Here is a 1,153,433-nt window from a genome sequence, read left to right as displayed (position 1 = left end):
ACAATACTGAGCTAGATGGATCAATGGTCTCACAAGGTTTAAAGCAGCTTCTTCTGTTTGCTGTGTTGGGTTAGCTCTGTCTGCCCACCAGGGTCTCCTGGCTTTGGGTGGCCTGTGTCTCCATCAGGCTCTTCTTATGCTCTTACGTGACTGAAAGTTCCCCCTTAGTACGTCAGACCCCGCAAGTGTGCATTGCCTGGCTTAAGCGAATCCACCATTGTCCAACTAACTTTTAGTGTTCAGAGGTGTCAATTAAGGAGCCTTTCATCCCTCTGAGCGTCATCTCCCAGCAGGAGAGTTTTCATCTTGTTGCTCCTCTGAAGTTCTTTGGGCTGGCAAAGGCTGGAGCCGGGTGGGGGATAGAGCCAGGCAAAGCACAAGAGATCACAAGGCATCACGTCCCTAAAATGTGGGCTGGGAGATAAACAGGGACTGGGGAGTAAGCAAAGAGACATTTGCCACCATGGCTCTTTCCCTGAAGAAGAGCTTTATATAGTCCCAGATGTTTATCCTGGCCTTTGGTTGAGAAGATTCATCCCATCCCTTCTCTGCTTGCTTCTGCCAAGACTGTACCTCTTGCAATGGGAAGGGGAAACCCAGATCCCCTCTACACATGCTGCTGTGTAAGACTCACAGACGCTTCCCCTGACTCTCACAAATTCAGAGTCAGACCCAGTGAGCACCTGGACAGCAGATCAAACCATTACACTGGTCACCTAGTCTCTGCCATGGTGAGATGTACTGTGTTTCTATTTAAACCATCATACTCATTCCTTAATTGACACCTATGCATCTAAATCAGCACATTCAAATGTTATGTAAATCTACATCTCCCTCTTGTCCTCTTTTTTGTCAGTGGCTACCCTAATGGAAGTTGGCTTTCTCTCTGTGTGTGTGACTTCTGTTCCCATTGACTTTGCAGGAAAGCCCTTTTCACTCCCAGGGTGTCCTGAATGCCAATGAAACAGGCAAAGTCTCCGTGAATGGTCATGTCTTCTTGAAATAATAAATAAATAAATAAATAAATTGTCCAGTAGCACCTTATAGACCAAACCTGTTGATGACAGTTAACGGCTGCAATTAGCCCTACGGGAAAAAGCAAGAGATAGTATGCAGATGACCAAAAAGCTTTAGCATATGTAACGAGACGAGAATCCAATATCTCTATTCCGGGTCTGAATCAGAGACTCTGGTGTCTTTATGCTATATAGTTTATTTACACATATATGCAACCTGATCCTACAGTGGAGGGCTTCACAGCATTGTCACCCCAAGAGGGTCTTGTTTCTCCCATAGCTGCAGCCCTGGATTCAAACTGGCCCCAACAATGGCTATGACTTTCTGTAGCTTGCTGACTTTAACAGGCTGCAACCTCCTCCCTCAAGGTCACATTCCTGCAAACTCTAAACCCTAAACCCTGGCTTTTGTTCTTCTAACTAACTCTGGGTAGACCCTACTCACTTGCCATCTGGCACAAAGGCCCTCTCCATAGGTTTCTTAATGGGTCGCTACCTTCCTTTTGTCTTCTTAATGGCTCCTCTCCCAGGTGATTACCAGTCTGGCTTGGCTAGTCCAGCAATCTGTGATGAATCCAGAATCTGTGATGGATCCAGGAATTAGAAGCGGGGTCCAAGTATTGAGCATAACCCTCCCAAAAAATCTATCTATCATCTATCTATATCTATCTATCTATCTATCTATCTATCTATCTATCTATCTATCTATCTAATCTATTTATCTATCTATCTATATCTATCTATCTATCTATCATCTATCATCTATCATCTATCTGTCTATCTATCTATCTATCTATCTATCTATCTATCTATCTGTCTGTCTATCTATCTCTATCTATCTATCTATCTATCATCTATCTATCTATCATCTATCTATCTATCATCTATCTATCTATCTATCTATCTATCATCTATCTATCTATCTATCTATCTATCTATCTATCTAATCTATCATCTATCAATCTATCTATCTATCATCTATCTATCTATCTATCTATCTATCATCTATCTATCTATCTATCTATCTATCTATCTATCTATCATCTATCTATCATCTATCTATCTATCTATCTATCTATCTATCTATCTATCTATCTATCATCTCTATCTATCTCTATCTATCATCTATCTATCTATCTATCTATCATCTATCTATCTATCTATCATCTATCTATCTCTATCATCTATCTATATCTATCTATCATCTATCTATCTATCTATCTATCTATCTATCTATCTATCTATCTATATCTATCTATCATCTATCTATCTATCTATCATCTATCTATCATCTATCTATCTATCTATCATCTATCTATCTAATCTACCTACCTACCCAGTGTGTTTTTCCCCTAAAAAAAGGTTAGGGGTACTCTCATTTTGACTCAAGGATATCACCATTTTATAGTTCAGATCGGGGGAAATAAATACAGTAAATGGACAAAGGTACAAAGATTCACAAAATGTTTAGGGTTATGTGTACCCCTTCGTCCCCCCAGAAAAAGCACTGTACCTACTTAGCTAGCTATCCGTTTTTAGCTGTTCTTATTTTGATCTGTGAGCCACCTTGAGTTCTGACCAGGAAAAAAGAGCGGTGTGTGTGTAAAAATAAATATATAATAACAATATAATAAAAACTACCAGATGGTAAGGCACAAATGGCAAGGCTATTGCGCAGCAGTTGGGCAAGGAATGTTTTTGTGTGAGAGACTCTCTTGAGCACTCTGCCACCCTTCTCTACAGGCCGGTGTTGGGATCGTCCACAGTGTTTTACTTTAAGCCTTGGGGCGTGAGTTTTCTTATACATTTACTCCAACATCTGGAAGGTACTCAGCTGGGGAAGGCTGGTGTTCAGCGATGCCTGCAGAATTTAAGATCCTGGAGTTTCTGAGGCCTAGCAGTATTTGGGAAGGTGTTATAGCTTGATGGCAGGGTGTGTGTGTGTGTGTGTGTGTGTGTGTTGGAAATGCAAAGGCAACAGAAGGCTGTAGGAAGGATGAGGTAATCCTAAGGAGTGTGGATGGTAGCAAAATGCAGCACTTTCTTCCTAATCACAGTAAACAGCATACACGAAAACTTAGCAGGTGGTTCCTGGCTGTATGCTGCAGCTTAAAATTGTATCCTTGCGATTCTAGGCATAGCTGGTTGGGCGGAAGAGCTCTCTTCTCATGCTAGACATCCCTTTTCTTTAAGAAAAGAAACAGCAGATGGATGAGGTTTTCCTAAATACTTGGGGAGTGAAATTCCTTGAATAATCGCTCAAACGTAGCCACGATGCAGAGAAGCTGCTTGTGGTTTTTAATTTTTTAATCCCTTGCTATACGTTTTAACGAAAGGCATCGTAGGATGACTTTAGCCTGGAGCGGGAGAGTTCTGCCAGAGAGCTAGTGCTGTGGTCAGAGAGTTGGGTTCAAATTGAGGAGACCCAGGAGACCTGCCAATTCTGACTTAGCTATAAAGCTCCCTGGATAGCCTTTAGTCAATCGATCTCCCTCAATTGATTGTAACCCACATCACAGAATCATAGAACTGTAGGGTCAGAAGGGACCACAAGGGGCATCTAGTCCAACCTCCCGCGATGCAACGATCTTTTGCCCAAACGTGGGGCTTGAACCCCTGACTCTGAGATTAAGAGTCTCATGCTCTACCGACTGAGCTATAAGTCTGGGGTCTCATAGGGTTGTTATGAATAGACAATGATCAGAGGTTGAACTTTGTATGCTGCTCTGAGCAGTGTGGAAGAAAGGATAGAGCAGTGGTTCTCAAATATTTTCTTCCAGGCCACACTTTCAGAATAAAAAAATTATTGCGCCGCATCATATATATATATATTTGGTAAGAAATACATTGGAAAACACAACTAAAGTTGTCTTCAGTCTCATTTGATGCTCTTCCTTTCATTTTGAAAATATATCCATGTTCTGCAAACAAATATATATATGATACTGTACTATATTAAACTGAAATGTTTAATTGTTTCTTTGATTATCATCGGATCTTCCTGCCACAGTTGCCATTGTCTCCTGCCACACCCTTTGAGAACTACTGGAGTAGGGTAATACATAATAATTGTTGCCTTAGGTGAGGCGACGCCTGGGCCAAAACACCCTGCAAATATTTGTGTCCTGCATAAACAGCAGCCAATTTTCTGGTATTTTGCTGAGTGGGAGATTCCCCCCCTGATCGCTTCACCACTTGCCGTACTGAGTCTTGCCAGGAACGTGGGAAGTGGTAGAGAGAGCCTTGAGCTGCTTCTTTGTTGACTAAACTCCCCAGAAGGCTTTGGGAGCACTGCAATATGGCATGAGGTGGCGTTGCCCCAAGGCTCCCCAGGAAATGTGGAAGGATGGCAGGAAACTGTGGAGGGAACTCTGCAGCCTGAGGCTTTGTGAACACAAATGGTAAAAAGCAAGAAAGCAAATGGAACCCTCCCTGCTTCCCCAGCCACCTTGTAAAGTTTAGGACGGCAAGTTGCAACCTCTCAAAATTTCAGAGAAATTTCTATCCCCAAGGAATAGTTGGGGGGAAATTGTTAGGCACAATTCCACATGGGGACTTAACACCTGTGCTGTTGTTGTTGTTATTTATTTCCCTCATACATAACCTCTCAGGAGGCAACCCAAACCAATTTACAGTATGATAACAATATGTATAAAAGAGTTTATCTACCTACCTACCTGGGTGTCTATGAAACAATGGCAGCACATGCATAACATCAGTTCAAATCCAATCCAGATGCTAACTGGTATCTTGTTCATAAAACTGTGCAATGCACCCGAAAATAGACTATCGTCAGGTCAGTTGCAGACAGTCCAACCAACTAGTAATACCACAGAATTGTAGAGTTGGAAAGGACCCGAATTGTCATATAGTCTGGCTCCCTGCAATGCAGGAATCACAATAATGATCATATTTTGCATAAGAAATGCAAATATGCTATTGGATGCTACCAGGATGCCCTCTGCATGTTAGGCCACAATATACTTTCTTGATTACGACACCAGTGATACGGAAACAATAAGTTTCTTTGCATATATGGGCTGCCTCTTGGTTGGAAGAAGTTCTACAAATGATGGCATCCTCCACGGACAAAGAATACAATTAAAGAATTATGAACTAAGACGCTGTGCAGAACCACCTTAACCAAGTTTCCTTGGGCGTAAAAGCCCTCTGTTTTCATTTGGACTTATTCCCCTTGAAATCATTTGATTGCAGTCTCAATCGGTTTACAGCTAAGCTCATGAGCTGTTCTTTTTGGAATCATCTACGGTGCTGCTCAGCTAATTCATTAGCTAATGCAAAGTGACTCACTGACGTCAGTCAATTCATTCATGACATCAGTTCCTTCAACCAGGCCCTCCAAGAATTTTAACTCAACAAACCAGTGGGAAAATGAACAGAAGATGAACATAACAGAGCTGTGTTTGAGATAGCAATAGAAAACGAATCACAAACTTAAGCCTCTAAATCCTTGGAAGATGACAAGAAAGGAAGAATAGCAAAAGCAGAAGGATTTCAAGAGGATGATGGTGATGGAGATATTCTCCATCACTGTCCAAAGTCTTTGTGGGGGTAATCTCCTCACAGAAGCATCTGAAACCACCTCTAGCTTTCATAATTTACACACTTCTCCCTTTTCAGCATCTAGGCATTTGGGAGCTGACTTCTACTTGTGGGATGTAAACACAGGAGCAGTCAATGACAACATTCCTAGAGTGTACATGTTAGAACATGGGGAGGGATGTCTGTCTAGCAAGCAGGTAAATTTCCTGGGGACGGACTTCCTCCGCATGTGACCAGAGGTGGGTGTGGCCTCACCTGTGCAGGTAAATGATAAAAGCACAGGGCAGGCAGCCATCTCTCTCTCTCTCTGCCATTTTCTTTTGATGAGGAAACATCTAAGGATGCTCTCTTGGCTCCCAGCCAAGAGAGGAGATAAGGACTATCTTGCTACAAGATAGATTCTAAATGTATTTTACCTTTTTAAGCCTGTCTGCCTTCTGGGATCATATTGTGAACAGAACATGAGTAAACTCTTTTATACTCTTATAAAGACTGTGTTGTGTCTTGTATTTTAAGAGGGAACAAAAGGGGAAATTACCAGAGTAATTATTATAGAGGTTCTAGCAAACCTGTGCAAACGTTACCGTTGCGTACTTAAAGGGGAATGTCTATAAACTCTGCTGATATTTTGGGAACTTGTTAGCACAAGTTGGATAAGAATATAATTATAATTATATTATAATATATCCTCTCCTGCACCCCTGAACATTCCCACACTACTGAGTCAGACCATTGGTCAATCCAGCTCAGTATTGTCTACACGGACTGGCAGCAACTCTCCAGGTTTTCAGGCAGGAGTCTCTCCAGCCACACCTAGAGATGCCAAAGATTGAACTTGCGACCTTCTGTGTGCAAGGCAGATGCTCTCCTTCTGAGCTACTGCCCTTCCCAGATTCTTCTCATCTGAGCAACTCTGTTGATAAAGACTCACTCCACGCAAAATTATTTATTTGCTTACAGTATTTATAGCCCGTTCTTCACTGAATATTTTCAGTCCTGGAGTGGGGAACAAAGTAATACAAATAAACAGAGGGGTGGGTGGGTAAATATACAAAGGTTCCAAAATCACATCAACAAATCCAATAAACAGCAAATTAACAATTCTGTCATAAAGCAAACAACAATGAGGACAAAATGAAGATTTCCACCAAATACGCAGATAAAAGCAAGCATGCACCAATCAGTGGTCTTTGCAACAGTTTGCAGTCCATTTTCGTTATAGGACAGACCACTTACGTCCTCTCTGTCTCTTACATAAAGAGGGCCCCACCGTGGGCCAGCTCATTCTGTGACTTTTGAGCCACTTAACCCCCCCCCCCACTCTCATTCTGCAACCCATCCAGGCTCTCACTTGAGTGCTATGAATTGTTTCTCACAAGCATCCACAGCAAAAACCTCCCACTCCGAGCACTGCATCCTAATATGTGAATGGCGAAACAGAAACTCAAAACCTGAGAAAGTGGGGAGAGGACGCTTTCTATGCCTTGCACCTGGTCTTCTGGGAACTGGCCCTTCTTTTGCACAGAGATCAGTGTAGACATAGGATCTTGCCCTATACCAGGCCAGACTTGTGGTCCATCCAGCTCAGTATTGTCTGCCTGTGGCCCTCCAGGAGTTCTTTTTTCTTTGTAATTTTTTTTTAATTATTAATTTTCCACAGTTACATTTTCACAATTAAAAAAAAAAATCATTTCACATTTCTACCGGATTAGATTTTTACAAATACATTTTCATGAACCTTCTCTTTGAATCTCTGGACTTCACTCCATACCCTCTTCTGGTTCCTTATATTAACCAAATTCTTCTGCATTTCCATACTTATACTTTCTGAAATATACTCGGAGTCGAGAATGGATTTCTTGCTCTTTATTCAGCTCATAGCGGTGAGGAGGAATGGAAGTCCCCCCAGGATGTCTGCTTTATATACATTATTTACACAATGGGCCCCACGTGATTGGCTAATTCTGGGATTCTCCTGTGGGCCAATCAGGTTGTGGATTCACTTCCACCTGGAGCTGAATTGGGTGGCTCCTGTGGACCAATCAGACTGCTCCATTCTGGGTTCTATTGTTCTAGGACCAATCAGACTGCTGCATTTTGGATCCTATTCAACTCAGTGCATAACACTTTCCCAATTATTATTTCCCTTATCCCCCCCCCCCACTTTCTACTAGTTGCAAGCGTTTACTTAAAATCCTGCCGATGTGTCAACCTGTTTACAGTATTCTTACACATAAACAATGAACGCTCGTTCGTTCTCCAGGAGTTCAGGCAGGGAACATCCACAACCCTTCCTGGAGGTGCCAGGAATCTAAGCCTGGGACCTTTCACATGTAAGGCACTTGTGGGATGTAACATAAGTCAGATACAACATTTCCTGTTTGCCTAGAATGGACACACAGGGGAATGTTGCTTTGACCTGGAGGACTTCCTGTCACACCTGTTCTGGAGCATCCTCCCTCTGCGTGTCTCCAGGCATGACCCTTTCAGACCCTATAAAGGGGCTAATCACGCAGCCATCTTGTCTTATGCTGCTCTTGTCTTATTGACCTCTCTTGAACATCTTGATGCTTTTGCTCTCAACCAGCAGCACATGGGCTCATCTCTCACAAAGGATGCACTCACACTTTTCTCTGTAGCTGTAACTACAAGCTAAAGTCTGCCCTCAGGATCATACTGTGAACTGAATGTGAGCAAACCTTATCATTACTTTTAAAATGAAGACTGTTGTGCCATTATTGTTTTTAAGAGGGAACAAAGGGGATTTACCAGGATCAGTCCAATCTGGACAAGCCAGACTGGATTGCTTAACTCAAATGGCTCTAATGTATCAACTAGCTTCCTGTTATATATAAGGGAATGTGCTCTGTTACTACCTCACTAGTATGAGCGAGGAAAGATAATATTTAATCAATATTGTGGGAATGTTCAGGGATGCAGGAGAGGATATATTGTCTGATAATAGCCTTTCCAACTTGTGTTAACAAGTTCACAATTTTAGCAGAGTAATACCCCCCCTTTAAAAACTTGCAGCGGATGAGCTTGCTCAGGCTCGCTAAAGCCTCTATAATAACTGTTCTGGTATTTTCCCCTTATTCCCTCATAAAAGATAAGACACGACACAGTCTTCTATAAAAGTATAAAAAGGTTTACTCACACATCATTCTGTCCACAATAGGATCCCAGAAGGCAGACTTAGCTTAGAAAATTAACATATACCTGGAAACTATCTTTGTCCTCTCTTGGCTGGAAGCCAAAAGGACATCTTTGGCTAAGCAGATGTTGCTTCTTCGATGCATGTAGTCAAAAGAGAGAGATGGCTGCCCTGCCCTGTGCTTTTGTCGTTACCTGCACAGGTGAGGCCACGCCCACCTCTAGTCACATGCAGAGGAAGTCTGTCCCAGCCCAGAAGGAAACAGGAAGTTTACCTGCTGGCTGGACAAACATTCCTCCCCGTGTGTAAACATGTTCACTCTAGGAATGTTGTACTTGACTGCTCTTGTGTTTCACATCCCACATATATATCCTCTCCTACTATCCTCAACATTCCCACAGCACTGAGCTATGGTCCTCCTGCTAAACCATCTAGACCCTAGATGGACTAAGGGTCTGACTTACTTTGAGGCAGCTTGTTATGTTCCCTAAGAGCTCTGCCCTACTGGCCTTCCATTATGCTGTGCCTGCCTCTGTCTTTCATTCCCCACAGCAGCCCCAAACCCACTGGGAGGTACGTACCTAGGCACTGGCCAGGTTGACCCTTGCAAACAGCACAGGCCAGATGGGGGTGGGGAAAGCCAGGACACGTGTTCCAAACCCGACAGCGACACTCTGCTCCTAGGGATCTTATTGGCATGTCCATGGAGAGTGTGTGAGTTTTCAATCTTTCCACACGTCAAGAACATTGTCAAAGCAGCTCTGGGTGTTGAAAGCAGCTGCAACTGAGATTGCTGCTGTTTCTCGCTGAGTGTCTGTGAGCTCACAGCCCTCACCTCTTTTGTTTGATTTGGAATCCAGCGAGCATTTCCATCCACCGTAGCTGCAAGGGACCAGTTGTCAGTGCCCTGTTTGCGTGTGACGGGAATGAGAGCTGACAATATGCTTGTGGAAAGAAAAAGAGGGGCGGAGATTCCCATCGCCTCTGTTTTCCTCCCTGCTGCGAATTAAGTGGGGCTGTAGACACTCCTGTGCAAAATTAAGTCATCCCCTTTAATGGCATTCTTAAAGTTAGAAATCCTTCCCAGCTGAAGGCTCCATAATCACATGCCACAAATGGTAGATTATTTCCTTTGCTAAAATAGTAGATCCTTTGCTTTCAACTCTTCACTTTGACTGTATTTAAAACCCAGGCACCAAGGAGTCTCGATTACAGTCTTGGGCTTATCCTGGCATCGAACCATTGTAGTTTGGCACCCAATATATTAAAATTTGGAAACAAATTTGGAAATTCTCCTAGTCAACCTGGGATTAAGGTGGTATTTGATTTAGGGCAGAATGAAATAAAACAACAACAAAAATTAACCATTTATGGAACATTCATCTTAAGGGGCTGTAAAATCATGTACCCGGCTGAAGAAGATAGAAAGATTCATGAGCTGGTCTGAGTGACATTCATGAGACTCCCCATACTCCAATAAAGCTTGGAATAACACCAGCCCCTAAACCAATGGAAAACTGTTTCTGCAGATATTTTATCCCATGACCTGCCATTTACCAATACAGAACCAAGTTTAGCTGGGAGCAAGGGTGGGATTGAAGGAAACAACCAATAATCAGGAAAAGGTTTATGAGATGTTGAGGAACAGAAATACCATACTTTTCTGTGTATTAGACGATGGTTTTTTAAATTATAAAAGAATGTTAAAAATGGGGGTGTCTTATACATGGATAGTTCAGAGAGGGGAACGGCAATTGGTTGCAGCAGCAGGCTGAAGGTTTTCAGAGGAAATTAGCTTCTGCTGCGGGAATTGTGTGGCCGATTGGCGGCTGCTGGTGGGGAGCGGGCAGATGATTTGTGGCTTCAGTGATGCGTGCTATTTGCAATCCTTCTCCCCAAAAGCTCAACAACTCTGAGCAACTCCCTCCCCCCAAAATCTTAACAAGTCTTGGGAATCTTCCCCCATTTTCTAAATTTCGAGTCCCCCCAAATAGGGGTCATCTTATACATGGGTGTGTGTGTCTGTGTTATACATGGAAAAATACGGTAAGTAGTAGTCTCTTTTCTGGACCCCATATTGACCAATTTCTCTCTCTAAACAAGCAATTTTTTCTTATGTCTTTTTGTTCTGTAGTGTCTCTCTTCTGTGCATAGCTGTCAATGTTTCCCTATTTTAAAGGGAAATTCCCTTATTCCGAATAGGATTCCTTGCAAGAAAAGGGAAAAGTTGACAGCTATGCTTCTGTGGAACACACACATGGAGAGAAGAAAATGTTCTATTAGATTTCATTCTTGCTGTTTGCAATGATTTTACATGGAGTTATGTTTTACTATGCTGAATTTTCCACATACTTTTTTTTGCCTTGATTATTTTGTTCCTGAGTGAGCTTCAAACTTCATTATTATATTTGTAATATTTAATATTTTTTTTCTTTAATTTTTACCTGAACTAATTTTTTTTTTGGAGTTTCCTGGAAACCACATCCGGGACACCAGATTGATATCTAGCAACCTGCACCTGACACCACAACAGTCCGTTTCCTGGGCTTTCCTTCTAGATTGGCAGTGATGTTCTCACCTTAAACTAAAAGGCCAGGGAATTAGGACTGCTGTAGGAAGCTTTAATTAGAGGGCTGGGTCCTTTAATTAGAGGAATTTAGGTGGGTCAATGCAGGATTCAGCAACGATTAGGAAAAGGTAAAGGGACCCCTGACCATTAGGTCCAGTTGCGGAGAACTCTGGGGTTGTGGTGCTCATCTCGCTTTATTGGTCGAGGGAGCCGGCATACAGCTTCCAGGTCTTGTGGCCTGCATGACTAAGTTGCTTCTGGCGAACCAGAGCAGTGCACGGAAACACTGTTTACCTTCCCTCCAGAGCAGTACCTATTTATCTACTTGCACTTTGATGTGCTTTCGAACTGCTGGGTTGGCAGGAGCTAGGACCGAGCAACGGGAGCTCACCCCGTCGTGGGGATTCGAACCGCCAAATCAGCAATGATTAAGTTGTAGTTATTTTTAATATTGAATGGCAGCAGAGCCGTGACGAGTGCCAGAGTGTCAGGACAGATGGATGCTGCAGACCAGCAATGTCTGAAGAGCACTACACAGGCTACTGGGACATGGGTGGCGCTGTGGTCTAAACCACTGAGCCTCTTGGGCTTGCCGATCAGAAGGTCAGTGGTTCGAATGCCCATGATGGGCTGAGCTCCCATTGCTCTGTCCCAGCTCTTGCCAACCTAGCAGTTCGAAAGCACACCAGTGCAAGTAGATAAATAGGTACAGCTGCGGCTGGAAGGTAAATGGTGTTTCCGTACCTTCTGGCACTCGTCACGGTCCTCCGTGCACCAGTAGTGATTTAGTCATGCTGGCCACATGACCCAGAAAATTGTCTGTGGACAAACACCGGCTCCCTCGGCCTGAAAGCGAGATGAGCACTGCAACCCCATAGTCGCCTTTGACTGGACTTAACCGTCCAGGGGTCCTTTACCCTTTACCTTTTTTTTACACTGGCTACTCTTGCCATAGACACAAGCCTTCTTCACTCTTCATATTCAGGGCTACGAGTCCTGGGCCATAATAATGAGCAATGCATCACCCATTTCCCTTGGCCTCTGCCATTTTATGAAACTAAAACACTTTTCATCCTAAAAATTAGTTTTCAAAAGAAATTCTTTGGCACTCCAGGAGCCCTTCACATGGCCCGATCCAGACATGCTTTTGATCTGGCAGCGAGGGGGAATTATTTTTATGGTTAACCACCAAAGAAGGTTTTCTGCATTCATGTGTTTCCAAGGGGCATTCCAGAGTGCACTGCGGCACCCCCTGCACCCGAAGCAAAGTCCCTCGATTCTTGGAACGTGCGTCATATGGCAGATTTGCATTTTGGAGCTGAGGGTAGGTGTGTTGGCAAAGCAGACGTGGGAGAGAAGCCAGAATATCTGCAGGCTCTTCCATCTGCGAACAAACAATTGAAATTGCCAGACAAACGGGATTAAGCTGGACCATACATGAATTCCCTGCCTGATCAGCGTCTAGGAGAAATTTCATCTTCCTACTTTGGATTTCTAGGGGTGGCTAAGCTTTGTGCTCTCAGAGCCTGGTAGACCCTTCTATTTTTTTTGTCTTCTCTGCAAAAAAATCTATCACTTCCTACTTTATTTCCTGAAAAGGTAAAGGTAAAGGACCCCTTACAGTTAAGTCCAGTCACAGACGACTCTGGGGTTGCGGTGCTCATCTCGCTCTATAAGTCAAGGGAGCCAGCATTTGTCCGCAGACAGTTTTTCTGGGTCATGTGGCCAGCATGACTAAGCCACTTCTGGTGAACCAGAGCAGTGCACGGAAACACAATTTACCTTCCCGCCAGAGTGGTACCTATTTATCTACTTGCACTTTGACGTGCTTTTGAACTGCTAGGTTGGCAGCAGCTGGGACTGAGCAATGGGAGCTCACCCCCTAGCATGGATTCGAACCACCGACCTTTCGATAGGCAAGCCCAAGAGACTGAGTGGTTTAGACCACTGCATCACCCACATGCCTAATTTATTTCATATAATCATAGAATTGTAGAGCTGGAAGGGACCCTGCAATGCAGGATATGCAGCTATTCCATACGGGGATCAAACCTGTGGCCTTGGTATTATCAGCACCACGCTCTAACCAACTCAACTCTTCATTCATTCATTCTGTCATTCATTCCCACTTCTTTCCCCTGGCAGGGACTTAGGGTGGCTGACAGATAAAATAAGAATCGCCCTCCATCTTGAGAACTGTCTGATCATTCCTGCTCTCTGGTTGCTGTTCTTGAATGAATTAGCAGCCCATAAGAGGAATTGTTCTCTTTTCTTATGACTCTGAGGGAACCTTTGATGAGGAACGAGTTTGGGACCTTTTTGAAAGTACACAATTTCTGCTGGGCTAATAATAACACTCTTAAGGAACTCCAAATGATCAGTGAGACAAGATTTACCTTTGGAAAAGGTGTATTCTCTAGGGGTTGTTCACAGCTTACATTCAGCAAGCATACAATTTGTAAGGCATGTTAGGGGAGGCGTAGTAAAGGTAAAACGCAAAGGACCTTTGGACAGTTAAGTCCAGTCAAAGGCGACTATGGGGTTGCGGCGCTCATCTCACTTTCAGGCCGAGGGAGCAGATGTTTGTCCACAGACAGCTTTCTGGGTCATGTGGCCAGCATGACTTAAACTGCTTCTGGTGCAATGGAACACCGTGACGGAAGCCAGAGCACATTGAAATACTGTTTACCTTCCCACTGCAGTGGTAACTATTTATCTACTTGCACTGGCATGCTTTCTAACTGCTAGGTTGGCAGGAGCTGGGACATAGCAATGGGAGCTCACCCCGTGCTGGGGATTTGAACCTCTGACCTTCTGATCGATAAGCCCAAAAGGCTCAATGGTTTAGACAACAGTGACACCCGCGTCCCATGATGGAAGGGTAGTACCTCTGGTAGGGGACACGTCATGCTCCTTCTGGGGTAGTTTGTCCACCTTTGGTCCACACCGTGCACTCAGCTCTCACCTGTGACTCCTAGAAGCTGTGAGCATGTGGCAGTGGCCACACGCCAGGAAAGACTTCAACTGGCCAGCTGAAGGAACTGAGAGGAGCTGATGGGTCTCAAATCCTCAAGTTGGGGACTTCCCCTTCATGTGAAGACTGGCTCCTGTAGTGGAGGAGATCTATAGTAGGTCCAGTGATCAAGAAGGCAGTTTGTGCACATGCTTCAGAGGGAAGTGAGGGGCAGAACTTGTCTATTTATAGAGAAAGCTTGTGCCTGTGCTCAGTGTAATGTGTGAACAAGACTTCTGCCCACCTTCAAGGTTCCTTCTGTGCATTCCTGCATCTTGCACACTTTCATATTTCCTTCTTTAGATTTAGGAATGGGCCTGCCTACTGCATTCCCAAATCTACTTGCTGATTTTCTCCTTCAACTATTAATACAAAGAAAATATGCAATTAGATTCTTTCAAATGGATGTTTGGAATAAGTTATCAGAAAGCTTCAGGAGAGGTAAACAAGTATGAAAAATTGAAAGTTAAATTTAGACTGGAGTGATTAAAATGGCAATTAACAGTTCCCCCCTATTCCTCTCTGTGCACGGTTGGTAGACACAGTCGTCATTTTTTGAACACAATGGCCATCTCTCTGCAATTGTGGAAATGTGAAATATTAATCCCAAATCTCCTGTCAATTAAATAGCGAGCAGATCTAGCTTTTGCATAACTTTAGAAGTTCTCCTTCTTTCACTGAGATGCAGCTTTCAACAACCTGCCATCTCCACCCGCCCTCCTTATTTCACAGGATCGAACTGTTCACACACTTCAATCATGTTGTTAAAACACTGAATTTTACAATCTTGTCGTTGGATCCAGTTCGTCTCCTTTCCTGCTTTCCTCTCTCTCTCTTTGGGTTTGCAAAGCCTTTCGAATGCTGGCAGTTTACTGTTGCTCGTCTGTTCAAAGATAAAAAGGAGTCCATTAATCTTTCAGGGAGATATGTTCAAAGCAGGGACATTTTTTTTTTTTGGTGGGGGAACGATCTGTCAATAACATTTTTCTCTTACGCAATGCAGAAAACATCTGTTTTACATCAAAACATGTAATTTCGGCACTTACATAAGGCTGCGGTTGAAGAGTCGAGTGTTTTAGCTGCTTCTATAGTTAGAACATAACAAAGGGCCTGGCATGGCGATGGAGGAGGCTGAATTATGGCTTAATAAAAACCCATTAGCAGTGAAGAGGGCGACTAAATAGTTCAGACGGAAAGTCAGATTAGCCCAGTACCATTCCTTTCTAGAATGGCTTTCGGAGCCGTAAAACATGGACCTCAAACATGTGTTGTAGTTGAGCAAATGAAGTCAGGAAGAGAGACTGGGAACACCGGAATGAAATTTACGGCATGTAGTGCCTTGAAGGAAAACATTATGAAAATGGTATACCAGTGGTACATGACCCCAGTCAAGCTTGCTAAGATATATCACCTGTCTGACAATAAATGTTGGAAATGTAAAGAGGCGGAAGGGACATTCTTTCACCTCTGGTGGACTTGCCCGAAAGTGAAGGCCTTTTGGGAGATGATTCATAATGAACTAAAAAAGGTACTTAGATTTACCTTACCTAAGAAACCGGAGGCCTTTCTTCTGGGCATGGTGGACCAGAGAGTGTTTAAGAAAGATAGAACTTTTTTTATGTATGCCACTACAGCAGCAAGGATCCTGATTGCAAAGCATTGGAAGACACAAGATCTACCCACGCTGGAGGAATGGCACACGCAGTTGATGGACTACATGGAACTGGCCGAAATGACTGGCAGAATCCGAGACTTGGGAGAAGAAACAATTGAGGAGGACTGGAAAAAATTTAAGGACTATTTGAAAAAACATTATAAGCTGTACGAATGTTAAAAAATGCACCCTCTAGGAAACTCTAGCTTCAGCAATTGTAAATTAATGAAATGGAAATTAAGGTACAAGAAGTCAGAGGTAGAATAATGAAATAACTTTATTGTGTTTAAACGAAAATGTATAAGATTTGGGTTATAACATCTTTGAAATTAGGTAACATGATAAAATGAAGGATACAATAAGTATTGAAACAAGTTAACAAATTGCTGATGTTCTGTATCACAGAGAATGCAGGGTTTGGAGGATGCGGGGAAGTCCACTAGACTTGCTGGAAAAAAAGAACATGGAAATTTGTAACTTTTTTATTTTATTTCTTATATCTGTCTTCTTTTTTTCTGTATTTCATAAACTTAATAAAAATATTATTAAAAAAAAGGAAGAGAGAGCCTCTAGCTCAGTGGTAGAGCATCTGCCTTGTCTGCGGAAGGTTCTGTGTTCAATTCCTGGCGTCCCAAGGCAGGGCTGGTGTCAGGCTTCAGGGACTCAGCTTCTTCTCCCCCTTTGGCAGTAGATAAGCAGAACAAAAAGGAAGGAGTCTCCTGCAAGTTAGAGATTTCAATGATCGCAGCGAGAGAACTTCTGTGTCTTGCAACTTGATCTCGCAACCACTTTGATTTCTGTGCTGCCACCTTATCTGCCCTCCATGACCTTGGGCTGATCGGTGACGCTTTCCAGCAACATTGAGTCTGTTAGCTCTCTCTCTTCCAGTTCTTTTCCTCCTAACTGTTCACCCCCCCAGTTCTTCCCAACTTCAGTCTTCTGAACTATGCCCCTCTGCAGACCGTTGTTCCAAATCTATACTGTCCCACTGCTCCTGGGAAGATTCAGGATCCTGATTAGGAGCAGGGGGAGGGGGAGGCTCCTACCATTCCTCCTCAGAGCCACCCTCCTCCGCAAGGTCCCTGACAGCTGGAAGGAATCCTGGAGAGCCACTGCCAGTCAGTGTGGGTGATCCTGAGATAGATGGATCAATGGTCTGGTTCGGTATAAGTTGGCTTTCTAAGCTACGCATAGCTCCACCTGTTTTGAAAATCTAGTACACAATACCCTAATACGAAAGCATCACAAACCCTCCCGGCAGGTCTGCATTATTGAAACTGTTCTGACTCGGACTAGTCTCCTGGTTCAAGTTATATTAAGCACTTTTCAGAACGCAGGTATTAATAATGCATATCTTATTAATAACACTCCAGCATAGGTTTGACTCCGAGCGCCCAGGAACGATATTTGTCTAATCCACTGGCACTGCAGTTTTCATACAAGAATGACATTAGCACAGCAGATTCCAGAGGCGTAGCTGTGTTTGCTGCTCTCTCGCTCTCTCTTTCTCTCTCCGTCAGAATCTCCTGGCACCTCAAAGACTAATAGATTTATTGCGCCTTTCGTAGATTAGAGCCCGTTTCATTAGACGTGCGGAATATCATATTCAGTTTGACATTGCGTTTCCCTGCGTGGGCACAGCACACAAACAGGTGCAGCAAGACAGAGAGAAAGACGAATGGGGAGTAGGGAGAGAGACTGTAAACTATGGTGCCAAAATGCAGGAATTATAGTCCGTGACCAGGCGTATACAAGATAAGCATGTTGCTTGTTCAAAACAACAGTCACTGACGATGATCTAATCTAGGCATGATGGCTATGGCCCACCTTCACTGTTGGAGACAGGGTGCCTCTGAAAGCCAGTTTCTGGAAATCTGTAATTCACAGAGCGTTGTTGTGCTCAGGTACGGCTTTTGGGCTTCCCAGGGGTATCTGGTCAGCCACTGTGAAAGCAGGATAGGCCATTGGCCCTGATCCAACAGGGCTCACGTTCTTCCTGGTTTAACTCATCTAATTTGATTTATTTATTCAGAGTTTAAAGTTACAAAAAGAAAAAAGAACAATACAAAATACAAAAAAAGAATACAATAGCAACAGAAAAAGAAAAAAAAGAAGAGAAAAAAGTATAAAAATACATTCGCTTAAAAAAGAAAAAGAACAAATTAAACCTTTACATAACTTTCTTCCTTTACTTGTTTCCTTGACCTCCTCACACCTCCTAATTTTGTATTCTAGTTCAAATCGTTTTTTCAGCAAATCCTTCCAACCTTATTTTCATTTAAGTAATTTAATTTAATATATTATAATTTAACGTCCTCTCTTTCATCAATTTCATCAACTCATTTTTACTTAATCCTTTATATCATTTCTACCAAAACCACCTAATTTTCTTTTTCCAACATCTTTCTAACAGTCCTTAATTTTACAATATTTTTGAAGATAGACTTTAAATTTTTTCCAATCTTCTTCCACCGACTCTTCTCCTTGGTCCCAGATAACTCATCTAATTTGAAAGCCAGCAATGGCAGTGAAATCCTTCGTTTCAGCTCAGTTCTGAATGGGCAGAATCAAGATGATTGACAATCTCCAGTTCATCAGTTTGACACCGGAATCTCATTTTCTTCCCTTTTCAAGGAATTGTGACTTTCCGAACACCAGCAGGTCATGGAAGGCTGCCACGTTCTCCTTCCAATGACTCATTTTACAGAGGAAAAACTAGTGGTGCACAGAACATCCCTGAACAAGAGGCAAAAAATTAAATACAGGCAAAAAACCACAAGACTCCTCCCCACACCCTTCATTCTCAGAAACCCACGGCATCCTGTCTCCTTCGTGCCCAAATGACTTTTGATAGGCAGTTGGTAAATTCACTGATTTTGACTGCTAATGAAATAGTAAGGGGTGTATAGCAGTTAGAAAACTGAGCAATTTCAAGTGGATTCCTCAGTTCCCTTTTTACCCAGGAAATCCATTGCCAATACTTAGTTGGAGCTAAGTATTCCACCCTATTCCTCGTTCTTCTGCTATATCTCACCAAGCCCAGAAACCACTTAGACTTGTGCTTTGATGGGTCTCCGTGGAAAGTAAATTCTAGCTGTGAGAGGACTACCAAGAACATCTGTGTTGATGCCTTACATTACTCAGAAGAAAGATGAAGAAGAAAAAGAAGAAGAGGAGGAGGAGGAGTCCCGCTTTATCACTACCCCAAGGAGTCTCAAAGTGCCTAACAATCACCTTTCCCTTCCTCCCCCACAACAAACACTCTGTGAGGTGAGTGAGCCTGAGAGACTTCAGAGAAGTGTGACTAGCCCAAGGTCACCCAGCAGCTGCATGTGGAGGAGCGGGGAAGTGAACCTGGTTCACCAGATTATGAGTCTACAGCTCTTAACTACCACACCACACTGGCTCTCTACTACTCACTGACTTCTGTAGGAAATCTCTTTATCCACACTTTGACTGTTCCCAGGTTCAGCCAAATACATACCTCAAGTGACAACTGGTGCAGGCCATTTGAGATCCAAATCTCACAGAAGGAATATTCTGGCAGATTCGTCTATGCATATGTGATTATTTGCAGCCATCAGTACACATGCACCTATGAATCAGGCTTCAGTCTTTATCTGTGTTATCATTTTTAAAGTCCAGGAGTTGGCTGATTTTCTTTTTTCTTTATTTACCTATATATTTATTTATGACATCAAAAAGCATAATAACAAATGCCAAATAAAATAAAAGTAGAAAGAGACAGCAAGAAACTGAACATTGTAAATTAATGTCATAAACTTCCAAATTACACAAATGTGTTTACATTATCCTGTACTTTATTACTACAATACATTATAAAGATATAAATAAATATGCTATCCTGTTCCCTTCCCTCACTGGTTCTCACCATAAGTGTAAGGTTAAGCATGCCGTGTCCCAGATTTTAATTATCCAGTCTTTCAAGCATGGTGTTCTTTCTATCCTCCCCAATTCTGACAAATAATAATTCTGGAAGCAGTTATGAGATGTTGCATTAATTCCCTGTCCTCTGTTAGTCTCTTTAAGATATTCAAATAGGAGAATTGGGGGGCCAATGGTTAAAGTCAGTGCTTTTTTTCTTAAAAAATGTTTAGGGGTACTCTCATTTTGACTCAAGAAAATCATCATCATTTTATATTTCAAATTGGGAAAAATAAATACAGTAAATGGACAAAAGTAAAAAGATTCACAAAATGTTTAGGGGTATGCATACCCCTGCATCCCCCCAGAAAAAAGCACTGGTTAAAGTATAAGCAGTTATTACTTCAATTTCCATTGCTGTATCTTCCCAGAATTTTTTGACCTTAGGACATGCCCAAGATATATGCCATATCCCAGCATTTGCAAGGAGTAAGATGATGTTTGTGGGTGCACAGAGAGGGCTTCTGAAGCACAAAAGATATATAAACTGGAAATGGAAACAGCGATCAGTGTTGTCCCATCTACTAGAAGAAGTTACACCAATTCGCAGCACTGCTGAAGATCCGGAATGAACTCATTTCAATCACAGCCAGAGAGCATTTTTGAATTGCGGAACAGGGCGGGGTTAGACAAGGCACCCCATCACAGATCGAGATTTGTTTCCTGCGTGTCAGAAATAAACAAGAACACATCCTGCCAAGGTCCAATATATTTTTGTCACTTTTTCTGACAGGCAATTTTCTCCTGGGCCTTTGCTTACCTCGAGGGGAATAAAGAACCTTATTTTGTTTTCAGAGGGCTGTTGTGGTGAAACGCAAGGGTCCTCTGGCTTTCAAGGCCCAAAGGACTTTAACTCTCAGGTTTGGCTTAAGCAACAAAGAGCAGGAGTGAAATGCAATAAGTCTGGGCAACTGTAAAGGCCTGTCAGGCACCTTATTCTGGGATCACGTCAGCATACAAAGTTGTGATATGGAAGGGGGGGGGCATGTCTTCTTCACCTTCTTCTTTGCTACAATGTATCAATTTATTTCCAATTGTCAATGTCAAAAGGGACTAAAATCTATAAAATTCATAGAAAATCAACGTGCCAATTTGCTCAATTTCTCTAGGACTCCATCACACCTCCCCTGTCCTCCAAAATCCCTCAAGCAAGGTGTTAAGACCCTAATCCTGTCAAATCGCTCTGATCAGCCTTTCCTCCAGGCAATGTCAGGTGGCAGACTATGCATATTTGGGACCATTGTCTTCTCATCCCCCCCCCTACTCAGGAAGTGTTTTCTGTGCATATCTCCAGCTCTGCATATTCCCCCTCCCTCCTCCATATGTTAATCCTGTGTAACCCAACCTCTCCTTAATGTATTCATGATGTAATCTGTGTAACCCAACCTTTCCTTAATGTATTCGTGATGTAATTGGGATGTATTTTTGCACTGTATTCTGGGACATGGAGGGAGTTTCAAAAGTTTCTGTCACCCCTTTCTCGCTGTTCAATCTCGCCTTGAACCTGTTGCGCAATAAACTTGGATCTTCTGCAGTTTGCTCCTGTCTACGGCTGAGCTCATTTTCCTCCGCAGGGACCCACGGACTTAGTCCGATGAGCTGGGTGGCAGAGCAGCCTCGCACCCAGATTTTAGCCGTAACAGTTGGTTCACAGCAGAGCTTGAATTCCAGGTGTATTTGTGTGCACAGAGGCCATCCCTCAAACTTTTTGGGATGCCTCCTCTCTCAAGCTGCTTTTTTAGAAAGACGTAGAAGGCACAATCTAGCTTGTTTATCTGAATTCAAGGAATCTCCAGTCTCCACCATATCTGTCCTTGCCTTCATGTTTGCTTGATGAGGGCAGACTGGTCAGAAGATACCAGGTTGGCACAAGCTGATGGATAGCAGTAGTCCATGGAGGCACAGGTCAATTCTGTGTCCAGGGCAGCTGTCTACCAGCTCTATCTGGTATGCAGGCTGAGACCCTTCCTGCCCGCGGACAGTCTTGCCAGAGTGGTGCATGTTCTAGTTATCTCCCACTTGGACTACTGCAACGCGCTGTACGTGGGGCTACCTTTGAAGGCAGAGGAGACCTGTCTCCTATACTTTTTGTGAAGGTTCACTTACTACTGTTAGCTAAAATGATATGGCAACCAAAATTATCCCAGGGCTGGTGTAACCCCTTTTTAGTTTAGGCAGGGAGCACGTAAGGGATGTCCAACATGCATTGTTGTGGTTGTTTAGTCATTTAGTCGTGTCTGACTCTTTGTGACCCCATGGACCAGAGCATGCCAGGCACTCCTGTCTTCCATTGCCTCCCGCAGTTTGGTCAAACTCATGTTGGTAGCTTCGAGAACACTGTCCAACACCTCGTCCTCTGTCGTCCCCTTCTCCTTGTGCCCTCCATCTTTCCCAACATCAGGGTCTTTTCTAGGGGGTCTTCTCTTCTCATGAGGTGGCCAAAGTATTGGAGCCTCAGCTTCAGGATCTGTTGGGAGAAGACAAAAGATGGATCTTATGCATTTCATTAAATTTGCCCATAATTTAAGGATGGGTTCACATTCCTATATTTGCAAATTTCATTTTTCCGGATAAATTGGAGTCAGGGTGCATAACGTTAGCTGAGTAACTTGAATAACCCAAATGGAGTCCAGAGAGAACACAATCTGAGTGAAACTGAATGAAATATAGTATATAATATGAGGAGAAAGAAACAAAGTGGCTTTTGTCTTATTTACCGCAGGAAGATATTCAACACATACAGGGAGGAAACTCCCTCAGAACTACACAGTCAAGCAGCAAGGGTCATGTCTGAGGCAACACCTCCAACACTACCACCTGTTTGTTTGGTTGACTGACTGACTGTTAGCAGAATTAACCCTTAGGTTACCAACGGAATTATCCATGCTGCTGTGCTTCCAACTCATAGTTTGAAGAAAGTGTACAGGAGGAAGGTTTTTCACCATCACCACTATCTCTTAATACAGTGGAACCTCTGTTCCTGAACACCTCTGTTGTCGTACGTTTTGGTTCTCGAACGCTGAAAACCCAGAAGTAAATGCTTCCATTTTTTAACGTTTTTCGGAACCTGAACATGCAACGAGGCATCCGCTGAGTGCAAGAAGCTCTTGCAACCAGTGGGATACAAGAATGCATTATACTGGGGGAAGTTGCAAAAAAATTGTATATTAGGCATCTCTTCATATAAATATTACAAGAAACTCACGCTAAAATGCTAATAAATTTTGATGAGGGCTTAAAACAAACAGTTCAGAAACTGCTGTGGAGATGCGGAGAACTGAACTCAAGGTTATAAGAAACGGAGAGATGTTGAAACGGAGAGCTTCACCTATCTCTAGTTAGACTAGTTTCCCAGAGCTGTGCTGGCTTTAGCATTCATTAGGCCTCTCCATATCTTCCTATCTGCTGCTTTTGTCTCCAGTGAGATACAGAGGATCTGGTGGGAGGAGAACATCAAGAGACTGCAAGTAATTTAATAACAAAGAGAATTGGGTTTCCCAGCAAAGTGGAAGGACGTTGAAGGTCACCCATCAGCAGAATGGTTAAAAATTTCTTGAAGTGGCTCTTAAAAATATAATTAGGCCTATATATCCCCATAAGCTCTTGTGAAAGAAGCAAAAGGCTAAACAAGGTAAGAATATATTTTGAAACTTGGAATCAGTTTGTAATTTCCTGGAACTCAGGGTTCAAGCAGAGTGTATGCTTGAAATTTCAATTTGTAAAAATAGAGTAAGGATGCATTTTGCTCTGAAAAGAACTTAAGTGGTAATTAGCATTCTTGTTGCTTCTGATAGTGAAATCCTTGGTGTAGTAACTGAAGGAGCGAGTCAGGAGGGAGGGAGGGATGAAGTATTGTATGTGGAGTGGATCCTATCATATATAGCAGGGGTAGTGAACATTTTTCAGAATGAGGTCCATGTGCCCATCTGGGAAACTTTTGAAGGACCACATACATAACAGCAACGGGCGTGGCCAGAGGAAAAAAATGTTGTTGTTTAGTTGTTTAGTCGTGTCCGACTCTTCATGACCCCCTGGACCAGAGCACGCCAGGCACTCCTGTCTTCCACTGCCTCCCGCAGTTTGGTCAAACTCATGCTGGTAGCTTCCAGAACACTGTCCTACCATCTCGTCCTCTGTCGTCCCCTTCTCCTTGTGCCCTCCATCTTTCCCAACATCAGGGTCTTTTCCAGGGAGTCTTCTCTTCTCATGAGGTGGCCAAAGTCTTGGAGCCTCAGCTTCAGAATCTGTCCTTCCAGTGAGCACTCAGAACTGATTTCCTTAAGAATGGATAGGTTTGAGTCTCCTCCAGACCATAATTCAAAAGCATCAATTCTTCGGCGATCAGCCTTCTTTATGGTCCAGCTCTCACTTCCATACATCACTACTGGGAAAACCATAGCTTTTACTATACGGACCTTTGTTGGCATGGTGATGTCTCTACTTTTTAATTTTATCTTTATCCAGTAGGCTAAATGTGGAGGGGAAAGATCACAGAATTCTGCTCAGTGTGTAATTTGAGCTCGAACAGCATACAACATATGAAGATGCTTGTTTGCCCAGATTGGAGGAGGATTTCAACTGCACCTGTGATTGTTGGAACCAGTTTCCAGCCTTTCAAAGTGCTTGCCAGTCATTGCCAAAGGATCACCTCTTAGAGAAGTTCAAAATCCCTTCACCGTGATGTGCCAATACATATTGACAGATCAGGACTCGTCTCCTATGAACCTGCCTAGGATCCCAACATCTTTTTAAACCTTAGCAGCAGCCTGTTGTGTCCCTGTGCCAGACTCAGGAGCAGGTGCTTAGTCCTTGCTGCCAATTGAAATCGTTGCCATCTAAGTTGCTAAAACCCTGGGGGAGGGGAAGACAGGTACTAGGGTTGCCATAGAAAAATTCAGGACAAAAAAAGTTGTTGAGCTTCATTTGGGAAATGAAACTCAAAGTTGTGAGCAATCAACCTCACATAAACTGAAAAAAGAAGAAGATAGGAGCAAGAGCAGTTAAAAGCAACCAAAAGGGAGGGGAAAATGAAGCGGAACAGATCTTGTATTGTGGGCCTTCAGTTTAGCCTGGTTTGTGGCAATCAACCTCAAAATCCTGGACATTCTCTGAAATTCCTCCCGGGTGCTATTTTCGCCGGTTAACTCCCAGACAGGTACCATATTGCATTTGCCTTTTGCCTCCCGGTGGGGCTACTAGAAGTGGGGGTTTTGCAGATTGAGAAAACTGCATGGGGGAGGGTTTGACACCTGCTCCTCCACTGCACCTCCTTGCACCATAGGAACATAAGAGGAGCCTGCTGGATCATGGCCTGTCTAGTCCCGCATCCTGTTTGCACTGTGGCCGAACAAATGCCTGTGGGAAGCCTGAAAGATGGATAGGATCACATCAGATTGTTTCCCACCTGTTACTCCCAAGTGGTATTCAGGGGCACAATGCCCCTGACAGTCGAGATAGAGCACTGTGACCATGGCAAGCAGCCATTTATAGCCTTGTCTTCCATGAATGCCCAATCCTCGTTAAAGCCATCCTAACTGGTGGCCATCATGGTCATGGTGGGCCCACAGTTTAATGGCCCACAGTTTAACATGGCTGCTTTGAAGATAAATCTGCCGTGGCCCTGATCTGGTGGAACGCTCTGTCACAAGAGACTAGGGCCCTGTGATACCCTGCATCTTTCTGCAGGGCCTGCAAGACAGAGCTGTACCACCAGGTCTTTGGCCAAGGCACAGTCTGATCTCCTCTCTCCTTCTGTAAACCTCATAGAACTCTAACCCAATGGTTGCCATTAATTTGATTCTGAATTGATTTTAGAATGTATTTCAATTAATTGATTGTGATTTTATGTTCAATTAATTGATTATGTTCAATTAATTGATTGTGATTTTATGTATTTCAATTAATTGATTGTGATTTTATGAAGGTCCTGTGTGAGTGCCTGGAGGCGGTTGGAGGTTGGATGGCAGCTAACAGATTGAGGTTGAATCCTGACAAGACAGAAGTACTGTTTTTGGGGGACAGGAGGCGGGCAGGTGTGGAGGATTCCCTGGTCCTGAATGGGGTAACTGTGCCCCTGAAGGACCAGGTGCGCAGCCTGGGAGTCATTTTGGACTCACAGCTGTCCATGGAGGCGCAGATTAACTCTGTGTCCAGGGCAGCTGTCTACCAGCTCCACCTGGTACGCAGGCTAAGACCCTACCTCCCCGCGGACTGTCTCGCCAGAGTGGTGCATGCTCTAGTTATCTCACGCTTGGACTACTGCAACGCGCTCTACGTGGGGCTACCTTTGAAGGTGACCCGGAAACTGCAATTAATCCAGAATGCGGCAGCGAGACTGGTGACTGGGAGTGGCCGCCGGGACCACATAACACCAGTTCTGAGAGATCTGCATTGGCTCCCAGTACGTTTCCGAGCACGATTCAAAGTGTTGGTGCTGACCTTTAAAGCCCTAAACGGCCTCGGTCCTGTATACCTGAAGGAGCGTCTCCACCCCCATCGTTCAGCCCGGACTCTGAGATCCAGCGCCGAGGGCCTTCTGGCGGTTCCCTCATTGCGAGAAGTGAGGCTACAGGGAACCAGACAGAGGGCCTTCTCGGTAGCGGCGCCCGCCCTGTGGAACGGCCTCCCATCAGATGTCAAAGAGATAAAGAATTACCTGACGTTCAGAAGACATCTTAAGGCAGCCCTGTTCAGGGAAGTTTTTAATATGTAATGCTGTACGGTTTTTAACACTGATTGGGAGCCGCCCAGAGTGGCTGGGGAAAACTCAGCCAGATGGGCGGGGTATAAATAATAAATTATTATTATTATTATTATTATTATTATTATTATTATTATTATTATGTTAACTGTGCTATTTTTACTGTTGTTAGCCGCTCTGAGCCTGGCTTTGGCTGGGGAGGGCGGGATTTTATTTATTTATTTATTTATTTATTTATTTAATCTGTTGGGGCTGTGATAATGGATGCCGTGCATCGGCTGTTGCTCGGCCCTCAGAGTAAAGAAGAGCCTGATATTGGTGGAAGGCTGACTGAGAGATATCTGTTGCCGCATTGGCCTTATTTTTGGAAAGCCAGATAATTAAGATTCAGGGATTTGGGACATTGTACAGCCGTACTTTGGTTTTCAAACAGCTTAGTTCTCAAATGTTTTGGCTCTTGAACGCTGCAAACCCGGAAGTGACTGTTCTGGTTTGCAAACTGTTTTGGGAAGCTGAACGTCCGACGGGGCTTCTGCGGCTTCCAATTGCCTGCAGGAGCTTCCTGCAGCCAATCAGAAGCTGTGCTTCGGTTTCTGAACGTTTTGGAAGTTGAACCAACTTCTGGAACGGATTCCATTCGACTTCCAAGGTATGACTGTACTTTATTTGAATGGTACCAACAGTGGATTTGATACCTCACTGACTTGTATATTTCATGCCAGATACAAAATTGTTGACATATCCTGACATATCCTGAGGGCTTTGGCCCCTTTCTCAAATGTCATTTCCTGACAATAGGGTGCCACTCATGTAATCAGCACAAATCAACTCAGATTAGGTTGCCCCCCCCCCCCATTCCTGTAGCGTTGCTCTTTTTAAAAATATATATATTTATATATATTAAAAGGAGCTTTATTATCATGGCAGCGCTCGGTGGTGGTGGGGAGCCAGCCGCATCCATTTGCCCTTCCCGGTTATTTCTGGGTGCAACTTCTGTCACTTTTTGCTCAGAAGTTCTTCCCAGACTGCAAGTCCCCCCTGCAATTAACCGTACCTGCAATTTTGCAGTCACCCAAAATGTAGAAAGTCTGACAAGCATCCAGAAGAATCAAGCAGAGGAGGCTGGAACATCACCCAGGAGGAGGGAAAGAGGAGGTCCTATCCTGGAGAAAAGTCTCATTCTAACAAAAGATCAATCAAACCCTTTTTAGCAGGCAATGGGCTCCCTCTTCCATCTCTCATCCCCTATGAGTCAGCTCATTAAAAGGCCTTTAGGAAATCCATGTGTGCATGTGTGGGCAGGGGAGATCTTGAGTGGGGTACTTTCTGGGGTATTTTAACACACTGAGACTCAGATTACACAGAGGAGAGTGTGCGAAATTGGGCTGGTTCTCCCCACTCCATGCCTCCCAGAGGACAATTTGGTCCTTCAGACCTCTCTCATTGGCCCTTGAAACTCTCTCCCGGATGATCCTGTTGCATCCTTCTTGGCTGCTTTTACCTGGTTGTAAAGCATGTTTTCCCAGTAGTGATATATGGAAGTGAGAGCTGGACCATAAAAAAGGCTGATCGCCGAAGAATTGATGCTTTTGAATTCTAGTGCTGGAGAAGACTCTTGAGAGTCCCATGGACTGCAACAAGATCCAACCTCTCCATTCTTAGGGAAATCAGCCCTGAGTGCTCAGTGGAAGGACAGATCCTGAAGCTGAGGCTCCAATACTTAGGCCACCTCATGAGAAGAGAAGACTCCCTGGAAAAGACCCTGATGTTGGGAAAGATGGAGGGCACAAGGAGAAGGGGACGACAGAGGACGAGATGGTTGGACAGTGTTCTCGAAGCTACCAGCATGTGTTTGACCAAACTGCGGGAGGCAGTGGAAGACAGGAGTGCCTGGCATGCTCTGGTCCAGGGGGTCACGAAGAGTCGGACATGACTAAACAACAACAACAGTGCATGTTGGACATCCCTTGCGTGCTCCCCGCCTAAACTAAAAAGGGGTTACACCAGCCCTGGGATAATTTTGTTTGCCCCCATTCTTCATCTCTTTGAGGAAGAGGTGGAGAAGGAAATAAAGCAAGAAGAAGAAGAAGAAGAAGAAGAAGAAGAAGAAGAAGAAGAAGAAGAGGAGGAGGAGGAGTAGTTTGGATTTGATATCCCACCTTTCACCCCCTTTAAGGAGTCTCAAAGTGGCTAACATTCTCCTTTCCCTTCCTCCCCCACAACAAACATTCTGTGAGGTGAGTGGGGCTGAGAGACTTCTAAGAAGTGTGACTGGCCCAAGGTCACCCAGCAGCTGCATGTGGAGGAGCGGGGAAGTGAACCTGGTTCACCAGATTACGAGACTACCGCTCTTAACCACTACACCACACTGGATGGAGGAATGCAAATATGGTGACACCCCCCCCGTCCCAAATCAGACATCATCATGAGGGTACCACATGGAGGCATATCCCTTCACAATGTCCTGCCCAGCACTGAGAGCCAGTGTGGTGTAGTGGTTAAGAGCGGTAGTCTCGTAATCCTGGGGAACCGGGTTCGTGTCTCCGCTCCTCCACATGCAGCTGCTGGGTGACCTTGGGCCAGTCACACTTCCTTGAAGTCTCTCAGCCCCACTCACCTCACAGAGTGTTTGTTGTGGGGGAGGAAGGGAAAGGAGAATGTTAGCCGCTTTGAGACTCCTTAAAGGGAGTGAAAGGCGGGATATCAAATCCAAATCCAAACTCTTCTTTCTGCTTTTACTGGACACCTTCCACATTTCCCCCAGGCTTTCCTCTAGGACCATGGGAACTAGAAACTAGAATTACAAATTATTTGAGGGCCCCTTGCTACACAATTGTAATCATGGGCAAACTTCTTATATTCAGCCTCAAGTCATTCCTCTTGTTCAGCTGTTACTCCTTAGACTATTATCTGCTCAGTCTAGAGTAATCTGCCTATAACTTATCTTAAAGCCCATTCAGACTAAGGGCAGGATGTCATCATAAGAGAGAGGGAAATGTTCCCTAATCTCACTTTTCACCCATTTTTTTTTGCAGGGGGAGAGAGAATGGTGTCCACTACAAACCAGAATAGCTGTCCCCTGCTACTTTTTCTTTTCTCTCTACCGGTTTGCACCCCACCTCAAAAACCATCATCTGTAAAGATGCAGCCAGTGCAGTAAAACTGGGACTGGGCATTTTGGCTCAGTCCTATGTGCAACTTCTGACCTAATCTTGCCAAGAGGAGTGCAGAACACTGAGACTGCAGCACAAAAGACTGTCAAAGACCTGGCAGGCCCCAGTGAATGGCTGGTGGGTTGTGCTTGGCTCAGTGGATCACAAGATGCACAGTCTGTATCCACACTATAAACAGGGAGTTCGAGTCCGGCCACTCCATCACCCAGCTGGCAGTAGCAGGTATCCAAGTGAGCCATTATGACTTCTGATCTGGACACAATCCTTCTCCATTCACATCCTCCAAGTGGCATTCGGATGAAAGTTTGGTTTTTATCCGCCAAAATATCTTGCCGGTGGTGATATTTGCTGGATGCCAGACTGAGTATTACAGCTGCGACTTCCTAAGTCCAAATACCTGGTGCTTAGTCTTCAAAGAGTACTTTTGTTACGCTGCAGTGCCTGGAGATAAATAATTCCGTCTAGACACAATGCTAGCGCTGGATTCCTGGGGATTTTGTGCTGTTAATGGTTCTTCAATCAATATACAGCCTGCCACTCAGATCATAAGCTATAAATACGATATTTGGCTCTACCTTTTTTGCTGCACACTATTTTAAGGTGAAAGCAGGTACAATCCCACATTTCATTACCCTTTTAATATGTTGATTGGATTGTAAGTTGCCTCGAGCATTTTTACGAAGTGGGATTTAAAATGAAAATGAAAATGTTGTGTGAAATATTCTCCCCTCCCCACATGCCATTCCTTGGGGGCTTGTTCACACATGCAGCATCAAGTGATGTCTTGACTGAGTGAAGGAGTCAACACATATCACACTTCAACAAGAGAGCTTTCATCACCTCGGAAGTGATGGTTCTCAACTGAATCGGTTCACAAATTCAGCTGTGAATTGTTCCTCACGTAGTGGCCATGTGAAATTAAACAGAAGGGCCGTGGATCAGTAGAGCACATGTAGAGCTCTACTGGATCAGTAGAGCACATGTAGAGCACATGTAGAGCACATGTAGAGCCAGTGTGGTGTAGTGGTTAGGAGCTGTAGACTCGTAATCTGGTGAACTGGGTTCGCGTCTCCGTTCCTCCACATGCAGCTGCTGGGTGACCTTGGGCCAGTCACACTTCTCTGAAGTCTCTCAGCCCCACTCACCTCACAGAGTGTTTGTTGTGGGGGAGGAAGGGAAAGGAGAATGTTAGCCGCTTTGAGACTCCTGAAGGGGAGTGAAAGGCGGGATATCAAATCCAAACTCTTCTTCTTCTTCTTCATGCAGCAGTTCCCAGGTTCAGTGCTCAGCATCTCTGCATAGGGCTGGAAGAGACCACAGTAGGTCTAGTCAAGGTAGACATTACTGAACTAGATGGGCCAATGGCCTGGACTTGCTAGAAAGCAGCTTTCTATGATTCTACCTTCCTGAATTAGCCCCGGGGACATGCATCACCCCAATACACCAATTCAGCTGTGTGGCATGACATAAAAAAGAAGATGGGAGGTTAAGCATCTACAGTCTCCTCTTCCTTGAATCTGGGTTCCTTTGAACCATCTATCCTAGTTGGAATGTGTGCAGAGGAGGGCAACCAAGATGATCCAGGGTCTGGAAACCAAGACTTGTGAGGAACAGTTGAGGGTATGTTTAGCCTGGAAAAGAGGCGAGTGAGAGGAGATATCATGACCATCTTCAAATATCTGAAGGGCTGACACATGGAAGATGAAGCAAGCTTGTTTTCTCCTGCTCTGGAGGACTCAAACCAATGGATTCAAGTTGCAAGAAATGAGATTCAAACGAAACATTGAGAAGAGCTTTCTAAGCACAAGAGCTGTTCAACAGTGGAACAGACTCCCTCAGGAGGTTGTAGAAACTCCTTTCTTGGAGGTTTTAAAGCAAGAGTCTGTGTTTCTATGATTCTATGACCTCAGATTCTCAGTTTACAAATGCATATCTCTTACCTGATTTATCACCATATTCCGTAACACTTCATGAATGTGACTCTAATGAAAAGCAACGTGTTGTCTGTTGACAACAAATGTTTCAGAGGAAAAATGGGATCAAGGAACAAAGAAGCTCAAGAGATAGCAGCATTGTGGCAAAAAAGTGCTTCTTTTGAACTTGTGGTGCCATCTTCTTTTGCCCATGGCTCCATATATTTAGAAAGGAAGCCATGGCAAACTCACCTTGCAAGGCAAACTAACTGTCAGCTCTGGATAGAAAGGGGGGAACCTTATATTTAGACTGCTTTTACATCAAACAGGTGAATCAGTCAATTTTGGTTTCTCTGTTTTCCAATTTGGGGTCCAGTTCTTCACACTGACAGATCAGTTTGTGTGAATGAAAATCCTTTTGAAAATCCTTCAGCATCTTAGCATGAATTTCTCCTCATATGCCAACATTTGCAATACGTTTCCCCTGATATAATGCATTGTTGTATCTCATTTCCACAAACATGAGTATTTCTTATATGTGAAAATGCATTTACCAAGGTAAAATGTGCATTGAAACTTGGCAGAAGAACTGCATTGCAAAATTCAGAGAAGTGTGAACTTCAAAGCACCACTGGTTTGTGTGTGTGTGTGTTGTTTCAAAAGGTGCAAATTTAAGTCCGTTTGCCTTTAAATTGTGAACTGATCCCAGTTTCTCCCTCTCTCCCTGCCAGCATTGTCAATTCTCTGAGTGGTTGCTTACTGTTGACTCCTGAATTATCTCGGAGAAGGGGGTGAATATTAATTTGCAATTAAAACTTTATTGCCGTATTAATGGAGTAAAGCTTGCCAACTTTCAAATAAAGCCAAGAAGAAATGTGTGTCAGATCAACTGGAAAGGACTCATCTTTGTGCGCGTGGACTTGCAATGCAGTACAAGGAATTAGTTGCAAAAACCTGCTTTTTTGAACCACTAGTTCTCTCTGCCTCCTGTAAAGCTGCGCAGATAATCCAACCGCTTGGATGATTCATCACCTAAGATCAGATGCGGGGGAAGGATGTCTTCGGCGCCAGCAAGCCTCTCAAAGGATGACAGCTTGGAAGGAGTTTTTTGGGGAGGGGAGGGAGGTCTCTGTGTATTTATTATTTAGAAAGGTGTTTGCTTGATTCCACCTCGATCCTTTCAGAAACCCAAATTAGCTAATGAATGTCATTGGGAGGTGACTTATCCCAGTGAGATTTTAGCTCTCCTGGGGAGTCTTTTCATCATTTTAATTAAGTGCGGAATGCCAGTGTTGACATTACAGGGGTGTAGCTTCTCCGTTTCCTTCAATAAACAAGATTAACTTGGGACATATTAGGAGACAACGGGAGGGGAGCAAAAATGGAAACAAAAATAAGCCTTTCTTATGGAAGACGTCAACCTGGGTTGAAATGGACACACTGGGTGTCCCTGGGAGATGCGTCCCCCCAGCCTCAGTTTCCCCTATGTGTTTTTTCTCCACCCCTTTTGATAACTTTTCTCAACTCCCAATTAAAGGGAGTAGACTGGCACATTCAACACATCCAACTTTGCAGATGCGCACAAAGCAATGACCTTCATCCTGTGTTTGTTTGCCATGTTGCCATCGCCTTTCTTGGCTTTCCAATCTCATGCTCTTAGAGGAAGTGCTGTAGAACAGAGCGTTCTCCCTTCAGAAAACTGGCATGACCGCTGTGTTTTTTGGTTTTTGTTTCTTTTTAGATAGATAAAAACTTTATTCGCATTAGCCAATGGCCATAGCAACAATAAAACATTACAGTATACGCAGAAAGGGACATTTGATATAAGGGCACAATTTAAAGTCCTGATCAGCAGTCAGTTAGTGGCCCTTATTCTAATTGCCCCTGCTATGAACCCAGCAACCTTTGCTGTTATCTGCTCATTTTGATCTGATAGAAGAAAGGACATTGTAGCAGTGGTTGAGCGCCCTGGGATGGTTAGTACGAGTGGGGTGATGATCTCATTCCTCAGGTCTTTGTAGAGAGTGCAAGACAGGAGGACGTGGGCCACTGTTTCGGTGCTACCGTCTCTACAGGGGCAAAGACGTTTCTCAGGAATCGACCCTCAAGTACCACAGATGGCAAAGCATCCAGTCTTGCAAATGTAAAAGCACGTCTGCATTTTGGGATAATAAGTTTGTGCAGATATGGAGGAAGAGAATCAAAATGGAAAGGTGGAAAATGAACATACCAAGGGCAGAATTTCCTTATAGTGGCCAGGTTGTTCTGATACCTGATATCTTTTAGACGTTGACCATTTAGACTGTTTGTTGTGTAGGGCCCATAGTGAGTAGGTGTTGTGGGGACAGGCCACAAGAGTGAAGTTTTGGATAGACGGTTTTAAGCCAGGCACTTTTATGGGGGTCTTGAAGTACTAGGGATAGTAAACTGGGAGGGTTTGAGTTTAGGCAGAGCCAGAAGTTAAGAGTTCTTTGCCAAGTCCATACTTCTACTGAAGAGAGACTTGCCTCCAATCGCAATGATGTGTTCGGGACGTATGGCAGTACAGAAAAAATCTGCCTTAGAAACTTTGATTGAACAGCTTCCAAAGTACAAATCTGAGCCCTGTATAGTAGCTGCGCTAGGGGTTTAGCTTGGAAGATTTCTAGGGCTGATGGTATATGTTTGTCTCCCTTTGTATGGAAAAAGCGAGTCAAAGTCTTGACACTTTGGGATGCTTTTTCTTTTGCACATTTTTGGTCTGCTCCCCGTGACCCCGTGGACTGGAAGATAAGGCCCAAATATTTGAAAGCTTTGACCTGTTTGATTGGCTGATTGTCCATACACCAACTGTGGGGCCTATATTTTCTTGAGAAAACCATAACTTTGGTTTTCTGATAGTTATGACCAGATGACCACTGTTTATCTTTTTCTTCTTCTGATGGGCTACATGTATTGAGCTTTGGGTCCTGCAAATATGTCATAGTTGCTTAGATCCTAGAGCCCCATTAGCTTACCAACAAAACAAAGAGCTCAGTACTTTGGCACACTATTTAATTCTAGTCTTCTGGTGTCTTTTTATTTTCTTTTAAAAAATTATTATTATTATTTTAAAATACACCACTTTCAGATTTCTTGTTTGGAAAGGTAGTTTAGGAATGTTTTATATATATATAAAGTTACAGTTCACATCCAGGACAGCGCATTAATGACATCATCCTAAGAAAAGTTTTATTATAATAAAGAAACACGAGCTTTTGTTTGAGCAAAGGGAAAGGAGCACATTTCTAATGTGTTTTGCTGCAGTATGACTTGTTAGATTGGTGTTGTCGCATTAAGTCCCAGAGCAGGGCCCCTAAGCTGCCTTAAATTGTAATTGATTGCATTTCCATATTATCAATCATGTATCACAGTTCAGGTGTCTTGACTGTAAACCACGATGTCCCTTTTCTGGCTTCTGACTCCAAATGTGAGCTCAGTCCCAATCCAGTCATTTCCTGTTATCTCCAAGGTTCAAGATGTGAGCTCCATTGCGTATTCATTCAAGGTTGTGCCACCCGGACGAAGGAAGCATCAGCAGGCCTGGGGGAAAAGTCTATCCTCCACTCAAAAAGTCTGCAGGGGAAAAAAACACCCATCACATCTAGTGAGGGCTGAACACTCTCATTGGCCATAGAATGCTGAGAGTCCTTTGGGAGGGGAAAACTGAGATCCAGGAGAAGGAATGGAATGGAGTTTCTGGAATCCCCATGCTGCAACATTGTGTTGCAGTTCCCATTTGTCAAATCTCATAGAATCATGGAGTTGAAAGGAACCCAAGGGTCATCTAGTCCAACACCCTGTAATGCAAGACTCTCAGCTAAAAAATCCATGACAGATGGCTATCCAATCTCTGCTTAAAAACCTCCAAGGAAGGAGAGTCCACCACCTCTCATGAGAGACTGTTCCACTGCCAAGCAGCTCTTTCTCTCAGAAAGTTATATATAATAATAAAAATAACAACAGCAGCAGCAACAACAACAACACAACAATTTATTATTTATATCCCGCCCATCTGGCTGGGTTTCCCCAACCACTCTGGGCGGCTTCCAACCGAATATTAAAAACAATACAGTGTCAGACATTAAAAACTTCCCTAAACAGGGCCACCTTCAGTTGTCTTTTAAAAGTATAATAGTTGTTTATTGCCTTGACATCTGCTGGGAGGGCATTCCACAGGGCGGGTGCCACTACCGAGAAGGCCCTCTGCCTGGTTCCCTGTAACCTCACTTCTCGCAGCGAGGGAACCGCCAGAAGGGCCTCAGCGCTGGACCTCAGTGTCTGGGCAGAACAATGGGGGTGGAGATGCTCCTTCAGGTATACTGGGCCGCGGCTGTTTTGATTTAAAGGTCAGCACCAACATTTTTAATTGTGCTCAGAAACATACTGGGAGCCAATGAAGATCTATTTTGAATGTTAAGTCGGAATCTCCTTTCTTGTAACTTGAAGCCATTGGTTCGAGTCCTACCCTCCAGAGCAGGAGAAAACAAGCTTGATCCCTCTTCTACGTGACAGTCACTGCAATATTTGAATATGGCCATCATCTCAGTGCCAGACAGTATTCTTTCAATGTTTAATTCCATTATGTATAATTGGTTACAATCGGTCTTTGTACATTTACTATTGAGGGCCGTGTTAATTGATTTTAGACAGATGTTTGCAATAAGGGGATGTTGAAGATCAAGAAGTTGATTTAAACAAATACGCTTAACGGGATGGGATAATTAAATATTATCTTCCACTTGCGGTTCAAACTCTCTGTGACCCAAACGGCCATTCTGAGGAAACAGAAGTGATGCAGGACTGACCGTACAAAAAGATGGCAGCTCAACACAGGCAACTCCCCACTTGGAAATTATCTACATGTGCACAACCGCTGACACACACACTGTTTTCGGCACCGAAAGGGGGGGGGGTGTCAATAACTGGACTGAGGAGGAATAGTGGGAGCCACCCCCTCTTCTCCTGAACCTTTCTAAGGGCAGGAGGACACTATTGATTTAGAGCAGTGGTTTGCAGAGGGGCATACTCCAGAGGGGGAAAGCTGGGAAATACTGGGTGAGGAACAGCTAGAAGAGGAAACACCAGGAGAGAGACAATTGTCAGATTCATTGTCCTTGGATAGCATTCCTGACCCCCCTTCACCTAAGACTAGATGGGCTTTGAAAGTGATAGAACAGAGAGCTCAGTGGCAACAAGCTCAGATTATCCGACGTAGGAGTGACGTAGATAAATGTGGACGGAGGGGGTAAACCTGTACTGGGAGCAGCGCCATTTCCAGAAGAGATATGCATTCCTTTGTCTCACTGTGATTATTAAAGAAACTCACTGGGAAGAATGCTCCTTTCATTTGATCTGCTTATTTACTGCCACTGGGGGAGGGATCCGATTCCCCGAAGCCTGACAGGGGCAGGTGTGGAATGGACTGGGGTGGACCGTAAGGGACTTCTGCATGTCCCACTAATGCACATGGTGGCTAGGAATGGAAGTCCCGCTTAAGTGGGGATTCCCCTGTATGGTAGAGGACATCCATTGCATATAAAAGGTCCCAGATTAAACCTGGGCATCTCCAAGTAGAGCTAAGGAGGACTGCTATATGAATCCTTGGAGAATTGCTCCCCAGCAATGGAAACAGACAATAGTGAGATAGCTGGACCTATAGTCTGGCTTGGTATAGCACAGGCTTCCTCAACCTTGGCCCTCCAGATGTTTTGAGACTACAGTTCCCATCATCCCTGACCACTGGTCCTGCTAGCTAGGGATCATGGGAGTTGTAGGCCAAAAACATCTGGAGGGGCGAGGCTGAGAAAGCCTATAACAGCCTAAGGCAGAAAGAGCACCATGGACCTAACCTCCATTTTCAATGGGCACCTTAGTTCTGAATGGACCTTGATTCCAAAAGTGTGTCAATTCAAATAGTGTTTAGCCACCATTAATTAAATCACGGTGGGGTCCCAGATCCAAGGTTATACAGTCATACCTCGAGTTACAGCCACTTCAGTTTGCGTTTTTTCGGGTTACACACTCGCTGAAACCCAGAAGTACTGGAATGGGTTACTTCTGGGTTTCAGCAGTTGTGCATGCGCAGAAGTGCCGAATCACAACCTGTGTGTTTGCAGAAGCGCCACTGCGGGTTGTGAATGTGCTTCCCGCACAGATCACGTTCGCAACCTGAGCGTCCACTGTAGCTGCAGCATGAAGGACCAAACTACGCTTTATGCAATGCGTAACCAGGGCCAATCCTAACATTAGGCAGGGTGAGATTGTCTCAGGCGGCAGGTGCTTGGGAGGCAGCAGGAGCAGCCTTCAGCTAGTGCTTCTGATTTCCCCCTAGCCATTGCTTTTGGCTGCCACATAGCCTGTCCTGGGCAGGTGTGGGGGGAAATGTTGATTTTGTTCACATTTGCCTGGTTCCCTGTAACCTCACTTCTCACAATGAGGGAACTGCCAGAAGGCTCTGTGAGCTGGAGCTCTGTGTCTAGGCTGAACAATGGGGATGGAGATGCTCCTTTAGGTATACAGGGCTAGGGCTATTTAGGGCTTTAAAGCTTGCTAAGACACCTTGTGAACAGCCTCCCCTTCTCCATTAAACAGCTTGCATGGGCTGGCCAGCTACTCCTCATGTTGTCGTTGATGTGGCCACCTATTGGCAGCCATTCAAACTGCAGAGCGTGATGACATTTTACATTTTTATGTACCGTATGTTTCGTCCTATAGGGTGCACCGGCCCATAGGACGCACCTCGTTTTTTTGGGGGGGAAATGAATAAAAAAAATTATTTCACCCCCAGCCGCGGCTGCCGCCCCAAGCCTTGTGCACACCTGCCTGAAGCATGGGGCACCCTCCTGAGGGCTCCGTGTGCTTCGGGCTGCAGGCTGCCACCCCAAGTCTCGCGCACTCGGTGGGACCTCCCGCCGGGTGCGCAAGGCTTGCAGACACTCGCCGGGGCTGCAGGCTGCTGCCCGCAAGCCTTGTGAGCCCGCAGGAACTCCTGCCGGGCTTGCAAGGATTGCGGATAGCTTCCTGAAGCCTGGAGAGTGAGAGGGGTCGGTGCGCACCGATGCCTCTCGCTCTCCAGGCTTCAGCGAAAGCCTGCATTCTCTCCATAGGACGCACACACATTTCCCCTTCATTTTTGGAGGGGGAAAAGTGCGTCCTATGGGGTGAAAAATACGGTATATAGGAAGATTAGTCAGGGCAGGCTCTACCATTAGGCAGAGTGAGATGATTGTCTCGGATAAGACACAGGATGATATTGGATCCCCCCCCCCCGATGTTTACATGGCCACACATTCTGGCCCACCAACGCCAGCACGAGCTTTCAGCGGCCAAACTTTTACCAAGCATCGCTGCTGATGGTTATGCCTGCAGTTGAATTTTGTTTCATCATGTGTTTTCCCTGTTATCTTTTGTTTTATGCTACTTCTGCTGATTTATTGCCGGGCGTTGCTGCTGTTCTTGTGGTGTAAAACAATTTGATGAGTTAGTTTTGTATTGTCTTATTTGGAAGCTGGCTTGTGATTTTTGTTTGTGTTTAAACTGAAAGGCAGAGTATAAACTGCTTAAATAAAAGAAATAAATCTTTGGCAGAATTGTTTTTGCTGTCCTACCAAGCAGAAAGTTCCATTTTTCAACAGCTTTATTAGTTGTTTTCTAAAGTCTCCATGTGTATGCCAGCGCAAGTGCTATTTTGTTTTAACCAAAGGTCAATGCTGCACATGTGCAGCGTGTCCAGTGATTTTAGAGGACAATATTTGACTATTTGTATGCATGTTACATATGTAGCTACAGTCATACTTCATGTTACGTTTGCTTCATGTTACTTTTTTCAGGTTGCATCCTGCGGCGACCCGGAAGTACCGGAAAGGGTTACTTCTAGGTTTCGCTGCTCGCGCATGCGCAATAGCGCTAAATCACACTTCGCGCATGCTCACAAGCACCAAATCATGCTGTGCACCTGCACAGATACGGTGTTTCATGTTGCGGGCTTTTCATGTTGCGAACAGGCCTCCGGAACGGATCCCATTCACAACCAGAAGTACCACTGTACTATATATTTTGTGAAGCTGTTTGTCTGTCATTCCGTCTGTCTTCCATGGATTCGACATCTTGTGGAACCGTAGAAAATTCTACTTTCTACATGTTTCTAGCACTGAAATGATATCCTACAAAGTCTGTGAGTCTGGATGGATGCATCTACCCATTGTGGTTTCTTTTGCATTTTCATTGTTCTGATCTTAAAATCAGGTCAGCTCATTTTCACACCAATGCATGAATTTTTCTTTTGGGGAAAATTTGGCACAAAAAATCATATGCATTTAGGCGCACATTTCAAATAATTCTTCCACCTTTCTATGCAATTTTGCCTAACCTACACTATTCATGCAAGCAATTTCCCCTAATATACTGCAACCTTTACATAATTTCTAGTAATACATGCATTCTTGTGCATACTATTTGGTTGGAGAACTGCAACGCAACGTTTGGAGAAATGCAGATGTCGAAGGATTGCTGTGTTTTAGTTCACTTACTAGTTCGGGAAGGATGAATTGGAATTAGCTCACATTAATATGCAAGGGACGTGGGTGGTGCTGTGGGTTAAACCACAGAGACTAGCGCTTGCCGATCAGAAGGTGGGCAGTTCGAATCCCCGCGACGGGGTGAGCTCCCGTTGTTCGGTCCCTGCTCCTGCCAACCAAGCAGTTCAAAAGCACGTCAAAGTGCAAGTAGATAAATAGGTACCACTCCGGTGGGAAGGTAAACGGCATTTCCGTGTGCTGCTCTGGTTTTGTCAGAAGCGGCTTAGTCATGCTGGCCACATGACCCAGAAGCTGTACACCGGCTCCCTCGACCAATAAAGCAAGATGAGCGCCGCAACCCCAGAGCCGTCCGTGACTGGACCTAATGGTCAGGGGTCCCTTTACCTTTACCTAATATGCAAATGGAACAAATTTCTCCCCCAACTACTATTTGTAGTCAAGGTCTGATGAAATGTCAGAACACTGCAAAAGATTCCTGGTGGTGAGGAGCAGGGGCTTCATGCCCTACAATGGAACTTCCTCTTCCCTTAAAATCAAATAGTACTGAAATAGTAGAAACAGACACTTAAAAAAATAAAAATCAGTTTAATTCTACAAACTACAAAGATGTCCAAAGGACTGGCTCCGAATTTCAAAGCACTAAGGAATTCCTTTTGAGGTTGGATGGGTTTTTTCACTCTTCGCTGCCCTCCACGAGAGACAATGCATTTTCAAGTAGCGTATTGATGTAGAAATCTATTTTATTCATGAATCATTGATGGGAACAGCTGAAGAATTATGGAGGATTCCCCCCCCCCCCCAAGGCTGATTGCCTACTGTGCTTGATCTCTTTATTATTATTATTTAAAGCCTCCAACACTTTTGTCTAAGCCAAGGATATTGAGCTTCAGACCTGGGTGTTCAATCCAGCCCTTCAGATTTCTCCAGCTGGCCCTTGGGACTCTCCCCAAGCTACAGACCCTCCTGCACTACACCCCTCACTCCACACTCCTGCTTGGGTGTTTTGGCCTGGACTAAAAGGCATCCTTGGACTCTGATCATAGAATCTTAGAGTCGGAAGGGACCCCAAGAGTCATCTAGTCCAACCCCCTGCAATGCAGGAATCTCAGTTATTGGTTGCCTGGCTAGATGATAGAAAGGGATGTGTGAGTTTAAAGAAACTAACCTACAGTAGAAAACTAAAGCACTGGAAGACACAAGACTTACCCACCCTGGAAGAATGGCAGATGCAAGTTATAGACTATATGGAACTGGCAGAAATGACCGGCAGAATCCGAGATCAAGGAGAAGAGCAGGTTGAAGAGGACTGGAAGAAGTTTAAAGTTTATCTACAAAAACATTGTAAAATTTATGAATGTTAAGGGCATTGTAAATGAAGTGAAGGGGTTCCAGTGATTAAGATAAATAAGAGTATAAAGGTAAAGATAAAAAATGAATTTGAATAATATGATAATTGCTGAACTAATTTTAAATTGGAATACATGAAAGGAAAGCGGGTGGAAGCAAGGAAAATAAGATCTGGAAGGTTATTAATTCGAAACAGAGTTTGTTTTTAATCTTGAATTTTCTTTGTTATGTTTTTTATTGTCGGTTGTTTTTTTGTCTTTTGTTGGTATTTTTTGTTGTATGTGTTTGTTGGTTTTTTGTGATTTGGGTTGTTTTTATTGTTGTTAATTTTTGTGAAATTTAATAAAATATCATTAAAAAAATAAAATAAAGAAACTAACCTACAGTAGAAAACGAAAGAAAGAAAGAAAGAAAGAGAGAGAGAGAGAGAGAGAGAGAGAGAGAAAGAAAGAAAGAAAGAAAGAAAGAAAGAAAGAAAGAAAGAAAGAAAGAAAGAAAGAAAGAAAGAAAAGCATATTCATTGCTCGGCTCATCTTTATCTCAGGCCCCGCCCACCACTGACATGTGGTTTCTGATAGATTGTCCAGAAGGGAATATGGCGTCTGGGCTGCAAATGGGTTGCCCATCAATCATCTAAGGCTGGATCTACAGTAACCTGTTTAACGTTATTAGAACAATATTAGATATACCGTAGACATTCGGGTTATGTTACTCTCGAGTAACGTAAGCTTCGGTTTGCGAAAGCGGCAAACCCGGAAGTATTTTTCCGGGTTTCCCCACTCACGCATGCGCAGAAGTGCTCTATCGCGCCGAAGCAGCACCTCTGGATATGGATTTTTCAGGGTGCGCACGGACCCCCGGAATGAATTAAATTCATATACAGAGGGTTCACTGTATTGTTCTAAAACATCACAGGGCAGACTTGTAAATTAAAAGCCTTCCTTACCTTGTTTTGTCCATCAAGACGCAATTTCCCTACTTCTGGTTCTTGGCTGCTCTGCAGCGCTCTCTGGCCGCAACACATTATGAACGTTAAAACCAGAATATAATGTGCCCATCTACGTTATGAAAACCAACCTTTCCTTAACATTATGTCAGGAACTGGACTGAACAGGAGGAATGGGAAAAGAGCCCTCGGTCTGATCAGCTCCTCTCAGAAGAAAAGGAGGAGTGGGGAGTTTCCCCTTCCCTGTCTCCATAATAATAATAATAATAATAATAATAATAATAATAATAATAATAATTTTTATTTATATCCCTCCCTCCCCAGCCGAAGCCGGGCTCAGAGCGGCTAACAACAGCAAAGTAATACAGCATTCTAAAATCAATTCATTATAAAATCAGTTCAGATAAAATTAATGGCAACCATTGGGCTAGAGTTCTGAGTTCTGTGAAGAATTACCAAAGGAGGGGGTCAGACTGTGCCTTGACCAAAGGCCTGGTGGAACAGCTCTGTCTTGCAGGCCCTGCAGAACAATGTCAAGTCTTGCAGGGCCCTAGTCTCTTGTGACAGAGCGTCCCACCCGATTGGGGCCACAGCCGAAAAAGCCTTGGCTCTGGTTGAGGCCAGCCTAACCTCTCTGTGGCCCAGGACCTCCAGCAGTCCTCCGCAGTTTCAGGAGGAGAGGGAGACAAGGATGATGTACAGCTGAATGAGGAAATCCCTAGTTATGAGATAGTGAAGGAGGAGAAGTTAGAGAGAGGACAGCAGAGACCTCCCTGGAGGGTACGGGAGACCCTTCTAGTTCAAGGGCTCGCCGGTCCCTCTACGTTCAAGAAAGCCACTTCCGCCCTTCGGAGGAGGTGGAGTTGCGGGCTTCACGGCCCCACCCCCGCATGATTGGGGGGGGGGATTCCTGGCTACGTCACCTCCTGGCCAGCCAATCGACTGGCTCTGGGGGTGTGGCCTGCCTTATTTAAACCAGGACGCGGCCGGGGATCTTCCTCTTTGCCTCTTGCCAGCTGTTCCTGCTTTCTTGGTATTGGCGGTTAAGCACTGGTATTGGTATTGCTCTATAGATGGAAGAGGGGAAGTAGTGCCATCACCTGCCCTGCATATTGAAGGGTAGTCTGATAAAGGATTCTAAGGGGTGTGGCCCTGTCTGAAGCTTGGGGAGGTGAGGGCCTAAGGCACGCCCCCTATTGGTGACTCCGGGGGAGTTCCTAGTTGATGTGCATTAGCAGGACTCCCCCTACTGGTGGTTAACGCTTCCCGGATTTCAAGCGGATGGGCTGAAGTCGGATATAGTCGGTTAAGACCAATGCCTAAACCAATACCGCTCATCACCTGTAACCAATAAAGTTGTGGTCTTATTTAGCCCATAACCTTAATGTGTCATGTGTCATTATTTCCACTGGGGGCGGGGCAGGAACTCACCACTCAACAGAGAATGCAGAGGCATGTGACTTCCTGTAGGTTTCCGGGAAGTGGTGGGAGACGGAAGAGGGGGGACTCAAAGTAGCCAATGTCTCCTGTGTGTGGAGACATGGATCTTTCATCTTGCAACCAGATGACTGAATAAAAAGCCATAAAATATGAACTGTTTGTTCTTCCTGCCTCTGAGGCTGCCGGGGGAGGAGAGGATACTCCGTGCGTGACACATTATAAACCGTGAGTGTAGATCCGCCCCTGCGTTCAGTCTGTTCTTCTTCAATATGGATGAGGTAGGCTTATCTCTGGGGCAGCTGAACCGTGTGCTCTAGGTTAGAATTCCACACTGATCCTTAACTCACTTCTAAAGGGAACTCCCTCTGGGTCTGGCTTGTGGGTAGCCTTGAAGCTGATGGCACACGCCGGCTGCCTCTTGACACATGGATCAAGGGACATGTGGCTCGTGGCGCAATGACTTTGATATCTGAGGCGCAGTGGATTATTTTTATGGCGCACAACAGGAAGGGAAATGCATCAGTGGCGATGGTAGGATTAAGTGGAGTTGGAGGAGATCAATTCCTTGGGCTTGGGGTGGGGCAGGGGGAGGGTGAGCAATGGCAGACAGGATGCAGGCTGTGTCTGGGAGACAATTGCATGAAGAAAGACGGAGCAAAGCCTCACCTGCCAGGCACCACAGGTGAAAAAGAGATGAAGAGCTCTATGATGCCATTAAAGTCTCAAAGAGAATTTCAAAAGTGTCAGGCAAAGGGAGGAGGGGTATTGAAATCTATAGTTAGCCTCTTCACATGAAAAGGAAGAAAGGTGTTCTCTTTGAGCATGAATAGGCCATGTCAAAGAAGCTGTGTATATTTTTCCTCTTGACAGAATAGATATAAATTACGCTTAAAGAAATGGGAAAAACAACAACCCAGCAACAAAGAAGGCCTGGGAATAAATGTGAAAAGGAGAGACACAACATCAGAGCATTCTGGATCAGGCACATGGCCCATGTAACCCAACATTCTGTTCTCACTGTGACCCACCAGATACCCGTGGGAAGTCTGCTCGTATTCCAAGGTGGGCAGTGTTGTGACCAGGCCTCGGACCACACCAAGGGATTCGACAAATGGCAGGCTGGATCATCCAGCTGCCGGCTAATTGGCCAATGCCAGCAGAGGTTCATACTTTGCCAATCATTTCATGAAAGATGGAGTTGTCATGGTGCATTGATTGCCATGTCAAGTTATAATAAGTCCTCTGTGAAAAGGGCTTCAGTCCACTCAGAGACATGTCTTATAACCATCCTTGACCTCAGAGATGAAAGAATGAAACTTCTTATCCTTTCTATACAGTGGTACCTCGGTTTTCAAATGTCTCCATTGATGAACATTTCGGTTTATGAACACCGTAAACCTGGAAGTAAATGCTTCGGTTTTTGAACAGGCCTCGGAAGTCGAATATGCAATGCGGCTTCTGCTGAGTGCAAGATCCTGAGGCCTAGCTGTTGGCTGTTGAGTCCTCGGTTTTTGAATGTTTCAGAACTAGAACGGTCTTCCGGAACATATTATGTTCGAAAACCGAGGTACCACACTGTATTTGAATTTGTGTAGGAGGGTGAATTAATCACCCTCCTAATCCAAGGCATGTTTCTCCATTTTCTCAATAGAATTTGCTGACTGCCCATTGCGCCTCTGTTGTCAAGCATTTCAGAAGTCGAACGGTCTTCCGGAATGGATTACGTTTGACAACCAAGGTACCACTGTATATTAAGGAATTTTGCTTGCGAAAATATCTATATTTAGATACAGCTGCATACAAACATGTGTATATTAGGTGAAACTTGCACTAAAGTGCTGGTGAATTTTTATGAGGACAAAAAAACCCTAAAAGTCACAAAGTGATGTGGAGAACAAAACTTAAGAATGGAGAGTGAGAAATTGATAGAAATTGAAGTTCTTAAATTTTCCCACTCCCAGTTTGAAGGGCTGCATTTGACCCAAGGGCTCTATGCTCCCCACCCCTGTTTTACACAAATCAATTTAAGAAGTGATGAGTTGGGGAGGGTGTAGTTTGTTAACATATACTTTGTTTAATCTTCAAGACAGCTTGGCATCCAGGCAGATCCATTGACGAGGCACACACACACAAATGAGTTAAAGACGCTTGTATCTAACTGATTATCTCTTTCCAAAGAATATCTCCCAGTAGTTCTAAAACCCAGCTGTTTAACTAGCCAGCAAGAAGGTGGAATGGACTGGCTGATATTTATTCCCAGTTCTGTTTTGTGTTTAAGCTGTACGGCGACAGTGGAGGGGAGAAGGGAGGGGGGAGACACACATTAAAAACGTATGGGGATGAGGCAACGTCCCATTTTGTGGCGATTCCAGCAAATGACTTTAATTGGTCAAACTATGTGAGGGTTTCGACTTGAAACCCGAAGCCTGTTTGTTGACCGCTTTGTGGCTCATCAAATAGCCTTTGGAGGAAAGTTGTCAACAGCTGGCCTGGGCAGCAGCTCTGAGATGCCTCTAACTGAAGAAAGACGTTTGCCAAGGCACACGCGTCCCCACCAGGCCTCCTTGGGACCTGCATTCCTGAAGGCCACAAGCCGTGCCAAGCTGCCCATCCCATGCCTGTTACTGAACCGCTTTGTTTTTCCTTGTGAATTGACTCCAGATGGTATCAACCAGGCAAAACAGCCCTGGAGATCCTGGGGTGCACCATGAAATAAGTGCTGAAGAGCAGAATTGGTTAGCACAATTGATGCAGGAAGCTGTCCTATACTAAACAAGAGCACTGCTCCACTAGCTTAGTATTGTCAGCACTGAGCAACAGCAGAAGTAAAAAGGGAACCTTCTTCTTGAGAGTACAGTCATACCTTGGTTGTCTTGGTACTCAGACGTTTTGGCTCCCAAACGTCGCAAACCCGGAAGTGAGTATTCCGGTTTGCGAACGTTCTTTCGAACCCGAACATCCGATGGGCTTCCACGGCTTCAGGTGGGCTGAAGGAGCTTCCTGCAGCCAATCAGAAGCCATGCTTTGGTTTCCAAACTTTTTGGAAGTCAAACGGACTTCTGGAACAGAATACATTCAACAGCCGAGGTTCCACTGTACAGGGAACACCAGTCATCTGCCAGTGTGGTGTAGTGGTTAAGAGCGGTAGACTCGTAATCTGGTGAACCGGGTTCGCGTCTCCGCTCCTCCACCTGCAGCTGTTGGGTAACCTTGGGCTAGTCACACTTCTTTGAAGTCTCTCAGCCTCACTCACCTCAGAGAGTATTTGTTGTGGGGAAGGAAGGGAAAGGAGAATGTTAGCCACTTTGAGACTCCTCCGGGTAGTGATAAAGCGGGATGTAAAATCCAAACTCCTCTCCTCCTCCTCCTCCTCTTCCTCCTCTTCCTCCTCTTCCTCCTCTTCTCAAGGGCCATATTCCCTTGGGAGTTTTCCATTGGGGGATTCTTGCTAGCAGTGGGTGGAGCCAGAGACAAAAGCATTCTGAATTAGTTAATTCAGAATAAAGACTAATCCAGACCCTCCAAATGTCCCTATTTTCTAGGGACAATCCTGGATTTACAGAAGCCGCCATGGTTTCTGATCTGATCACAGAATGTTTCACTTTTCCTTAGAATGTCCCAGTTTTCATTGGCAAAATGTTGGAAGGTATGGAGGCATGCGACCCCTAGCCAAGGAGATAAGTAGCCATACAAGCTTTAGAAGACATCTGAAGGCAGCTCTGTATAGGGAAGCTTTTAAATGTTTGATGATTTATTATGTTTTTTTTTATATGTTAGAAGCTGCCCAGAGTGGCTGAGGCAACCCAGTCAGATGGGTGGGGTATAATAATAATAATAATAATAATAATAATAATAATAATAATAATAAATTATATTTATACCCCGCCCTTCCCGGTTCAAAAACCAGGTTCAGGGCGGCTAACAACAAATTTAAAACGATTATAAAAGCAGTATAAAATACAGTATAAAAACATGAATAACAATAAAATTCAAAATTCAAAAATCAATTTAGGGGAAATAAGCATTGTATAATCCCCAGGGCTAGCTGGCTGAATTGGTCCTACTTGGGCCAGCGAGGAGGCCAGGGGAGAATTAGCTGTGGGGTCTCAGAGCGGGTGATCTTCATAAAAGGGGAGGGGGAGGGAAGAGAAGGGAAGGGAAATAAAAGATCAGGCTAAATTCAAATTAAAGGCCAGGCGGAATAGCTCTGTCTTACAGGTCCGACGGAAGGAGGTTGAAGCCTGCAGGGCCCTGGTCTCATGGGACAGAGCGTTCCACCAGGTTGGAGCCAACACTGAAAAGGCCCTGGCCCTGGCCCTGGTGGAGGATAGTCTGACTTCCTTAGGGCCCGGGACCTCTAAACTATGGCTATTCATGGACCTTATGGTCCTCTGCGGGGCAGACCAGGAGAGACAGTCCCGTAGATAATTGAAATGTACGTACCTATTTTCATTGGAGAAATGTTGGCGGGTATGCTAATCTAGAATAAAACTAATTAGGATTCCCCACCCCACCCCCAAAGAAGAAGCCCCACTGCCTCTTCTACCTACATAGGATGAAGGGGGTGAGCACTTTTAAAAGTTTGGGGGGAAAGGAAGGAAACGTACAAAGTGGAGTCACCCAAGGGTTGGTATTGGGCTGTGTTCTTTTTGACTTATTCATAAACTACCTTGGCGTAGGGCTGAGCAGTGAGGTGGCAAAGGTTGCTGATGATGCTAAATTATTCAGGGTTGTTCAAACAAGGAGAGATGGTGAAGAACTCTCCAGACCGAGTGAATGGGTGGTAAAATGGCAAATTCAGTGCCAAAGAAAGGGTAAAGTTTGGGGCTCTGGGGCAAAATGTCTTGATTTCACAAATATACTCATGGGGTCAGAACTAGGGGTGACAGACCAGGAACAAGACCTTGGGGTCATAGTAGATTGCTTGATGGAGATGTTAACCCAGCGTGCAGCAGCTGTGAAAAAGACAAACCAACATTAGGGATCATTGGAAAAGGAATTGGAAAATGTTTCTCTATAACTAGACCTTTGGCTGATTAACATTCTATGGCCTTTCAAATGTCCCACCAAAACTTGTCATTGGGGTTCAAGAAGGGAAGGGACTCTATTGGGATGGAAGAATGGAGACATTGTGGACCATGTAAAATGAAATTGGGCCACAGATGGCTCACCAGTGCTCTAGAAGGAACAAAGCCCATTGTGACTTTTAGCCAGACTCCTATTTTTGCTGAAGTTATGGCTTATTCCAATGCACAACTTATTCTATTTCCCCTCAACTTGCTCTTGTCCGTTCTCTACATTAGGCAGAACCACTTTTGTTCTGAAAAAGCAATCAAAGAAGTGAACAAAAGCAAAGCCTCTCTCTCCCTCCTTTTTTTTCTTTTTTAGAAGAGAGCAAGGGAAAACTACTGTTCAATTTTTACCTTTCCAGCACTATTCCATTCATTGATTTGCAGATGTGGGGTGTTTGAAAATTGCAAGTTGCAGGAGCTGGAAGTGGGTTTGAAAAATCATCAAACTCCCTTTTTTTCAGGGACTGATTTTAAATGGCACCAAATGCCAAATGATTAGCTTTTTTAAAAATAGCATCAAGCCTTTTATTTCCAATGGTACATTAAATGAAGCAATTGGTCGCACTAATCGGTTTTGCTTTATCCGCAAGTTCCAGTTGGCAGGTGAAGGTTGTCCATGCCTCACTTCCATAAAGCCATGTTCTCAACTTCCATAAATCAGTGAGCCTGGTAGACCAGTGTGTGTGTGTGTGTGTGTGTGTGTGTGAGAGAGAGAGAGAGAGAGAGAGAACATATATAGATATGAAAATGAACAACATACATAAATATTAGGACCAATGGAGTGCCTGATCACCTCATCTGTCTCCTGAGCAATCTCTATGTGGGACAAGAAGCTACAGTTAGAACTGGATATGGAACACCACCTTGCCAACAAAGGTCCGTATAGTAAAAGCTATGGTTTTCCCAGTAGTGATGTATGGAAGTGAGAGCTGAACCATAAAGAAGGCTGATCACCGAAGAATTGATGCTTTTGAATTCTGGTGCTGGAGGAGACTCTTGAGAGTCCCATGGATTGCAAGAAGATCCAACCTCTCCATTCTGAAGGAAATCAGCCCTGAGTGCTCACTGGAAGGACAGATCCTGAAGCTGAGGCTCCAATACTTTGGCCACCTCATGAGAAGAGAAGACTCCCTGGAAAAGACCCTGATATAGGAAAACACTAGTTTAAGATTCCATTGTTATCTGAAACAAAAGAAGTTGGTTAAAGCCATGCGGCTGGAAGGAGCAGCTCAGAGCTCCTCAGACACTGAAGTTCACATGTAGACTGAGGAAACAAAGGCTTGGTTACCTATTTCCTCCCAAGGTGGGAGGAAGTGACATAGGCTAAGCATGGCAGGACGGTTTACTCTATGACACAAACCCTTTCATGCATTAATTAGAGTCAAGCACAAAGGCTGATCACCGAAAAATGGATGCTTTTGAATTCTGGTGCTGGAGGAGACTCTTGAGAGTCCCATGGACTGCAAGAAGATCAAACCTATCCATTCTGAAGGAAATCAGCCCTGAGCGCTCACTGGAAGAACAGATCGTGAAGCTGAGGCTCCAATACTTTGGCCACCTCATGAGAAGAGAAGACTCCCTGGAAAAGACCCTGATGTTGGGAAAGATGGAGGGCACAAGGAGAAGGGGACGACAGAGGACGAGATGGCTGGACAGTGTTCTCGAAGCTATGAACATGAGTTTGACCAAACTGCGGGAGGCAGTGGATAACAGAAGTGCCTGGCGTGCTCTGGTCCATGGGGTCACGAAGAGTCGGACGCGACTAAACGACTAAACAACAACAACAAGCTGCCTTATACTGAGTCGGACCAATGTTCCATCTAGCTGTCTTGTCTACAATGGCTGCAGCCCTTTTGAGCTTCAGACAGGAAGACTTTCCTTCCACTACCAGAAGATGCTGGGGATTGAACCTGGGACCTTGTGCAAGCAAGGCAGATGCTTTGCCTCAGAGCCACAGCCCTTCCCTAAATTTTATGGAAGCATATTGGAGGAAGGTGTGTGAACGGAGGCAATTTTGGGAGAGGGCTGCAATCCTAAATGGGAAATGATTAAGGATCAGCACTGGGACAGTGCATAACTAAACTTGCTCACAGAAGAAGCTGGGTGAACTAGCAGTTACAATGTCGGACTGGGGCCTCAGAGACCTGGGTCCAAATCCCCATTCAGCCATACAACTCATTGGGTAATCTCAGGCCAGTCTCAGCCTAACATACCTCACTAGGTTGTTGTAAGGATAAAAACGAGGAGGAGGGGAACTTGATGTGCCACCTTGAACTATTTTGAGGAAAGGTGTGGGGGGTGGCGGGTGTCTTCTTCTCTGGCAATCCCTCGTAGCTGAGTAAGATTATCTTCCATAAACATGGTTTTAGCAGTGAGTCCATACGTGACTGTGGAGGCCAATTCTGGATCCACATGTCCTTCCACAATGGGGACATAGGTTTCCAGGCGGGAGTTGATCACGGTGAGGGTTTGCCAAGCGTGACTTCCTCTTAGCACATTTCTCCCTTTCAACCTGAGTTTGAGCATCTTCAAAGTAAACAACAACAACAACAACAACAACAATAATTCTTTCCCACCGATCTGACTGGGTTAACCCAAACACTCTGGGCAGCTTCCAACAAAAGATTAAAAATACATTAAAACATCAGTCATTAAAAACTTCCCTAAACAGGGCTGCCTTCAGATGTCTTCTAAACGTCAGATAGTTGTTTATTTCTTTGACATCTGATGGGAGGGTGTTCCACAGGGTGGGTGCCACTACCGAGAAGGCCCTCTGCCTGGTTCCCTGTAGCTTCGCTTCTCACAGTGAGGGAACCGCCAGAAGGACCTTGGAGCTGGACCTCAGTGTCTGGACAGAACAGTGGGGGTGGAGATGCTCCTTCAGATATACTTTGGTAAAGGCTGTTCTCCAACTGGAGCGCTCGCAGGCCAGTGCTTCCCAGTTGTTGGTGTTTATACTACATGTTTTTAGATTTGCCTTGAGAGAGTCTTTAAACCTCTTTTGCTGACCACCAGCATTACGCTTTCCATTTTTAAGTTTGGAATACATTACTTGCTTTGGAAGACGATCGTTAGGCATCCACACAACATAACCAGTCCATCAAGTTGATGTTGAAGAAGCATCGCTTCAACACTGGTGGTCTTTGCCTCTTCCAGTACACTAGCATTAGTTCGCCTGTCTTCCCAATTGATGTGTAAAAATTTTCAGACACCGTTGATGGTGTATGATATACCCAGTGACAAGCAAGACTTGTCAAGCCTGAACAGATCTAAAAGAGGTTTTTTTAAATGGCAAGGGTGTCCTTGCCTTCCCTGTTCCCCACATCTTCAGAAAACTTGTGTAGGCACCAACCCAACATTCCCATGTGTGATCTTGAAATGTGCAGAGCAGATGGGTGAGTCGCTGGCCTCCGTTCCTGTTTCCATTTTGATGCTCTTCAAAGGGGCATTTTCACACAGGATGCAGGAAACCTCGAGGGTCATTTCCTGCCCTTCCAAGTGAGAGGGGGAAGCCTCCAGAGAGCCCGCCCACCCCGGGGAAAGAGGGCTTGCAGATGTCAAGCTGACTTCCTAGCAAGGTCCGAGGGGCGGATGTGTCACTTACATCTTTGCCACTTGAAGATTGTGAGAACTTGGGGGAGCACCAAGCCACATGCAGATGAAGGGGGTGAAGAAGAGTTCAAGCGATGGACAGCTGCTCTCATAACAGCTCAGCCTTGCTGTGTCTTTAATATGTCACAGGGACAGTATCCTCGTTCCCATCACTCCCAATTCCCTTCAGTTTCACTGCTGATTTCTTCAATGCAAGATAAATTATCGATGTTGGGCACAAATGAAACAGCAGCCACCCACTCCGAAGCTTCCATAAAGGAGTATCCTGTAAATGATGGAGTGTTTGGCAACCATGAGGACTACTGTCTTGTTCCTATATGAATCCGAATGGGAAATCTGTCCATTTCAGTTTCCCCCCGTTTCTCATTTTTCTACCATTCTCAAGTTCAGTTGGCCACATTTCCACATAAGTATTGTTATGAGTTTGTTGGTGCCAGAGCTCTCTAATCCCTGGATCCTGTAAGTATTAGAATTTCATCAAGGCTTGGGGTGTTAAGATGAGTGCTAGACACTTCTAATTCCTGGATTCAGCAAGCATTGCAAGTGAATCAAGGTCTCTTATCCTCCTGGTTGATGGGCTATTAAGAGAACAAATGATCAAAGGGCTTGTGCTAGACGACAACTGGGTAGGGGCACTAGTGTTATAATCAGGAAAACTAACTTAATACAGTCATACCTCGGGTTGAATGTGCTTCGAGATGAGCATGTTCGAGTTGCGCTTCACGGCAACCCGGAAGTAATGGAGCGCGTTGCTTCCGGGTTTCACCGCTTGCGCATGCGCAGATGCTCAAAATGACGTCACGCGCATGCACAAAAGCGCGGACATGGGTTACGTTTGCTTCTAGATGCGAACGGGGCTCCGGAACGGATCCCATTTGCATCTAGAGGTACCACTGGATTCCCCACGTCCGGTCTGAATCCACCCTATTTCTTTCTTATTGCATCAGATTAAATTGAGGAGGTGGCAATAGCCCCAGCCTCTCTCTTGATCCAATACCAGAGAGATGTGCATTTCTGGGGCCCCTCCCCCCTCAAATTGTCAATAATCATTTAGTCATTCAGTGCTGCCTTTCTTCTACAGGAGAATCACACCTGCTTTGCAACCCTAAGATCTATTCTTGGTTTTCCCCAAGCAAACTTCACCTTAAATTTATTCAGCAACCTATAAATGCTAAGGCTCCTGACAATCTGCTCTCACTGTTGTTTTCCCCTTTGCTTCCCATCATTTTGTTGGGTGGTCTTGTATCAATCCTGCCTAGGCACAGATGTCACGCAGAGCCAGAAAAATGTAGACTGGAACCCCAGGGGAGTGTTGATGAAAACTGAAATTCAGAAGTGTTCGGTTCATGCTTTGAATGCGTAAGGATCTAGCAGAGGTAGGAGGCACATTCACCACAGAGCCTGGAGTATTTTTTACTTTTCTTGCAGTGGGTGGATAGGTTTGGCCACAGTGAGCATTCTAGGGCTGAGGAATCAGTGAAGCAGGATCATTTTAATACCGGAAGTTATAGATAGGTGAATTGCTTTACTTCTAATCCATCTCACTTTTGGATGTGTCGACCTACAAGTCCATGACTGGGGGAGAAATTGGATTGATTCCACGCTTAAAAGCAAACCTAACTTATTCATGCTTCCTGAAATGATATGCAAATTGAAACACAGCCAGTCTCTGACATTCACACTGCTCCACATTTGGCAGTGCCGTACTCCAGCCAGGTAATGTGTACAAAAAGGCACATGCCGAGGTAAAGCATGTGTATCAATCCATATATTTGTGGAAATAGCATACAGAAATGCATTCTATTAGGAAACTGCTTTGGAAAAATTTGTACATTAGGCAATTTTAAATGGATGTGGAAGTGTGGAAAACTGAACTCAAGGTTGCAAAAATGACAAACTGACAGAAACCAAAACGGAGTTCCCCATTTATTGTTTCATCCCATTTCCACATGAACTGTGAGTGACCTACATCATAAAAAAAACATTATATACATGCTTGATAGCCACACTTTTCTTCTTTCAGTTCAAAACTTCCTGATGGCATGGTGGGTTTAAAAAAGATGGTTAATGTTAAAACTCCGAAGCCTGTGAGCACTTTCTAAAGTCCTTTCACATGCTACTAGGACCAGTCTCTTCACCTCTGAACCTCTTCAGTGATGCACAACTTACTAATTGCTCAGTCAGGACGGCGATCAGGAACAAAGCTGATGACTAGTAACTTGATTTTGTAGTTTATTATATACGGCAGTAAACTCACAAGCTATATACAAGTTGTTGTTTAGTCATTTAATCGTGTCCAACTCTTCGTGACCCCCTGGACCAGAGCACGCCAGGCACTCCTGTCTTCCACTGCCTCCCGCAGTTTGGTCAAACTCATGTTCGTAGCTTCGAGAACACTGTCCAACCATCTTGTTCTCTGTCGTCCCCTTCTCCTTGTGCCCTCCATCTTTCGCTATATACAAGTTACTATATACAGACACGAACTTCATCACTCTCCAAGCACTTCAGATTACTCCTAACTAGCCAAACAGTGTCATAGGTCATGCTGCCTATATGAGAGACCTCAGCCAATCACTGAGCTATTACTAGGTCGTCTTATCTCCAGGAAAATTTCTCTCGTGCTCTGTCTCCCTAGCCTGTAGTCAAAACACTAATTGCTCACTTGCCAAACTGCACATAGACTATGAACTCCAACAACTAATACCTTACCAGATACCTGCATCCCCAAAAAATAAATAAAAAATTACTTGTTTAGAAAGCAGCTGCAATTATGATGTCAAATGAGAGCTTTCACCACCACCCCTCACTCCCCAACACTGACCATCTCACTTGGTCAACTTTAAGTGAGGTCTAACTGAGCACAACACTTTTAGTGAAAACTCCTCATAAAAAAAAAAAAATGCCGTGGAAGTGGTTGATTTGCCATAGAACAACCAACACCTTTCTTGTTGGAGAATATATGGGCCGATGTAATTAAGCCTACTGAAAATATTTTGCTGGACTGTATCCATGGATAATGGCAAGACAAGTTAGAGGGAAGCCCATTGGGGGCAATTAAATCAATCTTGTGCTTAGACGTCTTTCCTTTCAGTGAGGTTTCCAGTTTCCCAATATATTAGCAGTCCAACCATCCAGCCTTACTCTGACAGGCTTTTGGGAACTGATGTGTTTTTAAGGAAAGGACTTCCCATGGTGCTGTGCTGTTTTCATTTTCCTTATTTTAAAAGATTTGGGTTTTATACATTGCTTAAATCCTATTTATTTATTTATTTATTTATTTATTTATTTATTTATTTGTTTGTTCATTTACTTCATAAAAGCTCTACACTGCTTGACTGTAAAAAAACACAAACACACACACCCCAAACCACCTCAAAGTGGTTTGCAAAAAGATAAAGCAAGAAAAATTCACAACCGTACTTTAAAACATACAAAAGTTAAAATACTAAAACAGATTAAAATCACCTCTACTTTCTGAGATCTGAGATAGATGGTAAGAGCAATTCTTCTTTTTTTGACTTTTCACTTTTATTTGAATTTATTTTACGGCACACACAACACAAGTTAAACATAAAAATGATGATACATAATCAACACTAAAACTTAGAAAAAAACAAAAACAAAAAACAGAGAAATACAACTACAGTGGTACCTCGGGTTACAGACGCTTCAGGTTACAGACGCTTCAGGTTACAGACTCCGCTAACCCAGAAATAGTACCTCGGGTTAAGAACTTTGCTTCAGGATGAGAACAGAAATCGTGTTCCAGTGGCACGGTGGCAGCGGGAGGCCCCATTAGCTGAAGTGATGCTTCAGGTTAAGAACAGTTTCAGGTTAAGAACAGACCTCCAGAATGAATTAAGTACTTAATCCAAGGTACCAGTGTAAAACATTGTTACTTACAAAAATCTATACAAACAAATGAACATCAATATATATATATACCATACTTCATTTTTTCTTTTCTTTCGATTGACTTCCTTCATCCTCAACACGGTTTTCTTTTCATTTTGGTAAACTATTTCCTTCTTAATTCTTTCTATTTTTGACTTACATACTTTAATTTATTTTGCAGAAGTTAATTGAAACAAGTCCAAGTATTAATTTGAGGGCGCTGCTGTTTAAGATATTCTCTATATGTTTCCCAGTCTTTTTGAAATTTTTGTTTGGGCTGATCCCTGATAGTTTCTGTCAATCTGGCCAATTCAATATAATCTAATAATTTATCTCACCATTCTTCTTTTGTTGGTGTTATTTCTTTTCCCCCAAATTTTGGCAGTTAATGTTCTCGTGGCCCCTGTAGCATAAAGGATTTCTTTTCTTTTCTTTGGCCATATCTGTATCAAGTATCTCCAATAAAAAGGCTTCTGTTTTCTTAATAAAATTTTGTTTGAATATTTTCCTTAGCTCTTCATACACCATATCTCAGATGCCCTTGATTTTATTACATGCCCACCACATATGTATGAGTGTCCCCGCTACTTGATTACACCTCCAACACAGATTTCATTTTGTTTTATACATTTTGCATTTTTTGGTTGGCGTTAAATTTTTTATCAGGCTTTTCTTTATCGCTTTGCAAGCCGTAAATTTCCAACTTTCTTTCCATAATTTTTCCCATGATGATAATTTGATAGTTTTACCTATCTCTAAGAGCAAGTCTTTGCCCAAGAGTATTTTCAGCAGTTGCTTCTGCAATCAGCATTTGGAAAGAGGGGTCAATGCCTAATTGCAGTGTCTCCAGAACTCGGCAAAACAACGAGGAATAAAAATTGGAAATAGATCCAAACAATCATGGTCTGTTTCTTGTAGTCAACAGTCAGTTCTGTTCCAAAGTGGTTGGCAATTGCTATGAAGCAAATAGGCAGAGGTTGTCAGAAACATCAGTAAAATGAACAGCAATATGGAGGAGTCTATTAGGTACTGACTGGGCAGCGCTGAAATGTTGACATGCTGATTTTCATGAAAGAAGCAGACCTTTATAGTATGGAGACTGTATGGTGTGATCAAGAACACAACAGCAAAACAACAATTTGTTGCAATCCTCTTTTTATATAAAGACGCAAAAAGAAAAGAAAAAGGCCCATCATGGAGAAACTACCAAAAATGCCCTTCTTGTAGCAAGTGATCACTTTCCTGTTCAAAACAATGAAATACTGAGTGAAGTGGCTACAGTTCTCAGCAGCTCTGACCATGACTTGTAGGTGTCTCCAGATTGCCAGAATTTTGCACAAGGCATTCAGGTGCAAACTTGAACTTTAGCTTTGTGCATTTAAAGTGGATTGAAGTACTAGTGCAAAAAGCCAACTTTTCCTTGAAATAATTTTCTGGTCCCCCCCTCCACCCCCCCCCCAGTTTGGAAAGTTTCTCTTAAAGTTCTTACAGGACTTAAACCATGATCCTCTTGTGTCTGGACTGACCTCACTTTCTTCTAGCTAAGGAGGGAAGCTCCTTGAATTTACTCCAGTGTAAAAAAGAGAGATGGAGCCGGCCTGATCCAAAATTAACCAGGCAAGTTTCAGAGTTGGGACAGGACTGTTCCATTGTAGACTCCTTAAAGCAGGGATTGGCATCCTCTTTGGGCAAATGGGCACACTTGGAATTTTGAGAAAGTGCCATGAGCACCAATCACAATATGGCTGCCATGTGTGTGTGTGTGTTGTAACACATTTCTCCCCCCCTTTTTTGGAAAAGTTTTTATTGTTAAAATAATATGGTTTTGCAAGTATCTTTTAAACACCTTCCAGTCCTTGTCTATCTTCTCTTTTGAGATCCTTCCAATTTCTCCCATTGTTTTGGATATATTGTAGTACCCCAATAATTTGGTAAGCCACTCTATTTTTGTCGGTACAATACCACTTTTGTTGTAACACATTTCATTTCATTTCACTTTTAATTTGTTGTTAATTGTTAATATGTTGTCTAACATAGGGTTAGGCATGCAGGGACCTCAGTAATGCACAAAGTGTGAATTTGCCACTTGGGCTTCTTGAAATATGTTCCTGAACTCCTTTTAAGCTGCATTCTTGGGGAGATGATGGTGTTGGTGGTGTTAGGCCTCGAAGCAGCCTTTCCCACAGAGGTTTATAAAAGAGACTGATGTGTCTGCAGTGGAAATGGGCAGCAATGCAGATGGATTTAGATAAAAAGCAATTAGGCTTTTCAATTCCTCATCAGCACCTTTTGGGCAAAAGGCCTGGGGCGTAATCAAGAGGCATTTCAAAGTAGAGAAGGAATAGCCCTGGAGACAAGCCGTCCAAGAATAGGAAAGCCACCTTGCCGCTCTGATGCGATTGTTATCCGTAGTGGAAATTGCCCCCTTCCCCTCCACTTCAGATCCAAGGTCAGACGTACACCACCTAATGGACTTAATGGATGTCCTTTCAGGGAGGCCTGCTGCAGTGAATGCAATCCACTCCCAAGTCAAGAAATAGCATTGCCATTACAATCGCTATTACGTAAAATTATGTTATTGCCTCTTCCCTCCCCCGCCTTCCTTAGGAAGCAAGCCCCAAGATGTCTGGCCTTTTCAGAAAGCCCACTCATTTATTCTGTACATGTTTGGCGGCACATTGCTAGCCAGAATGTCATTGCGGAGCCAAGGGAGAGCTGTAAAAGTATTTGAGTGATGATGGACTTGAAAGGTGAGCTCAGGCATACCTCTTCAATATACCACTTCCTGTTTATCAATGTCCACATCAACTGCTTTGCTTCTTTATTTTAAAGCTGCATGGAATTTCATCTGCAATTTATTAAACACACACACACACAGACACAGCCACCTCCCCCCCCCATAGTCACCTTGCTTATCCACCCCATCAGTCCTGTTCACTGACTTTCCCGTTCACTGACTTTCTCTTCCCCTTGTCCCATTGGCTAGGAATGTGGGAAGCTGTCAGACCATTGGTCCATTTAGCTTGGTACACTAACTGACAACAGTCGACGTCTGAAGGGCCACAGGTCCCCCAAACCTTCTGTAGGCTAAACCACCCTGTTGTTGTTGTTTAGTCGTTTAGTCATGTCCGACTCTTCGTGACCCCCTGGACCAGAGCACGCCAGGCACTTCTGTTATCCACTGCCTCCCGCAGTTTGGTCAAACTCATGCTGGTAGCTTTGAGAACACTGTCCCACCATCTCGTCCTCTGTCATCCCCTTCTCCTTGTGCCCTCCATCTTCCCCAACATCAGGGTCTTTTCCAGGGAGTCTTCTCTTCTCATGAGGTGGCCAAAGTATTGGAGCCTCAGCTTCACGATCTGTTCTTCCAGTGAGCACTCAGGGCTGATTTCCTTCAGAATGGATAGGTTTGATCTTCTTGCAGTCCATGGGACTCTCAAGAGTCTCCTCCAGCACCAGAATTCAAAAGCATCCATTTTTCGGTGATCAGCCTTTGTGCTTGACTCTAATTAATGCATGAAAGGGTTTGTGTCATAGAGTAAACCGTCCTGCCATGCTTAGCCTATGTCACTTCCTCCCACCTTGGGAGGAAATAGGTAACCAAGCCTTTGTTTCCTCAGTCTACATGTGAACTTCAGTGTCCGAGGAGCTCTGAGCTGCTCCTTCCAGCCGCATGGCTTTAACCAACTTCTTTTGTTTCAGATAACAATGGAATCTTAAACTAGTGTTTTCCTATATCAATAGTTTAGGAACTTTTACCATTTTGTAATCAAACTATGTTTTACTGCCTGCGCAGTTTTTTTCTGACTACTGTATGGAAAAGCACATGAATCTGACCTTTGGAGACTTTGTAAGTAAACCATTTTATAACTTACCAAATGCGTGGTCTAGTGGAAGTGGAATACTTTGGAAATAACTATTAAAGGGCTCATTTTGGAGTTCACTGGAAAGGGCACATTTTAAGGTTTCACAGCCTATATTTCCATGCTATTATTTGCTACATGTTTTCCTATGTTAAATCTCTGCTGGGGTTCTCTCACCAAAGAGTATTCGTTCCTAACCTTCCCTAACCATTGTTGGAGGGTTTCCTGTGGGAGCTCCCACTATTAGAGATGCACTGGCTGGGGACTGGGAAGAACATCTTCCTGGGTCCTGGTACTCCATTTATGGAACTCTTTCCATTTTCTAGCAGGGAGACTTGCCTGGTACATTCTCTGCTATCTTTTCTATGCCAGGCAAAATACCATATTGTTTCCCTAAGCTCTTCACTGTTAATATTATGATAGCATTTTACTGCTGCCAGTTTCCTTTGCTATTTCCCCCCCTCCTTTTTTAATAGTTCCCATTTTACAGCCGGCTTTTATTTTATTTTTATTGTTCCATTTGTCTTGTTTTTGTGAGCCATCCTGAAAATATTTATAATGAAGGGCAGCCGAGGCATCGATTAAATAAATACTTAAATCCAGCCAGTTTGGGATCGGTGCCTGAAGTATTATTTTTCTAGGCCCAGTTACAAAATGGTAACACAGGCTCCCCTCTTTCTATGTCCACTTTTTAAAATTGGGGAATTGATTGATGCCCACGAGCTGCTTTACATCTCTTGGTTCACTCTCCTTCCATTTCTAGCTGCTGGAATTATATTTATAGCAAGACCTGGCAGAATAGCATGGATCAGGTCTGTGCCAATATTTTCTGACCATTGAGTTTTTTAAAGTTGCATCATGGTCAGAGGCCTCACCATTAGCAGATGCACAATTTTGTTCTGTTTGACTAAAATCTTATTCTTTTTTCCTCCCACTTCATCTTCCATTGCGCGTGGCAACAACAGCTGGTGGTGGGCATATCTGTCCATATTAGTCCCTCGCAGTTCGTCATTTTTCCAATCTTAAGTTCACATTACCCCATTAGCATTGCATTGTCCTTGTGAAAATTCACCAGCATTTCAGTGTGAATCTGCATGCGGCTTTGCAATTTTTGCAAAGCAATTTCCCCCCAATAAGATGCAATTTCATGTAATTTTTACCCCAGGGAAACACATTTCACGTGTACATTCATGGGCTGGAGAAATACATTGCAAAATTCAGAGAGGTGCAAATTTCAAAGGGTATCGTACCAGTCTTTTGTTCTGGACCAAAAGAAATGAACATAAGAACAATGGTGGTAGTGGCAAGGAGAAGTCTGCATCTGTATTGGAATTATTTTAGACGCTTTATCATTTGTGTGCTTGCTACCCTGGGCTCCTGTGGCAAGAAGGGCAGGATGCAAATTAATAAATAGTTGCCCCTGACTCCATGCTCATTGGCTTTCTCTGGTGAGCAAGCAGGTGGCAGCAATTAGGAGATGACACAGCAGCAGCAGCTAGAAAAGGAGAGGAATATAATAATAATTAATAATAATAATAATAATAATAATAATAATAATAATAATAATAATTTATTTATTTGTTGAGTTATACTACACCCTTCTAGCTGGGTTACCCCAGTCACTCTGGGCGGCTCCCAACAGACTATTAAACAGAATGAAACATTCAGTCCTTGTTTTTAAGCAAAGTGACCTAATTTGCACCTCTCTGACTAATGAGCAGATTGCAACACATGCTTCTGATTTAGCATTTCTCTGATTTGTACGATACACTCCTCAGTTCAGAAAAAAATTCAAAACTGTGTTTTAAATCCACGTTGTGCAATAAAACGTGTTTATGAATACACACATTGAGATAAAAGTGTGTTTGAATACAACCTGCTTGTTTAAGAGCAACCAAAAAGGGCCACGCCACAGACATCTGTCTAATTTTGACACATCTCTGCGCAATCGACGCTGCTGAGTTAACTTCTCTTACAACACTGTTTTCCAAACCTTATTTGTACATGGTTTACCAACAAAACATTTTTTGTGTGAATTGCTGCACTCGGTTCTTGGTTTTTAATGGGTTCTGATCTGCTTCTGTTTGTGTTTTATACTCTGGCAAAAGTGAAATCAAAATAAATTTGGAACCTATCAAAAATGTATCTAAATACCAGTAGTGCACACAATACTATTTAGGCTGGCTCCAGTGTGTTCCCACTGCTGGTGTACGAAGCCATGTACACATGTGGACACATCCTCAAGCAAGGATTCCCGCATGATGTCACCAAGTTGTATCTATATATATCCTGTAACTTCCTGAAATTTCTTTCCTGAGCAATTTTCATTTTCATTTCAATTACAGTGGTACCTTTGTTCTCAAGCACCTTGGTTCTCAAATGCTGAAAACCTGGAAGTGTTCCGGTTTTCAAAAGTTTTTTGGGAGCTGAACATCCGATGCGACGGTCAGCTATTGTTTGGCACCTGCACCAATCGTAAGCTGCACCTTGGTTTTCAAACATTTCGGAAGTCAAACGGACTTCCAGAATGGATTAAGTTTGGTGCTTTTGTTTTTGCTATTTATTTTGCATTTTGTTTTTCAGGCTTTTTCAGTTAATTTGTTTTTGTGACTGTGTGGAAACCAGTTCAGCTTCTGATTGATTGATTGATTGACTGACTGATTGATTGTGTGACTGCGGAAATGGATAAAAGCCCGCAACCAAACAATGACTATCCTCAGTGCAGTTAAGGAAAAAAATTAATTTTAATTTTTATCACTACAATGCTGTCTTATTTATTTTATTGCTTTCATTTTATGGATCAATGGTTTTGTTAGACAGTAAAAATCATGTTTAATTGCTGTTTTAGGGGTTGTTTTTAAAAGTCTGGAACGGATTAATCCATTTTGCATTACAGTACTTTCTATGGAGTGCCTTGGTTTTGTAAAACTTTGGTTTTGGAACGGACTTCCGGAACGGATTAAGTTTGAGAACCAAGATACCACTGTATTAGACTTATTACTTGCATGCCACCTAAAGGTATACAAGTGACTTATAGGAAGGGGGGAATTACCATAGGGGGGAAAGTGGGGGCAATAATAGTTCATATTTAACATAACACCCATTAAAATAAACACACTCAAATAATAAGTAATGCTCAGACCCACTGATTAACAAATGAACAAAAAATAAACATGGCCTCAACCTCTTCCTGGTTCAAGAATCATTCACATTGCACAAACATTCCCCCCCCCCTTGGTTAACTTCCCCACCCAGAAGTCTGGTGTTACAGATCAGTGGGGGGGGGGTCTGGAGTCCTTCAGTGATGTTCCAGCATCTCTCCTCTCCCTTCTTGGGGGAGCAGTAGCAAAGAAAAGCAGGAAGATGGTCACAAAAGCTTGACCTGCTTTGCAGGTGAATTCACTTACTGCTCCTCTCCTGCTGCTGGCGGGGAGCTGCTGGTTGATCCATTTTCCCTCAAACCAGCTTCTATCCGATTTGAAAGCATCAGCTGTGCTTATGCGGAAGTAATAATAATAATAATAATAATAATAATAATAATAATAATATATTTATACCCTGCCCATCTGGCTGGGTTTCCCAGCCACTCTGGGCGGCTCCCAACAAAGTATTAAAAACACGATAAAACATCAAACATTAAAATTTTCCCTAAACAGGGCTGCCTTCAATATGTCTTCTAAAAGTCAGATAGTTGTTTATTTCCTTGACATCTGATGGGAGGGCATTCCACAGGGTGGGCGCCACCACCTAGAAGGCCCTCTGCCTGGTTCTCTGTAACCTCACTTCTCACAGTAAGGGAACCACCAGAAGGCTCTTGGAGGTGGACCTCAGTATCTGGGCTGAACGATGGGGGTGGAGACGCTCCTTCAGGTATACTGGGCCTTTGAGGCCGTTTAGGGCTTTCTCTTGAGAGTCCCATGGACTGCAAGAAGATCAAACCTCTCCATACTGAAGGAAATCAACCCTGAGTGCTCACTGGAAGGACAGATTGTGAAGCTGAGGCTCCAGTACTTTGGCCACCTCATGAGAAGAGAAGACTCCCTGGAGAAGACCCTGATGTTGGGAAAGATGGAGGGCACAAGGAGAAGGGGACGGCAGAGGACGAGATGGTTGGATAGTGTTTTCGAGGTTACCAGCATGAGTTTGAGCAAACTGCGGGAGGCAGTGGAGGACAGAGGTGCCTGGCGTTCTCTGGTCCATGGGGTCACGAAGAGTCGGACACGACTAAACGACTAAACAACAACAAAAGGGCTTTCAAGGTCAACACCAACACTTTGAATTGTGCTTGGAAACGTACTGGGAGCCAGTGTAGGTCTTTCATGACTGGTGTTATGTGGTCTCGGCAGCCATTCGCAGTCACCATTATAACTGCCGCATTCTGGATTAGTTGTAGTTTCTGGGTCACCTTCAAAGGTAGCCCCCGTAAGCGCATTGCAGTAGTCCAAGTGAGACTTGGACATTCAAGACAACTGTTGCACATGTGCAGTCAACACCATCTGTGCACATGTCAGCTTCTTGAATAGGAGCTGGGGGGAGAGTTGCTGACACAGGGACACAAATCAAATAATGTGCATTGGGCGATTGCATCACCACAACACTTCCAGAGTTCACAATAATGTGAAAATGCATCTTGGAAGATAATGGGCGGTGGGGGGGGGGGGAGAGACCTCACTGTGATTGGCCAACATTTAGCTTGGTAAGCGTATATTGCATGAAGAAGCACATAAACTACTTTCAGAAAACAAAAGAATTCTAATTTTACCTTCTGAAAATGTCAGATAATGCTTAACAACAACAATATTAAACTTGTAGGTACTTGGCAAACATTTTTAATTATTTCTGTACAATTTTACACACATTATAATTGCCAAGCAAAACTAAGTTATATTAATTTAACCAAAATAGCACATCAAATCACAATTTATGTTACAACTTTTTAGCACCCCTCATTTTTTGAATTTGAAAGCTGAAAATTCCAACATGCCCTACTGAGGGAGTCTTGCTGAAGGAACACCCCTCCCCCATAAAAAACTCATCCAAGTTAATTCTGTTCCCAAGCAGCCTGATCTTTGTGATATGGCTTTAACCAAAGGAAAACAAATGTTAGTTCTTCAGAGTTCCTTGGGGTCACCACCATGCACAGCTCTGAGGTCCAGAGGAATGGCCCTTACCTGTAGGCTTCCAATCTAACAAAAACACTTGGGGGAGAAGAGAGATAACCTGCCTTGTGTCAATGTGTGTGTGTGTGGGGGGAGAACACACAGATAGATAATGAGGAGAAAGCAAGAAAAAGATGATGGGCTTTCACTCACTCTGCAAACAAAGGAAGTTGGATCAATAGCGGAAGAGGGATGCAGGCATAAGGAGGAACCAGATAAAATAAACAAAGCCACAGGAAAGAACAGATGAAAGATGAGGTTTTGAAAATGAAAATGGCTATCTGAAGAGCAAAGAGACCAAGGGAGGCGTCTGAAGGGAAGGCAGAGATGGATAGCAAGGAGAGATAAGATCATAAGGTGCTTCAAGATAGGGCAAGAAGGAGCTTAAATTTCATCCCCTTAAGGAAGAGTGAGTCAATGCAAAGGAAAAACCAAGAAGCAGAAAAATTAAGTAAACAAAGAAGTTCAAACAAAAAAAATTCCTTCCAGTAGCACCTTAAAGACCAACTAAGTCAGTTCTTGGTATGAGCTTTCGTGTGCATGCACACTTCTTCAGTGTGCATGCACACGAAAGCTCATACCAAGAACTGACTTAGTTGGTCTTTAAGGTGCTACTGGAAGGAATTTTTTTTGTTTTGACTATGGCAGACCAACACGGCTATCTATCTGTAAAAAGAAGTTCAAGACAGAGATAGCCATCACCTAACACTGTGGTAGGGTCGCAGGTGGCGCTGTGGTCTAAACCACTGAGCCTGAGGCTTGCCGATCAAAAGGTTGGCGGTTCGAATCCCCGCGACGGGGTGAGCTCCCATTGTTCGGTCCCTGCTCCTGCCTACCTAGCAGTTTGAAAGCATGTCAAAGTGAAAGTAAATAAACAGGTACCACTCCGGCGGGAAGCTAAATGGCGTTTCCGTGCACTGCTCTGGTTCACCAGAAGCAGCTTAGTCATGCTGGCCACATGACCCGGAAGCTGTCTGCAGACAAACTCCGGCTCCCTCAGCCTATAGAGTGAGATGAGCGCACAACCCCAGAGTCGTTGGCGACTGGACCTAACAGTCCTAACCTTTACCTTTACCTTTAACACTGCGGTGTCATTGAAGCTAAGCTTGTAACATCCAGTGCTTGGGTAGGAAACCTCCAGGAACCCCACATATAGCAGGGCTATGCTGATATTTGCTAATTTTGATATCCACCTGGAAATTAGTACAGTGGTACCTCTGTTTATGAACTTAATCCGTTCTGGAAGTCTGTTCTTATAACGAAACCGTTCTTAAATGGAGGTACACTTTTCCTAATGACGCCTCCTGCTGCCGGTGCCCTTCCGCCATTCGGATTCCGTTCTTAGATCAAGGTAAAGTTCGCAAACCGGGACACTACTTCCGGTTTTGCGGAGTTCGTAAACCAAATCATTCGTAAACAGGACTGTTCTTAAACCAAGGTGCCGCTGTACAATGAAATTATTATTTAATAATACCACAAATAATTTTATACACATTATCATGCCCTTTCCAGTCACCTTTGTGCCCACAAGCTAAAAGGCCTCAAACATTGTCAACTTCCCACAGACGAGAGTTTCTCCACTCCTGGATCATTTTGGTTGCCCTTTTCTGAATCTTTTCCAGCTGTACAATATTCCCTTTGAGCTGCGGTGACCAGAATTGTACACAACATTTCTTGTGTGGTCATGCCGTGGGTTTATATAACAGCATTATGAGGTTGGAAGTTTTATTTTCAATCTCTCTTGCAATGATGTAGCAAAGCCCATCAACTTGAATGGCTTTGAATATTCTTTCTGGGATGAGACAGCCAGAACGGTCCAAGAACTGCCAGTGTGGTGGCATAAGAGATTTGTCCAACTCTATGATGATATCGGCAGCTTTGTTTAGCCTGGAAAAGAGATGACTGAGAGGAGATAGGATTGCCACCTTCAAATATCTAAAGGGCTGACATATGAAAGATGGAGCAAGCTTGTTTTCTCCTGCTCCAGGGGGGTAGGCTTCACATTAACAGGAAGGAGATTCCGAGTAAACATCAGGAAGAACTTTCTGACTGTAAGAGCTGTCCAACAGTGGAATAGTCACCCTTGGGAGAAGGTGGACTCTCCTTCCTTGGAGGTTTTTAAGCAGAGTTTCGATGGCCATCTGCCATGGATGCTTGAGCTGAGATTCCTGCATTGCAGGGGGTTAGAGTAGATGATCCTTGGGGTACCTTCCAACTCTACAATTCTCTGATTCTCTGTTTTTCAGTCCCTTTCTTGATTATTCCTAACACAGAATTCAGATTTTTCTCATGGGATCCACCCTGGACACATGAGAAGAGACCAGTATGTAATGGAACCAGCTGTCTACTATTACTAGGCTATGCCAGTGTGAGATGAAGCAGTATTGGGGGCTGCCTACAGTCACATTCATAATAATAATAATAATAATAATAATAATAATAATAATAATAATTTATACCCCGCCCTCCCTAGCCAGAGCTGGGCTCAGGGTGGCTAACACCAGTAAAATTACAATTAAAACATAATGGGGGGGGGGAACCAATTTAAAATACAGGTTAAAATACAATTTTAAAAGCTGCCTCATTTTAATAATAGCCCATAGATCAAAACCATAAGGGGAGGGAAAATAAGGGTCAGACTGAGTCCAAACCAAAGGCCAGGCGGTACAGCTCTGTCTTGTAGGCCCTGCAGAAAGATGTCAAGTCCCGCAGGGCCCTAGTCTCTTGTGACAGAGCATTCCACCACGTCGGGGCCAGTACTGAAAAGGTCCTGGCCCTAGTTGAGACCAATCTAACCACCTTGCGACTTGGGACCTCCAAGATGTTGTCATTTGTGGACCTTAAGTTCCTCCGCGGGGCATACCAGGAGAGGCGGTCCCGTAGGTAAGTGGGTCCATCTCTCTCCCCATGAAACTCTGGGAATTTTAACAGACCATCTCTCTCCCCATGAAACTCTGGGAATTTTAACTTGGGAGGGGCCTCCCAAGAACTCTCAACACTGTTCACAAACTACAGCTCCCAGACCTCTTTGTGGTAAGCTATGAATATTTAAAGTGGTATCATAGCACTGTTAATGTACAATGTGAATGTGGCTTAACATTAAGGAAAAAGGTGGTGGGATGAGCTCGCTGGCTTGGACAAAATTGGACCCATTTCAAACTGGGCCCAAATTTCAGAGGGATCTTGACCCAAGCTGAGATGGAGTTGGGAATCAAATACAGTGGTACCTTGGGATGTGAATGGGATCCATTCCGGAGCCCCGTTTGCATCCTCAATAGAACGTAAGACACGACTGTGCGCCTGTGCATGAGCGGGTTGTGTTTTGCCCCTTCCGCGCATGTGTGTGACGTCATTTTGACCGTCTGCACATGCGCAAGTGGCGAAACCTGGATGTAACGCGCTCCGTTACTTCCAGGTCACCACAGAGCGAAACACAAAAATTCTTATCCTGAAGCATATTTATCCCGAGGTATGACTGTAGCTGGAATTCACCCTCTATCATATTGGTATATTGGTGCTGGAAATCTGTTTTCTGTAGAGATAAAGCTTGCAAACTGTTGCCATAGCTGGTGCTGTTTCTTTCCACCATTTCCGCATCATTTTTGCTCACAGATCCTTCCCCTCACTTGCCCTCACTGATGTTTAATTTGATTGCTTGTGGTAACCTATGTCATTTATAGATGTCCATGGTACCATCTTTCTGGGTGACTTGATGTAGTGACCACTACAGTGACATCATATATCCTCCTTTTCGATTCAGAAAATAGCAACTGCAAGCAGATTTACACCATCTTGGCTGAAGAGACTCAGCTTTCCGGTGACACTCAGTGCTGGATCTAGCCCCGTTTGGCAGATTTATTAATGGCTTGAATGAGGGAAAGGAGAGGCTATTTATCAGTTTTGCAGATAACAACTGTGGGCTTGAGATAGTAAGTGTTCTGAAAACCAAGATTAGAACGTTAAAGGATTCCCAATAAATTACAGAATTGGATTCAATGTGAAAAGAAAGTGATGGACACTTTGTGAACTCTCTGTGGTCCTGATTTCTCAGGAACCTGTTTCTCCAGAAGTGCAGAACACCTCCGTGGACTTCAAGAGAGGCAGCAGGTTCTCACATGAAGAATAATTATTTGTATATGGGAAAAATAGTAAAGGGATTGGGGTGGGTGCTGAGCCTGCTTTCTGCTCTTGGTGCCCAAACCTTTCAGAATCAAGACAGTTCTTATCTGCAACAGCCCTATCGACTGGGTTGCAAATCCACTAGAGGGCTAATCAAATTTACAAACCAGAGCACACATTGGAAATAGTGTAATGTACTTTGGGAAGACAGAAAGAGGAGGAGGAGGAGGAGGAGGAGGAAGAGGAGGAGAAGAAGGAGGAGGAGAAGGAGAAGGAGGAGGAGGAGGAGGAGGAGAAGGAGGAGGAGGAGGAGGAGGAGGAGGAGGAGGAGGAGGAGGAGGAGAAGAAGAAGAAGAAGAAGAAGAAGAAGACAATGCCAGCAGAGGCCAGAAAAGTGATAGCAACCATAAGCAGCAATATGCAGCTCCTATAAACACTTAACAAACAATGTATGGTCTCTAGATGAGCACTATTTTTGCCTGGCTCCTGAAGGCCAGCAGGAATCTGTGGATCAAACCAAAGGTCCATCTATTTCAGCATCCTGTTCTTGCAGTAGCCAAGTTTATACATTTCACCAACTTCACAATCATTTTAACATATCAAAAACTGACTTCCTTCCCCCTCTTTCTGTCGTCCCTTAAATTTATTTTTAATATCTTCTGCTATCCAAATTAACTTAATTTGCTCATTTATTCATCCACTTTAAAGATATACTCTTATAAAACTGCAGGTTATTACAATAATCCCGCCAATGTTCTTATTTGTTTACAATTTATCTGCAAATATTCAATAAACCAAATAAATCTTTGGAGGGAGTCCAAAGATGTTAAGAAAGCATGTTATGATATATGTTATTCTGTTTCTTTATCTTTGCATTTTTATTTAAAAATCTTAATAAAACATTTATTAAAAAAAATATTCAATAAACCATTTCCATTCTTTTATAAAAAGTTGGTTGTCTTGATTTCTTATTCTTCCAGTATGTTTCTCCATTTCTGCATATTCCATAAGATTTTTTGTTTTTTTTTGTTTTTTATAATATTTTTTTATTAAGTTTATAAAGTGTAGAAAAAAGAATAGAGAACAGATTATAAAAATAGAATAGAAAGATTACAAATTTTCATGTTCTTTTTTCCAAATCTACTGGACTTCCCCGCATCCTCCCAACCCTGCATTCTCTGTAATACAAAACATCAGCAATTTGTTAACTTGTTTCAATACTTATTGTATCCTTCATTTTATCATGTTACCCAATTTCAAATGTGTAATACCCCAAATCATGTACATTTTCATTTAAACACAATAAAGTTGTTTCATTATTCAATCTCTGACTTCTTGTACCTTAATTTCCATTTCTTTAGTTTAACATTGCTGAAACTAGAATTTCCTAAAAGGTGCATTTTTTAACATTCATACAGCTTATAATGTTTTTTCAAATAGTCCTTAAATTTTTTCCAGTCCTCCTCAATTGTTTCTTCTCCCAAGTCTCGGATTCTGCCAGTCATTTCGGCCAGTTCCATATAGTCCATCAACTGCGTGTGCCATTCCTCCAGTGTGGGTAGATCTTGTGTCTTCCAATGCTTTGCAATCAGGATCCTTGCTGCTGTAGTGGCGTACATAAAAAAAGTTCTATCTTTCTTAAGCACTCTCTGGTCCACCATGCCCAGGAGAAAGGCCTCCGGTTTCTTAGGTAAGGTAAATCTAAGTACCTTTTTTAGTTCATTATGGATCATCTCCCAAAAGGCCTTCACTTTCGGGCAGGTCCACCAGAGGTGAAAGAATGTCCCTTCCGCCTCATTACATTTCCAACATTTATTGTCAGACAGGTGATATATCTTAGCAAGCTTGACTGGGGTCATGTACCACCGGTATACCATTTTCATAATGTTTTCCTTCAAGGCACTACATGCCGTAAATTTCATTCCGGTGTTCCATAACCTTTCCCAGTCTTCAAACATAATGTTATGCCCCAAATCCTGCGCCCATTTTATCATGGCGGATTTGACTGTCTCATCCTGAGTATTCCATTTAAGCAGCAGGTTATACATTCTCGAAAGTAGTTTACTTTTTGGCTCTAACAGTTCTGTCTCTAGTTTCGATTTTTCCACCTGGAATCCAACCTTCTTGTCTACTTTAAAAACCTCTTGAATTTGTGCATAGTGCAACCAATCTCGCACCTTGTTTTTTAATTTTTCCAAGCTCTGCAACCTCCAATTGTCTCCAATTTTTTCAATTATTTCCCCATATTTAGGCCAATTGGCCTCCATGTTAAGTCTCTTATGTGCCTTGGCCTCCACCGGTGAGAGCCACCTTATCTCCAATAAGTCTTTATATTTTGTCCATACCATTAAAATTGCTCTCCTAACCATGTGGTTTTTAAACAATTTGTGCACTTTAACCTTGTCATACCACAAATATGCATGCCACCCAAAAGCATTGTCAAACCCTTTCAGATCTAGGACATCAGTGTTTTCCAGTAAGATCCAATCTTTCAACCAGCAGAAGGCTGCAGATTCATAATATAACCTCAAGTCTGGCAGGGCAAATCCCCCTCTTTCTTTCGCATCAGTTAATATTTTAAACTTTATTCGGGGCTTTTTGCCCTGCCAAACAAACTTAGAAATATCCTTCTGCCACCTTCCAAAACATTCCACCTTGTCCACGATCTGTAGGGCCTGAAACAAAAATAACATTTTTGGCAATACATTCATCTTTATAGCTGCTATTCGGCCCAACAAGGAAAGTTTCAATCTTGACCATGTTTCCAAATCTCTTTTGATTTCTGACCAACATTTCTCATAGTTGTCTTTAAACAAATTCAAATTTTTGGAGGTCAGATACACCCCTAGGTATTTTACTTTTTTAACCACATTTAGTTCTGTTTCTTTCAGGAACTCATCTGTTTCTGTAGTTGTCAAATTTTTTGCTAAAACCTTAGTTTTTTGCTTGTTCAACTTAAATCCCGCCACCCGACCAAAGTCAGAAATTAATTCTAACACTCTTTTAGTACTAGAGACTGGCTCCTGTAATGTTAATACCAGGTCATCTGCAAATGCTTTCAATTTATATTGTTTCACTCCGACCTCAATTCCCTGTACCAACCGGTCCTTTCTAATCATGTTCAATAGCACCTCCAGAACTGAAATAAACAATAGGGGGGATAGAGGGCACCCCTGCCGTGTCCCTTTTTCAATTTTAAACTCCTCTGTCACCACATTGTTTACTATCAATTTGGCTTTTTGTTCTGAATATATTGCTTCTATTCCATTTTCAAACCCCCGCCCCACTCCCATCCTTTCCAAATTTTTCTTCATGAACATCCAAGAAATATTGTCAAAGGCTTTCTCCGCATCAATAAAAATTAACACCGCTCTAGTGTTGAGATTTGTTTGTAAAAGTTCCAAAATGTTGATGATGTTTCTTGTGTTGTCAAACAAATGCCTACCAGGGAGAAAGCCTGCCTGGTCCTTATGGATCACTTCATTAAGCACTTTTTTAAACCTACTTGCCAAAATGTCTGCAAAAATTTTGTAATCCACATTTAGGAGTGAGATGGGGCGGTAGTTCTTAAGCTGGGTCTTTTCAGTTTCTAGTTTGGGTATCAATGTGATGAAGGCTTCTTTCCACGTTTCCGGTGCCTTCCTCCCCTCCATAATCTGGTTACAGACCTCCAACAAAGGTTGTATCAAATAGTCCTTCAGAACCTTATAATATTTGGAGGTAAGTCCATCAGGGCCTGGAGATTTGCCTAATTGGAGGTTCTGAATGGCACTTTCAATTTCTTGCTGTGTGATATTACTATTCAGGATTGTTCTCATTTCCTGAGGTATTTTCTGTAATCCGTTGGTTTTAAGAAATTGGTCCACCTCCGAATCTTTCTGTGGCCCTTGTGAATAAAGTTCTTTGAAATATCTCTGGAAGCACTTTCTAATTTCCTCGGGTTTCTGAACCATTCTCCCTTCAATCTCTAGATTTGTAACTGTATTAAGTTTTTGTCTCTTTTTCAACTGCCATGCTAGCAGTTTCCCACACTTATTTGCTGATTCAAAAGATCTTTGTTTCATTTGTTTAATTTTCCATTCCACCTCTTGATTTATCAATTTCAAATATTGTGCTTGGAAAAATTTCACTTCTCTCAGCACTTCCTTCGACTTGGGCCTGGATCTTAGTTTTTTCTCTCCATCTCTTATTTTTTCCAATATCTTCTCCTTCTTTTCATTCCAGAGCTTTTTCTTGATCGTATTTTGTTGTATTAGAAACCCTCTCATGACTGCTTTACTTGCGTCCCAGATTGTTCTTTTTTCCACAGTGGTATTTAAATTTATCTCAAAATAGTCCTTTAAAGTTTTTTGGGCCTTCTTAACAATCTTCTCGTCCCTTAGTAAGGTGTCGTTCATTTTCCATCTAAAGGATCCGGTTGTATTTAGTCTCAGTTCCATTTTCAAAGCGTTATGGTCGGAGCAGGTTTTTGGGCAGATTTCCACCTTTCTAGTCTTGGGTGCCAGTCCTCTAGTTATCCATATTTGGTCGATTCGTGTCCATGTCAGATGAGCTTCAGAAAAGAAAGTTCCTTCTTTTCCTAGGGGCTTCTTAACCCTCCATATGTCAATTAAGTCCACATTGTCAGTCATTTCAAAAAAAGTTTTAGGTAGTCTACCATCTTTTGTTATGTTAGCGCTTTGCGACTTATCCATATTTACAGACACAACCCCATTCATGTCACCCAACATAATAATGTTGTTGTAGTCTAAGTAGTCCAGCATAATCTCATGCAGCTTCCTGAAAAATTCCGATTTTCCTTCATTTGGAGCATATATTCCTAATATCAAAAATTTTTCTCCTTGTGTCTGAATTTCAATCGCCAAAATTCTGCCGTGTTCGTCTTTAAATAAAAATTTCGGTGACAGGCTCTCCTTTGCATATATCACCACTCCTCTTTTCTTGACTTTATCCGAAGAAATAAATTCTTGGCCTAATCTTTTGTTAATTAGCACTTTTCTGTGGAGCCTTGTCACATGCGTTTCTTGCAGGCAAATAATGTCCAATTGTTCTTTTTTCAAAATATGAAATACTTTTCTTCTTTTTTCCGGAGAATTTCCGCCATTTATATTCCAACTGAGAAGCTGCAAAGACATCCTGGTCTAATTGGTGGGTCCTACAGTGGGGTGTCTAGGTTTCCCTCCGATCCCGGAGGTGGTAGTGCTGGTCCAGATCCAGACGGTGTAGGTTTTGGAGATGGTCCCGGTGGTGGTGGTGGCCAAGAAGCTGCAGCTCCTTTCTGGAGGTCCTCCTCGTGGTCGTGTAAGAACTTCTGTTGGTCCTCAGGTGTTTTAATTCTTACTTTCCTTCCTTTGTAAGTAAATGATAGTCCTTGCGGAAACTCCCACCTATAAGGGACTGCGTTATATCTCAACAGTTTGGTCAAATCTGTGTAAGTGGTCCTAAGATCCAAAAGATATTTGGGTATGTCTCTGTAAATTTCAGCCTTTTTACCTTCTATCTCCAAAGATTTTTTAAAATGTAGGCCTAGTATCTTGTCTCTTTCCTCTCTTGATCTCAAAATAACCAAACAGTCTCTGAACTTATCCTTCTTTATCGATTTTCCCAGTCTAAAGGCCGTCACAATTTTGAAATCCTTGTCTTCCTCAATCCCCCAGAATTTGGAGAACAAAAGTGTTAAGAATCCCTGTAAATTTCCTTCCTCCAGTTCTGGGATGGCCCTTAACCTGAGATTATTTTCCTTACTTTTCAGTTCAACCAATGACAGGTAGGCTTGTTGTTCCCCTACCTGTCTTTTCAGAGGCCTTACTTCCCCCTTGATCTCATCAACCTTTTTGTTCGCCTGTTCTGCTTTTTGACTGGCTTCCACAGCTAATTTATAGTTTTCAGTCGTGGCTCCTTGCAATTTCTCAATTGCCTGAGTGTGCTGGGAAACCTGATCAGATAATTTACTAATAGAGGATGTAGCTTGGTCAATTTTTGATGATTGATTGTCCACTTTTTGATTTAAAATTGCCAGTTGTTCCAAAATTTGTTTCAGGACTGTTTCAGATCCTCCAGTTGCCATATCTTCTGCAGCAGGCTCTTCAGCTTCCACCTCCTGTGCTGTCAGCACAGTTGGGACAGATGATCTACGTTGATGAGATAGGGTTGTTTGAACAAGTTGCACTGGTTTCTTTTCTTTTTCTTTAGCTTTGGCTGCTCTTGTTCTCCCTGAGCCACTCATTCCACACCTGCCTCTGTTCAAGGTCAAATTTTCTTTTGTTCCATGAGTCAGACAAGTCCAGAGTGTAAACAATTTAACCACAGAAAATCACAATAAAGTACAGTTCCCAGGCCTCTATGTCTCCACAATCCTCTAGGGGGGTTGTTTCAAAGTTTCAAGGAAGGAGAGAACTCTTTTCTGCCATTGAAGTTCTTATATTCCCTATATTAAATCTTAGTAGTTCCAGAGCACAAAAGGAAGGTTCCCCGGGCTTTCTATTTCTTGAAAAAAGGCCACAAGGTGTCAAGAAAGGTCTCAGCAACAATGTTTAAACGTTAATGTCTCAGTCTATGTAACAGTTTAAACTCCAATAACAGTATCAGCAGTTTGACAGTTCTCTTTTGCACACTGACAGTCCGACAGCTGGGTTGTCCCTTTTAACTCCACATAGCTCAAAATTAGGAAGAAAGTTCCAAGAATAAAGTCCACAAATTTTACAAAGATTTCCTGCTTGTCTTTTCGCTACAAAGTCTATCAAATGCGCCCTCGTTTTGCTTTTACAATCCCTTTTAAACGCTTCAGCGCTCTTCTGAACCGTTGCTTTGATCTAGTTATCAAGATCGGGAGACGGACTTCCTGTTACTCGCCTCCCGTTTTCAGCCAAATTCCAAAATTTTAGTCCGATATTTAGTTCCCCTTACTCACGGGTATGTTGCAGCCAATTTCGATGTTTTCAAGAAGAAAGGTCGGCGCTCATCATCATCAGCAGCGCGGCTTTGCATCCACGAAAAGAGCGATGAACTCACAGCGCCGCTCCCCCTTTCACGTTCCGGAGCCCCTTACGGGGTTCCTTCTTCGTTTCTGGGGGGGCTTTTGGCACCCGCCGAGTCCCACGGCCACAGGCTCGCTCTGCCTGTGGTTTTTCTTAATGGGTCTCCGCTTTGCCGTAGCGGACGACCCTTTTTCGCGGAGCCCCTCTTCACAGGGTAAAGAGGACCGCCATTGCCGTTTTGCGCCACCTCCGGAAGTCCAAGATTTTGTATCCATTCTTCCTTTGCTGGGACTTCTGCTTCTTTCCATTTTGGGGCGAGTAACATTCTTGCTGCTTTAGTAGCAAACATAAATAAGTTTCTATACAGTTTGGGTAGTTCTGTCCCTATAATTCCCAAAAGAAAAGCTTCTGGTGTTGTTGTTTTTACAAACATTATTTTAAACATCCTTTTCAATTCATTATATATCATTTCCCCATAAGCTTTGCTACAAGACATATGACAAAAAGAACCTTCTTGCTGTTTACATTTCCAACACATATTTGATTTAGATTTATACATTTTTGCCAATTTACTTGGTGTTAGATGCCATCGATATATCATTTTCTCTTAGACCATAACATGCTGTAAGTTTTATATCCTTATTCCACAATCGCTCCCATGCTTCCATGTCTATATTATGACCAATATCCATTGCCCAATGTATCACTGAGGATTTTACTTGCTCATCCTTTGTCTCCCATTCCAATAATATTTTATATTTTTTAGACAGCACTTTTGCATTACTTGCCTGTGCAGGATCTGATCACAAGAGCACTCTTCCCTCCTGTGGCTTCCAGAAGTGGGTATTCAGAGAGTATTACTGCCTCTGAGCATGAAGGCAGAGCATAGCCATCATGGCCAGCAGGCATTGGCAGCTGTGTCCTCCATGAATTTATCTAATCCTATTTTAAGGCCATGCAATTTGGTGACCCTCATTGCCTCCTGTGGGAGTGACTTCTATCATTTAACCATGTGCTGCATGAAGAATTCATTTCTTCTATCTGTCCTGGATCCTTTGAACAAGATAAAGGTAAAGGTAAAGGGACTCCTGACCATTAGGTCCAGTCGTGGCCGACTTTGGGGTTGCGGAGCTCATCTCGCTTTATTGGCCGAGGGAGCTGGTGTACAGCTTCCGGGTCATGTGGCCAGCATGACTAAGCCACTTCTGGCGTACTAGAGCAGTGCACGGAAACGCCGTTTACCTTCCCGCCGGAGCGGTACCTATTCATCTACTTGCACTTTGAGGTGCTTTCAAACTGCTAGGTTGGCAGGGGTAGGGACCGAGCAATGGGAGCTCACGCCGTTGCAGGGATTTGAACGGCCGACCTTCTGATAGGCAAGCCCTAGGCTCTGTAGTTTAACCCACCGCGCAAGAGTGTTCAATGGATTTCATGCTCATCAGCCTTCCCATTGTGCCCTCCAGATATTTTAGACTACAATTCCCATCATCCATGACCATCGGTGGAAGGAGGGAGATTGGATTTTATCGTGGTTGTTTCCACAGAATTGCGGCAGGTTTTCCATGTCTCTGTACTAAAACTCACTTGTGCAATCTAGCGTGAACAATATTACCAGCTACCTGTAGATACTTTCCCCCAGAACAACCACATTCTCTTGGTGCTAAACAATCTGCATGGGGAACAAGTATACCAGTAAGTGCTTCTACAATGGGTACAGTGCTTACTCTCCTTTTTCTCTAGGGCACATTGGAATATTCAAGTCAAGGGTTGCTTTCCTCTATTTATGAAAAATAAATGAAGTGGTCAGGAAGGTCAGGAAGCATTGCATTCATTTATGCAAAAGACATTGTTTCCAGCTGCCCATGCTCTCTGGGAAAGCTCTTTATGCCTTTATTTACCTTAAACTACAACATCAGGTGACATAGCTCTGTTGCCGAGCGATTCCTTGAAACCTGATATTGATTTCACAACCCCTGCACAATGGAGTAATTGCATTGAAACCAGCTGGCATCCCAAGCAAAACTGGATCTTTGTAAATATGACTGCAAAGTTGGCCTGACGCCCTGCTCTGTGATGTTTTTACTGGCGCAGTCATCACTATGGTGTACAGGGTTTTAGGGGAGGGGTAGTATTTCTGTTGAGGACACATTATGCTCCTTCTGGGGTAGTTTGTCCACTTTTGGTCCCCACTCTGCACTCAGCTCTCACGTGTGGCTCCTAGAAGCTGTCTGCATGCAAAAGCGGCCACAAATGGGGAACAACTTCAACTGGCCAGCTAAGCCAGGGTCTCAAACCCTCAGAGAGTTAGGGATTTCCCCTACATGCAAAGACAGGCTCCAAGTCTGGAGGATTGAGAGGATGAAACCAATAGTGGGTCCAATGGTCAAGAAAGTGGTTTCTGCATGTGATGTAGAGGGAAATGGGGGGCAGATGGGGCTCATCAACATGGGAAGGTAGCCCATCTAGGAAAAGGAAAACTTAAACCTCTGCTGCCTTGTGGGATATCTTCAGAAGAAGAAAAGGCTAAGGAGTAAACCCTACCCAAATTGAGTGGAGCTAATAAGATGGTTTGATGGCACCTTGTATGCTTTCTTCCACAGTAAATTTCATGGTTGTTCTCCATAGTTTTCCCCAAGATGCCACCTCAATGATATGGCCTATATCCGTTGCCCAGTCTCTCATAGATGCTTTGATCAGTTCGTCCTTCATTTCCCTTTCCAGTGAGATTTTGTACATTTTAGATATTAATTTCTCATTGTTCACTAGCAGGCCCCTTTCAAACAGCCCCAGAGAGGTCACCTTGGGGCTGATAATGCAGTGGTTTGACTTCACCCCTGGAGGCAACCACATTGTCTCTCAAGACAGATGGATGCCAACAAGAACAACATCAGTATAGCTCGTAAAGTATGGGGCCTTTCTTAAATACTGTTCTCTGATACTTTGAATTTGATTCAATGGGCTCATAAAAAGACAAGAAGAGCCCTGCTGGATAAGTCGAATTGCTCCAGTATCCTGTTCTCAAAGTGGCCTCCTAGATACCTATGGGAAGCCCACAAGAAGGACAACAACCCCGCTTCCCACTTGAGATTCTCAGCGACTGGTATTCAGAGGTCTCTGACAGTGGAGGGAGAACATAACTGCTGATAACATCACCCTCCACAAATAATAGGAAGCAGCCCTATGCTGTTTAAGACCATTCGTCCATCTACCTCAGCATTATCTGCACTGACCATCAACAGCTCTCTAGGGTTTCAGGCATGGTTCTCTCCCAGACCTACCTGCAGATGCCAAGGATGGAATCTGGGACCTTCTGCATGCAATTTGCGTGAGACTCTGGACACTGATCTAGTTGAGGCAACAGGGAGGATGGCTATTGAGCCTTCAAACTGGCCATACCTAGACTACCTCACCGGAGGGTTATACGTGTGTGTGTATCCAGACATGACAAGCTGATTGCTTTTGGGAACAGAAATACTGGACTATGAGGACACTAATCTCATCCATCAAGTGAATTCTTATGCTTTATGTTGTCGGTTAAAGTCACTTAAATAACACAAATAAGAGCCCAGAGAGAAAAGTTACTGAGCAAACTGAAGAAGAACAAAAAAAGTGTATAATTTGAGAAGAAAGGTACAAAGACTTTTTGTTTTTAGGCCTTGTACCTAGCAGAGAGACATTCAACCAAACATAGGGAGGACAACTCCCTCAGCGCTGCACAGCCAATCAGGGCATGTCCCACTTCAGTGATGATCATGTTATTCTGCTTGGTTGCTAAGCAACACTTCCACCCATCACCTCTTGGCTTGTTGGCTTCAAATCTAACAGAATTAACCCATAAGCTGCACATGGAATGATATCTCCTGTTGTACTTCTAACACTGTTAACCTTGCCAACCAAACCAAACATTTGAAATGCAATAATGAGTCAGCCATGAGCAGTAGAAGACAGACAAAACTTTGAGTAATTCTTTCCGCTGATCCCTGTAAGTTGGTGGGGGTGGGGATCACGATGCTGAACTGTTTTCTTTGTCTAAAACAAAACTCTTATCAGATGTTTGGGATGCTGAAGAGGCACTACAGGACAGAGATGCTGAAGTAGGGAAAACAAAAGGAACTCCTGGCACCCAGATGCCAACTGCAATTCTTGCCGACAAACATCTAATCATGTATTCTTTCCATAAGCTTGTCACAAAGTCAAGAGCTATCAGGCTGATTGATGGTTGTAACAGCCTCTTCTCAGCAAAATGGCATTGAATTTCTGAGTTCTCTGTCCTCAAATTTTCAATCAATAAGATCCTGATCTCCAGCATTTCCCATTTGAAGGAGCATAGCTGTGCAATGGAGCAAAATAGAAATTGGATAGGCATTGCTCCTTGAGACCAGGCAGGGCAGGAAGTAGGAGCATACCCTCCAACATTTCTCCATTGAAAAGAGGGATGTTCTATTCAACTATTATTATTATTATTATTATTATTATTATTATTATTATTATTATTATCATCATCATCATATGCCCCACCCATCCGGCTGGGTTTCTCCACCCACTCTCTTGTTTTTGTAGTCCTAGGATACAAAAAGAAAAGGAAAGAAAAAGGGTAGGTTTTGTGGACCACAAAAGGTGGGCTAGATTTGGCTCAATCACTTAAAGCAGGGGTCAGAAATGTTTTTTGGACACAGTGGGAGGTTGAGAACACAACTGAGAACATTGCAAAAGTGTCATGGGTGCCAATCACAAAATGGCTGCCATTGGGGAGTGGCATAACACAAAATGGCTTTCATGAAGAGAAGCAAGAGAGGCTAAGCCAGCAGAAACAGAATCTGAGCAGGGAGGACAAACAACCTCTCTTGCGCTGCAGACTTTTGAGAGGATATTTCCTGAGACTTTTTACATGGGCTCCATGGAAAGGGTTAGCGGACACGGTGGCTTAAGCCTTGGTGACATGTCTCGTGAAGGCCCAAATCTACAACCAAGGACTTAATCATCATAGGAGCATCGTACGTGCAAAATGTGGATTTGAGTGATGCGATATAAACAAGATCTGCATTGAATTTAGGACCATAGGTGTGTGCAGCGCATTTCATTAGGGTGTGCACCCGAGAATTTATTTATTTATTTCAACGAAGGAAGAAGGGAGGAGGAGGAAATGAGAAGGCAAATAAGGATGAGGAAGAGGTAAAGTCCCATGCCTGAGAGGCCTTTTCCTTCATTTACTTACCTCTCCATTTCAACCCCTCTATAACCCTGCAAAGTATGTTAGGCTGAGAGACCGTGACTGACCCATGGCCACCCAGCAGCAAGCTTCAGGGCCAAGTGGAGATTTGAACCCTGGTCTTGCAGGTCTCTAACCACTGTGCCACAATGGCTTTCTTTCCTGCCTGCCCCACCGATTCACCATAAGGCTGTTCCTAATTGGCAATTAAGGCTGCCACCGATTTCTTGCACCGATGAATCCCTTCAGGCTTCCATAGCTCTGCGATAAGCACTGATGCTCTCAGCTGAACCGTGTGTCACACTTGCTGCAGCCTGGTTGCATAATAATATTCCCCGCCTGCCTGATGTCGTGAACAGATGTTCCATCTATCAAAAGGGCAGGTTGACCCTGTGGGCAGCTTGCCATGCCTTTGGCTGACTTCTCCCCTGCTAGCAAATGGAAAGTTCTAGAGAAAGAGCCTTTGGCTCAACCCGAGGAAAGGTCTTTCTCACTGAACTTCTTCTTGGAAAGCAGCTGGCACTGCTGTGTGTGGCGGGGCAGATCGTGGCCAAGGCCTCGCCCCTGCTGACCTGTGGCTGTTTTGCTTGCGAAGCCTTAGATGGATGGGCAAATAAACCTGTCTCTTGCTGCTGTCCCATTTCCCGCCCCCCCTTTCCTCCCCATAACTTGTCCTGCATTGCTGATTGTATCTGGCTACAAGATACTGCACACATTTACAAAGAACAACAACAATACTACTACTACTACTACTACTACTACTACTACTACTACTACTAATTTATTATTTATACCCTGCCCATCTGGCTGAGTTTCCCCAGCCACTCTGGGCGGCTCCCAATTAAATGTTAAAAACGGTACAGCATTAAATATTAAAAACCTCCCTGAACAGGGCTGCCTTCATATGTCTTTTAAAAATAGGATAGCTGCTTATTTCCTTCACATCTGAATGGAGGGTGTTCCACAGGGCAGGCGCCACTACCGAGAAGGCCCTCTGTCTGGTTCCCTGTAACCTCACTTCTTGCAATGAGGGAACCGCCAGAAGGCCCTCGGCGCTGGATCTCACACTGAACCCCACACTGCAATAGCAACTGACTTTTACTACACTGTGACCAGCATGGTCTGGCTTTGCCACTGTGTTCTTAAGCAGCTGGATTGGACAGACTAGGAACTATTGGCCTTGGATCAGAGGCATCTGTAAATTAAGTGCGGTTTAAAGTCCCAGACTAGAAGCGGATGTGTTACTCCCAGGTGTGTTATATTTAGGCACATATATTTAGTGATAGGGGCCTATGCCTGCTTGCCCCTTCCCCACTCCTCCAGACTAAGACCCTCCAAGATTCCTTAGATGAAAATAGGGACATTTCTCACTCCCCACAGACCCTCCTCCACCCTCTCCATTACCCTCCCCAGCATTTCCTATCAGAAGAAGGAAGAGCTCCACCAATGGGACACAGCACACCTCCCCTCTGCTGTCCTGAGAAACCCCCACCCCCAATCCTGATTTTATTTTATTTTACTCTATGGCAGATTTACAAAAAGAAACACACACACCAAGAAATATTTTTATTTTTTATATATATATTTTTTATATAATTTTATGTTTTACCATTTTGAATACTCATGTAAACATCCTTAAAATATCGATGATTTCCCTTCTTCTCTTTTTACATAAGCTAAACCAATTCAGTATTCCATTATTACAGCCATCAAAACTTAAACTGTTGAATTTATCTTAATGCTGCCAACGTTTTCAAGTGTACACAATTCCCCCCCCCATATAATCAATAAACGTTTTCCAATCTTCTCTAAACGTATGTTCTTCTCATTTTCTTATTCTGTATGTTCAGTCTGCAAGCTGTGCATATTCCATCAACTTAGGTTGCCATTCTTCTTTAGTTGGGACCTCACTCATTTTCCATTTATGGGCTAACAAAACATGGGCCGCAGTAGTGGCATACTTTATAAATAAATTTTAGAAAGGGGCAAGATTAGATGTGGATGCACAAAGCATTTATTTTAAAAAAATCAAGAGTCATTGCACTCTCTTCTGATCCCCCTTTCTTCCTGCTCAGGATAGCCCTGCCCTTAGAGCCAGTGTGTCATACCGGGCTGGGTCTCAATGGCGTCAGCCTCTCCTTCTCCTCCTCGCCTGCTCTCTAGCAGCCACTATGAGCTTCCCAAGGGAGGAGGCTGGCAGCAGTTGCCATGGAGAGGCAACAGGATGCTCTCTTGCCACAGTTGTCACATGGGACAAGCGCTGGCTTATCTTACTCCTTGAGCTCAGTGGCAGAAGCACTGGGGAAATAGGGACATTCCAGGAATCAAACCCAAAGCTGGGGTGGCTTTTGTAATTCCAGGACTGTCCCTGGAAAATTGGGACACTTGTAAGGTATGCAGATGGACCACAAGGAGACTGGCAGCTTCTGTTTTTAACTAACCACAGTTTCTTGTTTCGTCCTAACCAGGAAGTGCCGTTTGTCCAAAAAAAGTCAGGATCAGAAACCACAGTTTGCTGTTCAGTTATTTGCCAGCTCTATTTGCCAACTTCCCAGAACTCACCGCTCTGTTATTGAGGACAACAAAGCTTAGAAGTTTGCAAGTTATGAAACCCTTTGAGTCTATTTTGGAATTTGCTGAACCTTCCCACATCATCACCTAGTGATTGGCATGGCATCACATATAATAATAATAATTAATAATGCCGATAGATTACGGAGTGGGAGAATGAGATTATTAATAGACATCTCCTGTCACTGCTTGATGTTCACATCATAAAAGTTGGAATGGGAGGGGAATGAAGTTTCAAATAGGTGCAGAGGGCAAAAAGGCGGGGGAAAGTGTTAGAAGTTTTGGATTGTATCATTCTGCAAGCAGAGCAACATCTGCTCACAGAATGAAACATCTCTTCCTTCTCCTTGTATGACCCCACATCCCCTAAAACCTCTCGGGGGGGGTTGGGGGAACCTGCAGAGCAGATTTGGGGGAAGTGTGGGGTGTGCAGAAGGAGGAGGGTAAGTTCCATTGTGCAAACACAGAGTCAAAGACGGTAGGTAGCTCCACTCCAATGACTTTTATGCAAATTAAATTGCCGTTACATTATCTCATCCTGTTCCTTCAATGCAAAGGAAACACAATGCAGATAAGTGTGTGTGTGTGTGTGGGGGGAACAATCATTTTCTATCATTTGCAGACTGAAAACAACAACAGTGAACGTCAATCGTTATCTGCCAGATCAATTTCTGATCTGTACACGGCACGAATAAATGAACATTGACAATTTCTCCTCCTGTTTCTGTTTCCACTGAAATTCTCTGACATCCCTAACTCCCAAAAGATCAATATATTTATGTGACGGATGCATATTGAACTTTCCCACTATTTAGGGCTTACAAACATGTCTGAATAAAGTAGCTTCAGCAGAGACGGACCTCCATAGATAGATTTTCTGACTGAAAACAAGGGAAAAGAATCCCTCACCTCTACACTTGAGAGAGGTGGTGCCATGCAAATGTTCTTGGAGAGCATTCAAAGCATGGAAGCAGTGATGGAGAAAGCATGAAGGTTCTGTAGTTTTCTTCTCTTCAACTTTGATTGGTCTTCTTTGCAAACTGGTTTTAAAAATCCACGATCTTATCTGTTGTTTATCGGTTGCTTTTCTATTGCACCTTTCCTCCAAGGAGCTGTCTTGACAAATGTGATGTGGTTCTTTTAAAATGAGATTCAGAAGTAACACAAAACACAAGTGAGTGAGAAGATTAAAGATTTCATTCTAAACAGCCAGCAATAAATACATACCAAGCAAGCACCTCAACCTGCCACTTGGAAGCCCTCAAGAAGACTCCCCAGGTAGCCTCAGGTTACACGGCCCCGCGGCCGTCAGTCCAAGCACAAGCTTCTCTCTAACACTCTGCCCACAACCATCTGATATAGATAGCTAACCTGTGTGGCTTGCAGATCACTAGCTACGTGCAGATTCTTCATTAGCCACCCTCTCCCAATGCCTCACTTTCTTGAAACAATCTCCAACATCAAAGAAGGTACCTAGCCCTATCACTTCCTTCCAACAGATTAAGAAATTAAAGGCTGTTCTTATGCTATCAAAGAGCTTAACAAAAGATAGGGGAAAGGAAGGATAACCATGTTAGATCACTAACTCCTCAAAATACAAATATCTTCCAGATAGATTGCCCATACAGGAGCCCAAGGTAGTGTACATGCTTTTTTTTTAATAAATATTTTATTAAGATTTTTGAATAAAAATGCAAAGATAAAAAACAGTATAACATATATCATAACATACTTTCTTAACATCTTTGGACTCCCACACACCTCCCGCTCCCATTTGCATCATTGTCAATTCTTGCCCGCAACTTATCATCTTGTTTACACTCTTGTGTCAGGTTCATTTAAATATAATCTGTTAGTTCTCCAATAGGTTTATAATTTTTCCTCAAACTTACTTATCATCTTAATTCCATCTAGTTTAGTGGTGCACAATTATTTATGATCTAGCATCCTTTCTTAACATTCAACCAAATTACAGTATTTTTTAAAATAAGTCTTGAATTTCTTCCAATCTTCTTCGACCCTCTCCTCTCCCAGGTCTCGGATTCTGCCAGTCATCTCGGCTAGTTCTATATAGTCCATCAGTTGGAGGTAGTGTACATGCTTCCGCCCTCCTCATTTAATCCTCACAACAAACCTGGGAGATAAGTTATGCTAAGAGGCAGTGACTGGCCCAAGGTCACCCAATGGGATTTGAACCCCAGTCTCCCAGGTCCTAGTCTGACCCTCTAACCCAGGGGTAGGCAACCTAAGGCCCAGGGGCCAGATGTGGCCCAATAGCCTTCTCAATCCAGCCTGTGGATGGTCCGAGAAACAGCGTGGTTTTTACATGAGTAGAATGTGTGCTTTTATTTGAAATGCATCTCTGGGTTATTTGTGGGGCATAGGAATTTGTTCTTATCCCCCCCCCCAATATAGTCCGGCCCACCACATGATCTGAGGGATGGTGGACTGTCCCACGACTGGAAAAGGTTGCTGACTCCTGCTCTAACCACTACACCACGCTGCCTCTCGTTGTCCATGCTTTGCTGGAATCAGTAGCCTTTGCCTCTTCTCCTCTTCACATTTCACATGGTGCCACAGATAAGCCGCCAATCGCTTGCTCCGTTTCATTCGCCTTAGTGTTGCCAATTTATTTTTAAGTTAGCTTTGTTATTTTAACCTGCAGAGAAGTTTTCACCCCATGGGCTCTGCTTTGATCTAGCATGGGAGATCTGGGAGAGTTTATCTTGTCTAAAACAATTGCCAGAAAAGCCTGTTTAGAAAGCAATAACCGCTGTTGATGAAACTGTTGGGAGCCAAAGCAAACTTCAGAAAGAATAGTTTGAAAAATTTCAGGAATTGATAGAACATAGGAAGCTGCCTTATACTGAGCGAGATCATTGCTGCATCTAACTCAGTGTTGTTTACTGTTTAATGTTGTATTATTTTATTGTTGTTAGCAGCCCTGAGCCTGGCTTCGGCTGGGCAGGGCGGGATATAAATCAATAATAATAATAATAATAATAATAATAATAATAATAATAATAATTACTACTACACTGACTGGCAGTGGCTCTCCAGGATTTCAGACCCCTCTCAGCCCAACCTGGAGATACCTGGGATTGACCACCAGCATGGAAAGCTGATGCTGTAACACTATGTGCAGAGGAGGACAACCAAGATGATCAAGGGTCTGGAAACCAAGCCTTATTAGGAATGGTTGAAGGAGCTGGGTATGTTTAGCTTGGAAAAGAGGAGACTGAGAGGAGATATAATAGCCATCTTCAAATATCTCAAGGGCTGTCATGTTGAAGATGGAGCATGCTTGTTTTCTCCTGCTCTGGAGGGTAGGACTTGAACCAATGGCTTCAATGTGCAAGAAAGGAGATTCCAGCTAAACAGCAGGAATAAATTTCTGACAGAAAGAGCAGTTTGGCAGAGGAGTGTGCTCCCATGAAAAGTGGTGGACTCTCCCTCCTCGGAGGTTTTTAAGCAGAGTTTGGATAGCCATCTGCCCTGCATGATCTTGTTGAGATTTCTGCACTGCAGGGGGGTTGAAGCAGATGACCTTCAGGGCCCCCTTTAATTCTACAAGTTTAGGATTGCAGGGAGGGGGGGAAAGGCCTCAAAGTGGTTTACAAAAAAGATAAAAGTGCCGCGATACCACAGTAAACATGGCTCCACAAAAAAAGTATTCTGGAGACTCTGGTTTGTTATGGATGCTCCCATTGTTCGGTCCCTGCTCCTGCCAACCTAGCAGTTCAAAAGCATGTCAAAGTGCAAGTAGATAAACAGCAGGAAGGTAAACAGCATTACTGTGCGCTGCTCTGGTTCGCCAGAAGTGGCTTAGTCATGCTGGCCACATGTCCCGGAAGCTGTCTGTGGACAAATGCCGGCTTCCTTGGCTAGTAAAGCGAGATGAGCATCACAATCCCAGAGTTGTCCGCGACTGGACCTAATAGTCAAGGGTATCTTTACCTTCGAGAGCCAGTGGGGTGTAGTGGTTAAGTGTTGTAGACTCGTAATCTGGTGAACTGGGTTTGATTCCCCGCTCCTCCACATGCAGCTCCACATGCAGCCCTACTCATCTCACAGAGTGTTTGTTGTGGGGGAGGGAGGGAAAGTAGATTGTTAGCTGCTTTGAGACTCCTTAGGAGACTTAGTGGTTGTTAATGGTAGGTGATGTTGTTGCGTTGTATTATTATTTTATATTATATTGTATTATGTTATTCATGTACACCATTTAATTTCTGGGAGTTAAGAATAGGACTAGGATAAATTGTGTTTGCTGTACCCATATTTTACACAGTTTTTATAAGATGTCTGTTTGTTAATGTGTGGTGTGATATGCCTAATAAAGGATTTTGAATTGAATTGAGACTCCTTAGGGTAGTGATAAAGCAGGATATCAAATCCAAACTCTTCTTCTCCCTTTACCTTTAACAGCTCTCAACTACCCTAAACAAACTACACACCCCAGAATTCTTTGGGGGGAAGACATGGCTTCTTGAAGTGGTGCCGTGGTGCTTTAAACATATGGTATGAATATAGCCAGAAAGGAGATGGAGTTAGCTGCTCAGTGCATTCATTTCACATATCCCCACGTCCTCAGATAAAGCAGAGTCCGAAGTGATATCTTTTGTTAAGCTTCACTGGGAGTCTTTCTCTCCACAGCTCTTACAGCCACCCATGTTTTCTTCAAGCCTGAAGACACCCTGGAACTCAGCTGCAGAAGTTGTGGAATGTCCCCCAAGTAGAAATATGACTGCTGGCTTTGTTTAGTATTTGGGTTAAGGATTAGCTGCCGATGGACATCTTCCAACAATTCCTTTCATGTGGCGAATATCAAGCATCAACAGGGTTTCACTCTATCTTCCGATTAGTTCAAGGCTGGTTGAGTTAGGAGCAGGCACGTGGAAGGGGAGAGAGTGGAGAGGGAATTTTGGGGGGAGAAATGTGATCCGGTTCACACTGAAAGGTGGACCTACTGAAGCCACATTTTCTGAAACAATGCATGAACCAAAACCCAGTCAAAATTCAAAATTCATAAAGTTAATGGTGGCCAAAGTGTGTACCTGCTTAGTTTGTTATCTAGGTGCTACCTATGGTTGGAGAACTTGAAGGCTCACCTGCTCTCCCTTCTTAGGTTCCTTAATATTTCAACCAGGTTTGGACTAGAGAGGACTTGTCCTTCCTAGGGGACAGAGAAGATCTCTGTGGTGGAACATCTACTTTGCTCACATAAGCTCCCGGGTTCAGTCCCCAACACTTCCTGGTAGGACTAGGGTTGTCCCCCATCTCAAACCCTGAAAAAACCCTGCAAGCCAGTGTAGGTAAATCAGGGGTGTGGTGGTGAATTGGGCACGGTAAGGGTGCCCAATCTGCTCACCTGAATGCATCTTGTGTTGTATGCATCTAAAACACAACTGGTGAAACAAACTGGTTTCACCCTGGATAAATGTGCATCCAAGTAATCCAGAGCGGCTTGCATGAGCCTCATGATGGCAGTGCCCATTGGTTTGTGTGTCTGTATTGGTCCCATGCTCAGGAAGTTGCAGCTGTCCTTTGCAGGATCAGAGCAGCTGTGCGGAAATTTCATGGGATCCCTAAACATGTTACCCTTTACCCCCTTTCTTCCATCTCATTTTGATTTTATATCTGTGATAATATGCCTCTTCAGTCCTCTTCTGAGCAGAAAAAACCCTAATCCTTTTAGCCTTATTATGTTAAAGGCTCCCTGGCCAATTTTGCCAGACTTTTCTGCATATTTCGCTCAGCTTTTCTGTTTTGATGTTGATCTTTTATTGATCTGTTTCAGAGGACAAACACTGGATGCTGACCTGAATACAAAAATGTGGTGGGTTTTAGGGTGGGTGGGGAGTTGCTATCTGCCCATTACTACAACCTCTCTCACTTCCTGAAAGAAAACGTATTGTTTGATATGTATTTGAAAGAACTTGGCGATTTGGCTGCAGTTCAGATGACCAAACACATGGAGAACATCAGTTTCCACACAGCGGCTGCTGCTCCCCTGCACTGCTCTGCAAGATTAAGAATCTGACATATTCGAAATATTGTTTCATTTATTCCAGGGTTATGGGTCCGCCTTTTTCAGCTTGAGGAAAGTTTGCTGCTTTTGAGACTTTTTGGTTCAGAGAAAAGATGAGGAAGGGGTGATATTATAGATGCTTATAAATTTATGTATGGCATAGAAAAAGTGTCTAAATCTCTCTCTCTCTCTTTCTCATAACACTTGTGGGCATTCACTGAAGCTGAATGCTGGAAGATGAGGGCATTTAAAGGAAGTACTTTAAAAAATATATTTTATTTTTATTTTCACATTTTACAGTTGAATCACAAATCTGAATTTACACATCCAATTAAGACATCCAATCATCGACCCCCTCCCCCCTTTCTATGGTTATGTATGTTATATCTTTCCCCGCTGCATATCCAGTTCATATCTATTTACTAGTCATTAGCCATCCTTTATGTTCTATTTAGGTTATTCTCACTGCACGTTTTTATGTGATTTGAGTTGTTTACAATAATTCTTCAGATAGTCAATAAATTTCCCCCTTCTACATTAAAGCATCTCTCTTCTTGATTTCTTGATCTTCTGGTAAGTTTCTCCATTTCTACATACTCCATCAGTTTTTGTTGCCAATCTTCCTCAGTTGGAACTGTTTCTTCTTTCCTGGGTATATAATGTTCCAGCAACCGTGGAGGCATATATAAATAATTTCCTTTATTCTTTGGGTACCTTTGGACCTATTATTCCCAAAGAAAAGCTTCTTCTTCTTCTTCTTCTTCTTCTTCTTCTTCTTCTTCTTCTTCTTCTTCTTCTTCTTCTTCTTCTTCTTCTTCATTTCAGTTTTCAGTATTTTTTCAACTCATTATATATCATTTCCCAGTATGCTTTTGCTACCTTGCAAGACCACCGCATATGAAAACAGTACCTTCTTTCTCCTTACACTTCCAACAAGTATCTGATTCTGTAAAGGAAAGTACTTCTTGATGAAGTGCATGATCAATGGAACTCCCTCCCTTCCACAAGAGACAGTAACGGCCACCAATTTGGATGGCTTGAAAGAAAATTGGACAATTTCATGGAGGAGAAGGCTATCAATGGCTACTAGCCATGATGGTTGTGGTCTGCCTCCACAGCAATGCTTCTGAATACCAGCTGCTGGAAAAACAGGAGGGGAGAGTGCTCCTGTTTTTGAATCCTGCTTGCAGGTTTCCCCACAGATGTCTGGTTGGCCTCTGTGAGAACAGGATGCTGGACTAGCTGGGCCATGAATCTGATCCAGGAAGCTCTTATCTTCTGAAGTTCTTAACGTCTTCACCTGTGCTGGTCCCGGGGGGGGGGGTTGTGTTACTGTGCGGCATGGTCTGAGTCTGGTCCTGGGTCGAGGGTCTGGAGGCTATCTGTCAAGGGTGAAGCAGGGCCCAAGGCAAGGAGCCAGGCGTGGTCAGGAACTCCGGAAGAGCAGGTCAGGGTCTGGCAGGAACAGGTTACCAGCGATGTTGCTCCCACAACCTGGGACTGGGCTGACTGGCCTTTATCTCCTCTGGGGCCTAGGGCAGTCCCGGCCCACAGGTGACTTGCCTCTCCTGGCCTTAAGGCAAGCACTCCTCCTGAGAGAACTCTGCAGTAACCCTCTGCAGCTCAGAGAGGCTGGAGGGTTACTGGACCCAGAAGCAACCTCACCTTCCCCTGACGGGGCTGAGAGTGGAGCACCTGCAGGCAATGGGTCTTCGATCACCTCTGGAGCCAGAGCCGATTCAGCTGGTGTCTGCTCCTGAGGATCCGGCACAGGTGAGGGCCCTTCAAATTCAAGCCCCAGCCCCACCTCAGCCGGCCCTGGAGGTGGGGACTCCTGTGCAGGCTGGGATTCCTCAGGTTCAGCCTCTGAATCAGATTCCCAGGCCATCACATCACCATGGAAAAACTAACAAACTAGTTTTGAGAAGATGGTTTTGTGGCTCTCAGCCTTGAAATGCTTACAAAGCAGACCCAATTCTGATTTTAATCAAGTTTTCAAAAGGCACATCTCCCATTGGCTGGTGGTGGTTGGTGGCTTAGTTTGACAAGTATATCATTTTGGGGGCTGGCGTTTGGCTCCCTTTCAGCACACAAAGAAACCACTCACCACAGGGAGAAATGCCAAGATCAAGTTGAAAAGCAGCAGCTGGTTGGTAGTTGCAAGAGAATGCTGAGGCGTTCAAAACAAGAGGAAGAGGGATGAAAGCAGCCTTCACTAACCTGGCGGTCTCTTGATATGGGGCTCATCTGTGCTAGTGGGAGGCTGATGGGAGCTGTAGTCTAACACATCTGAAATACAGCTGGTTGGGGAAGATTGGATCCTCAAAAGTGTTAGCTGAGCAACTGCAGATGAAGAAGCTCATTATATATATATATATATATATATATATATATGCTTTCGTAGATTTTCACGGGTACAGGAATGCAGGTTTTGGTGTCCTCGGGTGTCTTCCCGTGTAAAAGTTGGGGTGTCTAGGCGACGTTTCGACGAGGTCTCACTCGTCATCTTCAGGCTGGTGCTTTCGGCTTCTTGTTACTGGAACAAGAAGCCGAAAGCACCAGCCTGAAGATGACGAGTGAGACCTCGTCGAAACGTCGCCTAGACACCCCAACTTTTACACGGGAAGACACCCGAGGACACCAAAACCTGCATATATATATATATATATATATATATATCAGAGGACTGTGCAGTTATGAGCTGAATATTCTTGGAGATGGGGTGTATAGGTGTTAGGGGATGGCATAGTACCTCTGGTGGGGGACACGTTGTGCTCTTTCTCAGGTGGTTTGTCCACCTTGGTCCCACCCTGCACTCAGTTCTCACCTGTGGCTCCTAGAAGCTGTCAGCATGTGACAGTGGCCACACCTTGGGAGTGGCTGCAACTGGCCAGCTGAATCAGGTGAAGGTAGCCAATGGGTCTCAAACCCTCAGGGACCTGTATGTGAAGACAGGCTCCAAGCCTGGAGGATTGAGCGGATGAAACCAATAGTGGGTCCAATGGTCAAGAAGGTGGTTTCTGCGCATGTTGCAGAGGGAAGAGATGGGGCTCATCAACCTGGGAAGATAAACCATCTAGGAGAAGGAAAACGTATCCTAAATCTTCACTGCCTTGTGGGATATCTTTGGGAGATGATAAAGCTGAGGAGTAAACCCTACACAAATCTGGAGTGCAGTACCTAAGACAGGTGGACGATGTGCTGGGCCCGGGGGTAACCTGAGTAACACGGTCCAGGTCCGGTCTCGAATCCAAGGGTTCCGCGAGGAATCAGTCCGACAGGGCCAAGGCAGGACACAAGGCAGAAAACCTGGCAAGGTCAGGGACAGAATCTCTTTTTTATATATAAATAGTTTTTATTATTTTCCAACACAAATATACAATTCTATCAGATTTTCACAAATTTGGTTCTTTTTAGACTTCCTTCGGCTTCTCTGACAATCATCCATATTTACTTCTCAGTTTACGCATTCCTCTGTTTATATTGCCATTAAACTTCCCTCCCACTCCTATTTCTTCTTAACAATATATCTCGACTTTCACAGTGCTTCTTGAAATCCCACCAGTGTTGTTTGCACATCACATGTTCTTTTCAGATATTCAACAAATTTCCCCCAGTCCTCGATGAACTTTTGGTCTTGAAGATATCTAATTTTCCCGGTTAATCTGTCCAATTCTGCATAGTCAGTCAGCTGAGGTCAGGCACAGGATCTCAGGCAGGTTCTGGCAAACAGCAATGTTGCTCCCGCAACCTGGGGCGGGGTCCGGCAGCCTTTTATCTCTGCCGGAGTAGCGGCCAGTCCTGATCCCCTGGTATTTCACCTCCCTGTCTCACCCGAAGGCGAGCACTGCTCCTGTAAGTACTCAGGTCTCTCCTTCTCTCAGACCTTAGTCTCTGCGGCTTGGGAGATGTCGTTGGGTTACTAGACCCAGAGGCCGCCTCAGCCTCCCCTGACCCAACCGGTAGTGGAGCAGCTGTAAGTGATGGCCCAGCTGAAGGCAACGAGGTAATCCCCGCATCTGGAGCCAGGGCAGGCTCAGGCCCCTGACTCGGCCCAGCTGGTACTTGTTGCAGGGGAACCTGTGCAGACTGGGGCTCTTCAGAATCAGGCCACAGACTTGGTTCAGATATCGCCTGAGGCAAAGGATCCGGTGCAGACTGAGACTCCTCTGGTTCCGAGTGCGAGCCCAAGTCCCAGGCCATCACAGATGGCTCCTTGTACACCTTCTTCTAGCAATTCCTGCAGTCAAGTTGGTGCCATATGTATTGTTTTGCTTTCTTTTGGACCACATCAGCGAGGCTGAGGGAGGAGGGTCTTGTCTGGGCAGCCTAGGACCTCCATGCACACTGCCGAGGCTTGTGCCCCGGGGCGGTCCCTTCGGTGCTGTTAACGCAGCAATTTTACTTCACCCCCAGAGATGCACTGCATTGTCTCTCAAAACAGATGGATGCCAGCAACAGTCCCTGTGTTTTGGGGCAGATGAAAATTCAAATGATTAGGAGTCACAGGGATATGATGATGGTCACTACCTAGATGACTACCTAGAAGGGGGCTGGACAAATTCATGAAGGAGAAGACTATTGTCAGGGATCTGCCATCGGAGAGTCAGGTGGTGGAAGGGCTCAAGGAGGTTAGGAGACCCTCGGATGCTGAGGAAGGAACCAGCAGGGGGAGAGAGAGAGTTCCCGCAGAATCTCAGTCGGAGGGATGGCTCCAAGATACTTCCAGTGAGAACAGTGGAGAGGTTTCAGGACCTCCGCTGGGGACGCCCACTCTGCGCAGGAAACTGTCACGCACAGATTCCAAAAGAGGGTTTCCCTTAAGGAACTCCTATGTTGGCGTAAATTCTGGAAGCGCCCACTGACGGATTCTGCCAGCGATTGAGGCAGCCATGCACCCATGGCTCCGCGGACGGGGAGAGTTTAGAAACTGATTGCAGGAGTTAAGAACTCAGCCATTTACGCACAAGCAGCCCCTTAACCCATCACAGCAATCCGTCAGTCTTCGACGCTGCGTGTGCGAAAGAGAGGCATCATGAGCAACCCAACTGGAGATGGAGCAGCGGGAGGAGCTGGTGCGGGACCAACTCTGGAGGAGAGAAACAGAGCGTTGGAACACCAGCTGGCACTGCTGACGGCGCGTCTTGAGGAGAGGAGAGCTCAGGATACACAGGGGAAGCCCACCCCCATCGCAAGGAAGGTACCGGGGTTGGTACAGAAATTCGGGGGTGACCCAAGAAACTACCAAGCCTTTAAGACAGAAATGCAATACGCACTCAACCTGCAGTTTGATGACTTTGCCGATGAGGAATCGAGAGTGGCTTTTGTGATTGGGCACCTCGAGGGGGGAGCTAGAGAATGGGTGAGGCCCCTGATGGCATCGAATAATGATGCCCTAAAGGACTTGAGGAAATTCTTTATCGCGATGGATTTGATGTTTTCCAGCCAGATTGAACAGGGCGTGGTATGCAGACAGTTAATGGCATGCAAACAGGGGAATCAGTCCGTCCGAGAGTATTGGACGCAGTTTACCATGCTCATACATAAATTGGGGTAGGACCTGTGTTCGGACCCGATTCAAATGCTGTTTGAAGAAGGGCTATCCCCGGCGGTGAAAGATGAACTTTCCCGCGCGCCCCGGCCGGAGTCTATGGATCAGCTGACTAAATCGGCTCTTGTGATTGGATCACGCCAAGAGGCAAGGGCTCTGGAGAAGCGGGAAGGGAGAGGAGAGCGTTGGAGTGATTTCCGCATTCCTGAGATGCCAGGGCTACCTTCCCCGCCAGCGGAACCAATGGAGATTGGTACTGCGCGCGCACACGGCATTTCAAACGTCCACGAAGGGCGGAAGAAGGAGGGGAAGAGCGCCAAAAAATGCTACCTCTGTCAACAGCCGGGACATTTTGCCAGAGTGTGCCCACAAAGGAAGGGATGGCAAGGAATGGTGGGAGCTGTTGGGAGTGAGGAGGAGGGGGTTAAGGAGCAGGTAAAAGCCAACGCCTGGCTGCCAGCGACAGGGCACAGCAGCCAGGCCAAGGATCAGTGAACGAGCCCAAGCCTGAACCCCCCCGAGCATCCCTTGCCATAGAGGTGCTGCTAGAGCTGCCCAACGGACATCCACTCATGATAAAAGCCCCACTAGACTCAGGCAGCTCCTGCAATTTCATGAGTAAGCAGTTTGCATCAGAGCACCAGATACAGACGCTGCCCTTAGGTAATTCCTTGCAGGTGACCACGATTGATGGGAGGGAACTTCTGGGAGGGGAAGTGAGCCAACAGACGGTCCCCATGACAATGAGGGTGGCAAGGCACACGGAAGTCATTGCCTTTCACGTAGCCACTCTGGCGGGGCCGCCCATCATATTAGGGATGAGCTGACTGGTGTTACATGACCCGCTAGTGGGATGGCACCAGCGGACAGTCTCTTTTGGGTCAGCTCATTGCCTAGAACACTGCAAGGGAAGAGAAACTTGGGTTGGCTAGAGCAAGTCTGGCAGGGATGGTGGTGGGAGAAAAGGGTGAAATACCACCACAATACGCAGACCTGAGTGATGTTTTCAGCGAGAAGGAAGCAGATAGACTGCCCCCACATAGACCCTTTGACTGTCAAATTAATCTACTCCCGGGAGCCCAGTTACCAGTGGGCAAACTGTATGCTATGTCGGACAGGGAGATGCAGGAGTTAAGGGAGTTTATAGACAAGAACCTGAAACGAGGGTTCATCAGGGAGTCAAGAGCGGTGGGGGGCAGCCCAGTGTTTTTTGTGGACAAAAAGGACTCAAAAAAACCCAGGTTGGCCGTGGACCTCCAGGCCATCAATTCGGTGTCAGAACCAGTGGCCTTTCCCATGCCCAGGATTGACGACATTGTGACCAGGGTGAGGAAGGGAAAGATTTTTACCAAGCTGGACCTGAGGGGGGGCGTATAACCTGATACGGATGAGGAAGGGGGATGAATGGAAGACCACCATGTTCACCCCCCTGGGGGCCTTTGAGTATCTTGTTATGCCCTTCGGATTACAGGCGGGCTCAGCCTGCTTTCAGTCCTTCATGCATCACGTCCTGGGACCTCTGCTCTATAAGAACTGTGTGGCCTTCTTAGACGATGTGTTAGTCTACTCAGAGGACGAGGAGCAGCATGTCAGAGATGTCTGGGAGGTCCTAAGCAGGCTGCAAGCAAACCAGCTGTGGGTTAAATTGGAGAAGTGCCAGTTCCATACCAGAGAGGTGGAGTTCCTGGGGTACCGTTTGTCAGACAAGGGGTTGGCCATGGATCCCAGTAAAGTCCAAGCGGTACTGGAATGGAAGGCACCCAAAACCAGGAAGGACGTGCAGAGATTCCTGGGGTTTGGAAACTTTTATCGGAAGTTCATCAAAAACTTTGCCCACTTAACGGCACCCATCACCGATTGTCTCAGTAGTAAGAAGAAATTCGTCTGGACGGAAGAGGCGCAGTGAGCATTTGAACAGCTAAAGAAAGTGTTTGCGTTGGAGGAGCAGCTCTTGCACGTAGATCTACAGAAGCCGATGAGGGTAGAGACGGATGCATCTGATCGCGCGGTAGGGGCGGTGCTTCTCCAGCCGGGAAAAGACGAGTCGGACCGGAGACCGTGTGCCTTTTTCTCGCGGAAGTTGAATAAATCCGAAAGGAACTACACAGTGTACGACCGGGAACTGCTCGCCATTCATGAAGCTTTTCGACGGTGGCGACACCTGCTGATTGGAGCGCAGCACAAGGTGCAGGTGTGCACGGACCACAAAAATCTGGAATATTGGAGAACGGCCCGAGTACTGAACCAGAGACAAGTGAGATGGGCACAGGAGTTCTCCAAATTCCATTTTGAGATTCGCTATGTACCAGGACCAGAGAACGTCAGGGCGGATGCTCTCTCTCGAAAGCCCGAGTATATGGAGGGGGAGGGAGCGCCCGAAGAAAGACATATCATCCCAGAGGACCACTGGGTTTGTGGAGCAGCATTGGTGGGGCAAAGGGAACTGGTAGAAGGGACAGAGAACGATGAATATGCCCAAGATAAGCTCAGAGGGCTCAGGAGAGCCGGGGAGAACACAGGGGGGGTTGAAGAAAGGAATGGGGCGTTGTATTACAAAGGGGCATTGTACGTACCGGAAGGGGAATTGAGGGGTAGAGTACTCAAACAACTACACGACAGCCCCACCGCAGGGCACTTTGGGCAGCACAAAACCATGTGGTTAGTTACCAGGCAGTTCTGGTGGCCCAAGGTGAGGGAAGATGTAAGAGAGTATGTAAGTGGGTGCGACCGCTGCCAGCGAGCAAAGGGGGAGAGGGCGGCACCGGCGAGTTTGCTGGAACCATTACCCACACCCGAACGGCCATGGGAGGCAGTTTCCATAGATTTTATGACGGATTTGCCCAAATCCAAGGGGAAAACGGCTGTCATGGTGGTAGTAGACCAGTTAACCAAGATGTGCCACTTTATAGCCTGCTCACATGCGGTAACAGTGGAAGAAACCGCCAAGTTGTTTATAGAACACATTTTTAGGTTGCATGGTGCCCCCTTGAGGGTGGTCTCAGATAGAGGGAAACAATTTATTTATTTATTTATTTATTTATAAATAAATATTTATTAAGAATTTTTGTAAGAAAAAAGCATAAATAACAAACAACATTGCTTATGTCATACACAAAATTTCATAACTCGTTTGGACTTCCTCACGTCTCCCGCTCCCACTTACATTGTTAAAAAGTTTTCCAAGCAAATTATCATCTTGTTTACAATCTTATATCCACTCGTTTAAATATAATCTGATAGTTCTCCCAAAGGATTTGTCTTTTCCTTAATCTCACTTATCATCTAATTTCAATCTAGTTTAGTGGTGGCCAATTATTTATGATCAAGCATCCTTCTTAACATTCAATCAAATTACAATATTTTTGTAAATAAGTTTTAAATTTCTTCCAATCTTCTTCCATCCTTTCTTCTCCCAGGTCTCGGATTCTGCCGGTCATCTCTGCCAATTGCATATAGTCTATCAGCTGCATCTGCCATTCTTCCAGTGTGGGTAGATCTTGAGTCTTCCAATTCTTGGCAATGAGTATCCTTGCTGCTGTTGTTGCATACATAAAAAATGTTCGGTCCTTCTTTAACACCCCCTGGCCGACAATACCCAAGAGGAAGGCCTCTGGTTTCTTGGTGAAGGTATACTTAAATACCTTTTTCAGCTCATTGTATATCATTTCCCAGAAGGCCTTCACTTTAGGGCAGGTCCACCAGAGGTGAAAGAATGTTCCTTCATTTTCCTTACATTTCCAACATTTATTATCAGACGAATGGTATATTTTGGCAAGTTTGACTGGGGTCATGTACCATCTATATATCATTTTCATTACATTTTCCTTCAAAGCATTACATGCAGTGAAGTTCAGCCCAGTGGTCCATAACCTTTCCCAGTCCTCAAACATAATGTTATGCCCAATATCCTGTGCCCACTTTATCATAGCAGATTTAACCAGTTCGTCTTGTGTATTCCATTTTAACAGCAGGTTATACATTCTTGATAGTACCTTAGTCTTTGGTTCTAACAGTTCTGTCTCCAACTTCGATTTCTCCACCTGGAACCCTAGTTTTTTGTCATTTTTAAAAACTTCTTTAATCTGGGCGTAATGTAACCAGTCTCGCACTTTACCCTCCATTTTCTCCAAACTCTGCAATTTCCAATTGTCACCGTCTTTTTCTAATATTTCCCAATATTTTGGCCATTTGGCCTCCATATTGGGTCTTTTTCGGGCCTTAGCTTCCAGAGGGGACAGCCACCTCGGAGTTTTGTTTTCCAGTAAGTCTTTATATTTTGTCCAGACATTAAATACTGCTTTCCTGACAATATGGTTCTTAAAGGCCTTATTGATCTTAACTTTATCATACCATAAATATGCATGCCAGCCAAAAGCATTGTTAAAACCTTCCAAATCCAACACATCAGTGTCTTCAAGAAGTAGCCAGTCTTTTAGCCAGCAGAAAGCTGCGGCTTCATAGTACAGTTTTAAGTCTGGCAGGGCGAAGCCCCCTCTTTCTTTCGCATCAGTTAATATCTTAAACTTAATTCTGGGCTTTTTGCCCTGCCAGACAAATTTAGAAATATCTCTCTGCCACTTCCGGAAACACTCCGTCCTGTCCACAATTTGCAATGTTTGAAACAAAAACAACATCTTTGGCAGTACATTCATCTTAATGGCAGCAATTCGGCCTAGCAAAGAAAGCTTCAATTTTGACCAACTGTCCAAGTCTCTCTTAATTTCAGACCAACATTTTTCATAATTATCCTTAAATAGACTCAGATTTTTTGCTGTTATGTTTACCCCTAGGTACTTTACTTTTTTAACCACAGTTAGTTCTGTTTCTCTCTGAAACCTTTCTGACTCTGTATCTGTCAAGTTTTTCCCCAACACCTTGGTTTTCTGTTTATTTAGTTTAAATCCCGCCACCCGACCAAAATCTTGAATCAGTTGTAATACTCTTTTTGTACTAGATTCTGGCTCCTGCAAGGTCAAGACTAGGTCATCTGCAAAAGCTTTAAGTTTATATTGTTTCGCTCCAACCTGAATCCCTTGCACCAACCGGTCCCCTCTAATCCTATTCAAGAGCACCTCCAGGACCGAAATGAATAGCAGAGGAGAAATCGGGCAGCCTTGTCGTGTACCTTTTTCAATTATAAACTCTTCTGTGACCACATTGTTAACTATCAGTTTTGCCTTCTGCTCTGAGTATATTGCATCAATCCCATTCTCAAAACCCCGTCCCACTCCCATTTCTTTTAAATTTCCCTTCATAAATTTCCAAGAAATATTATCAAAGGCCTTCTCCGCATCTATAAAGATTAACACTGCTTTTGTGTTTATGTTTGTTTGCAAAAGTTCCAAAATGTCAATGATGTTCCGTGTGTTGGCAAACATATGTCTACCTGGGAGAAAGCCTGCCTGATCTTTATGAATTACTTTGTTTAAGACTCTTTTAAGTCTGCTTGCCAAAATATCTGCAAATATTTTATAATCCACATTTAAAAGGGAGATGGGACGGTAGTTCTTAAGTTGTGTCTTCTCAGTTTCCGATTTTGGTATCAATGTGATGAAAGCTTCCTTCCACGATTCCGGCGCCTTCTTTCCCTCCATAATTTCGTTGCTGACCTCCATCAATGGTTGTATCAAATAATCTTTTAGTGTCTTATAATACTTGGAGGTCAAGCCGTCCAGAGGGAAACAATTTACGTCCAGGTTCTGGAGGAAGCTCATGAGCTTACTGCACGTAGAGGTCAATTTCTCGATCGCCAGACACCCGGAAACGAACGGGCAGGCGGAAAGGGCAAATGGTATTCTGCAACAATATCTGAGGTGTTATGTAAATGACAGAGAGAATGATTGGGTAGAGAAACTGGCCCTGGACGAATTCGCCTACAATAATGCGGAAAATGTGTCCACGGGCATGAGTCCATTTATGGCCAATTACGGGTGTCACCCCAGGGCCTTTCCAGGGGAAGGAGGGGAAAGATGGAGTGTACCGGCCACGGAACATTTCGGGGAAGAAATGGAAGCTATTCATCAACAGCTCAAGATGAATTTGGATAGGGCCAAGGAAGAATACAAGAAGCAGGCAGATAGGAGCAGAAGGGAAGGCGAGACCATAAGGGTGGGGGACCAGGTGTGGTTGTCAACAAAAGGGTTGCCCTTCAAGGGCGGGTGCAAGAAATTGAGACCGAAACGACTGGGACCCTTCGAAGTCATACAACAGGTCAATCCGGTGGCCTTCAAACTCAGGTTGCCAGACAACATGAAACTGCATCCAGTATTCCATAGGTCATTACTGTCACCGTACCGGGAGGGGCGGGAATCTTTGGGACGTGAAGGTGAGGTTCCCGCGGCACCGGAAGTAGAAGAGAGGGAAAGCAGTAGTCATGTAGCAGAAATACTCGACTCTCGGTGGAAAGGTAAACAGGTGGAGTACTTAGTGGCGTGGGAAGGGGAACCAGAGTCCGAAAATACCTGGGTACCGGCAGAAACAGTTGATGATGAGATTTTAGTAGGAACGTTTCATCTCCGGTACCCAAGGAAGCCTCAGCCCTTGGCTAGGTTTTGGGAGGAACACTTCGGCACCACTGACGAAGAAGGGGAGTTCGAGGGGTTCCCAGAATCAGGACAAGAAGAGGAAGAAGAATCAGAAGGGGAAGAGTATTCAGGAAGAAGGGACAGTAGTAGGTGGAGGGCGGTTTTCGAGTCATCCGAAGATGAGGAGGAGTCTTTCAGGGGGTTCCCAGCCTCACCACCCAGAGAAGAGGGGGAAACAGGGGGTGAGGGGGGTCCTGGAGGGGAGGTGGATGTCAGGGAATTGCCATAGGAGAGTCAGGTGGTGGAAGGGCTCAAGGAGGTTAGGAGACGCTCGGATGCTGAGGAAGGAACCAGCAGGGGGAGAGAGAGAGTTCCTGCAGAATCTCAGTCGGAGGGATGGCTCCAAGATACTTCCAGTGAGAACAGCGGAGAGGTTTCAGGACCTCCGCTGGGGACGCCCACTCTGCGCAGGAAACTGTCACGCAGAGATTCCAAAAGGAGGGTTTCCGTTAAGGAACTCCTATGTTGGCGTAAATTCCGGAAGCGCCCACTGACGGATTCTGCCAGCGATTGAGGCAGCCATGCACCCATGGCTCCGCGGACGGGGAGAGTTTAGAAACTGATTGCAGGAGTTAAGAACTCAGCCATTTACGCACAAGCAGCCCCTTAACCCATCACAACTATCATAGGCTACTAACCACAATGGCTATGCTCTGCCTCCATTTTAGCAGGCAGTAGTAATGCCAGCTGAGGGAAACCACGGGAAGAGAGAGTGCTCTTGTGTTCAGGTTTTGCTTGAGAGTTTCTTACAGGTATCAGGGTGGCCACTGTGAAAACAGGGTGCTCATTCTGATGGCCTATTGGCCTGATCCAGCAGGTCCTTCTTATGTTCTTAGGAAGCTGCCTTATATTGAGTAAGACCTTGGTCCATCTACCTACGTCTTGTTAATTGACTGGCAGAAGCTCTCCAGAGTTTCAGACATAGGCCTCTCCCAGTCCTACTTGGAGAACCCAGGAATTTGAACTTTTGCATCTGAAAACAAATACTCTGGCACTAAGCTATGACCCTTCCCCATACGTCCCTTCCCTTGTGAAGCAAACATTTGTGGGTCTGGGGGAGGAACCTTTAAGAGATTCTGGTTTTTCAAGAGCAGATTTGGGTCAAATTCTATTTTGGTTAGCCTGTAACAAATAACTGTTCCCAACACAGCTGTTTCATGAAATTGTCAGTGAATTGCACGCCATATTAATAAGGCTTATTTGGACTATTTTCTCTCCAGGAGTTTGCTGTGCAGGGAACATAAATAGATATCCGCACAATCAGCCTTGATTAGGTTGACATGTCTGAAGCAGTCCAGCCTGTCAGTGTCCACATTCCCTTTTGATGAGTTGGTTTGAGCTCCTGAAAGTAACATTATATTTTCAGCAATTCCCCCCGTCAACCAGGGATATGTTTCTGTAGCATCGTAACAGTGTTGAAGTCGTGCAAAGAATTTAAGGCAGGATCTTTAAAGACACCCTTGCTGCAGGGGAAGGGGTATGCATATGTCTGTATTCAAGAGGTTTCTTTTCTTTTCTTTTAAAAGTTTTTATTAGCAATTTCAACATTAAAAAGTGTCAAAACGTATCACATTCCTTATTTTCCCCCCTTCCCCCCACCCCCAATTCAACCCTCCCTCCCTCTCCCCCCAAAAAAAACTTCCCTCAGCTCCTCTTTCTGATTCTCAGCACATATTGCTCTCTGCATGTTCTAAAATTATGCATATCCTTACATTATCTATCCACCATGTTATCAACCAATAAATTTGTGTATGTTTATTCAAAACCTGCCAAGGAGTTAGAAAGATAATTTATTACGGTCGGAGACCAGCTTATAAAACACACTTGGGGGTACAATCCCAGAAAGAAAATAAACAGTTAAAACAATGTACAACAATAAATTTAAAATTTATAAATTTATAAAAGTGATAAGCTTTAAGATAAGCTACTGCATAGATATGACCCAGAGTCACCCATGGAACCGAGTTTGGGGATTTTCTTCAAGGAGTTCAATTCATTCTGTTGTCTTTTTAGATAATTTGTAAAAAGCTCCCATTCTTCCTTAAAGTCACAGTTGTCCTTGTCCCGCAGTTTGTATGTCAATTTAGCCAACTCTGCTTAGCTCATCAATTTTTCTTGCCACTGTTCTTTCATTGGGATTTCCTCGTTCTTCTATCCGTGTGCTATCAAGACTCTTGCCGCTGTTGTAGCATACATGAATAAATTCTTTGTTTTTCTTGGCAGGTTTTGTCCTACAATCCCTAAAAGAAATGCTTCTGGTTCTTTTTTACAAATGTTATTTTAAACATTTTTTTCAATTCATTGTATGTCATTTCCCCAATTTTTTTAACTTCTCTACATTCCCACCACATATGATAAAAGGTCCCTTCTTTTTCTTTACATTTCCAACATGTTTTCCTTTTTCCATGCTTCCTAAAGTTCTCCTAAACAATCAAGGGTTAAGTACTGGACTATTATATGCATCTTTATGTACATTTTACTCCACTATGTGCGTTTCTGTGGTTGGAGAACAGCATTGCAAAATTCAGAGGAATGCCAGTTTGGAATGCTGTTTTTCGGTGTGCATAATCTTTCAAAAAGTGCAAATTGGTTAAGGTTGCCTTTGAATGTGAACGGAGTTGGATCTCTCCTCCCCCTGCATCCCTAGCTAGCAATTTTGGAATGTTTGATGCCTCTCACTTTAGAACAAGGGCAATTGAGGAGGAGGCTGGTGCTAGCAGAAAGAGAGTGTTCCCGTTCCAAGAATGTTAAGGGATCTACTGAAATGATCTGAGTTTGAAGACGTAATTAGAGGGGCTGAGGCTCCAAGGCTGGTGTAAAGCTTCATGGAACAGCATTTGTGGTGTAGGCATCAGTCCAAAAGTATATGAGTGTTAATTGGGCAGGATATTAAAAATGTTTTGCATTGAGATAACGACTTTAGGAGATTCCTAATCTACATTAGCATGTCCCATGTGATTTCGGCCAGCTTCGCTGTCATTAGCTAGGAGACGGTAATTTCTTGACTCACATCTCCATATCAGTGCTCACGATCTCGGCCAGAAGTGCTTGGGGCTACCTGAGGGTACATTCTGTTCCTTCATGTTGGCAGTGGTGAAAACTCACATTGTGAAGGGGATTCTATAGAGTGGCAGTAATCTGCAGTTCCAGCTGGGATTCTAGGTAATGAGAAGCTGCTGAATCACTCTCCCAATTCACACCCTGCAGTAATATGGAACTGAAATGAATATTCATAACTTCTTGGAATAGGGATGGATGGGTCTGGTATCATCAGCACCTGGTAAGATGGGGCAGAGGCAGGGGCCTGGGGGTCCAGCAGGACTGATAATAGTTTTGTTTTGAAGCACCCTCTGATGAAGGGTGGTCTGCAAATTCAAATGATCATGATGATTACAACAATAATAACAATAGGGATAAGTTGTTGCTGGGATAGGTGAATCTGTCAACATCCATTTCTCTCAGTTTCTCATTTTTCCCATTCCAGGTTCAGTTCCCCACATTGCTACATCATTTTTTTTTTCCTTTAAAAAAGTTGTCATGATAATTTAACAGCATTTTAGTGCGGCTTTCTCTTAAAACATCCTTTTTTCTTTTCAGTTTCGCCTAAGAGACCCATCACCGCAAAGTGATGCTCCTTAATGCAACATATTTCTGTACTATTTTTGTTAAGATGTGCCTTTCTTGGCACAATATAGCCTAAGACATGCAATATATCCTAATACATTGTTATACACATTTCTTGCCTTTAGAACAGCATTGCAAAATTTGGAGACGTGAGGATTTTGAAAGGTGTTGGTGGTTTGGTTCAGCATTATTTCAGAGTGAGTCACCTTTAATTGCAAACTGAATTGCTTTTATTCTGTATTTGAATTTCTCCTTTTGGAAGAAGAAAAAAAAACAAGAAGAAAATGTTAATGTCCTAGTGCTGAAAGGAGAACCTCTGGGCAAAGGCTGCTACCTCCTTGCCTTCCCAGTGCATATAAGAACATAAAAAAGCCTGCTGGATCAAGCCAATGGCCAATCTAATCTAGCATCCTGTTCTCATGATGGCCAACCAGATGCGACGGAGTGAGCTCCCATTGCTCTGTCCCAGCTCCTGCCAACCTAGCAGTTCAAAAGCATGCCAGTGACCTGGAAACTACAACTAATCCAGAATGTGGCAGCTAGACTGGGGACTGGGAGCGGCTGCTGAGACCACATAACACCGGTCTTGAAAGACCTACACTGGCTCCCAGTACGTTTCCGAGCACATTCAAAGTCTTGAAAGCCCTAAAAGGCCTCGGCCCAGTAGACCTGAAGGAGAGTCTCCACCCCCATCATTCTGCCCGGACACTGAGGTCCAGCGCTGAGGGCCTTCTGGTGGTTCCCTCACTGCGAGAAGCAAAGTCACTTCTTGGTAGTGGCACCCACCCTGTGGAACGCCCTCCCACCAGATGTCAAAGAGGGGAAAAACTACCAGACTTTTAGAAGACATCTGAAGGCAGCCCTGTTTAGGGAAGCTTTTAAAGTTTAATAGACTATTGTATTTTAATATTCTGCTGGAAGCCGCCCAGAGTGGCTGGGGAAACCCAGCCAGATGGGCGGGGTATAAGTAATATATTATTATTATTATTATTATTATTATTATTATTATTCAATGAACCACCTTGCATCTGGCAAGACATACTTTTACCTTTTACAACCGTTAATAGTCCTCTCCTCCATAAATATGTCTAATCTTCCTTTGACACTAACTAGGCTGGTGGCTTCCATTGCCTCCTCTGGGAGCAAATTCTATAGTGCTGTGTGAATAAGCCCTTTATTTTATCTGTCCTGAATCTCCCAACATTCAGCTTCATTGAATGTCCACTAGTGCTATGAGAGAGGGATAAAAACTTTCCCCCATCCACTCTCTCCATGCCATACATAGTCGCTACAGTCTCTGCCCATCCCCATGCAGTGATGCCACTCTGGGCGATGGAGACATTTGGAGGGAATAAAGATGCAGCTTTTGCAGCCACCTGACCTGGCTCATGTTCTTTCCCTTCAAAAGAAAAGTTGTGCTGGCCTAAGAATTGCCCCCGCCCCTGGTAAGCTTGCCAGGAGAGTCTGGGATGGTACTTTGGTGATTCCTTCCCTACTTCTTTCCCCAGTATACCTGAAAGAGCGTCTCCACCCCCATCATTCTGCCCAGACACTGAGGTCCAGCGCTGAGGGCCTTCTGGCAGTTCCCTCACTGTGAGAAGCCAAGTTACAGGGAACCAGGCAGAAGGCCTTCTCGGTAGTGGCGCCCTCCCTGTGGAACGCCCTCCCATCAGATGTCAAAGAGATAAACCACTACCCGACATTTAGAAGACACCTGAAGGGAATTTTTTTAAGTGTGACATTTTAATGTATTTTTAATCTTTGTTGGAAGCTGCCCAGAGTGGCTGGTGTACAGATGGGCGGGGTACAAATATATTATTATTATTATTATTATTATTATTAGGTCCTGGCTACTTTCCAGACAAAACAGCTGTTTGCTGACTGTGTTTGATGTGCCATAGGATTCAAGGCTCTCAATATAAACAACAAATAATGGGTATTGCTCACCAGGTATAAAGCAAAATACAGCCATGATGTGTATAAGGCAGAGAATAATAGCAGAATAATTGGGTGTTTTTTAATTATTAAATCTTTTTATTGCAAAAGGAAAGCAACAAAGCCTGCCAGCTTACATTAACAATACAAAAAGCATCAATAGAGCCATCTTAGTTTATACACACAGCTCAATATATCCTATCAAAATGTCTGAATTGGTATACAGGCAAAGTTGGTGTTTATAAAAGTGCATTCAAATGTAACAAGGGCATTAAGGTCTTCAAACCATTCTGTAATAGATAGTGACTAATTTAGCTTTCCAGACTCGAAGCAGAAGTCTCTTACAGTTTACAAATGCTTGCAAAATCCATTTTTGTTGTCCTACCTGTAATCCCTTTACGGGGGATTTACAAGTCAAGGGACATCTACAAATATCATGGATTTTGCCTGTACAAAATTTATTCAAGTCTTAGTTTGAAGGCCATTCAGAAGCTGTCCTCCTAACGCTGAGCACTGGATGCTTCTGAAAAAGGAGACTTAGTGGGATTTTCTTGGCAGTGTGCACATGCATTGCACATGGGCTGGGTTGTACACATGTCGGAGGATTTAGATTCAGTTCCCATTCGAAGATGAGCCTACCTAAGCCACATTTTCAAAAATGCTACGCAAACCAAAACATAGCCATCCTTCCAAGTTTGGAACGTCTCTGAATTTTGCACAGTAGTTCTCCATGTGTTCGGCCAGGACCTGGGAGTGTAGGGTTCAAATCCCTGCTCTGCAATGAAACTCACTGGGTGAACTTGGGCCGCCCATGGAGTCTCAGTCTAACCTACTTCACAGGGTTGTCGTGGGGAGAAAGTTAGGAGAAAGAGAGCCACGTATGCCATGGAGGAAAGGCTGGGTTTTAATGCAATCAATCAATCAATCAATCAATCAATCAATCAATAAAAAAACACACCTCACACACTAAGGTAAAGTGTGCAGACATTAGTTAAAATACTATATGATATGATACGATAATCTTTATTGTCATTGTCCCATACAGAACAACGAAATTGGAAAAAAAAGTCTACATAAGACATTCAGAACCAACAAGCCTGCTATCCCAGCTATCCCAACCTGGTTAGCCCCCTAAAAACTCTGATACCCCATTTTAAAAATACAATATACTCCCATAGAGACTCCTTACACTGTGTTTAAAACCAAAATCACATTTGGATAGAAACTGTTTCTCAGACGGCTAGTCCTAGTCTTTATAACTCTGTACCTTCTTCCAGAAGGCAGAAGCTGAAAGAGATCAGTTCCGGGGTGCGCACTATCCTACGAAACTGACTTATATTAGGGAGCATTGCTTTGCAAACATACGTTAGGAGAAATTTGCACTACATTAGGAGAAATTTGCAATAAAAGGCTGATTAATTTTCATGAGGATGTTTGATTTTTTTTTTAAAAAAATGGCAAACTTATATGGAAATGCGGAGAACTGAAATTAAGATTAGAAAGTGAGAAAGTGAGAGGACCCCAGCTCCATATTTAAATGATGGAACTCCTTCCAACAGGAGGCAGTGATGGCGGCCAACTTGGACGGCTTAAAAGGAGGATTAGATGAGTTCATGGAAGAGATATGAATTCACGGAGGAGAGGGCAACTGATGGCTACTAGCCCTGATGACTTTACTCTGCTTTCACCGTTAGAGGCATCAATGCTTCTGAATGGCACTTGCTGGAAGCCACAGGAAGGGAGAGGACTCTTGTGTTCGAATCCTGCTTGCTGGTTTCCCACAGGCAACTGTTTCTCCGGTGTGATAACAGAATCCTGGATTAGATGGGCCATTGGTTCTTCTTAATCGAAATTGACAGATTTGCCCATCCCTATAGCTGACTGGAGCTGGGAACTAACAACTTCTGGAGGGCCAGATGTTTCAATCACTTGACTTCAGCTGCATCCTGGACTTTTCTCCCCTCACCCCAGAGGTTCTTGTGTCAGCTCCAATCAGCTTCAGTTTGAAAGTGTTCCCCCCCCCCCGGAAGCTCCCCACGAGGAAGTCGCAGTGTTTTCAGAATAACATTAACTTTTTTCCCTTCTCTGTCGCTGTGTTTGAAAACCTTGAAACCCGCAATGATTCACATCGGCTCATCTTAACGGAATGACTCTTGAGACGGGAGAGAGCGATTTGCTGTGTTTCCTTTGCCCGAGGCCAACGAAAACATTTTAAGCACCGCTTGTCGGCATCACCCCTGCCAGCTTTTGACTTTTCCCAGTGCCTGCTTGTTTGTCCTGATCTGCCCGATGCAACTAGAGAAGGAATCTTGAAATGGAAGGGAAATCGAGTGGGGCTCCCAATGCCACATCTTGCCCTTGAATCCTGGTTGAAGTTAGCACATTGGTGCAAAGACGTTTCCTCTTTGCTTGTCAATGGTGCCCAGACACACAGAGCCTGCAATCTGCTGTACGTTCCGATAAGGTTGCACATCCCAGGTCATGCAAGAATGGCATCTGCTCAAGGTCCATTCAGGGAAGGGGCCATAGCTCAGTGGTAGAATATCTGTTTTTCATGCCAAAGCCTCCATGTTTGATCGCTGGCATCTTCAGGTAGGCCTGGGAAAGAACTCTGTCATAACCTCCAAGTGTCCCTATTTTCCAGGGACAGTCTCGGAACAACAGAAGCCACCCTAGTTTCTGATTTGATCCCGGAATGTCCTGCTCTTCCTCAATAAAGGGACCCCTGACCATTACGTCTAGTCATGGATGACTCTGGGGTTGTGGTGCTCATCTCGCTTTATTGGCCGAGGGAGCCGGCGTACAGCTTCCGGGTCATGTGGCCAGCATGACTAAGCCACTTCTGACGAACCAGAGCAGCGCACGGAAACGCCGCTTACCTTCCCGCCGGAGCGGTACCTATTTATCTACTTGCACTTTGACGTGCTTTCGAACTGCTAGGTTGGCAGGAGCAGGGTCTGAGCAACAGGAGCTCACCCCGTCATGGGGATTCAAACCGCCGACCATCTGATCGGCAAGTCCTAGGCTCTGTGGTTTAACCCACAGCGCCACCCGTGGCCCTTTTGCTTGTGAGAGCTTTGCACAAATAAACAATCTGTTTTTCACTTGGAGAACTGTCTTTTCTTGTTAATTGACAATGTGGATCCCTCCGTGGTCAAGCACATGCTCTGAATGCAAATAGGTCCCAGGTTCAGATCCAGGCATCTCCAGGCAGGCTTATTAGAAAGGCTTTCTGTCTGAATCCCTGGAGTGCCACTGTCAGCAGGGGTGATCGAAGGTGTTGTGACACCCGGGGCAGGGCGTCGGTACATAGGGCGCATGTGCGGTGCTGCTATGTACGACGCATGCACCGTACATAGTTATGCCGCACATGCGCTGTACATAGCGGTTTGCCGGTGCTGCCGCTCCAGCGCCATACAGACGGTGCTGGGATCCTCTGCTTGCAGCTACAGCCGTGAACGGAGGATCCTCTACATGCAGCTGTAGCGGTGACAGAGGGATCCCACCACTGTCCATACAGTGCTTGAGCAGCGCCAGTGGCAAACCGCTATGTACAGCACATGTGCAGCGTCGTTACGTACAGTGCATGAGTGTGACGCTGCACATGCGCTGTACATAGCAATTTGTCACCGGCGCTGGGATCCTCTGCTAGCGACTGCAGCCGCAAATTTAGGATCCTCCACATGCTGCAGCAGCAGCGCGATGACTGTTCGCACTGCCACAAGCCCCCGTGGGGTGCCTTCTTGTCACCCCCCCCAGACATGGCACCTGGGGCGCACTGCCCCCCGCCCCCCGTTGTGACGCCACTGACTGTCAGTGTTGACAATACTAGTCTAGCTAGGCCAGCAGCCTGATTCAGTATAAGGCTGCTTCCTAGGTTTCTGTCTTGTTGCAGTGGTGCAGTGATAAAAACTGCTAGCCCATTTGCAAAGCTAAGCAGGGTCCAGTACGGTTTCAAATTGGATGGGAAACCACGTGTTGAGTTCCTGCATTGCAGGGGGTTGGACTAGGTCCCTTCCAACTCTATGATTCAATGATTTTTCTCCTCTGGCAAACACTTATCTTAAGGTTCCCTTCACTCTTGCAGACAGTTTATGGGTTAAAAGGAGCGGTTAGTGTTATACAAAGGTAGATAAGATAAAGATGGAGGGAAGATGAAATCAACCAGCAGCTCTCAAGGCAAAGCAAGTGACACACGCCGCATAATGTCTCAGCCCCTCCCCCCTAAATTTGGTGGCAAGAGATTAAATCCAGCATTTGCACGGGTGGTACATATCAGATCTCACTCTGTCTCTTTCCATGACAGTGCAGCAAACATCAAGCCCCAGCAGGCATAGAGAGGCCAATATTGTTCCTAGCAGGTTTTCAAACATTGCTGGCCAGCTCCTCCTCATCCTTTCTCTTTGCCAGATGAAATGTGGTGCTGGTGTCCAGAGGGACAAAGCTTTTGTGCCTGTTCATTTATTCACATTCGGTATTTATAGGCCGGCCAATCCGGTCCAGACAGCATCATCAAAACACAATGATGAACCACGATGCCAAGAATATATAAAGCAGCATAAAATTTCCAGCAGCAGAGAATAAAAGGAGACGGGCAATAACTTCCACTACAGAGTGTTGCCTTGGGTTTTTCTGTTTACAAATTCGCAAGTGCAAATTCACATGCCAGGTGACAGAGGCAAATGGAGGTGAAACCAAGGATGCGATCCTTAGCTCAGTGCAGCAGGTGACATTGTACCCATGTGTAAGTCAGAAGTTTCTATACCACCACCATCCAAAAAACCCACATATATAACATTTCATCCTCTAGCCAGGTAAGGAAGAGACATTATTGCAGTTCTGGGATGTATTTCAGCCAGCCCAAAGTGCTTGAAAAGGATATAGAGCAGGGTCAATGAGGGGCACAGCCTAGGAAGAGTCCTGGGGGCCAGGTTAAGAGGTCTAGAGGGCCACATGTGGTTCAAGGGCCTGAAGCTCCCCAACCCTGATGCCTAGGAATAATACAAATGTGAATAAAGAATAAGAATAAGAATAATACCTCACCCATCTGACTTGGTTGCCCCAGTCACTCTGGGCAGCTTCCAACACATAAAAACACTACAAAGCATCAAACATTTAAAACTTCCCTATACAGTCGTATCTTGGAAGTCAAACGGAATCCATTCCGGAAGTCCGTTTGACTTCTAAAATGTTTGGAAACCAAGACGCGGCTTCCGATTGGCTGCAGGGAGCTCCTGCAGCCAATCGGAAGTCGTGGAGGCTGTGTTGGACATTCAGGTTCCAGATAATGTTTGCAAACCAGAACACTCACTTCTGGGTTTGTGGTGTTTGGGAGCCAAAACGTTTGAGTCGCAAGGCGTTCGTCGGCCAAGCTTCAACAGTACGGTGCTGCCTTTAGATGTCTCCTAAAAGCTGTATAGTTATTTATCTGTTTGGCATCAGAGAAGAGGGCGTTCCACAGGGTGAAAGAGAAAACCTTCTGCCTGGTTCTGTGTAACTTCACTTCTCGCAGTGAGGGAACCATCAGAAGGCCCTCGGAGCTGGACGGTGCTGGAGAATGGGGGAATCTAAATCTGAAAGATCTAACTCAGGGATAGGGAAGCTGTGGGCCTCCAGATGTTGTTCCCATCATCCCCAGCCAATGATCAGGGATGTTGGGAGCTGTAGTCCAACAACATCTGGAGGGATCACATAGAATCATAGAAATGTACAGTTGGAGGTGCCCACAAGGGTCATCTAGCCCAACCCTGAAATTAAGAGTCTCATGCTCTATCAACTGAGCTATTCCTTCTCAGCTACAGTTTAGTCTTAGGTTTCAATCTCCCTCCCTCGCATGCCATCATGTGTATGCAACTCTACTTTTGCTTATCTCATTTAGACCAATCATATAGTGCTTAATTGCAATTTTCTCTGGGTGGTGTCTAAGCTTGCATGCCATTGAGACCATTTCCAGGTTCTCTCTCCCTTATCATTTTACACTTGGTGTAAGGGTACCCAAGCACATAATTCACATCCCTTGCATCAGTGCCAAATGCAGGGCCTCCATACACCTGGAATTTCTTAGACATAGCTGGGATTCGTCCGCTGGGAATAGTGTCTGGGTGGAATTTTCAAAAATCAGCAGAAACGTCTGGGAAAACCTGGGCCTTTGGCAACCCATGTTGGAAGTGGGGTTTTTTGTGACCCCACCCCAAAAAAGTTCAAAAACCTCTTTTTGGGGGAAGATTTTTTTTTAAAAAAGTTTGACAACTTTTGTGCCCAGATTTTTACTTTTTGAAATACGGCAACCCTAGAAATGGCACATGTACACTTGAGTGGCCGTCTTTGATGGCAACATATATGGAAGCTTCTGTTGGCAAATGGTTTTGGTGCATTTCTCCAAGAGCGTTGGCAAGTTCATCCTGAATGCAGAAGCCATCAATGGGCTTCTCTGCCGAGAATAAGGGTTCTGTTTTCACAATGGCAAAGGCCATCAAGAGCCCTTATGCCAGCCATTTGCAGGCTGTTGCTAATCTGCATTTTGAACTGCTCTGATTGGCAGAACGATAGGATGAAAGGGATGCATTGCATCTTGGGAATTGGGGGATACTAGGCAGGGAATTCCACAGGAAATAGGCCCAGGCTCTGAGAACTATGCTGGGACTGTGGGATGTGTTTCTATTGTCCAGAGAAAACAGAGGAAGCTTCAGAGCAATTTAATAACCATATTTCCAATAAAAGAACCACAGCTCGCTCCCCCACCCAGCTTCTCCAACTCCTAGGGATTTTCTAAATCATTTCTATCTATTTGTTCAGCTGCTGTTGAGGAACTCTCTGGCTTCCTATCTTGATGAAGATGGGGTTGCTTACACACAATGCCCTTAAAGCACATTTAAAGTGTGTTTCCCCACTTCAAGAACCCTGGGAACTGTAGCTTATGCCTTATGGAGCTACAGTTCCCAGCACCCTTAACAAACCAGCTCCCAGGATTATTTGGGGTGCCTGAAATGTATGGTGTATATACAGTCAGAGAGTGCTTGGGGTGGGGTTTGGCCACACTGAAAAACGAGGCAGAGTAAAGGGGAAATTACAGAGCAGAAAGAACACAAACGCATGCACATCCACACTCACTCACACATAAACACACTGGCATTAAAGGGAATGTTCAAGGAACCATGGGCACCAACTCTGGGGGGCCTGGGCCCCCAGAAATATTTTTTGTGGGGCCTCAGTCCCCACACTGTGGGGCTCCGATGTGACTTCCAGTTTCTAGCGGAAGTCTCGTCAGAGGCCAGACACAACCTTCCAGGCGAGATCTGAGGCACTGTGAAGCCTCCCACATGACTTCCAGGAGAAAAACAGAAGTTGCGCTGGAGGTCTCACAAGGCCTCGGAAGCACCACTGTGGTGCACCAATATATCACGATGTCATGACATCATGATGCCATGATATCACGTTACGTCGTGGGCACCATTGGGCACCAATAACCTGGGGCCCAAGTCAATGCCCTTGCAAGGAACTCACCACCTCTGCTGTGCCCAGTGGGGATGGTCCTTGCTGTTTCAGGGTATGGTCTTAGCAGGCCTACATCACCACCTCCTCTGCTGATATGATCTCTGTGGTGGTCACAGCTGAGACAGATCCAGATGTTCCAGTGTCCAGGAAACTCATGGGGTTAAAGGAGGTGATTTCAACCAGTGGTGACCTGCCTTCAAGCAGGAGGTTTGTCTCCTTGCAACACAGAGGGTGCTAGAGGCCCCCAACAGCTTTCTTGTGCACCTGACATATGACTCATCTCTCCAAAAGGGTATGGGAGAATGTGATGATAATGATCAACACCAAGACAAAGGTCTACCAGGTTGTGTGTTGAGCACTCTGCTTTATGGTAGTGAGTTGTGGGTGTACTGGGCCCAGGGGTAACCCATGAAATGCGGTCCAGGACTGGTCCAGAATCTGAAGGTTCTGCTAGGAATCAGTCCGACAGGGCCAAGGCAGGAAACCAGGTGAGGACAGGTATAGGATCTCAGGCAGGATCTGGCATACAGCAATGTTACTCCCACAACCTGGGGTGGGGTCCAACAGCCTTTTATCTTTGTTGGGGTAATGGCCGGTCCTGATCCTCTGGTGACTCATCTCCCTGTCTCGCCTGAAGGCGGGCACTCTTCCTGCGAGTACTCAGGTCTCTCCTTCTCTCAGACCTTTGTCTCTGCAGCTCGGGAGACGTCGGTGGGTTACTAGACCACCTCCGCCTCCCCTGACCCAACCGGTAGTGGAGCAGCTGCAAGTGATTGTCCAGCTGGAGGCAACAAGGTAATCCCCGCATCTGGAGCCAGGGCAGGCTCAGGCCCCTGATTTCGCCCAGCTGGTGTTTGTTGCAGGGGAACCTGTGCAGACTGGAACTCTTCAGGGTCAGGCCCCAAACTTCGTTTAGATTATGCCTGAGGCAAAGGATCTGGTGCAGACTGAGACTCCTCTCGTTCCGAGTCCAAGCCCAAGTCCCAGGCCATCATAGTGGGTAACTTACACCCATCAATGCTTTCCACATGTGATGCTTCAGGAAGAGTTTGGGCATCACATTGCAGGACAGAGTCTCAAACAAAAACCCAGGTTTGCTCTCTGACTCTCTTACAGTTACACTACCCTGGCAACTTCCATGTGAGACAAAGCCCACCTCCAGCCCAGAAAGACAACTTCTGTGCCCCAGTAGATATTTCAGGGGGCCATCACCACTCAGAAGTGGTAACCTAACCTCTGTGCTTCCTGCGAGAATTGGGAGCACGTCAAATAAATCCAACTGCAGAGCCCAACTACCAGGAACTTGAGATATTTTTAAGGAGATCTTGTATTATCCATGCTGATCATTTCCATGGGGCATATTTAAAAATACCCCCCCCCCAAGCAGAACTGTAGATCTTGCTGAATGGCAGCATCTTAGGACATTTTTCACTCCCTGATAATTCGTGGAAGCCGTTGTTCTTGAGGGTTATCAAGAGATTGCTGGCTGCTCCTTTCCCAGTAGTGTTGCTAAGCGCCTTCTGCACTTCCTGTGTGCTTTTTATTGGCATATTTGCTGCTAATTGGCCCAAATTCTCATCCCACAGTGGTCCTGCCGAATGTTAAACTGTTATGACCTTTCTTTGTTTACAGCGTTCCACCCTGGAGAAAGTCCAGAGCCATACTCTGGAAAAAATAAATCATTTCCCATCCATCTGTTATCTGATGTGTGGCTGTTTTTCTCAGAAAATGTGCACATTCAGCTTTTCAACACTCATGCCCGGACACTCAACCACACGAGCACAATTTTGGAACTGCTCATCTGTCAATATATGAATAATGGGTTTTGTTAAATGACCATCAGAGCTTAAGAGTTCTGAATGACCTCTATGGGCATCACATATTCAGGACTCTTGTTCCCAAGTGACTGGCATTCAGAGGCATGCTGACCCTGAGTAAGGATTTAGCATATAATCGTGAGGACTAGTCATGCAAAAGGAGAAGAAAAACTCTGATTCTAGACCTCCGCTGCCTTGCAGCTGTCCTCATTCGAGAGAAAGGCTTGGGGAGTAAACACAGAGGAAAGATCCATACCAGCTGCCTTGAAGGACATCTTTGGGGGAAGAAAAGGCTCAGGAGTAGTAGTAGTAGTAGTTGTAGTAGTAATAATAATAATAATAATAATAATAATAATAATAATAATAATTTATTATTTATACCCCGCCCATCTGGCTGGGTTTCCTCAGCCACTCTGGGCGGCTTCCAACAGAAGATTAAAATACAATAATCTATTAAACATTAAAAGCTTCCCTAAACAGGGCTGCCTTCAGATGTCTTCTAAAGGTCTGGTAGTTGTTTTTCTCTTTGACATCTGGTGGGAGGGCGTTCCACAGGGTGGGTGTCACTACCGAGAAGGCCCTCTGCCTGGTTCCCTGTTACCTCACTTCTCACAGGGAGGGAACCGCCAGAAGGCCCTCGGAGCTGGACCTCAGTGCCTGGGCAGAACGATGGGGGTGGAGACGCTCCTTCAGGTATACTGGACCGAGGCCATTTAGGGCTTTAAAGGTCAGCATCAACACTTTGATTTGTGCTTGGAAACTCACTGGGAGCCAGAGTAAACCCTACACAAATCCAGAGTGGAATCCCTAAGGCAGTTGGATGGCATCTTGTATGCCTCTTTCCAACAACTCCTGCAGCCAAGCTGATACCAAATGTATGCTTTCCTTTGGACCACATCTTTGAGGCCGAGAAAGGGGTCTTGTTATCTGGGCAGACCAGGACCTCCATACACACTGCTCAGGCTTGTGCCTTGGGAAGATCACTTTGGTGCTGCTAACATAGCAAAAACAATGCGGGAGGCAGCAATTATGAGTTACCAGTTTCTGCAGCCACAGCAGGTGCTGTGATTCTCCAGTGGTTTGACTTCACCCCTGGAGGTGCACTCCATTGTTTCTCGAGGGGCATATTAACAATGACTTATACATGGGCCAGCCCCAGAGGCTTGTCCCAAGTGGTTGCGTGGCCACTTCTGTATTGCCCAAAGGGGGCAGATCAGCGGAAGAGAAATTCATTGATAACCAGATTTCCTGCTGGGTCCAGCTTCTGAGGAAACGGTTTGCATTTCTTAAAAACAGGCAATATCTAATTGTCTGCTTGTGCTCTTAACATGCATACTGTTGTCACCTGATGGCTGTAGCGATGAGATGAAACGTGTGTCTTTTTTTGCCAAACAGATAACATTTGTCTTGCAATCGGCTTAGCAGTTATATTAATGCCAACTGCATAAAACTATGCTTTTACTGAGCAAGTTTTTGAAAGCGTAAAGCCGTAACACATTGCCGTATTCAGTGGCTTCCATTATCGATCAACGCACCGTCTTCAGAAACAGTCCCTGAAAAGGTTTCAATTTGGCAAATGGCTTCCACGTTATTAAAAGGCACACAAGAACATTCATCTTCAGAGTAGGAGGATAAAAGAACAGATCAAAGGATGCTCAGTGAAAAGAAGGGTGTGGAGAAAATGGGAACAAAACAAACCATCACATCCAGGAAGGGAGAAATAAGCTGACCAGAATATAGTCATTTTAAGAGATTTCTTTTGGGGAAAGTGGGGAAGAGGAGGAGGATAGAATTAGGGACATGAAGAAAGAGGAAGTGAATCTAGTTATGTGAATGAATGGAATGGCATGAATAGAAACATTGCTTCTCTCTTGATATCTCCCCCCAAATCTAAAGAGGCCCTCTTGACCCACAGGAATTTGTGAATAACAGTGCAGTGGCAGACTCTAGGGTTTCTTTATAAGGCATGACATTTCTATGTATCCCCCACCCACCTCCACTGTTCTGATTTAGCAGATGATGGATAGTTATTTCCGATTTATATGGTGTACTCAGGATGCTCAGTGAAGCCCCGAAGGACACAGGAAGAGGCTGCGAGCTGCTGCTGCTGCTTCTTCTTCTTCTTCTTCTTCTTCTTCTTCTTCTTCTTCTTCTTCTTCTTCTTCTTCTTCTTCTCCTCCTCCTCCTCCTCCTCCTCCTCCTCCTCCTCCTCCTCCTTCTTCTTCTTCTTCACAATGTAACAAGCTTTATTAATAGTCTTATAATACATTACATATATATAGTACTTCTCATAAAATAAATTGAGATTTCAATCACATACATGCACACAAAAACATATGCTTGTCTTTTCTTACATAGTTATAAACATTAAGCTTCAGATGTGTTTATGTTACTTTTTATGCGGTTATTAACAAAGATTATTAACAAAAAATATTATCAAAAAATATCACAAAAACTTTGGACTTCCTGTCAATTCCCATTGTATGCTTTTATTCTAATAGTGAATGTACCTACCATTATTAATCTATTCTTTATATATTCTCTAATACATTCTTACAGCAATTTGTACCGTTGATCTTATTTCTCCTATATTTCTTTATCCAAGGTCATTCAAATGCTGCCATAGACGAAAAACCATTGGATATGGAGGCAAAGGCCGTCAAAAGGAAGAACATGAAAGGAACCTGGCTAACATATAATTCACTACTGATAGAGGAGGACGGCCAATTTAAGATTAGAAAATACGAGGGAATTAAGGATCAGGTCTCAGGTTGGCTGGAATACCATCAAATTTATGAGACATATAAACTAGATAAAAAGAACGGATTTGATAATGAGTCCTCAAAATTTGAAAAGGAATTTCTAAATAATAAAGCTAAGACAATTTCAAGGAGGTCAAGGCAGTTATAATCAGATGGGCACAAGATATTGGTGTTCCCATAATGCCGGCATAATGGGAAAACCTTTGGAAAACAACTATGAATTTTATGGCATGTTACAATATTAAAGAGAACATGGTAAAGATGCAGTATAGATGGTATCTTACCCCATCAAGGCTTTCGACAATGGACACAAGTAACTGTTGGAGGTGTGGGGAAAGTAATGGAGACATATATCGCATGTGGTGGACATGTAGGAAAATAAGAGAATTCTGGGGCCTCGTCTATGATGTGCTGAAAAAAATCTTTGGAACAACATTTTTTAAAAAGTCAGAAGTGTTTTTGTTAAGCATTGTTGGTAAAGATAACCCAAAAAACTTAAGACAAATATTTCTATATTTCTATACACTATGGTGGTGGCTCAAACACTAGTAGCAAAGAACTGGAAAGGGGAACATTTTCCGACTATAATGTTCTGGCGAAATAAGTTACAAGAATATGTGGAAATGGCGCAATTGACCAACAGCCTAAGGGGCAGTTCAAGACAAGAATTTGCACAAAAATGGCATAAATACAAGAGATAGGCTGTGTGCTGCATCTAGAGTCCCACATGAATGACATCTCATTCTCATATGTTAGCTAGCCATATGCAGGGCCAGCTCTACCATTAGGTAGAGTAAATCGTCTGCATCAGGCGGCAGATGCAGTTGTGTTGGAGGGAGTGAAAAATGTTGGAGGACACCACTGTGTGTGCCATCTCACCAGCCCAGCAGAAGCTTCCTGCCTTTAAAGGGCAGTGAAGGATACTATTCCATTGCCAGTAATGGAATAAGACTCAACTTCCAGTTCAGTTGGCTGCTCTACGTGGAATGGGACAGGAATACCATCTTGTGCTTGGCCTCTGGCAGCAAAATCTCTTAGGCTGGCTGTGGTCAAGTGAGGATCCAGGGGCCGGTTCACAGATGCTTGATTTCTCTAGACCACAACTGGGGAAACTTCTTCAGCTCGTTGGACCAGATCCTTCTCAGGACTGGCCTTGTGGTTCAAATTTGGTAGGTGGGATTGCCCATTGGTCAGTCTTCTGGAAGGGAGGAAGGCAGGGAGCCCCAACAGCAGGTGGAGCCAGATGCCATGGCAGGCAGAACCAACCAACCCTGGTCCCCCCCCCAACGTCTTCCTTGCTGAGTTCTACAAGGGGAACACTGAGACTCAGAAGGAAGAGGAAGCTGTCAGGAGGACCACAAACCTGGAGGGGTCATAAGAAAGAAGTCAGGCAGGTGGGAGATGCTGAGACATCGCCTCCTTTGCCCTGATGTAACAACCTCTGCTGTCGGGACGTGGGTGGTGCTGTGGGTAAAAGCCTCAGCACCTAGGGCTTGCCGATCGAAAGGTCGGCGGTTCGAATCCCCGCGGTGGGGTGCGCTCCCGTTGCTCGGTCCCAGCGCCTGCCAACCTAGCAGTTCGAAAGCACCTCCGGGTGCAAGTAGATAAATAGGGACCGCTTTCTAGCGGGAAGGTAAACGGCGTTTCCGTGTGCAGCTCTGGCTCACCAGAGCAGCGATGTCACGCTGGCCACGTGACCCGGAAGTGTCTTCGGACAGTGCTGGCCCCTGGCCTCTTGAGTGAGATGGGCGCACAACCCCAGAGTCTGGCAAGACTGGCCCGTACGGGCAGGGGTACCTTTACCTTTAACAACCTCTGCTGCTCCCTTTTACAGAAGCATCTACACTTTGGTGAATTTCCAGACTTTAAATCTGAGTGTACCTTTTACAATTTAAGCCAGTCTTTGTATCATTTCTTTGCCTCCCCTCCCCAGCCCCTCCACAAAACCCATCAAATTTGGTAGTCGCGGGGCTCTTTTGCTCTATCTCTCCAAAATTGGGAAATACCTTACGGAAAAGAGAGAGAGAGAGAAAGAAATAAGGGACGCTTTATCAGTATATTCTATTTACTGTGCATTCAGAGCTAATAACACCAGCTGGTGGAAGGACAGCAAAATGCATTACACTGCAATTGAACTGGAATTTTAATGCCCTGTAACACAAGATTGCATTTTTATGTATCCCAGTGAATACATTAAATGTTTGGAGCAGAGAAACTGTCAGCCTCAAAAGGCGGAATAACAAGGGAACACATCCTCTAATCAGTTGCATGGGGGTTACATCTGGATGATGTTTCTGAATCCTGTTGAGCTATTCCACATTTAGTCCCAGACAAACACCTTTTCAATTTAGCCCCCAAGCTATTTCCATAAATCTTTTCTCCCTCCCTCCAATCCCCAACCCATCCTCCTCACTTGTACATCCTTTGAAATGTGTGAACAATTTTCTATTCCATTGCTTTTCCGATGGACTGTCAGACAAGTGTGAAGAAACGCAGAATATTTATGAAAAGCAGAAACTGTATAGCACTAGAAACGTGCCTAATGTTGGGATTATATGCGTGTCTGTTCAGAGGGTCTGCCCTACTGCATTTAAAGGATCTTACTGCCAGGTCAATATGTACAGGAGTGTAGCCTCAGGCTTACCCAGGAGAAGATAGGGATAGTGGAAGCTCAACTAATTCCATGAGCAATCTGGGAATGGAAACACACAAATTTGCCTTCAAAATCTGTACTCCTCTGAGTTTTGCACCACAGTTCCCCAATGTAAATGAATATCTTAGGGAATATAGTCTATACATATGCATATAATTAGTTGAAAAAGAAAAAAAGTGCATTGCATTAAGCAAAATGGGTTTCAAAAGCCAAAATTGCAGCCAGGCAGTGAATGTTAAGAGATATGCAATTTAAAATGCTGATGAATTTATGCCCACCAGGACATATGGCAGCCCTCAAATAGGATGTCCCTATTTTCATCAGTGAAATGTTGGAGGGTACGAGGTAGACAATTAGTCTGGCTTAGGATAAGACAGTTTCATATGCTCCTGTGATCTGATAGGATGGGGTTAAACTCTTGCCTCCCAGTCCCTGCCTAATCACACTGCTTTTAGGAGGAGAATGAAATTCCTGCTCCACCCCCAATCCGTACATAGGGCACACAGTCCTATTCCCCCCCCCCTCTTTTATTCACTCATAGATCAAGAGCTTGAGAAGCAGGCGTGGCCTAAGGAAGTTGGCACCTGAAGCAAATCACAAAACCATGCTGCTTCTCCTAGATCGGGAAGAGAAGACCAGCAGAGGGCTCTGTGGAGGCAGCAGATCTGGCCTCCAAGGAAAGCGCCACAGCCATCTCTGCCACCATGGGCAATGAATTCCTTGGTGTCTGGATCTACTGCCCCAGTGGATCCTGCCAGATGGAGCAGTTGTCCCGCCTTGCCTCATGGGTGGGTCAGTACAGGTAAGATGATCCTGCAGGATCAGGCCTATGGCCCTCTAGTCCTTGGCCCATTATACCTGAAGGAACATCTCCATCCCCATCGTTCAGCCCAGACACTGAAGTCCAGCTCTGAGGGCCTTCTGGCGGTTCCCTCACTGTGAGAAGAGAAGCTACAGGGAACCAGGCAGAGGGCCTTCTCGGTGGTGGTGCCTGCCCGGTGGAACTCCCTCCCATCAGATGTCAAGGAAATAAACAACTATCTAACTTTTAGAAGACATCTGAAGGCAGTCCTGTTTAGGGAAGTTTTTAATGTTTGATGTTTAATTGTGTTTTTAATATTCTGCTGGGAGCCGCCCAGAATGGCTGGGGAAACCCAGCCATATGGGCAGGGAATATACAATCAAACAAACAAATTAATTAACCTGTTCTCACAGTGGCAGGAATTTGCTTTTTGTAAACAACCACCCCTACCCCAAAACAGCTTTCTGAGAAGCAACTTTTTTGATAAATTGGAAGACCGTATTTTAGGCAATTTCCAACATCATAAATTGAAAAGGGGCGGCGTGAGGAGAGTCTGTGCTGTTGTTGGAATGGCTGTGGCGTTTGAGAATTACGATGAGGCCAGTCTGAGTCATGCCTGGTCGTAGTTGAACAGTCTGCCATAAGGGGAGGACAAAAAGTGTATTCCAAGAACTTAATTATCTGAAGAGTTATGGTTAGCATTTTAAAGTTCCTCTAAGGGCAGGGTGATCTGGTGTCTAAGAACACGAGGATATGCAGCCTTCCGTCTGCAACTGCCCTTGTCTTCATAATTAGGGATGTGCAACACCTTTTTTGCACTGATGCTGCCATCATTAGAAACTAGCAGTGCATGTTCGGGGCACTATTCTGGAAGAGGAAATCAGCCCATTTTTTGCAATGCTAATGTGAATAATTGCTGCACATTAAATATGCCCTACTATCCATTGCCTCGGTTGGCTTATTTGTGCATCCCATTCCCCATTCAAAAAGTACAGGCAGCTCCCTAGGCGAAATAATGCAGACCTGAATCATTAGCTCATCACAAGTGTGCAATTGACTTGCTTTTTCATCCATTCATTCAGCTCTCCCCAACAATTCTCGTGTAACAGTATTCTGAAACCTGCTGCCTGCTCAGTAAACAATGTAATTCTTATTTTTTTTTATTGTTAAGAAGGAGTGGAATGTCACAACTGCTTGGCAGCATCCCTCCTAGCAGTAATTTATATCTTACAGCTGCAGGATCGTGTGCAATAGACCGCAGGCACAATCCACTGGGAACGGTGTTTGCACCAACTCCACCGGAGTGAGTGAGAACGATTGTGCCCCTGGGTTTTAGATAAGGATTTTAATTTGCAGAGGGATGGGGGAGATATTGCCAAAAGGGGGAAAAACAAGGAAACATTTTAAACTGGTTCATGTACACAGATAATCACGTCTATAGGTGGTTTTTTTTTGTTTGTTTGTTAAAATCATACAAGTTGTAAACATGGGGAGAGAGACATTTTAAATGCAACTGTTTTCATTAAGGCAATGAATCACAGAGTTAGAAGGTACCCTGAGGATCATTTAGTCCAGCCCCCTGCAATGCAGGAATCACAGCTAAAGAATCCCTGACAGATGGCCATCCAACATCTACTTAAAAACCCTCAGTGAAGGAGAGTCCATCACCTCCTGAGGGAATCTGTTCAACTGTCGAACAGATCTCATTGTCAGAATGTTTTTCCTGATGTCAGAATTTCTTGCAAGTTGAATCCATTGGTTCAGGTCTTATCCTCTGGAGCAGCAGAAAACAAGCTTGCTCCATCTTCCATGCAACAACAACAACAACAACAATTTATTACGTATGCCCCACCCATCTGGCCAGGCCTCCCCAGCCACTCTGGGCGGCTTCCAACAGGATATTAAAAACACAATAAAACATCAAACATTAAAAACTTCCCTAAACATGGCTGCCTTCAGATGTCTTCTAAAAGTCAGATACAGTGGTACCTCTGGTTAAGAACTTAATTCGTTCTGGAGGTCCGTTCTTAACCTGAAACTGCTCTTAACCTGAGGTACCACTTTAGCTAATGGGGCCTCCTGCTGCTGCCACACTGCAAAAGCACGATTTCTGTTCTCATCCTGAAGCAAAGTTCATAACCCGAGGTACTATTTCTGGGTTAGTGGAGTCTGTAACCTGAAGCGTTTGTAACCTGAAGGGTTTGTAACCTGAGGTACCACTGTAGTTGTTTATTTCCTTGACATCTGATGGGAGGGCGTTCCATAGGGCAGGTGCCACTACCAAGAAGGCCCTCTGCCTGGTTCCCTGTAACCTCACTTCTTGCAGTGAGGGAACCGCCAGAAGTCCCTCGGAGCTGGACCTCAGTGTCCGGGCTGAACAATGGGGGTGGAGATGCTCCTTCAGGTATACTGAGCCGAGGCAGTTTAGGGCTTTAAAGGTCAGCACCAACACTTTAAACTGTCCTTCTTGAATACTTTTGAAGATATTAAACTTCGTCATGTAGGCAAAGGGGCCCAGCCCTACCATTGGGCAGAGTAAGGTGGTGGACAGGGGGAGTGGTGGCCTGCCCTGGCCATCCCTGCTGAACCACACAGCCATCTCTATCCTCCTGAGTTAGCGCCCCACAGTTTGTGATGTTCACTGAATGCTTGTGTGGACTGGCTGGCTGCCTTTCCAGGGACCTTCTGTCAATGTGTCACAAAGAGCAACATAAGAATAGGCCGCTGAACAAGTGAGCAGAGAGTGTCGCGAATTTTCCACGGCACTTTAGCAGAAATGCTCAGAGTTCCAGGTTCTTCAGTGCAGTGCAGTATATTTATTGTGAGCTATATATATATAAAGCAGAGACACCAACTTGCCGACAAAGGTCTGTATAGTTAAAGCTATGGTTTTCCATAGATCGTGAAGCTGAGGCTCCAATACTTTGTCCACCTCATGAGAAGAGAAGACTCCCTGGAAAAGACCCTGATGTTGGGAAAGTTGGAGGGCATAAGGAGAAGGGGACGACAGAGGATGAGATGGTTGGACAGTGTTCTCAACCAGCATGAGTTTGACCAAACTGCGGGAGGCAGTGGAAGACAGGAGTGCCTGGCGTGCTCTGGTCCATGGGGTCACGAAGAGTCGGACACGACTAAATGACTAAACAACAACAACAAGAAAAAGTAGGACATGTGTGGTGCTGTGGGTTAAACCACAGAGCCTAGGAGTTGCTGATCAGAAGGTCGGTGGTTTGAATCCCTGCGTCGGAGTGAGCTCCTGTTGCTCGGTCCCTGCTCCTGCCAACCTAGCAGTTCGAAAGCATGAAGTGCAAGTAGATAAATAGATACTACTCCGGTGGGAAGGTAAACGGCGTTTCTGTGTGTTGCTCTTGTTTGCCAGAAGTGGCTTAGTCATGCTGGCCACATGACCAGGAAGCTGTACACCGGCTCCCTCGGCCAATAAAGCGAGATGAGTGCCTCAACCCCAGAGTTGGCCACAAGTGGACCTAATAGTCAGGGGTCCCTTTACCTTTAAGGAAAAGAGGGACATTCTCGGATCAAATCACAAACTGGGACTGCTTTTGTAAATCTGGGACTGTCCCTGGAGAATAATGACACTTGGAGGGTTTGTATGCTGTCTGCCCTGCCCCGGACCCCTCCCTCCATAGCAGTAAGATTCAACAGTCAATTGGACTGGCTGCTGTGCATGGGATCTTGGGAGACACTATCTTGGCCTTTGCCCCATGCAGCAAAATGTCTTGAACCAACCCAGACATGTGCACTTCCTAGTTGATCAAGACTGTTGTGTTTCAATGGGAGTATGCTGAGTTTGTTGTAGGAGATGATGATGGGGATGCTGGTGGGGTTGCATACTTGCAAAGCATCCCTGAAGCCGGCGGAAACCGCTTTGTGTCAACAAAGAAACCTGCAAGAACAATCCATTCACAGGCAGCAAAAAGGGACAGGAAGTTCTTTTGGCATTAAGCTCCCAATGAATAATTTAGCCTATTGCAGTGAGAACCGAGGGGTTGCTTGACCTCCTGTATTCAGAGGAGACCTATGAAGATAATAATAGCTCCAGAAGACAAAACAGAAGGAGAAAAACTGATGGAGCTGTGGCCTAATGAAAACAAGGGTGGGTGGGAAGACTGTGGGAGGATGTGTTGACTGTATCTGTCATGAATGGCTGGCCAAATTCTCTAAATTCTCTGTTGCAGATTTTCCCTGGATGTGCAAATTTGCATGAAATATTCTCATTAAAAAATGAGCAGTTACCATCAACGATTCCTAAAGTGGCTGCTAACCACTGAGAGTATCTGACAGATGACTTGTAATGACGTTCAGTAAAGTTCCTTATAATATTATTTGTTCAGTTAACCAGCTGGGAAGCATGTACTTGAAGAACTAGGGGTGTGTGTGTGTGTGTGTGTGTGTGTGTGTGTGTGATGAATCGAAAGCTGAATTTTGTGGTTAGATGCTGACATTAAAATCCAAATGGAAAAATGTGAAAATTCTCTGTCTGTCTGTCTGTCTGTCTGTCTGTCTGTCTGTCTATCATGTTTCACTTCTAGTATTAACAGTTTTGAAATATTGGATTTAAGGGTGCTGGTGAACTGCATTCCCATCTTTCCATAGAAAACCCACTTAGCACAGCAAGGATTCTCTTACTCCAGCTGTGGTGGGTGGGAATAGGAGCATAGGAAGCTGCCATACAGAGATCGACCAATGATCCATCCAAATTAGCGATGTCCACAATGACTGATAGCAGCTCCTTCAGGCAGGACCAGCCTACTTATGAGGTGGACTGAAGCAGCTGCCTCGGGTGGCCAAATCCCACGGTCCAGCACCCCTGTGGGTGCCCTGCCTGCATGACCTGTGTAAGCAAGGCTTGGCAGTGGGGTGCTGGGGGTGGGGAGAAGTGGCATCTACCAATTTTGCCTCAGGCGACAAAACAGAACGGGCCGCTCCTGCCTCCAGGGTTTCCAGTAGGGGATATTCCCAGCCCTACCTAGAGATGCCAGAGATTGAAACCAGGACATGCAGAGCAGTTGTTCTACCACTGAGCTTTGGACCACAGAGAACTGCCCTTGTGTGAGGGCAGCCTTGAATGACCAACCTTCCACAACATGGTGCCCACTGAAACTCTTTGGACTGCAATTCCCATTACCCTTGACCATTGGCCATGTTGACTGAGTCCTATAAAATCTGTAGGACATGGGATGGGGCAATATGGCCTACACACTGAGTGATAGTGGCTCTCAAGGGTTTCATTTAGGAACCCTTGATCATATCTACAGCCTGCACTGACTATAACAATCATGGCTTCCTCTAAAGAATTATGGGAGCTGTAGTTTACCGAATGATGTTGTTGTTTAGTCGTTTAGTCGTGTCCGACTCTTCATGACCCCATGGACCAGAGCATGCCAGGCAACCCTGCCTCCTGCAGCTTGGTAAAATTCATGCTGGTAGCCTCGAGAACACCGTCCAACCATCTCATCCTCTGTCGTCCCCTTCTCCTTGTGCTCTCCATCTTTCCCAACATCAGGGTCTTTTCCAGGCAGTCTTCTCTTCTCATGAGGTGGCCAAAGTACTGGAGCCTCAGCTTCATGATCTGTCCTTCCAGTGAGCACTCAGGGCTGATTTCCTTAAGAATGAATCGGTCTGTGACCCGCCTGTGCACAGATGCGGCACTGTGGGTTGCGAATTCTGCAGGTTGCGAACATGCCTCCTGCACGGATCACATTCGCAACCCAAGCGTCCACCTTTAAAAAACTACAGTTCCCAGATTTCTTTTGGGAAACCCATGTCTTTTAAATTTGAATTTGACCTTTCTCAGATTTACCTCGAGATGCTGGGGACGGGACCTGTGACCTTTGTAGGCAAAGAGACGCTCTACCACAGAGCTATGTTTCTTCCAATGGGGCCTCTGATCGTGGCTCCAGGTATTTTGATGGAGCTGCACTTATGAGGGAGAATTTCTGAAGAAATGCTGGTCTGTGTTTTTATGAAACTCTGTAAGTTTCCCCCCCTTCCTGGTGGCTTTTAACAAATGAATAAATTCACGATATTAGGCATTTCATTTTTTATTCTATTTTATTGCTGCATTTTATTGGCTATAACGGAGTTATTGCAGTTTTCTTCTTTGGTTGTGAACCACTTTCAGGGGCTGCGTGCATGTGCTTTTAAAGAAAATGGGATAAAAACGGTTTTGCACAAATAAATTGACCAATGAGGCTATTATAGCCAGAAGCAATTTATGCGGAAAGTGTGACCGTGGATGGAACAGGGTAGCCGCTTGCTCATTGCCAAAATAGAGGGCAAAAGAGGATACATAGTTTTGCACTTGTTCTTTTGTTTGTGAAGACCCAAACTGAGAAACAATGGCTTTGATTTAAACAGAAATACAATGCATCTCACCCTGGTAAGGAAGACTGTCAGCAGAGGACTCTTATGCCTGCTCAGTCTGCTGTCCAGGTTCTCAGTGATGATGGACAACTTCAGTGGCAGGTCCTGAGCACAGCTATACTCTCACCACTTGTGATTCACAGTGACTGGCATTCAAAGGCACAGCGACTCAAATAATAATAATAATAATAATAATAATAATAATAATATATTTATACCCCACCCATTGGCAGCTTCCAGCAAAATATTAAAATACAGTAATGCATCAAACATTAAAAGCTTCCCTAAACAGGACTGCTTTCAGATGTCTTCTAAAAGTCTGGTAGTTTTTCTCTTTGACATCTGAAGAGAGGGTGTTCCACAGGGTGGGCGCTACTACCGAGAAGGCCCTCTGCCTGGTTCCCTGTAATTTGGCTTCTTGCAGTGAGGGAACTGCCAAAAGGCCCTAGGCGCTGGACCTCAGTGTCCGGGTAGAACAATGGGAGTGGAGACACTCCTTCTGGTATACTAGGCTGAGGCCGTTTAGGGCTTTAAAAGTCAGCACCAACACTTTGAATTGTGCTAGGAAACGTACTGGGAGCCAGTGTAGGTCTTTCAAGACCGGTGTTATGTGGTCTTGGCGGCTGCTCCCAGTCACCAGTCTAGCTGCCACATTCTGGATTAGTTGTAGTTTCCGGGTCACCTTCGAAGGTAGCCCCATGTAGAGCGCATTGTAGTAGTCCAAGCGGGAGATAACCAGAGCATGCAGCACTCTGGTGAAACAGTCCGTGGGCAGGTAGGGTCTCAGCCTTCACTGGTTCTGATTTGAAAGAGAGGTAGAGCTGGGTATCATCCGCATATCCATTGACACCCAGCCCAAACCTCCTGACGTTCTCTCCCAGCGGCTGCATGTAGATGTTGAAAAGCATGGGGGAGAGGACAGAACCCAAATGTGTCACAAGTCACCAACTAGCCATAATGTGTAGCAAAGTGGGATTCGAACCAGATTCTCCTCCCCAGCTCTAATGTGATGACACCACACAGCAAGGGTGAGCAAATCTCAACCTGCTCCCACTCCCACTCCATTTTTGTTTTCATTTAAAAAGGAGGGAGGTGAGCTTGCCCTGCGTTTTTATCCTCAACCCCACCCAATTCAGGTGGCACTTTCAATATTTCCAAAATTTGGCCCAGCCATAGAAGTAACAGAACATCCCTTGATGGGCAGAGTGACTGCACAGTTCTGTTTTCTAACAGCCAAGACGGCCCATAAAATCCTGGATGAATTTAGCAGGACCTCTTGTTGTGCTCCATGCACCAGGTCTCTCAAGTCTCCCAATCCAACTTCTTTCGATTGCACTCCAAATACTCGTGGCAAAGCCAAGTCAGCAAATGTTTTTGCCTTGGAAAAGTATGTCTGTTTATCGGGGTAAGGAGGGATGGGGTATGCGGCTTTGTCAACAGCCCAGCTGCTGCCGCCACCTCTCTCTTTGCAATGGCTTCCTTGGTGACTTCCAGCTGTCTCAAGGAAATTCCTTGCACTCTCATATTCCCCTCGTATCCCGGCTGTCAAGGGGAGCCACTGGCTCGTTGAAAGCCACACTCGGCTGCATGGTTTCAATCGTTTCCCCTAGTGTCTTCCCCTCTCTTTTCAACTCATCTCATGGAGTCCCAAGGGATATTTTGGCAAGGAAATAATCTGGCCAGTTTATCTGTTGTTGTTCCGATAGTGTGTGGGAACAGCTTACAAAGGACACCATTGCATTGTTTTCCCTTGGGAGTAAACAAAAGGAAATAAATAGAGGAGAGAGAATGAAGTGTGTGTGTGTGTTTGTAATTTGATTTATATATCTTTCTCAAATAAATAAACATCTCTCATCATGGCACAATAAAGCTTGCATGGGGGCCATATTGGATCATTCCAATATGGATTTTCCCTTAAACTAAAACTGAGTAAACACCAGTAATTTAAAGTAGCACACTACTTTGTTCCCCCTTAACTCTCTCTCTCTCCACACACACACACTCATGCTTCCCTTTGTTGTCTTGCAGGACAGCTGTAGCATTTTTTCTTTAAAGTCTACAAGGTTAGGAATATATTTTGCTTCTCTGGGGGCTCATTCACTTGCCTTTCCGCTTTCCCCAAACAAAACGTTCTCTTTACCGCTGAAACAGAGGAAACATCAATTGGGTTTTCCATGGATTGATCTTTGCTCTGACTCAACTCTAAAGAACTGGTATTCCCAGGGAAAGCAGTGGGACAAAGAGAAAACTAGGCCTAGAAGTGTGGAACCAGTGGAAAACCACTTGGAGTCATGATTTCTAGCCATGGAAGAAGCGGAAGTGTGGATGAGCCCTATATCTTTTTATTGTTGTTGTTGTTGCTGTTGTTTAGTCATTTAGTCGCGTCCCACTCTTTGTGACCCCATGGACCAGAGCACACCAGGCACTCCTGTCTTCCACTGCCTCCCACAGTTTTGTCAAACTCATGTTGGTAGCTTCCAGAACACTGTCCCACCATCTTGTCCTCTGCCGTCCCCTTCTCCTTGTGCCCTCCATATTTCCCAACTTCAGGGTCTTTTCCAGGGAGTCTTCACTTCTCATGAGGTGGCCAAAGTATTGGAGCCTCAGCTTCAGGATCTGTCCTTCCAGTGAGCACTCAGGGCTGATTTCCTTCAGAATGGAGAGGCTTGATCTTCTTGCAGTTCATTGGACTCTCAAGAGTCTCCTCCAGCACCATAATTCAAAAGCATCAATTATTTGGCAATCAGACTTCTTTATGCTCCAGTTCTCACTTCCGTACATCACTACTGGAAAGACCATAGCTTTAATTATACGGACCATTGTTGGCAAGGTGGTGTCTCTGCTTTTTAAGATGCTGTCTAGGTTTGGCCCTATATCTTACTATATCATAATATTGCAAGCCTTTCATCAGGCTGCAGTTCATGTGGCTGCCAGTAGGTGAAGTGGTGGGGGTGAACTGTGAAGAGAGGGTTTGGGAAAGCTGTGAGGGTGTAATTCAGGGTGTGTGCGAGGTGTAAAGGGCGAGGTTTGATCAGAAGTGAAGAGAAGAGGGGTTGTCCAGGTGCAATAAACAGCAGTAATACTACTCCACATTAGAGCATTGTTGTGCAGGGAGAGTGTATTAGGTCATATCCAGAGGGCCATTGTATTACGAGGAGCTGGGGTGATGCTCTGCAAATGTTGCCTATGGATGCCCTCAAAGATGCCCAGACACAGACCTGAGCCTAGCACTTGCTGGTAGTAAGTCTATGGGTAGATTTGTAGAGCAGAATTCTATAAGGGTTCATCATAGCTTGCAGCTAGAATCAGTGCTCATTATAGAAAAGCTACCTGACTGAAAGAGTGGGAGAAATGGGTTCATGTGCCTTTGGAGATATGGCCACCTGGGTACCCATGTGAGTCACAAGACACTGACTCTCCTGTGCTGAGAACCACAGGATTCTTGCAGCCATCAGATCCCTTTGTAGTCCACTGTTGACTTCTCCTCTGACCTTGCCAGACATAAATATAAACATGGGAAGGTGACCCTAAGCACACGTGATCAAGTGCCATCAGGCCCCCTAGCTAGTATATAAAGCCCAAATGCATCAAGAACCAATGCAGACCTTGCTGTTGGCACTGATGCTGCAACTTATAGGGAGCCCTATACATTGCTCAAGAAGGTAAAGAGATTGTCTGGTAGCAGATGAGGCCAGAAGATGTTGTCTGCTTCCTTGTGCTTTGTTCTCTTGTTTTCCTCATCCTGTAAATGAAACCTGTAGAAGAGCAACTTTGGTGGTCTTCATTACCCATCTGGAATGTGTGACAGCACAGGCTGTGTCATAGAGTCATAGAGTTGTAGAGCTGGAAGGTCATCGAGTCCAACCCCCTGCCATGCAGGAATCTCAACTAAATCATACATGACAGGGGGCCATCCAAGCTCTGCTTAAAAACCTCCAAGGAAGGAGAGCCCACAACCTCCTGAGGGAGACTGTTCCACTAGATGCTAACTGCTGTTTTTTGTGTGTGTATAAGACGCCCCCATGTATAAGATGACCTCTATTTTTTTTAACCCAGAATTAAGAAATCAAGTTGTTTAGCTTTTTTTGGGGGGGTGAGGGAGGTTACTTCCGCCAATTGCTCACCTGCCCGCCCGCCACTGCCGATTGCTTGCCACTGCCGATCGCAGACCTTGCTGCAGCCGCCACCAACAGCCTCCCCGCCCACTTGCCACAGCCACCAATCGCCTGTCCAATTGCCGCAGCCAATCGCCAGCAGGCCTTGCCGCAGCTACCAATGACCCGCCCAATCACTGCTGCCAATCTCCTGCTTGCTGCTGCCATTAATCGCATGTCCCGCCTCCGCATTCACTATCCGTGTATAAGACGACACCCAATTTTGCCTATTTTTTAAAAGCAAAAAGCATTGTCTTATACACGGAAAAATACGGTACATCTCCTATCTTCCCTGGCTATTGGCTGTCTGACTGGGGCTGATGTCACCTTGGCTGCCTCTGTTGTAAGGATTATAACAAGATGACGGTTGAACACTGCAAGCTGCTGTCTGAATGCAAAATATTAATTACGATAAAGCTAGCATGCTGGCTTGTGCTCACAATACGAGGACTTCCAGGAGCGCATATGATTAAACACAGAAACCACAGCACTTAACGGAATCAGTTTACTTTTTTGGAGAGAGAAAGAAATAGAATCCATAGCTCCTGATAAGCAGGAAGAATACTCCCAGCGCCCTCCTCCCGAGTGATCCCAAATGAGGAAGCATCAGACATAATAGAATTTAGCAATTTAACAAGCCACTGAAAGATGTTGGCAGATGTTCCGTGGATGTTTGGCAAGCTGAATCAGCGGGGAAATAATAAAGCCATGATAATACAGTCCTTAGATTGACTCAGAACAATACAAGACACAAACCCATTTAATAGGGGAAAAAACACCTATTCCCTTCCTTTGCATAATTAATTGAGCTTCTGAGATGTCAGGTTTTTTCTCTGCAAAGAACTTGGACTTTTTTTGGCAGGCGGGTGCTGTGCAAAGAGAAAAGAGGCAAAGGATACATGGAAACATCTGTGGAGATGTGTGTCATATCTTAAGAAGCCAGGAAACAGCTAAAATTAACCTGTTGAGGCTGTTCCTTTAGGAGAAATGGGTCATTCTTCTACCAAACTCAGTCTGCCCTCAGGCAGTTGCCACCTTCCTAGCTGTCTCCAAGTTTAAAAGACTGGTTGTGCTACCTCACTCCTGCATTTAAAGAGAAATGTTGTGTGATGTCATGTGACGCGCAACGGGCCCCCTGAATGTTGGGTGCAACTTGGCACCTCTGCTTGGAGCCCCATGTTGGGGGGAAGATTCAATTCTGTGATTCAAGCAGCACATTCCCAGCTTATGGTTCCCAGCCAGCTGTTATCAATATACGTATCAAGACTTTGAGATTAGACCACTGAAGAAGCCCGGAAAACTATCTTGGGAGTGTGCTACCTGCAAGCCCCAGTTAAAGGGCCCCATCGGGGGCGAACAGCGGCCTTTTTATTACTTGGACTGACAGAGCGAAACAGCTGGAATACGCTGGCACCCTGTCTATTAACATCTATCTACAATTCTACTAGCATCTCTCGGTATTGTGAATATCACCGAACTTACCATTTGTTGGTATCTTCATGAACTTATCTAAAAGACTGAGTTAAACATTTGAAAAATCTATTGAAGCCAGACATTATAAGTTCATTTTAGACTGGGTAGTTCGCAAGTCTCTGTGGCTTTGTTTAATGTTTTGTATTTTTCTCAGAAGGTTGATAAAGTATGTACAGTGGTACCTTGGGTTACAGATGCTTCAGGTTACATACACTTCAGGTTACAGACTCCACTAACCCAGAAAAAGTACCTTGCGTTAAGAACTTTGTTTCAGGCATGGTGGCAGCGGGAGGCCCCACTAGCTAAAGTGGTGCTTCAGGTTAAGGACAGTTTCAGGTTAAGAACGGACCTCTGGAACGAATTAAATACTTAACCCAAGGTACCACTGTATAATTATTGTTCTGTATATTAATCGCCAATGTGTTGCACCAGTCGCACGACAACTGGTATTCAGAAGCATACTGCCCCCAGAGGCAGACCGCAAACTCCTCAACTTCAATAAGGTTCCCCCCACCCCACCCCGATGTTTTCTCCACCATGTTCCCTGCGACTGGAAATTCCACGAAGGGGTTACACAGTTTGAGAAACTCTGGCTTGCAGCTTTTGACAAAGCTCTCCTCCAGCCCCAGACGTCTGGGAATGACAGAGAAACTTGTTGACTTAACAGGCTTTGGAAAGGAAAGCCAGTGTTAAGGCATGTCTCAGAGAGAGAAAAAACAGGGTAGAATGACACGAAAACATCCCTACCGCTAACCTAGGAACAAAAATAAGTCCCTGCATCAACAGCTTTGTGGCAGACAACCGAAAGCAGGCGATGGGGTGAGGCAAAAGAGGTGTGGCCACTTCCAACAGATGCGCCAGCAAAAGATACCAGAATGATTAAATAATATTAGTATTTGTTCTTACAGACCTCAGAGCACAGTGACAGTGCTGTTGCCAGTGGCTTTTTTACTCATAATTTTTGTGGTTTTAATGATGATTTTAGAAAATTGTGTGCATTGTTGTTTTATGACTGTCGTCTCCCTGAGATTGTATGAGAGGAAGGGGGTGGGTACCTGGTTGGCATGCAGAAGGTTCTGAGTTCCATTCCCAGCATCTGCAGAGAACCCTGATGGAAATCCTAGAGAGCCTGTGCCAGACAGTGTAGACAATATTTAGATAGATGGAATGATGGGCTGGCTCAGTAGAAGAAAGCTTCCTGTGTTCTGGACTGGAGAACTACATGGGTTATATATATGCCTGTATATAGTCTGGATATTGTGTGCTTCTGTTACTCAACAAAAGTATTGTTCTGTGGGAAGAGCCCCAAGGAAATATTGGAGAGTTGTTCCCAGTCAGGGCAGACCTTCCAAGTGTCCTTATTTTCCAGGTACAGTCATGGCTTTACTGAAGCCATCCCAGTTTCTGATTTGATCCCAGAATGTCCCGCTTTTCCTTAGGACGTCTCTATTTTCAATGTAGAAATGTTGGAGGGTATGGTAGGATGTCCCTATTTTCATCAGTGAAATGTTGGAGGGTACGGAGTTACCTGACCCATGACGGAGTATTATTTTAATGCTCTTGAAGGTGTGGTGCCCATTGCCTAGCTGTTACGCTCCGGCGTGTCTCACATCCTATTATATCATTAGCGAATATGCGATTTCATTGTTGTTAGTGGAGACTAGAGCCTGCCAGTGGGCTGGAATTGGCAAGATCGAAATGTCAGATGAAACATAAATAATGAATAAGCCCTCAAGAGAGAGTACGTTTCGATAGCGAACCACCAAGGTTGACAGACAAAGCTCTGTAGGCGGCAGCGTTTGCTCAGCAGATTCACTTCAGCTGCTTCTCCCCTGGAGGCCAAAAACCTTCCAAGGCAGTCGTCAGCCCTGATGGATAGTATTAAGTAAAGTGGTGTGCTTTCCTATGTTGATGCAAGGCACTGGTCTCCATTTATCACCTGTTCCCTAATATAATCTAAGAGCAGACATTGTAAGGTGGGAAAGCCTGTGCTTTTCACACAGAAGTTCTCCTTCCTTGGAGGCTTTTAAGGAGAGGTTGGGTGGCCATCTGTCATTAATGATGTAGCTGAGATTCCTGCACTGAAGGGAGTTGGACCCTTGGAGTCCCAACTCTACAATTCTATGATTCTATGAAGGTCCCAAGGTCCCCACACAGCATTTCCCGGTAGGGCCGGAAAGAGATTCCTGCCTGAAGCCACTGCTGGCAGACAGTACTGAATGAGATACACGCATGGCTTTGTCAGGAGTTCAGCCTACACTCGAGTAGGACTCTGGCAGAGACACATGCCCGACTGGCATGTTCCCTCCCTCCCGGTCGATCGTTCGGGAGCTTCAAAAACTTTCTTCTGCCCGAACATCACAGTGACCGATGCCAACCAACACCAGCACACTTAGGGATCTGCAGCGTCTGCGCAGTTTGCGTGACAGACCTCAGCAACTCAGCATTTTGGCTAATCTAGTTTATTTACATATAAACACACACGGAGCACTGCAACATGGCTCCCTCTCTCTCTAGCATCAGACAGCAAAGAGAAAAAAGAACAAAGCACAATAGTCCCACTTCATGGAACACAGTAACACAAACATCCTGTTTCCGTCACTTCCCACTCTGTGGAGTCAAAACATATACCGTCATGTGATAGACAAAAATCCCATGACTGCAATCATAGATCAGGAATTCTAACAGGCTTGAGTCAGTATGAGGTGACTTCCTCTGTGACGCATTATTGCACTCAAGGAGATTAAGCTCATATGTCTCATAGACTGTTTCCCTGCGGCTACCAGAATCCATGTGTAGGATTTTTCCTTTCTCACTTGCACTATCTATAAGTTGCATCATCAGAGAGTTCGCAGGGCAGCTTGCAGCAAGACACAACATCTGCACAGGACCTATTTATATAAATGCTAATGTTCACAAATGCTCAAACCACACAGCTGTAAGTCCACATGAGATCTGGGAAATGACTGTGCTTTTCTTCGGGGTGGGGCAATGCATGTTGGGAGTTCCATGTATAGGCTCAAAGTATACGAAATATCAAGTAGGATAGATTAAGGATAGGGGAGAAATCCAATACCGCTAGAATTTAAAGGCAAGCCTACCTAATCTGTACTTCTCAAAATATTACATGAACCGAAACACAGCCATCCTTCAACATTCACAACTGTCTGAATTTTGCAACACATTTCTCCAGCTGGGTAATGTGCAGAAAAATGCACATCCTCAGGCAAATTGTGCAGAAAATGCATATTTTACTGAAAATAACATACAAAGATGCATGGTGTTGGGGGAAGGGTAATCGTTTTGCAAAGATGTGAATATAAGAAAATAGTGCATATGAAAATGTGTACAGCAGCAGAAATTCACATGAAAATGCTGATGAATTTTCATGAGGACTGGGGCTAGCTCAAGACATTTTGTTGCCCAAGGCAAAGGACAAGATGGTGTCCTCCTCCAAGACCCATATAGAAGCCAGTTGGACTGGTAGTTGAATCTTCCTCCAATACTGGTGAAAGGGCAGCATCGTCTCCTGCTATCGTCGGAGGCACAATACACTCACAGCATTGGCTACTCTCTGTACCTCAGCATCCACTGCCTGAGGCAGTTGCCTCATTTGGCCTAATTGTAGGGATGACCCCGATGAGGACTTTTAAAAAGAAAATCATTAACTGATACAGTAATGTGGAGAACCAGAGAGCCAGTGTGGTGTAGTGGTTAAGAGCAGTGGACTCGTAATCTGGTGAACTGGGTTCGATTCCCTGCTCCTCCACATGCAGCTGCTGGGTGACCTTGGGCCAGTCACACTTCTCTGAAGTCTCTCAGCCCCACTCACCTCACAGAGTGTTTGTTGTGAGGGAGGAAGGGAAAGGAGAATGTTAGCCGCTTTGAGACTCCTTCGGGTAGTGATAAAGCGGGATATCAAATCCAACTCCTCCAACCGAAGACTGAAAAAATGGCACTGGCGTGAAACAAGAAATGGCAGTTTTGCTCATCTCTAAAGATAGGCGCATTGATGGGTTGAGGGTTGTGATCTGACATTATTTCACCATGCTTAGGTTCCACACCATGAATAGCCAACATGGTCCCTTCAGCATAATGTTGGATTCAAATCTTATCATCTCTTAACGTTGGCCAGGCTGACTGTGGATGATGGAAGTTGAACAGCATCTGGGGAGCAACAGGTTGGCTAGCCCTGCTCTACACATTAAGAGCCTCAACCAAACATGCCCTCAAAACTGGACGCTTTATATCTGGCAAAATCTTCAAAGCTGAAGAAATAAGATTTTGTATCTCTTGGGATGGGGAGCTGCAGTTTCTCGAATAGCTCCTTGACCCTTCCCTTGAATTTCAGAAGCAGATTGTTTGATTGAGTAAATGTATAAGCCGCGCTGTAGCTGGGAGCTCCAAGCGTACTGCACACCAAAAACATATTTTAAAATATACACATCCAAAGTGTGTGGGTATTTAAAAGCTATAAAGCTGACAAGAAGAAGACCTTGATGAGGTGATGAATCCCAACAGAAGGAAGGAGAGCTATGCAAAACAACTCCATGTTGCAAAAGAAGAAGAAGCTTTCTTTGCATGTTCCAGGCTGGTTGCAGAATTAAGATTTTCTTGGTTTCTGATTTAGATTCAAGTGCCTAACCTGATATGAAACTGAAATAGCAGAACCCACCCATGAGAGAATGCAGATGACACAACCTTGATGGCAGAAAGTGAGGAGGAATTAAAGAACCTTTTAATGAGGGTGAAAGAGGAAAGCGCAAAATATGGTCTGAAGCTCAACATCAAAAAAACGAAGATCATGGCCAGTGGGCCCATCACCTCCTGGCAAATAGAAGGGGAAGAAATGGAGGCAGTGAGAGATTTTACTTTCTTGGGCTCCATGATCACTGCAAATGGTGACAGCAGTCACGAAATTAAAAGACGCCTGCTCCTTGGGAGAAAGGCAATGGCAAACCTAGACAGCATCTTAAAAAGCAGAGACACCACCTTGCCAACAAAGGTCCATATAGTTAAAGCCATGGTTTTCCCAGTAGTGATGTATGGAAGTGAGAGCTGGACCATAAAGAAGGCTGATCGCCAAAGAATTGATGCTTTTGAATTATGGTGCTGGAGGAGACTCTTGAGAGTCCCATGGACTGCAAGAAGATCAAACGCATCCATTCTTAAGGAAATTAGCCCTGAGTGCTCACTGGAAGGACCGATCGTGAAGCTGAGGCTCCAAGACTTTGGCCACCTCATTAGAAGAGAACTCCCTGGAAAAGACCCTGATGTTGGGAAAGATGGAGGGCACAAGGAGAAGGGGGCGGCAGAGGACGAGATGGTTGGACAGTGTTCTTGAAGCTACAAACATGAGTCTGACCAAACTGCGGGAGGCAGTGGAAGACAGAAGTGCCTGGCGTGCTCTGGTCCATGTGGTCACGAAGAGTCGAACACGACTAAACAACTAAACAACAACAAACAACAACACCCATGAGAGAAAGAGATCAGCAGGCTGTGGGGAACTCTGAGGTTTGCAAGGGCACCGAAATATATTTTAGGGGGTGGAACTAAACAGGGACAACTGTCATCTTGCAGACTGTGGTGCAACACTGAGTAGGGCCTCGACCAAAGAGGAAGGGCTTGTCCATATTACTGCTTATCTGAGAAAGCATGAGTTTGAGCAGTTTTTCACTTGACTCAAGCTTTCTAGGTTTGGGTCCACATTGTTTTCCCCTTTCCCTTCTCTTTTCCCAGGGAAAACCTGCTCTTTAGCTCTAAACTGGGGGAGGGAATCTGTGGGAAACTTGATTGCAGTTTGCTCTGATTGAGCACTAAAGAGCAGTTTTCCCCAGGGGTAAGCAGGGGGGCAATAGGAAGTGAAGACAAGCCTATATTGTAGACTGATCTACACGTTAGACAGAGCAAGATGTCAGATGGACAGAAGATATTAGAATTCTGCATTGTACACTGCATTCTGCCACTGAAAAATTGCATCTTTGGATATCCCCCCCCCCAAAAAAAAAGAAGAAGCAGGGGTGGGATGGAGGGGGGAAGAATCCCTGCATGTAGTAAATAAACACCCAAGTGTTTATTTATTTGGGCAATTCATGGACCACTTCATATTTCAAAGAAAATCTCTGCTTAGTTTACAACTTCCTAAAAATACCACAAAGCAAATAAAACAAAACAGGGAAAAAATCCATCTCTTAGAGCAGCCCAGATAACAGTTAGATCAGATATTCCCTTGTAAACATCAATAAAAACTGAAACAACCAACATATGGCGGTCAGAGTAACTACCAGCAAATCCAAAATTACAGCCAAGACAACCAGTCCCACACACCAAAGGTGAAAGCATGCATTTATAGGTAGCAGCTGCTGCCTCCCTGACAAAAGGCCCCAGGGCTGAAATTGATGCAAACTGAGACATTCTCCATCCCTGGAGCTCCCTCCCTGCTCTCTCTAGGGAGCACCCAGAATCACCACACACATATTTCTCAAAAGTGCACAATCTGGTACAGCATTCCCAACAAGCCAACAAGTGTCTCCAATTAACTCCTCCAGGTCTTGCCCACCCAGCAAGGCTGAGATCGAACACCTCCACTCTCACCTCAAGCAAGTGGTGAGGCTGAAAGAGACAAATATCTGGAGGCAGGAAGAAACAGCAGACAGGTAGGCTGAGCTGGCCCAGGTGGGATTATTCTCTCCCAATTTCTCCCTCTGCCTTCATCCTTATGTGCTAGATGCACAGAATGGGAGGGGTGTGTGTGTGGTCCCGTGGGATAACCGAGTCCAGTCCGAGGTCGAAGGTGCGATATGAAGGCAGTCCGTAAAAGCTGAAGCCGGGTGCAGGGCAGGGAGTCAGGAGAGGTCAGGAGCGCAGGCCAGAAAGCAGGACAGGGTTCAGGCAGAAACTGGCAACCTACAAAATTGCTCCCACAACTTGGGACTGGGGCTGGCTGGCTTTTATCTGCCCTGACGCCTGGAGGCAAGCACTCCTCCTGCGGGAACTTAGTTCCCTCCGCCTCTCTGCCCTGAGCCTCTGCAGCTCAGGAGAGGCTGGAGGGTTACTGGACCCAGAGGCAACCTCACCTTCCCCTGACGGGGCTGAGAGTGGAGCACCTGCAGGCCATGGGTCCTCCATCACCTCAGGAGCCAGAGCAGATTCATCTGGTGTCTGCTCCTGAGGATCTGGCACAAGTGAGGACCCTTCAGGTTCAAGCCCCAGCCCTGGCTCAGTCGGCCCTGGAGGCGGGGACTCCTGTGCAGACCACTGTACAACCATTATTATTACTTTTTGGAGGCCCCATTGGCAAAAGCGCGCCTTGGGTTACAACCTGTTTTGGTTTACAACTGGACCTCTGGAACGGATTATAGTTGTAAACCAAGTTATCACTGTATATAGAAATGAGCAAACCAGTGATATTTTAGGGAACAGGCTAGCAGGAGGGGCCCATTACTTACATCACAGGAGCCTACACAACACAAAACACTGTTGCTGTAGGTAGCCTTTATTTTATTTGTTTTTTATCTTATATTTTGGAAATGTACATCCAGGTTTTTTTCCCTTTAAAATTTTTGGGGCCCCCCAAGATAATGGGGTCCTAAGCTATAGCTTGTTTAGCTTATACATAAATCCGGCACTTGGTGGGGAACATCTTCTGTTTGAGGGCCACATTCCACTCTGAGCAACTTCTGAGGGCCGCTTGCAAGGCTGGAGTGAAAAGGGAGAAGAGCAACAACTGCAAATTTCACCTTGGTACAGCGGGCTAGTTTCAGCTCACAATCATGCACATCTCTTTAGCCTGCAGAGCAGAGTTCTAGGACATAATGCAGCCGCACAAAGGCAACTTAAATGATTATCCCTATTGAAAGGATGAGCGCTGGGCAGGCTTTTCAAGCATCCGCTCGCTGCGGAGCCTTTCAATCCCCTATTCGTAAGTTGAAAGGATCACCGTGGGGTCGGCTTGGCAAGGTGCGGGGAAGCCTGGAAACCTATCCGTGCTTCAAAGGAAGAGTGCAGGGATGCTACCGGAGTGCAGAAGGATCATCTCCTTCGCTCCCCACCTGCCACAGCTGCTACCTGGGCTGAGTATCAGGAAGAAGTCTGCCTTTTGAAACACAAAAAAATTTCCTTCCAGTAGCACCTTAAAGATACGTATCTGAAGAAGTGTGCATGCACACGAAAGCTCATACCAAGAACTAACTTAGTTGGTCTTTAAGGTGCTACTGGAAGGAATTTTTTTTGTTTTGACTATGGCAGACCAACACGGCTACCTATCTGTTTTGAAACACAGGCTTTCCTCTCTCATTTACTGCAGCAGCAGGAGGGGTGAAGGGGAGAAATAATTCATTGTGGTTGTGGGCTCTCCTTTGTGGGAGATTTTAAAGCAGGGGTTAGTTGGCCATCTGTCATTGATGCTTTAGTTGAGATTCCTGCGTTGCAGGGGGTTGGACTGGACAGTGGCGTAGCGTGGGGGTGCAGGGGGTGCCGGCCGCACCGGGAGCAACATCTGGGGGGCGTGCTCGCACTTGCAGGTCTCTGCCTAATCCACGGGTTAGGGGGTGCAAATTACTTGCCTTGCCCCGGGTACTGACAACCCACGCTATGCCACTGGGACTGGATAACCCCTAGGGGCCCTTCCAACTGTGCAGTTCTATTATTCTATTCCTGTTTGTCCTCCCTTGCTGCTGCAGCTACCACTGGTGCTGGGTTTCATTCATTTGTTCATTTTATTCGTTTGCTGCTTTCCCACCCAAAAATAAATTAAAAATGCTTATGTAAGCGGCTTACAACAAAGAAACAGGGGTGCATTTCATTTTTAATTTTTTAAAAATTGGTTTTACATAGTTTTATACAGTGCTGGATTGATGTATAAGCTAAACAAGCTATAGCTTAGGGCCCCACTCTCTTGGCCCCCACCAAAAAAAAATTAAAGGAAAAACACACACACCTGGATCTACATTTCCAAAACATAAGATAAAAAACAAATAAAATAAAGCCTACATACAGCAACAGTGTTTTGTGTTGTGTAGGCTCCTATTTGTTATGTGCAAATGGCCTTACGATATGATACGATACAATACGATACGATATCTTTATTGTCATTGTCCCATACAGAACAATGAATTGAAAAATCTACATAAGACATTCAAAAACCCCTAAAAACTCTGAAACCCCATTTTAAAATACATTATACTCCTATAGAGACTCCTTATACTGTGTTTAAAACCATAATTGCATTTGGGTAGATACCTACTAGTCCATAAATTACCATATAGCATATATCCAAGTCAAAAAACTGTGACAATTTGTTGTTGACAAAGCACAGCTGGACATATAAAGGGCCCCATTACCTTCAGTAGATTAGGGCCTCATCAAACCTAAATCCGGCCCTGGTTTTATACATTTTAACTTTAACCATTTCAAACATTAAAATAAAAGGTTTTTTTCGAACCTTCGGACCTCCTTCCTTCCCTCCATGGGTTCCATATTTACCGTATTCTGCATCTTTTACCATTATCCATCTGTTGTATATCCATATAGTAGTTACCATAGTTGATTCCACATTGCAAGTGTCATTACATCCCTGCCAATGATTTTAACTGTTTACAGTGGTCTTTTAAATAAATTAAGAATTTATTCCAGTCTTTTAAAAATACTTGATCTTCCTGGTTTCTGATCTTCCCCATCAAGTTCGCCATCTCTGCATACACCCTCAGTTTCGTCTGCCATTCTTCTCTTGTTGGTCCTTTGTTGTGGGGGAGGAAGAGAAAGGAGAATGTTAGCTGCTTTGAGACTCCTTAGGGTAGTGATAAAGTGGGATATCAAATCCAAACTACTACTACTGCTACTACTATTCTTCTTCTTCTTCTTCTTCTTCTTCTTCTTCTTCTTCTTCTTCTTCTTCTTCTTCTTCTTCTTCTTCTTCTTCTCCTTCCTTCCTTCCTTCCTTCCTTCCTTCCTTCCTTCATTCCATCCATCCATCTCTGGGCTAGGAGCATTCTCACTGCCATCATTGCATACATAAAAAGTATTATATCTTCTTTTGCACAGGGGTGCGTTTCAAACAAACGCTACAAAAACAAATTCATAACAACATAGCAGAACCATTGCATAATAGCTATTTCACGATAACGTAGCAAAACAATAACATAGGAACAATTTCAAAATAAAGTAGCAAAACAAAAATGCAATAATCTATAACACACACACATTTCAATACTAAAAATATAGATTACTTAAACAGCATGCTGCATCCAGAGCCAGTGTGGTGTAGTGGTTAAGAGCGGTAGTCTCGTAATCTGGGGAACTGGGTTCGCATCTCTGCTCCTCCACATGCAGCTGCTGGGTGACCTTGGGCCAGTCACACTTCTCTGAAGTCTCTCAGCCCCACTCACCTCACAGAGTGTTTGTTGTGGGGGAGGAAGGGAAAGGAGAATGTTAGCCGCTTTGAGACTCCTGAAGGGGAGTGAAAGGCGGGATATCAAATCCAAACTCTTCTTCTTCTTCTTCTTCTTCTTCTTCTTCTTCTTCTTCTTCTTCTTCTTCTTCTTCTTCATCCAACAGCAAAAATAACCAAGGGAGCTTTACAGTTTCACCTTAGTCTTAGAAACCCCCCTCCCTTGATATTAACCACAGTCATTCTCTTGTAGCAGCTTCTTATAAGATCAGTGCACTTGGAGGGAGAAAGGAAGGGGGGGATGCTGACTTCTGCCCTTTCCTCATGGGGAAATCTGGAGATCAAGCACTGATCACAGAGTCTAGAGCAGTGGTCCCCTATATACTGTATTTTTCTGTATATAAGATTTGTTTTCCTTAGAATTAATAGGCAGAAATTGTGGGCTGTCTTATACACGGATAGCAGAGGGGGGACAGTTGATTGGTGGCCCCAGCCAGCAGCAGGAGATTGGCAGTGGCGATTGTGCTTGTGATTGGTTGCAGCAGCAATTCCTGCTGCCGATTGGCTGGGGCTGCAGCAATTGGGCAGGCTATTTACGGCAGTGGCGAGGTGTGCTAAAGGTAGGGCCAGCTAAACAGTCAAACCTCGGCTCCTGAATGGCTCCGTTTTCGAACGATTCAGCTCCTGAATGCTGAAAACCTGGAAGTAAATGCTCCAGTTTTTGAATGTTTTTCGGAAGCCGAACATCCAATGCAGCCTCCGCTGAACATGGGGAGCTCTTGCAACCAATCGGAAGCTGTGATTCGGTTGTCAAATAGGCTTCCGGAATGGATTACGTTCAACAACTGAGGTTTGACTGTATATAGAATTGGAGTGCTCCAAGTTATCCTTTGTTCAAGCATTCTCTAGCCACATTCAACTCCCTATTCTTTTCTGCTCTGCACTTCCATAGGCCCACCCCAGCTGATTTTTTTCTGCATAAATAAAGGAGATGGCATTACCTTGCAATACAAAACTCCCTTCAGTTCCAGGGATGGAGGTAGATGGGTGTGTGTGATTTATGTGCTTTCAGTCTCACAGTGTATGTGACCTTGCCTATTTTTACATTTGCCCATTTACTCTGCTTATCATCTGCTTTGTATACGAGGAATACATATTCCCTGAGTGATTGGTTGAAGAAATCCAATACTGAGAAAAATAACGATGGCTCAAGGTGACTCAACAGGTGATGCTCATCTTGGCACAATTTGAGGCACCAAGTTCAATTGGATGAATTCCTAGCACTGAAAATCTCCAGGGAACCAGAAATCACAGTTCAGATTTTTAACAGGCCCAGATTCTAAGGGATTTATTTCCCCTTTGTAGTCAAGCAGGCTAGAAACCCTCGTGGGTTATGAATCCAGATAACATGGACCAAGGCTTTGAAGATGTTTTCAGGGCACCTCTGTACATTGACTCCAGTGGCTTTTTCTAGGGGGGGAAAGGTGCCACTACTGCATACGGTTGAGTACCGCCAGAAAAAAGCACAGACCAAAAGAATCCTGGGAACTGTAATTTGCTCATCAGAGCTGCATTTTCCAGCACACTTAACTTACTTTGAAGTATGGGGTGTACACAGCCTCAGAGGCATGCTGGCTCTGGCGCTGGAGATCATGGAATCATAGAATTGCAGCATTGTAGTGTTGGAAGATATCCCAAGAGTAATCTAGTCCAACTCCCTGCAATGCAGGAATCTCAGCTACATCATACATGATAGATGCCCATCCAACTTCTGCTTAAAAACCTCCAAAGAGATTCCACCACCTCCTGAGGGAGACCATTCCACTGCCAAACAGCTCTTACTGCCAGAAGGTTGTTGCTTATGTTTGGTCAGAATCTCCTTTCTTGCTGCCATCGTGACTTAACACCACTAATATGTCTTTGTGGAACAGTGATCTCTCTGGAGACGTACTAGCGTGTTAATTGCCTACATTCATTAAGTGCTGTGCAAAGTATATTTACAGTGCAAGCGTATGCATGTCTTTGCAGAAGCATGTCCTATGGGATTCAAGCAGACTTGCTCTCCACGTACATGCACGCACAATTGCAAACCTTAGACTAACTTATCTTCTTCTACTTCTTTGGCGATCACTCGTAGCCGAGTAAGATTGTCTTCCATAAACACGGTCTTAACAGCGAGTCTGTAAGTGACTGTGGTGGCCAATTCTGGATCCACACATCCTTCCACAGTGGGGACATAGGTTTCCGGGTGGGAGTTGATCATGGTGAAGGTTTGCCAAGCGTGCCTCCCTCTTAGCACATTTATCCCTTTCATCCTGAGTTTGAGTGTCTTCAAAACCCATGACACCTTTGGTAAAGGCTGTTCTCCAACTGGAGCGCTCACAGGCCAGTGTTTCCCAGTTGTCGGTGTTTATACTACTTTTTTTTTTATTTGCCATGAGAGAGTCTTTAAACCTCTTTTGTTGACCACCAGCATTACGCTTTCCATTCTTAAGTTCAGAATAGAGTAGTTGCTTTGGAAGACAATAATCGGACATCCGCACAATATGACCAGTCCAACGAAGTTGATGTTGAAGAATCATTACTTTGAAACTAGTTTAGACTAACTACTACCTGTCCACACTTTCCAAGGGAATGAAATCCCACAGAACTCCATGAGATTTAATTCCTAACAGACAGAGAGAGGATGGCATTGTTAAATTGCAGTCCAATACACACTTTACTGGGGAGTCTTTCTGAATAGGCAGCTCTGGGCCTGCACTGTAGACATTTTGAAAAACAAAAGCCTTCCCAAATCTCCAGACACCCCCAAAATGCCTTTTTTTGCCCACCAGCTTATTAGCTTCATGAGACCAGCACTGACTCCACTGACCCCCTTCAATGCTCTTCAAACAGCCCCAGTCATAGCCCCCTCCACTCAGGCATCAGTGCCTCCAAGGCTACCCTAGCAAAGATTTATTCATCCCTCCCTGCAAGGACCACCTCCGAGTCGCGGTAATACTTTGCAGCCAGCAGAGCTGCTATTAGGGCCAAGACTAAGTCCATCTGGGGCAACCACGGTAGTGGCAGAGGGCACTGGGAGCTGGCGCCACCGGCCTCTTCTGGCAGAGCATGGAAAGGCAGGGCCTCTGCATACTCCATCAGTTTTGTCTGTCACTCCTACTTTGTTGGTGTTGTTCTCTCCTTCCATTTCTGAACATATATCATTCAGGCTGCCGTGGCTGCATAGAGAAACAAATTCTTCTGATCTCTGGGGACATCTGGTCCTAATATTCCTAACAGTAAAGCTCCTGGTCTTTTATAAAAGACTTTTATAACTTTTTTCCTCATTTCATTATATATCACCTCCTAGAAGTTCTTAGATAATTTACATGTCCACCACATGTGATGAATGGTACTTTACAGTCATACCACATGTAATGTTTGCTTCATGATACGTTTTTTCAGGTTGCGTCCCGCAGTGACCCAAAAGTACCGGAAAGGGTTACTTCCAGGTTTTGCGCATGCGCAGACTCGCAAAATGTTGTCATGCACATGTGCAGAAGTGGTGAATTGCAACCTGCGTGTGCGCAGACGCACTGCTGTGGGTTGCGTTCTATTCATGTTGCAAATGGGCCTCCAGAACGGATCCCATTTGCAACCAGAAGTACCATTGTATTGACATTTCCAATCTCCATTCCTATTGTCGCTTCAACAACACTCTGATGGACATTTCTTCCCAGGGCAATCAGCTGGCCTTGTTAGCATGTTGCGATGGGGGTAAATGGATTGACTTTTGTGTCCTGCTTCTACTTGCTCCCTTGCTGCTGTGTAAGTTTGAAAAATCCATGCAAAAATTGAATTGATCTGCAAATTTCATCCCCAGGAAAGCAGCAGCAGAAGCGCAACATCTCTCAGAGCTCATCATGGCCAGCAAATTTGATATCTAAAATTGATGAACTCTCCCCCTCCCACAAAAAAACCCCAATAAGGAGCAGGAAAACAAAATAAATAATCTCCCCGGAGGCATGAATCCAACATCTGGGTCTATGAAGGAGATATGCGCACAAGGGTGTAATTAGGCTCTCATTTGAATTACAGCAATTGAATTTAATTATTCTTGTGACTTTCCATTGGGAAGGAGCATTTTGCAAATATCTCTGTCAGACGTTGAAGCGGAAGACACCCTCCCTGCTCTGTGCTGGTTTATTTGAATTGTTCTCCAATTCTAGCATTTGCCATGGACAAAATGAACTTAATGAATAATCTCGTCTCACCCCATTTATCATTGTAAGCTAGAGTTCCAAACTGCCTGCCCTCCCAAGTTGCAAGAAATGGAGATCTACAGCCGTCCTTTACTGGAATGGGAAATTAATTTTGCAATCAGTGCAAACACCTTCTGCCATGTAAGGGGGGTGGAGGCAAATGCCCATCACTATGACGGATGCCTGTAGACAGAATGCTTGCATGCTGCAAAACGCCAGGGTTTGGGTGTCCTGTGTATCTGTGCACTCTGCAAACAGAGGGTTGCATTGAACTAAGTTCCTCTCAGAGTAGGGCCATTAACATTAATGGATCTACTTAGGCAAAGATGATGGACTTTGCAGAATTGGCCAGACTGACCTGCAGGTTTTGGGATCAGGCGATTAAAAATTTCAAAGGGATTGGAGTAAATTTATTGCATATTTGAATCATAATTGCAAAAATCTGAAGACACTAGCAGGATTGAAATAAATCCTACAATGTGGACAATAGTGAAAGAACTAAAATGTGAGACAGGACTTGAAAGTGGAAAACCTGCTGAAGGGAAGTTGCAAGCTCGGCAGAGCAGAAAGTTTTATGTTTGTTATTGTATTGTTGAAAATATTGTTTAAGGAGGAAAATAATAAAAATATATTTTTTTAAAAAAATAATGGATCTACTTTGAGTAGGAGCAGGACTGATGTTTGCTGCAACTCACAGCCATGCAAAAGAAGCCAAGCCAAACCAGATTTTAAATCATCAGTGTCACCCACAGTTGCAGCAAAATGTCCCATTTAAAATGTCGGCAGTTGGTGAGATGTAAACTGATCATGCTAGGCTTAATTTCATCATCACTTTGCACTAGTGATACTGGTGAATTTCAGAACTGGGGAAGTTTGTGTAATCCACACCTAAGGATGGGCAAATATGCCAACTTTTGCTTCTCTCCCTTTCTGGTTTTTCCAACCTTCAGCTCTTCTCATCTTCAGTTCAGTTTGTGATTTTTGAAGAAATGCTTATGAAAACTCATCAGCATCCCAACCAGATGTCTCAATGGGAAGCAGCACCCGAGCGCAACAACAATCTCCCCACATGTGATCTCCAGAAATTGGCACTCTGCTTCAGACACTCATTGACATAACATAGCCAGCATGGCATGTAGCTATTGAAGCACATTTTGCAAAGTTCATCTGTGGGCCTGACACCATGGTGAAGGTGTTAAGGTAAAGTTAAAGGGGCCCCTGACCATTAGGTCCACTTGTGGCCGACTCTGGGGTTGTGGTGCTCATCTTGCTTTATTGGCCGAGGAAGCCAGCATACAGCTTCCAGGTCATGTGGCCAGCATGAATAAGCCGCTTCTGGAGAACCAGAGCAGCGCACGGAAACGCCGTTTACCTTCCCGCCGTTTACCTTCCCACCTATTTATCTATTTGCACTTTGATGTGCTTTCGAACTGCTAGGTTGGCAGGAGCAGGGACCGAGCAATGGGAGCTCACCCCGTTGTGGGGATTTGAACCACGACCTTCTGATTGGCAAGTCCTAGGCTCTGTAGTTTAACCCACAGTGCCACCCGTGTCCCTTGTGAAGGTGTTAAGTTCTTCTATTAATGTGGTTGCTGTGTTTTTGGGGTCTGGGGTTGTGACCATAAGGTTATCCACAAAAAGCCCAGGTTTGTAGATAAAGTGGTAACTCGGGTTAAGAACTTAATTCGTTCTGGAAGTCAGTTCTTAACCTGAAACTGTTCTTAACCTGAAGCACCACTTTAGCTAATGGGGCCTCCCGCTGCCGCTGCGCTGTTGCTGCGCGATTTCTATTCTCATCCTGAAGGAAAGTTCTTAACCTGAGGTACTATTTCTGGGTTAGCGGAGTCTGTAACCTGAAGCGTCTGTAATCTGAGGTACCACTGTATTAACTTTTACTTCCACCCCTTTGATTTCAGGGGCTGCTTGGAGTTGGATTCCTAATGGCTCGAGGGCCAAGAGATGAATAGAAAGGGGGATTGTGGACATCTTTATTTTGTGCCTCTTAGAATTTCTCTGTCTCTTCCCTTTGAATTTCTAACCTAGACTCTGTTATTGATTCTGATTTTCGCTGAGGCCTTAGAGTACAGTGGTACCTCGGGTTACATATGCTTCAGGTTACGAACGCTTCAGGTTACAGACTCCGCTAACCCGGAAGTAGTACCTCGGGTTAAAAACTTTACTTTGGGATGAGAACAGAAATCACGTGGCGGTGTGGTGGCAGCAGCAGGAGGCCCCATTAGCTAAAGTGGTACCTCAGGTTAAGAACGGTTTCATGTTAAGAACTGACCTCTGGAACGAATTAAGTTCTTAATCAGAGGTACCACTGTAAATTTGTTTAAGGATTTGTCTAATCTTTTAAAGCCATTCAAATTGCTGAGAGCAAATCCCATGGTTTGCCTATGCACTGCCTGAAGATGTAGATCCTTCTTTCTGTTCCGAATCTTCCGACACTCAGCTTCTCTGAATCACCCTGGTTTCTAGTGTTTTGAAAAGCGGAGAAAAACTGTTCTTGAGACAGTTTCATTTCACGAACCTCTGCCACGTCTTCCCCTTGTTCACCTTTTCCTTCTAGATCGAAAAGCCGCAGATGTTGTAACCTTTCTCCAAAGGGGAACTGCACCAGCCCCTTAGTCATTTTGGTTGGCCTTTTCTGAATGTGCGGTGTGTTATTTAAAATGAGATACAAGGCCAGGGAGAAAGTGGGGGAGGTTGTTACAAAGTTCGCAGCACGTAGTAAGAGGAGATTTTAGCCTCCCCAGCCACAATCTCTGTGAAAATAACACACCCACAGCAATTAGCATTTGGGCAAACATACTTTCACTGACACTAATAGGAGCTTTTTTTTCTTTCTTGCTAAAACTAATTGCCACATGGTAGGGCATCATAGAAACTTCAGCTGGAGATGGAAGATTCAAACCCCCATTCACTGCGATATTTATGAAGGGTGAGAGGAGCACGGACCTGATACTTCAATTGTTAAAACATTTTTAAAAATCTATTTAACAGGATTAATATACTGCTTAGGTAAGTGGCTTTTTAATACATAGAATATACATAAAAATTGCCAGCAAAGCAAGCTATTATTAAACACAAGTTAGCCTAATTTTCTACAAAATAAAATCAGCAGTTTTAAAAATATGCAGCACCAAATAAAACCACTGGCTAAAATACTTGTCAAAAGTACATGTCTGGAGAGCTTGCTTTAAACAACAACAGCAAAGGTTTTAGCCCCAAAGAGTAAAGTGGTACCTCTGGTGTCAGGGAACTGCCATCGGAGCCAGAGGCAGAGGCAAGGCTCCAGAGCAATGCTGGAGAGGGGCCCAGCAGGGAGAGAGGCAGCCCATCTGCTGGGGAAGGAAATCAGCGTAACACCAGGGGTGAAGGGGGGCAGATGGGGGAATCGGAGAGGAGGCTCCAGGACTCTTCACCGGAGACCAGCAGGGAGAGCACGGGTGCTCCGCTGCCCACACCCTCCCTGCGCAGAAGACTTCCGCGCAGGGAGAGTAGGAGGAGACTTGGCGTCAAAGAACTTCTTTGCTGGAAGAAGTTCAAGAAACGCCCACTGACGGATTCTGCCAGCGACTGAAACAGCCACGAAGTGAAGGGCTGTCCAGACAGAAAGGGTTTAACCAGGTAACCTAGCCAGGAGTGGCGGCAGCTTACGCATGAGCAACCCCTATAACCATTACATCTGGTTACGATCTTAATTCGTTCCGGAGATCCGTTCTTAACCCGAAGCTGTTCTCAACCTGAGGTGCCACTAATGGGGCCTCCTGCTGCTGCCACCACGCAATTTCTGTTCTCATCCTGAGGTAAAGTTCTTAACCCCAGGTACTACTTCCCGGTTAGCGGAGTCTGTAACCCAAAGTGTTTGTAACCCGAGGTGTTTGTAACCCGAGGTACCACTGTACTGTAAAAGCACCCACCTAATATCAATGGGCAGGGAGTTCCAAAGTGTAGGAGCTGCCACACGGAGGGATCGATTGCTTGCAAGTGCAGAAGTAACTTTGCCTGGCACTTTCAGCTTACAGAGACACCTGGACACAATGTAATCCGCTCTTCAGGGCCCTTCCTGAGCGCAATAACCTTGCTCAGCCACCCAACTTGCCTTCACCTCCTTCCTAAATCACAGCACATTCCTTGCTGACAGAGCCCACACATCCAGCTTTGGGTTTGCAGAAGGCGAGATGTCAAAACTGCTCCTGGACACCAATCTTACTGCCAGCTTGGTTTATGAATGCTGTTCGCTCTCTTGCGAAGACTCATAAACTAACTGTATACAAAGCCAAAGGAGCGTAATAAATTTCCCTCATGAAGCTTCAAACACGTTGTTTTATTACCTAGGAAGTTTTCACATATTTTCAGTCCCGTAGTTACACATTCCTGCAAAAAGGCAAGGGAGGAGGAGGTTACCACAGCACAAAGCTGTACTCGTTCAACGGTCTGTAAAGGTTGGCTGCTCTTGACAGGGCTACTACAACAACAAGCTTGAGAACAACAAGCTGTTGTATTAGGGGTCCACATATTCAGTTATGACAGTTGTGGGGAAGCCTGAACACATGATTTGGTGAACAGGTGAATGGGGGTGGGGTGAGCACATGACTGGCTGTAGAGCTCCTCTTTTTCACCTCCCCCATACTTATGGGGGTCCTGTTCTTGGAGTGGCATTTTTGATTGGTTTAATTGGTTTTTAGTTTGGGCAGGAAAGACTAGTTGTGATCTGGTATGGTAAATACCCAAAGCATTAATGGATTAACGGCAGTCTTGTCACCCTACGTTGCCTTGGCGTGGGACCCTTTAGGGTGCCCTGTAGACTTGGCAGGCGTACTGGGGTGAATATCAAACCAACAGGGCCACAGCATGCTTGCTGGGCTCACATACTCAAGGTTTTCATAGCAAGGAGGAGAAACGCCTCCCAATCCTTAGCTGTGGGTCCACATGTGGAGCTTGTAAACACGCCCAGGGTTGAGGAGGGCATTTCCTTGCTAGGACTATATTTTGATTTGGCTAACTTTACTTATTTGGTTATTTGCAGATCCTCTACGTTGTTACATTCAAATAAATGTTATCTTTTCCACCACAGTTAAGGCTCCTTGTGTGTTCTTTATGGGTGTGTGGGCAATGCATTTTTATTTTCACTAGCATATCCATTTACATGTACAACTGATCGTTGTACATCCATTTTTTGTGTACACATAATTGGTTGGAGAACTGCATTGTAAAATTTGAAGGAGTGCACATTTGATAAGGACGCTGTGTTTCAGTTTGTTGTTGTTGTTTAGTCGTTTAGTCACGTCCGACTCTTCATGACCCCATGGACCAGAGCACGCCAGGCACTCCTGTCTTCCACTGCCTCCCACAGTTTAGTCAAACTCAAGTTCATAGCTTCGAGAACACTGTCCAACCATTTTGTCCTCTGTCATCCCCTTCTCCTTGTGCCCTCCATCTTCCCCAACATCAGGGTCTTTTCCAGGGAGCCTTCTTTTCTCATGAGGTGGCCAAAGTATTGGAGCCTCAGCTTCATGATGTGTCCTTCCAGTGAGCACTCAGGGCTGATTTCCTTCAGAATGGATAGGTTTGATCTTCTTGCAGTGCATGGGACTCTCAAGAGTCTCCTCCAGCACCATAATTCAAAAGCATCAATTCTTCGGCAATCAGCCTTATTTATGGTCCAGCTCTCACTTCCATACATCACTACTGGGAAAACCATGGCTTTAACTATACGGACCTTTGTCGGCGAGGTGATGTCTCTGCTTTTTAAGATGTTGTCTAGGTTTGCCATTGCTTTTCATTGTTTCAGTTAGGATGCTGTTTCAAAAAGTGCAAATCAGATCATTTTGTCTTGAAATGCAAACTGACTTATATTTCTCCTGCACACTTCAATATGCCTCAATGAGAAAGTCTCATCTATACAGCTTCCTCCATGTGTGTGGCTTTCTGCCTCCCTCCTTCCCTCCAGGGCTCTATTTATATACTTTGACTCTGATAATTTACATTGTATGGACTGTCCCATTTGGTTCCCTCCGTCGGCTCCCATTATACGGATTCCTGTTCAACTTAAGAATAACACTATTGATTTATTCCACCTGGCAGCTCAGCCATGGTGCTGTGCCATAATAACAGACGATGTGATTAAACCGTTGATTCATTGGTTGACTGTTTTCCATGGAGAGAGTCCTTTACAGATACTTCCCTCTTATCAAATGCCTTTAGAGCCTCCTCAGATATGAAATATTGGCTTAACGCCCTGCTCAGATTTAAGTGCAAATATTGGCAGCATGCTGTATATATTAAATCTGAGATTCTAAAATCCAGCAATCCCCCCCCCCCATTTCCTCCAACCCTCCCTGCGAGTTGGTGGGCAGACTTAATAGTGCAGAGTCCGTTCCCTCAAGTTATCGTGATGGCCTCACCGATTAGGATTTCCACAAAATTGCACCTCCCCTTTGACCACATTTTATTGCAATTTCTTTTCTCATTAATTAATAGGGAATGGCAGAATAATAATAAAAAACCCACTGGAGAATTTCCCCAGCACAGCACTCATTTCCGATGCAAAATTACCTGTTCTGATAGGAGTCTGTTTCAGAAAGACCGAGCCAGTTCCCCATAGGAGCTTTTACGATTTCACTTATTTCTCTTGGTACATTAGTAGTTCTCCCAAGAGGCGCTAATGTGCTCCAGTATACCACATAGTAATGACTCCATTAGAAAACCTAAATAGTTGCACAGAAGTTTCTTTTGGGATAGAACGTACCAGCAGAGTTATATCGTCGTTATAGAGTGGAAGGGAGCCATTTCCCCAGGTCGATTGCCAGCTATCTGAGTTGGACCTCTGGCTCAATGGGGTGGATTCAGAGAATCATAGTATTGTAGAGTTGGAAGGGACCCTGAGGGTCATCTAGTCCAACCCCCCGCAGTGCCGGAATATGCAGGTGTCACATGGGGGATTGAACCTGCAACCTTGGTGTTAATAGCACCACGCTCCAACCAACTCAGCTATCCAAGTCCCTAGCTGGTAGCTTACTGGTTCAGATCATCCCAATTTGATGGTAATTGCTAGGGTAGATTTTTTTAAAAAAATACCCAATCTCTTGAAAATTGGGGGAAATGATGTGTGTGGTCTTTCCACTTATTAGAATTTTCCATGCATTTATTGCGCAGCGAAATGGGGCATAAGTAGCGTTTACTGGTGGATACTGCTGGAATGTTTAGGAATGTTTGTGGGTGTTCTAAACGTCTCCGTGTTAGGTGATCTTCTTTATAGTGTAACTGAGATATTAGGAAAAGTACTGGCAGCTGACTCTTAATGAGCTGCCTTGCAAAGGATGTTTCTCATGAATAAGCAAGACCATAATAGAACAAACCCTTATAGTTCCATGGACAGCTTGAATCATCAGCCACGCAATTCTTCAACTGAACTCATGCAAGGGCATAAATGTAAATGTTTCCTCTGCTTTGTTTCTACACTCTCCCATTATTATGAACTATTCCACAGCAGGGGGGAAATTTGTGGCGAGTCAAGGTCACCTTTGCTGCACGAAAGCAACCTGGGGGCCTGTAAAAATCCACCTTTTTCTTCTTAGAAATAAATGTGCAAGGTTGTCAGCCAGCAGACCTATTCTCTGACAGTATGGTTAGTATTAGGGAGCTGAGAAGTCAGTCAGTGTCAGATTAGAGATGGGGAAAACTCCAGCCTTGGGGGGGGGGGGAATGAAATGGAGGAAAGAACTTTGCTTATTCCAAGAGCAATTCAAACTACAGCCGCATTCACACTGTATTTTTAAAGCACTATGATATCACTTTAAACAGGCATAGCTTTCCTGAAGGAATCCTGGGCTTGCTGGGGGAGCTGCAGGGGTGAGTTTGTGTGTGTCAAACCCTGTTGCATTCCTGATGACCCCACTGGGGGCATGACAAGGGTCACACACCACTTTGGGGAGCTATCCAAAATTGTATCCCACCCACTCCTGAAAAATCCTCTATTATAATGTTAAAATAATAGTCCAGTGAGAAATATAGGATGAAATAAAATACAAAAAGAGAAACAAAAAAGAAAAAATCTGTGAAAACCAAAACACACACACCCGTGGGTTCACAGCCGTTACTGTGTAAATTAAAGCGCAGTCTCAAGAAACGGCACAATAAATTGGATGCAACAACATCAACCAAACCCTGCCTTGATGCAAAGAGAATACAAAGCAAATGTTATGACTAGCAAATACAGCCATATTTTATCGGGACTTGCTATCCCTGTGACTGACTTCTCATATAAATAAGAAATGGTCACCAAATGGCTGCAAAATCCATTGTTTTAGCTACACCCCAAGATATCCTTAATTTATGAGTCATTTTTTCCCCCAGAAACAAGGATATACATTTGCATTTCTGAGTCTGCACCACTCCTCTGAAACCTTGCTTGTGTCTGGGGACCCTGCTGGGCTAAAACGTGGGGTAGAATTTTTAGTGATTAATAAGTCAATGTCCATTCTCGTACTTTTTAAGAGTGTGGTTTTGTACTTTACATGCACTCCCTTTCCATCTGCTAACTTTCACACATTATGAACTTCACTTTTGATTCTGCTCCTATTAAAATATTTCTAGGAGAAGATGCTAGATGCAAGCCTCTGCTCACAGTGTCTTCAGTTCTTCTCCTGCAATGAAGAAACAATGGCTCAGAGTTAAAGGGTAAAGGGAAGCCTTCTTGTGAGTGAACCGGTTCACTAGGAAATATATCAGCATGTTGGATGGGACACGGGCGGTGCTGTGGTTTAAACCACTGAACCTCTTGGGCTTGCCGATCAGAATGCCTGCGGTTCGAATGCCTGTGATGGGGTGAGCTCCTGTCACTCTGTCCCAGCACCTGCCAACCTAGCAGTTTGAAAACATACCAGTGCAAGCAGACAAATAGGTACCGCTGTGGCGGGAAGGTAAACAGCATTTTCATGAGCTCTGGCTTCCATCACAGTGTTCTGTTGTGCCGAAGCGGGTTTAGTCCTGCTGGCCACATGACCTGGAAAGCCGTCTGGGGACAAACGCCGGCTCCCTCGGCCTGAAAGCGAGATGAGTGTTGCAACCCCATAGTCGCCTTTGACTGGACCTAACCATCCAGGGGTCCTTTACCTTTACTGCATTACCTCTCAACTTGAATCCTCACTGAGCTGTTGATCTTGCCAAGATCGATACAAGCTGGAAGTGGCCTTCTCTCTGCTATTCTGCTCTCACACTCTCTACTGGAGCCTATCATGGAGAACAAAGTTCAAAATTCAGGTGTGAAGTGATGTGAAATCCAAGGGATGGTGTGATCATGTAGCTGAATTTTTCCAAAGAACATGGTTGCACAAAGGGATGCAGGATCTGAGAGCTGTGTCCATCGTAACAATCTGCCACCTCCCAAATTGAGGAGCCTGTTGTTGTTGACTGTTTATGCTAGCATCTGAATTGCAAAAGTTCAATATTCAATAGATATATAGTTGTGTGCATCCCGATATCCGGGCAGCAAGAGACACCAGGTGTGCCTGTCCTTACTCAGGATATTATTATTATTATTATTATTATTATTATTATTATTATTTATTTATTTATTTATTTATTATTATTATTATTAGCAATTTTTGGAAATAAGAAGTACCAACACTGAAAGATTGGCAACATAATTTTTTTGAAATGATTGAATTAGGAATGGAAATGTGTAGAAGAATACATGACCAAAAGATGCTCCAACAAGAATTTATTGATATGTATAGACTGATTTCACAAAGTTAAGTTAAGCTAAGCAGATATATAAGATTGAATGTTTAATTATTAAGATACAAAATTACAATCACAATAATAAAGTTACAAAATAATAACAAGGAAGTCACGCACGGGTGGAAGGAAGACACAGGGCAAGAAATAAAAAGTGGATAAATTTTGGTACATAATGAAATGTGAAAATATGTATCATTATGTAAAGATTTCAAATATGTATTGCAACTTTAATAAATAAATGAATAAATGAGAAATTATTATTATTATATCCCACCTTTCCACCAAGGAGCTCAAGATGACGTACTTGATTCTCCCTCTACACATTTTATCCTCACAACAACCTTGTGAGGTAGCCTAAAGATGGTGACTAACCCAGTGAGCTTCATGGCTGAGTGGGGATTTGAACTCGGGTCTCCCAAGCCCTAGCCCAGCACTATAAACATTCTGCTACACTGGCTCTAGGTATAAGAGATGCACACAAACAAACATAATGCAAGATACAAACACATCAGATTATACTCAACACAAAACCAACTGAAAATAACCAGTAACAGTTAAGATAAAGTCCTATACATGTTTTTCAAACCAGGTATTGCAGTACTCTTTTGCCTGTCCCTTTGCACAGTGCCAAACAGGGCACGAATAGACAATAAATTCCCAGTCTAGATGAGGTAAACACATTAAACAGAAAAAGAGGAAGATAAAGAACCATTTCCAAGGCAAGTTTTTGTTGGTAGAGGAAGCAACAGTGCATTCCAAGTTCCATTCTTGTCGCTGCTGCCAGTTTTATAGTGATTCTCTTCCCACCAGTTGCCAGGATGAATGCAATCACTGTCACTGGTAAGCTGTCCCCATTTCCTCCCTTTCAAAAGTCAACAAACCTGTACTCCATTTTCAACACCTCCCATGGCAAAGCGAAAAGCAGGGAGTGGGCATTTTGGTTCCTCCTTTATTCTCGGGCGAAGCTTCAGGAATCAGGGGCAGCAAAGGAGAATGGTGGTGCTGGGAAAATATTGGAGGGAGCAGGAAATTCTGAGGTGGCAGTTACAGGAACAGGGATTCTATCTTGCAAAGATTGGGAGAATTGTCCCACAGACATCGAAAATATCAAGCTTTTTTTTTTTTTTTTTACAAGGAAAAACTGCCCCAAAGAGGGCATCAAGACAATTAACATAACTAGTAATTTAACAATCTGTTTCCAGGAGCGTGAAGATCTGGCACCTTTACCATGGAATTATTGGGAAATATTTCTATTTTAGGACAAATGAAAACAGCAGTGGGAGGCGGTGCAGCAAATACTAATTTGATATATACAGTGCATTTGTAATTATGCTAATTGTGTTATGCAAATCTAAGTAAGGTAATGCATATATAAACAGGCAACTGTCTTTTAAGGAGCAAGGGATTTGTCTCTGTTTTCAGGGGACTGGTTTTTCAGTAAGGAGAACATGTCAAGGTTTCAAATTCTTGTAGTAAACATTTTTATTTTAAATATCTCTTGACGCCCCTCTTTTTAAAGGTATGGTTCAGACTACCAAAGGATCAAAAGCAAAAATTCTAGACAAGCTCAAATCATCTTGGTTCAACTTTTTCTGACATTCACCAGTACACCTGAAAACCCAGACAACTTCCATTTACTACCCTCAATTCTATAAAATAAATCAATAGAGTTTCTTGTTTATAGCCAATCGCCATCACAATACAGTATGAGCACAAATTGCACAAACACAAAATGAAATACATTTCATGCATCAGATCAGGAGAAATGAACAATGTGCACTTCTGTAACTTGATATTTACCAGGGTGAACTGGGAAGTGTTCAGAACTGCAGAGAAATTGTTTGAAACCTATTATAGCAGCTCGAGTAGAAGGCTTGGGAGAATGGGAATGTTTTTGCCCAGCACCAAAAGATATGTTGTGAAGGCAAGCCTGCCTGGCGAGAGCATCCCACAAATGGGAAGTTCTGTTTCTTGTGTTGCTGTCCTCAGGACCTCTCATGGAAGAGGCACAGAAAGAAAGGCCTCAGAGAATGATTGCAGGCTTTGGGGTGGTTCCTATGGAGACAGGGGTACTTGAGGTATTGTGGTCCTGAGCCATTTAAGGCTTTATAGGTCAAAGCAGTGCTTTTTTTTCTGAGTGGGACAAAGGGGTATGCATAACCCTAAACATTTTGTGAATCCTTGTACTTTTGTCCATTTAGTGTATTAATTTCCCCCTGATTTGAACTATAAATTGGTGATTTTCTTGAGTTAAAACAAGAGTACTACCCCTGAACATTTTCCATTTTAGAAAAAAAGCACTGGGTCAAAGCCAGTATTCTTAATGAATGAATGAATCTATATTTGCGTCAGCTATCAGCCATAGCAATAAAACAATGTATGATATATAAAGAATAGAAATAAAAAGTCAATTATATAAAATACATTTTAGGGTTTTGAATCCATAGTCAAATAGTGGATCTTATTCCAATTGCCCTAGTTAAAAATCTTGCAGAATTTGCTGTCATCTGGTCATCTTGTTCTGCCAAGAGAAAGGACACTGTGGCAGTGGTTGGGCGACCCAGAATGGACAATAAAAGGGGGGTGATAACCTCATTCCTCAAGTCTTTATAACTAATTCAAATCTAGTGCAGTTGGGACATGATTGGCATCATATGCTGAAACCGTTTTGCCCTGCTGAGCCACCTGGTCACTGAATTCTGCACTGGCTGAAGTTTCTGAACTGTCTTGCAGCAGGCAAAGCAGATTGAGGGATGCCTTGGTCTTACTGCTCGAGAGCCTGCTTTGAAACCTCCAACACCTCATACAGAAAGGACACCTATTTCAACAGGTGTATTTCTAGCATCAGAGCCACACAGGAGTTGCTGTGAGAGTCGGAACAGACAGTATCATGGAGAGCAGCCGAGGTCTAAAGGGAAATGCAATATTCATAGCAAATGAGCCTGCATCTCCCCCTCTCTAAACAAGTGCCATGACGAAGGAAATAAAGATGACTGTGCTCCCTTGGGGAAATGTGGAGCTCATACCCCAGAACTTTATGTATTTGTTTTAGCCTATATGGTGCTTAAAATTACCCTGGGAAATATAGTCACAGGCTACAGGAAAGTTATGTTTCCTCTGAGCTGTAATTTCCCAGATTAAATGAATACAGACAAGCAGAACATAAGGATTCCCCTTGGACTTCTGACTTGTGGAAACACAGTACTGTCACACCAATTTGTAGCTTCAATCTCCTGTTCTGCCTGTCCTATTGATATGAGAAGTCTCAGAAAGAGAATGACACCATTAAACACTTGACTATAGTTTGTTGACCTTGGATCTTCTCAGAAGAATTTCCCCAAAGGGTCCTTTTTTTCTTGGGTGGTTCCCCTTCAACAACCACCCTATGATAAAGCTTCTCATGGCAAGGGGTGTGGCTTCCGGATGGTCTCATATCCCGGTACTTACCTGATCTGGACTTCTTAGCTTCAACTTGGTGGTGACCATTGCTCATGTTGGCTGGGGTTGAGGGAGTCCAACCATTTCTGGAGGACCACATGTTCCCCAGACCTGCCTTATATGGAGAAATATTTTTGTCTGAGTCTTGAGAACTGGGAAATGCCTCCTGTCCCAGAAAACCAAGTTTGTTTTTCCTTCTTGCTCCTCTCATCAGGTTGTATAAATATTCACCAGTGTCCTTTGTCCTCCATTTCTGTCCCTTTATTTTTTTTCTTTCCACAGTAAAACTGAAATAAAATCTTTGGTAATAACATCAACTGTAAACTTCATAAGAACCTAAGAAGAGCCTACAGGATCAGGCAAATGCCCATCTAGTCCAGCTTCCAGTTCCAATTGTGGCCAACCAGGTGTCCATGGGAAGCCCATAAGCAGGACAGGAATGCAACACACACACCACTTGTGATTCATAGCAACTAGTACTCGGAGTCATATCACCTCCAACAGCACAGGAGGAGCCTAGCTATACTGGTGTCAGGGTCTGGTCATAGGAGGAGTGGTGGAGACCGCCTCCCCATCCTGACCCTTCCAGGGAGGAGGAAGAGGAAGACAGTACAGATTTACAACAGTAGTTTGCGGGAGGTCACAGCTCAGAGGCAGATTAGGGGAAAAGTTGAGAAATAATGGGAGAGGAGGAGAAGGAGGCAGAACCGGAGCGTCAGCTGGCTGACACAGTGTCATCAGAAAGCATCCCAGACCCTCCATCTCCCAGAACCCGGTGAGCCTTGAAAGTAGGAGAGCAAAGAGCTCAAAGACAGAGGGCACATAGCAGCACCCGTAGAAGTGACAAATGAGGAAGTGGGAGAGATGGGTGTGTGTGTGGGGGGGGGGGAGAATCACTTGGGACAATGCTGTTATTCAAGAGGCTAGGTCCTTTACCTTTTACCTTTTTACAGAAACTGTTCCTTGTCTTTATACTTCCTAGGCAACCAGCCGGGAGCCGCTATCAGCATCCTGACACCTGTCTACTAGCCATTGCAAGCCTTGTCCTCTATGAATTTGTCTAATCTTCTTTTAAAGCCATCCAAGTTGGTGGCCATTACTAGCTATTGCAGGAGTGAATTAAATAGTTGAACTACATGCTTTGCAAAAGAATACTTTTCTGTTTTCTGTCCTGACTCTTCCAATGTTCAGCTTCTTTGGAGGCCCCTGAATTCTAGCATTATGTGACACCATGCATGATTTTATAGACCTCTGTCATGTCTCTACTTATTTGCTTTTTCTCCAAACTAAAAAGTCCCAAATGTCACCCCCTTTGTTTTTAGTGATTTTTGTTTTCATCAGTATGCTGCCTTGAGTCTTGTCAGGGAAACTATGATAATGATAACAATGAATGTTGAAACTTTTCCTCATAGGACAGTTGCTGTATTCCCATAATAATTTTGGTTGCCCTTTTCCAGTTCTACAATATCCTTTTTCAGGCGAGGTGACCAGAACTGTACATAGTGATCCAAGGCTAGATCTATACTGATTATAAAAACACTTTAAAAAATAAACGTTATATAGCTCTCAATGCAATTTTACATTGACAATGTTACATTGCTCTACAGCACCCTCTGGCGTCACGTGCTTATAACACATTTATAATGTTTTAAATTGACTAGTATAGATTTGTTCCAAGTGTGGTCTCCCTATTTAAATGTGTTATGATATTTGCAGTTATAAGAATGCAGGCTATACAAATATATGGGGCAACCTCATTTGAAAGACTGTACATCTTGGGCTCTTCAAGCAGATGGTTTTGCTCAGATGCTTCTGAATCCCCCAGCATGCATTTTTCAGAGAACATGATCAGGTCACTTTACCTCTGACAGAGCAGCAGAATCATTTGCACTTTCCCTCACAAACAACAGAAGCTGGGGTGAAACACCTGTTAGCAATTATGCAAATCAGGCATGGTCATATGAATCTCCTTTGCATAATAATTGCCATATCTGATCAGCATAATGTATCAATTACGTTGACTGGATCTGGGTGGGGACTGCAATGATATTTTTGACTGATGGGAAGATGTTGGGCTACAACTCTCATTACCCATGACCATTGAGCATAGTGGATGGAGGCTGATGGGAGTTGGAGTCCAGCAACATTTGCAGGACCACACAGTCTCTCCATCCTTGGCCTACAGAGGTAGGGTATGGTTTTGGTTAAGGTCAGAACTGGGGTCAATAAAAAGAGGTTAAAGGGGAGCCTGTGGTTTTGTCTACTAACAATGCTGATTGGAAGAGGAAGGTCTCCAGTAGGTGCTACAAAGAGATGGTGACTGTCTAACATTTACAGGAGAGAATTCCAATGGGTAGGTGCCACACCACTAAATGTCTGATTCCCGCATCATGGGGTTCCTGATGAGATGGTATTTGCAGGAAATCCTCTCCTGCAGAGTGCAGTTAAGCCACTTCCACCCTTCGGAGGAGGTGAGGTTGTGGCCTTCACGGCCCCTCCATGTGCGGGTGTTCTGTTTTCCCACCCTCCCGCCCTATAAGGTTTTCGTTCTTTGACCTTGCTATGGACCTTGGTTGGTCGCCGTTGAGAGGCCTGGTAGGAATTTTTCCACTTGGCAAATTGGCACCAGCCACTTGGTTTTCGCCTACCTCGTAGCAAATCGTCACAACTTTCTGGGTATTGGAGGTTAGGCATTGGTATAGTTCTGTAGATGGAAGAGGGGAGTTAACGCCATCACCTGCCCTGCATATTTAAGGGTAGTCCGATAAAGGATTCCGGGGGGGGGGGGGGTGTCCCTGTCCGAAGCCTAGGGAGGTGAGGGCCTAAGGCACGCCCCCTATCTGTGACCTCGGGGGAGTTCCTAGTTGATGTGTATCAGCAGGACTCCCCCTACTGGTGGTTAACCCTCCCTGGACTTCAAGCAGACGGGCTGAAGCCGGATATAGTCGGTTAGGACCAAAGCCTAAGCCAATGCCGCTCATCACCTGTAACCAATAAAGTTGTGGCCTTATTGAGCCCATTAACCCTAATAATTTTGTCATGTGTCATTATTTCTACTGGGGGGTGGGGCGGGAACTGGCCATGCAATCAATCATGTATATAAGGGATGAGACAATCTTTTAGGTATCCTGGTCCCGAGGCATAGAGGACTTTGTACACCAGGACCTTGAACTTAGCTCAGTAGATTTTGGTTTAATGTTAGGAGGAAGTTCTTGACAGTAAAACAGTGGTAAGGCAATGGGACAAGTGATCTAGAAGGGTGATGACCCTGCTTACTAGGAGTCTTCAAGCAGATGTTAGGGATGCATTGAGCAGGGAGCTGGGCTGGCTGGTGTGAAAAGAAGAGCTCAGGCTAAACTGGCTGTTCTTTGTGACCATCAGTAGAAGCAATTCCACTCTCCTGGGAGCAGCCTTTGCCACGCGGAAGTGAAAATGAAAATAGAACGTTTCCTGTGATCTTCTGGGAATCTGAAATGTGAATGGAAACAGCAGGAGCTGCAAGCAATCACAACCTCTTTGTAGGAACTCTCAGCAGCTTACAAGGAGAGAGAATAACCTAAAGGTTGTGAAGACAAACATACCTGATGGCTGATGGAACAGGGGCTTTGTGTTTTCTGAAAAATGATTGAGGAAGTGCTGGAGTTGTTTGTGACTCTTCCCCTAAATATCTTGTGATGCTTATTTGTTTTGCTTTGAGCTCTCTTCTGAAAGAATCTAAGAAGTTGCATTACACCAATTCAGATCACTGGATCACCTAGCCTAGTATTGTCAATAATATCTGGCAGTGGCTCTCCAGGTTTTTCAGATGAGAGTCTTTCTCAGACTGATCTGGAGATGATGGGGATTGAACCTGTGATGTTCTGCATGCAAAGCAGATGCTCTGCCAAATGTGGCTTCCAAAATGTTGTTGTCAGGGGTGCCAACCTGAATGAAATATTGGGTGTGGGTGGGAGGTAAGTCCCGCCCCAGATAAACAATCACATGATGCAGTGAACACACATCATTTGAATGAAAATGCCCATCAATGGGGGGGGCTCAAATATTTTATTGAGGGGCAAAGACCCCTCAGCCCCCAGGAGTTGGCTCCCATTGTGGTGGTGGTTGAAGTAGCTGGTGTAATTGTCATAATCATCATTTTCTAATACACCTACTGATGTGGAATTTTTGTAAGTGCCATTATTAGTGAGGCCAATGACATGTATGCAAGAATTCAACCTGACTACAAGAATTGGTTAAAGAGCAACCTAACAGCTGAAGGTTAAAGTAAAAAAACAAAACACCATGCCTCTGTATAAGGTACAAAGAGGGTTCTGAGATGTATAATAACAAAAGGGTTGAGTAAGTTGTATTTTAAGGACTGTGGTTGGATGAGAGGTGGTGATGTGATGAAGCGGAAGAAGATGATTGGATAGAGGGTAAACAGCTAAGATGATATATATATTTTGCCCATATAATGTGTACTATTTTAAATATATTTTTAGCTGTTTTAACATATGTGTGCAAATTGCCGAGACATCAGGAAAAGGCGATTCATAAGAAAATACACAAACACAAAGGCACCTGAAGGCTATCCATCTGTGAGCACTACCTAAGAGGATGAAGTCAGATTATGAAGTTATCATGAAGGAGAAGGCTATTAGTAGCTCCTAACCATGATGGCTATGCTCTGCCTCCATGGTCAGAGGCAATAATGCTTCTGAATATCATTTCTGGAAACCACAGGTGGTGAGAGTGCTCTTGTGCTTGTGTCCTGCTTCCCAGTTTCCTATGGTCATCTGGTTGGCCACTGTGAGAACGGAATGCTGGATGAGTTGAACCATTGGCCTGATCTAGCAGGCTCTTCTTATATTTTCATTGAACACAATCTGAATAAGGATACTACTAATATTCTAGGAAGAGATGGGGCAGTAAGTCCAGGTTCTTCTTCTTCTTTGACGATCACTTGTAGCCGAGTAAGATTGTCTTCCATGAACACGGTCTTAACAGTGAGTCCATAAATGACTGTGGAGGCCAATTCGGGATCCACACATCCTTCCACAGTGGGGACATACGGTAGGTTTCTGGGCAGGAGTTCATCAAGGTGAGGGTTTGCCAAGCGTGCCTTCTTCTTAGCACGTTTCTCCCTTTCGTCCTGAGTTTGAGTGTCTTCAAAGTCCATGACACCTTTGGTAAAGGCAGTTCTACAATTGGAGCACACACAGGCCAGTGTTTCCCAGTTGTCGGTGTTTATGCTACATTTTGTTTAGATTTGCCTTGAGAGAGTCTTTGAACCTCTTTTGTTGACCACCAGCATTACGCTTTCCATTTTTAAGTTCAGAATAGAGTAGTTGCTTTGGAAGATGATAATCAGGCATCCAAACAACATGACCAGTCCAATGAAGCTGATGTTGAAGAATCATTGCTTCAACACTAGTGATCTTTGCTTCTTCCAGTACACTGATATTAGTTCGCCTGTCTTCCCAAGTGATGTGTAAAATTTTTCAGAAACACCGTTGATGAAATCAAAGTCCAGGTACAAAGCTCTTTGCCTGCTTCCTGGCTGTTGCTGAAGCAACATCTCCTTCTAACTCATCTGCTTCTGTTGCAGTTTGACTCCTGGGTTGGACAACTCTTCAGCTTCTCCAGCACACCTTGCCATAGACCTGCCCTTGTCCTGCTGGACAGCTCATGAGTCTCACTGATATTACTGGAAACCTAGCAATCCCACTCAAGGTTGGCCTGAAAAGGACATGGGCTGACAGAGTGTATTGTGGAATCATTATTAAAAAGAGTTTTTAATAAATCACAAGAAATGCAAAGAACTTGCAAATGCATTGTTTTATCACTCCTATAAAAAAGAGCCTCTTTGTGCCTTACAATGTAATAGTTCATTTTTTTTTAAAAAAAGGCCAGAATCCCAGAATCTAATAGTCCAGAAAATAGATTGAATTCAATTTTTTTATAATTGCACTGTGCTTTCCTTCTGACTCCCTGGGTGAAACTTCGGGTCATATTATGCTGTACAAAACTGTGCAGCTCCTTCAAGTTTATGCGTGACCTTTGCAGAAGTGTGGAAGAAAGAAAGGAGCTAATACCTTCATAAAGTCCATTCCACAGAAGATTTAATGGCATTAATATAAGGGGGGAAATAGCAACTGGTGCTTTAATTCCAGTTAACTTGCAAACCACAGCAGAGTTGTTTTCTTTTCGGTAGGGAGTTGTTCTTCCAGGGCTTCCTTCTGTTCCTTGATGCTTCTTCGTTCTTCACGTTTGCTGCAGTCCCGTGGGACACCAAGGACATTGAGCTTACCAAAGGAACTACAGCTGTGTTTGGAACCTAACACGAGGCTTCAGAGCCAGATATCCAGAGGGCTATGTGCATGCTGAAGTGTGTGGCCTGCAAAACAAACAGATAACAATTGCATTTCTGATGGTGTAGGGAGGAAACAGAAGAGGGTACATGTCTTGTGCCATCATATTACCACCAACTTCCCTCTTTGACAGCTGAAACTCCTCCTGAACAGAAATTATTATTACACAGCTTCTAGAAACTTTAAAGAAACTGACACTTTTAAAAAAGCTGGGGATCTGGGAATTATGAGTCATATGGGAAGGGGAAGTGACCCCCTCCTTTGGGGATGTGTCATTTATTTGTACAAACTTTGACATTGGAATAGATTAAAACTGAAATTACGAGAGCTAAACTAAAATTTGACTTCGAAAACTGGAAAATCATGTTTCCAGTTGGGAATTTAATCCCTAGAAGAGCTGGGTGCTCTTATGTGTCTTATTCATTTCTGCATCATTAGGGGAATGGGCTGGCCATTGGGTTGCCTGTGGTAGTCAAGAGGAAAAGAAATCTAATTATTGTTATTCTTAGCAGTGGGCAACTTTTATTCTTCATGAATGTATCATTTCCTTAAACATGATGTGCATAGAGCGGTACTCTAAACTTTCAGAAAATGTAAGGGAAAATTCAGAAATCATTGCCGCATGGGGTCATTTTCTTTGGGACTTGAGTCTGGTAGTATTCTGTGAAGGGCTTTGATGCCTTCTGCATAATGCTTTTCAACAAGTACTCCAGAATACAGCCAATGTAATCATGCCTAATTGAATATCAGGGGTCTTTATGTTATATAAACTGAATGGGAAATGAAACAAGAGATCGTTGAGCTGGAACAAAAGGCAGGGTAGTAATTAATTTGTTTCAGAACAGACCTTATATAATCAAAAGGAAGGGGAAAAGGAGAAACTGAGCTGGTAGAACAGCCCGCTTTGTTTAGGGTAACAGGGATAAAATAATGGCTTTTGGGGTGAAGAGACAAGGATGCCCTCTTTGGGCATCTAGCCTGGACATGTAGACCACAAATGTGCAGATCAGGTAAGGCAGGTTTTCCATTTGAAAGGAAATGCTTTCAGGTCATTCTGCTTACAGGTCTTCAGGACCTTCATGCGAAAGGTGCAACATTTGGGAGTGGACCACATGACAGACACTTTTGCCCCTGAGTGTCAAAGCTGTAGAGGGTTAAGGAAACATCCCCAGGTGTGGTGGATGTGGTTGCTGAACACACTTTCACAAGATTCTCATTTGTGGGTTGCACAAGAAGGGGGATGTGGTGGTAAAGTTCTGCAGGGATAGAAAGGGCTGTGTCAGATAAGATGGCGGGGCACAGGTCAATTAAAAAAAAAAAATACTTGCAGATATGAAGTCTGGTCTGTGTGTGTGGTTTGGGAGCTGCACGGCCAGGGAAAAACAATGCTATCCAGGGTCGCAAAGACTGCAGAGAGAATAATTGGGTGCACTCTTCCCACCTTAGATTAAATCTATGCTGCCAGGTGCCATAAGAAAGCGGCAGAGATAGCACAGGATAGTATGCATCCCAGAAACGATCTCTTTCAGCTTCTGCCTTCTTGGAAGAAGGTACAGGGTTATAAAGGCCAGGACTAGCCGCCTGAGAAACAGTTTCTATGCAAATCTAATTCTGGTTCTAAACGCAGCATAAGGAGTCTCTATAGTATAGTGTATTTTAAATGGGGTTTTAGTTTTTAGGGGTTTTTAAATGTTTTATGTAGTTTTTATGTAGTTTTTTAATTTCATTGTTCCACATGGGACAATGACAATAAAGATATCCAGTTACAGATAGGTAGCCATGTTGGTCTGCCATAGTCAAAACAAAAAAAATTTTCTTCCAGTAGCACCTTAAAGACCAACTAAGTCAGTTCTTGGTATGAGCTTTCGTGTGCATGCACACTTCTTCAGATACACTGAAACAGAAGTTACCAGACCCTTCTATATAGTGAGAAGGTGGGGAGGGGTATTACTCAGAAGGCTGGTGGGAATGGGTGATTGGCAGATAGCTGTGATGAGCCTGTTGACGACTCTTAACGACTGCAATAGGTCTTACAGGAAGAAACAAGGGGTGAAAAGGTGAAAAATGGCTTTGTCATGTATAATGAGATAAGAATCCAAGGTCTTTGTTCAGGCCAGGTTTCTCCATGGTTTTAAGTTTGGTGATAAGTTGTAATTCAGCAGCTTCTCTTTCCAGTCTATTTCTGAAATTCCTTTGTAGTAAAACAGCTACTTTGAGATCTTGTATAGAATGTCCTGGGAGATTGAAGTGTTCTCCTACTGGTTTCTCTGTCTTGTGATTCCTGATGTCCGATTTATGTCCGTTTATTCTTTGGCGTAAGGTCTGGCCTGTTTGTCCAATATAGAGAGCTGAAGGACACTGTTGGCATTTGATGGCATACACAATGTTAGACGATGAGCAATTAAATAGTCCCGAGATGGTATGTGTGATGTTGTTGGGGCCAGTAATGGTGTTGTCCGGGTGTATGTGGCAGCAAAGTTGGCATCTGGGTTTATTGCAGGCTCTGGTGCCAGTGTCCATGTTAGGTCTGGTTGTAGTATTATTGTGGGTTAGGATAATACTACAATAGACTGGAAAGAGAAGCTGCTGAATTACAACTTATCACCAAACTTAAAACCATGGAGAAACCTGGCCTGAACAAAGACCTTGGATTCTTATCTCATTATACATGACAAAGCCATTTTTCACCTTTTCACCCCTTGCTTCTTCCTGTAAGACCTATTGCAGTCGTTAAGAGTCGTCAACAGGCTCATCACAGCTATCTGCCAATCACCCATTCCCACCAGCCTTCTGAGTAATACCCCTCCCCACCTTCTCACTATATAGAAGGGTCTGGTAACTTCTGTTTCAGTGTATCTGAAGAAGTGTGCATGCACACGAAAGCTCATACCAAGAACTGACTTAGTTGGTCTTTAAGGTGCTACTGGAAGAAATAAAGATATCGTTATCGTTATCGAAACGGGCACAGTAGAGAGTAGACTCTGCTAGGACCATCCTCCCTGGCCTGATTTCTCTCCCCCCCCCTTTTTTGCAGGAAGTTTGATGTGGAGAAAGATGTTAAAGTAGCATTCCCCTTAGGCAGCCTGAACTGTTGGTGCTCATGCCGCCATAGGACTCTACCATCTCATTCCGCTGCCTAGGCCAACGAAGTCTACAGCAGTGGCTTTCATAAGACAGAGTATGCCTGCTCAAACTCTCTCCACCATGCTTAGAATCACTCATGCCAAATAATACTTTGAAGAAGCAAACATACTCGAAGTGTATTTGGGTCTACAAAACAAGTAGACAAACCAATTCTTTGTACATTGGCTTCTGACTCCCAGGGCCGGTCCTGTCATTAGGCAGGCTTAAAGGTAAAGGTAAAGGGACCCCTGACCATTAGGTCCAGTCGCATCTCGCTTTACTGGCTGAGAGAGCTAGTGTACAGCTTCCGGGTCATGTGGCCCGCATGACTAAGTCACTTCTGGCAAACCAGAGCAGCACATGGAAATGCTGTTTACCTTCCCGCTGGAATGGTACCTATTTATCTACTTGCACTTTGACGTGCTTTCAAACTGCTAGGTTGGCAGGAGCAGGGACTGAGCAACAGGGGCTCACCCCGTCGTGGGGATTCAAACCGCCGACCTTCTGATCAGCAAGTCCTAGGCTCTGTGTTTTAGACCACAGTGCCACCCGCACATAAAATAATTGGGTGCAATAAAATTTGTCATAAGGCTGCAGTCCTATGCCCACTTAGGTGGGAGTAGGGATGAAGGAGAAATGTTGTCCAGCTTGCATTTAAAGGCGAAATGGATTTTCGAAGTCACAATTCAGCACATCAAGAGAAAAGTCACAATTTTCGAAGTCACAATCCAGCACATCAAGAAGGTTGCTTGCATGGGATTTGGCCCTTGAGGCTGAAAAAGATTTCTCCACCCTGTTCATCCCTCCTGAAGCCTGATCCTGCCAGTGGGATTGACGTCTGGTTGGCTCACAACACTTCCACTGGAAAACCATGACAGCTGATGGAAGAATTTAAACATTCAGCAATATCTAGTTTCCAGAACAAAGGAACTGCATGATAGTTTTGGGTTTTATTGTTATTAACAATCTGCCCTGTAACGTTAAAGCTATGAAAGAGATGCCATCACTGCTGTCCTGCTGGTCCAATTGTGGGAGAAGGAGTAAAAGCGGCAAGATACATATATTTTATATTTAGTGTTCTTTGCTGGGTGAGTGCAAGGCAAGGAGCTTGCCTGCAATGGTATCGTTGTCTCTGCTGGGACACTGCAAGTACAAGAGGTACCTCTGCTGCTTGCTCTGACAAATGCCAACTGCACATCTCTGATGAAGGGATGAATAATGCCCATTTACCGTATATTGTGCTCGGTGCAGACGTTAGCTAATTAAGCAGAACTCTCCAAAACAATGGGGAGCGGAGATGAGAGGGAAGAAGAGGAGGAACAACAACAGAAGGAGACAGATAGAAGGTGGGGGAGGCCAAAGTGACATCTGTTGCTTCAAAAGACACACCAAAGGGAACACAAAGAAATCTCTGGCCCTCTCCTGTCTACGCTAAGCAAATGAGCATCAAATGATGACTCCCTTTTATTTTAAATGCCGTGTTCATTATTTGTGTTGGTATAGCTAATCCAAAGTACTTGCCATTTCTTTACTGCCATGATTTATAGCACCTTCAAAGTAAATGCATATTCCTGAGATGGCTCATGTGAAACAATATACGTATATTTAAAAAACAGAGAAATAAATTTTTAAAAGGATATAAACAAGTACAGCAAGGTCAATCAGCAAAAGCCCATTAAAACAGAGAGAACAGCTCAGATTTATACATACTAGCTCTTAATATAGCATATGGAAAGAGAAATGCTTTTTCCAGGGGGTTGACAGAATAGTAATGAGAGCAGCAGGTGGGCCTCCCTGGGAATGAAATGCCAGAGTCAAGGAGCCACCACTAAAAAGGCTCTACCTGCAGTCAACAACCACACAGCAAGCCCTTCACGTATTTATATTTTCAGGTTGCATGTAGATGTGATAGTAGATTTTTGATTGGACATCCTGCTTTAAACAAATTAATAGCAGCAAATGGGCAGTGGGGAAATCTGAACAGCACAATCAAGGAATCCTAAAGTGCTTCAGCCAGTGTGAGAGCCAGTGTGGTGTAGTGGTTAAAAACAGTGGACTTGTAATCTGGTGAACTGGGTTCGCTTCCCCGCTCCTCCACATGCAGCTGCTGGGTAACCTTGGGCTAGGCACACTTCTCTGAAGTCTCTCAGCCTCACTCACTTCTCAGAGTGTTTGTTGTGGGGGAGGAAGGGAAAGGTGACTGTTAGCCGCTTTGAGGCTCCTTAGGGTAGTGATAAAGTGGGATATCAAATCCAAACTTTTCTACTCTTCTCTTCTTCAGCCATAACACCTAGATCACCATCTTGGGCTGCCAAAGAAAACAGCAACACATTTTAAGAGCAGTTGTGGTTCCATGTTTGTACCACAAACTTACATAATGCTGTCTACACAGGTCAAACAGTTGGCTATTTTCAGTGGTGGACTTGGATTCTATGATGTCCTATATGAGGTCGAAATTTGGCACCCTGCACCCTTTCCAAGGGTGATGGCAGGTGCTGGACTGAGGAGGAATGGTGGGGACCGCCCCCCTTCTCCTGAACCTTCCCAAGAACAGGAGGATAGTATAGATTCAGAACAGTGGTTTGCAGAAGGGCATAGTTCAGAGGCTGCAGAGGGCAGAAGCTGGGAAATATTGGAAGAGGAACAGCAGGAAGAAGAAGAAGAAGCACCAGGGCAGAGACAGCTGACAGACTTAGGATCATTCCTGACCCCCCCTCCCAGAACCAGGCAGGCATTGAGGGTATTAGAACAGAGAGCACAGAAACAGAAATCTCAGATTAGCTGACGCAGGAGTGATGTCTGATAGGGGAGATGTGGGGGTATGTGTGGGACTTTACTTGGAGCAATGCCATTATTAGTGAAGGCTGCATTCCTTCGTCGCTCTCTGTGAATTATTGAATAAATTGCTTGGTAAGAACGTTATTGTTTCTCTGATTCCCCGAAGCCTGACAGGTGGGTAAGGAGGCACCCAGACATATTGACCCCTTGCATCACAGAGTCTGTTTTCATTAAGGGAGCCCTAGAGAATAATCATAACTTGAATCAACAAGTAGAACTGCTGGATCAAGGGAAACATCTGGTTCCAGCCATAGCCAGATGCACACTTAATTTAAATATCTGAAGCTTCCTTATGCCAAGGAAGACCATTGGCCAACTTGGCTCAACACAGGGCCAATTCCGACCAAAAATGGAAACAGAAGCAGAAACTGGCAGTGTCTGTTTCTCCATCCTGTGCCCAGAATGAAAACCAATCCCACAAATACCAGTTGGTATTCAGTGTTGTTTCACCCACGATAAGCAATTGTGAATGTTTTCCAATTTAAATTGTGTTTCCCTTGCACTGAGATGAATGGTGAGGAAATAATGACATCATTAAATATGTTAAATTTGTAACAATATATGTTAAATAATTGAACAAACTGCATTAAATGGTGGACAGCAAGTTAAATAGTGGAAACTGAGCTGCAGTAGAACGGAAACAGCAGTGATTGTGATGGAGACAGTTGGGAATGGCAATTGCTGTCTTAGACTTACGTCATAGGACAGTAGTGCCTCTTTGGATTGGCAGCAGTCCTCCACAGTCTCCCAAAGACCTGCATGTCTTCCCTTCCCTGCTGTCAGAGATCCTTTTTAGCTGAAACTGCAGAGAGTGGTACCTGGGACCTTCTTCATGCAAACCATGCTCTCAACCACAGAGCTCTCTGCCCCAAATGAAACTCCAGCTAGCGCTGACAGTAATTTATATGGACATCTACAATGCCTTTTGGGTTGCGAAGGCTCCCAAACGGCGGTAATAAATCCCTGTGGTGGGAAAAGAAACCGTTAATTAAAAGCCGCTTTTCTGACATTGTAATCAAACGCTGGCTTTGCCATTTGGAGATTGCTTAACTGCCTGGAGGGTTCTAAGGCCACCAGCTGGAATGTGCCTTCTGAAAGATTCCTTTGTCATCGCTCCAGTAAATTAAATGTGCCCTGTATACAACTGTTAGGGGGGGAGAATCCATCTTGGAAAGAGCCGAGGTATGCTAATGGACTGCAAATTTCATCTCTTTCTGAGCTGAAAAGACATTAGACGTGCATTAAAGGAAGAGGATTATTTACATTTCTTTCAAAAATCCAGTTAAGACCCAACTGAAAGAGCTAAAATGTAAAAGAAACAGCTACCTCCTCTCAACCTTCAGCTGACTTCATAACAGCCACCGCCAGGGAAAAATCAGGTCTTATGTCCCTCCCGCAATACACTAACCATCATCATCAGGGCTTTTTTTCAGCCAGGACTTAGTTCCGGCACCTCTCAGGTGGACGCCATTACCATTATAAAAGAACGTGAGGCATTCGCGGTTAGTGAGAACCTCTTTTTTTCTATTAAAAAAAGCATTGATAATAATAATTTATTATATGCCATCCATCTGACTGGGTTGCCCCAGCTACTCTGGATGGCTTCCAACAAAATATCAAAACACAAGAAACCTCATATTATTATTATTTTTTAAAAAACCCTTCCAACATTGAAGAACGCTCATTGGCCTGGTTTGTTCTGACTGTTGTCCTTAAGGATGGTAGAGCAATCCTAAGTATAGGAAGCTGAGTGCCTCTGTTACAATCTCCGCACTCAGGTCTTGCACGTGGGCTTCCAATAGGCATCTGGTTGGTCACAGTGAGAACAGGATGCTGGACCAGATGGGCCATTGGGCTGATCTTGCAAGAGACGCTTCTGATCATAGAATCATAGAGTTGGAAGAGACCACAAGGGCCATCGAGTCCAACCCCCTGCCAAGCAGGAAACACCATCAGAGCACTCCTGACATATGGTTGTCAAGCCTCTGCTTAAAGACCTCCAAAGAAGGAGACTCCACCACACTCCTTGGCAGCAAATTCCACTGTCGAACAGCTCTTACTGTCAGGAAGTTCTTCCTAATGTTTAGGTGGAATCTTCTTTCTTGTAGTTTGGATCCATTGCTCCGTGTCCGCTTCTCTGGAGCAGCAGAAAACAACCTTTCTCCCTCCTCTATGTGACATCCTTTTATATATTTGAACATGGTTATCATATCACCCCTTAACCTCCTCTTCTCCAGGCTAAACATGCCCAGCTCCCTTAGCCGATCCTCATAAGGCATTGTTTCCAGGCCTTTGACCATTTTGGTTGCCCTCCTCTGGACACGTTCCAGTTTGTCAGTGTCCTTCTTGAACTGTGGTGCCCTCTGATGCTCTTGAAGTTCTTGGAATGGACCACTCCAGATTTTAAATGACAGTGAGTTGTTTGCCCAGGGCACTCCAATTGCAGAAATTTGGAGGGGGCGATAGATTAAAAGCTGTGTTTGTCATGTGGATCTATATCTATTTCTTGTCGGCATGCAGAGGGCCGGGAGGCCAGCTGATAAACCTTCTGTGCCGTCTCTTTCCATCAACCCGTGCTCCGACATTAAATCAGCAACCCAGACTTCAAAAGCCAGGGCACGCTATCAGCAGATAGAACTGCAAACACAGAATAGGCGTGAGGCTTGTGAACGCATACTACAACTACAGATTTATTAATCATAAATGAGGACAAAGAAACAAGTCGTCTCTCTTTCATGTCATCTCAGAGAGAACAGGAAAAGCAAAAGCTATACACAAACGGAAGTTCCCAGCATACTGTGCTGGAATGTAAACAGACACATGACACGTAACAATCCCATACCTGTTCCTTAAGGTGGAATGGAATTCTCAACATTTCTATGCAATTGGATCACGTCCACAAAAATTAGGGGTGGGGGCGGGTGGGCGGGCAACAGTGTCCTTGATGTGAGGCTACATTCCCCCCACCACAATCTTCCCTGGGAAGTTTTCCTCCACCACCTTCCCCTATGAAAGTTAACGGAGAACATTCTTTCTCAGGGAGAAAAGGGGCTATATACAGCAGTGGAGCATATGCCTGCACTGCCCAGGGTGCGCATACTTTCAAGGGGGGTGGGACGCGGAGGATACCCTCCCAGGCATGGGATAGCCACTCAGGTGCATGGGGCAGCATGTGCACCCTGCAGCCGGGGACGTAGCAAGCCACTGATAGCAGACATCTGATGGGGGCAGGCCGCCCCGGGTGTCTTCACTCTGGGGGGTGACATTCGGTGTACTGCCCGCCCGTGACTCCCAAGCCTCTCCCAGCTATCAAAACAAAGGGGGAAGGGGAGTGCCCCTGGCATAGCAGCGCAGCTCTCTCCCTTACCCTGACAGATCCGGGTAGGCTTGGGAGTCATGGGCGGGTGGTGCACCAAATGTCACCCCCCTCAGCGAAGACACCCAGGGTGGTCCGCCCCCACCACACCCCCTACCTCCGTTCCTGGCTGTATCCATTGGTGGAGGAAGAGGAGTGGGGGGGAGCGCACCACCCCCGGTGCCACGATCCCAGCAGGGTGTCATTGCGGCTGCTCCCCGCCCGCGCTGGGTGCCACACCCCCGCAGGCGGCACGCCACACCCCCAGGATGCACGCCAGCCAGCCCCGCCTCACCTGCTCTCCGCCCCCCCCGGTGTCGGAGCATGAAGCTCCGCCACTGGCTGTATCCCCCCAAAACCACAGAAAACAAAAGGCCACCCCCACCCTTGGGGTAACGGTGTCCTTGCTGGGGTTGGCAGGGGTGGCAGTTTCCCCACCCAAGTTTTTCCTGGGGATCTCTACTCTTTTGCCCCACTCCCCTGGCCCTCAGGATTCATGTTGCATCCACTCCAAAACAGTACAGCATGGAGGACTTCCGGGTTGGCGCCATCGCCGAATGGCGGACTCCCTCCGAGCTCCGGAGGGAGCCTGCTCGGCAGGGGCTGGGTTCTACCGTGTCGGTGTCGCGGGGACCCTCAAAAACCATGGGCACTGAAACCCATGGGCATGGTGACTTGGCGGGCACCGTTTGCGCCCCCCGACCCGCGAAGGAGCCTTTTTAAAGGCTGCGGAGCGGGTGCCGGGGGTGTGTGGTGCTGTGAGTCCTCCGCTTCCCCTGCCGAGTGAAGCCGCATGCCATTTGGCGGAGAGCGCTGACTTCTTCCATTGAAAATTCGGATTAAAAGAACAACCCGTGAGTAATTGGAAACTGGACTTAAAAAGGGAAAAAAGTTTAAATTTCAAATTCGGAGCGAGCGGGGGAGGTGCAAAAAGGAAGTCAGCCTCTCCCCTGTCGTAGAGGATTTAAAGCAAAGGATTTAACAGCTAAGATCGAGTGCTACCTAAGTTTGATAAAGTTATTAATTTCACGATGGAAAATTATAAGACTGGGCTGGAGGAGAAAAGTAGAGTGTGAGCTAAAATGCAACCCCACCCCCCCGGGAACCGGGAGTGATCCGCGAGAGCGCCGGGAGAGGAGAAACAGAGGCTTTGACAGCTGTCAAAGGAGCTGTCAAAGCTGAAGAATAAAAAGAGAACTTTGTTATGAGGACTTTGCCGGTTACATTTGTTACAAATTAGATATAAATTGTTTAAAACAAGGAATAACAAAACAAAAAAAAATCCTTCCAGTAGCACCTTAAAGACCAACTAAGTCAGTTCAGAACTGACTTAGTTGGTCTTTAAGGTGCTACTGGAAGGAATTTTTTTTTGTTTTGACTATGGCAGACCAACACGGCTACCTATCTGTAAAAGGAACAACAAGTTACTTTGACTGTTGGGTGTGATCTGGAAGGAAACTGAGTTACTATAATCCCTCTAGAGGGGCTGTGGGACACTACAAGTATTGCTGGCATGGAATTTGAATTGGACTTTTTATCTCCTGGGAAACTGCAGAAATGGAACACTATTTTGTCTACAGAGGTCTCTACACTAAAGGAGACAATAGACTTATCTATTGAAGAATGGAAGGGACTTGACGTAAAGTTTTGTTCCTGAATAACAAAGCCTCTGTAGGGGACTTAGAAGCTTTTGGAATTGGAACATTTTTGCAGGAGAGCAGGAAAAGAAACTAGAGGAAAGTGAGGAGAGAGAACAATAAAAACAACATGAACAACAAGAATTGGACAAAGTTGGAAGTGGGAACATTTGGGACATCCAGATTTGAAAGGTCTAAAGAAATAAAATTGGAGTTTTTACTCTTAAATACAGAGATCTGGATGGGAAAAATGGACCTTTTTGAGATAGAGTTTTTCTAAGATTGGACGCTCGAAACCAAAGATGATCAAAAAGACAGCAAAGACTATTAAAAAGACGGCAAAGTGGACTTGTGAAGGATTTCGGCCTAGATGTGGGATCTCCAGGATGACAAGAGGCATTGATGGACATTGGGGAACATAACCGGGAAAGGGGGGAGGGAAATTTGGAATCCAAAGGGTGTTAAATTATATTTTATTCATTTTTCTATTTTCTTTTATTTTAATCTGTTCTGCATATTAAAGAGGGGAACTCGTGGAAGGGAGCGGGGTCGATTTTAGGGGATGGAGAAACATTTTTAATATTGGGCTAATTATAATAAGTTTAAAATTTGGGGTAAGAACTTGCTGAATTTATTTGAAGGAATTGGAATACAAGAGGGGGTGGGGTGGGGAAGTCCTGGAAAGACGCTAATGAAAACAAGGTTATAAAATGGATGTTTTATTTCTTTTCTTTTTTCTGTTATATTTGAAAATGTTCAATAAATATTATTAAAAAACAACAACAGTACAGCATGCAGGCATTATTCTGAAATTGTGCAGGCTTCATCCACTCAGAAGGGGTAACAGGGCCTGCCAACTGCATCCAGTTCTGGCAGAAAATGATGATAGATATTTCTTTTTTAATCCAAGTTTTAAAAAAACCACAGTGGATGTATAATCTGCTTACAAGTTGGCAGGCTTCATCTACTCTGCTTGGAAATCTCATCCACTTATGTGAAATGGAGGAGGGGGTGGTCTTTGAATGCAGAAGGTCCTATTTTTAATTCCTGGCCTTTCCAGTAAAATAGTAGCCTTAGTAGCAATAGTAGTAGTAAATGTTCTCATAGCAGGTGAACCAAAAGATCTCTCTCTCTCTCTCTCTCTCTCTCTCTCTCTCTCTCTCTCTCTGTATGTTCTAGCCATAATAGCCTGACCCTGCTCTGCTGTTTTATATATGCTTGGTTGCATAGCCCAGAGGACTGTTTGTAAATTGCTATTTACTCCATTCTCACTGCTTCCGTTTTTGTCAGCCAGTGACTCAGCATAGTTCGCCACGTCCGTCACTTTCTTGACTCAGTTTGCTTCATTTGGGACTAAACGTGTGCTTTTCTGTATCAGGGACAAGGAACCGGGTGCCTTCCAGACTCCAGTTCCCATCATCTCCGGCCAGCATGGCTGACAATTAATGAAGAGGGGAGTCCTAGTCCACAACAACACAAGTCCCAATGTTGTCATCAGCCTACAACCTCCATCATCCATGACCATTGACCATACTGGCTGGGGCTGATGGGAACTGGAGTCCAATAATGTTTAGAGAGCCACAGGTTCCCCATCTCTGCTCCACAGAAAAGCATGTACTCAGTCACTGAGCTATGGTGGAGCCCCCAAATGGTAGCGCGGTTGCCCTCCGTCCTCCTCTATTCAAAGGATTCTGGAAACCCGTCTTTTTATTATTTCTTCCAACGATGGAAATATTTGCTCACTTGATCCTAATGTTCACTTTTCAGATGCCCTCATCCATGCTCCGTTCTTGGCAACTATCTTGGTGTACCCCTCTTATATTTTCTCAGTTCTTTCATAACCCTGGCTTGGATTCCAAGACATATAACTGGATGTTACCACACCACAATTAATTATACTAAATCTTTTACAAATCCCTCTGTCAACCTCTCAAGGGCATTTGAGGAGAAATCTGTTGGCTTTTGTGCAACACTCGATAGGAAGAAGAGCCAAAATATTTTAAAGCCTGAAGAGATTTGTTCTCCACATGCATTGACAACCTGCTGATAGCATCAGCTTACAACCCACACTGCCTAGGGTGTTGTTGATCCCTTTTTTTGGAGTTGTTTGTACTCAATACTTGGGAGGCCCCTTTAAACATTTTTTAAAAATATTCAAAGCTAGTTGACTATGAACAGAAGTACACATTTTTTGTTAATTATTTCTATCATCATCATCATCATCATCATCATCATCCCAGGGATGGTTGGTTCCCATTTGGACTGGTAGGGTGAAAGGCAGGGAGGCCAACAGTAGGTGGCAGCAGAGTCAATGACAGGCAGAGCCAGTTATTGTTTTGCCCCAATCCTCCTCCCTGCTAAATACTAAAACGCGAAGCATTGAGACTAAGGAGGAGGATGCAGATTGCCAGGGCAACCCCATGGATTGTAATTAAGAAGACAGGAAGATGGGGACTGGCTGAGGTCAGACTGAGATTGCTGGGGCAACATCCCATTGGCCCTAATGAGGCAGCCCCCTTTGTCTAGGCTGTGTAGAAACAAATGATGAGGTGAATTCACTCACATTTCCTCTTCCTTTTTACAGATGGATGGACCAGACCAAATCTGTTCTACGTCACTTTTGCTCACATTCAGTCTTTGGTCCGTTTGAACCCATTTTTTAAGGACTTTCTAAAAGAATGCATGAAAAATCCACATGTAAATTCAACTCATTTCAAATGTACCCTTCTCATGAAATATGTATCTTAAAGGCACTACAGAGCATTTACTCTTCAAACTCATATTTTGTAGACATTAACACATTTAACAAAACTACATTGCAAAATTCAGAGAAGTGCATGATCTCTCAGATGGTTTTGTGTTCTAATCTGCATGCAGATCCTGGAATGTTGAAGAGAGCACATTGCTGGGGGAGTCATGTGGTCTGGGGAGCCAGGAATCTTCAACACCAGATAGAGAAGCCCAGAGGGCTAAACTGAGGTTAGAGCTTTCAATCCATGTGAAATGGAGACCTTGCAGAATGTTTAATGTCTTCTCTTCTCCTGCATTTTGTGACAATGTTGCATTTATGGTAGGTTTTGAGAAAAGGTGAGTAAGAGTAATAAAATTATGCCTAGTATAGAGAAAGTGAGTAGAATACTAGATATCCAATGGAGCTGTATGCTGGAAGATCCAGGATAGACAAAAGAAAGCTCTTCTTCACACACCCAATGATGGGCACCAACTTGGGTGACTTTAAAGAGGATTAGATAAATCCATGGAGGATAATGCTATCAATGTCAATGGCTACTAGCCATGATGGCTAGGTTCTGCTCTACAGTGGGAAGCAGTACGCCTGTCAGGGGCTGGTCTGGATCGGAAGATTGGGGTATGCAATCGCAGGAAGATCAGTTCCTAACAGAAGAGGAGGGGGCTATCCCCACCCTTCCAGCATTTCCAGAAGCAGAGAGACAGGCAGACACAGAAGCTGCACATTTGAGAGAGGAGCTACTCAGCTATGAGATAGTAGCTAAGCAACCAGAAGGGAAGGAGCAGCTAAGCAAGACCTCAATCAAGAGTGTGTGTGGGGAACTCCCTCCCTCCCCCTGAACTCAAAGGTCTGAGCGTGTCAGAGAACAAAGGTGACTCTGGGAAGGGGGAGAAGGAGTTTCCCATTGGTGCGCTTCTTGCTGCAGAAGTGGGAAGGAGTCAGAGTAGGCAGCTGAAATCCTTGCAGAGGATGGCCTGTTTGTGCTTGTAACAGAATGCTGTAATAAAAGGACTATAAATCTACCCAATGCTCGTTAATTCTTATCGGTGAACCACCGGAAGGGAGAGGGAAACTCCTGTACTCGACAGCGCCTCTGAGTGCCAGTTCCTGGAAACCACAGGTGGTCAGGTCCTGTTTGTGGTCATCCCACTGGGACATCCCATTGCTGACAACTGTGAGAATAGATACTTGGACTAGCTGGACCATTGGCTTGATACAGCAGAGGTCCTCTTAAGTTCTTACGAATGTCTGATGACTCAGAGTGGTACAACTGGAGGGGTGGCAGGCGAAAGTGATTGACTTCATGGGACTGGCAGAAATGACCGGCAGAATCCGCGACCAAGAGAAAGAGACTGTGGAGGAAGATTGGAAGAAGTTTAAAATATATCTTAAGAACTGCTATAAAATTGAAGAGTGCTAAAATGTTAAGGGAAAGGAAGAGGTATAATTGCAGCGGCAATTTTTTTATGATTTAGGGTGAAATTGAAAAGGAGAACAAATTTAAAATTTAATTGATTAAAAGGGTTGCTGAATAATTGTAAAATAAGGATGCAAAAAGGGGAAGGTACGGGGAAGTCTGAGAAAAGAGGCTTATGAAAATGAGGCTACGAAAATATGATTTTATGTGTTTGTTTGTTTGTTTGTTGTTGTTGTTTTGTCTTTTAAAGATGGAAAATTTAATAAAAAAATTATAAAAAAGAAGAAAGAGAGAAAAAAAAGAAAAGAAAAAAAAGAAGAAGGTACAACTGAACTGTTTAATGACCAGTTTGCGAATGGAAGATGAGGACAAGTTTATGCCTTACTTCTTCTGACAAAGATGTTTTCTGAAAAGCGCTGTAGGTTGGTAGAAGCAGAGGTGGTTCCAGCTCCACCCCCCTTCACCATTGGCTATCATTCATTCCTTGATGCTATATTCTGGCCTGCAGAAAAGACCAAAAAGTGACATGATAGCCATTTTGCACAGGGATGGTGGAGCAAGCTTGTTTTCTGCTGCTCCAGATGGTAGGACCTGAACCGATGGGTTCAAATTACAAGAAAGGAGAGTCTAACTAAACATCAGGAAGAACTTTCCGATGGCAAGAGCTGTTTGACATTGGAATGGACTCCCTCAGATGGTGGCGGGTTCTCACTCATTGAAATTTTTGGGATGGCCATCTGTCAGGACTTCTTTAGCTGTTGCTCCTGCATTTCAGGTAGTTGGACTAGATCAGGGGTCAGCAACCCGCGGCTCCGGAACTGCATGTGACTCTTTTACACCTTTGCCGCGGCTCCGAGGCGGATACTAGCGAGGGGAGGAGGCGCATTGTGCGCCCCGACACTCCCCACTGTGGCGGGCGCTGTACTGGCTGTGACGTTGCATGGGGGCGGTGCATGCGTTAGTCAGCACTGTCCCGACGTCACCTTCCCGCCCGCCCGCTACATTGTAAGGGGCATATACGCTGGTCACTGCATTGGAAGGGGGCATGTATGCTGGTCACTGTTTTGAAGGGGAGTGAAGAACACACACACACACACACACACACACAAAAGGTAACTTGTTATTTTAACGTTTATTTCTATGAGGAGGAGTAATTCTGAGGAGTCAAACAAAGAAATAATAAAAAAGTGACAAAAAAGTTATTTTTATAATGACTAGTTTTGCGGCTCCCAGTTTTTTTTTTCTTCGGAAACGGGTCCAAGTGAGTCTTTTTGCCTTAAAGGTTGCAGACCCCTGGACTAGATGATCCTTCCAACTCTGCAGTTCTATGACTAGAGAAAACACTGCGTAGGGAAAGTGATGAATATCCCATGTGTCTTTATTTATTCACATTGGTTCTCTTTCATAGGAAAAGTGCATGGTAAATGAAACAAGAGCAGTATTGAATGCAAAGCACATCCCATTGAACACCCTTTCATAAATATATCAAACTGTCTGCTTTTGTCCACATGAACAAAGCCTATGAGTCCAAGTTCAATGCATGAAAGCTGGATCCTCCCTACTTTGTACAAGCTTTCATTTTGCGGGAAACATCCAGCTCCTTGTTCAGTCAATTTCTTCCCAGTTTAATTTAAATGTGCTGGGTTTTTAAAATATCTTCCCTCTCAGAAGTACAGAGTCATAATGTTCAAAGACGATCTGGAGTATCGCTCTGTTTCCACCCTTCCAATTATCCAAATGTGACTTCAAATATGTCCTATTTTGGTGCTTTCTCAAGCCCATCTGTTATAAGCCCATCCCACAAGAGTCACACTTTCTTATCCAAGCACTGGTTGCTGACCTCTGCAAAGCACACTGTGCCATCTTGCATGCCTTCCTTTGGTGTGGTGGATCTGATGGTAAACTTATGGTACATTATATCTTCTTCCCTGTCTGTGCCTATATAAATTGTAAGCATAACTGGGTTTGGGGAGGCTGGCAGCTCTGATTTCAAATAAATAAACATCACCTACGAAAAGCCTTCTGGATCAGACCAATGACCCATCTAGTTGTCAGTTTGCATTTCTTAGTGCAGAAAGTATTGATCTGATGTGTAGAGATCTTTCCTATTCTACTTATTTCAAGAGAGTTCTGGAAGCTTCTCTGTGTGAAAGAAGCAAGCAGAAGGTTCATGATGTTTGGGTTATTCCTTCAGAGAAGCTGAGTATTGTTGTTGTTTAGTCGTTTTAGTCGTGTCTGACTCTTTGTGACCCCATGGACCAGAGTACGCCAGGCACACACTGCCTCCCGCAGTTTTGTCAGACTCATGTTTGTAGCTTCGAGAACACTGTCCAACAATCACATCCTCTGTTGTCCCCTTCTCCTTGTGCCCTCCATCTTTCCCAACATCAGGGTCTTTTCCAGGGAGTCTTCTCTTCTCATGAGGTGGCCAAAGTATTGGAGCCTCAGCTTCATGATCTGTCCTTCCAATGAGCACTCAGGGCTGATTTCCTTAAGAATGGATACATTTGATCTTCTTGCAATCCATGGGACTCTCAAGAGTCTCCTCCAGCACCATAATTCAAAAGCATCAATTCTTCGGCGATCAGCCTTTTTTATGGTCCAGCTCTCACTTCCATACATCACTACTGGGAAAACCATGGCTTTAACTATACGGACCTTTGTTGGCAAGGTGGTGTCTCTGCTTTTTAAGATGCTGTCTAGGTTTGCCATTGCCTTTCTCCCAAGGAGCAGGCGTCTTTTAATTTCGTGACTGCTGTCACCATCTGCAGTGATCATGGAGCCGCAGTTTGGTCAAACTCATGCTGGTTGAGAACACTGTCCAACCATCTCATCCTCTGTCGTCCCCTTCTCCTTGTGCCCTCCATCTTTCCCAACATCAGGGTCTTTTCCAGGGACTCTCAAGAGTCTCCTCCAGCACCATAATTCAAAAGCATCAATTCTTCGGCAATCAGCCTTCTTTATGGTCCAGCTCTCACTTCCATACATCACCACCGGGAAAACCATGGCTTTAACTATATGGACCTTTGTTGTACAGCTGGTTTAAACTGGTTCTGTTATCTCTTTCTGTCAAAGTCATGCTGACTATAAAAGTAGGGCCAGAAGGAGCCTGGGTTTCACCCGTTCTCTTTCGTGTTCTGAATTCTTTTTATTAATTTTTGCTTAAGTGATCAAAAAGAAAAACAATGACAGCACGAAAAAACAAAAACACGAAAAGAAAAACGGTTACAGCCATTACATCAAAATAAAATAAAACAGATTTCTAAACATAATGACTATTTCCTTTTACACTTCTTTGCTTGTTCAATTGTCTCTTTATATCTCTAGATACTTTAATCCTTCCTTTGTACACCTATTGACTTCCATCCCTACTGGTTTCAGGCTTTTTACATTAAATAATTTATTTCTCTTGCAGTTACTAATTATAATAGACTTATACATCATAAGATCTAAATCAATCCTGCTGTGGTTTTTATGTTCTTATAGTTCTCTTCAATGTAGGTCATGAATTTTTTCCAGTCATTCGTAAACTTTGTATTTTTTTGGTTTCTAATTTTTTTTTGGTTTCTAATTTTTTGTGTCATTTTTGCAAGTTGTACAAATTCAAATAACTTTGTTTGCCAATCTCTAATTTCTGGGATACTTTGGCTTTTCCAATTTTGGGCAATTAATAATCTAGCAGCAGCTGTGGCATATTGAAATAATGTTTTATCTTCTTTTTTAATTTCGTCCCCAATTATACCCAATAGGAAGGCCTCCGGCTTTTTAATAAAGGTATATTTAAATATTTTTTTTAGTTCATTATAAATGCCTTCCCAATATTTCTTCATTACTTCGCATGTCCACCACATGTGGAAAAAATTACCTTCTCTAGTTTTACATTTCCAACAAGACTTACTAGCTGTTTTGTACATCTTCCCCAGTTTTGCCGGGGTGATGTACCACCTGTACATCATCTTTTCTAAGTTTTCCCTTAGTGTTACACATGCTGTGAATTTCATTCCGTTAGTCCATAAATTCCGCCACTTATCATAGTCTATGTTATATCCCAGATCCATTGCCCATCTAGTCATAACTTCCTTTATTTCTTTGTCTTTCGTATCCCACTCCAATAATAAGTCGTACATTTTAGATAGTAACTTACAATTACCCTCAATTATTTCTGTCTGAAATTTGGATTTCTTCTCGTTCATCCCTACTTTTTTGTGATCTGTCCATATTGCGTTTATTTCGTGGAATTGTAGCCAACTTGTTAAATTACCTTTCAGCTCTTCATATGTTCTCATCTTCCATCTGTTTTCTGATCTTATTAATAAATCTTCATAGGTAAGTCTTTTTCCTTCCATATTTACTTTTTTAATCGTTGAAATGTCAACTGGCGAAAGCCACCAGGGTGTTTTTTCCTCTAGGAGCTTTTTGTTTTTCTCCCAGACTTCATAGAGAGAGCCCTTCTTGTGTGGTGTTCTGTACATAGTATGCTTAGTGTTAAGGTTTTGATTTATTATAAATTATTGTAAGTTTGAGTTAAGTCTGCTGCAACTGGATTTCTTATGGACAGTGTCAGTCCTGAATGTATTGGATTTGTGACCATTATGCTCATTTGCCTTCAGTAGCAGTAAAGCTCTGCTGGATGAAATACAATTGCCTCTGGTCTATTTTTTTTTTTTTTTAAATCCTACAATGTGTTTAAGTTTTTACTCGGCTACCTATATGTCTGAGTTCTGCTCTGGATCAATACTGAGTAGATTTCCATGACTCTAGTCCAGCATTCTGTTCTCACAGGATCAACCAGATGGCTATCCGTGTTTGAAAAAGAAAAGATTCTGACCTCCTTTTTACTCCTTTGTCTGGTCCTCAGACCTTAGTTGGCACAAAAGAATCTTGAGAAAGAGTATTCTTGCAGAGTATTGCTGCTTTTATTCTTAAAAGTCTTTATCTGCAAAACGACCAACTGTACACACATCAACTCTACCAGCTTTCTCTAACCAACCAACCAACACTCAACACTAACACTCATCACTCTATATATACTGTCGATTCCAGCATATTAGGCGACTGGGCGTATAAGATGACCCCCAACTTTTGCTGTTCAATTTTAGAGTTTTAGAGTTTGAGCGCCGCCAGGGGCAGAGCGCGCACCCCTCCGCTGCCTCTGCCGTCGCAGCAGCAGCAGCCCGAGGCGAGGTGTTTAGTGGGCGGGCAGGTGAACGCCGCTGTCAGGGCTGCCTCTAGGTCCCAGCTCACAGAGGACCAACGCCAGGTTGATGTAATGTACAAAAGTCTTTATTGAAGTTTGGTTTCCATTTCAATGCCAGAGCGTGCAGCCCTACGTCTTAACCTTAGATCGGCGAAGTCCCGTCTGACTCATCACCCCTTCCGCACCAGTTTAAGATCCTAGCCCTACTCCACCTCTTCCGTTGTTCTTTCCTCCTCTGGGTCCTCCTGCCCCCTGGGGTTTCCTCCTTTCTGGACTCTTCTGACGCTGACCCCCCTGAGTCTTGCCCCTCCTTCCGGCGGGCTTTAGGACCTGGCTCCCTATCCGGGCTACCTGCTGTGCCGCTCGCCTGTACATTTGAACTTGGCGCGCGCGCCCAGCCGGTAACCTTCCTCCTGACCGTTTCCCCGCTCTCCGATGGAGGCGTGGTCAATCCTGACTCATCTCCTCTCGCTGGTAGTGAGAACACTGGTCCCGATTCCTGGGACTCCTCCCCCCCACTGCGCTCTGGTGGGGAAGCTGGTCCTGATTTCCAACTGCTGCTCTGGGAGTCCCCGCTGGCCCCTTCCTTCTGCGGTTTCCCCCTTGGCACCCCCCTTGCCCTGGCCATCGGCGCTCCCATCTGTGAATCTTCCGATTCGCTGGAGAGGCTCGTGGAATCCCTCTGACCGCTGTCACTGCCTCCACCCCCCTCGGATTCCTCCTCCTCGCTCCCCATCTCCGCCCACTCCTGTGCCTCTGCTCCTGAACCCCTGACAGCCGCGCTCGGAAGGACTTTCTGTGGGGAGGGAGGAGGAGCGACGGCAGAAGGGGCGCCTCTGACCATTAGGTCCAGTCGTGACCGACTCTGGGGTTGTGGTGAGGGAGCCGGCGTACAGCTTCCGGGTCATGTGACCAGCATGACTAAGCCGCTTCTGGTGAACCAGAGCAGCACACGGAAACACCATTTACCATCCCGCCAAAGCGGTACCTATTTATCTACTTGCACTTTGACGTGCTTTCGAACTGCTAGGTTGGCAGGAGCAGGGACCGAGCAACGGGAGCTCACCCCTTCGCAGGGATTTGAACCACTGACCTTCTGATTGGTAAGTCCTAGGCTCTGTGGTTTAACCCACAGCGCCACCCACGTCCCTCCTAACTCATATACCCGGCGTATAAGATGCCTCCCGACTTTTGGGGTGATTTTCGAGGGATAAAAAGTTATCTTGTACACTGGGACATACGGTACTGTACAGGTACAATTTGGTGAAAGGTTGCATGAGTCATTGTAGGCTGCTGACTCATGCTGACTTAGTTCTTTTAGCATTAAAGAAACAGCGGCCAATTTTTAGCCGTGACAATGCCTGTGGGGAACCCAGAAGCAGGATTCCCACACAAGATCTCTCTCCCCGCTTGTGACTTCCAGCAACTGGTACTCAGAAGCTTCGCTGCCTCCAACTGTGGGGCCAGAGCAGAGCCATCATGGCTAATGGCTAATGGTCTTAGCTTCCACCTCCTACACCTCTAGTGAAATGAACTTCAGCTGTCAAGACTGAGATAAGACTGCCAAAGATCCTGGAGAGCTGCTGCCAATCAGAGGAAGCAATACTGGGCTAGATGGAGTGATGATCTGACTCGGTGCAAGACAGATCCATATGTTTCCATTTAAGTAGCATTTCAGAGTTTTCAACAAGCTTCACACACATTAGCTGCTAATATCTTAGAAGCATATGGAGGAGGAAGGAATGGGGGGGAGAGAGAGTTATTTTTTTTCTGGGTCAGAAAATTAAGCAAAATGAAGAAGAATTGAATGCCTCAGAGAAAGCAGTTGATTAATATAGTGTTAGACAAGAGTCTTTAACAAAGAAACAAAGTGAGTAAGGACAATTGTTTTTGCACTGGAAGACGAAACTGCCAAGCGAGGCAAAATTTCTCATCTTTTGACTGCGCCAAATGAAGCATGGCTGAATTGAACTGGACAGTAGTTTTGCTAAAGAGAAAGGTTTCCAAAGACCTGTTTCCAAAGGGGGGGGGGGCAGATTCAAAGCAATACATTCGCATTGTGTATTCCAGTAAATCAAGATTGGAGTTGATTTCTGTATTATAGAAGCTGAACAGTATCTGTCACTTTTTGTCTTGTTTCAGCGCAATCTGGGAGTAAGTCGCATTGTACTCAGTGGGGTTTACTACTAAGCAGACATGTATTTGATTGCACTGTTGGGTTCTAATAACACGCTGAAAGATGAGAAAAAAATAAGACTGCAGTGTCCCAAAAACAGCTGAAGGTAAACACTTGATAATGTAAGCCTCTACCCTTTTCCTCTTGAACTCCTTCCCAGGACTCTTTAGCCAGTTCATTATAAGGTAAAGGTAAAGGTAAAGGTAAAGATAAAGGTAAAGGTAAAGGTAAAGGTAAAGAACCTCTGGACGGTTAAGTCCAGTCAAAGGCAACTATGGAGTTGCAGCGCTCAACTCATTTTCAGGCCGAGGGAGCCAGCGTTTGTCCACAGACAGCTTTCCGGGTCATGAGGCCAGCATAACTAAACTGCTTCTGACGCGACAGAACACTGTGATGGAAACCAGAGCACATGGAAACACCATTTTCCTTCCTGCGCAGTGGTACCTATTTATCTACTTGCACTGGTGTGCTTTTGAACTGCTAGGTTGGCAGGAGCTGGGACAGAGCAATGGGAGCTCACCCCATTGTGGGGATTTGAACCACCAACCTTCCAATCGGCAAGCCCAGGAGGCTCAGTGGTTTAGACTACAGTGCCAAGCAACAGGATAATAAACATTTGGAGGACAGATAAATTTAATCATTGCAGCAGGCCCCAGCATCCATATGATGTAGCTGGTAATAGTTGCTGGCTGGGGCTGATGGGAGTTGCAGTCCAATAACTTCTGGATGACAACATGTTGGCCTGCACCATATGCTTTCTTCTGTAGATGGTGTTGGACTACAACTCCCATCAGACTCAGCCATAATGTCCAATGGTCAGGGCTGATGGAATTTGTGGTACAGCAAATATCCAGAGGGCCAACCCAGCTTTTCAGCATTCCTTGTTTGATTATTAGGCTCCTGTCCTAGAGGAATCTGCACTTAAATTCTCTTTTTTTTCTTCTAGTTCTGTAAAAATCCTTAATTAGTTGAGCTCTGAAGTAGGAGAGCAAAAGAATCTATTTATAGCAATTGTAGAATGGAGAGATAAAAACAAAATGAATTTGAAGCATAAATTTTGGAAGAAAGCATGAAGAATTAACTTTCAAAACACAGATTAAACAGGAAGGAAAGACCAGTTGCTATCAGAAATCCCCGTTGCATTAAAAATTGTTTATCAACCAGTTTTCCCTAAGGAAGCTTAGGGGATCTTCTTTGCTTAAAGAGGTCAGCAGGAAATAATGTGAAACAAGAACTGCTGAGTAAAGATGCTCAGAATTTAGAAATGCTTGGACCATAAAGAATAGATTGATTATATCAGTAAGGATCCTGACTCCCATCTGCTTGCCTGCCAGAAGGAGAGCTAAAGAGCAAGCAGGCAGTACCAGCCAATGCCCCACCACCATCCCTTCCACCTCTGTGATTCTCCAAGATTCCCCATCCCTCTCTCACTCCTTCCTACTGTTGGGATCCATTCCACCTTTTGTTGAAGACATGGGATTGTTGTGTGTCACGGGTCTGTTTACATTCCAGCACAGAGTTCTGGCGCAAGGGGAACTTCCGGTCTGTATAGCTGTTGTTTCTTCTCTCTCTCTTCTCTCTCTTGTCCTGATTTATGCTTAATAAAATGGGACGTGGGTGGTGCTGTGGGTTAAACCACAGAGCCTAGGGCTTGCTGATCAGAAGGTCGGCGGTTCAAATCCCTGCGACGGAGTGAGCTCCCATTGCTCGGTCCCTGCTCCTGCCAACCTAGCAGTTTGAAAGCACATCAAAGTGCAAGTAGATAAATAGGTACCGCTCCGGCGGGAAGGTAAATGGCATTTCCGTGCACTGCTCTGGTTCACCAGAAGCGGCTTAGTCATGCTGGCCACATGACCCGGAAGCTGTACGCCGGCTCTCTTGGCCAATAAAGCGAGATGGGCGCCGCAACCCCAGAGTCGGCCACGACTGGACCTAATGGTCAGGGGTCCCTTTACCTTTTATGTTTAATAAATGCGTAGCTTAGTATGTATCTACAGCCTCAAGCCACTTCTGTTGCACAGTATACACTGCTGAGTAAAGTGTGCTCAAGTCTGCAAGCTTGAGTCGCTGATGTACGTCGGAGCCAGAGGTCGATGAATCAACGCAGAGCGAAGGCTGAGAGGGAGACGTGCCAGCTGGCCTTTCGACCCCTGGATGCCAACACCTACAGCATGGTTGTAGCGCCCCCTGCAGCATGGTGCCCAGGGCATCTGAGCAGGTTGTGCTACCCTAATACCACCTCCGATTCAGGGAGGAGAAAAGTATGGCAGCTCCCCCTGGCCAAGAAAGCAGAAAGGAGCATGCGAGCCTGAGTACTTGCTTTTCAGACATTTAAAAATGTAACCACCCCCACCCCATATCCTGTGGATATTTTAATAATTGATTTTATACTTGTAAACTGCTTAGAAGCCATTTTGGCATGTAAGCGCTATAATAATAATAGGAGTTGTCGAAGTCTAGCAGCATCTAGAGGGCATGCATATCACTGATGTACTTTCTAGAGGAAAGTGCCAGTTATGTATCCTGTGAAAACAATCACACAATTTAAAAAAGTAATATAGAATTCCCCCACCCCCACCCATACCTCAATTGCCCATGAATTTTGCAAGCTCATGTTGCAGTACAGCCAAGATTTGCTAGCTTAACAGTTATGTTTTCCTGCAAGTCTTATCTAATGTACAGGGAGAATTTGTGTTTCTCTCTCTCTCTCTCTCTCTCTCTCTCTCTCACACACACACACACACACACACACACACACAGAGAGAGAGAGAGAGATAAACACAAAACACACACAGATAAACACAAAACACAACACAACACACGCACGCACACGCACGCACGCACGCACACGCACACACACACACACACACATAAACACACACCCCTTGAAGGAGCAGCAGCTGTGGAAGTGACAAAGAATTTTAAGGATAAGATGAAAGGAATACGTTTATGTGTAAATTAATACCATTACCGTTCCCTTTTGGTGGTATCTTTCATCTTATGATCTAGATAATGGATAAACAAAGTAAGCCCAGGCAGTTGAGGAAGGTGAGGCTTAAAGAAGTTGGGTTGAAAGGTGAAAAATACACAGTTCTTCATGCTCTTTTAAGCAATTTGCAGGCTCCCAAACTCCACAGTTCTGACATCAAGAAAGGATAGCAGGACCAGCCACTGCCTCAAGTCATACCATTTAGCATTTACAAACACCACCACCATAATGAACAAATCACAAAAGTGGCCAAATCTCTGTTCAGAATCCATATAGCCAACCAGTGATGGCAAACCATGTCTGAATTCCCCCATGTGAGGGGGAAAATGGAGTTTCCAACCGTGGATTTCCTCCAGAAGGGAATTATGAATATGAGGGTCAAAGATACTAAATAATCCACCCTACTGATTCTCTTCTCCAAATGTCACCAACGGTTTAATTGCTTACCCCCTTCTCCACTACCCAAGTAGGATGTAAGTCTAGCTTGGGGCATCTTATTCTTGAGGAAGCATTTGAAGAATGAATCATTGGTCACAGATTTGTGGCTAAGCACCCATCCCTCTGATTCAGCTCTGTAAAACCACCTCCCCATTCAGGGGTGGCTAAATGTGTCAATTTTGATTACACACTGAGAGCCAGTGTGGTGTAGTGGTTAAGAGCGGTAGTCTCGTAATCTGGAGAACCGGGTTCGAGTCTCCACTCCTCCACATGCAGCTGCTGGGTGACCTTGGGCCAGTCACACTTCCTTGAAGTCTCTCAGCCCCACTCACCTCACAGAGTGTTTGTTGTGGGGGAGGAAGGGAAAGGAGAATGTTAGCTGCTTTGAGACTCCTTAAAGGGAGTGAAAGGCGGGATATCAAATCCAAACTCCTCTTCTTCTTCTTCTTCTTCTTCTTCTTCTTCTTCTTCTTCTTCTTCTTCTTCTTCTTCTTCATCTTCTTCTTTCCGTTTCTCATTTTCCTCATCTTAAGTTCAGTTCTCCGCATTTCCACGTCAGTTTGCAACAGTTTGCAACCAAAATTTCAGCATTTTAGTGTGAATCTTCCCTGCTGTACACATTTTTTTGCAAAGCCATTTCCAGAACGCAAAGCATATTTGTGTTGTATTTTCGCACAATGCATTTCTGTGCATATTACCATATTTGGTACTGCAAAGGAATCACGTGAAATTGAGGGATGACTGCAGTGCTTTCTTTCTGGGGGTACGCATACCCCTAAACATTTTGTGAGAGATAGTATTTTGCTAAACTAGTCTGTACCACCTTAATTGCATAAACATATTCTGGAGTTGCACACAGCTCCTCTTCCTTCTTGACCTGAAATTTCTACATAAGATGTCACCAGCATCAACTGATCAAAAAGAGCATGAGTCTCCGATCTTGCATGGGCGGTTGTCCAACCTCTGCACAAATCTGAAGACCTCAGAACAACGTGGCAGCGATGTGTTTCTGAAATGTGTGAGAATTTTCTCCTTGTGTTAGCAAAACCCTGATAGGAGGCTGTGCAAGTTCACACCTTAAATTTAAGCAGTGTAACTTTCTCTGTAGATCAACCCTGATTCTCCAAAGTGATGAAAACCTTCTCGTGATAAAGAGTCACAAAGTTCTATTGACTTCCAAAGTTGTTAAGGGTAGTCAACACTTTTTCTTTCTTTCTTTCTTTCTTTCTTTCTTTCTTTCTTTCTTTCTTTCTTTCTTTCTTTCTTCTTTCTAAAACAACAGCTCACAAAAAGGAGCTGTTTTAATGAACCCACCAACTGTACATCAACTTTGTCCCCCCCCCAACTGTTACAGGGGCATCTTTTTCTTAATGCACTAATTAGGAGAGAAAATAAGAGCCAGGTAGGATAAATGGCTGGTTTTACCTGTTAAGTGCACTGTGTGTGTTGAAACAGGGAAGAGATGTTTCTGAAAAGTTGTAGGCGGTAAAGCTGTCCATGGATCAGCAACTTTTGAGAGTAAAAATATAACTTTGTATTTCCAAAATACTTTGTTTTCTCATATCTTGTTAATAAGTTAAGTTCTGTTGTACTGATCTATTAAGATCTGGAATGGAACTCTTAAATGGGGTGATGAACAAAGAGGGGATATTTTAGCTCAGTCTTCTTCCATAAAGTCTTTGGCTTAACCTCATAGCCTTTGGCTTATCTCATCCCACATTGGAACTAAGCTTAAATATGGGTAAATGAGGCATAGGGAACCTGTGGCCCTCCATATGTTGTTGGACTTCCATCAGTCACAGAAGGAGCAATGGTCAGGAATGACGGAAAATGTAGTTCATCAACATCTGGAGAGCCAGAGGTTCCCCAGCCCGGATGCAACTATGCTAAGAAATAGGCTGCCCCTATTACTCTTCCATTCTGAAGGAAATCAGCCCTGAGTGCTCACTGGAAGGACAGATCCTGAAGCTGAGGCTCCAATACTTTGGCCACCTCATGAGAAGAGAAGACTCCCTGGAAAAGACCCTGATGTTGGGAAAGATGGAGGGCACAAGGAGAAGGGGACGACAGAGGACAAGATGGTTGGATAGTGTTCTCGAAGCTACCAGCATGAGTTTGACAAAGCTGTGGGAGGCAGTGGAAGACAGGAGTGCCTGTCGTGCTCTGGTCCATGGGGTCACGAAGAGTCGGACACAACTAAATGACTAAACAACAACATTACTCTTGCCTCTATCATCTTCCTATCTATCATCTTAGCACAGTCTCCACGTGTCCCCCTCCCCATAAATTAGATAGAAAGCTCTCCAGGTCAAGGCCTGCTACTGTTTTCATGCTGCTTTGTAAAGGGCCATGGGCATCTGGAATGATGATGATGTGTTAGCATTCTGTATTTTTCACTTCACCAATTAATTTATATTTCCAGTGAATCTGCTGATGCTAGATCCCACAGAGAAAGTGGGAAGGATGGAGGCAGGTTGTGGATAGCAACAAGTGAGCAACTTGCTGCAACACAGGTTGGGAATAGACTGAGTCTTTTTAAGCCTCGGTCTCCAGCCTATCTCCTACAGGCTTCACCAGTGCTTTTTTCTTCTTCTTCTAAAAAATGTTTAGAGGTACTCTTATTTTCCTACTCCTATTGAAATACAGCCCCTCAATGAGGCCAAACTTAGATTCACAAAATGTTTATTATTATTATTATTACTATTATTATTATTATTATTATTATTATTATTTAATGGCAAATTGCCACATACAGCGCCTTACTTGGATGTGTCTGGAGTCTTGGAAGCTTGACTACTCTATGTTCTCCTACAAATGGACCTTGAACTTGTTTGGAGGTTCTAGCAGGGGAGCGCAGCTATCGTATACCCTTGACCGAAGAACAGTACACTCCTTCTATCAGGGATGGTTGTCCTCTTCCACCGACTGCGCAGCTTTGGGAGGGATGCACATGGAGTAGTGAGGGAGGAAAAGGACACCCGTCTAGCCAGCCAGATCAGCCAAATCAACCGTGGCGATCAATGGGGTGACAGATGTCGCAGCCAGATAGCCTTCACATCCAGATTCACAAAATGTTTAGGGGTATGCGTACCCCTGCGTTCCCCCAGAAAAAAGCACTGGGCTCCACCCCCCTTCAGAGTCTTAATGGGCCATCCCTCTGACCTTACAATGTGCAATCTTCCTTCATTCCACAACCTCCCTTCTAGTGCTCTCTTTGCACTGCCAGACTGGTGATGTCTGTTGGGAGGCATCTAGTTCTTCAGACTAGGGGGTAGGTGCTGGTGAGGGTCCAGGCTGTGGCCCTATAGGCCCCAGTACTCTTGGCTATCCCTCTGCCCCCCCCCGTACAACTTCCATAGGCACAACACTCTCCCTATCTTCAGCAGCCAGCTCTGAAACTCTGGTGTCCCTGCAGTGTCTGAATTACTGCTAGATTCAGGGCCTATCCTGGCCAGGGATGGGGAAGCTTTGGACTTCCAGACCCTAGTGGACTACAACTCCCACCATCCCAGGTCACTGGCCATAATGCCTGGGGCTGATGGGCATTGGAGTCCAACAACTTCTGGAGGGCCAAATGTTTCCTGCACCTGAGCTAGACCAGCTCCTTTAAGATTCCATCCATGATTCATTTCCCCTCGCCTGGCATTACAAATGATGCATTTTTTTTTACTCATAGTGAAAGTGCTAGTATTAATTTATGTTTCTCCTCACAGTAGCAAATAGAATTATCACTATAAATTGATAAACTGTGGCTTCCTGGGGTGTGTGTGGGTTTCCCTCTCCTTCTTCAGAAGCAAATACTTCAGGAACAAGCACTGAAGATCTCATCATTGGTGTGTGGTGGTTCCTCACACCTGTAACACATATTTTGCAGCTTTCTTTTTTGCTACCTTTCCACAAACCTGCCGATGTGTCTTCCCACCTCTTCCTTTGGGGAAAAAAGTTCCATCTCACCATCTGGCAGCCCAGCATCACATTTGAATGAGGTGTTCCACCTAGCTACTTCAGATCTCTTGCGCTTATTTCTATTGGATATCAAGTTGTAGACATTACCGTCATGGTCTCTAGAGCAGTGTGCAAATGGACTCTGGAAAATTCTCCATCATATTTGTGGGGAGAGAACTTGGGGAAGGGGAGGGGAGATGGACCATATCACCAAGTTTATCCAGGAGGAGGAAGATCACATCACTGGCATCTCCAGGCAGAGGCCCCAGTCTGAAATCCTGGAGAGTCTCTGGCACTCAGTGTAGGCAATATTAACCTAGATGGATAAAAGATCTGAGTCAAAATAAGAATAGCACTGTTGGGTTAGGCCAAAGCTCTGCCTATTTCAGCTTCCTGTTCTCATAATGACTAATTAAATGTTATGGGCAGCCCACAAGTTGGAACTGAGCACTAAAGCAATCTCCTCACCTGCAGTTTCCAGCAATTTGTATTCAAAGACATACTGTCTTCAACAGAGAAGGTAGAACACAGTAGTTGCACCTAGTAGTCATTGATAGTATAAGGCAGTTTCCTCTGCTCCTGTTTTTCTTTGGGAGCTGGGCTCACCATTATCAGTAGCCATGGAAGAGCTCCCTTCTTTTTTCTTCAGGTCTTTGTGTTTTTTTTATTTCCCCCTGATCTTTTTGTTCTCTTCATGTGACAATTGTTTTTGTGTGCAGTCCAAGGAGGGATGCACCTTGTGATCTTTCTCTCTGAAGAAAATTCTCACCTGCCTCACAAATTTGCATCTCTGTAACAGAAGGCGTAGAGGGCATTCAAGGTGCAAGACAGGCATTTGATTGCCTCTCTGTTACAAGTACAGAAGAAACTCAGGAAAATCCCAGGTCCACCCAGATACAACCACACCCAGAATCTCCCTGTGACATTGTCTGAACAATCTCCATGCTAACAGTGAAAAGCAGCTGCCTGTTATGCTCCCATCTCGAAGCACAATAAAGCGGTTCTTTTTCTTTCTTTGTTATATATCATTTTTATTTATTTTCCATTTAATATTATACATTCACATCATCATTATCAATTTTACCACTTTGGCTCTTTAGAGCCTATCGACTTCCTTCCCTCCCGCCTCATGGCTTTCAAAATTAACCTTTATATCGTTGCATTTTGTACGCTTTCCAATTCTAATTACACACATTGCAAAATAACTCAAAAATTAAATAAAAATAGAAAGATAGGAAATTTCTCATTACAAGTCTTCCAACAACCCTGCTAGTGATGTTAATTGCTTAGAATAACCTTTCAGGTATCGTATAAATTTACTCCAGTTCTTTTGGAATATTTGATAATGCTGGTTTCGGATTTTTTCCAGTCAGCTTCGCCAGTTCTGCAAAGTCCATCATCTTCATCTGCCACTCTTTCGCACAACAAAGCGGTTCTTACTTGAGACTAAAGGAGATAATTTATAACAGTCAAGGCCTAGCAACAAGCACTGGATACTCTTGCAGAGACAGTGCTCTTGTGCTCAGATCCTGATTAAAGGTTTCCCACGGAAATTTGGTTAGCTACTGTGAGAACAGGATGTTGGACTAGATGGGCCATTGGCTGGATTCAGCATGACCTTCTAATGTTCTTATGTAGAGACATCCAGATTCCAAGGTACATGAGCAAGGCAAGAGAAACAGAATTGAACGGAAGCAAGGAAGATGTCCCAGCAGCCAGCATGCCCCTCCTCCCAAGCTTTTAAAGATGAGGTGGGACCACCACACGTTCAGACATGCACTCCATCTGGGCAGCACCTAGTTCTCAGTAACAAGACAGTGTCCTGCCCACTGACTCCATCTCCTGTTCCTGCTTTGCCCTTCTCACTGGCTACTTGAAGTCCCCAATGAGGCCCATGGGAGGGGCAATGGGGGGGTTAGAGAAGGCAAATCTGTTCTCCCCCTCTACAATGTCTCTAATCACAATGGGAGGACCTCCATCGCTGGGTGCCAGCCTTCAAGCACATCACCCTACCACCTAAGAACATAAGAAGAGTCTGCTGGATCAGGCCAATGGCCCATGTAGGCCAGCATCCTGTTTTCACAGTGGCCAACCAGGTGCCTGTGGGAAACTCACAAGCAGGATTCAGGCACAAGATCACTCTCCCTCCTTTCCAGCAACTGGTATTCAGAAGCATTACTGCCTTCAGTTGTGTTGGAGAATAGCTATCATGCTTGGAACCCTCAGTTCTCCTCATCTGCATGAATTTGTCCTCTTTTTTAAAAAGCCATCTATGTTGGTGGCCATCACTGCCTCCTGTGGGAATCAGTTCCATAGTTTAACTATACACTGTGTAAATAATGACTTTCTTTTATCTGCCCTGAACCTTCCCTACTTTTTCTTCCTCCAGCTCCTCTTCTATCTGAGGCTGCCAAACCATGCCAGATCTTGACATGTCTGAGGGGCCCATGACAAAGCACAGCTAATCATCTTTCCGGCTCATTGATAACCAATAGATGATCTGATCCTAGAAGGTCTTTTACACCTTGAGCTGTTACGAAGATATTCTGCCGTTAAATGAGAAATAAATCCATTGAGCTCATTCTCAAGACATTTATTCATGATTTATTTGTCATAGCCATTTTTGTCTCTTTAAAAAACAACAACACAAAACCAAAATGGCTGAAAAGAGTGGAAAACAGCAGCACAATAACAAAACAGCAATTAAAACTAAATACTTTAAGACCTGACAGCATATAAAACATACATAAAAGCCGCCATCCCCAATAAAACCAGCCATTAAATGTCTCGTGCAACGAAAAGAGCTTCAGAGCCCTTCTGAAAACATGAAGTCTTGGAGGAGATCCCCAGGGAAGAGTTAGAGTTGCTTGCTGATTTTATGAAGCTTATTCAGAAAGGAAATATATGTCTTGGTGACTCCTCAACACACAGATGTATTCTGCTTTCTTTTTTCTGCTTATTACACTGATATCCCACATTTTTTTCAAGGAGCTCAAGGTGGCACACATGGTGCTCCCCCTTCCTTATTTAATCCCCACAACAACCCTGTGAGGTAGGTTAAATTGAGAGACAGTGACTGGCCCAAGGTTGCCCAGTGAGCTTCATGGCTGAGTGAGGATTCCATATTGTCTTCCATATTGTGGTTATTAATATTGTACATATGGAAGCAATGGAATGAATAATAATAATAATAAACTCTTCTCCAGTCTAAAAATAGGGTTCAAAGGTTTTACTAACAGAACTTGTTCCAAAACAGACACTTAAAACAAAAAATGTTACATCCAAATACATACATAATATCATGTGCTTGGCCAAGCACAGGCAGAGCATCTTAGAAATATAAAATTACTTTGTCTAGAACTGAAATCAAAGTTCTCCCTCTCTCACACACAGACTCCATTAGCCTGAGGCTGTGTTTTCCTAGAGAGAGATTAAGCACACATCCTTTCTCTTCCAATGCTTGAGAGAGAGAACAAAGACCAGCTCACACAAAATGGAGATATACAACTGAATACTCCCCATGTGATCTAAAGTTAAACACCTCATGTCAGAGTAGCAGAGATACATTCTAAGTTCATTATCAACCTGTTAGGCTCTCAGCAACTCCTTTGTTTAGCTACTGCAGAAGTTTCCATGCTATGCATTTAGCAGTACACATAAAGAGTTGTTTTCCATTAAACAATTGTACTCAACATTCCAGGATGTACTCTGACACTCTGACTGCTATGCCACACTGGCTCCTGGCTTAATATATTCTGCATTATCATTATGAATGACTCCATTCGGGGGGAAATTTAGAGGCATGGTGGTATCACCAATGCATTGCAAAAGTGAGGACTTGATTTGCATTTGTTAATGCATATGTATAAATGCAAATTTAGATAAACTTTGTTTAGAACTATCTCTCAACATAGAGAGTAAGACTGTGAGCAGGTAGCCTTTGTACTTGCTCAGTTTTCTATTCAAAGGCTTCCTACAGGTGGGCTGTTTCCACCACCACCACTACCACTGCTGCTGCTTTCCTTTTTTATGGTTTTTTAAATCTTTAAACTGGACCTGGACCAGACATCCCTTCAAGCAGAACTGTCCTTCTGATAGATTGCAGACACATGGCAACTGCCTTGGGGAGAGCCTATCAAGGGCTATTGTAAAACTGGCTGCACTGATCTACGGTCAAATGTGTATTGACATTGTGTGTGTGTGTGTGTGTGTGTGTGTCTGTGTGTGTTATTTGCATGGAAACAACACAACACCAGTGCCCATTAATCAAACACTATGTATGCGAGTGATTGTGATCAGATCCATGCATGCAAATGTATTGCCATCTACAATAGGGATAAACTGCGCATGCAAAATCATATCTGAAAATCCTGAAAAGTATCTGATTTATTTATCCATCTGTACTATTTATTTATACTTCTTTTCCCTTTACTAGGGTGGGTTGCAACAATAAAATGTTCAATTAATGAGCAAAGAAAACGGGGAAGCCACAAAACAAGGAAAAGGGTTAAAACCATTCCATATATAAGTTATATAAAAACAAGTCAACATCTAAAAACATTTTGAGTATAGATGCAGACTGGGAGGATGAGCTTCATTTTAAAAGTATAGTTGAAAGAGAGAGATTTTCAGTACGTGCTGAAAAGACAGAAGTAGTGGCACCACATGCCTGATATTTAAGGGGAGGGAATGCCTAAGGAATGTGCCACCACATGAAAAGCCTGATTCCTGGATCATACAGAATGGATCTCCTGATAAGTTGTTATTTGATGGAGGCCCTCTCCAGCAGACTACAGTGAGACTATCTTTAAGGTGAAGGATAGAAGATAAGGTAGTCAGAAGCTGGGGCGGGGGGCGGGGAATGAGGGTAGTATCAAAACTGCTCTTTAGCTGGTGTTCATCTAGGTGTTTGCCATTCAGTTTCTGTGAGGGAAGGGGAAGTTGTCATTTTGGCTGGCATCAGACTCCACACAGACCTATGGGGTCAGTGGCTTTTGGAATCAGGCTGAAGACAGGAAAGGCAAGCCAGAAAGCTGAGAGGCTAAGAAGAAGGGAGCCCCAAAATGTGGCAGCTGCAGTGAGGGTGTGTATTAAACCAACAGAGAAATGGAAAGCCATGGTACCAGTGGTAAAGTAGGTCTGAGGGAAAGAAGGATGGAGACAGGCAACTGGGATGAGAAGGGGCTAATAAGAAACTTAGTTTTCCCACATCGAATTGAACTAATCAATGGTTCTTGCATGTAGGTGTGGGCATTCTGAGATAACAAAGAGAGTGGGAAGATTTAAAAATATATTTCCAGCAGAGTTAATTCATAGTTCATTTTCCCTTTCTCTTTGGCGTGGTGGTAAGAATCTGGACCAGAGGTTCCTTTTCCTTGGCAGCCCTGAAGTAAGACTTTCTATAAAGTTTTGTAGCACAATCTATTGTAACCAGATGATGCAATACCATTGCACCAAAAACAAGATTATAAGTGATTTATTATTTATGGAATGCAACTCATAAGGTTTTCTATAAAAGTTGCTACATTTTAATAAAAATCATGTTCTGAAAACTCATCATATATACAGAGGGAGGGAGGGGGAGAGAGAGAGAGGTGCCCAAAGTCTGAGTAGGGCATAAATATGTTCAGGCATCTTGAGAACCTGGAAGAGGTGAAAAAGGATTATGTAAGCCAGTCTTATCATGTCAGAAACTCAAAGCAAAGTGGGAAAGGAAGGTACTGTCCCTGGTTGTTTGCCCCCAGAAATAAGAGATTTTCTTTGGAACCAAAAATAGAGGCTATTCATTTTGGGGTCTCATCTCAAAGTCCAACATCTCTACACTTCCAGCCTTTGTGATCTATTTTAGTAATTAGCCATGGTAACGAAACATTGAGCCTCCAGACTCAATACCAGCATACCCCTGGTTACAAGAAGCTGGGGCCCAGAAAATTAGGAAGAGCTCTCTCCATCATGCTCTGCTTTGCCAACTCCTTAAAGGGACTCTGGCTGATATTTGTTGGAGGTTCAGTGGCTGTTCTGTAGCTCACATCACGCAGACCATTGTATTTCAAATTCTAAGCTCTGCATTTGCTTTCTTTTTCTCAGATATTCATGCATGTCATCAGACTCCTTCGCAACTGATAATTTATTAATTTAACAAAATTAATATACCACTTGATTTTAGTCAAACCTCAAAGTGGTAGAATAATGTGGACTTTCAAAAATCTTCCTTGCCCAAATAGGAAGGAGGAAACCCCACCTAACCAGGGAGAGAAGAGCACTTTGAGTAATTCTAGAACATCTGTACTTTCAAAAGGCATTCTTTTGTGCATCTTAGTTTTGTGAGAGCGCTCTCTCTCTCTTTCTCTGAGGGAGAGAGACCAGACCACAATGCTTCTCTTTCTCTCTTAAGAAAACCTGACTTTGTGGAGTTGTTGTAAATTTAAAAGAGAATTGGGTGCTCTGGTGTGTCCTGTGAGCCACTTGGATGTAGCCTCTAGCAAGTTTCCTCCAAGGGAATTCAACTGTCAAGGTAAAAATGTTTGGCCACTTAAAATATACAGTGGTACCTTGTTTGCATACGTCTTGGTTTGCATATATTTTGGACTACAAACACGGCAAAACTGGAAGTGCATGTCCCGGTTTGGAACCTTTTTTTGGATTACAACTCATTTTTTTATTATTATGAACAAAAAAATTTTTGGAGGCCCCATTGGCGAAAGCGCACCTTGCGTTACAACCTGTTTTGGCTTACAAACAGACCTCCGGAATGGATTATGGTTATAAACCAAGTTACCATTGTATGCTGTTACATCTGCAGTGATCTATTTAAATATCCAGGGCATCACATGCAGTGGTTTTTTTTAAAAAAAGGATTCATGAATGAGCACAAAGCTTGATGATCTCAGCCTCGACATTCAACTGCCAGTCATCAGGCATCGAGCAATCAAGTGCTGTGCGTCTCTGTGAGAATCAGTGCTCCATGTCATTCATTCATTCATTCATTCATAGCATGTTTTTAGCCGCAGTTCCAGTATTTGCTCAAGGTGACATCCAAGAGTAAAAATAGGCTGCAATAAACCTAACATTTCAAGCAAACAAATTGTTCATCAGACAATCAAAACATCCATCGTGAAAAAATAAAATGCAGCAGAAAATGATCTCAGACAATGCTGGAAAAGGAATTAAATGCCTTTGGGGAGCATGGTGCAGTTGAAGAAGCTGAATGCATGCATATATGGATGGAGAAATAGCATGCACTGCTCACAGCCACATGTCATTTCTTATGGTTGCAAAGGCCAGGGGAACTGAGTTCCAGGACAGTATGACTGTAATTTATTAATTGGACAATTTATTAACAATTTATTGGACAATTTATTAACAATTTATTGGACAAGAAGAAAGTCGGGTTGCAGCAATTGAGGCCCTGAGCTACAAGTTGCATATAACCAGGGGTGGAGGAAGGGGGGTGTGGTGGGTGCAGGCTGACCTGGGTGTCACCACTGGGGGGTGCACAAAATGCTGGGCAGCACTCACAACAGGGCCTGCAGCGCACCCGAGCTGCAGGCCCTGTTGTGAGTGCCGCCCTCCTGGGAGTGACGTGGTGGCTTGGGCTCAGGCAGGCTCCGAGCTGCTCAAACGGTCTGCCCACTGCTTCCCCTCTGCTGTAGGGTGGCTGAGTGGAGGGAGGCAGGCAGACTCCAGAGGCCCCATGGGCACGCCGCCCCTAGCGTCTGAGCGGCTTCCTCTGCCGCTGCGTATAACCACATATCCTTTGTAGGGATGTACCAAGCTGTCAGTTGTAGTTCCTCATGGTTTTTCACCTTTCCAAGCTCCAGTTCAGTTCTCCACATTTCCACGTCAGTTTGTATGTAGAAACAGAAGTCCTGATAAAAAAATGCACCAGCATCTTGTTGACATTTCCATTCCACCTTAAGGAGCAGACATGAGATTGTTGTCTTTGTCCATGGGGTTTTCTTGGCAGGGATACTGGAGTGGCTTGCCAGTTCCTGCTCCAGGTATGTATGGAAGTGAGAGCTGGACCATAAAGAAGGCTGATCGCCAAAGAATTGATGCTTTTGAATTATGGAGCTGGAGGAGACTCTTGAGAGTCCCATGGACTGCAAGAAGATCAAACCGATCCATTCTGAAGGAAATCAGTCCTGAGTGCTCACTGGAAGGACAGATCCTGAAGCTGAGGCTCCAATACTTTGGCCACCTCATGAGAAGAGAAGACTCCCTGGGAAAGACCCTGATGTTGGGAAAGATTGAGGGCAAAAGGAGAAGGGGACGACAGAGGACGAGATGGTTGGACAGTGTTTTTGAAGCTACCAACATGAGTTTGACCAAACTGCGGGAGGCAGTGGAAGACAGGAGTGCCTGGTGTGCTCTGGTACACGAAGAGTCAGACACGACTAAATGACTAAACAACAACATGAGATTATTGTGTGTCACATGTCTGTTTACATTCCAGCACAGTGTGCTGGGAACTTCCATTTGTGTATAGCTTTTGCTCTTCTCTCCAAGAGGACTTGAGAGAGAGAGAGACAACATGTTTCTTTGTTCTGATTTATGCTTAATAAATCTTTAGCCGTTAGAATGACTTCACAAGCCTCATGCCTACTTGTATCTGAGCAGTACACTCTGCTAATTGCGTGCCCTGGGTTTTGAAGTCTGGGTTGCTGTGTTATGTCTGAGCATGGGCCGATGGAAGGAGATGGCACAGCTGGGGCTTATCAGCTGGCCTCCCGGCCCTCTGCATGTCGATGCATCTAAGTGTGAATTTCTCTTATCATGCACATTTTTGCATGCAGAGCCACCTCCCTTGATCCAACGCTTTTTGCATGTTATTTTCACTAATAGGTGCATTTTTTCTGCACAATTTATCATAGTAGAAGCATAGTATCTGCACCGTACTATAGGCAGAGTGTAGCCATGGCTGGAGACAGAAATGCTTCTGAATGCCAGTGTGCTCAGCTCCTGCTTACCAGCTTCTTACAGGCATCTGTTAGGCCACTGTGAGAATAGGATGCTAGAGTACATGGGCCATTGGTCTGACCCAGCACACTGGTTCTATGTCCGTAAGTCACTGCATAGCAACAGCCAGGAGTCTTCAAACAAGCACCACAATGCTCCTTGATAATGTGGCACAGCCAGTCCTTACTCACAGAGGGAGATTCCGTAAGCACTGATCATCTGATTTGTGCTTATAGCAAACCCCCTGCACCCGCCAAAATGTCCTGCAGGAGTTGGAGGAGTTCAGGATCTAGCCCACTGGTCAAATCCCATTCCTCACACGCGGTGTATAGCAATGGGCAGTTCTCCTAGTTGTGCAGCAATAAAACTGCTGGCACACTTGCAAAGCTAAGCAGGGTCCAATATGGTTTCAGATTGGATGGGGGACCACGTGTTGAGATTTCCTGCATTTGCAGGGGGTTGGACTAGATGATCCTCAGGGCCCCTTCCAACTCTACAATTCTATGATTCTATGACCTGTCTTTAGGTGATGTTATTCTACCCACTACAGAGCAGCCCACTTTGCACGAATGAAATGGAAAAAGAGAGCTGTGTGTCTGACAGATTTTTCAATCTCTTTGTCAAGTTCACATCCAACTTTGGAAGAAAAAGTAGCCAGAGGTGAAAATCTGAATTCTCATCTCTTTCTCTCATCTAGCCATGCTGTTTGGGCTTTAATGATATTTTGGCTGAAAGGGAACAGATGAGGTCATGTATCTATTCTTTGGCTCTTCTTGGATTTTGTATCCAACTTTCTCTCTGAAAACACTCTTAGATCTGGCTTCGTTAAGAAGACCTGCTTCAAAGGAAGGCATACATTTAAAAGTCCAGGTTTCCGTTCTCTCCAGTCCTGGTAGGGAAGGTGCTTCAAATGGTGAGCTCTACTCCAGGCTCTTCAATACTCTCTGTCCTTCCCTCAGGGCAACATGGTTCCTGGGTAACGCTGTGGTAAAATTTGTGGAAGGGAGAGACTCATGTCACTGCAACACCAGGAACCAGATGATGAACAGCCCTTTAGGCTGTTCCACCTTCTCTCTCCCCTTCCGTCAGAACAAGATGGTCCTCAGATATTTGTTTGTTTGTTTGTACTCTGAGAAGGAGGTAGGGAAATGGAAGGCTCCTTCAGAGCAGAAGAAAACTTTCCAGAAATTAGAGGATGGGTTTCAGCACAGCGCAAGAAAGAAAAACAGGAGGAAATGCTTCTGGCTGCTAAAAAGCTAAGACATTGTGGTCTCCAGAACTCCTGGGAATGTGAGGAAAACATCTCTCACTTCCACAGCCTCATCCCTGGGCTGTGAAAATGAGTTGCTGCTCTCTGGTCGGCCCTACAACGGGTCCCGTTCCCCTTTCACTCTGACTGCTTTGAGCAGCTGGCAGAGCTTCATGACAAAGATACTGTTTTACATCTCATCTCCTCGCAGCCTGGAGCTGTGGGAACAATGGTAAATGTTAGCGTGGAAATCTCACTGTTTGCACATTGCATCTTGGCAAATGTCACTGTGCGGTGCTGGATTCCTTTTTGGCTCTCTCACAGCACTTGTGATTCCCCCTCCAGTGGTAGCTACTGTACTGATGGTGGAAGGAAACAGGGTCAGCCCGACTGAACGAGCAGCCCAGGTGATCTCTTGGGCGTCACAGTAAATTCAGGGCAGCGGCAGAAAAAGTGTTTCTGCCCTGAAGCACATTTCAATCTGGGCAATCTTCTTAGTGGGGTGGGTGAGCAAATACTCATGGTGGAGTGAGAGGCGAAAACAGATGCAGTAATGGATATGAATTGTACCTTCATAGAATGATAGAATTGTAGGGATGGAAGGGACCCCAAGGCCATCTAACCCAACCCCCTGCAATGCAGGAATCACAGCCAGGCTACATTCAATAATAATAATAATAATAATAATAATAATAATAATAATAATAATAATAATAATAATTTATTACTTATACTCCATCCATCTAGACGGGTCTCCCCAGCCACTATGGACAGCTTCCAACAGAACATTAAAAACACAATAAAACACCAGATATGAAAAACTTCCCTAAACAGGGCTGCATTCAGATGTCTTCTAAAAGTCAGATAGTTGTTTATTTCCTTGACATCTGGTGGGAGGACATTCCACAGGGCAGGCGCCACTACTGAGAAGGCCCTCTGCCTGGTTCCCTGTAACCTCACTTCTCACAGTGGGGGAACTGCCAGAAGGCCCTCAGTGCTGGACCTCAGTGTCCGGACTGGATGATGGGGGTGGAGACGCTCCTTCAGGTATACTGGGCCGAGGCCATTTAGGGCTTTAAAGGTCAGCACCAACACTTTGGATTGTGCTCAGAAACGTACTGGGAGCCAATGTAGGTCTTTCAGGACTGGTGTTATGTGGTCCCGGCGGCTGCCCCCAGTCGCCAGTCTAGCTGCCACATTCTGGATTAGTTGTAGCTTCCGGGTCACCTTCAAAGGTAGCCCCATGTAGAGCTCTTTGCAGTAATCCAAGTGGGAGATAACCAGAGCATGCACTCAGATGCAACATCCAGGCAACCAAGAGGCATTATCACAATTCAGGGGCATATTGCAGCTGTTAATCGGGTGATACCCACCAAACCAAATCCTGGCCAATGCACTAACATTCGTGGGATCCCTGTTAAGTTTTGATTTTGCTCAGTAGAAACCCAGCGGAACAGGACATAAAGCTTACGGTCTCCCTCCCCGTGACTTTTGGATGTGCCGGGGGGGGGGGGGCAAACACCATTAGTTTATTGATGTACAAAGCTTAATAGAAATGAAAAATGGGAATGATCTGAAATGATGTTGGATTTATATGGAAAATAGAAAATGGAATGTACATGGATCCATACAAAATCAGGTAAAATATGATTGGATAATTAGGAATTGGATATGACTTGCCTTGAATTAAAAAGCAGCATCGACAAAACAATCCATCAAAGTAAGTAACTGTCCTGAGCAAACCCAGCCCAAGGGGAACAAATGGGTGATAGCTTAAATTATTATGGCAAAGCACTCAACTGCAGCAACTTGCAAGGGGCACAAGGGTATCCACACCTGCTGCTTAGCTAGCTAGGCATCTAATCCCCAGGCTTGAGTCCTGAACTGGACCATTGGAGCAACAGCATGACCAAGTCTCTACTCTAACTTAACCCCCCTCAGCTGACGGGGTGTACACAAGCAACCTGAAAATTCTGCATAGCAGCTCCCACTGTGCCTGGTGCTTTGAACCCATCCTTGTCTTGGCTGCATATTTTTTGATGTTTTGTTTATGTTTTGAATTCTGTGTTATTGTCGTCCCACCCCCCATGTTCCCTCAGCCGCCCTGAGCATGGTTTTAACTGTGGAAAGGTGGCATAGAAGGAAAATGGTGTTTGTATGATGCTGCCCCTGTGACTCTGGACAAATAGAAACAAGGGAGAATGTGCTTCTACAGTGCCTGTATTCCAGAGACATTCGTACTACAGTAGCGCCATCTTACCATTACTGCATAACTACCCAGGGGGTACAGGACAATTCTATACCTTCTTGCTGCTTTCAGATACCAACCCTGCGACAACATACAATGTTGCCAGATTCTGCACAGCAGCGCTCAAAATTCAACGGACGATGACCTGTGTCACAAACTAAATTTAATGAGCACTCATGTCAGAGTGCTCTGTAGACTGATAGCTTATAGTCTTCTCAGGGCCGGATTTAGGTTTGATGAGGCCCTAAGCTACTAAAGGTAATAGGGCCCTTTATATGTCCAGCTGTCCTTTGTCAACAACAAATCGTCACTGTTTTTTGTCTTGAATATATGCTATATGGTAATTTATGGACCTAATAGATAACGAAAGCCATTTACACATAACAAAATATGTATTTTATCAAAGTAATTGTTGAACTGAAATATAATTAAAGGTAAAGGGACCTCTGACCATTAGGTCCAGTCACGGACGACTCTGGGGTTGCAGCGCTCATCTTGTTTTACTGCCGAGGGAGCCGGCATACAGCTTCCAGGTCATGTGGCCAGCCTGACTAAGCCGCTTCTGGCGAACCAGAGCAGCGCATTTACCTTCCCGCCAGAGTGGTACCTATTTATGTACTTGCACTTTGACATGCTTTTGAACTGCTAGGTTAGCAGGAGCAGGGACCGAGCAACGGGAGCTCACCCCATCGTGGGGATTCAAACCGCCAACCTTCTGATCGGCAATTCCTAGGCTCTGTGGCTTAACCCACAGTGCCACCCGCGTCCCTTTTGAAATACAATTAAGAAGAAGTATATTAATAGTGAAAAACAATTAAGAAGAAGTATATTGGGGGGGGGAGCTCCAAGAGAGTGGGGCCCTAAGCTATAGCTAGTTTAGCTTATACATAAATCTGGAGCTGACTGTTGTATATACTAACAACTTATGCGATGCCACTCCCGTCTAATGTTCCTAACTCTTTTTTTTTAAAGACTTTCCTTGCTTCCTTTAGATTTTTATAGACTTTTAATTCTTTTTACTTTTTCAATTCATTTTTTCAGATTTTAAATGACCGTAATAAAGATTTGATTTGATTTGATGTAGATTTGTAGATTCATTGGACTGATTTCCATTTTGGACATGGGACAAATAAGGAAACGTTGTCAGTTTCTGCTCCCGTTTCGGTTTTCATCAGACTCCACCGACATCCGTAGTTACAGGCCAGATAATTATGCTTTCTTCTTTTTGTTCTTTGCCCACAAGAAATCTCCGCTTTGGTTCCCCTGCAGTCCTTCCTCAAGCTGTGCATGAAATGAAGGAGGAGATTCCAGTGCCCACAACCAAACGGCTTTGGGAACAAAGGAATAAGATTAACCAGCTTCCCATCTGTAAAACACAGGCATTGATGTAATTATATCGGGACCAGATTGATTTAGAGGGCTGAGAAAACCACTCTTGATAACCCAATTAGCCAATCATTCTGGCAAGTGCAGCCAGCAGGGATCCTGACACATCATGAATCCCAACCCTGTCCAATTTGCCTCATTGGCTGCTTTATCGAAGTGGGTTTTGTGCTTGGTGTCCTCCGAGGGACAATCTGCGAATACATGATTAGCGGAATAGCCACATTTGTTTGATCGAGATGGAGTGAGAAAGATCAAATGCAAAGAAGAGTAGCTAAATCAGAGACTGGGGTGGGGAAAAAGTTTCTGGTTTAAAATGAGGAAGGAGGGAGAGAACTCTGACTCCTTTTGTGGAACTCACGATTTGTAACGTTTAAAATTGCACTGGATGCTCAAGATTGCCAGAATCAAATATGCTCCATGTCTGTGTTGTATTAAACCCCAGAACTGTCCTGATCAAGTATCCAGCTACTCCCTTCCCTCTTTTCCTTTCCCTCCGGCTAGGAGAAGCCACGCTGCAGGCCTGTGCTAGGAACCCTGTGTGATGGCCTGGGACTCAGGTTCGGACTTGGAACCGGAGGAGTCTCGGTCCGCACTGGATCCTCTGCCTCAGGCAGCATCTGAACCAAGTCTGGGGCCTGATTCTGAAGAGCCCCAGTCTGCACAGGTTCCCCTGCAACAAGCACCAGCTCGGCCGAGTCAGGGGCCTGAGCCTGCCCTGGCTCCAGATGCAGGGATTACCTAGTTGCCCTCTGCTGGGCCATCACTTACAGCTGCTCCACTACTGGTTGGATCAGGTGAGGCTGAGGCGGCCCCTGGGTCTAGTAACCCACTGACGTCTCCCAAGCTGCAGAGACTAAGGTCTGAGAGAAGGAGAGACCTGAGTACTCGCAGGAGGAGTGCTCATCTTCAGGTGAGACAAGGAGATGAGTCACCAGGGGATCAGGACTGGCTGTTACCCCGTCAGAGATAAAAGGCTGCCGGACCCCGCCCCAGGTTGCGGGAGCAACATTGCTGCTTGCTGGAACTTGCCTGTTACCCTGTGCCTGACCTAGCCTGGTTTCCTGCCTTGGCCCTGTTGGACTGACTCCTCATGGAATCCTTGGATTCAGGACCGGACCTGGACTGTGTTGCTCGAGTTAACCCCCGGGCCCAGCTCACCCTGCCAGGCAGCTGTATATAACCTTGCAAATACAGTAAAGCAATGATGCTATGCACACCCTTGTGAAAATCTAATAGCCACAGTTCAACCAACAGTCCAGTGCCAAGTTTTCCAGTAGGCATAGCTAACATGGTGCCCTCCAAACAGCCCTGGAGAGGGGCAGTCAATGGTCAGGGATGATGGGGCATTCTTTCAGGAGTGGCGAATCATTTTTCAGTCCGATGGCCATGTTCTCTTCCGGGCTACTTCCCTGAGGCCACTTCCCTGCCTGGTGAGCAAGGTCAGAAGAAAAACATTTGTAGCTTTGCACTGTAGGCTAGCACACACACACACCAGGGGTGGAGGAAGGGGTGTGTGGTGGGGGCGGTCCGCCCTGGGTGTCACCACTGAGGGGGTAACAAAATGCCAGGCGGCACTAACTATGGGACCTACAGTGTGCCTGAGCCACGCGTCTCTCCTGGGAGTGAGGCAGTTGCTTGGGCGCCCACAGGCTCTGCGTTGCCCCAAATGGTCCACCCACCGCCTCCCTCTCAGCTGTAGGGTGGCTGAGTGGGAGGAGGCAGGCAGACTCCTCAGAGGCCCTGTGGAGTGTCCTGCCACGGCTGGCCCTGCCCCGTGGGTGGCTGGCCCCAACCCTGGGCACAGGGCACACACGCTGCCCCAGGTTTCCAATCAGCTTGCTCCTTAGTGCGCACACACATCATCAGTTGCCAGAGCCTGGGGTGAGTGGATATGCACATACCAGCATACCAGATGGGGAGTGTGCAGGTGCCAGGTGGTGAGATGCCAGCCAAGACCTCGCTGTCGATGCCACCCAGCAGAGCAAAGCGGGGCCGCACTGAGCTGCCAGCCCACCTACTCAAGGGGAGCCCAGCCAACTGATGCAGCCTTTGGCGGGTGGAAAGGAGCACTGGGCTGGGCCAGGCTGGGGGCGCCTGGTTCTCACCTACTCAAAAATTGTGCCCCACGGCTCCCCTGGCATCCCCTTGGCTGTGGGTTGTAAGTTAACTGAATTTCCAAGTGGGAGGTGGAATGTTAGGGAGCTGCATCTGGTGTGAAAGAATGAATGCAGCTCATAAACATATAACCAGTATGACTGGTGGGTATTTTGTGATTTTGCTCTTTTATTTTCGGATGGTTTGTTGCATTTATTTTACTTTTATTGTGCATTTCTTGTGGGCCACATTAACATGCTGTTCAGGGCTTCGGGCTGAAAAGTGGAATGTAAATGAACCGGTATATAACAATTAAGCAGTTTTCAGATGCAACTGCCAACTGTAGGTGATTTCCCAGTCAAAAGACACAAGGTTTATTCCTGCTCAAGAGCGCTTGCATTTTTCAAAGCACAAGGTGTTCTGTCTTTTCACGCCTCCTCCTTGAAGTATTTTCCAAGGGAGCGGGGGGAGGGGGGAGCCATGGTGTTGAATGAGAACATGACAAAATCTAATTTCTGAAGGATATGTTTGCACTGTGTTCCAAAGCAGACTTTGCTGTAGTGTTGGGAAACCAAGTTAGACATTTCCTATCTGCAATCTTATTGGTATTCTCTTACCTTTGCACACAGAACTCAGTGAAAGGTATGTGCCATTAGCTTTAAAAGAGACAAATGAATGGATGGAGTTGTTTGCTCAAAGCATCCAAGCTTTCGGCAATCTCTATAGTGACGTTGTACTTAGACGTTGAAACAAGTTTTTCGTTTGATGATTTAATCCAGTTTTGAAAAGACAAAATAATTGTATTTGATGGCCGGGAATTCAATCTGTCAAGCCGAAAAGATCAATTTTTGTTAGTGTTTACAGCTTCCAACAAGCAGCGTCCTTTATTTTGGTGAAATATTCAGTAGCGGATAAAAAAAGAAGCATAAATCATCAATTTTTGCATCTCCTCCTTTTTTGACAATGCAGGTGGTGGTGAGGAGAAACACAATACAAAGTTTAAAACGTACCTAAATCAGCTAGGCAAGTGGATTGACATTAATTATATTGCCTGCTTTGAAACCTATAACTAAGCTGTCAAAAGCTACGGCTCGGAACTCAGGGACGTTTTCTTAAGGAAATTCCACTTTTTAAGCAATACTAATTCATTGTTAAAATGCAAGTGTTTTGGCACCTGCACTGTGGGCAACATCTCCGAATAATTTTTAATGGTTTTAATATTTCCACCTTGCCACTTCACTATAATTAGAAATGGACGCATTGAATCATAGATTTGTACAGTTGGAAGGGATCTTTAGGGTCATCTAGGCCAACCCCCTGCAATGCAGGAATCTCAACTAAAGCATCCATGACAGATGACCATGCCAATTCATTGGATAGCTAATGGGTGCTTTAAGTGCATTTATTTTCCAGATAATAGATCCAGGGACTGGGAATTGTATTATTTAATTTTGATGGAGGAAATTTGTTGTTGTTGTTTAGTCATTTAGTGGTGTCCGACTCTTCGTGACCCCCTGGACCAGAGCACGCCAGGCACTTCTGTCTTCCACTGCCTCCCACAGTTTGGTCAAACTCAAGCTGGTAGCTTTGAGAACACTATCCAATCATCTCGTCCTCTGTTGTCCCCTTCTCCTTGTGCCCTCTATCTTTCCCAACATCAGGGTCTTTTCCAGGGAGTCTTCTCTTCTCATGAGGTGGCCAAAGTCTTGGAGCCTCAGCTTCAGGATCTGTCCTTCCAATGAGCTCTCAGGGCTGATTTCCTTAAGAATGGATAGGTTTGATCTTCTTGCACTCCATGGGACTCTCAAGAGTCTCCTCCAGCACCATAATTCAAAAGCATCAATTCTTTGGCAATCAGCCTTCTTTATGGTTGAGCTCTCACTTTTTAAGATGCTGTCTAGGTTTGTCATTGCTTTTCTCCCAAGAAGCAGGAGGCTTTTAATTTCGTGGCTGCTGTCACCATCTGTAGTGATCATGGAGCCCAAGAAAGTAAAATCTCTCACTGCCTCCATTTCCTCCCCTTCTATTTGCCAGGAGGTGATGGGACCAGCGGCCATGATCTTCGTTTTTTTGATGTTGAGCTTCAGACCATATTTTGCGCTCTCCTCTTTCACCCTCAATAAAAGGTTCTTTAATTCCTCCTCACTTTCTGCCATCAAGGTTGTGTCATCTGCATATCTGAGGTTGTTGATTTTTCTTCCAGCAATCTTAATTCTGGCTAGGGATTCATCCAGCCCAGCCTTTCGCATGATGAATTCTGCATATAAGTTAAATAAGCAGGGAGACAATATACAGCCTTGTCGTACTCCTTTCCCAATTTTGAACCAATCAGTTGTTTGATGGAGGAAATAACATTGGATAATTATGGTTTCTTTTGCAGGGAAGGGCCATAACTCAGTGGCAAAGCATCTACCTTGAATTCAGAAGGTTCCAGGTTCTAGGTTCAGTCGCCAGGATCTCCAAGTAGGACCCTTTATAAAACCCCTGGAGAGCTGCTGCCAGTCAGTGCAGGCTATATTGAGCTAGATGGACCAGTGGTTTGACTCAGCATAAAATAAGCGATTGAATGCCCAATGCTTGCTTTCACAAAATAACATAAATACCACATGTGTGAATTATCTCTTCCAAAAAGCATTGCTTTTGAGGTTACGTAACTTTATTACCTGTGAAAGCCCATTTCACACTTGCAAGGTATTTCTTTGAGCTTGTCATCATCAATGTGCCGAACTCCTCAGAGGAGGGAGTGAAGTGGATTTGAGTAAAGAAGACTCACAAGCCTGTCTTATATTTGTTTATTGGTTCTCCCTGCCTTAGTACAGAAACATTTAAACTCATTTTGTTAGTTTGAGCCCAGATCTCCAATCTGTTAAGGTCATTTTGAACTGTGATTCTGTCTTCTGCGGCATTAGCTACCCCTCTGTCAGGGAATAGCCAGAACACGCAGTTTCCTCAGTAGCAGGGGAGGGTTCTGAGCAGGAACTGGCAGAAGAGGAAGACAGGGAACTGAGGCACGAAGCAGAGCAGGGGGCGGGGCGTAGTCAGGAGGAGCAGGGGGTAAGGGATGGTGAAGAGCCCTACAACATACCAGAGCCAGTAAGAGGAAGTTCAGACTTAGAAAAGGGGGCGGGGTTTCATACCAGCACAGGCAAGGAGGGAAATGAAATGTAAAGAGCAAAAACTTATCGTGAGGTTTCCATGTCTACTTTGTTGGCACCAAAATCTAAGGAAACCACTCCCTGAATCTGACTTGACAAGTTCGCATGTGTGATGTTGAAGTTTTTACAGTGGTACCTCTGGATGTGAACGGGATCTGCGCATGCGTGTGATGTCATTTTGACCGTCTGCACATGTGCGAGTGGTGATACCCGGAAGTAACGTGCTCCGTTACTTCCAGGTTGCCGCATCACGCAACCTGAAAATACTTATTCCGAAGCTACTTCAATCCAAGGTATGACTGTATATATGTAATAAAGACTGTAAATATCACACTGTGTGTGCTGGAGTTTTACTGCGAAGAGGGAACACCAACTTTACACTCTCCCAGTTTAGTGTCATCTGCAAATCTGATGAGCAACCCCTCAATTCCTTCATCCAAGTCATCTATAAAGACGTTGAACAACAACGGGCCCAGGACAGAACCCTGCGGCACCCCACTTGCCACTTTTGTCTAGAAGGATGAGGAACCACTAGTGAACACTCTTTGGGTTCGGTCAGTCAACCAGCTACAAGTCTTCTGTCTTGTCACCTCTTATTCATCCTTTCTCTAAACAAAGAGGTCTCAAGGGCTACAACCTTTTTCACATAGTGGAGTTACTCCATCCTGTTGATCTGAACCCTTTCCAACTGTAGAGTACAGTACCTTGGATTCAAATGCTTTGGCTCCTGAACAAATTGGCTCCTGAACGATCGAGACCCAGAAGTGAGTGTTCCTGTTTTCGAATGTTCTTTTGGAAACCAAACATCTGGTGGAGGTTCTGCAGCTTCCGATTGGCTGCAGGAGCTTCCTGCAGCCAATCAGAAGTTGTGCTTTGGTTTCTGTAAGTTTTGGAAGTCAAACGGACTTCTGGAATGGATTCCGTTTGACTTCTAAGGTATGACTGGTCTTCTTTTTGACCAGAACCGTGCCCAGTATTCCATCTCCAGTGACAATGACTGTTGGGTCTTGGTAAGCCCACAGGATGGGGAAAGCTCTAACACAAGGGTAAGCAACATCTCAGCTCCAGAGATTGTTGGCTTACAATTTCCATCCAGTCCAATAAGCACGGCCAATAGCCAGGGCTGATTAGACTTGTGGCCCAATAGCATCAGGAGGGCACCATGCTGTTGACCCCTGCTCTGCAGAGCTGGGGGATTCAGAGGATCATAGAGCTGGAAGGGACCCTGAGTGTCATCTAGTCCAACCCCCTGCAATGCAGGAATATGCAGCTCTCCCATATGGGGATCGAACCTGTGACCTTGGTGTTATCAGCACCATGCTCTAACCAACTGAACTATTCATGGTACAAGGGAGGGACAGTTCTCTTTGCCGGAAGGGCTGCATAAAGCATGCACACAAAATCCTTTTTTATAATAATAATAATAATAATAATAATAATAATAATAATAATAACAAGTCCATTAAATACTGGGGAAAGAGCAGAGAGACATATGATCCAACATGAGAAAAAGAAGCAAAGGGGAAAGAGTGTTACGGAATAACTAAAAGGGAGTAAGTGTGACAACAAGCCCTTTAGGGATGTATTCACAGCTAAATAATGTGTGACGCTCATAATCTCAGCAGCCTGTTCCGAATCAATGAGCTGAGAGTCTTGTAATGTTGCTGTTAACACCTCCAATAAGGAGGCAAATATTTCCCCATTATATTTCCTTAAGCATGAAGGAAAAGTATTCATTGGGTTATAATGGAGTTATGGCAAGGAGCCAGAGTTCTGCTACTACACCAACCATTATTTCCCCTTGGATATTCAAGTACAGTGGTACCTCTGGTTACGTACTTAATTCGTTCTGGAGGACTGTTCTTAACCTGAAACTGTTCTTAACCTGAAGTACCACTTTAGCTAATGGGGCCTCCTGCGGCTGCCGTGCCGCCACCACGCAATTTCTGTTCTCATCCTGAAGCAAAGTTCTTAATTTCTGGGTTAGCGGAGTCTGTAACCTGAAGCGTCTGTAACCTGAAGCGTATGTCACCCGAGGTACCACTGTACAAAACAGCTATTGGGGTGGGGCGCTCAGAACATTAATTGCTTTTGCCAGTGCTTTTTTTTCTATTAAAAAAAATGTTTAGGGGTACTCTCATTTTCCTACTCATATTGAAATACTGCCCCTCAATGAGGCCAAACTTAGAGTCACAAAATGTTTCGGGGTATGCGTACCCCTGCGTACCCCTCAGGAAAACCCTAACCCTCAGGAAAAAGAGCACTGGCTCTTGCACAATTAATTTCACCTTTATAATTCCTATTCAGTGACATTGATTTCCTCTCTGCTGTTGCTCCATTTTGTTTCCTCCTGAAGGCTTTCATTTTCCTTCCCATATTACTTGCACGATGGCCATAGTCTGTCAGGGATACTATAACAGACAAGGTGTCGTGTTGGGACCAGTCACTCAGATTTGTGCTGAAGGGAAGCCAAAATGAATCCAGAATAACCTTATTCACTTGTTCACACGCACACCACCCCTCAAATAGAATCGAAGGAAGGGGAGAACAGGGATACCAAACCTATTGGCTCTATCAACCATGCTATGCATTCCTGCTGCCCTCCATGTGTTGGAAGGATAACCTATGCCACAGGGAACCTCTCCTACTTGTGATGTAGAAAGTGGCATAGGGTGATGAATTGATTGTGGAGGATGCACAATTAGAGAAAGTTCCCCACGGCAGACATTCAGCCCCCAATATGTGGGGTGGTGGAAGATTAAAAGGGTACAGCAGTTGGGAAAAATAACACCCAAAGAAGGCTAGTGAGAACATTTATTGCCACATTAGCTCCATAAATGATCCCGTCAAGTCCAGGATAAAGAACCAAGCGAGATAATGTAACACCACTATGTCGCTGACAAGATATGGCAAGGTGCTAATGCCACCAAGAACAAATTAAATTGTTGTGGTGGTGGCTATTATATTTTATCCCAGTATGTTTCCGAGCACAATTCAAAGTGTTGGTCCTGACCTTTAAAGCCCTAAATGGCCTTGGTCCTGTATACCCCATCGTTCAGCGGCGAGGGCCTTCTGGTGGTTCCCTTGCTGCAGGAAGTGAGGTTACAGGGAACCAGGCAGAGGGCCTTCTCGGTAGTGGCACCCACCCTGTGGAACGCCCTCCCATCAGATGTCAAGGAAATAAGCTGCTATCCTATTTTTAAAAGACATCTGAAGGCAACCCCGTTTAATGCTGTATTGTTTTTAACACTCGATTGGGAGTCGCCCAGAGTGGCTGGGGAAACTAAGCCAGATGGGCAGGGTATAAATAAATTATTATTATTATTATTATTATTATTATTATTATTATTCTCCCCCCATCTGTCCTTCATGCTGAGTTGCAGTCATTTAAAATACAACATTAAGAACAGCTTTAAAACACACACACTTTGCAAACACAAAAAAAAATAGCGTAGGTTTTCAGTTGTCAAAGGCCAGGAGTAAAGAGGTGCATTTCCAGCATTTGCCAAAAACTGTTTAATGAAGTTGCCAGGTGCACCTTCCCACAACTTAGGGGACACCACAGAGAAGGCCCTGTCCCGCCGCCACACCTGAATCTCCGAGGAAAGCAGAACTACCAAAAGGGCCCCCTCTGCTGATCTTTACACCTGATGGAGTTTGTAGAGAAGGAAGCAGTCTCTCAGATATTCAGGGTCTGGGTCATATAGAACTTTCAGCAGAATAAGGGCAGTGCATCCTTTTTGGTAACTGCAAAATCACTGAAAGTGGTGCTTTGTTTTGTTTTTTGTTATCATTTTTGATGCTGTCACAAATGCAGAAAAGGTGAGTAATTTTGCCTTAGCCATACAATAAGATACTTGAAATGAATCCCCTACTTTGGAGATGGGTGCAACAAAAGATGCTATGAGCAGCAAGAATCTGGGGCACTTTCAAGTACAGGAAAAGTAGTTTAACTAGCAGTTTAACTATTTATAGTTCAGTGATGGCCAGACATGGCCCTCCAGCTGTTTTGGGACTACAGTTCCCATCATCCCTGACCACAGGTCCTGTTAGTTAGGGATGATGGGAGTTGCTGTCACTGCTATAGTTCAACTACCCCACAGCACAGCAAACCATGACTTGCTGGATTCCAACCTAGGTTTTCCTAGGACGCAGGTGGCGCTGTGGGTTAAACCACAGAGCCTAGGATTTGCTGATCAGAAGGTTGGTAGTTCGAATCCCCACGATGGGGTGAGCTCCCGTTGCTCGGTCCCTGCTCCTGCCAACCTAGCAGTTCGAAAGCACGTCAAAGTGCAAGTAGATAAATAGGTACCGCTCCGGCGGGAAGGTAAACGGCATTTCCGTGCACTGCTCTGGTTCGCCAGGAGCAGCTTAGTCATGCTGGCCACATGACCCGGAAGCAGTACACCGGCTCCCTCAGCCAATAAAGCAAGATGAGCGCCGCAACCCTAGAGTCGGTCACGACTGGACCTGATGTCAGGGGTCCCTTTAGCTTTACCTTTACTACTGGATTTCTCAGGGAGAAGGTCATTGGCTATGTGCCACTGCTTATAAACTTTCCAGAGTCATAAGGATGAATGCTGTTAGAAGCAGCATGTTGGACTAGATCAGGGTTGAGGAACTAGTGTTGCTTCCGAGATGCTGCAGCATCCCAACTTCCATCAGCCGCCCACAGCATGGTCAAAGGTCCGGGATGATGGGAACTGTAGTCCAGGAACATTTGGAGGGCTTGACAGGTTGGGTACCACTAGATTAGATGGTGGTTTGGTCTCCTCCAACAAAGCTCTCTTTAGGATTTAGGTTCTTTTGTTCTTACGAGACATTCTCAGCGCATTGTGTCTCCATTCTTTTTAAAAAGAAAAAAGAGTTGATTGCAAAGCCGAAATACAATTAGGATTTGAAGCCTAGTAGTATGTGTGTGTGTGTGTGTGTGTGTGTGTGTGTGTGTGTATCATACTGTGAGGAAATTAGAGAGACTTGAACAAATCCAGTAGGCTTAATTTACTGAAGAGCCTGCTTAATGCCAAAGACGAAAGCATAAAAAAATTAAATTAAATTTGGACAGATTCATATTTGACAATTTGGGGATAAGAAGAGAGGGAGAGAGAGAGTGAAAGAGAGAGAGAGAGAGAGAGAGGATGGTTTAATGAGTAGGTTAGTTATACATTCTCCCAATAGCCTGACTGGACAAACGAGACATTTGTTCAAGATAGTCTTTAAGAAGTACTCTGTCTCCATCTGCTCAGCAATCTTCTCTAATGTATATCTTTTCATTACTCCTGTGAAAGAAGAAAAATACAGATCACTTCTTTCAAAAACAACCGCAACTTCAAAGAGGAAAACTTCATGCTACAAAACAGCACAAACAACTGGAAATGTTTCGAAATTATGATTACACTTCCAGAAACGGACGAATATGCAACAGCTTTTGCCATTCCCCCCGTCTCCCATCTCAAAATCTTGTCAGTTGAGTAAGTTTTTGACTTTGGTGTGATAAGCCACCTTTTAGGCCAGGCATCTTTTTACAGATAATATTTTAACACCAAATCTGTTTTTCGTAAGTAACTGTCAGGAATGTGGCCCTCCAGAGCGCAGTGGAAGGGTCTCAGACATTGAGCCTCAGAAATTGAGCTAAGCGAGCAAGGGGCCGACTCTGCAGATGTAAATAAACATACATAAAACTGACGGAGAGTCATCGCTGCTTATCAGGCTGCTTGCCTGCCAAGAGATCATTATAGTAACTGTCTTAGCGGCTCAGGACTGTCAGGTGCCAAAGAGTCCTATTGGTTCCAAACAATGCAGCTCTGGGTCCTCCAGGCAGCCAAATAAATTTGTGAATGCTTGAAATAAAAAGAAGTGGAACCCATCACAAAATCTGCTTGCCCATTTGTTGCCCTTACTACTTAGTGCTGGGCATCAAGAGATGCCACCCAGGCACAATGCCAGGCACTCAAAGATCACAGCACCCAACACCTGAACCGCCCCCACCAGCCTGAAAACAAATCATTGGTCATTCCTGCACCCGAGCCGTTGGACCAGATCTGCCAGCAAAAGGATGCAGCTCTATCCAAATCATTTCTTAGATGTTTCCTAATAACCCCTGCAAATAGAAAATAGAATAGGCAAATAGAAGGGGAAGAAATGGAGGAAGTGAGAGATTTTACTTTCTTGGGCTCCACGATCACTGCAGATGGTGACAGCAGCCACGAAATTAAAAGATTCCTGCTTCTTGGGAGAAAAGCAATGACAAGCCTAGACAGCATCTTAAAAACTAGAGACATCACCTTGCCAACAAAGGTCCGTATAGTAAAAGCTATGGTTTTCCCAGTAGTGATGTATGGAAGTGAAAGCTGGACCATAAAGAAGGCTGATTGCCAAAGAATTGATGCTTTTGAATTATGGTGCTGGAGGAGGCTCTTGAGAGTCCCATGGACTGCAAGAAGATCAAACCTCTCCATTCTGAAGGAAATCAGCCCTGAGTGCTCACTGGAAGGACAGATTGTGAAGCTGAGGCTCCAATACTTTGGCCACCTCATGAAAAGAGAAGACTCCCTGGAAAAGACCCTGATGTTGGGAAAGATGGAGGGCACAAGGAGAAGGGGACGATGGAGGACAAGATAGTTGGACAGTGTTCTCAGAGCTACCAGCATGAGTTTGACTAAACTGCGGGAGGCAGTGGAAGACAGAAGTGCCTGGCGTGCTCTGGTCCAGGGGGTCACGAAGAGTCGGACACGACTAAACGACTGAATAACAACAACAACCCCTGCAAAGCTCGAGGCAACTGGCGAAGGAAAGAGCAAAACATTTCTCTGTGAAAAGTGCACATTTTCCATGTGTCCTGCTGTAGAACTCTTTCTTCCAATTATTCCATCTCTTCATAACTGGCTTCTGTAGGTGAGGGGAGTTAACCTTATAAATTTGCAAAGGGCCCCTTGTGATATTAAAATTCTGCGGTTCCTAAATATTTAATATGTATCAGCTGCCTAGCAGAACCAGAGTTAAGAAGCTCGTGCCAATACATTGCTTTCCTTTAAGGAGATTGCAGATGCTGCTCACGACTGGCAAAACATTTTGTGTTCAGACCAAGCAGCTCAGTGCGTAAGAGAATCTATGCATGTGCTTCTTCATTTTTCATTTAGATTCTCCAGTATAGGTTACTGTGGGCTGTGTCCAACATTTTCTGCCCACTAGCACATGAGTTCTGGTGTGGTGTAGCGGTTAAAGTGTTGGACTGGGACTTGGGACACCAGGATCCAAATTGCTACTTGGTCACAGAGATCAATTTGTGACATTGGGCCAGTGGCTGCCTCTCAGCCTAACCTACCTCACAGGGTTGGTGTTGTGGGAATTAAAGGAAGAGAGGGAGAGCCATGTATGCGACCTCGCTCTCCTTGGAGAAAGTGAGGCATCTAATCGTAAGCCTGCATTTTTTATCAAAGCTTATATATTGCAATCAAGGCTTGTATTTAAAAATGAGCTTAAAAAAAAAAAAGGATTTTCAAATGTTTCATGCCAGGCAGAAAGAACCTTGGCAAGAGGTTTTTCTCCTAAGACAAGGGGGCCCCATTGATTTATAGTAGAAAAACAATTCTCAAAGTCATAAAAAAGGGAGAATTACATATGCTGCCCCAAGGCTGAAAAAACACAATTAAAGGCAAGGGTAAATAGTAAAATAATACCAATGTGCCTCTCAGTAAAATGAGCCAGATCTTCTTTCCAAGGTTGAAAGGCCAAGAGCAGTGAAAAAGGCAACTGGCTTGGCTAGAAGAAAAGAGAGCATTTTTGGGAAATTTTCTAAAGCTGTTGGGAAGAGCTAATGGGAGAAGCATCTAGCTGGCTGGGAAAGGAGGGGGAAAGGGGGGAGGTGTAAACTGAAGAGGCTTCTTTTTAAAAGCTGTTTTTTACTGAGTTCCTTTTTACTTTACAAAGGCTTTATTCTTTTAAAAGGCTACCTATGATAAGTGAATGAAATATATTAGCTTAAATATATTGGCTTAAATGTAATTATGCAAAGGATTTAAGGAATGCTAGATTCTTATTTCATATGGTTGTAAGAGTTGTATTTATCCTGAAATTAAGTCAGCCACCAGCCTAGCCCCCCTGCTAGACAGAAGACGCCATCCAAGCACTCTTGATATATATGGTTGTCAGGCATTTGTTTAGAAACTTTCAAATGAAGGAAATCTTTCAATATTGATGTGAAACTCAAGATCCTTGACATCTGTTGAACATAAAAATGTAAGATTAAACATTTGTTTTAGAAGGCAATAGGGCAAGGAGGGCAAGAGGTGAGCTGGTAATTAAGATTCCATGTAAGATATATTATTACTTATTTGTCATTTATATATAGCTCTTTGTCTCCCTTATAAGGGCAAGGAAGTGGGTGTATCTTTTGTGGGTGTATCTTTTGTGATTGGTTCTACCAAACAGCCAATAGGAATTTCAACCAGGCTGATTGGACAGAGGCAGCCACAGGAGGAGCAAAGGGGGCTGGATTAAGGGAATATAAGTGCTGGCCAGGATGGCAAGAGGCCAGGCCAGAGCTTGGTAACCATATACCACTGAGCCTCTCATTTATTTGTCTGACAAATAAATTATTATTTTAATTTCTCTATTGCTGCGTTGAATATTTCATTCCAGCTAAGCGTTAACCACAAGCAGGGTGCTACATTTTATGGTGCCACTGTGACTCGGATAAGTGGTCTGCTGGAACGCAGCCCCTTCGCCCTACTGGGCAGGGTACAAGAGAGAGGACCACTGCTTACCCAGCGCGCACTGGTAAATTTTTCCAGGGGGAACGCAGAAGACTCGTCTGTCTGATACCCTGCTCACTGGCGGCGACGGACCGGGGGAAACAGGGAACCAACCAAGGGTAAGTGCACAAAGGGATTTTTGGCCCTCCAATTAATTGGGAGGAAGAGAAGTCTTGATCAAACTTCTGCGTCTCAGTAAGGGGAAACTGAGTACGCTAGGTGGTTGGGTACATCAGATGTTGGTCTGGTGGAGGAAAAGGGAAAATTGGGAGGTAGAGTGTGGTGAAGTATCTAGCGCATTGTATGTGTGAGAAAGTACAGAGCAATCTGTAGCTGACCTGAGTGTGGAGTGACTGAGTGGATACTTCACAGGGCCATACAATGGGAGTTGGGGGTTCAAAGGGGGAAAATACACCTCTTGAGTGTATGTTAAATAATTTTAAGAAAGCCTTCTCAGGGGCATATGGAGTCAAAATGACGCCAGAGCGCTTGAGAACGTTATGTGAACTAGAATGGCCGAAACAAAATACTGAATGGCCATCTCAGGGAACTTTTGATATAAATTTAGTAAGCAAACTTTGGTCTAATATCGCCAAAGAAACTGGAGGGTGCCCAGAACAATTTCCATATATAGATTCCTGGCTGAGCACATTAAATAAAAATCCTCCATGGATAAGGGAATGCAAAGTCAAACGATGCAAATTATTGGCTGTAAAAGCTGAAGCTAGGAAAGGAATCTTGCCAAATAAACTCAAACCCATTTTTGAGGGACCAGAGGAAGAGGTGCTTCCACCTCCACCCTATGCTCCACATCGAAGGGAGCTTAATTCAAACACTCCGCCAGTTGTAACCCCAAGGCAAGAAAGTGGAATGAATAATGGGAGTGGAGTCACAGAGCTTGATTCCTTGATAGATTATGATAAATATCTTCAGGAGGCATTGGAGTCCTATAATAAAGCCCAAGCAGAAGTGGTTATTCCACCTGTGACTCCTAATAGACCTGCATCTACAGTCTCCTTTAGTGGAACAACTGATTGCCCACCCCAAACCCCTGTACATCCAAGTCCCAGAGAAATATTACAGAAGTTACAGGGAGACCTTAATCGGTCAGCAAGCAATACAGCCAGGCGTATAAAGCTGCTAAAAGAACGCCTTGGGACAAATACCATCCCCTATGATTTGAGGCCCCTGGAGCAAAGCGAAGAGAAAGATCACGTAGTAGCCCCTCTTAGAAGAGTATTTGATGCACTTGAGGAGCCTGCGCTGGTTAACGGGCAACCCGGACCACGGCCACCTCGAACTTCGACCCTGCAATATATTCCATTCACAACTACAGATTTGATGAATTGGAAAACACACACCCCATCTTTTGCAGAAAAACCTCAGGCTATGATGGACTTGGTGACTTCAATAGTAAATACTCATAGCCCTACTTGGACAGATTGTCGCCAGCTCCTAAATACTCTTTTCACCACTGAGGAAAGGAGAGACATAATTGAAAAGGCACAGATATATTTGCGTGAGCAGGCCAGAGTGGGAAATATTTTTAATATTGACCGTCATCTCCAAGATAACTTTCCCTTGGAAGATCCTAATTGGGATCCAAACAATGGAATTCACCTGGCCAGACTTACCACCTACCGCCAGACACTTGTGCAAGGTATCCGCAGGGCATGCCAGAAGCCCACTAATATGTCTAAAGTCTCAGAAGTAGAACAGAAACCAAATGAGAGTCCAGGAGACTTTTTAGAGAGGCTGCAAGAAGCCTATCGTATATGGACTCCTTTTGACCCTGAAGCCCCTGAAAACAGCAGAATGATTACTGCTACATTTGTGGCCCAGTGCGCTTCTGATATTCGTAAGAAAATTCAGAAATCAGAAGGATGGGAAGGGATGCTGATGAGCCAAATTATGGCCATTGCACGCCGAGTTTATCGGAATAGGGATGAGGCTGAGAAGCAAGAGAAGAAGAAGTGGCAGAAGGAAAAGATGGTAATGCTAGCCACAGCAGTGAAGCAAGACCACCGCCCCTTAAATGGAGGGAGAGGGCGAGGAAGGAATCCACCACTGGGAAGGAATCAATGTGCAAATTGCAAGAAGGAGGGTCATTGGAAGCGGGAGTGTCCTGAACCCCTGAGGTTGGAAGAAGTACGCCCAGGCCCAGGCCCAGGCCCAGGCTCCGGCCCAAGAAACCAGGGACGGGGACGGGGAATGATCCGAAATGGAAGATATCAGAGACCAGGACAAGGACAGAATAGAGACAATTTCATTGGACTGGCAGAAGAGAATTTTACTCAAGACTAGGAACAACCGGACTCCATAAAGTTAGGCTTCCAGGAGCCCACGGTCACGATTCAATTAGGGAGCCATTTAATAGACTTTATTATTGATACTGGGGCTGAATACTCAGTACTCCCAGAACTATTGCAGAAAAAGGCATCCAAAAGTGTAGTCATTAAAAGTGCCACTGGACAGTCAGCTAAGAGGTCTTTCCTCCAACCTTTGGAATGCCAGATTGGGGGACATCGTTTAACCCATCAGTTTTTGTATATACCTGAGTGTCCAATACCTCTCTTAGGCAGAGATATGCTGTCCAAATTGCAGGCCCAAATCACCTTCACTCCTCGAGGTCCAGAAATGAAACTGCCATCAAAAGCAGCAGGAATAATTACCCTCTCAGTACCTAAGGAACAATCATGGCGCCTAATGTCAGCCCTGCAAGTCCAACCCACATTGGATACAGAATTAAACAAGCTCCTCCGAACTCTACAGGTGCCACCAGGAGTATGGGCCGAAAATAGCCCACCAGGAATGGCTAAGAATATAGCTCCAATTGTAGTAACCCTAAAACCTATGGCTACCCCCGTATCTGTAAAGCAATATCCCTTACCCCGGCGAGCAGCAGAGGGCATCCAGAAACATTTGGACCGCCTATTAAAATATGGTCTGCTTAAGCCTTGCCAATCAGAATGGAACACACCCCTTTTGCCTGTTCGAAAACCTGGGACAGATGAATACAGGCCAGTGCAGGACTTGAGGCTCGTAAACCAGGCTATCGAGACCTTGCACCCAAATGTACCAAACCCATATACCTTGTTGAGTTTGATCCCACCAGAAGCAACATTTTTTACTGTATTGGACTTGAAAGATGCATTCTTCTGTTGCCGGCTGGCACCACAGAGCCAACCTATATTTGCCTTCCAGTGGGAAGACCCTTTGACAGGAACAAAAGGCCAGCTAACCTGGACAAGATTGCCCCAGGGATTTAAAAATTCCCCAACTTTATTTGGCACTGCCTTGGCGAGGGATCTAACAAGTTACCCCTCAATACCGGGAGAAAAGGTGGTTCTGCAATATGTAGATGACCTTATATTAGCGGCAAAGGATTTTAATACCTGTAAAGAAGGGACAGAGGAACTGCTCCACTTGCTCTGGGAAGCTGGCTACCGAGTTTCCCAGAAAAAGGCACAGTTATGTTTAGAAAAGGTCAAATATTTGGGCTTTGACATCTCACACCAACAACGAGCATTGAGACCAGAGAGGAAAGAAGCTATTTGCCTTATCAAGGAACCTACCACAAGAAAACAACTTAGAGGATTCCTGGGAACAGCAGGGTTTTGTAGACTATGGATACCTGATTTCAGCAGTCTGGCCAAGCCCTTACATGAAAGCACTCGAGGTGCAGAAAAGGACCCATTCGTATGGGGACCTGAGCAGAAACAAGCCTTTTTAGTTATCAAACAATGACTTATGGAGGCCCCAGCCCTTGGATTGCCTAATTCGGAAAAACCCTTTCAGCTGTATGTACATGAACAGAATGGGATTGCAGCTGCAGTCCTGACCCAGAGATTAGGAAGTTGGAACCGCCCAGTAGCTTATTTGTCTAAACAATTGGACTCAGTAGCAAAAGGATGGCCTCCATGCCTAAGGGCAGTAGCGGCCACTGCAAGCCTTGTCAAAGAAGCTGATAAATTTACCTTCGGCCAGACGATGTATGTGAATGTACCTCATGCTGTTCTGACACTCATGGAATATAAGAGTAGTTATTGGCTAACGAACCCAAGGATGGCTAGATACCAAGGCCTATTGTGTGAAAATCCCAGGATTCATCTACGAGTAGTGAATATGCTCAATCCAGCGACTTTGCTGCCCCTACCAGAGGTAGATGATGAGGAATCACATGATTGTCTCCAAGTAATGGATGAAGTTTATTCCAGTAGACCTGATCTGAAAGATGAACCATTGAAAAATCCAGATGTTGTATATTATACGGATGGTAGCAGTTACCTTCATGAAGGTGCCAGGCGAGCAGGATATGCTGTGGTCACCAATGAGGAAGTTGTGGAAGCTGAAGCTTTGCCTGCTGGCACATCAGCACAAAAAGCTGAACTTATAGGCTTAACTAGAGCTCTGCAATTGGCAGCTGGATGTAAGGCAAACATCTATACTGATTCTAAATATGCCTTCTTAACCCTGCATGCACATGGAGCTCTATGGAAAGAAAGAGGTCTAATAGGAGCCCACGGGAAGGCCTTGAAATATGGACCTGAAGTAGAAATCCTGTTAGAAGCAGTATGGGCTCCAGAACAGATTGCTGTAATGCACTGCAAAGGTCATGGACGAGGAAGGGATCCAATAACCAGAGGAAATCATGCTGCTGACAAAGCAGCCCGAGAGGCAGCCCAAAAGCCTGTGGGAGGATTTATAGCAGCCCTCATACCAGAGGTAGTTCCAGAAGAAGTTAAACCTCACTATACCCCAGAAGAGAGGAAGTGGGCTGAACAGGAAGGAGCGGTTATGAAGGACGGTTGGATGATCCTGCCGGACAATAGGATTTATGTACCTCATCATCTAGCAGGCACAATTGTAAGAAATTATCATGAATCTACTCACCTTGGCGGTACTGCAACCAGAGAGAGTCTCAGTCGGAAGTTGTATATTATTAATCTATCACAATTAGCAACTTGCATTTCACAGAAATGTGTTCTTTGTGCTAAAAACAATCCCAGGCAGGGACCAGTACAACCTCCTGGAATTCAACATGTGGGATATGTCCCCATGGAAAGTCTAATTGTGGACTTCACAGAGCTGGTCCCTTCTAAGGGATTCAAGTATCTCCTTGTGTTTGTAGATACTCTTACCGGATGGGTTGAAGCTTTTCCCACCCAAACTGAAAAGGCACGAGAGGTAACTAAGAGACTCCTCACTGAATTGATCCCAAGGTTTGGATTACCTAGATGCATTGGAAGTGATAATGGGCCAGCGTTCATTGATCAAGTAGTACAAGATGTATGTCGAGTCCTACAAGTAAAATGGAGACTGCATGCAGCATATAGGCCTCAGAGTTCAGGGAAAACTGAAAGAATGAATCGGACTCTGAAAACCCAATTGGCAAAATTAACCCAGGAAACGGGATTGGGATGGGTAGATGTGTTACCCATAACACTGTTTCGTGTTCGGTGTGCACCCACAAAAAGACTTAAGTTGTCACCTTTTGAGCTCCTGTATGGGAGACCGCCCTCCTTTGTTCAGGATATTCCAGCTGACCTTAAACAAATAGGAGATCATGTGACACAGGGACAAGTGCAATCTCTCTCCCGTGTTTTTGTTTCTCTTAACAGGTGGGCCCTCGAACGCACGCCGTGCAGCATTGCCGAGCCGATTCATCAGTTCCAGGCTGGCGATAGCGTATGGGTGAAAGAGTGGAAACGTGATCCACTTGCACCAAAGTGGCGTGGACCTTACACCGTCTTGCTCTCTACTCCAACAGCGGTGAAGGTAGCTGAGGTGACCCCCTGGATTCATCACTCTCGTTTGAAGAAGTCCGAAGGCAGTTGGACGTGCAAAGGTGACCCCTCTAATCCTTTAAAACTAACTCTCTCCAAAAACCCCTGTATCTAGCCCTACCGGGAACGGGCTAGGTCACGGGCAACATTTGACGACCGGCCTGCTGCAGCCACAACCTGGAAGCTGGCTGACCTGCGCACGCCTGAAGCTTGAGGAGCGTCTGAACCAGCGACTGTGAACGGAAAGATTCTCTAATACAATTGATTGACTGCCCCCTTGTGGAACAATTATCAGAGATATTACTCATTGGGGATCCTCGGGATATATGTTTTGGTCTTGGTGGTACCCCATTTCTGTCACTGGGGGAATTATATTGGGGCTAATAATTATTTGCTATCACAATAAGGTAATCTTTTGTGGAAGGAATGCATATACTAGACATCAACATGATTTTATTATTAATCCTGATCCCTTGGGAAGGGGAAGGGTCCTTGAATCTGACCAAATTGGCTAAATATGGATTCAGCCATGACCACAATATGTGGGTAGGCTTAGCTGAGATGGTAGCCAATGTTGCAAATAGGACCAATTGCCTTGTTTGCTCTCTTGGGCCAGATGATTCAGAGGGAGGTATGCCCTTATTACCGATACCATTAGATGCCATTGGTATGGTAAGCGAAATGCCACACCAAACAGAAATACAGAATTTCCCCGGATGGAACTCAACTAAACCATTACGAGTTATACCTGTACAAGGGGAATTCTGTGTACATAAATCATCAGATGCAGCTGATTCTCCCATGATAGGCTCTTCTCATTGTCACTATACTTGGGATTATATTAAGAATAGTCATACCTGGGCACACGGTACTACCTATCGAACTCGGAATACCTTGCCCTGTGCACCTCCTTTTATTCACGCATGGAAAGTGGTGTGGAACATAACTGTGACAGAAAAAGGCAATCTAACATACTGCACTGTGAACTCTCTACCTCTTTTGGTATTTCGCCTTCTGTACTCCACGTACCAAAAACCTCAGACCCGATGGTTGTGGTGGATATGTGGAGAATGGGCATACAAAAAGCTCCCTTCCAAATGGAGTGGGACTTGTTTCTTGGGTTGGGTATTACCACCAATGTGGATTATGCCCACTAGTTCGGCCAGGCGAACACGAAGGAATGCTGATATTTCTCATATAGCAGGAGGAAGTACCCAAAGTTGGAGCGGTACTGATGATTGGCCGCCAGAGCGCATTATAGCCTATTATGATCCTGCCTCCTGGAATCCTGGTGAGCTCATACAAGGGGCACGGGATCCTATTTATAATCTAAACAGAATAATTCGATTGCAAGCAGTAGTGGAACTTGTAACCAATGCAACGGCCCAGAGTTTGAGACTTATTGCACAACAGTTGGATGAAAGTAGAGCCGCCATTTTGCAGCTGAAAATGGGAATGGATTATGTACTTGCCAGGCAGGGAGGCCTATGTGGAGTCTTGAACTTGACAGGGAATGCCTGTTGCTTTAACATTTCAGATAATGGTGAGGCAATCCGTGTGTTGGCCACAAAGATGGAGAATATAGCACATGTCCCAGTACAAACATGGGAAGGATGGGATATGGGATGGCTCACCAATTGGTTACCTAATGTCACAGGACTCAAAGGGATACTATTGTCTTGCTTGTTTTTCTTGACAGTAGTGGTAATGGTTTTGTGTATGATGCCATGTATCATTTCATGTTTTAGAAGTACAATTAGCAAGATGGTTTCAAATGAAACTCTACCTCATATCATGGCCCTATACAGAGCTTTACCTCAGGAATATGATGAAGGTCAAGCTATCAAGGACACTTGGGATGAAGGTCCTTGAGCTTGAAAGGGGGGAATGAGGCATCTAATCATAAGCCTGCATTTTTTATCAAAGCTTATATATTGCAATCAAGGCTTGTATTTAAAAATGAGCTTAAAAAAAAAAAAAGGATTTTCAAATGTTTCATGCCAGGCAGAAAGAACCTTGGCAAGAGGTTTTTCTCCTAAGACAAGGGGGCCCCATTGATTTATAGTAGAAAAACAATTCTCAAAGTCATAAAAAAGGGAGAATTACATATGCTGCCCCAAGGCTGAAAAAACACAATTAAAGGCAAGGGTAAATAGTAAAATAATACCAATGTGCCTCTCAGTAAAATGAGCCAGATCTTCTTTCCAAGGTTGAAAGGCCAAGAGCAGTGAAAAAGGCAACTGGCTTGGCTAGAAGAAAAGAGAGCATTTTTGGGAAATTTTCTAAAGCTGTTGGGAAGAGCTAATGGGAGAAGCATCTAGCTGGCTGGGAAAGGAGGGGGAAAGGGGGGGAGGTGTAAACTGAAGAGGCTTCTTTTTAAAAGCTGTTTTTTACTGAGTTCCTTTTTACTTTACAAAGGCTTTATTCTTTTAAAAGGCTACCTATGATAAGTGAATGAAATATATTAGCTTAAATATATTGGCTTAAATGTAATTATGCAAAGGATTTAAGGAATGCTAGATTCTTATTTCATATGGTTGTAAGAGTTGTATTTATCCTGAAATTAAGTCAGCCACCAGCCTAGCCCCCCTGCTAGACAGAAGACGCCATCCAAGCACTCTTGATATATATGGTTGTCAGGCATTTGTTTAGAAACTTTCAAATGAAGGAAATCTTTCAATATTGATGTGAAACTCAAGATCCTTGACATCTGTTGAACATAAAAATGTAAGATTAAACATTTGTTTTAGAAGGCAATAGGGCAAGGAGGGCAAGAGGTGAGCTGGTAATTAAGATTCCATGTAAGATATATTATTACTTATTTGTCATTTATATATAGCTCTTTGTCTCCCTTATAAGGGCAAGGAAGTGGGTGTATCTTTTGTGGGTGTATCTTTTGTGATTGGTTCTACCAAACAGCCAATAGGAATTTCAACCAGGCTGATTGGACAGAGGCAGCCACAGGAGGAGCAAAGGGGGCTGGATTAAGGGAATATAAGTGCTGGCCAGGATGGCAAGAGGCCAGGCCAGAGCTTGGTAACCATATACCACTGAGCCTCTCATTTATTTGTCTGACAAATAAATTATTATTTTAATTTCTCTATTGCTGCGTTGAATATTTCATTCCAGCTAAGCGTTAACCACAAGCAGGGTGCTACAAAAGGGGTGGGATATAAATGCAAACAACAACAACAGGCAGATGAGTTTTAATGTTGTGCAACAGAGGAAGCCAACAGAGCGATTGCACTAGCAGAAACTCAGATTACAAATTACCTAAGAGAACACTGTAAACAACCAAAAACTTTGAGTAACGCTTGTAATGTACTAAAAACTAAGGTAAAAATGGGCTATTTTAAGAAAAATAGAGAAAATATATGACACAGTTGAAAAAGACTGAAAATGCAAGCCATGGGGGGGTGTCTAAGGATTCAGAGGATCCTAAATGATGATGATGTCTAATGTTTGAATTTAAATGTGTAGTGTAAAACTGAATAAAAAAAGTTTTTTTTTTTTTAAAAAAAGACAATACATAGATGGGTCTGACTTGGTGAAAGGCCTGTGTTCTTATGTTGTTCCTATGAGATCTTACTCATTTTCTCCTACATATTCAAGGACTTGAGCAACAGCAGGCTTGTTTCCTCACCGCTTAATCTCACCAGCATGCAAAAGCTGCAAAACAAATTCCAAGGAAACAAGGCAAAAGTTAAAAACGCAGACGCGAAGGGGATGCCGCGACAACGAGGCTTTGCCAAAAGAGGCTAAACTGAAGCAAACAAGTTATTTTTCCTTGGTCTAAGAGAGCAGGAAACGAATTGGTTTTTGAAGTGTGAGAAATGAAGCGGGAGTGGCTTGCACTTCCATCATCTAATAAGAGACAGAACGAGAACAGAAGAATTGCTTTGCTCGGTCACAGAGAGCAAGGGCTGTCAAATCTAGCATTGGAATGCAGCAAGAGACAGTCTGCTTTCTCCCGTCTTCGTTTTTCTCAGAGAAGCCGTAAAAGGAGGTGAGCCTCAACCACATGCACAGAACAATTTCTACTCTTTGCACAGAGTAGACTGCCTCTGTAAATGAAGGTTTCATGTAGTGATCACAAATAACAGCCATTGCAGGTGTTGGGAAAACATTCTTTAAGAAACAGATACAAGTTCCTGGAAGCTTTAAAGAGGTTTCCAGAATTTTCTTCAGCATGTAGGCTTGATTGGTGTCAGCTGAAGGTGCAAATAAAGGGAGGAAGTTGCAGGATGCAATTTCCACAAGAGGAAAGCACACACACACACACACACACACACACACACACACACACACACAATCAGCACACATGCTGACAACAAGGTTGGAAGTAAGACAATGTGTGACAATGTGTGGAAGTAAGACAATGAGTTATGCTGTGTCTGGATTGTTAACTACTGGACTGAGATTATACCGTGCTGGAGAGATAGAGAAGGAATGTAAATAGTTTGTATATAACAGTAACAGAAATGCTTGTGCAACCAGTCAAGCAATAAAGAACCTCTTTATTGAAGAATTCCAGTATGACTCCTGTTCTTGCCCTCTGCCTCCGGGGAAAACTCTGCTACAAACAGTAAGAAGTGGTTTTACCAAGGTGCCACCACACAAGCAGAAAAGCGCAGCAGAAGTGTGTGGGAGGCAACCTCTAATAGCAGGATCCCTCTTCTGTGAATATATGCACCCTGTTTTTCAAACATGAGCATCCATCGCTATGTCCTATGGCAGGCAGTTCTATAAGTTAATGGTTGAAGCAATAGATGCCACCATTTCTCAGCCCTCGATGTATTGCTGATCAGCTTCATTGCTTGGCCCTATACAGTGGTACCTGTTACATACGCTTACATATACTTCAGGTTACAGACGCTTCAGGTTACAGACTCCACTGTGTCCTATTTGAACCCATAAACAAAAATACTCTGTGTCAGTGTGATTTGTTGTTCTCCTGGGAACTTTGTGGCTCAGGTGCCTTGGCATGCAATGGGCAATTCTCAGCAGGATGGCTCTGAACTCCTTTGAGGCATGGCTATGGACTCCCCTTGTATGTGTGTGGAGGGGTGTCTATAGCAGCAGTCAGGATAAGTTCCTGCACTTCAGCATTCACCACTACCCCAGCGGATTTCCAGGTGAGGCCAGCTCTGTTTCAAACCAGGTGGGAGGCTTCTCTTTCGTGTACCCAACGCTGCTACGTCCCATTTTCTTGAGAAAAAAGGGGATAAATGTCCCATCCCTTAATTGCACTCTACTATTTGATGAGCATTAATGCCACATGCAGCCTTTGCTGTTCGTCACAGATTTGTTGTGCACAATGGAGAAATAGCAAATGTATCAACACAGAGAGGTTCAAGGCATAATTACTGAGTAATACTGCGACTGCTGCGACTGATTTCTTTTTTTTTGGGGGGGGGGAGATGGGAGTTCTGCCAGGAAAAGATAGCATCAATTTCTTGATTCCCTGGGTCTCGTGACATACGATTTATGTCCAGCCAAACCAATTATTATATTAAATATGAAACTGCTCCCAAGAAATGATCTGACATCGTTGCCGGCGGTATGCCTTATGTTGTTTACTGCAATCAGGAAAGCAGGCTATATAATTAAGGAAAGATGTGCGAGGACCAGCACATGAGCATAGCACAGAACTGAAGACTGCCTTTTATGTCCATCAGTAAAGAGGAGCAAAATGGAATAAAAATCTGGAGCATTTTTGCTCCCGCTCCCACGCAGCCACCACAAAAGGCGACAAATTCCTCAGATTAGGCGGCTTTCCCCAGAAGGAATCTCAGCAGAGAACAGAAAACCTCTGCAAGACCCTGTCTGTGATATATTGGTAAAATTAAATGACTACAGTATCTTCTTCTTTGGCGATCACTCATAGCTGAGTAAGATTGTCTTCCATAAATGCGGTCTTAACAGTGAGTCCATAAGTGACTGTGGAGGCCAATTCTGGATCCACACGTCCTTCCACAGTGAGGACTGAGATTTCTGAGCAGGAGTCCATCACAGTGTGGATTTGCCAAGCGTGCCTTCCTCTTAGCATGTTTCTCCCTTGCATCCTGAGTTCGAGCGTCTTCAAAGCCCATGACACCTTTGGTAAAGGCTGTTCTCCAATTGGAGCGCTCACAGGCCAGTGTTTCCCAGTTGTCGGTGTTTATACTACATTTTTAAAGATTTGCCTTGAGAGAGTCTTTAAACCTCTTTTGTTGGCCACCAGCATTATGCTTTCCATTTTAAAGTTTGGAATAGACCTTTGGAAGACAATAATCAGGCATCCGCACAACATGACCAGTCCAACAAAGTTGATGTTGAAGAATCATTGCTTTGACACGGGTGATCTTTGCTTCTTCCAGTACACTGGCATTAGTTCGCCTGTCTTCCCAAGTGATGTGTAAAATTATTTGGAGGCACCACTGATGGAATCTTTCGAGGAGTTGGAGATGGCGTTTATAAGTGATCCATGTTTCACAAACATATAGTAAGGTTGTTAGTACAATAGCTTTGTAAAGAAGCATTTCTGGTTTCCCTCCGAATGTCCCGGTCCTCAAACACTCTGCACTTTAATTGGGAGAAAGCTGCACTCGCAGAGCTCAGGCGATGCTGGAGTTCGGCAGCAATGTTGGCCCTTGTGAAAAGATAACTGCCCAGGTAGGAGAAGTGACCGACATTTTCTAGAGTTACACCATTGAGTTGGATTTGTGGCTCTGCAGGGGGGTTGTTTTGTGCTTGTTGGTGCACCATTTTGCCAATAGTGGGAATACCTGTAGGGTAGGGTAGGGTAGGGTAGGGTAGGGTAGGGTAGGGTAGGGTAGGGATGGGGGAGTAACTTGTAGCTCAGTGGCAGAGCATCTGCTTTGCATGCAGAAGGTCCCCAGAATCTCCAGGTAGGGCTGGGAGAGGCTCCCTATCTAGAACAATAGAGAACTGCTGCCAGTCAGTGTAGACAATACTGAGCTAAATGGACCAATGGTCCGAATCAGCCTAAGGTAGCACCTTGTGTTCCTGTGATTTAGGAGCACACAGCCTGCTCTTTAAAAAGAAATCATGTGAACATGTGCATTTAATTCCAAAATACACATTTCTAAACATATTTTCCCTCAAAATACACAATTTTATTTTTTATGATTTTTTAATTTACTAAAAAAAATAAAATTGCATTGGAAGTGCAAAGTGCAATGGGTATATCCATATTATTTGAAGCTTTCTTACCCTGCTCTTCAGTGACATTATGCATAGATCCCTGATGCAGAATGTAGAACTTCATCCCCAGTTAGTTATTTACCAGCAGTCTTGTACAGTGGCATAGCGTGGGTTGTCAGCAACCAGGGCAAGGCAAGTAATTTGTGCCCCCTAACCCGTGGATTTGTGCCCCCTAACCCTAACCCCCAGATGTTGCGCCCGGTGCGCCCGCCCCCCCCCCGACCCCCATGCTACGCCATTGGTCTTGTACCTGATTTTTTTCTGGGAATCCGAAGAAACAAAAACAACTGTGCAGTTTTGAACTCAGTGGTGAAAATCACTGGTTTTGAAAGGTTCATTTTGCCATCTTGGTTCAAAATCGTGCCCAGTTGTATGCAAACAAAGATAAAAATCTGTTCCTTGATTTCAGGAACCGTCATGCAATATTTGGTTACGATACCTCTAAAGGCAGAGTGAATTGACAAACAAATCACAACGGTCCAAAATATATAGTAGATAATTTGCTCCTGGATCCTACCCTTCACGGAATGTTCCCAGAGCTGGTTACAGAAACATCACAACTATAACAGGTAGATAGTATAATAAAATCATAAAACACAACCACAGAATTAACCAGCAACTCAGTTAATGTGTTGATGTGTGGAACATCAGTGAAAGAAGTGTGAAGACCACACCGTAAGCACAGATCTGGCTAAAGAGATTTGTCATGACCAATAGATGACGATGATGGTGCAAGATAGATCACAATTCCACAACCTGGGGGCCACCATAAAGAGGTCCCTGTATATGTCAAAAGTCCCTTTGACTCCTAATTTCCTCTGAGGCATGGGTAGGCAAACTAAGGCCCGGCGGCCAGATCTGGCCCAATCGCCTTCTAAATCCGGTCTGCGGACAGTCTGGGGATCAGCATGTTTTTACATGAGCAGAATGTGTCCTTTTATTTAAAATGCATCTCTGGGTTATTTGTGGGGCATAGGAATTTGTTCATTCATCCCACCCCCCAAAAAAATATAGTCCAGCCCACCACAAGGTCTGAGGGACAGTGGACCGGCTCCCTGCTGAAAAAGTTTGCTCTGAGGCATAGGAGACAACTCCTAGGGGCCAAGGTCATAGAATCATAGAATCATAGAGTTGGAAGAGACCACAAGGGCCATCGAGTCCAACCCCCTGCCAAGCAGGAAACACCATCAGAGCACTCCTGACATATGGTTGTCAAGCCTCTGCTTAAAGACCTCCAAAGAAGGAGACTCCACCACACTCCTTGGCAGCAAATTCCACTGTCAAACAGCTCTTACTGTCAGGAAGTTCTTCCTAATGTTTAGGTGGAATCTTCTTTCTTGTAGTTTGGATCCATCCCTTCGACCTTCCCAATAATATATTTGAGGGGCCCGGGGCCCCCCAAAGTTGATAAGCATTGCCATTCAAATGTACCACCCCCCTCTCTCCACCACTCTCTCCTCCCCTGTCTCTCCCCCTTCAAGCCTATACTAGATACAACATGGTCTTACACTGAACGTAACTAAGGGACTCTATGATTTGAGGGGGGGGGGAGAGGAGAGACATTGCACATTTTTTTGTAATTTAAAAAAATCTTCAATAAGAAGTATTTCCCAAAAAATGGTTTGTGTGCATCACAGATTGTGATCAATTATGCAGGGCAGGGCTTACCTCTCCCCTCACCAGAATATTTTATTCAAGTTGGTACCCTTGCTTTGAGGCAACTACCAAATGAATACTTGTGTAATGTTCCTTTCTGTTCTTTTCTTCCAAACTGATCACCTGCTCATTTAAAGACTGAAGGGATGTACAGTGGTACCTCAGGTTATATACGCTTCAGGTTACATACACTTCAGGTTACAGACTCCGCTAACCCAGAAATAGTACCTCGGGTTAAGAACTTTGCTTCAGGGTGAGAACAGAAATCATGCTCCAGTGGTGCGGCAGCAGCAGGAGGCCCCATTAGCTAAAGTGGTGCTTCAGGTTAAGAACAGTTTCAGGTTAAGAACGGACCTCCAGAGCGAATTAAGTACTTAACCCGATGTACCACTGTGCGAGCTTTCCCTGCTCCCCTTCAAACCCGTAGCGCCAAATATCTTACATAACCCAGTAACATTTTATGTGCCAGTCTGAGACTCCACAATGCAAGGGGCTTGTTTTGATCTCCAAGAGCCCAGCTCCATTCAGGTCTCCTGTCCCATTTGGCACTGGAAAGGCAATTAAATATATTGTTTGTTTGCGCTTGGACAAAGCAATATGTCTACAGAAGAAAGCAAAGGCGGTATGGGGAGGGGGGAAGTGGGCTTATTCTCTCGGCCAAATGAAACTGGAAAAGTAAAAGTAGATTCTGTTTTGTTATCGAAAGGTACAGTCTTAAATAAACTTCATAAATCTCCTGGACTGGAACATTTCAATGCTGAAAGAACAAAGCAAAGGGCTTTGTTGGAGGTGTTCGCTCCCCCTATTATCCCTGCAGCTAAATTATCAAGGTGGTGAAAAGTAGCCAGTAAGAAGGTGTCAGAAGTGCAATAAATACTTTCCAGCAGAAAGACGCCTAAGTGCTTTCTATTTGATGTTAAATACAGTGATTGTATTAACAGCCCACTAGAAAACTGCAATAATTCTGTATGCAAGATGGGAAGAGGGGCATGCCCCCCCACCAGTGCTATTCTTGCACACAGGGGTGTAGGAAGGGGTGAGTGGGGACAGTTCGCCCCAAGTTCCATCATAGAGGGGGTGACAAATTATAAAGGAACAATTACTGCCCTACCAGGGGGCGTTCATGTGATGCGGGTGGTGCTGTGGGTTAAACCAAAGAGCCTAGGGCTTGCTGATCAGAAGGTCAGCGGTTCGAATCCCCACAACGTGGTGAGCTCCCGTTGCTCGGTCCCTGCTCCTGCCAACCTAGCAGTTCGAAAGCACATCAAAGTGCAAGTAGATAAATAGGTACCGCTCCGGTGGGAAGGTAAACAGCGTTTCCATGCACTGCTCTGGTTCGCCAGAAGTGGCTTAGTCCTGCTGGCCACATGAGCCAGAAGCTGTACGCCGGCTCCCTTGGCCAATAAAGTGAGATGAGCACCGCAACCCTAGAGTCAGCCATGACTGGACCTAATAATAATAATAATAATAATAATAATAATAATAATAATAATAATAAATTTTATTTATATCCCTCCCTCCCCTGCCGAAGCCAGGCTCAGGGGGGCTAACAACAATAAAACAGTACAAAAGTACAGCACAAACAACACTCTAAAATCATTCATTATAAAATTGATTCAAATCAAGCCACTGGCAACCATTGTGCCAGAGCTCCACGAAGATTGCCGAGGGAGGGAGTCAGGCTGTGCCCTGGCCAAAGGCCTGGTGGAACAGCTCTGTCTTGCAGGCCCTGCGGAAAGATGTCAAGTCCTGCAGGGCCCTAGTCTCTAGTGACAGAGCGTTCCACCAGATCGGAGCCACAGCCAAAAAAGCCCTGGCTCTAGTTGAGGCCAGCCTAACTTCTCTGTGGCCTGGGACCTTCAAGATGTTTTTATTTGAAGACCGTATGTTTCTCTGTGGGGCATACCAGGAGAGGCGGTCAGGGGTCCCTTTACCTTTACCTTTACCTTTACCTTTACAGAAGTTCATAAAAAACATTTTTTTAAAAAATGCCTGCTCCAAAGGTCTTATCTTACTACACTAGGGATTATATAGCTATATAAGCAGAGACATCACCTTACCAACAAAGGCCCGTATAGTTAAAGCCATGGTTTTCCCAGTAGTGATGTATGGAAGTGAGAGCTGGACCATAGAGAAGGCTGATCGCCGAAGAATTGATGCTTTTGAATTATGGTGCTGGAGGAGACTCTTGAGAGTCCCATGGACTGCAAGAAGATCAAATGTATCCATTCTTAAGGAAATCAGTCCTGAGTGCTCACTGGAAGGACAGATCCTGAAGCTGAGGCTCCAAGACTTTGGCCACCTCATGAGAAGAGAAGGCTCCCTGGAAAAGACCCTGATGTTGGGAAAGATGGAGGGCACAAGAAGAAGGGGACGACAGAGGAAGAGATAGTTGGACAGTGTTCTCGAAGCTACAAACATGAGTCTGACCAAACTGCGGGAGGCAGTGGAAGACAGGAGTGCCTGGCATGCTCTGGTCCATGGGGTCACGAAGAGTCATACACGACTAAATGACTAAACAACCACAACATGAAATTTCATGCATATCAGTTAATATCTTGACCCTCCTCCACGAAAATAGCTGTTTACTTGGCCGTTTTCCTATGTTGTGAAGGCTGAAATTTCAATTCAGGTGAGCACTTACTGTTTCCAACCCTAACCCTGCAGAAAGCCATCTAATTAGACTTTAATTTGATTTTGACATGTTTTTAGGAGGTAATTTAATTATTGTTTGATTTTATACCAATGTTACGTATCTGATGTTAGCCACCTTGAGCCCGACTTCGGGTGGGGAGGGCGGGATATAAATAAAAGTTTATTATTATTATTATTACTTATTATTATTCCTTTGTAGGAAAATATGAAATAACGTAAAACCATTTTTGCAGGCAAAAATAAATAAATAAATAATGGGGGGGGGTGACAAGAGGTTTTCTGCACCGGGTACCACCTGACCTTCCTAAGCCTCTGCTTGCACATCCCTCATAATGTTTAATCTGACAGAAGATTCAAACAAGCTGTTTCAAAAGTGGTACAGTCATCACATGGGCTTATACATCCTCTTATTACCATGGAGAATCCGAAATCATTTCAGATAAGGCTGGTAAGGATTAGACCGGGGATCCAAACATTGGGAGCAATATTTGGGAACTCAGGGCTGGGAACATGATTCCAATACTGGAGTTTAAAAAAATGTTATTATTTTATTTTTATAGAAAACCAAACTGAAGCTCCAAACAAATTGCCGCATCCAGCATCAATTATCTTTGGTTCAGTCTGTCCAAACAGGAGCTGGCAGTCCTTAGCTAGGCATGCATCAGAAGGCAGGTGGCCAGAGATATGTGCAGTGCATTAGCACATGACTGATGAATGTATCAGTCTCCGGCTTGGAGACCTGTTCTTTCAAAAACACATTTAATTTTGCAACGAGCACAACACTGGATAGCAGTGAATCCAGTAAGTCAAAGGTTTATTATATGAAGAATTCATCTTTCCCCTTTCTAGGTATAGGTTCAGATGTTCACTGAGTGTATCCTCCTTTCCTTAGCTTGAAAATTAAATTTTGCTGCATGAGCTTCTCCATGTTACAGACAAACTGCTTTAATATTAAATCCCTTCTTCTTCCTCCCACAGAGTTCTGAGAATTGTTCTTTCTTGATGTGGGGTAAAGGTCTTTTGAGCACCCTACCAAATCTGAATTCCCTGGGTTTTTGGTTTGGGTTTTTTTTTTTTTTTTTTTTTTTTTTGCTGTTGAGGAGCTTGGATGCAGGGTTCAAGGAGACTATAAAACTGATAAGTCTTTGTGGAGGAGATTGGACTTGTTTGGGTTTTTTTTTTTTTGCCGGAACTGAGAATCCCTGCCAAGGGGGTAGTGAAAATTCCTGCACCCCCTCCTTTTAAGGACCCAATGTTGTTATACATCATAACAAATTTGGCCTGCACCTAGAACTTGTGCCTGTTTTTAAAAAGTGAAGTACAAGCTGTCCACAAAAGCTATTTGAAATGTGTGTGTTTCATTGTTGTGATATAAGTGCGTTGGCTGGAGATATGCGAGGCTGGGAGATTTTTTAAAAAAACAAAAATAGGAAATGGACCTAATTTTAGAGACAGAGCGGGGCCATTATGATTAGATTGCTTGCAGAATATTTTGTACCAGGGTCCGGCCTTGTTAATGATTTCTCTGAAGTAGCACAAAATCATTGATTATATCTGAGCAGGTGAATTTAACCAGCGCAGCTTTGAGTGCCAAACATTACCTTTGATGGGGGGTAATTAATTCTATAATAATGCTTCAGTGTGCTTTATTACAAGGCTCCTAATAACCTTAGAAGAGCCTTGCTGGATCGGACAAAATGTTCAGCTACCAGTGTCCTGCTTCCCACAATGCAAAACCAGGGACGTCCTTGAAGCCCCCAAGTAGTTGTTGCAGGCAAAACTCTTTCCCTATACTTTTAGCTCTTTTGCAGTGCTTTGCATTGTACCCCCAAACTCATCGGAAGCACTTTTAACAGCAACTCTTTAAGCTCTGTTGCATGGACCTGTTCAGGGGATAGTCTATCTCAGGCATCCCCAAACTCGGACCTCCAGATATTTTGGGACTACAATTCCCATCATCCCTGATCACTGGTCCTGTTAACTAGGGATGATAGGAGTTGTAGTCCCAACACATCTGGAGGGCTGAGTTTGGGGATGCCTGGTCTATCTGCAGGGATTTTATCCTGCTAGAAATCCAGGAATTGTCATTCCATTGTATTGGGAACCTAATATATAAATGTTTGGTGAGGAACCTCAGGCCCAGGGGCTGAATGTGGCCCTCAAAGCCAGCAAAAACAATATTACAAAGTTGAACCTTGTCTTGGTATTTGTTGTTCCAGTACAGAACAAAAGAAACCCATCTGTCAACACAATCATGTCTTCATCCCGCTGCGTCATCAGCTCTTACAATACAAGACAACATTGTCATTAACACAGTTGACCAGCTTCTTTTAAACCATCCCAAAATGGATTTTGCACAGTCAATAAATTTGCTCTCCCTTGGCTGCTAATGCAAAGCAGCTGTAACCTCCCAGGTGGCAGCATGCCACCATTTCCACATGTTACGACAGTGAGCTTTGTTACGTGCGCACTCCTTGCACCATTGCCAGCAGAGAATTCTCGTTTCAGTGTTCATGAGGTCCTGGCCACAATGTAATCAGCCTGAGGGTTAGATTAATTAGATTCTATTGTGTAATTACATTCCGGCCGCTCTGGAAGAGAGGAGAAGGAAAGCAGGTGCAAGCTTGGTGAAGAATCTACAAGTAACGGAGGGAGCAAGAAGCTATCACTTTGATTTCTATAGCATACTGTCAAGAGTTGCCGGATCTCTGTACAGCTGCCCCTTGTGGCAAATCTGTGAATTGCGCTTTGCCTTGAAGGACCTTCAAGCCCAGGCTCCTCAGATTTTGTTGGACTACTACACCCTCCTTCTATCACCCTCAATCGGCGAGGCTTCAACAGTCAGGAATTATGTGTAGCCCAACAACCATTACTGATATAGGTCTACTGGTCTTGTAAGCAAAGATTGATTCAAGGGAGATTTGCCTTTATTTTCATTGACTTGTCAAGTGACTCACTGCTCAGGGTTTTGTTGTTGTTGTTCTAGTTTGATTAAAGATCATATTAAAGTTGTGTTCCTAAAGAGATGTTGAGGACCCTGAGATCTAACTAGTGCTGCCCCCAGGCCTATCATTTGCTCCCCATTGTTCAGTCAGAATGCAATTCTCTGCTAGCTGCATGCCCATTAATCTGCCCCGTTCCAATATCCTAATGATCGTCATTTATATATATAAACCACTGTATAACTGTGGAAAAATGCTTCCAGCATTCTCCCAGGACACCAAAACAAATCTTCAGTACAAGGAGCTGAGCCTTCCACTCAGTCCAGTGGATTACTCCAGACTGTTAATTAAACTGGCAGGAACTATTAATTCTAAAACCTCATTCCTTCATCATGCTTTTTTCCCTTTGCTAAATGAGTGTGTGGCATATGTATACACTGAAGCTTAGGAAATAATCCATCACTAAGACACAGCTGAATACTTGGGTAGAAATATACTTGCAGTTCAATACTTTCTTCCCTCAAGATACACCAAAATAATAGAGTTGGGTTGTTTCAGGAGACCCAGAGGGTCTCCAACAGATGGTTCTTCAGTCTCTGCTTAAAGATCTCAAGTGAGATCTTCCACTCTACATAATTAACTCCATTGCTGAACTGCTCTCAACATCAAGAGGTTTCTTCTAATAGTCAACCAAAATGTACACTCTTATAACCTAAGAACATTTGATCTAGAGCTGGGGTGAAGAACTGGATCCAGCCAGTGGGCTAGAATTAGAACATCACCACCCTTTGGAGACCACCAGTGACAGGAGGATTGGATCACTGAATTCAGCACCAAATGGAAGCTCTTTGCTCAGCATGGATCGTCTCCATGGGAGTTCTGATTGGGAACTCCCAAATGAATCTGGTCCTAGTGAGCCTTGCATTTGCTGCTGAATTTAAATACATGGCAGGGATCGGCTCCACTTGGGAGCTGTCCAGTGAAACCCATCCTGACAGGGCTTGTATTTGGCACCAAATTTAAAAGGTAATGAAATCAAGCCCTGCTTGTAGAGAAACGACAGAGAGCACATTCCATGGCTCCTGGCTGTTCCTTTGCAGATTTACCTGTCCAGCACCTGGCATCATATGCTGTTAGGTGTGGGGTAGGGTAGAAGGCCTGGGGAAAGTGGGTTTCATGTACCAAATCTGGACCCTTGGTGGGTCTTATTTGGCCAATGAGCCAGAGGTTCCTCATCGCTGGTACCTGTGACAACCCTTCAGGTATTTCAAGTACCCTCCATGCCCCCCATCCCCACCCCAGATTTTTTGTCCTCTAGAATAAACACAGCCATATCCTAATACTTTGCTTCATACAACTTGTTTGCCATCCCCTTCACCATCTTCAATCCCCTCCTCAAAACCCATTCCAATTTGCTGATACCCTTCTTAGAATTTGGACCCAGAATTGGGAAGAGTAGCTCAGATGCAGCTGGACTTGTGCATAATAAAGTGTTTGTATTAACACAACACAAAGCTTAGAATGCCAAGATTCATTTCTCATATATTTATGCCAAATCAGATATCCTGTATTGTCTACCTGTGCATATGATTTCCATCCCAACAAATGCAGAACTTTGCACAAATATTGATTGAATAACATTATGTTATCTCCAGCCCAGATTTCCATCCTATCAAATTTATTTTGATTTTTGTTCCAGGGTCTTATGAGGGTTTAGCTGCTCCTCCTAGTTTTGCATTGTCTCAAAATTTAATCATCACTCTCTACCATAGGAGCCAACTCCTAAAGGCTGAGGGGTCTTTGCCCCCCCCCCCAGTAAAATATTTGGGGAGCCCAGCCAGTTGAGGGGCATTCAATTGATGTGTGTGCACCACAAATTGTGATCAATTATGTGGGGTGGGGCTTACTCCCCCCCCATATTTTATTCAAGATGGCACTCCTGTTCTCTATGGCTCTTCATCTAAGACACTGTAGAAATGATGAAGAACACGGTACCCAGGGCAGAACCATCTTGAAACTTCCCTCCAGTATGATGAGTGCACAGTTCTCAAGTTAGGAGGTCCTTGCACATACCAGTGCATGACCATTAAGGACCAGCTGGGGAGATGAAGGACTGAGAGTCCACTGAAGCCCATGCTGAGCACAGCTGCACCAGCAAAGATACAAACTGGGACCTCTAGTGATAGTATAGAGGGCCTCCTGCAGATACTCTTGTGTCATGGCTTGAACGCTGAGATGTAGCACAGTTCAGCAAAGGTGAGAGAGATACAGGGTAACACAGTGAACTTGGAGTTAACAGTTTTATTATAAAATCAGAACAGGAATATACAGAAACTTGTGAGATATGCTCTCTCACGTAAGCTGGTGCTCAGAGTGGCTAGCTCCTCTCCTTCTAGACATATATATATAATTAAATTTTCTGTTTTACAATTTAAAGTACTCATTTTTACACCCTTAAGATACCAATGACTTCCTTTCTTCTCTTTCCACGGTTCATTTTGCATATCACAAGTCCCTGCATATTTTACAAAAACTACACCATTCAGTATTCCATTATTACATCCATCAAAACTTATTTACACTGTTTAATTTATCTTAAGGCTGCCAGCATTTTCAGCTGTAGCTACACAGTTATTTCCCAGATATTCAATAAACGTTTTCCAATCTTCTCTAAATGTATGTTCTTCTTGTTCTCTTATTCTATATGTTAACTCTGCAAGCTGCACATATTCTTAAGTTGCCATTCTTCTTTGGTTGGGACCTCATTTGTTTTCCATTTGGGGGCTAACATAACATGGGCCATAGTAGTGACACACATAAATAACCTTTTTTGACACCTGGGAACCCTTCTAGACTATTTTCTAACTGTCAGATCCCTCCCTCTGCCTCCAGGAACTTTCCTGTCTCTGTTTCGTTCTCTGTTACATGGAGTAAACACCTTGTTTGGTGCGAGGGAGGAGGTGCTAGCAGGCTTTGGGCAGACACACAGTCATCTGGTGCCTAGTCTGACTCCTGTCTTGACTTGGGGCTGGGGCATCTGCTTGGTGGCTCCTGTTCCTCACCCTCCAGTATCTCCCAGCTCCTCTTCTCCTCTGGAGTGTGTCCAGTTACCCACCAGTCTGGACCTGGGTCCAGACTGTGCTGTCCTGTACTTTCCCTGGTCAGGTGGCTTCTACCACGCCTCCTCAACTAGCCAGTCCTTGATACATTGTCATCAGGAGGTCCAGTCTATATGAGATAAGAACTGGGCCTTTAGTGTGGTGGCACCTACCCTCCAGAACTCCCTTCTGCTGCACATTAGAGGGGTGTGGTTAGGAAAGGGTGTGCCCTGGGGAGACTCTCGAGGGCCAGACAGAAAGACTTGAAGGGCATGCAAGCTTGTGGTTTCTTGCCCCCGGTTTAGGACTTTGTGGACAAGTAACAGAGAGCCAGTGTGGTGTAGTGGTTATGAGTGGTAGACTCGTAATCTGGTGAACTGGGTTTGTGTCTCCGCTCTTCCACATGCAGCTGCTGGGTGACCTTGGGCTAGTCACACTTCTCTGAAGTCTCTCAGCCCCACTCACCTCACAGAGTGTTTGTTGTGGGGGAGGAAGGGAAAGGAGAATGTTAGCCGCTTTGAGACTCCTTCGGGTTAGTGATAAAGCGGGATATCAAATCCAAACTCTTCTTCTTCTTCAAATCCAAACAGCACCTTGAACCTCAGTAGCTTATAGGCAGCCAGCACAGCTGCTTCACAAAATTGTAGTATGGTTAGCTCCAAACCACAACCTCGCAGCAATATTTTATACCTACTGTATTTTTCACTCCATAAGATGCACTTTTTTCCTCCTAAAAAGTAAGGGGAAATGTCTGTGCGTCTTATGGAGCGAATGTGTGGTCGATCGCTGGCTCCCTTTCTGGTCCCGGCCCCTTGCCCAGGCCTCCATTGTTGAATGTTCTGCAGAAGGAGGCCTTTGTTTCCCCAGCGACATGTGACTGGCTGATTAGATTATCTGTCTGGAAACTGTAGAAGTAGCTCCCTTTCCTTTCCTAAAGAAGCTGCAGAACTGTTAGTTGAACCCCATAAAAACAGATTTTTTCCCCTTTGCAAAAGAAGCTGCACAACTGTGAGCTGATCCCCCAAAATATGGGGCTTTCCCCCTTTCCTCCTCTAAAAACTAGGTACGTCTTATGGTCAGGTGTGATTTAGGAGCGAAAAATATGGTACTGCAGCTTCTAGACCAACTTCAAGGGCAGCCCCACACTGTGTTCATTGCAGTAGTCAAGCCTTGAGGATACAGAGGCTTGATGTGCCTCCACAAACTTTTCTACGTGCCTTTTTCTTTCCCTTCCACCTGATCCAATCTGTTGTCTACTGTAAAGCACAGTAGGTCGATAGGCAGCAGTCTTCCCTATAGACATTGTATCATGTTTATGCATATAATAATGAAGCTTTTGCACGATAGCTTTAACAATGGTAGAAATCAAGCATCCGTCCGACCTCCCCAAAGTTCCCAGATGTGTCACTGTAATTGGGTATTGTTCTGCCTCAGCCAGCTGTCACTATTGTAGGCCGTGACTAAATGAAACTACAGAGCTGGAAAGATCAAAAGGAATGTAATTGGCAAGTGGGACAGAATAGGGCTGTGTGCAGATGATCCTATATTTCAGAAGGCAGAGCTGCAGGCAGGGAACTAGTATGGTGATCAGGCATGAATTTGCCATTTTGAGACAAAACAACAAAAAACACTGGCAGAACTCTGAAAATGTGTGCCAAAAGAAAATTAGGGGAACGAAGAGCAATGTGAACTTCAGGCTCTGCCTTGTAAAACCAAGCAATGGTTTGGCAAGAACACAGAGCAAAAATCCTCCAGCAGCACATTTTTGTGGAACATAGGGACCATTGGTCCATCTGAGCTCAATGTTGTCTACACTGGCTGGCAGAAGCTCTCCAGGGTTTCAGGCAGGAGACATGCCCAGCCCTACTTGGAGCTGTCAGGATTTGAACCTGGGGCCTTCTACATGCCAGGCATGTGTTCTGCCACTGAGCTGTGGCTCTGCACTGATGTGAACCAAGACGAAAAAGGCAGTCACTTTGATGTGGCACAATTAAGCATATGGAATACAATTAAGATTCTCTCCTGTTTGTGAGTACAAGTGGTAATCTTTGCAGTACAAACATTTGATGGTGGTTTTAATTAACAAGGCAAGGTTTAGTGACTCTAATGCCTCTATAATTAGTTTACAGGCTGCAGTAACTGTGTATTAGATATATGTGGCCATATATTCAGTTTATGGATGCTGGGATAGGGTAAACTGGTTTTGTTTTGTTTTTTTCAAAAAGAGAGAGAGAAGGGTTTTGCTTGTAGATTTTAATATTAATGGAATAACAGAATCACTGAATTGTAGAGTTGTAAGGAACTCCTCTCCTGCCAACCTAGCAGTTCGAAAGCACGTCAAAGTGCAAGTACATAAATAGGTACCGCTCCAGCGGGAAGGTAAACGGCGTTTCCGTGCGCTGCTCTGGTTCACCAGAAGCGGCTTAGTCATGCTGGCCACATGACCCGGAAGCTGTACGCCAGCTCCCTCGGCCAGTAAAGCAAGATGAGCGCCACAACCCCAGAGTCGGACACAACTGGACCTAATGGTCAGGTGTCCCTTTACCTTTACCTTTAAGGAACCCCTAGGCCAGTCCCCTGCAATGCAGAAATCTCAACTAGATAGTACATACAACCACTGCTCAAAAACATCTAAGGAAGGAGAGTCCACTGTCAAACAGCTCTTACTGCCAGAAAGTTCTTCCTAATATTTAGTCAGAATCTCCTTTCTTGCAACTTGAATCCGCTGGATCATGCCCTACCCTCTGGAGCAGGAGAAAATAAGTTTGCTCCATCATTGCAGCCCTTGAGATATTTGAAGATGGTAATAATAATAATAATAATAATAATAATAATAATTTATTTATTTATACCTTACCCATCTGGCTGAGTTTTCTTAGCCACTCTGGGCGGCTCCCAATCGAGTGTTAAAAACAATACAGCATTAAATATTAAAAACTTCCCTAAACAGCGCTGCTGGGAAAGAATTTCCCTACATTGGCAGGTTTTGCCTTCCCCGTAGCAAAACGTCACAACTTTGGTGGTTTCAGGCCTTGGGCAGAATCCTTTAGTCTATCTTCCCTAAATGGGGGGGGGGGGTGAAGCGGTTACCCATGCCCTCTCCCTGCAGCAACGATCCCAGGGTTCCCCGTTAAAAGGGTTGTTTTGAGGGGAGTCATTGGCCATACACTGATAGGTTGTCAGTAGTCTCCCCTGCATTGCGGCAAAATGGGGGGGGGGGGCTCTCTGCTTAAGCATATGTTTTCCAGAGTCAGCCCAATCCCCACACATTTTGGATAACCCTGATATTTGCCAGATCCCTGGCTGGGGACTGGGAGGGATAAACGGCCGATGCCTAAGCCAAGGTCTCCCTACATCTGAATCTTTAATAAAGTTGTGGCCAATTTTAATCCCATAACACATTGTCATGAGTCATTATTCCACTAGGGAGTCGCCTGGGGTGGGGGTGGGGGTCTCTGCCTGTCCCCGCAATGTAGGAAGCTACCTTATGTTGAGACCATTGGTCCATTCAAGCCCAGTCTTATCTACATTGACTGGTACCAACTCTCCAGGGTTTCAGACAGGGAGTTTCTCCCAGCCCTACCTAGAGTTGCTGAGGATTGGACCTGCAACCTTCTGCACGCAGAGCACATGTTCTACCACAGAGCAATGGTCCCTATTGATACCTTTAGGCCAAGGCCTGGGGCCTTTCTTGGATACCTCATCCAAGAGAGGTTCCAAGAATGGTGACAATGGACAGGGTCTTTTCAGCAGTAGTACTCCATCTATGGAATGCTCTCCACAGCAAGACCTGCCTGACACCGACTTCATCATCTTCTTAGAGGTTCCTCTATTGCAGATATTAATATTGTGCAGCTTGAAGCAATAGGATGAATAAAAACTGACTCCTCTTGGAATAAAAAAAATTCAGACCAAAGACGATGGTTCCAGAGCTTTACTAACAGAACTTTCTTTAAAAAGACATAAAACAATAATAATACATCCAAATAGTTGCATAAAATCATGTGCTTTCCCAAGCATAGGTTCAGCACATTACAAATATGAAATACTATTTATAATCAGAACTATAAAACAGAGCTATGTATCTCCTGCAGACTCCATTAGCCTGCATTCTTTTTTTAAAAAGGGTTTATTAATTTTCCAATAAGAACATCTAATTAACATACCAAATCCAATCCAATTCATTAGCCTGCATTCAAGCCTGAGGCTGTTCACTCACAGTGGCTTGAGAACAAAGGCCTCCTTCAAAACGGCGATTTACAACTGAATACCTTACTCATGTGATCTAAGGTTAAACACCATGTGTAAGAGAAGCACAGAGAGACATTAACAGTTAATCACCAATCCAAAAGGAGCTCAGAGAGCTCCTCTTAGCTTCAATAGAATTTCCCCAATATTTAACCATTAGCAATGCACATACAAAGTCATTTTCCATTTCAATCTACAATTAAACAATTATACTTAACACCCTCTACTGCCAGAAATATGATGGGGTAGGATGGTTGCTTTTATATCTTTTAAAAGTTGATTATCCATGATTAGGGGAGGGGGCAGGCAGCTGCTTGGGTGGTGTGGTTATGACACTAAGTTATTGCTAATCCTGTTTTGTGTTACACTGCCTTGTTTTAATGTCTGTACATTTTAATTTGCTGTAAGATATCGTGAATGAGGTTTTTATATAAAAGGCATTTTAGAAACTACAGCAGTTATACAACCACTAAACAACCTTTTCTAACCTGGTGCCTTCCTGATAATTTGAACTGCAACTTTTGTCAGCTCTAGCCAGCACAATTTTCAAGCTTCAGGTATAGAACAAATTCCATTTTGGGCACCCCTGTATTACAGAGGCAACAGATAAATATTGGTACTTGCAAAACCAAGCAGAAGCCTCAACTGGCTTGCACACCGCTCAGTTCTTAAGTTGGCAAGATCTAACATCTAACAGGTTGATTGACAAGAAATGTTCTTGACACATAGCATCTTGTTCCCGCATAATGAGGGTTTTAAAGATAAAAAAAATACAATAGCAGCAACCAGCCATTTATGTGCTCCCCGTAGATTCTGGGTATCTAGTGCAAAATATATGGGCATTGTTTCTCAGGAGCTAGCCATCAATAATGTAACGATGACAGACAGAGTCGCAGGATCAGGGGCGAGTGCAATTGGGAAAGATGGGCGAGAGTGGGTAAACAATGACAAATTCACCAACCAGAAACTCACTCTTGTGGAATCTAGGCTCATTGCAGCATGTGGCAGATGGTGGGATTCACGGCTAGATGTCACCAAGTGAGTTTTTTGGGGGAGGCACTATCTGCTTCTTATAATGGCATCCTTGCTGAGAACAGGTCCTCTCCCCACCCCCCTCCGTCCAGTGCATAAAGGGTTTGTGGGGAGAGGTGTAAAAAGCTTGGGAAGATCTGGAGCTCTTCAGCAGATACTCTGCTTTTCACTATAAAAATAAACCTGGGATTTTATAAGACACACATTGCAAGCTTGGTGTCCAAGCTCTGCAGTGGGGTGGGCGAGCCTCACCCGGAAACACCAACCACTTAAGTGCAAGGTGCTTCCAGAAGCAACAAAGAGTTGAATAAAAGCTGGACACGACCACAAGTAAAAACTCACCACCATCCTATGCTGCAGGGATGGGGGATGCTATTCAGTCACGTGCTGCTAGTGGAGGGCAGGGCAAGATGATGGAAAAGTGGACTGAGCTGTCAGTTTGCATTTCTTAGTGCAGAAAGGATTCATCTGATGTGTAGAGATCTTTCCTGCTCTACTTAATTCAAGAGGGTTCTGGGAGCTTCTCTGTGTGAAAGAAACAAGCAGAAGGTTCTTGATGTTGCATCATTCCTTTCAGTCAAGGTCATGCTGACTATAAAAGTAAGGCCAGAAGGACTCTGGGTTTCACCCTTTTGCTTTCTATCTCTTTTCCTTCTGGTGTGGTGTTGTGTACATAGTACAGTGGACGCTCGGGTTGCAAACATGATCCATGCAGGATGCACGTTTGCAACCTGCAGCGTTCGCAACCCACAGCAGCATGTCCGCGCACACGCAGGTGCGATTCGGCGCTTCTGCACATGTGCAAAGCACGATTTAGTGCTTCTGCACATGCGCAACCCCAAAAAGCCGGAAGTACTTCCGGGTTTTGGTGGGTCCGTAACCTGAAAAAACACAACCTGAAGCATCTGTAACCTGAGGTATGACTGTATACTTAGTCTTAAGGTTTGGACTTATTATAAGTTGTTGTAAGTTTAAGTTAAGTCTGCTGCAACTGGATTTCTTATGGCCAGTGCCAATCCTGAATGTGTTGGATTTGTGACCATTATGCTCATTTGCCTTCAGAAGCAGTAAAGCTCTGCTGGATGAAATACAATTGCCTCTGGTCTATTTTTTGGGAACTCCTACAACGTATTTAAGTTTTTACTCTACTAACTAAACGTCAGAGTTCTTCTCTAGATCAATATTGAGTAGAATTCAATGACATGAGCAACACATGTAAGTTTTACCATGGTACGGTAGGCTAGTTTATGCACGTACACTTCTCTGTTCTCCATTCAGACAAGCAGCTTATCAGAGTCCAAGAACACATGCCAATCATCATTATCATCATAGACTTTTATTGCACTAGCTATAGGCCATGGCATCATTCAGAAAAATAACGAAAGGAAAAACAGCAATAACCATAAAAATCATCAGGTACCACACATACTGTACAATATAAACCACGGTTACAACTACTAAGATTGTTTGTTGCATAAAATAGAATAGCAGAAGATTCTCTAGTAAAATGCACCAAATTAAATATCCGAATCCCCTTTGCAGTTGACCGCTATTTTATCTAGTTCTTTCCTCCTGATCTTCTTAGCTGCCAACGCTTAGAGTGCTACTTTATAAGTTGCAAAGTCATCAGTATCGGTCAGCAACCATTTCACCCTTTTCACCCTATTCAAGTGAGTTCCATTCTGAAACAGGGGTTTTATGAATTGGTCTCTTGGGTCTATATATAATGGGCACTGCAATAAATAGTGGCACAGGTCCTCCACACAGGGTTGCCCATGCCAATAACACAGAGACACTGGAGGTGTGGAGCAGCATCAATGAAGAGCTGTGAGCTGCAGAGAGTTTTGGGGTTCTCCACAACTGCTGTAATCTGATCACTGCTCCAGCAAAAATATACACACATGTTGTGCCATAAAAAACCCATTAGAGTTGGCACTTATTTATTTGCATTATTTATCGTATTTATAGTCCACCGTTTTCTCCAGAGAGCTTCGGGTGGCATACATGGTTGTCCTCCTCTAATCCCCACAACAACCCTATGAGGTAGTTTAGGCTGAGAGAAAGCGACTGGCCCAAGCTCACACAGTAAGCTGGCACCTGAGTGGGGATTTGAACCCTGATCTCCCAGGTCGTGGTCTGACACTCTAGCCACTACACCAAACTGGCATTCTCTTCTGATACTTTGTTGTCTTCTGGACAGTCTTCTGTTACTTGATGGGTTTGAAATCTGGCACTTTCATAGACACCATCCAGTAGGTAATGCATATCCAGTTTCCTGTTTTTAGCCCGTTAGATTCCCTTTTTATAAGCTGTAGGATTTTGAGACTCATATTGATGAAACCTTGGTTTTGCCACTCACCTTCGCTTAGAAACAATGCTGTCCTCTTTCTAGATAGATATAGACAGAATTGTTTGTTCTCCATCGTAGTTCTGTATCAATACATGATGATCGCAGTGCAAGCCTATAAGCATCTACTCAGAAGCAAACCCCACTGAGTTCAATGGGAACTTACTCCCAGGTAAATGTGTATGGGATTGCAGCCTTATTGCTCCAGTGCCTGGGAAAAAAGCCTGCAACTAACACACCAATATTTAATGCTAGGAGGGTTTCATTCTCTCCCGTGAAGTCCGTACAAGTTAAATATCTATGAATATAAATGTATGATTTCTGCCTGGGTGATGAATGTTTTAAGTTGAGCACACAGCTAATATATGCTAAATCATTAACCTTGGCAAGGACCAAAGCAATTCCTAACTGTGCAGCTACATAGCTCCAAGTAGTCATAATGTTCCCCTCCAGAGATAGGCATAAGACGACTGAAATTGACACCCACTTTAAGAAGGATAATTTACACTCTGGCATCACAGCAAGGAGAAGAGGGTGGAGGATGTGATTACTTTGAGGAAAAAAGGGAACAGTCTCAGTGGTGCTGGGATGTGGGGCCCAGTATGGATCCTGTCAGGTAGAAACTTGTATTCTTTCCTTACCAATGTTGCCACAACCTCACATTTCAGTGGGGCCAACTGTGTATAGGATGCTGTGCATAATCAAGAATTGTGGTGTAGTTTAAAATGGGAGGATTCTGTTTTGAATAACATCGAATGGAGGATTCCTGTGGATTCTGATATAATCTGCACCTCCTGGGCCAGAGTGAAAATTGGAATTAATTTATCCATTGGCTTTCATACTTCCTGTATGTTCCATTGCAGTTCTTGGTTCAATGAGCATATCAAAAACCTTATAAAATGTGCATTTTGAGAGAAAATCCATTTAGAGAGGCTTAATTTGTGGGGAAACACATTTAGTAATGGTATTCAAATGTGAATTTTTCTGCACCGGGAAGAGGGAATCACAGCTTAATGTGCAAAGCAGGAAGGATGGGTCAACAAATGTGAAAAGTGACATGCACTGCAAACAGGCAGATAGGAGGCATGAAACTTAACCCCAGAATTGCACATGGGGGGGGGGGGGTTCCCAGAAAATTGAGGTAAATTTTTCTGTGAGATATCTAGCAGAGAATTAATACATATAATTCATCTACATGGAGGTTCAAAGTCCACACAATGTACCTGAACTTTGAGGAAAAGGAGAAGGTAGAAGAAATGACAAGATGGAGAAGAAATATTAGCTGGCACCTGCAATTTGTGTAACATTCTGGCTGCTTCAAGTAGTGAGCATCATCCGAAAGAATATGAACACCATCCTTCAAAATTCTCCACATTTTGCTCCAACCAAGTAATGTGTACAAAATTCACATCCTGGGTGGGGGAAGTGCACAAAATAATCTGTATAGGAGTGAAAGCAATGTACAATAATGTGTGTGTTTGGCAAAATGGCATAGAAACATGTATATTTGAGAAACTTCACACTAAAATGCTGGTAAGTTTTCATGAGGACTGTTTCTTAAAATTGCAAAATGATGTGAAAATGTGGAGAACCGAACTTAAGACCGGAGAAAATGAGAAAAAGGGAGAATCTGAAATCGATAGTTTTACTATCGAACCCAGGCTAGTAGAGTTAAGGCAAAATGAACCTAGTTAGAAGTCACTTTGGAGAACAGTAACCACCAGATAAGGGGCAAAGAACCTTTAGCTGGGCAGATATTACTGAACTACAGCTGTCATCATCCCTGGCCTTGGCCATGCTTGCTGGGGCTGATGGGAACTTTACATCAACAATATGTGGAGAGCCAAAGGTTGCCCATTCCTGATCTAGGTGGTTGGAGGCTCTGTTATCTAAAGCAAAATTCACAATCCTGAGTGATAGAAACCTAGTACTTTTGTAAAAGAAAGAAAGAAAGAAAGAAAGAAAGAAAGAAAGAAAGAAAGAAAGAAAGAAAGAAAACCCAGAAACTCCAAATTCTGCATTGATGGAATCAAAGAGAGGGATAGTCCCATAGTATGAATATGCAGTGCATCTTTCATAATCTTTTTCAGAAGGGAATATCGCTCACAAGGATGGGCCACTTCATCACTGAGCATAAGTCGAGCAAATGAAACGTAAAAGAATTTGACATGCCGTTCTGCAGGCTGAAAGGCAAAGGAAGGAACACACAATTCTCAGCCAACCACGTGCTGTAATATATGATCTTGCTCATTAGCCGTGCAAGCTATGAATATTATAAACAAGTTTTCAAGATCCTATTAAAGCCATTTCTGGCAAACTGCTAAAACTTTGTAGGAAGGGGGAAAGAGAATATATATATCTCACTGTACGCATGACTGTCTGAGAGATTAAAGCTGCGAGGACAAAGTAAGTGGTACTTAGGAGTTATTAACTGCTGGCGATTAAATTAGCCAAGCGTGAGCAAGCAATTGCCGTGTAGCCATTGTGCAGAATGACAGCAAATCAGATAAGCAGATTATAGCGAGAGAGCAGGACGTTAATTAATGGTGTCAAGATATGAGGGACAACCCACATCCCAGCAGCAGCCGAGGCCTGCTTTGAGAGTAAGACATTCACCCATGCTTCCTTACATAAAGGCATGAGAATGGATGGGGCCAGTGGTCCATCGAGTCCAGCACCCTGTTCTCATAGTGGCCACCCAGATGCATTGTGGGGAACCTTTAAGAGGAACCTGAGCATAAGAGCACTCTCCCCTCTGTCTCTGTGGAAGCAGAATGTCAGGGCTGGACCACTCATGAGGCAAGATGAGGCAATTGCCCAGGGGTGGAGTGTAGAGGGAGGTATACTGCTGGGACATGGGGCATTTGATACCTCACACTGCCCTGCCAGTGCTGCATCTCTTTGCAAGGCTTGGATCTGATCTAAATGATTTGCTGCTGGTTTGCCTCAGGTTCCAAAATGGCTAGTAGGCATTGGTAGCCTTAGCATTGGGAGCGACCACCAATACCATATGAAACTGGTCCTGAAAGACCTACATTGGCTCCCGGTACGTTTCCAAGCACAATTTAAAGTGCCGTTGCTGACATTTAAAGCCCTAAATGGCCTCGGCCCAGTAAACCTGAAGGAGTGTCTCCACCCCCATCGTTCAGTCCGGACACTGAGGTCCTCCTCCAAGGGTCTTCTGGCGGTTCCATCACTGTGAGAAGTGAGGTTACAGGGAACCAGGCAAAGGACCTTCTCGGTAGTGGCACCCACCCTGTGGAATGCCCTCTCATCAGATGTTAAGGAAATAAATAACTATCTGACTTTTAGAAGACATCTGAAGGCAGCCCTGTATTGGGAAATTTTGTATTGGGAATTTTTTAATGTCTTTTTTGTTGTTGTTTAGTCATTTAGTCGTGTCCGACTCTTTGTGACCCCATGGACCAGAGCACGTCAGGCACTCCTGTCCTCCACTGCCTCCCGCAGTTTGGTCAAACTCATGCTGGTAGCTTCGAGAACACTGTCCAACCATCTCATCCTCTGTCGTCCCCTTCTCCTTGTGCCCTCCATCTTTCCCAACATCTCTTCTCTTCTCATGAGGTGGCCAAAGTATTGGAGCCTCAGCTGCAGGATCTGTCCTTCCAGTGAGCACTCAGGGCTGATTTCCTTCAGAATGGATAGGTTTGATCTTCTTGCAGTCCATGGGACTCTCAAGAGTCTCCTCCAGCACCAGAATTCAAAAGCATACATTCTTCGGTGATCAGCCTTCTTTATGGTCCAACTCTCACTTCCATACATCACTACTGGGAAAACCATAGCTTTAACTATATGGACCTTTGTCGGCAAGATGATAATGTGCTGTAAGCCACCCAGAGTGTCTGGGGAAACACAACCAGGTGGGAGGGATATAAATAATAAAATTGTTGCTGTTGTTGTTGTTGTTATCCTCCATTATGTTGCCCAACCCTCTTTTAAAGCCATCCAAGTTGGTGGCCATCACTGCCTCCTGCGGAAAGGAGTTCCACAGTTCAGCTATAGGCTACATGAAGAAGTACTTTCTGTTATCTGTCCTGGAACTTGCAACATTCAGCTTCATGAAATGCCCAGGAGTTCTTCTTCAAGCATCACAGACCCCCTTGTGAGGATTTGTGATCTGCTCTCCATATCTGATTTACAGTGGAATCACAGCTAGCCCTACTCCATATTAATGCATTGAGGTGGGGGGTTTCTTTGCAAAAGTTCCATATACAGTATTCATTGATGTTTCCACAAGGGATGTTTCTAAAATTCTCTTCATTCATCTGCAGAGTTTGGAGTTTCAGCTTGCCTTGTGACAGACATCTGGGATTTGTTCTGGGAGGGAGAAGAAATTGCTGGGACAGAAAGAGCAACCTGTGACCCCAGGGCTGTGTGTGAGTCTCAGGATAATGTCATGCAGCTGGCAAAGTGGGTGGCAGAAAGAGAGAGGGGGGATAAAGAGAGAAAGAAACTTTCACTTAGGAGCATGGTAACTGAAATATACTCAGAGTCGAGTGTGAATTTCATGCTCTTTATTCAGCTCATAGTAGCATTGAATGAATCTTTTCCCAAAACGTCTAGCTATATATACATTATTTACACAATGGGCCCCGCAGGATTGGCTAATTCTGGGCTGCTCCTGTAGGCCAATCAGGTTGCAGATTCACTTCATTCAGGAGCCTGATTGGCTGCTCCTGCAAGCCAATCAGGTCACTGATTTACATCCGCCTGGAGCTGGATTGGGTGGCTCCTGCGGACCAATCAGACTGCTGCATTCTGGACCCTATTGTTCTAGGAATCAGCTCAGTACATAACAGTAATTTTGGCTCTTCATGACAGCCTACGCAGCCTGGAGCAATAGCACCTTAGGGTGCCAGGGCAGCATTTTGAGTCAGGGTGATAACTGGCAGTTCAATCCTATACATGCCCACTTGGAAGCAAGTTCCACTTTAATGGGCTTGCTCCTGAGTAAACAGGCACAGTCAACAACCTTATCATAGCCATCTCCAAATATTTGATGATGGTCACATAGATGATGGAGGAAGTCTGGGGCAGGAATAAAACTGTTAGCACATTTTCAAAGCTAAGCAGGGTCTGGTATGGTTTGAAATTGGATGGGTAACCACATGCTGAGTTTCCTGCATTGCAGGGGCTTGGAAAAGATGGTTCCCCACCCTTAGTAGATAGAATAGAATACAGTAAAAAATAAAAATAAAATAAAGGTTCTTTCTCTACGGAACACTCCTTGACATCAGCACACTGACTCTGTGATAATTTTCTGTCCCAAGAGGTTCAAGTGACAAAAAGTAGGTTTGGTGGAAACAAACATTAGGAAGGAAATCCTGATTGTATAGGTAGACTGCCTTGGAAGGTGATGTAAAGGTAAAGTTAAAGGGACCCCTGACAGTTAAGTCCAGTGGCGAATGACTCTGGGGTTGCGGCACTCATTTCGCTTTACTGGCCGAGGGAGCCAGTGTTTGTCCACAGACAGTTTTTCTGGGTCATGTGGCCAACAGGACTAAGCTGCTTCTGGAGAACCAGAGCAGCACACGGAAGTGCTGTTTACCTTCCCACCGGAGCAGTACTTATTTAACTACTTGCGATTTGACGTGCTTTCAAACTGTTAGGTTGGCTGGAGCTGGAACCAAGCAACGGGAGCTCACCCCCTTGTGGGGATTCAAACTGCCCACCTTCCGATCGGCAAGCCCTAGGCTCAGTGGTTTAGACCACAGCGTCATCTGCGTCCCGGAAGGTGATGTACTTTCCTTTATTAGAATTTTTAAAGTAACTGCCGCCCATTAGAGGTACTGCAGCAGTGAGTTCCCTGCATCAGCCAGGGGTGATCATCTATTTGGTAGCTCTCCACCCTATGATTCTACTCCATCCTTTCACCAGGTCCCTCATTGATGCTGCAATCCTATCCTCATTCACCTGGGAGGAAGCACCATTTAAGTGAATGGGACTAACTACTGAGTAGATATGTAGAGAATGGTGCTATGTAACTGCCCTAACATTGTATCCATGTGCTGGTGGGTGGACAATAAAAAATAATTCAAGCTGTCCACCAATTAAGGAGTTTGTATTACTCACCAGCCGTCTACAAATGAGTCAGTTAATTAATCATTATCCTCAAATAAGCTGTTATATTGTCACTATGTAAACACAGGTGCCCTTTGAGATATTAAAGGGAGTATGAGAACATTTAATTATTTTTTTTAAGGGAGAGAAAGAGAGACCACTTTATTTCAGTCATTATAGCAAAATATCAGGAAAAAATTAACCTCAACAAGCAAGAGAAAATGCCCTTATTTCAGCCCCTGACAACGAAAGCTGACCTCCATCCATCCATCATTTCAAGTTTGAGTCAGCCTAGCAATTAGACCTCACAGCCCTGGAATTAATATGTCAACAAGTAGCCAACTTAATCTCTAGTGCAATTATTTGCAATGCATGGATCACAATGGCCAGTTCTGTGGCCAGACTTTCCCAGAATGCCTTGAGGGAAGGGAGGGAGACAATGCTCAAGGAAGAGCAAAGGAGGAAATAATAGACGAGCATCTCAGACAAGTCACTATCTCTGTGACTTGGCACAATGCTAACAACAATTTATTATCGTCTTGGCTATTTTCCCCCTCAAGGGACCCTCATAAGGCAACCCGACCCAGCTCATAGTGTTGCTTTGGGAACACAATTAGTCAAAGTGATATGTTTTAGCTAGTGCTTTTTCCCAAATGCTATGTTGGCTTTCTGCAAACGGAGTGATAAAATATTTTTGGGGACCGCTATGAATTACAGCCATGTTCTCAGTGATACAGTGGAAGGGAAGTATTACAGTACTTAATGCACCTTCTACGCTCTGGTGAATAAATGAGGGAATAACTAGACTTCCAAAATTTACAATTGTTTGTGACAGATTAGCTCAGAGGAAATAATGAAGTTGGAGGTTGGATACGAGGAAGGGAGGGAGGAAGTCATTACCAACCATAGGATAGGTAAAAGGTAAAGGTAAAGGACCCCTGGACGGTTAAGTGCAGTCAGAGGTGACTATGGGGTTGTGGTGCTCATCTTGCTTTCAGGCCAAGGGAGTTGGCGTTCGTCCACAGACAGCTTTCCAGGTCCTGTGGCCAGCATGACTAAACCACTTTTGGCGAAACAGGACATTGTGACAGAAACCGGAGCGCATGTGTCAGGGGCTCAGGAGCAGAGGCAAAGGGAAGAGAGGAAATGGAGAGCGAAGGGGAAGAATCCGAGGGGAGTGTAGGAGAAGAGGACAGTGGCCCGAGGGATTCCATGAGCCTCTCCAGCGAATTGGAAGATTCACAGAAGGGGGCGCCAGTGGCCAGGGGTAGGGGGTTCCCAAGGGGAACGCCCCAGGAGCAAGGGGGCAGCAGGGACTCCCAGAGCAGTAGTTGGAAATCAGGACCAGTTTCCCCACCAGAGCAGAGTGGGGGGGGAAAGAGTCCCAAGTATCGGGGCCAGTGCATTCCCCACCAAGGAGAGAAGACAAGGCAGAGCTGACCACGCCTCCATCGGAGAGTCGGACAACGGAGGGGAGGTCAGATCCGGCCAGTATCCCGGAAGAGGGAAGCAGTGACAGAAGTAGTGTAACGGTTAGGAGAAAGGTCACTGGGTTGGCGCGAGAGGCAAGTTCAAATGTACAGGAGCGCGGGACAGCAGAGAATGAGGATTGGGAACCGGGTCCTAAAGCCCGCCGGAGGCAGGGGGAGGAGCTAAGCGACTCAGCGTCGGAAGAGTCCAGAAAGGGCAATGCACCAGCGGGTAGGAGGACCCAGAGGAGGAGAGAGCAGCGGAAAAGGTGGAGCAGGGCTAGGATCTTAAACTGGTGTCAGAGGGGAGGAGACTCAGACGGGACTTCGCCGATCTAGGGTTTAAGACGTAGGGCTGCACGCTGTGGCTTTGAAATGGAAACTGAACTTCAATAAAGACTTTTGTACATTACTACAGCCTAGCGTTGGTCCTCTGTGAGCTGGGACCTAGAGGCAGCTCTGACAGTAAGTCCCGTCTCCATAAAACCTCGCAACGTGAGTGGGCGCAGCGAGGGGCAAAGATTGGTGCTTCGCGAGCTCACGAAAGCAGGACAGGATGACTGCCGGAGAACAAATGGCAGCCCTGCAAGACGCAGTGACAAGGCTTAACATGGAAATATTAGCATCCAGAAAGAGAGAAGACGAAGCAGCCGCTGCCTGCCAGGATCTGCAAACCAGGTTGGAAATGTTGACTAAACAGGGGCTACCGGGTGCCAGACCAGAGGGGATTGGTCTAGGAAAGAGGGGAGGCAGCCTCGTGTCTCATTTCGATGGGAGTCTGCAGCAGTATCCTAACTTCAGAGCAGATGTGGTTTTTGCACTTAAGTTGCTGGAGAAGGACTTTAGAGTTGAGCAGGAGAAAGTAGGCTTCATACTAACTCATCTCCATGGAGAAGCTAAAGCGTGGCTGCGCAATCTGTGGCAAGATAATGACCCAGCCCTCCGAAATGTGGATGCCTTCATTAAGGCGATGGACGCTTATTTTTTATCAGCGGTAGATGTAGATGTCGCCAGAAAGGAGATACATGGATTGAAACAAGGCAGAGCCACTGTAAGGCAATATCACTCCCGCTTTTTTGCATTGGTCAACGCGCTGGGATGGGAAAAAGACTCAGCTGCCATCCGGGACCTGTTCTGGGAGGGGTTGAACGGGGTTGTGAAAGACGAAATTGCAAGGGGGGAGAGACCCCAGAGCACTAAAGAAGTGGTACAGAAAGCGCTGGCGATTGGAGTGAGGCTGGAGGAACGTCCTTGGAGCAAAGACGAAAGGCGTTGGGGACGCACGCCAGCTAGAGCACCTCCTTTCTTTCCCAGGGACTCAGCGCACGCTCAATCCACACCTCCACTGGGAGGGGGAGAGGAGCCGATGGAGATAGGTGGTGCCAGGGCTCAGTCAGCAGCTAGAGCCCTGACACCGGGAGCAGTCAAAACGAAGGCTCCTAGAGGGAACAGGAAGTGTTACGTCTGTGACAGTGCTCAGCACATGGCGAAAGAGTGTCCCCAGAGGATCCACAAGCACACTGCAGCCTCAGCAACAGTAAAGGGAACAGTTCAGCAGGAGGAACCACTGCAGGGAAACGACGAAGTCTGGCTGGAGGCAGAGGCACTGGGGCCCAGCCAGACGAGTCAGTGAAGCAGTCCTCAGGAATCTTACAGCCCACAGACCCCCTCCCACCCAAACCAGTGGTGCAGCTCACCACATCCCTCCAACTTCCCAATGGGCTCACCATGGAAGTCCCTATTACCATTGACTCTGGCAGCAATGCAGACTTTATAGGAGTGGATTTCATCCAGCAACATGGCATAGCGCTCCTGCCGGCCACGATGCCCCTAAAAGTAGTCACCGTTGATGGCAGAGAATTGCTGGGGGGACAGGTGGTACAGCAAACGCTGCCAATGGTGATGCAAATTGGAAATCACCGGGAAGTCATCAGCTTCAATGTGACCCGCCTGTCAGACACGCCCATAGTGTTGGGCATGAGTTGGCTGGACAGGCACAGTCCGGCACTAGCATGGTACCAGCGCCAATTGACCTTCAGCTCCTCCTACTGCGCAGCAAACTGCATACTGCCTACCCAGGAAGATGAGGGGCAAGAAGATGGACCGCAGTTACACTTGGGCATGCTGCAAGCGGTACCCGACAAGTACAGAGGGTTTTTGGAGGTCTTCTGCGAGAAGGAGGCGGACAAACTACCACCCTACAGACCATACGACTGCAAGATTGACCTCCTGCCGGGGGCGACACTGCCAACTGGAAAACTGTATTCCATGTCTGAAGACGAACTGCAAGAGCTCAGGGAATTCATAGATCACAACTTGAAGCGAGGATTCATCCGGGAGTCCAAAGCAGTGGGGGGCAGTCCTGTGTTCTTCATGAAGAAAAAGGACACGCCCCAAAAGAGGCTGGTAGTTGATTTTAGAATTTTAAATTCGAAAACCAAGCCCACGGCGTTCCCGATGCCCAAGATCGACGACTTGCTCATGACGGTGAGGAAGGGGTGCATCTTCACCAAGTTGGATCTACGAGGAGCATACAATCTTATACGCATGCGGGAGGGCGACGAGTGGAAGACGGCCATGTTTACGCCCTTGGGCACCTATGAATATAGGGTTATGCCGTTTGGTTTGCAAAATGGCTCCCACTGCTTCCAAGCCTTCATGCATCACGTGTTAGCGGGGCTCCTCTACAAGAAGTGCGTCTGCTTCCTGGATGACATTCTGATCTTCTCGGAATCGCAGGAGGCTCACGAGAGAGATGTCAAGGAAGTCCTGCAGAGACTACGGGAGCACAGACTCTACGCCAAACTGGAGAAGTGCCACTTCGACGTGACGGAGGTGGATTTCCTGGGCTACAAGCTGTCCGACAAGGGACTCGCCATGGACAGCGCCAAGGTCCGCTCGGTACTGGACTGGAAGAGCCCGCGCAATCGGAAGGAAGTCCAGAAGTTTGTCGGCTTTGCCAACTTTTATCGCAAGTTTATCAAGGGTTTCGCTATGCAAACGGCGGCCATCACGGACACCCTCAGCTCCAAGAAGAAGAAGTTCATCTGGACGGAGCAGGTGGAGCAGTCCTTTCAGAAACTCAAGCGTCTCTTCACGTCCGAAGACCAACTGCTACATGTGAACCCCAACAAACCCATGAGGGTTGAAACGGATGCCTCCGACAGAGCCGTGGGGGCAGTCCTGTTGCAGCAAGATCCGCAAGGGGACTGGAGACCGTGCGCTTTCTACTCCAGGAAACTCAGCAAGTCGGAGCAGAACTACACCATCTGGGACAGAGAGTTGCTGGCCATTCATGCAGCATTCAAGGCATGGAGGCACTTCCTCATCGGAGCCAAACACACAGTGCAAGTTCGCACGGACCATAAGAACCTGGAGTACTGGCGCACGGCGCGGTTCCTGAACCAGAGACACATCCGCTGGGCGGAGTTCTTTGCGGATTTCGACTTCAGGATAGAATATATCCCGGGAGACAACAACATCATGGCTGATGCGCTATCCAGGAAGCCGCAGTATCTCGAGGAAGCGGCCAAACACATTTTTGCACCTAAAGCGTGGGCATGCGCTTCGGCCACCGTGGACCTGGAAGCAATACGTCGCGCGCTGCGAACGGATTCCTTCGCACGATCCAAGATGGAGGAAGTGCGCAGCGGCACAGCGAAGGACGACGAGTTCCAGATACGCGACGGACTGCTCATCCGCAAAGGGGCCATCTACGTGCCGGGAGACGACCTCCGCGCGAGAGTACTGCAACAGTTACACGACGCACCCAGCGCCGGACATTTCGGCAAGGACAAGACGGTGGAATTAGTAGCCAGAGACTTTTGGTGGCCCAAGATGCGGGGAGAAGTTGCGGATTACGTCACTAGGTGCGACACATGCCAGAGGGCCAAGCCGGTACACAGACCGCCAGCGGGACTGTTGGAACCGCTACAGACACCGCTCGAACCGTGGGAGAGGGTGGCCCTGGACTTTGTCACGGATCTGCCCAGCTCGCGGGGCAAAACAGCAGAACTCGTGGTCGTGGACATGTTCACCAAGATGGCCCACTTCATTCCTTGCGCGAAGGTGGCCACAGCGGAACAGACCGCCAAGCTGTTCATAGACCACGTGTTCAAGGTGCACGGTCTACCACGGTCTATCCTGTCCGACAGGGGGCGCCAGTTCATCTCGAACTTCTGGCAGAAGTTGATGGGCATCCTGAACGTCAAGATCAACCTAGCGTCGGCAAGACACCCGCAGACCAACGGACAAGCGGAGAGGGTCAACGCCATCATGCAGCAGTACCTGAGATGCTATGCGAATCAGCAGCCTTCGACATGGGTGGACTACCTACCGCTGGCCGAGTTCGCCTACAACAACACGAAGCACGTGTCCACGGGGGTGACACCGTTCTTCGCCAACAATGGGTGGCATCCCAGAACCTTCCCGGGATTAGAGAGAGTGGGGGAGGGGGAGCCACAGGGAGCAGAGGCCTTGGCAACGGAGTTACAGGAGGTCCACGAGCAACTCCGAAGGCAGTTAGAACTGGCGAAACACGCCTACAGGATGCAGGCAAACAGACACAGAAGGGTTGGGGAAGACATACAGGTGGGAGACTGGGTCTGGTTAGCAGCCCAGGCAGTACCGGCCAGATCGTTAGCTAAGAAGAAGCTCGGACACAAGCAGCTAGGGCCTTACCAAGTCGAGGCACAGATCAATCCAGTGGCCTTCTGGTTGACACTCCCGGAGGGATCCAGAATGCACCCGGTCTTTCATAGATCAGTGCTCACGCCCTACAAGGCACCTCACAGGTTTCAGGTGCCAGAGACAGCACCAGACCCGCTCAGGGAAGCGCCCATGAAAGGGGGGTCGCCGAGGGTGGAGCCACTCAACGAGGCCACAGAGATTTTAGGCTCGAGATGGGGGGAGGAAGGGATTGAATATCTCCTCGCCAGGGAAGACACCCCGGCCAGCGCCAACAGGTGGGTACCGGACTATGCCGTGGAGGAGCAATTACTCAAAGACGAATTCCATGCACTTTTCCCACACAGACCCATGCCGGCAGATTATTTTGATGAATATCTTTTCACACCCACACTCTCAGCCAGCACGTTCCAGGGGTTCTCTTCAGCTGAGGACACGGTGCCGGAGACTAGCTCCCCAGAGGGATCCCTCTCAGGGTTTGGCACAGGCGGATCTTATTGGTGGGAAGATCAACCTGAGGTGGGGTGGCGCAGAGAACTGCCGAGCGGGCCCTCGCACGCAGCATCACCCCAGGCGACAGGGGGAGAGGGGGTCATGGTCGCGTTGGGGGAAGATCCAGGGTTCGAACACACCTCCAGAGAGATGGGAGCTGAAGAAATCGACGTCGACGAGCCCATTGAGGACTGTCCGGATTTAACCGGCTGGCTGCACACCACGGGAGAAGAACTGTATCCTGCACTCACCCCCACAACACTGGAGCACCCAGAACCCACACCAGAAGAGGGGGAGGGGGAGGGGGGCTTCGAGGGGGGGATGGATGTCAGGGGCTCAGGAGCAGAGGCAAAGGGAAGAGAGGAAATGGAGAGCGAAGGGGAAGAATCCGAGGGGAGCGTAGGAGAAGAGGACAGTGGCCCGAGGGATTCCATGAGCCTCTCCAGCGAATCGGAAGATTCACAGAAGGGGGCGCCAGTGGCCAGGGGTAGGGGGTTCCCAAGGGGAATGCCCCAGGAGCAAGGGGGCAGCAGGGACTCCCAGAGCAGTAGTTGGAAATCAGGACCAGCTTCCCCACCAGAGCAGAGTGGGGGGGGGGGAAGAGTCCCAAGTATCGGGGCCAGTGCATTCCCCACCAGGGAGAGAAGACGAGGCAGGGCTGACCACGCCTCCATCGGAGAGTCGGACAACGGAGGGGAGGTCAGATCCGGCCAGTATCCCGGAAGAGGGAAGCAGTGACAGAAGTAGTGTAACGGTTAGGAGAAAGGTCACTGGGTTGGCGCGAGAGGCAAGTTCAAATGTACAGGAGCGCGGGACAGCAGAGAATGAGGATTGGGAACCGGGTCCTAAAGCCCGCCGGAGGCAGGGGGAGGAGCTAAGCGACTCAGCGTCGGAAGAGTCCAGAAAGGGCAATGCACCAGCGGGTAGGAGGACCCAGAGGAGGAGAGAGCAGCGGAAAAGGTGGAGCAGGGCTAGGATCTTAAACTGGTGTCAGAGGGGAGGAGACTCAGACGGGACTTCGCCGATCTAGGGTTTAAGACGTAGGGCTGCACGCTGTGGCTTTGAAATGGAAACTGAACTTCAATAAAGACTTTTGTACATTACTACAGCCTAGCGTTGGTCTTCTGTGAGCTGGGACCTAGAGGCAGCTCTGACAGCATGGAAACGCCGTTTACTTTCCCACCACAGCAGTACCTATGAATCTACTTGCACTGACATCCTTTCGAACTGCTAGGTTGGCAGGAGCTGGGACAGAGCAACAGGACATCACCCTGTTGTGGGGATTCGAACTGCCGACCTTCTGATCGGCAAGCCCACGAAGCTCAGTGGTTTAGATCACAGCGCCACCCAACAGTGGCGTAGCATGGGGGGTGCAGGGGGGGCCGGGCGGACCGGGTGCAACACCTGGGGGTTAGGGTTAGGGGGCGCAAATCCACGGGTTAGGGGGTGCAAATTACTTGCCTTGCCCCGGGTGCTGACAACCCATGCTATGGCACTGCCACCCAAATCCCAGGTTAGTCATCTGGTTACTGGTGGTGTAGTGGAATTTGTCTTTGGAGACCTCCCCTAAAATCTAACTCACCTAGACCCAGGACCAACCCAAACTGTGTCCTGCTCTGAGCTCTTGAAATCCACACCTCTCTTGCATCTGATAATTCATCTTTCCCGTGTGCCTTAAAGCATAAACAGGGTGAAACAGGAACCCACCCACCCTCGTGGCTCATTCTTGTTCAAAGACATTCAAATCCAATTGCACATCCTCATAGTTTAATCCCTTTAGGTTATAACATATTGGCCTCACACGGGGCTGCCAGTTCATGAAGCCCATTTTCTGGTGCGTCTTAATCAATTTAATTAGCTGCCATGTAATTTCCATCTGAACAGCTGGAATACGGCTTCCTCCATCAATTAAGCCTATCAAATCAATGGCGTGGCATGGCTGAGCAGCCTCCTTTGAAGCGTGTAGTTTTGAGATCGTAAGCGTGAACAAATCCCTCTAATGCAAAAATAGCATTTTACAGGTGCCACATAATATCTGTTCAGCTTTTGTAAGAAATTGATCTTTTGGTGTGGCAGCGCCTACACTTCGAAGCTCTGTGGCCGATGACTCAGAACAGGTTCCTTCTCTGCTCTTTTTGGTGCCTCCTTAAAACATTTTTCTTTAGACAAGCCTAGCCAGATATGTAAAATGCCAACATGTGTCTTAATTTGTTTTTAGCTTATCCTTGCTTTTAATTGTTTTTTTTAATGTTTCAAATAGCTGTTTTTAACTGTTTTTACTTATAATTTTATTGTTTTGTCCTGTGTGCAAACTGCTTTATAGGTTGTTGTATTGTTTTTTACCATCAAACTGTGTAGATTCCTTTCATGGAATTAATAAATAAAACAATGCTGAAATTTGGGGGAGCATTCTTGTTGCTCAAAAAATCATTTCTATACTGCATTTCAAACCTTCTGTACTGCAGTTCGATTCTATGAATGTGTCCTTCTTATTCTGTCGTTTCCATGCTGAAACTCATCAGCAGATGTTTGGCTCTTTGCTGGCCAGACTGCCAGGAAGGTCAGCTCAATTCTGTGTGAAACATCTGCTGTGAGATATAACCCCGTGGGTGCCATAGGATCATAGAATTCCACAGCTTGGAGGGACCCATGGGGTCATTTAGTCCAGCGCCCTGCAATGCAGTAATTAATAGCAGCCAAATTTCTATCTGTGTCAGTGAGAATAAGGAGGCAATTGGAGCTGGAGGGATTATTTCCAGTGAATTATCTGAGGCAATTGGTTATTTCACATAAAAATGAGCTGCTGTTTCTATGTTGTTACACTCTTTTTATGTATTTTGTTCTATATTTAAGATTTTGCTGTACTTTGTGCCTTATTTCTAGGCTTGTTCAGATGCTGTTGGGCTGTAACTCCTATCGTCATCTCTGGCCATGTTGGGTGGGGTTGATTTGAGTTGGACTCAAGCGGCTATAGTTCCCCCTGAAGGGGAGGCTGCATCATGGGGGCTGAAACCCTAAACTTTAATGACTTGGGAGTCAATTTCAGCTTCCCTCAGTTTCTCATTTTTCAAATTTAAATCCAATTCTCCACATTCCCACATCAGTTTCCTATTTTTTTTCTTAAAGATGTGCTCGTGAAAATCAATCAAGATTCTAGCGCAAGTTTCTCTTAATGAATACATGTATGCAACTTTGCCAAACATACAGATGCTTTTGGAACCATTTCCCCGAATATAATGCATTTTGTGTATTATTTTAACTAAGCATTTTACGCACTTTTGCACATGTTACTGGGCTGGGTGAACCTCATTGTAAAATCTGGGGAAGTGAAAATTTCAAAGGACGGCAGTTATTTTGGTTCTTGTATTGTATTCCTGTATTGTATTCTTGAGTGGATTAGGTAGGTTTGCCTTTGAATGCACACTGAATTGAATTCATCCTCCATCCCTAATTTGGGAGCAACACACTCTGAGGAACTCAAATAAGCCCAGAAGCTTGGGCTGCACAACTTCAGTAGACAAGGGAGTTCTGCTCTCAAATGCACTTTTCTTCCCCGGCCCACCCGTGTTCCTCTTTCTAAGGCAAGGGAAAAGTGTTGCCTTGTTATTCCCTCTTTCATCTTCTGATAACATTGTCATTTCCCCCCACAAAGCCAAAATTATTTGTGGCTAATGGACTGCAGAGTGGTAGATTGCTGCTGTGTGGTCTCTGTAGCGTCAAAGAACATTTAGGCGGAACACATACACAATGCTCCACTGAACCAGGTAGCCGAAACAGAAATGTTATTCAATTACCTAAAGTAAATTCTGAGACATGCCTGGCTTGTGAACGTCCAGTGTGCTACTAGCCAGCTAAATGCACATTGTTTCTATCGTCTTCCATATTAAACAGATCCAGACCTCTCCCCAGCACTGTGGGTAATTCCCCCAGGAATGTAGATCTACAGTGGTACCTTGATTGTCAAACTTAATCCATTCCAGGAGTCTGTTCCACTCCTGGAACCGTTCAAAAACCAAGGTGCAGCTTCCGATTGGCCGCAGGAGCTCCCTGCACTCAATCAGAAACCACAGAAGCCATGTCGGATGTTCGGCTTCCAAAAAAAGTTCGCAAATCAGAACACTCACTTCCGGGTTTGTGGCGTTTGGGAGCCGATTTGTATGGGAGCCAAGCCATTCAACAACCAAGGTAGCACTCTCTGAGATGCACAATTTTCAGGCTGAGGATATAGTATTTGTTTAACTGGAAGATTTGTAAAGTCCAGATCCCATTTGCAATGATGTTCCTGTTTCTACATTCGTGCATAAGATGATGATGATGATGATGATGATTAAAATTTAACTGGTTAAAAAAAATCACATTCTACAGGACTTCCCAAAGAGTATAGTTTTTAAAGAAAATAGCACACAGGCCTCAGGGTACTCACCATATACTGTATCAACCTCCACCTATTTTCCCCCCACACACGTACTAAGTGACCAAAGTCAATTAAATCAATCCAGCTATTTTCCTAAGACCCATCACTAACTGCTCCCTACTCAACAATGCAGTGTGGACTGGGGGGGGGGGGATCTCTTCCGCTAGCTAAGCATATGTAAAGGTAAAGGGACCACTAACCATTAGGTCCAGTCGCGGATGACTCTGGGGTTGCGGCGCTCATCTTGCTTTGTTGGCTGAGGGAGCCGACATACAGCTTCCAGGTCATGTGGCCAGCATGACTATGCCACTTCTGGCGAACCAGAGCAGCACACGGAAATGCCATTTACCTTCCCCCCGGAGTGGTACCTATTCATCTACTTGCACTTTGATGTGCTTTCGAACTGCTAGGTGGGCAGGAGCAGGGACCGAGCAACGGCAGCTCACCCCATCGGATCGGCAAGCCCTAGGCTCTGTGGTTTAACCTACAGCACCACCAACGTATGAAAGGATTAAAAAAATCCCTACTTGCCTCCACTATGGCAGCCCGTTAAACCCACAAACTGTATACCAGGAGGGTGGAGCTGGGTGTCATGCTCCAAAAGGAGGAAGAGGAGGGTGGCCCAGCCTTCAATTTCTCCACCTGCCCCTCCCCCTAGCTGGAGCTCTCCAGCTTCTGGTTTCATGCCAGTCACACAGCAAGCACACTCCTGAGCAGACCTCCTTTAGGGCTAGATACAGGGGCAATACTGTCTCATGCAAGAACCGTATTGCATCCATCTGGAAGCAACGGATGATATCCCCAATTTGTTCCATCTGTCAAATGCCATCTTAAAACTGGATTCTTACATGGGAACGGCATCTTTTCCCCATAAGTGTTTATGGCTGCCTTATAAAGGGTCGGATAAGAGCAGTTCAATAGTGGAACGGAGTCCCTTGGGAGGTAGTGGGCTCTCCTTCCTTGGAGATTTTTAAGCAGAGTTTGGTTGGCCATCTATCATGGTTGCTTTAGTTGAGATTCCTTCATTGCAGGAGGTTGGACTAGAAGAGCATTAGGGTCGTTTTCAATTCTACAATTCTATGATTCTCTTCCCCGGAGCTCAAAGCAGCAAGTATGGTTGTCTCCCCTCGGTCCCCATTTTATCCCCACAAGAACTCTGTGAGGTAGATTAGGCTGAGAGACAGTGACCGGCCCAGTGAGCTTTATGGGTCAGTGGGCGATTTGAATTCTGGTCTCCTATGGTCCTAGCCTGACGCTCTAACCACTACACCACCCTGGCTCTTAGTCCATCTGGCTCAGCCTTTGAAAGCCCTAACTTCTGAGATACTTGCCATTCTGCCTCATTATACTTCATGTGAGTTTCTGCCCATTTCATTTTGTTTGCATCTTCGATAGGAGAAGCCGGGATGACTTATTCTCCTCCTGCTAAGCGCTTCTCATTGACTGCCTGGTGTCTTCCAAGCCAGCCTCTCTGCCCAGTGCCAGCTGATCTCTGATCATGTCTTTCTCCGCTTATTTTGATGTCTCCATACCCAGCTGCCAGTAAGGCTGGCACCGAGCCGCAGTTCTCTTTTAAGCAAGCGTCTGTGAAAGACAATTCCTCGGAGAGCCAATTCCCAAGTTTGTCGTGCTGCCTGTTCTCGCTCAGCGGGTGTTTGGCACTCCATCACAACACTGAGAAGCAATTGCCTCTCAGCCCTCTGTCTTTCAAGGGAAGCATTTCACACTGACTCATCGGCAACCGGACTCCAGAGGATTCTGGGACTCACACTAGGGCACAAATTCAGTTCATGCAGGACTCACAGCTGCCCCACTTCAAATGAGAAAATCATTGATATGGGCAACATTCTCTCATGGTGAAACCATGCAGAGGAAGATTTGCAGGCACAGGCAAGCTTAAAGAAGCTTGCCCACCATTATTGATCTTCTCATTGAGATCTTGAGAAACCCCAGAACCCCCCTGAACCAGAGTCTGGAATCACTGCTGTAAAGTTTAATCTCACCGGGAAATCATAAAGTGTCAGTTTTTTCCATGTCCCAGGTTCCCATACTTCTGGTTTTGTTTCTGTTGTCCCAGTTCTGTTGGTATAAAGCAGGGTTTTCCAAACTTGAGTCTCTAGCTGTTTTTGGACTACAACTCCCACTATTCCTGACCACTGGTCCTGATAGCTAGGGATGATGGGAGCTGTAGTCCAAAAACAGCTGGAGACCCAAGTTTGGAAAACCCTGCTGTAATTGAACAGAATTGGGACAAGAGAAACAAAGGGTTTGGCTGGTGCAGCGGGTGTTGTTCACCCTCCACGCACAGCCCTTGGTCCTGCCTGGTACACATGCCCCGGGTGCCAATAAAGGATGTGACACCACTGCTCTAGGATATCAGTTTAAATAGTCATGGTTTCCCTGAAGAATTTTGGGAGCAGTAGTTTGTTAAAGGAGTTGTTAGGAGACCCTCCGCATTCCTCGCACAGAGCTACAATTCCCATAAGTCCCTGGGAAGAGGGATTGACTATTAAACTACTATAGCTCTATAGTTCTGCGAGGGGAAGAGGGGTCCCCTAATTGGCACTCAGTACCCTTAACCTGGGAAGCAGGTGGCGCTGTGGGTTAAAGCCTCAGCGCCTAGGACTTGCCAATCGAAAGGTCGGCGGTTCGAATCCCTGCGGCGGGGTGCGCTCCCACTGCTCGGTCCCAGCGCCTGCCAACCTAGCAGTTCGAAAGCACCTCCGGGTGCAAGTAGATAAATAGGGACCGCTTACCAGCGGGAAGGTAAACGGCATTTCTGTGTGTGGCTCTGGCTCGCCAGATGCAGCTTTGTCACGCTGGCCACGTGACCCAGAAGTGTCTCCGGACAGCGCTGGCCCCTGGCCTCTTGAGTGAGATGGGCGCACAACCCCAGAGTCTGTCAAGACTGGCCCGTACGGGCAGGGGTACCTTTACCTTTACCTTTTTACCCTTAACAAACTACAGCTCCCAGGATTCTTTGAGAGATGCCATAACTGTTTAACTTGGTATCCGTGTGCTCTAAATGTATGGTGTAATTTTGGCCTAGATGGGCATTTGACCTGATACAACAGCCAGGATATTTTATGTAACAGGAGGACCTTCTGCTTTTCCAGGAACTTAATTTCAGAAGAAATCTGGTTGCACCTCTAAAACCAGCATTAAATATCCCATTACAATCCAACGAAAACACAATTGAGCATTTCAAAAATAGCCTTGAAAGGGCAACTTTCACTATATTGCTTTTCCGCAGCGCAACATGCAGGTCTCATGTTGAAAGCCGCCTGGAGGTAATACTAACAACAACAATGATAATCATGATAATCAAGCATAAATCCTTGAGGCCTCCAGCTCAATGTTATGAGCTGGAGCCTTCTGTTTTTCTCGTGATCCCATTTTGAGTTTCTTTTTATTAAATCCTCCATGCGATGGTTGACATTTCTACCTAACAGTTCTCCCCAGTGTTCAGCTTTCTTTTGCAGCGGCAGTTTGGTGTTGCAGAGGAACGAAACCCACACACCAATCTGTCGTGAAAATTCTCCTGGAAAGATTGTCCAAAACTTTTCGTTTACAAAAAAAAGAAAAAGCCCCCTCATCCATTTTCTATAAGATAAATAGGCCGTGGATTCACTCTATTATTTCCCTTGACAGTTCGATAATTATAAGAAGCTTTGCTGCGCCTGCTTGTCTTTAACTTAGGGCATAAATTTCCCGTCCTTAACTTAAGGCACAAACTTTGGGAAGCTTAAGTGCTTCTCAGCATGTTAATGTGGAAACTTTGCCAGCTCCCAGGAGTTGTCCCAGCACTGAAAACAAGACATGGGAAAGGCAGGGATGAGAAAATGAGAGAATCAACAGCCCTCGGGGAAATGACACATTCCCAGAATTGTTTGGAGACGCCTGCCAAAAAAATGGAGCCCTGGTTCTTCTGATGCCATGAATGGTCCTCAGATGATGGGAGAGATGGTGGAACATCCCTCTGTTCTATAACTCACTTCAAAGTCTGGGTGAACCCAGACCCTCCATGATAATTGATGCCCAGCTGCAGTTTGGTCGATCTACACTCATGGTTTTTAATGTTAAGGAATGGTTTTGATAATGTGGATGGACACATGATGTCCTACTTCTTACATTCAGAATGTGTTATTACCTTGTCTTTTTATTAATTCTTTTATGCTGCTGTATTGGTGAAATGCTGCTCATATGTCCTTATGGAGCGTTTTACCTTTTTAAAATTGCATTCGAACTCCAACACACCCACCCTCCAGTGGTATTTGAGGAGCAGATAACAAAGAACATGGAGAGAGGGAGGGAGGGAGGGAGAATTATAATTTGACACCAGAGGGCAGAGCAAAGTAACCGGTGAGCAGCAGCAGGTAAAGAAACAGCGTTTTGGAAAATGGTGTGGCCAGGTATTACTTACATTTGATGGAAAAAACCAAGGTAAAAAGTGTTTTAATTAAGAAGTATAACCTGTGACGTTTTAGAACGACATAGCTAATATCGTTCTAATAAGGGGGAATGACGTTAAACATATCAGTGTAGATCCAGCCTTTGTATAACTTCTCTTCCTTTGTATTTGGTCAGAGTAAATCATATCTCTGGTGATTCTAAGCCTTGAGCCTTGATGTCAGAGACAATATACTTCTGAATACCAGTTGAGTAGACCCACTGAAATTAATGGACGTAATTAACATGGGCTCATACATTCCAGTGGATATACTCTGAGCAGAAATTAGTTGGACTACAACCCCAAAGGTTTTGCAATTTGAATGTATGGCATATAGAAGGCATGGATAACTTGTGTCCCTCAATATGTTGCTGGAGTCCAACACCCATCAGCCTCAGTCAGGGTTGTAGTCCAGCAATATCTGGAGGACCAGTATCCCTGACTGTCATAGACTGCTTGGGCACAGAGGAATGGTGGGAGGAACCAGCTGGGTGACCCACAAGGAAAGAAGGCTCAGAGCTCTGGGAGTGGTGGTGGGACAGCAAAGAGGGAGAAGAGGGAGCAGACTGGGAGGAGGAGATGTCAGAAGCTGGCGAGGCAACAGGGCTTAGTGAGCTGGGAGAGTCTATGGCAGAGAGAAGTGCAGAATCAGAGATAGAAACTGAAGCAGGAGAGTGGGATGAGAGACACCAAGATGTCAGCATTTTCATTCTCCCGTTGCTGGATGGGTGATTGTTACATCACATGTCTGTGTTTATTTTCCAGGCTTGGAAGGTGTGAGAACAGAAGTCAGTCTGATCTCTTCGGCTGTATTGTACTTTTGTACCTTCTCTCTCTATCTTAGAGATGTGAGAGGACACCATGATCGCTTTGTCCTGTATATATTGCTTAATAGATTACTTAGTGTGGTGAGAGAGCCAGTGTGGTGTAGTGGTTAAGAGCGGTAGACTCGTAATCTGGTGAACCGAGTTCGCATCTCCGCTCCTCCACATGCAGCTGCTGAGTGACCTTAGGCTAGACACACTTCTCTGAAGTCTCTGAGCCCCACTCACCTCACAGAGTGTTTGTTGTGGGGGAGGAAGGGAAAGGAGAATGTTAGCCGCTTTGAGACTCCTTCAGGTAGTGATAAAGTGGGATATCAAATTTAAACTCCTCCTCCTCCTCCTATTCTTCTTCTAATGCCACACCTAAGAACCACATTGTATCTGCTATACTCTGCTGACTGAGTGTGCACATATCTCCGGATATGTGTCGCTGGTGCACACCGGGACTGAAGATTTATGAACATCCGGGCTGCACTTCACAAGGAAGACGCCCAGAGAGGTTTGTCTCGATCCGGGGGCTCTGTGTGCCCTCAGGCATGTTCCAACACAAGAGACAGAGATGGGTCAGGCTTCTCTCTCCCTCCTGCTGTGGCCAGCTCCCAGAACCAGAGGTTTGAAAAGGCCTGAAAGAGGCTTGAAAGGGGCAGAGGAAGGATTGGCGATGCATGGGCACAGTTTCCAATTGCTTGGGGGGAAAACCCTGGAGAGGAGGGGACTTAGACAGTTGTGGGGAGGTAGGGACCTTCAATCTCTGCAACTGCTTTATGGGAGCAAGACCTACCGGAGAGGAGTTGCTGTGCTCATTAGTCCTGACATGCCGATGTCAATTTTGCTTTTGCTTATAAAGAGTTAATTCAAACTTTCATGGTGTGATTTACTGATGGCTTGCCTCTGACACTGATTTAAGGTGCATTCAAACATGGGGAAAGTTGCATTAGCTTTCCTGACTATAATGCTAGTTCTTCTGTCCCATTTTCTAACATTCCTTTCACATTGTGGTACCTGCTAAGTTACATAACTGGCTTTTTGACCAGCATGCTGCACAAAAATTCATTCACAACAGTGAATGTCACTGGACAATGTCCTTACTCCCCAATGAACATGCATGCTTTTCTTTTTCCACGATTCACCCACAAAAACAACAAGCTTCTGTGATTTTCTGTGATTAATGGGGTTGCAAAAGGATTATTTCTGGAACCAATTAACGTGGAAGTGATCTCTAAACTTCCCCTGTATTCTGCTACATTTCCAGAAGTTGCTTTTGCAGCATGCAAAACCTCAAATGTAATATGGAAATTAGGGAAACATTGGGGAAACCGAATGAACTGCCATGCGAAGACAGCCTTATATGGTCCTGCTCCTATCAGGAGATACATGCTGTGTCCAAAGAGGCAGCAGGAAGTAGGATGGGGAAAGTAGTTCAGTCTTGACTTGATGTCTCTAATTAAACTATGGTGCTGTTATTGAGAAACCTCAAGCCCAAAGTGTCATTTTTTGCTTTGATTCCCCCCTCCCCAAGACATGTATCTGCCTTCTCCTAGACTCCCATTCAGTCCATTGCATGACTATGACACAACATAATGGTGAGAAGAAAGAGCCAAAGAGGATGAAGTTCAGGTGGGATGAGGGTGGAGAAGGTGAAACAACATGTGAGATGCACTAATGCTTCTCTTTTAAATTAAGGATTTGAGACGGGGGAATCTGAGACTGACAACTATCTTGGGAATAGACACCAGAGTAACTCAACAGATGTTGACACAGATGTTTCAAAAGCAAAATAAATAAATAAATAAATAAATCTTGGAGTCAATAGTGGAATGGTTGAAGAAGAAATGGAAATTATTACCTATTTCATTTCAAAATGCATAGTCATGGGGTTATCATTTCTATAGATGAAAGGAAAAGGCTTCTTTGAGAATAGTGTACTCTGGGGCCTTACCAGGACAGGACAGATCTCTATTACCAGAGAGAGTCCGTCTAAGTATTGAGGGTGTTTGGAAGGTACCTGGTCAGAGAAGGTCAGAATCTAAGCTGTCTTCCAAGCAAAGCCCTCACCTGGATGTATTTATGGCCAGGCCAAGCCAGAGAGAACCAATGAATTGCCTCTGTGTGAAAAGCTACGGTGGAATCTGGGAGAATAGCACAACTGTGGTTTGCCCCAAGGGGCAGAAGACCAGAAGCAAGACCTGCGCACCACACCCTGCTTTGAATCCCCAGCTGCTCCCAAGTCCTGACAAATCCATGCTGTAGATGCTATATTCAACAATAGGAGTGGAAGTCATGTGCTATTTACAATGTGCATTTAAGGTCTGGTTTTTGCATAATTAGGACTGCCCCAAGTCATTTGGCTGCCTGAGGTAAAAAGCAAGATGACTTCCACTCCGTATTCCTTGTACAGAAGATTGTGCCTTAAATGAAAGCAAAATCATCATCAATAATAATAATAACAACAAATAATTGTGGTTGGATGCAGTGGTGGAGGAAGGCGGGTGGTAGGGCAGTCTGCTTTGGGTGCCATCTCTGAGAGGGTGACAAGAAGGCACTCTGCGGGAGGCTTGCCCTGCTATCCCTGGGCGCAACGGCATGAGCCGTCTCCATCTCGCCGCTGCCGCCATGTGTGGAGGGTCCTGCTGTCACCGCTGCAGCCACAAGCACAGGATCCCGGTGCGGTCCATACGGCACTCAAGTGGCGGCAGTGGCAAACCACCCGGCGGTGCATGCGCAAGCTTCCCACAAGCTTCTTGGTAAAAGCTGTGAAGGCAGGGGCAGTGGAGGGGAAAGGAAGACTCCTGTTCTTCAAGCAGACTGTATCTGCTCCAAGTCTTAAGATGGAGTGAGGGAACAGATATTCAAACGAGGTCCTGGTTTGCAGGTTTTGAGGTTGATCCCAGGCCTTCTGGGAAGGAGAAAGCACATCCTGGTGGATTCCCCGGTCTCTGCAAATCCAGAAACCAGCTGTTACTCAGTTTTTAAGCATCATGTGAAAAAGCACAGATGACCTCAGTTCAAAATGCTCAGTTTTAAAGCTTTAGTTGTCTCTGTAACCAATGTTACAGCTAGGATAGGGGATGCTACTCTTTCTTAAAAACAACCCTTGCAAAGGAAGGAAGGAAGGAAGGAAGGGAGGGAGGGAGGGAGGGAGGGAGGGAGGGAGGGAGGAAGGAAGGAAGGAAGGAAGGAAGGAAGGAAGGAAGGAAGGAAGGAAGGAATTAGCAGAGAAGACCTAGGCCTTTTCTCCCTAATGTGCTATACAGTATATGTTTTTCTTTTTCTTTTAACATAGGGATGCATTCAAATATAGCATCCCTTGACTTTGGCTTCAAGTGGTGCAGTCCCTTCTGCCCCCACATTATGCTATATGTACTGCAGATCTGTAAAGTAGTAAACTAGAGGCTTAGGAAGATGGTTATGCTAAAAAAATATTCTTGAGTTGCAGTGAGAGATGGCTTGTTTCACCGTGGCTGAGAATTCAAAAAAGAAATCCCCCACTTGTGGTTCGAGGACCCGACCCCGCAATGTGAAATGAATACACAGGACACGTGATATAGGGTTTATGGGCATGAATAAGGCCACAACTTTATTGATTACAGCAGTGATAAGGTATTGGCTTAGGCATTGGATGACTAAAACAAGGGGGTTTATTCACCAGCAGGTGGAGCCTGTTGATGCTAATCCAACTATAGGCTCTCCCCTGATGTCACCGAGGGTTGCGCCATGGCCTCCCGCCAAGCAGGCATCGGATGGAGTACACGACCGCCGGATTCCTTTAACGGAATACCCAAAAATTGAAGGCATGGGCGATAGCCACACCCAGCACTTCGACACACCACAACACATTATTCCAATGCCTAACCTACCCACCAATACCACAAAAGTTGTGACGATTGCTACAAGGTAGGCGAAAAAAACAAAAAGCCTAATGCCAAATGGAAAAATTCCTACCAGGCCCCCTAGACAACCAGGGCGACCAACCTAAGGTCCATAGCAAGGCCAAAAAACTAAGACCCTGACCTGAAGGGAGTGGAGGGTGACTCGCAACAGGATGACGGAGCAGAGAATGAGACCGGGGAGGGGCTGGCGCCACAGCACATAGGCTGTTGAACACGCCCCCTCGGCAGCACCTGGTTGGGTGCCTGCCAGGGGGCGTTGCCACCGGCCAGGTGAGCGGGGGAAAGGCAGGGGGCTACCACCCCCTGCTAGGGGCAGCGCTCGGGTTCCCGCCCACAACCACTCCCCTCTCTTCCAGGGAGGAGAGTCTTTGCCATCCAAAGTGGTATCATCCAGAATTAGACTGCGATCACTGGACAGATAAGCTCTTCCATCTGCATCCTGCCCTTTTCACAAGCACCTCACAGCTGCACACAAGGTTTCCCAACTGGTCTCCCATCAATATCCAGGAAGCTGTATGATACACAGTCAGACCCTTGGTCTATCTAGGTAAAGGATCCCTGGATGGTTAAGTCCAGTCAAAGGCGACTGTGGGGTTGTGGCACTCATCTCACTTTCAGGCCGAGGGAGCCGGTGTTTGTCCACAGACAGCTTTCTGAGTCATGTGGCCAGCATGGCTAAACCGCTTCTGGTGCAACGGAACACTGTGATGGAAACCAGAGCTCACGTAAACTCTGTTTACCTTCCCGCTGGAGCGGTACCTGTTTATCTACTTGCACTGGTGTGCTTTTGAACTGCTAGGTTGGCAGGAGGTGGGACAGAGCAAGGGAGCTCACCCCATTGCGGGGATTTGAACTGCCAACCTTCTGATCAGCAAGCCCAAGAGGCTCAGTGGTTTAGACCACAGCGCCACTTGCGTCCCTATCTTGGTCTATCTAGTTCAGTACTGTCTACACTGACAGGTCGCAGCTCTTCAGGGTTTGGGGCAGGATTCTCTCCCTGCCCTACCTGGAGATGCTGAGAATTGAACCTGCATGCAAGGCAGATGCTCTGCAACTGAGCCACAGCACTTCCCTGCACATTGGCCAAACAAGAACCACTACTAAGCACTGTAGCCTGAACTGTATTGAGCTGTCATCAGGGCAGTCCCTTGTGGAGCTTCACACAAATTAAAGTAGGGAGGTCTAAGAACCTGGCAAAATAGTCCTTATCCAAGGGATAAAAATACACACATAAAATATTTGTGTCATGGGTCATAGTCACAATTTCCAGTCCACAATTTCCATAGTCAATTTCCAAGATAAAATATTCAAACAAGAGATCAGAGGTCATGAGGGAAAGGAGAAATGGGTGAGGTATTTCTGCATCTGCATGCATGAGCACACAGCCACATGATAGTGCACAAAGAACTCAACCAAGCCAATGGCTGGTGCTGGGTGGGGGGCAGAAAGTAGTCAGTTCAGAAGAAGCCACATAAAACATTAGCATAGTGTCACGCTTTGATCTGGCATTTAACGATTAAAGTTTCTCAAAATCTAAGATTCTAGGTTGGCACAAGAGATGAGGCACTGAATATTCCTATTATTATCCTGCCTTTTTCCCAGAACCAGGACTCAATGTGACTTACAAAAATTCAAACATGAAGAAAACAAAGAAAGCTGAGAATAGCTTTCAGTGGCATTCACACAGCAGATTATTCCATTTCTCTGTTAATTTTTGCATTATATTTGAACTTTCACATCATGTAAAAGCCACTTCTGGAAAACTATAGTGCCTGTTAAATGCTCATTTCTATGCTATTTGATTCTGGAACAATATTGAATACACTCTTTAGTGATTGCACACACTATAGAGAGGAATTAAAGGTTGGACAGCATTGAGTAGCTTTCTTCTTGCTGTTCTGTCTTGCATTCAGAAGTGGGGTTTCTGTATTCATTTTCTTGATTATACTGCTAGCACCTCTATCCCATTTTCTAACATTCCCTTCGCTCTGCAATACCTGCTGCATTATAAACTGTGGCTTTTTGACCAATATCCAGCTATGTCGTGCTAAATTTCCTTTGCTCCAGTGGGCATAGCATGGCAGAGAAGTAGACGTCATCTGACATTTTCCAACCCTCCATGCACATGAATACTTTTGTTCCCCCGTGATTGGCCCATGAAAATGCCAGGAAAGAATTGTATGTCAGAATTCCACCCCAAATTTCACCACATGACATGATCCATGAAAATGGTGGTGAAATGACAGCACAAAACTCCCACAATTTTTTTGGGGGGGGGAGCTGACAATGGACTATTTCTGGAAGCAAATGATATGGAAATGAGTGCTAAACATTCACTATATTCCGCTAGTCTTTTCTGTTGTGAGGAAGATGAAATTAAGTGTGGAAATTAGGGAGTAAGGAAATATTGGGAAGACAGAATTGTTATTCTAAAGCAGCAATGCTGCAGCAAGCAAAGGCTCTAGCAGCTCAGTCTGCTGCTTGTGGCTGGAAAGCCAAACAGGAAGTATGTGACTGTTGCCATGAAAACGAAGGGGCAGTCCATTCTCCTTATTGAGCACAGGATGTGAGCTCAGTGTGTGTCATATGACCTGTACAGGATGTACATGGGTGGAGTTTGTAGTTTCTCTCTGTTTGTTGAAGAGAGCAGACATCTTTTACTGTATGACTGCTGAAGACAGGAATAAAAGCATGTAGTTACATTTCTGTCTGTGTCTGATTCCCCTCCCTGGGGATATGCAGGGACCAGGGAGGAGGAGAAGCAGTTGGTGTGTTTTTTTCACAGCCTGAGGAAAATCGCCGGAACGGACCTCGTATGTTTTTCCTGCCGGGAGTCGCCGGAGGGAGGTCTAAGGAATTCTGCTGGTGCCTGAACAGATAGGCACATACCTCTGACCGGGCCAGAATTACAACAGTGGTATCAGGGCTGATGGTTTCTACGATCCATGGAAGTCTGCAGAAATAGTGGCAGAGCTGCTGTATTCATTGCTCCATGGAGGCCTGAGGTGAGAAAGCTGATTCTCTGCAGCCAGAAGCTGACCAGAAGAAGCTGAAAGCCAAGCAACGGAGCCCAGGTATGAGATTTTCGGGCTTAGAAGTGTGAATGCAGGTTGATTCATTCTCTGCTTCAAGGGAGCAAGGTTTGGAAAAACAGCTCCGAGAGAGAAGAGCTCTGCATTCCAAACATTCCTGTGGTTAATCCTGTCCAAGGAAAGGAATGCTGTTGCTTAGCAACGAAGGCCAGTTTCACGAGAGGGCTGGAAGTCAGGCTTTGCCTCGGAGAGGCAAAAACAAGGTTTTGTTTTGACTTAGGCCCAAAGGAACTGTTGGAAAGGGACTTTCCAAAGTGGCCAGTGTTATAGCTGCCAGGTGCACAGAGTGTAAACAAGCCAGCTATTGGATTTTAGAGGCTTGTGTTTGAGAATCAATGCAAGGACTCAAAATGGATGCCAAGAAGGGGGGAGGCCTGCCTTCTCCAGACCTCCTGACCAGTGACAATTATGCATCTTGGTCTATTAAGATGAAGGCCTTGCTGCAGAATCAGAGACTGTTTGGGGTGATTGAGAACCCCATCCCTGCAGCACCAACGCGTGCTTGGGAGTCACAGGATGTGAAGGCCAGAACTGCTATAATTCTGTGCGTGTCAGACTCTCAGCTTATCCATATACAGCATTTACAGCACGCGAAAGATGTTTGGGACACGCTGAGAAGGACACATCAGAGAGATGCAGGTTCTTCAGCGTTGCTGTATTTTGAGAAGCTGACCAACCTGAGGCTTGCGCCTGATGGAGATGTTCAAGCGCACCTGACGGAAATGAAATTTCTGCGTCAACAGATGTTGGAACGCAATTTCCGTCTGCAGGAGGAAGTGTTTTGCTTCATGGTGATCAACAGTCTGAATCGGACTTACAAAACGGTTGCCAGTCAGCTGGGGTCTCTCCCAGCAGCTGATCTAACGTCCGACAGGGTCTTTGCCGTCGTTCTGAATGAACATGACAGACTTGCTGCCCTGGAAGTCAAGGACAGGGGGAGACATGAACGGAGTTCTGACACCCCCACTGCTGAAGCTACTGGAGAAAACGCTGTAGCTTTGAACGTTGTCCGATGCTACAATTGTGACCAAACTGGGCATCTTCAGCGGTACTGCAAGAAGCCACGTCAGAACAAAGGAGCCAAGGGAAGCTCCACAAAGTCTGAGGCGTCAGACAAAGGTCACACCAAGCCAAAGGCAAAGACTGCAAAGGCTTTGATGTCCCTAAAAGCCACACCAGAAGTGGGGAATTCTTTCGTTTTGGACACGGGAGCGACAGTTCACATGACAGGACACAGAGGACTATTTTTTACGTTTAAGAAGCAAAGCTTCGCGGTACAACAGGCCAACGGTCAAGAGCTGGAAGCCACCGGAATTGGGACTGTGTATCTTGAAAGTCTGAACTTGACTATAAACAATGTATATTTGGTTCCAGAGTTGAAGTACAATCTGCTCAGCGTTTCGCAGATTGCCAAGAAGGGACTAAAACTGTCCTATGATGATCAACACTGCGAGATCTACAAAGATGGAGAGTTGTATCTTTCTGCCAAAGAGAAAGATGGACTGTATTTGTTGACATTTGATCAAAGTAATTACATGGAATGTAATTCTTGTGATTCTAACATGATTTCTTTTGCAGGTGTAGCCAAGGAGAACACCAAGAAGGTGACCTCGAGGGTCAACAGGGCATTTCAGCGGGTGTATGCTGATGTGATTGGTCCTTTAGCACCATCTAGAGGCAATGCAAAGTATTACCTAATATGTGTTGATTCTTTTACAGGTTTTGTCTGGATTTATCTTTTGGAGAGACCGCAAGAAGCCTTAGAAAGGTTTAAAGAGTTTTGTGACAAGGTTAAAAATATGCATGATGCTGACATAAATTGTCTTTGCACAGATGAGAAGCCAATTTTTCTTTTACAGGATTTCCAGAGGTTCCTGAAGAAGAAAGGGATAAGACACAAAATTGCTAGTTCCGAAGAAGCTTGGAACAGATGTGTCTGTGTTAGGGTGAACAAAGAATTGCAAAAGGGAATGCATGCGCAATTGTTTAGTTCACATCTGCCACATGAGTACTGGGCTGAGTCGCTAATGTCGTTTTGTTATACGTGGTTGAGAAAGTTTTCAAAAGAGTTGGGAAGTTCTCCTTTTGAGAAACTGTTCCATAGAAAACCTTCTGTTGCCCATTTCAAGGCTTTTGGGTCTCATGTGAGGACAGAAGCTCCGGGTGGAGTAAAGAATGCCAGAGGCATTTTTGTGGGTTATGAAAAGGGTCTCTACAGAGTAATTTTGTCTGAATCTGGAAAGGTGATTCTCACAAAATTTCTAGAGAGTGCTCCTGAACAGGAGAGAGTGATTGTTCACACATTTCCCACAGGAAGTGATGATGATTCTGATGATGATGATGATGTTGATTTTATTGAGTTCAGTAGTACTGATGATGACAGCGATAGCTCAGACAGCTCAGTTGTCACGGTCATTGAGAGGAAATCTCACATAATGACTAGACCCTCAGAAGAGGAGGATGAACCACTGTTTACAATTGGTACTGGTTCTCCAAAGAGTCCAAAGGTTGAACCAGAAAGCAAAGAAGAGCAGCACCTCTTACGTAGGTCTGAGAGAGCAACAAAGGGTGTACCACCCAAGAGGTATTCACAAGAGTTTGCTAATTTAGCTGTTGCTGTTGTAAACGACCAAGGTCAAATTGAAGCTGTGTCTGAGTCAGAGACAAAGGCACAACAGAGAGTTGCTAACCAAGGTAATGCAGAAGCACTCATTCCTTGGAAGTCACACAACCAGAGAGGTACATTGGTGAAACCAATGGCGGGTAGTTCCAAGGGTGGAACTGAAACAACAGGGGAATGTTATAAGTATAACAACTGTTTGTTTTCTTCTCTGGATGACGCTTTGCTCGCAGCACGCATTGATACTTTAGGGGGAGTATGTTATTCTAAAGCAGCAATGCTGCAGCAAGCAAAGGCTCTAGCAGCTCAGTCTGCTGCTTGTGGCTGGAAAGCCAAACAGGAAGTATGTGACTGTTGCCATGAAAACGAAGGGGCAGTCCATTCTCCTTATTGAGCACAGGATGTGAGCTCAGTGTGTGTCATATGACCTGTACAGGATGTACATGGGTGGAGTTTGTAGTTTCTCTCTGTTTGTTGAAGAGAGCAGACATCTTTTACTGTATGACTGCTGAAGACAGGAATAAAAGCATGTAGTTACATTTCTGTCTGTGTCTGATTCCCCTCCCTGGGGATATGCAGGGACCAGGGAGGAGGAGAAGCAGTTGGTGTGTTTTTCTCACAGCCTGAGGAAAATCGCCGGAACGGACCTCGTATGTTTTTCCTGCCGGGAGTCGCCGGAGGGAGGTCTAAGGAATTCTGCCGGTGCCTGAACAGATAGGCACATACCTCTGACCGGGCCAGAATTACAACAAGAATAATCTCCCATGTGAACAGGGGCTTAGAATTCTAAGAACTCAAGTTCTCTAGGCCTCATTAAAAGCTAGAAGGTGAAAGCTTTGCACTGAACAGGTTCAGAGTTGGTTTGCAGCATATGGTTTCTCTACAGAGAGGTACATAGGAAGCTTTCCTGCATCTTAACAACGTGAGCTTGGACTACCTGGGTTTCAGGCTTGTGTTTCTTCCACACCAGTTCACCAATCTGCATGAAGAAGCTGCTCCTGAAACCATGTGGAATTATAACATATACTTTCTGCAAACGATAATATGAGACCACGGGAGACTGAAACATGGAACACAATGAACTTCATTTAACTCTTGCAGCACCTACTTATCTCAAAATACCCACTGCTTTAGATTTCACTCCTCTGCTGAGCTCCTCAAAATCTAAGTGCCTCTTCATTCACCCACTCAGGGAGTACTTTGATTCCTGCGGTAATGACAAAGGCAAGGGGCATGGGGAGGGCAGCAGGAGGAGGACTCAAATAAGGTATTCCAGATCCCCACTGCAAAATCTGAGATGAGGTCTGTTTTTGAGATGTGGGGAAAATTTGATTTTTGTTCAGATTATCCTTATGAATTTTATTTTATTGTGTATTTCTTTCTTTTATTTGTGCTTCACAATTAGTTCAGGGTTGGCAAGGGGAACCTGTGCCCCCACCCCAAAAGCTGCTGGATTCTAACTCCCATCAGCTCCAGCCATCAAGGCCAATGGTTGGGTGTTGTAGTCCAACGCCACAGATTCCCCATCCCTGATTTAGGCTGCATTCAGGCATGCATTAGTTTTCCTGGTTATAAAGCTAGCAGTTCTGTCCTAATGGTCCTTTTTTACATAGCAGTAGCTGCTGTATTGTTGGGACACGGGTGGCGCTGTGGGTTAAACCACAGAGCCTAGGACTTGCCAATCAGAAGGTCGGCAGTTCGAATCCCCATGACGTGGTGAGCTCCCGTTGCTCGGTCCCTGCTCCTGCCAACCTAGCAGTTCGTAAGCACATCAAAGTGCAAGTAGATAAATAGGTACCACTCTGGCGGGAAGGTAAACGGCGTTTCCGTACGCTGCTCTGGTTCGCCAGAAGCAGCTTAGTCATGCTGGCCATGTGACCCAGAAGGCTTATGCTGGCTCCCTAGGCCAATAAAGTGAGATGAGCACTGCAACCCCAGAGTCGGTCACAACTGGACCTAATGGTCAGGGGTCCCTTTATGTTTACCTTTACCTTTACCTGCTGTATTATGGAACTGTGGATATAACTCCTACCTCTCCAACCCCCAACCCCAACCCCCAACCTGCTAGAGTTCTCAGCATTTCTTTTGTTTCTCAAAAGAAGAAAATAGGTTGAGGCCACAAAGTAGCTCAGAAGCTCCATGAGCCTTCATTCTAAATCAAGACAATTTGCTAATCTAACATACAAGGACCTTCCCAAAAACAACCCAACGCAGCTCACAATTTGGGCACACACAGAGCTGATGCACACCCCTATAACACCCAGCGAAAAAGGTCAGCCACTAGTTGTGTTAGGTGGATACTTTGCAATAGCCTGCTGCTGCAACCACTGCTTCTTCCAGATGTCCAGGGATGGTTTTGACTCCAGGGCTGCAAAAAATAATTGACCTGAGTGCTTCATCTCCACCACCTAAGCAGAGAAATTACATAAAAGGCTCCGATAAATTTTGACTGGATCTCACCCTGCTTTATTGAAAATGAACTTCAAAGCACTTTTGAATTTCGTTTCCACTGTTCCCAAGCACCCCATGGCACTCATTCGTAACCTTCCCCTAAGACTACATCTGTCAGCATTTTTTAAAATGCAAAGCAAACACCTACAGTATAGCTTTGTCACTTAGCTCATGATTGAAACGTGGGTTGGTAAAAATGTCACTCCTCTATTGTTTGGAAGATGCTCAGAGATACCATCTTGGGAAGAAGTACAACAGACACACAAATTGCCCTATTTATTTGTGAAGTACTTGAAGAAGGTGGGAGGGAGGAGAGGGAGAGTTTGCTAACAAGGACTTGTTAGCAGTTGATCTCCTAACTCATGGGTAGGCAAACTTTTTCAGTAGGGGGCCGGTCCACTGTCCCTCCCCATAGACTTTGTGAGGGGATGGACTATATTTTTTTTGGGGGGGGAATGAACGAACTCCTATGCCCCACAAATAACCCAGAGATACATTTTAAATAAAATGGCACATTCTACTCATGTTAAAACACCAGGCAGGCCCCACAAATAACCCAGAGATGCATTTTAAATAAAAGGGCACATTCTACTCATGTAAAAACATGCTGATTCAAAGACCATCCACTGGCCGGATTTAGAAGGCAATTGGGTCAGATCTGGCCCCCAGGCCTTAGTTTGCCTACCCATGCCCTAAATCCATGCACTACAGTTGAGTAGGGACTAGGGATAGTTATTTTTAGTTCACATTTTCATGAAAAACAACCTGGTTTGCACTTCTTGAACCTTTATGTGGCCTGAAGCACCAGACAAAATGGGATACAAACAGCATCCCTTGGGAAAAACATGCACAGAAATGTGTACAGATTTCCTGGCAGAATCATTTTAGAAACATTTGCAAATGGATGTAGAAATTTGATGTAGAAAATTCAGGCTGGAAAAGTGGAGAAAGGGAGAGATACTGAAATTGACAAATCTGTTCATTCCTATTCCCTGCCCAGATGGAGCAATGAAAAAGAAGCAATAAAGAGGAAATGATGGAAGAAAGAGGAAAAGGCAACAAGGAAACATATTTTGTTACATTTCCGGTGGCTTTTTTTGTTTGAATGCAGAAGCACTCCTGCAAACTTTTAGCAGTTTTCTCCTCCCAATACCTGATGGAACTCATTTTCAGCAACACGCCCCCCCCCCCCAATCCATTAGGATATAAATAAACCTTCCGAGTTTTACTTCCCCTCAGCTTTAATTACAAGCTTCACTTTCCCTCCTCCAGTTGTGTCCTGCCTCTCTTTAACAACTAATTTCTCACCAAACAGGAATCTAGGCTGAACAACACGTCTGAGGGGGGGTGGTTGGGGAATGTACTTTCCTTGCTGAGTGATTCTTATTGTCAGGAATTCCACAGTCTCTCCTTCCTGGCTGCCTCCTTCCTCCCCCAAACTATGATGTTTTTAGGACCCTCCTTAGTTTTATGATTGCATGTTGTCCTGAATAGCTTTTAGTTTGAAGAGTGGGAAGTAAATAAAGAAATGGCAGCCTTCAGAATCAGGCCAATGGCCCATCTAGACCAGCATCCTGCTCTCACAGTGGGCAATCAGATGCCTTTAGGAAACCTACAAGAAGGAACCAACCACAAATACACTCTCCCCATCCTGTGATTTTCACCTGACAGTGGAGGCAAAGCATAACTCTTATGGCCAGCACAGGTCTCCAACACGACACTAGTGGGAACAAAGGTTCCCTTCCAGTCTTCCTCTGTCACTCACAACCCAACTCCCTGCCCTCCTCCTTCAATGCCTCCTTTGGTCATGAATTACTGTTGGTGGTTACCCTTTCCTGCCTTAAAAACTACATAGAGATGAAGTAAGAAGTTCCTAGAATGGCAGTTTTTCCCACTTCCTCTTTCAACTCTATGTGCTTTTCAGTACCCAGAAGAATTCTACTGGATCTTACCCAGATCCTTTGGATAAGCAAAGTGTGCATGCATGGGCATTTTTCACACTGTTTCTCAGTGGGGTGATCTGGCAAGCAGGGAGTGGCATGGCAGAAGGGCATGGCACCCACAGCACTTGCTCAAAACCTCAAGGTGCCCGCAGGTCTAAAGTTGTGGGCTCCTGTTCAAGAAAAATGGGGCAAGTGAACAAGGCCAGTGAATAGCAGCTTGAAATCAATTTGGTGGGGAACTGGCCAGGATCTGCAGGATGTGAGGAAGGCTGAAGTTTACATATTGCTCTGGAAAACTGGCCAAATATCTGAGTATAGAGCCCAGCTCCATCTTTCATGCAGCTTTAGACTACAACGCCACAAACCCGGAAGTGAGTGTTCTGGTTTGCAAAAGTTCTTTGAAACCCAAATGTCCTACGAGGCTTCCACAGCTTCCAATTGGCTGCAGGCACTTCATGCAGCCAATCAGAACCCACACTGGTTTCCCAACATAGAATCATAGAATCATAGAGTTGGAAGAGACCACAAGGGCCATCGAGTCCAACCCCCTGCCAAGCAGGAAACACCATCAGAGCACTCCTGACATATGGTTGTCAAGCCTCTGCTTAAAGACCTCCAAAGAAGGAGACTCCACCACACTCCTTGGCAGCAAATTCCACTGTCGAACAGCTCTTACTGTCAGGAAGTTCTTCCTAATGTTTAGGTGGAATCTTCTTTCTTGTAGTTTGGATCCATTGTCCCGTGTCCGCTTCTCTGGAGCAGCAGAAAACAACCTTTCTTCCTCCTCTATGTGACATCCTTTTATATATTTGAACATGGCTATCATATCACCCCTTAACCTCCTCTTCTCCAGGCTAAACATGCCCAGCTCCCTTAGCCGTTCCTCATAAGGCATCGTTTCCAGGCCTTTGACCATTTTGGTTGCCCTCCTCTGGACACGTTCCAGTTTGGAAGTCGAACGGACTTCCGGAACAGATTCTGTTCTACTTCCAAGGTATGACTATATTTGGCTATTTCTTTCTTTCTTTCTTTCTTTCTTTCTTTCTAATAGCAAATGAAGCAATAGCCTTTAGCAATTATGGCTTTATTGGAGGTGGGGGCAGAGAGGATTAAGAAATCTTACAAGGTGAAGCTCTTTGAATTAAGACAGATCAAGAATGTCAATTGGCAAGCTGTGATGAAATGCATTATACACTTGCCCCCAGATGACAGCATTTATACAGTTCATGTCTGAGGATCGCTAATGGCTTCTTTTGCTTTCGGTGCCAAAAGAATGAATGATCATCTTCCCAGGGAAATGAAGGAATATCATCCTTCTCTCCCTGTAGACCTTTCAATGAGCCATTGATATATTTGGTTCTCGTGGGGTATCAGAGTTCCAAGAGTTCATCTGCACAGACATTATATGGTTAGATCATTGTCTCTACAGAAATGTGTGGCAGTTCAGTATTTTTCCTATCTCTTCAGATTTTTTTTTTATCTTCTATGGCATACCAACCAACATTTCTCTGATAAAAATAGAGATGTCCCATTCCATAATGATAATTTTACTATTTATACCCCACACATCTGACTGGGTTGCCCCAGCCACTCTGGATTTCTTCCAACATATATAAAAGCATAATAAAACATTAAACATTATTAAGAAACAAAAAAGCTTCCCTATACAGAATTGCCTTCAGACAGCTCGGGATCAAATAACTCCACATCCTCCAACATTTCTCCAATGAAAATAGGGATGTCCTAAGGAAAAAAGGGACATTCTGGGGTCAAATCAGAAACTGGGATGGCTTCTCTAAATCAGCGACATCCCTGGAAAATAGGGACACTTGGAGGATCACCCTTGCATCTACAGTGGTACCTCGGGTTAAGTACTTAATTTGTTCCAGAGGTTCGTTCTTAACCTGAAACTGTTCTTAACCTGAAGCACCACTTTAGCTAATAGGGCCTCCTGCTGCCGCCGGGCCGCCAGAGCATGATTTCTGTTCTCATCCTGAAGCAAAGTTCTCAAGCCAAGGTACTATTTCTGGGTTAGCGGACCCTGTAACCTGAAGCGTCTGTAACCCGAGGTACCACTGTATTTATTTTTAGTGATAAATTGTGCCAAATTTAATCAGCCCACTGTAGTTTTGTCGGGCTCCCCAGCTATTGCAATGCAGCACCATGTGGTCTGCAAAGCTCTGTAGCAAACTATTCAGTCCTCTACCATCAGTCTCAGACAGGAACAAGAAGACTCAGGAAACCCTGTTTAGGTGGTGGATTCTGACATAAAGGATGCATGGGTGTGCATTCACCAAAAATTGTATAGTGGAGGTACCAGGTGCACCTCTGTGGGGAGGGAATTCCACAACTTAGGGGCTGCCCCAGAGAAAGCCTTTTCTCAGGCTTGCCACCCCCTGAACTTCTGCAGAATTTGGAACCACAAAGAGACCCACTCTGCTGATCTGAACACCCAGGAGGACCTTCATTTAAGGAGGTGGTCTTTCAGACATTTGGGACCTAAGTTATTTAGGGTATTAAACACTAATGTGAGCACCATGAATTGGGCTCAGAAATGAACTGGCAGCCAATGCAGCTGTTTTAAAATATGAAATCTAAAGGGAACTGCAGCCAGGAACCAGGCTGCTGCATTTTAGACCAGTTGAAACTTCTGAGTCATCTTCAAGGGCAGCCCCATGCGGACCACATTGCAGTAATCCACTCTGAAAGTTACCAGAGCAGGGAGTACTGTGGCCAAGTCACTGCTGTGCCAGAGGGGTCATAGCTGGTGAATCAGCTGAAAGAGGGTTATCCAGTGAGCTTCATAGCTTCATTAGCTGAGCAAGGACTGGAGCCATGCTCTCACCAGTTTAAGGCTGGATCTACAGTGATCTTCTGAACGTTATAAAGCATAACGTTCTATAACGTTTAATGGCAGTTTCCCTTTGCTGGTGGTTCGCTGCTCTGCATCCCCCTACCCCACCCGGTGTCACATTTTAATAACACATTTTAAAAGTTGTAAACAATGAGTGTAGGTCTGCTCTAAGTGTGATGCTAAATAGCATACCTTTGGATAATGTGCTAGGTCCTTCCCACCCCCTTCTCCTCCAAAAAAAATAAATAAATACATTTGAGTAAGAATTCTGCAGCAGGCAAGGCTAGCCAGCATAGTGGTTGCCAGATGTTGCTGGACTCCAGCACCAAAAGAATTCTTCTTTTGAGCATTTAATGAGAAACACCCTTTTAGAATTCTGGGTCTCACCTCTTCACCCTGCACAGACGTCTTTCTTCTGCACACACGTCTAGACTATTCATCTGCTTTGTTTACTAACAAGGAACTTATGTTTGCTCTGAATTGCTTTGATACGCATCTGACACCCCGTGTTCTAGCATTTTTAAATTAGAAGTGTAGACTATTAATCCCAAGCTGTTGGTGATTTTTTAAAAACAAAATATAATAAACAGCCACCCACAGGCTTGAAACCAACAATTTTTAATCACTGATGTAACGCTGTATAATGAGGGAAAGCTCCATTGTCTTCGCAACCATGTCATCAAGTGAGTCATAGCTGTCCCTATTATTAAAATCGGAAGCTGAGAGACCTTTTAATCCGTCAGGGGTGGGGAATTTTTTTTCAGCCCGGGGCCACATTTTCCTGTGGGCAATCATCTGAGAGCCACATGCCGGGGTGGGTGGAGCCAGAGAGAAAAGAGAGTGGAGCAACTAAATTCAGCCTTTATGCAGTAGGTTTGTTTCTACACCCATTCACACAGCGTTGTTTGGAGACCCCTATATCTTCCCTCCCACCCGAGCTACAATTTCATACCCTCCAACATCCTGCAGGAGAAAATCACAATGCACATCTTTCGGGGCCACACTCTCGCAGCAGCCAACTGACTTGCATGAGAACATAACACACATCGTACAGGGCCATGCTCTCAGGAGAGCCAGGTGACTCATGTGAGAGCATGGCCCCCTAAAATGGGTGTCTTTGGGGACTACACTCTTGAGAGAGCCAAAATGGGACATGCCGCCGGGGCGTCTCCTGTAATTCTGGGATGTTCCACATGGGACAGTTGATAGGTATGCAATTCCCAGAGTGGTTCAACTATCAATCCCTCTTCCCAGGGACCTCTGTGAACTGTACCTCTGGGAGAGTATCGGGGATCTTCCAACAGTGGTGTAGCATGGGTTGCCAGAGCCCGGGGCAGGTAAGCTGCTAATGCAGCCTGAGGGCCCCCACTGGAACCAAGCTGGGCTGCACTGTGCCATCTGCCTGCACTGGGGGGAGCCTGACCCTTGGCAGGTGAATCCCCCTGACATCCGTGGAGAAGCGCACCAGACCAGGCCTCTCTGGGGTCGCCCCTTACCCGATTCCCTCTGTCCACACTCACTGTTGGCCTGAGCTGCTCTGCTGCTTTCGAGGTGGGGATCACCGTGGAAGCTGGCATCTGTGAGGGGGGGACCTGGTTGCATCCCCTCAGAATTTTGCACCCGGGGCAATGGCCCCCCTGCCCTACTCACACTACGCCACTGTCTCCTAATTATGTTCAGCATCCTGAACAAACTACAGCTCCCAGAATTCTCTGGGGGAAGCCATGACTGTTTAGTGTTGTATCATAGTGCTTTAAATGCATGGTGTCAAAGTGGCCTGGGTTGAATTAGTATAAGGCATTTTCAAGCAGCTCATCCTGACTCAAAGCTGCTTCCTCATTTGGATGGTGACTGGGAGTGGCTGCCGAGACCATATAACACCAGTCATGAAAGACCTACATTGGCTACCAGTATGTTTCCAAGCACAATTCAAAGTGTTGGTGCTGACCTTGAAAGCCCTAAATGGCTTTGGCCCAGTATACCTGAAAGACCATCTCCACCCCCCATCGTTCTGCCCAGACATTGCGGTCCAGCTCCGAGGGTCTTCTGGTGGTTCTCTCACTGTGAGAAGGGAGGTTACAGGGAACCAGGCAGAGGGCCTTCTCAGTGGTGGCACCCACAACTGTCTGTTTTAGAATACATCTGAAGGCAGCCCTGTTTAGGGAAGTTTTTAATGTTTGATGTTTCATTGTGCTTTTAATATTCTGTTGGGAGCCACCCAGAGTGGCTGGGGAAACCCAGCCAGATGAGATGGGGTAGAAATAAACTATTATTATTATTATTAGGCATGATACCCCCTACAGCCTGCTTGCTTTTCCAAGCTCCCTCTGATGGGGAGGCAGCTCCATCCCTTTGAGTCCTTCCATTTCCATTAAGCGCTTCTCTTCCTTATCCAAACCTCCCCCTCTTATTTCAATTACTTCGGCGTCTCTCATGCTATTTAGATAATGAGGGTTTCTTTCCAGGGCCTGCTTAAGCATAATTCAATTACCTTGCAATGTGACACCAGAGACACATTGGAGAACCACATTTGATGATATCACCGAGAAGGCAGCCCTCCTCTTGCCCGGAGGCCACCACCTGCTCCATGCAGCCGTGATTCAGGCTGCAGGCAACACCTTGGATGGTGGCTCTTTGCTTCTGTATAGTATTATGGATGTGCAGAAGGCTGCATGGACAATATCATAGGGAAATATAGCGGGGGGGAGGGGGGCTAGAGCAGTGGACATGACATATTTGTGGGAGGTAGGGAAGCGATGTGGAGGAGAGAGGAGATAACAGAGGCCCAGGAAGCTGGTTGGAGACCTCATGGGTGCTCTTTGCTCTTTCATTAAAACAACTGAGGCTTTCGATTTGGGTTTTTAGGCTCTTTTTATATAGTGATGGCCAGTATAAATGGCCAATCTGGGTGGCTCAAACCCATGACCTTGAGAGATAGTCTCCTGCTCTACCAACTTAGCTATCCCATACAGTGGTACCTTGGGTTAAGAACTTAATTCGTTCTGGAGGTCAGTTCTTAACCTGAAATTGTTCTTAACCTGAAGCACCACTTTAGCTAATGGGGCCTCCCACTGCCGCTGTGCCGCCGCTGCACAATTTCTGTTCTCATCCTGAAGCAAAGTTTTTAACCCGAGGTACTATTTCTGGGTTAGCGGAGTCTGTAACCTGAAGCGTCTTGTAACCTGAGGTACCACTGTATAGAACTTGTTGTTTAGTCGTTTAATTGTGTCCGACTCTTTGTGACCCCATGGACCAGAGCACACCAGGCACTCCTGTCTTCAACTGCTTCCCGCAGTTTGGTCAAACTCATGTTGGTAGCCTCGAGAACATTGTCCAACCTTCTCGTCCTCTGTCGTCCCTTCTTGTGCATCTCAGCATCAGGGTCTTTTCCAGGGAGTCTTCTCTTCTCTTCTCCTGAGGTGGCCAAAGTATTGGAACCTCAGCTTCAGGATCTGTCCTTCCAGTGAGCACTCAGGGCTGATTTCCTTCAGAATGGACATATAGAGCTAATAACAACCAATTCCATCATTGTTCAGATCAGTGTTACTAAGCATCACCAAAAGGGCAAATTCCAGAAACTGAACTACTTCTCAACTGCAGCTGGCTCAGCCTCAAACAACACAAAGCACTTTTCTGATCTTTGTTAATCATATTTAGGTGGGGATGATACAAAGCTACCAATATATACAGACAAACAATCCGCCCACCAACCATCTGAAAACGGCAATAATAGGCTGTGGATCCACAATGCTTGCTTGTTCAAGGAGAATAAAGAGATGGGAGAAGAATAGACTGATAAGCTGTTGCTGCTGGAGGGAGAGATGGGCTATGCTTAAGTGCACTGGAGAAATTGCTTCGGGGGAGCATTGCTTTGTGAAAATAATATGGGCATTTGAATGCAAGCGATTGCCTGCATGTTTGCATTGAAAGGAAGGAAGAGAGCGTGCAGGTGAAAAGTTTATCTCTCTCTCCCTTGGAGTGGGTGAAGGAGGTGGCTCTCTCAGGACATGAAAGTTTGGAGTCAGTTGAGCACCAAGAAAAGTAGAACTCCTTTTGACAGATGCCTGGAAAATCCCTGGCATTTGCCAAAGGGAAATATATATATATGATCGGGCTCTTTACTGCTTGGTGCAATCAATGACACACCTAAAGGAATTAAAAACTGCATTGAATAGGGTTTTTTCTGAGCTGTGGTTTTATAGGTACTTATCAGTGCCGTTTATTGCATTACTGTTGCCATTGTGTGATTTTACTGATATATTTTGTTTCTATGGAATTATTTTTTTAGTTTCCTGTTTTTTGTTCAGCCATACAGAGGAAGGGTGGGGTATCAAAAACATCATTTAATTATTATTTTTTAAAAAATGGAACAATGTTGTTGCCAGGGCCTCCTTAATGGGTCAAGAGTAGTGATGAGGGAGAAATGCATTTCAATGAAAACTTATCTAGTTCACACTAATCCCCCAAACCACGCATTAGCTGAAATGCAGCTAATTCTCACTCCTCTATTTGGTTGCAGTTTTCCAAGCAAATAATTCATAGAAAAATCTATTAGGGGAAATGTGCTTTCAAAACACTGCTATTTTTCTAGAAAAAGAAATGCCAGAACTCACCTGTTCTCTTATCATGGTAATGGCGCCCTGCTGAGAGGTGCCAGCAAGGTCAAGCTGAAAAAAAATTCTGCTCAAAAATATGTATGTTCATGAAAATAATGTGTGTGTTTGTGTGTATTTATGGTGGGTGGATGTCAATGTGGAGATGTGGTGAAATGAAGCAAAAAATTAACAGGTTTTTCTATTCCTAGTCAAGAGAGTCCACTTGGTTGCCAAATAACATGGGGAAAAGTCCTGTTGCAAAGCTGGAAAGCTGCAGTTGCTGGTAGTGGCCTTCCTTGAATAGCCATTAGTCTTGTTCATTTGACTGGTGGATGGGCTGTGAGTGGAAGAATGAGGACACAGATCTTCTTTAAACAGTGCATGGTTAAAGAGCTTCAGAATGTTGATGACAACGTAGTGTGTGTACACTCAGAGGAAGACCTCCAAACAATCCTAAATACCTTCACAGAAGCTTATGAAAACTTGGCCCATCACTCAACATCCAAAAAACCAAAGTGCGGCACCAACAAGCACAAAAAAACCCTCTGAAGTGCCACAAATCCAAGTCAATGGTGTAACATTGGAAAGTGTCAATCACTTCTACCTGGGCAGTTATCTTTCCACAAGGGCCAACATTGATGTCAAAATCCAGCATCGCCTGAGCTCTTCAAGTCCAGCTTTCTCCCGATTGAAGTGCAGGGTGTTTGAGGACTGGGACATTCACACAGAAACCAAAATGCTTCTTTACAAAGCTATTGTACTACCAACCTTACTGTATGCTTGTGAAACATGGACCACTTATAAATGCCATCTCCCACTCCATGCTAGATTCCATCAACAATGTCTCTGAAAATTTTTACACATCACTTGGGAAGATAGGCGAACTAATGCCAGTGTAATGGAAGAAGCAAAGATCACCAGTGTTGTGCGGTGTCTTCCAAAGCAACTACTCTATTCCGAACTTAAGAATGGAAAGTGTAATGATGGTGATCAACAAAAGAGGTTTAAAGATTGTCTCAAGGCAAATCTTTAAAAATGTAGTATAAACACCGACAACTGGGAAACACTGGCCTGCAAGTGCTCCAATTGGAGAACAGCCTTTACCAAAGGTGTCATGAGCTTTGAAGACACTCAAACTCAGGACGGAAGGGAGAAACGTCCTAAGAGGAAGGCATGCTTGGCAAACCTCACTGTGATCAACTCCCACCCGTAAACCCATGTCCCCACTGTGGAAGGATGTGTGGGTCCAGAATTGGCCTCCACAGTCACGTATGGGCTCACTGTTAAAACCGTGATCATGGAAGACAATCTTATTCAGCTGGGAGTGATTTCCAAAGAAGAAGAAGAAGAAGAAGAAGAAGAAGAAGAAGAAGAAGAAGAAGAAGAAGAAGAAGAAGAGTGAATGAATGGAATTTGCTCATGCAGCAACCGAGATAGCTCAGTCAGTAGACCATGAGACTCTTAATCTCAGGGTTGTGGTTTCAAGCCTCCTTTGGGTGAAATATTTCTGCATTGTGGGGGCGTTCGACTAGATGACCCTTGTGATTCTTCCAACTCTACAATTCTATGGTTCTATGAGGCAGTGAGAGCCACCAACCTTGGTGACCATAGATACATTCCTGGAGGGAATGGGAAATCAGATATTGCAGGATTCCAACTTCCATAAGCTCCAGCCAGCATGTCCAGTGGTCAGGGAGGAGGGGAGTTGTAGTCCAATCAGGCAGCAGTTGATGCTGGAAACCCTGAAGTGCTGCCACTTCAGGAGGAGGCAATACCAGGCTAGCTGGAGAAAATGTTTGGTCTGGTGTAGAGCAGCCTCCCAAAGTATGCATTGCATTATTGGGTATTGGATATGGCTTTATTGGATTTTATGTTTGTAGCTGACCTGGGAAAGTTGGGTTATATATTTTTAATGTTCCTTTTCATTTCCTCAATTTAAGTTTCCATTGCTATTTGGATCCCTGAGCATTTCAGTCAATCTCTTCAATTAAATAGCATATGGTATCTACTGGCAAATTGGGGGCAGCAGGTGTTTTACAGCCATGGGTGAAAGCAGACTTCTGTCAGTCAGGAGAAATGGGGAGAGAGGAATCTTTTTAAAATGCAAATGTTGAGTCTTTTTTTAGGAGCCACAAGAAAAACCCACAGAGTAAACACATCTGTCTTTGGATGAGCTGGGAGAGTTTTAAGGCTCAGGAACACATTGAAGCCTGGAGATTTGGAGAAAGTTTAATGGGTAAAGACTGGCTGTTTTCATCCTTATAGCTGAGAAAAGCAGTCCCCCCCCCAAAAAAAAGCATTAAGTATTGTCAATTTCTGATTTAAGGGGGGGGGACATAGTCCCCAGGTAAAGTGGAGACAGAAACAAAGCAAAAGAAGTTGCACCATCCCCTACACACACACACACACACACACACACACAGATGTATTTGCAACCCCCTCATGGAATCATAGAATTGTAGAGTTGGAAGGGACCCCGAGGGATCTAAGGATCATCTAGTCCAGCCCCCTGCAATGCAGGAATTGAACCCACAACGCTGAGATTAAGGGCCTTCATGCTCTACCAGCTGAGCTGTCGTGAATGAATTCCTGCAGGATGTGCCAGCCAGCTGAATTATTACTTTGCTAGTTGTGACACCCTTGCCCCTCCAGTGCAATTAAGCAGGAGTAAGGATGGGCGTTAAAAACAGCTGTAGTGGCTCAGTTTTGTTGGAGAGAGGGCCACACACAACCTTGGCCAACCTTTCAAGGGCCGCATGGGTGTGACTGAAAGTGGGCATGGCCACCCAATGCTCTTTCAGAGAGGAGGCGCAAAGAAGCAGAAGAAGAAGAAGAAGAAGAAGAAGAAGAAGAAGAAGAGTAGTAGTTTGGATTTGATATCCTGCTTTATCACTACCTGAAGGAGTCTCAAAGTGGCTAACATTCTCCTTTCCTTTCCTCCCCCACAACAAACACACTGTGAGGTGAGAGGGGCTGAGAGACTTCAGAGAAGTGTGACTAGCCCAAGGTCACCCAGCAGCTGCATGTGGAGGAGCGGAGACGCGAACCCGGTTCACCAGATTACGAGACTACCACTCTTAACCACTACACCACACTGGCTCTCTCACACAGAGTGAGAGATCAGCAGGAGAGGGAGTTAAGGGCTCCTTTCCCACTCATAAAGTGATCAGCCTGATGACTGAGGAGGAGGCAGCTTAAACCGCTATCAAGGCATTAGGATGGGCGCAGAGGTTTGTATTTGTAACTAAATTCTCTCTCGCTCTGTTTTGCCATCACCAAAATCAATGGGGTCTTGGAGGGAGGTTACTTGAGAGGGAGACAGATCAGCCCCCCGAAGATGAGAGTTAGCCACCCTGCTAGAAAACTGTGTTGAATTTGTTGTGGCAGGGTGGCTGTTTCAGAAGAGCAGTGCTTCTTTTACTTTCAGTTCCCTGCTGGTTATCTGATGAAGACAGAGGCGGGGGTGAGCAGATTCGCAGATAACAGTACGAGAGCAATTTCATATTCCTCACACAGCTCAGGCAATATTCTTATCCAGAAAGAGTGCTTCAATGCAGCTGAGTTAGACTGAGATTAAGCATAAAGGCATGCCATTCTTAATACCAAGATCAAAATGAAAATGAAAAGTCCAGTCCACAAAGTAGCATTTGTGGGCTGTGGGAATAAATGGTGCCTGGCATATTATGCTTTCTTATTGATTGGAAGGACAGATAAAAGGAAGTACTTCTTAATGCAGTGCATAGTTAAACTATGGAACTCCTCCCACAAGAGGCCGTGATGGTGTGATAGGAATTTTGAGGTCTTGGATATATGTTAAATGTTCATAAGTGTACCAACCAAGGACTTACATAGATCAGCACAGGAAGACTGACCTGGAACCATTTTTGATTCCCAAATGTTTTCTCTGCAAGGTCAAAGGGAAATGGAAAAGTCTCCCCATTGTCTTTTCCTTCACAAATCCTGTCTTAAGGGCACATTTAAGATATGAATAGGGTGTGAGCCTGTGACCTGGCTCAGAAACTAAGTATGTATCATTACAAAAGACTGGCCAGGCTCCCCAGAGTATCCAATCAAGTGAGCATTAACAGGTAACCTGTCAGACGAGATAAACAAGATAAACAATGCACTCAGATTTCTGCTGTAGAACGCCTTTTCTGTGATGTAGGTATGATGTATCTGGGGGTGGTGGTCTTGGGTTACACCCCTTCTGTGATGCATGTATGATGTATGGAGGGGTGGTCTGGAGCTCCAGGGCAGGGAATTTAAAATATCTATATAAGGGCAGACACACCTTTCTTCTGTGTTCCTCCTCCTTTCCTGTGTGTGAGGGGAGCACCCTGTTGCAACAGATCAATAAAGATCAGGCTTACTAGCTGCTTTGCTTCTCAATATTCTCTGGTTGGCCTCTGTTATTTTCTCCTACCAATAGGGAACCTACGTAAGGACTCTATATGGGCTCTTGGATACCCATAAGGGGGAAAAAGGAAGATTTTTGTTTACAACAATGGCCACCAACCTGGATGGCTTTAAAAGAGGATTAGACAAATTTCTGGAGAAAAGGGCTGTTGATGACTACTAGCCATGATGACTATGCTCTGCTGCCACAGCTGGGGACAGTAAAACTTCTATTTACCATGGTCAGAAACACTCAAAGAGAGGAGGGAGTAAAAGACGGATGGGAATTTCTTCAAGCTGACATATTGAAGGCACAAATGCAGGCATTTTTTTTAAAAAAAGTGGCAAGTGGGGTGCTGCGGGGTTTTGTCCTGGTCCTGTTTTTGTTTAACATCTTTATAAACGACTTGGATGAAGGAATTGAGGGGATGCTCATCCAATTTGCAAATGACAGCAAATTGGGAGAGGGAGCTAACACTGCAGAGGACAGAATTGGGATTCAAAATGACCTTAACAGATTGGACGACTGGGCTTAAAGTAACAGAATGAATTTCAATAAGGGCAAATGTCAGGTTCTGCACTCAGGCAGAAGAACTAGCTGCAGAAATATAAGATGGAGGGCACCTGGCTTGCCAGTAGTACATATGAAAAGGATCTAGAGGGTCATAGTAGAACACAAGCTTAAAATGAGTCTACAGCAGGGGTCCCCAAACTATGGTCCGCGGGCTGGATAAGGTCCAAGGGAGTCGTTTATCCGGCCCACGGTGACCCCTGCCACCTGCTGCCACTGTCCACTCTTACCGGCACTGCGCTGCGCAGGTGCCCACTTCCGGGCCGGAGGAGCATCGGAAATAGCTTGTGTGCATGCGCAAGCATTATTTGCACATGTGCAAGTGTTATTTCCAGTGCACACCTGGGTCGGAGGAGGCCCGTGCACATGCACACAAGCTATTTCTGGTGCTCCTCTGACCTGGAAGTGCACCAGAAATAGCGTGTGTGCACGAGTATGGGCACACGCTCCCCTGCCCTCTGGCCTGCCGCGCGATCAGCGTTGGAGACACCGGCTCGAGGCACGGTAAGTTTGCTGACCCCTGGTCTACAGTATGAAGCAGCAGCAGCAGCAGCAAAAACAACAAAAAAACTAATACTATTCTAGGTTGCATCAACAGAAGTATAGTGTCTTGATCAAGGGAAGAGCTCTGTTTCTCGAACAAGACGGAGATCAGAATACAAAATAACAAAGTTAATGAGTAGCCAGGGGCTCAGATGAACTTCAAATCACAACACAAGGGAAGACCTCTCCTAAAGGGAGGGCTTAGAACATAATTCAGCAACGTATTCAGAATTAGACAGTCCACATTTGGCATAATGCCTCCAACTCTGGGTACCGTAGTTTAAAAATGATGTTGATAGACCGGGACATCTTCAGAGGAGTGTTAAAGCTGTGATAAAGGTTCTGGAAAACAAACCCCATAAAGGAAAGGAAAAGCAATTGGGTATGTTTATCTTAGGAAAATAAGCAAAACATGTTCCAAATACCCTGAAGGAAAGCTTAGAGAGAATACAAAGGGTACTGTTCCTATGAAATCCAATGCAAGAAAAGCTGTCATTTTTGAGAATTGCAATGTAACTGGGAAATTCCTGAAAAATGATTGATGCTGTTTACGGAAAGAATCCTTGGATACTGGATTCCCCATATTTTGGCAAGGATAAGGAACATGACATAAGAAGACCCTTTTGGATCAAGCCAATGGTCCCCTTACTCCAGCATCCTGTTCTCACAGTGGCCAGCCTATGGGCAATCCACAAGTAGTCTCCCTTATGACTTCCACCAACTGATATTCAGAAGCATTCCTACCTCTGACAATGAAGGCAAGATCTTAGAGGCACAGCACAGCTATCATGACTAGTAGCCAGGGGATGCCACTACTAGGGCTGTTGGTTTATTGAATTAATCTTACATGACCGTGTGTTCAAATGATTGAATATGAACTGATCTTCATATGTACACATTAGGATGTAAACACTTGTTTTGATGAGAGAAACATAATTCAATGCATGCATATATTTCAGCAAGAACCATCATGGGAGGACAATCTCTTTAGAGAGAACACCATTTGAAAAATATGTATGTCATCTGCAGTTTTTAAAATAACCATTTGTATTCAGGTGAATTAACCTTTGAAAATAATAATGCTCAATTAATCCAGGATGTGTTTTTAATCAGTGCAAAAGGAATTGCAACTTAATTAATCTAACCAATAAATCAACTGAAGCTTGCAGCCACAGTCTCACCCATATCGTAAAGACATAAACTCTATAGATCTGCTAAGAGGTGGTGGAAGCATGGCAAGTTCTTTTGCCCTTTGCTTCAGATGGCAAACTGTCTTGGTATGGTCCAGGGCACAGGTATACAGATGCACTGGTGGGTCACTAGCTCCCATCCTTGATGCACATTCTATCTGTATTTGATTATTATACAATTGATGACTGTCAGTTGAATGCATGAACTAGAGTCGCAGAAAAGCTCTTGGTCTGGGCTGCTTTGAAGCAAAATGAAATGCATATGGCATAGACCATTCCAAAGGCAGCGGCAGATGCATCTTGCATCTGCTGAGGTTGTCTTTAAGTCCTGAGCCTTTTCCTTGCTTCTGTAGCCTGTTCACCAGCCTTCTCCATGTGTCATTGCCCTGGACCAGGACTTCTCAGGGTGGGGTCTGGAGACAGTGACTGATGACTGGTCCACAGACTCTGGGGAATCAAGAAAGCCCAGAGGAGAGATGCTCACAACTGGAAAGCCCATTACTTTGAAGTTGACGAGCTGCAGAAAAAGGCACCAGTCATTTAAACAGGTCAGTACTAAAAGGGTAGAGCATCCAGTCAGTGGCTTCCTATCCTTGCTATAAAACTCAGCCAATTCCTGTGGAATCTTGCTGAGACAACTTGGATACTTGGCCTCAGCTGTAAGAACACTGTCCGTGGTCCTGAAACCACACCTAATCCAAGGGGCTGAAATTTGCCTTGTCTTGCACAGCCTTGCTCTCCTGCCTCCATTGGGGAACAGGGACCACTGACTTCCCTACGCTTGGACCATCAACTCTCATCATTGTTGGGCATTCCCATGGATCACAACACTAAGTGAGTGATTGAGGATAGGGGCTAAAAAGAATGAGATGTAGCCTTGTTCTACTTTGCTCTCTCTGTCTTGGTAATGATGAAGATTGGTCCCATGTTGCGCCAAGTAACTCATTTCGTCAATGCAAGGATTGACACTTGCACAACAGAACACCCCCCCCCCAAAAAAAAAATATCTATTCTGGGTTTCCTCTCCCACAAAACTTACAAAACAGTTTTAGGGAGAGTATACGGCACAGGGAGAGGAGAAGGGGGAGTTGTATTATGCAAACATAAATCCTTGCATTAATGGAATGGATGCATCGCATATTGCCCAGAGCAAGGAACTGTGCAGCAACAACAGTAACTAAGAAGTGGAGCTACTAGGAGTAGGGGGATCCCGAGGGCTTGTTACTCTCTGCCTCCCCAAACCTGAAGCTGACACTGCCCATTCACAACATGCAGGTGACCACATGTTGTTGTAGCCAGGAAGCCATGAGCATCTATTTTTAGCTATTGTATGTTTCCAAGTATGGTTGTGATTTTATTTCTCAATTTCATTGTTTTATCTATTTGTAAACAGCTTGGAGGCTTTCTTTTACAATCAAGTGGTGTATAAATTTTACAAAATGATTACAAAAAACACATGCATGTGAACCTCCCTTTTGGCTCCCAAAGGCCACTTTCCATAAAGTAGGTACAAATGGTCCAATTGTTGCATGCAAGATTCAAGAGATAATTTTGGATGCTTCCTTTTTTGGTTCCTTGCCTTTTCAAAGGCCACTTGAGCATCACAGACCCCAACGCTGAAGCTCACTGCTTGAATTCCATTTTATCTGAGAGCCAGAGAAATATGTGTCACATTTAAAATCTTTCACAGTTTGCTCCACTTTCTGTGCCAGATGCTACCCATTTTCCCTGGCAGCCAATCCCCAGGAGCCTGGCTTTCAACTCCCCAGGCTACTAGTTTTCAAACCAGGAATGTGGGGTTGCTCCTAGCAACCCACTGGGCCTACCTACCATTTTCCCTCTCCAGGACAAATAACTCCTGTGCAGCAAAGGTCACCATATGCCCATTGTCTCCTTGCAATCTCCTATTATTCTTACAGACTTACAGAGAGAATTCAGCCTAGATGTGGAAGTCCAATTTAGCTTGGGTTCAGCTGCCTTCTAAGCTCAGAAGCAAAACCCCTGTGGAAATAATGATATAAGTGGCAGTTTTATCCAAAGAACAGGTCCATTTATTGCTCTTTTTTTGGACTTGGTTAACCTTGTTTTCTGAAGCAGAATCAACAGCATCAGCCCTAGACTTGTCCTGTGATTGACCAGTTATAACTTCATAAAAGCATCCAGATTGTGGTTCATTCACAGGGTTTATCTAAAAAAGAGCATTATATAGAAATCTGCTTTCCCTCCCCACCCCCAGGTGAGACTATTGATCCATCTTAGCACACCACTGTCTACACCTGTTAGCAGTAACTCTGCAGGGTCTCAAACTGAAGACATTTCTTATCCCCTCCTTCCTTATACTTTTTAAACTAGAGAAGCTAGGGTTTGAAGAGGAGACCTTTTTCATGCACTGTGGATCCTTGTCAAGAGCTCTGCACTGCTTTCAGGATCAGATTTCAGTAGACCACAAGCTTACCATGAGTCAACAGTGTGATGCAGCAGCAAAAAAAGTTAATGCTATTCTAGGCCGCATCAACAGAAGTATAATGTCCAGATCAAGGGAAGTAATAGTACCACTTTTGGAATACTGTGTCCAATCCTGGGTACCACAATTTAAGAAGGGTGTTGACAAGCTGGAACATGTGCAGAGGAGGACGACCAAGATGATCAAGGGTCTGGAAACCAAGCCTTATGAAGAATGGTTGAGGGAGTTGGGTATATTTAGCCAGGAAAAGAGGAGATTGAGAGAACATATGATAGCCATCTTCAAATATCGAAAGAGCTGTCACATGGAAGAGGGCACAAGCTTCTTATCTCCTTCTCGGGGGGGGGGGGGGTGTAGGACCCAAACCAATGGCTTCAAGTTACAAGAAAGGATGGCCCTGCCAAGTCACTGTCTAACCTCCAGTTTCTCTCACCTCAATGTATAAAACAGGGGATATAATACTGGGTTAACATACAGAGTTGTTCTTGCTAATATATCTTAAATGGTTGTTGCAAGGATTACTCAGACCACAAAAAGGCACTTTGAATTAGAGAAGATTCAAACAATCGGGTATCTGAAGCAGAAAATGCAAATAATGTGTCCCTTTAGGGGAGGTAACAAAATAATGACAAATCCCCTTTTCGTATTCCAAAACCTAACTGCGCGAGATGGGTGGCTTTGCCCAGCCTAAGGCAAGATAAATACACACACAGAGAGAGTGGACATTTTAAATCACTACATGAATGCAAAAATAATAAAAATTTAAGGATTGCAATCCTTACTCCTCAATAATGAGAAAAGATTTAACATCCCTCTCTACATGCACTCCAAAAATAACATTTGTCAAACAGAACAAAAACATGAAAACTAAGACACTTAATTTGGCTGCTTTACTTCAGCAACAAGGATTTGAGCTTTCTGTTTGCACAAATGGGCACGGGGGGAATAAATACAACTTTCTGGATCCCTGACAGAAGAAAAATGGACCTCATCACTTAAGTATGTAATTGCGGGATCCTTTTTGTATAATTCCCACCCCATGCAAAAGCCTTTTACGCTGGAATGTATCTACAGTGGTACTTCAGGTTACAGATGCTTCAGGTTACAGACTCCGCTAACCCACAAATAGTACCTTGGGTTAAGAACTTTGCTTCAGGATGAGAACAGAAATCATGCGGTGGTGGCAGCAGCAGCGGGACGCCCGATTAGCTAAAGTACCTCAGGTTAAGAACAGGCCTCCAGAACGAATTACGTTCTTTAACTTGAGGAAGGAACCCTGAGACTAACCTACTTTTAACCTCCTATGGTGATGAAGGGTCTGGAAGTCAAGCCTTATGTGGAATGGTTGAAGGAGCTGGGTATGTTTAGCCTGAAAAGAAGAAGAAGAAGAAGAAGAAGAAGAAGAAGAAGAAGAAGAGGAGGAGGAGGAGGAGGAGGAGGAGGAGGAGGAGGAGGAGGAGGAGGAGGAGGAGGAGTAGTTTGGATTTTATATCCTGCTTTATCACTACCTGAAGGAGTCTCAAAACAGCTAACAATCTCCTTTCCCTTCCTCCCCCACAACAAACACTCTGTGAGGTGAATGGGGCTGAGAGACTTCAAAGAAGTGTGACTAGCCCAAGGTCACCCAGCAGCTGCATGTGGAGGAGCGGAGATGCAAACCCAGTTCACCAGATTACGAGTCTAGCGCTCTTAACCACTACACCACACTGGCTCTCAGAACAGAGGAGACCGAGAGGAGATTTGATAGCCATCTTCAAATATCTAGAGGGCTGGTACATGGAAGTTGGAGCAAGCATGTATTCTCTTGCCCTGGAGGGTAGGTCCCAAACCAATGGATCCAAATGACAAGAAAGGAGACTCTGACTAAATATGAGGAAGAACTTTCTGGTGGTAAGAGCTGTTTGGAGGTGGAAGGGTCTCCTCGGGAGGTTGTGGACTCTCCTTCCTAGGAGGTTTTAAAGCAGAGGTTGGATGGCCATCTGTCATGGATGCTTTAGCTGAGATTCCTGCATTTCAGGGGGATTGGACAAGATAATCTTTTTGATCCCTTTATAATTCTATGAAATGCAGTAAAGATCCCCATTGAAAGCATCACTGGGGAGTCTAGGCATGAGAGAGAAATTTGATTCAGTGAACATCTTGGACCAGAGACTGCCTCTCAGCCTAACCTACCTCACAGAGGTGTTGTGAGGATAAATAAAATGTGCAGGAAGAGGAACCAGATAGCCCACCTTGAGTTCCCTGGAGAAAAGGGTGTGATACAAATGCAATAAATAAATGAAATAAATAAGTTTGAAAAGAGAATTTATCTAATTCACACCTTCCCTCTGAAAGCTGCAATGCATATTTTGTGTGCTATTTTCACTAATGCATGTAAGTTTATGCACACTTTAATACAACGCGTGCAATTGTACACATTGCTGGGATGGAAAGCTTCTCTGCAAATTCAGAGATGTGCAAATTTTGAAGGATGACTTGAGTTTTGATTTGCATATTGTTTCAGAAGGTGTGGGCTAGGTGGGTTCAGTTTTAAATGTGAGCTGGGCCAAAATGTTCTCCCATCTGTAGCCTGCAATTTAATTCATTGTTCAGTCTTAAGAGTTGCCTATGGACTGAGATCTTTTCCCACACGCGGACTCTTAGACAATGGCAAAGCAAGTCAAATGCTCCCTCTGCAGGAAATGGCAGAGCAATGAATTTCTTTCCTTTTTTTATGCTAGAAACCAACTTACTTTCTGCTTTGATGTGGCAAGTAACAGAAATACATAATTGCCGACTCTGGCTTTTTGATTGCCAGGTATCTGATTTACTAAGTTATTCATTAGGGGCCATTTCATCTTCCTGCCTGCAACTCTAATGGACTTGCTGGAGAGCAGAGCTGTTTTGCAAAGCGTTTTGCTTTCATCTAGCACAGATGTAAGGAAGCAGTGGCCCTGTAGACCAGGGTTTCCTGAACTAGGGTCGCTAGCTGTTTTTGGACTACAACTCCCACCATCCCTAGCTAGCAGGACCACTGACCAGGGAGGATGGCAGTCCAAAAACAGCTGGAGACCCAAGTTCGGGAAACCCTGCTCTAGACATTGCTGGACTACAACTCCCACCAGCCTCAGCCACTAGCATGGCAAATGAAGAGGCATGATGGGAATTGGAGGCTGGCAACATCTGGAGGGCCACATGTTCCCTACCCCTGATCTACTAAGTCCACCACATACTATATAATCTTCCATGTATATGGGGTGCCCTATGACCTGATTCTCTTATATTCATTGAATGCAGTCCATGACCCAATCTATGGCCTAGTATCAGAAGCTGTATTCCTCTAAGTATCAGTTGAACTCATAGCCTGCTTGTGGGCTCCTCATATATCAGACTGGCAACTGTGTTGACAGCATGCTGGATTAAATGCAAGGCTCTTCCTTTGTCCTTAAATTCCCCAGTAATTTTACAAGCAGAACAGATACAGATGGACAGCAGAGGTCAACAGCACAGCTGTATGGTGGCAGTGAGAGTGCTTGCAGTGCTGGCTACCATCTTCATTTTCCCAGAATGCTTCTGGAGCATGTTACAGAGGATTTCTGGGAAAATGAAAAACATGGTGGCTGCTGCAGACACTTTGCTAAGCACTTTCCTTATCAGCACTAGAGTGAGGCCACCCAATTATTTTTTTTGGGGGGGTTAGGTGATGCCGGCAGTAGGCACCATTTGGAGTGGGCTTTCTGGGACCCTGCACTTGCCCCACCATGCGAGGTGCTGATGCTGGTCCTGGATAGCGTCTAAATCTCTCCTCCTTCATATCTGTGTGCAAGAATAGCACCAGGGACCCTCCTTTTTGGCAATTCTAGTCCAGTTCTTTTGTCTCAATTTCTTTGCCTCAAATGAAATGTAACTCTTTCCACAAACGCAAAGCAGAAATTGTCATGGGGCATTAACTCTGGTGCTTTCAAAAGCTTGCATTACACACTGAGCAAAATCAATTACGATTAAGCTCTATCGTAATTGAGGGAGTCTTGTAGTTTTCATAATGATAATTCCTTACTTCTGCTTTATTTACGTTCAAAAGCAAAATGAGCTCTTTCTTCCTCATATCTTGGCTGTGCTTCTGCTAGGGGAGGGCCACAGAGCCTTGGGGTCCAAAGGGGGTCTCAGGCAGGGATGGGTGGATCTTTCAACTCCGGTTTCTCTCCTCATTTTTCCAGTTCTCCACATTCTCCACATCAGTTTCTGATTTTTTCAAAGTCCTCATGAAAAATTATCAGAATTTAATTGTGAACTTCTCCTAATGTATACAGTACGTTTCTGAGCACAATTCAAAGTGTTGGTGATGACCTTTAAAGCCCTAAACAGCCTCGGCCCAGTGGAGCATCTCCAGTCCCATTTTTCAGCCCGGACATGAAGGTCCAGCTCCGAGGGCCTTCTGGCGGTTCCCTCCCTGTGAGAAGCCAAGTTACAGGGAACCAGGCAGAGGGCCTTCTCGGTAGTGGCGCCCGCCCTGTGGAACGCCCTTCCAGCAGATGTCAAGGAGATAAAGAACTACCTAACTTTGAGAAGACACCTGAAGGCAGCCCTGTTTAGGGAAGTTTTTAATGTTTGATGTTTTATCATGTTTTTAGTATTCTGTTGAGAGCCACCCAGAGTGCCAGGGGAAACCCAGCCAGATGGGAGGGGTATAAATTATTATTATTATCCTGGAGAGAGCATTTTCTGTCACAGCCCCTAAGTTGTGGAACTCTTTCCCCACTGAGGTGCACTTGCCACTTTTTGTGTACAGTTTTGGTGTATGCGCTTTACCCTGTGCTTGACTGATTCCTTTTTAAAGCCATCTAACCTAGTGAACATCACCATATTGAAGGAATTTATGTCTATGTGAGATACTTTAAAATGTGGCCTCAGCACCCTTCAGCAAGTGTTCCTCCACCTTGCTTAAAGGTGCATTCCTGTAGCCTGTAGGAGCGCTCCATAACTTCACATGATTGTAAAGTTTTAACAAGCTACAACTGCAACAAGCACATACAAAAGAATAAGCAACATATAAAAAAAGCACTGGATTATAATGGCCTCTTCGCTTGGGGTGTCAGGAGAGGGGCAATACTTCTGGTGGGCAACATGTCTTGCTCCTTCTGAGGCAGTTTGTCCCCCTTTGGTCCCCCACCCTGAACTCAGCTCTCTCCTAGGAGCTGTCAGGGATTCTTTCATTGTGTTGCCTGCCTTGCAGAGGGTTGGTCTAGATGACCCTTGGGGTCACTTCCAACTCTACAATTAGAGTATTCTAGGAAAAGCTTCAACAGTCACACTGGGCACTCCAGAGCAAAGCATCCCACAAAAATGGTGAAAAACAAACTTCACATTTCAAGAAATTTTAGTCGTGATAGAGCAGGGATGGGGGGGGGCATAGCTGGATAGTTTCACCCACTGTGCTATCTTGCAATCTTCTTGTCCTCTAAATGCCTTCTCCAATTTGTCTCAGATCTCCCAGGAATTCCTCCCCGCCCCCCTTTATATAAGCACAGGCCTGCAAACCTTTAGGCACACTGGTTTAGTGTTGTTGACACTGTGATTTGGCAGGGCCGGGGTGAAAGAAGTGAGGTTTCGTTGGAAAACAAATGGATATTTTTCCTCAAACGTTTATTGTGCATGGCTTTGTGGGGGATAACAACCGCATAAGTGGCACAATCCGGGTGTAGGGAACAAAGGCTGCTGAGAAATTGCTTCCATCATTTGTAACGGTGGCTCCAGATTGTCAGTACATTCATATCTCAGGTTGAAGTTGCTTCAGGTTGAGAGTTTTTGGGTTGCACTCCATGGTGACCTGGAAGTAACGGAATGTGTTACTTCTGGGTTTCGCCACTCGTGTATGCGCCGTCAAAATGATGTCACGTGCATGCGCAGAAGCGGCAAATCGCGACTCGCGCACGAGCAGATGCGGGTTGTGTTTGCTTCAGGATGCGAATGGGGCTCTGAAATGGATCCCGTTCGTATCCAGAGGTACCACTGCATTTTGTGGGAGAGATTCAAGTGCATTCTGGGAAATTCTGGTTTGCACAATTGAAGTGGATCGAAGCACAAAAAAACCTCCTACATTTAAAAAGAAACATGTTTTGTAGGGCAATAGAAAAGTAAAGGGGGAATGCATTCTGAAGTGTGACATGAATAAATGATTAATAAGGCATATAATCCACTTTTACAAAGAGGCAGACCTTTTGGGAAAGTAATGAGGAAATGCATGGAAAAATACAGAGTGATTGAGGAGAAGACTTATAAGTAGCCTGCAAACAAATCAGAATAAATGCTCAATAAAGACTTGATATAATCTAACCGCCATGGATACTGTGTGCAAGTAAATTAAGATTAATGCCCAATAAAAGTTTCTATTCTGCCAGGAATTAAGAACAGATCTTTTCATAATAGTTAGTTGATGGTCTCTGATTTTAAATTTGATGCATTTCTATTGTGTATATAGATATCATTGTAAACTGTTTTGATGTTTTTAAAATATGGTGACAGCTGATTTTTAACAAATAAAAATAATAGGATGGCTGTATGAGCCCTGAGCCAGGTCCCCCTGCTCAGCCCCACTCCCTTAACCCCATTTAAGAGGAGACTCCTAATTAGAGAAACAGCAAACCAGGAATTTATCTCAAAGAGCAAAAAATAAAAATAAAATAAAATAAAATCCATCAGCTCAGCACTTAACCTTGCCAACTCCTCTCATTAAAACGTGGCTTATGATAGCACTTTCAAATAATCAGGTGCATTTGAAATGTCATTTGGAGAAAATGAAGAGCTTTTTCTGCAAATGCTGTAAATATATGGTTAATTACAAATTAATGAGTCCTTTTTTTTTTTTTTTTTTTGGTGCTGATCAAAATAGCACTGAGATCACAGCCAAGGGTGTTGGTGGATTAATTGGCTCTCACTGTTGTGCTTTTTTCACTGCGAACAAAATGTATCAAATTCCTGTTAAGGCAGCTGACAGCACAATCTTGTGCATGTCTATCTGCTGAGAAGTAAATCTCACTGCATTAAATGGGAGTTGCTCATGTGTAAATGGGTATAGCAAGAGTGGCTAACCCTTTTTTGGTTCAAGGGCAATAGCCACCCTTATGCAAATTTCTCCCTCCCTCCCTCCCTCCCTCCCTCCCTCTGTGTGTGGTAATAATATACAGTGGACCCTCTGGATACAAATTAAATTCATTCCGGGGGTCCGTCCGCAACCTGAAAAGTCCGCAGGCAGAGGCTCTGCTTCTGCGCACGTGCGTGGTGCGATTGAATGCTTCTGCGCACACATGCAGTGCTTAGAGCACTTCTGCGCATGTGTGCACAGTGAAACCTGGAAGTATACACTTCTGGGTTTGCCACATTCGTAACCCGAAAGTTATGTATGCAGAGTGATACATAACTAGAGGGTCCACTGTATCACATCTCACTCGCTGGATCATCACCTTGTCGTGGTGAGTGGGCTTGCACATTCCTATGACCCTTGTGAGCGAAGGCATCGGGAATCTCGTACTCCCAGCAGGGTCACCCAAGGTGGTAAGGTCAAAGGGGAAGAGCTGGACAAAGAATGATCCAAGAAGTCCTCAGTGGCAGAACAGGCGGATGATAACAAGCGGTATGTTACAATGGCTGTGAAGGAAGATGATAAGATAAGAATCTACTGGTCGTTGTGATACTCATGCCATCGGAATAGAGCCTTACTGTGAAGACTGTGTATTGGTCAGTGTGCACTGGTCTACACACATAAAACAAATTCACGCACAGGCATCTTCCAAAAACCCATCCCAAACCCCCAAAGTCCCATGGCGATTAGCAAATTGTGCAAACCCTCACCATGATTAGCAAATTGTGCAAACCCTCACCATGAAGTCCCTTGATCTATCACATCTATCCATAGCTGTCAACTTTTCCCTTTTCTTGCGAGGAATCCTATTCAAAATAAGGGAATTTCCCCTTAAAAAGGGGAAAGATTGACAGCTATACATCTATCACTCTGACCACATATACCAATGGCTCCATCCACCATTAGCATCTGGCCATCAGAGAGTTGCCCATGAGGAAATTTGGACCTTGGTCTAAAAAGCTTTTCCCTCCCTCCCTCCCTCCCTCCCCCCACATTGTTAAAACCAGCCCACCCCACAGTAATCCTGCATATGCAGCACAAATTAATGAGGACACAGCTGTTCCCATGAGGTCAAAAGATCCGAATTCTGAATCAGAAAAGTAGATCATTTTAATAATACCTACAAAGAACTAAGGCTGTTTAAGCACTTCTCTTCACATGAGAGGGGAGAACCTTCGGAAGTGGAGCGTTTTAAGTGAAATGTGGGGTGGCCCATTCATTTCAGCTTCAGTTCAGGTGCTCTTTCTAAGCAACTAGGGAGCAATCCATTTCCATTGTCTTTCGAAAGCTTTGTCCCTGCTTTTAAAACTGGTGGTTTTCTCTACACCTCCTGATGAGCGGAGGCTTCCTGCTGTCTGAGGGACTTGGCGAATGAATTAATCCTGTTTGTGCTGGTAAGTCAATTAAACTTGTCTTGGCCGAAAAAAGCCTTTGGTGAAATAAAGCTCCAGTGTAGAGTACTGGAAAGTGTAGTTTAGAAGAAAATGCTTGGCTTCAAAGGTCAGGCATCATGTGAAAATTCATGTGTATAGGTATGTACTAGGGATTCCGGCATAACTAGGGATTCAACAACAACATATTATTTATACCCTGCCCATCTGGCTGGGTTTCCCCAGCCACTCTGGATGGCTTCCAACACAATATTAAAATACAGTAATGCATCAAACATTAAAAGCTTCCCTAAACAGGGCTGCCTTCAGATGTCTTCTAAAAGTCTGGTAGTTGTTGTTCTCTTTGACATCTGGTGGGAGGGTGTTCCACAGGGCAGGTGCCACTACCGAGAAGGCCCTCTGCCTGGTTCCCTGTAACTTGGCCTCTCACAGTGAGGGAACCGCCAGAAGGCCCTCAGCGTTGGAACTCCCTTTGAGCTATTTTTACTTTTATGGATAATAGGCAAAAGGGACACTGCCATATGTACAGATTTCCCCAGACATTTTTAATGATTTACGCCTAGATGCTGCTGCCATCTAGGAAATTCTGGACATATGGAAATCCTAGACACCCCACGTTTTATACCTAACCCAAACCCCCACATCTCCTTCCATCCACAGCCAGCCCAACAGCTCCTCCTGCCCACCTTTCAATTGCCTGACATAATACTGACATTAGGCAATGCTTCCCTTTGAAGCCCCAATTCTTGGGACTTCAGAGTGAACTGTGGGGTTTTCAAACTGCTAATGGGGTTTCTGTCAGGAGCTTGTCCTACACTCATGGAAAGGATCCTGGCAGAGACACATGCCCAACTGGCATGTTCCCTCTCTCCTGGCCAATTGTCCGGGAGTTTCAAAAACTTTCTTCTGTCCGAACATCACAGCGACCGATGCCAACAGACACCGGCAGACTTAGGGATCTGCAGAGTCTGCGCAGTTTGCGTGACAGACCTCAGCATTTTGGCTAATCTACTTTATTTACATATAAACACACATGGAGCACTGCAACATGGCTCTCTAGCATCAGACAGCAATGAGAAAAAACAAAGGACAATAGTCCCACTTCACGGAACACAGTAACACAAACATCCTGTCTCCGTCACTTCCCACTCTGTGGAGTCAAAACATGTACCGCCATGTGAAAGACAACAATCCCATGACTGCAATCATGGAACAGGAATTCTAACAGTTTCTACCTCCACTTTTAAATGATTCCATATTCTAGCATCCTCTGGGACTCGGAAGCGGTGGCTTTTTGTGATGCTCATTTCTGTACCCCACTGACACCCCCTGAATTACTGTTCACATGGATAGGCAGATGGTACATTCATGGAATGCCACTTGTGAATAACTATGAGTGTACAGTGCAAGTATTTGTGTACACGGGTACACTAACTGTACATGTGTTTGATGTAATGTGTGGAACAGTCTACAGCCGTTGCAGCTGCCAGCATTTTCTTCACATTTTGAGAGGGGGGAAAGAGCAGAGAAGTCCCACTCTACCCTAATAAAAAAAATATAATCGATAGTGCTAGGCAAAAAAACCAACAGCTCTCTGCTAGAATCCAACCACTCAATATAATGTTCCCCTTAAGAAGACTTTAAGATAGCTGCAAGTCAATAAAGAGTGTGTATTCTCTGGTCTAGTCTAAGGCGGGCTGCAAGAAACCTTAGTCCTCAGTATCCTTTTATTCCAAAGGGCAGTGTGACATGGCATGAATAGAATGTAATGAGTTGGAACAATTTGCCAGAGGAAATTCTAGTGGTCCATGAGGAAGACTAAAGATTGGAGCTCTCTTTAGCTCAGCAAAAGGTTCTCTATTGGTTGGAGTCAGTGAGCTTTGATGGGGGAACGAGGTTTGGACACCACACCCCACAAGCCAACTGCAGCAAAACTAAAAGCATTTTCTGTTTGTTGTTCAAGTCCAGACAAGAAAGGAGGAGGAGTGGCGTTATATGTCAGGGATGTGTATACCTGTGAAGAGATCCAAGATTTAGAACCTCAAAGCCAAAGTGAGAGCATTTGGGTCAAAATTAAGGGAGAGAAGAATAACAGTGACCTCACTGTGGGAGTTTACTATAGATCCGCAAGCCAAACGGAGGACATAGATGATGCCTTCCTGAAACAGATGGCCAAGCATGCAAAAGGAAGGGAGATAGTAGTAATGGGGAACTTCAATTACCCGGATATTTGCTGGATGTCAAACTCAGCCAAGAACATAAGGTCAAACAAATTCCTCACTGGCCTTGCAGACAACTTCATTGTCCAGAAAGTGGGAGAAGCAACAAGAGGAACAGCCATTTTAGATCTGGTCCTAACCAATGTTGATGACCTGGTTAGTGGGGTAGAAGTGGAAGGATCATTAGGCGCGAGTGATCATGCTCTTCTGAAGTTTACTATACAGAGGAAAGGAGCAGCCAAGCATACTAGGACTCAATTTCTTGACTTTAAGAAAGCCGACTTCATAAAACTTAGGAAAGTGCTGGGTGAGATCCCATGGCCAGTAATACTAAAAGGAAAGGGAGTTCATGACGGCTGGGAGTTTGTTAAGAGGGAGATAGTAAAAGCACAACTTCAGGCAATACCAGTGAGACGGAAACATGGAAGGTGCCTAAAGAAGCCAGGGTGGCTATCTAAAGAACTTTTAACTGAGTTAAGATTAAAAAAGGATGTGTACAAAAAATGGAAAAGGGGGGAAACCACCAAAGAGGAATTCAAACAAATAGCCAGCACGTGTAGACACAAAGTCAGAAAAGCTAAAGCACAGAATGAACTCAGGCTTGCTAGAGAGGTTAAAAGCAACAAAAAAGGCTTTTATGGGTATGTTCGTAGCAAAAGGAAGAAGAAAGAAACAGTGGGGTCACTCAGAGGAGAAGATGGTGAAATGCAAACAGGGGACACAGAAAGGGCTGAACTCCTCAATGCCTTATTTGCCTCAGTCTTCTCCAATAAAGAAAACAATGCCCGACCTGAAGAATTTGGAGCAGATGATTCAGCAGAGGAAACACAGCCCAGAATAACTAAGGAGATAGTACAAGAATACTTGGCTAGTTTAGATGTATTCAAGTCTCCAGGGCCAGATGAACTCCATCCAAGAGTATTAAAAGAACTGGCAGATGTGATCTCAGAACCACTGGCAGTCATCTTTGAGAATTCCTGGAGAACAGGCGAAGTCCCGGCAGACTGGAGGAGGGCAAATGTTGTCCCTATTTTCAAAAAGGGGAAAAGAGAGGACCCAAATAATTACCGCCCAGTCAGTCTGACATCAATACCAGGGAAGATTCTGGAGCAGATCATTAAGCAAACAGTCTGTGAGCACCTAGAAAGGAATGCAGTGATCACCAATAGTCAGCATGGATTTATGAAAAATAAGTCATGTCAGACGAACCTGATCTTGTTTTTTGACAGAATTACAAGCCTGGTAGATGAAGGGAACGCTGTGGATGTAGCCTACCTTGATTTCAGCAAGGCATTTGACAAGGTGCCCCATGATATTCTTGTAAAGAAGCTGGTAAAATGCGGTCTTGACTATGCTACCACTCAGTGGATTTGTAACTGGCTGACTGACCGAACCCAAAGGGTGCTCATCAATGGTTCCTCTTCATCCTGGAGAAGAGTGACTAGAGGACAGGATCACACTTCAAAACGACCTTGACAGATTAGAGAACTGGGCCAAAACAAACAAGATGAATTTTAACAGGGAGAAATGTAAAGTATTGCACTTGGGCAAAAAAAATGAGAGGCACAAATACAAGATGGGTGACACCTGGCTTGAGAGCAGTACATGTGAAAAGGATCTAGGAGTCTTAGTTGACCACAAACTTGACATGAGCCAACAGTGTGACGCGGCAGCTAAAAAAGCCAATGCAATTCTGGGCTGCATCAATAGGAGTATAGCATCTAGATCAAGGGAAGTAATAGTGCCTCTGTATTCTGCTCTGGTCAGACCTCACCTGGAGTACTGTGTCCAGTTCTGGGCACCACAGTTCAAGAAGGACACTGACAAACTGGAACGTGTCCAGAGGAGGGCAACCAAAATGGTCAAAGGCCTGGAAACGATGCCTTATGAGGAACGGCTAAGGGAGCTGGGCATGTTTAGCCTGGAGAAGAGGAGGTTAAGGGGTGTGATATGATAGCCATGTTCAAATATATTAAAGGATGTCACATAGAGGAGGGAGAAAGGTTGTTTTCTGCTGCTCCAGAGAAGCGGACACGGAGCAATGGTTCCAAACTACAAGAAAGAAGATTCCACCTAAACATTAGGAAGAACTTCCTGACAGTAAGAGCTGTTCGACAGTAGAATTTGCTGCCAAGGAGCGTGGTGGAGTCTCCTTCTTTGGAGGTCTTTAAGCAGAGGCTTGACAACCATATGTCAGGAGTGCTCTGATGGTGTTTCCTGCTTGGCAGGGGGTTGGACTCGATGGCCCTTGTGGTCTCTTCCAACTCTATGATTCTATGATTCTATTCTATGATTCTATGGCACTAATTGTGGCTCTGGCAGAACTGCAAAACACACACACACACCAAAAAACACACACCCTGGAAGCTGGTTTTGAAGGTTTGGGGATATTTTGCAGTCCTCAGCCAACCAAGGGAAATCAGCGCAGGATGAGCTTCTCTACAGTGTTGCAACTCATGTGATTATACGTTGGGTTTGGGGGTGGTTCTTTTATCAGTCACGTGACCTGTGGGAGGGCTCACAGAGGATATATAAAGGGAGTCTGTGTAATCGCTATCAGTTGGGCGTCATTCACTTGTTTGCACCCAAGGTCAAGAAGCTTCCCTAAGGGGAAGCAGGAAGACTGAGGGATGCTCACCATTTTGTGAAGCAGGAACAAGGAACCTCAGGCCTGGAACCAAAATATGGCCCTCTAGATCTCACTGCCTGGACCTTAGGATTCTCCCCAAACCACACCCTGCACTTCCCCTCTGCTAGTGTTTTTAACTGGCTAGAATGTATCTCTGAATTGGGGGGGGGGGGCTTTTGCATGCTCAGGTGGAAAGATGTCTTTAACAACGATGTAGTAAAGCATTGTCTTCTGTTCCATACCGTATTTGTTGCATGTAACACTGTATCCATTCTGCTGAATATCATCTTCTGCAAAACTAAAAAACCCCACAACCCACACCTACATTAGCCATCCCACTGTCCTCTGTTGCAAAATTTCATAAGTTACATGGTTTGCATAATTAATTACATATTTTAGCCATTGTGGCTAGTAGCCATTGGTAGCTTTAACCTCCATGAACAACAACAATAGTTTCAGGTCAGGTAAGATGACTAGGGATGGTTTCTGAACTTTTGGATATTCCTCCCATTTAGCTTATGGAGTTCAAATCTCCTCTTTTGTTCCCCCCGCTCCATAATTCTAGCTCCTTCTTTGCTGAGTTGTCACCAAATTTTTCCTGAAGTGAAATTTCAAGGCATATTTGGAGGTTCCTATTCAAGCCAAAAAAAATATTATTATTCTACAAAAAAGCAAAGAGAACTTTGATAGGATGAGCCAAGCAAAAAGGAGGAGAGTTCCAAAATGATATCAACTCAAAATTAATACCCATTGAAATGCCAGGGCAGGCATCTGCTATCAATGCATAACAAAGAGGGACTGCCAGCTTTGTTGACATGCAAGTGCAAATAGTGGTCTGAAGCTGACTGGCAAGAATTGCATTTCCTTGGCAAATGACTGCACTGTGTACACATGATTAAGCTTCCAGCTTGAAATAATAAACCACGCTGAGTGGACATTTTTATTATTGCCAAAATCGGGGATTAATAGATTCCGAATGAAGTTGTAGCTAAATGCAAACGGCTTGGGGTCAGGAGATTGAAGGGTTGAAAGCTTCAGGGTTTTCGCCAGCGAATTTTGCTGAAGCAAAGGTATTTTTTTTTTTGCAAGTCAAGAGTGTGTACAAAAGAGCACAAACACAACCAATTTATACTACATGAATAAATTCAGTCCTCATGCATAGATTTTTTTATGCTTTATTTACCATAATTGCATCCATACATTCAAGGCATATCATTATCTATATATCTATATATCTATATATCTATATATCTATATATCTATATATCAAAATTATCAAAATAAAACTCAAACAGAGACATGTCAGTCTTCAAATCATAAGTTTGGTACATAGTTTAACTGCCCGTCCTTTTAAACATCTTTTCACTCTAATAAACCTATTGCCTTATCAATGTATTAATAATAAACTCATAATATACATCTGTGTAAATATATCTTATTCTTACCCTTATAGCCTTAATTATTTACAGAGCTTACTCAAATGCTGTAACCGAATCCAAATTGCAAAACTTATTTTTTAAATATCTCTTTAGAGGTCCCCAATAATCCTCATGCATAGAAATGTATTTTCGAATTCTAGAAATACCATCAAGGGCAATTGAAGTATGTGACTGGGCTATAGCTCAAGCCATTATTCGCCATGCCATCACCTGTCCAGTTTTCCGTTCCTCTGTTATGTTGCCCTGACTAGAATGTTAGATATATTCAGTAGTTTTGCATTTTCAGACCTTGCTAGTAACCATAGGCTCATGGGAACCATTGGTGCATTCTGTGTCAGATGCCTTGGTCCTTTGAGCTCACTCTACGCGGACCGGGTGGTGCTGTGGTCTAAACCACTGAGCCTCTTGGGCTTGCTGATCAGAAGGTTGGCAGTTTGAATCTGCACAATGGAGTGAGCACCCGTTGCTCTGTCCCAGCTCCTGCCAACCTAGCAGTTTGAAAGCACGCCAGTGCAAATAAATAAATAGGTACCACTACAGCGAGAAGGTAAATAGTGTTTCCGTGCACTGTTCTGGTTTCTGTCATGGTGTTCTGTTGTGCCAGAAGCGGTTTAGTCATTCTGGCCACATGACCCGGAAAGCTGTCTGTGGACAAACGCCAGCTCCCTTGCCTGAAAGCGAGATGAGCGCTGCAACCTCATAGTCACCTTTGACTGGACTCAACCATCCAGGGGCCCTTTACCTTTACTTTTACCTACACGAACTGGGAGCATACTGGCTCCCCACACCTTCAGACAGGGGACATTCCCCACCCTAGTTGGAGAAGACGGGGACTGAACCTGGGACCTTCTGCAAACAAAGTGTCTGCTCTGCCTCTGAGCTACAGCCCCCAGAAATATCATTTAAAATCAGATCATTGATCCACCTAGTTCAAAACATGCCCTCCATTTGAAGAACAGGTGTACACTCCCTGGTCACTCCCAGGTTGTATGTGTCCAAGGGTGGTAGCTGCTTCTCACTGTAATCGGTACAAACCACGTGTGACGTTAACATATGAGAGTGCTGAAGGTGAAATAGTTAAACAGGTTACCCAGTCAGAACCCAGGGGGGTGGAGTCAGAGGGACTATAAAACCAGCTCTGGGGGGTGAAGGGAAGGAGTTCATTGGGAGTTGGGTGGCTGGTTGGAGTGGGAGTGAATTGGGATAGAGTCTGTGGGTAGGTTGAGTTAGTGTAGCGAAATAAGCTGAGTCAGGAAGAGTTAGGATCTAGGAAGACAAGTAAATATCTGAGTGGTGGTTTAGTGAGTGAGAGCAAGGTAGCGGAAGTTATAGGTCTGGATAGGCACCCCATGAATGTAACTGACCGATACCGTTTATGAAACCACACGCTTGTTAAACTGCACTAAATAAACAGAAGTTTATGTTCCAATTTAACCCTGACTGGACTCAGTATTGTAGCAGGTAGGGCCTGGGTGGTGGCAGCGAGAAATAAAGTGGTGGCACAGGGATCAATAGACGGTGAAGTGTCCAAGGACCCTGTGTGATCACCACACCATGCAACAGCCACCTCACCACATCCTAGATGCAAGGAAGCAAAGGATAACATCATGTCCCATCTGCAACCAGCCGTGCCTCCAGGGAGAGGTTAATCCCCTTAATTTGAGAGTCACTGACCTCTGACAAAAACAACCATGCAGTTGTGGTGATTTTAACAGTGCCTCTGTAAATCCAAATTTGGTAGGAAGAGGATCTCCAGGTGGAGGGGGAGAAATCTTCTCCCTGACTCTGTCATCATAATTGACTTGGCTGCAGATTAGATAAACTAACTTTGACAACATATTATTGTTTTCAGCTCTTGGCTGAAGACATGTTTATTTGCTCTCCCGCTGCTCTTGTGAGAATCACAATCTGCTTTCAATAGCATCCTTTGTGTGGTGCCTTTTTGCTACCCTATTTTATTTTAAATAGATTGCTAAGGAGAAAGAGAGCCTTGTGCCATGTGCTCCATTATCTCTGCACATAAATCAAAATAAACAACAATGGTGAATTAATTCAGCCACATGAGGCCTTTCAGTTCAAAGCGGGGATAGGAGGTTGGGGTGTATAGGAATGTTATCCAGGAATCTTGAAGGCTTCTTTGCACAACCAGTTGAGTTTGCGTTGATCTCAGAAAAGAGCCAACCCAGGCTTACTTGTAATTGTTTTGGCCCAGAGTAAGGATGGGGAATAAATACAATTCAGCTTGCACTTAAAGGCAAATCTATGGAATTCACATTTTCTGAAACAATAGGTGAAGCAAAACATTAAGTTATCCTTTCAAATTTACGCTTTTCCACATTTTGCAATGCAGTTCTCCAGCCAACTAATCTGTGCAGAGATTAGGGTAAAGGGTGCATATAAATCAATACCATAGCCAAAATAATATACAAAATGCATTATGTACTGCAAAATTGCAAATGCAAAAGTGCATATCAGGAGAAATTAACACCCAATGCTGATGAGAATTCATGAGGTCTTTAAAAAAAAAAAAAAAGCAAACTGATGCAGACATGCAGAGAGCGGAATTTAAGATTGGGAAGATGAGAAACTGAGAGAAACTGAAATTTACAGATATGCCCACCCTAGCTCAGAGTAAAGCAATTGTGACACAGAACTGCTGAGGTTCCAAAAGCAAGCAGGGTGTGTAGTGGAGTGGCCGAAACCATGTTAGATGTTAGCATGTCTTGACAATTGCGCCTGCACAAACACGATGCTAATGAACCCTCGTTCCAACACAGGGATGCGAAACCTTGTCAGTCAGGACCACTGCTTAATTTGGGGGCTCCTGCTTAATTCTTAAAAGGTGCCAGGTGCTACCATAGATACAAAAGGCTTCCTGCTACAGACAAGTTGAAAGGAGACAGAAATTGGGAGGAGGGAAGAGGGAGTGTGATTATTTCCACATTCGCCCACCCACCCATTCACGAGTTAGTTAGTACTTTAACCTAGCACCAGAGGAAGGCTAGGGTTTCTTCAGGTTTCACACGACGGGAGTGACTAGGGATGTATGAAGGCATCATTTTCCCTTCCACTTTGCATGCATCGTGCACAGCACTGTTTCCATTCCACTGCAGTTTGTCTTCCGCCAAAACATATATTATTCATCTCCCATAAATTCCATTGCCATTATGTTATTTCTCTCCACGCATTTCAGTGCAAAGGAAATGCAATGCAAATGGGAAAATGGGGGACGGACCATAATCAATAATGCCTTGTTTGTGAATGGAGAGCATCAATAACAGTGCATAAGTAGAGATCAGCCATTTTTGTTCCCATTTCCATTGGAATTTTCTGACACTTATTTCACTTATTTAAAGATGTGGTAAGACAGTTCCAAAGTATTTTGGGGGGCACTTCTTATTCTGCTGAGGGGGGGCCTGGCCTTCTGCTCCCAAGGCCCAACCTTATGGAACCACTCTCCTAAATGACATTTGAGAAGGGGTGGGTTTTGTCTAAAATTGTGAGCTGATGGGGCTTGTGGATTTCAGAAAAAGTTCCCCTTACTCTTTTCCTCCTACAATTCAGCCACAGATCTACTATGGAAATTTCATAGAAGTCTCATAAGCAGATTTGTGACTTTTTTGTATGTTCGCTGACATTGCCTAAACAAAGCCCTCTGTCAACTCTACACGAACCAATTTTAGAGTCCTTGCAACTTAGCCAAAGAAACAGAATACTTTACTGTATTTTCTGCCTGTAATTCAGACCCTTTTATAGGTTTCAGCAGGATGATTGGTATACCAGTAAATTCACAAAGGCGAAGCATCTGGAAATTTTAATAAGCTGCACCCCAAGCATCTGATACCATAAATTCTTTTTATTTATAAAAAGCCCTAGAATTAGTAAATGCTTTCTAGCTATGAGTCACATTCATTTCCCTTTCACTGGCAGGACGACTCATCAATTCTGTAGCACATATTACATTTACTAGCACGCAAGTCTCTCATATATATATATATATCCAATACATTTTAAAAAATATTTTACCCAATTGTTTGAATCTGATAATATTATGAACTTTTGGAATGTACAAGGCAATAAGAACCCAAGGCTTTGGTTAACCACTGCATTGACTGAAAGGTTATTAGAAGACTGCAATGAAGTCATCAATTGGATGAAGCTGTTGAAAGGGATTCCAAAATCAATGGGGAAGTGGGAAAAGAGAAAGTTCATTGGCACTTAAAAGGGGGAATGTAAATCTATGAATATGTATAAGCTAAGAAATCAATTGAATGCCATGGAAGGACAAATTACATTGCCCAATATCTCAAAACGGTACAAGGTCAGCATGGAGCCCTAAATATAGTTTCATCAGTGATCGGGGGGCAATATGGGCTTCTAGAGGCAGAGATTAATTTAAGTGTACTCCCAGAACATGTTATTTTTTCCATCAAGATTACAGTCCATCCAGAAAAGGCAGTTTACCTAATTCCGAAGCATTAGAACTGCCTATCCACAGGACCTCCCCCCAGTCCATCCCTGCCTCTAGACATCAGTCCCACACTTCTGATTCAATGAATTGGAAAGGCAGAGCTGGGTATCACCAGCATCATGACGACACTGTACTCCCAATCCTCTGATGATACCTTCCAGTGACTTCATATAGATGACAAACAGCATGGAGACAGGATGGGGGCCTGTGAAACCACATTGCATAAATGTCATATGGCCAAGGAGAAGTCCCCCTTTGCCACCTTCTGGAAATAGCCCTGCACATAGGAGTGGAACCCCCATTTCAAAGCACCTTCAACCCCCAGTCCACAGAGGCAAGTCAAAGAGATACCATCTTCAATGGTTTCAGACGCCACTGAGAGATCTAAGAGGGCAGGTCATCAATCAGGATGACTAAGGTCACTTCAGTGCCCAAACAGGTTGAAATGGTTCTAGATCAGGTTCAGGAAACCTTTGGCCTTCTGGAGATTGCTGAATTATAAATCCCATAATCCCTGGCCATTGGCCATGCTTCCTGGGGATGACAGGAGTTGTAGTTCAGTAACATCTGGTCAAGGTAATACACTTCTTCCAAGTATGCTGCCCTGAACCCACAATCAGCTTCTCAAGCACTTCTACCTTAAGGCATTGCAGGTGATGGTATTCCTTGCATCTTGTGTCAAGATGTATTGCAGTGTTATGGATAGAGGATTTCATTTGGCACACCCTTTTAAGAAAAGCAACTCAGTACAAAACTCCCAGATGAATATACAGATTGGAACCCAATTAGCAATCTTCTCCAAAGATTGTTCCATGAATCTGGAACAGACATCATCATCATCATCATCATATTTCTACCCCGTCCTTCCCAGCTGGAGCTGGGCTCAGAGCAGCTAACATCATGGAGTTTCAAACTGGGAAACACGGGATATGCATTAGCAAAACAAGTTTCTTATTAATGACAGAGATCATAAGTATTTTTAAGGGGCAAATCTATGGCGAAGAGTTCCAAAGAAGTAGACTGACACTTAGGTAGGCTTCTAAGCAGCAACATTCCCTGGTTTTTCCTCTCTCACACCTTCCCAAAGAGGAGGTCAGAACTTTCCCACATTCACTCCACTTAAGTACTGGCAGTCAGCAGAGAATTCCCAGAAGATCCTTGAAGGCACAGAGGATTTGCATGTGGATGGTTGCCAAAGATGAGTTCCAGAGAGTGGAAGTTAAGCAAGACTTGAAAACTCCCAGCTTGGGCTCCTGAAATCTAGGACGAAGACGACATCCTGGGAAGGGATGTCTGCTGTTGCTGCATTTGGCAGCAATCAGCTTCCAGTCACCACTGCTACAAGACTTGAGTCAAACTCCAGCCACCTGCGTCAGACCCAACAGTCTTCTTCCTTTGTTGTCAGACAACACATGGCTTAAACCAGGAATCCTGAAGGAGGTGTGTGAGTTCCTTTCTCAATGCACCATTTTGAAAATTCATAGAATCCTAAAGTAGTCATGCCTGATGGATTCCCTCCCCCCACACACACCTTTTCCCTTCCCTTGTTCTGTCATATCCCACATTGCCCCTTTGTCCATAGCCTGCTGCTCTGGTTTTAATCATTCACCTGCCTGCAGGAGTGGATCTGCCTGTTCCAATCCCATGCCAGCTGCAGCAGCGTCCAATCATAAATCCATTCCACATTGTGTTCTGCATTTTTGTGTGTGTAAAACCTCTCCCCAAATTGCAGTTAAACTGGATGATCCCCTAATATTGTGGGAGAGACAAGGCTTAGCAGTAGGGCATCCACTTTTCATGCAGTAAGTTCTTGGTTCAATTCCTGGCATCTCCAAGCAGGGCTAGGAATAACCTTTATCTGGAAACTCAGAGAACCACTGAGCTATCTGATAGGGCTTGTTCACACCCCCATTTGCCCCACTATTTTCCCCTGGGAAAACCTGCTATTTACCCCTGAAATGGATCAAATGGCTCTCCACACATTGCTGTTTGTTCTGATTCAGTAGTAAAGAATGTTTTCCAGGGAAAGCTGTGGGACAAATGCAAAACCACTGGACTCATGCCTAGAAAGTATGGAACAAGTGGGAAACTGCTCAGATACGTGGGAAACTGCTCAGATACGTGTTTTCTAGGCATGGAACCAGCAAAAATGTGGACAAGCCCTTAGTCTAGGCAATACTGAGCTACAGTGGTACCTCGGGTTACATACGCTTCAGGTTACATACGCTTCAGGTTACAGACTCCGCTAACCCAGAAATATTACCTCGGGTTAAGAACTTTGCTTCAGGATGAGAACAGAAATCGTGCAGCGGCAGCGCAGCGGCAGCAAGAGGCCCCATTAGCTAAAGTGGTGCTTCAGGTTAAGAACAGTTTCAGGTTAAGAACAGACCTCCAGAATGAATTAAGTTCTTAACCCAAGGTACCATGGATTCATATGAGCCAACTACTAGGGGCCGAGGTCCCTTCAGCCCCCCAATAAAATATTGCAGGGGGCTAGGTCCCCCCAAAGTTGATGGGCATTGCTATCCAAATATTGTGTGCAAGCGCCACATCATGTGAATGGTTATAGCCATCTTCAAAAAACTCATGGGCTGTCACATGGAAGAGAGAACAAGCTTGTTTTCTCCTGCTCTAGAGGGTAGGACTTGAACCAATGACTTCAAGTTACAAGGAAGGAGAATCCGACTCAACATCACAAAGAACTTTCTGACAGTAAGAGCTGTTCAGCAGTGGAATGGTCTCCTTCGGGTGATTGTGGACTCTCCTTCCTTGGGGGTTTATAAGCAAAGATTGGGTGGCCATCTGTCAGGGATGCTTTAGCTGAGATTCCTGGTTGGACTAGATGACCCTTAGGGTCCTTTCCAACACTACAATTCTCTGATGCTTTAGCAGAGTTTCCTGCATTGCAGGAGGTTGGACTAGATGACCCTTGGAATCCCTTCCAACTTTGCAATTCTATGAATCTATGTGGGGTGGGGCTTACCTCGGAGCGTCTCCACCCCCATCGTTCTGCCCAGACACTGAGGTCCAGCGACGAGGACCTTCTGGCAGTTCCCTCACTGCGAGAAGCCAAGTTACAGGGAACCAGGCAGAGGGCCTTCTCAGTAGTGGCACCCGCCCTGTGTAACACTCTCCCACCAGATGTCAAAAAACAACTACCAGACTTTTAGAAGACATCTGAAGGCAGTCCTGTTTAGGGAAGCTTTTAATGTTTAACAGACCACTGCATTTTAATACTTTGGTGGAAGCCGCCCAGAGTGGCTAGGGAAACCCAACCAGATGGGTGGGGTATAAATAATAAATTCTATTCTATTCTATTCTATTCTATTCTATTCTATTCTATTCTATTCTATTCTATTCTATTCGTCTAGTGTATTCTACCTGCCCCTTCTCCAATATTTTATTCAAGTTGCCCCCCCTGCATGGATCGGTGATCTAATAAGTCAGTTTCATTTGTTCCTAATATATGCATTATTAAGGCACTTCCTTATAAAATAGTTTGGACACATTTCTGTCTAAAATATTAAGTTTGAGTATGCATTTTAAAATTCAGAGAAGTGTGCAATCCACTTTCTGATCTGTGTATATGTATCTGGGGACTGAAGATTAAGACAGTTTCACTCTAAAATGTGGACAAAATTGCCCTCCATCCCTGTCTGCCCATGAACTTGCAAAGACTTGGCCCTATCCATCTTTGTCGCCCAACTCCCTGGATCCTTGCAAAGGCTTGGAGATGGGAGCATCCGATGCTAGCCAGCCATCGCCTGTGATATTCTCAACTTGATTTTTGTATCTACTCTATGCAGAGGCTAAAAAAGATATCAATAAACTCAATTGACTCCTCTCTCGCTTTCTCTTTTTGGCACCACTTTTAGTAACTGACCTTTCAGCCATCCAAGATAATCAGTTCTGCTGTGCGATTGTGCAAAAGTGATTTTTCCCCTCTTGCTTGAAACTTGCTCCCCGTTAAATGTCATCACGCGTCCTTGAATTATGGAGAATGCTAAACAGTATCCACTAAAAGCACATGCAGAATGGAACGTGTCTTGTTATATTTAGGTAGTTAATGGAAGGAGGGAACGATAAGGACTTACAGTCCAATTTAGAGCATTTTAAATTAATCCCCCACCCCATGAACTAATATTAACTTGGAAGTGGTTTTAATTCCCTTGAAGCAATTAAAATACTGGATGCGGGAGTCATAAAAATGCATGGTTCAAAATAATTCCTCGTTGCTTCTGGAGAGATGAAAACAAAGTTATCAACCCTCAGATTCCTTCTCCCCACCCCCCCCCCACCCCGGTACCAAATGTTAGCAGTTAGGTGTGTACCACAAACCACAAAGGATGCTGTGTAGTGGAGACTCTTGCACTAGGGCTATTGGGACACAGCCCTCCGAATGAGAATATCACACAAATTTTTAAAAGCTGTCCCCCCCCCAAAGGAAATCTTAAAGCCACAACTCTTTTCTGATGGACAAACCTTTTATACTCCCATTTGAGCTCCTGCATACATTTGAGTCCGTCTTCTATTCCCTCATATCTCTGCACCTCTCAGCCAATCCTAATATAAAAGTGGCTGGGGAAACCCAACCAGGTGGACTGGGTTATAGCTATTGCAAAGAGATCCCTCCCATGTATCTCTAGACAGAAAACGCATGTAAAATATAAATATAAGGATGACTGCCAATTTTTCAGCCCCAGATGTACAGGTTCCCACTCCCTCCTATTGCAGTGAGGGTAATCCAGGGAGATTACATTACCTGGGGAGGACTGAGGTACTTCCCGTGCTATCAGAACCATACATCTGTTCTGAGCATGCTCAGAGCTGTTTCCTTGAAGGCCGCACCCACAGAGCATATTTTGTTCAAGGAAACGTGGTGCAATAATGTTTGTCTAGAAAACACAGTAGGTGGGGGAGCCCTCTGGCATCTGAAGAGGAGAGTTACAGTGCAATTATATGCATGTCTACTCAGAATTCTTCCTTGGGACTTATTCCTAGGTAAATGTGCATAGATCACAGAGTAGGAAAGAAGGATCATGTGTGTTAGGGAAATTGATGAAGCCAATGCAGATTGATGAAGGCATTGCAGGATGCTTCTTCAATGTTGAGAGGATATAATTTGTGAATGAAGATTGGTGTCCCTAAGCATACACAAAGTGTCTTTTCCTCAGTCCTGCATAATTGCAATTCAGTGCCAGCCAGTGCCTACAATTGCTGTACTGAACCACCCATGTTTTCTATTTATGGTTACAGATTTTCACTTCATAACTGTCACTTAAAACATACATTATCCTTTTCAACGACAAAATGGTTGTTGCAAATGTGCTCAGCAGGAGAAAATCTCATTTTATTCCTGCAGTCATGCCAGTGTGCCAGTTTGAGTTAAACAAGTTTAAATTGTGAAACTCTGTACGTGTGCCATGTCACTGTTAATATATATATATATATATATATATCAGCAGAATTGTCATTGCTGTTATTGCTGCTGTCATAATTTTGTTGTGAGGAATGAAGCAGCATAAATAATGGAATGTGGGGTTGCTTGCCAGTTCAAGTAAAGTGAAGCACATCATTATCTGGGACTAGAGTGGGGAGGTCTGTAAGACCACAGAGTCTAGGGTCAAAAATTGCCTAGCTGCCCCCTGGTCACAGATGGCAATTTATTGTAGAATTTACATATATGAAGCAGCACTCCAAATGTGAAGAATAGTGGAGAGGTTACCGTACTTCTGGTGGGTAAGTGATCTGTTATACAGAGAAACCACTGTTTGCAAATTGACTCGATATAGCCAGGAAGGTTGCATCGCAAAATTGGCCTGCAATTTTTACCTTGATGGGAACTGAAATTTCTGGATAACGTCACCCGAGGAAACAATCCAAGAGTTGGCTATTTCATGCTAACTGGGAAATTATAGGCTTGGAAAATTCAATCCAGAGTTGCCTATAAATGGTGCAGATTTGAATAATTTCCCTTCTTTTGCAAAATGCATTTTGTAGTTTGTTACTCTTTTGTAGATTTCTGCCTCCCTCCACCTTGCAGAAACTCTCTCCTCAATCCAGTGGTGTCTAGTGCTGGTAGGGCAGATCTAAGGGAGCCCACCAGTAGGTGGCGCCGGAGTCAATGGCAGGCAGAGACAACTAATTTGCATTTTGTCTCCAACCTCCTCCCAGCAGAGTTCTAAAAGGGCAACACTGTCACTAAGAAAGAGGAAGGTGACCCGCAGGACTGATAAGCAAGTGGGAGCTGGCTAAGGATAGGCTGGATTTTGTGGGGAACTGTCCAGTTTGCCATAATGGATCAAGCTCATCCTTCCAGCCATCTCTCTGGCTTCTGAGATTATCTGGACATATTTATCATATCATATCATATCATATCATATCTTATTTATTTATTTATTTATTTATTTATTTATTTATTTATTTATTTATATCCTGCCTTTTTCCTAGGCCAGGACTCAATGAGGCTTACAGATAAAATAGGAGGAAAAAGCTAAAAACACAGAAAAGATAGTAATTAAAAAGCAATTAAACATTAGAACAATGTATAAAAATTCTATTTAAAAATACGGATAACAACAACAGAAATCACAGCAACAGTCCTTTCCAGGCATTTTCCAAATGTCTCTTGACCTAAAAAGGTCTTCACCTGCCAGTGGAAGGACAAAAAGGAGGGATTCCATCTAACTTCTATAGGAAGAGAGTTCCAAAGTCTGGGAGCAACCACTGAGAAGGCCCTGATGTTTCCTTGAGGTTTCCCTGTTAATTTCTGCATTATATTTGAGGTTTCACATGATGTAAAAGCCAGTTCTGGAAATCTAGTGAAATCGAGTGAAAGCTTAGTGCTAATTTCTGTGTTAATTAGTTCCAGGGAAAAAAATCATAGAATCATAGAATTGTAGAGTTGGAAGAGACCACAAGGGCCATCGAGTCCAACCCCCTGCCAAGCAGGAAACACCATCAGAGCACTCCTGACATATGGTTGTCAAGCCTCTGCTTAAAGACCTCCAAAGAAGGAGACTCCACCACGCTCCTTGACAGCAAATTCCACTGTCGAACAGCTCTTAATGTCAGGAAGTTCTTCCTAATGTTTAGGTGGAATCTTCTTTCTTGTAGTTTGGATCCATTGCTCCGTGTCCGCTTCTCTGGAGCAGCAGAAAACAACCTTTCTCCCTCCTCTATGTGACATCCTTTTATATATTTGAACATGGCTATCATATCACACCCCTTAACCTCCTCTTCTCCAGGCTAAACATGCCCAGCTCCCTTAGCCGTTCCTCATAAGACATCGTTTCCAGGCCTTTGACCATTTTGGTTGCCCTCCTCTGGACACGTTCCAGTTTGTCAGTGTCCTTCTTGAACTGTGGTGCCCAGAACTGGACACAGTACTCCAGGTGAGGTCTGACCAGAGCAGAATACAGTGGCACTATTACTTCCCTTGATCTAGATGCTATACTGCTATTGATGCAGCCCAGAATTGCATTGGCTTTTTTAGCTGCCGCATCACACTGTTGGCTCATGTCAAGTTTGTGGTCAACCAAGACTCCTAGATCCTTTTGCAACACAATTTCCCTAGGAAAATTGTGAAAGTAAAGTGACAAAATATGGGACAGTATGCCAGTTTAAAGTCCTTTCCTGCCATTTTCATGGAGGAACAGAAGCATGCATGTGTGGAAAGGTTAAAGGGGCAGGGACATTGTTCAGCGACATTCATTGCTGTGCTGCACCACAGACACTGGTGTGAATGAAATTTAACAGGACATGTTGATAAATTGGTAAGAAAGCTACAGTTCCGTAGTGCAACAAGGACTGCAGTGAGAAGAAATGTTAGAAAACAGGAGAGAAGCACTAAGTTATAATCAGGAAAACTAACACAATATTCCACATGATGGAATACACCCTGAGTGGTGGTGGCAGGAACCCCGTATGCAAGACATTACCAGTGAAGGTGAAAATAGGCATCTAATTCTTTGCTGCTTCCTCAAAATGGTCCTGTCCCGTGTTCTTTTGTTGTTAAGTCGTTTAGTCGTATCTGACTCTTCGTGACCCCCTGGACCAGAGCACGCCAGGCCCTCCTGTCTTCCACTGCCTCCCGTAGTTTGGTCAAACTCATGCTGGTAGCTTCGAGAATACTGTCCAACCATCTCATTCTCTGTTGTCCCCTTCACATTGTGCCCTCAATCTTTCCCAACATCAGGGTCTTTTCCAGGGAGTCAGTGGTGTAGCGTGGGGGGTGCAGGGGGGGCCGGCCGCACCGGGCGCAACATCTGGGGGTTAGGGTTAGGGGGTGCAAATCAACGGGTTAGGGGGCGCAAATTACTTGCCTTGCCCTGGGTGCTGACAACCCACGCTACGCCACTGCAGGGAGTCTTCTCTTCTCATGAGGTGGCCAAAGTCTTGGAGCCTCAGCTTCAGTGAGCACTCAGGGCTGATTTCCTTCAGAATGGATAGGTTTGATTTTCTTGCAGTCCATGGGCCTGTCCCACATACACACTGTCAACTCCTTTTGCCTTGCAAATGGAAAATGCGGAGAAATACTCTGTTTGGCAGGACAGGGCGTCAGGCAACTCTGAGCCTTGCAGCCAAAATTTTTCTCTGTAACATCTAAGCAAATATTTATGTCCAATTTTATCTATGTAGACTATTAGCCAAATGGACCACGAGTGACAGAAAGCACTTTGAAACCAAGCTGGGACAGACTCAGCTGCATCCCAAGAGATTGCTCAGGATTGTTTGTGCCGCCGGCGAAAAATAAAGCAAAACAACAAAGCCTCCAATGACAAACCTAATCTAGCAGCAAATTTTGAAACGTTCATGGTGCACAAGATTTGTATCGAAATTACTAGAAAACAGAAGTACTGGCAGCACCCAGCACTATCCCTGCAAGGCGTACAATGATGGCAGTTTGGTGTTCTTATTGTGGCCTCCAAGTTGGAATCCGTTTCCATAAACTCAAGCCCTGAGGAGCTGAGCAAACTGGGAAATTTTGCAGAGCGTTATGTGGTGTGAATTCATATCTCTACACCCCAGACGTAAACTGGCACAGACCGACATTCCTCTCTGCTCCAGAAGCCACAGGAACTGTACCTCTGGAAGGGTGCTCTAGAAACATAAAATTTGCATCCAAGATCCTTTGTAGCACATTGCAACAGTAGGTAGAGCCGTAGGTGAAATACAAGAAGCCTAAGCAGCTTACACTGGTTTACATTAAACTAGCATGTTGTTGTTTAGTCGTTTCGTCTTGTCCGACTCTTTGTGACCCCATGGACCAGAGCACACCAGGCACTCCTGTCTTCCACTGCCTCCCGCAGTTTGGTCAGACTCATGTTTGTAGCTTCGAGAACACTGTCCAACCATCTCGTAATCTGTTGTTGTTCCCTTCTCCTTGTGCCCTCAATCTTTCCTCCTGCAGTTTGGTCAAACTCATGCTGGTAATTTTGAGAACACTATCCAATCATCTCGTCCTCTGTCATCCCCTTCTCCTTGTGCCCTCCATCTGTCCCAGCATCAGGGTCTTTTCCAGGGAGTCTTCTCTTCTCATGAGGTGGCCAAAGTATTGGAGCCTCAGTTTCAGGATCTGTCCTTCCAGTGAACACTCAGGGCTGATTTCCTTAAGAATGGATTGGTTTGACCTTCTTGCAGTCCATGGGACTCTCAAGAGTCTCCTCCAGCACCATAATTCAAAAGCATCAATTCTTCAGCGATCAGCCTTCTTTATGGTCCAGCTCTCACTTCCATACATCACTACTGGGAAAACTATACGGACCTTTGTTGGCAAGGTGATGTCTTTGCTTTTTAAGATGCTGTCTAGGTTTAAACTAGCATAGAACCATAGAATTGTAGACTTGGATGGGACACCAAGGGTCATCTAGTCCAACCCCCTGCAATGCAGGATTCTCAGCCAAAGCATCCATGACAGACGGCCATTGAACCTCTGCTTAAAAACCTCCAAGGAAGAAGAGTCCACTACCTCCCGAGGGAGACCGTTCCACCGCCTCCTAAGGGGTTCCTTGAAGGTTTTTAAGCAGAGGCTCACACTTCGGTTCTTAATTGTATTTTTATTGGTATTTATCTGTGATATTTTTATGATGCTGCAAACCATTTAGAGCCTTCTTTGAAGTACGCCACGGTACATAAACAGCCTCAATAAATAAGTGGTGAGTCATACAATTTGGATGCTTCTTCATACAAAACAATTAATAAATCCATAGCTGTACCGCAGTGATTTGTCTACAAGACGGTTGATAATAAGAAGGGCTTCATATAGATCAATGAGAAACAGCTTCATCAAGTCTCTTGCACTAGGAAACTGACAGAGTTCAGCTGTAGTGAAGCAGGTCAGCTGTACTCAAGATGAAGCAAATACTTAAAATACCAAGGCAGGGGAGGGTTGAGAGAGAGAGAGAGAGAGAGAGAGAGAGAGAGAGAGAGAGAGAGAGGAAAGAAAAAGAATGAATGAATGAATGAATGAATGAATGAATGAATGAATGCCAGGAGGAGGAAGACGTTCTAATCTTCAAATAGGTTAAGCTTGAGAAAACAATTCTACCCTAGGAATGTCAGATATCCCTTTTTCTCTGAATGATTGATTTTTTAAAATTTATCTTTTTTAAAAATATTTATATCCTGTTTTCTTGGAAAATTCAAGAATCGAAGGAGAGACAAAAAAGAGTTTCCTGAAGAAGAACATTAGAAAAGTAATGGAAGCAGTCACTGAAGCACTCTCAGATTATAGACAGGTGATTTTAGTATTCTCAGAGGCCTCTATCTGGACAGAAGATAGCCAACATGGTGACCTCCAGCTGTTGTCGAACTACAACTCCCATCAGACTCAGCATGGCCAATGGTAAAAAAATAAATGATGGGAGTTGTAGTACAACAACATTGGGAAGGCTCCACATTGGGTATCCCCAGTCTATATAGTGTCCCAAGCCCTGGCTGTATCTTTTCCTGCATGGTGCAAGTCAGGCTTCAGGATACAACGGGTGCCACTTAGCAACAAGGGTGCCATCATTATGGCATCGTACACACATGCGATATTATATTAAATCCGAAAGAGAGATAGCACATTAAAAGTCAGTGTGGTATATTAGTTAAAGTGTTGGACTGGGGCCCAGGAGACCCAGATTCAAATCCCCACTCAGCCATGAAGCTCCCTGGGTGATTTTGGGGCGGTCATTGTCTCTCACTCTAATCTACCTCATGGGCTAGTTGTGTAGAGAAAATGTGGAGAGGGGAAGCCATGTGTTCTGCATTGAACTCTTTGGAGAAACAGTGGGATATAAATGTAATGACAAATGGTGTGTATGTTTAAAAATGTGATGATCTTTACCTAATCATAGAATCATAGAATCATAGAGTTGGAAGAGACCACAAGGGCCATCGAGTCCAACCCCCTGCCAAGCAGGAAACACCATCAGAGCACTCCTGACATATGGTAGTCAAGCCTCTGCTTAAAGACCTCCAAAGAAGGAGACTCCACCACACTCCTTGTCAGCAAATTCCACTGTCAAGCAGCTCTTACTGTCAGGAAGTTCTTCCTAATGTTTAGGTGGAATTTTCTTTCTTGTAGTTTGGATCCATTGCTCCGTGTCCGCTTCTCTGGAGCAGCAGAAAACAACCTTTCTCCCTCCTCTATGTGACATCCTTTTATATATTTGAACATGGATATCATATCATAATGACTGGAACTAGGGGATGATTTATTTATTTGAAAGAACTTATAAACCACTTCATATTTAAATTAATTCTAAGCAGTGTACAACCTATAAAAACAAAGAAGCATGGAAGTGTTTAAACAGCAAAACCTAAAACCAATAAAACAGCAGTATAAAAACACATAAAAGCAAATCAACAAAATGTCAAAAGACTCTTTACCCCATGCTGGATTGCACATTAACCCCTTTCCTTCCTTTGGGTTCTTCACGCTGATACACCAGTCCAGGCTTCACCAACATTAGACTACAACTCCCATCAGTCGGAAGCAATACAGTACAGCCATGTTGGCTGTGGCTGATGGAAGGTGTAGTCCAAAACAGATGGAGGGCACCAGGTTGACCAAGGCTGTTTGCTATGTTGCTAATGACATTGAGCAAGGAGTTGTCTCCCTTGACTTGCTAAGCTGCTTCAGAGAGAGAGAGAGAGAGAGAGAGAGAGAGAGAGAGAGAGAGACGGAGGGACAGAGGGGGACTGGCACCTGAGGCGACGAGGTGGAAGGCAAGCAACTGCAGTTTTACTTTATATTTTAAAAATGCCACCCACCAATTCCAAACTTTTGAGCGAGGGTGAATTCTGAAGTTGCTTCTTCAATAATTGGCTGCAGAGGTGCGGCAGCGCTTTGTTCCAAGGGAAGTTCAGTTTTGGTGTCTGAAACACCAGGGGTCCCCACAATTTGAGGTGGCGGGATGCCAACGGCCATTGTTAAGTGTACACAAACAATTCAGTCAGGGACAATCATCTTAGGCTGTGATCTTCTACAATCTTGTTTGATAGCATGTCCCATTTATTCAGACGTATGAGTGGATATGCATGGCATTCAAATTACAAGAAAGGAAATTCTGATTTAGGACAAAGAGCCTGTTGGAGGCGGGCTCTGTTCACCCTCTGTGCGGGCTCCATACGCACCCCCTCCCTAGCTGCGCAGCTCATCAGGGGGGCACAACACTTGCCCTGACCCGGGCCTGGCAACCCATGCTATGCCACGGTTATATATATATATATAGACGTGGGTGGTGCTGTGGGTTAAACCACTGTGCCGCTTGGGCTTGCCAATCGGAAGGTCGGTGGTTCGAGTCCCCGTAACAGGGTGAGCTCCCAGCTCCCATGGTTTGGTCCCAGTTCCTGCCAACCTAGCAGTTCAAAAGCACACAGTGCAAGTAAATAAATAGGTACCGCTCTGGTGGGAAGGTAAATGGCGTTTCTGTGCACAGCTCTGGTTTCACCAGAAGCAGCTTAGTCATGCTGGCCACATGACCCGGAAAAACTGTCTGCAGAAGTGGACAAGCGCCGGCTCCCTCAGTCTGTTAAGCAAGATGAGCGCCACAACCCCAGAAACGTTCGTGACTGGACTTAATTGTCAGGGGTCCCTTTACCATATATATATGTGTGTGTGTGTGTGTGTGTGTGTGTGTGTGTGTGCGCGCGCGCACGCACGCACGCGCCGGGGAGCTATAAAGGAAACATGGTGGCAATTCTAACTCCAGTCTGCAAAGTTTACAGTTGTCATTCTCCCACTGTTTTTAATTCCAGTATATGACAAAACCAAACAGTTTGAGGGAGAACACAGTCTGTGGTTTGCATTGCAGAGGGATTATCTGTATTTAATTCTTTAAAAAGGAAGAAAGATTCAAGGCAGGGAACTAAACAATACACATTTCCTCTCCCCATTCTGTAAATCTCTGTTTTAAACCTCATTTCAAAACTGCTTCTTGAAAGGCAGAAAGCAGATATAGATAGTGCCCAAATCCTCTACTATCCTGTCAACAGAGCATGAAATTTATGAGTGTTGGGCTGGAAAGGTCCCAATTCTTATTTAAGAAATCCCTGGAGATAAAAAAAAAAGATAAAGATAAAAAGAGCTGGCATAAAACAAGCACTGGATAACAATTAGTGCAGTGAAGTAGAACTGTTATTTACTTACCTATTAGTGCAGGCTGTCTGAATGCATATAAATGGGGAAAATATAAGTTAAGTGGTTAATGTGCATGGGCATGGAACATAAAATCATAGAATTAGAAGGGATCCCCAGGGGTCATCTAGACTAATCCCCTGCAATGCAGGGATCACAGCTAAAAAAGCCCTAGCATATGGCAATGCAATCTCTGCTTGAAAGCCTCCAATGAATGAGAGTCCATCACCTTCTGAGGGAGTCGCTCCCACCACTGAACTGTCAGAAAGTTCTTCTTAGTGTTTAGCCAGAATCTGATTTCTTGTAACTTGAACCCCTTGGTTTGGGTCCTACCTTCCAGAGCAGGAAAAAAACAAGCTTGCTCCTTCTTCCATGGGACAGGCCTTCAGATATTTGAAGATGGCTATCGTATCTCCTCTCAATCTTCTCTAAACATACCCAGCTCCTTCAACCGTTGCTCAGAAGGTTTCGTTTCCAGAACTTTGGTAATCTTGGTTGCCTTCCTCTGCACACATTCTAGGTAGTCAATATCCTTCTTGAATTGTGGTCCCTAGGACTGCAAACATTGTTTCAGGTGTGGTCTGACTAAGGCAGACTAGAGTAGTACTATTGTTTCCCTTCATCTATTGATTCCCTTGACACCATACTTCTGTTGATGCAGCCTAGAATGGCATTATCTACTTTTGCTGTTGCATCACACTGTTGACTCATGTTAAGCATGTGGTCTACGAAGACCCTGAGTTCCTTTTCACATGCACCACTGGCAAGCAATGTATTCCCCATCCTATATTTGTGCATATGGTTACTCCTGCTGGAGTGCAGAACCTTGCATTTGTCCCTATTGAACCTCACCATCATCTCATATGTGTTTCCATTCTGATTTTAGTTATAGCCCAACTCTTCCATTTTTGTAATTGTCAATTGTTGATATAAAAACCTCAACCTGCCTGCCAGCTCTTCTCTTGCACAGCCTTCTTGTGTTCTATACAACATCAGCACAAATGCTGTAATCTTCACGTAGCTGCTAAATGTCAACAGCCTTGGAATTTGAAGCCTCTAGGATGCTGCAAACATGCATCCATCTGGACCAGTTCACAATTGCCTACAAGCTCCTATTTCCCACTGCTCTGTAGGTAACACAAAACAATTTATCCTACAACTCTGACAACAGCTACTGAGCAACGCCCAGACTTTGCAGAGAAGTGTGAAGCTGCTTATGCATGTAGAATCATAGAATCATAGAGTTGGAAGAGACCACAAGGGCCATCGAGTCCAACCCCCTGCCAAGCAGGAAACACCATCAGAGCACTCCTGACATATGGTTGTCAAGCCTCTGCTTAAAGACCTCCAAAGAAGGAGACTCCACCACGCTCCTCGGCAGCAAATTCCACTGTCGAACAGCTCTTACTGTCAGGAAGTTCTTCCTAATGTTTAGGTGGAATCTTCTTTCTTGTAGTTTGGATCCATTGCTCCGTGTCCGCTTCTCTGGAGCAGCAGAAAACAACCTTTCTCCCTCCTCTATGTGACATCCTTTTATATATTTGAACATGGCTATCATATCACCCCTTAACCTCCTCTTCTCCAGGCTAAACATGCCCAGCTCCCTTAGCCGTTCCTCATAAGGCATCGTTTCCAGACCTTTGACCATTTTGGTTGCCCTCCTCTAGACACGTTCCAGTTTGTCAGTGTCCTTCTTGAACTGTGGTGCCCAGAACTGGACACAGTACTCCAGGTGAGACACCCTTCAACATTTCCCTGATGAAACATTTCCCTGTCCCATTCCATAACAATAATTTTACTACAGTGGTACCTCGGGTTACAGATGCTTCAGGTTACAGATGCTTCAGGTTACAGACTCTGCTAACCCAGAAATAGTACCTCGGGTACTATTTTGCTTCAGGATGAGAACTTTGCTTCAGAATGAGAACAGAAATCGTTCGGAGGTGGCGCAGTTGCAGTGGGAGGCCCCATTAGCTAAAGTGGTACCTCAGGTTAAGAACAGTTTCAGGTTAAGAAGGGACCTCCAGACCAAATTTAGTTCTTAATCCAAGGTACCACTGTATTTATACCACACACATCTTAGTGGGTTGCCCCAGCCACTCCGGGCAGCTTCCAACATATATAAAAACATAATAAAACATTAAACAAACTTCCCTATACAGAATTGCCTTCAGATGGCTCAGGGATCAGATAACTCCATACCCTCCATTTCGCCAATGAAAATAGGGACATCTTAAGGAAAAGTGGGACATTCCAGGATCCAATCAGAAACCAGGATAGCTTGTCTAAATCAGAGACGTCCCTGGAAAATACGGACACTTGGAGGGTCAGGACATCACATTCCATAATGATTTTAATAATTTATTATTATTATTATTATTATTATTATTATTATTATTATTATTATTATTTTATTATATGTACCTCACCTTTCTGATTGGGTTACCCCAACTACTCTAGGCAACTTCCAACATATATAAAACAGAATAAAACATTAAAAAAGATTCCCCATACAGGGCTGTCTTCTAAGGGTTGTAGTTACTTACCTGTTTGGTTCGGGGGTCACAAGACTCCACACCCCCTGATGAAAATAGAGATGTCCTAAAGAAAAGTGGGACATTCTGGGATCAGATCAGAAACTGAGACAGCTTCTGTCAATCCGGGATGGTTGGTGGAAAATAGGGACACTTGGAGGGTCTGCGCACGCGTGCGCGTGCGCGTGCGCACGCACACACACACAGAATCTATCTGCTAATGAGAACTATGTGATTGACATTAACCACTTGCTTATTTCACTAACTTAATTAAGACTGTTTGATAAACACACACACATTCATGCACACACAGAGAACCAGGTCTCTCTCACACGAGCTTGGATATTTAGCATGAGGGCATCTTTCACTAATGGTGCAATGCTACATTGAAGTACTTTCTGGCAAGAAGATGAGGTAAGAGCAGATGTGGGGTAGCCTTTCGGCATCCCTAGGAATGACAATGTCTACCATATCTCTAGTCTCCACATTTGTTGTTAGCATTGGGAGAGTGCCTTTCAGCCCTCTGGCGGCTGCAGGGAACGATCTGATCTCCATGCTATTTAATATCTACATAGAGCCATCAGGAGCGGTCATTAGGAGTTATGCAGTGATATTATTAAGACAAATTGTAAACAACTTAAAGCATAAGGAGGATTGACATAAGCACGTGCAGCAAGAAATGATCAAAAGGGGATATCAAGGGGGAAATTACTAAATAGGCTTCAATAGGATCCCCAGATTCCTTTAACGGAATACCTTTTGATAATTGAGGGGCAGGTGATGGCCACACCTCCCCTCCACACACAAAATTAAGCCAATGAATAACTGCCAAACCTGGAAAGTTGTGACGATTGCTAAGGGGGTAGGCAAAAAACCAAGTGGCCAGTGCCAATTTGCCAAATGGATAAAAATTCCTACTTGGCCCCTGTCCCAAGACAGGTGACTCACACAAAGTCCAAAGCAAGGCCGAGAACCTACACTAAGGGTGGGAGGGCGGGTGTTCAGCAGCGCCAATCAAGTGCCTAGGGAAGTCTTGCACTGATGCTTATATCATTCCTTAACCACCCCCTCTTTGCTGATTGGCTGTGACCCGTGATGCCTATTTAGAGAAATGAAACTTAGACCTAGAAATGAAACCTATTTAATCAGGGGTGTGTCTAGGGACCCAGTCACAAGAAGGACCACCTTCTGGGGACGATCCTGTTTGCATTTGCTTTGGAAGCTTCTTCCCTTAAAATTTTACATCTCACAGAGATGGCAGATCTTCTTACTACTTTGGTCCGCAGAAGTGGCTCCATGATGGAACGTCCAAAAGGAGAGGATAAATTATGACCACTGGGGTCCCTTCCAACAGTACAATTTCACAATTCTATGAAATAATAAAGGCTTGGATCCAATGCCAGGCCTGTGTGGAGCTGACCCACTGAAATTAATAGGCATGTTTAACATATTCCCGTTAATTTCAATGGCCTGCTACAAGCAGAATTTTGTTGGATGCAGCCCCAAAGTCATGCATTCCTCAAATTCCATTTAACACATTCCTATTCACATCTGATTGCTAGGATATTTAATAGCAGCCTTTGCTCCAGACCTTGATGTGGGCATTGGTGTCCACTGTTAATGAAAACCAGTATGAGAAATGTAAGTTGCTTTAAAAAAAGAAAAGAAAAAGAAAGAACAGCAACTTTGTTTCTTAACATCCACCCGTGTTTCTTTCTTGTACTCTTTTTTTTCATTGCAAGAGTTTAAAATAACATATAATAAAGTTGTCTGCCCCAGAGCCTTTTGACATCAGTTCTTGAAAATTTCCAATCCTGGGGGCAGAATCTCATCTGTCCAAGGTCACAATGGCTGATATCTCAGAACTTCATCAGCAACTGAACTATGCTGAATGTTTCCTTAGAAAATTCTTCTCACCAATTTCAGATTTCTTCTTGTGTCACAAGAACCTTGGGGTTTTTTTAGATTCCATTATGGTTTCCATTTTGAGTTCAAAGCAAAATGCTTGGGGCCATGGAACGGAAAGCTTCCCTCAAAACAGAGGTCAGCCCCAAGAGCTTGGTGCTTCCTAGCATGTCCACTACATACTGGATCAAAATGAGCCAAATTCTGCACGGCACATGGTGAAAGTGGATAGAGAAGTGCCTTTCGTTACACTAGAACTCATGGGCATCCAGTGATGGTGAATGCTGTAAGATTTGTGACAGATAAAAGAAAGTACTTCTTCACACAGCCCATAGTTAAAGGATGGAACTCAGAGTCCTTTTTGTTGGGGACAATTCAGATGGGAATTCCCAGGCGTCAAAAAGGTTATTTATGTATGCCACTACTGAATTATGGTGCTGAAGGAGACTCTTGAGAGTCCCATGGATAGATCAAACCTATTCATTCTTAAGGAAATCAGCTGGTATTGGTGTACAAAGTCCTATGCAGGTGGGTCCAGAAAACTAAAAGATCATCATACCTGCTCCATACCCAGCTGACCACTGTGCTCTTTAGGAGAGTGCATCCTTGTGGATACTATCTTATCAAGGAGATGCATTCCCCAGGATGCCAAAATTGGGCGTTTAGTGTGGTAGCACCTACTCTCATTGCATATTGGACAGGCACCAACACTATTGTCTTTTGAGTATCTGAGTATCTTTCAGCTAGCTTCCTAAGTGGATGTATTTATCCCAGCCGGAATGGATATTGGACTTGAATTGGTTTTTTATATAGTATGTAGGAAAGCACTTTATGAATCCTACTGGAATTAAGCCTTCCTAAATTATAATAATTTCTTTATTAAATTTCTATACCACCCTTAAATTCTGGTGAATATTTCATTACAAAAGCTAGAGATTCCTACTTATCCGGATAAAATATCTGATCATCAGTGTTTTTTTAAATTATTATTTGATCGTCCTGGACTTAGCAAGGCTAAGAAGGGGTTGGTTTTCTAGCAACCAAATCAATAAATTGAATTAATCAAACATGGGAAAGTTTTGTTTCATTCTAAGAATTAAAATATAGCAGCGGCTTGGGCGTGTGGAAATCAAACCCTGAATATGATACTGTGACTCTTCTTTCAAAATTGCCATTGAGCTCAGCTCTCATTCTGCACAGAGATCTAAGCGCTCATATAATAACCCAGTTAAATTAACACCAAAGTTTGCTTTCTAGAAAATTCATCCTAATTTCCATTTTACATGCTCCCTAATGTGGAAGCTGGTTGGGATAATCCATTTATTGTTGGAGCACCATAGATAATGATAATAAAAAATGAACACTGCCCCTTAATTATTATTTTGTATAGGTATGATCATGCAAACCAAAATTTGGGAGCTTGAGGCACCCAGCTGGGAAGATTTGAACAAAAAATAATCTATTATTTATCCTTAACTATAACTTAAAGGAGAGAAAGGGAAACAAATATATAGGAAATGACACTTCCTCTCCCTCTCCAGCATGGATTGATACTGTAGGCTCATTTACACTTGCAGCATTCTCCATGAATGTTGAAATTACAACAGCAGGGATCATCTAGTTTGTAACTTAAGGGTTAATTCTGTTAGTGTTAAAGTCTACCAGCCATAAGGGGGAAGGGTGGAGGTGTTCTTTAGCAACGCAGCAGAGCAGCATGATTTTTAATGAGGTAGCACATGCTCTGATTTGCTGTCTGGTTTCTGAGGGAGCTTTCCCCCTGCATGTTTAGTTGAATGCCTCCCTGCTATAAACAAGGCCTAAACTAAGAAAGCCCAAATATCTGTGTTCCCTTTTTCTTCAAATTATACACACTTTTTGTGTTCAGTATCAAAGTGTTTTCAGGATTTCCTTTCTCATCAGTGGCCATCTCTAGGCCTGACTTTGTATGCTCTCCACCCCCCAAGCTTGTGGAACAAGGCCTCACATAGCCTATCAAAGACTTGGATTACCTGGATTGTTACCTAGAACAACATGAGAAGAACATGGTGGGCTACCTTTGCCTTCTCTGTGTATTATGGGAGTGGATTTTGGGCTCTGTTCCAGATTACAAAAGTTGGGTGGAACCTTGAAGGTTGAAAGACCCTCCTGACTCAATGCACGGTCTGCAGTGCAAGATGCAACCATTGGTATCTGTCTACCCTCCTTGCTTAAATATATCCAGCAAAGGAGAGTCTTCTGGCTCCATTGAGGAACAGCTCTTAATGTCAGAGTTTATCCTGTTGTTTTTCACTGAGCTCTGCTTTCCGGCAATTTCCACCCATTGGAACGTAAGGAGCACTGCCTTGTACCACGTCTCCGACAAAAGGACCAAGTCACCAGGAACCCAATTAAGAGTGATCTCCATATAAACATATGCATCAGCCTCATGCCAAGGACACTGAGTAATTGCAAGCAAAGGCCGCTACGTGAACAACAACGCAACACTCAAAAGAGTACAGCACATGGAGACGGCAAAACAATTATCCAAACAATCCAGGACAGGATCTCCAAGGCTGAGCATCATTCCATAGTTCTTCAGACACCAATTGGAGGATATACAAGCATGGCAGCTGTTAACCCTTGATTGCCTCAATTCTTCTTTCTGGGTTTTCTTCCTCTCAAGGAAAATCTTGCTGAAAACCTGTGAGATGCTCCTGAGAATCCAAGTACAGTGGTACCTCCGGTTAAGTACTTAATTCGTTCTGGAGATCCATTCTTAACCTGAAGCTGTTCTTAACCTGAAGCACCACTTTAGCTAATGGGGGCCTCCTGCTGCTGCTGTGCCACCAGAGCACGATTTCTGTTCTCATTCTGAAGCAAAGTACTTAACCCGAGGTAATATTGGGTTAAGTGGAGTCTGTAACCTGAAGCGTATGTAACCTGGGGTACCACTGTATAGCCAAGACAATTTCAACTCCAAACAGTTCAATAAAGGAGGATTGTTTTCAACACGCATAGAGGAGGGATGAACATATAAATGCTGCTGGTCCATCAGTCTCAGTATAGCTGACAGCAGTTGTCCAGGATAAACATCTAACTGACTTTTAGAAGACATCTGTAGGCAGACCTGTACTGGGAGGTTTTTAATGTTTGAGGTTTCTTGTGTTCTTTGTTAGAAGCAAGAAATCAGATGCTGCAATCGGATGCTCTGCCACTGAGCTTCCCCAGATGCAGTGGCGATGGCATTCTGATGCTCACACTTCTCAGCTTTGTGGGTTGGAAGCAACTACATTGCTGGATTGGGGCACCCAAGGCTGGCCTACCCATAAGACTAGGTTAGGCAACCGCCTCAGGTGGCAGGAACCCAGGGGTAGCAGATCCCAGGGTTGATCTTTCTCTCCCCCCCCCCCAATATCAATCTTCACTCACCCCTTCTTCCCTAGTGGGAAGAAGGGCACCCCATTTTGGGGTACACCTCAGGTGTTGAAATGCATTGGGCCAGCCCTGGGAGCATTGGCTTATATTCTGTCACCCAGAGGGAATTGTTGTTTTCTCCTTTTCCCAAATAAAGAGATGCTCTTAAAGAAAAGCAATGTTTTAAAGCATTTATCAGTAGAATCAGCTGCGAGTAAATCACTGCTTATTTTGGATCAAACTTCCTGTGGCTCACAGCCATGAGAAACAAATGACCGACATTTGATATGTTGTTATCACGTTGTCACTTCTTTTGCAGCTTAACTGAAAAGAAACTATTCCCCCCCCTCCCAGTGCCTTTTCAAGAAGTTCTGATCCGTTCCATTGTGCATTCCAACTGCATCCATTTTCTTGCTGCGTATCAGTACAAAGTGTGTTAAAAGTCCTGGAATCATAGCATTCTAGAATTGGGAGAGACTCTCAATACAGGGATCCCCGAAAGCATCCCTGAAAGATGGCCATCCCACCTCTGCTGAAAAACCTCCAATGAAGGAGAGTATTCTAAAACTAACAAGAAGCATTAGGCTTCTGTGCAGACACAATTCTAGAACACTTATTAGAAGGTTGCACATTTATCACCAGAATCTCATGCTAAGGCAACTATGCAAAATGTTGCCTACCAGAGACTATTTTCCCCTTAAAATTGTGCACATAACCCATAGGACAAATAAAGGTTGGATCCACAGACTGGAAAAAGCAAGCGGGACCAGCAACAAAATGTTGCAGCATAGAATATGCCTAGTCAGTGTTTCAGCCAGCTTTCCTTCTTTCAAGATCTTCTTCTTTGGTGATCACTCGTATCTGAGTAAGATTGTCTTTCATAAACACGGGTTTAACAGTGAGTCTGTCAGTGACTGTGGAGGCCAATTCTGGATCCACACGTCCTTCCACAGTGGGGACATAGGTTTCCAGGCGGAAGTTGATCATGGTGTGGATTTGCCAAGTGTGTCTTCCTCTTAGCATGTTTCTCCCTTTCGTCCTGAGTTTGAGTGTCTTCAAAGCCCATGGCACCTTTGGTAAAGGCTGTTCTCCAATTGGAGCACTCACAGGCCAGTGTTCCCAGTTGTCGGTGTTTATACTACTTTTTTTTTTTTTTTAGATTTGCCTTGAGATAGTCTTTAAACCTCTTTTGTTGACCACCAGAATTACGCTTTCCATTTTTCAGAATAGCATAGTTGCTTTGGAAGATGATAATCAGGCACCCACACAACATGACCAGTCCAATGAAGTTGATGTTGAAGAATCATTGCTTTGACACTAGTAGAATTTGGATTTGGATTTGATATCCCACTTTATCACTACCCTAACGAGTCTCAAAGCAGCTAACATTCTCCTTTCCCTTCCTCCCCCACAAAAAAACACTCTGTGAGGTGAGTGGGGCTGAGAGACTTAAAAGAAGTCTGACTAGCCCAAGGTCACCCAGCAGCCGCATGTGGAGGAGCGGAGATGCGAACCTGGTTCCCCAGATTACAAGTCTACCGCTCTTAACCATTACACCACACTGGTGATCTTTGCTTCTTCCAGTACACTGGCATTAGTCTGCTTGTCTTCCCAAGTGTTGTGTAAATTTTTTTTGAGACATTGTTGATGGAATCTTTCGAGGAGTTGGAGATGGCGTTTATAAGTGGTCCATGTTTCACAAGCATACAGTAAAGTTGGTAGTACTATAGCTTTGTAAACAAGCATTTTGGTTTCCCTGTGAATGTCCTGGTCCTCAAACACTCTGCACTTTTGAGTCGTCAACAGGCTCATCACAGCTATCTGCCAATCACCCATTCCCACCACCCTTCTGAGTAATACCCCTCCCCACCTTCTCACTATATAGAAGGGTCTGGAAACTTCTGTTTCAGTGTATCTGAAGAAGTGTGCATGCACACGAAAGCTCATACCTAGAACTAACTTAGTTGGTCTTTAAGGTGCTACTGGAAGGAATTTTTTTATTTTGTTTTGACTCTGCACTTTAGTCGGGAGAAAACCGCACTTGCAGAGATCAGGCGATGCTGGTTATCGGCATCAATGTCAGCCCTTGTGGAAAGATAACTGCCCAGGTAGGAGAGGTGTTCAAGATTTTCCAGAGTTACACCATTGAGTTGGATATGTGGCACTTTGTGGTTGTTTTGTGCTTGTTGGTGCAGCACTTTGGTTTTATGGATGTTGAGCGATAAGCCAAGCTTTTCATAAGCTTCTGCAAAGATATTTAGGATGGTTTGGAGGTCATCCTCTGAGTGCACACACAAAATACTCTTTGCCAGGACAGTACAAATCCAGTTCTTAACTCAAAAGTAGTGGCTGCTCTGACTCCCCGAGCAGTAAGTGGGTCAACCAATCTGGATTGGGCTTGAGAACATGGCCAGAAATTGCAATTTAGCACTTTTTCAAACCCTGCAGTACCAGGATTTCTTGTTCTCCTATAGTTCAGTAAAGAGGCATTTAGGCAAGGAAACATTTCAGCTGGAGTTATCCCCACTCTCTGTTGTCTTATCTTTATCAGGGGTTTGTTCAGCTCAGGGATGTTGAAGAAATTCAATTCAGTTCACGTTGCAAGGTGAACGCCTACCTAATAAATCACAATTTCCGAAACAATGTGCAACCCAAAACACAACCATCCTTTGAAATTTACACTTCATTGAATTTTGCAGTGCAGCTTTTCAGCTAAGTTATGTGTACAAATATGCATATATGAGGGTCATCAGCCTGGCACCTTCACCATACTCTTTATGGCACCTGTCAAAAAAAATTTTGTTTGGGCAAAGCAGACATGTAGAAAGTTGACTTGTGTTTTAGTCTGGTTTTTAGCTTGCTGATTTTGATTATATTTTTGAATGTTTTAAAAGGTTGTTAATTTTTTCTTACTGATAACTTCATTGCATTATTGCTTTATTCTTTTTGTACATCACTTTGACAACAAACATGACCAATGATCAGGGATGATGGGAATTATAGTCCAGAAATATCTACAAAGTCACATCCTGCTTATCCCTGATCTTGATGTTTATTTATTGCTTTTTCTGCCACACCATTTGAGTTCTTCCGCTTTTGTGACTGTTTGAGGCAGCTCCTTGCACATTGCTTTAGAGATGGATCCCCCCCCCCCCCGAATTCAATTGTCTCTTGTTGTGGGTCACTTCTTAAAATGCCTTTTGCATTTTAAAACACCTAGCCGGTCTCTACAAGCACTGCACTATGGTCTACAAATATAGTAAACATGTGGATAACAATAAATGTAGCCTTCTTGTGGGGAAGGCGCAAAATTAATAAATAACCCACCCTATCCCACCTGATCCCTTTCAGTAAAGTCCATCACAGATGCCCATTCCTTGGATTTGGATTTGATATCCCGCCTTTCACTCCCTTTAAGGATTCTCAAAGCGGCTAACATTCTCCCTTCCCTTCCTCCCCCACAACAAAACAAAAAAATATTCCTTCCAGTAGCACCTTAAAGACCAACTAAGTCAGTTCTTGGTATGAGCTTTCGTGTGCATGCACACTTCTTCAGATACGTGCACACGAAAGCTCATACCAAGAATGAGCTTTTTGTTTTGACTATGGCAGACCAACACGGCTACCTATCTGTAACTCCCCCACAACAAACACTCTGTGAGGTGAGTGGGGCTGAGAGACTTCAAAGAAGTGTGACTGGGCCAAGGTCACCCAGCAGCTGCATGTGGAGGAGCGGGGAATCGAACCCGGTTCCCCAGATTACGAGACTACTGCTCTTAACCACTACACCACACTGGCTCTCCTTCATTCTCAGCCCTACCAAAAAAAGAAATATCCACTCAGCTTTATTTCTCCTTTACATCTGCAGGTGAGGCAGTGGAAGTGCTGGACCAGTGTCCTGCCTCGGTAATGGACTGGATGAGAGCCAACAAACAGAAGCTCAAGAGTGAGGCACTGTTAGTGGGTAGTTCCTTAGAGCAGATGGGTGGGAGGTCGCCTGCTATTGATAAGGTTATGCTTCCCCTGAAGGAGCAGGTTCATAGCTTGGAGGTACTCCTTGATCCTTTGCTGTCGCTCAAGGCTCAGGTGGCCTCAGTGGCCTAGAGTGCCTTCCATCAGCTTCGGCTGGTGGCCCAGCTATACCCCTATCTGGACAGGGATAGCCTAACTACTGTTGTCTATGCTCTGGTAAACTCAAGGTTAGATTACTGCAATGCGTTATATGCAGAGCTGCCTCTGAAGACGGTTCCAAAACTTCAGCTGGTGCAGAATTCAGTGGCCAGGTTGCTCACTGGAGCAAGACGGTTTGAGCATATTACACAGATCCTGGTCCAACTGCACTGGCTACTGATTAGTTTCTGGGCTCAAGTCAAAGTGCTGGTTTTGACCTATAAAGCCTTAAATGTCTCAGGACTGCAGTACCTAAAGGACCACCACTTTCCATATGAACCTACCCAGACCCTGAGATCATCCTCTGAGGCCTCCTCCTTGAGAGGTATAGAGGGTGGCGACACAAGAACAGGGCCTTCTCTGCAGTGGCTCCCCATCTGTGGAATGCTCTCCCTACGGAAGTTCATCTGGTGCCTTCATTATACGCCTTTAGGCGCCAGGCAAAACGTTCCTTTTTAAGCAGGCCTTTGGCTGACCTAATCATTGGATTATTGTTTTTATTTTGATTTTATATATTGTGAGCTCTTTTGTGAACTGCCCTGAGACCTCCAGGTATAGGGCGGTATATAAATTCAATAAATAATTATGATGATGATGATGATGATGTTGCGAACTTACAGTGGCAGTGGTTGTTTTTTAAGACATCAGAAGAACATCAAATGTAGATGTTCATTAGGGCGGCTTCTAAAGTGGCAAGCACACACTGCTCCCTCCTGATCACATAGCTTCGTCTAACATAAGTTGGAGAATCACCCAACTTCCCTGAGTTTGCAATCAAACTGAGACGGCTAATTAAAAGAGCTACCCAAACATATAAAGCTTCTAATCAGATGGTGAGTATTATCAGATCTTTGCAAACTGGTTATTAATGATGAGTAATAGTTTAACGAGGCTGCAAAGCTAAATGCTACAGCAGAAACAAGGTTAGGATAACCGTTCGGTCCTCTGGGTTCATCTGAGGAATAGCAGCAATAGCAATGCAAATTGCCTATATGACATCACAATTTTCTCAGAACTGTTGGAGCAGCTGTGGGAAAAGAGGCCACCTATGGTGGGACTGCCCACAGATGCAGTGGTACCTCGGGTTACAGACACTTCAGGTTACAGCCTCCGCTAACCCAGAAATAGTACCTCAGGTTAAGAACTTTGCTTCAGGATGAGAACAGAAATCGTGTGGCGGCAGCGGGAGGCACAATTAGCTAAAGTGGTACCTCAGTTTAAGAACAGTTTCAGATTAAGAACGGACATCCAGAACAAATTAAGTTCTTAACCCGAGGTACCACTGTATTGAAATTCTGGACAATGGTTTGTGAAGAAGTGACCAAATGCTCACACGATGTTAGAGAGGAGGTAGAGGAGTATGTGGGACAAGAAGCTACAGTTAGAACTGGATATGGAACAACTGATTGGTTCAAAATTGGGAAAGGAGTACGACAAGGCTGTATTTTGTCTCCCTGCTTATTTAACTTATATGCAGAATTCATCATGCGAAAGGCTGGGCTGGATGAATCCCTAGCCGGAATTAAGATTGCCGGAAGAAATATCAACAACCTCAGATATGCAGATGACACAACCTTGATGGCAGAAAGTGAGGAAGAATTAAAGAACCTTTTAATGAGGGTGAAAGAGGAGAGCGCAAAATATGGTCTGAAGCTCAACATCAAAAAAACGAAGATCATGGCCACTGGTCCCATCACCTCCTGGCAAATAGAAGGGGAAGAAATGGAGGTAGTGAGAGATTTTACTTTCTTGGGCTCAATGATCACTGCAGATGGTGAAAGCAGCCACGAAATTAAAAGATGCCTGCTTCTTGGGAGAAGGGCAATGACAGGCCTAGACAGCATCTTGAGAAGTAGAGACATCACCTTGCCAACAAAGGTTCGTATAGTTAAAGCTATGGTTTTCCCAGTAGTGATGTATGGAAGTGAGAGCTGGACCATAAAGAAGGCTGATCGCCGAAGAATTGATGCTTTTGAATTATGGTGCTGGAGGAGACTCTTGAGAGTCCCATGGACTGCAAGAAGATCCAACCTCTCCATTCTGAAGGAAATCAGCCCTGAGTGCTCACTGGAAGGACAGATCGTGAAGCTGAGGCTCCAGTACTTTGGCCACCTCATGAGAAGAGAAGACTCCCTGGAGAAGACCCTGATGTTGGGAAAGATGGAGGGCACAAGGAGAAGGGGACGGCAGAGGACGAGATGGTTGGATAGTGTTTTCGAGGTTACCAGCATGAGTTTGACCAAACTGCGGGAGGCAGTGGAGGACAGAGGTGCCTGGCGTTCTCTGGTCCATGGGGTCACGAAGAGTCGGACACGACTAAACGACTAAACAACAACAACAGAGGAGTACTGCTCTGATGAGCAATGGTGGGAGCCTCCCCCACCCTACTCCTGACTAGGATCCTGAAGCTGCCCAGGAGCAGTGGAGCAGTATAGATGTGGAACAGTGGTTTGCAGAGGGGCATAGTTCTGAAGACAAAAGTTGGGGCGAACTGCAAAGCCAAGAAGAACTGGAAGAGAGAGAACCAACAGACTCTCACTCTCTCTCTCTCTCTGGAAAGTATTCAACATATCAGTCCAAGGTCACATACAGCAGATAAAGTGGCTACATGAAAAGCACAGTGGTTGCAAGATGAGGTTGCAAGGCACGGAAGTGACTAGGGGGGGAGTGGGTGGAAACCTTAATTGTGAACACCTTCATTCTGAGAATGGCTGCTATGTTCTTTTGCTGTGATCATTAAAGTCTCTTTAAATGGTAGGTGACTCTTTTTACTTTGTCCTGCTTATCTATGGCATAAGGGGGTGGGGGGAAGCCGAGTCCCCAAAGCCTGATACACATCCCATTCCAACCACCTTCACTACAGTTTTGCTTACTAAATCTATGGGATTATCAATCAAAAGAGTCTAGCACTCAGGAACTCTTGAAATGGACGCTGGAAGATGCCAGACCCTCAATTGCCCCCAAATGGAAAACCTTACAGGAGTTGCAACTTTTGCTCTGGTGTTTTAAAAATGTGGAGTTTAGCATTAGCTGGAAAAATACCGTAAGTCATAAATTACATGTTTCAAAGGCTTAGAGGACTCTAAAATATCCTATGGTGTTTGGTGGGATTGTGTCTTATAAACAACAAATACAGATGCACAGGACTCCCTCTCTGCAACAACGTGAAATTTGGATTTCCTAACAGTCTTAAGTACTTTAACAACCTAATATTCAGTCTCTCCTGGATGAGGTGCTCCTTTTGGTACTTTTATTATTTTTATTGTATTGATTTTACTTCCATAAAATCCTTAAAAGGATAATAAAAAAGCAAAAGCAATATGTTCCAGAGCTCACATTACCCTCAACGAGTATACAATCTGTGTACACAAATGGTTGAGTTGCATGCTCATAGAGTTAGTCACATGTAGCATTCAATGAGTGTACTATCTGTGTACACAATAGTTCCACAAATGTTCCCTGACATTTTCAGGTAGGGCTGGGAATGTCTCTTGTATGAAGTCCTAGAGCTTGGGTAGGCAAACTAAGGCCTGGGGGCCAGATCCAGCCCAATCGCCTTCTAAATCCAGCCCGTGGACAGTCCGGGAATCAACATGTTTTTACATGAGTAGAATGTGTGCTTTTATTTACAATGCATCTCTGGGTTATTTGTGGGGCCTGCCTGGTGTTTTTACATGAGTAGAATGTGTGCTTTTATTTATAATGCATCTCTGGGTTATTTATGGGGCATGGGAATTCATTCTCTTTTTTCCCAAAATACAGTCTGGCCCCCCACAGGGTCTGAGGGACAGTTTGCTGATCCCTGTCCTAGAGAGCTGCTACCCATCTGTGCAGACAATGCTGATCTGGATAAACCAATGGTCCAAATCAAGGATAAGGCAGCTCCCTATTTTCCTTTGCTTTTGTAGACTCTGCCTTATATTTACCATCTCAATACTCACCTACCTGCCCAATTTCCAGCTCCTCCTTGATTCCTTCAGCTTTCTGAAACCTAAAGCACACACTTCAGTTCATCTCCCATCCAGTTTCCATCCCACATTCATCATGCTTTGTTTTGCCCATTTCTACGCAACAACCAATGTAGCAATCTGGATTGCCCCCACACTCCTGGCACAACAGCAGCTAGCATTCCAACACTGTGCCTTTTCTTGTTTGTAAAATGGTGGAGTAATCATCATGATCAGGCTACATTTAAACTGTCGTAGAATGCTTCCAGATCGATTCCAAAGATCATTCTTTTGTTCTTTAACCTTAAGGTGACACATGTAAAAACAACAACACAAAAAACCCCAAACAGCTTGTGTGCTATGCTGAATGTCCCTAAATCTCCCTCTGTCATGGAAGGAGCCAAACTGTTGCACAACATGCCACCAGGATTTCTCCCATGTGTTTCTGAAGATCCTGCTCAGAGGAGGGGATGCTAATGACATGGAAGAAGCCAAAACAAACATGCCATTGCCATGGAGAGGAACCAGCAGACGTGTGCTCCCAGAGACTTAAGCCTTTAGTGCTATTGTTATCCTGTTGCTTTTTAGTTTGAATGCTGGTTGCTGGGAAATCACAAGCGGGGAGAGTTCTGCTGTGTTCAGGCCCTATTCATGAGCTTCCCATAGGCATCTTGTTGGTCACCATGAGGCCAGGATGCTGGACCAGATATGAGCTCTTGGTCTGATCCAGCAGGGCTCTGCTTCTGCTCTTATTTTTACAGAAAAAAATGTAGCTGTGGAGCTTCATTCACAATGGCTATGTCCTACCTCCTCTGTCAGAGACAGTGTGCTTCTGAATCCCAGTTGCTCAGCACGTTCTTAGAATCATAGAATCATAGAATCATAGAATCATAGAGTTGGAAGAGACCACAAGGGCCATCGAGTCCAACCCCCTGCCAAGCAGGAACAAGAACGATGGCCCGTACTGTGAAAGTATTGTGAAAGTCAATACTTTCCTTACTGATGATGAGAGCTAAAGAGTTAAAACGTTGATCTCCCTGCTTGCATATGGTTGGGAGGAGGTCGACAAAGGCTTGATCATGTAGAGCAGGACTGGGGGACAAGGGCAGGTAGAGAGTCTATGACCTTCCTGTAGACATAGCAGACGACACAGCGATTCTTCAAACAGCTCTTGTTTATTCAGAGGCCAGAACAGGACTGAACTGAAGGGTTCAGTCAGCCTGCTTATATAGAGCTCCAGTACAACGTAACTGTAACAATTTTCTAAAACTATCCAATCAGTGAACGTCACTTTCGATCCCTTATTTGCATAACTATCTACCGTATCCCCCTGTTGGCCCAGGGTGAGAACTTCAGTACATAACACTTCCTGTTGTTCTTGGACTACAATTCCTATCAACCAAAGCCATCATGGTCAATGGTCAGGGATGGTGGGAGTTGTAGTCCAACAAACATTTGGAGGGCTGTAATTCTCCCACTCTGAATGCACTTTACCCTAGAAAAGCCCTAGGAGCTTTTCACATTGCCTGCCAGTATATAGTGCTGCTTTAACATGGCTACTAGGAGGCAGAATATTATTCATCACATTTGCATGGTAACCCTCGTTCAAGGAGCTCTGAGAGGCATTTCGCAGCCTTATTCCATACGTATTTGATTATAAATCCGTTGAGCTGACATCAGCGGAGCTTAGCATTTAGCTTCACATAAAGCTGGTGAGGTTGATCAATCTGATAAAGGGTCACAGCCAGTGAGCTTCATAACTGAGCAGGGATTTTATTCTTGTGCTCAACAGCTGCTATGCCCCATATATTAGTTTCTATTTCTTTTAAAAAGAAAACCCCCAAATTCTTATTTGAACACTGGCTCCGTTGTGGGTTATTGGGAAGGTTTCAAAGACATTGATCGGCAGCAGATGCAGGGCAGGCAAACGAATGCACTGCGAACCACAGCACATAATTAGTGTGTGAAATTACCCACTGCAAGATGTGGTTGGTGGCCTCTTGGGGATGAAGCACATTCATAGAAGACAGGTCTATCAATGACGTCAATTTGGTCTTGATGGCTGGGTGGTTCAGAGATTGTATGCCACTGAATATTATTTGCTGGGCAGCTTTAGTAAAAGAAGGCTACTGTCATCAAGCTCTGCTTATGGGCTTCCCAGAGTCGTCTGACTGGTCATTGTGGAATCAGCATGCTGGACTAGATCTATACCTCTGGTCTGATCCAGCAGGTCTCTTAAGTTACTATGGGTAAAAGGTAAAGGTAAAGGGACCCCTGACCATTAGGTCCAGTTGTGGATGACTCTGGGGTTGCGGAGCTCATTTCGCTTTACTGGCTGAGGGAACCGGCGTACAGCTTCTGGGTCATGTGGCCAGCATGACTAAGCCACTTCTGGCAAACCAGAGCAGCGCACAGAAATGCTGTTTACCTTCCCACAGGAGCAGTACCTATTTATCTACTTTCACTTTTACATGCTTTCGAACTGCTAGGTTGGCAGGAGCAGGGACCAAGCAATGGGAGCTCACTCCGTCGTGGGGATTCGAACTGCCAACCTTCTGATCAGCAAGAGATTTCCCTTAATGCAGTGTGGTTTCCCCTCTTGGGTCCTGTTTCAAAGACCTTCATTTTAGCAAGGTCCCAAAGCAACCCCCCACCCTGATTCTGGAAGGGTTTTCCATGGAAATCTTCCTACACTTGTGGTCAAGAGTTAAATCCTGCTGACTTGGCAACACAGTCTGTTCCCTGCTGGAAACAAGCAAGTGCAGCCAATGCAAGGTTTAACCCTGTCCTCCCATCAACCATCATCAACCGATGGGCAGCTGGCAACAGTTGGGAGAAAGTGGGTTCATGGGCCAATTGGACCCTATAGCAAGTCAAGATTGACCTGTGGGCCAGAGACTCCCTACCCCTGCTATGGGAGGACAATGAAAGGGGTAGTGCCAGAATCCCTACTCGATATCCAGCCCACAGTTTGGGAATTTATGATCCAACAGTTGGACTCCAACTCCCATCAGCCCCAACCAGCATAACTAATAATAATAATAATAATAATAATAATAATAATATATTTATACCACACCCATCTGGCTGGGCTTCCCCAGCCACTCTGGGCGGCTTCCAACAAAACACTAAAATACAACAACCTATTAAACATTAAAATCTTCCCTAAACAGGGCTGCCTTCAGAAGTCTTCTAAAAGTTTGGTACTTATTTTTCTCTTTGACATTTGATGGGAGGGCATTCCACGGGGCGGGTGCCACTACCGAGAAGGCCTGGTTCACTATAACTTGGCTTCTCGCAGCGAGGGAACTGCCAGAAGGCCCTCGGCACTGAACCTCAGTGTCCGGGCAGAACAATGGAGGTGGAGATGCTCCTTCAGGTATACAGGACCGAGGCTGTTTAGGGCTTTAAAGGTCAACACCAACACTTTGAATTGTGCTCAGAAACGTACTGGGAGCCAGTGTAGGTCTTTCAAGACCAGTATTATATGGTCTCGACGGCCGCTCCCAGTCACCAGATGATGATGGGTGCTACAACCCTACAACACTGGAAAGCCTCAGGTTCCCCATCGCAGATTAAGCCTAAGACTGTGTGATTTTATTACACAAGCCCAGTGTCGAAGCAAGACTACAGAGGCCTCTTGTTATTGTTGAATATCTGCTCTCCAAGGTCTTCCAAAGGATAAGTCCAAGCACCATTAGGATTCTTGGATGTGATCTGCTTGAAAACAAAAACAAAGAAGCATAAATCACAGAGAGGCTCTGTTGCTTCCCAGCCAAATGCTTAAAGCCTTGAGGTCAGCCACCCGGACCTCTCTCCTTTTAGGCCCAGCTGTGAAGGAAGAGCTAAAACATCGTTAGAGGGTTTTGTTGCACAGTGTAAAAATCATTTTAGTTTTTAAAACTTTCCTTTTGTTCCTACTTAGGTGGCTTCCTGTTGTTTGGAGACAGGCTCCCTCCAGTTTCTGGGCAGAGAACCTTTCCTGAACACAGGAATTGCCTCTTGCTCAATTGCACCACTGTTCAAGTAGCCTAGGATCCTTCCTGTTCCGAAAGCAGCCGGCCTTATACACTTTTGAATTTTCAAAAGTAGGGTTTATAGGCAGACGAAGCCTGGTCCAGATGTTGTTAGGATTTATTTAAACTGTTTTTAGGCCTGTCTTTGGCCTGAAAACAAGAGCGGCTTACGAACATAATTTTTAAGATAGTCCCTGCCCTCACAATCATACCATAAAATATATCATTTATGATCTAAAATGACACAAAAGGAAACAGGAGGAGGTGTAAAAAGCAAACACCATCACTGGTTCTTAGTATTGCTTCTAACAATGGATCAAACCAATGGATAATACAAGTGTGGAAATACAAGTGTGGAGATTTCAACTAAACCTTAGGAAGAACTTTCTAGTGGTAAGAGAAGAAGAAGAAGAGTTTGGATTTGATATCCTGCTTTATCACTACCCGAAGGAGTCTCAAAGCGGCTAACATTCTCCTTTCCCTTCCTCCCCCACAACAAACACTCTGTGAGGTGAGTGGGGCTGAGAGACTTCAAAGAAGTGTGACTGGCCCAAGATCACCCAGCAGCTGCATGTGGAGGAGCGGAGATGCGAACCCGGTTCACCAGATTACAAGTCTACCACTCTTAACCACTACACCACACAGTGGAACGGACCACGTTGGAGCAGGGGTGGACTCTCCTTCATTGGAGGTTTTTAAACAGAGGTTGGATGGACAGCTGTCAGGGATGCTTCCAGTGTGATTCCAGCATTGCAGGGGGTTGGACTAGATGGCCCTTGAGGGGATCGCTTCCATCTCTACAATTCTATGATTCAATGAACAACTGGCTGGAAGGGAAAGGGCTTTAGGAGAAGAGGAGCCAAATGTTCTTGGTGGAGATGACCTATAGCTCCATCCCTCCTTTCAGTGGCACCAATTCCAGGGGGCCCAGGCACCCACAATATTTTTTGCTGTAGGTGCCCAGCCTCTGTGCCAATTTTGTTTATCTCCTTCATGCTGTGAAACCTACCAATTTCTGCAGATGAAGCCATGGCTGAATGCACAGGAGCAGGCCAGGCTATGTTTTTCTGGTCAGTTGGCAAACGTACAACCACCTGAAAGGAAACTTTGCCTGGGGGAGAGAGACAGACAGAGAGAGAGAGAGAGAGAGAGAAATTACTTGCATTCCATGCTAACTGCAGAGACATAATGGTCTGACATACTATTATTTTTTTATAACGTCAGTAGCTTATGACTCATTCCCAAGAGAGGGAGGTTATTTGCCCCTTCCTGGTCAGTCTTCATATTCAATCTCCATTTAAGCACCACACCACACACTTGCCACTTACAGTGCTACTTTATCTGCATCCTAAATAGGTACACAAAGCTTTGAGAAAGACTGAGAAAAATTAAGCTTATCTGGCTTTTCATTGTCTGTTTTGAATAGTTAGCTTCTGTTTCTTCTCCAGTCTTCGTTCCCTTCAAGGAAATTAATGCACCTCTTTGAAAATAAATTCATGGCATAATCCTTTACTCGAGAGTTGCCACGGAGCAGCCAATAGGATTTGACAGAAGTCTGGCTATACTGGAAGAGAGGAGTGCTGGTGGGACACACCAAATATGGTGATGAAATGGCCAAAATGAGCCAGAGTCGCAGGATGTGAGCAGATGAGGTGAGGACCAGATGCTATCCTATACCCCTTCAGTCCACAGGCATGCCCTCCCCAAATTGACGTGGTAGCTTTCCCTGGGGCAAATAATGCATTTATTTATTTATTTACTTAATGCATTTTTTAAAAAATGTAACACTCAATGTTTTATTGGCAAAAGGAAGGATCCACAGAGCCCAGGCACTAAGTGGGAGAAGGGGGGGTGGGAAGTAGATATGCATGTGGTCCATCATCAAGAGAGTGTGGGTCAAGACCCCTGCTGCAACCTATTTATGGAGGAGAGGGTGACTGTTGGCTACTAGCCAGATGGCTCTGCTCTGCCTCCACAATGCTGCAGATATTGAATGAGCCATGCAATATAAAGTATTTGTTAGGTAAAGTTAAATTAACTAAAAACAACTTCAGGCAACTGTGTAAATAATAGTTTAATTGTAAATTAGTACAATGGGTATAGTCAGAAGTTTCTTTTCTTTGCTGATTCAAACAGTGGATATAATTATGTCTTGAAAGACCTACACTGGCTCCCGGTACATTTCCGAGCACAATTCAAAGTGTTGGTGCTGACCTTTAAAGCCCTAAATGGCCTCGGCCCAGTAGACCTGAAGGAGCGTCTCCATCCCCATATCTGCCCGGATACTGAGGTCCAGCGCCGAGGGCCTTCTGGCGGTTCCCTCACTGCGAGAAGCCAAGTTACAGGGAACCAGGCAGAGGGCCTTTTCGGTAGTAGCACCTGCCCTGTGGAACACCCTCCCACCAGATGTCATAGAGAAAACAACTAGCAGACTTTCAGAAGACATCTGAAGGCAGCCCTGTTAGGGTAGCTTTTAATGTTTAACAGGTTATTGTATTTTGGTGTTCTGTTGGAAACCACCCAGATGGGTGGGGTATAAATAATATATTATTATCATTGTTGTTGTTGTTGTTGCCAGGTTAAGTACTTAATTCGTTCTGGATGTCCGTACTCAACCTGAAACTGTTCTTAACCTGAAGCACCACTTTAGCTAATGGGGCCTCCCGCTGATGCCGCGCCGTTGGATCCAGATTTCTATTCTTATCCTGAAGCAAAGTTCTTAACCTGAAGCACTATTTCTGGGTTAGCAGAGTGTGTAACCTGAAATGTATGTAACCCGAGGTACCACTGTATTCACACTTTCATTCTTCTTCTTTCTCTTTGTTTTTTCTTTCTTCTGTTCTTTTCCTTTCCTTCCTTTTTATATTTATATTCTTTATAATCTTTATAACATAGTGAATGTTGTTTTGTTGGTATTGCATGTATTTTAAGAATCTGTTTGTCTAATAAAATCTTCAATAAACAAACAAAATAAATAAATACCAGTTGCTGCAAACCACAGGATGGCAGAGGGCTCTTGTTCTCAGGTCCTTCTCACTGGTTTCCCACAGGCACTATGAGAACACGTTGGACCAGATGGGCCATTGGCCTGATCCAGCACGCTCTTCTCAGGTTATTGTCAGCAACTTGTCCCACATCCAGAGCTGTTCAGGTTCTTGCCTGTGCATCTGTGAATGTCCACATACTAGGAGATGCAACAATCCAGGCATACAGACTCCCCCTCAGACAGCTCAGCCTCCTTGCAGTGTGGAGGGGGACATTTGCAATGGTGGGCATTGATCATTCTCTTGTGTACATCAGCCATCATCTCCAGTTCCTGCTCAACTGCCAGCTGTTGAGCCTGCACGAAATTCATCATGCACCCAACTATTTGCCCTTGAAGCTCCAGCCACAGATATCAGCCATGAGGACCCACTTCACCCAATTTATATATCACTCAACGATAAGAAAATATCTAAGTAGTTTACCAAAACAAAACAAAAAAGGTGGTTTTGTGCATCTCTGATATCATTGCCAGTGGAGCAATTTCATTGAGTGCTGAATTAAACCATAGTCACATTTCTTCCCATTGACTTCCCATTATTCAAAATGTTTTAAAAGGTTTAAAAGAAGAAAACAGCCACTATCCCCATACATAGAGCACAGATATGGTGTGATTCAGCACCCAGTGGGAGAAATTAAACTTCACGCTACGTCGATTGTACCATCACTTCTCTCTACTGACTGGAGGCCTGCAAGGCAGCTTATATCCAACGCAACATCATCTGGAGGAGCCACAGATTTCCCATCTCTGGTTTCTTCTGTGCCACGGCCCTGCGACCCCACAGCTCCTTAGGGGGTGGATAACCAGACAAGACAACACATAGATTTATCGGTTCAAATAGGTCACAATTTTATTGGTTGCAGATGTGAATGGTTTGGCATAGGCATTGGGTGAAGCCAAATTATACGACTCCAGCCCATCTGCTGGGAGTGAATCTAAGGATAAACCACCACTTAGGGGGGCTATGACCTACATCAAACAGGGGTGCCCCTGAGCGGTCCCCTTTGGAGGAGTGGTATGACCCTAGCCCCCGCTTGGGGGTTGTACAGAAATCACTCCCCATGGATCCGTTTAACAGGATGCCCTTAACCCAAGAGGGGCAGGCAGAGGCTAGAATCTCCTCTCCAGTCAAGACCAAGGCTTACCTGATGCCTAACCTAAGTTGTGACGATTGCTATGAGGTAAGCAAAGAGCAAATGGCTGGTGTCAACAGCACCCACCGATGACGGTGAGCGGACTACTTGCCTATGACGCTGTTTTTTTGTTTATAGCTCACTCTCCCTCCTCTCTTCCCAAGCAAAAGTGTGATGACTTCAAGAGTAAACAAACCTGGACAGAATTCTCCCATCATCGTGGCAGGAAAAAGAATTAAGTCTCTTGATTATTCTCATCACCAGGTCTCAGCCTAGGGAATATGACTCATGCTGCAGTAAACGGATCACGGGCAACAATAACTTCTGGATTTTGGGCCTGTGTCTTGTATGCAATCGAGTTCTGTCCCTTGGTCAGAACTTTTGCAAGTTCCAGCCTCATGGATCAGCTCCTTTACACTTAGAAGTGAGACACGAGTATCTTCATCTGTGTCACTGCAGAGTTTGTGATGGCCTGGGATTTGGACTCGGAGGCTGAACCTGAGGAATCCCAGCCTGCACAGGAGTCCCCGCCTCCAGAACCAGGGCTGTGGCATGAGCCTGTGCTGGATCCTCAGGTGCAGGCGTCAGCTGAGTCTGCTCTGGCTCCTGCGGTGATGGAGGACCCATTGCCTGTAGGTGCTCCACTCTCAGCCCCGTCAGGGGAAGAGGAGGTTGCCTCTGGGTCCGGTAACTCCTGAGCTGCAGAGGCTCAGGGCAGAGAGGCGGAGGGAACTAAGTTCCTGCAGGAGGAGTGCTTGCCTCCAAGCCAAGAGAGGCGAGTCACCTGTGGACTGGGGCCGCCCTATGTCTCAGGGCAGATAAAAGCCAGCCAGCCCCAGTCCCAGGTAGCGGGAGCAACATCGTTGGTAGCTTGTTCCTGCCTGCACCCTGTCCTGCTCTTCTGCCAGAGTTCCTGACCCCACCTGACTCCCTGCCTTGGACCCAGCTACAGCTTTGATGGACAACCTCCATACCGCACCATTGACCGTGGACTGGACTCAGACCTCGCCTCTCGGTTAGCCCCCAGGACCAGCACACATTCTCCTCTCAACCTCAAACATGTGTTTGTGATGAAATCCAAACAAGGAGAATCCTGGGTAATGTAGTTCCTCCCCTCATGACGGCATCATTCCCCAGAATTCTTTGGGAGGAGTCATCTGCTTTAAAAGAACATTGAACATGCTTTAAATGTATAGTCCCCATGGAACACCCTGCCTTCAGATGTCAAGGAGACAGAGAATTACACAACTTTTAGAAGACACCTGAAGGCAGCCCTGTATTAGGAGGTTTTTATGCTTGGTGTTTTATGTTTTTAGATATGCTGTAAGCCACCCGGAGTGGCTGAGAAAACCCAGCCAGATGGACGTGGTAAAAATAATAACATTATTACTATTACTATTACTAATCTAGCCTGAGTGAGCTCTCCAGGAGCTGTCCTCCCAGGTCATTGCGGTTTCTAGTAGATCAATGGTTCCCAAAAAAATTTTGGCCATGCCCCACCTAAGCATCTCTAAAATCCTGATGACCCCCCCTCACACCGACATAGAATTCTTGTTATTCAAAAAATGAACTCCTATTCACGTGGAGAAAGCCTAAAAGGCCATTCACTGTTAATAACTCATTCTCAAATTGCCCCCCTTAAAAATTGAATTGTCCCCCTGTGGGGCATGTGCTCCACGTTGGGAACCACAATACTAGAGGAACCACATGCCAATATTTAGTCAATAATGAATACATTATGCCCTCCATTTGTACTTCTCCCTGGCTTGAATGTGTCCTTGAGCTATGATAATGCCTCTTGTTTACATGGATGGAGAGTTTGCTTAGGAAATTATGAGCCCTAAGAGGCTGGAATGTAACCTGCTGTACAGAAGTGACAGCCAATGAAAAACATTCTTCATTCCAGTTCTAGAACAACACAATGCTCAGGATAGTGCACTTCACACTGGGTGAATGGAAAGAAAGGGCATATCTCTTTATTACATGCCCTACTTGGTGTCCTGGGTACCACTGGTTAGAAGGATGAAGATTACAGTGGTACCTCGGGTTAAGTACTTAATTCATTCCGGCGGTCCCTTCTTAACCTGAAACTGTTCTTAACCTGAAGCACCACTTTAGATAAAGGGGCCTCCTGCTGCCGACGCACCACTGCCACACAATTTCTGTTCTCATCCTGAAGCAAGGTTCTTAACCCAAGGTACTATTTCTGGGTTGGCGGAGTCTGTAACCTGAAGCGTCTGTAACCTGAAGCGTATGTAACCCGAGGTATCACTGTATATGAATTTCTCCCTCCAATAAACAACATCTCCCTTATCTCTCTACAAAACATTGTTCACCATTACTCACTGCAGTAACAATATTACCAAGAAGATGCTCCCAAGAGATCAGAGATTTTACTTTTTAACCTAGAATTGGCCAGATCAGGCTGAGGCAGCCCTGGATTGCATCAGGGCCACCCCAGTCTAGCAAAGGGTGGGCAGTGTGGTAGTGAGGAGAGGGAGGGGAGAAGGAGACATGCAGGCAATGGATGTGGGTCTTCTTCACCCCCCCCCCCCACACACACATTGCATGCTTAATCAGGGTTTTGTGATTTTACCTGTTCCTGCTTGGTCTCACAGAGCCTTGTCTCATAAAGACCAGCAGTTTCCAAACAGCATTTACCCTCCAACATTTCTCTGAATGAAAATAGGGAAGTCCAATTCTATATTCATAATTTTACTATTTATATCCCACACATCTCACTGGGTTGCCCCAGCCACTCTGAACAGCTTCCAACATATATAAAAACATAATAAAGCATTAAACTTTTTTTTTAAAATTCCCTATACAAGATTGCCTTTAGATGGCTCGGGGGTTGGATAACTCCATACCCTCCAACATTTTTCCAATGAAAATAGGGACATCCTAAGGAAAAGTGGGACATTCCAGGATCAAATCAGAAACTGGGACAGCTTCTCTAAATCAGGGACGTCCCTGGAAAACAGAGGCACTTGGGGGGTCTGAAACAGGTCTGGGGCCGCAGGTGAGGCCACCAAACATGTGATAGCCAAAGGAATAGCCAGAGCAAAATCCTACCCCTCACAAATGCAGTGGAAGAGTCTCGGAGGGCGCAGCAAAATGTCTGTGTGGTCACATGCTGTTAGCAACAATCAGACCCTCAGTCCACCTAACAGTGTTGCCTACACTTTGGGACGCGGGTGGTGCTGTGGTGTAAACCACTGAGCTTCTTGGGCTTGCCTATCGGAAGGTTGACGGTTCGAATCCCCATGATGGGGCAAGCTCCCGTTGCTCTGTTCCAGCTCCTGTCAACCTAGCACACCAATGCAAGTGGATAAATAGGTACCTCTGGAGTGGGAGGGGCACGGGTGGTGCTTTGGTTTAAACCACAGGGCCTAGGACTTGCCGATCAGAAGGTCGGCAGTTCGAATCCCCACGACAGCATGAGCTCCTGTTGCTCGGTCCCTGCTCCTGCCAATCTAGCAGTTCGAAAACACATCAAAGTGCAAGTAGATAAATAGGTACCACTCCAGCGGGAAGGTAAATGGCGTTTCCGTGAGCTGCTCTGGTTCGCCAGAAGCGGCTTAGTCATGCTGGCCACATGACCCGGAAGCTATATGCCGGCTCCATTGGCCAATAAAGCGAGATGAGCGCCGCAACCCCAGAGTTGGTCACAACTGGACCTAATGGTCAGGGGTCCCTTTACCTTTATACCTGGGGCAGGAAGGTAAACAGCATTTCCGTGCACTCTGGTTTCCATTGCGGTGTCCCATTGCGCCAGAAGCAGTTAATTCATGCCAGCCACATGACCCAGAAAGTTGTCTGTGGACAAACGCCAGCTCCCTCGGCTGGCAAGCAAGATAATCACCACAACCCCATTGACTGGACTTAACCATCCAGGGGTCCTTTACCTTTACTGACTACACTGACTGGCAGCAGCTCTCCAGGGTTCCAGACAGGAAGCTTTTCTCAGTCCTTCCTAGAGATAAAAAAAAAAAATCCTTCCAGTAGCACTTTAAAGACCAACTAAGTCAGTTCTTGGTATGAGCTTTTGTGTGGATGCACACTTCTTCAGATACACTGAAACAGAAGTTTCCAGACCCTTCTATATAGTGAGAAGGTGGGGAGGGGTATTACTCAGAAGGGTGCCATCAAATGCCAACAGTGTCCTTCAGCTCTCTATATTGGACAAACAGGCCAGACCTTACGCCAAAGAATAAACGGACATAAATCGGACATCAGGAATCACAAGACAGAGAAACCAGTAGGAGAACACTTCAATCTCCCAGGACATTCTATACAAGATCTCAAAGTAGCTGTTTTACTACAAAGGAATTTCAGAAATAGACTGGAAAGAGAAGCTGCTGAATTACAACTTATCACCAAACTTAAAACCATGGAGAGACCTGGTCTGAACAAAGACCTTGGATTCTTATCTCATTATACATGACAAAGCCATTTTTCACCTTCTCACCCCTTGCTTTTTCCTGTAAGACCTATTGCAGTTGTTAAGAATCGTCAACAGGCTCATCACAGCTATCTGCCAATCACCCATTCCCACCACCCTTCTGAGTAATACCCCTCCCCACCTTCTCACTATATAGAAGGGTCTGGAAACTTCTGTTTCAGTGTATCTGAAGAAGTGTGCATGCACACGAAAGCTCATACCAAGAACTAACTTAGTTGGTCTTTAAGGTGCTACTGGAAGGAATTTTTTTTTGTTTTGACTATGGCAGACCAACACGGCTACCTATCTGTAACTTCCTAGAGATGCTTAGGGATCAAATCTAGGACCTTTGATGTATGGAGCATGTGCTCTAACACTTTGGCCTGATAAGCCACAGCTTGGGCTAGTAATATGACTATTACTCATAGATCCTTTGTATTAGAGTGACACCATGAGGCTTTGGAGAGTGCGTGCATCCAGTTATCTAATCCACCCACCAGGCAATGATAGCACCGTGCAGAGAGACCTTTAAAGTTCCTTGTAATGGAACTGTAATCCACCTACCGCTTAAAGCCACCCATTCCAACACTGGCATTATTAAAAATAAATATTAATCAGCTGCCCTTTAGCACTATCACCTTCTTACCCCCACTGTTTCAAATAGTGACGTGAAAAATATACGATTTGTTCTTGGCGAGGAGCTCAGAAGCCCACTCCTCCGTCCTTTCTTAAAAAAACCCCGCATCCTTTTTTGATACCATTTCAGAGTCTAATGAGGAGAGATTAAGAGTCATCATGGATATTACACTCTGCTCAGTTGTGGAGTGCAGGCTTTACATTACAAGTGGCATAGATAAGCCCCTCTCCTGCTGAAGATTCGTCAAATAGGTAGCAAGGATGAAGTTTGCACCATCTTGGCTGGGGCTGGGGAAGCCGTTTCAGCTGGAGGGTCACTTTTCCCCGTTGGCAACTTTCCGGGGGCCGCACACCAGCGATGGGCAGGTCCAGATGGCAAGGTAGGCAGAGCAACGGTTGTGACGGTTAAGACCACATCCCTGTTGTGCAAAAACCAGAGGGTTTGTTTTTTTTTTTTTTGCACACATACAAACACTCTGTTCAAGGGCTACTAGCCATGATGGTTGGAGGCAGGAATGCTTCTGCCGGAAGCCACAGGAAGGGACAGGATTCTTGTGCTCAGGTCCTGTTTGAGGTTTCCTACAGCCTGATGGGTCATTTTGTACTCATAGCTGTCCATGGAGGTGCAGGTCAATTCTGTATTGAGGGCAGCTGTCTACCAGCTCCATCTGGTACGCAGGATGAGACCCTACCTGCCCGCAGACTGTCTGGCCAGAATGGTGCATGCTCTGGTTATCTCCCGCTTAGACTAATGCAATGTGCTCTATGTGGGGCTACCTTTGAAGGTGACTCAGAAACTACAACTAATCCAGAATGTGGCAGCTAGACTGGTGACTGGGAGCGGCTGCTGAGACCACATACCACCGGTCTTGAAAGACCCACATTGGCTCCCAGTAATTTTCCAAGCATAATTCAAAGTGTTGGTGCTAACCTTTAAAGCCCTAAGCAGCCTCGGTCCAGTATACCTGTTGGAGCGTCTCCACCCCCATCGTTCTGCCCGGACGCTGAGGTCCAGCTCTGAGGGCCTTCTGGCAGTTCCCTTGCTGCGAGAAGCAAAGCTACAGGGAACCAGGCCTTCTTGGTAGTGGCGCCTGCCCTGTGGAACGCCCTCCCACCAGATGTCAAAGAGATAAACAACTACCTGACATTTAGAAGACATCTGAAGGCAGCCCTGTTCAGGGAAGTTTTTAATGTGTGACATTTTAATGTATTTTTAATCTTTGTTGGAATAATAATAATAATAATAATAATAATAATAATAATAATAATATCTTTATTGTCATTGCCCCCTCTCAGGGACAACGAAATTACTTGGCTGCTCCATCCACCCAGATAGGGCACTCCACTTAAAATCAGAACAACTATAAAAACACTAATTAAAACAATATAATATAATACAGCAAGGAAGATTAGTCCAGGTTTCCCATTCAGGGCCGAGATCGCTCTGGAGAAGAAGCTGTTCTTGAGACGGCTCGTTCTTGTCATCATCGTCCTGTAACTCCGTCCCGACGGCAGGAGCTCGAAGAGACAGTGACCAGGATGCGATGGATCTTTTACTATGTCCAGTGCCTTCCTATGGCACCTTGTGGCATAAATCTGCTCTAAGGTGGAGAGTGGGCAGCCAACAATGCTCTCTGCTGCCTTAACAACTCTGCACAACCCCATCCTGTCCTGGGTAGTACAGCTTCCGTACCACACACATAAGCCATAAGTGAGCACGCTCTCAATGGCACAGTGATAGAAGGCAAGCAGCAGTTTCTGCGGAAGATGGTTTTTCCTTAGGATTCTTAAAAAGTACAGTCTCTGCTGCGCCTTCTTCACAAGCCCCCTTGTGTTGACACTCCAGGACAGATCCTCTTGTAATTCAATACCCAAAAATCTGAACGTTGTTACCCTCTCCACACAGACCCCATCAATCAGAAGTGGCTGGACATTGCTCTTCTGTCTCCTGAAGTCCACCACAAGCTCCTTTGTCTTCCTTGTATTTATGAGCAAGTTGTTAGCTCTGCACCACTCTGTCAGCCGCTCCACCTCATCTCTATAGTCCGTTTCACCCTCCCTTTCAGAGATGAGCCCAATCACGGTTGTGTCATCTGCAAATTTGACAACCCTATTACTAGGGTGAGCAGCGACACAATCGTACGCTGTTCAATAAATTATTATTATTATTACTACTACTACTACTACTACTACTACTACTACTACTACAAACATCTGGGTGGCCACTGTAAGAACAGGATGCTGAACTAGATGAGCCATTGGCCTGATCCAGCAGGCTCGTCTTCTCTAGAGACACTGCTGCCTCTAACCAGAGCCGGATTTAGGTTTGATGAGGCCCCAAGCTACTGAAGGTAATGGGGCCCTTTATATGTCCAGCTGTCCTTTGTCAACAACAAATTGCTGCTGTTATTTGTGTTGAATATATGCTATATGGTAATTTATGGACCTAGTAGGTATCTAAAGCCATTTGCACATAACAAAATATGCATTTTATCAAAGTAATTGTTCAACTGAAATACAATCAAGAAGAAGTATATTAATAGTGAAATACAATTAAGAAGTATATTAACAGTGAAATAATTATTAAGCTCTATGTAGGTTTACTTTATTTGTTTTTTATCTTATATTTTGGAAATGTACATCCAGTTGTTTTTTTCCTTTAATTTTTTTTGGGAGCCCCAAGAAAGTGGGGCCCTAAGCTATAGCTTGTTTAGCTTATACGTAAATCCGGCACTGCCTCCAAGTATACCGCATGAGAATTCCAGTTTCCATAATTCACTAATGATGGTGGGAAAAGATGCAGAGGCCCAAGAGAACCCAGGTCTTGTGGCTTTTGTGATCCTGCAGTATTTGTGGGGAAGGGGTGTTTTGGAGAAGCTGATTTTGCATTATCTTCCCATCAATTTGGAATGCCTTTTGTGTTTTGGTTTTCAGTCCCTAACCTCTGCCTTGTAGATCATTGGGGCATTACTGGGTTCTTAGTCTCACCCATTTGCCCTCCAATTAAATGAATGCTTTCTGACTTGTCATGTCAACCATTGTAGCCATCTTGTGAATGGAGACACACACACACACACACACACACACACACACACACACACACACTATTTTGTGATGGCCCAGACATTTTCTGAAAATATTCAAAATGTGCTCACTAAAGAAGCTGTGTATAAGATGGTCCTCCCTTACAGATTTCGTTTCCAGTAATGGGATAAAGGCCAACGCTCACTCACAGAACATCTGCTTTGCATGCAAAATGGCATCTCCAGGTACGGGTGGGAGAGATTCACGTCTGAAACCTTCAAGAGCTGCTTCCAATCAGTGTCAACAATTCTGAGCTAGATGGACTTACAGTCCAACTCAGCTTCCTGTTTTCCAAGCAATGCCTCATAAGAACTACAGTTGCCATGATGAAGCGTAACTGTGGAAGAAACATCGCCATGCAAAGGAGCTGTTAAGTTTTTGCTAGAACTTCAGGTACATTGTTCTGACCCATCTCAACCTCACACGTTAATGTAAATTCTACATTAGCTTAAATTCATAAGCAATCCTACATTTCCTCCTAGGCTATGCCTCTATGTTTTCTACTGGCAGTTAAGGAATAGGGGTTGATGAATCTGCTGATTTCAGTTTCTCTCAGCTTGTCATTTTTCCAGTCATAAGTTCAATTTGCCACATCTCTGCTTCAGTTTGTGATTTAAAAAGGAAAAGAAAAATAATCCTCATGCAAATTGATTGGCAGTTTAAGGTGGATTTCTTCTAATATATACATTTCTGGACAAGCAGGCACACCTGTTGCATGTAGACAATATTCATCAGAAACATGGGAACAGTGTGGACAATTTGTACAATTAAGATTCGTCTTGCAGAAAAAAAATCTACAGTAATCAGATCTAGAATATGACAATTCACAGCACCACTTCTTCCCCAAAGGCATTTCCTTCATGTTATTAACCCAGTGGGAACAGAAAAGAGAGGAAATGTCTGGGAGCAAGACAATACGTCTTGATGAGCCAAGCGAGAAAAGAGACTCTGGGAAATTCTAGAGCAAAATTTCCGCAAAAAGTTAGGCCAATAGGTGATGCATTTATTGCATAAGATGTCCCGTGATTGGCATTGGAACAAAATGCCTGTGATGAGGCTGCCATAAAAGTCATTATCTTGCAGCAGTCGAGATCATTTCTGCAAGCTCAGAAATACCTTTAGATTCTAGATGAATGGGAAACTCAGTGGGACGTCCTTGGTTAAAAGCTGCCAATCATGGCAATGGCTACCCGATGCTTTTAAAAGCTGATGAGGTGCCATAAAATCCAAGCCTTCATTAAGTCTTCTGAGCCAGGGCAGGTGTGGGGATGAGAGGAATACAGATAAGCATGCCGTGCTGAAACATGCAGAATTCTATAGCGAATCAAAGGGCAAGGTGGGAATCAGAAAGTTGTTTCAAGTTAGAGTCCCAAGGTAGCATCCTTTTCATAAACTACATAAGGTCCCCCCTTTTTTTCTTTTTAGAAAAGCAGGAGAAAGATGTACCAAGCCACTAGCTAAGAAAGTAGATTCCAATCACTTCCGCTTCTGAGTCCAGTGATATATCACAGGCAACTGATAAACCTCAGACATTAAGGAATCCCAAATTTCTCAGAATAAAGTTATTTGAGCAGGGGAAACTTATGGATAATCCCACCTCTTCTCCCCTTCCCTGAACAGTATTTTTTTAAAAAAACTCTCCCAATTTCCCCAACTGCAAATAACATGGAGAACGTTGGGATATCATTTTCATTCAGTCCAGCCTTGAACTTCCCACCTGAGTTCAATTCTCCTAGCTTCAAGCACCAGGTTGCAGAGGACAGAACTCTGCAACCACCACTTCTGCAATACAGACCACACAATACAGACCTCTTCAGGTGTTACAACAGCAGGGATGAGTGTGTTAACACCACCACCTCTCTGTCACCACCAAATTCATGGAAGGCAAAGGTCTGAAGAGGTGGAGGGGGATTTGGAGAGACTTTCTGCACTATTTAGAACTCTGATTTTCCAGCGTTCTGAAATTACATGAGGAGTCTCTACAACAGAGGAAGGAAAACCTTTCCCAGCTTCAGGGCCACATTCCTTTCTGTGCAAGCTTCCAAAGGCCATTAGCCCTTTGTTGTTGTTGTTTAGTCATTTAGTCATGTCTGACTCTTCGTGACCCCATGGACCAGAGCATGCCAGGCACTCCTGTCCTCCACTTCCTCCCTCGGTTTGGTCAAACTCATGTTAGTAGCTTCGAAAACACTGTCCCACCATCTCATCCTCTGTCGTCCCCTTCTCCTTGTGCCCTCCATCTTTCCCAGCATCAGGGACTTTTCCAGGGAGTATTTTCTTCTCATGAGGTGGCCAAAGTATTGGAGCCTCAGCTTTAGGATCTGTCCTTCATGTGAGCACTCGGGGCTGATTTCCTTCAGAATGGAGAAGTTTGATCTTCTTGCAGTCCATGGGACTCTCAAGAGCCTCCTCCAGCACCCACTCCCACCCTTCTCTACTCTCCAGTTAAACAAGCAAGAGTCACTTTCAATCTCAGGGACGCGTCCAGCCAGGTGACAACATTTGAGGTGTGAAGTGGGGCTGGTGAAGGTTTTGCTCTGGGCAGAGGGGGTGCAGCCCAGGGAAAGGTCTTGGGGAGCAAAAGAGGCATAGAATCATAGAATCATAGAGTTGGAAGAGACCACAAGGGCCATCGAGTCCAACCCCCTGCCAAGCAGGAAACACCATCAGAGCACTCCTGACATATGGTTGTCAAGCCTCTGCTTAAAGACCTCCAAAGAAGGAGACTCCACCACACTCCTTGGCAGCAAATTCCACTGTCGAATAGCTCTTACTCTCAGGAGGTTCTTCCTAATGTTTAGGTGGAATCTTCTTTCTTGTAGTTTGGATCCATTGCTCCGTGTCCGCTTCTCTGGAGCAGCAGAAAACAACCTTTCTCCCTCCTCTATGTGACATCCTTTTATATATTTGAACATGGCTATCATATCACCCCTTAACCTCCTCTTCTCCAGGCTAAACATGCCCAGCTCCCTTAGCCCCTCATAAGGCATCGTTTCCAGGCCTTTGACCATTTTGGTTGCCCTCCTCTGGACACGTTCCAGCTTCTTTACAAGAATATCATGGGGCACCTTGTCAAATGCCTTGCTGAAATCAAGGTAGGCTACATCCACTGCGTTCCCTTCATCTACCAGGCTTGTAATTCTGTCAAAAAATGAGATCAGGTTAGTCTGACATGACTTATTTTTCATAAATCCATGCTGACTATTGGTGATCACAGCATTCCTTTCTAGGTGCTCACAGACTGTTTGCTTAATGATCTGCTCCAGAATCTTCCCTGGTATTGATGTCAGACTGACTGGGCGGTAATTATTTGGGTCCTCTCTTTTCCCCTTTTTGAAAATAGGAACAACATTTGCCTTCCTCCAGTCTGCCGGGACTTCGCCTGTTCTCCAGGAATTCTCAAAGATGACTGCCAGTGGTTCTGAGATCACATCTGCCAGTTCTTTTAATACTCTTGGATGCAGTTCATCTGGCCCTGGAGACTTGAATACATCTAAACTAGCCAAGTATTCTTGTACTATCTCCTTAGTTATTCTGGGCTGTGTTTCCTCTGCTGAATCATTTGCTCCAAATTCTTCAGGTCGGGCACTGTTTTCTTTATCGGAGAAGATGAGGCAAAGAAGGCATTGAGGAGTTCAGCCCTTTCTGTGTCCCCTGTTTGCATTTCACCATCTTCTCCTCTGAGTGACCCCACTGTTTCTTTCTTCTTCCTTTTGCTACGAACATACCCATAAAAGCCTTTTTTGTTGCTTTTAACCTCTCTAGCAAACCTGAGTTCATTCTGTGCTTTAGCTTTTCTGACTTTGTGTCTACACGTGCTGGCTATTTGTTTGAATTCCTCTTTGGTGGTTTCCCCCCTTTTCCATTTTTTGTACACATCCTTTTTTAATCTAAACTCAGTTAAAAGTTCTTTAGATAGCCACCCTGGCTTCTTTAGGCACCTTCCATGTTTCTGTCTCATTGGTATTACCTGAAATTGTGCTTTTACTATCTCCCTCTTAACAAACTCCCAGCCATAATGAACTCCCTTTCCTTTTAGTATTACTGTCCATGGGATCTCACCCAGCACTTCCCTAAGTTTTGTGAAGTCGGCTTTCTTAAAGTCAAGAAATTGAGTCCTAGTATGCTTGGCTGCTCCTTTTCGCTGTATAGTAAACTTCAGAAGAGCATGATCACTCGTGCCTAATGATCCTTCCACTTCTACCCCACTAACCAGGTCATCAACATTGGTTAGGACCAGATCTAAAATGGCTGTTCCTCTTGTTGCTTCTCCCACTTCCTGGACAATGAAGTTGTCTGCAAGGCCAGTGAGGAATTTGTTTGACCTTATGTTCTTGGCTGAGTTTGACATCCAACAAATATCCGGGTAATTGAAGTCCCCCATTACTACTATCTCCCTTCCTTTTGCATGCTTGGCCATCTGTTTCAGGAAGGCATCATCTATGTCCTCCGTTTGGCTTGGGGATCTATAGTAAACTCCCACAATGAGGTCACTGTTATTCTTCTCTCCCTTAATTTTGACCCAAATGCTCTCACTTTGGCTTTGAGGTTCTAAATCTTGCATCTCTTCACAGGTATACACATCCCTGACATATAAACGCCACTCTTCCGCCTTTCTTGTCTGGTCTGTTTCTCTGAAATAGATTGTATTCCTCCATTATTACATTCCAATCATGGGACTTATCCCACCAGGTTTCAGTGATGCCTATTATGTCATATTTAGTTTGCTGTACCAAGAGCTCAAGCTCATCTTGTTTATTTCCCATGCTTTGCGCATTAGTGTACAGACATTGAAGTCCATTAATCATTCCCCCGTGACTCTTATTTAAGGATTTTTTCCTCCCACCACTAGGTCTGCGTGCTGTTTGCTCCATTTGGTCTATGACATTTGGATGATCATCTTCATCAATTGATAGACTCCTACCTTCAGGAGCACTGTCTCCCTCCCCCACATTAGTCAGTTTAAAGCCCTCCTGATGAGGTTTCTGAGATTTTTGGGCAAAAAACATTCCTCCCAACCATTGTGAGGTGCAGCCCATCGCTTGCCAGAAGTCCATCTTCAAGAAACTGCAGTCCGTGATCTAAGAATCGAAACCGTTCTTGTTTACACCATTTACACCGTTTACACCATTCCACTATTTTTCCCTCTCTCCCTGGGCCACGTCGTTCAACTGGGAGGACAGGTGAGATGACAATTTGTGCATTTAATTGCTTCAATTTCCTGCCCAGAGCCTCATAGTCTCTTTTGATCTTCTGGAGGCTATTGCTTGCAGTGTCATTGGTTCCCACATGAACCAAGAGGAAGGGGTATTTGTCAGTGGGTGAATGGACAGATTTGGTCTCCGGTCCTGAGGTCTTCCAACTCTGCTCCAAAAGTACAGGTGGCCCACTCCTTCACACCTGTGACACCCACAAGTTGTAATGCAATCAGAACAGTGACAGAGTGGGGGCAGAGCTAGCATGCTCCTCCCCACTGCCCCCTCCCTCGTGCATTTTCCTTAACCTAATTGTCACATTGGAACCCTAGAGGGCTTTAAAAGAGGATTGGACAAATTCATGGAGAGGTCTATAGACGGTTCTTAGCCAAGGATGCCAACTTGAATAAAATATTGTGGGGTGGGGGGAGTGAACCCAGCCCTGAATAATTGGTCACAGGATGTGGCGATGGCAATGCCCATCAACTTTATGATGCCTGGCTCCCTCAAATATTTTATTGGGATATGAAGGGACCTCAGCCCATAGGAATTGGCTCCTATGTTCTTAGGCATGATGATTATGATTTGCCTCCACACTTGGAAGTAGTAATGCTCCTGAATACCAATTGCTGGTAGATGCAGGAGGGGAAAGGGCCAGAGGCTCCCTTGCACCCTTGGCAAGTGTGGGATGTAATCCATTGGTACAGTCAAGTGCAACATTCCTTATTTCCCTAGAGTGGGCACAGGCAGGGGGACATCCAGTCCGTGTAACTTCCTGTTCCACTGGTCTGGAGCTTCCTCCCCCTGCATGTGATCTGGGAGATGGGTGTAACTCTGGTTGACTCCATAAAAAGCCAAGTCATGCAGCCATTTTCTCAGTCTCTGGTTTTGTCTTTCCATTGTCTTGTTGTTCTATATTTTGCTGCCATGCTGCTCTCCTGCAGCCATTTTGTTGTCTTAATGTCATTTTGCTGTCTGCCGGATCTCAGCCAGCTGTACATGAGTTCAGTCTCCATATGAGATAAACTCACAGCTTCTTTGTATAACTACAAAGTAAAGCGTGCCTTTTAGGGATCATACCATGAACTGAAATGTGAGTAAACTTTTTGTTACTTTACTGAGAAAGACTCTTGTGTCTTTATTCTTTTAGGAGGGATAAAAGAGGACACCAGGAATAAACTTAACTAAGAGATTCAAATGAATCTGCAAACTAGCTTCCAGCAATATTGAGGGAAATCAGCTCTGCTACATCATTTACTAGCATGAGTGAAGGAAGGATAATACTTATTCAATATATTCTTTCCTGCTGTCCTTAACATTCCCACAGCAAGGAGCTATATCAGCACCTGCAAAGCAAGGAGATGGAAAACAAACTCAGAACGTTTGCTTTTTGTCACCTTTTGTGCTCCACCGGCAACTCCATCTACAGCAGGGGTAGGCAACCTAAGGCCCATGGGCCGGATGCGGCCCAATCGCCTTCTCAATCTGGCCCACGGACGGTACGAGAATCAGCATGTTTTTACATGAGTAGAATGTGTCCTTTGATTTAAAATGCATCTCTGGGTCATTTGTGGGTCCTGCCTGGTGTTTTTACATGAGTAGAATGTCTGCTTTTATTTAAAATGCATCTCTGGGTTATTTGTGGGGCATAGGAATTCGTTCATTTCCCCCCAAAAAATATATAGTCCGGCCCACCACATGGTCTGAGGGATGGTGGAAGAACCCACAGCTAGAAAAGGTTGCAGACCCCTGCTCTACAGCTATAGAGGTCAGGTCGGGTCTGCTCCCCCTCCCCTCCTCTTCCTCCTCCATCAGTCTATCTGCCTGCCTGCCTTCTTCCCTCTGCTCACCTCCAGCATGCCTCAGCTGGACCTCCCAGAGCAGTGGAAGACAGTCTGCTGAACAGCTCTGCACAGTCCAGAGCTCAGGGAATCCAGATGATCACAGAGCCAAGGGTCCAGATGGAGAGCTGGAAGCAGCAAGGCAGAGCCAGGCACCCACCAACAGGTGTTGTTTCCAGCATCTGACTGCTGCTGAGAGCTCTGCTTAAGAAGGCTGAAGCTATCTGGTTCTCCTCAGTGCCTTCTCCTCCTGTCCTTGAAGCCTGATGCTCAGCAGGTGGAGTCACTCCACCTTCTCCCCCTTCAGGCTGCTGTTCCGCAGGTGAAGCTGACTCCTGGTCCATGGCACCCTGGGCCTGGGCGCTTGGCAGGCACCAACCTGGCCAAGCCCTAAGTCTGCCCCTAGATAGGGCTCTTGTGCTCAGGTCCTGCTTGCTGGTTTCCCTGTGGTTGGCCTGTGAAAGAACAGGATGCTGAGCTAAGTGGACCATCAGTCTGATCTGGCAGGCTCTTCTGTTCTGAAGTGGGCTTAAATTTTCCAGAGCTGGGGGGACGGACCCTGAACATACAACACAAATCTCATTTTGAATCATCCTTCCTCCGCCACCCTCCCATGCACGATTGTCTGTGTGGTTTGGAAGCCTGCAGGTTTCCCGGCATATTTGCAGAAGAATGCATCTCACTTCCTCTTCAGGTTCACCCGGGACTGTTTCCATGGCCTTTTTGCACAAAGGCTTCTTATTGAAATCCTTTTCATAAATTTCTCAGAATTAGCCTTTAAAAGCTGTTGACACTCGGAGTCATTCCCATTTAATAACGTCCTCCCCCACTGCTGCAGCCTATTCACAGAGGAAATGGGAAGAAAATGAAATTTCAATATGCGATAGAACGTACTGTAGCAAATCTTCAACAGGGGGGGAAATGTACCTCTGATCCCCCCGAGGAAATATGGTTTTAATTGCTTATTCCAGCAGATATATTGCTTATTTATCTAAATATCAAGTTATTCAGATGGGGAGAAGGCGAAGGAAGAAGTGAGGGAATTGGCTGAATTGTACTGTGACAAAAACCATTTATATTTTTCAAGTCATGCGTTGGCTGCTTACGCAAATATGATGAATCCTCCTAAGTAATACAAACATTTCCATTCTACTAATATGTACCACTGCTAATAAATTAATCTTGCATTGCACTGTAACCCCAAATAAAAAGAATAAAGAGATGTAAGTGATGGGATAAACTGGGCCAGCAGCTTTATCTGAAGGTGCAACATGCTCTTTTAAATGCTCTTTTAATTGTATTGTTATGCATAGCCTTTTTTAAAGCAAAATTCTGCAGCAAAATCTGCAAAGTGTGTGTGGGGGAACAGCAGAGAGGAAGGCTACTTCTTTCTTGCCTTTTTATCTTCGGGCAAGGCTAGCCCTGTCCTGGACAGAAACCTCAAGATCAGGGGTACCAACTTGAATAAAATATAATAATTGATCACATGATGTGGTGCATGCACACCATTTGAATGGCAATGTCCATCAACTTGGGGGGGGACAGCCCCCTTAAAGATTTTATTGGGGGGGTGAAGGGACCCAGCCCCTAGGAATTGACTCCTATGCTCAAGATTATTGAATGGAAGTTTGTTTTTAATTGTCGTTGTTTTCAAAAAGTTTTGATCTCTTTGCAGAATGGGAAAAGTCCTGTGTTCCCCCTTCACAGCATGAATGATGGTAAGGCAGACAAAATTCCATCAGAATTCCCTCTGCGGAAAAGGGAAAGGAAAGGAAAAAACATCAGAACAACTTGAAAGACCAAGAAAGGAGGAAATAATAATAATGCATGGAGCATTGACAGAATTGGTTATTGCTGTAAACGTGCTGCAATCTTGCAGGAAATAATTAATATTTTATCTCGGTTTCTTTCGCACGATTCAGCCCTTTCATTCCCTTCTGAAAGATACAAAGGATGTTTGCTGAAACAGAAATGGCTGTGTTCTCTTTTCTTCTCCCTCAACACAAGGGATTACTTACTATTAAACCATGTTTGCAGAATAACTTTCAAAATGCTTTTTGGGGAAAAGCTCTTGTAGAACTAAATAGAATCTTTATTATTAAAAAAGGAGGGAGGGAAGCTTTGTGCTTGAGGTTCCTCTGGGACTTCCAGGTTTGCTCGGGGTTTTTTTCTTCCTCGTAGTTTATCATTTGGGCAACATTTGCAGGCAATGGAAGATACCACCATCTTCCAGTTCTGCACTTCATCGAAGAAGAATGAACTTTGCTTGGCCCTCTTTGAGCAGAAGTTGCTGAATTACAACTTATTACTAAACTGAAAACTATGGAGAGACCTGGTCTGAATAGAGATATTGGATTCTTGTCTCATTACATATTCTAAAGTTATTTTTGGTCATCTGCACACTATCCCTTGCTTTTTCCTGTACGACTAATTGCAGTCGTTAACAGTCGTCAACAGGTTTACCATACCCATTGAGTCTACCACCCATCTCCCACTACACTCCTGAGAAAAACCCCACACCACACCACCCTCCCACTATATATAAGGGTCTGGTGACTTCTGTTTCTGTGGTACCTCTGGTTACAGATGCCTCAGGTTACAGACGCTTCAGGTTACAGACTCCGCTAACCTAGAAATAGTACATCGGGTTAAGAACTTTGCTTCAGGATAAGAACAGAAATCGTGCGGTGGCAACGGGCGGCCCCATTAGCTAAAGTGGTACTTCAGGTTAAGAACAGTTTCAGGTTAAGAACAGACCTCCGGAACGAATTAAGTTCTTAACCCAAGGTACCACTGTATCTGAAGAAGTGTGCATGCTCAAGAAAGCTTATACCCAGAACAAACTTAGTTGGTCTCTAAGGTGCTACTGGACAATTTTTTAATTTTTTTAATTTATCCAGTCTGATCAAGCCAGACTGGATTGCTTAAGTAAAGAGATTCAAACAAATCTGCAAACTAGCTTCGTGTTGAATTGAGGGTAATCTGCTTTGCTACATCACTCACTAGCGTGAGTGAGAAAGGATAATATTTAATCAATATATCCTCTTCTACTATCATTAACATTCCCACAATGGCTTCCCCCTGAGAATCCTGGACACTGATCTAAAGGAGCTAAGAGTTATTAGGAGACTGCTATCCCCCCCCCCCCGGTAAAGCTCCCAGAATCCTTTTGGGGAAGCCATGACTACTTACAATGATATGCTATTGTGTCTATGGTGTGAACACAAAATATTTGATGGGGGCAGCTCCCCAAAAAAGGTTGATGGGCATTGCCATTCAAATGGTGTGTGTGTGCCATGTCTTGTGTTCAATTTTGTGGGGTGGGCATTATCTGCCTCCCCACCTCCAATATTATATTCAAGTTTGCAACGCTGAGTGTGAATGTGGCCTCAGTGTCGTCACTTGTAGAACTCTGCAAGCAAGAGGATGGGAACAAAACTGCCCATCAGTGGCTCTAGCGCCACCTACTGCTGTCCTCCCTGCCTTCCACCCTATCGTTTCCAATAGGTATTGGCCACCACTTGTGGCAGTGGTGGGGCAGGAGAGAGAGATTGCTTTCAGTCTGAAATTCTACACAGGGCAGGCAGCAAAGGAACAGGAGAAAGATGGAGCCAAACGTAATCTGGTGCGTGTGAGGGGCTTAAAGTCAGCAGCATATGCCTAACTGTAGTAGGGAACGAGAACAAAAAGGTTAAGTTAAAGGATCTGGGCGGAACTCGCCCTCCCCTGACTAAGAGGAAAGAAAGACACAATTAGGTGTGTCAGCAGAGTGTTCTCTGCTGACGGGTTGCTAATGTAATAGGGGTGTGACCTTCAGAGCTGCCACTGGAAAATGTCACATTGCACATAAGGTAAGAAGATGGCTGTGGCCACAATTAGCTTGAGAACATGAGGAGGCTGAACTTAGTGGGTGAGCACATTGGCATGGAAATCATCACATCACCTATGCAAGGAGGATATCAGGTCTGCATGGTGATGGAGAGCCTGAACAGCGAAGCAGGAGACCTCTACTTCAAACCTCGCTGCTGCCACAAATTGACTAGGCATTCCTCAACAAGTCACTTGCTCAGCCTCAGTACCTCCGCCTGCAATATGGGTATAACAGCAACAGCAGTAATAGTGTCTACATTGACAAAACTGCATTTCCATACCATGTGGACAGTGTATGTAAGTGTTAGATGTAGGAATGTAACAGTAGAACAGAGGTGAGGCTTGTGTGTTTCTCCAGCTGTTGCTGAACTCCAACTCCCATCAGCCCCAGCCAGCTTAGCCAGTGGTGAGAGATGCTGGGAGTTGGAGTACAGCAATGTCTAGAGGGCCAAATAGTCCCTTTCCCTGCACTGCACTGACATCTTCATGCCTGTGGTCAAAGCATAGTCAAGGCCCAATACTCTCTTTCTTAAATTTATAATTTGCCTTTTCTCCAAAGAGCTCAAGATGGCCAGCATAGTTTTCCCCACACATGAGGTAGGTCTGGCTGAAAGAGGTGACTGGACCAAGGTCACCCACTGAGCTTCATGACTGGCTAGGAATTTGCATCTGGGTTTTCTCAGTCCAAGAATCTAACCACTACACCACATTGCTCTTCATGTCCCCCGTCCCTCCTGGTTATATACAGTTCCTGGAGAAAACCAGTTAGAGTGTCATCAATAGAAACACTTGCTTGACTGACTTTTTTCCTGACAGATTCAGACAAGTATGCAAATTTATTTCTTGATTTAATTGTTGCTTTTTATATTTTGGTTAAAGAATAACATGCACTAGGCATAATAAAAAGGAGAATTCCCTGGATGCCAAGATCCAGGTTTGGGGTAAGTACTCATTGCTGAGAAGACCCCAACTGATATTAAAAATTAAAACACTTGCAGCAAAGTAAAATGTGTAAATATAGGCTGTTAGACCTTTAAAATATCTCTTTTGGAAGTTCCTTCCAAAGTTCCCCTCTTCCCATAGCAAAGAAAAAGACCACACGTTTGGTAAGTTAAACATGGTTTACTTACAAACTCTTCAAATGTCAGATTCATGTGCTTTCCATGCAGCAGCAAGAAAACATAGGCAGTGCAACCTAGGTTCCAAAATGGTAAATATTTATTAAGTATTTGTATAGAAACACAAAGATGGCTTGCTTAAGCCACATGGTCTACCTCCTTACTGGTAAGGTTCACCTGCTGGAATGGGAAAGTGGGAGAACAAAGAGCTTGAGAGTAACCTAGGGGGAGTAACATATCTTAGCCTGACAGGACAGTTTACTCTATGGTTTTAACCCCTTCGAACGTTAATTAGACTTAAGCATGTTGGTTATATGAGGCTGGATATCCCACATTAATCAACACATTGGATATCAGCACATTTCAGGCCATACAGGGGAATATTTGCTCTGTATGAAAGAGAAATACAAACAGAGCCCACTTTCTTGGATTCAGAAAGCTTAGTGAAATTTCACAGTGGGGAGGTTCGGACATTTCTTAAGGGTCTTAATTCCTAGGCCACATCTCATAACTTTCATCTGTAGGCTGGTCTCATAGCAGATGATTCTACAGAGTACTGTGCTCACACAGTGACTAATAAGATGGAGGCATGAGTTAAATACTAAGGATCTGCCTAACTGCAGTCCTTAAGTGCCCACATTATCCTTGAAATGAAGGAAGATGGGGAGGCAACCAGAACAGCTGGCCACACCCCGTGACCTCATTGGTCACAACCCAGCCCTGTCCAAAGGGTACCACCTGCTACTGAATAAGGGCCAGGCATCCCTTTCTTAACCTGAGAAGACCATTGACAAGGAGGCACAGAGAAACAACAGCATCACATCCAAGCATCCCCACCCCACACACTTTAATCTTGATTATCTACAAATACAGTGCATTGCTGTCAGGGCTGGATTTGGGTTTGATGAGGCCCTAAGCTACTGAAGGTAATGGGTTCCAGCTGTCCTTTGTCAACAAGAAATTGTCACTGTTTCTTGTGTAGAATATATGCTATATGGTAATTTATGGACCTAATAGGTTCCTAAAGCCATTTACACATGCAGAATGTAACAGCCTATATATAGAAATGAGCAAACCAGTGGTATTTTAGGGAGCAGGCTAGCAGGCGGGGCCCATTACTTACATCATAGGAGCCTACACAACACACAACACTGTTGCTGTATGTAGGTTTTATTTTATTTGTTTTTTATCTTATATTTTGGAAGTAAACATCCAGGTTTTTTTCCTTTAAATTTTTTGGGGGCCCCCAAGAGAGTGGGGCCCTAAGCTATAGCTTGTTTAGCTTATACGTAAATCCAGCACTGATTGCTGCAGTGGTGTCCTTCCAACTTCTTCCTTTTCGTTTGTGGGAGGGGTAGGGAAGGAAAACAAAAAACGGTCTAGCATTTATCCAAACCATTAATAAAACTTTCCCCTGTAGCAGAATACTGCACATCACGGGTCTCTCCTTAGTTTAGGATCTGAAGACATATGTTCCCTCACTCTTCACTGGCAAAGCCAAGCCTGGGCTCCACCATCCATCCATCCGCCTCCATCAATAATATTCCGCCTTGCTGGCGACGCTTTACATTGGCTAGAGGGATTGTCTTCCTTAATTGCGCCATTTATCCTCGGTGACATCTCAGCATACTTCTCTCCCGCTCCCGCGACGCCAACCCAGAGACAAGATTGATCATGCCCCATCATAGGTTCTCATTACAAGGTTGTGAAATCATATTTATGGCAGGACCGCGGCAGAGTCTTGTCTGTCCCTGTGGCCAGTTGATATGTAGCCATTTCATAGGGCTGCGGATGAGGACAGAAAACACCTGGGGCTGGAGAGCTTCTGTGATGACGAGGAATTCCCTGTTCTCTGGGAACACCCCGCAATGCAAGATAATTCCTTCTCTCACTCAATGTCAGCCTGGCAAAGAAGCAAGAGGAAAGGTTGCTGCTTGGGGGGGGGGGGTGTAGTTCAGAGAAAAGGTGAGCAAGAAGGGACACAATAGAAGTTTGTAAAATCATTCATGGCATGGAGAAAGTGGATAGAGGGAAGTTTTTCTCCCTCTCTCATAGTGCCAGAACTCATGGACAACCAATGAATCTGAATGTTGGAAGATTCAAGACAGATGAAAGAAAATACTTCTTCATGCAGCACATAAACTATGGAACTCGCTGCCACAGGATGCAGTGGTGGCCACCAACTTGGATTGCTTTAAAAGAGGATTAGACTAATTCATGGGGGATAAGGCTAGCAATGGCTACTAGCTATGTTGGCAATGTTCTTCCTTCATAGTCAGAGGCAAGAATGCTTCTGAAGGCCAGTTTTTTGGAAACCACAGGAAGTGAGAGTGCTGTTGTGCTCAGGTCATGCTTGTGGGATTTCCAGAGGCATCTGCTGGATCACTGTGAACACAGGAAGCTGGATGAGATTGGCCATTGGTTGGATCTAGCAGACTCTTCCTATGTTCTTGAGTTCCTATACTGAAGCTCCTTATACTGTTAGACCACTAGTTCATCAAGCTCCATGATAGCTGCACTGACTGGAAGAAGCTCTCCTGGATTTCAAACACAGGTCTCTTCCAGCCCTAGCTGAAGAAGCTGGGGGTGCCAACCTAGGACCTTCTGCATGCAAAGGAGATGCTCTGCTAAGCCACAACCCTTCCCCTCTCATGTAGTCTGCCATTGCCCTCTGTTTCTGCTTTCTGAATGACTTTGGTAAATCTTTTAAACCCATCTTCTTGTCAAAGTGTATTAAAATTCAAAGTAGATGGCAGTAGCAGCAGCAGCTGGCTAATTTCTGTGCGCAGTGCAGCAACTTGCTTCCCTCGCTTGCAACAGAGAGCTGTTGCTTAAGACTTCGATCCCACATCCTTATGCATAAATCACATTTCAAGTCAATGAGATGTACCCGCCAGATAACAGACAGACTGTCATTACCTGGATTTCAGAGCCAAGAGGTAAGCTAAGCTGCAGCTATGAGTTACTATAACCTAAAAGCCTATTCTCCATTGCAAAGCAGTTTAACTGGGACTCTACCCCCAACGTATTTGCCCTCACTGAGTTCTAGATCCACCTTCCCCCAACCTAGTACTCTCCAAATGTTGCTGGACCACAGCTCCCATATCCCCTGACCATTGGCCATGTTGACTAGGGCTGATGGGAGTTGAGGTAATGGAGTGTTGGAGATTCTAGATGTTGTTTGATCCCAATTGCCATGTGGATGGCACCAGGCTGGGGAAGGTTGTAGATGGCCTGTGATACGCGCACACAGAGGGAGTATAGAGACTGACTTTGGAGATCAAACACGGTTGGAAGAAAGGCTTGCAGGACCTTGGACAGATCACAAGGATCTATTTGCTCCAGTGGAATCCCAGCTGTACCTGAACCATAAGTCTCCTGGCCCTCAAGACAGTTTCTGTGTTCCATCACTTTGTTGAGGCATCAGTATCCTTAAAGAGGAAGCCTTCAGATTTGGGGCTGTGCATTCCATCACTTTTCTGGTACTCTGCTTGGAGCATTCCCTTCGCTTGTGAGTGTGTATTGGAGACCTGGTCCTTGGAGCCTATTTGGGGAAGAATGGTTTCTGGAGACCCAGGTTCAAGGGTCCTGAGCCCCAGAAGCTCTTGGCTAGCACATTTAGGCTTGGTGTGATGCATGAGACCGATACCTTTGCAGGTGACACTAGTGACCTGAATTGGACTGATTCTTCCCCTTCCATGCCAAGAACCCAGAATCATGACAACGATGAGCCAGGCAGACCACTAAACCCTGATCTCCCCTACCCAGGTTTGCTTTTTATTTCCCCCCCTTGGTTCTTATTTAAAGGAGTGCAACAGAACTTTAGGCAATGTCATCCATCTCTGCCAACTCTGCTTTTGTTCTGGTCACCTTTTTGCTCATCATCATGTCTTTAAAGCCATGGTATTCCTCTTAAAGTTTGTGAGTGGCATGCTAAAGCCATCTGCTGCTTAAAAAAACAACAATGGTGTTGGAATAACTCTTGGTTCTTGCTCCATTTTCCATTGTCAGCTGCCATTTTGAGTGTAATTTTGCAACCCAGTAGTACAAAACAGAAACAAAATCAATTTTGCTTAAAACCCAGGACAAGTTGTGGGGCAGTTAAATCTAAACGAGAGAAGATATTTCCTCTGCATTCTTGGACTGTTCTATGCCTCTCATTCTAACAAGTGGAAGACCCAATGTGTCTGCCCAAATCTTCCATCCTCCGTGAGTTTGCCTTCCCCTCAACCAGTTTGCCCCAACTGCATCATATTTTTCAAACTTTTGGGCCACACTGCATTTCATGGTGTGGGGAAATGTAGAATATAATGGCTAAAAGAAAAAAGAAACATCAGGAAGGACTTTCTGAAAGTAAGAGCTGTTAAACAGTGGAGCTGACTTCCTCAAAATGTGGTGGACTTTCCTTCATGGCAAGTTTTTAAACAGATGATGGATGTCCGTCTATCAGGGATTTCTGCATTGCTTGGGTTGGTCTAGATGACCTTTGGAGATCCATTTCAACTCTACAATTCTATGAAAGCTATAAGAAACACCAAAACCTTAAGTTATTTGTTGTGGGTGTTTTGTTTTGTTTTAAGATTCTTAAAGAAACCTTAATCCACACAAAAATAATTTTCTAAGCAAGCCAAGGGAAATTTACCTATCTCTAGAAACCATGCATTTAGCAGGCTGTGCAGAACCACACACAGCTTCTGTGTCTCTTTGCAAGGATACAGCCGCTAGCTTTGGGTATCATATTTTTTGGCACACCTGTGGCAAGAATCCCAGAAATGTGTTCATCTCTTTGCCGTTATAATCTGCTTAATAGTGTTCCTAGCTAAGTGCGATGCTTTAGCACAATGCCAATAAAACATGATTTACAAATTCTCTTAAGAGCTAAATTACGTTCACAATGTGCACAATTAAGAGAGAAAGTCATAAAATGTGCCTAATTGCATTTGCCTAATGCAAAGCCTGATATATTTAGCATCATTTTTCTTGGCATAGGTCCCAACCAGGTCTAGGAAAGGGACTAGAGTCTTTTCACATTGTGGACAGGGCAAGGGTCCAGTTCTCATTGCTCAATTCTTCCATGCAATCCTATATGCTAGTAAAGTACTAGCATTATATCACTACCTTGGGTTCCATGATGGGAGAACGGCAGAAAAGGAATGTAAACAAAGCTGGGTGGAACATTCTCAATATTAATTTTGTGTCACACATAAAACAATTGTGCAATGAACAGAGCACAGACAAATATTTATGGGGCACATTTATGATATTATTCAACAAATTGGCCTCCTTGTCTGTGGATTTGACCACTAGGCACAATGAGCAAAACCTCCAGAGTGGAGATTTACTTCTGGTTTAAATGCCACAGGATTTAGACCAGAAGCCCTGAGTACGAAACAGTGGTTTCCTGCTCCCAGCGCCCCTAGAGCTTTGGGTCAGATGGGAGAACTGCTGGCAGTTCCAGAAACGGAACTCAGTCATAAGCCCAGAATTCTGCTGAGCCAGAGTCAGGTGACGGCAGAGGGTGAACCCATTGTCAGCACTACAAAAGTCCTGGAACCACTGTCTGATCTTCTGCATCAGGTTTTGCTGCCTTCCGCCACCCAGCTGCCTGCCTGCTCTAATACTTTGGGTCTGAACATCTGACAGCAGGAGTGCTTCTGCTTAATACAAGACACAAAATCCCATTCATTTTCATTATTAAAAATGTTGTCCACTGTGGATATTTGTTGCCCGCTTATTAAAATCACACTTTCATTTTGTAATTTGTTTGTCAGGGACGCACTCATCTTTGTTATTCAACTTCATGTGTGTATCTTCCTAATCTTTGCTTATTACAATGTTGGCCTTTTGTTCCTCCAGAATAATGCAGTGCCTAGGACACTGTTTGCAAATAAGATAGCAACTACTAGGAATCAGTCACTGAGTGCACCTCTGCTGCCACCAGAGAAGGCAAACCTCTCACCCCAAAATGAGCAAGCAGACATTCAAAATCCTTTGCACAAACTGGATAATGAAAACGAACTCTGCTGGTACCCTTTTTTTTTTCTTTGCATAGGTTTTGTAATGAATGAAATCATTTTTTCATATGTTACAAAACAAGCACACACCCTGACTTTTCATCACATGAAAAAGCAGAAGGCCCAGCTCATTACAGTTGTTCTTGGAGAGCTGAAACAAACTTTTCCAAGTTGTTATTAAAAAATCACTTCCTTTCCTTAAATACAATGGGAACTCAGCATAGAGAAGAAGAAGAAGAAGAAGAAGAAGAAGAAGAAGAAGAAGAAGAAGAAGAAGAAGAAGTTGTTGAAGTTGTTTTTATACCCTGCTCTCCCCAGCCAAGACTGGGCTCAGGGTGGCTAACACCCGGTATAAAAACAATTGATTAAAATACAACATTAAAAAAAGATTAAAATGCAACATTAAAATGCAGCCTCATTTCAGTAAAACTCAAATCAAAAACTTTTTGGGGATGAAAACGTCAAATCTTCACCAAGGCCAACTATCCAGACCGGTCCTACGTGGGCCAAAAAAAAGCCAGGGAAGTCCCCAAATAGGAATTCCATCACAGAAAGAGAAAGGAAAGAGGAAAGAGGGGAGGGGAGGGGATCAAGTTGATTCCAAGCCAAAGGCCAGGTGGAAAAACTCTGTCTTACAGGCCCTGCAGAAATAAATCAGATCTGACATTGCATTCTCTTAGTAGCATCAAAAACCCAGTACAAGCCCATATATGTATTAATCCTTGCTGTCTCTTCTTCCTTCAACCCCCAGTCAAAACAAAAAAGGAAAAAACATGACTCTGCAGCATCAGATGTCAAGCTTAGGGCACCCTCTTGTGTCCATACGCCATAAATGCATGACTGACTTTTATTCTGTAACTGCTTGCTGTATTTTGCCACTGCTGATAGAATCATAGAACAGTAGAATTGGAAGGCACCCCAAGGGTTATGTAGTCCAACACCCTGCAGTGCAGGAGTCTCAGCTAAAGCATCCATGACAAATGGCCATCCAACCTTTGCTTAGAAACCTCCAAGGAAGGAGAGTCCACAACCTCAGGAGGGAGTCTGTTCCACTGTCGAACACCTGTTACTTCCAGAAAGTTCTTCCTGATGCTTAGTCTGAAATGGACCCCCTTGCTTAGCGAGCCCTCTGGGAAGAACTGGTTCTAAACATGAGACTAGAACTGATTAATCTTGAGTCTTGTGCCACATCAATGCAAAACGATGCATCCATAAACGCCAGGGCATCTGCAGGTTGTCATTTCACACACTGTAGCTCCTGTGATATATTTCAAACTATTGAGAAGATATTGTAGAGGATTTCCATTTTCCCTAATATAGCTAACAAAAGAAGACCATACAATGGTACCTCGGGTTAAATACTTAATTCGTTCTGGAGGTCCGTTCTTAACCTGAAACTGTTCTTAACCTGAAGCACCACTTTAGCTAATGGGGCCTCCCACTGCCGCCGCCATGTGATTTCTCTTCTCATCCTGAAGCAGGATAGACCTGAGGTAATATTTCTGGGTTAGCGGAGTTTGTAACCTGAAGCATCTGTAACCCAAAGAACCACTGTATCTGACTTTTAGCAGATACCTGAAAGCAGCCCTGTTTAGGGAAGTCTTTAATGTTTGATGTTTTATTGTGTTTTTAATGTTCTGTTGGGACCGATGGGCAGGGTATAAATTATTATTATTATTATTATTATTATTATTATTATTATTATTATTACTGATTTGGATAGAAACCTGCCCTAATAGTAGTGCTCTATTTAAGGACAGAAGAGGCAAGCCCCGTGTTATGGGCACAACTCTCCAGGGTAGGCATGAGGATGGGGAGGAGGAGTACCGTGAAGACCAAAGGGATAATGTAGGATGTTGGAGCACCGACAAAGATGGAGGGACCCATGCTGGATGAAATTATGTAATTGTTTTATATATGGAAGTTCTCTTAATTGTTTTTAAATTTCTGATTGTTCTTCATTGTCTTAGAGTGATCCAGAAACGGAATTAACCAAATAAATAAATAGAGGCATGCCCTCCTTTTTCCCTCCACCCATCAAAAAGTTGCAGTATATTATTTGTTTTGGTTCGGTAGAAATGAGAAGCTGGGAGTGGAAGGGGCTCTGAGTCCTTAAATTCACAACTTTATACTTTATCTCATTGAACTGGACAGCTATCATTTTCTTTCCCAGAAAGAAGGTGGGGGGGAGAGAATGGTTTATTAGTTTAAACCAGTACTGCTTTATTGTATCCTTGGGGTCTTAAACTTCTCAACCCCTTTTCCTTTCCTAAGCTTATAAAAGCACTTTTAAAACCATTGATGGATGATCTGTGATATCTAAAGAGCTTTTCCTGATCCCTTAGCTTACCCTGCTCTTCACGCACACACAAATACCCCCCTCCCTCCTCCCAGCCTGTTCTGGGCATTTTGCCTAAACCATTCTTTCTCTACTGCTTGGTCTTATTCCCAAGGGAGGAAAGGATCCATCAACCCTGTATCGATCTCCATGTTGTCAGCATAATTTCCTCGTATCAATTTCCCTTTTTCTTGGCTCCAGCCCCACAGTTGCTAGGCCTATTCAGAAAGCTCTCAAAGGCCAAGAGGTCAGCCTGCAATTCTCACATACACAGAGAGGTGGAGGAAGAAACTAGGATTGTCATAGTCTTTTTGCAGAAAGAAAGCACACCTCTTTCCAGCACCACGAAACACAGTGAAGACCTGAACTTGGAGCTGTTGATGATCAGTCATGATGGCGAAAGCCCACTTAGGGATGAAAGGAGAAGCTGAATTCTGTACACGTCTAAAGACTAATTTACCTAATCTGCATTTACTGAAACATGGCCATCCTTTAACATTTGCACCTCTCTGAATGATGCAAGGCAGTTCTCCAACCAAGTAAGGTATACAAAAAAGCATGTACTGGAGTAAAGCGTGCCCATAAATACATATATTAGTGAAAATAACAAACAACAGTGCATTGTATTCCGGGAGATATTGCTCTGCAAAAACTGTGTACATTAGCCAAAATTGCATACAAAAATGTATGTTTCACTAAAATGCTGAGCAATTTTCCTGAGGGTTTTAATCACAAGCTGTAGCAGAAATTTGGTGAATTGAATTTAAAACTGGGGGGGGGGAAATGGCAGTGAGAAATCAAAAATGACATAGACACCCACCTCTGCTGTGGTTACCCTGTAGGAATTGCCATATAGGCTGAGAGTCATGATTGGCTCCACTGGTGTGTTAACAGTGTTGACTTCTCCAACACCTCACCCCTCCCACCCTTCTTCCTGGTAAGTGTCAATGACTCAACTGCCAGGAGGTCATTTGAGTGATGTTGCCCCACCATGTCTTCCACTTCTTGCCCCTTCCTGTACTGATGAAAGTCTCCCCTTGCCACATATGCTACCCAGAACCCCCCAATGGCAAAGAGTATCTCCAGAATGTGAACTTGTTTGTTTCATGGAACCCCATGCAGAAGACCATCTCCAAACAAATAACCTGCTCTCCCAGGTTGTTGAGATTGTGTTCCAGTTTTTGGACCTCCTTGCCGGTTCTGGGGAACCTGTGTGAATTCCTGTGTGCAGCCATCTGCTCCACATCTCACAAACTAAGGTGTGGATCCGAATTTTGTCATCCACCAGATTTCTCGCTTCCCCATATGTTGCAATGCCATTCTCAGCAATTTGAAAGCATTGGCATATGTAGCTTAGTGTGTGTACAGACAGTAAAAGAAAAAGTCACAGACGAGGTGGCAATGAGATGCAACAACAGGTAGAAACACTTAGAAGTGCCATGGAAGGTCTGCCTGGCACCTTTGCTGAGATATTTTCGGTGCTAGGCAAAGTCATAGCATGCCCCCCCCCCCAGATTTTTGATTAACTCAGTGCTAACTTTCAGGGGGGACAGGGGGAAGCGGGGGCATTTGGCAGGCCCCAGCTGGCTCCAACCCGCCGGCCAGTTGCCATGCGATCTGCAGTCCGTGGATCAGCATGTAACTGCGACTCGAGCTTCAGAAGCCTTCAGAAGCTGAGCATGCAAGGCAGCAGAGTAAACAAAACCAACTCTTCGCAACAGAAGGGCAGATAGAGACTGTGTAAAGCATATTTCCAAGCAGTTTATTCAGGACAAAGGAAAAACATGTCTTCTCCCTTTCGTGTCCAAGCAAGCAGCATAAGCAAAAGCTATACACACAAAGGAAGTTCCCAGCAAGCTGTGCTGGAGTGTAAACAGGCATGTGACACACAACAGCCTGTTCCTCTTAAGGTGAAATGGAATATCTTAACAACGCGTACACCTACATATTTTGTGTTGCTCTGACTGACCAATGGACATGCCAGCTGTCTCCCCAGTAGCAGCACGGACTGGAGCTCCATTATTTTCCCTGCCGGTGCCCGGGGAGGGGAGTCTGGAGTGGCTGGAGTGGAAGCTCCTCCTCCTCTTGCCAGGTTAGAGCCAACCAATGAGTTCTCACCCTTCCTCATTTAAGCCAACCCCATCACCATTGCTGGGGGCCTTCCCATCCTCTCAGCGCTGCCACCGCGTTGAGTCCCTTGTCCGGAAGTTGGGAAGGGGTTGGGGAGAGGGGGAGGGGGGAGGGGAGAGGGAGACGGTGCCATGAATTCTTCATGGCACTTTAGCAGAAATGCTCAGAGTTCCAGGTTCTTCAGTGCAGTATATTTAATGTGAAGGCTGATCGCCGAAGAATAGATGCTTTTGAATTCTGGTGCTGGAGGAGACTCTTGAGAGTCCCATGGACTGCAGGAAGATCAAACCGACCCATTCTGAAGGAAATAAGCCCTGAGTGCTCACTGGAATGACAAATCCTGAAGCTGAGGCTCCAATACTTTGGCCACCTCATGAGAAGAGAAGACTCCCTGGAAAAGACCCTGATGCTGGGAAAGATGGAGGGCACAAGGAGAAGGAGAAGACAGAGGGCAAGATGGTTGGACAGTGTTCTCGAAGCTATCTGCATGAGTTTGACCAAACTGCGGGAGGCAGTGGAAGACAGGAGTGCCTGGCGTGCTCTGGCCCAGGGGGTCACGAAGAGTCGGACACGACTAAACGACTAAACAACAACAAATATATACAAATGTCTACAGTCTATAATACACGAGCAGTTCAAACAGAGTACCTGGCTGCACCTTAAGGCAAACAGGAAGACCTTTCTATCTCTCTCTCTCTCTGACCACACTCTTCTACACCACCACCTTACTGCTGGACAGGTTTCCATTTTAAACCAATGACAGCCAATCAACTGTCAGCACATTACTGCTGAGTTATTCTGACCCAGCACTTCCATAGAAAGTATTGCAGGCTGATTGCATCAGCCAGCTGCATCAGATAGCAAACTCAAGCCTGCAGACTTGCTATCTCACACAGCATTCTGTGAATCCCGACAGAGGGAGCAGCCAAAATGAGAGTACCCCTAAACATTATTATTATTTTTTTGAAAAAAGCATTGGATGAACTCTTGCTCTGTTTGACAGTGTGCCGTCACAGCTTTCTGTGACTGTTCAGGGTGGAGATTGCTTTATTTATGTTTTAAATAAATTGCATGTGTTTTTTGTGTGACTGAACATAAGGGCATAAGAAGAGCCTGTTGGGCTAGGCCAATGGGCACCCAGATATCTGTGGGATTCCCTGGAAGATCCATTCACTACCTTCCCCTCCTAGTTTCCAGCAACTAGCATTCAGAAGAATAACGGTCTCTGCTTGTAGAGGCAGATCATAGCCATTGCGAGGCAGATCAATAGCCCTCTCTCCCACGAACGTAACCCCCTTGTAAGTCGGGGGATGCCTGCACCCAACTCCCTCGACCAGAGAGGACTCCACAGAGCACACTGGGCCTGAGGGTGCTTCACTGAGAAGCTGCAGTTCAGTGGCTCCCCACACGAGGCAGATGCTTACAGGAGCTCCTGGCAAAGGGTTCTGCATCCCTTCAAACTGAGGAAGGTCCTTGCCTGAAGGGGGGATTATCTGATAAGTCATATCCGTGTCTCTATGCAATTTGTTTTGCATTGCGCAAGCAACCCAATATGGCATTAACACTAAATCCGATAAGGTGGGGGAATGGTCCTGTGGGCGCTGATAGAAATCTCCAGATTCATTTCCTTGTTGTTGTTTGCTTGGCAGCTAATCAGGATTTGGCAGCTGGGTAAAAATCTCAGCGCAGTCAGACATAAAAATGTAAAACAGAGGAGTAAGCTCTCTGGTTAATTTCCAAGGAGGCAGGGGACTTAGTGGGGACCACAGTTGCTGTGGCAACCAAGCATGACAATGTATCAGACAAGTTAATTTTAGGAAATCAACTGTTTCTGAAAGTTGTTAAATAAACAGATGGGTTATGTCTTAAAACAGCTCTGGAACATTTATTCTCCCAAAATAAGGATTGATGCAGTTTGCACAAAACCTGCTCGCATGAGTGTTTTGCTGAGAGGATAGGGTACTTTGAGGGTACGTTGAGACAAGAATGGTGCAACCATTCACCTGAGCACCCTTTGGATCTGGTTTTCACCTCTATAATAGACATAAGCAGCCTTCCCCAACCTGCTGCCCTCCAGATATTTTTTTAACTACAACTCCCATCATCCTTGACCATTGACCATGCTGGCTGGGGCTCACAGGAGTTGTAGTCCAAAATATCTATAAGGCTGGGCTAATAAATAATGATCTGTGGGTGAGGCAGCCAATGATGACTCCATTTTATGGTCTGACCTTCAGGATATTTATAGCCTCCGCAGGAATGGAGCACCATTTTCTATTTGCGTGTTGAGTCCCACAGTGCCACCCCCCAAAAATTCACACTTCACACTTCAATTTTTGTTTAGGTTTTTGGCATAATTTTGGCCACAACTTTATTTCAATACAAAAAATGTGAGTGGTTGCATAGGCATTGGTTTGACTATCTGTCCTTGCCCCCCAAGGACAGAGCTGGTCCCTTCCGGACACCACCGGAAGCCAGCATGGGAAACAAGTATTGGGAGAGAAATGAGGCCAGGAATCAGTCCAACACTTCTCACCCTCATGTTCCGGTGAGGCTTGCACGGCCCAAGTCCGGCACCATGGACAAGGACGAAAGAATGGCAAGCCCCTGGATTCCTTTAACGGAATTCCCTTTCCGCATCATTTGGAGGGATAGGCACTTACCCCTCCAAGAACCAATTAACCAATGCCTAACCGCCAACCTTACAAGTTGTGACGATTTGCTACGCAGTAGGCAAAAACCAAATGGCAACAGCCAATCAACCAAATGGCAAAATTCCTACCAGGCCCCCGCTCAAAGGCGGACGACCCCATGACAGGCATAGCAAGGTCAAGAGAACCAAAGAACCACCCTATAAAAGGGAGGGGGCGGGTGATCCGTTGCAAAACAGCCAACGTCTGGCTCCTATATTTATAGATTCTGACCCCTCCTCCGAATTGGCAACACTCAAAAATCCCCAGCAACCCAATTAACCCTTTACAGGTTTGGGTTCCCAAATTTGCCTAGTCATGACACAGTGGCCTGTTCCCCCAACCGCAACACGTGCTCTCTGTTAGGGAGAACACGCTATCCCACCCCTGGAGACTGGTGAGCTGGGTGGCTTTTTTAAAACAACAACAACAATTCTAGGGTGTTTTACTGTACTTTTATCCTGCCAAAGCTCTAGTATCTGCTTGGAATGAGGTTTTGGCCCCCAGACCATGGATACAATTACTCCTAAATATCCTAAACTAAAACATAGAGATGTTTTTGGATCCTTGTTACACCAAGGAGCTGAAGGCAACAAAACAATGGAGCCAGCAGCTATTATTTTTATTATTATTACTAATATTACTAATTTATAAACAGCATGACAGCCTAGGGCCATCAAGGCTGTGAGGGAAAAGATAAAATGAAATTAAAAACAATTAAAACCCCTCCCACAATTAATATTTAGTAAATGGCTGGGTTACGCTTCAGGGAAAGCCTTCCTAAACACAAAAAGGTTCCAGTGTTGTATGTAGGAAACGTGCATGGAAACTCAATTGCATCCCAGAAGTCATAACACCCAGTCTCACCAGGTCACCGTCAACTCTTAATTAGAAGCAGATAATCTCACCCTGCCAGGACAGCATGGAGCTATTTGCCTGCTTACTTGCTGGGGCTCTATGAAAAAATAAGTGTAGCTGCATGGGACAATTGCAAGCCACAACTAATTGATCTTCTCAGTGGTGCCTGGTTCTGCAGGAACTATGTTAGCACAAACCCTTAACAGCATGTTTTCTCCTCAGTGAGTATCAATTTATTTTTCTGTGGAGTTTGGTATTCAGGTACATGGCCTGCAGAAAACCGGTATGGTCCAATGAGTAGGGCTTATCCTAGCCTCCCATTGCTCCTGTCCTATTGCATGAGGAAGTGGGAATCAGGCCTGTTTCTAACCCCACAAGGTCAACCAACATAACAATGAAGTATTCCATGACAATCTCATTTCTCTTCCATACTATCAGCCTCAGCTGGTCCCCGGATCAGGAATTTTTCTGATACTCCCACCACCGTCAAATGAAAATACTAACTCTAGCATGCTGAAAGAATAAGGAGTCAGTTGGCTTCTCTCACCAACTATTATGAGCTTGAATGTCCCTGTGTTTGAGGCTCTCCACTGACCACTGCTGGCCTTGTCTGAGAATAACCAGAGCTTCCGAGTCAGCACTCTAATCTTCCTTGAGCATCTGGAAGCTTCATAGACTTGGTCTATGTAAGCATGAGGAACCAAGGGCCTGGGGAACAAATGTGGCCCTGCAGGCCTTTCTGTGTGGCCCTTGGCTCTCTCCAAAGGTCTTGCCCCATCTCCACAAGCCACATTCTTCATTGGTCCAGCTCCACCACTTCCCTGAGTGTCCTTGAATGGTTATAACCCCTCTGAGTTGCTTAGATGGAGGATTTAGAGGTGGGTGGGAGGGGTCCACAACCTTCTTTTGTCCAGTACTTTGTCTCTCTACACTTCCCTTAGTGATGACCTTCACTGACTATGTGCCTTCACTTGTGCAAAGCCCACATTTACAACTCATATGTCCTCCAAACATACCGTCTATGAGTCAAACGTTTCACCGTTTCTCTGTGTATGTATGTGCTTCTGTAGAGCAATGGGCATATGCAGAGTTCCCAGTCCTCTTTCTTATTGCTAGCTGTAGCCTAACCACAAGCTGTATTTACTGTTCTGACGCAGCTAGCTTCTTACTGGATAAGTAAGCAGCTTTCTTACTAAGTCTCAGCATCACTCAAATGAAATTAATTTCATTTCTAAATTTCTCCTACAGTTTCAATCTGAGTTTGAAATCAATAAATGTGGTTTAGCAGGAGAAGTGGGGAAATCAAATTTTGTTTTTGTTTTAAATATGTAAATTCTTCTTATCCTAATACAGTGGTACCTCAGAATTCGGGCGGAATCCATGCCAGAAGTCTATTTGACTTCCAAAACATTCAGGAACCAAGGCGCGGCTTCCGATTGGCAGCAGGAAGCTCGTGCAGCCAACTGGAAGCTGCGGAAGCCATGACAGACATTCGGGTTCCAAAGAACATTCGCAAACTGGAACAATCACTTCTGGGGTTGTGGCGTTCAGGAGCCAAAACGTTCAACTCGCAAGGCATTCAGCTTCCAAGGTACAACTGTACACATGAATTTTTCAATTACCTAATTATATTTTCAGTGTAAACTCTTCCAAATATCATTGTATTTATCCAAAGACCATGTCTATAAGCTGTCTGTTCATATGTTGCCAATGTTGTCATGTCATCAAGCCATAGATTAAGGGGAATTGTAACTCTATTCTTCCAATTCATCATATCAGTCCCTTGGCCACCATTATTGTGTGCAGAATTCATTTTTGCTGCCCTGTTGTCAATTTCCATACAATAGGTATATAGTTCAAGAGCATATTTACCTCTGAAAATCTTAATTATTTCCATGGAGTCTTGTTTCCATAGTCTAGCACTTTCTCCCAAAACTCAGTAAGTGTAGGACACAGTAAAAGCCTATGTTTCAAAGAAGCATTGGTCCATATTGAGTGGGGAGATCAGATTATCTCAAAATATAATCATATGATGACCAGGTGCCTACATATTGTTTGATTCACTACCATGGCTCTCGTGATTTCCCTCACCTTATGGCAGTGATAGAACTACATCCCATATCAGCATTTAACATTGCACTCTGTCATGTCTGGGTCTTCACTGACTGCGTAATATCACATGACATAGCAGGTGTTATTGTCTGCCACAGAGACATCAGAGCTGGAGGCAGTTTCAGTTCCTTTTCCCCAAGTACATAATAATGTATGCAAAATGACACAAGTTTATGCTCTCAATTGTACAAATGCAAAAAGAAAATAACTCTGCACACCTATAAATAGATTGTATTCTATTGCAAGAACACGAGATTCCACAATACTTAAGGAATGGCAGAGAACTAAACCAAGGACCTACTATTTCAAAAAGTATTTTCCAAAGCAAGTGCTGGATAATTCACCAATCGAAGGAGATGGGTACGGAGTTTCTTGGTAATGGCCCCCTAAGTCTGCATCGTTAATTTAACAAAGGAAGCAGTTCTGAGCCAGAAAGGTAAATGGGCAAATTGTCCGCTAGTTAGAAAGAAAAAAGGCAGAGCTGGGGTGTGTGAGCTAGAGGCTAGAGGCCGGCTGTGGGCTGGGCAGCTGAGAGACAGAGCCATGCCTGATTTCTGCTGGGATCCAAGGCTGTGGCTATGGGAGAAGCAAGACCTTATTGGAGCGACTGGGAGAGTTAATGCTGTGAGCCCCTCCATTGTAGGCTCAGGTTGTAAAGGTAAAAGGTAAAGGGACCCCTGACCATTAGGTCCAGTCGTGGCCGACTCTGGGGTTGCGGTGCTCATCTCACTTTATTGGCCAAGGGAGCCGGCGTACAGCTTCCGGGTCATGTGGCCAGCATGACTAAGCTGCTTCTGGCGAACCAGAGCAGTGCACAGAAACGCCGTTTACCTTCCTGCCAGAGCAGTACCTATTTATCTACTTGCACTTGACGTGCTTTCGAACTGCTAGGTTGGCAGGAGAAAATATATATGATGGCACTATTGTATGTCAATCTATAAGTCTTATCCCATTTCTCTTTTCAATGTATGGTTCTGCTTGTACCTGTTATTACAAAACAAAAAAATACATGTTGTTGTTGTTTTTAAAAAAACGCTGCAACAGAACTGGTTAAACAGTACAATCCTATGCATTTCTACTAAGAAAAAAGTACCGCTGAGTTCATTGGGTGGGCTTCTTTCTACTTAATTGCTCATAAAATTTCATCCTCCTTACAGCAGTGAGGGCTAGACACTCAGCTTTGTTTGTTGCCAGGATGAGAAATCTACAACCCTCTAGACATTGCTGGCCTCCAACTCCCAAAAGCCTCAGCCAGCATGGCCAATGATCAGAGATCATGGGTGTCAAAGTCAAGTTACACCTGGAGAGACACAGGTTCTTAATTCCTTTTTTTTAAATAATTTTTTATTGATTTTCCAACACAAATTAAAAACAAAACAACACACAGTACATAGACAAACAAAACATATAAACATGTATAATTTCAAAACCTCTTTTTCATAAACCTTACTTCCCAGACTTCCCCTTACCTCCCCTTTTCTGCATCCCTGTTTTAAAATTTCTTCAACAACCCCTCACTCCAATTAACTAATTGCTCATTTTCTTTTTTGGCTTCTTCTCATACTTAGTCAATTACAGCTATAATTCTATATTTTCCTTTCCCTTGACATTTTAGCACTCATTAATTTTACAACAGTTCTTGAGATATACTTTAAATTTCTTCCAGTCTTCTTCCACCGTCTCTTTTTCTTGGTCATGGATTCTGCCCGTCATCTCCGCCAATCCCATGTAGTCAATCAACTTCGTCTGCCATTCTTCCAGTGTGGGTAGGTCTTGTGTCTTCCAATACTTTGCTAAAAGAATCCTTGCTGCTGTGGTAGCATACATAAAAAACGTCCTATCCTTCCTTGACACCAATTGGCCGACCATGCCCAGGAGAAATGCCGCTGGTTTCTTGTGAAAAGTACATTTAAGTACCTTCTTAATTTCATTATAAATCATTTCCCAGAAGGCTTTAATCCTCGGGCAAGTCCACCAAAGGTGATAAAAGGTACCTTCAGTCGCGTTACATTTCCAGCATTTATTATTGGGCAGATGGTAAATTTTTGCAAGCTTGACTGGGGTCATGTACCACCTATAAATAATTTTCATAATATTTTCTCTTAAGGCATTACATGCCGTGAATTTTATACCGGTGGTCCATAACTGTTCCCAGTCTGCAAACATGATGCCATAACCAATGTCTTGTGCCCATTTAATCATAGTTGATTTAACTGTCTCATCTAGTGTACTCCATTTCAACAGCAGGTTATACATTCTTGACAAATTCTTAGTATTGGGTTCTAACAGTTCTGTTTCTAATTTTGATCTCTCCATCTGGAAGCCAATTTTCCTGTCTTGTTTAAACACCTCCATTATTTGATGGTAATGAAGCCAATCTCGTACTTTAGACTTCATTTTTTCATAACTCTGCAATTTAATTATTCCACTCTCTTGCTCTAAAATTTCACAGTATTTTGGCCATTTTGATTCCATATTAAGTTTTTTCACCTCCTTGGCTTCCATTGGTGACAACCACCTAGGGGTTTTATTTTCCAACAAGTCCTTATATCGAATCCAAACATTGTATAGTGCTTTCCTGACAATATGGTTTTTAAATCCTTTATGAGTTTTTACCTTATCATACCATATATATGCCAACCAAATCTGTTATCAAATACTTCCAAGTCCAAAATATCTGTATTTTCAAGAAGTAGCCAGTCTTTCAACCAGCAGAAAGCTGCCAATTCATAGTACAATCTTAAGTCCGGCAGGGCAAACCCCCCTCTGTCTTTTGCATCAGTTAATATCTTAAATTTTATTCTGAGCTTTTTGCCCTGCCAGACAAATTTAGATATGTCTTTCTGCCACTTCCTGAAGCAGTCCATTCTGTCCACAATCTGTAATGTCTGAAACAAAAATAGCATTCTAGGCAATACATTCATCTTAATTACAGCAATTTGGCCTAACAAGGAAAGTCTCAGATTTGACCATATTTCTAGATCTTTCTTTACCTCTGTCCAACATTTATCATAGTTATCTTTAAATAGGTTCACATTCTTAGATGTCATATTAATCCCCAAATATTTCACTTTCTTTGCCACCATTAATCCAGTTTCACTTTGAAACCTCTCTTTTTCAACATTTGTTAAGCTTTTCTCCAGAACTTTAGTTTTTTGCTTATTCAACTTGAATCCTGCTACCTGACCAAAAGCTTGAATTAGTTCTAAAACTCTTTTCGTACTAGTGTCTGGCTGTTGTAAAGTTAATACTAAGTCATCTGCAAAGGCCCTCAGTTTATACTGTTTGGCTCCGACCTGAATTCCTTTAACCAGCTGGTCCCTCCTGATCATATTTAACAAAACCTCCAAGACAGATATAAAAAGCAGTGGGGATATTGGGCACCCCTGTCGTGTCCCTTTTTCTATAGGAAGTTCTTCAATAACCACATTGTTTACAATTAACTTTGCTTTTTGTTCAGAGTATATTGCACCTATACCATTTTCAAACCCTTGTCCTACCCCCATCCCATGGAGATTCTTCTTCATAAAACTCCAAGAGATATTATCAAAAGCTTTCTCTGCATCCACAAATATTAGTACAGCCTTCGTGTTGATGTTGACTTCTAACAGTTCTATAATGTCTATTATATTTCTCACATTGTCTGACAAATGTCTCCCTGGGAGAAAGCCCGCCTGGTCCTTATGAATCTCTTCCACCAACACCTTCTTCAGTCTTTTTGCTAAAATGTCAGCAAATATTTTGTAATCCACATTAAGTAATGATATAGGGCGGTAGTTCTTAATCTGATTCCTTTCAGTCTCAGTTTTTGGTATAAGTGTAATAAATGCTTCTTTCCACGATTCGGGTGCCTTTTCCCCCTCTAAAATTTCATTGCAGACCTCCTTCAACGGTTGTATCAACCATTCCTTGAAAGCTTTATAGTATCTGGAAGTCAGTCCGTCTGGTCCTGGAGATTTCCCCAGTTGCATACTTTGAATGGCCCCCTCTATTTCCTGTTCTGTTATTTTCTCATTCAAAACCCTTGTACTTTGTTGTGAATTTTTTTGTAATCCATATTTCTTAAGAAAATCATCTAGACACTCAGCTTTGTTTGTTGCCAGGATGAGAAATCTACAACCCTCTAGACATTGCTGGCCTCCAACTCCCAAAAGCCTCAGCCAGCATGGCCAATGATCAGAGATCATGGGTGTCAAAGTCAAGTTACACCTGGAGAGACACAGGTTCTTAATTCCTTGCTTAAAGGAACAAACTTGAAATTCTCATGTTCTTAGCAAGCTATGAGCTAGCACAGGCTTCCTCAACCTCGGCCCTCCAGATGTTTTGAGACTACAATTCCCATCATCCCTGACCACTGGTCCTGCTAGCTAGGGATCATGGGAGTTGTGGGCCAAAAACATCTGGAGGGCCGAGGGTGAGGAAGCCTGAGCTAGCAGAATCTTTACTGTGGACAGGCCATTTCTCTACGAATTCCACACTCCGTTTAATCATGATGCGTTTAATGGGGATCCCAACTTCATGGGGACCTCTCCCATAGACCTAATTTGCCATATGAACCAATCTGGACCTTGAATTCATCTTCTGAGGCCCTTCTTTATGTGCCCCCTCCTCAAGAGGTCTGCATAAGAACGGGCCTTTTCTGTGATGGCTCCCCATTTGTGGAATGCTCTCCCTGGGGAGACTCACTTGGCATCTTCACTCCACATCTTCAGTCAAAATCTTTCCCCTAGGAAAACCAGGCCTTTGACTTTTAACTATCTGTGGCCTTTTACATGTGGGCAGGCTGTTTCCAATGTATTTCTATTTCCTCTTGGTTTTAATGTATGTGGGGTTTACTGTCTGTCTGCTTAGGTGGTTGTACGTTGCTTTGGGCTGCCTGCAGGCATCTCTCGTTCTCTCTCTAAAAAGAAAAAATGCAAATTTGTGTCATGTGCCTTGAATCCTTTAAATACCAGCAACGCCCTGCTGGACCTGCAAAATATCTTCTCTAATATTGGCTAACAAAGGAATTCATCTGATAGAAAGGAGATCATTGACTGATCTACAGAGAGGATCTGATCAGCCGACAGAACTAATCAGCACAGCCCAACACCCCAAAAGGCCTTTGTCTAACCTGAGGTAGGTTGCAAGACAGATGGTGAATGTCGATAGCTGCTGGTTGTTCCATAGTTTCTAATTCTCTTGAGCAGATAACAGGCAGCACCGAGAGGCGCTCAGAGCTAAATAATTGGTTGATGACTAATCCCTTCTTCAAAAATGAGAAAGCAATCAGTCCTGTGTTTTGCTGTCTGGGCTTTCCTCTACAGGTGGTATTAAACTTGGAGCCAGCCTTCCTAACGATAATATCCACAAAATGAATTTCCCCAGACTGGCACTTAAATTAAATTTAACCAGAGGCCTGACATGATTTAACGAAATCTCAGGAGGTGGGGGCGGGGACCTAATTCTTTGTCAGAGTAAAAACCACATGCAGAGAGAGGAAAAGCAGGGCAGCAAATGTCTAACTGTGTGGCTTTGCGGGGTGATTTGCTGAGCATTTTAGAATAATGGTTATGAGGATAACTAGATAACTGAACTCCAGTGCTCTGGAAATGTGTGTGTATGCACACAGATGTGCACACACATTTTTAAAAGACACACTCAGGAAAACCAGAGGAGCCAACATCTAACTGTGTGTCTTTCTTGGTGATGGGACTACAGCAGCAGATGCTTAGATGCAGCTGTGGAGACTCTCTGGCTGTTCCTCCCGAGCCCACCAGTCAGTTCTCTCTGTTGGAGGGCAGAGCTGTGTGTGCCACACAGTCGGTTCTGAACAACTAATCTGATGCCTCAGAGATGTGATGAAGCATTACTGATGCTAAAGATAAGATTCTGCTGCTGACCTGGTCGATTTCTGAACAGGGAATGAGGACCAGGTGCCACCTTGTCCTTGCATTCAGGCAGCAAAATGTCCTGGGCTGGCCCTGTTTGTATTTTAACAACAACAACAACAACAATTTATTTATTTATTCCCCAGCCACTCTGGGTGGCTTCCAAGAAAATACTGTATTAAAATACAATAGTATATTAAACATTGAAAGCTTCCATAAACAGGGCTGCCTTCAGATGTCTTCTAAAAGTCTGGTAGTTGTTTTCCTCTTTGACATCTGGTGGGACGGTGTTCCACAGGGCAGGTGCCGCTACTAAGAAGGCCCTATGCCTGGTTCCCTGTAACTTGGCTTCTCGCAGCGAGGGAACCGCCAGAAGGCCTTCGGCGCTAGACCTCAGTGTCCGGGCAGAATGATGCGGGTGGAGACGCTCCTTCAGGTATACTGGACTGAGGCCGTTTAGGGCTTTAAAGGTCAGAACCAACACTTTGAATTGTGCTCGGAAACGTACTGGGAGCCAGTGTCAGTCTTTCATGAATATGTATTAGGATAAGTAGATAACAACTTTAGTGCTATGGAGATACACACACACACACACACACACACACACACACACACACTTTCATAATTGGAGTGTGTTCTCCCCCAAGGGGACTCATTAACTGGGCAGAATTAGGATGGCTAAGTGTCCCACTTTATGGAGGACAGCCCTCTATTTGATGGGCTCCCCAATGATGGTCCTCTGTTTGGGAGTGTCCTCTATTTGAGAGCTGTCCAGCCCAAGTCTGGTTTAAAAGTGAGGAACTATGAAAAGGGAGAGCAGGTGAACCTTGAAGTTGCTCATCAACAGCTAACAGTGTACAGTCAACAGACCATAGCACAAGCCACTTGGTGTCCAATGCAATTGCATGCACCTTATTTCTGTTCAAATTTTAGTTGCTGTTTCTAAATTTGCATCTGATGCGCATGCATTACTGTATGCAAACTGGTGTTCTCTCTTTTGGTGATGCAAATCCTCTGCTTTGGCCATGCATCACGGGCCATAGTGTGTTCATTTATACATTGCATTTCAACAAATGCATTATTTGTGCTGTGGTTGGTAAGCCAAACCAGCCTTACAACAGTCCTGAAAGGTAGATCAGTGTTATTATCACCATCTTGCAGGTGTGGGACTGAGGCTCAGAGAAGGTAGTTTTCCTGGGGCCACCTGCTGAGCAGTCTGTGTCCATTTCAAGCTTCTCCCAAACTGGTGGAATTCTAGCAGAGGATATTTGTGTCCTGAAACATCCTAGCACATTCCTCTACATTTCCTCTGCTATCTTTATCTTTTAACAGGGAGTGATCTCAGCGAGGAGAGACATGAAAACGAAATTTAACAAGCACTAAGAAGTGTATTTCTGGCTTTTCCAAATGTGTGTGCGTCTGTCTTTTAACTGAACTTATAAATCTGGAGAAGATATAACGGGGAGTGTGAGCGGGGGGGGGGGGGGGACCTTGCCTGAAGAAAGATAAGGAAGATGAAATGATAAAAGTCAGAGGCAAGCTGTTAAACTAATTTAGCAATCGAATGAATGAAAGGATGCCGAGCTTTTATCAGGGTGGGTTTGTACTGCCTGCAAAATTTGCCTGGAGCATCACTGACCTTTAAAATTACATTCTGCGCCCAAATATTGTTCTGTTTTTGCTATTTTGCAGCCTCTGTTTATCAAGCTGCTCCCTTTCTATTTACCTTGGGCCTTTCAGAAGCAATTATACAAGAGATGAGAAGCAGCCACAGATAATATGGACATGGAGTAATAAAAGGAAGGAGAGAGGGAGAGATTCTTGGGCATAGCTGAGCAAGAAGAAGACTCCAGACCCTACTGCACAAGGCCAGTTAGAATGGTGCCTGTTCCCATTTGGCCCCGTGTTTGGCGGTGGGGAGAGTACCTTTCCCCTCCCTCCACTTCTGGTGCTGCTGGTTGACATCTCAACCCATGGGCTCATCATCGGAGGAAGACTTAGGAAGCCCCAACATTGTACCAAGTTTCAGGTCTGGCTCCATCTGGGGATGGCGAGCCAGGACCCTTAGATGAGTCCAAAGCAGGGCTGAGCTGCATCATACATGAGTCAGGCTTATGATGGCATGGTTGATTGAGTTCTGTAATCATGTAATCATGTGATGATTGATTCCATACACCTGTATTGTATTTAACTGCTTGTTATGAGCCTGAACACTAGCTGTGCCTGTGAATACTTTCTTTATCCTGAGCAAACCGTTTTGTATGATTGGGTAAGGTATAGTATGAGACTGATATTTTCTAATTTTTATGGTTTACCACACATTGTAATTGGAGTGCTATTTTGTATCATGCAGCTTTTCGGACTGATGAAGCGTGTAGCGAAACCTGTAATATATCCGGAGAACAGGTCTCCTTTTGCCCGCTTGGGTTATTCTCACCAGGGTGGTGGCTTTGATTTGCCTTACCATGATTGATCCATGCATACGGCTTTGTGTTCCCAACTCAAGACCCATTGAAGAACATCTCATCCAGTTCAATCTTTGAAAAACAGCTTTGAAAAACTTTTTCATATTCTCCAGTGTGCTACTTTTGCCGATGTGGCGGCATGGGGTTGCCGTTCTGTGACTGGACTTACGCTACTTGTTGAACGGTTCATTTATCCGGTCTGTATAACGTTTACTGCACATGTAACTTTTTAAGATAGAGTTGTACTTTTATCCACTCCATGTTTACAGTATCTCCAGGCTTTGTCTTGCACATGACACCTTAGTATGTTTGTTGTTTGAATGAATCATAGAATCATAGAATCATAGAATCATAGAGTTGGAAGAGACCACAAGGGCCATCGAGTCCAACCCCCTGCCAAGCAGGAAACACCATCAGAGCACTCCTGACATATGGTAGTCAAGCCTCTGCTTAAAGACCTCCAAAGAAGGAGACTCCACCACACTCCTTGGCAGCAAATTCCACTGTCGAACAGCTCTTACTGTCAGGAAGTTCTTCCTAATGTTTAGGTGGAATCTTCTTTCTTGTAGTTTGGAACCATTGCTCTGTGTCCGCTTCTCTGGAGCAGCAGAAAACAACCTTTCTCCCTCCTCTATGTGACATCCTTTTATATATTTGAACATGGCTATCATATCACCCCTTAACCTCCTCTTCTCCAGGCTAAACATGCCCAGCTCCCTTAGCCGTTCCTCATAAGGCATCGTTTCCAGGCCTTTGACCATTTTGGTTGCCCTCCTCTGGACACGTTCCAGTTTGTCAGTGTCCTTCTTGAACTGTGGTGCCCAGAACTGGACACAGTACTCCAGGTGAGGTCTGACCAGAGCAGAATACAGTGGCACTATTACTTCCCTTGATCTAGATGCTATACTCCTATTGATGCAGCCCAGAATTGCATTGGCTTTTTTAGCTGCCACGTCACACTGTTGGCTCATGTCAAGTTTGTGGTCAACCAAGACTCCTTGATCCTTTTCACATGTACTGCTCTCAAGCCAGGTGTCCTCCATCTTGTATTTGTGCCTCTCATTTTTTTTGCCCAAGTGCAATACTTTACATTTCTCCCTGTTAAAATTCATCTTGTTTGTTTTGGCCCAGTTCTCTAATCTGTCAAGGTCATTTTGAAGTGTGATCCTGTCCTCTGGGGTGTTAGCCACCCCTCCCAGTTTGGTGTCATCTGCAAATTTGATCAGGATGCCCTTGAGTCCATCATCCAAGTCGTTGATAAAGATGTTGAATAAGACCGGGCCCAAGACAGAACCCTGTGGCACCCCACTAGTCACTCTTCTCCAGGATGAAGAGGAACCATTGATGAGCACCCTTTGGGTTCGGTCAATGGTTATAAGTCTACCTCTATTCTAGCTATTATTCTAGTAAATTTGGTTTTATACTTATAAGCCAGTTTGTGGTGGTGTTGTTTTGTTGTATGATTGAGTTCTGAGCCTTTGGTACCTCAAAGGCCTGACTGAAGCCTGCCCCATCCAGAGTAAAAGTTTCCTCTCAAGGAGACCTCTGGACCAAGGCAGCAGATAGGAGTCAGCTCAGGTCAAGGTGTGGTTCCAGGACCTCACAGAATCATAGATTTATAGAGCTGGGATGGACCCCAGGTGTAATCTAGTCCAATGCGGAAATTACAGCTAAAGAATCCCTGACAGATAGCCGCCCAACCTCTGCTTAGAAATCTCTAAGGAAAGAGAGCCTACAACTTTCCAAGGGAGTCCATTCCAGGGTCAAACAGCTCTTACCACAAGAAAGTTCTTTCTAATGTTCAGTGTGAATCTCCTTCCTTGCAATTTGAAGCCATTGGTTTGGGTCTTTGTGGGATGTAATCCACTGGGAGCAGTCAAGTACAACATTCCTTGTAATGCTAGAGAAGACATGTGAGGGACTGTTTGGTCCAGCCAGTTGAAACTTCCTTCTGGCTGGAGCATCCTTCCTTTTGCATGTGATAGAAGGTGGGTGTGACTTAACCTGTCCAGGTAACAAAAGGACAAGTCATGCAGCAGACCACTCTCTTTTTCCATCTTCCTTTTACTGTGTGAACTGCTGGACTGCTAGCTTGCAGTCTATCTGTAACTGCTAGCTTGCAGTTATTGAGATTATTCTCCCACATGGGGGTAGATCCACATGTACATATTTGTAACTAAGTCTGCCTTCAGGGATCACACTGTGCTCTGCCTGATGCAAGTAAACTTCTTTTATTAGCTTTGAATAAGATTGTGGCATCTTTATTCTTTTAAGAGGGACTCAAGGGAACTTACCAGGAACATGCAATTCATTCTGAGACAAACTGAATTGTATAATAGTGAGAGGCTTACACGAGCCTGCAACCAGCTATCCTCTGTGCTGTGTGAAGGGGAATGCACTATGCTAAGTAAAGAAACTTGCTAACACAAGTTAGGAAGGATATTAATACACAATATATCCTCTCCTGCCACCCTGACTATTCCCACAGTCTTCCCCTCTGGACCAGCAGAAAGCCTTCAAATTAATCCACCCCATGCCAGACTGAAAGAGCTGCTGGAACAAAGCGGTGTGCCAGCTCTGTGCTTTGACTTTAACTGGAGCTGCTGAGCATGACCTTGGACTGCCTTGACCTTGTCTCTCACCTGCAGCTGTTTGACTATGGAACACCCTGATTGTGGTCTTGCCCCCCCCCTTGTATTCCAGTTATCTGGACCAGACTTAGTCATAGTAGTGATGGTGGTGACCATGATGCTGGCTGAGAATGGGTTTGATCCTGCCTTGCCCTAAACGTTCCTTCCAACTCTACAACTCTAGGATTCCTGGTCTCCCAGGTCCTGATCTGGCACTTTAGCCTGTATATAACAGAAGGATTTATCCAAGTCCTTCAGTGTCCCTTAGATGCCCTGTGACCCTGCCATCTCATGCCTGTTCCAACATCACCTTAGCAGGGTGTTCAGTTGTTTCTTTGGGTGTTCCTGGAAATTAGCAGGGGACATGTTTTATTTTCCCCTCTGGGAGAGGAAACAACCATGCATGTTTTCCATTCCAGAAAGAAAACGCGCCAATTAATTTGGAGTGGGGGGAATGAAGAAACACAACCAAAGCCTGATTCTACCCCAGCCTTTCAAGTTGTATTAGACAGAGCAGTGAAAGCAATCATTAAAAGCAACACCCTGCAAGCATTTGGCTTGGTTTACATGGAGGCCGAAAGCAAAAACAACATAAAGATGGATGAGTTTGTTAAAAAGGAGAGCAGAATTCAGGTATCGCTTGTGGAGAAAATGAATAGCCCTTTCTTATCCCTGGGAACTGGCCACAAATTCAGCTTCCCTTAATGACCCAGGTCATTAGTAGCTTACAGACCGACTGAAAAATAGTGACAGCCTGGCATTCACTGATAGAATGAAAATGGGGTGTCATTTAAGGTTGATGTCAGGGAGATGCAATTCAATGGTTGTGATTTCTGTTTGGGCACCAAACTCCTGAGTAGTTCCCATTCACTTCGTGGAGGAGAGGCATAATGGCTGGTACCCATTAATTGTATTGGTGTGTCTTGTGATTTTGTACCATACAGTGTTGTGTTTTCATACAAGTGGGGCTTGGTCCCTACAACTGGCAGGAAGGACCCTGTTGTAATGCCACCTCTGGGTGCTGCCTGACTAGCATTGAGATTTGTTGGGGTCTTTTTGGTGGTGGTTCCCCATTTTTGGAATGCCTTCCCTGGTGAGCTGTGTCTCTCATCATTAACACACATTTGAATTTGAAAACACTGTTTACTCAGGGATTGGATGGCTGAAAGATACCATTGCTGGCAACAAACCATTTCTTATTTGGCATTTTCCTTTGTTTGGGGAGGGCAGAAGGGACTGTTGCTGCTCAGTGTGGTTAAGCAAACGCTTGGGCAAGAGTTTTGGGTGGAGCTTCCCGAAATAAAATTTTGCACCATTTCAAAAATTTTGCAACCCTTCAGAGAATACATATTCCATAAGACAAGTTGTGAATTCAAACAACACTTGCTGGCTCTGAATTCCTTTGTTCAGCCTGGAAACCTTTCAATGCAGAGACTCATTTGTTCTCTTTAAATTAATTGCACAAATACATGCAGCGTCTTGTGTCAGTTAATGATTTATCCCCACAACACATGGAGAATGGTGAAATGCAGGACAAAGAATGTCAAATGTTGGATCTTAATATAAAGATAGTGATTGGGCAGACAGCAATGGTGCCTGGAGACAGACAGACTGGTCATACATCTATAGCATTGACCAGAGGAGGAATGCCTGCTAAGAGGAATGCACAGAAGATAAACAGTATGATACATCTGTAGCAGTGAAACTGGACACCTTCACCTGCCCCTGGTACAACAAAGCTTATCTCTCCCTTATCGGTCTCTACAGCTGCAGCAGGCACTGTGACTTCCTAATGGTTTGACATCACCCCCAAAGGCAGACTCCTCCATTGCTTCCTGAGACAGATGGATACCAACCAAGGCAGCTGTTTCATTCTTCATAGAACCATCTCATCCAACCCCCTGCAGTTCAGGTATCTCAGCTAAAGCATCCATCTCAGATAGACAGATATCCAACCTCTGCTTAAAAACAGCAAATGAAGGAGACTCCCAAGGGAGTCTGTCCCACCCACAACCACCCAAGGGAGTCTGTTTTCCTTCCCTGAGCTGCAGCTGTTATTGAGTATTGTGGCGCATAACAAATGCATCATCTGCAATCCTGCAAACGTTCCTCAGTCCCTTATCAATGGAAAGATGAGAAACGAAATTGGCCGATCCGCCCATCTTTTACCCACAAGGCCAACTGCAGCTCAACGGCTGAGTAACTGTCATGATCCTTGACCATCTTAAGAACATAAGAAGACTCTGTTGGCTCAGGCCAAAGGCCCATGTAATTGAACATTATCTCCCTGCTTTTGCAGCTAACACCCAGCTAATGGCATGCACAGATCGCAAGCCACTAAGCCAAACACAATGAAACGAAGAGAAGTGGCAGGTTCCTGGAAGGCCCATAGATGATGATGATATTATTATTATTATTATTATTATTATTATTATTATTATTATTATTGGTTTTCTTTTTAAAAAACACACACACAGTTAATCTTAAACAACTCACTGGTTTAGGATTTTATGAGTCAACCTCTGCCAGGCACTACAGGGGAGAAAGCTATGCAGCAGATCCAACTTGATCTTAAAAGAAAACTAATTACATCAACCCCGTGTTCCTTCAAACAGGCTTTTTTAATCGAACAACGCTTACATCGTGTAGGGTGCTTGTGAAAATATAAACAGCTATTCACCTGCTGAAAATCCCCTTAGAGCCAGAAGAATAGAAGGTGAATTGAACTGAATGAAAGCCTGAACTTTCTCAAAATGTATTTGGAGTCTGCTGTTTAGTAAATAATTAATGGGTACAAATCCTGGCTTTGGTTCAAATTATAAAAGAGCAAGTATTTTAGAGACCAGAGCAAGTATTTCAGATACCAATATTCCAAACTCGCCACTGTTGACAAAACTGAATATAAAATATATTTTCATTTCATTTCGTTTTATTAAGTGGCACCATCAGTTTCTAAACTTACCTCCTTCCTTTTCCCATGGACTATGCTTTTCTGGATTCATTGCAGTGTTGAGGGGGCTGGCCCCCCTGATTCAAAATATTGAGGGGGATGGGTCCCCTTGGAGCCCATATACCTGGCGCCAGTGGGCACGTCTGTGCAATTGAGAACTGTTGTGGCCATTTCATGCGGACCACAACTCTCTCATCCTCAGCTGCAACACATGCCAAAATTTTCCCCCACATAGGGTTGCCCCCTGTCCCTAGAAAAAGGCGATTGTCCTTTTGTGGAGAAAAGTGTCCCCTGTCCTGTTTGGATGCCTTTGTTCATGTATTTGAGTTCAATCTATCCCTCATCTTCAAAACTGTGGGAATGTTCAGGGGTGCATGAGAGGATATATTGTGAGATTATATCCTAATCCAACTTGTGCTAACAAGTTCCCAAAATATCAGCAGAGTTTATAGACATTCCCCTTTAAGTTCGCAACGGTAACGTGTGCACAGGTTCGCTAGAACCTCTATAATAATTGCTCTGGTAATTTCCCCTTCTGTTCCCTCTTAAAATACAAGACACGACACAGTCTTCATTAAAGTATAAAAGAGTTTACTCACATTCTGTTCACAATATGATCCCAGAAGGCAGACAGCTTAAAAAGGTTACATACATTCAGAATCTATCTTGTAGCAAGATAGTCCTTATCTCCTCTCTTGGCTGGGAGCCAAGAGAGCATCCTTAGATGTTTCCTCATCGAAGGAAGATGGCAGAGAGAGAATATGGCTGCCTGCCCTGTGCTTTTATCATTTACCTGCACAGGTGAGGCCACACCCACCTCTGGTCACATGCGGAGGAAGTCCGTCCCCAGGAAGTTTACCTGCTTTCTGGACAGACATCCCTCCCCATGTTCTAACATGTACATTCTAGGAATGTTGTCATTGACTGCTCCTGTGTTTTACATCCCCCAAAAATTGTGTGGGCAGAGGGTGAGTCCGGTTGCAGGAGGAGAGCCAAGAGTGAGAATGAGAGTTAGCATAGGATGCGAGCAGAAAGGGGGGCAGGAGGAGGAGTTTGAGAGAGACAGAGTTTTTGCACAGGCAGAGGGTGGGTCATGGAGAGCAAGAGAGGGGGGTTACATGGGCCTGGTTTGTCCTATCCAGAGGGGCAGGGTTTGCTTGGGCAGAGGCAGGTGTGTGGGAGGGTGTCAAAAAATGAGAGGGGGTATTGCACTTTTGCAGATGCCTTGTGCATCTGGTTCGAGCATCTGGTGCATGGGCAGCGAGAAGGAAGGATGGCTGGCCAAAGAGCAAGATTGGAAGAAAAATAAATCACTGAGTGCAGTGCAGCAGCCAAAGGTAAAAGGTAAAGGTAAAGGTACCCCTGCCCGTACGGGCCAGTCTTGACAGACTCTGGGGTTGTGCGCCCATCTCACTTAAGAGGCCAGGGGCCAGCTCTGTCCGGAGACACTTCCGGGTCACGTGGCCAGCGTGACATCGCTGCTCTGGCGAGCCAGAGCCGCACACGGAAATGCCGTTTACCTTCCCGCTGGTAAGCGGTCCCTATTTATCTACTTGCACCCGGAGGTGCTTTCGAACTGCTAGGTTGGCAGGCGCTGGGACCGAGCAGCGGGAGCGCACCCCGCCGCAGGGATTCGAACCGCCGACCTTTCGATCGGCAAGTCCTAGGCGCTGAGGCTTTAACCCACAGCGCCACCTGCGTCCCGCAGCAGCCAAAACACGAGGGCAATTGCCCCCCAAACTCCTTCCTTGCAAAGGTATTGGTGAGCCAGCTCAAATTCTTGCTTTATGATTGTATTTACACTTGTAAATCAAAGTGCTTTATTATTATTATTATTATTATTATTATTATTATTATTAAATAAAGTGCCGTAAACCATGTGTGCCATTGCAATGGATTGCTTTGAAGTCATTTCTGCAGCAGGTAAATTAAGTGGTAGCCTCCCCAATTCGCCTTACTGACCTGTCCCATATTTTGCCTGACCAAAGGTGGCAACTTTACCTGCACATCATGGTTAGGCTACTGGAAGGAGGGAGAGAATTATTTTTGCTTAGAGGTTGTTTTGCAACCAAGCAGTAGATAAATGTTGTTAAAAATAAATAAATAAATAAATAAATAAATAAATAAATAAATAAATAAATAAATAAATAAAATTGCACACAGAAATGTAAGCAGAATTTCACTGACACTGATGAATTTCCACAACGAGGTTTTTCTTTGAAGAGAAAAGATCTTTTAAGAGAAAAGACTATATCTGATGTGGAAATTAACTTAAGATTGGAGGAGAGGGGGAGGAGAATGAGAAACTGAGATGGACAGATTCACTGATCCCCAATTAAAACAAATTTACAAGTTCTACAACAAAAGCCAATGGAAAGAAACAAATGGTTTACTCTTGAATTATCATTCACATTTATCTTGCCCCAGTATTGTTAAAGGCTCTCATAATTTATCACAGGTTTTTAGCATTCAGTTCCATCATTCCTCAATAACTATTGGCCTGTTTGGGTAATTAGCATTAGCTATTGAACATTCCAGCGACTTTGCTATTGATCTACTGTGTAAAAATACTTGATCTATAGCTGCAAATATTTGACTGATCCATGGATGCTCTGTATTTATTTATCACAGTTGAACAAGAACATGCCCTATACGGCTGACAATAAAATAAGCACAAAATGGAGACTATCACATGAAATATCACAATATAAAATCCGGCATGGCCAATGGTCCATCAATATTTGTAGGGCAATATCTGGAGAGTCTGTTTTCCTTACCCCTGGGCTGAGAAACTTAGGAATGAATCAAGTGGTAGTTTTTGGTTCAAACATTGCATACCCTCCAACACCAGAGTGAGGCAAACCGGGACATGACCTCGACAGAAGCAGCACCCCGTCTTACTCAAATCCTGCCCCCCTCTTGGCTCCCTCCCTCCCTCGCACTTTCACTTGCTGCAGCTCACCGCAGTCACCACAGCCACCACCACAGTCGCCACCGCCATACTTCTGGAAACTGGTGTCCACTTCCGGAAACTGGTACCACTTCCGAAAGTAGAGCCCTGGCTTCCGGAAGTATGCCGACCGAAAAGCTGTAGTGGAAGGAGGAAGAAGAGTGGACAATGTTTGGGAATGAAGTAAGTTGGTGTTGTCTTTTGGTTCCATTTTTTGTTGTTGCTCCACACTCTGGTGTTAGCCAACTAGACTTACTTCACCTATCCAGGCAAGCATTGGACTCTTCTGGCCAGGAAGGAGACAAAGAGGGCTTCCTGTTCTCGTTGAGCCTAAAGGGAGACATTGGACACCTGCTGTGCTTTAGATATGAAGTCTTCATGGCCCAATGCCATTCCTCGTGTGCACTTGAGAACTCCTACAAGAGCAATTGTCATGCACAAGCACACAGGCACATTAGCATTTCTGACAGGATGTGCAACGCTATTTTGATCTTTCTGGCAAACCTTCACCATGATCAACTCCTGCCCAGAAACCCATGTCCCCACTGTAGAAGGATGTGTGGATCCAGAAATGGCCTCCACAGTCACTTGCAGACTCACTGTTAAGACCGTGTTCATGGAAGACAAAGCGTGTTCTCCTTCAGGGAGAGCACGTGTTGCGGTGGGGTCTACTGAGCCACCCCTTTGTTGCTGGGTAAGTTCTCCAAGATGGCCAGGGGGTATTGATTGGATTGCCGAGTTGCTGGGGCAAAAGTTATGTTGCAATTTTGGTGGGAGGGGTAAAAGGTTTAAATACTCTGCACGCAGCCTTGTACTTTCTCTTTTGCTGCGTGCAACGGATCACCCGCCCGCCCGCCCTAGAATAAGGGGTTTGTTGCGTTGACCTTGCTATGCCTGTCATGGGGTCGTCTGCCTTTGAGCAGGGGCCTGGTAGGAATTTTTCCACCTGGCAAATTGGCTGGCTGGGTGGTTTTTGCCTACTGCGTAGCAAATCATCACAACTTGTAAGGTTGTGGTTAGGCATTGGTTATAAATCTGGTGGAGGAGGGGTTAGGATAGGCTGGGCCTACCCCTCCATGGAGGGGTTCAGGATAGGCTGGGCCTGCCCCTCCATGGTTGCTGCGGAAAAGGAATTCCATTAAAGGAATCCTGGGGCTTGCCATCTTTTCGTCCAATCCCTGGAATGGGACTAGGGCCGGCAAGCCTTCAGGGAGCAGGCGGGTGAGAGTTGAGGGTCTGTGTCTCAGCTCCAATTCTTCCCCGACTTGCTTTCCCCCGCACTGTCTTTTGGTGGTGCCCGGAAGTCAGTTCTGTCCCCAGGCGGGGGGACAGATAGTCTTAACCAATGCCTAAACAACCACTCACAGTTTGTATTTTAATAAAGTTGTGGCCAAAATCATGCCAAAAATCTTAAACAAAAATTACGTGTCCGTTGTGAGTTATTTTGGGGGGTGGATTGGGGACCTCAACACGCAATCTTACTCGGCTACAAGTGATCACCAAAGAAGAAGAGGAATACCATGTTTTAAAGCATGCGGTGAAATTTTTCATAGGGGAACAATTAGGGCCAGAGGCACCAGCTTGAGAGGGTGATGGGAGGGCAAAACACACGGGATGTGTCTCCCTCCCTATGCCTTGCAGAAGTTTCCCATGCTTTGGGAAGGTGGTGCCAGGGGAACATTTAGGGGACTTACCTAGTAGAGATAGAAGGGGATAGCTGCAAGCTTTATTTATTTTGGTCTGGGAGTCTAATTCTCAACCTGATGTCCCTCACTGCTGCTTTTAAAACATTATCTACTAGCACTGCATTCTTTTGTTTCATTTTGCCTAAGGGACTACGCAAGCCCTCGTTTCTTCTCAGAGGTTTCCAGCAGCCACCGTTAAAGGGATTTTGCAAGGCCTGAGCTTGAAGCAAAGCTCTTTGCAAGACCTCAGCTTCTCCGCAAGCTCATTAGCTTGTCGTAGGGCTGCTCTGGGGCAGGGGATGTGATAAAGGTACATCATAAATCATCCTGAACTTTTGGGACTGGGGCAAGAAAGAAATCTAAGCAAGCAATAAAATAAGCCTTAAGGCATTTTGAATGAAAGAAAAGCTTTTTACAAGATAATTAAAATAGAATTGGCTTATCCAGCTACACCACCATTTGATTTTAAGGGATCTCAAATGTGCCCAGTGCAACTTTAATGGGGAATGGTGAGATGTTCCCAAAGCAGAGATGAGGAGATGATGTTAAACTGCAGCTCCTACCTCCCCTAATTACTGACCATGGTCACTAGGGCTGATTAGAAAAGGAGTCCAATAACATTTGGAATGAAACAGGTTCTCCTACGAATATAGGCAGCTGCCTTAGTCAGATCATTGGTCTATCTAGCTTGGTGGCAGTGGCTGTCTAGAGTTCTAGGCAAAGAACATTCTCAGACCAACCTGGGGATATTGGACATTGAGCCTGGGAGCTTCTGCATGATCCATGCTGGATCAAACCAAAGATCTTTCTATCTAGCCCTGCATTCTGCCTCCAACATTGGCAAGCTGGATACCTCTGGGAAGCCCACAAGGCAGCACTTCTCTCTCGCTTTTTGAAATTGGCACCTGACACTCAACAGTATATTTCTGCTGAACATGGAGGGTCAGTTTAGTGACTGTCACAAATAGCCATTGATAGGCCAGTTCTCTCTGCATTGCACTAATCACTTCAAAAAGCCAACTGAGCTATCAGGTATCAAGGACGTTCTTCAGAGTTTCCTTTTAAGAACCCCAAACTAATCATTGCAATAATGGCAACACCTCATTAAATTATGATTGACGGTGATAAAAGAATTAATTCCGCCAGAGTCTGAAGAGTAATTGAATATGCTGCTAGCTTAAATGACTTCTGTCCTTGCAGTCATTCTCACTTAGAAGCTGAAGATGCCATCTGTTGGGGCTTTGAAGTGAGAGCATCATTAATTTCTTGCCATCCAATCACAGCGTATGAAGAGCAATCAACAGCCCTGTTTATTCTTTCTTCTCCAGCTGATGATGGCATTGTCACACATTTTAAACTAGGGAATGACAACTAGAGCCCTAGAGGTTCAGTCTGGGGGTTTCCTTCATACTTCTGGAAAAGTGCCCCCCCCAAAAAAAAACCCCTCCTCCATTTATTATAAATCTCAGATGCCCCTTCTCATCCACACTACAGCATTCTTGTTTATCTGGAGTAAGGTAAAGGTAAAGGGACCCCTGACCATTAGGTCCAGTTGTGACCGACTCTGGGGTTGTGGCGCTCATCTCGCTTTATTGGCCGAGGGAGCCAGCGTACAGCTTCCAGGTCATGTGGCCAGCATGACTAAGCCGCTTCTGGCGAACCAGAGCAGCGCACGGAAACGCCGTTTACCTTCCCGCCGGAGCAGTACCTATTTATCTACTTGCACTTTGAGGTGCTTTCGAACTGCTAGGTGGGCAGGAATAGGGAACAAGCAATGGGAGCTCACCCCGTCACGGGGATTCAAACCGCCAACCTTCTGATCGGCAAGTCCTAGGCTCTGTGGTTTAACCCACAGCACCACCCATGTTCCTGTTTATATGGAAGCATACCTATAATCGAATTGTAAAGTTGGAAGGGAGCCTGAGGGTCATCTAGTCCAACCCCCCTGCAATGCAGGAATCGCAACTAAAGTACCCATGATAGATAGCCATCCAAGTTCTGCTTTAAGGTCCTACCCATCTAGGTCAGCTTCCAGGACTCAGGCAAGTACCTTAATGCAGCCTTTGCCAACTTGGTGCGCTCCAACTGTTTTGGACTCTAATTCCTATCAGCCCCAGGTAGCATAGCCAATGGTCAGGGGTGATAGGGGTTGTAGTCCAACAACATCTGGCTTGTATGTATGTATAAATCTGGGTGGCCCAACTTTTCAAACCAAGTGGACCACAAGAGGACTTCAACACATAATCCACAGACCACACACTGCCTTGTCAGGGGGTGGGATGAAGCTAAAATTTGAAGCCCCCCTGCCAGCCCTTGCACTACCTTCCCAAAGCTAGCTAAGCTAGACCCTGCCAGAGCCCTCACGCCACTTCTTTTACAAGATTTCAGGAATTAGTTAGCTTTTTCAAGCTTCTCCTTCTGGCAAATCGCTGTCTGTTGCCCTGACCGCCTCCAGGTTGAACGAAAGTGCTACCTTGCAGCAGTGATCACCAAAAGCCGTGAAGGATCATTGAACCAGCAGATTGCTTGTCTTCTCCTGCTCTGCTGGGAAATATAAATGTATTTCTCTGCTGTAAAGAATCTAGGAAGGGAAAGTGAGATGGAATTTCAACTTTTAAGGGTTCTGAATGTGGCCTCCCCGGAGGACAGTAACTCTTGGTTAGACATCCATATAAGTGCTGCAAGATACTGTTATGGTTTATTAATGCGCAGTCATCATGACCTCCAAGGGTTAATTAATAATGCTGGAATCTTTATGCAATTACCTCTCAAAAATATTTCATGAGCAAAATCCTGTTCCTGGGGTGATAGACAGAGTCAGGGACTGATAGAGAGGCATTAACCAATAAAGAGGCAGTGCAAAAGAGGTCTGCCAATTTAGGAAGTCGGATGCTTACATGATAAGGAATCGTAGAATTGTAGACTTGGAAGGTGCTCCAACCCACTGCAATGCATGAATCACAGCTAAATAGTCCCTGACAAATGGCCATTCAGCATCTGTTTAAAAGCCACCATGGAAGGAGCGTCCATCACCTTCTGAGAGAGTCCACTGCACGGTCAAAAATCTCTTACCATCAGAGAGTTCTCCTCATATTCAGTCGGAATCTCCTTTCTTGTCATTGGAACCCATTAATTCAGGTCCTATCCTCTAGAGCAGCAGAAAACAAGGTTGCTTTGGCCCAGTATACATGAAGGAGCATCTCCACCCCCATTGTTCAGCTGAGGTCCAGCTCTGAGGGCCTTCTGGCGGTTCCCTCCCTGTGAGAAGTGAGGTTACAGGAAACCAGGCAGAGGGCCTTCTTAGTGGTGGTGCCCGCCCTGTGGAATGCCCTCCTATCAGATGTCAAGGAAATAAACAACTACCTGACTTTTAGAAGACATCTGAAGGCAGCCCTGTTTAGGGAAGTTTTTAATGTTTTATCATGTTTTTAATATTCTGTTGGGAGCCGCCCAGAGTGGCTGGGGAAACCAAGCCAGATGGGCAGAGTATAAATAATAAATAATTTTTATTTTTATTTTTATTATATTCCATATGACAGCTCTTCAGATATTTGAAGACAGCTAACATATAATTTGATTTGATTATTTAATTTCTATACCACTATATATAACTGCCCACTCACAACTGGCAGATGCAGCGAGTTTATTTTGAACCTAAATAGTACAGTACAGTACTTCAAAAATGTTTTCATCAGTGTGTCTCTCTGGGTTCCCTGCTCCCCTCTGATCCCAAATGACAGAGCATATGCTTGTAAATTTCAAAGTGCTAATTAAACTAAACGTGCCTAAGTAAGGAACTTTTAATATATTTCTTCCAAAAAGAAAAAAGAAAAAGGAAAGACAAACATGGTCTCCCATTATCAAGAAGTAAAGCAAATACCAGTCTGCTAAAGGCGTTTTAATGGACTGTGCCATCTGCATTTCAAATGTTGGCCGCCCACATTGAAATCTTTTGACTCCAACATCCACATTTAACCTCTCCCCACAGAAAGTGACACATTGGAGACCCTGCCTGCACTGCTCCGGCACAACCACTGTAATGTTTTGTGGTTATTAAAGTCTATGGGGTACAGCCGCCAAAGCACTCGCTGCCAGATTACTCTAATCGAAAATTGCACGATGCAAAATTGAACCATCCTTTAAGAGCTCAGGAAAGGGAGTAATTGGAATGAAATTGAAATCCTTCCCTCTCCCTTCCCCCCACTAAATTAAGGAGTAGCGGCCTGGTTTTAAATCCCTTCTAACATAGAGAGACCCATAGATTGCAGGATCTCTAGAAAGGTGATTGTTGGACTGAATTCTTCATGTGAGGGTGGGTGGTGCTGTGGTCTAAAACACTGAGCCTCTTGGGCTTGCTGATCAGAAGTTCGGCAGTTTGAATCCCCGTGATGGGGTGAGCTCCCGTTGCTCTGTCCCAGCTCTTGCCAGCTAGCAGTTCGAAAGCATACCAGCGCAAGTGGATAAATAGGTACCACTGTGGTGGGAAGGTAAACAGCAATTCTGTGTGCTTAGTCATGCTGGCCACATGACCCGGAAAGCTGTCTGTGGACAAACGCCGGTTCCCTCAGCCTGAAAAGCAAGATGAGCGTTGCAACCCCATAGCTGCCTTTGACCAGTCTTAACCGTCCAGGAGGTCCTTTCCCTTTTACCTTTTGCCATACCTTTCAAGTACCCCAGAAAAAAACGAGACATCCCATATTTTTCTTGCTAATTAACATCTTGAAAGATAAAATATTCTGGTTAAATATAATAGTAGTGGCAGGTGTTGAACTTCAGTATACTTTATTCACCTCCTTTATTTATACCATATGTGCTACATCAGGAAGATTTTGGACATAAGATGGCAGAACAGAGTTTCAAACAAAGATGTGCTCTTCCAAGTACAGATTCCCAGCATGTTCGCACTCCTGCCTCAGTGACATCTACGTTGGCTTGGTCATGCATACAGAATGGAAGATGGCAGGATCCCCAAGGATGTGTTCTAAGGAGAGCTGGGTTCAGGCACCAGGACAGTTGGCAGACCAACTCTGCTTTTCAAAGTTGTCTGCAACCATGACATGAAGGCTGGCAACATTGACCCTGCCATGTGGGAATCCATTGCAGATTATCACAGTGCCTAGGGACAGGCAGTCTGGTCATGTATTCACAGCAGTAAGCAGAGGAGGAATGACCACTGGGAGGAACACAGAGAGAAGAAACACCATGGTGCATCTGCAGCAGAATGGCCAGACACCTTCATTTGCCCCAACTGCAGCAAAACATGCCTCTCCTGTATCAGTCTCTGCTTCCCCAGCAGGCTCACTCCTCCAATGTCTGCCAAAACAGATGGATGCTTACAACATTTATTTATTCGATTTCCCTTCACTTCTTAGCTGACTAGTTCCCAGAGTGGCTTACAGTAACAAAGTAATCACATTAAAATGCAACAGAGCAGCAATTAAAATGATATTTAAAATCCATCAGTCAAAACAATCAAGGGCAGGCGGAATGACAGATCTGTTGGTTAGGGAACCAAAGTGTAGCAAACCCCACTGAGTTATAATTAATAAATCCTGAAGTGCTGATTCAGGTGGCTATGTTTGGGGAATGAAAGGAATGTAGCCTTCAGGCTGAAGAACATTCCCTACCCTGCTCTACACCGATTTTTTCTATTAAAAAGAACCAGGACCTGAGCTCAGAAGGTCATTCCACAATAGGGGTGCCCATAAGGATCTGGTAACACCTTGGATCTGGTAGATTGTTTTTGCAGTTTAGTTGTGTCCAACTCTTCATGATCCCATGGACCAGAGCACACCAAGCACTCCTGTCTTCCACTGCCTCCCGCAGTTTGGTCAAACTCATGCTGGTAGCTTCGAGAACACTGTCCAACCATCTTGTCCTCTGTTGTCCCCTTCTCCTTGTGCCCTCCATCTTTCCCAACATCAGGGTCTTACCCACACATTAAAGTTCTGATGTTGGGGACATCCATAAGAGACACTCTCCCACTGATTTCAAGAATCAGCTCAGGACAATGAGACAATTTAATGGGAGAGGAAATTCACTATATTTATTTTTCCCGATTAGAACAGGATTTATTTTTCCCCGGTGGTGATTTTCTTGAGTCAAAATGAGAGCATCCCTAAACATTTTTTTTTAAAAAAAAAAAGCACTGAATTATACCAGAAAAAAATGAGATATACAGATTAAATTGCTGTGTTGGCACTTTGTGATAAATAAGTGGGTTTGGGGTTGCAGTTTGGGCACTCGGTCTCTAAAAGGTTTGCCATCACTGCTCTATGATTATGACTATAGTTCTGAAGTAAACAAAATGAAAGTGTAAAGAAGAAAGAATCCAGTGCGTATTCCTACAAGAATTTCAGTTGCAGCCAGTATAGCAATTTGAGAAGTGCTTTTAAGTGGTCTATCTGAATCATCTTTACCTCCATATTCTGGACTATTTGCCATTTCTGAACACCTTCCAAAGGCAGGAGATTGCAGCTGTCCAGTCATGTGGTTACCAGGGCTTGAACCAGTGCTTAGGTCTCTATTCACCAGGAGAGGGTGCAGCTGGCACAGAGTTGGGAAAAGTCACTCTTGACCATCAATCAATGCCACATAAATATGAAACAGCATGGCCTGGTTCAGAATGCCTTCAAACTCTTAGAATTATAGAATAGTAGAGTTGATAACCCAAGGATCATCTGGTCTACCCCCTGTAATGCAGGAATCTCAACATCCTCAACTGAAGGCGAGACCACAACCTCCCAAGGGAGTCTGTTCTTGAACCCTATCACCCAATGGGATTGCTATCACATCCAGAACCATGGCACCACAGAATTGGGACCCCAGGGGTCATCTAGTCCAACCCCCTGCAATGCAGGAATCTCAGCTCAAGCATCCAAGACAGATGGCCACCCAACCTCTGCTTAAAAACCTCAAATGAAGGCGAGACCACAACCTCCCGAGGGAGTCTGTTCTTGATCCCTATCACCCAGTGGGATTGTTACCATAACCAGAACAGCTGGGATACCTCATCCTAGTTTAATAGGTTAAAGAGGTGCGTCTTCAGCAGCTCAGCTGGTGCAAAACATATTGCTCTTCTTTTGTTTAGAACACGCCAGTGAGGTCCAGAGGGGGGGTCTTGTCATCTGAGCAACCCAGGACCTCCATACATTGCCAGGCTTGTGCCCCAGAGAGGTCACTTGTTGTGGCTAACACAGCAAAAACAATGCAGCAGCTACGAGTCTCCAGTCTCCAGTTTGACTTCACCCCTAGGAGTCTCACTCCATTGTCTCTCAAGACGGACGGATGCCAACAGCATCAACAACTTCAGCAGTCCCCAAAAGCTATGTAATAGAGGTTTCCTGGGCTGCCACCCTCTGAGTGCCTGAGTTCAGTGAAACAACCAGGAAGGCTTCTTCCACTGATCTTAGCATCCCGGTTGTCTGTATGGAAAATCCAGCATGACCTAGCGAAAATATTGGGTAGATTGGTGTACTCCCAGCCCTCTCCCACTAAGAACATAAGAAATGTCCGGCTGGACCAGCCCAAAGGCCCATTTGTCCAACACCCTGTTCCCACAGTGGTCAACACCACTGGGAAGCCTGAAGCAGGATATGAGTGCAACAACACTTTCTTGTGTTGCACACTCCAAAAACTTGTATTCAGACACCAATGGGTGTCTAGAGCCTCATCGTATCAGTGACGTGGACCATGCTGGCTGAAGACATCTTGCTGCTTCAAATGGAGCCCAAATATGCTTCCTCTTGCAAAGATCAGAATGTTAATATGAGGGTATGGGATACACCTGATGAGAGAAGGAAGGAGGGGGAAAGTAATTTTCTGGGACATGTCCTAGTTTTTATGGAGTCAGAGAAAAGCCTTTCTATGTACAAAGCAAGCATGGAGAACTTGTGGCTTTGCACATGACATTGGACTCCAACTTGTATCCATCCTGGGTACCACAGGCAATGTTCAGGGATTTGGAAAGGTTGAGTGTGACATCATCGGGAGGGATACAGGCACTCTATCATGGCTTTTCAAAAAGGTCCTGCTGCAACATTCAGACACCAGTCGTGCCTTCATGAGCTCAGGTGAATTCAGGTTGCTACAGTCTGAGGGTGCGGACCAACCCTTTGCAGATTTTTGCACTTCCTGGCTCATTCTGGTGATGAGCCAGGAGGTGAGTTTGTGGATTCATCCGCTGGCAATGAGAAAAGCATGGAGGACGTTCCATTCATTTCCTTAAAGCCACACATAGTGATGGAATCTTTTTGCAGTCCCGTGTAAAAAAAATTGTTCACACTGCATACTCTGTACCCATTAGGGGACCTGCATTCAGAATCCAGCAGCTGTCTGAGTTAAGTGCTAAATATCCACATTGGCAGGTGCTTCATAGTGGAAAATCCATTGCTGTGTTCTTTTTTCCTCCCTCCAAGCCAAAGCAGGTGCTACAAGTGATGGGCTAATTGCTCCATTACTTGTCTTTAGAAACTAAGGAGGATAGTTAACAATAATTAAGTTGGGAGTAGAAGAGTTTATGGGTGGGGGGCAGAGGAAAAGGATAATTTGTCAAGTGCTGCCCAAGTCTAGGTCTTTGGACCTTGGAATCCAGGGCTGACTGCATATGCCCTGAGTGCCCCTTTTTTCTAGATCACATCAGCTAAAAATACAGTTAAAATATTACATTTATTCTCATAGATGATACATTGGAGATATTGCTGGCACAAATACACCCCTAATGGCTTTATGGAGTCTCCTTATAAAAGCAGAACAGGATTACCAGCCATTGCAGTTTGTTTATTGTTCCAAAATTGTTTGAACCATTTCCAGTGTTGTTCAAATTCCATGCAAGCATACATTTCCCCGGCTTGCTCAAATAGCCCAAGTTAATTTATTTGGGGATGGCATATCCCATCATTTAATACACTGTTCTCTGAGTCCTGGTATCTGATTTAGTTTCCTTTCGCTTGTAAACAGCTCTAACTGCCACAATCATATCTAAGAAAGGAGCCTTTTTATCCTTAGCCACCTGCCCTTTAACGTAAGTTAACAAGAATACTTTAGGGTCAAGAGAGAGGTTATTGGGGGGTTTTTTCCATAAAGAATTTTATTTATCACTGCCAGAAGTCATTTCCAGAATCTCTTGGCTTCTTTGCATTGCTGACAGCAGGGATAAAAATCTTCTCCCTCTTTGTCGCATTTCCAGCAAACATCAAAATAATCCTCCTATATCTTCTATATTTTTTAGCAGAGCCATTAGCACAGCTTTCTTTTAGAGATGTAGCTGCTGTGTATTTATATATCTGGCTCCACATAAATTTTCACGAGTCCACTGATGCTGCTCTTTGAAAATCCCTATTCCTGGCTGATCCTTCTTAATGTTTAATAAAATATTATAAATCGGAGATAATGACTTTTGGGGGTTTGTTTACTAAGATCGGTTCAAACTGGGTCAGTGGTCTAAAGCAGCCCTCGCAACCTGATACCCTCCAGATCTTCTCATCATCCCTGACCATTGGCCATGCTGGCTGGGAATGATGGGAGTTGTATTCCCACAACATCTGGAGAGCATCACATTGGGGATGGTCAATTAAAGGTCATTACTCCCTTGTCTAATCCTCTGCTGCTGCAAAAAAAGCCCTCTTAATATGAAATATGCATAAAGAGGAGTGCATCTCCTTCTGAAATAATATGTATATGATTGAGCATTGAAAATCATTTCATCTTAAATCTTTATTACATCCAGGCTGATATTTTTGGCCAAGCTGGTCTTGATCATTTGTGGATAGAGAGTCAAAAGAAAAGATAAGACAGATGCATGGAGGAGAAGGCCATCAATGGCTACACGGCATGATCTGTATGTTCTCTTTCCATGTTTGGAGGCAGTGAATACTTCTGAATGCCAGTTGCTAAGGACCATGAGGAGGAGATGCTGTTTTCGGCTTCCCATTGTGGTATCTGATTGGCCACTGTGGAAACAGGATACTGGAGCACACGGGCCTTTAGTCAGACCCAGCAGGGCTCTTCTTGTAATCTTATGAAAGTGCTTCCTCACAAAATAGAGGGTGGTGGGAAGGGAGACATTTCTAAGAATTTACCGTATTTTTCGCTCCATAAGACACACTTTTTTCCTCCTAAAAAGTAAGGGGAAATGTCTGTGCATCTTATGGAGCGAATGTGTGGTCGATCGCTGGCTCCCTTTCCGGCCCAGGCCCCTTGCCCAGGCCTCCATTGTTGAATGTTCTGCAGACGGAGGCTGTTTGTTTCCCCAGCTACATGTGACTGGCTGATTAGATTATGTGTCTGGAAACGCCTCCTTTTCCTTTCCTAAAGAAGCTGCAGAACTGTGAGTTGGACCCCATAAAAACAGGATTTTTTCCCTTTGCAAAGTAAGCTCAACAACTTTGAGCTGATCCTCAAAAAAGGGGGCGTTTCCCCTTTGCAAAAGAAACTGCACAACTGTGAGCTGATTCCCCCAAAAATGGGGCTTTCCCCCTTTCCTCCTCTAAAAACTAGGTGTGTCTTATAGTCAGGTGTGTCTTATGGAGTGAGAAATATTTTACATATGAGGTTGCTTAGGGTGGGTTTTTAATTCTAATTTTCTCCCCCCCCTCTCTTGTTTAAAAATGCTGCTCCTGCCCTAAATGGTTTGGGTCCAGGATACCTATAAGCTCATGATGCTGATCATCCTTTGATATCTGTTAAAGATGTTCTGCCCTATCACCATCCAAAGTGTGTTTGCTGGGCATGCAGGGCTTCCGCTGTTGCACCCAAGCTTTGGAACTCTTGGAAGAACCATGTTGACCCTTCTCTTTCCATGTCAATCAAAATGAAAACTGCCTTGGTTAGATGGGCTGTCAGTTTTGATTATATGTTTTTTTTTAAAAAAAAAAATCAATACTGCCATTTAGATATCACCTACCTGCGAGTGCTGAATGGACAGCACCTTTGGGGTGTCTCTTCATGGACCATCAGCTTTGAGTGCTTTGACATCTCCTGTAATGCTGCCGGGAATAATCGGATCTTTGCTGTGACCTTCATGACTGAGTGGGAATTTGAACCCTGGTCTCCCAGGCCCTAGTCCAGTAGTCTGACCACCACACTGCCCTTGCCCCTCCCCTCTCTCTTTTCCCCTCTCACATGACAAAGGGGACTGCCTGGGGACCCTCAATAAGCTGCTCTTAGCTCTTTGGAAGCACAGCAGCCTATGAGTCAATTAATCCATCCATCACGCTTGAAATGTATTTAATTAGTTTGTTGAATACTCCTCCACCTGAGCTTTGGGGATGGGCTGTAAGCTCAAATAAATAAATGAAATAACCCAAATATAGAAATGAAAGATTGAAAATGAGGAATGGCCAGCCTTTCTTTTGCTGATGCATGTTTTCCAGCTTGTTCTCTCTCCCTCTCTGTCTCTTTGTGTCTCTCTCCATCACACACACCACAATTTCCCCCCTTCTCTTGCAGTTCCTGTAAGCTGAGTGAATACTTCCATCTGAGACCTGCCTGGTATAAATGATTCATTGAGAACTTTTGTCAACCCTATTAGCGGTGCAGGAATCGAGGTAAATGTCAAGCCATCTCTGTTAATCCCGCATCCAGGCAGCTGGGAGTAGTTCTCCACCAAGCAATAATGTGTTTGATCTCCAGGAATGTCTGTGTTGATGGCGCACTCTGTTTTGATGGGTTAGCAGCAACAAGTCTTGCTATCAGATACATGGCAGCACATCTTCCAAGCACAGGGAGGTCCCACGTGTTTGTGTGGATCAGGGCGGAGGGGTATTATTATTTTTTCTCACACTAGAACAGGTTTAGTCAACATGGTGCCTCCAGATGTTTTGCACTCCAGCTGTGAAGGCTTCCCATAGATGCATGGTAGGCCATTGTGGAAACAAGATGCTAGACCAGATGGTCCTTTGGCATCCTCAAACAGGACTTTTCTTATGCTCTTGATGTGCCCCTGCACTTGAGACTGTGTGTGTGTGTGTGTGTGTGTGTGTGTGTGTGTGTGTGTCAGGGGGTGGATGATGGGTGATTATAGCACAAATCAACGTGACACTTGGCTTCTACATGCACACCTATGAACACATTTAAGATGTGCCTTTGACCTTTCTGCATCTATGGTTCACACAGCCACCAATATTTATGTATTTACTTAGACAATTTATTTACCACTTGGGCATGGCTTCCAGAAAATGGCTTGGTGGGCCAAATGGCAATGACTGGTGGGCCAGGTTTGGCTAATAGGAGCCAACCCCTAGGGGCTGAGGACCCTTCCCCCCCCCAATAAAATATTTGAGGGGACCAGGGCCCCCCACAGTTGATGGGCATTGCCAGTCAAATGGTGTGCATGTACCACATCTTGTGATAGATTATGTGGGGTGGGGCTTGCCTGGCCCCTCATATTTTATTCCAGTTGGCACCCTTGTGGGCTCATGAGCCACAGGCTCCCCACCACTACTTGGCAAGCACTGATGGATGTGTTATTGAAACAGAAAGAAATCCCTATCTCCCAACCATTCATTTCCAATTAAGGAAGCATCAACCAGCCAATCTAGCTAACAAAGGAACGGCCAGCCAGAAGCAGTAAGAATATGGTTGCATCTATATGCTTGCAATATCATTGGGGTGTGGGGAGATAATGGCAGTGCCCCACTGATGAACTGGAGTGGGCTTATAGCTGACTAGCAGAGCACACATTCGTTTTATATATAGGGTGTGTTCTTCTCTTGTTCTTGTTTGTCTTCTTCTTTGTACCTTCTGGTTCTGTAAAACAAAGCAATTTTTTTAAAAAGATTCATTACAACTTGGGGTTACTGTGTGGAATGGATTGGCAGTTCATAAGTTCAGGATTGACATAATGAAGTGCTCTCTCAAATGCCCATGTACTGAGCATGCCAGAGGCACTAGGAACTGAGGATGGAAGAGAATTGTGTCCACTTCCCATTTTAGTGCAAACCTAGCACATTTGCATTTCCCAAAAAGCTCTCCTTTCTAACCCTCACTTCTCCAAATTTTGTGATCAGTTCTCTGACTAAAGAATGCATACAGAAATTGTGTGTGCTTATGAAAAATGCACAGAAGAAAGGAGGATACTGGTGAAATTATGGGCAAAAATGAAAGGCAATTCACAGTCCCCAGTGCTCTCAGTTTGGGGTGGGGGACATGCTGGGGCTCCCTGTTTATGCATCTTTCCACCCTGTGCATTTCCCTGACAGCATTGGATCACTCCAGCTAACCCCACCCTACCCAGGGCATTCTGGAGTTGGACCAGCCCAACTGGGGTGCAGTCCAGACCTCCCAAAATCAGTTTCCTTCTGTTTGGTATTCAGCTGAATACCCTGCACAGCCTAAGCAATTGATTTGAAAGATCCATATACTCAGCAGATAGGAGCACATAGGAGAAATGTGCAGAAAAATGTATATGAATTTTCATGCAGGCTTTTTATTTTATTTTATTTTTTCAAAAAACAAATGAAAACATCTGCAGAAATTGGGCAAAGTGAACTTAAAATGACAGGGAGAGATAAACCAAAACTAATGAGTTTCCCATCCAAACTGGAGACTGAGAACGAGCGTCCATTTTTATACGTAGAAAGGCACTTGCCCTCTGTTGCAAGAAACCAGGAGCAATTGTGGCTTATCATAGTATATTTGTGTGCACCTGCAGCAAAAACACAGGTGATCTCATTGCTCAGTTCACCGCAGGTGAAAACAAATTTTTCATTGCAGGCAGCATCCCTTAGAGGTCAGTGTCAAGTAAGGCATGATTTCTTGTATTGCTCAAAACACAGAAGCCCCCTCCGGTCATGTTATCGGATATGACAAATGACATTAGCTGAAAAGTTGAGTGGAGAATGTAAGGTAGGCAGAGGAAGGAACTGAACAAGGTTTGCTTTTAGATACATGATTCCATTTCACCTCTTACGTAAATTTTACTCTTGGTTTGACCTCTGATTGCTCAGAATTCACCTTGAGAGGGGCACAAACACACGCAATCTTAGATCTTGTTGTGCTGTCTCACATCCTGCAGGTGGATGTCTTGCTGACGCAAGACAGATACTGAAAAGAGCACAGGACACCGTGACTCACAAACCTTGTCTTCTTTGAGCTTTGATGTATGCCTTATATTGTTAGGTACAATGCTGAAATCTTTTCAATACAGTGGTACCTCTAGTTGCGAACGGGATCCGTTCCAGAGGCCCGTTTGCAACATGAGCAGAAAGCAACCCATGTCTGTGCACACGCGGGTCACGATTTGCCACTTCTGCACATGCGCATGACGTCATTTTGTGCATCTGCGCATGCGCGAGTGGCGAAACCCGGAAGTAACCCTTTCTGGTACTTCCAGGTCACTGCAGGACGAAACCTGAAAAGACGTATCATGAAGCAAACATAAGATGAGGTATGACTGTATGTTGGGGGGGGGGGCTCCACATATGATGCATAAAGAAGGAATGCCATGGCAAAGAGAGGGAGGATTTTGTGATTTTGAACACTTGTGTAGCATCTGACAGAGTGCAAAGCCAGCAATCAGGGCCGGCCCTACCATTAGACACAGTCAAGCAGCAGTTGTTGGAGTTGTTGGAGGATAGAGCTGTGTGTTCCAGGTGGCTTGCCCTGGGTGCCCTAAGCTAGCCTCCTGCCTTCAGGTGCCATGGAGGATGCTACTTTATCTCCAAGTTTAAAGAAATATTCAACTGCCAATCTGGTTGGCTTTTGTAAGTGGGCAGCATCTTGTCCTTTGCTTCAGGAAGCAAAATGTCACATGCTGGCCCTGCTGTCAACTTGTTGCACTTGGGTATACAGGTGAGCTGAAACCGATTAATTCACATCATTTTCTTCTGCTGAACCATGCCCCCCAGTTTTCCACATTCCGCCTCCTTGGCCCATGCTGCAGAAGTTGTAGTCCTGTCGGAGAAAACTTAAAAAGGGGTTCATAGACTGGAGGCATCCCTCCCAAAACACCCCCAAAGGATGCAGGCTCCAAGTGAAAAGATAGGCCTCTACTGAAATACAAATGCACCTCAAAAATAAGGAGGAGGCTGCAAAGAACCACATCCAAAGCAATGGCTTTTATACACTTCCAGATTACTCATCTTAATAGCTACAACCCAATGACATCATCCTGAACCAATCAACATCATTTAGTTCTTCAGATCAGCTGTCATCATACTATCATGTGATTACATATAACAATTTTTCAGTCTCTCTCTTTATTAAGCCTTTGACTAACTTTCCTATTTGTTAAATGTTTCCCAATATCCCTTTTCATATGTCTACAAAACAAATCAAGATTATTCACAATTGCCATGCCTGGCTGATTCTCTTTTCATGAATACACTGGACACCATAAATTATAGCAGTTTATTCTTTTCAGCATTCTGGAACGGATATTTTCAACATGCAGCACTAGTTCTGTGCTGTAAAAACGGTTGGGCACAGGCCTTTTCAGTTTAGCTAGGCCATGGGCTCAAAAGAAAATGGAAGCGTCAAAACGATAGCTTTATGAAATTATTAATTTCTCCAATGGTGCAAAACATTTGGAGCGGGGGCGCCAGGTTGGGGAAGGCTGATTTGCAGATGAAATGTCTATGCAAGCAAATGAGGCCGGAAACAGTGAGAGAAAAGCACCAGAAGCAAGAGAACTGAAGTGTGTTGAACACTAACACAGAAATGCAAATGTCTGCTGAGATATCTCGCCGCCACCGCTACCACTGCTTCTTTCAGCTGCATCAAATGTGCTCCTTTGAGAGTAAATCTTGAAAATAGAGGATATTCAGTGCAGTCCTACGTGTGCCTCTGCTTTGGCAAGTGCTGTGTGTTAAATGTCAGCCTCGCAAACACCCCCAGAGTAAGGCGCAGGGGAAGCAGAGATTTGTGGGAAGCCAAAAATCTGTGCCCATTCTGATAACGCAGGCGCCCGACCAGCAAAGTTGAAACTGGTTCTGTTGAAGGGGAAAGCGAAGGGAGGGACTTTCCACCACACGGAAGCCTGTCAGCTGCTAAGTCGCAGATGTTCTTTTATGCGCTGACCTCCTTCTTCTCAACATCCAGAGGAGGAGAGCGAAAAACAAACACCCCGCAAGGAATTTGGTCGCAGGGAGTTAAGCACGCGGCCAAGCTCACTGAAAAGAACAAGCCGAGGAAAGACCGGGTTCATGATGGATTAGACAAGCTCCCCGCTTTACAGTGAAACTCAAGAGAGTTTGCAAAGCTTGTGTCTGGTCCAGGCCTCTTTTGATAGTCTTGTTTTTGTCTTCAGTTGTCATGGGGCTGCCTGGCTCTCCTCTTCAGCTGAGAAGGAACACCAGGATTTGGCTGGCACACACGAGCTGGCAAAAGTTGCTTGGAGTCTCTAAGGGGCCTTGATTGGTTTGGGCTGGAAATGGAATCACTAGTCACAAGTGGTATTCGGTGGATGAGTATCAGGCTGCTCCAGCATGACCCTTGAAGATGCAGCCTCCACCACAGCCCCCTGGTGGAAGTGCAGCAGCAGCAGAGATCATTCAGTTTGTAACATAAGGGGTTAATTCTGTTCTCAGTGTTAGACAACTAGCTGGGAAGCGGGGAGAGGAGGTGTTTCTTAGCAGCTAGCATGATGTTTACTGAGGCAACTCATGCTCTGATTGGCTGTGTAATTCTGAGGGAGTTTTCTCCCTGCATGTTTAGTCAAATGTCTCGCTGCTCTGTTCGAGACCTGAAGTAAGAAAGACAAGATCTCCCTGTTCCTTTTCTCTCATCTTATGTACTGTTTTGCTCAGTTTTGGTCAACCAAGTGTCATCAAGACTGTTGTCTCTCTGGACTCTGCCTGCACTGTTGAAGTGACTTTGCTTCCACCCTGCTTCTTTATTCAGGGACCGAAGCTTCAGTCCTCTGTTGAACTTCTGTCTCCAAGGTACTTGATCCTTTCTCCAAGGTATGTTGAACTCCTGTTGAGTTCAACACACCTTAGATAAAGGATCAAATAGAGTTTGAACTCCAAGTGTAAAAAGAGACCTGCATGATCTTGTCAGGTGTGTCCTGCTATGATCTATGAAGGACTATCAAGTCTCAGAGAAGAAGAGGAGGAGTGTGGATTTGATATCACACTTTATCACTACCTGAAGGAGTCTCAAAGCAGCTAACAATCTCCTTTCCCTTCCTCCCCCACAACAAACACTCTGTGTGGTGAGTGGGGCTGAGAGACTTCAGAGAAGTGTGACTGGCCCAAGGTCACCCAGCAGCTGCATGTGGAGGAGCGGAGACGCGAACCCGGTTCTCCAGATTATGAGTCTACCGCTCTTAACCACTACACCACACAGAGCCTCAAATCCCCTATCATTCATGTAGATCATGTGATGAGTCTCTTATTCCTGAAACAGGAAGAAGGTCCACCTCATCCAACACCCTGTTTTCCCAGTGGCTGACCAGATGCCCCCAAGGGAATCCCACAACCAAGACCAGAGTACAACAGCCCTCTCCTACTTTTGATTTCCAGAAATTGGCATACAGAGCAGAACAAAACCATCACGGTGACTTGCAGATGATAGCCTCCACTATATTCTGGCAGTGGGTGGATCCATAGACTGTGTTGGGTGGGGCCAGAGCCAATAGGGGGTGTGGCTACCCATCTCCTTCTTCCTCCCCACCCTGTTCTGAGACATTGCATGTAGGGATGGAGAGACAATAGAACCTGCCACACACAATATGGTGGATAATGTGCATAGAAAAGAATTGCACAGTAGTTTCCTTTTTCCAGCAGAATGGGGAAAAGGGGAAATCTCAGAAATTTCCTCAGCAGGGCTGGGGGGAGGGGGAGAAAAATGTCTTCTGGCAAATTTTGGCTGCTCTCTATTCCTCACTTTATTTCAGAGCCAGACTTCATTAGAGAAGCTGTTCGACTCTTTGATGCTTGCAGTTGGGCATGGAAGCTGCACAGCCATGCCTCAGGATAAACAAGGATGTAGCAAAGAGTGAGACAGGACACATTTCATTCTTTAAGCTCCATATATTTGGGCTGTTTTCTTTACGGCTTCCTCTGGTGCAGCTTAAACGGGGCAAGGGGATTCCAGAGACGTACGTCAGGAAGGGCTTGGCCCACCGTTGGGTTCAGTCAGCTTTGTAGGGAAAAAAGAGGTTTGATCCAGACTTAGTCAAGACCCTCCCAATGAGAGAGACAGCTGCACTGGTATTAATTCTGTTTTTTGCTCCAAAGCAGCTCGCGCAAGCAATTTATGGCCTCACTAATTTGCCATTGCTGCCAGGGCTTATTGATTTCATTTTTATCTCTACATGGCCTTCAGGCTGTATTCGCGGCGTCTCAAAATGGAACTCGTATATTTGAGAGAGGGAAAATAAGTACCGGCCGTAGCTTTTGCAGGTGATGTGGGGATTTTATAACTGAGGAGGGGAGAGGGGAGGTGTTGTGTATTACAAAAATGGCAAAATGGCATAGCTGGTAATATTATGGGAGAATATTGAGATAAATTTTATGGCAGTCGTACAGAGCAATTTGTATGCAGGGAAAGATAAAACCAGCTGCTGTCCATCGCCCTACGGGCAAGCAGGGTTTAGACGGAAGATGAGGGCCAAAAGTACTTTTACATCGCCATATGCAAGAAGAACATCGCTATCTGGAAATTAGAACTCCATTAGTTTTAGTCAACTGGATCTAACAGAGGGAAATCATCAGAAAATGTGTCCCAGAACTGTAATACCTTTCCCTGCACTTTCATGAACCTTTCTGAAAATCCAAATATCAGAATTAACCAGATATAATCCTTACCTAAAGATATTTCTCAGGTTGCCACCTCTCTGACTGAGGATCCTGTGTCTTGTAATGGCCACATAATGGTGGAGAATGCTCTTCCCACCTTGAGTGGGCGTGAATTTGCCACACCCCAGATCCATAGGAAGAAAATCCCAAATGGTTTTAACCTGGGGAGGATTATTATTGTTATTAGTGGGACGTGGGTAGCACTGTGGTCTAAACCACTGAGCCTCTTGGGCTTGCTGATCAGAAAGTTAGCAGTTCGAATCCCAGTGACGGGGTGAGCTCCCGTTTGCTGCTCCATACCACTGGAGTGATGTGTTTTGTTTGTCTGTCTGTCTGTTTGTTTGTTTGTTTGTTTGTTTGTTTGTTTGTTTGTTTAAATGGCTCTTAGTCCAGGCATGAAAGATAAATTAAGATCTGATGGGGTAAATGCCTGAGGAATTACTGAGCACTCTTTGTCACCCTACACTGCCCTAGCTTTGGGTCCTTTGTGGTGTCCTTTAGACTTGACAGGCTCTCCAGAGTGACAGCCAGCCTGGTGGGGCTACAGGTCAGCGTCACATAGCAAGGAGGAAGAGCTCCTTCCAGCCCTTTGCTACAGTGACACACTGCACACAGCTACCCCCAGTGCTCTGAACGTGAGTTTTATTTTATTAGATAAAGCTACACTTCCTGTTTGGCTATATTGATGGGTTGTTCCTGTTGCTTTTACAACCCTGTATTGGAATAGATAAGATATTGTCCCTTTAAGAGAGTAGTTGACGGCTGTTACAGCTCATATAAACGGAGAGATATATCCAGTGTAGAAACAGACATTGTAACATTAACTTATAAAAGTGCTGATAGACTATTTCGTCCAAACCACCAGGGGTAACTTTCTGTAGTGCAAAAATCCAATAGGGTTCCAGGTGATCTATAATGGTCGTAAATTTATATTAGTGTAACATGATACTATCTGGATGCAGTTCCATATTTTTGTTTTCTGGGAGAACTGTTGAGAGACTTTAATATTGTGCACCGTAATTTTCGCCACTGAGCTAAAATATTGCACCTATGAGACACGAAGAAGGACAGTAGCTCAATGGTGGAGCAAATGTTTTGTGTGCAGAAGGTCCCAGGTTCCATATTCAGCATCTCTATGTAGATTTTGGAATGGCATCCCATCAGATGTCAAAGAGATAAAGAATTACCTGACATTCAGAAGACATCTTAAGGCAGCCCTGTTCAGGGAAGTTTTTAATATGTAATGCTGTACTGTTTTTAACACTGATTGGGAGCCGCCCAGAGTGGCTGGGGAAACTCAGCCAGATGGGCGGGGTATAAATAATACATTTTTATTATTATTATTATTATTATTATTATTATGGCAGGCATTGATGAACTCCTGCCTGCAATACCAGAAGATAAGGCTATGAATGGCTGCCGATAGGTTCTGCCTCAATGATCAGAGGTGGTAACGTTTCTGAATACCTGTCAAGGGGCTGTCAGGAGAATGCAGGTCATCCACAGGTCAGGAAAAGGACTTGAGACATGAAATGCAATTCAATTTTATTCACAAAAGTAGAAACACAACGGAGTCCATCTGTCACAGTATGTTTCACAAGCGATCAAATTCCTGGCAGTGGACATCAGGACCGGGGCAAGATGGCAGGGTGGGAGCAGGAACGGGGTCCAGAAGCCAGGAGTCAGGGAGCCAAGAGTCCGAGAGTTCAGAGAGCCGGGAGTGAAGAAGTCAAGGGTCCGAGGATCAAGAAGCAGGGAGTCAAGAAGCCGAGGTTCAAGGATCAGGAAGCAAGAAGCCAAAGGCAGGAAGTGTGTTGCTGTGGCAAAGAGCTGAAGTGAAAAGCTGACCTTATATCCCTTCCCAGCTCTTGCCACCAGGTGCTGTGAGTTACCAATCGGCCTCACCTGTGAGGCCGCACCTTGCCTCTTCAGAACAAACTTAGGAAGGCCCCAGTCCTGCAAAGTCCTATTGGTCACAGGGCCTGGCTCCTGCACGCACACCTGACACCATCTGGGCTAGTCTCCCCAGTTGAAGATGTTGCTGGAACTGTCATGTGGCCCCTCCTCCCCTCTCTAGCCTCCTTAGTCTTGACTCCTCCCAAGTAGCTGTAGACTGCGGCAAGGGAGAAGGCTTCCCCTCTGGGCCTGTCTAGGCTTTTGCTCAGCAATGTGCAGGACTTCTCGCATTCTGGGTGTCAGGGGAGAGTCAGTAGGAATGCTAGTCCAGATGCTGAGCAATAGAACCAGCTTCCTCCTCCTCTGACAGAGAGGAGTCTGCTCACACTCTTGGCACCCAGCCCTGTCCTAGAATGGCTTCCTTCTTCTCCCCCCCCCCCCATGTTCACTCAAACCTCCTGCTTCTAGTACCTCCCAGCTCATCCCTTCGGGAGACTGATCCCCTGTGTCCCACCACCACTGTTCTGGGTCTTCTGTTCTGGCTTCACCATCCCTCACTGTTGTCAGACAGCAAAAAATTAGGACAACTATCTTTCGACTCACAAGTGAAGAATGAACTAGCCCTTTGGATCCTATTGCAATTAAAACAAATTGGGAATATTATCAAGAGGGTTCATAGTCTGGGCTTCCTCTGGGCAACTCTCTCTTGTTGTCATGGATATATATTACTAATCATACAACCACAAGCCACTGCTGCAGTGAAAAATTTTGCTTATTTAGAACAGTGAATTCTCAAGGGCCCCAGTGATTTAGATTTCACTTCCTCCTGTTCTGTCCCTTGTCTAATTTTCACTCTTTCTGCATTTTTTTTAATGCATCTGATGTTGTTTCATTTTCCCACCACCAAGAGACTGCGGAGAAGACTGAAGCCGTTATCATGTCACCAAACAAATTAGCATCCTGACAAGCTTGCTTGCAAAGGCAAAAGGTGCTAGCAAAATGGGTATCGTTGTGGAAGGCAATTATTTGGTTTTAAATGGGTAAGAGATCCTGTGGGGAACTGATAGTGACTGAGAGTATGCAGGGCAACCAAGTAATAAATCCAAAGGTGGGGTAGGGGAAAGGCTTCGTGTTCCTCGATCCATGGGTGGGTGGGTATTTTCCCTATGCAGACATTATATATGGTATATATACTGTACAAACATACAGAGAGAATTTTGTTGTTGCTGCTGCTGTAAAGTACTATAGACTTTGGTTTCCAGTGCAGGAAGATACTCAAATGTTACTGAGTGCATTCTAAACATAACAAGAGGCTCTGCCTCTCTAGTTAAAGCTCTGTAAAAATATGTTTGCAGTGAAGCAAGAGGTAAATTAAAGCCTTGGTAACATCTGACCGATGTATCATAGCTAGCTCCTCAAAATTTGGAAGAATGCCATTCCCACTCTTATAGGGGGGGTGAATTTGCCATGTCTGGTCACTCAAATGGATTCACCATGGGGAGGAGCTGCATGAAATGTCAACTGACCAATCTGGATTCCACAGTTTTTACAGGTCCATACAATACACTTCTCCATCCTGCCAAGCCAAAAGTGTCATCGCAGTTCAAGGACTCATTCCAGCCAGGACAAGCATTGGGCAAGGCCAGTGAAGTCCATCTGAGGCTTGGGTGGTTCCCCATCTCTGCCTTAAATATTGTAACTGAAATAAAAGATATAGAACTGGTTCAGAATGGTAGGGGCCTGGATGTCAAAGAGCAACTTTGATGAAATGTTAAGTGCAGCCTTCTATTGACCCGTATTTCCAGCTGCAAATTCTACTAATGATGAAATAAATGACAGACTACATGATTCCTACAAAGCCTTTAGGAGGTGTTAGTCAGTTCTGTCAAAGGAATTGGTAACAATGTCCCATGGTGAACTGACATGGAATGTATTAATATCTGCAAAAAAAGAGATCTTCTCCATAATTAGAAGAATTGGGCAAAACTTACGCTCCTTCAGTTAGAAAATGGATTTCATAGGTATGGGATGTGACAGGCATGGATACATTTTTAAACACCACTAATACTTTTCAAAAATAACCAAGAGCTTTGTGCAACCTTATTATGGCTCAAACTTTTGTAGACGACAGTCACTTCATCAGATGCATGGGATGAAATCCCAGGTTGTTACACAAACACACAAAATTGTGGAGGTTGGAGTTAAATGGCAACTGGATTCATTTTTAAAAAATCAATTGATGCTTAAATATGTGCAAAATGACCCTTCACCTCAGCAAGAACTGGTGAGAACACACTTGCTACAATCACATTTACCTGAGTAAATTGTGTAAAAATAAATTGATTGATAAAATATTGACTGTATAAAAATGCAGGTAAAACTAAGACAGTGATCGGCAGTGGTTGGTGGCGGCAGAATCTTTGTAGCACTGTTGAGTGAATGAGTAACTGCAGCGGGTAAGGAAATCGTTGCTTCTCTTCAGAAGATCCAAATGAATAAAATTAAAACTTTTAAAACTAGCAAGGGGGTCTATCACTTTCACATTTATCCCATCTTAAATTCAGTTCTCTGCGTTTCTGCAGCAATTCATGATTGATTTGTTTTCACATCCTCATGAAAATTCTTTTCATTTCAATTTCTTCCAATAAACACATCTTTGTACGTAGTTTTTACTTACTTTTTACTTACTTTTTTCTTCTTCTCATTTTTGAAAGCTATTCCTCCTAATGTTATTTTCACAGATGTATTCATTTTTACATTCACTTTCCCCAAATATGTGCATTTTTGTAATTATTATTTGGAGAACCACATAAGTGCACATGTTGAAGGATCACTGTTTCAGTTCTCATATTGTTCCAAAAAGGGGAAATTTGATCAAGTCATCTTTAAGCATGTATGGGGTCTGTATTAACTGACAAGGTTCAATCCATAAGCCAAACGTACACAAGTCTCCAGCTCATGATATTAACTTTGCTGGAGTTTCTGTAAAAATAACTGTACATCTTCATCTATAATGTTGGGTCCAAATTTGTTGTTAACATGGAAAATGTGATTTAAGAATGTTACCAAAAGCCCTGAGTAACTGAGAGAGCAGGTTCTGAGCAGAGCTAGCCAAAAATCAACTCATCGCATTGATTTCTCTTCCCAGAACCACTGCCTTAAAATGTAACTCAGCTGAGCACATAAACGTTTAATAGCTGTATATAAAAACATGAATGTATACCTATCTCGGACCACTGGAGCTGAAGTCAGGAGGGATGTGCTTTTGTATTCATTGGCACAAATCTCTCTCTTTGAGTGCTGGGGGGAGCGGTGCAAAACCCTGACCCCTTTGGTTGCTGTTGGAGATCTGACAACTCTGGAATGTGCTGGTTGCAGTGTTGTATTTGCTTTTACCGCTCCAGCCCCGAAAGAATCTGTGCCTTTTGAAAATTTTATGTCCTTCCCTTTGTTTGCACCGCTTCGAGTTTAGTGCCATCAGCACATTGCAGGCGGTGCTGTCTATTCAGCAAAGACGCTCTTGGAAAGAGGAAAAGGTCAGCACTCAGGAGATTGAAATATGGGAGTTCTCACTGTCCCTCGGGAGGACCACAGTCCTCTTATCACAGGTGCACACAAACAGAGGTTTTCCGGGGGTCCCTTACACCCTTGGCAAGCAGCTGTATTGGCGCCCCCTCCAGAAAAAATAATCACTTTACTGCCAATGCCCATTAGAAAGTATGACGTTTTACATGACCCATGTACTCAAAGCTTTTGGAGTGAGGGCAACACAAAGTGGAAGGATGGGGGGAGGGAAATGCATTCCTTGGCTTTAGCTGAGATGCCTGGATTGCTGGGAGTTGGACTAGATGACCTTGGTGTCCCTTCCAACTCTACAATTCTAGGATTCTAGGATTCGTGCCATAATGCAAGGGCAGGAAGCTTCTCCCACGTTTGATCTCATTGCAACACCAGTATTCTTCTTCTTTTTCTTTGGCGATCACTCATTGCTGAGTAAGATTGTCTTCCATAAACATGGTTTTAACAATGTGTCCGTAAGTGACTGTGGAGGCCAATTCTGGATCCGCACGTCCTTCCACAGTGGGGGCATTGGTTCCCGGGCAGGAGTTGATCATGGTGTGGATTTGCCAAGCGTGTCTTCCTCTCAGCACGTTTCTCCCTTCTGTCCTGAGTTTGAGTGTCTTCAAAGCCCATGACACCTTGGTAAAGGCTGTTCTCCAACTGGAGTGCTCACAGGCCAGTGTGACACATCCTCCACACACATGCACATCACATAGTCCATAGTCCGAAATTTTTGCACATATCCCGTGGCCTGTGCACATGGTGGGAGCCAGTTTTGCCAACACCCAGGTACATCTCTGCACACAAACCTCTCTTGCTCAGAAGCTGGGCAGCCTTTTATTTGAACCTTTCTTCCCTGCTCAGTTTTTATGTTAACATGTTTCGCAGAAGCCTTCCTAAGAATCTCAAAGCCAGCCAGAGCTGTGAAAGATGTTCTCTAATGCTGCTGTTTGCTTGGAATGTAGCAGACTGGATGGAGCAGTTCACTGAAAACAAGCTCACCTCACCAAATATGGGGAAGGGATACGGGTCAGTGGTGTAGTGGCCTGGGGTTGCAGAAGGTCAAATTCCTACTGCTGTTTCTGCAGTAGTGTCCTAAAGCCAGCTAAACAGCATGTATGCTCCAATACTAAGCATTTAGGAACACTGAAAGCACAAGGTGTCAAGAGAATGCTGTGCAGGCTCACCATTCTGTGTATTGAGCTAGGTGGACCAAGATTCTTACACAGTGAATGTTCTTTTGTTTTCATTTTTTAAAAACTGGCTTTGACATTTTTCAATCAGCTCTAATTACTATCTTGGCTACGGAAAACATTGTTCAACACACCATTCTTCATGTGCATCCTGTGTCGATACAGACCTTTTGACAGTTTTCAATCAATGTCACCCTTTCTCTAACTCAATGTTCTCAATAAGAGGAGTTGACATGCCTGATTATTAATGCTTGCTGCAAACCTACCCCCAATTTCCTAATTATAGCTAAAGTAACGTGGCATGGGTTTGTTCATACGCTTCAGTAGAGCTGTACTTTCTCGGTTGTAACCAGCAGAATATTTCAGGGTGGGTGTTATTTGCTTTTAATATTTGCCTCAACAATTTGTTGCCCCAAACAATATGATTCTATCTTTAGCCATATAAATCAATATCACTTGCATTCCGCAAGCTGAGTGACATTTCTGAAACCTCCACCCACTCCTGAATGTTGGTAAAGAATGTGGAAGAGGGAAAGGTCTATCAATGCCCCATTTTCAGGTATCCTGTCCTGTTTGCCACTTTCATATCTCTTGTCACCCAGTCGGAAGCTGGAATAGAACCCCCAAGGTCCAACATTCCTTCTCCTCTGCTGCAGAGCTATTATGAAATAGACAATGCCCCAGGTTTTTCAGGGAAAGAGGTAAATATGTTTTTTTTTCATGACTTTACTGGGAAGGAGCCTGACAATATTGGTTCCACTACCAAGAAGGCCCAGCTATTGATAGAGACAGAAGTCTAAGGACACTTTCAAATTTCATAATATTCCAAATGCTGAACCCAAGAAATTAATGAATGTCAGGCTCTAGCTGAAATTTGAAGTATTGAAGGGAAGATTCCAGGCCAGTGGAAGAATACAGTCTACTTTTCCAAACCAGGGTCTCACCTAGGATAGATTTGTTAACATGGCAAAAGGTGGTCCATATCAAAGATGGCTAGACAGGGGTTGCCAAGGTGACAGGGAGGGGTCAGGCTGTGCTCACATGAAAAACGTGCCTCTTAAAAACTAGGTGGGATAGCAGATGGGTGGGGAGGGGTTGCTTAAAGCAGGAGTTGCTGGGACCAAGAATGGGGAACAAAGGGCAGAATCATCTTGGCTGCTGACTGGAGAGGCTGCAACCCAGAGATTGGGAGAGTGGCTAGATGATCTGGACTCAAACTGGCTGAAGCTATGAGAGGGGTCTTGAGGGACATTCTTGGAATATAATGTTCTGCACCATCTCCATGGAAGACTTGAGGTGCATATAGGTGTACAATAGACTATATAGCAATAGAAAAATGGGTACAAAAACTTGTGGAATATGCAGAAATGATGAAAATTACTGGAAAAATAAGAAATCAAGATAACAAACTTTCTATAAAAGAATGGAGATGGTTTATTGAATATTTAGAAATAAACTGTAAACAGATAAGAACATTGTAATAGCCTGCAGTTTTGTAAGAGTATATATTTAAAGTAGATGAAAAAATAGTAAAATCTGGAATATAAAGGAACAATAAAGAATAAATTTAAGGAATCGCAAAAAGAGGAGGAAGGAAGTCAAGTTTTGAAATGTCAAAATGATTGTAATTTTTTTGAAATGTATATAACCGAAAATCATTATACACACGCTATAGCCTCTGTCATACCCTGAATTCACAACAGACCCTGGGCGAGTGCCTTCCACCCCTGGAATCTTGCAACTGCTTGGCAGAGGTTGGGGTAGCATGTAACAATATTCAGCCATAATGTGATAGGGATGGGAGAAAGGAGTTGTATGAGGGGAAATCGCAAGATGCTTTTTGTCAGTGTGCTTAGTTAAAACCCTATGGGCTAGGAACTTGAAAAATCAAAAGCTACATTTCTCAAAAAGTCCATGCTTGCACACAGATTATTTGAAGTGCAGTGTGCAGATGAGTGGAATGCAAAAAAAGTGATGAGCAGTTGGACCCATTTGAATTGCAATAGCACATCGCATGATAAATCTTCAGATCTAGCAGAGAGACATCAAGGACTGCTGAAGAGTTCAGTGGAGTTTGAAGATGCATTGAGTTCAGGGGAGCAGAAGGAAGCTCAAATTGGTTTTCTTATGAAAGCCCAGCCGTCTCTTCCAATTCCTACCCTGTGCTTGTGAGGTATTTTCTTTCAGATCAGAGAATCTATGATGTGGGGGAAATATAGACAAATCTTCTCCAGGTGTTCTGGCCTGTGCTTGAAAAGGTGGTGCAGGCAGCAGCACAACAAATCATTTTATTTCCACTCCAGTGACATTTGCTACATCAAGGGGTTTACCTCTGCAGAAGTGAGCGCTTTCATAAATAGAATCAAAAAGGGGAGAAGAGGCAGATAGCTCTGGCAGAAGCAAAGACAGGAAGAAAAGCAGGCAGAGTTGTGATCTACTGCAGTTGAAGAAAGAATGGAGACATTCCCTCCATCAGTTACCATTAGTTGCTGTTGTTTCCCTTCTCTTTCCATCACTTGCCCTCAGTGTTCCAAAGCAACAGCAGACGAAACAAGAGGCAACCCCAGCTTCCCTTTACAAAAATATGTTTAGATTCCCCTTCCCTTTTCTTTTCTCTGAGGATATGATCTTAATGGTCTTGCCTGGGTAACTGCTTCTCAGCTACCAATAAATGTGTGCTGGTCCCGGGGGGTTAACGTGAGGCGTGGTCAGAGTCCGGTCCTGGGTCGAGGGTCTGGAGACTGTCCACAAAGGGTGAAGCGGGGTCCAAAGCAAGAAGCTGGGCGTGGTTGGGAACTCCAGAAGAGCAGGTCAGGGTACTGGCAGGAACAGGTTTCCAGCGATGTTGCTCCCGCAACCTGGGACTGGGCTGACTGGCCTTTATCTCCTATGAGGCCAGGGGCGGTCCCGGCCCACAGGTGACCCGCCTCTCCTGGCCTTGAGGCGAGCACTCCTCCTCAGAGAACTTAGTTCCCTCCGCCTCTCTGCCCTGAGCCTCTGCAGTTCAGGAGAGGATGGAGGGTTACTGGACCCAGGGGGAGCCTCACTTTCCCCTGACAGGGCTGGAAGAGGAGCACTGCAGGCAATGGGTCCTCAATCACCTCCGGAGCCAGAGTAGATACATCTGGTGTCTGCTCCTGAGGATCCAGCACAGGTGAGGGCCCTTCAGATTCAAGCCCCTGCCCTGACTCAGCCGGCCCTGGAGGCGGGGACTCCTGTGCAGGCTGGGACTCCTCGGGTTCAGCTTCTAAATCAGACTCCCAGGCCATCACAAAATGTCATAGGAGTGTGCAGGTACGTAATCACACAGTTCAAAGTTGGAGTTAACTCTTTATTAGGAAAAACATGATCTCCACAGACTTGGTTGCTTGTCGGGCCTAACGTGCAGAGCAGCTCGTTCCCGGTGGTGTTACACTGTGAAAATTAGTTGCTGAGACGGAAAGTCCCTGCCTCCTCACAGCTGTCTATGTCTCCTCCTTGCCAGGGCTTTCCCTAAGCAATCAGAGACTGCACCTGTGTGAAGCTAACCTCTCCTTCCTCCTTTTCATGCCTCTTTTGGTTCTGAGAGACAAGCAGGAAGGGGAGCAGGCGTGAAAGACACCTGTAACTCTTCACCAGCCAAACTCATCTCTGCCTCTGGGCCTTCCTCCTCTCCTGCTTCAGCTTCTGCCTCTGGTTCTGATCTTCTTTCTGCCACAGATTCTCTCTGCTCACCAAGCCCTGTTTCCCCTTCCACCTCTGACACCTCCTCTTCCCAGTCTTCTCCCTCTGACCACTCATTGTGGTTCCACCACCGCTCCTCGGGTTCTGAGCCTTCTTCCCTTGGTGGTTCCCCAGCAGATACTTCCCACCATTGCTCTGCATCCAACCAAGCAATGACAGCAGAAATTTCTGTATACTGAACTATTTTAATGCTACTTTGGCTGCTTGTTTGGGTGTTTTGCATATTGTTGTTGTTGATGTGCTTTCAGGTGAATTTTTTTAAAAAAACATTTGGATGTATTCTTTTAAATAGTTGTTCTTAAGCTACACTCACATCCAAGGGCTTAGCTGAGCACGGTTGGCAGGTGAGAAGTGAATGAATGGATGGATGAAAATCCTGCTAATGCCCACACCACCATTTGCCTTCACTGTAGGTGATCAGGTGCAGCCAAGGCTGGTTCTTCTTACCTGGTAATACCTCTCACTTCTCTGAAAAGCCACCTTTAGCCTAATGCCTTTGGCCAAACTGTTCAGTGCTCCCTCCCAAATGAAAGTAAGCCTACAGGTGTGTGGCAGCATTTGATCATTAAAAGATGAGGGGGCATTACAATAGCAGGTGCAGTTCAATGTAAGCACATTGAGGACAAAAGGAAATCCTAATTTCATATACAGTGATACCTTCTTAACCTGAAGCACCACTTTAGCTAATGGGGCCTCTGTAACCTGAAGCGTCTGTAACCCGAAGTGTCTGTAACCTGAGGTACCACTGCATACACTAATGGGGTCTGAACTGGTGGGGACTGATGGTGAAGGAGACATTAGGGTCATGGTGAATAGCTCAATGTTAAGCCAATGTGTGTGTAGAGGCTGTGAAAAAGCAAAATCTATGCTACGGAACATTAGGAAAGAGATTGAAAATTAAACTGGCAATATTGTAAAGCCTATATTATGATGGGGTCTGAGCTCACGGTGCCTGAAAGAAATCGTTGGGTTATGGCGAAGAGCCTCATGAAAAGGTCAACACAGTGTGTGGCTGCTACTGCAGCAATAACAATAAAATCATGGAGGCTATATCTTATGGCATGCCACCCCAATCTCTGAGCAGTACAAGATTCAGGGGGTTCCAAGTGCTTACCCCAGGGTTCGTGTTTCCTTGTGGAAATAAGGCACAGGGGAGACTGTGGTGTCTTTATGATATATGGTTTTTTTTACACATATATACAACCTGAGCATACGATGAAGGGGTTCACAGCAACAACATCCCAAAAGGGTCTTGTTTCTCCTATAGCCACAGCCTTGGATTCAAACAGAAATCAACCATTGCTTTGCCTTTCTGCCTTTCCAGCCTTCTGCTTCTGCTTCTAGGTCACATCACACCCTAACCACTCTACTCTAAATTCTGGATTTATCTGTTGAAGGAAGAGAGCTCCACCCACCTGTCATCTCACTTGTGCCCCTTGATCTTTTGTTCTCTTGATGGCCCATCACCCAGGAAGCTAGCCTGGCTTGATTAGCTTTTAACATTCACTGGATCCAGGAATTTAGAGGGGTCTGGCACGTCCAAACTTTTTGTGACGTGAGGTGAGGGACAAGATGGCACCCTCCCCCAAGGCACATACAGAAGCCAATTGGACTTGAAACTGGAGAAGGAACAATATCTTCAACTGCAAGTGAGGGCAGCAGGCTAGCATAGGAGGTACAAGGCAAGCCACATGTCATTTGCAGCTCTGTCCACTCCCCACAGCTCAGCATCTGCCACCTGAGGCAGCTGCCTCACTCTGCCTCATTGTAGGGCCGGCCCTGGTATGGGCCCTCAGTCTGAACCAACAGGGCTCTTCTCATGTCCTTATGTCAATCAACAACCTGCCAACTTGCCATGTCTATCCTTAGCACTCTCTGAGTTTGGCAGGGAATTCCCTTCCCACTCCCTGCCCTACATGCCAGGAATAGAATCTCACGGTTTCTCGCTCAATTACTGCAGTGCAAATCAATGCTTGCAAGGCAATAGCTCAAAACCAATCCATAGGTTCAGGCTGTTAGCTAATGACAAACAGAGGCGCCATCTCCGTCAGCCAGTCTGGGAAGGGGCTGGTTGAGGGGGGAGCATTGGAGAGAGGGTGGACAGATGCAGCCGCCGCGATGCCGTGCTCCTGTAAAACAAAGTGTCAGAGTCTTGCGGTGCAGCAGAATCACTCCCTGCGTCCCAGCTGCTGGCAAAATTGCATTTCCTGACCTCCCAATTGATAGCTGGAGAACCTTCTGCAGTGACTCTGCTTATTAGCACTCCAGGCACTGGAATAAAAAGGGAGTGCTCCCTTGTAATTATCATCCTGACAATGGTATTTGCACAGGTGTGAGCTTGGGAGGGAACTCTGCAAACCTCAGGGGCTGACTACAAGCTGCACATTAATGCACAAAACACTGCCCTGTTTAAGACATTCCTCTGCCAATCTAACAGTCATGACTTCCCCCAAAGACTCTTGGAAGCTGTGAATCAATACAGGTGCTGAGAGATGTTAGGAGGCCCCAATTCCCTTCCTGGAGCTACAGTTGCCAGAGTTCCCCAAGAAGAGGTTTTGATTTTTTAAACTACTCTGGGAATTGGGGAAAGGGTAATGCCTTTAAATGCATAGTGCCCTAAATATATGGTGCAGAGGTGGCCTAAGGGGGGGGGGATCACTTTGTGTGAGCGGGTATTTCTTTCTTCCTTCCTTCCTTCCTTCCTTCCTTCCTTCCTTCCTTCCTTCCTTTCTTTCTTTCGTCTTCATTCATTCAGTTTATATCTCATCTTCCAACTTGCTGAAGGTGGCACCCATGATTGCCCCCTTCTCATTTTATCCTCCGGACAAACCCTGGAAGGAAAGTAAGTAAGTAAGGCTGAGAGATAATTCATTTCGTTTATTATATTTCTATGCCTGTTTTCACTCACACAAGTCACAAAGCGGTATATAAACAGTAAATGGCAATAACAGAACAGGGCACCACGGTGAGGACACAAATCATATAGAACGATTAAAAGATCCTCAGTAGAACAATTACAGATCATAAGTAAAACAACCACCTTCTATTTAAAAAAAATCTGTTAGCAAAACAACTAATGAAACAAGCTAAACAGTGCAGCCACAACAAAAGGCGTGTTATAAGGTTCACATAGCGTTACTGCACTTATAATCCACAAAACACTATTAACATTAACAAACCAAACTAAGCACTGTTGGGATTCATGCACTCACTCTCCCCACCCCCATGACTCAGAATCATAGATTTGTAGAGTTGGAAGGGACCCAGGGGTCATCTAGCCCAACCCCTGAAATGCAGGAATCTTCCTCTCAGTTCATCAAAAGACTGGAGGGTAGGGCAAGGCAGGAAGGAAAAGCCATTGCCTGATGGTCAGCACAAAGTCACATTCCCCTGACAGATAAGGACTGGCCCAAGGTCACTCTACAAGCTTCATGGCTGTGTGGGTTCCCAGTCTGACACCTTAACCACTACAACATAAAAGGTAAAGGGACCCCTGACCATTAGGTCCAGTCATGGCCGACTCTGGGGTTGTGGTGCTCATCTCGCTTTATTGGCTGAGGGAGCCGCCATACAGCTTCTGGGTCATGTGGCCAGCATGACTAAGCTGCTTCTGGCGAACCAGAGCAGCACACGGAAACGCCATTTACCTTCCCGCCAGAGCGGTACCTATTTATCTACTTGCACTTTGACGTGCTTTCGAACTGCTAGGTTGGCAGGAGCAGGGATCAAGCAACGGGAGCTCACCCTGTTGCGGGGATTCAAACCACCGACCTTCTGATTGGAAAGCCCTAGGCTCTGTGGTTTAAACCACAGCGCCTCCCGCATCCCTTAACCACTACAACATACAACATACTCCTGGCTATTTAGAGAGAAGGAGAATCAGAAGGTGGAGAAGGAGGAGCAGTGTAAGAGAGAATTTAATGAAAATGATTTACAGGTGGTACATGACAGCAGTCAAGCTTGCAAAAATTTATAATTTACCTGACAATAAATGTTGGAAATGTAATGAGACTGAAGGTACATTCTTTGACCTTTGGTGGACGTGCCCAAGGATTAAGACATTCTGGGAGATGATTTATAACAAAATGAAAAAGGTATTTAAATATAGGTACCTTCCTGAAGAAACCAGAGGCCTTTCTCCTGGGCATGGTCAGCCAATTGGTGCCAAAGAAGGATAGAACTTTTTTAATGTATGCAACAACAGCAGCAAGAATACTCATCACGAAGTATTGGAAGACACAAGATTTACCCACCCGGGAAGAATGGCAGATGAAGTTGATGGATTACATGGAACTGGCGGAAATGACTGGCAGAATCCGAGACCAGGGAGAAGAGTCGGTGGAAGAAGATTGGAAAAAAATTAAAGATTATTTACAGAAATACTGTAAAATTAATGAATGTTAGAAAGATGCTGGAATGAAGTTATATGGCTTTAGCAGAAATGTTACAAAGAATTAAGTACAAATAGATTGTTAATGGATTAAAGGGAAAAATAAAGTTAGAATGTGTTAAGATAAATTACAGGACAGAAAACTGAGGAAGATGGAAAGGATTTGCTGAAATAGTTAACTGAAGTGGAATACAAAAAAGGGAGATGCGAGGAGGTTGCTGAAATAAGAAGTGAATGAAAGATAAGATGTTGAAATTATTGGATGTGTTTTTAATTGTCTTTGTTTTGTTTTGTTAAGGTTAGTGTTTATGTAGTGTTTTTGTTTCTGTATTGTATTGTTTTGTTTTGTTTAATTCTTTTCCTTTTTTTGTAATCCTTAAACTGTTAATAAATATTATTAAAAAAAAGAGAGAGAAGGAGGAGCAGTGAACCCTCTCCCTGCCTGCCATTTCCCCACCCCAAATCACTCCCTCCGAGTTGATTTCCCCTTGCCCATGAGAGTTTGTGGTACTTATTTCTATTTCACCTCACAAAGATATGTTTTGAACACCACTTTTTGGTGGAGGGTATGATTTGGAGCTGGGGGAGAGAGAAGGGTTAAGCACCCTTTCTCCCCGGGGCCCACACTTATGTGATGCCTTTACTTTTTGAAAAAAGGACTTGGAGCTCTGTTGCGCATGTTTTTGTGTCACACATTCTCTCCCCCACCCCCACCCACAATGTGTCCCGTTACAATATCTATTGCAGCTGCTCTTGTTGCACTCTTGCTGCTTTGGGCTACCCAGGTAGGTCGTGCCTGAGATCCTTGTAATCATTTAACAGCTCTGAGACATGGGGATTTGCTCTGTCTTCTAGATAACAGAGCCAGAACATGCATACACAATTCAGCAGACAGGCAGCTTCAGCTATTGGTAATACTTAGAGATCCAAGAGGAGCAGGAGTGATAGGAATCAGGGCTCAGTCCACCAGCTCCTCTGGCATGTCAGCTGTATCAGGCATCCCCTCCCAGCCCAGTCAGTCATGACAAATAGCTACTATCAAACTTTAAAAATTGACACCCGACTTTGATTTTCTCCTCTTCCCTCCCAGTTCATTTTCCCTTTCGTGTCATGTATTTTACATTGTAAGCTTTTCGGTCAGTGACTGTCTTGATTTAATTGATGACATGTGAGTCACCCTGGAAGCAGTGGTGGAGAAAGAGGAGTGTGGGGGGGAGCACACCGCCCCCAGCAGCGTGATCCTGGTGGGGTGCCATCATGGCTCCACCCCTGCCCACGCTGGGCGTCACGCCCTGCAGGTGGCATGCCATGCCCCTGTGGGCAGTGCGCCATGCCCCCGGGATGTGCACCAGTCCTGCCTGCTCTCTGCCCCCCGGTGCTGGAGCATGAAGCTCTGCCGCTGCCTGGGAGCCTTTTTGGCTGAAGAGTTGAGTATGGTGACTGTGGGTTGCCTCCAGGGGGAAAAAAACCCTTAACATATTCAAAGAATGCACAAAGAGCTCACATGCCTCTGCAACGTGGCCTTGCCTCCCCCTACCTTCCAGTGGCCACACATCTATGCCACCCAGCTTGTGCATTTAACACACATGGGAAGGAACTGTAAATGCATGTGCACAGAGCTCCAGTAGGAGGTATCATGATTGGTCCAACATTCACCATCTTCTGGAGAAGTTTGATGCATGTACATCAGGCTGATTCCAGAAGCTGACATGAAGCATAGCTGATGTGCAAAACCTGGCAGGAGAACATGGCTACTGTGTGGTTCTGCACTCCACAATATGTTGCAGGATTAATTGAGTGGTGGTAGCGAGATGTGGTGATTCTGACACTCACCCACTCAAGTCTTTTGCTGTCTCAGCTGGAATGCAAAGCAAGAACAAAAAGGGCTGATGACCCACTAGGCTAAATGTATATCTGATTTACAAATGAAAACGTTGTAGTGGAAGAGTCTCAAGAAATGGTCATGGCTCTGGAACAGGTGCAGAGTCTTCCTATAACAGTATCTCCTCCCCAGTACTTCCCAAGCGTTCCCATGCCAACACCAGAGTCTGCATCTCATTCTCTATAAGCAGAGAAGATGCATCTGTCCCCAGACTCAATGACTCGGTTTCAGACCTCAGAGAATCAGGAAAGACACCCCCCCCCCCCCCGGAAATTCCTCAAAAAATGTTCCTACATCTTGAAAACTTTGATGCCTAGAGGAAGCCAATGGCTGTGGAATAAGACCCTAGCTAGTAGCAGTGACTGGTGCCCATTTGAACTAGTAGGGAAGGAGGCAGAGGTCACAAGAAGGAGGTGACTCAAGAGCCAATGGCAAGCAGTTTCCTCCCTATCCTAGCACAGATGATTAAGCTCTAACAATGGCTCCAAGACGCTGCTAAGCCAACTTGCTTTTTCTGCCTGAGTTGTAGGACTGCTGGCCATGGTACTGAATCAGCCCCTTGATCCCTGTCCAAGGTCCTGACTTTGCCTTCTCTTACCTTACCTCCAGGTCTGTTGCTCTCCATCTTGCTTGAGCCATCACCTTCCCTTGATGGACATCAAAGACATCACAGTGGATCGGGACAAAAACACAGCTGTAGCAGAAGCAATGTGGGTCACTTCTTAACCTCTCTCTCAGGGTTGTTGTGATGGTAAAATGCAGAGGAGGAGAACACTGTATGCGATCTTGAGCTCTTTGAAGGAAAAGGGGGGGGGATATAAATATAACAATAACAACTTGATTAATAAAGCACATGCATTTGTATATGGACACCTTCCAAGGAACAGCCTCCATAAAGTTAAGGGCAGTAATTTTTGGGTTTTCTCATTTTATCTCCATAATAGTCCTCTAAGGCAGGTTAGGCTGAAATAGACTTAATGGCCCAATGCCACCCAATGAGCTGTGCAGGGATTTGAGTCTATGTCTCCCCATTCATCTAGCTATTACAGCACCAACAGCTATAAAGCCAAGCATGTATGACTGAGCATGACTGAGCAGCAATGCTTCTGCATACTAGTCTCTGGAGACCACAGGGAAGTGCTCGTGTTCTGTTCCTGCTTCAAAGTTCCCCACAAGCATCTGGTAGGCCACTCTGAGAACAGAATGCTGGATTAGAGGCTACTGGTCTGATCCAGCAGGCTTTTCTTGTGATCTTGCATCTACCATACCACACCTCTGAAGGAGGACAATACCTACAAATGATGCAACGCTCGGGTCCACTCACCACACTGGTTGCTGTGATGAATTATGTGTCTTCACCAGGAAACATGTTGCTCCTGTTCATTTCAGTGGTGTATGCACAGGGGAACCTCTTGGTGCATTATGCCCACGGTTTCATGAATTACCAGTAGAGAAATGCAGTATGCCTATCATATATGCTACCAGGTTCTTTCATCCATCCTTTAGCATAGATTGGTTGGGGGGTGTTTTGTAAGCAGCAGAACGAGAGCTCTGATGCTTCTGCATATGCATACTCTTAGCATCCCTTTTAAAAACAATAAAAGAGAGAGAATGGAATACTTCCTAATCATGGCTATGTAAGAAACCCAAAATTACTATTTACCCTCTGCTGGGATAGTTACTTACACGCAAAGTGACAAGGTAGCAAACAGCCCACACACACAATTGCTGTGATTATCCATTCTTTGTTGTTTGAGATATATTTATTTTGGGAAGAACTGCAATAGGCTTATGCATTTTTACTTGATATGAACCCAGCTCAGAAGCTGAATTTTAAGCCTCATCTTGTGCTCAAACTCAGGGGATGTGTGTGTGTTTTCCAAAAAGCCAATCCCCTTTGAACTGCATTATGAAATACAGAATACCTGTATTCTCCCATCTCCTTTTTCACCTTGGTTTTCAAGAAGCCATATTAAATGTACAATATCCTCCCTACGTTCTGCAGATCCACTGCTTCTATTATGATGCCAGTAAAGGGAATGTGGGCTGCTATATAGAATAGATTATCCACATTGGCTATTGTGCCAGCTTCCCTTGGTAGCAAAATTGGGCACAGAGTCTAGTTTCATTATCTCAGTAAATGAATTTAGCATAAGTGAATTCTCCGCAGTACACACACACAAAAAATCTCTTGCTGCACTTCCCTGAAGCTCAGCATACAATTCTTGACAGCATAATGGGGTCCAGAGGTGGAATTACTTCCCCTCCAGAGCAAGGGATAAGTTGATAGATGTGTCAGAAAGAATCTCTCACCAACCTTTGTGATTAGCTGTACATCTGTGCTGGAGAAAAGACTAAGCGGCTGAACACTGAGTTGAGCCACTGGTCCATCGAAGGCCACCGTTGTGTACAGTGACTGGCAGACAACAATTCTCCAGAGTCTCAGGTAAAGAAAGCCTACCCAACCATGCTAGCAGAGATTGTTTTAACTGATGATGCCAGGAACTGAACCTGGGGTTTGGGGCATGCAAAGTATGTGTGCTATCTCTAAACTACAGCCCTTCCCCTCTCACCCATGCCCAGGAGACTTGGCAAGCTGTTCGTGAGTGAAGCTGGCAGAGGGTCCAGTATAATGCCATAGGTGAGAACTGCAGTCACAATAACACCTTCACAAGTCTGCCTCTCAGAAGTCCGCAAGCAGATTGGAGTGCAGCACCCCACTGTGCTACTAACATTGCCTAGTCCTTTTTTGAAGGCATCTAGGTTGGCAGCCACCATTGCCTCCTGTTAGAATAGCTATGCAAGTATGTGAAGAAGTTTGCCACCCTGTTTCCCCTTGCTTCCATTCCCCTCCCTTTCCTGTATTGTTTCCTGTGTGGAATTTCAGATTTTAAGCTCTTCAGGGCAGGGACCTGTACTCTTGTATACAGTTAGGCACTCTTGCTGTGATAGTCATCACCCTCACTTGGGTAACTGTGCTATTTTAACATCCTTCCCAAATTGAACCATCTCCTGTTAGCTCATCCTCATTTCCCAGGCTAGCATCATTTCACACTAAGACCGTGTGGGCTTTTCTATGCATACGGCAATGCAATGCCTCAGCGCAGCAACAGGCAAATAAGCATGTGCAATGGACCTAACAGAAGCAGAAGACATCAAGAAGAGGTGGCAAGAATACACAGAGGAATTATACCAGAAAGAAATGGATGTCTCGTATACCCCAGGTAGTGTGGTTGCTGACCTTGAGCCAGACATCCTGGAAAGTGAAGTCAAATGGGCCTTAGAAAGCACTGCAAATAACAAGGCCAGTGGAAGTGATGGCATTCCAGCTGAACTATTTAAAATTTTAAAAGATGATGCTGTTAAGGTGCTACACTCAATATGCCAGCAAGTTTGGAAAACTCAGCAGTGGCCAGAGGATTGGAGAAGATCAGTCTACATCCCAATCCCAAAGAAGGGCAGTGCCAAAGAATGCTCCAACTACCGCACAATTGCACTCATTTCACACGCTAGCAAGGTTATGCTTCAAATTCTACAAGGAAGGCTCAAGCAGTATGTGGACCGAGAACTCCCAGAAGTGCAAGCTGGATTTAGAAGAGGCAGAGGAACCAGAGACCAAATTGCAAACATGCGCTGGATTATGGAGAAAGCTAGAGAGTTCCAGAAAGACATCTACTTCTGCTTCATTGACTATGCAAAAGCTTTTGACTGTGTCGACCACGGCAAACTATGGCAAGTTCTTAAAGAAATGGGAGTGCCAGATCACCTCATCTGTCTCCTGAGAAATCTCTATGTGGGACAAGAAGCTACAGTTAGAACTGGATATGGAACAACTGATTGGTTCAAAATTGGGAAAGGAGTACGACAAGGCTGTATTTTGTCTCCCTGCTTATTTAACTTATATGCAGAATTCATCATGCGAAAGGCTGGGCTGGATGAATCCCTAGCCGGAATTAAGATTGCCGGAAGAAATATCAACAACCTCAGATATGCAGATGACACAACCTTGATGGCAGAAAGTGAGGAGGAATTAAAGAACCTTTTAATGAGGGTGAAAGAGGAGAGCGCAAAATATGGTCTGAAGCTCAACATCAAAAAAACGAAGATCATGGCCACTGGTCCCATCACCTCCTGGCAAATAGAAGGGGAAGAAATGGAGGTAGTGAGAGATTTTACTTTCTTGGGCTCAATGATCACTGCAGATGGTGACAGCAGCCACGAAATTAAAAGACGCCTGCTTCTTGGGAGAAGGGCAATGACAGGCCTAGACAGCATCTTGAGAAGTAGAGACATCACCTTGCCAACAAAGGTTCGTATAGTTAAAGCTATGGTTTTCCCAGTAGTGATGTATGGAAGTGAGAGCTGGACCATCAAGAAGGCTGATCGCCGAAGAATTGATGCTTTTGAATTATGGTGCTGGAGGAGACTCTTGAGAGTCCCATGGACTGCAAGAAGATCAACCCTATCCATTCTTAAGGAAATCAGCCCTGAGTGCTCACTGGAAGGACAGATTGTGAAGCTGAGGCTCCAGTACTTTGGCCACCTCATGAGAAGAGAAGACTCCCTGGAGAAGACCCTGATGTTGGGAAAGATGGAGGGCACAAGGAGAAGGGGACGGCAGAGGACAAGATGGTTGGATAGTGTTTTCGAGGTTACCAGCATGAGTTTGAGCAAACTGCGGGAGGCAGTGGAGGACAGAGGTGCCTGGCGTTCTCTGGTCCATGGGGTCACGAAGAGTCGGACACGACTAAACGACTAAACAACAACAACAACAATGGACCTGTGTTTCTGCACATTTAACAGGGGCTAGCAAGTAGATTGGTTCAAAATTGGCAAAGGAGTACGGCAAGGCTGTATATTGTCTCCCTGCTTATTTAACTTATATGCAGAATTCATCATGCGAAAGGCTGAGCTGGATGAATCCCTAGCCGGAATTAAGATCGCTGGAAGAAATATCAACAACCTCAGATTTGTGGCTCACCATCTGTAGAACTCTCTCCCCCTTGAGATCTGCCTGACATCTTCACCAACATCTTTTTGGCACCGACTTGACTTTTCCCTAGGCTTTTGATGGACTGAAATTACCGTATTTTTCTATCTATAAGACGCCACCATGTATAAGACAACCCCTATTTTTTGAGCCCAAAATTAAGAAATAAATATTTTAAACATTCCATCTATAAGATGACCCCCTATTTTAAACTTTAAAAAATTGGGGGAAATATAGTCTTATACACGGAAAAATATGGTATGTTGTTTTGCTGTCCATGGACTGCCCAAGGTTCCTGTTTCTGTTGCAGGGGGGCATGTTGTTTGTGCAAGAGAGATGGTATAGTGTATTTATGCCTGTGAAAAGAGATCAATTGTTACACCCAGTGCTTTTTTCTGGGGGGATGCAGGGGTACACATACCCCTAAACATTTTGTGAATCGAAAGCTTGGTCTCATTGAGGGGCAGTATTTCAATATAAGTAGGAAAATGAGAGTACCCCTAAACATTTTTTAAAGAAAAAAAAGCACTGGTTACACCACTCTGGCTCCCTGAATGCTCCTGCTAGGATTGCCACATTTCAAAAAGTGGAAATCCAGACAGAAACCTTGATTAGTTTAGGTGGGGTTTTTTTTGCAAAATCTCAAAGATTTTTTGAAGTTTTTGAGCTATTTTTAGGGGGAATCTACAAAAATGGCATGGCCGACACGGGTTGCCATATGTCCAGATTTTCCCCGACGTTCAGTGATTTCTACCCAGGCACTGTTTTTGATGCGCAATTGCCTGCTATGTCCAGGAAATTCCGGAGGTATGGGAACCCTATCTGAGTTTTAACTTTTAAGGCTCAGGACCCCAATATCTTCTAGAACACCTCTCTCAAAATGAACCTACCTGATCCCTGCAATCTTCTGAGGTCCTTCTCCAGGTCTGCCCTTTGAGGGAGGCTCACATGTGATGACAAAGGAGATTTTATTTGTGGCTCACCATCTGTAGAACTCTCTCCCCCTTGAGATCTGCCTGACACCTTCACCAACGTCTTTTTGGCACCAAGGACTTGACTTTCCCCTAGGATGGACTGAAATTACCATATTTTTCTGTCTATAAGACGCCCCCATGTATAAGGCAACTCCTATTTTTTGAGCCCAAAATTAATAAATAAAAATTTTAAACATTCCATGTATAAGATGACCCCCAAATTTAAAATTAAAGAAATTGGGGGAAAATATAGTCTTATACACGTAAAAATACGGTATGTTGTTTTGCTGTCCATGGACTGCCCAAGCTTCCTGTTTCTGTTGGGGGGAGCATGTTGTTTGTGTGAGAGATATGGTATAGTGTATTTATGTTAATATTTTAGAATGTGTTGTAAGGTGCTTGTACAGTAGACTTTTGGGTAGCTAACAAGCCTAATAAATCATCATCCACAATATCACTGATTTGAATGGACCAGGATAGCTCAGTCTGTAAGAGCGTGACTCTTAATCTCAAGGTTGTAGGTTCGAGTCTCATGCTGGGCAAAAAGATTGCTGCATTGCAGGGGGGTCGGACTGGATGATCCTTGTGGTCACCTCCAACTCTACAATTCTATGATTCTATGTCCATCTGAACCAAACAACAAACTATATTAAAAGCAATGAAAGGTCATCAGCTCTTGAGTCAGAGGTAGAGAGAGACAGCAGGAGTTCATCGGTTGTTCAATGACACTCAAACTCTTCAGCCTCACCTAGTATGCTCTGTGTGTGTGTGTGTGTGTGTGTGTGTGTCTTCTGATAACTTAAAATATTTGAAAGCAACTAAGCCAGTGTTCCTGATTCAGCTTTTTTTCTTTTGACTTTGACTTGACATTAAGGGTCAGAGACCTGAATCATCTAAGACTGCAGTTTGCAAATTATTTAAACCAGATGAAAAATATATGCTGATGGATCTCTTGCAGCCTGTAGGGCATGACCCATTAATTCCCATATGGATGCACTTGCCAACTTTTCAAATTACTGACGGTGAAATCAGACTACCCCTGTTCTTTTGACAACAGCACCTTCCCATACACACACACACACACACACACACACACACACAGCTGTAAATTTTATTCTCCCTATAGAATCACAGGATATGCATATCCCACTATGCAGACACGTGGATTGACCATTGAGCTGGGAGATACCAGAAACTCTATTCACTGCACAGAAGCAGCAATTGTGAGCATCCTGATAGGACAACCACAGGTGTTAACCATCTGCCTTAAACATGAGGTTTACATGCTGACAGACTATAATAACTGGCTGGTGGGCCACGTTTGCCTTAGAATCACAAGCTCATAGAATGGTAGAGTTAGAAGGGACTCCAACTCCCTTCAGCCACAGCCAGCCTGGTCAGCAGTCAGGGGTGATGGAAGTTGCAGTCCAACAATATCTGGAGGGCCACCAGTTCCCTACTTTTACCATGTTGCACACAAGAAAGCATAGGCACCAATACATGGGTGCCAGCTCTTTGGGGAACCCCGATAATTATTTTTTGGGTGGTAGGCTCAGACCAGTCATGGGCAAAACAACAACAAACCTCTGGTTACGTGAAACATATTCAATAAACACACAAGACGTAACCAGCTGTACGTTTGAAAAAAAATAATATATACTATTCATTGTATGAATTGTAGATTTCAACAGAAGTAGTTCACAAAGTTCAACAAAAAAAATAGAAGACCCAGTGGGCCAATTCATTCTCTAATCAGTTTATGCATAAGGTCCATATATGTGAAAGTGTCTATTCTACCTGTCTGTTCATAGAGTCCAACAATCCACATGAAAGGTTGTTACAGTTCCACAGAATCCTTTCACCGAGTCTAAGACAAGGATTTCCAGAATATTAGCCTTGTTTTGCCATCTTGGGCTTCATGAGTAGTACAAACTCATATATGATATCACAGAACAGCAGATCTTATAGCATAGTAGTAGCTGCTGTGAAATTCATGTTCCACCAACATGGGACGCACTTTACTAGCCCTTTTAGGAATTCTAGGAACTGTAACAACCTTTTGTGTGGATTGTTGGACTCTATGAACAGAGGTGGAATAGACACTTTCAGATATATGGACCTTATGCATAAACCGATTAGAGAATGAACTGACCCACTGGATCATCTACTTTTCCTGTTGAACTTTATGAGCTACTTCTGTTGAAATCTGCAATTCAATACAATGAATAGTATATAGTATTTTTTCAAACGTACAGCCGGTTACTTCTTGTGTGTTTATTGAATATTTATTACAGACCAGTCATGGGGCAGAGGAGACCAGGCACGGAACTGAGCATGGCATGGCTTCAGTGACCGGCTGTTCCTCCTCCTGCCATGGAGAGTAAGGAGCAGAGAAGCAGTCCCTGGCCAGTGTCAGAGCCAGGAGGAGGTGGCCAATGATGGAGCCAGGCATAGTGCAGCTTGGGCAGCTTCAGTGACTGGTGGCTCCTTCTCCTCCTGCCATGTAAAGGGAAGATACGGGAAGCAGCTCCCAACCAGTGGCAGCAGCAGCAAGAGGCCATGTACAAGAGAGGAGGACCTGCCGGCCACTGAAACCACGCTGCTGCCTTGTTCGGCTCTGTCCCCTGGCTCCTCCCAACATCTCAATGTCAAGCCTGCATCATCGCCCTCCCCAATCTTCTGTGCAAGTTGGCGCCTCTGCATGAAAGCAAATATCTGTGCATCTTTTTAATCACAAATATCATTCTCTCTCCCTTCCACCCACTTCTAGTTGAGAAGAGTAAATTATTTCTCTTCGCACCGGAATAATTTCCTTTTGCCCGGATTTTTATTCTCTGTAATATTTCTCTGCTAAAGACTCTGGCACTTCGAACTGCTTTATTTTGCTAATCTGGAACTAAAAGGGGAACAGGGAGGGAAAAAAGGGAGAGTTGCATACAGAAGGAAATGCATTATCTAAACAAGGGTTGGTTCCCTGCTCCACCCCATAAGGGGCAGGGGAATAATAAATGCATTCAGATAATGTGTTCTGATTGCAACATCCAGATGTTTTCAGAATCTCTCTGCATTGAATTTGGGGGGTGGGGAGGAAACGCAGTGTGTGTGTAGACGATACTCAGGGCTTTTTTTTTAGGTGGAGCTCACTAGAGCTCAGCTCCGGCACTTCTCAGGAGGGTTCCATTGCTATTCTAAGAGAACAAGGGAGAGGTTTATGGTGAGCTCCAGTACTTTTTTGTCCCTCTTTCCCCCATTTCTTCTTCTTCTTCTTCTTCTTCTTCTTCTTCTTCTTCTTCTTCTTCTTCTTCTTCTTCTTCATTGTTTAAACTAATTCATGAACCAAGAATTTATACATTGACCACTAATAATGAAACACGTTGTAGATCATTTTATACATTTATTATGCTAATTTTGTGATATAGAAAGGACATGAGAAAACTTGGTATACTTATTTGTATAGCATTCTTGTGTATAAAACCCAAAGGGGAAAAAAGAAAAGAAAAATAGCACTGACAATACCCCACCTCTCTGTCTCATAGCAGTAAATGTTGAGGTCACCCAGGGAAATTGTCCAAAATGGGCACGGGTGGTGCTGTGGGTTAAACCACAGAGCCTAGGGCTTGCTGATCAAAAGGTCAGCGGTTCGAATCCCCGTGATGGGATGAGCTCCCGTTGCTTGGTCCCTGCTCCTGCCAACCTAGCAGTTCGAAAGCATGTCAAAGTGCAAGTAGATAAATAGGTATCGCTTCAGCGGGAAGGTAAATGGCATTTCCTTGTGCTGCTCTGGTTCGCCAGAAGCGGCTTAGTCATACTGGACATATGGCCCGGAAGCTATACGCTGGCTCCCTCGGCCAATAAAACAAGATGAGTGCCACAACCCCAGAGTCATCTGCGACTGGACCTAATGGTCAGGGGTCCCTTTACCTTTACCTTTAAGTTCAAAACAGCACACCCTCCCCCCAGAAAATGCATAAATAATCTGGAATCTGCAGTCTGCAATTATGGGGGAGGAAGGAATCTGGTGAGCTGCTCTGGATCCAATCCACCCAGACCAATGTGCACATCTGAACATCTGGAACCTGCACATTGTTGAATTCTCCTCTCACTTATGGATTTTCATACAATGGTGCCCAATGACTGCATCTTCCTTCTCTTGTAATATATATACACATATATTCCAGCAACCTAGAAAAGCAGGTAGCTTGAACTCCAGAGAAATTGAGCTGGAGCGGAAAACCATTTCAATGAAATTCTTCACAGGAGGAGAAATTCTCCAAGAGTTCCTAAAGGTTTTTAGACAAACCTGCTCTTTACGTCAAAATCAATAGTTTTAATGCATATTTTACATAAACTGCTTAGAGGTTTTGACAATCCAAATGATATATAGAAACCCTGTTAAATAAAATAAAAATGAATAAAATAGGTTTTGGGCTCACCTTCAGCAATGGGTGATATTCAGCTAGGCTTCACTCAGAGTTAGCCTATGGAAACCAGTGGAGATAACTTAGCTATCTTCATTCTTCTCAATGGGTCTACTCTGAGTGAAACGTAGTTGAATAGTACCCAATGGCAGTAGCATGGTGTGTGGGGTTTTTTTTGTCTCCTTTTGTCAAATTTTCATTCTGGGACGGCTTTGCCCATGGCAGCAGCCTGGCCACCATTTTGCTTCTCCTTCACAGTGTCCTTGACCCAACCTCATTCCCAGACATTGTAGGGAGGGAGGTAATTATGGGCGCTGCAAACAATAAAAATAAAAAAATGGTGGTGAAAATTTGGAGATAATCCTTGAAAGTGGTCTTTCTCGGGGTGGGGGGTGAGAAAAATAATGTTTCTCTTCTGAGAAAATGTTGGCTCAGCACTCAGACAAATTGATGGCAGACAGGTTAGCTGTTAGTCATAGGAGCTATTAGCTAAATGAGACTTCCATGTAGAGCAGTTTGTCATTGAATGCCAAATGCTGGAGGAAAAGAAGAGAAGGGCCATCACCCTTGTGAGCTCTCATCTGCTTACAAGAAGCATCTGGCTGGGCACCATTGGAAGCAGAATACTGGGCTAGATAAAAGTTTGACCCAGTCTAGTAGGGAAAAATGTCTGCAAAAATGGTTTTACGTTATTTCATATTTTCTTGCAAAGGAATAATAGTAAGTAATAATAAAAAAAAACTTTTCTTTATATCCCACCCTCCCCACCTGAAGTCGGGCTCAGGGCGGCTAACATCAGATACATAACGTTGGCATAAAATCAAACAATAATTAAATCTAAAACATGTCAAAATCAAATTAAAGTCTAATTAGATGGCTTTCCGCAAGGTTAGGGTTGGGAACAGTAAGTGCTCCACTGAATTGAAATTTCAGCCTTCACGACATAGGAAAACAGCCAAGTAAACAGCTATTTTCATGGAGGAGGGTCAAGATATTAACTTGTATGTATGAAATTTCATATATAGCTATATAATCCCTAGTGTAGTAAGATAAGATCTTTGGAGCAGGCATTTTCCAAAAAAAAGTTTTTTATGATCCGCCCTATTAGGGCAGTAATTGTTCCTTGATAATTTGTCACCCCCCTCCATGATGGAACCTGGGGATGACCACCCCCGCCCCCCCTTCCAACGTCCCTGGGGATGGGGCACACAGTGGGGTCTCAGCTGACCTACAGCTGGGGGGGAATCCAGCCTTGTCAGAGGAATGTGCCACTTAGCTAGGCACCGGATGATTTCCTTATTGACCTCCCTGCTGCGACTCCCGGCAGGAAAACAGGCGAGGTCTCTTATCGGCGATCCTTCTCAAAAGTGAAAAGAACACACCATTCCTTTCCCCCTCCTCCCTGCTATCCCCAGGGAGGGGAAAGAGACAGACAGAAATATATTTACATGGCTTTATTCCTGTCTTTCACAGCAGTACAGAGAAACGTGTCTGCACTCAACAGCAGAGAGAATATACTCCTCCCATGTACTTCCAGTACAGGTCATATGACACACACTGAGCTAACATCCGGTGCTCAGTACAGTGAATGGACTGCCCCCTTGTTCCCATGGTAACAGTCACAAACATCAACATCCTGTTTCCAACAATCTGCAGCTGCTGAAGCTTCTGCTCGCTGCTGCATTGGTCCTTTTTGGTAACAGACAGCAGGTGGACAGCGCGGAGCCTGCGGGCACCAAGACGCGTGCCTCTTGTGTGCTGCAGGCCCCGCAGTGACGAGTGCCGCCCACCATTTTGTCACCCCCCCCCAACAGGGTGGCATGTGGGGCGGCCTGCACTCCCCGCACCTCCCTTCCTACGCCCCTGGCCATGAGTGGCCACCATAAGGGGAGATGCTGTTGCTAGGAAGGAGGGAGAAGGAGCCCAGTTGGAGCAACATAATAATAATAATAATATTAATAATAATAAATAAATAAATAAAAATTTATACCCAACCCATCTGGCTGGGTTTCTCCAGCCACTCTGGGCGACTTCTAGATGAATATTAAAATACAATAACCTATTAAACATTAAAAGCTTCCCTAAACAGGGCTGCCTTCAGATGTCCTCTAAAAATCTGGTAGTTGTTTTTCTCTTTGACATCTGGTGGGAGGGCATTCCACAGGGCGGGTGCCACTACCGAGAAGGCCCTCTGCCTGGTTCCCTGTAACTTGGCTTCTCGCAGTGAGGGAACCGCCAGAAGGCCCTCGGCACTGGACCTCATTTTAAGGGCTTGGTGTATTCTGTTGTCTCTCACTATTATGAATGAACTCACTCGTTAAAAATGACTCTACCTTGTTTTCTGTGCTCTTGCTGCAACCGGAGGAGGAATAGCTTTCCTGAAGCCTTGACAAGTGTCAGACTAGGACCTGGGAGATGAGGGATCAAGTCCTCACTTGGCCCTTGAAGCTCACTGGCTGATGCTGGGCCAGCCACTGTCTCTCAGCCTAACCTACCTCACAGCAATGTCATGGGAATTAAATGAGATGGGGTGAACCATGAAGGCCACCTTGAGCTCCTTGGGAAAAGGTGGGATATGAATGTGACAGACAAACAAACAGTACACAGAGTGTATACTCATTGAATATTACCTGGGAACATCCCTTTAGCCTTTCACTGTAATTGCAAGATCTCTCAAACTGTTTGGCTTCTATCTCTGCTTTGGAAGGTCCTGCATATAGTGTTGCAAGCTTTAAAAGGTACACTGGTCTTTGGAGGTAGAGGATGAGATCAGATTATCCCTCCCATTTAATCATTATGTATTACAAGTTTACTTACACTGAGCATGGTGAAAGGTAGACTATAAATAAATACTTTCATCAAAATTATTGTTCCTTTCCTCATGTTCTTGCATCAGGTAATGTTTTATCTTCTCCATTGTTTCAGTCGTCTGTCTTCTGCAGACTTTAGAAAAATGCTAACTATATAATAAATAACCTGTTATTGGGGTGAAAGGATAATGAATGAAAGAGGCAAAGTCAAAATTTGGTAGCTGATAAATCTCAACATTATTATTATTATTATTATTATTATTATTATTATTATTATTACTGGCTGATCTTCACCAGGGGAATCTACAAAAACACATATCCGAAAATAGACAATTTAACTATGGCATAAAAATAATCCTCCCAGTAACTGTGAATCTGCCAGCAACATTAAAGTGAAGTCATTAAAGTGAATATATAACCATACATTTATATAATAACCCTAGCAAGATTTGTGGGTATGTTTCTTTAGATTCTCCTGATGAAGATCAGGAAGCTGAACTGAGGAATGATCTATTAAATAATCAGTGCGTCTTATGTTGCCTTGGCTCCATGCAATCTATCTAGATTTCAGGGGTAGCCCCCTCCTTTTCTTGGGGGATGGGAGATGGCCTTTGCTTTTTGCAGCGAGTTAATGTTAGAGGAAGCATTTCTATGAATCCCACGCAGTGGAGGACAAACTAAGAAAATTGTCACTTGCCGAACAGCACCCTGGCTGCCTCAGAAACCACTCAGTAAGTCTGCATTCCCATGATCTAAATACTCCAACACTTGTAGCTCAGTAGCTGTATTTTTTTTTAACAACAATTTAAAAAACCAAATTGTTGTAAACCTTTTGGTTGTTTGCATTTTGCTGAGAGGCAAGAGGGTTTCTAGAACGGCTTGGCAATTTGGAAGCAGCAGGCTTGCACACAACCAAGTGGTTGCCATTTGGGAAGACTAGCTGTCCTTACTCTCCCAGAGCTTTGGACCTTCTGAAAGAACACGATCCCAAGCAGAGGTGAAGTGGTGTGGGGTTGTTGGGGTTGAAACCATACTGCTATATCTGTAGCAGGGTCCTATAGCTGCGCAATCAGCTTGAAATGAGAGCTTTTTAGCCGTTGAGAAGAAGTTATCTCGCTGACTGGAGCCAATCAGAGTGGAAGGACGTAAGTCAGCCACTGAGGATTGGCTCCTAGGGTCACTCTGGAGAAGGCACACAGGAGGAAGAGTGGAATGCACCAGAGGGCTGGATTGCTCTGTTAGTCAGTCATGGTTGCTGTGCAACTTGACTTAGGAGGAGAGTGGGGTTGCATTCTGCCCAAGGCAGTTGTTTTCCTCAAGCATCAAAATGTATTCGCCAACCGTAAAGACATATTATGCAAATATGATGATAAAATATCTGCTCACCTCTATATTTGTATTGCCATGCTGACATGGGCAGAACTTCCTTTCTTTAAAAAGATGAATAAACCCAGTTTAAAAGAAAAAAAGTTTAAGAAGACAATGTAAATTTGTAATATACTGTACTGTGTGTTTTACTTTCAGTGAATTTACAGTAACTCTGAAAAGAGAATATGCAAGTGAAAATTAGTCGTTTTGTTTAAAATCAGTCTTTAATGTTGCTTGATGTATTGGTCTTTTGTAATTTAAAAAATGTTCAAAGTCATTTTTCGAGTCTTCCTATAGATAAAGGGGAAATGGACCAGCAATGTCTCCCTTACATTCTTAGATCTTCAAATTTGTTCATGCACTGAATGCAATAAAAGCATCACAGTTTCCCTACAGACCATCTACTGTACGAACAACCTACTTTCTCGGAGAAAATGTTTCCCATTTAAAATAATGATGGGATTTCAGCTGGAAGAGCAAAGTGGGGAAATGAAGTCTGCAGCTCAGAAATCAAAAAATGTGGCGGTGATTCACTTGAGTAAACATGGTTCTGTGTGAAACCCAAGCCAAATGATCAGGCAGCACAAGTGAAGTGCTTGATACCTCCTTTAATTTTGAGTCCACAAAATCAGACACTCCTGAGAAACACCCTGAGAATTGCCAACATCCTTTCATTGCATGAAGTTGGTGTTTTGTCCTCCTTAATGTCAGGCACACAGCACCTGTAGGAGTCTAAATTGCTTACGTGTTGCCCTTGAAGACGTATCAGGGATGGAAAAGCAGGCTCTTGAGCTACAAGCCAAGAGGCATCATGCTTATTTTCTGGTGGTGGAGCTCCTCTAGGAGAATCCCAAAAGAACATAGGAAGCAGCCTTTATAATGAGTCAGGCTACTTGTCCATTTAGCTCAGTATGCTCAACACTGATTGGCAGCAGCTGTCCAAGGTTTCAAGCAAGAGACATTCCCATGCCTTGCCTGGAGATGCTGGGGATCTTCTGCATGGGAGGTCCTGCATGGACCACTGAACCATGGTCCTTGCCCTATAGCATATAATGGTACAACATCTTCGTTATTGTTATGGATTCATATTGCCACAGGGACACAGGTGGTGCTGTGGTGTAAACCACTGAGCCTAGGGCTTGCCAATCGGAAGGTCAGTGGTTCGAATCCCCATGACAGAGTGAGCTCCCATTGTTTGGTCCCAGCTCCTGCCCACCTAGCAGTTCGAAAGCATGTCAAAGTGCAAGTAGATAAATAGGTACTGCTCTGGCGGGAAGGTAAACAGCGTTTCCGTGCACTGCTCTGGTTCACCAGAAGTGGCTTCGTCATGCTGGCTGGGGAAACTCAGCCAGTTGGGCGGGATAGAAATTATTATTATTATTATTATTACCCAGGAGTGGTCTGCAGACAAATGCCGGCTCCCTCGGCCTGTAGAGCGAGATAAGCACCACAACCCAAGAGTCGTCCGTGACTGGACCTAATGGTCAGGGGTACCTTTACCTTTTATTCATATTGCAGGAGCTCTATCTCCCGTAAGGAGCAAGTCTATCTTGTGTTGTTATTAGTTATCCCCCCCCCTCCAAAAAATAAACTCCTAAAGGTTAATGGCCAATTTTGCATGAGATATAGCTCCGGGGACACTGATAAAATTGAATGAATTGATATTTTCACTGCCTACGCAATGCAATCTACAGTGCAATATTTATTTTCCTTCTGTATTTAATACTAGCATGATTAAAGCTGCATCGCCTACAATTATACTGTGGCTGTAATTAGCCTCTTGCTGCCCTACCCATATTTCCATACTGACATGACAAATGCCTAGATTGCCCTGAACTCACTCAGCAAAAGGGCAGTGACCTTAGTGTTTCCCAGTACCTCCCATAGCCAGCTACAGGGCACAGTCCATAGATCCCAAGGAAAAGAACGACTCCAATGTTTCAGCCGCAGTCTGTCCTCAAGGAACATAGGAAGCTGCCTTAGAATGAGTTGGTGTAACACTCCATGGAGACCAGTATTGTCTAGAGTGACTGACAGGGAGTCTTCCCCAGCCTGGAAATGCTGAGGATTGAACCTGGATAGAGGACAGAGAAGAATGTGTGTGGACAAAGGAAAAATAATAAAACTTACCTCTGTCTGGAAGGAAATATGACCCTTGGGCTGAAATGGGTTCCCTCCTCCTGCCCCCAAAGGCGACTGCTGCTGCTTCATCTTGTTTTTCTTCATCATCTTCTTCATCATCTTCTTCTTGTTGTTGTTGTTGTTGTTCTTCATCATCATCCTCATCATCTTCTTCATCATCATATTCTTCTTCATCTTAATCTTCTTCATCATCATCTTCATCATCACCATCTTCTTCTTCATCATCATCACCTTCTTCTTCATCATCATCATCTTCTCCTCCTCCTCCTCCTTCATCATCTTGTTCTTCTTCTTTATCATCGTCTTCTCCTTCATCATCTAGTTCTTCTTCATCATCATCTTGTTATTCTTCTTCATCATCTTCTTCATCATCATCATCTTGTTGTTCTTCATCATCTTGTTCTTCTCCATCTTCTTCTTCCTCATCTTGTTTTTCTTCTCTTCTTCTTCCTCCTCCTCCTCCTCCTCTTCCTTGTCCTCTTCTCAGCATCACCATTAACTTATTACATACCTTCTGCACAAATAGTCTCAAAAACACAAACAGCAGGTATATTTAAAGCAAAACTGAAAGGACACAAAATAGACACTAATGGCAGAGACCTATTCATGAAGCCCATCAGGGGAAAAACGTTTTCAATTATTTCCAGAAAGTGCAGGTAGTAGGTGCCAGAGGTGCTGGGGAGGGGCCTCAGGATACCCCTGGAATTTTCAAGGGGGTGGGCTCCCTCCATATCCCACATGCGATGTGAGCATGTTGCATGACAATGGCTCCCTGAAGTGCAGGGGAAAGTCAAAGTGCCTGGTGGGCGCCTGCCATATCTTGACAGGAAGGATGCCATACTGAAAGCTCTGCTCTAAGTTAATGCAGATCAGGCTTCTGGGTACTTGCAAGAGAAGCTCTTCCTGCAGACTGCAGTGATCTGCTGTGCATTTGAGGGATAAGGCAACCTCACATGTAACCTGGTCTTGAGCTTTATAGGGCCTTATATGTTCATACCAGTGTTTTGAACTTGGCTCAGTAGCAGGTTGGAAACCTGTGCAAATTCCACAAAAAAAGGTGTTATGTGCTGGTGGTCGTTTCTCCCCACAAGCAACTTAAACACCACATTCTGCACCAGCTGCAGCCTCCAGAACAACCCTAAGGGTAGCTCACATTGAGCACATTGCATTAATCCAGCCATGAAGTTACGAATGCAATTGTGCTGGTCAATAATGCTGTTATTCGATTGCTTGATGCATTTATATAAAAAAATACAGTTTGAATCCATTCTCCCCAGCCCTCAAAAAAGCATCCCATGTTCAGATGAATGGAGCTATGATTACATTTGCCTAATCTTCTTTCTTCGCTGCCTTTGAAATCCGGCACAGTGTTTGCAAGCCACATATTGACAGCAGACTCAAAGGCGTTTCGGAGCGGCAGGTTTGATTGCAATGACAAACCTCTATTCTTTTCCTAATAAGCACCAGGCAGAACCTGGGCAGTGTTGCATGTGCGCAACCGGCGTCAAGGCCACTGGAGCGTAGGGAACAATTGCCTTAATCTGCACAGGCAGGACTTGATGCAAAAGATGAACACTGTGGTCCTATTAAGTCTGCTACACTCAAGCTCCTAACTTGCACTAAGAAAGCCCAGTTTCGCTACCACCTGTCTAATAAGAATGCGAACATTCGATCAGCAATGGTATGTGATGGGGGTAGGAGTGGCAGTGGCACCCTAATGCAGTGGCTCTGCCACTCGTCACAATGGGGTGAGATGGCTCTGGAGCACAGGCACCGAGTTGTGCCCAACATTGGGAGTGCTGACGGCATGCGCGCGGTGAGCATCATGTAAGTGATGTCACATGTGTGTGTGACATCTGTTGCATTAGGAGAGGCCAACCAGGCCTCCTCCCGATGCAACATTTGCATGGCAGGCCAAATTAATTTCATGAATGGGATTGGTTCACTGCTGACTTCCTGCAAGGCCAAGTAGCATCGGGAGATGCCATGTGGCCTGGGTTGACATCCCACCAGGCCTCCTCTTCCCCCTTCAGATTGGGGGTGAGGAGCTGAGTCCCGTCCCAGCAGATATTGGGGAAACTATAGAGGCCTCCGCCCCATAGAGTTGGCACACCTGCTATGCTGTCAGAAGAGCAGCAGCCTCACAGGTATGTGTGGACCAGCAGAGCTGTCAACCCAGACCTCCTCTGAACTTACCACCGCCGGGAGGCTGCCGCTGATGTGTGTTCAATACAAATAATATAGCATCGTCATTGCATATCAAGATGTCAGAAAAGCCCTGGATATGGGCAGGGTAGCCTATGTGTAGAATAGTTTGCCCCCATAATCAGAGTGCTTAAAAAGTACTCACTGGGTAAGATGTTTCACATCCTTTGTTCAATTCATGTTCAAGAGTTAATTTGGGATGCTAATCCGTGTTTGCGGTGTTGAATACAGAAACAGGATGCAACTGCTACTTTACTTCCTCCCGATAACAGTAGAACTCATGGACATCCTGTAAAGCTGAATGTCAGGAGATTCAGGACAGACAAATGAAAGTCCTTCATCTCACTGTGCATAGTTAAGCTATGGAATTCACTCCCACAATAGGTAGTGAAGGCCAATGACTTGGATGGCTTTAACAGAGGATTGGACAAATCCATGAATGGCTACCAGCCACAATGGCTATACTCTGCCTCCATGGTCAGAGATGGCATGCCTCCAAATACCAGTTGCTAGAAACCACAATTGAGGAGAGCTCAATTTTGAGCTCAGGTCCTATTTGCAGGCTTCCTGTGGGCATCTGGTCAGCCACTGTGAGAGCAGGATACTGTTGAATTTTCTGTTCTAGGACCTTACCTGGTATTGATGTCAAGCTCACCAGTCGGTAGTTACCTGGGTCTTCCTTTCCCCCCTTTTTGAAGATGGGGTCCAGTCTCACCTGTAAGGACCTCACCTGTTCTCCAGGAATTCTCAAAGATAAAGGGCAAAGGCTCTGAAATTACATCCTTTAGCACCCTTGGATGCAGCTCATCAGGCCCTGGAGATTTGAATTCATTTAAAGTAGCTAGGTGTTCCCTTACTACCTCTTTTCCTATCTTGTGTTGCAGCTCCCTCCTTACATCATTTATTCTGTTGGGCATCTCTTTCCTTTTGGGTAAAGAAAGAGGCAAAGTAGGTGTTGAGTAATTCCACCTTCTCTCTGTCACCCAATAGCATTTCTCCATCTTCCCCATGCAGAGGACCTACCACTTGCTTGTTCTTCCTCTTACTTCAGACATAGTCGAAGAAATATTTTTTTTATTTTTAACCTCTCTTGCAAGCCTGAGTTCATTCTGAACTTTAGCCAGCCTGACTTCCCCCCTGCAACTGTTGGCTACTTATGTCTTCTCCTCCTTTGTGATTTTGCCTTTCTTCCATTTCTTATGTATGCCCTTCTTAACTCATAGCTCATCTGTAAGCTCATTATGCAGCTACATCAGTTTCCTTAGATGCCTCCCACTTTTCTTTTTTGTTGGTATTGTCTGCATTTGGGCCTTCAATATTTCTCCTTTTAGAAACTCCCATCCTTCTTGGACTCCCTTCTCTTTGAATATTTCTGACCACAGGATCACACCCAGTAGCTCCTTAAGCTTTTCGAAATTGGCCACCTTAAAGTCCAGAGTGTGTGTCCGACTACACTCAGTTTTCCCTTGCCTCTATATCCTAAAACCCAGGAGAACGTGATCACTTCCTCCCAAGTTTCTGAGCACTTTCACTTCAATCAGTTTCTCCCTATTGGTGAGGACCAGGTCCAAGATAGATGATCCCCTTGTTGGTTCTTCCACCTTTTGGGAAATGAAATTGTCAGCGATGCAATGGAGGAATTTGTCAGACCTTATACTTTTGGCAGAGCTTGAGTCCCAACAGAGATTGGGGAAGTTGAAGTCCCCCTTGATTATTTTCTCTCTCCTTTTTGAATCTTTGGTAATCTGCTCTAGTAAGGCATCATCCAAATCTTCAGTCTAGCCTGGCAGTCTATAGCAGACACCCACAGTAAGGTCACTGTTGTTTGTCTCTCCTACAATTTTAACCCATATACTCTCAATCTGCTTTTCATGCTCCAGGTCATGGATTTCTTCATAAGTGTACACATCCTTGATCTACAATGCTACTCCTCCTGCCTTCCTGTTTGGTCTATTCATGAGCTAAGTTTGATTGCTGCTGGTTGCTAACTCCTCCCTCAGCCTGGCTTCCTCTCAGCTGTAACTCCTCCCCCTCAGATCCTGTGTTCCCACAGAGCGATCAGCTACACATACCCTCAGGCCTGCAATGAAAGAAAAGTAATCAGGAAAAGTAATCAAGCCTCTAGCAGAGCACTCAGCCACTCCCTGAGGCTTGCTATCAATCTGTCAAATTTTTAAACAGCTCAGAGAAGCAGGCAAGCAAACTCCAAAAGACAAGCTCACTCGCTTCAGTCTCCTCCAGCAATCCTTGTTCCTGGTTGCAAGCTCTGGTCGTGAGCTCCCAGGATCTGCACTGAGCTAAGTTTGACAGCAGCTGTTTGCTGCTGGTTCGCTTCTCTACACAGCAGAAGTAAGAGCCAAAAATATGCTGCTCCAGAACTAAATAAAAATGAAGCAAGCTAGAGCAAATATCTCATCATGAGGGCTGAGAAATTTTGCATTAACCGACAAGCGCATAGAGGAGTGATAGCTAAGGAGACCAAAGACACGAGTCAAACATGACACTCCCTGTTCCCTACCCCACTGAGATGAAAGACTATCACATCTAAGCAAAAACTGTAGGAGGCTGCAGCAGCAGAAAAAGATTTTCTAGTAGCGTTCTTTCACTAGGAGAGAAAATGTGAAGCTTTTGGAGAGAAGCCAGACTCTGTCATGGAACAGAATGTTTTTTTTTTAAAAAAAAAAGTGACCACTTTTCCCATGGCTCGGGCATTGGCTGGGTTTGCACATCATGCTAAGCCAAACTTTGGCTCAGCATCAATGTGCAAATGCACAGGCTGCTGGAGAGAAGCTGCTTTGTTCCTCCACAGTCCTCAGAGCTGCCTGCCACATCACGCTGCATTAAGCCCAAGTTGGGCTTTACATGTTGTCCAAGCCAGGGCTCATGGTTAGACTCTCTCCTGATTAACCTCAAGCTGTACTCTAACTTTAGCACAGCTCAGCAGGGAAGCAAAAAAGGTCTTGAAAAGAGCAAAGTGGCTGTGAACTCCTTTCTGGGAAGCTGCATGGCTGTTTACTGCCTCCAAGATCAAAGGCATAAAAACAGGAGACAAACCTGTTGGATCAGGCCAGTCGCCAACTAATCCAGCAACTTGTCCTCACAGTGATGATCAGATGCCAATGGGAAACACACAAGCAAAACTTAAGCACAGCAGCACTCTTGTGTATGCTTGTGTATCAGGGACTGGCTGGATGAGGCAGAGTGGGGGGAGACTCCCACCCAGAAGCCCCCCAAGGAGGACAGGGAAGACAAGGACTTAGAGCCCAGGACCTGGTGGTGAGGCAACAGGGAGGAAGAGGCTGGGGAAGAGGCAAACTGGGAGGTGCTGGCAGCCAGGGGTTGGAGTGATCAAGAGGAGTCAGAAGAAGGCCCTTCCAGGACAGGACAGAGGTCAGTTTCCAACAACATCTCAAGCTGAAGGAGTCGAGTCAGGGAGAGCCCGCTGTGTTACCTTCTGTGAATAAAAATCATTTGCATTTCAAGCCTCCAGCCTTGTCCTGACTTGTGGAGACCTGCATTTCCCTGTGTGCTGGGCCCGGGGGTAACCTGTGAAACATGGTTCAGGACCGGACCAGAATCCGAAGGTTCTGCTAGGAGTCGGTCCGACAGGGCCGAGGCAGGACACAAGGCAGGAAACCAGACAAGGGCAGGTACAGGATCTCAGGCAGGCTCCAGCACACTTCAATGTTGCTCCCGCAACCTGGGACAGGGTCCGACAGCCTTTTATCTTTGTCGGGGTAGTGGCTGGTCCTGATCCCCCGGCGACTCACCTCCCTGTTTCGCCCAAAGGCAAGCACTCCTCCTGTGAGTACTTAGTTCTCTCTTTCTCTCAGACCTCAGTCTCTGCAGCTCAGGAGATGTCAGTGTGTTACTAGACCCAGGGGCTGCCTCCCATGACCAAACCGGTAGTGGAGCAGCTGTAAGTGATGGCCCAGCTGAAGGCAATCAGGTAATCCCCACATCTGGAGCCAGGGCAGGCTCAGGCCCCTGACTTGGCCCAGCTGGTGCTTGTTGCAGGGGCACCTGTGCAGAGTGGGACTCTTTAGGATCAGGCCCCAGACCTGGTTCAGATGATGCCTGAAGCAAAGGATCCGGTGCAGACTGAGACTCCTCTGGTTCCGAGTCTGAGCCTGAGTCCCAGGCCATCACACCCCGTCAGCCTCGTAACATTGTGATTCACAGCAACTGCCAACCAGAGGCATAATGCCTCTGATAGTAGAGAGTAGTAGCCATTGATAGCCTTGCCCTCCATGAATTTGTCCAATCCCCATTTAAAGCCATCCAAACTGGTGGCCATGACTGCCATGACTGGAGCAGGTTCCATAGTTTATCTATGCACTGCATCTTCCAATATTCAGCTTCATTGGCATCTTGCTTCTCACCTGACAATCACTGGGGCACACCTGGGGATAATGTGCTCATGACCTGTTGCAGGCTCCCAATAATCATCTGATTGGCCACTGTGAGGAACACAATACTGGACTTGATGGGTCTTTAGTTTGATCCAGCAGAGCTCATGTTGAGTGCTCCCACATTTCATTCTGTTTTCTTCTATTTTGTTCTTTTACATGATGCAACATGCAGCAGATAAACAAGATTTTTGCATTTCTCACCTATAAATAGAAATATGGTAGGAGTTGCCTGAGTTTCGGATGCATTTGGAGCTTGAGTTGCTCCCCAGTGGGGGAGATGTATGATATATCCCATTTTCGAACAGGATGTTTGATGAGAAGCAGAAACTCCTTGCTTAAGTGTTATTATGCTGTATCTTGTCATGAGCAAAACTACCGCAGCACAGGCTAGTCTTTTCATCCTTCACCCCCATCTAATTCTACATAAACCATAGAAAACACAGTTGCTCCATCACCTGTAAAGCCTCACTAAGGGTTCCATTCCTCAGTCACACTCAAGTGTGACCAAGAGATGGAAGGCTGGAACTGACGCACATATAGACTGTCTATATGTCTGCCACCCTGATGGGTGGGAGAGAGAATTCGCATAATAAGGGGTTCACATTATTCCATTCCCTCCCCTGAAGAATGTTAAAAGCATGGTGAGGTGATCAATATGTGTGCAGCAGCCACCCTCCCACACCAATGCACACAACAGCTGCTCTCCACCAGACATGTGTTTGGTGCTTGTGAGAAGTGGTCCCATATCTGTACTAACACATGGGTGTAAGATTCCGCTATTAGAGGTATGAGGTGAGATCCGGAGTGGCCCAGGATCTGCCCTCAATGGAAGAAGGGCCTGCTCACAACCACTGAACACATGGCTGTGGGGAAATTCTTCCACCCTGAGGGCCATTTTCCCCCATGAACATCTTTCCAGGGGCCACATCCCAGTGGTGGGCAGGACCACACAGTGAGAAACACATTGGATGGGACAATGAGAAGGCCCCCCTTAGGGTGGGCCCAGGCTGACTGAGATGAAGAGAGGCAACCCTTCTGAAGGACCACAAATTAGTGGAGGACAAGGTTCTCAGAGGCTACCTGCCATGATGGCTATGCTCTGCCTCAACAGTAAGAGGCAGTGACCTTTCTGAATGCCCATTTCAGGGAACTGCAGGAGGGGAGAAGGCTCTTGTGGTTGGGTCTTGCTTGAGAGTTAACCACAGGCATCTGGCTGGCCACTGTGAGAACATGATGGTGAACTAGATGGGCCATTGGCCTGAATTAGCAGGCTCTTCTTATGCTATGCACCTTAATGACTATTATAAAGTTACAGGTGTGAGGCTAGATGGTCCTAAACATACTTGGGGAAAGGAGAATTGACACTGTACAGTGCATAAGATATTTATCTCATGCAGCAACACAGAATGAGCTTGCGTGGACTCAAATTCAGAGGAAGTCCCAGGGAAGTGAATAGGGCTTGCTAGCTTGCTTTGTGGGTGCAAGACTGCACCTTTGATAACAGCTGAATGCGCTCTCTCTCTCTCTCTCTCTCATACACACACACATACAAACAAACACACTGCAGTCCTGCATTATCTTGCCCAGCACAACCATGCCATCAGTATTAAATTGCTTCTCTATATCAGTGCTGCATTAGTCACTCACTGTTATCACCAGCTCCTTCTTGTCGAGACAGCTTGATCTCCCCACTGCTTCATTTTACCTCCTTAAGCCCTTGCTCTCCTGCACCTGAAGTCCCTGTGAAGACAAATGGAGGGCTGGAGGGCAGGCACAACACAAAAAAAGAACAACCCTCATTTGTTTCCATGCTCATATTGGCCAACAACCAAGACTGTGGGCTATTCTCAGCTTTTCTCTCTCACACACACACCTTCCAGCCCATTCCTGAAATGTTTGCCTGGGTTAATTTAAAACCAGCATACATGACTCAATGGGAAGGTGCATGATGTGAAATTCTGACTGCACAATTAATGGAGCTTGCATGTTCCCTGATACCCTGTTATGGCCCATGCAACTAGGCCATGCAGCAACATGTCCTATTGGTTGCCCAATATAGAGCCTTATTGGCTGCAATAAGAAGAATCTGATGGATCAGGCCAATGGCCCACCTAGTCCAGCACCCTTTTCTCACAGTAGCATCTCATCTTTATCTGGTTCACTTGATACATAAAGGCAGCAGTTGATGAACAGCAGTCAAGCAGAAGGTGTTCTTCTCATAATGTGTCAGAGGTATGAAGGGTGATATCACTCAGTCCTATGTGGGCACCTGGCTGCTGACTAGCCAGCCCTGTCTAATGTGTACAGCAGCTGGCCCGTCCACCTGGCCAGGAAATTGACACATGCTCTGTTTCTGGATCTGATCATGGTGGTGGCCATGGTGAAGAAGAGATCGCCTCCCAGGAGACAGTCAGAACCACCATTGATATTGATGAGGTATTGCTGCTCTTGTGGACATCCAATATCTGAATAGACAGGACCATAGATCTCTATATAGTGTGCTTGCTTCTCCCTCTTTCCACCCATTCCACTCCCTCTTTCCATCCATTCTGGTTTCCCTGTGTGTTCTGTCTTTTTAGAATGTGAGTTTGAAGACAGAGACAGCCTTAATACTGTTTTCTTATATGTTGCTCTGAGAGCATTTTGAGGGGAACGAGGAAGAACAAATGACTTCAATAAAATATTTTTTTCTACTGCAAAGTGATATGCCCCTTCCCATTGCACCTGGGATGGCAAATGAATCTTACCTCCACTCTGCTGACAGAGTAGCACCCTCCAATGCAGCAGGAGGGACACAGGTGGCACTGTGGGTTAAACCACAGAGCCTAGGGCTTGCCATTCAGAAGGTTGGTGGTTCAAATCCCCGCAACGGGATGAGTTCCCGTTGCTCGGTCCCAGCTCCTGCCCACCTAGCAGTTTGAAAGCACATCAAAGTACAAGTAGATAAATAGGTACCACTCCGGTGGGAAGGTAAACGGCATTTCCGTGTGCTGCTCTGGTTCGCCAGAAGCAGTTTAGTCATGCTGACCACATGACCCGGAAGCTCTCTGTTGACAAACGCCGGCTTCCTCAGCCAGTAAAGCGAGATGTGCGCCGCAACCCCAGAGTCATTCGCAACTGGACTTAACAGTCAGGGGTCCCTTTACCTTTAATGCAGCAGGAAGTGTGTGACAAGCATACATAGCTCTGATCCCCAGCAGAGGGGACACTGCTATCCCTCCCATTATGCCACCTGAGATAATTACCTCAATCTGTATCATTGTAGTCCATGGGTCATGATGTCAGTGATGAGTGCTAGGCACTTTGTAGCCATTTGCTCACCTGCATGTTGGTAATATAGAAACCCCCAGGTCTCTACCAGCACTTCAGAAGGGTCTCCTTCCTATGGCCACCACTACACAAGAGCTGGTTTTCCACCTTCGGCAAACGCCTTCCCTAGCTGCTGAGCTGATTCCGCCTGAGTCCCTCTGCTGCAGCCGTTTCACTCTGTCCTTTTGCAAATGCTGAAGCCCTGGTAGCTTCCCCTCAAATGCCCCCACCTGCTAGTCACAGCTTCACAACTCTCACCCCGAAGGCATCAGACTTCAAGGGGTGAAACAGCTTTTTCTAATTGGCCGTCCCAACTGAACTGGCAGAACCCAATTTCCACCTACCCCACAAATGCGGAGCAAATGTTTTGCGAAACTCACACTGTGATCCCAACGTGCTGTTCCTTTCTAAAGGCAATGGTGATTTCTTTGCATAAGAGGTTGTTTGATGCTTCAAGCAGGGTGGCTGTGCAAGGAAGAATACAGTCACACACACTGGTTGGAAGAAAGAGGTTTAATCTTAACAACAGCATTCAAGCGCATGGTATTCACGATCTATTATACATGATGCTGTCCCAGTTTCTGGGAAGTTAAAAAGACTCCTTTCTGAATTGCCAGCTCCCTCGCTGGGAAGATATGAGTCAGGATTATGTTTGTCTTGCTTATTTTATTTCCTGATCCTTGATATCTGGCCATAGAAAGGAAGGGGCACGTAATTTATGAAATGCAGCAGCGTGCCATTATGTCCAGCAGCGCAGATGGCTTTAAAAGGAGATTAGACAAGTTCTTGGAGGAGAGAAGCATCAGCAGCTATTGGTCATCATGGTTACATGGATCCTCCAGTTCAGAGGCACTCTACATCTAAAGACCAGCTGCTAGGGAGCAGCAGTGAGAGAGGGCTGTTGCTGCATGTCCTGTTTGTGAGTTTCCATGGGGCACCTGTTTGGCCACTGTGGCAAGTAAGATTTGGGGGTTTTTTTGTCTAGATCAGGGGTGTAATACCTCTAGAAGCTGCTGAGCTACAAGGCCCATCAGGTTCAGCAAGCATGGCCAGCAACTCGGAGGGTCAATGGTTCCCCACACCTAGACTAAGATGGAGCTTTGTTCAAATACAGGAGAACTCTTCTTGTGGGACACAGTCACAGAACAGATTTTTTAATGGTGCCAAACCAGCTGTAAGGTTCCCTTAGCTGAGATCCAGCTCTGAGGGCCTTCTGGCCATTACTTCATCGCAAGGAGTGAGGTTACAAGGAACCAGGCAGAGGGCCTTCTTGGTGGTGGCACCTACCCTGTGGAATGCCCTCCCATCCGTTGTCCAGGAAATAAACAACTATCTGAATTTTAGAAGACACCTGAAAGCAGCCCTGTATAGGGAATTTTTTGATATTTGATGTCTTATTGTATTTTAATTTGTTGGGAGCCACCCAGAGTGGCTGAAGCAACCCAGTCAGATGGGTGGCATATAAAATTATTATTATTATTATTATTATTATTATTATTATTATTATTATTCATCTAAAATGCATTTACTTTCTGAAACCTGCATATTTACTTCACATTTCCACCTCCCCACACCTCCTATGTGCTAGACAAATTTCACAGTCATTGGAAACGTTCTCCCACCCATTGGGCAGATGTGACGATTGTCCTGGTTTGCTAATTTCAAGCGCTAGTAAACAGCCACTATTCTGTTGCTGCTTTCATAGCTTGCAGCTATGTTAGAGCTATATCATGGATGGATAATTTGATGAACACATTGACCAAATGTGGGAAAGGCAAATTCCAAGTCCAAGAATGTGCTATCTCCCTTGCTACATCTAGGGCTTCCTTCTGTGCCTAGGCTGCACAACTTGAGAGCACCAGTGAGGGCTCACACACAGGATGAGGCTGTAGCTCAGTGATGGAGCATCTCTGCAAGAGAGCCTCTGCAAGTCAGTGTAGGCAATTCAGACCTATAATGATCAACTGAATGAATAAGAAGCCATTTCCTCTGTTCCTAAAGTTTCTCTCTACCGTGCTTGCTTTCTAATTATTTTCTACGGAAGAGCATTACCAAAGTCAATGGGAACTAAAATCCACTTAATCAACAATTAAGTGGATTAAGTGGACCTAGCAGGCCTCATCCTATTCTCATTCTAAATGTGATAGATATAACTTTAAGTACTGCATGGACTTGCATTCCCAAATAGTGGTGTAGTAACCAGAGCGTTGAGATTTGATGGGGGAGACTTGGTTCCAAAAGCTTCACAGCTCTAAAAGTCTGGGGAAGATGCTATCTCTCACACTTATCTAGCTTACACTGTCAGTCTGAGATCAGACTGGCATAGCCTTTTGTCTGCTGATGGGGTATGCGTTAATCTTCAGGTGTGCCCCAATGTGCCATTGGTAGCTCCAGCTGTAGGTTACAATAAATCTGCCTGATTGCAGCTGCTCAAGAAACCTCTTTTGCATTGTGTGTCTGGATCTGAGGGTCGAAATGACAACATTAATGCCTGGTTATGAAATCCACTGCCGATGTCTCCATTGTTTCACAGATTCTTTGCCTCCCTTTCTCAAAGTTACCCATTGCTTTATGCAACCATCAATTCCATGGCGCCTCAATGCGCAGCATCAGGCGTCAGCCACGAGGCTGCAGCAAACAGGACTGTACAAAAGATCCTCATTTGAAATGACGACATGCAGTCTTTCAGCCCCAGCTGAACTCCTTTCATTTCTAGTTAGCTTTAGAGCAGTATTTTCAGGGACCCAGAAATACATCATTGCCCACTAATAGCAGTGGTGACCTCCGATCCCAGCATCTGGCGTGTGTGTGTGTGTGTTGTTGTTTTTTCAAAGCTGCTTTATAAAAAAGGCTTGCTAAATAATCCTGCTAAGAGTTTTGGTTATTTGCTTGCTCTTTATATTCCAATTCCTTCTGACCTTTTTATGCTGCTAATTATCAGAGTGCATTTTCATTTTGGGCTGAAGCGACGCAGCTCCACACTGCTTTAGATTTCAATTGACAGTGACAGCTTATGGGCTCATAATGTTATTAAGACATTCTCCTTGAATTCACGACCTCACCTTGAATTGCTTCATGTCAGTCCCGTTTCCCACCCACCCCCTTTTTTTCCATTTTACTAGCATCCCTTTAAAAAACAGACAGCAAACATTTATATGGGGGTGATTTTACAGTGTTTCTCATGGAAGTGAGCTCTGCCCGTGACAATGATAATGAACCTCCATGTTCAGAGGCACTGTATCTCAGAATGTCAAGTGCTGTGTGCAAAATGCAGGGAAGAGCTGTTGCTTTTGTACACTCCTTTTTAAGCTTCCTGAACCATCCTGCTTGACACTGTTGGAAACTGAATGCTGGGATAGAAATATGTTTTGGTCCCATCTACCAGGTGGCGCTGTGGGTTAAATCACAGAGCCTAGGACTTGCTGATCAGAAGGTCGGCAGTTCGAATCCCCGTGACGGGATGAGCTCCCGTTGCTCGGTCCCTGCTCCTGCCAGCCTAGCAGTTCAAAAGCACGTCAAAGTGCAGGTAGATAAATAGGTATCGCTCCGGCCGGAAGGTGAATACTGTTTCCGTGTGCTGCTCTGGTTCTCCAGAAGTGGCTTAGTCATGCTGGCCACATGACCCAGAAGCTGTACGCTGGTTCCCTCGGCCAATAAAGTGAGATGAGCGCCGCAACCCTAGAGTCAGCCACGACTGGACCTAATGGTCAGGGGTCCCTTTATCTTTACCTTACCAGGGCTATTGATATGTCCTTAAGGGCAGGATTCAACAGATGAGTCCTACTAGCAGGAGACAGCACAAGGACTTTCACCTGAGCAATGGGACTTTCCCCCCTCTCCCCCCCCCAATGTGCTGTCCTTCCTACTCTCCCCCCAAGACAGTTGTGGTGGGACATGAGGGGAGGAGAGACATTTCACTAATCAAACTCCTTTCCCCCCTACTGTCAAAAATCTTTGAATTCTCCAACTACTCCTTGAAACTCTGGAGTCTCCTTTAATGCATTTAGCTTATTTCCATTACGATAAAAATCTCACCTCTAAATTAATTTCACAAAGAGGGGCAGAAACACATCTTGATTCAACTTGTTTCCTGTTTCCGGCTTCTGTTCTCTTTCAATTGTAATTCCATCAAACCTTTTGAGAAACTTCCTTAGTTTCCACACATTTGTTTTTCACTCCCTCCTCTGACAACCCCTGAGAATTTCCCTGCTGCTCTCATTCTTATTTTACCTGCTTTCAACTCATTTTGAAATAATAGTCAATCTCCCTTGTTCTGTTGAATGCTTGCATCAATTGCATCTTTCTAGCAACTAGGGGTCCCTTAACGATTAAAAAGTATTGCTTCAGATGTATGCAAAACATTGCTATTGGACAGATCTTAGAATAAGCTTTTGCACCAAGCAGTCATTGATTAACACTGCAATAAAAGCTAGATAATTGCATGACAGGATTCACATTCCTTGATAAAGTGTCCTATAATAATTCGCAAAGATTGCTGATCTTTCATAGGATTCTTTAATCCTCTTCATTCACTAATGAGTGTGCATGATATACTCATTATTGCAAATGTTTCAGGAAGAGGGAGCTGGGGATGGGCTTTTATCATTAAGAGGAGCGTGCAAAAACCCCTCTGTTCACTAAAGCGCAGAAGCAGGAACTAGAGTAGCACAGACAGAGTGGCATTGCTCACCTCCCTTCTCAACACAAGCATTGGTGCTGGTTGCTGAGATGTAGAGGAGGAAGGGCAATGTGGTGCGGGCATGGAGGTAGGAACATCAGATTAGCTTCGCTGCTGTTCTCGTACCACACTGAGCTCCTTGCACCTCCCCTATCTCTCTCGGGAATCAGAAGGAATGCTCAATGCGTTGGGAAGGCAAATGAGCAGTGCCACCTTACCTGTGCCATCGATCGCTGACTTGAGTCTACAGATGGAGGAGATATTCAGTTCAACTTTAAAGGTGAGCCATCCTGAATTCACTAATTTCCAGAACAAAATGTGAACCGAAGGAGAGTCAACCTTCAAAATTCGCTCTTCTCTGAATTTTGCAGTTCACTTCTCCAGCCAAGCAATGTGTACAAAGATGCATATGTAGCAGTGCAAATGACACACAAACATGTATTATATTGGGCAAATTTGCATCCAGTAATGTGTATATCAGAAGAAATTTACCATGAAAAGCGGTTGGATTTTCACAAGGACATTTTTTAAAAAAAGGAATTCATAAGCTGAAATGTGGAGCGCTGAACTTAAGAATGTAGAAATGTGAAAGAGAGACAAAGTGAAATGGAGAAATTTGCCCATTCCTACTGGAGACCCGTAAATCTGAAGCATAAAACTCTTTTGAGTCACCTTCGTCTTTGATGGAAAAGGAGTTGCCATGACCTACTTCATAGTTTTATTGCAAAGCTTTACCAGGGAACAGTTGTAAGACACATTCCATCCCATCCCGCAAATCTGCAGTCAGTATATGGCTGTCAATGCAACACATGGGGAAATGATACATGACTTGACCCTGCTAATAAACTCCCACTGCTACCTTTAAAATAAACACTCCCTCAATTTCATTGCCTTTTACAGCAGCTTGGTTAATGTCACATAGGTAGCAGGTTGACCTAGAACTGAGACTAGCAAATGCACAACTGAGACAGCTTTAACAGGAATCAAAGTAATTAAAGGGATTAATATATGTCCAAATGGGATTAAAGGTTGATGGAAATTTTAAATTCTCTTCAGGCATTTAGCCTGATCATGTGACGCCCCCCCCCCCATAAGCAGGGGGCTGGGGATGTTTACAGTATCCCCAATATCCCCAAGTATATAGGACATGCCCCACTCTGCTCCTGACTAGAGATGGAGGAGAAGTTTAAGTTTTCCACAGTTAAAGGCAAATCTATGTAAGTCACACATTCTGAAAGAACATGCAAACCGAAGAACTGCACCCCTTCAAGATTCATGTTTCTCTGAATTTTGCAGAGCCGTTTTCCAGCCAAGTAATATGTACAAAAATGCACATACTAAGGCAAAGGATGTGTTAAAATTCATATATTATTGAAAATAATAAAACATGCCTTATATATGGTAAAATATAGTTTTAATTTTAATTTTTTTATCTTTTAATTCAATAAAGACAAATACATAGACATACATAAAGATAAAAAAGAAAAGATTAAGACAAGAAAAGGAAAAGGAAAAAAGAAAACATACAAAACAAGAACTTGAATTATTATGCAACCATTCATTGAATCTCTAAATAAAAGACTTCCAGTTCTTCTCATTGTACTTGTATTGTTATTTACGTTTAACACACAGCTTTCTATTACCGTGATTTGTTTTCGTGTATTCTAATAAATTGACATTTGCACATTGTGTTTTACAAGGATCAGTTTAATTCCACAAGGAGATTGTTATTTGGACAATATGTTTTTAGGTAATCTTTGAATATTTTCCATTCTTTGTATACTTTCTGGTTTGAGAGCCCTCTTACTTTCCCCGTCATCTTTGCCAGTTCAAGGTATTCAGTCATAAGAGTCTGCCATTCTATTATCGTGGGTGATGTTTCATTTTTCCAGTTTCTTGCCACTCATATTCTGGCTGCTGTTGTTCCCTACATAAACAATGGTCTTATATCTTTTCTGATTTCTGTTGACATGTCAGCGGTAAAATATAATTTTTAGGGGAAATAATTTTTTCAGAAATGTGTATTAAAATGCTGGGGGGGGATCATGAAGATTTCTTTTTAAAAAAATACACAAAATGATGTATGAACATGGGCATAGCCAGGAGGCAGGGGGCAGATGCCCCCCTTCAAGTAAATTAATAAAAATGCTTAACTAAAAGTAGAAGTTGTGGAAAGATTTTGGCAGATTTTACTGAGTATCTGGGGTCAAAAGAAAGTAAATTAAAATTGTTTGGTAAGACATTTTGTTCTTAAACTGCTAGACAGAGGCCATCAGAGCATGGTGACGGGTGGATACCCCCCTCCCCAAAATAAATCCTAGCTATCTGCCCCACCCCCCTGCAACATAATTCCTGGCTACACCCATGTGTACAAATGCAGAGAATTGAATTTAAGATCAGGGGGAAATGAAAAAATAGAGAGAACTTAAATTGACCTTCTTGCAATGGTTCGCAAAGGGCTTGTGTGTTCAGCCTCCTTGTAACTAGAGACATTCTTTAACCAGCGTGTTCAGTTGAACAGACTTAAAAGCCGCATCATATCTTTGTGCAAATGTTAGGAGTGGAGAAGGCTGGCTGGGAGCACACAAAGAAGCTGAGTTCAGGGCTGGTGCATAGGTACCTGGTTACTTTCATTTTCCTTTCTGCCAAGTGGTTAGGCTGAATGCCTGAAGAGGGCTATAGGGTTGTAAGTTGCTGCCATGGAATGGCCAAGTTAGGACAATGAGAATGGAGGATTGGTTGATGACCTGGGGGAGGGCTCCAGCAGGACGTGTGTCAGGGACTGTGCTGAGGAGGCCTGCACTGAGGAAGAATGGTGGGAGCCACCCCCTCCCTCGATCCTGATCCTGAATCTTCCCAGGAGCAGGTGGACAGTATAGATTTGGAACAGTGGTTTGCAGAGGCGCTGTGGGTTAAACCACAGAGCCTAGGACTTGCCGATCAGAAGGTCGGTGGTTCGAATCCCCGCAACAGGGTGAGCTCCCATTGCTCGGTCCCTGTTCCTGCCAACCTAGCAGTTCGAAAGCATGTCAAACTGCAAGTAGATAAATAGGTACCGCTCCGGTGGGAAGGTAAACGGCGTTTCCGTGTGCTGCTCTGGTTCGCCAGAAGCGGCTTAATCATGCTGGCCACATGACCTGGAAGCTGTACGCCGGTTCCCTTGGACAATAAAGCGAGATGAGCGCTGCAACCCTAGAGTCGGCCACGACTGGACCTAATGGTCAGGGGTCCCTTTACCTTTACCTTTTATAGTTCAGAAGGCAGAAGCTAGGAAATGCTGGATGGGGAACAGCTAGCAGAAGAAACACTAGAAGAGAGAGAGTGAACAGATTCACAGTATCTGGACAGCATTCACCCCCCCTTCTCCAAAGACAAGGAGAGCTCAGAAAGTTTTTGAACAGAAAGCGCAGAGACTAGAAGCTCAGATTACAAGACGTAGGAGAGACGTACATTAATAGGGATGGGTTGGAGTGAACCTTAATTGGGAGCACCGCCATTTCTAATAGACGTGTTCTTTTCTTTCTCACTGTGATTATTAAAGAATCTAACTAGTAAGACGTTCCTTTCATTTTATCTCTTCTTATTTACTGCCACGGGGGAGAAAGCTGGTTCAACGAAGCCTGACAATGTGAGAGCCTCTGCCAGAAGTGGGGCAGTCTGCTAGTGAGGATCCGGGGTTAGGGGGCTCCCTCAACCTGCTGTCTTGTCTCATCCATCCCGCTAAAACAGTCATGAGCCCTTTCTCCATCTCCATGTGACATTCCCGTGTTGCTCCTACCATGACACTTTCAGATACTGGGAGTAGCTCTGTCTACTGAGAGAGGGATGTTCCACCACAGTAAGCTGAGCATTAAAGCCTTTGGGGGGGGGGGATCATTATTTGAGTCTTTCTTCTTCAGAAACTGAGAGCCAGGACAGTTACCATCACAGCTTCCGATAACAAGAGCCCTGCGGGATCAGGCCAATGTCCCCTCTAACCCAGCCTTCTTTTTTCTCGCAGTGGCCAAGATGTTGTGCCTTATTGAAGCTCGGTATACTTGCTAAAGAATATGAAAGCCCTATCTGTCTAATTAGCTTTGTATTTAAATCCAGAGCCTAATTCCTCTCTTCAAGGCAGACGAAATGAAGTACTTCTGCACACATCACAGAGTTAAACTATTCATTGTAGTGAGTTAATTGGTGTTGGCCACCAGTATGGGTGGCTTTAAAAGGAGATTAGACAGATTATTGGGGGATATCAATAGCTGCTAGTCATGATGGCTATATTACTGCAGCTTCAGAAGGAATATGCCTGTGGGTACCAGTTGTTAGGAACCACAAGAGGGGAAAATGCTGTGGGCTTCACACAGTGATCATTCATGTGCTGGCAACTGTGGGTCACATATGACACATGTAGGGTTGCCATATGACAACTGTATTATGACCACAGAATGTAGGATTGCCATATTTCAAGAGGTTGTTGAGCTTTTCTTGAAAAATCTCAGTAAAAATGAAGTTTTTGAGCTAATTTTAAGGGAAATTGAGCAAAATGGCACTCCCAACAAGGGTTGCCATACATCCAGATTTCCCTAGATGTTTATAATAATAATAATAATAATATTTTATGTATACCCCACCCTTTCCGGTTCAAAAAGCGGGCTCAGGGCTGCTAACAACAAATTTAAAACACTTAATTGTAAAAGCAGCATAAAATACAGTATAAAAACATGAATAACAATAAATTCAAAAATCAATTTAGGGGTAATAAGCATTAGATAATCCCCAGGGCTAGCTGGCTGAATTGGTCCTACTTGGGCCAGCGAGGAGGCCAGGGGAGAATTAGCTGTGGGGTCTCAGAGCGGGTGATCTTCATAGAAGGGGAGGGGGAGAGAAGGGAAATAAAAGATCAGGCTGAAATCTAATTAAAGGCCAGGCGGAATAGCTCTGTCTTACAGGCCCGACGGAAGGAGGTTGAATCCTGAAGGGCCCTAGTCTCATGGGACAGAGCATTCCACCATGTTTCAGTGATTTCCGCCTGGACACTGTTTCCGACGGCCGATTGCCAGCTATGTCTGGGAAATTCTGGACGTCTGGCAACCCTACAGGATGGAAGATAGCAGGATCCCCAAGGACATGTTCTACAGAGAGCTGGCTTCTGGCACCAGGCCAATTGGCAGACCAACTCTGCACCACAAAAATGTCTGCAAGCATAACATGAAGGCCCTGCCATGTGGGAATCCCTTGCAGATGACCGCAGTGCCTGGCAACAGTCAGATTGTGCATCCACAACAGTGACCAGAGAAGGAATGACCACTGGGAGGTGCTTAGAGAGAAGAAACACCATGGTGAATCTGCAGCAGCCCAAGCAGATGCCTTCATCTATCCCAGCTGTAACAAAACATGTTTCTTTGAAGGAATGGGTTTCTGAGCAGTCACTTTAAAACTGACTCAACCCCCCCCCCCCTTTCTTCTTAGCATTTCTGACGCACAGACCTAAGTCCGGGAACAAAGCCAAAGTGCGTTCTCAGAGATGACGACCTCTTCCTCCAAAGATAAGAGTAGGAAGAGGAAGATCCTTTTATGGTCAGAAGTACAGGAAGGAATTCCCTATTATGGTTAAGAATACCAGAGCAAGAACATATGTGATGTCAACCTGCGTACATAGGCTAACGTGGTTGGACTTATATGGGAAGGAGGAAGAGGGTGCCTGGAGGATATATATACTGCATGAAACTTGTCATTTCTTTGGACTTGCTGTAGACTCACCACGCAAGTGCCTTCTGCTATCCGGAGAGCAGAATAAACTCTTTCTTGGAATCAACCTCGGTGTCATTTGACTTCCTTCCTCCTGTCCCGGAGCAACGCAGACCCAATCAGTGAACTCCAATAAGGCTACATCTTCCTTGTCGGTCTCTACAGCCACAGCAGGCTCTGCAGGCTTCCAACAGCTTGACCTCACCCCCAAAGGCCTGCTTCTCTGTTGTTACCAGAGACAGATAGATGCCAACAACTATGGCATCTCCATTAGTTGATGGTTTACTAGTGGGCACAATTCCAAATGCAGGTTTCAACCCTTAAAGCCCCCCCCCCCCCGCCATGGCCAAGGCCCTGAGTACCTCACTGAATGCCTTCAGCTGATGGGTGCCATCAACACGGAACTAAGATACGTCCTGCATTTGGAGAAAACCAGTTTGGTGGTGGTCCCTGAAGTGTTCTGTGCTCTTCCTTCAGAAATGTGCTTATTTTCCTCTTTGGTCTCTTCCCGGAGGCATGTAAAAACATTTGTATTCTGAACGAGCTAAGTGTCTGTCATTGTTTTCACTGTTCCTCTGAACTTTAAATGTGTTTAAAAGTGTCTTTAGCTGCCTTGCTGTTGACTGATTTTTCCATCCACTGGATATGTGCTTTTTATACACATACAATCAGATAGACACAACACATTCCCTACCCACATGCCTCTGAGGAACCATTTCTGCTAACTGCCCAGGCTTAAAATCATATTTACCTCTGAAGGCTTTTGCAAATATCCCAGGAATAAGCATATTGGATGTGTATTTGCTTAAGGCTTATACTGGAAGCAGATATAAATGTGCATTTCTCTGTGGGAGATGGCGGTTTTCTGCAGGGATCTGATAAGGATATCAGAACAATGTGATATCAACAGAGCACACAGATACATTTTGTGTGTGTGTGTGTGGAAAAATGAAGATTTCTATGGGCGCTGTTTCCACCCTCCCACTTCAAAGACTGGTTCCTTAATCTATCTTGAATAAGGAGCAAAAATCTCTGTGCATCTCTTTGTCAATCATTTTCCTCCTCTTGGGGTTTATAGATGTACTTCTTAAGAGAAGCATTGACCTGATAAGAATATGGATAATGTACCTCTGAACTCTTCAAAGCCTCTGTATTACAATGATACCAAATGTAAGCTGTTTCTTTAAAAATCTGAAAGAAAAACCTGAAGCCGTGCCTTTTTTTTACCTATCCACCTTTCAAATTAAAAAAACCCTGACCTTGAACCTTAACTTAGCAGGCAATTTTCTCAGCAGCCAAAGCAATGATTTAACAAGTAGTCACATTTTTCAAGATCATGCATAGGAATAATATGCAGTGTTACAAAAGCTGGGCACCACCTCTGCTCTCTGCCAAGCAGTAGCAAGTTCCAAGGAGATTCCAGGCGCTCACCATGGGTCTGTGTTCCTTTGAGATTCAAGACGCAGCAGAGACTGTCCTAGCTTTAAGAAATATGATTTATTCACATATTTACACCTTCTGTCTCCATAGAGGGAGTCCAGATCTTATGGCATGGTCTTCTCAGGAAGGGCTTGTATCCAACAGCAGTTCAACATTGGAGTCAATGGCATCTCTCTCTCAGCCAACCTTCAGCCAGCCTGCCCAAGATGGATTCCAGTCTTTCTTCTTCCCCTCTTTCTTCCCAGCACAGCTTGCTAAAGACTCTCTTTTCATGTCACCTCAGACACCCAGTCATCCTGGCAACTTTCCAAATCCCCAGTCTCTGTTCACACCTCAGGGCAAAGAGGGACCTGTATTGTTTCCTCATGGCACTCGCTTGGCCAAGTCAGGAATTCCTCTGCATTTCTCCCTTCACAAATCAAAATCCTACCATTTTTCAATTTTAGGGATGGGGGGGGGGAGGCATCTGTGCTCTTAAGCAAAAAAAGTTAGCCCCCATCCTACAGCGGACATTTTGATAATGGGGACAGAGCAGAGCTGTTTGAATGTTTATAAAAGTATAAATGTGAATGCACTCTGAATGTCCTCTCAACTTGTAGAATCTGCAATGCAGTACCCACTGCCCCATATACGCATTTGTTTGTATTGTGACCTGGATCAAGCACAGCCACAGTTATATGTGGTTCTTTATATATATATTTTTAATAAATATTTATTGAAATTTTTTGAATACAGTGCATAAATAATAAACAACATTACTTATATCATGACATAGTTTCATCACTTCTTTGGACTCCCTCGCGTCTCCCGCTCCCACTTACATCATTATAAAATTTTTTCAAGCAAATTATCATCTTGTTTACAACCTTATATCCACTCATTTAAATAAAATCTAGCAGTTCTCCAGAAAATTCATATTTTCCTTAGTCTCACTTATCATCAAGTTCAAATCTAATTCAGTGGTAGGCAGTTATTTATGATCTAGCATCCTTCTTATCATTCAACCAGATTACAATGTTTTTGTAAGTAAATCTTAAATTTCTTCCAGTCTTCTTCAACCCTCTCTTCCCCCAAGTCTCGGATTCTGCCAGTCATCTCGGCCAGTTCCATGTAGTCCATCAGCTGCATCTGCCACTCTTCCAGTGTGGGTAGATCTTGAGTTTTCCAGTTCTTAGCAATGAGTATCCTTGCTGCCGTTGTTGCATACATAAAAAATGTTCAGTCCTTCTTTAGCACCTTCTGGCCGACAATACCCAGAAGGAAGGCCTCTGGTTTCTTGGTGAAGGTATACTTAAATACCTTTTTCAACTCATTATATATCATTTCCCAGAAGGCCTTCACTTTAGGGCAAGTCCACCAGAGGTGAAAGAATGTTCCTTCACTTTCTTTACATTTCCAACATTTATTATCAGACGAATGGTATATTTTGGCAAGTTTAACTGGGGTCATGTACCATCTATATATCATTTTCATTACATTTTCCTTCAGAGCATTACATGCAGTGAAGTTCAGCCCAGTGGTCCACAACCTTTCCCAGTCCTCAAACATAATGTTATGCCCAATGTCCTGTGCCCACTTTATCATAGCCGATTTAACCATTTCGTCTTGTGTATTCCATTTCAACAGCAAGTTATACATTCTTGAAAGTACCTTAGTCTTAGGTTCTAACAGTTCTGTTTCCAACTTCGATTTCTCCACCTGGAACCCTAACTTTTTGTCGTTTTTAAAGACTTCTTTAATCTGAGCATAATGTAACCAGTCTCGCACTTTATCCTTCATTTTCTCCAAACTCTGCAATTTCCAATTGTCACCATCTTTTTCTAATATTTCCCAATATTTTGGCCATTTGGCCTCCATATTGGGTCTTTTTCGGGCCTTAGCTTCCAGCGGTGAAAGCCACCTCGGTATATGTGGTTCTTTATAAAGTAACATAAACAACTACAACAGTTCCCTGTTCCAAGGAGCATGCAAGTTAAATTACATCAATGCCTATCATACTCTTTCCTAAATAAGTAAGAGAATTAATTTGATTCAGTGATGGTACTTTTTATTCTTTTTTATGGTTTTATAATCTTATGATGTTTACATTGTTTAGAATGAGGGGTTTAGAAATACTCATAAATAAAAAAGCAAAATGCAAGGTGGCTGCATGCATTCTAGGTAATTTCTGTATTGACGAGGATTTTCATTCCATCAGGTACCAACCCCTGGAGGGACAGAACAGACACATTCAGGTACCAGAGAAAAGGTTTCAGCTGCTCAATCAGTCTAGCTTCAGACATTCCATAACAAACGTGAACTGCAGCGCAAAACATGTGGAATGCAATGAGAGAAATCAGGGGTTTTTTTAAGTGGTTACAAATTCATCTTTACAACGGAGCTGGAGCAACACTACCTTGTCATAATCATTATTGTTATTAGGCACATCTGTGTTTTGTTCACACAGGTTCACCCTTTACTTTACTAGGGAGAATAGTTCAAAAACAGGGGAGCGATTGATGTCATAAGTGCTAGCCAATAGACACATGCAGCAGCTGATCACATGGATTTTCTATTTGATTTTTACACTTTAAGGTAGAAACACAGCTGGTGCTTTAAAAAAAATGGAAAAATAAAGCTACACACAGTAGCTTCATTTATTTTTTGTTTATTTTATTTACTAAATTGGTATACTGCCCTCCACCTGCAGATCTTAGAGTGGCTCACAATATAAAAATACAATATAAAAGCAGCAGACACAAGATTAAAAACAAGGAGAAAACACACACATACACACACACCAATAACGCCCCCCTTCCCCAGCTGGGCAGCCTTATCTGTCTTCGTGAAAAGGAGAGGTTGGCTTTTCCCTGGTTCAACCTGAAATGAACTGACCCCCTGCAAAACCACTGAAGAGAGAATGACACAGGAAACAGACATCTGTGCTGCTGACAGTGATGACAATATCAAACTGCTCTCACTGCTCATCCCCATTCATTATTTACAGAAGTGTCTACTACATGCTATGCAAAGACAAAGGCGAAGCAATGAGGCCCTGCCTGAAGGCTCGCAATCAAACAACAGCAACACAAAAGGGAAGGGCTGTTGGAAGGGTGATAGTGTTGACCCTCTTAGTATCAAGGACTAGAATATGGCTTGTCAGTCTGGAGGATGCGGTTCCTTCTTAGAACAGGAGAGAACCTGCAATAAACCCTGACTTTGAAGCCTAGGAACTCCTGATTTAACCACTGGCATCAAGGAAGGGAGGGAGGGAGGGAGGGAGGGAGGAAGGGAGGAAGGAAGGAAGGAAGGAAGGAAGGAAGGAAGGAAGGAAGGAAGGGTCCTGCCAGTGGTATAGCAGGGGGGGCAAGGGGGGACATGGCCCCAGGCACAGAATTCTGAGAGGACGCAACCCGGCACCCCCAGGGCAGGCTCCCTCGCGTTGGCCATGTGGCTGCCATCTTCCAGAGCCGCAGGGAGGCAAGACGCATCCAGGGTGGGCATTCAGGAGCGGCAGCTGCAGTGACACAGTGGCATTACTTGCCCTGGGTGCTGCCAGGGCATGCTACGCCACCTTCCTCCTTCCATGCAAAACTACTAAGCCCCTTTCCACCCAGTTATGATGTCACCATCATCTCCTGTTCTAGTACCTCTCCTTTAATCTTCACTCGCATTCCAATGCATCCGACTCCCTCCTTTTTCAAGCCGTTCTTTGCACACACACTCCTTTTCCCTCCCGTCTCCTTTATTTCACAGTTGGAGGCAGTCGTGCTTCTGAATAGCAGTTGCTGGAAACTGCGCCAAGGGAGAGTGCTCCCTTGCTCAGATCCTGCCTGTGGGTCCCAACTGCAGGCATCTAGGTCATTGTGGGAACAGGAAGCTGCAAGTTTCATTTGTCTGTAAAAGAATGTATGGAGCATCATATGTTCATGTAGATGCATAAGAATGTTAAGAAGACCCTTGTGGATCAGGTTAATGGTCCATCATGCTGAAATCCAGCATCGCCTGAGCTCTGCAAGTGTAGCTATCTCCCGATTGAAGTACAGAGTGTTTGAGGACCAGGACATTCACAGGGAAACCAAAAGGCTTGTTTACAAAGCTATTGTACTACCAACCTTACTGTATGCTTGTGAAACATGGATCACTTATGAACCCCATCTCCAACTCCTCGAAAGATTCCATCAACAGTGTCTCCAAAAATTTTTACACATCACTTGGGAAGACAGGCAGACTAATACCAGTGTACTGGAAGAAGCAAAGAACACCAGTGTTGAAGCAATGGTTCTTCAACATCACCTTCGTTGGACTGGTCATGTTGGGCGGATGGCTGATGATCGACTTCCAAAGCAACTACTCTATTCCGAACTTAAAAATGGAAAGTGTAATGCTGGTGGTCAAGAAAAGAGGTTTAAAGACTGTCTTAAGACAATTATTAAAACATGTAGTATAAACACCAACAATTGGGAAACACTTGCCTCCAAGCACTCCAGTTGGAGAACAGCCTTTACCAAAGGAGTCTTGGGCATTGAAGACACTCGAACTCAGGACACAAGGAGAAACGTTGAGGTCACAGTGTGGTAAATCTACACCGTGATCAACTCCTGCCCAGGAACCTATGTCCCCACTGTGGAAGGATGTGTGGATCCAGAACTGGCCTCCACAGTCTCTTATGAACCCATTGTTAAAACCGTGTTTATGGAAGACAATCTTACTCGGCTACAAGTGATCGCCAAATAATTAGATAGACCAGCATCCTGTTCTCACAGTAGCCAACAAGATGCGCCTGTGAAATCCACAAGCAGGACCTGGGCTCAAGAGCACTCTCTCCACTTGTGTGGCCCAGCAACTGGTGTTAGAAGAATCCACTTCCAATTAGGTTCATGCAGGAACGCTCTCAAAACCTGAGATGAGGAAGGAAAACGTTTTCATATAAATGCAGCCATAGAACCCTGCCTCTTTTAATTTTAGAAATTAACCCCTGGCCTGTGTTGATGCAGAAAGACAACAGAAAGAGCTGAGTAGAGCTGTATATTGAGCAATGCTCAGCTACCCCAAGGAACTGCTATTTTGCTACAAACGAACTACAGACTTTAGCCAACAGCTGCTCAGCTTTTCTTTCAGCTTTGGAGAAAAGAAATCCCAAAGCAGTCCCAAGAAGTAAGACTTGTAAATGATTTACTTTTAGTTCATTGTTAATAAATGATTCCTCCCCCCCCCCCTCTTTTTTTTAGGTTGCTACGAACTCCAGCAAAGTAAAACCCCACTGTGATCCTGAGATGGCTGCATGCACAGAACAGTGTTAAATTTAGCCACCGCTGTGTTTGCGTATTGGAGACAGGGGTATTTACTTAAGCTAATGAGGAATGTGATCGACTCTAATATATGTATGCAAATGAAAGTAATTAGCATGAGTAAATGAGGAATAGGTTCCAGGGGAAGTTTGCTGTTTGCTTTCTAGAAGTTGTGTGTGTCGGTGATCAAAATAAGATTGGTAAATCTTCCTTTCCGTGTGTGTGTGTGTGTGTGTGTGTGTGTGTTGTAACAACAAGGATGCTATTATGATTTTCTGGACATTAAAATGTTAGGGTTCACCACAGCAATTGGCATGTCAAATGTCATTTTGCCTGGGGCCACATTTGGGCCAGGCATTGGCAGAGGAAGGGGGATGCAGTGGGTGCGGTCCACCCTGGGTGTTATCCCTGAGGGAGGTGACATCACCGCCCTGCCCCCCTGGGAGGCTCACCGCTCACTGTGGACAGCCCCCCCCCCCGGACACTCGCCCCACCCTCCAGGTGCACAACATGTCCGCCACTCTGGGTGCTGGAGCAGCTAGCTCCACCTCTGGGGCCAGGCACTCTCACTTGCTGACATCTACTGCAGAAATTAAGGGACGCGGGTGGCGCTGTGGGTAAAACCTCAGCGCCTAGGACTTGCCGATCACATGGTCGGGGGTTCGAATCCCCGCGGCGGGGTGAGCTCCCATCGTTCGGTCCCAGCTCCTGCCCACCTAGCAGTTCGAAAGCACCCTTAAGTGCAAGTAGATAAATAGGTACCACTTTATAGCGGGAAGGTAAACAGCGTTTCCGTGTGCTGCTCTGGTGCCGGTTGCCGGAGCAGCTTCGTCATGCTGGCCACGTGACCCGGAAGTGTCTGCGGACAGTGCTGGCTCCCGGCCTCTAGAGTGAGATGAGCACATAACCCTAGAGTCTGTCAAGACTGGCCCATACGGGCAGGGGTACCTTTACCTTTTTACTGCAGAAATTGAGTGCACACACCTCAGTTCCATTTGTATTATCAGTACCTACTGCAGCAAACTCCCTCAATAAAGATGGAAACGGGGTAATGTGACTGAGTTTGGGGTTTTTAAAAACTTAAACACTCCTGGCCACTAACAGTTGAGAGGCCTGATATTCTCTTGATATGGTAGCAGTTACTGATATTCAGCAGCAAGGAACCTAAGCAATTTTATTTATTTATTTATACATACATACATACATACATACATATATACATATATACAGCTACTCTGGGTGACTCCCAACAGAATATTAAAAACACCATAAAACATCAAAAACTTCCCTAAACAGGGCTGCCTTCAGATTTCTCCTAAAAGTCAGATAGTTGTTTATTTCCTTGACATCTAATGGGAGGGCGTTCCACAGGGCGGGTGCCACTACCGAGAAGGCCCTCTGCCTGGTTCCCTGCAACCTCACTTCTCACGGTGAGAAAACCTCCAGAAGACCCTCACAGCTGGACCTCAGTGTCCGAGCTGAAGGATAGGGGTGGAGATGCTCCTTCAGGTATACTTGGCCGAGGCCATTTAGGGCTTTAAAGGTCAGCACCAACGCTTTGAATTGTGCTCGGAAACGTACAGTGTCCCTCAGCCAGAGGATCAAGGTAAGGACAAGGCACATTGAAAACAAAACTGGAATTTTATCTAAACGTTCTTGATGAGGGTTAGCGCTTAATACAGTCATACCTCGGGTTACAGATGCTTCAGGTTGTGTTTTTTTGGGTTGCGAACCGCCAAAACCCGGAAGTACTGGAAAGGGTTACTTCCAGGTTTCAGCGGTCACACATGCGCAGACATGCGCAGACACGCCGCTGCAGGTTGTGAACATACATCCCACACAGATCACATTTGCAACCCGAGCGTCCACTGTATTTACTTTGATAAGGCCAATCACTTTACTAAGAACTTCCACTTTAAGCCTGTTTCTGGTGAAACCCATTCCTCCAGGAAAGGCTATTTGTTCCAGCCCCTCATAGGATCTCTTCCACCCCCTGACCAGTGGCAGCAGCAGCAGCAGGAGGAGCTCCCAGCCACTAAGGCTGTTGTTTGGGCAAACCACCCTGCCTTAGCATGTATGTTCTGTTCTTTAAAACTGTTAGTTTGTTGTTGTTTTTTCAAATTGTTTTAAGCAAGCATGGAACCAAAGTCAGCCCAGGTAAACTGTGCCTTGGACAGCGGTGGCTGATTTGAAACAACAAGAACAAAAAGGCCACCTGTAAATGGCTAACAACATCAAATTCGTATCAGTAACTAGTATTTTTTACATGAGAAACGCTGCTTAGCAACACACTTCCCAAAGATCATTTGAACAGCCAAGGTTGCTTACACTGGAGTGCACTATCAACACATTTGTGCTATACTTTACATTAAGGCTGCAGTCCTTTGCAAACCTAAGCATCCTTCAAATCAGTGGGGCTCATTTCCAAGTAATCATGCTTTGCATATGCTATATCTTTGAAGACTATATCCTATTTGTTGTTGAGGGGAGCAGCATGTACAAATTCAGAACCTATCCATTATTAAATAAAAGTTAATGCTTAAGAATTGATGATAATGCACAATAGAGGAAAGTTTTGAGATGAATACATCATGAGACAAAAGATTCAGGCCCCATCCGCACTGTAAATTTAAAGCAGTATTATACCATGTCAAACAGTCACAGCTTCTAGTTCTGAGCTTCACAGCTGATGGAGACTTAAACCTCAGACTCCTTGGTCCAAACAGAAACACAGAGCATTACACTGGCTGTTGGATGGGTGAGTCCCTGACTTTGTTGTTGTTTATTCGTGTCCAACTCTTTGTGACCCCATGGACCAGAGCACACCAGGCATTCCTGTCTTCCACTGCCTCCCGCAGTTTGGTCAAACTCAAGCTGGTAGCTTCGAGAACACTGTCCAACCATCTTGTCCTCTGTCGTCCCCTTCTCCTTGTGCCCTCCATCTTTCCCAACATCAAGGTCTTTTCCAGGGAGTCTTCTCTTCTCATGAGGTGGCCCAAGTCTTGGAGCCTCTGCTTCAGGATCTGTCCTTCCAGTGATCACTCAGGGCTGATTTCCTTAAGAATGGATAGGTTTGATCTTCTTGCAGTCCATGGGACTCTCAGTCCCAGACCAGATGAACCAATAACAGTATAAACTTCATTATTATTATTAGTAGTAGTAGTAGTAGTAGTAGTAGTATTTATACCCCAGCTACTCTGGACGGCTCCCAACAGAACACTAAAAACAAAATAAAACTTCTAACAGGGCTGCCTTCAGATGTCTCCTAAAAGTCAGATAGTTGCTTATTTCCTTAACATCTGATGAGAAGGCATTCCACAGGGCGGGTGCCACTACTGGGAATGCCCTCTGCCTGGTTCCCTGTAACCTCACTTGCCACAGTGAGGAAACTGCCAGAAGGCCCTCAGCACTGGACCTCAGTTTCTGGGTTGATTGATGGGGGGTGGAGACGCTCCTTCAGGTATACTGGGCCGAGGCCATTTAGGGCTTTCAAGGTCAGCACCAACACTTTGGATTGTGCTCAGAAACGTACTGGGAGCCAATGTAGGTCTTTCAGGACTGGTGTTATGTGGTCCCGGTGGCTGCCCCCAGTCGCCAGTCTAGCTGCCACATTCTGGATTAGTTGTAGCTTCCGGGTCACCTTCAAAGGTAGCCCCACATAGAGTGCATGGCAGTAGTCCAAGCGGGAAATAACTAGAGCATGCACCACTCTGGCGAGACAGTCCGCAGGCAGATAGGGTCTCAGCCTACATACCAGATGGAGCTGGTAAACAGCTGACCTGTGCCTCCATGGACAGCTGTGAGTCCAAAATGACTTCAGGGGCACAGTTACCCCATTCCAGACCAGGGAATCCTCCACACCTGCCCGCCTCCTGTCCCCCCAAACAGTACTTCTGTCTTGTCAGGATTGAACCTCAATCTGTTAGCCGCCATCCATTCTCCAACCGCCTCCAGACACTCACACAGGACCTTCACCGCCTTCACTGGTTCTGATTTAAAAGAGAGGTAGAGCTGGGTATCATCTGCATACTGATGAACACCCAGCCCAAACCTCCTGATGATCTCTCCCAGCGGCTGCATGTAAATGTTGAAAAGCATGGGGGAAAGGACAGAACCCTGAGGCACCCCAAAAGTGAGAGCCCAGGGGTCTGAACACTCATCCTCCACCACCACTTTCTGAACACGGCCCAGGAGGAAGGAGCGGAACCACTGTATGACAGTGCCCCCAGCCCCTCAAGATGGTCCAGAAGGATGTTATGGCCGATGGTATCAAACGCTGCTGAGAGATCCAGCAGAACTAGGAAACAGCTCTCACCTTTGTCCCTAGCCTGCCGGAGATCATCAACCAGTGAGACCAAGGCAGTTTCAGTCCCATGATGAGGCCTGAATCCCTACTGGAAGGGATCCAAATGGTCCGCTTCTTCCAGGCGTGCCTGGAGTTGTTTGGCAACCGCTCGCTCAATCACCTTGCCCAAGAATGGAAGATTTGAGACTGGGCGAGAGTTGGCCATCATGGCCAGTAATGTGCCCTAGGACTTCCTAGGGAAGGGAGAGTAAGAAATCTTGCAAGTAAAACTTTTTTATATGAAAAAAAGAGAGAGTAAAAGAATATTTCCCAGCATAAGGCAGCTTGACATGCTCAGAGTCCTTCAAAGTCCTTTTGAGAGTTGCAGGAGAGTCCAGTAGCCAGGAACAGCTGGAGCCTCTGTGACCTGAGATGATCTCCGCCTAAAACAGCTGGGCTGTTAAAATATCTTTAGCTTCTCTGTTCGTGGACTGGCACGGGGGGGGGGGGGCAGGGGAGAGGGGAGAGGAAGAAGCACTTCAAAGAGTGAGCCCCTTTGCCCAAAGCATTAAGATCTGAGAGTCCTACTGCTGAACATGGTTACAATTCCCAAGCTAGACCGAGATCAAAAACGGGAGCTTCACGAGCTCTCCCTGACAATAAAGCTAATCACATTAGCCACTTCACAAGTAATAAATCTTTCATTTCCATTTCACTTTGATTCTTCCCTTTCTGGCTTCAGCCGCAATGGGAAGTGGTTTTGCACACAATCACATTCAGGCAAAAGCAATGCACAGAGTACACATTTGGGACCGCTTTACGCCAGCTCTTAATAGCAACATTACCTCTACAGCCGTTTCAAACAGCCGCAAAGCCAGGGCAGTGGGATTCTGCAGGAAGTTTTGGTCCTCCGATGCTCAGGTCTCAGGCTTTAGCATCCCCTGGGGGCAAATGCAAGGCTCTTGCCTCTCCTGCCACTCCCACCTGCTGCAGAAATAGCAACTTAGCACATGAGGCCTGAATCCCTACTGGAAGGGATCCCTGTGGTCATTTCTGCTTCAATATGTTTCCCGGGTCTCAGATCTCGGCCATGTGATTCAGGCTTTGGGACAGGGAAGCTTTTTGGCCCAAAGACCCCATTCCCTTCTGAATGGGGGTGGTGAATGGGACAAGAGGCAAAAGTAGGCAAAGCAACAGGTGTGAATTTTACCTTTTGCACAGTCCTCCATGCAGGCAAGTGAGAAGGATTTTCAGGCAGGCAAGGACCCTCAAGGTGGATACAAAGTAGGGCTAGGGAAGGGGTGTGGCTGTGCTGGTCCCGGTGGGGGGGGGGGGTTACCATGCGGTGAGGTCTGTGTCCGGTCTGAGGCTGAAGCAGGGACCAAGGCAGGGAGTGGGGCGTGGTCAGGAACTCTGGCAGAAAGCAGGGCAGGGTGCAGGCAAGAACAGGTCACCAACGATGTTGCTCCCACAACCTGGGACTGGGCGGGCTGGAATTTATCTCCTCTGAGGAATAGGGTGGCCCCAGTCCACAGGTGACTCGCCTCTCCTGGCCTGGAGGTGAGCACTCCTTCTGCAAGAACTTAGTTTCCTCCACCTCTCTGCCCTGAGCCTCTGCAGCTCAGGAGAGGCTGGAGGGTTACTGGACCCAGAGGCAACCTCACCTTCCCCTGTCAGGGCTGGGAGAGGAGCACCTGCAGTCAATGGGTCCTCAATCACCTCCAGAGCCAGAGCAGATTCAGCTGGTGTCTGCTCCTGAGCATCTGGCACAGGTGAGGGTCCTTCAGGTTCAAGCCCCTGCCCCGGCTCAGCCGGCCCTGGAGGCGGAGACTCCTGTGCAGGCTGGGATTCCTCAGGTTCAGCCTCTGAATCAGATTCCCAGGCCATCATAGTGGCCTTGTGAAAGTCACAAGGACCACATAAAGAGGACTGGAGGGCCACATTTGTTTTTCTAAGGACACTGCTAAAAAAAGCAGGTGAATGTGGGTGTCAGAATGGGGGGGGGGAATTAAGGATGATATGTTTTTGGATAATATATTTTGTTTAAATCTTTAATAAAAATTATATATAAAAAAACAAAAAACAAATCTCGTTTAAAGCCGTCCAGTTCAAGCCCAAGCACTGAAGCAGGAGGGATGCAGCAGAAGATAGAAGACTTCCCCAGACAGCAGCAAATGGAGAAGAAGGGGAAACTGCTGTTGGCCTGCCTCTCTATTGCCCAGCAACCCCTTTTTGTTCTGTTCCCAGGGGAACGGTCTCTTCCCGGCAACGCTGGGCACTTTGCTCCACTCCTCAAGTCTCCCAGCCCGCCCTGTCCCCACTTTAGAATGTCAATCTCTGTGCGAATGAAGAAAACTCATCTACCGAATGTGACATCCAGGGATAGAGAACACGGGTCTGCACAGAGGGACAGGCAACATTTGCATTTAATTTCCTTGCTTCTTAACATAAAGGAGAGGAAAGAGAAAAAGAAACCCTACTCCGCCAGCATTTATATTTCCATGAATTGCCTCTGTTTCTTTGGCAGATCTCTAACAGGCTGCACACAAAAAGCTGAGGTGCTTTTCTTCACGCTGCAGTCACCACTGCCAGGGAAGGCCAGGAACTCGCTTGGCATGGAAAAGAGGGCATCTTCCTGATCCGCTTGCAGCAATGCTGGGGGGATTTCAAAGTGGGACTCCAGAGGTCCAGTCCCAAACAGCGACATTGATAGCAACATTCTCTACCAAGGCCACTAACAGTTAAAGAGCAGTGGCAGAGAGTTTGCTATTTCCACCCAGGGCAGGACTCAGAGGGAGTTTGCTGCAGCCACATCAGCCCAGCCCTCACTGCTGCTGGCAGCCCTGTGCAGATTGGAGAGGCTGCGGCAGAAATCTTCTCTTTTGCAAGCTGGAATCGGCACCACCATTATTGCAGACGCAACCCAGTCTGGAATTCTGCTGCAACTGAGTGATTCCTGACTCAAATATTTCCCTTTGCAGCAGGGGGCGGCGGGGGGCAGGGAATCCTTGCCTCTGAAAGACGAGAAATCCTTCCCTTTTAGCCCCAAGTAACCACTTCAGTCTAACCATTTATCCTGAGGGCAATTCTTAACTTCAGTCTTCCACAGTAATTACTCCAACACAGCAGCTCTTAAAATGTGGCCAGGGGAGCACCTGGGGCCTCCGACGTGCTTTCAGGGGATCTGGGAGATCATGATAGAACTAATCGAAAGTGCTGAAGACCTCAGGGCGGAGAGTAAGCAGCCGCAATTCTTAGTCATTTCCACTCCAGCATTGAGTGGAAGGGAAAGCTTGCTTTTCTGTGTACATTTTAAACAGACAACCAAGAACCTTGCCTAGAGCCAAATGGATGCAGAAATTTGGAAGAAAGGGAAGGGAGGGATAGGGAATGGAACCGCAGAGAGAGGGGCAGGTTTCATAGTGGGAAACATATAGGCAATGGACCAGGAAGTGTGCTGGAATCAGGGCTTTTTTCCGCTGGAACCCACCAGGAACTGAGTTCCGGCACCTCTCGGGTGGGTGCCATTGCCATTGTAAGAGAACAAGAAGGCATTCATGGTGAGTTCTGGCCCTTCTTTTTCTAGAGAAATAGCATTGGTCAGAAGCCTCTGCTCAACACCCGCTTTCTGAATATGTGGCAGTGGTCTCAATTTAAACTGGTGGCGTGGAGACAGGACCTGTCATAGGAACAACTTCTCTCACAGGCGCACATACACATGGTTGCACTTAATGCAGCCACACACACCTCTGACACTGGTGCACACTCCAGACACACACACACACACACACAGAGAGAGAGAGAGAGAGAGAGAGGCCCCTTTCTCTCTTCTGTATTGTATGAGACTCAGCTCACAGATCCAGCCATCTCTCCACTCTCCAATTTGTGTGTGTTGTTCCTAGCTAAGTTCCTGTCTCTCCCCACCACCACCCTTTGCTCTCACCTTCCTTCTCATCCTTCATGAGCAGGCTGATTAGCTATTGAGCTGTTTTCTCACTCCCGCACTAGCTTGCTTGGCATCCAACTGGGCAGCTGTTCCAACAGCGATTTGCAAAACATTAAAGCAAACACAGGAAAAGGAAGAAGAATAGCATGGACAAAGTGAGCCATCGTCTTTAAACAGAAATAGGGAGAGGACCCTCACTGTGGTCCCTAATAACGTGGTGATATATTGTGAGCCTTGTCTAAGGCTCCATGCAGTGCATTGTCAAACTAGGGAACTTGCTCCCCCAGGAGGCACTGATGGCCACCAACTTACATGGCTTTAAAAGAGGATTAGACAGATTCATGGAGGAGAGGGCTATGAATGGCTACTAGCCAGGATGACTATGCTCTTTGGTCGAACCACGGGCACCTCTTAGACTATGTAATTGTCCAAGCTGAAGATCTCCATTATGTGCTCCTTACCAGAGCTATGATGAATGCTGGCGAGTGCTGGACAGATCACCGACTAATACGTTCCATGCAAAAATGAACACTCAAACCCTTCAAGATCCTATTAAGCGGGATTGCTTCCAAGCGACTCTTAAGCACCATCTGCTTTTGGAGTTCTACCATTCCTCCTCTGCCCAGTCCCTGACATAGAGCTGCAGTATGCTGATGACAACATAGCATGACACACTCAGAGGATGACCTCCAAACCACCCTAAATATCTTCGCAGAAGCTTATGAAAAGCTTGGCCTATCACTCAACATCCAAAAAATCAAAGTGTTGCTCCAACAAACACAAAACAACCCCTCTGCAGCACCACAAATACTTCTCAATGGTGTAACGTTGGAAAGTGTTGGTCACTTCTCCTACCTGTGCAGTTATCTTTCCACAAGGACCAACCCTGATGCCGAAATCCAGCATTGCCTGAGCTCTGCAAGTGCAGCTTTCTCCCGATTGAAGTACAGATTGTTTCAGGACCGGGACATTCACAGGGAAAACAGAAATGCTTGTTTACAAAGCTATTGCACATCAACCTTACTGTATGCCTATGAAACATGGATCACTTATAAATGCCTTCTCCAACTTCTCAAAAGATTCCATCAATAGTGTCTCCAAAAGTTTTACACGTCACTTGGGAAGACAGGCAAACTAATGCCAGTGTACTGGAAAAATCAAAGATCACCAGTGTCAAAGCAATGTCTCTTCAACATCAGCTTTATTGGACTGGTCACGTTATGCGGATGCCTGATTATCATCTTCCAAAGCAACTACTCTAAACCGAACTTAAAAATGGAAAGCATAATGTTGGTGGTCAACAAAAGAGATTCAAAGATCAAGGTAAATCTTTTAAAAAAGTAGTATAAACAGTGACAACTGGGAAACACTGGTCTGTGAGTGCTCTAGTTGGAGAACAGCCTTTACCAAAGATGTCATGGACTTTGAAGACACTCGAACTCAGGATGCAAGAGAGAAATGTGCTAAGAGGAAGACACACTTGGCAAATCCACACCGGATCAACTCCTGCCCAGAAACCAATGTCCCCACTGTGGAATGACATGTGGATCCAGAATTAACCTCCACAGTCACTTATGGACTCATTGTTAAAACCATGTTTATGGAAGACAATCTTCCTTGGCTACAAGTGATCACCAAAGAAGAAGAAGATATAAATTGCATGAGTTTTTGTGTGACTGAACATAAAAGCACAGGAAGAGCCTGTTGGACTAGGCCAGTGGCCCAGTGGGCACTTACTTGGCTATAAGTGATTGCCAAAGAAGAAGAAGCAGCTCTGGCATCACATTTAGAGGCAGCAATGCTTCAGCAATTCAGATTCCTGGTGTTGGAAATCACCAGAGGAGTGACAGGAGTGAGTTGGCAGTAAATCCCACAAAGTTAGAGGAATTAACTCTTCGTTAGAAAAAAAAAACAGGATCCGCACAGGCATGTCAAGCCTAACGAGCTCAACAACTCTTCTTTGGTAGGTCTTGCCCCTATGAAGCAGTGGCAGAGACTGCCTTCCCACAGCTGTCTGTCCCCTCCAACCCAGGGCTTTCCCCAGGCAATCTGAGACTGTGCCTGTGTGCCTGTCTTTGCTCTTCCCTCTTCACGCCTCTTCCAGTTCTGGAAGACCAGAGGGGAGGGGAGTTTGTTGCAGCAGGAGGGGGAGACACTCATGCCTCTTCAGCAGCTGGACTCTGCTGTGCCTTTTATCCTCCCTCCCAATTCCAGTAAGGAGCTATACATTCATCTATACGTTCATGAAGTGGAGATATTTTTCTGCTTTGGTTACTGCTTTCTTGGGGCGACCTGTGTTGCAAAAATGGGAATTGAAATTAGTAAACAATTAAGAGTCCTAATTCTCTCTTTCTTTCTTTTCTAAATCAATCAGGCTGAATTATCTGACACAAGAGAAATGAATCTTAATGGGAGCTTTTGTTTGTTTGTTTGCTTGCTTGCTTGCTTGCTTGCTTGCTTGCTTACTTTTTTGCTTGCATTTGGAGAAAGGAAATGCATTGAAAACTGGAAGACTTTAATCCAACAGAAAACGATGTAGAAAATAAATCTTACAACAGGATGCAATTATAAAGCCAATATTGATTGCTGCCAAGTAAGATGCCTAGTCTGAAACCAAATGGTTCCTAACCTCTCTCTCTCTCGGTGTGTGTGTGTGTGTTTGTGTGTCTGTGTGTTTGTAGATTAGATAGATAGATAGATGATAGATATAGATAATGATAGATATAGATAGATAGATAGATAGATAGATAGATGATAGATAGATAGATAGATAGATAGATAGATAGATAGATAGATAGATGATAGATAGATAGATAGATAGATAGATAGATATAGATAGATAGATAGATAGATAGATAGATAGATAGATAGATAGATATAGATAGATAGATAGATGATAGATGATAGATGATAGATAGATAGATAGATAGATAGATAGATAGATAGATATAGATAGATAGATAGATAGATAGATAGATAGATAGATAGATAGATAGATGATAGATAGATAAATATAGATACTGTAGATAGATAAATAAACAGACACACAGATGGACAATAGAGTTTTTTGAGAGTGTCAATAAGCATGTAGAAAGAGGTGACCCATTAGACATTTTGTACAAGTTCATCATCAAAGACTCCTGAAAAATCTTAGTAGCCATGGGATGAGAGGAAAAATTCTCCTTTGAATCAGTAACTGGTTTAAGAGCAGAAAGCTAAATGGACAGTTCTCACCATGAGACGGGATGTGAGGCCACCCAAGGATCTGATTGGGTTCAGCAGTTTTTAACTTTTTCATCAGTTACCTGGAGTCAAGAGTTGAGCGGTGAGGTGGCCAGGTTTGCTAACAACACCAGGTTGTTTGGGGTCATAAAATTAAAAAAGGGATTGTGGGGAGCTCTGAAAAGGATCTCTCCAAACTGGGTGAATAGGCATTGCATAGGCATCTCCTTCTATCACATTTGCAGTCTGAATAACAAAATCCATGCATGCATTTAACATATCATCCAGTTGGACTCTTGCCCATTTTGCAGTAGCAGCACGATCTTCATCAACCTGATGACCACAATTCTCACCAGCTCCAGCCATCTTAGGCATCTCAATTAAAAGGAAAGGAGTCCTTTTACAATATGGTAATCACAATCAGCATACAAAGGGAGAAACACATGCACAATTTTTTGGAGGAAAAACTGAACAGGAGCCTGCAGAAACCAGAAACAGGGAGAAAAAGAGTAAAGTATGGATGTAAACAGAGGCAAAGTTGTGTTTGTGTATGTGTTTGTTTGTTTGTTTGTTTGTTTGTGTGTGTGTGTGTGCGCGCACAAATAAATAAATAAATAAATTTGCTTATAACACTATTTGATCATTAGTGTCCGTACATGCTTTAATTTAACATTAAAGAAGAAAGTCCCTTGATTATTTACACCCACATAGTTCTTTTTCTGCAGGATAAACACATTTGTTTTTACAAAAATAGATAACCCACTCCAACACCTGATATTCCCTGTCTGCTTTTTACATAATCTGTTAACACACTCTATTTAACTAATTTCTCTTTATAATCTTCTCTGTTCCTTAATATCACTGTAAGTTTTTTAATCAGATATAGCTATTCCCAGTTTTTTCTCATTACATATTGTTCGTCTGGTTGAGGAATAATTTTCCCAGCCCTGGCACGTAACACTCAGAAATGCTCAAAACAGCACCTTCGCCTGCAGAATATATCATGGAACGCTTTTCATGGTGCATGGGGAAGAACTTAAGAGTCCTGCTGGATCAGGCCAAAGGCCCATCTAGTTTATTCTGGGCTGCATCAATAGGAGTATAGCATCTAGATCAAGGGAAGTAATAGTGCCACTGTATTCTGCTCTGGTCAGACCTCACCTGGAGTACTGTGTCCAGTTCTGGGCACCACAGTTCAAGAAGGACACGGACAAACTGGAACGGGTCCAGAGGAGGGCAACCAAAATGGTCAAAGGCCTGGAAACGATGCCTTATGAGGAACGGCTAAGGGAGCTGGGCATGTTTAACCTGGAGAAGAGGAGGTTAAGGGGTGATATGATAGCCATGTTCAAATATATAAAAGGATGTCACATAGAGGAGGGAGAAAGGTTGTTTTCTGCTGCTCCAGAGAAGCGGACACGGAGCAATGGTTCCAAACTACAAGAAAGAAGATTCCACCTAAACATTAGGAAGAACTTTCTGACAGTAAGAGCTGTTTGACAGTGGAATTTGCTGCCAAGGAGTGTGGTGGAGTCTCCTTCTTTGGAGGTCTTTAAGCAGAGGCTTGACAACCATATGCCAGGAGTGCTCTGATGGTGTTTCCTGCTTGGCAGGGGGTTGGACTCGATGGCCCTTGTGGTCTCTTCCAACTCTATGATTCTACGATTCTATGATCATCCTGTTCTCCTGGTGGCCAACCAGATTGGATGCCTGTGTGAAATCCAAAAGCTGAATCTGAGTGCAACCCCACTCTGGTACTCAGAGGCATGCGGCCTCCAACTGTGGAGGTACATAGACAGTTACCACCACCACCCATGAACCATCATTCCCAGCTTTACTCTCCATGATTTAGTCTAGTCTTCTTTTAAAGCCATCCAAGTTGGTGGCCATCACTGCCTTCTGTGGAAGCAAATTCCATAGTTTAACAGATGCACCTTCACCAAAACTACACTTCCCAAGGTTCTTTGCACAAAACCAGGGTATGTATAAATGAGCACAAAACCAACATAAATCTGTCATGTCAATCTGCCCCCCTTCCCCACGCATTTAACTAAAATGATCAGACATTGCAGTTTTCAAGGGCCTCCCATTCCTTACTGGCAACTCCAATTCATGTGACTCGTAGTTTCATTAAACTTATATACAAAAGTTATTTATGTAAAGAGCACACACATTGTGTTCAACAAGGCTCTCGGTTATGCCAGGCGTTTCATAAGTTAAGAAAACTGTGATTAAACCTTGTTAAGATTCAATAAGCGCAGCAGAGGTTAATTAAATCTTTATAGATTTATCCCCCATTCGGGGTTTCCTCTATTGCAACAATCATTGCCAACTTGGTGATGGGAGAAATTGAGAACTCCGAGCTACATCAATCTTTTCCTTAGATTGCCATGGCAGTATGAAATAGAAGGGAAATTGGAGAGGAAAATAGAAAGAAAACATTGCTTTGACACCATTTAGATGGCAAGTGGAACACTTTCTCTCTCATACAGACATTAAAGAATGAACTCCAAAATTCTATCCCTTTTCACACATTGAGCAGATGCATTTGAGGGGTTGGGTGTGGAATCAGGACCATCAGGACTGGCCCAAGATACTTTGCTGTTTGAGACCCAAGTAGGAGCGTCTCCACCCCCATCGTTCTGCCCGGACACTGAGGTCCAGCTCCGAGGGCCTTCTGGCAGTTCCCTCCCTGTGAGAAGCCAAGTTACAGGGAACCAGGCAGAGGGCCTTCTTGGTAGTGGCACCCGCCCTGTGGAACGCCCTCCCACCAGATGTCAAAGAGAAAAACAACTACCAGACTTTCAGAAGACATCTGAAGGCAGCCCTGTTCAGGGAAGTTTTTAATGTGTGACATTTTAGCGTATTTTTGGTCTTTGTGGAAGCCGCCCAGAGGGCTGGGGAAACCCAGCCAGATAGCTGGGTATAAATAAATAATTATTATTATTATTATTATTATTATTATTATTATTATTATTATTGGAAGTAAGAAGGCAAAGTATTTGACAGTTGCAGCATTGTTTTCATCCTGCTGCAATTCATCACCCACCAAAAAACTACATTATCCATCTCACTGTCTGCCATGGTGGCATTATGTAACTTACGTAATCAATAATGATGGTGGCAGTGGTAGCAGTAGTAGTTGTTGTTGCTGCTGCTATTTACTTGTACCCCTCCTATCTGACTGGATTGCCCCAGCCACTCTGGGCAGCTTCCAATACAATGTAACAGAATACAGAGAAACATCAGACATAAAAAACTTCCCTAAACAGGGCTGTCTTCAGATGTCTTCTAGAAGTCATTTAGTTGTTTATTTCCTTGACATCTGATGCGAGGGCATTCCACGGGGCGGGCACCACTACTGAAAAGGCCCTCTGCCTGGTTCCCTGTAACCTCACTTCTCGCAGCGAGGGAACCGCCAGAAGACCCTCAGAGCTGGACCTCAGTGTCCGGGCTAAACAATGGGGATGGAGATGCTCCTTCAGGTATACAGGGCTGAAGCCTTTTAGGGCTTTAAAGGTCAGCACCAACACTTTGAATTGTGCTCATAAATGTACTAAGTATTGAGTGGGGGGAGTTATTTCAGCAGCCATATATTTTGTGGGGGAGGGATGAAATCAAAATGCTTTGTAATAACCCATGCTTGAAGGTTTTTTCCACATAGCAGTCATGAATTCCTGTTTAAATATATGTAAACAAGAACAACAAAGTTTGCACTAAAGACTGTGCAATTGTAATGCACTAGTCAGTTGTATAATTTCATACATGTGTCCCCTAATTGCACATCCAAGCCAATACTCTTAGAGTATTAAGCCACTTGTTACATTGGAAACTAAACAAAATAAATAAAATAAATTAAAAAAATAAAAAATCCTTCCAGTAGCACCTTAGAGACCAACTAAGTTAGTTATTGGTATGAGCTTTCGTGTGCTTGCATACTTCTTCAGATACCACATGGAAGGAATTTTTTTTTTTTTACTTTATTTTATTTATTTTGTTTTGTTTCAACTACGGCAGACCAACACAGCTACCTACCTGTAACTTGTTACAATGGAGTTCAAATGTTTGCTTTGTGCTGGCTAATACTACATTTTTTAAACCAAAATTACCAAAAGCCAATGAAGGAAACCAGAACAAATACCCTCTTTCCAAAATGAACTACATTAGTTGCTGCTAAAAACTCATCAGCACTGGAAACGGGCTTCAGAACAACTGCCTCCAGATTCTCTGCTTCATACTTCAGAAACCCACCGATCACTGACATGGCGTAGGGAATTTTCTTGTTCTTCTAAGCCCCTTTGTTGTGCTTGTTTCCATATTCATGACAATTCAAATAATTTGACATTGTGCGCTTCCAGATTAAATTGCTTTATTTCCGCCGGGACATTAGAAGCATGCCGTTTCCTTCACAATCATTTGTGTAGCGCTGGGAATCATTTTCCCTACGTGAGTGCATTGTGCCTGTACATTTCCTGTACCTGAAAGTTCGAGGTAACTGCCTAAAATTAATGCCGAATTGCTCGGCATTGCTCTCAATGGAGCGCTCGTCTCTGAAAACACCCCGTCAAAATCCGAAACAGCACATGCTAAGAAAAGAGAGGCAGGGGCGAAAAAGCAGGAGCATGATGTGAATGGGAAACCAGACTGAGATGTGTTCCTCACGACAGGGGATGTCACCACATGGGCCAATAGAAACGAAATGTTTACTAAGAGAAAAGAAAGGTTTGCTGCACAATCCTTGAGCAGGGGTCAGCAAACTTTTTCAGCAGGGGGCCAGTCCACTGTCCCTCAGACCTTGTCAGGGGCCAGACTAATTTATTTGGGGGGGGGGCAATGAACGAATTCCTATGCCCCACAAATAACCCAGAGGTGCATTTTAAATAAATGTACATGTTCTACTCATGTAAAAAGAGCAGGGAGGCCCCACAAATTACCCAGAGATGCATTTTAAACAAAAGGGCACATTCTACTCATGTAAAAACACGCTGATTCCCGGACAGTCCACGGACCGGATTGAGAAGGTGATTGGGCTGGATCCGGGCCCCGGGCCTTAGTTTGCCTATCCATGCTCTTGAGTCTTCTTGGTGCTAGGACTTATTGTTGTTGCCCGGGAGGGCTGCCTTTCTTAGAAACCGACTCCAGGGACTTCAGGTAAACTCAGCTTTATTTTAATAAAAAAAAAGGTAAAGGACCCCTGACAGTTAAATCCAGTCACAGACAACTCTGAGGTAGCGATGCTCATCTCGCTTTACAGGCCAAGCGAGCCGGCATTTGTCCTCAGACAGTTTTTCCGGGTCATGTGGCCAGCATGACTAAGCCGCTTCTGGCAAAACCAGAGCAGCGCACGGAAATGCCATTTACCTTCCCACCAGGTACCTATTTATCTACTTGCAGTGGCGTGCTTTCGAACTGCTAGGTTGGCAGGAGCTGGGACTGAGCAACAGCAGCTCACCCCATCATGGGGATTTGAACCACTGACCTTCTGATCAGCAAGCCCAAGAGGCTCAGTGGCTTAGACCACTGCGCCACCCACGTCCCATTATTTTTATATAGTAGACAGCAAAGCTCCAAGTTCACACTGGTTTGCTCCTACCCATCACCTCTACAGGAAGTTTCTCTTTCAAGTACTTCCTCTTGACCCTGAGAACATCTATATGCACACTCAGATGGCCTCAGGGAGCCAGTGTCATGCCACAGCCACACATGTTTAATGTGGGCAGCATTGCTGAGGATCTGCCCGGTTTCCAGCCTCCTGCTTGTCTGCCTGATAACTGGACTTCCTGATGCTTTACTCCAGGTGTTTTGCCTGCCACCAGAGCAATTTGCATGTCATACCAAGCAAAAGTTGCTGAATAGCTTTTCAAATATCAGGGGCTTTTTGTTTGCAGTGAGAAAGGCAGAGAGAGGTAGTAAGGAGAAGAGAAAACAGAGACACAATGTAAACACACACACTTGTGCATCAAGATGTGTCCTGTTTTGCTAATAGGTATAAACTGTGGGAGGCAGTGGAAAACAGGAGTGTTTGGTGTGCTCTGGTCCATGGGGTCACGAAGAGTCGGACACGACTAAACGACTAAACAACAGCATAAGGTGGGTGCTTGATCTAAAAATGGTAAAGCCTGTTCTTTAGCCCATTGGCCTTCAAGTCGTAGGTCACAAGCCACAAATGGGTCATAGAATCATAGAACTGTAGAGTTGGAAGAGACCTCGGGTTGTCCAGTCGTCTAGTCCAACTCCCTGCAATGCAGGAATCTCAGCTGACAAATGGCCATCTAACCTCTGCTTAAAAACCTCCAAGGAAGGAGAGGGTCTTATGGGAGAATATTCCCTTTGGGCATTCAAAGGAGGCTCACACCAAATTCTCAGTTTGCCAGACTTTATTCAGCAGTGCATTACAGTGCAGAATCCAAAAGTGTCATGCAAGAGCATTTCATTAATACACACCCTATATAGGAAATTTAGGTCAGTTTAGCTGTTTATTCTCTAGCCAATCACCTTCTGCCATCCCAGCATCTGACTAGCTCTTCGTCCAAGCAATGTCCTTGAAAATACTTCTGTGAGCCAAGTTTTTTGCTGTATGTGAAGACCTCCTTGCACGTTATCCAGAGTTGTTTTTCACTTCTAACAGTCAGTGTTGGACACTTCCTAAACAGATTCTTACCAGTTTTGTGATCAGTCCACACAGCCTTAGGTAGTGACATGGGTTTTGCAGAATTTCTACCTCAGTCGCAGTCTGATCTAAATTAGCTTGCAAGAGCAATGGTACCACCAAACAAACATACAGTAAAATAAGGAGGAGGAGGGGGTGTGGTGGATCCCCAAATTTACATTTGGGATAAAGGTAGGTATTGGATCTAATGTTGGTGGAAAACCTATGCTTTTGCCAACCCCAGAATAAGACAATCCCCTGTTCTTCAGCCGAGACTCTTCCAGCACAATCAGAAAATCTTCCTCTATCATCCATCAATCACAGACAACACAGACTCTATATCTGGCCACCAAGTCCTCCCCTACACAACCCCCCCTCCCCAGATAGCAATCAGCCATATGCATGTATAAGCTCCCCACGCCCAAAGCCAGCTACCCCACACAGCCTTGTGCATGCCACTCAACCTACCACAACAGGTAATTTCACCATTTCCCATCTTGATCAGATCAGACCATTTATCAAGAGAATCCTCACATTCTTTGTGAAACGGATCACCATGTTAGGGCATTAATGGCTAGCTAACAAAAGGTTCATTTTAATTTTATTGCAGTACTCCATGTCCCCGGTCTGTGCTGCACACTGGTGCTATCCAGATGTTGTTCTCAGCAAGCTGAGAGATCCTTTTGATGAAACGTCCTCTCCAGGAACGCTCGGAATTGGCAGGAGCACAGCATAATCCAAAGGGCATGCCTTTTACATTGTCACAGTCCTTGTCTTGCTTTAAAAGCCTGGCTCTCTATGGATCCTGCCAGCGAGCAATCGTTAGATTCTGGAGAGAGAGAGCCAAATTGACCCTCCTGGAGCATCCAACAAATCATTTATTCATGTCAGATCGTCTTAAACCAGCGAAACCTGGAAGGTTGCCCACACACTCAACTCAACTCATAGACATATAAAAAGATAATGGATAAAATTTGACCTACATAAATAATCAATAAAACACTGTGAGCTTCACCATTTTGGCAGTGCATGGTGTGTGGATGTGGATGTACTGGGGGCGGGGATGTAGCTCAGGCTTTTTTAATTCCCTAAATTCCTGGATGAAGCAGCAGCCTGGACTCTGACTCAAGCAAGGAGGGACAGGCCAAATTCATCAGCTTTATGAGACAAGAAGCATATTGCTGTGGGTTGGGCTGGGTCAGTCTAGATGATGCCCTGAGTCCCTTCCAACTCTCGGGGTCCTGGAGGCTTAGCGTCTAATAGAGGATTCTATTGCTGAACTAGTCAGACAAGTTTCTTTGTAAGACACTGACCTTAGCTGGCCACTTAAGTGTCCTCTTCAGCATCCCTAAAGAATGAGCTAGGTTGCAAGAGCTAAAACTATGGGATGTTGTTGCCCTTTAGGACAATGTGTGGGCCTTTCCTCCACCCCACTCACCTAGCTGCTAGGTATGATAACAATAGCCAGAGTGGTGTATAGGAGCTGAGCTGGAAACAGGCTGGAAGCTGAAGACAAAGAGACATGCTTGCTCTGTGCTGCATCCAAAGTTGTCACTAATGGAGAAGCAAGATATTTGGGGGCCTTAATACTGTAAGCACCTCCATCTCCTGTTCAGCTTGTGTATGTGTGTAAATAAGACCATATATCCTAAAGACAGCACAGTCTGATCTGACCTTCATTCCCAGGAACCCAAACTTGAGTAGGACTCAAACCAATGGATTCAAGCTACAAGATTCCAACTAAACATCAGGAAGAACCTCCCGACTTGACAATGAAATGAACTCTATTGGAAGATTGTGGACTCTCCTTCACTGGAGGCTTTTAAGCAGATGTTGGATGGTCATCTCTCATGGATGTTTTAGTTGAGATTCCTGCATTGCAAGAGGTTGGACAACATGGCCCTTGGGGTCCCTTCCAACTCTACAATTTTATGATTCTATGAAGAGCCGGAACCCATGAAGTGTCTCCTCAGTAGAAGTTCGGAGTGGTGTGTAGCAATATGTTGGTGCACCTGCCTGGTGCCCCATCCTGTCTCTAGCTCAGAAGATCCAGTCCATCTATCAGCATCAGGGGTCAACTCAGGAGCCAGCACCATAGCCATGCCTGATCCACAGTTGAACCAGGTCATTTTGAGTCTGCACCATCTGAGCCGAGAAATGTTGGAGGGTATGCATTTATACCCCACCTTATTCTTCAAGGTGCTCAAGGTGGTTTACACGGTTCACCTCTTTCTAATTTAATCCCCACAGCAACCCTGTGAGGTAGGCTAGGCTGAAAGTGACTGACCCAAGATCACCGAGTGGCTGAGTGGGGATTTGAACCCTCATCTCCCAGGTCCTAGTCTGGCACTCGGACCACTACACCACACTGATGCTCAAATAGCCAAACATCTGAAATAGCTCTGAGAAATCCAGAAGGAGAACACCAATTAGGATCAGGCACTGGAAGCAAAGAGGCCTGCACCTGGCATTTGCTCTATTTCCAGACAGAAATAACTCAGGAACTGACTGGTGTAAAAACATGCCCTCAGAGAACCGGGCACTCATCTCCCATCAGCACATTTTCATGACCCATTAATAGTCAATTTGTTGACTGCATGTTCTTTCCTAAGGCATGCAAAAAACAAACAAACAAACAAACTCACTTTATGCTTACTGAGTAGTTACCAAAAAGCCTTAGAGGGCATCTTGTGTCTAATTTTTCTTTTATGTCATCCTCATTATTTGCCCATTCAGTTTGTTCAATGGAATCACAGCATCATAGAACTGTAAAGTTGGAAGGGATGCTGAGAGCCGTCCAGTCCAATCCTAGCAATTATTTCTCCCATTTGCTGCTTGTGCGCAAACACTTGGGATAGTTCCGACTTTGAATTGTGCATCTATTTGTCATTTTGACCCCTTTTAATTTTTTGCCCTGGCAGAGAGGAAACTAGCATGACAAAAGACACAGGTCTGTTAGATCGAAGGGGGAACATTAGCACCCAAAATGCTAAAATCTATCTTTGCTATAGGTCCCAAAGGGTTTCTAGGATAGCAATGCCCCTCCACCTCCACTTATTCTGACCTTTAGAGGCTCCATACTTGTCAATGTATGCTTAATAGACTGTGCAGCAAAATATATTAGTTCCCAGGCAACAGGACAAATCTTATTGTCCTGGCAAACCAAGACAGAATCCATCAGAAATGTACAGAGTTAATTAGCAAAGCCAAAACAGTTCAGAATTTTAAACCTTTAGTTTAAAAATAACTTATTGGATTAGTTCCACTACTAGTAAGCTCAGAGTTGGTGTTGTCTATGAGGACCAGATCTACTGAATATTTATCTGTTTATTATATTTTAATGTACTCTTCCTCTGAAGAGCACAGGGAGGCATTCATTCCCTCTTTTTTAATCTCTGTAAAAACCCGGAGAGGTGACTTAGGACAAGACAAAATGTGACTGTCTCAAGATCACTGTATTAGCTACAGAGCTGAGTGGAGTTTTGAATGTCTGCAATATACATGTTAAAGAGTATCATCCCACCTCAAACAGCCATGGCTTCCCCCTAAACAATCCTTGGAACTGCAGTTTGTTCAGGGTGCTGAGAATTGTTAGGAGACTAGGGTTGCCATATGTTCAGGATTTCCTGGACATTTTGGCAAATTGGCTGTCGTCAACAGTGCTCAGGTGGAATGTATGGCAAGGAGGTGTGGACTTTCCATTTTAAAAAGCCCATCAACTTTTTTTAGAGGGAGAGGTCTCCCCCCCCCAAAAAAAAAAAAGCTGAACAGCTTTGGGCAAAACTAAAAAAAACCCAACAACTTTTGTGTCCAGATTTTCCCTTTTGGAAATATAGCTGCCCTACTATTGACCTCACAGAACTACAATTCTTTGAGTGGCTTAACCATCAACTCCTCTTCCCAGAGAACTCTGGGAATTGTTCTTTGTGGCAATTCTCTGCACCATTAACGACCTACACTTCCCATGATTCTTTGGGTGAAGCTTTGACTGTTTAAAGTGGTGTCATAGTACTTTAAATGTATAGGGTAGATGGGGCCTGGGTCTCTCTAGGTCTAGCTACGAATTGTAAACAGTAAACCATACCATTCTTGGTTTACAAACACATGCACCTGTATTGTACAAACGAGCAGTATCATCTGGGAGCTGTAGTTTGTGAAGGGCGCTGAGAGTTGTTAGGAGACACACACCCATTCCCTTCCCAGTGCTAAAATTCTCAGAGTTCCATGTGAAGGAGGACTGAATGTTAAATCACTCTGAGAATTGTAGCTCTGGGGTAGGAGGAATACACAGGTCTGGTAAGAACTCTCAGCACCCTTCGCAAACTACAGCTCCCAGAATGCTACGGGGGAAGCCATGACTGTTTAAAGTGGCATCAAAGTGTTTTAAATGCATAGTGTGAATGCGAACATAGGCATCATTACTCCCATGAGGCAATTGATACAGGGTCAAAGCAAGGTGCAAAACACTCTTTGTGTTCATTCTGGTGCTTTCTTTTTTAGCGTTGGGTGTCTGGTGGGGAATATGTACAGTTGGTAAATCTGCTTGACACCCACCCATCCACCTTTGCATAGTGGGTATGGCCTGTGAAGACTCTCAAGGGCCTGACAGGGGCATCTGAAGGCCACATTCAGAAAGTAGACTCGAGGCTTCCCACCCGAGCTAGAACATTCCATCGCAGTGCCACAGATCAAAACTGCTCTGACTGAAAGGAGTACACCCTGGTTATATTATTTGCATTTGAGGAAATTAGGCATTCTCACGCCAAGGAGAACAGGCAGTTCAGATTACGCTGTGTGTTTTGTGTGGAAACAATGGCTTTCTGCTGGAATTAATCAAAGGTTCCATACATATGTTAGACGCTGCTGTTTTCCAAGCAGACAGAACAGCAAAGCAGAAAAATTACCAGCGTTAGCGACTAATTAATTGCATGTGCCAATGGTAATTATGAAAGGATAATGCTTGGTATCAATAGTATGTGAAATATTAGGAAGCGTTCTCTATTGTGGGGATAGAAGATGAAAACAATATGCAGATTTTTTTTCCACAACTGAAAATGATTCCTCAAACACTGTTGAAAACACATTGCTTCTTCTTTTTTAAGTGAACGAAAAACTAAAAAGATACAAGTCGTATTGTGCCCATAGTTGCATCAGGGAAGGAGATGATGAAAGAGCATTACTGGATTTTGTCATCTCCTAGACTTGATACTTTATTTAGAGTATAATTTCCCACAAGGTCTTTGTATTTAGATATATTCTCCAAAATGTTGAGTCCCTAAATGGGGATGCTGTCTTCCTGTCCATGCTCCTGTGCGAGTCATTTGACCCATGCAAGATAATAGAGCCCAAAAGATGCACTGATTGGGGGGCCATGCTCTCATGGTGCCCCCAAAAATGCATGTGTCAATTGACAGGCCCTCTGTTGGTTTTACAAAGTGCCCTCATGCTCTTAATAATGTATGGGTTGCCCATACATTGCATGAATTCAATCTATAACACTCATCCATGTCAAGCTGTGAAAACACTTAAATCTTCCTAGTTTATTCTTGGATGGAGGAGCCGCCAGTTCAACAAAAGCGTGGCAGATGTTAGTTGCAGCCGCCATAATATTCTGAACAATATTTCAAAACCTTTGGAGCCACAGGATTCAGCTTGAATTTTGCTTTGGACTAATTTCAGTGGTAGCTCTGGAAACAGCCGCTTAATGTGGGCATGTCTAGGCTTATTAATTCCACCAGCGAAGCCAAGGATGTAGCGAGAAGGCTTCTATTTAAAGCACTGGAGTAAACAGGCACATTTAGCAGCAGCCCAGGAAGCATTGTAATAAATTCGCATGGAAGCTCTTTGGGCTTCAAAGTAAACAACAGAAACATCTGCCAACTCCAGGGAGAGCAGCCATCATCTAATCCGAAAGGACAGATTCCAGAAGAGGAGCCCAGCTAGTCTGTAGCGACAAAAAGGCAAAAGGAACTGTGGCACCAAAGAAACTTAAGAGCCGCTTCGCACATGCATAATCATTGCTCAGAATCTCATTGATCACCCATTGCTGCTCAGCTAAATGCATGGCTTGCCACCACTGAAAAATGTATGAGACAATGTCAGGTGCCATGAAAACTCTGCCTGTGGTGTTTGCCCCACGCTGTCCATTTCACACATACAAGTTGCCACACAATAAATAGGTAGGTGAGAACTCAGCCTAACTGGAAGAGGTTAATAACAAGGCCGGCTCTACCCTTAGGCAGTGTGAGAGAAGCACCTCAGGTTGCAGAACCTGAGGGCATTGGAGTGAACACAGCTGTGTGTACTATGCATTTTGCCCTGCAACCCCTAAATTAGGCTACTGCCCTCAAGTGCAGGTGAGGATGCTGTCCCATTGCCAGTGCTGAAATGCAATTCATGTGCTAGTCCAATTGTGCTAAGAATGGGGAGAAGGCACCGTCTTTGTCTCAGGCAGCAACATGTCTTGGGCTGGTGGTGAACAAGGGTTCTGGGTTTATAGACGAGAGCCTGCAGGATCTGGGGGATTAAGAGTAGGATTCATAAGAACGTAAAAAGAGCCTGCAGGACCAGGCTAATGGCTCAACTACTCTAGCATCTTGTTCTTACAGTGGTCAACTGCCCAAAAGCAGGACCAGAGCACAAGAGCACTGTCATTTCCTGTGGCTTCTAGCAACTGATTTATGGAAGCGTTATTGCCTCTGAAATACAGGAACTGTGGGGGCCCAGGATGCAGGTGCAGGCAAATATGCTCCCAATGAAGAATGCTAACTGGTAAAAGTGACCATTGGGAAGAATGGTCCACCCCACACATGCCCTCTTGGCAGCAGAGTCACCGCTGCCTCCCAGGAGAGAGAAGGCAAGGGTGGGGATTCAAACCCTGGTCTCCCAGGTCATAGTCCAACACTCTAACCATTACATCACACTGGTTGTCCAGGGAGAACTGGATACAAGCCAACATTCATATTTCAACTTCTGCTTCCCGTTAGAAGACCACCTCAAGACACCTCTGTACATGAAGTCTTTTCTACCACTGCCTGTGTTGAGTTCTATCCTTAGTTCCTTGCAAATTTATCACTCTCCAAGATCGAGAGTGTTGGAATTAAAAGGGCAAATAAATTCGCAGCGCCCAATTAAACCACCATTTAATGATTCCAGAGCTGAAGCACACTTATATTCTGAGAAGTAGCTCTTCTGGAAAACAGAGGGAGAGTTGACAGCTGGGCCCATTATTAAACATTAGAGGTTTAACAGGCCAAAGGCCTGTGATTCCACACACAGTGCAAGTGCAGTTGAGGCAGAGAATAGGCCTGAGCTTGTTGAAAGATGCAAGTGCCACACAAGCATTTTCAATGTGTTTATGACAGAAATTCTATTTTAAAGGCATGAAGCAAAAAAGCGGTCACACCCTTATCTTCATGCATAAACTGGAGGTGTTGTAGGTGACTTCTAGCTGAATCACTTCAATCTTCAAATAGGCTTCTCAGTGGCTTCTCCCAGACTTTGGAACTCCTGCCCTAGAGAAGTTAGGCTGGCTCCCTCCTTGATGCCCTTCTGCTGGTAGATGAAGACTGTCTTATGCCAACAGGCATTTGGGAACTGATTAGCTTTTTTTTAAAAAAAAAGTAAAGGGCTTTAATCCTGCAGTACTGTGTTTATTATCTGTATTTTAATTGGTTTGTTTTATATATTGTTTTAATTATATTAATTACTTTTTCATGATGATCTTTTGTATGTTTTTAGCTTTTTGTATTTTAGCTACATTGTTTTAAGTTGTGTAGCCTAACTTGTGTCCCAGTCTGAGGAAAATGCAGGATATTATTATTATTATTATTATTATTATTATTATTATTATTATCATCATCATCATCAGCCAGCTTTCTGATCAATCATTGCTAACCTACCTCACAGGATTATTGTGAGGATAAGAAGTGGAGGGGGAGAAGCATGCATGCCACTTTGAGTTTACGGGAGGAAAGACGGGATTTAAATATAATGATCAATTAATTTAATTAATTGATTAATGCCTGGTACTAAATATTGTGCGCTATCAGTACAGATTCTGTCAGCACAAGTATTTATAATTGCACAATGGAACTTCCTCCCTCCTTTCTCTGTGCTTGCCCCATGGCCACCACCAACCCACTCCAGAAAGTTGAGGGGAACCCCAGAACAAATTTAGGGGGTGCACAGATGGAGGGAAGTTCAATTGCACAAGAAGAAATGGTTGTACAGACAGAAAAAGTTAGTTGCTCTTTTCATTAAACTCTGTCCCCTAATTTTAGCCCTCAGCAGAACAAAGTTTTGTTGTCACCAAGGGCATAGCAAATCTGCATATTTCCCCATAAATCCACCGGGTGCAGCTCACTCACATTTGATGCAGCAATAATAAATAGAACAAAATACCCAAAATAGTAATAATAATTTTGCAAAGGCTCCTTCATCTCCCACAGTGACAATCAAAGCCAAACCGAGAGGCTTGATTTTGTCCAAAGAACCTCCAGAGTTCCTGCTGACTTGCCTCCTTGAAGATCCTCAAGTTGTTTATTTCACTTTCTTGCCTTTCATCCCTCCGCTGGTGTTGTTGTTGGGCTCCGCAAGGGCTTCTCTGCGTTCCAAAAGAGCAGAGATTTGTTCTCTCATTTCTCCAGTCTCGAGTTCCCTGTTCCAGCTCTCATCCCAAGTGAGCCTTCCGCCACATTGAAAAATCTACAACGCTTACCAACAGTCCTGGCAGCTACGGTCTTCCTTACCTCCATGCCTTCTGCCACAATGGCATGCTGCTGAAACGCGATTTCTGAACAGCATTTGGAATGCTGCTTCTGAGTCTGAATCCCTATGTCTGATTCAAATCCTTCCCTGCACCTCATGTACGTCAGGGCTCATAACTACAGCTGCCTCCACAGGTTCCCCACACTGAGAAGTGGAAGAATCTTCTAGTTCTGGGACCGCAGTTTAAGGAGGATATATCGGTGCCAGCTCCCTGGGGCCTTGTGTGCCCAAGCACCCACACAATACCCCATGATGGGCCCAGGAACCCACAAATTATGTTGAGGGAGTTGAGTACAATTCTATGCTTATTTGAGAGAAGTAACATTCAGTTGGCAGTGGATCTGACTATTATGGGCTAGTCAAGCTTGTACAGTGGTACCTCGGGTTAAGAACTTAATTCGTTCTGGAGGTCCGTTCTTAACCTGAAAATGGTCTTAACCTGAGGTACCACTTTAGCCAATGGGGCCTCCCGCTGCCGCCGCCACCTGATTTCTGTTCTCATCCTAAAGCAAAGTTCTTAACCCGAGGTACTATTTCTGGGTTAGTGGAGTCTGTAACCTGAAGCGTCTGTAACCTGAAGCATCTGTAACCTGAGGTACCACTGTATTCTAATCAGAGGTGGGCAAATAAGTTTTTCAAGCCAGTGTGTGCATCCCATTTCTTCATTAATCTGCGTTTAAAAAATGCATTTCAATAGTGTTTCCAAACACTTTCTCTCAAAGTACACTTTTCTAAACACACATTGATACATGTTTCGACGACATTGTGGGGAAATTTGAAATCTGGTGGGTAGTTATTAATGTCCAATCCATATGTTACCCCACTAGGTATGAAACGTGTCTGCCCATATTGGAATTTAAAAAGAAACCCAATGCCTCAGTCAACCTGAATTCCGAGGAGAGGGGAGTATTCGGTTCAGCGGCAGCACTTTGTCCATTCGCCAGCTGAACTGCATGCCAGAGAAAAGGAGGGGGCTTACTGCCGACACATTGAGTCCTGCTCTGAATTTGTCAAGGGCCTATTTCTAACGAGTTGGTAGCAAAGCCTTGCAAATCCCAGGTGTCGCCATCAGTCTTTTCCAATCCTTCCTGTAGAGCCACAGGGCTCTGCTTTCAAAGGGATAACGGTATTCATGAGGCCATCTCCACTCATTCAAGCATAGCAGGGTCATATTTTCCAATCTTGCAGTAGCTGTAGGTTTCCTCTTGCCTCCAGTTTCACAGTGTCCCACGTGATTATTGAATTTACAGTAGCTGCATGGTGAGTAGCGATCCATTTCCTTGTTTACTTTGGGCTCAGCCGGCCAAAGCCATCTCCTCCATATTCTTCTGCATGGCGGGGGGAGGAATATAGCTAAACAATCCATTACAGCAAATCAATTCTTCTTTGCTTCTTGGGTGCATTTAATTGCCTTTGTAAACTAATTACATGTTATTTGAACAAAGATGGGCTGAAAAGGAGACTTAGAGCACTGTTGCCAAACACAGCTGGGATTCCACAACATTGATCAGAGCGTTAGATGAGAATCTGAACACCAGCTTGTCTAAATTGATACATGGCAGTTTATTTGACAACCTAGCACCCTCTAGATGCTTTGAACTACAACTCCCATCAGCTGGAACCAGTACAGCCATCAGTCACAAACCGTATGGCTGCTTTAGACTGCAACCCGCATCAATCACAGTCACCACAGCTGTTTTGGATAACAACTCACATCACTCATATAACAAAAACACTGGGGACTTCCAGACTGTCTGTATTTTGTGGGAGCACTGAGAGATTTGGGCTTGCACCATTAAAGTGGTTTAAAGTCCTCTGTCACCCTATTGCAATAAATCAGCTTTAAAAAAGAAATGCATTGGGGAAATGCATTGACCAATATGGAATGAACAGGTGATTAATGGGAAGATGTATTAAACACCTTACAAGCAAATCAGGATGACTGCAGGATGGCTGCTGATTGTCATATAACCTCCCTGCAAACCAATCAGGACAAATGTTCAATCTCCACATAAGCTTTGTACAAGCAAATCAGAATCAATGCAACGAATATGTGTGAAGAGGAGACTCCTCTATTGCAAAGACATAAGAACATAGGAATCTACCTTTTAGTGAGTCAGACCATTGGTCCTTTTAGCTCAGTAATTTATACACTGACTGACAGCAGTCTCTTTGGACCTTCTGCATGCAAAGCAGATGTTCTACCAAGACCAAAAATGTAATGGAAACCATGGTTGAAGACTGAGCAGTCAAGAAATGCCCATGTGTCATGAGGCATATTTTGGCTCTGTCTGAAACATCAAAAGATTGACTGATGTTGTTCATGGATCAAGACTGTTCTAATATGACAATTATTAGTCTAACTTTCTACATCACATCTTGCTTTCTCTGTATTTTTGAAGATACCCTTGTGAGGCAAGAAAAGGTGTGGTAGCTCTCTGTTAGAGACCTAACAGGGAAACAAGCAGCAGATTTTACCTGCTGTTTTTATCCCAATTAATTTCGCTACAGGACTGAGGAATCCGCTTCCAAACATATGACAATTGTATTTTAGGAACATATACAAGGAAGCCTCTCCAGTTTTAAAAGGACAGGTCAATCCAGGGGGCTTATGAAAAGCATAGTGCTTTGAGAAAGTTGACTACAGCTTCCAGTAAAGTGGAATACTTTGAAAGCTCTATCATTATTTCCATATGCTATTGTGGTTGCATGATGTTTGATGACAATTATGTGCAATTTTTCAATTTTCTGAAAATGCATTTTTTAAGGATGCAGGGTTGCCAAGAAGAACTGGCATAAGGGGGAACAAATATAAAAGTGGATTTGGAAATAATAAATGGCCACAGCTAAATGGATAGCTGAAAGTTTGCCAGCTGAAGCCTTGGCTCCTTGCAAGACCTATCAATGGGGCCGTAAAGACCAAGTGCTGCAGGGCAAAGAAAGCTTTTGAACACATGAAACTGCTTCATATGTGATTCAGACCATCTATCCCAATATATCGACAATAGCTCTCTCTCCAGTTTTGGGTAGCCAGGGAGTCTTATTCAGCCCTTCTACTCCCAAACCTGTTTACACAGGGAGGTGATGATGGCTGCGTTCTAGCTCCACTGATACAGAGGCTGTTATTATATACTGCAAAGTTACTGACTCACATTTGTGTGCATGGAGGTGTTAACCTGAGCCCTGAGCAAAAGTTGCCAGTGGGTGAAGTATAGCTGGCTTCCAGCAGCCTTTGCTCTCCCCTCTTTCTGTCTCTGCCTGCTTCCTCAAGGAAGAAATCAATCAATCAGAATAGCTCCCACATAAATGCAATCTCTCTAAAGGGGTTTTTACAGCCTGCATCTTTGCTAATCCAAATACTGCATGATTCCTTTTGTAAGGAAACCAAGTTCTTTTGTAAAAAGTTTTTTGGAACCTTTTTCTTCTTCTTTTTACTGCCAACAGATGGAGACTTGCTTGCTGTAACTCCTGAAACACTGAGTAAAATCTTCAATTACTTACAAAGCTAAATGTCTGTGCTTTATTCTAGCCTAGGTACTTTCATGGGGAACATTTATTTAAAAGTGGATGAGGGCAGATGTAATTCTAACCAAGTTTAATGTGCTTGGAGAAATCACCATTGTGCTCACTCTGCTATGAGAGAGTAAGGAATCTCTTCCAAACCTTTTGTCTCCAACAAAGACAGCATACCTTTGAATACTCGGTGCTGGAAATCACAAGTGGGGAGAATGCTGTTGTCCTCAGGTCCTGTTTGGAGGTTCCCATAATGGGCATCTGGTTGGCCATTGTAAGAACAGGATGCTGGACTAGATAGGTCACTTGCGTGATCCAGCAGGCTCTTCCTGTGTTCTTAAGACACTTCGTTGAGAGCCCTCAACCCTGGAACTGACCCCACTACAGGTGGAAACCATTTTGCACAGGGGTTCTGTTCCTGGTCCCCATGCACATTGGCAGACCATGCATAAGCCTGCCCCACCCTACTTCATCCCATTCCTCCCTCTTCTGGGTCCAAAAAGACCCACATGTTGGCAGTCATGTGTCAATTGAATACGCCTAAAATTGTACCACCTGTGGTTCTACAAACACAATCACACACCATATTGTAGCTCAGCCTTCCCCAACCTGTTGCCCTCCAGAGACTCCAGCACCCATCAACAGCCCATCATTCCATGAATGGCCAATGGTCAGGGATGTTGGAATCCAATAGCACTAGGGCATTGGGAAGACAGCCCTACTTTGCCACCCCATGTAACTCTACGTGTCATTGTAATAATGGAGAGGGCACTTGGTCTTTTTCCTCCCTCTTGTCCTTTGGAGAGTCCCCATTGGATTGAAGAAGGGCAAATGAGGGCACTAATTAAGGCAAGCCTGAAAGAAAAGAGAAGCATAAAATAGGTCATAGCTGGGATCTGAGTGAGTAAGGACAAGGACACTTGCATTTGGCTCTTTTGTGGGAGTGGGAGCCAATTAATTTAAAGCAAGCCTCTTAATAGCAGCCCACCTTTTTATCTTGTTGACCAGCATTAGTGGCCTCAGACAGACAAAGGGAAGTCTTTCCTCATGCAAAACCATCATTCTGTTGTGGTGAAGGCTAAGATGGCTTTAAAAAGACTGAGACAAAGAAAGCAGATCTGTTCTTTCATGAGATTTTATGCTGTTCACCGCTGATATATTTTCTTTTGATTTAGCTGGATACATAGTTGTATAATAAATAAACATCCATGACTATGAGTCAAGATGGCTATATGCAACCTCCTTGTTTAGAAGCAATATACCATGTTTTTCTGGGGGGGGGGGGCATAGACTGAAAGAGGGCCATTGTCTTCGAGCCTTTCTTCTACTTAGGATAGCTATCTCCAGGATCAGAGCCACCAGGTCTCTGAATACTAGTTATGGAGAACCGTGAGTTGGAGAATATTGTTGTGTTCATGCCCTGCTTTTGAGCTTCCTGCAGTGGCAGACTTTGGTACTATGGCACTCTGAGCTAGACCAAAATTTCGCGCACACCACCTCCAGCCTTCACACTGTGCCGGGCTTTGGGAAGAAGGCACAAGGGCTCCAGCAGGTCCTAGAACCCTCCCACTTCCTTCCGAAAGCAGGGCAAGCCCTAATTAGGCTTTGGGGAGGAAGTGGGAGGACTCTAGGACCCTATCAGAGCTCTCACTTGTAGCTGGACAAATGCTTACTGGGTGCACTCTGTTAGGATATTGATATTCCATTCCACCCTAAGAGGAACAGATATGTGGATTGTTGTAAGTCACATGTCTGTTTACATTCCAGCACAGCCTCCTGGGAACTTCCATTTGTGTATAGCTTCTGCCTTATGCTTCTTGCTCTTGGACATGAAGAAGCAGACATGTTTTCCTTTGTCCTGATCTATGCTGAATAAACTGCTTGTAAATATGCTTTGGGATGTGGGTGGCGCTGTGGGTAAAACCTCAGCACCTAGGACTTGCCTAGGCAGTTCGAATCCCTGCAGCAGGGTGAGCTCCCATCGTTTGGTCCCAGCTCCTGCCCACCTAGCAGTTCGAAAGCACCCTTAAGTGCAAGTAGATAAATAGGGACCGCTTTATAGCGGGAAGGTAAACGGCGTTTCCGTGTGTGCTGCGCTGGTGCTGGCTCGCCAGAGCAGCTTCGTCACGCTGGCCACGTGACCCGGAAGTGTCTGCAGACAGCGCTGGCTCCCAGCCTCTAGAGTGAAATGAGCGCACAACCCTAGAGTCTGTCAAGACTGGCCCGTACGGGCAGGGGTACCTTTACCCTTTACCTTTTTAAATATGCTTTACATATGCCTCTGTCTGCCCTTCCGTCGTGAAGAGTTTTTTATCTCTGCTGGCTTGCGTGCTCAGCTTCTGAAAGCCTTCTGAAGCTCTGAGTCGCATTTTTGATGCTGAGCCGAGGATTGGGGTTCGACCGGCTGCCGGCTGGTGGGCTGGACCAGCTGGGGGCCTGCGAATTGCCCCTGGTTGCCTTGGATGCATCGCAACACACTCCACCTGGAGCCCAGTGTAGAGGAATCGGTCACACAGCCCTAAAACCATCTCTGCTTCCTGTAGGCATCTGCTGAGTGTTGGACTAAACTGACCTTTGGTCTGATCCAGCAGGGCTCTCATTATGTTTGTAAGATCTGAAGTGGTTCCTCTGTGCCATGGTGGAGAAACACTAGACAAATAACAATCCTTGGCAGCCTCCTGAAACAACTTTTGCCTAGACTCCTGCTTAGAAAGCCATGCTGGTTTCGCAACTGGTACATGCACTGGTTATGCACTGGTACATCTAGCCCAGAATTAAATCCTTTGTCAGGGGATCTCAGGCAAAAGAGGTCTTTCCCATCATCTGCTACCTGACTTATTTGGCTGGAGATGCTGGGGACTGAACTGCTTGTCTGATTGTCGAACTGTTCTTGTCTGTTGGTTTGGTTGTAAGTCACTGTGGGTTGCCCTGAGCAACATAAAGTGACTGACAAATTGAATGAATAGAAATCTGGGTCTTTCTGCATGTAAGACAGCCACTGAGCTATAACCCTGGCCCAGTTAAACTAGCTTAAAGACAGTCTTGGACTTTGTTGGGTCCAAAGCAGGTGTCAACTTCCAGGTGTTGCTCCCATCATCCCTGGCTATTGGCTATGCTAATGGGAGTTGTAGTCCAGCAACAACTGGAATCTTGTTTAGCTCAGTTGGCAGAGCAGGAGACTCTTAATCTCAGGGTCATGGGTTTGAGCCCCACATTGGGCAAAAGATTACTGCATTGCAGGGGTTGGACTAGATGATCCTTGTGGTCCCTTCCAACTCTATGATGAATTTCAATGAGCCCAAGGTTCCCCACATCTGTACAATGAATAAGGATGCAATTTCATATACAGTTATCGGACTGGGAGTGAGTCTGACTGAGCTCAGTAAGATTTTCTTCTGAAAAGAGGCATGTAGCTCTGCACTGCACAGAACTATCATGGCTTTGTAAATGCAGGTGAATGTTCAGAAAGAAAAGAATGGCGGCACAATAATTAATTGGGCAAACGAGGCATTTGGCGCCAATTGGGTAGCTGCAGCTGAGTCTTCTGAAATGTTGGTTCGAAAAGTGTAATCGCATCATGAAAATCAGCTGCTCTGCATTCTGATCATCAGGCGCTGATGATATAATTGTGTTATAATGAAAAGTGTTCTGTTGATTATTCCACAGAGAACTTCTTTACAGATAATATTCAAATTTACTTTAATTTGGCATCATTTCAAAGAAAATGCAAATACAATGAGAACAGCTGGGCTGTGAGATTCAAAGCGTATGAAGTGCATCCCTTATTTTCACCCGCTGTCTCTGCAAAGTCCTCTTTGAAAAGTTTCTTCACATAAATAATACTAACCCCAGTGTGTGTTTCCCTCTGTGTGTGCTAAATGCCAGCTTTTTATGCAATTTGGAATTTATGGCCAAAATATGAAGATGCAGCTTCATTCAGCCAGAATACAGAAATAGAATACTACTAAACATTCCAATTCTGCAGCAGAAGCTCCAATACAATATTCTTTCATGTAGTCTCTCTTGGAAGGGAAACGTCTTCATCTGATGTCTTAACCATCAAGGATGGGAAAACCATTCCACAGGGAGTGAGTTGCACCAATGGAGGCCACCACAAAGAAGGCACTGTCCCACATCCTCATATGGTTAGCCCTCAAGAGGGTCCACAAGGCTAGCCATTAGGCCACTGGGTTCAGCCTGGCTGAGAGCGGCACTCCATCAAGTAGCTGAATCCTAAGTCATTTAGGGTTTTGCTGCTCATCAGATATCATTGTAATCTATTAGGATGTTTCACAATTGTTAAAATTGGGGAGAATCAAGAGTACCCTTGTTGTCATTTTACATACTGGTGTCCATAGGCCTTTGGCTATTTAAGCAATCTATGGCCTTTGAAGGACGCGGGTAGCGCTGTGGGTAAAAGCCTCAGCGCCTAGAGCTTGCCGATCGAAAGGTCGGCGGTTCGAATCCCTGCGGCGGGGTGCGCTCCCGTTGCTCGGTCCCAGCGCCTGCCAACCTAGCAGTTCGAAAGCACCCTCGGGTGCAAGTAGATAAATAGGGACCACTTTCTAGCAGGAAGGTAAACGGCGTTTCCGTGTGCAGCTCTGGCTCACCAGAGCAGCGATGTCACGCTGGCCACATGACCTGGAAGTGTCTTCGGACAGCGCTGGCCCCTGGCCTCTTGAGTGAGATGGGCGCACAACCCCAGAGTCTGGCAAGACTGGCCCGTATGGGCAGGGGTACCTTTACCTTTACTATATGGCCTTTAAAACTGTGTTTGTGGTGGTGGAGTCTATTGTTTTTGTTACTACGTTACGTATTTTTGTGTTTTATATTGTAAACCGCCCTTTTCTCCTTGGATGAAGGGCAGTATAGAAATTAAATAGATAAATTAATAAATATAATCAGTAGCCATTTGATTCTGTTCAGATGGGATTGCAATGCAAGCAATTGTTGTCTCCGAAAGCTAGGAATCTGTTCTGGTGCTTTGTTTTCTTAACTCCATACAATGACAAGCCCAGTGGGTTTGCTGAAAAACAGCAGTATGCGCCCACATTTTAGGAAGTACATTTGGTGATTATGTTTTAACCATCAGTACATCATTTATTGCTCTTAATGGGGCACAGGTGAAGCCATCTGGAGGTCTTTACCCACCATGTAATCACACATTAGGAGGGACCACTTGGAGGGATAGCTATTTTCTCAAAGAAAATTGTCCGCACTTTGTATGCTGTGCATTACAGATTGACCCATTCCCTAGTTTTCTGCCCTCTGTGTCTGCATGATTTATTTTTGTCCAGTGTATTTTAAGGTTCTCTCAGACCTTTCTCAAAGTCCTCTAAGGCTTACTTTCCCCTGATGCTCAAGTTCTCTACTGTTTCGTTCAATCTGTTATGGCAAGGGTGGTGAATGAACCCTTTTCAGCCTGAGGGCCATGTTCCTCTCTGGGCAACCTTCCAAGGGCCACATTCCAATGATGGGTGGCAAAAAATGAGGGGAAAATGGGCAGTGGACCTCATGCAAATTTTAACTTTGTACAGTAAGCTACTTCTGCAACTGCACAACGTGAATTCGGCAGTATGTGACAGAACTTCACCCAAAATAATGGCAGCCTTGAAGCACCCTCATTCCAGTATTATATTGGAATGGCCACAGTGGACACTCAGATACCTATGGGAAGTCCACAAACAGGGCATGAGCACAGCAGCCCTCTTCCTTCCTAGAGTTTCCAGCAACTGGCATTGATAAACATGCCACTTCTGACAGTGCCTAACCCAATACTGTAGCCACAATGGCCACATGAAAAGTTATCACCTTGTCTTTTTCCTGCATTTTAATTTCCCCCTTATTGGGTCTCATATTTGCAACTCTATCAGTATTCCAGTGATCTCTCCCCCTCCCCACATCATCCTCTTGCATCATTTTGAGACCTCATCTGGTTCAGATATTTTCCTGGAGTGCTTATCCTATTCCCAATGGCGAAGGAGGCAAGTGGGGATATCTCTGCTGAACTCCCAGCATAGCCACGTGCGGTTATACACAAGTTCTGTTGCACCCATCTATTTGGCATTCATTACTTGGGAATCTCTCAGGGTACAGGTGGCGCTGTGGTCTAAACCACTGCCAATCAGAAGGTCAGTGGATCAAATCCCTGTGATAGGGTGAGCTCCCGTTGTTCGGTCCCAGCTCCTGCCCACCTAGCAGTTCGAAAGCACGTCAAAGTGCAAGTAGATAAATAGGTACTGCTCCGGTGGAAGGTAAATGGTACTGCTCTGTTTCACCAGAAGCAGCTTAGTCATGCTGGCCACATGACCTGGAAGCTGTCTGCAGACAAACACCGGCTCCCTCGGCCTATACAGCGAGATGAGCACCAAAACCCCAGAGTCGCCCGCGACTGGACCTAACAGTCAGGGGTACCTTTACCTTTATTTGGGAATCTAGGGTGGAAGATACAGAACCCAATGACCTTGAATTGACCTTGCCCTGTAAGTCTAGATCCCATGACAGAGGAGAAGGTCCTCTCTGCCCAATGGAGGATTCCCCCCCCCCTTTTAAGTTCTGCAGGAACCCTGAAGCAGGACCAACTCAAGAGCAGGCAGACTTTGCATCCTAATGTGGACTCCCTGAAACAGCAGCCAAATTTCATCTCTCCCAATGCCCCTTATGTTTCGCTTGCACAGGATTGTGGCACATAACGTGCGTTAGCCCCAATGCTCCCTAAATCCACCCCCACCCCACCCCTGATGCACACACTCCAGTGCCAAGATGCCTTAGCTCATTCCACAGTCTGTTGAAGCTAATTGGAAAAGATGCTGCAACTCATCTATATTCAAAAGCACAGCAGGTGTCTGCCATTTGGCTGGCCCTCGCAATATTCTGTACCCTTCAGAAGATAGAGGCATTTCGATTGCCTTAATTGAAAGCCAAACTGTGACATGAGTTTCTGCTTTTGAAGAAGTTGGACACAATCTGGATAACATGAGGCATGCCATGGATCTCATTGGACTGCCTTTTTTTTTTTTAAGGGTGGGGGCTTGAGGAACACACTTAACTTTTGACATGCTGATTGCAGGGAGGAACCGTCGAATCAAGGTTGTCCATCCATTACTGTTCCTTTCTTTCCCAGATCCAGTCTGGGGTCTGTGAATGGAGCTGTAATGGTAGGTTGATGTAATGACATAGTAAAGTTAGCGAGCGCTGGTTTGACAGCTCTGACTTGCCAGCTATTACGATTTCATAGAAAGTTGGCTTTTTCACACTGGTGTAATGTGAGGAGGTCATTCTTTGATGACAACCGAGACCCAATTCTTCTCTGCAGAAACCAAGCAGATCCACAATTTTTGTGCTTTTATACTTCACTGGGTAGAGCAGGGGTGGGGAATGTGTGGGTCTCCAAATGTTGTTGGACTGCAATTCCTGGGCTGCCCAGAGTGGGGGTGGGGTTCATGAGGATGCAAATTTCACTGCTGTTGGTAGCACTTTGGGAATGCTGCGCAAACAAGAGGGCATATTTTCTATCTGGGTTTCTGTGCGTATATTAGAGAGGACAAGTTCTAGTATCACTGAGGTCAATAGCACATGTTGCACATATTAAGAAGGTAAAGGTTATGGCCTAGAGGACAGAAAAGTTATTTCCACTTCATACTGTATGCATATTTCAAGTATTAAAATGAATGTCTTATTGGAAAGTTTGCAATGGGGAAAATCAAGGAAGTGGTTTATTAATTGTCACTTCTGCAGGCCACACTGTTCAGAGCCAACATCCTATCCCTGCTGTATGGAGACGTAACAGAATTCATAGAAGCTGGACTTAAATTCCCAAAGGCAATAAGGAAGTTACTGCAAACACAGAAGACAAGGACAATCTCATTATAAGAACAATTAGTGTGAAATTACAAAAAGCTTTGTTCATCTCACTATAATTAAAGACCTTTCTGTGCTTCCAATTTAAGCACCTCCATTGAATTAGCTGCAAAAGTTCACTTTGGGCTAAGTTGCAAGGTTTCAGTCTTAGAAACCATTACAACCAGGAGGGGTTTTTTTTCCCTTTCCCAATTTGACTTACGAGTGTGATTTGCTAATTAAAATTGACTGCATGTTTAAACGGAAGCGAGGTGGAAAGTTATTCTATTATATAAAATAATTGCTTCGTTATTTCTCTCCTTGTTTAAACTGCCAATTTGTACAGCCAGTTCTCAACAGTGATCATTCATAAGGGGTTGTAATTACATGGACATTATGCTGATATGTATAACAAAAGCTTCATAGAAGCTACACGTGTCATTTATTGGAAAAGGCATCTTCAAGCTTCTAAAAAGGCCGCAATTGGTTGTTCTGGGATCAGAATCCTTGCACTTGAGGATTGATTTGATTGGTATGCTAGATTCTCAAGGACTGAATCAGAGGTTGAAGTCTCACAAACATGACTCAGCATCTACTTGTCAAGATCAGGGATAGCTGACTCATCCCCCCCCCCCCAGGTTATGATCAAGTAAACAACTGCAGGATTCCCTTCAGTAAATCAAGTCCATAGATATATGGGGCAAGTTATATGTTTGGTGGTTGGCATGGCGTTGCCATGGAAGAAAGGTAATCTCTTTCTTGTATGCTGCCTAGGTAAGTTAGAGCCAACTTGTGGAGTCGATCCCAAGGCAAATATTTTAAAAATACTCTGTTTGAATAGTAATGTAAGTAACAATTACAAGAATGCAGTTGGCTTCCAGCATCTCCTTTAAACATTCAGAAACAGCAATGCAGGGTACAGTTTTATCTGCACTATTTAAAGTTCAACACTTGAATCAATCTTCCCTCAGAGTCGAATTAGACATGTGTGAACACAATCAATGTGTACATTGAAAAAAAGAATTATCAGTCCAGCAATTACACTTTTCCACTCAAAGGTTCTTCCTGGTGATGGAAAAGACTCATTTATTGCTGAAATTGTTTTCCTAGTAGTGATGTATTGAAGTGAGAGCTGGACCATACTACCCTTGCTGGTACCTTTCCCGGGAAAATCAGAGGCTCACTATGTCAGGTTCCTACTGGAAGACCGGACAAATGCTAGAACATTAGCAGTGGCAAAGTTTTTATCGGTGGTTGCAAGAACAAATGATCCCTATATTCTAAACAAAATGCTTGTTTAACCTGGAGGTAGGCTGTATGAATTGTGCAATGCTTTGTAATGATTTGTTGGGTCTCTGGACCGTAATAAAGATTGATGATGATGATAAAGAAGGCTGATCACCAAAGAATTGATGCTTTTGAATTATGGTGCTGGAGGAGACTCTTGAGAGTCCCATGGACTGCAAGAAGATCAAACTTATCCATTCTGAAGGAAATCAGCCCTGAGTGCTCACTGGAAGGACAGATCCTACAGCTGAGGCTCCAATACTTTGGCCACCTCATGAGAAGAGAAGACTCCCTGGAAAAGACCCTGATATTGGGAAAGATGGAGGGCACAAGGAGAGGGGGACGACAGAGGGCAAGATGATTGGACAGTGTTCTCGAAGCTACCAGCATGAGTTTGACCAAACTGAGGGAGGCAGTGGAAGACAGGAGTGCCTGGCGTGCTCTGGTCCATGGGGTCACGAAAAGTCGGACATGACTAAACAACTAAACAACAACAGCAACAAATTGCTGAAATGGTTATGCCATTACAGTTTAACTTGTTCAACTAGTGCTGAGTAGGGCTGGGTGATATGCCGTCCAAAACGGTTTCATAATTTTTGACCTGGCAATATGTCACGAATCTATCTCTCTCTCCCTCCCTCTCTCTCTCTCTCTGTGTGTGTGTGTGTGTTGTGTGTGTGTTGCATTAATCCTTTGGGCCAGCTGTTTCCTAATATCAGTCAAAAAAGGCCACCATTATTTCATTCCTTTCTTAAAATCTCTGCTGACACCTATCAGGACCCCAGATTGTACCAGGCTGCTATGATGGGGGGTGGGTCTTATTGGGTTCTTTTTGTTTTTGTTTCATTTATGTATTTTGTGGTTTTATATTCTGATTTTATCCTGCCCTGAGACCTGCGGGTAGAGGGCGGTATACAAATGTAATAAATAAAATGACCCAGTTGAAGTCCTTTAACTGGGAGGAAGATTCAGCTCCTCTTACTGAGCTGAAGTTTCACTGTGGGAGTCTTTCTCTTTCCTGTTGGCTTTTTTTTTTTTCTAGGCCACAAACGTTTTGCTTTAACACAGCAGGCCTTGGGGGGATGAGAACATCGCAGCTAAGCTATTTTAAAAAAAGAAAGAAAGAGAAACAAAAGTGATAACCTAATAGCATTGCTGCACATTGATCAGCAGTAGCTGGTGGAGCTGAACCGTGATATCATTATCCTGTTATCCAAGCATAGTGTGTTGAGTTTTTGCTGTTGCAAGGCAAGGACATATACCGGAAAGCTATAATTACAACAACAATTCTTGTTCCTCTGTCTATTGAGTTTATAAGCGAATGCAGTTATGGGACTGGTGTGGGTAACTGGAAGTTTGCAGAATCCCCCATTATGTTTTGCTCGATAGATCTGTAACTGAAAGAATAAGTGCCCTCTTTTGCAAATGGAGTGGATCCTTCAGCGGTGTGTAATATCGGAGGCGGAGATTTGCTCGGCAATTCACGGGACAAAAATAGAGCTGTTTATATGGTTAATTCAAATGGGCCCTTTTCACTGACATGCATAGGGTCACTTTCTTACATTTATATCCCATCTTTCCTCCAAGGAGCTCAAGGACATAGAATAGAATAGAATTGTAGAGTTGGAAGGGACCACAAGAATCATCTAGTCCAACACCCCTCAATATTTCATTCACTGTGGGGTTCAAACCCATGACCCTGGGATTAAGAGTCTGACGCTCTGTTGACTGACCTATTCCTCTTAAGACATGTCATGTGCTCCAGGTGTTTCTCACCCACTTTCCATTGTATCACAACAGCTGTCTTGATGGACTTTCAGTGGCCCAAGGTCACCCAATGAGCTTCATGGCTGAGTGGGGATTTGAATCTTGGTCTCACAGATCCTCAACTGATACTTTAACCACTGTACCACGTTGCTTGAAGACATTCCAGGAGAACTTCACATTTCTATAACCTCTGCTGCAGTTTTTTTAATAAATAAATAAAAAATAAATATTGAAATGAATGTTACAATGAATTTACAAATGGCTCATCTTTAATAAATCTCTCCAGTCCTCCATCATCATAAATAGCCATAACTGTCTAAAGGTTGCACCAAGAGCAGTTTTGTAATAATTCATTCTGAGACATGGGCCTATTTATGGAAACATGTAGCAACCCCAAGCTTTTTGTCAGCAAGGTTAACAGTAGCCTTCATTCTCCATTCTTCTTTTGGTCCCCCAGGTAAGACCTGAACCATCCTTCCCCAACCTGGTGCCCTCCAAATGCTTTGGACTATAATTCCCATTATCCCCAGCTAGCGTGGTCAATGGTCAGACATGATGGGGCCAATAATTTTAAATGTCTGGAGGGAACCAGTTTACATTCCCCAGAAATTTTCAGATCTGTCCATCAGACCATTTCCCCATCTAATTCACTGAGGGCCCATCTCCACTATATATGTAAATATATATATTTCGAATCCCCGTGCAGGGTGAGCTCCCGTTGCTCTATCCCAGCTCCTGCCAACCTAGCAGTTCGAAAGCACACCAGTGCAAGTAGATAAATAGGTACCATTGCGGCTGGAAGGTAAATGCCAGCTCCCTTGGCCTGAAAGCGAGATGAGCGCTGCAACCCCATAGTCACCTTTGACTGGACATAACTGTCCAGGGGTCCTTTACCCTTTTTTTACCTTATATGTAAAGCTGCATCTTACCTCTTTAAACTGATACGGCTTCCCCCCAAAAAAACCCTGGGAACTGTAGTTTGGTACAAATCCTCAAAGTTGTTAGGAGACTCCTGTTCCACTTACAGAACTCCAGTTTCCAGTGTGGTTTAACAATCAATCCATCTGCTTTGGGAACTGAGGGGTGTTCTGCTGCTCTCAGGAGGGAAAATCATTGTATTTTTCATTTCATTTTTATTTATTACATTTATACAGTGATACCTCGGGTTACATACGCTTCAGGTTACATACGCTTCAGGGTACAGACTCTGCTAACCCAGAAATAGTACCTCGGGTTAAGAACTTTGCTTCCGGATGAGAACAGAAATCATGCTCCGGTGGCGTGGCGGCAGCAGGAGGCCCCATTAGCTAAAGTGGTGCTTCAGATTAAGAACAGTTTCAGGTTAAGAACGGACCTCCGGAACGAATTAAGTACTTAACCCAAGGTACCACTGTATACCACCTTTATCTTCCAAAGATCTCAAGGTGGTGTGTATGGTTTTCCTCCTCCGCATTTAATACTTACAACAACCCTAAGAGGTGGTTACATTCTGGTGACACCAGAGGAAAACATATTATAACAGGGAAAGTCACATCCAAAGCTCCACCCACTTTTGCCTCTGGCACTGCCCTCCTCTGGCATCTTATCTTTGGTCCTCAAAAAGGAATGTGCTTCTTGGCTGGGGAAAGATCCTCCAATTCCTTCTTCATTTCCTGCTTCTGGACTTTCCAGATATACCTTGCTGGCTAGGGTTCATATTTTATAACAAGCCATCTTTTCTATCCATAGAAACCTTGCATAGGAAGATACTGCGTGGTGTAGTGGTTAAGGGGGGTGGGCTCGTAATCTGGTGAACCGGGTTCGCTTCCCCGCTCCTCCACATGCAGCTGCTGGGTGACCTTGGGCTAGTTACACTTCTTTGAAGTCTCTCAGCCTCACTCACCTCACAGGGTGTTTGTTGTGGGGGAGGAAGGGAAAGGAGAATGTTAGCCGCTTTGAGACTCCTTAGGGTAGTGATAAAGCGGGATATCAAATCTGAACTCTTCTTCTCTTCTTCTTCTACTGTCCTTTTGTGTTTGAGTTTCATATAGTGCTTTGCAACTAGGGAGACACCATATCTACCTGTTTCAAATTCACGGCACTGTGAAGCGCTCAACATCAGGCCTCCTCTCATATCTTTCCAAACCGACACAAATTGCTTGTGAGAGCCAAACTCAAAGCACTTACCATCAATCCTGGGTCATATCATTGTATCACTTGTACTTATCTTAGGGAAAGTGTCACCTTCAAATGTGGAAAGATTGGGAAGACCAATTACATTAAACATCAGGATCGTCCACAAAGTCTGAGAATGTAATACATTTTATATACTACAAATGTCCTGAACACCACATAGAGCAGGTTGGGAAGATGACAACAGACCAATGTAATCATTTCAGAAATCACACGTCTACAATCACAATGAAGAAAGCTTGAGCCAATTGCAAGTCATTTTGATTTAGAAGAACACAAAACGTGGAAATATTCCCAATAGAAAATAGATTCAATCCAGGGGTGTTAGAAGGAAATGAGTCTGTATCTGTACTGGATTTGAAATTGTTTGAAATTGGTTTTTTACATATGAAAATATTTTAATTGTTTACATATGACAATAGTTTGTGTGTGAAGCTTTGTAATTGATTTATATTTCTGATGCTTTTGTTGTGATAGATCTTTGAGATGTTTTATGGGAAGTGATTCATAAATGGAAATAAATAAGAGAAAACTTTTGAATATCAAGAGTGAACATACCCTAATAACCCATGGACTCAACTTGGATTTAAACCCATAAACCTTTACCTATGCCTTTAAATCTTTGGAGAGCAGCTCCCACAAATCTGCCCACAACTTGGGTTTGTGGATGAAAAACTGATTACTTTTCCCTTATTGGATTATCCATGGAACAGGAAAATCATATTAAATTGGAAAACAGGGCAGGCTGGCCTTTGGATAAGACAAGATGCTATCCATGCATGCATGGTTTTCCTCAGATCCACGTTAAATTGCCTTGTGTACAAGCTCTCAGTCTCTTTCCCAACCCATCGCCCTTCAAATGTTTTGAACTACAACTCCCATGATTCCTGACTGCTGACCATGCTAGCTGGGGGTCAGTGGGAGTTGTGGTACAAAAACTCTGGAGGGCACAAGGTTGGGGGAGGCTGTGCTATAGCATCTTTCCTGTGTATTTGGGGTTCCTGAATCCTAAAGAAAGCTATAAACGAAACTAGTACTAGAATCTTCCTGGTGCTGTTCCCAAAAAATGACCTTGCAACTGTTCTCCATCAATTAATAAGAAAAAAAAAAGCATTTGAAGATTATCAAGTAGGGGATTTAGGTGAAAGTTTCATGAGTGGTTTTGTTGCTGTTGCTGCTGCTGCTGTGCTTACTTTGATTTTGAGACAAAATTTAAAAATTCCTTCCAGTTGCACCTTAGAGACCAACTGAGCTTGTTATTGGTATGAGCTTTCATGTGCATGCACACTTCTTCAGATCCAGGTTCTTGCATTTTAGTCAGAAAGAAGATGTCAGTCTGTACCTGTGCAAGTTTCTTGGTGAGGCTGATGGACTTGCATTTCATGCAGGTCAATGTGGTGTAGTTCGTAGTTCTAGTTACAGGTAGGTAGCCGTGTTGGTTTGCCGTAGTCAAAACCAAATTGAAAAAATCCTTCCAGTAGCACCTTAGAGACCAGCTAAGTTTGTTATTGAGGAATTTCATCAATTGAGGAATTCAGATTCTGCAAATCTCTCTGGTAGGCTGCACTATGCATCTTTCTCAGGTGCTCATGCTTACAGGAAAGTTGTGAGAAAGCATGACAGGTGAGAAGGCCGCAGAACTCCAAGAGATGGTTATGCTATTCAATAGGGCACTCATTCCCACACATACCTCAGCCACCTTATAAGTAAGTTCAAGCTTTGCTACAATGAAAATATAAAATCATTTCTCAAGCATCCTGAGACGTTGGTGGGATGGGGGGGGGGAATCAGCTACTTTTGCAGGGGGCAACGATTAACTATAATAAAAATATAATAATCTATTATTTATACCCTGCACATCTGACTAGAAATTGGAGAGAGCAGAATAAAGCACAGGAAGGCAGGAAGCTGCCTTATACTGCCTCAGGTTATAGGTCCATCTAGCTGAATATTGTCAACACTGGCTGGCAGCAGCTCTCCATCATTTCAGACTGGGAATCTTTCCCAGCTCCAGCAGGGATCGAACTTGGGACCTTCTGCATGCAAAGCAGATGCTGTACTGCTAAGCTACAGCCCTTCCCCAATCTCCCATAGTAAACAAATAAGCAGAACATCCCACTGGCGGGGATTTTATTTGAAGCCAGTGAAGCTAAAATGCCATATTGAGAGCATTTGCTGATTGCTTAACTCAGACACCATCCACGCTCCTACCAGAATGGGAAAGAGCACTGAGCATAAACATTGGCCAAGAATAGCAGAGTGATAGAGATTACTTCCTCTTTAAAGGATTCATCTGTCTCTATTAGGCAGTTCCAACCACAGTTTAAGCCATTAGCAAGAATGCACCCGGCAAATGAGCTGAAGGTTTCAGTCCAAAACTCAAATAGGCTGCAGAAGCTGCAGGCAGAAATACACATCTCTTCCAGGACTCAGAGAAATGAGTGTTCTCTCCTAGTCAGTTCTATGCTGAGCAGACATAACAATGTCAAGGATGTCAACTTTGCTGCCACATACACCCGGACAACACCATTACTGGCCCCAACAACATCACACATACCATCTCGGGACTATTTAATTGCTCATCGTCTAACATTGTGTATGCCATCAAATGCCAACAGTGTCCTTCAGCTCTCTATATTGGACAAACAGGCCAGACCTTACGCCAAAGAATAAACGGACATAAATCGGACATCAGGAATCACAAGACAGAGAAACCAGTAGGAGAACACTTCAATCTCCCAGGACATTCTATACAAGATCTCAAAGTAGCTGTTTTACTACAAAGGAATTTCAGAAATAGACTGGAAAGAGAAGCTGCTGAATTACAACTTATCACCAAACTTAAAACCATGGAGAGACCTGGTCTGAACAAAGACCTTGGATTCTTATCTCATTATACATGACAAAGCCATTTTTCACCTTCTCACCCCTTGCTTCTTCCTGTAAGACCTATTGCAGTCATTAAGAGTCGTCAACAGGCTCATCACAGCTATCTGCCAACCACCCATTCCCACCACCCTTCTGAGTAATACCCCTCCCCACCTTCTCACTATATAGAAGGGTCTGGAAACTTCTGTTTCAGTGTATCTGAAGAAGTGTGCATGCACACGAAAGCTCATACCAAGAACTGACTTAGTTGGTCTTTAAGGAGCTACTGGAAGGAATTTTGTTTTGTTTTGACTATGGCAGACCAACAGGGCTACCTATCTGTAATGTCAAGGATGTTCAGCTTTATTTGCAGCTGTGAAGTATGGTCAAGAGAGGTGGTGACACCTTCTGCTCCTGCAAGAATGCTGCCCAGTGGCTTCAGTTTAACAGCCCCTGAATTTTCAGAGCAGCAGCTCCCCTGTCCTAAGTGTTGGTCCCATGAGTAGCTCCACAATAATCCAAACTAGCTGTGATGATAAATATAGAGCTCTTCATGGAGGAGAGGGCTTTTGATAGCTACTAGCCGCAATGGCTCGACTCTGCTTCCATAGTTGGTCCTCCTTGTGGATTTCCCAAGGGCATCTGATCAGCCATGGTGAGAACAGGATGATGAACTAGCAGGCTCTTCTTAAGTTCAGTTGTTCCTCCCTCACACTAGTTGCCTCACCTTGCCTCATGGGTGGGCCGGTCCTGGATTGGGAGGACCTCCTAGTCACACCTCCTGTGTCACATGATTATCACCAGCCTCCTCCTCCTCCACACATTGAGGTTTGAAATTCTGCAGTGGGGAGCCAATTCTGGTCATAAAGGCTCCTAGCACGATGCTGGTCTGGAAACCAAGCCTTATGAGGAATGGTTGAAGGAGCCGAGTATGTTTAGCCTGGAAAAGACGAGACTAAGAGGAAATATGATAGCCACCTTAGAATATCTGAAGATGGAGCAAGCTTGTTTTCTCCTGCTCCGGAAGGTAGGACTCGAACCAATGGATTTAAGTTACAATAAAGAAGATTCCGACTAAACATCAGGAAAAACTTTCTGACATTAAGAGTTGTTAGATAGTGGAGCAGATTCCCTTTTGAGGTTGTGGACTCTCCTTCTTTGGGGGGTTTTAACCAGAAGTAAGATGGCCCTCTGTCATGGATGCTTTAGCATAAAAAAATGTGAGGTGCGGAGGATGAGCATATCCATAGACCCATAGAATCGTGGAGTTGGAAGGGACCATGAAAGTCACCTAGTCCTGAAATGCAGGAATCTTTTTCCCAATATGGGGCTCAGACCCACAACCCTGAGAATGAGTCACATGCCATATCACAATGCTTTTGGATCTCAGCCCACACTGGTATTTCTTTTTTTCTTTGCTTTTTCAATTTTAAGTAGGTTCCTGTTGCTATGTTCTTTGGTGCTTATGCAAAAAAAAAAAAAAAACTGGGGGGGAGGGGGGAGGAATTGTCATTTTGCTTTAGGCCCTTTTCAGACCATTGTTTGATTGTTGCATAATTTTGTAGGCACGAACTTTAAAGCAGTTAACTTTTTGTTTTTTAAACATTGTTTCCCCCCATCATCACCGCCCACCAGGTAATTGCAGAACACATATTTTTAGTTTATATGTGGCTTTTATGTGTGGTTTTTTACATTTTCTCACTATGTACGCTCACTTTGGTGGTGTGGGGAAACACTGCTTCCAAGATCTATAAAACGAAGATCTGCTTGGAAGCAATGCTTCTTCTCTTGGACTTTCAGCTTTGAACACCATAAACCTCAAGCCCTGCCACCGCCACTACCAAATGGGAATAAAAAATATAGCAACATAGGAAGCCACCTTATATCTTCCTCAGTCTTTGTCCTCCGAATGTTTCGGACCACAGTTCCCAGCATCCCCATGATGATGGAGCTGCTGGGAGTTGTAGTTCGAGTTATCTGTACAGTACCAGGTTGGGAAAGAGTCAACAAATTGATTACAAAGTGTAATCAAATCTTTTTTAAAAAAAACAACCCCAGAGGCCAGTGATTAACTAAGAGAGATCCTACACAACCTTACATTTTAGTATGATTATATCATTGCCATTGTGATGGGACATTTCTGCATCCAATGCTAAAAGATCTTCTGGATTAACTAAAGCAGACTACATAAGTTTTCATATTGCATTTGTCACCATTATCCTTTGACACATCTAAAGATAAATTTTGGATGCATAGCATACCTTGAGGCTAATTTCAGGGCTTTAAGTACTACTACTGTCTTATTCGCGAGCCAGTTCTCCTAGTCTGTGTCATTATCATTGCTGATGCTAGGGATCAAGTTTATCTCATTAAACTGATGTTCTTTCTTCTTTAGAGATAAGCCATTTTTAATGGTCATGTTATGTAATGCACAGCCAGGAAGGAAGGTCTTAGATCATGTTCTTCAAAGACAGTCCAGTTGGTCTGATCTACACAACTCACTTAAAGCACATCCAATCCACATGACTTCCCCCAAAGAATCTTGGGAGCTGTAGTTTGTTATGGGCACTGTTATTTGTAGCTCTTAAAATCACCCGCAAGGAGGAGGTGAGGTAACTGTCAGTGTGATGTAACAATCAGAGCAGGGGCTCCCAAATTGTGGGCCACGAGCTTCATTCAGTTGCCACATGGTGTGCCTGTCAAAATGAAATTAAAAATCCTACAACACGTGACAATTGCTACAACACGCGGAAAAAAATATTCAAGTGGTCTGCCAAGACCCTCAACAATTTTCAAGCGGTCCAGGGTGTGGTCAGCTTTTTGGAATGGAAAAAACACAAAACCAGGACTGGAGAGCTGCAGTTTCAAATTTCCATCTATCCATGAAGCTCACTAGATGACCCTGGGCCAGTCATCATTTCTCAGCCTGGCCTACCTCACAGTAGGATAAAATGCAAGCATAAAATAGAGAAGGGCCATGGGCCCTGCCCTGAACTCCCTTGTGGGAGGGCTGGATAGGAATGTCTTAGATGAATTAGATCAAAACAGATCCCGGGGAAAGATGCTTTAACTCCTACTCCCATGACGCCTTCTTCAATCAAAATTGGACCTTAGGTCTGGGGAGAGGCAGAGGTACAATGGTTTTCCGCCTTTCTTCTCCAACAGGAGCAAAAATGGCTTTAGGTGGGAGGTTTTTGATCAGGGAAGTAAAATCTTCACTTGTATGCTCCCCACCCCTCCCCGAGCAGCACTTTTAAGTCTTGTTTTAAAATGTCAGTCTGATCAAAGGGCTTTCACCATTGTGTATTCGCTTGGCCCTTCCTTCTGAACAAACATGCACAGATTCAGGCTGCGTATCACACTTTTAGGACACCAACTGTTCTTTCAATTATCATTCTGGTCACTCCTGGAATCTCATTATAATTTATAATGATACAGATTTCAGAGGGAGTCTGGAGATAAAAGAGTGGAGAAATTAGACTTTTTTCCTTCATTTTGTTGTTTTTCAAAGGCTATCGGCGGCGGCTGAAGTCTCTTTTTTCTTCCTTTTTTATACCAATATATACAATGCTGGAATAAATTTCTAATATCCTGGGATGGGATGTTTAAGGGGTCGACCGTTCTCAATCTGGCTTCCCAGTGAATTGCTACTTGCAAACAAAACGAATGAAAATACACAGAAGTGTGGATGTGTTAGCAATTAGCATGCAAAATGCTTTCGACCCTGCTTTCAGTCGTCTTAACAAGAAACCTGTGAGGTTAAACTCTGCTGGGGGATTGTGTGTGGAAGACTGAATTAGAGGGGATTCTCTCAAGGTCGTCAAGGCATAGAGGGATTCCACAGAGGGAAGAAGTGAATCCAGACTGTCTAGCTGTCCTCTGAAGCCTGAATGCTCTTAGATTTTCTACAGTAGTAGCCAACATGGTGCCATCGAGATGTTGTGGACCACAACTCCCATCAGTGATGGTGGAAACTGTAGTCCACAACACCTGGACCACATCATGCTGGCGACTGAATGGGCCCCTCTGGTTTATGAATATGTCTTTCCAAAGCCTTTGGGAAGCCTCACAGGGACAGACCTAATAATGTCCAGAGTGTTCAGCCCCTCTGCGAACTTTGATGCAATAGTAATGAGTGTGATTTGTCCAATATTGTATTAACATACCCTCCAACACAACGAGGAATAGGATAGTGAACTTAGCTCCAGCAAAGTATTGCAATGGTTTTCCTGTGTAAAAAGTTAAATGAGTAATCCACTCGAAATTGCTCAGTTTTCTAACTGGTACCATTTCATTAGTTATCAAAATTGGTGAATTTACCAGCTGCCTATCAAAAGTGGTCATTTTGGACATGGAGGAGGCAAGATGCAGCAGGTTGCTGAGAATGAAAGGTGTGGGGGTGTTTTGGCTGTATTTAATGGGGGGGTGGAGGTGTCTTGCGAGTTGTTCAGGGATGTTCTGACACTTGTAGGGTATGGTATTAACCATTTGCTGTGCTGCCTCAGGCAGCAAAATACCTTGGGTGGTTTTGACTGCAAGGAGAGGCTGCATACAGGGGAAAGGCATAAATCAGATAGTGGGCTGGTTTTTCTTTGTATCTTTTTTAATCCCTCTCCTAAGCATAGACAACGATGAGAGATTGGGGTCGCTACTAATCCTGAGACTCAGCAGCTCAAGAAAATCCACCTATGGCCATATGAGTGGACAGGGAGGCAGCTGGCCCTATACCCAAAGACCATGGTCACTGTTTTTTTTTTGCCTAAATCACATTCCTCACAATGCGGGATGACGACGACAATTTTGCAGGGTTCAAATACTCTCAGAGTGAAGGCAAATGCTCTGTCCATCCAATGAGGGGATAATATTATATTTCACCACACATGCACCTCTCTCCCATCTGGAGCCTGGAAGATGGAGATCTCTGGGGAAAGGCTGGGAAGGACTTGGCAGGCTAAATGGGGCCGAATGGGCTGTCACGATGATAGTAGGTTTGCAGATGTGCATGGGATGGAAGGAGGGCATATGATGCACTTCAGTCAAATGGCTGTCCTGCAGCATATTTCGCCATTTAATCTCCAGATCAGCATGTTGACAAGAACGACCTTGATAACAGCGCAATTCACAATCTGTCGGAGCTGGCACGTTGCTTGCTGCTGGGTACGGGCCAGGTGGCTTCAGAAGGGCTAAGCCAGCACAGAATTTGTAAAACGAGAGGTTGCAGGGGGTGGGGGAGGCCTGACTGCCCTGGAAGTCCCTTAGACCTAAAACTGAGGGATGGTCCCAGTTACTCAATGGAAAGGGAAAGTGCGTGCAGAGAATGGCTACCAATGGCTCCTAGCCATGATGATTATGTTCTCCCTACACAGGCAGAGGGCACTAAATGCTTCTGAATACTAGTTGCTAGTGTTGGTTTCTGCTTCCTTCACTGAGCAGCGAAGTGCTTGTCACAAGACAATGTTTACATTCCGCAGTCAAGTGCTGTTGGGTTTTCTCACGGGAAAGGAGACTGGATGTGACGTACACTGGTTTCCTGTTTTTCACTGTTCTTTGCAGTTCAGTGGTGTGATTCTCTCCGTGCTTTAGAGGAGAGAGGATGCCTTTCTCTGCTCCGGCAGAGGAAAATGTTTTTCTGTAAATTACCAGCTTTGAAGTGTAAATAAAGTAATATAGAGCATGTTGGCACGTACTTTTCATCATTCCGCTGTGCACTGGACACTGCTTATCTCCAACATTTGGTTCCGGGCCCAGAACAACGCAGTGTTTTGAGAATGGACTCCAGAAGTCGGGCTCCTGGCAAAGGAACAAAGGAGCAAAGAATTGGAGTGCCGGCAAAGGATCGGAATGCAGAGGGCCGGATCGGACGATATCTCTGCGCGTCAAGATGATTTGATGAGGTATGTGCTACAGCTCCGGGCAGCCTGCCAGCTTCTAATTAATGGCTTTATGGCTGGACTTTGAACTTTTATAGCCGGTTTTGCCGTGGCACAGGCAAAAGGCTAGAAGGATAAATTTTTCCTATGCTGGGGGAAATCGAAAGTAAAGCAGCTGCAGCAGTGTCGCAGCATGAATTTAAGACAGCAGAGAGAACTTTCACTTTTGAACTTGCCTTTGGAATGCGGTTTGAAGCAGCTGCAGATAAGCAAAGCAGTTAAGCAGAAAGGCACAGGTTCACAAAGCAGAGGCTGTTTTGAATTTGCTTTTGGATTGAAGCAGCTGTACACAGACGCAGCTTGTATAAAGCAGCTTGATTTAAAGCAGCAGAGATGACGCAGAAGGCTAATGCCAAAGTCATGATGGCTAGCTGCAGAAGGCTGGATGAGGCAAGTGGGGGATTTGATACCACTGATCAGCCAAATGCTCAACTCAGAGTAGCATGTGATACTGCCATGATTCAGAATGAAGCAGACCGCCAGGGTGATAGCTGCATGGGCAAGGGGGAGACTTCACAGACGTCATCCCATAGTGCAGTGGAACCACCAGATGGCGCCAAAGCTTTGAAGGCAGTGAAATGCTACACGTGTGGACGTCTAGGCCATATGAAGAGGGAATGCAGATATCCCAGGGCCAAGACAGAGCAGCGCAGCGAAAGCTCATCGCGTGGAAAAGGCCGAGGCAAAGGCAAAGGTCCGGTGTCCAGGACAACGCAGCACAAGGCAATGGTCTCACGCTTCACTCCAAAGGTTGCAGAGGTCCAGAAGACGTCTAGATCCTTCTTCGTTGTTGATTCGGCTGCAACCCACCACATGTGCAACGATAAGCGACTGTTCGTGTCTTTTACACCGCAGGAAGGTGCGATTCACCAGGCGGATGACCACACAATTCCCAGTAAAGGCTACGGAACTGTTGTTCTTCACAGTTTGGACTTATCAATACAGGATGTGCTTTATGTGCCAGATGCCAAGCATAATCTGCTCAGCGTTGGACAGCTGAATGAGCGGAAAATTGACGTTTCCTTTAAGAACAAAAGGTGCATCATCACAAAGAAAAATGATTATGTATTGCATGCTGAATATGTTGATCGTTTGTATGTTTTGTATTTTGATGATGTTGTGCAGGATGACACTTGTTGCATTGCAGGTTCTAACAAAAGTTTGCATGCAGAATGTATTCATGATTTTCATCGAAAATTTGGTCATTTGCATTTTGAGGCAGTATCTAAAATGCCTGCCTTGGTTGAAGGTATGACTATTAAACCCTGCAGGTACCACATGAAGTGCAAGGCATGCGCAGCAAACAAGGTAAAAATGGCTGCGAAAGGTAAGGTGTCTAGTAGGCAAGCTACAGAACCATACCAGGTTGTTCATGCTGATTTGGTTGGACCACTAGCGCCCTCTTTGGGTGGAAACAGGTACTTCATGGTTCTCATTGATGCATTTTCCAGGTATATTTATGTGTACAATCTCAAGCAGAAATCAGAGGCTTTTCCAAGGTTCAAGGAATTCTGTGCTTGGTTAGGAAATGTGCATGGTAAGAAGGTAAAGACTCTTTTCAGTGATCGCGGGGGAGAATTCACTTCTCAGCAGTTTGAAGCTTTTCTGACTGAGAAAGGAATTCAACACGATTTGTCTAGTCCTCGCTCGCCATGGCAGAATGGACTTGCGGAACGAGCAAATCAGACATTGCTTCAAGGGTTAAAAACCTTGCTGCATGATGCCAATCTTCCAGAGAGTTATTGGGCCGAATCTCTCTCGTGTTTTGTTTACAGTTATAATCGCAGGTTATCTTCAGCGATTGGTTGTACCCCCTATGAGAAGATGTTTGGCAAGAAGCCATACATCAAACACATGAAAATTTTTGGTTCTGACATGTGGGTTCACTCACCACAAAGCTCCAAGTTAGACAAGCGTGGATTGCATGGTATCTTTCTAGGTTATCAGAAAGGGTCTTACAGAATAATGATGACTGACTCTAAGACAATTAAGCTCACAAGAAGTGTTGAGTACAATGCCAAGTGGGGGGAGAATGTGGGAATTTTCCAATGTTATCCTGATGACAGTGATGAAACTGAGGATAGTCAAAAGCAACCGCAACAACCCACACCCACTGATGAAGGTTCTGATTCTGAGTCTGAAACTGAATCGGGTGATTCAGAGGATTTCAAGAGTGCGAAAGCCTCTATGCGACCCTCTGAAAGCTCTGATCAGGAATTGGAGGAACCATTGTTCACAATAGGTCACTTTTCTCCTAAGAAGGAAGAGGAGAGTGTTGAAGACTTAAGGCTAATTCGCAGGTCACAGAGAGCCACAAAAGGCAGACCTCCAAAGAGATTTGCTGATGAGTTTGCTAAGATAGCAGTAACAGCTGTTAAAAGCTCCAAGAAGGTGTTTGAACCTTCAAGTTTCCAAGAAATCCAGGATTTGGATTCAAAGGAAGCTGAGCCATGGTTAAATGCCATGAAGGCTGAGCTTGATTCCTTGGAAAGGAACAAAACATGGGACCTTGTTCCAGTAGTTCCAGGAATGAAACTGCTTGGAAGCAAATGGGTCTTCAAAGCGAAGACAGATCAAAATGGCAAGATAGTCAGACACAAAGCCAGATTGGTAGCCAGAGGTTTTGCACAGGTACCAGGTGAAGACTATCACGAGACCTACTCACCCACCGTGAGGTATGAGAGCATTAGGCTTATGCTCAAGCTAGCTGCAGAGGAGAATCTGCACATTAGTCACCATGATGTGAATACAGCTTTTCTGTACGGATCTCTAGATGAATCACTTTATATGCTTCCACCTGATGGCGTACAGGTAAAACAGGGATTTGTTTGTGCTCTGAAGAAGTCCCTTTATGGTCTCAAACAAAGTGCACGGTGTTGGCACACAAAACTCACTGAAGTATTGTTTTCTCTAGGTTTTAAGCAAGGGAAAGCTGATCCATGTGTATTTGTCAAAGAGGAGGGGCAAAAGAAACTGTATTGTTTGTTTTATGTTGATGATCTTTTATTCTTTTGGAAGGATGTCACAATATACAATAATGCCCTAGCTCAATTGAAAGAGCACTTTGACATGAAAGATCTTGGTGAGGTAAACAACTACCTATCTCTGGAAATAGAGAGAGATCAAGATGGTAACATTCTAATACACCAGTCACGTAAAATTGCTGATGTGTTAAGCAAACTAAACCTGATGGATGCTAACCCTGTAGACACACCGATGACAACAGGTTATCAGGTAGATGACACTGGAGAAGCATTTTCTGATACTACACTGTACAGAAGTGTGCTAGGCAAGCTAAACTTCATTGCCAGATGTTCAAGACCTGACATTGCTGTTAGCTGTAATTTGCTAAGCAGACAAGTCAACAATCCTACTGTTAAGGATTGGAAAGCTCTGAAACGCATAGCGCGGTATTTGAAAGGCACTATGCATTACAGACTGAGATTTAACAATCAGAAGTCTGGTGGTCTTGAGATATTTGCAGATGCAAGTTTTGGAAGTGACACTACAGACAGGAAAAGTACGTCTGGAGTTTGCTATAAGTACAATCAGGGTCTATTTGATTGGTCATGCAAGAAGCAAACAACAGTTAGCTTAAGTACTTGTGAAGCTGAACTGAATGCACTGTCTTATTCACTTAAGGATTGTGAATGGTTGTTACAATTGTGCAAAGACATGAAAATTCCTGTCAAATGTCCAATCCAGGTTTACCAGGACAACAAAGCATGTTTGGCTTTGCTGAATTCTGAAGGTTGTAAGCAAAGCACGAAGCACTTGCAATTAAAGTTGCAACATGCTAGGGAACGTATTCAAAAGGGACTCGTAACGGTGTCCTATATGCCAGGTAATGAAATTCCTGCTGATGTATTGTCCAAGATTGTATCAAGGGATCAACACTGTACCTATGTGCAGAAGTTGGGTTTGTACTGATATTGTACGAACACGCTGCCCAGTGATGTTCACAGAAAGGGGGAGGATGTTGGTTTCTGCTTCCTTCACTGAGCAGCGAAGTGCTTGTCACAAGACAATGTTTACATTCCGCAGTCAAGTGCTGTTGGGTTTTCTCACGGGAAAGGAGACTGGATGTGACGTACACTGGTTTCCTGTTTTTCACTGTTCTTTGCAGTTCAGTGGTGTGATTCTCTCCGTGCTTTAGAGGAGAGAGGATGCCTTTCTCTGCTCCGGCAGAGGAAAATGTTTTTCTGTAAATTACCAGCTTTGAAGTGTAAATAAAGTAATATAGAGCATGTTGGCACGTACTTTTCATCATTCCGCTGTGCACTGGACACTGCTTATCTCCAACAGCTAGATGGCCCTTTGCCCTGATCTAGCAGAGCTCTTCTTATGTTCTTAACACACGTGTTCCTTACAGGACTCGGTGCTGTTTCTGAATCCTGGATTAAACCAAGTAAGTAACTAAGTAAGTAAGTAAGGTAAAGGTAAAGGTAAAGGTACCACTGACCATTAGGTCCAGTCGCGGACGACTCTGGGGTTGCGCGCTCATCTCACTCTGTAGGCCGAGGGAGCTGGCGTTTGTCTGCAGACAGCTTCCGGGTCATGTGGCCAGCATGACTAAGCCACTTCTGGCGAACCAGAGCAGCACACGGAAACGCCATTTACCTTCCCGCCGGAGTGGTACCTATTTATCTACTTGCACTTTGACGCGCTTTCAAACTGCTAGGTTGGCAGGAACTGGGACTGAGCAACAGGAGCTCACCCTGTCATGGGGATTCGAACCGCTGACCTTCTGATCGGCAAGCCCTAGGCTCTGTGGTTTAGACCACAGCGCCCCCCATGTCTCTAGTAAGTAAGTAAGATTAAACCTTGTCACAGTCTATCTTTTCAAATTCAGTCGTTAGTTTTCTTTTCTTTTATTGTACCACGCCCATCTGGCTGGGTTTCTCCAGCCACTCTGGATGGCTTCCAACTGAATATAAAAAACAATACAGCATCAAACATTAAAAACTTCCCTAAACAGGTCCACCTTCAGTTGTCTTTTAAAAGTAAAATAGTTGCTTATTGCCTTGACATCTGATGGGAGGGCATTCTACAGGGCAGGCACCACCACCGAGAAGGCCCTCTGCCTGGTTCCCTGTAACCTCACTTCTCGCAGTGAGGGTACTGCCAGAAGACCCTCGGTGCTGCACCTCAGTGTCCGGACTGGATGGTGTGGGTGGAGATGCTCCTTCACACATTATATTGGCTTGCTTAATATAGACATTACTAGGGGTTGCCATCCCTGTTCACTCTGGTTGCCAGCCCCACAAACCACTTCCCCACATCTGACCAACCCCCTTTTCTTCACATCTCACCTCACCTCTCATCGTTCACCCAAACCCATTTTAAAGGAGGAGGCACTTCACACAGTGGTGGAACAAACTGCTCCTCCCCCATTAAATAGCTCACCTGGGCTATCTGCTATCTGTGTCCTTGCTCATTTGCTTCCCCGCTGCTTGTATGCTGGAGTTGGTGTGGCCACCTATTGGGAGCCATACATACTGCAGAGCAACAACAGTCTTACATTTTTATGTACAGTATATAGGAAGATATGCGTATATAAGGGGTGGAGAATCTGTGGCCCTCCAAGGCTGAATTCACACTATGGGTGACATTCAACTATGTTTTGCTCAAAGGAGACCTATTGAAATTAACAAACGTGACTAAGGTAAGACCATTAATTTCAAGGGGCCTACTCTGATGAAATACCACCCCATGCCTTTAAAGCACCTCACCAGAATGCTGGGAACTGTTGCTTACACCTTTCAGACCTCTGGTTTCCAGCACCATTAACAAACTAAAATTCCCAGGATTTGGGAGTGTGCTTTAAATCTTTGGTGTGTACACAGCCTAAAGGTCATGAGACTCCGATTCCAATCATCCTTGACTAATGGCTGTACTGGCTGTGGCTGATAGGTGTTGGAGGTCGACAGGTACTCCCTGTTCCTTGTGTGTACCTTTAAAATAGAAAATGTGGGGGCAAATGAAATGTTACAGGCAAATGTGTGTAATGAAGTTCCAGGGGCTATGGTTTAAAAATAAACTCAAATGAAAGCAGCCTCAGAAGACTGACTATTGCTAAAATGCTTCCCTACTGGCTCTTTTCCCACTTAAAATCCCACCCAAGTGGCTTCCTCCCTCTCTCCCCCCCCCCCCCGACTTGAGGTTCCAGATGGATATATAGAAACGGAAATGCTTGCAAGTCATTTGGGGGCTGTACTGTTTAGCTTTCAGCACGTTGTGGCTGAACAACTAACTGCACAGGCTTGCCATTATGCAGGCCGTGTCCTGTCACTTGCCTTTGTGACATTTCGAGTTAGCCTTGTTTGCTTTTCCTTGTACCAGTGGCTGCAAATACATTTATGAGACCCGCGAAGCATCCGAACTGCTTGAATGGCACAATGAGACATTTCGAGTCCTCAGGAATGCCAGTCAGAATGGTTAGCTCTGGGACTTCCTAACTCATCTCTGGGAGCTAGTTCAAATGTAGATGATGTTCTCATGGCACTGGGTAGCACCTCAGGGGAACTCTCGCTTGAATACACCCTATTGAAAGCCCCACACACATGAAAAAGGAATACATCACGGAGTTTCTGTAGTACAGACCTGTGTTCATATAACATGGTATTGGGCTTTGAAGACAAGATAAGTTGGAGATCTATATCTATATCTGGCTGTTCCTACATAAGCAAATGCACAAATCATAGGAATGTAGGAAACTGCCTTACAGGTGTTTTGTCCAACCTATCCAGTTTTGTGTGCTCTGATGGGGGCTGTGCACCAGACTGGATGCTGCCCATAGTTCTCCAATTTGGGCTCTGAAATCTCAGGGAGCGGGATGCTCCTGACCTGTCAACCCTTGACGGCAATGAAATGTATTTCTGGCAATAGGCCAAGTGCTTTCCTCTTATCACTGAATGTCAGCTCTTACACATTAGCGGATAGAGTTTACAGGTTAAAAACATGATTCTAGGGTGGGACGGACCCCCCAGCACGTTTTATAAATCAAGGGCAGCAATCATGCACACCTTGCAATAAACTAAGTGTCATACAGTTATATGGCAGTTGTCTCCCAAAGTATCTCATTAAAGCACCTTGTGTGTGACTTAACTTTGAGTCCTGTATTTACTGTTCCATGTCTTATTTATCACCAGTATGATCTTTGACGACATATTCAAAGGGCTGAAGTGGATGCTGTATCCAGGCAATTGAAGCAGCCTTTCTGTTGAGATGTCTGTGGAAAAAGGACTGACAGAGAACACCTGTGCCCTTTATGTGGCACATACTGCCCTTGAATAAGCAAGAACTAAGTGGCAAAATTAATATTTTCCTCCTTTCGTTTGGCTGGCTGTTTCTTCTTTGGACTTGTATAATGCATTGTGCAAGGCGCCTCTGAACTCTGCTGCTGTCTCCCAGGACAGACGGATGCTAACAACAACAGCATGTGATGTTCTATTACAGGGATGTCCAACCAGTAGATCGTGATCTACTGGTAGATCCCCAGCTGATCCAGGTAGATCGTGGGATCCTTATCATGTACAAAAAGTTACGGGGGTGTGTGTGGGATGAATCCAAGCTTCAGTGTCTAAAATCCCTGGTAGAGGACAAGGATCCTGAAACCACGTTAAAGGTAAAGGTAAAGGGACCCCTGACCATTAGGTCCAGTCGTGACCGACTCTGGGGTTGCGGCGCTCATCTCACTTTATTGCCGAGGGAGCCAGCGTACAGCTTCCGGGTCATGTGGCCAGCATGACTAAGCTGCTTCTGGCGAACCAGAGCAGCGCACGGAAACGCCGTTTACCTTCCCGCTGGAAGGTATTTATCTACTTGCACTTTGACGTGCTTTTGAACTGCTAGGTTGGCCGGAGCTGGGATGAAGCAACGGGAACTCGCTCTATCGTGGGGATTCGAACCGCTGACCTTCTGATTGGCAAGTCGTAGGATCTGTGGTTTAGACCACAGTGCCATCCGCGTCCCCAAATTCCATGCACTTGCCAGAAAACGTAGGGAACAAGCTGTGATATCATAATGATTAAGGTTTTAAATGATGATTTTAGGTTATATGTTAGTGACTAAGTTTTAATTTATATATTTTTTAACTGTTGCTATATCTGTATTGTCCCTGCTATACCTAATTGCAAATTCAAATGTATCCCTATCGTGTTTTATGACTTCCTTGATATTCTATGTGGGCTGGAACTGGTCTGTGACTGAAATAATAAAATTCATTCATTCGTTATGGGGGAAAGCCTAAAAACCTCTGTGCAATCCTCCCCCCATGAAGCTCAACAACTCTGGGCAATCCAACAACCCCATGCACGCTCCTCCTCCCTCCAATGACATTGCCAGTTTTTTTATACTGGGAAAAGATCACAGTCTCTTGGGAGTTGGATATGCCTGTTTTATTATGTTCTAGTTATTGTTTTGAGATGCATTTGAATGAAAAGCGGCATGGAAATGAAAGAAATCAAATCACTTGAGCTGCGGACAAGCCGGTAAAAATTAAACAGGAAAACAAACACTTGCATTTTAACACTGAAGAGGGGGAGTGCAAAGAAGTCAGGACAACTACATTAAATTGGTCCTGAGAGGATAGAACACTCCTTTAGGGGAGAAGGCTTGCAAACAGTCTTTTTGGGGGGTGGCTGCGTGAATGAGAGGAAGACACAGGTTCTGTTTATTTGTAATTTACATACAGCAAACATACAGCTTGCAAAGTTCATGGATGAGAATGTTCTGTGCTTACTATTTTGGGCACTAGCCAATAGGTGCAAGTGTGACACATTCCATATCGCACGCAATGCAGTGTATTAGACACAGTCGTGGTAGGAAAATAGTATTTTCCCAGTGGTGGAAAAAAATATTATGATTTTTCTGCCATGAAGGTGCTACCTTGGAGAAAGGAATCTGAGTTCCCCTCTAAAGATTCAATAATCGCTGCACAACATGATTGCCTGGAAAGACTCAGTGAGTCACCTTAGCCAAAGGTATGAATCCACCTGGAAATGATCACAGCTGTGAGACTAAAACCTATTCAATGAATATGTGAATGCTTAGCCAGTTACCTGAAATGGAAAATAATAATAATAATAATAATAATAATAATAATAATAATAATAAAAAAAGACTGAGCTCTCTCAGAAATAATAACAACAATTTTAAAACGTGGTGTAAAAGAAATCAACTCGTAAACACTTTACTGCATAACTTTGCAAGCTGATATTTTGTTTTCTCCTTGCAACCAGATTTCTTCTGGGTGGAAAAAGGGTATTTCAGTTGCACATTATCAAAAAGCTGCTCCGGATGACCTGTTTGTTTATTCCCCATTCATCCTGATGTGGTGGTTAGCCTATGTCTTGTCTTTACTGAGCATTCAATCTCATTTGCATATGGGGCTGTTATATGACAATGTGCATTCATCTTCATTAGCAAGCAGGATGTTTATATGTCTTTCCTTTAATCATTCATTCATCTTTTCAGTGTGTTTCCCCATCACTTTCCTAACAGCAAAAGGACCATTTAAAAACGGGAAGGAGAAGGAGAAGAAGAAGAAGAAGAAGAAGAAGAAGAAGAAGAAGAAGAAGAGGTTGAATTCTTGTGCTAGGGTGCTTTAATCAACTTCAGATGAGCAAACCCAAAATTTCAGTATGCACTTGAATCCCTATTGCAAAATAATGACAGTCTGGATGCACTCAAAATTCGTGCCACAGGATCCTAAGCATGTTTAATTAGAAGTATCAGTAGATGCCATGGGACTTGTGCTTATCCATGCAGCTGCTGCTATATGTGCTTACTCAGAAGCCAAACATGGTTGGTGGTTTGAGCCCACCCGGGGATGGCTGCGGGCAGGATTCCTGCAAACGAAATTAAACTATTTCATATGAAACAAAACACGCTTCACTTGTTCCCTGAAATGCAAGACACAGAGGATGGTGGCAATCTCCTCCCATTGCCACATAAGCTGATTACTTCCTGTTTCATTTGGGCATATGTTAACATCCAAGAGGCATCTGCAATCATTTGTTGAAAAGAGTGGGCAACACTAGCACATTTTTATTGCTGCATTACAAGGAATATTCCTGCATTGCAGGGGGTTGGACTGGATGATCCTTAGGTTCACTTCCAACTCTGCAATTCTATGATTCTATATTTTAACTATGCTTCATGTGAAAATATTGTGCTGTTTTATGAACATTAGACAAGGCCTGCTAGATCAAAGGACCATGCAGTCCAGCATCCTTTTCTTACAGTAGCCAAACAGATAGCTATGGGAGGCCCATGGGCTGGACCAGAGTTCAACAATCGTCTCCTAAGTTGTGATTCCCAATAACTGGTATTTGGAGGCCGATGGTCAGTTGTAGTGGAAGCACAACTTATCCATATTGGCTATGGAAAAGGGTTATGGAGAGAAGACCAATTGAACTCAGTGGTGATTTATTTTCAAATAAATATTATTATTTATTGAATTCAAATACTACACTATATCCGGAGTTTCTTCTAAAAGCACCTGGATCTGGTCTGCGACCACTCGCTCCAGAACCTTGCTCAGGAAAGAGAGATTAGCAACTGGCAGGTAGTTAGTTAGGTTTTCCGAATCCAGGGGAGGTTTCTTAAGGAGTGGTTTTACCACTGTCTCCTTCAAACAGGCAGGGACCATCCCCTCTCGTAAAGAGGCATTAATCACCTCTCTGGCCCAGTCAGCTGTTCCTTCTGTTAGAATTCCTGCTCCATGATTGCAGTCATGGGATAGTTGTCTTTCACATGGCAGTATGTTTTGACTCCACAGAGTGGGAAGTGACTGAGTCAGGATGTCTGTGTTACTGTGTTCCATGAAGTGGGACTATTGTCCTTTGTTTTTTCTCTTTGCTGTCTGATGCTAGAGAGAGAAGGAGCCATGTTGCAGTGCTCCATGTGTGTTTATATGTAAATAAAGTAGATTAGCCAAAATGCTGAGTTGCTGAGGTCTGTTACGCAACTGCGAAGACTCTGCGAATCCCTAAGTGTGCCAATGTCTATTGGCATCGGTCGCTGTGATGTTCGGGCAGAAGAAAGCTATTGAAACTCACAAATGATCGACCAGGAGGGAGAGAACATGCCAGTTGGGCATGTGTCTCTGCCAGGGTCCTACTCGAGTGTAGGACGAGCTTCTGACACCCTCCCTGCTGGTTTTTATCAGCCAAGAGGGGCAAGGGTCTAGAGCGCAAGTGGTTGCCCTCACTGATCCAAGCACCTTGTCCACATCCTTAAGCCTTACCAACTGAAACTCATCCAACACAACAGGACTAGACTGTGCTCTGGACACCCCATGAGATTCATCTGCTGTAACAGCAGTCAAGGTCTTTGTGGATGCAAGCGATTTTATCCTCAAAATGATACCCACAGAATTGGGCTGCATAGTTGTGATCTTAAACACGATCCCTTGAAATCCATGCGGTATATGTTACAGTAAGACCAGGATTTCAAAAATGTTCACAATTGCCACCAAGTGTGTTTCTAAAAGCTGGATCTGCTATAGAGCAAGACTTTTGAATATATTCCAGGTTTCCAAACCGCATTCCTAATAGCAAACAAAGGGTGGATCTTTCATGTGCTGCTCACGTCTGAAAACTACAGGAAGGACCACACAGCAAAGGGGGAAGCTAGGAAAGAAAGAAAGAAAGAAAGAAAGAAAGAAAGAAAGAAAGAAAGAAGAAAGAAAATATTCCTAGGACTCTGAAGGAAAAGCATTAATAAAAGGATGGTTTTTAATAAATTTAACAACAGAAGAGTTTTTACTTTGCAGGGTCATTTGTAGAGAATTGATGATATGCACATGTGAGGCTCTATCCTATGCATGTTTACTTGGAAGCAAGACCCACTATGTTCAAGGAGTCTTATGCTCAGGTGAGCATGAAGAGGACTCTAGTCCCAGTGGTTCTAAATCCAGCTTTAATAAAAAGGGAGATGCAGGGAGATGTTACCCCATCGTCTTTGAAATGTAAACGAGGGTAGAGGGCTCCCCTGGGGTTTTTCCAAAATAAACTACATCTGCTGCTTCCCCTTCTAGCTATTGCATACACAAGCTAGGATAAGTCCTTGGCTGCTTTGAGTGACAGGTTGTGCGGAGCCAGATGAGGAGGAACAGAATGACTGAGGGCATGGCGAGTGACCAAGTGCCAGACCTCAGCTTGTTGATGAATTTGCATACAATGCCTACTTTAAATGACTTGAGATTTGATAGCCTTACTGCCACACACTGGGCTGCTAATACTAATACTTGTCAGTCTGAGGCCTTTAGACATCAGGAGTGGCAAATGGAACGAGAAAGGACTTGATTAGGTATCTGGCATCAAGGACCTAGTACTCTGAGGAGGTAAACTTGCATCTGTGCACTACTATTTCGGAATGCAGACAGGATCACAGGATTGAACACTCCTCCATACAAATATATTCCTAGCAAGTTCATAAAAATAGATGGCACAGAGAGAAGCTAGCTTTATGTATGCAAGGATTATTATTATTTGCACAGAGCAGCGTTCAGCCATGAAAGCCAGCAGCACGCAACTGAGACTTTAGTTTTCCACCTCAGAAAGGGCAAGGATTTTCAAAGATAGGATGCACTGGCAGGGCCGGCCCACACATGAGGCAGGTGGTAGGGACAACCATCTGTTGGTTCCCTGATGGCATACAATTCTTCCTTTGCAGTCTTGCTTGAATTCAAGTCACAGCTGCAAAGGTCCCTGCTAAGACCAAGGTGGCAGGGATTTTCTCCATTCAGTAGTTCTTGAGTGAAGCCACTTCTGGCAGGCTTTGCACTCAGTGCTGATCTGGCCTATAGGAGCAGAGGTTCCGCATCTGTGGTGTATACTTTGCAGGAAACACTGACACTGCCCCAGTTCTATGATGTGACTTGGCCCAAAATGAAAAGGAGCAGTGTGCTGCTTTCTCTTCTGCCTCCTCTTCAGTATCCAGTGGTATAAAGATGAAACAAGAAAGAACAAAGCAAAAGCAGAACAGGTCAGCCTGTACGCAAGAGAATGGACACAAATGTGACATTAAAAATTGCAGTGTTCAGAAATTAGTGGGAGAACATTTCACTTTCCCAGGACACACTGCTGCTGACCTCAGTCACCAGACTTCAAGAAAAATAAACTTCAAAAGGACTCTTCAATATGAAACTGCTGAAGTAGAATTTATTAGCAAATGCAGTTCTGTAGAACAGAATTCAGGCTCAGGTGAGGTTGGGGGTTTCTGCCCCACTAGACAAACTATTCTGCTTATGGTGTTCCTTTTGTATAGAAAGCAGGAGCTTATTTCAACCCAAGATTGCAGTTGTGAAAGCTCATTTTGTTCTTAACTTGTATATATTTGGATCTTTATGGCCATTTCTACACACAAACATGCTTGTTGCTGGCATCCATCTATCTCGAAAGACAGTGGATTGCGTCTCTGGATGAAATCAAACTACTGCGTTAACATCACCAAAGTGACCTCCCTGGGCAGTTTGTATGAAGGTCCCGGGCTGCCCGTGTGACAAGATCCCCCTCTCAGCCACATTGATGTTCAAAGGAAAGCAGAACAATATGATTTGCACCTGCTTGGCTGCAGGAGTTGCCGGAAAGAGACGTACAAGTTGCCATCCAACTGCCTTAGGGACTCCTCTCTGGATTTGTGTAGGGTTTACTCCTGTGCCTTTCCTTCTTCTGAAGATACCCCACAAGGCAGCGGAGGTGTAGGATCCTAGAGAAGCTACCTTCCCAGCCGCATCTGCCCCTCACTTCCCTCTACAGCACATGCAGAAACCGCTTTCTTGACCGTTGGACCCACTGTTAGTCTTGTCTGCCCAATCCGCCAGAGCCTGTCTTTGAATGCAGAGGACGTTCTATCTCAGTGAGGGTTTGAGGCCCATTGGCTACCCTCACCCAGTTTAGATGGCCAGTTGTAGCTGTTCCCGAGATGTGGTCACTTTTGCATGCTGACAGCTTCTAGGAGCCGCAGGTGAGAGCTGAGTGCAGCATCAAGACCAAAGATGGACCAACTACCCCAGAAGGAGCATGATGTGTCTGCACCAGAGGTACTACTCCTCCCCTAACACCCCATACAACAAACATCCTTAAGGCACAATAAATGTCTTAGTCTTTAAAGGTGCCAGAAATTTAGTGATTGTAGCCACCATGTGTAATTAGTTCACATTACATAACAGCACATAATATAACTATGGCTGGTTTTTTTTTATCACTGCATCATGCAAGCATGGAATTTGACATCAAATGCACAATTCAGCATACTGAGCATCTCAGCTTTCATAGACGTTTTATCTAGAAAAACAACAAGTTTCTAGCCCACGTAACTGCAAAGTTTGAAAGCATGTAGGGCCATTTAGTTATGACACGTGCTGTTGATAATCTGAAAATATCAAAGTGCGGTTCAATGGGTAAAATTATACAGCAAATAATAATCATGAAACACTGAAGTACAGTACAGCATTATAGTTCTAATCTGTAAATGATTGATAAATGCATTCTTATGGGAGAGAAAGTCCCCCACTGAGATCAGTGAAATTTGCTTTCAAGTAAACATGCTGAAGACCGCACTGCAAGATGAATTGCTATTTGTCAGGGCATGTAAGTGCATTACTAGTCTGCACAGAATCTCTTTATCACAGACAGAAGCAGAATTGTTCATGCAAATAAGCAAATATGTGCACATTCAACTTCTCTGCATAATCAGGATGTAGAAAATATGGTTTTAAGAACAAAATTCAGGATACCTTGAAAAAGATTTTCAATATTTTTATTCTGTTCAGCATAACGTAGCATTTGCAGTCCTGCGGCAACCCATTAATGAATACATTAAAAACTCTCTTTTGCATTCCATATGGCATCTGGACTAAGGTTACCAGATTTTTTTCAATGAATCCAGGAAAACTTTTCAACTTCAATGGATTTTGTATGGGGACTGATGTGTAAATCCGGGGACTGTCCCTTAATCTAGACCACCAGCAGCTTTGTCATGAAATGTTGAGTCCCACCTTTTGGACTAAAGCGATTATGGATGCATATCTAACACATGTGTGATCACGAAATCAAAAGGCTATTGTGAGATTTTGTGAAAATTTACATTTTTTGTATTGCAATTCTTTTGTGGCTCTAGCTAATGTCTAGGACGTCTTTCTGATGGCTGCAAAGCTTTACTGCATCCCAAAGTCAACTCAGGGATGTCACAGGAGCGCACATCCCTCTACACACCCAAGGAATTCTCACCCACCTGGCAGTGCAAACTTGAGTGCCACAACTTGTGTTTTGCTCAACAAAGGTACAATTTGCTAATTTGTGGTCTAACAGCATTTCTGGAAATTTCCTGGAAGCCTTGTTTCAGCTTTATTGATGAGAGTTATTGATGAGACTGGGTTTCAACATCTAGAAATACTTCCCTGTATTGAAGGGTGTTTTTTCCTCCCTAAATAACCAGACAAAAATAACATCACAGGCAGAATACTTTCTACAGAAAATGGTAATGTAATTGCCTCATCATGTTTTGTGAGAATTGGAAAAGACTGTCCTTTGGTTTCTCCAACCTGATAAATGTTGCCTTCTCATGCTAAGAGGAACAACATTTTGCTTCAGTTTCACTTGAGGCAGTTAACAGTAATCAAAGAACATCAAGGCTTGTTTCTAACTAGCTGTTACCATAACATAGATAAACACAATTTTGTACCGCATATTCCTCCCCTCGCTTCATCTTCCAGAGCTCATGACTGCCTGGGAACGAAGGGGGGAAAAAAGCATTTAAAAAACTGCTTCTGGTATTCAGCTGTACAGATCATTAGACTGAAGCTTTTCAAATCCTGACATCATGCCTTCAGAAAGGGGGCGGGGGGAAGTAATCAGCCATAAATAACTAGGGAGAATGACACAGTGTAAAGGTATATAAGCATGACCCATAAAAGTCACCTGCGGCTGAAATTACAGTAAATGTTTCCAGGAAAGAAAAATACTGTACCATAATCTTCCTCTTCATAGCTTCATCTGCTGATTGTGATTCCTTTATTAACGCTGTGGGGTGAAAGGGGTGTTAGGGGAGGGGTAGTACCGCTGGTGGGGGACACACTGTGCACCTTCTGGGGTACTTTGTCCACCTGTCTCTTGAGACATTATTATTATTATTAAAACTGAGATTTTCATTATGGTGATTTCTAATCCTATTTTACAGTAGCATGGTTGACTCATCCTCATTTCATTTTCTTGCCCACTTTTCACCATAAGGTCCCAAAGCAGGTTACAGTAATTTAAAATTACAATATTAAAATCTGTTTTGTTTTGTAAAAAATTACAGTCAAGGAAATAGGGTGAGCCTTTGGAGTTACCCATCAGCGATGAGCAAGTAAGATGTATCTCCCATGGGCCTCTTATCTCACAGTCCACACATCTCCTTTCTTCAATAAATCATCAACAGACTTCCTGTGAATTTTATTAGTCGCCATCCCTTCCTGCTCTACACTAGAGTTTAATTTTTATTTTATTATTTGGCCTCCAATGATGCAACTCATAATCGGGGACTGGCGATGCATTTTTATTTACCGGTATTTAAGAAGATTTATACACAACTCAATAAAAAAACACACACCAAGCTGTTTATATATATAAAAAATACCAAAAATCAACAGACTTTAAAAACATGCATAAAATTATAAAAATCTTTCTAAAATCAGCCTGAGTAGGCTTGCTATACAGTGGTACCTCGGGTTAAGTACTTAATTCATTCCGGAGGTCCGTTCTTAACCTGAAACTGTTCTTAAACTGAAGCACCACTTTAGCTAATGGGGCCTTCTGCTACTGCCGCGCTGCCGGAGCACGATTTCTGTTCTCATCCTGAAGCAAAGTTCTTAACCCGAGGTATTATTTCTGGGTTATCCTGAAGTCTGTATCCTGAAGCGTATGTAACCCGAGGTACCACTGTACATTTATAGTTTTCCTCTCTTGATGAAAGTTAATAGTTGGACTATAACATTAGAATGCTAAAAGAAAGTTCAGAAAAAAGTCAATTTCATATATAATAATAAAAATAATTTTTTATTTATATCCCGCCCTCCCCAGCCAAAGCCAGGCTCAGGGCGGCTAACAACAATAAATAACAATATGTTACTTATGTGTTAATATAGTTGATTGTGAAATTAGCAAGAATTGGATTATTCCAAATCATTATAGTAATACAATATGTATACACTGGTGCCTTGGTTGTTTAACATAATCTGTTTCAGGAGTCTGTTCGACTCCTGGAACGGTTTGAGAATCAAGGCACAGCTTCCGATTGGCTGCAGGAGCTTCCTTCACTCAATCGGAAAACGCATCGGATGTTCGGCTTCCCATTCGCAAACACTCGCTTCCAGGCGTTCGGGAGCTGATCTGTTCGACATCAAAGGTGTTTGACTACCAAGGTACCACAGTATTTAGTGATGGTACATTTTTGCAATGATGCGAATGATTGGTTGAAACTGAGGTGTATTTATTGATGAGCAGGGTATGGTGTTAAGCAGTGGTGTATATTAACGACTTTTATTAAGCATTAGTAAATATTGGTGAGCATGCTACTTTTTCTGTACTGATTTACCTTTGACCATTTAAATTTTTTTTTAAAAAATGACAACAAATTGTAGAGACTTTCCCCCATAGAGTAGGAGATTACAGACTGCAAGAGATGATGGATACAAAGAAAGGAACAGAGATGGTCAGAAATAAAGGCAAAGGACACAAGATAGGAAATGAAGCAAAAGAAGGAATGAAGGTTGAAAAGGAAGGCATATATATATATGTGTGTGTGTGTGTGTGTGTGTGTGTGTATATATATATATATATTTGCTTTCGTAGATTTTCACGGGTACAGGAATGCAGGTTTTGGTGTCCTCGGGTGTCTTCCCGTGTAAAAGTTGGGGTGTCTAGGCGACGTTTCGACGAGGTCTCACTCGTCATCTTCAGGCTGGTGCTTTCGGCTTCTTGTTACTGGAACAGAGCGGGATCTCAATGTTTGAGTTCCTATAAATACTGTAGAGGGGGTGTGGTGTCTAGCCTCCAATGTTCTCTCTGCCCAGAACACGTACTTCATCCAACACGTACTTCATCCACAATGGACAAAGATACAAACAGATAGAAGGAGCACCTATGGGATCACCCCTCTCACCGGTCATCGCAAACCTGTACATGGAACACTTTGAAACCAATGCTTTAGACAAGTCAGAACACAAACCCAAACTTTGGCTCAGATATGTTGACGACACCTTTGTAATTTGGCCACACGGGAAGGAAAAACTGGATAGCTTCCTCACACATCTCAACAACTTACACCCCAAAATACAATTCACTATGGAAATAGAAGCCAACAACCAACTTCCCTTCCTTGACGTCCTAATCTACAAAAAACCTGATGGCTCCCTAGGACACACTATCTACCAGAAAAAAACACACACCAACCGCTACTTACATGCACAATCACACCACCACCCTGCACAAATAAACTCCGTAGCCAAGACTCTCATCTCCAGAACCAAACGCCTGGCTGACAAAGACCACTTGACAACTGAGTTACAGAATCTCTCAAATGTGTTAATTGCCAATGGATACCAGCAAAACAGGATTACGAAGCTAATCCAAAAGGAAACACCCCCCAAAAACCAAGACACAGAAGAAAACAATGGCATGGCCCTCCTTCCTTATATCAAGGGCACTACAGATAAAATTAGCAAAATCCTCCATAAACACAATATCAAAACAGCCTTTTGCACCAACCAAAAAATAGCCAATATCCTCAGAAACCCCAAGGATAAAATCCAGTTGGAAAACCAAGGGATCTATGAAATACCCTGCAAAGTCTGCCCAGCCACGTACATTGGACAAACAAACAGACGAATAAATGCACGTATCGCAGAACACAAGAATGCCGTCAAAAAAGAAGAAAAAACTTCCTCTCTTTTCCAACACATGAAAGAAACAGGACACGAAATTAATTTTGCAGATTCCAAATTGCTCTTTAACGCGGAACATCACCACAAGAGAATAATCATGGAAGCCATCGAGATAGAGAAACACCCTCACAACATGAACAAGCGTGACGACACATCCCGCTTGCCAGACATCTGGAAATTAGCCCTCCCCACAAAAACTGACACCAGATCCAGAGGCACACAGAACGCCAACACCAATCAACCACACCAGACCCAAACCCAGACCCTCTCCACAGATGAATTACTGACACCATCCAGTAGCCAATCCATGGTGGCACCTCCGGATGCTGCACCCCCCTGCAATCCCTACACAGATCTGGCTGACACAAGCCACAAAACCACAGCTCGCCCCTATACACGAAGCCAAGCCAAAGCACAACTAAGTGCAATACAGCCATCTTCTCAGGAAAACTCTTCACAAAGTTCAAGAGGTCAAGACACAAAGACTTTAGCAACTAATCCACACCTAATGACCCACCTAAGTGGTACTCAGGATATCACTCAAGAAATCACTCAAGGTATCTCTCAAGTAATTAAGGAACAAAAGAAGAAAAGGCACACTAGCCTGGGAACTTCCTCTCTGCCCAGAACATTGGAGGCTAGACACCACACCCCCTCTACAGTATTTATAGGAACTCAAACATTGAGATCCCGCTCTGTTCCAGTAACAAGAAGCCGAAAGCACCAGCCTGAAGATGACGAGTGAGACCTCGTCGAAACGTCGCCTAGACACCCCAACTTTTACACGGGAAGACACCCGAGGACACCAAAACCTGCATATATATATATATATATATATATATATGCATGCATGTATATATTGTCAGGAGCCTGTTATGTTAGATAAACATATATAACATAAAAAATAACATCCAAATAGTCAGAAATTATGCCTTTGTTGTAGCTTTTGACACCCACTAAATACTTTTTTTTTGTCTTTACACTTTTAACATGTCATTTTATTTTCAGCTTATGCTGGTTTTGCATATATATATATATATATATATATATATATATATATATGATTTTACAGTTTGATTTTTATTTTTAAAATGGGCATTTTAAAATTTTCTATACAAACAGCTGGTGGTAGAGGGAAGCAGGATATAAATCCTATGAAGTAAATATACATAACCACAAGTAGGGGAAAGGATCGGATGCAGACAAATCTGTGGAAACTTGGTATTGTTCTATTGATTACACATCTAACAAAGGCAATAATTTTATGCCACTTCAAATGCATGTAAATCTTTGGAGTATCCACTTTGGATAAAAATGTGAAAGACTGTGCACCGGTATTGATGACATATCTCTGAAAGATAACTTATTCTCATGTATTGTTTCCACCCCTTCAAAGACGTAAGCAAAGAGTAACAGTTCTGCTATGTTCAGAGGTTTGCCTGCCCGTAAAAATAAGTATTTTCCTAAAACAAGCAGCTATAGGAAGAAGGGGACAAAGAGGACATATGGAAGGAGAATGTGCATGGATATAGATTGGTAGGCCCTTGGCACAGATATGTAGGCTCCTAGCATTTGCGCACATGCGCGCGCGCACACCAGCCTCTGCCGGAAGACAAAGTATACACCTGCCAAGGGCACCAGCAAAGGGTGAACACCCCCTCCCCAAAATATGTTTTTAGAAAGAAAAGAATTTAACACTTTCCGTTTGATATTTAAAACAATAGTATTATTTAGTATGGTTTTTATTTTGAAATGCACATTGGGAGGGTGGGGTGCCCAACACAGTCTTTTCAGTGCTTGGGGTCTTAACGCTGGCCAGTCCCCCCACCCGGACCCTACTTGCCCTCCCTCATACCCCTCCCCTTCTCATCTCTAACATTTCCCCTCCCCCCCTTACACCCCTAACCCTCCCCACCCACTTGCTCTTCCTCACACTCCTCCCCCTCACACCCTCTCCCCTTACACCCCTAACCCTCCCCCTAACCCCACCCTCCCCACCCACTTGTTCTCCCTCACACCCCTCCCCCTTACACCCCTAACCCTCCCCCACCTACTTGCCCTCCCTAACACCCCTCCCCCTTACACCCCTGACCCTCCCCCACCCACTTGCTCCCCCTCCCCCTTACACCCCTAACCCTCCCCCACCCAATTGCTCTTCCTCACACCCCTCCCCCTCTAACCCTCCCCTCCTACCTTACAACCCTTACCCTCCCCCACCCACTTGCTCTCCCTCACACCCTCCCGCCTTACACCCTAACCCTCCCCCTTTACACCCCACCCACTTGCTCTCCCTCACACCTCTCCCCCTTACACCCCAACCCTCGCCCACCCACTTGCTCTTCCTCACACCCCTCCCCCTTACACCCCTGACCCTCCCCCACCCACTTGCTCTCCCTCCCCCTTACACCCCTAACCCTCCCCCACCCACTTGCTCTTCCTCACACCCCTCCCCCTCTAACCCTCCCCTCCTACCTTACAACCCTTACCCTCCCCCACCCACTTGCTCTCCCTTACACCCTAACCCTCCCCCTTTACACCCCACCCACTTGCTCTCCCTCACACCTCTCCCCCCTTACACCCCTAACCTTCCCCCACCCACTTGCTCTTCCTCACACCCCTCCCCCTCACACCCCTAACCCTCCCCCACCCACGTTCTCCCTCACACCTCTCCCCCCTTACACCCCCAACCCTCGCCCACCCACTTGCTCTTCCTCACACCCCTCCCCTCTTACACCCCTAACCCTCCCCACCCATTTGCTCTCCCTCACATCCCTCCCCCCTTACACCACTAACCCTCCCCCACCGACTTGCTCTCCCTCACAACCCTCCCCCTTTACACCCACTTGCCCTCCCTCACGCCCTTATCCCCCTCTCTCTTCCTGAGGCCCCACAGGCCGACCCTTCTCCTCACGCCCCCCCCCCCCCGCGCGGTTTGTAACGGGCGGCGCGTGGCCGCCGCGGGCGCTTAGCAACGCCGTTGCCATCCCCACGGGCGGCGGCGGCACCTGCGCACTGGCCTCTGGCCGGGCCCCGCTCGCCCGTTCTCTCAGGTAACAAGCACACCGCCACCCCCCCCCCAACGCTGGCGAGCCGGCAGTGCGAGTGCCCCCCCCCCGCAACGTCTCCTCAACGGGCGCCACCTGCCGTTATTCCCCCGGCGGCGCAGGCGCGCTCGCGGAACCTTCGGCTGCTGCGCGTCGTCGGCCCTTCCCTCACAACCGCCGCCGCCGCCGCTTGTCAGGAGGAGGGAGGCGGAGGCGGGCCCGAGCGGGAGAGAAAGGCCGGGCGGAGGACGGGGAGGGAGGAGGACGAGGAGGAGGTAGGCGGGGACCGCCTTGGCCGCCGCCAGTCGCGCTCTCTGGCGTGCGTGAGGGAGAGCCAGGGGAGCCCTCGCGAGGCAGCGCAGCCCGCTCGCTCGTTGGGCGCCACAAGCCCGGCGTGAGGAGGCGAACGAGGCGGCTCTCCCACCACGCACCGAGCGGAGGTGAGGCCGGGGCTCAGCAGCCTCCCCTGCATCCCTCCCTCCTCCTCTCCTGCTGCTGCTGCTGCCTTTCATCCTCCCGTCTGTCTCGCCTCCTCCCTGGCACCTTCCTCCCATCCCTCCTTCTCCCGTCCGTCTCTCTCTCCCTCTTTTCCTTCCCGTCCCCCCCTCGACTCCATCCTTACCCCCCCCGCCTCCCATCTGCCACCTTTCGCCCCCTCCCCATCCTTACCTTAGCATCCCTTCCTGCATCCCTTCCTCCATCCCTCCATCCATCCATCCTCCCTCCTTTGTGTTCACGCTCTTTCTCTCTTGCCAGCCAGGCTGTCACAGCGCTCACTTACCAACCCTCCCCCCCACCTCCATCAAAATGCATGTCTCTGTGCAGGATTTAAAATTCCTGCCTCTGAGAGGGAACCACATACATGAACATTGTGTGTGTGTGTGTGTGTGTTTATCCCCCCCCCTCCACCGCCTCTTTCCCTTCTTTTCCCTTTCTTCTTCTTCTTTCTCACATGCCTCTCTCTGTGTGCGCGCTTGGGAGAGAAATCAGGCAGAGAATCCATCCCTCCTGCCCCCCTCCCCCTGTTCTGAATAAGTGGTCATTTTTCTGCAGTGTGTGTACTGTATATGTGTGGGTATAAAAGGAGAGGGGGGGGAAGGACCAGAGGAGCTTTTTTGGGTTTGTGTGTGTGTGTCTGAAATAGAGAGAGAGAGAGAAATATCTTCTTTCCTCCTATTCCTAGGGAAGGGATGCTTGCTTGTGCCCCTTTCATGTTAGCCGGTCCTTTATTCAATACCACATTTTCTTTTCTCTGGGCATCGGTTTTATGGTTCAGTGTATGCGTTTAAACTCGTCGCTGGGCGGCTTCTAAATTACAAAGTCTCCTCCTGCTTTTAATTGTCTCAGTAAGATGCCACTGGGAAAAAGGAAATAGAGAGAGTATAGTTGAAAAAGATAAGCCAGCCGTTTGCTGCCTTTAGGCCTCTTTGAGCTTCTGAGCAACTTCAGGCAACCTGCTTTGTATCTGAGCCTGAGAAGGTCTCTGGTCCCGCCAAGGCATTTGTTGAAAATGATGAAATGACATGAATTTATAACTTAGTATAGTTATTACGGTATAGAGTTATTTATACCCGATTGGTTTGAGTATCTTCCTCTCCAAGCAATCTAATAAATAGAGGTTTGGGGATGGGAAGTAATTCTGTTTACTTGTGAGCATTATGTTGGCAGAGTATTATCTGAACTGTGTTAGACTTTGCATGTTGAGTTTGTCTTGACTTCTGTGCAAAATGACAGTGTTGAGGAGTGGGCAGAAAAGAGATGCTTGATTTTAAAACCTCTACAATTAGTAGGCAGCTGCTTCTCTGATGATTCAGTGTACCTTTGACTTATCACAGCTGGAAAAGGGTGATGACATTAAACTTGCAGTTCATATTTTAGCTGCTGGGTTATGTGTCTTCTAATATGCATCATGGGAGTGTTGCCATTTCGCCCTTCCCGTAGCAAATATATTGTCAGCAGTACTGTGACATTTTCAACTGTGTTGTTAGATAATATATTACACGTAAATTTCCATTTTGAGTTTGCCTATTGAATGAAGAAGTTTATTACGTACTTTGTCAACCTGAGCCTGTACTCTGGAACTTTGACATTTCCAAAATACTACAATCAGCATTGTGCGGGTTTGTGTGTAACTGCTGGCACATATTTCCTTAGAGATGTTATATTCTGTTAACTTGTCAAGATTATTGGCAGGGTTCTTAATTGTGTATTCTGAATAGGTTGTATTCATTACACTATTTTTTAAAAACTTCTTTATAAAAATCATGTTTATTTCCTTAGTTGGAAGAGCATAAAATGGGCATTTCATCATTGATAAAAACAAAATTCTATCAACAATATCATAATTAAAAACTAAATAAGTATATAATCATGGCTACTTGTCCAAGTGTTTAATTTAAAATGGTTTGTCTAATGTTGCAACTATATTTAAATTATATTTAAACAGAGCAAGTTTTATCTTTGTAAAACATGGTGAGCAACTGTTAGTAAAGGCATCTCAAGATGTACAAATTAAAACCCTAAATTAAAACTTAATTGACATGTTCAGTTTGGTAAGAACCTATTACGCATGTGAGTGGTTTTAGAATTGAGACTTTTTCATCTGCATTTATGGGGTCTGTTGGTGGCCATGTGAATGAAATTTCAATGTTCTTTCAGGGCCAGAACTCTTAAGGCAGAGTTATGACTCTTATTTTGAGTGTCCTTGCAGAGGGGGAATATTGTTAAATGAGAAATATGACATCAGTAGTGTTACTGATGTGGCTGAGTCAAGTTTGTTACAAATCCCTGAAATATATATGCAATTTTGTGAGAAACTGTAGGACAAAGTGGATTGATGCCAATATACTCTGGATAGCTAAGTTGATAGAGCATGATGAGGCTCAATCTCAGGGTTGTGGGTTCAAGCCTCATGTTGGGCAAGAGAGTCCTGCATTGCAGGGGGTTGGACTAGATGACCCCCACGGTACCTTCCAACTCTACAAGTTTATGATTCTATGATCTTACAAGGTTGAAATAGGAAGCTGTATGTCCTTAAACCAGTAAGGCAATATTGATGTATAGTGTATTCAAACATAATGTGGAACTTGTAATGTGAATCTCACTGTAGCAATGTACAACCAATACATTGGTTTTCATTGCATTCACTTAAAAGATATGTCTCTGTGTCTCTATGTTGGTGTGACTACTCTATAAAATACTATCTATAACATTGCTATGCGGTAGGTCAGTTTAGAAAATATGTGATTAATGGGGTACAATGAGTTGCATCTAGGGCAGGGCTAGATTTGATGGGATCCTCAGTGGTAGCAGAACCCTCCCCTTATCTTGGCAGTGTCAGGTGGGTATAGCAGCAGGATTATTATTATTATTTTTTAAAACTCATCTAGCTGGCCAGCACTGCTTCTGTTCCTGCCAATTAAATTCCCCCCAAAGGTTTTTGTACACCTGGTAGTGTGTCCTAGAGCGACACTGTCAGGGACCCAGCTGCATTGTGGGGAGAGGTGATTGCCTCTAAGGAGTGTTGAGCCTGGATGACTACAGCTGGTGTTCTGGGTGATGACTAGGTAGGCAGTTGTCCTCCTTGTGGATTTGGGCTATTGACCACTGTACAGTGGCCTGATCTGTAGCCCAAGCCTGCCCCCAATGATGTTGAAATTCCCATAAGTCCCCTGTTTTGGTTAGAATGGCTGTGTTAATAGTGTAATCATAAGCATCTTTACTCGTATGTTCATCTCACCAAGATGTGTTGAGGATGTGGGATTTAATTTTCTAATCTTGATGGTGCCTTGATAATCACATTAAATGTACATTTCAGACACTTAGAATTCTGCTGGAGTTGATTAGCCAGAATCATAAGCACAGACACAGCTTCCTTTGTGCCCAAACAGAAACAAGCTGGGGATGAATTTTGTCCTGTTTTTGTTTCTCGCTTTGTAGAAGAATTGCATGTGTGTCCTGCTCCACTGCAAACAAGCTGTTATTTTCTCCACTGATTCAGAAGGGTTTGCTAGCTGGTTGTGCATCACCCATTTGAACTTGCTGTCTGCTACCATTAGCATGCTTTTTTCAACTGTTACTAGGAAGTTTTCACAGTTTCAAATAGAAATATTTGAATCTTAATGTTAACTGTGTACATCTCCCAATGAAAGTGCCTTGTAAATAATGTGAATATGAAATTAGGTTAATCACTGCAACCCCAAATTAAATCCTTATTCCTCCCATTGGTTGTATAAAATGTTCAAGAGGTCCACATCTAGGCAGATTGTTGGAATGAGGTCCACTGGCTCCAGCTGGGGAATCCTTGAGCAAAAAAGAAAAAAGAAAAGAAAGAGAGGGAGAGAAAGAAGGAAATTAAAAGGAAAAACAGAGGAGAAAGAGCTAAAGAAAAATCTACTCCCTGTGAACCTTGTCTTGAATTTAGCACGAAGACAAACTTGGCCAAGAAAATGGGCTAAAAGCAAAATGCAAAAAGCATACACTCCATCTCCTTAAAGCCCCATGCCAGTATACCTTGAGCACTTAGGAGAGATTCTGTTAGGTAAGGGTGGAGGGACAGTGCACAGAGTAAAGGAAGAGAAATAAGGGTAGAAAGCTAAGTAAGGTAAGAGGTAGGTAACTCTTCTTTGTGTGTTTCTCAGTATAAAGACCTCTCTCATTTAAAATCTTTCCCCAAACTCTGATTACTTCTCTCTCTCCTCATCTCTTCTCCTCATTAAAAACTACTCCATTAATTTATGACTTTCACCAAGATCCCGTGCCTTCTTTGTTTCTTTTCCCTCCCTTTCATCCTTTAATCTTTCAACTTTCCTTATCAAAATTAAGTTGCAAAGTCTGTCCAGGCCTGGACAAAAAAGCCTTCAAATCACCTGGTTTCTAACTGTCTCCAACTAATTGCCCCAAACAAAGGTTTTTATTTCTAAACTGGAATGAAAATTTCAGGTAAAATAAAAACAATATACTATAAAGGCCAATATACTATAAAGGCAAACACCTGGGCAATTACCAGATGACAGGGGAAGATGTCTCTCACCACAATACTGAGTGCCCAGTTCATATCTTGAACCCCTCTTCACCCCAGAGCTTATAATAGAAGATTCCCACCCCCTTGAATAGCTGCTTCCTAGATTAATCAAACAGACACAGATAATTCCTAAACTCTGATGAGGAAACATGTAAAATCAAAAGGTACCCAAATATAAAATTGAATAAAAATAATATTTCATTCCCAATTAAACAAAAAAATCTGTGTTGTTCCAGCATAAGCTCCAGTTGGTCACAGAGATAATTTTTCTCCCTTTTCTTGTTGTTAATTAGAACAGGGAATAACTAGAATGTCCTCATCTAGGGATCCCTTGGGTGCTGTGGTCAGAGAACTGTCAACCATCCAGACACCTATCTTCAAAGGATGATATAGGGCCCATTGCTGTACTTGTCTCAAAGTTTGCATGGTAGGAAAAATGATACAGTACATGCATTCAGTAATGATTCAACTGTATCTTTTCTGCTTCTCCAGGCTTCAGCTTAGGCATAATGATCATCACTGTTTTCTGAAACTAAACTTTAGCTCATACAATATGTGGATCGGATCCTTCCATTTAGTTCCCCAGAGCCCAGAAAATAAGTTCAAAGAGGACATAACCAACAAAGGGATGCCCTATTGGCTCCCCAAATGGGTTCAAACACCCACTGACCCTTACTAATGGCTGATGGGTTGAGAGAGAACAACATCATAGAAGCATAGCTGTCAACTTTCAGATTTGAAAATAAGGGATTAGCAGCCTCGAAAATAAGGGATCAGCAGCCTCACCTGTCCCAGGGACAGTCTACAGGATATCTAACAATCCGGGATAGCAGTGGGAAACGGTGCTGGAATAAGGGAATTTCCCGTAAAAAAAGGGAAGGTTGACCGCTATGCATAGAAGTGGTGTTTCCAGCTACCCATCCCTTGCTCTTGAAAGCCTTGCAAGTGTTTGCAGGAGAGAGACTGTGAGCAACATTATGGGAGGTGTGTTTCTAGGACTAAGTTGAAAGAGTGAAACACACTTGTTACTTTTGCTGTTGGATGCTGCATGGTGTTTAAGTAAACTTGTTAAATTTATAGTATTGAAATGTTGCTTTTTGTATATTATTATACTTGCTTTTGTTTTGCTCTGTTATTATGAAATTGTTTCCATAGTGTTTGTTTGAAACGTATTCCTGTTTTCTTTGTTGTAAGCATGATTTTGTGTGTGGAAAAGTGGAATACAAATAAAATGAATGAATTAATCTAGGAGCAGTTGCAAACCATGCTCTGGAGCTATAGTCCTAAATAGCTTCGGCTCTGTCTACCTGAAGGTTCTTCTCCACCCATCGTTCAGCCCGGACACTGAGCTCCTGCTCTGAGGGCCTTCTTCGTGGTTCCCTCATTGCAGGAAGTGAAGTTACAGGGAACCAGGCAGAGGGCCTTCTGGGTAGTGGTGTCCACCCTGTGGAACACCCTCCCGTCAGATGTCAAGGAAATAAACAACTACCTCACTTTTAGGCTGTCCTGTATTGGGAAGCTTTTAATTTCTGATGTATTGTGTGTTCTTTATATTCTTTTGGAAGCTGCCCAGAGTGGCTGGGGCAACCCAGTCAGATAGGTGGGGTACAAGTAATAAATTATTATTATTATCCACAACATCTGAAGTGTACCATATTGGCTACCTCTGATCTATAGTGTGTGTGTGTGTGTGTGTGTGTGTGTGTGTGTGTGTGTGTAATATTAGATATAGCTATTCTCTCTCCTTTTTAAAGGTGAAAAGATTTTGATGACTTATATACTGTGTCAAATCAGTGTGGTGTTGTGAATAGAATGTGGGTGTAGACATTAGAGGGGTCAGCTCATTAAGCACTTATTTATTCTTTGGGCTACAATCTTGTATACACTTACCTGAGAGTGAGTTCCATTGAACTCAGTGGGGTTAAGACATGCAAAGGATTGCACTTATTAAGGAGTAATTGAAGAGGGAAGGAGGATTTGCTGACTGAGCTCCACGTTGGCCACACCAGGCCATCTTGATTCCTAAAGTTTTCTGAACAGGCTCTTCCTTTTGACCTTACCTGTCCCTAAGGGCTTCTCAACTTGTAGAGAACAATTGGGCTTGTGATAATTAGTTACTGCTTGTAAGGTAAAGGTAAAGGTACCCCTGCCCGTGCGGGCCAGTCTTGACAGACTCTGGGGTTGGTGCGCCCATCTCACTCAAGAGGCCGGGGGCCAGCGCTGTCCGGAGACACTTCCGGGTCACGTGGCCAGCGTGACAAAGCTGCATCTGGCGAGCCAGCGCAGCACACGGAAACGCTGTTTACCTTCCCGCCGGTAAGCGGTCCCTATTTATCTACTTGCACCCGGGGGTGCTTTCGAACTGCTAGGTTGGCAGGCGCTGGGACCGAGCAGCGGGAGCGCACCCCGCCGCGGGGATTCGAACTGCCGACCTTTCGATCGGCAAGTCCTAGGCGCTGAGGCTTTTACCCACAGCGCCACCCGCGTCCCTTGTAGTTGTAGTTGTAGTACTGCTTGTAGTTGGAGGGAATTATTTAGCCCAGTGATGTTCCATATTAAAGTACCACAAATTTGAGAATGGGTGGTTAGTAGTTTATTTAGGCTCCGTACACACTATACATTTAAAGCACAATTGAAGCACATTTTATCCCCTCAAAGAATGATGGATGCTGTAGTTTGTTAAAGGTTGCTGGGCATTGTAACTCTGTGAAGGTTAAACTACATTGCCCAGAATTCTTTGAGAGGGGAAAGTGCGCTTTGAATGAGTTTAAAAGCTATAGAGTGTACATAGCCTTAGATTCATTACCCTGCTCAGGCCTGCAGAACATTAAGAACCGCCGTCTCCCCATATGGACCGACCCAGACTCTGTGCTTGCCATCTGAGGCCCTTCTCTATGTCTCCTCCCTGAGCGGTTTGGAGGGTGATAGCATGAGAACAGGCCTTTTGTCATGGCTCCTCATCTGTGGAATGCTTTCCTCAGAGAGTCTTGTCTGGTACCATCATTACATGCCTTTAGGCACCAAGCAAAAACATTTATATTTACTCAGGCCTTTGGCCATTAAATAATCTATGGCTTGTTAAATGTGTTTTTTTGGGGGAGCAGTTATTATTAATTTATTATTATGCTGTGTAGTATTAAGCTTTGTATTATTTTTTATTATTATACTGTGTTAATTATGTTCTTAATGTTGTACACCGCCCTGGGATCTTTGGATAAAGGGTGGTATATAAATCAAATAAATAAGAATAATAAGTGAAATAAAGGTTCTCTGCTGTAAACTAAAGTACATTTATGCTTTGTTATGCCCACATGTTTCCCTATTTTTTGTGAACATTAAAACCTGTGTTTAATAGTGTGTGTATATGTTATGGGGGTTGCATTCCCGCATTTTAGTGCTCTAGAAACAGTCTGGGCTCATTTGCATTGTCTACTACGTTCAGTCAATTCCAGCCTGAATTTTTCCAGACCCCAAGTATTCATGCAAGAATACAGGCTACCTCCAGCCTAATAATTCTCCTCAGTCCACCAAATCACAAAATGACATTGAAGTGTAATGGTGGTGGAAGCATGCCCAGGTATTCTCCTGACAGCTTAAATGCACAAAGCTTGTTCTTTGGTTGGCTGACAATCAGTCAGCTAGGCAAGAAATTGTTAAAGGATTACATGTCCCAAAGAAATTTTCCTCACTGAGATCTTCTAAGTACTTAATCAGTAGTTGAGGTGGAAGAAATCAATTGGGCAGCGATTTTTTTTAATTCCAAAACAAAAAAAAATATCCTTCCAGTAGCACCTTAAAGACCAACTAAGTTAGTTCTTGGTATGAGCTTTTCGTGTGCATGCACACGAAAGCTTATACCAAGAACTAACTTAGTTGGTCTTTAAGGTGCTACTGGAAGGAATTTTTTTTGTTTTGACTATGGCAGACCAACACGGCTACCTATCTGTAACTTTTTAATTCCAGTTTTTCCAATCTTAAACTGTGAGTAATTAAGGATAGTGTTTGCAGTTTTTATTATAAGCTTTACTGTTGCTAAAGCCACATTGAAAGAGGAAAAGGTTGCCAGGTTCTATGTGGGCCAGAAAAACCCTATTGTGGAAGAAGATTCATCTTACTACTTCCTTCAGTGTACTGAAGTTGCAAGGACATTGCCCTGTACTAAATCTCTAAATTCTAAAAGACATTTGAGATACATTGGTGGCAAAATTTCCTTAGATTTTGAAGGATATGCTTTGTAACACATCTGTTTTCTGCTTTTTTTGTGTGGCTGGGATTGAAAACAGCAGTGGGTGAGGCCGGAGCCACTATCTTCCAGCTCTCTGTTTCACATCATTGTGACCATACTACTACTTTCTTGAGAAAGACAACCAGAGGAAGGCATGATCTAGTGAGAGATCATCACATGCTCTCTCATATCCCATTTCCCTGGCCATCCTGCTTGTTGTCTCTCTCCCTGTCACCCTGTTCTCTGCTAACTGTCCATCAGTTTTCCCTTGTCTATCTCCATTGTCTCATTTTGTTCAGCTTTTAGCTCCACAATTTCCATATTTTGCTGCCATTTCCTTTCCTGACAGAAGAATGAAGGGCAAGGGAAGCTTTAGGAGCTGCTGATTTAAGGTGCATGGGGTGCCTTGAAGAAGTAGCTCCTGACAAAGCACACCTGACAAAGCATTTGTCAGGAATGGCAAGGGATGGGAAAGCAGTGGCTCTTGAAAGGGAAGTGTGGTACTGCCATGGAGGAGAGACTGTGGGCTGTGGTGTACACAGCAGGCTGCATTTGTCCATGAGGCCAACATTTCCTCCCTCCTGCTTTTGGTCTTAGTCTCCTTTTTCAGAACCTGTCAAATTGGTACATAGCCAGTTTTGGAGGCACAGAGTACCAAGTGCTAAGAATCACAAGTGGGGATAGTGCTGTTGCAGTCATGTTCTTCTTGTGGGCCTTCCATAGGCATCTGGTATAATGTTGTACTAGGAGGCCTTTGGCCTGATTTAGCAGAGCTCTTGTATGCTAAAAATTGCAAGTCTGGTAATGTACATTTGAGGTGCTCTGCTCAAAATTCGTTTGAATGTGCTTTTTTTTAACCTCCTGCTGAGTTTTTTTTAGTTCTTTGACTTGAGCTTATAGACTTTTCCACAATAATTGTACAGCTTAATAAAATAGCAGTCTGAAAAACTGGTTCGTCTGAAATATTATGTATATAAAGATGGCTTGAGTGTATAACTAAATACATCAATACTTGCTGATGTGCACAACAAATTAATGTGACTCTTAAAAATGAATGAAACTAACTGTTTCCACAACTGTGTTACTCTGGTTTCTGCAGGAAAAAAGGCATGCCTTTGGGTTGGGATGATTTGCCATCCATTTTCAGTCCATGGGGCAGGAATCTTTTCTGGATTATCCAGTGTGTCTGTGAATTTATACAATGTTGTACATTGCTTCCAAGTATTGTGCATGTTATTCTAACTTTGAAATTTAAGTTTTAACATTTCAGTTTCATAGGATTCCAAACTTAGTTGCCAAGCATTAAAATGTTAATAAGTATGGACAAGTATAATGAAGATGCTTTGAAGCCTGGCATTATGACATGGCCCCCAAATTGCTCCAGCATTCACATTTGTGTATGGGGAAGGGTATTTCCACCAGCTTCTATTGATTGTTATGAATCATCTTACCATTTCTATTTCTGTTTCTTATACCTATATAATCTGATTTATGTCTGCTGTTTTTGATAGGTTCTGTATGACTAGGAGGACTCTGATACAAATGTGGTATATCCAGAAATACTTTTATTATTTTATACTAATCAATACTCTACTCAGAGAAAGAAAATGTATTGGAAGAACTGCTTTTCAGAACTGTATAGTGTTTTGAAAACCCAATATATTTTGTATGCAGTGATTAAAACATCTGCTGTTATGAAGATATGATAGCATTTTAAAAACAAAAATCAAATATAAGTGATATATTCTTTTTTTTTCACTGACATTTTTTATTTAACCGTGAAGCAAAAATAACCCGTTGGTTATAGGAACAAAATGTCAGCACTGTTGCCAGCATATTTCAGTGCTGTATTTCTTGTACAGTACAAAGTGTGAGATATTTAAGTAAAACAGCAGTTAAATTTATCTTTTGAATATGCCGTAAATCTTTTCACAATCAGTTTCTTCAACACTTGTTTTACTGAATGTTGTTTGCCTCCTTTCTACACATAAGAGAGGCAGGTGGGTTTTCCCCCCACCCCCAGCTTAGAGGTATCCTCCAATCCACTGCATTGCCTTTATTGCTGCTGTCCTCTTGTCCTTTCCTTACCAGGTGGTGGAACAGAAAGGGGTTCTTCCCCTGTCCCATATTTTGCATTTCAGGGGAGTGGCTTCCAGCCGACTGTAGCCATTTCTGCCACCATTTGACCAAAGTGGCTCTGGGCCCACCTAAAGCTATTCTTGACAAATATAGTGCTCATGGCTGGAGTCAGGCCTGGTGGCAGTTGCACAGATCAGGCTGGTGAAGTGGACATAGAGCACTCTGCTTCACCAGCCCTGGCAGCTTCTGTACTGATTGTGGAGAAAGCGAAGCCACTCTTTGTAACCACTGAGGAAACCAATTGGGACAATGAAGCAGAGTGTTCTATTCCATGCTTTGCCCACGATTTAAAGCTCCATGTCTGAGCACCCCCTTTCACCCCCTCCAGAGTGTTCCCCACGAAAACCCTCTCTTTAAATCTCAATTGGGGCATATATCAAACTGCGGAAAACCTGAATTTACATTTGCTCCAATTGAGCACTAAAAAGCGGATTTTTTGAGGGGGAAGCTTGGCGGGGAGGGAGAAAACCGCTTGAAGAACAAGCGTTAAAGTGCAAACCTGTGCATGGAAAGAGCAGGGCTAAAGGTTAAGTGTGGATAAGCCTTAACTTACATGGAATACCTGGTTACCAGTGGTGGCCAGGTGAATGCTTAAAATGTAAGAGTGTAGTAGAGAATAATCACTACAGTGGAACCTATAGTTACGGACTTAATGCGTTCCGGAGGTCTGTCCGCTGGTTGAAACGGGATGCTAGAAGAGGCGTCTTGTGAGTGTGTGCATTCGGCAGTAGCGCGCTTCTGCATATGCGCATTCCGTGGCCGTCGTTTCTGTGCACATGCAGATTGCAGAAGCTGCTTCCGCGCATGTTTACTTCCGGGTTTGCTGTGGACGCAACTTGGAACATCTGCGAGACGAGGCGTACATAAGTCGAGGTTCCACTGTATTTCTTTTTCTTTCCAAATGCTGCATACATAGTGATGGAAATAATATTTTCCATATCAGAGTCCTGACATTTCGATTTTATGAAGCTTGAGAATGGAAGCCAAATTAAAACTACTAGTGTAAATAGTTAAAACTTACCCTAATGTGGCAGTTTCTATCAGTAGCACACTTTGGAAGTGAAACCTGAATTGTGTTGCCAGCTAAATATACTGGAGTTATTGCTTTCATTCCTGGTTATGGTACTTTTGGATTGTGATGGTGATTGAAAAGGCTATCTTAGTTTTTTCTACTTCTTATTCAACAGTGGAGAGTGCCTTTTGTAACATCTTGGTGAAATTGCTGACTGTTTTCTTTCTGGGGAAAGCATGTATCACAGATTGTGGAAGTAGATTTTGTTCTGTGCAGATAGTTCCTCACTTTCAACTCAGTTCTATTCTGCGTGAGAATTTATTACTGTTAATAGCAAAAACACATTGTGTTTATATCTCACCTTTCCTTCAAGGAGTTCAAGGCAGTATTTCTGATTCTTTCCCACCCTTCTTTATTCTCATAACAATTCTCTGAAGTAGATTAGGCAGAGAGATAAGTGACTGAATGAAAATCACCCAGTAAACCTCATTCCTGGCGCTGTTTTCATGAGCTTCTATTTTCCATATTAATGCTGCATTCATTAATATTTGTTTGTGAGAAAAAAGGATACTGTTCTTTTGTAAGTGAAGAAGATAACAGCATGTAAGGGTATTAATAAATGTAAGGGAAGAACTTGCTGTTGCTGAAGAAAACATAAAAATAACAATTAAAGATAAATTAAGTTCCTAAGCCAACAGATATAAAATAGATGTAAAATTTTGTTTTCTTTTAAACACACAGGATAGCTATCAGTCTAATTGAAATCAGCATGGGGTAGACTTACTGCATGTCACAACAATATGCAAATCATTATAGAGCAGATGCATCATTATTGGTGGACATAAGTAGAAAGAATGTGAACATGTACTTTTAAGCCTTTTCACACACTGAACTAAATTGTGGGAGGGGTGTGAATCCTAGAAAACATAATTTAAATCTGTAGCATCTTACTGGCTGAAGGCGTTGATCCTCTCTGTGCACACAGAGCACTCATGACCACATATTAATGTGCACACGGGCAAATATTAACATGGGAGAGGGCAGATTCCTATTAAACTTATGCCTGCAGCATGGCTTATAAGTGCTTATGTTAATACTATATCTGGTGAAGGGAGGAGCTGCAGGGTAATATATTTGGATGAAGGATGGCATAGAAATTTAATAAATAATAATGATAATATAACCCATTTTGTAAAGATGTTCTTTAGTGCTTTATGATGAAAGCCAAGCGGCTGTGGTGTGGAATTGCAGTTGCTTTGTAAGTACTGATTTTGGAGTGTGTAAAGTACTGAAGGCAGGTGTGGGGAATGCTCGGCCCTCCGCGTGTTGCTAGACTACAGCTCCTATCACCTCTGACCACTAACTATGCTGGCTGGGGTTGATATTTTTAAAGAAAAAAAGCACTGATTAGCATCATAGTTCATGTAGCCTCTATTGAGCAGTATTTTATGGACAGCAGATTTTAAAAGACACCTATTTTATTTTGTTAACACACACCAAAACGTTCTGTCAGGTTACACAAAGAAAGGGATATTATTATTGTGACAATGCACTTCACTCCCTCACCTAAGTTGTCCTGAAGGAGCATTGTAAAATATCAGTAGAAAGAGAAGAAAGATACCATCAAAATTGCCAGGAAACAAACAAACAAACAAACAAACAAACAAACAAACAAACAAACAAACAAGTGAACTTTAAACTTGTGCTAGGACCAAAATGTATTCAAATACATTATTGTCAGCAAAATGTCTTCTTTTGGGGGCAATAGTCACATATTCTTCTGCTTCGAAAAGGTCCTTTTGGTGTTCTCATTCACAAAGGATATTTATCATAATGCAGTTTCTTTTACTGTACATTCTCTAACAAACATCCAGAATAAACTAGAACTCTGGAAAAGTGAATTTGTGAACATAATAGCATGTAACAATTACTCTTGAGGAAGACATATTGTTGTCATGTTGGGCAGAGGAAATAAATGATCCTTCACCTTTTTGAGACTCACTTCTTTGCGGGCACCCGCGCTAAACCCTGTCTGTGGTGCCTACCCCTTTTCCCAAATGATAACACAAGAGACCAGAGTATGGGTTGAAATTGGCCACAACTTTATTGAATTTCAGAAGTGGGAAACTTGGCACAGGCCTTAGCAGGTAACCCTCTCAGCCCGCCTGGCTGAGGATATGCAGGCAGTTGAGGCCCAGTGAGAGGGGACTGCAAAGCGCAAACTTACACAGCGTGTCCTTCCACTGACCTCGTCCAGGGAGTTTGACCTACATGCCGCCGATCTAGGGCCAGGGACTCCCGGTTTGCCCTTTAACGGGCCCTGCACGCGCCGCCGCATGGGGACGGAGCATGAATGCATCCCCCCCAACTTGATGTTAGGCTAAAGGCTACCTTGCCAAGGCCTAAAACCGCCAAAGTTGTGACAAAATTGCTACGGGGAAGGCGAAACCTGCCAATACAGGGAAAATTCCTTCCTGGTTCTGAATACAGCAACTATCTTACGACCGCAGCAGCGCCCGCGGACCTGGAACGCAAAATATTAGCCTGTAAAGAAGAATTCATTAAATTGAAGAACGCCAACCTAAGCTGAAATTAAAAGGCAAGAAATATTAATTGAGGAAGGGTGGGTGGGTGATCCCAGAAGGAAGAACAGCAAAAGAGGCTTGAGCTCAGGGGTCAGCCTCTTTTCTTTTGGCCTTAGGCCCACCCCCGGAGGGCATGGTTCTCCTTGACCTCTCTGTGGCTGTTTACACCATTGACCAAGGTGCCTCAGAGTGCATTATATTACAGTGGTTCTGTTCCTAGCTGCAGGGATGTCACCGGAAAGTAGAAATAGAAGATTGTTGTTTGGCCCTGTGTCTTTTGAGTTGTAAGGTCCCGAAAAAGAGTCTATTCTGTCTCTTATTCTATTTAATATATTTATGAAACCATTGGGAGCTGCCATTGGGCATTTGGAGCATAGTTCCACCAGTATGGTGATGAAATGCAGCTCTATCCATTTCATCTCAGTTGGGATGGGGAGAGATTGCACTTCCCCTGAAATCACAATCATAGTTTGACAGTATCCCTAGATTCTAATTTGTCACTGAAGTTTCATGTAGCATCTATGGCTGCAAGTTACATTGCCTGTCTTAGGCTGATTTGCCAGGTGCGGTCATTCCTGGACTGGAGTAGCCTTGCCTCAGTTGTCCATGCTCTAGTAACTCCACCTTAGACTACTATAATGTGCTGTATGAGGGGCTGCCCTTGAAAATATTATGAAGGCTGCAGCTACTGCAGAATGCAGCTGATAGATTGGTAGGGAAGGGAGAACCTTGGAATAGTGTCATTTTACAGGAAAAATTCTGAACCCTTTGCACCGAAGGATCAGCTCTAAAAATAAAATAAAAGGTTCCCCAAAAGCACATACACATAATAGGTTACCAAGTTCAGGCAATGGAGTAGATTTGGGACAGCAGTGAGGAGACTTTTCAGGCACCATGTGACTGGTTCTCCAGATGCTTGAACTAAAAGTGTTAATTGTCCTCAAGTTGGAAACCTTTGGTCAAGCTTTAGTGCTGACTGAGCTGCTTCTTACCCTCCAAGGATTTTATGGTGTTGATGTGAAAAGTGGGAACTTTTAAAAACCTTAGCAGTTTTTAATGTGTTAACTACAGCACTGTTAATTTTACCTCCCCTCACACTCTAGCAATTCTAATAAAAGTATCATTGACTATTGTTGTGCATTTATCTATTATCCATTGCTGCTTTCCTATTCATGCCTTCATAGATGTTACCTGAACAGAGTGGACATTGAAACCTTTAAGTTTAGGGAGATAAATTAAAATTGCAGAGCTTTGAAAAATTAAGAAACAAAGTGCGAGATTGGCTTCATTATTATCAAATAATGGAGGCATACAATTTGGACAAGAAAATTGGCTTCCAGGTGGAAAAATCAAAATTGGAAACAGAACTGTTAGATCCCAAAACTAAGATTCTGTCAAGGATGTATAACTTGCTGCTGAAATGGAACACTCAGGATGAAACGGTGAAATCTGCTATGATTAAATGGGCACAAGATGTTGGACATAACATGATGTTGGCTGACTGGGAACAGTTATGGACCACAGGTATGAAGTTCATGGCATGCAATGCTTTAAGAGAGAATATTATGAAAATGATATACAGGTGGTACATGACACCAGTCAAGCTTGCGAAAATATATCACTTGCCCGATAATAAAGGTTGGAAATGTAAAGAGACTGAAGGTACATTCTTTCACCTTTGGTGGACATGCCCAAGGATTAAGACTTTCTGGGAGATGATCTATAATGAAATGAAAAAGGTATTTAAATATACGCTTCTGAAGAAACCAGAGGCCTTTCTCCTGGGCATGGTCAGCCAATTGGTGCCAAAGAAGGACAGAACTTTCTTTATGTACGCTACAACAGCAGCAAGAATACTTATTGCAAAGCATTGGAAGACACAAGATCTACCCACCCGGGAAGAATGGCAGATGAAGGTGATGGAGTACATGGAACTGGCGGAAATGACTGGCAGAATCCGAGACCAGGGAGAAGAGTCGGTAGAAGATTGGAAGAAATTTAAAGACTATTTACAGAAATATTGAAAAATTAAGGAATGTTAGAAGGATGCTGGAATGAAGTTATGTGGTTTTAGCAGTAAAGCTTAGAATTAAGTAAAATTGGATTATGAACAGGTGAGAATGTAAAGTTACAATATATTAAGATAAATTATTAAGATAAAAGCAAAGATGGAAAGGATTTGCTGAAATAACTAATTGAACTAGAATACAAAAAAGGGAGGTGTGAGGAGGTCAAGGAAACAAGCAAATGAAAGACAAGACATGGAAAGATTGACTTGTTTTTAATTGTTTTTATTTTTTTCTGTATTTTGTATTTTCTGTTTTCTTTTTTTTAAATTTTGTAATCTTTTGAAACTTTAATAAATATTATTTTTTTTTAAAAAAGAAACCTTTAAGTTTACCCCATACTGGACCGTTTGTGAAACAAAGCTGAGAGTAGCTTAGTTTTGGAAGCAACCTAGCTGCTTTAACAACAAGGGGGGAGGGGGAATAAAGTGAAGATGCCTTAGAAGTTGAATCTTGTACCAAATATCTGATTATACAAGGTGTGCAGGGCTGTTGATTCCATAGCTTTACTTAGGTTCAAAGTTCTTACATGTGTATATACTGTTACATGCCACCCCAATCTCTGAGCAGTGCAAGATTCCAGGGGTTCTGGTGTGCTTTACCCAGAGACCATGTTTCTGTTTGGAAAATGAGGCACAGCAGAGCCTGTGGTGTCTTGATGATATATGGTTTATTTACATATATATACAGCCTAAGCCTGCTGTGGAGGGGTTCCCAGCATTATACTCCAAGAGGAACTTGCCTTTTTGATAGGTGCAGTTAGTGATGTGAGGTGAGAATATTCTCTGGAGAATATTATTGAGATTGAGAATATTCTCGTGAATATTCTTTGCTAGAAAATTCTCCGGAGAATATTCTCCACAAACTGTAAATTCTAATGTAAGAACCAGTTTTACAACCCACATTTAAAAAATCTAGTAAATAATAAGTCAAGCTGTGATATTGCCAGTGTAAGTGATGAATGATATATATATATATATATATATATATATCCAGTTACATTACTGGGCTTTGTGTCACTCACCATTGGCAGTTCTGAAATGTAAGCTACAGAAAACATATATTATTATTTTTTTAGTTTTAAAAATGCTATTCATTTAATTTGATGAACATTTGAATTTGTATGTATTCCAACTATATGTAATAGCCTCCCCCCACCTATTTTGGTGTGACCTTATTCTTAGCAATTCTGTACCCTTGGTCATATAGTGAATGTGAAGCAAAGAATGTGAATTCGCTGCATTGCCCCATTGAATAAAAGTATCTGTACAGTTTTTGGTTGCCATCTGAACATGTTTACCCATGAATAAACATGTATATTAACTAATAATATCATTTTCAATGCATTAAAATGAATATTCTCCTATTTTAAATGAAAATTCTCTAATATTCTCATTAATCAAGAATATTCTCGAAAAGATTATTCTCGAAAAGATTATTCTCGAGAATTTTACATCACTAGGTGCAGCTCTGGATCCTAACAGACAACAGCCACCATCTTCTCCCTCCAGCCTGCTACTCACTTCTACATTGTACCACTCCAAACTGATCTATTCAACATTCAGCCTAACTTAATTAGCTGTTAACACATACTTATTCTAGGAGATTAACATTGTCTAGCACACAGTTTGATATACATGGCTCTGGCTTAATACACATTGGGTCTGGCTGAAATACACATTGGGTCTGCATACCCAGTTTTAACACTCCAAGCACTGCCTAACACCTTTTAGACCCAGGAATTTAGGGTGTCTGGCACCCACAAACTCATTCATTTATAGCTTTCAAACTTGGAAGTATAGTAGTGTATATCACATAGACAAGTGAGAAAGGAGAGTTTGGATTTATTTCCAACCACAGTGATCAAGTAAAGAAACTGCATAAACGTTATCATTATTTTGTTCTTTCTCTTTCAAACTCCTTTAACATAAACACCAAATAAATATGTGTTGAAAACATGTACAGCTTCTCTTTGGGGCTGATACTTGCAGGCCAAGTTTCTGCCCGAAGCAAATTTTTACAACTCTGCTTCAGACTTGAGTTTATAGCAGAACTGCTGACATGTTATTACTGTGGCAGCCCTAATATTTCCCCATAGAGGTTGTGGGGGAGGGGGGCCTATTGTGAGTGGCCTGAGGTATAGAAATCATGATGAGACACTTTGGAGTTTCTAGAATATGATTCAAGCAGTGCAGAATATAATCTTTTTCAGGACAAGGAAATATTGCTATGCAGTGCATTTTAGGAGTGAATCATTGACACTACTGGGATCTGTGTTTGACCTGGGCAAAACGTGATTGGTGTCTAAATGATCATAGTCAATGTGATAACTAATCATTTGTACGATTTTTGACAGCTTAGTGTATGAGAAATGTAGTCTAAAAGGGTCTATAACTGTGGCTCCAAAGCTAGAGGAATCACTCTCTGCATTAGTCTTTGTGCTTTCTCTATATATGCATGAAGTTTCTAGTCTTTATACTCACAGATCTTTCCTCACCAGTGACAGCTTAGCTTCTTATTGCTCTTACCACAGTCGTCTTCTTGCTGTCCTTTACTTCTCTCTTCTATTCCTATTTTATATTCTGCTGTGTGACTCCTTTGCCAGGAATAGCCTTTTCATCAAGTCAACTTTCTCCCCTTTAATTACTCTAAAATCTGACAAAATTGACCTTAGTTACTATTGTTTCTTTCTCCTCTGCTGTCTGCTGCCACATAAACGTCCTCTACTATAAATTTAAGATCTTACAACTTTGATCAGTCTCTAATAGACTGTAAGACACCCACCTCCAACTCCAGAAAGAAGCATAATACAGAATCTAGCACACTGGGGAGAACTGTTATGTTGTGGCAGGTAGTTGCGAAATGTGCCTGTACAAAAAATAATAATAAAAGAGATACACACAGGAAATAAGAACCAATCAGCTAGTATAAAATCCCAACAAAATATGACAATGGATTGCCTTTAAGAAAATAAGCCGTAAATAGACCCCCGTGTTGCAATATAGACATGCTGAACAAAATAACACAACACGATGGCCAGTAACAATGGCACTAAACACTATTTATAGGCGAACAAAAATGATCAGAAATTATAACTAAATCTTTAAATCTCTAAATCTTTTTCACCAGTTGCGGTAGAATAATTCAAAAGTTCAATATCGCCGGAACAGAGTTTCCGGATAACCAATCTGTTTCGTTCAATGTTTCATCAGCCAATCTTGATCAATTCTTCATCAGCCAGACTTGTAAGAATTAATATGAGAGGGATGCGGTTCAATTTCTTAACCAGCTGAAATTACAATATACTTGCGATGAAACCTGCGTCTGTATAAAATAAAATGCATAATACAATATATACAACTAAAATACATAACCAATCTTACATGTAAGTAAATATATATAAACACTGTAGAAAATGTGCTCTGGATCAGTGCTCATATGATACTGTAGTCACTGATGCTGTTAACAAATTGTAAATAACATAATATACTTAGCCACAGATGAAACTAATACGGTATACTGTAAGGGAAATTACTACGACTGGTGAAGAAGATTTAGAGACTTTGGTTGTAATTTCTGATCATTTGTATTAGTCTATAAATAGTGTTTAGTGCCATTGTTATTGGCCACCGTGTTGTGTTATTTTGTTCAGCTTTAAGAAAATAAGAACATAAGAAGAGCCCTGCTGGATCAGACCAAAGGCCCATGTAGTCCAGCATTCTGTTCTCACACTGACCACCCAGATTCCTCTGGGACGCCTGCAAGCTAGACCAGAGTGCAAAAGCCTCCCCACTTGTATGCAGAGGCATAATGCCTCTGACACTGCACTGGAAGTACCAGTTTATGAGCCTTGTAGGCTTGGTTTGAGTGGTATCCCAGACAGTACTAAAGACCTGACTAGATAAACTTTGGGATCCTATCCATATTTGTATGAAAGTGAAGATGAGTGTTTAATGAAGCATATGCCATCTCTAGTATGATGTATGTTGCAAATTTGAATCAAATAATTGTCTATCCGGGAGCTATTTTTACACTGATAGGACACAGTTTTGTTTGGCATTTGCTTTCTGAACAAGCCCTGAAACCCTTAAAATTGTTCTCTGTCTGATATAAAATGTGTGATTTGGTGTTGGCTTTGCATGTTCGTGTAGGGAGCATGTTCAGTCTACATAAACTCTGAATGTACCTAATGGGAAAGCTAACCTAGTCTTTTATTGCATAATTGAAAGAGTGATACAGTATTGAGGTTGTTTGCATTTAATGGCTGCCCTCAGGTAAACCATCAAAATCCTCACTACATAGTGATTTTTATTAAATATATTTACATCTAACATTTCCCACTCTGCCCCCTCAAGTCTTGATGACACATATTGTTAGGAGCCCATTTTAAAGCAGAAAGGGACTGTTTGGTTTTTCAGATCTAGGAGTATGTACATTTCTTTATAGTCTTTTTGTGCTCTCCTTTTATACATCAATGATTTCCTACTGGGTAAAAAGGTAAAGGACCCCTGGACGGTTAAGTCCAGTCAAAGGTGACTGTGGGGTTGTGGAGCTCATCTCGCTTTTAGGCCAAGGGAGCTTGCATTTGTCCACAGCAAACTTTCCAGATCATGTGGCCAGCATGACTAAACCACTTCTGGCACAACAAAACACCATGATGGAAACCAGAATGCATAGAAATGCTGTTTACCTTCCTGCCACAGTGGTACCTATTTATCTACTTGCACTTGCTTGATTTCAAACTGCTAGGTTGGCAGGAGCTGGGAGAGAGCAGGTATATACACTACTTTGTATATACCAGCATCCAAACATCCTTTTTCTGTACCCAATACAAACTTGTAACATGTCCACTCCACATTATATAATTTACTCATTAGTATGGTGATTGATTACCTTGATAGAGTCTTCTGTCTGAGCAAAGGAACCACCAGCAGGAGTGAAGAAATTCAAACAGGGTGTCATACTGTGTCTTATATTATACTCTAGTGCAGTGTTTCCCAATCTTGGGTCTTCAACTGTTTTCAGACTCCAATTCCCATCATCCCTGACCACTAGTCTTGCTAGCTAGTCCAGAAACAGCTGGAAGCACAAAGCTGGGAAACACTGCATAGTTTCTCAGTTTTAGAGATGGGCTTAGGTAAGCAACTCACTCTTAGTTTTTTTGTTTGACTCCAGTAATTTTCACAAGTTCTCAGCTCCTATATAGATGCATGACAATAAGATTGCATAAATCTCCTCAACTGTAATACAGTGGTACCTTGGTTCTCAAACTTAATCCGTTCTAGAAGTTCATTCCAAACCAAAGTGTTCCAAAACCAAGGTGCACTTTTCCATAGAAAGTAATGCAAAGTGGATTAATCTGTGCCAGGCTTTTAAAAACAACCCCCAAAACAGCAAATTAACATAAATTTTACTATCTAACAAGAGCATTGATCCATAAAATGAAAGTAATAAACAATGTACTGCAATCACACAATCAATCAAACAAACAATCAAACAATCAGTAGCTGAACTGGGTTCCACACAATCACAAAAAAGAGCCACAAAAACGCAAATAAATAGCAAAAACAGACCAACCTCAGCATAACACTCAAAACGGAAGTGTGGCACTCAAATTGGAAGTGTAACACTCAAAATGGAGTACGTTCAGCTTCCGGAAAAGGTTCACAAAGCGGAACACTTACTTCCGGGTTTGTAGTATTTCGGTTCCAAGTTGTTTGAGTACCAAGACGTTTGAGAACCAAGGTACCACTGCATATGAATAATTTTGTCCTCAGTTCCTCCCCTCGCCCATTGTAATGGATGTTTAGCTCAGATTTGAGGATCTGTTAATCTGAATAGTGCCATAGACACATTGGAGCCTCACAGTAGACAGCTATACATGTTGGCCTGAAAAAAAGATAATGGTTGTTAGTGGGTGACAATGGAACTCTATTGGTGCTAATGCCTGGCTTGCTGATTATTAGCTGAGTTTGGTTTTTTGACAGTCTTTGAACAATGACTTAAGATCACTACACCATAGTCATGTCTTTTTACAGTAAAAAATTAACTAAAATGATCTACTCAACTTTACTGCCATAAAACATGAAGGCTTAACTGGTGACCCTAACTGCTGCTTGGTTATTCAGTGGCATGCCATTAGAGCCATATTACACCTATTCGGTCACTTACACTTACCACAGTTCATTTCAGAGTCCAGTTCAAGGTGCTGATGTTGGTTTGTTGCCCAAATACTTAATGGAGTGCCTCTCTGGGTTATGTGCCAACCTGGCTGTTAAGATCCTTGGAGGGAGCCAGTGGACAATTCCAAATTGGCAGTGATTCAGGTTGGGGCCTTCTTTGGTAGTGGTTCCCTCTCTGTAAGTCATAATTCATAAATTGACTGACTGTTCAGGACACACCTCTTTACCTAGGTTTCTAAAACTGTTTGTCTTTTGGTCTCTGGATCTTTTGTCCTTTGTCTTGGATCTTTTGATTTGTTGCACTGTTCAGCAGATTTGTTCTTACCCTTATTTTAATTATGTAATGGTTTTAGAGATTTCAAACATGTTTGATTATTTTTTGTGCTATTTTATATCAGGATTTCTGAACCTCTACAATTTTTTTTAAAAAGTAAAATCAGATATACGTTAATACACTAGAGATGCCAGCAGAATTTGTTATTTCAGGATCCTAATCAAATTTCAGGAGTTATTGATGCTCAGCTTCAAAGAAGAGGCAAGAGGAACCCAAGTTCTATGGCTTGAATTAAAATCAGAGATAGAGAAGATTCCTATCCAAGCATCCTTCCCATCTAGCTTTCCAACTCTTCTTTCCCTTTTAAGTAATTTTATTTCATTTGTGTAGCCTGTGATAGAAAGTAGTTATGGGGAAAGGAAAGGAAGAGGATATTTGTTTTCCCCATCCCCAACATCTGGTATGCTACCTTGCAACATGCCAGGAGGGCAAAAAGTCCCTAACAACCCTTAGAAAATGTAGTTTCCTCAAGGGTGATTTCAATGTCAGTAGCCCTTGGACAAACTACATTTACCTGGGACAGCCAGGGTCATGCATTTTCCTGACATGCAGCTTTGAGGAAAATAGGTCTGGCTAAGTTCAAATTAGCTTGAAAATGAGTGGATCTTTTCTCCAATTTTTAGGGTGATAGTGGATAACTTGGCTTATTTTTGAGCAACTAAGTTTGGCTGGTTCACTCATCTGTAATATGGAGTGGAGGTTTGTGTAGTAGAGACCAAGCTAGAATTAGCTGGGGGTTGGGAAGGAGACTGCATTTTTAATTTTGTGATTTGAATGGTTTTTCTGTATATAATATGAGGATGCCATGTGATTCACATATAGCTTAGGTTCTACTTACCCTAAGTGGTGCAGGATGATAAATACAATGGATCAAACAGGAAAATGTAACCATCTTACAAGAAAACACAGTATTGTGCAATAGAATGAAGCTACTCTGTCTTATTTCATCAGCTTGAATTAAAGAAGTGACCATATTTTGTTTCTGTTTTTATGGATTGTTCTGCACTGCAGAAAATTTCAGGCAACATGAAAATCATGACTATATAATAATTTATCTTGCCCTTGATTTTCTTATGGAAATGGTATAGTAATGAATATCAGGGCAACTGGAGTTGGAGTGGAGGAGAATTTTGTCAACTCTGATTTACTGGATACTAAAAATCCATTTGGATGCAAATCATCGTTCAGAAACTGATGTGATGTGACATGTGTCATTGCTTTACTACCGTTAAACTGTTTTTTCTTTGGTTAACAAATTTACTTTGAATGAAGTTTTCTTATCCAAGAAGAAAGTTAGAGTTAAATGCAGCAAATAATAGAATTACCTGCTTGTCTACTGATGCACACTATCACAGATTGTTTCTTTGCTGCTTAAAAATACCACAGCAGCACTGCTAACTCTTTATCAGGAAGGGCAAATGTTTTGGGGAGAATTGTGCAGTTGCAGTTGTTAGTTTGTTCCTGTTAATATTTCTCCAGTTAAATAGTTAAAATACAAAATATAATGAATGCATTTTAAGTTTTACTTATTATTTGAATTTTTAAAATCTGCTCATTTGATTAAGCTCCTCTGGTTAAGCAAATCAGTGGTCAGTCCACTCTGTATATGTCTTTGTGTATTTTTTTCCTTTGTATTTACAGTGGTACCTCGGGTTAAGTACTTAATTTGTTCCGGAGGTCCATTCTTAACCTGAAACTTTTCTTAACCTGAAGCACCACTTTAGCTAATGGGGCCTCCTGATGCTGCTGCGCTGCCAGAGCATGATTTCTGTTCTCATCCGGAAGCAAAGTTCTTAACCCGAGGTACTATTTCTGGGTTAGCAGAGTCTGTAACCTGAAGCGTATGTAACCTGAAGCATATGTAACCCGAGGTACCACTGTAGTAGGTTTTTATACCCATTGCCTTGCAGGACATCTTCAAGAGAAGAAAAGGCTAAGGAGTAAGCCCTACACAAATCTTTAGTGGAGTCCCCAAGGCGGTTGGATGGTGTCTTGCATGCCTCCTTCCAGCAACTCCTGCAGCCAAACTGGTGCCAAACATACTGCTCTGCTTTCATTTGGATCACATTAGCCCAGGACCTCCATACATACTGCCCAGGCTTGTGCCCTGCAGAGGTCACTTCAAAGATTTGGGGAGTTGTAATCCAAAACACTTAGATAATGGAGAAAAATTGTTTATCTCAATTGGTTTTGGTACTTTCCTGCTGCTTGTTGAGTTTATTGTTTCCCTGTTTGCAAATGTTGGAGACAGAAGCGATGGAAACCTTCACCTTCCCTATCCAGCCATTGTAATAATAAGACATATGATGATTTGAACCTCCTGTGGTGTTCACGTCTGTTACAGTACTTGAAAAATTTGATGTTCTTTACATTTTGTTATGCACCTTCTCTTACATAAAATGTTTTGTGGGTAGGTGTTTGTTGAAAGTTGCACTTCTACACAGCGTTTTTTATGTCCAGGAAGCAAGCACTTTGTATATAATACTGTTGGTTTATTTATATAGCACCATCTTTTCATGGCACTTTGTTAGTCCCTAGTGAAAGGGACCTGCAACCTTAAAAATAGGCACAAGGGAAGCGACAGAGGCAGTGGTAAAATATGCAATTACTTCAATTACATATACTTGTTACAGTAAGGCATTGAGACTAGAGAGTTGTTCCAAAGTATTCAGGGAACCAGTATGTGCAGTATGAGGTATCACAGTGGTGTTCTGGGTGCAAAGATAAGAGGCAGCAAGGGTGGAGTAATTTGAAGGAGTAGGAAGCTTTCAGACAAATGAGGATGGTAGGGCTGTATGAGCAAAGATCTCTGGTGGGAATGTATCAGGATATAAAAGCAGAGAGATAGGGGGGTTTAGGGGTTTTAAAGGAGGTAATGTGATCTGAGTGATGAGATAAATTATCATGGCAGCAAAATCAGACAAACGCAAACATGATGAGGGCATGGATCAAAAAAAGGTGGGGTTACGAGGAAATGCTGTATTTTTCTTCTAATGTTAAAGAAGCAGCAATATGATTTTGTGATGGATTGAATATGAGGAACAAATATGAGAGAGGAGTCAAAACAGAAATTGCTAGACAACAGTGTGAATAGCAAGGTTGTCAATACATAAGCGTGAAAAAGGAGAAGAGGGCTTGGGAAGAAAAGTAAGATTAGTGCTGTATCAAACTTCACCCCCTTCGGATGAATCTGTGTATGTAGTAAACTCACACAGGCATTTAAACCTCTGCACCCACCCCCCAACACCACACTGGGGATGAAAATCATGCCATTCCTGGTTGACACTTTCCCAGTGGCAGCACTGCTCCTGCTGAAACCTTGGATCAGTGGCTGTCAGGCAACTTAGGTCAGGAAAGCTTGGTGGACTGCATCAGGTTCTCTGCCTTAGGTGCTTCCTCTTGTATCCATTTTAGAGACAGATAAAGTCTATGAAAACTGTTTCAAGGTAAATTTAGTATGTAAGGTGCTACAAAAACCAAGGCTTTTCTTTTTAAATAAATAATAACAAGCTCCCACTGCTCTGCACTTGAATTTTACCAACAAATATAGCGTACTTTGCTAATTGACATTTCATGTTCAAGACCCAGATGAACATACATACACACACAAATAAATAAATAAATTAAATAAAGACCATTGGCTGGGTATTTGGCTGGCTAGTGCTTTAAATGATTTCATTCTGTTATACGTGGCGTTTCCACCTAGCTTAGTTGCATACCAATTCCCACTCCAGTTCTGAGCAGTTTTAAAATCACGATTATGCTCTTTACTGTCCCCAGCTGGCTCTGCTCACAGCTGATGGGGATTCAAAAGACTTTCTTCTTCTACTTGCCAATGCAGAAGGTCTCTCCCATCACCCTTGTTGCCACCACCTTGCTTGTGCTTGTCAGAGTTAATAGAGCCTTCTATAAATAGGTAGCAAGCTTTGCAGATTGGCCATTTCTATTCATCTTAGAAATGTTAGTAGTTTATGAAAGGTGTTTTTAGAACTTTGGCTCATTTAAATAAATAGTAAGATATTTAATTCCTCAGGCACTTAAAATGTAAGAGGCCTCAACAGATTTGTTTGTATTTGGGTGCTGAATTACTGTAAGGATTATTGTTGTATAGCCTGCTTTCAATTATGTTCATTGGCTTTTGCCTCCCATATCAACAGCGAAAAAATAGCAGATACATTCATGCACACACACATACATACATAGATGTGTGTGCTTTAAATGGGAGGGGGTTTGAAGATTGAATGTAACAAGGTTTGTGATTGAAAAGTTGAATCAACTGTAAGAAAGGAGCAGAGAATATAGGCACAATAAACTTCTTGATATCTGTAATTTTGCCTATGATTCACTTCATTGACGATATTAGTTCATTGTTTTGTATCTGTTCTCTAGAACAAAGATATGACGGTGTACCACGTCTAAGGCACTCTTTTCCCTTCCCATTATTCTTAAGTGTTTCTCTCATGATTTTAACAGCTTAGAAAGATATAACAATTTCTCACCATGTCCTTGTGAAAGTCAGTTGTTGAACATCTGCTGACTGAATGGAACTTTTGTTGTAAATTTACTAACTTGAGATTTTTAGCCCACTCTCCCTTTGTGAGTAGCAATAATTTGTACTATAAGTTTCATTGTATATTAAAATTTGGCAAGTGGCATGACTGCTATCTACCACTCTCTTTTTGTTCAAGGATTAATCGTATCTGTTGCAGTGCTGGCAGTTGAAATGGAAAGAACGTTTGCCAGGTTCATCCTTGCCAAGTAGTATGCACATGCAGGCATTTGCGTATTGGCAGAAAGTTGTTTCTTCCTTGGTGTTAATGCTTTCCCAAAGTATGTGTCAGGAAACTGCCATCGGAAGAACAGGTGGCGGAAGGGCTCCAGGAGGATAGAAGAGACTCAGCAGCAGAAGAGGGAACAGGAAGTCGGAGGGGAGGCTCTGGGACACTTCCAGTGAGAACAGTGAGGAGGTATCAAGGCCCCCTTTAGCGACCCCCACCCCTCGCCGGAAGCTGTCACGCAGGGAATCTAGGAGACGCGTTTCCGTTAAGCAGCTTTTATGCTGGAAGCGTTTCCGCAAGCGCCCACTGTCGGATTCTACCAGTGACTGACGGAGCCATGTCCAAGGGCTCCGCTCAAGGCAGAGCTTTGCTACGTTAAGCAAACTCCGAGGGACTAACCCTTTTACGCACAAGTAGCTCATTGTCCCATCACAGTATGTGTTTGCTGAAAAAGTTAAGATACAATTTCTACATGCCTTCAGATACAGCTTGGTATGGATGAGACTTCACAGTACACAAGTATAGTTGATGAGCATAGTAGTCTGCCAACAGGTTATCCGCACCATCAAAAAAAGGGTATTTGAGAATTTTAGGGGAGGGGAGGTGGGATACATTTAAGAAAACCTTATGTGGTGTTTTTCTGAACCAGTTGTAGGTATTATCATTTCTGCTTTATATTTGCATATGTAGTCAGAGATGGGAGTGGCAAATGAGTGAGGGCGTGCCCTTAAAATGTAAGCCACGTCTTGTTTTCTGTCTGTACTTTTTCTTAGTGACAACTTTGTCCATGGACATGCTACTTTATTACTCTGTGGATGCCATCATTCCAAGTATATTGGACAGACCATTATTTCTTGATACTGTACAACCTTTCAGATATAGGGAGGGTTGGGGGACGCAGCAGTACCTAAACATGACTTTGGACAAACTATACTGGAAATGCTAGAAACCAGCCAACAAAAGTAATACTTCTCTACCCAGTTCCTGTGCCAAAGCCCCACTGGGCAAGACCTTGGAAGTGCTGGCTTGTTGACAAAGTTACCATGCTGCCAAATCAGTCTGGACTAATATAGAGTATAATGCTAGCACTGCAGTTGGCAATCTGGCACCGTTCCTAGATTTGAGAAGATATTGCCAACATTTAAAATCATCTTGGCCCCTTTATCATTGTCTCATTCAGTTTTGTTCATGCATCCTCATTGAGTTGCTTTCACCAAATCTGGCAATTTGTTGAAGCAGGCTGCAGTGCTGAAAATGTGATAAGAGTATATATCCCAGTCAATAATATTACAAAGTGGTTGCTTTGAGGTTTTAGAGTGCAATGTTTTAGGGCTACCAAACTTAATTCTATAGTAGAATAAGTCATTCACATCATTTCTGGAGTACTTGTGCTGACTTTTCTGTCAGGCAGGTTCAAGTTAACTTTTGGTAGTGCCAGAGAGACATAATAGTATTCTGCAGCAAGAATTTTCCCTGCTTCATGGATTCTGATTGTTTTGGACTTTAGCATTGTAACAGAATCTCATTATATATTTGCACATTTGCTTACCACATGTTCAGATGTATCTGGGTGGTAGTTAGCTTTCCTCCCTCTAAAGGTAAAGGGTAAGGGGACCCCAGACCATTAGGTCCAGTCGCGGACGACTCTGCGGTTACGGCGCTCCTCTTGCTTTACTGGCCAAGGGAGCCGGTGTACAGCTTCCGGGTCATGTGGCCAGCATGACTAAGCCGCTTCTGACAAACCAGAGCAGTGCACGGAAACGCTGTTTACCTTCCCGCCGGAGCGGTACCTATTTATCTACTTGCACTTTGACGTGCTTTCAAACTGCTAGGTTGGCAGGAGCTGGGACCAAACAACAGGAGCTCACCCTGTCACGGGGATTCGAACCGCCAACGTTCTGGTTGGCAAGCCCTAGGCCACCCGCCTCCCCCCCCCCCATAACTCTGTAAATATAATTCATATGCAAATTACTAAAGTTAAATAACAATAGAAAATATAGTAATTCCCATGTTGTAGGATTTTGTTTTTAACAGCTTTTTTATAAGTATGAAAATTATATGTAATAAAATATAATTACATTTAATTTTTCATATTGTTTTCTATTCAGTCATATTGCTCAACAATGCTGGGATTTATTACCTCCCTCCTCCCCATAGATTAGTGTATTTTGGTTTCTCTGTGAATGTTTCAGTCCTCAAGCACTCTGCTATTGTACTACCAGCTTTACTGTGAAACATGGACCACTTATAAACACCATCTCCAACTCCTTGAAAGATTCCATCAATGGTATCACTGAAAAAACCTACACATCACTTGGGAAAACAGGTCAGTATACTGGAAGAAGCAGGGGAGGGGGGACAGTGTCAAAGCAATGATTCTTCAACATCAACAGTTGGACTGGTCTTGTTGTTCAGATGCCTGATTATCGTCTTCCAAAGCAACTACTCTATTCCAAACTTTAAAATGGAAAGCATAATGCTGGTGGTCAACAAAAGAGGTTTAAAGACTCTCTCAAGGCAAATATAAAAAAATGTAGTATAAACACTAACAACTGGGAACACTGACCTACGAGTGCTCCAATTGGAGAACAGCCTTTACCAAAGGTGTCATGGACTATGAAAAAGACAAACTCAGGATGAAAAGGAGAAATGCACTAAGAGGAAGGGACGTTTGGCAAACCCCCACTGTGATCAACTTCCTCCTGGAAACCTATGTCCCCACTGTGGAAGGATGTGTGGATCCAGAATTGGCCTCCCTAGTCACTTATGGACACACCATTAAGATTGTTTTCATGGAAGACAATCTTACTCGGCTTCAAGTGATCACCAACGTAGAAGAAGATTAGTGTACAGAGACTCAGTATGTGAGGACTCTTACAGTATCTGTCTTCCTGCATTAATCCTTAGGAGGCTTTTTCTTTATTAATAACATGGATGGTTGTGAATCTGAAAAAGTCATAGAATATTATTAGAGTTATTAACATGTATTCGTATTTGACAACCACACCAAACATTTTTCTGCCTTGCATCAGGAGAATATAGGATCAAACTTCAAATTAAAGAAAGAAGCAAATTAATTCCTTGCTAATAACTTTTGCTTGACATGTGATCTGCTTATCTTCTGTTAAATCAGCCAGTTGTAATTAGATCACATTTCAGAGCAGCAGCATGAACTGGAACAGTGCATGTCAGCCTAATTACCAAGGAGTGAAACTTGTAGAACTGTATATGTATACCAGTGTATCTGTTTGAATTTGACTTGAAGTTATTCCTTTTCCATGGTGCATTTAGAACAACAAATCATTGAAGCGTTGAACACCAAGGATTAATGTCTCATCTGCTGTTAGTTTATTTAGTAATTTATAATGGAGATAATAGAAAAGAGCAAATGGATAATAGAAAAGAGCAGAATCAAATCCTTGAAGATTAGTTGTTGTTCAAAAAATAAGTGTATGTTTGTTGTAATAATTTGCCATTTTGTGTTTTTTGATATAAATATCAGATAAACAGTGGGCAAAATGCTCAGGCAACCCTTGTAAGGTCCAGGTCTGCTTCCTGCCATATAATAATGGTAGTAGTGCCTTGGAGGAAAAATTCCTGGATTGGTCTCCCCACCTAGATCCCTTGATGAGTATTGAGGTGTTCCAGATAGGGACTCCCCACTCCACAGTCACAACTGCATTTGAGTATGATGATACTACATACCCTTCAACTTCCCTCAGATGAATATAAAGACATTTTTCTCACCCCCCCCAAAAAACCCTGACTCTCTTTGACTACACAATTCCCCACCCCCGCCAAGCATTTCCTATCATAAGAAGGGCAAGTGCCACCACTACTACCCCAATGAGTCACAACACACATGCACTTCACCATCTTGAATAAATCCCTTAATCCCAATTTTATTTCATTCCTTGGTAGATTTACAAAAAGAAAACCCACACCAATAATTTGGCATGGACATATAAAGCATTTTGTTTAAAAATTGAGATTCCTTGCAGTCCACTCTGCTCCCCCATTCTTTCTGCCCAGGTAGCTCTGTCCTCTGCCAGTCCCTCCAAGCCAACACACCACATGGGTTGCAGCAGCAACCATAGAGAGGCTCTGGGATGCTACCTTGCCGCCACTCAAGGCAGGCACCGGCTCATCCTCCTTCCCAAGTTTGGCAGCAGTAGCACTAGCAAGGAAAATAGGGACATTTCAGGAGCATATCAGAAGCCAGGATGGCTTTTGTAATTCCAGGACTATGCCTGGAAAACCGGGACACTTGGAGGGTATGGTACTAGCAGCTTCTATGAGACACCAACTCTTGTCAAGTTTCAATTGATTTGGGCTTGCAGAATACATATGAATTAAATCTGACTTCATAAAGAAAGAAAACTCTTCTCCCTACCCCTCTCCCATTCATATTTTATTTCCTTTAAGTTTTAGATAAAAAAAATGAAGTCAGAAATGCTTTGAAATACTTTCCTATGCAAAATGCCAGTCTCTTATGTTAATCTTTGAATGAAATCTTTTGTACTAAAGAAGAGGCAAAAGTTATGGAAAAACATCTTCAAAGCTGATGCACATAGAACCCAATAGGTAGAATAAGTTATAGTTCTCATTTGATATCATTGTTTGAATAAAACATCCTTTTGAGCATTATAATACTAAACATCCTTTAGTATTATAATTTCTCTTTTAATTGGAGTAATACCATTCTTGCAAATGTGTGAGAGGGACCTGACTGATATTTAACATAAATGTAACAAAAATCTAAGTAATTGCTTCAGAAGGAATATAGGTGATATACAGGTGATGAGTTTTTTTTATCTACTTTAGTGCCTAATAACACAATCACGTACATTCTACTCAGAAGTTGGTCCCACTAAATTCAATGAGACTTATTTACAGGTAATCTAGTATAGGATTGTAAAATTACTGATTTTGCTGGGAATGGGGCTTAAAGTTAAAAAAGTATAAAAGATACACCAATAATATTTAAACATTCAAGGATATAACCTGCTTTGTCTGTTCTGTGCCTATGTTCTTTAGACTTTAAAGTTTTCTGTCTATATGAACATGTTTGTAGATGCTCTAGCTAGTCATTGAATAATCCTGATCACTTGGAATAATGTTTTAACCCCTATCCCCTTCTTCAGTATTATTGGTGGCCTGTTACCAATAATAGTGGAAGTGTTCCTCACATACATTTCCACTGATATATAGTTTTATGGTATTACTCCCAAAAAAGTGGTTTTATGAGCCATTAAACCTCGGAAATACACTTTCCCCAAAACTTATCCACAATTTTGGCCACTGGTATAAGTGCTCATCGCTATCTTTTAATATCCTCTTTATTACTTTTGTGTGCAGAATCCTAATGCTTGAGTTCTGAACTAAAAGATGCTGAGAACCTGTCTAATCCATTAAAGCACTTCAGAAGGTGCTTATGCTTGAGAAATTCCACTGGAGTCAAGACTAATCATGTGCAAAGAGATGTTTATGCCTTGCTGCTCCATCAGATGAAACTACCGTATTTAGCAGTTTGTTTCAGGAAAGAGACTTTGATTCCTGCTTCTTCACTTTTTATATTGTATATTTAATTCACCCATATTTATCCTCTGATTACCAATACTGTAAAGGCAGGTATTCACAAGCAATGAGTGGTGGGGTTGATGTTTCTCTCATAGAGCTATAGACAAAAGCAGTCATATTTTTGGCCTGCTAGTGGTAACACTCTTGATTTAGAACTCTCTCCTCAGTGAGGTATACTTAGCTGGTTCCCAGATTAGTTTCCTCAGACTAAGAAATATCTTCTTTAAAAAAGAGGTCTTCCATCACTCATTCAGGATGGTTTGTTTTAAAATCTTAATGTTGATATGTAGCTCTCACATCATAGATCTGTGGGAGGAGAGTAAAGGAGGGGTATTTTAATTAGTATTTTATTAGTATTATTTATTAATACTGTTTTTAGGATTTTTTTAAATGTATGAATGCTTTAAATTTTGTAAGACACAGTAGGTATCCTTTGTGGACTGAGTGTTGCATGGCAAAAGCAAATAACAGAAAAGTCAATGGAGGTGGATCTACTAGGAGTTTGCAGATAGTGGGAGCAGTTCAGGAGATTTTGATGTTGGGTTCCTAGAAAGTTTATCAGAGATTCAGAGATGGCAATCAGCTTTCCTGAAAGGGAGCTTGGCCAGTGTCCACTGTTGTTGATTTCCTCTACATTGCACAGCCTCAGGTGTGTTTTGGCTGCATTCTAGGCTGTTTAAATTTGCCTGCTGTAAACCCTTCACAAAGCCTAGCAGGATGGCCCCGTGCCCAGGACAAACTGTTTGCCTTAGAATGCATTTTAGGGGGCTTGGCAGCACAAAGGGAATTGTTTCTTTGGAAAATGGTTAGCCTTAGGGGAGTCCTTGGAAGACAAATCATTGCCAAAAATAGGAAGTGAGCATCTCTGAAAAGGAGATAGATTGGCTAACAATACAGCAGTGGGTGAAAACAGGTAAAACAGTCAAAACAACTTTTTAAATCTAATGCATAGAAGCGTGAAATGTAATACAATTGGAATAAAATCCATACCTCCCAGCTAGTCCCCCTCCCCATTTTTTTCTTACTAAGACAAGACTTAGTTGCTATGGTAGCCAATAGCAATTTTGCAGCTATAGAGAGGAATTGCGTGTGATTAGCCTAGCTACAGAAAATCCACATAATCCACAATATGGCTTCCTATATGAAAGAAAGCAACACAAGCTGTAAATTTATAGGTTTGCAAATTGAACTTGTTGACAGAATAAACTTTCCTTTTCTTTAATGCTTTATTGAAGTTAATGAAAAACAACGAACAGAAATTTATCCAGAAAGAAAACAGTAATAAATGTTACATCAAATCACAACAAATTATTACAACTATAACAACTTCCCCTCAATCCATCATGCATCTACCACATATTTTTTCTAACACACTATCCATTTTCCTTTATTAATTTCCATTAAAGACTTATTCTCCTATAAGTATTCACATCACATAAGTCATTCAAGGCCTGCCATTGACATCATGTTCCTTAAGGTATTTTTTGTACATGTCCCATTCTTTAATAAATGTCTGTACATTATGACCTCTTAGTTTCCCTGTCCTTTTTGCCAGCTTGGCGTATTCTAACAGTTTGCCACTCCAGTTTAGTCAGGGGTTTTCCCCCATACCAATTTGTGGTGATTAATATTCTTGCAGCTACCATGGCATACAAGAATATTCCTCTCACTTTTTTTATGTACGTATATCTGTACCTAGTATCCCCAGGAGGAAGGCTTCCAGTTTTTTTTTAATATAAAGGAGATTTTGAACATCCTTTTGAGCTCGTTATAAATTAAACCCCAAAATCCCTTTATTCTCTTACAGGTCCACCACATATGTAGCACTGAACCTTCCACTTCCCCACATCTCCAACATTTACTTGAATTGTTTTTATACATTTTAGATAATTTTAATGGTGTTAGGTACCAGCGGAATCACATCTTCATAAAATTTTCTTTCAAGGCATAACATGCGGTGAACTTCATATCTACCTTCCATTGCTTTTCACAAGCATCCATAGGGGGGATGTAACCAAAATCTTGAACTCATTTAACCATTACTGATTTTACCGTAACGGTTGTCATGCCCTTCCAGATCGAAGAGGTCTGTATTTTGTAATATACAGCATTCCCTGATCCAGGATAGGCAGGCCACCTCGTAGTAGAGTTTCAGATCTGGCAGGGGAAATCCCCCTCTTTCTTTGAGATCAATTAATAATTTATGCTTAATCCTGGGCTTTCCCCCCTGCCAGATATATCTTGTTGCCAATCTTTGAGGCAATTGTCTGAAATAGGAAAAGTATTTATGGTAAAACATTCATTTTGATGGTGGATATTCCCCCCAAAAACATAGTTTTAATCTGCTCCAGATTTTTTAAATCTCCATCCAGGTCTTAATGTAATTATCTTGAAATAGGTTGATATCTTTCACCGAGATCCATATTCCCAAATATTTTGCCTTTTTACAAATCATCAAGTTTGAATCAGCTCTCTCCTGTGCTGTTAGATTCTTAACCAGGGGCTTTGTTTTAGAACTGTTTAGTTTGAACCCCCAACATGCCCCAAATAATCCTTAATTGTTTCTAATACCTTTAATAAACTTTATTTTGGGTTCTCTGTCGTAATGACGAGATCATCGGCGAACGCCTTTAGTTTGAATGCTTTCTCTCCTAATGTTATTTATTTTATATTTTTGTCCTCTCTTATTCTCCCCCCCACCAGCACTTCCATTACCAGAATGAATATTAGCGGGGATAGCGGTCACCCTTGCCTTGTCCCTTTTCTTATTACAGTCTTCTGTAATGTTACCATTAATAATGATCTTAGCCCGTTGGCTGCCTCTTCGATGTTCCACTTGAAAATGTGAAGTTGGAATCTTGCATTCACCCTAGATATAGTGCATCCACTTCACATTCTCTTTCAGAATGGTAAACTTTATTTATTGATTTTAGCCATGCTCATAAATTCTTACACCTTTCATGAATTTAAGAACACTTAGGAGCTGGGCCATTACCTAAACCCTCCTTTTTCATAACTTAGTTACTGTTGGAATTCTAGCCCGGTCAGAGGTATGTGCCTATCTATACAGGCACCGGCTGAATTCCTTTGACCTCCCTCCGGCGACTCCCGGCAGGAACAACACGAGGTCCGTTCCGGCGATTTTCCTCAGGCTGTGAGAAAAACACACCAACTGCTTCTCCTCCTCCCTGCATATCCCCAGGGAGGGGAATCAGACTCAGACAGAAATGTAACTACATGCTTTTATTCCTGTCTTTAGCAGTCATACAGTAAAAGATGTCTGCTCTCTTCAACAAACAGAGAGAAACGCCAAACTCCACCCATGTACATCCTGTACAGGTCATATGACACACACACACTGAGCTAACATCCGGTGCTCAGTACAGAATGGACTGCCCCTTTGTTTCCATGGCAACAGTCACAAACTTCCTGTTTGGCTTTCCAGCCACAAGCAGCTGACTGAGCTGCTAGAGCCTTTGCTTGCTGCAGCATTGCTGCTTTAGAATAACAGTTACTTCCTTCTCCCTCTCTTGATATGTAAAATAGTTGAGTAGTTCTTGCACACTGGATTATACACACTTACTTTTGTGAGACCAGTTAGGCTTTGTCTAGTTATTTTATGTTTTAGTGCAGAGATTTATTGTTTGTTTCTGTGAGCTTTCCTTGTATCTGTAGAATGTTGTCAGAACTTTTGAGTGTCCACTCAAACGGGCTTGTGCAAGTATGGGTTTTCTGTTCGTTTGCATTAAATGTCTGGGAATAGATGAATATGAAATTGTGGAATGACTTAATGAAAGGTATACAACATATAGATCTTTAAAGAATGTTTTACATTCTTGGGTTGTGTAAATCCCTCTTGGTTTTAGTTTGCTTTTTCCTATGAAACAAAACAGAAGATAAGTAATTTAGGGTTGCCATACGCCTGGAATTTCCCGGATATTGCTGGGATTCAGCCATTGTAAACAGTGTCCGGGTGGAAATCTGGATGTGTGGCAACCCATTTTGGTGAATTTCCTTTAAAAAAGCTCAACAACTCCGGATTTCCACTTCTCGAAATATGGCAACCCTAAGTAATTAAAACCATTTTCTGGTTTCTTTCTACTAAGACAAGTGTGTTTGTGTCTAGGATGGAATTGTTGCTCAGAAAGCTAAAATCAGGGATTAACTTAATCTTCGTTTTATCTATTCCTACATTTTGTGATCTAGTACTTAATCTTGTTTTAGTCATTTGGGACATTGAGCTAATGTTACAAAGGGGAATGTAGCTGTATCTTTAACCTGAGCAAAGATAAAATGCAATAGCAACATACAGGTCCTTTCAAAACAGCAGAGTCTGCTAACCAATGAGATTATTTAGAAAACCATGCATGACAGTGTTCTTAGAGTCATAACTTTCTGTTGGGTTCTAGGATTGTGTAAGCAGCTGAAACTAACACATCTGATAGGTCCAACTTTTCCTGTTCAAGTTGTGCAGTACTGGTAGCTGCCTCAATCTCTTCAATTGGGATATTCTCATGCCCTGCCTGTACAGTGTCTGATGAAGTATCTGCAGTATCTGTCTGGGGCTCAATATCTGTCTTCTGCTTTTTGAAGTAGTTGCAGATATCCATAGCTAGACAAATAAAACCAGCTGTGTTGATTTGCGCTCTCTCTCTAGCAACCTATATGGAAAACCTCCATGCCTTTCTGTCAACCTTCAAACCAATCAAAACGATAAGTTTCTGTTTCCTAAGAAAATGATTTTTGCCACGATTTCCTGAGAACCTTGCAAGCACTTTGGGCTAGTTTTATTCTTGGCTACAGCCTTTCCCTGCTCCTCAGAAAGCATGATCAGGTCCAGCTGCAGCTCCAAGTGCCTCATCTGATCACAAGAAGGCATAACTCATTTGCTTATATTATCATTGTTAAGGGTTTTCAAATCTTTCAACATTTGCAGAAGCATCATCATTAGAGTAGAACAAGCAGCATTCATCTGAACTGCCTACTGGCCCCCAGAAAAGTTCAGTGTCTGGCAACCAGCCTCAACAAGAGTTGTCTCGGAGTTCATTCTAAACCTCTTGTTGACTGGCCGGATGTGTGTGTATCCGTGTACATTAAAACAAATGCATTTAGGACTTCTGGGGCATGGGGTAAGACTAGCTGATTATTGTTTCACTTGGCATTTATTTGTTTGTGGTTTATGGATTGTATATTTGTGGGAGATTTTCTGTTGTCTAGTTGTTTTGCTCTTATGTTTGTGAGCAGTTCCCCTGCACAGGGCACCGAGCGGAAGGGATGCAAAATCAAGAAGCTATATAATCGAGGAGATTCATTTGGGGGTGCCAATATTTGGCCTTTGTCAGGGCGCCATATTACCAAAAATTACCAAAGTCTCCACCCCTGGCATAGGTGTAGATATTCAGAGTTCTTAATGTTTCTTTGCTTATTTTTCTTTGGTAGGGAAAAAAATCTATCTATCTATTAGTGTATAAACCTGTAATGTCTCTAATCTCAATTTTTGTGTGTCCTATAACTTCTGTTTGCCAGTGATGTGTGTATTGCTGATCTGTTCATCTGCCTGTATTAATTTGGCTGTGACTATAGGATTAGCCTCACTGTAGTGAAATCTGCTGCTGTTGTCCTGCAAATTCTGCCAACTGGACCCTCATTATACTAAACGTGTCCCGTATTTATTGCGGTCAGCACATTTTCCATAGCGCTTGAAGCCGAGAGCTTAGCAACTATTTGTTTACTTATTTCAAAGAACATTGTTACAGTCTAGACAGCATTACTGGAATGAAGTAATGCTGCCTTGATTATGCCATGTGAATGACAAGCAGAAAACAAAATATGAGGGGAAAAATTGAAAATTAGTTTCTGTGCATTTAGTGCAATTTACTTGCAGGAAAAAATTGCTAGCTTATTAATACTCCTAATTAATACTCCTAAAAATAAATAATAAATTCCAGAAGAGTAGTTCGGTAGTGTGCAGTTGAGTGGTCTGCTTCCTTGGAAACTAACATACTGTTCTGACTTTTGGCTGTGAAATCTCAGGCCATAGAGTATCAGTGGCCAACTTTTTTTTGGACAAGTGTGGCATAAGTAATTTTTTCAAAAAATATTAAGACTAATGTGTGCTGTGCTACACATGGCGCTCACACTGTATATGTGCTCTGTGCTTTGGAGGGTTCTGCATTTTGTCTACTGAGTCAGGATTTAGGGAAAAGTGCAGTCCTGACTATATCATACCTGCATCTATGGGTCCTCCTGTTCCTGCTCCAGCAAACACCTACTGCCTGTAGCATCTGTGCCATGATGGTCCATGCCGAAGTATATTTCATCAGATACATACAGTGGGCCTGTGCATTTAATAATGTTGGCTGATTCTTCCTGCAAAAGCATGTGTCTAGGATTTAAATTAAGCCTGGGCTCGGTGCCAGGACTTTCACAATGATGTAATAGTTGGGACATTTTTTCCTGTACTTCCATACTGTTTTGAGAGGACAGTGTGTCTGAGCATGTGCTGATTTATTCCCACATAATGAATAATCATAGTTGTTTGTCACATATATGAGTTTAGGAGCAAGGTTTTCAGGTCAGTTTTCAAAATAATGCTTGGTGCCAAAGAATGCTTCTATCTTACGGAAAATAGTAGTATTTTCCTAGGCTTTTATGTTAGTTTTAGAACTTGCAAACCAGCACAGAATGGAAATCTACTATAAGCAAGTTAAAGAATGGATTAAAGAACAATGTGAAGATACATGAACCACAGAGTATAGCTCTGCTTTAACTGTTGCTATGGAAATGATTGTTGCAGGTTTTTGGGATACGTGCAAGGAATTGGAGGCCAAGGAAAGGAAGGGAGGAGAAGAATTTCAAATGTATAGAATGGAGTGAAGCCTCTGTGCAGGTTGGCTGATCCTTATTCAATTGGATTTGGAGCAGGGGAAGGTGGGGGGGGGAGCTTGGGGTAAGTAATGTGTCAATTTCTATAAGTGAAACCACTGCAGCAAACAATATTTCCTCCTTGGCACCAGTGGCGTAGCGTGGGGGGTGCAGGGGGGGGCCGGCCACACCGGGCGCAACATCTGGGGGTTAGGGTTAGGGGGCGAAAATCCACGGGTTAGGGGGTGCAAATTACTTGCCTTGCCCTGGGTGCTGACAACCCATGCTACGCCACTGCTTGGCACTTACATGGGAACTTATTTAGTGAAGGAATACTTTTGTAGTATGGTTGCCAGTTAAGATATCCAGAAAATAACCAGGATGGGAACCTCAGGGTAGGGAACCTAATAGAATCATAGAATCATAGCGTTGGAAGAGACCACAAGGGCCATCGAGTCCAACCCCCTGCCAAGCAGGAAACACCATCAGAGCACTCCTGACTTATGGTTGTCAAGCCTCTGCTTAAAGACCTCCAAAGACCTCAGGTCTGAGGATAAAATGTGGCCCTCCAAGCTTCTCTTTCTCGCCATAAAGATTGCCCTGACAACTCTGGACCTTAATGCTGGGAACAAAAACAAGCAGCTTTTTTGAGGAGCGGGGTGGGTGGGTGCAGGATGTCAATTTAATAAGCTTTTAAATTCAGGTGCTTTTATCTCCTTCTTATTCTTTTCTACACATGTCTCCCTTGTAAGGCAGTTATCTTTGTAATATCACATTGGACATGGTAGTTCAATATTTACAATAGTTTACAGATGTGAAAGTCAAGTGCAGTAATCAAGTGTCTTATCAGATGATACACAGGGAAATGACAAGATGGCAAGGAACTGAACAGAAACCCATAAGTTCTTGTAATAGGGCTAGTCTGCCTTGACTGGCAGAAGAAGGGAACATTTGCTTTGCTTTTGTTAATTTCATTGAACTTTAACAAAATGCAAAACTAGACTGCAGTATTGAATGGAAAAGGCTCAGATATGAAAATGAAATATTGAGATCGCCCCAGGCGAGAGAACTACACAGCAGACTGTATTCCAGCACTTTACAGAACTCTTAATTCATATATGGGTATGTTTACAAAACTCCACATACATAAGCTTGGCTGTCACAAAGGTAACTGGGAATGCAAAAGTTCAGATTCTCAGGGACTTTTGGGCCAGCAGACCTTCATCACCTTGGATGTGTTTTGGCACAATGTTGCATAGCCTGGGCTTGTAGCAGTGATTCTTGTAGCCTGAAATTATGAGTGCAGTAAATGTACAAGGACACCAAAATCAATCTGAAGTTCAGTTCCTATTAAAAAGAGAAAGAGTTGCTATGCTGACATTTCTGGCATCTACACTGGAGTAAATAATATGTGGGAATGATAAAACACTTTAATGCAAGGCTGATTTAGTTGTAAACAGAGTGTGAGACGTTTCAGCAATAGCAGCTCACTGTTGGTGTAAATTTGCTTTTTCAACTCTTTTGTGTAACTAAGGGGGGTGACAACTTATTTAGAATATTTTTTGTTGGTGTAACAGGTTTTAAGTCTCAAGAATATCTTGCCTGGTATGGCTGTTTGCTCTCTGCATATTTCTAATAAAACTCATCTGTTGCTCTGGTCAGGTTTTTTTGGGTTTTTTTTTTTTTAAATCTCTGGTTAGTTTTTTAGAAGCAAAGTTTTTGGCCTGCACTATAAGAAAGCTGCTTTTACTCTATCTCATAATGTCTTTGATGGTTCTGTTAACATATGTCTCCTCCAGAAGTTTTAGAATTTGCAGAGCATTGTTTGAAGCTTGTAGTCACAGTGGGAGTCTATATAGTCAAGTACTAATTAAATCTGGGAAACATTTGCCTAAGCAAGCTGACTTTATACCATTAACATTTTTGCTGTCATTCACAACTCTGAATCTGCCAGTTTTGACACGAAATGGTTGCTTTACAGTCTGACAGTCTAATCTTCTGAATTGGCTTCCAATAGTGCTCTGCGCTAGCCTTGCAGGTGGTAGAGAGTTAAGAGAGCTGAACCAGATCAGTGACAGTTTTTAAAATGTTACGTCCAAGAGGCTTATGTAGAATAGGCAAGAAGCTACAACCAATGACAGTTTCTGTTTTGGTTTACTGTGCTTGCCATTTGGCAAGCCAGTTTGCTGAATATTTTGCCAAAAGGGCCAGAGGTCTTGGCAAAGTGCAAGTTCGTCCTCATACTCTACGTTCTTTCCTAGCACTTGGACAGAGATAATTGACATGTTGTGGGATAGATGATATGGCACTGACTCTAATTCCCTGTCATTGCCAAACCTCTGATCCTTAAAAAGTTGTGCTGGCCTAGGTCCCATTTAAGAAGGGCATGACCTTCAGCTTGTGGAGTTTGTTATCGCCTGGGTTGTAAATTGGTTTATAGATAATTATTGCACTGTGAAATTAAGTCCTCAATTTGCTCCATAAAACAGGAATTGCAGGAAAGTAGCAGTAAACTTCCTCATTCTCTCCTGCCAGTTCCTCCTACCAAGCTTAGTAGACCAACTGTGCAGTGACAGTGATTGTCTCCCCATGGCCACTTTAAAGACGTTAAGTGAATGGCTCTAGGTTTTTTGGTTGGATGTTAACCATTAGCATGCAATGTCTGCTCCCCTCAGCAAGTGCTCTGGTTTCTAGCTGCAGCAATTTCAAAATGCTAGTGACAGTCCGGTCTTCTCTGTCTCCCTACCCTCTCCAAAAACATGGACTGTGATTTATGGCCAAAGTTAGAGATAGGGAATTAAGTCCACACTTAATTTTGAGAGTGGGAATGTGGTGTGTATTCAACTAAGTTTTACTCAGAGTAGTCCCATTGAAATTTATGAACATGACTAAGTTAGGTCCATTCATTTCAATGGGTCTGAGTGAAGCTGTTGAATACCACCCATTTTTATTTTTTTTAGAAGCTCAGTGGCAAAGGAACAGTATTATTACAGTGAGACAGGTTTTTCCCTCTATCCTACCTACCTGTGAGGCAAAAAAGAACAAACTTCAGTGCATCCACTTCCAGGCCACTCACAACTCGTAACAGCATAGGTTCATTATTACTCTTGAGATATTTGGTCACCTTTGGATTTTACTTTTGCAGGCCTCTTGACAAGATCGATATGAAAAATCGACTGAAAACACTGGTTCTCTTGTAAACAGAGTTTGAAAGAGTGAGATCCTCAAAAATTTCACTGCTAACAGTATACAGTGGAGAGGTAGTGTCCTGTGTGGGGTAGCATGCCTAGGACAACATTCACCTAAGCAGAAGAGTTAACATGTATGTGCAATATAGAAAATCGGAAGCTACAACTGATTATAGGATTTGCTAAATTGTTAGAAATTCAGGCCAAATGCTGTGCATCTGTTTTCTAGCCTGTGAATGTAGATCATCTGATAGACCTGAGTCCCATTTTGTTTTTTCATTTGTCACTGTTTCTCACTTCTCCTATATACTATTAAGCTGGTTATCATTGCCTTCTATTAATAGAAAACACTCCTGGTGACCATTCACAGGGATCAGGTTTTCATCTTGGAATCTCTTTAAAAGGATTGGGTTTTTGTTTGTTTGTTTGTTTTTGGTTCAAGGGTGGTAGTGAGGGAGATATAAAAGACTCAACTATCATGGAAAAGTTGCGGAAGGTAGCTTTTAAAAATGTTTTCACATTAAGCAGCCAGTCCATTAAGACATTTCTGCATCAGTTGAGTGCCCCCCATTGTGATTGGATCATATTTTCACTTCTACATTTCTTTCAGGGGGTGAAGGACATCCATTAGTTTATCCCATTTTATTCTCACAACAACCTTCTGAAGTAAGTTAGACTGAGAGTGTGACTGGTCCAACATTACCTAATAAGCTTACTGATGAGGAAAAAATTGAATACAGTGGTACCTCGGGTTACAAACACCTCAGTTTACAAAAACTTTGGGTTACAGACTCTGCTAACCCGGAAGTAGTACCTTGGGTTAAGAACTTCACTTCAGGATGAGAATAGAAATTGCATGGTGGTGGTGCGGCGGCAACAGGAGGCCCCATTAGCTAAAGTGGTACCTCAGGTGAAGATTGGTTTCAGGTTAAGAACGGACCTCCGGAATGAATTAAGTATGTAACCAGAGGTACCACTGTATAGGTTTTCTCAGTATGACTCCACCATTCTGAACACTGGTTTAAAAGAAACAAGGCTGTTTCTGTTTAAGATATTTGTTTGCTGCTTTCCCATCAATAGCATGGCTGCCTATTCAGCGAAGTGTTCATTAAATCCTGAGTACCTGTTTACTCATAAATTTTGTAAAATTCTAATTAATGTCAAGTTATCTTGTTCTTTGAGGAAATTAAAGGATTAATTGCAATCTAAATGGGAAGGTTAGCTGCAGTCAAAGGAGATTATTTTTTTCAATTTAGTAGTAATGACTGTCCAGAATTGTTTAGCATGATCTAACAGAGGTGGGTAAAACACCCCATGCATTCTTGATTTCATGTTTTGAACTCCAAAGTCCTCTGAGAGAATCGGATGAGGCATTGCTCCCTTTTCCTCTAGGGCTCATACTTGCCATTAGCTCTTCCCTTCGATAACAGTATTTCCTATCTTCAGGTAGGTGGCCGTGCTGGTCTACCGCTGTTGAAATAAAAAATTTAAAAAAATGTCCAGTAGCACCTTAGAGACCAACTAAGTTTGTTCTGGGTATAAGCTTTCATGTGCATGCACACTTCTTCAGATACCAGATACTTCTTCAGATGCTTCAGAGCATTTTATTTATTTAACCAACATGGTTTGCTCATTAGGTCATGTATGTCATTATAATTGTCTGTACCTGGAAATCTTGAGGGTTCAAGATCATTTGTGAGGCGAGGGCAATTGTTGTAAAAGTAATGAATCTCTTCATGATTTTCTTCTCCCTGTGTTCATCACATATATTATTCTGTTAATTCACAAAACTAAAAATTTATTACTTCATCCTGGAGCTGCTCAGTTAAATATTGTATTGGGATTATAAATTCTTTACAGTGACAGTGACTATATTAGCACTGGGATAGAGTCCAGCAGAGGAAGGTAAGGTGGAGCTACACCATTTTCTGCATTTGAATGAAGATTAGATGCCTTTCTGAATGAGAGGCAGTGGCCAAATTCAAGTTAATGGGGCCTGATACTGTAATTACTGGAGGAAATTCAATCTTCTATTGGAATCCATTCTGCTAGCTATGCTTGAACTGCAGAGCCAATATTGCTGGTTGTGATATGCATTCCTTTTACTCTCAGGGATTATGGAGAGTGCATTTGGAGAAGTGTAATAGACCCCTTCTATATCAAATGGATTGCATGAAGAACTTCACAGGCGATTTCTTCAAAAGCATTTGAGTACTTTTCTGACACCACTAGGGAGAAAGCTTTAGGCATTTATTCAAAAGTGTTGTCCTCTGGATTGTGAAGTAGTTCAGTTGGTTGAACAGTATTATGAAAATGACTGAATGAAGAATAAGCTATTAGAAAATCAGGGATATAATATCCCCCCCCTTGTGGTAAGTAAATGCACAATAACAGTACTCAAGTTCCTTTTCCATCTCTTGCCAGATTTCCCAATATTAAGTCTCCCCCTATTTATTTATTTATTTATCTATCTATCTATCTATCTATCTATTTTACATATCTTAATACATCAATTATACAGTCCAATAATGTGTGTGTGTGTGTGTGTGTGTGTGTGTGTGTATTTTGATTGTTTTCTCTACAGGCAAAGGGCTTTGTTATATATTTTAGGACACCTGATGCAGCTAGCTAACATGATTGTTGCAGTCTCTCACTAGTTTTTCCTACTGAAAACATATGACATACATGCATACATATGTAAGCAGTTTTCAGTGTGTTTTGGGCTGCCTAGCCCAAGCAAGATTGGTAAGCATTGCTTCCTCCACTCTTGTATGAATCCTTCTTGATAAAAGAGAAGAAATGCTGTATTTCCATTTTTTCAGGACAAATGTTTCCAGTCCATATGCTTAATCTGTAGTTTAGAGTTCCCCCTCTTTGTTCCGGGTAGTGGAAAAAACACAACTACAAATCTTAACTATGACTGCACAGCCATTGATTTAATAATTTTTAGATTTAAGAATAGTTTGTAGTCCAAGCTGTAGAAGTAAAATGCTAGCAAAGTCAGTGTGAGTTATGTGTGACACATATGCCGTTTGTAGACGTCATTCCTGCCCAGGGCTAGTGTACTGCAGCTTTGCACACTTGCCCTTTTTTATTTTATTCCTAAACTGTGATTATGTTGCTAGGTTTTATCTCTTGTGCAATCTCAAATTATCTATTTTCTACACAACCTTTATGGTAACATCTGAAAAACACTATTGTTAAGTCCGTCTGTTTTTAGGTTGACCAAAACTGGTCCTTGGTTGCCAGTGATCCTGCCCCCCGCCCCCCACCCCTGTGTATGTGTGTCATGTGTGTTTATTATTTAAAGCTAAAGTGTGGCAGTCATTTGTTTCTTGGCATGTGCCTGCACCAAAGTAAGTCTGCAGGTCAGTGTTATTTCTGTTCTTCTATTAACATTACAGTGATGCCTCGGGTTACAGACGCTTCAGGTTATTGACGCTTCAGGTTACAGACTCCGCTAACCCAGAAATAGTACCTCGGGTTAAGAACTTTGCTTCAGGATGAGAACAGAAATCACGCGGCGGCTGCGGGAGGCCCCATTAGCTAAAGTGGTACCTCAGGTTAAGAACAGTTTCAGGTTAAGAACAGACCTCAGACGAATTAAATTCTTAACCCGAGGTACCACTGTATAGAAATCATTTGAAAGGTTATAAAACTTAAAAGCATGTAACAAAAGTATGTCAAAACCATGAAGTTTAGTGGTGCAAAACATCCATTGGAAATATCTGCCAGAGTTGCACCAATTTTTTTCTGTGGGTAAAAGACAGCTTGGGCCCCCTCTGTCATCTCTTGGGGGGTTGCACTGCTTGTCGGTGAATAATGAGAGGTGCTTACAAGCAATGTGTGTTTTCTTGATATGTTTCTTGATGCTTGCTGCCTTTCTTTTCTCTAAATTTCTACCTTCATTTCTGTTACCTCTGCTTGTCTCTTCAACAATCCCACAATCCTCCCCACATATTTTTGTTTCCTTCTTTTCCTATCTTTCTCTCTGCCCCCCCAATCTCCTTCATATTTGTAACTGAGTTCTGTTTCCATACATCACTGTGATATCCATAATAGGATCCATTATTTGGTTGAATACGAATTGATTAACCTCTTTAGTTGTTTGTCTTTAGGTTAGACAGCACACCCCTAGGGTATGCAAAGTTGTTTTCTAATATTTATAATCCTTTATATGAGGTAGCTATGTAGCATTTTATAGTACTTAGAAAGGATTTTATGCTAGGTAAAAGACTGCAGAGAACTGGCAGAATTTTTTGGTCCTACCTATTATTATTATTTATGGGACGCAAGTGGCGCTGTGGGTTAAACTACAGAGCCTAGGGCTTGCTGATTGGAAGGTCAGCAGTTTGAATCCCCGCGACAGGGTGAGCTCCCATTGCTTGGTCCCTGCTCCTACCAACCTAGCAATTCGAAAACACGCAGTGCAAGTAGATAAATAGGTACCGCTCCGGTGGGAAAGTAAACAGCGTTTCCATGCGCTGCTCTGGTTCGCCAGAAGCAGCTTAGTCATACTGGCCACATGACCTAGAAGCTGTTTGCGGACAAATGCCGGATCCCTCGGCCTATAGAGCGAGATGAGTGCCACAACCCCAGAGTCATCCACGACTGGACCTAACAGTCAGGGGTCCCTCTAACCTATTATTATTATTTATTAAATTTATATACTAACCTTCATCTGAGGATCACAAAGCGGTTTACAGGATATGTCTGTTCAGACATAAGAAACCATGATTGTTGTTACAAAAATGAAGCTGCATAAGCCTTCGTCTTGCTCTCCTCCCCTCCCCTTCTGTGTATATGAGTAGAAGGGCAAAAGCACCCAGCCTACAGCTCTGTTGGTAGAGCACGACACTCTTAATCGCAGGCTCATGGGTTTGACCCCCACATTGGGCAAAAGATTCCTGCGTTGCAAGGAGTTGGACTAGATGACCCTTGCGGTCCCTTCCAACCCTGAAATTCTATGATCTATTTTTGAACTAACTGCAGTTTCCCATTATGTCTTAATTCAGGGAACTGTGCTTGCTTTTAAAAGCGGATAGTTAGAAAACCTGAGTATCAAACCATGGCACTTATGTAGACTTATTTTCATAATAACAAATCATGGATTGTTGTTAAACATCTGAACAGGACCTTTTCTTTGGATGGGTTTATCTGAACCAATGTGGTCTAGATGGGTCAAATTGTACTTAAGTCAAGAATTTAATGGTAAAACTAAGCTACATACTTCTAACTACGTCTATCATCCTCACTGATACAAATGGCGTACGTAAAAAGGCTTGCCAAGGGACTCTGGATATTAAACTATGAACTTTGTGGCCTAGATAGGAGACCTAGCCTGATGTAGTTGCCATAGATCTTCTATGCTGAATCTTCTTCATACACAGATAGAAACAGGCATATGCAATAGTATGATGCTTCTGGACTGGTCAAACTTTGTACAGGGACTTGACCTTCAGCTGGATGCATACTTCACTTAGCACCAGATTTCTGCTTCTATTTGGACACCTTCTGGCCTCTAGGCTAGATTTGGATACAGCCACTCAAGACTCCAACAGAGTACAGTAATCAAAATGGCTGCAAATATGACCCAAAGAAAGAAAGTAGAATATATTGTAAACTGAAAGAGCAGTTGAAATTACTATTTTTTTTATTCAACACATATTTACTATGCTACACATCAACTTCAAAAATGCTTCCTTAAATGTAAATTTTTGATGTATTTTTTCACAAAAAGTTTGTTAATTATAGCTGTGGAATGGAAAATGAGTTCGTATTCACTGGAACCAGCCCTAAGTCAACATCATTGTCATCAGACTTTTAGGAAACTAGGAGATAGCATCTTCTCAGTGTCTTACAGGATTTTTATTTTATTTTTTAAAAAGAATCTTTGGCTAAAAAGACCCCAACAACACATTTGTAGAAATGTTGTCTTACTGATTCAAATCAGAAATAACTCTTATAGGGAATGTAAACCATCTCTGTTGTTGTTGTTGTTGTTGTTCCTATACATAATTAGTAAATGTAACTCCTTTCTAGTTTGAGTCTTGATTTAAGTTCTTAGTTATATGCAACTATGTACACAGGTTTAGAATCATAATTGACTGATTTATTGTTTTCTTGCTCTAGGGAGCATGACTTCTGCAACTTCACCTATCATATTAAAATGGGATCCCAAAAGTTTGGAAATCAGGACCCTTACTGTGGAGAGACTGTTGGAGCCACTAGTTACACAGGTAAGCACAGCATTAGCTGCTATTCTGTTTGTTTAGTCATACTTTACATAATTTTCAGTATTTATAGTATGGTGGGAGCACTGTTAACTCATGAATGCAAGACAGAAAGACAAGGTAGGTTAAATAATATCTTTAGCTGAAATAGTTGTACAGTATTGCACATTTTTCAGGCTTCACCAACATTTTGATTCTGAGGGAGAGGGTGAGCAAAATTTCAAGTCAGAAAGAATAATGCTCTGAATTATGATGGGTGGCCTTGAATTGTCAGGTTTTCTTTGTCACAACTAATCATAAACTAAAATGTGGATAGTAATTTAGCATTAATAAGGTGAAGAAAACCTTCAGTACATGATATGAATGTTAATGATGGTTGCATGTCTAAATAGTTCAATATCATTCATAGTTGTTTGCTTGCTGCCATAGTTATCAGAAGTGTTCAATTAACAAAAACCTTTTGTTTAAACATGTGATAAGGCTTTTCCATGTTCATTCAAGTTACAAAATGGTGGGAGATTGCATCTGTCAATGGCCACACTTTTAACAGATGTCTGCTGAAAACCTTTATATTCTGACAGGCTTATTCAGGCAATTTAAAATACATTTTTCTATAATAGTTAAACGATTTATTATCGAATGCTTTTATGTATAACTATTGCAATCTACTCTGATATTTTTTATGACTAGCGATATATAATTTTTTATAAAAACAATAATAGAATGAATTATAAATGAGTATTATATAGTAGCCTAACTTGTGGTTCAACTTCGCCAGTACTTTGGCACTAGCTTGCTGTCAGAAGCAGAGCAGTCCCAGATCTGTATGTTCGCTGGAAGCTACCATTCCACATTCCACATTCCACATTACCATTTCACATTAGCAACCAGGACCATCCCTGTGAAAGGATACAGTTTGGATGGCCCGTGAGAGACTGCTGCCTCTTGAGGACTTTGTCCCCTTGCCTCCACATCTGTGAAAACTTAAGCTGCAAGCTCTTTGAGCTTCAAGCCTATTTTTTGTGCATTGTTCGCATGTGAAGTCCCATGTATATTGTAGTTCTATATAAATTATAATATTGCTATTAATTTTCCTAGGTTTTTTGTGGCTTACTAACTGTAATGGTTCTAAGGGGTTGCTTGTGCGTAAGTTGCCACCACTCCTGGCTAGGTTACCTGGTTGAACCCTTTCTGTCTGGACAGCCCTTCACTTCGTGTCTCAGTCGCTGGCAGAATCCGTCAGTGGGCGTTTCTTGAACTTCTTCCAGCAAAGAAATTCTTTGGCGCCAAGTCTCCTCCTACTCTCCCTGCGCGGAAGTCTTCTGCGCAGGGAGGGTGTGGGCAGCGGAGGACCCGTGCTCTCCCCGCTGGTCTCCGGTGAAGAGTCCTGGAGCCTCCTCTCCGATTCCCCCATCTGCCCCCCTTCTCCACTGGTGTTACGCTGATTTCCTTCCCCAGCAGATGGGCTGCCTCTCTCCCTACTGGGATCCTCTCCGGCATCCCTCTGGAGCCTTCCCTCTGCCTCTAGCTCCGATGACAGTTCCCTGACACTAACATATGGTTACCAGATTTATTTCAATGAATCCGGGGACACTTGTTTTTTTAAAAAAGTTACATGCTTTATTATCCCTAATTACATCTATACATCAGCTGTTTTGCTGTCTTGAGAAGTCCGGAGGAGAGAGAAACCTGGGGGGTGGAGTTGGAAGCAGAGTTTGAGAATACGACTGTGGGATGTTCACAAAATCACAAATTTGGAAAGGACCTCTGAGGGGCATCTAGGCCAACCCCCTGCAATGGAGGTACCTCAACTCAAGCAGCCTCAACTTAAAAGAACATAAGGCTTCCCTGCTCCAATTTGCCTTCTGCAGTTCCTGGCCATCGGGGAAACACTCTCATTCATGCTCTCTCACGCTCAGCTGCGCAGCTCTGCGTCAGCTCCACCGCCGCTCCAGTTGGCCGAAGGGATCAAAGTCATCTCACCCCTCTGCACCTTGCCCAGCAGAGAAACCACACCTCTTGCGCCCCTCCTGGGCAACTGCGCACCACCCACCCATGACTCTCGAGCCTCTCCCGATCTCCTGCCCCCTTACCCCTTCATTTTGAGAGTTTCACAGCGTTCGAAAGAAGAGCTTTGCACATTGCCCAGCAGAGAAATAGTGCCCCTTCAGACTCTCCTGGGCAACGGCCGCCCATCTGCAATCTCTCAAAACGAAGGGGGCAGGAGATCGGGGGAGGCTCAGGAGTGACAGGTGGGCGGTGCGCCATTGCCCAGGAGGGGCGCAGGGCACACGGTTTCTCTGCCAGGCAAGGTTCCCCACCCACCTCTGCCTCTGCCTGCCTTCCCACCCCAGCTGCATATTACTCCAGGAGAGCAGGGTGTAACGTTTCCTGGGGACATTTAATGAAATCCGGGGACTGAATTTGTCTGGGGACAGATTTGCAAATCCGGAGACTGTCCCTGGGAAACGGGGACATCTGGTAACCCTATACTAACACTATTGCAGCAAAATATTAAGGAAAAAACTTTTCCTTTTTGATATCATTAGAATAAATGCCTGCTACCAATTTGTTTCACAGTTGCTTATACCAAAAATAATATGTCCCCACCCCCCTTCTTCACAGTCATTCTCTTGGCTGGGGAGGGTGGGGTATAAATAGAAATTATTATTATTATTATTATTATTATTATTATTATTATTATTAAACACTTTGATTAGTAGTTGGAGAAGCACTAGGGCTGCCTATTGTGTAATTTTGAAATAAATGAGTGCTTTAGTAACTATTGCTCCTATGTGAAGAGACACTTATTTTTTATCTCTCACGCATTTGTGTTTTGTAGACCATTTTGTCATTTGTACAAGATAGATATGGAAATATAATCATAATCCAAATTATAGAAGCACAAAGTATTTACTGCAGAAGAGTCTAAGGCATGCCCAGAATATGAAAGGGTGAGAAAGAAGGTCAAATGCAATTTTGTAGGATATAATACTTTAAATATTAATCTGTAGCAATTGATAAATACTGTGGACTCCATTCAGATATAATTGCAAGGAAACATTTCTGCAAATAATCATGAACCAGGGAATTATTAAGAAAAATAATGATAGTAATAGGAGCAATATCAATGAACATTAAAATATATGCTCTTCACCAGATAAAGATGAGAAATTGTAGCCAGTTTTCCTGAAATCTTGCACAGTACGGTGGTACCTTGGTTTAAGAACAGCTTAGTTTATGAACAACTTGGATTAAGAACGCTGCAAACCCAGAAGTAGGTATTTTGGTTTGTGAACTTTGCCTTGGAAGCAGAACATGTTCCACTTCCTGTTGAGTGTGCTTCATTGGTAAATTGAATCCCCCACTATGGGAAAGCATGCCTTGGTTTAAGAACCTTTATTATTATCATCTTTATTATTATCTTTATTAATTTGATTTGATTTATATACTGCCCTTCATCACAAGATCTTAGGGCAGTTCACAAAATAAAATACAAAGTAAAAGCACAAATAAATTGTTAGAACACAAACAGCAAACCAATATCCCCCACAAACATATTTTAAAGTCTGTGGACTATTAATCAACCAAAGCCTGCCTGAAGAGGAATGTTTTCTCCTGGCACCTAAAGGTATATAATGAAGGCACCAGACAAACTTCCCTGGGCAGAGCATTTCACAAATGGGGAGCCACTGCAGAAAAGACCCACTCTCCTGTTGCCACCCTCCGGACCTCATGAGGAGGAGGCACGTGAAGAAGGTCCTCAGAGGATGACCGCACGAGTCTGGGTTAGTTTATGTGGAGAGATGTGACCGTTGAGGTCCTGAGCTATTTAAGGCTTTGTAGGTCAAAACCAGACTTTGAATTGGGCCCAGAAGCTAATTGGCAGCCAGTGCAGTCAGGGCAGGGTGGATGTAAGATGCTCAAACCGTCTTGCCCCAGTGAGCAACTTGGCTGCAGAATTCTGCACCAGCTGAAGCTTTTAAACCATCTTCAGAGGCAGCCTTGCGTATAACGTATTACAATAATCCAACCTAGAGGTTACCAGAGCATAAACAACAGAAGTTAGGCTCCTTCTTCTTTTCTTCTTTGGCGATCACTCATAGCCAAGTAAGATTGTCTTCCATGAACAAGGTCTTAGTGGTGTCTTTGTGGGTAACTGTGGAGGCCAATTCTGGATCCACACACCCTTCCACAGTGGGGACACAGGTTTCTGGGTGGGAGTTGATCACGGTGAGGGTTTGCCAAATGTGCCTTCCTCTTACCTCGTTTCTCCATTTCGTTCTGAGTTTGAGTATCTTCAAAGTCCATGACACCTTTGGTAAAGGCTGTTCTCCAACTGGAACCCTTGCAGGCCAGTGTTTACCAGTTGTCGGTGTTTACACTACATTTTTAAATATTTGCCTTGAGAGAGTCTTTAAACCTCTTTTGTTGACCACACAATACGCTTTCCATTTTTAAGTTCGGAATAGAGTAGTTGCTTTGGAAGATGATGATCAGGCATTCGCACATGACCAGTCCAACAAAGTTGATGTTGAAGAATCATTGCTTTGACACTGGTGATCTTTGCTTCTTCTAGTACAGACATTAGTTCGCCTGTCTTCCCAAGTGATATGTAAAATTTTTCAGAGACGCTGTTGATGGAATCTTTCGGGGAGTTGGAGATGGTGTTTATAAGTGGTCCACGTTTCACAAGTAAAGTTGGTAGTACAGTGGCTTTGTAAACAAGCATTTTGGTTTCCCTGTGAATGTCCCAATCCTCAAGCACTTTGTACTTCAGTTGGGAGAAAGCTTCACTTGCAGAGCTCAGGTGATGCTGGATTTCAGCATCAGTGTTGTCCCTTGTGGAAAGATGACTGCCCAGGTAGGAAAAGTGATCAACATTTTCCAGTGTTACACCATTAAATTGGATTTATGGCTCTGCAGAGGGTTTGTTTTGTGCTTGTTGGTACAGCACTTTGGTTTTTTGGATGTTGAGCTTTTTGTAAGCTTCTGCAAAGATATTTAGGATGGTTTGAAGGATATCCTCTGAGTGCTCAGGCACTATGTCATCAGCATATTAAAGCTCTATGATGGAGGTTATGGTCACCTTACTCTTTGCTTTCAGCCTACTCAAGTTAAAGAGCTTTTCATCTGTTCGATATATGATTTCTCGGATATAGTTAGGAGACAGTTTGCTAAAATCCTTGCAAAAATTTGGTGGCTGCAGCTAATAAAGAAATGCCTTGATAGTTTTTGCAATTTGTTCTATCACCTTTTTTAAAGAGATTGATAATTTACCTTTAGGGACGTGGGTGGTGCTGTGGTCTAAACCACTGAGCCTCTTGGGCTTTCCAATCAGAAGGTTGGCGGTTTGAATCCCCGCGACTGAGTGAGCTCCTGTTGCTTGGTCCTAGCTCCTGCCAACCAAGCAGTTCGAAAGCACGCCAAAAGTGCAAGTAGAAAAATAAGTATCGCTCTGGCAGGAAGGTAAATGGCGTTTCCATGCGCTGCTCTGGTTTCACCAGAAGCGGCTTAGTCATGCTGGCCTCATGACCCGGAAAAACTGTCTGCGGACAAATGCCGGCACCCTTGGCCTGTAAAGCGAGATGAGCGCCACAACCCCAGAGTCGTCTGCGACTGGACTTAACTGTGAGGGGTCCTTTACCTTTTAACGTTGCTGGGATCTCATCTCCCAGATTTTTTTGATGAGCTTGTGAAGTTGTGTAAGTTCAATTCCGCCCACTTTGAAGACTTTGGCAGCTATCCCATTAGGTCCACTGGCTTTGTTGTTTTTCATTTGGTTAATAGCTGTACACAACTCTCCCAGATTTGGAGAGACTGCAAGCTCATCTCTAATTTGTTTTTGCGGAATTTATGAGAGGACCTCAGCAGCTATGAGGGAGTTGTGGTTACGAAGATGCTGGTAAAGTTAGGCTATCCTTGTCTAGATAGGGCATAGCTGGGCCACCAGCCGAAGCTGATGGAAGGCACTCTGAGCCACCAGTGCCACCTGAGCTTCAAGTGACAGCAGCGGATCCAGGAGTATCCCCAAGCTATGTACCTGCTCCTTCAAAGGGAGTGTAACCCTTTACAGAGCAGTCAACCTCCCAGCCATCCAGTCTGAGGAACTGACCGCTAGCAGTGCCTCAGTCTTACCTGGATTGAGCTTCAGTTTGTTGGCTCTTATCCAGTCCATTACCGAGGCAAGACATTGGTCCAGCACATCCATTGCCTCACTTGCAGATGTAAAGGAGAAATAAAGTTGTGTGTCATCAGCATATTGCTAACAGTATACTCCAAAACTCTGGATGACCCCACCCAGCGGTTTCATGCAGATTTTAAATAGCATAGGGGAATAAAATAGAGCCCTGGAGAACTCTACATTGAAGGCTTCACAGGACTTAAAAACACTCCCCAAGCATCACCCTCTGGGAACTAAGTGCTCCCCAAAATACATTTTGTGGAATTGAATTATCCTTCTTCCATATAGTTTGATGGGACCAGTACAGATTGCAGCTGTGGATTGGAATTAGAATGTCTTCTTGAAATGGAGGGGTTGTTATTTTGAACTTCAATTATTTAATTTTGTCTAATAGTTATGAATGTTTGCTCACTGACAGTGCCTTTCTACAACTCTTGAATTAGATTTATATTCATCTTAAGAAAGCCATTAGGAAAGAATAACAAAATAGGATTGGTAAATGTTCATTAAGAAGATGGAAATGCAAAGTCTTTCTCTGCCCTTGGCAGGGTGGGAAATGAAAATTTCCAATCTAAATAAATACGGTTGGCAGCTCATTTTGCTTCCTTGCTGGCAGCAAGGTCAAGGACAGAAATAATCTTCCACCTCTCAATCATACCTCACCTGTACTGCCCAGATGTCATGATTCAGCTTGTTGCAATGGTTACTCATACAGGAAAATGGTTATGTAGAAAAATGTCCAAAATTGTCCAGTGATTAGGGTGCTTTTTAGCCCACAGATCAAGATGTTGGTGACAGGTTTATTGGAGTAAGTGGACCTTTTTTTTGGACAGAATCACTGTCTTCCTCAAGAATCAGGTCAGCTAGTTGGCAGTACTTCTAGAAGCACAGTTGGCATATGTGGATGAGAATCCTTTTTCCTAGCTTTGGCTGGAAAACTTCCTACAATTCTCCTAGGAAATGTTGGACACTAGTCACTGTTTTCTGTGCTCTGTTCATTTCAGATTGGATCACTGTAGTGTTCTTTGCTGTGTTGCCACTGAAGAGCAGAGATTTCAAGGTGTTTTAGAATTTGGTTGCTCAGTTATTTACTGGTGCAGGTCACAGAGCCTGTATTTATACTTGCTTTAAAGGAGTTTCATTAATTCCCAGTTACAGATAGGTAGCCGTGTTGGTCTGCCATAGTCAAAACAAAAAAATTCCTTCCAGTAGCACCTTAAAGACCAACTAAGTCAGTTCTTGGTATGAGCTTTCGTGTGCATGCACACTTCTTCAGATACCCATTAATTCCCAGTTAGTTTCTGGGTGAAATTTATGGTATCATTTACCTTTTTTAAAAAATCTAAAGTGACTGGGGCCACAATCTGACATTGTTTAAAATTTATGCCGAACTCTATAGAGTATGCAAAGCTTGTTGAATATTTATATTAGCTTGTTATATATTAGTTTGTTGAAATCTTAATGAATTTGCAAAGCAGGTCAGTATTATCACCCCTATATTGCAGATGGTGGGGCAGTAAGAGAGAAAGAGTGGTATTTTCTAAGGTTAACTGCTGAATTTATGATGGTGGTATAATTCAAACTGGGATCCTCCTTATCCATAAGTAAATCAAACATTATGCTCTCTGAGCACATGCTCCCAGTTTCTCAATCATCTGAGGTTTCACTGGTTAGTATGGCACTCTCTGTGGTCATTTGCTCATTGTAGAGTGTCTTTCTTGTGATGTTTAAACTCTGGAAGCTTTTGGGAAGACCTTAAAAGTGTTTCTGTTCCACTGAGCCTTTTGTCTGCTGAGTTTTTTATTATAATCCTGGCAACTGGTTTCAAATCTGGTTAGGTTTTGAAATTGTGTTTATTCATTTACTTCTTTGTTTTAAATTTGATTTGTTGTGTACTTTTGCATTGTATTTTACTTCGTGAGCTGCTTTGCGGCCACAATATATAAAAGGGGTGTGTGTGTGTGTGTTTGTGTGTGTGTATTCCACATCACTGTGTAGTGCTTTGATTAAATTTTCTGGTTTTAGATTAAGGAAAATAAAGCTTATTCTATAGATGGGACAATTTGCGAGTAGTTGTGAGTACGGGTGAAATTGTACAATTATTTAATCCTCTAAAACCGACTTCCACTAGGATTATATTGGAAGTCAGTTAAAATTATCTCAATAGCCTTGCAAATATATCTACAAAAGTTACTGGAATTTGTCTCAAACCATAAATTAGTGTTAGGTTGATTACATTTTGGACACCTTTGTTTGTATTAGTAAGTACATAATTTAGCCCTCATAAACTGTGTTTGGCATAGGCATTAAAGAGATAATAATAATAATAATAATAATAATAATAATAATAATAATTTATTATTTGTACCCCGCCCATCTGGTTGGGTTTCCCCAGCCACTCTGGGCGGCTTCCAACAAAGATAAAAGATACACTGAAATGTCACATATTAAAAACTTCCCTGAACAGGGCTGCCTTCAGATGTCTTCTGAATGTCAGGTAGATGTTTATCGCTTTGACATCTGATGGGAGGGCATTCCACAGGGCGGGCGCTACTACCGAGAAGGCCCTCTGCCTGGTTCCCTGTAACTTGGCCTCTCGCAGTGAGGGAACTGCCAGAAGGCCCTCAGAGCTGGACCTCAGTGTCCGGGCAGAACGATGGGGGAGGAGACGCTCCTTCAGATATACTGGACCGAGGCCGTTTAGGGCTTTAAAGGTCAGCACCAACACTTTGAATTGTGCTCGGAAACGTACTGGGAGCCAATGTAGGTCTTTCAAGACCGGTGTTATATGGTCTCGGCGGCCGCTCCCAGTCACCAGTCTAGCTGCCGCATTCTGGATTAGTTGTAGTTTCCGGGTCACCTTCAAAGGTAGCCCCACGTAGAGCGCATTGCAGTAGTCCAAGCGGGAGATAACCAGAGCATGTACCACTCTGGCGAGACAGTCTGCAGGCAGATAGGGTCTCAGCCTACGTACCAGATGGAGCTGGTACACAGCTGCCCTACGTACCAGATTTGACCTGTGCCTCCATGGACAGCTGTGAGTCCAAAATGACTCCCAGGCTGCGCACCTGGTCCTTCAGGGGCACAGTTACCCCATTCAGGACCAGGGAATCCTCCACACCTGCCCGCCTCCTGTCCCCCAAAAACAGTACTTCTGTCTTGTCAGGATTCAACCTCAATCTGTTAGCCGCCATCCATCCTCCCAACCGCTTCCAGACACTCACACAGGACCTTCACCGCCTTCACTGGTTCTGATTTAAAAGAGAGGTAGAGCTGGGTATCATCTGCATACTGATGAACACCCAGCCCAAACCTCCTGATGATCTCTCCCAGTGGCTGCATGTAAATGTTGAAAAGCATGGGGGAGAGGACAGAACCCTGAGGCACCCCACAAGTGAGCGGCCAGGGGTCTGAACACTCATCCCCCCCACCACTTTCTGAACACGGCCCAGGAGGAAGGAGCGGAACCACTGTATGACAGTGCCCCCAGCTCCCAGCCCCTCAAGACGATCCAGAAGGATGTTATGGTCGATGGGATCAAACGCCGCTGAGAGATCCAGCAGAACTAGGAAACAGCTCTCACTTTTGTCCCTAGCCCGCCGGAGATCATCAACCAGTGCGACCAAGGCAGTTTCAGTCCCATGATGAGGCCTGAATCCCGACTGGAAGGGATCCAAATGGTCCGCTTCTTCCAGGCGTGCTTGGAGTTGTTCAGCAACCACTCGCTCAATCACCTTGCCCAAGAATGGAAGGTTTGAGACTGGGCGATAATTGGCCATCGTGGCCGCATCTAAAGATGTTTTTTTAAGAAGCGGTTTAATAACCGCCTCTTTCAGCGGGTCTGGGAAGGCTCCCTCACGGAGGGAAGCATTCACCACCCCACGAAGCCCATCGCCCAGTCCTTCCCGGCTAGCTTTTATAAGCCAGGATGGGCAAGGATCCAGGAGACAGGTGGTTGGCTTCACTCGTCCAAGCAGCCTGTCCACATCCTCGGAGGTAACAGATTGGAATTGATCCCACACAACTTGACTAGACAGGACTCTAGCACTCTCCCGCCCTGGCCCTGCTCCCACGGTGGAGTCTACTTCTTCCCGAATTTGAGCGATTTTATCTGCAAAAAACTTTGCAAAATCATTGCAGGAGAACATGTGGCCCGTACTGGGCCCTTATGTTGCAGGTGGTTCCGCTAAATTGTGAACCACCTGAAAAAGTCTCCTGCTGCTGTTTACTGCAGATGCCACTTGGTAGGCTCGACGTTGAGCTCTAACCTGTGTCCGGTCAGATTCGGAATGAGTTATCCGCCACCGGCGCTCTAGCCATCTCAACGATTGTTTCATTGCCCTCAGATCCATGGAAAACCATGGGGCTCTCCGGGCTCCATGCAATTGGAGAGGGCGCTTCGGAGCCAAACAGTCAATAGCCCTGGTTAACTCCACATTCCAGCGGGCCACCAGGGAATCGGCTGAAAGGCCATCAACATGGGATAAAGCATCCCCTACCACTCTCTGGAAACCATTTGGATCCATTAAGTGGCGGGGGAGAACCTCAAGCATCATCTTCATTACCTTTCTTGGCATATGTTTTCATTGTGCATAGAAGGCCAACTGACCAAAGAGCCAAACAGTCTGGCTTAGTCTTTTCTTGCCAGCTCCCTGGGAGAATTGACAAGATTCCCAGTTGCCCCTTCAGCAAGGCTCATATGTGCAGAGTTTTGAAAACCCCATAGGAATGAGGACTGGTGCCAAAGCACAGTGAACAGTTGTGGCATCGAAGAAGCAAAAATGCCCCCAGCTGAAAATCAGTGATGGGTTCAGTCTTGCAGATTTAAACATGCCTCTACCAAAGGCTCAGTGTTTGGGTTTCAGCTGAAACAGGATGACTTGCATATATTGCAATAAATAACTAATTTGTTGCTGATGTACATGTAATTAAGACTGGCACATTCTGTGAAAGTTGAAAATACGTGTGCAAAAAAAGGAATTGTGATGCTGGGCAAATCAAATTAGAGGCAGAAAAACCAGAGCAATTTTGGAAGTTGCTAGTCAGAATGCCTTTTGACAGCTAAGCTGGCAAGGAAAGAGTATCGTACTCCTTGGACCCTAATCAGAAATGACTTCTAGATTTGGAAGCTTTGGACAGTATGAGTTGCTAGCTTAGCGCCAAAGCCGGCTCTTTGGACAGCGCCCTGGTGCTGAATCATGCAGGGCTCTAGCTGCAGGCCTTAGCAATTAAGAGGCTGAAGCGGTAGGAGGGCCATAAAATGAACACTGGAATCAGAAGTATATTTAAGTAGGTTTGGTTCAGAGAAGATACCAAGAGCACAGCAAGTTGAGCAAACACTTAAGGCTTTTCCTTCCACACCCAGTTATTTTTTAAATTAACCTATAGATTCCCATTAGACTCTTTAAATCTTATTGTTTTTAGCATAGTGTACATGAGCAGTTTTGTTTTGAATTTTTGCTGCCCTTTTGCAGATGAGCAGAAATTGGGAAGGAAGAACTCCAAGTTACTAAATGGTTTGGGAATATAAAGAAGCAAGTAGATATGAAATTCACCCCCCCCGCCCTACTCAAGATTTCTAAGATCATCTATCTCACTGGCTCTCTCACACTTAACCTTTGAAAGTATCAGTTACATAATAAGAATGTGGCAGAGCTAGTGGTATCTGTCAACTCATTTTAATTTCTTACAGGTTCATGAAAATGCTGTCCATAATATGTTAATAACATGCAATTAAAATATGCAAATTTAGCCGGAGGCGGCGCGAACGGTAATGGCTGCCCTTTCCTAACCGGGAGAGGGAAGCTACGCTGGAAAAGGGTCGTCCGCTACGGCGAAGCGGAGACCCATTCTGGAAAACCGCAGGCAGCGGAAGCCTGCGGTCTCGGGACCCGGCGGGCGCCAGGAGCTACCCCCGAAACGTTGAGGGAACCCCGTAAGGGGCTCCGGATCGCAGAGGGGGTAGCGGCGCTGTGGGTCTATGCGCATTCAGCGGAGCGAAGCCGCGCTGCCGTTGCCGGTGAGCGCCGACCTTTCTTCCTTCAACACAAGATTCTAAAACGCAACAACCCGTGAGTAATTGAGGACTTTACTAAATTTCGGGACTAAAAATATTGAAAATAAGCTGAAAGCGGAGAGACGAGGAAAAGGAAGTCCGTCCTCCGCAGCCATTGACTTTTAAAGCAAAGAGCAGGAGGAGTGGAGGCATAGAGAGAACTTTTGACAGCTCAGATTGAGCACCCGCAGAAATTACTTTTCCCTTTAAAGACTGTAAGCAATTGATTTTTGGACTTTTATTAGGACTTATATACTCCTTTCTTTGTGGATTACAATTCTGTTTAAGAAGCCCAGGTGTCAGAACTGCCTGAGCAGCAGAACTGTCAGACTGCAAATTTGGATACATTCTATTTAAACTTTGAGACAGTCTGAGGGAGCTCAGAATGGTTACGTTCTTGCATTTTGGAACTCCAGTAAGCACAACTTGAAATATTGTGGCAAACCTAAAACCAACTCTGCTAAAACTACTCTTGTGAAGATCCCTAAGTATTGGTTCAGATTTCGTATGTGGAATGGACTCTTCTTCCTAGGACATTTTATGCTCCCCCTAGAGGATTGAGGATTTACAACAAAAACATTGTTTTACTTTCTATTTCCCGGCCCTCTGTTTGATTGCTACCACCTGGGCCGTAGCTTTCCCATGGGAACAACTCAGCTTGACCTTGACTGCTAGATAACTTTGGAATGAGTGGCGCAAAAAGAAAGGGATTAAGAACCAGACAAACAACTCTGACAACCGTAACTGCAGCCTCACAAGCACGCAGATCATCTGTGCCCACTTTGCCCTCGGAGGAAAAAGCTACCTCCCTGTCACAGGCAGGGGAGGAAGAAACTGAGGATTTACAACTAGAGGAGATGGCCTCAGGAGGATCTGGTTCTGTATTAGAGAGAATTCTTGAGAAATTGGAGTCTTTGGAGAGGAAAGTTGACCAACAAACTGCGAAAATTGACCTTAATACAGAAACTTTAAACAAATTATCTGGGCAAGTTGCACAGAATGCACAAGCAATCGGACAACTGAAGGAGGCTGCAGGTGAAAATCAGAAACTGGCCGAAGAGACCAGCCAAAGAGTGGGAGAGTTGGAAAAAGAAGTAAGGCCGCTCAGTAAGCAGGTTGGGGAACACCAGACCTATCTCTCCATGTTGGAACTTCGGAACAGGGAGATTAATTTAAGGATAAGATCGATACCAGAAGTGGAAGAAGGTAATCTAGCTGAGTTTCTGACCAAAGAATTCTCCAAGTTCTGGGGTCTAGAGGAGGAAGACTTTAAAATTGTGTCAGCCTTCAGACTTGGAAGACTTACAAAGAGAGAAAGGCCCAGAGACTGTTTGATTACGTTGAGATCAAAGGAGGAAAGGGACAAGATTTTGGGCCTGCACTACGGAAGCTCCTTGAACATTTCGGACAAAAGAATTGAGATTTTTAAGGACATTCCTAAACAGCTGTTGGATCTTAGATCTGAATATTTGGACTTAGTAAAACTGCTGAGAAGCAACTCAATCATCTTTAGGTGGGATTTTCCCCAAGGACTATCTTTTACCTTTAGAGGGAAGAAGATTAAAATTAGAACTTTGGAAGATAGGGACAAGTTTTTGACTGCCTACGGAGAGGACCTTCATAAAGGACTTGAACTACCCTCAGGGCCTGAACCACCACAGGTGCCTGTACCTCAGAACCCTGAAGACTCACAGAACAAAATACCATCCCAAGGAAACTAAACAGATCTATCCAGGATGTCTCTGCAACTTTTAAGTTGGAATATAAATGGCTGCAACAGTCCGGAAAAAAGGAAGAAAATCTTTCACATATTAAAAAAGGAGCAACTAGACATTACTTGTTTACAAGAAACACATGTGACTAGGCTCCACAGAAAAATATTGGTAAATAAAAGGTTAGGCCAAGAATTTATATCTTCGGACTTAGTTAAGAAGAGAGGAGTGGTGATATATGCAAAGGAGAGCCTCTCACCAAAATTTCTATTTAAAGATGAACATGGAAGAATTTTGGCAATTGAAATACAGCACCAAGGAGAGAAAATTTTGATATTAGGAATCTACGCTCCAAATGAAGGGAAATCAGAATTCTACAAGAAGTTGCATGAGATTATGCTGGATTATCTGGACTATGATAACATCATTATGATGGGAGATATGAATGGGATCGTTTCTACAAACATGGATAGGTCACAAAGCCAAAAGGTTACTAAAGAAGGCAGACTACCAAAGACCTTTTTTGAAATGACAGACAACATGGACTGGATTGATATATGGAGGACAAAGAACCCCTTAGGGAAAGAAGGAACATTTTTCTCTGAAGCCCAACTGACTTGGACAAGAATTGACCAAATATGGATTTCTAGAGGTCTGGCTCCTAAGGTGAAGAAAGTGGAAATCTGCCCAAAGACCTGCTCCGATCATAACGCGTTGAAAATGGACATGACATTATTACCAACCGGCTCCTTTAGATGGAAGATGAATGACAACTTGTTTAGAGATCAGGAGATTATCAAGAAGGCCAAAAAAACAATAAAGGACTATTTTGAGATAAATTTGAACACTGCTGTGGAAAAAAGAACAATCTGGGACGCAAGCAAAGCTGTGATGAGAGGGTTCTTGATACAACAGAACGCCATAAAGAAAAGACTACAAAATGAGAAAAAGGACAAGATTTTGGGGAAAATTAAAGAGTTAGAGAAGAAACTAAGAGTAAACCCGAAGTCACAGCCGATTTTGAGAGAAATTAAACTTCATCAGGCACAATATTCCAAACTGATAAATCAGGAAATAGAATGGAAGATTAAATCAATGAAACAAAAAACATTTGAATCGGCTAATAAATGTGGGAAACTGCTGGCTTGGCAGTTGAAGAAGAGACAAAAGCTGAACATAGTAACAAATTTGGAAATAGAAGGAAGGAATATTCAGAACCCGGCGGAAATTAGAAAATGTTTCCAGAAATATTTTAAGAAATTATACACTCAAGGGCCACAAAAGGAGGAAGAGATTGCAAAATTTTTGGAGAAAAATGGACTTAAAAAACTATCACAAGAAAATAGATCACTCCTGAATAGTAAAATAACACGACTAGAGATAGAACAGGCCATTCAGAATATGAAGTTGGGCAAGTCTCCAGGGCCAGATGGCTTGACCTCCAAGTACTATAAGACATTAAGTGACTATTTGATTCAACCACTGATGGAGGTCAGCAATGAAATTATGGAGGGAAAGAAGGCGCCTGAATCGTGGAAGGAAGCTTTTATCACATTGATACCAAAGTCAGAAACTGAAAAGACACAACTTAAGAACTACCGTCCCATTTCCCTTTTAAATGTGGATTACAAAATATTTGCTGACGTTTTGGCAGGAAGATTCAAAAGAGTTTTAAATGAGATAATTCATAAAGACCAGGCAGGCTTTCTCCCAGGAAGACATTTATTTGCTAATACAAGGAACATTATTGACATTTTGGAACTTTTGCAAACAAATATTAACACTAAAGCAGTTCTAATTTTTATAGACGCGGAGAAGGCCTTCGATAATATTTCTTGGAAATTTATGAAGGGGAATTTAAAAGAAATGGGAGTGGGGCGGGGTTTTGAAAATGGGATTGACGCGATTTATTCAGAACAAAAGGCAAAACTGATAGTCAACAATGTGGTTATAGAAGAGTTTAAGATTGAAAAAGGGACACGACAAGGCTGCCCGATTTCCCCCTTGCTGTTTATTTCTGTCCTGGAGGTGCTCTTGAACTTGATTAGAGGGGACCGGTTGGTGCAAGGGATTCAGATCGGAGCGAAACAATATAAACTTAAAGCTTTTGCAGATGACCTTGTTTTGACATTGCAAGAGCCAGAATCTAGTACAAAAAGAGTGTTACAATTGATTCAGGACTTTGGTCGGGTAGCGGGCTTTAAACTAAACAAACAGAAAACTAAGGTGTTGGGAAAAAACTTGACAGATGCAGAGTCAGAACGGTTTCAGAGAGAAACAGAACTAACTGTGGTTAAAAAAGTAAAGTACCTAGGGGTAAACATAACAGCAAAAAATCTGAGTCTATTTAAGGATAATTATGAAAAATGTTGGTCTGAAATTAAGAGAGACTTGGATAGTTGGTCAAAATTGAAGCTTTCTTTGTTAGGCCGAATTGCTGCTATTAAGATGAATGTATTGCCTAAGATGTTGTTTTTGTTTCAAACATTGCAAATTGTGGATAAGACGGAGTGCTTCAGGAAGTGGCAGAGAGATATTTCTAAATTTGTCTGGCAGGGCAAAAAGCCCAGAATTAAGTTTAAGATATTAACTGATGCGAAAGAAAGAGGGGGCTTTGCCCTGCCAGACTTAAGGTTGTACTACGAAGCCGCAGCTTTCTGCTGGCTAAAAGACTGGCTACTTCTAGAGGACACTGACGTGTTAGATTTAGAAGGTTTTAACAATGCATTTGGCTGGCATGCATACTTATGGTATGACAAAGTTAAGATCAATAAGGCCTTTAAGAACCATATTGTCAGGAAAGCAGTGTTTAATGTCTGGACAAAATACAAAGACCTATTGGAAAATAAAACTCCAAGATGGCTATCACCTCTGGAGGCTAAGGCCCGAAAAAGACCCAATATGGAGGCCAAATGGCCGAAATATTGGGAAATAATAGAGAAAGAGGGCAACAATTGGAAATTGCAGAGTTTGGAAAAAATGAAAGACAAAGTGCGAGACTGGTTACACTACGCTCAGATTCAAGAAATTTTTAAAAAGGATAAAAAGTTAGGATTCCAGGTGGAGAAATCGAAGTTGGAAACAGAATTGTTAGAACCTAAGACTAAAGTACTCTCAAGAATGTATAACTTGCTGTTGAAATGGAATACACAAGATGAAATGGTTAAGTCGGCCATGATAAAGTGGGCACAGGATATTGGGCATAATATTATGTTTGAGGATTGGGAAAGGTTGTGGACCACGGGGATGAACTTCACGGCATGTAATGCTCTGAAGGAAAATGTAATGAAAATGATATATAGGTGGTACATGACCCCAGTTAAACTAGCCAAAATATGCCATGTGCCAGACAACAAATGTTGGAAATGTAAGGAAAATGAAGGAACATTCTTTCACCTCTGGTGGACTTGTCCCAGGGTGAAGGTCTTCTGGGAAATGATATATAATGAGCTGAAAAAGGTATTTAAGTATACCTTCCTTAAGAAACCAGAGGCCTTCCTTCTGGGCATTGTCGGCCAGATGGTGCCAAAGAAGGACCGAACATTCTTTTTGTACGCAACAGCAGCAGCAAGGATACTTATCGCCAAGAAGTGGAAAACTCAAGATCTACCCACTCTGGAAGAATGGCAGATGCAGCTGATGGACTATATGCAACTGGCTGAGATGACTGGCAGAATTCGAGACCTGGGAGAAGAGAGGGTTGAAGAAGATTGGAGGAAATTTAAGACTTATTTACAAAAATATTGTGACTTGGTGGAAAGTTAAGTAGGATGTTTGATCATAAATAATTGGCCACCACAAAATCGGATTGAAATGGGATGTAAAGTGAGATTAAGAGAAATTAATTTACAGAGGATTATATTTAAATAAGTGGTTATAAAATTTGCAAATTAGATGATAAATTGCTGGGAAAAATTTATGATGATGAAAATGGCAGCGGGAGATGTGAGGAAGTCCAAAGAAGTTATGAAACTCTGTTGAGATAAAAGAAAGGTTGTTTATCTTTGTACTTTATTTTGTAAAAACCCCTAATAAAAATTTATTAAAAAAAAAAAAAAAATATGCAAATTTAGTGTGGCTCATGATCTACTTCCTACTTAGCCTTTGGTGCTGAACCAATTGTCCATTCCTAATTTAGCACAGGAGTCTGCATCTTCACTTCTATGATTCACCAAGATTCATGGAGTAATAGGATTTGACCCTGAAAGGGAATTTAATTTGTATCATTCAGAGCCTGACACCTTAATTATGCTTCTGAGCCAAGGGGAACAAGCAGTAAATGGAATGTAGGACAGATACAATATTTGGCAGGGCAATTCTATAATCAATAATTAGGTTTGGTAGGAAGTGAGTTGGCTACATATTTGCCTCTTTCAGGGTTCAGGTCATGAATAGCATCACTTTTACAATAACTTTTATGTATATTTGCCTGCACTTCTTTAAGTGAAACAATATATACACATTTTCCTGAACTAATTCTATAATATTCCAGTTGCAGAATATTCCACTACAGTGGTACCTCAGGTTAGATACGCTTCAGGTTACTTACTCCGCTAACCCAGAAATAGTACTTCAGGTTAAGAACTTTGCTTCAGATTGAGAACAGAAATCGTGCTCCGGCGGTGTGGCAGCAGCAGGAGGCCCCATTAGCTAAAGTGGTGCTTCAGGTTAAGAACAGTTTCAGGTTAAGTACGGACCTCCAGAATGAATTAAATTTTTAACCTGAGGTACCACTGTATTCATGTTACAGTTAAGCATGTTAATTTTTACATTATGTGATGGTGCCATACTGGAACAACAGTTCCTTAGTTATTCAGATGTGTTTTCACCTTAATAGTCTGAAATTTGATACTGGGTGATAGAGCTTGATTATACTGAGAAATAACAAAATTTGAAAATGTGTAGTCCAAACTGTGGGACCCTTGGATCTCTTATCCAATTGTAGCAGATCTTGGTACTACTGTAGAAGTGTTCTTGGGATCCCTGATACATGATGCTTGGTCAAATTGTGCTTGATGCATCCTCTCCTGATAGTGTTTGATGGAAGGCAGATAAAGGAAAATAAGGGCTATTTGAGTCTATAATATGCTTATGACACCCTCACTACAGGAGGTATCCTGCAGAAGGTAAAAGAAGCCTCACAAAAATATTAACCACCGAGCACACTTCTTAAACAAGGAAGTCACTTCGGTTATGTATAAATTTGGGGGACATTTGCATTCTTTCTCTTGGAACAATACAGTCACACACACCCAGTCACCAGAAATCATACAGGCAGTCTCTGATTACAGTTTCATAGGCAGGTCCCCCCTGCACCTTGAGAACCCAGCCTATGTATTATATTCTTACTTCATTTGCTGATGGATTATATTTGGTTTACACTTTTCCTCCAAGGTTGACAGATAGGCACAGTTGCTGCACAATTCTGTGATACTTACTTGGTGTTCAATGAGACTTACTCCCAGTCTCAGGTAAACTCAGGGTGAGTACCTGACAGATTGATGGATGCAAAGCACAGAAATGTGGGAGATCCTGGGATTGGTTTGTGTGTGTGAGTATGAGTGAGTGAGAGAGAATCTGACCCCTGAAATCCACCTGGAAAAGATCCAAGCACACAACAGGAGTCAAAGTGCCCCCCCAAACTGTTCCCACCCCACCCCATCCCTCCCATGCAGTTCGGACTATCTCTCTACCTGGAGGGGGTGTGGGGAAGAGGCAGATAACAGCTCTCCTTTCCTTATTGATGTCTGTGTGTGTGTTGGATGAGGTGGGGATTTTTAAAATCTCCCCCTCACCAATCTAAAATCAGGAGCCCGGATTTCCTCTTGCTTGGCAGGGGTTTTTTTTGCACTGCCAAGATCCACTACTCTGTTGCTCCTCCCCATCCCACTGATTCCCCTTCTCCAGCCCCAGCCAGGCCCTTGATCTGCATGCACAGGAGAGAATGAGGATTTCCCCTAACTGAGCAGCAGCAGCAGCATTGCCATGTCTCTGCTGTTTGCGAGGCTATCATCTAGACCCCTCCACTCCCTCCTTCCTGGCATTTTTTCTCAGTCTGGCTTTGGGGGAGGAGGTGTGAGAGCTCTGACAGGGTCCTAGAGTCCTCCCACCTCCTTTCCAAAGCTGGGAAAGCACTAACTAGGCTTTGGGAAGGAGATGAGAGGGTTCTAGGACCCCATTAGAGTCCTCACACCTCCTTTCCAATGCTGCCATAACTACTACCCTAGGAGCTGCTTCCTGTTCCCTGCCCTGGGGCTTCCAAATGTGGCCCACTTGCCATGTGTTGGATCACCCTGGGTTGGTCTGAGAGATTGAGACTTGCCCAAAGTCAACCAGCTTAGAATAAATATGCAACTTGTGTTTCTCACATCAAAGCCCAGTATACTTGGTTGTGGTTTGCCTCTGTATCTGTCTTTTGTGTATTTCTACTATGGATGGGATGTGGGTGGCACTGTGGGTAAAAGCCTCAGTGCCTAGGACTTGCCGATCGAAAGGTCGGCGGTTCGAATCCCCGCAGCAGGGTGCGCTCCCATTGCTCGGTCCCAGCGCCTGCCAACCTAGCAGTTCGAAAGCACCCCCGGGTGCAAGTAGATAAATAGGGACTGCTTACTGGCGGGAAGGTAAACAGCGTTTCCGTGTGCTGTGCTGGCTCACCAGATGCAGCTTTGTCACGCTGTCCACGTGACCCAGAAGTGTCTCCGGACAGTGCTGGCCCCCGGCCTCTTAAGTGAGATGGGCGCACAACCCTAGAGTCGGACACGATTGGCCCATACGGGCAGGGTACCTTTACTATGGATGTAGCCTGTATAAGTACTTTTGTTTGACTCCAACATTGAAGCCTTGTATTCTGACACTGTCTTCTATTTTATTTTTTGTAAGAGGGATAATACAGCTCTCCCAAGCCTTCTAAATATATTACTCCCTAGAGGCAAACTAATAAGATAGTAGTACAAGGACCTGATAATGTAAACAGAAGTAACACACATTAAATAGTTATGCATTTCACACTACATAAAGAGCTCCTAGAATATCATTTAGAATATGGATTAGTTTGAAAGCTACACCAAGCAATAAATAACCATGTATTTTAATAGGAAATACGCTAATATAAAAGTACATGCACCTCCCACCAATTTAAATCCTTAAGTCCCCTTATTTGAAAAACTTTCAAAGAGAAATTGGTACAGATTGTGGTTTCAAGATAAGGTCATGTGAAGAAAGAAATCAGATACCTGTTTAGTAGGTTTCTAGAAGTGTAAACTAAAAATAATAATAATAGGCTCTGAAGCGACCAATTGCCACAATGATTTGTTCTAGTTACCTCAATGCAATTATTTCATCAAAAGATTATTTGTAACTATGTCTGCTTTATTTCTCTCAACTCTGGAAAATAAAGCCTGGAGAAGAGGAGGTTAAGGGGTGATATGATAGCCATGTTCAAATATATAAAAGGATGTCACATAGAGGAGGGAGAAAGGTTGTTTTCTGCTGCTCCAGAGAAGCGGACATGGAGCAATGGATCCAAACTACAAGAAAGAAGATTCCACCTAAACAGTAGGAAGAACTTCCTGACAGTAAGAGCTGTTCGACAGTGGAATTTGCTGCCGAGGAGTGTGGTGGAGTCTCCTTCTTTGGAGGTCTTTAAGCAGAGGCTTGACAACCATATGTCAGGAGTGCTCTGGTGGTGTTTCCTGCTTGGCAGGGGGTTGGACTCGATGGCCCTTGTGGTCTCTTCCAACTCTATGATTCTATGATTCTATGAACCCCCTACTCCCCTCGCCCCAACACAACTTACATAGTTTGAGGATAGCTTTATCATGCCTTCTTGACTGGATGACATTCCATGTGACAAATTTCCCCTAGCTCACCTCCAATGCTTTCCAGGAGCAGAACACAAAATGAGGATCATTAATAATTAATAGAAAGGTTTTAGCTGAGAAAAAAATAGAAAAAAGGTATGAAAGCTCTTCCTAAAAACAATATTTATCTCTAATGTAGAATCATAGAATTGGAGAGTTGGAAGGGACCCTGAAGGTCATTACTCCAAACTCCTGCAATGCAGGAATTGCAACTAGATCATACATGATAGATGATCATCCAGTCTCTGCTTAAAAACCTCCAATGAAGGACAATCCACTACCTTCCAAGGGAGTCTGTTCCACTGTCAAACAGCTCTTGCCACCTGAAAATTCTTCCTAATATTTAATCGGAATTGCTTTTCTGGTAACTTGAAGCCATTGATTCAGGCGCTTTTTCAACAAGCCTTTTAAGCTGAGATATTTCCTTATCTGCACCTGTATTGGAATTGTTTTTATGATAATTTTACTGTTTTAAAATTTGTTGTTTGCCACTGTGAATGGAATATAAATATAATAGATAGGTAGATGCTGTCTAGCATCTTAGGAAGAGATTACAAAACATCCTTAGCATGTTAGTTATTTGCTGAAATGTTCCGTTTTATTTCTGTTCATTTGCTTAATGACATACATTGTTTAGCATTAGAGCTAGAAAAGCTACCCAGTCATCTCTGCTATTGAAGAGATAAGCCAATTATGAGCTCTTGCTTCCCAGCTTAATTGTATAAATATGCTTGTGTGTGGCCATTTGGAAGGAAATGCTGTTATTTTTCTACTCCAACATCTGAGAGCAGAGTTTCTCCCAATATTCTAAGATAATCTGAACACCCTTTTATCTAATCAATGCTTCACACTTTAAGAACTTAAAGTGGATCTTAAGAATGTGAGGAGAGCCTGCTGGATCAGGCCAATGACCCATCTAATAATTCTAAAATAATAACCCAGTTTTCACAGTGGCCAACCAGATGCTTGTGGAAACCCACAAGCAGGAATGGAGTACAAAGGCACTCTCTGCTCCTGATATCAAACAGAAATTCTTATGGTCATTTTCTGTTTCAAGGGTTTCCTAGAGGCCATTATCATAGGGTCATGATGTTTGGTAGTTGCTTCTGCCAGCGCCATATATGTGGGGTCGTAGACAGAGTCTGGGATTATTCTCTCCCTCTGAATTTCTGTATGTTCATGTGTTCTCATTCAGTTATAGTTAGCCAGTGTAGCTCTTAGAATTGCTCATAGGCACTTCTCTAGCATATTGATTGAGTTGATTATAACCACAAGGGATTTCATTCCTCCATAGTCACTGTCCTGTACAATTTGTTTGCCATTGGAATACTGGAAGGTGTTATGCTATGGTATGTTTGTGGCATTTTTTATTCCTTACTAGACTTCTTTAAGGATTTTTGTATCTGTTTCTGCATTTAAAACTCTGACTATACTTTGCCTTCTATTGCTATTTTAATCCGCTCATGTGGAATCATAATCAGTCAAGCATTCTGAACCATTGCTGAATATTGAGCTATTTCTAGAGGACATATATTCATCTACTGAAGTTTTCACAGCAAATTAAGCATATGTGTGCATTGCAGAACAGAGTGATTAAGCTTTAATTCATGGTTTGAAATGCTTTAATTAACGACACATTGCTACAAAAGTTTATACCGAGCGAAGTGCAAAATAGTAAAAGTTAAGGCATTTAAGACATGTATTTAATGTTTAAAAAAGTTAGACCTGAAACAAATATTGCTTTTGCAGTAAATTGTACACTTTGTAGATTTCATGACTTACACAATTTTGAATTCAAAGAAAATTTTCAGTCTTGAGCATTCCATCAGTAGTTGAATGATACATTGATCAATATTGATCAAATTTTGAACAACAGGCCCAGGATAGAACTCTGTGGCACCCCGCTTGTCACTTTTTACCATGATGATGAGGAACGTGCCAGGAAGCTAGAGTAGCAGCCAGTGGCGTAGCGTGGGTTGTCAGCACCCGGGGCAAGGCAAGTAATTTGCGCTCCTTAACTCGTGGATTTGCGCCCCCTAATCCTAACCCCCAGATGTTGTGCCCGGTGCGGCCGGCCCCCCCTGCACCCCCCACGCTACGCCACTGGTAGCAGCTCTACACCACCTGGCAATCCACTTCTGCTAAGTAGCCTTTCTTCTTTCCTGGCTAGAATGGTGAATGGTGTTTCTTAAATGGTGTTGTCAATCTGTGATGTTTATGTTTGGGCGTTAATATTTTCTCTTTGCCAAAATACATGCCAAACATAACAATGTTGAATTATACAACATTCGTAATAAACAGATTTTATGTATTTGTATACATTGCCTTCTTTACACCACATATAGCAGTCTATTAGTAACTGTAACAAGTAATTTAAGAACAGTTGTATGCATAGCAGCATTTGGGTGCAGTTTCTATATGAAACAGATATTCTTAGAGGCATGTGAAATACCAGTGAAAACATGGGCAGCCTACTCCTATTCTCATGTGCATTGAGCTATCAACCATGACTTCAAGATTTCTCTCCTGGTCAGTCACTGTCACTTCAGATCCCATTAATGTATATATGAAGTTTGGCTTTCTTGCCCCAATGTGCATCAGTTTACACTTGCTTACGCTGAGTAACATTTGCCATTTCAATACCCATTCATGCAGGGATGTTTTTGGAGCACAATTCCTTTTTGTTTTTATCACCCTGAATGCTTTGGTGCCATCAGCAAGTTTAGAACCTCACTGGTTACTGCTAACTCCAGAAAAGTTATGGACTTGCTTAAAAACTTATGGACTTACTTAAAAATTATGAACAAGTTCAAAAGCACCAACCCAGAGGCGCCAGCTTGCAAGGGTAAGGGGGGGGCACCAATGTTGCACATAATTTCCTAACGTTGCATGCTAGATGTCAGGAAGTTGAGAGGAGCTGGGGTAGAGCCAAACGCTGTGGTCACATGGCTTCAGTGGCCGGCGACTCAACCCTCTGCTGCCTCCTGGCACTGCCACTGGCAGGAGGCTGCTTCCACCCTCCTTCCCACCCGCAGAAAGAGGAGGAGAAGGGGCTGCTTACTGTAGCTGTGCCACACTCCGCTATGCACTGCTCCATTCCCTCAACATTGGATATTGAGGGGTTTCAAAACAGCTCAGGCCCTCAGGAGCTAGTGCTCCTTCTGTTCCCAGACTCAATGAAATAACACACACATATGTAACACCTAGTAGAGTTCCAAGAGTTAGCAAACGCCTCATTGCTCCAAAATTGTGATTGGCATGCAGAAGGCATTGCCACCACTATCCTTTTAAAGTTACACCATAGTTCTGAAATGGTGAAGCTTTGTTTGATTTGTGTATTACCTGTTTTAACCAGGAGATGCTTTAAGTAGAGGAGCTTGTTCTTCGGCTTCTATTTGCAGATGTCTATCAAGATAGAGACGTCAAACACTTTGAACCTTTTTTCCTCACTGTTTGAAATGTTAGTAAAAAATCTTTAAACAAAAACTAAACATTGATTCCATTTTCTTAGTGGTTTTTTTTTTTTGTCTTGCAAAAAGAATTGCAAAATGTCAATAGCTGTGTGAATCAAATCCTGAGGAAGCGAGTTCCCCCATATAATGGAAAAATCAATTACATTATAATGCCTGCAAAACTGGCAGTTCAGAAAGTACTATTATGGTTGAGGAAAGTGGGCTGCAGACCAGGTGTTCTCTTCACCTGTTTACTTTGGTTCTCCGCACAAATGCTGCTGCTGTTAGGACTGAGGGGGGTATTGTATTAGGCAGGATTGTGGGATCCCAAATTCAAGTTGAGGCTGAATTGCACATCAGTTTGGAAATAAATTCAGTTTAAAGTTATGGGCTTCAAATAAACACATTCAGAATTGTAGTATTAGGTTCTGAAATCAGAAATCATAGTTGAGACCAGGTTGGGGCCATTGCTGATCTGTTATCAAACATTATATATATATATATATATATATGCTTTCGTAGATTTTCACGGGTACAGGAATGCAGGTTTTGGTGTCCTCGGGTGTCTTCCCGTGTAAAAGTTGGGGTGTCTAGGCGACGTTTCGACGAGGTCTCACTCGTCATCTTCAGGCTGGTGCTTTCGGCTTCTTGTTACTGGAACAGAGCGGGATCTCAATGTTTGAGTTCCTATAAATACTGTAGAGGGGGTGTGGTGTCTAGCCTCCAATGTTCTGGGCAGAGAGGAAGTTCCCAGGCTAGTGTGCCTTTTCTTCTTTTGTTCCTTAATTACTTGAGAGATACCTTGAGTGATTTCTTGAGTGATATCCTGAGTACCACTTAGGTGGGTCATTAGGTGTGGATTAGTTGCTAAAGTCTTTGTGTCTTGACCTCTTGAACTTTGTGAAGAGTTTTCCTGAGAAGATGGCTGTATTGCACTTAGTTGTGCTTTGGCTTGGCTTCGTGTATAGGGGCGAGCTGTGGTTTTGTGGCTTGTGTCAGCCAGATCTGTGTAGGGATTGCAGGGGGGTGCAGCATCCGGAGGTGCCACCATGGACTGGCTACTGGATGGTGTCAGTAATTCATCTGTGGAGAGGGTCTGGGTTTGGGTCTGGTGTGGTTGATTGGTGTTGGCGTTCTGTGTGCCTCTGGATCTGGTGTCAGTTTTTGTGGGGAGGGCTAATTTCCAGATGTCTGGCAAGCGGGATGTGTCGTCACGCTTGTTCATGTTGTGAGGGTGTTTCTCTATCTCGATGGCTTCCATGATTATTCTCTTGTGGTGATGTTCCGTGTTAAAGAGCAATTTGGAATCTGCAAAATTAATTTCGTGTCCTGTTTCTTTCATGTGTTGGAAAAGAGAGGAAGTTTTTTCTTCTTTTTTGACGGCATTCTTGTGTTCTGCGATACGTGCATTTATTCGTCTGTTTGTTTGTCCAATGTACGTGGCTGGGCAGACTTTGCAGGGTATTTCATAGATCCCTTGGTTTTCCAACTGGATTTTATCCTTGGGGTTTCTGAGGATATTGGCTATTTTTTGGTTGGTGCAAAAGGCTGTTTTGATATTGTGTTTATGGAGGATTTTGCTAATTTTATCTGTAGTGCCCTTGATATAAGGAAGGAGGGCCATGCCATTGTTTTCTTCTGTGTCTTGGTTTTTGGGGGGTGTTTCCTTTTGGATTAGCTTCGTAATCCTGTTTTGCTGGTATCCATTGGCAATTAACACATTTGAGAGATTCTGTAACTCAGTTGTCAAGTGGTCTTTGTCAGCCAGGCGTTTGGTTCTGGAGATGAGAGTCTTGGCTACGGAGTTTATTTGTGCAGGGTGGTGGTGTGATTGTGCATGTAAGTAGCGGTTGGTGTGTGTTTTTTTCTGGTAGATAGTGTGTCCTAGGGAGCCATCAGGTTTTTTGTAGATTAGGACGTCAAGGAAGGGAAGTTGGTTGTTGGCTTCTATTTCCATAGTGAATTGTATTTTGGGGTGTAAGTTGTTGAGATGTGTGAGGAAGCTATCCAGTTTTTCCTTCCCGTGTGGCCAAATTACAAAGGTGTCGTCAACATATCTGAGCCAAAGTTTGGGTTTGTGTTCTGACTTGTCTAAAGCATTGGTTTCAAAGTGTTCCATGTACAGGTTTGCGATGACCGGTGAGAGGGGTGATCCCATAGGTGCTCCTTCTATCTGTTTGTATCTTTGTCCATTGTGGATGAAGTACGTGTTGGTTAGGCAGTGGTTGGTCAGGTCCAAGATGTATTCGGGGGGATTGTATTTGTTTTGAATAGCTGTCAAGGCTTCATTAATGGGCACTTGTGTGAAGAGAGATACAACATCGAAGCTCACAAGTAGGTCATTAGGATGTAGGTTTTGCTTCTTTATTGTTTCTATGAACTGGAAGGAGTTTGGTACGTGTGAAGAGATGGATTCTGCATAGGGCTGAAGTTGTTTGGCGAGAAATTTAGCGAGATTTTGTAGAGGTGAGCCTATGGAGCTGACTATTGGTCTGAGTGGTGTTCCTTCTTTGTGTATCTTGGGGAGGCCGTAGAGTTTGGGGCATCTGGATGATTTTTCTCTGGGGATGATTCTTAGCTGGATTTCTTCACTGATAGGAGAGGCTTTTATTTTGGATTTGGTGGTTTTTTCCAGATAGGTGGTGGGATCTGTTTTTATAGGTTTGTAGGCAGGATCTTGGAGTAGCTTTGATAGTTTTGCTTGGTAGTCCGATGTGTTCATCACCACTGTGGCATTACCTTTGTCTGCTGGGAGAATGATTATGTTGTTGTCTTTCCTCAGGTTGGTGAGTGCTTTCTGTTCTTCTTTGTGTAAATTGCTTCTGGGTGGTTTGCTGGAGCAGAGGATGTTGGTGACTTCAAGTCTGATTTTATTGGCTTCATCTGGGTTGAATTTGGTTAGGCTAGCTTCGACTCCGCATATGATGTTTTCCGTGGGGATGCGTCTCGGGGCGACTGCAAAGTTGAAACCTTTTCCAACACATGAAAGAAACAGGACACGAAATTAATTTTGCAGATTCCAAATTGCTCTTTAACACGGAACATCACCACAAGAGAATAATCATGGAAGCCATCGAGATAGAGAAACACCCTCACAACATGAACAAGCGTGACGACACATCCCGCTTGCCAGACATCTGGAAATTAGCCCTCCCCACAAAAACTGACACCAGATCCAGAGGCACACAGAACGCCAACACCAATCAACCACACCAGACCCAAACCCAGACCCTCTCCACAGATGAATTACTGACACCATCCAGTAGCCAGTCCATGGTGGCACCTCCGGATGCTGCACCCCCCTGCAATCCCTACACAGATCTGGCTGACACAAGCCACAAAACCACAGCTCGCCCCTATACACGAAGCCAAGCCAAAGCACAACTAAGTGCAATACAGCCATCTTCTCAGGAAAACTCTTCACAAAGTTCAAGAGGTCAAGACACAAAGACTTTAGCAACTAATCCACACCTAATGACCCACCTAAGTGGTACTCAGGATATCACTCAAGAAATCACTCAAGGTATCTCTCAAGTAATTAAGGAACAAAAGAAGAAAAGGCACACTAGCCTGGGAACTTCCTCTCTGCCCAGAACATTGGAGGCTAGACACCACACCCCCTCTACAGTATTTATAGGAACTCAAACATTGAGATCCCGCTCTGTTCCAGTAACAAGAAGCCGAAAGCACCAGCCTGAAGATGACGAGTGAGACCTCGTCGAAACGTCGCCTAGACACCCCAACTTTTACACGGGAAGACACCCGAGGACACCAAAACCTGCATATATATATTTTATATATATATATAAAATTAAATTTATAATTAATTATAAAAAATTAAAAATGTTATTATTATAAGGTAAGATATTGTGGTATCATGAGCTGGCTGAGTCATAGAATTGTAGAATTGGAAGGGACTCCAAGGGCCATCAAGTCCAAACCACTGCAATGCAGAAATCTCAACCAAAACGTCCATGTCACATGGCCATCCAATCTCTGCTTAAAGACCTTAAATGAAGGACAGTCAGTCACCTTCTGAGGGAATCTGTTCCACTGACAAACAGTTCTTACCATCAGAAAGTTCTTTCTGATGTTTAGTTGGAATGGCCTTTGTTGTAACTTGAAGTCATTGGTTTGGGTCCTACCATTCGGAGCAGGAGAAAACAAGCTTACTCCATCCTCCATGGGACAGCCCATCGGAAGATGGCTGTCATATCTCCTCTCAGTCTCCACTTGTCTGTGTTAACTGCCTCAACCATTCCTCATAAGGCTTGGTTTCCAGACCCTGCATCATCTTGGTCACTCCCCTCTACACACTTTTCAGCTTGTCAGTATCCTTCTTAAATTGTGGTGTGCAGAGGACATTATTCCAGGTTGGGTCTGACCAAGGCAGAATAGAGTGGTACTATTACTTCTCTTGATCTGGACACTATACTTCTGTTGATTCAGCCTAAAATAATTTGAGTTCCTTCGGCTTCAGCTACTGGGAGCTATGGCATGTGGCAACTCCATATACAATGGACTACAAATCCCTGACCACTGGTCTTGTTAGCTAGGGATAATGGGAATTGTAATCCAAAAACAGCTGGACACCTAAGTCTGGGAAACTCTGCGTTAGAGGATAATAGAGCTTATGAGGGTCCCTCATTGCTGCAATGGAGTAGTACTTGAGCAAGTTTCCATATTTACTTCAGGGAACTCAAGTTCAAGGCCAGGTTTGTAAGTGGGCAGATATCAACAAGTAAGCATATTAAGTTGGCACTCCAGATTGATTTTGTTTTTAGCCTGTAATATTGTCTTTTTAAAATAAATTTTGGCTACATTAGTCACAAATACTGGCGATAAAATGCATCCGTTAGGATTGCTGAGGCTGCTATTAGGAATAGGACTGTGCATTTTGGGTTTCTGGGTGTTACTATATCTCATCAGTCATTTCCTATTCTATGCAGAAATCTTAAAACAATTCTCTTTTTTTGGCCTAGAGTTCCTAGACCATTGCCAGGCTTGGCTTAACTCACTTAGAGAAATAGCAACAGCCTGCTGGACTGTCCAGCTTACCAGCTTATTTTCATCTGTCTCAATAAACCCTTTTCCTGACAAGGTTATTACTATAGTATTACTATGCCCACCAACCAGTGCCATCATGTTTTGTGCCCAGAAGACCCATTGTTGCTACTAGGGATCTTTTTTGCTTATTGCATGCCATTTCCTTCCATACAGAGAAGCAAAAGTTTTGTTCTCCCACTCTTTTCCTCCCCCCGCCCTTGAATAGCTGGAATATGGGAAGAGAAAAAGCTTTGTTGCCTTACTGTCAACAAAGTGCTGCCTTGTAAATGGAAAGGGCTACATAAGCAGTGTCTGTTTTGTGGCGTTCCTATGTGGGAATCTGTAATGTATTTAAATAAAGATAAAGGACCCCTGATAGTTAAGTCCAGTCTCAGACAACTCTGGGGTTGCGGTGCTCATCTCACTTTACTGGCTGAGGGAGCCGACATTTGTCCGCAGACCGTTTTTCGTGTCCTGTGGTCAGTGTGACTAAGCCGCTTCTGACGAAACCAGAGCAGTGCACAGAAACGCCCTTTACCTTCCCGCCAGAGCGGTACCTATTTATCTACTTGCAGTTTTTGGTGTGCTTTCGAATTGCTAGGTTGGCAGGAGCTGGTACTGAACAACGGGAGTTCACTCCATCGCGAGGATTTGAACTGCCAACCTTCTGATCGGCAAGCTCAAGGCTCAGTGGTTTACACCACAGCGCCACCCATGTCCCTCTGTAATGTATTAAGAGGTCCTTAATGAGTATTTTGGGGTTAGTCATTGCCTCTCTGCTTCATTTTCTTCTCTTTAAGCATGTTGAATTATGTGGAAAGCAGTGTTCATCATTTATATAACACTACTTAAAGCATTAGGGACGCGGATGGTGCTGTGGGTTAAACTACAGGGCCTAGGGCTTGCCGATCAGAACATCGGCGGTTCGAATCCCCGTGACCGGGTGAACTCTCGTTGCTTGGGCCCTGCTCCTGCCAACCTAGCAGTTTGAAAGCACGTCAAAGTGCAAGTAGATAAATAGGTACCACTCCGGCGGGAAGGTAAGCATGTTGAATTATGTGGAAAGCAGTGTTCATCATTTATATAACACTACTTAAAGCATTAGGGACGCGGATGGTGCTGTGGGTTAAACAACAGAGCCTAGGGCTTGCCGATCAGAACATCGGCGGTTCGAATCCCCGTGACTGGGTGAACTCTCGTTGCTTGGGCCCTGCTCCTGCCAACCTAGCAGTTTGAAAGCACGTCAAAGTGCAAGTAGATAAACAGGTACCGCTCCGGCGGGAAGGTAAACAGCATTTCCGTGCGCTGCTCTGGTTCGCCAGAAGCGGCTTAGTCATGCTGGCCACATGACCCAGAAGCTGTACACCGGCTCCCTCAGCCTGTAAAGCAAGATAAGCGCCACAACCCCAGAGTCGTCCGCGACTGGACCTAATAGTCAGGGATCCCTTTACCTTTACTCAAAGCATTATCTCAGTAACAGTAGGTAGCCGAATGTTATTACCCCAATATTGCCATGTGGGGTGAGCTTAGGGAGAGGCTGTGCCTTATTTGGGAGATGAATGAATTAAGGATTCTATATGAGAATGCGTAGTAGTTTTATTAATTAACAATGATTAACAATAGTAAATGATTAAGTAAATTGTATATTACATCTTTTTCCTCTTCTGCAGCTGTACAATCACAGATAGGTCTGAAAATTCTGTCTGAAATGAAAACGAAATAACAGTGAGGCAAGAAGGAATAAAGCAAAAGACTCGAGCTGTTTTATTTTATGATTTCCTCTGGTATCTCTAGGGACTCTTTGAAATCAAGTAAACGAACTGTTCTGTGGATGGTAGATGTGAAAAAAGGAAAAGAAAAGAGGCATTAAAAAAGGAAATACATTTAAGTGCCAACTCATTTTAAGGAAGTTTTATTGCTTAAAGAATGCATGGAAATGCCTTTTAAATTAGGATATGTGTTCATTTGAACAGATGCTGTCTTTTTTATATATTTTTTTAAAAACGAGCTTACTTGGTGGGATAAAAGAAAAATGCTCTCACTGCATGAGTAAATGTAAAGCCGAGATTACCCAAAAGTTTTATTTAAATCTGTTGCCAGATTTATTTTTTGTTTTTGCTGATGCACTCTTAACACTAAAACATTCAAGCTAAATGCCTTACATTATTCATTCAGTTACCTCAATGAATTTTGGGCAGCCTCAATAATGCAGACCAATACATGCAGGCAGGCTTTGGCAGTTTGACAGCATGTCAGTGGATCTGAACAACCCAGCTGGTTTGCACCCTACAATACAGATTTTTTGAAAGGGTCTCAGATATTGTTGTTGTTGTTTATTAAATTTCTATACTGCTTTTCGTACTAAGATCAATTTTTACAATATAAAAACAAAAAAATACATATCATAATTAGGCACACATGTACAAGTAGACATATTTGGTCAGTATCAGGTGTGTGTGTGTGTTACAAAACAGACACCCACACTTGCAACATACTGTTAGTCATGCAAATGTGTTATAAAATGCATTGGGCCACATTTTAGCTGCTACTACATTGTGAAGGAACCTTTGATCTTGGGATTCTTATACAGTATGTGTGCAGCAAGAGTGCAGTCCTTCACAAGCCTTTCTCCAGATCTATGAAAGCTAGTTCTGCCATGAGTTAGAGAGGGCACTGAGTCTAGCAAGCCAGAAATCCCCCAAGGGGCAGACTACTCCATGAAATTGTTGTCGGTGGTGATACCGGATTAAGAATGAAATCAAGGAAACATCCAGAAGAGGAAATGTTATAGTAATGCATGACTTCAGTTATCTTCACATAATCTGGCTATATATGGACATTTCTCTAGTAACTCATAGTATTTATCACATTTCCTTAAAGGCAGAACCCTGAAATTCACTTCAATTTTTCCTTTAGTGGAGATTTTGGTAGCAACTTTAGGTGAGATAGTGAGCCTAGCAACTACCACCTGTCAATTACTTTGCCAGCCTGCAAATACTGAAAATAAGGAGCTGTAGTTGATTAACTTTCTCAGTGTGCATTGAGTCAATCTCAACATATACCAGAGCATTTAACTGACAAAATAAATAGCATATGATGATTACTTTTAACATCTTGCTACCCTATCCAAATGGGCCAGTCCTTATTTGGAATGGCGAGGCTGCTTTTGATTAGGCATTTTCCTTGTATAGTCCAGCTTAAAACAAGGCCCATTTTAAAAACAAATAAATGGTAGCATATCCACAGCTTATACTTTTTAATAAGACACAGGAATTGCTATGTGCTGCTAATTTCTTCAACATTTCTGGTCTTCTGAATATTGTAATAGGTTAAAAGGAAAGTGATAAGAAAACTTTGTTCCTGGGGTTAATTGGAATAAAGGATGATAAATAAAATGAATTTATACTGTTATGACAAGTAACTCAATATAGCCTTTCCCCATCTCAATAGAGTTCTACTGCTTCTGACAAGAGTGACTAGATATTTCAGAATGTGCAACTTGCACACTTTTATAATTGACCGTATGTCCCATGCAGTGTTTTTGCCTTGTAACTTGTAGTATCTCAGCTAAATATCTTGTCATGCAGATACTGACTCTGTATTGTTCCATTTCTGTTATTCAAAACCCTTGCCAATTATTCTTACCATCTGTTCACTAATAGATTTTCAGTGATAGATTTTCTCAGCTCAATTAACATAGTACTAAATATATTCTGCTAGTTCCTTGATAACGTAATGAAATTGACTGATCAATATATTATAGTTTTATTTGCATGTTTCAGTTCCCTAGGGATGTATTGGGTGGGGCTGTAGGGGGTGGTGGTTCAAAACATTTGGAAGGTGCCAGTTTGGTGGAGACTGCCCTGTATGATATTGCCTACATATCTATTTTGCTATTCCTATAAACTGTAGTATAGAAATGCTGCTAGTAATCAAATCAAATAACATAAATTGAACATTTTTCTTGATGCAACACAGAACCTTTTATTCTTGGGGCTCCCTGTGTCTCTTGTTTATTTCAGCTATAGGTTTTTTGTTTCTGCATCTGTTTTTTATTATTCTTATTTGTTTGATTTGTATACCACCCTTTATCCAACAATCCCAGCTCTCTACTCTCTTTTCTTACAATGGTACTCTGCACTTACCTGCCTGTGTTTTATCGCAAATATTCAGATAACCAGCTTTATCATTTCCCCTTGTGAATGTAACATCCCATGCCAACCTTGGTTTGGTTTGGTTTTTCGGTGTTTGTCTCATGAAGTTCTGTTTCATTGTTTGGTTTACATGGAAAAAATTCAATAAAAATACTTTTTTTAAAGTCTTGGGTTTTATATATTTATTAATTAAAAGATTTCAACACCGCTTTCCATTTACAGAAAGAAATGCCAAAGTGATTTACAGTAATAAAACAGAACAAATTAAACAAAAATAATTGGCTTTTGGAATACATTCATTGTGGAATGAAGGAAGAGAATATTAAATAATGGGAAAGGACATTAATTAAAAAGGAGGGATGCTGTAACATGTTTGTATTGTATGTTACATATGGGATGGTTGCGTTTTTCATGGGATGGTTGCGTTTTTCATGTGCCAATTCAGAACAACTTTTTGAAAGCTATGGATAATTCATTTTCTGAAATATCAACTGGTGGACATTGTCTTCTATAATAATAAGCAGCTGTTTTTTAATGAAACATTTTGTGTGTGCCTCTTCCCACTCCATATTCAACCCCAAACTGACATATTAATCAGCATAGACAATATGGACCTATCTTATATATTCTGCCTTCACGGTACATCCACATCTTCTAAATTTGATTTGCAAAAGCTTGCATAACTATGCTTCTAGAATGAAATATTATCATTTTGTTTACTTGAAGGGCTGCGGAAATAATTACATGTGATAAACCTTTTTGATTAAAAGAAGCAACCAGTGAAGATTTGTTGATGCAGTGCAAATGTTACTTCTGGTTTTAGGAAAGTTAGCATATTAAATCCCTATGTGTGGAGAGCCTTGTTTCCCTCACCTGATGTTGATTTAAAGTCTGAATGGCTCTTTACCAATTTAGAATGATGCACAAGAGGATTTTGTGAATTGACTTTTTAGGCTGATCTGAATGCTGCCTTGAATTTTAGTTCTGCCTTTCCACTTGAGAATTAATTAAATCTCCTTATTGTTTTAACTGTGAAAAGAAGTCTTCATTATTGGAACAAATCTCACAGTTAATAATATTTAAGCTTATCTTTTAGGTGCAATACCCAAGTGCCCAGTAAATGTAAATTTTACTTTTGCTGTTTTACCGAGCTATGTTGACCTTTTGCTGTTCTTGCTTATTGAAAAAAGAGAGTCTCTAAGCACTGTATCAGAAAGTTTCACATAGCAACGGCTCAAACTGAGTTGGAAAGTCAGTCTTGCATTGTTATCCATTGAGTACAAACCATTTCCCTTATTCAGAATTGTTGGTTAGAGACAACAACAACAACAACAAGAACAACAATTTTATTTATGCCCCACTCTAACCTGGGGAGAAAACAGTAAAGACCTGATGAGGAGAGCACAGCAGAGGTTATATTTTCTGAGAATCCTCTGGAAAAATAATCTCTCAAAGGACCTGTTGATGGCATTTTACCATTGTACTGTTGAGAGTGTATTAACTTATGGTCTCTGTGTGTGGTTTGGGAGCTGCACGGTCAGGGAAAAAACCAATGTTGTCCAGGGTTGTAAAGACTGCGGAGAGAATAATTGGGTGCAGTCTTCCCACCTTGGATCAAATCTATGTTTCCAGGTGTCATAAGAAAGCTGCAGGATAGTGTGCACCCCAGAAATGATCTCTTTCAGCTTCTGCCTTCTGGAAGAAGGTACAGGGTTATAAAGACTGGGACTAGCCGCCTGAGAAACAGTTTCTATCCAAATGCGATTTTGGTTTTAAACACAGTGTAAGGTAGTCTCTATGGGAGTATATTGTATTTAATTATGGGGTATCAGCGTTTTTAGGAGGTTAACCAGTCTGGGATAGCTGGGATAGCAGGCTTGTTGGTTTTTGAATGTCTGGTGTAGATTTTTTCAATTTCGTTGTTCTGTATGGGACAATGACAATAAAGATTATCATATCGTATCGTACCCATCTGGCTGGGTTTCCCCAGCCTCTCTAGAATTTGGCCCTACTCCTTTCCCACTGGGTGCTCCACCACCCTCTCCCCTGCCACCCTAATCCCTCTGCTCTCCTCCCTTAGCTTAGTGTCCAGCAGCAGGAAGGGGCTGTTTTCCCCTTTTATTCACCTTTAGTTGGGTGTATGTGTTGTGTGGTGCCATCACTATCTAATTCTCAGCACTCTTGGAAGATGAGGATGGCAGGCCCAGATAGAATCTCAACACTGGGTTCTTTGCTATGCAGTGCTCCTACTTAAATAAATCTGAAAGGGAAAGAAAGAATGGGACCCCATCAGCCCTAGTCACTCTCCTAGTCAACATCAAGTGGTGGAAATAGAAGGAGGGGGTCCTTTAGCACCATTTAGTCTTCCAAATGGGACGCGGGTGGCGCTGTGTGTAAAACCTCAGCGCCTAGGGCTTGCCGATCGCATGGTCGGCGGTTCAAATCCCCGCGGCGGGGTGAGCTCCCATCTTTCAGTCCCAGCTCCTGCCCACCTAGCAGTTTGAAAGCACCTCTAAGTGCAAGTAGATAAATAGGTACCGCTTTATAGCGGGAAGCTGCGCTGGTGCCGGCTTGCCAGAGCAGCTTCGTCACGCTGGCCACGTGACCCGGAAGTGTCTCCGGACAGCGCTGGCCCCCGGCCTCTTAAGTGAGATGGGCGCACAACCCTAGAGTCGGACACGACTGGCCCGTACGGGCAGGGGTACCTTTACCTTTACCTTAGTCTTCCAAATGCATCTTGGAAAGGTGGTGTTCATGGCCAGGGCTTCATCAGGCACTTTGCTGTGCAGTCTGCCTGCCTAACTAAAGGTTAAAGGGGGGGAGGAAGGTGCAGAAAAACATGCACTGACTGGCGGGAGCCCTGGGATATAGCAGTTGCTAATGTTGTGCCTGTTTCTTCCTGTGCCGCCTGCAGTTTCTGCTTTTGTCAATCTGCTATTGCTTTCTGTTCCGCAGCTTCAGCTTTTGTAGCTGGAGTCAGTTAGGGACCTGCCCTCTCAAGCCAGGTCTCCAAGAACTCACAGCCAAGATTTAAATTTAAATGGCAAATTTGAGAAGGCTTAAGTATGTGGTGAACTGAGAATAGGAATTATTCTGTAAGTAGGTCAGAGCTGGCAACAGAATCCAGAAGCAGAGCAGGGTCTCCTGAATTAGCACCCCCCCCAAAAAAATGGACCTTTCTTTCTAATGAAGGTAGAAGAAATAACTTTAGAGATGTTAGTGTGAGGGAGGGAAGCTTCTTTTGGAAATCTAAAGTTATGTGCTAATCTGAGGGCTGCCTTTTAAAAAATGTCTTTTTTTCTTTTGATGGTAAGAGCCACTCTGTGTGGCTAGAAAGCCTTGCTGTCACCATGCATGCTCAAAATCTGCAAACAAATGCCCTCGGGAGCAACAGGGCTGCTCTATCCTGGAAGGAAAGAGAGTAACCAATTAGAGATCAGATTACATTTAATCAAAAATTGCTATGCAGAAGCTGAAGCATTGTGAGTTCAGTATTACGATCCCCATATGGCAGCTGGGGCATAGGGAATAGTGGTTTTTCTATAGTAACCTAGCAGAGGACAAATTTGAGCCAGGAACTCTTTCATCAGGTAAATGTACCTGTTTTCTCTTGGCTTTTGCCTGGCCATTAATACCAGTTCTTGGACTTCCTGGTTACTGTGATTTATATTTTAATTTTATTTTATTGTGATATTTTGCTGTGGTTTTATTTGTTTGTGAACTGTCTTGGTGTTTGAAATAGAAGGCAGTATATTAATTGTTCGTATAAAACAATAAATAAATAATAGCTCTACCAACTGTTGGCAGCCATTTTTAGGTCGCATCCAAACATTTGTGAAAATAGTGCAGCATTCTAAACCCCTGCAGAAGTCTAATGCTCCCCCCCCCCCACTTCTCCCTGTGAATTTGATTGGTGAAAATGTAACAGGACAGGGATGAAAAGGTTACACGTGTTTCATTTCCCCCTTCTGAAATCGTACTTTACAAAAATGAAGTAGGTTTTATAAAGGTGATTAATTTGAGAAAGTTGACCAAATGTGAAAAAATAAACTGCATTTCTTCTCAGCTATAATTACTTACAATGAAATGTTGAACAGATAACTTAAAAAGGACAGTTAAGTATTCGGCTTTATTGATAATCTGTCTTCACAGAGAGCAAATGGCAAACAGGAAAAAGAGACATTATGTTTAATTAGCTAAATTAAATACCTGTCCAATTATTTCTAGTTTGGCAGAAAACATATTGTAATATGATACACAAGACACTAAAATAAGACACTTTAAAAAGAACTGTAATGATCTGACGTAAAAGGGTATCATAATTTTATCTTTTTAAAGATATTTGAAACTAAACTTAAAGTTTAGTTAAGCATTGCTGTTTGTATCAGCAAAGTTTAGACTTTGCACACTTTATCAGCTAAGAATGTGAACTTCAGATGCAAAATGATTCAGCTAATTTACACTATTGCTATCAAGCATCATAGGAAATCTGAATCAGTTTGGAACAGTAGTCTGTTTCCAAAGGATGGGTTTTTAGCCACCAGAGTAAGAAGATGCACAGGTGCTGTCACAGCCATCCCACCTGGTGTGCCCTCCTCTGAGAAAGCAACAGAGGAGATGGAGATCCAACTGCAGAGGCAATGGGTGAACCTAGTGGGTGGGGAGGAGATTCTGCCCAAGCGGGATGGAACTCTGTGACCATCAGCTGCTGCATGGGGAAATTCAATACAGTGGTACCTCTGGTTACGAACTCAATGCATTCCGGAAGTCTGTTTTTAACCCGAAACCATTTTTAACATGAGGCACACTTTTGCTAATGGGGCCTCCTGCTGCTGCCACACCGCTGGCGCACGACTTCCACTCGCATCCCAGGGCAAAGTTCGCTACTAGGAGCATCTACTTCCAGGTTAGCGGAGCTTGTTACCCGAAGCGTTCGTAAGGAGGACGGTACGTAACCCGAGGTTCCACTGTAGTGCAACCCAGTTTCCATGGAAAACTCACTGGTGTGCCCGAACCAGGTAGGATTGAACTCTGTGGGTAAAGTCTGAGGGAGTTAAGAGGACACTTAATGTCAAGTAAGGAGAGGGAAAGGCCATAGATAGACATCCATGTGGATAAACTGGTTTCAGAAGAGAAAGTAGACTATAAATTGCTCTGGCCAGGAGCAATGTAGCTAACTTCCTTGAGGAATTAGAGATGTGGAAAGACAGAAGAGGAGGAGGAAAAAAAGAACCAGTGAACAGATTTCCTGTCCTAGCTTGAAGGTCAGAAACTTTATCAGCTTCATTATTGGTGTTCAGTTCCTTTGTCCTATGGAGGTAATGCAATATTATTAAACAGGGTGGTTAGGGTCACTTTAATATTTAAAATGTTGCTTTAAAATATTGGGCTATTGCATATGTAGTTAAATAGCACTATGCTATCTAATTGGAGTACAATGAAGTACAGACACAGCAACAAAACCCCAAGTTGACAGCTTTACTGTCTAATAGGCTGATGTTGGAAACAAAGAGGCCCTTTCAGGCCAAGTGATAGAAAATGAGTGTGCTGCTTTCAGCTCTGGAAAATGTTGAGAATGTTTTGCATGTGAGCATTTGTACTGTGTAATAGATAGACTTCATTAATTTCAGAGCCAGTACCCTGTACTCTCGTTAATTAAAAATGAAGCATCATTTGGAAAAACTATAGCATGAATTGTATGGATTGTAGTGGTGGCATTCTGATTATGAGAAGCTTCTGTAGAAGCTTCATGCTGGGCCTACTGAAGGATTCTTGCCCCATCCAAACTTGTCTGTGCATTTGTGTGTATGAGAACATTGTGCATGTATCTATGGGCATGCAGTTCCTCCCTGCAACTCATCTGGATTTGACACTCCTGCTTTAAAAGCATATTGTTATAGATAAAGTAAAGGTAAAGGGACCCCTGACAGTTAAGTCCAGTCGCGGACGACTTTGGGGTTGCTGCATTCATCTCGCTTTACTGGACGAGGGAGCCGGTGTTTATCCCCAGACAGCTTCTGGGGCATGTGGCCTGCATGACTAAGCCACTTCTGGCGAACCAGAGCAGTGCACGGAAATGCCATTTACCTTCTCGCCGGAGTGGTACCTATGTATCTACCTGCACTTTGGCATGCTTTTGAACTGCTAGGTTGGCAGGGGCTGGGACCGAGCAACGGGAGCTCACTCCGTAGCGGGAATTCGAACCGCAAACCTTCCGATCGGCAAGCCCAAGGCTCAGTGGTTTAGACCACAGCGCCACCCGCGTTCCTTATTATTTTATTATTTTTAAATGAATGGATTTCAAGAGGATTTGATCCTTTTCTGTAATACCTCATAGTTACAGCATTGTTATCAGGCAGATTTTTGTAAGCAAAAGCATTTGTGCCTTTTGCATGCACTTTTGTGGGTTAGGACATTTAATTGCATGTAAAAGTGCACATAAATTTCATAACATTGTATAGAATCCATCACTTAGCCAAGACAACTTTACTTCCTTTCCTATCAACCTCTTCCCCAGTGCTTCCTTTAATTTTACTTTTATACTTGAGTTGAGAAGAAGTGCAAAGCTCACATATTTGATTGTTATCCAAGGGCCAGGGTGTCTGATCCTCAGTAATTTTTAAGGAGCCACTTGAGTGAGCTCCCGTGTCCTGATCCTTAGGACAGCCTCCTGATTTATTGCAACCCACTGAAGAAGAGCTTCTTCCAACTTCCTTCCACCATGGAATAAGCAATATTTACTCTGACAGGGAAGGTGTCCCATCCCCTGTCCCCCCGTGGCATAGAACCCCACAACTCACTGGTCTCTTCCCTGTGGTTATCCTCCTCCTTATTCCATCTCACCACTGGCAGAGCCTTAGTTTCACTCTCTATCCCATCTCCTCTCTCCAGGGCCCCTTCATCACCCTGCTAGTCCCTGGCATTTACTTTGAAATATATCTTTTGAGATAATGTAATTGAAATGTCATTGAAATGTTAGTGGTATTTGTTGATTTATGAAAGTCCAGTGGTACCTCGGGTTACAGATGCTTCAGGTTACAGACGCTTCAGGTTACAGACGCTTCAAGTTACAGACTCCGCTAACCCAGAAATAGTACCTCGGGTTAAGAACTTTGCTTCAAGATGAGAACAGAAATCGTGTTATGGCGGTGCGGCGGCAGCGGGATTTCCCATTAGCTAAAGTGGTACCTCAGGTTAAGAACAGTTTCAGGTTAAGAACGGACCTCCAAAACGAATTAAGTTCTTAACCCGAGGTACCACTGTATGGATATGGGTAATGTTTATAGCTAAAATACTAATCAGTATAGTAGTGACAAAAAAAATGGATTCGGCCAGAACAGCTCACACAGTTTCCTATAGGCAGCATGAGATAAAGAAGGGTGCTAGAAAAATGAGGCAAAGAAGCTAATTCAGAGTTCTGGTTTGTTTGCTTTGAAGGTGACCAGGTGCTTTTCAGTAACCATGTGCAATTGGCCACTGATGCTGCCTGGGATGAAATATCATCCCAGGCCAATGGAGTTGCCTGTCTATCCTCCTGACAGCTACCAGACGGAATCAATGAAAAATCCAGTACTTGGAAAATAAACCATTTGAAGAATGGACTCAGAAGTCCTAAATACAACTTGCATGCTTTTCCATATTTTATCCCTGCCCCTCACCAAAATATGAGGGTTCTGAAAAGCTGTGCTTTGAGGGATGCTACTAGTAAAATCAGTCAGGCAACAAGATAGTGCATTCAAGTGGAATGCTAGCATTACATCTAAAAGGGATAAAGTCTTTATACTAAAATGTCAAGGCTGCCTTTTATTCAGGTCATTGACTGTTTCCAGCAGCTCAATGATATATAAGAATTTTAAGAAGAGTGAGAAGAATACACAGTCATTTATGGTTTGTTGTAAATGGCACTATGTCTGTGTGTGGTGGTGGGGATATTTATATCAATGCTGAGTAGTATTGCTGCATACTAAAACTATTGCAGAAATTCTATTTTTATGTAATAGCTGATTTCCTTTTAGTTATCTCTCTCTCTCTTACTTTTAACTGTGGGCTGATTCATACAACCAGGTGTACTAGTTATAAGCTCCCTTTCCATTCCTGCAACTTATGGCAACGTAATGTGCATTGTGTCTCTGTGGGGGAGGAAGCATTTGCATAACTGCACTGGAGATTCAGAAATGAGTATGGAAGTTCCAGTTTTATGTTAAATTAGAAGCAAACTATAAAACAGTTTCTTTCATATTTCAATGTTGGGTGTTCTTTCATTTTGTTTTTTGTTTTGCTTCAGTGCTCTTTTCAAAAATATTTTAGTCAGTTGACTGAATCTTGTGATTCTTCAATGGCATCATGTGTCATGAAATAATAACATTTGATGTACTAAAGGGTAACAATTTTGTTCCACTTGCTATTTTGTTATACAGTTCTGCTTTGCTTCCACTTGTTATTTTTAACAAAAACCTGCATATCTGTTTTTGTTGCTTAAAACTCTGTTTCAAAACTCCCCCCGCCCCATACCAATGGAAGCCCAACATAAGTTTTATCTTTCAGGGTTTTTGAAAATAGTTTGAAGAGAGGTCTGATGAAACCGACTTTCTGAATTGGCTTCTGTGGGATAGTGTGGTCACTGCTTAGAAAATGCCTTGGCTTATCTCAGTTATTTTTGATATGATATTATTTGCTATTGATTTTGGTCAGGATACAATCCTCTTATGTACAGGGTAGAATGAGAAGGTCAATTTTCCCTTCTGGATGCATCTTCCCCACCCAACTGAATTTCCTATAGAGGTTCCCTGAAGGTCAGGGGTAGCTTTTCAGGTTGCATTAGGGAATGAATATGGAAAACCCTGGGTGCCTGCACTGTGTAGGCTTTTCAGGCTTGGCCTTTGGAAAGAAGAGGGATTATGCCATGAAAGAGCAAGTTGCTGAATGTCGGTTTATTATTGCATTTTATAATGTGAATTATAACCTTTGCAGACCATCTCTGTGTTTTAACTTGTATTTATAATAATTTATAATATAATATGTACCATCTTGTACATATTCAGTGTGACCTTTTTGGAAATTCCTATTAATGAATATATTTACTACAAAACTATTTCAGTATTTACTACAAAAGTCATGGTAATTTCTGGATTTCTCCATTGAACTATGCTCCCATGTATGTATGGTGACAGTCATACATTGTTATCGAGTATATACAATAATATGGCTGTGATCCTGTACATAGCAGGAAGTAAACCCAATTGCACACATGCATATTTCAGTGCCCAGAATCCCAAAGAGATACTTGAAGCCAGCCCAAGCCATCAGGTTATGACTTTTTTCTTTTGAAAAACAAATGCGTGCCATCTATGCATATTACATCTTGTTTCGGAAAATCCTATTAAGTTCAGAAAAAGTTTGACATATGGCTTTATGTGTTGCTGTCCCAGAAGTACCAGTTTTAAAACTCTGGGACATAGAAGAAGAAGAAGAAGAGTTTGGATTTGATATCCCGCCTTTCACTCCATTTAAGGAGTCTCAAAGCGGCTAACATTCTCCTTTCCCTTCCTCCCCCACAACAAACACTCTGTGAGGTGAGTGGGGCTGAGAGACTTCAAGGAAGTGTGACTGGCCCAAGGTCACCCAGCAGCTGCATGTGGAGGAGCGGAGACGCGAACCCGGTTACCCAGGATTACGAGACTACCGCTCTTAAACACTACACCACACTGGCTCTCATTTTTTGTCTTGTTTTTAATTTAGTCAAGGCTAATGCCTGTAGGTCAATGATTTCATATATGACATATTGAATTCTATAATTTTCCAACAGCAGAACATTGTAGCACATTGTTGAAGAAAATGTAATTAAAATAACTGTTTTCTTTAAAAGGTCAGATTGAAATGGCATGACCAGGCATTCAACATAGAAGCTAATATTGTAAAGTGCATGTGCAGCAGAAGGCATGTGTGAGTGTGTGCGCATGCCTGTGTTTGTGTGTAGGCTTGACACACCTGTGCCAGAATAATAATAATAATAATAATAATAATAATAATAATAATAATAATAGTTTATTTATAACCCACCCATCTGGCTAGGTTTCCCCAGCTATTTTGGTTGGCTCCCAACAGAGTTAAAAGCACAATAAAACATCAAACATTAAAAACTTCCCTAAACAGGGCTGCCTTCAGATGTCTTCTAAAAGTCAGATAGTTGTTTATTTCCTTGACATCTGATGGGAAGGTGTTCTACAGGGTGGGCGCCATTACCGAGAAGGTCCTCTGTCTTGTTCCCTGTAACCTCACTTCTCGCAGGGAAGGAACTGCTAGAAGGCTCAGTGTCCGGGCTGAATGATGGGGGTGGCGATGCTCCTTCAGGTACACTGAGCCGAGGCTGTTTAGGGCTTTAAAGGTCAGCACCAACACTCTGAATTACGCTTAGAAACATATTGGGAGCCAATGTAGGTCTTTCAGGACTGGTGTTATATGGTCATAGAAGTAATGTTGTTGCTGGAGAAGAATCCCTCACCCCAGATTGTGGATGTCTATAGGACTGAGCAATACCTGGTTTTCAATATCACGATATATCACCAACTAAACACCACAATATCTTGATATATCATGATATGTATCTGTGGCAACCGAGGGCCTTGCTAGGGCCTTGCCATGGAAACAGAGGGTTTTGCTGGGTATCCCTGCAGCTGTGGAGGGCCTCCCCAAGCATCCCCACAGAGGTGGAGGGCCCTGTCGCACCTTTCTGCAGTGGTGGATGGCCTTGCCATGTCTCCCCATGGCGGTGGAGGGCTTTAAAATGTAAGGAAGTGGTAGATTTAATAAAAACATTAAATAAACTTCCCTATAATATATTTAACATACAGTGGTACCTCAGGTTACATACGCTTCAGGTTACATATGCTTCAGGTTACAGACTCCGCTAACCAAGATATAGTGCTTCAGGTTAAGAACTTTGCTTCAGGATGAGAAAAGAAATCATGCTCTGGCGGCGCAGCAGCAGCAGGAGACCCCATTAGCTGAAGTGGTGCTTCAGGTTAAGTACAGACCTCTGGGACGAATTAAGTACTTAACCCGAGGTACCACTGTATTTTCAGCTAATTTAAGAATAGTTCAGGTGATTTCCTAGTCAAGTTGCATCTGCCTCCCCACTCAGAGGTCTAAGTGGAATCTGTGCATGCATAGGCCCCACTGAGTTCAACTAAACTTCTACTTTCCTGGGAGTAAGCCCCATTGAATTCAGTAGGGCTTGCTTGTGAGTAGACATGTATTTGCTTGCGCTGCTTACAGACAAATATCTTCTGCACCATTCTCACACAGTACCCAACCTCCCATTTCAGCAGAAGGCAGCCAGTTAAATCTTCTCCCCTCCATTTCCCCCTGACACCGAAGCCCCCTCCCAAAATCCCCCCATCCCACCAATTTATCCTTTTTTATCAAAGGGAGGACAAGCAAACAAACAAACAAACAAACAAACAAAGACTTAGTCTCCAATCAACAAACAAACAAACAACCTTCCTTTTTAGTATGGAGAAAAGCTATTTAGGGGGATAACAAAAATAAAAACACTTCCTCTCTTTTTTTCACTGAGGGAAAGAAAGAAAGAAAAGTGCTTTCCACTTCTTTGTTTATATTCCCTGTTTACTTTGCTGCCGGATCCTTGATTGTCTAGTCATGGGAGATCTCTCATGGATTGTTAGCAGGTTCTTCATAATTAGCTGAGCTCTGAGAGTTTTTGAGAGCAGGAAGTTCTACGGAAGGAGTTGGCTTGTGTGCTTCTGAGGGGTTAAAATTGGCTGCACCCTAGGGCTTCTACAGTGGGAGTTATGGCGGGGATCCATTCCTGAAGCCCCCACAAGCTGAAAAAGATGCAACCCAAAGTGATGGACACAATTTGGCACTTTCTGCAAGCTGAGGGTGACATTAGCCGGAGGCAACATAACCTGAGACTCCACTGTGTCCTTATTTTTCAGTGAGGGGAATGACAACAAAGCAGGGGCAGAGGTGACTGTCTTCTTGCTGAGGAAAGTAGCAATAAACATACCAGTAAAGCTGAAAGCGTTTTCAGGTTTGTGTGAGGGCTTATCCTCATTTCTTATCAGTTAGGAGGGAGGAGGGAGAGAGCGAACAAAGCCTGCAAACTATCTGCAAACTATGTGTAAGGTATCCATTCAGCTGAGCTATCCCCCCCCCCCCAGCTGTCAAATCTCAACCTTTTGTTCATTGGTATATTGCCTTGTTTAAGTACTTATCCACAATGTTACAGTGGTACCTCCGGTTACATATGATTCAGGTTACAGACACTTCAGGTTACAGACTCCGCTAACCCAGAAATAGTACTTCGTACTTAATTCGGGTTAAGAACTTTGCTTCAGGATGAGAACAGAAATCGTGCTCTGACGGCGCGGCAGCAGCAGGAGGCCCCATTAGCTAAAGTGGTGCCTCAGGTTAAGAACGGACCTCTGGAACGAATTAAGTACTTAGGTACCACTGTATTTCAATACAATCCTACCTTGGTTCTCAAACAGAATCCCTTCCAAAAGTCTGTTGACTTCCAAAAACGTTCAAAAACCAAGGCACAACTTCTGATTGGCTGCAGGAGCTTCCTGTACTCAATCAGAAGCCATGAAAGCCGTGTTGGATGTTCGGCTTCCAAAAAATGTTTGCAAACTGGAACACTCACTTTTGGGTTTGCGGCGTTCGGAAGTCAAAACTTTAGAGTTACAGGGTGTTCGAAAACCAAGGTTTTCAATGGTTTGACGATTTATTGCACAGCCCTAGATGTCTAGCTGAGAAACATTCTTTCCAGTTAGTTATGGTGGTCTTATACTTGACTATATCTTTTAGTACTAATGTGGACTAGTAAAACGGAGGTTCCGGAGACTGCATGTAAAACTGAAATCAAGGAATAGCCAGAACAATCCTGTTCTGGTGTGACCATTTCTACCTTCCCAGAGCACCAAGCAGACCTTGTCCTCCATGTAAAGCAGAGAGCTTTTAAGCCTAGCTTCCCAGGCCCTGGGAAGGTCTCACATGGGCTCTTCAGCCCTTCATGAGATCTCACATAGCCCCGTAAGATCTTGCAAGACCTTCCCAGAACTCTGAAGGTAAGTATGTGAGAGCTTAAAAGCTAGGATGCATAAAGTGCACTTTTAAGCTCTCTGCCTTGCATGTGTTTAATTTGTGCAATTGCGTGAGGCTTGCTGCCAAGTGCGCCAATTGCAAGGTGACTGTATACAAATGAATAAGGATTTTGCAGGGACAGTTACTTGGACATGTAGGAAAGTCACAGATGCAAGAAATAAATTAGTTGAGGGCTCAGCAAGTAGCTGAGAGAATCAATCTCTTCCTTGAGAAAATTCTGAGCTGTATATAGAACTTCCAGGAAAGTAGTCTCTTCAGCAGAATGTATTTGAGCTGTTGACAGTTATTTGCACTAACCTGTCTCCACTCTCACTTTACGTACCCTTTCTGCCCTTTATGTCTCTCCAGACTCCCCCAGGTGCACTGGAATTGTACTTCAAACTGCAGGTCTTAGCACTTGAGCTGTGTCAATCTGAGGTTGCTTACACAGGTCTTTCAGTGTTGTGAATCTACAAAGCTACTCATATTTAAAATTACAGTGGTGCCTCAGGTTACATATGCTTCAGGTTACAGACTCTGCTAACCCAGAAATAGTGCTTCAGGTTAAGAACTTTGCTTCAGGATGAGAACAGAAATCATGCTTTGGCGGCGCGGCAGCAGCAGGAGGCCTCATTAGCTAAAGTGGTGCTTCAGGTTAAGAACAGTTTCAGCTGACACACTTTACTGTTAAGAGGCCCCATTAGCTAAAGTAGTGCTTCAGGTTAAGAACAGTTTCAGGTTAAGTACGGACCTCTGGAACAAATTAAGTACTTAACCCTAGGTGCCACTGTAGTGCAGTTATGTCTCTGGCTGCCTCTCTTGTTAACATTAATATGTCTGTTCATCCAAGACTGGAACTTGTATCATTATCCATTCATCACATAGCTTTAAACATTATCCTTTGTTCAAGGTAATGTCATGAAATATATTATTCGGGACTAAAAAACAGCTGAAGATTTCCCTTTTCCTTCTTGAGACATATTTTTCACTGCCCAACAGGGTTTAGCAGCAGTTAAGGAAGGTCAGCCCTCCTCAAAAGTGGCTGATTAATTCCAGAGTACTTTCTAATTACAGTGGTGCCTCGCTAGACGAAATTAATCCGTTCCGCGATTCTCTTCGTCTAGCGGTTTTTTCGTCTTGCGAAGCAAGCCCATTGACAGCTTAGCGGATTAGTGCTAGAGCTGTCAAGCGGCTTCCAGCGATCAGCTGTTAAGCGGCTTATCAGCGGAACAGCTGATAAGCGGCTTAGCGGCTTAGGAAAAGGGCAAAAAAAGCAAAAAAAAACCGCTGGGGGACGCAAGATTTTTTCGTCTTGTGAAGCAACCCCATAGGGAAATTCGTTTTGCGAAGCGCCTCCAAAACAGAAAAACCCTTTCGTCTAGCGGGTTTTTCGTCTTGCGAGGCGTTCGTCTTGCGGGGCACCACTGTACTGCTTCTTTTGAACAACCATTGTCTTGTTAGCATGCTTATTGTCATGCTTAGAGGTCTTGGGAGAGAAGGAAGGAAGGAAGGAAGGAAGGAAGGAAGGAAGGAAGGAAGGAAATGACCATTATCCAACAAGCTAGCATGTCTAAAGTTTTGCACAATGTAAGACACTCATACCACGTCTAAAGTGTCCCTTTAACATTCAGAACTATCTATACGTTTCTTAAAAAAAAATTTTTAAAAAAATGTGCCATATCTGTTTAAACTCAGATTCACAGCTCAGAGTGTGATATACTGGTGCCTTCAAGTGTTCCACTGAATTTCAGCATGCTGACTTTTTTGTTTAAAACAAGCTGGCCTAGATAATGATATTTTTTAATCCCCTTACAGAACTGCTTAAGCCTTGTTAGCTCGACATCTTTTTAGCACTTTTCAGATTTGGAAAGCAGCCTGAATTAAGAACATTTCTTTTTAGGTTTAAATTGAAAAGGAGGGGTGGACTTTGAGATGTTTTGCATGTTGAGATGTTTTGCATGTTTAGTACCAGTGAACCCACATGCTACTGCAAGAGAGGGATTTCCCTTTTGGACTGCTTGTATATGATTTATGACTCATTTGTGCTTGTGTATGATTTATGACATACTCTAGTAGTATGCTCACATAGTAAAATAAAATTAATTTTCTTTATTTTAAGTAAAGTACAAATATGTGGTAAAATATGTTTATATGTTTCAACTTAAATACATTTTGGGGTGGAAAGAACTGTATGATGCAGCTTTATCTTCTCTTTTAAATCTATTTATTGAATATAAATTATTAAAAAGCAACCACAAAACACTATCAAATGGATCTAGCAGCACAAGCAATGCATGTTTGCCTGAAAGTAAGTCCCATTATAAGAAGTAGGGCTCACTGCTTAATAAGTGCGCCCAGTATTGCTCGAAATCATCATGTTTAGAATAAGAAATTGAGCGCTTTGCAGAAACAAAGTAAACTGCCCTTCAGAACTCTATTACAGAGTGGTATTCTGTATAGATGACTTCTCATAAATTATTTATTTAGGCTTAAAGTCTGGGAAAATGTTTACCCCTCTTAAGTTTGCTCCATTCTTGTTTAACATTTGGCAAATGTCAGTATGGCTGCTGTCAACACATTTATATGAGAAGCTTGACAATTATGGGTGAAAACACTTTTTCATAGGCCAGGATCCAAAGAAAGGTGATTTGTCATACTGTATAGTATAAGGGGACATTTCATATAAAATGAAAGTCCAAGCTTCCATTAGGTACATGGAAAAGAAGTTGTCTGGTTCCATAGATCCATACCTTATTTAAGAAAACTTATTAGAGGATCTATCTAACATTAACTGTATCTTCAGAATCTCTTTAAAAATAGTAATAACCATAATTAAATACTCTCTCCAGCTCCTTTTGCATAAGCACCACATCACATAACTACATTTCACTATCATCTGCTTAATATCAGCATGAGTTATTATTTGCTCTTGACCAAATACAAAGTGGCAGATGGCAGACCACTATCTCATACCACTTTAGAAAATCAAATTTGCCAAACCTCCTTTGTGTTTAATTTTCACCCCATTTTATATTTAATATTTATGCTTACTCTAATTCATCTTCCAAGAAGATGCAACAACTTTTTGATCATTGTATTCGTTCTGTTAGTATTAATTTATTCTAGTACTTAGGGCCATGGTGGGTATGTTTTACTTGGTTGTTGTTGCAAAGATAATAGAAAATGCTTTATGTAGTGATAGAGATTCTGTAGATACCACATTCCAATATAATCAAATATTTTTGTCAAAAGAAAGAGTCTTATAAAAAAAGTTTCATATCAGTCAAAAATTCATCTAGGCATATAATAAAACTGTGAAATATCACTAAATCAGCAGTAAGAGATGATGCACTGAGATTTTTATTCACTTTGTAGACCAGGAGATGGAGTGTTCCAGCTTGTATTTAGCCTCTCTCAAACCATGATATGTGCAAAGAACGAATGACTGGAGAAGGAAACTTGGGTATATGAATTCCCAGTTCAACACCACAGGACTCAGGCATGACTGCCTTATTAGAAGAGCTTCTGAGGATTAATCAAAATCCAGCTGGATACTGTACACAAGTTTCCAATTAGCCCTCTCAAGCTTTATTTATTCATTCATTTTTTTAAAGACACATCTATACCACCTTTCAGACTAAAATTCTTCTCCAGGTGGTTCACATAAAACATAACAATAAAATACAATAGACATTGAAAAACATCAACAAAACAATGTCATATTATTTAAACTAGCAGTCTAATATCAAAAGTATACCATAATAGAATCGCCACGATCAGACCACAAAGTCAGATCCCTCACAGCAATTAGTTTCTGTAAGGCAAGTTAAAAGGTATTGTCTTACCCTTATTGATGCTTTAGTGATTTTACTCTTTCCTAAATGGTCCATGGGACTGCTTTAATCCCATGACACTGGTATTGAACTACTTGGATATGAGTTTGTTATAGACAACTGAATGTTGCCAGTATTGAATCTTGTATATCTATTCTAATGGGGAAAATATTGAGAAAGGAGTTGTTTGGTAGTCCATAGAATGATTTTTTATGCTTCTACATATTTGGCAATTTCTTTTGCATTGCTTCCATTAATTCATCAACATTGAATCAAGCTGCTTCAAGGTAGAAGGCAGCAGAAAGAGAGGATCTGAAGTTCCTTATGCTGTTCTGGGTCCAACGCAGACATTAGTGACATAGTTGCACTATCCATCAGTCTCATGTGGTATATATATTTCTCTGCTCCACTTCGTGTTGGCTTTGAATCAGTACATAATCTGATGCAGGTCACATGTGTCTTCAAATACTAAGGCATGGTTGATGTTCAACATCATCTTTGGATTTGTGTAGAACTCATCACAACCTTGGGTATATCTTCCAAACTAGCACATAAACAGTAAATCTAATTTACTTGCCTTGCCTTTAGTGTCTTGATTTTTTTTTTTGTCCAGAAGTTCACTATATGTAGAACAGACTCAAATTGCACTTATGATTTATAACACGGCGTAATAGAACTACAGTTTAGTGTCTTTTTACAGAATCTCAGTTGTCATTTCAGTAACTGATCCAAGCTTGCATGTGTCTGTCTGTATGTATGTATGTCATCTATACAGCTGAGTTGAATAAAACATTCCTGAAGCTGGAAATTACTCGGTTCACTTTCTTTCCATGATCTTTTGCTCTCAGTATAGTATGGTAGGCTGCTTTCAGTTCATTGTGTGAAAGCTGCCAAAAACCACTTTTCTTTGTTTCAGAGGCTACTAGTTTGTGCTAAGCAAGCTGTCTATTGTAAAAAAGAAACAGCAAGCCATCTGTAACTTTCAATCACTGAGTATCTATTATTGGTGACATTATACCTTTAGCACTGTTTAGTGCCCATTCCCCTGCGTCCTTTAGCTCTAACTGTGTGTGGCATGTTGTCACTGTGGGAATAACATTTTAGCACTGTGCCAAATACCTACAAGATCGGCTGTAGTTTTATTTTGTATGGTAATAGAGGCAGCACATAAGCAATGAGAGTTTAGTACAGAAGCAAGGATTTGTAGAATTATTCCATAGGCTGTATTGAGGCATTGCACTTATAAGGGATAATACTTTATACTACAGGATTCCACTTCTTTCATTTAAAAATACACTTCTGTAAAATATCTATAAACAACTTTGCTGAACATACCTAATTTTCAGCGCACCTTCTCTCATCTGGTTGCTTGTGATAATAAATAACCATATTGGGATATAAGGCAGGGAAGTTCGTTTGGTTTTCAACCACAAATTAATTTAATTGGTCTGTGTGATCCATGTAGGTTAGGAAAAAAATATGTGTGAACTAGTAACTTCTGTGAACTCACATTCAAGAGTGCAGATATATAGTCCAGGATCCATCCAAAATCCAGGGGCCAATGTAAACCCTCTGGAAGCGGCTGGAGGGAGAAGACATGTCCTTCATTCATTGGATCTCTGCAGCAACCGTCACCAGAGAGTTTATGGCCAAACTGCATGGTGCTCAAGAAGGACAGCTTTCCCATTACCTTAATGATAGGGCTAATGCCGTGCTTGGGACGCGGGTGGTGCTGTGGGTTAAACCACGGAGCCTAGGACTTGCTGATCAGAAGGTTGGCAGTTCAAATCCCCGCAACGGGGTGAGCTTCCGTTGCTCGGTCCCTGCTCCTGCCAACCTAGCAGTTTGAAAGCACATCAGGGTACCTAGATAAATAGGTATCGCTCTGGCGGGAAGGTAAACGGTGTTTCCGTGCGCCGCTCTGGTTTGCCAGAAGCGGCTTAGTCATGCTGGCCACATGACTCAGAAGCTGTAAGCCGGCTCCCTCGGCCAATAAAGCGAGATGAGCGCCTCAACCCCAGAGTCAGCCACGACTGGACCTAATAATGGTCAGGGGTCCTTTACCTTTAATGCTGTGCTTTCAATAGGGAACCTGGATGTCCTTTGAGTGGACAGGCTGGTCAGGGTTGCTTGCATGGCATGCCACATTGGGTTTAAAGGGGTATGGGGGGCAGGTTGAGAAGTAGAGAAACTCAGTGTTTTGTGGTAGACAAACAATTCTAGACAGAAGGAGCTAGACAGTCAGAAGCAACTCTTACCCTTTTGTGTCTGAGGCTTTGGGGGAGCTCTGTCATACATTCTGCAAGTGTTGCTGGTGTCAGCAGGGAGTTGAATGCTATGACACAGCTTTAGCTAGTAGTCATTGGCATATTGTCTGGCAATCCACTGGCATCGCTCCTTGCCTTTTTCATTGTAGCAAGTGGCTTTTCACAGGGCACACACTTGTATTGTAGTTCACAAGAACCTTGTGCTTTGCAGTGATAACAGGCTCCATGTCCTTTATGCCAGACTCAAACCAGTTGGGGATCTGTTGCTCTCTTTTGCCAAAGGAGGACATGGCTGTGTTGTAGATTGTCTCTTTGATGTGGTTCCACCTTGCTCTGGCGCTATCTCTAGGGCAATCCAGTAGAGCTTGTTCAATGGAATCAGAGAAGCGTTCACAAAGCTCAGATATGACTGATAAAAGTAGTGTGGAAGTTTTCCTCACCTCCTGGCTTCAAATGCTCTGACAACATTGGTTCTCTGTTTGCTCTCAGGAAGAAGGGTAGATGAATAAAGTTGGTGACATCTCTAATCAAATTAGCATGAGTTTTAGACTATCACTCTGTATGTTGAGTGTCATTTTCAATTTTGATTTAAAAATAATAATAATAAATCACTAACTGTGCATGACCATTAGTGTGCATGTCGTCTTGGAATTATATGGACAAAGACTAAGCTGTCTAATATAGATAACAGAGAAAACAGAGAAGAAAAGAAGGAAGAGGTGAGAGTAGAATCCTGTTTTTTTATGTTTCCTGCTGTCCAATGGTATCCTTGAAGGTGGATTGTAGTTAGAGCTGTTTTGGTGTATTTATTAATATTATAATAAATGTGTTTAAGGTGCCACAAGACTTTGCTGCTTTTTTAAAAAAAACATTAGAAAATGTTGAGTCATGTGTCTTATGTCTGCTGAGAACAATTGTAAAACAAATTAAAGTTGTACTCATTAAACTTTTTTTTAAAAAAAACTTCTTTAAAGGTGACAACCCTTGTAAATACAAGTAACAAAGGACCATCTGGTAAAAAGAAAGGTCGATCTAAGAAGGCTCATGTGCTGGCTGCTTCAGTTGAACAAGCTACTCAAAACTTTTTGGAAAAAGGAGAACAGATTGCAAAGGAGAGCCAGGACCTAAAAGATGAACTGGTGGCTGCAGTGGAGGATGTGCGGAAGCAAGGTATGTATCTCTCTCTCTCTCTCTCCATCTCTCTCCCTGTCTCCCACACCTCCCACCTCTTTGTTAACATCAGATTACAGATGCTTCCTTGATCATGACAATTTCATTAAAACTGCTTATATTGAATGCATTGTATTATGTATTGTGGAGGTACCATTTAATTTTCACATATATGTGCAAGTACAATTTGATTCAAAATGGCTTTAAGATGGCACTACCTCTTCATGCAAGGTTGTACATTGAAAAATGAACAATTTGAAATGCTCTTGCTAAGAGTGCCTCTTGAAATCATTATTGCAGAAATTTGTTTCATGTGATTCCTCTTCAAAAATTCAACTTTATCATGGGGAAAACCAAAACACTCATTGTACAAGGTGAATTTTCCCCTTGAGTCCATCCTCACAGTTATTTCATGTGACTAATAAGCGAAACAATGACTGTATGGTGTGATCAGACTTTTTAACTGTTTGGCTTAAATGCAGTTGAAGTACCACATTTAATGGCAAAATTTGATTGCAAACTTTAAAATAATACAACTATTTTGCTGCATTTTTTGGTAGACTCTTTGTAATAAAAACAAATTATTAAAAGTGTCTAACATTGTGTAGGGTACAATGATATCTGTTATATTCTATATGCTGTTGGGTGGGTCCCATGTTGGCTGGTGGGGGTGCTGCTGCCATGGTCGCTCTGTCACTCAGCTCCCAGCTGCTGCCCCTGGAATGGCTCCCAGATGCTGACACTGCCTCTGCACTGCCATGGCCAAGGATGAGAGTGAGAGCCTGGAGTCTCCCAGCAAAGGGTTGGGATGGCTATCCAGTTGGCTGCCTGCTTGGTGTCCTATATCACTGGTATGTCTTAAGGATGCTGAAGAGCAAATACTGAAATGTATCACAAGTACATACAGTAAACAATATGTCTTCCTATCCAATGAAAATAAAATATGGACACTAATGTTCTCTCACAGCCTCTTGCAGAAAACTCCACTTGTTCTTCTCCATGGGTTTGGAGGAGGTGTTGGACTTTGGGTACTGAACTGTGAAGATCATTGCGAAAACAGGACTGTGTATGCATTTGATCTCTTGGGCTTTGGACGCAGTAGTAGGTCACACTTTGACACAGATGCAGAAGTAGCAGAAAATCAATTTGTAGAAGAATGGAGGAGGGAAATGGGATTGGACAGAATGATTTTACTTGGACACAACCTGAGTGGATTCCTGGCAGCTGCTTACTCACAGTATAACATCTTATGTTAGTGGAGCCACGGGGTTTCCCGGGGAGGCCCTCCTGTGCTGAACATGAGAGGCGCATTCCAATATGGATCAAAGCATTTGGAGCAGTTTTGAGTCCATTTAATCCATTGTCTGGTCTCAGAATAGTGGGGCCCTTTGGACTGAGCCTTGTACAGTGCATTAGGCCTGACTTCAAGAGAAAGTACTCGTCCATGTTTGTTGATGACATGGTCACTGAATATATCTACCACTGTAATGAGCAATAATCAAGTTTTGAAATGGCTTTCAAAAACGTGGCAGTTATATATGGATGGGCAAAAAGACCAGTGCTTCAGCAGATTGTCCATATGCACCAATGTATTCCTATCACTGTGATTTACGGAGCATGATCATACATAGATGACAATTCTGGGACCACCGTCCAGCCTCTGTGACCAAATTTGTATGTGAAAACAATAGCTATCCTTGGTGCAGGTTATTATGTGTATGCTAATCAACCTTCAACTAGACTTCAACCAGAAAATAAAAGAGACCTGCAGTTCTGTGGACTGACATGAGTTCTGTTCTTTGGAAAAACCAGTCACAAATGCAATTCAAAGCAAGACTTTGCTGTATATGATAAAAAGCTTAAGGGAAACAGAAGTTTAACAAGCAAACACAAATTTGTTTGCACCACTTATTTCAAAATGTTTGCACACTTTCAACCTTGCAATGTCTTTTTCTGGAATTTTTCAGGGATGGGGAGAGAAAACTTCGTACATTTTAGCTGGATGCTGTTCTTTATATATTTAGATAAGGTGTTTGTCTCTCTCTACACTATATTAAACACAACATTTAAAACTGGATTTTAAAATTTTGCTTTGGAGAATCTAGAGCTTTTAAAATTGTGCTCTACACACAGCAAATTTCAACATTCCTAATAAAATACACTATACAGTATACTATATCTAGCTGTCTGTCTCTGTGTTAGTTGTTAAATATATTACATAGAATAGTCAAAGCAGCACCTTTTAGAGAACTACTTCTCCATTGTCATAAATATATGCAAATTATGCAGACCTGTTCTTCAGGCAGAATATAAAATTATTTTTATCAGACAACTAATTGTGTGGAATTTCAGTCTAAAGTGAGATGCACAAAGGTTTTTCATGAATCTTTTTCAATTTGTCAAAAGCACCTCCAGTGGAGATAGTGAAAGTGTGTGCCCATTAAGTTTGTGTGGGTTGTATAAGGAAATGTTTGTTCTTCTTCATCTATAGCAATTTTGATTAACTTGGTGGAATCGTTAATATTTGGGGGAGTAATTACTTTGTTGTCAGTTTCTGGAGAGAGTTGTGAGAAAAGAGATAAATAATGGCAGCTTGGTACATAAGGTTGCTAGTGACTTTCCATGGGAAACATCTTGCATTCATTGACTTTGATTATGGGTATCTTGTCTGGTGGCAGCATCATAAACCACTTGTCAGTTTCCACTATTGCAAATCCCATTAACTAAAGATACTGTCTCCTAGGCTTGAGTTGGGAGGGGGATATGATGCTCTGGCAGCATGATACTCCTGCTAAAAACAGCACCTCCTTTCTTCCCTAGTATCACGTAATGCCCTTTATGGCGTGGCCATGTTTTCAGTCAACATTATGTAGTCTTTTGGTCACCACAACTTGGGAATGAAAGATGTGTAATAATTAAGAGGTTGGGGGAGCATCTAGCCAACAAGCAAAAGCTAGGAAACATACATAAATTTTGTAAACTTCTCCTTTCTAGTTGTCTTTTTCTATAAACAAAAAGTTTATATGTTTGCAAAATTTATGTATGATGGGAAAAGAGAACTCTCCCCATATTACTAGAACCGAATTTCAGCCAACAGAAAGTATATGCGGTAGCCAGCGAAGTAGTACCATGAGTGCAATGATTCTGTTTGTGCAGTGGAACTTCCTTCTCCTCTCCCCATGCACCTCACATCCTCCTCACATCTGCTCTGGGTGGTTGGGGGGGGGGAACCACAAATTGCAGATCTGGGGCATGGGTGCAATAAGGAGAGAGTGGGGAAGTTGGGTTGCACAGCTTGAAATCATTGTGTTTATGGAACTACTTTGTTGGATTCCAACCTGTGCCTTCATAAAATGCATAATTCAATGAAATTTGCTACCAAAATGTGCTTGCCAGAGTGGCACCCAAATATCTCTTCCTGACTAGCCTGCTTTAAGTTGGTTCATTTGGACCAGTATAAAATCCTAAATAAGACGCCTTATTAAACTTGGCTGCATCATCATTAAGACCAGTGTTGATGTATCCATAACCATTCATCATATTTTATTGTGGGAAATATTCATAACCTGTTCTAAGTATTTGCCATCAGTTCCAATTGTTATTCAGGTTTGCCAGTTCTCATTCTCGTTCTGTGAAATATTGTGCACTAAATGTCACTCTATGCAAATATTCTATTGTTAGTCCTCTCAGACTCTCTCTAAATCCATTAATTATCTTTCAGCTCTCAGAAAGTGGAGATTTTGAAAGGCATTACATTACCTGTTCCAGGATGATACAAAGCACTTGTGATAAATGAATAGACATTGTGTGGGATCTTAGAGGTGAGGGAGATATGTTCAATTTACCTTTCTCAAGAACACAGAACTGTTTTCCATTTGATAAACAGACTTTAAAAGTTTGTTGTCTAATGAGGGGAGAGCAAAAGCCAAAGCTGCCTTTTCTCAATTCATCATCTACTGCTTTAAATTAAAGTAATCAGTCTGTTTGAGTGCAAATTTTTGTGCTAACTAAATTCTGAAACATTTCCACAGTGATTTACTTCCTTGTGTGATTCACTGTAGTTCAAGGTACTTCTTGCCTTTTTGCTGAATTTCTTCATGGGCACATGCCATAAAAGGTAAAGGTAAAGGGACCCCCGACCATTAGGTCCAGTCGTGACCGACTCTGGGGTTGCGGTGCTCATCTCGCTTTATTGGCTGAGGGAGCTTCCGGGTCATGTGGCCAGCATGACTAAGCCACTTCTGGCAAACCAGAGCAGCGCACGGAAACGCCGTTTACCTTCCCGCCGGAGCAGTACCTATTTATCTACTTGCACTTTGACGTGCTTTTGAACTGTTAGGTTGGTAGGAGCAGGGACCAAGCAATGGGACCTCACCCCGTCGTGGGGATTCGAACCGCCGACCTTCTGATCGGCAAGTCCTAGGCTCTGTGGTTTAACCCACGGCGCCACCCAGTAATTTCTAATCTAATGGGTGGAATATCTCCTTCCCAAGAACTGCATTCCTGTGGGGAGCAGGGCTTTTTTCCAGCCAGAGCTCAGCTCCAGCACCTCCCAGGTGGATGCCATTGTCGTTCTAAGAGAACAAGGGAGAAGTTCATGATGAGTTCCAGCACCTCTTTTTCTAGAAAAATAGCACTGATGGGGGCAATGAGTTTTGGGGGCACATCAGTCTGCAACCCCTATGCGTCCTCACCCACATAAGAACATTCTCTAGTCTCATAGCTGTCCATGGAGCTGCAGGTTAATTCTGTGTCCAGGGCATCTGTCTACCAGCTCCATCTGGTATTCAGGCTGAGACCCTACCGGCCCACATACTGTCTGGCCAGAGTGGTGCATGCTCTGGTTATCTCCTGCTTGGACTACTGCAATGTGCTCTACGTAGGGCTACCTTTGAAGGTGACCCGGAAACTACAACTAATCCAGAATACAGCAACAAGACTGGTGACTGGGAGTGGTAAGACCATATAATACCAGTCCTGAAAGACCTACATTGTCTCCCAGGACATTTCCGAGCACAGTTCAAAGTGTTGGTGCTGACCTTTAAAGCCCAAAACGGCCTCGGCCCTGTATACCTGAAGGAGTGTCTCTACCCGCATCGTTCAGCCCGGACACTGAGGTCCAGCACCGAGGGCCTTCTGGCAGTTCCCACCTGAGAGAAGTGAGGTTACAGGCAACCAGGAAAAGGGCCTTCTCGGTAGCGGTGCCAGCCCTGTGGAACGCCCTCCCATCAGATGTCAAGGAAATAAACAACTATCTGACTTTTAGAAGACGTCTGAAGGCAGCCCTGTTAAGGGAAGTTTTAAATGTTTGATTCTATTTTTAATATTTTTGGGGGGAGCTGCCCAGAGTGGCTGGGGAAACCCAGCCAGATAGGCAGGGTATAAATAATAAATTATTATTGTTGTTGTTGTTGTTGTTGCTGTTGTTATTATCTGTCTCCATTCATTTTCTTTCTCACTCACTGTCACTTTCATCCAGCCTAGGGTGGCTCTCACCTTCAGCCCTTCCCTTCCTCTCCAAATTGCAGGTGCAGGTGGCCTGAATTTGATCAGGACCCTGGTGTGGGGGCAGAGAAGCTTTAATTCTTTGCCTTAGTCAGGTGAACCATTTTCTGCCCAGTTCTGCACAAGTTGATTGTTGGGACTTGCAAAGTGCTGTGAAGGAGGCTATGGGGCTTTCAAACACCCTTTTGGCCCATCAACATCTTTACCTGCTTCATACCTGATGTCAGTTATAGGGCAGTTGACTGTGGCTTGACCAAAATGACCTCATGGGCCAATGGGGAGGTCTGGTGGATCTAATTAGGCACACAGGCTGGTGATTCTAAACCTTGACCCACATAATTTACATGCTTAAATGCTAGAAATGAGATGTATTCCAAACATTGTCAAGTTTGTTAAGCTATTAAGTATTTATGATATACATTAGCACTTGATTATGTCTGAGTGCCTAAGTGTTAATGCTTATATAATTAACATTGGCTGGGTCTGTATCAGGCAGTGCTGAGGAGCTCGTACTAATGACTCACTGATTATGGGATGGTATTTATATTGAAATGTACTATGTCAAGAATTCCTGGCCTTTAGAGAGGGGATGGTAAGATGTATGGACAACTTTGCCTCTAGTGCACTGGCGTTTTATATTTGTTCATATGAATTGTTTAAATCAGGGGTGGGAAAATGTTGATATACTCCAATTTCCATCTGTCCCAGCCAGTATAGGATGATGGGACTTGTAGTCCAACAACATTTGAAGGACACCAGCTGACCTACCCCTGGTTTAAGCCTTATCCATTCATTGAATATCTCATTTATTTCACTAGCACTACTTTGGAGTTTTCTCTCTTTCTCATAAAAAATTTTTTGGCACGTGGGAAGAAAATATTGAATAACAGGAAATTTGTTGTTTAATTATAATTGGAATTCTAATTAGACAGTACAGAGTGGAATAAGGATTGGGGCGGGCAATGTAGGATTTGTATGCCCAAATCATGTGTTTTCCATATCATTTTCCTACTGGTATTAGTGGGATTTGCAGTGTACAATCCTAAACTAAGCATATTAATTGAAAAAGAAAATCATTCAGATTTAAATGGATTTTGTTCCGTATTAATTATGTATTTGATTGCTGCCTTAAACACAACTGTGCATTTGTCCTTTGGATTAAAATAGGGCTGGTAGATTTGTTTTTCTCTTTCTCTTTATACTGCCTTTTTCCCCTTCATCTAAAAACCCCCACATTTCTCTCCTCACAATGTTAACTTTACTTTGAGGAAGCAGAAGGGACATAACTCTATTAGTTTACACAGTATTATTCCCTTTATGCCTCTGGACCATCTTAGATTGCGTTATAAGTGACATTGATTTATTGATTGTGGACTACATGTCCTGGATTTTCCCTCCAGAATAACTGACCTATGTGCTCTATCCAACCTAGCTCTCTAGGGACACTTTGCTTTCATTCATATTCTGCAAGGAAATACCATGGGTTGTTTCCGTCTCTTTCAAGTGAGAACATGTCGAACATTATCGCTTTATGATCCCATAAGTTCTTCCTCATTTTCAGATGTGCTTTCTTTCTAAAGCTTTCAAACATAGCACAAATAGAACAGACAGGACCCCCTGCCTGCCTTTAGGAGGTGATAACATTTTTATAGCTATTGCGCTAGGAAGCTATCAAATCTCCACACTATTAAAAAAAATGTTTTGTCATTGAGAGCAAATAATGAGCTTGGGCTGGAAAGTTTGTTTTTTAGTTTAATATAACATCTATGGATTTTCTTCTTGTCTAGTAGGGGTATTATCCTTTATCTTAGTTTTTCCACTGTGCTACAGAATTAGGTAGACAGTTTAAGGTATCTTCCCTGCCAACCTTTGTTTGGAAGCCACATTCTTCCTCCCAGTTTCTTCAAGGAGTAATGGCATATGTAAAAATAATAATGAGTATAAAGTGTTCCGTTATCACTATTTTGGTAGCGTTCTATTCTTCAAGCATTTATGCATTATGCATCTCTTGATAAGAGAAGGTTATCCATTTTGCATTAACATAAACTGCCACAGAATTCTGATTTTTATCAGTAGCAAAATGTCAAATATTAAATTTTTACCAGAAATCAAGACTAGGTCAGTGCTTGTTACAGCTCATTGTGTTTTCTTTTAATCTAACACCCCCTGTTTTTTGCCTTGATAAACAAGAAAATGGATGTACCTTTCTTACAAGCTGACAGGTTTGCTTGCTTATTTTTTAAATAAATGATTATTTCTTTGTAGCGAGACTCCAAAACGTGGACCTTGGCTTTCTTGAAGTTTCCATCTCCTTTTGTCTCAACAACCCCATTTGTTTCTTTTCCTTTGAAAATTTTATTTCTTGAAGTACGCCATGCTTGCTGCTGCCACACTAATTATGCCATCTTCTGATTTATTTAGAAGTAGGCTCTACCTAGGGACGCGGGTGGCGCTGTGGTCTAAACCACAGAGCCTAGGGCTTGCCGATCAGAAGGTCAGCGGTTTGAATCCCCGCGACGGGGTGAGCGCCCGTTGTTTGTTCCCAGCTCCTGCCCACCTAGCAGTTTGAAAGCACATCAAGTGCAAGTAGATAAATAGGTACCACTCTGGCAGGAAGGTAAATGGCATTTCTGTGCACTGCTCTGGTTTGCCAGAGGCAGCTTAGTCATGCTGGCCACATGACCCGAAAGCTGTCTGTAGACAAACGCCGGCTCCCTTAGCCTATAGAGCAAGATGAGCGTGCAACCCTAGAGTTGTCTGCGACTGGACCTAACGGTCAGGGGTACCTTTACCTTTACCTTTAGGCTCTACCTACACATGCTACCTCCCAAACTGCAGGTGCATGAAACTTTCAACCCGCCCCCCCCACGAGGGTATCTGCACCTCACTGAACACTTGCTCCACACTGGGGACAATTTTGAAGTCTATCCAACTTTTGGCATTATTGTTCTCCTTTCAGAGCATGGGTTGGATATGATGCACAGTGAACCCGCCACTTATGCAACAATTCGGTTCTAGGGATCCATGCACAAGGGCAAACTTGCTTAAGGCCAGGAACTCTGAAACTGCCCCCATCCCATGACTTGCCCCACCTGTCTGTAGCAGACTTTGCCCTCTGCTTCACTTACTGGACTCTGGGAAAGTCATGTGAGGGCCTTGGAGTACATCGTTTCAAAGGCTGGTAAGCAAGGCGGCAGGCTCAAAAAGCTATTTCCATGGTGGGCAACCTGGTGGGGAGCTAGAAAGGGTAAATAGGACCTTAGAAAAAAGCTTTATTCAAAAGTAAAGGCAATGCCTTCCTTACCAGCCTCTGGGAAGGAGGTGTGAAAGCTTTGTGAGCTTCCCAGAGCTGGGTAAGTCAGGCAGAGGCCTTAAATAGCTCTTTCTGTGGCTCTTTCCTTTGACCCACCAGGCCATATTGGGTGAATCTTAATTTGCAGTCACAGCTTAAAGTTTCAATCACCTGATGCCATATGACATCATGTCACATGACATCAGGTGATTGACAGGTAGACAACCCCACCAGCCTAACCAAGCGGCCTTCAGAGAGTTGGCCACTTCGGGTCTAGGTAGTTGTGCATTATGGGGTAGCGGCGGCTGCTGGCCGTGTGAAAAGTATGTAATTGAGATTTTGGCACATGACTACTGTTGCCCAATAGCCAAAGAAGTGCTGCACCGAGACAGGAACACAATCTGTGGTTCTGACCTAGGAAGTGATTACTGCTCCTCTGTAGAGGTTGCCAACAGGTGTTCTGGCAAATCTAGATAGCGAAACTGCATATTGAACTGCAGCCAGGATGAAAGAGCGATTGCTATTGTGCCTAGGATACAGGTGTGGCATATTAGATTCCTCTACAAAATGGGATCTATAATCTGCCTTAAGTAGAAGTGTAAAAGCAATACTCTAAGCAGTATAATAAGAATCTGCCTTGTACAGGATGTTCAAGTATGTGTACTTCTTTTTGCTATTGTGAAAAAGCTCCCATTATATTCATGTCACATTTAAGGTTAGCACATTTATGTATCCATTTCAATCTTAGAACATGAAGTCAATACACTTGATTCAACTTCATTACGCTGCAGTTCGTCTCTCTCTCTCTCTCTCTCTCTCTTCTCTCCCCCCCCCCCCCCCAATTTTGCTGACACCCTTACAGGATTGCATGCCATTAGTGCCTCAAGCTATTTTATTATAAGATTTGCCAATAAACAACCTATTTTTTAAATTGAATTTCCTTTCCAGACATTGGATTCTGGTGTGAGATTTGTTCTAATGCTGCTTCTTTATTTAGTAAGAAAAAAATACAGTTTGTGGAAGGACTGGTAAAGATTGTATTGGAAGTGCATGCCTGACTAATGAAAGATAATAAAATGCCACACCTCAAGCCTATATTCTTCTTAATAAAATAAAATAAATTAAAATAAACCAGATAAGTTTGTCTCAGGCCAAGCTTCCAACATTTTTTTTTATACTGTTACTGTTGACAATCTATGGAATATTGTACCGCACCAGGGGTTTTATCATCCACAGCTCTGCAGTACTAAGATTCCTTTGAAGGGCATGTGGGGGAGGATGAGAACATCTGTTCAGATAACGGTTTTGTCCCTCTTTTACCCTTTTGATTCAATAGGGTCAAAAGGTCTTCCTCTGCCAGTCTGTTCCTGAGAGGGCAGGGCTCCTCCTTCTCATGGAGAAGCACACAAGTTTGGCCCTGTCTGCAGACGCCAGGAGATAGATGGCAAAAGGCCTGCAGGAGACTTGGAGAACAGAAATTCATGCTAAATAATTCCATTTTGTCATACTTGGGAGATGGGAAGTCTTTACTTGAGTGGTTCCTCCTATTGTTCCCAGAGTGGCTGGGAAAACCCAGCCAGATGTGTGGAGTATAAATAATAAATTAAAAAATCATCTTCTTCTTCTTCTGGCTGGCCCTTGTCAGGTGACGATCTTCTTCTGTGCTGATGTGTTTATATTTCAGACACGGCCATGCACCGTGTCCATGATAAGGCGTGTCTTCTTGTACAATAACTTGTATGTAGCGATTTCAAATAACTTACATGTAGCAATGAATTATCTAATAGTGAACCACTTGCCTGAAGTTGCCTGTTTTTTTTTTTTAAATGATCCTTCAAGGCTCACACTGTCAGAGATTATGCAGCTGTCCAGAGTAAGGACTTTTTCTATATGGTGCCAATTCCCCAGAGAGCCATCAAATAATACAGGGGGTGACCATTTCGTGCAGAGGTTCCATTCCTGGCCCCTCTCACACATCAGCAGAGCGCACATACGCCCGTCCCACCCTGCCCCTCGTTCTATCCTCTTCCGGGTCCAAAAGGACCCACACAATGGTGGTCACACATCAGTTGGACATGTACAAAATGCCTGTACCCTAGTCTAGCGTTTCAGACAGCAGGGTCAATATGGTTCAATTTTTAGCCCGGGTTTTTAATAAGCAATAATTTGGATGGTTTTAACTGCTTTGAATGTTTTATTGTATTCATTCATTCATTCATTCATTCATTCGTATTTTTAATGTTTTAATGTTATTTTACCTGGCTCTTATTTATTCTTGGAAACAGTAATTTTGGCTTCAAAAGTTGGATACAGATCTCAATAATAATTGAAGATCCATTGCTAATGCTTTGTGATTTTCCTCCCAGTTATTGAAATGCTACTTCTAGGTAGTGCTTTTCCCTCCCAGAAAGTACTTAAGGGTGCACAGTTCCAGCACCTCTTTTGTTGTTAAAAAGTGTGGGACTTACTTTAACAACTTCATGGTGAGTAACAGCACATCTTTTTTGTTGTAAGCATCACACTTTTTAACTGTAACAACTTCATGGTGAGTACCGGCACCTATTTTTCTAGAGAAAAAAGCACTGCTTCTTAGAATAGTAGGAGTTATGAAATGCAGAAAATGATTATACTTATTGCCTTGCCTCTTGTTGCTTAAAGTTTGCAAGTTTTCAGTCACAAAGGACCATTCATATGAAGAGGATCAAAGGTCATTGAAATGAAATTCTGGTTTACATAAACTTATTTACAGCTCGGAGGGACGTGGGTGGCGCTGTGGTCTAAACCACTGAGCCTAGGGCTTGCCGATCAGAAGGTCAGCGGTTCGAATCCCCATGATGGGGTGAGCTCCCGTTGCTCGGTCCCAGCTCCTGCCAACCTAGCAGTTCGAAAGTACCCCCCAAAGTACAAGTAGATAAATAGGTACCGCTCCGGCGGGAAGGTAAACAGCGTTTCCGTGAGCTGCTCTGGTTTCTCCAGAAGCGGCTTAGTCATGCTGGCCACATGACCCAGAAAAACTGTTTGTGGACAAACGTCGGTTCCCTTGGCCAGTAAAGCGAGATGAGCTCCGCAACCCCAGATTCGTTTGTGACTGGACTTAACTGTCAGGGGTCCTTTACCTTTTTTTGTTCACAGCTCATTCTGATGTGCTGAAGTTTAGAGCTATGTTCTGCTGGTATATGTATTTTAGAATTTATACTTTGTGTGAGCTGGAGAGGTGTGCCGACAGCTAGAATGTTTTAACTTGGAACTGGGACAGGATGGCTTTGAGTACTGACCCTCAGTTCTCATATAAACAGAATCTAAGTGAAATAATGTGTTTGTCCTAGGATGCAGTCTTTGACTAAATGTTGGTGTTTGTACATTTATTAAGTTTAAAACTCTTCCTGTCATCTGGACACTGTCTTCTAGCAATTGGTTGTGATCAGATGATAAACTGATTTATTATGATTTATTATGAGGAGGAGGAAGTGAGAAAACAAACAAAGCAGAAGATGGGATGATAAAGGAGACAGACCAAAAATATATATATGGTCATGATTTTTTTCTTGTAACTATGTCTGCTGTTTCAGGCTGAGGCTAATCCTGTTTATTTTGTTCAATATATGGTTTTTAAAATAAAGGGAGCAGTACATACCAGTATCATGTAAATTGTTACATGGCTAAATATAGGCATGGTACATAGGCATAATGAAGAATGGGATTAATGTAATGGCTAAGGCTTAACCGAACAAAATTGTGCTGTTAACGGCAAGGTGACATTTGTGAGGTGCTGTACATCAGGTTGATAGTTTTGTGGCCTGAAAGATCGTCAAGTTCTGCATTCTCCTCCAGCTTCCCCTGGGAAAGACTGTAGTTACGATAATTAAAATCTATACATTTAATGGCCTGTGCATTATGTGAAGCTGTGGGTGATTGGATCTAAAAATGTTTCACAGCCTTAGGAAAATCCAATATGCTATATAATCTTTAACTGACATTGATGTTGATTTTGTGATCCTGACGCAACTCAGTCATTACTAGCTTTTTAATACATAACGGTACATCAGCCATTGTGAAAAGGAAAAGGAAAAAAATTGATATGGCTCTAAAGAGTTGCCTGGGACAAATAGATGGAAGCTATTTAAAGTAAGTTAATGATGCAGCTTAGCATTTAGAAAGTTAGAGTGGGAGTGTGAATCATTGTCAGAAGAATTGCTAATCACTGTTATTTAAAGTAGTGGTGCACCTTGAGCTTCATTAAATATAAAGTGTTGGTAACGTTTGGAGCTATTATACCTGACAATCGTGGGTGGATGTCTTTTCTCTCTCCCCTGTCCCCAATCCTGCAGTCTTTTTTTGTTGTAAGGCAGGAATACTGTCAGCATATGAGCATCCCTCAGTCTAGGAAACAAATTATTGTGCTCCCTAAGGCTACCAGCATGAGTTTGACCAAACTGCGGGAGGCAGTGGAAGACAGGAGTGCCTGGCGTGCTCTGATCCATGGGATCACGAAGAGTCGGATACGACTAAACAACTAAACAACAAAAAAGGCATCCTGGCAGCAAATATTTATGTCCTTAACAGAAAGGCATGGGGTTGGGGGGGGAGGGTGTGAACAAGTAAAGAGAACAGAAAAATACCACATTCGAACCCAGCTTGCATTGGGCTCCATGGGAAAGCAAAGTGATGTAGAGAATAGAGAAGACTGTCCCTTTCCTGTTCAAACTGAGTGACTAACTTGGAGTACCTAGGATCCAGTTTGTGTTGCTTAAGACATGGTGAGAGGTAATTGTTTCTTGTCCGGTCAGCCTGCACAGCTGGGAAGACATATGGTAAAATTGCCCTGCCTTTAGAATAGAGAATAAGGAGGCTCACGTCACTGTTGGAGATGCGGGAAGAGAGAGAAAAAAATAAGGATGACTAAACTTGTCCAGTAGCTACTGCATACGGCTCATAATTAATCAAGCTCTCCTGTGTCCTTTAGGGGTTTTCTTGCATATCCCTGCAGATTTTTCATTGATTGGTTCTATAGCAGAAAATATAGGATGCTCAGTGGTCTAAAGTTGCAGACTCAAGCCTAAGCCAACCCTTATGCCACCATGTGTTCCCCTTAAAATGCAAATGAGGTAGTGGGTTTTGCTCCCCGTCAGTCACTTAGAGTTCTGCTACTCAGACTAGAAACATAGTTTTGTAGGAATCTCAGCTAAAGCATTCATGACAGATGGCCATCCAATCTCTACTTAAAAACCTTCAAGGAAGTAGAATCTACAACCTCCTAAGGAAGACCTTTCCACTCCCAAAGTTTCTCAGCAGAAGCTTTGCTGTTGCCAGTGATAAACCCCACCCTGAGAAAGTGTTGAAAATATTTTCCTTTTCCTGGATAAATCAAGTGAAATGGCCCTCTAGTTTTCCCCTACAAACAGGGTGGAGAATTTAAAGAGGCTATATACAGTATATCTAGCTCTAGAAAACACAGTTTTCATAGCAGCTCACAGAATACTCATTAGTTTAGATTAATTTTTAAATCACTGTATACATGTAGACTCTTGCGTGCTGTGGATTTTCCAGTAAAAAAATAGTTTTTGTTGTTCTAACCAGACCCTTCAACCTCTTCTGCAACATTAGATATTTTCTAATGTCTCATACTACCAATGTGCCAAGAGATAATGTGGAAAGATGGCTGAGAACTGCAGATTTCTTTTTCAAAAATATATATATCCTCCACCTGTGCTAAGCTTTGCCCTATTTTTTCTTAAGTAGGTTTATTTCTGTTTATTTCCAAAGGCAGAATTGCTGAGGTGTGGAGCTTGTACCATTTTATTAATGTTTTTCCCCTCTCTCACTAGATTTTCAAAATGCTCTAGGACTACTTGATATGCATCCTGCCTCTATAATAAAGCCACATCACCTAGTTTATTTTAAAATCTACAAGAAAATCAGTTGACTCATTTCTCCGCTACTTGAATGTCATTCATTTTTTAATTTACATATGTGTTAAATTAAATTTTCTGTTGAGCTTGGCTGAGTGCTATGCTTAAAACGAAGTGTTTGGCATGTGTCACAAATTACTTTTATTATGCACATACACCTCTGTGTTACAGGTTTAGTCTTCAAAATAAAAGTAGAAAGAATGCAATTTATTGATTGATTGCATTTATAGCGCATTCATCATGGTTCACACAATCCCAGAGTGTAGAACACTTAAGTCCATACATACATACATTCATACATAATTTGTACGCTGGCTTTACACAGTTAAAACCATGCTGAAGGCAGCTTTCAACATGAAAAAATACATTTAATTACAAACATAAAAAAGTTATAAACAATAAAAACATCAAAAAGTACACAACCAAATTGAAACAATTTTCACATAAACCATGATATCTAAAATAAAGCTACAAAAATATTAATATCAATAACAGCAACAACTCCCATCTAACAAAACCCCCTTAAAAATACCCCCGTTTCTGCATCTGGAGTCAATGAGGGCCTGCCCTCTGAGGCAGGTGGAAAAGGCCTGCAAGGCAGGGAGCAGTTCTTTCAGGAGTCACAGCCAATATGGTCCCTGGCCTCTTCAGCATAACAACATTTCATTTAAATGCAACAAATATACTAATAGCTGAACAAGTGCCAGTTTTACTTATAAGCTAAACAAGCTATGGCTTAGGGTCCCACTCTTTTGGAAGCTCCCCCAAAAATTAAAGGGGAAGAAAACCTGGATGTACATTTCCAAAACATAAGATAAAAAACAAATAAAATAAAACCTACATACAGCAACAGTGTTTTGTGTTGTGTAGGTTCCTATGGTGTAAGTAATGGGCCCCACCTGCTATATAAAAGGCTCCATCAAACCTAAATCCGGCCCTGAGCTGAACCACACCAGGCACTTTAGTAAGATGCTTGGCTAAATCGCCACATTTTTACCTGGCATTGAAACTTTAATTTCAAGTCGCAGCTGAGAAAGGAGGGCATTCCAGAGTTGTGGGGCCACATACTGTATCTGAGAGACCTGTGGCATCATGAGAAACACACCTCACTACGACCTCAAAGTCCAGGCAGCTGTAAAAGGGAGCAAGTGATCTTTCAGATACCTGAGTCCCGAGCCATCAAGGGCTCTAGTCAAAACAAGCACTTTAAATCCAGCTTGGCAGCCTGGCAGCAATCAATGCTGAGCTTTCTGTACCAGTGTTATATGTTAGTGGTAAGCTGCCCCTGCAATCAGTCTTGCTGCAGCATTCTGCTCTAACTGCAGGCAAGATAATTTTGCAGGCCTGCTTAGATCTAGTTGAGGTCAAGACAGAAGCACTATCATTGGATCAAAGCAAAGCCAATCCAGGGCAGAGACTCTGGCCTCTTGCTTCTATTATTTTGACTTAGCTTCACATTTGTTTCTCAGCCTTCCTCTAATGAGCTTGGGCTGGCAATTACTGGCCCAAGGTCACCACCTGTTCTTCATGGCTGCATTTCGATTCCAGTATGCATCATACAATTTCTTGTTAATATTATTAATGGAGTGGGTGGTCCTAATTTGCCTCATCCTTAAAATGACAGTAGCTTTCCTCTACTGCTGGCATTCACTATGCCAAAACTCCTGATTAAGTTATCAGACAATTCTGTGTAGAGCAAGTTAGTATCATGTTTATTTTCATTTTCTGTACAGCTATATTGAAACTATATTAAATCTCCCCAGGATTTTGACAAGAGAGCTTATATAATTTCTAATATATACTTTTGTTAGGGTAGAAGGGGGTAAAGGTGAAGCATATCCAAGCAATATGTTTCTTGGAATAGGCTTGAGAGAGTGTAGCCCAACCTTTGCCATCCAGATGCCGTCTAGAGGTTTTGAGCTACAACCCCCAATAGCCCTAGCCAGCATGGGTGCTGGTGTAGTCTCACAAATGTACCATGCAATCCCACCCAGTACAGCCCTGGTTCCAAGAATGTAGAAGATCTTGATTGTGTTTGATAAAGTATTCTCAGCAACTCCTGGTTGTATAATTCAATTTTGGTGCTCATTATTTCACGTAAATTTAAGTTGTTTCACTCTGTAGAGATCTGCACCAATTTGACAGCTTCCAAAAGTATAAAATCAATTGTACATATTTAAATTATGATGTCAGCTCTTCAACACGAATAAACTCTTGCAGTTCATAATTTGCTTTCAATCTTTACAGCTTCAAAGAATGTATTAGCGAGTGCAATTCAGGAACTGGAGGCCCTGCCCTTTAGCCTTTTTCTACTATAATATATTAACTACTGGAACTTTGGGCAATATGTATAACAGAGTGTATTCTGGCAAAGTTCCTGCTAAACAGGATCAACAGTAGGGACCAGAAAGAGCACCAAAAGGGCAAGAAGCATTGTCAATTCGTTCCAGTGATTGTAGACTTTTAGTTACACAAACAAGGAATTGGTGTTTGTGGCAGCCACGCACTCCAAAAAACATGATGGAAACCCTATGATCACCTCACCTTCTGGATATGATTCCATTTATTTTCAAGTGTGGGTGCTGATGCATATGTAGCCAAAACATCACCATCAGTGCACAGGAGATGAGTTATCAGCTGCCCCAGGCATGTTTTGTAGAAGTACCCCCCAAAATGGGAGGGGATCAAAGGAGGGACCACCACCCGAACTGACTGATTGATGAATGGGTGGGACAGAAAACTGGGTGGGAGATTGCATGGAACAGAATGCAGTATTCTGGAGGAGAGCATGGCTGGCTGCAACACTAAACAGGAGCACTGCTACACTTCCTCATTTTGTTACAGGCCCTACCTGTCTATATTTTTCTCACCTTTTCTCACCTTTTGTCAGAGAAATGTACAGTGGTACCTCGGGTTACATACACTTCAGGTTACATAAGCTTCAGGTTACAGACTCCGCTAACCCAGAAATAGTACCTCGGGTTAAGAACTTTGCTTCAGGATGAGAACAGAAATCGTCCTCCGGCGGCACAGCAGCAGCGGGAGGCCCCATTAGCTACAGTGGTGCTTCAGGTTAAGAACAGTTTCAGGTTAAGAACGGACCTCCAGAACGAATTAAGTACTTAACCTGAGGTACCACTCTATTGTATTGTTTCATCCCTGGCTGCTTATTGTATTCACAATAGTATTTCAACCCTCTTCCTATGGGACCGCATCTCCTGGTATGCCCCACGGAGGACCTTAAGGTCCACAAATGACAACACTTTGGAGGTCCCAAGCCGCAAGGTGGTTAGATTGGTCTCAACTAGGGCCAGGGCCTTTTCAGTACTGGCCCCGACTTGGTGGAACACTCTGTCACAAGAGACTAGGGCCCTGCGGGATTTGACATCTTTCTGCAGGGCCTGCAAGACAGAGCTGTTCCGCCTGGCGTTTGGTTTGGTCTCAGTCTGACCCTTATGTTTCCCTCATGGTTTTGATCTATGGCCTACTTTTTAAATGAGGCTGCATTTTAAATTGTATTTTAAATTGGTCCCCCCATTATGTTTTTATTGCAATTTTACTGGTGTTAGCTGCCCAGAACCTGGCTCTGGCCGGGGAGGGCAGGGTATAAATAAAAATTATTATTATTATTATTATTCCTCTTCAAAACTGGCTGGCTGGGGGAACAAAATATGAAGTTTGTTAGATATAATTCTGATGCTGAGGAAGGTGAAAGCCTCTTCTTTGTGAGAGATTAGATGGCCACGTATTAGGGATGCTATCATAGTGGATTTCCTGAATTGGCAGGGGATGGACACTGTGATCCACATCCTGTTTGGAAAATGAGCACTGAAATTAAGACACCAAAGGCAGCAGTCTTTTTTATATTAATATTTGTGTTTGCTTCATTTGTTCCTCTCTAGATGCAGTGTGCATTGTCAGTGCTGCCACGACATTGCCACATACTGTGTGTCACAATGTTGTCCAGTATTGTGCCACTAACTGCGAGACCATGTGGATCGGAGCGGGTGATCCTTGGTATATGGGAGGCCACAGTAATGGCAATGACAGCTATAGCAGCCATGGACTGAGCAGCAGAAAATAATTGGCATGGGATAGTGACAAAAGTACTAGGGGAATTGTAGGTTCTTTAAAAAAAAAAGGCCTCTGAGGGAAATGTCAGTATGTCTGTTTCAAGAAAGGTGTCAAAAGCCTAGGAAACTCTGCAGTTCTTCTGTGAGAAAATTCTTTAAATCTCCCTAGTTTTTAGACAAAAGAAAAATGATTTACTTATTTTTAGGACAGACCTAGCCTGGTCCATTTTCTCTTGTTTCTAGAGTTCTATCAGCTTTTCTTTAGAGACAAGGACAGATTGTGTGTGTGCTTCCACAATGACAGTAATTTTCTTTATTCAGAATATTTCCCCACTGCTTAACTGCAAATTAATGTTTGTTAATATTTTATAATGTTTAATATTTAATCAAGAATTTTATTCCCTCCTACCCTGAAAGATATGTTGAGACAACACACATTTTTATCAAGCTGATTTGTACATATGGGTGCTGAAAATATAATGGATTCAGTTTATTTCATTTGAAGCGCAGTTTCAAGAATGAAGAGTGAGAAAAGTAACATCTTGGTACCCTTATGTATTGATTCAAATTGTACTCAGGGCTACACAAAATATAGCAATAATTAAACTTCAAATTGAGTACCAAGGGAAAGAATCATTTATTGGATGTAGTTCTCAGTTTCAAATGCCTGTGTCTGTCCTAAGGGCTATTTGTACTGCTTTCTGTGTAATATTTTATTTAAATGCACTTTTAATGCCTGTATAAACTACCAAGATAAAATTGGATTGTAGAGAAAAGAATACTGTTCTACTAAACCTCTGTGTGATGCAGAGAAATAAATTTACAATTTTACGAAAGACCACTTCCTTCCCTAATGACACTCTTGGATGTTAAGATGAGCAGAGTCTTGGTAGAAGTTCAGGGTAGAGATCAGGAGAGGACATTATCTGTGATAGCCCCTAAGATGTAGAATTCCCTTGCTAAAGAGGTGTGCCTGGCACTTTCATTATATAATTTGTGTCCTATACTCTGGGTTTTGACACTTGAGATTTTTTTTTTATGGACCCAGACTATTCTTGTGACTGTAATTTGTTTTAAACTATATTAGATACTGTATTTTTTTTACATTTCTGTAACCTACCCTGAGACCTTGTGGTGAAGGGTGGCTATGAAATTGAAGTAGTAGTCGTAATAATAATGTCTGCTATTAGATTCTACTAATTAAGGGGTACATAGGGAAATGTTGGTTTTCCTGGGATTTGTGGTATTTGGTACTAATTTGCAAACTTACAGTATACAAATAATCTTCTCATTGGATCAACACTTTTGGTTCACAGTTTATGTAATAACAGAGCGAAATGTAACACAGTATCTACCAGATATTAATTCGAGATTTTGGCAAGAGTTCTTCTGAGCTCAGCTCAAAAGATGAACGTCAGAGACTCATTAAAAACTGTGTCAGAGAAGAGGCATACTTTACAAACCAGTTTGGAGGCATACTTTACAAACCAGCTTGGGGGACCCACAATTTCGACTGGAGAAACGAATTGAGGAGAAAGAAAATAAGCCCTCCTTCATTGCTCTGATTTTTATTTTTATTATTTTTTTAATGTCATTGAGAAACTGATCTTAACCCTCTGTTTGGGCCCTAAAATGACACTTTGTAAGGAAAGAAAACAATTGAAAGTTTCTATGTCATCAGAGTCGGACTAACATCATGCGAAGAAGAAGGAACCTTGTTTGTCTTCTGAAGAAAAGCTCTTCTCCTGTTCAGTCCTAAGACTCCCTGCCCTCAACCCCCAGTTGCTTTGGAAAGGATGTGTCACCTACCTTTCTAGTGCAGCATCTGAAACCAGGGTGTTGGGCAGGCTTTAGAGTGGTGTGCAATTGTTTTAAGGTTGTGATTTAAGAATTACACGTGCATTAATTCTGGGGTGCAACTGATAAAACTGGTTGCATGGCTCCCAGAGGCAGCGAAGGAACCCGCCTTCAAACTGATACTAGGATAAGTGTATTCCAAAGTCTGGCAAGTGTTGCCGTACTTTTCGCTGCCCTTGTGGCATCTCATAGATGTTTACCAGTCCAAGAGCAAATAACAGTCACCCAATCCTGTCTGTCTTTGTTTGCAAAGATTAAGCGGCTTTTATGATAGAGTGGCACAGCAGAACAAACCATTACCATCAGCAAAATACAGGATTTTGTTTGAACTGCCTCCTTGCAAATAATTCAGAGTGCAGCCGCTGTGGCTAGTTCTTGAGAGCAGGATGCTATTGTTATACTGGCGCTTTCACTATACACCTTTAGGCGCCAGGCAGAAACATTCCTTTTTAACTAGGCCTTTGCGTGACTTGATCAACAACCTACACCCTTTTTAAAATGCTGGCTCTTTGGGTTTTTTTTTTTTAATTGGGTTCTTGTTTTTATTTTTATTTTATGTATTTGATACTTTATGTGAACTGCCCTGAGACCTTTGGGTATAGGGCGGCATATAAAACAAACAAACAAATAAAATAAAATAAAAATAATAAAACAACTTGAAATTATGATTAATTCTTTAGTATTGGATACCATAGTGCTTCTGGGAGAATTTCATTTTTCGTTATTGTCTTGTACATTTTTCAAGAAGCAAGGAGTAAGAAGTGGCTTTTGTAATCAGCTTTTAAAACATGCTTGTTTCTAATTGCCCTCCAGGTGAAACGATGAGAATTGCTTCGTCAGAGTTTGCCGATGATCCCTGTTCCTCTGTCAAGCGAGGCACCATGGTCCGGGCAGCACGGGCTCTGCTCTCAGCTGTCACTCGCCTGCTCATCCTGGCTGACATGGCAGATGTCATGAGGCTTTTGTCCCACTTGAAAATCGTAAGACTTCTTCAATATGTTATGCTCTTGTACGCGCTGTGTTGAGCAAGTGGTGGAAGGGATATATGGTATGCTACATACAAAGGAAGGACAACCAGGTTTATATGGGGCTCGTACTTTGTAGTTGCAAATATTTTGGGGAAGTATCAAATATCCCACCAGTATTACTTCCTAGGCATAACTCTGGCTTACCTCTGTTTGGTAGTGGGGGAAATTCTGGATGGCCACTGCTGGATCTATTACTTGGGGTTCGGCTTGGCAGCTGAGTACTGTATTTACTTGTTTGAATGCAGAAGTGCATCACAGATAGGAATTGGTAGTAAGAGTTGTGGGGAGTGGGAATTTAGATGTGAGCCCATAGGGATGTATTCAGATGCTCCATCAGACACACCTATTCAACATTGCTATGTATTCTCTGAAAAGCCATTGCTTTTTCACCATGCTTGGTTAAAGTTTCAAACTGAGAATGGATTTTGTTATGCACATTTAATGTCTACGTAAAACAATAACGACAGCTATTTTTTTGCTTTGTTACACTGGCCATATCATGAATTAATACAGACATCCACACATATTCTTGCATGACTAATCCATGTGCACTATGTGTAATGCATCACTGGGCTATGCAAGCTCTTTTCCAGTAGTGTGTTGTCATTGCCTTGTGGACATTATCACAATAAAAAAAATGGCCTCGTGTGCACAATAAATCTCAGACAAATTAATGTAGAGTCACAATAGCTTTATGCTACCCCTAGAATTGAAGGCAGCATCCTTGAATACCAGTTGCTGAGGTCCATGAACAGGAGAGAGGACAGTCCTTGCTTTGTGGGCTGTTCAGAGGCAGGTTGTTGGCCCTGTAGAAAAACAAGATGTTGGACTAGACAGAGTTTTGCTCTGACCCAGCAGGACTCATCTTCATTTTCTTATTGGAACGTGAGGAAAGTGGTTTAGCCGTAACACCTGTGTGTGCTTCTTTGAGAGCTGCTTTTCAGACTGTCCTGTAACATAAGGAAGCTGTAGACTTACCACCCTCTTGTGGTAAAATTAAAGCATAGCAGTGTGCTTTTGCCTGTGAGCCACAGTATGAAATTAATTACATCCAAATGTCAGAACTCTTTTGATTGGAGATGGAAACAGCGAGTGCTTAATGAATCATCAAAGATGTGGAAAAATATGAAAACCGCAGAGGAATTGCAGAGCGGCAAATGATTTACTGTGGGTTTGTATTTGGTTTGCCACTGTCTGCCTTCCTGCCTACAGAGGCATGTAACAAAATGCTTTGTAATTGGAGCTAACCAGTGTAATGATTGATTTTCCCATTCCTCTCTTCATATCTGAGCATTGCTAATTGTGCTGCTGGTGGAAGATCTGTTGTGTAAACTGGACTGAGCAGAATGTTTATAATCTTTTATTTTCTTGATCAGATCCCCCCCCCCCATCTCTGCCCCCTTCCTTTCCCCCTTCAAATGGCAGTAGAATGTTGTTTCCGAGGCAATGAAGCCTTGCAACCTTTAGCTTGGAATGAGAGCTAGGCAGACTCTTCTTGAATTCCCCAGAACTAGGGTTTGCAATGGAAAATGCCAAATCCTCTCCTGCAGGAAGGTGACAGTCCATGCTTTAATGAACACAGTGCTTTTTTACTCAAAAATCAACCACATTACCCTATAAATATTTGCACAGCTAGCAATGTGTGTGTGACCATATTTTTCATTTCCTAATGAAGACTGGTCCAACTCACACAATCTCTTGACGCTGCAGACTTTCAAAGACACGGTTGTGATTACAGAACTCAGTTTTTATAGCTTATCTACAGCCCTCATATTGCTAGACTTGATTGATTAATTTGTGGGCATCATGACACATTAATATTTGGGAACACTTACTGGGTGGGTAGGGAAGGAAAATATGTAATCACTTTTTTTTTTCCTTTCCAGAATCTCTGTAAATCATCACCATCCACTTAATTATATTTTGTTTACACTATTTAAAATTTGGATTACTTTAACTAACTTTTAAACATTCATTTGTTATTACAGCTGTTTCAAGTTAGTTTTGAAAATTTCAGCAATAGTCATTTATTTAATACATTTATCATACATTTATAATACTTTACACAATCATGTATGTTGTATATGTACAATGGAGCTTCCACTCTCACTCCTGCCCCCTCCAGCTCCCACCCCCTAGAATTGGGGGACCTTCTACATTAGATTTGGTTGGTATGCAGGGCTAAGAGAGGAAACACGTTTCACTGCATTAGCAGATCTAGGCTTATGGAACACTGAAGACAGCCCAATATTAAGATACAACTTTCTATACAGACCACCCAGCTGAGACACTAACATAATTTTGGATCCTACCTTGATTAGATTCCTTCCACATCTCTTGTGCCGCAGGACTCTGCCTTGCTGGAGTAAGAACTGTGAGAAGATGTGAACTACCGTAAAGTAGACCAGGTTTAGACTTCACATCTCAAGATCCTCAAGCAAGTACAATCTGCTTCAACAACAAATAGCTTCACTTCACAATTCATTACTTCACAATATTTATTCATATCTTCTAATATAGACAGAGTTGGATGAACTATTTTGCTATGTAATTACCTGGAAGTTCACCTCATCCCTTATCTGGTAGATCACTACACTACACTACAGGTGAGGGTCTCAAGCAGAGATCTTCTTAATCAGGTGGTTCCTTCTGCAGAATATAGGAATTGGGCTCCAGTTTGGAATTCCCCCCAGTTAAATATTAGACAGGCACTGTTTCTATTCTCTTTTCTGCTGAATACCTTCCTCTTCCAAAAAAGCATTTTAAGCTGAGATCTTTTCCAGTCTGCATCTACAATGGAATTATTTTTAAGTGGCTTAATTTTTTAAAATTGTTTTATCTCTTTTGTTTGCACCCTAGGCTCCTTTGGGAGGAAGGGAAGGATATAAATTTAAACTAATATAGCAGCACTACTACAGCCTCTAGAGGTTCCATACTTAGTGAAAAGCAGCAAGATTGTGAGAAACTCTTTAAAGTTATTTATAATATAGAGTGGAAGGTTCTTTCACTTTCTTCACACTTGGATGTGCAATGCCCCCACTGATCATAGGGAGGTCCCATTATACAATTAAAATAAGTGAATGCATCTGTATATGAGAGAGAAAGATGTGTGAGTTAAGTTCAGTGTACTGTGGCTTCTAGATATTAGATGTGCTGAGAACCTTTAGTCTCCTGACCCCACTAGAAGCCTTCTACCAATGTGTGTATATTACAGTGGTACCTCGGTTTTCAAACGTAATCCGTTCCGGAAGACCATTCGAGTTCTGAAACCTTTGAAAACTGAAAACTCATTAGCTGACAGCTAGGCCTCAGGCCCTTGCACTCAGTAGAAGCTGCGTGGCATGTTCAACTTCCGAGGCATGTTTGAAAACCGAAGCATTTACTGTACTTCCGGGTTTATGGCATTCACAAACCGAAACGTTCGAAAACGGAGGTACCACTGTAGTTCTAAGCTACTTTAAGAGTTCTCTTCAGCTCTGCTAATCCCACATCACATAATCTAGTAATAATAATCAAATTCTTTGAGCGAAACTTGAGATGGATAAAATTGGCTGGTGCACTTCAAGAACTTTCTGCATCAATATGACAGCCAGGTAGACATATCACCACCTTTAAGTTAAAGAACATCAACCGAGTACAGTAGAACTGTTCATTGTGCCAAAGGAGATGTTCATAAACTATTATACATAAAAAGGGGATAGCATGGGATAGTCATAGCTAACTTTAAAAGAATACTACATGCAAAAATATTAAAAAGTATGATATGAAGTGTTAAAACACATTCTGGGCAGGCTTTTTTTCCTCTTGTTTAGTTTCAGAATAAGTCTGCCTTCCTGAAAAATTGTCCTTCCAAAAGAGTCAGAATCATCTTGCCACCCATTCCACAATCTCTATTCCCACCCACCCACCCTCCATCTCATCTCACTCTTGTGCTATTATCCAAGTTCTGGTGCTGAAGCAAGGCCACTTAGCTCCTGTTTTGCTTCCTATCAATCATGTCTCCTCCTGGCTTCCTGCAAAACCCTTAGGAAATGGTTGGCCCAGTTTGAGGAGAAATGGCTTTAAAAAGCTTGTGATGCATTCCCCTGCAGGTGTTCCACGCTGCCAGCTCCCACTGGAGCAGATGGGACCTAGGTAATTCTGTTCACCTTTGGAAATCAGGCTGCTCCAGAGAAATTTCTAATTAATTATGTAGAAGTGTCGCTTGGTAGCAAGCTGGATGAGCTAACAAAGACTTTGACCCTAAAAATAAGTCACTTTTTTCCCTGGCACTCATGTCCGGAACAAGCCACTGTTTCAGACATTCTGATGAAATATTTACACCTACACAAATCAAGCAGTGTTACAGAAATGACACTTTGTCCCTTAAATATAGTTTGCTGACATGAACGTAAATTTGCAGTGTTTTGCTGCAAGCAGACTTTCTATTTGTACCTCTACATATATTTCCCTGAAAGTTTCAGAAGTCATGAGGCAGTTACTCTAAGGCAATTGCCTAATTCAACTGACATTTTCACAAATATGCAATAGAAACATCTAATGGCCTCACAACCTGTTGTTCTATGCTCTTTTTTTCTCTTACACCAACCCACCCACCCCTGGCTGAAGACATTGACATTAATTGAAAAAGGAGGGAAGCTGGTCTGTAATAGAATTTGTCAGCAACTTCATTTGCATAAGAATGGAAGTGATAGTGGTCCTCTTTATCCCAGGATTGTAGCAATTTTCCATGTCACAAAATTAGTATTTTTAGTGGTGGTGAAAAAGCAACTGGAACAAATTTCATGATGATGAGATTCTGGTTTTCACAGTAATTTTCTTAACTGTCATGGCAATCAGGAAGGTTTTGTACCTGCACTTCTTTTAACAGGAATGGAATGAGTTGATGCTATGATTGCTCAGTTATAAGCTGAATACTGTTTACCCGAATACTGAATATTATCTACAGGCACCTACTCAGTTATGCATGTTTTACTGTAGAGCTTGCAGTAGTAGTGGCTTTCCTGTCTCCATCCAGGTATAATCTCAAGTGGTGAAGCTGATAAATGGCACTTTGAGGTGCAGAAGCTGCCTGGCCTCTACTGAGAGTGTTGGATGAATAAACTCCCCCAGACTGTAATCCTGATACACATTTAGAACAGGAGTGTAACATCCTCTAAAACAGGTTGACCTGCAGCTACCTATCTGGATGAACTACCATAGCAAAGAGTACCACCTTATCTTGGTAGAATCTTTTGTTCTCCCTCTTCCAGTCCATTGCCATACCCAAATACTGGTTCAGGACAGCTACAGCCTCACCTCTATCTAATTAATCAGATTTTCACCATTTTTTCCTTCATCTGTGCGCTAGGCATCTGCACCTTGTTCTAATTCTTTCAGATCAGGCCAAAGGTCCATCCTGTTCTCACAATGGCCAACCAGATACCTCTTTCCAGAACTGGTAACTGGTATTGGGTGTCCATGAGTTAGGAGAGAAAAAGAAAGCTTTTCTTTATCCACTCTATGCATATTTTTATACACTTCTTTCATGTTGCCTTTACTCACCCTTTCTCTAAAGTAAAATGCCCCATATGCTTTAACCTTTCATCATAGGGCTTTTGCTTGCTCTTTTCTGAACATTTCCTAACTGTAGAAAACTGTACATAAGTGTTCCAAAAGAGGTCACACCATAAATTTGTATATTGACATTATGATATCAGCAGTTTTATTTTCAAGTTCTTTCCAGATGATCCTTAGCCTTTTACACAGCTGCCATGTCATGCTAGCTGTACTTCAGCAAAGCTTATTCTTCTATATGCTTGTTTATTTTATCTTTAAAAATACTTCCCACCAGTTTTCAAGGGACAGACATTAAGCTATCTGGCCTGTAATTCCCAATATCTCCCTTTGATCTCTCTCTCTTTCTCCCTCTCCCTCATTACAATGGTTATTTTCCCATTGTCAGGTATTGAGGGTGATCTGAGGGACAAGTTGCATATTTTTGTTAGAAGTCAACAATTTCACATTTGAGTTATCTGACAGCTCTTGGGTGGGTGCCATCTGAACCTGGTGATTTGCCAGTTTTTCTTTTGTCCAGGAGGCCTCAAACTTCATCTATCACCACTATCTACCTCATCTCCTCAGACTCCTTTCCAACAGAAGTTAGTTCAGCCACTGGCATCTGGCATATACCTTCGGCTGTGGAGACAGATACCAAGTATTCATTCAGCATCTCTGCAGTCTCCTCACTCTCCTTCAGCATACTTCAACTCCCTTGTAATCCAAAGGTCCAACAGTCTCCCTAGCCAGTCTTCTGCTATGAACGTATTTTGCTATTGCTGGTCATTATGGGATTATTATTTTTTTGCAATGTGCTCCTTTCTTTCTTTCTTTCTTTCTTTCTTTCTTTCTTTCTTTCTTTCTTTCTGCATCTCTCACTGTCTGATCATATTTGTTTGGTCAAAGTTTGGGTTCCTTTTTGTTTCCCTCATTTGAAAGAAGCCTTCTTGCCTCTAACAGCTTCTTTTACTTGTCTTGTTAACCAAACTGGTGGTGTACACCAATATTTCTCAACATTTTTCCGACCATGGCTCCCTTCTGACCTTGTTTCCTTCCTATGTCCCCCTCCGGTCGTACTGGTAGAAAGGTAGCTATTTAAATGTTTTGTTTGTAACAGCAACCCCCCCCCCAACACTTCACAATTCTTTGATATTTGCTCGCTATTCCAAAAAACACGGCTTTTTGCATCTTTCAGCTACTGCCACAGGAGTAATGCTACAGGACTAATGACCAGGAACACTAGCCAGTCTTGGCTTTTAGCATTGCTATTAGGAAGTCTCAGAAAAGAATGTTCCCTTTTTCTATCATAATTAAATAAGTCATGCCCGTAGTTCTGCTGATTAGATCATGTACTCAAAATTTCCTAGCAAAGCTACCAGTATTTGATGCTGGAATTCCTAGATCACATGCCCCCTTCCACTTTACCCTGTACAAAATTTGTAACTGCTTGAATTAATTAAAATACCTCTAGCTACTTCGTTGCTGAGTGACCAACCCAATAACTTCCTTCTAACTGAATCCATAAATATTAAAATTATTCAGTTGCTCAATATTAACCCCATTGGTTTTCCATTTGCTAGTTGTTTTTCAAATACTACAGTTTTCATTTTACTGCTATTTAACGTTTTTCCCTTTAACAAAACTCTCACAAATATCCAAGTAGTCCCTTATTTGTATTATATAAATGAGGGCTACTGATGCAGAATAAGTCTGAAAGCTTAGAATCATCTCTGCTAGCTGGGAAATATTGATGGCCTTTGCAATCTTCTATATTGTTGACATAAAAAATTGAGAGAGCCCCAAAAGGCATCCCTGTGGGGAATATACTCTGAGAAACTCACTCTAAATGTCTGTTCTGTTCCTGTATAGAGTTTTCTTCAGGACTGATGCTTATCTATGTTGGTATTTAAAAGTTTAAACTAGAGCTGTTCTTTATTGACCTAGTCAAAGGCCAACGCTAAATCAATAAAAGCTACATATAGCTCTTGTCTTGTTCTTTCAACGTATTCCTAAATCAAATGATTTAAAACAAAGCATTGATTGATGGTACTTTCCCATGTGCAGAATCCTTCTTGCCTTCTGCTATAATTTGTCCAATTTTCAAAATGAGGTAGTTCATTACCAATGATTATGTTCACATGGCATGGTAAGCCAGACTATGACTTACCTTGACCAATTTTAGGAGCAATCCCAGTCAAAAAATAAGCGGGCAGATTTTGAAATAGTTTTAACTTCCTTTTTAAAGGAATGATATAGCAATGCTAGCTTCCCATCCCTTTGAGGCTGTACTTGTGTTGTTAATAAATATAACTGAGTTGGATTTTGCTTCGAAGATTTCTGCTGGAATCACAACTTCTTGCTTTTTGGGGGGGGCGGTGGCGGAGATAAAAGGATTGGTATTGATGTAGTGAAATTTTCCTGTTATCAAACATCTGGCACTGCCTTTTGTATAGAGGAAGCTGCAGACCTCCTGTTAGTCTCAGGCTGTCATCAGTGCCACCTACTAAAGAAAATTCTGAATTGAGAGACTGCCCAACAGCCCAGTTCGTCGGGGTACAAGTCCCCCACAGGTCCAGGCGGTCAGTAAAAGAAGGAAATTCCAGCCAAGCAATTTGGAGCAAAACAGAAGTCAGTAGACTTAGATCCTTTATTGTTGTGCAACAGGTTCAACAGCAGCGAGTGAACCCAGAGCATGGGGCAACATTGACTTTTAAAACTTTCCCACCATATCCCAGAATACAGTTCACACAGCATCATCAGTACGTCATTGTTACATCACTAACATGTCACAAAAGGGGAGGGTTACACAAGATTACAATAGACAGATATGTCAGGGCAACACCCAAGTATAAGATTAGCATAGGCAAACATGTCTTAAGTACCTACCACCCAAAAGTACAATAGAACTTCCACAGGCAGTTTTTCTAGGTCATGTGGCCAGCATGACTAAGCCGCTTCTGGAGAAACCAGAGCAGCTCACAGAAACACCATTTACCTTCACGCTGGAGCGGTACCTAAAGGTCGGCTCAAGAAGATGGGTGGCACCCACCCAGGTGAGCCCCGCTCGGTGCCGCGAACCCTGCCCACCTGTGGGGAAGGGTGGTGGTGGATATTATCTACTTGCACCTTTTGGCGTGCTTTCAAACTGCTAGGTTGGCAGGAGCTGGGACCAAGCAACGGGAGCTCACCCCGTCGCGGGAATTCAAACCGCTGACCTTCTGATCGGCAAGCCCAAGAGGCTCAATGGTTTAGACCACAGCGCCACCCGCATCCCTTCTTTCTGATGTAGCTAACTCTAAATATAGGAATACTTTTTATTATATAGATTTCATAATTTAATAAATAAATATTTTCATAATTCTATAGAAACTGGACTGGGGTATTGTTTGGGTTTTTTGTTGTGGGTCGTTGCATTTGCAATTTTATTATGATTTATGTGGAAATTGGTCAATTTGGTTGTGTATTTTTTTGAGGTTTTATTTATTGTTTATGACTACTTTTGTAGGTTTTTTCATGTTTTAAGCTGCCTTGATCATGGTTTGAACTATGGAAAGGCAACATACAAATAATAATTTCATTTCATTTATTAAATTTCTAGACGGTGCAGTAATCTAACCTAGAGGTTGCCAGAGCATAGACAATAGAGGTTAGGCTATCCCTGTTCAGATAGGGGCATAGCTGGGCCACCAGCCAAAGCTGATGAAAGGCAGTCTGTGCCACTGAGCCAACCTGAGCCTCAAGTGACAGCAAAGGATCCAGGAGTACCCTCAAGCTATGCGCCCACTCTTTCAAGAGCAGGCAGTCTCCCATCCATCTGGTCTAGGGAACTACTAAAAATGCTTTAGTCTTATCTGGAATTAGTTTCAGTTTGTTGGCTCTCATCCAGTCCTTCACCAAAGCAAGACACTGGTCCACCACTTCCACTGCCATACCTGCATATGCAAAGGAGAAATAGAGCTGTGTGTCGTCAGCATATTGCTGACAATGCACTTCAAAACTCCGGTTAACCCTACGCAGCAATTTCATATAGATATTAAATAGCATAGGAGACTAAATTGAACCCTGAGATACCCTACACTAAAGGCTCCATGGGACCGAAGAATACTCCCTAAGCATCACTCTTTGGAAACAACCAAATAGGACTGGAACCACTGCAATCAGTGCCACCTACCCCTAACTTGGACAGCTTGTTATTCTGTCCTTTGACCTGAAGACACTAAATAAATCAGAAATTCTGAGAAACCTGCAGCAACCAGTCTTTCACATTGGACTAATCTATTAGCATGCCTCTGCTGCTCATTTAAGGCACAAGATCGCAGGTAACAAGGCAGACAGTCCTTGGACCCTAGGACTTCTAGTGCCTTCTAATGCTTTATATAAGGCAGTGCCTTAAATGTGGCTGTGCAGATCCTTAAAAACAAATCTCATTTTTCAGCACAGATCCATGACCCGGCTGCCACATTCTGCACCACAGTGTGAAAATATATTTTTATAAAAGCACAAATCACACTCTCTCCTTGCACAAAAATGAAAGCAAAATTCCCAAGTGAATCATCACTTCCTCCACTATTACATATATTCATATGGTGTTTATATGCCAGTTTGAGTTGAAAGTGGCTAAACCCCGTTAAAAAGGCTGTACCTGGATGTACTTTGTGACTGAAGAAGAGAAGAAGAAGAGTTTGGATTTGATATCCCGCCTTTCACTCCCTTTAAGGAGTCTCAAAGCGGCTAACATTCTCCTTTCCCTTCCTCCCCCACAACAAACACTCTGTGAGGTGAGTGGGGCTGAGAGACTTCAGAGAAGTGTGACTAGCCCAAGGTCACCCAGCAGCTGTATGTGGAGGAGCGGAGATGCAAACCCGGTTCACCAGATTACGAGTCTGCCGCTCTTAACCACTACACCACACTGGCTCTCGATTACATCTACTATGATGCTTGCATTTTCACAAATGGCTTAATTCCAGGTTACCTAAATAACATAGGTTACCAGCCAATAAGTTAGAAAATCTCATCTAATGCCATTTGTTTTCCTTAACACATTTTCCAGTTCTTCCCATGTCTCCCTCTTCCTACTATTATTATTTCAATTACGGTATATCCCATCCTTTGGCTCAAATGAGCCCAGGGGAGGAAACACATGAATAACAATATCATTAAAAATATTCTGAAACCAAAAACATTATAAAAACAGTTAAGAAACACATTCTTTCGGCAAATGATTTCAGGATTGCCAGGAGCAGCCATCAAATGTAGTAGATCGTCTCTCCAATATATCCACCTTTCTCTATCCAAAACCTTGAGATTTTCTGCTTGATAGATAGATACTTCAATTGAGTAGACTCATGGAATCATAGAATCATAGAATTGGAAACAAGCAAAATATGGCTAAGGACTGATAGGAATTGGTTGGTTTCCCCAATCCTCTCACCATTGTGCTTTTTGAAAACTCTTGGAAGAAAGCTTTAAGCACCACAGGTCATATTCCAATATTCTTTTCTCCTGATGCTGCTTTTGTATGGCAGAGTATATTTTCTAAATCCCATCTCACCATTCTAGCTATTCAGGGGGTAATATTAACTTAACATGAATGATATTTTACAGAGGGAATTGAAAATTATTATCCTGACCTTATTTGCGTGTATATGTGCTCATGCTGTTACATGCCACTGTTTAGGCATATAACCTCCCAAAGCAGTTTTCTAATTGTTTTAAACAAGGAAGCATTAATAAAAGTCATTGCAATACAACAGAAGAAGACAGGGGCAGAAAACTCTTTAAAAAGCCAGAATAAAACACACACACACACACACACACACCATTCTGCAAAGTCAGGGCAAGAAATAAAAATAAAGTTCTGCTGGCACAAAAAAGATATCAAATGAGACTTCCTGGGGAGTGAATTTCAAAGGCAGGGTATTCACATTCAGGGCTCTCACTTTTATTACTCATATCCCAAAGGTGACATGTTTGGTGTGGTCTTCCCTTTTTACCAATGATACTTTATTCTGTGTATGGAACCTCAGACCAGTAATGCTATTTTATAGCCATTTTGTATCCATACATATGGTCCAAATAGGCACTTTGACCTAGAATGAATATATATGGTGTTTTTCAGCTCTTAAAGGTGAAACGTTCACCTTTTGATTTGACCAAATTATCATTTGTAATCACTCCGTAGTCATCCATGGGCAGAACCATTTTTTCAAGCAGACTGAATACATATTTTGATATGCTTTTTCATAATCACCACAATGACTAACTTTTACATGAACCACCCTGAAGTAGTAATTTAATATGGCAATTTAGGGTTCTTTTTGAGGGGTTGGAGATTGGGGATTGGCAATGTGATGAAAATGTCAGAGTTGCTCTTTTCGTATAGCAACGAAGAACAACCATGGGTGTATGTTCTTTTCTGCCAATAGTTTTGCAACAGATTGAGTGGAAGCACACATGTTAAAAATGGAAGGTTCAAAATAATCCTGATTGCACTGCTGCCATTCTTTATTTTCAGCTGTTCTTTTGTTACTGCAAATGGGTGGATTATACAGCATATGGCATATCATAAATAGTTTCAGCACTGCATGTTTTCTCGTAGTCTGCTTTCCCAACTGTTTGAAGTGTACATGCAAAACACACAGAGATATCTGCTTCATACATTATGACAGACACCTGCAACCTGGTCCCTGGCTGTTGATTTGAAGTCCCACTCCCATCAGCCCCAGGTAGCCTGGCCAATAGCCCGGGATGAGAGGAGTTGTATTCCCAAAAGCCTAAAGGCCACCTGGTTGTGGATGTCTGTGTCATGGGTTACAAACAGGTGCATGCTAATGCATAAATCCAAAGAACCATGCAATATTTTTCACATGAAATCCACACTGTATCTATGTTTGCAGGTATTTAACCTTTAATCAAATTTTACGTGAAAATCTATTTGCTTTTTGTGATACAGGATATAGGCAGATACGTGCCAAATCTGTAATGTGTGAAACAGCTATTAGGCTATAAATAATATCTGAAAATCAGCTGGCAGGAATTTAACCCTAGTATTTTTCTCCCTTCTAGGTAGAAGAAGCATTAGAAGCTGTGAAGAATGCCACAAATGAGCAAGACCTTGCAAACCGCTTCAAAGAATTTGGGAAAGAGATGGTGAAGCTTAACTATGTAGCTGCTAGAAGACAACAGGTGGATATAATTAAAAACAGTAAATGAAGAAAAGAAAACAGTACTATTTCAACATAGTATGCAAAGATTCTAGAACTTTTATCAGTTTCAGAGACTGGGAAAGGGGGTGAGGCTCCAAAGAACCCCTGCATTCTGGGGTTCCTGATACAGATAGGTAGCCGTGTTGGTCTGCCATAGTCAAAACAAAAAAAATTCCTTCCAGTAGCACCTTAAAGGTATCTGATAGGTATCTGAAGAAGTGTGCATGCACACGAAAGCTCATACCAAGAACTAACTTAGTTGGTCTTTAAGGTGCTACTGGAAGGAATTTTTTGGGGGGTTCCTGATGTTATCCTTTCCCATTGCAGCCTCTTCAGCCCCCTGAAAAGCAACTACAAAAATAACCATATATGCCACCTTGAGCTCCTGGGAGGAAAAGTGGGATATACATGCAACAGTAAATAGAATAAATCTTGTAGAGCGGCATAGCATGAGGAGCTGTACTCATGGGAAAGTTCCTTGTATCATATGAGCCTAATTCCAGATTCAGAAATCTCATTGCATTTCCAGTTAGGTCACTGGAGGGATGGTGGGGTCACCAATCCTAAGGCACCTTTGGGGAAGTGCTACTGTGGTGCATGCAGATAGGACTCAGGAGAGGCCCTTGCCTGAAACCCTGGAGTTCTACTGCCATTGTAGACAGTGCTGAGCTAAATGGGCCACAGGTCTGATTCAGTAGAAGGCAGCATCCTTATATGCCGTCACACACGAATCAAACACCCGTAAGTGGGGAGATGCCTGTACTATTCTGAGCCTGGGGATCATGAACTTCAGTCGCAACTTTAGTTAAAAATCTTTCTGTGACTGTGGATATGCTTCTGTGCCTTCTCTTTTCACCTTCTATTTGGAATCATCTTTATCCTAATTTCTGGAAGAGTTCAGGGTACCAGTGACCCCCTAACCAAACTACCTTGAGATGAGTCATAACTTCCTGTGCAGTAGTAATGAGGATTTTATTATGCTTTACATGCAGATGTGTGATAAATCCCTAATTGGTTATCTTGTTATACTGGTTTTCAGCTGAAAATTTTCATCCGAAGCGGATTCACACCTGACTGAATGAATCAGGCTGCTACTGGGGAGGGGGCGTGGAAGTGTGTGTATTTTTTTTAAATGCAATGCAGCACTTTGAATGTCCTCCTTTTAAGAACCCAAATCATGATGTGCTTCCTTCCCAAATGGGCCATGCAGTGCTTCAATGGGAACAGAGGCCTTGCACTTCTGAAAATTAGGCCAGAGGATTATATAAGTTTAACCCATATTTTCAAGGCTTGGGTACAGAAAATCTTTTTGTGTGTGTGTGTGTGTGTGTGTGTGTGTGTACAAAAGGCACTATGTAGGAGGCAAGACAACTAAAGATACTTCCTTTTAATGAGAACTGTAATGCCTTGTGTGAGCCAAAACATTGTTAATCTTGGGGTGGTTTAAAAATATGACTCTTTGGCTCATTCTTCCCATTAATGAAGGCAAAAAAGAGAGTAATAATATAATATGATCTGCAGTTATATTCCCATTGTTCCTAAAGAGCCTCTGGGTATAAAAAGAAGTAGCCTATCTAGTCAATTTTGCTTGTCATGTAGCCCCAGATTTTAGATGTGCACGCAATTAATTCTGAAGCCTTGCTTCAACCTCCACATCACTCGCCTTTTCGATTCCACCAAAAGTCTATTATATCTTTCATAGAGCACACACTTGGGACACATTTATCCAAATCATAGCCCTGGTTCATATGTTCAAAAGTCCCTAATGATGACCTGTTGGAGCTTGCCGGATAGGAATTGTGTGGAGACCTGGTATCTAACCCCCCCCCCCCATTCTCTGCCCTTTTGCTGCTGCCATCTGCATGATCAAGACTGTCCTTTTTTGAGTAGCTGCAATTGCATGGACCTTGTCAGCAGTCCTGTTATGGAGGTGTTGGCTCATACAGTTGATGCAGCTACAGTTCCTGTTAGGATGTAAGACTGCCAGGAGCCCCTCATATGTCCATAGAGGATGGTTTTAGGGCTCTTGAAGAAAAAGAACTGAGGTGTTATATTCTGGGTTCTGAATTAATTTGGTTTACCCTGTGAAGATCCATAGATGCATTTTTCCCCTATGAAGGTGCCATTCCCCTTATCCATATCTCTTGACTATCAAGTAGCAGAGAGCCAGTTTGGGCAAACAGTTTGACTTGGACAACTGAGGTTCATAACAGCTATTCATCCATTTTGCTGAGTGATCATGAGTAAATCACAGTCTCTCAGCCAAGCACATCTCATGGGATAGTTGCAAAAATAAAATGAGAGCATCACCAATGTCTGCTCCCTGAGCTCCTTGGAGAAAGCAGAGGGTCCAAACCAGATTTTTAACATTTCCTCCAAACCATTGGTTAGGGCAAAAAAATCCCATGCTTATATATGTATGTTTGTATATTTTGCAACAGGAACTCAAGGATCCCCACTGTCGGGATGAAATGGCTGCTGCTCGTGGTGCCCTGAAGAAGAATGCCACCATGCTGTATACTGCTTCTCAAGCTTTCCTCCGTCACCCTGACGTAGCAGCAACCAGAGCTAACCGGGATTACGTCTTTAAGCAAGTCCAAGAAGCTATTGCTGGCATCTCAAATGCTGCTCAGGCCACCTCACCAACTGATGAAAACAAGGGGCACACTGGCATTGGGGAACTCGCTGCAGCGCTGAATGAGTTTGATGTAAGTGTGTGTGTTTTCCCCCCAGTTTGCATGAAAAGAAAGAGGGGGTGCTTACTTTCACATGATCACAATGATTTCCTGGTGTCTAGGAATGAAGGCTAAAGTTGGAATTAATACTACACAGTGAAAAACAGTATGCAGGGCTGGCCTCAAACATTCTGCGTCTTATGGTGCAGAATAAGAAGATGTCTTCTCTTCTTTCCATATACCTAACCAACTGGACCAGCGGTTGAATCATCCTTTAGTGCTGGTGATTGCACTGCATCTTTATCACATCTAAGTGTAGCACATTAGCTGAGGAGGGGCAGAACGGACCACTTGGTATATACATCCGTGGCCTCGAATAACTTGCTGACACTTCTTGCCTCCAGCATCTACTACCAGAGGCACGTGCCTCACTAAGCCTAATATTAGGTCTGACCCTTATACAACGCACTAAACTATTGGGATGTTATCTGAAAGATCTCCTACAAGCCTACCTAGCACTAAGATTTTCCTTGTAGGCACACACCTTTACAATTAATTCAGTTGCTGTGCATGAGAGATACAGCTTTTCCTTTAGTGGTCCCCAGATTGTGGAACTCCCTCCCCATGAAAGTGCAGACAGCTTTAAAAACGTATTTAGTTTGTCCCGCTTTTTTGTTAATATAGGCCTTACTGTATGATTTTAATTTGTAGAGGTGCTTTAGTGTGTATTACTTTTTATCTGCCAGGATTTATTTTCATTACAATTAAATTTGTAATTACGTAAATAAATCGTTAGCTTTTTGGTTTGGTTTTGTATTGCATTGCATTGCAATGAATTGTGTCTTTTACTTTTACTTAAGTTGCCTCTTGTGGGCTATTCTCCAAAAGGCAGCCTATAAATTAGTGTATAGCTAGATAAGTAATATTAAACGTTTCCTGGCTTTTCCTGCCAGTGTATCATAAGCTTTGACCAATTGAGGGTTCCATTGAGGGTTCCTGCAGCAAATGTGTGAGGAATTTACTTGGCATCAATGATGGCTTTACATAAAATAGTTAGAAACCAACACCAGAGCAGGTAGAGACTGTAACACACAATCCTATAGTCTTGTATGTTTAGGCTCGTATACACGTTATACAAAATGCCTACAACGATGAAAGGAATTTCCCAAATATATGCTACTTTAGTCTGATCATGTTCTGGAACTGGCAGAAAATCCCCTCCCTCCCCATTTCCCACATGGTAATATGCACTGCACATTTTAAGCTCACTAAAATCACCTGATGCTTGGCAGCTTCAAGCTAATGCTAGTCAATGCAATCCAGAAAGGACTGCACTGAACACCAACAGGGGACATTGTGTTGCATCATAATAAACACAATAACAAATAGGATGGAGGACACTATGCAGAGCTTCCAGCAGATACTCTACATTGCTGTACTTTACTTGCATCCTTTTAACTACAGGTAATTTTTTTACACTTTTTGATGGGCTTGAGAAATGTCATTTTATCTCTCTAGTATAATTTGTAAGTTGTTTAAAAAGGGGAAGTGATTGTGCATTATTGATATGACAGTATTCCCAATTTATGTATGAGTGACTTGCTTCGTTTGGACTATTTGTTCTTCAGGTACATGAGATATTCCGTGAGCTTACTATGTATGGCCTTCAAAAATAAGCTTTGTATTTCCCTTGAAACATAAACATCATCCTTTTCTTGCTTCAGCTGCTGCCTACATTTCTAAAATTGCTCTTGGTTCTTGCATGTATGTGTTAAAGCTATCAAACAGACCCGTTTAATGTGAACTTTGCATTGCAAAGATTTCAGATGAAGGTCAAAATAAATCTTCTAGAATAAAGAAATGAGAACAACTTTCTCTTTAAATAAGACAGGACTGGAACTTCTGATGACAGGGAAAATATTAGAAAGCAGCAGGCCATCCTGGAAAGTAGGCTTTTAAAGAACTGAATTGTCAATTACACTTTACAAAATGAGGTCTGGCAAGTATTTTAACTTTGGTTGTTTGCATCTCAGAAACTCCAAAACTGCTATCTGGATATTTCTGCAGAGTATTTGTTGTTTTGTGTAGCAGCCAGAAATGTAATTTATTGGTCTGGAAGGATCATTTGTGCAGATTCCAAAACTTAGAAATCCATTACGTGAAACTTTGTATTTTCAGTCTTTTTAAAAACTTATATACCTCTTTCCTTTTATCCTGCATTCAGTATTTAACATATCACTATTTAAAGTGCGCCATAAAAATTGAGATTAGATTATGGCAGTTACTGTACTTCGTCTAGAGTAATGCATCTTCTGCTAGCTACTTTATTCTAGGACACCAAAATGTAGAAGATGCATTTAATGATTTGAGTATATAGGTACTAGGGAACAAGTTCTATGCTACCTAAAAAAAGAAACACTTTAATGAGATACAGTGGGTTTAGCAGCTAGCCAATTTATTTTTATTTCACATAATTTGCATACAGCTTCAGTGTAAACCCCTAAGCAGTTTACAGATAATATAAAATATACCTTGCAATTGTCAAAAGAAGTTTTTTAAAAAGGGCAAAGTTAAAAATCACTTTTAAAAAATCAGAATATAAATAAAACCAGAAGTTCTCTCAAGCCATTAGAACAATCCAACTCCCCTTCCCCTAAAATTATGACTTTGATTGTACTTGAAAACAAAGTGAGTTTTGACACATGTGAGCTGTTTTGCACCTGTGCTTTTTAGAATTCCTCAGACTAGGTAGCTGGTTTTGGCAGGAGCTCAAAAGCTGATTACTTTAAATCCTTTATTTGGTCTCAGTGGAACTGTCTTAATTACTGTAATTGATTGAGTAGTTTGTGAGTTAGACAAGAAGCAGAAAGCAAGGATCACACATCTCCACTTGCTCTCCCCAGCTGGGCCAGGGGATGGTGAAATGGATACATCCCATCATCCACGAAACGCTTTGTCAATCACTTGAGGTCAGGTCAAGGAAATTCAGAAGCACACTCTGCATGCTCCGTTATTCTTTTCTTCCTTTAAACACAGTGCCAACTTGCAAACACTGCTTTGGGCAGATATTGGTTTCACGCAGGAGCTCTGATCAGGAAGCCCTGAGTGGACCTGATTTGAGTGGGCCTTGCACTCAGTGCTTAACTTGAATTTAATGTCAACCTGCAATCTGCTTTCAGCAGGGATGAGGTCCACTCAGGAGTTCCTGAGTCGAAGCGGTCCTAGCAGGGCTTGCATTTGGCACCAAATTTTAAAGGGAGCCAAATACAAGCTCTGCTTCCCAACAAACAATTAGGAACATACTTTAAATATTCCAGTTCTCTTGCCGCTGCACCTTTATCTGCTCCACACCTGATGTCATAGGTGGCTTGGGGGGAACTGTCTCACAGGCCAGATTTTGACAGCTTGTCAACCTTGTGGGCTGGAGGTACCCTGTGCATGCTGTGAGGCAGGGGTGAGTTAAGCTGTGATCATCCAAAGGTTGTTGTGACTACAAGTCCTATCATCCCTGAACATTGGCCAAGTTGTTCAGGGCTGATGGGAGACGAAGTTCAACAGCATACGAAGAGGCACAGGTTCTCCAACCCTACTGAAAGGCCAACAACTCTGATTGCCTTTTAGTCACTTCCAGGAGGGTTGGGTTATCATGTTTCCTCCCCCTTCAGGGGCTACCAAGACCTGTTTGTTTTTAAATTGTGAACAGTCCATTTCCAGACAAGCTGGTCATATGTAAGAACCTCGGAAGGTTAAGGGAAACATTAAGAATTTGGTGCCTGAGTTTGCTTCCCTTCTCTCCTCTACCCTCACCCCATATTTCATTTTCTGCCATGTATTTTTAGATTGCAAGCCTGAGGGTAGGAACTGACTTGGTTTTATTGATTCATAAGCCGCTGTGGGAGTTTTCCTGCTCAAGAGTAGGGTGTAAATGCCTTTAATGACTGAGTGAATAAAGTTGCAGTGCAAATTACAGAAGATAATAGAATATCCTGACTTTTGAAACTAGGAGAGTGAAGTATACCTAAAGGGTATGCACATTGATCATGTAAATGTGACCTTTACATAATGTAAATGTAACCTTTTTTTTTTTGTTGTTCTGTGGGAGAAGGAAAAAAATCAAGTGGCATTTTAAGAATGCACATTCACAAAAACAAAACCATGAATGCTTGAAACAAAGCAAGCTGATCATTTTTGATCAATTGATGGTGCCTCTCATAACAGGCACTGCAGGAAGCTTTCTGTTCACTAGTGAACCACATAAACTTCCTCTTCCTTAACCCCATAAAACTACTCTTTTATACATATTTGTACACTTAATCCAGAACAGGAGACCAACCAGGTCCTGGGTGACTCTGGTTTAAGGACTTGCCGATCAGAAGGTTGGCATTTCGAATCCCTGCGATGGGGTGAGCTCCTGTTGCTCGGTCCCTGCTTGTGCCAACCTAGCAGTTTGAAAGCACACCAAAGTGCAAGTAGATAAATAGGTACTGCTCTGGCGGGAAGGTAAACAGTGTTTCCGTGCACTGCTCTGGTTCACTAGAAGCGGCTTAGTCGTGCTGGCCACATGACCCAGAAGTTGTACGCCAGCTCCCTTGGCCAGTAAAGCAAGATGAGTGCTGCAACACCAGAGTCGGCCCCGACTGGACCTAATGGTCAGGGGTTCCTTTACCTTTACTTTTACCCTGACATTCAGAGATCAACTATCAACTACCTCTATTGCTGGAAGTTCCATTTACCCTAACTTACTTAGTTTGACACGACGTAGAAAGGAGATTATTGCAATATGAACTCTTAGCATCATGATTAAAATAGGTCAACTGGATGACAACTCTGAGCATGGAGGTGTCACATGGACGGCTGGATATCAAATGACTTCTGGCATAACTGATAAACAGATCTATTGTGTTTGCATTTTAAAATGCAAACTGAGGCATGAAAGTTAAAATAGTAAACACAGGGAAAAATCTAGTAAAGAAGCAACAACAACGGAAAATCATGGGAACCTCTTTGCTAATGTGATTCTAGAATTACTCAGTAACAGAGGAAGCAACAGAATAAAAGCAACTGTTTTCAACAATGCTGTGTTGACAGTGTCAATGGCAAAGAAATGGATACAGGAACAAAGAGCGGGCGTAAGCCTGGAGGCAAAGCTGTGGTGATGCAGAAAAAGAACCCTTTTTGTTGCGTCCTTTTGCAAAGCACACTTGTGCCATATACTTTGGACATGAAAAATGCTCCCTGTGTTGAAATTGATGCACAAATGCACTATAATTGCCACTATAATTACAGAAGCAGCAGCAGCAGCAGGAAAACTGTCAGTCAATCGTTCTTGGAAAATACAGCTGGAAACAGGAGAGAACTCCTCAATAATTTAGGCCTCTTTGTGACCTGTGCTCACATTGACTTTCCTCCTCTTTTTTTTTTTTTTAACCTTTTGTATCCCCCCACCCAATATCAGCCTGACTGAACTGCTGTGCTTCTGTTGTTAGAGGGTGAAGATAAAGATATCGATAAATACAGTCAATGAAGGGTCAGCAAAGTCAAAATGCTTAAGCATTTTGCTTCCAGCTCCTTTTATTGTCAAAATCCCTCCAGTCTTTTGCTAGGAGGGACTCAGTTCTCCATAGCACAGAGAGGGGAGGGGAGGGGAGATGCAGACAGAAAATAAAAATATTTATTCTTTAAAAATAAAACAAATAAAAAATCTGATAATAGCTACTATGTTTTAATTTATCGCTTGTGTGTATGTAACACTCCATGCCCTGTCTCTTTCACCGATTTAGCAATGGGAATTTGCTACCTGTTATATTTTTGTTGTTGTGTGATAGCGACATCTAGTGGGCATTGCATGGAACATTCCCCCAAGTTAAAAGTTAAAATTCATGAAATGCTCCGTGCAATAAGTTTATTGTGGTAATTGTACTTCACATTTGAAGACGAATGCTTTCATGTATAGTTCATGATATGGCTAAGCTTTGTCTAAGGAATCAGTCCCTTTCTGGCAAATGACTCAGGCCGTTCACTCAATAGGCTTAGTTAACATTCTGGCTAACTTCTTTAAAGCAAGACAGTAATGACTGAATATAAACAATTCTTAGGATACGGAGGAATGGAAAGAATTCATAGCCCTATTACTTTGGTAGAACTTTGAAACAGAGATAGGGGTGTGTGGTGTGTTATAATTATTATTTTCCTGGATTCATTTCCAGCCAGATCTTTCTCTGGAGGCGGAATAACCATTTTGGTTGCTTTTTTTTTTTTTTTTTTTTGCACTACAGTTCCTGTCAGACCCAACCTGTGTTGGCAGCGGTCAGGGCTGTTTGGAGTTGTAGTCCACAACTTCTGGAGGGCATCCAAATGGATACCCCCAATCTAGGGAACCTTGCCCAACCCGGATGTGTAAGTTGCCCCAGTTGCTGCTGTGGCATTGCTGGGACTCCCAAATGCTGCCACCTCTCCCACCCTCAGTTTTTGACATTTACAGCAGAAAGGGGAAGATGGCTGTAGAAACTCTATGGCAGGAGCAGAGAGGTCTTGGATACAGTTGCATTCCAGTAATCAATTTTGCCACCCAGCTTTTTAAACTGTGGAACCCACTCCCCCAGGAGGCAGTGATGGTCACTAACTTGTGCGGCTTTAAAAGAGGACTGGACAAATTCATGGAGGAAAAGGCTATCAATGTATCGGGATTACAGATGTCTCTCTTACATCAAGAACACAGCAAGCTGGCGGTTTAATTTCGCTTAGATTTATTAGTATTTACACAGTAGTTTCAGTCTGAGCCCACAGCTCAATCAACTGCTGAGGATGACGTTGAGCTCACTAAAGGGCGGGTCCTCCGCCAACAGAAGAAGAAGAAGAAGAGTTTGGATTTGATATCCCGCCTTTCACTCCCTTTAAGGAGTCTCAAAGCAGCTAACATTCTCCTTTCCCTTCCTCCCCCACAACAAACACTTTGTGAGGTGAGTGGGGCTGAGAGACTTCACAGAAGTGTGACTGGCCCAAGGTCACCCAGCAGCTGCATGTGGAGGAGTGGAGACGCGAACCCGGTTCCCCAGATTACGTGACTACTGCTCTTAACCACTACACCACACTGGCTATCCTCCATCGGCCGCCCCTCCTCCTGTTGGACTTACGCCAAGCATGGACCCTTCTACTTCGTCAAGTCCATGGGGACTCGGGGACAGTTTGCCAATCTCCCTCTGGAGCTTTCTCTAAAGGCTGCAGTTCCTCTGAACCTGCCTCTGTCTAACCTACACTATCTTGGGATTTACAGCCAGCACTCCAGGACAGGAGGCCTTTGCATCACTCTCAATATGGAAAGGAAGGAACCCTCTGTTTTTCCCCAGCCTGCCACCCCTCCTCTTCGGAGTCCTTGCTGTCGCTCTGGGAAGCGACGTTCCTGACACAATGGCTATTAGCCACAACGACTATGCACCACCTCTGTTTCAGAGGCATTGTGCCCCTGAATGTCAATTTCTGGGAATTGCAGGTGGACACAGTGCTCTTGTGCTCATGGCTTGCTTGCCAATTTCCCATGGACACCTGGTTGGCCACAGTGAGAAGATGTTGCTGAACTAGATGTTCCATTGGACTGATCCAGCCTGCTGTTCTTGTGTTTTGGGGTTGCTCAATCCCTTCCCCCCAGTTTCTGGAGGTTTTTGTGTGTGTTTTAAATGGCCATTCATCTGAGATATATGGAAAGGGTACAGAGCCATCAGTGAGCCTTGTTTTATCACTTTCTGACAGCTTCCTCATCTACACTAGCTTTTTGTGACAGCTGAATTAAAACCACAAATTGTTATTCTTGGATCTCAGTGTTGCGACTCCAGTCATTACAACGCCTTTCATTATCACAGAGAAATTGTCATCTTCAGAAATATTATGATCAGGAAAAGACTTCATCAAACAGTATATTACCTGCAGATCTGTCAGTGATACAGCATGCAGCTACCCGAGTTGCCATGGATGGTATGTTGGGGGAAAATGGAACAAAACTATAGATATTTATACCAGCTTCAAGAACTACAATTGCCTATTACCAAACAAACAGTGTGTTGTCAGACTTGTCAATGTGAGGTGATTTAAAGGTCCATTTTTTCTACATATTTAAGGAACACTGTCTATTTCAAAATTTAACATCTGCAAATTAATGCCAAAGACACTGCATTTAAGTAAAAATGATTTAATTTCATGTGTTTTTCTATTGCTCCTTCACTTAGGCATTTTTTTGACTGACTGCATCCGCCCATGGATGCAGCATTTCATGAAATCCTAAGTGTTGAGGCCAATTCAGCTTTCGGATCAATATTTTTTCCCCTACAGGCCTTGCTTACTACATTCCGCCTGTGCACATTCTATAAAGAATATTGTAATCTCCTCTGCCTTGTTATTGTTGTTATTTCAATTTATTAGTCCCTTTCAAAGCAACTTAGAGAGCTTTAAAAACCTAAACCTTAGAACCAGAAGAAAAATGTAAGTACATTACAATAAAAACCATACCCAAAATACCCAGAGAACAGACCCTGTAAAACAGCATGGGTTAAAACAAACAAACAACACCCTGCTGGCAGCAAAACATTTCAGTAAAGTTAACTACGGACCAAAGTTAATCAAGGCATGGCCTGTTGAATGCTTTTGGTAATTAAAGTAAAACTGGAAATCCAAGAAAGCTGAAATTGCAAGGCTTTACATACAGTTGTAATCAAAATTATTCAACACCCCCCCATTGCAAGTCAGGCTTATTATCTAAATTTATAGACTTTCAGCTGTTTGCAATGAACAAATCAACAAAAACAATGGAAATAGCTCAGCACAACAATGCTTCAAGTGGTCTCCCCAAATTCAGCTGAATTGCAGCCTATGCAGGTTTTCCCAGTCTTATTATTATTCAACCCTCTGAATAGAATAATAATAATAATAATAATAATAATAATAATAATAATAATTTATTATTTATACCCTGCCCATCTGTCTCAGTTTCCCCAGCCACCCTGGGCAGCTTCCAACAAAACACTAAAATACAATAACCTATTAAACATTAGAATCCTTCACAACAGCAGAAATACAACAGGTGTTGTCTCAAGCCCACCATATGCAACTAATCAAGGGCTTCTTTAGTTGCACGAGTTGTGCTTGAGCAGGAACACATGAAATACCTGAACTGGCTAGGGGTTTGCTGAATGTCAAATTTGACTGCATGTTAGAAATACAGTGGACGCTCGAGTTGCGAACGTGATCCGTGCGGGATGCACATTTGCAACCCACAGCGTTCGCAACCCGTGGCTGCACACGCACAGGTTGCGATTTGGTCTTCTGCGCATGCACAAAGCACGGTTTAGCACTTATGCGCATGCACGACCGCCAAACTCCGGAAGTAACCTGTTCCAGTACTTCCGGGTTTTGGCGGTCCGCAACCTGAAAAAATGCAACCTGAAGCGGCTGTAACCTGAGGTATGACTGTAAGGATAATCAAGAGAATGATCCAAGAAGGTAAAAGAAGAGATTATCACCCTTCACAAACAAGGAGCAGAAGACAAGAAAATAGTGAAGGCACTGAGTGTTCCCAGAGACACCGTTGGAAGCATAGTTCGCAAGTTCCAAGTGAAAGGAACAGCGGCTACACTGCCTGGACATGGCAGAAAAAGCAAGCTACCTGCGGCAGCAAGCAGATGGGGAAAACCCTTGAGTGACTTCAAAGGAGTTACAGCAAGACTTGGTGGCAGCAGGCACTGAGATTTCAGTGAGCACAGTAAAGCACACTAAACGCAGAAGGTTTCCATGCCAGAACTCCAAGACGTGCACCACTACTGACCCACAAGCACAATAAAAGTCAGCTCCAGTATGCTCAAAATCATATAAATAAGCCACAGAAGTTTTGAGATTCTGTTCCGTGGAGCGATGAAACCAAATGGGAGCTTTTCGACCCCATGGATCAGCGCTATGTCTGAAGGAAGCATAGAATCATAGAATCATAGAGTTGGAAGAGACCACAAGGGCCATCGAGTCCAACCCCCTGCCAAGCAGGAAACACCATCAGAGCACTCCTGACTTATGGTTGTCAAGCCTCTGCTTAAAGACCTCCAAAGAAGGAGACTCCACCACACTCCTCGGCAGCAAATTCCACTGTCGAACAGCTCTTACTGTCAGGAAGTTCTTCCTAATGTTTAGGTGGAATCTTCTTTCTTGTAGTTTGGATCCATTGCTCCGTGTCCGCTTCTCTGGAGCAGCAGAAAACAACCTTTCTCCCTCCTCTATGTGACATCCTTTTATATATTTGAACATGGCTATCATATCACCCCTTAACCTCCTCTTCTCCAGGCTAAACATGCCCAGCTCCCTTAGCCGTTCCTCATAAGGCATCGTTTCCAGGCCTTTGACCATTTTGGTCAAAATGGTCAAAATGGCAGAATGCAGCATACACTGAAAAGAACACTTTGCCTACAGTGAAGCATGGTGGTGGCTCAATGATGCTCTGGGGCTGCTTTGCACCCTCTGGCACTGGAAACTTGCAGTGTGCGGAAGGCAGGATGGATTCATTGAAGTATCAGGAAGTCCTGGGAGGAAACGTCATGCCAAGGATACCTCCAATTCCACTAAGGCTTGTTTGCAGAAGTAGTCCTGGAAGGTTCTACAGTGGCTATCGGTCACCTGACTTGAACACCATAGAAAATCTCTAGTGCTGTCTGGCTATGCATCCGGTTTGCAGCAGGCCATAGCAGCAAAAGGCTGCTCTACTAAGTACTAAAGATGCCATTACTATTTGACCTTCTTGTGCTTCCACACAGACAGGATAACATTTGGAAGCTGCTCAGTCTGAGCAGTCTGAGAGTCACTACAGTGGTACCCTGGTTTTCAAACGCCTTGGTATGCAAACAACTTGGAACCCAAACACTGCAAACCTGGAAGTAAGTGTTCCGGTTTGCAAATGTTTTTTGGAAGCCGGACATGCTCCGTTTTGAGTGTTACGCTTCCAATTTGAGTGCCACACTTCCATTCTGAGTGTTACACTGAGGTCTGTTTTTTACTATTTATTTTGCGTTTTTGCTGCTCTTTTTTTTTGTGTGTGACTGTGTGGATCCCAGTTCAGCTACTGATTGATTGTGTGACTGCAGTACATTGTTTATTGCTTTTATTTTATGGATCAATGGTCTCGCTAGAGAGTAAAATTTATGTTAAATTGCTGTTTAAGGGGTTGTTTTTAAAAGTCTGGAACGGATTAATCCGTTTTGCAGTACTTTCTATGGGAAAGCGCGCGTTGGTTTTGGAACGGACTTCCGGAATAGATTAAGTTTGAGAACCAAGGTACCACTGTATTCTTATATATTTATATTAAATACATACACCACCCTTCATTTCAAGATCAGTTCATAAAAGTACAAAATAACACAAAATACATAAGGACAAAAACCAACAAATAACCCCTCTTCCACAAATTGTGGATGCTGCATATTTAAGCAGGTTTTAGTTGACTCCTCTTCCTCCGCATGTGTGTAATGTTTCCATACCCTACGTTCCTTTTAGATGCATGTGTGTCCATCTGGAATCTGAGGTGGGGAGCAGCTCATGGCTGTGAGTTCCCATCAAGGTCCTCGGAGACAAATTCTGATGTGTTACTTTGCATCTGTTGTTGGCATCTGTTTGCCCTGGCATCCAGTAAAGACAGTTTTGGAAAGACCCCGCAAAATTTTATAATTGGTACCTGAATTAGGACTTTGAGCCACTTAAAAACTCAGCTGCTGTGGGATCTCATGGTTGAACCCTGAGGGGAAATAGAACACTCATTTATCTTTGATCATGGAAATAAAATAATGTTGTTTTGTTTTAAAAAATTAATTTATGTTTTCCAATTATATACATTTAAATAGTTTTATAATCATTCTAACATTTCAAAACTCGACTTCCTTCCTCCTCTTTCTGCGGTTCTTTAGTATTTTTTATTTTTATTTTTTTACATTTCCTGCGTATTATAACTTAACTTATTCTTTTATCCATCTACTTTAGATATATGCTCCTATGAAACTGCAGGTTATTACAATAATCCTGCCAATGTCCTTATCTGTTTACAGTTTGTTTGTATATATTCAATACATTTCCATTCTTTTATAAAAAGTTTGTTATCTTGATTTCTTATTTCTGGTAAGTTTCGCCATTTCTGCATGTTCCATACCTTTTGTCTCTAGTCTTCTTTCATCGGAATGCCTTCTTTCCACTTTTGGACAAATAGCATTCTTGCCGCTGTATTTGCATGCATGAATAAATTTCTATACTGTTTAGGTAGTTTTACCCCTATAATTCCTCTTATGTGCAAAGTTGTGTTTTGTCTCCAATAAATTTTTGTATTTATCCCATACTTTATGCAGTTTTTTCCTAATTATGGGATCTGTAAATCCTTTATGTACTTTCACTTTTTCATACCGCAAATAGGCGTGCCAACCAAAAATATTATCATGACCTTCTAAATCTAAGATATGTGGATTATTCAATGTCATCCATCCTTCAGCCAAGAAAGACAAGTTGCTTCATAATATAATTTCATATCCGGACGGGAGAAACCTCCTCTCTCTTTTGCATCTATCAATATTTGATATTTTATTCTCAGTTTATTCCTTGCCACCAGATATATTTAGCAATATCTTTTTGCCATACATTGAAACAATCTGTCTTGCTGATCACTGAAATTGATTGAAACAAAAATAACATTCTTGGTTATATATTCATTTTTATAGTCGACATTCTACCTAACAGTGAAAGTTTTCTTCTGTTCCAAATTTGCAAATTTCTTTTAATGTCTTCCCAAGTTTTTAAATAATTATCTTTATACAGATTTGTATTATTTACTCTTAGCCATACACCTAGATCAGTGGTAGCGATCCTATGGCATGCATGCTAAAGGCAGCACTCAGAGCCCTCTCTGTGGGCACGTGTGCTGTTGCCCAGCACTGAGTGAAATGGCGATCCCAGCCCCTGTGCTATCTTGAAATGGAGCTGTAGGAGGCTGCTGGAGGAGCACTTGTGCCCGTGCACACTGCAAGTGTGTGTGTGTGTGGAGGGGGCACTGTCTGGAAGAGAAGCGGCCATGGCCGAAAGAAGCCTAACCTTCCAGCCCTCTTGGCAGCCTGACAAGGACGGGCAGTTGAGATTTTGCACCGCTCGGAACTTGAGGGGGTGTGATAGGGTGGCTCGGTATGTGTGCATGTGAGAGGGAGGAAGGGAGTGTGCGAGTCCATGTGTTCAAAGTGGAGGTATGGAGGAGGGCGCCGGAGTTCATAAGTCCCTTTCTTAAAATGCCTGCCTGTCAGCCACTCACTATGCGCGTGCATAGTGGAGTGTATGTGAGATCCAGGCCAGCTAGGCATTGGCACCCCAAAAAAAGCTCAACAACTCAGGGCAATCCTCCCCACATTATCTTAATTAGTAGTCCCCGCAAATAGGGAGTGTGTTATACGGTAAATTGGGGTGTTGGCACTTTGTGATAAATAAGTGGGTTTTCCATTGCAGTTCGGGCACTCTAAAGGTTCACCACCACTGATCTAGATACTTGACCTTCCTTTCAATCTTTGTCCTGACACATCTTGTAATTTATTTTTGCTCTCATCATTCATTTTTTTTAACCAAGAGTTTGGTTTTGTCTTTATTACCATATTTTTCGCCCCATAGGATGCTCCGTCCCATAGGACGCACCTAGTTTTTTTGGGGGGAAATAAAGGAATTCCCCCCCCCAAAAAAAACCAGGTCGGGGAAACCAAAACAGGTCGGGGAACAGTGGGATGGCGGCGTTGCGCCTCCCCACTGTCCCTCGAGCTTGTGGGGCTGGCCAATGTCTGCCCGAAGCGCGGGGCGCTCTGCTTCAGCGCGCTCCGTGCAGCAGGCTGCTATCCGCAGCCTAGGGAGCCCTGCGCACCGACCCCTCTTGCTCTCCAAGCTTCAGCGAAAGCCTGTATTCGCCCCATAGGACACACACAGATTTCCCCTTCATTTTTGGAGGAGGAAAAGTGCGTCCTATTGGGCGAAAAATACGGTAATCTTAAGACCTGCTACACTCCCCCCCTTTCTATCTCTTATAATACTTTCAGAATTGACACTACAGTGGTACCTTGGTTTGCAAACAGACTGGTTTGCATACATTTTGGATTACAAACACCATCAAACCCGGAAGTGTGTGTCCCGGTTTGTGAACTTTTTTTTGGCTTACAACCCATTTCTTTTTGGATTATGAACAAATTTTTTCAGGAGGCCCCATTGGTGAAAGCGCACCTTGGGTTACAACCTGTTTTGGTTTATGAACGGACCTCCGAAACGGATTCTGGTTGTAAACCAAGGTACCACTGTATTGGTTCTTCTAGAGATATCACCATGTTGTCTGTGAATGCTTTTAGTTTATATTGTCTCTGTCTCACTCTTATACCTTTAATTTCTTGGTTACATCTTCTTATTTGTGCCAATACTTCTAAAACTAATATAAACAACAATGGGCAGTCTTGTCTTGTTCCTTTAGTTATTTTGCAATTCTCAATCAGGACATTATTTACTATAAATTTGACTGACTGTTCAGTATATATTGCCCTGACTACTTTTATAAAAGTGTCTCCACTTTTACAAAAGTGTGTAAAATCATGTGTTGACCATCCCACTACAGACACATTTTCTATTACTTTGTCGTTGGCAGCTAGGAACCTCAGGACAATTAATCATAATCTGAATTACGTTGTCAAGCTTTGATTTATGACTTCAATGATTTTGATTAATTACAAATGTAAATGAACTGGAACACTTTACATTAGTCATTCACTAACTGATTGTCAGTAGCTATGGGAAGTTTAAGGCTGCCATTTTTAGAACCTTTGAGTTACCAAAAGTAAGACCTTCATTTATTTATTTATGTTTGTATCAAAACTTGTTTTTCCTGTTAAAAATGTAAGTATTGAAACAAGGCTTTTTTTTTTTTTGTAAAGTGTTAGAAATGATTCTCACATGGGTCAAACTTGAATTCTGGAGTTTCATTTATAGCTCATTTTATCACAATCAATTCAAATTGTCTAACAGGGAAATACTTTTTATTGAAGTGTGTGTGCCAGAGGGAAAGAAGGAGAAAGGGAGAGAGAGAACGAACGTGGTCAGCTCTAGTCAGAACTTCAGCTTAGCATGTCATGGAACAGAACTGCAAATAAAAAAACCATTTCCCCTCTACCCCTTTCATACTATATGATTTTGAACGACTAAATAGGGCTCATTGGGTGCAAAAAAAATAAATAAAAAAAATCCATGTGCATTTTTATTCTTCTAATTGACTAGGAGTTCTGGGCGTGCACTAATTTCCCTTTTACGTTGCTTTCCAAATTCTGTGTAGGCAGTGCCAAGGTGGGGAGGGACTCGTCCTTTGTTATCAGGGGAAGCCATTATGCAGTCTTATTAGTCTATCTCTTCGTAGCACAATAGTTAAATATTTATATTAATGTAGGGGATTTTGCCAGCCTGTTCTGTTTCGTGGCTTTCTTGGTCTTCCTACTTGGTTTGATTTCCTCCTTTTTTTGAAGTGCCTTTCGCTTAATGTTTGTGCCCTGGCTGCAGAGAAGAAGGCAACTTTCTGCTTCCGCAGACAGATTTCTCTTATGCCAGTTCTCTTGCAGCCTGTTTTATTCAGCAGCTGGCAGTGTGGGTAAAGTGCCGCAAGACAGGAGCACAAAATGACACTATTTTTTGCAGCTGCCATCTTGAACCATAAAGAGACTACTATGAGTTAGAAAACAACCCAAGGGTGACCTAAAGCCCCTTATCATTGGGATAAAGGATTCTTCAAAGGGGGGAAGGGATGTGCCACCTGTGATTCAGTCTTGCTGCCTGCACTGGAAATCAAATTGCAGGTGGCTTCAGAAAGCATTAGTGTGGTGATAAAATGTCCTTAACGTAGTAATACGAGAAAATCAAGGAAATTTTATCCACCAAAATAAATATAGCTTTGAATTGGTGTAAAATGGATCACTTTGTGGCTTTACACTCCAAAAATGGAAGAACAAGTGTGATTAGGAGCTCACCGCTCAGGGTATAATCTTATTTGTAAGAACCATTCAATTCAGTAATCTGCTTTTGTGAGCATTTTTTTTTCCCCGGCTCAAAATCGTTCAGGTTAATCCAATCTCTGCTTAGCTAGATGGTTTGAATGGAAATTTTCAATTCACCTCCTTCTCCTTCTCCAGAATCTGAGTAATTGCTCCCTGCAGTTGCCTTACCTTTGTCTGCATGGGAGGTGCAAAGGTCATGGGGTTGGTACATTGGAGGAAATAAGGGTAGAAAGATCACGTGGGACAGTGACTGCTTCATGTCACTTTATAGGCAAGGAAAACAGTCTAAGGATAGGAAGAGGGGTGGCATGAAATACTGGAAATGTGAATTGTTTTTACAGTGGGGTTTTGAGATGCAAGAACAGAGAAGGATAGAATTATAGAGTTGGAAGGGACCCTAAGGGTCATCTTGTTCAACCCTCTGCAATGCAGGGAAGTCAACTAAAGCATCCATGACAGATGACCATCCAACTTCTGCTTGAAAACCTCCAATGAAGGTTGCAGTAATCAGGAGATTACCATAGCACGAAACTTTCTTTCTTTCTTTCTTTCTTTCTTTCTTTCTTTCTTTCTTTCTTTCTTTCTTTCTTTTTCTTGACACTGAACTGGGAGATCTGAGAGGAAAAGGTGGACATTTGCAATTTTGTGTAGACAAAAGTGATTTGTTGACAGATTGAATAAAGGACAGAACATAAAAAGGACCTGAAGAACGAAGGCAAAGTTTCATATCTGATCAGTAGTGTGGGTGGGGATGTGAATGTAATGTGATCTGTTACTGTCACATAACTTAAGAGTGGCATCATTTGCATGCAATATTGTCAGGAATCCTATGTCACAAACCTATTTTTGGTGCACAACTGCAGCCAGGCAGCATCTCTGCTGCTTTGCTCCCTGCTTCAATGAAGTGGCAACAAGTCAGGATTTAGTATTTAACCATGGCTTCCTCTTATGTGCAAACCCCAAAACGATGCCAAATGTGTTCCAAACAAACCACAATGTGAAGGCAACTTCAAACTATGTCATTATATTGTGGCTTATTTTGAAGCAATTAACCATTGTTTCCTGATTGGCATGTAACGGGAAACAGTGCTTAAGGAATGAACCCTGCCTTGTTTTCGTGTTTCAGCAAAGAGGAACAAAGCAGCCGCAAAGGGTTGGTATATATGTTTGACCTGCCTGCATATGCATATCCTGACTTACCAAATGCAGATGCAGCCAATGTTTGCTACATTTCAAAAAGGACGATTTACGGGAAAATACACTTCTAATCACTTGTTTTCCTTTGAAGGTTACATTTTTATGCTTTAAGCATTTGCAATGCTTTCCTTCACCAGATATATGTTGAACTTTAATTTTGAAATTTGAAACAGTTATATACATCCTTTCAGGACCAGCTGTTTTGGCATGAGTTCCTCAATTAATTGCTGATGGTTTTTTTTTTATTTTCAGAACAAGATCATTTTAGACCCCATGACGTTCAGTGAAGCCCGATTTCGACCATCTCTTGAAGAGAGGTTGGAGAGCATTATCAGCGGTGCAGCGCTCATGGCAGACTCCTCCTGTACTCGTGATGACCGTCGGGAGAGAATTGTAGCTGAGTGCAATGCTGTACGACAAGCCCTCCAGGACTTGCTTAGTGAATACATGAATAATGTAAGTGACATTCTGCTTTTTGATTTCTTGTTCCTCTCTGATTGTTAAATGGTTCCATAGACATGGTTAAAAGTGTATATGCTGTGCTAGATCCTAAGAGTCCTGACCACTCGCAACCAAGGCAGTCAGTTTAAGTAACGGAAAGAATTCTGCATTTTAAAGTCTTGCGAGACCATCCTTCGAGGAATGATGTAAAGGCACCCAAGGTTCATCTGTGGTGGTTCGACCCAGAATAATGCTTGCATTACTGCAATATTAGAGGTTACCTCCAACACACTTCCGCTGCGCTACTCTGCATGTGTGGTGGCACTTCGGTAAAGCCACTTCTTATTGTTTGTAGTAGAGTTTTCCCCAGAGGCAGAGGACAAGAACAGGAGTCATACTCAAATTCACAGTCAAGAGCTTCTTTATTGCTTGAATGGTTGCACAAGCATTTCTGTTACTATTATATATAAACTATTTACATTCCTTCTTTATCTCTCCAGCACGGTATAATCTCAGTCCAGTCATTAACAATTCTGACACAGCAAAACTCACAGTATCAGCAGCACACATTGTCTTACTTCCAACCTTGTTGTCAGTGTTTGTGCTGATAGTGTGTGTGTGTGTGTGCGCGCGCGTGTGTGCTTTCCTCGTGCAGAAATTGCAGCCTGCAACTTCCTCCCTTTATTTGGACCTCCAGCTGACGCCAGTCAAGCCTAGGGTCCCACTCCTACACACTAAAGAAAATTCTGGAACCCTCTTTAAAGCTTCCACGAACTTTTATCTGTTTCTTAAATAATGTTTTCCTAAAATGCAAATCATGTATAAAGCTCTGAGAACCTCAGAATAAGAGTCTGTTAAGAGCTTAAGAAGGATTTTCTTTTCTTTTTCTTTTAAAATAGCCTATGTTTTGGCCTGCTATTAAATACCTTCTTCTGTGGCTGCAGAGAAGACAATGCATTAGGTAATTATTCAGCAAACAAATTGAATTGATTATATACAAATTGCCTATGGGCCTATGCATACTCAAAATGGGGGGGGGGGGGAGCCTGCACAGATCTCTGTTAATTGTTTTACTTATCCACATTAACAGATGACTGAAATTACCATCACAAAGCACCTGCTTAGGTATGATGTATTATCTTTTAGACAGCCCCTAAGGAACACCTTTAGTCACAGCAGGCCAAAACATGTTCAGCTGTTTCTAAAGAATAAAACCCACATTTCATAAGCATCTTAAGTTATCTCCTTTGTTTTGGATGCTCACCGTCTTTTTGCATTTTTAAAAATAAGTTTAAGAAACAAATTTACCATAGCAATACATTTGTTTTCTAACATTTTATCATCTCATGAAAGGGGACTGGGTATATTCTCCTGACAACACACACTTCTGACAAAATATCTGCAAATGCTTTTGAACTTGCACTTTTTATATTTCTAAAAAGCTCAAATTCTGCCACAAAATGGATAAATTCTGCTAGATATGTACTCAGCAGGAAAATGTGCAAGTCAGGTGGAGCATTAAACAGTTACCTTATGTTTCTTACACACACACACACACACACACACACACACCAGTTCCATTTATTAGTTAGAAGCATAATTTCCTCCATTATTAACTGTTATGACAAATGTGGGAATGTGTGTGGGAGGAAGTGAAACTGTAAAGGAAGGATAGCTGTTTGCTAACAGTGTAATTGGAGCTATTAAATGAGTGTGACTTGCGTGAGTTCCCTGGAGGTGCTGAGTAATCTCTATCATTATGGCAAGTGCACTCAGTGAAATATTTGAAATCTATTAAATACAGTGATTTGAATTTCCAGGCATATGAACCACAATCTTTCCTAGCAAAATATACAATACTTTATATTATTCAGGGAATGTTGCACTTTTCAATATTGGGGTAGTCTTTCCGTTAAATGGTACATCACAGCAAGATATTTCTGGATTTGAACCATTAATGGCTGTTTGGCAAATGCTTTGCTCTACTATTTCCGTTTCTGAAATGTACAACATAAAAAACCACCACCAGTCACTTAGCATTTGGTATGTTGAGGAATAACTTCTTTGTTTGTTGTCAAGAGTTGTATATTTCTGAATAACAGAGCATTTTATACTTTAAGTAAATCATGGATAATACTATAGAGTATCTTTTCAGAAGGCTGCATAGGCATCTATCAATGTTCCAAAGCCATTTTTTCTTGACAATTTCATGTACCGGCATTGTGCCATTTCATGTCCTAAACTAGGGTGTTGGTGTAGATGAGAACCTATGCTTTTCAGTTGTGGACTGTGCTTATCAAAATGAATTGTTTAGTCCAGCAGTAATAAAGCGCACCGCAAATTGAGCATTATCTATTCTTCACCCTACCTCCTTTGAGATGTAAAGGTTCAAGAAATATTGAGTTATTTATTGTATCCCTCTTAAGAAAATCCATAAATGTGCAGCATAAAAACAAAATCCCCATTGCTTTATTTTATGGGTAGCAAAGGCAACTTTGTTTTAATGCATCAGATCACTTTTACCATTCAGTCAAATGGCACTGACTTCAAAGAATCTCTCCTACCCAGATAGAAATGGCTTGCTGTATTTTATCAGGTGACAGTTAAGATGTTTGAGTACAATTGACAATAAAAGGTGGATGCAGGTTTATCTCGAGGTGAGAGCTATAAAGTGAGAGAGTTAAAGAACAGGTGATTATGATGATGTGAAATATACTGCTTTGGCATTGCTGAATATAAAGTCTTGTCTTATGGAATTACTGCTTTTTCGTGGAAGCTCTAAAAGGTCTTTCCTTTAGATGGTTCATGGCTGATGGATGGTTGTCTTCCCTTACTAGCAGTGCCTGTTTTTTTAAAAAAAATGTGAAAACTTCTTTGTGATAGCAGAAGACATTTACCCCTTCTTATGAAACTTTGCTTTTATTTTCTGAAGCTGCGCTTGGAGAAATTCTTAAAGCTGATTTCCCCCCCTGTATATATCTACTTGTACATGTTCTATAGCCATATTAAAACTGTGCTTTAAAGATGTAAAGTGATTTGGAGGGGGGCTGTGGGTTTTGCCCCACAGTTGTGATATTATTCACACTGAGTTGAACTAGCAACGATGAGCCACAGAACAACTGGCCCTTTGGTCTGTCATGAGAAGTTGTAGTTCGCACAGCTGGACCTTTTATTTGTGAAGACCAGTAAACCATGTCCAATAGTTAGAAATGCTCTGTAATATGTTGTTTCATGAGGCACAGATATTTAACAAGGCTGGTGTGCTTGACTGTCAATATAATCATGTCAATCTTTTTAATCAATATTTTGGATTGCTTTTTAAAAACCGCTTAGAGGTCTTTTGTTCAGGTAAGCGACATATACATTTTATTAAATAAACAAATAAATGTTATGGTCAAGAACCTTTCGGTTCAGTTTTGCTACAAAGAATGTAGAACAGACAACCATAGTGGTTGAATTAATATTTCTGCTCACCAGTGAAAACAGAATATTCTGTGGGATGAACAAAAAATGTGACCCAGTCAGCACTTGTGCTTGTGCTATATTTGTAGACTGAACATTTATACAAACAGTGGGGCCAATCCTCCACCACTTTGCCATCACAGATACATTGTGATTCTTTGAATCACATAGGTTTCTAAAATGTGCCCAACACTGAAGGAGAATGAAAATATATTTCAGGCATAGGCAAACTCAGCCCTCCAGATGTTTTGGGACTACAACTCCCATCATCCCTAGCTAACAGGACCAGTGGTCAGGGATGATGTGAGTTGTAGTTCCAAAACATCTGGAGGGCCAAGTTTGCCTATGCCTGTTACAGTATATATCTTTCAGATTATATTCCAAGAATTGAAAGATAGTATTTGTACCTGTCTTTTTAAACCAAGGAGCCATTTTTAGGATTGCTAGCAGTGTAAAATCCTGCTATGCAGAAACACCTGTTATCTTCAACTCAGTGTCTAAATTAGCAACTGCTATCCTGTCATTCTCAGTACCTCCTGCTGGAAACTTTCTGAGATGATTCATGAGCGCTCTTCTCAGTTATACTGTCAGCTGACCAAACCTGCTAATCTGCCCAGTGAATTGCCAGAGAGAAAGAAGTTCTTAGCAGAACTCCCATAGCAGTGGAATGGAGAGTTAGACCCCTAAGTGATGTCGAAAGGGGGCTAAACAGATTTGGGATTATTTAAAGTCAGTTGGTTCAATCCAATCACATGGCACATCAATGGTTATTTATTTTCTTGGTTTAAACGAGTGGTTGGTTCAAGCATTAGCCTCAAGGAATCTTTGGGATAGGGTGACATCATTCTCAATGTGTTTTAAAAAGTGAACAAGATAGCTGGCAGCTGTTGTAAGCAGTTAGCATAATTACAAGCTGTACTTAGTGCAGTTAAAGGCTGTGGAGAATGATAACCAAACCAGAAAGACTGAAATTGAAAACCCAAAGAGATCCCTATACAGTGGGAAAAAACAGCAGAAATGTCCCATACGGATTTTCTATGATAGGAAGCATCAGGGCAGGAGAGAAAGTTGGATTCAGACAAGGAAGAGTCCACTTCAACAAGATGGTCTATCCATCTGATTCTGTTTGAAAGATCTTATATTTCTAAGATAAAGAAATCATAAAGCATTGGGTGGTTTTGCTCCATGAAGTACAATAAATAGTTTTCATGGACCCCAAAATAAGACTATGTCAAGTAGGCTTGACGGTAAATGAAAGATGAAATATTTTATTGAACACTTAGAGGCAGCTGTTCTAGAAAGCAGAACGAAACTATAATGAAAAAGGTCGCAGGGAAATGAAAATCTATGAACTCACAAGATACTACCCAAGCCCATATTTAACATCTCTGGCTGAGACTCATGCTTGAAAGGAAAGGAGAATAATTTTTGTACTCCTTCAAATGGTGACTTGGAACTGTACAAGGTTAATCTGGGAGATAGTGAGCAGTAAATTACATTCATGAGACAGCAAAATATCCATAGCCGTCTCCAACTCACACATCAGTGATTGGTGGTAGCTGAGTCATCAGGATTGCCTAATTTAGTTATGGTAGCCTAGAAAGGGCTATATATCAATTGATCACAGTTTTGTATTTCTGACTTTTCAGGGAATACTGAGAAAGTGCAGGCTATTAAATGTACATGCTAGCAATCTGAACATTATTAACTCAGCTAGTTTTGATAAGTCCAAGGAAGTTTTGTCCCTGAGTTTGGATCAAAGATGTGAATTGCAAGCACCATTTTCTTAACACAGTAGACTTTATTGCTTGGAAGAAAAGGATTTGGTGATAAAATCTCATCTTCATCTCAAATGTCAAAGCAACTGAATCCTTAGAAGAAGTGTGTCAAACTAAATTTTGTTTGAAGAGGTAATTGAAATTCTGAAATGGATTGTTTCAAAGCCATTGATCACACTTTCTAGTTTGTCCTCCCTGTTCATTGAGGACATTCATATCCTGGCTGCAGAAAGAATTAACCTTGCCTCCTGATTGCTTGTGATCAAACTCATTTATATTTATTTAGCAAAAAAATGTCTACTGCTTAATTGTAAATAAAACCTGTAAGTGATTAGCAAAGATTATAAAAAGTATAAAATACACAATAAACTACATCAATAAAAATCAGAGTTAAAAACAAGTTTTGTAAAAAAAATCTAAATATTAGAAACTTCAAATGCATATTAAAAGACAACTTTGCATGTCAGTTTAGGCTTGCCTGAACAGAAATTTGTTAGCACTAAAAGAATGCATTTTAAAAAAAACACCTGCTTAATGTGAATGAGTAGGATGTTCTGGAGTATAGGAGTCACCATATTAAAAAATTGATTCCTTGTGGGTGCGGAACAAATGTTAAAAAAAGTGAAAGTTGTAAAAGTGCCAGTTTCACAGATTGAAGTGGTCAAGTGGGCATATATAGGGCAAACCATCTTAAACTAGTCCCAAGCCTTTAAGGGCAATATATATACTATGTATACTAATAGTAACACCTTGAGCTTGGCCCAGTAACAAATCAGGGGCCAATACACATCAGATTTGTTACATGCAGACAGGGTCTCAGTCCTATCAGCAATCACAGTGCGATATTCAGCACTAACTGCAGTTTCTGGACCAGGCACAAGGAGATCCATACATAGAGTGCATGGCAGTCATTCAGTCTTGAAGTTATGACTGCACTACTGTGGTCAAGCTGCCCCTGTCCAGGAATGGAAACAGCTGCCATTGTTCAGTCCAGACACTGAGGTCCAGCTCCGAGGGCCTTCTGGCGGTTCCCTCCCTGCAAGAAGTGAGGTTACAGGGAACCAGGCAGAGGGCCTTCTCAGTAGTGGCACCCACACTGTGGAACGGCCTATGTGAAAGAACTGTGGGGAACTGTGTCTGGGCAGAAATCCCTGAGATTTCAGGGAAAATCTGGATGTATGTCATCCCATATCGGAAGTGGTGATTTTGGCAATTTCTCGGGGGGAAATAGCTCTAAAACCTCATTTTTTTCCAATTTTTCAAAGAAAAGCTTACCTTCTGAAATATGGCAACCCTAGCTATTGTGGATAGTACACACACACACACACACACACACACACACACACACACTACAAAAGTAGTTTTTCAAACACAAACTACAAAAGTAGTTCAAGACTTGTTTTGCTTCACTTTTCCTAGGTAATCAGATCTTGGGCTTACAAGCCATTGCTCTGACTGCTCAAAAACTCGTACAGGCGGAAGCCTCCAAGCAATCTCTGGATTCTATTATTTAATGGGAATTGCTTGCACTCTGACTATCCTGCTCTTGGCATGTCTTCATTTTTCACGTCCAGAATACTAGGTTGCAGTCGTCCAATAAGCACAAGTCAAAACAGAGTAGCAGTGTGGAACCCCTAGGATTGCCAATAAGGCATCTGAACAATTTGTTGCAATTTTTTGCTTCAATGGTCTCATTCCCTCTAGCATGCTGTTGAAATGCTCAACTAGATCTTCCATTCACAGAGGATAGACTGATGCTTTCTCTAAGTTAATATTCGAACAGGCAGCATATTTCTTTCAACAGAGAGACATTCTGTGTTTTGGTCATGGTGCAGCAGCAGCAGCAACAACAACAACAGCCGTTGTTCCTAAAGGTGCCCATCTTGGGCTTCAGTTCTCAGCTTTTTGAGAACTGTGTATTTCCAGGACTGGAACTTTTCAAATCTCAGAATAATACACTTAAGCTAGACCAAGGTCCCAGCCTTCTTTAGCTGACCATAACTTCAGCAGCAGATAATTTACTGACCAATCACAATATTGTGTGGGGAAGGAGATTATTGAAGGATAAAAGTTTGATACAACATTGATCTTAGATTTAGGCAGTAACTGGACTAGATTAAAATATTAATAATGTAGGTAACAACATAAGATTCTTTGACTACTAGTTTATCCTGAGTTACAATTTGTTCATGCATAATCTTACCCTGCTTCGTTGCCATTGTTTCTTCTGTATGTACATTTCAGCCCAGTACAAATACTGTGGGAAAGCCAATCAGCTTTTCTTCTTCCAAATCCCTCTCTACAGGCCAGTCAGTGAAACAGATTTATAAGCTGAAAATCATTGGCCATCACAAGACTGTGAGTGATTGATACATTTTTAAGTAGATGATCCTCAGCACAGGGGCAGAGGAAGGGGTGTGTGGTGGGTGTAGGCCACCCTGGGTGTCACCACTAAGGAGGGTGACTAAATGTTGGGCGGCACTCACTGTGGGGTCTGCAGTGCACCTGAGCCATGCCTCTCTCCTGGCTTGGGCATGTGCAGGGTCCACACTGCCCAAACAATCTGCCCACTGCCTCCCCCCAGCTGTAGGGCGGCTGAATGGGAGGAGGCAAGCAGACTCCGGAGGCCCCACGGTGTGCCACGCCCCTATGGGTGGCTCGCCTCACCCTTGCCCCACAACTGGGCACACTGCCCCATGCACCCGAGCAGCTTCCTCTGCTGCTGCCTCAGCAGATTGTACCTTTTTGTGTGTGGGTACAGATGCTTTAAACAGCAATTTACAGGTATCTCCCCTCAAACCATACTGTGGGCATATTTTGGAATCTCATAGTAATACATGCTTTTCTCATTGCACCAACGGACAATGCCAAAAAGTAACCTGGAGGACCACAACCAGTTTTAACAAAATGGTAAAACGATTACAGCCACACAGTGTAAGGATGACATTGTTTTACAGCTCTTTCACTAGTTACTATAAGGATGTTGGGAATTCACCCATACTTAATCATACAAGGATTTCATATTTATTGGCTCAGCTATTACAAATTCACCCTGGATAACATTTTTTTTGGGGGGGGAAGGGGCTTGTATGTGGCTCAGGCTGTGATTTCCACAAGAAATTGTTCCCTCTCCAGGGGCAGGCAGTCTACTTTTAGTAATATAAGTCAGGTATAATTGGCATGTTTTTTTTAACCTGTGAATTCAAAGGAAAACCTTGCAAATATAGTAGAGACCACTTGCTTGAACTTCCTATAGTGGCTTATCCTAAGTCAAGTTTTCTTTTAAACAAAACCTAAGGGTAAATTTAACTTTATAATAATTTATTAGAAATGACGTTCTTACTGTATTTTAAAAAATGAGTTTTTATGGTCTGTCTTTGTGAGCAGTCTTGAACTTGTATAAAGCTGAAATAGAAATATTACACTCTATAGAGTTGTTTTTTGTTTTTAAGTGTCAGGCATAAAGTACCAATGCAAAGGAAATGAAGTTTTTCTGAGCTGCTGAGATAATCTCTGCATCCTGATGAAAAACAGATACTTAATATTGCAAAGTGTGTCTGTGTGTGCTCATGTAGAGACCCCTGAGAGTGCTTGTGCAAACTACATTATTGTCAGAGCCTGGGAAAGTGTGCTTTGAGTGTGCATCATATTGCAATAAAACAGCTGAAGCCAATACATAAAATGGCTATAGTACGCATCTTCTTATTGCAAATGCAGAACAGTAAGATAATTTGTGGCTTCCAGTTTCTGATACCTCCACTAGGTGCCACTGCAACCTGTACAGTATATAATATAATGCAGTTAGAATTCAGTGCCCTTTATTCTTTGCAGGTAGCAAACACTGTGTAACATCCTGAATGTCTCATATGGCTTTCTGTTTTACTCTTGAGACCTTCTCTTTCCTTTTTGGGGCCAGATTAACAACATTTGGATAGTGTACTCAATATTTAAATAATACTCTAGTTTGCCCTGTTTGGTCATGTGAGATGAATACAGTTGATTTTTTGTACCACTCAGGATCTTACATTTCAGCTCTTGGGTACTTTAGATTATGGCTTGTCTGTCATACTGTGAAACCAACTTACCCTCCATGTTATGCATCCTGCTGGATGGGTCCTCTTATGAATTAGTAACTAGTTAAAGAACAGGATGCATAATGGAAGCATATATGCAGAGTTTTCATAATGTAGTGAGAAACAGACAATGGGATCCTCTATTTAAGGTCTGGTACTAGTGTTATCCCTAAATTATCTGGATAGGTGACAGTGAGATACAAAGTTGGCTGAATAATTAATCAATATTAACAACATCAGAACTGACTATGACTAATTAGGGAGGAGACATTGGTGTCACTGTAGTTTGCTCCATGAAAATGTAAATGCCATGTTACAGATTCTTGGTGGTGGAAATGAAAATAAGACAAGGTCTTAGGGCATCTTCCATATAAGGAAACATCTACAGTGTTTGAGGCTTTTTAGTTCAGAAAAAAAAGACACTGGACATGATAGAGGTAAAAAAAAAAAAGTTGAAAAAAAAAATCCAAGTGATATCTGCAGCAAAATGTAACAGTATATCCCCCTGCCCCTTGGAATACTGGTGTTCATCGTACCAGATGGTTATGCCCTCCAGGATACTCTGGGGTGAAATCAGGTAAATTCACTCCACATTCTATAGCTCCTAAGAGACCCTGAACATACTGTGGTGCGGGATTCTTGAGGTTCTAGGAAATAAGGCACAGGGGAAACTGTTGTGTCTTTAGGATATATGGTTTCTTTGCACATACAGTGGTACCTTGGGTTACATACGCTTCAGGTTACATATGCTTCAGGTTACAGACTCCGCTAACCCAGAAATAGTACCTCGGGTTAAGAACCTTGCTTCAGGATGAGAACAGAAATCGTGCTCCAACGATGCAGCAGCAGCAGGAGACCCCATTAGCTAAAGTGGTGCTTCAGGTTAAGAACAGTTTCAGGTTAAGAACGGACCTCCAGAACGAATTAAGTACTTAACCCGAGGTACCACTGTATATATAACCTGAGCCTACAATGGAGGGGTTCACAGCATCAAATCCATAGCCACAGCCTTTGGTTCAAGCAGAGATCCTGCCTGGCTCTCTCTCTTTGCTTGCTGCATTGCTTCTGGCTCACATCCCTGCCCAAAACTCACAGCTCTCAACTCTGGCTTGCCATCTCCCACAGAGCCTCTTTCTTGGTTCTCCTTACGGTTCTCCAGGAGGCTAGCCTGGCTATTCCAAGAATTAGAAGCCTTGATTAGATTTTAACACTTGCTGGATCCAGGGATTAAAAGGGTCTCTGCATACAGTCTACTTCAACACCCTTCCCCACAAACTCATAACAACATGTAGACCTTGTTGGGTTGTCTCCTTTCCCTTTGTGCATTTACAACACCTTTGTTTCTTAGTTTCCTCCTTGTTGGTTCCAATCATGGTGTGAGCACTAAGTTGCTTGACTTAGGTGTTACAGGGTGGGGGCCAGTCTGTAACAAACTATTGCAGGGCGTATCCTTGGCATCTTACAGAAGTATTCCTATTGATGGCTCCAGTCAGCATGGAGCAGAAGTCTTATGCTGCAGTTCAGGCCTCTTTTTGGGGTGTGGGGCAGAATTTAAACAGCACTAGGGAGGGTTTGAGAATATGCCTCAGGAATTTGCTTTAACCCCTCTATTTTCTGGGGATAACAGGATCTAGGAGGGACCCTATTAAGCTGAAACCTATTTCTTGAGGAAATCCTCCTGGCTTAATCACATGACCCGCAAATTTCCTGGAAAAATTGGGACATCTCATTTTCCCTTGTGAGAGCATGGCAGCCATGATCTCGCACAATTTCACATCAACATTTTACCCTGAAAAGTGCTTTTGGGGGGCCATGATCTCATGTGGCAGCTCAAAATGCATGTCTTTGGGGTGCTGTAAGAGCACGGCCCTGAAGAAAGTGCATATTTTGGGCTCCATGATCTCGTGCAGGAGCACTGATGGGAAGATGAGCATCCCAGTTTTGGGACTCAACTTGTTGGAAGGTATGCAATCATCAACTCTGATTTCTTGGAAGTCCTACCGGGCCCCACAATGTGCAAAGACTTCCACAACCATCTCTTCTTGCTCAAAGACTTGGCTAAAATATGCTAAGATCTAGCAGCCTTACACAACATGTTGCTTGCTTTTCTTCATTCTAAAGTCCAGCTACATTTTGCATTTCTGGGTTGTCAGGTTTCCAAGGAAGTGCCTCGTACCCAAGCTTACCCTGAGGTATCCTCCGATGGAAGGGAGTTGACAGTCCTGTGCTTTGCAGAAATATTTATTTCCCAATGGAAACTCAAGGCAGCTTGTTCCCTGTATGTTGTTTCTTTCCCTGGTGATGTCTGAGAATGAGCCTGAGGCATGTAAAGGCCAAACTAGAGCTTTAATAAATATCCTGACTCTCTGTCTCTCTTTCTCTCTGTGTTTTTAGAGTGGAAAGTCTGTGTGAAGGAACTTTGGGGATGAGGGGCAGTTTATACATTTCAAGTATTTGACAAAGTCAGCCCTGATATTTCAGTTAGCGGCTAAGCACAGGCTAGGTGTTAATACCATCTGGTGGGGAATTGTACTCAGAGGGGTGGAGAGAATTCCTATGAAATTTGTGGATGCTGCAATTGTGAGAGGGATAAGCTAACATCCAAGGATAGGAATCAACTCAAAACAATTTTGATAGAATGGGAAACTGGGCTAGAATGAACAAAGCATGATATTAGGCTACATGAAGGAGACCCTAGTCTCTAATCACAAGAAACCATAGTGTCACTATTTTCTTCACTAATCTGCTATTACCTGTAGCACTGTGTCTGGCTCTGACTGCCACACTTTAGGAAGGATATGAACTAAATGGAACATGTTCAGAGGAGGGCAACAAAGATGGTAAGAGAACTGTTAAACAAGCGCCACGAGGAAAGGTTGAAGGAACTGGATACATTTAGTCTAGGGAAGAGAAGACCCTGCTGCCCCAGAGGGCAGGGCAAGAACAAATGGGCTTAAGCAACAGGAGGGTAGATTTAAATTGAGCATTGCAAGAAATGTCTTAACAAGCAGTTCAACAATGGAAGCAGATATTCAGAGGGCTTGAAGCTGAAGCTGGGTTGATTTCCTGTGTCAAGCAAGGGATTGCACTAAATGGCCTACAAGGCGTCCTCCAACTCTATGGTTGCTTTGAGAGCACGGGCAGTAAATGACTTGTCCTCTATCTCTTTGTTGCTTTTGACATGCAAAAGCTTAATATTCCTGAATTTCATTGCTTTGCGAATCTAGGCGCAGCAGGATTGTTAAGCTGCAGAGATTCTGGACAGGTCTGCACATTATAACAGCTGCAGTGAAACACCTTTTTCCCAAAGCAGATGTTGACATTTGGATATCATACAAGCATGCCTGTGCACAAATATATGGCAAGGGAGCCCATTGTGTCTGCACAGGTTGGTGTTGCCAATGCATTGCAACGATGGTGAACTGCAGCATGAAGGGTTCCTTCCACCTCCCACCCCCCATCAGTCTTCAGTATGGAATATAAACATTCCCTTATATACATACATTTTTGAATGTATAAGTTTTCTATCTTTTGGGTGGTCTCGAGTGTGTGATCCCCTCCCCATCTGCAATTGATGCCTTGCTTTTGTGAACCTATCACCTTTCTTACATGAATGTAAAGATGAAGTCATATATGTATGTTTGATATACATATGTCTTTGCTGTAATCAGTATTATAATTGTGAGTTGTTCGTTTTTTTTGCAGTGGTTGTAATGTGAGAGCTTTACAACCCTTATAGCAGATTGTAGAAACACTATATAAAGTGCTTTCTTGGCCAGCCAGAAGATGGCATACTTGCACACTACAATACTTTTCTGCATAATTGAAAGATCTGTATTCTGCTGTGGTACAGCTATAATAAAAATGAAATTTAATAATAATAAACAAAATGCAGAGCTTATTTTTATGAGGTACAGGATCTTTAACAAGGCACTGTATTCTGACGGTTTCTCCAGCATATAATAACGATGTAAATGGTCCTACAAAAGGTCAGCAGGAAGCCCCACTTCTGGTATTTTAACATAAAAGTATTAAAAGATTTGGGGACTTACTGGTGGTTGAGGCAGGGCATCTGTTGGCAGCAAGCTGCTTCTTTCGGAAGGTGATGGGTATATATGAGCAGGTGTGGAGGTAAAATGCTCATCACTGTGTACTGCATGCAGTTCTTAACCAATATATAAATTTTACAGGGGCAAAGCTTCCTGTTGCCTTTGTTTAGAGTATAAAAACAGAATCACTTTGTGAATGAACTCCAGTTCCGTATTTCTTGCTCCCAGTTAACACCTATCGTCATCACATTCTGAATCCCAGTATATTAAATCCCACAGCTGGATATCCTAAAATTAGGGGTGCAGAGAGGATTGCATTTCGTTTACTTTGAATGTGCTTTTACCATGTAGGTAAAAAAAGCAGACATCACAGGAGAGACACCTAGTTAGCTGACAATATAGTCACAACATGATTGCAGTGTGAGATGTGGTTCGTTTTAATAGTTCTATGTAATCAGTAAATTATAAAATAAGCGGCAAGCCAGTCATTAAGTGCTGACTTGAATATGGCGGTGTGCTTGAGCGTTTCATTTTTTGTCCACAGAGTTTATTGACTAGCAATGCTTGTAAGCTAGTTTGTATTATTGCTGGAAGAAATGTCTCCCCCTATGAAATAGAACAGAAAAAGAAGATAAGAATAGCTGCCCTTAAGTATGTTACACCAATAGGTCTTGAGATGAAATCAGTCCCAGATAGGTTTTACCCAGATGTTACTGTATATTTTCTCACTTGAAAAAGCTAGCGCCTCGCACATTCATGCTGTAGCTTTTTCTAAACTTTCTAACCTGAGGCCGTTAATCAACTTCAGCATCATCCACAGAGACAGAGATCAAGGAACCAAGCCATGTACTATTAACGGTACATAACGTCATACGTATTATCTCATTCGCTGGCACATTAGGTAACAAAGTGTTTCTGCTTAGAGCTTTCATTACAATCAAGCAGTTTATAAAAGTTGTGAAATAAGTAAAAATATGCATTTGTTCCACTTTCATGCTATATTTGGTTCCTCCCTAAGACTACTTATGAGGGATAATGGGTGTCCCTTGCTGGAGATACATGACTACATTGTAAGATGGCCTCACAAGGGAGTCATCACAGTTGCCAATCTATGCAAAATCCAAGCACAGTTGAGATGTAGAGAGCTAAGGACTTTATCTTTTAATAGCATTAATTTTATTACAGTGGTACCTCGGGTTACATAGGCTTCAGGTTACAGACTCCACTAACCCAGAAATAGTACCTCGGGTTAAGAACTTTGCTTCAGGATGAGAACAGAAATTGTGCTCCTGCGGTGTGGCAGCAGCAGGAGGCCCCATTGGCTAAAGTGGTGCTTCAGGTTAAGAACAGTTTCAGGTTAAGAACAGACCTCTGGAATGAATTAAGTACTTAACCTGAGGTACTGTATTGTTATTATTTTGGTACTATGATCAGGCAAATTATTCTGCAATGTGAAAACAAAGAGCCTCAGCTATATATTTCTTTGTCTTTTAAAATGGACACTGATTGGATTTTTTAAACACTATCCAAAATACCTTAGGGTACAGTGTGTAGTAATGCAGTTACTGCAAGGCTGTCAGATTCATTGTCAAATAGTATTCTGAATCCAGGGATCAGATAAATTAGGTTTTAATTGGGTTTTAAGGCTAAGCGGAATAAGTAGATAAGGTTGAATTAGACAGAGAGACATTAATGCAATGAAACCCCTGGTTATTTTTAGTCTATTGTATTAAAGACCATGCCATATATCATTGATAGGAGATGTCATGCTAGGGCTGGGAGAGATTGGCATTGATAGGTAGAAACAAACAGTAGTTCTAATGTAATCATGTTACCTTGAACACTGGAAATCCCAGGAAATGGGCAAGCCCATGTTGGTTACTCTATAGTATTTCAAAACCAAAACCAAATTAAGTTTCACAGTGCCGGTAGGGGACCATTTGAGCAGAGAATTAAGGTTTTCTTTTCTTTCTTGAAAGAAGGCAAAATAAATTACTGTTTCTCTGAGAGGATAGTAACATTAGCCTATTTATCTCACTTATTAACAAGCTTATGATGTTTTTTTAACAGTGCCAAATGTAATTTTCATTGCAGACATGACCTTTTTCCTAATAACCTCATTTTGTCTTTCATTTAGCTTTTACGTAGACATGTTCAAATGACTGAAATTTAAATAAGGCTGTAAAACTCAAAGCACTGAATTAACTCCGTATTCCATTAGTCAAGTTAAAATATCTATCTGTTAAGAATTGCAACTAAGCAGTGCTTTACATGCAGAAGGGGTTGGTGCTGGCCAGCATTTGTATCTGTAAATCATCTCTTTAAATGGATTATTTGGCAAAATGTCTGTCTGGGTAGTAAACATTTGTTGTTTTCCATTTGGGAAAAAAGAAAGGGGGGAAAATACATATATTCGGAAGAATCCAGTTAGCAAATGAGTGTTCATAGAGTGGCACATGTACAGAAAGGATGCCTCTCTGCAACCTCCACCCTCACATCATGGTACTTGAGCTGGCTGTATGTTTAGTGATCCATACTTAATAAGGGCTGTATGTACCCTTGTCTACCAGATGGTCTGTGTCCTCAACTTTGATAGTACCCATCAGCTGTTGTGAAAGGGCTGAATCTACGCCCTTCACCTGACTGGTGATCAGTGCACCTGACTTGACTGCACCAAGTCAAGTGATATGCAGTATAATAAGGACGTAGGCTGCCGCTTTAAAATTTGCCCATGTCTTGATATCATTAGTATCTGATGTGCTGGGAAAACTGATGGGGCCAGGAACATAGGAAGCTGTGTTATGCTGAATCAGACCACTGGACCCTCTAGCTTGGTATCATCTACACCAGCTGGTAGCAACTCTTTCTTTAGCTGAGATTCCTGCATTGCAGGGGGTGGGACTAGATGACTCTTGGGGTCCCTTCCAACTCTACAATTCTATGATTCTCTCAGAAATGGGGCACTCCCAGTCCTAACTGGAGGTGCTAGGGATTCAGCCTGCGACTTTCTGCATGCCAAGCAAATGCTCTGCCACTGAGTTGTAGCCACCCACTGTTCATCTTGCCATTTTCATGGCTTAAACAAGCAGCAACTTCCATGTTCATTCATGCTGTGCTCAAAAGGAAGGGAACTTCCTGTTACCTTAAGACAGTGGTTCTCAAAGGGTGTGGCAGGAGAGAATGGCAAGTGTGGTGGAAAGATTTAAGGATGATCAAAGAAACATTTGAACATTCCAGCATAGCATAGCACCATTGTTTTATACTTTCTGGATGTCCCATGATCATCTTATGAAATAGTTGTGTTAAAGGTAAAGGGACCCCTGACCATTAGGTCCAGTCGTGGCCGACTCTGGGGTTGCGGCACTCATCTCGCTTTGCTGGCCGAGGGAGCCGGCGTAAAGCTTCCAGGTAATGTGGCCAACATGGCTAAGCAGCTTCTGGTGAACCAGAGCAGCGCACGGAAACACCGTTTACCTTCCCGCTGGAGCGGTACCTATTTATCTACTTGCACTTTGACGTGCTTTCAAACTGCTAGGTTGGCAGGAGCAGGGACCAAGCAATGGGAGCTCACCCTGTCACGGGGATTCGAACCGCCAACCTTCTGATTGGCAAGTCCTAGGCTCTGTGGTTTAACCCACAGCACCACCCGTTGTGTTACATGTTATAAATAAAGCACTGCTATGAGTTATTTCTTTTTGTTTTCCAATGTATTTCTTATTGAGAGAAAAAATCAGTGTGGCACAAGAAATTTTTTATTCTGAAAATGAGGTCCAGAGAAAAAAGTTTGAGAACCACTGCTTTAGGATTAGTGACGATGAGAACCATCAGCCTCAAACCTTGATTAAGCAACCAGTGAAGTATCATACAGTGGAGTTAGCCATTAACTGAACAAATAGGATCTGCAACAAAAGTTCACAATGTATAATCATATGCTCCTATTCAAGTATCAGAACTGGTCAGTCACATGTTGTCTGCTAGGATGCAATAAGCATGACTTCACCTTCTCCCCCAAAAGAAAGTTTTCCAGCTTATTTTTCTGACATTCAGCGTTCTGGGGCTCCTGAACAAGCTCAGTCCTCATTCTCCTGTTTTGAAGTGTTTGTTTTGATACTTTGGATCTTAAAATAATAATCATGCAACACCCCCCCCCCCGGATTCTGATGAACCTCTATAGTTTCTCAGTGGCACTGTTTTGCCTCCATTTTTAATTTCTGTTTGCTATTACAGGAAGCAATGCATACCTGTAATGAAGAGACTGAGAATAATTAAGGATGGGGGAAAGTATTTATTGAGGAGAGTTCAGATTGCATGCAAAACGACCTTCAAAATACTGCTTTGATATTATGGCATAAAGAGGAATTAGTGTGTATGTGCGTGGAAAGTGTCATCTAATCCAGTTTTTCATTTTGTATCTCCAAGGTACCCCAAGCAGATGGTTGCTTGATCTCTTCTTGGAAATCTCTGAATCATGGAGACTCTGTAGCCTTCTTATGTATTCTGCGAGTAATGCTAAATAGCCTTGGCATAACTTGGATCAAATTCTGATCCAAGAAAATCTCAAGCGTGCTTCCCCTTCTTAAACCTTGAGTGTATACCATGGAATTGTTTGTACTTAATAATTTAAGAGATAAGCCTGCCATATTACTAGGGCTCAAGGTGAGTGGTTAAGCTGTGTTAAAGTTATGCAAGTGAAAATGCTAATTGTCCACTATTCTTAATATTCAGTCAGTAAAATCCATGACCCGCTATAGGTATGTGATAACAGTAGACTTTATCTGAGCGATCCACACACATCCATTGTAGAGGTAGCAGACAATAAAACTTGAAGGCTCATTAGCTTGGAATGACCCAGCTGTGTTTTATGCATAGGGGTCATTTCTTTACTAATGAGCCACTAAACCAGATGGCTAACCCCACAGTAGTCTAACTGCATTAGTTTGATTTAGCTCTTTAGGCAAATTACTTCGGGGAACAAAAGTACTCAGCCTTTGAAAGCCTCATAGGTAGATGTGAGATGGCTGTTACCTTATTTATACAAACCATCCACTCATTTGGGTAGAAATACATAGCATAATGATGATAGTACCTTGTAGCTATAATGGTCCATGAGCTGCCTGTGAGTTGCTTTTTGAATAATGCCATTCTACAGCTGGTTCCTGGGTGGTAAGATGGAAAGTTAATCCACACATTATGCTTATCACATGGCCTGTGTTACTGCTTCTTATGTCTCACATAGTGATTTAGTAGTGGTAATCGTAATGTGCTAATATTGGCCCACTAGGGCCCTTTCAGATTTGTATAGAATTGTACAGAATATAGGATGTTGGCTCTATCAAAGCTAGGCAAGAGAAATTCAGATTTTTTTGAAGTTTTATTACCTCAGTATGCAGTCAAGTAGAAACATCAGTGTGAATGGGTAATGCATACTTCCTCTTACTCAGTTGTTCAGACACTTCCCTTCAGGATACTGTTGCCTTGGTGGTTCAGATAACCATTTTCACCTTCAGGTGGTTGATTAATTTGATTATGACTTTGCCACATCATTGTCATCAGGATCGGCCATTGCCATCTTCAGATTTATGTGAATATTGCATTCTGTTGGCCAGAAGGATTCATTATTATGCTTCACACACACACACACACACACACACACACACACACACACAACCTTCCAGATGAGTTATGTACAACTGGTAGGAGAGTAATATGTGTAGATATGCTTGTTTTTCACCAGTGTCTATTTAGGGCTCTGCTCTGAATACACTTTAAAAGATTGTGCATATTGGCCAGAGAATGTACTCTAAATACTGTATGTACATGTTCTCCAAGTCCTGTTGAATATTATTTATATTGACTGGGAAATGTGCACAGTTCCTTCTTTTTAGACAGATATGTACACATCTACCATGAAGTATGGTGAATATCCACAATGGCTGGTTGTTAATGTACATTTATCTAGCATATGTATAGTGAAAAAGTTGGTATTTTACTGCTCCCTTAAATGGAATTGCACTATGCAGCTGTATGATGTACTAAGCATTGGCATGTCTATCTGTCTGTCTGCTATCTAGCTTAACAAATATCAAACTGGAAATAGATTTCTGTTTCTGAAAACCATATGGTACTCAGTAAAGGCAGATTGTAATTTTGATCTAAAGAGGGTAAATTCAAGGCAGAGTTCTTCTCCTTTGGTTTCTGAACTGTTTTAAAACTTTCAGATTCATATTAAATATGATGGCAATGAAAATGTTCAAGGCCATTTCTGTTTATAAACAACACATATCTGATTTTACAACTTGGCTTATCGAAGGAACAACAAATGCAGAATTTTGTTCAGCTTCACTGATTGCTTAACCAAGTGCTGCTTCGTATAGGATATTTTGCGTTCAGGTAGAAATATACACAAATAGTGCTGGTTATGAAGAGTGCACTCACATATAAATTATTTTCCTACCAATTAAAATTCATTAAGTCCCCACTCCCCCAATGATTGATTAGTTCAAGATTTAGTTGATTGATTGGCTGGTTAAACAGATGAAAGCTTGCAGCTATGGATAATACATATTTATGGGAAGGCTAATACTTTGCTAAAGAAGAATCAAAATGTTTACTTACCAAATAAAAGATGTGTTCAAGCCACTGAATTTATTTACCTGACAAATGGATTAATATTGCAGGAAGAGGAGTGAGGACTGCATACATATGGTGAAATAGGTGCATTTCAAGAACAATTGATTCATAAGTTGATACTCCTACCAGTTCTGTGGCAATAAAGCAATATGCTTTGCCCATAATAATAGGATTGATGATGAGTGAACCCTGCAGTTGATTGTTGATCATATGAATAGTTGTGTGATTCAGCATAGACAAGGAAAATTGCACAGTCTCCTTGCTCAAAAGAATTATGAATGGGTTTTGAAATGGAGCAATGGTGGTGGTGGTGGTGGTGGTGGTGTGTGTGTGTGTGTGTGTGTGTGTAATGCAGGGCTAGGTAATGTAGATAATGTTGGACTCTGGAAGTCATTAGCCCTGTCCAACCTGGACCAGTAATCAAGAAGGGTGGATGTTTTAGTCCAGCAACTTCTGGAAGAGGGCACCACATTGGCTACCCCTGGTGTAAAGGATGTAATTTTGCGGTCTACTTCCTCTCACTTTTTTTTTTTTAAATATAACACCAAGCTGAGAAAGAAGTTCTAGTACCAGTATTGTACAATGGGGAAACGCATTGATTCCCACTAACGGGTCTCATCAACTGTATACAGTAGGTGCTCTAGGTGGTTGGTGTCACGGTCCGGTTCACGGGCAATCGAAGTCCTGGCTGGGGACGTCGGGACCGGGGGCAAGATGGTGGGGTGGTAGCAGGAATGGGAGTCCAGAAGTCAGGAGTCAGGAAGCCAAGAGTCTGAGGGTCAGAGAGCCGGGAGTCAAGAAGCTAAGGGTCCGAGGATCAGAAAGCAAGTAGTCAAACACAGCAAGGCAGGGAACGTGTTGCTGTGGCAAAGAGCAGAAGGGAAAATGCTGACCTTATACCCCTCCCAGCTCTTGCCACCAGGTGCTGTGAGTTACCAATCGGCCTCACCTGTGTGGCCGTGCCTTGCCTCTTCAGAACGAACTTAGGAAGGCCCCAGTCCTGCAGAGTCCTATTGGTCACAGGGCCTGGCTCCTGCACGCACACCTGACAGTTGGGGAAGCTGCATCCATGTGCTGTTGCCCTAGAATAGACAAGGCTACACTATCTGGGGACTGGAGGAGGAAATGCTGAGATGAGGGTGAGAGTGCCCATCTTTTTAGGTGAATCTGGAGTTTGAAAGAGGTGTAGAGAGATCCAGATGGGATTTGAGGAAGAAACCAACACTCAGAAACAGAACACACACTTTGCATGCAAAAAGCCCTGGCTTTAGTCCCCATGCCTATCCAATTCAAATAATCCAGTTACAGGTGATTGAAAAAACTTCTGCCTGAGATGCTGAAGATCTGCTGCTAGGCAAGAGTAGATAATATTGGGCTTGTTGGGCAAATAATCTGAACTGCTGTATGGTAGCTTCCTGCATTCCTGAGAGATGAAGAGAATGGTCCAGATGAGAGTTGGATGGTGGCCTTCTATGAGTGAGAGATGTGGCTTCCATTCAAGGTAGGTCTGTGATTTGTGACTCACCTTGTTGCCTTCAAATCTGCTAACTCTGCATGCAATACACTTGGTATGTTTCAGAGTTTCCTTCCTGCTGGCTGGTATGATTGCACTTTTTGGAAATTTATATTTGTTGATTTAATAAACTGTTTCTGAAATTATTTTTGTGTTTCTTGATAAGCAGTTCTTCATTACTTGCTATACTGATATTGTTATGTTGGTTGAAATGTTATTTCCTGTTCACATTTTTAGACGGAATTGTTACTGTTGTTGAGATTATGAGGTGCAGCATAGCTGTTGAAAAAACAACATGCTAATATCAAATCAAAATCCTGTGAGTCTCAGAATGGAGCATATTGAGTGATGGGGATATATGAAACCCTTATAATGCTCACAAAATATTGAGGGCAAGAGCCCCAGATCTGTTTAATATAATCTCTCCATCCAAACAAATACTACTGTAATAGTTATTTTTCTCCCTCAAAGTTCTAATGCTCTGCATCCACAATATATTTAAAATTAGGTGGGCCGAGTGCCTTAGCTCTTCCATTAGAAAATGGCCGCAAGAACATATATCTTACCACAAGTATAGTGTTATAAATTCTTTTAAGAGACTATAATGTAATTGACTTCAAACGAAGAAGGGCAGAACTGCTGATGTTTGCATATAATTTTTAATTTCCGTTTTTTTATTATTCTTATGTGAGAGAAGCTAAAGTTGGGCTTTCTAGTGACCTGTGGAAAGAACTATTAACAATTCAAAACTGTTCCCAACTATTCTTGCTTTGACGACGTCTCTATTTTTCTTTATGGGGTCATTTTCATTTTTCTGACTCCTTTCAAGACTTCATGACACTCAACTGACAAAGCCCACCTGGAACATAATGCATGAAGGCTCCAGTGAAGGTGTTGGCAGAAGCAAGATGACACTTGGATATTAAATGCAACCTTTCCCTGTCAGTTTGTTCTATATTAGAATCATGAATGGCAGCACCAAGCAACATACCTTTTTTCATCTGCCACAAAAAGAGATATTGGTCAACTAAAGTGTGGAGAATCTCTAGAAGTCTTTCTCCCATCTTTTGTTTTATGATACTTGGAAATTTATTGCATTCTGTTCCTTCATTTTCTTTTAATTTTCTTTAAGAGCATAGGAAGAGTCTGCTGGATCAGGCCAATGGTCTGTCTAGTTCAGCATCCTGTTCTCACAGCAGCCAATCAGTTGCCTGTAGAAGACAGGCAAGTAGAACATGCTCCCCTCTTGTGGCTTCCAGCAATGGGTATTCCAGCTGTGAAGGTAGAGCCATTATGGCAAGTAGCCCTCTCCTCCATGAATTTGCCTAATCCTCTTTTAAAGCCATCAAGGCTGAGGACCATCAGTGCCTCCAATGGGAATGAGTTGCATCATAGATTAATATGTTGCATGAAGAAATGCTTTTATCTGTACTGAATCTTCCAGCATTCAGCTTCATTGGATGTCTACAAGATCTAGTGTTACAAAGAGAGGAAGGAAAACTTCATGTTTCCTTTAGTTTCAGCCCTACGTTATTCATCTACACTTTCTTCATCTTTATCTTCACAGTGAAGTTATAAAGATCTCTGAGAAAATATGCTTGCATAATAAATGGCTACTGCTACTGCTACTACTACTAGTACTACTACTAAGCTGCTTGAAGTCCAGCTTGCTTAATAGCTGATGCTAGTGAATACTATCCCCTGGTCTTAAAAGCAGCAAGTAACTTTGATGCTCTTTGTCACTTCTTACCTAGTTCTGCAAAACAGGAAGATACCTACCACCAATGCTATTTTATTTTATTTTATTTTATTTATTGAGGTTCAGTTTTCAACATGAAAAGTGGACTTATGAGATACAGAAATAAACCATCTTAGAAGTCTTTCACCGTTTGTGTACTCTTGCTTGCAGTCCAAATATAATACTGCTTCAGTGTTGCTATCCTTTTCCACTGCATGGTCCCCGTCCAGTTGACATTCTGATGCTACAAAGATAGATATAAGGGCAAACAAAGTCTTCCTATTATGCTTACTCTGAATGAGATCATGGAGAGGAAATATGTCTCACAGTCTCTCTTGTCCAAGCAGCTGGTGTTACCATGTGTCCTTGTCCTCACATGCAGGTTGCATATGCACAGAACATTTGTTTTCAGGCCTTTAGCTCAGAGTCAGAGTGCATCATGGGGAGGGTATACTTAGTGGGTTTTTTTTCTTTAAAAAATGTTTAGGGGTACTCTCATTTTCCTACTCATATTGAAATACTTCCCTTCAGTGTGGCCAAACTTAGATTCACAAAATGTTTAGGGGTATGCGTACCCCTGCGTACCCCCCCAGAAAAAAGCACTGCTTATACTAGTAGCATCAAAGGGAATTAACAACCACACAACAAAGTTTAGAATTAACTGGCAACTTTGGAGTTTAAGAGACTGTATTGACAGAAGGGATCTAGTGCCAATTACTGAGAGAAGAGGCAAGCAGGTGCCAGACTGGCATGTTTAAAGGTTAGACAGAGAAGTTAGGATGTGAATACACATTGTGCTTGAGTGACAGCTAGGATGTGAAAGAAAGACTCATCCCCAGGAATTGCACTGAATCAGAGGGTTGTCCTCATCACTTGGAGACCATGGATTACCTGGGCTCTTCCTTGCAAATTCTTAAGACAATAAAATACCCTGTACAATCTAGGACTATCTTCCATGAGAAAAGCAGTGGTGGAATACTTAGACCTGTATTGTCTGGAACTACTTTTTCAGTGAAGGGAGATACAGTGGGCTCATTCAGACTTCCTTTTGTGCCGCATTTCTAGGCAGAGGTCTGTGTTCTATTGCTCTGTGTCCAAACACTTTTTTTTTGTCCTGGAGCTTTCAGAAAACCCAATTTGCTGTTTGTTCCAGTGCAGCAGCAAAGAGCAGGTTTTCCAGGGGAAAACTGTGGGGGGGTGTTGCTTGGATGCAGAGCTTTCAAGCATGGACCTGTGCCTAGAAAGTGTGGGGCAAAATGTAAGTGTGGATGAGTCTATAGTTGTGCATCTAGGCACTAGGTACACTATCAAATATTTGAATAAAGTGATCCAATGCTGATGTCAAGGCAGTTTCAATGAGAAGCAGAGGTGGCAATACAATTTATCTTTCCTCCAATCAATTTTAAAGACATATAGCACCCCCCTCCAAAAAACCCACAAACCTTCCACAACTATTTGTCTAGCATCTGACTACCAAGAAAAAACTAGCAAATCAGCAAATTTCATTATATTCTGCTTAAAAATTAGAGTGGTTTGTTGTTGTTGCTGCTGCTGCTGCTGCTACGGCTGTTGATTTTCCCATTAGCAACAATTTTAGAAGTCACCCAAGACTTTTGAAAACAACCAAAATCGAACGCTGTTTCAGGCCTGAATCTTTTTTTTAAAATAATATTTATTGAACATTTTCAAATATAACAGAAAAAAGAAAAGAAATAAAACATCCATTTTATAACCTTATTTTCATTAACATCTTTCCAGGACTTCCCCACCCCACCCCCTCTTGTATTCCAATTCCTTCAAATAGATTCAGCAAGTTCTTACCCCAAATTTTAAACTTATTATAATTAACCCAATGTTAAAAATGTTTTTCCATCCCCTAAAATCGACCCCGCTCCCTTCCACGAGTTCCCCTCTTTAGTATGCAGAGCAGATTAAAATAAAAAAAAATAGAAAAGAGAATAAAGTATAATTTAACACCCTTTGGATTCCAAATTTCCCTCCCCCCTTTCCCAGTTGCGTTCCCCAATGTCCATCAATGCCTGTTGTCATCCTGGAGATCCCACATCTAGGCCGAAATCCTTCACAAGTCCACTTTGCCGTCTTTTTAATAGTCTTTGCCGTCTTTTTGATCATCTTTAGTTTCGAGCGTCCAATCTTAGAAAAACTCTATCTCAGAAAGGTCCATTTTTTCCATCCAGATCTCTGTATTTAAGAGTAAAAACTCCAATTTTGTTTCTTTAGACCTTTCAAATCTGGATGTCCCAAATGTTCCCACTTCCAACTTTGTCCAATTCTTGTTGTTCATGTTGTTCTTATTATTCTCTCTCCTCACCTCTAGTTTCTTTTCCTGCTCTCCTGCAAAAATGTTCCAATTCCAAAAGCTTCTAAATCCCCTACAGAGGCTTTGTTATTCAGGAACAAAACTTTACGTCAAGTCCCTTCCATTCTTCAATAGATAAGTCTATTGTCTCCTTTAGTATAGAGACCTCTGTAGACAAAATAGTGTTCCATTTCTGCAGTTTCCCAGGAGATAAGAAGTCCAATTCAAATTCCATGCCAGCAATACTTGTAGTGTCCCACAGCCCCTCTAGAGGGATTATAGTAACTCAGTTTCCTTCCAGATCGCACCCAACAGTCAAAGTAACTTGTTATTCCTTGTTTTAAACAATTTATATCTAGTTTGTAACAAATGTAACCGGCAAAGTCCTCATAACAAAGTTCTCTTTTTATTCTTCAGCTTTGACAGCTCCTTTGACAGCTGTCAAAGCCTCTGTTTCTCCTCCCCCGGCGCTCTCGCGGATTACTCCCGGTTCCCGGGGGGGGGGGGTTGCATTTTAGCTCACATTCTACTTTTCTCCTCCAGCCCAGTCTTATAATTTTCCATCGTGAAATTAGTAACTTTATCAAACTTAGGTAGCACTTGATCTTAGTTGTTAAATCCTTTGCTTTAAATCCTCTACGACAGGGGGGAGACTGACTTCCTTTTTGCACCTCCCCCGCTCGCTCCAAATTAAAAATTTAAAATTTTTCCCTTTTAAGTCCAGTTTCCAATTACTCACGGGTTGTTCTTTTAATCCGAATTTTCAATAGAAGAAGTCAGCGCTCTCCGCCAAATGGCATGCGGCTTCGCTCGGTAGGGGAAGCGGCGGACTCATAGCACCACACCCCCCCGGCACCCGCTCCGCAGCCTTTAAAAAGGCTCCTTCGCGGGTCGGGGGGCGCAAACGGTGCCCGCCGAGTGACCATGCCCATGGGTTTCAGCGCCCATGGTTTTTGAGGGTCCCCGCGACGCCAGCGCGGTAGAACCCAGCCCCTGCCGAGCAGGCTCCCTCCAGAGCTCGGAGGGAGTCCGCCATTCGGCGATGGCGCCAACCCAGAAGTCCACGTTTCAGGCCTGAATCAAGGTGACTCACTATCTGAAGCAATGAAGTGGGTTCCAGTTTGAGTGTTACTGATCTTTTTTTGCACAGACCGCATAAGGATACAACAGAGAGTCTTTAAATCTTGTCGACAATCCTACCACACTGAAATCCCACTCTTTGGAATGAAATTTTGCAATGGTACTCCTGGGAGCAGACGATAGGTGGAAGTCATAATGTTTTCATGAGCCAGTTTTGTAACATTTCATGTGGAGGCATAGTCATGGTGGTATCTATTCATAACATTTTTAGAAAAGTATTAATACCAATTAGGTGTATAATGAGTTCAGTCTACTGAACTTCCACTCCACTGTGTATAGGAAGCTGGCAGGAGCTGCTAATGGTGTAAGAGGACAACTTATCAAAAATAATAATGCCAGCTATAACTGTGCCTGCCCTGTGCAATTAATTCTTAGGGTGCAAGGTTGTGTTCTTTCTGTGGTTTGTTGTGAGATATTTTTTGAGCTTATCTCCTAAATATTTTAGCTTGTTTGCACTGGGCTTTAACTTGATAGCAGTATCTGGGGGCTGATATGACTCATTTATCAGCCAAGCATGGAGAGATTCAGAGTGATACTTCTGTCATTTACTACTGTCAAAATGATCTATTTTCTTACATCCTAGGTACTGCAAAATAGCTCAAGTTTCACATATTGTGCAGGGCAAACTTGTAGGTAGAAATGCCATGAGGAAAACAAACACAGATGGCAGATGTGGTACACCTTAGGACACAAAAAGGTGGGAAGCTTCTTCTTCGCTCAAAACATTGGATTTGTGGAGAAATAGTGAGGTAGAATGACAGGAGTTGTTTTAGTTTGTTGTTCTGAAGCATAGAGTAGGGAGGTGGAGGAGGATAAGAACATAAGATGAGCCTTCGGGATCAGGCCCATGGTTCATCTTGTCCACTGTCTTGTCTCTCAGATACCTGTACCCAACAATTGTACCCAACAAATTCTTGTTAAGGGCCCTGGAGCTCTGTTAAACAAAGCTCAAGGGACTGTGTCAAACTGGAGAGAAGTCTTGAGCGGAGTTGCTCAGGGCCCTGTTCCAAGCTCTGTGCTCTTCAGCGTTTTTTATTAATCACTTAGATGCAGGCATAGGGAGGATGCTTATCATATTTGCCGATGACACAAAGCTGGGATAGATAGCCAATGCTATAGAAAGTATCAAGGTTCCAAACAATGTTGACAGGCTGAAACACTGGGCTGAAACCAAAAGATGAAATTAAGTGGAAATATATGTAAAGGTCTGCATTTAAGTACAACAACAACAGAATCAAATCAAAGGGACAAGTAGATGGGGTAGACGTGGCTTGGCAGAAGTACATGTGAAAATGATCCTAGCATCCTAACAGTTCACAAGCTGAACATGACCCAGCAGTGTAATGCACCCACTAAACAAGATAATGCAACCTTAGACTGAATATGCAAAGTATCCAAATTACAGGAAGTTATAGTTCTACTAATGCTGCACTAGTCAGATCACATTTAGAGGAGGGTAATTGAAATGATTTAGTGTCTGAAAACCATATGTTATGAGGATTGGTGGAAAGAGCTGGAGAAGAGAAGAGGAAGGGGAGACATGGTAGTTAATACAGTTAACACAGAAGATGGAGCAGACTTGTTCTCTGTTGTTCCAGAAAACAGGAGAAGAATAGACTCATAGAATTGTAAAGTTGGAAGGAATCCCAAGGGTCATCTAGTTCAACCCCCTGCAGTGTAATAATCTCAACTAAAGTATCTATGACAGATGGCCATCCAACCTATGCTTTAAAACCTCAAGTGAAGGAGAGTCCACCTCCTTCCAAGGAAATCCGTTCCACAGTCAAACAGGTCATACCATCAGAAAATTATTCTTGATGTTTAGTCAACTTCAGTTTACAAGAAAGGAGATTCCATTGGTTCGAGTCCTACCCTCCGAAACAGGAGAAAACAAGCTTGACCCATCTTCCATGTATCAGCCCTTTAGATATTTGAAGATGGCTAGCATATCTCCTCTCAGTCTCCTTCAACTGTTCCTCATAATATCTGGCTTACAGACCCTTGGTCATCTTGGTTGCTCTCCTCTGCACATGTTCCAGTTTGTCAACATCCTTCTTAATTTGTGGTGCCCAGAACCGACTAATAGGTGGAAATTGCAGGGAAGCAGATTTCGCCTTAACAGTTGGAGGAGCTGTTTGGCAGTGGAACAGATTGCCTTGCACAGGGGTGGGTTTTCCTTCACTGGAGGTATTTGAGCAGAAGCTGGTGTGCCATGTGTCAGGGATGCTGTAATTGCATCCTGCATTGTAGATCCTGCATTGAGCAAGCAGTCGGATTAGATGCCATGTAAGGTTACTTCACTTTCTTTTGTCCAAAACTCCATGTGTAGCATGGTTGAACTCTCATGAGATCACATATTGGAACATGCTTGGCATATTGACTTGGTTATATAGCACTTGAAATTAATGAAATACAGGGAGGGAGGGAAAATAATTGCTGTGGGCATACCTTGGTTCATATGTATCATCTAATATCATTTTGTACAATATACCATGATCATGTTACCTTTCACCTTTTGTTGTGGTCATGACGTTCTGAGTGAGGACTGCTGAAGGTCAAGCAACTTTAAATAGCTTTGTTAGGCTAATCCAGGCATAGGCTAACTCGGCCCTCTAGCGTTTTGGGACTACAACTCCCATCATCCTTAGCTAACAGGACCAGTGGTCAGGGGTGATGGGAGTTGTAGTCCCAAAACATCTGGAGGGCCGAGTTTGCCTATGCCTGGGCTAATCAAACTGTTACATTATAGAATTCAAGATCTCCAGAATTTTTCAGAGTAGTTGTTAACCAAAGCAGTGTGGGGTTGGGGTGAAGCCATGGAGTCATCATCTGGCCACAGTCTTAAGGGAGGAGCAGCTAGCAGACATTCAGATTAGGGTATTTTAATTTTTATGCAGGTTCGAGCCCTGCACCAAGATATTCTGGGAACAAGAAGTATAGAAAACAAAACAACACAAAAGGCTGTCATTCACATCTGATACCCAGATGGAGGCACACTTGAATAACAGACAGTTCCTCTTCTCTCTCTCTCTCTCTCTCTCTCTCTCTCTCACTCTCTCTCTCTCTCTCTCTCTTTCTTTCTCTCTCTCTCTCTCTCTCTCTCTCTCTCTCTCTCTCACACAAACACACACGGAGGGAGAGAGAGGGAGAGAGAGGGAGAGATGGACTATGGAGACCTACTCCTCTGTCTCTCTCTTTCTCACACAGATCACATATCTGCTTGCCTCCTGTTTCTGTCTCTCTCTAACCCCATCCTGCCTGCTTGCCTCCCTCCCTCTCTCACATACACTTCCTACTCTTCAGTTGCAGATTTATGGTTTGTTGGACTTGCATGCAGGCAGGAATGGGGGGTTGGCTTTATTAATTCATGTAAATAAACATGAACAGCGTTTTTGTGTGTGACAGAACTAGATAGAACTGATGGCTGCTCTGCTCCCATTCATTTGGGCTTTTCAAGTGGATGAAGAGGGAGGGGGCCGTCACGCTCAGGCTTCAGAAGAAGGTGTGCAAGGTAAGGAGGGCAGCTCAGAGGCCTTTTTGAAAATGCCCTTGGTGTTTTGCTTCTTGATTCCCACAGCGGTGATGAGGAAGCCTGTCACTGTAAATGAGACTGGGCTGGGGGGTAGGGATTCTGACTCTAGGCAGAGGGCTGACAACAGTCAGTGGCAGTGGTAGATTTATAGGCATGCAGTAAGGGTGTGCTGAGGGACCCCACTCAGTCACTTGTGGTCCTTCTTCTTTGCATATTGTGTGTGCCTATAAATCTGTTGCTGCCTCTGCCACACACTCGAACAATGAATCTCTTCCTTCCTTCTCTCTCTCTCTCTCTCTGACATTAGGGATCTCTTTTGTGTGTGTCCACACAGAGAGAACACAGAGTGACACATCTTCCCAGGGCCATCTTTAGCATATGCATTGCTGGGGTGCAAAGATTCGCCCAGCACTCCCAATTATTTTTTTTTGGGGGGGAGGAGCGATCATGTGATCATGTGAAAATGAAAGACACCATCCAGGGTGCCCCTGGATACATTGATTCTGTACTTCTATTGAAAAGAGAACGGAAATGACCCATTGGCCACAATCATCCAGGGGCTCCCCAGAATTCAGCACCCTGGTACACCACACCCCGTGCACCCCTGGGTAAAGACGGCCCTGCCTTCTCTCATCAGGAAAGCTCCTTTACGGACAACAAACAGCCAAGAACAGAGCCCATTGTGGTTTATTCCTCCTTTAAGAATTAACAATGCCCCTTCAGAGGGGAGAAGATGTGGCTGACATCAAACATCCCAGTTGCTTCTCCTCTTCATGCTCCTCTTTGTATGAAGCAAGCAAACAGGTGCCAGCAGCACATTGATCCTTCCTTCCACCCCTCACAGTCAGGAAAACCCTTTCATGGGGAAAAGCAAGCAAGTTGCTCCCCCCCCAAAAAAAACACACACACACACCCTGCTCTCCACACAGCTCATGTCTGTGTGTCCTGCTGGAGAGGAGGGCATCTGGTGAGTGCTGATGGACCTAGAGGTCATGGGCCCTCATCCAGACCCCTGCCAGGCTGCACTGCTGCTGCCAGCCATGTATTTTTACCATCCCTACTTCTTTTCCTGTTAGCTTCTTTGTTAATGCTGAGCTTTGAAATTTTGATCCACTTTTACCTTTTCTTCAGCTGTGCTGAAATGCCACCCACACCTCACACTTTCCTTTCTCATGATATTTAACTTTGTCTTCTGCCATCTGTGTTTTTGAATTGGCAGTTGCAGTGTAATATTTGGAATCAAACTGAGTTGAGAGCTATAAAATATTTTGTTTTGATTTAATCCTGTGCTTCAGAGCTAAGCTGGTTTTAGAGCATGCACCTTTTAATACCCATTAATGTTTACTAAAGCTGTAAAACATTTCCATCTGCATTTGCTAAGCAATGTGCTATATCTCTTTATCTGCAGAAAGACTACTTTTAGGGGTGGTGGAGATACAAGGCTGGTTGCTTCTTAACCATGATTAGGTCATTGAGAGCAGCCCTCAGGGTTGTTTGTGCTATTTCCCCAGCTCTGTCCTTCAATGTGCAAATTTCTAAGGTTGTCTCTTCTGCTGCCCTCAATCATCCATCAACATTATATCTCCACTGTCAGGTGCTGTTAGCCCTGGGGTCTGGGGTTTTCCTCAACCAAGCACCTGAAAGCTTCTGCTCATAGCAATCTGAATAATATTAAATATTACTTATAGAAAAACTCAACAATAACTCCTCCCTCCCCACCCATCCCAGGATGAAACAGAACTTCATTTGATGCAAAAAATGGCAGCTAGGGACGTGTCCTAGGCTCATAAGGGATGCAGGTGGCACTGTGGTCTAAAGCACTGAACCTCTTTGGCTTGCTGATCAGAAGGTCGGCAGTTCGAATCCCTGCAATGGGGTGAGCTCCTGTTGCTTTGTCCCGGCTTCTCCCAACCTAGCAATTCGAAAGCACGCCAGTGCAAGTAGATAAGTAGGTACCGCTGTGGCAGGAAGGTAAATGGCATTTCCGTGCGCTCTGGTTTATGTCATGGTGTCCTGTTGCCCCAGAAGCAGTTTAGTCATGCTGGCCACATGACCCAGAAAGCTGTCTGTGAACAATCGCTAGCTCCCTCTGCCTGAAGTGAGATGAGCACCACACCCCATAGTTGCCTTTGACTGGTCTTAACTGTCCAGGGGTCCTTTACCCTTTTTTAAAAAAACAACAACCACACACACACACACACACATACTACAAAATGCAATCTCAGCAGGCCCATGGAAGGGAAATTGTAAAATACATCACAAGGGGCACAAAAAGGAAGGGTATTGGAATTCTCTACTACCATCTTTGGTCTACAACTGTCCTCTAATATAAAAAGTAGGGGTAGTCTGTTTTGCATCTGACCATATCCCACAGAGGACAATGTCTCACAGCCATTGTGTGTTGCCCTTTCTTTAGTACCGCAGCTGTGAACTATGTCAAGCAACACATCCATATATAAAGAAACCTTCAATGGAAGAAGACTGTTTTATCTACCTGTTTTACTTGGATCAACACCTCACCCTTTCCTTTGATTTTTGGACAATTTATCTCTTCTCAAAACCAAACTCAAACCATGCTACCTTGCAGCTTTGACCCTTCCCTCTAGAGTTTGAACTGAACCAAGGTGCTGAGAAATGCTTATGCTCATGGGAAGCCTAGAAGTGGTGCTGGTTAGGAGGAAAACTTGCTGCTTCCCTTCCACTCTCCTGTGTGGGAGGCAAGGAACAGTATCCTAAACCCATTTCAATGATCAGTTGGTAGAGAGACTAGCTGTATTGTAAGCAGGCCAGGTGATTAATGGTCCAGAGGCTTTCTAAGGATACCTTCCACCTATTTGAAAGCACCCTGCTGATGTTGTCAGCTTCTACCAGTCGAGAAGTATAGAAAATGAAATGTTCCATTTGGCATTCATAGACTTGTTTTCTTCTTTTAGAGAAACTTTCCATGACAGAGTTTGAGAATCTCAGCAGTAAACAAAATTTAGTAATTAGTCTCTGAACTGAAGGAGAATTTCAGATCCATAAATCCAAACCGACCCGCCTTCCTTTTCAATGTGTTAAGTTCAATAGATAAGAACGAGGAAATGGATCATTCTGAATTATGGCTCACCTCCCCCACCTAATAATTTTCCCTTGTGAGATTACAGAAATATCAATATATCCAGGATAGTTTTTTTTACATATTCATCTTTCTAAGATATTTGTCAGAGGAATGGCATGTGAAAATCTCATAAATCTTTTGTGGTGTGTCATTCTTGCAATAAGCTGCTATGGTAATAGCTACTGCTTCTACATGTTCATAGTTGATATAATTCTTTGTTACAGTGCTGCTCATTGGCCTGATGGATGCTCAGTTGCAGGTGAGGACCTCTTTCAGAAGAAACATTTTCACTTGGGTCAAGATCACCCTAAAGGCTCTGGCACTAGGTGTCCAGCTATCTATGCCTTAAGCACAACTTTATGTCACCATCTGCTGCATTCTAGCCCTTCATCTTCTAGGCTTTCTTCAGCCTGTGAGCTACCTTCTCAGGCACTGTTTCTGCAACTTTTCCTGACTTCTCTAGCCTTCTGTCTTCCCCTCTTTCTTAGGCTCTTCTCTCCCCAACTCCAGATTCAACTGAACACCCAATAGGGCTTTGTCAGGTCTTTTATTCTCTGTTGGCCACAGCCAGTGACATGAACTGCTCACAGAAACAAAGACTAATAGAGTTTTTTAGATTGACTCTGTCAACAGCAATTGGATCAGACCTTTCTGATGCTCCTGATCATCAGTATACATACTAGGGACATTCACTTTCTGCACTGCTAAGTGTCAAAAGTGCTTCTCTCCTTTGGCATCTGTTGGCAGGCCCTCCATACACTGTAACCTTCACAGAGATATAAGGCCTTATCACATGCAGATTTGCCTCTCGTTTAAAGTGCAGGTATTTTAAGTATTGCAAGCAACCTAGTTATTTCATAGCATGATCATATATCTAAGCACTTTTCATTTTACTTTAAATAATACTAATTGGTTTCTTCACAGGCTTGTGCTGGTCAGGGATGTGGAATGATGGGTGCAAAGGTTGGTACCCAACTGTTAGTCAGAGCATCTGCCTGCAGGCCTATTCCCAGAAACACACCAAACATGGGGTCTGAAAGAAATGGCATTTTTTAAGAGAGAAAAACACAAGCTTGCCTACCGAAAATGAACATTTATGGGGGAAACAAAAGGGCAAACATGCCAGGGCTGTTTTATGAAATAGGGACACTTGATGGGTGTATTCGGTCGTAGGTAGAAGATTGCAAATCTACACTTGGGTTTGTCAGTCAATAAGGGGTAGCATATTGATTCAACTGTTTTTGCATGAAAGAGGTATGGGCTTAGCCTATCCCACATCCAATAACTCTGCAGCTGAAGCCATTAGCACTCTCTCCTCTGCATTTCAGAGTGGAGGCTACTCCTGATAGCTAAGAATTTTGCCATTAGTTACTAGACAAAAAAAGAATTAAGAGCACAAAATAGAACCAACCTGGCAACATAGATTATTTCAGGAAGACCAAACAGAACTCATGGAGTGATGGTTTTCTGAAACCATTTGTGATTGGTATTTAAAATGTGCATTCATTTTTTTCAGAATTGAACTCACATGGGGCAGTGTTTTTACAGTTATAGTAATAATGGCTCTGCAAATATTATTCTTGCCTTTTACTATAATAAAAATATGCCTATGTATCTAACATTCACTGTTGATGTGTTATAGGTGTCTGCTTTATCCTGCCTTGAGCATCCTTGTTATTGAATAACAACACTTTAATGAATTTCAGGACCTTGTTCTTGATTGGCTGATGATTGTGGCTTTGTTTACAGAGCACCACAAATACTCTTGCCATCTTGGTTAAAGGGGATTGCCCCACCACTAACCTTCCATGAATTACAAAGAATGCAGAGTAGGGATCAAACTTTTTGTTCACTCTCTATTCATTGTGCTCAGCTGCCAGGTGTCACTAGCAAAAACTAACATAAATGGTGAGCTGCTATGGGGTGAGTGGGTAGGGTTGCTCTAGCAAAATAATCAGTCTAAAATCTAGCATAATAGTATTGCCCAATATTTTTTCCAATATTGTGATGTGTGTGTGTGTAGAGAGAGAGAAAGAGAAAGAGAGAGAGAGAGAGAGAGTTTTGAGGCCATACTTCCTGTTGCTGATTAAGTTCCCAGTGACCAAGGCAAATATCTCATTGCTTGCAAATACTACATGCACAGAGTATATGAGTGAGTAGGAGGGGACTCTGCTGCCCTTTGCACTGACTTGTGAGAAAGGGTGCATTTTCTTCTGCAAAAGCCCCCCGCCCCATACCTCTCCATATATGTAGTGTTCTCAGGGTCACTACAAACAGGGACTGGTCAATCCTAAGCCAGCATTTGTGGATCCCTGATTAAAGCAAATGCAGATGCAGACTTTGGCTATGTACCTTTGACAGCTCTTATTATATTGGGATGTTTTACTTTAAATGAATGTCACGGTTAAATCTTCCTTGTTTCTTTTGTTCTATAAATGGCTTTGTCTTCAATCTCTATGGCACTGACAGGTATTGATGTACTTTGTCAAGGAAGAAATATCTTCTGCAACTAGGACTAAAAATTCAATGATTTTCAGCAGACTTTCTGAAGATAATAAAGTAATTTGTCTTCACGTGGGGATTACAGTCAAACCTTGAAGGTGGGGAGAAAAGAGAAAGAAAATAACTCCAAATTAAAGGGAACATCTCTGAAAAGACAGCATTTATAGAAACTTGCATTAATTCTTCCCTTGAGTCCTTTCCAGCCATAATAATTCTTTAATACGGTGGTCTTTAAATTAGGAATCTTTACATGTCTGCACGTGTATTACTTTTGTGATATTGGACTTGGTTTGTAAGGCAGTTACACCTTTTCAGGGTGTGAAGTGAAGGTGCACTCCACAGCTCTGTAGCCACTCCCCCAAGACACACATGTCATAGCAGCCGTTCAATGAAACTTGCAGTTACAGTATCCCCAGTCAATAGTGACAAGCCTATGGCTTCTGTCTTCTCCAGCAGCTTATAAAACTCCATGGATTTGCAGTGGTGCATTAAAATTCGCTGCACAGAAACTAAACTGTGAAGTTTTGCTGGAGTTCAGCTCCCTCCAGCGGATGCTGTGCAGCAAGGGGGGTGGTGTGGGGAGAGGGGACACACCAGCACAGTGGGGCACTTTTGTGGACAGCTTCCTTTCTTGTTCCCATTGACAGCTTTCAGACAGAACACCTTAGCTGCAGTGTATAGTATCTTAACAAGAGATCGGTTTAATTTTCTTTCTTTCTTTCTTTCTTTCTTTCTTTCTTTCTTTCTTTCTTTCTTTCTTTCTGCTGTGCTATGTTGTAGTTCAATTTCCCTCCTTTTAATCAGGCAATGAATTATTTAATGAATAATACAGATACAGTAAGGAAGAGGCATTAATGCATGTTCTGGGATTAATCTACAAAGCACCATCCCCCCCCCCCTTCTCTCTGTCTCTCTCAAACAAAAACACACAAACAATGCTGAGGATGCAGCAGGTTCCACTTTTGTGATCCCAGTTTATCTACGCTTTCTAGGGGCATTTCCAGACTATTTTCAAGTGGGATTTAATCACATCCCGGTGAATTCAGGTTGCATAATTAAAGCTGATTTGGAAGGTTGGCAAAACAAACCTGTTCCCCAAAATGATTAGACTTTTTACAATAAGGAAAATCAAAGCAAAATGCACTATAAATTCTGGGATAATATTTGTTTGACGCAATGTTGTCCACAAACAAATCAGGATGAATACTCATTAAATAGCTGATGTTGTCTAATCTCTTGACAAACAAATCAAGCAAAATGTTCATTAAACAGGTTGTTTGGAAGCAACCTAGTAAACATGGGTGTGGCATGCAGAAACATACTTGAACTCAAAGTTATACATTGAAAATCATCAAGAGATTCATGTAGGCTATACTACCTGGGTATATTTTACATGACCAACAGTATATAAGATAACAATATATGTTCTATTAAATATATACAAATCTGCAATATTCGCAATATGAAGGGGGATTATCTGTTAGGTGAGAGATATCTGAAGCAGAGGAGGAAAATGTAGTATTTATCTTGCTACCGTTTTTCTTTTTAATCATGCCATTTTGATAGTTATGTCATGTGGACTTAAAGAAGCAAATGGGCCAAAGGTCTGGCGTCCCATTGGATGCCAAACAACCAGACTTAGCTGATTTGCTATAAGAGAGGTGTGCATAGTTTTGATACAGTAAGACTAGAAACATTTTAGAAATTCATGCAGTACTTGAAAGTCATCTTCATTGTTCTGGTTGCTCAAGTTCCTGCTCTCTATGAAAGGAAAATCAAAATCCAACTCAAGTGAGTCTTCTTAACTATTTGTATTAGAAGACAACCTATATGGTAACCAAAATTTTTGCTTCCCCAACTCCACATTCCCAGCCTGTTTGCACTCCTGTTGCAGTGACATCTACACTGGCTTGGTCATATCCACAGACTGGAAGATAGTAACATCAAGAACTTGCAGATGACTGCAGTGTCTGCAGATAGACAGTCAGGTTGTGGTGGCTCTGTGGTCTAAACCACTGAGCCACTTGGGCTTGCTGATTGGAAGGACAGTGGTTCAAATCTGTGCAACAAGGTGAGCTCTCTCCCAGCTCCTGCCAACCTAGCAGTTCAAAAGCATACCAGTGTGAGTAGATAAATAGGTACCGCTGTGATGGGAAGGTAAATGGTGTTTCTGTGCGCTCTGGCACTCATCACGGTGTCCCATTGTACCAGAAGCGGTTTAGTCATGCTGACCACATGAACCAAAAAAGCTGTCTGTGGACAAACACTGGCTCCCTCGGCCTGAAGTGAGATGAGTGCTGTGCCCCATAGTCACCTTTGATTGGATTTAGCTGTCCAGGGGTCCTGTACCTTTACCTTTTTACCATAGGATTGGCCAGAGGAAGAATGACCGCTGGGAGGAGCATATAGAGAAGCAACACCATAGTGCATCTGCAGTAGCAGAACTGGACCCTTCATTTGCTCCCACTGCAACAAAACATGTTTCTCTCACATTGATCTCCACAGCTACAGCAGATGTTACAACCTTCTTACAGTTTGACTTCATCCTCAAAGGCACACTCCTCCATTGTCTCCAGAGACTGACAGATGCCAACAAAAATGATAGCCTATGGGGTATTGATCCATTAACCCAACAAAGGGTCAAAGGAATGGTGCCTCTCTTTTAGTCAGAAAAAGCCAGAGTTCAGGGATTGCAGTTAGATGTTATGCAAGGGAGCTAGTAAGCAGTGGGCTAGAGAATCAGAGAGCAACATTTGCGAGCAAATGGTTGGGGTCTGTTTAAGCCCAAGACTGCTGAGGCTATGGAAGAAGCCAGAGCCTCTTGGGGTGTGAAAGTTGTGTACCCCTCCATCATAGGCTTAGATTGTATATACTGTATGTGGAAATAGACCATATATCATAATGGCACCAAAGTCTTCACTGTGCTGTAACAGTATAAAATGAATAACAGTTAACTTCCTTCTGTGGTGTTGATAGTAGGGAGAAAATGTTCCCCTAAAAATAGGATGATCTGAATAAGCTAACTAAAGTCTTTTGTTAATGCTGAATCTTAAGTGAAAGATTATTGTGCTTACAGTGGCAGAAAGAGTTCTTGCAGTTCTTTTGTCTGATTACATCATTTGCTACATTAAGTTCATTAGGAATATTAAGTAGAAAATAAAGGGCAAGGGAAATGAACCATTTTTTTATTATTATAAATGAGTGATGGATATTGCTGAGACCATTTATTGAGTCAGGATGAATAGCTAATAAAACCACAACTTAGTTTCCTTGACAATCTATTAACATGTGGGGTGCTAAGTGTTTTCATTCAAGCACATGAATACATTTATGAAGAATCAGGCTGTAAGATAAATGCCAAAAGCATTTGGAACCCTAATTTTTTTATTTTATTTTATATGCTTCAGTTTTCTTGCAGTAAAAACTTTTGCAAAATATCCTGGTAGAACTGCCTTATTTGGTTTGAGGTGATGAACTGTATAAATAATTATCTTACATGTACCAGTTATTGTTTTGCAGTCATTTAAAATGTAGCCTCTTCCCATCTCAGAGAAAGTTTAGCCAGTACTTCAGGTCATAATTACTACCCTCATCCTCTAGTGTCTGATGGAAGAAAGTTGGGATAGAACGTAAGAAAATTAATAAATCAGTTGGTATATAAACTAGCTAAAATGTTAAAAAAAGCAAACCAGAGCTGCTAGCCATGATGAATGTGTTCTGTGAATACTAGTTGCTGAGATTCACGATGTGTGTCTAACCAGAGATATACCCTTCCCTTAACATCCCATACAACCTGTGTGTGCCGTTTATTAATTTACAAAATGATTCACCATATTTTCTGTTTTCCTAACAATAGGATTATATTTTGCTGTCACCCATCCATGTTGTGTTATTGGATGAATAATATTACCTCTGTAGTTTCATTCATCAGGCAGCAGACATGTTATATACATATTTTAGTCCTTTTTAAAGTATGGTTGCGGGGGGGGGGAGAGGGAATTGAAATAAACTCAGCTGAGAATGAGTAGGAAGGCAATCTTAACACACTAGTAGCTATATATAGATTCAACTTTGTGTCTGCACTACCAATTACCTTCCTTTGTTTTGGTGTGATGGTGCTTTGCATTGCTCAGAGCAAAATTGTGTCTGAATATCTAATACTATGATTTGAAGTAATCCAAAGGTCATCTAGATCAGCACTTATAATCAACACGCCAGCCCCCCTTCATACCATCCCATTAAATTTTCAGCGCAGTATGTCAAATGCAGAACACGCAGAGCTTTGAGCAACTCACAATCTTCTTAATCTAGCCAGGAAAACATTGGTATTGGCATCAGTCAAATTGTTGATGAATGTGTATGTGGTTTATCTACCTGTCTGTCTGTCTATCTATCACCATAGTTAGGGGAGATGCAAAATAGCAAGGGAGAAAGCAGAACCTTTGTGACATCAGCAATCATAGCACCAATCTTTATCCTCAATTCAGCCTGTATTCATTCATTTTTTTAATGCATAAGCCACATTTCAAAATATAAAGGTTTCCAAATCAGTACACATGCTATTTAAAAACAAAAAAACAACTTCACAATTCATGTTTAAAATAATAAAATGGGAAGAGCATTTCAGGCTAACTATTCCATCACATAGAGAGTGAGTGAGTGAGCGAGTAAGTAAAAAGAACTCAAATCCTGATTCAGAATCATTAGAAACAATGTATAGCAACAAAAACATTAGCCTGTATTCTCTAAAAGACCCGTGTTCTCAGGGCTCTCTTAAAAGGAAAGGAGGGGGAAGTAATTGTACCTCTAGACCAGGGATGTTAAACAGGTTGATCGCAATCTACTGGTCGATCCCTGCAAGTTTTTGGCACCGCCCCCTCACCCTGCCTGTTGGAGAATGGAAGACGGAGTTTACAAACTGAGGCTGTTTTTTGGTGAGTTGCTGTTTCTCTTTGACTCTTTGAAATAATGTAAAAAACCTGTGCCCACTTAATCATTGCAGATTTAACAGTTTCATCTTGTGTATTCCATTTCAACAGCAAATTATACATTCTTGACAAGTTCTTAGTATTGGGTTCTAACAGTTCAGTCTCTAACTTTGATTTTTCCACCTGGGAGCCAATTTTCCTATCCATCTTATAGACTTCCAGCATTTGATAATAGTGAAGCCAATCTCGGACCTTACCTTTTAATTTCTCAAAACTCTGCAATTTCAGTTTATCACCCTCCTGTTCCAAAATTTCCCAATATTTCGGCCATGTACATTCCATATTAAGCTTTTTTACTGGTTTAGCCTCCATAGGCGAAAGCCACATTGGGGTTTTATTTTCCAGCAGATCTTTATATCTAATCCAAACATTGTACAGTGCTTTTCTGACAATATGATTTTTAAAACCTTTATGAGCCTTAACCTTGTCATACCATAGATATGCATGCCACCCAAAAACATTATTAAAACCTTCCAAATCCAAAATATCTGTGTTCTCAAGACGCAGCCATTCCTTCAACCAGCAGAAAGCTGCTGATTCATAATAAAGTTTCAAGTCTGGCAGGGCAAATCCCCCTCTTTCCTTTGCATCAGTTAAAATCTTAAATTTTATTCTGGGTTTTTTGCCCTGCCAAATAAATTTAGAAATATCACGCTGCCATCCCTTGAAACACTCCATCTTATCAATAATTTGCAGTGTTTGGAATAAGAATAACATTCTAGGCAATACATTCATCTTAATAGCTGCAATTCGACCTGACAAGGAAAGCTTCAAGTTTGACCAAATTTCCAAATCTTTTTTTACTTGGTTCCAACATTTCTCATAGTTATCTTTAAATAAATTCATATTTTTAGCTGTCATATTGATCCCCAAATATTTTACACTCATTCTGGAACTTCTCCTTCTCCATTACTGTTAGATTTTTCTCTAATACCTTAGTCTTTAATTTATTTAATTTAAATCCTGCCACTTGACCAAACTCTTGAATTAGTTCCAAGACCCTTCTAGTACTAGCTCCTGGCTCTTGTAATGTGAGTACCACATCATCTGCAAATGCTCTCAACTTATATTGTTTCGCTCCGACCTAAACCCCTTTGACCAGCTGGTCTTTCCTTATCATATTCAGCAAAACCTCCAGGACCGAAATAAATAGTAATGGGAAAATTGGGCACTCCTGACGTGTCCCTTTTTCTATCTTAAGTTCTTCTGTAACCACGTTATTTACAATTAACTTCGCTTTTTGTTCAGAATATATTGCGCCTATACCGTTTTCAAACCCTTGGCCTACCCCCATCCCATGGAGATTCTTCTTCATAAAGGTCCAGGATATATTGTCAAAGGCTTTCTCCTCATCCACAAAAATCAAAACAGCTTTTGTGTTTAAATTCACTTCTAGCATTTCCAAAATGTCTATTATGTTCCTTACGTTGTCTGACAAATGTCCTCTCGGGAGAAAGCCCGCTTGATCCCTATGAATCTCCTCCATCAAAAAATTTTTCAGTCTCTTAGCCAAAATGTCAGCAAAAATTTTGTAATCCACATTTAGTAACGAAATTGGGCGGTAGTTCTTAAGTTGAGTCTTTTCAGTCTCTGTCTTCGGTATAAGCGTGATATAAGCCTCTTTCCACAGGATATTGGTCACAACATTTTGTTTGTTGACTGGGAAAAGTTATGGACCACCGGGATGAAATTTACGGCATGTAATGCCTTAAGAGAAAATATTATGAAAATGATTTACAGGTGCTATATGACCCCAGCCAAACTGGCAAAAATCTACCATTTGCCCGATAATAAATGTTGGAAATGCAAAGAAACTGAAGGAACATTCTTTCACCTTTGGTGGATGTGCCCAAGGATTAAGGCTTTCTGGGAAATGATATATAATGAAATGAAAAAGGTACAGTGGTGCCTCGCAAGACGAAATTAATTCGTTCCGCACGTTTTTTCGTCTTGCGAGTTTTTCGTCTTGCAAAGCACGGTTTCCCATAGGAATGCATTAAAAATCAATTAATGCGTTCCTATGGAAACCGCCTTCAGACCAGGTCCGGGACAGTCTGTCCCCCGACCTCTTCTGAAGGCTGAGGGGGGGGACAAGGGCTTTTCTTCCCACCCCCAGCATTTTAAAAAACCCCAGGGCGATTTTTAAATGCTGGCGGGCGGCAGCGAAGCCTTCGCTGCCGCCCGCCAGCATTTTAAAATCGCCCCGGGACAGCGGAGGACTTCTCCGCTGTCCCGGGGCGATTTAAAAGCCCCCGGGAAGGCAGGCAGGGGGGACAAAGACTTTTGCCCCTCGCCAGCCTTCAGAAGAGGTCCTGGACCTCTTCTGAAGGCTGGCGGGGGGCGAAAGTCTTTGCTCCCCTCCGCCTGCCTTCAAAAGCCGTCCGCTCTTAAAAGCCCCCGGGAAGGCAGGCAGGGGGGACAAAGACCTTTGTCCAGGACCTCTTCTGAAGGCTGGCGGGGGGCAAAAGTCTTTGCTCCCCCGTGCCTGCCTTCCCGGGAGAGCGGACAGCTTTTGAAGGCAGGCGGAGGGGAGCAAAGACTTTCCGCTCTCCCGGGAAGGCAGGCATGGGGGAGCAAAGACTTTTGCCCACCGCCCGCCTTCAGAAGAGGTCCTGGACCTCTTCTGAAGGCTGGCGGGGGGCAAAAGTCCTTGCTCCCCCCTGCCTGCCTTCCCGGGAGAGCGGAGAAAAGCAGCGTGTTTCTCCGCTGTCCTGGACCTCTTCTGAAGGCGGGCGGGGGGCAAAAGTCTTTGCTCCCCTCCACCTGCCTTCAAAAGCCGTCCGCTCTCCCGAGAAGGCAGGCACGGGGGAGCAAAGACTTTTGCCCCCCGCCCGCCTTCAGAAGAGGTCCAGGACAGCGGACCTCTTCTGAAGGCGGGCGGGGGGCAAAGATCTTTGCTCCCCCGTGCCTGCCTTCCCGGGAGAGTGGAAAGTCTTTGCTCCCCCCCTTCAAAAGCAGTCCGGGACAGAGGAGAAACATGCTGCGTTTCTCCACTCTCCCGGGAAGGCAGGCAGGGGGGAGCAAAGACTTTTGCCCCCCGCCAGCCTTCAGAAGAGGTCCAGGACCTCTTCTGAAGGCGGGCGGGGGGCAAAAGTCTTTGCTCCCCCCGCCTGCCTTCAAAAGCCGTCCAGGATAGCGGGAAGCGCTTCCCTGCTATCCCGGACTGCTTTTAAAATGCTGGCGGTGGGGAGCAAAGCCTTTCGGCCCCCGCCGGCCTTCCTGGACCTCTTCTGACCTCTTCTGGACCTCCAGGTGGAGGGGAGCATTTAAAAGAGGTCCCCGGAGATTTCCCTATGGGCTTTCTTCTTGCGAAGCAAGCCCATAGGGAAATTCGTCTTGCGAAGTGCCTCAAAAAACGGAAAACCCTTTCGTCTTGCGGGTTTTTCGTCTTGCGAGGCATTCGTCTTGCGGGGCACCACTGTATTTAAATATACCTTCTTGAAGAAACCAGAGGCCTTTCTCCTGGGCATGATTATCCATGTAGTGTTAAAGAAGGATTCTTATTGCAAAGTATTGGGAGACACCAGAGCTACCCACCTTGGAAGAATGGCAGATGAAAATGACAGACTACATGGGACTGGCAGAGATGACGGGCAGAATCCGAGACCAGGAGAAAGAGACAGTGGAAGAAGATTCGAAGAAATTTAAAGATTATCTTGACAAGTATTATAAAATTAATGAAGGCTAGAAAGACATGGGTTGGAAAATAATACGGTGGTCAGAGATGTTAATTAAGAAAAGGAATGGAATTGTCAAAAAACCTTGGGAAATAAGGGAATGGATTTACTGACTGGATAATGAAATTAGAATACAGAACGGGGAGGTATGAGGGAGTCGGGGAAAGTAGTCTGAGAAAATAAGGTCTGAAACTATACTTGTTATTTTTGTTTATGTTTGTTTTTTATTGTTGTTGTTTGTTTTTATATGTTGTTAATGGAAACTTCAATAAATATCATTTTAAAAAAATGAAATAATGTAAAAAACTCTGCGCCCCACCTCCCAACTTCTGCCTGAATCTCCTCTTCCCCCTTCCCTAAAATGAACCCCAATATAATGGGGGTAGATCACTGCCAGTTTTTAATTCTGTAGATTGCAGTCTCTACCATCATTGAGAAAGTGTGGTCCTCTGTGCCCACCATCCTAGCTCACCCCACTGATGGGCTTATGAAGAGGAAGTGTGTAGCTGATTTCAGTGCACATACAGACTCATATGGGTGTGGGTGATCCTTTAAGCAATTGGGTTACATTCTGTGCTAGCTAGAGCTTCCTAACTGTCTTCAAATGCATCCTCATGCAAATAACAGTAGCCTGGAAACAACTAACTGTGGAAACAACTAACTGTGGAAAGATCTTCGCTGCTTCTGTTGAGTCTGAACAGAGGATGAAGACTGCACATTCATTGCACATGTCACAAAGCTGCTTCATCCCAACTCCAGGCAAATCAAATGTGTGCTATTGCCCCATAATATTTCTAGGGAGTGAGTATTCAGGGGGAGAGGCCTTTTCTTCGGTGAAAATCTGCAGATAACCGTTTAGCATCTTTCCCTCCTCTTAGTAAAAGGAAGCAATTACCTTCAAGCATTTATCCCCCACCTGCATTTTCTTGATAATATTGCTGGGAAAATATATGTGAAGTGCTTTGAACACTTAATATGCTATATTAATGCTAAGTTTTTTTTTTTAAATTATTTAGTGGTACACAAATGTTTACTGGCTTTGCTTAGATCATGTTCGTTATGTGCGACATATATACATATATCTTTCTATACAGCAAAGATTATAAAGTCTATAGAATCCTTACGATTCAATAACCTACATGGATGCCACTTCAGTATTGGAAATTAACATACAAGCTGCAACTATTTTGTTGCATATACAGGTAGTAGAAAGCAGCAGCAGGCTGTAGCTTCTGTATGTTTGCAGACTCAGCAAGTAAGCATTTATACTCATCACATCTGAAAGAGTTCCTAGAGTCTGGACTCAGAAGTGAAGAAAGATATAGCATTCTTTCCATGAAAGATATCCAAGCACAAGACATGCTAAATGACAAGAAAGCTTACAATGGCACTCTCTTCAGTTCTTTCTTTTTTTCTTTCTTTCTTTCTTTCTTTTTATAAATATTTTTATTAAGGATTTTCTTGTTTTACAGAAGTGTAGTGCCTCGTATTTTCTTCTTCTTCTTCTTCTTCCATGTAACGTTTTTACAAATCTGTTTCATTTGTTGAGGCATTAGGGGGAGAAGAAAACAGAAAGAAAAAAGAAAGGGGGGTGGGGAGAGGGAGGATGGATGGGGGTGGGGTCGGGTGGCGGTGTTTCTATTATGTTTAATGTATGTAGAGTTTGGTGTCAGCGTTGCTTGTGTTGTTCACTTGTGTTCCTTTGGTGGTGAGAGAGGTTGGGGTTGGCTTAGGGTGTGATTGTTTGCTTGTGATTGGCTGTGGTGATCTTTGTTTTCGTGTGTGAGTGAGGTGGGTGGGTGTTTTGGATCAGGTTAGCCATATTGATTTGTATGCTGTTGGTGGATTATTGTCATTGTCCTGTTGGGCTGTGTATGTGATAAAGGGGAGCCATACCGGGGTGAAGGCGTCTTCTTCTGTTTGTCCCCGTGTCAGTTTCAGTTTATTAGTTAATTTTTCTAGTAGGGCTGTTTCCCATACTATTTGGTACCATTGGTCCATGCTTACTCCTGACAGGTCTCTCCAGTGTCTGGTTATGATGTTTCTGGTTGCTGAGAGCAGGTGGGTTATAAGTTCTTTGTGGTGTAAATGGGCATTGTTGTCTTGGAAGATGTTTAGTAGGGCCAATTCTGGGGTGATGTCTATTACTTGCTTAGTTATTTTACATATTTCTTGTATGGCTGTTGTCCAGAATAGTTGAATTTTGGGACACTCCCACCACATGTGGAGGTATGTGCCTGAGGAGGTGCACCCTCTCCAGCATTTTGGTGAGGTTCCTGGGTGTATTAGCGCTAGTTTCCTTGGTGTTAGGTACCACCTGTAGGTGAGTTTCAGTGCGAGTTCTTTTCTTTTTGTTGATATGGATTTAAAGGGGGGTTTAGACCACATTCTGGTCCATTGAGTGGGGTTAATCTCATAGCCTATGTCATTCTCCCATTGTTTTTTGATTGTGTCTAGGGGATTTGCGGGATTTTGGAGTAGTATTTTGTATATTGCGGATACCGTCCCTTTACTGTTTCCCTTTGTTGTTAGGAGGAGGTTTTCGAAGGTTGTCAGGGGCCTAGTTGCTGCTGATTTTACTGTTGGGTTGTTTAAGAAGGCATGTAGTTGGTGTTGTGTTAACCAGGTCATTTGGGTGTCTTCTAGTTTGTCTTGTATTTCTTGTGTTGACAAGGGTTTGTTATTTTTATAAAAGTCTATTAGGCGATATAAGCCTTTGGTTCGTCAGGTTTTTGTCTGGAGGTTTTGTGCTGCATGGTAGAATAATGGGTGGTACGCCAGGGGGATTAGTGGGGATGGGGTTGGGGATAGTTTGCCTATTTGTGTTTTCCATGCTTTGAGCATGGTCTGTGTGTACCTGTTAAGTGTTGTGGGAATTTTCTTTAGTTTGTTTGGGAGGAGTGGGTATGTTGTGGTGCAGGTGTTTTCAATTGTGTCCCTCTCTAGGTGTACCCATTGTTTTGTCTCATCTTCTAGTATATATGGGATTATATGGCGTATTTGGTTGGCATTGTAATATGCTTCTATGTTGGGGATTCCCCATCCTCCTTCTGAGGTGGGGAGGTGCAGGTATTTGGGGCTTATTCTTGGTTTTTTATGTGAGAAGATGAAAGAGTGTAGTTTTCTCTGCCAACTGCGAAGTTGGGTTGAGGGGATCCAGATTGGGAGGGTTTGGAATAGGTAGGTTAGTTTTGGGAGTGTGATCATTTTGATCATGGCTATTTTGTCTGAGAGAGTGAAATTCGTGTTATTCCATCTCTTTAGGTCTTTGTTAATTTGTCGCCACAGGGGCTTGTAGTTGTGGAGGTACAGTTTATTGAGGTTTCTGGTTATTTGTACCCCTAGGTATCTGAACTTGGTGTGGCAAAGTTTTATTTTGGTGACCTTCGTGAGTTCTTTTTGGGTGTGAGGAGGGGTGTTGAAGCACATAGCTTCTGGATTTGTAAAATTTACCTGTAGGCCCGACACCATTGCAAATGTGTTGAGTTCTCTGATTAGGGAGGTTGCTGTGCTTATGGGGTCTGGTGTTGTGACCATTAGGTCATCTGCAAAGAGCCCTAATTTATAGGTTCTGCCTTTTATTTCCACTCCCTTGATGTCTGTGGCTGCTCGGATGCGGATTGCTAAGGGTTCCAGAGCCAGGATAAATAAGGTAGACAGTGGGCATCCTTGTTTCGTGCCTCTTTGGATAGCTATAGTATTAGAATCCATATTGTTAGTTCTGCATTTTGCTGAGGCTTGGGAGTATATTTGTTTGAGGATTTGTAGGAAGTTGGGGCCAAATTTCATGTTAGTTAGTACTGCTAATATGTATTTCCACTCCAAGCAATCAAAGGCTTTGAGGATGTCTAGGGACATAATTGTCAATGGGAGTTTGGTTGCCTTGCTGTGTTCGATCAGGTTCAGTAGTTTCCTGATGGGGTCTGTTATATTGCGGCCAGGGACAAAACCAGTCTGGTCTGGGGCTATTAACTTGTGTAGGAAGATTTTTAGGCGGTTGGCCAAGATTGATGTGAATATCTTGTAGTCTTGGTTTATTAATGAGATTGGGTGGTATGATTCTACCTTGAGGCTGTCTTTTAGTGGTTTTGGGATGGAGACTATTTTGGAGTGGGTCCAGGTTTTGGGGATGGGGGCCCCTTTTATGATGTCGTTGAATAGGCGGGTCATGTAGGGCATCAAGGGTTCTTTGAATTTCCTATAGAATTCTGCTGTGAAGCCATCTGGGCCTGGGGCTTTGTGTGGTTTCAGGTTTTTGAGGACCGCATCTATTTCCTCTGGGGTGATAGGGCTGTCCATGAATTCCTGTTCCTCATCAGTTAGGGTAGGCATGGTCAGTCCTGCTAGAAATGTTCTGATTTCCTTCTCTGGTGGGTTATGGGAGGTGTATAGGTTGGAGTAGAATTCTGCAAATTCTGAGGTTATTTCTTCGGGGGAGAATGTTATGTTGCCGTCTTTTTTGGTGATGCAGTGTATTCTTGTTTTGAGTGCTTTTTTCCTACATCTATTTGCTAGTAATCTGGAGTTTTTCCCTCCATATTCGTAGAAACGTTGTTTAGAGTATAGAATGTTGATCATTGTTTTGTTAATTTCTAGGGAGTCTAGTTTTCTCCTTTTTTGTTCTATAAGTTTGAGGAGTTTTTTAGATCCTGTTTGTTTGTAGCGTGATGAGAGGGCTGTGATGTCTTGTTCTATTTTGCTAATTTTTGAGGAGGTTTGTTTTTTAAGGAATGTTTTCTCTTTTATGCAAGCTCCTCTGGTGACCGCTTTCATTGCGTCCCATAGGAGGGGGGTTGTTATATTGTTTACATCGTTTTCCTTGAAGTAGTTTTGGAGGGATTTTGTGAGACTCTAATTTGTTTGTTTGTAGTTAGGATGGGACTGAAGGACCATGATTGGGTGGTTTGTGTTCCTTCTCCTATTTTAACGATGACTTCTACTGGGGCGTGATCTGTGATTTTAATGTTACCTATGTTTGTTGATTCCACTGAGGGGATCAGACCCTGTGTGAGTAGAATGCTGTCCAGTCTGGACACTGTATCATGGCGTCCTGATTGGAATGTATGGCTGATGTCTCCCGGGTTTTGCTCACCCCAAATGTCGTAGAGACCCCTGTTTTTTAGCATTTTTAGTATCTTGTAAGAGTTCCTAGTTGTTGGGGGTTTCCTTCGGAGGAAGGTTGCCCATGGGGTTGTGGGGTGGATATCTTTCAGGGATAAACCTTTCATATTTAGATTGAGGTCCCCTCCTAGGATTGCTTCCCCTTCAGAGAAGGAGAGGAATTTGTTTAGTGTCTTCTGGAAGAATTCTAATTGTTTCGTGTTTGGGGCATATATGGAGCCGATTGTCAGTTTGATTTTGCCATCTAGTGTCCCTTTAGCGAAAATGAATCTGCCTTTTTTGTCCTTGAGGACTGTTGTGGCAGTGAAGTTCAGGTCTCTACTGAGTATTATGGCTACACCACGAGCTTTCCCTGAGCCTTGTGCGACCCACTGTTGACTGAAGCGGGGGTCGCTCAGGAGTTTGCTGCCTTTGGGTGGGTTGTGTATTTCTTGTAGGAAGGTGATGTGTGGTTTCATGGTGTTTATGTATGAGGTGATGCGTTTTCATTTGATGGGTTTTCCCAGCCCCCTCACATTTAATGTAATTGCTTTTAGGTTAGCCATCTTGCTTATCTATTATGTGGGGTGATTCCCTGCCAACCCGTTCGGGTTGTCTTGTGTCTCTCTCTTCGTGTTGTTTAAAGAACCAGTGGGGTTGCGCTGACCTAGGGTGTGATGGGTGGGGGGCTAGTGGGAGTAGAGTGAGATTTGGGTTAAAGAGTAGGGGGTAAGTTGTAGGGAGTTTCCTATATGTAGTCATATAGGTGTTTGTTTGGGGTATTTTGGGCCATCTGGCATTTAGCCGGTTGGTCCTAGGTCTCAGCTGGTGTGGAAGGCCATGTTCAAGGACAGGCCATCCCCCCTGTTGTCTGCGATAGGGGGTGATCAGCGAGACAGTGTGAAGTGACTTTGTAACGTCGCTGTCAGGTATAAGGTTCGTAAGCAATGTTGCCAATGTTATAAGCAACATTGTTGGTGTGTTGGGGTGGGGATGTGGGTGCTGGTACGCTCTGGTGCCACCATATTGCTGGTTGGGTATCAGATTTTAGCCTGATTGTGGGTTGTGTTATTAAGGTTGGAGTTGTTTTTCCTTAGTATGGAGTATGAGGATGTTGAAGGTGTGGGTGATGGGGAATGTGGTTGAGGTCGTCTGGACTGGTGTTGGGGTGGGGGTTTCTGTGGGGGTGCGGGGCTGGGGGGGATGTTGATGGTGTTAACTAAATCTATGTTTTGGGGGGGAGAAATCAGTCCTTCGGTTTGTGGGTTTTTTTTTCCTGGTTGCTTCCTTCAGCTGCGGTTGTTGTTGTTGTTGTAGGGTTGTCCATCTGCGATGAATTGGTTTGGTTAATCTTGGTCTGGTGTCTGGTGTCGTATGGCCGGCGGGACGGTTCTGAGCATTGTGCTTGCCTGTATTGGTTTGCGTTGTTCTGCCGCTTCTGTTGTTTCTTTTTGCTCTGTACCGTCGTCCAGTTGCTTGCTGTTGTTTCCTCGTGGTTGGGGCTGTCACTTGGTGGGTTTGTCGGTTGCCATTCCGGTGGGAGGTCGAGTTCAAGGTTCTTTAGTAGTTGCAGGGCCTCAGGTATGTTGGTAACCATGTGTTGTGTTGTATTGGTTGTTACAATGAGACGGAAGGGGAAGCCCCATCGGTATTTGATCCCTGCTTGTTGGAGACGCTGGGTGCATGGGCGCAGGCTTTTCCTCCGGTTTAGAGTATCCTGAGATAGGTCCTGTAGGGCCAGAATGGGGGTTTCTCCATATCGAAGGTTGGTTGAGTTTCTGAGGTTGTTCCATACCTCTTCCTTCTTTTTGTAGCGCGTGAAGCATATGATGATGTCTCTTGGGGGGGGGGGCGCTGGGTTTTGGCATAGGTTTTAGGGCTCTGTGAGCCCTCTCCAAGTCATCTGCCTCAAGTTTCAGGCCTGGGATTGTGTTTTTCAGCCAGCGTATAATTAGGTCTGTTGGGCTTTTCTCCTCTGCTTTTTCAGGAAAGTTGCGGAAGCGGATGTTACAGCGTCTATTGCGATCTTCAAGGTCGGCTTGCTTAATTTTCATCTCTCTGTGTTCTGCTTCCATTTGGTTTACCAGTTCGTCCAGTTTCTTGTTCACACGTGCGTTCTCCTCCCGGTATTGCTCTATTATTTTTTCTTGCATTTGGTTTTTGTTCTCTAGAGCGTCCACTTTGGAGGTTAGATTGTTGATTAGTACCTGCATGGGAGCCATTGTGGCCTTCAGTGTTTCTTCTAATCTTGCTTCCATTTCCCTCAGATCTCGTTTCGTTATTGGGTGGTCATCATCTTGAAGGGGGGTTACCATCTTAGCATTGTTTGCCATCTCCCTGGTTGGTGTCATCTCAGTCTCCCTGATAGTTTTGGTTTGAGGTTGGCTTGGCGTCCACTTGGGGTAGGGCGTGTGGTGGTTAGGAGTTGTGCCAGTGGTGATTCCTGGGTATTGTTGGGCTGTTGAGCTGATCAGGCTTTGTTGGCTGGTGGCTTTTACAGAGCGTTTGGATTAGGCGGTCATTTGTGTCACTTCTAGCCTGTGTTTTAAGAACTTCTCTTGGGTTTTCTGTAGTTGCCTCAGCGGTGCCACCGAGGCTGGGGGGGAGGGCAGGTAAGCAGAGGTGGGTAGACTAACGGACAGACAGTTCATATAAAGGGAGGGGGGTTAGCAGGTAGAGATGCAAGAGATTAGAGGGGTGGGGCCAGGGGGAATATGTGTTTAGGAGGGGGTTGTATATACCCAAAAGGGGTACTGGGGTCCAGTTAAGGTGGAAATTGGGGTTGGGAGTGCGCTTAGAAACAGAGACAGACAAATAGGCTATATGTAAAGGGTGGAGGGAGAAAAGGGAAGAAGAAGAAGAAGAGAGAGAGAAGAAGGGGGAGGCGGGGGGGAGAGGGGAGATTGGAGTAAGAGAGAAGAGAGAGAGAGAGACAAAAAGAGAGTTGAAAGAGAGGAGAGATAGTACAGTAATATCAGAGGTATTAGATTGCAGCAGTAGTTTTAGCTATAGTATGAGGGGGCAAATTATGATAGGGTGATATGAATGTGTGTATGTGTTTCCTTTAGGGGAAGGGGGGATGGAGAGAGGGTGGAGGGAGAGAGAATGAGAGGAGGAGGGGGAAGGGTGGGGGAGGGAAGGAGAAGAAAAGAGGGGGGGAGAGGGGAGGAGGGAGGGAGGGTGAGCTGCTGCAATGGTATGGGGGAAAGTCTTATTTTAAAAGAGGGGGTGGGGGGAAAGGGCTCCCCTCTCAAAAACAAACTGACGGACAGGCTAAAAAAGGGGGGGTTGATTTAAAAAAATAAAAGGGATAGAAAAAAAAATTGGGGATGGAAAATGAAAGGTGGGATAAGGGGAAAAATGAGGAGGGGTGAAGAGAGAGAGGGGAGAGCAAAAAGGGAGAGAAAAATAAAAGGGGGGAGTTGAGGGGGAGAGTATCAGTAACAATAGCAGTGATATAGAGGAAATTTTTGTTTTAAAAGAGAGTGGTGGTCGTAGCTGGGGGCGAAAGATTCCCCCCTCAAGAACAAGCCAACAAATAGACAAGAACGGGCTTTAAAAAGAGAGAGGGGGAAAAATGTGTGGTTTTTAAAAAAAAAATAAAATAAAAATAAAATAGATAATAATATTTCCTCCTAATTATTGTTATTATTTTTTATTTGTAAAAAAGTAATTAAAAATGTACAGGTAAAAGATAAAAATGAGAATTAAAGGTTAAAAAAAAAGGGGGGGTTGTCTTTAGATAGATAGATAGAGCTTTTTATTTAAAAATGAAAATAAAAATGAGTAAAGTATAGGTAAAAGAGGATAGGTAAAAGAGAGTGGAAAGTCTGGGGCGAAGTGGCAGTCCCAGGAAATGGCCTGTGATGGTTCAGGGCTGTTTTCTGGGTACTGCCATTTTAATTCTTAAGAGGGGAGTTTGAGGTGAAAATAAAATGAGGTTTAAATTGAGGGTGTGTGTGTGTGGAAAAGTGTGTCTTTAAATAGTGTGTAGAAAAGATAGAAATAAAAATAAAGATTCAAATAAAGGGTGGCTGCAGCAGCAGTGGCCCCTCTTTTAAAAAGAAAAATGATAAAAGTAGGTATATGGGGGGGGGGAAATAAAAAAGAATTTCTTTTTAAAAAAGGGGGAGAGGGGTAGGAAGGGGTTAAAAAAGGGTTTTGTTTGTTGGTTGTTGTTTTTTATAGAAAAAAGGAGAAAAGAAGGGGGTAGTTTCTTCCTTTCTGTGATCTCCTTTGTCATGCGGCTTTGCATGGAGGGGTAGGCTCCGGTCGGCTCAGCCACGTGTTTTTTCGCAGCGTCCTTTGCCTTCCCGTGTTCACCTACCTCCCCTCTTCCTTGTCGGCAAAGCTAGGGCTCCTCTTTCTTTCTTTCTTTCCCTTCTTCCTTCCCCCTTCTCTTTTTCTCCCTCTCTGCGTTAGCTCCACTGTCTTCCTGGATTTGGAGCTCCTCTCGGCTGTTGGGGGGGTCGGGTGCCTTTCCGGCTCAATCAAGGTCGTGGGGGGGTGTTTTGGCTCCCTTGAAAGACGCCCCGGGCTCCCCCGGTTCCTCTCCGTTGGCAGTGTTGGCAGCAGCAGACCTGGGAGCCCGGGAATCGGCCAGACAGAGCCTTTCACTCTGGCTGGCTTCAGGAGCTCTTTTCTGCTGCTGCAGCCGCCATGCTGCCTCCGGAAGTCTCCCCTCTCTTCAGTTCTTTCTTACATGAATGACTGGCCTCATAGATGATATTTTCTCATGCACCTCAGCCCCAGCGAGGAGGTCTCAAGGCACAACTTCACGGTCTTCTCAAAGAGATGGTGCAGCAGTAAACCCATATTAATGCTAAGTTGTTGCTAATTATCATCGCCCTGAGATGGTGAAATTTGGGAAGGTTGTTGCTGGCATCGGTCTATCTTGAGAGCCAATGGAGTACTTCTTCGGAGGTAAGGTCAAATTGGTGGAGAACCACAGCACCAGCTGTGGCTGCAGACGATGGTAACTCATTACGGCTGCCTCCCACATTATTTTTGCTGCATTAGCAGGACTGAAGTGAGTGACCTCCCTGCGGTACAAGCCTGGGCAATGTATATGGAGGTCCTGGGCTGCCCAGATGATGACCCCTCTCTCAGCCTCACTAATGTGGTCCAAAGCAACACATTTGGCACCAGCTGGGTTGCAGGAGTTGCTGCAAGGAGGCATACAAGACACCATCCAACCACCTTAGGGACTCCACTCCGGATTTGTGTAGGGTTTACTGCTTAGCAATTTCTTCTCCAGAAGATATCCTGCAAGTCAGCAGAGGTTTAAGACCAGAGTTTTCCTTCTCCTAGATGGGATACTTCCCCAAGTTCACGAGTGCCATCTGCCCCTCATTTCCCACTACACCACATGCAGTAACCACCTTCTTGATTGTTGGACCCACTGTTGCTCTTGTCTGCTCAATCCGCCGGAGCCTGTCTTTGTATGCGGGGGAAGTCCCTAACTCACTGAAGGTAGGAGACCCTTTGCTACCCTCACCTGGTTTAGCCAGCCAGTCAAAGCCATTCCTGGGGTGTGGAGACTGTTTCATGCTGACAGCTTATAGGAGCCACAGGTGAGAGTTTAAATGCAGGATGGGGAACCAAAGGCGGGCAAACTATGCCAGAAGGTGGACAAACTGCGCCAGAAGAAACATGGCACATCCTCCACCAGATGTACTACCCCTTCCCTAACACCTTCACTCTGGGAAGGTAGGCTCTAAGTGAAGTGATAGCAAAAAGGAAAGAAGCCAAAGTTGTATTGGATCCCATTTGCTTCTTCCTCAAATGTAACTGAATTTCTGTAGGGGTTCAAGCACTTAATCATCCCGAAGCATCCTGGGGCATTTGTTCCTTAAGAGAAAAGGAGGTGAGTGCTGAAATGAAACATCAGCTGTCGCATACCAGTGGCTTGGCATAGTTTAAGAAGTTAATGCAGCCCTGACAAGGAATTTGATTTTCTGCTGTTCCTTTCATTTCAAGGTGAAGAAACAACTCTGAAAGGCAGTGTTATTTAATCTAAGCCTCAGGAATGATGCAGCAAACGGGGAAAGCAGGCAGAAGGAGACACTATGTTTAGGGGGCAAGATCACTGGGATGACTAAATTAGAAATTGGCAGTTCACCCAGCTCAGACGAAGATATGTCAGGATAACTTGCTTAACGTGGCTCAGATGGCTGAGCGGAAACTGGTATAAGCACCCCCAAATGGCTGTGGCAGGGGTGGGACCAGGTAGGGGTGACTAGCTGGACTTTAAGAGTCCCCTGAAAAGAGGAATTGCTTGTCAAACCACTATGTGAATTGTAGAGGGGCATTGGGGTCTCCCTAGAACTCTTGGCAAGCTTGACAAACTACAGGTCTCAGGATTGTTTTTAAAGGGCAGCTGTGACTTGTTAAAAGTGATATGATATTGCTTTAAATGTACAATAAAGATGGAGCCTTGGAACCAGGTCACTTGAGTAAGATCCTTGTTCAGTTCAAGCAGAGTGCTTTATATGTTCCATGCTACTCCCACAAGTGTTTTTTCTTTGTTTTCAACAATTGGATCACCCAAACAGACTTTTCCTTCCCCTTGCTCTCGGGCCTCTCCTTCTCTCTCCTGCTGCTTTATTGTTGATAGGGCCAAATGAACTGCTTCACTGTGACCATTGAGTGAAAGCAAGGACTTCCATTCTGCAGCAGCTAACCATGGACAAGTTACATTGATTTCACTGGGAATTTACTTGTGCTTATCTGTCACATTGTCGCCAATAGCTACAAATGAGTAGGTTCAAGCATGCTAAGAGCCAGATTTTAAATTATTTCCCATTAGGAGACAAGTCAGTGGTATTTTGTGGCAGCTTAATTGGCCTATTTAGAATAAACATCATCTGTTTCCTATTTCCCCTGAATGTTATACTCCTACTCTTGGACATTAAATGCTCATTGGATGGGCAATCAGAACAATTCCAGCATCAGATAGCCAAAATGAAGAGGTGCATTGCTTTCAAATGTACTCTTATACATTTTCCCTAAACATTCGTCAAAATTTTGGGGAGGGGGAATCTTGATTCACGCAATGTTCCTAAACAAACTACTCCCCTAATATCTTCATGTGGTTGTGCATTTCCCCAGGTAACAACATTAGGTGTTTTCATTCATTGCTTAGTGATTAATTTAACTTATTTCAGCAAAGAGTTTTGAGAGGGGATAATTCAAGTTGATTTAGAAGTGTTTCTGGTTGATTAAATATGCCTAGGATTGCAACCTAACTCTCTTGTTTCTAGTGTGAGACGTTGTAAGATTACAGTATGTCATGTCCTTTAACTATAAATTTCTCTATGGCCTGCTCCCAATGACTTCTTCTAAAAGACACTTACTTTCTTAGTGATCTTTCATGTGTTGGGGGTTAAGTAATGAAGCCCTGTTCCACATACTTGTAAGTATTTTTGATCTAGATTTATACACTGCCTTTGGGCAGAGCTTCCAGGATGGTTTACAGAAACAAGATAAAATCCATAAATATAAACAACTTGTTAAAAATGGAAAATGCACTTTAAAAGTAATTTTTACCACTTAGGCATTTTAGTTATTGTGGCTTGAAGGCTTTTATTTGGAAACCAAATAAAAATTAAGTCTAACAGTGTAAATAAGATGTAATTCCTCATATTCAGTTTGGTTATACTCCCCACATCTCCCAAATGGTGAAATGACATTATTGAAAGCTGTCAAGATAAAAAATATAATTAAACAAACAAAAATGCTAAGGCACTCTATTATCTTCTCTCCTCCTGTAGCATCACCTCATTTTTACTTGGCATATTTAATACATGTGCATGTGGAGGTGTGAGAGATTTTCCTACCCCCCTCCCTTAATTATATTTTAGGAACTGTGAACTTGTTTGCAGAAATAGCCACGGTAGAAGCTGAAATCACTGGGCTTATTGGGAGTGTTGACAGCTTCTGGTGAAAATCCCCCATGCTTGTGTCTGATAAATTAGTCTACTCACAAATTCTAAACCACTTTATTTGAAAGTCACTCTGATTCTAGTGGCACTTATTTATCAGCAAGTGCTTACCCACATTACCCTCCTAGTTTGATGAAATTGTGTGAACCAGTCCCCTGTTCTAGTTCAATCTAGTCAAGTCCCGTTTGTTTGTTTGTTTTTCTTGTCTGGGGTGGGTACAGATGTTACACCATTATTTCTTTAAACATGTTTCAGAGATTGGAAAGGGGCTACAGGAATATGCTATTTATTTATTTTTTATCACACGCAAACTCCTTGCCCCCTTCCCAGTGGCATTAATCATAGCTCAAGTCTTCAACAATCTGGCTGATGCTAACCAGCTAGATTTGAAAGCATTCTTGAGTTCATGGTTAGCATTAACCACTGTTCAGGCCATCTAGGAAGGATGTGGGAAAGGACATGGAGTGTTCTATATCCTGTTCTAAAACAGGATATAGTTTGCAATGAATTGTTTATTGTATCCAGACAATTGGAAGAACAACTTACAAATGTTTTTCATATTGGTTAAACATATTGGGTGATATCCAACTAACTCACACTCTAAATAGTCCCACTGAGATAAATGGACATAAGTAACTTACCGTATTTTTCGCTCTATAACACACACCTGACCATAACACGCACATCGTTTTTAGAGGAGGAAAACAAGGGAAAAAACATTCTGAATGAAACAGTGGATGTATCATTTTTGTGCTTCATGCTGTGGCCACAGACATGTGATCTGATGGTGAATTTGGGGTGACCCAATGCAAAAATCCTGAGAATCCCTGTGCATCCATGGTTTGTAACCACGTTTTTGCACCATTGCAGCCCCAGGCAACAGTGGGTGCGTGATTTTGGGGGGGCAGGCTGTAGCCATGGACATGCTATGTGCTCTGATGGTGAATTTGGGCTGACCCAATGCAAAGATCCTGAGGATCCATGTGGATCCATGCTTTTTAACCACGTTTTTGCACCATTGCAGCCCCAGGCAACAGTGGGTGCGTGATTTTTGGGGGGCAGGCTGTAGCCATGGACATGCTATGTGATCTGATGGTGAATTTGGGGTGAGCTAATGCAAAGATCCTGAGGATCCATGTAGATCCATGCTTTTTAACCACGTTTTTGCACCATTGCAGCCCCAGGCAACAGTGGGTGCGTGATTTTGGGGGGGCAGGCTGTAGCCATGGACATGCTATGTGATCTGATGGTGAATTTGGGCTGACCCAATGCAAAGATCCTGAGGATCCATGTGGATCCATGCTTTTTAACCACATTTTTGCACCATTGCAGCCCCAGGCAACAGTGGGTGCGTGATTTTGGGGGGGCAGGCTGTAGCCATGGACATGCTATGTGATCTGATGGTGAATTTGGGGTAACCCAATGCAAAGATCCTGAGGATCCATGTGGATCCATGCTTTTTAACCACATTTTAAGTGGGGAGGGAAGGAAAAACACAGAACGGACAAGGAGCACAGAGGGGTGTGCAGAGAAGCAGCTGGCTAAGAATGCAGGAGAGGGGTATAACTGGGAGGGAGGAAAGGAAGGCAAAAGTTTTCCCTCACCTACCCACCCAAGCCAGCCAGCTCGCACGCGCTCTCTCTCTCTCTCTCTCTCTCTCTCTCTCTCTCTCCCTCCTGCATGTTTTCCCCTCTGCTTGTCTGGAGGGGAGGGGCTTTCCCTGCTCTTTGTTCTGTTTGAGCAAACACAGCAAGGAAACAGAGATGGGTGGGCAGTAAGACCCTGAGGCAGAATGCAGGAAAGCAGCCACTTCCTCTTTTCAGCTTTCCCTTCTAGGAGACGCGCGATTTTTGCCTGCTTTTTTTTGCCTCCCCTCGCACCATTTGGCTCCAGGGACCACACATTCGCTCTATAACACGCACAGACATTTCCCCTTCCTTTTTAGAAGAAAAAATCTGCGTGTTATAGAAGGAAAAATACGGTAACCCCATTTATTTTAGTGGATCTAATCTGATTATGGCTGACAGTGGATATCATCTATTGCTCATAATACACTCAGGTAATCATAGAAAGCTGTCTTACACTGAGTTGAACCACTGTTGCATCGAGCTCAACACTGACTGGCAAGTGGTCATCCAGGATTTCTAGCCCTATCAAGAGATTCTAGGAATTGAACTTGGGACCTATGCAAAGCAGAAGCTGAGCAACTATATCTCTTTGGTATATGTAATGACTACTTCAAGGTCCAACTAAGTGACATGCTAAATATGTAGTTCGCTGTATTTTGAATAATTGCTGACCATCAGTAGTGATAGAGCCAACCCACCACTTACCAACTCAAAAAGTAGACTGAAGAGTCTTTTCATGTACTAGTTAGGACTGCAACCTCCATGATGTGTTTAGGAATTGGCAGAAGTCATAAAACATATAAGCTACATCTCAGAGCCTGCAGTCTATTTTACTTCATTTCTTTATACTTTACACTATCAAATACTTTGTTTTTGAGCTCTTTAAGTTTTTCTTTGAAATATAGATAGAAGCACTTGTTCCAAAATTGCTATCCTGCACTCTATAATCAAGACCTTGTCTGTCATGCTTGCTCACTACAAAGTTTTATTAACCCTGGAGTGAATTTAGTGTTCAGCTCTGACTGTGAGCTACCTGACATGCTGTATATAACAGAAATGAAAACCACTTGATATATGGTTGGAGGGTAATAGACTTCTCTCACCCAGACTGATAAGTCATTACTAGCACTTGCATTCAATAAATCAGAATTTGTTCCTAGACTGCAGTCTTGGGTGGGTGTTGGAGGGAGAGTTCATATTGTTTCTTTTAATACTTGTCAGTCTTGCATTATCATACGTGAGAGATGGGTCGTGGTGGGGAGAGATTAAGAATAACTGTGAACTTGGTAGCAAAGTGAGCAATGGAGCCAGAAGATGTTGAATCTGTATTCTGGCCAGCCGAACTCTCACATTTCCTCATGCTTACATTCTTATATGGTGCATTCTTGTTAACACAGGGTGAGATGGCATTCTTTGAAACAAGGATCGCCCTCCAAATATGAAGTACAGCTCAGTGACTGTTTGTCATGCTCTCTGGGACTGATGGGTGTTGGAGTCCAACGACATCTGTTGAGCCACAGTAGAGCTATACCCACTTTAAATTTTAAAGAAATAAAATGAATTCATATTCTAGTGACCATGGATGCTGAGGAGGAATGAGAATGTGATTAGAAGCACACAACAGTGTCATAAACCAATGTACCTGTTATTGGTAGTAAGCTGTTGGGATCGGATTATCTGGCCCATTTGGTTCATACAGGATCTAGCTATGGCAGCAGACAGTATGCCAAGGCAATATTTCTTCTGAGTTTTTCCAGCTCACAACTGGTGGGGTGAAGCTTGGATAGTAACTCAGGTACTTAAGGCAGATGTGACACACATTTAAAGCATATGACACCCACCCCCCAAATAATCTTGGGCACCCTAGTTTGTTAAGGGTGATAGAAATGGTAGCTATGGGAGGGGGAAACTCCACTTTCCAGGATTCCTTGGCGAAAGCCTTATTCTTTGAATGTATGTTGCATATGCTTTAAATGTACAATGCATATCTAATTTCTGTTAATTCCTGACCCTTGTGGAAGCAACCAATATCTGTTCTCCCTGGAAGTTTTCCCGCATTCTTACTTTGGTTTCCTGCTATCAGCCTTTGCTTCTAGCTTACTGCTTGCTGTTACTATCTCCACCCCAGGGTGTTGTAGGGTGGAGAGTGTTGTAATTCCAGGGTGTTGTAATTCTTCCATGGTTAATCATCATAGAAATGCACTGCCACAGCATAAAACTATATCAGAGGGTTTTTGGTTTTTTTTAGGGGGAGGACTGATTGAATAAGGTGTTTATAGCCCTGTTTTGCCACAGGACCATGCACTTATATATAAACAAAATAAGCATTACAGAGCCCTCAAATCTAACCCAGCTCCGGCGGTGGGGGGTGGGGTGGAGTGTAAAGTTGCCTTGTCAGGCTTCTACAGCTTTATTATTCTAAGTCAGACAGGGACAATTGCTCTGTTATCTTCACAGAATGGAGGAGAGCAAGGTCAACGCTAAATCTATACCCAGCTGGTACTTGGCCAATTGTTTCTGCAAAGTTTTGCTTGGATTGATTCTGCTGTTCATGATAAAATAGTGTTCCACCAATAGACAAGCAAGTAGCCAGAAAGAGAGAAAAGTTTTTAAATATTCACCTAGATTAACTGCAGCACTAGACATATGATATGACAAGTTAATGCTGATTCTACAGACAGTGTTATCTATGAGCGACCTTTAGATGACAGTTAGCTACAGCTGAATGGAATTGACAAATCAGGGCGGATCAACTTAATTTGTTTTGAATACATTTCACTAATTGTTCTTTAAATTAGATTGTAAGAGAGTTCAGCTATAAGCACTTGGAAGAGCATATCAGAGAAGAAACTAAAAACTTGCTGTTGTAAGAGAAAAGACTTAATTGTAGGGCCATTTGTACATAAAGTTTCACCCTAACTGATAGCGTTTGAAACATATGGCTGTGCAAGCAGCAGCAATGAAGGCAAGCTTAGATATTTAAGTGGTTGTGATGTAGACAACCAGAATCCAGTCTACACTTTGAGATGTACTAGGTCTATAGGTTATAGAGTGTTCAACATTGTGTTAGAAATGCTTTTTAAAATAAGTATTTTGCATTTTAAAAAATGGTTGAAAATAGACAGAAAATATCACTGAATGTGGATTATGTGAAATTTCACCCAGTGCATCATTGTGTCTTACTTTGTTAGTTGATAATTAAACCATTGCACTGACTTCCTATCATCTTCTATATTTATCACACACAGTTCTTTTAAAGTTCCCAATGTCCTTGCCCCGCCCTATCTTTCAGCTCTTATTTCTTAAAGCATCATTTCTTGCTACCTTTCTTTCTTCAGTGCTACGTTCTCAGTCACCAAATAGTCCCTTGCACCCATAAAATCTGTTTTCCCACTTCTCTTCCTTCCCCAGTTTGAAAATCCAAGTATTCCCTATTGTCCAAATGTAAAGCGCAAACTTATAGGGTGTAGATCTGAGGTTTTTGGGAGCTATGTTAGTTAATGAGGCATGTGCAGTAATGGTGCTAAAAGAAAGAATGATTGAATAACATTATCTGTTAAGCGGATAGGAACCAACCTGTCATTTAATGATGTATTGACTTCCACCCTTTCCTTTTCCAAAGGTAGCAAGGAAACTATAGCAATGAATTCAGTTGTTTAACCATTAAAAATACTTTTCATGCACATACACAAATCTGTATAAAGATATCAGCCTGGAGCAAAATAGAATAGGCTGCAATATGCTGAAATGAACATTGTGATAAAATCACCAGTATGTTTCAAAGAGGCAGAGAGCATCTGAGAGTAGCAATAGCAATGCAAGTGAAATGAAAAGACTCAAATAATAATCTATGTAAGAATCAACATTAAATATGCAGGTATTCATCATCACAGAAGCTGAAGGCACTCCTGTCTTCCACTGCCTCCCGCAGTTTGGACAAACTCATGCTGGTAGCTTTGAAAACACTGTCCCAACCATCTTGTCCTCTGTCATCCCCTTCTCCTTGTGCCCTCAGTCTTTCCCAATATCAAGGTCTTTTCCAGGGAGTCTTCTCTTCTCATGAGGTGGCCAAAGTATTGGAGCCTCAGCTTCAGGATCTGTCCTTCCAGTGAGCACTCAGGGCTGATTTCCTTAAGAATGGATAGGTTTGATCTTCTTGCAGTCCGTGGGACTCTCAGGAGTCTCCTCCAGCACCATAATTCAAAAGCATCAATTCTTCGGCGATCAGCCTTCTTTATTGTCCAGCTCTCAGCTCTCACTTCCATACATACTGCCTGCATAGGCCTGGACAAACAGATATCTTTGCCTACTGATGTGAATGCCTGCTGAAAACCTGTCTGCTCTGCCAGGCCTATGTAGGCAATTAAAGAGTACATCCTGCACAATATTCTATTGATGTCTGTTTTTATTTTAACTTGTTTTTAACTTTTTTATTTTATTGTCTGTTTCTATGTTTTTATATTGTTGCGAACTGCTGTGATATCACCCCCCCCCCGATAAATATCTTCATAAATTAATGTCTTTAAATAAATTAAATAAATAATTTTAATTTAAATAATTAAATAAAAGGATGGGATGTTGGTGTGAGGACATTCCACCGACCAGGGGCCACCACCAAGAAGGTCCTCTCAAGCAACACTGCTCCCGGACCACTGCATCCATGGCAACTGGTTTATTATAAATCACCATACCACCACATGCCTAGCAACCTGCTTTATAGCGATGATCAGATGAAGAGTATTTCTTGCCACATGTATTTGTACCGGTGATGTATTGACGCAGCCCTATGGCTGCCATGGAGACGTTGAAGTCCCAAGCAGGAATTCTGGGTGCTGCCTCGACATGTATGCTGAAGTCTCCCAACTCCATCTTTGAGGCAACCTCTGCCGCTCTAACAAGGGAGGCAGTGGGTGGCCCATTGGCAGCATTCTCGTTCTGTCTCTCAAGCCCAAGGCTAAGAAGAAGCCATCAAGGCTGGTCCCAGAGTGGATCGGCCTCCTGGAGACAACAACTTATGACTTGCTGCTTTTTTTAAAAAAAAACCTTAGCTTCTGTACATTTGTCAAATCATTAAGAGATTTGACAATACTTTCAGGGTACAAGTAGTTTTACACGTCTTACCTCATTTACCTTGACAACAAGCTTTCAAGTCACATTAGGATGAGGATACTAACTTTTCCTGTAAGATGACTATGTTACTGAGATAATTAATGGACCAGAAGATTATTCTGAAGGCTATTCAGCCCGACCATCTGCATCTAGGGAAGTTTTGCCATGGGGATTAGACTCAAGTAACAGCCTTTAAAAAGCGGGGGCGAGGAAAGGTATCAGCTTGCCATGTGATGTTACCACTTCAGCTATGTGCATTTTCCTGGCTCTTTTCAGGATCTCCCATAGAGGGATCCTGAATTCTTTCACAGGAAACAGAGGTAGGATCTCTTGCCCGGATTTTCTGGGACCAGGTTCATGAAAGCCATGTTGATTATTACTGAGCTAATAGACCTTTCCCATTTGTTTAGCAAAGTAATACCCTGGTACAAACTACTAATTGTGATTTTAAAATAAATGCTTTCACTTTGCATCGCGTCACTTGTTACAGCAGTGATAAAGCTGAAATGCTGCTGCAATTTGTGTGCCAAAAGAAAAGTCCACTTTTCTTTGTCTCTGCCTCTTTAGCTGATGAGTTTCTGCAGGCGCTGCTTCTCCAGGGTGTGCACACCAGACAGCCACAGTTGAATGGCAGGACAAATCTAATCTAATCTAAGCAGAAGGCAAAAGCAATGTTGAAAGTAACTTCAAAGATGTGATTAAACATATTTATAACAATTAGTTTCAAAGGATCCACATTTTAGTAGTGTTTGAGGAACACAGCCTTTAATGAAGCAAAATAAATTACACGCCGGCTCCATTCAGCAAATGAGCACTTTTCTTTCTCTAACTACCATTTATCTTCAGCTCCATTCAGTGTAAAACATCTCAGCATTTCTTTAAATATAGGTATTCACTCCAAATTTACTTTTCATCTTCACTTCCCACACAGCCACAGCCATAATGAAATTGATTATAACATTTCCATTAGATTATCCTACAGAAGAATAAAAAAAGAATTACTTATTCCTTAATTAGATTTTCATCAAGAAAAAGTGATGCAAGATGAGTGTTCCATATCTGAAGTGAGCTCTCGCTACTATTATATTTATACTTTTTTTTAAAGGAACACACATTTGCCAGTGTTACACTGCTTTAAAAGGTCTAGATAGATACATGTTCTTAATTAAATTTCAATTTAAAAAAAGCCAACAAAAAACTTCGGACTGAAGTAGCTGAGCCATATAAGTACCTGTGGTATTCAGCTGCTGTTTCTTCACTGATGAAGTACCCATCAACAGAACAGGAGAGCCTCTGTCTTTTCCAGCCCCAGAGAAGCAGGAAAATACCTGTATTTGCCACAAAAAACCAAGTTGTACAAACATTCCAAGGACTTCCATTCTCCTTACATTTACCTCAAGGATAAACACTTTCTCTCCTAAGAGGGAAAGGAAAACACTAATCGAAACAGTCAGCTAACTGTATTTATTTATTTATGTATAATACTCATGTACTCCCGTTAACTCAAAGTTCTCAGGGTTGTTAACAATAAAATGCAACCCAATAGACATATATAATAACACCAGAACACAAACTCACACCGTATATCAAACCCTTTTAGCTGTACAACAGTGATACCCCAGAGTTGGGTTCTGAAGGCATGGGTAAACAAGCACATTTTAATCTGGCATCCAAATATCACCAGAGAAGGTGTCAGGTGGATTTAAGTTGGTAGGGAATTTCAAAGCTGGGATGCTGCAGCTGAGAAGGCCCACCTTCAAGACTCCAGTGTATGGAACAGGTGACACATAATACCCATTTCATATTGGTAAGAACTCCTTGCCTATTGAGATCAAGCAGGTACTTTCACTGTACTCTTTCTGGGTCCTGCCAAAAACATTCTTGTTTAGACAAGCCTACCCAGATACTTAAAAAGTTGAGGTAATTTTAGTGTTTTAATTTCTATGGGTTTTAAACGAAGGTGGCAACTTTTTATTGATTTTTGATGGATCCTGAATGAAGGTGACAGTTTCTCTTAAAATACCCGAAGTTCAGATTAACCAAAAAATAACACAATTAACATCAGAAAATCAGCCTGCTTAAACCAACAGCCAAATCAAATTTGTGAATCAAACAAATGCTATTTTATAAAGGTAACAGGTGAGATTTGTCTATCTAAGATGCCTCAGTAAAATGACTTTTATTAGCGAAGCCCTGGATATTACTGGAATCAACTGACACTGGGTCTCTCCCCCCATCTCCTCTTAGGGCTGCATTTATAATGTTCACAGTTCACAAGGCCAGTAGAAATCATGCAGCTATAGACATGTAGGCAATAAACAACTAAGGGAAGGCCAGAGAATTATGTCAAGGGAGATTTGATTCCACCTTTGGTGTGCCTGGCTAAGCTGAAACATTTGGAAACAAGCCGATAAGAGGAAGGATAAAGCAATGATACTTCACTTTGCTGTTAATAAATGGATATTTTTATTAGTGAACATCTTTATGCATTAATAAACATCCCATGTGTGCTGACTTGGTTGATGTGAAGGGAGAAGGCAAATGATAAAATGAGACCTTGATAATGTGACCAAAAAATAAATAAAAAATCAATCTATGGTTATACAAATTGCACTGTCCTTTTATTCCAGGCTTGCTACATGGTTTTAATCCCTTTTAATAACCAAATCAGTTTGTTAACTAGGAATCTGAAAGTTTAAACCAGCCTTTACAATTTGTTTAGCCTCTGAAAGAGAGAGGGGGAAGAGATTTTAAAGTTCTAATAAAGGTCCGTATAGTTAAAGCTATGGTTTTCCCAGTAGTGATGTAATAAAGTGAGAGTTGGACCATAAAGAAGGCTGATCACCGAAGAATTGATGCTTCTGAATTATGGTGCTGGAGGAGACTCCTGAGAGTCCCATACACTGCAAGAAGATCAAACCTATCCATTTTGAAGGAAATCAGCCCTGAGTGCTCACTGGAAGGACAGATCGTGAAGCTGAGGCTCTGATACTTTGGCCACCTCATGAGAAGAGAAGACTCCCTGGAAAAGACCCTGATGTTGAGAAAGATGGAGGGCACAAGGAGAAGGGAATGACAGAGGATGAGATGGTGGGACAGTGTTCTCGAAGCTACCAGCATGAGTTTGACCAAACTCTGGGAGGCAGTAGAAGACAGGAGTGCCTGGTGTGCTCTGGTCCATGGGGTCACAAAGAGTCGGACACGACTAAATGACTAAACAACAACAATTAAGAAATAAAATACTCTGACCCATTTTGGAATGCTTCCCTTTTTGGTCAGATGAATGTGCTGTCTTACTCACCCCTTGCTGATCCCTTACTGAGCAGCAGAGGGGAAGGAAGGGGGCTGGTTTGCAGAGCCCCACTGGCAGGAAAAGTGCCTCCCTCACCAAAGCAGCTGCCAGCAGGTAAGTGATGGTGACCAGCAGGGGAGGCCTCATCAAAAGGGGGAAAGTGCCCCAGTAGGTGGGTGGGCAAGGGAGCATCAAACTGCTAACCACACACCTCAGTCTTGGGTGCAGGCCACGCCCTTCCCCCTGCCTGCTGGTGAGTACTGACACTGTGAACAATATATAAATAGATTTTAAAATGAAATGAAATGAAAACACTGCAGCTGTGTTGTGGCCTATTAAAAAGAAACTGGTGCAGTTCAGGTTCATCAGTATACGTGTCATTTTTGGTTTTATTTCAGACATTAATTGGTTTGAAGTAAACAATTTCCTCAACTTTATAGGGATGACCGAGTTGTTCTTCTCCTTGTCTCAAAAGGGGTCAAGGCTTTTGTGCAGGCATTAGAAGTGAATGTGCACTTTACAGGTGTTGAAAAAATCCTGCTGCCACAAACCACTCCCCTGCAGTAAGATAACAGAATTTCCTTTGGGATGACGTGATGCAGAGCGCTCACAGGCCCCAGCCGAGCATCTTTCCTTTCTGGGATGATAAAGTTCAGTATCACTGGTAGGAAACTGACACTCTGCATGTCATTCCCACAAAAAAATGGAAAAGGCATTCCCCTATGGGGCTCATGTTTGCTTAGACTAGATCCACATTGATAAATGAAGGCAGAAGGGTTAGATACATTGATGGAGGTAGCTTTGATCAAGCATTTTTACCTTGGAGGAATAGCTCAAAATAACAATTTGAAGGTTGTTTTTTTTAAAAAAAAAATATCAGCCTCATTCAGTGGCAAAGCTGCATGGTCCGACACTGGGGGCAGATAGCAGGCAGGGGCGTGACTGGTGTGCACCCCAGGGGGTGTTACGTGCATCCTGGGGGCGTGGCACGCCACCCGCAGGGGCATGGCATATCGGCCACAGGGGCGTGGCACGCGTCCCGGGGACGGTGAGCCGCCTGTGAGGGTGTGGCTCCCAACGCGGTGGTGTGTGTGTGGCACGTGTTCCAGGGGGGCATGATGGTACCCCCCCTCCTCGATGGTGCCGGGGTTGGTGTGCTCCCCCTTCCCCCCCTTCCTCTGCCAGTGGCCACATTCACCTAATTATTTGGAATATTCATCTTTAGAAACTTTAGAAAGTTTAGATTTGTGTTTTTCTTTCTCAGTGATGCTCATGTCACTTCTGAGAAAAACTTTGTATTTGGAGTTCAAGGTAAATGTAGGTAAAATTTGAGTCACTAAAACTGTGCCTCCAACTCTTTTCCTTTGGTTTCCTAGGAAAAAAATCACTTCATCTCTCTACGGTTGGTGGCTCTTATTAGTCCCCAAATAAGTTCCTGAGTATTGAACCTCTTTCTTTGCAAAAAAAGGATCCCAGTTCTAGTGTTTAGATGCTCATTCCTGGTTTCAACTGACTCAGAAATGTTGTGTTCAATTTTGTTTCAGTTCCCTGGCTGTATCACTACAGTTTTGAATTTTGAGCTCCATATCAATTTGCTCAGTAAAATATTATTATTTTTTATTCTCATTATTTAGAAAACTCTTAACTGTCCAAGGGGGTTAATGCCTGTCCTGATTAATTGGATATCTGAAAAGCCGTGCCAATTAAAACTTTAATTGAATAATCAGTATAATTAAAGCTTGCTGCTCTATATTTTTCAAAACACTCCAGAATAGTACAATAGTAACTGGTTGATACTTTAACATAATAAATTTTGGACTTAATTAAAGTTTCGTTTGTATGTCTTGTGTGATAAATCATACTGTGTGTCATTTTGAGTGTCTTTGGGGAACATAGCTAATAAATGTCATAAATGATAACTTGAAAAATTTTTGGTTGGAGTCACCTTGGTGCCCATGACTTTATGGAAAAAAATACCACACAAACCTCATCACTAATGATATCTCTCACAATTCCCTTTTGCTGAAGCATCAATGACTGCCATATGTGGTCTGGGATGTTGCCAGGAGGGATGTTTACCAGAAAAAATAAAATGAATTTTCATAGAGGTTAAAAGGGGGTGGGGGAGGGAGGAAAGAAGGAAAGTTTCCCCCTTCAATGTAGTGTAGGGTAGTTCTCAGTTGTTTGAACCATCTTGTAGGTGAAGTGTATTTCAGAAGAAAAGAAAACTTCAAGTACCTTTGGTATAAGTCCTCTTATCAGCACTGCCTATGACTTATGGTCATGATGAGATTCAATCTAAATGGCTTGGGCCCAGGATACCGAAGGGACTGTCTTCTCCTATACCAGCTGCTCCAGTCCTTAAGATTTGTTGGGGGAGGCTTTCTCTGCATCCTGATGGCAGCACATGTGAGAGGGATTTTTCCGTGGCTGACTTTAGACTGTGGACCCCCACCCTGCATTTCCTAAACCTGCTTTCCCCTCCTCTCCTTACCATCTGTCATCTAGCTAAGAACATTTCTACTCCAGGCCTAGGAGCTTTAATGATAACCTATTCTTAAACTAGTTTGCCTATCAAAGCTGTTTCTTTTTTGCTCTGTAGTATTAAACCTAAGCACAAATCTTAACCAATTACACAATCTGTCCCATTTCCCCATGCCCCCATTTCATTCCTCTCTGATTTTCTGTGTGCTGTAAGAGCAGAGACCTATTGCCTTTTCCTTTGCGAAGCACCATGGAGGGAAAGGAGAAGATTTGTACTGTTGCAAGCTTCCCTGAGTGCTGTAAATATTGTAGAATGAATGGGATATGTGTTTTGTGAAATAAATTACCAAAAAGGATCCTACTGGTAGGTAGGTTTATTTTTTTCTGGGGTGGGGTAGGAGAAGTCTAGAATGAATGGTCTTTGAAACTTCGCTGTGCGAAACTCCACCTCACAAATTCAGTCATTATTTGTGGGCACAGAGGGTCAAGTGAACATTCAGAGAGACAATCATTCATTTCAGTAAAGGTGGTAGGCACAGGTGCTCAAAGAGACGTACGCATATGCAATAGTTCACCTACATTGAAATGGACAGAGAATCCTGTTTTTGTAGGAGTTGTGCATGTTCAGAGAAGCCCATGAGAAGCTGAGGATCAGGCCATTCTCCCCTTTCCCTTCCCTCCCTCCCCACCATGGAATCTGGAATTTGTATGCTGCCACTCACTCATGGAGAATATCTTTAGCAAGTCACAGTTCATTTGCTTTGAATCCTAAGTTTCTGTAAGTTGCATCTTGCCTAGGGAAATATAATTTAAATGACTGTGTTACACTGCACAAGGCAGTATGCTGAGATGCTATAATAACATCCCTAATGATAAAAACATTGAAAAATGAATTTAGTAGTGATAATTCTGAGAAACAAAATGTCTTATTTATCACTAGGAACTGCTGCATTTAAAAATGAGTTCTATATTCACCTTTTTTTTAAGAAACCTTGGAGTCAATTTTTAAACAAGTTTCCTCATTAATTTTCAATTTGTAATGTACATTGTGAAGAGGCATTTTAAATCATCTAGGGATGGTTCATAATAGATTTATCTCTTGAGTCCTAATATTCCTTTCATTATGATAAAACGAATAGACAAAGGAGTAGGGGAAAACTATACACATAAATAAATAGTTAATTATAAGATTTTTAAGCTGCTGGCTTTAAACAGGAGTGAGTGGGAGAGACAAAATATATTGTAGTCAACACATAGGATGTGACTGGAAGTAACCCAAGATATATATATGTGACAATGTGTTATATTTTCTGTTAAAGACATTACAGTTTATTGAGTTGATTGTCTGTAAGGAAAGCACAATTAGTTGCAACTTGATATTCAGCTTAGGCTTATTAAAATGGAAAGCAATTGAAAGTAGGAAAATGAAGGAAATCAAAATCATTCATTAAATTGCTATACCACCCTTCATTCAAGGATCACAGGGTGGTTAACAATATAAAAATGAAATAAAGAAATACATAGCATACTACTTGTAATTTTATGTAAACCAAACTAATTTTACACTGTATGCACCGGATGGATCAATATCTAGTTGATAAGCTCTTCATTTGGGGTTTGCACGTTTCCCCTAATGCACAGATTCACACACTCGAAAACGTCAGTCCACTTATTTTATTTTATTTATTTTATTTTTACTGAAGTGGGCTGTAAAAGCCATGCAGGAGCTACAGATCTGCAGTTGAAGTGTTTGACTAGCTGCGTGTAAGGTTAGTCTGAAGGAGGGGGAACCATATGCAAGAGTCCTGCTTGGTTAAGAGCCTGCATGAGAGGCAGAAAGGGGTGGAGTTTCCAGTTTATGTGTGTGTGTGTGTACACACACACACACACCCTGTCTGTGGTGCTTCATTGCTGAAAGTAGCAGACATAATCTAAGCTCCAGTTTTACTCATGTGGGGAAGTGATTTTGTGCAGATATTGCAATTTTTAATTTTATTTTAAAAATCGAGGGAGATATGGAGAAGGGTAAGGGCAGTCTCACTGTTTTTCTTCTAGAATAATAGAATCATAGAATCATAGAGTTGGAAGAGACCACAAGGGCCATCGAGTCCAACCCCCTGCCAAGCAGGAAACACCATCAGAGCACCCCTGACATATGGTTGTCAAGCCTCTGCTTAAAGACCTCCAAAGAAGGAGACTCCACCACACTCCTTGGCAGCAAATTCCACTGTCGAACAGCTCTTACTGTCAGGAAGTTCTTCCTAATGTTTAGGTGGAATCTTTTTTCTTGTAGTTTGGAACCATTGCTCCGTGTCCGCTTTTCTGGAGCAGCAGAAAACAACCTTTCTCCCTCCTCTATGTGACCTCCTTTTATATATTTGAACATGGCTATCATATCACCCCTTAACCTCCTCTTCTCCAGGCTAAACATGCCCAGCTCCCTTAGCTGTTCCTCATAAGGCATCATTTCCAGGCCTTTGACGATTTTGGTTGCCCTCCTCTGGACACGTTTCAGTTTGTCAGTGTCCTTCTTGAACTGTGGTGCCCAGAACTGGACACAGTACTCCAGGTGAGGTCTGACCACCTGGAGTACTGTAGTACCTGGAGTACTTCCAGCTGTTGATGCATAAATAGAAATGAAACGAAAGAGCAAAGCAACAGGTAGAGCGTCTCCACCCCCATCGTTCATCCCGGACACTGAGATCCAGCGCCGAGGGCCTTCTGGTTGTTCCCTCATTGCAAGAAGTGAGGTTACAGGGAACCAGGCAGAGGGCCTTCTTGGTAGTGGTGCCTGCCCTGTGGAACGCCCTCCCATCAGATGTCAAGGAAATAGGCAGCTATCTTATTTTTAAAAGACATCTGAAGGCAGCCCTGTTTAGGGAAGTTTTTTTAATATTTAATGGTGTATTGTTTTTAACGCTTGATTGGGAGCCGCCCAGAGTGGCTGAGGAAACTCAGCCAGATGGGCGGGGTATAAATTATTATTATTATTATTATTATTATTATTATTATTATTATTATTATGAGGAGAACAGTCAAGTTTCTGACTGGACTGCAATCTTTCTTTGAGGGTTGCTCCTCATTTTCTCTCCCCATTACTGCTTTCTCATCAGCCCACAGAAGGTTGAAAACCAGCAGCTTGAAAATCTGACAAGCTGTGTTTAACAAATGCATTATTAAGTTGTCTTCCCCTCTTCTTCTCCCGACATTATCTCTTAATTGCTTAATCATTCTTGTTTTATATATCAAAAAAGCTAAAATGGCACTGAAGGAAGGAAATGTCACTGTGAAGATGAAGGTACAGCCAGGGGAGGTGAAGTGAAGAAGCAAAATACCGTAATTTGGCTCAGCTTCCATAACCATCACCATGCTCATGGTGAAAGAGCTCAACCTCCACATCAACACCATGTGGAGGAACAGCAGGGAACGTGTGAGGCTCCCCCCACCCCAATAATTCTGTTGAGTGAATGCCTTGTAAAAAAGTGAGTGAACAAAGTGTGACAGTTTGAGACTAAACAACTGGTATGGAAGCAGACATCATTATTCAATTGCTCTTTAATAATGTCCCTGCTTTTCACAGCGATCACCTACTATGATAATAAACTCATCTCTCTTTTTTCTTCCAGTTGTTGATGATTTTCTTCTTTCCCAAAATTGTGTATCTGTGAGTGGGAAAATAATCAACCCCAATCATACGGATTTTTGAACTGCTAGGCTAGAATTTATTGTGAAATAACTAAGACAGGTAGCACATGAAATCAGTGTCCTTGATTCATTAACATGTCCTTGGTTAAGATATCACCAGCTCTGGAGAGCCCTGTTTTGCTTGTTTGTGTTTGTCTTTTTCTAGTTTGTTCACCCAGCTTGAGTCTTCAGTTCCTTTGAATACAAATAGTGTAAAGATTTGGAATTCTTCAGCAACAATGGCCGATAATTGATATGGGAACAATAATTTTGGCAGCAATCTGATGCCAATATATAGGTGTTTAAACCCACTGACTTTCTTACGACTACATGTGCATCATTTATAATAATAATAATAATTTATTATTTGTACCCCGCCCATCTGGCTGGGTTTCCCCAGCCACTCTGGGCGGCTTCCAACAAAGATGAAAGATACACTAAAATGTCACATATTAAAAACTTCCATGAACAATTTGGCATTGGTTTACAGTCTGAAATTGTTATTTGCCTAAAACAGCAGTCAGGGGTAGAGATTATCCAGTACAGCAATCCTTAATGACATATTCCATGGACCATAGGAACCAATGAATTTCCACATTCCACCGTTTATGCTAAAGATGGTTAAAATGGCCACAATACTATATTTTAATGTGGTATCAAGAAATTAAACCCTCAAGCTCTACATAAAACATAATTCCTTAACTCCTGAATGCCGTGCCCATTAATGTTGAAGGTTTTATTTAATCATAGAGCAATAGCGAAATATGTGTGCCTGTAATTGCTCACAGCAGAGGTTTCATGGAGGTTGTAACTATTTGTAATTCTGCAGCTGCGTCTTCCTGTAGCAAAGAGACAAAGTTTGAAATAGTTTGTATAATCTGCTCCATTATTATCACTTCATTTATTTAATTGGCTGCTAAATATACTAATTAGGGTTGTGAGCGGTGCCTGGTGTGCAGTGCAGTAAAAGGGGGGGGGGAAACAGAGTTAGTATATTTGCTTCCTTAAACATTTGCAAATAATTAGCTATATAGTGTGTTGACTCTTATATCCTTTGTTCTAGTATTGAGTTCTGTTAACCCAACTGGTGCTTAGGATTTTGCTGACACCAATTAGAATGTGTTTAGGTTTTGCTGAAGTGTCTTCACACTGTGGGTTGGTGGGAGGTTACAGCATATAAATCATTTTAGGAATACTCCAAATTGTGTAAAATTCCTTATCAAGCAAAATAAAGCATGATTATTGGTGAAGGAAACCCAGCAGCCATAAATCTCCTAATAAGGTGATATATTCAGATATGTTAATTCATAGCTTTCATGGTACCCTAAAAACAGACACTGCATTCAGGCAAACATGCTACATTGTTGTTACAAGACTGTGTTTACTAATAATCCCGTGAACCTGCAGGATATCTTTAAACTAAATTATGATGGGGACAGAGCCAATATTATAGATGACGGGAACATTAAGTCCTGGGGAAAATAGCTTAATTCATGCACTGAGGTGGTGCTTCAGAAACCTGTTAAAGGGCAGGAACCTACAAGAAGGAAGCAGCTAGAGGGAATAACCTGTGGATTCAACTGCCTCTATACTGATGCACAGACTATGGGAAACAAGCAAGATGAATTTTAGGTCTTAATAAAGGATGGCAAATACTACCTGTCAGGGTTTCAGGGACAGAGAGCGAGGGGGAGGGGTCCCAGGGTGACGAGGAAGAGGACGACGATGACCCGAGGTTGTCAGTGAGTCCGTCAAGTGAATCCGAGGATTCCCAAAAGGGAGCCCCCCTGGTCAGGCCAAGGGGCAGTAGAGAGGGAAGCAGTCAGAAGCAGGGGAACGAAGAGGGAATCCCCAGTGGGGGTTGGAGATCGGGACCGGCCTCTCCGTCGGAACGGAGTGAAGGGGGTGGAGTTACCAGTGTGTCAGAAGGAGCAGAACAGGGAGCAGAGAGGGGAAGGAGTTCGGAGCAGAACGTCCTGCCGGAAGGGGAGGAGTGTAGTACCGAGAGTAGCGTAACGGTCGAAAGGAAGGTCAGAGGCAACGTACGCGCGCCAAGTTCAAATGTGGAGGCGCGCGGAAATGAGGAGAGCCCTGAGGAGGAGCCTGGTCCCAAAGCACGAAGGAGGGGGGAGCAGGCGTCAGAAGACTCAGCCTCGGGGGAGTCCCGAAGGGAGGGAGCACAGGGGGGCAGGAAGACCCTGCGGAAAAGGAAGGAGAGGAAAAGGTGGAGCAGTACAAGCCTCTTAAGCTGGTGCAGGGGCGGGACTGACTCAGAGGGGACTTCAAACATCTAAGGGTAACAGATGCTGAGCCACGGAGCTTGGATGTAACGACAACAATGTTCTTCAATAAAACCTTTTGTATATAACTTGGACTGGATTTTGGTCTCTTGTGAGCTGGGACCTCGGGTGGCTCTGACAGTAAGTCCCCTCACAAAGAACGCAAAAATTTTTTTTGCAAAGCTCACAAACGGTGACAGCCATGAGTGCGGAGGATCAGCTGACAGCACTGCGAACTACAGTTTCCGAACTCACCGCTGCAGTCCTTGCGTCTCAGAAGAAGCATGACGAAATGGAGAAGCGCTGCCAGGACCTGCAAACAAGGTGGGAGCGTGCAAACAGGGAAGGGTTCCCAGGGTCCAGATCAGAGGGCATTGGACTTGGAAGGCGGGGGGGCAGCCTAGTCACCCACTTCGATGGGAACCTGAAGCACTACCCCAGTTTCAGAGCAGACGTTTTGTATGCATTACACTTGCTTCGTCATGACTTTAAAGATGAGGAGAAAGTGGGGTTTATTGTTTCTCACTTGCATGGGCCGGCCAGAGACTGGTTGCGCAATTTGTGGCGTGAAGATGGCCCTGCCCGCCGCGATTCTGATGAATTCATTAAAGCGATGGATGCCTGCTTCCAGTCAACCGTAGATTTGGATCTTGCACGCAGGGAGATATTTGGACTGAGGCAAGGCAAAGCCACTGTGCGTCAGTACCATTCCAGATTTTTTGCTTTACTGACTGCGTTACGCTGGGAAAAAGACTGCACACCTGTGAGGGATTTGTTCTGGGAGGGTCTCAGCGGTCCCATAAAGGACGAACTTGCCAGGGGAGACAGACCTCAGACCCTGGAGCAGGTGGTGCAGAGGGCGCTGGCGATTGGGATACGTCACGAGGGACGTCCTTGGCACAATGAGGAAGAACGTCAGGTGCGTCCACCAGCGAGGACGTCTTCTTTCATCCCCAGGGAGTTCAGTCAGTCACATCCCTCGCCGCTGGGGAGGCAGGGGGAGGAGCCGATGGAACTTGGTGGTGCTAAGGCTCAAGCAACAGCCAGAGCCCCAGTTTCCGGTGCAGTAAAGGCGAAGCCTCCTAGAGGGACCAGGAAGTGTTACATCTGCGACAGTGCACTGCACATGGCGAAAGAGTGCCCCCAGAGGCTCCAGAAACACACTGCAGCTTTAGCGACGGTAGCTGCAGAAGTGATCCAGGAAGAGGAACCTCAGGGAAACGACAATGCCTGGCTGCAAGCAGAATTGCTGGGGCTCAGCCAGGCGAATCTGTAGAACAGTCCCCAGCGTCTTTGCAACCCACAGACCCTTTACCACCCAAGCCAGCGGTGCAGCTCACTGCAACACTTCAGTTGCCAAATGGGACCACCCTAGAAGTGCCCCTCACGATCGATTCGGGGAGCAATGCCGATTTTGTGGGGATGCAATTCGTCAAGCAGCATCGCATAGCGCTTCTGCCCGCCACAACGCCTCTGAACGTAGTCACAGTGGATGGCAGGAAATTGCTAGGAGGGCAAGTTGTGCAACAGACACCTCCCATGGTGATGCGGATAGGAGATCACCGAGAAGTCATTAGCTTCAATGTCACCCAACTGTCTGACACGCCTATAGTATTAGGCATGAGTTGGCTGGAGAGACACAGTCCTGCTGTAGCGTGGTACCAACGCCAGATCACCTTTTGCTCATCGTACTGTGCTCAAAATTGCATCCAGTCCTGCCAGGTGGAGGGGGCTGAGCACCAGCTGCGACTTGGCATGGTGCAGGCAGTACCTAGCAAGTACGAAGGGTTCCTGGAGGTTTTCTGCGAGAAGGAAGCTGACCAGTTGCCGCCCCACAGACCTTATGATTGTGCCATCGACCTGGTGCCGGGGGCGCAGTTGCCGACTGCAAAACTGTATTCCATGTCTGAGGACGAGATGCAAGAGCTCAGGGAGTTCATAGAGCACAATTTGAAGCGTGGATTCATCCGGGAATTGAAAGCAGTGGGGGGCAGTCCGGTGTTCTTTGTAAAGAAGAAAAACACGTCCCAAAAAAGACTCATTGTGGATTACAGGTTCATAAACAGTATGACCAAGCCCAAGGCCTTCCCCATGCCCAAGATAGATGATCTCCTAGCAACCGTGAGGAAGGGGAAGATCTTCACCAAATTGGATCTGCGTGGAGCGTATAACCTCATACGCATCCGGGAGGGCGATGAGTGGAAAACGGCCATGTTCACGCCTCTGGGCACGTATGAATACAGAGTTACGCCGTTTGGTCTCCAAAATGGATCTCACATATTCCAAGCCTTTATGCATCACGTGCTAGCGGGACTCCTCTACAAGAAATGTGTGTGTTTCCTCGACGACATCCTGATCTTTTCGGAGACGGAAGAGGCCCACGAGAGGGACGTAAAGGAAGTCCTGCAAAGACTACGGGAGAACAGGCTCTACGCCAAGTTAGAGAAGTGCCAGTTTGATGTGACGGAGGTGGATTTCCTGGGCTACAAGCTGTCCGACAAGGGGCTGGCCATGGACAGCGTCAAGGTCCGCGCGGTGTTGGACTGGAAGAGCCCACGCAATCGGAAGGAAGTCCAGAGATTCGTCGGCTTCGCCAACTTCTACCGCAAATTCATCAGAGGTTTTGCAAAGGAGACAGCAGCGATCACGGACACTCTGAGTTCCAAGAAGAAGAGGTTCGTGTGGACGGAACAGGCAGAGCGCTCTTTTCGGAAGCTTAAAAGCCTTTTCGCCTCCGAGGAGCAACTGCTGCACGTGAATCCAGGCAGGCCCATGCGAGTGGAGACCGACGTGTCAGACAGGGCGGTTGGAGCTGTACTCCTGCAAGAAGATCCACATGGAAACTGGAGACCCGGTGCCTTTTACTCCCGAAAGCTCAGCAAGGCGGAGCAAAACTACACCATATGGGACAGGGAGCTGTTAGCCATTCACGCAGCTTTCAAAGCGTGGCGACATTTCCTCATAGGAGCCAAGCACACAGTACAGGTCCGCACGGATCACAAAAACCTAGAGTATTGGCGCACGGCGAAGCTCCAAAGCCAGAGACACATGCGCTGGGCGGAATTCTTCGCGGATTTCGACTTTCGGATAGAGTACATCCCAGGAGATTCCAACGTTATAGCCGATGCGCTATCCAGGAAACCGCAATATCTCGATGAAGCGGCGCCAGTAGCAGCCAAGCACATTTTCGCACCGCAGGCGTGGTCGTGCGCTGCCATCGCAGTAGATCTGGACGCGGTGCGACGCGCGTTGCAAGTGGATCAGTTCGCACAGTCCATAATGGAGGAGTTGCGCAGAGGTGTGCAGAGTGGAGAAGAGTTCCAACTGCGCGACGGACTGCTAACTCGCAAAGGTGCCCTCTACGTGCCAAGCGACGAGCTTCGCGCAAAGGTTCTGCAGCAGTTGCACGACGCCCCCAGTGCTGGCCACTTCGGTAAGGAGAAGACAATAGAACTGGTGGCAAGGGACTTTTGGTGGCCCCGGATGCGCGGAGAGGTAGCGGATTACGTCGCCAGGTGTGACACTTGTCAGAGGTTCAAGCCAGTACACCAGAAGCCAGCGGGGCTGTTGGAACCGCTGGAAACGCCACAGCAACCGTGGGAGAGGGTAGCCCTGGACTTTGTTACTGACCTGCCCAGCTCCAGAGGGAAGACAGCGGTACTGGTGGTTGTGGACCTGTTCACCAAGATGACGCACTTCATTCCGTGCGCAAAGGTGGCGACGGCGGAGCAGACTGCCAAACTCTTCATTGATCACGTGTTCAAGATGCATGGGCTGCCGCAGTCCATCCTGTCCGACAGGGGGCGCCAGTTTGTTTCCAATTTTTGGCAGAAGCTTTTAGGTATCCTGAACGTCAAGATCAACCTTACGTCGGCGAGACACCCACAGACCAACGGCCAAGCTGAGAGGGTCAACGCGATCATGCAGCAGTACCTGAGATGTTACGCCAATCAGCGACCCGCAGCTTGGGTGGACTACCTGCCGATGGCAGAGTTTGCCTATAACAACACGAAGCACGCGTCCACGGGGGTGACGCCGTTCTTCGCGAACAACGGTCAGCATCCCAGAACCTTCCCGGGGTTCGGGGCACCGAGAGAGGGGGTGCCGCAAGAAGCCGACCAGTTTGCAGCGGAGCTGCAGGAGGTGCACGAAGAGTTGCGGAGACATTTGGAGCTGGCCAAGCAAGCATATAAGGTGCAGGCAGACAAAAACAGGAGAGCGGGGGAGGAGATCCAGGTGGGGGACTGGGTGTGGTTAGCCGCCCACGCCATGCCAGCCAAGTCGTTGGCCAAGAAGAAGCTAGGGCACAGGCAGTTAGGGCCGTACCAAGTGGAGGCTAAGATCAACCCTGTAGCCTTTCGACTAGCCCTCCCCGAAGGTTCCAGAGTGCATCCGGTATTTCATAGGTCGGTGCTCACCCCCTACAAGGCACCGCACAGGTTTCAGGAGTCTGAAACAGTCCCGCAACTACACACTAAGTCACAGGAGAGGGAGAGGGCGCCTAGGGCCGAACCACTCAACGAGGTCACAGAAATCCTGGACTCGAGATGGGGGGAAGAGGGGGTAGAATACTTTCTAGCCACAGAGGGCACTCCAGCCAGTGCCAACGGTTGGGTGCCAGGCTACGCTTTAGACGAACCTCTTCTAAAAGACGAGTTCCATGCCCTTTTCCCGCATAGACCCATGCCAGCCGAGTACTTTGATGACTGGCTCTTTACGCCCACACTCTCAGGCAGTACTTTCCGGGGGTTTTCTTCAGCCGAGGAGAGAACGCCAGAATCTAGCCCGCCCAGGGGATCGTGCTCAGGGGTGGACACAGAAACCTCCTATTGGTGGGACGAGCAACCAGAGGAGGACTGGCGCAGGAAATGGCTGACGGGACCTTGGCCGGCAGCACCAGGCGAGGTACCAATGGAAGAGGGAGAAGAGAACACTTTGGGTCAAGAACCCGAATTCGAACACTCATACACCGAACTACAAGCAGAGGATATGGAGGTACACAACCTGTATCCTGCATCCACCTCCGAAGAGCTGCAGCTCCTACAACCTGCACCCGATGGGCGGGAGGGGGGAAGGGGGGGCTTCGAGGGGGGGATGGATGTCAGGGTTTCAGGGACAGAGAGCGAGGGGGAGGGGTCCCAGGGTGACGAGGAAGAGGACGACGATGACCCGAGGTTGTCAGTGAGTCCGTCAAGTGAATCCGAGGATTCCCAAAAGGGAGCCCCCCTGGTCAGGCCAAGGGGCAGTAGAGAGGGAAGCAGTCAGAAGCAGGGGAACGAAGAGGGAATCCCCAGTGGGGGTTGGAGATCGGGACCGGCCTCTCCGTCGGAACGGAGTGAAGGGGGTGGAGTTACCAGTGTGTCAGAAGGAGCAGAACAGGGAGCAGAGAGGGGAAGGGGTTCGGAGCAGAACGTCCTGCCGGAAGGGGAGGAGTGTAGTACCGAGAGTAGCGTAACGGTCGAAAGGAAGGTCAGAGGCAACGTACGCGCGCCAAGTTCAAATGTGGAGGCGCGCGGAAATGAGGAGAGCCCTGAGGAGGAGCCTGGTCCCAAAGCACGAAGGAGGGGGGAGCAGGCGTCAGAAGACTCAGCCTCGGGGGAGTCCCGAAGGGAGGGAGCACAGGGGGGCAGGAAGACCCTGCGGAAAAGGAAGGAGAGGAAAAGGTGGAGCAGTACAAGCCTCTTAAGCTGGTCAGGGGCGGGACTGACTCAGAGGGGACTTCAAACATCTAAGGGTAACAGATGCTGAGCCACGGAGCTTGGATGTAACGACAACAATGTTCTTCAATAAAACCTTTTGTATATAACTTGGACTGGATTTTGGTCTCTTGTGAGCTGGGACCTCGGGTGGCTCTGACACTACCTAATAAGCATTAATGAAATCTAGATGATTGTTCCTATATTGACCAGCTGGCATAGTTTAGAGGCAGGAAGTGCCTGATGGAGTTGGCCCTCCAGCAAAGCGGATACAATGAGCCCTGCTTCCTATTTCTCCCACTGAGCCAGCCTGATGAAATTCCTGCCCCCAGATGACAGTTGAGGGGAGAGAAGGCCTGATAGAGCTGGACTGTCACAGCAAAGCCGATGATGGAGTGAGCTCTGTAGGTTATGTAATGGTTGTGTGCGTGTGTTTTCTTTTGAGAATAGCAGTTGTGCCATAACTTTCACTAGAATTAGTCGCCACAGCACACTTGCCAACCCTTGGGTTCTCTGTTGTTGCTAGACTACAAACCCATGAACCCCAGCCACAATGGCCAATTGCCAGGAATATGGCTAGTTGCAGCCCAACAGATTCTGTGGATTCAGAGTTGAGGAAGGCTGTTATAGAGGTGGTCTGCCTCCCGACTGACCACCTTGGCAGTTTTCAAAACAGGCAGATCTGTAGCAAAAGTGCTGATTAGGTTCCAGGAAAATCTGACACACATTACTGTGTCTAAATCTTGCTATGAGAATTCAGTAAGTGTTTTCAGAGAGGGGTCCAGAGTACTTTAAAAAGGTATATAATTATATTTCTGCATCTAATCACACATTTGTTTAGGGCTTTTAAAAATAAATAAATCAGGAATTCTCCTTGAATGCCAAAAAGCTATTTTTCCCCAAAAAGGTTTAGTGCATAATTGGCTACTTCTCATAAAAGTGGATGTCAAGGATCATAAACAAGAGGGCAGGACCATATTGCCTGGTGCCACAGGTAGGTTTGAATCCAATTGTGGAGCTGTCTTTCTTAATAACAGCTTGCCTTGTTATGGCCACCAGAGAATGTGCGCAAGTAGTGACTTAGTACATTTCCTGTGGAAAACCATGAAATTTGTGACGAGAATGCAACACATAATTTCAGGTGTGAGTCAAAAGAAATTGAACTGCCTGGTGCAGTGGCAGCTAAGATGATGGGCTGCGGTCCGCTATTGGTTGGGAGGTGAATTAATTCTTGCCTGTCCTTCCTTTTCACTTCTGCATATTGTAGACAGTCCATATCGCTTCAGTGAAATTTATGCTACAAGCACACTTTTCTTTAAAATGATAAACATTTAAGAAAGCCACACAAAATCTTTGTGCACACCTTTATTGGGAGAATAATTCCTCCCAATTATTCTGGACTCTTGCAGTTATGCTTGGCTGTATTGCATAGAAAAGAATTTTACTGGAAGCGGGGTACATCTAGAAAGACAGAGCTGTGTGTGGTGTGTTCCTTTTTTCTTCCCCTTCAACCCCAGAAAGGATGAAGTGCAAGTGGATAAGAAGACGTTTTAAGAGGTAGCGTATAGTAAGAGCTGGAAACCGTATTCTGTCCCATGAAAAGAAATATGCTACTCAGTTACTTTATGGAAATTAATACTAAGCTATGCATTTTTAACCCCCTCTCATTCTGCATTGAGTGAACATCGTTTAGCTGTTTCTACAAAGCTAAAGTTATAGTTTTTAAAATCATGTTTAAAACATTGTGCTTAAATATACAGACCATTAAGATGAAGGCTGGATACATTTTAATTTATTTTGTGGGAGAAGGCACATGCTTAAAATATTTTTTCCCCTTTCCCTTTCTTTTCCTTTACAGAAATCACCTGCATGGTTTTCTAACAGCTTTATACAAACTATTGTTTATTTCTGTTCATCATTGGTAGACAAGTCAACTTTTCCTTCCCCACAGCCCAGAAGTAATCTGTCCTTCCTTTCTGAAGGATTGCTCCAACTTGCTGGCACACAAATACCTCAATTTGCTCCACTTCTACTGTCCATCTAGTCACCCTGTTACCACCTGACAACCTTTTTTTTGGGGGGGGTGGAGACGGCTGCCATGGCCTGCTGTGCCATAGTCTTAATCTGTTGCCGCTCCCTTCCAGGGCCTCCTCTTTTTATTCACCCAAAATTTCCAATAGGTATCTATGTGAAAACTGCTTTGAGACCCCTCAGTAATGGCATATATTTATGCAGTCACGACTGGGGTGGCTGGCAAGGACTATTTGGTACCAGTAATCAGTTGGGACAAACACAGTTAACAGGAGTGGGGAAGAGAGGCATGGTGACCCTTCTGGACACAGAGACCCAGAGCTGCTGTCCTCAGACTAAATGCTCCCACTCCTGAATAAGTCAGACCTCATCCTATTGAGGCATTAAGGACTTGTAGAGGGACTGCCTATGGTGCCAAGGGAGCATGTCATCCACCCTACAACAACTCTTCCTCCTTCCCCTAACCAAACCTCTGGCCCTGGGAGGACCCTTTCCTCCTATTCCTTTTGTGTTGCCTCATGGCCAAACATCTTGCCTTCCTTCTTTTTTGAGTCACAGCTCTTCCATTTAGGTTTCTGTCCAATTGTGAGACCGCTTCCCCACATTAGGGCCAAAATATGGGACCCCACAAGACTTTTTGGCTTCACTTAGTTTCACGATGACCATAAGTCATGGTCTTTGGGAGGCTACAGGAGGAAGAAGGGGTGATGTGCCCCTCAATAGCCACAATCATCATCTTTCCCGATGGCAAGCTCGATGGAAGGGTGAGGGATATGTGATTAGGTTCATATTCTTTTACCCAGTACAGGAGACGCCATAAGATCTCTCTCCCCACCCACCACCTGGCCGCTTCACCAAATAAAAGTTGCCAGTTGTGTTTTTATTTAGGAATTGCTATGAGGTTTCCCCCATCCTTTCAAGTTTATGATGGCTTCTTCCTCTCACTTTCCACTGCCATGACATTCACCTAGAAAGCTCTTGATGTTTCACTCTTGCAAACATTTTTGAAGCTAACCAATTAAAAACTGACTTGGGAAAATAATTATGTGGGGTGGTTGGAGCTGAGAGATAAAATGGGATTTGAAACTCACAATAGCTAATGCTTATTTTGTTACTACTATCAGCTACTTTCTGAGTGTTGTGTTTGCAGCTTCAGCTCCTCTACTTGTCATCCTAATTAAACCCAGCAGCATAAATAAAAAAAGATGTAAAAATGCAATGTGAACACACATCCAGAACGTTTGTAACATTTCATTGCTGTAATTTAATTGTTACTGAGGGTGCCCTGCCTATAAACAAATGGACCTTGATCTCCTTGAATATAGAAGTCTTCAACCATTAAAACTGTTGGAATCTCATGCATGTGCAGAGAAAGAAAAAGAGACAGACAGACAGAGATATATATTTTTAAACACATACAAGGTGTGTCAATGATACCTCCCATTATATTGCTGAAAATAGAAATATGCTGCTTTTTAAAAAAAAAAAAAGATGCTTATGTCTAATTGACTGACCCATGCACTAAAAATTGTCTCAGAATCCAACTACTTGTACACTATAGGAAACTGAAATTAGTTGTTGTGGTCTAACAGATGATAAATGCAAGCAAATCTTCGAAACAAGATTTTATTATTTTTTAAAAAAATCTCTGTCATTTAAAACATGGGATACACCTCTTAAAGGCACCCAGCAGCATTCATGCGTGAAACGAGGCAAGGCATAGATGAGATTGGGCTGTTCAAATCACCCTTTGCACACTCGAAGCAGTATCTGATTGAGGGGAGGAGGGAGAATTTGCTGTAGACCTACCCCATTTGAGAGTCCATTGCATTCTCTGTTGTGTGTGTTGGGAGAGCAGTTCTGTGGTAGTGATTTATCATTATTGGGAAAGAAAACAGTGCAGGCACTGGATGTGAGTGAGTTTTAATGCCACTACTTGCTTATGACAGAGGTGTTGAAAAGGATCCCATCACTTTGACTGGGTGAACATTACCATTTATTCTGGCTCTGATGTGCTCCCACCAGTGTTGTTTGAAGAGGAGCACACATAACATTAGCCACAATCCATATCTTTCTTGAGAAATGCTGCTGTTTGATGCATTTCTTCTTAAATACAGCATTTCCTTGCTGTATTTGAAGAATGTGTGCATGCCCTTGGTCTCTTGCTTGGGTCTGTCAGACTTGCCATTTCCAGTTTCTGCATATTATTAACATTCATCTGTACTGTGCTGGGTTTTGTGTATTTCTGAGAGGTGTGGGTGGTAATATCTCAGCGGCCTCTTGTGTGTTTGTGGTGGTTTTATGAGAATTCAAAGGTATCGTATGATCACATTAGCTAGTTTCAAGTCACACCTTTTCTGCTTAACACAAAGCAAAGTGTCCTTGCACTAAGTGGGTCAAGCAAAAAAATCAGTCCCTTCTTTGGCCCCAGAACTCTTCAGCTTGTGGCTTTGGCTAAATGAACAACCAATGCAATATTTTATTGACACTTTCCTAGCTAGTTAGAGATAAGGATATGTCTCTCTCTTTCTTTTGTAAAACCTTATAATGCTGTGAAAGCGAGAGTGCAGTACCCTGATTTTCAAGTGCATTTTTAAGGATTAGGCAGGGATTCAACCAAAAACCCTCAGCTCTGTTTGCAAATGCCCCTGCTCAGATAGTTCCGAGAGGAACTGATGGGGGACAGCCTGCTGTGAGCAGCCCTTTCAACTCATGATCACAACTCCTCCTCAAAGTGAGCGATTTTCCATTTCTTGGACAAGAGGGTGATAGGGAGGAAATGAAGGGGGGTGAGCAGCTCCACCCTCTCAACATTAAGATGAATGTCTGGAAAGATTCATTGATACCCTGGGGCAAGAAATAATACAAAGGAGTTACCAATATATGGTGAGGGAAGCCCTTCCCTTTTTTGAACACTAAGATCGTCATAATTTTTTTTTTTATAAAATTGCCCAGTAGCACCTTAGAGACCAACTAAGTTTGTTCTGGTTATAAGCTTTTGTGTGCATGCACACTTCTTCAAAATGCACATGAAAGCTTATACCCAGAACAAACTTAGTTGGTCTTTAAGGTGCTATAGGACAATTTCATATTTTTAAAATTTATTTCGACTGTGCCAGACCAACACGACAACCTACCTGAAACTAAGATATTTGGTTAGCCAGCCATGTTTCTTGGTGTTAATGTCCAGAGAAAGATGTCCTCCATGCCTGCCCTGGACTTATACACCAGTGTCCTTTGCTGGCAACATTTCTAGCAGCTATCGATCCTGAAACTAATGGAGTGACCAATGCCATCTGCCATATGAGACTACAGCATCCAAGGATTTCATTTTTGATGAAGAAAGCCGATGATGAACTGCTGTGAAACATTTTAGAGTTAAGATGTTTGGATGTTTAAATTTTCCCTTTTTACTATGGAGACTTCATGTTAGCAGGCTCTGTATAAATACTGTAAGTAAGCAAGTATCTTCAGAGTCTAAAAGCTGCCTAAGCTTGACATTACACATCTAGTGCCTGCAGCTCCTGGCAAGGTGGTGAAATTCAACAGACACGCTTCTGGGCTTATCCACACCTCCCCACTGTGCTCTTTCCAGGCAAAGGTCTACACTTTAAAGCTCTGTGTCCAAGAGGTTTTTCCCCTGTACTGCTTTCCCCACAAAACCCCACTCTTTAGTGCTCAATGGGAACAAACGCCAGTTCAGGTTTTCCGCGAATTGCTGTTTCCTCTCATTCAACTTTACAGAGCGGGTTTTCACAGGAAAAGGAAAGGTAGGTGTAGATATGCCCCTTGCTGGCTTTCTACCAGATTTTTCCTCTGCTCGTTCTTTCTTGTCCTTTTTACCTTGACTTTAGATGCTGTGGCCATGGCTATGGTGTTTAACGTTATGAGGCTATATTACTTTTCCATTCCCAAAAGTGAATTGTTTCATCAAATTAATCAGTGCCACTAATGAAGAGATGCAATACCAATAAAATTGGGCAATTTCTAAATTGCAATTAACTTTCCCTGGTGACTGTACATCTCAAGGATAAGTAACTTGTCACCCACAACCTATATACGTAATTAAAGCACAGTTCGTTGAACCTGCTACATTAGTAGTTTTCAGTAGTTTTCTTTAATTAACCACGTCAGGAGTGCATGCTAATTGAGCCGTCACATTTTAAAATATTTTCAAGTATTCTAATAAAAAATAATTTGAAAGTCCGATAGTTCCAAAGACCAGGCTCCGTTCTCCTACTACATCAGCCAGCCTCTTTCTCTGCCCAGTGCAGTCAAGCATAAGGTGACTCAAAGCCCTGATCTGCCTTCACTCTTCCCCCACAGCCCTGATATTTATCTAAGCCCTGCTCAGTTGTAACTGAATATAATGTCTGTTTGAGGGACAGAACAGTGATTGCACTGAATGGAGGCTGGAGAGTTAGGGAAACAGCACTGAGAAGCAGGTGCCACTGGCAGAATTTGACAGTTCCATCAATTTGGTTCAGTACAGGTAAAACAGGTTACATGGAGAAAATCCAGCCTATGGTGCAGAGAACATTTTATTTAAATTTCAACTTGTACTTTCCTTATTCCAGAGGTGCTATGGAAATGTAAAAGGAGCTCCACCTCAGGGACATTCTCTTTATTCTTTAAGCTACAACATGCAAAAACATATCAGGGAAATCTTCTAAAGGTTCACACCTTTATGACAGCTTTGAAACAGTTGCAACAATATTTCTTTACTCCTCGAGCACCAGCAAGCCAAACAGGATCTCTTATTGAACAATACAAATGGATTTAAAATCCTTCTACAAAGTGCATTTTGAAGCAACACTATTAACAATTAATATACTACATTTTAATATGCATCAATATAAAATCCCATTGGTCTTTCACCAACAGCGGCTTCCAAAGCAGGATTGGATTTACTGGTCAGTGGGTGTGGGGAAGTCATATGCCTTAAAAAGTTGTGGGGAAGTAGCAAACTGGAACAGATTTCACGAAGCAGAATTACAGTACAGTCCATACCATGTATTAGCTAACTCCCAGGTAAGTGAGGTTCAGATCACATCCTTAGCCCCATTTCTGTTCAGTAGAAAGAATTCAAAATTCTTTCAGTAGAAAGAATTCATTTCTAACCCCACGAAAGCCGAATCAGCAGAACATAATTTCCCAGGTGAAGGCTGTTTTTTTATGTGACAGACTGTGTAACACAACCCAATTTGCTATTTTTATGTGACAGAACAAACTGTGAAATATGTTGCTGTTTTATGGATTTGTACAACTTCAGTAGCGGCGTAGAAGGAATGTCAAACTTAAAATAAAAGCAGCAGTAATGGTCTTGCGTTCTGTAACACTCCCACCTTTTTCTTCTTGTTTTGCAGTGTAACAGAGCACAGCATTCTTTAAAATAACTTGTAATGTATAGCATGGAGGAGAGTATCTGCCCTAGCTTCTCATAGCTTGTTATCTATTGCTTGTGGCCACATCATGTTCTTCCCACATAGAACATCTGAGTATATTTTCTGTGCAAGCTTTTTTACTTAACACTTATCATGTCTGTACCTCCCTTAAAACACCTATTAAAAATCAAGTTAAATGGGCCTAATTCTTTCAGATAGTGGCATTATTTCTTTGCTTTGGGAGGGTTGTTAATGTGATGCAGAACCAGATTGTCGCATTCTACATAGCTTGTATTATAGCAACCTTGCACAGAAGCTACATGACAGGATCATGTTAAAAGATTTACAAGGAACTTTTCTTTTTTCATTATGAACCGGGGGGAACCATCCATCTTTTGACAGTTAGGCTTAAAGGAGAAGTGACTCTGCTTCTATTAATAATACACCTCATTATTTCCAGTAGACCCGGGGGAATTTGCCATTGGGAATGATCCTGATAACATCTTTCCATGTCTTGAGAGGCAGCCTTCCTTTTCAGATGGGGTTCCTTCAATTTTGTAATGTCGCCTTTGCCGGTGTGGTGTAGTGGTTAGAGTGAGCTGGCTGAGGTTATCTTGGGCATGTTGTGTTGGAGGAACCCAGAATTGTGGTTATGGGCGACTTCAACATCCACATTGAAGATGCTTTAGGTCCAGCTTGGGAGTTAATGGTCTCCATCGCAACCATGAGCCTGTCTCAAATAGTCAACAGTCCAACCCACAGACCAGGACATACCCTTCATTTACCCCTTGATCTAACAACTACCTTGGCTTGAGTGGCAGTCTACCATTGCCATTTTAAAGATCTTTCACACTGTCCTCTCCCTCAGAAAGGTTACGGTTCCAGGAGCATTTTGGGGGCTGCAGTTCTGAGTCCAGCAGGACTTCCTTCTATGTAAATATTGCTAGAATTGGGCACTGTGGCTTATATTGCTTTTCTTTGCGGGTCTGCGACTAGAAGTATTTCTAACCTGCATGTAATATATCAACGCAATACTATGCCTCAAACCATTTTAATGTATGTTTAGGCAGTACCACTATGCTGTAGCTGTGAGGTACAATGCAAGCAGTAGGGAGGTGAGAGAATTATCTACCAGAAACACAGAGCTGAAGAGAGTTACTTTTAGCCTGCTGGAAGGTCCATGGGGGAATCCTGTCTAATGTATAAAAGGCAAGAATTCAATATGAAAAGTGAGGTGAGGAAAATGCAGCTGCAAATTGCTGTGGTAGCATTTGTCCTTTCCCTTTCCCTCTTCCCCCTGTTATCTTGCATATGGCAGCTGTGTAAAATATGCAAGGAGAGGTAATGTGTTATTGATTCAGTGCATACACACACACACATACACATTATTGACATGCATCCTTTGCTATAAAGCAAGCAGTGGGAGAATTCACATGGAAGAAGCACCGTATTCTATCCTCCCCTCCAAAAATGCCCTTCAAATGTGGGTTTATTCGGTAAAGTCAAAATTAGTTAAGTGATCATGCATAAAAACAATTTTTTTGTGTTTTTGTTCAGCTCTTTCCTGTAAAGGGGTGGAGCAGCTTAGGAAAATTGTTTGCTCTATATTTATTGCAGAAGTTATGAACAATAATGGAATCATCAAAGGCCCCTGCCTTGCGAGGGAGACAACTAGCTGAAGCATCTCAAACAGATAACGCTCAGCCTTTTTTTTTTTTTTTTGAAAACTTCAAAGAAAGAAGTTCCATAAACATCATGGGCAAAGGTTCCAGTTACCAAATTTTATGAAGAATTTGACTCACATTTGCATGTCTGTAGTTAAACACAGGGGCCCCTTTACCTTTACCTTAGTTAAACACATGAAATGTCACTATTTTGTAGGTGAGAATCAGACACGCACCAAAACTTCAGGTTTGTGGAATTAAAATGAATTAAAGCGCTCTGTAGCCCTAGTACAACAAATATGCTTCTTTCTTTCTTTCTTTCTTTCTTTCTTTCTTTCTTTCTTTCTTTCTTTTTTAAAAAGATGACTCCTTGTTGTTCCAATTAGCAGAGAAACTGCCTGGAAAATAGCTAGAAAAGTGTGGGATAAACTAATGATTCATGGGAGCTGTATAAATACCCTGCAAAAAAATCAGGATGAATGCTGGTTGTCACATAACCACCCCATAACAAAATCAGAATGAATGCTCACTAGCAATTGGATATAGTCTTTGTGACTTAACATGGACACTGGTACCAGAGCCTGTAATAAACCCAGATGCCAACTTTGATGCCACATACACCCAGAGAACACCAGCAACATCAAACATACCATCTCAGGACTATTTAATTGCTCATCTTCTAACATTGTGTTTGCTATCAAATGCCAACAGTGCCCTTCAGCTCTCTATATTGGACAAAGAGGCCAAACCCTACGCCAAAGGATAAATGGACATAAATCTGTCATCAGGAATCACAAGACAGAGAAACCAGTAGGAGAACACTTCAGTCTCCCAGGACATTCTATACAAGATCTCAAAGTAGCTGTCGTATTATAAAAGAATTTCAGAAATAGACTGGAAAGAGAAGTTGCTGAATTACAACTTATTACCAAACTTTAATCCATGGAGAGACCTGGTCTGAATAGAGACATTTGATTCTTATCTCATTATACAGGATAAAGCTATTTTTGGCCATCTCATCCCTTGCTTTTTCCTGTAAGACCAATTGCAGTCCTTAACAGGTCTACCACACCTATCAGCCAATCACCCATTCCTACCACCCTTCTGAGTAATACCCCTCCCCACCCTCTCACTATATATCAGGGGCTGGTGACTTCTGTTTCAGTGTCTCTGAAGAAGTGTGCATGCACATGAAAGCTCATACCAAGAACAAACTTAGTTGGTCTCTAAGGTGCTACTGTACAATTTTTTTATTTATATATATATTTCTACTGTGAGACAAACAGATCATCTGGAGGAGTTGGCTGGTGCTTTGGCACTGTGAGAACAGGTTGGAATAGTTGTGGCCTGTTGCAGAGTAGGTTTTGTCTCAGCATGTTGAAGGTGGGCATGGCTATAAACTTAAAACTGGATTTAGTAACAGTACAGGTAACTCACAACTCACACACTTGTTACTTCTACAATTTCAACTTTACATCCTAATTGTGTCCAACAGTTAGTTTTCCATCTCAAGGCCAGAATGTTATGCTGGCAGTGCTATAATTTTTTTGTCAAACTCATCCAGAACTTCCACATTGATCAACGTGTTCAAGTGGCAACAATCGTTCACATCCAGGTGTTCTTGTAATTGAATGAAATGCTAATGAACAAAATTAGTCTCCTTGCATACACATTTACTTGTAATATTTTCCCAAATGTAGGGTCCCCCCTCCACAATCCATGTGGTGATCACCTATAATAAGTCCTGCATATAAGGGAATACAATTGATATGCCATCAAATTGTTCCTGACAGAGAGATTTTAAAAGCTTTTAGAGTGGCTATAAAAAAGGAAGTTTTTTCTTCATAGAGTCCACTTAGCTCATCTATCTGCATTAAATATCAAACAGTTACACTGAGCAGATATGACATTTTAAATAAGAGTAAGTGCTGCTTAACTTTATAATTCCATGAACATCTTCTTGTTTCATCATTCTGAGCTATTTTTTTTGAAAAAGAAGTTTGGTGATTGGTTTGATTTTCTTTTTTCCTTCTTTCACTTTTTTGTGAGTTGCCATATTGGCAAATCTGAGCCATCTATTTTCACTTGATTCTTTTGATATAATATTTATCAAGGACAAAGACTCCTTCGTGCAAACTCAACCTTTAGTATTGCATGGATTTCAGTTCTAGGGATGGGTCAAGCCAGTACTATTTTTGGTCTCTTAGAATGACAATGATGCCCACCAGAGAGTTGCCAGAACTAAGTTCTGGCCAAGTTCTAGCTGAAAAAAACCCCTGGATCAACCTGTAAATAAATTGAGGAGACTTCAGATGGATCAAATGAACATCAACATCATTTCAAGAGAGGCTAGTGCTTGAATGGGCTGCTTTAAAGGGGACTTAGTTGCCACCCATCCAGCTACAGGGTTTCGCCAGTCCCTGGTGGTGGTGAGGAGAGAAGAAGCTTACCTTGGGGGCCATGGAGGGTAGGAAGGAGAAGCAGCCCTGGTGGCTCATCCAAGCCCCATTTGTTGTGTTCTGAGCTAAAGGAGATGCTTGGAGTGTCCTGATACTAAAGTTTTTCCTTCCACCTGGGATTATGGGCGTTGAACTAGAACTCCATTCATAGCTGAAAATTCCTGTGGCTGGCGAAGATAGGTGTTGTATTCCAGATTCCATGTGGAATGTGACACCTGAAATATCAAAACATATGAAGTACCTTCTCTTGGTTTAAAACAGCAACAACTCACTAAAGAATTGCAGGTGTCCAAATGGCTTTTAACCATTGAAAGAAGAGTCATCGTGCTGATAGAGTTGCCACTTTCTACTCATCTCTCTTTTGGGAACTATATCATCATCATCATCATTATTATTTATTAACATCTGCAAATCTCAGAGCAGTTCACAACATTTAAATGACAGCTGGAGGATGCACAAGCAAATGAAAGTGAGTGGCCTGCCAATTCAAGACGAGCTGTGCTGTCTGGTCTGATTCTGTTCCCATAAATCTAGCAGGAATGCACTGCTTTGATGTGGATGTGCTTACACATAAGTGGGTACCTACACTTCTCTTGGAAGACTCTTCTGCTCTGAAGATCTTCAATGGCAGAAACCACAGCAAACTTTTCTTGTCTTCCAAAGGATGGTGTCCCCAGGCAGTTGCTAATTGTTGGTATAATTCACACTGAACACTTTTCAAAATGCACAAGCTGCTTGAAGGCACACATGCCACATTTACATGATGGAGCAATTCAATTCAATTGTCCGGTCAAATGTCCCTGCGTAAACCAGCTAGCTGTAAGTCTGTAATGGTACACACATATTTATGGGGAAGCAAGGAACACTATCCCAGCACAGTTTTTGCACCTGCTAACCTTAATAATTGTTTAATGGATAACGTTGTTCAGATGGTCTTTATAGTCCATCTGAGAAGTCATTCTGTGACCTCCCTCAGACAGAGGAAGGGGTGAAAGTTAGCCCATAAGACAAAAACAGCAACTTAGAGGTAGGTCCACGTATGGCTGAGCACTATCCTGAGCCCTTTGGGATGGGTCGGCTATAAATATAATCAGAATGCATTTGCTTAGCTTACTGGGTAGATTTCCCTAACACGTTCAGATGTTTCCAGTAATGCTTCCTTTTGTTTTCTTAGCAGCTGAGGTTGGACAGAGGAATTAGGGAGATATTCTCGAGCTTAAAGTTCTAATCAAGCAGAAAACCTCTTTATCCTCTACTCCTCTTTCCCCTTTTATCTTTGCAATCATTGAGAAAACACAGTCCTGAATAATAATTTATATTGATTTGTCTTATGTTTCTCTTTTCAACATTTCCCAGAAATTGAACATGATATTCCTTTGTGTACCAGAAGATGAAAAGATACTCTCTTTGCATTTATCCATTTAAAGGTTAACAGGCTAATCCATTAAACCATTGAAAATAACACCCTTGCGTGTATTAGTTTACAAAATAAAATAAAATAAAATGAGACTCAAGGTATTGTGGGAAATGGCTCTTCCACTTCCTCCAACTAGAGAATAAGTTACAGAGGCAAAAAAATAATAATCTCCCAATGAATAGAGTTTCTGTGGACATGTTTTAATAGTTAAACATTGCTGGGGTGAGATTAGTGAGTCTGTTGTCATCTTTTTCCTACCATTCAGAATCTAGTTGTAAGAAGGAAAGTCATGTTTAAGTGCAAAACTAGTTTCAAAAGTTGCAAGGAAGAGGTCATTTCAGTGACCCGTTGCACTTAGAAAGGGGTATGTGTGTGAAAAATGATCATTGACCACTCAAAGCATGAGGTTTGTTCTCCTGTGCAATGCCTCAGCTGGAAAGATTCCTTTAAGGGAAGAAAAGAAGTAGTGGTAAACATTTTGTTCTCTTTTGATTTGCCAGACACCCTGGTGATTCTCTCACTTTCTGCGAAACCACACATACTTTTCAGCTTCACCCAATGTAGCACTTATCAGAATGTTTCATTTTCTTCATCCAAGGTAATGCAAAGTATAAATGTGTGACTTGCATATGCTAAAATTCTTACAGGTCACCTGCCAGCCTTCCTTAATATCTTCCTGAAACCCAGGTACCTCTCTCATTTGGGTTATGCTGGGCCCTTTGATAAATATATCAAAACAAAGAGATGGACCTTTATTTCTTTCCTGCTGTGCTGAATGTCTTTTGAAGAAATCAGGATTCTCCACTACATTTAAAGAAGCCCACATATCTATAAAATAGTGTTCTTTGCTTTGTTCCCTTTGAGGAACATCGCTGGCACAGGTCTTGGGTGAAAGGGATTCACATAACCCTTGGTTCTTTGATGTGGCTTGGAGATGTTATAAAATCCCTAGTTTTTATTATTAAGTTTTAGTCTACAGACTGTAAACATCACACATGGTCAGAATAGATTCTAACAACTGGGAACACAGCTTGAGCTATCAAGGCAAAAAAAAGACACTTCCCCAAAACCACAAGAGCAGAATAATGTGTGATAAAGCAAACAATGGAACTCATTGGAAGAACGACTGACAGACTTGTTTCAGCTCAGTACCCCCAACCTGAAGAAGCCTGGATTGCTCCTTAAACCATGTTCTTCCTTGTATCCAATTGCAATGGCAGCTACCAGCTGCAAAAATCTCTCACTTATCATTTTTATGATTTATTGAATTTGTTAGTTGCTTTAACTTGCCCAGAGCAACCCAAAGTGACCAACCAAACAGATGGATACCCCCCATGAATACCTTAAACCAAGAGGGGAAATGTGTGTGTGTGACAGAGAGACACATCACTTTTCTAAGGCCACACATAGTTAAATGCCAAAGGCTTAGTTACCAAGGCATGTTTTTTCCTGACACCTTAAGATATATAATGATGGTGCAAGGCGAGCCACCAGAGAAAAGGCCCTTTCTTAGTTTGGTACCCTCCAGACCTCTTGTAGAGGGTGGCACACAAAGAAGGGCCTCAGGTGATGACTACAGGGTCTGGGTTGGTTCCTATGGCTCTGTGTCAGGGGTAGGCAACCTAAGGCCCGGGGGCCAGATGCGGCCCAATCGCCTTCTCAATCCAGCCCATGGACAGTCCGGGAATCAGCATGTTTTTTACATGAGTAGAATGTGTGCTTTTATTTAAAATGTATCTCTGAGTTATTTGTGGGGCATAGGAATTCGTTCATATTTTCTTCCCAAAATATAGTCTGGCCCTCCACATGGTCTGAGGAACAGTGGAATGGCCCACAGCTGAAAAAGATTGCTGACCCCTGCTCTATGTGGCCAGTTTATGCAACAGAATAAAAGAGTTTATAGTGCCCATGCTATATGTTTGACTGGTCTCTAATCAGAGGAAAGCTGGCAGGAATTTGTATGATGAGTTAAGTGTGATGTGAGTGAATATTTAAAATTTAATCTTTCCCACACCCCCACTTGAACAACCCAGAGTGTACTAAATGAATGAATGCTCGAGCAACTGCGTTGCTAATGAATGATCACAGGGAGTTGCTGCATGAGGATTGACTGCTTTCTGCACCGCTCCTTGCATAATACTTTATGTGAATGAGGCTAAACGACAGCCGTGGTGCAGCACCACCAGCAGCCACTGTGGTTCTTTTATGTGAGGCTAGGAAAGCTCAACTCAGGCTGTGGTCAAGTCTATTTTTGGATGAAATTTCCAGAGCAACTAGACAGCTCTGTTGAATTTAATTAGCAATCGCAGGATTTTAGATGTCAGCATGCTCCGCTATCTTTAAACTAAGTGCACGCTCTATCAGTCTCTCTCCTTGTTCATTATAAATGGGCCGCTCATCCTTTTAAAAAGCATACATGATCTTCCTCTTAATTTTTAAACAGTGAAAGATTGGAGGGGGCAGGGGAGAGACCCAGAGGGGACAACATTTTCTGTAAGTGACAAGCCTTTACCAAGCTTCTTGGCTCATCCTCTTTCTCCACTAAAACTGCACTTTTCCTGATGCAGGCTGGCAGTTCCAGTGGGCTCTCTGCATCCTTTCTTAAGTATAGCCTGAGATTTGGGGATTGCAGAAGTGTGGAAGTGACTTGCATTCCTGATTCTCCACTTCTCTTTAACATCAGAAGCAGGGCTCAACAGAGCTCACCAACAGGGAGATACCTGAACTGCAGCAAACATCAATTTCACACATCTCCCTGCTTCTGCTTCTTTCCTTTCCTCCCCCTAGTAACGTGGCTTGTGTATGTCCTTGAGAAAGGAGCCTTTCATGTATGCTGAGGCTATGTGAGGGAAGAGACTTTAAATATCACAGTTTCCCAGGTTTTGTTAGGCAAGCTTCCAAGCTACCTGTCTGAGCCATTGGCTGTGTTCACGTCATACATTTAAAGCACATCCACTACAATTCCCAGCAACCTTAGCCCAGGGGATGCATTGGAGGAAAAGATTCCTGCATTGGACTAGATGACCCTTGTTGTTCCTTCCAACTCTACATTCCATGATTCTAAATGTGTGATGTGTTGGCAGCCTAAGACTTAGTGACTGTTTTCTGGGAAATCCTTAAGCCAAGCTGGTTGAGTGAAGAAGAAGAAGAAGAAGTGGAGGAGGAGGAGTTTGGACTTGATATCCTGCCTTTCACTCCCCTTAAGGAGTCTCAAAGCGGCCAACATTCTCCTTCCCCTTCCTCCCCCACAACAAACACTCTGTGGGGTGAGTGGGGCTGAGAGACTTCAGAGAAGTGTGACTAGCCCAAGGTCACCCAGCAGATGCATGTGGAGGAGCGGGGAAGCGAACCTGGTTCACCAGATTACGAGTCCACCGCTCTTAACCACTACACCATACTGGCTCTCTGTGAACACATGCAAACCAGCCGCCTTGTTTGTATTTGGAGTTCTTAAGGAGAAAACAAGCATCTTCTGTTCCACAGACAGCAAAGGGGATGGATGTCCATACATTAGCTTGTTAGGCTGAGATGTTCCCGAACCTTCTGTTCATTTGTAGTTCATTTCTTATGGCTCCCTTGAAATAATCACTGGAAAGGAGGAACTGAAGATCTCTCCATACTATCAATAGTGTTTTAGAATTTTATGAGAACAAAAGTTGAACCAATGGAAGCAATTCAGATTCTACTTAACTTTTTTAAAACAAACAAACATGGGAGCAAACTGTGTCCTAGTGTAAGATCTGTAGTAGGCACTAATTTGGAGTGAAAGATAAAAAATAAAATTCAAGTGGAAAATCCACATCACGCCCACCCCCACAACCCATACTTTTATGGAAAAAATGATTTGTGTTTTATCTCTGGAAGTAATTATATGCTGGAAATTCAGAACACTGCAGGACAGAGGAGGGTTGAGCTCCTTACGGGGGGGGGGGGGGAATACCATGGGGAAATTTATCGCTAAATTTCTGCTCATTGCAAGGTTTTAAAAAGCTGTTAGTGTTTGCATGTGTGTGAAATGTGGAGGGGGATTGAGAGAGAGAAGATAATTGCTATGTCATTTGACTTGCTTTTAATGTTTATGGAATTCACTCAAATTACTTCAGCCAACATAACCAAATATCTGAATCACTTATCCACTTGGGGAAGTTTTTTTTAAAACAAACAAACAAACAAACAAACAAACAAACAAACAAACAAACGTGTAAATTGCCAGACCTGAGAACTGTTTTCATGAGAACTACAACTGAATTGTAAATGCTATGAGGAATTAAATTTCTGCTAGATTGAACAATGAGTTGAAAGAGAAAGGGGTTTGTTTAAGGTTAGTGTGAAAAAAGTATACGTGCTGGTTGGGAGAACTGATGTGATGTTTTCGGGGGAAGATCAATTTCCCTAAATTGTTAACTAGCACTTATCACATTTCGTTTATTGGCATTTTTTTTAAGCATATCATATTAGTGTTACATGCTTTTAATAAAAATCTGTTGTTTTTCCACCCCTTCTAATAGCCGAAAGTAGTTGAACTTAACTATTTGATGGGGGGTTCAATAAAGGGCACTTAAGTTTGATTTGCCTTATTCAAACAAATCCAAAGCGTTAGCTGGACATTCAGTTTTTATTGGAATATTAGAAATACTTTAAGAAGTGCCGACTCAGTAGCATATTGTCACCCACCACCCCTATCTCCAAGCAGTGTAAAATGCTTATGAAGGGTTTGTGTTTCCTTTGAAAATTAGGCACAGCAGAGATTTTTGTGTCTTAAAGATATATGGTTTCATATACAGATATATACAACCTGAGCCTACAGTGGAAAGATTTCCAGCATTCACATCTCAATATGAACCCCGCCCCCCACTCTCTTAGGAGTGGTAAGCTTAGATCTACAAACAGAGGAACCAACCATGCTGCCTGTCCCTTTCTTGCAACCTGCTCCAGCAGGTCCATATGGCTTCTGCCCTCCCTTGTTCTTCTTCCCAGAAAACCTTTGCCAAACAGTACTTCCCCTTCTGCTTCCATCATCGCCCACTGTAACCCTGTCAACCTCTCCCTCAGAGGGAGGGAGCCTGGCAGAGTCTTCTGACTTGTGGATAGATTCTAATGATGAGTTACTGATTGGTCATTCCTACCTTTCTTAATAGCTTATCCTGAACCAGCTGTCAAGCTGGGCTGACTTGTTATCCTAAACACAACCCAGCAGTGTTTGGCATAGTTTTAATCAAACCTTGATTCATCTTAACTTTTACTAATTCCAGGAATTGTGGGTGCACCCACAACTCTGGGGCCCAAACACATAACAACATTCTTCCCATTTAGATTTTAACAGCCTGATCATTAATATTAACTCACCGAATCCACTGAGCTGAATTTTGCTTATTTCCAGTAAGTGGGTTTGGGTTTGCAGGGCAAGGAGTGACTGATCTTCTGTTGCTCCCTCTTTCACTTGTGCATAATGACTTGCTAGCATAGCTTCCGGTTTTTGTTTTGTTTTTGGGCAAACCATGGTTTACATGTGAATATTACAAACCAGCTTGGCAAGAGACTAGAAGTCATTTAGGAGAGGGAACACATGAGCCTGCGACTTCCTTTGCCCTGTAGCACCTTAAAGACCAACTAAGTTAGTTCTTGGTATGAGCTTTCGTGTGCATGCACACTTCTTCAGATACACTGAAATAGAAGTTACCAGTCCCTTCTATATAGTGAGAAGGTGGGGAGGGGTATTACTCAGAAGGGTGGTAGGAATGGGTGATTGTCAGATAGCTGTGATGAGCCTGTTGACGACTCTTAACGACTGCAATAGGTCTTACAGGTAAAAGCAAGGGGTGAGAAGGTGAAAAATGGCTTTGTCATGTATAATGAGATAAGAATCCAATGTCTTTGTTCAGACCAGGTCTCTCCATGCTTTTTCCTGTAAGACCTATTGCAGTCGTTAAGAGTCGTCAACAGGCTCATCACAGCTATCTGACAATCACCCATTCCTACCACCCTTCTGAGTAATACCCCTCCCCACCTTCTCACTATATGGAAGGGTCTGGTAACTTCTGTTTCAGTGTATCTGAAGAAGTGTGCATGCACACGAAAGCTCATACCAAGAACTGACTTAGTTGGCCTTTAAGGTGCTGCTGGAAGGAATTTTTTTTGTTTTGACTATGGCAGACCAACACGGCTACCTATCTGTAACTTCCTTTGCCCTGTTCACGTAGCATTAAATTATAATTTGGCAATACATGTGAATACAGCCTAAGCCTCATAGAATGGGCCATGGCAAATATTTCACCCAAAGTTATATAACACAAACAACTCTGGGATAACAAGTAGTGACAATGTAACGCCCCAAATACAATGAAAAAATCTAATACTGCTTTAAGGCTGCTGTTTAATACTTTAAAAATTAAGGTTAGCTTCTGCTATGTCTAAAAGCAGATGATTAATGGACTAGTTTATTTATTTTATTTTTGTTTGAAGTTAAGGTGACATAACTGTCAGCATGAGTAGACAAGCAAATGCTTGTCTCATGCAGTGATACATCATGTCAATCAATAGCATTATATTTAGCAGAGCTGCTGTTACTCTTTCTTCCCTTCAGCCAACATTTTGGTTGAAAGTTGAGAGCTTTAACTTTTTTTAAAAAACTAGTCTATTTCAGAAACCATTTTACGGTAAATTGGGCAACATATTTCACAAGAACATGAGAAGGGTCCTGTTGGATCAGGCCAATGACCCATTTGGTCCAGCATCCTGTCCTCACACGGACAACCATATCCCCACCGGAAGCCCACAAGAAGGACATTAGCACAACAGTACTTGACACACTTGTGGTTTCCAACAAGTCATACTGAGAGGCATATGTCAGTGGAGGGAGAACATAGTTGTTGTGGCTAGTCTTCATTGATAGCCATATTCTTTGTGAAGTTCTATAATTCTCCCTTAAAATTAACTGAGTTAGTGGCCCTTACTAATTCTTGTGGAAGTGATTTCTCATCTCTACCTTGCTAGATTAGGCCAAAGACCTATCGGTTCCAGCATTGTGTTCTCATGATGGCCAACCTATGGGAATCCCACGAGCAGGACCTGAGGGCAACAGCACTCCTTTTCTATTAATTTAGTCTCATGGTTTTTCATTTTCTCTTCTGTGAATCAAACAACAGTCCCTTGAGTTTGTACAGCTCATGGAAACTATGTGAGGTGCTGTGATATGAGGTGTAGGCTTGCCCGCAAGCACTGAATTTTGCCCAGTTTGCCAGCTTTTACTCAGATTCCATTTTTCATCTAAATTTTATTAAGGAATATATAAAGCTAACAGAGGTAACAATGGGTGTATAAACAACCAAAAGTAACAAAAATGTTCTCATTCTTATTTCAAACTATGACATGAAAATGCTGACCCGCTATTGCTATGCCCATGGATTACAACTCCTCTGAGATATCACTGATTCTTGCTAAGGGTGGTGTGCAAAGAAGCTCTCTAATATCCAGCAGATGTATGGCACTAGTATGTGCTTTGGTGTATGTAATAAAGTTCTCCTTAGAAGGACTCCAGTGATGTTTGCCTCGTACTAACTGTAGTTGGTGTCTCAGTTTTTCAACTGCTGCAGTATACCATAGATTCCTATACTAGTTATTCACATTTAAGCTTAGAAGAATTTCCCAAATTTTGTGCAATAGCCAGATGGGTTGCTGCAGCCATGATTAATGCCAAATCTTTTAAGCACTATACCAGTATTTTCCTTTTAAGCATTATAGGACGTTTGCATATATTCTGCTTCTTAATGTCCATCATTTCTGCTAATGCACCATCTCAAAAAGATATTACCACTGGACAGTTCCACCAAAGGTGGAGATAAGATCCCTTTTGTTTACAGCCCCTCTGGCATTTCTGTCACTGACTACTTGCTGTGTGCACATGTTTAATTGGTGTGTAGTACCATCTATCAACTATCTTAAAAGAATTTTATCTTGTGTGTGAAGAGATGGATTTATGCTGACATATAACATTTCATCACATGTCACCTTGTTGACTTAAGTCTCATTTGTGTTCTTGTAAATTTTGTGATTAATAATATATACCTACACACGTATTTCAAACCAGGTCTTTTAAGTTCCCCCTTTGCTTCCAACATTACCAAATCAAATATTGTAACAGGTGCCTAGCATGGCCTCTCAGCTAGCATGGATTATGATGATGATTTCAAAAGCTACTCTATAGAGTTTGTAGAACCAGACATGAGAAAAATGTGAGAAATGAGCCCATTCCTGCCTTTCATGTTTTTAGGCAATGAAGAACATAACAACTACAACTGAAAATAAGAGTGGTAGCCATAGAGGCAAAAAGAGTCATATTCTTTCTTCTACTTGAAAATTGTTGATCTCTATGCCACTACCTTATGAACCCCACCCCCACTTCCACCACCCAAATAAATCTCTGAGATACATTTTCTTTTACTGAGCAATTTACATGAATATCAAATTAATATGCTCTGGTAGGCAACGTGAGTTTTTTACAGCTTTAAGAAGTGATATTTCTCATGTAATTTCCTTGATGTTCCTCATCCCACCAATTCTCATCAGGAGGAAAAGCACTAGATGAGTCCCAGACCCATTACTCTGTTTGATTTGTTCAGCCAAGTACTGCTTCTATGCTTTCAGCTTGAAAATAAGGACCGAAGAACAAATTTCACACTTAAAATGAATGTATTAATGATGGTGAAAGTGAAGAGCATGAGAGGTTCTTAGACTAACATGAATCAATGGGGAGGGGGGAGTGTACTGAGATAATATAAAATGTAAATTGCTGAATATTGCAATTATCAGGGTCAAAGTAGCTATAGATTAGCATTTAAATAATATTCTGAATTAATGTTTACTTAGCATTTTGCTGACTTAAATAAGTGAGTGCGTGGCTCTTAATACTGGAAGGCATGGAACTTGCTGAAGAACAAGATATGCTCAGCTTCTAATGCTTTCCCACATTATCAGAAAGGCTGATAGCATCATGTTTCTCTCCCCTGAAAAGCTCCAGAAAATTCCTCTAATTTATAACTTAAATGTAGGGACTCTGAAAATAAAAGAAATATGATGCTGAAAAATTGTTCTTAGATTGCGATAGTACTGACCAAATAACAATTTATTATATTAACCTCCCTCTATAACAAACTGCTGTGCCTGTGTTCAAAATGCGGTTCACAAATCAACTTCCTTCTGCACATGTCCATATTTTATACAAGAAATTGATTGGGGGGAAAATGATTTTCTTTTTAAAATTAACTGATGCAAGATTACAGCTATGTGCTGTGTAAAAATCAAATGCCTCTCATTTATGCAATCAATACAGGCACTTGTGTCCCACCTTGATAACTGGGAACCCTGCAGGCACCCTGTGGAGAGAGAGCAATGCAGAGCATTTGAAGTCCACTCATATTCCTTCTGGAGCCTCTGAGTCTCTGCCTCCCGAAAAAAGAAAAAAGATTAGTGAGGAAATGTAGAACATAATACATGGATATATGGAACATGGCAAGCACAGATGTGTTTAAATATTTTTAGGTGAATTTCGATATACCTCCCCTGCCCCTCAGAAAATAAGCAGGGAGTCCCCAGTGATTTAACACATCTGAGTTTTTAATGTTTAGAATTGTTAAAAAAAATGTGCCTCTTAGCTTTGCAGGTCTTTCTCAGTTGTCTGGAATTGTATTTGCTTTTCTAAACTTAGCATAATTGCAGCTGTTCTATGCCCCTCTCCTGTGTAAAACACAACTGCATATATGAACCTCATTTTTGAATGCTCTAATCCAGTGACTCCCTCTCCCGCCCCAGACCACTTGAAAATTGTTGAGGGTCTTGGCAGACCCCATAACGATCCCCCCACTTGCCTGTTTTAGCAACTGCAATGTGTTGTGATAGATGCTGAATGATTTTTAATTGCATTTTTATTGACAAATAAAAATACCACAAATTGTTTTAAAAGAAACAAACAAAAATACAATTAAAGCACAATCTTACTGTGCTGTATCCTGTTCGTGGTGGCTGCTCTTGCTGTTCTTCACGGAAACACCTCAGATCACCTGACTGAAGTGCGTGGACCACTAGTGGCCCACAGACCACAGGTTGGGAACCCCTGCTTATTTCTCATCTACCGGATTTGAAGACCTACCACCATCACCCCAAGCAGTGTCACCACCCAGAAACATTTCCTGAAGAAAAATATTCAGCACAAATTGGCTGGGACTTGAGGGCTCAGTGCATGTGTAAAATCACTTGCTCTTTTCCATTTTTTACTCCATTGCTGCCCAGAGAGTAGTGGCAACAATTATCTTGGTGGCTGTATGCTGGTAGACATATACCCTACTCCCCTATCTGTGCAATGTTAGCAGGATGGGGTCAGGGATGTGTGCTTTTGGAAGGCAAGGGAGGATCCTGAGAAGATAGATCACACACATACACACTCCCAAAAAATTACTGAATGATGGCGAGCATTTTAGTTCTGCAATAGTTCCAATACCGGAAATGAGATAAAAGTACTCTGAGAGAGCAGCTGCAGAGAGGGTTCAACTTACTTGCCGATGGGCTTCTTAAGCTTTTAAATTTGACCTCCCCTGTCCCCTCACTGGGAAGCGAGCTGTTCCACCACCATGCCCTATTGGTAATGGTAGGATTAGGAAATGAGAGACTAAAACTGATCCATTTGAGTAATCTAGAATGATTTTTATTATTATTATTATTTGAAACTGTTGTGCTCCTTGGCTCCAGTACAGCTAAAATTAGCTTTTGGGAGTGATCACTGGGTTTGCACAACACAGGAAGAAAGATCCCAATGGCATACCCACAAAGGAAATGGCTTATTTTGTGCTGTCAAAAGGGTGCCATTAGAATGTTGAAATTAATAAGGCAACTTTGACTAGTTTATTATTTTTGTATTTTTGACACCGTGTTCCTAAGGCTCAAGGCAGCTGGGAATAGTCTCATATCCACAAAAGTACTGCTAGAACAATCTCCTCGATTATCTTCTGGCCAGCAAATGTCTGCTTGGATGATGCTCAAACCTTGGTTTAGCTCAGTGTGGTAAGGCAGTAAAAAGAAAAGGACTGGGGAGGAGCAAGGTGGCTGCGAGCTTGAGCTTCTCTCCGGGAGTCAACATGTTCTTGTGGCGCCAGTAAGTGTGACCAGCAGCAACATCCTTCCAGATCAAAAGGAAGTTGGCAGATGTTTCTGCTAGAGACTGGCTGCAACGCTGCCCCCTTCCCACCATTCTCAAGAGGTGGGAAGTTGATAACATTCCTCTGCTTTCTTTGCCACAGCAACTTTGCCCTGACAATAACCCTTATCCAGTGCCAGATTTATGTATAAGCTATAGCTTAGGGCCCCACTCTCTTGGGGCCCCCAAAAAAAGTTAAAGGAGAAAAAAAACTAGGTGTACATTTCCAAAATAAAAGATAAAAAAACAAATAAAATAATACCTTCATACAGCAACAGTGTCTTGTGTTGTGTAGGCTCCTATGATGTTAGTGATGGACCACGCCTGCTAGCCTGCTCCCTAAAATATCACTGGTTTGCTCATTTCTGTATATAGGGTACCTACATTCTGCATGTGAAAATGGCTTTAGATACCTATTAGGTCCACAAATTACGATATAGCAAATATTCAACACAAAAAATAGCGACAATTTCTTGTTGACAAAGGACAGCTGGACATATAAAGAGCCCCTTTACCTTCAGTAGCTTAGGGCCTCATCAAACCTAAATCCGGCCCTGCCCTTATCCACAGTGGGATATTTACCCAGGATATTATTCCGCAGAAAACCTGAATTGTCATTTGTTCTGATTCAGTGGGCTTTCATGGGGAAAGGACTGGGTCAAACAAACAAAGAAACAAACCATGGACATGACTCTTTAAAGCACAGACCACTGCCCAGAAAGCACAAGTTTTTCCCATGATTTCTAGCCACAAATTCCAGACATTTTTTATTTCCAACCACACCACTTTCCCTGGGAAAACCTACGGTTTACTGCTGAATTGGAACAAACCTTTTCTGTAGATTGACATTTGCACTACTGAGGCTACATTAGATCTCAGCCTGACCTTGTGTGAGAGAGAGAGATAGAAAGAAAGAGAGAGAGGGGAGAGGTAGATGGGTCTGCATTTGTGGGAGAGGAAGATAGTCACGTGTAGGTAGTTAGATGTGCATGAGAGACAGAGGAGTGACAGGTAAGTAGATATCTAGGTAGGTCTGTGCTTCTTGTGACTAGATACCAACCTCATCAATGTGTAGGGGAGGTAATAAGGATCATAGATAACTTGGGATTGTATGGGGTTATGGGGGAGTTGCATTGCCAGACATACAGTTCTCTGGACATGTTGAAGCCATGAAGGGGTTTATGTGTTAATTCAATCTGATAGTTTTCAAGGTTCAGCAGGTAATTTTTCTTACTTGCCGAAACATCAGAATACCAAATGTCAAGGGGTGGGGGTTAAATTTCCTATGTTGTTTCAATTTGGACATGTGCTTTTTCTTACGTTCTACACGGCAATTGTATGTAAGCCCTGATGAGTTCAATGGGACTCACTGCCAGGCAGGTGTGTTGAAGTTACCTTTAACTGATACTGGTGACAGCAGTTCAACTAGTGAAATAGTGAAGTTTGAGTTTTTCCTTTGACAATATAGCATCTCCCTATTGGTAAAATTTGTTTTTGCTTAAATGGGTGGTGTCAAGAGGGGAGGGTTATGGTTTGAGGAGATAAGGAAGGGGCCCAGGGGCCCACTAATACCCTGTGGCCAGGATCCTGGCAATAATCCAGAGTTTGGACTACCATGTTGTGCGAAGGAGGCCACCCTGAGTGGACTTCTTCTACTGGTTTCAGAGGAATGTAGTCATGATGAACTTAAGCTGGATAGACGGACCCCATCACTATCAGTGCAGTGTGCCCAAAGCAGCCTTTGCAGGGCATCCCCTGTGTATGTCTGAACCAAACTGAACCAAGCACATCATCCATCGCCGTTTGGAACAGCAATTAATTTATATTCCATTAAGAGCTTTCCCCTGGAGGCATTTTCTTGAACATCATTCAGGCAGACATTTGCTGGCCAGAAGATAATCAAGGGGATTGTTCTAGCAGTAGGGTCTGCGGATATGAGACTATTCTAAGCTGCCTTGAGCCTCCAGAGAAGCTTGCTGAATAAATGTAAAATAATAAACTAGTCAAAATTGCCTTATTAATTTCCGCATTCTAATGACACCCCTTTGACAGCACAAATAAGTCATTTCCTTTGTGGGCATGCTAGTGGGATCTTTCTGTTAGAGCTGGAGAAGGTGCTGCAGAGATGAGTTACTGAATTAGAATTCGACTGAACTGCAAGCTCCAAGATATTCCTTTTTATCTTTGGTAAACACACATTCTCAGGCACAACCTCATGAGTGTTTTCTTCCAGCCAGAGCTTTCTAAGGGCTACCCAAATAGTAAATGTGTTGATATAAATTAAAGTGAGTGTTATTCTCCTTCCTCCTGCTTCTCCCCACCCCCTTTTTACTGGTCTTTCCTTTGTAAGTCAAGCAATGTGACGTGATATGAGCCGTCGCTCTACTTAGTCTCCCATGAGATTTGATATGCTAACTTCAGAAGAACTTTGATGCTGCAGGTGTCTTGGTCATGTGTGGGATTGAGAAAACTGAGGAGTCTCCCCTCCCCATTCTCCTGAACACCCCGGCTACATAATATAGTTGTAAAGTGTTAGAATCGGCCCTGATTGTGAGTACTTTATTGCTTGTATAGCCTAAGGAAGAGAGAATAGCGTGGGCTTGGAGAGGACATTTTTATTTTCATTTTTAAAAAACTACCAACTTTTTGGCAGGTGTTCCCCTGATCCTAGTGCTCACATACTTGCAAGACTGTGTACGCTAGTCAACACTGTATACATAAACATTATATTACGAGAAAATCTACACTAAAATGCTGATGGATTTTCAAGAAGGGTTTTTTAAAAAAATGAAAATTACAGCAGAAATGTGAGGGCTCATCCACACTTCTTCTTGTTCTATGCCTAGAAAGCACGGGTCTAATCAGTTTTCCACTTGTCTTGTGCTTTCTGTGCATGGGTTCAAGTGGTTTTTCCTTTGTCCTGCCAATTTCCCTGGGAAAACCTACTGTTCACCACTGAATCAGAAAGAAATGTCAATCCACAGAAGTCAGTGGTAAACAGCATGTTTTCGCAGGGGAAAGTGGTGGACATGCCCTTAATCTATGATCAGAAAAATGTGAAACTGAGAGAAAACAGTATTTACTGATTTGTCTATCCCCACCTAAATTATACTATGTGCTGTTTGGGACGCCAAACTCCCTCGTCCTTTTCAGCCAGCACTTTCAAAATTCCACAGTTCAAATTGGTCTCAATTGCTAGACTACCACAAATTCAGACTTTTGTCTAATGTCAGGGGGGCACCAATTCATGCGGAGGTTCCCAAATGTGTTCAGCTGAATGTGCTTAGGATTTCAATGCAGACATTAACGGGCCCTACCTTTTGACCAATCTCAAAATACACACCCAAACATTTGGTTTCATAGGAGAATGGAGAGCAGGTAAAACTCCAATAAATGTTTAAAGGAAACAAAAAGTTTCAGGAATTTGTGTAGCGTGCCCATTCAGTTTCACGTATAGGTCCTCCTATCTCCTCTTACAAAATGATTCCAATCAGATGAGCTACCACTAGCTTTTCCTTTAATTATGAAGTCTTTATTCCTATCAAATAATTGGATTTTTATGATACAGATATGCAGTTCCTGTGACTTGCAGTGGTTTTTTGTGGGGGTTTTTTAAAAGTTTTCCTCCATACAAGGAAACCGCAAAACAAAAGAAAGAGTGAAGGGGAGATCATTGAGATATTCAGTTTTCATTTTCCACTTTAAGAGAAAATGAAAGACTCATGGGTGTATTCATTAACCTGTGTCTCCCTCTGAGCAAAGCACTCCCACACTCTTGTGTCTGCTGCCAAAGGAACAATAAAGGCACTGGGTTGAGTAAATGACAGCAAAACCAAATCAGTTTGCCATCCCAGACAAGTGTGAGTGACACTCTGCATACTATCAATCAGCATTTAAGCTGTCCAAGAAGGTTCAAGGGGGGAACTTGAGTTCCTATTAAGGATTGCTTTCAGCAGTGATGCTGACACAGTCAGGGACAGTTGCCAGATCTTGGGGTGGGAGGCTTGAATGCCAAACAAATGGACTTTGTTTAATGAGTATCTGGGAGGTGTTCTTTGTGTGTGTGAACTTGACTCTCCACTTCTCAGATTGATGGGTTCAGATTCTCTTTAGAAGCTGATGATGTGTCTTTTGCACTTTGATTTGAAGATGTTTGTCTGTAGGAGGCTGCCAGAAGCTCCTGTTTCCTTCCTCACTTAGCGGGTAGGGCTATGTGATGTGTGATGCCACAGTTGGGCTGTGTGATGCCGTAGCTACTTCCATGAAATCCTGGCGTTTATTAATTGCAGTGCTGACTTTTTTGAATTGCTGCCCTGTTCTCCAGTTGCATCACACCTCCCAGTTCTCAGGTATTTGAACACTTCCATGTGACTATGATGCAACACTGCATTATCAATGGGTTGGTCCTTGTAACCCACCCTGGGACCTTAGGGTGAAAGGTGGGTAAATAATAATAATAATCATAATAATATATGCTTTGAGAGACATAGCTGACTCACTGTCAAACATATCTCATGGGGAGGCTCTTCCATGACAGGGGACGACACCAGAGCCCCCCACAATTGTTGGCATACTTCTTGGGGTGTCTGATATCAAAGAAGTAAGCTGTTGCCCTGAAATGCCACTACGTCATTACCCTGAATCCAGATCTCAAGTTCTCATCCCACAATCTGCTAGGACCTTTCCTTAGCTTGGCCTCCTATATTTCCCAAATGCCTTCTATGGCGGGGAGGAGGGTTATTGGTTTTTGTTTGTTTGTTTGTTCTTGCTTATGTTACATATTTTGTGTTTTTGTCTTGTACAGTGGTACCTCGGGTTAAGAACTTAATTCATTCTGGAGGTCCGTTCCTAACCTGAAACTGTTCTTAACCTGAGGTACCACTTTAGCTAATGGGGCCTCCCGCTGCCACCGCACCATCGCTGTGCAATTTCTGTTCTCATCCTGAAGTAAAGTTCTTCACCCGAGGTGTTATTTCTGGGTTAGCGGAGTCTGTAACCTGAAGTGTCTGTAACCTGAAGCCTCTGTAACTGGAGGTACCACTGTATTTTATTCTCTGGGCCACCCTGAGGTCTATGCATGAAGGGCAGTATACAAATTTAATAAATAATAATATTAAAAATAATGTATCTTCTGGTCATCTGACCATCCTCTGTGCACCATCTCCACAGAACTCATAACACATCCCAGTCTACTAAAGCATTTGCTAATTTATCTGGGAAAGGGCTGTATGTCAATGGTAGTGCATGTGCTTTGAATGCAGAAGGATCCATGTTCAATCCCCAGCATCTGGGCTGGGAGACACACTTGTCTGAAACCCTTTAGACTTGTGATCTGTTAGTGTAGACAATACAGCTCTGACTCCATACAAGGCAGCTTCCTTTGCTCCTAGTCCCAAATCATGCAGTCTTAATAAAGATTTTTTTGAAGTGTCTAGCAGGGAAAAGAAATCCAGTATAGGACTGAATGTGATGTATGTTTGCTTGATTCATTTTGATTTATTGACTTCTTTAATGGATAATTATAATCAAGCATTCCCCACTGACAAGAGCAGCTGCTACCTTGACAAAAAAAATCAAAAGAGAAAAACTCTGAGATGCAAACTTACAAGAAGCTACCAGGCAATTTGTGTTTTATTTTGGGGGTGACGCTTTAGGAGAATGACTCTGCCCTCCTAATCTGGATGGGGAAGTCACTAGAAGCAAGAAGTACCCAAAGGCCATTAGAGAGGCTCTCTTGGATGCCACAAGACAAAGGCTTAGCAAGCCTTATTAGCATCAAGCTACCTGGCTTCTCTCTAAATGTGGCTGCTTGGAAAGAGAGAGGCTGAAAGTAAATAGCATTGATTCCTCCTTGCATCTCTCTCTACCAACAAAACAAAAACCCATTCTGAGTGGACAGGCATGAATAAGTCACTTATTGTAGCCCTCTTCTGACTTGGTGTTCTGTAAAAAGGTGAGAACTTATTACTGTATTTTTCGCTCTATAGGACGCACCCGACCATAGGACACACTTTGTTTTAGAGTGGGAGAACAACAAGAAGAAAAAAATCTCCCCCTCTCTGCTCTGCGCCCCTTCAGCAAAGCTGCAGGAGAAACGGAGCCCCTTCCATTTCTCCTCCCGCTTTGCTGAAGGGGCGCTGCGCAGCTCTCCCTCTCTGCTGAAGCCAGGAGAGTCTTGCTCTCCTGGCTTCAGCAAAAGGAACCCGGAGCCTCCAGAGCGCAGCGGGACCTCCCGCTGTACTCCAGAGGCTTCAGGCGGCTATCCCTGAAGCCTTCGGAGCATAGCACAAGTTCCTGCTGCTCTCCGGAGGCTTCAGGTTTCTTTAGCTGAAGCCAGGAGAGTCTTGCTCTCCTGGCTTCAGCGATAGCAATGCGAAGCCTCCGGAGGGCAGCGGGAGCCCCCTCTGGAGGCTTTGCGTTGCTTTCACTGAAGCCTGGAGACCGAGAGGGGTTGATGCGCACTGACCCCTCTCACTCTCCAGGCTTCAGCGAAAGCAACGCAAAGCCTCCGGAGCGCAGAGGGAGCTCTCCCTCTACACTTCGGACGCTTCGCGTTGCCATCACTGAAGCCAATGAGCCTGCATTCGCTCCATAGGACGCACACACATTTCCCCTTAATTTTTGGAGGGGGAAAAGTGCATCCTATAGAACGAAAAATACGGTAGATTCTTGACTGCTCTGGTGAGTGTCTTCATCACACTTCAGCAGGGTGACTGTCTTGAGCAGGGAATCTTCTTACATATCTGGAGGTCCTTTGTGTGTTTTAGAGGGCTTTGTGCCTTTTTCTGTGGGTTTAAAGAAGCAGGGCCAACCCAGGGCAGTTTGCTGCATGATGCGAAGGACTAGACACTCCCCTCCATTCCACATACAGAACTCGCTGGATTGGAAGCTGGACTAGATTGGAAGTTACTTCAGCCTGGCAATGAGACAGTTTCTGCCACCGCACCTAAGGGGAGAACATGCTAGCTTATGGTGTGCAGAGAAAACTGTGTGGCACACAACAGCTTTGTCCTCCAATAGAAGGTCTGGGGAGCTCAGGAGGAATGGCAGGGGGCCTGATGCTTCTCCTCCTCTCCAGAATCTACTGCCTGAAATGGTCACCTCACTATTCCTAATGGTAGAGCCATCCCTGCTAGAGTGGTGGCACAGGAGTCAGCTGGTGTGGAGGTTGTCATAAAGTGGTGTGTGCCTTTTATTTCAGGTTTGCCAATGCTGAGTTTGTGCCGAAGGCACCAAATTAATGAGGCAAACCAGAGTCAAATATAACTAACAAGCATAGGGCAACTTAATGCATGAAAGGTTAAGAGTGCTTCATTGCATTCCTAGACTCAGCTAGGTCACACCCCTCACTTGGAAGGAAGGAAGTTTAGTTTCCTTCTTTGTTCATTCTCTTTCACCATGTGAATTCACTGAGGTAGGAGATGCTGGAGCTTAGAATCATAGAATCATAGAGTTGGAAGAGACCACAAGGGCCATCGAGTCCAATCCCCTGCCAAGCAGGAAACACCATCAGAGCACTCCTGACATATGGTTGTCAAGCCTCTGCTTAAAGACCTCCTAAGAAGGAGACTCCACCACACTCCTTGGCAGCAAATTCCACTGTCAAACAGCTCTTACTGTCAGGAAGTTCTTCCTAATGTTTAGGTGGAATCTTCTTTCTTGTCTGCTACAAGCTCAGACTGTGTGCTTAGAGTTGTTTCTGAATTTTGTAAACCCAATACTTTCTACCTGTTTTCTTCGTGCTGCTGCATGGAATAAACATGAACCTGACCTTTGGAGTTTGTAAGTAAAGCATTTTAAATTACTAATGGAGTGGTCTGTTCTTTGCAAGAGGGATAGAATTGAAGAGCAGCATAAGCAACTCAGGATGAGACATTTAAAAGGTGTAACAGCCTATATTCCTCACGCTTAATACACTTCATGTGCTGCATGATTCTGTGTTTTAAAACTCTGCTGGAGGCTCTCTCTTGCTGGAGAGTGTGTTTGGCCCTGCACTTTGGGTCTAGGGATGCAGCCAATTCTTTTGTTAATTACCCCACATGGGTGATCTATATGTATTTTCCCCCACGATTAAATTGCCATCCAAAGGTTTTCATTGTAACAATGACACTTCAGGAGTTGCATAAGGGGAAGGTCCAGTTTTCTTTCTGACAGATGAACTGACAGCATCATGCCCTCGTTTCTCCTCCATTTTGTCCCTGCAGTCACTCATTCCTCAGATGGACGTTTATGAGCTCTGGAATGATGAGTGCCCAAATGGCAGCTGCAAATGCCAGTATTTTACATCCCAGCCTTTGCATAGAACATCTGATGTGCTGCTGAAAAGCAGGATTTTGGCCTCAGATTTGATAGCGGCTTTGGGTTCTGCTGTTGTAAAGCTATGTTTAGGGAATTGTGTTTTGTAGGATGATAGTGATTTGGAAGAGATTGTGTTGTACACACACATACACAAACACACTTGCCTGTGAATTTTTAAATCATGAAATCTTTAAGAATTATTGAAGTAACACATAATGGAAATAAACAATCTGGAAACACAGGGTGCAGGGCAAGGAGAGGAAAGGGGAATAGCCCTGTAATTTACTTACCCACAGAAATAGCCCTGTAATTTACTTATTTGTATCCTATAGTAATATTTGAAACTTGTGGGTCTTCCTATGTTGTGGAATTGCTGTTATGTGTCCTGGGATCTTAAGATGAAGGGCAGGTTGAAAAATGATAATGATGCTGCTTCTGATAATAATCATCATCATCATCATCATCTCCATTTCCAGCACAATCAGTATGGATTTTAGTTCAATAAAACATGAGTGTTTTGTGGAGCTCCTGTTTGTTTCTGCGGGGCTTGTTAAAGCAAACTTTCCCGCAAGTTTTCTTTAAAAAGAACTTGTTATTGCTAAAGAGAAGAGAAGTTGGCCCATGCAGAAGGCCCCAAGTTTCAATTTCCAGCAAATCCAGAAAGGGAGAGACTTCTGTCCAAGATGCTGCCAGTCAGTCTTTGCAAAGCTAAGCTAGATGGATCAATTCTCTGAATTGGTATAAGGCTTTCCCCTATGTTTCTGTTTTCCTAATTTTATCTGTGCCTCATATATCACAGCTCGTTGCCTCCCATAGTGTTAATGTGCCCCAAGTTTGCCATTTGCTGCAGCTGCTTCACATTGTCCCACTGCAAAGCCAGCACAAAATATGATAACCATTTTTAAAATAATGAATTATTCCATACAGTTTAAGACCAAAGGAAACAGGGTTCCGAAGCTTGAAAAGTAACTGCTGTGGGATTTATTTATGTGCATGTAATATGTGTGCTTTTTAATCAAAAAAAATATATGGTTGTAATCATATCCCCATGCATCTCCTTGGGAAAAGGCTGGTTTTGTTTGTCATGAAAATATTGCCATCTTTTCAAGCAGATCTTTTAAAACTCAGATATAAATCTGTGCTTATAAAGCCTCCCCCATCCCTTAGCGGAGAACATTTTATGAGAATTTCCATTTGCATTGCTTCTACATACAAGTCACAAAATCATATCCTGTACACAAATAAACTATTTTGATAGATGAGAGAATGACAGACATTTTACATAGCCTCCCTTCTCATACGCCATTAATAATTTTTATTTGTGATTCTGTGTGTATGTGCCTTTTATTTAGAATGTCCATTAAAAAAAATGTCAGTTGCTTTGAGACAGCCTAAATTATGGGGGGTTTATGGCACAAGTTGAAGGAACAGGTTCGTAGCTTTATGTTCCCTGTAAATGTCATTCAGCATTTATCAGTGCCATTTGGGCCATTAGTAGATCACATTTCAAAGTTTTGTTTTTAAAGCTCAATGGTGTTGCTTATGGTAATCCATTGCCAACTTGGGAATTTAATTCTAGTCAGGCCAACATATCTGAACACTGATTTTCAGTCCCTTTATGATATCTGAACACTGGTTTTCTGTCCCTTTCTGATATAAAGAATCACCATTGACAAGGTTAACTGATCAGGTATGTGACCTGGTGTAAAGTAACTTGATCAGGACAGTCACAGTTTTCTTAAAAAATTATGAATGCATATTTTAAGGCTGGAGGGAAATAGTAGTTTATTTGTAAGTCATTTGTAGGCAGTTTGCAAGAGGGATTGCAGCTTTCATTTTATAGACACACTTTTGTTTCTGATTAGCAGGTTTTGTATCATTTCAAAAACATTGAAAACCTGTTTGATCAGGGGCAACAGTCCTCCTCTAGAGCTGACCCTGTGATGGGGCAGAGTGAGTCAACTGCCTCAGGTGGCAGATACTAAGGGGCAGGGAGATGACAGAGCTGTCTTGTGGTCTGCCCTGTAACCCCACCCCAACTAGCCTACTGTCCTCAACTGCTGTGGAAGATACTGTCCATTCATCAGGATTGCAGTAAGATTCAACTACCAATCAAATTGTCTTCTGTATGTGCCATTGGGGAGGGTGCCATCTTGTCTTTTGCTTCGGGCAGCTCTCTCAAGAACCATCGTCTGTCTTCATCCTAAGTGGAAACACGTAGCTGGGCTCAGCTTATGGAAATAAGGATAAGAGATGTGCTTGGCACCATAAAGACTTTGTCATAGAGACTTTCAGAAAGTGCTGGCATGTCTTTCCTGGCTGCCCCTCCTCACCTCGCTCTCCATTTGACACTGTTTTGAGTTAAGAGGTAACTGAGTCGCTACTGTGGTCTGATCTTTTGGCCTGATCCAGCTGGGAGCACAAGTCTTATGAGGCTTCAGTTGCCTGTTTTGCATGAACATACTATCAATCTGGACATGCTTTTATTGCAATTATTGGATAGATGAGCAAGAGACCAATGGATCATGGATATAATTGCAGCCAAATAGCTGTACTGCTTTGAATCCTAGCACATTTCCCCCCAAATCCCCACACTGATTTTCTCTCCGTGCAAGGCAAAATGCTGTGTGTGAATTAGCCCATTAATAATAGGGGTGGGAGGTTGTATTTCTAATAGCTCAAAGGTGTGCTGATAACATCTCCCTCAGTCCATTATCTGATGAGTTTTAATTCATTTCCAAAGCAGCTACCTAACTGAAACATGCCTCCTGTATACCAGGAGCCAGAAATGTTTCTAGATCTAGTTTGATCACAGACTTGAATGAAGGGCTCTTGACCAGGTTTGCCTTGCAGGCTAACTCACTTTTCTTTGCCACTCAGTGGGCTTCCCAGATGAAAGAGGAATTGACCTTGGGTTTCCATCTAACAATCTCGGGGTTGTAACCATCACACCACAGCATCTTTTGTAATTTACTATGGACATTTACATTGATAACAACAGAAATGCTGAAGCTCTACCTGTCTCCACACCTGGTGTGATGTGATGTGAGGCATGAGGCAGGTGGGTGTTGGTTGAGAAAACAGCCTTTGCAAATCCTGGCGGGCCTAAATTGGCCTAAGCCTTTGAAGAAGAAGAATCTGGATTTTTCCAAGGTAGTGTGATGGATAGTGTTGTAGCTGGACAAGGTGAGCCTGTGTTTTTCAATTCCTCCCCCACCAAGAAGTTGTCTGGATGACCTTGGGCAAGTTACAATCTCTCAACCTCAATTACCTCATAGGATTGTTTGGAGGATAAAATCAGACCACGCCTTGTCCAGTTTCCTAGGCTCCTTGAGAGACGTACGTTCACGGTCACTTGGACAGTTCATGAAGCACAGCATTGGACATTGTGATCTGAGCTCCTGTATTCCAATTTTGCAGCCTTAAGAGGTACCTGCTGGATGGATTGATGCAGAGCCTGAACATTAAATGTGTACCTGCATCAGGGGTCAGAGAGAGTACTTGAGCTGCTCTTGCTAAATTAAAGAAGCAATGAGACGAAACCAACTGAAGCAGGAAAGAGGGGCTGGCTATATCATCAAGTCAGGAGCAAGGAGAGGTCATTTGAGCCGGACTGCAAGCACCTACTCATCTATGATGCTGAATGTCAAGGGTTTTGTTTATTTAATACAGGTTTTCTCAAAAGAGCAGGCTGGGATTCACCAGTGGGCCTTGGGCCACTATGGTTGGACCCCAGTACTGTCCTGTAATTTCTCACTTGCCTTCCTGCCTTCAAGCCAAGCCTTAGACTTTTGGTGGGACCAATGCCAACACCAGCAACTCTTTGCATGCTGAGTAAAGGTGGCTGGGAGACAGCAAAAATCAAGGTGGGGCTGGGGTGAGGGTGAGGGTGGAGAAAGGACAGTCTGTCCCCTCTGAGGGGAAAATGGATAGAGGAGGTATTGAGGGAAATTAGAAAGTGAAATAAAGGGTTTAAATATCTGTTAATATTAACTATAATACTATATAAAAACAAATGTCGCAGGAATGGAAAGGAAGCAGATGAGAACAGAAGGCTGTCACAGGAGGAAGAAGTAAAAAAATGTAAAAGGACCAGGGAGGAGGGATGAAAGAATCTGGTAGTTTGGGGTGTGGTGAGGGTAAGATACAAGTCAAATGTGAAAGGAGATTGGGAGAAGAGATTACAGAAGATTGGTAAAATTACTTTGAGATACATGTGGACTTGAGCTCCTGGAGCATCACCATCTGCCTAAAATGGGAAGGGTGAGTCACTATACCTCTAGAACAAATTCTTTGCTTGTGAAAATTTGAGCTATGGAACTCCTTGACACAAGGAAAATGTAGCAAAGAATTTAGGAATTTATAAAGGTAGGTTAGATATCAGTAGAATTATGCCAAAATCCACCTCCCTCTGCCACCATTTTGCAACTATGTGTGTGTGTGTGTGTGTGTGTGTGTGTGTGTGTGTGTGCTGTAATTATCAGTCATCTCTAGTGGACCCTGGAAATAAAACATTTGAGAAACCACAATTTAATGTAGAGGTAGCCAAGATAGTACTCTCAGCCCCAGCCTGCATGGTGAATGGTCATAGATTCTGGGAGTTGTAGTCCAGGAAAAACCCAGATAGCACCATTTTGGCTTTAAATAAGTGCAAGAGGGTGGTTGTTATTTTGACACTGCATCACATAGGGAAAAGTGGCTTTCTTCCCTCCCCCCCCCCACCTGTGCTTACTGAAAAAAATAAAAAAGCTTTCATTGTTGTCAACATTTCCCATTCACAATGACATTTAGCAGCGTTAGGTGGGATCTGTAGATAGGGTTTCCAGTTATGCGTTGCCAAAAAAGGAGGAACCACATTACCAGAAAAGAGCACTTATCTGCATAACATTTGCACATGCTAAACTGTAGATGCCAAATTATTTAGATTATTATTATAATGTAAAATAGGCATGGAAACCTCTCATAATTGTTCCATTTGGACAACATCATTGCAATGAAATTTAATTTTGGTCAAAATAAATAAAAATTAAAAATAAATAAAAAAATAAAAACAAAGGTGATTATTGAACATTATTTCCTAGAGTCCAATGTAAAATGTTTTGCTTTGGGTCTTCTAATGGTATAACTTTTTTCCTGGGTTGTTATTTGGTCTTACCTACAATTGAATGCAGGGACGCGGGTGGCGCTGTGGGTAAAACCTCAGCGCCTAGGACTTGCCGATCGCATGGTCGGCGGTTTGAATCCCCGCGGTGGGGTGAGCTCCTGCCCACCTAGCAGTTCGAAAGCACCCTTAAGTGCAAGTAGATAATTAGGTACCGCTTTCTAGCGGGAAGGTAAACAGCGTTCCGTGTGCTGCTCTGGTGCCGGTTCGCCGGAGCAGCTTCGTCACGCTGGCCACGTGACCCGGAAGTGTCTGCGGACAGCACTGGCTCCCGGCCTCTAGAGTGAGATGAGTGCACAACCCTAGAGTCTGTCAAGACTGCCCGTATGGGCAGGGGTACCTTTACCTTTTTACAATTGAATGCAGGAAATTGGAAGGTGAAAAAAAAAATCAATATTTTGGCCTGCTTAAATCTTGTGTGTATTAAATGGTCTTTGTATGTATTTTGGGGTGGGTGGGTGTGGGGACACATGCAGGAAATTGAGTTTATTATTATTTCCATCTTTTTTATTCTGTTAGTCGATAGTGCGGGTGCAGCCTCTTTGAAGAAAGTGGGGTTGGGGTGGAAATACTTTTGCAAATAACCTCTGACATCTTTTGTTCTAATGGAAGGAGGAAAGGCAGCATTACAAGCTCTGTCTTTCTGACCAGCAGCCATTATACATTGTGGGTGTCTGCCTGTGACCAGAGCCTGAACATTAGAAATGGTGATAAATCTTTCCAGACCGCCATCAAAGCATCCCATTCTTAATATGATTAGGGCCTTGTTCTGACCTCTCATCCCACACAGGTTGTCGCCCACCCTTCCAGTTTGATCATATGAACTTGGCATTGGGTCTTTGTGGGTCTATCTCATTAGCGAGACAGCATGACTCTGGATTCACTTATTGCTGCTCTCCCAGCCTTAGGGGGCTCTCATTAAAGTGCTGCTGCCTCTGTTTAGGAATTGCAAGCATCACATACAATGGATGGTATTTGGTTCAGGATCAGAGGTCTACTGTGAAAACAATGTGTGCAAATGAACACCCATCTTTTTTTTTAAAAAAAGAGAAGAAATAAAGTCAAAAAAAAATCATGTGTGTAGGTATAACCTTGAAATACATTATAGCACCATGCTATGTGTTGCATAGAGTTCAAAGGAACTGCGTGAACCCTGCCAACTTTTAGGAGATTGCAGACCCTTGGAAATGCATGCTTCCCCACTTCCCAGCCAGTGATGCCAAAAGTGAGAAAGCAAAGTCAATATAAGAAAAGACTTGCTGGGTCAGACCAATAGACCACCTAGTTTACCTCCCTGGCTCCAGTAGCTGCCACCCAGATGTTTCTGGATAAGACCACAAACAAGGCATGAAATCAACACTTACTCCCCATTGTTTGTCCCCCAGCAATTGCTTTTCAGAGGTACACTGCTTCTGAACATGGAGGCATTATTTAGCTTCATTGTATCTATTAGGTGGGGTAGTGCCACGGATTGGCTGGACACAGAGGAGTGGTGGGAGGTATCAGCTGGGGAACCCCCAAGGGAAGAAGGCTCAGAGACGGGATTGCTAGGGGGATGACAATGAGTGGTAAGAGGGAGTAGACTGGGAAGAGGAGGTTTGGAAGCTGGAGAAGTAACAGGGTTACATGAGCAGGATGAGGCTGTGGTAGAGAGCAGTGCAGAATCAGAGTCAGAATCAGAGTCTGGAAAGGAGGGGGGCCAAGAGGCAGAGTTGAGACAGGCTGGCGAAGAAGCCAGAGCGTCTCTTCCTCCTGCTGCGACCAGCTCTTCTTTCTCTTGGTCTCCCAAAATATGGAGCGGAATGAAGAGGGTGAAGCAAAGACATACACTGCAGTGGAGTCTCAGATTGCTTGGGAAGGATGCAGTGGAGGAGACTTAAGGAATTGTGGCTAGGCGGTGACCTTCAGTCTCCCTAACTGCCTGATAGGGATAATAATAATAATAATAATAATAATAATAATAATAATAATAACAATAATAATAATTTATTTGTACCCCGCCCATCTGGCTGGGTTTCCCCAGCCACTCTGGGCGGCTTCCAACAGAGATGAAAAATACACTACTGGGACGAGCGCTCACCAGGCCTGGCCTCCTGAGCAGTCCTTGCTTCCTTGAATAAAGAGTTAACTTCACTGATACTGTGTGATTTATTGCTTACCTGCTCCTGACTTTTGCTACTGACAGATGATTATTTTGATGCTGTCCGTCTTTTTCCCTCTTGATGGATACTTTTAGTATATTTGTATTATTCTAGTGAATTTTAATTGTGTACATCTTGAAGATGAGGTGTAGGGACCTTTTTTCAGCCTGAGGACCACATTCCTTAATGGACAAACTTCTGGGGGTCATATGTCAATGGTGGGAGGAGGCAGTGGGTGGAGCAACAAATCTCAACGTTACCCTAGTGTAGTGGGCTAGTTTCTACCACACCCTCTCTAGCCTGCATCCATGGAAGCAAAATGTATCATCGGAGTTCAAGGACACATTTCAGCCAAGCAAGAAATACTCACAGAGGTGCAAAACAGGGCCAGAGAGAGCTGTGGCTTAGGGAGAGTCTCAAGGTCTGGAAAGAGAGCCCTAGGGGGCTGCATTTGGCCCCCAAGACTGAGGTTACCAGTGCTTTTTTAAGGGGGACGCAGAGGTATGCATACCCCTAAACATTTTGTGAATCTAAGTTTGGCCTCATTGAGGGGCCAAATATGAGGGGCCAAATATGAGTAGGAAAATGAGAGTACCCCTAAACGTTTTTTAAAAAGAAAAAAAACACTGGTGGTTACCTACTGTATGTCTGTTGAAGGTTGTTGTAAATCTCTTCAGGACTTTTTCTGTGTGAGACAATTTAGGAATTGAATTGGATTAAAGTTTTTTATTATTATCATTATCTAAATTTGGAATGCAATTCAGTTTATTCCATCTGAGAAAGGGTTTTTGTAGGGCTGGAAAGATGCAAAAAAAGAGGGCAGCTCAAACAAACAAGGGCAGTTCAAATACCCTCCTGGGAAGCAAAAGCTACGATGACTGGAACTTATTGCTTTAGGGCCGGGGGAATACTGTGGGGGTTTGTAAAATGGTTGATTGTGTGGAGAAATTAGATAGTTTCTATGGGGTTTTTTCTATATCTGGATCAAGGGAAATAAAATCCGTTCAACAAGATGTCACTTACAATGGGGTGGAGAACCTTGTTTGAGTCCCAGCAGCCATCATGGCCTACGGTCAGGGATGATGGGAGGTGGGGTCTAGCAATTTCTGGAGGACCAGAGGTTCTCCATCCATGACTTAAGGAGTCCATTTGAAAAGTTGCTTCTGCATGATATCTTCAATGTCCCCCCACTCCCCACACATATTTATTGGCTAAGGAAATAGAAAAATCTGCATAGGGTGGTCATGCTAAGTATAAATTTAAAACACCAAACAAACAAATGCATGCAGTAAACTAAAAGCTTGTTGACGCGTGGTCCTCAAGGGGAGCTGAAAAGTCAGCTTGGCATAGCAGTGGGCAGAGTGTGTGGGCAGAAGAGGTTCCTTTTAGCTGGGTATGAATGAGCAAACCAGCATAGTTTCCCAGTGCAGCGTCGCTGTAATTTATTCCAGTGGTCAAGCCCTGAATGCCTCTTGTTCAGTTGTCCTCTTTTGGACAGGCTGCATCAGATGGCTGAATCTCATCATAGCAGGACTGGCGGCAAAGTTCAACATTACTTAACCACCCTTTTCATTCCTCGGCTGTCTTCCCTCTCAGGCTTCCCATAGAGATCCTTTTTCATACTGACAGTCTGCTTTCCAGGGACAGGAGAGACAGTGAATCCTTCTTTTCAGCCTGGCTGGGATCAGTTGCCATTTGCCTCCTCTCTTTCCACAGCTCTGTCATGAGGTGGCCCTGGATTTTCTGGTTCCCCTCCTCTTCTGCCTGTCCCTCTGCTCTTTAGAATTGCCTGTATACTAAACTGCCCTTTTAGAAACCTGAATTGCCTGGAGTGCATTGGCAGAAAGACAGTGCATAAATGCAGCAGCTTGCTTGTTGAGCTGGGACATCCCACCAATGGCTTCAGCCACCTCTTCTGAAGGAGATGTGCTGGCTGCCAATAGGGAATATCAAGGTATTGCTTTTAGAGTTTAGAGCCCTTAATAGCTTGGGGCCAGGTTAGCTAAGGTTACCTAATCAAGCCATCCCATACATTGCAATCAGCCAGGAGGAAAAAATAAAACCCTCTTACCTGCAGGCAAGCAGCAATCACACCCAGAAAGGCAAACTCTCAGGCTGATGCAGGCAAAACAGACACACTCCTGCTGGCTGGGAGAGAAAATTGGGCAAGGGCCAGGATGATGCCAACCAGCCTCTCTCAGCTTTGTTCTCCTGTACACCTGTTTCCTTGTATATCCCCTGTGCACCTCAGTGGATTTCCTGCAGGAGAACATTATTTTCCCAGCAATCCCCCCCCCCCGTGTTACTTTTATATATTTATGTATTTATTGCATTTATATCCTGGAGGCACACTTCATTGTCTCACAAGACAGATAGATTCCAGCACTATCCCACCTTTTCACCCCTAGGAGCTCAAGGTGGCATGCATAGTTTCCCCCCTTCTTGTTTAATTCCCACAACAACCCCATGAGGTACGTTTGGCTGAGATGCAGCAAGTGGCCCCAGGTCACACACAGTGAGCTTCAGGGGGATTCAAAGCCTGGTCTCCCAAGTCCTGGCCTGACACTCTAGCCCGGCCTTTCTCAATCACGGGTTCACATATGTTGTTGGACTATGACTCCGATCATCCATCGCCAGCAGAAGCAGCAGTCAGGGATGAAGGGAGTGGTAGTCCAACAACATCAGGGAACCCCAGGTTGAGAAAGGCTGCTTTGACCAGTGCACGGCACTGCCTCGACCGCCAAACTACCTGACAAACATAGTAAATAAAATAAAGCATTTATTTTCACCAAGTTGCTTAACTTTTTCCACCCTGCACAACAACAACAATTTGAACATGGTGCATTTTTCTTTTTTAGCATTCTGTCAATGTAAGTATTTGAAAGGGTGTGTGTATATTTCTGTGACTGTAAACTTTGGGAAGACAAAAACACTGATAAGCAAAAGTGGGAGTTCTTAAAATAACTGGAGGGGAACGCAATGAAAAGTTGGCCAGGAGACTGAAAGGAAAGGCCTTTGCCACAATTCATGTAATAAGAAATAAATAAATGTAGCTGTAGGTGCCACCTAGTGGCTTCGAATCTAAACTGCAAGTCAGAGAGTCACTGAAGAAAACTGAAGGTTTCGGAGATCATCATCAATTTCCCCTCCTGCCTGCCAGTTACTTTAACTGGGGCTGCAGAGTAATATTCAAGTCCATTTTCAATCCATCCCATTCTAGTTGTTTTGTTTGTAATAGGAATATCCTCGATATCCCATATCCTCGTTGATGAGGAGGGAACATGCAACCTCTGTTCTGCATAACATCTTTTCTCTGCAAGCCCTCCTATTAACCTGTTTCAGAATATGTGAAACCTTGCTCAGTGGCACAGTTATCTAATATTGAAGCATCGCTTGCATTGGGACTTGTTGGGGATAGGGGTGAAGATCAGAGTTTTCTCTTCACAGTTGGGACATGTAGCTGGTAAACTTGCTGTTTTCTAAAAGGCTAGGTAAGGCTGAAGGGAGGTCAAATTAGATAACACCACCACAGCTAATTAAGTGAATGAATGCTTGCAGAAGATGGGGTAGCACCAGTAAATATTCCACTTTAGGGACAGAAACACTCATATGGCTTTTGCTCTGGGCACACGCCTTGCAGAGACAATTAAGCAGTTTAATTTGAATGTGTAGGAAAAAGTATCCCCCCAGAAGATGGCAAAATTTAATGTGCTTGCACCACTTCTTTGTAATCCCAAAGTCCGGCCCCACAATCTCCTATCATGCAAGAGAACGCTGAGGAAATCATTAAGGTATTCTATAATGCAGAGAAACAAGCTAGATAAAAAGATTGCTGAGTTGGTGTAACTTCCAAGTTGAAGCCTGAGGCCACACATTTGTTCCCTAGGGGAAGGAGATGAGGGCAGGTCTTTGAGAACCATCTCCTCCTATTCTGTTGTTACACCCGTAATGATCAAAGTTGAATTTAGATTATAGCATTAAGCACTGATGCCTTTTTCCTTCCTCCTTTTTCAAGTTCCATCACCGAGAGACATGAGGGTTTAGCCCGCTGTGAATATTTATAAGACTTGCTGCAATGGTTGAGTGTTTTGTCTTGTACAACCACATCTAAAAGCCTTGTTTTGAGAATAATACCCTGAGCAGTAGAATTCAGGCAGGACACAGTCTGATGCCTGGAGTTAAAATAAAATTAAAGACCTTGTTACTCTATGAAAGACTTTCAAAAATTAATCTGCAACACCCCACACAGCACCAGGGGGCTTAAATACTTTATTGACCAAATGAGCATTTGCAGTCTCTGTTGCCAGAGTTAGGAGGACCCAGCAGCCATTTATCTTCCCCCACACAATCCTCTCGCAGCCATAAATCTTTTGCCTGACTCTCTGAGCATTAAGAGTAGGCTGTCATGACTGCCTTTACTTGTGTTCTCTACAAACCAAACCAGAGGTTTCAGTGTTTCGTGAAAAATCATACACAGTTGGAAATGTAATCTCTCCAGGTGCATGCATTGGATTCATTTTCTGTGCCCCATATTTAACAGCTTGTAAGATAAAATAAATGGGACGAGGGTGGCACTGTGATCTAAACCACTGAGCCTTGGGCTTGCCGATCAAAAGGTTGGCGGTTCGAATCTCGCGACAGGGTGAGCTCCCGTTGCTCGGTCCCAGCTCCTGCCAACCTAGCAGTTCAAAAGCACACCCAAAAATGCAAGTAGATAAATAGGTATCGCTCTGGTGGGAAGGTAAACACGTTTCCATGTGCTGTTCTGGTGTTGGTGTTCTGTTGTGCCAGAAGCAGCTTAGTCATGCTGGCCACATGACCCAGAAAAACTGTCTGTGGACAAACACCGGCTTCCTCAGCCTGTAAAGAGATGAGCGCCGCAACCCCAGAGTCATCTGCGACTGAACTTAACTGTCAGGAGTCCTTTATCTTTTTTTAAAAAAGAGAAAATTAGGAATATTTTGCCTGGAACCAACAGTCATGAGATGATCTCTGGAGTTTGGCTATTTAATATCAGTCGTTGACTTTACTTCCATCCTGTTCTGCTGCTTCTTTCTTGTTCCAGTGACATTATTTTTCTGTTTGAAGTACTGTATATTCTACAGGAATCCCACTAGATGGAGCAGGGCAGCAGATTTGTAATATAGAGTGGTGTGTGACGGTCAATGCAGTTGTTTAGTTGGAAAGGAGGGTGTCTGGGAAGAGAGGGGTGAGGATCATGTGAAGGCATACAAACCCCACTGCGGGAGATGTGTTTTAGACTTCTGCCATAGAAGGAAGGAAAGAGAAAAGCTCAGATAAGGTGTAAAAAAACACATTGAAAGAACATGTCGGAAAGGGGGTTTACTTGTTAAAATACATAGCATTATAGAATGGTAGAGTTGGAAGGGAACGCAAGCGTAATCTAGTCCAACCCCATGCAATTCAGGAAACTCATCAAAGCATCCATGGCAGATGGCCATCCAACCTTGTGTGCACAATGTCTACATTTGGCCATGTTTACCAGAATGGGAATGAGCTTGAGTGGTCCTCAAGTTCACGTGTCTCTTCTAAACCAGCTTCAAGGAGATCAAAAGTTTTCATGTCCATTTTGGATTAACCAATATTGAGTATTACATCTGAACCATAAACTATGGTTAATCTTAACTATGATTTGTTGGAAACAAGCCAGATTCGTAACCTGGTGTTGGAAGCTGATGTTTGAAACAAACCATGGTTAAAATTAACCACACTTTGTCAGATTTGGATGACATAAGGGACCATGGTTAGTTAAGAAGAACAAAAGCAAACACTTCCAATACTTTTTGGTCATTTAGGGGCGAAGAGGCCATGGGAAGCATGTGAGAGGTGAAAGCTTGTACATGTTGATTTGTTTCCTAATAAATCATGACTTATTATGATACCTGAATGCAGGCATTGTGTTAATGTGCTCGTGATTCGATTCCTATTAATTATATTAATATATAAAGCCTTTATTTTGTTCTTTGTGCTTATGCAGAGACAACACGGTCCCTGCCAGCAGACCTGTGGTCCAATAGACAGAATACTATAGGCAGAGTTCAAAAGGGGGAAAGGAACAGGGAGAACAACAAAAAATGGGGAAAATCAAGGTGCCAATTCTTAGAGCATTATACATGGTTCCCACCAACCATGTTTAACTGAAAGTGGGGCAACTTAGATGGCCTGTGCTTTGCAGGGAAATCTCCTCATGAGGAGCTTCATCCCACATTTATCCATCCTTATAAATGCCCTCTCATGTGCTGAAAATGCTTGTGCGGTGGTGGGAAATTCAGCTACTGAACATGAATATTAGATTTTCAGGGGCTGTATTTAAAGGTTGCCATTTTGTGATGAGCAAATGAGTGGAACTGAGGGTCCTTCAGAAGAAAGTCCTCCCTGCTAACACCACAGGGATGGATTCAACAACCCTGCTCTGCTAGCAGAAGCTAGTGCAAGGACTCCCACTAGTGAAATGGGGCTCCTCCCTCTCCTCTCCTGGCATCTCCCTGAAATCTACTATGGGGTGGTTGGGAGAATCCCCCAGAACAGTCCAGGGGGGCAGAGATTTGTTTCATTGGGCAGCAGAAATGCTTGCACTGGTGGAACAACCTCCTTACTATAAAGCTGAATTCCTGCTAAAGTATGCCTTGCAGGGGGGTTGAACTATATGACTCTAGGGGTCCCTTCCAACTCTACAATTCTATGATTCTATGCAGCTAACATTTACTTATCTTCTTGCTTGCTTGTTTATTTAGTGGTTTATAGGCCACCCATCACTGTGACTGTTTCCAAGGAGATTCACAATATAGTAATTTGAAGTATATAATTCAAAAAGAAAACAGCATGTAAAGAGACACTCTCTCCTGACAAGTCTTACTATTATTTTATATTTTATTTTATTTTATTTTATTTTATTTTATTTTATTTTATTTATACATACCCTGCCCATCTGGCTGGGTTTCCCCAGCCCCTCTGGGCGGCTTCCAACACAATATTAAAAATACAATAAAACATCAAACATGTTTAGTTTTTAAACAGGGCTGCCTTCAGATGTCTTCTAAAAGTCAGATAGTTGCTTGTTTCCTTGACATCTGATGTGAGGACGTTCCACAGGGCGGGTGCCACTACCGAGAAGGTCCTCTGCCTGGTTCCCTGTAACCTTACTTCTCTCAGAGAGGGAACTGCCAGAAGGCCCTCGGAGCTGGACCTCAGTGTCCGGGCTGAACGATGGGGGGGAGGGGGAGACGCACCTTCAGGTATTCTGGGCCGAGGCCGTTTAGGGCTTTAAAGGTCAAAACCAACACTTTGAATTGTGCTTGGAAACATACTGGAACAATGGAAAAGCCTTTCTTTGCCTGACCACCAGAAGACATCAGACAAGTTGGGGCTGACAAGAATCCTTGGGGAGACCTCTTCCAGTCAATAACATTGTCATTTGGGAGGGAGAATTCCTTTTTTCTGTCCAAATCATGGTCACTTTTTGCACCCAAACATCTATATTCAATTAGAAGAAGTCAAATAAGACCTCAATTTTTCTACACAATTAGAACTGTCTGACTAATTATTTAGTTCAACTAAAAATAGGAATTACTTGAAGCTAAATGAATCACATCAATTGTAATTAGATTCTATAGCAAAAACCAGACTCAAGTTAAGATTATTATTGAGCTGCTAATATGTCAGAAGAGGTAATGGGGCATAGACCAAATTAGGGGTGTATGTGTGTCAGGCAACACATCTGAGGCCCAGGCTCAGAATCCCTCTAGGATCTATGATGTTATAAAATAGATTTTTGGCCCCCACCAACAAGCTTTCTCCTCTTTCTCACATGTACCAAGGTGGAAGGAAGGTGAACTAAATATTTCATGTTTTTAGTAGCCCTGACACTTGCTGCGTGTGCTTACAGAAATATTCAGTGCCTGAAGCATGAGCCACGATAGGAAATGGATGCCTTAGTGGGGAAGGATGTGTGTGTCTTGGGGATGTAACCCTTCAACGCAGAATTGACCGTGCTTGAAATGTGATTACTTTTTAACATCTTGCAGCTAGTATTCTCCAACTGAGACTCATTCTGAATCACATGTGGGTTGTGGTGTTTGGAAGGGATGTGGGTTGTGCTGTGGTCTAAACCACTGAGCCTCTTGAGATTACAGATCAGAAGGTGGGAAGTTCGAATCCCTGCAACGGGGTGAGCTCCCGTTGCTCTGTCCAAGCTCCTGCCAACCTAGCAGTTCAAAAGCAGGGCAGTACAGTGGTACCTCGGGACGCGAACGGGATCCGTTCCAGAGTCCCGTTCGCATCCTGAATGGAACATAAGACATGAGAGAGCGTCTGCGGGTCGCGTTTTGCCGCTTCTGCACATGCACGTGACATCATTTTGACCGTCTGTGCATGCGCGAGCAGCGAAACCCAGAAGTAACGCACTCTGTTACTTCCGGGTCGCCACGGAGCGCAACCCAAAAGCGCTCTACCTGAAGCATATTTATCCCGAGGTATGACTGTACAAGTAGATAAATAGGTACCACTGTGACAGGAAGGTAAACAGTGTTTCTGTGCGCTCTGGCTTCCATCACAGTGTTCCATTGCACCAGAAGCGGTTTAGTTATGCTGGCCACATGTCCTGGAAAGCTGTCTGTGGGCAAACGCCAGCTCCCTCGGCTTGAAAGTGAGATGAGCATCACAACCCCATAGTTGCCCTTGACTGGATGTAACCGTCCAGGGGTCCTTCTACCTTTTTACCTTTTTTGTGGTGTTTGCCCATCAGTGGTCATAAAATGGGAGCTCCCAAGGTGAGCTTATGTAGGTTTACATTCAACAGCAGATGTTGTAGAAGCACACAAATTTGCCCTGTCATGAAAGCAGGTTTCTCAGTAAGAAGCATGACAGTTGCACAGTGGTGGATGGTCATAGGCCTAGGGGGTTCTCTCTTGCTTCAATGGTTTGAAGATCTGGAAGTGTGGGACAGACTGCTGACTTTGCCACACTTTCATATTTGCAAGGGGCAAAATGTGGTGGTGACAGTTTCGTATGAAGATCACAAGTGACCACCTGAACCCGATTATGTGGCTGCCTTTGTTAATGTGGAGCAGCTCCTTTACTGCCTGATCATAAACAAATTCTCTTCCTAGTAAGGATGCTCTACCCTGCCAATTAGGATGCATAAATCCAATTGACTTTGTCAATATGATTTAAGACGTCTGTCTGCAGCATTGCAGCATTGTTGCTCAAAAGAACTTGCCCATCTGGACCCTCCTTCTCATTTTGTACCTAAAATATGCAAAACGAAAACAGCTCTCAGCAACTCCCTCTTCTTGCTCTTCTGCACTGTAGGAGCAGATGAGCAGCATCTAGCAGCAGAGGAAGTTGCCTGGAACTGCCTGACAAATAGAATATACAGCAGATGTATTGCAACTGTCCGCTTTTCCATCTGGGAAACCTGGACACATGACATTCTCCTCCAGACTCTGCACTGACCTAAAACAAACAGAAAATTAAAGGAGGAACAGAAAATATTTTCCACACTGCTGAACCTTGAAAAATACATTGAATACTTAACTTCCTGTTGTGAATGCATTACCTAAGGAAATAGGTTTTGGTTTGGGAGAACGCTTGGGGGGATTGGCCCTCCCCCCACATCCATTATTTTGTTAGATGTGCTGGGCAGGTTTTGCAAAATGATGCTTTGCTCTGAGTTAACTGCATTGCTGGCAACATTTAACTTCCTTCACTTAATTTATATTTGATAGGTATCACTGCAGACAATGGCTTGTCTCCAGCTAAGCTGTACTTAAGAGTAGACCCATTGAAAGTGATGGACCTAAGTCAGTTATAGACCTATGTCAGGGTCTACTCTGAGTAAGAGTAATTGTGTGTGTGTGTGTGTCCACATTACACACTAGCGGAGCTGAGTTGTTCTACTGCATTAGTATTATTATTGTTATGAAAGTTATATCCTTCCTCCCAAAGAAGCCCAGGGTGGCAAACAGCAAACAATAAAAAAATTAAAACATCTAAAAGCAGGTCCAATACAGATGTGAACTGGGAAAGATCTGTACTTAAAAGGCTTGTTAGATGTGGAAGGCACTGAAAAGACCACAGATATAGTGCCCATCTAACAGTGAATGGAAGGAAATTCCCAAGAGTAGATGCCAAAACACTAAAGGCCTAACTCTTCTATGGTGCAGAATGGAGCTCCTGTTAAGGTGGTACTTGCAGGAGTCTCACACTTTCAGACCTCATTGATTAACTAGGTATAAAAGAGGTGAGTACCTTGGTCCCAAGCTGTACAGGGCCATACTCACCAAGACCAGACCTTGAACTTGTCCTGGGCGCCAGTTGGCAGCCACTGCAATTATTTCAGCAGCAGCATAACATGGCGGTGATATCCTGCCCCAGGGAGCAGCTGGTTGTCACATTTTGCACCAGTTCCAGTTTTTGGAGGAACTTCTTGGGCAGCCCCACGTGGAGGACTTGTTCTGAAATTACATCCATTCTCTAATGATGGGAAGGGGAAGGGCTCCCAGAATGTTTGGCTGGCTCAGATCACTTATGTTCTGCAGTACTAAGTAATTACTTGTATGGATTGAATTCACCTCAGGTGTAACTTACCACCCAACAGACGTTGGGCTGAGAGTCATCAGTTGATGATCTATTGAGTAAAGTTACTTCCATGGCTGGATCAGTGTGTAGAGCAGAGCTAGAGGACTTTTTCAGCCCAAGGGCCACATTGCCCTCTGAGTAATCTCCATGGGGCCACATGCCAATGGAGGGTGGGGCCAGAGGCAAAAGTGAGCAGAGCATGTAAATTTGACCCTTATACAGTAGGCAAATTTCTACACAAATTCACACACCCATTCAGACAAGCATGAGGCTTTATCAAAGTTCAAGGACACATTCCAGCCAGGCAAAAAATCCTTATGCGGTGAAGCAGGACTAGTGAGGCATGTGGCCTAAAAGGAGTTCCCAGGGCCAGATAGAGAAGTATGGAGGGCCACATTTAAGCCCCAGGCCTGTGGTTTCACACTCCTACTATAGAAGGACTAAGGAGACCACTTCTTTTCTTGCACTGATTATGCAACACGATTGTGCAAATTCTTCTAGAGACATTTTGGTGCCCTTCTTTCTGGCAACACCAAGGCACTTTCTTAGGGCACAGGTCAAATAGCCTGTTTTGCCTGACTCCTGCCCATTGCTCTCTGGAAGAAATACAAGAAAACAAAGCTGCCATTGACAACTCTGGGCCTTGCATATGCATTAGGAAAAAGGAAAGAAAAGAAAAATATGCATTTGGAGTATGACATTGTCTGAAAGAAAGGGCCCTGCAAGAAACGTGGCAGGCATGACTGGGGAAGAAGAGCCAACCTGAATTATTCCCCACCCACTCCTTTGAAATTCTACCCAAATGATTTACTAGAAATAAAAATGATGTGTTAAACCACAGAGCCCATCTTTGATTTCAAGCCCTGATGCACCAGTTCCCCAGTGGGAAATGATCCTGGTGGTTGTGCGCTTTTCCAGTCTATCCTGCCATGGCAAGATGGTTGTAAATACCCATAGCTGATGCTTATTGCCACTTGTGACTGGATTTCTAAGGTGTGTTTTAAATGTGCATTTGTATTATATCGATTGGGATTCTGTCTGAAGGTCACTGGAGAGATAGAAACTGAGTTCACCATAGAGATTCAGAAGCCCGATTAACTAAAATATGTCTAGTTTTGTGAAAAGTGAAACCTTTCTATCCAGTCTCTTAACATTTGTCTTATATGAATTAGTAATGTAAGGCAGTGTTTTCCCATCCCCCTTCATTCTTTTAAAGGCATTTTTCCCCCAGTAAGAAAATTATGTATTGACTGAAGTTAATGGTATGTAGCTTGTGGACATTTCTCCTCTTGTGCCTCATTGGACTTTAAACTCCTAACAGTTTATGAGAAGTTAAGGTCACACCATCAGTCTTTCAACAGGCATTTTCCCTTCTTTCTAGTGAGAGTTTCAGATTTGATATGAGATTACTGCACACCATCAGGCTTCAGTTATCTCTCATTTGTGAAATCCATGAGCTGAGACAAGTTGATCTGCCTTGGCTTTCTGTCTAAAGCTGTGTTTGTAGGGGCCAAGGCAGAATCTGCTGAAACTAATCCAAGGCAGAAAATTCTGGACTGATGTTGATGCTTGTCACATAATAAGTTGTGTTATGCTGCTCTGAGAACAAGTGCAGTTAAAGTGCATGGACAGTGGGGCCAGCCCAATTCATTTTGGCAAACCACAAAATAGCACCTTTGTCCCTGCCAGGCAGTGGCATAGGTCAGGTGGTACCCAGTGTGGAAAATTTCTTGTGTCCCCCCCCCCCCCCGCCACATTGAAATCTACTTGGACTCCCAAGAGACTGTGATCTACTCGCACTATAAAAAAGACTGGTTGTGATCTCACATTGTCATTGCGAGAAGTTGGACAGCTTTTTTAAGGGAAGGATTGACCAAAGTTGTTGAGCTTTTTTGGGGGCTACAGGATTTGGGTCCAGAGTTGAGGGAGCTTCTGCTTCTATCCTTCCCTCCACCCTCTGCTTGTTGTTTGCTCACCTGCCTCCTTCCCGTCCACTCCCTACATGCATCCTCCAGGAGCATGGGACTGCTAAAACGGCAAAGCAGCACAGCTCTCCACCTTCCCCGATGGCTTGTGGTATGCAGAAGTCACGGTCGGCCAGAGCACAGAATGTCACCCCCCAGTGATGACACCTAGGGAGGTCCACCCCCACCTTGCTCCACCCCTGCTGCCAGTGAATAAGGGGTGAGTGAAGACCTGCATCAGGATCTGCTGCCCTGTGGGTCCTGCCACCTGAGGTGGTCACCTTCCCTTGCCCCATGGATGGGCCAGCCCTGATGGACAGGTATTTGGATGTAAGAGACCTGACTTCAAGTTTTGTTTACATACAGTCATAGGAGACTCTCCTAGCTTCAGCTTCCTGTATTTAAAATGGGAACACCAGGAAAACCCCACAAGTTGCTCCTGCCAAATAGCGACAGATAGTGAAATGAGACTGGAAAGGAGCACAGTGGCACATTTTTCAAGATGAGGTATGACTGAGCTGTGGATCATTGTGAATTTCCTAGTACAAAGGTGAACCTTGGACCAGGGAAGAGGTAGTGTGGTCCTCCAGGCCTCTCTACCTGACCCTCAATATTCTTTCTATTGACTGGCTCTGCTCTGAGCTTTCCCCAAGCCTGGGCAGTGTGTCTGGAGGTCCTGGGCTCCCAGGTGACAAGACACCCCCCTTGACCTTTCTGATGTGGTCCAAAGGAAAGCAGAGCAATACATTTGGCACCAGCATGGCTGCAGAAGTTGTTGGAAGGAGGCATACATGACACTATCCATACAACCATCTTAGGAACTGCACTCCGTATTTGTTTAGAGTTTACTCCTTAGCATTTTCATCTCCTTTTTCATCTTCTTTAAGTATGCTTAAATCATTCAGCGAGGCTACTCCCAGGTAGGGCTTAATGAATGAATGTGTCTCAGTTTTTCAGCTTCCCAAATTCCCTTCCACATTTCCACATCAGTATTTCAGTGTAAATTTATCCCAATATAAATGTGTCTAATGTTTTTGGTTTTTTGTTTTTTTTGCAAAGCAATTTTCACTACTGTAATCCATTTCTGTTTACGGTTTACGAACTTAATCCGTTCCGGAAGTCCGTTCTTAAACCAAAGCTGTTCTTAAACTGAGGCGTGCTTTCCCTAATGAGACCTCTCGCTGCCGGTGTCCTTCCACCGTTCGGCTTCCGTTCTTAGATCAAGGTAAAATTCGCTAGCCGGTTTTGTGGAGTTCGTATACTGAATAGTTCGTAAACAGGGCTGTTCTTAAACCGAGGTACCACTGTATTATTTCCATAATATATGCATTTATTGGCACATTTTACCAAAGTATATGCATTTTTGTATGTGTTGCAAGGGTAGTGATCTTACAGTTCACCCAGCCCTCTCTTTTCTTCTTAAAAATTTGAGGCTGTTTTGAAATAATGGAGATTTGGTGGTAGAGTAAGGCTCAACTGGAACAGGATGGGCGCGTAATATCTGGCCCACCCATTCATTCTCCCTGTTAGAAATAATCATTAACAGGTTTTCTACTTAATTTCTGGCTTCATAACTCTTTTTGAGAAAGCAATAATGTTTCCAGATTAATTATTCCCTAAATAATTGCTTAAAATTCCTTTTAAGCAATGGACCTCTGAGCCACCTAAAACTAGCTACCTCTCCTTATGTTAAATACTTACCTTTTTTCTAGTATATGTATACATTTAATTATTATTTTTAATGCACATCCTTCATGTTGGTAGGTCCAGGGATTGTGTAAGCTTCACCAGTCATGAGTTGAAGTCTGCTTGGAAGATTTTAGATTGATTGAATCAATTACCTTTTTGGCTGATGTGCAAGAAACACATTTAATGTGAAGTGTTTATTTCCAGAGATGAAAAGTCGGCTCCCTCCGCCCCAATGAATCGTGTGCCCTTTGAGTATTCAACTGAAAGGCTCTGGGGGGGGGGGGTTGAGTGTTATATAAAAAAATTATGGAAGAGTCCTGTTTCCCTTTGCCTGCCTGTCTTGATCCCCAAGGGAAGGGGGAACTGTTCACTGAGGGCAGAGAGAGATTGTGGGAGCAGGTGACCAAAGTGTCTTCCTCATAGATGGGAGAAGCTAACCTGGCTTCTCCTTCCCTCCTAACAATTTATATAGATGCAGCCAGTATAGTGATGATGTTTGCGTCTTTTTCTGCCAAGGAATTTGAACTGCAACCTCCCATTATCCTGGTGCAAAACCCTCCTCCTTAGGGCAGATTGCACCCATTTTAAACCAAGGATGGCACATCACTCATTTACTCTGAAAAGCATACTTTCTCTCTTTTTTAATGAATTGAAAAGTTTTTGTGTAGCCTGGGAACACAGGTTAGGACAATACTAAATCTTAGATTTACAATTATAGAATTGTGATGCTTTATATTTGTATGTTTTCATAGAATTGTAGAGTTGGAATGGTTCCCAAGGGTAATCTAGTCCAACCCCCTGCAATGCAGGTATCATGGCTAAAGAATCCCTGGCAGATTGCCATCTGGCATCAGTTCAAAACCTCTGGTGAATAAACATCTACCACCTTCTGATATAGCCTGATCAATAGTCCTTTAAAAGCCAAAAATATATGAACAACACAAATCTCAGAAACCCACAAAATGTATCCTGTGAATTGTCTCTTTCTTAAATGACTCATCACAGGCAAGATGTAGGGAAATGTCTCTTCAGCTTACAAAAAGTGGCCCACAGTAGGCAACATGAGCACATGAAATTGCCATGTCTTTTTAAAATCAAAGGAAGTAGTTTGTACCTCTCAAAGTAGGAAATACTTTTTCTGATGAAAGGTGTAGGTAACAGATGTGATGTTGATATTCAGAAACAGGTAATAAAATATTAGAAGGACAAACCCATATCCCTGCAGACTTGCTCAGTGCTGCTCAAGTCAGAGGAGCTTTCCTTTACATGAGATTAACATCCAAAAAGTTTTAAATGGACCCTCAGCTGTTTTTATAGGAGCACAGAATGACACAGATTTTAGTGGAGCTTCGTTTACTGCTGCTCTCCAAGGTTCTGACCTTCCATGCCTGATTTCATTTATACCTGTTTGGTGTTAATTCAGTGGCAGCACTGTCAATAGAGTTGCTGGATTTCTCCTCTTTAGGGTTTTGAAATTGCATTTTCATTCTCTGGAGCTGCCTTGCATTTTATAGATGTTCTAAATTTGATGACCATCAAGGGTTGTTAAACAATATTCAGTGGTTTTAAAAACCCCACAATAGTTCCCTTTGCTGATACTAGGTGTTTTCTAAAACTGTCTCAATAAATCTGATGAGCAAAAGCCATTTACACTTTTAAGATTCATGCCTTTCAGGCAACCATGCTAATGCATGTCCCTTGAGTCATGAGGAGAGAACACAAGGATGTCATAGAAGGCATCCTGCTGGATCCAGCCAAGCATTTATGTGGTCCAATATGCTGCTCACCCCTTTGATCACCAGACAGATGCTTGTGAGAAACGTGGAGCTATCTGGATCTGATTATCCCCAGTATGCCAGCAATGGGCAACCTCCAGATGCTGTTGGACTCCTACATCCATCAGCTCCAGCCAGGATGATGAAGAATGATGGGAGTTGTTGTGCAGCAACATCTGGTGGGGCAAAGGCTCCTTGTACCTGGCAAAAAAATATGCAGTATTTGGCAACTTCATTTTCTAATAGCCAAGTAAGGAAAGTAAAGTGCTCTGAAAAAGTGCATCTGATCCCTAATAGAATCCCAGTAATTATACACCCTGGGTTCAACTGGTGCATTCTTAGCTGGAGCTGTTATTTGCAACCTGCTTCTTTTAGAAGTTCACAGCCTCACAGGAAATAACCAAGAAGTCACAGGTTCAGATGTCCCACCCTCATGATTTTAAGATGTATTAAGAAAAACTTGTTTTTCACCAGGTGATCTGTGCCAACCATCTACTTAACACCCCCCCCTGTTATATTTAATGTACTGACTCCTGTCTTAATGGCTTAGTATTTTTTCTCCTGTCCACATATTTTTATTTTATTTTATTTTATTGGGTGTGTACTTTTAAGGGGCAAAGGTTTGGGAATACTTGTGTTTGTGTGTGTGCAGAGACAAATGTCTGTGTGTTACAGAGACAAATGGCTACAAAATTCAGAGGTGGGTTGTTGTTGTTTTCTTTAATATACTAAGTAGGAGGTGTCTTGCTATTTCCCAAGTTCAGTTAGCTTTGGAAGGACATTATCCATCTGTTAATGGCAGAAAGAGATCCAGAAATTCAGCATCAGGCTGCCAGACTTATTGGGGGGAGGGGGGAAGAGAGACACAGAGGCAGAAAGAAGTACGTTGGCTATGTTGTGTGAATAGGAATTTTGCATTTCATTACCTTGACCAAATAGTTCAAGGAGCAAGATAAGAACGAGTCCTTTGGGTGATGCTGAAAAGTTTCAGTTGGGTGGAAAAGAAGAGAAAGGAAATCCTCTAGAGCCAGGGAAGCCAGTACAATGGAGTTACTAACAAGGGCAGCATGGGAGAAAACTAACAATTATGGCAAGAAAGGTCACCCAGAGGAACAATGACTTGATTATGCAGCTAATCAAAGAAATCAGAAAGACATTCCTTTTTTTTGGCAGCTTTATCTGCTATTGTTTCCTCCAAACCCCTCTGAAGAATGCAGCCTTGAGAGGATGATAATTACAGGAAGGTGTGAAAAGCCTCCCTCCCTTATCTTGGAATTTGTCTGTATTTGTCAGGTTAAAGGACAGTTCATTTTTTACATGTCCACACTTCACAAGAGATGAAAGCTGTGAATTCTAAGAGGTAATGAGTTGTTTCTAGTGATGTATAAAAGAGTGGAGGACTATTAAGGATCTTAAATGTAGCAAATCACATTTGCAACAAGATTATGTGGGCTCTTTAATGAAGCCTAAGAAAATGAGGTATTCATATTCCATTGAATAGGCAACAAATAGCTGAAGACCTTGAAAATTGCTACTTGTTGAGGTGGCCCACAATGACAAAATTTAAGGCCTTTCTTTATTTAGTACCTACAACATGTTACACAATGCAAAGGGGCTATCAGTCTTGATTGTGATCTAAAGCAACAGCAGTGGCTGGCACTCACTGATACTGGTAGGGTAGAAATCAGGGAGTTCAACAGTAGGTGGAGCTAGAGCCAGTGACAGGCAGAGTCAACCATTTGTAGGTGTGCCCCCATCCTCCTCCCTGTTGAGTTATAGAATAGTAACACCTGAGACTAAGGAAGAGGAAACAGTCATCCAAGGGCTATGCCCTAGACTGGTTGTAATTAAGAAGATGGAGCAGCTGAGGGTAGACTGAGGTCGGTGGGACAAAGTCACATTTGCTGTAATGGGCCATGCTCCACAAGTGGGCAGTCTTCAGCTCTAGTCCCATGCAGCCTGCTGGTTGCCTCATCTCATTGCTGCATTAGGAATTTGGTTCTAAAGGCACAGAAAAGGAAGGAAGGAAGGAAGGAAGGAAGGAAGGAAGGAAGGAAGGAAGGAAGGAAGGAAGGAAGGGGAAATAAGTATGAAAGTGACATATTAGTGTGTTGGACTTGAAGAAAATCTTCAAAATGCCATATCTGAAGTACAATATGGACATCTTTCTCTGAAAGAAGCTCTACGTGTTGCATGTCTGTGCTCAGAAATAGTTGGGATATTGCCTTTCAGACATATTTCTTTGGCATGGGCTAGACCAGTGTAAGAGTGCATCTGCACCGTTCAAAGAAAAAGTTGGCCAACATCTTAATATATAGATAATATACTGGACTTATATCTGGAAGCTTGGAACAAATTATTCTGGGTGGGGGGAGAGAGATGGAGACTATAATTTGCCTAGGATCATGCTGCAAGGGCAGACATAATTTGTATCATTTTTTGATAATTTATCTGCAGCAGGTGGTTCAGAGAGAAAGGTGGGGGTGGGGAGTGCCTCTTGAAGGTGCTATGTGGTGTTTTCACTGGAAATTAGTGTAATCCACCATAATGGCTTCATTACAAATCTGTTTGTGTGCTGTCAAGTGCTACAGGAGGTACACTTTAAATTATAGCTCATTATAGTTGTGACTGCTCATAGGTAGCAGTAGATCTTTGGGCTAATGCAAACTGCTTAATCCAAACTGGCAGGATGAAACATAATTGAAATGAATCTAAATCTTTCTCTTGAGTGTACACTGTGACCACGAGGAGTATAAGTAAGTCTATGATTGAGCATGCTCATTAGAAAACTTCAAAATCCAGCATATTTATAGTGCAATAGTGGTCTTTTTAAATGGTTCTTTGTATATTAATTGGAAACTTTATTTGTGCATGTTATTTTATTTTGCACAAAGGGCCAACAAAATGGCCAACCAGAGACGACTTCCGGAGGCGGCACAAAATAGCAATGGCGGTCCTCTTTACCTGGTGAAGAGGGGCTCCGCGCAAAAGGGTCGTCCGCTACGGCAAAGCGGAGACCCATTAAGAAAAACCGCAGGCAGAGCGAGCCTGCGGCCGTGGGACTCGGCGGGCGCCCTAAGCCCCCCCGGAAACGAAGAAGGGGCTCCGTAAGGGGCTCCGGAACGTGAAAGGGGGAGCGGCGCTGTGAGTTCATCGCTCTTTTCGTGGATGCAAAGCCGCGCTGCTGCTGCTGATGAGCGCCGACCTTTCTTCTTGAAAACATCAAAATTGGCTGCTACATACCCGTGAGTAAGGGGAGCTAAACATCGGAAAATTTGGGAATTTGGTTGAAATTCGGCTGAAAACGGGAGGCGAGTAACAGGAAGTCCGTCTCCCGATCCTGCTAACCAGATTAAAGCAATTGCGCAGAAGAGCGCTGAAGCGCTGAAAAGGGACTGTAAAAGTAAAACAAGGGTGTATTTGACAGACTTTGTAGTGAAAAGACAAGCAGGAAATCTTTGTAAAAGTTGTGGATTTTATTTTTGGGACCTTCTTCCTAATTTTGAGCTATGTGGAGTTAAAAGAGACAACCCAGCGATCGGGCTGTCAGCGTGCAAAGGAGAACTGTCAAACTGCTGATATTGTTATTGGAACTTAACTGATACATAGACTGAGACATTAACGTTTAAACATTGTTGCTGGGACCCTTCTTGACACCTTGTGGCTTTTCTTTAAGACAAAGAAAGCCTGTGGAAACTTCCTTTTGTGCTCTGGAACTATCAAAGACTTAACATAGGGAATATAAGAACTTCAATGGCGGACAAGAGCTCTCTCCTTCCTTGAAACTTTGAAATACCCCCACCTAGAGGATTGTGGAGATATAGAGGCCTGGGAACTGTACTTTATTGTGATTTTCTGTGGTTAAATTGTTTACACTCTGGACTTTGTCTTATGAAACAAAAGAAAATTTGACCTTGAACAGAGGCAGGTGTGGAATGAGTGGCACAGGGAGAACAAGAGCAGCTAAAGCTAAAGAGAAAGAAAAGAAACCAGGGCAACTTGTTCAAACAACCCTATCTCATCAACGAAGATCATCCGTCCCAACTGTGCTGACAGCACAGGAGGTGGAATTTGAAGAGCCTGCTGCAGAGCCCGTTGCAGAAGATATGGCAACTGGAGGATCTGAAATAGTTCTGAAGCAAATCTTGGAACAACTTGGAATTTTAAATCAAAAAGTGGACAACCAATCATCAAAAATTGACCAAGCTACATCCTCTATTACTAAATTATCTGAGCAAGTTTCCCATCATACTCAGGCAATTGAAAAATTACAAGGGGCAACGTCTGAAAATTATAAGCTTGCGGTGGAAGCTTGTCAAAAAGCAGAACAGGCGAACAAAAAGGTTGATGAGATTAGGGGGGAAGTAAGGCCTCTGAAAAGACAGGTAGGGGAACAACAAGCCTACCTGTCATTGGTTGAATTGAAAAGTAAGGAAAATAATCTCAGATTAAGGGCTATCCCAGAATTGGAGGAAGGAAACCTACAGGGATTTTTAACACTTTTGTTCTCCAAATTCTGGGGGATAGAGGAAGATAAGGACTTTAAAATTGTGACTGCCTTTAGACTGGGAAAACTGATAAAGAAGGACAAGTCCAGAGACTGTTTGGTTATTTTGAGATCGAGAGAGGAAAGAGACAAGATACTAGGCCTACACTTCAAAAAATCCTTGGAGATAGAAGGAAAAAAGGCTGAAATTTACAGAGATATACCTAAACACCTTTTGGACCTTAGGACTACTTATACAGATTTGACCAAATTGTTGAGATATAACACAATCCCTTATAGGTGGGAGTTTCCGCAAGGACTATCATTTACCTACAAAGGAAGGAAAGTAAGAATTAAAACACCGGAGGACCAACAGAAGTTCCTACACGACCACGAGGAGGACCTCCAGAAAGGAGCCGCAGGTTCTTGGCCTCCACCACCACCGGGACCATCTCCAAAGCCTACACCGCCTGGATCTGGACCAACATTGCCACCTCCGGGATCGGAGGGAAGCCTAGACACCCCATTGTAGACCCACCAATTAGACCAGGATGTCGCTGCAACTTCTTAGTTGGAATATAAATGGCGGAAATTCTCCGGAAAAAAGAAGAAAAGTATTTCATATTTTGAAAAAAGAACAATTGGACATTATTTGCCTGCAAGAAACGCATGTGACAAGGCTCCACAGAAAAGTGCTAATTAACAAAAGATTAGGCCAAGAATTTATTTCTTCGGATAAAGTCAAGAAAAGAGGAGTGGTGATATATGCAAAGGAGAGCCTGTCACCGAAATTTCTATTTAAAGATGAACACGGCAGAATTTTGGCGATTGAAATCCAGACACAAGGAGAAAAATTTTTGATATTAGGAATATATGCTCCAAATGAAGGAAAATCGGAATTTTTCAGGAAGCTGCATGAGATTATGCTGGACTACTTAGATTACAACAACATCATCATGATGGGTGACATGAATGGGGTTGTGTCTGTAAATATGGATAAGTCGCAAAGCGCTAACATAACGAAAGATGGCAGACTACCTAAAACTTTTTTTGAAATGACTGACAATGTGGACTTAATTGACATATGGAGGGTTAAGAACCCCCTAGGAAAAGAAGGGACTTTCTTTTCTGAAGCTCATCTGACATGGACACGAATCGACCAAATATGGATAACTAGAGGACTGGCACCCAAGACTAGAAAGGTGGAAATTTGCCCAAAAACCTGCTCCGACCATAATGCTTTGAAAATGGAATTGAGACTAAATACAACCGGATCCTTCAGATGGAAAATGAATGACACCTTATTAAGGGACGAGAAGATTGTTAAGAAGGCCCAAAAAACTTTAAAGGACTATTTTGAGATAAATTTAAATACCACTGTGGAAAAAAGAATAATCTGGGACGCAAGTAAAGCAGTCATGAGAGGGTTTCTAATACAACAAAATACGATCAAGAAAAAATTCTGGAATGAAAAGAAGGAGAAGATATTGGAAAAAATAAGAGATGGAGAGAAAAAATTAAGACCCAGGCCAAAGTCGAAGGAGGTGCTGAGAGAAGTGAAATTTTTCCAAGCACAATATTTGAAACTGATAAATCAAGAGGTGGAATGGAAAATTAAACAAATGAAACAAAGATCCTTTGAATCAGCAAATAAGTGTGGGAAACTGCTAGCATGGCAGTTGAAAAAGAGACAAAAACTTAATACTGTTACAAATCTAGAGATTGAAGGGAGAATGGTTCAGAAACCCGAGGAAATTAGAAAGTGCTTCCAGAGATATTTCAAAGAACTTTATTCACAAGGGCCACAGAAAGATTCGGAGGTGGACCAATTTCTTAAAACCAACGGATTACAGAAAATACCTCAGGAAATGAGAACAACCCTGAATAGTAATATCACACAGCAAGAAATTGAAAGCGCCATTCAGAACCTCCAACTAGGCAAATCTCCAGGCCCCGACTGACTTACCTCCAAATACTATAAGGTTTTGAAAGACTATTTGATACAACCTTTGTTGGAGGTTTGTAACCAGATCATGGAGGGGAGGAAGGCACCGGAAACGTGGAAAGAAGCCTTCATCACATTGATACCCAAACTAGAAACTGAAAAGACTCAGCTGAAGAACTACCGCCCCATCTCACTCCTAAATGTGGATTACAAAATTTTTGCAGACATTTTGGCAAGTAGGTTTAAAAAAGTGCTTAATGAAGTGATCCATAAAGACCAGGCTGGCTTTCTCCCTGGTAGGCATTTGTTTGGCAACACAAGAAACATTATCGACATTTTGGAACTTTTACAAACAAAACTAAACACTAGAGCGGTGTTAATTTTTATTGATGCGGAGAAAGCCTTTGACAATATTTCCTGGATGTTTATGAAGAAAAACTTGGAAGGGATGGGAGTGGGGCGGGGGGTTTGAAAATGGAATAGAAGCAATATATTCAGAACAAAAAGCGAAATTGATAGTAAACAATGTGGTGACAGAGGAGTTTAAAATTGAAAAGGGGACACGGCAGGGGTGCCCCCTATCCCCCCTATTGTTTATTTCAGTTCTGGAGGTGCTATTGAACATGATTAGAAAGGACCGGTTGGTACAGGGAATTGAGGTCGGAGTGAAACAATATAAATTGAAAGCATTTGCAGATGACCTGGTATTAACATTGCAGGAGCCTGTCTCTAGTACTAAAAGAGTGTTAGAATTAATTTCGGACTTTGGTCGGGTGGCGGGATTTAAGCTGAACAAGCAAAAAACTAAGGTTATAGCAAAAAATTTGACAAGTACAGAAACAGATGAGTTTGTGAAAGAAACAGAATTAAATGTGGTTAAAAAAGTAAAATACCTAGGGGTGTATCTGACCTCCAAAAATTTGAATCTGTTTAAGGACAACTACGAGAAATGTTGGTTAGAAATCAAAAGAGATTTGGAAACATGGTCAAGATTGAAACTTTCCTTGTTGGGCCGAATAGCAGCTATAAAGATGAATGTATTGCCAAAAATGCTATTTTTGTTTCAGACCCTACAGGTCGTGGACAAGGTGGAATGCTTTGGAAAGTGGCAGAGGGATATTTCTAGGTTTGTTTGGCAGGGCAAAAAGCCCCGAATAAAGTTTAAGATACTAACTGATGCGAAAGAAAGAGGGGGATTTGCCCTGCCAGACTTGAGGTTATATTACGAAGCTGCAGCCTTCTGCTGGTTGAAAGATTGGATTTTACTGGAAAACACTGATGTCCTAGATCTGGAAGGGTTTGACAATGCTTTTGGGTGGCATGCATATTTGTGGTATGACAAGGTTAAAGTGCACAAATTGTTTAAAAACCACATTGTCAGGAGAGCAATTTTAATGGTCTGGACAAAATATAAAGACTTATTGGAGAGTAAGACTCCGAGGTGGCTCTCACCGGTGGAGGCCAAGGCACGTAAGAGACCTAATATGGAAGCCAATTGGCCTAAATATGGGGAAATTATTGAAAAGATTGGAGACAATTGGAGGTTGCAGAGCTTGGAAAAACTAAAAAACAAGGTGTGAGATTGGTTGCATTATGCACAAATTCAAGAGGTAGACAAGAAGGTTGACAAGAAGGTTGGATTCCAGGTGGAAAAATCGAAACTAGAGACAGAATTGTTAGAACCAAAAAGTAAACTACTTTCGAGAATGTATAACCTGCTGCTTAAATGGAATACTCAGGATGAGACAGTCAAATCCGCCATGATAAAGTGGGCGCAGGATTTGGGGCATAACATTATGTTTGAAGACTGGGAAAGGTTATGGAACACCGGAATGAAATTTACGGCATGTAGTGCCTTGAAGGAAAACATTATGAAAATGATATACCGGTGGTACATGACCCCAGTCAAGCTTGCTAAGATATATCACCTGTCTGATAATAAATGCTGGAAATGTAAAGAGGCGGAAGGGACATTCTTTCACCTCTGGTGGACCTGCCCAAAAGTGAAGGCCTTCTGGGAAATGATTCATAATGAACTAAAAAAGGTACTGAGATTTACCTTACCTAAGAAACCAGAGGCCTTCCTTCTGGGCATGGTGGACCGGAGAGTGTTTAAGAAGGACAGAACTTTTTTTATGTATGCTACTACAGCAGCAAGGATCCTGATTGCAAAATATTGGAAGACACAAGATTTACCCACACTGGAGGAATGGCACACGCAGTTGATGGACTATATGGAACTGGCCGAAATGACTGGCAGAATCCGAGACTTGGGAGAAGAAACATTCGAGGAGGATTGGAGAAAATTTAAAGACTATTTGGAAAAACATTATAAGTTGTATGAATGTTAAAAAACACACCTTTTAGGAAATTCTAGCTTCAGTAATGTTAAATTAAAGAAATGGAAATTAACGTACAAGGAGTCAGAGATAGAATAATGATACAACTTTATTGTGTTAAAATGAAAATGTACATGATTTGGGTTATAATTTATTTGAAATTGGGTAACATGATAAAAAGGAAGATACAATAAGTATTGAAATAAGTTAACAAATTGCAGACGTTATGTATCACAGAGAATGCAGGGTTGGGAGGACGTGGGGAAGTCCAACAGATTGGGAAAAAAGAGTAAGAAAAATTTGTAACTTTTCTTTTCTACTTTCATAATATGTTCTTTATTCTTTTTTCTGTACTTCATAAAACTAATAAAAAATATTATAAAAAAAAACAAAGTGGCCAACCAGATGCTTGCAGAGGTTTGCCAAGCAGATCCTGAAAGCCACAGCACTCTGCTCAACTGTGATTCCTAGCAATTGGTACTGCCTCTGACAATGGATATCAGCTAATAAGCTGATGATCTGGGCAACAGCTGAAATGACAGTTGAACAAGATTACATGTGTGAGCAGTAGCAACCCTGCTTCGTACCACGACTTCAAGAAATATCAGACTGTGTGTAGAGATGCTAGCCCATCTTGCAGACTCAGGCTGCTGTATGATCTCTGAAGCTTATGAATGCTGGTCTCATTGCAAGCCCCATAATTCTTCTGGCTGGCTGGAACTGGAGAGACACACAGGAATGGTGCTTAAGATGCCTCTGAATCCAGTGCTGCACTGCTGGGAAGGACAAGCCTCACTTGAGATATAAATGCTGTGAACTCTCTCTCCATAAAACTCAGGTGTAAATATGTGTGAATAAAACATATTTCATAAAGACACTTGTCTCTGCTGTGCCTCATTCCAAAAGAACATCAGCCCTGGTTAAGTGCCAAGACCTCTGGAATCTTGCTACTGCCTGGCAAAGGTTGGGGTGGCTTGTCGCATTATTTACTCTCTCTGGCATTATTAATGTCCATTACATGAATGTCAATGCCACAAAAATAGCAGCAATACCTGCCTGTTGTTACAGCTGTGCCTTAAGCCTTGTGGAGTTTTTGATGCAAGGAGAGCATCATAATCCCATCATAGCAGATCATGCTCTTATTTTTCAGAGCAAGCTGTAGAGCTGACCTCTCAAGTTACGATGCAGTCTAGATAATGGGAATGGGGGTGCTTTGTAGCTGACTTCGCTGGGAATCAGCATTTGCCAATTCTCTCTTGCTTCTTTCTCTTTGTGTGAGTGGATGTGCATGCCTTGTTGCCTCATTTGGGGGGAGGCATTTAAAATGAAACGTTTGAGGAATAACTCACAAAGCCTTTGGTATGGGTTTATTGTCGTCTTTGAAGCTGAGCAAAACTACTGCAGAAGGTAGAAGCATGCAACTATTCTTTCGAGAATTTGTAAACATACCATTTTCATTAGTGTTCTGATAACTCTGCAGATGTGGAAATTAGGAGATAAAAATTAAATTAACTCAGATGATTGCTTTAAACTTTTGTCTGGCATTTTGCAGGCTAGCAGATGTATGAATACCACCTCTTCATTTGTGTTCTATTAAGATTTAGAAAACCCTCTAAGCAACCCTTTTGTTTGAACAATGAAATTTAGAGGCTAATGGATGCTTATTGTTCCATGAAGATGGGCTAATTTCTTTTTTAATCAAAGGAATAAGACATAACTAGCCACCATTACCACTCCTTCACCTCCTTCATTTATTTCACGCTGAATCTGGACTTACAAGCACACAAGAGATGAAGCTATCCATATTCATACCCATATCTGGGGGTGGATTTTCCTCTCCTGGGTATAGTTAGTATGTGGGTCATTTTAGGAATCTCCCCGTGACACAGATTTTGATTGAAGTCAATTTGCATATCACCTTTTTTGAAAATGCAGTATATCCCCTTCCCTGAGTCTGCAAATATGGAACAACTTATAACACACAGGTGGACTGACATACAAACTGATGGGTGCAGGATTTCCTGTGTGCTACACATTCACACACACCATGTATTAATAACGGTAGGCATAGAAGGCTGCTCAAATGTTGCATTTCCTCCGCAAATGCAATAATAGCATTAGCTCTCATGAGTCCCATTGGGATGGTCCGATCCTGAGGAGTAGAGTGGGAGGAGCTGGATAAGGGAGTTAGAGCTAGAGTACCTAGGCCCTAGCAGAATGGGGAAGGTGAAACTAAGGACCCAATAAATGCCTGAACCAGAGGAGGAAGCCAATGATCGAGGGAGCCAGGAGCTGGATCCAAGGGAGGCTGTGAGCTGGTTTACAGAGAGGTACCCCACACTTGTGTTCTTAGAACAGGTGGAAGTCTAAGTGTAAAGGCCACAATGAAAACAACACACAGGCAGCTTTTTAGCTTAGTAGTAAATTCTGTGCCTCCCACAGAGCCTGTGTGATGTCGTGGTTAAAGAGTTGGAATAGGGTCTTGGAGACCTGGGTTCAAATCCCCCTACTCAGCCATGATGCTCCCTGGGTGACCTTGAGCCAGGGACTGTCTCTCATCCTAACCTACCTTACAGGGTTGCTGTGAGGATAAAATGGGGAGGGGGCATATTGTACTACCTTGAGCTCCTTGGAGGAAGGGTGGAATATAAATGTAACAACAACAGTCGGCAATAGTTGTAATCTCTTCCTCCCTTCCAACCACTACACTGCTGCTTTTGCCTTTTCCTATTCCCTCGCCCTCTTGCACTGGGCCTCATTGCTGCTGGTTTTGTCCCAAAGTCTGCTATGCTGTTTGCCTGACTGAAGACAGATCTTGCTTCTTCTCAACCCCTTCACTGCACCCCCACAGCTCCTCTCCTTGGCATGGCTTCCTTCCAAACCAGGTTCAACTCACCCATCGGGTAGTTTCTGTGAAATATGTTCTCTAGCTCCTCCTTTCCTGCTTTGACTTCCAAGGTTGGTTGGAATATCCATCTCTCGCTCTCTCTGTCTCTATATATCCAACTCTTTCTCTCTCTTTCTCTCTCTCTGTATATAACGTGAGAAAAGGAAGGTCTTTTTTCTATCAAAATATCCATTAATGTTTCCGTATTGGCGTAATAAAGCGAATAAAGGAACTTCATTCCACTGCAGATCAAGATAGTTTCCTAAGAATTGTAAATTATACACTGCCCGGAGATATGCAGAGGCTATCTGTTGGCCTTTTAAGGCAGTCTAAATTCAAAGGACTGAAGTAATTCACATAGGGCTGGTTAATATTCCCGTGGCAGAACATCTGATAAACAGAGCAATATCACACAGAACCCATTCTCTCTTTTTTGTAATCTTAGGTGCAGTCATTTCCCTCTCCATAAGGTAGTGAGTTAATTAGCAAATCCAAGCGTGTTCTCTGGTAGAAGCCGTTCTTCTCCTTTCTCTCCTCTTCTTTTTGCAAGGAGAGCTGCAAAACTCACATGGCTATTCAGGCAAAAACCGGACAAAAACTATTGCTGCCTGAGTCCTGTGAGCAAAGTTGGACTTAGTAACTCTGGAGCTGGGATGGGGAACCTCTGGCCCTCCAGGTGTTGCTGTACTGCAACTCCCATTATCCCTTACATGCTGGTTGGATGGATGGGAGCCGGGGTCCAACAGCGTCTGAAAGGCCAGAGCTTCCTTGTCTCTGAAAACACGGCACCTGATGCTCACAGATCATCTTACCTAGCCAGCAATTTGATCTGTTTATCAAATGTCTATCCTGCTCTTCCTTCAGAAATCCCATATGGTTGATACCTTCTTAGAAGTTGCTGCTCTAATTGCCTTGGACTGTTTGCATGATAACTAGTGCATTTCACCCCACTGTGCATTAAAACTAGAATTGAACTGAAATAGAAGAGAAAGCTGAGAGAGATTCCTGCATTACAGGGGGTGGGACCAGATAACCCTTGGGGTCCCTTCCAAATTTGCAATTCTATGATTCAGAGTGAAAGACAGAGAGAGAGAGAGAGAGAGAGAGAGAGAGAGAGAGAGAGAGAGAGAGAGAGAAAGAAAGAAAGAAAGAAAGAAAGAAAGAGAGAGAGAGGAGTTTGGGGGGGGGGACTTATTCCCAGTTCAAAAGTACCTCACTTTCTGTCAGTTTTTCAGGGGATACACCATAGGAAAAATGCAAATCCAAGAATTGTTGCGCTTCTAAAGTGTGTTGCATGTAGGTCATGGCAAGGGAGACTTGGGCTCTGTAAACACTGTCACTTGCTCTGTACTCAGTGTGCTTCCACTGCTGGTTTGGGAAGCATTATGTACTCAACATTATCCTCAGTCCTTGTCTATCCAGTTGTCTCTTATGAAATACCATGTTTTGGTGTGTTCCCCTCTAAACTAATGTGAATCTGAGTTGAGAAAAAGAACACCTTGTGTTTTATCCAGAACAGTCATACCTTGGATCTCAAATGCCTTGGCTCCCGAACAAATTGGCTCCCAAAGGATCAAAACTCGGAAGTAAGTGTTCCAGTTTTCGAACGTCCACCGCAGCTTCCACAGCTTCCAGTTGGCTGCAGGATGCTTATGCAGCCAATCGGAAGCCGTGCCTTGCTTTTTGAATGGTTCCGGAACACATTCTGTTCGAGAACCAAGGTATGACTGTAATGTGTACACAGCTCCAATCAGCTGCTGTTTCCACACCATTTCTGTATCCAAATGGGCCATTGTCTTCCTAGGAATCATTAACCCAAATCTGACAATTTTACTGTTGGGGGGGGGGAATACAAATTTTAAATGGGACAGTTAACAGGCATGAATAAGCTACTGTAAACAGGGTTTCTTATGTGCAGGAATGGGGATAACTTTTCACTTTCATACTGAAAGTGTACAGCGAACATTCAGCGTAATGAAAACTGCTGCTAAAATGGAAAGAAAATAAGTTTTACCACTATTAATATTTTGGCATCACAGAAACATGGTGAGGCCTTTGTCAGAAAAACAAAAGAAAGCATTATATTTTACACACAATTCCAGGGTAGAGGGAATTAAAAATAGCATTGCAAAGTTGGAAAGGAGCTGAATATTTAATGTAAGGTTTTATAAGAAATACAAAGATCACATTTTGAATGTGACTCAGCAGAAAATGTCTTCTATCTATATTTTTAATCCCTCCCATGAAAAACGCTGTAGGACTACTGCCTTTAAATCAGATGTGTTGATAGCACTGCCTGTTTTGTATCAGTGATAGTTAATAAGAAGCTCTTCCAGATAAATATTTTTTTCCTTGGTGTTACTCCCCCCTCCACCATCAAGGAGAAATAATTACTGTGATCATTAAATTGACCAGGAATGAACTGTTAGGTTGAGAATGTAGGTACACCAGGGCACTAATAAGGGCAACAAGGAATCAGGAGAAGAGATAATGGGCATCCAGAGTGGCTGGGGAAACCCAGCCAGATGGGTGTGGTATAAATTGTTCTTCTTGTTGTTGTTGTTGTGCTGGAATAGGAGCTGCTGAAACAGTGACAGACAATTAAAACCCCATAGTTCCTAGCATTGTGAGTTGACCTGATCCAGATCATTTATGGAACCATTTTGACCAATGAGGGCTAAGCTAAATGCCAGGCAGTACTCAACAAGCCATCTGGCTTTGGGGATAAACTCTCAACAAAGAAAGAGAGTTGCATATTTAGGGAGGAGACTAAAAGTATGAAACTATTCTGACCAGTGATGTAGAGAAATAGCAAAAGAAGCTGAAAACCAAGACCAAATAAACTAAATGAAGACAACCTAGGAGATATATGACCCTTTCCCTCAAGTTTGCCTTTTAGTCAGCTCTCCATTTAATTCGCTTCTCTGGTTATTCTCTTTCGAATCCCTTATTTCCTTTCTGTCAAATAAAGTATTTTTCTTTCTTCCCTGCACTGCCCATTACCCTTTTCCTGATTTTACCCTATCACTATTTTTTATAATTGTATCCAAGTAATATATATATATATATAGGTATTCAAGTATTTCCTTGTAATTGTATCCAGGTAATTTTAAATTGTATCCAGGTATCTTACAAGTGTCTTTACTACTTGTAAATATGAATTCCTAAGGTGATCTTTATGCTATTGTTACATATGGCAACTTTGCAATGGAATTGACCCCCTTGTATCCTTGTTTCTTCAACTTCTCAATTATTGTAACTACTTTCAGAAAATTAGAATTGGAACCCATGTATTCTAATTGCATCACTGTATTATAACCATGAAAGTATAAATGTTATTTTTAGTCTCAACCTAATCACTTCCACTCAGCTCCCCTTCCTTCTTCTATAAAGTCCCAGACTACCAGATCCATTTCCTTTGACCCTGTGGAGAGGAATTCAGCTGTTAGATAAAACTCTCATCCCTGTTATTATTCTAGAAAAACAACAACCCAATTACCATATCATTTGCCATCTCTCCCTAGATTTCTAGGTATTAATTACTCATGTAGATAGGATTTGCACCCCACCTTGTATCTTGCACCCAAACCTCCCTTTTGCGCCCTGCACCCCTTATCTTGTAAACTGACAAATAAGGCCACCCACAATTGTGATTGTATAAATTTCTGAACTTACCTTTGGACGGGATTCCTCATACCTTTTGTCACCATTGCATAGGGAACTCAGTTGCAACTGAATAAAGGATCTTTGCTTTTTAAAAGCTACTTGATTCTTTCTCTTCTTGGTTGGACATCACCTGTCTTCTCCGACCGTAGAGGACCCCTTTGGGGCTCCAAACCAAATTCTCTGTGTTTTACATCTCCAACATGATAAATATTCTTAATACTGCTTGGTTTGTTGGTTTACTTGATACCCCAGTCTTCCTCTCAATGGAACCCCAAGTGGCAAAATGTGATAAAGCAATAAAAACTTCTTTAAAATGTTTGTTACCTCTGAGAAGAAGCCAGGAGGGTTCTCTGTAATCCACTAGCTACAGTGGTACCTCTGGTTATGAACTGAATCCGTTCCGGAGGTCTGTTCATAGGTGGAAACCATTCTTATCCTGAGGTGAGCTTTCACTAATGGTGCCTCCTGTGCACAATTTCCACTTGCATCCCGGGGCAAAGCTTGCTACTGGGAGCAGCTACTTCCAGGTTAGCGGAGCTTGTAATGTGAAGCATGTGTAACCAGAAACATTCGTAACCAGAGGTACCACTGTACCCCCCCCACGCGTTGAAACAGCTCAAAATTATAGTTCTATAGCACTTCTTCATTGGCCATCTAATATGACTTACATGCCTGAAACATGTATACTTCTGTTCAGCCTGAGCGTTGACACTTGTCCTGCTTTCCATTTGATGCCATTGCTCCATTCCAGGAAATTATGTGTTTCGCTTCAGTGACAAGATGGCCTCCTATATAGACACGTATTCAGAGTAGATCTGGGAAACCTTCTCCATATGCTGTTGGGCTACCTAGTTGTTGCTACCTTGTCATTTAGTCTCTTGTTTGCCCTTTGGCTGCTTCTGTCTTGTATTCTTACACTTTATCCAGATCTCACCACTCTTCCTGCTTTGTCATCACTGACCCCTGCTCTGGCTGCAGCTTGGATTCCCAATTAATTGTTTGCACCTAGTTCTGTCTCCGCTGTGCTTTGCAATTTAGTTCTTGAGCTTGCCCTCTTTTTCTTCTTGTTTGCCCATTATACCATGACTCCACAAAGCAAAGTATATATCTCTTCTCTTATATCTGAACATGAGATATTTGAACCTATCGTGCTTGTTGATGCTTCTGGCAACTAGAAACCATATTTTGAATGTGGTCATTTCCCAGGGACTTTCAATGCAACCTTGCACTGCCCTTGTGTTGTGATAAAATTCTTTTGGCTTTGTATTAGTACTGTTATGGTGGTGGTGTCTTAATTAAGTTTGCTTCTTCCATGCATTGCTGTGCACTTATCTGTAATAATTTATTATCAATGAGAAAGTGCTGAAGAAATGAGAGATCGTCTCCTGTAATAACAACAAGCTTTTTGGAGAAGTTCAAATCCCTTGACAGATGTAGGCAAGGAATTATTTTCTTCAAAGTTTAACTAAAATAGCGTCAGGCTTATTTTTACTACTTAAAGATACTGAAGGCAAAGGTTAGAGCAAAATGATTTATGAATGATCATTCAATAATCACATTTCATAGCTTATCTGTTTCTGTAAATGATATCAGCCTGTTGTTAAGCACAACAGCATTGGATGTGTATTATAACAAGTGAGGCAAAATATGACTTTCCGTTCTTCTGTTCCAATCTACTTCCTCCTCCTCCTCCTCCTCCTCCTGTGATCACTCGTACTGAGTAAGATTGTCTTCCATGAACATGGTCTTAACAGTGAGTCCGTAAGTGACTGTGGAGGCCGATTCTGGATCCACACGTCATTCCACAGTGGGGACATAGGTTTCCTGGAGGGAGTTGATCATGATGAGGATTTGCCAAGCGTGCCTTCCTCTTAGCACATTTCTCCCTTTCATCCTGAGTTCAAGCATCTTCAAAGCCCATGACACCTTTGGTGAAGGTTGTTCTCCAACTGGAGCACTCACAGGCCAGTGTTTCCCAATTGTCGGTGTTTATACTACTTTTTTTTAAAAAAAATGCCCTGAGAGTCTTTAAACCTCTTTTGTTGACCACCAGCATTACACTTTCCTTTTTAAGTTTGGAATACAGTTGTAAGAGGCCACAGGAAATAACGAAGCACTAGCCATTTGCTGCTTCACTAGGACACTGTCACAGCCTGCCTCCCTTCAATACACTAAATGGTTGTGTGAAATGGGTGCAATTAGGTTTCACAAGTTTAATCCTATAGTATAAAGGTCCATGGCTCAGTTTGCACCTTGCAATGGAGAGCTGGAAATGGTGCATTTGTCTCAAATGCCTGATACTCTAATATACTCCAGTATTATTTTAATGTGTACATTGAAGTCTCTGGCACAGATTCTCCCAGTGCTGGCAACTAATGGGGCCTCTGACATTTGCCAAGTTGGAAAACAATGTCCATCTATCTGTTGCATTTTCACCATAGTGGGTTATGAAGCTTGTATTCATAGACTGCTAAATTGTCAACCAAAACTGATGTGATGCCCATGCATAATGCAAAGATATTTTCTTCATTGTGCTTTAGCTTAAGGGCCTGGATGTGCTTTCCATTTTTCTGATATTTATCCTAGGGCAATTTGTATGCACCCCACACCATCTTTTATACCAGAAGCCAGGTCTGATGAGCTGCCAGTGCTGGACTTTGGTGGGGCATTTGCCAAGAGAGTGTCAGCAAGCAGTGTTGATGACCAGGGGAAAAAACAACAACCCTAAGCTTGGCTTATCTTTTTGTTGCTTCCAAGTCAAAAGGAGGCAATTGTTGATATGGGTGGGCGGTGGGTGGGTGCAATCGTTCTGAAGCCTAGATGTATATCACAGCTCAGGGAAGCCTTTAACACATATGGAGAAGTTCCACATGGCTCCATAGGTTTCCACTGTAGCCCTAGCAGTTCCTGTTGTACACAATGGATGTGTATGTTCAGTTTGCTTGGTTTCATTTTCAACAGCTACATTTTCCTTTGGCAGAGTCAGCCCTATAGTGTAGAAGTGGCTTAACACAAAATATAGTGTCCTCTGTATCGGGCAGGTGCCAGCTATTAGACCAAGACAGACTGTCTGCATGCTGCCATCTTTAATCATGCTGTAAATGTCCTGACATTTGTTGTAAGGTGGCAGTGCCAAAGACATCTGTCTTGCCAGGAGGCTAAGGAAAATTAATCTGGAGGTAGACTGGAAGGAAATTCTTTTGAGCCACTGCAACTATTTGATTCATTTTTCCTTTTCTTTTTTTAACCTTGTATGAGAAACATAGAATGGAAAGTCCAAATAGCTTATGCAGTTATTGAATACATGATTAGGTTTCCTGTGCTTGTTGCAATGAAAATGCAGATGATAGATGAGCTTTCTTTAATTTTAATAGGATCCCAAAGGTATTCCTGGATGCACTCTGAAATTTCAAACATATACAAATACTTAGTAACTCTTTACTGTGAATTTAGATGTCTACTGAGTTGCTAATTTGTTTTTAAGCGCTCTTGGAATATTGCACATATGAAAGGTGAATAGTGTTGAGATAGCATCAAGATGTAACAATATTTTCCCCCATTTTTAAGCAAACCAATTATTCACGTTTTCCAAATGTTATAGTCATAGACAGTTAAATTGTGACCAGGTGTAATTCAAACATTTTGTATATTAGTTTTTGGTCATGGTTTGAATGATTCCTTTAACATGACTACTCAGGCTAATCAAATTACACAACTAATGAGTTGTTGATTGGTCTTACTAATTTAGAAAGTCACTCATTCATGTCCACAAACATCTGCAGGCAGTCCACTTCCTCTTGATCCAGGTTGCGACTCAGCAGCATGGACCTGAAGAGAAGCAATTATATAGCTGACCCCAATGTCATCTTCCATGGTCATGGTTGATGTGAGAGAGACTTTTTTGGCCGTTGGCCCAGCACTCCACAACACTAGACTGAACTGCTGCCCCAATCTAGATGAGCCAATGTGTGTATGTTTTTAAGTTATCTTTGAAAGTGTACTAAGCTCCTCATGACCTACCATCAATGCTAATATTATCATTACTAATGATAAGAAACAAAGTAATAAAAATAATGGCTATGAACCCTGTTCCAATATCCAACTTAGACCACAGCAGGAGTAACTAGTGTGGTGCCTCTCATTTTGTTATTGGACTCCCAACTTGCACCATCCCTGACCATTGGTTGGTTTGGGATGGGGTCATTGTGAGTGGGAGTCCAACACCATCTTGGGCACCATGTTGGCCACCTGGATCACAGCATAGAAGGCAAACATAGAAGTAAATGGGAGTATACCCAACCAATGTGTTTTGTCAATGTAAGGATTCCCATTTCCCCTCCGAACACTCCTAAAGCTCTTCTATGAGTCTCCCCAGTCCCCCCCCCCAAGTTAATTTATGGGGGGCGTGCAGGGTGAGGAGGGAGGGAAAGTCCCGTTGCACAAATGGAAATCCTTGCACTGACATAATGTATTAGTTGGATACTGTCCAACATTTTTAAAGTACCGTATAGTTCAACTTCCAACTCAGCCATGTATGCAATCTTGGGCTTCTTGGAGGGAGGGATATAAATGTCATGAATAATAACAGCAGCAAGAACAAACTCTAAAACCTTGTGGTGAAATATGACAAAATCAGTGCAAAGCCATCTTCTTTTAACAGAACTTTTCTTGTCCTCACAACGCCAGCTTTGTCTCATGCCAAGGGTCTCTAATTCAAATTCTCAATAGCAAAATTAGAGCTCTTCAAATAATAAAATCAAATACCCTCCCCTCCTCCCTTCTGATCCCAGATAATACATTTGGTTTCCTCTTACAGATACTGATTCCTCAAACTATACACATCTTAATATATCTGGCCTAGAATCTCTTGCATGGCTGCTTCGATCCTATTTGGTTGTTTGTATTTTTAATCGTTGTCGTGTCCTTCTAATGACTGATATAAGGGATTTAGGAATGGAGGAGAGTTCACTAGCAGTTCAAGATAGCTACTGCTCAGCAGGTTTTCTTAGAATGCAGGTATTTTGGAAATGAAGAATCAACCTGGCATTGACTGGAAGCACTCATGTCCTGTGTGCAGACTTCCTATAGGATTTGGTTGGCCACTGTGAAACCAACAAGCTGTACTGGATGGGCCATTGACCTGAGGCTGTTCTTATGTTCAAAGACTGCAGGATAGTGGGAACCAAATTGAAACTTCATATCAAATCCACAAATACACTTTGTAATACAAAATCATCATCATCAACAACAACATCATCTATTTTTAGTTCCATCACTACAGGGCTGAGGGACCTTTGGCCCATGAGTTGTTGCTGGTTCCAGCTCCCGTCTGCCCCAACTAGAAAGGCAAATGGTGAGGTTTGATGGGAGCTGGAGTCCTACAACATCTGGAGGCCACTGGTTTCCCACCCCTGTTTTAACAGAACTAGTTTTTGGTAGACATATGGGTCAGAGGCAGGTAGCAATGTGCCTCTTTATTCAGACATGCATAGCAGCTATACACATCTGAAAGTTTAAACAAATATCTATGCGTGGTTGAAGTCAGGGACAGATATCCTGTCAGTTTTGTGTTTGCTTTTGAATGCACAGTATTGTTCGTAGGTGGAAGTGGTGCAGTGCATATGACCGTTGCTAGCTCTGTGGGACAGGCTGTTTCCACTTGCAATGGGATATCACATTGGGTTAAATATGAAAAGTAATAATAATAGGTAAATGGTACCACCATTTTCTCCAAGCACATGGCATGAGCCAGATGAGCTTCTGTGCATAGATCAGTTGTTCCAGGCATGAAATGGGAGTGTCTCAGGAGCTCTTGTGTGCACTACAATGTATTTCTGCAAGTGGGAAAAGGTGCACATTTTAGATTTTGTTTCTATTAACATCGTGAAAGATCTTAGGAACGTATGGATCAAGAAGCTGCTGAGCTTTCTAATAGCTATTTATTCATGTGCAAGAAATATCTGCCTAGTGTAGGCTGTTTTGTAAGAGCTTTCTTCCCCATCTGGCAATGCCAAGATGTTAAACGTTGTAGGTTTTAGAGGGGGGAACATCTTTCATTTTCATTCTTTGCATGACTAAAGTCATTCAATTATCATTCCATTTAATTAAAGAGCTTTTTTATGATTTTATTCTAGTGAAGGGAAAAATGATCAGCCATTAAAATTGTGATTAAATAGTGGGCTTTTAATTTTTTTATTTTTTAAAAAATGGGGTAGATTACAGGAAAGAGCCTTGGGATAAAGTTAGAAGGTTGGGGAAGGAGTCCTTCTGATAGTGTGGGAAATGTACTATCAGCAATAAAAATGGTTAGTAAATTCATTTACTAATGAATGCGGGACGCGGGTGGCGCTGTGGGTTAAACCACAGAGCCTAGGACATGCCAATCAGAAGGTCGGCGGTTCAAAGCCCGTGACGGGGTGAGCTCCCATTGCTCGGTCCTTGCTCCTGCCAACCTAGCAGTTCGAAAGCACGTCCAAGTGGAAGTAGATAAATAGGTACCGCTCCGGCGGGAAGGTAAACAGTGTTGCTCTGGTTCGCCAGAAGCGGCTTAGTCATGCTGGCCACATGACCCAGAAGCTGTACGCCGGTTCCCTTGGCCAATAAAGTGAGATGAGCACCGCAACCCCAGAGTCGGTCATGACTGGACCTAATGGTCAGGGGTCCCTTTACCTTTACCTTTACTAATGAATGATTAACTTTCCTGCCTCTTATTTTACTCTAGTAAATTTTTTCCACCTACTTATTTTACTCCTTTGAAATAAATCCGTTGGTCATAAAGGAATGGGGAGGGGGGAGAGGAGAGGGCTGCATCACACAATAAGGTGTGTGTGTGTGTCTGCGGAATAACAATTCAGAAGTGGTCAAGTTATTACACTTTTCTCAAAACTTCAGTAAAACTGCTTTTTGTTTTGCATCATTGAGTTCTTCCCTCTCAATTTGAATAATAAGCCACATTTTAAAAAACCAATGACATCTAAAATATATGTGATTCTGAGATGACATCAGGACATCTGTAGGAGGTGATGACAAATTAACCAATTTGGTATTTGCCTGAGTTGCACTAACAGTGGAATTCTAAGCTTACTCAGAAATAAGTAAGTTCAGCATGGGTCAGCAAACTAAGGGCCGCGGACCAAATCAGGCCCAACTGCCTTCTAGAGCCAGCCCGCAAATGGTCCAGGAATCCAGACAGCTGGCATAGTGCGTGCGCGTAGTGGTATTTGTGACTCAGCCATGCTTGGGGGTCAAAAGTGAGGTGGGCAGCTGCTTGAGACAATCTCCTTCTCCGTCCATAGCACATACGTGCAGCAATCTTTTTTTCCAGGGTGGGGGGTGGGGAAGAGGGAAAAGGAGCCACAGTCCAGATTTCCACCATGGAGCTGCTGGTGACTGACCTCAGGAAGGGCAGTTGCAGCGGCAGGGGCTCAGAGGTGCCTCGGGAGCGATGCCCGCCAGTGTCTGTGGCGGTGGTGCTCCCTGCCAGAGGAAGCAGTTCTGTGCTCTGCTGGGGAGTCTGCTTGTTAGCTACATGGTGTGAGCCATTGGAAATAGCTGCCGCCTCATCTTCCCTCACTCGGGGAAAAGAATGTTTTTGCTTGAGCGGCGCAGGCCTGACTTAGCATGGCCAACAGCTTTTTCCTTCACCCACGCATGCACACATGCTCTCCAGGGCTGACAAGAATGGCACACTTACCTCAGCCCCCCACTCCACCTTATGAGAGAAATAATAACTGTCAACACGTAAAATGCAAAGGAAGCAGCGTGGGTGTATGAGGGAACATCCCCCCCCCAAAAAAAAATCATATTTGGGCAATGTTCGGGTTTGTCCCAATAAGGGTTTTTGCCAAAAATGTGGGTCATAATCATGGCAACATATAGTCCGGCCCCCCACAAGGTCTGAGGGGCAGTGGACCAGCCCCCTGCTGAAAAAGTTTGCTGACCTCTGGTTCAGTGGATCTTGCTTCCAGGCATCTGGGGCTGCAGTCTAGACCACTTGATACCAAGAAACACCAAATCAGGTGTTTTTTTTCACCCTTTCCCCCCTCCATTACTTTTAATGTTATGGTCCATCCTGCTGCCTTCAATATCTGTATCCATTGACTGAGTCGTTATAGCTCATACATTTTCATTTGTGTGGAAAGGAACAGAAATTCATTTTTATTGCAAAGGAAGGGTTATTTTTTGTTTTGTTTTTGTGGGGGTTTTTTGGGGTTTTTTTTTGCAATGCAGAGAGGAAAGTAAGATGTGCACAGCTTGTTGCAGTACTGGCCAAAATACTTGCAGTAACTGCTATTGCTCAATCCAAGGGCTATTGGGAAACAGAGCATATTACAGTCGTGTATGTCTGGAGTGGAAGATAAGTACAATATAAATACATTTCTAGCCTGGGACAGGCACTGCAAATGGGCTTTAGGACTTTGGCACTTCTTTCTATGCTGGAGTGGTCTGCTGGCCACATTATGAGGTGGTGAAAATTCAGCTCTCTTGGATTTATTTTTGTGCTGTTTGTGATACCAATTGGTTCTCTCAGGCTTGGGCTGTGACCTGGTGTACCGACACATGACATTTTCAATGTAGATCTTCACTCACCCCTTCATCCCTGGTGAGGGGAAGGCACCATTTTGTGTTTCACCTCAGGTGCCTAAATGTTTTTGTCCGATCCTATGCTTTACATAATTGTTTCTACTTGATTTTTTGGGGGGGGGGGGTAGTCCAGAATGTGGCGCCTTGGCTGTGGTCCTGGGGCTTACTGCTTGGCATGCATTATATCAATTTTAAAAGAATTTCTAGTGATTTTCCAAGATAAATTCAAGGTGCTGTTAACTTTTCAAGTTCCTGTAATCTCTATTAATAGAATTGCAGTTTTATTCCCCTTATCCCATCTCACTCAGGATCAGAGGGGTTATTATGTGTGAACTTTATGCCACTTATTGGTGGATTAAATAATTTCCTTTCTGATTTTCCAAAATTTACTATGAGGCAGTTCTGATAGTAATACTGCAGGTAAGATCCTTCATGTAACATGTTGATTTTCCTGCTTTCTATAGATTCCTTCTTGGCCCTACCTTAATGTTGTATGGGCGTGGGTGTTATTTATAGCTATAATGTTTTATTTTTCTTCTTCCTTTCTTCCTTTTCTCTGCATTTTTCTTTTCTTCTGAGATCTGCCACTAGAGGGAGAGTAGTTACACATTTTGCAACAGCATAGTTTAGTGCCGGTCTTTCTTCATAGGGACGTTTTTCCTATATCCATAAAATAACACACCATATAATCAAATGAACAAACCCCAACTGTCTCATTCTGCTGCCATATCCCTCTTTTCTTAATAGGGTGACCCAAATAAATGCCTTTCATGGATGCAATTGGAAGGGCTATATTATTTACAGCATGGCCATCAATCCCTGTATGTCTTGTATTGCTTTGTATCTTCACTATTGTTGTCCATTGACTAGTGGTCATCAAAAGTCTTCGAGTGGTGGTTAGGGAGTCATAACTGTGTTGCATCCCTATCTAAGGTTGGTTGAAGCAGTGACAACACCATAATTTTATTCCTTGATGTAATGACTCCTATGGTCATATTGAGATGCTTTTTCACTGTTTTACTAGGGGTCAGGACCATGTGTGCACCTAAGTGAAACTCCATCTAAAAATGATCATCTGGATCAGATCAAGATTGCTCTTTCTTATTATTGTTTGATCTGTGCACATGTCACAGAAATTTATGCTTCCCGTTTTAGAATTCTCCTAGTTAAAATGGGCTTTAGAAGAAGTGAGATGCAGGGCAGAGGGAACCCTTAAAGAATAAAGAACTGCAGTGGGGAAACCCGCTCATGTCATAAAAAAGGAATAAAAGTGCTTGAATCCATTCATGCTTGGACTCAATATTAAGGACACAGTCCGTAGCAGAAGTGTGCAGAATCATGTCAACTGGCATTGTCATATGAGTTTGTTGCTAACCATACCAGCTTGACCATCTTTCACCTTGGCTCTTGAGGGAAGCTGTTGAATTCAACCCTACTCATCATTGAAATGTCATTGCAGGGAGGAGGGATATTGTCTGTTCTCAAAGAAGTGATTATAAGGCCTTTACTGAAGAAAACATCTCTCTCCTCCCTTTATTGTGGAAATGGAAGACCAGTTTTGCACCTGCTATTCCTGGCCAAGGTAAACAAGTGGGGGCAGGAATACCCTCCAGCAGCTTATAGATGAAATCTGTTTTCTGGACTTGTTTTAGGCTGGCTTCAGGGTAATCTTCAGGAGGGAACTGTTCACTCTGACAGAAAAATTGCATAAGGGAACACATCGTGGAGGTTTATCCATTTGATCATTGTGGATCTCTCAGTAGCTCTGGATATTACTGATCATTGTCAGTGGTAGTAGAGCTACTGTCCACTAAAATAAGGTTGTTATTGTTCTTTGCTACTTTCTGGAACTCCCTCTGTTGCATTGAACTCAGCCACCTATTGCACCAGTCTTTAAACAACCTTCCAATAGCTTTTAAAGATTTCTATTTGACTTTTACTATTTTGTGGGTGTTGTTTCAATTTAGGTTTTTCAATTAAGGCACTTTAACTGAATATTTTAATGTGTAGTATTTTTTAAAACAAACAAACAAACAAACAAACAAACAAACATGTTAACGGTTTTATTCTAAGACACTTCAAGGGTTTAATGGCAGAAAACCATTAAACCATTTTTATATCTAAATATCTTTTAAAAGTCTTTTAAAATAGTTTATTTCGGCCCTATATCTGGGTCCCAGGACTGAAAAGACTGAAAATTGTAGATTGTCATTCTTATACCTTTACTTAATTTATAATTAGTTCAGTGATTGAATTAAAACCAGTAAATAATTCAACTTATTGGACGGGATTCACCTAATTTGCCCCATCAGCAGAAATCCTATGCAAGGACTTCTGCTTGTACAGTGAATCTTCCCTTTTCCCTCCCCGTGTGCCCTGCCCCCATAAAATTAACTCTGTGGGGTTTGAGAGAATGCCCAGAACAGCACATGGAGGGAGGAAAGGGGTGATTGTTCCATCTGGCAAGCTGCAATGCTTGCACAGAGGGAACATTTGTAATAAGGTAATGTTGAATTCCACCCATTATGTGCTAAATGCACTGCTAGATTCCTTAGCGCTCTTATTTCGCCACCAGTTTGGACCTATCTTTATCACTTCTCAGAGATGTATCTTTGGCCTCTCTCTTCTGACTTGTTGGAGGTCAGGAAGAAGGTCCCACTTTAAAAGTCAGCTGTTCTGTCATTAAAACGCAGAATTGACTTTTCGGCCTTCCACACTTAACCTTATAGGCTGCCTTCTCGCAGACATTTTGCCTCTCTGTCATCACCGCTCATCATTACTGTGACTCTTTCTACTGTTTCAAAAGCTCATTTTGAGGGATTCCTTCATGGGAACCCCAAATATATAGGTCCTTTATACGTTCTTCTCGTTCATCCACAGTGTCCAAAGCAGAACAATGCTGTCATGGGCACTGCAAATAAAACTGAATTAAAACAAAGAGAACAGTGACCATCTGATGGGTGGCGATGAAAGGACTGCTATCCTCATGCTGCTAACGAGCACAGGGAGAGCAATTAAGGCCACATCAGGATTGCTGTGGGGTGGCTGCACCAAGTCCCCCTGCTTCCCAGTGGTTCTGATTCAGTTAAGATATGTTCTGCTAACATGTGCTGCTAAGAGCATTGTGTTTTGAACATCAGGATTGCTGGGGAGTGGAGGCCTTAAAATCCCCCACTGCAATCCCAATGCAACCTAAATGTGTGCAAGTGTGTGCATGTATTAGTGTGTGCCCACACGCCAATGGCCATCACCATCATTGCACACACTCAGCATGGGCATGTGGCCCGTGAGCAACCACACACAACTGCATGCAACCTCTGGAGGCGAAAAGGTTGCTGATCCAACTTATAGTCTTAGGATACTTAATTGAGATGCTAGGGATAGTATAAAGTCATCAGGAGGTTCATACCATGAAGGCTTAGGTAGTTATTTACCCCCCTATTCTTGTGTTACTGGAATAGCATGATTCCTTTTACCTTTACAAACACATGGCATAAACATCCAAAATAAAAATAAAATAAACTATGTCGATTATGTTCTAGTTTTATGGGTTTCCCCCCTTTCTTCTGTTGTGGTGATAAAGTTTATTAGACGGTAGGATTGCTCCGTTGGAGAGTAGTTTATTTTTAAAAGAAGAAGAAAAGCTCTGCAGTTTCATCCATGTCATTCAGAATTTCTGTATTTCATCTGATAACTTGTTGACACTTAATATATCTCCCCGCACCGCTCTCCTGGATAACTCTGTCCCTGACAACACTAGGCGTTATGATTCTATATAAGAAAACTACCCACCCACATTCAGAACTTACCGGTAATCGTCACGGTTAATTCTCTGGGAGGGAATTTAGCTGGGCTGTTGTAACAGGGAAACTCATAAAATGAAACCTGTGGCTTTCCAGATGTTATTGCAGTGCATTTCCCAACATCTTTGACTATTGGCATGTGGGCTGATGGGAGTTGTTGGAGACTGACAACATCTGGAGGTCTACAGTTTCCCTACCCCTACAGCAGACCCAGAGGATGGTTAGGGTCCCTGCTGCAGTGTATTTATCCAAGAATGCCTTGATAGAAGATGGAGTATCATCTTACACCAGGCTTCCTTATCACTCCCCACAGCTGCGGGAATGGAGCAGTGCTTCTGATCTGAATTACAGAAAGTCCAACATGATTTGGGCCTGTCCATTGTGAGGAGAAGAATGGTGTGCCTGCTATTAATGTGATCAAACTCATTATGGGAGCAGATGAAAGGCTGCAGAAAACAATGCAACTTGCTTCATAGAAATGGTGGTCAGGGTCAGGATGAGACATGACAAACATTTTAGAATTCAGATCCTGTTGGAAAAGGTTGAGACAGGAGGGCAACATGTTGACACTTTACAGCAAGAGTGATCAATGTGGTGCCCTCCAGATGTTGTGGAACCCTGGGTCAGAGATGATGAAAGTTGTAGTTCAGTAACATCTGGAGGGGGCACCACATTGACTGGCCCAGATTTACACATATTTGCAAAGATTTAAGAGTATTTTCCCTGTCCACAGGGAAAACGGGGGAAAATATTGGTCATAGCTCAGTGTCTGAGCACATGATTTGAATGTCAAAGGTTCCAGCACCTCTGATCCTTGTATCTCCAGGTAGGGATGGAAAAGACCCACCTGAGATTCTGGAGAACCACTGCAGGTCAGTATAGGAGGCCTATTTGTCTATAATGTCAGCTTCCTACGTTTCTATTTTCCTCTGAACTGCATTTGATTTACATGATAGAAAGACCTTTTTTATTATTTTAAGAGGAGTTCAGCTACTTGTGGAGTCCGAGAGAATGTATTTCCCTGGAGGTTCTCAAGAAATAATTGGACAAGAGTTTTAGAATGTTCCAGGTGCAGGATATCCTGCTTCAGGGCAAGGGGTTGGTTGGGAATTTCCATTGGGTCCTTTTAAATCATACAGTTCTGTCTATACATAAATCTCTAGATATGTCTATGTTAGAAACTTAAAAGTACACCTTATTACCATCTCCACATACACATTCATTCACCAAGGAATCATACTTCTGTGAGGAAGTGTTCACAAAACTACCATTCCCAGTATCATTTTGGTTTATATTTATTGCCTATTTATGGCCAATTTTACTTCAGGCAAAGGACCGTGTGCCGTGCAGAAACAAAGATGAAGAAAATTCTCTCTCATGCAGACACTCCTCATTCTTTGCTTATACAAATTAATGACAGATTGGGCTAAACATATACAAAGCATTAAAAGGGAAAGTGTTCATATAACCTGCAATGGGAGTCCATTGCGTGTGTGTGTGCCTTGCATAGTATGTGAGGTGTATTTTGAGAGGAATGTCCAAGCAAAACATCAGCAGGGATTGCAAAGGAAGCAGAAATAATTTTCAGAGGATTAGGAACATTACTCTTGTGTTTATGTGCATACACACACATCTCCAGACCATCGATGAGTTTTACCTAAACTAAAATTGATGGTGAACATACTTGGAGGATCTTGCTCATACACCTGTGTTGATTGGACTCTAGATGACATGCCCTTTTTATTTTTGCAATCCAATTCCTAATTGGCATTCTGGTTGAGACCTGCCAGTCAGCCAGAATTTACTCTTTTAAATGTTTACTTTAGTGATTGTGTTTGTATGCTTTGTATGTCACGGCGTGAGTTAAATCCTTTATATACTTGCTTCTGTCACAGGAAGACACTGGATAAATGTTGGTGTTTATAATAACTCCCCGAAGATTCAAAATAGGAATCTTGGATAGTAAAATAGTGAAGCTAATCAACGTGATAATGCAAATGTTTAGCTAAGTGGAAGGTCCATATAGAAGCAGTATACATCTGAATACCAGGTGTTGGGGTTCAATAACCCACAGTAGCTATCACCACCATGCTCTGCAGGCAGGTTCCCCAAAGGCATTTAGCAGGTGGTCATTTGAAATGGAATATGTGATTAGGTAAGTCATCGGTCTGATCCATCAAAGCAGCCCTTGTGGTATTTTTAAATAGGAATCAGATATTATTCAAGTTCCTCCAGACAACCTGCTTATTGAACTTTCAATCTTAATTTGTTTGCACAAATCTTACACAGATTATGCCTGGTCTTTATTGAGCATAGAATGTTCAATCAGCCAAACGGCTGGTTATAGTGATATTATTATTATTATTATTATTATTATTATTATTATTATTATTATCATCATCATTATTTTGCCTGGCACCTAAAGATATGCAAGGAAGACACCAGGTGAGCCTTTCTACATCCCTAGCACAAACAGAACTTCATAATCTTGACCTGGAGAAGTTCTACTAGAGATTTAGACATGTAGCTGGTCTTTTGAGAAGCGGACACACATTTGGTATAACAGCTAGTTTGCACCTGCGGCTTCCATACGTTTCAGGTGCCTGCCAAAGTCTCCTGTAGTTAATTGGGTTATCACCACTTGTTAATGAGAGCACTGTTGGCAACATAACATTGTAGAATTTGAACTGGTGAAATCTCGCTTTTGGTTGTAACTGTTGATTTAAAGGCTGGAGTTAAAAAGGCTTCCGCCTTGTAGCTTAAGACTTTGCACAGAGACAACTGAGGCAGAAAAGCCAAGGGAAATGGCATCCAAAGCTGTTATAACATTTACATGAAAGTGGAGCAAACATTCAGTATTCAGTGACCTCTTTAGCACAGGGGACTGAAACCCCCTTGGCAGCGGCCACAAATGTATGTTTGCTGTTGGAAAATTGCTTTGGGAAATGGTCTGGACTGGGGAAGCACATTTCCCATCAGGATAAACTTTTGTAGTAAGCTGAGTTTTGTCTTTAAAAAATAATAATCTCCAAGTGTAAAAACATTGTTATTAAATTCTTTTTAAAATGCTGCTTTCTTAGCAAGCCAGACTGTCAGTTAAAGTGCTGAAGCACAGACACAATCAGGTTTCCTCCAAAGAGGACAATTTAGCTCTGGTTCTGCACAAACACGAGCTGTTGATGTGAATCATAGAAATGACAGTGGCTGAAATGATTTTTTTATGCACATACACACACATAGAACATTTCGTAGAGCATTTCTTGAGGCTCTGTGTTCTAATCTATGTTCTGGTGAGGTCTCAGCAGGCAGCCTTCTGTAAATAATTATCTCTTAACCTCAGGTAGCTGGTGGAGAAATGCATTTAAATTCCTGCTTGGCCATGAAACAAATTTTGTGATCTAAAGAGAATGCCCTTATTGATCAGACCAAAGATTGATGTCATAGAGAAGTGAGCAACCTTTCTTGAGGCCAAGGGGGTGCATTTTTATGCAGCTCTAGACTACTTTCCCTCATATCAGTAGTTGCCCCTTCCTTCTTTCTCTTTTCTCTTCTCTGTCTCTGTCCTCCTCTTCTCTCCATTCGTATTTCATTCAACCTTCAATTGCTACCAGATTTTTGTTCTCCTTCCATCTTCTCCTTCTTAGATGACACAGGCAGGCAGCTTGCAAAGATGTCCCCTCATTGATTTCCAGCTTTCTCAATATGGACCTGATCCTCAGCCTAGGAAAAAGTCCATAGAGGTGAGGGAAGAAGTTGGGAACCGTGAAAGTTGGGTGTAGCCTGTCATGACTCCCTCAGTGTCTTCAGGCTCAGCTCTCGGGTGGCAGATTCTGAAGGAAGATCGGAAGGCTGGAATACAGAGAAGGCTTTCCTTCTATATGTTCCCATCAAGTTCTAGTGTGGAAGCATGACTTCTGTCTCCCTCCCTTCCAGATAGTAACAGAGAGTTGCCGGAATCTAGGAAGGGCTCTGATGGGATGGCCAAGCAGGTCCTGAGCAGTAGGGAAGCAGGTCTGACACTCTCTCCCAAAATCAGATGCCACCTCCAGAGAAGGAAGGAGAAGTGTCCATGCAGACACAGTGCCCCTTTTTTTCAGGCCAGCCACTCATGCAGAAATAGAGATTCTCATTTGGAGAATCTGCACCTACCTTTCCTTCAAAGCTTGATGGATGTGGGCCTGTTGATGTTCTCTGCTCTTGTGCCATCTTGAATATCTTGTGCTCGGATCCCCAACTCATGAACCTTGGCTTCACCACTAGACTAGCCTCCCTTCCCCCTCCCAATCATTTGTGGGAGTTCTAGCACTGTAATAACTGCTGCTGAGACTGACCTGTTATTCTGCCTTAATAAAGAATTTGCTCTTACTTGGACATAAGAGCAGCTACTGTGTTGTTTGGGGAAGCAAGTCAAGATACAGACCACAGGCTATGGGTTGCCAAATGTTTTCCAACTGTAACATTTAGATAATTAAAATGTTCTAACTATAACTTTTAGATAATTGTAGCTATAACTCCTCCGATCACTGTATTTGGGAGGAACCACATTCCTTCTGACCAGTGTCACATGACTGTTTTATGTAGTAGAGATGATTAGACATCAATTCTACTTGAGTTTCATGGGTGATGCATCTTTTAAAAGTATTAAACCTTGGTCTCCCAGTCGCTACACAACTATTGGTTGATCAGTGTAAAAAATTGGGTAGACTGTTAGAAACCCTAATTTGAAGATTGCGGAGAGGATGGGGAAACTATATAAATGGATAAAGCTCAACACCAATTTTCCCCATTGCCTCTTTTTTAAAAAATGTGCCCAATCAAAGCTCTATATCTACTAAAAAGCTTCTTTCTTAGACTCCTTCCCCCTCCACTGCCTCCCTTAGTAACCATTAGAGCAGAAGGAGCGCAGAATTGTTCCAATGAGGCTGAAGAGCTTAATTGGATAAGCCCTTTCTCTACCAGCTTAATACACACATGTATATTTCTTGTCAGGGACTTTATTGAGAAAACAATTTGAGGTCTTCTGTCATTAAACTCTGCAGTTACACAGCTTGCCTGTTTGCAGGAGGGGGATGAGAAAGAACAGAACAGCACGTCTTGAAAATGAGCACAGAAGGGCAAAATATGTAAACAAGGGGGACTGTGTGCTTACCCAGTAATGACATCAGTCAAGCATAATTTAATACTGTGCCATCTTCATTAAGAGGGGAAGGGGGAAGGTTAGATAACACACTCAGCTGGTTACCAAACCTGTTGCACCTGACATTGTATTTTGCTTCAGATCTTTGTAATGTTCCCCACTTTCATTGGGGAGAAGTTAGCATGGCTGGAGGGGTGGGACTTTGCACAACCCTGTATGCAACATATATGCTGGAAGAATGCAGACTCCGAGGCAATACATGAAATCTGTGAAAAAATAATTGATTAGTTGATTGACTAAAACTCTTAGGACTCAGCTAGACTGGTAAAGAAAAAGGGATTTATATGTGTTGCATGTGCAATATAATGTTGTGCCACCAGATGGCGGCGTGGAGTCCCGTTTTTCTCTACCTGTTTCCCCTGTTTAAATTTACAACACTTTAAACTGAAACACTTCTCTGATGGGTCTAGATCCAGCCTTAATTAGCCAAGAAGTGTGGCAGCAGTCCTGCATCTGACTGTATGCCAGCATTACTATCCCCATTCTGCAGACATAGGAGAGGTGCTGAGGCAGAGAGAGAATTGCTTGTACTGCATGAAGACCACCAAACCTGTTTATGATGGAGATGTAATTTGAATTAAAAACTCCCTGTGTCGCAACTTACTGTCTTAACTGTGGCAGTGCTGATTTTTTTTTTTTTTAGGAAAAGAAGGGAAGGTCTGGAGGAGTACAAAATATCATTGGGGGGCACTTTTTCACACACCCTTTTGAAGATTTTAATTAATTAATTAATTAATTAATAGACAAAGTGTGCCGCTTCTCTGTGCCTCACCTGATTCCCTTTTGTCTTGACCCGCACTGTATAGTCAGGGCTCACGTAATGAGATGATGTCACACCACCGTCCAGCCAGCCACGTATGTGCTGCGCTGTGAGGGCAAGCACTGCCATTGCCGCAGAATAGGAAGGGTAAGCGTGGAACCAGGTGCGAGTTTCCCCACTTCCAGTTCAGTTCCATTGCCACCTCCAGAGGGCAGCGTGGCGAGAGGGAAGCAGCACCGCTCAGTTCCCTGGGCAAGACAGTGGTGCCCTCCTTTTCCTCTACACAATGGCAAATGCTTGGGCCCCTGTTTGCAAGTTCCCTGAAGCAGCACTGAAGGGGGGGGGGGAGAGAAAGAGGCACCTTGTTGAAAGCTCCCAAAATAGAACTGTGAATTCAGTGGCCAATCTTGCTTCAGCCCAAGTTCCTGGAATACTCTGGCTCTCTTAAGATGTTAATTATGCTATTATAGTACTATTAATAGTACATTTCGGGGGGGGTGCATTTTCCTACCCACCTTAGCTAATGACCATGCACACATCGTAAGGGGTGTAATCTACCCCATCTCAAGCTCTTATATTCCTTTTTGGTTTTGTAGAGAGGGAATTTAAGGACATAGCCCTTCTCATTAGGATCAGTGGTTCTTAAGGGCACTAGGGCGGGCTGGAGTTCTTTCTTTCTTTCTTTCTTTCTTTCTTTCTTTCTTTCTTTCTTTCTTTCGTCCTTCTGCATCAGATCACATTAAGCTAATTCATACCCTACCTCTCGTTTCTCTTTCTGATACTTCGCCTTTCATTATTTATCAAAAAGAAATTAAAGGGAGAGAAAAGAAAATCACATCTCCTCTTTCCTTTTCCCTCCCCTTGAAAATTAGAGTGTTATGGATGATCAATACTAGAGAACAAGAGCGGGGAGGTGGGGGAAGTGGCTTAACTGCGAGGAAAGGGAGCGTGTGTGTTCTTGAATACCAAAAATGGCATGATGTTCTTAATAAAGGAGAGAGGAAGAAATTGCATGCAGCTTGGAGATGCTCACCAGGTTTCACAACAAATGCATTCATTATAAAGCCAGACACAGTCCCATTTAAAAATAAAATAAAATCACAGTGTTCTTCTGCGTTCATGTGGGTTTCTCTCACCCACCCACCAAATTGCATTCCCCCCCTTTTGCCTTGCCAGAATATTGTATAGTTTAATTTACCTCTTTTCCAGGCTATTTTTCTGACCATGAGGCATTTTCTCCTCTCCTTCCCACCACCAGGTGCCTATGCTGCAGCAAATGTACCTTTGGGCAGATTTTGATTTATTTTCTATTTTATTTTATTAGTATTATTTTTTTAATAATACAACCAAACCAGTCACTCCAAATACTTGTCTGGAATAAGGAGATGCCCCAGCTACACACTGGCTACACACAGGGGAATTATCTGAAATATTAACCTTTAGATTGCTGGCTTTCTCCAAAACACCAGCAAAAGAGAACTGACAAAATGAAGCAATGAATTAATGCAGGCTCAAGAAAAATGAGTGTGTATATATAGCTCTTTCGGGCTGGAGCCTTGGGTGTCTTCGCACGAGACTGGTATATGCATATGGTCAGGACGAGAATGTGTAATAAGCAATCTTGTGGCTTGTTGACCAATCATCTGTGAGAAGGAAGTAAAAAAGAAACCCAATGGGTATGTGGCTGCCATTGCATTGGCTTAAGAAAGCTGGTCCTAAGCCATGGGTAGGCAAACTAAGGCCCGGGGGCCAGATCCAGCCCAATCACCTTCTAAATCCAGGCCGCGGATGGTCCGGGAATCCGTGTGTTTTTACAAGAGTAGAATGTGTGCTTTTATTTAAAATGCATCTCTGGGTTATTTGTGGGGCATAGGAATTTATTCATTCCCCCCCCAATAAAATATATATAGTGCGGTCCCCCACAAGATCTGAGGGACAGTGGACTGGCCCCCTGCTGAAAAAGTTTGCTAACCCCTGTCCTAAGCAGTGGCATGCTGTGAAATTTTCCATAGGGGAACAGTTAAGTCCAGAGACTCCAGCTTGTGAGGGCGATTTTTTTGGAGGAGGGGGCAATATGAACATTACGTGCCTCCCTCCCTAAGCCAAGCAGAAGCTTCCTGGACTTTGGGAAGGAGACGCCAGACCTCTGACAGGATGCTGGGGTCGGGGCAGGGTTTGGGGAGGTGGTGGGAGGGCTTTCGGACTACCGAATCCCCCTAGTCCACTGACCACACGCCACTGGTGCTTAGAGTATGCCTGAGTCCAGGGCCTGATGATACAATGGGAGATCTGTTATTCTGCAGCCTGGGTTTCAATATATTTTGAGTGATTCCCTCCACCATCCATAGAAATAGCTGGTTTTCAACAACAACTAAATAATAAATAACAAGCCTGGTACTCTACAGAGAGAAGGGATACAGGTTAGAGATAGAAAAAAAAATTCCTATTATGGCTGGTAACAACAATAACAACAACAAGCCATGCCTGTCACAATAATTTCTTTAATGTGCTGATATTTTTATGGTTTCCATTTGCTCCTTGGTTCTTTTTTTCAAGCGTCCCTAATTTAGAGCTGTCATATTTTAGAAGTATTAGGAACACTTCTCTGTTATCTGTACCGAGCTCTCTAGAAACTCAATGTGGGGCGGGACCCTGCAGCTGGTTCAAACTAAGTGCGCCACGGCTGGTTTTGCTGGCAAGAGCAGGGGAGAGAATGTGCTCTGGGAAGTAAGTCTGCAGACATCTTGAGGAGGAAGAGAGTTTTGTCTCTTCCCCTCCTTGCAGGAAATGTGGGGGGTGGGCAGGCAACATAACCATTTTTTATTTATGCCAGAGTTTCCCCTTGGTGATCCCCTGATAATTGCTGCTTCGCGTGATGGTCTGGTGGTGGTGATATTCCACAGGAGAAACTCCAGTGACCACAATTGCTGGAGTTCCACGGAAGAAGCTGAGACAGTTTGATTGATTTATTTTTGTAGTGTTACATTAGCTGTGTACCTATGACTCTCCCTACTCCTTTTCTACTACACTTCCATACCTCCAAGAACAAACATACTCTGTAAAAGATAACAAAATACCCTTTCAAAGCATCCCCATCCTCATTACATCCTAATGCCTTCTAATCTTTCTTGCAAAAGACATGTGCAATTTTTGTATTGTGTTGCCCTTTCATCTTTACTTACACTTTCTGCAAACCCTTTCTCCTCTGCTACTTCCCTAAGACGCATCCTCTCCTCCCCAAAAAAACACGACACACCCCTGTCAAGAAGGTGTCAACCCATACCCTTCAGATTCAGCACCTCAGTGTTGTTTCCTATGTACCTCTATACTTTGGGGGGGGGGAGAGAGAGAGAGAGAGAGAGAGAGAAACACACAGACACACACACACACACACACACACACACACACACACGTACTCATACTCACTCAGCTACACTGATTTCTTCCTTCCTTTTCTCCCATTGAATACATTTCTGTCCCAGCTATGCACCCTCTAAGTCATGTTGCTCCCAGTTCTGACAATCTAGGCATTTGGTATAAGTGGGGCTTTGTTCAGCATCCCTTTCCTCTCAGGGGCAGGCAGGCAGTGAAGGAGCACGTTCTATGGGTCCCTCTCCGAAGCAACCTCTGTTTCCCTCTCTGAGCTGGTGGGATTGCTTGCCCTCCTTCCCTGAGCAGGATCTCACAATCTGGGGAATATATTTATAGGTTTCTGCCTTTCATCTGGCAATTGAGCTCCCCTCCTTCGTCCACAATGGGGAAGGCAGAGATTGCTGCACATACAATGCACAGCAGGCTTCCCACCAAGACCTCTGCAAGCACTCAAGTCAGTGGCTCACAGGTCCTCCACATTTTCTAGATGCAAAACATATATGGAAAGTGGCACCTTGGCACTGATTTTGCAAATTCTTCCCCTTTCATACTACAGAAGAGGGAGACCTGGAGGAAGATAAATCATTCCGAATGTGCATTCAAAACTCTGCACTGTCGGGGTGCCCAAAATCATGACTGTATGCGCTTGTGTAGGTGTGTAGGTGTGTAGAAAAGACACATGCCAACAGGATTGATGCTTGTACCAGAAAACCTCCTGTGAGGCAGGGTTTAAATTTTGGGGGGTGCCTGCTTGTCTGCCTGTCTCATCGCCAGTTTAATTGGTGAAAGCAAACAGATGCTTTTGATACTGTGGTCAGTTAGTTCAGTGTGAGAATTAGAAAGAGCTCCGGTCAGAGCTCTCTCTCCTGTTGCTGCTGTTACACATGCACTTTAAATGCAGTGGTGTTTAATCAGATCTCTGACAGCTGCCTGGAAAGGTGGGAATGACTGCAATCTGATTTGGATTGCAGAAAATCAATGTTTGCCCTTTGGGCCTGCAATTATTAATTCATTTCTTGTGATAACTTTTCATTGTCTTGAAAGTAGCCCATGGAGTACTAGGGTGTGGATTGGTTGTTGTTGTTTTTTTGGCGGGGGTTTGTTACTGGGTTACTTCTTCATTTGCCCCATGTGTTGGGATTTCCCATGTGTTCTGTTCTGCTTATTCTCCTTCTTTTACTTTACCCATTTCCCACCACTTTTGGTGAAACATCAAAAAGCAATTGACACTGCAATGGTTTTTTTATGCAAAATTTTGACAACAGCATGCACTTTGCCTTTCAGAACTAGATTGCTAATACATTATGGTATTGGCTCGTGCTGGTAAAGTAGCAGCAAAGGGAATGGACTTCCAAAGCATGACTCTGAAATCAAATAAAATCTTGCAGCACCTGGTTTAAAATTGCAGCCATAGGAAGTGGCCAGATATCTTTGCTCATTTCTGCCCATTGGTGCTGCTACTAGTTCTTCTCCCCTGCCTGTCTGCCAGCTTTTCTGTCTGCCCATCCTCTGCACACCTGGAAACACAGCCAATTCCTGATCAAGTTCTTTCAGAGTCTCTAAGTGCCATCTTGCACACCCTGTAACCTTAAAGCAAAGTCATGCAATTCTAAACAACCATACACATCCATGAAAATTCATGCATATGTCTTGCCACCCCCAACAATCTATCCATGTAGCAACAGGAGTCAAGGAGAGCTGCCCATTATTGGCAAGGATTGTATTTCTATCACTTATATATAGCAGTTCCACTTGAGTATTTCTCGTCATACCTCTTTGAATAAAGCATCTAAATATATATTTACACAAAAAGGCACTGCTGATAGCTTTGTACAGATTTATGGAGTTTTTGAAAGCTACATTCTCCAGATATTCACCAAGCAAAGTGCCCGAAAAGGTTATCGTGATTGAGAGGAATCTGCATGATTTCCTCTTAACTCAGCATTGCACAAAATATGTGTTGTTCTTAACTATGCCACCTTTGCTCCAGTAGGAGGCTGCCTCTAGCCATTCTGCAAATGCCAGAACCTTTAACTGAAGTCTAACAGGGTTTGGGACATGTACATTCAGTGTGGCATTGGGCTTTGCAGGGAAGAATGTGCCCTCTCCTAACTTAAAGCAGCCCTATTTATCGCTTGAGGCTCTATAATTCAATTTAGGTTGTGCTTTATCAGTGGTTCAGGAGTTGGCCAGATAGAGTAAACATTGTCTATTTCCCTGCCAGGAGAAGGAACTGCTATGTTGGGAGGGGTTTGCGGGGTTGGGAGGGGGAGTCTAGCTGAATTCACACCTTGTATGCATTTTATGGACCTCTAGCCCCCTCCTCCACCCCACACTTTTATTTATTTATTGCATTTTCAAGCAGGTGTTAGCTATCTCCTTTCTACATCTATTTGCTTCAAAGCAGTGACATTTTGAGATAATTAAATGTAAGATACCACTGTGGCATTTGCTTCTGTCTCTGCCACTCATGAAAAATAGGCAAAGCATGTGTTCTTTGTGGGGGTGGGGGGAACCCACTCATCCTTTCTTCGTTTCAATGATAAACTATCTGATTATGATGAGAGAAATATGCACTTGCCTGATTTTGCATTTTACGGAGGGGGAAATTCCACAGGTCTGGTGTGTAGGCCTGCATACTGTTCTAAAAGTGCACTTGGTAGATTTGGCCATAGCCTAGGGGGTGACAGGTTTTTAAAAAAAACATGAGGGAGGGGGCTAACATAATGCAGCCATTTTTTAAGAGGGGCACTGAAAGAAAACCAGCAAGTGGCTTTGATGGCAAGTTTTGCTGATTGTACTTAATGACATCCACTCAAGCAAAGAGCCAGAGATGCAAAATGTGTGATCTCTCTCTCTCTCTCTCTCTCTCTCTCTCTCACACACACACACACACACACACTGACTAATGAGGCCACCTAGGGATGGGCTACCTCCCCCTGCCCCCACTTTTTCTTCTTCTATGGTCTCTCTGTTGCAACCAGAGGCATTTTCTAACCATTCTGTATGCAAAGATACCTTTGGTGCGTTATTCTGAGGATTTTACTCCTGAGCCACATGCACAGAGCTTTTGCCACTACAAATGAATCTCTCTCTCTCTCTCTCTCTCTCTCTCTCCCTCCCACCTTGCTCTGTGGAGCATGAATGGAATAGTTCCCCTTACTTTGGGGGGGGGGTACCACATAAAACAGTTAATTTTGGGGGAGATAGTGGGAGACCTGATATAAGTCTATGAGTCCTCAGAGGAAGAGGTCAAAATGGCAAGTTGGAGCAGGCTTTCTGTTGCTGTTTTGCCCAACCCTATCCCACCAATTGGAATATTGTGATGGGGTCCATTTTGATCCCCAATGAGAGAGACAGGCAGGCAGAAAGACAGAGAAGGACAGAGAGGCTGCATTTTTTTGTGTGAGGCTCTTAAAGCAACTTACAGGGAAGGTGTGTTTTTAAGCCCTCTGCAGTGTTGACAGCGTGACACAGCAGCTACTGGAACATCCACTTTTCCATTCAGACCAGCCCCTTGGAGACTATATATAGGTTTTACAGGTAGCATAATAAGCAGGAGAAAATAATTTTCAGTGCCCTGTATTCAAATTCACAAACCACATCATGGTACAACCAGCCACAAGTACCCAATAATTTTCGCACCATGAACCCATCAAATTAATTCAAATGTGTGTTTCTTTTTGGCTTACTTTAAACAGCTACATGGGCAAGAGAGATAAAATTCATGCTCCCTCCCTCCTCTCTCTCTTTCTCTCTTTCTTTCTCTTTCTGCCCCCCCCCATATATTTCCATATACACAATCCAGGTAACGTACACCAGTCTGTAAAAACTGTAAATGCTATTTTGCTTTTATTTTAAACATATTTTTGTTGTAGTTTTACAAAAAAAATCAATAATTGGTACTTTTTTACACTCTGATTTTTTTTCTGAATATTGACAGATCTGTAAAGAGAGCTGTTAATGTGAAATATCTTATTTCTTTTTGAAAGTTGAATGTCTTGAAGGTTTTAAGCCACAATAAAGCTAAAATATCAAGTCTCTCTTTTTTTGGGACAGCTCCTCTTTTTATTTTTTTAAACAATTTCAGCAAAGAAGGGCATTGGTAAGCAAACGTCAACCCTCCAACTGTCCTTTAATTTGCCCACTGCTATTTGGTTGCACACACCGTGTTAAATCCCCCACTGGAAAAGAATTAAATCACACCTCACATTCCCTTGCTGGCTGCTGGTGGCAAGTACAGGATCCATACTCATTAATGATCACCAGAGCACCTTCAATATGGTTGGGTTTGTAATCAACGTAATACTCCTGGGCTGACATAGCAGCCATTTGATGCATGGTTTGTTTTTGTTTTTGCTTCCTGCGCTGTGTCACAAAACACTGTCTCAGTTGCCTAAGGCTGGCAGGGAAACACTTCCATGAAACGTACAACACCAAAACTACTATGAGGAACGAGAAGATGAGGGCCATGGTCCCTGTGACCACCTTGTGGATCTGAACAGCATTCTCAGTGTTCTCGTTGGGCATAGTTACCGTGATGGCATTTGTCGTTCTATCCCCTTCGATATCCTGCACATCGTAGTTCATTGTGGCAGGGCTGTAGCTGAATGTTTGATCACTGTTGTTTGCTACAGCAGACAGGAGGTTAATGTCCATCGTTGGGTCCGTTGCATCTTCGCATAAGTGAAAAGCATATACTGCATCTAAGACATCCTCACCCTGTGTGTATTCAGGGGTGGCACAGAGGAGGTTACTGTCGTAGCGGCCTTTGAAGTTGCTCAGCCAAGAGGCCAAGGCGCAAATGTTACGTCCACAATCCCAGACATTTGCAGAAAGGCTGATGCTCACGAGGGACTTCCAGGAGTTTAGGATCCTCGGGTGGATGTAGGTGAGCCGGTTGGAATCCAGCTGCAGGGACTGGAGTTGAGGTACACTTTCAAAAACATGAGGCTCCATGTATTCAATCTCGTTGCCTGAGAGGTCCAGTTTCTCTAATTTCCATGTCCAGTCCAAAGAATTCACCACAATAGTGACTTTATTCCTGCGTAAGCAGAGGGAGTGCAAGGAGATGAGCCTGGGGAAATGGGCCAAGTTCACTTTCACCAAGTCATTGTGCTCCAGGTGCAACTCGGTGAGTTTGAACAAGCCTGCAAAAGAGTTTCGAGCCAGGCTTTTCAACTGATTGTATCCTATGTCCAGAAACTTCAGGCTGCGGCAGTCTTGGAATATTCGGACAGGCACAAACTTGATGGCGTTGGACCGCATGTGCAACGTCGTCAGCTTCCGCAAGCCGTGAAACAGGTTCGGCTCCAGAGCCTGCAGGTTGTTGTAGGATAAATCCACACTGCGCAAGTTGGGCATGGGCCGGAAGGTGGTGTTGGGCAGTTGTGTGATTTTGTTGGAACTCAGGGTGAGCTCCTTAACTCGCCGCAGCTTTTCAAAGGCATTTTCCTCCACTGAGCAAATGTGATTGTGATCCAGATATAGCCACGTGAGTTGCATTAACCCTGTGAACTGTCCGTCAGGCAGCTCGGAAAGGCTGTTGTACCGCAACGACAAGCCCATCACGCCCGACAGGTTGTGCGGCATCTCTGTGAGATTCAGGGACTCGCAGTAGAAGAGCCTCCCCTCGCACCGGCAGAGCTGCGGACACCCACTATTCACGGCTGGAAGCATTTTGAAAAAGAGACCCAGTGTGCACAGGATCAACCCTGGGGGCTTCCTCAGCAGCCAGTTTAAACAGACACCAATAAGAAGGAAATCCATTAGCGAGAATATCCCCAAATGCGCTTGAGAATGTCCATTGAATCTTTTGTCCGACAGTTCCCTTTACGAATTCTGCATCATATTGTATGTAAAACAGGGGGCGAGGGGGTGGGGGCAAGGCAAAAACAAGAGAACCATGGGGGCCAAAGATTTCACTTACGGGGCTTTTGCCCTGTTTTTAAAAAAGAACAAAACAAAACAGCATGCAAAAATCTGTACAGCATTAAAGTTCAGAGAGGCATTCAAAAGGTACAAGGGGTCTTGTCCATTTTAGCTGCCGCGGCATAGAAAAGAACAATTCTTTTAGGAAAAAAAAAGAAAAAAAAGATCTCTCTCTTCACGAAAGAATGAAATTAAAAAGTGCCTTACCCACCCTTTTCCAGAGAGTGACAACCTCCATTCAGCGGCTTCCTTTGTGTTTGGACTTAATTATATGCAAGGCTCCAAAAGAGCTCTCTGTTGCTACAAATTCTGTCTCTTTCAGCGTTCTGTGAGGCTGGCAGGCTCACAATGTCTCACTTTGCTCCGTCTCAAAGGGCGAGAGGCAAGTCCAGCTAGCTTCTCTCCCCTCCTCTCCACTCTCCTCCCTGATTTTTAAGCTGACTCCCAGGACCTTCAAGTTTCAGAAGTATGGGCATAAGGCTTGATCTTCCTTCCTTCCTTCCTTGCCTTTTCCCCCCTCTCCCTTCTCTCCCCCTCTGTTCTTTTTTTTTTCTTTTCTTCCCTCCCTTCCTCTGCGGTTAATACTGTGACGTGGGGAGGGAGAGAGAGGAGGGGGAGGGCAAGGAGAAAAAAATGAAAGGGGGGGAAAAGAGAGAGAAACCCCTTCCAAAAAAACCCCCAAAAACCAAAACCTCTTTACTTAACGGCTTCCCAGGATTTGACTTTCCCTTTCATGTCCATCCTTGCAGACGCGGGCGGCGGCAAGCACCAAATTTTTTTTGGTTTTGTTTTGTTTTTTATTGACTCCTCTGATGCAGCTTTACCATTCCTTCCCTGACCGGACCGGCGGCATAAAGATGGCTTTATTCCCCATTGCTGGTTCGCCTTGCTGGTTCGGAGATGCTTAAGATCAGAGAGCGAGAGCGGCAGCCCAGGATCCCTTCCTTCCAGCAGAAGCAGTATGTAGCTACAGCACGCAGAGGCACCGAGCGCTCACTGAGCGTCGTGAGCTCTCGGCGATTGTATGCCTGCGCCGCGCTTCGCAGCAGACAGGGGCGAATGGGAAAAGGGGTGGGCATTAAAAAAAAAAAAGCCAACATTTTAGTGAACCAGTAAAGGGATATATGTTCTCTGATGAAATGGAAAATACTTTAAGCTCCGCTCGCCTTTGCTCAAACACACACACACACACACGTATGCACACGCGCGCGCGCGCGCAATCGACAGCTGCAGCGGCGAGGCATTTCTTAAGGAGGCGACCAAAACGGGGACCCCTTTCCCTCTCCCCACCAGCCGCTCCTCTTTGTTTAAAGGGTCCCAGCGCATACGAGTCAGGCGGGGGGGAGGGGGGCTTTCAGGAGAGATGTATCCAAATTACGACATTTGGATGATATTTGGTTGCTCGAGATGAGGCACTGACTTTCCCCCCTTTTTCTTTTCTCGTTTTGTTCCTGCGGGCGAGAAACGTGCGTGGCGTACACCCCGTTCCTTTTTTGCCTTCTTCTTTCATTTTGACGCCTGTTTTGGAGCAACGTTTCTTTCTTTTTGCGAAAGGGGGGTTAGGGGTAGGAGGCTCATGCAACCATCACTGGGTTCATGTGGGAACGGAATACTATTCGGGCTTCGTACCCTACTGCATCTAGGTGTTTAGCATATGCTCTTGCTAATGACATCTTTGTGACAAAACAAAATTGCAGCGCTATACGCTACAGCATTCGGAAACGTGATGCATGCGTTTTGGATGCAAGCATTTGGGAATCTAACTACCATGCAGTTTACTTCGTGTGTGTGTGTGTGTGTGTGTGTGTGTGTGTGGAGGGGGTAAAGCTGGAAGGATTAGACTCCCAGCCCTCAATGACTCTGCTGTTGTTTTTAAGATTTGCCTGCCTGCTAATTTTCGACCTTCATTGGATTTGGAAAAGGCCATTGTTGACAGGCGTTTTCTGCATCCTTTAGTGACTTGGGGAACAAGTATTGCTCTGTTGCCAGGGAAATACTCGCCAATCTTTCCCCTATTCCCCCCTCTTTTCAACATACCCCAAAGTCTGCTGGTTGCCAGTACTTTCAGAGCAGGTGGTTCACGCCTCAATATTTTGATACTTGATTTCTCGATCCTGGCACAGTTGACGTGTTTATTGAGGTGTTGCATAAAATAGGCATGCCAGGTAATAAAAGGGGTGCTCGTTTGAAAGCTGCTCCGTTGAGGAGGGTTTTGAGATGGTGGGCTTCTTCTTGTCCTTTGGCTAATATTGACTGAAATCTTGATTTCTCCTGAATTTGCATTTGCTGTGATGCATCATTGAACAGAAAAGAAAGAAAGAAGATGAGTTAGAATTGCCATTTCGGGAAAATCCTCCCAAACATCACCTATGAAAAATAATGTCAAAAATGTAGAGAGAAGAAGCATTCAGGCACAGTGTATTCAAAGCTTGCCTTTATTATTTGCAAAGTTCGGTCTGCACTTTTCAACATTTCTCATTTATTTTAATATGCATACCTGGGCACTTAAGCAAATTCAAAGCCTGACTCCTAGGTGTATCTCTTTTGGGGGAGGTGAGGAAGACTCAGACTCCTCCTCTTCTTTATTTATTCCCTGCTCAGGTGGACCATTGCTGCCGATCCTGCCCAGTGGAAGCAATGTATACAAAACCAGCATGGAAGTTGGTAGAGAGCAAGGCAGGCAGGCAGACAAAAGGATGTAAAATTGATTGCCAAAGGCTGCACAGATGCACTGGGTGGCAACTTTCTGTATCCTAGGAGTGAATCATGGTAAACATGGAAGGTTGCTTAAGTCACAGTGGATGTGAAAGGCATTGGCAATGCATATCTTCAATGGGTCAAGTGGTCAACCTGAGTTCCTGCCCAAAGATTTTGACAGTCCTCTGCAAATGGAGATGCTGCAAATCTGTCTGCAAGTTTCAGAACTGGTGGTAGCAGTGTGTGGTGCCGATCAATAATACTATTTCAAAAAGCTCTTTAGCACATTTCAGTACCCGATTGCTTTAAAGATATGGAATGCTCAGATGAGCTGAAAAAGACACAACCTCTCTAAGGCTAAAATCTTAGGAGTATAAAAAGATGCCTTATACTGAAGCACATGTGCTGCCCTAAACCATTGGAGTCCATGTGGTGGTAAACAGCAGAGAGATGCTAAAACATCTGATGGGAGGGCATTCCACAGGGTGGGCGCCACTACAGAGAAGACCCTATGCCTGGTTCCCTGTAACCTCTCTTCTCGTAGTGAGTGAACCACCAGAAGGCCCTTGGCGCTGGACCTCAGTGTCCGGGCTGAACGAGGGGGGTGGAGATGCTCCTTCAGGTATTCTGGGCCAGTGTTGCCCTTCATGAAAGCAACAGGGAAGGATGGGGGCAAAACTAGAATTAGTTGCCTCTGCCTGTCAGTGGCTCTGGCTCCCCCTACTGTTGGCCTCCCTACCTTCCACCCAGCTAGTCCTAACATTCAACAGGCACCATTGCTTCCAAGGGAGCCAACAGTCTCAGGTTTCCATGTTAATATTTTTATTTTATTTTTTAATAGCAAATTTTACTAACAAGAAAAATTAAGTGGAAGAGGAAAAACAACAACAATCTGTGTGTGTATTCTCTAAACCATGTTTATGCATCATTAAAATGCTGGAAATCTGCAATGCCTAGAGTGTTGGGTTCCCTAGAATCCTAGAGTTGGAAGGGACCCCAAGGATCATCTAGTCCAACCTCCTGCAGTGCATCACAACTAAAACATCCATGACAAAGAGACCTGGTTTCCAAATTCCTGTTAAACCATGAATTCATGGGATATTTTTAACAGATCATTACTCCCTGGTCTTAGTTTCCTAACTGCACAAGAATACTCATGGGTGACCTGGATTTTTGCTTCCCTTGGGATGACTTGTGAACAAGAGAAGAACCATGCAAAGGACTCTTTGTAGAAAAGTATAATTCACTTGTGCTAGTTGTGGGACATAGAAGAAATCAGTCATTTAACAGACATGGAAGAAATGTATCTCAGGACCTGCACAGAACAGGATGTGCTGTAGAACTCCCCCCCTCCCGATTTTGGTTATTTTTTTTTTGGGGGGGGAGAAGCAACCACTGGAAACTGTAACTAGGAACTGATGGAAGGGAGACGGGAGGCCATGTGTTAGATACAGTCATACCTTGGGTTACAGAAGCTTCAGGTTGCATTTTTTTTTGGGGGGGGTTATGGACCGCTGAAACCCGGAAGTACTGGAAAGGGTTACTTCCAGGTTTCGGCAGTCGTGCATGTGCTGAAGTGCTGAATCGTGCTTTGAGCATACACAGAAGTGCCAAATCACAACCCGCGCATGTGCAGACGTGCAGCTGTGGGTTGAGAACATGCATCCCGCACAGATCACATTCGCAACCCGAGCATCCACTGTACTAGACCTGCATCTTTTCTAGAAAAAGTTGCTGAGAACTAGAATAGAAAAAAGTAATCATATATGAGAAGGCAGTAGAGTAAGAGCTTGCATCCCTTCCTTATCCTGCTTTGCTGGTTCTAGTTAAAAGCCTCCAGTACCCACTATTTTAGAAAGCAGCAGCATGTAACTTTGGGATAAATTTTACAGAATTCTATGGATTTCTATCTAGACAGGCTGTTCTCTCCCCAGCATTCCAAGTGGTAACAAATCAGCAATGTTCTGTGTCATCTTTCCTCCAGAAACCATTCCTAGGCTGCAGTCCTTTGCATACCTGGTAGCAAGCCTGATGGGATTCAGTAGAGCTTAGTTCTTAACAAAGGGGGATAGGATCGCACCACACTGCTACTTTATGGTAGCACTTACAGTAAACAGATTCTGCTACAAGTGGTTTGCAGCAGTTGCATCCTACCTCCTAGGTGTTGGACCCAACTTGATGACAGAATTGAGACACTGGTGGTGTATAGCAAGTAAGACCAGTGAGATGACTTCATGACCTGAGCACACCTAGCCCAAGAGGACAAAGAGGCTGTGGTTTAATTTTCTATTGAGAAAGCACACACTTGCAGGTGCACTGAGCACACACACCATTTTGGTGACTAAGTAGCTGGTATCTCCTCCCCAGGCTTCTGCCCTGAGCTGGACTACTGGAGCAATGGTGGGACCATGCCTCCATCCAAACTTAAGTACCCTCGCCTGAACAACATGTGGTTTCTTCTACATGGAAGTTGCTGCTCTGCCTGCCTCTTGACGCCCCTCCTGATCCTTGGAGACAGTGGGGAAGGGGGCAGAGGGGAGTCTTCTCATCCTGTTCCTCTCCAGAACAGTCTCTTCCTCCATTCCTGCCATGTTCTGCACCTCCTCCTTCCATCACTGACTGCTTAGATTCCCCCCCCCCTTCTATTAGCCCCTTCCCTTAGATTAGCTTCAGGGGGCCCTGACTCTGCCACACACTCCCCAGAGACCTGCCACTCCCTGACATCTGACCCAGAAGCTTTTCAGGAGTATTCTGGGAGTTCCAGCTTATTACTGCGAGGAAGATGTTTGCTCCCTACAATACCTTCCTTTGCCCATCTGATTCCACACCTGATGTCCTATTGCAGTCTTGAGGATGGCACAAGTAATTGCACAACTCAGAGGAAGATGAGATCAATTAAATCCAATCCTACCTCATAGCAAAGTCCTTCAGTGACTAAACACACATTAATTCTATCAGTACCACACATTAATCCCATGTGGATAAAATTATTAAATTGCTAGGTTATTGTTTGCCTTCCTGCAACATTGAATGGGGTGTGCCATACAGTAATTCTTTAGGTGAGGAATATTCACAGGTCACCCAAGTTGGCTAAACTTTTCTTGTGCAGAAAAAAGGCCATTTCCTCCCTTAATTAGAAATTCTTATTAAACCAACCAATCAAAACATTACTTCCTCAGTCTCTCTTTGCTATATCAATACCAATATCAATATTTACCTATATCTATATGCAGTGAAACATGTTTCTGATCAAATTATTCTGGAAGTGTCCTCATTCTTTCCCTCACTTTAGGCTTTCATCAGTGCTAAAACACTACACTCCCACATTCTTCCCAAAAAATTTAAATCTACCCAGTGGCAGATTTGTATAAATTAACAGATTTAAATGAGCTTTTATTAAAACTTAGCTGTTAGATGGTAAGCAGCATACATGTATTTAGAGGAAAGTGACTAAATATATGCAAAATTAGGCATCAAAAGACCCATTTAAGTAAACTTGTGGGAAAGGAATAAGCCAAAAATATTCATAGTGGTAACACTGGTGTAACTGATATCATTTTTTTTTTAAAAAAACACACTATTCTCTGAATTATCTTATACTAATATATTGCTCCCTCCATCATATTTGTGATATCCTGTTTTGCTGGCACAATGTTACCTTCACATTCATGTTCTCTAGCTTCAAGCCAACAATGGGAGCTACTTACAACATGGGACCCACTGTTGATTAGAAAAAGGTGTTTGCCTGTTTCTCCTCTTTGCAGTATGACCAGATGCAAAATAGGACAGGGCTTATCCAGTTCTAATGATCATGTAAAAGAGGAGAGTGTTGTTGTTTTTTTACAGGTGTGGCTTGTTCCGTAGGAGTTTTATCTGTGTGTTTGTTTTAGAACCAACTCAACAGGTTTTTTTAGCAGAAAGATGCATTGCTGCTGATGAAACTCAGACGTTCTATATTTATTTATTTTAACAAGATTTATGTACCAGAGTAAAAAAAACAAAAGCTAAGTGGTTTGCATAAAATGGTGTAAAAAATTCATTAAAAAATAGCAATAAGGACACTTTAAAACAGCCACCCTAATAAAATTATCAAGATATAGATAAATATCAACAGAATTTAATAAATGTATATAATTAAGTTATATGCTAAAGTCGAGATATATATGGTCAAAAACAATACAAAAGAGGTGCCTGCCTAATATCAATCTCTTTAAAGCTCCCCTTGTTCATTCTTAAGGGTACAATCATAGCTCAATGCTGGAACACTCATTTTCCATGGAGAATGTGTATCATTCAGACTGTGGTGTCTCCAAAGGGTATATAATATATTAAGGATGGGAGGGATCTGTGGCCCTCCTAGACATTGCTGAACCCCAAAGCACATCAGTTCCAGCCCAAGATGATGATATGATGGGAACTGTAGTTAAGCAGCATTTGGAGGGCCACAGGTTTCATACTCCTGCCACAGAGCAAGGCTGGGTAAGCCACCTGCCGAGGACCCAGGGACCATTGCTGGGCAAGGTATGCTACACTTGGCTTGACAGATCAATGCACTGATTCAATATGGCAGGTATTTCTTCTCCTTTTTCATTTAAAACCGTGTTTCAGCTACCCTTTAGTTAAATTTTCACGGCAATATAGAATACGGATGATAAAGGACTGGAATAAAAACAAACTACAGAGAGCAGAGCAATGGTTAAAACAATCAGAATGAATCTTTACCAAAGCAGTAAATTCATAGTGATAGTTCAAACTGTGGGCAGTAAATAATGTATTTTCTAGACACTGGGGCGACATCAAGGATGCTGTTGGGTGAGCTTCCCTGGGGAGGACATTCCATAAATGGGGTGCAACAACCAAAAAGACCTTGCCTCCTCTCACCACCAGCTAACCAGGTGGTGGTGGAATATGGAGGAGAGCCTCAGTTGCTGAACACAGTAGACTTATGTGATAAAAAGGCAGTTTTTGGACACCTTTGTCCCAAGCTGTGTAGTGCTTCATAGGCACTATTGAATTGTGCCCAGAAACATACCTGTAGCTGATTAAGAACTGATAAAATCTGTTACATGTAACCAACTACAGTTAGGAACCCTTGTTGATATGAAGTTGCAGAATCCCAACAAAGGCTGCCGTGGCAACCCATGTGCATTCCTTGTGTGAAAATTAAATAGAATGCATAGCCTGATCGCAGTTTTAAAAACATGTAGGCATATGGATAAAATGGGCCTGTGTGCAGTTGTTTCATGTGTTGGCTTACACACATTTAGCACATTGCTTCCTTCTGCAAAATACTTCCAAGGTGGAGTTCTGTAATGTGCAAAAAGGCCTTGAGATCACCCAAGAGTGCCTTCTTAGCAATATAAATCAGTTTGCCACATTTAAACAGCAAAGCACATGGAGATATGTTTGCTGGCGGTGTGCCAAAGCTCCAGCATCTTCGAGGAATGAAGGCGTGCTTATACATGCATATACCTAGGCAGCCTACCAGGCTTTAAGAAACTATAAAATATGTGCTATTATTACACTGGTGGATGAAGTTATTTTCCTTTCCTGTATACTTAATATTTATATATTACTGATGTCTTTTTTCACCTTCAGGCTTAGGGATGCAATATGATATAAAGATAAATTAATAATATGTCTCACCCTATTAGGGAAACAAAACTGTGTTTAGGCCAGGCAAACAAGCACAAAAACCTGTCACAATCCACAGATCGGTTGCCCTGTAGATGTTTCAATGATGTTGCATTAATCCGAGCGATTGCTCCAGAGTAAATGGATGGTAGATTGTGTGGCACTTTGAGATGTTCTGTTTACTGTGGTGGGGAGTGGGGAGTGTGGGAATGTTGTGGATAGCAGGAGAGGATATATTGATTAAATATTATCCTTCTTCACTCATACTAGTGAGCTAGTAGCAGAGCACATTCCCTTGCACATTGCTGGAAGCAAGTTGATAGTTTGTTAGAATCATTTGAGTTGAGCAATCCAGTCTGGCTTGTCCAGATTGGATTGTTCCTGGCAAATTTCCCCTTTAGTTCCCTCTTAAAAACAATAATGACATGACAGTCTTCTTTTAAAAGAAATGGTAAAGTTTATTTACATTCAGTTCACAGTATTGTCCTGAAGGCAACCTTTATCTTGTAGTTACAGGTACATGTGTAGAGAAAAGAAGTCTGAGCTAGGCCTCAGACTTTCTACCTTGTGGCTTCCATCCTCTGTAAGGATGAGCCATGTGCTGCTGGCTAAGAGCCAGCAGAAGGAAGATGGCAAAAGAGCAGGTGCAAGAGCCAAAGGGCCAAAAGAGCAAGAGAGGGAGATGGTTGCATGACTAGAGCCTTTATAGGGTCTGCTAGGGTCACGCCCTTCTACTTGGTCACACACAGGGGTAGGATGCTCCAGAGCAGGTATGACAGGAAGTCCTCCCCGTCTGGAGCTACATTCTCCTTTGTCTGTCCACTCTAGGAAACAGGAAATGTTGTATTTGACTGCTTCAGTGAATGATACATCCCACAGGGAGTGTATCCTTTAAGTGCTGCAGTGGTTGAATTCATTTAAGGAAGGGATGTGAAAACTTTGCCTGCCCTCCCAGGCCATATTCAGCCCATCTCTCTTAGGAGTCTTTCCTACCTGACCCATCTCCCTGAGTTCCATGCTGGCTGTAGGAGGGAGGGGAAATGCAGCAAATGACAGGCTGGTGCAACCTAGACTTGGGTGGGGCCTAGGAGGTCCCTGACCTCCCATCCCCTTGAAAAAGAAACAATGGACCCTTTAGCAGTACAACAGCACAAATACTTGGCATCTATAGTGTTGTGCCTTGGTTCAGAAGAGGTCTCTGTTGTCATCCTTGCTTCTTCTCCTGGGAGAAAAGTTGTGTGGCCCCTACCTGCTCTGGTTCTCTTATTTGGAAGGTTATGAACTACACATACACACAGCTTTGGAAAGAGCAACACCCATATGAAGAATGGGTGAGCTCCCGTTGCTCAGTCCCTGCTCCTGCCCATCTAGCAGTTCGAAAGCACGTCAAAGTGCAAGTAGATAAATAGGTACCGCTCCGGCGGGAAGGTAAATGGCATTTCCGTGCACTGCTCTGGTTCACCAGAAGCAGCTTAGTCATGCTGGCCACAAGACCTGGAAGCTCTCTGCGGACAAATACCAGCTGCCTCGGCCTATAGGATGAGATGAGCAAGCAACCCCAGAGTCATTTGCGACTGGACCTAATGGTCACGGATACCTTTACCTTTACCTTGAGCAGCTATGTGCCCCCATGTGAGGATGGAAGTGTTTCAATCTCACATGGCCTTAATGCTGGTCAGGCTGGGATGGTGATGGATCTAGTCCCCGCCCCTGTAAAAAAATAATCCATCATAACAGCATTGGACTAATCATCCTGAAAATGATTATGTTTGATGTTATCCTTATATTTGAATAATTGTTGTTCTGAAATCTGCCACAAACGGGGGGTACCCAGTGGCGGAGCTTCATGCCGGAGGGGGCCGGAGAGCAAGTGGGGGCGGGGCTGGTGTGCGTCCTGGGGGTGGGGCAAGCTGCCTGCAGGGGTGGGGCGTGCGTCCTGGGGCGAGGACAGTCACCATGGCACCCTGCCAGGATCGCGCTGTTGGGGGCAGGATGCTCCCTCCTTTTCCTCTGCCAGTGGGGGTACCACTTAGTTATCTTCTTAAATGACCATGTTTTCCTTGCTCATCTTAATGATCAGCAGCAGTCAAAAGTTTAGAGCTTACTCTTCAGGGTACAAGAGTCGGCTTTCTGATGCTTATATTTTTCTAAGCTTATATCCATCAGCAAGCTGTAAAAATGGAATTTGAGTAGTGATTTTAATTTCCCTTTGTGGCTGGCAGTGGGCAAACTCAAACTTTGATCTTTACTCTGTCGTCTTTAATTTCCAAGTGCAGTGAACCATGGTGCTTCTTATAAAGGGAACATTTAAAGAGAAAATCAGGGAGGGAAAGATGACTTCAAGAGTAGTAAGTAAAATGAGTTATTTCTCTGATATTTACATCCGGAGTGCTGCTGACATTTGGTACACGGACCCTGCTAAATGGGTTTTTTAAAAGAATTTCAGTTGAATAAGGAGCCAATAAGTTAGATTAATGTGGCATTTGACCTGCTTCTCCACCCTCACTAAAATGTCACTAATTTTCAGCCCAAGAAAACTTCAAGGTGCTGAGGTAAGTGTTGTTAATTTTCAAGCTGTTGCTTCATTAGCACATGGAATGTGTTATCCTCTGTGAGGATTGGATCTGCTTATTCAGATCACCCTATTTATTTTGACAATGTGCTAAATGCACATCCATTCACTGTAGATGCACTTGCTGTTATCACCAGTAGCTCCCCAGATAGCAGGTACAAGTGTGTAACTATAAAGTCTGTTAATGAGGTGACCTGCATGCATATTTATTATTAGTAGTAGTAGCAATTCTAGAATACTTGGATGCAATAGCTTCATGGGTCTTTTCGTGGGACTATTCACATGTATTATCTCCCAAAACCCAGACCAAATGTGTACTATTATTATTTGGATTTCTTACCTGCCCTTCACCATTAGGTTCCACATGGGTTACAACAATTTAAAGAAAAAGTATTAAAATCAGGTAAAACAGATTACAATCATATTGCAATGGATTCTGCAATTTGAAATTTCAAAGCAAGCAAATGATGTATGTAGTTTGAAATAAATGGATGAGGAGAGCCTGGCCTCAGCTGTCCGTGCTTTGGACCTTCTGTATGGGCTATTGCAATGTGGGGCTTCCCTTTGAAAGAAGACCCAGAATCTGCAGCTAGTACATAATGCAGCTGCTAGGATTGTAAGTGGAGCAGTCCAATGGGATCATGTGTTCCTGGTCCTGAAAGTGCTACACAGGCTGCCAGGGAGCTACTTGGTGCAAGTCAAGGTGGCTTGGGACCCAAGTACCTAAAAGTGCACCTTCCCTAAATCGGGCACCTCAGACCATACAGTAGGCATGTGAGGACAGGTTATGTGGCCATCGGCAGGGCTGCCTGACTGGCATAACAGGGCCTTTACAGTGATTGCTCCCTACTTGTGGAATGCCCTCTCTGGTGAGGTATATCTACATCCCTCATTATTGACTTTCAAGAGGAATTTCAAAACATTCCTGTTTACCCATGCCTTTGATAGCTGAAAAACACTGTTCCAGAGATCCCTGAGATCCCTGGGTTGTTTGTTTTTTTTTTGAATTGTTTTAACTGCTTTTAGGGTTGTTGTTGCTTTGATTTAAGTTTTAGTATCTCTTTGTTTGTTTGTTTATTCATTCATTCCCCACCTTTTCCTCTGATGGGACTCACCGTAGTTTAAAGATAACAACAAGAGCCTCAAAAACAGCAACAACAATAAATAAAAAACAATTTAACATTGATAAAATTATGATAGAGTGAGTAAATACTAAAACTATTAAAAGCATAAAATAATTACAATAAAAGCAGTATGGCACTGGCCTTTTCATTAAAAGCAGTCAGTTCCCCAAAGCCTGTCGAAGCAAGAAGGTTGTCACCTGCCAGCAGAAGGACAACAAAGAGGGAACCAGCCTGTGCAGAAACCCCCTTCCACAGTAAAATCAGACAGGACAGGTTCTATAGCTAACCCCAAAGTATAGCTGTGGATCTGGAAGTTCATCTGCACTCTTATGAGATGGTCACAGTGTATTAAAATTACCAAAATGCCAAATGTGTCCAACACTCTATTGAGTTGGGTGGGTGGAATGCAGGGCCCTGTGAATTGACCCTGCTTTTGAGGCTTAACTCAATTTCAGGACATTGCATCATGCATTTCATAGCGTGCAAAGCAGGCAATATTAATGCCCCTTTTCTTTCCATCCAGTTCGGAGATGTAAACCATTTCCTGTTTTGCTGCCTGCTTGGTGCCTGCTACTTAATGGCTCTGTGTAATGTTGTATTCAGAATTGAATTAAAGACCTTTGTGGTTTACTTGTTGCTGTAAAAGGTTATGCGTGTAAATAAATGAACCAGGCAGCACGGTATCTAGAAGGATGGTCACCAGATACCTCTGCAGCAACCTTCTCTAGCCTGGTGCCCTCCAGATGTTTTCGACTACAACTCCCATCCATGGTGGATCAGGGGAGTTATATTCCAACACATTGGGGGAGCATCATGTTGGGAAAGGCTATTCTATGTATGTCATAATGTTTTGAAATATTCAGAGGAATGGACCCTGGGACCCTCACAATCTAAAAACAAGAATTGTTCAAGCTATATAGGCATATATGCTATAGTTAGGCTAAACCTAAGGTGCTTTCTTTTCTTTTATTAAAACAGTCACCTCTTTGCAATACCGACACACCTGTTTATTTTTCTAGCTATGGCCTGTTTATTTAGCTGGCTATTTATTTATTTAGCTGTGGCCCATTTATTTATCTTTCCCTTCAGTCATTCTTCCATATTGCAATAAAGGCAGAACTTGTAATTAGGAAGTAGAGCACACAGGGCCTAAACTGGATCCAAAACTGGGACTGCTTGCTTCAAAATCTTTCAGGGATAAATTCTTTTAAGGTCAACAATCCAGGAAAGAGATGGAACAGGCAGTGCCTCTGCAACATGAAAACTTACGTTTATCCAACAGGTTTTATTCTGCTGTTGCATATAACTCTGGCAGTGTCATGACAACCAAACTGAGCAACTTGAGAATAAGAAAATCATCAGGCTGCTTATGTCAACAGTCACTTTGAAACACAGCCCCAAATGTCCATCCAGACTTCCCTGTGAGATGGGTTCCTCTCCATGTGCACCAAGCCTGCATGGAGAACTCCCTGGTTCAACATGGATGGAGGGGGCCACTCTCTAGAGGGAAGCAATGGATGCACTTGGAAACCCTATTTCCACAGCAGATTGCTGGCTCTGAGTGAATCACTTCAGAACAAAAAGACTTTGCATCACAAAGATGTTCCACTTCACAATTTGTAGCATAAGATTAGTCGAACATAGGAAACAGAGAGAAAGAAACAGTAATCTGCACTTGTCTTTTCATCCTGTCTCACTGCCCTTCCCAATCATTTAGGATCACTTCCTACTTTGTAAAATATTTTCCAGCCATTATCTTACCTGTTCTCACAATAACCATGTGAAAGTGACGCAGTTCAGTGTTACCTTCTTTCACAATTTTGGAATATAAGTTGGAAGGAGATAGCAACTTCTCCAAGGGATTTTATTTGGGGACTCTCTCTCTCTCTCTCTCTCTCTCTCTCTCTCTCTCTCTCTCTCCCCCTCTCTCTCTCTGTCTCGTAGATGCCAATGCATGACAAAATATATCCAAACATGCAGTAGAATATGCTGTGCCTTCCTTTCTTTATTATGTTTCCCGCCCCCATTCCATCCCAGTATTGATGTTCATTTGAGATGCACTGATCAAAAACTTAGATGTAGTGAAAGTGTCAAGTAATAATTGATTTCCCCCCCCCCCAGGCGTTTCTGGGCCGTGCTGGGGAGACTTGCTTTAGTCTCATCAGAATTGTATGCACCAGAAGAGTGCAGCTGTTGGTGTTTATAAAAAAAAAACAAAAAGCAAAAGAAAACCCCAAGCTGTTAATTGCATTTCCTCACCTGTTTCAAGGGGTGCTTCCATTTCATTCACTGTGTCTTGCTGTCCCAGCAGATGTCAAATAGTTAAACAACTATATAATTTTTCATAGACATAGGCAGCCCAGTTTCAGGAAGCTTTTAATGTTTTTTTGCTGCTGCTGTTGTTGTTTCTGTATTTTTGTTGAAAGCCCCCCGGAGTGGCTGGGGCAACCCAATCAGATGGATAGGGTATAATAAATTGTTGTTGTTGTTGTTGTTGTTGTTGTTGTTGTTATGTTCCTTGAGCATCCATGCTGATTTGCCTGCATGGAGGCTAGACAACATTAGCTGTTTAGCAAACATTCATTCTCATTTGTTTGTGAGGGAGGTTAGATGATGTTGTGCCCAAGCAAATGCTGTCCCACATTTTCCAGTGACTTTTCTTCATCCATCATATCAAACAGCCTGATCTTTTGGGAGAGTACAGAAGAGCTCCCAGCAGGCCCAGCCCACCCATGAGGTGAGGTGAGGTGATTGCCTCAGGCAGCAGGATTCACATGGTCAGCAGAAGCCAATGTAGATCTTCATTCCACCCCCGTGTTCTACATCCAGATCTTTGCTCACTTCTTCATTTCTGGTGGCAAAGAGGGCGCCATTTTGTGGCTCACCTCATGTACAAAATGTTTTCAGATGGCCCTGGCTCCGCTCCCAGTCAAGCATAAATGGGCAACCTGAATTTTCCCGTATGTGACTGAAGCTCACCTGAAAATGGTGAGTCTGGAAGCACTCAAGGACGGGGTGGAAAACATATTATGTACAGCAGTTCATGTTTGAGCAGAAATACATGTGCAGTTCTTTCCAGTGAAAAGCATAGACAGGAAAGAAATTGACACTAAATACCCATGTTTGTTCTATGCTTTGATATTCATTGGAATTTAGTACTATTCAATAAAACTTCCATATTCGTGTAGAAACAAATTTTACATCTAATAGGGAACTTTCCTTATTTATATTGCACCTTTCTGGACGAACCAAATGGCTCAGTTCTGGCAGTCACAATCCTGCTTTTCAAATAGTGAACCTTAGGAACGTATTGCCTTCTACTGAGTCTGGCATCTGGTCCATTCTAGGTCACTACTGTCTGCCACATTGCCTGGCAGTGGTGCTCCAAGGTTTCAGACAGCGGTCTCTTCCAGCCCTGCTGGATCATGCCAGGGGTTGAACTTGAAACCCTTTGCATGAAAAGAATGTGTTCCACCCCGGAACTTTATCATTTCCTCCTAGAACTATGGTCCTTCTGGTTCTTCTTTACAGCATCTGGCATAAGGAGGAGGAAAGGAAAACTCAAAATTTAATGGAGCTCAGTTATTTCCTGTGCCCCCAATCCCGTTCAATCAAAACAGCTTATAATAAAAGTATAAAATACACCAGACAGAGTAAAAGCAATTGGAAAAAGTCCATCCATCACAACCATAAAAACGGTGGCAGCCGAAACATCAAAAAGCAGTGCAGAAAAATCTTAGAAACTCCAACAACTGGCAGAATTAAAAGTGTAAGCAGCAAATCTCATATGTCAAATGTCAGCTGAAATATATACATACTTAAAAAGGCTTTGCTAGCCATCTGAAAGATGGGGGAAGTGAAATAGATAAGGTGTGCTCACGAGGAATTAAGGTCTACTGTTGCAAAAGATCCTGGACAAAGACGTGTAAGGGAAGGCTGATGTAACTTTCAAAGATTTCCCCGGGAAATTGTATTTCTCTCCAAAGGTTTGGTAGTCTTTGCAAATGCTCTAGGCATGCCGCCCACCCGCTTGCAGGATTTTAAGCTATTATGCCAGTTGTCATTCTTTGCACATTCCAGCAGATGGCAACTCCAGTCTTCTTGACATCAGATGACTACAGAAAGTAGAATATTTCTCTCCCCCCACCCCCACCACTGCCTCAATCTTTCATCTATATACACAGATAAGGCATAGATAGACACATGACTCTCAGTTCTATTTTTACTGGAATCACCCAGTAGAATCTGATTTTAGACCAACCAGAGAGAAATGGCTTGCCACCTCAAAAGCAATAGAATTGCATATATATATATATATATATATATATATATATATATATATATGAATGAATGATTTAGAGATTGTGTTAGAGGATTAGTGATTAGATATTCTGTAAGTTGAAACAAGGTTGAAAACATGGCAAGGCCAAACTGTTCTTTACAACATGTGAGCCTTTTGCTTATGCTCTTGAAACCAATGGTGCATCGATGTTGAAGTCAGATTGTTCTGTGCACAAGAATTCCTTGATCAGACCTATGTAAAAATTCTGAAGAATGATTGACATGCCTTCAGAGAGGAAGAAAATACGTCAACTGGATGTCTTTGGAATGAAAGGAATTCAGTCATTTGAACTGAAACAATTACAGTGGTTTGGGTGATGTAGCTGCACATTTGAAATGATGTAAGCAAGCTCGAATTCTCTGTTCCTCTCCTCTTGAGACCACTGCTAAGCACTGCCTTTTTTGTTTTGTGCTTTATTTATTCCACCCTATTTTTCCTTCAGCTCTTGTCTTCTTAACCTTTCCACACAGAATCTGTGTCTGGTGGATACTTGCCTGCAGAACTTCTAGCAGCAAAGGTCAACATCTTCCCTTGAACAAACACCAGCCATAGGCTACAAATAGGTATCAAATATGCAAGTTCCTTGTCTGCTCATTGTAGAAACTAATGCTCTATATTAGGCATACTGCCCCTGCCTCTATACAGACTATAGCCTATTTTTCCAAAGGTCTCCCTTTTTCTGGAAGGGCCTTAATTTGTAAACATCTCAATGGTGAATAGGGGCTAGAGAGGAGCACTGATTTTTGTCACCTTGTGTGAAATATACTGCTAAGTTCTCGGGGATGCAGTATGCTCCTTTTTTATTCATTTGGTCCATTTGGCATCTAAGATGATTTCACACCACCAGCCCAATCATAGGGTGGGCTGAATAATTATGGTCATGATGGTGACTATATTAATGACACTTAACCTTTATGCAGATATTTGAGTATTTTAAGTACTTCACATAAGTCCTATCAGTGATCCCTGGGATAAGGCTGAGGCTGTGAGAATAGTGCCTCTCCTAAAGCTCACCTATTGTGTCCATTTCAAAGGTGAGAGCTGAACCTACCTGGGATTTCCTCCTTGACTTCTCAGTCTTTGACCTTCTACACTGGTCCTCAGGTAGGAAACTTGGATTGTCATTGAGGGATCCCAAAATTTGGACAAATTTAGAATAACCCTTGGACAAATTTGAAATAACTCCCTATCTCAGCAGTGGATTGGGGAAGGCCCTCCAAAATGGTGCTACCCCAGATCAGTTGACATTAAAACATAATGCCTATCTTGGAGGTACTCCCTAGCTAACACACCAAAGGAGGAGGCAACCCCAACCACATGGTCATGGGTAGATTACTGATGCTTGGCAGACTTAGATCTTTCATTTCAGCCATTGTGGTAAGGTTGCTTCTGAATATTTCAAATTTAGAAGCCCAGGCACGAGGAGGCGGCACATTGCAGTCAGAAAGGGCCCACGTGGTTTAGGGTGCATTGCAGCAAGTTACTACTTGGTAACTAAATGGTCACCTACAGGGTTTAGCATTTTCTTTTGTTCTGGAAATGGTCTCTGAATATGTCAGCACAGTGAGCTTGACTGAGTTATATGTAACAAATTAGTGAGCAAGGTAATTAAAACTCTTTTTTGGATGTTAGCTTCATCTCTGGAAGGAATCCCCAAGAAACTGACTTTTCAGGTTATATACAGGTCCTGGGTCTATCGCTGCTAAGTGGTTTGTTTCTCATTATCGCATTTAGTGCTACAGCAACGACTGCACCAGAGTCTTCATTAAAACTTGCTTAAGGCTAGCATTTTCCCCCGGGTCAATAATGAGTTTAGAGGAATGGATGTTGAAGCGCCATCTCTTCTAGCTAGTGGAGTGAATTATGTCTCATTGGGGGCCCCAGGCCAGCATTTCAAATTTGCCACAAGGTGCTTCATCAAAAATTCTATTTCTGTGTTGAAAATACACCATGCATCTATTAGCAAATGCAGAGCACACAGGAAGGTTTTATGGGCGAGCGCTTAAGATCTTGATCTCTCCTCTTTTTTTGGGTGCAGTACGCACTAATGCATGGTGTTTCCGCACACACTTGTGCAGAATGCATTTCCGAATTAAGCCACCTGTATTGCTGAGGAGGCTGGCAGCTCTTTTATTTGAAAGGAAGAAAGTACATTACAAACAGATTAATAGTCTGAGCATCCTCCTTTGGGTCATAAAAGAAACTTTACATTAGGGAGGAATTAATCTATCTACTTCCAGAATATATATATATTCTTTCTTTCAAAATATTTATTCCTAAAATACACATTAAGAAATGTACATTGAGATGCATTTTTAGAGCCAGGCACTGTGCTTGGCAAATGCAATAGCCAGTGAATGACCGTATTCAGATTCACATATTGATCTGAAAAGTGTGAATCAGGTCATGAACTGAATCGGAATTTTTGAAGACTGAATTCATCAAGCATCCCTATGTCACAACATTCAGGAGTGGGCCAGGATTTGAATGCAGCATTTGGTGCAGAATCCCATGAGAAGTAGGTGGATCATCTCAGAAACTGCTACTTACAACTCGTCCAATGTGACTTGTTTGCGTTAGTATTTCATCAGACAAGCTGTTCCTAAAGGTGCTATATCATGTTGGCCAATTAGGGTTAATAATATCAATCTCGTTTCTTTCCATGGTTTTTGTAGAAGACCATGGACTTCCACAAAATGAGCCTATAGACAGAACAAGAATGAGCCTATAGACATAAACTATCTGCATCATAGTCATCCTAATCTTAGTATAATCAATCCTTGGCTGCAGTCACTAGAAGTGGGAGAGTGTCCTATTGTGTCCATCAGCGTACAGAATGGACACAAGGATCCTAGGATTTATACTTTGTCCAGTCAATCCAGAACCAACAGACTGCTTGTGAGTCTTTAGGGAGCCCTATTCTATGCTTGAGCAGGATTCTGAACAGTGGTGTGTGGCCAGTGGACTAGGGAGACTAGGCTAGTCCCCTAAATGTTCCCCTGGCGCCTCCTTTGCCAAACCAGGGAAGCTTCTGCCCAGCTTTGTGAGGGAGGTGTGATGCTCACGTGCATGACATCACATGCATGTCATGTGCATGCCCCCACCAATCGCTTATGCAAGCTAACGCTTCTGACCCTAACTGTTCCTCTACAAGATGATTTCACTGAATGCCACTGATTCTGAAACATGAGTACTTGAAGGCCCAGGTATCTCCCTAAGCAAGTGCCAAGCCCTAAAACATGAAGCTCCTGGTTCTAGTTCAAAGGCCCTTCCAGATGTCCCTTTTATTGTGCATTCATGATTATTCATGCTGCTGGTGATATTGGGTCTAGTTATAAGTGGACTTGCTTTCAATTCTGTTTGTACCTGCAAAAGTACTGCTTTGCTTCCCTTCAGTGCAAGTTCCATAATTTCCTGCAGAAATCTGGCAACTTTTTATACCAAAGATACAGTATTCCAGTTTAATTTTTGTTCCATTTTTGTTGCCCCCAGATGGCAATCATCACAGAACAACTGTTGAAGTGGAATGATGTGAGGCTGGTTCAGCATAAATCTACCACTAGTGCATGATTATTGCATCAAGTGATACGTTGCGGAGTATACCCATGCACAAAGACACAGAACACCACTCTGGAGAGCCCATAGATTAGATCCAATGCAAAAAAAAAAAAAAAAAAGCAAGCATATATTTCAAGTCCTGTGCTGTCTTGGCTAGGTAGGGTATATACTGGTTTGTAAGGCTAGTGTACAGTGGCTCTGTAGCGGTTAAAAATATGGCTGGCAGAGATGGCAGCTTGCAAGGGCAATTGGTGGGTCAACATTGTGCACATGATGTCACAATGTCAGGCGGAGCCAAAAGTGGCAGCCGTGTGATTTCAATAGCTGGTGGCTCCATCTCTCCCTCCTCCTGGCACTGCCACTGGTGGGTGGTTGTTGTTGTTGTTTTTATTATTATTATTATTATTATTATTATTATTATTATTATTATTATTATTATTAAAGTTTTCCTTTTTTATCTTTTTTGTGAAATAATTTTTATTGATTTTACAAATACAAAGTGTAACTAAACACAAACTATAACATATCTATATAAAAAGATTATCTGAATCTCGGGACTTCCTCCCATCCCCTCTTTTTGAGCATCTACAATTGCATATTCATCCATGCTCCAGATTTTACATCAAACCATATTGTCCCATAATAATTTTTACACTTCAAGTGAATCAAAATCCTGCTCTTGTTTCCATCTGCTTACAGTGGTCCCCTAAGTAACTTATATCCCCCCCCCATTGTTTAATAAAGTTTTTGTGCTCATCTCAGCATAGTCCCATCAGCTTGGTTTGCCATTCTACTCTGGTAGAGACTTTATCTTCTTCCCAGTTCTGGGCTAGTAGCAGAATGTGGCCGTTGTTCCATACATGAAGAGTCTCTTCTGCTTCTGTCGGTGCCTGTAATTCCTAGTAAAAAAAGCTTCTGGTTTCTTAACAAAAGTTATTTTAAGCATTTTCTTCATTTCATTATATATCATCTCTCAGAATGCTTTTATTATCTTGCAAGACCACCGCATATGATAAAAGGTACCTTCTTTTTCTTTACATTTCCAGCAGGTACATCATTTTCCTGTAGTTTTGCTTTCAATGTACAACTTGCCGTAAATTTCAAATCTGTTTTCTATAACCTTTCCCAATCTCCTATCTGAATATTATGTCCCAAATCCTATACCCCATATATATTAGTTTTCTAATATACTGCCAATAATGGCCAAATTATAAAAAATAACACTTATTTCTCAAATTATACATTTATCAAAATGCCAATCAACTTCTGATTAATACATTTTAGTTAAAGTGGCTTCCCTCATGATGGTTTGGGTGTTGTCGCTGGTGGTTGTTTCAACCCTTCTTCCCCTCCATGGCAGGAGGACGAAGAGAAGGAGACAGCCACTGGAACTACAATGTGCTCAGCCTCTGCACTTTTTGGAAATTGAGGACCCTGGCCCCCTCCCCTAAAATATTGGGGCCCCAAAAAGACTTGGCCCCCAGGAGCTAGCCCCCCTGATGGCTGACAAGCAGCCACTCCAGATTTCAGATCAGGAGCTGCCCTCAGGCATGCTAATATCCATCAGCACCCTAACTTTAATGTCACACACCAAACTACCTTACAGGACAGTTGTAAAGACCATTAAAATACTGTGTATGTGTGAAATACTCACTAAAAAGATCTGTATGCATCACTTGTATTGAGCAAAATCAATAAAAGCTTCGCTAACAAATACGGTTGAGGCATTATGAATATATGGAGGAACCAGTCATTACCCCCCCATACACACATACACACATACAATCAATACTTATTACATTGGGTTTGCATGCATTTTCTTGTCATTTCTCCCCAGCTCTTTAGATTTGGCAGTCTAATAGAGAAAAGCAATATAATAAAGTGGTTAATATACTTCAGATTTGTCAGTTGCCAAGACACAAACAGGAAGGTGGGGAGATGTGAGCTTGCGTCAATTGAGCAAAAGACCATAAAGTCCAGCCGCCATTTTCTCATGCAGTTTCTTCAAAACTGAATATCTCAGCTGACTGTAGCAAATCAAGGGGGCTTAGGTCTGAAGAAACAGGCTTGGGGTTGAGACGTCCTTCTCTGAGGTTGTGCAACAAAAGCAGCAAGCCCATGGGTCACATTAGTCTCACAAAACCAGAAATCAATGACAACATTGGTGTCGTCTTTTCCTCTTGTGAAAGTGCCTCTCCTTATTCTTGCACGCAATCATTCCTATGAGGTTTTATTACTCAGAAAACATTAAAGACAATTCAGCAACTTTTTGAGGTACAGGCAGTGCTTTTTCCCTAGGAAAAAAAAGGTGCTGGTATTCACCATGAAGTTGTTGCAGCAAGTGCCACACTTTTTAACAACAACTAAAAGAGGTGCTGGTACTTTGTGTCCTTGAGTACTCCCTGAAAAAAAGCACTGGGTATAGGGATGAGTCAGTTCATTGGTCCATCTAGCTCAGTATTGTTTACACTGTCTGTCAGGAGTTCTCCTCGTTCAGAAGAGGCATGCCAGTGCGCAATCCTGGAACCTTCTGTGCTCAAAGAAAATGTGTTAGGTGGGTATGGCTTGGGGAAACTGCTTCACAGGCCAAATTACGCCAGACCCCTCAAGTGTCCCGAATTATTCAGGACATCCTGAATTGGCAGATGATGTCCCTGCTTCTCCTCCCAACCTGAATGTCCCAATTTTGCTTCCCAGAGCTGGTCAAACCAGAGGGAGGGAGCAAAAGACGGGCGTTTTTTAGTTCAGCTGTGGCACCAGTCCAGAAACAGGACCAAAAAATGGAAGAAAAACTTACATTGACGTGCTCTTCTGGAAGTTTGTCTGTGGTGACAGAGGCAGGTCCAGTCTGTGCCGCACCAGGAGGTTTCATGTGGCAGATATTCCTGACCACTGATGTAACTAACGTCTGTTCCCAAAGAGAGTCTTTTCCCTCAGACCAGTGTTCATAGAAGCCTCTGCACCTGAATCAGTCCTTTCTAGATCCTTCACATATCATGGTTGTGAGGGATTCAGTCTGGCCATTTCTCTGACCTTGACCCATCTCAGCCTGCCCCAACCTCTGGCTCTTTCGTCTCCTTCAGCTACTGGGTCACTCTGCATGGAGTTATGTCTAGGGCTGCTCCTTCCTGTTCATGTGCATTTGGTCTTATGCAGCCTGTGAGGTATCAGTACTTTCAGCACTTAGATATGCTCTGAAATTCTTCATTCCCAAATATGGAATGGCAGAGTTATCCATATTTGCAGATACTGCCTTTGGTTTTCTACTGTGCTATACAAATTTAATAAATTTAATAAATAATAGCACAAATAAAATGATTCAGGTGGACAGAGATTTTTGGGCAAGGCTTTGTTTTAGAATGGATTAAAATGTTACTGGGAATTTGGGGGACATAGAAGTGCTACGTAGTGGAATGAAAAGGTAAAACACCTCTTATAAAGCCTGTGGACTGAAAATGGCAGCTTGACGTCAAAATAAATGGGGGTTAACTCTGGTTTGTGATGCACAAAATAATTGATCTTTGACATTTCCCTTCCCAAAGAGGTAAAACTGCTGTTGGGAGAAATGTACCCACCATAAATGAGCACATTTACCGCTCTTGAGTCAGCATTTTGCCAAAACTGCTGCATCATCCCTAATGTCTAATAAAGATGAGAGGCTCTGAATGGGTTAGGCCACTCCCCATCTTATGGTGGCACTTAAGGGAAGGAGGTTGGTTATTTAATGTGCAAAATGTGGACACCGGTTATTTAATATGCAGAAAATTACAAAGTGAGCCAGGTTAGCACTGCAGACTTGGCATGTCGCCTAATGATTTGGGAGAAGAGTGAGTGAGATTAAAAATTAGAAACTCTGGGCAAAAACCCCCACCTGATTCAGTGGCTGTTGGACAAGAGAAATGGAAAACAGTACCAAAAAAAAAAATCCAACAACAACAAGCGAGGAAAGTAAAAGAATGAAATTGCAATTGTATTAAATTAATACTTTCTATTCTGTTGCTGCCAGGAGGGGTTTAAAACCACTGTGATTCATGAGCTGCCTTTTCATGAGGAGAGACTGGATTCTAACTAGTGATAGACAACTGTCTCTTTCCATTCCTTGACAGTTTTACATATGTCCGTCAGTCCCATAAAACAAATTAATCTTTATTCTTAAAAAATAAAAACCTGCATGGAAATTTGTGTTAAATATGTATTTATGTATGTTGCACACTGCTTTGATGTTATTTTAACAATACCATTTGCTTCATATACACATAGACAGAAAGGCAGGAACGTATGAAAATGGTTTATTGTAGGACATGCATAGCTTAGCAATAAAAGTTTCTAGTTCTAGTCTAACAACCTATTCCAGAGGAGAACAAAGCAATAATGCTCTCTTCTTCCTGTTCCCAGAGAATATTAAAGATGGCCTTTCATCCTGAGTATGAGAGATAAGTGTGGGAAAGAGGAAGGAGCTGTAAGCAGGATGCAACCTGAGAATATCAGTCTAACACCAACGAGATAGTGTCAGCTAAAGAGGTTAAAGAAACAGGACTAGTCAGAGAATTTGGAGGTCCCTAACTGTATTTGTCTTAACCTATACAAAAGCACTCTTCCACAAGTTGAGTTGCACCCAAACATCCAACACCAAAACCGCATCAGAACCTTTGGGATTTCCGATTTGCACATTAGTCCAGGAGCCACAGACCAAGTCAGTTCATATCCAGATTAGCAAATACTGAACTCCTTAAGCACCCTAAATTTAACCAATTAGGTCTATCCAATTAGGTTCCTGCAGTGCATAGAAGCAAACAAGTAAGTGTCTCAGAAATAAATATCGCTCTTTTGCTTATAAAATAAGATGATAAAAGCTGGGTTTTATCTGGTTATTGGTGGTGAAATTATGTTGAACCCACTTCCCACCATTGCATATTCATTGCGATTCCAGAACTCAAGAGAATTTAATAGAGAAAAGATCACTCTGTGTCCCCAGGATAATGTTGCAATTATAGGGGTGGGGTAACGAACAGAAACTCTTTTATTTTCCCTTCCTATTACACACACACACACACACACACACACACTCACACACACATACCTTTTCATCTGAAAGCAAATATTAGCTGGAATAAGGACAGCATTTCTAGCAAAGGTTTCACTGCTCTGATATGCATTGTAATTTCAGATTAAAACAAAATATGTTACCAGCATATAATATTGTTTTCCGCTACAACGCATTGCCAAGCTATATTATTGACTCAAAACAACCCTGTTTTTTAAAGGCATGCCAAACAACCTTAATATTAAGCTCTCCATCTTTCGCCAAACTAGTTATTAATCATTGTTTCATATTTCATCTTTCTCAAGCTGTGCTGGATTTCTTTGTGACTTATTTGAAACAAGGCCAGGCTTTAGACATTCCTGAATTACAGAGGAAAATTTGGATTGGGGCCCTGATATTGCATCATGATACTGTACTGAGTAACATGCAAGGGATAGACATCTTTTACAACTATATTCTCAATTTCTGTGTAGTATGTAAACAACACATTAGGCTCTAAATTATTTTCCTTCATCTAAACCAGGAAACTACAAGATGTTCAAAGAATGCATGCCTATTGCTATCTGTTGGTTTGCTTGCGTTGCCCGTGAGGCTATTCATTAATTGGCTGGACTGCTATGGTGTCACTGAATGTTCACATTCCAAGTGCTGAAAGGGAGAAGTCAGACACAAGATACTGACAACTCGTGCTAGACTTACGCTGGTCTGATCATTGCATTTATTTATTTTTATGCACAACTCCCTCTTGAGTTTCGTTGCGCTTATTCTCAGGGTGAATGTGCACAGCTGACTGATTCCTGCGAGGGGCTGTCTTAGGCCTGTAGCCACATAGGATGGAGAATTGTGGAAAGCAGAGCGATCTCCTTCAATTTTAAATAGATTATTGCTATTAGTATTTTAGTTTTCCTGTTACAGAAGGTGAAACAGTCTAACTCTTGCAGAAAATGCTTAGAAGGTTTCCTGTCCATTATGTGTCATAACTTACTTTCTATAATAGCTAGAGACTTTAAAAAAAGAGAGAGAGGGGAAAAGCTCAGAGTCTACCCTTTCTGGCAAGCATGGTCCTTGGTGCAATTATTCCAATTGCACCATCATAAATCTGGCCCGATGGGATGGGGTGGGGTGGGAACCTGTTCCATGATCACCAGCTCTCTCAGATTCTTCCCTTCTTCCTGTAGTAACAAGCTCTCTCTATGTGTGTGGTGTGCATTTAAATCACTGATACTGCACTGTTGGTGAATGCTTTGTTCATGGGCACCCCCACCTAGTGAACTACAACATTCCATTGTTGGCAGCTCCCCCTGAACAGTTTAAGTGTTTGTGGACATTATATGGCATTATAATTCACAAGAAAGAAGGGCTTTTTCACTGGCTAGGTTCAAGTCTAATCCTTCTAACCTCCTTTGGGGTAGGTTTGCGGGTCTGGCAGAAGGAGATAGGATCTGTCCATGCGATGCCGACCTCCTGGAAACTCTAGCTCACATGGCCCTTAAATGCAAAATGTATGATGATCTCCGCCAACAGTTTCTAGACCATCTATGTATTCCAACATGGAAACCAGAGACGGAGGTCATGCACTTCTTATTACAAGGGAGAGACTAGGAGCTCACCAAGACAGTAGCTAAGTTCCTCTATCTGATTTTTTTGTCGCCAAAGTATGCTACAGGATCTTGCCCTTGCTGGAAACCAACAGAGATGAGGTGGATTGCTCGCCTCTTCTGCCCTTTGGCGGGTGACTGTGCCGTTGGGGTGGCAATGAGATCGCACTGGCCTATCTATTCTGAATGTATTCTGAATGTTCTTATGTGATGCCAATAAAGGTTACTTGACATTATATGGCATCACATAAAACAGTCTCCCTCTCCCCCCACCCCCTGCCCAGGTTTTGTTCCCCCCCCCCCCTTTTTCCCTTTTGGTCTCATATGGTTAAATGAAAATAGTGTAATACAGGTGAAGGAAGAAGGGTCTAAACTTTTCTTTGTCAATGTTTTCCTTCCCCAGAAGTAAAATAAAATAACCACTTAAAAGTGCCTTATCGCAAAATAGATCCCATCCTTCGCGGTGGCATTGTTCTTTCTGTTTGACAAAACCCAGGACTATATAAAATGATAAATAGCTCTCTGTGGCAGTTTCTCCCTTTTGCATGTCATTGCAATTTGTTTCTGATGTCAAAAGTGTACATTTCTGAGAACAGAATGGTATTTGGCGAAGAGGACTTTGCTCTGGGAAGCATTTGTCACATTATCCTGCCCCAGGTCTCATCTTTCACTGGGGATGCCACCCTCGTCAGTCATTCTGCCGTCCATATTTTCAGAAGTGGGGGGAAGGAAAGTCACAGATACCCACCTGCAATTTGCACTTCTTAACTAAATCACTGCATGAAAAGTGCTTACAATTCTCCTTGATTTACTGGGTTACCCTGAAAGTGACATTTTTATCCTTGAATATTTAAGCATGTGCCATAGCGGGAAGTCACAAGTAGCTCTGCTTTTCCTTGCCCCCTCCCCCAAGAAAAACTTTTCTACGCTAAACTTTTTAAAAGATAAGGAGAAACACCCAAAAGTTTGCTTCATACCTAGCCAACATGGAAAACGCTTGAAAACAGGCTTCATTGCCCACTAGTTCAGATGACATTAACATTCATCTTGTAATTCTGAAAATTCCTCTCTTAGCCCTTCTCATCCACTTTTACTCTCGCTTATCTTCTTGATTTGGTAAAAATGACTATTCAGCACTATAATATTTGCTGTGTATTTAAGTATATAGCATACTGGGGAAAGGTTGTAGCTGGAGTACATATTTTGCAAGAAGGAAGTTCAAACACTAGTCATTTAAAGGAACTCAAGTAGCAAGACTGTAGAAGACCTACCACCTGTGACGCTATTGAATGTTGATGGACTACAACTCCCATCATTTCTCACTCACTAATGATCATGCTGGATGGGGCTGATGGGAATTCATTCATCTGTTTATTTGTAAGCCATCTTTGCACAATAAGATTGTGCCCAAAGAGGCTCACAAGAAATGAACAACAATACCAGTTCAACAGTTGATATCCAATAGTACCCGTCTCCTAATGGCACATAATTGTGTTTGCTCAATGAGATTTCCTCTTCTCCCCACAAACATATTCCCCAAATCTGCTTCAGAGGGTTAGGGGACTAATCTCTTATCATAAACACCAGGCTCTTCCATACTGTCATTTAATATGAATAGTAAGCTTCCTGTACTTCTGTCAATTCTTGCTTATTCTCCTCCAAATCACCACCTTACTACACTTCCCATTTTCTCATACCAGGGGCACTGAAAAACAAAAGGTGCATGTGAAAATCTGTCTTCAGCAAGCGAAAAGTGATTTGGCAAAGAATTTAAGGCAGTACAGGAAGCTTGCTATTCACATTAAAGGGCAGTATAGATGAGCCCTGTATACCATTTTACAAGCCTGGAATTGAAGAGCAGAAGCCGGGGGTGGGGGGAGGCACACTTAGCTCAGATTTTAGTCCCCAGATTTAATCCAATGGTCTGATGTTTTATCATTAAAAAGACCAAAAAATAATAATCAAACTTTTTCTAGTTGATTTGGAGGCCTAAACCCTCAACATATTGTCATGTTAAATGTGTCTCAGAGAAAATGTAGGGAAGACAGATCCTTTGCTTGTTAGCGTTTTTGTTGCCCCTCCCCACAAGGTAGAGAAGCATGACCTCAATTACCTCAAAGCTCTTTCAAGATCAAACCATAAAACCACTTTTCCCTTCATCTCTAGGATAGCAGCCGTGTGTTTATTTAGATGAATGCCCGCATTGCTTCATAGGTAGTTTGTTGTCAATTCTAAAGGCGCCTTTTGATTTCTTCTTCTCTTCTGCACCCCCTCCTGCAACTGAATAGACCAAGCAGAATCTTGCTTGGAGTTAGTTCTCATTTGTCATCTCAGCGGGGATTATCTGTTACCACTTTGATTTTTAATTTGAGAAAATAGCTCTCCTTTATCTCTTTGGAATGAGCATCCCATGTAACAACTTAGAAGACCTGCAGTTTGTGTTGGTCATTTACACAGATGAACAGGGCCATTAGCCTAAAACTGTGTGTGTTTCAAGTTGTGGCTTAGACTGGCACTGTATTAGCACATTTTCTAAAGCCTAATTTTGGATAAATATTTAAAGTGTGGGCATCTAAATGGCTTCAGAACTTTTTTTATAAGGTTTTTACCTGCAGCTATATTATTTTAATCCTTGCTTTGTAGCACTTGTACTCTGCCCCGTAACATCTGGGTAGTTTACAATACATAATGCACATCAAGTTATCCTCAGGAAACCTATGGGTTGTGGCCAACATGATGTGTACCAGTGGGAGTGCTCTGGAGAATAGATGTTCTCTTTGCAAAGGATGAGAGGTTCCTGTGTCCGTTTGTAGCCAGCCTGTAGGATCAGGGTTTGATTTCCCAAAGCCATTCCACCTTCTGTCCTGTACACATTGTGATAGCAGGTGCAAATGCCTGCTTCTTGCATTTCTCCATGATGTGTCTTGCTCCTTTTTGAGCAGCTACATGACACAAGCAACACTGGAAGGGGCGGATGAGGTTTTTTTAGGGCCCCTGGTGAAATGAAGGAGGCCTGTTTGGTCATCAGGATAAATCAGCTGCACTGTTTTGCCGCAAGGCAAAGTAAAACAGAAGCCACGCAAATCAGTCAGTTCAGGACAGGACATTGTGCTGAGATATATATCTCGGCACATCCCTGCCAACTTTTGTTACTATAATTGAAAATCAAGGTTGAAACCAATACGCCTGCTAGTCTCGGAGGAGCAGGAGAGAGATGAATAGGCAAATGACAGTCAACCTAATGCTCTATGCTTGGAATAACGGTAATAATAACAGCCAAGTGGGCCCATGCCCCAAATGAATGCCTGGTGTGTATGTGTTACCTGAGCCACTGAGGGAGGGAGGTAGTAAATTTAGCAGCAAATATAGGAACCCCTTCTCTAATTTGAGTCTTACTTACTTAATTTTAATTTAATTATTTTGAAGATTTGAAGTGCAAGCTGTCTACGTCAGTGGAAGTCAGCCCGTCGGGTTAAATGGGGCATTGTCCCACTTGGCTTCCAAGTCCACCTGCCTTCTTAGTCCAGAGGGTGGCCCTGGCTGTCTGCTTCCTCTTGTTGGTCTCAGCGTTGCCCCTTGTAGACCTCAACAGGGAGGTGGGTGGAGACAAAACTAGAATTCATTGACTCTACTTCTAATTGGCTCTGGCTCCTCCTACTGGGGGGCTCCTTGCCTTCTACCCTACCATTGCCAAAGAGCAACAGCCATCCCTGGTCTACATGCAGGTCAGTGGAGCATGCAGGTCCCAGGCTCACTTCGGATCATCTCTGTTTAGGGCTGATAACCTGATGGTTACTGGTAGTCAGGGTAGACAGTGAGCCTCCTCCACATGAATTTGCCTCATCCTCTTTTAAAGCCGTCTAAATGGGAGGTCATCACCATATCTTGTGGTAGCAAATTCCACAGTGTAACTATATACTGTGTGAAACACTTTAAAAAACAACATTTATTTACCTCTCTTCATCTGAGGATCGCAGGGCTGTTAACAAAATAAAAATACAAAAATACATACCATAGTAACAAACAATAATTCCCCCACTCATGGTTTAAAAGGCCAAAGATTGTTTAATTAGCCTGAGATAAGAGGAATGTTTTCTCTGAAGCCTAAAGATGTGTAACGAAGTTGTCAGACGAGCCTCCCTGTGGACAACATTTCACAAGCAGGAAGCCACTGCAGGAAAGGCCTGCTCTCATATAGCCTCTCACGGAGGATGCACACAAAGAAGGTTCTCAAGTGATGGGTCCAGCATCCAGATGGAGCTACAGAACTTGCTTCCACAGTAGCAGAGATGGCCACCTCATTTGATGGCTTTAAAAGAGGACTAGTCAAATTCATGGAAGAGAAGGCTCTCCGTGGCTACCAACCATGATGATTATGTTCTGCCTCCATGGTCAGAGACAGTATGCTGCTGAATGCCAGTTGCTGGAAACAGGAGGGGAGGGGGCTATTATGCATGGGTCAAGCTTATGGGCTTCCCACAGGCATCTGGTTGGCCATGTGAGAACAGGATGCTGGACTAGATAGGCTATTGGCCTGATCCAGCAGACTCTTACGCTCTTTTGCTTAAGTACTTCCTTCTGTTTCTTTCTGCCCTTTCTCTCCTCTCCCTCTCCCTTTTCCACTGAGCAGGGTGGTACGGGAGGAGTACATTTGTCCTACCAGAGCTCTCAAATGATTGCTTGCAGAGAGGGGTGTTGACACTAGCCCAGCAGGTGCCTAAGGGTGCAGGTTCCCTACCTGTGTCCTGTGTGCTGGATAACTTTATCTTTAAATAAAACTTTCATCAATATACCCAGGACAGATGTTAAGCTAACTACCCTATAATTTCCTGGATCCCTTTTTTTTTTGAAAAATATTGCTACATTGGCCACTTTCCAGAATTCAGGTATGGAGTCTGATCATATCAACTGACAAGTGGCATATTTTCCATTAGAAGATCAACAATTTCACATTTGAATTCTTTAAGAACTGTTGGGTGGATACCAGCTGAACCTGATGAGTTATGTTTTTAAATTGTCAATTGGGCCTTGAACTTCATATTTTCTCATCAGTATTTGCCACAGTTCAGTCACAGGTGTCTGCCCTTCATCTTCAGACATTAAGAATTCAGAATGCAGGTTTCCCCCTGCTGCAATTGCCTTATCCAGCTTAAGCATACCTTTGTGTCCTTGTTGCCCAACAGCTGGCTTCCTGCTTTTGATGTATGTTTTAGTATATATTGGGCTTTAATTGGTGTTTAATGTTCTTTTTCTGCTAGCACAAGAGACTTCTCATAGAATGGAACTTCTCCCTCCTCTCCCCTGCGGCCCCAACCCCACACACCTTCAAAATGAGAAGAGAATGGGGCGGGGTGCACCAGGCAGGGAAAATACAAAGTGGAATAAGAAATGCAATGAGGCATATATTACTAAAAACATTGTAATGTCGGTCTGTACTTCCAATATGCTCATGGAATCATAGAATTTTAGAGTTGGAAGGGACCACGAGGGTCATCTAGTCCAAACCCCTGCAATGCAGAAATGCAGGAATATTTTCCCCAATATAGGGCTCAAACTCATGACCCTGAGATTAAGAGTGCCATGGTTGTATCTACTGTTCCATGTGCAGAACTCTACCTGTACAATGGCACTTATCTGCATGGATTTTGAGGGGCATGGCTGTGTTCCTTTCATTCTTCTCAACTGGGTAATATTTCCATTTGTAAAAAAAGAAGAAACCTTCATGTTCCCAATAACTTTCTTTACCCTGCTCACTGACCACCTGGCATCCTCTTGGACTTTACGTGACCTCTCCTGTTCTAAGTGAAATATTCCAGCCAAGCTTTTCTTATTGCGGTTTTGAATTACCCCACCAAGCATTCTGGAGACATCTGACTCCCCCTTTCAACGTCCTTTTTTACCATCTCATTTATGAGGGACTTCTTCATTGGAAGTCATATGGGACTGTGTTGGACTTCCTTGACAGCTATCCACTTGCATATATTTTGAATTTGATTAGCACTGTAGTTGAACCCAATTGGTTCAACTACATTTAGTCCCATGCCAGTTCCTGGTGCTAGTTAGGATTAAGCCTAGGGCTGCCTCCCCTCTTGTCTATTCCAGGGCACAGTCATTTAGGGTATCTAGAAATGTTACCCTCTGTGTCGTGAGAGCATCCCCTCTTTCAATTCCCTCTTGATTTTATTCCCCATCTCAAGATCTCCCTGAGCATTTTTGCACGTTCCCTGTTACTCAGTACTAAATCATGACAATTCTATGGAGGAGTCTGTCCCTTTTAGGATTTCTAGCTTGTTGGACTTTTTGACTTCCTTGGCATAAAGAGAAGCATCACTCCCAGGCGTCTCATCCCTGCTCCAGGGGTAGCAGTATCCCGCTGGTTCTTGTCATTCTACTGGGTTTCCTTTATTCCTACTAAGTTCTGCCTTAGAGCCAAATGCCCGAACTCCCCCATCTTGGCTGGGAGGCTTCTAGCGTTGGCATTTGCTTTCCAAATGTCTCCAGCCATGTGGATCTTTCCTTATTGCCCTCTGCTGTTGCTTTATTTTCCCACTCTCCCCCCAATGTGAAGCCTTCAACGTGCCTTAGCTTGAAGGGAGGATTATGGGAACAGAAAGATTTCCCTTTAAAATGTGGCTGGTTTATTTCATGCTCCTTGTGCCAAACGACAGCTAAGGAAATGCCAAAAAACCTCCTCCAAAATAAATATATGAGCTTTAATTAGTGCATAGATGAAAACAGTGTTCATTATTAGTGGCACTTGCTATATTCCCCCCCTCGGGTAATGCTTTTAATTAAGATTTTTGATGGAAAATGTCATGTCAGTTGGTTTCTCCAGCTGCAAGAATCCCAAATGGACCTTTTGCACTGGCTTTGCACTAATGCCCTGTAATTGTGTTTCACTTTCCCTAATTAAACTGACAAGCAAACTTGAATTGCTATCACTTAGAACATTGATCTGAAGAGGTGGCAGGAATATATGGCCGGGTGTTCCTGGCCGGTGTGTAGTATGCAAGATTTGTTGCGGAGGTGCCTGGAATGGTGAGGAACGAAGGATGATTCCTTCCCAGCTGTCACCCTTTGTGTTTCTCTTCCCAGGTCCACTTAATTTAGAATATATATTATGCGTTTCCGACACTGTCAAGCTTCATGACAGGGTCCTAGAGGGAAATTCTTAAGACTCAAAGAGCAGAGCTAATGCTCAGCAGTGCTTCATTATTTACACTAATGAGAATCTCGTCATCTTCTTAGCCAGCCAGCCATTAATTCAGAGTGATAGGGGGAAGTTATGCTACATGATCAAATTAATCCTTGTATTATTTATTTATTTATTTATTTATTTATTTATTTTAATTTTTGCAGTGCAGGTGGGGTTCTGCTGGGGGATGGCCAGCTGGACAAGGCTTTGGCTCCCAGGCATGCAGGTCACTGCTCTCACTAAACTTGACATGTTCATTAGAGGATGTGTGGTATATGGTTGCTACCTCTCTGTGTGTATGTGTGTGTTTCAAGGAAACACTAATAATGACACCAGCAGTGGGGTACCTCTAACCCAGAGGCCCAACAAGACCCACCAAGCCTTCCCATTTGGCACACAACTCCCTGAGACACAATCCTGGGCAGTGTGTATGGAGATCCTGGGCTTCCCAGACTACAAGACCCCATTCTCAGAATCAGTGATGTGGTCCAAGGGAAAGCAGAGCAATACCTTTGGCACTAGCTTGGCTGTAGGAATTGCTGGAAGGAGGCATACAAGGTGCCATCTAACCGTCTTAGGGATTCCACTTCAAATTTGTGTAGGGTTTACTCCTTAGCCTTTTCTTCTCCTGAAGATGACCCTCAAGGCAGCAGAGGGCTAGGATCCAAGATTTCCTTCTCCTAGATGAGCTCCCTTCCCAGGCAGACAAGTCCCATCTGCCCCTTACTTCCCTCTACAGCACATGCAGAAACCGCCTATAAATAGTACTCACTTCTAATTATTAGATTGGATAGAGATGGCAGACATCTAACATTGCAAATTAGTATAATGGACTCTACATTGATAGAAGCTGATAACGTTCTAGAGGAGGGCAGGCCTACGGTGCCTGTAGTGGATATCAAAATGCCAGTAGGCAAGATTTGGGACCCATTGCCATGTTTAATATGCCTTGAAGGAGTTGGGTTGGTTCCCAGGAATATTAAGGCAATGGTTATATGTACTTATTCTCCCATCCCCACCAGTATGTAAGCTGTCTTACATTCTGTCGGGGTAGCCAATGTGGTACCCTCCAAATGTTGTTATATTGCAGCTCTCACCATCCCTGACCATTGGCCATGCTGGCTGGGGTTGATGGAACAGCAACTGGGAAGGTACCACATTGGTTTGGACCAGGCACAGGGAAGGTTTTTCCCTAGCCCAAGGGCCACATTCCTTTGTGGCTAATGTTCTGGAGGATGCATGAGAAAGCAGGCTACATTCCAGCCATGGAAAATCCAGAGTTTCTCTCAGACAAAAGCACCCAAGGTGGGCACAGGTTAATGAGGGGTATATAGTTCAGGGAGAGTCTTGGGAGTCATACAGAGAAGCCTATAGAGCGACATCTATTTCTGCCCCTGTACAACGTTCCTCACTCATGCTCTGATCCTCTGTGGTTCATCCGTCCAGTACTTCTCTTGCTTTTTGCAGTACCATACCTAAAGAGGGATGCTGATGGCTTTTAGGAGCGATTAGTGAAAGGAGTAGGTTGGAGGACTATAAAATAACACTTTGAGGAGGTCCATAGTTTTCCTGTTGAGGACTAGAAGTGTATGGGATTCGAGGAGTAACTGTAAGAACAGTTGGAGGAAAGTGTGTTTTGGTATTGATGTCTTTGGTAATGATGATCCTCTGTGAAACTGAGGCTGCAGTAACAATGATAATCATTGATAATGATTTATAATCAATCAAATGAAAGGACTTTTCTTACTTTGCTTGTGATTTGATTGTTCCAATTTAGGCCAGTGCCCTTTCCTCCTCTGTTGCAGATTACTGAGTATACAGTATTAAGAACATGTGCTTCCTGTGCATTACCTTTGCACAAGCATCATTTGCGACTGGGAAGCAGAGCAAATGAAGTGAAAATGGAATCAATACAGATTGCAGTTTGCAGCTGGCAAACTGTGGGTCCTTAAATTATGAGTTTGTTGTGGGTGCTATGGTGGATGGTAATTAGAAGATTAGCTCTTTCAATGAAATGTTGGCTGCCATCTAAGCAAAGACATTTGCAGGCTTCCCTCTCAAAGGCTAGTTGCATGCATATATATATATATATATATATATATGCAGGTTTTGGTGTCCTCGGGTGTCTTCCCGTGTAAAAGTTGGGGTGTCTAGGCGACGTTTCGACGAGGTCTCACTCGTCATCTTCAGGCTGGTGCTTTCGGCTTCTTGTTACTGGAACAGAGCGGGATCTCAATGTTTGAGTTCCTATAAATACTGTAGAGGGGGTGTGGTGTCTAGCCTCCAATGTTCTGGGCAGAGAGGAAGTTCCCAGGCTAGTGTGCCTTTTCTTCTTTTGTTCCTTAATTACTTGAGAGATACCTTGAGTGATTTCTTGAGTGATATCCTGAGTACCACTTAGGTGGGTCATTAGGTGTGGATTAGTTGCTAAAGTCTTTGTGTCTTGACCTCTTGAACTTTGTGAAGAGTTTTCCTGAGAAGATGGCTGTATTGCACTTAGTTGTGCTTTGGCTTGGCTTCGTGTATAGGGGCGAGCTGTGGTTTTGTGGCTTGTGTCAGCCAGATCTGTGTAGGGATTGCAGGGGGGTGCAGCATCCGGAGGTGCCACCATGGATTGGCTACTGGATGGTGTCAGTAATTCATCTGTGGAGAGGGTCTGGGTTTGGGTCTGGTGTGGTTGATTGGTGTTGGCGTTCTGTGTGCCTCTGGATCTGGTGTCAGTTTTTGTGGGGAGGGCTAATTTCCAGATGTCTGGCAAGCGGGATGTGTCGTCACGCTTGTTCATGTTGTGAGGGTGTTTCTCTATCTCGATGGCTTCCATGATTATTCTCTTGTGGAAATTAGTTTTCACGGGAAATTGTACCCGTGAAAATCTACGAAAGCATATATATATATATATATATACTTAAATGGACAGTTAACTAATTAAGAAAAACATGTATTTACCTGATCAAGCCTTTAAAAAGAAAAAGAAAAAAAAGATGAAAGGAAAGGCAGGGAAACTGCTCAGATCACTAGTTTTCAGCATCTTGTTGATGATCAGGCCTATGATGGAGGGGTTGACAACATCAACACCCCAAGGTGGCCTTGCTTCTCCCATAGCCATAGCCTTGGATTCAAACAGACATCAAGCATGGCTCTCTAGAATTGCTCCCCACCTCTCCTAACCCCTCTACTCTAAACTCTGGATTTATCTGTTGAGGGAGGGGAGGAGTTTGGATTTGATATCCCGCTTTATCACTACCCAAAGGAGTCTCAAAGCGGCTAACATTCTCCTTTCCCTTCCTCCCCTACAACAAACACTCTGTGAGGTGAGTGGGGCTGAGAGACTTCAGGGAAGTGTGACTAGCCCAAGGTCACCCAGCAGCTGCATGTGGAGGAGTGGAGACGCGAACCCGGTTCCCCAGATTACGAGTCTATTGCTCTTAACCACTACACTACACTGGGGGGCTCCACCCAGTTGTTTAGCATCAAGCCCTTTGATCCTTTGTTCTTTGTTTTCTGAATGGCCCTTCACCCAGGCCTGGCTTGATTAGCTTTTGGCACTTACTGGATCCAGGGATTAGAGAGGTCTGGCACGCACAAACTGATAACACTTGAATAATATTAATTATGTTGCATATTTGATTTGGTTTTAGTGATTGTAGTTTATTGTTATTTGTTTTGAAACGAATCATATGACTGGAAAGGCAGGATATGAATTATGCATACAAACAAATAAAATATACCTGCACTATGGCCCTTCTCCACTGCAACTCTCCAAGGACTTAAGCGGAGACCTTTCCTCCCCAAGATCCTAGTTGGTGCACCAACATGATAACCTGCAGCCTTGTGTAAGCCAAGCATATAGTTCTGCCACCCCATAGCATCTCCTGTGGAAAGACTGCTGAGAAGTTGCTGGTCTATAGGGGTTCTTGTTAGTCCTCTGAATTTTTGCAAAGTCTGTGGAATAACTGGAATAATCTGTCTGCCATTCCTAGCATCATATAGACAGCTCTTGCTTTTACAGCCCTCAAATTTTAATATATAGATGTGTTGGATGGTGGTGTTTCTTTTAGAAACCTGACTTTATTTCAAGTTGTTGTTGTTGTTTAGTCGTTTAGTTGTGTCCAACTCTTCGTGACCCCATGGACCAGAGCATGCCAGGCACTCCTGTCTTCCACTGCCTCCTGCAGTTTGGTCAAACTCATGCTGGTAGCTTCGAGAACACTGTCCAACCATCTCTTCCTCTGTCGTCCCCTTCTCCTTGTGCCCTCCACCTTTCCCAACATCAGGGTCTTTTCCAGGGAGTCTTCTCTTCTCATGAGGTGGCTGAAGTACTGGAGCCTCAGCTTCAGGATCTGTCCTTCCAGTGAGCACTCAGGGCTGATTTCCTTCAGAATGGTTTGGTTTGATCTTCTTGCAGTCCATGGGACTCTCAAGAGTCTCCTCCAGCACCATAATTCAAAAGCATCAATTCTTCAGCGATCAGCCTTCTTTATTTCAAGTAACAGTATGCAATTCCCCAACTCCCCCCCAACCAGTCACATTGATTACAGTTATTTTATTATGTGATATAGTAACTCTGTTTTCCTACCAATGTTGCTCGCATATTAAATCTGTTATTATTATTAGTCACTTTCCTCACAAGTGACCCAAAGCAACTTACAAGCAGTATAAACCCTACAACTATATACAACCAATATAAACATCGAACCCAGCTATACAACTGAAAATTTTAGGTCTTACAGATCCTGCCCCACTAAAAGAGAACTCAAGTACTTAAAGACCTTGAAATGAAGCCCAGGTAAAAAGGAACATTTTGTCTGGCATCTAAAACTAGGCAAAGATTGTGCCTGGTGAGTGTCTCTTGGGAGAGCATTCTACAAGTAGGGAGCCACCACTGAAAAGGTCTGTTCTCATGTTGCCACTCTCTAGATCTCCCCTGAAACGTTGATTGCAGGGACTGGGTTGGTTCCCGTGGGGAGAGGCAGTCCTTGAGATATTGTGTTCCTGAGCCACACAAGGCTTTACAGGTCAAAACCATCACTTTGAATCGAGACCTTTCACAGGTCGATTTTGCCAACATCAGAATCCCCAACGTCCTAATTATGGTACTTGTTCTTTAATTGTTTTGAAGTTTGCTTTTTTCACTGTCTTTTTAAAATGGCCAAATAATATAGACTTCTCAGAGGAAAACTGCAAAGCCGAACTTTAAATTATCCTTAAGATGATGTGCAAATGGCCTAGGTAAGAGAACACCACCTTCATTGACATACCAGGTATCTTCAACCCAGGATGCAGTGCAGGTGTGCTAATGCAGAAGAGACACCAGTGGGCATTCCCAGTTTCTTCATGTTGGACCCCTTCACAGAGAAGGAGATTGGTACCCAGCCACGTCTGCCACAAGCAAATAAATGTGCTTTTACCAGCCAAGTCTGTCAGGAGCAAATTTAAATGGTCCCCAGTAATAATTTGAAGCGTTTGTAGAAAATATGTGGTTTTTCTTTGGCACGCTTGTCCATAGAAGGGAGCAGAAAGCCCAACTAGAAAAATTTCCTTCCACTATCGAAAGCTTTTTCCCCCTTGCAGTCAGGAAGGAGTGGGAGGACAAGCTGTGTGCGATTGGGAAAACAGAAGTTTGAAGGTAGTTAGTTCTGATGCATTTGAAATGATTCTGAAAGCATTAGAAATCATTGCCAAAATTGGCTTTGAGTCTTATCTTATTTCACCAGTATGGGAATACTTTCAGATGTCTCATCTATCCATCAGTACATGTGTGCCCATTTCCAAACTTGTCCCATTCTCGTGATGTCATCATGGGCTCCAAGATCATTTCTATTTATTTAAATCTCCCCCTCTCTATCTGTTTTCCTCTTGCTCGTGTGTGTGTGTGTGTGTGTGTGTATTCATCTGTGCTCTCATGTTAATTTTTAAGTTCACTGTAGGAGGATGAGTCTACTACCTCCTGATAAAATCTCCTCCTTGCACAAAAACATATGCCTGTGTTAAATTGGAGGCACCTGTTTTCTTCGGATGTAATAAAGTGGGTGTATTTTTTACTCATTTAGAATTGAAATAGTGCATCATTTCCTGAAGTAAAAGTGAAAATCACTGATAGTTCTTTGGAATGTGGGTTATTCTAAGAGTTTTGGTGCACATTTAAATAGCCCTTTGGCTACAATCTAAAGTGTCATTGAGATTTCTCTTGTTTCCTCCGTCCCCCGCACCCCAAAACATGATGATTCATGGCCTGTAAGCCACCTGTTTGTGCTGCACTGTGAATGCACTCTAGTGTATGAAATCAAAGGATATGTGTATTTATTAAATCTAACTATTGTTGTCATCACAAGATAATGGGTGGTAAAATATTAGTTTAATTGATGGGATTTTCTTCACCCCCCCCTTTCCTGTTTTGTTCTGGAAACATGACTATATCTGACTACAGTATATTGGCAGAGGATATGCTGTGAATGAGATGAGCTTATATCCTCTCCAGATTGCAAGGCTAAGAAAGAGCTTCAGTTGAGATCTTGGAGAGTAATTACTACTTCAAGTATCTAATACTGTAGTAGATTGACCAAACTCCATATGCATATATGCTTCTGTGCCACCCATCCTGTTGTTCGTTTCATACATACTTTCCAGACAGCTCAAGTATCAGAGAATGCGGACCTGAATATCCCATATTTTGACCTGTGTCAAGCCCAGTGCTCTGTAGACCCAACTGACCTTGAATCAGTTATTGTGTTGCATGGTGGCTCTGCTTTTGGTTGGATGGTCAGCTCCAGAAGGTGGTGTTTGGAGGATAAAGGATACAGTGTTCAGCAGTGTGTTGTTGTCAGTATGATGATGACACACAGCTTTGAGACTCCTTTTCACCTTCTGCAAATGAGATGGTCACGATTATGGATGGGATAAGGGCCAGTATACTGAGGTGTAATCCACACCAAACTGACATGCTGTTAATGTGTGGCTCTTCTGACCAGATGAGTAGAGTGCAGCAGGCTCCAGATGGGGTCCCTCTGAAAGGGCAGATCCCTAGTTTGGGGGTTCTCCTGGATCCATTGCTGTCACTTGAAGCACGGATAGCGTCAATGGCATGGAGTGCCTTCTACCAACTTTTGGTGGTGTCTCAGTTACAGCCCTATCTGGACAGGGATAAGCTGGCTGCAGTAACCTATATTCTGGTAATATTAGATTACTGCAATTTGTTTTATGTGAAGGCAGTTCAGATACTACTACTAGTGCAGAATGCAGCCACCTGAGTGTTGACAGTCGAGGAGACTCAACCATATAGCAAATATCTTGGCACTGCTGCACTGGCTGTACATTTCTGGGCCCAATTCGAAATGCTAATTTAAATAGTTAAACTCCTTTACAGCTCAGGACCCTAATACCTACTGAGAATTCCTCCCAATATGAACCTGTCCAGACCTTTTTCTGGGTGCCCTCTCTGAGGGAGGCTCATGATGAGGGAGGGAGCCATTTAAAGTTAATGTTTTCCCCAGTTAGGTCTGCCTGGCTCTCCCATTGATATCCATTTGGTGCTAGGCTAAATCTCTTTTCTCAAGCATTTGATGGATTGTGACAAATTGGCTGATGGCCTTTAGGATGAAATATCCTTTCTATTGATTTTGTTTGTTTTGTTTTCAGCTGGGTTTCTTTATGGGCTATTGGAATGATGTCACGGAAATGTATTCTAGATTCAGATAGGTAGCCGTGCTGGTCTGATGCAGTCAAAATAAATTTAAAAATTGTCCAGTAGCTCCTTAGAGACCATTTTTAAAAATAAACTTATTTTGATTGAAATGTATTTTTTTATATGTTATGCTGTCTTGGCTTTTAACATTTCTGCAAGTTTCTTAGAAACTTCTTTGTAGTCAGCAACTGAAAAGTCAAATGAATCATCACCTTCTAGTTATGTTATATGTGTGTGGCTTGCTACTGAAAATAAGTGTGCTGGCATAGTTTTGTATCAGGGATGCTTTATAGCCACAGTTGAAGTGAGTCATCCCTTAGGAACGCTTCTCACAACCCAGTCAGCATGTGACATTCAGTGCTTTAGATCAGCCAAAGACCTGCTCCAGCCATGCATGTATGCCTCTTGATGTCACTGCATTTCATTTCATTATTTAGAATCATAGAATTATTGAGTTGGAAGGGACAATGAGGGTCATCTAGTCCAACCCCCTGCAATGCAGGAATCTTTTGCCAATGTGGGGCTTGAACTCACAACCCTGAGATTAAGAGCATCATGCTGTATCGACTGAGCAATTCTGACCATTTATACACTGCATAATTGCAATTATCTGTGTATGGTGTACAATAAACTTGATTTAATGCAAATAAAGATCAGTTAAAGATATAAAATCATAATTCAGTTATAATGCTAGTTGGGATAATAAAAAGTCTTCAGTAGCTGCTGGGAGTTGAACAGGGAAGGGGCCTATCTGATCTCAACTGGAAGGGAATTCCATAAAATTGAGTCCACAGTACTGAATGCATGGCCTCTGGTAGATACAAGCCATGCCTCTGCTGAGGACCACTGGCTGTGACTCCACAGAAGAACTAAGTGACTGAGCAAGGATATAAGGGATCAGGTGGTCCCTGAGGTATTCCAGGCCCAAGTTGTTAAGGGCCTCGTTAATTGACACAACAACCTAAACCTGATCCGATAGCATATGAGAAGTCAGTATAAGCTTTTGAGCGCTGGGATTATTTGCTCGTGATAGTCTGTCCCCATCAGCAGTCTAGCTGCAGAATTTTGGTTATCTCTCAATGATCAGCAGTTGTTTGTGTGAATTGACCGTCATTGAATGTTATTTCCTGAGAGACAGTGTAAGAAGGTGTGAAAGTATGACATGTGGAGCTCTATTTGTGATCACTCATTCACACACACACACACACACACACACACACACACACATCATTACTGGATGCTGAAAGTGGATATGGATCGCATGAACCAGTTCTTGACTTACAGTGAGTGTGTTGGCCCAGCAAAACCAATTACAGGTCTCTTAATTTGTGGACAAGGTTGTCCCATCGCACATTCTCTATCAAAAGACGCATTCACCCCAAGAGCTCTCTCTGGTAATCCTTGTTGATGTGACCACATGCTACCATATGGCTGCTAGAACACATAGTGCCCATCCATCCTTGGGTCATTTGGGAGGGAGGGAGGAAGCAGATGGGGTAAGAGAAGTCAAAAGGAGGAGGAATGTAGTGGCACATGTAATTAATGGTCCTTCATGGAGAAATAAAATTGCCATGTCTACCAAATGTTCCTGTGACTGGGTTTTACTTCCTCTTACTATTACATTCCTGCCTACCAGTTCTGAGATATTAAGGAGAATTTCTTTAAAAGAATAATGATGTTTTCTAGTAGGACGGAAATACTGGGAATCATTTGAGGGTCATCATCCCTGAATAGTAATGCATGCCTTAATAAAAGAGTGTGATATTGAAGTTCTGAATGAGCTGTGAATAACGGTGTCATCTTCCTTGCTGATGATCTGACCATGGGTGGGAGGGAGTGAAGAGAGAAAGAGAGAGATGGAAGAAATGTACATTAAGGCACTATAGCTGTTAGATCGATAGATAATCTGTCTGGCTGTCTCTTCCTGGATAAATTACTGGGTAAATGGCACCGGGATGTTTTGGACATACAATGGGTAATAATATGTTAGTAGGTGAGCTGCTGGAGTGGTTTTAGCTTTCACTTGTATATCAGTTGCACAGACTCCACAAGCGAGCTTTTCATTGTTGGAAAACAATGGCCCTTGTTTTCTAACTTTTTTTTTTTTTTTTTTGCAGAACTATTTGAAAAGCAGGAATATGTCTGTGTTATGAATTGATGCATTGTAAAATGCCTTACATTTGCAGCCGGTGCTTCTTGTACAGGAAAAGGAGGGCCTTGTTTCTTTAAAACCCCTTAATTCTAAGGCTCCCTTTATCTTGCTTTCCTTACTAGAAGCATGATGGCACTTTGGTACAGCAGTAAACTTGCCACCATTATTTTAGCTAGTAAATGGTGCTCTTGCAAAGGTTCATTTCTGAATGCAATTGTTGCAGATTCCAATAAAATCAGGACTGAATTCATGTCTGACTGATGCCCTGTGTGTGTGTGTGTGTGTGTGTGTGCGTGCGTGTGTATGCGTGTATGCCACACATACACAGAGAGAATGACTAGCATTTGTTCTCTAGTTTATGGAGCCAAATAATTTATGTCAGTTTCTTAGATCAGTGTATGCTTTTGACTGCAGCTCTGGGGAGTGTAATACATGTGTGTTTGTAATGGCCTCTAGGAATTTCATTCCAAAGTAACAGTTTTGATACGTAGGAATTTCCCAGACGTAGATGGGATTTGGTTGTCAGAAACAGTGTCCAGGTGGAAATTGTTAAAAGTCTGGGAAAATCCGGACATATGGAAGTGTAGATTTTTGCTAATGACCTTAAAAATAGCTCAAAAGCTTTGCTCTCTTTTTTTAAAGATTTTGCAAAAAAAGGTCAATAACTTTGGGCAAAACTAAGAAACAACGTCAACAACCTTGGCCAAAAAGGAAAAGGAAAATAAGCTTAACAACTTCCCCCAAAAAGCTCAGGATTGTCACTTTTTGAAATATGGCAACCCTATGATAATGAAATGTTAAAGACACTAAGTATACTTTAATAAACACATATATTTCCAGCATACAACAGATGGCATACAAAAAAAGCTGCCAGCAGCTATGATCCATCACCTGTCCTTTTTTTTCTTTCTTATAAACTATTTAAACCATATTGTCAGGGGTTCAGAAGGAGAGACACAGGAGGGGGAGCAAATGGAGAGTGAGGAGGAGGAGTACGAGGGGGGCGCAGGCAGTGACAGTGGCCAGAGTTATTCCACAAGCCTCTCTAGCGAATCGGAGGACTCACAGAAGGGAGCGCCGGTGGCCAGAGCAAGGGAGATTCCAAGGGAGAAACCTCAAGAGGGAGGGGCCAGCGGGGAGTCTCTGAACAGCAGCTGGAGATCAGGGCCAGCGTCTCCACCAGAGCGCAGTGGGGAGGGGGAGTCCCAGGAGTCGGGACCAGTGTCCTCACCACCAGAGGGAGGAGAGGAGTCAGGTTTGGCAACACCCACATCAGGAAGCGGGGAAACGGTCAGAAGGAAAGTCACCGGCTGGGCGCGCGCGCCAAGTTCAAATGTACAGGAGCGCGGCACAGCGGGGAGCCCGGGAAGGGAGCCAGGTCCTAAAGCCCGCCGGAGGGAGGGGCAAGACTCAGGAGGCTCCGCGTCAGAGGAGTCCAGGAAGGAGGGAACCCCAGAGGGCAGAAGGACCCAACGCAGGAAAGAGCAGCGCAAGAGGTGGAGCCAGGCTAGAATCTTAAACTGGTGTGGGTGGAGCAGTGAGTCAGAGGGGACTTAGCCGGTCTAGCGTTAAGACGTGGGCCTGCGCGCCCAGAGCTTGGAAATGGAAACTAAACTTCAATAAAGACTTTTGTATATAATATCCACTGGGCGTTGGTCCTCTGTGAGCTGGGACCTAGCGGCAGTCCTGACAGTAAGTCCCCTCTCCATTTTCACCAATTTTGCAACCTCGTGGAGTGCGGGAAAGCAGCGAGGGGTGAAGATTGGTGCTTCGCGAGCTCACGAAAAACAGGGAAATGACTACCGAAGAGAGGATAGCGAGTTTGCAAAACGCAGTGACGCAGTTGACTGCAGAAATTGCGGCTTCCAGAAAGAAAGAACAGGAAGCAGCTGCTGCCTGCCAGGATCTGCGAACCAGGTTAGAAGTGCTAAGTACACAAAGGCTACCAGCCACCAGACCAGAAGGGATTGGGCTGGGAAACAGAGGAGGGAGCCTGGTATCTCACTTCAATGGGGACCTGCAGGAGTATCCTAACTTCAGAGCAGATGTGATTTATACATTGCAGCTGCTTGACAAAGACTTTAAAAATGAGGGAGAGAAAGTGGGATTTATTATTTCGCATTTGCGGGGGGAGGCAAAATCGTGGCTGCGCAATCTATGGAGAGACAAGGATCCAGCCCTCCAAAATGCGGCTGCCTTCATTAAAGTGATGGATGCGTGTTTTTTATCTGAGATTGATGTGGATATCGCTAGGAGGGAGATTCACGGACTAAGACAAGGTAAAGCCACTGTGAGGCAATATCATGCACGTTTTTTCGGATTGGTGAATGTACTAGCCTGGGAGAAAGAATCGCCTGCAGTCAGAGACCTGTTCTGGGAGGGGTTGAGCGGAGCTGTGAAAGATGAGATCGCAAGGGGGGGAAGACCCCAAACCACCAAGGAAGTGGTGGAACGGGCACTCTCCATTGGGGTTCGGTTGGAAGGACGCCCTTGGGGCAGGGAGGAAGGGCATTTGGGACGCACGCCAGCGAAAGGACTGCCTCCCTTCCCCAAGGAGGCGGCGCGCGCTCGATCCATGCCTCCGCTGGGAGGAGGAGAGGAGCCGATGGAGATAGGTGGTGCTAAGGCTCACTCCACAGTCGGAGCCCTAACTCCGGGAGCAGTCAAGATGAAGCCTCCTAGAGGAACCAGGAAGTGCTACATCTGCGACAGTGCTCAGCATATGGCAAAAGAGTGTCCCCAGCGGTTTCACAAGCATACTGCAGCCGCAGCGACAGTAACAGACGCAATTCAGCAGAGGGAGTCGCAGCAGGAAAACTCCACTGTCTGGCTGGAGATGGCGTCTCTGGGGACCAGCCAGACAAGTCAGTGAAGCAATCCCCAGGGATCTTACAGCCCACCGACCCCCTCCCACCCAAACCAGTAGTGCAGCTCACCGCATCCCTTCAGCTCCCCAATGGGCTACTGGTGGAAATTCCCATCACCGTAGACTCGGGGAGCAATGCAGATTTTATAGACATGCAGTTCCTCCAGCAACATGGCATAGCCCTTCTGCCAGCGGCGGTACCTCTGAAAGTCGTCACAGTGGACGGCAGGGAGCTACTGGGAGGGCAAGTGCTACAGCAGACGCCGCCAATGGTGATGCGCATTGGAAACCACCGTGAGGTCATCAGCTTCAACGTCACCCGCCTGTCAGACACGCCCATAGTGTTGGGAATGAGTTGGCTGGATAGGCACAGCCCGGCATTAGCTTGGTACCAGCGGCAACTGACCTTCGGCTCCTCTTACTGCGCAGAACACTGCATCCTGGCGGACTTGGAAGATGAGGGGCACGAGGATGGACCACAGCTGAACTTGGGCATGTTGCAAGCGGTGCCTAACAAATACAAGGAGTTTTTGGAGGTCTTCTGCGAGAAAGAGGCGGATAAGCTGCCACCCCACAGACCCTACGACTGCAAGATCGACCTCCTGCCCGGGGCGACGCTCCCGACGGGGAAACTGTACTCCATGTCTGAGGATGAATTGCAAGAGCTCAGGGAGTTCATAGATCACAACCTGAAGCGGGGATTCATCCGGGAGTCCAAGGCGGCAGGAGGCAGTCCCGTGTTCTTTGTAAAGAAGCGGGACACGCCCCAAAAGAGGCTGGTCGTTGATTTCCGCTTCTTGAACCTCAAGACCAAGCCCTCAGCATTCCCTATGCCCAAGATCGATGACCTGCTGGCGACGGTGAGGAAGGGTCGCATCTTTACCAAGTTGGATCTGCGCGGAGCGTACAATCTCATTCGCGTACGGGAAGGCGACGAGTGGAAAACAACCATGTTTACGCCGCTGGGCACTTATGAATACAGAGTTATGCCTTTTGGATTAAAAAATGGTTCCCACTGCTTTCAAGCCTTCATGCATCATGTCTTGGCGGGTCTCCTCTACAAGAAGTGCGTCTGCTTCCTGGATGACATCCTAATCTTCTCGGAATCGCCGGAGGCTCACGAGAGAGATGTTAGGGAAGTTCTGCAGAGGCTGCGGGAGCACAGGCTGTACGCCAAGCTGGAGAAGTGCCAGTTCGACAAGACGGAGGTGGATTTCTTGGGCTACAAACTGTCCGACAAGGGACTGGCTATGGACGGTGCCAAGGTACGTGCAGTACTGGATTGGAAGAGCCCACGCAATAGGAAGGAAGTACAGAGGTTTGTCGGTTTTGCCAACTTTTATCGCAAGTTCATCAAGGGTTTCGCCATGCAGACAGCGGCCATCACCGACACCCTCAGTTCCAAGAAGAAGAGGTTCATCTGGACGGAGCAGGCAGAGCAGTCCTTTCAGAAGCTCAAGCAGCTCTTCGCTTCCGAAGAGAACCTACTGCACGTAAATCCCAGCAGGCCCATGAGAGTGGAGACGGACGCCTCAGACAGGGCCGTGGGAGCCGTTCTGATGCAGCAAGACCACCAGGGGGACTGGAGGCCGTGCGCTTTCTACTCCAGAAAACTCAGCAAAGCGGAGCAGAACTACACCATTTGGGACAGGGAGTTGCTGGCCATACATGCAGCCTTCAAGGCGTGGCGGCACTTCCTCGTCGGAGCCAAGCACACGGTGCAGGTCCGCACAGACCATAAGAACTTGGAGTACTGGCGCACGGCGAGGTTCCTGAACCAGCGACACATCCGCTGGGCGGAGTTCTTTGCAGATTTCGACTTCAGAATTGAGTACATCCCAGGAAACAGCAACGTCTTGGCGGACGCGCTGTCCAGAAAACCGCAGTATCTGGAGGCAGAGGCACCGGCGGCGGCCAAGCACATTTTCACACCACAGGCGTGGGCATGCGCGTCAGCCACGGTGGACCTGGACGTGGTGCGCCGCGCGCTGCGAACAGACTCGTTCGCCCGAGCCAAGATGGAGGAGGTGTGCAGTGGCAAGGCGAGGGGCGACGAATTCCAAGTGCGAGACGGCCTGCTCCTACGCAAGGGAGTCCTCTACGTACCAGGAGACAGCCTCCGCGCGAAGGTCCTGCAACAGCTGCACGACGCGCCCAGCGCGGGGCACTTCGGCAAGGAGAAGACGGTGGACTTAGTAGCCAGAGACTTTTGGTGGCCTAAGATGCGGGGGGATGTCGCGGACTATGTCAATAGGTGCGACACCTGCCAAAGGGCTAAGCCTGTGCACCAGCCGCCGGCGGGCCTGTTGGAACCGCTACAGACACCGTTCGTACCGTGGGAGAGGGTGGCCCTGGACTTTGTCACAGATCTACCCAGCTCAAGGGGCAAGACGGCAGTGCTCGTGGTAGTGGACCTGTTCACCAAGATGGCCCACTTCATTCCGTGCGCGAAGGTGGCCACGGCCGAGCAGACCGCTAAGATGTTCATAGACCACGTGTTCAAGGTGCACGGCCTACCACGGTCTATTTTGTCCGACCGGGGGCGCCAGTTCATCTCCAACTTCTGGCAAAAGCTGATGGGATTCCTGAACGTCAAGGTCAGCCTGGCGTCGGCGAGACACCCGCAAACTAACGGGCAGGCGGAAAGGGTCAACGCCATCATGCAGCAGTACCTGAGATGCTACGCGAACCAGCAGCCATCGACCTGGGTGGACTATCTACCGTTGGCCGAGTTTGCCTACAACAACACGAAGCACGGGTCCACGGGGGTGACCCCATTTTTTGCCAACTACGGGAGGCATCCCAGAACCTTCCCGGGTCTGGACACAGTGCGGGAGGGGGAGCCACAGGGAGCAGAGGAAGTGGCAGCGGAGTTGCAGGAGATCCACGAGCAGCTCAGGAGGCAGTTAGAGTTGGCAAAACAGGCTTACAAAGTGCAGGCAGATCGACACAGGAGGGTTGGGGAGGACATCCAGGTGGGAGACTGGGTCTGGTTGGCAGCACAAGCAGTTCCAGCCAGATCGTTAGCCAAGAAGAAACTAGGGCACAAGCAGCTAGGGCCTTACCAAGTAGAGGCGCAGATCAACCCAGTGGCCTTCCGGTTGACACTCCCGGAGGGTTCCAGAATGCACCCGGTCTTTCATAGATCAGTGCTCACGCCCTACAGAGAGCCCCACAGGTTTCAAGCACCGGGGAAGGCGCCAGACCCGCTCAGAGAAGCGCCCAAAAAAGGGGGGTCGCCGAAAGGGGAGCCACTTAATGAAGCCACTGAGATTTTAGACTCAAGGTGGGGGGAGGACGGGATTGAATATCTTCTCGCCACGGAGGACACCCCGGCCAGCGCCAACAGGTGGGTGCCGGATTACGCAGTGGAAGAGCAGTTGCTCAAGGAAGAATTCCACACACTTTTCCCGCACAAGCCTATGCCGGCGGGCTTTTTCGAGGATTGTTTGTTCACACCCACACTCTCGGCCAGCACTTTCCGGGGTTTCTCGTCAGCTGAGGACTCGGCTCCGGGAGGCAGCTCCCCGGAGGGATCGCTTTCAGGTTTTGGCACGGGGGGATCTTATTGGTGGGAGGACCAACCCGAGGTGGGCTGGCGCAGAGACATGCCGAAGGGGCCCTGGGAGGTGGACCCCCATCAAACAACAGGGGGAGGAGGGCTCTTGGGTGATTTGGGGTCGAGCGCAGATTTCGAGCACACCGCGCAGGAGATGGAAGCGGAGGAGGTCGTCGTCGACGAGCCCATGGGGGACTTCCCGGACTTATCTCGATGGTTGCAAGCCTCAGGGGACGAGCTGTATCCTGGACTCACCCCTACAACAATGGAGCACCCGGAACCCGCACCGGAAGAGGGGGAGGGGGGAAGGGGGGGCTTCGAGGGGGGGATGGATGTCAGGGGTTCAGAAGGAGAGACACAGGAGGGGGAGCAAATGGAGAGTGAGGAGGAGGAGTACGAGGGGGGCGCAGGCAGTGACAGTGGCCAGAGTTATTCCACAAGCCTCTCTAGCGAATCGGAGGACTCACAGAAGGGAGCGCCGGTGGCCAGAGCAAGGGAGATTCCAAGGGAGAAACCTCAAGAGGGAGGGGCCAGCGGGGAGTCTCTGAACAGCAGCTGGAGATCAGGGCCAGCGTCTCCACCAGAGCGCAGTGGGGAGGGGGAGTCCCAGGAGTCGGGACCAGTGTCCTCACCACCAGAGGGAGGAGAGGAGTCAGGTTTGGCAACACCCACATCAGGAAGCGGGGAAACGGTCAGAAGGAAAGTCACCGGCTGGGCGCGCGCGCCAAGTTCAAATGTACAGGAGCGCGGCACAGCGGGGAGCCCGGGAAGGGAGCCAGGTCCTAAAGCCCGCCGGAGGGAGGGGCAAGACTCAGGAGGCTCCGCGTCAGAGGAGTCCAGGAAGGAGGGAACCCCAGAGGGCAGAAGGACCCAACGCAGGAAAGAGCAGCGCAAGAGGTGGAGCCAGGCTAGAATCTTAAACTGGTGTGGGTGGAGCAGTGAGTCAGAGGGGACTTAGCCGGTCTAGCGTTAAGACGTGGGCCTGCGCGCCCAGAGCTTGGAAATGGAAACTAAACTTCAATAAAGACTTTTGTATATAATATCCACTGGGCGTTGGTCCTCTGTGAGCTGGGACCTAGCGGCAGTCCTGACACATATGTATTCTAGTTCTCTGGATGTCTTCCTTTTCAGATACGTGGATTATAGGTTCAAGTAGAGGGGTTTCTTTCCCACACCAAACTGTCTCACACATTTAATTTCCCTACGTATTAGGAAAGAGTACAATTGAGTGCCAGGTTATACACTGGGGGCAATTTGATCTATTAATAGTTATACAATATGTCTGCCCTTCTGTGATTCTGTGTGTCTCTGTGTGTGTTGATTGTACTCATTACCAGATGAAAGAGAACATCATGTTAGTGTTAAAAGACCTTTAATGATATGATGAACATATCATTACAATAAACATTAAAAAGCAAAACAAAAAAACCCAAAAACTCCCCAAAACCCAAACCAGCTTATAATGTTGTTTCCTCACATTATATCAATACCCAGCTCTAATTTTTGTGTCTAGATAGGGAGCATACGCATAAATACTGAGTGCCTAGTTTCCTTCTTCCACCCTTGTGCGAAGATGGCTTTTTTCCAATCTCTCAAGCCAACCTGTCATAACACCCTTATGTTTGGGTGTGGGAGAAGATCCTGTTGAGAGTTTCTGGAAGGTGCAGTTGTTTTGCTCTGGTTATCTCACACTTGGACTACTGTGCAATGTGCTCTGTGTGGGGCTACAACTAATCCAGAATGCGGCTGCCAGACCTGGTAACTGGGAGTATCCACCAGGGCCATGTAACACCAGTTCTAAAAGATCTGCATTGGTTCCCAGTACATTTCTGAGTGCAATTCAAAGTATGGGTGCTGACTTTTCAAGACCTACATAGCTTTGGCCCTGTATACCTGAAGGAGAGTCTCCACCTCCATCGTCAGTCTAGACACTGAGAGAAGTGAGGTTACAGGGAACCTGGCAGAGGGTCTTCTTGGTAGTGGTGCCCACCCTGTGGAGCACCCTCCTGTCAGATGTCAAGGAAATAAACAACTATCTGACTTTTAGAAGATAGAAGAGAAGTTTTTAATGATTCAAGTTTTACTGTGTTTGATATTTTAATTTGTTGTGAGCAGGGCTATTTTCATGAAAAAAGGGGTTCTGGAACTCTCCATCCTCTCCTCCTCCCTGCTGTGAGGCTCGGAATGGCGCCCACCTAAAAGGTGCTGGAACTGTGTTCCAGTGTGTTCTTGCTGAAAAAAAGCTCTGGTTGTGAGCCATCCAGAATGGCTGGGGCAGCCCAAGCAGATGGGCAGAATAATAATAATAATAATAATAATAATAATAATAATAATAATAATAGTAGTAGTAGTAGTAGTAGTAGTAGTAGTAGATTGGATTATACTAGCAGTATATGTGAGCACATGGTAATTCTGAAGAGAGGGGAGGTGTTGTAGCTCAGTTTTCTACTGCGAATGCAGAAGTTACTCAGTTCAGTCCCTGGCATCTCCGGAAGAGGACTGGGGAAAGGCCCCTGTCTGAAACCCTAAAAAGCCATTGATGCAGCAATAGTCTTCATATATTCACATGCTCTTCTGTTGTGTGAAGTGTTGCACAATACCAGCTGCTATAATGTATCCATTGTTTTATTTTCAAACACTTCTGCAAGTATATGTGTTGTTAATGAGGTCTGGGTGTTGGAGTTGTCTGCAACAGTTTGCTCAGATCTTCTGATGTCGCCATGTGCTCATTGCACAAAGTCAGACTTTGTCTCTTTCAATTTCCAAGTGCTGCCAGCCACTCATGGCTGTTTCCTGCACTATTAGAAAATACAGGTAACTGATTCATTTTTTGTGGAGTTCATAGTAACCTCTGACTATTCTAGTTTTCAGAGAATAGAAGGCAGCAATAAGATTCAAACTGTGCTGTTCTTGGTTGTTGTTGTTGTTTTAAAAAAATGTGATAAGAGATTAACTAATCTTTAAAGAGACAACCTTCTTCTAAAAAGCAAGATAGTACATACCCTGAAGTCATTTAAAGCTTTCCCTCCCTTAGACCTTTAAAACTATCCTCTTTGCTGTTTTTTTTTATTTGACCGTGAACTATAAATTACAGTTTCCACCCTCCCAACTTCCTTAAAAAAAACAAAAAAACAAACTTGAATTGAGGATCTTTTTGTGTTGATACTTCCTCCAAGGGGGGGAAATGTTTTAAGTGGAAGTTGCCTTTATCCTGCACCTAATGTCTGCCAATGCGAGCCTTGTTACCGTCGTAAGGAACATTTTCCTTCTGTCCTCAAGCTGTTTTGCTGCTTATTATCATGTTTTAACATCCCTGCTGCCTGGCAGGATGGAGATTAGAAGCTCTTAATATTCGTTTTATAGTGAGGAGTATTGCCAGATTTTTTTTTCCTAGAGCAAAGGCTACAGTACAGGGATATAATGCATTAGCACAAAACTTCGGTGCGATCTACTGAGTCACCTTAATCTCCCCTCTTCATCCTTTTATGATTTGTTTTAAAGTAATCTGCTGCACTCAGCAGTTATCCCCTTAATATTGGAGTTGAAAAACTTAATATAGGAAATAACTCCCAATTGGCGATGAGACAGAAGCAAGCAGTATAAAGAGGGAGGGCACAATCCTACAGGCCAGGATGTTTTCCCAGGAAGCAAAATGGGGGCTATGCAAGGCACAGCAAGAAGACATCCAAGCAGACTTATCAGCCAGGTAGCTGGAGGTTGGTTGGATGGAGGGTGGGAAGGTCTGAGATCGGGTGATGTGCTATCTGCTGTAGGTGATAACAGAAAAATGGGGGATTTGATTAGGTCACCCATGTAGAGTGCAAGAGAGAGAGAGAGAGAGAGAGAGAGAGAGAGAGAGAGAGAAGAATGGAGGTGAAATGAAGGAGCTGAAAAGGGAAAGGGTGTTATATGTGTACAAATGATCTCATGTGTAGGAGAAGAACCAGCTGACAGTGGCATCATGAGCATCTACAGAATGAAGGATCTGGCAAGAAAGTATGGCCAGAGTTTGATCAAATGTCGGGGAGGATGCATTGGAGATCTTTGGGTTTTGCAGTTGGAAGGTCACTCTTGATTTTATCAAGGGCTGTCCCAAAGGAGTGCAGGAAGCTAAGATAGGTGTTGGAATAAAGTCCCCCAACAGATCACACCTCTATAGTCCCAAACTTGTTTTGCTGCTAAATACATGGCATTTGTTCATAGAATCATAGAGTTGGAAGAGACCACAAGGGCCATCGAGTCCAACCCCCTGCCAAGCAGGAAACACCATCATATATCTGGTACTAATGAGAACAACTCAAATAGCTGAACACTGCCATTTCTGGACTGTGTTTCCTACAATCTAGGACACCACATTCATTTTGATGCATTTGTGTGCTCCTGGGTAGACAGATTTCCACTTTGGTGGGGGGCAGAGATGGCTCCTAGCTGTGATGGCTATGTTCTCCCACCAGCCATCAAAGTAGTCTTAATACGTGTAGCTGGGAAATGCAGTTGGGGAGAGTCCTTGTTCACTTGAATGCTGCTTGCAAACTTCCAATGGGCATCTTGCTGACCACTATGGGAGCAGGAGGCTATACTAGATGGATCTTTAGCCAGATCCAGGTGGGCTCCCACATGTGATCAAATATTTTTTGTGTATACTGGAGTGGCTGCAGCTGGAAGGGAGTGATGTTGTACATATTTTATGCAAGCTGAAGTTCCTAATGTCTTTTTTTCCATTGTGTTTTACCTAATTAATTTTTTAATTGTACTTTATCTTTTGAACAGACTGGAAGGAAGGAGAAAGGGGACCCACTTAACATAGCAATTGACAAGATGACCAAGAAAACAAGAGATCTACGAAGACAGGTACTTCTTGTTCACTGAGCTTTTTTATTATTTAATTTAAAGAAAGCTTCCATGCTGGATAGCCAGCTGCTGAGCCAATAATAGACCTAGAGAGATGTGTCCTATTTTGGCAAGCATCTTCTCGCACATCTCAGTGTGGACTCTTTGCTTCTGAAACTGCAGGCTTCCAAAGTAGGTGCTAAGGAGTCTGGCAGAAGCATGGATTTGCAAAGGTCTCTTGCCTGTTATCTGATTCCCGCCCCCCATTTATTTTTATTTTTAAAATATTACTATTGTCCCCTTCGGCTTATCAATTTTTGATGCAGATCACAAAGCCATGCAAGCAGCCAACAACAATAAAATAAAATTAGCAATGGTGATATGAACCTGAAAAAGTAAAAATGCTGTTTAGAGCAGAGACATTGCGGTCATCCTTGGGTGAAATTACTTTTCTCAGGGGCTAGCAGAGTCTTTTGCCTGGGTGCCAGAGAGGGAACGAAGAGACCTCATTCCCTTCCTTATGGTGGTTTAGCTCTGCCAGCCAGGTAAGCAAAGATTAAGGAAAGTAAGTTTGCTTGTTTTTAGAATGGAAAGGTTTGGGTAGCCCCATTGAGAGGATCAGGGCCTTGGGCTCAGAGAGGTAAAGTTAGCTCAAATTTGCATTGATCCAAATTTCATTCTTTCTTTCCTTTTTTAAAAAAATTAACATCTCTGTTCCAAAGCAGTCTCATGTGAACTAGAGAAGGGAGGATCACCCTTTTAACAGAGTAACAGCATCAGATTAGCTGGAATGTTAACAGATCTAAACTTTAGGGAACCTAGAGCTAGGCTGGATATATTCCGGGCCATCCTCCCCCTCCCCCTATTAATTTTATTTTTAAAATGTATATCCTGTAACATTGCCATTTCAAAAGACCGGGGGTAGCAGCTGAAGTTGAACACAAGTGATAGGAACCAGCAGATCAGCCCATTGCTTGAAAAACCCTCATGCATCATGGCTTCTTGCCTGCTCCTTTTAGTTCAGGAGGGGGAACCCTCGGATCTAGGGGCCAAATACTGCCCCCAAGACTTTCTATTGGACCCTCAAGACTTTTCCCACAACATATTCTCTCCCCAGATACCCCTCCTGCTTCTCAGGCCATATCCACCATTGGCCCTGGTTCAAACCCTCCTTGAGTGGTTTTGCCTGGCTAGAATGTGGCCTCAAATTCTAATAATGCCCTTTGCCTGCCCGGTTAAAGGATAAAAAGGTGTGTGTCAATTTATGTAGAAACTAGTTTACTATACAAAGGCCAAATTTGCATTTGTTGCTCTGACCCCTTTTCCCTCTGACCCCACCCATCACTGTCATGTGGCCCTTGGAAGATTTCCCAGAATGGAATGTGGCCCTCGCGGTGAAAAGGGGACTCATCTCTGCTTTAGCTAATACTACCCATTTTGCTCTTGTAGAGAGTTTCATAGCTGAGCCAACAGCAGGTATGAAATTATATTCCAACGACATAAATGCAGGGAAGCTAGTAACAGTGTTGCTGCCAGGTGCTGTTTTTCAGTATTAAGGCACCCGGCTTGATTTGGCAGAGCTGCTTGCGGCCCAAATGTGTGATCTTGCTAGGAGATGTGATGGTGATTGGTTTGAGGTGCCGGATTAGCTCAAAAAGCTTCTGCATTCAAGATCCCTGGCAAAGTTTATCTGCAATTTGTCATGAAGCTATCTAATACTCTTTCCAGTTTGAGAGGAGTAAACACTGGGCTGTTCTCACTTAACATTCTTCCTTGGTTATGCTAAACATATACACCTCCATGCATCCCTTTCAAACATCACTCAACCAGAAAAGCAAGGAACAAAACCCGGCTGCGAACAAAGTGCTTAGGAGTGAGCAGTCATGTCAGAGGCAGCAGCACACAGCTCTGGCTGCCTCTCCTTCTGCTGCATGGAAAAGATGGGGAGTTTGAAGTCTGAACGGAAGTTGTGCCAACTGGCAGGACTCTTTGCTCTTCTCCTGCAGAGAAGCTTGTCAGACAGAACAAAACAAGCCTCTTTCATTGCAGGCTAGGGCAGACAGACACATTCACAGCAGCAGGGTGATTCCCTCCTGCCGGTTATTTTGGGTTCTTTAATGTTTTATATCTTCTGGGGGAGAGGGGGAGTAGAAACAAAAGGAAATCACTAAGTTGATAATTTCTTAATGCTACAAGTTGTCCTACAACAGCAGAGAGCACATGGTTCCTCATAGACTCTACTTCTGCAGTGGTGTTGCATTGAGTGAGGAGGGCAGACTGAGGGAGACCACAAGCCTGCCAAGGCCCAGCATTGTTTCGTATACATCTCACTGCCTTCTGATTGCCTGACTGTCACTACCCCAGCATCCCATGTGTTCCAACTTTCCCCTCCAGCCATTGCAACCTCACCCCGTTTTGGATGGTTTCTGAGCTGACTGGGCAACTGGTCCTCTTTTTCTCTAGCTTTTTAGGCTTTATTCCCATTTGTTGTCTTAGCTGGGCAAAGTACCTTCAGAGAGCCTGATCTCCAGCGTCATAAAGGACAATGAGGTCAGCTGCCCTTCATCTAGAGAAGGCACTGCTACCATCCTTGTGTTCCACCTCCGCTTCTGTCACGTTGCAGCAATCACGAGTTGCTGCAGTCAAAGGCTGCTTAAGTAAGGGTGGATATGTTGTTTTCAGTCTGGGGGCCACATTCCCTTCTAAGCAACCTTCCGGGGTCCACATGCAGGTGGTGGGTTGGGCTAGAGGGGAAAGGAAACAAAGCAATAAATATGAATTTTGCTTTTGTACAGTAGACTAGCTTCTACTCACATTCCATCCAGGCTAGCAAGAGTCATTATAAGAATCCAAGGGACCGTTCCAGGCAATAAAATGCACTCAATGAAGGGTGTGGCCTCAGGATAGGGGGTCTGGGGGACTCAAAGGCCATATAGAGAGGCCTGGGGCCCACATACTGCCACCCCTGTATTGAAGCAAGCAGGGTCTCTTTAAGGGTTACCTGAAGGAAGTCAAACCCCCATTTTAGGCTGGCTGTTGAAGGAACATTCAAGTACCACTAGGAGCTCCCCATGATACTATTTTCCCACTCTGTTTATTGGAGATCTGACCCTGCTTTTTTAAAACACATACATAGGAATAAGGGGGGATATTGGGCAGTGGAGCTCACATATCTATTAAGCACAGTTTGCTGTGGCGATCCTATCATTGTCAATAAACAGTGGTTGGATTTTCCAACTAACAGTAATTCACATTCTATCCACTGAGTACTGCCTCTGTGCTCAGTCCCTGGAGTTAGCTCAGTTGGTTAGAGCGTAGTGCTGATAATGCCAAGGTTGCGGGTTCAGTCCCCATACAGGCTACCTGCAGAGTCCTGCATTGTAGGGGGTTAGATCACCACCAGGGTCTCTTCCAAATCTACAATTCTATGTTGCTGAGGTTTTTTTTGGGGGGGGGGCAGGATCATGCAATCAATCAGGATTGACCAAGAACGTCCAGCAATCAATCGTGCTGCCACCACGCTCCTTGGCAGCAAATTCCACTGTCGAACAGCTCTTACTGTAAGGAAGTTCTTCCTAATGTTTAGGTGGAATCTTCTTTCTTGTAGTTTGGATCCATTGCTCCGTGTCCGCTTCTCTGGAGCAGCAGAAAACAACCTTTCTCCCTCCTCTATGTGACATCCTTTTATATTAGGGAGAGTCCAAACTGCACCCACCTGCCCACCTGTAACTTCAGGTGTAGGGCACATAAATATGTGGCTGGGATCAGCTGCAAGCAGACTTCAAAGGGTCCATGTCCATCAGCTGATCGGCATCAAAAGTGAACTCATTGGAAGAACCACTGTCAGTGCCAGTCACCTGAGTGGGGACCCCCTTTGAAGTCAAACAGGTCATTGACACTGACAGTGGACTTTCTTCTCAGTGGCTATGAACTGAAGAGTGCTGAGATAAGTTCCCCTGGACATGATGCAACACCTGATTTGCGCTGATGGCACAGGAACACAGTGCAGGACAACTGAGAGGAAGCCCCTTGTGGTTGACAGATGGAGGGCCCAATCCACTTGCCTGTGGGGTTGGGGGATGTAAGGTTCCAGCCAGAACCAGTTCCCTACCCCCTTCTATAAGCAAATGATCATCTGAGACTCTACCTACATCAAGCATTTAGAGCTAACATTTTGATACAATGGGAGGCATTGGGTGGCACCCCAGTCATTGTGCAGCTGCAAAATCATGCTTATTGGATTTATCTCTACATAACAAAGATTTGTTATTGGAGTCAACAAGGTCTCTGTCCTTGAAATCTGGTTTTATGGAAGCAGTAACAGCAAGCTATTTTTCCATCTGCCAATCTCCCCAGTGACCTTTAAGAAATTAATTATTTGTTATCCTGTTCCTCACAAAGAGATATTATTAAACAAGCAGCAAATTGCCATCAGAAAGATGGGATCTCTGTTCTGTTTAGCAGCTTCAGTGCCGAAGTCAAGGATCAGAAACACATACAGTAATGAGGACTTGGGGCTGTATTGTCAATATCTGTTTTTTTCATCAGACAGTGTAAACACATATGGCAGCAAATGCCTCTTCTTCCTGGGTAGCATTGCCTGAAAAGAATAGGGACATTTGTTCATAATCTTTCGGAAAATACCCTCTGATAATTCTATCACAAAGTACTGTACCCAAATTTTAACTTTTTCTAGAACCTGAGAGCATGGTGACAAATGCAGCCCTCTAGGCTTCTCTCAGTGGCCCCAGGTACTCTCCCAAGCCATATCCCCACTCCAGCAATACCTCTTCTCCTCTTATCATCCTTTGTCAAGTGATTTCGCCTGGCAGGAATGTGTCCTTGAGCACTGATACTGCCACTGGCTGGTCTGGGTGGAGGGCATGTGCATGTGTGCAAGCAATAAGTCAAAAGTACTTTACTGTTCAAAGACAATTTTACAATGGTTGCATTTGCTCCTGTCCACCCCTGACCTGTGGCTTTCAGAAGGGAATGTGGCCATTGACCTGAACAGGGTTTCCCCTCCCCTGATCTATTGCCTGCTTCAAACATGAGACTTAAAGATGCTCTACAGGGTAAGGTTGTAGCAGCTGTTGGTTCTTTCAGGTACTAACTAAAAGACTGCTCCTTAGGCTATTTTCTGCACCAATGATGGAACCGTTACAATGCTAGAAGGGTAGGAAGGACCTGCTACCTTCTTTCTCTCTGATGCTGCATTCATGAAGGATCTGTGTGGTGATGGAGAAGGAGCAGCAATGTAGAGAGAGGCTCTCCAGCTGACTTTGGTTCCTGCCAGATTCAACAATACTTCCATTTGGAGACACTTGTAGGACACCTATGCAATCTGGGCCCTTTGACGTACATTAATGCAAAACCTGATATCAAAGTATCTAGTGCAAATGTGGGCTGTCTATTTAATTTTCCCTATTCCCACCTAAAAATAATTTGAAATTATAGAGTTGGAAGGGACCCCAAGGGTCATCTAGTCCAATCCCTTGCTCTGCAGGAATGTTTTCACCTGGGATATGCACTGTTCTTCAGATAATGATACAGCTTAATAAGAGAACATTCCACTGGCAGAAACTGCTCTTTGCCATTCAGAATGTCTCTACTTAAGAGAATACACCTTCCATGGAAAAAGGCAGTAGTGTGACTCTTTCCACATTCTGTGTACAATATGTCTGGCACTGGTGAGACAATGTTGTTATTTTCTCCCCCTTCCCACTGTGCTGGCATCCTGGTTGAGTTCATTATTCAGTCTATTTCATTTCCCTGGTGTGTTTTTGTTAAGACCCTGACCCAATTTCAGCCTCATTAGAAGCATGCTTTGGGGTTGTGTACACATACACACACACTAAAAAAATATACAAAACTGAATTTTAAATTTAGATTGGGCTGAGCTTATTCCAAGGGATGATTTGTTTTGTGGATGGGGATGTTGAGTTATTGCGATATTGAGTTGCACTTATCTTGCACATGAACACATTAGCCATTGTGGCCATCTCTTCCTAAGGCTGCATGGCGTGCCAAGAGATGAGAGATCTGTTGTCCTCCAAGAAAATATGCTGCGTATGATTGGTCATGTAACTTCAGCTCAGTGTTCTGGCACTTTTGAGAGTGAAGCTGCATGGAATCAATATCCAGCACAGCTTTGAGCCCCAAAGCACGGATGGAAATTGTACCAGTCTTTGCTCATCTCTGAAATCCCTCCATGCCAAGTCTTAAAAGTCCAAGAGGTAGGACTTGGTGAACATTTTCATGACTGCAGGAAGGGGCCCCTTTTAAAATACTTTCCCACAGTGTCCTGGAAATGATATTACAATGTTCATGTGAGGCAGAGAATGTACAGCAAAATATGGAATTAATTTAAAATATTCTAAAAACAAACACATACCCTCTCAGTTAATAGTTGCAAGGTTGCCAGGAGCAGCACCTTCCAGCCATCAAATGTCTGGACAAGTTTCAAAGCCCTTCTGAATATTTATAATGAGGGAGATGGATGAAATTCACCAGGAAAAGATTTCCACACATGAGGAGCTGCCACCGAGAAGGCCCTGTTGCAGGTCTGTGATCTGGGCAGGGGCAGTTGTTTCAAACATGCCTCTTCCTTCTTTATTGAAGCAGCAGCAATGGCAGGAGCAGATTCCACAAATCATTGCATCATAGATGTGTAGGTTAGCAGAGTCCCAATGTCTTCCCCTGAGTTTGTGGAAGTCCCACAGTTTCTCAGCACTGGTTGTGTTATATTTTGTAGCTGGGGAAATGTGACTACCCCTTCCTCTTCAGTTAGCGTATTTTAATGGACAGGTGGAATATAGTTTTGCAGTTGACATTAGTGCTATTTATTGGACATTATCTGTGACATCATGTAATGAGTGGTAATGAATTCATACAACACTAAGTTTAGGGGCTGTCTATATTTAAGGTTTAAACTTTACCTGGTCATTGCAGGAACTTTTATTTGTATATGTTGCTTTGGAGTTGTTGTTGTTTAATTGTTGTTGCCACTGTGCTCCCCTCCTGTGCAAAGCCAGCACTAGAGTGGGTGTTCAGCCCCCATTATTTTAAAATTAATATTGCAAACAACCATTTGGCTACTGCCGCACAACAAGTCTGCCTACATAGATTACATTGGGGGGTAGGGGGTAGGGAGGTGGATATTTGACTACCAGATCCAGATGGAGCTTGAGACCATTACGCGCATAAAACAAACTATAAAACATGGCTGATTCTCGCTGTGTGGAGGGGCTCCAGATTTCAGCACCATGGAGAATGGTGGTTTGGTTGGTTCCTTGCTTTCCCTTCAAATTACTCATTCTGCTACCCCCCTCGCCCAACCGAATGTCTTTCCTGAGATGTTTATCACTGTGACATGGTGTGTGTGTGTGTTTTATGGCACTCTAAATCACTTCAGAGCAAATAGAGAGTGTGTTAATGTTGCTGATTTATTTTGCCAGGTCTGCCGTAATTTCCTTGCTACCTAATTATAGGGTTCAGATTCATTTACTCTACACATAATGTTTACTGAAGCCATATGTTCCCATGTTATGGAAGACTACATGCCACTTCCTTGAGCATTAACCATGGATGGCTTTCACAAAGGGTTGTTAGTTAGTTTGTTTGTCCACCACAGGCCATGTCTCTTGTTCCTATGTACACCTTGAGACAGCACTCTGGGTCTCCCCATCAAAGCAAGCTCGCAAATGCCTCTGCTCACAAGTTCTGCTCATGAGCTCCCAGAGGCTGGAATCAGCTGAATAGAACTGCTGCTGGCTGCTAACTCCTCCTGCAACCCACTTCTTTACTCAGCCATATATTTGTATGACAGTAGTGCTGCTGTTGTGGCCCACCTTACATCAGGCCATGGCCCAGAAGCAAGTACCAACACACCAGTTGAAGATCATTGGCTTAGACCACTCAGAGCACTGTGGGATCCATTGCTAGAAGCAGCCAGAATCATGTTTGTGGAGGATGAGCTTGGCCAAGATGGAACCTTGTCTGGGTTGTTCTACCTCCTTGCTACTGCTAATCCTGCCCAATCACTAACCCTCATCCTCTGGGCTTCTTCTGCCAGAAGGAGAAAGCAAGGCAAACAGAAGCCTCTGCTCCCTCTTCTTACCCTCTGCCATCAGCAGCACCAAGGAGGAGGAGGAGGAGGAGGGAGGCCACGGGGCTCTGGGAGCCAGCAGTTTATCCTGACTAGGAAGCAGGCGTGTCAAATGCCCGACAATGCCATGCTAATGGCAGCAGGATGAAAGATCCATTGTTTGAAGTGAAAACTGACCCCCCACAATAAAATAAACGGGTAAATTTAGTGCTCCCTGAAAGAGACACTTTCTCCTTCAAAAGCTGAAATTTCAGATTAGCAAAGCCCAAGTCATTTGTTTGGAGATTCCAAGGGTCTCTTGCATGTGTGCCACTGCATGATTCTAGATTCAGGTAGCCGTGTTGGTCTGACGCAGTCAAAATAAATAAATAAATTTTAAAAATTGTCCAGTAGCACTTTAGAGACCAACTAAGTTTGGCCTGGATATAAGCTTCCGTGTGCATGCACACTTCTTCAGATACTACATGGGCATTCTACAGTAAATGGGTAGTGTCCACATGGGGATCTAGGGCCAAAATCATGCCTGCTAGCCCTGTCCATTCCTAAGGTCCATCCGTACAGGAGCTTTTGTGAATATCCCTAGCATGCGAGCTATATCCATGGACATCCACAGAAAAGTTTGGTAAAGGTTCACCCCTCCCTCCCACCAGATGATTATATTTTTCTTCTGGTTCTCAGAATTTTGTTTCCTTTTAATGAAACTTCCTGACATTGATAAAATGTACAAACACTATTTTTTCTCAATTTTGGGGCAGTGGGTGTGTAGAAATTAATTTGCCCCCTCTTTCAGTGTATTCTCCCCCCACCAGAAATATTCCAGTGGGTGTACCTCCTTGCCATTGTCACCACCGCTCATTCTTCTGAGTCTAATCTGCCTACAAGGGGAAAAGCGAGATGAGAAGGTTCTGTGGCTCCCTCATCTTTAGAACATTTGTTGTGGCTGCCAGTGTCTGTGTCCTGCAAAAACTGAGGGCACCAAGCCTATGCCTGTTGGGCTGCACATCCATAGGCAGGGATTTAGAATGTGTAAAGGTTGGGTGGTGTCGGGGAGTAGGGCCAACAAATATGATGAGGATGATTTCATTATTTATATGCCATCTGACTTGGTTCCCCTCGCCACCCAACAAAATATTTTAAACACGGTAGAACATCAGCCATTCAAAACTTCTTTGAACAGGGCTGCCTTCAGATGTCTTATAAAAGTCAGATGGTTGTTTATTTCCTTCTCATCTGATGGGAAGGCATTCCACATGGGGGGCACCACTATTGAGAAGGCCCTCTACCTGGTTCCCTGTAACCTCACATCTCGCAAGGAGTGAACCACCAGAAGACCCTCGGAGGAGGACCTCAGTCCACCTCAACACACACAATTGTCCATTCTATCAGTATAGGGAAGGTTCAAGTGCTCTGCCACTGAAGCTATTTCCTCTCCCCAAATACATCAGTCAGTTCTCATAATGAGAAACGTTCGTTCCCATGGAATAAAAAAGTGAGACTGTGAAAGTGGAAATTTCCCGCTTGTCTCCTAGGGGCTGGCAAATGTTTTTTGGAACCTTTTGATGTACGGTGCTCCCTTAACCTTCCCAGTGCTTACCACAGTCAATACCTTGATTAACGCTAATGCTTAGCTTGGCTAACTGCAGGCGCCGACCGCCATTTGGAGCAATTAGTAAATATTTAATAAATTCCCTTAGTTTCAATATCTTTTTATGGGGCTGCATCAGCCATAAAGCACACCCAGAGCTGTTTGGTGCTGGATCCCTGGCCGTGTTGCATCATTTTGTGGTGACAGTTATAGCAGTACTCAGCTTGTGGACTCTGCTGAACAGTGGTGGCTGGGGCAGGGGGTGGTTTCAAGAATGAAATCTGTGTGTGCCACTTAAACATGGAAAGTTCTGCAACCCCAGTTCTTTGTGCCAATATGCCCAGCTACTCTCCTTAAAATAATTTGTTATAGATTAGTCATTTTTGAAGAAGAGTACATGTTTGGAAAACAGCTGCCTGTGTAGCAAGAGGAACAAGCACAAAAATGAAGTTCCAACCAAGAAGCCCTACTTGTGTAGAAACCCTAAATCATTCCAGGTAGGATTCAGGCAGCTAGATTATCTGCCCACCCCTCCATTGTGAGTTAATTTGTCGGTCACAAAAACCATGAAATTCCAAATTCCGAAACAATTGGAATTAGGTTATCTGAAGGAGTCTATCAGTAATGGACATTGCAACCAATGCTGCCGGCATTTAACCAGTGCTGGATTTACGTATAAGCTAAACAAGCTATAGCTTAGGGTCCCAAGTTTGCCCGCCAAAAAATGTAAAGGGGGAAAATATGGGATGTACATTTCCAAAATATAATATAAAAAACAAATAAAATAAAACCTACATACAGCAACAGTGTTTTGTTTTGTGTTGTGTAGGCTCCTATGATGAAAGTAATGGGCCCCACCTGCTAGCCTGCTCTCTAAAATATCACTGGTTTGCTCATTTCTGTATCAATTACTTTGATAAAATACATATTTTGTTGTGCAAATGGCTTTAGATACCTATTAGGTCCCTAAATTACCATATAGCATATATTCAACACAAGAAAAAACAGTGACAATTTGTTGTTGACAAAGGACAGCTGGACATATAAAGGGTCCCATTACCTTCAGTAGCTTAGGGTGTCATCAAGCCTAAATCCGGCCCTGCATTTAACCTTAAAGGTAAAGGTAAAGGGACCCCTGACTGTTAAGTCCAGTCGCGAACAACTCTGGGGTTGCGGCGCTCATCTGGCTTTACTGGCCAAGGAGCTGGCGTTTGTCCACAGAGAGCTTCCAGGTCATGTAGCCAGCATGACTAAGCTGCTTCTGGCGAAACCAGAGCAGTGCACGGAAACACCGTTTACCTTCCTGCTGGAGTGGTACCTATTTATCTACTTGCACTTTGATGTGCTTTCAAACTCCTAGGTTGGCAGGAGCAGGGACCAAGCAACGGGAGCTCACCCCATCACGGGGATTCGAACCATCTACCTTCTGATCGGCAAGCCCTAGGCTCAGTGGTTTTTAGACCACAGTACCACCCGCTTCCCTTGTATGTTCCCTTATGTTCCCTTAGGAACATTGAAAGCTGCCCTGACACGGACTCAGACTAATGGTCCATGTAGCTTGGTATTGCCTACGCTGACTGGCAGTGACTCTCAAGGGTTTCAGGCAGGAGACTAGATGCTAGGGATGGAAACTGGGACCTTCTGCATGCAAAGAGGCTGCCCTACCACTGAGCCTTAGCCCTTCCCGATGGATAATTGTGGGAGCCCACCATTTCCTTGATGGTTAACTTCTAGCAGCCCAATAAGTGCTTTGGCTCAAAGTCCCACTTCTTGCATACCCTCCAACATTTATCCGATAAAAATAGGGACGTCCCATTGCATCATGATAATTTTACTATTTATACCCCACACATCTGACTGGGTTGCCCCAGTCACTCTGTGCTGCTTCCAACATATATAAAAGCATAATAAAACATTTAAAAAACACTTCCCTATACCAGATTGCCTTCAGACGCCTTGGGGATCAGATAACTCCATACCCTCCAACATCTATCCAATGAAAATGGGGGCATCCTAAGTAAAAGTGGGACATTCTGGGATTAGACAGAAACCAGGATGGCTTCTCTAAATCAGGGACATCCCTGGAAAATAGGGACACTTGGAGGGTCTTGGTCAATGTTGGGGGTGGAGCCAGTGACCTATATGTCCTTTTTGTGCTGTGTTTCAATTAAAATCCACCTTTGCATTGATTAAATCGCAGCACAAAAGAAATCCTGGTGTAATAGTGTGACCGCACCAACACCGGTGCTTTTTTATGAGTTTCAACCAATTTTAAGGAAGGTCTGTAACACAGTGGCAGAGCATTTGCATTCAGAAGGTCCCAGGTTCAAGTCCTGGCATCTCCAGGTAGGGCTAGGAATGCCCTCCCTGCAGTCACAACCAGTCAGTGAAAACATTATTGAGCTAGATTGTATATGCTGGCATAGTATATGATTGCTGGAAAATGCAGGAGGGGAAAGAGCTATTGTGCCTGGGTCCTGCTGGTGGGTTTCCCACAGATATCTAGTTGGCCACTTTGGGAACAGGATGTTCAATGTGATGAGTCAGTGGCATCTTGGACTCATTATAAGACAATGTATAAATCTATAAAATAAGATTTTACTGTAAGTCAAGAGGAAATTATTCCTATTAATCAAATTTCTTTAGCTATCCTTGAAATGCTTGCAAATGTCCCACTGAATCTGGGATCTTCCAAATTTGCCTATCAGTATTACCCACCTCATTCTGTCAGTAAGGACTGGACTTGACTTACAGCATGTCCGTTTTGTGCCTCTTCATGATCCACAGCTTTCTTTTTTAGTTCCCCTGCAAAAAAAAATTAAATAAATATTTGTGTTATTTTATGAGCACAATTCCCAGATCTCCCCCGCACCTTCCAGCAATACAGCCTTTGACTTGAAGGTACGGTTTCTGTCTCCAGATGTGATTAAGTTGCAGTGGAAAGGCTTGCTTCTGTTTGTGCCAATCAATATTTGATTGCGCCCACACAATAGCCAACACAAGTCATAGGGTTGTCAGTGGGTTCTCGAGACACCGCACACTAAACGGGTAAACATTGAAAGCAAAGCTGTTTGCAACAGTTGCAAAGAAAGGTTTGGCAGACTTTTGTTAGTGGTGATCTCTGCAGCCCTGGGCACTTGATGGAATATGACAATCAGTGAAAGCCATAAGCCTTCTATTATGTTATTAACTCTCCATAACAGAAATTGACAATTTAATTCCCTTCATGACAGTAAGCAGCAAACAGGTAATCTGCATGCCATAATAATAATAATAATAATAATAATAATAATAATAATAATAATAGATTTATTTATACATACATACATACATACATACCCCACCCATCTGGTTGCATTTCCCCAGCCACTCTGGGTGGCTCCCAACAAAATTTTAAAAATAGAATCAAACATTAAAAACTTCCTTAAACAGGGCTGCCTTCAGATGTCTTCTAAAAGTCAGATAGCTGTTCATTTCCTTGACATCTGATGCGAGGGAGTTCCACAGGGTGGGCACCACCACCAAGAAGGCCCTGTGCCTGGTTCCCTGAAACCTCACTTCTCACAGGGAGGGAACCACCAGAAGGCCCTCGGAGGAGGACCTCAGTGTCCGGGCTGAACGATGGGGGTGGAGATGATCCTTCAGCTATACAAGACTGAGGCCGTTTAGAGCTTTCAAGGTCAGCACCAACATTTTGAATTGTGCTTAGAAATGTACTGTTTGTGTGCATCTGTGCAGGGTAAAATCATTATAGAACAATATAAAGTGGCATTCTGAAGGTCAGTTTAACTTCGAATGCAGTTAGAAGTGGGGCTGGTAAGGGCAGCAGCTCAGTGGCAGAGCACCTGATTTTCATGTTGAAGACGCCAGGTTCAGTCTCTGGCATCTCCAGACGTGCAGCTTTCTATGTTCTTGCAACTGGAAATCCTACTATCTATCTATCTATCTATCTATCTATCTATCTATCATCTATCTATCTATCTATCTATCTATCTATCTATCATATATCTATCTATCTAATTCCCAGTGCACCTCATCTTGTGTATTGCGGCCAGTGTGCAAAATCACTTTATAACAGGTTCGGTTGCACTGGGTGTGGAGCCTTAGGGGTGTTGCAGAGGGTGCCACAACTATGATTTAGAATGGAACATGAGAGGCAGTGGGTGCCAAACTTTGGTGTCACACAGGGCTCAGCTGAAATTTGAGGTCCTAAGGTCCGCCATGGAGCGAACTAGATGAACCAATGGTCTGATTCAGTATAAGACAGCTTCCTGTATTTCTGATGACAAAGTAGCCCAGAATGGGGCAGAGGGAGAAAGAGAAGATTTCCCCGCCAGTTCCCCACTGCCTAAACAGGACACAGAAACCTGCCCTCGTGATATGCCATTAATTGCTTTAGGTTAAAAATATGGATATGTTATGTTGTTGTATAATGTGATATGGTGTTTGGGAAAATCCTGAGCACCTTCCTGGTCACTTGGACACCTGAAGAAAAAAAAAAGTTGATTGCTCAAGTGTATGTGATGCAGAGTGTTTCTGCCCATCCACCACCACGACTGCTGCAGGCAAACTCCAGCAAATGTTTTCCGCGGGGGAAGCTGAATAATGAATTGGAGTACACCTGACTTGAATCAGTATTGCATGTCATTTGTACTTAATAGTAGACGTGGTAATAATATTTAGCATTTATATAAGGGATTTCAAGGGTTTTCTGTCATACATCAGCTGAGTAATCCTTTCAAAGCTCTTGCAAGGCAGGTCAATATTGATTATCCTCATATTACAAATGGTGGGGGGTGGGGCTCAGTCTGTGCAAATAGCTGCTTGCTTACACCCTCTTCAAGAGTCAGAGGCTGCCGCACAATCTGATTATGTATTTTTCTGTGAGATTTCTTGCCTATACCGTGAGGTCCCAGGGCAGGTTACAACAATACCATCAGGGGCTGATACAATCAAGGGAAGGGGTTTGTAAAATTGTTAAAACAAGTAAGGACTTCCCAGGTCATACTCTTAGGCACTACGAACACAGCATGGTGTTTTGTATACTGTCCACTTCTTTATGGAGCTGGTGATAGCATCTGCTGGTCATGGTTCCAGCAGGAGATATGAGTGTGAGTGGACCATTACCACCAGATAGATGCCTTTGTGTTTCCTGGAAGATGACACTGGGGACACAATAGCAGAGGTGGTAAGGAGAGCTAGTGGTCTAGAGATGGACATTGTTCCTGTGTGGGGTTCTCTGTGGAACTCTGTATTTCCCTCAAAACAACTGTGCTCCTCCAAACACATTCCCCATGCTCACTTTTTGGCGTGGACCTGTGGATGCTGATGCCAAAATGAATTAGTAAGCCTCCAAGGTGTCACAAGTCTCCTTGGCTTTTCTTTCTTTCTTTCTTTCTTTCTTTCTTTCTTTCTTTCTTTCTTTCTTTCTTTCTCTGCCAGTGACTAGCTTTGCTGGCCTTAAGGAAAAATTGCAAGAGGAACCTGGTCTTTGTTGCAAAGCATGGGTGGGTGGGTGAATAAGATTAGCTTTCGAACAGTTATTTACATTGATGAATGGCCCTAATTGGATAGAATAGACTGGTTCTGCTGAGCTAATACCTTTGAATATCTTGTCTGGGGCAATTAATATTCCCTTGTCACGCATCCGTTCAAGCTATTAGAAGAACGCCTTATGTTCACACTCCTGTCACATTTAACAAATGATTTTGTCAAGACATTCCTTATAGGCTATTGTTGATAGATTGCTAAATTTTTGGTATCCCATTACATATGTAAAAGCTGTTAACTGTACCTTTCAACATGCATACAAGGGCACTTCAAAAGCTCAATTCACAAAGACATGACACTTGTTTGCATGAGAGTGCAAATCAAATTTTCTTCTGATAGAAATTGGGTTAATCTAGTGTAGAGAAGTGAAAAGAAGATGTGCTGATATATACTTTTTGGTAAAGAAATTGTACAAAGTAGCCCCCCTCTCTCTCTCTTTAGAACAAAACCTATGGGTGATATGCAACTATGTTTTACTTAGAGTAGACTCATTAAAATTAATGGACTTCATTTAGTCATGTTCCAGAATTCCCATGGGTCTACTCTAAGTAGACAAAGGTCAAGGACCCCTGGATGGTTAAGTCCACTCAAAGGTGACTATGAGGTTGCAGTGCTCATCTCACTTTCAGGCCAAGGGAGCTGGTGTTTGTCCACAGACAGCTTTCCAGGTCCATGTGGCCAAAATGACTAAACCGTTACTGGAGCAACGGGACTCTGTGATGAGTGCCATAGCACATGGAAACACTGTTTACCTTCCTGCCACAGCAGTACCTATTTATCTACTCATGCTGATATGCTTTCAAACTGCTAGGTTGGCAGGAGCTGGGACAGAACAACAGGAACTCATCCCATCACACAGATTTGAACTGCCGACCTTCTGATCAGCAAGCCCAAGAGGCTCAGTGGTTTAGACCACAGCACCACTTTTCACTTTACCTCTACTCTAAGTAAAACATAGTAGACTGAAGTTGAGTGATTCCAATTGCATGTTGGAAATGTGACCCAATGGCCATCCTAACTTGCATATTATAGTGTCACCTGCATAATGAGCCACAGTTTGTTTTTTGCTGCTGCGTCACCCTGCTGACTCACATCAAGCTTGTGGTCTAGTAAGAGCCCTAGATTCTTTTCACAATGCAATCCAGGTGTCCCTTGTTCCTGCCTAAGTGGAGAACCTTCCATTTGTCCCTATTGAAAATCATTTTGCTAGTTTTGACCTAGTTCTTCAATCTACTTAGGTCATCACGAATCCTGATTCTATCTTCTGCAGCATTGGCTACTCCTCCCAGTTTGGTGTCATCTGAAAATCTGATGAACATCCCCTCAATATCTTCATCCAAATCATTTATAAAAACGTTGAACAACAATGGGCCCAGCTAAAAATGTTGAGATCAAAATTCTTACCCAGCAAATCATCACTATCTGCCAGTGCCTGAGAATATAAGTGTTTTCTTGGTGTAGAAAAGATGTTAATGACGGTGCCAGGTGGACCTCACTGAGGAGAGTATTCCACAAATGGGGAGCCACAAATGAAAATATTCTCCCCTTTGTTTCCATCCTCTAAACCTGCCTCAGAGAGGACAACCAGACAATTGCCTCAGATGAAGATCTAAGGGTCCAACTGGGTTCATTCCAAGAGATCTTCCAAAAGAGGTGGTGTTTTATTTTGTTTTTGTTTTTTAATAAAAACTTTTTATCACTTTCATGTGATAATGGTCCTTGATAGAGGATCAGATTAGTAAGTGTAGACACACACACACACACACACACACACACACACACACACAGCAGCCAAAATATCACTTAAAAATAACAGCACCATTTTCTCTTGTGTCACTCTAGAAACTACACATTAGTCATACTTTGTCCCATTTTTTGTAAGGTAAGGAAAGATGGTTGAATCCTTGGGACTGCTATAGTTCGGTGATCATGTAACACTCATTGCTTAGTGCATTTCCTTAAGGTCTGGGGGTATAATTCGTATTAAACATGAAAAGCTGTGCACTCAAAGCCAACAGGCTTGGAGCCATTTAGCCTGAGGGTCTAACAAGAAATTAGTCTCATTTAATCATATATCTCTTGGGTGGACTGGAGGTCAATTAAGGCAAGTGCTCTGGTTTGTAATCCACCACAGAAAGTTTTAGCTAGGCAAGGTACACAGATTGCACTGGTGATTCCTATGGGGTTAACTACAATATATACCTAGTGAGATTCAGCTAGGTAGAAATCTGGCTGATGTTGTTCTCATTTAAACCTTCTAGTCCTCAACGTAGAAAGCCTCTCTGTCATTGACTGATTCCCCCCTCCGTTACTCCTCTTCTCATGCTTTTCACTTTGTGCAACCTAATCTGCTTCCTCCCAGCTTTTTCTTCTATTCTGACTCACATAGAATAGTTGAAGTAGAAGGTAACTCGATGGATCATCTACCTCCATTAGCTGACCTCCATCCCCTGTTATCCTTTCCTCTCCCATTTTTCGGTGTCTCACTGTGGTTCTTGGGACAGAGACACACATACTTTCTACTAATTCTGTCTTGCTGCAAAGCAGAGCCTACACTTTCTGTAAAACAAACATCCCCACAATCATTTAGTTCAATGGCTTCCAAACTTACTTTCTTCTTGAGAGTTTTGGTGGACCACTTAAACATTCCCCCCCCCCGCCCATTGTAGCTATTGTAATGTTCTGTGCTAGATGCTTTGTGGTTTTTAATTTTACTTTTATTGTTTCTTCTATTTCTTATACACCGTGTGTTATTGCACTGGAATTCAAATTGTAATGCAACAAAATGCAATGTAAGAAATAAAAGAAGCAATGAAATACAATTAAAAATCGATATAGATGTTTCATGCAATGGGTGTTCCATCACCCATCTTCAACTACCAATCCACAGACATGTTGTGGACCACCTGAGCAAACCTCAGAACATTGGTGGCCCACAGACCATGGATGGGGAACCCTTAATTTATTCAACTCACCTGTACAAACCCTGGGTATCCTTATACAGTCATACCTTGGATCACGAACGCCCTGGAACTTGGACGTTTTGGCTCCCTAACGCCGCAAACCCGGAAGTGATTGTTCCAGTTTGTGAAGGTTCTTTTGGAACCTGCACATCTGATGGGGCTTCTGTGGCTTCTGATTGGTTACAGGAGCTTCCTGCAGCCAATCAGGAGCCGTGATTTGGTTTCCAAATGTTTTGGAAGTCAAACAGACTTCCGGAACAGATTCCGTTTGACTTCCAAGGTACGACTGTACATGTCAAATAGGGTCTCTAATTAAGGGGATTCCAGCCCCCTTTCCAGCCCCCTCTCTACAAGCTGTGTGCGAGAGCTTGTGTTACATAATACCATAATAAGATTTCCTTTCTCAGACACCAAAATATCTTCAGTTGTATTTAAGTTCTGTAGCAGTGAGGATCGACCTTCCCTACAGGTTCTGTGTTAAGAATTTCCTTTGTTTTATCTTGACATCTTATACATTACACTCTCTTGATAACTACCCTGAACATTTTGGGACTGAGTGCCCAAAACTGAATGAATTTAATGAATAAGGCTTCAAGGGGATTTTTTTTCTTAGTTGAAAGAAATCTGTGACCTGTCCCTGCCCTGGTCAGTGCTATCTACTTAATCAGCAACTTGGATTTTTTATTTTGGTTTTTTTTTTTACATTCAAGTTGGTTCCATTTGTTCTTAATGCAAAAAATGAAGGGAAAGGCTAAAAACCTATTCTTACAATACCTTAGTAAGGGACGGAGAATGTATTTATAATGGCAAATGGCAGATCGATGTCGTCGGCACCATGTACAGATAAATGTTCAGCCGCTTACTGCTCTCTGCTTTCTTTTATCACAGCTCCGGAAAGCAGTGATGGATCATATATCTGATTCTTTCCTCGAGACCAACGTTCCATTACTGGTTCTCATCGAAGCAGCCAAGAGTGGTAATGAGAAAGAAGTGAAGGAATATGCTCAAGTGTTCCGCGAACACGCCAACAAGTTAGTGGAGGTAAGACGACAGTGCTCTAGCACCTTGCCTTGGCAGGAATGTGGCAAAACAGCAAAATGGTGCGTAAAAAAAGTAACTTGTGCAGCAAACATATATATATAATACACTTACCCTGGAGCAAACCCCAATGCACTCAGTGGGACTTGCATCAAAATAGTCACATACACATTGCAGCTGCAAACTTTTAGGGTTTATCCTGAGCTATTACATACTGTGAAGATAATGGGGTTGCCATCAATAGTGGCAATGTTTGCACCTAACAGCTAGGTTGTGATTTGTTTTAGTCATAGTTTGTTCAACAAGCCATGTGGATCCCATAGATGAGCAAACAACCACAGTTCTTGCTTCATTTCCCTGTAAACAGCAAGACTGCTTTGATTGGACATAACGCCAAAACAATAGAGTTTAAAAGCTATGGTTTGTGAGGCAACCACAAACCACAGCTTCACATCATGATTTGTTGCTAGAAAACAAGCCGTATTTAGTCTACTGGATGTTCCAACAAGCCACACTTTGCCGAAACAAAAACATGATTTAGCATTATATAGAAACCAGGACACAGTGTGTGTGTTTGATTTTTTTTTTTACTTCAGGAGAGGAGATGTCTTAGGTTTTGCTTAGTTGAAATCTATTTACTTCCTCAGCTTAGCCCTATGGGGCCTTATATTTCACCACAAGCTTAAACTGCACCCAGTCGATTGAGGACTAGCTCATATTTCCTGCGTCTTGTCAATAAATGCCTCCAATATCCACCAGTAGATTTCACTTAAATCTTTGCCAGCCAAGCAGTACAGCAGGGAGGCTGTCTGTACCAGGCACAGGGCCAAATAGATGTTCCAGTGCACTGTAGCTGACACAAATGGATTAGAAAGCACATTGGATAATTATTAGATTGTCTCTCCAAAATAGTTAATGCAGTATTAAAATGAGGATGCAGGGTGGCTTTCTAGTGAACGGTCCTTATATGCCTAAACTCAACATAAGATAACCAGAAAAGCAGTTGTGTTTCTTTTAGACTTAAAGGTTTACATCCTTGGAGGGTGAAGTGGTTTCAGGATCTCCACCTAAAGATTTGTGCATGCATTGTGTTTCCTATAACACACCTGCATAAAACTCCTTGTTTGGCATTTTCTCACTGAAGCCGGAACTGCACAAACCTCCAGGCTCCTGCACAGGAGTTCACTGCCCTTTTGCCACACCTAGTTAGCGAGGAGACAGCTTAACCACAAACCCATGTTCAGGTGTCATGCTGAGACAAATCTTGGAATAGCTCAGGGCTTCTTCACACTTCCGCTGCTTCCTTCCCCAGGGAAAACTGTTCTTCAGTGCTCAAATGGAGTAAACAGCAGTTGGGGGTTTGCCTGGATTGCCATTTGTTCCGATCCATCGCTAAAGAGTGGCCAGTGTAGCATTTATTTTTTTTCAGGGAGTACTCAAGGGTATGCAGTCCTGGCACCACTTTTGTTGTTTTTAAAAAGTCTGGCACTTACTGTAACAGCTTCATGGTGAATACTGCCACCTGTTTTTCTAGGAAAAAGGCACTGGACACAACACAAATGGAAGTGTGGACAAACCCTCGGTCAAAAAAGACTTGGGAGGAGCAAAAAGGCTGCCAACTCCTTTCTAGGAATCCCCATCTTTGCATGGTCCCAGTAAGCCGTAATGTGGCTTGCCATGATTTGTCAATGAGGTTACTGTGGCATGGGAAACCCTCTCACTGATATCTTCTCTGGGGTTGTGTGGCCACTGCAGATAGCACCAATCTTATTTTCTGCCATGTTGGAGGACCACTGTAAACTTCAAGGGCTTCGGGGTGGGGGTGGGCTAGGTTTGATTACAAACCGACATGGGGGAATGGACAGGTCCAGCTCCCACTCCCAATGCTCTGGGTGGGTACTTTATGACTATGGAAACTATCCATGGCTCTCAGTCATGTAGGCTTTTCTCTCCTGCTTTCTGAAAGTGGCATCCAAGTGCTCCAAATGGCCATCCGCAAGAATGAGAAGGCTGATAGAGCCTGAGCCTATAGAGGAAACAAGTAATCAAACATATGGAGATTTTTTTCCTATGAATGATCTTCACACAGCAGGGTGGTTTTTTCCCCTTTCCTTTTTGCATCTAGCAAGGCTCAGAAAAAAGAAAAGCGAAGCTCTCCAGGATTATATGGTTGCTGGGCTACCGAATGGGTTGCTAGTTCCATGGGGAGTTCAGGACTGAGATGACTGGTTTGTGGCAGGAGAGACTTGCTCACTCTCTTCGATTAACAGCAATTGATAGTATATTTGTTTCTCAAGAGCACAACTATAGTTCCGTTTTTGTTTTAATGTTCGCTATTGTTGCATGGAGTTACTGACCATTTGTTATTGACCTCCTTTCTCGGTTGAGTTGGCAGATCCTCAGTTGTATTGCATTGCTTCTCATGCTACATTTATTTCAACTGAAATTAAAACATAAATGGGATCTCCCCCAAAATGCAGTTAAGACCCACCCTTTCTGCAGTCTCTATACTTTCTGATGCTATTAAGAGAATGGAGGCCTGTGGTCTTTCTTGACCGGAACTCCCTCAGGTAGAGCTGTTGCTTCAGCAGCCTGTGGAAGCTTTATGAAGGGTGCCCAGCCACAACCTTCATATATTCCTCACCCCCCTCAAAGAAGTGTCTGTTCTTTTAAAGGGCAATTGCCTCACTTTGTAACCACAGTCTCCTAAGATGTGGAGGCACGGAGGGCTCTTGCAGTTGGCAGCTTTTAAGCTGATTGTTTTCCCCCAAAGGCAGGGAGGGGGAATAAAATGGCAGCCCCCACGGTCAGTGTCCTCCCCCCCTGAAAGCAACAGCCACTGTTTGCCACCTGCAAATGGGGGTGGTGGAGGTTGAACTGGGACAGCTGCTTTGGTTTGGCTCTAAAAGGTTCCAGGGTCTCACTTACAAACCTGTATAGGAGGAAGCAGTTCCTAAGTGCTGCTATTACTCTTAACATAATTACTTTGCCCTCCCCCCACTGCAAATTTGCCAGTCTCAGCAGAGCAGGGAAGTTCTTGCCTCCCTTTGGTCCCCGCCTGTTTGGGCTTGCTCTCCTTCAGAGCCTTGTTCCCAAAGACAGTCACTTTGCATTAATAAACTGCAAAGGAGGATGTTGTGAAGCCTAACTCTGTACCAATCACTTTTCCCTCTTACAGGTTTCTAGGGATGTCCAAAATAATCAGCTGTCTGCAAAGAGCACTTGTTGGTGGCAAAGCTGTATAAGCCTATATTTTATGGTGATTAAAATTTGATATAGTACAGGCAAATCAATAGACTCGCACGGCAGGATAGTCATTTGCAACAGATGGAACTAAAGAACAGCGCTTCTATTTCTGCTTTATAGTCTCTTTGTCTATTAGGCTCACAGGAGCTGTTCATTAATATCCCCTTGACCATACGGATGTCATTTGGGAAAAGATTTCTTTTGGTTTTGCAAAGTCAGGAAACGGCGTCTTCCTTTTGGTCTCTCCCTTGTGGAATTGTGGCACCTTGTTCTAGATGAGACTTTGTTCTATTTTCCCTGCTATGCCCTCATTGGATTCCCCAGCTTGCATTGAACCCCTTTCTCTCCTTGTACTTACTGTAAGGTCCAACTATGTCACCCATTTGGCTGGGTGTGTTGTACTTCCCTTCTCTTTTTGATTGCACTCCATAAACCAGGGGTGGGTAACCTCAAGCCCAGGGCCCAAATGTGCCCATCCAAGACACTTTCTCTGGCCCTTGGGACTCTCTCCCCTGGCCTCACTCCTCACTGCTCCATGCTCTCCTAAACTGATTTTGTCCAGCTGGAATGTATCTTTGAGCTTATATACTCTATCTTGTTTGCTTGGATGGAGAAGCCTGGAGGTGTGTAGAAACCTCAGACGTTTTTGTGGACGAAATGTAAAGAGACACATCCACTGCTTCCCTGCCCACCACTGTCATATGGCCCCCTGAAGGCTGCACATGGGGGAATGTTGCCCTTGGGCTGAAAATCTTTCTCCACCCTTGCTGTTGTGTGAGAAGAGAAGGAATGAATGGAACTTGAGTGTCTCCTGTGGTATGAAAGAGAGTGAACCTCCTTTTGCAAAATTGAGTGTCTGAGCAGGGCATCCAAGCAGCCATTAGTAGCATGTGTGTTGGGCTGGAACCGCCCTCCCAACACTGCTGCTCACCTGGAGTGCACAGGGCAATGGTGAGATCAGCAGGGGTGCTGAGGTGAGTGCCAGGTTGGGCGTGTCGCTCCCCCTGGTGATCCTGCATATCACAGACCTCATAGCACCAGCCAGGTATCTGGAGGACACTCTCCACTACTGGAAGGGGCCAGACTTTAAAACTTACATGTCACATAAAATCAGGTTGTGAATAGTTTCCTAGTGTTAGGCTTTTCAAAGCAATCTACATTGTTTTGTCATGATCCTTACAGCTGGTAGAATTGTACATTTGCGTGGGGATTGCAGAGACTAAGTGATGGCTTGCCTATGGCCACCTAGAAGGTGCATGGCAAAGGTAGGATTCAGGTAGGTGATTCCTGGCTCAATGGTTATGCCACTGTGCCACATGTTGCAGGTGGCACTAGGCTCCTTATGAACATGGAAAGCATCCCAGCACACCAAACCAGCAAAACCAAATAGCAATTTATTGTGCATCTGCTTCAAGAAGTAGTGCAATTCACCAACATTTTAGTGGAACTTTATTTCTGAACTGGCATCATTGTGAGAATGGAATGCATCCATGGAATTTGTCTCGAAGTGTGGCAGGAGGTGCTTGATATGTCGGCTGCTTATCTATTTAAGCCTTTCTTATTCCCACCTCTCAATAAACACACACTGACTGCCAGACAGGTGGAATGACAGGAATGGGCACATATGTTGATCCTCCCATTCCCTAACCCCCCCCCCCAAATGAGCAAGGTAATAGTTTGATTTTCTTCTGAAATGCTTTGTGCTGTTTAGCCCCCATGTGCCTGAGGAGCAAGCATGGCTTGTGCCAGCCTTAGGTCTTGGCGTAAGACCCCAGGAGCCGGGGATTCTGGCAAGGAGACGATGCAATTGCAGATCCTGGCTGCAAAGCTCCCCCTGTGGCAAGCTGGCTTTGCAGAAATGGGTTGAACGGGCTACAGATGGAATGAGGGGACAGCCCAGACAGCTGGTGTTTTGCCGGTTTCAATGCATCCCTTAACAACCTTTACTGGCAGAGTTTGTATTCAGCAAGGGGAGTCCAGGGAGGTGACATGATCAGGACTAATTTGGGTGATAATAGCCCTATGAATTTTTTAAGCAGTGCCTTGGAAGCCATAGATTACCCACTGCCATTGTAACATCTCCCCGGGGGTTGGAGGAGGGTGTGTGTGGCTTGAGCAGGTGTAGTTATGGGCTCCAAAACTTGAATTCACCCTGCATGAAGCTGCCTTTTAGTAGCTGTCTAGGAAGTTTATTCCAGTGGAGGCTGCAATAGACAACAAAAGCCGGCCATATTAAGAGGATGCATATCTGAAACCGCATTCATAAGGAGGGACTGTATGTAAAGGAGGGCAGGCCTATGAGGGTGTTTCGGGAGATGTGACCTTTCTCTCCCTCCAGTGATGAGCAATGTCTGCCAAAATACCCCTCCCTCAATGCACCCATTGTGCCCAAGATCAGTTGCTTAATATTTGTTCAGTACTCTGCACACCTCGTGGTACCACGTGATTTATTCCTTGAAAGCATTTTCACCCCACTTTTCAGCTTACAAAAAACCAGTAGTAAAACAATCCCTGTCCTCAAGCTTACAGTCTAAAAGACTTGTGCAGCAAGGAAAAGGGATGGGTTTGGAGGAGGGGGAGAAGCAAGCGCAAAAAAGCAGATCTCAAAATTAAAGGTTTTAGGCTCATGCAGGAGGGAGGTCCTGTATAAATGTTTCACTGTGAGACAACCCCCTGCACATATAGAAAACTAGCACTTCAGTTTAGGAAAAGATCTTCCCCATGACATTGTCATTTATATTATTTGGATGCAGGAAGCTTGGCAAGTTTAAAAACATCCCTCTGAAAGAGGGTGCAGAGGAAGACTTTCATTCTCTTGTCTTCCTTTGTCGCTCAAACATTCTTATATGCCAGTCCTAACTATTTTTATTTGAGATAAATGGGAAATATTTCTCTCTCTGTTTGTGCCTGCATGTTTTAGATTGTAGTCTGAGTTGTTTATCTGGTGCATTTGAACCCTACCCACCCTCTGCAACATCCTTGGGAATCCTGTGGCCCTACAAATGTTGTTGGATTCCAATGGGAGCGTTTTGGAGAGCCATGATCCCCCCCCATCATTTGCTCTTAAGGACAGTGTTTTGGGGAGTTCCACAGTAATTTTATCTTCTCAGTATAGGTTAGGCTGATGGACTCATTTATCTGAAGCCATCCAGTGAGATCTATAATTGAGCATTTGAACCCTGGTCTCCTTTCCAACACACACACACACACACACACACACACACACACTCCACAGCATCACTTCTAGTGCTGGCCTTTAGCCATGTAGTTATTTATTCAAAACCCTTCAGCTCTTTCCTTGTCTTTTCCCTGTTAGTCACTGAATTTTGTGTCCCGTTATATACTCACAATGTTGTGTTAGCACAAACACCTCCCCTCCTCATTTGATAAGTCTCATGCTGCGAATAGCTGAAAGGGGGTGTGATATGTCTGAAGACAAGGAAAGTTGCTTCCTGCCCATCAGCCTCTTTTGGAAGAAAGCCAGATGTCCTTGTTTGTCTAACTAAAATTCCTGGCAAGTTCCAAAGGACATGGTAGAGATGGATGTTGGGATGTGTGGGCAGGAGTGCGGGGAGAGGGGTGGGCAGAAAGACATTGAATCCAGAGAGGGCAGCCATGCTAGCCCGTTGTTAATAAGGACATCAGAAGAGCCCTACTGGATCAGGCGAAGGGCCCCTCTGGTCCAGCATCCTGTTTTCACAGCAGTCAACCAGATGCCTGTGAAAAGCCCAAAAGCCTGCTGTCATAATTCATGTCCAGTCTTATTGTGTTGGGTCCCCTGTACACCTCATAGAGGAGGCTGTGGTTAAGTGGTATGCAAATAGTTGAAATAAATAAAACAAGCAGAATCTGAGTGCAACATTTGTGCTCCTCAGCAACTGGGATTCAGAGATATATTGCCTCCTATTGTGGAAGTAGAGCAAAGGCATTGTGGCTCATAGCCAATGATAACCCTATTCTCCATAAATCTGCAAAGTCTTTCCAAGTGATCTGGATTGGTGGCCATCACTGCATCCTGTGGCAGTGAATTATAGTAGTAATAGTAGTAGTAGTAGTAGTAGTAGTAGTAGTTATTGTTGTTATTTGTTGAAGTACAACTGTGCTTTTTAAAAAAAATCATAGCTTGTTTCCTGTAGCAAAACCAAACAAGAGCCCTGTGGCACATGATGTTAAGCATGAACTAGGCCTCCTTTGGATCAGGTGTGAGCTCCCTTCTGCACCAGAGATGCAGGTCAGTCATAAAAGAAACCATTACCTTTCTGGCCTAGGAAGTCAGGTGGCACCAAAGGGCCAGCATGGTGCCAGCAGCTGCTATAATGCTCTTTGTGATACTGCCTCCTCTCAGCCTGGTAATATATTTCAGAGAAAGTCCTCAACCTGAGCACTTAATAGCCATAAGAATTTTGTTAACCATGAAGCAACACAAGGCTCTTGGTTGTTCGTGTGTGTGTGTGTAAGTGTAAGCAAGAGAGAAAAAGAGGTGGGGGGAGAGAGAAAATCTAACTGTGGTAGTTTGGTTTCTGTTCCTGGAACAGGTATCATTATCTGAAATTTGCTATGAGTGCTTAATTAGACATAACATGGACACATTTGAAGCACGGATTCACAAAGCATTTTTGCTTATTTTTATTGGAGGGAGGGGTTTTTTTTTCTTTTTAAGCTCTATCTGTCTATTTACAGATGTCAGTGTTCTGTTTGTCTACCTCTGAATGACCAAGGTTGCAACCATGTGCTCATTTGCTTGGGAATAACCTCCGTAAAACACAATAGGGCTTCCATCTGAATCAACATGCATAGGTTTGGGCTATAAGAAATGGAAATCCAGCCATTGCCTTCCTGCCATTTTCAGCAAATAGTTATTTGTTTCTTAATAAAACTGCTTGCCTCTTGATTTGCAACATCCACTGCTTCTGATACTGTGTTCTGTGATCTTCTCTCAGTAAACTCACTTACTAATACCTGCCTGGGATTATCTCTAACCTTCTTTCTAAATGGCTAATCCCTTTTCGTACCAAAGTTTGGAATGGAGAAAAGAGGAACAAACATATTCCATTGGATTGAACAAATGGAGAGGGCTGGATTAAAGACTCCTGCCACTGGAGACTTGGGGCTCTTTCACTTTCAGGTACATTAGCTTTGCACACGGATGCACAGGCTCCTGTGCTGTCCAAGCTCATTTTGCTGTCTGTACCTCTCCCCCCACATTTTGCAGGACATTAACATGGTGTCACTGCACTGTATTTTCATGCTGGAAGTTGGAAATGTGGTGCTATTCCTTCCATCAGTCCCAGTTCTGAATAGTCTGTGTTGGATTGGACACCCTGCAGAAATGCACATGGGTCACAAAAATAACACACGCAACCCCATATCCCACTGTGCAATGGAAAGTCCTCTGGCTGCAGGGCTGTCTGGTCCAAGCCCAATGGAAAAATGGGAAGGGGGAACCAAGGGAATTTTAGCCCATCAATGGTGAGCACCTGGAGAGAAGATTGAGCCTGGTCACAGTCTTTCTCATTCTTCTATTTAAATTGCAACTATTTCTAAATTTCCATCTGTAACATAAGTTAGTTAGCACATTGACTTTTTATGGCAAATCAACAACCTCTTTTGTCCCCTCTTCTTGGAGGCATTCCTAACTGGCTACCCCAGTATCTGAAGAAGTGTGCATGCACACGAAAGCTCATACCAAGAACTAACTTAGTTGGTCTTTAAGGTGCTACTGGAAGGAATTTTTTTTGTTTTGACTATGGCAGACCAACACGGCTACCTATCTGTAACTGGCTACCCCAAACATTCATGGGCCGCATTCACACCATACACTTAAACCACTATGGTCTCTAAAATTCTCCTCTCCTTCCTCTTGCAGTCTGTTGGACTTCAGATGTGAGGTGCAAGCACAAACGTACTTGCTTTTACTTTTTACTTGCTATAATGTTGTGGCTTTGTGATTTAAAGAGGCTCGTGAGAACAAGTTTTGAGCTTCCACACTTCAGAATGAAGGATGATCCATGTTTTATTAGACTTTTCCAAATACACAATTAGTGCTCCTCTGATAGTTACATTGTATCCTGTCCAGGATACACTTAAATGTCTTGCTTGGTCATTTTTAAAGTTATCAATGGCAGCAGCAGCTGACATGTGGGGAAAGTTAAGGTACCTATTGCTGAGAAATGTGCTCTTGGGTTTATGCAGGCAGGCAGCAAAGACCTCTTGGCTTGAAAGATTGCCTTTTTCCAATCCACTTGGCTGCTCTCATCCATTATAGTGGTGCAAAATATATTTGCCTAGACTTTCTGATGGACAATTAAGTTAGTAAAAAGCAAAAAGGGAAAGTTAGCAAGAAACTCAGTGGTGCTGGAACTTGCAGTGTGGAGACCAACTGGACTGCGATGTTCAGTGAATATTGGGGTTATGGGAGAATCCAGAGCATAGGGAGAAACAAACAGAAGTCAACATAGCATGAAATGTCTGCTCAGGAGGTGGCTTCTACAGGTTCATTAAGGGTAGTAGAGCAGATGCCAGATAAAGCCATCTTACTGGGAATATCTTTTTTAGTTCTTGTGGAGGAGCCCATGGAGCAAAGCAGAGTAGTTTTCAAAGGACCATGGACAGCTCCTAGTGAACAACCTGCTCTGAAAATGATGGAAGTAAATGAGGCCTTTGGAGCAGCTGCCTCCGTCCCTCTCCTATGTTGAATCCTTCTCTGGCAAAGTAGAGTCTCATAGAAAGTCCAACCATCTAGGTTGAGAATATCTCCTGCATTACGATCCTCTTTGCAGTGGTGAGGTAGTGTAGGAGGCACTTTTTGGCTCAGGAAAAGGTATCCATGAAGGTCCTGGTCCTGGTGGCCCAGGTCATAGGAGCATCCGCCTTGCCGCCCCTAGGTTCAATGGGCCACTAATCACCAGCATCAGGCTCAGAGCCAGGAATTCACCTGGCTTTTCAGCCAGTGTTTCTATAGTCTGCGGCTTGAACACTGCTGGAGCCTGGAGTCAGGACAGGAAAGCCCAAATGAAATGGAATGGAGTTGTGCAACTCCCGTTCATTTCAACCAGGCTTGAGTGGGAGAACTGCCTGATGTTTTTTACAGCCCTGTAATTATATTGTGTGTGTTTGGAAGGTCCCCATTTTGATTTTCAATTAGGCTTGGTCCACCTTTGGAAACCCTGGAGAATAGACAGATGACAAGCGTCCCAATTCTTGGCACTGAGTCCTGGATCTCAGAAAGCTCCTTTGTGACCATATCAAGCATTGTAGTATGGAGGAGGAGGAGAAGGAAGTCTCAGTTTCTCTGTGTGAATAATTACTATTTTCTCATGCTCAAACACCTTAAAGAAATGGTTGAATGGATTTTCTTCAAAGCCCCAGCAAGATTTCACCCACAGGCTCAGAAGCAAGCATGAGAAATTTTCAGCCTCGGGGCAACGGCTCGAGAAAGTTTATACGAGATGGAGAATAAGGGCTTAAGTATGAGTGTGCCATATCAACCTTAAGAGCCGTATCATGGTGGATCGGCTGCAGCGTGCTTAAGAAAAAATATGTGTTTTTCTGATCCAGTGTTGACTTTAAAGACTTCTGAAGTTCAGAGGACTGCAGTGGTAGAAGAAATCCTGAAAGCAAGTGTGCCTTCACAGTAGTTTATTGTAGAATTATTATTATTTTTAAAAAAGAAAATACAAGGAGAGATCATAGGAATCAAGTGATGCTTATCAAAAGAATCAAGCACTCTGCATCTCAGGTAAGCTGTGTAGACTTAGAAACACAGGGGTGCTGCCTCATTCTGAATTGGACCATTGTTCCATCTAGCTCAGTATTAGCTACACTGACTGGCAGGGACTCTCCAGGGCTTGTGGAGATGTTGGGAACTGAACTCTGATGCTCTACTGCTGAGCTATGGCCTTCCCAGTGTATCATATCAACCCTCCCCCTTTATATATGCACCTGGTAGTGCAGAGCCCAAATGCTCTCCAATGTCATTTTTGTCTCAAAATTGTTGTGGTGGAGGGAGGTATCCCCTGGAAAACCAACTTTCCAGTGACTAGTTTCACCCTCTCTGTGTTTCAGAGAACGTGTGTTTGTGTTTGTTTGTTTGTTTGTTTGTTTGTGTGTGTGTGTGTGTGTGTTTGTTTCCCTGCTCTGTGGGGTTTTGTGCTACCAACCTATCAGGCTTACCTATTTGATGATGTCACAAACAGCAAGTGAAAGCCCATTAGAGTATCAACAGTGCTGCCTGTGCTGGTCACATGGATGATCTCAGAGAAGACTGAGAGGTTATATGATAGCAATCTTTAAATATCTATAAAGGGCTGTCACGAAAGACGGTGCAAGCTTGTTTTCTCCTACTCCAGAGGGTAGGGCCCAAATCAATGAATTCCAATTGCAATTCATTAGATTCTGACTAAACGTTAGGAAGAATTTTCTGGCACTAAGAGCTGTTTGACAGTGGAATGGACTCCCTCAGAAGGTGGTGGACTCTCCCTCACTGGAGGTTTTATAAGCAGAGGTTGGGTGGCCATCTGTCAAGGGTGCTTTAGCTGTGATTCCTGCATTGGAGGGAATTGGAAGGAACTATTGGGTCCCGTTCAGTGCCACAATTATATTATTCTATGAATAAGGGAAGAGACACGTGTGGCGCTGTGGGTTAAATCGCAGAGCTTAGGGCTTGCTGATCAGAAGGTCAGCAGTTCGAATCCCTGTGACGGGGTGAGCTCCCGTTGCTCGGTCCCAGCTCCTGCCAACCTTGCAGTTCGGAAGCACATCAAAGTACAAGTAGATAAATAGGTACCGTTCCGGTGGGAAGGTAAAGAGCATTTCCGTGCGCTGCTCTGGTTCTCCAGAAGCGGCTTAGTCATGCTGGCCACATGACCTGGAAGCTGTACGCCGGCTCCCTCGGCCAGTAAAGCAAGATGAGCGTGACAACCCCAGAGTCGTCCGCGACTGGACCTAACGGTCAGGGGTCCCTTTACCTTTACCTAAGGGAAGTGACAGTAACATGCAATAGAAAGTGTGAGAGCCTTCCTGCAAGGTCCATTCTGCCCCCCCCCCCCAAAAAAAGGGCAGGTTGCCTTCCACATTCTCTGTCAACCCTGCTCAATTTCCCAAGTCTGTTGACCCTTACAAACCTCTCACCTATTGCCCTGTGCTCTGGGACAGGCCTAACTCTGTCCCTTTTCACATCCAGTGCCTGAATCACCAACCCAATGTCTGCTAATGGTTGCCTTACTCATTTCATTTACTTCTCTGGTGGGTCCCAGGTTTTTATGCCTTTGGATCTGAGGCAAATATGCATCCACACTGTGCTGTCCATTGCAAGTGTCTATGCAGGCATACCCTGCTGGAACCGCCCACCCCACAACATTCCTCTTTCCACCCCGAGTTTTAGCTGCTTCTCTTTCAGCTTAGGAACACAGGAAGTTGCCGGATACTGGAGAGCACCATGTTTGCTGCCTCTAACCTGCACTGACTGGCAGCAGCTCTTCATTCTTTTAAGAAAGAAATGATTCCCTGCCCTAACTGAAGATGCCAGGGGATTCAGCCAGATCCCTTTTGCATGCAGAGCATGTGCTCTTCCGGCGTCTCCACAATACAGAATTTAATCTCTTGTTTCCTTCCTTAAATTTTTAATATCAATTGCTGCTTTGATTTAATACCCGGCTTCCTCCTTTTAACTACGAGTACTTTTTGTTCATAAATGGGAGGAAATACCAAGCACTGCTGCATTACTGTTTATGTGGTTTCTCCTTTTATGATTCAAAGCAGGCATTGCTGTTATTTCTGTTAAAAACAAGGCAGACCTGCCATGCATGCAGACACATTTCATCAGGTTGCACTTTCATCTAAAAGAGCCAGGTGCCCATTTCTCTCTGTAGCCAAGACAATAAGCTAGGCAGCCTCCCAGTTCAGAGTATAGGCATTTTAAGCCCTGGGAGGGTGTATTTTGAGAAGAGGAGTTGCAGGACAAAAGAGGGAGCTTAGGCATTTCTGCTCTTTACGCATTCAGAATCTTCCAAGGTGTCCCCAACCACCCTCTGCACAGTTAGGGTTCCAGATATATGTTTATAGAGTTGCAAATCCACCTAGAAATTGAAGGAACGTCTCCACCCCATGGTTCTGCCTGGACACTGAGGTCCAGCTCTGAGGGCCTTCTGGCGGTTCCCTCGCTGCGAGAAGCCATGTTACAGGGACCAGGCAGAGGGCCTTCTCGGTAGTGGCACCCACCCTGTGGAACACCCTCCCACCAGATGTCAAAGAGAAAAACAACTACCAGACTTTTAGAAGAAATCTGAAGGCAGCCCTGCTTAGGAAAGCTTTTAATGTTTAACAGATTATTGTATTTTAATATTTTGTTGGAAGCCACCCAGAGTGGCTGGGGAAACCCAGCCAGATGGGTGGGGTATAAATAATATATTATTATTATTATTATTATTATTATTATTATTATTATTATTATTGAGAAAAAGTAGCCGGAGAGCAATTCTGACTGGGAAAATGGATGGCAAGGGATATACATCCCTTTTCCCCCTGAAGCTTCTCTGCTCAAAACCGCAGCAACCCTTGGCTGTTTTTGCTTTCTTTTCTTCTTACAATTTTTGCTTGGGCTTTTCATTATATGCATGCATACGAAAAGCAGACTGTGGGTATAATTATGGAGAAGTTCAGTAATGAAAGAAGAAGAGAAAGCAGAAGCTGCATGAGTTCCAGTGTGGCCAGTATGAAGGCAGTTGACTCCAGTTCATAAGGGTTTTAACGAAACCTTCAACAGAAAGGTTGTATGCCTACATTAGATCCCTCCCCCTTGGCTATCAGGAATTTCATACTGGGGGAATAGCATTGCATTGGGTGGGCAATGTTGGTCCTCACATATAACAGCACTCCACCTGGGATGTTACCAAGAAGCTCAGTTCAGCTGGATACCTGAATGTGGTCTGAAACATTGTGCTTGTTTTGGCTTCACTCTGAGGAAGAGTCTGATGCTAGCACAAGTAATTACAGGGAGCTCAAGCCAAATATAAATTAAGCTTAATCCCAGTATCATTTATTCAGAGGAAACCCCAGTGGCTCCTGCCAAAGATCTTCCCCAGAGTGACTGCTGAACAGGGCAATTTCTCCTACAATATGCAATCTATGCAGTGGGATCCCTTAAGTATAGGGCCTAATCAGTCACCAGAACCTAAGCCGTGTTGAATGCAGGTATAGTCCCTTGTTTTGCACCAATCAAGTATAACATAGTAGTTGAAAAACATATTCATTCCAGTGAGCATTTCCCCCAAGTAATCTGACTGCATACATTTACATTTCCTGGGATAGTGATTACCTCTTTTAAAATAAACAAAAAAAAATATTTTTTTTTTAAAAAAAGATTTTCAACAAGTTAAAAACACAACACAGAAATTTCTCCGTTTCCACCCTGCTCCCTCCCAGAAGAGATTGTCAGGTTATCAAGTCCTGCCATAGTGTTGTTTGTGAACACAATGGGTGCCTGTGTTAGTTAGAATTTTTTTTAAAAGGCTACCATATTTGAATAAAGTCATCCACATCACATGTGCTTTTCAAAACATGCACCCTTTCTGTCATTTTGGTAGGCAGAAAAAAACACTGAACACAGGATTCCATCACCAGATCATAACCCAAGATCAATAGATCAGAGTAAGAATGTATATACACCTACCATCTCAGCCATTCCCATGAGACAGTCGGTTTCAGTCTTCAAGTACAGAGCTTAGCATTAGGAACATCAATCACTCTAAATCCAAAAGGAATCATTTTAGTAAGGAAGAATTAATTCTGTTTGCCATGCTTCAAGCAAGAACTCTCCAGTTCTTGGGGGTCAAGGAATGTAACATTTGCAATGTGTTCTGGGTGCTTTCCTGCTTGCCCTTTTCCTTCCAAATGCAATTAATAAGAGGCAAGTCCACATGTGTCCTATATTGTAATTATGACATTTTGTGTTATGTGCTAGTTGCATTGATTTGAGAACTCTTGGTCTGGGGAGTTATTTAGAATTGATGGGAGTTGTTGAAGGGGGGGGGACAGAAATGAATGTGAAATCAGAAGCATTACCTTTCTTGCATTCAAACAATGGTGAAAAAGTATTGGTGTATGAACTTGAACATTTCAGTATCGCAGACTTCAAGCAAGATAGAGCATTATGGTCTATTTTACATTGTTACTCCTTTGGTGAATAAATGTGTGAGTGAGAGAGGGGGTTGACAGAGGGCTTGGCATTACGTTGGAGAATTACATCATCATAAATGCATATTACCAAGATTCCGTGTGGTATCTCAGCACTAAAAGGTATTTGTGTGTTACCGTATATCTTTACTTACCCTCTTGATCACTGGTGCAGAGGTGAAGCTGGCAATGGAACCTGAATTGCAGAATTGTGTCTTGAACATGCGCACCAAATTTATTTCCAGTGTTTCAAGGAAGAAGAAGGCAAAGTATCCCTCCATGTTCATCATTAGTATAATAGATGCTGCACTGCATGCCATCTGTCACGCATTTCATAAGAGCCAAGCGGTCTCCTTTAGCATTTCTGTCATGCTAGACTCTGTGGCTCCTTCTGCTAAGTATTACTAAGCAGTGCAGCAGTGCTATATTTTATGATAGCAGCAACATGCAGAATTGGGGGGGGGGGTGCTTTAATATGTCTGGAAATGCTCAAACTGTCACGGAGCTGATGATGATTGTGTGATAAATACACTTGTATCTAGCAGTGAGAGACTGACATAAAACTGGGGAAAGTGGCAGTGCAGCAGACGAGTGTCAGCTAAATGAGAGATAGGTAGACATTTTCGATAAAAAGGGCCCTCTGTTCAGATATTAGACAGTTTGTTGAATTCTGTTGGCAACAGCGAGACACTAATCTAAGCACGAAGGCAATATTCCCGTGAGTAAAGAATGAAGACGATGGGTGACAGTTAAAAGCAACCACGCTATCCCTGCCGTGCTGTCAAGATGCAGGACTTGTTATGAAGTAAATGAGCAGGAACTTGGCTTGAGGTTCAAAGGCTTATAAGTTTCAGAAGAGGCCTCAGCTGCCACCCAGCCCAACCCAGTTCTCTGCATTACAGCAGGATTCCCACCTACACTTAAATTATTCATTATGAGCCTCTGTCCCAAAATTCCCTGAAACTGTACGCTGTTCAGACACACGTATATCAGTATAATGCATTTGTCAGCAGGATGGTGCAGTTTTATCAACAACCTAGGGAGATCAAGGAGGCAGGATGAGTAACTTTCCTTTTGGTTAAAATCAGCTGTCCACTTTGGTTAGTAGTTTCTGGAAGAGAAAACAAGAGTCTTCGATATTGGAGGCTAAAACTTGAATGTCACTTCTATAACCCACCAGAAGAGTAGGCTGAACAGCTGTCATGTTTTGGAAGGTTTCTGGACATTCTAACAGTGAAAGGGAAGCATTAGTCTTAGCGTTAAGAGCTTGTGCTGCTACTGCAGGAAAAATGGGCAGGTGATTTCAGCTGAGAGACTGAACAGAGTAAAATGGTTATTATTCTTTCTTTTCTTTTGGAGAGTAAGTGTATACAGTCTTAAAATACTACAGCTCAGGACTGTCCAATTTATCAGTTATTAGCCAATCAAACTGATGGGCCACAGGTGTAAGAACAGGAAGTGCTTGTGCGGAAAAATTATAAAATTAATTGTCACAATATGTGCTGGATGGCTTTTACGATAAATGACACAAATTGACGGAGGACAGCTTAGTCAGTGATTACTAGCAGTTGTACTTCTGATTACAAAATTCAGGGGCAAATGGAAGACTTTGTTCCCATCATGCCTTGCTTATGAGCTTTCCATGTCACCCAGCTGGCCCCTGTTAGCAGGTTGAGCTAGATGGAATCTTGGTGTGTTCCGCTTTGAGTTAATGCTATTCTTATGAAAGCACATCCTTATACATTATATAAGGCAAGATATAGGGTTTCTCTGGGTTGCAATGGGGAGAGAGGCAAGGAGGTTAAGAGGCAGGGGGGCTTTTGGTCAGGAAGTTGGGAAAACCAAGCAAACATGGGGAAGGGGATGTCTGAATTGATCCTGTTGATTGCAATTAATCAGCAGTAGATCTATGCAGAAACAAAATAGAACAGGTGTCCATCTAATTATGCACTTAGAGGTCAGCAATGCATAAAGTAATAGCATTTCCCGAGACACTCCTTGAGATAACCTGAAAACCTCATTGTTGATATATGTTGAGATTTACTCAAAGCAAGAGGGCTATGCATGGGAGCTGTTTCTTTGGCTTCCTTTGTTTTGAATTTTGGATGTTGCTGAAAGACAAAGGGAATAGCAAAACATTTTAACAAAAGGGAGTCATCAACTGTTAAGAATCTCATGGGACTCCTGAAGAATGGGATGTGGGGTTGTTTTTTTATCTGTCTAGAAAGCAAATGAGTTCCTTTTAACATGCAGAAGTAAGATTAAAAACGTCTGTGTTGGAAAGGAAATTATTTGCCACCCTTTTCATTCAGGCAAATCCACTCTTTTCACCCCTACTGCGTCCTAAGCCTGCATTTGTGATGTTGCGTTCCAGGCTTCTGAAGCTGAATTTAAAACGTCCCCTTACCCAGAGAGTTTGGTGTTGGTTATGATTTTCAGGGTGTTTCCTGAGCTAAGGAGAAACTTATGAGAAGATCTCTGCCCCTGTTCTTATTGTTTGCATGTGGTACAGGAGTGGTCTGTTGAAAAAGGTTAGCTGATCTTAGAAATTGCAGTAGGTGAAGGCAGTTCATGGTGTAGGCTAGGAGTTGCAGTACCACGGAGAGCTCCATGTGAGCCTCTTGCTCTGACAAAAGTTGAAAGCAAAACAAGACTTTTTAAAGGCTCTGTCTCCAGACTCTCCCAGACTCTGCCTCCTTGTGGATAACTTAGCTTCTTAAAGGGATCTTCCTCTGGCCTGAAGATGAGCACTTTTCCAGCTTTCCATGGCCTTTTGCCTGGTGTGCTCCTAGCACTGCTGGACTACTAAGGTATTGTACGTGGTATCTGAAGGAAAGATGCCTGTGAAGTACTTGAGTCTACAGCCCTTGGTGCTAGGGAGATTGTTCTGTGGACTCCCATCTGTCAGCCACGGAAATATGCTTTTCTCACAGTGCATGAATGTCAGGTCACCTGGGAAAATAACATTTCCCAGAGCTCCTGGTGCCAGGAAGACTACAAGTGTAGGAGGAGGAGATGAGAAGAGACAGAAAGTCTCCTGCTTCCTGGGATGTGACCTGTGGACTAGATAGATTTAAGTCTATTTTGTATCTATGATTCTAGCATGTTATTTTTGTCTGTCAGTAGCTTCATTATTGCTAGTTATTAATATTTTTGACCTAAAGTACAAATCCCTCCATGGTAGAGATTTGAAACAGCATTGTTGCATCAACTTAGCCTCCCCCACCTCCCCTGGAGAAAAAAAATTAGACCGTTTAATTATATGACATCCTCCTTGTTAGGATGGGCTTGGGATGGGGCTCATTAAAGAACAAAATTGCTTGATAACAGCAGACGTGGTGCCCGTGCTTATTACAGAGAGATGATTATCTTAGTTAATTTGAAAATGGCCTCGGTGCCAGCAGGTGAACACGAAGGGAAGGGAAGCCTGTAGCCCTCTCAAATCTCTACAAATTGTTCTCGGCTTTGATAGAATAATTATGAGTTAGGCTGTGCCAAAGTGGGGCTTCAAAACTGAGCTGTCTGTGGGATAGCGTGTAAATGAATAAGTCCCTCGTATACGGAACTGAAGAACCAGAAATTTATATTATGGATTTCAGTCTCCACTGTTCAGATTTCCCCCCAAACATCCCTGCTCCGTGGTGATGGACAGTTACGCTTCTCCTTTCCTATCCTCTACTGTTGGAGGCAGTTGCCAGGGACCAGAAGTTTGTGGGCTTCCCATGAGCATCTTGTTGGCCACTGTAAGTACAGGATGCTGGACTATATGGGTCCTTGGCCCCATCCACAGGGATCTTCTTCTGCTCTTATTTTGATGTTCTCCCTTTTGCTGAAAAAGCACACAGCCTGGATGAGGGTCTGGGTCTCAAATTCAGGTTCACGCCACATCTCTGTGCTGTGTCACCTTGCTGCCACTCCTTCCTCCTCCATTTACCTAGCCACAGAAGTCTTTTCTTGAAGAAAGTGGTAGCAGGCTATGGAAGGCTGCCTCAGGATAGGAAATGGGCCTCTCCCCAGGGGCAGTTGACTTCTGGGGCATCTTTTTCCTACCAGAGATCATGAGGCTTAGCTATCAGCACCACATTCCTGGCATAAAACACTTCATATGTAAATTGCTACCAATGAGAATGCCCCATGGTGCCTCTGCTGACTTGAATGAGATCTCACTGCTTGCTGACCCTTCCTGATCCCCAAGGAAAGACCTTCTAGGCTGTGGGAGGGACAGCTGGGATGGTGGTACAGTGGCAACAATTTGACATGTTCTGGTGCATGTCAAATCAGTCACTTGAAAGAGCCCTTCAAGGCTTTTTGAGTGATCAACATACATATACTAAAAATACTGGTGATGGATTAATCAGTTGATTGAAATGCAGTGATTGGATTCAAGCAACATAAGAGCATAAGAATAGCCTGCTGATCAGGCCCATCTAGTCCAGTATCCTGTTTACACACTGGCCATTGATAGTCCTCTCTTCCATGAATTTGTCTAACCTTTTAGAGCCATCTGTACTAGGGAAGAGATAGTTATACAAGGTCTCTGTGAGTTTTGTGATATATAAGGAAAAGCGAAGGGGAAATCCCAGTGGGTGGACCTTAAGCTCAAGCTCACCTACCCACATGCAGATACTCCAGAATTTGCAGAGAGAGCACAAATCCATTCACATCAAGACCTAATATGGTGCTCCATCCGCTATCCACTTTGAGCATGGAATTCCCCTTGGAATAGAAGCGAATGAAGAATGCTGTCCCCTGAAGCCATCAGAGCTACAGAACGTTGGCTGAGAAATGTCCAGATAAAACCATTCCAAATTACTAGAAAGTCAATCAGCTTCAAAAAGTGCAGAACTTGAGTTCTGGGCTGCCACAATTGTGGCTGGCTTCTGTGCCACCACCCCTCACTGTTTTTTTCTTTATTCTTTTTTTAAAGAATTCAGAATATGAGCATCTCTGAGCCTGCAGGTTCATTTGTAAATTATGCATGTTTGTAAGGATTTATACATTCATTTAGTTTAATTTATATTCCGCCCCATCCTCATGGCTCAAGATAGGTAATGATGCTGTTAAAAACCACATAAAATACACTAAGTTGAAAATTAAACACAGACTTGCTTGCTTCACCTCCATCACCAAATGCTGAACCAGCAGAGAAAACTCACACATACATGTTCACTTGGAGCAAAGCCTTAGTTTGCTCAGTTGGACTTATGTCTTGAAAAGAGGACATTGGGTTGTAGTTCATGATTACTTCTGAAAGCTGCTCAGGTATAGTTCAGGTGAATCTTCCAAAGAGGAAAATAAGTCCTGCAGATAAACCTGCCTATCTGTGAACACCTAACCACTGTAGTTCATTCATTGGTAACCTCAGACTGGATTTCTGGAAGGCATTCAATGTGGGGCTCACCTTGAGTCGGGTCCAGAAGCTTCCTTCTAGTGCAGAATCCTGTGGCTAGACTGGTGATGAGACCAGATTACCACGGACACATGACAACAGTGTTAAAAGAGTTGCTCTGGCTTCCTATCTGCTACTGGGTCAGGTTCATGGTTCTTCTCTTAGTATACAAAGCCCTGGACACCTTAAGGACCCCCTTATCCTATATGTCCCAACTGTATCTCATAAATAAAACTAAGCATTGTACAAAACAGGGCATGAAAAATATACTAAAGGCCTAGGTCTGGGGTAGAAAGCTGTCCCAAGGTTTGGACTTTCAACTCCTATCAGCCGCAGGCACCATAGCCAACACTAATGAATGATGAGAGTTTTAGTACAACTTCTGGAGAGTAGCACATTGACTGACCTTGGTTTAGGTAATAATAATAATAAAAAGCACTGAAACATTGTTTTCCAGGGGCAGGGGGTGGTGTTTATGAGATGGCCTGGGGTCTTTTGGATCCACATCCTGCTCGGCTGCTGTTGCATGACTGCATCAGACCCAAACCAAGGGCCTTCTGGCGGTTCTCTCCCTGCAAGAAGTGAGGTTACAGGGAACCAGACAGAGGGCCTTCTCGGTAGTGGTGCCCACCCTGTGGAATGCCCTCCCATCAGATGTGAAGGAAATAAGCAGCTATCTTCTCTTTAAAAGACATCTGAAGGCAGCCCTGTTTAGGGAAGTTTTTAATATTTAATGCTGTATTGTTTTTAACACTCGCTTGGAAGCCGCCCAGAGTGGCTGGGGAAACAGCCAGATGGGCGGGGTATAAATAATAAATTTTAAAAAAAAAACCCAAGGCCAGTTGCTGAGCCAGTTCCAGGCTAGTGGTCCTCCCTGCCTGCTCCCCTCACTTTCTCCTGCACTTGCTTTTCATGACAGGGCTGAATATGTGGAAGTGACCCCACCACTTCATAACCCTCTATTGAACTAGCCTTGCACCTGGTCCAGAAGTTCCAACTGGTACAAAATGCTGTGGCTGGACTGTTAATGGGGATATTTGCCAGTGCATAACTTCACTGCTTAATATGGCTACCCATATACTACAGATTCAGGTTCAAGGTTCTTGTATTAATTTACAGGGCCCTTCACAACATGGGACCAAGATACCTCAGGGACCACCTGATCCCATAGCATGATCATGACACGATCATTGTGCTCTTTGGTGGAGTTGGCAGTCGTTCATAAAACACAATATTACAAACAGTGTAGAACAACTTATTAGGCTAGCCCTTTTCTTGCTAAACCTCAGGCACAAGGCTGAGACTTTCTTGTTCAAGCAGGCTTTTAAAGGTAGTATTTGGTTTTATGATTATGATTATGTATTGCCCCATTTTCTGTGCTTTGTTCTTATATACACCACTGAGATATGTGAATTGGCAAATAGATGCCATTAAAGAATACAAATAAAAAGCCACTCTAGCCATCCCATTGCAATGGCTCTGCCCCTCACAGAATCATGTTTATTTGAAAGATGAGTGTTAGAGGGGACAAGATGGAAAGCAAGGGTCTGAATATCCCAAAGGGCCAACAGACCCATTTTTGTTTTGTTTGCAGCTGATTGCACTGACTTGGGAATACTCCTCTGTGGGGCAAAATCCCATCATCAGACTAGTTCAGCCATGCCAGGTAATTGTCCTCCGAATGGCTTCCATTGGGAGGCTGGAGAGTGGCTTAAAAAAAAAAAATCTAGAGAAGGAAAAAAAGAAAGACAAACAAATGAGCTTTGCTTCTTGCACACAACAAAACTCCAGCACGTCAACCCCAGAAATGAAGCCAAACCTTCTCTTGTCACTGACTGCTTATTATTCAGGTATCATTCGAATGCAGTTTTCTCCCTGTTCAATATCACTTTATAAACCATGTTGCATGTGCACTGACCCTCGATAACTAAATAAATCCCGGTTGTAGCTAGACAAATAAGCAACAGTGCAAATATACGAGGAGGAGAGAGACCAGGAATTAAAATCAATCAATCGTTAAATCCATGCTCCTCAGAGGAAATGAGGAGGATGAAGGAAGAGCAGATACACAGCACATTTGTTGGGCAGAGGGCTTTAGTCTTTATCTTCTGAGTTGGTGTCCCCCACCCCCCAACCCGCAAGTTTGCAGATAAGAAGCTGTACTTTGGAGGGGAGGAAGGGAGAAAGGAGAAGCAGAATTGTCCATCTCTGACCCATTTTCTTCACAGATTGGCTTGGTATATCTTATTACATTTCTTTTTTCCTGTTCTAGGGGTTCAGAACCAACTTCACTATGGAGGCTGCTGCAGTTAGGTGGCAAACCACATGTCTTGCATTTATAACCTCCCAGTTTCAGGCTCCAACAACTCTAGTTGGTAGGAATGGGGCCCCTGCATGAGATCCTGGAAGGCTGTTTGTTCATCAGAATAAACCATTGTGGGTTAGCTGGAGTAATGAGCAGACTTGGATGAGGCATCTTCATATGGCAGACCCACCCTGAGATACTGGCTCAAGATCTCAGTCTTTGGCCTAGGGAAGGGGTTACTTCCATACCTAAACAATGAGGACTTTACCAGCTCATGGATGAACATTATGGTTAGAAAAGCCACTTTGATTGGTGTGCCACCTTCTCTCCTGTACCATCTGGGCTATGATACCAGCCTTTTCAGTTGTGACTCCACCATCTGGGGATATTTTTTCCTAAGTATGCTGTCAAAGCTTCCTGTGGATGTTATGTGAGTGGTTTGGAGAGCAGCATAGTCAGGGCCAGCCTGCCTATGAGGCAAGGTGAAGCGACTTCCTTTGGTGGCAGGATCCTCATGGACAACAAATTCAGCCTCCAAAGAACACATCATGTGTAGATCTTCACTCTTCCCCCTTGTTGCTGTTGTAGATCCCCAGCTCACTTTCCCCCTGATTTTTTGGGGGGAGCATTTTTTTATTTGTCTCAGGCACCAAAATGACTTGGGCCAGCCCTGGACACAATATTGCTTGACTTGCAGTGATAAATGTATGTGTGCATATGAAGAGTCCTGTTGCTCCATTTATTCAATGGATTGAAGACCTGATTACGCTTGCCACCTGTGAGCCAATTGCTTATTGATGTAGACTGCATGAACAAGTATAATGAAATTTTGATATTAAGGGCTGTTCAATATTGGAATGGTCTGCTTTGGGAGGTTGTGGACTCTCCTTCATTGGAAGTTTTTAAGCAGAGGGTGGACGGCCATCTGTCATAGATGCTTTAGTTGAGATTCCTGCATTGCAAGGGGTGGACTAGATGACCCTTGGGGTCCTTTCCAGCTCCACAGTTCTATTTGTGTTTAAACAAATACAGTAGGTTAAAAATTCTAATTGTTAGCTTAGCAATTGTTTCTATTGATATACTTTCCTCTTTTTTTTACTTGGTTTCCTCTTCACCTTTTAAAAAAAGCACTTTTATGTGTTGTATTTAAATTGAAAATGAACAAATAAACAAATAAAAGAAGAGCCCTGTTGCATCAGGCCAAAGGCCCATCTAGTCCATCATCCTGCTCTCATTGTGGCCAAACAGATCCCCCAATGATGAGAACAAGAAGTATAGGGAGAGAACAAGAACTATAACAATATGATAACATAGTATTATATACAAACAGCAGAATGTGTCATTTGATGTAATAAACCAGAAATGGAAGCTGAGGGAAGTCAACAGGGAGGGGGGAAATTGGAAAATGAATGTTTCGTAATGATATTGGATATTTGTTACAAGAAAAGAAAATCAATAAAAAATATTTTTTAAAAAAACAACACCAGATTCCCCTTCTCCCCTCCCAAGAAGAGGAGGACAGTATAGATTTAGAATGGTGGTTTGCGGAGGGTCACAGCTCAGAGATAGAAGAGGCTCAAAGCTGGGAAATAATGGGGAAAGCAGAGCAGGAACAGCTGGCTGACATGTTATCACTAGAGAGCATTCTAGAACCCAGCGAGCAATGAAAGTAGGAGAACAGAGAACCCAGAGACAATTGTCCCTAAGCAGACACCATAAGGGAGGTGGGGCTGTTGATGACTGAGAAGGTAAGGGGGGAGGAGATTACTCGGAGCAATGCCATTATCCTAGAGACAGCATGCAGTGTCTCTCTCTATGGATATTGAATAAAATACCTTGGTAAGATCTTCTTGTCTTTTCAATTACTAGTAGCCCGCTGTGAGGGAGGGGGATAAGATTCCATGAAGCCTGACAGTACTAGAGGTAGAACCACATCATAATGGCTAGTAGTCATTGACAGCCCTTGATAGTGCGCATAAACACACCCAAGCAACATGTATGCACACAAGTGTGCACACACCCAAAAAACTATAAAAACTTATGTTAGTTAGAAAGCAGGTTCTTAGTTAAATTTCTTTTGCTATTTAATGCCGAGGCTTTCCAAATACATCATTAGTTGTCACCGGAATAAATGCTTGGGTTTGTTTAACCATTCACATTTTAAGGTTCAAATTACAGCCCTTTCTTGTTTTCCTCAGCAGAAGGAAAATATCACCACTTAGTCTTAATCATTCAGTGTTATATTAACGCAAGAACCATTGTGTCTAAAAATAAAGATATTAACATTTTGTTTAAATATATGTTGCTCTTAGATATCACACTGCATTTAACAATCTGCTTAGAGGAAAAGTCAAGATAAATTAGAAATGCAACTTGCAGAAATATATAGGTGGGAGAGGATTGTAGGTGGCTTTTTAACGGAGAGGGAACCAAGGAAGGCATACACTGTGGATATCAATTACTTTGGTTTTTGAAAGCGAAAGTTGCATATTTGTAGGTGCTGGTGAAGTGTCTGTAGCAACAAGATTCTAAACATTATTGCCGTGAGGGACATTTCTGTTCAAAGTTCCATCCAGATAGCCACGGCCTTCTCCAGGATAAATCCTTTGCAATCTTCCTTTCCTGGTTTCCCATCTCTATCCCACCAACAGACTGTCAGCATTTAATGACCACTGAACATACTCAGTTAACATTGGGCAGGTGTCAGGGAACTGCCATCGGAAAGACAGGAGGTGGAGAGGCTCTCAGAAGGCAGGAGAGAGTCAGCAGCGGAGGAAGGCACCAGTAGGGGGGAAACGGGAAATCTTAAAGAGAGAGAGACGGAAGAATGGCTCAGGGACTCTTCCAGCAGTAACAGCGGAGGAGTTTCAGGTCCTCCCATAGGCACTCCCACTCCTCGCCGGAAACTGTCGCGCCGAGAATCCAGACGACGCGTTTCCGTCAAGGAGCTTTTATGTTGGAGTAAATTCCATAGACGCCCACTGTTGGATTCTACCAGCGACTGACGGAGCCATGCTTAAGGGGCTCCGTTAGAGACAGAGGTTGGCTGACTAGCCAGACCCTGAGGGACTAAGCTTTACGCTCAAGCAGCTCATTATCCCATCACAGCAATCCGACAGTCTTTGAAAGCAGCTTGTGCAAGGAGAAGCATCATGAGCAACCCAGCCGGAACCGGAGGAGCAGGAGCTGGAGCTGGAGCGGGTCCAAGCCTGGAAGAAAGGTGCAGGGCGTTGGAGGTCCAGCTAGCGCTGCAAACGGCGAGGCTCGAGGAGAGGAGGGCTCAGGATGCGGATAAGGGAAAAACCACCCCACTCGCAAGAAAGGTGCCAGGATTGGTGCAGAAGTTTGGGGGGGATCCCAGGAACTATCAAGCCTTTAGAACCGAGATGCAATATGCCCTCAATCTACAGTTTGATGACTTCCCCGATGAGGATTCAAGAGTGGCGTTTGTGATTGGCCATCTAGGGGGGGGGCGAAGGACTGGGTTAGACCCCTGATGGCAGCCAATAACGAGATCCTAAAGGACACGAGGAAGTTTTTTCGCGCCATGGATCTGATGTTTTCCAGTGAGATTGAGCAGGGAGTGGTGCGCAGACAGTTAATGGCGTGTAAACAGGGGAGCCGATCTGTCCGTGAGTACTGGACTGAGTTCACTATGTTGATACACAGACTGGGTTGGGACCTAGCGAGTGAACCTATTCAAATGCTGTTTGAAGAAGGGCTCTCTCCGGCAGTGAAAGATGAACTTTCCCGGGTGCCTAGGGCGGAGTCTATGGACCAGCTGACTAAATCTGCGCTGTCCATAGGAGCGCGCCAGGAGGCGAGAGCTTTGGAAAAGCGGGAAGGAAAGGGGGAACGTTGGAGGGATTTCCGCATTCCAGAGATTCCGGAGCAGCCTTTCCCGCCGGCAGAGCCGATGGAACTTGGAACAGCGCGCGCGTGCGCAGTTTCAAACACCAGTGAAGGGCGGAAGAAGGAGGGAAAGAGTGCCAAGAAATGTTATCTCTGCCAACAGCCAGGTCACTTTGCCAGAGTCTGTCCGCAAAGAAAGGAATGGCAAGGGATGGCGGGAGCTGTTGGGGGAAAGGAGGGAGAAGAAGTCAAGGAGCAAGTAAAAGCCAACGCCTGGCTGCCACCATCGGGGCACAGCAGCCAGGCCAAGGAGCAGTGAAAGTGCCCACGCCGGAACCCCCAAGACCAGCGCTTGTGATAGAGGTGTTGCTAGAGCTGCCAAACGGACACCCACTAAAGATAAAAGCGCTGTTGGATTCAGGCAGCTCCTGTAATTTCATGAGTAAGGAGTTTGCAGCTGAACACCAGATACAGACTATCCCGTTAAGTAACCCTTTGCAGGTGACCACGATTGATGGGAGGGAACTGTTGGGAGGAGAAGTGAGCCAACAGACTGTACCAATGATTATGAGGGTGGCAAGACACACAGAACTGATAGCGTTTAACGTGGCCACCTTGGGAGGAGCTCCCATTATTTTGGGGATGAGCTGGCTGGCACTACATGATCCGCTAGTAGGCTGGCATCAGAGGGTGGTTTCCTTTGGATCAGCACATTGCCTAGAACACTGCAAGGAGGGAAAGGCTCAGGAAGGGGCCAGGGCCACTCTAGCAGGGACGGAAGTAACGGACAAAGGGAAGGTGCCACGACAATACGCTGACTTGATTGACATCTTCAGCGAAAAGGAAGCAGATAAACTGCCCCCGCACAGGCCTTTTGACTGTCAAATTACCTTACTCCCAGGAGCACAATTGCCAGTGGGCAAGCTGTATGCAATGTCAGACAGTGAGATGCAGGAGTTAAGGGAGTTCATTGACAAGAATCTCAAGCAAGGTTTCATCAGAGAGTCACGAGCGGTGGGGGGCAGCCCAGTGTTCTTTGTGGACAAAAAAAATACTAATAAACCCAGATTGGTCGTGGACTTCAGGGCCCTAAATGCAGTGTCAGAACCAGTGACTTTCCCCATGCCCAGAATCGATGACATTCTGACCCGGGTGAGGAAAGGGAAAATTTTTACCAAGCTGGACCTTAGGGGTGCATATAATTTGATACGTATGAGAAAGGGGGACGAGTGGAAGACCACTATGTTCACCCCCTTGGGGGCCTTTGAGTACTTGGTTATGCCCTTCGGATTACAAGGGGGCTCGGCCTGTTTTCAATCGTTCATGAATCACGTCCTGGGGCCATTGCTCTACAAGAACTGCGTAGCGTTCTTAGATGACGTCCTGGTGTACTCAGAGAATGAGGAGCAGCATGTGCGAGATGTAAGAGAGGTACTGAGCAGACTGCGAGAAAACCAGCTGTGGGTGAAACTGGAGAAGTGTCAGTTTCATACCAGGGAGGTGGAATTCCTGGGGTACCGGTTGTCTGACAAGGGATTGGCCATTGATCCCATCAAGGTTCAAGCGGTACTGGAATGGAAGACACCAAAAACTAAGAAGGACGTGCAAAGATTCCTGGGCTTCGGAAACTTTTATAGGAAGTTCATCAAAAACTTTGCCCACTTAACGGCGCCCATCACGGATTGTCTTAGCAGCAAGAAGAAATTTGTTTGGACAGAAGAGGCGCAGCGGGCGTTTGAACGATTAAAGAAGGCGTTTGCGTCTGAAGAGCAACTTTTGCACGTGGATCTACAGCAACCAATGAGAGTGGAGACTGACGCATCAGACCGAGCGGTGGGGGCCGTGCTTCTCCAGCCGGGAAAAGATACGTCAGAATGGAGACCGTGTGCCTTCTTCTCGCGGAAGTTGAACAAATCCGAGAGGAACTACACAGTATACGACCGAGAACTGCTCGCCATTCATGAAGCATTCCGGAGATGGCAGCACTTGCTGATTGGGGCGCAGCACAAGGTCCAAGTCAGAACTGACCACAAAAATCTGGAATATTGGAGAACAGCCCGAGTGCTGAACCAGAGACAAGTGAGATGGGCCCAGGAGTTCTCCAAATTCCATTTTGAAATTCGTTACGTGCCAGCCTCAGAAAACGTAAGGGCGGACGCTCTTTCCAGGAAACCGGAGTACGTAGAGGGGGAGGGAGCGCCTGAGGAAAGGCATATAATCCCTGAGGACCACTGGGTGTGTGGGGCGGCATTGGTGGGGCAGAGAGAACTGATAGAGGGTACTGAGAACGATGAATACGCCCAAGAGAAACTCAGAGAACTCAGGAGGACAGAGGAGAACACAGGGGGGTTTGAAGAAAAGAACGGGGCATTGTATTACAAAGGGGCACTGTACATACCCGATGGGGAACTGAGGGGCAGAGTACTCAAACAGTTGCACGACAGCCCCACAGCGGGGCACCTCGGGCAGCACAAAACCATGTGGTTGGTTACCAGGGAGTTTTGGTGGCCCAAGGTGAGGGAAGACGTATGTCAGGGGGTGCGACAGGTGCCAGCGAGCGAAAGGGGAGAGGCTGGCACCAGCGGGGCTATTGGAACCCTTACCCACACCAGAAAGGCCATGGGAGGCAGTATCCATAGATTTTATGACGGACCTGCCAAAATACAAAGGCAAGACAGCTGTCATGGTGGTGGTAGATCTATTAACTAAGATGTGTCATTTTATAGCCTGTTCACATGCGGTCACAGCGGAAGAAACCGCCAAGTTGTTTGTAGAGCATATTTTCAGGTTGCATGGCGCCCCCTTGAGGGTGGTCAGCGATAGAGGGAAACAGTTTACTTCCAGGTTCTGGAGGAAGCTCATGAGCTTACTGCACGTGGAAGTCAATTTTTCAACTGCCCGGCACCCAGAAACAAATGGGCAAGCGGAAAGGGCAAACGGGATTTTACAACAATACCTGAGGTGTTATGTAAGTGACAGAGAAAATGATTGGGTAGATAAGTTGGCCCTGGCAGAATTTGCCTACAACAACGCGGAGAATGTGTCCACAGGGATAAGTCCCTTCCTGGCAAACTATGGGTGTCATCCCAGGGCATTTCCAGGAGAAGGAGGGGAGAGGTGGAGTGTACCGGCTGCAGAACACTTTGTTGAAGAGATGGAAGCGATCCACCGGCAACTCCAACTTAACTTAGAGAGGGCCAAGGAAGAATACAAAAGGCAAGCAGACAGAAGCCGAAGGGAAGGTGAAACCATAAGGGTGGGGGACAGGGTGTGGCTATCCACCCAAGGACTGCCGTTCAAGGGAGGGTGTAAGAAATTAAAACCCAAATGGCTGGGACCCTTTGAGGTCATACAACAGGTCAATCCGGTGGCATTCAAACTCAGATTGCCCAACCACATGAAACTGCATCCAGTATTTCACAGGTCTCTACTGTCGCCATACCGAGAGGGGCGAGTGTGGGGGGAACGTGATGGAGAGGTCACTCAAACACCAGTCATAGAAGAAAGGGAACGCAACACACATGTGGCAGGAATCATTGATTCCAGGTGGAGAGGGAATCAGGTGGAGTATTTGGTAGAATGGGAAGGGGAAGCGGAGTCGGAAAACACATGGGCAGAGGAGGTCAATGACGAGATTTTAATAGAAACGTTTCATCAACGGTTTCCAAGGAAACCTCAGCCCGTGGGAAGGTTCAGGAGGGATCACTTTGGCACAACCGATGAGGAAGAGGAGTTTGAAGGGTTCCCAGAATCAGGGCAGGAAGAGGGAGTAGACTCTGACGAGGAAGAGAACACAGAGAGAAGAGAAGGGGGGCAGTGGAGAGAAGTGTTCAAATCTTCTGATGAGGAGGAGTGTTCTTTCCGGGGTTTTCCACCCTCACCGCCAGCAGGAAAGGGGGCGGGAGGGGGTGAAGGGGGCCCTGGAGGGGAGGTGGATGTCAGGGAACTGCCATCGGAAAGACAGGAGGTGGAGAGGCTCTCAGAAGGCAGGAGAGAGTCAGCAGCGGAGGAAGGCACCAGTAGGGGGGAAACGGGAAATCTTAAAGAGAGAGAGACGGAAGAATGGCTCAGGGACTCTTCCAGCAGTAACAGCGGAGGAGTTTCAGGTCCTCCCATAGGCACTCCCACTCCTCGCCGGAAACTGTCGCGCCGAGAATCCAGACGACGCGTTTCCGTCAAGGAGCTTTTATGTTGGAGTAAATTCCGTAGACGCCCACTGTCGGATTCTACCAGCGACTGACGGAGCCATGCTTAAGGGGCTCTGTTAGAGACAGAGGTTGGCTGACTAGCCAGACCCTGAGGGACTAAGCTTTACGCACAAGCAGCTCATTATCCCATCACAGCAGGTTTTTTATTTTGCTGATGGGCGGGGAGAGTTCCTCCTTAGTTTTCCCGCCTGGATGACCATGCCTTCTCTGCAATGTATTGTCCCTCCTGGCTTGCCATACTAGAAAGTCCTCTGAGGCAATGTGCCTTCAATTTCAGTTCAGTGTTGCAAGCAGCAATCTGCTGTGTGGCCTTTTCTCTCTAGGCCTCTTGTTGGTAAAAGTCCTTGTTGACTGTGTGTCCTCTGTGTGCCCTCTTCTTTATTTTTTGACAGGCAACAAAGGTGGGAAACTTCTGAGTCACACAAACTGTTTCCTTTTGGATGACACACACAGAGAGAGAGAGAGAGAGAGAGAGAGAGAGAGAGAGAGAGAGAGAGACGACAGTGCTATCAGAGGTCATAACCACCTACTTGGCTCCAGAACCTATTAGGTCATATGCCTTCAAATATCAGAGGCTATGAAAAGCTCTCTTTTCAAGTAAACACACTCTGTACAGTGCATTTGTTCAGACAATTTGAGAGCAGAGTACATCCTCCTTATTCTAACCACAAAGTTTCAGATACATTAATAAAACACATCAAAGGGTTAAAGTCCATGCAAATATAGTTCATTAAACCATTGCTAAGTCCCAATGCCTACTTTTCATAGACATAAAGCCTCTTTCCCTTTCCAGTCTGTTATTTTTCTCTTTCTCCTTTAGATCCAGAACCTTAGTGTTACCATTGTCCAAGGATTCAAGTGTTCTAATATGCTCAAATTTTGCCAGATGTGTTTTACATCAGGCTCCAAGGTAACACCACCAGACTGAGAAATCTCTAAGACACAATTTCCCTGAAATTCAAGCACTACTCACAAATGGGTACTAAACTGGAAACTATGGTTCTCTGTTAAATGACTAAATATGGTTTAGCCAGGACTCAATAATCTGGAATCTGCCATAGTCCTCCTTAAAACTGTGTTTGAGCAATCGCCTTGAGCATTGTGAAATTCACCAAAAAGTCCCCCAAGAGATGCATTTCTTGTGGGAAATGGCTACCTGAGAGCTTACACTCCACCAACACTCTTGTGCTTTGGGGGTGCTGTTTTGGTTGCAATGAGAAAACCACCCACTTCCCCCATCACAGATAAAATGATGGCCTCCTTACCATGAAGAAAATTGCATATCCCCTTTTGCAGACGTGAAAGTTTGGGTTTGCTGTGTCACTTTTCTTTGCAAGGAAGCAAATACAAGATACAGAGCAATGGAAAACAGGGAAAGGATATTTTTGAAATCCTCATTAAAATCACAGCTGTTGTGTTAGGAATGCAAGAGCAAATAGTTATGTGTAAGCTTCAGTCCAAGGTGTTCCATCCCTGCTGGAATTAAAATTGAGGATTAGACTGAAGAGTTGGGCCTTCGTTCCCCAGCGGTTTGGCAAGAAAATGCAAGCCAGCGCCCGCTCTTGCACTCACAAACAGCAAACCTTCAGCTAGCCAAAACGGAATGGAAATCTTCCATCTGCTCTTGCCTGCTATAGAGGGCAGCAAGTGCCATTTTTTCAGATTTAAATAGAATGCAGCCGCAGTGTAGTTCTCATTTAATGCAATGAAGAAATGACCTGGTATCCTTCCACAAATAGGAACTTAGTGAGCTGCCTTATACGGAGTCAGACAATTGATCCATTTAGCTTAGTATTGTCTCCACCAGGGGCAGAGAACATTTGGCCCTAGCAAGCATGGTCAATGGCCAGGGATGGTGGGAGCTGCAATTCAACAACATCTGGAGGACCACAGGTGCTACATACTTGGTCTACATTGATTGGCAGCAACTCTCCAGGGTTTCAGGCAGGGGACATTTCCAGCTGTTCCTGGGATAATAGGTATTGAACCATAGACCTTCTGCACTCAAGACAGATGCTAAACCACTGAGCTTTGGCGCTTCAGAGATATTCTTCTCTGAAGGAGAAATGCTAGGTTGGGATTAGCTCTTGTAGTAAAATTATCAAGAGCATTCAGACATCAACAGCTAAATTCATGTTTTAGCAGATCATCTTTTTCTTTAATCTAGAGCCCCATTTGGAAACTTATGCATTTTTTAATAATAATAAAAAACCAATTAGTGTTTTCTTTCCTGTTTTGTGCTGCACAAGAGTGGGTTGCTGAAAATATTTCTTTTAAGTTATGCTTATTAGAAAATCATTACGAAAATTGCGTTTAGTCGGCCTGAAATATTTTTAATTTCTTGTTTGCTTGTTTAAGCACTGCAAGAGAAGCCATCTAATCAGAGGGCTTTGAAATGGAGAGAAAGGCAGCACAATTATGCACAAACGGTCTTATGTATTTACGAGCTAATAATGCTTCTTTGGAAAAGGTAATCTGCTTTCATGAGTTAAACTGCAAATCTCTGAGGACTGGGATAATATGTGAGGCCTAATCAGGGATATTATCCCCGTAGCAGTCCTTAATCAGATAGGCCATATGGTTTGGTATACTGCTCAGCTGAAAATTTGTACAGTTCCGTTAGCTCTCTAATAAAGATTAAACTGTAGCCAAAACCCAGAAAAATGCAGACTTTAATTTAGACATCCCATAATTTAGAGATATGTATTCAGTGCATTCAGTGATTAATGTTGCAATAGCCAAAGTCTACAACAAATTGTTCTATTCCCCCCCCCCCACTGTGTTGTAGATTTGTCTGTCTCCCCTCCCCTGCCTGCACCTTTAAAAAATAAAAAAGCAACATTTTTTCATTGTGGTGGTGTTGCTGAAGTATTAGAGGAATAAAAACTCTTATTTCAAGCTTACATGGTGAGTCTTAACTCTAAGAAGAATCTTTAAGAGGGAAGCTGAATCTGTTGGCTGTGTGCTCCAGAATCTTCCTATACCACTATCAGATCTCAGCTGGATAGCTGGGATTCCCCCCCCCCCCCGGTTTCTGTATTCAGTGATGCAGAACTTCTGAAGTTACAGCAATAATTCTGTTTGCATCATGCCATTTGGAAAAATAAACAAGCAAAGGTTGGTCTGAGCAACACTCACTTTGCCGTTCCTTATCTACAAGAGGGAAAACAAATAATCCTTCATTGGACCTTGGGGTATACCTTTCATCCTGTGGTTTGGAAGGTCAAATAGCAAACCCAAAGTAGCTCTTAGGCCTGGATCAGAAATGTGGAGCCATGTGTGTGCCGGTTGGTGGGGCTTGCATCGTGATGAAGACTATGTGGACCTTCACAAAGGCAGCCATTCTCATTTCTGCAATCTTGTTTGTTTAGTTATTTAGTCGTGTCCAACTCTTCGTGACCCCATGGACCAGAGCATGCCAGGCACTCCTGTCTTCCACTGTCTCCCGCAGTTTGGTCAAACTCATGCTGATAGCTTCGAGAACACTGTCCAACCATCTCGGCCTCTGTCGTCCCCTTCTCCTTGTGCCCTCAATTTTCCCCAACATCAGGGTCTTTTCCAGGGAGTCTTCTCTTCTCATGAGGTGGCCAAAGTATTGGAGCTTCAGCTTCAGGATCTGTCCTTCCAGTGAGCACTCCGGGCTGATTTCCTTCAGAATGGATAGGTTTGATCTTCTTGCAGTCCATGGGACTCTCAAGAGTCTCCTCCAGCACCATAATTCAAAAGCATCAATTCTTCGGCGATCAGCCTTCTTTATGGCAGCACCCAAAATGGCTCTGCAGCTGGGCTCCTCGTTTTAAGTGCATTTATGGACCTCATGTAAGTTGCATCTATTCAAGTCAATGGTGTGTGTGTTTAATTCCCAGTTACGGTGGTGGTGCTTCTTCATCCCACCGGCAATCACGTAGGGCAGGGCTCACCAATGTTCTACTTTTGAGATGTGGTGGACTCCCATCATGTCTGACCATACTTGATGAGGCTTACTGGACCTGTAGTCCAAAGCACTAATGTTGTCTTCCCCTCATGCAAAAGGGTCAATCAAGCCTGCCCAGTGACTCCGAAGCACTGGATCCAGTAACTCTGAATATCTTCCTGCAGTGTAGGGTGTATATCCTGTACACCAGGGATATAGAAACCTCAAACCTGGGGGCTAAATGCACCCCTCCAGATCTCTCTGTCTGGCCCTTGGGATTCCCCATAGGTCAGACACACCACTAGCCCTGTTCATCGCTAAAACAAGTGATTTTACCTGACCATAGTATGCCCTTGAACCAGGGTCAACCCAGTATGCTTTGCCACCTGAGGCAAAATGGAAAATGATGACCGCTGCCACCGCCTGAGGCAACTGGAGATTGCCCAGGGAAGCCCTGGCATGCTGAAGGCAGTGGCAGACCATCCAACTGTCCCTATTTTCCAGGGACAGTCCTGGATTTACAAAAGTCATTCCAGTTTTTGATTTGATCCCAGATTGTCCCACCTTCCCTTAGGATATCCCTATTTTCATTGGAGAAATGTTGGCAGGTATGAAGTTATGTGACTTCTAAGTCAAGTTGACAAGTAACTATACAACCATATATATTTGTCCAGTAGCCCCTTAGAGACCAAGTAAGTTTGTTCTGGGTATAAGTTTTTGTGTGCATTCTAAAGAAGTGTGCATGCACACAAAAGCTTATACCCAGAACAAATTTACTTGGTCTCTAAGGTGCCACTGGACATTTTTTTTATTTATTTTGACTGTGTCAAACCAACATGGCTACCTACCTGAATATACAACCTTTAGAAGGCAGCCCATATAGGGAAGTTTTTAATGTCTAATGTTTTATTATGTTTTAATATTTGTTGGAAGCCACCCATATTGGCTGTGGCAGCCCAGTCAGATGGGCTGGGTATAATTAATTAAATAAATAAATAATAATAATAATAATAATAATAATAATAATAATAATAATAATAAAAAAATAAGGTGTCTCTATTTTCATCAAAGAAATGGGCAACAAGTGCAGGAGGCAGTGAGCAGGTCATTTCTCAGGGCCTAGATGTCCCCAGCTTGCTGCCTGAGGCGATTGCCTCACTCTGCCTCATAGGTGGGCCAACCCCGCCTTGAACTGTGATAGTATCTCTTTCTTGCCTGGAGGTATGTGAGTATGTAAATGTCTAGTAGTAGGACAGTCGGTAAAAATGCCGATATGTGCTTTATATTTAGGCATTCAATTACCTCCTTCTGTGCCTAGTGTGCATTCCTGTCTACTCACTGGGAAGCATGCAGACATATCTCAGGCCATGGACCCTCCAATCCAGTCCAAGAGAACCCACAGGTTGCCCCAGCCCCAGCACTCTATCTAGTATATTGCAGTGGCTGTAAATGGAAATAAACAGATTGATTAAATAATGCCAACCATGCAATGATTCAAATCATCTCCCATCCACTGAAAAGAACAACAACACAGAAGCTGTGTTATTAAAATCTTGCCTCTGTTTGGCACGGAGTTAATCTTTGCTTTGTCCTGTCACAGTGTGCGCTGCAGATAATTGGTCATGACTTCATAGGAAAGTTGAAGGCACATCAACATATCTGGGAAGATTTTGTGCCCATTCGCAAGCACTGTGTTCTTTGTGTGGGAGGTGGGCTTGCAGATTTGCCCCCTTCAACATTGGGGACAGTTAAACATCTCTTGTTCCTTGCTTATTTCTCATTGCACTGTTTGTTCAGTGCTTTCTTTCCAATATGAAAAATAAATAAACAGGTAGAACTGATGATGGAGTGGAGGTAAAAAACAAAACAAAACCAGCATCCCCCTTTACTCCACTCTCAGATTGAACATTGAAAAAGAACCCTCAATTTGGGGGAAGACAGGTAAAAGGAGATGGATGTGCCCATTTATCTCTGACCTTCGCAGAAGGAATTCTGTCAGATAGGCGTAATAAATTTTTCTTCTGCGAATGGAAGGAGCATAAATGTGCACCATCAGGAAGTAAAAAGTGTTTATCTGTGTGCCTTAGAAAATAAATCAATCACCTTAATTTCTCCCTGTCGCTTCCAACACTATTTCCCCATCTGTCCCTGTTGGCAGGGGCAGGGTCTGTGTATAATGTTGGGGTGGCATTTGGCAGGCAAGGGAGGGGTGTTCCTTAGTCCACTCAAAACCCTTCATATGTTTGTAGGAGGAAAGATGTCAGTGGAACTTTCTGGCCTTTGGCTCAGATAAAAGCTTTGGGATCTCATAATGCACACCTCAAATAAGATGCAAAGATCATAAGGCTTGCAGGCTGGTGGGTAGGTAACACTCACCTTTCCACTGAGGATTCTGGGGGCAAGAGAGTCCTTTGCATTGGGATGGATTCCGCCACAACAGGGTTTTTTGCTCATACAGATTCATCAAAGTTATTCCACCTACAGCACAATCCTATCCTATTAAGTTCAACGAGACATTTTGCCAGATAAATGTGTACTTGTGCATGTAACCTGAATTTGATGGAGTGATCTTCTTCTTTGGTGATCACTCATAGGTGAGTAAGATTGTCTTCCATGAACACAGTCTTAACAGTGAGTCCGTAAGTGACTTTGGAGGCTAATTCTGGATCCACATGTCCTTCCACAGTTGGGACATAGGTTTCCAGGTGGGAGTTGATCACAGTGAGAGTTTGCCAAATGTGCCTTCCTCTTAGCTTGTTTCTCCTTTTCATCCTGAGTTCATGCTTCTTCTAAGTCCTCAACACCTTTGGTAAAGGCTGTTCTCCAAATACTCGCAGGCAGTGTTTCCAAGTTATCAGCGCTTATACTACTATACTATATTTGTTTAGATTTGCCTTTAGAACACCTTTAAACCTCTTTTGTTGTCCCCTGGTATTTCAATGGAGTGATAAGTGATCCCTGACTCTCAAATGGTGCCTAGTGGCATCTATTTCAGACTGTTTCAGAAATAAAACAGGGCCATGTTCCATTTTTGGGGGAAATGGTTTGACTTATTTATGAGTCATTCCGAAATGAGCTATGGTTAACTCGTCCATCTGTTGCTTTCATATAAAATGGAATCTCCAATTATAGGTGCTACAGATCACCATGTGGAGAAGTGGAGCAGGATACAGTGGTACCTCGGGTTAAGTACTTAATTCGTTCTGGAGGTCCGTTCTTAACCTGAAATTGTTCTTAACCTGAAGCACCACTTTAGCTAATGGGCCCTCCCACTGCCGCCACGCCGTTGGAGCACAATTTCTGTTCTCATCCTGAAGCAAAGTTCTTAACCCGAGGTACTATTTCTGGGTTAGCAGAGTCTGTAACCTGAAGCATATGTAACCTGAAGCGTATGTAACCCGAGCTACCACTGTATTGAATTTCTAAAATGAGATAAGCAAATCCCAAACCTGCTGGAAATCTGTACCTAAGTGGCTATGGACTAGTTGTGTATTCAACTGCACTCATCTAGAATGAGGACAGCAGACACAGTGAATGGGTTGCACTATGGGACATGCTTTCCTATAATAGTAATGTTTAAGGGTGCATGCCCACCCTGAAGCAGTCCAAATGGAACACCAATATTAGCAAAAGGAAGGGAGGGAGGAAGGAAGGAATAGCAAAGAGGGCAGATTCTCTCCAAACTCTTAAAAAGCACTATGCATGCATCACTTGCATAAATAACCCTGGTCTCTTGTCACATGAATCCACAGCAGACTGCACAAAGCCACTATCTGCATTTGATCAGAGGAGGAAGCAGGAAGTACCAGAAAATATAAGGGAAATAGGGGAAAGGAAGAGATGGAGGGGATGGAGCACAGGCAGCTTAGAGGAGGAAGGAGGTGGGATGAAGACAGGATAAAACAGAGTAGGAGGCGAGGGGGCAGGGAAGGGGTGAACGAGAGCGATGAGGGCAGAACCAGATGCAGCTGGTAGGAGGAACTGAGAAGTCAGAGCGAGGGAGGTGGGGTCGACAGAGACAGGGATGACAATAGACAAGGGGGAAGAGGTGAACAAGCACATGAGTGTGGGAGGGCTGTAAAGGAGCAGGGCGATAGAAAGCAGGAAATGTCAGGAGAAGCTTGACAAGCAAAGAGGAAGAGAAAGCATTAAAATGAGGAAAACAGCAGAGAAGTGGCATGGAAGATGGACCAGTATGGGGAAGGGGAGCAAGAGAGTGAAAGGCTTGTGTGACACACTCAGTCCTTTTACAATTCCACCAGAGGCAGATTTAAGTGAGAGTGAATGGTTCACCTGCACTGGACTGGGTGCAGAGCTGAGAGGGTGCCACAGGGGGCACCAAAATAAGGATTTAGAACGGAGTGTGGGAGGCAGGGTGTGTGTCAAATTTTGGCATCGCACAAGGGGCCACTGAAATTTAAAAGCCCAAAGTCCGCCACTAATCACCACCCCACCCCTTTTGTTGTGGGCCCAACATTTTAAAAGTAGAATGAACAGGTCTCTCCAAACTCAATGCAGAATTACTTGCTGCCAAATTGAGAGGTAGGAGATGGTGTGTCCAGCTGTGCTCACCTGGAGAATTATCAAAGGCTAAACTTCTCCAAAATGAGGCAAGTCCCTGTTCTCACCAGACAGAGGACACCATTTACATGTTCAACAGTCTTGCTCGCTGGGCTGAGCAAGAAGGAGAATTTATTCTGGATTGTTCCCTCCCAGTTTTGCCTTGCCCTCCACTCAAGATGAAACCCAAGATAAGTCTGGTTTAGCCTGCACCCTGCCTCCCCAATTCACTTTTTGCTTTTGAGGAATTTGGCTTGGAAAAAAAATTCCTTCCAGTAGCACCTTAAAGACCAACTAAGTCAGTTCTTGGTATGAGCTTTCGTGTGCATGCACACTTCTTCAGATACACTGAAACAGAAGTTTCCAGACCCTTCTATATAGTGAGAAGGTGGGGAGGGGTATTACTCAGAAGGCTGGTGGGAATGGGTGATTGGCAGATAGCTGTGATGAGCCTGTTGACGACTCTTAACGACTGCAATAGGTCTTACAGGAAGAAGCAAGGGGTGAAAAGGTGAAAAATGGCTTTGTCATGTATAATGAGATAAGAATCCAAGGTCTTTGTTCAGGCCAGGTTTCTCCATGGTTTTAAGTTTGGTGATAAGTTGTAATTCAGCAGCTTCTCTTTCCAGTCTATTTCTGAAATTCCTTTGTAGTAAAACAGCTACTTTGAGATCTTGTATAGAATGTCCTGGGAGATTGAAGTGTTCTCCTACTGGTTTCTCTGTCTTGTGATTCCTGATGTCCGATGTCCAGGGCCAGATAACATGTTTGCATTTATTGTTAATAAAAGCGTAGGAGTCCCTAAGGAGTCTCAAAGCGGCTAACAATCTCCTTTCCCTTCCTCTCCCACAACAAACACTCTGTGAGGTGAGTGGGGCTGAGAAACTTCAGAGAAGAGTGACTAGCCCAAGGTCACCCAGCAGCTGCATGTGGAGGAGCGGGGAATCAAACCCGGTTCACCAGATTACAAGTCCACTGCTATTAACCATTACACCACACTGGCGTATCATGAGTGTCATAAACAGTTATCAGTGTGCCTTGCCTCACAGCCATCCTCCCCGCCGCCTGCATTTTAATATCTTAAAACAGCCTTACCCAACCTGGTGCCCTCCAGCTGTTTTGGACTATAGCTTCCAACAGGCTGGGGCCAACTGTAGCTGCAGTCGAAAACAACTAGAGAACACAAGGTTGGGGAAGGCTCTCTTGACTCAATCTGCAGCCTAGCTTGGTGAAAATTGATGAATTGTTGCTTCTAAAAAGCAGGACAGCACTTAAAGTCAGACCTAAGCATTACTGTATTCAGCATGTGATTCCCCCCCCCCCCATACAAAGAAAGAGTCCAAGATGACCCACTAGTGATGCATTGAAAAGGCTTCTCTTTTCTTAGCCTGCCACCAGCTTGATGGTTCTGTTGCCATTTCAAGGTACCCTATTATGGTGCCATTAAAGTGGCTTTCAGGTGATATTCAGTGGACTCGAGAACAGGTTAGATATATAGTGCTTTTGGAGCCTTAGGACAGTGCTTTCATCTTGATGATCATAAAAGGGGAAAGGAAGCTTGAAAGATGGCTTATTTTGTAATAGGAGAAGCACATGTCTCTGTCTCGCCCGCCCATCTGAACTTTAATGTTCCTTTCTAGTGTTTAAGGCCCCTAATCCTGCACTATGTCTTTTAAGTTGAAGGATCTGAATCCCTAGCCCTGCCTTTGCATCCTAATTACTGTTTGCTGTAGCTTTTGGGGGCTTTTTAATGAAGATTAGGGGTATCGTTTGATGTATGCAAAGCAGCAGCTGACGAGCAAACACAGCAAATCAGCTGGAGCCTGTCATCTTAACGGAGCATTTCTGACGTGGGCGCTGCAGGGCTGTTAGTGAAAAGGCCAATTCATTTGTCTCCCTTTGAAATAAAAACAAGATCCCTCACGTTTCAATCAAGAGCTGGGCCGAGATGTGTCTGGAAGGCTTTTCTTGGCGCCTTGAATGGCTGTTGCTTCCATAGGTCTTGACATGGCAATGCATGCAAGTTGCGTCCTTGATAACAGTGGAGTGAAATTGGGATAGCTGGAGGGGGGAATGCTACTTGAACAGATGGATCTGGGCTTATATGGTGCTGTGCGTTGGAAACGGGAACAGATTAATGCCACGAGGGGAGACCAAAGGAATGGCAAAAGAGGAACAGAGGCATTTGAACTCATTCATGAATCATTTCCAACTGGTAGCTTTGCCTCTGGGCACAATAAATAATACCCAAGCAGAATATTTATTAAACACATTTTTGGGTTTTAATAGAGAATTAGAATTTGGAGTCGATAAGCTTTTCAGATACTCAAGCCAGATCTAGCTTCATTTTTCACATCTGCCACTCAACTTGCTTTGCTTATTTGTTTGATTAACATTAAAAAGTTTTCAGGCCAGGAGTTCCTCTTCTAAACTTCTTAAAGCTTAAGTGTTGTACATATTTTATTTTACTTTATTGTGTGTGGGGGGGTGCTATCTGGAGGGAGAGAAGTTCTTGCTTCTGTAGATGTTGACAGAGTGTTTCTTGAAAACCACAGCCTTAATAACAGTGGATAACAAAATCATGAAGGATAAGGCTGCCAGTGGCTACTAGCCATGATGGCTGTGCTCTATCTCATTGGTCAGAGACAATACCTTCTGAAAACCAGTTTCTGGGAACCTGCTGTTGTGATTGGGTGCTGCTTGCAAGTTTTCCACAGGTCTGCCACTGTGAGAACAGGATACTGGATTGAATGGACCATTGGCTTGATCCACATCATTTGCCATGATTCTGTGTGACACAGTTCTCTATCCAAAATTAGCATTAGAGATTAGCAACATGGGATATTTATGGGATTTGAACCAGGGCCAGATAACATGTTTGCATTTATTGTTAATAAAAGCGTAGGAGAGGCAGAGGGAGTTCAAGCATGAATAATTCTTCTGATAAATAGACAATCTCCTGAGAATTTTTTTCAGAGAGCTATTCACAAGCTACAGGTCAAGAGGCAGTCTATATAGCAGCTTCAGAGGTCTTAACGTTGGAAATAGCCAGAGTTTAGTTTGCCGAAGAGGAAGTGATTCGTGGATGTCTTTTCTTGACAGTACAAAAACACCAAGTAACCATTTCCAATGCACCAGAACTTCCAATTCTTTTTCAGTGCAAAGCTCCCTGTGCTTAGGACAGGGATGGGGGAGAAATTTGATTCAGTTCACATTTAAAGTTGAATCTACCTAATTCACCCTTTTGGGAACAATATGTTAGTCGAAACACAGCCATCCTTCAAAATGCACACTTCTCCAAATTTTGCAGAGCAGTTCTCCAGCCACGCAATGTGTACGGAAATGTTCATGCTAGTGTAGAGTGGATTTTTTAAAAAAGAAAATAGCATGCAAAGATGAATTATATCAGGGGAACATGCTTTGCAAAAATGTCTCTAGGGGGATGAATTTGCACTTATGGAGGAAATTTCATGAGAACTTTTTTTAAAAAGTCAAAAGTGATACATAAATGTGGAGAACTAAAGATAAGGTTGAGAAAATGAGAAACCTGAAATTGACAGATTCGGCCATTCCTACCTACCTAAGGGACCTCAAGGCATAGGGGATCTTTCTGGTTATATGTACCGCATCATGTCCATTCAGCAGTTTGTCCTTTCAGCCAGGAACAAAGATAGATTTGGTAAGGTGAACTTTCTGCCCCCCTTTAGGCCTTACTTTCACTTTGGGAGGTTTCTGACCAAGATTGATGAAGGCTCACAAGAAGCTAATACCCTTAACATGCAATTTCTTTGTTCCTGGGCATTTTTCCGTACAAATAAAAAAGAGAGAGGGGGGAATTCTACATATTGCCAGCAAACCCATTTTTTATTTTTATTTTTGCTGGCTTTTATTGCAGGTTGCCAATTTGGCCTGTTCAATTTCCAATAACGAAGAAGGTGTAAAATTAGTCCGCATGGCAGCAACCCAGATTGATAGTCTGTGTCCACAGGTAAGCCATATTTGTGCATGAAAAATATGTCTGTGCGTGTATATACTTGGAAGCCTTCTGCAGTAGTAAAGAGTATAAGGTGCTTGACATAGAAAAACACCCGGTACAAAGCTTAGAGTCTTGTGCCTTCCATTATATTGTTGATTGCCTTGCCCAAATAGCGAAAAATGCATTTGTATACTGAGCCTCGCTTAATGAACGAAGCACACAGCTGGGCTTTTAATGTAGTCTTTAATCAAATTGTTCTTTTTTTCCCTTGAGAAGGGTCTCTCTCTCTCTCTCTCTCTCTCTCTCTCTCTCTCTTTGTCATTGCTCATAAGAACCAATTTTGACTCATAGGTGATAAACGCAGCCCTGACATTGGCTGCCAGGCCCCAGAGCAAAGTGGCCCAGGACAACATGGACGTCTTCAAAGACCAGTGGGAGAAGCAAGTGCGGGTTCTCACTGAGGCCGTTGACGACATCACTTCTGTGGATGATTTCCTCTCTGTCTCAGGTAACACCATCCAAACACCATCCATTAAATGAACAGGTGGAATTGTTCCAGGATGAGTCTTCATAAGCCAAGCCAAGCTTTATCAAAGCATGAATCACTTCCCTTAGGGCATCTCTAAGTGATTTTTCAATACAATGAAACTATGAAAAACCTAAAAAGGAACAATTGCATATATAAGAACAATACAACACACACACACACACACACACAAAGAGAAAGCGATTTGAAACAGCAGCATGTGTATAAAATCAATTCAAATCCAATACAGATACCAACATGGATATAAATCTCAACTTATAGGCTTGTTTAAAAAGGATTATATTCAACAGGGCAATAGAGACTGCATTTTCTTGATATATAATGGGAGGCAGTTCCAAAGGGCAGGTGCTGCCATCTAAGTATGTGAGCCAGCCCATCAAGAACGAGGCCATATTTTATAATGGTGATGCAAAGTATGAGCCATTAAAATGAAAATGGGCTTTCATAAGTATATAATATAAGAAGAGCCCTGATGGAATCCAGCCAAAGGCCCATCTGGTCTCATAGTGGCTGACAAGATGCCCTAATGAGAAGTGCACAAGCAGGATCTGAGTGCGAAATCACTTTCCCATCCTGTGGTTTCTAGTGACTGGTATTCAGAAGCAAGCTGCCTCTGACAGTGGAGTTAAAGCATAGCCATTGCAGCTAGTACACATGGATCCATTGATGGATCCTACACTTGTCCAACCTAGTGCTTTTTATATGAATAATAATAATTATTATTATTATTATTATTATTATTATTATTATTATTATATTATTATTATTATTATTATTTTCATAAGTTTTATACTCCACTTGATTGTCAAAAGCATCAAAGTGGTTTACAAAAAGATAAAACAAGAACCAGAAAAATGCACAACAATACTTTAAAATTTGCAAAAGCTAAAATACCAAAACAGATTAAGAGCACCTCAACTTTCTAAGCATCTGGGTAGGCTTGTCTGAACAGGAATGGTTTTTAGCAGGTTGGCAAAAAGAGTACAGTGAAAGCGCCTGCTTGATCTCAATAAGCAAGGAGTTCCAAAGTGTAGCCACCGCCACACTAAACAATCAAGTTCTTACAGATGTGTTGTGGGTATTGTGCCAATTGTGCCGGTCAAAGTGGTCAAGTGGGCACATGTGGAGTAAGGCAGTTTTGTAGGTAAACTGGTCCCAAGTTGTTATGGACTTGATAAACTAATAGTTACACCTTGAACCTGGCCTGGTAGGAAATCAGCAACCCTTGCAGATCTCTAAGTACAGGAGTTAGTTCCCATCATCCCTGACCACTGGTCCTGTTAGCTAGGGATGATGGGAGTTGTAGTCCCAAAACATCTGGAGGGCCAAGTTTGGGGGTGCCTGAGTTAGATGCTGACAAAGCCTCACTCCTGGCAGTAGTCATGCCACAACATTCTGCACTAACCGCAGCTTCCATATCCAGAATGAGGGATGCCCCACGTAGAGCGCATTGCAGTAATCCAGCCTTGAAGTAACCAGCGCACGAACTGCAACACATAATATTACACGGGATAAGTACTTGTACCTACGGGACCGCCTCTCCTGGTAAGGTCCACGGAGGACCTTAAGGTCCATAAATAGCAACACTTAAGAGGTCCCAGGCCCTAAGGAAGTCAGATTAGCCTCAACCAGAGCCAGGGCCTTTTCAACACTGGCTCCAGCCTGGTGGAACACTCTGTCTCATGAGACCAGGGCCCTGTGGGAACTGATTTCTTTCTGCTGGGCCTGTAAGACAGAGTTGTTCCGCCTGGCCTTTGGCTCAGAATCAGCCTGATCTCCTCCCCCTCTTTCCTTTTCCTTCTGTGATGGACTTCCCTGGCTTTTCTAGCCCACATAGGATCAGTCTGGATAGCTGGCCTTGGTGAAGATTTGACGTTTTCTCCCCCCAGTTTTTGATCTGGGCTTCACTGAAATGAGGCTGCATTTTAAGTTGTATATTAATCCTGTTTTTAAGTTGTATTTTAATCGATTGTTTTTATACCTGACGTTAGCCAACCTGAGCCCGGTCTTGGCCGGGGAGGGTGGGGTATAAAGAAAATTTATTATTATTATTTAAAATTTATTATTATTATTACTCTTTTTGCCATCCCTAATCTTTATTCAGACCAAGAGAGAAGGAGCCTGTCAATGTTGCAATGAGCTCCAGCAGCCACATGTTCAAACCTCACCTTAAACATTTCTAATTTTCCCCCATAACTCTTTTGGCTGTGCATTGCTATGGAAAGCACAAGAATCACATTGAAAACTAGCAGAATGGTTTGCAGAGGAAGTTGCCCAGCAACTAACGCTGTAAGACAAATGGTAAATTTTGTGCACAAATGACAACTGTGGACCAAGCAGGCATTTTGGAATTGCTTCAGCTGTTGGCACACGCCTCCCAAAATCAGCAAGGTCAGGGACAGAGACTCACCTTCTCTGGGCCCATCTGTTCTCCTTGAACCTTGTTTTTTACTCCAGTGGTTCCAAGTATATAGCTGCCATTTGGCAGTCTGAAGCACTCTTTGCTGATAGGAACTATGCCAGTTACTGCATTATCTAGCCAGTTCATCTCCTATGGAATTTTGGGTGCACTCTGCTAAAAAGAAAATGAGAAACTTCTAAGCTTCCCAGTGGTATATAGTGGAAGGGTACCATCTGCAAATAGTCAAGCACCTCAACTTCTGTGCCCTGTTTGGTTTCTTGCCTCTCTGTCCTTGTGGTTGCCTAAGTCAGAGGCTGTGGGGGCTAGAGGAGCTTCGATCAGCTGTTCAGCAACATTTGGTTTATAGAGGAAAGAGCTTTGTGGTTATGCAAAATGAACAATTGCCACTTCTTCCTCTGGGAGATGTGCTGCAAGAAGATCAAAGGAAAGGAGGAAATGTCTTAGCAGGTTTTGTTCCTTGAAAATACGTAAAAAGTAGTCCATGTACTTTGCAACTGTGTGCCTGCAATCTCCAGGATGTAGATGCATTTTGTCAATTGAGGTTTCAAATAGCTGTAAAACAGGGCTTGCAGCATAGCTGTGCATCTACTTCATTTGCATTCTTCCACTAGAATTACAAAGTTTTGGTTTTTCTTGCCTTTTTCACAGTTAGGCCAGATGCAGAGAAAGGATGGTGGAGAGCTCCCCCAGTTAGTTTTTTTTTCATGTCTTTTTTTACAAAGTCTATGGGGGGGGGGGAAACTTGAGTGGAGTTAAAAAGTGTGTGTGTGTGTGTGTGTGTGTGTGTGTGTACACATACATACACATACATAACTTTGTTTCAATGGGAAATAGCTTTATGTCTGCATCTTTATTTATATATTTTTATTAAATTTATATACCACCCTTTATCTGCAGATCTCAGGTCCGTAAAGATACAAGATAAAAACACCAAATGCATAATAAGAACAAGAACAAGAACAAAGCAATAACCCCCGCCTCCCCGCGCCCCTTCCTGCAAACACATTTAAAAGAATATAGGGTGTTAGTCTGAGGGTTTGTGGTAGTCCACCCACAACTGGAATCTAGCCACCGACAGCTATTTGTTTGTTTGTTTGTTTTTATATACTGCCCTATACATAGAGGTCTCAGGGTGGTTTACAGAAAAAAATCACAATATATAAAATCAAAATAAGAACAATAACCCAATAGCACCCCCCAAAACAGAACCACATTTTAAAAGGGTATAGGATGTCAATCAGGTCAACCAACGGCCTGGTTAAAAAGGAATGTTTTTGCCTGGCACCTAAAGGTGTATAATGAAGGCGCCAGGCAAACTTCCCTGGGGAGAGCATTCCACAGATGGGAAGCCATTGCAGATAAGGCCCTGTTCTTGTATTGCCAGCCTCCGGACCTCTCAAGGAGGAGACACATGAAGGAGGGCCTCAGAAGATGATCTCAGGGTCTGGGTAGGTTCCTATGCAAAGAGGTGGTCCTTGAGGTATTGCGGTCCTTAACAGTTTAAAGCTTTATAGGTCAAAACCAGCACTATCTACTGGGGTTATGCGGAACTCATATGTTGTCCTAGGTAAATAAATCTTAAGAGTGGGATAAAATGTGTCAAGTAAATAAGGCATGCTGTTGGCCAGCCTGCTTAGTTTCAACACTCAGCCGAAATGACTCCTACATGCATGACACTACCTTGACTCTCATTGTTCAGCCTGTCAATGAAAAAGGTGTGGAATGAATGAATGAATGAATGAATGAGTGAATGAATGAAAACTACCTCTCCCTCCTCTCTGTTGAAGCTTCCTTTCCTCTATTGTCTTGGTTACTGCTGACATTTATATTGTATGCTCTTTGGGGGCAGGGATCTGGCAACATTATTATTGTTGCTGTTGTTAATATTCTTATTTCTGTCCTACAAGTTTGCCATTCTTTGCCAACAATGGGGAGGGAAAAACACCCTGAAATTTTATGAAAGCTCAAATATCCAGTTGACTATTCGAACTGAACAAGCTTATGCAAAATAAGTAAATTGAAATGCATAATTTCCCCTGAGAACAGGATTTGGTTTTCTTTAAGGAGGATTTGCAGGGTTTTTTTTCTTCCTCCCATTTATCTCTCCTGGTATGAACAGTGCTGATTATAATAATGAAGTCTAGGCCAGTGCTTAGGGAGCGAGTCATGGTGACCAGCACTGCTAGTGTGACTACTAGCAGATTTCCTTTAGACTAGCTATGAACCAGTGGATTGAGCATCTGCCTTGTGGAGAGATCCACATTTGTCTCATATGACAGAAGTCTGTCATATGTCGTTCTTTTATTTTAATTTTGGCTCTGCTAGCCCAACTCCAAGCTTCTTAGCGAAATATTGAGCTTTAGGCTACCTGGACTTTAACCTTGTTCACCCAAGGATTCACTGGGTGGCACTGGGGCCGTCTCAGTCATCTCATTCCATCTCCACCTACCCTAGATGCTTCCACAAATTAGGATTTTGTTTGTGATCCATCTCTCAGCCTTGCTGCACAGACAGATCAAACCGTTCTTTGAAAGGAGCCACGCAGCAAACCTGTCTTGTGTATCTGTGTGCGTGCAGAAAACCACATTCTGGAGGACGTCAACAAATGTGTGATTGCGCTGCAAGAGGGAGATGTTGACACGCTGGACAGGACCGCAGGGGCAATCCGAGGCCGTGCAGCCAGGGTCATCCATATCATTAACGCCGAGATGGAAAACTACGAAGCTGGAGTTTACACAGAGAAGGTGCTAGAAGCGACAAAGCTGCTTTCCGAAACAGGTGAGTGCGGACAGCAAATGGCTCTTTTCTTTTTCTTTCCATTTAAGGACAATCAACAATCGGTTCTGTGACTTGTGGCAAACCTTGCATAGTGCTGCTTCCGACCCAGTCACCGCCACTACATGTTGAAGCATGTTTGATAGGTCTGAACCATGGGCAATCGGGCCTGGTCCCAGTGTTCAACCAGGTTGGGCACTCGCCATGACCCCAGGGTCTCAGAAAGGCCCATTACCAGCCAAACCTGGCTGTGCAAAGTTTCCTCACCAGGCCCCAGATGGCCATTTGGGCAGTGGGTAGGTGCTGCTGCTGCTGCTTTTGAAGGGGAGGCAAGCTCAGCACCCATCACCTTAATTTACCCAGAATGCAGTGCCTTATGGGCCTTTAGATTTATGAAGTTTATAAAATCGTAGAGCTTATAGGCTAGGACAATACATTTGGGGTAAATTAAGCTGGTGAACAGTCACCGTTGATGGAACTCCATCTTAAATCATATTAAAAAGCTTCACCTCCTGCCTCCTCACCTCGAAAATGTTTCTCTGGGGACCCTGTAGGGAGGACAGTGAGTGGTACTGCTGTCATTGCTGTGGCGGCAGCAGCAGGAAAAAAGAATTGTGTGGGGTAGGATTGTGTATTGTGGGGCTGGGCCCCAGCAGCATCAATAAGCCCCCAGAAGTCTGGTACTGATCCTGTGTGCTATGTTCTCCATGGGTTTGGTATCTTGTTATGGAAATGGTTTGGGAAAGGTTAATGCCACCCTTACTGATGAAGCCATACCTTTCTTCCTTGAACACAGCCTGAAAGCACCCACTTCCTGTACAATTCATGTTTCTTTCAGAGCAGCACGTGTGAAGTCAATATTTAGTGGATTCTTAGTTGAGTTGTGAGTTGCTGCTCTCAGGAAACTAGAGTTTCATGCACCTCATACATTTAGAGCATATGTCCCTACTGGTGGAGGAAGAGGGGATGGGGGAGCGCACTACGATCCCGGTGGGGTGCCATCGCGGTGGCCCCCCATGCTGGGCGCCACGCCCCCCGCAGGCGGCGTGCCATGCCCCCAGGATGTGCGCCACGCTCCCGCGGGTGGCACAGCACACCCCCAGGACATGTGCCACGCCCTTGTGGAGCAGCGCACCACACCCCCGGGACGCACGCCAGCCATGCCCCCGCCTGCTCTCCGCCACTGTATGCCCCCCCCCCCAAAAAATACCCAGGAAACTGTAGTTTATCTCCCACAGAGCAACAGTACCAAGTACCCTTAACAAACTCAGGCTCCTCTGAGGAAAACTGTGTGTTTTATAAATATAGTTGAAAACCACTGCTGTAAGATATCCTGACTGCACCTCTTTAATTGGCTGGTGCAACTATGGGGAGCAGAGAACTATCCAACAGAGTCCCTTTCCGGGGTTGTGGACTACAACTCCCAGCACTCCTGAGCAGTGCCAGATTTACGTATAAGCTAAACAAGCTATATCTTAGGGCCCCACTCTCTTGGGGCCCCCAAAAAAATTAAAGGAAAAAAAAACCTAGGTGTACATTTCCAAAATATAAGATAAAAAACAAATAAAATAAAACCTACATACAGCAACAGCCTTTTGTGTTGTGTAGGCTTCTATGATGTATGTAAGCCTGCTAGTCTGCTCCCTAAAATATCACAGGTTTGCTCATTTCTATATATAGGGTGCCTACATTCTGTATGGACTAGTTGTAACAATTACTTTGATAAAATACATATTTTGTTATCTGCAAATGGCTTTAGATACCTATTAGGTCCTTAAATTACCATATAGCTTATATTCAACACACAAAAAGTGACAATTTGTTGTTGACAAAGAACAGTTGGACATATAAAGGGACCCATTACCTTCAGTAGCTTAGGGCCTCATCGAAACTAAATCTGGCCCTGCCCCTGAACATTGACCATGCTGGCTGGTATTGATGGGGAAGGAGGCAGTCCCATAAGCCCACAGAGGTGTGAGCATGGAATCTCCTTTTCCATTGCAGGGAGCAAGGAATCTTACTTTTGCAGAAGATCTGCATATGCACCAGGATGTTCATAAAGCTGTGGATTAGGGCCTTTTAATTGCCTGTTAATAGCCAGTTAGCCCAGACAATGAAACCACCTAGAGGTGTGGACTGGTTTAAATTTATTTATTTATTTATTTATTTATTTATTTACTTACTTACTTACTTACTTACTTACTTATTTAAAAAAACACCACACAAACTGATGAAATGTGCAGCAGGTGTGGATCTAAAATTCTCCAATGCAAATCCATTTGCGATCACCAGCTAAGTATTCTCTCCATTTCCATTAGACCCTTCATTAATAAAAGGTGAGTGTTTGCTTAAAAAAATAAAAAATTATTTTGTATTCTGGCATGCTCAGTGTTCAGTAAAAAAAAAAAGACATCTATAATTGCTAAAATTTCAGGTCCAGCATTATGCAAAATTTTGCCTATTTGCTTTTCATAAAACTAATTCACAATGATAAAAACACAATAAACCAAATCTGCAGCAGACACATTAAATGGTTCCATGGCATATTTAATGTGCTCTTTAATAAAGCGTGAATTATAATAAAGTACTAACAGCCCTGTAGTAAATGCATATTTGGCCAAGCCCCCCTTTCAGGGTTTTTAAGCAAAAAGAAAAAGGAAAAAGTTTAAAAGATCTAATTGCTGTGCTGTGCTGACATAGAGTGCTTAATTGCAGATGCCTGGTTTTTCCCCAAAAAAGTGCACGCTGTATTACATTGTTCATTTGCAAGACGACACAAGAGGGCTCTTTCCAGTATAGTTTGAGAAGTTCTTTTCATACAATTGCATCAAGATCCCTTTGGCACGATAATTTTCCCTGCGTGCGGAAGCGAGTGTGCACAGAATGAATCCTGATGGAGCCACATACATGGTTGTTATCAGTGATGTTCTCGTTGTTTTGCAGTGTAGGTGGGACGAGGGAAGAGGCCAAAGGAGTGGAAGCTTCCTAGAATTTTGGCCAAATCTGCATACTTTAGATTCTGGGAATGATTTTAGCAGTTCTCCTGTTTAAACTGGAATTTAGGAGCAGGGGAACGCAAAGCAGAGGAACCATAAAGAGGGGAATTATCTCATTCCCAGTACAGAGGAGAGCAAGTAGAATGTAGAAGGTCCCAGAGTCAGTCCCTTGCATCTCCATGTAGGACAGGCCATTCTACAATGCTGGACACCTGCTATCAGTCAGTGTAGCCAATACTGAGCTTGATGGAGCAATGGGTTGACCCACTGGAAGGCAGATTCTTATGCTCTGAAGTGAGTCTAAGTATATATTTATATTTGTATCTATATATCGTCTATATCTGTATCATCTAAATCCATACCTCTATCTATTTCAACACTTCCTGCATTGAGAAGTTTTAAACATTTGACTTTTGATGATGTTTTTATATTTTGTTGGGAGCTGCTCAGAGTGGCTGGGGAAACCCATCTAGGGTATAAATAATAAAATTATTATTATTATTATTATTATTATTATTATTATTATTATTATTATTATCCCCTGCTCTCCTTTCTCTCTTTGCAACACTACAGCTGTGTCTGAGCCTTTCGCAATTTGTAACCTCTCTATTTGTTCCATAATTACTTTCTTCTCTGGCCTAGCTCTCATGAACAGCATATTAGGAGGCAAAAATAGGTGCACTCTGTTAGGTGGGAGCTCCTATGCTGGATTTCATTGTTAATTGTCTTCCTGTGGAGGAGCACTCAACTGTGTGAATCCCCACTTGCAACCTGAAATGGTACAGTCTGGAAGCAAATTCACTTCCTCATCCGCTTTCCGTGAGGATGATCCCAGGTCTCTCTCACTGCACCACTGTCTCACAAGTACCCACTCCTTATTCACTCTGTGTGTTTCCTTTCCTTTATTTGTCAGCCTCCCCTCCTTGGTCTCTGTACTCCATTACTGAGCATTATGAGCAATTGACTATTCATTTGCTACAGTCTTCCATTATGGGACTCCTAAGAACATAGGAAGAGCCTGCTAATTCAGGCCAATGACCCATCATGTCTCACATCCTTATCTCACAGTGGCCAACCAGGTCCCTGAGGAGAACCTGTGGGCAAGATTCGAGCACAAGAGTACTCTCCCCTCCTGTAGTTTCCAGCAACTGGTATTCAGAAGCATTGCCGCCTCCAACCATGGAGGCAGAGCTTAGCCATTGTGGCTGGTAGCCAGCAAGAGCCTTCACAGCAGAGTGCATGGGGTTCCTAGGCAGTGCCCCATCCAGGCATTGACCGGATCCCAGAGCTGCTTAGTTTCAGCAAGGTTGGTACATCTGTCTGCATACCACATCCTTGAGACCACACCATTGAAGGACCCTGAGAGGTAAGACAGTCATCCAGCATGGCTGATTGGAAGGCTGGCTGCAAGGGGCTGGAAAACCAGGAAGGTATATTACTCTGCCTAATGGTAGGGCCAGCTGTCTTCTCCACCCCAGTTGCTCCTCGGCAAGCAAGCTATCCCTGTCAACTTCCCAGCTTTAATACGTAGTAAGACATGTCTGTAGTGAAATAACTCTGATATAACTCTAGCTTTCTATGAAGGAAATTTACCATAAATCAAATCACATTTCCGTAATTTGTGCATTCTTATCACTAATATTCACTTTGCCATATATATATTCATGGTAAACTAATGACTCTTGATGCTGGGAGAATGCAGATAAATAAGTTGTTGCTGTTGCACAAGGCCAGATTCTGCTCTAGATGCTTAAACATCCTATTGTATTTGACCCGCATGTGGGTGAGACCATTTTGTACTCCATTTGCTTCCCCACTTTTTCTTTAATTGAACATTTATTCATTTTCAAATGAGGAGCTTTGGAAGATCTAGAGGGGAACAAATTTGAATGATAATAGAAAAGGGGAAACTGGGCACAGCCCTCTCTCATAATTATTATTTACACTTTCGCAGATCTCTTCAAGGAAAGCATCTGGATGTTGAGCTGGAAAAATCCACACAGCCTTGCAAAGTGCTATTTTTCCCCAGCTGTTTTTCTGGGGTTAGGCTAGGGTGTATTTTCTTCTCCTTCTCATTTGTGGAGGCATCCATGCTAAGGATATATATGGAGGAAAATAAATTCCTACCGCAGGGCAGGATAGCCTGAGTTCAAAGAACTCCAGATTTAACTAAAACCCTGAAATGAGAGCTGGGCTACATGCTACCGGTACATTGATCACATCAAAAGCCGCCACAAGTAAACAGGCTGTCATTTCACAAGAGGAGATTGACAGCCAGTAAACTGGGGCCGATGGTCCCCTTTCCCTGCCCAGTGTTTATCTCAGCTTATCCCAGGTCTCCTTTAGCAACCAATTTTCCCTGCTCCTCCCCTCCACCCCACCCCACCTAGGGACACTTAACAGCTAAAGGAGAGATGAGATCACTGAAGATAACAGAATGGGCAAGAAGCCAAACAGTTCTGTGATCCCTGCCATCCTGGTATTGTCAGAATTTCCAGTAGCCTGAGTCTGGCTTACTCACCACCGTCATTTTATTATTTGTACCCGCCCATCTGACTGGGTTGCCCCAGCCCCTCTGGGGGGCTTCCAACATTTACAAAAACAACTCCTGAATTGCCTCTCCTGATTCGAATGGATCAGAGAGGCAGACCTACCGTATTTTTCGCCCTATAGGATGCACTTTTCCCCCTCCAAAAATGAAGGGGAAATCTGTGTGCGTCCTATGGGGCCATTGCAGGCTTTCGCTGAAGCTTGGCCACAAGCTCGGGGGACAGCGGGGAGGCGGAGCGCCGCCATCCTGCTGTTTCCCGACCTGGTTTGGATTCCCCGACCTGGGTTTTTTTTGGGGGGGGGGGAATAAAGGGGGGAAAATCCTTTATTCCCCCCCCCCCAAAAAACCTAGGTGTGTCCTATGGGCCGGTGCATCCTATGGGACAAAAAATACAGTAGGCGTCATCAGCATGCAGACCCTCGCTCCAAACCCTGATGACCTCTCCTCACAATTTCATATAGTTGTTGAAGAGCATAGGGAACAAGAATGATCCTGCAGCACACCACACATCAGTTCCCACAGTTTTGAGCAGAAGTCCCCCATTGCTACCTTCTGGAAACAACCTCGGAGGAAGAAGCAGAACCAGGGCATGGCAATGACTCCCATTCTTACCCTCAGTGCCACTCAGTGCCACGGTCAGTGATGCTGAATGCCACAGAGATGTCAAGGAGACTCAATGGAGCTGCAGTCCCTCCATCCCTTTCCTAACAAAAATAATCAACCAGGGCATCTAAGGATCTTAAACTGGATTGAAATAGCACCAGGAGAGTTCTTATCTGAATTCACAAAGATTGATTTCCCTAGTCAAGAGAGACATATCAAGGAAAAGCCAGGGGTACTCAAGACGTTCCAGACAAGTGGAGAAATGGGAAGCATGATTGACTTATGCTCAAGATTGCACCAGCAGGGTAGGGCCACAGGAATATGCTCCTGGCAGCAGTGGTGATGTCAGTTACCTGGAGGAGCAAAGTTGGGGCTTCACAAGAACACTAGTAGTAGCAATGGATTGACTCTGCTAGTGCATCTCCACCCCCTCCAGCCTCCCCACTGCCTTGTTCTTCTCCCTCCTTGTAAATGACAATGACTTTGCAGCTGAGAGGCTATTGCTGTAGCTGCTGCTTACCAGGAAAGCCATTCCTGACCGTATCAGCCAAAATCTCAAAAAAGATTAAAATTTATCTATCACCAATTGTCAAAAGGCCACAGGGCAGTTAAAGTAACATAACTGCATAACATGAGATCAACTCAATGCAAACAAGCAATACGGTTATATAAAGCATAATACTTCCTTCTGAATAATAAGGGAGGGGGGAGCCAAAAGGGTGTCTCTCTTCTCGCCTCTCTGCTTGCTTGAAATGTCTGAAGCACCTCTGGGGTTCCCTTTATGGGGCAGGGGAGGGCCATGCTATAGCTCCTCCCCTCAAGACCTCACCCCCTCTGATGAAGAAAGAGAAAGTTGTGTGACTGCTAGGCAGAAAAGGGGTTGCATAGGAATGGAACTGTAAGATGAAAAGGATGCAAATGTGTAACTGAATACTATTTAGGAGGCTTTTTTGTTTTTAAGATTAGGAAAACATCACTAGATTGGGGAGATGTGTAGTCGGAGGAAGAAAGCAGAGGTAAATAGAATCAAGACATTTAAAACATGCCTCTTGAAAAGTGCCTTTTCTTTTCATCTTCAAAATTTGTGGGTTCCCTCCCTCCCCATAATGTGTTTATATCCTTTTTGTGTTTAGTGGAATGGGATTTCTCCCTCTCCGATCCCTGCCCAATAACATAATGGAAGCCACCGCATGTGTTCTTGGACTGTCTATAGCCTCAGCTGATCCCATCCCTGTTCCCTGGTGTCTCTGGCATCAACATTAGTGACTGTTCACATGCTGCAGATAAAACTTCCTTAAAGTGCTCTTGTCTCATTACTGTCCCCCTTTAAAAAAATAATGCACGGTACTTGATTACCACTTTATGCCAGCCATGAAACTGCAAAGATGCATAAACTCAAATATTTGTGCATTTCAGTGAGACTAAATTGCATCCTCTTAATGAGACAGAATAGAACTCTTAAGATATTCTGACATCTCTTGAATTTCCCCTCCTGTAATTATACACAATGCCAGTTTTCTTTCAACCCCAGCTTAAATGATTAGAATTGCAGGCTACATGTTAGGTGGACCTGGCTTTGTACTCTTAAATTTCCATTTATTCAGATGTATGCCACTCATATTAATAGTGAATGGTTCCGCCTGTCAATTTTTGTCATGGTTTGCTGGGCAATAAAGCAGCTAATTTGCTACTGTGTTCCCCCTTCCCCAAAAGCCAGCCACTTCTATTTAACATACAGCAACGTGTAGCATCACTGTTATAATTTCTATAGCTGTAAAACAGAGTTGATATATCTTGGACTTTACAAATCCTAAATGTGCTTCTCTAGCCAACATTCAGAGAGGCTCGTGAAACTAAGGCCCAATGTCTTTATGCTACTGCTGTAGCGGAAGAGGAAGGGAAAACTGGGGAAAATTAGCCTCATAAGAGATAGCAATGAAGGTTGGGGTGAACCAGGCAACGTCTTCAACTTCCTGTATAACTCAGCTGAGAGGGAAAGTGCAAGGAATTATTCAAACCCCTTAAGCTTTCCTTTCTTGTTGGGGCTGCCTGTGGGATGGAGTCTTAAGGATTCTGATCCAGTTGAGTCAGGCTACAAATATGATCAGGCTAATGGATAGCTGGGCTCCAAGATCTCAACTGATCGGATGTGGCACAATCAAAAGGGATGGAAAGGTTGTCAAAAAATCATCTGTGCAAATTGTCAATGCTCACCGCATCAGTTTTGTAACACATTGAACATACGCTGACAAGCAAGTGGAACATTTTTTGAGATGCAGCTGCAAAAAAGAAAAGAAAAGAAAGGCTAGTGCTGTTTTAGGCTTCATCAACAGAAGCCTAGTGTCCAGGTCAAGGGAAGTAATAGTCCCATTCTATTCTGCCTTGGTCAGACCACACCTGGAATACCGTGTCCATTTCGGGCCCCACAATTTAAGAAGGATGTTGACAAGCTGGAAGGTGTGCAGAGGAGGGCAACCAAGATGATCAAGGGTCTGGAAACCAAGCCTGATGAGGAACGGTTGAGGGAAATGAAGAGAAGCTGCAGCAGAGAGATCACACAGGGCTCTGCAAGCTCTTGCGAGAGATCTCTGTAACACTTGTGTTCCCGCTTCTCCTCGCTTCTCCAGTATTGGCAGTGGCAGTAGACAGGCAACTTAGTGGGATCTGCCACCTTAGGATCCCAGCAGGATCCCACTGCCGGAGGCAAGTGCCTCAGCTGGCCTAGTGCTAAGGCTGGCTCTGCTTATCTTTTCTTTTCATATGTGATTTATTAATTTGATGAATTCCAGCCTAAAAAATCACCCGGCCTAGCAACTTCCTACGTCATTTAATGCCTCATTGTGGAAGACCATTGTGTTAGTGAATGTAGTTATTCAATAGGCCCCTAGTGCAATCCAAAGACACACGTAGCTGAGAGACTTAATTCTGTGCAAGGTGGAATGACAATGGCAAAATCCCCATTCAAAATGGCGTTGATTATCTTAAGAGAGGGATAAATCAGCATGCATTCTGAAAGGTTAAATCATGCTTCTCTTAACAGCCAGAATTGTTGTAATGAAAGTGTGCTTTGCAAAGGAAGAAGAAAAAAAATAACAGTACAGTGCCATACAAAGTAGGAATGTGTGGGCATAATTGAATATGTTTCAAAAGATTTTCCACATAGTCTGTCACGAGTTTATTTTTGGAAAACCTCTGATGAAAGGTAAAATATATAAATACAAAAACACCTTTGATGGATTAAGTCCTGCTTAAAGAGATAGGGAACCAAATATAAATCAAGCAGGAGAGGATTTATCCTGCAAGAGCCTAGAGATTGGTAATACGACTAGCATTGTGTGCTGCAATTAATTAACAGGCACAGAGCAAAGAAGACGAATTCATCAAAAGACAATAGATCCTGGGATACAATTAACAGAAATGGCTTTTAGAATGGCTGCAATACAAGGTCAAAGAGCAGTTACTAGCCTACCCTGTTTTAATAGCAGTGCTTTGTATCTGCTTTGTCTCATATGCCAGCTTCAGCCATATCCAGATAATCACCAGTTGGCCAATGTATTATTATTATTAATAATTTTTTATTGGTTTTACATATATTCACATTACATAACACCATATCCTCTTATTTTATCTCTTTGGCTCAACTGAGCCTAACGGCGTCCCTCCCTCCCATCTAATGGTTTACAAAATTAAACTTTGCATCTTTACATTTTGCTTCATTTCCTTTCCTTGTTATATCATTACCTAAAATATTACATTACGCAACCCGAATAGGTAGCAATTTAACCTTACAAATCTTCAGATAACCCTGCTAATGTTGTTAATTGCTTACAGTTGTCTTTCAAATATAATATAAATTTGTTCCAGTCCTTTTGGAATGCTTGGTCTCGCTGGTTCTGGATTTTTCCCGTCAGTTTCGCCAGTTCTGCAAAGTCCAACAGCTTCATCTGCCAGTCTTCTTCTGTTGGTAACCCCTGTTGTTTCAATCTTTGGGCTAACAAAATTCTTGCTGCAGTTGTTGCATATAAGAACATTTTTTTATCTTGTCTCGGTATCTCTCTACCCACTATCCCCAATAAAAATAGCTTCTGGTTTTTTAACAAAAGGGTTTTAAAACATTTTCTTTAGCTCATTATATATCATTTCCCAGAAAGCTTTCCTCAGCATGGGTCCTTTGTTTCTTTGTTAACTGCATATTGTATGACATTTAACTCATCATTATCTATAATCTTTGTAGCATATGGCATTGCAGAAGTTAATCAAAGCGTGTCAAAGATTTTGTATGGGAACAGTGTTCTTTTAAATATAATATGTATATATCCCATTCTTTGTTAAACTTTTGGTTTGTCTGGTTCCTAATTTTTCTCATCAATTGTACATGGTCAAATAATTTCACCTTGCCATTCCATTTTAGTTGGTATTTTATCTCCCTTCCACCATTTGGCTATCAGCATTCTCGAGGCAGTTGGCCAATGTAGACCATGCAGCGCTAACATCGAGACCAGTTGCTGCAATACACTTTATTTGGTCCTGCCTTTGAGCCTGGTCCAAAAGTGCCAGCTGTTTCAGGATGCCGGAGCTAGACTGCTGATGGGAGCAGACAGAAAACAGCATATGACAACATTGTCTTCACTGGCCGCCCATGCAGCATACCTTAAGGGCAGCCTGACTCATTGTATCCCAGATTAAGCATCATGAATTGTCTCATGTTTCCGAGGTCCAAATCCATTCAGTTATAAGTTGAACATTTTTTGTCTCTGGCCCCATTCTGTGGAACCCTCTTCCAGCAGAAATTCAGTAGACATTCTCACTTTTGACTTTTAGGGATCTTTTGAAGACCCTTTTACTGTGGCAGGCCTTATCCACTGCTTATTTTTGATTAGCCATTCAAGTTTATCTGCATTTTTTGGACTATATAATAGGATTTTAAGATTGCTGTTATGCTGCAGCTGGCTTATCACTACGTAAGGAAACGCTGCATGCATTTACAACTCAAATTACAATATTTATTTATTTATAGTGATTTATCTATCAGAGTATTTAGAAAGCACCAGTTCATATCATATCTCTATCTATCTATCTATCTATCTATCTATCTATCTATCTATCTGTTGTATAATAAAATCATTAAAACACCATAAAATCATAAAATACAAATGACCCACATCAAATCAAATTAATTCTCTAAAAAACCAAAGATGTTTTCAGCAGGCGGCATATCAGAATTTGTAGGTTCCTGTCTGATTTCAGTAGGAACAGTGTTCCATATTACTGGTGCCACCATGCTAAAAGCTTTGGTGCATTATTTTATTTATAAGAATATGTATAAATAATATAGTTAAAGAATGAACAGTTGTTCAGCTCAAAATAAAGCACATAAAACAGAGACGGGGGAGGGGGAGATATAATGAGGGAGAGGAAAAGGGCACAGGAAAGTTAGATCTCTCAGGCTCATTCCTGCAGGATCAGGCCAGATGTACATTTTGCAGAGTCAGGATTAAGAGTGAAGAGCCAGTGACAAAGTGCGAGCAGGAAAAAGACTCGCTGTTAAGGCTTATGCTCCAGTGTAAGAGCCATCAGGTCTGACAAGCTGTATCTAGTGCAAGACGAAAACTTGGTCTGTGGCCAAAGTGCTTGCTCTGTCAGCCAGTGAATCAAGGAAGAAGCATGCATACTGGCACAATACATGAACCACATCAGATCTGGAGGTGGGGACTGTCTTACAAGGTGTTTCTGTTGACAAATCACTCCGTTTCTGCCCTTGTCCCTATGCAGTGCTACCTTGGTTCTCAAACAATTTGGGACCCAAACACTGCAAACCCAGAAGTAAGTGTTCCAGTTTGCGAACTCTTTTCAGAAGCTGAACGTGCTCCGTTTTGCGTGTTATGCTTCCGATTTGAGTGCCACACTTCTATTTTGAGTGTTACACTGAGGTCTGTCTATTTTTGCTATTTATTTTGTATTTTTGTCTTTGCGACTCTCGTTTTTTGTTTTTGTGACTGTGTGGAAGAACCCAGATCAGCTACTGATTGATTGATTGTGTGACTGCAGTACATTGCTTATTGCTTTCATTTTATGGATCAGTGGTCTTGTTAGATAGTAAAATTCATGTTAAATTGCTGTTTTAGGGGTTTTTTTAAAAATCCATTTTGCATTACTTTCTGTGGGAAAGTGCGCCTTGGTTTTGGAACGCTTTGGTTTTGGAATGGACTTCCAGAATGGATTAAGTTTGAGAACCAAGGTGCCTCTGTACAGTATAACTCAGGGATGGGGAATGTCAGACTTCTGGGTCAAATGTGGCCCTCCAGGCTTCTCCATTCAGCCTTGGCACTCTCCCCATACCATACCTCCTCCCTAGCTACACATCTTCCCAGGCCACACCCATTTCTGGATCTGCTTTGCATCCTCTTTGAGTGCTTGTGCCTGGCTGGAATGTGTCCTTGAACTTTGATAATGCTTCTCATTGGCCATAATGGAGGAAAACATATGCACGTGTTTGCAACTGGCAACAAAAATAACATTCAGGTTTGCTGCTCTGCCCCCATTTGTCTCCGGCCCTGCTGACCATGGAGGGTTATCCAGAATGGAATGTGGCCTTTGTGGAACCTAAAAATTATTATTATTATTATTATTATTATTATTATTATTATTATTATTATTACCCCACTCATCTGGCTTGGTTTCCCTATCCCTGGTGCTACATTTTTACATCGTTTTGAAAACTCATGCAAATTATTATCAAAATGGGGAGCACCTTTTACATGGCATAATTGTTTTTTGTGAAGTGCACCCTCTTCCCTGTTTCAGCTCAGCCCTAATATGGTTGATAATTCCATAGCTAATAAAATGTAAGCTGGGAACAAAAATTTGCCCTGAGATCCCTTATGAGCTTCAATGTGGATCAGGGATTCAAACCTGGACCTCGAAGTGTGAGGCTTAGCAGGAGTTTACAGCATGGTTTGGCTTTAGGATGCTTTCAGGACATATTTTGAAGTGAGATTTGATAGTTGCAAAGATTGCTTTTTGAAATAATCCTGCGGGCACATATCCTTGGAGGAAATATGAACTTGTAGACTTGTATGTAAGTTTTCTGGTGATATTCCCATGAGCTGGAGAGTGGAGGAGTAAGGATCATAAGTGGAGTGGATGGGGAAGAGATTCTGAACAAGGAGAGGTGCAACAAACTGAGACTATTTATTCTGGGAAAAGGCGAATAAGAAGAAAACCCGGGAGAGGCACACAGGGGCACAACATGTGCGAACATTTGCATATGCCTTTGTTATTGTTCAGATTCTCCCTGAAAACTCTGAAGGTCTAAACTGACTCTTCAAAACAAGGAGCAAACAAGGAATTTGTCTCCAGATGCTTCAGCGCTAAGTTTGAAAAGTGCACCGAAAGTTGATGACATTCACAACACATCTCTCAATCACTGCCTTTTAAGTGTGTGTGCAATTTATATACTACACACACACACAAAATCTTTTTACAGAAGCATGCAAACACAGAGAAACAATTTGCCTTGCAGATAGGTGAGACTCCATTTTGAAGGCCAAGCTAGGAATGGATGCCACACAGAAGTATATCAATTGCTAGTTTGCCCGTCTCCTACTAAGGCATTTCCACAGGAGTTCAAGCAGATGATTCAAAATATACCTGGTTTAGAGTATAATTCTATGTTTCTAGGCTAATCTGTGCCCTTGCCCAGATGATGATGGATTCCAGTGTCCATCAGCCCCAGCCAGCTGGACCAGTGCTCAAGGATGACAGGACTTGTATACAGTCCAACGAAATCTGGAGAGCACTAGGTTATCCATCCCAGTTCTAGGCATTCTTAATCTAAACCCTGCATATTGTCAAACTAGTCAAAAGTGTACACTCGATTCTTCCTTTGCATCCCCGACTTGAATTCAAGTAAGGGATATTTTCCCTTTGCAAAGTGTGTTCTCCCTCATGGAGAGCACAGGTTGCGGGCGGGGCTGACAAGACACCTCACTGTTACTAGGCAAATGGTTTGGCCATCCTTTAAGCAGGGGCGGGCTGTTACTGGGGAAATCTAGATGTTGCCATTTGTTGATTGACAGCCCTATTTGTTAAATATAGTGCTCGCAGTGAGGAACTTTCTCTTTTCGCTGCTTACTTCGGATCACCCGCCTTCCCTAATTTTAGGCTGTTTGCTTGACCTTGCTATGCCTGTCATGGGGTCGTCTGCTTTGGGGCAGGGGCCTGGTAGGAATTTTGTCCATTTGACTGATTAGTGTGTGCCACTTGGTTTTTGCCTACTGCGTAGCAAATCGTCACAACCTGTAAGGTTTGCGGTTAGGCATTGGTCTTGGAATTGGTTGGTGGAGGGGTATGGATTTGGCTGTGCCTGCCCCTCTAAAATGCTGCTGCTGCAAGGGTTTTCCGTTAAAGGAACCCAGGGGCTCACCATGCTTTTGTCCGAAACCCCCTGGCAAGGGGCTAGGGCCACGCAAGCCCCTGGGAGCATTCTGGGGAGAGGTGAGGCATGATTCCCAGTCCCGTCTCTCTCCCCAGGTGACTCACCCTTTCTGACTTCGCGGGGGGTGCGAATGTCAGAGCTGTCCCCGTGCGGGGGCAGTTAGTGCTACCAATGCCTAAGCAACCACTCACATTGCTGTATTTGAATAAAGTTGTGGCCAAAATTATGCCAAAAACCTTAAACAAAAATTAAGTGTCAATTGTGTTTTTCTTTGGGGGGGGGGGTGTCTTGGGGACCTCGACGCGCAACTGCAATGCAAAGGACAAAATGTTCCTTTGCAGCCATGGCTTGAATTCAATCTGAATTGCAAAGGAAGGATTCGGTGTGCATTTAAGAATGTTCTCCTAGCCCTTTCCTTTGAGGCTGGCTCACTTGATGTCAGGTGATTGACAGATGAGCAGCCCCAACCTCACTGCTCCTACACCCGTCCCCCCCACATCTCCTGGTAAGCAGCAATGAGACAACCCACCAGAGATCAGATTAGTGCCACCGCCCCATCATGTCCCCTCTAGTGGCTGCTAACTATCCTCCATGAATTTCTATAATCCTCTTTCAAAGCCATCTAGGATAATGAACAGCACCATATCCTACAGCAGTAAATTCTGCAATTCACAGTTAATTGCAGTTAATTATGCCTTGTGCGCAGAAGTGTTTTATTTTCTTTATCCTGAATCAATTGACGGTGAATGTTTCTAGGTGATCCTCAGTTAATTGATGAGAGAGGCAGAAAAATGAAACATAAACATAATATCTGGTCCAACGTACCTGTTGGAGGATTACAGAAACCACTGGAATTTCTGGCAAAGCACTGTTGCCCAAATCTAACCAGGACGTATCTACCAAATCGCTAACGTGAAAACTGCTGAAATAGCTAACTGTCTCTCATGGGACTGTATTTATAGTGAAATTTGTTGAACCCCAGAAGGACTTGTATATCAATTTCCAATTGGCAAGATTTTGAATGTTTGTGATATATATGTGGATGTTGAATGCATACTAGATTAATTGCCAGTGTAATACTGTTATGGCACTACTGTTAAAAGCATGCTTTCTTTTAATTATGCCCATAACAATCAGGCTCAAAATGTTGGAAATTAGCCACACAAAGCCTTTTATATCAGATTTAAATGTAATAAAACTTGCATGAAATATTTAGAATCCTCTGGCATGGAATTTACCATCCTCATAGAATGAGACTTTGCCAAATACTCCAAGCTTAATAAAATGTCATATTTAATTCTTCATTTTTCCCATTATAATTCAGAAACGAAGGCATTCCCCCCCCCCCCCATAAAAGAACTCTGTGGTCTTGATAACCAGTTGGGTCATTTTCAGTTTCAAATAATTACATTTCCATGTGGGCAGTGTTGTGTTGCCAGAGATGAATTTTTTCCTCTTTGGAAAGTGCCAGTTTGAGCAGAAAAAAAATCATTCTGAATGGATACAAATAGCTCTGAAATCTGTTGTTGCTTGTGTGCTAGTTTCCCTTCAACATGATTTGTATTCTCTTGGATTTGGGTTTTTCCATTTACCTTTGGGTGTTTCTTTTGATCATATCTATATTATTGCCATTAATAATTATATTTATCAATTGCCTCATGTGTAAGCAAGCCTCTGGATGATGTACAATGACATAAAAAGCAAAAGCAAACAATTTAAAAACACAGCAAAATACAAACTGTTCAGAATAAAACTAACCAACAGCAACAAATGGCTTGCCACCTTGGCTGCCTTTGCAGAAAAGACAAGCAGAATGATTAACTCAATCATCATAGTAATATAAAATCCATGGTTGAATCCGACTAAGGCCTGCTACAGCCCATAGAAGATTGCAATCGGTCTCCTCTGAGTAGAGCTTAAGCCAAATGCAACTCTAAAAACTCCACTGTGAAGGCTCAGGCTCACCCAACTGGTGAAACAGACTAAAATTAGACAGTATTAAATATCATTGAAGTGTTCTAAGAGGTGTTAAAAAGCCTGGCAGAAAAAGGAGGTTTTTCTTTTGGCACCCAAAAAACACTGTGGTAACCAATCCTCTTTTTAGGGTCCTCATTCCACTGGCTGGTAGTTAAGAGGGGGTGTGATATAAATAGCAATATGATGGAGCACTTTCCTCGGGGTTGTAGCCCATAATAGTCCTACTCAGAGTGGACCCATTGCAAGGACTGACTGTTGCTGACTGTTGATTGTTTTCAATGAGTCTTCTCAGCGCTTAGTTGGCTACAACCCCATATCTTTTATGGTCACTTTTAATTTGTGGTGTAAAAAGTTCCAAATTATGTATATTATCTGTTTTATACATTGTGTGCTTAAATGTCAGTTAGATCAATTTATGCATATATAGAGAGAGAGACAGAGAGAGAGAGAGAGAAAGAGAGAGAGAGAGGTGCCAAACAGAATAAATTGGCCACATCACTGTGATCACCTGTGAGCTCCCGTTGTTCGGTCCCAGCTCCTGCCCACCTAGCAGTTTAAAAGCACATCAAAGTGCAAGTAGATAAATAGGTACTGCTCCGGTGGGAAGGTAAACGGCCTTTCCGTGCACTGCTCTGGTTCGCCAGAAGAGGCTTAGTCATGCTGGCCACATGACTCAGAAGTGTCTGCGGACAAATGGCCGCTCCCTCGGCCTATAGAGCGAGATGAGCGCGCCAGAGTCGTCCGCGACTGGACCTAATGGTCAGGGGTCCCTTTACCTTTACCTTTTCAGGCTTGTAGGGTAGTGGCACCAGTGACTCAAGTCTCGGTCATTTTCCTATTTGTTTATTTTTCTTTTAATGAATTGGTAGAACACTCAGTCGCAAAGCACCCTTCTATATTATCGTAAAATCAAATATACAATTTGTTCTGTGTTTTATGGCTTTAATGATTTCATTGTACACGGCCATTGCATGTTGATGAAACTGCCATTTGTAAATACTCAAATAAAGAAATGAAGGAGGGGAATATATTCATATTTTTGGAGGGGGCGGGCAGGCGTTTCAAATGCTGGTTTTCATGCCCTGCATTGTTTCAAGTTGTTGCACTGCATAGAACGTAGAAGCATTTAAAGTGCACATTTTCCCATGCATATTTCCCGGGTGCCAGCAGAGCTCTCACGCTGCATCAAGTAAATAATCCCTTTAAAATATTCAGTGCTTTAGTCTCTTATTGCTGTGCCTTGGGCTGCAATTTCCCTGGTCTTCTGCATATGGCCGAGCTAGAAGGCCATAAAGCACATGGGGCCATAAAACATGTGGAACTTGCCCCTCCCCAACCGGTTTCTTCTCTGCTCTTTGATTTCCGTGAATCTTCAGTGCTTGGATCAAAGCTGATGTTAGACCAAAAGTGCCTGTTGTGGCTGGTTGCTGTGTCTGGAGAACAGAACATTAATGGGGCCACGAGGGAAGAGAAATGATACGTTGTCTACAGTTACTATACATATTAAAACTAAACAAAAATGGAAGGGGGTATTACCCAGGATGTGAAATTACGAGATAGTTAGTTGCCTTGCTGTTTAGTGGTTGTGCACCAGTCTGATACATGCATTGAAAAGCAAAGTAGGATAAGCCTAGAATGGCCCCTACCCACGCTGAGAAAGGCAGTACCCCACTTTTGGGGGTGTAAAGAATGTGGGTGGGGGAGTTCCGGACAATAAGGGTGAAAACAGCACAACTCTTGCATTAAACTGGAACACCAGTTTCATGTATTCCTTGATGTGCTTTCTGCAAAATTCTTGCCAAACTTTTGTGCCAGTTTGAAGTGAATTGGACAACGTTGGGTGTTGGGGTGACCCCGTGGTCCCTGGGATTGAGGGTCTATTGCCCAGTTTGTGGAGTGCTGCAAAACCTTTGCCACAGTTTTGTGCCAGCTTGGATGGAATCAGACAATTTTGGGTTTTGGGGTCATACCCATGACCCCCATTTTGAGTGTAAATCATTTCATTTGTGGGGCGCTACAAAATGTGGGGTTTTTGCTACAAAATGATTGCAAAACTTTGGCACCTGTTTTAAGGGGATTCCAGATACTGTATTCGGATTTGTAGTTAATGAAGCTCATAGGCCTTATGGATTTAGGCTGTCGAGCAAAAGCATGCCATTTAAACTAGGCAGCTGCTGTCCACCCCTTCTGTCCCATTAGCCAGTTTGGCCCCATCTCTCATCCCTCCATCTCTGTGTCACAGTGCAGGCCCCGTTCCCCCATGCTGCACTCAGCAAGCATTCCCCATTCTTCCTCCACCACTTTAGTGCAGCAATTTAAAACCAACAAGAAAGAAAATTGGGAGGCATCTAAGGAAACAGGTGTGGATGCATAAGGAGCTTACAGATGAGCTGAGATTTAAGAAGGCCATGTATAAGAGATGGAAGAAAGGGGAAATCACAAAGGGGGAGTAAACACAAGCAGTCAACATTTTTAGGGGGTTGGACTATATCAACATGGTCTGTGTTTGTGGTTTGGGAGCTGCACGGTCAAGGGAAAAACAATGCTCTCCAAGGTGTAAAGACTGCGGAGAGAATAATTTGGTGCACTCTTCCCACCTTGGATCAAATCTATGCTTCCAGGTGCCATAAGAAAGCTGCAGAGATAGTGCAGGATAGTGCACACCCCGGAAATGATCTCTTTCAGCTTCTGCCTTCTGGAAGAAGGTAGAGGGTTATAAAGACTAGGATTAGCCGCCTGAGAAACAGTTTCTATCCAAATGCGATTTTGGTTTTAAATGCAGTGTAAGGAGTCTCTATGGGAGTATATTGTATTTTAAAAATGGGCTATCAGAGTTTTTAGGGGGCTAAGCAGGTTGGAATAGCTGGGATAGCAGGCGTGTTGGTTTTGAATGTCTTATGTAGTTGGCTTTTTTTCAAGTTCTTTGTTCTGTATGGGACAATGACAATAAACACTATCGTATTGTATCGTATCGTAGATGACCCTTGGGGTTTCTTCCACCTCTACATTTCCTTGATTCTATTAAAACTGTGCCAGCTGCAGGTAAGTTCAGGAATTTGTAAAAGTGTGCCGGCCTCTCCCCACCGCTCTTTTAGGTAGCCCCTTTCCAAAATGGCAGGTGTCGACACGCTGAGCACACCGACTAAGAAGGCAGCGCTGGGAAAGATGTGCCCACTGAGGCATTATAAAGTATGTCAGCAGAGAGAGGAAGGCTGGCAAAATTAATTTCATTTTGGATAGATTAAGTCCTGTAGCAGGCTTTACTCCAGTGAGTCATGTTCGGAGCATAACATTTAATGTAAGAGCTGCTCCTGCCAAACTGTGCACAAAGCAAGTGTCTCGAATCATGCAAAGAGCTCAGTAATGTGAAAGGAGGGGGTTCAAAGTTGCTGCCACTTTGTTTTTCCAAACATAAAGGAACAGCACCCTGCCCCCAAACAACCGTATTGTCTTTTAAAGAATGCAAAGTGTGCTTCGGGGGTATTTTTTCACTCCAAAAAACAATAATTGAATACACATTATCGTCACTTCTAAATATGTTAGCACCATAACCTGATCATTAAGATAATGCGACTTTTGAAAAGCATTTATTAAAGAGCATATCAGGGGAGGTGGAAGAGGTTCATTATGTAGGCCTCTCAGCTGCCAGCTCGGCCTGTTAAGTCTTTATACCAGCATCATTCTCATCACGGTTTTTGGGATTTTAAAAATCCCCTTTTATTGCATCCTGCACAACTTAAGTTTCCGGGGGGAAGGGGAAGTGGGCAAAAGAAGTTGGATGAATTAAGAAACGGGAGAATGTAGAGGGAACCTGGGTGCATCTCAGAAAAAGAAGGGATGTGGTTCCGTGGTAGAGCATCTGTTTTGCATGCAGAAAGATTCAGGTTCAATCCCCAATGGATTCAGATTCAGGTTCAGTCCCCAATGGGAGAGGATCTGCCTGGAGCCCCAGAGAGTCTCTGCACAGTCAGTGTAGACAACACTGGACTGCACTGGTTCCCCCACACAGAGTATACTAATGCTGGACATCAGCCCTGTGTTCAAACAAGTTCCTGTCCTTACGATCCCCATTTTCACAGGATTGTTCATTGCTATTAGCATTTCTGTGCAAGTCAGCAGAGAAGTCTTCTAAGATTTATGTGTGTGTGTATTTTCCAGCTATGAAAAAGCCAGAGCAAGGGTATATATTGCTGAAATAAATATTGAATGTGACCATTATGCATATATTCATAAACTATGTATGCACGCCCCAACCATTAATATTGGGAACTGCTCACAGATAACCATTAGCATCTTTCATGCTCTACACACTGCTGGAAATAAGAAACTGGTGGGTCTTCCATGTACTTCTCGTGCATCAGGGTTCATCGTTGTAAGGAACAATCGTCGTCCTTGTTCATGGCGAGCTACGCTGTGGTTTGTTAGTTAAAATGACAGTGGGCAGTGGGTTTCTTGGCTCATTTTTTCACAAATTAAGACAACTGTGTTCTGTAAGTTCAAATTGTCATTTTACAAACATGATATGGAGTAGCCAAGATGACTATTGTTCAGTTCAATAAAAACAGCCTCTGGCCTGCCTACCTGCAGTTTTCGCTTGGCATGGTTTGTGAGAGTGTACAGTAAATTGCTTACTTTTTTTACATGGCATGGATGTTGACAAACAGAAAACTGTAGCAGAGGTAGCAATATTACTATTACTATTATCCACCACCACATTATGTACATTTTAATTTAACTTATTTAATTTTAGATAATAAAATTATGAATTACAGGCTGTACTGATCCAATCTAAACTAAAACAGCCACTCCCCACAACAGCCCTGTGAGGTAGTTTAGGCTGAGAGGCAGTAACTGACCCAAGGTCACCCAGGGAACTTCAGGACCGAGTAGAGATTTGAACCTTGGTCTGCCAGGTCCTAGTCTGACACTCTAACCACTACACTTCACTGTCTCCCTGAGTCAAGCCCTTCTACTTACTTGGCATCTCTATGTCATTTTAAGGTTCTCAAAACACTTTGCATACATTATGTCAACACCCTTGACAATACTCTTGACAGGGATATCAGCATTAGCACCCCCATATTACAGATTGGAGTAGTGAGGCTGAGAGAACAGTCTCACTTGACATAGGAGTTATAGCTGTTTGGGACCATTTTTTTTCCTGACTTGAAGCTACGCCATCATAAGTTTGCAAGTTCTTTGTCACGTAGACTCTGTGTTGGTAGAACAAGAGGTTGTTTCATTCACCTCAGAGAACCGCACACCTCTCCCCTGTTGGTGTGAAACTCTTCGGCAAAGTTCCCTGTTTCCTGATTTCTGCGGCAGCCGCTAATTCCGGGCCTGCTGGAAAGTATTAAAGCCCAAGGGCAAGGAAGGGAGGGAGTGCGGAATACATGAAAGGCAGCCTGTGTTCTCACAGCTTTTCATTTGGTTTAATCTAGTTATGCCACGTTTTGCCGAACAAGTTGAAGTCGCCATTGAAGCCCTGAGTGCGAACGTCCCACAGCCGTTTGAAGAGAACGAGTTCATAGACGCCTCCCGCTTGGTTTATGATGGAGTTCGCGACATAAGGAAAGCTGTTCTGATGATAAGGGTACGTAAAGCGCCGGGGGAAGTGAAGTGGCTTGGACCAAGAGGGGACATATCATGGCAGGCAGAAGGGATATGAGAACAATTTGGCATTCGCATGATGCTGTCATCCACGAGGTTCGTTGGGCGCCAGAATAAACGTGGAGCAGAGACGGCAGATTAAGTTTGTGTGTGAAATCTCTCTCACTAAAGAAAGAAAGAAAGAAAGAAAAAGGTTTAATTTGTTTGATTCTTGCATTTGTGTTTCTTCTTCCATCATAGCTGTGTTTTGTCTTACAACAACCCAGTGAGGAAGATCGAGATGAGAGGGAATATCTTAAACCAGGAACCTCATGACAAGATGCTCTCTTTTGTGGACTATTTGGCTCATCCAGACTTCCCTTTGCACTGTGCTTTCCAGACCTAGGTCTTTACTTTAAAGCTCCATGTCCAAGCATTGCGGTATTTTTTTGTCCCAGAGCTTTCCCTGGGAAAGCCCATGTTTTATCATTGAAGCGGAGCAAACAGTAATCCATAGTAAACCTAATTGCCATTTGCTCTGATTCAACGGTGAATGGCAGGTTTTCCCGGGGAAAACAACAGGACAAAAACAATAAGGCTTAGACACACAGCTTTAAAGTCCAGGCCTGTGCTGAGTTATGGGAGCTGGCAATGAAAGATTCTTCCTGGGTGAATGTAGCTGGACAGCTTTCTGGGTTCTTTCTAACCATATTGTCTTACAAATGATACTCACGGCCATGCAATTGTATTTTACCAGATTTGCTCAAACACATCAGGCCCATTCTAAATGTTGGTCGTAATTGGGATCCTCTTATTTACCCGTGGACAAAATTATATCAAAAAAGTAGATAAGAGGAGAGAGATTTAAGGGAGGTCTGGAAATGGTGAATCTACAGTTTAGCCATGATCAGATTTATTATTTATTTGCTTGCTTGCTTGTTCATTTATATCCTGCCTTTCCCCCTGACTGGGACTCAAGGTGGCTTTACACAAATTAAAACAACACAAATAAAATGCAAAAAGCTAAAAGCATATCATAGAATCAGAGGAGAGCCAGTCTAGTCTAAATACTGATCAGCATTTGAAAGCCAAACATGTGCAACACCCCCCCCCCTTTTTATGCACACACCCTTCTTTGGCGTAGAAATTGCACATTTCAGTATCTGGTTTTACTATAGTTCAATTGTGTAATGAAGATTAGAACCAATTGTGTCTGTTTGATGTACGTATGCAGCTCAGGGTATGAGATAGGTGTTCTTAATATCTAAATGAATAAATAAATTAACTTGCTGCTCCACTGAACCTCCACAGGGATGGTTTTCAGCGCCTATTCAAGTAAGGAAACTGTCATTTCAACGTTGACTAACCAGTTGATTTGATTTTATCAGGCATTCCTTTCCCCTCTCCTTAATAAACGATAAACAGCGTAATAAGTGAGGGAATGGTTTTGCATGTGGCTTTCTAATGTTGGCCTTACCAGCTTGATAAAAATCCTGAACGCTCCTTCAAAGCCAAAACAAGTTGTGTCATCTTAGAGCAGTAGTGGGGAACTGGGCCCAGTGGGTGGGATCCTTATCCCTGCAGGTCACATTTGAAGGTGGGTAGGGTTGCTGTCAATCCCCTGATGTCACAATGTCAGGAGCCCCATTTTCACCCTTCCGGTGCTTTGAGACCCCGACTATGAGCTCAGAGCAGGGGGAGACAACCTGCTGCTCTCCAGACGTTGTCAGACTTAGCAACTTCCATCATTCCTGACCACTGGCCAGGCTGCCTGGGGCTAATGGGAGTTACAGTCCAACAACCTCTGGATGGCCCTGTGTTGACTATCCCTCACAGGTAATATGGTTGTGTGTGCCTCTTATACTTCTAAATCCCATGGTCCAACGTTTCAGAGAATGGGGCATACACAATTTGGAGTCACTAAACTGGTGCTCAGATCTAATATGAAGATATAGAGACATAAAGGTAAAGGTAAAGGGACCCCTGACCATTAGGTCCAGTCGTGGCCGACTGGGGTTGCGGCGCTCATCTTGCTTTATTGGCCAAGGGAGCCGGCGTACAGCTTCCAGGTCATGTGACCAGCATGACTAAGCCGCTTCTGGCGAACCAGAGCAGCGCATGGAAACTCCGTTTACTTTCCCGCCGGAGCGGTACCTATTTATCTACTTGTACTTTGACATGCTTTCAAACTGCTAGGCTAGCAGGAGCAGGGACCGAGCAACGGGAGTGCATCCCATTGCAGGGATTCGAACTGCTGACCTTCTGATCGACAAGTCCTAGGCTCTGTGGTTTAATCCACAGTGCCACCCGCGTCCCTTATATAGAGACATAGATATAGATAAAGACACAGGTCTTTACATTAAGCCTTACATGAGGAAGATGAGGTGACCGCTTCGGGCAGCAGGCTCCACAAGGGCAGCAGATGAATGAATCGCATTGCCCGCTGCTGCTGCAGTGGCACCAACAGCTGTGGCTCACTCTTTGTGACTCACCTCCTTGGCAGCCCCTGGCCGCCTGCTACTGGTACAGTGGCCTCTTGGCTAATAGTGGCACTGCTGGTCTTCTCCCACCCTTGTTTCCAATCTAGATCTTTATTCCCCCTTTGTTCCTGATGAAGATCTTCACTCGCCCCTTCTTCCCAGGTGGGGAGAGCACCATTTTGCAATTCGCCTCAAGTGCCAAAATGTCTTGGGCAGCTCTTTACATACATATAGATACGGTACTTAAATAGACTCAAATTCTTAGATAGGAACATAGATATATTCTGAGCTATTCGTTCAGGCACTGTAAGTCTCATGTTTCCCTCTCGTTGTGCCTCTTTAGACTTTTTCTGAAAACCTGCTCATTGAAATGATTTGTAATCTCATCAGGCTGTCTGTCAGAGGCATTCATTGTCCCACTATAATTGTTCAGGGTACACATCACGGAACAAAGAAAATTATCTGAGATATTTGTCTCATGGCACGTAGGAAATAAAGCCTCTTTTAAAAAAACTACATGAAGGGTTCTCCCTTCCTGCAACTTTAATAAATGGGGGGGGGGGGGAGCCTTGCCTCCGTTTTGCTACATTTCAGTGATCTGTGGAAGAGAATTGGAAGAGTAAAGAAATAATAATATTCTCTTATGGGGCTTGGGAATCCATTCCCTACTGAACATTGCAGGGTGGAATACTTCCAATGTCATACATTTAGTTGGTAGATTTCAGCTGTTGAATTTGAAATGGAAAGTAATAGGCTAACTGCAAGGCTTCTTCCATCACTCCATAGGCATCCTGGTAGATATTCTTTTGTCACACTAACTCATGGTGTTTCCTCTGGATGTTGTTATAATGAAACCTGCTGGAAAAAAGCTCAAGACTACACACATGCACAGAGAGCGAGAGAGAATTTTCTCCACTCCTTTGTCTCATTTTTCAATTGTCCGAAAGTCAAGCAATTGTGCTGGATGTCTCTCCTGCTGTCCCCTGGCAATGCTTTTGTGTTTCTTAGATTTGATCACTGAAACTCAGGGAGCGCAATCCATTTGAACAGTGACATGGACTCTGAACGACGTGTGTGTGTTTTAGCACACCCTTCATCATGCTTCCTTTCTTGAGCAGAATCCTGCACAGTTTTTTTATAGCATGCAGTGAAGATAGCTGGAGACTTTTCACCTTAGTCCACTGGAGCAGGCTGCTTTCTGCTGAGTCTGATCTCTGCTCCTTCCAGCTCAGTATTCTATGCACAGATTGGCAGTGGCTCCCTGGGGTTCCAGGAAGGGGTATCTCACAGCCTTACATGAAGATGCTGGAGGTTGAACTTGAGAGCTTCTGCATGGAAGGCAGAGGCGCTACTACTGAGCTATGGCCCTTCTCTACTGCTTCCCACTCTAGTAAAGCCAGAATGGACGAATCATGTGGGAGAACCAAGAACATGCAGAAAGAGCTACTCTAGCATCAGCCTCATATTGCTTTTTCGATATCACATGATGCTGCTCATGTAAATTGGTCTCTCCTAAATGCTTCCTTCATTCCTAATGAGACCACAACTGGTTCACTTATAGTTCCACTAGAGCACCATCAAAGATCACACTGTAGCTTCAGATGCTGCAGCCCAAGGCTGCAGATGGGATGCTGGCAATAGTGCGAGTGACAACATGCCCACTTGATCCCTGCCCATCCCAGCTGAAAAAATCTATTAGGAGATGACTGACTGGGTGGGTCCAGGAGGTGGTTAATGCCCCAATGGGGGATGGAGTTATGCTCACCACCATGTAAGAGGCGATGGTGTGATTCCTCTTGAAGAAGCCCTCCCTCGATCCAGAGGTTTTAGAAAACTCTTGTCCAGTCTCTCATATTCCATTCCAAGGTGATTAAGAGAATGGAGCGAGTGAGCTGCAGGTAAGCTTGGAGGAAGCAGGCTATCGAAGTCCATTCTAGTCTAGTTACAGGACTGGATTTTGCACCAAAACAGTCTTGGCTGCCTTGATGGATGTCCTTATTGGGAGAGAGACAGCGGGAGTCCGACCCTGTTGGTTCTCCTGGACCTCTCAATGTCTGTCAACCATAGTCTCCTACTAGGAACTACTTATTGAGATGGCAGTTGGGGGTACAGTATTACAGTGGTTCTCTTCCTGTCTGCAGGAGCACTATCAGTAAGCAATGCTAGGATACAGGCGCTTTCCCCTTCATTTTTTTAGTTGTGGGGTCCCACAACTGTCCATTCTGTCTCCTAAACTATTCAACATTATATGGGACCATTGGGAGCTGTTGCTCAAGGATTTGGAGAACACTACCATCACTATGCTAATGACAACCACTTCAGTATCTCCATTCCATCTCAATCAGAAGACGATATGCAAGTGGAAGGAATTATGGGTTAGATCTGGGCAAAAAAACTGAGCTGAATCCTGATAAGACAGAGATGCTATGGGTTAGTTCTCTGCGGGTCTAGGAATTAGGTGTACAACCTGTTCTCGGAGGGGTTACACTTCCCCTGAAGGAACAGGTTCGTCGTCTGGGAGTGCTCCTGGCTTCCAACTTGTCTCTGGAGTCTCAGGTGGCTTCTGCAGCCAGGAGTGAATTATGGCATTCATCTCAAAGCAGCATCAGGCCAGGCTTTCCCAGTCCAAATAGGCCTGAACCCAGGCAAGCAACAGTTTTGAAGAAAGCAACTCTTGTAGTAGCTTTCAGTAGGCAAATTGTGTTTTACTTATAGGCTGAACCAGGAACTTGTTGATGCCTGTGAAAAGGAAAGTAGGAAGTACAAAAAGATCAGCCAGATGTATAAAAAGATTAAGTCCTTAATAGGCCAGGGAAAGGCCTAATCCTTACAGTAGCTTTCATGTCAGACTTGCCTCCTAATATAAATATCATTGCTAATGACCAGATGCTCTGTTGCTAGTTAACATTCCACATCTATCCATTATGAAATGCTCTCCATCTTAGTAAACTCTGCAGAAATGGTTGGTGCAAATTAAATACTCAAATCAACATGGTATTTCAGCGGAGGATCATTTTTTGATATTCAAACCCCCCCCCCCAATAAATGAATCCCCAGAATGCCAATGAAAATGTGCCATAAGCAGAACATAGGAGTCTGTTAAGGCGTACTGTTCCAGGATTGCACCAGATGACTGTAGCAAGAGAGCCTATCCATATTCACGCTGGCATTATCAGGGTGCAAAAAAGGAAGTTTATCCCCTCCTGCAAAAAAAAAAAAAATAAAAATACCCAATCACCCCAATATTTCTGGTTTCATTCCTGTTCGTGGTCCTTCTGAGTATCAGATTTGGCTACAAGACAAAAGGTAGCCCCATCAGAGTGAGGGCAACCCTTCCTTCCCTCGCTCTGAATGGGATAACATTTTTTGTTGAAGTCATCACTGAAACAGGGTGTATATTAGGCCTATCCAGCAGATTTGGCTGAACCCCAAAGTGATTCAGGCAGATCTAGGCTCTGGCTGACTTGGGTGGAGACAGCCCTGGATAACCGCAAGCCAGGTTGGGCCTCCCAGAGTCATCAGGGGCTGTCGGGATGGGGCAACAGGTGGAAAAAAGGAGACTTAGCTATGCACAGTTGTCCCAAGCAGAGGAACACACACACACACACACACACAGTAAAAGTGAGCAGGATCAAGCCTTCTGCTCACCAGCCAGGTGCAATCCTGTGGGTTTCAGGAATCTGCTTCACCAGCATGTTTCTCATGCTGAACATGTTGGGAAAGCAGACCCCATCAGGGCTGGATCCTTCTCTCACCAGCTGGTGGGCAGAATATTCAATCTTGCTGGCTGTGGGGGTCCCTTAGTCCCTTAGTCACTACACAACACAAGTTCATCCCATGAATTTCCAACAAGACAGAATCCTATGAATTTGTGACCTGGCAGAGGCCTGAGGGAGGGTGCCTGTCATTGTTAATTGTTGTTTGGTTGCAACAGGGGTGACAAACAGAGGCTTCTCTCCGGCTGTCCCTGTACTACAGGCAATCGATGTTGCTTGTGCCTGCAGAAGAAAACCATGGAAAAGTGCAGGAGCATTGCAGCAGTGTCAGGGGTTCACTGTTTGTTTGAATCATGCAGGCCTTTGGTCTCCAGCAGTCACTGTTGGACCCCCTCAGGTACTGGGGCGCAGCCTGCCTCCATAGGGGGACGGATCAATGAGTATGTTTCAGATAAGAGAGAATGGCTCTCCTCTCCCCTTCTTGCTGGGATAAGGTTACCTTGACTGTTTTCTTCTTATGTGTGCAGAACTCCTGCTGATTTCATGTGGGAGTTAAAGGGAGAACGGCAAGAATAGCAGAGCACATTGTGTTGGGGGAAAGGGGTGTTTGTCCTCTCGTGCACTTTGAAAACAGCATAAAGCTATCTTAGCAATCGAGAGAGCTTTCTGGCTTTTATTTTTGGCCCCGATATCCTGTGGCTTGACATGCCTTGACACAGCATACACACACCCCATGCACCATGAAATAAATGCCATTGCCTTATTCCAGCTTGCCGGGGCCCTTTTTAAGGCAGAGGGCATCTGCAGCCCTGAAACCCTAAAAATGTTCTAGGATGTGTGGAGGAGGTAAAACTTGACAAGAACATCGACTTGACATCGTTCAACCTGGACACTGAGGTCCAGCTCCGAGGGCCTTCTGGCAGTTCCCTCACTGCAAGAAGTGAGGTTACAGGGAACCAGGCAGAGGGTCTTCTCGGTGGTGGCGCCCACCCTGTGAAATGCCCTCCCATCAGATATCAAGGAAATAAACAACTATCTGACTTTTAGAAGACATCTGAAAGCAGCCCTGTTTAGGGAAGTTTTTAATGACTGGTGTTTTAATGTATTTTTAATCTTTTGTTGAAAGCTGCCCAGACTGGCTGGTGAAACCCAGCCAGAAGGGCAAGGGAAGAATGAATAAATAAATAATCCAAGGAGGATTCCCATTTCCTTCACCTGTACTGACCTGGGGGTGTTGCACATCTTGTCTGCCACCTCCTGCTGCAAAGTCCCTTGCATCACCATAGAATAATAGAATTGCAGAGTTGGAAGGGACATCTAGTTCAACCTCTGCTTAAAAACCTCCAATGAAATCCTCAATCTCCCGGGGGAGTCTGTTCCACTGTCGAACAGCTCTTGATCTGCCTAGTAAAATAAATGAACAAATTACACTTCAGAATGTGTCCAGTTTAAATTTCTCTTTTCTTTTCAAGTTCCTAGTTCAAGGTGCCTCCCTAATCTCTTGAAAGATTTTTGCAATCAGTTTGGTGTGATAATATTATTGGGTCTTCCTTTTCCAGAGACCAAAAACAATTATTTTGAAATATTATGCTTGGGGGGGGGGGTTGGGGGCTGATGGGACACAGGTCCAGTGGGTGTTAGTTTGCAAAATGTATGTTCACCCCGTTAAGAGAAAACCACAGCAAGGTGACGAGGAATGCCAGTTGTAAAAGAACAGGGTTGGAACAGCTTCATTTTCTTTCTTTCTTTCTTTCTTTCTTTCTTTCTTTCTTTCTTTCTTTCTTTCTTTCTTTCTTTCTTTGACAATTCAATTTGGGGTTCTGCCTGCCTTTGCAGACAAGTTAATTTAAAATAAGGGGAGGACAGTGTTCTTTGGGCAGGTAGTTGATGAGATAGCGTTTTCGTTGGTTGGGGTTTGTTGGTATCCTTTGTAAGCCAGCCACCTCTTCTCGTCTCTTTCTTGCTCTGTTTTTAAATCCAGACTCCCGAAGAGCTAGAGGATGATTCTGACTTTGAGCAGGAAGATTACGATGTTCGCAGCCGGACGAGTGTTCAGACTGAAGACGATCAGCTTATCGCCGGCCAGAGTGCAAGGGTGAGTGTAAAATCTGTGCAACACATTAACACAGCTTCAGATTCCTCAGGGAACATGTGCTCTCTCGCAAGCTGAAAAGTCTGAACGTGACTGCAGACAGCGGAGTATCAGTTTGGGTCCCCTAGCATCTGAAATTATTTATGACACAGGCGTTCAGTTGACTCGAGAAGTTTATTGGAAAAGAAAAGTTTCACAGAGCTTATGCAATGCTTGATTCCCCCATGATGAAGGTTTACACCAGGAACGAAGGAATCTCGCTTCCAGCACTGAATGAAGTGCAACTGTTCAGAGGGCCAAGATTTCCTATAGCCTTAGAGCAAGATTCTAGATCTCACGGAGCAAAAAGTCACAGAGCTGTCATATGTTTGCTCTCTATCGTGACCATTCTAGATTTGGGCTTCTTGGGCTATATTTGGCACATTTCAATGTTTATTTGTTTTTAGGGGGCAAATGGGGTGTGGTAGGGGGAGAGCTTTACAGTGATAGTGTGTCACTACTTCACATCCTTTATACTGCTGGAAGGTTGCAGTTGATCACAGGTTCCCATTGCATGTTGCATATATAAGATCAGAAGACAAACCCTGCTACCTGGGTGAGTCAAAAGCTCCATCTAGTCCTGTTCTCATAGCAGCCAATCAGATGCCTGTAGGGAAGCCCACAAACAGGAAGAAAGCACAATATCTCTCTCCCCAGTCATGATCCCCAGGGCATACTGCCTCCAACACTTGCAAACATGTCAGAGGCAGATGACTTTGGAAGGGGGGGATGCCAGAGGCTGGGCTGAGGAGGAGGAATGGTGGAGACCACCTCCCCATCCTGACCCTTCCAGGGAGGAGGAAGAGGAAGACATGATAGATTACAACAGCGGTTTGTGAGAGGTCACAGCTCAGAGGGGGAAAGTTGGGAAATTAGGAAGAGGAGGAGCAGGCAGAGTCGGAGCAGCAGCTGGCTGACACGTTGTCACTAGAAAGTATTCCAGACCCTCCATCTCCCAGAATCTGGCGGGCCTTGAAAGTAGGAGAGCAAAGAGCTCAAAGACAGAGGGCATGTAGCAACACCCATAGAGGAGGTGATGGTGATGATGAATGAGGAAGTGGGAGAAACCGGGGTGTGGGTGGGTGTGGAGTTTCACTCAGGACAACACCATTATCCAAGAGGATGGGTTCTATGGCTTCTCTCTGTAAAGTCTGAAATGAAAAAGGCCTGTAAGAAACTTTTACTTGTCTTTATACTTTCCTGGGCAACCAACCAGGAGTTACTGACAGCATCCTGACACATGTGCACATGTCCTACACAGTGAAGTATGTGTGGTTTTTTCTTACCTAGAGGTAGAAGATCAACAGTTGAAATGAGATGCCCTGATTCTGCCCTTCACTGTGTTTCTTCGGAATGCGCTCCAGCTGTGAGCAGGCAGAAAATGAAAAAATTTTAAACCACTGAGGACACACAGTGTGTGCCACACTCCACGAAGTTGTCCATTAGTCATGGTTTCCAGTCTGTTAATTTGTCTTGGAGAACTGTTGCACATTGCTGAGTCATCTCTGCAAATCTAATTGCAGCGGAAGACGCTTGTTACTGAATCAGGGCAATTCTACCAGGGTAATTGTTTCATGATAAAGCGAAGATGCTGTCCCAGGTGACCTTAACATATGCAAGGAGACTGCCTATTAAGTTGACAAGTGACCCCGGCAGACGGAGATGCTTGAAAAGTGAGGCTTGTTGAACCCTCGGGGTATTTCCACTCTTGGATTAATGGTTTACCTTTTGCTAAGTAGCCTGCAACAGCTGAGATAAGAAACTGTGTTATTTTAGGCCAGAATCCAGAGGCAGACACTATCCAGAAGTATGAAAATGCAGCTCTGTTGATGAGTTTTTCCATCGTTAGTTCTGCTTACTGCTTCCAGAAGAGAAACTTAGGAGAGATATAATATCAAGACGAAGGGTTAATGCCAGGCAAGATATTTGATTGTGTCTGTTGTGCTAATCCCCTTGCTTTCCAACCAAAAAACCACTTGCTGATTATTTGAATCGCTGAAGATTTCTTAAAAAGCAGAATCTGGCTCCACATTTTGATTTTTGGTTGGTCACTAAGGCTGCACGCGCACACACAGCATTTAAAGTATGCTTCTTCCACAAAGGATTCTGGGAGCTGCAGCTGACCTCCCACAGAGCTACAGTTCCCAGCACCCTTAACAACTTCAGCTCCCAGGATTCTTTGGTGGAAGTCACGTGCTTTAAATGTGCTTCAAATGGGTGGTGTGTATGCAACCCCAGCGCTGTGAAACCAATGTGTTCTAAAGGACTTCCCTCGATGCACCAAGCACCAAGACTTTCAGCTGAGCTGATGGGTCTAATCTCTGTGGATCAGGCCCTGGTCTGTATGGCCTTAGGCTAGCCTTTGCCAACCTAGGGCCTTCCAGATGTTTTGGACTACAGCTCCTATCAGCTGTCTTGGCTGGGGCTAATAGGAGTTGTAGTCCAAAACATCTGGAGCATTCCAGATCAGTGAAGACTGCCTTAAAGTAAAGGCAAAAGACCCCTGACAGTTAAGTCCAGTAGCAAATGAATCTGGGGTTGCAGTGCTCATCTCGCTTCACTGGCCGAGGGAGCCGATGTTTGTCCGCAGACAGTTTTTCCACGTCATGTGGCCAGTATGACTGAGCCGCTTCTGGCAAAACCAGAGCAGCGCACGGAAATGCCATTTATCTTCCCACCGGAGCGGTACCTATTTATCTGCTTGAACTTTGACGTGCTTTCGAACTGCTAGGTTGGCAGGAGCAGGGACGGAACAACAGGAGCTCACCCCGTTGAGGGGATTCGAACCGCTGACCTTCCGATTGGCAAGCCCAAGGCTCAGTGGTTTACACCACAGTGCCACCGGTGTGCATTCCAGATCAGTGAAGACTGCCTCAGACACTCCTGAATATGCCAGTGCATTTTGCATTGCCGTAGCACCCAACAACTGCTAACAGAAAAGGGTTGCACATGAGGGGGCCTAGTATTGTCAAAAGCCAGTAGACACATGAATGGCTAAAAAGATGGTCCAGACGTGATTGCTTCTCCCCCGCTCTTCTCCCTCCAGAGTCTAGTACTGAAATGATGGAAGGAGAATCCTAATTCATCTTATTTATTTCTTTTAAATGTCTCTATTTCACCCTGGGTCTAATCTCTGGTGGGCAGCACAATCTCAGGAATCCTCAACAGTCCTACTGTCGGTCCAACGTTACAGATGGGGAACTGAATTATGAACGCCAGAGCCAGTGTAAGGGCTCTTGCAATATTTGTGCCATTGAAAAATTTACATTGCAGAAACTCCCTTTCCAGCATATGTGCTTTGGAAAATGGGTGGTAGCATTCAGTTGGTGCACCAAGGGGATATTGAACTATTTGTAGTTAGTAATTTGTCCTTGACACCTATAGGATGGAGGGGCTAAGTCTGTCTTCTGACTCTCATCACCCTAGACATCTCAACCATTGAGAATCAAGCCTGATCCTATTTACAGAGTTCTCTCAGTTTGAGCTCACTTTTGTGGGTTACAGTAGAGTATGACAGAAAATATTGAAATGACGGTTGCATTTCGCTGTGAGAGCATCAGAAATTGACACAAAGGCTTTTGCAGCATCCCCATATATAGAGTTTGTTCATAATCCCAGTCCCATTTGCCATTAGCAAAGTAATTGCATCAGATAACATATTCCGTGTTAATAGAATTGCTAACCATGACCTCCAAGTGACTGCCAATAATGCTGCCTTCACAATGCTATGCCGGTGCTGCTGCAAACAGACTCAACTTCTGTGCCAAAAAGCTAGATTTTGATAAAACTACATGTTAGGCAGTATTTCTTCGTTTTCTCTCCCCCCCCCCATGCTTTATTTTCCATAATTGCATCTACACAGCAAGAACGTATCATTACTGTTTTCTGTAAATACCACTCATCAAAACAAAAATCCAATTACAGGATACAAGTCTTCTAACAATAAATTTTGTACATAAACTTTGACTTCCCGTCCTTACCAAAAAAAAGTCCACTAGATCAAAATGGTTATTGAAGATGATAGAATATGCTGAATTAGACAATCTTTCAAAAAAGATCAAAGATAGGCCCAAGCAGGAGTTCATTTAAAGTTGGGAATCTCTTAAGAGATATTTAAAGGAAAATTGTTGCAATTTTAACTCCGTTGCAGCTTTTGAGTAGTCTCTGTAAACAACCCTAGTTAAAGGGAAAATATATATACATATATGAGTATTAACTTTTATTATCAAATATGTTGATAAGTTGTGCAATAGGTTTATTTAAGTATTTCTTCATTTTCAATAATCTACTTTTACTATTCAAGGGGGAAGCCAAAAATAAAAAAACCCTAAACTATCAAAACTTCCTTCCCAGCCTCATGTTCCTTTTCTTATTTATTTGTTTTAAAAAATAAAAATAAAAGAAATGAAATGGGAGACTCCCGAGCTGTAGGACTCTTCACCCCAAACTAATACCTTTATGTTTGTGCAGAGCTGTTGTAGAGCGCATGTAAAAGTGTCCTTTGTTGTTGTGTATACTGTGTATATACGGACAATGACAATAAATTTATCTATCTAAAGCTGGAGGCTACTTGTGGCTATAATACCACTCCACTGAAGCTGTTGGCCTTTTAATAGCTCAGTGTTTTATCTTTGATTAGAAATATATAAAACAGAATATGCATGCCTTGCTGCAGCTCCTACAGAAAAAAAGGCACTTTTCTTTTTCCTTCTAAGGAAAAAGTGCTTTAATAAAAGGCACGGGGGTGTCAAGGTTAGTGTGTCAGCTAAGTTGGGAACAACGCCACATATCAGTAACAGAGAAGGGGTTCTGCAAGTCTCTATATGTATACACATCCAGGTATTTATCATCTTGCAATACGGAACAGCATCACACACATAAAAGAAGCTCGTTTTTCTTCCTTTCAAATACAGAGTGGGGGCTCAATTTCTTTACCGTTTTTTCTTTTAATGGTAGAAGCTTTTGCACGCTAACATTTCAGACTGCTGAGTTACATTGATAAGGCCTAATTAAAACTCAGGCATTGAATTCTAATTTGATTAACTTGCCAATTTTCTCCATATTTTTTTTTATCTCCTGCTTCTAGATAACCTTTTTTAATCCTGGTTTCGGAAAAGGTCAATTATGAATTTTTTAAAAGCCAAGAGCACTTTAAGAATACGTAGAGGGAGACTACAGCTGATTGGAAGTGACATAAACAAGAAAAACTGTAATGACACTTAAATATATGTCACACCCCATTAAATGTGCAACGCAACTTGGTAGAACCCCTGGAGCCAAACAGTATCTCAGCCTGGAAATCATTGCTGAAAGTGCCTATTTGATCTTCAAAAGCAATTATTATAATTCTACTGTTCTGTGTTGCAACTTAGTTGCTGGTTTCGTTGGGAACTTGGAGTAAGCTAGAATCCACCAGTCCAGGACCAGCATCATCCCAGAGGCGATATATTTATTTATTCGTTTCATAAAAATTATACACCACTTGATTGTTTTTTTAAAAAATAAAAAACCCTTAAAGCTGTTTACAAATGATAAAAAGTAAAATCAAGAAGAAGACAAAATACATACAAATGTTAAAATACAGATTAAAATCACCTTAGGTTTCTAAGCATCTGGGTAGGCTTGTCTAAACAGGAATGTTTTTAGATAAAGGTAAAGGGGCCTCTGACAGTTAGGTCCAGTCACGGACAACTCTGGGGTTGCGGCGCTCATCTCGCTTTGCTTGCCGAGGGAGCCGGAGTACAGCTTCCAGGTCATGTGGCCAGCATGACTAAGCCGCTTCTGGCGAACAAGAGCAGCACACGGAAACGCCATTTACCTTCCCACCAGAGTGGTACCTATTTATCTACTTGCACTTCATGCTTTCAAACTGCTAGGTTGACAGGAGCAAAGACCGAGCAACAGGAGCTCACCCCGTCGCGGGGATTCAAACCACTGACCTTCTGATCAGCAAGCCCTGGGCTCTGTGGTTTAACCCACAGTGCCACCTGCGTCCCATAAGTTTTTAGCAGACACCAAAAAGAGTACAGTGGTACCTTGGTTTAAGAACAGCTTAGTTTATGAACAAATTGGATTAAGAACGCCTCAAACGCGGAAGTAGGTGTTTTGGTTTGTGAACTTTGCCTTGGATGCAGAACATGTTTCACTTCCTGTTGAGTGTGTTCCATTTGGAAATTGAGTCCCCCGCTGCTATGGGAAAGCACACCTTGGTTTAAGAACGCTTTGGTTTAAGAACAGACTTCTGGGACGGATTAAGTTCGTAAACCAAGGTACCGCTGTACAATTAAGGCACTTGCTTGATTTCAAAAGGCTTTTCAAAGGGTAGACACTACTACACTAAATGACCGAGTTCTTACAAATGTGGAACAGGTATTATGTGGCACCTGTCACAGTGCCAGTTCTGCTGATCAAAGCAGTTGAGTGGGAACATGCAGAGTTAGATGATCTCGTAGGTAAACTGGTCCCAAGCTGCTCGCCAAAGCCTGTTGCCTCTTCAGCATCTAACCATTCCTCCTCTCCTCTCCTGACCTGTCCTCAGTGCCCCACCACCACTCCCCTGGCTCTGAGCCTTCCTCCTCCAGGGATTCCCTTGGGGCTTCTATTGAAGGTTGGAGAACAATTCAAAGTGTTTGTGCTGACTTTTAAAGCCCTAAACGGCCTCGGTCCAGTAGACCTGAAGGAGCGTCTCCACCCCAATTGTTCTGCCCAGACACTGAGGTCCAGCACCAAGGGCCTTCTGGCAGTTCCCTCACTGCGAGAAGCCAAGTTACAGGGAACCAGGCAGAGGGCCTTCTCAGTGGTGGCACCCGCCCTGTGGAACGCCCTCCTACCAGATGTCAAAGAGAACAACAACTACCAGACTTTTAGAAGACATCTGAAGGCAGCCCTGTTTAGGGAAGCTTTTAATGTTTAACAGACCACTGTATTTTAATACTTTGTTGGAAGCTGCCCAGAGTGGCTGGGGAAACCCAGCCAGATTGGCGGGATATAAATAAATTATTATTATTATTATTATTATTATTATTATTATTATTATTATTTATTAATCCCACCACTCTTCTTCATCCAGCCGGTCCCTGACAATGGCTGGCAAGCAGAAAATGAAATAGCTTCCTCCCGCCCTTGAATCTTCTGCTCCCTCCACAGCTGCTTTCCATAACTGAAGGAAACTCTCAGTTGGAAATGCACATGCAACTGCACACACAGTGTATATGTATTGCTCGGGCGCACATACAAAGGAGCATCTCACGGGGTGGGGTAGAGCCATGTTGGGGAAATATCAGGGTTCAAGCCCAATGCCCTGAGCTGGCTGGAATGGAATCTAGAATCAGTAAAACTGGGCATTTGTTTAAGCATTGCAACATAACCTCAACCAGCAAGTAGTCGAGGGTTGGCACACCAAATATGAAAACAGCAGAAAGATTTATATACTTAAAAGAAGCTGGGTCACTGCTGCTTACAGAGAAGGGAGGAGGCCGTGGGGAGGTTGGTAAGAGTACTGGATTGGCTCTGCCACTGAATTAGTGCCACCTTATCGTCCCCTTCGCTAAGCAGTGGTGATCCAGGAAGTTAGCACAGTGACCTCACCTGACAAGCCACTTCTGCACAGACACATGTTAACAAACTGTTTATCTCAGTATGAAACAACAGAGCTGGCAATTTTGGGGCCAACCATATTTACTACTCTGCTGAGGTTTCTGGAGCCAATGTTTTAAGCCCAGAAGGTGAAACGCACAACCTGTAGGGTGTCTGAAGCCATTGATTTACTCCTGGAAATAATACGAATTTCAGAAGCAGACTATCCCAACCAGTCCTATGGAATTTACAAAATCGAGCTCTTATGAACTGGTTCCTCCAGTTAGGTGCAAGTGACTGGAAGCATTTGTTCTTACGACGACTTCAGCTGTTCTTCGTCTTTTAATTGTTCTGTTTTTGTTTCAATCCAGGCGATCATGGCCCAGCTTCCCCAGGAGGAGAAGGCTAAAATAGCAGAGCAAGTAGAGATATTCCACCAAGAAAAGAGCAAACTGGATGCCGAAGTGGCCAAGTGGGACGACAGCGGCAACGATATCATTGTGCTGGCCAAGCAGATGTGTATGATCATGATGGAGATGACAGACTTCACTAGGTATGTATCATGACTCAAACATGATGTCCTCCTTGTCTGCAGAAGGCATCAGGTTCAATCCCCGACAGCTGGGAAAGTCTCCTGGCCTGAAAGCCTGAAGAGCTGCTGTTAGTCAGCGTAGACAACAATGGATTAGATGGACCAATGACCTGACTCTGTGAAAGGCAGCTTCCTATGTGGGTAATTGACAAGGAGTTTAGGGGAGCAGGATTTCTTCACCTGCACTGCATTTCTAGCCAAGCTGATGTCGCAGGAGGCACTGCAACAAAGGCCTAAAAAGGAAAACGTGTGGTGGGACAGGCACTCAATTTTGTCACTGAACAAAAGCCCAAGTCCTCCACTGATTTCAGATGAGGGATTTCTCTCACTTGAATACAGTGGTACCTCGGTTTAAGAACAGTCCTGTTTAAGAACAATTTGGTTTACAAACTCCGCAAAACCGGAAATAGTGTCCCGGTTTGAGAACTTTACCTCGGTCTAAGAACGGAGTCCGAACGGTGGAAGGGCACCGGAGACGGAAGGCCTCATTTGGGAAAGCGCTCCTTGGTTTAAGAATGGTTTTGGTTTAAGAACGGACTTCCAGACGGATTAAGTTCATAAACTGAGGTACCACTGTACTTCTTTGAAACAAAAAAAAAATTAAAACCCCATCCACACAGAAAACATCACTGTGAAAACAGGAAGCTGAATTAGATAGGCTTTTGTTCTGATTCAGCAGGGCCTTTCTTGTCATGGAGAAACAATATATCCTTGCCTTCTCCCTTTAAAACTAGTTGTTCAGTGTTCAGGAAATATTATTTGCATGGGTGAGTGTTCAGTCATGTGGGGCCTCAGCTTTTGCTTGAAGTAGTGCAGGCCATACAGAGATTTGTCACCTTAGAGAGTCTACCACCCAGACCACCTTGTGATGACTTGAATGCTTCAAATAGAAAATGCCCAGGCAAAGGTGCACAGAGGAGATTGTCTTATACTGAATCAGACCATTTGGTCCATCTAGTTCAGCGTTGTCAACTTCGATGGGCAGCAGCTCTTCAAGGTTTCATGCAGGGGGACATTCCCAGCCCTAGATGGAAGATGGAACCTGGAGCCTTCTGTATTCAGGAGCGTAGGAAGAGGGTGCAGTCCGCCCTGGGTGCCACCCCTGAGGGGGTGACAAAATGGCACACTGTGGGGGGTGACACTTATTGCAGGGCCTGGCCTGCAGCACGCCTGAGCCATGCATCTCTCCTGGGAGTGACACGGTGGCTCAGGGCCCCGCACTGCCCAAAATGGCATTGTGGTGCTTGCATCCGCCAGGCAGACTCCATGGGCAGCTCGTGGCAGTGCCCTCAAGCAGTGCCCCCCGGGTGGATCACCACGGCGCCCCCGTTCATGGATTGCCCCATCCACATGCGTGACTCACCCCCCCCCCCGCCACTCCAGGTGCCAGAGCAGCTAGCCAGGGGTCAGCAAACTTTTTCGGCAGGGGGCCGGTCTACTGTCCCTCAGACCTTGTGGGGGGGGCGTACTATATATTTAACGAATTCCTATGCCTCACAAATAACCCAGAGATCCATTTTAAATAAAAGCACACATTCTACTCATGTCAAAACACCAGGCAGCCCCCACAAATAACCCAGAGATGCATTCTAAATAAAAGGACACATTCTACTCATGTAAAAACACACTGTCCACGGGCCGGATTGAGAAGGTGATTGGACCGGATCCGGCCCCCAGGCCTTAGTTTGCCTACCCATGAGCTAGCTGCTCTCCTGCCTGTATTCAAAGCAGATAGTCCACTACTGAGCTAGGCCACCCTTCCCCCAAATGCGTGGAGCTGCATGGGGCAAGGCACAGCTTGTGCATGAGGAGAGCTTTTCTTGTTGTTCAGGCATATGTCTTAAGGAGGCTGATTTTTCCTACCAATGTCCTGACTCTTCAGGAACACCTGGATTTTTGCACTCATTACTGTGATGAAGAATTCAACGAGCCCCAAGGCGGTGGGGTTATTCTCTGACCTCTAGTTGCTATGAAGCAATTCCAGTTGTTGTGAAGTAGAAGGAGGAACTGCAAAAAAAAGTGACTCTAGAAACAAAGCTGCTTTTTTTCCACTGCTTAATCTTAAATATATGCATTAGTGGGGCATTCACGCTTGCTGCAAATGTTGCTTCCCACCCCACGGAAACCCGCGTGCCCCATTTCTGCATTTTGAGTTTGCATTAAGCATAGCTCGGGGAATAACAGAGGGGTTCTATTTCCCCCCCTCTCTCATGAAAAAGCTTTGCATTCCACCAGGGACCCTGTCTTAATGAGCACTTAAAAATGCACATGCTATTAAACATAGTTCATGAGCTTAGAGGCGAAATCAAAGAAAAGTGCTGCCAAAGCATTTTGGAGCATATGAGGGAATCCAGAAGGCTTTTCCTCTATTTTTTTCCTGCTTCTTTTCCTAATCAAGCTATGCTATAATAAGTAGTTGAAAGGTGATGTCGTACTAAATTGGGAAGACGTTCATACTACAGCTCTCTTTTCCCCCCTTTTTGAAGGTTTTTTTAAACCTCTTATCCAGGATATTAACTCTATTTATTTCCATAATTTAATTAGATGGCACTGTAATTACCTTGTATTTTCCAGGGGTAAGGGACCATTAAAGAATACATCTGATGTCATTAATGCTGCCAAGAAGATTGCAGAAGCTGGCTCAAGAATGGACAAATTGGCCCGTGCTGTGGCTGATCAGGTAATTTCAATGGGAACAAATCCTCTTACAAATAAGTTTTTGAAAATATATGAGGAGAGCTCTCATGCTCAGGTGCTGCAGGCATCTGGTTGGCAACTGTGAAAACAGGATGCTGGACTAGATGGACCACTGGCCTGATCCTGCAGGCTCCTTATTAGACTGTTACCATGATGCCCATGCTAGTGTGCCCCTGGTGTCGGCACGACCAAAGGATTGTATTGGGGTATCATAGAATCAAAGAATTGTAGAATTGTAGAGTTGGAAGGGATCCTGAGGATCATCTAGTCCAATGTAGGAATATGCAGCTGTCCCATACGGGGTTCGAACCTGCAACCTTGGCATTATCAGCACCTTGCTCTAACCAACTGAGTTATCCGTGATTTTCTCTTCTCCGACCTTCTGCCTTACCTGTTGGGCAGGGAGGACAGGAATCACTGTGAAAACTGGATTGTAATAATGATAATAATGAAACTAAGCAGCTGCTTGAGGATTTCCCAAAGTCATCTGGTTGGTCACTGTGAGAACAGAATGCTGGACTAGATAGATGGACAACTGGCCTGATCAAGCCAAGCTCTTGTTTAACGTTCTTATGATCAGCAGAGCCAACCCCACCAAACATTTTGCCTTGCCTTCATTGTATGCATCTGGAGTTGTGATAAATGTGTTAAGCTTCACACAGAGCTACTTCCTCCTGCCTTATACCTTCCAGATGCTGTAGTCCAACACCTATCATCCCTGGCCATTGGTGCTGTTGGCTAAGACTTGTGAGAGTTGCAGTCCAGAAACATCTGGCAGGCTATAGGTTCCCCATCCCCAAAATGCCTATTAACTGGCATTCTTCAACCCTGTTGCCCTCCAGACGTTCTTGATCCTTGCAATCCCCATTCTCCTGGAAACTGGCCATGCGAACAGGAATATCTGGAGGGCATCGCAGTGGGAAAGGCTGATGTAAATAATGGGCTGCCTTATTCAGGGCTCCTGCCATCAGCTCTTTCCATGTCTCCTTCTCCCATTCCCGTGGCCATGACAATGTTTTATGTTTTGAGAGACAGGGGTTTTTTTTAATAATAAAAAAATAGCCTGGTTGTCTGGAAGAAGCTACTTCAATTTACATCTGACCACTTAAGCACACTTTCATAAAGAGCCTTCACCTGGAGCCTCAGAAGAAGAGTCCCTCATGTACTCAGAAGGAAAGTGCTCTGCGTGTTTCAAGGGCAGCTTTTTATGGGGTTGTCAAAGTCCATAGAATACTATTCAACAGTGAACAACAGAGCGTTATGTAATTACAATTTGTTGTGTTGTGCAATGTACTGTGTTCTATATACACATGATGTGTATAGATCTTGGCCTTGATGAAGAGCAGCTCTTGTAATTGGTTGGGGCAAATAAATATTTTGCAGCTATTCTTTCTGATATGGGGACAACTTTTCTTTGTTTTCTCAGAGCTGATCACCGACTCTATCTCCTCTGCTCGCACAGAAAGGCATTTGGTTTGCTTACTTCCTGAATGACTTAAAACAGCCTTTCTCAGCCTGTGGATCCCCAGATGTTGTTGAACTACAACTCCCATCAGCCCTAGCTAGCAAGGCCAGAGCTCAGGGATGATGGGAGTTGTAGTCCAATAACATCTGGGAACCCACAGGTTGAGAAACACTGACTTTAAATAATGTGATACAACCCAGTCTGTTAGCTAGGTAATGCCAGTTTCCCCCATTCCTTCTGCAAGAGAGCGTCACCCATTTCTGAAAATGCCAAGCCATTAAGTGCTGAACCCAAACCATTCCCAAAGTTTGAACCTGGCTGCTGCTGCTGCAGATGATGATGATGATGATGATTAACCAAGAATGGGGAAGTATTAATAGGACAGGTTAACTACTTAAAAACAACTCTGAGTTTTTTTAAAAGACCAAATTATATATAACGTGAATTTCCCACCATCAAAACTTTAGAGCCCCTTAATGATCAAACTGTAGAAGTTGGTGTACTTTTAAAAAATTGTGTGTGATGGCCAATATGCAAAAATAATGGGATTTACCAGAATTTCTAACATCCAAGTAATAGATTTTGAACAGGCACATTTATTATTTTCTTAACAACCCTTCACCAAATTGTCCCAGGGTCACAGCATATGAAAAGGCAATTATAATGGTAAAAAAATATCCCCACCCATTACCCCAAAGTCAGAATACAAGGAGGGCACCAAAATCACTTCCTCAATTTTCAAAGAACAGGGTAAAGAGATACATCTTTAGCAACTAATGGAAGCGGTCAAGAAATGGTGCCAGATGCAACTCTGTGGGGAGAGAGTTCCACATCCCTGGGGCCATCACTGAGAAGGTCCTCTCAGAAGCTGCAGCCACCATACTTTCAAGATTGATGGAACCATCAGGAGGGCCTGGCAAGATATTTGGGGCCCAAATCTGGGCTCACCCTAGTGCCAGCACTTGGCACTACTATTGTGAAGTAAGTGAGCTGGGAGAGCTTGCAACAGCAATGGAGGTCTCATCATCAATGCCAGGATGCTCCTATAGGGCATCTATAGCCATCCAGAGCTTCTTGCTGCAATCAGACCTGTCCTCCAAGATGATGCCTCTGCCTCCTGATCTGCAATTGTAAGTTTTAGGATATAGGGAATCTCCAGGCAAGACTTAGAGAGAGTTCTCCTTGGTGCCCCAACATAAAGTACTCTAAAAACTTGATAGCTGGGGCTTGCATGGTTCTACCCATCAGCTGATCATCTGGACTTGCAGAGTGCTATGCAAAAATGGGTCGTCTGATGTCACTGTGATGTCAGGTGATAGGCAGGTGGGCAGTCCCTCCCACCCACCCAGGCGGCTTGGTCTGCAGGGGCTAGAGAGATAAGAATTTAGCCTGCTAGATGAACCCATTTCCCTTCCCCAAGAGTTCTCTGAGAAAGCTCAGAGAAACTGACCTAATTATATAGAATCATGGAATTATACAGTTGGAAGGGACCAAAAGGATCATCTAGTCCAACCCCCTATAATGCAGGAACAACAGGTAAAGAATCCCTGACAGATGGCCATCTAGACCTCTGAACTCTCCCACTCCTAATTGTGAGTGATTTACAAAGATTTACAAAGAAATTATAGCAGCTATTGGGCAGGAACAGGGGCAGCAGAAAAGACTATTGGAAGCATAACTCCTATTTAAAACCATCCAGGGTTGCTTGTCCTTCTTTAGAGTCTGAGATATGTAGACGTTTTATGGAAGTTTTGAGACCTCTGTGCAATGTAAACTTTTTATGGACTGTTGCATTTTTAATTACTGTTCTAAAGAGGGAGAGAGATCAAGATATCGTAAGTTTTAATTTGCCGCAATGTGCTTCTGTTGAAACCCTTTCTCAGCTCTCCAGAGAGTTTGTTTTAAAGTTTCTTTCAGATACAAGGGCCTCCAGAGTGGAATAAATATGAGTGTGTTAAATTGTTACTAAGTGGGAAAAGGCTCTCTTTGGGATTCACACTTGAAAGTTATGTTAAGTGTGTGTGCGAAAAAGAGAGAGTGTGGCGTCCAGCTAAATCACGGCACACACACACAATGAGAGAAATGTTTCATGGCATTATCATATACGGAATTCGTAAGAGATTAGGCTTCATTACCCCGGAGAATTTTCACAGCATTGTTTTTTATTTATTCATTTGGGAGATGGAAAAATAAAAGAGTGTCGCTGCTGTTAGATTGCTCCTCTATATTCTCTTTTCCTGCCAAGTCTTTATCTTGATGGGAGACCTGCTTCCTCCTCCGCCTTGCCAAGTTCCAGATTGCAATTCAGCTCCCCAAGACTTTCCTGATGCTTCAGTGCTGCTCAGTGGCAGCACATCTGCTTTGCATGCAGAAAACCTCAGGTTCAATCCCTGACAGCTCCAGGTGAAGCCCCCCTGGCCAAAACCCTGAAGAGCAGTGGCCTTTCACACCACAGTTGACAGAACCAGTCATGGATGGCAGGAACAAATCCTCTCCTGTGCAAGGATTAGGAAACCTGAGGCCCAGGGGCCAAATGCAGCCCCAAGTCTCTCTGTCCGACCCTCGGGTCTCTCCTCAGGCCACACCCCTCTCCCAGGCTACATCTGTAGCCAAATCAGACATCTCTAGGAATTATCTGTATGTTTTTAATAGATCTTTTATATTTATATATGGCTTTAATTCTACAGTGGTACCTCTGGATGCGAACGGGATCCGTTCCGGAGCCCCTTTCGCATCCTGAAGCAAACATAACACATGACTGCGCATCTGCATGTGCACGGGTCGTGTTTCGCCACTTTCGTGCATGCGTGTGATGTCATTTTGAGCATCTGCGCATGCGCGAGTGGTGAAACCCAGAAGTAACACATTCTGTTACTTCTGGGTCACCACAGAGCGCAATCCGAAAATGCTCAGCCTGAAGCGTATTCATCCCGAGGTATGACTGTATTACTTTAAAAATGTTTTAAAATCAGCAGTGGAGCATATGCCTGCACTGCCCAGGGCGGGTGCGCTCCCAAGGGGGGCATGGCGCAGAGAGTGCCCTCGCAGGCGCGGGATAGCCGCTTGGGTGCCCGGAGCGGTATGCACGCTTTGTAGCCAAGGATGGAGCGAGCTGCTCACAGGGGCTGAGCGAGCCGCCTGCCCGTGACTCCCTAGCCTCCCCCAAGCTATCAAAATGAAGGAGGAAAGTGGGGGATGCCACCAGCAAAGCAGCACAGGTTCCCCCCCCCCTTACCCCAGCGGCTCGGCTTAGGCTTGTGAGTCACAGGCGCGTGACACGCCAAATGTCACCCCGCCCCCGTGAGGGCACCCAGGGCGGTCTGCCCCCACCGCCCCCCTTCTTATGTCCCTGTTTTTAATGACCCCATATTTTTAGCTGTCCCTATTTTACCTGTAAGGTGCCTTGAGTCCCTGCCAAGGGAGAAGGTGGGGAATAAATAAATATAACAAGAACTCCATTATCCACATGCGTGCTAATATCCTGTTGTCCCTCTTGCCTCTCTACTTTAACCACAGATCTGCCAGTCCTGTTTGAATTTTGGGTGTTTAATCAGTATTTCAGTTCTTGTAATCATCTGCATATTACTCTCCTGTAATAAAGTGTTTTGTGTTTTGTTTTGTTTTGTTTTGTTTGTTTGTTTGTTCTAAGCCTGTTTAATGGTTAATTCCCACTTGGATAAGTGTCATTTGTCCTGTGGTGCACTATGGCTGTCAGCTCAGGTCCCAAACCTACCTTCTTCATGGACAGGTTCTTAGGTTGCTCTTGCAATTCGGATCATAACCCCTCCCCATACCCCACCATTGGAAGTGAGACATAGAAAGGTATCATTTCACTAATTTATAGAAAATTTGTTGGGACCCAGATAAGTGCATGTTGTTCTTACTGTTGCAGCTGCCGCATCTTCAATTGCTATGAAATAGTCCCTTGTGGAGCTGCCACATAAATTGTCTCAAGTTTTTGATCTGACTTTAAAACCTTCCCAGCACTGGCTTGGTTTGACCAACTTTCATTGTGCCTGGTCCGGTTTTGATTTGTATGGTATGTTGCATTCCACCGTTGGAGCAAAATGACCCGTTGCCGGTTGTGATGTGACAAAATGGCTTCGCTTCTGTCCTTATGGAAGGTTTGCGGGCCCGAAAGCACCTCTTTTCAACGTAGTCCTTACTGCACCATTAAAAAAAAAAAAGTGCATTATGCATCAGTAAAACCTTACGTTCAGTGCAAATGGAGCCATGTCCTCAGGAAAAGGCTACAGAAATTACTCTACTTTACAGCTCATCAGGTAACTGACAAACAGTTCTGGTGGTTTCCTTCCCTCCCCTCTGCTGCTTGTGGGTCCCTTTGTACTTTAAATCACTGTCTTGAGCTATGCAAGAGAACCATCCCTTGTTAAATATGTAGCCAAGGGGTTAAGCAGAACAAATGCCTCTAATAAGGCATATAAACCAAAGCCAATCAAATACATGCTGTTTATCTCTTTTCTTTATCTACAGTGTCCCGATTCAGCCTGTAAGCAAGATCTCTTAGCGTACCTGCAACGCATCGCCCTGTACTGTCACCAGCTTAATATCTGTAGCAAGGTGAAGGCGGAAGTTCAGAACCTGGGAGGAGAACTGATCGTCTCGGGGGTAAGCCGGTTTCTGAATCTTGTCATTGGCATGACCTGCTTGCAAGTGAATTTCCAACCCTTCCCCTGCCACCTCCCCAGTTTGGGGGTGGGGCATGCTTTGAAGAAGCAAAATACGTCAGCTGATCATATGCAAGTTTCTTGCTATTCTTTTCATTTAAAAAAAAACGTTATCACCCTTTTATTTAGTTTTTTGATTTATTTAGAGCATTTGTACCCTGCTCTTCAGCCAAAAAGGCTCCCGGAGCAGATTGCATGAAATCAAAGCTAGACGCTCCCTGCCCGCAGGCTTGCATTCTAATAAATGAATGAAAAGACAACACACAAGGAAAAAGGAAGGAAGAGGAAAATAAAACTCAGACGCCAATTTCTAGATAATTGATCCTATATTGACCAGCCAGCATAGTTCAGAGGCAGGAAGTGCATGATGGAGCTGGCCCTTCAGCTCAGAATATGCAATGAACCCTGCATCCCATCTCTCCCACTGAGGCAGCCTGATGAAATTTCTGCCCCCAGATGACAGCCGAGGGAAGGGTGGTGTTGGTGGAGCTGGCCTGTTGCAGCAAAGCTGATGGAGCAAGTTCTGCTTCTCAGTTCTCCCAGTGCTGGAATTAGTTGTCCCCAAATGATAACCATTGTTATTCAAGACTTTGTAGCTTTGGTCTGCTATCAATAACACCCCCCTCCTTTTTGTATTTGGCAAAGGCAGGTGGCCCAAGAGAGGGAGAGTCCTGTTCTTGTTATGCACCCTTAGCACAGGTGCCTTTAACCCTATTCATGCCAGTCTGAACTTCAGCAAAGGCCTTGTGAGTCATTTAATGCTCCACAGTTACTCATCATTGACCTGTGCTCAGTGTGCAGGAGTGAGCACATAAGCAATGGGCATGTACACTGTTCTGGAGGCCAAAGGAGCTTGAAGACTGGCAGCTGCCAATCCCTGCTCTATGGTTCCTTGCAGAACTGCTTGATCCCCTCCCTTCTACTTCACCTGTTAAAAATTAGCCACCTTTCCAGAAGAAATGTAATTTAGGAAGCCCTTGCCAAGCCATGAATATTATAATTAATTGGATCTTTTTTATATTGGCTCCTTGGAAATCCATTTCCTTTTGTGAGCCATAGTAATTTCCCTCCTCTGTGTCAAGGGCAAATATATTGTTAAAGTTGGGAGAGGGTGGGTCATAGGTTTGCACTCACTCAGGCCCCAGTGCATAACTGGGCTGAACAAATAAAAGCCACCCATACAAAATATGCTTTTAAATTTAAAAACCAGCTTTAGAACATTCACAAAAGATACCCTTTTGGGACCCCTGTGTAGCTTCATACAAGAGTTTCTTGGCAAGAAAAACCCTCTCCCCTCCAAGGAAAGCCACAAACTTTTAATCCTTTGGGTGACCTGAAAAGTGTGTAGAAACCCCTTTTCTTTAAATAAAATAAAATAATGTTCTCATGTGACCAGAATAGTGTTTAACCAATTCAGCCATATAGGCAGGCCCAGTCATGTTAGGACAAAGCACTAATATGTGCTTGATTCGTATTTTTAATTTATTTCTTGAAGTACTTATATACTGCCAATGCATACGATATCACATGATAGCATGCAGCAACATATACAATAAAAACAGCATAAGATGCTGAAAATGACTGGCTGATCAAAACCCCCAACCTTTGCATAGGCCTGTCTACATAAATAGGTCTTCAAGAGATGCCTGAAAAGTCAAAAGTGAGGATGTTCTGCCCCATCACTTCTGGAAGAGTGTTCCACAGCATAGGAGCCATGATACCAAATGCCCAAGGCCTCCGTGATGCAGAGAAAACTAGCAGCAGCCCTCTAGATGGTCTCAGGGATCGAGCTGAGATATAAGAACTTAGGTGGTCCTTTAATTATTCTGGACCGCAGCTGTTTAGGGCTTTTGTGTATTAATGCCAGCCTTTCCCCATAACAGAAATCCTCTCCCCAGCTTAGTCAACAAAGATGAATTCATTACAGAGCTGTAAGAAGACAGGGACTCATTACCTACTGGGATCACGAGGGGATCACATTTAGCCCCTGCAGGCCCCCTGAAATGTTTGCAATGCTATTGCACAGAGTGCCCAGAACACTCTCAGCCAGCTCCCTGCAATATAGAAGCCCTCTGTTCAAATGTGTGTGTGCACTCACACGTATGAAACAAGATATATTTTGCTAGTAAGCACTATGTCTTGGGTTTGCAAAGGCAGAGTAAGGATTTTATTGTTTTGTTTCTTTATTTTTGCTGGGTGCCCCCACCCCTGCCAGAATAATTGTGGCGAAAACTCCTGCAATAGGAGCTACTGGAAATGTCCTTCTTTTCTTCCTCTCCTCCAAATTGGCGCTGTCTCTTGATACACATGCAGCGTGTTGTAATTTTTTTTAAGTCTTGATGTTCTTAACAGCTGTGGGAACACCCCCCCTCCCTTCCTCCTTTCTATCTCTCTCATTGCAACAGGCTTAGATCTTCCTCCTTTCTACCCGCTGGCATAACAGGATCTGCTTCCCATCCTCATTAATTATTATCACTTCCACCCGCCTCTTACCAGGCTCCCAACTCAGCACGTGCATCAGCTTGGCTGTTGTGCTTTTTTTCGTTTCTGTCTTCTTCGCTCTCGTTATCTCTGGCGGAAGCTGGCGTTGGTCCGCAGCTCAGATAGTAGCCTTTGCGTTCGTTGTTGTTGGCATACCATCACATGCTGTGAAACCAAAGCAGCCAAACTGCTTGACTTCTCCATTCCCAGTTTGGTAGTCTTTAGCATCTGTTGCTTCTGAACTTTCATCACCACTGTCTTTATATATTTTATTTTCTCTTTCTCTCTCTCTCTTCCATTCAGCCATAATCCTTGGCAATGCTAGCACCATTATCCTTGTGAATAGTTTGCCTTTGGCATTGCCATTTAACAATTTGTGTTGGAAGCCAAACGCCAAACCCAGAGATCACTGGTACTGACTTCCCTTGATCTTTCTACTGTGAAATTTGTACAGGAAGATTTGCCTGCTTTTTTGTCCCCTTTTTTTTAGGTGGGAGGTATCATTATGTACCTATCTCCATTTATGTTTGAAAAACATGAGCACGATACCTTTCTGGCAGATGCTTCAAAGTGCTGGGTACTGTATGCTAAAAGACTATCCAGAGATCTGGATTCCAGCTTCACTTCATCTGTAGTCTCCTTGCCCACTTCCTGCTTCCTGCCTCCATCTTGTTCTTCATTCTCTCTTGGATAGCCAATTGCAAATAAACTGCATTTTATTTGCATAACATGGAAACAAAAAATTGCTCTGGAATCTGCATACAGTACAGTGCTCATGACACCTCCCAAATGATGGTTGAAAAAAGCCATTTTATGTTTTGACATGTGTGACCCAGTCCCTTACGGCCTCGGGTTGGAAAAACAGTTACCTAGAAGAAGACGAATATGCATGTATTGTTGTCAGATGGTGATCATGCTGAGATCTGGGTTGCTTGGTGTTTGCTGTGCCCTTGAGGCCAGAGAACTGTAGAAATAATTAACATGGTTTGTGCAAAGTCAGTTTCCCCCCTAGTGTTTTCTTTATCCTTTAGGATCTTCGTTAAGGATCCAGTACGAGTGAGATGGGAATATGACCTCTCCAGGAATTTTCATTAAGCAACAAATAATGGAAATGAAACATGACTTAATATTGTTATTGGGGAAATCGTTATAATAATAAATGAGAGCTTAAATGGAGTCGTCCCCCGTCCCCCGCAATTGGAGCCCTTTTCATACATTTGGTTGGGTACAAACAAATGCATGGAAAGGCGCTATTGGAATCATGCCTTGCCTCCAAGCTCCACATATTCAAAGGTAGAAACTGCACATTAGACTAATATGTATAGCTTACTATATATGTACCCATATCCTGGAATGTAAGCATCTTCAATATTACAAAGGCATTCAGGCATATGCACCCAGACTTCATGTAAATGGTTCACTCGAACATCCCCTTGGTGCTTTCATTTTTATAACAAAATGAACATTTGAGAAAGAGCTGCAGATGAGCGGATGCACTTGGGTCTGGCATTGCTAATGATGTCACTCAACGTAGGAAATCTCAGTATATTAATTTTGTGAGTTTTTCCTAATTGATTGGATAGCTAAATTTGTGTCTGTTTTCATAGCAATAATGCAATAGTTCTGAAGGGGTGGGGGGAGTAAACTTTTGTTGTTTTTCGATGATACACACGTACACAGAAGCAGACATCAACTTTAAAAGAGATTTTCTCCTCTGCTTGTTCTAAGAGAGTGCCTGTCAACCACCACTGTTTTGTAAGTTCTGATTAATTGAGCAAACTTGCAACCTTATTTGCGATGGGAGGGGGAATAAACCTTTTGGGTGGTTTGCGATGACAAGCTGTTAATGAAATACTTGTGGGAAACAGTTTGGGTCTCTAAAAGTTGACCTTGCTCCAGTGAGTAGGAGGAGGAGGAGTGGAAGCCTGATTACAAAACGTTGGGGACAAAGGAAAGGGCCAGGTCACATTGATACCTGGATTGTGAGCTTCCAGAGGCATCTGGCCAGACATTTTGAGACATGGGATGCTGGACTGGATGAACTTTGTTCCAGCAAGACAATTATTTCGCTTTTAGGCTATAACTGTGTTCTGGTATCTGAACTCATGAAGGCATAAAACAAGGATACTGGCAGATGTGCACATGCAAACCCCAACCTCAACATCCATGACCAGGGGTCGGCAAGGTTTTCCTTGCCTGGGCTGGTTCACTCCAATGGACATCCCTCTGTGGGCCGGATTGTGCCAATTTCTGGCACTTGCGTCTGTGCAGATGCGATTTCCGGTGCCGCGGAAGCAAGTCCCCTCACCACGCTGTGCCGGTTTAGCACAGGGTGCAGGGACTCGGCAAACAGGGGGCTTCATTTGGGAGCAGCTCATGGGACAGTTAAATGACCCCCATGGGCTGCTTTTGGCCCATGGGCTTGAGGTTGCCGACCTCTGTCCATGACATTCCAGAAATTCAGATTTTTTTTATGAAATTTGTGCACCACTCTCAAAATAAAAAATGTTCAACTGAGTGCATGTTGGATAGTAAACAGGAACTCTGACTAAACAGGGTTTCTGGTTATGGTGCCATTTTCTAAACACATTGAATCACACATCCTTTGAAAGCCCCTTTAGACCTTTGTGCAATTGCATTAGGAACTGCTATAGATCGTATACAGAGCATGAACATATCTTGCATGATTTCTACCACCCACAATTGAAGGCTCCTGGTTGAAATCCTGCATGTTAACTGCAAGTAAGGCAGAGAACTTAAAAACTATTTTACCTCCAGCACAGAAGAGCTTTTAAGCTCTGCCCTGCTTGGGAACAAGGCAACCTCCCTGTGCCAGCTGCAGAAACCCTGGGATGCTTGTGGGAGGATGGTTCTAGGGGTTTGAGTACACATGCTTTTGCGTATATGCGGAACCCTTGGAACCGACCTCTGTGTAAGATGTGATCATACTGTATATAGTGTGATTTATTAAAATCTAAATAAATGGGAGTGGTGACCCAGTTGTACTCACCTAGAGTGAAGATTGAGCTAAAAATGATGAACTGACAAGAGCATCACAACATTATAAATTAGATTGTCAACAAGCTCAGCCTTCTTTTATTGTTTGTTTGTTTATGTATTTATTTCAGGATTTATAAACCACTTCTACACTCAGAGACTATCTGAGTGGGGAACAAACTGGAATATAAACATAATACAGATCATTAAATGGTATTAAACAAATAAATACCCGTAAGAATTAAGGACCTACAAAAATTGCTGAATTTGGGGAATAATATATAAAATATAGGCGTGGAAGAAAAGAATTTGGTTTTATTGAAATCTTAGGGGCTGGACTGGATCAGCAAGAGTATTGCATATAAGTTGTTGAAGAAAATCTGCCTTGGAGAACATTATGATTTCTCTTGTAAAAACAATATATCAGTATTTAACCTCCTCCCTGCTATGTTTGACAGAAGCAACACTGAGACTAAGGAGGAGGAAGCTGGCAGCCAAGACTCCCTTCTAGATGGGTTGTAGGTAAGAAGGCAAGCAGCTGAGAATCAAGGCGGAGGTTAGTTGGGCCTTAGTGGACCATCTTCCACTGGCAAACCCTCTCTAGCACATGTCAACATGGCTCCTTGAAAGTGGGCTTCCACTTTGCTTATCTTCAAGGCTGGAGAAGGACAATAGTGGTTGGACCAGATACTCAGTATGAGCATCTTTTGAGCCTTTTGCAAGTGTTGCAGACTTGATCCTTTTCAAGCTGAACTACAGGATCCTTAGTTCATTGGGCCTGTGGTCTACCGAGTGAGAGCTACATTGCACTGATTTTTTAATTAGGCAATCCACAAAGGTGAAGAGAAAAGGCAATGAAGAGGGTAGAGAAGGGGGTGCACATCACACCAACATGCACTTTTCAAGTCAGTTCAGGCACATTTCATCAGTCAGACGGGGGGTTGTTTCTTCACGTAGTTCCATCTCCGTGTTCAGGATCATGAGGAGTAGGTAGGGATGGAAGGAGCTGTCAATTTGAGTTGTTCATTTTCTCATTTTTCAAATCTTAGATTCAGTTCTCCACATTTCTGCAGCATTTTTTCCTCAAATCATCCTGAATATTCATCAACATTTTCATGTGAATTTCTCCCAGTAAGCCAATTTATGTATGCAGGTTTAATTGATGTACACAATTTGGAAGCAGTTTATCCTAGCATAATTCATATATTTTGTTGTTATTTTTACCAGTGCATTTCTTTTTATGCAACTTTCCCCTAATGTAATGCATTTTTATAAACATTGGTTGGAGAACTGCACTGCAAAATTCAGAGAAGTTCAGATTTCAAAGGATGGCTGTGTTTCTGTTCCCATGTTGTTTCAGAAAGTGTGGATTTGATGGACTCCCCCTTAAATGCAAATCGAATCCAAAATCTCCCCATCCCTAATGAGGAGAAACATACTGAGCAAACTGGCAGAATGATCCATTCTGTAGCAATTCCTGTGATTGGAAACATCCCCAAAGCATTGTTGCGTTTTGCAGAAATTGCCATGGAACAAACGACATATGGGAAATGAGCACTAACTATCCACGTTGGTCGCTTAAGCCCTTGGATAAAAAGGCCTCTGCAGTTTAGGTGGTGTCTTGTGTTATCAGTTTATGGCAGATGTGAAAGTAATCTTGCTGAAATGAGCACAGAAGGACCTGGGGGATACTACTGCTGCACATGAGATGGTGTTGAATGTTGTTAAAAGAGGAACTAATTATTACCACCCTGTATGCTATGCAAATATGCTGATCTGTCATTGGAAGTGATGGGAGACAGTGGTGTATTTAAGCTACCTGCTCAGAGCCCACCAAAATCCAGAGGTATGGTGCGAATTCCCAGCCCAGATCTTTGCATTATGAAAAAGAGGAACAACAAAGCCTAATCTTCTGGAAAGAGAAAGGGGAAAAGAAACCCTTTTCAGTGGAAAGGAAACCATCTGTGTCCTGAATTTTGTCACTTGTCTTCCGTAGGTTATGATGCTTATTCACTTTCCTTAAGTGGGACACACCATCTTTTTCCTTCTGCTTAAATGCAACTGTACAATAGTTACTCTTTTCAAGTCAATGGTATCTGCCTATTTCTTACGTTCTTCGAAGAATTGTCATAAATTCTATATGCCTTACATTCTGTGAGTCCTTATTCACTGGCCTGTCTACTTTCATCCCTCCAAAACCTGCCCATTCTTATGTTGTGTTAAAAAGTTGTTTCGTGTGCAATCAGCACAGAACAAATTGATTACCTGTTACTCATTTAGATTCAATGCACCAAAATACACATGGATCTAAGATTACTACAGCCTTCCTATGAAGTGCATCTCTTCATCCGTTTCCCTTAATAGTTTTCCATTTAAAATTGTGTGCACACAGAGGGATGTATCTATTTCCATCCTATGTCTACTTACTATCTGATAAAACTTTCCTGTCGCTTGTAAATTTGATTACTCGTTGATATAACCCTGTGCGCTGTTCCCTATCTTTCAAAATTTATGATGTCTTCCAAATATTCTAGTTATTTTGTTTCACATTTGACTTGTCAGGCAGCCAAACATTCCCTTTCTCTTTCTCTCTCTTCATTAAATCCTACCCTCTAGCCTTCCTACGATGTTTAAAATCTATCTTGTGTCTCAACAAATCATGTTTCCAGTATTGAGGAACCCAAGGCAGATTGTCAACTCTAGCCTTATCAGTACTAACCGGTACTGAAGCATCTTCAGATCGTCTCCAATCAGTTTACAGCACTGTATCAAACTCTTATTCATTATAATCTAAGAAGGATCCTGTTGCCAGAGTTAGTCAAATTGTCTTTAACATCAATAGAATGCCAGCCATCAAAGCAAAGAAGTGAGCAAAGCAGAGGTAGAAGCAGAGGCAAGGGCTTGATAAAAATTCTATTTTTGGTGAGGGGAGGGGTGGGCCAAATTAGTGGTGCCACCAAAATTGCCATTTCCCAGCTCAGAAATATGAATCTCACCAACTCATAATGCAAGGTGAGCAATAAATTAGTACAACACTAGTATAAAAGTTTTGTGCATGCCCAACGCACAATTTTAGCCTAAGTTTGGGACACTAGTTAGTGCTCACTTAGAGCTAAGGAGATGCTCCTAAGAGGGATTTTTTAAAACTAGTGTGCAGCTGCAGAATTTGTCTGACCAAATTCTAGGAAACTTCCTAAGTAAAGACTAAGTAAAGGCTTTTAGTATAGTTTCTGCTAGATATCCCTCTAGCCCAGGCATAGGCAAACTCCGGCCCTTCAGATGTTTGAGACTACAATTCCCATCATCCCTGACCACTGGTCCTGTTAGCTAGGGATGATGGGAATTGTAGTCCCAAACCTCTGGAGGGCTGGAGTTTGCCTATGCCTGCTTTAGCCAATCTGGTGTTCTTCAGGGGTGGTGGGAGTCCAGCTCCCATTGCCAGAACCAGGCTGTCCGGTAGTTTGAGATGATGTGAACTGCAGACCAACAATATCTGGAAGTTGCCACATTGTCTGCTCCTGCAGTGGCCTATGTTTTAATGGCCTATTCAGTACGCTGAGACATTAGACCACAAAGATCTTGGTTCTCAGGTGCCTTGATGTTCAGTGCAAAGTACAATTCTGAACATGAATGTTCCAAGAATGGAAATCACACCACTGAAGTGAGAGGAAGACCAAATTGTTTCAGTAAGAGCAAAACTAGCATTTGACCCCTTTTAATTTAAGATGGCATCACTATACCCCATAGTATACAGTGACTTTCCCCCTCCCCCTCCCTACCTTTTAGGACTAGGCAATTTAGATTAATGATGCAAATGCCGAAGTTCAACCTCTCCCCTCCTGTGCCTCCATTCTCCCCTTAATATTAGATACAGTTTGTAAACACCTTTTACTGATTAATAATCAATTGCACAAATCTGAATATATGGCCTATCCTTCGTTTGGCACTGAGTCTTTGCAGCCTCAGTTCCCTTCCAAGACTCAATATGACTGTTTCAGTAATCCTGCAGAATCTGCAGGGATTAATGCCTGGTCAAGGCTCCAGTCCAGGTACTTTTGCAATGCATATATGATCTATGCAGCCCATTATATTTCTGTGTTTTGGTATTTGAAGATCTATTACTATGCAAGCTAAGTCAAATAGGTTTTTTTAAAAAACAACAACAACACAGCCCTAGGCAATAAGAATACCAAATTTAGTTTGGATGAAGATAACAAAATAATTAAACTACTGGGAAAATATAAATAGGGATGCATTAAAAAGAAAAATCAATCCAACAGTCACTCTCGGAGGTTGGCTAATTTTCTGAAAATTCTACATTCACTTATTGGCCTTCCCTGGATAGGTACAGGTTGCAAGCCCCAAGATTGAATGCTCGTTTATTTAGTTAATAATAATAATAATAATAATAATAATAATAATACTGCCCTTCATGAAATACATCCCAGACCAGTTCACAATGTAGTCCTAAAGCCAGCCAAGGTCAAGCTAAGGGGCTGTTAGATGCAGCAGAAATGCTGCACCATTGAAGAAGAGGGAGAATTGCCAGCAGAAATGCATTTACATTGCCAGAAGCCCCCTAGTACATATCTTGGAGGTAAAGGCTATCAGTGCCTGCTTCCCACAATGGTTATGTTCCTCCTCCACTGTCGGAGGCGTTATGCCTTTGAATAATACCTGTTGCTGGTAACCACAAATAGGAAGAACGTTCTTGCACTCAGACCCTGTTTGCAGGGTCATCTGATTGGTCACTGCGAGAACATGGCACTGGGGTAGATGGGCCCTTGGCCAGATCCACCATAGCTTCTCTTATGTCGCAGATGTCCAACCATCATTGTAGGGAGAAGCAAGGCATTGTGGTGATAACCAAGGAACCAGAAAACCCTTAGCCCCTCATTTCCCCAACTAGTTCCCTAAGGAGTCATCAACTGCCATTCAACTGACATCATCAATCCCCTCCCATTGACAGTGAGGGGAGAGGGGAGAAACAACTGTGAAGGAAAAGACCAGGAAAAGCCACTCCCACATCCCACCCTGGGGCAGTGAGCTGGCAGGGCTTTAGAAGTGGCAGTAGCTGCCACGGAAGTCCTTTCCCCTCTACAGTGGGATTGTCCTACCCATGATACAAATTAAACGTAATGAAATGCATGGCATTGCAACTGAAACAAAGCATTCACCAGCACAGCAGGCAAATCAGTGATACCATTATAGTTTTAAACACCATTCCTTCCTAACCCAGTGCCTGATCTCTTAAGTGCAGGGGCAGCGAGTGTGGTGCCCTCTGCGTTTTGATTAGCTCTCACCTGTCCCAGTCAAGCATGGCCAGTGCTCAGGGATGCTGGGACCTGCAGTGCAGCAATATCTGAAAGGCACCATGTTGGCTGCCCCTGCCTTAGTGGAGATTTGATCACTGGTGCTGTGCTGGGCAAGTCAAAGAAAGCATAGAAATGTGGTAGGGCCCAGGATTCAAGTGATATTGCCAAATTAAATACCATGGATAGCATGCATGCATGCATGCATGCATGCATAAATAAATAAATAAATAAATAAATAAATAAATAAGCAAGCAAGCAAGCAAGCAAGCAAGCAAGCTGACATAATAGGAGGCTGCAGGGCTCCAGGAATTTAGCAGAATTGGCTATTATTATTATTTTTGAAATGAAACTCGGTGCTGGCCATGTTCTGCTGTCATGATAAACAGTGTTTTATTGTGATGTGTACTTGCTGAAGCAAACCTTAAGCCTGCATGCACCCCCATCGCCTCCTTCTGTGCAGTCAGGAGGAGGACTTTGGAAGCTGTTATTTATTTATTTTAACCAACCACAGCTTCCTGTTTCATCCACATTAGTTGCAAAACAGAGTCTTGCGACTGTCGGCCCAAAAGCCTCCCTACCCTGGTAATGTCACAGTTATTTAGACATTGCACTTGGATGCTACTCATAGCATAGATGGAGAAACTCACTTCACGCATGTGTTCTAGTTTCTCTTGAAGGCCGTCAAAAACAAAATGTTTTCAAATCTCCCTTCTGTCTGTCAGGAACTGCATATTTCTTGGGGGAGATGCGTTTTCCTTTTAGTAAAGTGTCACTGGGCCTAACTGCTAGACTGAAAAGAGTGATCACCTTTGTATCATTTTGCTGACACCTCCTGGACATTTCAAGTGTGCTTTGTAAATTCAGTGTCTACCATTCACTTACTCCCTCAGCACAGACTATCAGCATTCACACCTCAGTTTTAGAAAAACGCCCGGCAACTATGACAGGGGAGGTTGTAAATAGCACAGAGAATGAAAATCTTCTGTCACTTGCAGTTATAGTTCTGCAGTGGAAGATATGGCTCCTTTGGCCTGATCCTGCAGGTCTCTTCTTACCTTCCCAGGTATTAGAGACGGCCACTTCATGCCCCTTATCCCTCACCTACAGAATGTACTGTATTTTTCACTCTATAAGATGCACCAGACCACAAGACGCACATAGTTTTTGGAGGAGGAAAACAAGAAAAAAAATATTCTGAATCTCATAAGCCAGAACAGCAAGAGGGATTGCTTCGCAGTGAAAGCAGCAATCCCTCTTGCTATTCTGGCTTCTGGGATAGCTGCGCAGCCTGCATTCGCTCCATAAGACGCACACACATTTCCCCTTACTTTTTAGGAGGGAAAAAGTGAGTCTTATAGAGCAAAAAATACGGTATTCTGCTCTGATACACAGACATATAAGGCTCAGGAAAACCAGTCCATTCCTTATTTAAGTTCAGGATACAAACCATGCCAATAAAATACTTTTTTAAAAACAACACCACCACCTTTTTAGTACAAGGTTAGCAACCTTGAGATCATTATGCCACAAGTGGTCTAGAAACCGTTCACATATCGCATTCCTAAATAGTAGGAAAACCTGGCTCCTGCCTGCCTCTTCAATCTTATGCTGGTTTAACTTTCTCTTTGTTAAACAGACCAAACCCAAGGCATGAAGGGATTGCATAAAGTGCAGCATTCTTCAACCTTGCTCCCCCTGATGCTGTTGGACTACAACTGCCATCATTTACAGGTGGTTGGGGTCAATGGGATTTGTAGTCCAATGACATTTAGGGACCCAGGATGTTGGGGAATCCTGCTACAGTATGTGCCAGAGGGACACCATCTCCTGTGCCCTGAACAGTTGACTTCTGCTGTTTTGGGATGTTCTCTTGGCCAGCCACACAGAACCAGCCTTTAACTCAGCAGCCGGTTCATCCCCAATCGGTTTTAGCCAAGGCCCTAGATTTCGCCCTGTCTGCAAACCTATACTGTTGTTTGGCTTTACCTGTGCTGAGGGAGCAAGTGAGAGGGATAACAAATCAGGGTTCCTCGTCGCCGAAGAGTCCTTGGCTACTTTGTCGAGCCTAGCTCTTTCAGCATACATCCCCCTCTCCCTCTCACATCCCCAGCCCCAGCCCCACTTCTCCCCCTCACCCCCCTACTCTGCAATAGGGCACAATATTTCTCTTGCTCTCTCTCTCACTCTCTCTTTTCTGTATCTCTCGGAAATCAGACTGGAGTTCAAAGCACTTTCACTACCTTTTATGAGGTAGAGTGTGATGTCATAGATGGGGGCAGGGCTAGTCAACTTTCTACCCACCTACCCACCTGTGCTGAGGGAGCTACGCTTGCAAACGGAGGCGGTGACTCTTCCATGGTGAGTAACCTCGTTTCTAATCTCTATGCTTTTCCATGTGAGCTTAAGTGGTTTTGATTGTGGGAGACTCTGCCCCTTTAAGTGGGATTGGTACAGTCGTGTCACTTTTTGCGCTCAACAGGAATAGGAAGGAAGCTTTAGGCTGCTCATTTCCCAGTGTTCCCAACCTAAAAACTGCAAGAGGAAATAATCCAAAACTTGGCTAGGGGTGGCAGGATCAGTCAATTTCGGTTTTCTCTGTTTCTCATTTTTCCCATCTTAAATTCAGTTCTCCATTTTTCTGCAGCAATTTGAGTTATTTTTTAAAAATGCTCATGAAAATTCTTCAGCATTTTAGTGCAAATTTCTCCTGAAAAAAATGCATATTTGTATGCAGTCTCGACTACTGTACACATTTCTGCAAGCAATTTCCCTTAATTGAATGCACTTTTCCATGTTATGTTCACTAATACTGTCATTCTTATGCACACTTTCCCTTACTATACACATAGTTTGGTTATAGAACTGTGTGAGTGCAGATTTTGAAGAACAGTTGCATTTCGGTTTGTATGACGTGTGAATTTCATAAATTCCCCTTGAAACCGGAACTGAATTGAATTCTTCTCCCATCTCTCATCTTGGCTATGGAAAAGCAAAGATTCTTTGCAAGTTTAATTCTTTGCCTTTCTGTGGGAGAGCACCAAAATTCTGTGCACTCGTTTTGCTATTATTCACAGCCAGTGGCTGAAGTACTGCTTATATCTGTTTGGTTGCCCTATGGCTAGATCGAGAAAGCAGCTTGCCCCAGAAACTATATGAAGAGATGAGAAATTGTGAGGGACAGGAACAGATACATTGAGCATACCTTTGCTGCCACAGCTGACCAGCTGACTGTACCTGATTGCAAGCCATTTCTAGACATATAGTTGCCAGCAAATTTTACTAAAGCAAAAATTTGGCACAGGTGTGGAGGGTGCTGCTTTAGCAGTTTTTAACAGATGTTTTGCTAAGACCTGAAATGTGTCATGGGTCTGATTGGGTCTGTCATCCTTAGGCCACAGGCAAGCTTCACCTAAAGATTCTTGCTCAACCAAAACATTGGAAGAATCTTGAGGGAAGCAAAACATTTCAATAAGAGCTGCAAACTTTCTCTATTTGTGTGTGTGTGCATCTGCAGATTCCTAGTATCCATGGTGATGATAGTGGACTGGGGTGGGCAAGGGGGTGAGACAACACCGCAGTCCATGAATTGGACTGTGCCACCTCTGCCAGCTCATTTGGGTTGGCAGCAAGATGCGTAAAGCTGGCATTTGGTGGGTGTGCTGTGCACTGATTGAGAACCTTTGACATGACATTTGAAACCCAACATATCCTGAAGCACCTTGTTCGATTTGTAGTGGCACGCTCCTGTTGAAATTTATGGTTAATCACAATGTTCAAATGTGTTTTTATTAATAGGTATGATTAATTACCACAATTATGATGAAGATAACCAAAGATGTATTTACCTTTCCAGGAAATAATGTATTTCTCTTGCATTTAGACTGCACATGTAAGGACGTTGTGTGACCCCTTCACAGGGGTGCCAACCTCACACAATTCTTGCATGTGCTGAAATGTCCCTCCCATACCATTCCACAGAAGGCAGCTATGTCAGGCAACTGAGGGGTAAGACACTCCCATACTGAGTCAAGCTGTTTACCCATCTGGCTCAGTATTGTCTACAGGCAGCAGCTCTCCAGATATCAGACAGGAGTCTCTGTGAGGGGATCATGGGTCTCCTCGCAACTCACAGCACACTTAAAAGAATGCAGTTCCCAAAATTCTTTGGGGGAACCATAACTGCTTACAGTGGCACTGTGCTGCTTTAAATATATGGAGCAGCTGAGACTAGAGATTGGATAAGGCACCCACCCATCCCTAAATCTCCATAAGTATTCATTTATTTAGAAGCATTTACACACACACCCCCACTAGGCAGGATTCTGGAGGCGGCTAAAAATATATGTGGAAAACAGTAACATAGACAGTGATACAATAGACCCTGCAGCGGGGCAAAGGGATAGAGTTCTCCAGTGTTCCAGCAAACGCCATTCTGTAGCCAAATCTCCTGGTCTAGAGCTGACTGCTGAAGCAGCTAGATGTTATTCACAGACAGGCCAGTCTTCCTGACTGACTGGCTCCTGCTGATGACTCTCACAGCCCCGGCCGTGGTAACAGTCATAGGAGATGCTGGGGGAGCAAAGAGGTTGCAAACCTCCTCCCAGTTCTCCATATTTTGAACATAGATATGGGTCTCGTTGAAGCCCAATCTTGAAACACCATCACATCTTCCTAGCAGCGTAGCCAATGTGGCGTCTTCCTAGAGTCCCCATCATATCTGATGATTGGCCATACTGGCTGGGGCTGATGAGAGTTGGGAGTCCAACATCTGGGCGCTACTGTGTTGGCTACACTTTACAGGATCGCTGTACTTCTGATGACCGACTCCTAAATATATGATTCCACTGGAAAGACCTGGTGTGTGAGAGGGATGAAATGTGGTTTGCATATGGACAGCAGTGGGCCATTGCAAAATCAGCCTTCCAGCTTCCCATATTGAGAAAAAAACAGCTGTTCCACCTCTAGAAGTTAGCTCAATATTTGGTCACTTTGGGGCATCAATGGGGCTGAAAATCAGGGATGGGATGTCCTTAAAAGAAAAGAATAAAAATCCAGAATCAATACATTATAAAGGTAATTGTGGTTTTGATATATAACTGGTTTGGATCAGTGAGTCTAAGCCTCCATCCTGCACTCTCTTAAGGCTGCCATTGTGGTTCTGGTTATCTAACCTTTTCAGCTTTTTGCTGCAGGCAAAAATCTTATTTCAAAATCTTGTTTTTGAACAACATGTGGTTTTTCTTCTTCTTTACGGGTCCTCCAGCTGCCACGACTCTTCTTTTTAACCCTCAGCATTTGAATAAAGAGAAGGGAGAAGAGATTTCTCTCTCTTCTCCTCTTCCCTCCCTATACTCTTGTTCTGCCTCTTGGGTACCTATTAAAGCTGTCAAGATGTCAAAGCTCATGCGTGGAAAAGCCAGGAGATGTGTCATTTGAGAATGTCTGCCTGCAGGGTCTGTAAAGTCCCCCCCCCCCTCTTGGTTATTTAATTCTTCGTTGCCAGCTCTGCTTGGGGTCCAGTCTTAGGTTATCTGGGGAGGTGCTAAACAGCAGCTGTGCCTATCCTTTGTATCGAAGCAGAAGGAGGTCAGTCCACTCTCATGGGCTTTTAACTGTCGTGACTGATGAAAGATTAAGAAAATTAGAAGAAGCAATGAAATGAGTCACATGGGACTGCTATCCTTTGAGTACCATCCTGCAGGCACCAGTCCTAACCAGGTTATCACCCTTTTAGTCTACTTTTATATTCAAGATCAATGTTTAGTAGGAATGGTCAAATCTTTCAATTCTGGTTTCGCTTAGTACCCCTTTTTCAGTTCCAAGTACAGTTCTCCACTAAAATCAGCATTTTACTCTAAATGTCTCCTAACACACATACTTTGGTGCATAGTCTTCCCTAACAGGTACATTTTTGCAAATTCATTTTCCCCAGTATAATATATTAATATAATGTAGTGTAATCACAGTATAATACACACTCTGATGTATGTTATTTTCATCAACACACTTTATCCATATTTGTGCATTTTTGTACACACTGCTTGGCATTGCAAAATTCAGAGAAGTGCAAATTTCAAAGGATGGGTGTGTTTCAGTTTGCATGTTGTTGCATGTTGTTTCTGAAAGTGCAAATGAAATAGATCAGCCTTTAAATGTGAACCGAGTCTAACTTCTCTGCCCTCTCTAATGGTCAGACACTTATACTTCTCTAATGAGCTGTCTCAGTACAAAAAGCCAAGAAAACTGTCATTGACGACACTGCTTCCAGAGAGCTTCCGATGGCTATTGGTGACCATGGATACCAGATATTACCCATAGCCATTAATTTGATCATTAGTTTTTCTAGAAAGTGGATTGTATTCGGGGGGGGGGGTGTGTGTGATCATTACATTGGACCTTCTGAAAGGCAAATTTTAAAACCCAGCCAGATGGGCAGGGTATAAATAATAAAATTATTATTATTATAGATTATGGAAGTGGCAGATTCACAAGTGTTTGGTTAGCAAAAAGGAAGAACCTCTGGGTTCTCAGGGGTTCATAAGAACCTACAAAGTAGGGCTACTTACACTTTCTCCTATTTAAGATGGATTAGACCAGGTGTAGCTAACTTTAACTCTCCAGTTGCTGCTGCATGGCAGCTCCCATTAGTCCCAGTTAGTCAACGATGACAGGAACTGGCCACTGTTTAGCCACCCAGCTGGAGATAGTCTGTAGTTGCCCCTTCTCTCCAGTTTTGCTTCTACCTGATGTATTCTCAGAAACATTTAGGATTCCAGTGCAGTCTGAAGCTTTCGAAGGGTGAGCTAGCCTGGGGTATGTGTTTAAGCAATTGTACTCTTTGTTTGTTTGTTTGTTTATGAGGTTTCTCGTCTGCCCTTCACCATAAAGTCCCAGGGAGGTTTACAACAGTACAGTATAAAATTATAAAAGCAGATAAAACCTTTACACATACAAATCAAGTAAAAGCATCCAGAATGGAACAGAACAGAAAATCAACAAAAGAGCTGCGCACCCACAAAATAAAATATGTTAACAGTCAAAGGCCAGGGTAAAACATATGGCAGGGACTATACAATGAAGGTGCCAGATACTCTATGGGTAGGGAATTCCACAACATAGGGGCTGCTACAAGGAAAGTCCTCTCCTGGGCTGCTATTCCTCACATGCCTGCGGCTAGTGGAACTGCCAAGAGAGTACTTTCTGCAGATTTTGACACCCAAAGTCAGTGGGGATGGAGACAGTCTTTCATATAGGCTGCCTAAGTCATATAGGGCTTTCAACACCAACAGGAGGACCTTGGAATGCAGGTGCTGAGTGCACATAGATCTGACAATAATCCACCAAATGCTTGCTCTGTTGGACTATATTTATACCATTGGGGACCACTCTGAGCAAAGAGTTTGGGTACAACAGCTTATGGAACCCGATGATAGAACCAGATGGCATTGAGCGGATCAAATGATAACAACCTGGTTTTTTTGTGGGGGAGTGGGTGGGATGCACACTTAGACTTCAATATGTTTGGTAAAAAGTCAGTAGTTGAAATTCATCCCCAGTCTACTTATTTTGTTGATCTCGTTTAATGTATAGTACAAGCACTATTAGTACAAGCACTATAAATACATTGAGCTGAACAGTCTGTTCCAAAGAGGTGCTTTTAACTACTTAATCCCTACTCCAAGCATCTTGGTTTTCAGAAGCAAAAGTTACATTGCAACATATTTTGATACGTCAAAGTGGGAAGTGCAGCTGTTGCCTTACATTAGAATACATTGTTGTGTGTTTCTGCCACTTTTCATAACAGAAGAATGTCAATTGGAGGAAGTAATGGAAAAAGTGGAAGTACTGGGAACCTTGGGAGGAAATGATCTTGGGTTTCATGATACAAAGGCAAGGGAAGACTGAGTGTAGTCAAACATGCCCTTTGGGCTTTAAGAAGGCCAACATCAAAAAGCTGAAGGAACTGCTGGATCAGGTCCCATGGTCGAAAATACTAAAAGAGGAGTCTAAGATAGATGGGAGCTTCTTAAAGATGAAATATTGCAGGCACAGATGCAGACAATTCCAACGAGAAAGAAAAGTGGGAGGCATCAAATGAAACTGCTGTGGTTCCATAAGAAGCTTACAGATGATTTGAGATTTAAGAAATATAAGAAATGAAAGAAAGGAGAAATATAAAAAAGTATATACAAGTAGCCAACAGTTGTGGGGTGAATGTGAGGGGACTAAAGCTCAGAATGAGCCCAGACTTGCAAGAGAGGCTTAAAAAAGTGCTCACGGAGGGTTCTTCATCATCCTGTGGGACATCCTGTGATGTGGGACACCATTGGTGTTGTCCTGTGCCCATTGTTGTGCCCAGTTTTAGGCGTCACAATATAAGAAGGACATTGACAAGCTGAAGTGTGTGCAGAAGGAGGAATCCAAGCGAACAAGGGTCTGGAAACCAAGCCCTGAGAGGAACAGTTGAGGGAGTTGGGTATGTTTAGCCTGGAAAAGCAAAGATTGAGAGAAGATATGAGAGCCATCTTCAAATATCTCAATGGATATCACATGGAAGACGGAGCAAGCTTGTTTTCTCTTGCTCTGGAAGGTAGGACTTGAACCAACGACTTCATGTTACAAGAAAGGAGATTCTGACAGTAAGAACTGTTTGTGACAGTGGAACAGACTCCCTTGGGAGATGGTGGACTCACCTTCCTTGGAGGTTTTTAAGCAAAGGTTGGATGCCTACCTGCCATGTATGTTTCAGTTGAGATTTCTGCATTGCAGGGGTTTGGAGATCCCACCCAACTCTGCAATTCTATGATTCTGTGAGTAAATCCATACATCTCCATACAAAGTGAAAGTAACCACAGAATCCCTTATCCTTCCTCCTTTCCAGGACCCTTCATTTCAATGCTTCAGCTTGAGTAGATTGCATTATGCACAGCGGCTATGATTAGACATGGATTTAGCATTTCCTTTCCTCTTACTTCTACTTGGAAAGAAGGAGACTCTAGATGTTCGATCTTTGGAATATCTGGCCATTGTGCCGTGTGGTCTCTTGTCAGGAGGATAACGTGCAATAATGAAACTTTCAGGGAACTCATCTTATAAACATCCCCTTTAAAAGCATTTCCTTGTACCAGCTCCAAATTTCCTCTGCTGAGGCTTGAACCCATTGCTCTTGACATTTCCATCATAGGCTTTGGCCAGTCATCAATCACTCTAAAACAACATTTAAAAAGTGCACATTACATTCTCCCTTTGTTAGTCTGTAGACGTCATCAGGCTTCATATGGGTTTCATATTCCTTCATCTCTTCTAAAATGCAACTTCTGCAGCCCCCCCCCCCCATGGTAAAGCATACACTCTGATAAATGTGTATCTCCTTGCTTTGGGCACAGGTTTTATGGAATATTTTTTGTGGCAGATTTTGGGGAGTGGGTGGTGCTGTGGTCTAGACCACGGAGACTCTTGGCTTGCTGATCGGAAGTTCGGCGGTTCGAATCTGCATGATGGGGTGAGCTCCTGTTGTTTTGTCCCAGCTCCTGCCAACCTAGCAGTTCGAAAGCACGCCAGTGCAAGTAGATAAATAGGTGGTGGGAAGGTAAAAGGTGCTTCCATGAGCTCTGGCACTTGTCACAGTGTCCCATTGCGCTAGAAGCAATTTAGTCATGCTGGCCACATGACCCAGAAAGCTGTGGGAAAAGCAAGATGAGCGTCACAACCTCATAGTCGCCTTTGACTGGACTTAACCATCCAGGGGTCCTTTACCTTTTGTGGAATTTCTGTATCAGATGAGATGGAAATACAGGGGAGCAGTTTTTGCTGTTTTGAGAAAGAGAAAATGTCGCTCACTTCCTCGATCCCTGAAAACGAGTCACAAGCTAGGGAAAGGAATTTCAAAGTTATGTCTCTCATGTAGTTAACACTGTCTAAAATAATATTGCCTTCCTTCTTCCACACTTGCAGCTTTCTTGCTGGCTTTCAAAAGCAGGAACTATTTTATTTTTGACAACTGGCCATCTTCTGGAATCCTTCCCACTGAATACAAAGCAAAGGGACCAGCAATTGTCAGGATCCTTTCGCTTTGCAGAGTTTGTGACAGATGCAGGGAGGAAAAGGCAGGATTTAAGTGTTTCTACCAGGCTGGGAGGCAGCCAGTCATAGCAGGAATACTTGCCATAGGAATAGTTGGGCCGCATTGCTGCATCTTTGCTCACATTGCACATTTCCTCTCAAAGTGTTAGGGTGTTTGCTCTTTCTGCAGCATATTCAGGGAATAAAAGCCGACCTGGGATATAGGCCAGTTATGTATTAGTGACATTATGAGGTTGCCAGTTACACCTGGAGTCTGATTACTACAAATGGATTACTTCTAATGCACATGTATCCATTTTTTTATTTTTAACCCAGAATGGTGGCACATTCCATCTCTATGCCCTTTGGCGTAACAAAACCGCAGAATGCAGCACCCAGGAAGACTCATCAACCTGTGTCACAGACAGCTGATGAAAACTGGTTGAGCTTCATGGAGAGCCATGTGACTGATAGGGGTGGGAGGTATATCAATAAATCGCCTGGAAGCGATTTGAAGTTCAGAATGCGATAGCGGTTTCAGAATGGCAATATATCGGCAGAGGGAGCTTTAAAACAGAGCATTCATGCACAGCCACCAGGAAGGGCAATCACTGGGAAGGACATGCCGGAGCGTTCACTGGGAACTGGTGCAAGGGGCTATTGCTGCTCCGGCCCACTCCCTCCCTCGCTGGGAAGGACACGACAGAGCGATAGCTGAGTGCGCCAGGGCAGACAGCTCAGCCAGGAGATCACTCCTCCTGTCTACTCCCTCCCTCCGCAGGCCAGGACCTCGACATCATGATATTGTATATCGGTATATTGTGATGATTGGCTAGTGATATATTGTGATATCGCCCAGTCCTCTTGACTGATGGGATTGCCACAGTACAGTATGCCTTCTCCCTGTTCAGATGCTACAAACCAGCTTGTTCTGAGTCTGGTGGCATCAAAAGCTATCTGGTGGCATATATTCTGAATCTATCTATCTATCATCTATTTATTTATTATGTTTCCATTTTGTACTATTAAAATGCATTCATATTTTTCACATTGTTTGTTCAAATATCCTGTTGACCTCCCTCCCTCCCATCTCATGGTTACCTTAATACTTCTTTCATATCGTAGCATTATATACTTCTTCCTTTTTACATTTATGTCCTTTCCATTGTCAAAATTTTAAACCAGTATGTATAAAGATCTGAATCTGAAATTTACCATAATATGAAAGTGTGTGTGTGTGTGTGAGAGAGAGAGAGAGAGAGAGAGAGAGAGAGCGCTTTGTGAGAATTCCAGAGTATCAAAGCAAATGGGTTGTGTTGAGGGGCCACTCCAGTTATGCAAGATATGCAAAAGCTTGTAGATCTGTTGTTGAGAGGGATCCATAAACATTGCCTATATAATGCAGGAAATAAGGCTAGAATGGCAGCTAAGCATTGCCTCCAATGTGCTTGTGTGACTCCAGAGAGAAAGGCGGGCAGGGGGCAGGCTCTCCTTATTCCTGTGTTTCAGAGTGAGAGAGGAGGAAAGGGGTTGATATGCTCAGCTGCAGGCAGTTCTCCCCCTGCTCTGCTTTTACACATCTGCTGTGAGAGGAGAGGTGGCTGCCAGGCTGCAACCCTATCAGGGTGGAGACTGCTCTGCAGCAGAAGGAAAACAAGGGAGCTAGTGCCTGTTGCTGCGGTGCAAATCAGTCAGAAGAAGCCTGCACACCCAATGCACCCTCCCCCACAAGCTGCTAGTGGGATCAACTGTAACCAGTGAGGGACCCCTGGGCATTAGCAGCCTTGCAGCTTGGGTGAATTAAACTGGAATAGTCACTTACAGTTTCTGGAGTTTAAAGGTTTTATTCATGCAGGAACTATTTACAAGATAAATGAAGATGAGAGAGAGAAAATAACAAATACTATCTCAACAAGTTGTAAGAGAACAACCAACAAAAGGGCTCAGCTTTAAGTGAGGTAGTTAATTTAGATACAGAGGCTAGAAGCCAGTGGTGGCTAGATTATTAGATAAAACAGTGCCATTGTTTGGTTTCAAGTAACAAACTCAAGGGAAGGAAATGTATTTGCTTTTCTCCAACACTGGGTCCTGGTTCCTGGTCACCTTGGCCACCCTTTAAAGCAGGGCCTGCCACTGTGCATCTGCAAATAAAAATATTCTCTTCTAAAACTCAAGTGGGTGCTATATGCTGCAGTGAATATCCTTGAAAGAGGCATGCAACACTTTGTTGCAGGCCCTATTTGTACACTGTATATTTCTTTATATGATATCCATTAGCCTCTCCCAGTCTGATACACTCCAGAAATCTTGCACTACAACTGGCACTGATGGGAGTTTTAATACAAAATATCTGGAAGACACCAGCTTGGGACAAGCAGATGGACACATTCATTGTACTTTACTGGTACCTGCTCCCATCTTCCAGGATGAGGTGGAATGGGATTTTTAAAATGTAAGTTCCCAAAGGAGATGTCACATCTGATTCAAGTTCAAGTTCTTCCCCCACCACAATGGCAGCTACCCCCAATCTATATTCCCCAAGCTCTAAGGCTGCATTCTTTCATTTCAGCCTAGTTTGGAAAGTAAGGATATTTTAATGCCATTATTTAGGGTAGTTCACACCGCCTTGTTTTAAGTGAGCAGATTTATGTATCAACCAGTCTGATTTAAAATTAATATAATTAGAATTAGCTGTTAGGAGCAATTATTATATATTGCAAACTTAGGTGGAACAATATATATTACTTCTTCAAGGACTCTTTCTTCAGTTAGATCATTCACGGGACTGAACAGGAATTTTAAGGCATATTTAATTATCTTTTATGATTGCATTTGTGCCTCGTTTCCCCCCTCCCCAGTTATCATAAATTAAATATCTACTTATATTAAAAAGAGAGTTTCATGCATGCAAAATGAGATGCAATTTCATTTTTTAATTTTATTGTTTAAAAATTACGTTGGCTAAAGCAATTAAATCATTCTGTTGAAGAAATGTATCTTTTTGAATGCAAATGTGCGTACGATATGTGCTTGCTCAGGAACACCCTGTATATTTTGGGATTGTCTTTGATATTTGTCATTTATTTAGTTCCCTTGCACAGTGAAGCTGACAGCCAAGCCGTTTTAAGACATCAATCTATGCTTTCAGAGTCACAAGTATTTCTGGTGCACAGCTGTCTACAGCTTTTGCAATGTCTGTTGGATGTTATCTGGAGAAAGATAGCATTTGTAGGCCACATTAAAATTCAGAATTTGTTAAATATACAAGTAATTTTGTTTGGGGGTCCCAGTGGTTTTCTTACTAATAATTGAAAAAATGCAAATGAGTGCAACTAATCAGTGGATTGGCCAGCAGTACTACCCAGCTATCTGCCGTAATGAATTAAAAATGCATCACGTCCAGATAAGTAAATTACTTTAAATGGGATAAGGTGGAAAAATGAAGGAATGGAGAAAATAGATTCTTCCTCCCCGCCCTTTCTAAACTTAAAACATGCCTTTGAGTCATGGCTACATACCAAGAGGAGTGATTTCATTATGCTTCCTTGCAAAACGCTCTAGTAATTTGATTTTACCAATATAAGTTTCTCTTCTAGTACACTGTTAATGACTCAGACTTGGTTTAAACATACATTGAGATGAGATAAGAATTAACTGGTAGAACCCTTAAGTGCCAGAAAAGCCTGTAGCACATCTTTGTGTTGTTATTTTTTCTACTTGGAGGAATTTTTAAAAATCGCAGTAAGGAACAGGCTGAATATCACCCTGATGGGCTAGTTTTCATACTTGCAGGGGGGTTTTGGGGGGTGGGGGTTAAATGTAGAGCACTTAAATGAGATACTCCCTGCCAGGTGGTGGCATAGTTCAGTCAACTATTTCAGGATCAATTCATTCTACAGCATGGGTGAATTCAGCCAGAAAGATGGATGGCTGCAAATGAATCCCCCAGTTTGAATTTCACCTCTGACAATGAATTCTGGAGGGGGCCTTAGGTAAGCCATTGTTAACTCTGCCTGAGTACCTGAACTGCAGCATGGGAAGAATAAATACCAGCCTGTCTTATATAAGGCACTTTAGGTTGTTCAAAAAGCTGCATTTCATGTGCTGTAAGCTGTGATTCCCAATCCTAGACATGGCTGCAGGTTTGATTGTCGCAGGGAACTCTTATGTGGCCTACGGACGCTTTGATTCTACTTTATGCCTCCTTCCAGATTTCCCTTGCTCTGGTATAGAACATCTTTAGGATAGTGGGGATGTTTGGAATTTCAAGAAGGTTCTGTGGGCGCCCATCACAAAATGGGTGCCATGCAGGGCACTATGGAGCACACCATGGCTTCTGCATCTAGAAAAGACAGGAACCCAAAATACTTCTTAGAATTATCAGGAGAGAGTAGGAGTGGTGTTCAGCTATCTTTCCCCATGAACACAAGGATTAGTACTAGCTCCAGAGCCTTTCCCATCTCTCTTACCCCTGGGTAACCTGTGTGCCATCCACAAATCTGCTTCTGAGGGCTGCAGAGGGGAACCCAAAATAGATTTAGGGTGTGGAGATGGAGGAGATATGGTGCTCATTCCATTGTGCAAGGAGAAACCTTTGTGCTGATAAACGTTCACCTTCACACCGTGTTGAATACAACCTAAGATCTCTCTGTTCCTTCCCGGGTCTGATGGTAGCTGTTTGCATATAACATAATCTCCTTTTCAAATGCAAGCCATTGTTTCTTTGCTATTATAGCTGTCATAACAATGTAACAAAACTCTTTATTCCTTGTTGCCGTCTGCAGCTTCCCCCACCCGCACTTGCCCAGGAGTTGCGATGCTCGCTCATGTAAATGCAGGGCCTCTTCCTCTGCTGCAAGCTCCAGTCACGTTCACACTCCCAGTAGTCAGTGCAGTGCATCAAATCAAATCCCTTAAAAGGTCTGAAGAGCAATACACGTGCACAACAAAAAGGGGTGTGCTACTGGGGCTAATTCAGAAGTTTCGGGTTTGTTGGCCCCACACCAGCATTGCAATGTTGCACAAAACCTGCTGAAATTTTGCAAGTCTCATCCGAACCTTTTTTAAAAATCATATTGGAAGCGTTTCCCCAAGTCTAGATCAGTACTGTTCACACTGACTGGTAGCAGCTCTCCAGCATTTCATGCAGGGGATAAGTGAAGGGCTATTAGCTCCAAGTTGTGGGGCCACCCCTTACTGGAGCTAAGCACTTCTGGGTCTGTTTGGCAGCTGGATGTAAGGTTACTGCCTGGGAACCACATGTACTTTGCCTTTGGTTCCATGATGAAGGAAAGGCAGGATAGAAAACGTAATGATGGCTGCCCAACTCCATTTGGTACACCAGCTGAGACCCTAGCTGCCCATGCGCTGTCTTGCCAGTGCTGCATGCCCTGGTTATCTCCCACTTGGACTACTGCAATGCACTCTATGTGGGGCTACCTTTGATGGTGACTCAAAATCTACAACTATTCCAGAATGAGGCAACTAGTGACTGGGAGTGCCTGTCGGGACCCCTAAAGGATCTGCACTGGCTCCCATTAAGTTTCCAAGCACAATTCAAATGTTGGCGCTGACCTTTAAAGCCATAAACGGTCTCAGCTCTGTATACCTGAAGGAGTGTCTCTACTCCCATCATCCAGCACGGACCCTGAGATCCAGCTCCGAGGGCCTTCTGGTGGTTCCCTCACTGCGAGAAGTGAGTTTATAGGGAACCAGGCACAGGGCCTTCTTGGCAGCGGCTCCCGCCTTGTGGAATGCCCTCCCATCAGATGTCAAGGAAATAAACAACTATCTGTCTTTTAGAAGACATCTGAAGGCAGCCCTGTTCAGGGAAGTCTTAAATGTTTAATGTTTCACTGTGCTTGATGTTTTAGTTTGTTGGAAGCTGCCCAGAGTGGCTGGGGCAACACAGCCAGATGGGCGGGGAATAAAATATTATTATTATTATTATTATTATTATTATTATTATTATTATTATTATTATCGTTATCGTCAGAGGCACCATGCACCTGAATATCAGTCATAGGGGAACAACATCAGGAAACGGCCTGCTTGTAGTCTTCATAGAAGCATCTGATTGGGCATTGTGGGAAACAGGACATGAGATCAAATATGCCATTAGCCTGACCCAGCAAGGCTGTGTGAAGTGGGATCACAGCCTGTGCATTCCATGTGGGTCCTTATCTCACATTGTCCAAACGCATCAATTACTATACTACATGGGATGTTAGTCGTGCTGGCCACATGACTCAGAAAGCTATCTGCGGACAAATGCCGGCTCCCTCGGCCTGAAGTGAGATGAGCGCCACATCCCGTAATCAAGTTTGACTGGATGTAACCATCCAGAAGTCCTTTACCCTTTTTTACCTTCATACAGATTCCCATTTCAAGGCGAAATGTCTCCATGGAAGATCCTTAGCATATGCATATTGCCTTTGTTCAGTCTAGGCTTTCCATGACCCACACTTGGAGGGTTTCTTCTGCATCAGACCTCTTTGACCCCTGTTATCTCGTCCCCAAGAGAAATTTTCTTTACCAGGAGGGCTAGGTAGACTCAGGGATGGGGCGAGGGCTCCCAATTTGACACATGCCCAGCTTGAAGCCCCATTCAAGGCCTCCTATCATGTCTGTTTCTTTCTTTTTCTTTTTCAATTAATATACCATCATTTTGGGACTACTCCTTGCTTGGCTGTCAAGTCAAGCCAGTTGCCTTCAGCAAATGTACCAGGCCTCAGAAGAATGTTTAAAGGTACAAGTCTCGCTGCCCGTCTGCTCTCTCTCTGCTCTGACACCCAGCGCTTGTTGCGAATGAGCCATTCAACAGCCTGCAATGTTTGATGGCAGATCTCAGTGGTAATTTAAAATATCCTAATTTAATAGCGTATGATCGGCTATTTGCCAACAAACACGCAAGTTGTGTCGTAAATCACGCCGCGGAATGGTACAAGACCATTATACCGGGCGATATATCACGGCTCTCTGTTGAGTTGGCATGTTGTTGCCATTATAATGTTACTATCCATCTTAAAACTTGTTTTTCTTTCCGAAAGGGAAAGATGGAAAATAAGCGTCTGTTTGTGTGGGAAGGGGGGAAAATGTTCTTGAATCTGGAGATTAAAAATTAATTACCAATCTGAGGGATGCATGACGATGAATCATTTTAACCAATTAATTTAAAGTCCTCATAATTGTTGGTACTGTAGGTAGGTTAGTTTTTCTCTCTTTCTCTGCCCCCCTCAATATATCTATATAGCTGTGAGGAACTCTGGAACTATATGGACTAAAAAAAATGTTTTTATAGCTTGGCAGCAGGACTTTACAGCAGGAATATGGGAACCCAAGGTCCAGGGGCCAAATGAAACCCTCCAGACATATGTAAATGGCCCTCAGGACTCTGCCCAGGCATTGAGCCATGCCTTGAGCCAACCCAACTTTACACACTCCCTGAAGTTTTGTGACTGCCTGGCTGTGGTGTATCGTGTGTTGCCAGTGCCTGAGGTGACATGGAGGGGATGGGGTAGGAGGGAGGGAAATAACAGAGTACACATGTGCATTCAACAGACTAACGGCATCTGTGTCACCCAGGAGATCGCAGCTGCAGAGATTGGAAAAGAAGAGTTGTTCCATTGTCTGGTGAGGTCACTTCCTGAAGAGGCTGTTTTCAATAGAGCCCAGCAACAAAAGTGTGCAGCTGTATTGAGGCAGCACCGGGTGTTGAAATTTTGCACCCCTAGCAAGCACCCCTGTTGTACCCCCCCCCCCCACACACACTACAGCACTGCTGCCTAAGATGTGTCCTTCAACTCTGGGGATGCCTCTTGCTTCCCTGTTTGTTAAGAATGCTGAGACTTGTTTGGAGATCCCACAGCTACAGGTTTTCAGAGTGGTTAAACAATTTGTCTTCCCAGGGAACTCTAGGAATTGTAGCTTTGTGGGGGAAATAGGGGCCTCTCCACTGCTCTCAGCAGCCTTAACATAAGTACAATGCCCAAGAGTCTTTGGGGGAAGAGGCCATGACCGTTCAGAGTAAAATGATACTGTATTCAGTGCATGGGGCCTTTGGCAGTTCTGCTCACCCTCGTGATGTGCAGGAGGGAGCAGCAAATTATTTGGTCTGTGAACAGAACTGACGATCGTGTGGCAAAGTCAAGAATCTAAAAATATGGGGAAGCAGAGCTAATTGGTATTGCCACCTCTAGTTTGGTCAGAGGTACCTCAAGACCTTCCATGTGCATATTTGCTAAGTTTGCATCCTGCATAAGTGTGCACAGTTATGTTGTGACTTGAACCTCCTGTTTCAATTGCTGTTTTAACTGCTGCAAGTGCTTTACTGCATATTTTTAATGTGGGTGTTTATTTTTTTTTATAAATTGCATACTGCGTATTTTAATTATGTGTGATTATATTTTTTCACAACTGGTTTTCACAACTTAGAAGCTTTCTTGGCAATTCAGTGGTATATAAATGTAATCCTCATAATCTCAACTGGGTGGGATATTTTCTGGGTTTAATGCAAATATGTGCAGGGGGATGTCAATAAGTCATTTTGTAAATTGTTTTGAATTGCCCCCACCCCCAAAAAGAGTGACTAATAAATTTAGTAAAATAAAATTTCCATCAACTGGGGGGGCAGCCCCTTCAAACTTTTTTTTTGGGGGGGGGCAAAAGAACCTCATCACGCAGGAGTTGATGCCTAATTGTAACAGGTCACAATTAAAACCTCTCGGAACGATGACTACAAATCATGGGACAAATCACAACCACATCCTTTAAGCCAGTGATTTCAACCATCAAACGTTTGAGTAGACAAGAATGTTTTTAAATTCCTGCTGAAAGTCCATAATGAGGGAGACAGACACATCTCACTAGTGGGCCATCTTCTGAGAAATGTTGTTACGTGCATTTGCCAGAATTGTGTCTGACTGTTCTAATATTACACTTTTTAGCCATAAATGTTGTGAGTCAGGAACAGCGTTTTAATATTCCAGGTTAATAACAGTCTGGGCATTGCATCGGCGCGTGGTTTCCTTTTTGCTTTAGAGCAAGCGAGATCAGGTTTTTGGTGGGCACATGCAAAACTCTTCTTTACTGATCCAATTAACCTGGGAGAACTTCCACTCTCTTGCTCTGCATTGAAAATCACTAATGTATAATGAAATCATCAATCCATTGGCAATGGTGCATAAAAACGTTGGGAAACATCCATTATTCACGCTGTGCGAAGGCAGCTCCATGTGTATGAATGACATAATGGCATATATCAGTCTGTATGTCTTTTACACAGAGGTTGTTTATGCACAATACCCTCTTCAGCAAGACAACCATCTCCGCTCAGTGAGCATTACGTTCCTCCAACCCAGTCTGGCAATAACCCTCCTGTTGCTTCCTCTCCTTTTCCCTAGCTCGACAGTGCCACCTCCCTCATCCAAGCAGCTAAAAACCTGATGAATGCCGTGGTCCTTACTGTGAAAGCTTCTTACGTGGCTTCGACCAAATATCAGAAGGTCTACGGCACGGCCGCCGTCAACTCGCCTGTCGTGTCTTGGAAGATGAAGGCGCCGGAAAAGAAACCTCTAGTCAAGAGAGAAAAGCCGGAGGAATATCAGACGAGAGTGAGGAGAGGTTCTCAGAAGAAACACATTTCTCCGGTACAGGCTCTAAGTGAATTTAAAGCGATGGATTCCTTCTAATTCACTAGGCTTCAACCTTCGAGGGGTTTTCTATTTCCTTCCTTGTTTCTTTTTGTATGCGTACCTGCCGACTTGTATTCATCTGGCATGGGGGAGAAAAGAATAATGAAGCAGTTTCAATGTGCATGCAGCCCAAGACTCTATTAAAGTCATTAAACAGTCCGCAGTTTCCCTTTCCAAAAGACACATGGCAATTCTTATGTTAAATGGAGGTCCGTCATGCTGACCTTTGTATTTCCCCCAAGAGCATAAAATAATGATAATGTTAATCGGCTCCCCTCCCCAAAAAATTGTATTGTAAGAACCGTGGTGGGGGAATGGGAGACAGTCAACTCTGAAGGGTGGAAAGCAAATCCTTAATGCATGCAAGAAACATTAGGTTGGCAGGTATATTTATAGGTGGGATTCCTGGAAATGGTAGACCATAAAACCTGTATTGCTTTTGTTACAGTGTAATCATGTAACTAGCCAATATGCTTGGATGTGTGGCCCGGGTAATGAGACAATTTTAACTTTGAGTCATCTTCATTATGATATGTGGATTTTTAACCAAGATGATTAAAAAAAAATAACAATTCCTTTAACTCGCATTTTCTTTCCTTTTTTGTTTCTAGTAGTGTTAATGATGATTCTGTTTCAACGATGATGACTTGAACAAAGTTTTTCTCTTTTTTAATTGTTTTCTTTTTGCCAACTGGATTCTTCATTTCTGGTGGAGTATGAAGCACAACTTGGTGGTTGACATTGCCTTTTGTATTATTATAATTATATTATTATTATTAATATTATTATTATTAGAAATAGAAGAACCGGTGATGGAATGTGTAGAGACATGGAAACTGACACATGTGAGAATTTAGAGGCAAATGTGTAGGTGTAGCTTTGGATTACAAGGTATCTGATATACCGTCGTAACCGCTAACTCTCAATAAACTTATTTAACCTTGGAATTTGAAGTACGGCTCATAATGTTCAACTTTTCTGTTGTTTAAAATATCCTCTCATACCAACCCCGTTCTCTGATATTGCACTTAAATTTGGCAGCTGGGCTGTCAAATTATTTTATATTGACATGTCAGTTGGAGTCTTGGAAGACAAGAAGGAAATTGCTCCCTCTCCTTCTCCTTACGCTCTTGCCTAACCCTTGGCTCGCCCATCTGAGTGTGAAAATCTGTGCCAATACAGTGAACAAGATCTCAGTTCTGTGCAAATGTGCTTGTGCAATGCCCATGCAGAACTAGGAGTCACAGAAGTTGGCATTTGTACATTTCAAGGCTAAGGAATCAATTTCTAAGATCACTATGTTAAGGGATGGTGGAATCTGGGGTTCCTTAGAAGAAGAGGAAGAGTTTGAATTTGGTAGCCTGTTTTATCACTACCCAAAGGAGTCTCAAAGCGGCTAACAACCTCCTTTCCCTTCCTCCCCCACAACAAACACTCGGTAAGGTGAGTGGGGCTGAGAGACTTCAAAGAAGTGTGACTAGCCCAAGATCACCCAGCAGCTGCATGTGGAGGAGCGGAGACGCGAACCCGGTTTACCAGATTACGAGTCTACCGCTCTTAACCACTACACCACACTGGCTTACTATGTAGGTTGAAGAAACACAACAAAATTCTGCAGCTGAATCTAAATGAGTCTAACTACCTAGATGGGAGATGATGTAGGAACCCTACATAAGACGTTCTGAGCTTGTTGGTGGACATGTGGGGTATCAATGCATCATTGCATATCAGTATGCTTTTGAAGGAGGCAGTGTGCCTCTGAGGACCAATTACACTCAGGTCTTCCCTATGGGCAGCCCATAGATAACCACTTAACCACTGTGAGAATAGGATGCTGAACTAGATGGGCCTTTGATCCTATTCCGTTCTTAAATGTAGATCACTCTAAATTGTCTCCATCTATATTGCACCTACAATGCAAATAACCAAAAAGTAAGGATCAAAATGCTATTGATGCTCAGTCAGGTCTGACAGTGCCCCAAGAACATCTTTCACTGCTTATGACAAACTCTGTCTCCTTGACAGCTGACATGCCTAATATTCAATTTCAGTGTATGCCTTAAATTATCACTGAGTTTCTGTAGGAAAGAAATAGACACCCATCACAAATACATGTCCCAGTGACAAAATTCATTATCAGATGTGATAACTTCAGCAGGTCCACAATAGGATTCTGGGTCTGCCTCTATTACAAACTACAGTTGGTACATAGACACCCAAATGGTGCCTTGTGCTGGCTAAGCACATTTGGATTGGGTTTTCCTTCTCTGCTGATATTTTTGGATGTTTCCTTGGATATGTTTTAATGTTGCGGCAATTGTTTTCCAAATTGCTTTCATGATTGTGATTCATTTGGTTGTTTCTTATGCTGTTCATCACTTTGAGTGCCACTGTGGCAGAGAATGGGGGACAGAAATTTAAAAATAAATGGGAGGAAAACTTCAGACAAAGACTAAAGCTGAATTACTTCAACCTTAGAGAGTCACACAGTCCAAATAGTTAGATTTGATGCCTGGGTGACTTCTGCACCTACTGAAGTTGATGTCTAAAGTAGACCTCAAAACTAATGGTGGATCAACATTGGGCTCCCTACATATTACATGTATGGTGACACAGTGGGTAGGATCTAGACTAAAGTGAGTTGAGTTTAGGTCCCATTGAAATGAATGAGGCAAATTAATCATGACTTATGTCCGACTGATTTCAGTGGGAACTACAGTCAGCTAATTTAGTCTGGACCCACTCCTCGCATTTTTAAGCATTTTGCCAGTCACAAAGGTAAGGGGCATATTAGCATTCATGCAACCCAGTACGTACCCCCTAATACCCCCAAAAATATTTCCCAAATGTGAAGAACCTTCCTCCAAGTGGCACACAATTAGCATGGCTTCATTGGGGGGCAGCAACCTCCATTTTCATCAAAACGTTTGAAGAACCCTGCAGCCCAGCATCTTGTTTCTGACAGAGACTTGTAAGATGCTTCTGAGAAGCACCCAAGCAGGGGCATGAATACAAAAGCAGTTCCCCTTTTTGTATGCCACTTTGGAGCAAAATTACTTTTGTGTGTGGAAGCTCACATCAAATTGCCAGTTAGGCAGACTTTATTCAGTAATGCACTACCAGCCAGAGTCCAAAAGGGATTCTATATATAGCGCATACAGGGATTATATATCATCTTAGTTTTTCCATCCTCTAGTCAACCACCTTCTGCATCTCACCATCTCTTCTTCTAACCACAGTCCTTGGAAACACTTATTCAACCAATTTTTCTGCAAAATGTGCAGATCCCTCCTTGTACCTTATCAAGAGTTACTTTTCATTCTAGCATTCAGCTTTGAGCTCCTCCTAAATTGGTCCTTACAAGTTTTGTAGTCAGGTCATGCTCTTAAGTAGTGACGCTGGCCTCAGCGATAATTTCTACCTCACCACTTGGGAACTGGAACACAGAGTTATAACTGCCTCTGATATGCATTTGGCATGGTTAATGGCCAGCTCTCCACAAATTCATTTGACCTTTTAAAGCAGGGTATAGGGCAGTGATCGCCAGACTTGGTTCCCCAGCTGTTTTGGGACTACAACTCCCATCATCCCTAGCTAACAGGACCAGTGGTCAGGGATAATGGGAACTGTAGTCCCAAAACAGCTGGGGGGCCAAGTCTGGCCATCACTGGTACAGGCGAAATGCTGTCTCATGGGTTAAATGTGGTTTCTGGTGTCACAGCCAATGGTCCTTAGCTAAACTTATCACAAAACCAGTCCCCATTTGCATGAATGAGACCACCACCAACTTTCAGGACAACTGTGGAGGGAAGGATTGACCTCCCCTCCACTCCAAATGCACTGCCACCAGCAGAAAGTTGTCCCATCCCCATGTGACATGTAGGCTTTGGGGAGGGGGAGGTCATATTAATGTAAGTGGGATCTTTTTGTTTCTGATTCAGCTGTTATATGCCAGGGGGAAGTAGTGGAGGGGGCAAATGAGTGGCCCACCACCAATGCTAGTTCCACCTACTTTTCACTCACTGTGGTATGCGGCCCTCAAATGTTTCCCCCAAAGGGCATGTGGACCTCCACCATCACATATGTCAGTGAATTTGATTCCCCATTGCTTTAAGCCGGGGTTGGCAACTTAAGGCCCATGGGCCAGAAGCAGTCCATGGAGGCCATTTAACCGACTCACGAGCCGCCCCCGAACCAAGCTGCCCGCTCGGTGAGTCCACACACTCTGTGCTAAACCACGGCTCTGGAAATCACTTCTGCACATGCCCAGACACAAGAAATCACATCTGCACATGCCCAGGTGCTGAAAATTGCTTCTGCGCAGGCATGATTTTCAGCATCTGGGCATTCACAGAAGTGATTTCCGGCACCACGGACATGCACAGACGGGATTTCTGGCGTCGTGCTGTGTCAGTCTGACCCATGGAGGATCTCCACAGGAGTGATCTGGCCCATGCCCAGTAAGCCTTGCCGACCCCTGCGTTAAGCAGTCAGGCATGGGCAGTTACCTGGTATGTCCAGCAGGAGATGGGTTCAAGGCAGGATGTTCCCCGAAAGGGCTGCTGTCCTGAAACAGCAACTGACCAGATCTCTTCTTCAAAGACTCCTTTGTCTCTCCTGGCTGTTGCATCATGGAGCGGATCAATGTCTCAAGGCCATAACCTGAGCACTCTGGTAGCCAATCACACTGGCAAAAGATGCAGCATCATTTCTCAGCTCCCATAACTGCTAAGGCCACCCTGTACGCACTGCTGGGATTCAGGAAAAGCTGCGCCTCCTCCAGTCTTTGCAGACTTTCTCCCTGGTAAGTGGCTGAGAAGATGTCACTCTTATGCCAAAACCATGCAGCTTGGTTGGGAAGTACTTAAAGGTCAGTCTACTCTTAGTCATCCCTGCTCTGTGCAATCTTCCCATACTGCTATAGATCTTGTCTCCCCCGAGAATTTATTTTTTAAAGAAAACTTGGCTAGGGGGTAAACAAAATCGGCATGTCTGAATAAATGATCACTGCAAAAGTGACAGTAAGTCGGCAATCCGGCAAGTTTGCAAACTGAAGGCAATGAAGAACTACACACAGTAAATTATTCAGTTCATCAAGAAAATTGTCTTTTCCGAGTGAGTTCTACTTTAATGGGAAAATCTCTGTTCAGGAGCGGGGGGCGGGGGATCTTTGCAATATGTAACAGGCCATCCAATTAATGTAATGAAGGAATATGCACTGTAGAATTATACAAAAATAAGTCTCTGTAATCAAATACAGAGATATATAAAAAAACATGCTATAATCCACTTTTTTTTAGTCCTCAGAAGATGCAAATGAGCCAGACTCCAGATCTGCTTTCAGTGCTTCATATTTCCCTACAGTTCATTAATTCTCAAAACCATATCAGGCCATTAATAAGCTGCATATCAACTCTGCTTCTTGCAATCCTACTTCCTTCGCAAGTACGTCAATGGGATGCTACTGGTTTCAGCATAGCCATGTATCTCTTTATCACAAAGTCATTGTACTGTTCCTAAATTGCCCCAAAATGTGATTTGCCTAAGAACTTCTGTCCTTTTCCCTTGGAGATTCAGCCACTGAAAGACAATCTTGTCATGTCATGAATGCAGACAACAGGCAAAAGGGTAAACTGCTTCCTTGGCCCCCAGCTCCAAAGATGCTGTTTGTGCCACTTCCCTTTTGGCAGGTTATTACATATTACAGAGTTTTGGATGGAAGAACTGTGTTTCCTTTTGGCTGCCTTCCCTACACGAGATCCTGTTTCCAACAGGCTTTAAAAGTCCTGGCATGCATTCTTCATGATGTGGCTGTTTCTTTCAGTTGGCTGGACATGTGGCAGAACGCATTGGACAAGTCTTATTGACAGCCTGTCAGATGTGGCCATTCCTTCTGATCTCGGTGAGCTGATCATCTCTCAAAAGATCATCCCTGATCTTTTGCCTTTATAATTGAAAATGATCTCTTTTATTGCAACAGTCATACGCTGGCACAGGCAAGTTTATATATGTATGAATTTGCAATACACACCACCAACATTTAGAAGAAAGCATCGTGGCATAAAATCAAGAATAACATTAGGTCAATCAAACAGATGCAAAAGGGGGGGAAAACCACCACAAATCCATAGATCAGGTTAATGTATCAATATAGCAGAATCCTCTCTGAAGAAAAAACTTGGTGTACCGGTAGTTTTTCAAGTCTGCAGTTCTCTGGTTTGACATTATCTCTGATAAGTGGCGAAAAACAGACATTGGTTTTGAAACTCATTTGATGCAGATTTTTTCAGGGCTGCCCCCCACTTTCTGCAGATTTCACTCTAATATAAACAGTAAATATGTAGGGTGAATGAATGCATTGGGACAGAGGGGTAAGAGCCCCTTTTCCCAAGTCTCCACAATTAAAAATACTATCACCATCATTTTATGTGTGTGCCGTTTCCCCATGGTCAAAACCATACTCAAAGAGGCTTACAACATGAAAAGAGTTACACAATTACAAACGTAACAAAAAATGAAACTCATCAGAAAGTACACAGCCAAACTGAACAATTTCCACATAAATCGTGAGATCTAAAAATAAAGATACCCAAGATTAACAACAACAACACCCAAAAATCCCCCTTAAAACAGTACCCCAGCCCTATCTAGGTATTCTATGATTCTCCTTCATCTAATCATTCACTGCAATTCAGTTTGTTCATGTTTGTCTTAGCCTGCTGAGTGCCACCTTGATGCGACTGGCGAAAAGAATTGCAGATGTTTAAGGCTAAAGATTGTGCTTGAGTGCTTGGCTTAATTAGCGGCAATTTAAAACCAAAGGAAAGAGCAATGCTGTAGTGGATCAGAGGTGAGCAATTTAGCAGTAGCGTGGGAAGTGTGCTGGGTAATTCACTGCAAAACGCACCAACGCACAGGTTCCTTACTGTGCCCTTACTGACAGGCTGGTCGGGGCCAGAAATGGAGGAATCCCCACCAACCCAACCTGCTCACAAGATGGTCCGTTAACCTCTTCAGACCTAGAAGTTCTCTTATTTGCGAGGATATCCTAATTGCTAAGCTATCCTTTAGTACTGACTTTGCCCTGAGAAGTTAATTCACTGCAATGAACCTCAGTTTAAAGACAACAATGCTTTTGCTTTTTTAAGGAAATCATTGTTATGTTAAAGCCAGGAGTGGGGGACCCTTTTCAGCTTCAGGGCCACATTCCTTCCTAGGCAAGCTTTGGGGGGGGCATGCCAGGGATAGGTGGGGCAAGAAGCAAGAGTGAGCAGAGGAGCAAATGTCAAGTCTACTCCACAAGTGTGCACATGCAATCAAATATACCTTCCTTCCTGCCATCCAAGCAAGCAAGGAGTGTTCTAACTAGGCGAAAGCGCTCAAGGAGGGTGCAAAGCAGGGCAAGTGAGATGGTGACCTGGGGGAAAGGGGTGTGCCTGGGGAAACTGAGGCAACTGTGTGAGCCTTTAACACAGCCATTAGAAGGTCTGGCCAACCCAGAGACTGAAAAGTGCCTGGAAAATAACATGGCCAGATCACCGGTCGCTAAGCAAGACTGGGGTAGCCAACCTGGGGTCCTCTGAAGTACAGCTCATTTCTTCCTTCTGTTGGACTTGCTTCGCCAACCGAGTTTGTGCAGCGACTGGGACGATGGAATAAAAACTTGTCCACAATATCTTTGCTTCCTTTTTATTTTTAAATGATAATCAACCAGCTGCAAATCAGCACCCCTCACCACTCTACACCAGCCAGTACAATACAAAGCATTTGGTCAACTTGAATACAGTTTTCAAAATAATCAATTATCCTATCACATCACTGCATTCGGTGCAGCAGGTAAACGCCCGCAACTCCCAAGCCCCCCCCCCCAGCTGTCAAAATGATGGGGAAAGGGGCGAATGTCATCGGCAAAGTGGCACAGCTCCCCTCCTTCCCCGACGGCTTGGGGTAGGCTTGGGAGTCGCGGGCGGGTGGCACGCCGAATATCACTCCCCTCTGGGAGGGCATCTGGGGCAGCCTGCCAACACTGTCCCCCTTCCAACGCCCCTGGTTGGGGGGACTACTGGTTTGTTTTAATTTTAGTTTTATTATGTATTTTATGTCTTCATTTTGCATTTTTAAGTTGTGAACCATCTTGTGATATTCGGACGGAGGGTGGTGTACCAATTTTAAGAATGATCATCTTCATCTTCTTCTTCATCATCATCGCAGGCTGAGGGCTTCTATCATTTCCCGTTGCCACCAATTCACCCAGAATGCTTCCAAACTGTGTTGTGTAGTAAGCTTAGATTTAAGACAGACACCAGCGCTACAGACAGATGAATTTGAAACTAAGATGGTTGATTTATTAAACAGATATCGTGTATGTCAGGGAATACTGATACTTATGTTGGGGCTGTCCTCCTCACAAATATTTTATTGATTTCAATCAACAGTCAACAATCCCACCTGCCCACTGCAGAAGCACCAAATGTCTATTTAATTACATTTAACTTTTGAGTCGCTTCAGTTTTTAAACAAAAGTATCAAAAGCTGCTATGTGTCCCCAGAGGCCTATAACGATGTCCTGTTAATATTACATATATAATAAAACAATGGCAGGTTAGAATCGCAGAATTGTGGAGTTGGAAGGGCCCACAGGAATCCTCTAGTCTAACTCCCTGCAATGCAGAAATCTTTTGCCCTGAGATTAAGAGTCTCATTCTCTCCTAATAACCCCAAAACACTTCCAAAAGATTTTGCCTCGGTTTGGAGAAGCACCCGAATCTATCCAAAGGGGCAACTTCAGGATTTTCCCAAATCTGATTAACACCTTTGGGATTGCCTTTGTAAGAATCCTATTCAAAAGACACCACCCCAGTGCTGCAAAGGTTGCAGGACTCTTCCCAGAATTGGCTTCAGTTCTCTTAAGCCTTTTTGACATGTTGCGTGTAATTGCTGCTGTCTTGGTGTGTCTTGTTTCGAAAAAGGAAAAGAAAAAGGAACTGATCATTAAAAGAAAATTCAAGCAACCACTCTTCTCCCCGCAACCTCCCCGATGACAGGACAAATAATTAAACTGAAGAAATAACAATCTGTATCCTAGCAGTGCTGGCCTTGGAAGCCTCCAATAAAGGAAACAATTATTAGAAGATCACACATCATAGTTATTTTACTGAGATGACAAAACTAATGGTGTAAGCAGAGACCCTTTGCTCACGGCCACATCTTTCATTATCTTCTTTTTTTAGTTTTCCTTTGTCTCCTTAGATACATCCATCTTGGTCTTCCCCAAACCTCTTTCCCCCCTCTTTCTTTTTCAGATGCCTCCTAACCCTTTACTGGGTTTGAAATGACAGCGCTGCAAATGTAATCACCAAGAGGAAAGGATTTCTGGAGAAGCAGGGAGAGAGGCTCCAGCTCAAGTTGGGTGGCCAGACCTCCACATTTGCCAGGTGGAGAGCTTGACTCCACAGGTGTGTGAGAGTGCATTCATCTAGATAGATGATAGATGATAGATAGATAGATAGATAGATAGATAGATAGATAGATATAGATAGATAGATAGATAGATAGATAGATAGATATAGATGATAGATAGATGATAGATAGATAGATAGATAGATAGATAATAGATAGATAGATGATAGATAGATAGATAGATAGATAGATGATAGATGATAGATAGATAGATAGATAGATAGATAGATAGAGATAGATAGATAGATAGACGGTAGATAGATACAGACAGGCAGACAGATGTTAAGACTAGGTATGCAGCTGCAAACTTCAGGCTGGCACGAGCTGGTTGCAAATGATAGCATCTGGGAATCTGCCCCCCTTCACTCCCCTCTCCCAGTTAACCTCCATCTCCAGGCTTCAGCCCTATGACATCACCAGGGACCTCCCCCAGTGATATTACCGGGGCCACCCATAGACCTCAGATTTGGACCCTGAAACTTGGCAACCCCAAGCTCAAGAGCTGGAAGAATAGTTACCAGTAGTTACTAAGAGTTACCGCACAGACTCCAAAGATGTTCTCAGACCCAAAACCAGGGCTGGTGGCTCCGATATACCAGTTAGCTACGCTGCAGTCCTCTGCCCTTGGTAGTTCCAAGTGGTCAGCGAAAGCGCCTCTTGCCTTCACCTCCCCTCAGCATCCAGTTTCACAGCAGATCCCCAGCGTGATCCATATGCTCCTCCACTGTTCAAGGGATGCTCTCCTTGCTCCCCTCCATCGTTATTGCCTCTGCCAGTCTCCAATGTCCCCTGCCATGGCGACTCTCACCTTAAGCATCATGGAAAGTTGTGGTGGCCCTGAGTGCCTGCAGCCTCTCCTCTTATATAGTCCTTAGCTGCTGAACAGAGACTCACTGCCTAGGTCTTGGCTTCAGTGGTTCTAAGTGCTGGTCTGGCTCTTCATTGACTGTTGTGGTAAGTCATAGAATCATAGAGTTGGAAGGGAGCACAAGGGTCATCTAGTCCAACCCCCTGCAATGCAGGAATCTGTTTTCCCAATGTGGGGCTCAATGACCCTTAGAGTGAGAGCCAGTGTGTTGTAGTGGTTAAGAGAGGTAGATTCGTAATCTGGTGAACCGGGTTCGCGTCTCCGCTCCTCCACATGCAGCTGCTGGGTGACCTTGGGCTAATCACACTTCTCTGAAGTCTCCCAGCTTCACTCACCTCACAGGGTGTTTGTTGTGGGAGAGAAAAGGAAAGGAGATTGATAGCCGCTTTGAGACTCCTTAGGGTGGTGATAAAGCGGGATATCAAATCCAAACTCCTCCTCTTCTTTTTCTCCTCCTCCTCCTCCTCCTTCTTCATGTTCTACTGACTGATGAATGCCAGCAGATCATGTGCTTTCAATCATGCACTTTTTCTTCCTGGCTACCCCAGCTCTTCTGCCCCCTAATTCTCCTCCTGGCCCTTGGAAACCATGGAGGCTGGGAGTCATGTTCTTCCAGGGTCCTAGCCCCCTCTGTGCTGCAGGGCTGTGTGATCTCTTCTTCCCTGTGTTCCTTGTGTTCCCTGCTGTCTTCCTGCTCTCCCATTGGCTCCTTGTCTACCAGGTCCTCTGATTCTTCCCTGTGCTGCTGGGGTGCTGAGGTCTCCTGACCCAAGTCCTGAGGATGCCAAGCAGCTGCTGACATCCTCCTCTGGGTTCTCCTCACCCTGCCAGTCTTGCCCCATCACCACCACCACTCCATGTCACATGGCAGGGTCTAGTACCAAGACTATAGCAATGAAAATCTTGCTATTTTCCCTTTTTGAAACACACACACACCTAATACCCCAAGTACCAGCTGTACTTCCAAGAACATTTTGCAAATTCACCTCACCTGCACATAGAATATGCTTTTTAAGTTTGTCTTCGGGGATGTTAACTAAAATGGTGATGCTCTGAGCAGGCTCGTTCCATTCTGCTCCTTTGTGAACTTTTGAGGCTTTGTTAGAAGATAATTAGAAAACGGAGGGCATGGAAGCAACATTCTCGAGAAAGCAGTTGAACCAACGTGGAAATGCTGTCGAGCCTGTCTGGTCCCTCTTCGGTGGACTAAGAAGGGATCCTTCCTCTGTCTCACTCTATCTGCCTTCCTTTGTGGGGAAAAAGAAAGGAAGAAATGTCTTTGTTTAAGAGACGAGCCTCATTAAATTTAATTGCTTCCCTTGTGGATTAGATGGGGAAGGTGTGCTTTCTAGATGAAAGGTGGTTGTGTCTTGAAGATGCCGCAGCAAAAAGGGCAGGTGCTGGAAAGGGGCCTTTGTTACCCCCCCCCCCCAAGAGCAGAGGGAGGAATCAAATGTTTGTAAAATGGCGTATGGGAGGCCACAAAATTATGCAACACAATCTACCCCTTTAAATGCACGAAGGTTGCATATGGCGGGTAACCTTTGGTCGATGGAGAGGGTGACATAGACAGAGTCTAAGAAGCCACAGAAGATTAGGGTTGCTAGTCACACATCAACAGTGGCTTCTGAATCCAAAAGCCTTTGTAGCTGAGTCAGGAGGAGCAAATGGGCAACTGGCAGCAGAGCCATGCTTGGAAAACGTTGCTGTCTCCTTTTCCTTCACTCTTCAGCCTTGAGGAGCACCAACGGAGCACCAATGCACAGACTTGCAGGCAGCTGTTATGAATGTCAACTGGTAGAATGATGTAGCTTCTAGATATTTTTTTAATGGTTTCTCTTTCTCCTCTCTCTTTCAAATTAAGGGCTGTTCCCTGCCCATTCACATCAACTGGATACCAGGTTTTCTGCCTTCGATTGCCACTAGGATTCTCTGTTGCTAATTACATTTGATTGGCCTTTTGTTAGAAAAACCATTCATGCATCGTTTGGCATTCCTGCAGCAGCCTTTACAAATCGCAGGCCCTCGTTGGACGAGCTGGCACAGAAACGTACCGTAACGTAAGTCCCACTTTTTCTATACAAGTGGAATGGGTGAGCATATAAAGTGCTCTCTCTTGGGCCTAAATGGCGTATAATTATATTGTCACATTGGCCTTGGAGCTATAAATTAAATTAGATGATAATGTGCTGACATCATGTTTATGCACATTTATTCTGCTACTGGGTGAGAACTTGACCCAGCTTGGGAACACGTTGCTGAGAATAACGCCATGTTATTCCATGTGCTGTCAAATAGTTTCTTTTCACTGAGACAAAGAAATGTTTAACATTCCACTGTTGTCCAACGACATTTTGCTTTCCATTCTTAAGTTCAGAATAGAGTAGTTGCTTTGGAAGATGATAATGAGGCATCTGGATAACAGGACCAGTCCAACGAAGTTGATGTTGAAGAATCATTGCTTCAACACTGGTGATCTTTGCTTCTTCCAGTACACTGGCATTAGTTCACCCATCTTCCCAAGTGATGTGTAAAATTTTTCAGAGACACCATTGATGGAATCTTTCAAGAAGTTGGAGATAGCTTTTATAAGTTGTCCATGTTTCACAAGCATACAGTAAGATTGGTAGTACAAAGCTTTGTAAACAAGTATTTTGGTTTCCCTGGGAATGTCCCTTGTAAACTGTAGTAACACGTGAATCTGGTTGGCATTACCATGGAGAGCATCCATTTGTGCCAAATACTGAACCATGTTTAATGCAAACAAGGACAGGGAGGAAAGATGGATGCATGCCTGTCATAGGGCTGCCAGGGAATGCCCTGGAGCTGAGGGAGGGGGAGGAACAGGAGCCTTTAGACAAGACAGGAGAGGGAGGGGAGGACAAGCCCGCAGAAGGAACTCAAGCAGTGAGAATGCTCCCGGATTCTGGAGAGCAGCAAAACCACTCAACTAGTTCAGGAACAGAGGGAGAGTCAGTGCCCATTCCTTCAGCACAGGACAGGAGGGGGTTAAAATGCAGGGAACGAAAGAGGCGTCTGGGGCTTCCCAAGCTCCTCTGTTGGAGAGGAGCAGAAAGTCCTGACTTCCTGGATTTGTTACCGAGGTCTCGGATGCATGAAGCTATGTTCTGTAACTTGTACATAATATGTCAATAAAGACTGTAAGTATATCTCTGAGTGTGCAGAGGTATTTCTTGCGAAACGCTTCCAGACCCATCACAATGCTAGACAGAAGAAGGTGTGTAGGCTCCCAGAAATGTACCAGTTTGGAAATGGCGGTTTGTGTTGTGTACTGAAGTTCTCACCCTGGGCTAGCAGTGGGATACTGTAGATAGTTGGTAGATAGTTGGTGCTGACCTTTAAAGCCCTAAATGGCCTCAGTCTAGTATATCTGAAGGAGCGTCTCCTCCCCCATCATTCCGAGGGCCTTCTGGCGGTTCCCTCACTGCGAGAGGCCAAGTTACAGGGAACCAGGCAGAGGGCCTTCTCGGTAGTGGCGCCCGCCCTGTGGAACGCCCTCCCATCAGATGTCAAAGCGATAAACAACTCCCTGACATTCAGAAGACATCTGAAGGCAGCCCTGTTCAGGGAAGTTTTTAATATGTGACATTTTAGTGTATTTTTCATCTTTGTTGGAAGCTGCCCAGAGTGACTGGGGAAACCCAGCCAGATGGGCGGCGTACAAATAATAAATTATTATTATTATTATTATTATTATTATTATTATTATTATTATTATGCAAATAAGGGATCAAAAGTGATGTTCAGTGATTGGATAGTTTTAGAAAATTGTTACAGTTACATTGTACTGGAGCTCTATATAAGCAGGCTGACTGAACCCTTCAGTTCAGTGCTGTTCTGGCCTGTGAATAAACAAGAGCTGTTTGAAGAATCGCTGTGTCATCTGATATGTTCACCCACAACTTCACAGTTTGCAAGTGGGTGGAGGATTACATCTGTGCCAGAATACGAAGGCTAAGCTACAGCAGCCATTTTATGCAGTCAAGTTATAGTCCTTTCAGGCAAGAAACAATGTAATGCAGCTCCCTATGGCTGCTAACCCTGATGACTATGCTCTGCAGCGATGCTTCTGAATACCAGTTGCTGGAAGCCACAGGAGGAGAAAGGGTTCTTCTGCTCGAATCCTACTTGCAGGCTTCCCACAGGCATCTAGTTAGCCACTGTGAGAACAGGATGCAGGACTATATAGCCCCTGGCCTAACCCAGCAGGAATGTTCTTACGGTTCTACAGGTTACATGTAAGAACTGGTTAAAAAAATAATTCTGAGTTTCATGCATGTCTTGCAAGCAAATCGTGCCTGAAGGCCAATTTCAAATCAAAGGGGTTTGTGGGGGGTGTGTGTGGAATACTGCTGGCAAACCATTCAGTCTTTCCAAGGGCTTGAAACCCCCAGGAACAGTGTTTACTTGATGGGGCCTACCCATGACTCCTAAATAATAGGGTCTTTTTGAGCAAAGTTCTTGGAAGCCTGAGTGTAGGTGTTGTTGTGCTGTGTCAATAATTGAGAGCTCAGAGAGTTATGTGCGAGGAGAAAGAGCAGCAGGACGAGGGTCCGTTCTTTCAGTCATTGCTGTGGCAGGGGAGGCTGCTATTCTTCAGCCGCTCCAAGCATTTTATGTTATTTCTTTCCCCCCTTTTAAAGAGGCCACCTCTATCGCTGAAAGCCTGGATGTGTTTTTGCAGCTCCTGATTGCACAGGCAAAAAGCAAGTAACTGGCTGGCTCGAGACAAGTATCCTCTCTCCAAAGCTCCACATGGCAATAGCCTGGTTGCCTGCTTCCAGGGGTCATTTTGTTTGCAGCTCTCTAGGGTGGGCACAGTGGTCTCATCTTTGAGTTAAGTTTGCCTTGGGATGAGAGTCACCAACCTGGTGCTCGTGGTGAAATGGGTCAAGGTAACTGTCACGAAATTAAAAGACGCCTGCTTCTTGGATGAAAAGCAATGACAAACCTAGACAGCATCTCAAAAAGCAGAGGCATCACCTTGCCAACAAAGGCCCATATAGTTAAAGCCATGGTTTTTCCAGTAGTGATGTATGGAAGTGAGAGCTGGACCATAAAGAAGGCTTTTGAATTATGGTGCTGGAGGAGACTCTTGAGAGTCCCATGGATTGCAAGAAGATCAAACCAATCCATTCTGAAGGAAATCAGCCCTGAGTGCTCACTGGAAGGACAGATCCTGAAGCTGAGGCGCCAATACTTTGGCCACCTCATGAGAAGAGAAGACTCCCTGGAAACGACCCTGATGTTGGGAAAGATTGAGGTCACTAGGAGAAGAAGGGAATGACAGAGGATGAGATGGTTGGACAGTGTTCTTGAAGCTACCAGCATGAGTTTGACCAAACTGCGGGAGGCAGTGGAAGACAGGAGTGCCTGGCGTGCTCTGGTCCATGGGGTCACGAAGAGTCGGATATGTCAAAACGACTAAACAACAACAACTGTTTTCAGCCAAACTTACTTGCCATTGTTGTCCCTCTCTCTCAATTGTTGCTGTTCTTGGCATCCGTCTGTCTTGGGAAGCAATGGAGCATGCCTTTGAGCGGGGGGAAGTCAAATTATTGGAAGGTTGCAGTGTCTGTTGTAGCTGTAGAGACCAATATGGGAGAGACATGTTTTGTTGCAGTGGGGGCAAATGAAGGTGTCTGGTTGTGCTGCTGTAGATTTTGCTCTCTGCACTCCTCCCAGTGGTCATTCCTCCTCTGGTCAGTGTTATGCATACACAACTTGACCGCCTATATCCAGGCACTGCATTTGTCTGCAAGGGATTCCCACATAGTGGGGTCGATGTTGCCAGCCTTTATGCCCTGTTTGCAGACATCTTTACAACATGGAGTTGGTCTGCCAGTGGGCCTGGTGCCTTAAGCCTTCTCTCTGCAGAGCAGGTCCTTGGGGATCCTTTCAATCACTTTCTGTAAAAACAGGGTATTTGCAACCTTGGCGTAGTTACTGCAAATCAATGAAGTCTAGGGTGGGTATTTTCAGGAGTGGTTAGATCGCTGCCTCTTTGAGGATGGCTGGGACCACTCCCTCCTGCAAGAGTGCATTAACAGAGTGCAGAGAGCCAGCGTGGTGTAGTGGTTAGGAGTGGTAGACTCCTAATTTGGTGAACTGGGTTCGCTTCCCTGCTCCTCCACATGCAGCTGCTGGGTGACCTTGGGCTAGTCACACTTCTTTGAAGTCTCTCAGACTCACTCACCTCACAGGGTATTTCTTGTGGGGGAGGAAGGGAAAGGAGAATGTTAGCCGCTTTGAGACTCCTTAAAGGTAAAGGGACCCCTGACCGTTAGGTCCAGTCATGACCGACTCTGGGGTTGCGGCGCTCATTTTGTTTTACTGGCTGAGGGAGCCAGCGTACAGCTTCTGGGTCATGTGGCCAGCATGACTAAGCCGCTTCTGGCGAACCAGAGCAGCGCACGGAAACACTGTTTACCTTCCCGCCGGAGTGGTACCTATTTATCTGCTTGCACTTTGACGTGCTTTCGAACTGCTAGGTTGGCAGGAGCAGGGACTGAGCAACAGGAGCTCACCCCGTTGCGGGGATTCAAACCGCCAACCTTCTGATCGGCAAGTCCTAGGCTCTGTGGTTTAACCCACAGTGCCAGCCGGTCCCTTTGAGACTCCTTAGGGTAGTGATAAAGCGGGATATCAAATCCAAACTCTTTTTCTTCTTCTTCTTGACCATGAATGGTTGGGGTGATGAAATAAAATGCAGAAAGGTGGTTATAATGGGCAGGCATTCCTACAATGTCCTGTGATGAAAGGATGCAGCATTTGGGACTTTTTAGTTTAGAAGGTGACATGATAGAGGCTTCTAAAATAAGACATGGCATGGGGAAAATGCATGAAGAAATGGTTCCTTCCCCCCCCCCTCATGTATTTGAACTTGTGGTCATCCAAAGAAGCTGAAGGAAGGAAGATTCAGGACAAATAAAAGGAAGTACTTCGTACAGCACATAGTTAACATATGGAACTCACTCCCACAGGAGGCAATGACACCCATAAATGGCGGTAAAAGCAAATTAAACAAATCCAGAGAGGAGAGGCTATCAGCCACGATGGCTGCACTTTGCCTCCACAGTTGGAGGCAGCGATGCTTCTGCATAACAGTTGTTAGAAACCACACGAAAGGTGAAAGTGGTTGTGTTCAAGTCCTGCTTGCAGGTTTCTCCACAGGCATCTGGTTGGCCACTGTGAGAACAGGATGCTGGACTAGATGGGTCATTGACCGGATCCAGCAGGCTTTTGGCAAGAGGAAGACTCCCTTGCTCAGCACCTGAGGGTCCCAGTCCTGCCACTCACCACCTGGCCCAGGGCGGGGCCTGATGGGCTCTGCCACTGCCGCTGCTGCTGCTGGGCAGAAAGGGCTCCATTTTGTTTTGTTTTTGTTTGTTTAAATTGCTGTTATTTTTTACCTATGTCATTTTAAACTGTGATATTAATGCTGTAGTCTCAGTTTTAGATGTTGATTTCTGTGGAAATTGTTTCCCATTTGGTTGTGTATTTTTTTGGATGTGGTTTATTTATTGTTTATGACTTTTGTAATTATGTAGATCTTGTCATGCTGTAAGCTGCCCTGAGCATTGTTTTTTAACTGTGGAAATGCGGCATACAAATAAAAAAAGGATGATGATGAAGTTCTTACTATTCACGCACAAAAAATATCTAGTAACATGGATGATAGCCATGCTGTTTCTGAGAGTCTCTACAAATGTAACGTTTGAAGCAGCAACGCCTCTCCTGCCTCCTTCTTTTTACTACCCTTAGAAAACAAATTGAACACCAGCCCACTTGTTTTTCATTTTATTGATGTTCTTGAAATAACTGTAATATGAAGAAGGTTAGCCACAGGGGTATTTTTCTTTTTTGGTGTGTGTGTGTGTTTAAGCTAGTGAGTTGATGTCGCTGAACTGCAGTTTAAGATGAATGACTTATAATCCCCAACAGCCTCTCTCCCCCCCCCTTAAATAGACGCTAGGGTGTTGCTTACCTCATCAATAAATCAACTGGAGATAAGCTGATAAGAATCAAGAGTCCATATTACAGACATGGATGGAAACAGTCGAAAAGTATTATAGTGGTTGTAACAAACCAAGCTGTGTGAGGAATGGACAAAGGAGTTGGGTCTGTTTAGCCTGGAGGGGAGAAGAATGATAGCCATCTCCAAACAGTAAAGCTGCATATATACCATACATTTTAAGCACATTTTAAGCACATGAAACGCCCCCCCCCCAAAAAAAAGATTTCTGGCAATTGGACTTCATCCCTCAAAGAGCTACAATTCCCAGTGCACTTAAAAATACTTTAGTTCCCAGGAAGTGCATATAGGCTAAGAATATGTAGAAAGCACAATAAGGTGAATCCGAAGTCAAAAGTGTGTGTGAAGTTAGAAGATTTGTTGTTAGTGTGTGTGTAGTTGTTATGGAAGTACTGTTCTTTCTTTTTTTGTCTGTGCTGTTTTATGTAAACTGTTTTGCAATATTTTTTTAAAAAATAAAAAAAATACTTTAGTTCCTTGGGTTCTCTGTGAGAAGTAGTGTGCTTTAAATATACCTTAAATGTATGCGTGTGAAAGCAATGCATCACACCCACATCCAAGGATCACAGGATGGTTCTCTCTCTCTCTCTGTCTCTCACAGATTTTATTAACAAACAAAAATACTACCCACCCACCCAGCTCAAAACGCCATAGATTGTTTAATTGGCCAAAGACCTGGGAGAAGAGGAATGTTTTCGCCTTGAGCTTAAAGATATGTAACGAAGGCACCAGGTGGGCCTCCTTGGGGAGAGCATTCCACAAGTGGGGAGCCACCACAGAAAAGGTCCTGTTCTTGTGTTGCTATCCCCCCCCTCTACCTCTCGTGAAGGAGGCACATGAAGAAGGGTCTCAGATGATGTTTGCAGCATCCAGGTCAGTTCATATGCGGAGAGGTGGCCCTTGAGGTATTGCAGTCCTGAGCCATTTAAGGCTTTATAGGTCCAAGCCAGCACTTTGAATTGGGCCTAGAAACTACCGTATTTACTCAAGTCTAATGTGCCATTAAATCTAATGTGCACCTCAATTTCCAGAACCTTGAAACCAGTTTATTTTTTTGCTGGCGAACGTAAATGTGCCATTGAATCTAAAGTGCACCTTGATTTTTGCAACATAATTTGGCCAAAAAAAGGTGAGCATTAGATTTGAGTAAATATGGTAATTGCTATCATTTGCGAGCCAGTGTGGTGTAGTGGTTAAGAGCGGTAGTCTCGTAATCCTGGGTAACCGGGTTCGCGTCTCCGCTCCTCCACATGCAGCTGCTGGGTGACCTTGGGCCAGTCACACTTCCTTGAAGTCTCTCAGCCCCACTCACCTCACAGAGTGTTTGTTGTGGGGGAGGAAGGGAAAGGAGAATGTTAACCGCTTTGAGACTCCTTAAAGGGAGTGAAAGGCGAGATATCAAATCCAAACTCTTCTTCTTCTTCTTCTTGCGGTCAGGCCAGGATTGACATTATATGCTCAACCATCTTGCCCTGGCCACTGTATTCTGCACTAGCTGAAGTTTTCCAAAATGTCCTGAGAGCCAGCCCCACGTGCAATGCTCTGTGGTCATCTAACCTAGAGGTAAGTACATCCACTGGGCATTTAAAGTACATAGCTTCCCCCAAGGAAACCTGGGTACTGTAACTGGGAATTCTGTTGGGAACTGTAGTTGTGTGAGAGAGAATCTACAGTTCCCCGGATAATTTTTTTGGGTGGATGGCGATCACATGCTTTTATATGTGATCTGGGGGTGCTTTAAATACATGGTGCAGATGTGAGCATAAAGAGAAGAGGAATTAGTGTATGTTCGTCTGATCACCTGCAAACACTCAATGGATTTGGCTTGGCTCTGGAGGTGCTGCCCTCCCGCTGCGAAGTGCAGTGTAAGAGCTACTAAGGTGTAATTAATGAACAGTCACCGCTGGTTTTTGTAGGTGGCTGAGCCGCCTTGTCTGCCGTGTCGAATGAGGAGCAGAAATATGAAGGAGAAGGTGAGCGCCCCCAGGTTATGTGCAGAGCTCTGAACTTTTGATCAGTTCCCCGTTTGGATGATGAAAGATGACACAAGCATGCTTCGAGAGCAGATGCATTTTGCACCGGACTAGTAAGCATATGTTCCTCACACTGCACAATTGGGTTGCATTAAATTGGGAACAATCACTTTCCATGACAGTTGTCAAAACAAGAGGTGGCAAAGGGAGGGGGGAACCCCTCCTGTTGGATTTTCCAGTGTTTCTCCAAACCATCACCAATCAAAAGAGATTAAGAAGGAAATTAGAGAGAACTGTGATTTTAAACGGGTCTTATGAGAAAGCACATCTGGTTTGGATGAATCATTTGCAATGGTGCCTAGCCTCTTGGGGGGCAGCTTTTGAGTTGCTCAGAGTGCAAAGTCAGAATTGTTGGGCATCCAACTAAGTTTGGCTGCATGATGGCATCACCCATGGAAAGCGAAGGCAAGAGAGAGCTACTGGGGAGAAAGGAAGCAAATAGGTGACAGTTTTCATTATAACTGCAAAACTCACAAAAAACAAGACCCCAACAACCCTCAAGTGAAGTATGGAGACATTTTTCGAAAGTGGTCTCCTGGTTTTTCCCCCATTCACTGGTTAATGAAGGCTTCAATAAACATGGTAGGCACTGAACTTCTCTGAGTTGCTTTTAGTAGGAAACTGTGTCTCCTCTCCTTTTCTAGCCCATGTCGAGTTTGCTAGTTCTGTTGTTCTATTAGTATTTTGTGATTGTTATAGTGTGACTTTACGGTTCATTGTTATATTTTGATTTTAAATGATGTAAGTCATGTTGACCGGTATGAGTATATTAGAACATGAGAGGTATAGGGGTTCCCCTCCTCTCCGCCCCATAAAATCAAAATAAATTGAGAGCTGCCTTTGCATATCATTGAAAACTCGCACAACTGACATTCATCTACTTGTGATTTATTATTCCATTTAGATGAGCAGTATTGAACTGTGCACGGGGCAGGCTTTAAAATATAATCACAAGGGAGGAGAAGGTGGATATATGCCTGGGAGTGGGGGGTAGTGCTGGGCTATTATATTGGATTACTTCTGGATCAGTGAAGCAAAGAAAAATAAGACGGCTAAGCGATGAGAGGGGGGGATGTAAGCTATTTGACACTACCAGATGGAATTAATTGGACAAAATATTCATGGAAAACATAGAGAGAAAATCCTTCCACCAGTGACTGACATCCCGTAATAGTCATTAGTTTCATACACGGGCTTAGGAACCAGCCAAAAATGAAGAAGTAGATTAAATAAAATGTAAAATGGGCCCCAGTGTTGGAGAAAATTGCTCAAGACACTCCAAGAATGAGTGTGCTAAATAATGGAAGTAGTAATATATTGAAGTCTACAGGCTAAATTAGAAGCCAATAGATGATATCTCCCAATATTTATGCACAGCCTTTTATCGTAATAGATCCCTGAGTACTGGGCAAAGTGTGCAAAGATATGTTTCGTATACCTGCTGTTGAAATGGATCCGTGGCGTTGGGACGTTTTATCTCTCTGTGGCATTTTATAAGTCTTCCATTACATAGATAGCGAGAAGCCTTGGGATGCTTGTTGAATTTATTGCATGGTACGGGAAGATATTTCTCCCAGTGTCACACATGTGAAAAAGCCATTAGATCCACAGCCCAGTTAATGTAAAAGCGCTTAGATGTATAGCCCAAGAGTAACCATGTTTAACTAAAAGTAAGCCACACTGACTTCAATGGGGCTGGCTTCCATTGTTGTTGCTCTTCCACACGAGGCTCGCTCATGTGATATACCTGTGGATATGGATGCTTGCCCCTTATGGCCCCACCCAGGACACACACACACACACACACACACACACATGCATTGGAATTCATGGATAGGGCCTATGAACATTGCATAGGCTTGGTTCACAGCTTGAGATGACCCTGGTCTTGGGTGGATGTGGGTGTGTTCATGCTCTTCCCTTCCACACATGGAAGTGAAGATATGCCTTGTGGACGGTGTTACAGCACTACAACATCCCCACTCAGCCATGAAACTCAGTGGGTGACCATGGGCCTGTCACCATCTCTTAGCCCAGCCCAGGCTTCCTCAACCTTGGCCCTCCAGGTGTTTTGAGACTACAGTTCCCATCATCCCTGACCACTGGTCCTGCTAGCTAGAGATCATAGGAGTTGTAGGCCAAAAACATCTGGAGGGCCAAGGTTGAGGAAGCCTGGCCTAGCCCTACCTCACAGGGTTGTTGTGAAGATGAAATGGAAGAAGAGAAGCACCACCTTGATCTCTTTGGAGGAAAAGGTGGCATATAAATGTAATTGTAAATAAACAGTTTAACAGCATTTGGAGAAGACCACATTGGCTATCCTTGGTACTGAGTTACGTAGACCAATGGTCTGATTTGGTTTAAGGCAGGTTCTTCTTATGACTGAATTCTTCTGACAGAGAGAAGTATGAAAGAAGAACATCTTAAGGGTGTGTGTGTGGGAATCCATTCTTTTAATTATGGGACCCAAAAGCAAGACTTTAATTCTCATCTGCAGCAGGTTTGTCAGCCCAAAAAAGAACAGATATTTCAGAGTGGGCTTCATTGGGGATATAATGGCAGTTATGAACTCAACCAGAGAATTAGTAAAAGGACACAAAGGTCAGTGAAGAACACTCTTCAGCATGTCCTTGAAGCTGTCATAAAAATAAGAAATGAAGTGGTCATCAAAGGCTATCAAAGCATGTGATACCACTGCAACCAGTCATGGCTTCTTCGCCAAAGGATTCTGGGACTTGAGGTTTGTTAAGGATACTGAGAGTTGTTAGGAGAGTCTTATTCCTGTTCGACAATTCCCAGAGTTCCCTGGGAAGAGAGATTCACTATTAAACCACTCTGGGAATTGTAGCTCTGGGAAAGGCAACAGAATGGAACTTGGGACCTACTGAATGCAAAGCACCTGCTCTACTATCAAGCAATATTCTCTCCCCATAGTTCCCCACTCCATAATGCCTGCAGCATGCACACAATGCAGCTGTCTCTGCAACACCTGAAACACACTCAAAGTACCAGCCCCTTTCCCTCTCTCTCTCCTGCTCTCTGCACGAGGTTGGTATAGGGAGAACCACATACAATCATAGAAGCAATCTCAGATATAATCTAGACCACCTTCCCCAACATGGTACCCTGAAGCTCCCATTAGCTCCCATCAGCATAGCCAATGGTCAGAAAGGAGATGAAGTCCAGAACATATGGAGGAAACTGGGGAAAAACTAATCTCTCTCTCTCTCTCTCTCTCTCTCTCTCTCTCACACACACACACACACACACCCTGCCAATGCGGGAAACCCTCTACATAGAATAGTAGAAATTTGGTTTGTTCTGTTGTTGTGTTTGTTCAGTAATTAATGTTCAGCTTTAGGGGAAATAATTCCTTGTACAGAAAAGGATAGGAAGAAATTACCCCACACAAGTATTAGTTTAACATTTCTTCAGACAATTGGCAAAGAATAAATTGATCGCCTTCTGCAGGGGATTTCTGCTCTCCCAGGGGAGGTGTTAGATGTCATCTCTCTAATTTGCTAGTTAAAATTTGTGCATGCAGCTTGTGAGGGAGAATTGATTGGAACTCATTTAACTGTTACATGAGCTACACATCGGTAAATATAGAGACTGTGCTGGTATTAGCTGAACCTCTGAGCCACAAAATACATTCTCCCCACTTCTCATTTGAGGGAAGAACGGCAGCATTTATTTTGTGAATAATTAACTCCCAAATTTAGTCAGCATTCTGCATCCTGTTATAATAATTAGAATCACACCCTATTATTTAGATGATTTCTTTTTAAGGAGAAGAATAATGCTCCTTCCTAGCAGAGATTGGATTTAATTAGACAAACTTCTTCTGCCAAATATTGAAAAGAAGATGGCAATTGATGCGCATAAGAACATAAGAAGGGCCCGCTGGATCAGACCAGTGGTCCATTTATCCCAGCCTCTTGTTCTCACAGTGGCCAGACAGATGCTATGGGAAACCAGCAAGCAGGATCTGAGCACAGGAGCCTTGTCGCCTCCTGTGGCTTCCAGCAACTGTTATCCATAAGCATTGCTGCCTCCAACTATGACCACCAATAGCCCTCTCAATGAATTTGTCTAATTCTCTTTTAAATCCAGCTTGGTTGGTGGTAATTTCTGCCTCTTGTGGAAGTGAGTTCCATAGTCTAATGATGTGCTGCATAAAGAAGTACCTCCAGGTGCTGGTTTTAAAGCTCCAGAAGGTCTGCAGGATCTCCTTTTTTGGCCATGGCTGGGTCAAAGCTTGTAGAACACAATAAAGCCTTTAGGAACTGAGGGGAACCATATAGGGGCTGCAGAATAAGGTTTATTGGGAGTAGAGGTTCGTATTAGAGTTGATGGAGGTTGACAGAGAGCTAGTGACTACAAGAGTCTGGATCGAATCGGCCAGGTAAAAGAGCTGCAGCACTATGGACAGCTCCCAGTGGGGGGGGGGAACCTTTTTCCTCCATTAATGTCTCTTCTTCTTCTTTGGTGATCCCTCATAGCTGAATAAGATTGTCTTCCATAAACACAGTCTTAACAGTGAGTCTGTAAGTGATTGTGGAGGCCAATTCTGGATCGACACATCTTTCCACAGTGGAGACATAGGTTGCCAGGCAGGAGTTGATCACAGTGAGGGATTGCCAAGTGTGCCTTACTCTTAGCAGATTTCTCCTTTGTGTCCTGAGTTCGAGTGTCTTCAAAGCCCATGACACCTTTGGTAAAGGCTGTTCTCCAACTGGAGTGCTCGCAGGCCAGTGTTTCCCAGTTGTCAGTGTTTATAGTACATTTTGTTTAGATTTGCCTTGAGAGAATCTTTAAACCTATTTTGTTGACCACCAGCATTACACTTTCCATTTTTAAGTTGGGAATAGAGTAGTTGCTTTGGAAGATGATCATCAGTCATCCAAACCACATGACCGGTCCAATGAAGTTGATGTTGAAGAATCATTGCTTCGACACTAGCAATATTTGTTTCTTCCAGTACACTGGCATTAGTTCGCCTGTCTTCCCAATGTCTGGACCCCAACTGACTCACTGAGGGCAAGTGAGCCTATGGGAAGCCTGCCAGCAGGACCTGAGTGTGCTAACACTCTCCCTACTTGTGATACCCAACAACCAGTATTCAAATCCATACTGCCTCCACCAGCAGAGGTGGAACATGTCTACCATGGCTTGTAGCCACTGAGAGTCTTTACCTGCATGAATTAGTCTAATCCTTTCTGCAGAGGAGGTCCTTCTCTCAATCTCCCATTTAAGGGAGATGCCTATTTGTGGGGCTTAGGAATGGAGGTGCTATAATTATTTCCCTGCCTTAGGGAATTGCATTCTTATCCAGTAGCAATGACAGGTATGTAAACATGCTATATTTTAGGAGAACAGTTAATACCTTCCTACTTTGTTATCCCCATGCAAAAGTCTAAAACAACTGCATGAATGCAAGTGATCAGGGCTTTCGACTAATTCAATTCAGCTCAAACCCATATCCCCCCCATATTTTTTATTAAATGTGGATCACCTTGCATATGGAATCCAAGAGTATTATTCTTGTTTCAGTGTATATTCCACCATATACAGTGCAAACACAGATAGAGAGCACGTGGCGTAAAATCCATAGTTTCCTTTATTCCCTACAAATTAGGTACCCTGGCTCGCCATTTTACCTAATGGGAGATATGAATGCCAGAATAGGCTCAAATGATGATAGCCTGGAAATAAAATTCCCAATATTAAGAGATCTAAAGGAAAATAGCGCTCTCTTGCTAAACCCACCCCCACGTAGACATTCGAAAGATTGCCAAATCAACTATGCTGGATTCTGCCTGGCTTTTTTTACAAACAAGTCTCGATCTGATCATTGCTAATGGGGCATTCCCCGGGGACAGAGAAGGCGAGTACACATTCATAAATTCAAATGGGGCCAGCACAGTAGACTACTGTCCCATTAACAGACAGGCCTTCGAATCAATTAAAAAATTCACAATAGATAATAGGACGGAAAGTGACCACTTACCTTTTATCATCTCCACTACTGGCCAAAATTCAACTCAGCACTCTCACATAGAACATGAGGATATAGACAAAGCAAATGATCCAGCATTGCGTAGGAAAAAATGGACACCTGAGATAGCAATTGCAGTTGAGAATAGATTGAATTCACAAACTGCAATTAAGTTAAGATCAATTATAATAAACAATTTATCAATAGACTCCTCCCTGACAACTTATGAAAATCTCATTGAGTCCTTGCAGGATGTGGTCTCGGTTAACATAAACTCAGCCGGCAAGCCACGCACTGCTAAAGGGCGCAGTTGGTTTGACCAAGAGTGCCACACAAAGAAGGAAGCCTTAAGGAACGCCTATTTGGCCTACAGAAACGCTGGATTAAGCTACTTACCTCAATCTTATTTCAAAATCAAAAAGGAGTACAAAGCCCTTTTGGCCTCAGAGTGCTAGTAGGGGAGATTCATAAGGACCAAACAGGCTTTCTCCCAGGGAGATATATGTCAAGTAATGTGAGAAATATTTTAGACATTCTGGAACTGTTGGAAATGGACATTAACAAAAAGGCAGTTTTGATCTTTGTGGATGCGGAGAAAGCCTTTGACAATATCAATTGGAGTTTTATGATGAAGAATCTCCAGGGAATGGGGGTAGGCCAAAGATTTCAAAATGGTATAGGTGCGATATATGCAGAACAAAAAGCAAAATTAATCGTGAATGGTATGGTGATGGATGATATATCAATAGAAAAGGGTACACGACAGGGATGCCCTATGTCTCCCCTCCTGTTTATATCTGTCCTGGAGGTTTTGTTAAACATGATTAGAATGGACCCGCTGGTTAAAGGTATTCAGGTCGGAGCGAAACATTATAAATTAAGGGCATTTGCAGATGACTTAGTTTTAACATTACAACAGCCAGAGGAGAGTACGAAAAGAGTGTTGGACCTAATTGAGATATTTGGTCAAGTGGCAGGATTTAAATTGAACAAACAAAAAACCAAAGTGTTGGGGAAAAATTTGATACCGGAAGAAAAAGATAGATTTCAAAACGTAACGGGTTTGGAAATTGTTAAAAAAGTTAAATATCTGGGGGTAAACTTAACATCAAAAAATGCTAACTTATTTAAGGACAATTATGAGAAATGCTGGACAGAAGTCAAAAGGGATCTAGATATATGGTCTAGACTGAAACTTTCCTTGTTAGGCCGTATAGCTGTTATCAAAATGAATGTATTGCCGAGAGTGTTATTCCTGTTTCAGACTTTACAAATTCTGGATAAGATGGAGTGTTTCAAGAGGTGGCAAAAAGATATATCTAAATTTGTCTGGCAGGGCAAAAAGCCCAGAATTAAGTTTAAGATCTTAACAGACGCAAAAGATAGAGGGGGATTTGCCCTGCCGGACTTGAGGCTCTACTATGAGGCAGCAGCTTTTTGCTGGCTAAAACAATGGCTACTTCTTGAGGACACAGACATCTTAGATCTAGAAGGTTATGATAATAACCTCGGCTGGCATGCGTATCTGTGGTATGACAAGGTGAAAGTGCATAAGAGTTTTAAAAACCATATGGTACGGAAGGCATTGTATAATGTCTGGATCAGGTACAAAGATTTAATGGAAAATAAAACCCCCAGATGGTTATCACCAATGGAAGCAAAAGCAGTTAAAAAACTCAACATGGACTCAAATTGGTTAAAATATGATGAAATGTTAGAAAAGGATGGAGAAAAGTTTAAATTAAAGAGTTATGAAAAATTAAAACATAGAGTTAGAGATTGGCTACATTATCACCAAATAAATGAAGTGTTTAAGCTGGACAGGAAAGTAGGATTCCAGAGTGAAAAGTCAAAGCTAGAAACGGAACTGTTAGAACCCAATACAAAAAATTTATCCAGAATGTATAACCTGCTGCTGAAATGGAATGTACAGGATGAAACGGTAAAATCAGCTATGATTAAATGGGCACAAGATGTTGGTCATGACATTATGTTTGCTGACTGGGAACAGTTATGGACCACCGGTTTGAAATTCACAGCATGTACTGCTTTGAAAGAAAATATTATGAAAATGATTTACAGGTGGTACATGACTCCAGTCAAGCTTGCTAAGATCTATCATTTGCCCAATAACAAATGTTGGAAATGTAAGGAAGCTGAAGGAACTTTCTATCACCTTTGGTGGACCTGCCCAAAAATTAAGGCCTACTGGGAAATGATCTATAACGAAATTAAGAAAGTCCTTAAATGGACGTTTTCAAAGAAACCAGAGGCTTTTCTTTTGGGCATGGTGGGCCAATTGGTACCGAAGAAGGATAAGACTTTTTTTATGTATGCAACCACGGCAGCAAGAATTCTTTTAGCAAAGTATTGGAAGATGCAAGAACTACCCACTCTGGAGGAATGGCAGATGAAGGTGATCGAATATATGGGATTGGCAGAGATGACCGGCAGAATCCGTGACCAGAGGAAGGAGGCGGTGGAGGAAGATTGGAGAAAATTTAAAGTATACCTTAAGAACTATTGTAAAATATCGGACGGTTAAGATGTCGAGAGGCTAGAAACAAAGAACTACAGCTGTAAATCGTAAATTAAAGGGGGAAACTTAATGAGAATATATAGAGAAATTGACTGAAGGGTTGCTGACATATTATAAAATAATGATGCAGAGAAGGGGAGGTATGGGGAAGTCATGTTTTATGTATTTGTTTGTGATTTGTTTGTTTTTCCTATACCCTTGTTCCCTGTTTTTTTTTTTTTTTTTTTTTGTAAAAACAATAAAAAATTATTATAAAAAAAAAAAAACAAAGCCCTTTTGGCCTCAAAAAAAAGGCAGTCCGAACAAAATTCCTGGTCCCTATTATTGAATGCCTCACTAAACAATAAAACTAAACTCTTTTGGCAACTGGTCTCCGACTCAATGAAAAATAGTTCCTCAGCCCCCAGCTGTGTCATTCCAGCTCAGGTTTGGAAGAACCACTTCAGAAATATATTTATGGAAAATCCAAACCTCCCTTCCAGTTTACAGGAGGATGACAGGGCACAATTGTCACTGCTCCCTAATTGGAGGCCGGTTACTGTGGAGGAAGTCCATACATTAATAGGGAATCTGAAGAGTGGAAAGGCTCCGGGGAAAGACTTTATCCCAGCTGAGTTGATTACATCAAACCAGCACTGGTGGGCTCCGCTTCTGGCAGCACTCTTTACGGTAGTAAATAACTCTGGTAAGGTACCATATAGCTGGAAACATGCTATAGTAGTTCCAATCTTTAAGAGAGGCCACCCAAATGTACCTTCCAATTATAGGCCTATTAGCCTGCTTTCAATAATTGGGAAACTGTATGCCCATTTCCTCAGTAGCAAATTGACAACTTTTCTAAATGAACATAATATACTATCTGACGCCCAGGCAGCTTTCCGTGAGAATCATTCAACAACAGACCACTGTCTAATGCTGTCCTTCCTAGCTGAGAAGTATACCAGACACCTACAGGGTAAACTCTTTGTGGCCTTTATGGACCTGAAATCAGCATTTGACTCCATCCCCAGATCCCAGCTATGGTCCAAATTGAGTCTGATCTTGCAGGACAAACGACTTCTTTTTCTTATAAAAGCCCTGTACAATGGAACCAAACTGCAGGTCCGATGCGGTCGACAGGGACAGCTATCGAACAGCATCGAGATGACTAGGGTGAGACAGGGTTGTATTTTGGCCCCCACATTGTTTTGTCTATTCTTAAATGACCTAGAAGAGAACTTAATGGACCCAGATGCACACATTCCAAAAATAGGAATGAGAAGGACCCCTTTGTTGTTGTATGCTGATGACGCAGCCATCATCTCGCGCTCCAGGCCGGGCTTGAATTATCTGTTGAGGAAATTTTCTGATTACTGTTCTGGAAATGGTTTATCCATTAATTATGAAAATCTAAAATCTTAGTCTTCGAAAGAAGATTCTCCCAGTCTAAATGGGTGCTGGATGGCCATAACCTTGAACAGGTAAAATACTTCAGTTACCTAGGGCTCACATTCCATCATACAAGATCTTGGAAGCACCATTGGCAAACCTCCCTTCAAAAGGCAGAGATTACAAAGCTAGCCATACATAGATTCTTCTTCACAAAGGGCGGCAAATATGTTCCAGCAGCCTTAAGGGTTTTCAACGCAAAGCCCATTTCCCAACTCCTGTATGCAGCAAATGTCTGGCATAATGGGGACCTGCCAAACTAGATGGCTTTCAGGCAAAATTTATACGATCTCTGTTGCAGGTACCTAACTGCGTCCCCAACTCCGTACTTCTGTTGGAAGCTGGTGAATGCCCAATTTCAGCTAGAGCGTGGTGGGCTGCCCTAAGACATTGGCTCAGGATTTCAGTGTTTAATCTAGGGAAGGGTCTGTACCAACATTTGACAAATGAGGAATTTGTCAGCAAATGGCAGAAAACCATGGCAAAAAAAGCCACCTCTATTTGTCTGTCTCCCCCCCAACTGTATTACCTGGGCTATGAAGGCGCTCAAAAGGTCTTAAAGCAAAGATTATGGGACAATGCACACAGTGACTTGCGATCTCGGTCACACGCAGTCTGTAGTCCACTGGCAGCAGGAGTTCAATATGGGTATGTCTTTGAGTTAACATCTTACATCAAAAACCTGACAGTACCTAACTATCGAAGGCTTTTCACCAAGGCCAGACTGAATGTCTTCCCCTCTGCAGTGCTAGATGGTAGGTTGAGAGGTGTTGCGTGTCGAGGTCCCCAGGTCCACCCCAATAACTCACACATCACACAGAATTTTTGTTTAAGGTTTTTGGCATAATTTTGGCCACAACTTTATTAAAATACAAATTTGTGAGTGGTTGCTTAGGCATTGGTTGCAACTATCTGCCCCCACCATGGGGGACAGACTGACATTCCGCACGATGCGAAAGTCAGAATGGGGGAATACACTTGGGGGTTACGCGGAGCAGGGAACCTGCCCTCACCCCAAATGCAACCAGGAGCTCATTGCTATGGCCCGAGCCCCCTTGACAGAGTGGACAAGCAATAGTTAGCCCCCAATTCCTTTAACGGAATCCCTTGCAGCAGCAGCATTAGAGGGGCAGGCACAGCCAATCCATGCCCCTCAACCAACCAAACCATAAACCAATGCCTAACCACAACCTTACAAGTTGTGACGATTTGCTACGCAGTAGGCAAAAACCAAATGGCCCCAGCCAATCAGCCAGATGGACAAAATTCCTACCAGGCCCCCGCTCCAAAGCAGACGACCCCATGACAGGCATAGCAAGGTCAAAGCGAACAACCCTATTCTAGGGAGGGAGGGACGGGCAATCCGCTGCACGGGCGAAAAGAGGAAGCCCTAGCCTCGTGCAAGGAGTTTTAGCATTTCTGGCTGTCAATCAATAAATGGCAACATTAATTTCTTCCCAACAACAAGGGAAGCCCCAATCGCATCAGTGGCCAACGATCAGTTAGCCCGCCCCCAACTTTGGAGTGTCCTGGTGGCCCCCACCGCAACACGTGCTCTCCATGAAGGAGAACACGCTTTGCGTGTCGAGGTCCCCAGGTCCACCCCAATAACTCACACATCACACAGAATTTTTGTTTAAGGTTTTTGGCATAATTTTGGCCACAACTTTATTAAAATACAAATTTGTGAGTGGTTGCTTAGGCATTGGTTGCGACTATCTGCCCCCACCATGGGGAACAGACTGACATTCCGCACGATGCGAAAGTCAGAATGGGGGAATACACTTGGGGGTTACGCAGAGCAGGGAACCTGCCCTCACCCCAAATGCAACCAGGCATTGGTTGCGACTATCTGCCCCCACCATGGGGGACAGACTGACATTCCGCATGATGCGAAAGTCAGAATGGGGGAATACACTTGGGGGCTACGCGGAGCAGGGAACCTGCCCTCACCCCAAATGCAACCAGGAGCTCATTGCTATGGCCCGAGCCCCCTTGACAGAGTGGACAAGCAATAGTTAGCCCCCAATTCCTTTAACGGAATCCCTTGCAGCAGCAGTATTAGAGGGGCAGGCACAGCCAATCCATGCCCCTCAACCAACCAAACCATAAACCAATGCTTAACCGCCACCGAGCACTCAAGCTCGCCGCCAACCACTCACAGCTGCAACCCCACCTTCAAACCCAACACAACAGAATTTAACCTTGTGTCATTTCCCAACGGGGAAAGATGCACACCATCGTCCCTGAAAAGGACGGCCTCCTTGAAGGTGATATTGGGGTGCGCAATCACGGAACCACCATGAGCAATGACTGTTTTCATTGCCACCTTATTAACGCGCTTTCTGGCTCCTTCAGTGGCAGCTGGACAGCGACTGCCACGCCAGGTGCGCCTCTGCAGCAACTGGGACCAAAAAACTTTCACACCCAGTAAAAACTCTGCCAATTCAGCCAGGTCCTTTTGAACTGTAAAACGTAAAGAACAACAGTCCGTGGCGGGCAGATCATTTCCCCCTAACTGCAGCACGATAGCTGTAGGGGGCCCCTCCAACCTCACATGCTTCCGAACAAGGGGAAGCAATTCGGCCCACAGCATTCCATGCCTGGACAGCCAAGACACTTGCGCGTGTTGAGGAAGGCCAAGACTGAGTCCAAGTCTAGACTCCCTTGCTCTGTTACCGGCCCAGTAGACAATGCTGTGGCCCACAATGCGATCAGCAGCCACACCTAAGAGAAGACAAGCAAAATGAAGTATGGGTGATCAACGATGTCTATGCACATATCCACAAAATGCATTGGACTTCCAAAGGCCCATGTTCTTAATTCTTTCTACAGACAGTCCCCAATGAGCTGCTGTAGTGGCAGCACCATTGCGGAAAGAATGAGGGGCGTAACCTGCTGCTTTCAAACCACAAGCTGCAATCGCTTTCCGCATCACCTTAGCAAATTGATGCCTAGCCAATGGGGCGCCATCCTCATGAATAAGGAATGGACCCTCCCCCTGTGGCCTGAGATCCAAATACCTGGAGGTATCTTCAACCGGGCAAGGACCCTTATTCCCAGTGGCAGGCAGCCTAAGAGTGGCACCCCTGCCTAACTGGTCTGTCTTCGAATTCCAGATAAACAGGACCACCTCCGAAGGGGATAAAGTTACGTCCTGCAAAAGCAGTTCCCTTGACACTCTGCCGCAGGTGAACTCCAATACCACCTCACCTACCCTCAGGGCGCCAAAAAGGCTAAAGAAAAGGCGGCTGAAAAAAGCCGTGCTACATATTTGAACCAGCAAATGCTCCTCAACTTTAAGCACATGCTGGTCAGCAAATCAAAAGTTATAGGCTTCCTTACCACAGGGGATGGAGTGCCCAGCCTACCCCAGCCTTGCGCACCACAAATTTGGCGCAAGGGTCTTTATTAAAAAAGGCTTTGCAGAAAAAGGAAATGGCCGTCGGTTGGATCCTGAGTGTCCTGGCCACTTGGCCCAATTGGAAGAGGTGCGCCATCCTATGAAGTTGGAGCCTATTCCAACCGTCCAAGGCCCTGTGCACGACAAACCTTTTTCAAGGGTCTCTGAAAATTAAGCTTCACTATAACAGACATTGCAGCGGACTGAATTCTGATAGTTTTTTCAGCACATCCAATCTGTAGCAGGTGGGCCAAATCCTGCAGGATCTGCTCAGCGTATGGGGGCAAGTTCCTCTGAAGGCCAAGGGCTGTTAACTAAAACCCTAAGAAATCAGTCCAGGCCTTCTCATAAGAGCTAAAAAGCAGAAGGGAATGGAAGCTGCTACTCCCTGTAATTACTAATTGTTGTCAAAGTGCAACAGGTGGTCCGGAAAAGTCCGGCAACAGCTGAGTGTCTGGAGCCCAGGATCTGAAGCACTCCATTTGAAAATGGGATAGAGTGTCAGCAATATCATTAGAGGATCCCGTAAACAGGTGAGCAGCAAGCACAATATTAAACCTTAAGCAGTACAGCTCAAAAGCATGAGTGGAGGGGCAGAGACTCTGCTGGAGCATGTGGACTGTTCTGCCAAGATGCTCACCACTGCCTGGTTATCTGACCAAAAGCAGATCTGACGGTCACTGAACTCCTGGTCCAGATGTGAACTGCTACTACAATGGGGAAAACTCAAGCAAAGTTAGGTCACATGGTAGCCTCACCACACTAGGCTTGAGGCCATGGCTTTGCACACCAGCAGCACCTGAAATAAAAACCAAAGGCCAAAGATCCAGCAGCATCAGCATGAACCTGAAAATCGCTGTGCAGGTTCAAGGTATCCTGCCATGTAAGCGTACACGAAGGTAAGGGGACCTTGGGCCGCAGACAGCCTGGCCAAGTAGGAACGGAAGGGGCAGCCTGGGACAACCAATCTGCATGCAAGATTAATTAAATGACCCAGGA

At 43.6% G+C, this 1,153,433-nt stretch overlaps 2 protein-coding genes, 2 long non-coding RNA genes and 1 pseudogene across 9 annotated transcripts; 2 read left to right on the top strand and 3 right to left on the bottom strand.

The window, feature by feature from the left end:
• Positions 1–148,220: 148,220 nt before the first annotated feature.
• LOC310852977 lies at positions 148,221–148,678 on the bottom strand. Its single transcript, XR_014568501.1, has 2 exons — positions 148,463–148,678; positions 148,221–148,266 (listed from the first exon to the last, which is right to left on the bottom strand). It is a non-coding gene; the product is annotated as an uncharacterized lncRNA (long non-coding RNA).
• A 428,114-nt stretch (positions 148,679–576,792) lies between these two features.
• On the top strand, positions 576,793–1,119,597 carry CTNNA2 (catenin alpha 2). 5 transcript variants are annotated; one of them, XM_083756414.1, is made up of 19 exons: positions 576,793–576,874; positions 626,977–627,083; positions 681,721–681,916; positions 703,366–703,532; positions 716,184–716,303; positions 718,765–719,031; positions 736,506–736,709; positions 971,940–972,020; positions 991,093–991,245; positions 1,034,782–1,034,874; positions 1,035,214–1,035,370; positions 1,040,409–1,040,609; positions 1,062,612–1,062,763; positions 1,070,937–1,071,050; positions 1,079,033–1,079,214; positions 1,081,828–1,081,933; positions 1,087,910–1,088,044; positions 1,101,111–1,101,254; positions 1,118,360–1,119,597. In XM_083756414.1, the coding sequence occupies exons 2-19, from the start codon at positions 626,982–626,984 to the stop codon at positions 1,118,645–1,118,647; spliced, it is 2,862 nt and encodes a 953-aa protein (XP_083612540.1). In that variant the 5' UTR covers positions 576,793–576,874; positions 626,977–626,981; the 3' UTR covers positions 1,118,648–1,119,597. The 5 variants fall into 5 exon arrangements, with proteins under 5 accessions (XP_083612540.1, XP_083612542.1, XP_083612539.1 ...); XM_083756413.1 differs by lacking the exon at positions 576,793–576,874 and adding an exon at positions 576,987–577,308; XM_083756416.1 differs by lacking the exon at positions 1,101,111–1,101,254.
• On the bottom strand, positions 658,967–706,219 carry LOC310852919. Its single transcript, XR_014568435.1, has 3 exons — positions 705,893–706,219; positions 659,548–659,671; positions 658,967–659,088 (listed from the first exon to the last, which is right to left on the bottom strand). It is a non-coding gene; the product is annotated as an uncharacterized lncRNA (long non-coding RNA).
• LOC310852784 (1-acylglycerol-3-phosphate O-acyltransferase ABHD5 pseudogene) lies at positions 682,658–683,892 on the top strand (annotated as a pseudogene). The gene has a single exon. The product of its transcript is annotated as a 1-acylglycerol-3-phosphate O-acyltransferase ABHD5 pseudogene (transcript).
• On the bottom strand, positions 915,047–916,993 carry LRRTM1 (leucine rich repeat transmembrane neuronal 1). The gene has a single exon (XM_083756646.1). The coding sequence runs from the start codon at positions 916,983–916,985 to the stop codon at positions 915,417–915,419; it is 1,569 nt and encodes a 522-aa protein (XP_083612772.1). The 5' UTR covers positions 916,986–916,993; the 3' UTR covers positions 915,047–915,416.
• Positions 1,119,598–1,153,433: the final 33,836 nt, after the last annotated feature.

Source organism: Podarcis gaigeae, assembly GCF_964106915.1.
Source record: "Podarcis gaigeae genome assembly, chromosome: 9".
Taxonomy (NCBI): Eukaryota; Metazoa; Chordata; class Lepidosauria; order Squamata; family Lacertidae; genus Podarcis; species Podarcis gaigeae.
Note: the sequence above shows the minus strand (reverse complement) of the source record. Positions and strands in the feature narration are given on the sequence as shown.

Bases quoted from the DNA above. Each gene is read 5' to 3' on its own strand.
- CTNNA2 (XM_083756414.1), top strand. From the start codon at position 626,982: ATGACTTCTGCAACTTCACCTATCATATTAAAATGGGATCCCAAAAGT. The intron at 627,084-681,720 runs GTAAGCACAGCA...ACTTCTTTAAAG, and splicing joins TGGAGCCACTAGTTACACAG to GTGACAACCCTTGTAAATAC. The intron at 972,021-991,092 runs GTACTTCTTGTT...CTTTTATCACAG, and splicing joins CAAGAGATCTACGAAGACAG to CTCCGGAAAGCAGTGATGGA.
- LRRTM1 (XM_083756646.1), bottom strand. From the start codon at position 916,985: ATGGATTTCCTTCTTATTGGTGTCTGTTTAAACTGGCTGCTGAGGAAG.